The sequence below is a fragment of the Ambystoma mexicanum genome, chromosome 5q (genome assembly GCF_040938575.1).
Source record: "Ambystoma mexicanum isolate Mex_15411 chromosome 5q, UKY_AmexF1_1, whole genome shotgun sequence".
Lineage (NCBI taxonomy): Eukaryota > Metazoa > Chordata > Amphibia > Caudata > Ambystomatidae > Ambystoma > Ambystoma mexicanum.
Window position 1 is genome coordinate 1,016,703,553 of NC_090933.1, and position 1,153,433 is coordinate 1,017,856,985.

General features: G+C 45.3%; 1 pseudogene; it reads right to left on the reverse strand.

Moving 5' to 3' along the window:
- Window positions 1-856,097: 856,097 nt before the first annotated feature.
- On the reverse strand, window positions 856,098-856,241 carry LOC138499046 (small nucleolar RNA SNORA49; annotated as a pseudogene).
- Between the last annotated feature and the right edge of the window lie 297,192 nt (window positions 856,242-1,153,433).

The window sequence follows — 1,153,433 nt, forward strand, 5'->3', positions numbered from 1 at the left end:
AGACAGTGATACAACTGTTTTACAGTTTATTGAAAAATATGTCACTTGTGAAATTCCATCGGAATCCTAAAATAGTGATCTTCATAAACAAATTTTACAATTTCAAAGACACACATGTGGAAAATATTGTCGTTGAAAATACAAAAACAAAGGGAAATACTACACCAAATGCCGATTTGAGGAATGAGCTGAGGATTTCAATTAAAAAAAACACTGTCTAAATTAAAAACAGTGCTATATACAAACAAATGTACTAATTTGTTTCTTTTACAATTGCAGTGAAGACCATTCTCCTGAAAAGAAGCAACCGAATTTGAAATACAAAGAACAACTAAGAAGTAACCTGTTCATTTTAGAAAAGAAGTAAGTGGAATAGCACCATACTATTTGTATTATTACTCAAACACACTGTAAGGTTAATTCATGCTATTTCTGTGCCTAAAAATATAGATTCTGCACCATTCTGTCCAAAAATCCCCATGTATTAAACAGCGATTTACAGACAGAATGGCCCACAAATTCCTATTTTTCGACACACAAATTACCCAACTCAACCGCTAGAATTTAGATGTTATAGAACAAACAACGGTTTTAATTGTATAGCATTAGATATACTATTTATACTTCTCCACACAACTAGCTCACTTTTTTCTGTCATCTGAACCCCAGTTTAGTAACACATTAATTCAAGAATACCCATCCCTACTAGTTGTAGTTCCCAATGCACAATCACATACCATTACATATATCTTCATCATCTTACTCAAACACTCATAACAGCACATATACATTTCAGAACACCCCAACCCATACCTTCTTTATTTTTTACAACAGACCCTTAAGAATGCCTACCAAAAATCAATCCCATAGAAAGCAACACAGAAGTAGAGCATATGAAAATAAAAGTGTCCCACAGAAGCATCCATCTCTAGCACAATTTGTAAATAAAAGTTGAAACAAAACAGCTAATACAGTCATTAAGTGAAACAAAAGACGTTTCAAGTACAAAAACTTTGCCTCCTCAAAATGTAAACCAAACCAAAAAACAATTAGTAGAAAATCAGCTATCACTACAGATAAAACTGCTTCTTTAAGTATTGATATAGTTCAAAGTAAGCATACCAAGAAAAGTATTTTAGCCAAAATGTTCTGTCACAAAGTCCTTCAAAATCTTATAAAAGCAGGAGAGAAACCAGGTTCAACGCTTAAAACCTATCATAGGAAATTAATCTTAGAAGCGTTGATAGACAGTCCAATACTTCTCAAAATAAAGTTATTTATTTTAGTGTTAAACAAAATGAAACCACTAACAAAACTAATAACTAAATTACAAAAAAGACTTTGCAATAAACTAAATGTCAACTTCTTAAGTATCTGTAGAGGTAAATGGAGTCACACTACGAGCACAGAACTATACTTTAATGAAGAAGCGTGCAAACAAAAGCAAACAAATACAACTGCCATACATAGCAGTGGTCGAGGTTATGAAAAAGTTAATAATACCATAATGGAACAAGAAGTACTCCTTACAAAAATATCTCCTGAAAACTTAGAATTACCCCTCCATTCAACTGAATCAGAACGTCTACTGTACAAATGACCATGCATGTCAATGTGTAACATTACCAAACAATTTTTCAAGTCTTTACGCCAATTCCTCAATCAATATGTGAAAAGAAGACAAAATCAAAATTAAACTACTGCAAAATATGGTTACCTGTGCAATACGCAAGTACACATGACTACAAGGACATTCATTGGCCTGCATTACAGGACCTACTTGCAAAACCACCTTCCATGATATCAAAAGGATATCAACACATCATTCAACTAAAAGAAATCTAGTTTATTAACTGTACTATGCTAAAAGTCCTGCTTTAGCACTAGCCAAATTAAATAACATTCTTCAACATGGTACAGCAAAAGACCTACTAGAAGAAATCGACCATATCCAGAAAAAATATTTTAGAAGTGAAACCCACTGAAAGTGAATGAAATAGCTGTAAACCAAATTAGTAACAATTCTACACATGGCAACATTTTACTACACACATACAAAAAAGAAATACTAACATTTAAAAGTACATCAGCTGAAGTACCAAACCATGTGTGTGTATGTTGCCGCTTAACTTTTTATAAAAGTAACACAAAACCGTAGACCTATCATTCAAAAGAGAAGACAATAAAGATTCTAAATGGTTTGAATTAGCTCTCGACCTTGTAGCAGAAAACTAATAAGAAATAACTGACCCTGTAATACTTTTATAGTTACTGCAGTACAAAACTTGATAACAACCAAACTCCTTCAGGTGCTATCACAAATAATTTGGAATTATATCCACTACCAAAACCCATTCAACAACTGGAGTACCTAAAAAAGACAAAAAATGTGGCAACAGAATACCACTCATTACGGATGTATTCTGAAGATCCCAGATTTAGACAAAATGTGGAATACATATTCCACCTACTCTTTGAAAGTGAACTAGCAACTTTATGTTACAGAGTTGCACACATATTAAAATCAGGATCACACTTTCAAAATATAACAGCTACACAATTATTACAAAAAGTGCAACAAAAAGATGAGGTTTTACAACCAAATATTACAAATCAATTAGCAAATATGCGTGGTACTAAAGAGTACTGGTTTCAACGTCACAGAAATGTACGTTGTATGATCAGAAACCTTGGCCCACCCACTTGGTTTGTTACATTAAGTTGTGCAGAATATGCATGGGAAGATTTACATGATTTCCTACGCATATCAAACAAAAACAAAATAAACATAGATATACAAACACCTGGAGAACTTTGTTCTTTGGATCCTGTTAATGTTTCAAGATATTTTCACCATCGCTTCATTGCTATGCTACATTTTATTTGTAATAAAACTGTTCCTCCCCTTGGAGAAGTGCAACACTTCTTTTGGAGAAAAGAATACCAAGCCAGAGGAGCACCACATATCCACATGCTTTTATGGATTAAAGATGCTCCTAAATTTGGTCAAGACAGTGATACAACTGTTTTACAGTTTATTGAAAAATATGTCACTTGTGAAATTCCATCGGAATCCTAAAATAGTGATCTTCATAAACAAATTTTACAATTTCAAAGACACACATGTGGAAAATATTGTCGTTGAAAATACAAAAACAAAGGGAAATACTACACCAAATGCCGATTTGGTTTCCCTAGACCAGTTACAAATACAGGTCAAGTGAACAACCTCATGTATTCAGTTAGACATAGGCCCTCATTACGACCCTGGCGGATTTTTTCCGCCATCGACGGACTTTCCGGCCATGGCGCAAAGTCCCTTTACGCCATGGCGGATGGCGGACTTACCGCCCCATTCCGAGGTCGGCGGGGCGGTAAGTCCCCATTGACCCATTTACCCTTCCCCATTCCCATTTCGGCCCCATAGGGCTCAATGGGAGTGGGGAAGGAGTTAATTACGCCACCGTAAAATACGGTGGCGTAATTAACACCAAGGTCCCAGAGCGCCATGGATTTTTCCGCCCGCAAAAAGCGGGCGGAAAAATGACCATGGCGCTCCAGGAACTCGTAGTTGGCGGTAAGGGGTCCGCGCAGCTAACGCTGGCGCAGACCCCTTAGCGCCAGGGTCGTAATGAGGCCCATAGTGTTAAAGGTAAGTCACCTAAAAATACATATTACATAAAAAGAAAAGAAGAAGAACAATATATACATGATTATAATGCAATCATTGCCCACTTATGGAATGCAAACATAGATGTGCAGTACATTGCAGACAATTCTACTGCAGTTGCATGATATGTCACAGCATACTTAACCAAAGCAGAAAAGACAGAACTGCAAGACCTCTGGAATGACCTGTCATCAGATAAAACATTCCTAATCAAAAACATCAGTAAGTTCCTTCAACAAATGACAGACATCAAACGGTCAGCTGTTGTCACTGCCCCCACAGGTTTAGCTGCCTACAACATAGGTGGTGTCACTTTACACTGATTACTACTCCTGCCAGTAGAACACCAAAACAAATTAGACTATTACAAACTTTTTACAGAAGCTGCAATGGAACTACGCAGAGTGTTGACACAAATGAAAATGCTTCTAATATATGAAGTGAGCATGGTGTCCAACCTAATGTTGGCTTTGATTCACCTCAGATTACAAGAAGTACTCAAAACAAACTATGAAGAGCTCTTTGCAGGAAAACACATTATTGTTTTCGGAGATCTTCTTCACCAGTAAAAGGTGAGCCTATTTTTAAAACATTATGACACAAACTCTGCCGTAAAAGTGTTGGCAGCATTGGAAATGTCAACCTTTGGCAACATTTCCAATACAGAGAATTAACAGAAAACATGCGGCAATCTGCAGATCTCACTTATGCCAACATCTTAAAAAGTATCAGAGTTGGTATACTTTCTAAAGAAGAAGAAGCAATATTGAAAACCCGGCACATTCATGCACTTTATGGTGATAATGCATGTGCTACAGATGTTTTGGAACAATTAGCCCACAAAAATGTCAATTGTATGGCCTTAATGCCAACTCTTGCAAGCTGTTTCAAATTCAATGAAATAATGTTAAGTAAAGAAATGCAACCAATAATGGAAATTAGCGCCAGAACTAGATGTATATGTTATGACACTACCCATGTGTGACCAAGCCACAACAAGACTAAATAGTTTAGAAAAATCAATCTCAAATACAGCAGGATTGGAAAAGATATTAAAATTATCTTTAAATTGCAGAGTAATGCTTAAACTTAACCTTGACGTGGACCAAGGACTAGTTAATGGAGCACTGGGTACAGTTGTTGGCTTTCAAACATACGCACGTGACAACAAAATTCAGTTTGTCAATATTCTCTTTGACAAACTTTCAGAAATCACAAGTATAGGATGCTCAACAGCTCGATTCCTTCTCTTCAAAGACATGTATGTACGCAGAGAACAATTTTCTCTAACTCTTGCATACACAGTCACCATTCATAAATCACAAGGTCTTACTCTAGAAAAAGCAATGATGGACATTGGTAACACAGTCTTTAAAGAAGGCATGAGCTACGTAGCACTATCATGCTTACGTACACTTAATGCAAGTGAAGTAAACGCTGATATTCCTTGCATTTTAGAATACAATAGACTTCGCTCACTATACACCCCCCATCTAAACACATATTCTGTACCGCAAAAAGTAAAATGTTGTAAAAGAAAACTAAATCAAACAGTAATGCAACAGGATGTCACTGCAAATCCTCCAAAGAGAGTAAAAGAAATTAAAACTTCATCAAGTACCACAAACATAAAATAACCCATTAGGGACAGTAAAAAAGGTACTTCATCAAAGAAGGAAGACAAACTAAAAAAAAAATCAATCAGCTACAGAACTACCTGGTCCATTTAAACTCTCAAATATAGTTGGAGTAAATTGCTACGCAAATGTAGCAATGCATATTCGATTTCAATTGCCACCTATTGTTGACAACATTTACTTACACAGTACAGACCAAATGTATTGCAAATGTTAGTACTTCACAGAAATGCAACAAACAATCCTGATAACACGTATAGTGTTTATGGAATAAGACAACAATTGGACTACTGTGTTGGAATGGTTAATTCACTATAAACTCACAGTAAGATCCACAAGAATTTCTAATGTACTTACTACAAGTATTGGAAAATAAAAACATACCTGTAAATGAAATCTTCCAGATTTCATACATGTGGAAACATATATGCACTCTCTGCAACAATGTGACACAAGAAGAAATCCCCAATGAACGCTTCATATATATATCAATACCTAATTGTGAATCCATTCCATTTCAGCAACTTGTCAAAATGCAAACCATGGTAGATTATGTACTACCTGCAATTCGGATAATCGCTCCATGTTAGTAATACAAACACATAGTAAATATGTAATACTAATGCTTCTATGTTGCAATGCAGATGGTACCAAAAACAACTACAAGCTGACTGGATTCACACATGGTCAAATATCACTTGGAAAGAAAACCTTCACAACAATAGGTATAACCTACCACGCAGGAGCCACAACCAATTCAGGGCACTACACTGCACATATAAAAAAGAAATGTGGATGGTTTGAATGTAATGATAGTACCATTACTCTAAAGCAGAGATTACCAGCAAATCTTACAAACACTTATTTAATGTTCTTATAACCAAAATTTGATAACTAAACTGTACTTAAACCTCAAGTAAACTCATAGTAAAAAAATATAAACTGTTACAATATTCCAAAAGCTATCTAACTGCCCAAAGATTCTACAACAACTAATCAGATACATGAATACCACTAAATTAGCGCAAAAAAATAGACAGAATACGTCAATTGTTATCTAACTGTCCCAAAATTAAACAATATCCAAACAGATAAATCAATACCACTAAAATATATAAACAAATAGACAGTTAGAATACGCCTACTGGTATCTAACTGCTCCAAAATATTACAATATCCAAACAAATAAATAATATGTTACTGCTCCAAAAAACTGCAACAAGCAAATGTATAAAGCATTAGCCAGAAACAACAAGTGAACACTGAAAACAAACAAACAAATAAACTGTAGCATAACAGATTTTTTTTTATTTTTAATCCAACATTGATTTTTTTTTCTCCCACAGACCCAATGATTTTAGCAACAAACACAGAAACTGAGCACATTGCACAGTACTTTGGTTTGTAATCTACTCGGAGGGTAATTCATAGAATTTCGCACAAAAGTGGCGCACGCGGCTGGCGTACAGTGTGCACGTGCGAATGTCTGAGCCAGCCGTTTGCGCTAAAATCAATTTCCGCACACAGCGTATTCATGGATTTTAGCCTCCAAAACCAGCCGTGCCGCAGAGTGGCGCAGCGACCCTGCAGCAGCGCAAGTTACACCCCCAAGAACGCCCTCGTGCAAGGAAAAGCCATAAAAATTCCCAATTCAGTGCAAAGGGCTGCACTAACCCTAGAGCAATTTACAGGGCTGCCCAGCGCCAAGCGGGTAACGTGTCTTACTGGGGTGCGCGTGCAGTTTCACACGCAAAAGGGCCTGTGCGAGTGGGGTACGTATATTACGGGGGTGCGCAGGAACTTTCACACGCGATTGGCCTGGGTACGTGTATTTCAGGGGTGCGCGGGAAGTTTCACACGCGATTGGGCTGGGTATGTGTATTTCAGGGGTGCGCGGGAAGTTTCACATGCGATTGGCATGGGTACGTGTATTTCAGGGGTGCGCAGGAAGTTTCACATGCGATTGGCCTGGGTATGTGTATTTCAGGGGTGCGCAGGAAGTTTCACACGGGATTGGCCTGGGTACGTGTATTTCAGGGGTGCGTGGGAAATTTCACATGCTATTGGGCTGGGTACGTGTATTTCAGGGGTGCACGGGAAGTTTCACACGCGATTGGGCTGGGTACGTGTATTTCAGGGGAGCGCGGGAACTTTCACACGTGATTGGCCTGGGTACGTGTATTTCGGGGGTGCACGGGAAGTTTCATATGCGATTGGGCTGGGTACGTGTATTTCGGGGGTGCGCAGGAAGTTTCACACGCGATTGGGCTGGGTACATGTATTTCAGGGGAGCGCAGGAAGTTTCACACGCGATTGGAGTAGGGTACATATATTACTGGGGTGCGCGGGAAGTTTCACACGCGATTGGCCTGGGTACGTGTATTTCGGGGGTGCACAGGAAGTTTCACACGCGATTGGGCTGGGTACGTGTATTTCACAGGTGCGCAGGAAGTTTCACACGCGATTGGCCTGGGTATGTGTATTTCAGGGGATCGTGGGAATTTTTCACACGTGATTGGGCTGGGTACGTGTATTTCAGGGGTGCGCGGGAAGTTTCACACTCGATTGGAGTAGGGTACGTGTATTACTGGGCTGCGCATGAAGTTTCACACGCGATTTTGCTGTCAGAGCGGGGAACGCATATTTCATGGGTGCGCGGGGAGTCCTACACGTGAATTGGCAGGTCCTCCCAGGTGTCCCCTCAACCCCCTCCATGGCCCCTGCAGGCAGCCCACACCACAGGGGACTACCCTGCACCCCTGCTCATATCCCGTAGGCAGCCCATCCACCATGGGCATGCACCCGAGCCAAGCCACATGTCACGTTGCAATATGATCACCAACTCATGTCTCCCAGCACCCCCAGCCCCCAGCAGTGAGGGGCAACTGACAGCAGGCCCCCACTCATGTCCCACACATGTCCCACAGCACCCCCACCCCCCGGCAGTGCCAGGCACCTGCCAGCAGGCCCCCACACATGTCCCCCAACACCCCCACCCCCCAGCAGTCAGGGGAACCTGCCAGCAGGCCCCCACTCATGTCCCACACAAGTCCCACTGCACCCCCACACCCCAGCGGACAGGGGCACCTGCCATCAGGCCCCCACTCATGTCCCCCAGCACCCCCACCCCCCAGCAGTCAGGGGCACCTGCCAGCAGGCCCCCACTCATGTCCCACACATGTCCCCCTGCTCCCCCACCCCCCAGCAGTCAGGGATACCTGCCAGCAGGCCCCCACTAATGTCCGCCAGCACCCCCAACCCCTAGCAGTCAGGGACACCTGCCAGCAGGCCCCCACTCATGTCCCACACATGTCCCCCTAAACCCCCACCCCCCAGCAGTCAGGGGCACCTGCCAGCAGGACCCCACTCCACTCATGTCCCACACATGTCCCCCTGAACCCCCACCCACCGGCAGTCAGGGGCACCTGCCAGAAGGCCCCCACTCATGTCCCCCAGCACCTCCACTCCCCAGCAGTCAGGGGCACCTGCCAGCAGGCCCCCACACATGTCCCCCATCACCCCCACCCCCCAGCAGTCAGGGGCACCTGCCAGCAGGCCCCCAACCATGTCCCACACATGTCCTCCTGCACCCCCACCCCCCAGCAGTCCGGGGCACCTGCCAGCAGGCCCCCACTCATGTCCCCCAGCAACCCCACCCCCCATCTTCGACAGGCACCTGCCAGCAGGCCCCCACACATTTCCCCCAGCACCCCCACCCCCCAGCAGTCAGGGGCACCTGTCAGCAGGCCCCCACACATGTCCCCCAGCACCCCCACCCCCCAGCAGTCAGGGGTACCTGCCAGCAGGCCCCCACTCATGTCCCACACATGTCCCCCTGCACCCCCACCCCCCAGCCGTGCAGGGCACCTGCCAGCAGGCCCCCACACATGTCCCCCAGCACCCCCACTCCCCCATCATTGACAGGCACCTGCCAGCAGGCCCCCACACATGTCCCCCAACACCCCCACTCCCCAGCAGTCAGAGGCACCTGCCAGCAGGCCCCCACTCATGTCCTACACATGTCCCCCTGCACCCCACACCCCAGCGGTCAGGAGCACCTGCCAGCAGGCCCACACTCATGTCCCCCAGCACCCCCACCCCCCAGCAGTCAGGGGCACCTGCCAGCAGGCCCCCACTCATGTCCCACACATGTCCCCCTGCACCCCCACCCCCCAGCAGTCAGGGGAACCTGCCAGCAGGCCCCCACTCATGTCCGCCAGCACCCCCACCCCCTAGCAGTCAGGGGCACCTGCCAGCAGGCCCCCACTCATTTCCCACACATGTCCCCCAGCACCCCTACCTCTCTGCAGTCAGGGGCACCTGCCAGCAGGACCCCACTCATGTCCCACACATGTCCCCCTGAACCCCCACCCACCAGCAGTCAGGGGCACCTGCCAGCGGGCCCCCACTCATGTCCCCCAGCAACCCCACCCCCCAGCAGTCAGGGGCACCTGCCAACAGGCCCCCACACATGTCCCCCAGCACCCCCACCCCCAGCAGTCAGGGGCACCTGCCAGCAGGCCCCCACTCATGTCCCACACATGTCCCCCTGCACCCCCACCCCCCAGCAGTCAGGGGCACCTGCCAGCAGGCCCCCACTCACATCCCCCAGCACCCCCACCCCCCAGCAGTCAGGGGCACCTGCCAGCAGGCCCCCACTCATGTCCCACACATGTCCCCCTGCACCCCCACCCCCCAGCAGTCAGGGGCACCTGCCAGCAGGCCCCACTCACGTCCCCCAGCACCCCCACCCCCCAGCAGTCAGGGGCAGCTGCCAGCAGGCCCCCACTCATGTCCAACACATGTCCCCCTGCACCCCCACCCCCAGCAGTCAGGGGCACCTGCCAGCAGGCCCCCACTCACGTCCCCCCCAACAGGTCATCACACTCTAGACCCATGGCCCTCATGGCCACCCAAATCCCACCCCAGTCCAAACACCCCACATTGAATTCCCAAAGTCATGATAGAAAATACATAACCAGCATGGCCATGAATCAATGTCCCTCAGACCCACGCAATGGTGACACATGACTGTCAAAATATCAACATTGTGACCTGCACAAAACAAAAGAGATAAGACCACATCAGTAAAGTATATAATAAATGTGTATTCAATAATTAACCAAATGAATTTAAAAAAACACACAATAATGGAAATAATGAAGAAAAAGCTGCATGCCCAAAATATTCAAAAAAAATGTGTGAAATCAGAATCCAAATCAATCCAAAAGCAAATGGGTCCAAAGAGTATGTCCGTCCAACCAAATCCAAAGTGTAAAAATAAGACACATCATTTGATCCATGGTAAAAAAGAAACTTAAATGAAGTGAAATCCAGTGTAGAACTATATACAAAGTACAAATCCAGGGTCCATGAGCCCAACCATTGAAAGGAAACCTACAAAAACCCTACCTAATGAACAACTATATACAAAAAGGTGGGGCATTGTCCAAGCGCCCCAAATGAAATGAAAACCAAAAGGAAACCTAACACTAATTAACTATATACAATGGCAGCGGGCTAGTCCGACGGTTCCCGGGCCAGGGCATCATCGAACTTCTGCTCGATGTCCCGGAGGCGGTCCTCTTCTAAGGCCCCGAGGGTTCGCAGGGACGATGACATCCAGACCTCTTGGCCCCTGCGAATTGCCTCGAGGCACTCGGCCTGCCTCAGAGCCCTTTGCATGGAGTTCTCCGCCCTGACCATCGTGAGCCGTGCCTCTTCCGCCCGCTGCCGCTCTGCATCTATAGCATGGCCTAACCGCTGCCACACGGAAGACACTTCCCGTCCTGGGTCCTCCTGCCCTCTGGCCGATGCCTGCCCCTCTGATGTCGAAGGCCCTGAGCCATCATGGCTCCCACCTTGTTGCTGCTCCTGCTCTGCCTGTGCCCGTGCCCTGGCTCCTGCTGCCTGCACATCCTCCTCCGACTGGGGTGCAGTCCTGCTGGACGTCCGACTCCCGACTGTGGCAGGGATGTGTCCTCCACCAGCCTGGCCGCACCGTCAGAGGCAGCTCCACAGGGTACCCAGGTGATACATGGATGGAAAGATGACACGGAGGACGACTGGCGCATACGGGGTTCAGGTGAGGAGGGGGTCGAAGCAAGGTTCAGCAAACGGAGGAATTCGGCCTGGGGGACCTGTCCCAGTAGGCTGACGTGGTCAACGAGCCATTCAAGATGACGTGCAGTCTCCCCATGAAAAGACTGCAGGTCACCTCGCATGGCCCGTTGACGCAACGCCACCCCACCCAGGACAGGCTCAACCCGGTCGCGGATAGCCACGTCCGCAGGGAGAGGAAAGCCAGTTGTTGTAAGCAGATCCCCTCCCTGAAAACGGGCCTGGACGTAGGCATCCCTGCTGGTGCGGGATGATGCAGTCACAGGATCGGGGACAGGATTACACACAGGCACCTCCGCGGCGACCTGTGCTGCCTCCTGTCCCTGCCCCTGCACTGCACCACTGGCACCAGTGGAATCCCTACCTCCAGACCCTGTCTCTGTCCAATGCGCGGCCTCCTTCTCCACCAAACCCCCACCAACCTGGATGACTGTGTGCCATCTTCCTTCGTCGGACCCTGTGGGGTCTCAGCTGCCCTTTCTGCTGCTGAGGAGTCCAACTCCGACCTCTGCCTCTTGGACCTACCCTCGGCAGCTGCAGCCTGGGACACGGCACCGGACTCATCACTCCCTGACGAGATCACAACCTGGGAGGGAAGCCGGGTCTTGCGTCTCCGGCTGGTGGTGTGATCCCCACCGCTGTGCTCCACATCACCCTCTCCTCCCTCTTCATCAGTTGACGCTGCAGACAGGGAGAGATAGGAGACAGGCATCAGGACACTGTACAATGGACTGATACACACATGCCAGTTGCACATGAGTGGCAGTGTCAAACTTCAAACATGGCATCACAATCCCAAACACACATTGCATGTCAACTCACACAGCTGAGCAATTCCACAGCCATATGGCAACAGCCAGCACCATCCATACACATACAAGAGCATTAGCAGCCAAAGGTGAGCCAGACATCACATGAAACACAGGGAGTGCACTAGACATGCACACACGCCACCACACTTACATGCATGTTTACACCTCCACCAACTGTCGCAGTGATGAAACCGGCATCCATGTCATATCTGGCAATCAATCTTCTACATATCAGTGTCCCAAGCATCCATGTTGCATCACTGTTGCACCCTTGTGAAATACACACACATGCACATGTACACGGTGCAGATACATGCAGCTGGAACCGACATCCATGTGTGACACCACAACCCTGCCAACTTACATACACAGTCATTCAAGCATGTGTGCTCACACATCTGCATTTTGGCATGCAAGCTTACACACACTTGTGTCTCACACATGAGAGGACTCGCATGTGTTAGCCTCACGGCCCTGTACATACACATCCATACATGGCCCTTCAAAACCACATGTGCAACTTGCACACTACTAGCACACCACCACACGCACAGCTTACAATCAGTATGCATGTACACTTACCTCTCGACTCCAGACGGGTCTGCCTCTCAAGGACCTGAACTTGGAGCGCTGGGGATATGTGTTCCAGGACCCTCATTTGATGTTCCGACAGGTGGCCCCGGCACCCCTTAGCATCTCCTGCCTTCAAGAGGCGCCGGGCCTTTTTGAGGGTCCTGGACCTGAAGTCCTCCCAGTGCTTCTTGACATGTTGGAATTTTTCGAACTGCCACCCCCTCCGCGTAGATGGCAATCACGATGTCCGTCCAGATCCTGGTCCGTCCTTCCTTGTCGGCACGCGAACTTCCGAAGAGGGCATCATACTGCCCCAGGACTTGCTCCACCAGGACACCAACTTCGGTGGCAGTGAAGCTGGTGGCCCTCTGCCTCTCTGGCTGGGGGTTGCCAGTACTGCCAGATGGTGGTGTGCCCGACATGGCAACCCCAGAGGCAGGCGTGGGTGGGCAACTGGGTCCTGGGGCTGGGCTGTGGAGCGATGGTATCCCAGTCGGGAGTCTACAGGTCCAGCAGGGGTGGTCACAGCAACTGCACCCCTGCAGATGGCTGATGTGCAGGCAGCAAATTGCAGGGCACTTGGGCAGCGCGCAGGCAGCAGCAGATGGCAGGTGGGAGCGGATTCGGGGATCTTGGGGGCAGGAAAATGGCCTTCAGGGCAGGAGCGTGGTCTTCCGTGTGTTTTTGCGTGGCCAGCTTGATACAGAGTGATTCATCACGTGAAAATCTTGCACGTCAGCGTGTAATTCGAGGAAAGGGCCTTAGCATGTGAGCGCGTCAGTGCACGCACACGATTCCATTGGTCCAAAGGCCCTTAGTGCGTAGGCGCGTAAGTTACATTACGCACGCGGGCGTTTCCCTCATAGCACGTGATGACAGAGCAAACGTGGATAAACTGCATGTCCGAGTTTCATCGCATGTAATTGGATGAAAGCGCCTGCGTACACGCATCTCTGACGTGTACGTCAGATTAAAAGCTGCATGTAGGACACCATTTCCTTGTATGTGCTTTTCGTGGAGAGCGAGTGGGTGAAATCTGTACTTCTTATCGGTTCACACACGATTACTTCACAGCGTTTCTAGTTTGTACTCCCTGTTACCTCTGACAGCTCTTTTCTGATTTTTTGTTGGGCCTGTTTCCTTAAACAGAGTTCACTTCTCCTTTTGTCCTGTCTCCTCAGACAGCGTACAATTCTTCTTTTGGTGGGGGTGTTGCCAACGCGCACACGCGCGTATTTTTCACGTTCTTTTTCCAGGCAGACAGTGAGTTCCGCACGTACTTAGCAACTGTGCTTGCCCCGTGTGTCGCGTTCCCCTTCAGAGGTCATTGTAGGCTGTGTGTATTACGCGTACGCTTATTTTTGTGTTTCTGGGTGCCACAGCGTAGTGCGAGATCATTTTTTCACGCACGTGTTCTACGAGGGGTTGCGTGCATGTTTATTTTTGATTTTGGGCTGCCTGTGCATTGCGTGACCCGTCATCTTCCCCCAGGGGTCACAGAAAGCCTTGTTAGAGCACTAGGGTATGAATTCCAGCTAGTATCCTACCCCTTTGACCCCCAATTGCCCAGGACAATAGTTCACTGCAACTCCCATATGCACAACAACATCCGTTCCATGGCTGGGAGGCGACGAAGTGGTAAGGGAGGCAAAGGTGGCTGACCCTCAAAAGGTAGGCGTGGTGGGTGCGGTAGGGGACGTGGCCGGGATTTGCAGGGTGTCCCTATGCCCCCATGTGTGGAGGAACAATCAGGGACACCCATCCCCCCCCCATGGTTGAGAGAAACATGGCTGACACCATCCAAGTCAGCCCCTGTTGGACCAGCCCATTGTGGCGCCTGACCTGGCACAGGATGACTCCCTGGCTGACTTCCAGGTCAGCAAGTCTATGCCACGTGTGGCGGTGCAAGTTGTTGTCACCAATCCACGTGGATCTGGGGCAGCTATGCCATCTGCTGCCCCAAGTATGCAGGGTGGGGAGGCTGCAGGGGCAGCTGCAGCTCCATCCGCCCCAGCTCTGACTCTCCCAACCAGGACAGTGTCAGTCCTGGTCCATCATACTAACGTTCCCCCTAACAACATCACACTCCAGCCAATGCCTGAGGGTAGAAATCCATCACCTCAGGGAGACTCTAGTTTACCTTGAGGCTTCCACTAACTTGACAGAACAGCAGCTGGAGCGGCTCACACGTTCGCTCTCAGCTGAGATGCAGGCAACTCGGGAGGAGATCTGGGCATCACATCAGGTGGTGCATGGGGATCTCTGCACTATAATCCTCCAGAATGAGTCCTTCCACACCCGCATGCTTGCTGCCATGGAGGACCAGACCAGGGCTTTGCGTGGGCTGCCTCCCATAGTGCCACCACCTCCTGATGCAGCAGCAGAGGGTGGGGAGAGCGACAGCAGCGATTGTCTCACAATAGCGTAGCCGTGCAGGCCATGAGCCCATGGAGGTGTTTTGTTTTTCCCAACATCCACACAGGTGGCTGTTGGTGTGCACCCTGTCCTCTGACCTCCTGGGTGGCCTCCCCCACCCCCTCTGGCCCCCACATGGCCATTTTTGATTTTTGATTTTTGATTTTTTTTACATTGTGTTGCCTTGTGTGGCTCCCGTGGGCATCCACTGTATTCCGGCTGGGCACATGCAGGCTTGTCCTGAGTTTGGGTTAGATGCTTGGGTTCGTGAGACACACACCCCTCCTGCTTCCCATTTCCATGGGCTTGCAAAGGGTGTGCCCAAGTGACAGTGACTTACACAGTGACGTTGGACTCCCATGAGCTGTATGGGCAGTCTGTAGTCAATACTGTGTATACATGCCTAGTGGATATTGTTGTTGTATTGTACACTGCATGGTGTATTGATATGTGCTTGTGCATCCATGTCTTCCTCCTAATTTGCAGGTTCCTTCCTCATGTCTTCACAAGGCCGTCTACTTTGCAGGTGGAGTTCATGTAGTATGCAGTACACTGGCACATTTGCGTGGCAGCAACACTCTACAGTTGGCAGGGGTCGATGTGCTGGCTTATTCAGGTTGTAAGACTACCACTACTTTCACTTAGTACTGTCATGTTTTAGCAATTTGGTGGGTGTGGGGTTGGGGTCTGTATGGGTGCATGCTTGAGAGTGTGTGCTGAGTTAGGGGGGTGGGGTTTCGAGTTTGTGCCTGATTGGAGATGTTGGACCAAAGTGTGATGGGAGCCATGGGGCTTAGTGTTTGGTTGGGGGTGAGGGGGCCATGGGGCATGGTGTTTGGTTGGGGGTGAGGGGGCCATGGGGCATGGTGTTTGGTTGGGGGTGGGAGGCATGGGGCATTGTGTTTAGTTGAAGGTGAGGGGGCCATGGGGCATAGTGTTTGGTTGGGGGTGAGGGGGCAATGGGGCGTAGTGTTTGGTTGGGTGTGAGGGGGCCATGGGGCATTGTGTTGCACTCCAAGAGTGAACCCAATAATAAAGCTGAAACAGGCACAGTTAGGAGATGTACATCCTTTGGTTTATGAGGAAACCCGACCCAACAAAGGCCATACTCCTCTTGGCCAACCCGAACAGCGAACTATAGCAGTGAAAAAGAACTGAATGTCCAATCAAGGGTCAATAAAATATATATGAATTGATTGAACAGACGATATACAATTACTAAATTGAAATGATTCATGACAATGGATAATGTGTAGTACTAAATGTATGTTTGAAATGCAAATGAAATTCGTTACCCCTCGACAACATATTCTTTTTCCATGTGTTTAATACAAATTGGGGGTTGAAGGAGCCTCCTGCCACGCCCCACCTAACGCCCCGCCCACATTTACTTTTTGGGCCACTATAGCCCTCATGTAAGATACTTTCAGCCCTCTCTCAAAATCATTTGTGCAGCCCTGGCATAGATGTATGTCTTTTAATGACACAGAATTGGTGGTGTTTCGGTAGGGATGCACACAATGTCACACTTCCAGGTGAACAATCTCAGGCCGGTATGGTAGTGACAGTTGACTGTCCCTTGAGTCATCATCATTGATTGTCAGATGATATGTGCCATGGCTGTGTACACTCCACAGGGGTGTGATTTTAAGTGAAGTAATTAGCCACCAGCTGTGTACGGGCTGCCTCACCCCGTGCTCTTTCCCCTCCCATGCGCAGCGGGCGTGCATGTGGTTGGGGATGTGGGGGCACCACCATGTCCACGGGCAGGACCCGGCGTATTGCAACGTTGTGCAGGACACATGTTGCCACTATGATCCTGCACACTACTGGGGGACCGTAAAACAGCTGCCCACCAGAACAGTCAAGGGAGCGAAAGTGTGACTTGAGCACTCCGAATGTGCGCTCCACTATGCCCTGGGTTGCAGTGTGGGCTGTGTTGTATCTTACCTCGGGTGGCGTGGTGGGGTTCCGAATTGACGTCATCATGTGGGTGCTCAGAGGGTAGGCACTGTCCCCTGGGGAGGTGGTGATGGGTATCATTAGTGGGGTTGTGACATTACTCAGTATCTGACATGCATGCATGTGCAGTGGCATTTATACTCACAAAGCAGCCATGTGCTGCCATGCCACCCAGTTTCTAGGTCCCGGTTTAGGGTTGACATTCTGTAGATGAAACTGTCGGGGGGACCCTGGATAGTTGGCACATACTGAGGTGATGATTCCCTTGGCATCACATACTACCTGGACGTTGATGGAATGCCAGTGCTTGCGGTTTCTATAGATGTGCTCTGATGCCCTGGGGGGACGTAGAGCCACATGGGTGCAATCAATGGCACCTAGCACTTTGGGGAATTGTGCCGACCCATCGAACAATACGGACAGCGTCCTCAGGACACCCCATTTTGTTTATTTACGAACATTTCAGGACACCACGAGTATTCTTAGAACACATTCAACTTGCCAGAGAACAATACGGACAGCCTCTTCAGGACACCCCTTACGAACTTTTCAGAACACTGCAAGTGTTCCTAGAAGACTTTAAACTTGACAACGAACAAAATGGACAGCATCCTCAGAACACCCCCATTTTGTTTATTTACGAACATTTCAGGACACCACAAGTGTTCTTAGAACACATTCAACTTACAAGAGAACAATACGGACAGTGTCCTCAGAACACCCCCTTTTTTTTATTTGCGAACATTTCAGGACACCGCGAGTGTTCTTAGAACACTTTCAACTTGACAACGAACAATACGGATAGCGTCCTCAGGACACCCCCATATTGTTTATTTGCGAACATTTCAGGACACCGGAGTGTTCTTAGAACACATTGAACTTGCCATCGAACAATACGGACAGCGTCCTCAGGACACCCCTAATTTGTTTATTTACGAACATTTCCGGACACCACGAGTGTTCTTAGAACACTTTCAACTTGCCACAGACCAATACGGACAGCGTCCTCAGGACACCCTCATTTTGTTTATTTACAAACATTTCAGGACACCACGAGTATTCTTAGAACACATTCAACTTGCCAGAGAACAATACGGACAGCCTCTTCAGGACACCCCTTACGAACATTTCAGAACACCGCAAGTGTTCTTAGAAGACTTTAAATTTGACAATGAACAAAACGGACAGCGTCTTCCGAACACCCCCATTTTGTTTATTTACGAACATCTCAGGACACCACAAGTGTTCTCAGAACACATTCAACTTGCAAGAGAACAATACGGACAGTGTCCTCAGAACACCCCCATTTTTTTATTTGCGAACATTTCAGGACATCGCAAGTGTTCTTAGAACACATTCAACTTGCCAGCGAACAATACGGACAGCGTCTTCAGGACACCCTCTACGAACATTTCAGGACACCGCGAGTGTTCTTAGAACACTTTCAACTTGACAACGAACAATACGGACAGCGTCCTCAGGACACTCCCATATTGTTTATTTGCGAACATTTCAGGACACTGCGAGTGTTCTTAGAACACATTGAACTTGCCATCGAACAATACGGACAGCGTCCTCAGGACACCCCCATTTTGTTTATTTACGAACATTTACGGACACCACGAGTGTTCTTAGAACACATTCAAATTGCCACAGACCAATACGGACAGCGTCCCCAGGACACCCCCATTTTGTTTATTTGCAAAAATTTCAGGACACCACGAGTGTTATTAGCACACATTGAACTTGCCATCGAACAACACGGACAGCGTCCTCAGGACACCCCCATTTTGTTTATTTGCGAACATTTCAGGACACCGCAAGTGTTCTTAGAACACATTCAACTTCCCAACAAACAATACGGACAGCGTCCTCAGGACACCCCCATGTTGTTTATTTATGAACATTTCAGGACACCACGAGTGTTCTTAGAACACATTTAAATTGCCACAGACCAAAACGGACAGCGTCCTCCGAACACCCCCATTTTGTTTATTTACGAACATTTCAGGACACCACAAGTGTTCTTAGAACACATTCAACTTGCAAGAGAACAATACGGACAGTGTCCTCAGAACACCCCCATTTTTTTATTTGCGAACATTTCAGGACATCGCAAGTGTTCTTAGAACACATTCAACTTTGCCAGCGAACAATACGGACAGCGTCTTCAGGACACCCTCTACGAACATTTCAGGACACCGCGAGTGTTCTTAGAACACTTTCAACTTGACAACGAACAATACGGACAGCGTCCTCAGGACACCCCCATATTGTTTATTTGCAAACATTTCAGGACACTGCGAGTGTTCTTAGAACACATTGAACTTGCCATCGAACAATACGGACAGCGTCCTCAGGACACCCCCATTTTGTTTATTTACGAACATTTACGGACACCACGAGTGTTCTTAGAACACATTCAAATTGCCACAGACCAATACGGACAGCGTCCCCAGGACACCCCCATTTTGTTTATTTGCGAAAATTTCAGGACACCACGAGTGTTATTAGCACACATTGAACTTGCCATCGAACAACACGGACAGCGTCCTCAGGACACCCCCATTTTGTTTATTTGCGAACATTTCAGGACACCGCAAGTGTTCCTAGAACACATTCAACTTCCCAACAAACAATACGGACAGCGTCCTCAGGACACCCCCATGTTGTTTATTTATGAACATTTCAGGACACCAAGAGTGTTCTAAGAACACATTCAAATTGCCACAGACCAATACGGACAGCGTCCTCAGGACACCCCCATTTTGTTTATTTAAACAATACGCAAGCCGATTGGCCAATCAGGGAGAGCGAAGTTACAAGCCGCCCAAAAAGTGCTCTTCCTATGGAAACAAAAACGTAACCATTATATTACATATAGAGGCTGTGTAGTTATGGTTAAGTTTTTGTTTCCTTAGGAAGAGCACTTTTTGGGCGGCTTATAACTCTGCCCCCCTGGACAAATCCTCACCACACTTTGAAAAAAAAGTATATAGCCCACTCTGAATTTTTTTGCAAAGTTTGGTGAGGTTTGGTCCAGGGGAGGGCAAAGTTATAGGGGGGTCCCAAAATGTCTTTTTTTCCCATAGACTGAATGGGGAAAAACCTTTGCTCACGCCTACAGCCCAAACCGCTGGACGGATTTTCACCAAATTTGGACAAGGAGTTGCGGCTTGGTCCCGAAAGGGTGCTTTTGCAAATTTGGTGAAAATCCGTCCAGTAGTTTTTTTTTTTTTTAAATGACCAAAAAGTAGGTCACAAATAAATAGTGATATCTATGTCTGGTCCGCGGACACACTTCCCTGTTCGCTCCGCAGACAGTGTCCTGATTGGCTAATCGGCTTGCGTTATGTCCGCGGACATTCAACGTGTTCGCTGAGTGGATGGTGACGAGCGTGAAGTGCGTCAGATTTTTGGAAATGCCCGCCATCTTGGATTCGCGGACGTCCGCGGACAGTGCGGTGAAACTTGGTGGAAAAATACTATTTAGTAAAGTGTGTTGGCGTGTAAGACTGTTTGGGGAGGGTGGGGGAGTAAGAGATGGGTTAAATGTTGTATTTATTTTGGTGGCAGGCACCCCTGTTGTGTTCCTTCTGACCGCGGATAACACGGGTGTCTTGAAATGTTTGTAAATAAACAAAATGGGGGTGTCCTGAGGACACTACGCCTGTACGTATGGTTAGTAGACAAGTTGAACTGTTTTAAGAACACATCAAGTGTCCTGAAATGTTCGTAAATAAACTAAATGGGTGTGTCCTAAGGACGCTATGACTGTCCGTATTGTTCGCAGGCAAGTTGAAACTGTTCTAAGAATACAGATGATGTCCTCAAATGTTCGTAAATAAACTAAATGGGGGTGTCCTGAGGACGCTGTCCGTATTGTTCGTAGGCAAGTTGAAATTGTTCTAACAACATGTTTCCTGGGATGTTCGTAAATAAACAAAATGGGAGTGTCCTGAGTACGCTATACCTGTCCGTACTGTTCATAGGCAAGTTGAAATTGTTCTAAAAACACATGCAGTCTCCTGAAATATCCATAAATAAATGAAATGGGGGTGTCCTGAGGACACTACGCCTGTACGTATGGTTCGTAGACAAGTTGAAACAGTTTTAAGAGCACATCATGTATCCTGGGATGTTCGTAAATAAACAAAATGGGGGTGTCCTGAGGACAGCTGTCCATACTGTGTCCATACTGTTCGTAGGCAAGTTGAAATTGTTCTAAGAACACATCAAGTGTCCTGGGATGTTTGTAAATAAACAAAATAGGGGTGTTCTGATGACCCTAGACCTGTCCGTATTGTTTGCAATCAAGCTGAATGTCCTAAGAACACACGCGGTGTCCTGAAATGTTCGCAAATAAACTAAATGGGTGTGTCCTAAGGACGCTATGACTGTCCGTATTGTTCGCAGGCAAGTTGAAACTGTTCTAAGAATACAGACAATGTCCTGAAATGTTTGTAAATAAACGAAATGGGGGTGTCCTGAGGACGCTGTCCATATTGATTGTAGGCAAGTTGAAATTGTTCTAAGAACATGTGTCCTGGGATGTTCGTAAATAAACAAAATGAAGGTGTCCTGAGTACGCTATACCTGTCCGTACTGTTCGTAGGCAAGTTGAAATTGTTCTAAGAACACAGCAGTGTCCTGAAATGTTCATAAATAAACAGAATTGGGGTGTCCTGAGGACGTTATGCCTGTCCGTATTGCTCGCAAGCAGATTGAAACTGTTCTAAGAACAAACGCCTGTTCGTAACTGTTCGTTTCGCTTGTGTCACACTTTTAATTAGTTTCAGTACCCAAACAGTGTCCCTAGAACAACAACGCGCATGCGCAAAACGGTTTCAGTGCATTTGGTGTCCTGCGGACACACGTTCCCTTCGCGGACATATTCACAAAGCTATCATGTGACCGCGCCCACGCTGAGCGTGTGTTCTGACTGCGGACACTGTTCGTGTCCCCGAACAATTTAAAACTACTTTTTCAGGCAATCCGCAATATTTTTCAATAATAAATCACCATGGCACAAGTCCCAGACAGTAAACCTGACTTTCTACATACTTTATGGGACTTCTTGATCCTTTTTTTGGTGTTCGATCTGTCCGCAGACAGCGCGGGTGTTCGCGAACCGTGCACAAGCACCCCTATAAAAGGCCACACCCCAGTGCTCATCCTCATTGTGCTTCTGGCTATCTTACAGAACACAGTGTATTTTTGCTGCCAATTTTCCAGATTTATTTCTGAAACCTGATGGCATCATGGATGCACTACTGCCACCTGGTGCAGCATCTGCCTCAGCACCAAACCCCTCCACCACCACCACCTCCCCAAGGGCCTGAAGAGGGGAACAGGAGTGAGGATGCAGAGGAGGATGAAGAGGATGACAAGAACGAGGTAGTGGAAGTCCTTACTACCTGCACTCTCCGTGAGTCTGGGGTGTGGTGGTTATTTACCATTCATGGTAACATACCTAAGGCGCGTGCAACGAGTGTAAAATGGTACTGTTTCGCAGGAGGCATGGTTCATACTGCTTTGGTACGACTACTATGAAGCGACACCTAAGGTTGTTCCACGCTGGGGCCGTTCGCAAGGTTGTACCTTGCAAGGAGCGTAGTAGGTTGACTTCCTCTACTACATCCTCCATTTCCGATCCTGTCACCACAAGGAACACTCCTGTGGGACAGCGTATTCCTCCAGCTGCCTCACAGGCCATTCATAATGCTGATGACCCTTACCTTTCGAGGGTCACAGTTGTGTGTATGTACTGTGACGCTTGTAATCTGCAGGGGGGAGAGACTTCAAAGTGCTTTTGAGACTCTGGTCTCAGACCACGAGAAGACCTGCTCACTACCTAAGTAAGGCAACCCTACATCTTCCTCTTTCCACCTGCCCTTTCTTATCCCCGTGGTTGGTGTCCCCCCCTTACCCTCCTTTTCCCTCCTCTCCTAGTGTGTCCTGTGTAAAAAACCAACAAAAAAAAAATATAAAAAAACAAAAATCCAAAAAAAGGCTCTTTTCAGAGCCGCCTTTCACAGTTTAAAAATAGAAGTGGAAAATAAATGGAGCAGGGCCTTGTGTATTTTTTAGAAGTCCACGGACAGTTCATTAACATCTAAAACTTTGGGGTGCTGCCCTATCATAATCATTGCACTTTTGTCTGGGAGGACGTGGTGGCTCTGAAAAGAGTCTTTTGGTGGTGTTTGTTTGTGTTTGAAAAACTTGAAATGGTCAACACCTACTACAAAATGGATGCTGTAATTCCAGAAAAGGTTGCAATGCATTTTGTACATTTCTCAGAAAAATCTGATTGCCAGCATAAGTAAGATGGACTCCATCTGTGCGAAAAATGTATGTGCTAAGAAACATAATATTTTCATTGTGAAAAGGGGACATGCCAACATCTCTTAGAAAGGCACAAACAGCCTTATTGACATTGCGCCTCGCTTTCTCCATTTGTGGACCAAATGAAGAAGAACACAGCCACATTTGTCTCTGCGCAAGCCGAGAAAAAATTACTTGAGAATTTGGAAACATGTCCATGACCTTCCCAAGTCCTTCTTTCATTGCAAATTGCAAAGAAATTCCAGACACATGTCCTAAACTGTTCCCTCCACAATGAATCACAATTATGTCTGGACGATGCTCTGTCTCCAAAGTAGCACAGAGAGGTAGCAAGTCCAACCACTTCATTCCACATACTCCATGCTAGTGCACTTCCACATGTGGGAATCCAAGATCTTCAGCTACTCCACAGCTTTCTGCATGCACCTTCAACCAATGGATATACGAGTCTCCCAAAATCAAAACACATTTTTTTCTGAAACACACAGCCATAGCTATCTGTTCTTCTCTCAGGAAAAAGAGTATCTGACAAACTCTCTCCTGGCACAACACACCCACTAAACTTTACTGACCAATCCCTTGCTCTGCTCATTCTTATTTGCATGCCTCCCTACCCCAAAATCCCCGTATGTAACACACAATGTCTGCAGACTACCGCCATATCACAGAAATTAACAAGGAATATATGTACTCCAGTTACTAAACCAAACAGTAAGTATATTATAATAAGTACAACCATCGTAGCAAATCACACCCATAGTGATTTATAACTTCAGTTTTTATAAATTTGGTCTTGTCCATGCACCCAAAAATCTAGGCCCTGCCCACAACCACCACAGCATATCACACTCATACTGGCTTACAACTTTGTTGCTTATAAATTTCTTCTTGGTTCCCAAAGTTATAAGCTACTATGGGTGTGATATGCTGCGGTGGTTGTGGCCAGGGCATAGAGTCTTGGGTGCATGGCCATTTTACGGACATTCCGGACACCCGCGCTGTCTGCGGACACCTCAACTCCTTTTTTAAAAAAAACAAGAAATGAATTAGGACACAATATAATAGTTTTACTTTATTATATATGGATGTTAAATTTATGACAGAGAAGGTGAAGCTGAAACTGAGACAAACCCAGGAGAATTGGAATTTTCAAGAGGATTCATATGAGGCGAAGAAGGGATGGAAGTCTCACCAAATCGTTTTTGTTCATGGAGAGGGTTTGGGGATAATTGACTGGGATATGGTGAGGGGGACAGGTACATGTGGGACAATGGTATCTAGTTTTTTCTTTCAAGTGATCCTCCACAAAGTTTTTTAAATTGTTGAAATTTTCAATGAGCATGTCCATTTTTTCTTCCATGTGCTGGAGAGTCTTATCCAATATTTCTTTTCATTTACTATTTTCAATGTTTGTATGGTCTGTACAAAAAAAAATGTATATGTTAAATGTATATTAATTGGTTTATACTGAAAAGTGTCTACCATTAGGTTCACTATCTTCAGACATTTCCTCATGTGGGAAATGCTCCTCTAGCCACTTCAGAGTACTAAATATTTCTGTGAGAAAAAAAAAAAATATATCACTTTTTTTGTATCTAATACAGACATTTTGGAAATATATGAGTAAAATGAAGTACACTTACTACCTTCTGGTAAGGTGTGTTCTTACTGGTCTGTAGATCTGCTGTTGCTCTTAGTTGTGGAGTTTCTGTGAGGTGTTGGAAGCCTATCTTTCTTCTTTTGGTATGTTCCATTTTAGAACATAATGTATGTAAATGAATGGTTGATGTGTTATATATATGGGTTACACTTCTTATTTATTACTAAATATAATGTGTATGTCTGCTGGTTTATGAATTTGTGCAGTGTTCATATGTTATGATGTAACAATTAAAGATACCCCCCCAGACTTTTTGGGTAGTGCTGCTGTTGTCCGCCCCTGTCTGTGGACATAAGAAGAGTTTGCGCGCATCAAATTCAGTAGAGGGGGTTCAGTATGTTCCATGTTACATGTACATAAATTCAGGGATATTATTGTTAAACTGTGCTACTAAAAACCTATGAAATTCAGTAAAAAAACGTTGTTAAAGGGACGTTATGTTTAAGTTGCGCTACTAAAAACCTATCAAATTCAGTAAAAAAACTTTGTTAAAGGGACGTTATGGTTAAGGTGCCCTACTAAAAACCTATCAAATCCAGTAAAAAAAACTTTGTTAAAGGGACGTTATGGTTCCAAGTAAAACTGAAAACCCCCTGAAATTCGCTAGTTATGGTAAATTGAACAACCATAACTCGTGCAACCACTGTGCACTGCTAAGACTAACAGCCAGGACATCAAAGATGACATCACAAATCACTAGCGAATTTCAAGGGTTTTTCGGTTTCGGATGCGGTGAAAGCGTGCAGTGTGTCTGGCTTCAGAGACGCCCTCCATCTTTGTTCCTCGCTGCCTGCACAGTAAGTCTCGTGTCTGTCTCCTGTTCCTCCCACCCCTGTTCATGCCCCGTGTGTCTCTCTCCCTCCCCCCTGCCCCCGCTCATGCCCCGTGTGTCTCTCTCCCTCCCACCCACCCCCGCTCATGCCCCGTGTGTCTCTCTCCCTCCCCCCACCACCCGCTCATGCCCCGTGTGTCTCTCTCCCCTTCCCCCCACCCCCCGCTCATGCCCCGTGTGTCTCTCTCCCTCCCCCCCACTCATGCCCCATGTGTCTCTCCCCCTCCCGCCCACCACGCGCTCATGCCCCGTGTGTCTCTCTCCCCTTCCCCCCACCCCCCGCTCATGCCCCGTGTGTCTCTCTCCCTCCCCCCACCCCCACTCATGCCCCATGTGTCTCTCTCCCTCCCGCCCACCCCCCGCTCATGCCCCGTGTGTCTCTCTCCCTCCCCCCACCCACGCTCATGCCCCGTGTGTCTCTCTCCCTCCCCTCCACCCCCGCTCATGCCCTGTGTCTCTCTCCCCTTCCCCCCACACCCCGCTCATGCCCCGTGTGTCTCTCTGACTCCCCCCCACCCCCGTTCATGCCCCGTGTATCTCTCCCCCTCACGCCCACCCCCCGCTCATGCCCCGTGTGTCTCTCCCCCTCCCGCCCACACCCCGCTCATGCCCAGTGTGTCTTTCTGCCTCCCGCCCACCCCTGCTCATGCCCCGTGTGGCTCTCCCCCTCCCGCCCACCCCCCGCTCATGCCCTGTGTGTCTCTCCCCCTCCTGCCCACCCCCCGCTCCTGCCCCGTGTGTCTCTCCCGCCCACCCCCGCTCATGCCCCGTGTGTCACTCTCCCTCCCCCCCACCCCCGCTCATGCCCCGTGTGCTCTCTCCCTCCCCTCCACCTCCGCTCATGCCCCGTGTGTCTCTCTCCCCCCAACCCCCACTCATGCCCCATGTGTCTCTCTCCCCCCCACCCCGCTCATGCCCCGTGGGTCTCTCCCCCTCCTGCCCACCGCCCGCTCATGCCCTGTGTGTCTCTCCCCCTCCCGCCCACGCCCCGCTCATGCCCCATGTGTCTCTCTCCCTCCCCCCACCCCAGCTCATGCCCCGTGTGTCTCTCTCCCTCCCCTCCACCCCCGCTCATGCCCCGTGTCTCTCTCCCCTTCCCCCACCACCTGCATGCCCCATGTCTCTCTCCTGTTGGCCCCACCCCCCACTCATGCCCCGTGTCTGTCTCCTGTTGCCCCCCACCCCCCACTCATGCCCCGTGTCTCCCTCGTGTTCCCCCCACCCCCTGCTCATGCCCTGTGTTTCCCTCGTGTTACTCCCCACCCCCCTGCTCATGCCCCGTGTCTCCCTCGTGTTCCCCCCACCCCCCGCTCATGCCCCTTGTCGCTCTCCTTTCCCCCCACCCTCGCTCATGTCCCATGTGTGCCCTGTACCCCTCCGCTCATGCCCCATGTCTCCCTCGTGTTCCTCCCCACCCCTCGCTCATACCCAGTGTCTCCCTCATGTTCCTCCCCACCCCCTGCTCATGCCCCGTGTCTCTCTCATGTTCCCCCCACCACAGCTCATGCCCCGTGCTTCCTTCCTTTTCCCCTCCACCCCCTGCTCATGCCCCGTTTGTACCCTGTTCCCTCTCACCCCCCGCTCATGCCCATGTGTCTCCCCTGTTCCCCCCCACCCCCGCTCATACCCTGTTGTGTTCTTTATACACCCCGCCTTCCCTTTCCATTGTGGCCATCTTGGTAAAAGATTTTCCTTCCTACACCGGGATGCCGGAGGTGTCCCGGTGTAGGAAGGAAAATCTTTTTGTTTTTTTTACCACCCGGCGTTCCCACTTTGAGGACATAAGATGTTAGTGGTCTTCATCTATTGACAAGGATGTTATGGTGACGTTGCACTAATAAAAACCTTTAAAATTTAGTTAAAAAAAAATGTTACAGGGACGTTATGGTTAAGTTGCAATAATAAAAACCTATGAAATTCAATGAAAAAACTTTGTTAAAGGGACGTTATGGTTAAGTTGCGCTACTAAAAACCTATGAAATTCAGTGAAAAAACTTTGTTAAAGGGACGTAATGGTTAAGTTGTGCTACTAAAAACCTATGAAATTCAGTGAAAAAACTTTGTCAAAGGGACGTTATGGTTCCAAGTAAAACTGAAAACCCCTTGAAATTTGCCAATTATGGTAAGCTAAGCAACCATAACTCGCGCCACCACTGTGCTCTGCTAAGACTAACACCCAGGACATCAAAGATGACATCACAAATGTCATTGATGACATCACTAATGACATCACATGTCTGGCTCACTCTTTTTTCTTTTGCTGACATATCTAGGCCACATGGTTTTCTTCAGTAATAGTCAGAAACTAAAATTTTTATTTTATTTGTAGACGTATCCTTCAAGTAGGTTCTTACAGTAATTCCCTTAGAGTCCAGTCACATCATATGAAACATATACATACGGGAAGACACAACCTTGAAAGACAGCAATCCTTTTTGTGTATAAAGATAATCAATAGACTTATGAGCACTTTCTGATAGTTCTGTTGTTTTTTTTTTATGGCTGTACTTTCCCTGTATATGGTCATATTTGTATACATTGTACTCACACTACTTTCCTTAGGGTCCAATCACATCAAGTGATAGATGTACCTAGGGTAAATAGCAGCTTTGAAACAGAGCAATCATTTATTTGCATGAAAATAATCAGTTATATTATGAATTGTTTCTGCTACTACTTGTGCTTTTTTTATTTTTTATTTTATTGTAAAACTGCAGTTCAATACATGTATCAAACTTTTGTTACATAGCACTAAATCAGAAATTTAGCTAACGTGGTCCATTCGAAGCTAAATTAGACTACTCGGCTCCCCGCTGTTAGTAAGGGCAGAGCTCTTTCTCTTTTTCTTTTTTTTTTTTCTCTTTAAGTTTTGTCCATCATTCCTCACGCATAAATAAAATCTTGGTTCACTTTTTCAGGTTTGGTCTGTGTTCAGTATCGCATCTAGGAAGTTGATTATGCTGCATGTGAGCTTAATATTTCTCCCAGCCATGACAGTTTCCCACCACTCATCTGCATCGTACAGGATGGGATTATAAGAGAGCAGGTGTAACTCTCGGGGAATGGTAAGCTGAGTACAAGCTGTTATTAAATGTTTTAGTGTCTCCACTTTGCCTGAGTTGCAAAATCTGCATTTATTTGAAGAAATGGTTTTAGATCGGCGTCGCCATAATGATTCTCTGGTGTTCAGGGCGTTCAGTCTGAATTTCAGGAATTGGTTCCTGTGGTAACGTGAGGGGCAGGTTGTGAGATACTTTGGTAAGGAATGTAGTTTCAGCATACTCGTCGAGTCTGTGAAAGTTGATTTAAGAGTTGCTCGGTGCTCGTAAATTGATATCCAATCCCAGGATTTAATTTTTTTTTTTGCGTGCTGTGGGCGATCAATCAGCTCGTCAGTAGATATATTGGCGGCATACATAATGTTTTTTATTTCAGACTTCCATGTTTGAAGTAAGCTCGAGTGTGGGTGTTCATTATCATTTACGAAGATTTCATATGCTGGGATTTGTGATCCAAGCAACATTTTCCTCAGGAGCGATAAGGATTGCCATAATATTGTCATATAGATTGAGTTCTGGGTCAGTTCATATCTCAGAGCCGCCATTGAGATATATTTGGGAAGTCCTAATGCTCGTCTCCAGAACCTCCCTTCAAGCTGCTGCCACAGGGAATGGTTGAGATTCCACCCTGTCGCTCCACCAAAGGTTATGGTGGGGATGAACTTCTGCAGGTAGAATGAAATTAATAGCGCCATTGAAAATTTTCCAAAGTCTTTATTAATTTTCGCTCCTTGTAGACCTAGTTTAGTTGCTCTTTCCAAAAGGTCGGTTGACCATGCAGATTCGCAAAGGGAGTTGTTAACCATGATGCCCAGGTATCGAATCGAAGTTACGATACTTAGATTTTCTTTACCAATAGCCCATTTGAAATTTTGGTCTTTCCGTGATACACTATTTCCAATGCACATGATCTTCGTTTTTCCTGTGTTTAGTTGTAGGTCATTGGCTATTAGATATTCATTTAAACTGAGCAATGGATATTGCAGGCCGATCTGAGTTAGATCAATTAGCACAATGTCATCGGCATATACAAGGCATTTAATGGAAGTTCCATTTATCTTTGGAGAAAAACTGTGCGCAGATTCCAGCCAATTTGGTAGATCAGAGATGAATAATTTGAATAATTCAGCGGCAAGTGGACATCCTTGCTTGACACCTTTGTGCGTGGGAATTGGCTCTGTCAGTACGCCTTGTGAATTCACTTTCACTTGTATTGTAGAGTTAGTATGCAGAGCTATGAGGGGGTCAAGAATTTGAGCTGGACAGTTCCACCCTCGTAGTTTGGACCAGAGTTTTTCGCGGTTTATTGCATCAAACGCTTGTCTGAGGTCGACAAATGCGAAAAAGATTTTTTTCTTCGCTCTTAGGGCTTCTAATTTTAGAATGGTTAGTAGGGTGAGGTTTGCGTCAACTCCTACTTGTTCGACAAAGCCTGTTTGTCGACAGTCTGTTTGATTTTCCTTGGCTGCCTATGCCATCAGCTTCAGTCGAGGAAACGATCCGAATATTTTTCCCATCGTGTCTAGCAAGGCAATGGGCCAATAGTTCGAAGGTTCGTCTCGGCTACCCTTCTTGTAGATTGGTACCACTATAGCTTTGGACCATGAAGCAGGCGTTTGTCTTGACGTTGAGATTTGTCGAAACAGACTTTCCATAAATTTGGCCCAGTGATGCTTATGTTTTTTTAGCGTGATGTTCGAAATTTGGTCTGGACCAGCTGCTTTTGAATTCTTTAGCTTTTGAATGGCCAGTACTAAATTTTCATGGGAAGGCGTTATATCCCAAGCTTTAAAAGAGATGGAAGAAAGAACTTGTGGGTCTTGGAGCGGCTGTTCATATGCCTTTGTAAAGTAGTCGACCCACTTCGAGCTCGAAATTTCATTTGATATGTTTGAGATTGTTTTTGTGATTCCTTTATTTAATAGAGCCCATATTTCGCGCGTGTTTTTGGTGACTATTAACTTTAACATAGTTTCAGCTCTGTCTTGTTCAATTATCATCGAGTGAGATTTAAGCCAATTTCTGTATGCCTGACGTCGATCCTCTAAGTCCTTTTGTATGTCTTTTTGATCATATTGGGACTTTCTTATCAGGCGTAGATCTTTCCTCAGTACTTTTTTTGCTGCAGCGATTTCATTACTGATTAGATGTTTTGGGCTGTGGCCATATAATCTTGAATTAGAATGTTTTGGCAAGAACGCGGCGAACATCGGAGCATATTCAACATCATTTGAGTCAGCAAGACTTAAAGCTAGTTTCAAGGTTTGCGGGCCATTGGTTTTAAACCTATTTCCGGCAGCATTTATTGACAGCGGTAGATCGTATGTCTCGGGATGAGGGTAGATTTCATGATCTAGTAATAGACATAACATGTCATGATCGCTTTCGTCCTTCGGGACGACCTCGAGTGACACGACCCTTTTGAATAGATTTCGAGAGGTCCAAATGTAGTCTAAGGTGTTTCTACATTGGAGTCGCTTCCAGGTTGTCTTGCAGGGTTGGTCACCTTTTGTGTTGCCGTTTACCATCTGACAGTTACGTGAGGCAAGGGCTCGAGACCAAAATTGACCTCGTTCAGGTACATCAGACTCAGGTATCTGGTTGTTTTCCATGGTTTGAGGATTGAATCGAAACCAACTGCAATTCAAATCGCCACATACAATCACTCCTAAGTTGGTGTACTTGAGGAAGGCGTCGTCAATTAGAGTTGTTACCTTATCGATGAAATCTGGGGTGAAGATCATTGCTGGATTCTGAAAAGATACTGTATCCATCTCGGGTGGGCGCTTCACAAAGTCATGTTTCTTGAAGGCAGATTATGAAGACATTGTCTCGAGGTTCTGTAAAGTTGTTGAACAAATGCATAAAGCCACGGGTGTTCCAGGACATCAGAGTAAGCTTCATTCGAGTCACTCATTGTTAATTGTTTTGGTCGTTTCTTCTATTAGCAACAGGTCTGCCTCCATCACCTCCGGCTAAGAGGTCCAAATCGTTTGGCGATCTATGCGGAAATGCTAAAGATTTCCGTAGGGAAATCCTGCAGGTGGTACTTTCGGAATTATTTGTATTTGTCTTCCTGGTCGAAATTCCTTTTTGATTTACCAAGTCAGGTTCCAAGGTGATGTCAAATCCAAAGACCAGCAGCTCTTCGACTGCTTGTAATAAGATGTTTTTCACAGCACGCAAAGTTATGTGTAGCAGCACTTGGACTGTAGATTTTTCCGTTGCGTACTCAACGATTTTTATGTCATCGGTTGTTATTGTCCGGAGTTGAGGGACGCAGGCGAATAATTTTAGAACATTAGCTCTGTTTAAATTTAATTCATGTTCATCCGCATGAATGTTCTGGAGTCGGAGTTTCCATAAGGTTATTGCAAGTTTTGAGGTAGTATCGCCATGTACTCTTGTGAGAAAGTGAACATCAGTTTTCCTCTGATTCAATGTTAGCTTAGGGTTTAGTTTTGAGCTGACAGGTGAGAACGATACCTTTGCGACAGTTGAGTTTTCCTTTATTGAAGCTTCACAAGAGCGTTGTTTGCGCAGGTTTTCATTCAGAGGGATTGACTTCGCTGCCAATTAGTCTAAAGCATTTGTTGGAGTACCTTCATAGGAGAAAGCGTTGTGTGTTTCGCTTCCGATTGAATATGTAGATAAGTTACATAGGTCTGCAGAACTTACATCGGCCAAGCTAGACAGACTCTGGATGCCCGAGTCTATGCGTCGGCGTTTTGCCGATTGTTTAGACAGAACTTTGTTCTGACCTTTTGGTTGGGGAGACCGTTGAATTTGTGAAGAACTTGCTTGTGAATGGCCAGTTTTTCGCTTAAACAGACCAGTTTTTTTTGGGGTAGTCAGGATTCTTATGAATTTTTTTACATTCTGACGTGTACTTTTTGGTAGCGGTTCGTTGTGGCCAATGTCGGTATGTTTCTTTTTGACGAGATTAGGACCCTTCTTGGTCGTTTTGGTTGTGGCGAAAGTTTTGGCTGGGCCACTGAATATGTTGAAAGTGGTCGGTTGCAAACTTACTTGACCAAGTGGTTCCACGGAAGTTGCAGTCAGAAAGGGAGCACCATTTTCTGAAGGGCCAGCGATGTCCGGATGTCTTGCTGAGTCACAGGGGAGCTCAGATTCAGATTGGACCAATTGGATGGGAGCTGAAACGCTAGTATCAGGTTTTAAGAAGGACCAGACATTGGTTGCCGCAAGATTTGTCTCGTTTGGCAGTTGATCGTCGCCGTTAGGAACTGATGAATTGCTTTTTGAAGTTGAAGGCGCCGCATACACTTGAGTATTAAGATTAGCATTTTTCCTCATCCATTTCACAACGTCTAGCAGACCTTCTGTAAGTGTATCATTTTGGCAGTGATGTCTTGCGGCCAAGTCGCCTAAGCGTTCTTGCCATCTTGTTGACTGGTCAGCATTTTTTTCCATTTGTATTTGAAGAAAGTCTGTGAAGAGATCGATTTTGTCTATTTTTTGAGCCAGGATCTGCATCATCGCTCCTTGGTCGGATATTTGGGTTTGTAGGGCTTCATATAGTTTAGTAAAAGGTGCCAACGCGACTGCGGATGCCGCGAGAACATTGTTATGAATTCGCGTGATAGCTTTGATTGAGATGCTTGCCTGGAAAATATTTGCAGATGTTGCATCTTGTTCATTTGAAGATGAGATTGAACAATCCAAATGAAACTTGGATTTGATGGGCGAAAGAGTTCGTGGTAGATTAGACGGCGGGAATTCACCATGAGGGGACTTGTTTAGAGAGAATGGGGAGCTTGCTTGGGCCAATTGGTGGTCTTGGGCTTTTGGGAGGGGTTGAAGATTTGACTTTAGCTCTGCAATTCTTTGTAAACGTCTTGCCCTGGCAAAAGAACTGGATTCCAAGTCAGATGGCTTGTTTAGTACTGTTGGCAGGGGCAAATTTGGGGAGTGTCCGCTCAAAGCTCTTGTAGCGACTGATTCCTCTGGGGCTTGACACACGTAGCTGCTACGGTTCCCATGGACCGAGAGCTCAGGCGTGTAATTTGGGGTGGAATTATTGACACACTCTTTTACTGGCCGTCCTCTTAGAAGCGTTGATGGACCGTGGATTTTTTTGATGATTTGTTCACTTTGAGGGCACGCGTGATTGTGGTCTGTTGGCCGCTCAGCGGTCGTTGCTGCCAAATAAAACGAAGGCAGAGAGGTTAGGTGGCTGGACGTAGGTCTTAAAGAATGTAGGCTTTGTGACAAGCTTTTTGGGAGAGCCACTGCAGTTGATTTCGGCTGTACAGACGGTGCTGTTTGTGCACAGTTTAAGGAACATTGCATTGCCTCATCATTTGGCAGGTTTAGAAGTTCGTTGTCACTCACCGGAAAGGAAGAGGCGACGTGATTGATGTGGCACAAAGGTTGTATTGGTTGAATAGGTTGGGCTGCCGGAGCATCAGGCACTGAAGGAGCTGGGTGAATCGAGAGATCATGTATTGTGTCTAGAGAAACAGCGGCCGCAGCAGCACTCGACAAAAGGCACGTTGGACAGCAGAAAGCGAGCTGACAGTTTGGACTGCCGGATCTTCTCCAGCGTTGTTAATCGATGGGAGATTCAGCGGAGGATTGGCAGAGATAGGATGGGGGACTGCATTCACTGGGGTCTCTAGGGCATCACCGTTTGAGGTATCTAGCAACTCCCGGCTCAACGATGGTACAGAACCCCATACCTTCCCTGGTGGATTTGATCCACAAGTAGGTGTACTGCCGAGGCCGTCTCTGAAGTTGTGAGCGGGATGCAGTCATTAGAACAGAAACGCATGAGTGGTTGCACTTCGTTTGGACGTTCACGACTCCAGACTTCAGGACGTGAATTAGTTTTATGGCAAACAGGCGGCTGCTCTGAGTTTTCTAAGTGAGCGTTTGATAGAGCTGTAGGTAGGGTAAGCGACGCGAGCAGAGCTCGACTAGCAGTTTTGCTTACCTTTGTTCCGGGTACTGCTTTCAACGCAGTCCAAGGATTAAGCATTCATCAGTGTTGGAGCGTTTTCTTGCGAGTCTGAGGCCCTTCCGGTGTTAGCGTCATCGAGGCTGGATGACAGCAGGGCTGAGATTAAACGGCTGTGGCTCGGGAGCTCCCGGGCGCGGACTGGTGCAGACTGGACTCGTCGCCGGACTCCGCGCCGCGATCCGCGCCGGCTAGACCTTTTTAAAGGTAAGCAGAGTAGAAACAGGACTGGACTTACTCGAAGTACAGCTCCTCACAAGAACAGAGAATAGAGACTGGTGCAGACTGGACTCGTCGCCGGACTCCGTGCCACGCTCCGCGCCAGCTAGACCTTTTTAAAGGTAAGCGGAGTAGAAACAGGACTGGACTGACTCGAAATGCAGCTCCTCACAAGAACAGAGAATAGAGACTGGTGCAGACTGGACTCGTCGCCGGACTCCTTGTGCTTTTTTGCTAACTTCACTTTCCCTGTATATACCCATATTGGTATGTGTTCTTGTGTCTTTGTGTTTTGTCTATAGTAATGCAATTATGTGATACATGTGTTTTATTAGCTACTTATTACATATTTCACAGTACACAAAAATATAAACAATTATCATTTCATTTTTCAACATATTAACATTACGAATATTATTACTTCATCTTGTACACTGCACACAATGTTATGTTTCTGTATGAGTAGCTTAGTATACTAGATAGAACCCCATAATAGAATGCTATTTATATCAATGCATCGTTCAATGCACTAATTAGGGTATGATATTTATTGCAATGATTCTTGACACTTGTTTCGCAACATTATAATAAGAATCCCTTGTACACATATTTCATGAAAAGTACATACACATGTGATGTCATCAGTGATGTCATCAATGACATTTGTGATGTCATCTTTGATGTCCTGGGTGTTAGTCTTAGCAGTGCACGGTGGAGGCATGAGATATGGTTGCTTAGCTTGCCTTAACTGGCGAATTTCAAGGGTTTTTCGGTTTTACTTGGAACCATAACGTCCCTTTGACAATGTTTTTTCACTGAATATATGTATATATATGTGTGTGTGTGTGTGTGTGTGTTTTCGAAGTGCAGGTTATGTGTCAATGTTTTACAAGTTGCTTGCACATATTTTGATTCAAGTGACAGATCAATGGATTTTTTTCACAAAATATATATAATTTGCTAGTGTTCATATTTACTAGTGTGTTAGAGAGTAAAACACTTATCTGATACATCTGAATAGTGCAAATATGATAAATTCCACTTGCCACACACACATCGGTAGTAAAGACGATTGGAAACTAAATCACGAAAACTGTAGTTGACAAAATAGAGGAGTTATCACTCACAGCTTTACTAAAATGTGATAGGTTTGTATGCAAAAGTATCAAAGTTGCTGTGGCAGGGAATTGAGATCGGAATAATGTTAGATCCAATATATATTACAGCTTTACAAATTGAATTGCTTCACTCATATCAACTTTCTTTTACAATCACCCAGTGCCAAACTTCGGTAAAAATGACATGCTGAATTATTAGGCAATTTGTGTTTTATTATAAAGAACTCCAAGATGCATATTTTAAGAGGATTTCAAAAGAATGAGCATGTAGCCAACCTATAATGACAAAATCAATTTTATAAATTAGATATTGAATGGGTTTAAAAAATGTAATCATGACTTTCAACCAGACAATTAAATCACTTCCTTTAAAGATGGTATTTTACTAAGGTTAATATGCCTTTTGTTTTCAAAGCTGATGCAATGGCGTGAATATGAAACAGACTTAATAACATTCAGTACATCTTATAGCAACATAATCGATTTCCTAGAATAAATGCTTTTCCTCCAGTTTTAAAGTTTGTAAAGTTAAACCTATATTTTAATAGTAACCAATGCAAATAGTTCCACTCATTTTACTAGCGCAATGATGAAAAAAGCCTACCTCGAGGTGCTTTCAGACTGGTGGGTAAATATCATAGGAAGCAGCGGAACAGTTTGGGACTGTTTTTATTGTAATATGTGTGCAGCTCTCGTTTTTAATTAGGGGTGTGTGTGTGTGTGGAGGGGGTGGGGGCGGTTTGGTTTCTTCCATGTGTATGATGTGGTGCATGCTGCATTTCATTATAACCATTGCTGAGTATAGTCCTGATTTACTCTTGTTACTTGAGCCATTTGGTACAAATCGTGGTGAGTGACGGATTCATTTATATTTTAGTCCTTACTGCTTATGGGATCTATGTAGTACTGTTGGAGAATGTATAATAGCTTGCCATGTCATACAGCCAAGTGGGATCCAAACAAAATCATCAGCTAACATATATTTATCAGGCAGACTTCAACCTCAGTAAATTTCTAAATATCAGGTGTGATGAATTGACTTCTGCCCTGCTGTGTTACAAGGATGATGAGATGCTAAAGCACCTACTCAGCCCTAACAATTCTACAAAGTAAGAGTGCACGAAATCATAAAGGTAAAACAGGCACAGTTGAGAGATATACCTCATTTGCCTTTTGTGGAAACGTGAGCAGAGGGAAGGTTATAATCTCAATAGGGGTGAGAATGTGTAACAGTAGCAAACCAAACAACAACATTTAACAATCCAAAATAAAGGAATGTCCAATCAAGGTTCTATAAAAAACAGATATACCTTAATTAAACACACACTGTGCAATACTAGCTAAATAGAAAACTGTACAAAATTCAACACTGTCGAAAGAACAAAGAACATGTTTGTTATCAAGACACAGTACTCTTGGTAATAAGACAGAGAGGAAAAGGCAATAAAACTCACTATTTTCAAAAATGTTTTCTTCTTGAGCTCCAAGAAAGGATTAATGTGACCAGTAACTGGGACCCAAAATGAACCAGTGGGACAGATATCGGGTAACAATAATACCTTTGCAGCGTGTTGAAATGGTGAACTAAGATTCTCAACACTGTTTTATGGTTACTATATGGTTCGAACTGGTGCAGTTGAGTGTTCCAGTGCAAGCAGATTTCCAGGCTGGGTCAAACTGTAGATGGTTGTGGTGGGAAGCAATGCTTGAGTAATATATATTGTGGAGGTCACCAGGTTCAGTTTTACAGTCAAGGTTGGACAGTGGACGGGCTAATCATGGGTTGCACAGATGAGTCGGTTTGATGCTCGGCCCGAAGGATGTGATTCAGAGAGAACAATAGGGTTGGTTCAGTCATGGATGGGATGCTGATTTGAAAAGTTGTTTGAGGGAGGCAAGTGCAGCTATGCTTCTTTGTTCAAGCAGAGGTAAATACATGATTTAGCTGCCATGAAGAGTTTCAAATGGGCTGTGCTGCGGTTCAATTGTCAATGAGCACTAAATGCAGCTCTGGAGGGACCTGTTGGGTTGAAATGGTGTTGGGCAAGCTGGAATCATGGATGCTAGTGGTTCTATGGCAAAAGTTGGCATACTGGCTATGTTGGATCTAAGGAGCTGTGAGCCTCGCTCCAGGGTGTCAGTGCCAAGAGAAGTCCGTTTTTGGGCACCCAAACACAGGAGAGGCTGGCACACACCTTCAAGGTTCCTTCAGCACAGTTTAGACCTGGGCAGCATTGTAGCTGGCCGAGGAGCAGGTCTTGCCCAAGCAGCAGGTCACACATATGTGTCTGGGGAATGGTTAGGGGTCAGAGCTTGCCTCTACCTGTCTCACCTCAAAAAGGAGCTTGGAAAGGACTGCTCTCCAGAAAGGGTCCAACAAAATCTTCTTGAAGGAGTGAGATACCCCATCTTTAAAAGCAAAAGCCCACAGGCGATTGGTCAAAAGCAAGCCTGCAACCTTACTGCCACAGGGGAATCCATTGACAAATATCCATAAGTTGAACTACTGACAAGGTGTCAGCAGAACTCATATTAAATTCCATTATTGCAATAAAGAAATACCTTGGCAATGAATCTAACTTTAATTGCACACTATTTTTTGGGGGTGAATAAGGTGTAGACACAGTCTATCTCAAATCCCAACCACTGCCCACCAGTTTGACAAATTGACTTGTGTGCTGCAGCAGTACAAGCATGTGTAGAGGCTAACGGGCCTACAGACCCCTCACAATGTTATAAATCAAGGGTGAACCCAATCATAAAGTTACAACAGGCACAGTTGAGACAGAAGGAGAAAAAGACAATAAAAACCACACTGTTAAAATGGCAATAGTAACTCTGTAGTGTCTTGGCGGTTTGACTATGGTGAACTGATCAAGAGGTTGATTCGATTTGAAATGTAACAGTTGCGGTATCCTAGCAGCAAGTGGATGCCCATGTAGTGTTCAAATAAATAAGTCTGTGGTTTGAAGCGTGCCTCGAGGGATGAGAATCGTGGTGGTCACCAGATTTGGTTTGTTGAGGTTCGACAGATTGATGGGCTGATAACGCGATGCATAATGCATTGGTTCAATGATGGGCTTGAGGAATGCAATTTGGAGAGAAAACCAGGGTTGGTTTGATCATTACCAAGTCTGGTGATGAAGAGATAGGAATCTAGAACAACAGTTTGAACAGTGCAAGTGCAGCAATTCTTCTTTGTCAGAGCCAAGCAAACAACATGCTTCAGCTGGCCTGTGCAGTCGCAAACTAGTTTGAACAGGCAGAACTGCTCTTCGAATGTCAGTGAATGTCAAAGGCAGCTCTGGAGGTTCCAGTTGGTTTGAAACAGCAACAAACAAGCTCAAACAATGGCTTGTAGCCAATATGGCATTGCAGAAGTAGGACTCCTGGCTGTGTTGGCTCTCAAGAGCTGTGAGATCAACTCCAGGATCTCAGCAAAAACAATGACTAATGTTCTCAGGCTCTCAAACATGGGGTAGGCTGACACACATCTTCTGGGGTCCTTCAGCATGGTGAGGTCCTGGCCAGCTGCATGGCTGGCCGAGGTGAATGTCACCCCCAATATGCCATGTGGATGCTTAGGGGACAGAGCTTGCCTTTGCCTTCCACTCCCTGTCATCACCTCAAATGGAGGAATTTGGAATGGACTGCTCTACCAACAGGGTACAATGAAATCTTCTAGAATGTTTGAAGGCTGGAGAGGATTCAAAGAAGGAATGGGAGACTATTTCTTTTAAAGCAAACATCTACATGTGATTGGCCAAAAGCAAGAATGTGTTAAGGGTCCAGTCTCTGTTCTTGTTACAAGTAGACTTTGCCTCCTGACATCAAACCAAAAGTGCTTTGTCCTACAGGCAGGGTGTGGGACAGGAAGGAAAGATAAAGGCAGAGAGAAACAAAAAGGCAGAACCTTCGTACAGCTGTAAGGGGCTCCCATTTTAAAGTCTATGGGCCTCATTACGACCCAGGCGGTAAGTTACCGCCTGGGCCGTGACTTTACCACCATGGCGTAAACTACGTTTACGCCATGGTGGTTGGCGGACTTACCGCCCCATTCCAACCTTGGCGGGGCGGTAAGTCCCCAATCCCCATTTACCCTTCCCCATTCCCATTTTTGCCCCATAGGGCATAATGGGAGTGGGGAAGGCGTTGATTACGCCACCGTAAATTACGGTGGCGTAATTAACTCCATGGTCCCTTAGCGCCATGGATTTTAACACCTGCTAAAAGCAGGTGTTAAATCCGCCATGGCGCTAAGGGACCTCGTACTCAGGCGGTAAGGGTCGGCGCTGTTTACGCTGCCGTAAACCCCTTACCGCCTGGGTCGTAATGAGGCCCTATGCCAGACCATTCCCTTTTCAATAGAATTAAAGGCCCTTTTGGCATGCAGCACCTGGTAGGAGACTATTCCATTTGTGAAGTGGTGTGCCCTCTGATTCCTGTTTCTGTGGATTGGCTGTCTCTCTGGGGAGGGTGTTACCTGCTTTCACAAAGAAACAAAAAGAGACAACACCTAGGGTGAGTGGTTTAACCCATTCATCTAAACTCTGATAGCCATTTGGCATTGGTGAGGCCATCACATACCATGGCTAACTTGGGAGGACCACAAAGGATCTGACTCTCTCATGCCTACCATTGTTTGTCAGCCGTTATACTTGCAGCAGTATAACAAAGTGCTGGGGCTCTGTTCCCATTTATGAACACATGATCCAAATATTTTGCTGTGTTTACTGGAAATGGGGCCTCAGCTGCAGACCCAGTGCGTTTCTGACTTAGAGATATGTGGGTACATTCGGTCAGACCCTGTGATAGATGAATTTCATCATCTATTATGTCCATACTGAATACTGCATCCTCTTCCATTAGGTTAGCACTAACTACACCTTGCTTTGGTCTACCTTGCAAGCTGGATCTCCTCTCCAATATATCACATTCTAATATAGAAAGCAGCCCCTTGAGCATGTGTAGAGGAGGGTATCCCATTGCAATGAGTGCCTTCACTCCTTCTTTTGGTGAATGCTGATAAACCAGATGATGTGGATTTCCCTTTGTGATTTAATGGGCATTTCTTTTTAGGAGGGTGAGAGCCTGTGCCCTTGCCCTCCTTCGATATACTTTATCAATTGCCTTTGCTTTCCTGGCTTAGATGTTGTTGCCTGGGCCTTTTCTTGGCCTTGAATGCTCACATATCTGAAGCAGTATTTGCAAGCTCCCTTGGGTCTGCGTTTCTCTTGTAAACTAGATGCTGGGGTTATTCCATTTCACAATTCTTAAGGCTATTCGCACATGCACCTAATTAAACATGGCCTCAAATGTGTCAACTTTGTTACCTGTAACCCATCCATTCAGATACTTCAGAGATTGCGCCACAAGTGCCACAATGATTTAACTCCCCTTCTAGCGGGTCCTGCTAAAGGTCCTGAGGCATTGTTCTGGGGTTTTACAGTACATCTTGAGGACTGCAGCCTTCATTTTTGCACAAATGTGTCTCTCTTCAGGAGTCAACTATATCATCAGATCAATACCTGCACTTTGTAGACAGCTCATAAGGGCTGCACCTCACAACTCTTATACCACATTCTGCATTTAGAAGGCAATCTCCAGTTCCTGAAACCAATCAATTATGTATTTCCACTTCTCAGATACAGGGACTACATCCCTGGGGATGTGTGGCCTAGGCATCCCTTGGGCGTCACCACTAGAGTGACCCCCTTCCCCAGTGAATTTTCACAAAGCTTCCCTTTGACTGTGAATCTCCACTTTGCGCAGTAGCACAAAGTCACTTGCTTTATGTTGCTCCAGAAGGTCAGTGTCCCTTTGCTTATGTGCATCTAAAGCCAACCTCTTTTCTTCAAGAAGGAGCTAGATATTCCCTAAGTGTGGCTCTCTCTGGACCTAACGGAAACCCTGGACCTTCCCATAACATGGGACCTGACAGAGGTCTGGGACCGTTGTAACTTTTGCGACATAAATGAGACTATGCTTCCTGCTCTCTGGGCAGAATGGTGGGAAGCGCTATCTCTTTCAATCTCCCCATCCACTTTCATGTCCCCCAGAGAGGAAGATATTTGAGTTAGAGGCTCAATGTTTTACTGACCATGGTTGGTAGGATCTTCAAATGTTTGGAGGCTTTTCAACAGTTCAGAATTCTAAACCTAACTCCTACACGGGAGTCCATTCAGCCCTTATTATGATCGTGGTGGTATCTGGGCGGTAATACCATGAAAAAGTATTACCATTAACACAACTTGGTCTGGCGTTATTACCACCAGCGGGCAGTGTTAGCCCACATTAATTGGAGCCCGTAGGACTCAATGTAATGCCACCCATTTGGATGGTTTTGGGCGGTTAGGCAGAGGAAATACCTCCAGCATTCTGCTTCCTCTGCCAGTTCCCTCTGCCTTACCGACAAACCTTTAGTTTGTCAATTTGATAATGCAGCGGTAATGCAGTGGTAATGTTGGTACCACTGCATTACCACCATTGTGGTTCCATACAACCAAACTTGTAATATGGCCTCCTGCAGTTCAGCTACTGGCAATGTGGCAGCAGAGATCATGTTGAATTCCATGGTTGCAACTACGAAATGCCTTGGATTTTCATCTAATGTTAATTGTACACCTTTAGTTTTGCTGACTAAGCTATGGACAAATCCTAACTGCTGCCCAACAGTGTAACAAATTGACATCCTGCCCTGCAGGAGTACAAGGATGAGTAGATTCTAAATAAAGCACCAACGGAGCCCTTACCCTTTTACAAATCAAGAGTGAACCCATACATATAGGTCAAACAGGCGTAGTTGAGACATATGGAGAAAAAGGGAATACAAACCACAAAGTCTAAAAATAATATGTTATTGAGCTGCAATAAGGGATTCATGTGACCTAGGCGGTCTTTAGGACTCAAAATGGAAAAGCAGACAGTTATCAGGCAATAATATCTTTGCAGTGTTGTGGTGGTTTGCCATTGGTGAACAAGGCTTCCCAGCACTGTTCAGTGGTTCAATTTGGGTTAAAATATAGCAGTCATGGTGGTGGAGCAGCACACAGATTGTGAGGCGCGGTTCAAATGAAAAAGGCTGAGATTCGAAGCGTTGCTCAAGCTATGTGGATCGTCGCGGTCACAATGTCAGGTGAGATAGTTGAAGTTTGATGGCGGACAGGCTGATAACAAGTTGTGCAGGCGAATCAGTTTGTTTATGGGCTCGAAAGGATGTCATTTGGATAGAACACCACGGTCAATTTGGTAAATGAAGAGACTGGTGTTTCGGACAGCGGTATGAGCAATACAATTGCAGTGAGGTGTCTTTGAGGCAAGGAAATGTTGCACTTCAGCAGACGTGGTACTGTGCCGAACTGGTTTCAATGGGCAAAACTGTGGTTTAAAAGTCAGTGGGTCCTGTTGGTTCATAATGATTTTGTAGATGCTGAAATCATGGCTTGTAGCCATTTGTCAGAGTAGGAATCCTGGCTATTCTGGCTCTCAGGAGCTTGAGTTCCAATCCAGGAACTCAGGGGAAAAAGACATTATTTTCTCAGTCTCTTTAAAGTGGGTTAGGCAGGCACACACCTTTGGGAGTCCTTCAGCATGGTGAGGCCCTGGGCTACTGCTACCGCTTTGCTGTAAGAGGTGCAGGTCTTAATGCAGCATGTTCACCACAGACTGGAGGACTTTGGAAAGGACTACTCTCTCAACAGTTTCCACCAAGATCTTCTTGAAGGTTTGAGGTCCAGAGATGTTTCAAAAAAGGAGTGGGAGACTCCTTCTTTTAAAGGCAAACCTTAAAGTTAATTTGTCAAAAGCAAGCCTGTTTTAAATGTCTTATCACTGATTGCCTTCTGACATCACACTCCAAGTGCTTTGTACTTCAGGAAATAGAGGGGACAGCAAGGAAAGAGAGATGCAAAGAGAAACATGATGGTTGAACCTTCCTCAAGATGTAAAGAGCTCCTTATTTCTAGACTAATCCTGAATCAAATAACCTTGCAGTATTCATGAACAAAGAGAGACAACCCCCAATGTCAACATTTTTGCTGGTGGCAGCAAAGACAGCCTGGCTCGAGGTAATGCACATCACCCTTCATCAGCTTAACTGGGCTCACAGGACTGACACATGTGTGATGCCAAGTTGATGTAACTTGGATAACTATGAAAGATACCAGCCAAACGCAAACTCAGGTATGGCTAATCTTCTCACAGTTATGTAGGTTTTGGAACAGAGGTGCATATATTTAATTCAACCCCTGCTCTTAGAGACTTGTTTGACACTACGGCTGTAAAGAGGGTACCTGTAACAGCTGAACCTGCTCTGTGCCACTGGATAGCAGGCGCTTCAGATCAGGGTACGGATTCAACAGTGCACAGGTATACATTATGCTTTTGGGGTGGAGCCTATGGAGGGAGAAATATGATCAGCCGATTTCCCTACCTGAAATGGAATTACCTGTATCATTTCATATGTTAATACAAATTAAAAGCAGCCAGGGTGTCGACACCTTTGCCAGATGGACATTTCTCAAATAATGTACCAGTTCAGTTTATTACCAACAGTTCTAAAAGTGCAAGAGTTTCCCTTTGCAGTTCACTTGGGTTTCATGTACTCTGAAAAACCTGAAGGTGCTCACTTGCTAGTCCCCTGGTATCGGTCATCCAGGTGGCTAGGACCCGGCCATCGCTATTGGATCAATTTCCTGGGGGTGGATCACCCGGATGAGGGGTCCTCTGGGAGTGGAAGTGGGATGCTAACAGATGAGACATGATATTGCCCTTCTTACAACACCTTTTGCCCATCCTACCACGCAGGATAGTGAATCACTCTATGCCCCCCCATTTCCAATACAAACACTTTTGCACACCACTAAAGACCAAAGCTGTTTACCTGACATGTCCCAACACAAGGGTCAGGCAAAGTCAGGCAATTGACCAGAATCATACACACCTAAAGGCCCTTTCACTCTCCCACAGGGATAAAAGGCATGAGAGCACAAAACAAGCAAGGCAGACCACACAACGAGAGAGCTAACCCAGTGCGGCAGTTCAAGAGGAGAAAGGTGGTCACAATCGAAAGGGTGACAAGGAGAGATGCAACTTTGCCCTTTCCAACACATGCACACGTAACATCCGTGGAATTAAACATAAACAATATCCGACATGTGTTGCAGTAGATGTCAACGGTACACAGGGCCCTCCTCCGCTGATATCCAAGCCATGGAGAGATGCTTGCCACCGTGGTACTGTCCTTGACTCCAGAGACAAGAAAAGCCAAGCAGTTCATCACACCCGGTGAGTCGAGGGGAGAGCCAATAAGAAACCGAACTGTGTTGAACAAAAGTAGTAAACGGCCAAATTTAGAAAGTACAAATAACTGTTAATATGAGAGGGGAAAACCAGTTACAGAGGGGTCAGGCACCACGTGGGTGCTCACACGGGAATCTCTGGGCGATTACCCTATCATTGAAACTACCGTTACCAGAAGGCCATGGGAAAAGCACAGGAAAAGAGTCAAAGTGGACATAGAGGGGTCTAGTAAACTCCTTTATACAGTCAAAAGTCTTTGGCCGGCAGCGGACTAGTAAAGCTAAGAGAAGTGAATCCCACATCGTAAGGAATAAAAAGGAATTATGTGATTAGCAAAAGTGGCAAGAGTGAACCCGACAGAGGGATGTCCACAGTGAACTGTTTAAATAGACATTATGATTTGTGAAAGTCATAGATGAGATTGTGTTGAGAAGCCGTAGTGTACCGATAAAGGGAGGCAATCTGTCTAGAACGATGTGAGCCTGGAAAAGGGGGATTCTGAGGTGAAAAGCCCTCATCCAACAGCACGTGAATCACAGCCAATTGAATAAGCCAGAGTGAACCCGACAGAGGGAGGCTGATATTCGGGAGGCGTCTGAGCTCACAAGAGTGAGACCCAAGGTGAAGAACGTTTACCCCAAAATGGAAATCAGAAAGGAACTTTTGTTTATTAGGGAGCCCATCATGTTAAGAACTTTGTGTGGATCTGAGCCCGGAAGAGAGGGGATCCAGGGGTGAAAGTCATCACCCAACGTGCATTTGGAAAGGAACTTTTTTTTTAATTATTTTGGATACACCATGTCCTTGGAGGCAAGAGATTTGTTTTAGAAAAGAGAGTTAACCACCAAAGGCCATTATAGATTAGAGCAGAACTGCTGTCTCATGCTGGGAATGCTTGAGCGCATGCTGTGCTCCAGAATTCTATCTTGTCCCGTGCTCAAAACATGTGGAAAGGAGAACACATCCTGACTTATTATTTGAGAACACTTCTTTCTTTCTCATGAACATTATCGCATACTATAAGGATTGGCAATAGGTTGTTGTTAGTATGGGCCCTTTTATTTGACCAGAGGCCACTAGGACTGTCTTGCTATTATTTGGTGGGCGTAGCTTGCTCCCATCTAAGATTTAGGTTTAGATCAGGCATTTTTCCAACCTTCCTATACAGTTTAATAAACACCCTTGCACTGTGATCAGTTGTCTCTGTCTTTACTGTTGCCACCATGAGATTATCAAGGATACTTTCTCAGGTGTTCTTCCTGCTCGTTCCTGGCTGCTGGTGTGATACAACTAGACCCTCAAGCCTCCTGTAGTTCCAATTGATCATTTTCTCTAAACCATCTTATAATGTCTCAAACATACCTTCTTCTGTTGTCTCTAGTAAACCTCCTCCTGATGTCTTATACTATAATCCCAATATCTCTAACACACCTCATCCTGGTGACTCAACGCACCCTTCTCCTGATGCTTTAATCTAACCTCTTTGTGATGTCTCCACTTAACTTCCTCCTTGCCTCTCTGACCAAACTCCTGCTTATGTCTCAACCCAACCTCCTTGTGATGTTGTATTTCATCTTTCTTCTAAAACCTCCTTCTCCTTTCGGCACTCTTCCTCCAAACTTGATCATCAACTCTGTCTCAAAACACCAACACATTGCTTGCCTGAGACTACTAGCATTTAAATGCCCACAGACCTTCTGATTTGGTTGGCTTTGTGACGGTTTGCACTTAAGAAAAGGTATTAATCGAGGCATATGAATGGCTGCACTTGTAAACATAATCTCTGTTTGCTTTTGATTTTTGAGGTCAGTCCAAGTAATGGAAGGGCTGCTCCACCATCTTGGATTTTATTTTCACAAAATATGGGGATGCTGCTGATTTTTCATGGCATTTATTGTGTACGGAAGGAGGCCCATAGAATGCTCTTGAGCTGCTCTGATGCTGAGCAAAGTTAATGCATATCCAAATGTGGTAAAATCTCCATGTTAGTTCTCTTTACTTGTGCTGCAGGGAAACAAACTTCACATCTGTTTTTAAAGTAGATATACACTTCTATTGTGATAAAAAGTGAGGTATAACTCTGACATTAGAGGGTATGTTCAACACCATTGCCAGAGCAATTTAATTCATTTGCTACATGGTTTACTTTGTTCACATACTTCAGTTGTCTTATCTGCTCCAGGGATACATAAAGTATTTCTGTTTGGGGACATTTAGGCAACTGTATTACTGATGCCAAAGTGGTTAAGCTCTCAAGTTATAAGACCTGTCTCCCTTAAAGAGATTCTCAATAATTGCAATATATGCCTGTTATAGGAACAGCTCTAAATTCCAAGCCAAGCCACATATGACTGTACATATTAGAAATTCTTATTGCCTTTTGCAGGGATGCATTTCACACATTTTCATTCAGAACTCTTGGCTGTGCTAGCCTTCTTGTTTCAAGCAAAATGAGAAATAAATAGAACATTAATGAAACTTTCTGTAGGCATCCCACAGTTAATGAACACTGAATGCCAAAAAAAAGCTTAATGTGTTTAAATGCCTTTCTTTCTATGCAAAAAGCACAAGATTGGAGATGATGTTGCTTATCTTTTTACCTTGTTCCATTTGCAAATTGTTTTCCAAAACAAATGATCAGCTTTGATATAATTACACCCAGCAACTTCCTTGAATTATTACTAAAAGAAAAAGCTGCAGAGAGCACAATGAATGAAACACCATGCAATAATGTGTTAAATAAGACAATTACTTTATAAGGTTTTAATTAAAATGCAATACATGAATAACTTTTGGATAAAGTACTGTTGTATTTTTAAATAATGTCAATGGTCCATCTTGTTCAGATATGCTAGTCCTCACATATGTAACAGACAACGCACGCAAGTGACTTAAGTTTAAATGTAATGTTGCATTCAACTAGTCCTAATAAATACAGGAATGGCATCATTATCCTTATAATGGGTGGGGTCTAGCCTTTAAATACCAACAGGGTAATTCATAGAATTTCGCAGAAAAGTGTCGCAAGCGGCTGGCGCAGAGTGTCCGCGTGCGATTGTCTGCGGCAGGCACGTGCGCTAAAACCGATTTCCGCGCACAGCGTATTCATGGATTTCAGGCTCCCACACCAGCCGTGGCGCAGAGTATCGCAGCGACCCTGCAGCAGCGCCAGTAACGCCCCCAAGAACGCCCTCGCGCAAGGAAAAGCCATCAAAATCGCTAAATCATCGCAAAGGGCTGCGCTAACCCTGGACCAGTCTACAGGGCTGCCAAACAAGGAACGCAAAGCGGGTAACGTGCATATCAGGGGTACGCGTGTAGTCATACACGCGATTAGCCAGGGTACGTGTATTACAGGGGTACGCGGGAAGTTCTACACGCGGTTGGCCAGGGTACGTGTATTACAGGGGTGTGCGGGAAGTTCTACACGCGATTCGGCTGGGTACGTGTATTACAGGGGTGCGCGGTAATTCTCACACGCGATTTGGCCTGGTACGTGTATTACAGGGGTGTGTGGGAAGTTCTACACGCGATTGGCCAGGGTACGTGAATTACAGGGGTGCGCGGGAATTATCACACGCGATTTGGCTTGGTACGTGTATTACAGTAGTGCGTGGGAAGTTTTACACGCGATTGGCCAGGGTACGTGTATTACAGGGGTGTGCGGGAAGTTCTACACGCGATTCGGCTGGGTACGTGTATTACAGGGGTGCGCGGGAATTCTCACATGCGAATTGGCCAGGTACGTGTATTACAGGGGTGCGCGGGAATTATCACACGCGATTTGGCCAGGTACGTGTATTACAGGGGTGTGCGGGAATTATCACACGCAATTAGGCTGGGTGGGTCCTCACAGGTGTTCCCTGTACACCCTCCACGGCCCCTGCAGGCAGCCCACAAAACAGGGGACTACCCTTCACACCTGCTCATGTCCCCCTGCACCCCCACCCCCCAGCAGTGCAGGGGCAGCCTCCACCAGGCCCCCACTCATGTCCCCTATCACCCCCACCCCCCCGCCACCAGGGGCACCCTCCACCAGGCCCCCACCCATGTCCCCTATCACCCCCACCCCCCAGCAGTGCAGGGGCAGCCTCCACCAGGCCCCCACTCATGTCTCCCACCACCCCCACCCCCCAGCCACCAGGGGAACCCTCCACCAGGCCCCCACCCATGTCCCCTATCACCCCCACCCCCCAGCAGTGCAGGGGCACCCTCCACCAGGCCCCCACTCATGTCTCCCACCACCCCCACCCCCCAGCCACCAGGGGCACCCTCCACCAGGCCCCCATTCATGTCCCCTATCACCCCCACCCCCCAGCAGTGCAGGGGCAGCCTCCACCAGGCCGCCACTCATGTCTCCCACCACCCCCACCCCCCAGCCACCAGGGGCACCCTCCACCAGGCCCCCACTCATGTCCCCTATCACCCCCACCCCCCAGCAGTGCAGGGGCAGCCTCCACCAGGCCCCCACTCATGTCTCCCACCACCCCCACCCCCCAGCCACCAGGGGCACCCTCCACCAGGCCCCCACCCATGTCCCCTATCACCCCCACCCCCCAGCAGTGCAGGGGCACCCTCCACCAGGCCCCCACTCATGTCTCCCACCACCCCCATCCCCCAGCCACCAGGGGCACCCTCCACCAGGCCCCCACTCATGTCCCCTATCACCCCCACCCCCCAGCAGTGCAGGGGCACCCTCCACCAGGCCCCCACTCATGTCTCCCACCACCCCCACCCCCCAGCCACCAGGGGCCCCCTCCACCAGGCCCCCACTCATGTCCCCTATCACCCCCATCCCCCCGCCACCAGGGGCACCCTCCACCAGGCCCCCACCCATGTCCCCTATCACCCCCACCCCCCAGCAGTGCAGGGGCACCCTCCACCAGGCCCCCACCCATGTCCCCTATCACCCCCACCCCCCAGCAGTGCAGGGGCACCCTCCACCAGGCCCCGACCCATGTCCCCTATCACCCCCACCCCCCAGCCACCAGGGGCACCCTCCACCAGGCCCCCACTCATGTCCCCTATCACCCCCACCCCCCTGCCACCAGGGGCACCCTCCACCAGGCCCCCACCCATGTCCCCTATCACCCCCACCCCCCAGCAGTGCAGGGGCACCCTCCACCAGGCCCCCACTCATGTCTCCCACCACCCCCACCCCCCAGCCACCAGGGGCACCCTCCACCAGGCCCCCACTCATGTCCCCTATCACCCCCACCCCCCCGCCACCAGGGGCACCCTCCACCAGGCCCCCACCCATGTCCCCTATCACCCCCACCCCCCAGCAGTGCAGGGGCACCCTCCACCAGGCCCCCACCCATGTCCCCTATCACCCCTACCCCCCAGCCACCAGGGGCACCCTCCACCAGGCCCCCACTCATGTCCCCTATCACCCCCACCCCCCCGCCACCAGGGGCACCCTCCACCAGGCCCCCACCCATGTCCCCTATCACCCCCACCCCCCAGCAGTGCAGGGGCACCCTCCACCAGGCCCCCACTCATGTCTACCACCACCCCCACCCCCCAGCCACCAGGGGCACCCTCCACCAGGCCCCCACTCATGTCCCCTATCACCCCCACCCCCCAGCAGTGCAGGGGCACCCTCCACCAGGCCCCCACCCATGTCCCCTTTCACCCCCACCCCCCAGCAGTGCAGGGGCACCCTCCACCAGGCCCCCACTCATGTCCCCTATCACCCCCACCCCCCCACCACCAGGGGCACCCTCCACCAGGCCCCCACCCATGTCTCCCACCACCCCCACCCCCCAGCAGTGCAGGGGCAGCAGGCAGTCAGGCAGCAGCAGGTGGGAGCGTGCTCGGGGCTCTGGGGGGCAGTAGTTCGGCCTTCCGGGCAGGAGCGTGGTATTCCGTGTGCGTAGGCGTGGCCAGCTTGGTACGGAGTGATTTGGCACGTGAAAATCCTGCACGTCAGCGTGAAAACCGAGGAAAGGCCCTCAGCGCGTAAGCGCGTCTGTGACGTGACCCGCACGGGTGTTTCCCACACAGCACGTGATGACAGAGCACACGTGGAAAGACTGCACGTCAGAGTGTAATCGCGTGTGATTGTTGGAAATGGCCCTACACGCAGAAGTGACAAAGCGTGTGATTGGTGGAAATGGCCCTACACGCAGAAGTGACAAAGCGTGTAATTGGTGGAAATGGCCCTACACGCAGAAGTGACAAAGCGTGTAATTGGTGGAAATGTCCCTACACGCAGAAGTGACAAAGCGTGTAATTGGTGGAAATGGCCCTAGCGCGTACACGCCGCGTAAGTGACGCTGGACGTGTGGCCCTGTATAAAAGGTATGTGTAGAACACGTTTTCCTTGTACGTGCTTTTCGTGGAGAGCGAGTGGGTGAATTCTGTACTTCTTGTCGTTTCACACGCGAATTACTTCACGGCGTTTCAAGTTCGTATTCCCTGTTACCTCTGACAGCTTTTTCTCTTTTTTCGCTTTTACTGGTTTACCTGGGCCTGTTCCCTCAAACAGTGTTCCCTTCTACTGTTGTCCTGTCTCCTCAGACAGCGTACAAATCTTCTTTTGGCGGGGGTGTTGCCAACCAAACGCGCTCCTTTTTCACGCTCTTTTACCTGGCAGACGGTGAGTCACGCACGTATCTAACATCTGTGCTTGCCCTGTGTGTAGCCTATCCCTTCAGAGGTCATTCTAGGCTGCGTGTGACACGCATACGTTTATTCTTGTGTTACTGGGTGCCACAGCGTAGTGCAGGTTTTTCTTTCTGCACACGTGGTCTAGGAGGGGTTGCGTGCACGTCATCTCCCTTTTTTGGGGCTCCTGTGCGTAGCGTGACCCGTCATCTTTCCCCAGGGGTTACAATCAGCCTTGCAAGAGCACTAGGGTACAATTACCATCTGGTACCCAACCCCTTTAACCCCCAATTGCCCAGGACAATAGTTTCCAGCCACTCCCATACGCACATTTACATCAGTGCCATGGCTGGGAGGCGAGGATTCCGTAAGGGTGGCAAAGGTGGAAGAGCCACAAGTGGTGGCCGTGGTGGATTCGGTAGGGGACGTGGTCGTTACTTGCAGGGTGAGCCTGTCCCCCCATGTGTGGAGGAACAGTCAAGGGCACCCATAATCCCCCCCCCCTCCCGTTGAGGCTGATGTGGCTGACACCATCCATGCTCAGCCCTTGTTGGACCAGCCCATTGTGGCACCAGATCTGGCTGACTCCATGGCTGACTTCCAGGTCAGCAGGCCTATGACACGTGCGCTGGTGCACGTTGATGTCACCATGCCACGTGCATCTGGGCCAGCAAGGTCATCTGCTGCACCAAGGAGGCAGGGCGGAGAGGCTGCAGGGGCAGCTGCGGCTCCATCCACCCCAGCCCTCACACACCCAGCCAGGACAGTGTCGGTCCTAGTCCATGCTGCTGACATTCCCCCTGACACCATCACACTAGAGCCAATGCCTGCACCAACTCCCATGCTGAGTGTGCAATCCCACACTCCTGATACAGAGTCCACCAGGGCTCCTGCCCCTAGTGTCCAGAGCGGCGCAGGACACTCAGGATCACCACCACCTTCCAAGCGGAAGAGGAAGAGTGCTCGTCCGGCACAGGCTGATGCCCCAGACACGGCTACACAGTTCGGCCCATCCAGGAAGCCCAGCTTCACGGATGACGAACTGAATGCACTTGTCGAGTATGTGTCCGGACATGACAACGAGATGGTCATTGTTGCAGGATCCAAGACCACACCTGCACAACGCCAGGCACACTGGCAGACCGTTGCGGACATCGTAAGTGCCCTTGGAATCGTGAGGCGCACAGCCAATGATTGCTATAAGCGCTGGAATGACCTAAAGCGCAGGGCAAAGAGTAAGCTGGCCTCAAGTCATGCCGCAACTCTAGTGACTGGAGGTGGGTCTCCAGTAGTAGACATGGAACTCACTCCACATGAGTCAGTCGCTGGGACCTACGTCACGGAGGAACAGATCTAAGGCGTGGGAGATCTGGCTGATTACGAGGCATTGTCCGGTGAGTGCACATGCATGTGTGTGTCATCCATGTGCATGGTGTGTGTGTGAGGGCTTCTGTTTGTGTGCCAGGTGAGAGTGTGTGCGCCTGAGTCGTATGGGTCAGCCATGTGCTTCATGCAATACTTCCTGCGCAGCTGCATTTGGCCATAGCAGTATCCCTTCTGCCAACAGTAGACATCTAGCCCAACTGCACGCCAGTTGCCCTTGAAGTGTCACCTTGCCACAACATAGTTGCTTATTTTTCACTGTTCATTCAGTCAGTTTGTTTGCATTCCACCACTTTCACTAGGCATGTCGCTGTCCACTAGTCACATGTCTGACATGGCTATGGTAAAGTTGAGTGACTTTGTTACCTGGATATCATTTGTACACACATGTCCCTGTGCAATTGGACCATTTCAGACTGGCAGCTCCAGGTGAAAAATCTGACCTGTTAGAATTAGAAAAGCGATTACATGCGGGAACTGGACTGAATGAATAGGTGCTGCCCTCCTCTCCATCTTCACTCAATAGCAATGGTACATGCCATCTGTGTGATGGCATGTGTGTTTCACCTGGCAATCACAGGCCAATGTGTGATGCCACTGCCAGGCAGCATGCAGAAAATGTGTTCATCTTCCATCTTGGTGTCATCAGTGTGTGCCATTTGCCTGCACTTCATACGCAGTGAGGGTGCATGCATGGGAGGGTTTTAGTCATGTGGGACATGTGTCAATCAAGTACTGGTTCTCTTGCTTCTCAGCCCTCATTGTGTGCCATGGTGCTAATGCCTGTTTCCATTTCTTTGTTTTCATGTCTTTGCAGGGGAAGACGCACCTGATACTGCTGGGGTTGTGGAGATGGTGCAGACCCAGGAGGGGTCCGAGGGCCGACCAACCACCAGTGAGGGACGTGGTGTGGTGGTGGGGGAGAACCCACAAGTGCTGCAGGTCGTGCTCTCAAGGGGTGTCTCTGGCTGCACCTCCCCCGAGCTGTACTCAGGTGTTGATTCGGATGAGACCTACGTGCCGTCGCAGGTGAGTGTTCCAGGGAGGGATTCTGTTCTGTCTCACCCACCTGCACCAGGGTCAGAACCCTCCATGGGGATGTCAGTGTTGGCAGCTACGCCTTCGGTGGTTACGGATGCAGGGTCACACTCCGCGACATCTGATCCTGTTCCTGGGCCAGCAGATCAGAGGGGGAATGCAGTCCTGCAGCCTCAGGCAGTGCCGGCACAGCAAGGCGCAGTTCGCCTTGCCCCAGACAGGTGTGGTGCCCGCCGACGTGGTGGCCGTACGCCACCCGGCAATACCGCATGGGAGCAATCCATTTACGGTATGGCAACCCAACAGGCTGCATCATCCGAGATGATGGCTCAGGCCATGGATAGGGTGGCCACTTCCATTGTCCCCCCAGAAAGGCTGATGGAGCGACTAGAGCAGGCAACCGACTCCATCTGTCAGTCACACAGGGAGGACATGTTGGGGTCCAACAGGGACAGGCGGGCGGCACTGGCGACTCTGCAGGAGGCCATCTCCATTGAGTCCCAGGGCCACAGGGAAGCCCTGAGGCAGGAGCTCCTTCACCTCAGGACGACTCTTGTTGAGCTTGAGGCTTCAACACACCAAAGGACAGAACAGCAGCTGGAGCGTCTCACCCGTACGCTCTCAGCTGAGATGCAGGCAACGAGGGCGGCGGTCCGGGCATCCCGTGAGTTGTTGCATGGGGACCTCCGCACACTCATCCTCCAGAACCAGACCTACCACACCCGCATGCTTGCAGCCATGGAGGAGCAGACTAGGGCCTTGCGTGGGCTGCCTCCCATAGTGCAACCACCTCCGGATGCAGCTGCACAGGGTGATAATAGCGACAGCAGTGATACTCCCACAATAGGGTAGCCGTGTGGGCCATGAGCCCATGGAGGTGTTTTATCTTCCCAGGATCCACGCAGGTGGGTTCTGGTGTGCATCCTGTCCTCGGACCTCCTGGGTGGCCTCCCCAACCCCCCCGGTCCCATCAATGGCCATTTTTGATTGTTTCTTATTTTTTATTTTATTTTTATTTCTTTTATTCCCAATTTTTTTGGGACGATTTTTTGGCTTCCGTGGTTCCTGTGGGCATACGCTGCATTGTGGCTGGGCACATGCAGGCTTGTAATGTATTTGGTTCAGATGCTTGGGTTTGAGTCACACACACCCCTCCTGCTTCCCGTTTCCATGGGCTTGCAAAGGGTGTGCCCAAGTGACAGTGAATTACACAGTGACGTTGGACTCCCATGAGCTGTGTGGGCAGTCTGTAGTCAATACTGTGTATACATTCCTAGTGCATATTGCTGTTGTGTTGTACACTGCATGTTGCATTGATGTGTAACTCTTCTTCTGTGTCTACCTCCCAATTTGCAGGTCCCTTCCTCATGTCTACACAAGGACCTCTAGTCTGGAGATGGGGTCCATGTTGACAGCAGTGCACCTACAACTCTACATGGCGCCAACACTGCACAGTTGGTAGTGGTGGGAGTGCAGGCATTTCCAGGTGGTGCGACTACTAATATGTAACATTTGTGATGTCATGTTAATGGTAGTACGTGCTCAAGTATGTTGTTGGTCCGGCATTGCTGTGAGCATTTCAGGTGTTGCAGGTTTCTAATAGGGACACTGTACATAGTGAGACTAGTGTCATGTTGTGGGGATTACTTTGTTTACCTGCAATTAGCATGACATGGCACGGTGTGTCGTGTGGCGGTGCTGGGGTTGGGTTGGCTGACATGGCACTGTCCTCTTGTTGCATTTTGCAAGTGGGTATTCATTTTAGCTGCTTGAATGTGTAACTTCACAAAACTGCATTGGTGGTGTCTGTGTGGGTAGGGATGCACACATTGTGACACTTCCAGGTGAACAATCTCAGGCTGATATGGTATTCACGGTTCATTCTCCAGACATTCAGGATCAGTGTCAGGTTGAGTCATCATTGATTGTCAGATGGAATGTGCCAGGGCAGTGTGCACTCCACAGGGGTGTGATTTCTATGTGAAGTAATTAGCCACTAGCTGTGTACGGGCTGCCTCCCCCCGTGCCCTTTCCCCTCCCATGCGCAGCGGCTGTGCATGTGGTTGGGGATGTGGGGCCACCACCATGTCCACGGCCAGGCCCCGGCGTGTTGCAACGTTGTGCAGGACACATGCTGCCACTATGATCCTGCACACTACTGGGGGAGCGTATAACAGCTGCCCGCCAGAACGGTCAAGGGAGCGAAAGCGTGACTTTAGCACTCCGAATGTGCGCTCCACTATGCCCCGGGTCGTAATGTGGGCTGTGTTATATCTTACCTCGGGTGGCGTGGTGGGGTTCCGAATTGGCGTCATCATGTGGGGGCTGAGAGGGTAGGCACTGTCCCCTGTGGAGGTGGTGATTGGTATCATTGGTGGGGTTGTGACCTTGCTCAGTATCCAACATGCATGCATGTGCAGTGGCATACATACTCACCAAGCAGCCATGTATCGCCATGCCGCCCAGCTTCTAGGTCCCGGCTTAGGGTGGACATTCGGTAAATGAAGCTGTCGTGGGTGGAGCCGGGATAGTTGGCATATACTGAGGTGATGATTCCCTTGCCATTACATGCTACCTGCACGTTGATGGAATGCCAGTGCTTGCGGTTCCTATAGATGTGCTCAGATGCCCTGGGGGGACGTAGAGCCACATGGGTGCAGTCGATGGCACCTAGCACTTTGGGGAATCGTGCCACACCGTAAAAATCCAGGGCGGCAGCATGCCTTTCTGCAGGTGTTCTGGGCAGGTATATGTGCCTGCGGACTGATGGGCGTGCAGTGATGATGTTCAAGACCTGGTGTAGGCAGCGTGACTGGGTGGCCTGTGACACCCCACCCACTATGGCACTTGTCCGCTGAAATGATCCAGTGGCTAAGAAGTGCAGTACATTGAGGACCTTCTCCAGGGGGCTGAGTGCTTGGGAGCACAGGGTGGGTGATGTGAGGTCATCCTCCCACTCACTCACCAGGTCCAGTATAATGTGTGGTGGAAACCTGTACCTCCCATACACCTGGTCATCAGGCATCCCGAAAAGGCTGGTTCTGGGTGTGAATATTCTGGCCCTGACTATCCTCCTCCTCCTCCTTTGGTAGCCCACTGCCACTGCTGCTAGGAACGGTATGTTCATCCTGGCGTCTGAGCTTGTTATTGTTAAAGTGGGCAAATGTATGCTTTGCGCGTGTTCTAGGCGAGCGTGTGACCCGCGCACCCCTGGAATCCAGTTCCCAGTCCAATAGCGTGTGGAAATTCACACGCACCACGGGATACAGGTTCGCTGACGTACTTGCGTTTGTAAGTGCCCGCGCACCCATGAAATACACGTACATAGGCCAATCGCGTGTACGCGCACTTTTGTCCAATTACACGCGATGACACTCTGACGTGCAGTATTTCCACGTGTGCTCCGTCATCACGTGCTGAGTGGGGAACACCCGTGCGGGTCACGTCACAGACGCGCTTACGCGCTGAGGGACTCTGGTCCAATAGAATCGCATATGCGTGCTGACGCGCTTACGCGCTAAGGGCCTTTCCTCGGATTTCACGCTGATGTGCAGGATTTTCACGTGCCAAATCACTCCGTATCAAGCTGGCCACGCGAAAACACACGGAAGACCACACTCCTGCCCAGAAGGCCGAGTTACTGCCCCCCAGTGCCCCGAGCAGCCTCCCACGTGCCATCTGCTGCTGCCTGCCTGCCTGCCTGCCTGCTGCCACCGTGCCCTGCCATTTGGTGCCTGCACATCAGCCATCTGCAGGGGTCCAGTTGCTGTGTCCACCCCTGCTGGAACTGAAGACTCCCGACTGGGATTACATCGCTCCACAGCCCAGCCCCAGGAACCAGTTGCCCACCCACACCTGCCTCTGGGGTTGCCATGTCGGGCACTTCCACATCTGGCACCAGTGGCAACCCCAGGCCAGAGGGGCAGAGGGGCACCAGCTTCACTGACACCGAAGTTGGTGTCCTGGTGGAGCATGTCCTGGGGCAGTATGATGCCCTCTTTGGATCGTCCCGCGCCAGCAAGGAAGGACGGGAGAGGATCTGGGCCGACTGTGTGGTTGCCATCAACGCGGAGGGGGTGGCAACCCGCAACGTCCTGAAGATCAAGAAGCACTGGGAGGACTTGAGGTCCAGGACCCTTGTGAAGGCCTGGCGCCTCGTGGAGGGGGGCCGGGGCCGCATGAGTTCCATCCAGATGAGGGTCCTGGAACGCGTACGCCCAACGCTCCACGCCCAGATCCTTGAGAGGGAGGCCCGTCTGGAGTTGAGCGGTAAGTGTCCAAGCATTACTGTGTGAGACAGGGCATCTTGCGGTGTGCTGGTTCTATGATACTTGCCTGTATGTGTGCCATAGGCCATGTATGCATGTATGTGTGCAGGGACATCATGGTAATGCATGTACGACCAGTGATGTGTGACCCACATGGTTGTTGCATGTGTTCAAATGCAGCATGGGGAGCCCTATGCAGATTTTGAACATGAGAGCATGCCAGTCTCTGTACCTGGACATGGGTGGGGGTGAGGGATGGGTGCTGATGCCAGGTACATATATGGTAGCCATGTCTGTGTGCCTGACCTGCGTGTCTGTGACTTGTGCATGCCATGGATGCATGACACATGTGTGTGACAATGCACAGATTCAGTGAAGCAGCCAAATTACCCTTGTATCCGCTGTGTTTGGTGTGTTTGGGGCCAGATGGATGTGACTGAGGTGAAGTGTGTGCATGTGATAGGCATGAGCCATGATGCATGTGAGTTACATATCATTGAATGTTTCAAGAGTCCATTGGACATGCATGGAAATGTCCATGGCATGCACCATGCCTGTTACTGTGTGTGTTTTGCCTGGACTGACCCATGTGTTGTGGAGGGACATGATGGAAGTGTACTTTGACAGTGGTGCTCATCTGCTATTGCTGTCTAGGGGACCATTGTACAGTGCCCTGATGCTTGTGTTCTTTGTCTCCCTCTACGCAGCGGCTAGTGAAGAAGAGGGCGGAGACGGCGCTGTGGTGCAAGGCGGCGGGGATGCCCCCACGGCTGCAGCGGAAGGGGTGGGTGAGCCCCCACAGGGGCCTGCTACGGTGGGAGGCGGTGAGGAGCCATCCAGGTTGGTGGTTTGCACAGAGGAGGAGGAGGCCGCCACTGGGGCACACATGGGGCCTGGTGGGGGCATCCCTGCTGGTGCAAGTGGTGCAGTCCAGGGCCAGGGGCAGGAGGCAGCACAGGTCACCGTGGAGGGGCCTGTGCATGTCGCTGTCCCTGACCCTGTGAGTGCACCACCATGCACCAGCAGGGATGCCCCGTCCCAGGCCCGTCCGCAGGTAGAGGGGATGTCCATGTCACCTGACTTCCCTCCACCTGCGGACGTGGGAACCCCTGGCCGTGTGGAGAAGGTCCTGATTGGGGTCGCGATGCGCACGGCTGTGATTCGTGATGCCGTGCGTGCTCCCCGGGAGGAGGACGCACGTCATCACGAAGTGCACCGTGCCAACGTGGCCCAATTGGGATCGGCCATGTTCGGGGGTTTCCTGCATGTGTTGTCCAATCTGGCGGCCCTCTCCTCCTCTGTGCAGGCTATACACCAGTCGTTCTCCTTGCCGTCTTCCGGCCCAGATGCCACCAGGGCCCCCTGTGGACCTGCCCCGACCAATGCAGCCAGCTCGGTGGGGATCCCATCCCTGCCACAGTTGGGAGTCGGAGGTCCAGCAGGGGTGGACAACACAGCAACTGGACCCCAGCAGATGGAAGATGTGACAGCATCATCAGGCAGGGCACGTGCACGACGGCGTCGGTGGTTTCCATCAGCCTGGATGCCGTCGTGCTGGCAGAGGCAGTGGCGTCGGAGGCAGCAGCAGGCTCGACGTGGGAGGCATCATGGCTCGGGGCCTTCAAGATCAGAGGGGCAGGCATCGGCCGGAGGGCAGGGCAACCCTGGGATGGTGGTGTCTTCCGTGTGGGAGCAGTTGGTCCAGCGGATAGGTGCGGAGTGGCAGCGGGCGGAAGAGGAGCGGCTCACCATGGTCAGGGCGGAGTTCTCCATGCGTCGGGCGTTGAGGCGGGCTGAGTGCCTCGAGGAAGCTCGCAGGGAGTTTGAGCTGGACATGGGGTTATCCCTGCGAGACCTCGGGGCCAGGACAGAGTCCCGCCTCCAGGACATCGACATGGAGTTCGATGATGCCCTGGCCAGCAATATCACCGAGTGAGCCGCAGGACTTGCCCGCTGCCTTTGTATATAGTTATTTAGTTAGTTAGTGTTAGGTTTCCTTTATTAATTTTTGTTTTTTTGGACCGCTCGGACAATGGCCACTTTTTTGTATATATTATTTTCATTAGGTAGTAGTAGGTTTCATTTATGGTGTTGGGCTCATGGACCCTGGAATTTTCGTGTATATAGTTTGCTTTTTGAAGAAACATTTTTTTTATTAATTATTGTGTTCACCATGAGGAAATGGTTTTTCATTATTTTACTTCCACATGATTTTGCTTTGGACAACATTTGTTTTTGGATTACTTTGTTTTTTTTATTTTTACATTTGTTCTCGGACATGGACCATTTATTTTGTTATCCCCATTGTTGTATGTTTGATTTTTTTACTTATTTTTCTTCTTTAATACATGTTTTTTTAACTTTCACTTGTGGTATTTTCTCATTGGTTTCATACATGTCATGATATGGGTTTTGACATTCACTTGCACCCATTGTGTATGTGTGTGTGACGGACATGGGTTCATTTACAGACTTGCCATTGGGGTTGTATCATGTAATTGCATTCACTATGTGGGTGGATGCAATCCTTGCCTGGGTGTTTGTGCTGGTTATGCTGGCCATTACTGCCATGATTGAGTATCGTCGGGACCTGGGGGCAGGGGGACATGTGTGGGTGCCTGGTGGAGGATGCCCCTGCACTGCTGGGGTGTGGGGGTGGTGGGAGACATGAGTGGGGGCCTGGTGGAGGGTGACCCTGGTGGCTGGGGGGTGGGGGTGGTGGGAGACATGGGTGGGGGCCTGGTGGAGGGTGACCCTGGTGGCTGGGGGGTGGGGGTGGTGGGTGACATGAGTGGGGGCCTGGTGGAGGGTGACCCTGGTGGCTGGGGGGTGGGGGTGGTGGGAGACATGGGTGGGGGCCTGGTGGAGGGTGACCCTGGTGGCTGGGGGGTGGGGGTGGTGGGTGACATGAGTGGGGGCCTGGTGGAGGCTGCCCCTGCACTGCTGGGGGGTGGGGGTGGTGGGAGACATGAGTGGGGGCCTGGTGGAGGGTGCCCCTGCACTGCTGGGGTGTGGGGGGGGTGGGAGACATGAGTGGGGGCCTGGTGGAGGGTGCCCCTGGTGGCTGGGGGGTGGGGGTGGTGGGTGACATGAGTGGGGGCCTGGTGGAGGGTGACCCTGGTGGCTGGGGGGTGGGGGTGGTGGGTGACATGAGTGGGGGCCTGGTGGAGGGTGACCCTGGTGGCTGGGGGGTGGGGGTGGTGGGTGACATGAGTGGGGCCTGGTGGAGGCTGCCCCTGCACTGCTGGGGTGTGGGGGTGGTGGGAGACATGAGTGGGGGTCTGGTGGAGGGTGACCCTGGTGGCTGGGGGGTGGGGGTGGTGGGTGACATGAGTGGGGGCCTGGTGGAGGGTGACCCTGGTGGCTGGGGGGTGGGGGTGGTGGGAGACATGGGTGGGGGCCTGGTGGAGGGTGACCCTGGTGGCTGGGGGGTGGGGGTGGTGGGTGACATGAGTGGGGGCCTGGTGGAGGGTGACCCTGGTGGCTGGGGGGTGGGGGTGGTGGGTGACATGAGTGGGGGCCTGGTGGAGGGTGACCCTGGTGGCTGGGGGGTGGGGGTGGTGGGTGACATGAGTGGGGGCCTGGTGGAGGCTGCCCCTGCACTGCTGGGGTGTGGGGGTGGTGGGAGACATGAGTGGGGGCCTGGTGGAGGCTGCCCCTGCACTGCTGGGGTGTGGGGGTGGTGGGAGACATGAGTGGGGGCCTGGTGGAGGGTGCCCCTGCACTGCTGGGGTGTGGGGGTGGTGGGAGACATGAGTGGGGGCCTGGTGGAGGGTGACCCTGGTGGCTGGGGGGTGGGGGTGGTGGGTGACATGAGTGGGGGCCTGGTGGAGGGTGACCCTGGTGGCTGGGGGGTGGGGGTGGTGGGTGACATGAGTGGGGGCCTGGTGGAGGCTGCCCCTGCACTGCTGTGGTGTGGGGGTGGTGGGAGACATGAGTGGGGGCCTGGTGGAGGCTGCCCCTGCACTGCTGGGGTGTGGGGGTGGTGGGAGACATGAGTGGGGGCCTGGTGGAGGGTGCCCCTGCACTGCTGGGGTGTGGGGGTGGTGGGAGACATGAGTGGGGGCCTGGTGGAGGGTGACCCTGGTGGCTGGGGGGTGGGGGTGGTGGGTGACATGAGTGGGGGCCTGGTGGAGGGTGACCCTGGTGGCTGGGGGGTGGGGGTGGTGGGTGACATGAGTGGGGGCCTGGTGGAGGCTGCCCCTGCACTGCTGGGGTGTGGGGGTGGTGGGAGACATGAGTGGGGGCCTGGTGGAGGCTGCCCCTGCACTGCTGGGGTGTGGGGGTGGTGGGAGACATGAGTGGTGGCCTGGTGGAGGGTGCCCCTGCACTGCTGGGGTGTGGGGGTGGTGGGAGACATGAGTGGGGGCCTGGTGGAGGGTGACCCTGGTGGCTGGGGTGTGGGGGTGGTGGGTGACATGAGTGGGGGCCTGGTGGAGGGTGACCCTGGTGGCTGGGGGGTGGGGGTGGTGGGAGACATGGGTGGGGGCCTGGTGGAGGGTGACCCTGGTGGCTGGGGGGTGGGGGTGGTGGGTGACATGAGTGGGGGCCTGGTGGAGGGTGACCCTGGTGGCTGGGGGGTGGGGGTGGTGGGTGACATGAGTGGGCGCCTGGTGGAGGCTGCCCCTGCACTGCTGGGGTGTGGGGGTGGTGGGAGACATGAGTGGGGGCCTGGTGGAGGCTGCCCCTGCACTGCTGGGGTGTGGGGGTGGTGGGAGACATGAGTGGGGGCCTGGTGGAGGCTGCCCCTGCACTGCTGGGGTGTGGGGGTGGTGGGAGACATGAGTGGGGGCCTGGTGGAAGCTGCCCCTGCACTGCTGGGGTGTGGGGGTGGTGGGAGACATGGGTGGGGGCCTGCTGGCAGGTGCCCCACAGTGCTGGGGGGTGGGGGTGCAAGGGGACATGACTTGGTGTTCATTAGTTCAAGGAGACATGTGCCTTTGCTGGGGGGCATGCCCATGTTGGGTGGGCTGCCTGCGGGACATGACCAGGGATGCAGGGTAGTCCCCTGTGGTGTGGGCTGCCTGCAGGGGCCGTGGAGGGTGTACAGGGTACACCTGGGAGGACCCACACTGTCAAATCACATGTGGGACTCCCCGGCACCCCTGAAATACACGTACCGTGCAGAAATCGCGTGTAAAACTTCCCGCGCACCCCTGAAATACACGCGCACAGGCTATTCGCGTGTGGAACTTCCCGCGCACCCCTGAAAAACACGCGCCCAGGCTATTCGCGTGTAAAACTTCCCGCGCACCCCTGAAATACACGCGCACAGGCTATTCGCGTGTGGAACTTCCCGCGCACCCCTGAAATACACGCGCCCAGGCTATTCGCGTGTGGAACTTCCCGCGCACCCCTGAAATACACGCGCCCAGGCTATTCGCGTGTGGAACTTCCCGCGCACCCCTGAAATACACGCGCCCAGGCTATTCGTGTGTGGAACTTCACGCGCACACCTGAAATACACGCGCCCAGGCTATTCGCGTGTGGAACTTCCCGCGCACACCTGAAATACACGCGCCCTGGCTATTCGCGTGTGGGACTTCCCGCGCACCCCTGAAATACACGCGCCCAGGCTATTCGCGTGTGGAACTTCTCACGCACCCCTGGAATACACGTAGCCCGCTCCCCCAGGCCCGATCGCGTGAGGAACTTCACGCGCACCCCTGAAATACACGCGCCCAGGCTATTCGCGTGTGGAACTTCCCGCGCACCCCTGAAATACACGCGCCCAGGCTATTCGCGTGTGGAACTTCCCGCGCACCCCTGAAATACACGCGCCCAGGCTATTCGCATGTGGAACTTCCCGCGCACCCCTCAAATACACGCGCCCAGGCTATTCGCGTGTGGAACTTCCCGCGCACCACTCAAATACAGGCGCCCAGGCTATTCGCGTGTGGAACTTCCCGCGCACCCCTGAAATACACGCGCCCAGGCTATTCGCGTGTGGAACTTCTCACGCACCCCTGGAATACACGTAGCCCGCTCCCCCAGGCCCGATCGCGTGAGGAACTTCACGCGAACCCCTGTAATACACGTAGCCCGCTCCCCCAGGCCCGATCGCGTGTGAAACTTCACGCGAACCCCTGAAATACACGTAGCACGCTCCCCCAGGCCCGATCGCGTGAGAAACTTCACGCGAACCCCTGAAATACACGTAGCACGCTCCCCCAGGCCCGATCGCGTGAGAAACTTCACGCGAACCCCTGTAATACACGTAGCCCGCTCCCCCAGGCCCGATCGCGTGTGAAACTTCACGCGAACCCCTGAAATACACGTAGCACGCTCCCCCAGGCCCGATCGCGTGAGAAACTTCACGCGACCCCCTGAAATACACGTAGCCCGCTCCCCCAGGCCCGATCGCGTGAATGACTTCACGCGAACCCCTGTGATGCACGTACCCTGCTGAAATCGCGTGTGAGACTTCCCGCGCACCCCGGTATACACGCACATGTATTTTTTGTCAGCGGGTGTCCGTGTTTGTGGGTACCCCTTTGCACGTCATTTTTCCTGGAGGGCCACAGTATGGGACATTCATCATGGCAGTATATAGGTGCTATTTGTTGGCGCACCTTTTGGCGCACATTTCTTACAGCCGCAGAGACGCTACCGCCTGCTTTCTTGTGGCGGTCGTGTTTGTGCCTGTGCGCTGGTTTGAGCGTGTGCTTTTTTCCCCTATTCTATTCCATGAATACGTGTTGTAGGCGAGCGTGTGGGCGTTCCGCGCACTTGTGCCCTGTACTTCCCCCGTGACGCCCACGTTTTGGCAAGTTGTTCCCCATTCCGAGTGTTACGCCCGTGGTCCGCCTACTTTTGTTGCGTGCGCCGCGCTATGTGCGAATTTCGCTGTGGCCTGTGCGATTTTCGCTGTGACCTGGCGCACGCTGTTAGATGGCCTGTGCGCCAATGTGCGCCGCGCACTTTTTTATCGCACATCCGCTGGTTTTCTCGCGCACGGCCTTCCATGAATCGACGTGCGCTGCTTTTCGTGCGATTTTCGCACTTGCACTGCGATTTTCGCTATTCCACTGCGATTCGCACGTTTTTGCCCACTTGCGCCGCGCTAATTATTCCATGAATCGGCCTGCAAGTGTTTAAGGCAGTATGGAGACACCTCTAAAAATTCACACAGTCCCAGATACTCTGAAACATGAAGGAGCAACCCCTGGGGGTCTGCTGACTCACAAGTGTAGTGGAGCCAAGTACACCCACCCAAAGCTCATCCCCCATGCTGCCTATATTTTGGGAGCCAGAGTATGAAACACGTACAGTACCAGTGAAAATGCCTATACCAAAGAATATCTTGGAAGTAAGGTTATACATGCATTCATGACAAAATTATGTCCATTTGAATGAAATCAAAGAGGAATTGTGAAAAACGAAAAAAGAGAAGATTGGTGATGTCATGAAGAAGCAGAGCTAACACACCCCGAAGAGATGCAGAGACGAGAGAACATACATATTGTATAGTCTCTAAATTGGAGGTGTTAAAGATGAGCAACATTTCAAGCTTGAGATGAAGAGGTTCATGCTACAGAAATAATGAAGAAGATATCAAGTCATTTTACAATTGTACAGCTGCAGTAACGTAAGTAGGCAAATTATTCTTAAAGGCTATTAATGATTATTGATGTTTTAGTATATTCTGCCTCTCCATCTATCTCAAAGTATTGCTACCTCGTCTTAAAGGGCTGGGTCGGACACCCCAGTTCACGTGGTTGCAGAGAGATGATGGTTAAAAATCCATCTACTGCGTAAGCTTTGGGGTCCCGGAAATATCAAACTTCTTCCGCTATTTAGCTGGAGGAATGTGAAGCTCCTTGTAGATAGTAGCCATTAGTTTAAATAAAATGTGCTAGTACAGGTGGGACGGGTCCCTCGTTTTCAAGCAGAATCCCCTCCTGACTTCTACAGGAAGGTGAGCGGACTGAAGGTTGAAGCGGCTGGTTGAGGAGGAGACGATCCTGAGGGTCAGAAGTTGAAATCGCTAATGGTGAGTAGGCTGAGTGAGGTGGCAAACTGAATGAGCACTGAGTAGGGAAGAGTGATAACGGGGATACAGTAACAGAGGGTTGGTTGGGGTATTTTGATTGTTGGTTTAAGACGAAAAGCATCATAGTTTAAGACAAACAGCATCATAGTTTATAAGGAATATAGACGAGGATCAATCTATGTTATAAGCCCGGAATCCTACATCAAGGACACTTAGAAGGAGCTTGTCCTAAAGTCCAAGTGGACGTATATAGGCCATAAACGATCAAGGATCATTAAAGAGGACAGTTCATACTCCGATCAGAGTCATTATGAGGGGCAGGAAAGGTCACGAGGAGCGTTGACCGAAATATATGTGGGCCGGCCACAGTGGAGTAACTTTGCTGAAAATGTTGGGGGGACATGACATCTTAAGAAAATGTGCCCCAGCCAAATGAATGGGGACAAAATGATGTGCCATGAAAGTTGGGCGGGGACAAACACCCCAGTCCCCCCTAAAATTACGCCCATGGCCAGCCAGTCTTTCAGTATGTCAGTCTGTCTGTTTGTCTATAAAATGTATATGGTGTATGTGACAAGGAAATTACATTTTGAAAATAAGATAGAAATAGTCTGTGGTGGAAACATTGAGATTTTAAATTTAATTATGCATTTATATAGTTGACTGATAATGTTCAGTGTATAAGTAGATTGAAGTAAACGTGACACCGATGCTTGGAGCTGCAACGATTGTTGTATGCTCATATTGTATTATTTTTCTGGAAAGCATTTCTTTGAATGAAATAAGTAGTGACAGTCGATTGTGACTAAGTCATGATGGAGGATATTTCTCTGCTTACAAACTTGTACGGACAACTACCAAAACATGTACCCAATGCATAAGCAGTACAGTGCAGAATGGGTTAAGGGTATGGCAGATAAAATGTTCATGCCATGGCCACAAGGGGGATCACTGTCTATAGCAGTTTTGCAACACATGATGACATACTTGCATGCAGCATACAGGAAAAAAGTTAGAAAAGAGGTTAGCCAGCTTAGAGATTTGAAAGATGTACCAGGAGGAACGGGAAGAACCGCCTCTTGAAGACTGCATGCTTAACCAGTGTAAATAGGCTGAAGTAAATGGCAATAGTACGAAAGATGAAGGAATATATCCTTTTAGAGAGATTAAGGCAGCGATGGGATATAGCAACTCAACGTATAAGTCGCCTACATGTAACAGCACCGAGAGTTCTGAAAAGACTCCAGAAAGAGATGTGGTTCCTAAACTCCCACAGGACAAGGAGAGAAGTGAACAACCAGGTATGTCTCTTGATATAGAGAGAGAAATAAAAAGATGGAAAGAAGAGAAAGATAAAGCTGACGAGGTAGGGATCATACATAATGAATGTATGGGCTGTCAGATATTGCTCAAACTTGTTGGAAAGAGCATTGAGGAAGTGAGTAAAAAGGATCAGGATGAACGGGATAAAAAAGATAAAGAAAGAGAGAAATGATGCAAAGAAGACAAGACCAAAAGAAAGAGTGTACAGAGGCGAGAACAGCTGTATTAAGATGAACAGTTGAAAAAATAGGAAATAGCAGTTGAGCAAAGAAAGTATGATAACAGGCAAAGAGCAATCAAAGAATGAGAAGAAGAGGAAGAACAAAAGTTAAAAGATAAAAGGATAAAAAGACGCAGAGGTGAAGAAGTGCATAGAGCAAATGAGAGACGCAAGGTGAAAAGACAGGAAGAGGAAAGGGTAAGGGAGGAAGCAAAGAAACGAACAGAGTGCAACAAGGAAATAGAACTCAAGAGAAAGCAAAGGGCATGCGACATTGATTGCATAGAGAAAGAGTTAATGAAACCTAATCCAGTAGTAGCATGGGAGGACATAGAACCATTGGACATGAACCACTGCCTGGGCCGTCTAGAGTAGATCTAGGGGATAATTTTGATATAAGAAGCATTCAGGTTTATTATGAAATGAGGACCAAAAGTGAATAAAAAAATAAGGGAAAAACCAATTGATTTGAATGTGCACAGTCGCAAGGCAAAGAGAGAGGTTTGTTCAGCCTTATCTGTGGACAAGCTGACTCTAAATAAAGATGAGAAAGAGGGAAGCCACACTAGTTATGTACAATATATGTCAGACAAAGACAAATAAACCGTGGAGGGGAGGGAGCTAATGCATGTGATTCTGAGGGGTGTTCTACGACAGACAGGGAAGTGAGATGGTCAGATCTGGACCTACCTAAGTCAAGGAGGCCAGAGCCCCTGGCACAGCCAGATTGACCTAAAGAGTGATCCCATAGTGTGAGAGAGGACTCGCCACTTTATGTGAATAGACTAAGTTAATTACCGGGAAGAAGACGGTGCAGAACCATTGTCCCTGCTATGGACAGGCAGACGATGGGGGATGAATGCAATTTGGGATTTTACAGTTCCCGTTTTTAGAAAAAGAAGGTATCAGACAACAGTATATACCATGGCCCCAAATGGATAAGGATCATTTAAGGTGTATACTCCTGAGTCTGACATTGGGTGCCAGAAAATGGATCTATGAATTAGAGAAAATAACAGAAGAAAACACACTAGCAATAGGGAACATTAAGGGTCTTCTAGCAGCTATACTTGGGGAGACAGCTGATGACATTTGGTCGAGAGCAGTCTACGCAGGTGTCACTGCTCAGAACACAGCTCATGATGGAGCACTGTTTAATAATTGTATAGCGGCGGTCTGGAAAAGGCTTTGAATACAGTATCCAGATATGTTAGATATGGGAGCTATAATGGCAAGTAAGATGCAGAAAGGGGAGGATCGGCTTATTTATATTCACAATTTCCAAGAGCAGAGGAGCTTGGAAACACACAAGCTATGGGGAAAATCTATATCTGTATTCAATCATATATTATGTCAAGGGCTGCCAGACAAAGTGCAGAGACAGCTCAAGAAGCTGGTGGGTATGGAGGAGAAACCATGGCCAGAAATACAGCTGACCATAGTGCATCATTGCCGATTGTTGCAAGAGAAAAAATCAAAAGAGAGAAGATGGTAGATGGCTTGAGGGGGCTATGTTGGTACAGAAAAAGTTATCAAAGTATTCTATGGAAGGGGCAATTTTAACTAGTGGAGAAGGGTCAGGATCACAACAAGTAGCCGGTATGCCACAGGTGAATAACCAATGGTAGTTTAATCAAGGAGGGAATGGATTTATGCCAAGAGGTAGAGGGCATTTCTGTGGAAGAGGAGTCTCACAGAATAATCAAGGGGATTTCCAGAATAACCAAGATGTGTTTCAGCCTGTGCAGAACAATAATCGAAGCATGCAGGGAGTGCACATTAGAAGGCTTACTCCTGTATGTTGGACAAGTGGAATGACAGGGCAAATAGCATGAACATGTGGGAGCCAAAGGAATGTGCAGAATGGGCAGTTCTCAATAGGGGTGACCGCTTATCCACCTGCATATAGCTAAATAAATAGGAACAGGTTTGCCCAAAACAAACAGTGTATCAAGCACGAGCGCCGAGAAAGCAACAGGCTTTGCAACCACAGCAAGCACCATTGAATCCACCACAAGAGCAGTCAACACACGCACCCATACAGATACAGCACAGCACAAACACAGGACAGTTATTGACTCCTAGGATAGGGGATGGCACTGTTGAGGGTGGGAATCCTTTCACTGGCACAGGAATAAGCAAGTACCCACAATAGGACAGCTCACTGGGTAACTTGATGTGTTCAGTACTATTAGTAATGCCAAATCCTCAAGAGGAACCAAGGGTTGATGTCACGATAGAAGGCAAATCTGTTTCTATTATAGTAGACATGGGTGCAACTCACTAATGTATACAGGAGGGAAAATATGTAATAACTGAGTAATGCCATGAAAGCTCAAGGTTTCACAGGAGCTACGATAGAGTTCCTTTCACTGAAGAATTGCCAATCTCTATAAGAGAATGCAATATGTCTGTTCCATTGTTGCATTCAAAACAGACACCAGTTAATATACTGCATTGAGATCTAATGACGAAATTGAACATGACAATTTCTTTTGCTGATGAATGCATAGTGTGTTCAACACCAGGAATACATTATTTATATGTGAGCGAATTCATCATGGCATTTACAGGACAAATGGCCATATGAGGGGTACCCTTACAACCAGAAGTATTTCATTATGGGTTGCGCATTTTGTTAACGTAGCTGCCTGGTTTAGTGGGTAAGACTATGAGAATACCTGATGAATTTCTCTTTAGGCCAGAAATTCCCATGGACGAAGAGGGTGGACAGATTTCTCCATTACAAGATACAAGCAGCTCTGGTTAGAGGGGTCTTGGCTATGCTTATAGGATTTGATGATAAAGGCAGATCATGGAGCACATTAATTGCTATTGGAAAGGATTACAGATAAACTGAAGTTACGGATAAGGACTTATTTAAAGAAGACCCATCTGATGCCAAAGTAGTGTTCGAAATGAGCATTACATATTGGGTTAGGGCAAAAAGACGCAAGGTTCCACAAAGAATGATGATAGTGAGACAGTGTCCTGCATTTTTTGATAAAGACATGGCGAAATGTATGTTTCATTTGGGCTACGGGCCCTTATGAAATAGGCCTATTAAAGGGGGTTGGAGAAGTTAAATGCTTAAAGCCAGGAGCAATTTTACCTCGAGCATGACAGTATCCCATGTCTCGAAAGGCAGGCAAGGGTATTTTTAAGACAATATCCGCCATGATGGATCAAGGCATTTTAGTGATGTCAGTGCCATCATGCAATACCAAAGTGTATCCTGTCAAAAAATCTAAGGGGGTTCATGGCATTTAATTCTGGGCATGCACCCAATTAATCAGATTGTAAAGGCTAGTTTCCTCTAGTTCCTAATGCAGCAACAATCTTATGTAGTATCCCTTTTGATATTTTACTTTGATTGACTTGAAAAATGTGTTTTTCTCAAGACCATTGCATAAAGAATCCCAAGATCTGATGTTGTTTACGTTCAGACAGACTAAGTTGAAAAGCACAAGATTACCCCAGTGAGTCGCCATCAATTTTCAATAGAGGACTGCAGATTGACATAAGCAATATTGATTTGCCAAGTGTCATGCTGCAATATGTAGATGGTATTTTGGTCTGCAGCATGCCAGAGGAAGAGTGCAGACGTGACTCAGTTCAACTAATGATTGTTTTAGCCGAGAAAGGATAGAAGGTGGACAAAGAAAAATTGCACTAGTGCCAAGAAGATGTGTTATACATAGGTCAGTTAATTGTGCACACTAAGACGAAGACGAAGAAAGAAACACCAGGATGACTCATCAATAGCACCTTGGCCCTAAGCCATAGCCATTCCCTACAGACCCAGGCATGGCAGATAGCAAGGGAATAGGGAACTCCCATCCATTAGCTCCAAACGCGAGGGTAAGAAACTGAATAAGCATTCACCTTACACATGCTCATCAAGATACAGGGGGAAGCACAATGCACCATTACACACAAGCAACAACCAAACAATAGCTCTTAAGGAAGTCACCCGATGGAAAACCGAAGGACTAACTGAAATAAACTCATGACAGGAGGAAAATAATGACTGAATACACAGGCTGACCAAGACGGAAGCGCTAGGATGCCTCATCAACAGCACACAGACCCTGAACCATTCCAAGCTCTAACAGACCACTTTCACAATAGATAACAAGAGAATAGGTAGTGTAAACCTCATCTCCACCCCTGAAGCAAATGCTCAGACATACCTATCACTCCATGCGATACTCACTCGGATACAGCTGGATCCATGCCACACCTTCACACACCATAGTGAGGCGGCCTATAAGGAATCAGCAACAACCCCACCCACAGGGATACAGTGCAAACAGAATCAGAAGTATCAGAATCAGGATACAGACCCCACTAACCCAACCTTCAAATCTCTCCATACTCAACCCACATAAAACTCACAAAACTATTTCTCTCCCAGCAATCCACACGCACTTTACCACACCACATCAACAACACATAAACAGCACCTACAGCACACAAGGTCTCGCCCGATCCGATACTTGCACCAAAGCCCAGCACTTGGTGTATACCGAGCTGAAGCTGCCAACAGCACAACACCTCTCCCACTCTCCTACTCCTGCTCCACCCAACTAACTCTTCCCATCCTCCTTCTTGTTTACAGATCCACCAGAGCACCTGGGGACCAATTCCGTTGGTGGCGGTGCGCTATATAAGTACCTTTAACATAACATAAGATAACATAACACCTGAAAGGGCTGACATAATTCTGAAAACAGTGAAACAGCACACGATAAAGCATAAGCAGAAGTTCCTGGGACTATGCAATTATGTGAGAGCAAGGGTATTTGATTTTAGTTCATACACAAGGCCATTGTTGTAAGCCCTAAAAAAGGCTCAAACTAATCAGGAAACAACTGTATGGACTGAGGAAATGGAGTAAGGGTTTAATGAGTTAACAGAGAAAATGTGTACAGCTCCAGTTTTAGGGATTCGTAATAATTCTGTGGAATTCTTTGTATTCTCGCACACAAATGGAACAGTCATGACAGCAGTACTAGCACAGAGAACTACGTTGTGGTACAAGACGTTAGCATATTACAGTGGGATTTTGGACCCATTAATGAGGGCTCACTTGCCATGCGAACAATCTTTTGCCACCGCCGCGTTTGCCATTGAGAAGTCTGCTAGCATAGTAATGGGGTGTTTGTTGAGCATGCATTATTTGCTGTTTTGGAAAAACCCAAAGGTACACCAACGTCTCAAAGAGCTTCTGCTTATGAGGTGGTTATATCGAATCCAGCGATTAAAATAGTAAGATGTAAAACTATAAATCCTGCCACATTTTTAGCTGAACCACTGGCAGATGACGAGCATGCACATGATTGCTCAAACTATGAGGAATTCTATGCTGAGATACTGAGAGCAAAAGAAAATGCTTTGGCAGCTGAGGAGATTCTTTTTATTGATGGGTCTTCAAAAATCGATCAAACTGATGGGCAAAGACATTCAGGCACCACTGTGATAAGGCACACGGCTAACAGGGAATTCAAAGTAATGACAAGTGCACAACTACCGTCTCACTTTTCAGCACAGGCTGCAGAATTAGTGGTGCTGATTGTTGCACTCAAGAACCATTGCAGACCAGGAAGAAACCATGTACAGTGACTCTGCCTATGTGATGTCGACAGTACACACAGGGCTAGCACGTTGGAAAAGGAGGGGTTACCTTCAAGCAGACGGCACTCCAGTACAACACACCACCTTATTGGACAGACTTATTAAAGCACTACAACTCCCAGTAGCCATCATAATCATTAAGTGTGCAGCGTACACTAAAATATCAGACTTTATTTCATGCGGAAACCAAGCCGCAGACGAAGAAGAAAAAAGAGTTGCATATTCAACAGGCATAGCTTTGATATACCTGATGTGAATAAAAGAATGGGGGTGATGATGATTGTAAATGAAAGCTTTAATAACTTATAAGCCACACAATTGATGGAAGTTCAAGGTGAAGCACCACAAGATGAGAAAGAGCTGTGGACATGGAGAGGGTGTTATTTATCCACGTTCTGAGGAATTGTGGCAACAGGAAAGCACTGGTAAACCGGTGATGCCTGTAGAATTATTAGGGGGGCGTTGGAACAGCTTCACTACCCTGCGCATGTCACTAGGGAAAGCCTTGCAGCAACTATTGCAAAGGACTGGTTTGTACCAAATTTGTAGAACACGGTGCTTGTTATGTAGTAAATTGTATCCTATGTCAAAGTTTTTCTGCTGGGCACATGTTGCGAACAGTCATACCTCCACCGAATGACCCTTTTCAGCATTTACATATTGATTATGCTGATATGCTGCAAGTATGTAATGGTTATAGATATCTGATAGAGGTTGTGTGCCCCTTTTTTAGGCGGATCGAGGCTGGTCCATGCACACACCCAGGCACCACTTGCGCTGCAAAGTTTTTAGTTTGAGAACTATTTCCTAGACGGGGAATATGTGAGGTATTGAGATCAGCTAATGGCCCACATTTTGTGAATGAAGTGTTTGATCAAATTAGCATATTGCTCAGTATAAAGCATACATTTTCCTCTGCTTATCACCCGCAAACAAATGGAATATATGAGGGACTCAACAGTCTGCTCAAGGAAAGGATAGCTAAGCTAAAGTTAACTTTGAAAAAAGGATGGCTACATTGCCTGCCTCTTGCATTATATTCACTGAGGAACCAACCAGGCTCTGACTATCACCTCAGGCCCCACAAATTAGTAACAGGGAGGCGAATGAGAACGCCTCTCACTCCTCCATCGGGGACTAGAAGTGATGCCCAGACAACAGCAGAATTGTTAGGAGATGAGTTACGTGCATACTTAACATGTATGACTACAAGTATCTCTGTCATTTCAGATCAAATCAAGCACACTGCGTGTGGGTCTCAGAACACAGATTGAGACCATACAGCAACTGGACCAAATTAACTATTATTTCCAAAGTTATTTCCTGGAGATCAAATTCTGATCAGGAACTTTGTCCACAAATGGCATCAACCAAGATGTAACGGTCCTTTTATCATAGAGGATGTCAAACCATCGGCAGTGAAGGTCTTAGGGAGACGCACTTGGATATTCCGCTGCAACGTGAAGATCTGCACCAGCGAGACAGCTTCACCCCCACCCCATTCAGAAGCAAGCCATGGAGAAGAAGTTCAGCATGTGCGGACTAGATCAATGACGAGGAAGAATGATGCAGAGACTGTCCAGTAGACAGATAAAGAGTTTATTGGACTGTGGTTTATTTGAGACACTCTTTGTAGCTGCTAAGCAAGGAGTGAAAAAATGAGTGAAAAAAGCTATTGTTCTTTTGCCACAGGAGCATGCTAACATTGGACTGAGATTTTCAAGCCTTGAAGGGAAAAGAAATGCCACACCTAGAGTTGGCCTTTGATGATTGGAAAAGGGAGCAGTTACCCAATTCATTTCTCACTGAGTTTCTCTTTGGAGGTGTCATGGTAGTGCCTAATGGCAACATTCAGCGTATAATTTTGCTGTTTTCCTCTTCATTCTTCATGCATATCCTTCATTGATTAGGAGAACTGTTGACATAAACATGTTTTTGCAAGATCCTAAAAATGGTCCAATCGTGAGGAGACTACTCACAGCTATTATAGAGCAAATCCTCCAGCTACCTGAGTATGATACAGTAAGCACATATGGTCCTGTCTGATGAAGATGCACACAAACCACTTGGAATGGTTGTTTATTTCTTGATTGAAGAGCATCCTTATCTTGTTGGAAGACAAACCAATACTTGTGTATTTCTGAGGGATCCTAGAAATTGACCTGTGATAAATTGGCTGATACATGAAATTTGTAGGCAGATCTATTTATTGCCTTACACATCTCAATGAACGCATTGATGGGTCTATCAAGTAATGATATTCACAACTTACTAGCCTTGGTCTTTTACTAGGTCTATCAAGTAATGATATTCACAACTTACTGGCCTTGGTCTTTTACAATTTACTGGAAGCACAAATCCTCATTTGGTTTGGCTCAAAGGTAACACTTTTATATTAATTCGGAATCCTATCAACTGTCCTGCATTCAGCCAGTTGCTTGTGGAGCTTGTGGAGCAGGTCCAACAGTTTCCAGAACATTTCATGAGATTGCCCAATTAAAACATTGTTTTTTCCGTTCTTAAAAGTAATCATAAGCACTATGGGCAACAATAATAGCAACAAGGATGTGGAAAACAACGAGAGAGCACGACGAATTGAAAGAAGTTATTGTTGTATACGATGGACAAACCAGCACATAATATATACATGCATCATGTTCATTATAATTCTTCTTTCTCTCACAGTAAATACTGTCCATTATGTAGATCCAAACAAGGCAGTAGTTCCTGTATATCTTTCTATGTGGCAATTATAAGTCAGCCAAGGCCTTATGTGATTGTCCCTACTCCAGTGGTACATATGGAAGCACCTAGTCCTGTGATGGATAGGTCTAGGCTTCCCTTTGGAGGGAGGCCGGCGTTCCAAGTCTTTCATGATTCTTCGATACCTTTGTATTATGCCAATAGGAAGAAACCTTATGTGACTGTTTCTACACCAGTAGAACATGTAAAGACACTGATTTCACTGACAGATGTCCATATGATTCCCTCGGTGAGAAGGAATTATGCTGATATACTTCATGAGATGATTATAGAAGCCCATGAGGCAAGAAGGAGACCTACGAGAAGTTTAAGGGAGGGTGATCCTGAATTGATGATTATTTAGATGGCACACAATATCATAATATATGGTATCAGCACATGAAAGAAGTAGGCAAACAAACCGCAGAGGAGCAATGCTATGTATGTGGACTCCTGCTTTATAGTATGGTGAAGTCTAAGATATTTCAGACAGCACATTGTCTATCTCACCTTGCACTCTGCCGAGCAAGAGGTCAGTTCATGGGAAGAACAACCTCTTTAGTATGGGCAACAGAATGGAGAGATCCAGATTAAGATTATTATGGTCAAGACACAAAGACAAGAACAAGAAATCATGTGATAAGATACGAACAACCTGGAGTGAAAAGGGCTGGTATCAGATGGGAAGTGAAGAGAAGACTTTAGGGTCCAGGAAAATCTGCAGAAGAAATTCAAAGATGGAAAAACAGAGGCCAAATGCAGATTTGAAGATCAGTACTTTCTCCAGACGGATGGGAAGAAGGAGTGGTTATCTGCAGAGCGTGGGTAGTAATTGGCCGCTACAATCCAACCATTGACATTGTGTAAAACGGATGCAAACCGTTGTGGGCTAGACTTGCTAAACTACTGACATGGGTCGAAGACAAAGGAGGGCCTTTGGATAGTGCAAAGCTATGTCTTTTCTAATTTATCTACAGTTCAAACACAATTTTAAGAACTGTGCTTCATTGAAAGGAGACACCCTGTTGCTTTTGCGATTTTAGTTTTTGGACATAAAATATTCCTGAAGAATATCCCGTTACATTGGAGAGCACTGAAACATGTTGAGTTACCGACTTTGCACAATAGCTTAGCCGTATAAACTAATTTAGGGATCCTGTATAGGTGTTCAGAAAAAATAAGAAGGAGTAATCACTTCATGCATTGTGCTGTTCTTTTTAAAAAAAAATGGAGGCACTTTAACATCTTATTCCTTTTTTTGAAGAAAAATATTTTTTTTTTTTGTGGTGTCACTTATATTAATATATGTTTCTTAGAGTCGTTTTTAAGGAAGATTATATATTCTTGTCTCAATTGATGAGACCTTTTTAATTGTAGCTTGTGTACTTTCATAAAATGATGTTAATGTAATTTAGACTTGAGTATTTACCTTTGAGAGTGTAACTGTTGATACATGTTTCCTTCTACTTTCTTAATAATGAACGATTGTATATCCCAAAATCATTGTAGAAGTTAACGATGATTGAGTGATGTTTTGGGTTCTCCCAGGTTTTTGAAGTAGCACACTCATACCTTCTCATAATGTTGAGAATGGCACCTTGACAGGGGCAATATCGATGCTGATGAAGTTACACATTCAGATGATAGACGACTTAGAAGACATTGCTGATGACAGTTGGTTTGGATGAATATTCTCATGGGTTCCACAATGGATGGCAGATATATTCAATGTCTTGGAGCCCTGATAGTGATGCTATTTCCTGGATTTTGTGTGATCGGGATAATAATCTCACAATGCAAGAAGACTGCAAATAAAGCAGTAGGAATGAAGATCATGATTGATGTTGAATCAAGATGGAAAACTAAAGCGCTGACAGATGAAGAAATCAGGGACTACGTGAAGGCCACCATTCATGCACCTCTGGAAACGAAGTTCCTGTACCCAAAGAACTACAAGAAGTATGTGGGGATTTACTGCAGTCCAAGTGGACAATGCATGCGTATGTCCTGGAGTACTGTTGAGCATGTGAAATCTGCAGGATGCCTGAAGGGAGTCATAAAGTTATGGGTCTGAAAGAAGCACTTCTTCACACACGCACCCATGCAGATACAGTGAGGATGTCTAGATATGAAGGTGATGAGTGAGTGGTCAATGAATCACCCAGAGGGGGGAGTGTAGAGGTGAAGCCAAGTATCTACACCCAAAGATCCTCGCCATGCTGCCTATATGTTGGGAGACAGAATGTGAGACACGTGCAGTACCAGTGAAAATACTGATTCCAAGTAATCCGACTGTGGCTGATTTTGCAGCGGCCGGAAAGTTTGTATGAGAAAGGTGCAAACTACCAAAAGTTTGCACCTTTCTCATGCAAACACACTTACATACTACGGGGGCTGCAGGGGTTTCCCCCACAACCCCCGGTCACTACACTGTAAAGTATAGTGAGCAGGGTTTTGCGGGGGACACCCCTGCTGCCCATGGTTTTTTAAAATATTTTTTTTCACGGGTGTGCTGCGGCAGTGTTCCCTGCAACTCCCCGCTCACTATACCACACAGTATAGTGAGCGGGGTGTTGCAGGGGACACCCCCGCAGCTCCCATAATCTTTTATTTTTTTTACTTACCTGCAATGCTACCACCAAAGTTTCGAACTTTTGGTGTTCGAACCTTTGATGCTAGCATTTTTCGGTCGTATTGTACGGTCAGACCTTTTTTTTTTTGGTCCGATCGTACAATACCGAAAATACCTATACCAAAGAGAATCTTGGAAGTAAGGTTCCCATTGAGGAAGCCATACACGCATTCAGAACAATATGATGGCCATTTGAATGAAATCCCAGAGGAAGTGTGAAAAACGAGCAAAAGAGAAGATTGATGACGTCATGAAGAAGCAGAGCTGACACACCCAGAAGAGATGCAGAGACAAGAGAACACATATATTCTATAGGCTCTAAAGAGGAGGTGTTAAAGATGAGCAACATTTCAAGCTTGTGATGAAGATGTTCATGCTAGAGAAATAATGAAGAAGATATCACATCATTTTACAATTGTACAGATGCAGTAAGGCAAGTAGGAAAAGTATTCTTAAAGGCTGTTCCCTGTAAGCCTATCACCTTCCCTAGTAGGTTTTTGTAGTTTGCAACGTAGGTTGACATCAATCATGACAAGTTTTAACTATAAATGTTGGGTTTTTTAATAAATGCATTGAGTCTGAAGATCGTGTAGGTTTGTTGATGTTCGTTGTACTCCCTGTTTTAGATAATTGATATTAAAACAGATGCACTGTGCCAACTTCCTGAGTCATTTTGTTTATTGATGTTTGAGTATGTTCTGCATCTCCATCCATCACAAAGTATTGCTACCTCTTCTTAAAGTGCAGGGTTGGACACCCCAGTTCACAAGATCTTGACCTACCTGGTTAAGGGAGGTAGCTGAACCTTTGATGGTGATTTGAGACTACAAATTGACACTTTGCCAATTTATCAACATATTTTTAATGAATGCTTCCATTATTTGGAGACAGGGATAAATTACAAAGCTGAACAGTGTTGGAAATAAGCAGAAAACAGCTTCCATATGCTTCCGCCCTGAGACAATAAATTGCTTACGAGGGCTATAAATTGACACTTAATCCATTTTTACAAATTCTATTTTTTTTTTACTCTTTCAATATTTTTGGGGATGAAATAAGCCATTTTACCGAATTCTTAAACATATATTTTTCTGTTCCATGGGTGATCCATTAAAAGACACTTGATGTATTTTTGTTAGGTTAGCCTTTCTGTCTTTTCTGTGCTGTAGATGCACTGATCTTAGGGTGGAAATTGGTTTCATCATCGTGTCCATACACACCTGTATATCCCCTCATACGTCTTTGGCAATATAAGTGGCTCCATCAAAACAGAGAGGCAAGGTGAGAGGAGCTTTTGCAGGAGGATTTAAAATGTTTTCCATGTGTTCTTTTTTGGCCATGGTTGCAGATCACCTGTAATTTGTTCATCGATATCTGTTCATAGAAGTCAGGGATTATCTTGGCAGAGCATTTAACCATTTCCACCATGTGTGTTATACAGAGGGTGGTCTGCATATCCTCACCTGACTCTTGGCTTACCAATTCACATCATTACAATTTTTAGTATAATCTTAAGTATTACTCAGAAGGGTAGTGGGAGGAACCAACCCCTCCCCATCCTGAAGGTTTGAAATCTGTAATGGTCAGGGATCAGCAGTCCACACCATTGGTTTGCTCGCCTCCCAAGATGTGCATGGTGTGAGAACTGTTCAAGTACTGGTCTGGGAGGTGTAAGAATGGAAGGTAGCAATGACACCCAAGAGCATCCAGCAGATGGGTACAGTAGGAAGGCTGCATAGGAGGGGTGCTAAGGCTTACAGACAAGACAGAGGACCAGGAAGGCAGAGGCCAGAAAGACGAGGAGGTGCACAAGTCAGAAACAAGGAGGACCATGAAACAGGCTGAGGAGGGAAAAACAAGAGCTACAAAGCTGATCGGGTTCTAACGGGGATAAGAAAGCATTAAGACACACAATGTATAGTGCTGATCGTGTCGGAAGCGGCTGTGCGACTGCAATTGTGAAATGCAGTACGCAGTGCGGCTTGACGTGCTCCTTTGGAATCTAAGTCCTTTACTGTAGGACAAAGGTTGAGGAGGAAACTCCCATTGAAGCTGGTGGAGGCCGGCAATGAGAAGCTTGCGGCTTGTTCAGAAGAGATAGGGTCTGCTGCCATAGGACCCGGAGATCTCAGAACATATGTTGAGTGACTTCAGAGACTGCTTCAGGGGCCGGTAAGAGGGGTGCAGACCATCAAATATTCAACAACTCTTCTTCATACATTTTTGGCGCATTCACATACCTCAGGTTTGTACTTTCATTGCGGAGGTGTGCGTGATACACAGTGTTTATTTTTTTCTTTCTTCTTACCTGATAGGGGAGTGCATACAGCAGTGTGGATAAGAGAAGTGTGCATAGCCTGTCGCGGCACAGATTGAACTAAGCTGGTTACTTCTTTTCTGAATACTGCAATTTGCTCCAATTTATATCCTCTGATGGGAGTTTTTGCAGGAGTGTGGACCAATTAAGTCAAAGTCATAGCCTGCCAGAGCCCGCAAGTTTGCAATACGTATGGTCTCTATTTTGTTCTTTTGCTCTATTTGCTGGTTTTATTGCAAAAGCGAGTTTTCTGCTGCTGCAAAACATCTACCTTGGAGTGCTTCTGCGATGTGGTGTGTAAATCTACTGTTTGAAGTCGAATCCAACCATTTTTGGACATTCAATGACTGACAGATCTTAATCCCTCTCTTTTAACATTTTAACTACTAATCTTGCTACCCTGTTTCTTCAATAGGCTAGTATATGAGAGAGAGAGAACACCCTAGTCAAGCTTTTAATCATTTCATAAGCTTGCAAAATTATCGGTGGTTCGATTGTTTGATTTCACTCTGTTTTGTGTGTTTCTAAACCTGTGATTGAACGCTGGAAAAAAGGGTGTATAACCTGTAAATGAATTGATGATTTGCTGTTGCCTAACTTCAGACTGTTGTGAAACTTAACTCCAAAAATATAGAGGGAAATCAGGTATCACTGCAGGTTTCAAGGGAGCAAACCTGACATATTATATCAAAAAGCAAAATTGGGGCTCCCGCGCCTAGTGTGGGTGTGAGCATGCGTTTTACTGAATCACTAAAGAAATCACACTCAGGGATAATTAAAAGACAGTACAAAATCGAAGTCTAAGGAAAATACAACCTGACCTCATCAGGGAATACGATTCACATTGACATTTTAATAAAAAACATGCAAGTATTAAAACCAACTGTGTAAAACTAACATGTAAAATCTAGCATACATGCTGACAAAGTGACTAGTGCTAACAACACAAAGTGCTAAGTGCTATTGGCCATCTGGCTACAAAAGGGCAAGGTACAAGCATCATACATGGCTCCAATTGTACATACAACATTGTAGACTGTTCTATCTTTTTTGAAATAGGTCTAATTTACATTTTCAATCAAAATACAACCAAACAAAGAAACCACACAAAGTACATAGATAGAGACCTTCTTTGTTGGGTGTCTCTAATTTAGATGCCTTGGTCAAAGGATACCTAAAGTGCATCTATGAAGCAAATACTTTGCATTAGTATCTGTCTAAAGCCCAACATGTTTCGTTCCTATAGTCCTATAGATTATTGGGAGGAACTTCTTCAGGGGAAAAGGAATTTTTTGTGTGTGTGGGTTGGGGCAAGAAACACTCCCAGCCCAAGTTCAAATATTAGCTGTCTGACTGTCGTAAAAGTGAGAAGTCTTTTTCAATTATTCTTGACGGGCAATTCTGAGAGATAGTGTCCGTGTAGTCTTGTTAGTAGTACAAGAAAAACGATCCCGGCCACACCATCTATTAGTGTTCGTAAGCTGCCCGTGAGTACTGTCTGGAATCACAGTATTGCAGTCTCCAATAGGATCCTTAAAGTAACACTCGTGTGTTCGAAAAGTCGTTGAAGGATTGGAGTGCCTTTTTAAATCTCGTTGATGCAGGCATACAGGGTTTAGTGCCAAATTCTGCAATGGATGGTCCATAGGCGCTTCATTGTGGTGTGGCTGAAGCTCACAGTTCCGATCGGAAAGAAAAGCTGCTGTTGTGAAACTTAAACATTTCTAATCCTTTCACGGGAGGTAGCTCGTCTGACTGAAGGTTTTCTTGAATTCATTAAGTCATGTCAATGTAGCTGGGTGTAATAAAACATTCTAGAAGATAATTTTATTTAAACAAAATTAAAACAAAAACAAAGAATGTGGTTGAGTTTGGGTGGATGTGATGTGAATCATATCTGCGCTATATAGCTGAGACGTTACTCAACTTCACAGCCTGCATATTTCAACTTCTCTTAATTTCCTCCCTAATTTAAAACTACTCTTATTCTTTAAAATTTGTGTGTGTCCAATTTGTACAGATGGTTATTGGCCCTAGAAGTGGCACACATCTCACTGGCAAAACACCATTGATAAGTGCAAACATGAAGAAATCCACAGACTCACTGCACAGTTCTAAAAGAGTACGTCCAAATCATAAAAATGCTTCAATGGGGCAACCATCTAAGAAACATCATAACAATGATGTTAGTGTTACTACAACAATCACTGACTTGACTTATTTGCAAGCTACATGGGTTGATGTTCAAGCACAAATTCATCATCATTCCTTTATCCAACCCGGTTCCTTTTCCTGTTCATTGCATTAACTAAATGATGTTCATCCAGCAGAGAATAAAACACTTAGAAATGATGTCTGTGTACTTACTGGTGTAGACCAGGCAGATGCTCTCAACTGTGTGGGAAATTATATTGTGTCTGATGTTTCTATGTAGTCCCCAGTAGTTATGGTGGAATTGGGTAAGAGGATAAGACTATCATTAGGCCCGCCTACACCAAGAGCTCAACTACTTCGGTCAATAGATGAAATATGCTTTTTTACCAATTCAAACACCAGGTCCATACGTTTGGATGATCGTCACCTTGCTGCTACGTAGAACCAGTATTCTGTTGATCAACCAGAGTCAAGTTCTCCCATCAAACCACTCACAGATGCACAAGAGATCTGGACCTCAACTAATGTCCTGTGGAGGGCCTGTGTTCCTTTAAAAATGGCCCGCTGCTAAATGATGTTCAGAGTGAATCTCCAAACATATCCTTGTCTAATATCAACTTATGACAAGACTCGAATACTCTGGACATGTACTTGCTAAACTTTACAAATTGGAGGGATTCATTTTCACAGAAGAATCCAGAATAAATGCTACACTGGAAACTAACTCCAATTTAAGACATGCTCGGCCATGTCTAGAATTTGCCAAACTGATGGGACCCATACCTCTACTCAATCTTCACAAACAACTTCCTCTAAATGTTCCCAATTTAACTCTTCACCTTTGAGCGAGAATATTACTCAGGGTTCTACTCATGTCTCTGATGACACCTTACAACTTAACGGCAAAGATCTGTGGGAAACTGTAAACACCAACTTGGCCAATATCAAAGAACTGGAGATAAATATACAAGCACTGCAGGTGCTAGCCAATAATGACTCTCAGACTAAGCCCCATCTTTCAGCAACGGGTGATGAGGTTGTATGACACGATCTTGATGCCCCTAACAGTCCTTCACCTTTAACTGATTTCATAGAACAAATGGATAGAACAGTCAAACAGAAACTGGTGAACAAATCTCCATCTTCAATTGCTACACAAATGTATGCCTTACCCAGTGTTTTCTTCTCTTGAAGAATAAAGAGTAAAGAGCTAGAACTAAGAAAAGAAGAGCTAACAGGAATAAGCAAACTGATTTGTTATTAAAAATAAATCTAAAAACATACAGCCGACTAAAATATTAGGAGATAACTCTACAATCAAAAATCTATGCAATATGTCCAAAGATGATGACATTATAGATCTTTGACAGAAACATGAGCAAAAGAAAAAACATTTGCTGATGTGACTGCTGAAGACACCAATGCCTATCCTATCACCAATCCGACAAAAAATAATTCTTCACTGAAACCTTTTTTCAATGTAGTAGTGGCTAATGCACAGAAACAATTGGACATTCAGTCAGTGGACTCAATGGCTCTGCCGGCTTGACTTCTTAGTGGTGGAGCAGGTAATCAACAGACCACGATGTCTAATTTCTTCTCTATTATGGGAAAGAAAATGTTACATGGTGACCCGGCATCTATAAAGCATGAAGACACACTGCCCAACCAGTGTCTCCCTTTTATGGGTGCCGTTGCTACAACAGAACCGTTGACCCATGGAGTGTTTACCATGACAAAAGGCCACAACAATGTGGTACTGTACACATTGGATGCAAACATCAGGTACTCACACAGGTGTCACAGCGGCGATCCTCAGCATTGCACTGCATTAAAACTGGTTGATGCTGTGGTTCTCAATCTGCCACTGCAGGGAGAGAACATCCTTGACACCCATAGAGGAACCTACACCATCACAGATACAGGCATGAGTCTGAAGCAGCTAAGGGAAAGTGCCACTGGTACAAGTGACACATGACACTTTGACCCTATCCAGGGCACACTGGTGCCCCAGGCTTCCCTGGATGCAGTTGATAGAAATAGCACACACGCCATGGGGCATAAACTTGCAAAGCATTTTCCCAGGTGTGATCAGAAGTAGAGTTGCCCTCCCAATCAATCAGGTAGTACACAAGGCTCCAACAGTAATGGGTGCTGCAGACGGACCGTACATCATTTTCTGGGGGTCCTTCCACATCCAGAGGGGCATGGTGGGGCGTATTCTACCTTAAGTATCTGGGGTTTCAAGAGCAAGATATGAAAAACAGGATGTATCCACCAGGCATCCCGCAAACAAAGATGTTAGGCTACCAGTGATATCGTGTGCATCACAAGGTATGGGCCAGGGTATCTATGTGCCAGTTTTACAGGCAAGTTCTAGAGTGGTAGATTCTTGGAGGACAGACATAACAGATCACCATCCTAATAAGGTGGTTCAGGGGTCCAATGCTTATTGGCCTGTCTCTTCTGCCAACCTTTGATGTCCCAAAGTATCATGGGTGTTTGCTGGTGGATGTCCGGTACCTTGAATACCATTGAATCATTAGATGAGCAAGGCTACTGCAGATGGATTGCATGGGCAAAACCTTTGGATGGTGTCCATAAGCAACGTAGAAAGATGGGTGCCTGGTGGATGAGTACCACAAATTGTTCTTGGCCAATTACGCTGTGTCCAAGCAATAAACCTAATTGTCTTATGTGGCATTTGTGTACCAACGGAGGTAGTGTTTGAGTGTTTGGTTGGTCCTCTCATCTGACCCTTAGTCTGGGGATGGTAGCCTGAGTCGATTATGTGGTGGATCTTGATGTGTATTCATAGCTGTGACCAGAACCAAGACATTAATTGCGAGCCACAATCTTAAAATATCTTGTCAGGCAATCCATGTATCTGATAGATTTCATGGAGGAAGACTTCTGCCATTTCGGTGGTAGAGCCACCATTGGTATGAAGCGGGTGACCTGTGAAAAACAATCAACAACCACCATCATGCAGGTTTTACAGTTTCATTTCAGAACATCCACTATAAAATCAGTGGCAATGGTTTTTCAGGGATTGGGAGGCTGCACAATGGGTTGAAGGAGACCCACAGATCTTTGTTTTGAGGTTTTCATTTGAGCACACACCAGGCATGAAGCCACATAAGAATGTACTTCTTTGGGCAGACCAGGCCACCAAAAATAACGGGCTACTATACTGCAGGTGTCCTTGAGGCCTCTATGTCTGGCAACACAGGAGTAGTGTAAACCATTGAGGGCCATTTGACGATGTTCAGGAGTGGTTAGGTACAGCCTGAAGGAGTGAAGAACAGTAATTCATCTTGTTGTTTCCTGACCCCTGGATAGACGAGGAGCCTTAGGGTTGTTGGTGGTAGCATGTCAGAAGTGTTCCAAATAAGACTGGGTTGTTCCGATGAAATGTTTATCAGGAAGCAGGTATGCAGAATATGGATGTGGTATTGTGTCTGTGGTTACTGATCCTGACAAATCATAAGCTGGCAAGTTGGAAGATCCAGGGATATATGCGAGGGGAAAATCATATTGCACAAAAAATAACGACTTGCAGGCTTGGTGATTTGTATGGCATTGTTGTGTTTGTAGATGGTGGAGGTTGAAGTGGTCTGTATTGTCATCTGGTACCATCCTACTTGTATGTGATGTTGCTGTTGTTTGAATGACAATGATATGACCAACAGCTTATTTTCTATGACCGCATAGTTAACTTCACTATCCGTCAATTTACGTAAGTCGTATGCCAGTGGATGCATGATAGATGACGCTGGATCTACTCAAAACAACACAGCTGTTATGCAGCTGTTTTATGCATCAGCTTCAATAATGAATGGCAATGTGTCATCAGGATGAGTGAGTACCAGAGCAGTCATGAAGGCCTTCTTAGTGTTCCATGTGATAATACCGCCGCAAAAACATCGCCATACAAAAATTTCACCATATTTTTGCAGCGATATTATCCCATGGAACCTGCGGGGGACACCCCTGCAAACCCCATATATTTTAAAAGGGAGCGGGCGACACCCCCGCAACCCCCCCATCCATTTACCCCATAAATTATCCCCACCAAAAATATTGCCTATGGCCGTTCCCGACGACCATATGTGTTTGTTGTCTTCATGTTTCTTCCTCAGACGCGTCCACGGACTGCACATCGCTGAATTGGTTCAACCTGTTGGGTATCAGCTGGCACTGGGCGATCCAAGGGGACTGGTTTGGGAAACGGAAGGCTCTACAAATAGCACTTCTTTACGCCTCTTCTCTCTGCTAACTGGCGGTCAATTCAGATGATCAGGTCAATCAGGGCATGCCGAAAAAGTTTCCTCTGTGTAACCTCAGGCTACTGCACATCTGCTAATAACTGGCAACAATGGCATATATAGAGGATCAGATCTTGAGAACCATGTTTGATATCCACCAGTTGGTTCTCAGACTTGGAGACAAGGTTGGGTAACTGGTACATCTATTTAAAGGCTTTCTCAAATTAATGGAAGTCATTCAAGATAAGGCTGTTTGCTGAGAAATAGGGTGCAGCCCACACTGTGGCGCTCCCGACTAAATTGCTCTGGATAAACCCAATCTTTGCTTTGTTGAGCAAATCATTTGGTGGAAGGAACATGAACTGAATTTTCCAATGAATACAAAACTATGAAAATCTTCTTGGGTCCTCATCGAATTTCATGTATATGATATGTGCTACAGTATGTTTACTGACTGAGGCATACGCAACATGTGTCAGGGCTGACCTCAACATGACCTTTTCCTTTTTGAGGGTGTTGACCCCTAGGCATAATGCTTGAAATCCTTCCTGGAGTTCCTGCACTGTGTCCATGTGGGGGCCGGTATGTAGCTGAATAATAAATCACTTACCTTTTCTTGCAGGCGTGGAATACATGAGGCCTTGTTCACAATGTTTCCTTAACGTAACTCCAGGTTGTGCCTGAAGACAGGGTAGTGGGAGGAACCAACCCCTTCCCACCGTGAAGTTTGGAACACAGGAATGGTCAGTGATCAGCTCCCCACACCACTGGTTCACTTGTCAGAATGTGTGTGGCGTGAGAACAGTGGAATCACTGGTTTGGGAGCTGTAAGGATGGTAGGCAGCAGTAATACCAAAGAGGAGCCATGAGATGGTTATAGCAGTAAGGATGAGCAGGAGGGGGGCTAGGGCCAACAGGCAGAGGGCCAGGATGGCACAGGGCTGGAGGAAGAACAAGGAGGTGCCTAATGCAGAAACACGGAAGAAAAAGAAGCAGGCTGAGGAGGGGAAATACAAGTAGCTAAAAAGCAGGGTTCTGATTGGCATAAAGAAGTGTTAAGACACACCATGACCAAGCATCTTCTCCCTTTTATGGGGCACCATTGCTACAAGGGAAACTTTGAGTCATGGAGCTTTGGCTTGACAATAGACCACAACAACGTGGTGTCGTCCACGTGGTACGTGACATGTTGTATGCTCACAGGAATCATGACGTCGATCTTCAGAGTTGCACCGCACAGAATCTGGCACTAGCCTGAAGCAGGTAATGGAAAGTGCCACTGGTACAGGCAACATGTGACAGAAACAAAGAGGGTGAAAACATGATTGTTGTGTTTCTATGTATGAGTATTAAAGGATTTATATTGCAACTGCAAACAAACGTTGGTTTAGTGATAAAACTGTGTAGGGAAAATATTGGTAACATTACAATTTTTATCATACATGCACGGTAATTAGCATTGACCCATAAATACACCCAGAAGGTATACCCACAACACTATTGTTGTCCAAAAGGGTAATCATGTATTTATCCCTAAAGCACAGACCCATTTTTCTCCAGAATCTTGCTCAAGTACAGCACATACCTGCTACATCCCAAGGGTGGCATTTAAACCGCCTTTGGAGGTGGAAGCTAGGCTTTGGCATGCACATATGATTTAAATCATAACAAGACATGTCCTTAAATGAAATCCTGTGATAGCAAGCAACAAGTGTCAGTGACCAGGAGATCCTGCCCATTCCACTCAGTGGTGCCTCATCCACTAGCACAGGGAATTCCCAGAATTAGGCATCGACATTTGCTGCACGAACTACACACTTTATTTTGTTTAGTCCTGGCCATTTAAGTAGCATGTTTATGCATAGGCCTTTATTCAGGGGGTCATGCAAGTGTGTTTCCTTGCTCTCAAGTTGTACATGAGTGTGGTGTGTGTTTGTGGGTCTGTGTGTGTGTGTGGTGATGTGTTGGAGTACAGTATCAGTGTTGTGTTGCTTACATGTTGGCTGGTGTTAAGGATTGCACAATCTGTGAAGTTTAGCACTAGACTACTTGCTTTACTTCTACTTTACTGCACATTTATTAAATGTTGGGGTTACAGGCTATAAATGTTTCTGTATGTTGTCCGGTACACGTTATTTCATTTGGCCCTCCAACCTAACCAGGCTTGTGTTTCATGGTGGGTGCGATGATGGCACATATTTCAGTGTTATCGGTGGTTCTCCTGTGGTCCATTGTGCCTACTGTGTTTGGCCTTAAAATACTGAAGGTCTTAAATTAGGCTGATGTGAATTTTAAAATGCTCTCTATATGTTCCCCACCCGCATTGGTTCTACGCGAGTGCCGAAGATCTGAACAATTGGAGCATAGAATGTTGAGGCTTTATATAATAAAAAAGTTAACTTATCAGTCTCTTTGAAAAGCCCATGCAAACAACAGTTTGTTTTCAGCAATAATTTCAGAGATATGAACATGCCACGTGGTGTTCTGTGTGAATAGTAACTGAGTGAAAAGCCTTGAATGAATGTTCAAATTGTGTGTCATTGGTTGGTGGGGTGGGTTTAGGGAGGTGGTCTTTATTTGTGCTTGTGATTTAAGAATTAAGTAACTGTTCTTGAAACCTTCGACACACCAGCTTGTTGCGGAGGTATTGTACAGATCCTTAGGCTTGCTGCAAGAAGTGAAGGCTGCGGTGATGTGAAGAAGGCAGCCACCATCAGTGGTCCCCAGGTGAGAGGAGCAGCTGTATGTGCCTTTCACATACATGCACTGGCTGAGCTATGTCCTCATACATCAGGATCAATTGTGGCAGCTGGGCAGAAATCTCTGATGGGAGGGATTGATTATATTAAAGCTGTCAGCATGTGATAGAAAACAAAAGTGAGATGCCTTTGTTACCAATATCTGAAGAGTGGCATTGTAAAGGTGTATGATTCCAACATGAGCTAGTATGTCCCGGAGAAATTGATGTGGAGCAGTTACAAAGCTCCACTAAACATAGACTATATCAGTTCTGTCATGGTGTGACGTGGCTATCACAATAGAAACATTATTTTGTGTACTGGAGATTGGAACACAATCTACCAGGTCTGTTTCATAGTGCCTTGCTAGCATAGCACTGACTTTTGTACCGCAATATTTTACAGAATCCACTTTGAATTCCGTTAAAAGACTGGCACTCGCATTCCCTGACCTGCGTTTAGTGTGGCACTGCACAGTGAAACCAGCATCTTCCCATACTTCTCGGAATTTTCAGGGCCATGTGTTATTGCCAGACCACCAGTGGGTTCTTTTTACTCACCGCTCCGTAAACAGGTCAGGAAGATAGATAGATGACCTTGGAGACGATATGTACACAGGAATCGATATTCGGCCTCCAATTCCAGCTCCCCTGAGTACAAGACTCAGGCTTCCTCAAAGAGGGGCTCTTCTTTACAACGTACCTCTCTGCTGTTTCTATTGGAGCAGGCAGAGGTGTCAGTTGAATAAAAGAGCGGGCAGAACACACAACGCCAATACCAATGCTGCAAAGGAATACAAAGATATTAGATAGTGCTGAGAATACAAGTAAGCAATCAAGCACAGCATGGGACAGGAAATACCTAGGCAGGGATTGGAGTGGAACTTTCCCCGGGATGGACCTACAAGTAAAGAAGTAAAATCAAATGAGTGAATTAATCTAATGGATTCTTCCTATAGAGCGTTTTTAGCCAAAACTACAGACCTGAATTGTGGGACTCTCAAGGGTTAACGATTTCCATGATTGGAGAAAACAACAGGAAAAAATAATAAACAGGTAAGTAAACCCGGGCGGCACGAGGGTCTTGCTAGAGCCGGGTTGGTGCAGGATCAGGAGAGCGTCAATATGCACTTTGAAAATAAGTTTGTTGAGTGTTGTAGTTCAATGAATGTCCCAAATCCAGTAGAGAGGAATACCAACAGAGCAGTAGGTAAATGAGGTACAATAGTCAAAGATGGCGCTGGTAGAAATAGCAGAAAACAAACAAAGTTGGTTACCTGTAACACACGCTTCCCAAACGAGGGTTGGAGCAACTGAGGTGTTCCGAGTACTGCTGATGAATGAGTTGCAAAGACAGCAGGAGCAGGGAAAGACAATCCAAATAACGTTCCGCGTCAAATACCAGAAGGTCACGACAATGATAAGGACGGAGAGAAGGCAGTCCAGGGGCAGTCCGGGTCGATACCGTAGTGGTCTATAAGAAGTGCCAATGAAATAGGAGACGTAACAATCCAAAGGTTTGGGCGTGGGTCGGAACCAGGAGATCAAGTCGGGATTTCATTACAAGATTTCACGAAGGAAAACGGACATAACCGCAAATAGTAAGAAACACTAATTAGCAGCAAAAAGCCCTCTGGAAGACGGCAGTTTTAAACCCGTAAGGGGGGCGTGCCTTGTTGCACCTCCTTCACGTACGAGACGTGTCAGCTGACACGGGTTCCGCCGTAGCTTGTACAGACGCCATGGCAACCTGTATCTGCTCCACAAAGGAGCCTTTGAATGGGACGTACACCGCAGGGAAGTATTTCTCTGCCGAAGTGTAACAGCTCTGGGTGAGTTTCTCCAGAGGCACCGCGGGGCAGCACAAAGCTCCATTCTCCAGGATGTCCGAAGCCACATAGTAATGTGGATGGAATACTTCATAAGGCATGCAATAATCACATGACATGCAATCACAACCCCAGCATGTATTCACACAAACTGTGTCCCCATCATTGAAAAGGTTTCTTCTTAAATTCCTTATTAACCCACAAGTGCATGTAAGGATAGGAGACACATCAACATTCCATCCCACAGTCATAGTTGCTTCAGGACAGGAACCAAGACGCAATAGTGCACAAAAGATCAGCATTGCAGAAAACACAGTATAGCATAACATGCTTGGACTAAAACAGACTTTTTTTGAGAGAAATGTTCCAATATCTATCGGTCGTTAATAACAATTAGTGTTGCGCTGTGTGATGGGCTTGAGGTGTGCTTCAAACTCCCAGTTACTTATTGTTTTTTTTTACCCAGGAACATCTATGAATATGTATGAATGTTTGATATATGGCAAATTCTAAATTAATAACACCTACAGACAAGATGTGTCCCTATTGAGAATGTGAGGCGAAGAATCTAGTTAGAGAGTTGGCCCAGTGACACATTCTATCATACATTGGAAGCTAGGCTTTTGCACGTGCAAGATGCTGTTGAGATCAGTCCATGCCATTTTACCTGCCCAAGGAATAAGCTAACATTGGTTTAGCAATGGTCAACGTCAAACTGTTAATTTTTCCCTGGTAAGTGTTTATGGAAGGTGAAGTTGGTGGCTGTAACGAACCAGTTATATGCTGATAGAAGTTAATTATGTTGTTGTAATTATCTCATTAGTTTTAGTATCTTTACAAGTCCTTGAAAGACAATTAAATAGGCAGTGTTACAGATGAATGTGTGAAAATTGGCATCATAGGATCCCCAATTCCCTATGAAATGAACCCACCCAGCGGGTAGGGATGGTAGACCACCAAATCTTAAGCATAATGAGAACTGACGTAAATTAATAAGCAACATATGCATTTACCTTAGCATCTAGCCCTGTACAATGTGAAAATAAGTAACATTTGGAAAGGAAAATATAAATAATTATGTTCTGTATCCCAGGGTATACCCCCCAAAAAAAAGAAAAAAAAACTGCTATGCCCCTCTATGGCATTGTAGGTGTGGGAACACTCCCCCAAAATTTGGTTGGTATTTGACCCAAAAGTTAGGTGACCAACACAATTATATTGGTCAACTTTGGAGGTGAGAACCGTACCCTCTGACCCCAACATTTCCCCATTAACTCCCTCCCCTATACCCCAACCCCACACAACTCTCCAGTACAATGTTTTCTGTCCAAGAGCCATGTACATAAGGGGAAAACATCTAAACCAACCCGAATGCCTTGTTGGCGGCCTGCCAGACCCATGTCAGACTGTGCAAAAATGTATAGGGAGGTGCGGGTGATGCTAATAGCCTTCCTTCCCTCTCCGGCCGCTAAAATGTCCCCACTTGATGAACTCAAACTTCCCCAAATAAATCACTAGCCAAATTCTAAATGTTTGTGGGGCTCAAACTCCAAAATGTGTGATCTGAGTTCTAATTAAACTGCCTCCCTTGCCTCAAGGGTATAGATTAGAGTTACACCTGTAAACGAAAGCACATGCTTAGCAATATCGATTTAACAGATTCACACTGAGAGTGCAATATTGTACAAAAACGAATGTATTTGTAATGCCCAAAGGTGTTAGCTCCTAGCTTCCCTGCTATTTTTCTCAATAATTAGTGTGTTTGGATATAACAAGATCCTGTATGCACGTTTTTGATCATATGCTTAAGTTGCCCGACATTATGATATATGTTGTTAAGTTGTTATATGTTGTTAAGTTATGTGATTAGGCCTATATACATTGCTTCAATTATCAATGTAGCTGGCCTGGGTGCCCAGACCCGTCTCGAAGTTGGTGCACTATACCCTCACCATGGGCAAACAGTGCCAATTCTTTGGATGAGAAGGGATCTGGGGGAAGATAAGGGAATGGTAAAGAGGTTTTAAGGGCCAAGGCAATTGGAATGGGAGGATTCACCACGGTCAACCTGATTTTTGATCGCTTAAATACAGTAGATCCAGTTTAGCTCTACCATAGTGTAATGCGAATGAGTGCATAATTCTGAGTGTTTGTTGTTCTACATCCAGTATCGTGTTTCGTCAGAAAATGGGCCATACTTATTACTGGAGCGCATTTTTGGATCACAATTCTGGACCTGCCAAGTCCAGAATCTGTTTGTAAATGTTGAATAAGGGTAGAAAACAAATGGTAGATTAAAGTCTGATGTACATGTAGGTTGTTTCTCCCTAAGATATCTGAACAGGGGTATGTGCTGCAACCTGTAGGAGTCCGGAAAATGGGATACTCACACCTTACCGCACACATGTGTGAAATTGTTATCCCAGCGGGCAAAGAGGGGGCTCTCTTATGATGACCATGGCTCGCTCTCAGCGAGAATAGTGGGCTCTAGAGCAGGCTGCACTCTCTTCTATGAGATGTGTTAGACCTGGTTGCTATACCGAATGCGGTCCCTTTGACTGCTATACGCTATGAATTAGGATATGTCTCCTTAAAGACTCGTGTGCATTGGAGGATGCTCACGCTTTATGCAAAACTTAAGGCCCCACTACCTAACACTCTATACAAACTCATTGGAGAGAATACTGAGCACTCGGTTTCTTAATTAAATTCTGTAACTCGTGTGAAATTATTCTTCAAAATGCTGATTCCGATCTTGAACAACTGACCACCAACCCAATGAAAACTAAAAAGAAGTTGTTGGACTATGATTGGTGTCTCACTGTTGATTGCTTACATTCATACAACTCTATGAACCATCTATCACACGGACAGAAGAAAAGAGGGTCTCTCTCCCAGATTCTCACTATTTTTCCAAACAGAATCCATCAATCTTCCTTGTTAAGATTCCGTTGGAATTATCCTTCCTACTTTAGACATTAAACTGAGACAAAACCAAATTAAGGTGGAGGATAGTCTTTGCAGATTTTGCCAGTCAATTCTGGAAATGGCCAAACATCTTATTTTATACTGTACGCAACTTAATACTCTAAGAGACTCCTGCCTGAGTTCACTGAAGGATCTGTACTTGGGGCTATCTGTTGATCTGGTGTGGCAGTGTTGTCTATGTATTCAAAATACGCAAGAGGGATTGGCATTGTCTGGGTTCATTTGCAATCTTCAATTGGCCTGCTCTAGATAAACTGTATGGGCACCAATATATATATATATAAATATGTGTATATATATATGTCACCTTTGTCATTTGCTACCTGACCTGTTTGCATTGACTCTATTTTTTCTCTCTTGTTTTCTTCCTCTTCCTATTCTCTTATTAGTATAGGTAAGGCAATGTTTACCCTGAAAGGGCCTAAGGATTTGATTTTTTCCTGGTCTTGTACTTTTCTCTTGCTCCTTTTTTTCTTTTCTTTTCTTTCTCTGTTTTCTTTTCGTACCTTTTTCTTAAAAATGTACTGTTTTTTTGCTATAAGGCTGATACTCTTGTTCTGCTGACTACTTTTACTGTGTATAATTGTACATTCTTCACTTTTGTAAAGGTTTAATTAAACCATATACAATCAAAAAAAATAATCAGAAATGAAGGCCTCTAAACCAGGGTGTAAGGAACACTCTTGTTGTTAGAGAGACTTTGGTAGCTGTGTCTGGAAATCTTTGTTGGTTGCTGTTTACATAATACACTTTGGAATAGTTTTAGAACTAAGTGTAACAATGAGACATGGATGCACATGCTGGAGACTGTTCATGTACTATTTTTTGCATCTGATTGATGGGATGTGAATGTGGTAGTGGTATGAATAGGTTCCTCTGAGTTGTATCATTATGACAGAGTACACATTCTTGCAGGAAACCACCTTCAATTCAACCTGATGAAAGCTCATGGGTGGCATTACATGTGCATTTATCCATGACTTTTGTTGTTTTTTGCACCTTGCAGTCACAGACGTTTCTATAAATAGCTGAAGGAAGGCTGAAGAATCTGAAATCGAATTGCGCATTATGCGCTGTCCCCAACGTAGAGCGAAAGCTAGTGAGCTAGTACTGACAGGCTTCTTTAATTTCGGGTGACTGACAGCCGTATAATTGGGATAAGGAAATGAGATGCACTAGTATGCCGATAGATCCGCGTGATCACAAGCATAATTGATTTAGTGCCTATTTTGCATCCACTATCTGCTTAGGGCCGCTTACCACGGATGGACAGAGAGTGGATAGCTGTATTGCCTATTGTCAATTGCTGATTTGGAGCCGCATCGTTAAGAGGCCAGACAAGAAATAAAAGATTGAGCGTTATACCTGAGGTAATAACAAAGATGTTCCTCTAAATGCTGATAGACATACATGATACACAAGCTTAATTGATTTAGTGCCTATTTTTGTATCCACTATCTGCATAGGGCAGGTTACCACAGATGGACAGAGAGTGGGAAACTATATTGCCTACTGTTAATTGCTGAGTTGGAGCCGCATTGTTAAGACGCAAGACAAGAAATACAAGATTGAGCGTTATACCTGAGGTAATAACAAAGGATGCTCCTCTAAATGCCATTAATTTCATCTAGAATGTACCCAAAGCAGTTGGGTAGAGAGTATAGGTAGTCAATGTATTCTAGCACCTAGATATGACTACCTCAAAATGATCAATGTTCAACGAATGAGTCATTTAACACTGTCCCAAGAGAAATGAGTCTAAGATAGAAGCCAATGATTCCCTTCCCCCGTGATGTTAAACACAGCACGTTGTAGTTAATACAAATTACAACTAGGAATAGTCGAGTAATAAAACCAATGTTCCTATAGTTGCTACCCACAGATATCCACTCAGTGGCCTTGCCCGGAGAAAGGATCAAAGGGAGGGTATCAGATGGTCTACCCCCAACAAATCCAAGAAGACAAGATTAGTGTGTACATTGTAAATCAGTATGGTACATACCCCTGAAGAATTTCCTAGCCAACAGCGTGAAATTATAAGGAAAGAAACATGTCGAGTGTGTTGTGAATGTTGTGTGATTGATGGAATGAGTGACGGTGGCCCAGATGGTCAGAAGTGGTATGGACTTGCGTGTGCTTCCTGAATAAGAGATGGTAGCTAATAACAGATCCTGAATGAGAATTTACTGTATGTACTAAATTAAGTGTTGATGAATTTAGGTACCAAAAAACATTGTTGATGTACAGTACGATTGTGCTTAAACTGAAAGGTTTTTTAGAATCTTGCAGAAAAATCTATAATACATATAATAGATGATGTTGATATTTTTAATTGAAATGTGTTTTATGAAAAGTAAATAAATTGATATTGTTGATACTAATTGGAATCGTATGTTATGATTTAATAAACACTAACAAATAAGACTGGACAGACACAAATGGTTTTGGGGAAGCAATTGACCCTGTGAACAAATTATATTGTATTGTTATTTATAGAGGGCTGTTCATAAGCGGTCTTTGCACATATTTCCTCTAGTCTCTCTGAGGTTTGTGAGAAAGCTCAGGGGAGAAAATGTTCACTGATGGCATTGTGTCAGACCAAATCAGCAGAAACTCTGTATTTGTTTTACTGAAAAAAACAGTGGATTTTGTAATGGTGCAAGGTTGCATGATGTCTTCAAATAGAAAATCGTAAGATTGGGCATAATTTGTTTCCCCTGCTTTACACAGTATAGCTAGGTTCACATTTAAAGGTTGTATTGATCAACGCTTCTGGGCAACAGAAAGGATGGTTTTCAGTTCAATTCTCCACATCTCTGATGCGCATAGGTTTATTCCAAGCTATGTACACCTAAATCCAACCATTGAGACCATACTACTTTGCTCAACTGCAGATTATGTTGACATGTCCCACTGTGGGTCTAATTTTAGCAAGTAGAATAAAACATTTAATGAGCTATTTAAACCATGCTCTTATATATTCAGACTCAGACCGCTGAATACCATATACCTTTGTAAGCATAGCATGGATTATAAAAACCTGATACACATAAAAATGCATGCATTCAATGCATGACACAAAAACACATACCTTAAAGCTAACTAAAGTAATTGTTGAAAAATGAAGCTTGGTTCAAAAGCAATACATCTGCAACAATATTATCTAAAATAAACATCTGAGTTATCATCACCCATACATATTCGCATCAACAATGTTTTGGAATAAAAGTCTGAAAAGTCTGTTACATAACTTCAAAATGTTAGCATCAATCAAACTGTGGCAATCAGTACTCGTTTATCATACTTTAGACTTTAGTATTATTCTTGCAAAGCTGACAATCTCTGTCCTCTCTACTTATACATCCCCCTCATCCCAGAATCCTTCAAGGACTCCTCCCTTTTGAGCAGAGTTACAGGCCAGGAGCCTCACTTGTGATGTTTACTATGCCTCTGCTTCTTGATGTTTTCTATTATTAAAAGTCCAACAAAGAGCAGTTAGGCTCACCCCACATTTTCTGACAGGAAAATACCACTCTTACAGCACATGAGTACCACGCTTCACGAGATCCAGTTATCTGCAAAACAGATGGGTTAGACTATAGTTGCCATAGTGCATGTTGATATTTTCTAAGAGCCCTCATAAAATGACCCCTCTTATTAATGAACATTTGTGAAACTCCTGCTTCACTTAACTTTCGGTTAGAGACACTTTCCATATATAGTTCATTTCATTTCTGGAACCAATTCACCACTTTGTTAACTTTTATGTTTAATCTTTCTGTGTGGTTGCACCGTCTAACCTTAGTTGTAATACACCAATGTGTTAACAAACTCATCAATACAGCAAAATCCATTGTTGAGCCTACGATTATTTAATCAAGGATAAGTTAACCCTGACTTATCTGATTTCTTTTATCACTAATGCATTAATTTAAGAACATTATGAGACACTATTTATGTGCATCAAACAAAGGGCACACTTTAGCACACTGCATGCTAATGTTTTGCCTCAACAATCTGGCCAATGCTGACAACCCAGGCTAGATACCCATGTTCACCAGTCTCATGCATCTCTTTCCAGTCTTTCAATCAAATCAATAGATTTCATTAATTTACAGTATAGGCTAAGGTTTGCCATTGGCAATGAGTGCACTAATCTGGTGGCTTTTCAATCTGCAACTTCAAAATCTTGTGAATATTCACTGTGTCTTGCATAACAGGTGTATTATGCTAATCGGGCGCTCAAACATATGTTCTCTTCTTTCCCACTTGTTTCCCTCTGTTTATTCAAATGAATGTTGTTTAAAAAAACTATGTAACGTATTGTTTCATCTTCCTAGGTACGTTTATGTGCCATACCTGGCTCATTTCTATGACCAACACACAGACTTAATTTGTGTATTTTATTGCAATGTTGCTCTTTTCTTATTATTGTCTATGTCTATCCCTTGTTACATTTCTAGGGGGTCATCACAAGTTGGGCGGTATCCCGGCCATAAATCCACCGGCATACCGTGTGGCGCAAATAACGTTACCACAACTTAATCTGGCGCTATAAGCGCCAGATCCCGAGTTGTGGCAAGGCAATAAGTCCCCATTTTCATGGGGTCTATTGGACCCAATGGGGCTTTTTCGGCACAATTAGTGTGCCACCAATTGCGCTGCGCTAATTGTGGCGAAAATGGGCGCCAAGTCTCCAGATTTACCTCCAGCTCAAAGCTGGAGATACAGCTGGCTGACTTTCCGTCCAACTCATAGCGTTCCCGACACCTTTTTACAGCTCCTCCCAAGTTATGATAAATGTCATGCCTTGACAAAGTTCTGTTGTTGATTAATGTGTCAACTTTTGAAGGTCCCTAGTACAATTTAAACATCTGCACCTTCCAATAAGCCAATTTTAAAATTCTATTTCTAATAGGTTTTGACTCGCTGGACGGATTTGGGTATGATTTACAAAGAAAATAATGCTGTTCTACCATTCACAAAACTGTACATTTTGGGAATAATGTATTTAAAGGTAAAACCATTATTAAGTAAAGGATACAAAATGTTTGTTTTCAGCCTACTCCCATGTTTTTTCCCATAGAGAAAAGGGCATTGATTGACCACCCATATCATGACTATTGCTCGACAGATGGTACCAAATAAGAAACTTGGGCAGAATGCATTGCAGATGCCTGCTTTGCTGGTTTCGTGTAAATCTATCCAAACGTATTTAAGATATTTGATGGAGAAGGCGGGACCCTGCGTCCAAAATACACTTACATATAGCACATGATGCTTTACTGCAGAGAGTGTGAGAGGCTTTTCAGAAATGAGAGGTCACCATTTTGTTCCTGTTTTTTTGCTTGATGTGAGTGATTGCTGCAGTATAACATAGGGAAGCCAACATGGACAAGTGGAAAAATGCTATTTAGAGGTGGAAAAGGGTTATATTACCATCAGGAAGTCGGGGGTCAACTGGGTGGCCCCTTTGTGGTGTAACATTTTTGGTTTACGGGGAAATCCTCGTGAAACTTGTGAAATTCCTGCAGTAATGTTGTAAGACACGCCCAGAAAGGAAAATGCATGGAACAGACTGAAGGGTGAAAGATGGTAATGGTGAATGGTCGGGAGGCAAAACACAATGGCCCTCATTACGACCCTGGCGGAATTCGGAAAACGATGGCGGAAATGCAATACCGCCATCGAATAGCGCTCGGTGCGACTATGACCCGTCACCGCAAAGTACGAAGCCATTAGCGACACCGTAGTGAACGCCAACGCTAACTGCACCAAGCACGCGCGCGCGCGCCATGCCAAACCGCAAACACCACCATGGCGCAAGGGTACGCCAATTCCGACCCTAGCGGACATGTACCTAACGCCATCAAGCATGGCGGAATGTACCATTCCGCCATGGTGAGAAGTACGGCATCGCAAATCAACCGTAAACGGCCCCACTGAGTGCCTGTACACCGCTCCCTGCCCACAAAGTACAACTCCCCGTAGGTGCAATGAAGTCACAATGCAACCAGTGAAATGTACAAGTCACCCATGCATGCCAACGAACAAAAGAAACACAAGAGGGGCCAATGGGAGCTGCAGGGCACAGATGGCACGAATACAGAAGCCAATCCAATGGACATGACCACAGTCCCCCACCAAGAAACGCACGCAAACACAGGCACCTGTGACCAGCAATATTCCGAGAATCACATCATTCCACCAGTCCACCTGGCTGACCGGCATCTGTTACACAAAACCCAATCCCCCGCCCCTGAGCATGACAACATTCAAACTGTCATATTGGCAGCCCCCTTCCCTGACCACACGGGCTTCGTAGGCAAACGCGCCCAGTACAGTACCACGCAACTAAACTCCGAAGCTGGAACCCAATGCAGATCTCCTCACAATACATCGCCCCCCAAATCGGCACATGCCACATCACTTGCAAAGAAAAACGCTACACGGGCCAAATCAGAATAGAAATTTAATGCACATCAAAATCACCAAGCCCATACAGCCATCAGGCCATGAACTCCAAAACACTTTTCACCATTGTGGGCTGCATCCGCAAGAAATGACCAGCCACTACTTGTGTGACGCCCTGTTCCATCATGGTACACAGAGCCACATTCACGTACGAAAAGGCAACATGGAAGTGCACAGAACCGCAGGGCCGTCCCAATGGGGAGGCACTAGTCCAGCTGAAAGGCCGAAATGTTGCTCCGAGCCACCAGTACTGCGTAAGGGCATGTGGCCCATTGGCGATCGTCCCATAAGATCGTAATGCTGCTCCACTGATTAACACGAAGCAGCAGGTGTCGGGAGTAAAACCCATCTGCAGGAGTGGCATACAGATGGCAGTGGCAAAAGGGGAGGAGATACCTGTCAACCAAAAGAAAAGAAAAAGAACAGAATGGCCATCAGAACTACATTCCAACAACTCACTCCAATGATCACACTAAATCCACAGCCATATGCATGCTAGCCCACTCCAAAGGATCATCACCACCCCAAAACCACTTGCGACTCATAACCATCTATATCGAGGTGCAAACACCATCACAAACGAGTGTACCTGTGCATGCATCTGTCAAAACAGAATCCATCAGATGGGAATGTTAACGTGCATGGACACAAGTGTCTGAGGGCGCGTCGAGACAGGGAGGGCTCAACAAGGCCACATAGACGATGGTCCCACTATGGCAGCCCTGCATCACATAGCGTAGGGGAGGCGGATAGATCCCAAGAAGCCCTGTACATGGCAAACTCTGTATCAAATCACCTGCCCATGCATCCATTCATCATTCCCTCATCCCGGGATTAAAACGCCTGAATATTTACTCACATAACATTAGAAATATCCATTGAGTCTGTGCGTTATGCAGCCTGCAAAATCCACCGTGCCCCAGCCCGTAATTCCAGTGTAGTGAAGTAACATGTATTTGGGAACGTCCGGCCTCATCGCCCACGTCGCAATTGCGCATCCCAAACTATTCATATCAATAATTGCATCCTCGCCATGGCCCCTGTCTCAAGGACATTGAACAATAGTACGTTATATTTGCAGTCAGACCTGTGGGCATTTCCTCGCCGCTAGCTGAAAACCGAAAGCGCCGCCCTTCGAATTCCTCATTTGCAACATCACGTCGAAGAGGCATCTGTGGCCGTTTGAAATCACTAATTATTCCATCGAGTGCGGCTGTGTGTGAAAATGGCAACTGCCTTCACCCACAAATGGGACGCCCCGCCCGTCGTTGCAACTCGGTACAGTGATGCATGAGGGCCCACCGTTACTCGAGTACTACGTTCCACTGACCCTTCACAAGTCTGTTCGCGACTGCACAGATAGTATGTGAAACAATGGGACCACAGCAGAATGAACATATCAAACAATCTAACACGGCCATCGGGTACAAATACATGATTGCAATAGCAAGATGCCATTCCCCGAATTGCAGCGTTGTGCGCGGGACGTGCCCGGCCAAAGGGGAGAGCAGTTTGCACAGGTGGAATGAATCACCACAGGTGGAGGCCATACAGCCTGAAAACACATAAATTGCACAGCCAGTCTCCTCCCACAACCACACCGAAATGCTACCGGCAGGACTCGCGATGTTGGCCCTGGGGGACCTGATAGCACTGCAAGTACTCCAACTCCAAGAAGAAGACGAACACCAACTACAACCGGCCGCACGGAGGAGACGCAGGAGGAGGAGGAGGCCAAGGCAGGGCCAGCAAGGGCCGCCAGCACAGCCACTACCACCACGCAGGCAGCCCGCAATCCCACGCCTCCGAGCACATCCGTTCAACCTCACTGATGAGCAGATCCACACCCTCTACCGTTTGGACCGGGACACCATAGCCGCCATTGTGGACATGACACAGGCTGACCTTGTCAGCATGATACATAGCCCAACCGCCATCCCACCCCTACTGAAGGTGGTGTCTGTACTCCACTTCCTGGCCACAGGCACCTACCAGCACACAGTCGGACAGTTGCATGGCATTTCTCAGCCACTGTTCTCACGGACACTATTTCAAGTGCTCGATGCCCTCCTGCAGCACGCAGACGACTACATCTCTCTACCACGCTCGGAGCAGGAAATTACCAACACGAAGGTGGGATTCCATGCACTTGCCGGCATACCGGGTTGCATTGGTGCCATCGACTGCACCCATGTGGAATTGGTCGTCCCACATGCCATGGAGGCCCAGTACCGCAACCGAAAACAATTTCATTCCCTGAATGTACAAATGGTGTGTGACTCCAACAGGATCATTACACATTGTTGTGCCCGATTCCCTGGATCAACCCATGATTCTATGGTCTTGAGGAACTCTACAATACCACGCTACATGGAGCGACACGCAGGGAACAGATCCTGGCTACTCGGTGAGTCTCATTACATGCATGATTATGTGGGGTATGTGATTTGGCAATGACCTGGCAGGAAGGGGGGGGGTGTGCGTACGTAGCAATGGCATTCCACATCATACGTTTCTCGTCCACATATAGGTGATGCTGGATATCCACTGAAGAGATGGCTCCTCACACCAGTCCGGAACCCACGGGACCAGCATGAGGAGGACTACAACCATGCCCACTCACGTACCCGTGTAGTCATTGAACAGGCATTCGGCCTACTGAAGGGTCATTTCCGCTGCCTCAGCAGGTCTGGCGGGGCACTCCTGTACCGCCATGTGAAGGTTGCAAAGATGGTCATGGCATGTGTCATGCTCCACAACATGTGCGTACGTAGAAATGTGCCCATGCCCCCTGACGCAGAACTGCAAGCACCTGATGATGGTCATGATGAGGGTGGGGATGTGGCAGCACCTCATGGAGTCTGCGAGGCACCGGAGGCCCGTGACATTCGTCAGCATCTCATTGATGCATGCTTCTAGCACTCACGCCTGGTGGCTGATACATGGACACGGGACTCGTGGCACTGTGTGTGTCTGGGACATGCACAATATGGACTGTACGCCTATGATGGCCTAGTACACAAAGATCAATGTCCACACATCTCATTGGTTGATCGTGCACTGTTTATGGCATATGTGATATCATGTTAAACACCCTATCGACCCGCCACCCAAGTGAGCCCAACACACCCCCTCCACCCTCCTACCTCCCCCCCGAACACCAGTGTCCAAAGATGCTCATTGTCAGTGGGCTGTCGCTATTGCAAGCCCCCTCTGCGGGTATCAGGGGCACCCCTGCCTGTGGAGCGCAGGTTCCTCCCAGATCCACGTTGGGGGCTGCCCTGGACGGAACTTGCAACGGATGATGTGTCTGCCTGCTCACGTCCATGCATGTCCCTAAGGGTTTGCGAGAGCTCAGTGAGCACACGGCGCACTGCGGCAAGTTCGGCACATACGTCTTTGGACGTCGCATGCAGTTCCCCCCTCAGGCTCTCGGTGCTTCTCTCCATTTGGACTCTCAGGCTCTCGGTGCTACTCTCCATTTGGACTCTCAGGCTCTCGGTGCTACTCTCCATTTGTGCCCTTAGCGTCTCTGTACCTCTCTCCATTTCTGCCCTAAGTGTCTCAGTTGATGTTTCTATGTCTGCCTTAGTGCCCCCACATTCATCGGCATGGTCCTTGAGGAGCGTGGCCAGTTGCTGCTGTTGCACGATTAACTGGTCGAGGGACTGTTGCCTCTGCTGGGCCATGTCCATTTGCGGGGGTGTCACAGAGGGGCTGTTGTCCTCATGTTGCCTTGCCACAGGGCTTGTGGGGGATGGCCAGTCGTCGTCTTGTGGGTGCCCCTGCGTGGTATCCTCATGTTGTACGGGATGGGACAGACAGGGGGATTGGGACAGGTCATGGATCGATCTGACTTCGACATCCCCGTTTTCTGTGTCGGAGCATGCTGCCATCAATGGGGTGTCACCTATGGTGCTGCTGCCACCAGAGGCAGTGCCTTCTGTGGCATCCATTGGGGGGACCTGTGGTGGTGGTGTTGTGGGTATGCTGGCTGCTGGGGTGCCTGTTGATGTTCCCTCCTCTGTGCTGCCACCTGATTTGTGCTGCTGCCGTGTCTTGATGCGTGCAGCTGAGGTGGAGGGTCTCTGGCCGTTGGTCTTGGCCCTCTTTGCAGGTGTGCTGGTAGGGGTGTCCTATAGCTCGTCGTTTTGGTTCGGACCCTGTGGTGGAGTAAAGGAGGGTGAGGGTTATTGATGGGTCTGTGGGAATTGGAATGGCATTGTATCACATGCATTGGGGTGGTACCTGAGGGTGATTTGGGTCGGGGCCTTGGAGGTGCTTTCATTTGTGTGTGGAGTGAGGGTGCAGTTGTTTGGCAGCCTGCAGTTAGGGTGTGCCTGCTGCACGTGTAGTGCGTGTTTTAGGGGTTTTTAATTTTTTATGTATTTATTGTGGGTTTTAACGTGCGCTATCAGGCCGATGTGTGTGGACGTTCTCCTGGACATGTGTTTCTGTTGCACTATGTGGACGCATGGTACTTCACATGGATGGACTGTGTGGATTTGGCATTGTTTTATTTGGCCCATCTACCCGATTCTTCGGATGTCTGCACTCCTTTCTCCATCCCTCCGACTCCCTCTATGCTCTCCATTCCGATGGTGGAGGCACAGATTTCTTCCCAGGGGGTCAACTTGATGGGTGATTCAGGACCTCCCCCGGTGGCTGTGGCAATGTTGCGGTTGGCAGAGAGTATGCTGCGGACGCGTATCCGCAGGTCGTCCCATCGCTTGCGGCATTGCTGTGGGGTGCGGGGTGCGGTCCCCACCGCACTTACCCGCTGTGCCACCAGAGCCCATATGGCCTTCTTGTTTGCAAGTGCCGTTCTGGTCATTTGCGTGGAGAAGACGACGGCAGCATTCTCCTGGAGGGTCTCTGTTAGCACGGTGAGTTCCTCACGGGAGAAGTGGACCTGCCGCTTGCGGTCGCACGCTTTCTTCGCTACTTTTCCCATTTTTCTTGGTTTCGCTAGGGTGGATGACGGGTTGGGGTGTGTTTCAGGGTAGTGATTTTAGTGGTTGTGTGGTTTTAGTGGTTTTATAGGTGTACGGCGGGATGTTTCCCGTTCCGGGCCCATGTTTTTGCTTCCGTTTCCGTATATTTCCGGTCACCGTACTTTCCGGTAGGCGCACACTGCGGTGACCGCTAAGAGGGGTGGCGGTATTGCACCTAGGGCGCCGTACGGCGGCGGTGTGGGCCGTTTTGGGGTCATTTCCGCCATCGCGGACTTTGCACTTCCGCCATGGCGTGGTGCTCGTGCCCGATGGGTCGGAATGGGCCGCACTTTGCTCCTTCGTGCAATGGCGGAAACGCTATTTACGCTGTGGCGGTCCGGTCAGTCACTTTCCGCCAGGGTCGTAATGAGGGCCAATGAGGGGTAGTGGGACTAACATGAAAAGAGGAGAAGGGCATCACATAGTGAGTGCCAATAAGGATGGGGAAGACTTTTTAATTTTCAAACATGTTCCTGTTACCCCGGATATCCGCAAACTTTACTTTAGCGTGTGAATTATTACCTGGGAAGGATTGCGGGAATAGGACAAGGGAGAAAACATTTCAAAAGGAGAGTCGTTAAAACCTGCACAGATCCTGCAGGGATCACATTTAGATCATAACAAAACCCACATTTAGTAGGCAAAAGGCAATTAGTCTTTTGGAACAGCTATGCCTAGTGGGCCACTGGAAATGACCGTAGGTAACTGAATACTGAAGTCAGTGGGGGGGCATGGGCCTTGGCCGGTAGGTTTGGACTTCCATGAACAATGGCCTTGCCTCTTTTAAAATCATTAGTCAGACACATACAGTGGCCACGACTGAACACGACTGCATTGTGACCTGAAGACACTACAGTGTAACAAAAGCCTTTAAATTCAGTGAAAAATCTGCGAGAGAGAATATTATGCTGAACCAATGTATCCAACAAATCCCTTAAAATTCAGCTGACATGTCATCAATGACATTTGTGATGTCATCTTTGATGTCATGGGTGCTAGTCTTAGCAGTGCACGGTGGTGGCGCGAGTTATGGTTGCTTAGCTTACCATAACTGGCGAATTTCAGAGGTTTTTCGGTTTTACTTGGAACCATGAAGTCTCTTTAACAAAGTTTCATTCACTTTATTTCATAGGTTTTTAGTAACGCAACTTAACCATAACGTTTCTGTAACAAAGTTTTTTTTTACTGAATATAGATATAGATAGTATACATTTGATAAATGTTTACTAGGATTCCCTTAGTTTATGTCCATATAACATAGAACATACTGGACCCCCTACCTGCGCTAGTGGTTCTGATGTCTGCGGACTATTTATTAATGTCAAATTTCATTCTTTTAAAACACTTTGTGGAGAACCATATAAAAGAAAAATGTAAATATCACTGTCCCACATGTACCTGTACCCCATCTCTATGTCCCAACCAACCATGCCCAAAATCTCCCCAGCAAGAAAAACGTTATAATGAGACTTCAATCCCTTCCTGCACTACCACCCATCATTTCCAAATCCCTAATTCCCCTCTATTTGTATCAGTTTCTGCTTCTCCCTCTCTTTCATAATTGTTATACTTTTATTCAATAATAAAATATTAAGGGGCCGATTCATGGAACAAACGTGCGCCGAAAATCCCAGGGCAAGCAGGCGCAAGGAGGCGCAAGCGTGAGAAAGCAAGCGCACGTGCACGCATGCGATTCAAGGAAGGCGCTGGGCTACTTTCCCACCGGTTGTGCGCCAAATCCGTGCATGGCGCATGCTGGCGCACACGTCTCCAAACAGCGTGCGCTATGCGCACAGTGAAAGCGCACATAGCGCAGCGCACACAACAAAAGTAGGCGGAACAGGGGGCGTTACACGCAGAATGGGGAATAACGTGTGAAAAAGAAGGCGTAACTGGGGAAGTACTGCTAGGAAGTACACAGTATGCCCACACGCATGCGAACCACACGTATTCATGGAATCGAATAGGGCATACCTGCGCACGGGCAAAGACACGCACAGGCCTAAACACGTCCATCACACGAAGGCAGGCGATAGCGTCCCTGCACATTACAAAAGTGTGCACAAATAAAAAGCATGTATATACTGAGTGGGGTATGTGTATTACTGGGGTTCATGGGAAGTTTTACACGCGAAAGGGCCCTGTGCGAGTGGGGTACATGTATTACTGGGGTTCGCGGGAAGATTTACACGCGAAAGGGCCCTGTGTGAGTGGGGTACGTGTATTCCTGGGGTCCGCGGGAAGTTTTAAATGCGATTGGCCCTGTGCGAGTGGGGTACGTGTATTCCTGTGGTTCACGGGAAATTTTACACGCGATTGGCCCTGTGCAAGTGGGGTACGTGTATTCCTGGGGTTCGCGGGAAGTTTTACACGCAAAAGGGCCCTCTGCGAGTGGGGTATGTGTATTCCTGGAGTTCATGGGTAGTTTCACACGCGAAAGGGCCCTATGCGAGTGGGGTACGTGTATTCCTGGGGTTCGCGGGAAGTTTTACACGCGATTGGCCCTGTGCAAGTGGGGTACGTGTATTCCTGGGGTTCGCGGGAAGTTTTACACGCAAAAGGGCCCTCTGCGAGTGGGGTATGTGTATTCCTGGAGTTCGTGGGTAGTTTCACACGCGAAAGGACCCTGTGCCAGTGGGGTACGTGTATTCCTGGGGTTCGCGGGAAGTTTTACACGCGATTGGCCCTGTGCGAGTGGGGTACGTGCATTCCTGGGGTTCGCAGGAAGTTTTACACACGAAAGGGCAACGCCTGTGCGCGATACATCACAGACGCGCTTACGCGCTAAGGGCCTTTGGTCCAATGAAATCTCGTACGTGTGCTAACGCGCTTACGCGCTAAAGGCCTTTCCTCAAATTTCACACTGACGTGCACTTTTTTCACGTGCCAATTCACTCCATATCTAGCTGGCCATGCGTGCACACATGGAAGACCACGCTCCTGCCCTGAAGGCCATTTTCCTGTCCCCCAGAACCCCGAGCACGCTCCCACCTGCCATCTGCTGCTGCCTGACTGTCTGCTGCCCACGTGCCCTGCTATTTGGTGCCTGCACATCAGCCATCTGCAGGGGTCCAGTTGCTGTGTCCACCCCTGCTGGAACAGAAGACTCCCAACTGGGATACCATCGCTCCACAGCCCAGCCCCAGGACCCAGTTGCCCACCCACTCCTGCCTCTGGGGTTGCCCTGTCGGGCACATCTCCATCTGGCACCACTGGCAACCCCCAGCCAGAGAGGCAGAGGGCAACCAGCTTCACTGTCACCGAAGTTGGTGTCCTGGTGGAGCATGTCCTGGGGCATTATGATGCCCTCTTCGGAACATCACGCGCCAACAAGGAAGGACGGGAGAGGATCTGGGATGACGTAGTGGTTGCCATCAACGCGGAGGGGGTGGCAACCCCCGACATCAAGAAGCGCTGGGAGGACTTCAGGTCCAGGACCCTCCACAAGGCCCGGCGCCTCGCGGAGCGGGGCCGGGCATGCATGAGTAACATCCAGATGAGGGTCCTGGAACGCGTAGGCCCAGCGCTCCACGCCCAGATCCTTCAGAGCCAGACCCGTCTGGAGTTGAGAGGTAAGTGGCCAAGCATTGCTGTGTGAGACAGGGCATGTTGCAGTGTGCTGGTAGTCTGATGCTTGCCTGTATGTGTGACGTAGGCCATGTATGGATGTGTGTGTGCAGGGACATCATGGTCATGCATGTGAGACCAGTTATGTGTGAACCACATGGTTGGTGCATATGTTTTAATGCAACATGGGGAGCTGCAACATGGGGAGCTCTATGTAGAATGCACACATGAAAGCATGGCTGTCTCTGTTCCTGGACATGGAGGGGGGGTGAGTAATGGGTGCTGATGTCATGTACATGTATGGTGCACATGTGTGTATGTGTGCCTGAGAAGTGTACGCCATGGATGCATGTGACTTTGAAGGCAACATCTTGTTTTACAGGGGTCCTTCTACATGGATGTTGATGTTGATTGCAGGTACCGGGACTGTTTCTGCATGTGTGTTGTGTGCATTCACCCATGTGTTGTGGAGGGACAGGATTGAAGTGACATTTGACAGTGCCACTCATGTGTTATTGCTTCCTGTCTAAGGTATTTTGTACTGTACCCTGATGCTTGTGTGCTATGTCTCCCTCTACGCAGCGTCAAGTGAATAAGAGGGTGGAGATGGCGCTGTGGAGCCAAGCAGTGGGGATGCCTCCACTGGGCGGCGACGCAAGGCCCAGCCACCCTCCCAGGAATTACCATCATCCTGGAGCAAGGGGGCTGGTGCTGCGTCTGCCACAACGGCTGTGGCGGAAGGGCCGGGTGAGCCCCCACAGGGGCTTCCAATGGTGGAAGACGGTAGAGAGCCATCCAGGTTGGTGGTCTCCACAGAGGAGGAGGAGCCCGCTACTGAGCCGCACATGAGGCCTGCTGGGGGTAGTACCACTGGTGCAAGTGGTGCAGTCCAGGGCCAGGGTCAGGAGGCAGCACAGGTCACCGTGGAGGGGCCGGTGCATGTCCCTGTCCTTGACCCTGTGACTGCACAACCATGCACCAGCAGGGAGGCCCCGTCCGCAGGTAGGGGAGAGTGCCATGTCATCTGCCTCTCCACTACATGCGCACGAGGGGTCCCATGAACGTATGGGCTCTCTCCTGATTGGTGTCGTGTTGCGCACGCGTGATGACGTGCATTCTTCCTGGGCAGAACCCTAGAATTGATGTGTATTCCATTTGGCTGCGGTTGGGCCATTGCATATATGCGGAGCGTATGCGGGCGGAAGAGGCGCGGCTCACCATGGTCAGGGCAGAGTTCTCCATGCGTCGGGCGTTGAGGCGGGCAGAGTGCCTCGAGGCGACTCGCAGGGAGTTGGAACAGTCCATGAGTGCCTCCCTGCGAGACCTCGGGGCCAGGGCCGAGGCCTGCCTCCGGGACATTGACATGGAGTTCGATGATGCCCTGGCCCGGGACACCACAGAGTGAGCTGCAGGACTTGCCCGCCGCCAATGTATATTGTTAGATAGTGTTAGGTTTCCTTTCCTTTTCTTTTTTATTTTGGTTGCGCTTGGACAATGCACCACGTTTTTGTGTATCGTTTTTTATTAGGTAGTATTTTTGGTAGGTTTCATTTCATCAGTTGGGCTCATGGACCCTGGATTGTTCATTTGTATATAGTTCAGCATTGGATTATTCCATTTTTTTTTTATTTTCACCATGGAGCAATGGATTTCACTTTCTTTTTTCCCTTTTATTTGCTTTGTTGGACTGTGACTTTGGACACCATTTCTTTTGGATTTCTTTGGATTATGATTTCTTGTTTTTTATTCTTTTACGGACATGCAGCATTTCTTTAATTATTCCCATTGTTGTGTGTTTTCTTTTGATTACATTCATGTTGTGTTTAATACATTTTTTTCTTCATACTTCGATGTGTGGTATTATCTCATTGGTTTCATGAATGTCATGATATGGGTTTTCACATTCACTTGCACCCATTGTGTGTGTGTGACTGACATGTGTTCAGTAACATACTTGCCTTCGGGGTTGTATCATGTAATTGCCTTTTCTATGTGGGTGGATGCAATACTTGGTTGGGTCTTTGGGCTGGGGAGGCTGGCCATAAGGGCCATGATTGAGGATCGTCATGACGTGGGGGCAGGGGGACATGAGTGGGACATGAGTGGGGGCCTGCTGGCAGGTGCCCCGCACTGCTGGTGGGTGGTGGTGCAGGGGGACATGAGTTGGGGCTTGCTGGCAGGTGCCACGCACTGCTGGGGGGTGGCGGTGCTGGGGGACATGAGTTGGTGATCAGTAGAGCAAGCTGACATGTGGCTTGGATGGGGGGCATGCCCATGGTGGATGGGCTGCCTGCGGGACATGACCAGGGGTGCAGGGTAGTCCCCTGTGGTGTGGGCTGCCTGCAGGGGCCGCGGAGGGTGTAGAGAGAACTCCTGGGAGGACCCACACTGCCAATTCACATGTAGGACTCCCCACGCACTCCAGTAATACACGTACCCCACTCGCACAGGACCAATCGCGTGTGAAACTTCCCGCGCACCCCAGTAATACACGTACCCCACTCACACAGGCCCTTTCGCATGTGAAACTTCCCGATAACCCCAGTAATACACGTACCCCACTCGCACAGGGCCAATCGCGTGTGAAATTTCCTGCGCACCCCAGTAATACACGTACCCCACTCGCACAGGCCCTTTCGCGTGTGAAACTTCCTGCGCACCCCAGTAATACACGTACCCCACTCGCACAGGCCCTTTCGCGTGTGAAACTTCCCGCGCACCCCAGTAATACACGTACCCACTCGCACAGGCCCTTTCGCGTGTGAAACTTTCCACGAACCCAGTAATACACGTACCCCACTCGCACAGGCCCTTTCGCATGTGAAACTTCCCATGTACCCCAGTAATGCACGCACCCCACTCGCACAGGCCCTTTCGCGTGTGAAACTTCCTGCGCACCCGAGTAATACACGTACCCTACTTGAACAGGGCCAATTGTGTGTGAAACTTCCCGCGCACCCCAGTAATACACATACCCCACTCGCACAGGCCCTTTCGCGTGTGAAACTTCCCTCAAACCCCATTAACACACGTACCCCACTCGCACAGGCCCTTTCGAGTGTGAAACTTCCCACGTACCCCAGTAATACACGTACCCCACTCGCACAGGCCCTTTCATGTGTGAAACTTCCTGCGAACCCCAGTAATACACGTACCCCACTCACACAGGCCCTTTCGCGTGTGAAACTTCCCGCACACCCCAGTAATACACGTTCCCCACTTGCCGTGCTGGTACAGGGTTAGCGCAGCCCTTTGCGCTGGATTGGGGATTTTCCCTGCGCGAGGGGCATTCTTGGGGGCGTAACTGGCGCTGCTGCAGGGTCGCTGTGCCACTGTGCGCCACTGCTGGTTTTGGTAGCTAAAATCCATGAATACGCTGTGCGTGGAAATGGATTTTAGCACACGCGGCTGGCGCAGAGATTCGCGCGCGCACACTGTGCGCCAGCCGCGTGCACCACTTGTGCGCTTAATTCTATTAATTACCCCTTAAGTGTGTTGTTACCATATTTCTCTGTGCCTTATTTTTTTTAAAAAGGCAGTTAGGGTGTCCGCGGAGAGCAGCTGCTCCTTATTCTGTTTTTGGGCTTCCAGGACAGAGACTGCTCCTTGATGCATTGGATTGCCCTTGCTCTTTCAAACCGCTGTCCTGATGGCATCCATGGCTGCTGCTGGTACTACTGCTGTCTCAACACCACCCCCTCCACCACCAAAACCTCCCCAAGGGCCTTCCGAGGGTAAGAGGTGTGAGGATACAGAGGAGAGTGATCAAGCGGATGAAGAGGATGAGGTAGTGAAAGTCCCTACTACTAGTGCTCACCAGGATTCTTGGGTGTGGAGGTTATTTACCACTCTTGATGGAGTACCAAAAGCATGTGCAAACAAGGTGACCTGCAATAAGTGCAAGGTTGTGCTGAGTCATGGGAAACCATGTTTGTACAGCTGTGGTACCACCTCAATGAAGCAACACCTAAAGTCATTCCACGGTGGGGCTATTCGTAAGGTTGTACATTGCGATAAACGTAGTAGGTTGAGTTCCCCAGCAGCATCCTCCGTTTCTGCTCCTGCCACCACAAGAAACACTCCTGTGGGGAAGCGCATCCCTCCAGATACTTTTTGTCCTTACCTTTCAAAGGTCACAGTATTGTGCATGTACTGCGGCGCAGTACTCTGCAGGGGGGATAACCTTCGAAGTGCTTTAGAGACTGTGGTCAAGGAGCATGAGAAGGACTGCTACCTACCTGAATATGGCCCCCCCTACATCTTCTTCTCTCCACATGCCCTTTCTTATCCCCGTGGTTGGTGTCCCTTCCTTACCCCCCTTTCCCTTCCTTTCCTTGTGTGTCGTGTTTTAAAAACCCCAAAAATATATAAACCAACAAAAACCAAAAAAAAGAAAAGGCTCTTTTCAGAGACGTATTTCACAGTAAAAAAATAGAAGTTGCAATGAAATGTTGCAGGGCCCAGCGCATTTTTGCAAGTTTGCGGACTGTCCGCGGACATCTAAAATGTTTGTGGTGCTGCCCTGTCAAAACCATTGCACTTTTCTCTGGGAGGAAGTGGTGGCTCTGAAATGAGCCTTTTTGTGTTTTAATTTTTTGTTTCGAAAACTTCAAATGGTTAACACCTACTGCAAACTGGATTGCTGTAATTCCAAAAAAGGTGCAATGCATTTTGAATGTTCCGCAGAAAAATCTGATTGCCAGCATAAGTAAGATGTACTCAATCTCTGTGAAACATGTGCGTGCTACGAAACATAATTTTTTCATTGTGAAAAGAGGAAATACCAACATCTCTTAATCAGGCACAGACAGCCTTGTTGACATTGTGCCTTGCTTTCTCCATTTGTGGACCAAATGACGAAGAATGCAGCCCCATTTGTCGCTGCACAATACCGGAAAAAATTACTTTGGAGTTTGGATACATGTCCATGACTTTCCCAAGTCCTTCTTTCATTGCAAATTGCAAAGAGATTCCAGACACATGTCCTAACCTGTTCCCTCCACAATGAATTATAATAATATCTGGATATCACTCTGTCACCAAAGTAGCACAAAGAGGTACCAAATCCAGCCACTTCATTCCATGCACTCAATGCCAATGCACTTCCATATGAGGGAATCCAAGATGTACAGCCACTCCACAGCGATCTGTATGCACCTCCAACCAATTTATCCACAAATCTCCAAACATCCAGATAATCTGTTTTCTGAAACAAACAGCCATATCTCTCTGTTCTCCTATCAGGAAAAAGACTTTCTGACAAAGTCTCTGCTCACATATCACACCCAGTAAAACCTATTCACCACTCCCTTGCTCTGCTAAGTTTCATTTGCATGCCTCTCAAAAATACTGATTGTAATATGCGTTGTCTGCGGACAACCGCGGTGTCCGTGGACAAATCGTAAAATCTGAGCATGGGGAATTAACATTTAAATAGTGTGCCCCAATTCCCCTTTGAAGTTGGCTCCACAACACCTCCACTCCTTTTACATCAATATTGTTAGCCTCATTCCTACATTTAGCATACTGCTCCAAACCATTCACAAACATATCCCCAAGCACCTATACCCTGACCTTTTCAACCTCTGCCATCTTCACTACACATGCCTCTCTCAATACAAAGCAGAACCTCAACACCTGATTGGCTAATCCCTACATAATAATAATAATAATAATAATAATAATAATAATTATTATTATTATTATTATTATTATTATTATTATTATTATTATTATTATTATTATTATTAGTCCTATTTCCATGGCAGGTATGTTGAGAAGCCCTGTATGTGGCACACCCTGTCTGTGAACAGCTGCGGTGTCCGTGCAGCGCATAACACTGGGACAGCCCTTCTACCCTTTCCACTTCACTCTGTGCACCATTCCCTTAGTGGCTACTGTTAAGCAGTCACACAACCATCCACCAATCACATCCAAGAATCTACATCTAACTCCATCATCACAATTCAGCACTGAGTACAATTGCGCTGTTACTGCAAAACACCTACAGCAACTACTAGTAAACTCTCCAACATTTCTTCTTGCAGATTCATGCACATCCACCTGCATGAACACAAACCACAGGTATGAATATTTTCTGCACAATACATGTACATTTCTTGTATAAATGCACATACATGCCAACATTCAGAGCCACCTGGCAGGGAGATTTCCACAGGGAAATCGGGAGACCTACATTTCCCCATATAAATGCATTGGGGCTACAGTAATTTTAGATGGGAGAATGTGAAAAATAACTATATTTTTCACTGAAAAATCAGGTGTCTCCCGCCTAAATCGGGAGGGTTGGCATGTATGAATAGATATAAACAGAGTAACTGCCACTTACCATGTATAACCTGAAAAACAAGCTTGCTATCATTTCTCCCATCTGCTATAATGAAGTGTCACTTGCAAAGTTGTCTGCTCTCCAAATTTTGATTTACCCATATTATTAACTGCAATGTGCAAACTGTTATTTTCTTCACTCGTTCTATCATCTGTGTAACCACTGCCACCTACTTCTCCACATTTCAACCATAATAGCAGTTAATGCATTATAGTGCATAAGATGTACATACAATTTATTTTCTATACATTCTGCATATTTAACTTACAGTCTATCATTTCCACTTCCTTTACAAATAATTATAATAGTAATCAGACACAACACACACAGCTATCTAACAAAGTGTCATTTCATGTTAAAAGATGGGAGAAATAACAGTATAATTATGGAAAAAGGCTTTCTAGTGTTTTCTAAAATGACACACACCCAGGATAAGTACATGCATCTTTATTCATGCACACAGATAGCCAATATCATTTGAAAGGCTCCCAGCTGAAACAACACCACTGCCTCTACAACTGTTCTTTCAGCTCTCTCATTCCAGCTGGTTGCCCATTCTGTTCTAGAATTTACAACAGCCTTCAACTATGCACCAGTAAATTCATTTCTATCACATCATCTACATCTACGTACAGTGTTGTAAAGCAACACATACAACATCCCCCCCCTTCCCTTCAGTCTGCAACACAAGCACCAGACCCTTCCTCGCAACTCTTACTTTATTTAGGACTGTCCCATCTCCAAGCACCACAGAATCACACAGTACTTTGTTAATTACTACTGAGTAAGAAGCTGCTGACCCCATCAAATCCTTCTGCTTTATTTCCCACACCTTCACAAGTGCATACATTGCATACTTTTCTGTATACTTCCTGCCATTTACCCTGTAAAAATAGCAAACAGAGCAGACAATTATGTCTTCTATCTCCTAACATCCAATAACACCACCTATGCTCTGTGCGTTTACTATTGCACTCATTTCTCAAGCACATTCAACTAACAGATTCTAAATGAAATATACAGAATGCACATAGGCAAAGGAAAGTGCATGTACATGCTATGCACAGTTATCAGAAAGCACTACTACTGCAAAAACAAACAAATCATGTCTACATTACCCACAGTGCTATTAACACCCATATTTACTAACTTCTATCTTTCACAATTGCAGTGAAGAGCACTCCCTTGAAAAGCAGCAGTGTCTGAAGTACAAGGAGAACTCTTAAGAAACCTACTCTTTCCATTCAAAAAAGTAAGTGCAATACTGCCATAATGATCTAACTGTTACTCACACACTGTAGAATTCTAGTATTCTAGAACAAACAATTGTACTAACCCTGCAACATTAGATACAGTATTAGTGCTTTCCCTCACCTGCTCCACACTCCATATTTTCTTAAATATTTTTATTTCGTGGACTATTTCGGTGTTTACATCTTAATTAGAAGCCTGTCATTTTTACCGAACGTATAGATACGTTGTGCAGAATTTTTATTATTGCATTTTTAAATTTGACTCGAGGCTAGGATTAGTTAACTATTGAAGAGAAATTGTAATTATTTCCTGTGTGTGCTTTTAAATGGCATTTCTAAGTGCTTTTCTGGGTGTAACACGTGGGAATAGCTACTTCTGGCTTCTCTCACGCACTGCACTGCATTGGGCACTACATTTCCCATGATTCTTGTAGTTTAGTCTGAATTTTTAACCTTGACTTCGGCGCGAACTCGCCTGCGCGCACGGGTCAAGCCCATTACAGTCTGTGACAGTCCGCGACTGGTACGAGACCACGGCACCACTCTTCATCCTATTATTCAAGCTATGGGTATTCAAGAAGCACTTCAGGTAATCGCGGCCGAAAAATTTAAATCAGGCATGTGATCAAAGGCAATGACCTTAGATTCAAAAACCATTATATCGACTTTGGTTGAAGATGCAACCGTTGTGGACCTACCTAGTAGAGAGATTAAGCCCCTTAACACGTTGCATTGTTTACTTCTAAATACACTATCACTGGTAAAACACGCATCTGATGTTGCTAGTGTTATTGAAGACCAAAAACCGGACCTCTGTGCTCTTACAGAGACCTGGGGAACCAAGACTGCGGCACCCTCTCTAAACATGGCTATTCCTGAAGGATATACCATGATTAGAAAAGGATTAGAAAAGATAGGGCACAAGGCAGAGGAGTTGGGGTGGCATTTATTTTAAAGGAACTTTGACCATTTGGGAAATAGCGGGGTTCACCATTAAAGGGATAGATACATTGCATAAAAAAATCGGTATGAATGCGGAAACCACCACCAATTTTGTTTTAATCTATCATCCCCCCTCCTCAAAAATCGATATGTTGGAAGCAATTAATAACTACCTTATTCCACAGATTAAAATCACTTCAAGATTCATAATCTTGGGAGATTTCAATTATTGGTTGAGTTCGGTGCAGGATTCTGGGGCCTTAGAATTACAAGGTTCATTAAGCAGTCTGGGTTTTTCCCATTGCATGTGGTCCCCAACTCATGTCTTGGGTCATACACTATATTGGCTATGTGTACTTAATACCTCCTGTAGTGAGGTTAGCTCCAATACTTGCCCTTGGTCGGATCATTTCTTTGTTAATTTTACCATTCAGGTATCTTTTGTTACCAAAAAGAATTATATATTACAAGAAAGATTTTTACGTAATGGAAAGTCACTGACCATTGCCAATATAGAACCTCTGATTAACAATACACTTGATTTTGCACCCAACAAAGCTTTGTCAATTCAAGATATGGTCACCTTGCTAACTACCAATCTGGTTAGCATTTCAGATAAATTAGCTCCTCTTAAACTTAAAAAGATACACAAAGGTAATACCAACAAAAAGACCTGGTTTTCAGAGGAACTGAGAAAACTTAAATCAGTTTCACTGAAAGCTTATTATGCTTGGAAACGTGATTCTAATCCAGTTGCATTAACCTTTTATAAGAAACATGCCCTGGATTACAAAAATGCTATGCTCTTGGCTAAGAGAAATTTCCATAACACTCGTATCAAGAATGCTGTTTCTGATACTAAAGAACTGTTTAGAATTCTAAAGGAACAGGAAATTACATCTGCTCCCCAGGGTTTAGTGGAAACAAACGATAAGGACTGGTGTCAACTAATCCAAAATGGCTTGGAAAGTAAGCTGAATAAAATCCGAGCAACTATGCTTGAAAAAAAGAAACTAATCCCGCCTCTTTGGATACTATCTTACTGAATGCTTTTATAAGAAATCCAGTCATCCCCATTTTTAACTTCCATCCTATAAGCGAATGTGAATTAGAAAAAATAATAGGTCAGATGAAACCATCTCATTGTAGAGGTGACGCTTGTGCTTCCACGATTATTAAATTGTATTCTCCGTCCCTAGTCAAAGCCATCTGTATATTTGTCAACGCCTCAGTTAAGGAAGGGAAAGTTCCCTTGGAACTTAAAGAAAATAAAGTTACCCCTATCATCAAGAAACCAGGTTTGTCAAGAGATAATCCTTTAAATTTCTGCCCAATCTCAAACACTCCATTTCTGTTGAAAATTCTCGATAAAGTTGCTTACCATCAGATTGCCGAACATTTGAATCAACATCCAATATTGCACTCTCATCAATCAGGCTTCAGAAAATTTTTCGAAACGGAGACCTCTCTTCTGGAATTAAAATCCATGCTATTAACACAAATGGACAAGAGCGACCTTGATTATATCCCTGGATCAATTCAGGGACGCCAGTATGGCGTGTTCGATTTAATCGAACACGCCATACTGAATAACAGGCTGAAGGAAGTGGCCAATTTCTCCAACCAGGCTGCTGCTTGGATCGCTTCTTTTCTTGAACACAGACACATTAGTGTTTGCTCGGACATTGCCGAAGCTGATCCAATTCCAGTTCTCTTTGGAGTTCCACAGGGGGCTAGCACCTCTCCATGTACATACAATCTTTTTATGGCCCCATTTTTTTTTATGCTGGAGCAGGAGGGTGTTGAAACATAAGGGTGGCCTCCTACCACAACAACATTTTATATACCTCTGGATTCATTTCGAATGCAAAGATTGTACCATTGACAAGCCAAGTATCAATGGAGCTGCATATTCATGTCAAAAAAGTGAAAACAAGAAAACACATATACAGTGACTGTTAACATATTTATTTAGTTAGTGTTCAGTCAGCTTGGGTGTAGTTTCCCTTTAGTATTTTTTAGTTTTTTTGAAAAACACCTGCCTAATGATTGGCAGACCTTGTTATAGAGACAAGGGAATAGAAAAAGCAGAGAAAGCAAACATAACGGTTGGTTCAAATTCCTTATAAATGAACACAGGTGTGTCCATACACAAACATGGATGCAAGGCACTTATTCAGCAGTAAATCATGCCAGGGTTACCCTCTGTAAATGTCACATTTAGATCATGTTGCTTTTAGAGTAGCCCTCATATAGTCAGAAGAAACATTTAGAAGGTAAATTGGAAAACAATGGACTAGAATTAGTCTTCACAAGTGCGTCCTGGTGGTTGTTTCTGAGGTGTACTGGAAATTGGGAGGTAACCAGGTCTTTTGGTCTTTGGAGTTCCACAGGGGGCTAGCACCTCTCCATGTATATACAATCTTTTTATGGCCCCATTTTTTTTTTATGCTGGAGCAGGAGGGTGTAACTTTTTCAAATTACGCAGATGACATCCAATGTGTGGTGCATCTAACCGGCTCCCATGATCTAGATGAGCTAGAAGTGAATAGAATGTTCTGCTTAATTGAAAACTGGATGTTGAATAACTATTTGGCTCTTAACAGAGCCAACACCGAGCTAATGATTGTGGGTTCTCCACATTCATTGAAGGTTTTAGATCATGCCTATAGCTCCTTCATGCTGGGGGTTGATATCATATGCCCACTTCCAAAAACAAAAATACTGGAAGTTACCCTTGACCAGTCCCTCAGTATGAAAGCACATGTGTCCTCGGTCGTGTCTTCATCAGTTTATTATGTTAAACTGTTATCACATCTGAGACCTCTTACATCTCATAAAAGTGCTGAAACTATAGCAAGAGCCATAATAGGGACCACATTAGATTATTGTTACAATCTATTACTAGGCATCAGCAAGCTGACTCTACAGAACTCCAACAGGTTCAGAATTGGGCTGTGAGAGTTGTAGTGGGGCTTGCCAGACGCAAACATGTTTTGGAAGCCAGGCGGGGTCTGCATTGCCTTTCAGTGGAGGCTAGAATCAATTTAAGAACATTGGTTATAACATTTAAGTGTAGAATCCTAATGATGCCTCCATTTCTCCAATGCTATATCAAGGATAAAGTAAATACTAGAGCGCTAAGATCTGGAGATCATAATCTTCTGGAGCAACTCAGACCAAAAACCTCTAAAGTGGAGAATGGGGCCTTTTCTTTTAAAGCCCCCATCTTGTGGAATTTACCTCCAGATCACGTGTGCAAACATAAACTCCTGGACAGCTTTAAGAAAGCGCTTTAAACCTTTCTTTTTTCATAATCTGGCATTTTGGGGCAGCACCATATTACCAATAGGTATGTTTTTTTCTTTGACCACCTGAGATAGGACCTGTGTAGGATAGTATAGGAGACCATGTTTGTTGTATATATGTTATTTTATGGGCCCATAGTGCGCTTTATAAATATAATGTAATGTAATACTTTGTATTGTAATCTGAACACCAGTAGAGTAACACACAAATACAGGAATATCCTTGCCAACCTGATGTAGCAGCCCATTGCACAATCACACACCTCTACATACATCCTCACCATCATACTCAGATACTCATGCATAAAGCACTCATACACTGCACAAGATCCCAACCCACACTTTCTTTCTTTCTCCAACAGACCCCAAAGAATGCCTATCATCAAGCAACTCTGTAGAAAGCAATGCAAAAGTAAACAAAATCAAACTCAAGCTCTCCAAAATAAGCATCCACCTCTAGCAGAATGTGTACAAAAAGTTAAAACAAAACAGCTAATACAGTCATTAAGGGAAAGAAAACAAGCTTCAAGTACAGAAACTTTACCTCTGCTTTCAAAATGTAAAACGAAACAGAAAGTGATTAACAACACTGCAGCTACCACTAGTGCTAACACTCCACCTATAAATCTTGATGTAGTGACAAGTAAGCATACCAAAAATATTATTTTATAAAAAATGTTCCTCCACAGAGTCCTTCAGATCCTCATAAAAACAGAAGAAAAATCACGCACAACCCTTAAAACCTACCATAGAAAATGTATCCTAGAAGCTCTCATAGACAGTGCAATCCTTCTCAAAAGGAAATTATTTATTTCAGTTTTAAACAGAATGAAACCACTAACAAAACTTAGCACTGAACTACAAAAAAGACTTCTCAATAAATGGACTATGATCAAAGATAGCTTCACAAACATCTGTGGAGGTGAATGGAGTCACACCATGAGCACAGAACCATATTTCAATGAAGAAGCATACAAACAAATGCAAATAAACCCAATTGTCATAGATAGCAGTGGACACGGGTATGAAAAACTTAATAATACCATTATGGAACAAGAAACTCTGCTCTCAAAATTATCCCCATAAAACTCAGTATCAACACTCAATTCAGCTGAACCAATACATCCAATCTACAAATGGCCGTGCACATTAGTGTGTAACATAGCGAAAACATCTTTAAAATCTTTACGCCAGTTCCTCAATCAGTATGTGAAAGGCAAAGAAAAATTCAAAAGGAAACTATTACAAAATATGGACTCCTGTCCAGTGCGCAAATACACAGGACTAGAAGGACATTCATTAGCCTGCATTTGTGGACCTATCTGCAAAAGCACCTTCCACCATATCAAAATTATATCAACACATCATTCAACTATAAGAAATCTGGTACATAAACTGTACTATGCCAAAAGTCCTGCTTTAGTATTAGCCAATTTAAATAACAATCTTCTACATGGTACAGCCAAACAACTACTCAAAGAAATAGAGCATATCCAGAGAAAATATTTTGGAACTGAAAGCCACTTACAAAATGCAATAGATTTATAACAGACTAGCAACAACTGTACAGATGGCAACCTTCTTTTACACACATACAAAAAAGTACCAAAGTACATCTGCTGAAGTACCAAACCATCTGTGTGTGTGACTTTTTATAAAAATAGCACAAAAACTGTGGAAGTAATGTACAAAATAGAAGACAATGAAAATTCCAAATTGTTCCAATTAGCTCTCTATATTGTAGCAGAAAACAAATATGAGATTACTGACCACTTAATACTTTGCAGTTTCTGCACTACAAAACTTGACAATAACCAAACACCTTCACGTGCGATCACAAATTACCAAAACCCATGCAACAACTCAACTGATAATAGAGCATCATAATTCAAACAGTGCATCCATTTCAAGTAATAATACACCTTCAACCAAAAACAGCAAAACTACCTCCCTCTGAATTACTTAAAGGCATTTGTGGCAACGTAGTTTATTTGCCATTAGATCTCAAAGAAAATGTACACACTCTGGGAGTTCAACGTCCAATAGATCAATCTTTAATTATCTTAGTAAATGGCACACCTACAAAAGACAAAATAAATTGGCAACAACTCGTGGACTTACATAAAGTTAGACAAGCCCTGCAATATCAAAAAACAAAAATGAATACTACAGAGAATGTAATATTGAAGAAATCCTGAGGGAAACCACTGAAATAATTCAAGAGTCATAAGAAACTGGACAATTTCAACTTTTAGATCCTGTTACAGAATCCAATATTTTAGACCATTATATAATTCATCCATTACACACTAAAGACACCACAGATGATGCACGGGAAACATACCAAATACGACAAGTCAAAGGATCTCCAATCAGCATATGGGAAAGAGGCACGTGTCTTTCCTCTACTCTTTCCTTCTGAGAAAGGAGGGAGGTACGATGATAGCCCCCACACAAATAGCAGCATCAGAATACTGCTCTTTACAAATGTATTCTGAAGACCCCAGATTCAGACAAATCATGGAATACATATTCCACCTTCTCTTTCAAAGTGAACTAGCAACTCTATGCTACAGAGTTGCACACACATTGAAATCAAGTACCCATTTTCAAAATATATCATCTACGGAATCACTACAAAAAGTGCAAGAAAAAGATTAGATTTTACAGTCAAGCATTACAAATCTTTTAGGAAACGTGTGGTACAAAAGAATACTGGTTCAGACATCACAGGGATGTATGCTGTATGATAAGAAAGCTTGGCCCACCCACTTGGTTTGTGCATTAATTTGTGCAGAATATGCATGGGAAAATGTACATGATTTCCTACGCATAACAAACAAAAACAAAACAAACATAGATATAAAAACACCAGGAAAACTCTGTTCTCTAGATCCTGTAAATGTATCAAGATATTTCCATCATCGCTTCATTGCTATGCTACACTTCATTTGTAATAAAACTGTTCCTCCTCTCGGAGAAGTGCAACACTTCTTTTGGAGACAATAATACCAGCCAGAGGAGCACCACACATCTACATGCTTTTGTGGATTAAAGATGCTCCTAAATTTGGTCAGGACAGTGATGCCACTGTTTTGCACTTCATCCAAAAATATGTCACTTGTGAAATCCCTTCACAAACAACACATAGTGACCTTCATGCACACATTTTACAATTTCAAAGACACAATGTGGGAAATATTGGCATCACAAATATAAAAACAAAGGGAAATACTACACCAAATGCCGCTTTGGTTTCCTAACCAGTTTCAACAACAGGTCAAGTAAACAACCTCATGTCTTCAGTTAGACATACTGTCAAAGGTACATCACCTGAGAACACATATTATATAAAAAGAACAGAAGAATCAAAATACATCAATGATTACAATGCAATCATTGCCCTCCAATGGAATGCAAACATAGATGTGCAGTACATTGCAGACAATTCCACTGCAGTTGCACGATACGTCACAGCCTACTTAACCAAAGCAGAGAAAACAGAGCTTCAGGACCTCTGGGATGACATATCATCTGACAAAACACTATCCCAAAAATTGTACAGTTTTGGCATAAAAATGCTTTCTCATAAAGAATGTGGCTGCTATGAAGCTGCAGACCGTTTAACCGGTACTGCCATGTATGAAAAATCTGAAAATATAGTATGGCTAAGTCTTGGTCCTGCTAAATCTAGAACAAGATATCTCAAATCATATGAGAACATAGAAACAATAGCCAAAAATGATCCCAACAGCCAAGATATTTTGGAAAACAATTTGCTGGACAAATACTACCCAAACAGGAGTACCACTTTGGAAACCATGGGCCTCATTATGAGAATCTCGTTAAAAATGTAGTCATTACCATCATGGTGGTATTAGCACGTCCGTGTACCCTTGACGCCGCTAATAGTGGCTGGTTATGAGTGCGTGAGCATGCACGAACCCCCGTGCCGGTAATGGCTGCACCCCATGCCGCAAAAGGCCCCCTTATCCCCTGATAGCGGCATCATGGAAGCCGCTGATACCGCCTCCGCCCAGGAGCAACCCCTTAACAACAGACCCGTAAGTACCATCATGCAAATACCGGGTTCCTAATACCAGACCCAGAAATAACATTATCGCGCCCGAACGGGAAATAGTCCGGCATCCATCTTGAAAATCACAATCCATTGCAATCCCATGGCTACAGGCACTGAAATCCAAAACTAAGATCCCAGCCTGCCAGAAAATGACACAGTCCACCCTCAAAGGCACACCTCATCTGCGCAAACAATGTTTCTCTGACGAGGAGCTAAACATGCTGACTGACACCCTGGCCCAGCATGCAGATGTGTTGTTCTGTACAGACCTGCGCTGTGCGACACAATCAAGGAGAAACAGATCTGGGAGGAGGTGGCCCAGAAGGTGTCCGCAGTGGGGACAACCACATGCAATACAAAGGAATGCCGAAAAAGGTGGGACAACCAGCGGCAGCATGTCCGCAACATACTGACTACCAACCGTCAGCAGGACCAGGCAACAGGAAGTGAACCATCCTCGCCCATCAAGCTAGCACGTGGGAGGAAACGTGCTGTTCTCTGATACACATGGATCCCATTGAAAGGGTCAGGCGTGCTGAGACAGGAGTAACATCATTGGCTGATGAAGGTGAGTGAGCGTTGGCATTACACAAAAGTCAACACACGCAACCAACCTCACTGACACAAACCACCAGAGTCCCCAATTCCAAACCCAAGTACCATCAGCATGCACACACACACACGCAGCACTGCAGAGAAGAAGGCCGCACTACTGTCACATCCCACTGCATGGTGCAGGCATCTCTACCACCAAGTGTACATCAGAGATACATCACATGGCATGCAGACCCTGAGGCATGTACAACGCACGCAATCCACGACACACCCGTAATACACCAAGCAAACTACATGCACAACATGGATGCGCTAGAAGGACGCACAGACACTGCACCACACATCCAACACCTGTAAGCACCATGTCTGCCCTTCCAACATGCAGACAGCAATGCACAGGACCCAAAATGTACTTACATAAATATATGTTGGATGTCCCTACACCCATGACTCATGCCCTGCCTCTCCATCCCACACAGGCACAGTATCAGACAGCGATGACAGGCCCACCACAGAAACAAAGCCAACAGCACCACACAGAAGCAGAGGGGAAGATGATGGCACCAGGCCGTACACGTCAAGGACCGGGTGGATGAAAACAAGCACCCCCATGCCACAGTGGTCTGGCAAACAGGGGCCGCAGGTCATAGGACCTGAGGAGCATCCACCCCCGACACATGGGAATATGCACCGGCCTGGGAAATTGGGTGCCATCACTGCACACCTGCCACAAGGCACACCGGCCCCCAAGCCCACAGACAAAACGACCCCTGCCCCACTGCAGCCACCTCATGTGGACGAGGAGGGTACATCAATGGCCAGCAATGGTGAGGCTCCTCAGTCACCGTCCACTAGTGACCCTGGGGAGGTGGCCCAATCTGCAAAAAATAGTGCAGAGGATGATGTCCAACAGGACGCGGCTGACACGGCAGAGCAATGCATGTCAAAGGACACTGAGGGAACACCATCTATGGGGCACACACCACAGCACTCCCTGGGATATGGGTCTTGTGATGGTAGCTCCAGGGAGGATATGGCTGGACCTGTATTCAGCCCTCAAAGCAGTCCAACTCCAGCTCCCATGCGACCACCAGCAGTCAATGACATACGTGACCTAGAGGCACACATCACCCGCATGGAGGTGCGTCAGCAGTCCATGGACGAGATGTTGCGACAATTCATCGCAGTAGGGGAAGCCCACGCCAAGCCCACTGTGACAACACACAGGCACTCACCCGTGTTGTGAACTGCGTCGCCAGGTGGGTGTGCCAATGCATGGAATCAGTGACCCAGTCACTCACACATTTGGCTGCCACCATGGCACAATGTCCTGCAGCACCTGCCGAGTCACAACCCCCGCCATCCACCAGCAGTACCCCTTTAAGCTCAACTCAGACAAGCCCAGTGCGTAGGTTTCTACACACCATGCGCCGGCTAGGGAAGCCACAGCCTCCATGCAAAAGGAGCCGACTGTAGCCGTACAAACATGTGGGATGGAGGCTGTTAGAACTCATATTTGTGTGCCGGGACGTGGGTGTGTGGGGAAGTAGAGGGATGGGGGGTGTTTGTGGGCATGTGTGGGGGGGTAGAGGGATGAGTGGTGGAGGGTGGTGGGAGGGGTTGGGGATGGGTGGGTAGAATCAGTTGCTTCATGGGTGAGCTGTTCATCTATGTAAATAGTTTTATTGATAATTATATCTCATTTGGAAACAAATAACATGACCGGACATTGCTTATTGAGTGTGTCACAATTTAATGCCAAACAGTGTACACTGCCCAGAGTCCCCCGATCCCAGTGCACAGCAAGTGGGAATTGATGTACCTGTACCCTCTTCATCACATTGCATCCAATGAAAATGTCCATCATTGATTGGTACACAGCACTTCCATCATGTGCATTGGCACATGGCTGATGTACTACTCTTATCCTTCATCATCCCCATCTTCACCCTTTGGTTGCTGGTCAATGTCAGGTGGCAGGGGTAAGTTCCACCGGATGCACATGTTGTGCATTATGGCACAGACCATGGTGATCTATCCACCTTCTCAGGCCCATAAAGGAGTGCTCCACCAGACCTGCTGAGGCAGCGGAAACATGCCTTCAACAGGCCAAAGGTCTGCTCGATCACAACACGGGTACGGGTATGAACCCGATTGTACTCCTCTTCATGCCTGGTCTGCGGGATCCGAACAAGGCTGAGGAGGCACAGCTTCAAGGCACAGTGAGGTATGTGTGACTCAATTTCTGGCATTACACATGTAGTATTCACTGTCATGGCTGCAGCTATTTGGTGTTCACATTCACATGCCCCTGGATGTATGCACACAGGTACATTTGTCGCAATGTGTGCTGGACAATGGTCTGCATGTATGGATTGCATTGTCCAGATGATACAGGGTGTTCACTTGCATGCTCATGCAGATGTGGATGCGGAACCATGTCTTACCACCCATATTGGCGATGTATGGCACTCGGTATCTGTTGCCACTAGCGGCATTGTCACAGGTGTAATCATGTTTTGTCATCCATCGCTTGACATTCCCATGGTGGCCTGCTTGTGTGTCTGGCATATTGTCACTGCTGTGCAGCATTGGTTTTATGTATGGCATTGATGTGTCATGTTCAGGTTGGGGTGTTCAGGGCAACAGTGTTTAGCTGTATGTGCATTGTCCTTTCACCACCCAATCTCACCCAGGTGGATTATGCATCCTCCCAATCTCACCCAGGTGGATTTTGCATCCCCATAAACTCACCCAGGTGGATTATGCACCCCCCAATCTCACCTAGGTGGATTATGCATCCCCCCATCTGACCCAGGTGGATTGTGCACCCCCCCAATCTCACCCAGGTGGATTATGCATCCCCCCAATCTCACCCAGGTGGATTATGCCACCACCCATCTGACCCAGGTGGATTATGCATCCCCCCAAGCTCACCCAGGTGGATTATGCATCCCCCCATCTGACCCCCCCACTGCACTGCCATGGGCCTGTCAGGCAACTTACCAAGCAGCCAGGCACGTCGTCCTGCATGCCGCTCCATGTAGCGCGGTAGCAGGGAGTTACGCAGCACCATGGCATCATGTGTGGATCCGGGATATCGGGCACAACAATGTGTGATGATCTTGCTGGAGTCACATACCATCTGTACATTGATGGAGTGGTATTGCTTATGATTGTGGTACACCGCCTCTATGGCATGAGGGACCACCAATTCTATATGGGTGCACTCGAGGGCACCGACGCAATTGGGCATGCCTTCCAGTGTGTGGAAGCCAACTTTAGTCTCAGCTAGGTCCTTTGTAGTCCATGGTAGGGATATGTGGATTCTTGCGTGCTTCAGGAGGGCATCCAGCACTTGGGTCAGCATGCGTGAAAAGAGAGGTTGTAATATGCCATGCAGCTGACCCACTGTGTTCTGGTAGGTGCTTGTGGCCAGGAAGTGGAGCACAGACACTACCTTCAGTAGAGGGGAGATGGCAGTGTGGATTTCTATCAGGCTGACAATGTTGTCATGTATCATGTCCATTATGTTGGTGATGGTGTCCCAGTCCAACTGGTACAGGGTGTGGATCTGCTCAGGGGTTAGGTTGAATGGACTGACTCTGATGCGAGGGATTGGTAGCTGCATACGTGGTACCACTGGCTGCACTGGGGGGACTTGCTGGGCCTGTCTCACTCTCCTTCTCCTCCTGTGTCTCCTTTGTGCTGCCTGTTGTTGTAGTTGTAGTTGTTGTTGCTGGTATAGCAGTACAGGCATGTCCTCCAACCCCAGGATTGCAACAGCTAGTGGGGTATTTTTGGTGTAGGAAGGGGTGTGTTGTGTGGGTGTGCTCCTTTTGTACTGGGACAGGTTTAATTGACTCCACCTGTGGTGAATGTGTGCATCTGTGGCAGTTAGCTACACTGCAGGTTGGTATTTACGGGTGGTCTGCGATGCCTGTATTGCCACCATCGTGCAAGCCCTATTTAACGCCTTTGGGATGCCGGTAATTGCATGCCCGCGTAACTTGTGATGTCCTCCTGTTAGCGGCATCCCGGTATTTCCGCCGCGATGGGGCGTGTGTACGCGTGCATGCCGGTAAGAAGGGGCACTGTACGGACGGTGGCTGTATTGCCGGGTTGTCGGCTCGTAATGGCCCGGACCTGTTATTGATGCCGGTAATACCATTCTGCCTTCCTTTTTTCATTAACTCCATGCTCGTAATGAGGCCCCATGTCTCTATATCACAAAGCCCAAACTTCACATACAAAAATAATATTAAACCATATGAAAAGAAAGGTAGATACAGAGTGGCAAATTGTGAAGGCAGCTTAGTGAAATTTACCAAACACAGCTTAATTAATCATGTTAAATTGTCATTAAAACTCCTCAACATAAAGAACTGTATTACATGTCTCTGCTACAACATTTTAAACCATGGAGAAAAGAAGAAGAGTTACTAGATACCTATAAGTCCTATGAAGACGCTTTTAAAGCAAATGAAAGCACTATAACAGACTTAAACTTTACACAGTAGCAAACAATGTTGCACAATGAACAGCAACACAATTAAGAACTTCAGGCCCAACTAGATGTGGACACTCCTGACAGTAGTCAACCTTCCGTAAGAGGAAGCCTAGATCCACTTGGACAGCCACTAATAGCAAATGAGGTAGAATTATCCATGACAGAAGTAGAAAACACCATGTGTCAGTATGAGCGATCTACAGAAGACTTTGCTGTACTGAAATCACAACTAAACAATGAGCAGCGTACCATTTTTCAAGAAGTAACAAAACAAATTGAACATGGTGTGCAACATGAAAGTAAAAATTGTACCTGTCAAGACTACAAACCTATACTACTATACATGAGTGGTCAAGCTCATACGTACCCCACTCGCACAGGCCCTTTCGCGTGTGAAACTTCCCACGTACCCCAGTAATACACGTACCCCACTCGCACAGGCCCTTTCATGTGTGAAACTTCCTGCGAACCCCAGTAATACACGTACCCCACTTGCACAGGCCCTTTCGCGTGTGAAACTTCCCGCACACCCCAGTAATACACGTTCCCCACTTGCCGTGCTGGTACAGGGTTAGCGCAGCCCTTTGCGCTGGATTGGGGATTTTCCCTGCGCGAGGGGCATTCTTGGGGGCGTAACTGGCGCTGCTGCAGGGTCGCTGTGCCACTGTGCGCCACTGCTGGTTTTGGTAGCTAAAATCCATGAATACGCTGTGCGTGGAAATGGATTTTAGCACACGCGGCTGGCGCAGAGATTCGCGCGCGCACACTGTGCGCCAGCCGCGTGCACCACTTGTGCGCTTAATTCTATTAATTACCCCTTAAGTGTGTTGTTACCATATTTCTCTGTGCCTTATTTTTTTTAAAAAGGCAGTTAGGGTGTCCGCGGAGAGCAGAAGCTCCTTATTCTGTTTTTGGGCTTCCAGGACAGAGATTGCTCCTTGATGCATTGGATTGCCCTTGCTCTTTCAAACCGCTGTCCTGATGGCATCCATGGCTGCTGCTGGTACTACTGCTGTCTCAACACCACCCCCTCCACCACCAAAACCTCCGCAAGGGCCTTCCGAGGGTAAGAGGTGTGAGGATACAGAGGAGAGTGATCAAGCGGATGAAGAGGATGAGGTAGTGAAAGTCCCTACTACTAGTGCTCACCAGGATTCTTGGGTGTGGAGGTTATTTACCACTCTTGATGGAGTACCAAAAGCATGTGCAAACAAGGTGACCTGCAATAAGTGCAAGGTTGTGCTGAGTCATGGGAAACCATGTTTGTACAGCTGTGGTACCACCTCAATGAAGCAACACCTAAAGTCATTCCACGGTGGGGCTATTCGTAAGGTTGGACATTGCGATAAACGTAGTAGGTTGAGTTCCCTAGCAGCATCCTCCGTTTCCGCTCCTGCCACCACAAGAAACACTCCTGTGGGGCAGCGCATCCCTCCAGATACTTTTGATCCTTACCTTTCAAAGGTCACAGTATTGTGCATGTACTGCGGCGCAGTACTCTGCAGGGGGGATAACCTTCGAAGTGCTTTAGAGACTGTGGTCAAGGAGCATGAGAAGGACTGCTACCTATCTGAATATGGCCCCCCCTACATCTTCTTCTCTCCAAATGCCCTTTCTTATCCCCGTGGTTGGTGTCCCTTCATAACCCCCCTTTCCCTTCCTTTCCTTGTGTGTCGTGTTTTAAAAACCCCAAAAATATATAAACCAACAAAAACCAAAAAAAAGAAAAGGCTCTTTTCAGAGACGCATTTCACGGTTAAAAAATAGAAGTGGCAATGAAATGTTGCAGGGCCCAGCGCATTTTTACAAGTTTGCGGACTGTCCGCGGACATCTAAAATGTTTGTGGTGCTGCCCTGTCAGAACCATTGCACTTTTCTCTGGGAGGAAGTGGTGGCTCTGAAATGAGCCTTTTGTGTTTTTTTTTTTTTGTTTCGAAAACTTCAAATGGTTAACACCTACTGCAAACTGGATTGCTGTAATTCCAAAAAAGATGCAATGCATTTTGAATGTTCCGCAGAAAAATCTGATTGCCAGCATAAGTAAGATGTACTCAATCTCTGTGAAACATGTGTGTGCTACGAAACATAATGTTTTCATTGTGAAAAGAGGACATACCAACATCTCTTAATCAGGCACAGACAGCCTTGTTCACATTGTGCCTTGCTTTCTCCATTTGTGGACCAAATGAAGAAGAACGCAGCCGCATTTGTCGCTGCACAATACCAGAAAAAATTACTTTGGAGTTTGGATACATGTCCATGACTTTCCCAAGTCCTTCTTTCATTGCAAATTGCAAAGAGATTCCAGACACATGTCCTAAACTGTTCCCTCCACAATGAATTATAATAATATCTGGATATCACTCTGTCACCAAAGTAGCACAAAGAGGTACCAAATCCAGCCACTTCATTCCATGCACTCAATGCCAATGCACTTTCATATGAGGGAATCCAAGATGTACAGCCACTCCACAGCGATCTGTATGCACCGCCAACCAATTTATCCACAAATCTCCAAACATCCAGATAATCTGTTTTCTGAAACAAACAGCCATATCTCTCTGTTCTCCTCTCAGGAAAAAGACTTTCTGACAAAGTCTCTGCTCACATATCACACCCAGTAAAACCTATTGACCACTCCCTTGCTCTGCTAAGTTTCATTTGCATGCCTCTCAACCTCAAAAATACTGATTGTAATATGCGCTGTCCGCGGACAAATCGTAAAATCTGAGCATGGGCAATTAACATTTAAATAGTGTGCCCCAATTCCCCTTTGAAGTTGGCTCTGAAAAGACTCTGTTTTTTTGCAGATGCTTCAGAAACACCTTTTATTTTGTATATTTTATTTTTCTTATTTTCCTCCAAAAATCTTCACATTAGCTTCTCCAAACCAACCCTAGGTTCCAAAACAGCATGCCATTTCCCATAAAAGATAAAGACATGCCATATTCTTTAAAGTAATCAACATTTACAGAGTCAATGTTGTCATTGTTGCAAAAGAACATGCCGGCTCTAAGCATCAAAGCAAACATGCCTCGGTTGATTAAACACCTAGCAATATTTTGCTGAGGACAAAAAACAGAACTATTGTCCCATATTGCCCTAGGTACCAAACCAGAAAAAAATGACCATTGCATTTGGAAATAGTTTCATTACTGCCTGAACCAAGTTTTCTAGATCTTTTAACAAAGTAGGGGCACTGAAATAGCCGAAATGCAAAGCACCACAGTGCAGAACAACCACATGTGGACTATTAACCCTGGCCATATCTTCACAAACGTCTAGCATTGCTTGCAAATTCAACCAGGCACAGTGCTCCACAACACCTCCTCTCATTTTACATCAACATTGTTAGCCTCATTCCTACATTTAGCATACTGCTCCAAACCATTCACAAACATATCTCCAAGCACAAATACCCTGACTTTTTCAACCTCTGCCATCTTCACTACACATGCCTCTCTCAATACAAAGCAGAACCTCATGATGGAGTACCAAAAGCATGTGCAAACAAGGTGACCTGCAATAAGTGCAAGGTTGTGCTGAGTCATGGGAAACCATGTTTGTACAGCTGTGGTACCACCTCAATGAAGCAACACCTAAAGTCATTCCACGGTGGGGCTATTCGTAAGGTTGTACATTGCGATAAACGTAGTAGGTTGAGTTCCCCGGCAGCATCCTCCGTTTCTGCTCCTGCCACCACAAGAAACACTCCTGTGGGGAAGTGCATCCCTCCAGATACTTTTTGTCCTTACCTTTCAAAGGTCACAGTATTGTGCATGTACTGCGGCGCAGTACTCTGCAGGGGGGATAACCTTCGAAGTGCTTTAGAGACTGTGGTCAAGGAGCATGAGAAGGACTGCTACCTACCTGAATATGGCCCCCCTACATCTTCTTCTCTCCAAATGCCCTTTCTTATCCCCGTGGTTGGTGTCCCTTCCTTACCCCCTTTCCCTTCCTTTCCTTGTGTGTCGTGTTTTAAAAACCCCAAAAATATATAAACCAACAAAAACCAAAAAAAAGAAAAGGCTCTTTTCAGAGACGTATTTCACAGTAAAAAAATAGAAGTGGCAATGAAATGTTGCAGGGCCCAGCGCATTTTTGCAAGTTTGCGGACTGTCCGCGGACATCTAAAATGTTTGTGGTGCTGCCCTGTCAAAACCATTGCACTTTTCTCTGGGAGGAAGTGGTGGCTCTGAAATGAGCCTTTTTGTGTTTTTATTTTTTGTTTCGAAAACTTCAAATGGTTAACACCTACTGCAAACTGGATTGCTGTAATTCCAAAAAAGGTGCAATGCATTTTGAATGTTCCGCAGAAAAATCTGATTGCCAGCATAAGTAAGATGTACTCAATCTCTGTGAAACATGTGCGTGCTACGAAACATAATTTTTTCATTGTGAAAAGAGGAAATACCAACATCTCTTAATCAGGCACAGACAGCCTTGTTGACATTGTGCCTTGCTTTCTCCATTTGTGGACCAAATGACGAAGAATGCAGCCCCATTTGTCGCTGCACAATACCGGAAAAAATTACTTTGGAGTTTGGATACATGTCCATGACTTTCCCAAGTCCTTCTTTCATTGCAAATTGCAAAGAGATTCCAGACACATGTCCTAACCTGTTCCCTCCACAATGAATTATAATAATATCTGGATATCACTCTGTCACCAAAGTAGCACAAAGAGGTACCAAATCCAGCCACTTCATTCCATGCACTCAATGCCAATGCACTTCCATATGAGGGAATCCAAGATGTACAGCCACTCCACAGTGATCTGTATGCACCTCCAACCAATTTATCCACAAATCTCCAAACATCCAGATAATCTGTTTTCTGAAACAAACAGCCATATCTCTCTGTTCTCCTATCAGGAAAAAGACTTTCTGACAAAGTCTCTGCTCACATATCACACCCAGTAAAACCTATTCACCACTCCCTTGCTCTGCCAAGTTTCATTTGCATGCCTCTCAAAAATACTGATTGTAATATGCGTTGTCTGCGGACAACCGCGGTGTCCGTGGACAAATCGTAAAATCTGAGCATGGGGAATTAACATTTAAATAGTGTGCCCCAATTCCCCTTTGAAGTTGGCTCCACAACACCTCCACTCCTTTTACATCAATATTGTTAGCCTCATTCCTACATTTAGCATACTGCTCCAAACCATTCACAAACATATCCCCAAGCACCTATACCCTGACCTTTTCAACCTCTGCCATCTTCACTACACATGCCTCTCTCAATACAAAGCAGAACCTCAACACCTGATTGGCTAATCCCTACATAATAATAATAATAATAATAATAATAATAATAATAATAATAATAATAATAATAATAATAATAATTATTATTATTATTATTATTATTATTATTCTTATTATTATTATTAGTCCTATTTCCATGGCAGGTATGTTGAGAAGCCCCGTATGTGGCACACCCTGTCCGTGAACAGCTGCGGTGTCCGTGCAGCGCATAACACTGGGACAGCCCTTCTACCCTTTCCACTTCACTCTGTGCACCATTCCCTTAGTGGCTACTGTTAAGCAGTCACACAACCATCCACCAATCACATCCAAGAATCTACATCTAACTCCATCATCACAATTCAGCACTGAGTACAATTGCGCTGTTACTGCAAAACACCTACAGCAACTACTAGTAAACTCTCCAACATTTCTTCTTGCAGATTCATGCACATCCACATGCATGAACACAAACCACAGGTATGAATATTTTCTGCACAATACATGTACATTTCTTGTATAAATGCACATACATGCCAACATTCAGAGCCACCTGGCAGGGAGATTTCCACAGGGAAATCGGGAGACCTACATTTCCCCATATAAATGCATTGGGGACAGTAATTTTAGATGGGAGAATGTGAAAAATAACTATATTTTTCACTGAAAAATCAGGTGTCTCCCGCCTAAATCGGGAGGGTTGGCATGTATGAATATATATAAACAGAGTAACTGCCACTTACCATGTATAACCTGAAAAACAAGCTTGCTATCATTTCTCCCATCTGCTATAATGAAGTGTCACTTGCAAAGTTGTCTGCTCTCCAAATTTTGATTTACCCATATTATTAACTGCAATGTGCAAACTGTTATTTTCTTCACTCGTTCTATCATCTGTGTAACCACTGCCACCTACTTCTCCACATTTCAACCATAATAGCAGTTAATGCATTATAGTGCATAAGATGTACATACAATTTATTTTCTATACATTCTGCATATTTAACTTACAGTCTATCATTTCCACTTCCTTTACAAATAATTATAATAGTAATCAGACACAACACACACAGCTATCTAACAAAGTGTCATTTCATGTTAAAAGATGGGAGAAATAACAGTATAATTATGGAAAAAGGCTTTCTAGTGTTTTCTAAAATGACACACACCCAGGATAAGTACATGCATCTTTATTCATGCACACAGATAGCCAATATCATTTGAAAGGCTCCCAGCTGAAACAACACCACTGCCTCTACAACTGTTCTTTCAGCTCTCTCATTCCAGCTGGTTGCCCATTCTGTTCTAGAATTTACAACAGCCTTCAACTATGCACCAGTAAATTCATTTCTATCACATCATCTACATCTACGTACAGTGTTGTAAAGCAACACATAAAACATCCCCCCCCTTCCCTTCAGTCTGCAACACAAGCACCAGACCCTTCCTCGCAACTCTTACTTTATTTAGGACTGTCCCATCTCCAAGCACCACAGAATCACACAGTACTTTGTTAATTACTACTGAGTAAGAAGCTGCTGACCCCATCAAATCCTTCTGCTTTATTTCCCACACCTTCACAAGTGCATACATTGCATACTTTTCTGTATACTTCCTGCCATTTACCCTGTAAAAATAGCAAACAACTAACATCCAATAACACCACCTATGCTCTGTGCGTTTACTAATGCACTCATTTCTCAAGCACATTCAACTAACAGATTCTAAATGAAATATACAGAATGCACATAGGCAAAGGAAAGTGCATGTACATGCTATGCACAGTTATCAGAAAGCACTACTACTGCAAAAACAAACAAATCATGTCTACATTACCCACAGTGCTATTGACACCCATATTTACTAACTTCTATCTTTCACAATTGCAGTGAAGAGCACTCCCTTGAAAAGCAGCAGTGTCTGAAGTACAAGGAGAACTCTTAAGAAACCTACTCTTTCCATTCAAAAAGTAAGTGCAATACTGCCATAATGATCTAACTGTTACTCACACACTGTAGAATTCTAGTATTCTAGAACAAACAATTGTACTAACCCTGCAACATTAGATACAGTATTAGTGCTTTCCCTCACCTGCTCCACACTCCATATTTTCTTAAATATTTTTATTTCGTGGACTATTTCGGTGTTTACATCTTAATTAGAAGCCTGTCATTTTTACCGAACGTATAGATACGTTGTGCAGAATTTTTATTATTGCATTTTTAAATTTGACTCGAGGCTAGGATTAGTTAACTATTGAAGAGAAATTGTAATTATTTCCTGTGTGTGCTTTTAAATGGCATTTCTAAGTGCTTTTCTGGGTGTAACACGTGGGAATAGCTACTTCTGGCTTCTCTCACGCACTGCACTGCATTGGGCACTACATTTCCCATGATTCTTGTAGTTTAGTCTGAATTTTTAACCTTGACTTCGGCGCGAACTCGCCTGCGCGCACGGGTCAAGCCCATTACAGTCTGTGACAGTCCGCGACTGGTACGAGACCACGGCACCACTCTTCATCCTATTATTCAAGCTATGGGTATTCAAGAAGCACTTCAGGTAATCGCGGCCGAAAAATTTAAATCAAGCATGTGATCAAAGGCAATGACCTTAGATTCAAAAACCATTATATCGACTTTGGTTGAAGATGCAACCGTTGTGGACCTACCTAGTAGAGAGATTAAGCCCCTTAACACGTTGCATTGTTTACTTCTAAATACACAATCACTGGTAAAACACGCATCTGATGTTGCTAGTGTTATTGAAGACCAAAAACCGGACCTCTGTGCTCTTACAGAGACCTGGGGAACCAAGACTGCGGCACCCTCTCTAAACATGGCTATTCCTGAAGGATATACCATGATTAGAAAAGGATTAGAAAAGATAGGGCACAAGGCAGAGGAGTTGGGGTGGCATTTATTTTAAAGGAACTTTGACCATTTGGGAAATAGCGGGGTTCACCATTAAAGGGATAGATACATTGCATATAAAAATCGGTATGAATGCGGAAACCACCACCAATTTTGTTTTAATCTATCATCCCCCCTCCTCAAAAATCGATATGTTGGAAGCAATTAATAACTACCTTATTCCACAGATTAAAATCACTTCAAGATTCATAATCTTGGGAGATTTCAATTATTGGTTGAGTTCGGTGCAGGATTCTGGGGCCTTAGAATTACAAGGTTCATTAAGCAGTCTGGGTTTTTCCCATTGCATGTGGTCCCCAACTCATGTCTTGGGTCATACACTATATTGGCTATGTGTACTTAATACCTCCTGTAGTGAGGTTAGCTCCAATACTTGCCCTTGGTCGGATCATTTCTTTGTTAATTTTACCATTCAGGTATCTTTTGTTACCAAAAAGAATTATATATTACAAGAAAGATTTTTACGTAATGGAAAGTCACTGACCATTGCCAATATAGAACCTCTGATTAACAATACACTTGATTTTGCACCCAACAAAGCTTTGTCAATTCAAGATATGGTCACCTTGCTAACTACCAATCTGGTTAGCATTTCAGATAAATTAGCTCCTCTTAAACTTAAAAAGATACACAAAGGTAATACCAACAAAAAGACCTGGTTTTCAGAGGAACTGAGAAAACTTAAATCAGTTTCACTGAAAGCTTATTATGCTTGGAAACGTGATTCTAATCCAGTTGCATTAACCTTTTATAAGAAACATGCCCTGGATTACAAAAATGCTATGCTCTTGGCTAAGAGAAATTTCCATAACACTCGTATCAAGAATGCTGTTTCTGATACTAAAGAACTGTTTAGAATTCTAAAGGAACAGGAAATTACATCTGCTCCCCAGGGTTTAGTGGAAACAAACGATAAGGACTGGTGTCAACTAATCCAAAATGGCTTGGAAAGTAAGCTGAATAAAATCCGAGCAACTATGCTTGAAAAAAAGAAACTAATCCTGCCTCTTTGGATACTATCTCACTGAATGCTTTTATAAGAAATCCAGTCATCCCCATTTTTAACTTCCATCCTATAAGCGAATGTGAATTAGAAAAAATAATAGGTCAGATGAAACCATCTCATTGTAGAGGTGACGCTTGTGCTTCCACGATTATTAAATTGTATTCTCCGTCCCTAGTCAAAGCCATCTGTATATTTGTCAACGCCTCAGTTAAGGAAGGGAAAGTTCCCTTGGAACTTAAAGAAAATAAAGTTACCCCTATCATCAAGAAACCAGGTTTGTCAAGAGATAATCCTTTAAATTTCTGCCCAATCTCAAACACTCCATTTCTGTTGAAAATTCTCGATAAAGTTGCTTACCATCAGATTGCCGAACATTTGAATCAACATCCAATATTGCACTCTCATCAATCAGGCTTCAGAAAATTTTTCGAAACGGAGACCTCTCTTCTGGAATTAAAAACCATGCTATTAACACAAATGGACAAGAGCGACCTTGATTATATCCCTGGATCAATTCAGGGACGCCAGTATGGCGTGTTCGATTTAATCGAACACGCCATACTGAATAACAGGCTGAAGGAAGTGGCCAATTTCTCCAACCAGGCTGCTGCTTGGATCGCTTCTTTTCTTGAACACAGACACATTAGTGTTTGCTCGGACATTGCCGAAGCTGATCCAATTCCAGTTCTCTTTGGAGTTCCACAGGGGGCTAGCACCTCTCCATGTACATACAATCTTTTTATGGCCCCATTTTTTTTTATGCTGGAGCAGGAGGGTGTTGAAACATAAGGGTGGCCTCCTACCACAACAACATTTTATATACCTCTGGATTCATTTCGAATGCAAAGATTGTACCATTGACAAGCCAAGTATCAATGGAGCTGCATATTCATGTCAAAAAAGTGAAAACAAGAAAACATATATACAGTGACTGTAAACATATTTATTTAGTTAGTGTTCAGTCAGCTTGGGTGTAGTTTCCCTTTAGTATTTTTTAGTTTTTTTGAAAAACACCTGCCTAATGATTGGCAGACCTTGTTATAGAGACAAGGGAATAGAAAAAGCAGAGAAAGCAAACATAACGGTTGGTTCAAATTCCTTATAAATGAACACAGGTGTGTCCATACACAAACAAGGATGCAAGGCACTTATTCAGCAGTAAATCATGCCAGGGTTACCCTCTGTAAATGTCACATTTAGATCATGTTGCTTTTAGAGTAGCCCTCATATAGTCAGAAGAAACATTTAGAAGGTAAATTGGAAAACAATGGACTAGAATTAGTCTTCACAAGTGCGTCCTGGTGGTTGTTTCTGAGGTGTACTGGAAATTGGGAGGTAACCAGGTCTTTTGGTCTTTGGAGTTCCACAGGGGGCTAGCACCTCTCCATGTATATACAATCTTTTTATGGCCCCATTTTTTTTTTATGCTGGAGCAGGAGGGTGTAACTTTATCAAATTACGCAGATGACATCCAATGTGTGGTGCATCTAACCGGCTCCCATGATCTAGATGAGCTAGAAGTGAATAGAATGTTCTGCTTAATTGAAAACTGGATGTTGAATAACTATTTGGCTCTTAACAGAGCCAAGACCGAGCTAATGATTGTGGGTTCTCCACATTCATTGAAGGTTTTAGATCATGCCTATAGCTCCTTCATGCTGGGGGTTGATATCATATGCCCACTTCCAAAAACAAAAATACTGGAAGTTACCCTTGACCAGTCCCTCAGTATGAAAGCACATGTGTCCTCGGTCGTGTCTTCATCAGTTTATTATGTTAAACTGTTATCACATCTGAGACCTCTTACATCTCATAAAAGTGCTGAAACTATAGCAAGAGCCATAATAGGGACCACATTAGATTATTGTTACAATCTATTACTAGGCATCAGCAAGCTGACTCTACAGAACTCCAACAGGTTCAGAATTGGGCTGTGAGAGTTGTAGTGGGGCTTGCCAGACGCAAACATGTTTTGGAAGCCAGACGGGGTCTGCATTGCCTTTCAGTGGTGGCTAGAATCAATTTAAGAACATTGGTTATAACATTTAAGTGTAGAATCCTAATGATGCCTCCATTTCTCCAATGCTATATCAAGGATAAAGTAAATACTAGAGCGCTAAGATCTGGAGATCATAATCTTCTGGAGCAACTCAGACCAAAAACCTCTAAAGTGGAGAATGGGGCCTTTTCTTTTAAAGCCCCCATCTTGTGGAATTTACCTCCAGATCACGTGTGCAAACATAAACTCCTGGACAGCTTTAAGAAAGCGCTTTAAACCTTTCTTTTTTCATAATCTGGCATTTTGGGGCAGCACCATATTACCAATAGGTATGTTTTTTTCTTTGACCACCTGAGATAGGACCTGTGTAGGATAGTATAGGAGACCATGTTTGTTGTATATATGTTATTTTATGGGCCCATAGTGCGCTTTATAAATATAATGTAATGTAATACTTTGTATTGTAATCTGAACACCAGTAGAGTAACACACAAATACAGGAATATCCTTGCCAACCTGATGTAGCAGCCCATTGCACAATCACACACCTCTACATACATCCTCACCATCATACTCAGATACTCATGCATAAAGCACTCATACACTGCACAAGATCCCAACCCACACTTTCTTTCTTTCTCCAACAGACCCCAAAGAATGCCTATCATCAAGCAACTCTGTAGAAAGCAATGCAAAAGTAAACAAAATCAAACTCAAGCTCTCCAAAATAAGCATCCACCTCTAGCAGAATGTGTACAAAAAGTTAAAACAAAACAGGTAATACAGTCATTAAGGGAAAGAAAACAAGCTTCAAGTACAGAAACTTTACCTCTGCTTTCAAAATGTAAAACGAAACAGAAAGTGATTAACAACACTGCAGCTACCACTAGTGCTAACACTCCACCTATAAATCTTGATGTAGTGACAAGTAAGCATACCAAAAATATTATTTTACAAAAAATGTTCCTCCACAGAGTCCTTCAGATCCTCATAAAAACAGAAGAAAAATCACGCACAACCCTTAAAACCTACCATAGAAAATGTATCCTAGAAGCTCTCATAGACAGTGCAATCCTTCTCAAAAGGAAATTATTTATTTCAGTTTTAAACAGAATGAAACCACTAACAAAACTTAGCACTGAACTACAAAAAAGACTTCTCAATAAACGGACTATGATCAAAGATAGCTTCACAAACATCTGTGGAGGTGAATGGAGTCACACCATGAGCACAGAACCATATTTCAATGAAGAAGCATACAAACAAATGCAAATAAACCCAATTGTCATAGATAGCAGTGGACACGGGTATGAAAAACTTAATAATACCATTATGGAACAAGAAACTCTGCTCTCAAAATTATCCCCATAAAACTCAGTATCAACACTCAATTCAGCTGAACCAATACATCCAATCTACAAATGGCCGTGCACATTAGTGTGTAACATAGCGAAAACATCTTTAAAATCTTTACGCCAGTTCCTCAATCAGTATGTGAAAGGCAAAGAAAAATTCAAAAGGAAACTATTACAAAATATGGACTCCTGTCCAGTGCGCAAATACACAGGACTAGAAGGACATTCATTAGCCTGCATTTGTGGACCTATCTGCAAAAGCACCTTCCACCATATCAAAATTATATCAACACATCATTCAACTATAAGAAATCTGGTACATAAACTGTACTATGCCAAAAGTCCTGCTTTAGTATTAGCCAATTTAAATAACAATCTTCTACATGGTACAGCCAAACAACTACTCAAAGAAATAGAGCATATCCAGAGAAAATATTTTGGAACTGAAAGCCACTTACAAAATGCAATAGATTTATAACAGACTAGCAACAACTGTACAGATGGCAACCTTCTTTTACACACATACAAAAAAGTACCAAAGTACATCTGCTGAAGTACCAAACCATCTGTGTGTGTGACTTTTTATAAAAATAGCACAAAAACTGTGGAAGTAATGTACAAAATAGAAGACAATGAAAATTCCAAATGGTTCCAATTAGCTCTCTATATTATAGCAGAAAACAAATATGAGATTACTGACCACTTAATACTTTGCAGTTTCTGCACTACAAAACTTGACAATAACCAAACACCTTCACGTGCGATCACAAATTACCAAAACCCATGCAACAACTCAACTGATAATAGAGCATCATAATTCAAACAGTGCATCCATTTCAAGTAATAATACACCTTCAACCAAAAACAGCAAAACTACCTCCCTCTGAATTACTTAAAGGCATTTGTGGCAACGTAGTTTATTTGCCATTAGATCTCAAAGAAAATGTACACACTCTGGGAGTTCAACGTCCAATAGATCAATCTTTAATTATCTTAGTAAATGGCACACCTACAAAAGACAAAATAAATTGGCAACAACTCGTGGACTTACATAAAGTTAGACAAGCCCTGCAATATCAAAAAACAAAAATGAATACTACAGAGAATGTAATATTGAAGAAATCCTGAGGGAAACCACTGAAATAATTCAAGAGTCATCAGAAACTGGACAATTTCAACTTTTAGATCCTGTTACAGAATCCAATATTTTAGACCATTATATAATTCATCCATTACACACTAAAGACACCACAGATGATGCACGGGAAACATACCAAATACGACAAGTCAAAGGATCTCCAATCAGCATATGGGAAAGAGGCACGTGTCTTTCCTCTACTCTTTCCTTCTGAGAAAGGAGGGAGGTACGATGATAGCCCCCACACAAATAGCAGCATCAGAATACTGCTCTTTACAAATGTATTCTGAAGACCCCAGATTCAGACAAATCATGGAATACATATTCCACCTTCTCTTTCAAAGTGAACTAGCAACTCTATGCTACAGAGTTGCACACACATTGAAATCAAGTACCCATTTTCAAAATATATCATCTACGGAATCACTACAAAAAGTGCAAGAAAAAGATTAGATTTTACAGTCAAGCATTACAAATCTTTTAGGAAACGTGTGGTACAAAAGAATACTGGTTCAGACATCACAGGGATGTATGCTGTATGATAAGAAAGCTTGGCCCACCCACTTGGTTTGTGCATTAATTTGTGCAGAATATGCATGGGAAAATGTACATGATTTCCTACGCATAACAAACAAAAACAAAACAAACATAGATATAAAAACACCAGGAAAACTCTGTTCTCTAGATCCTGTAAATGTATCAAGATATTTCCATCATCGCTTCATTGCTATGCTACACTTCATTTGTAATAAAACTGTTCCTCCTCTCGGAGAAGTGCAACACTTCTTTTGGAGACAATAATACCAGCCAGAGGAGCACCACACATCTACATGCTTTTGTGGATTAAAGATGCTCCTAAATTTGGTCAGGACAGTGATGCCACTGTTTTGCACTTCATCCAAAAATATGTCACTTGTGAAATCCCTTCACAAACAACACATAGTGACCTTCATGCACACATTTTACAATTTCAAAGACACAATGTGGGAAATATTGGCATCACAAATATAAAAACAAAGGGAAATACTACACCAAATGCCGCTTTGGTTTCCTAACCAGTTTCAACAACAGGTCAAGTAAACAACCTCATGTCTTCAGTTAGACATACTGTCAAAGGTACATCACCTAAGAACACATATTATATAAAAAGAACAGAAGAATCAAAATACATCAATGATTACAATGCAATCATTGCCCTCCAATGGAATGCAAACATAGATGTGCAGTACATTGCAGACAATTCCACTGCAGTTGCACGATACGTCACAGCCTACTTAACCAAAGCAGAGAAAACAGAGCTTCAGGACCTCTGGGATGACATATCATCTGACAAAACACTATCCCAAAAATTGTACAGTTTTGGCATAAAAATGCTTTCTCATAAAGAATGTGGCTGCTATGAAGCTGCAGACCGTTTAACCGGTACTGCCATGTATGAAAAATCTGAAAATATAGTATGGCTAAGTCTTGGTCCTGCTAAATCTAGAACAAGATATCTCAAATCATATGAGAACATAGAAACAATAGCCAAAAATGATCCCAACAGCCAAGATATTTTGGAAAACAATTTGCTGGACAAATACTACCCAAACAGGAGTACCACTTTGGAAACCATGGGCCTCATTATGAGAATCTCGTTAAAAATGTAGTCATTACCATCATGGTGGTATTAGCACGTCCGTGTACCCTGGACGCCGCTAATAGTGGCTGATTATGAGTGCGTGAGCATGCACGAACCCCCGTGCCGGTAATGGCTGCACCCCATGCCGCAAAAGGCCCCCTTATCCCCTGATAGCGGCATCATGGAAGCCGCTGATACCGCCTCCGCCCAGGAGCAACCCCTTAACAACAGACCCGTAAGTACCATCATGCAAATACCGGGTTCCTAATACCAGACCCAGAAATAACATTATCGCGCCCGAACGGGAAATAGTCCGGCATCCATCTTGAAAATCACAATCCATTGCAATCCCATGGCTACAGGCACTGAAATCCAAAACTAAGATCCCAGCCTGCCAGAAAATGACACAGTCCACCCTCAAAGGCACACCTCATCTGCGCAAACAATGTTTCTCTGACGAGGAGCTAAACATGCTGACTGACACCCTGGCCCAGCATGCAGATGTGTTGTTCTGTACAGACCTGCGCTGTGCGACACAATCAAGGAGAAACAGATCTGGGAGGAGGTGGCCCAGAAGGTGTCCGCAGTGGGGACAACCACATGCAATACAAAGGAATGCCGAAAAAGGTGGGACAACCAGCGGCAGCATGTCCGCAACATACTGACTACCAACCGTCAGCAGGACCAGGCAACAGGAAGTGAACCATCCTCGCCCATCAAGCTAGCACGTGGGAGGAAACGTGCTGTTCTCTGATACACATGGATCCCATTGAAAGGGTCAGGCGTGCTGAGACAGGAGTAACATCATTGGCTGATGAAGGTGAGTGAGCGTTGGCATTACACAAAAGTCAACACACGCAACCAACCTCACTGACACAAACCACCAGAGTCCCCAATTCCAAACCCAAGTACCATCAGCATGCACACACACACACGCAGCACTGCAGAGAAGAAGGCCGTACTACTGTCACATCCCACTGCATGGTGCAGGCATCTCTACCACCAAGTGTACATCAGAGATACATCACATGGCATGCAGACCCTGAGGCATGTACAACGCACGCAATCCACGACACACCCGTAATACACCAAGCAAACTACATGCACAACATGGATGCGCTAGAAGGACGCACAGACACTGCACCACACATCCAACACCTGTAAGCACCATGTCTGCCCTTCCAACATGCAGACAGCAATGCACAGGACCCAAAATGTACTTACATAAATATATGTTGGATGTCCCTACACCCATGACTCATGCCCTGCCTCTCCATCCCACACAGGCACAGTATCAGACAGCGATGACAGGCCCACCACAGAAACAAAGCCAACAGCACCACACAGAAGCAGAGGGGAAGATGATGGCACCAGGCCGTACACGTCAAGGACCGGGTGGATGAAAACAAGCACCCCCATGCCACAGTGGTCTGGCAAACAGGGGCCGCAGGTCATAGGACCTGAGGAGCATCCACCCCCGACACATGGGAATATGCACCGGCCTGGGAAATTGGGTGCCATCACTGCACACCTGCCACAAGGCACACCGGCCCCCAAGCCCACAGACAAAACGACCCCTGCCCCACTGCAGCCACCTCATGTGGACGAGGAGGGTACATCAATGGCCAGCAATGGTGAGGCTCCTCAGTCACCGTCCACTAGTGACCCTGGGGAGGTGGCCCAATCTGCAAAAAATAGTGCAGAGGATGATGTCCAACAGGACGCGGCTGACACGGCAGAGCAATGCATGTCAAAGGACACTGAGGGAACACCATCTATGGGGCACACACCACAGCACTCCCTGGGATATGGGTCTTGTGATGGTAGCTCCAGGGAGGATATGGCTGGACCTGTATTCAGCCCTCAAAGCAGTCCAACTCCAGCTCCCATGCGACCACCAGCAGTCAATGACATACGTGACCTAGAGGCACACATCACCCGCATGGAGGTGCGTCAGCAGTCCATGGACGAGATGTTGCGACAATTCATCGCAGTAGGGGAAGCCCACGCCAAGCCCACTGTGACAACACACAGGCACTCACCCGTGTTGTGAACTGCGTCGCCAGGTGGGTGTGCCAATGCATGGAATCAGTGACCCAGTCACTCACACATTTGGCTGCCACCATGGCACAATGTCCTGCAGCACCTGCCGAGTCACAACCCCCGCCATCCACCAGCAGTACCCCTTTAAGCTCAACTCAGACAAGCCCAGTGCGTAGGTTTCTACACACCATGCGCCGGCTAGGGAAGCCACAGCCTCCATGCAAAAGGAGCCGACTGTAGCCGTACAAACATGTGGGATGGAGGCTGTTAGAACTCATATTTGTGTGCCGGGACGTGGGTGTGTGGGGAAGTAGAGGGATGGGGGGTGTTTGTGGGCATGTGTGGGGGGGTAGAGGGATGAGTGGTGGAGGGTGGTGGGAGGGGTTGGGGATGGGTGGGTAGAATCAGTTGCTTCATGGGTGAGCTGTTCATCTATGTAAATAGTTTTATTGATAATTATATCTCATTTGGAAACAAATAACATGACCGGACATTGCTTATTGAGTGTGTCACAATTTAATGCCAAACAGTGTACACTGCCCAGAGTCCCCCGATCCCAGTGCACAGCAAGTGGGAATTGATGTACCTGTACCCTCTTCATCACATTGCATCCAATGAAAATGTCCATCATTGATTGGTACACAGCACTTCCATCATGTGCATTGGCACATGGCTGATGTACTACTCTTATCCTTCATCATCCCCATCTTCACCCTTTGGTTGCTGGTCAATGTCAGGTGGCAGGGGTAAGTTCCACCGGATGCACATGTTGTGCATTATGGCACAGACCATGGTGATCTATCCACCTTCTCAGGCCCATAAAGGAGTGCTCCACCAGACCTGCTGAGGCAGCGGAAACATGCCTTCAACAGGCCAAAGGTCTGCTCGATCACAACACGGGTACCGGTATGAACCCGATTGTACTCCTCTTCATGCCTGGTCTGCGGGATCCGAACAAGGCTGAGGAGGCACAGCTTCAAGGCACAGTGAGGTATGTGTGACTCAATTTCTGGCATTACACATGTAGTATTCACTGTCATGGCTGCAGCTATTTGGTGTTCACATTCACATGCCCCTGGATGTATGCACACAGGTACATTTGTCGCAATGTGTGCTGGACAATGGTCTGCATGTATGGATTGCATTGTCCAGATGATACAGGGTGTTCACTTGCATGCTCATGCAGATGTGGATGCGGAACCATGTCTTACCACCCATATTGGCGATGTATGGCACTCGGTATCTGTTGCCACTAGCGGCATTGTCACAGGTGTAATCATGTTTTGTCATCCATCGCTTGACATTCCCATGGTGGCCTGCTTGTGTGTCTGGCATATTGTCACTGCTGTGCAGCATTGGTTTTATGTATGGCATTGATGTGTCATGTTCAGGTTGGGGTGTTCAGGGCAACAGTGTTTAGCTGTATGTGCATTGTCCTTTCACCACCCAATCTCACCCAGGTGGATTATGCATCCTCCCAATCTCACCCAGGTGGATTTTGCATCCCCCCAAACTCACCCAGGTGGATTATGCACCCCCCAATCTCACCTAGGTGGATTATGCATCCCCCCATCTGACCCAGGTGGATTGTGCACCCCCCCAATCTCACCCAGGTGGATTATGCATCCCCCCAATCTCACCCAGGTGGATTATGCCACCACCCATCTGACCCAGGTGGATTATGCATCCCCCCAAGCTCACCCAGGTGGATTATGCATCCCCCCATCTGACCCCCCCACTGCACTGCCATGGGCCTGTCAGGCAACTTACCAAGCAGCCAGGCACGTCGTCCTGCATGCCGCTCCATGTAGCGCGGTAGCAGGGAGTTACGCAGCACCATGGCATCATGTGTGGATCCGGGATATCGGGCACAACAATGTGTGATGATCTTGCTGGAGTCACATACCATCTGTACATTGATGGAGTGGTATTGCTTATGATTGTGGTACACCGCCTCTATGGCATGAGGGACCACCAATTCTATATGGGTGCACTCGAGGGCACCGACGCAATTGGGCATGCCTTCCAGTGTGTGGAAGCCAACTTTAGTCTCAGCTAGGTCCTTGGTAGTCCATGGTAGGGATATGTGGATTCTTGCGTGCTTCAGGAGGGCATCCAGCACTTGGGTCAGCATGCGTGAAAAGAGAGGTTGTAATATGCCATGCAGCTGACCCACTGTGTTCTGGTAGGTGCTTGTGGCCAGGAAGTGGAGCACAGACACTACCTTCAGTAGAGGGGAGATGGCAGTGTGGATTTCTATCAGGCTGACAATGTTGTCATGTATCATGTCCATTATGTTGGTGATGGTGTCCCAGTCCAACTGGTACAGGGTGTGGATCTGCTCAGGGGTTAGGTTGAATGGACTGACTCTGATGCGAGGGATTGGTAGCTGCATACGTGGTACCACTGGCTGCACTGGGGGGACTTGCTGGGCCTGTCTCACTCTCCTTCTCCTCCTGTGTCTCCTTTGTGCTGCCTGTTGTTGTAGTTGTAGTTGTTGTTGCTGGTATAGCAGTACAGGCATGTCCTCCAACCCCAGGATTGCAATAGCTAGTGGGGTATTTTTGGTGTAGGAAGGGGTGTGTTGTGTGGGTGTGCTCCTTTTGTACTGGTGCAGGTTTAATTGACTCCACCTGTGGTGAATGTGTGCATCTGTGGCAGTTAGCTACACTGCAGGTTGGTATTTACGGGTGGTCTGCGATGCCTGTATTGCCACCATCGTGCAAGCCCTATTTAACGCCTTTGGGATGCCGGTAATTGCATGCCCGCGTAACTTGTGATGTCCTCCTGTTAGCGGCATCCCGGTATTTCCGCCGCGACGGGGCGTGTGTACGCGTGCATGCCGGTAAGAAGGGGCACTGTACGGACGGTGGCTGTATTGCCGGGTTGTCGGCTCGTAATGGCCCGGACCTGTTATTGATGCCGGTAATACCATTCTGCCTTCCTTTTTTCATTAACTCCATGCTCGTAATGAGGCCCCATGTCTCTATATCACAAAGCCCAAACTTCACATACAAAAATAATATTAAACCATATGAAAAGAAAGGTAGATACAGAGTGGCAAATTGTGAAGGCAGCTTAGTGAAATTTACCAAACACAGCTTAATTAATCATGTTAAATTGTCATTAAAACTCCTCAACATAAAGAACTGTATTACATGTCTCTGCTACAACATTTTAAACCATGGAGAAAAGAAGAAGAGTTACTAGATACCTATAAGTCCTATGAAGACGCTTTTAAAGCAAATGAAAGCACTATAACAGACTTAAACTTTACACAGTAGCAAACAATGTTGCACAATGAACAGCAACACAATTAAGAACTTCAGGCCCAACTAGATGTGGACACTCCTGACAGTAGTCAACCTTCCGTAAGAGGAAGCCTAGATCCACTTGGACAGCCACTAATAGCAAATGAGGTAGAATTATCCATGACAGAAGTAGAAAACACCATGTGTCAGTATGAGCGATCTACAGAAGACTTTGCTGTACTGAAATCACAACTAAACAATGAGCAGCGTACCATTTTTCAAGAAGTAACAAAACAAATTGAACATGGTGTGCAACATGAAAGTAAACATTGTACCTGTCAAGACTACAAACCTATACTACTATACATGAGTGGTCAAGCTGGTTCAGGCAAAACAGTCTTAATCAAAATCATCAGCAAGTTCCTCCAACAATTGACAAACAACAAACTGTCAGCTATTGTAACTACCCCACAGGTTTAGCTGCCTACAACATAGGCGGTGTCACTTTACACCGTTCACTACTCCTTCCAGTAGAACACCAAAACAAATTGGACTTTTACAAACTTTCTCCAGAAGTTGCAATGAAACTACGCAGAGTTTTCAAACAAATGAAAATGCTGCTAATGGATGTGGTGAGCATGGTCTCCAACCTAATGTTGGCTCTGATTCACCTCAGATTACAAGAGGTCCTCAAAACAGACTATGAAAGCTCTTTGGAGGAAAACACATTATTCTTCAATTAACACCAGTGAAAGCTGAACCAATATGTAAAACCTTCGGGCACAAACTGTGCTGTAAAACTCTTGGCAGCATAGTAAATGTCAACCTTTGGCAACATTTCCAATACAAAAAATTCACAGAAAACATGCAGACCTCACATACGCCAACATTTTAAAAAGTATTAGATTTTGTATACTATATCAAGAAGCACAATCTATATTAAAAACCAGGCACATCCATGCACTCTATGGCCATAACTCATGTGCTACTGATGTCATGGAACAATTAGCACACAAAAATGTAAATTGTATGTCCTTGATGCCAATTCTTGCAAGCTGTTCAACATTTAATGAAACAATGGTAAACAAAGAAATATAACTAATAGTTCAAATTGGCTCCACAGTCAAACTGGACGTACATGGTATGATACTACCCATGTGCCAACAAGCCACAACAAGGCTAAACACCTTGAACAACTCTATCTCTAACACAGCTGGTTTAGAGAAAATATTAAAATTATCTTTAAACTAAAGAGTAATGCTTAAACGTAACCTTGATGTGGACCATAGAGTAGTTAATGGATCACTTGGTACAGTTGTTGGCTTTCAAACATACCCACGTGACAATAACATCCAATTTGTCAATATTCTCTTTGACAAACTATCCGAAGTTAAAAGGAAAGGACGCTCAACAGCCTGCTTCCTTCTCTTCAAAGACATGTATGTATGTAGAGAACAATTTTCTCTAGCATAGGCAGTCACCATTCACAAATCACAAGGTCTTACCCTAGATAAAGCATTGATAGATATTGGTAGCACAGTCTTTAAAGAAGGCATGAGATATGTAGCACTATCACGCTTACGTACACTTGACAGACCATTTCTAATCAACTTTGATGCAAGTAAAGTAAACACTGATATTTGTTGCATTCTAGAATACAATAGACTGCATTCACTCTACACCCCCATCTAAAAACCTATCCTGTCTGCAAAAAGCAAAACGTTGTAAAATAAATACTTCATCAAGAACTGCAACCAAAGAAGAATCTACTGCTCAAATTAACTCAACTACCTCTTCAAAGAAGCAACACACACTCCGAACAAATGACTTGATATGATATGATATTATATGATATGGCATTTGTAATGCGCCTATGCACAAGTGTTTCAAGGCACGACGAGGCAAGGAAGGGGGGAACAAAGGGAAGACAGACAACGATCCTACTAGGCCAGGTGTCATTCAGATCGTGCAAGTGCAGGGGTAGACGGGAAGGGAAAAGTGCAAGGGGAAAGGGTGAGGGGAAAGTGCAGTACAGGGGTAGAAGAATGACAAGATAAATAGTAAGGGCCAGCTGGTGGCAAGTGCATGGTAAGTGCAGACACGTGCTGGGAGGGGGGGCTGTAGGGATGCAGAGACAGTCCCGCAGTGCAGGGGTTGCCAGGGAGGTAGTGCAAGGGGATAGGGGCTGGGCCGAGGACCGAGATCAGTGAGAGTGGCCCAGTTGCAGAATCAGTGCAGTTTCAGTAGGAATTTAGCAGGGGAGATGGGGAGAGAAAGCAGAAGCAAAGAGGAAGGTTTTGAGGTATTCCGGAACCGGAGATGGTTCTCCTCAAGTTTCAGGGATGCAGGAAGGCTGTTCCAGAGGGAGGCCCCTGCCGCAGAGAGAGATCTACCCCCAACTCGTTGCTTGGAGAAGCGGTTGACCCTGAGGGAGTTGGAGGCGGATGAGCGAAGGGCTCGAGAAGGAAGATATTTAGGAAGAGAGAGTTTAAGGTATTTTGGCCCCAGGCCCCTGAAGGCCTTGTGGACAATGCAGATGGTTTTGAACTTAATCCTCGCAGCCACTGGGAGCCAGTGTAGAGATTTCAGTCCTGGAGAGATACGGTCCCTGGGCGTGAGGCGAAGGACAAGTCTCGCAGTCCTGTTCTGGATGAGTTGCAGAGGGCGGAGAGTAGAGGCAGGCAAATTTAGAAAGAGGCTGTTACAGTAGTCCAGCTTGGAGAGAACCAGGGCTCTGGAGACAGTGAGCTTCTGGAGGAGGGAGAGGAAAGGAAGAATACCTCTGAGGAGGTGCAGCTGGTAGTGTGACTTCTTAGAGACATCAGATATGTGAGGAGAGAAGGAGAGTGTGGAGTCGAAGATGACCCCTAGATTTTTTGTCTTGCAGGTAGGAGCAGGAAGAGGGCCAAGAGAGGCCGGCCAGAGAGCTTCAGGGAAGGAGGGAGTGGGTGTGCCGATGAGTAGAATCTCAGTCTTACTGGCATTAAGGCAGAGGTCATTGGCGGCACACCATTCCTGGATAGCAGACAGACAGTTAGAGATGAGGGAATGAGAGGAGGACGCTGAGTGTAGCCTGAAAATGGGCTGGGTATCATCCGCATAGCACTGAAAGTTGGGGCAGAGAGCAGCGATGCGGTGGGCAAGGAGTGCCAGATACTGGTTGAACAGCCAGTACTGGTTGGACACAGAACTGTCAGTTACATTCAAATTTTCAAATACAACTGCTGTAAATTGCTACGCAAATGTAGAAATCAATATTCTATTCCAATTGCCACCAATTATTGAAAACATTTACTTAAATGGTACAGACCAATTGTGTTTGCAAATGTTAGTCGTTCATAGAAATGCAACCAACAATCCTGACAACAAGTAAAGTATTTCTGGAATAAGGCAGGAATGGGACTACTGTGCTGGAATGGTCAAATTCACTATAAACTCACAAGAAGATCCACACAAATTTTTTATGTACTTACTGCAAGTACAACAAAACAAAAGCATACCTGTAAATGAAATCTTACAGAATTCATACATGTGAAAAAATACATGCACTGTTTTCAGGCATGTAGTACAAAAAGAAGTTCCTAATGAACGCTTCGTGTATGTATCCATATCTAACTGTAAATCCATTCCATTTCAGCAACTCGTACAAAATGCAAAGCATGGCAGATCATGTACTACCTGCAATTCCGATTATCGCTCCACCTTACAATTACAAACACATAGTAAATACGTAATAGTAATGTGTTTACGTTAAAATGCAGATGGTACCAAAAACAACTGCAAGTTGACTAGATTCACACATGGTCAAGTATCACTTAGTAAGAAAATCTTCACAACCATAGGTCTAATCTACCATGCAGGAGACACAACCAAGGCAGGTCACTATACTGCATATATAAAAAATTATTGTGGATGGTTTGAATGTAATGATACTACCATTACCCTAAAACAGAGATTACCAGCAAATCTTGTAAATGCTTACTTAATATTCTTAAAACCAAAATGTAATAATAACTAATCTGTGTATGAACATAAACAGAACTTGAACTTCAAAACTATGGCCATTTAGAATATGCCAACAGGTATCTAAGTGCCCCAAGATGCTGCAACAAGCAAACAGATAAATGAATACCATTAAAATGAAACAAGAAATAAACAGTTAGAATACTCCAACAAACAGCCCCAAAAATCTGCAACAAGCCAGCAGATAGATGAATACAACTAAAATAGAAAAATAAATAAATAGAATACACCAACTGCTATCTAATTGCAACAATAATACCACCACTTCCAAATCAAAAATCATACACCTATTCAATTCCTCCTATTGAAATCAATGAAAGAAACATACTGTACCACTACGTAGAACGTTTTTTTTTTTTAATCCAGCATGGATTTTCCTTTCCCACAGACCCAATGATTCAATCAACAAACACAGGAACTGAGAAAATTGCACTGTACACTGGTTTGAACTATAGTACTTCTAAAGTACTAACTATGAGGGTTGACAAAATACAGAAATGTCTACTATGCAATGCAATACTCATTATAAACTACCCACACTAACACATGATTTTTTTTTCTTTCATCACAGTGATTCAAAACATTTTTTGCTCCAACTACCCATTTCATGAAAAAACTGCATACAACCACAAAAATCAATCAGTAAGTATATAATAATTGGACTCATAAACACCACAGCATAACACATGAATTCAAGCAAACACCTGACCATAAACCACAATCCAAAATGTTTGCTTCCATGGGTATCTTATGATGCAGCACTTGCTTCCAAACACTACAATCTTGACTGCATGGCCAGGCCAAAACTCTTCATACAGCCTCAACAAAAGAAACAGTAAGTATATAATAATTAAACTCACAAAAACTGCAACACAACACAGACATGCAAACAAACACCTCACCAATACATGCAACCCAAAATGCCTAGAATCTTCAATACCAAAATTCTGAACAGAATCCAACAAACAAACTAACACACATCATCCCACTATCCTATACAATATTACACTACTGCCAATCAGTACTCACATTTTTGAAAACATATCCCCTAAGCAGCCCGCATACCACAGTCAAAATCATTGCTAACATGGGTGTGTTATGCTGCAGTGGTTATAGCCAGGGCCTAGAGTCTTGGGTGCATGGCTGAAGGCCTACGGAACTTCGGCCATGCACCCAATACTCTAGGCCCTGGCCAAAACCACCACAGCATGGTGGTTGTGGCCAGGGCCTAGTGTCACTTGGGCCTCAGAATCACCACACTACCTTCTGTCACATCAGGTGAAATGTTGACAATTAAATTACCTCTTACTAACTCACGCACTATGACTGTGCACCTGATCTATAGACCCCCCCAGCTCCACTGGCTCCTTTGAAGAAGATATTACATCTATCATCTCCACTAATACTAAATCAACTTCCTAAATCCTAGTTCTAGGAGACTTTAATGTGGGTCTTAATGACCCAAATGACTTGCATGCCTCAGCACTTGCTAACTCTGTTTCTGAACTAGGCTTTATGCACAGGGTCAATAAACCAACACACTCTGAAGGTAGAACCTTAGACTGGGTAGCTGACCTTAATTGTGAGACTTTAATCACTTCTATCGAACCTCTCATCTGGACAGACCACCATTTAGTGACTTTTACCATCCTAGATAGCCCATTACCAATAACCAACCCTCTGTCACTGCCACTCCTCACCAGGAATAGATGTAATATTACAGTGGACAAGCTACGGCCTTATCGTCTCCCTATTCTGAATGATCTGCTGGATACCTCAGACCCAGATCTATTAGTTAACCTATACAATGCTACGATCACCCAAGCTATATATACTATTGCAACTTTAAAAGTGTGTGAAAGCACACCTAGAGCCCACCTTAACTCATGGTTTACCCCTGAACTTCAAGCTTTACAGGCGGAAAAAAGAAAAGTCAAGACCCTTTGGAAAATTCACCCAACAGACCTAAACAAAGACAGCTTATGGAAAATTACAGCTAAATACAAATAAAGAGATTTTGCAAACTAAACATGATACACATAATGATAGGATCAATAAAGCCAGCTGCAGCACCCAAGCATTTTTCGTCATCCTAAGAGAGTTGGAAGCCCTCATCCCACCAACAGACAGTATCACTAAGAATAAGAACTGGTGTACCAATATTAAAAATGCACTGTCCAACAAAATTTCCCTTCTCCAAAATAAAATAGCAGCAAATAAACGTAACCTTCACAACCCAGATATCCTGCTGACACCCCAACCTAACTTGCTTAAACCATCACAGCAATTTAAGTTTGCTCAAGTATCCACCTTAGAAGTCGAATAAATCATAAATTTGCTGAAACCGTCCAGATACCAGGGAAACACCTGCCCAGCCTCTATCATTAAAGAAGCTGCAAGAGAATTAGCCCCCTTCATCACCACTATAATCAATGCCTCATTTAAAACATGTATCGTCCCTACCAACCTTAAGCATGCATGGGTCCTTCCGCTCATAAAGAAACCTACTCTGGACCCAAATATCACAACAAATTATAGACCTATTACAACAGTGCCGCTACTTTTAAAAATAATTGACAAAGCTGCCTATCTCCAGATACAATTGTACTTGGAAATTAACAATCTACTAGGGGTCCGGCAGTCAGGATTTAGACCCAAACACGACACTCAAACAGCCTGGATTGAACTGAAGAACCAAATGCCTGACACACAAATGCCTTCACCTGGCCGCCCCACAATACCTTACCTCTAGATTCATGAGACAATCCACTAATCGCCCCTCCAGAACAGCCACTGCCAACCTATTGCGGATGCCCAGATTCAAACGCATGAAGTTGGGTGGCAATAGCTTCCCAGTCAAAGCTGCCCAAAATTGGAACTCTCTCCCTCCTACTCAGACATGCCTTACCTTCGCTTCAGATCCAACCTTACCCACTTGATTAAGGAACATGATATATAACTATCTGACCTTGCCTGCTCCCACTACTGACCCTCTCTTTGTATATACTACTTTGGTGATGCTTCCGGCATCCTCTTCTTCATCTGCATGATAATCTTTTTAACACTGTCCTCTATTGTATTATAATTCACATTGTAAACACTGTATTGTAATCACATTGTAATCATTGTATTTTAAATCATAATTGTAACCCTTGTAATGTAATGCACAGTATTGTAACTTAAGCTGAACAATCCTCTTTTTGCCTTGTGCGCCCAAATATCCTCGGGTCCGGTGTGCGATATAAATAAATAAACAAACAAACAAACAAACAAACAAATTGACGAACTAAAAGACAAAGGAAAACTGTCCCTCCCACTCCTTTTAGATCTCTCTAGCGCATTTGATTTGGTGGATCATAAAGTGTTTTGTAAGGACCTATCCACAGCTGCCCACTTCTCTTCGGAAGCAACTTTGGAAGGAGTATGCTTACGCTCGGCATCAGCATATCCCACACCTATAACATGTGGAGTACCGCAAGCTTCTTGTGTATCCCCTACTATGTATAACATCTTCACCAAACCATTATTTGATGACTTAGACTATCTAGGTGTCACCTACACTAATAATGCAGATGACACCCAGATCCTCATCCCCCTGACTGGTGACTATGAAACTGACCTTGCCTTAGTCAACAAAATCTATCTAGGCATGGATGGCATCTCACGGCCGTTGCCTGAATAATGAGAAGACTGAGCTATTGCTCCTAGGAGCACCAGCTAGTTTGAACAAATGTAATAGTCAATTTGGCTCATTCAACATCGACAGCAGTGACAATAAAGTGGCAAAAGAAGTCATACTTAGATGCAGCCTTAAACCTACGTAAACAAGTCAACTGCACGGCCTCAGCGACAGCTTATACCTGCAAGCTGATCCATGCCTGCAAATCATTTTTATCAATAGACAGTTGCATTACCTTAGCAAGAGCATTAATCCTCTCACAAATTGACTAATGTAACACACTCTATTTGGGCGCAAGTAAATTCAGCATCAACAAATTGCAAATGCTGCAGAAAAATGCACTCAGAACTGCGCTAAGCATCCCTAGGAGATAACACATCTCAGAATCTAGACGGAAGACTGGCTCTCATTTAAGGATAGGATACAGTTTAAATATGTTTCCCTTACTCATAAATGCCTAAATAACTCAGCCCATAAATACTTAATGGAGAAATGTGTTAATAAGACATTGGCACGACCTATGAGGACCCCACACTTTTTCTGTGTGAAGGTCCCTAGATACAAACTGAAAAAAGCAGGGGGTAGCAGCTTTCCTGTTATAGCAGCCCAGTTATGGAACTCCTTAACTTAACTTCAAGAGTTGACCAGTCCTTCTTCAGCTTCCTGAAAAATACCAACGTCTGGCTCCTAGCAAAACATATTGGAATGTAATCTATGACTATAGTACTGATGTATCATATTGTATAACCTCCAGTGTGTAATCTATTGAATGCCATATAATCAGTTTAAATAATGTAATAATGTAAGAGTATCACGTAATTAATGTAAATAATGTAGTAATTTTATGTGTAACTTGTAATCCACAAATACTTGCAATGTGCCTATATACATCTGGGTGTGGAGCACTATGTAAATAAATAAACAAACAAACAAATATTAAAAATGTGCTATATATCTAGACCAGTGGCCTCCAACCAGTAGATCGTGAGCTACTGGTAGCTCGCCTGAGACTCCCAGTAGCTCTTTGATCAGACCCCAAAATGATCACTGTGTGTTTATTTTGGTGCCTAAAGTCCCAGGGACCTTTCCCCCGCCCCTCCCACTCCTCTTCCTGTAAAGTAAACAGTCAAAAGCTGTGTGCAAAGTGAAAGGAGGGGGTGCATCTGGGCTTGAAGGGCTTGGGAAGTATCCCAACATGGGGTTAAATATCAATAACAAAAGTAAATGGCAAATGTGTGTTGTGGCCATTGTCACCAAGAGGTGCACATGATGACAGATTACAAAGGTCCCGGGTACATAAACCTACATGCTGTGTAAAACAAAGCTGGGGCTGTGATTGTTTTAGTCTCACTGTGTTTCTTTAGATTCATTTCAGCTAGCATTACTTTGCATGCTGGTAATTGTAGACTTTTAATCAGAATGGAGGGAGTAAAGATACAGCTGTAATAGTTTTCTCAGCGTGCATGTGTGTGTTCATAGGAAAATAATCATTGTCAGTCCCAGCTTGCAAGAAAAAAGGTACATCTCGCTGTGTGTGTTTAGGATAAAACTGTGATTTTTTTTTTATATTTTCAGGTATTGAGTTAGAATGGAATATGGCATGATATGGAGGAGCCCAACTCTATGGATGTCCCAAAACAGGAATTCAAGCAATAACTGGAATTTTACATGTATGTAAACACGGAAAACTACTAGCTATGCTGCATTCTGGTGCTTGCCCACTTACATTTATAAAACTAAACAGGAATGTAAAATGAGAATGTCTATCAATACCATCTCTTTAAAAAACAATGTGAGATGTTTTACGAAACGATAGTTGGAATTAAGTGGGAAATGTGAGCAGTGATTTCCACTTATATATTTCGATATGCATAGGATTAATATAGCTTAAACCTAGTTACTAAGTAACAGAGCACTGCACAAAATATGGTGTTAAATACAGGGAGAGAACATAGAGGTGAGATATGGGATGAGAGAACAATTAACAGGGCTGATCCCCTTTGGCTATGTGCACAAATCGGGAGATCTAAAGAGATCTATGGGGAACCTGTACACATGTTCAAATTATGGCAAGAGATTGCCTTTCAATACTGGGCTGCAATGGTGCAATTTATCAGCACTGTTTTTGCAAAAATTCAGCAAAACATATAATTTACATGTAATTATCTAATACATTAACTATTCCAATATGTCGCAGTGTTGCACGTGCAAGCCAAGCATGGCCCATTGATCATGCACCAGAATAACATGATTCCTTAAGGGAGTGGCAACGATCCTGTGAGCTGTTCACTTTGATACTGCCTCCTTCATAAAGGAGAGCAGGAGCAGGGTGGCATGTCTCCATCCATCCTGGATAAGTCGCCCTTCCTTGCAACCATACTCTTTGCTCAAAATGTTAATTTAAAGACTCATATGTTGTCTCATGTGTGCAGGCTACATGTCACTACTATAAAAGTGTTGTTCCAGTGTAAAACGAAAATGTGCTTCTTTACTCTACGGTGCCCAAGTTAAAGTGAGAATAACATAGTAAATTTGATAGTAATTCTGCAGTAATACACACAAATTATGAAAATAATTTTCCAAGAGGAATGAGTCTGTGATTCTAAAAAGTAGATAAACTATAGGCTGCAATCTAAATGCTGTTACAGAGCAGTCCTTCAAAAGGTGCTAATTAGTTGATTAAAAACAAATGCTCTTTTACATATGGTGCAGTTATTAAGGGCACAGTAACTCCCACGGCTAAGTCTATTGTAAGCAAGTTAAAGAACAGTCCTGAATGTATGACTGCCATGTCGGTGTGCCATCACTATGGCTAAAAAGGTATCTGAACTATCAGCCAATGTGACTGCCTGTCTCTGTGAAACTGCCCTTTTCAGACGAACTTCCTGAAATCGAAACCTTGATCCCGTCTGACAGTATCTGAGTGCTGTTTGTGTTTCATGCTTTACACCAGATTACTGAGCACTGGTGGATAGCATACAAGTTAATCCTTCACATTGAGTGTTCCAATTAGTTCATGCTTCTGACATGCTTAACAATTTTTAGGAAAGGCCTTCTAATAAAAAGTAATACATACAGCATTCCTTTTTTGTATGAAGAGCAAATAACCTGCCCAAAGACATTTTGGTCGAAGTTTTCATTCTCATGGATATCTCCACCCTAGTAGCTCCCGCCTATTGGCCATTAACTATAAGTAGCTCTTGCCAATGAAAAGGTTGGAGACCCCTGATCTAGACATTATCCTTGTTGTATGTTCTTAAAGTACTCTCCTTAGGGTTTGGCTTCAGCTCATGGAGCACATACATGGGGAAATAAGCAGGCCTCAAAGACACAATTCTTTTGTTTACATGAATATGAACTCTAATGTAATGGTCATTTTCTGTTGATGATGTTCTTCCTCCTTATTGGAGTTTCCCTGTATGTGCCTCAGATTCCAATGCATTGTTTCTCTTAATATGTATTGTTTGTACTAGCACAAGTGTGTAGTAATTCTTGTACTGTTAGCTACTATTTCAAGTTTGACATTAGCCCAAATTGTTTTAGCCTTGCATTCATTGTTTTACTGACTCATGTCACCAAATTAAAAATACTGTACTTATGTGGTGCATGTGGCACCCGTGTCCTATGTGTATGTGTTATTAGGTTGCTTTATTAACAAGAACACTCCATTATAACATTTTGTTTAAATTAGTGAATTTTTTTATACATTAAGAAGCTCATGAGAGGTCCCCCGATCATCCGTGATATGCTACTACCCACATTGTGCACACAACCCCTTTTAGCGACTTTTCATCAGAAGTAATTTGATATGTGATGTCATCTTTCATGTCCTGTGGGTTAGTCTTAGCAGTGCATGATTGTGGCACTTGCTATTGTTGCTTGGCTTACTATATCTGCCAAATTTCAAGGGTTTGTTGCTTTTACTTGTAACCATAACGTCCTTTTAACAAAGTTTTTTCACCAAATGTCATTGTTTTTTATTAGTGCAACTTAACCATAATGTCCCTTTAGCAATGTTTTTCACTGAATTTCAGCGGTTTTTATTCGTCCAACTTAACCATAGAGTCCTTTTAACAATGATTTTTTCATGGAATTTCATAGGTTAAACATAACGTCCCATTAACAAGATTTTATTTTTACTTAATTTTATAGGTTTTTCCTAGTGTAGCCTAATTTTCTACAACAACCTAATATCATACTCACCACCAAAATAGCAACATTTACGGCCAATCTAAGAAGTTTGAAGCAAAACTGTAATTGTCTACATTCTAGCAACATTCTTAACACTTCTATCAACTTTCTACAACTTTTAACACCAATTTTTTGTTTGCTGATGTTCACGTACATCTGACGTCAGCGCAGGCATTCCAGATAGCGTCACATGACCACACGTGCCGTGATAACATGTTGGCAACCAAGTCTGTGCTTCATGAATGGGCCTGGGCTTCGCAAACAGTTTAAAACTGCATTTTCAGCCAATTTAGGAAGCTTTTAGCTGTTCTTACTGTTTTTGCATCTGCAATCCAGTATACAGCACATGCTTGGAAGAGTATTGCACAACTGCTACTTAAATTAAAAAATGACATCATAAATGGCCTTCCCTCCTCCCCAAGAGCCACCACCACCAACAGCACCACTGGAAGGCCTGAACAATTGAAAAGGTGCAATGACCCAGTGAAGAATCAAGAGGACCAGGAAAATGAGATGGAGGAAATCACATAGACTCATGGGTGTGGTGGGTTTTTTACCACCATTCAGGGTGTACCAAAGGCTCAGGCTACCAAGGTGAAATGCACTAAGTGCAATGTTATACTCAGTCACGGATAACCTGGGCAGTACTCCTACCGGACCTCCTTCATGTGCCGCCACTCCAAATCCAACCACCAGGATGTTCTAAGAAAGGCTTTTCCTTTCTCAGGCAGTAGTATGATGTCTTCCTCTACCTCATCTTCCTCAACAGATAGTGCCACCACACATGCTACTCTTTTGGGGCAAAACATCCCACCAGCTACCTTGGAAGCCATAAAAGAGGCTGTTGATCCATATCTTTCGAAAACAACAGTAATCTGTATATTGCAACACACCACACTGCAGGGGGAACAGTATCAACGTGCTTTTGAGGCTGCAATCATTGAGCATGAGAAACCCTTCCCGCAAGGCACACCAAACATGTTGCCCTGTCCACCTGCCCCTCCATATCTGTGGTTGGTGCCCCTACCCTCATTTATGTCCCCCACCTTACGTCAAGGCCTCTCCTGCAAACAAATATAAAAAAATAAACCAAAATCAAAAAACAACAAAAAAGGTTCCTTTTGAGCCACCTTTCACAGTTAAAAAATAGAACTAAAAATAATCAATCTTATAGCTTCCATCTACTTTACATTTCGCACTATGTTCTTGGAAATAGTAGACGATTGTATATTAGAGAAAAAGAAAAAATGACAGAAATAGTTTTCTGTCACAAATACCTTTCTGTTGCATACATACAATTACGACCATAATCCATGAACCATCTTAACTATCTTCTGTCTCTGCAGTACCCTTTCCAGACCAGGCATAATTAAAACTGGATAGCACGTGCACACCATTGCACATGACAACCCATCTACCCTTCTCACTTTTATGTTTGTAACACTCCTTTATTGCCTGTTTTCGAACAGTCACACATCCATCCAGCAATCACTTCCAAAAACTCTACATGTAACCCTATCAACATATTAAACTTCCACACACCAACTGCCACTTAACAATGTTCTACAAATATTTTCCATTTGCATTTTCTCTACTTATACAAACAAATTGTACAAAATACTGCTAGCAATGCACATATGCCTTGTGCAGTAAAACATGTATATTAATGAAAGGGGAGTAGAGATCGGCAAGTGCTGATGGGAGCCGGGAAAAGTGCTGAGGCGGAAGAGTCCAATAGGTGGGGTGCATAGCCGCCAGGCAATGGACCCTCAAGAGTAGTGCAGAAGGAGGTACTGGTGTCAACTAGGTATAGTGCCTCAAACCTGTGAAGTTAATGTGGCACCAGGCCACCAGTCTCAGTGGCAGTGTGATTAGGTAGCAGAGAAATGAGAGAAGGAAAGAGGAAGACAAAAGCAGAGTTTTGAAAGGTTTCCAGAACTTAAGGAAGACTGGCTCAAAGTCTAAAAGAGGCAGGGACACAGTTTCAAAGAAAGTCACCAGCTAAAAAGAGAAATCAACCTCCCCCTCTCTCTTTGGAGAAGCATTTCACAAGCAGACAATGAGAGTTAAAGAAGCACAAGGCTCTAGCAGAGGAGTATTTAGGGACAGAACATTGGAAATAGCATGGTCTCATGCCCCAGAAAGTCTTGTGGATGATCCAGATGGTCTCCAATGTCATCCTTACAGCCATAATAAGCCAGTGTAGAACTGCTTGGGCTGCTGAGATATTATCCCTAGCCTTCAGGCCAATCATAAATCTTGCACCCTATTCTGGATTAGCTAAAGGTGGAATACGATACAAAAGGGGAGGATGACAAAGAAGCTGTTGAAATAGTGCAGTATACAGAAGACCAGGGCTCTAGAAACATTTAGCTTCGGAGTTACCATATGGAGTTCCCACAAGCAGTGGCATTCGAAAATTCTGCAGCATTACACGTTTCGCGATTAGCACCTCGCTTGATCACATGTTTTTTTTTTTGTTAGGCACATTTTTTCGTGGTCACTGACCTTTGGTGCTGACCAGTGACCCCAGCCTTTGTCATGTTCCAGTCCACACCCTGAATTAAGGTAATTAAAGTGTTCATGAGTTGACTTATAAATTATGTTAGATCTAATTCCATTACTGATTTAATCAGTTATGTACAATGTAATGAGTGTTGTCACCTGTGATGAAATTTGTAATGTTATCAGTGATGTCATCAATGACATTTGGGATGTCATCTTTGATGTCCTGGGTGTTAGTCTTAGCAGTCCATGTTGGTGGCGCTAGTTACGGTTGCTTAGCTTCCCATAACTCGCAAATTTCTGAGGTATTTCGGTTTTACTTGTAACCATAACATCCCTTTAACAAAGTGTTTTCATTGAATTTCATAGGTTTTTATCAGTGCAATTTAACCATAATGTCCCTTTAACAACGTTTTTTCATTGAATTTCATAGGTTTTTACCAGTGCATGCTATTTTCCTACAACTTACTAATATCATACTTACCCCAATATAGCAACACATCTGTCCAATTTACCTTAAAACTCTGCCATTTCCCACATTTTAACATAATTTTGAACTCTTCTATACACTTTTTGCAACTTTCTCCACAGTTTTTGCATCTGTAGACATCCGCAAATGAATGATATCATCAAAGACCTTCCGGACAGTGCCACGTGACCATGTGCTCACAAGCAGCATTATGACGTGTCTGCGAAGGCGTCTGCGTTTTGGAATCGGGTCGATGCTTGGAAGACTGTTTGGAACCTCATTTTTCGGCTGATCTAGGAACTTTCAAGTTTGCACAGCTCCTACACCTATACTTACTCATTATCCATTAATAATCTAGTGCAACGCACATACTTGGAAGAATATTAGTAAAACTGCTATTTCACTTAAAAAAATGGCATCAGATAGTGTCCTCCCTCCTCCCCAAGAGCCGCCACCACCACCACCAGCTGGAGGACTTACACAACAGAAAAAGCACAGTACTTCCAAAGACAATGAAGAGGACCAAGAAGATGAGGTAGAGGACGTGCCTACCTCTACCACCCAGAGAGAATCATGGGTATGGCAGTTCTTTACCACTTTTGGGAGTGTACCAAAGGCTTAAGATACCAAAGTGAAATGCACAAAGTGGAAATCCGGGGTGTTAAAAAAAATGTCTTCCTATAGCAGGATGCCTGCGGTATCCCGCTGTAGAAAGGAAGGACAATCCTTTTCCAAGATTGCCACCATGAAAAGAGAAGGCAGTGCTCCGTACAGAGCCCCTCTTCCCTTTCTATGGCAGCCTGCAGAACCCTATGACCATATTACCACAAGCACATTTTTTTCCCTTTCAAACTTATCCTACTTTTGAATAAGTTTACCACATAGCTGGTCCCAGGTAGACATGGCCACTTTAACACCATTTTACGTCCCATGCGGTCATGGTCCGTAGCCAGATTGTCCGTGTCATGACACAGACAATCAGGCTACTGCCCACGGCAACAGGCTATACCTCAATCACCAAAGGTATATGATTATTTTTTGTACCTACATTATGACACTTGTCAAAAAATCAAACACAGGCACATTTGCAAAACCATCCTTTAATGTCCTTGACAATGCTCTTCATGAGTTTGCTCGAAATCCGCCCATGCCTTTCAAAAGTGTCAAAATGTATGTACATACAATAGTCATATAACTTAGCCCCCAATTGACAACATCCATTCAGTCTTTACACAAACATTGAAGGTTGGGTCTATAATCTTTCTCAAAACTTGTGTCCACTGTTGTCAAATAGCAACAAAGTTATAAGCCATCTAAAAATGTTGAGAGCCCCCTCTAATTTTGCCCCTCTTGAGAACATCCCACCAAATTTTAGACAACCATTTATATCTAGATCCAAAATCGTTTTGCCAAATGTGCAGATTCCTCAAATGACACCACATTTATATGCCTTTACAATATTTTGGGACCCCCCCTCTAATTTTGCCCCCTCTTGACAGAATCCCACAAAACCATTCAGGATTAGGTCTAGAATAAAACTGCAAAATTACATGCAGTTTCATTGAGTGGCGCTAAAGTTATAAGCCATCCAAAAACTGCTGTTCCCCAACCCTGTAATGCAGAAATAGGTACAGATTTCCTAGGACATGTGAAGTGTCCTTGGACACCACAGGACTGCCCTCAGGACATCTGGAGTATTTGCGGACTGTCAGGGGTGAAACAACCCATTTTTTGGCTTCTTATGGCCATATCCCAATCCATCCTCATATCCCCCACCTCCTCAGAGATTTTTTGTTAAGTGAAACATTGCTTTTTAAAAAAATGTTATCACTGCACTGTCCGCAGACCTCAAAAAAGTCTGTGAATCCAACATGGTGGGTGTTTTGCCGAATCTGACGCATTTCACGTTTTCTCACCACCTAATCAGCCGCTGCGTCCTGATGTCCGCGGACCACACAAAAGTCTGCACATTTTTCTGGGCCAATCAGAGGCCAGTCCGCAGACCGAACAGGGAAGTGAGTCCGCGGACCAGACATAGATATCACTAATTTGTTTGCCTTACTTTTTGGTCATTTTCAAAAACACTACTGGACAGATTTTCACCAACTTAACAAAAGCACACTTTCGGGACCACGCCGCCACTCCTGCTGCAAATTTGGTGAAAATCTGTCCAGCGGTTGGGCTGTAGGCATGAGCAACGTTTTTTCCCATTATGTTTATTGTTGGGAAAAAAATAAATTGCAAAAAAATTCAAAGTGGGCCATATACTTCTTTTGCAAAGTTTGTTGAGGATTCATCCAGGGGGAGCACAGTTATAAGCCGCCCAAAAAGTGTTCTTCCTATGGGTTAAGCAACTTAACCGCTACGGCCGTGTAGTTATGGTTAAGTTGCTCATCTCATCGGAAAACCACTTTATGGCTGGCTTATAACTTTGCTCGCCCTGGACGAATCCTCACTAAATTCTGCAGAAAACATATATGGCCCACTCTGAATAATTTTGCAAAGTTTAGTGAGATTTCGTATAGGGGGGGAAAGGTTATAGGGGGGTCCCAGCATTTCTTTTTTTCCCATAGACTGAATGGAGAAAAACTTTGCTCACGCCCACAGCTGAAACTGCTGGTCGGGTTTTCACCAAGTTTACAGCATGAGGGGTGGCTTGTTCTCGAAAGTGTGCTTTTGTAAATTTGGTGGAAATCCATCCAGTAGTTTTTTTTTAAACAACTAAAAAGTAGGTCCAAAAAATTAGTGATATCTGGGTCAATGGGTTTACGCCATTTCCGCGGACAAGCAACATGCCTGCTGATTGGTTGCAGTGAAGCATGAGGTGCGTTGCATTTTCATGATGTGCCCGCCATGTTAGATCCGTGGATATCTGTGTACAACACGGCGTAGAACAGAGAGGAAATCTAATTTTGGGGAGTGTATTGGTGTGGGAGAGTGGCTGGAGAGGGTTGGGGAGAGAGAGATGGGTCAAATACTGTATTTGTTTAGGTTGAAGAAGGTTGTGATGTGATTGCGGTGTCCGCAGTGACTGCTGTTGTCCATGGACATATCAGTCACTGACCACACTACTGGGTATTTTATTATGCTCTGATGTATTGGTTTCAGGTTATTAGTTGAGTATTGGGTGGAGAGGGCATGCATTGAAGAGTTTGTGCATTGGCTACAAGTACTGTCTTAGTATGTCAAGTGAAGTGGATAGGGCTTGAGGTGGTTGTGTTATGTTTTTGGGTTGTGGTCAGTTGGTAGGTGTTTGCTTGCATGGGTGTGTTAAGCTGTGGTTGTTGTGGCCAGGGCCTAAAGTCTTGGGTGCATGGCACACCCATGCAAGCAAACATTTTGACTGTGGTATGTGGGCTGCATAGGGGTATGTTTTCAGAAATGTGTGTACTGGTTGCCAGTAGTGTATTAGTATTTATAGGACAGTGGACATGGTATGTGGTAGTTGGATTGTGTTCAGAATGTTGGTAATTAGTGGTCGGGTGCTTGCTTACATGGGTGTGTTATGTTGCGGTGGTTGTGACTCCACTCATTGTATACTTACTGCTTGCTTTGTTGAGGCTGTATGCAGTGTTTTGACCAGGCCATGCACCTTAGACTGTAGACCCTGGCCACAACCACCGCAACATAATACACCATTGCTGCAAATATTTTGGGTTGCGGTCAGTGGTCAGGTGTTTGCTTGCATGGGTGTGTTATGTTACAGTGTTTGTGGCTCCAATCATTGTATACTTACTATTTGCTTTGTTGAGGCTGTATGCAGTTTTTTCATGGTATGGAAACTGGAGCAGACATTGTGTTTTCATTCACTGTAATAAAAGAAAAGATCACTTGTTAGTGTATGTAGTTTGTAGTGAGTTATAGAATTACATAGTAGACATTTCTGTACTTTGTTGACCCTCATAGTTAGTACTTTACAAGCACTATGCTTCAAACCAATGTACTGTGCAATTTGTTCAGTTCCTATGTTTGTTCGTAAAATCATTGGGTCTGTGGGAAAACAAATCCATGCTGGATACAAAAAAACCTGTCTACGTTATGGTACAATGTTTTTCGGTGGTTGATTTCTGTAGGAAGAATTGAATAGGAGTATGGTTTTTGGTTTTGAAGTGGTGGTACTATTATTGCAGTTAGATAACAGTCGGTGTATTCTAATTGTTTATTCCTTGTTGCATTTTAGCAGTAGTCATTTATCTGTTTGGTTGTTGCAGAATTGTGGGGCAGTTACATACCTGTTGGCGTATTCTAACTGTTAATTTCTTGTTAAATTTTAGCAGTATTCATTTATCTGTTTGGTTGTTGCAGAATTTTGGGGCAGTTAGATATCTGTTGGTGTATTCTAACTGTTGACAGTTTTAAAGTTGTTGAGGGTAATAAGTGTTGCAGGGTTTCCTTAGAAAAATATAGATTGCAGTTTTCTGGTTGTAGTTAGATACCGTTGGTGTATTCTAACTGTTTATAGTTTATCTCTGTTAGATAGATGTTGTCTTGTTCTATTAGTTTATGGGTTTAAAGGTTATTGAGGACATTTTGTAGATGTTTATACTCAGATTAGTGAATCCATTTTGGTTTTAAGAATATTGTGGTAAGTGTTTACAAGATTTGCTGTAAATCTCTGTTTTAAAGTAATGGATTATCATTACATTCAAACCATCCACATTTCTTTTTTATGGATGCAGTGTAGTGACCTATATTGGATGTGGCTCCTGTGTGGTAGTAGATTATACCTATTGTTGTGAAGGTTTTCTTACCACGTGATACTTGTCCATGTGTGAATCCAGTCAGCTTACAGTTGTTTTTGGTAATGCTTTTGCATTGTAACGCAAAAGCATTACTATTACGTTTTCACTATGTGACTGTATTCGTAGGGTGGAACGATTATCAGAATTGCAAGTAGTACATAATCTGCCATGGTTTGCATTTCGTACAAGTTGCTGAAATGGAATGGATTCACAGTTAGGTATGGATACATACACGAAGCGGAAATTTAATGGATTCACAGTTAGGTATGGATACATACACAAAGCGTTTCTTTAGGGACTTGTTCCTGTGCCACATGGCCGCAGAGAGTTCATGTATGTTTCCACATGTATGAAATCTAGAAGATTTCATTCATAGGTATGTTTTTGTTTTCCAATACTTGTAGTAAGTAAATTAGACATTCTTGTGGATCTTCTTGTGTGTTTATAGTGAATTTACCACTCCAGCAGAGTAGTCCAGTTCCTGCCTTATTCCAGAAACAATGTAAGTGTTGTCAGGATTGTTGGTTGTATTTCTGTGAAGGACTAACATTTGCAAACATAATTGGTCTGTCCCGTTTAAGTAGATGTTTTCAACAATTGGTGGTAATTGGAAAATAATATTGATTGCTACATTTGCATAGCAATTTACACTAGTTGTATTTGAAAATTTGAATGGGCCAGACAGTTCTGTGTCCAAGCCATGTGTTGGAATTGTGCGTAGTTTCTTTGAAGAGGTAGTTGGTTTTGTTTGTGCAGTTGATCATTCTTTGGTTGTGGTCATTGATGAAGTATTAACTTCTTTTAATTTCTTTGGAGGTATTGTTGTGAGATGATCCTCTATCATTTGAGTCTGAACTAGTTTTCTTATACAAACTTTTGCCTTTTGAGGAACAGGATACATTTTGAGGTGTGATAGTGCTACATAGCTCATGCCTTCTTTAAACACTGTGCTGCCAATATCTATCAATGCTTGATCTAGGGTAGGACCTTGTGATTTATGAATAATGACTACATATGCTAGAGATAGAGAAAATGGTTCTCTAAGTACATACATGTCTTTGAAGAGAAGGAATCGAGCTGTTGAACGCCCTATCCTTTTTACTTCTGACAGTTTGTCAAAGTGAATATTGACAAACTGAATGTTGTTGTCTCATAGGTATGTTTGAAAGCCAACAACTGTACAAAGTGCTCTATTAACTAGTCCTTGCTCCACATCAAGATTACATTTGAGCATTACTCTGCAGTTTAAAGATAATTTTCATATTTTCTCTAAACCAGCTTTGTTAGAGATAGAGTTTTCTGAGGTATTTAGTCATGCTGTGGCTTATTCACACATGGGTAGTGTCATACCATGCACGTCCAGTTTGTCTGTGGAGCAAATTTGAACTAGTGGTTGCATTTATTTTGTCAACATTGTTTCATTGAATTGTGCACAGCTTGCAAGAGTTTGCATCAAGGACATACGGTTTACATTTTTGTGTGCTAATTGTTCCATGACATCAGTAGCACATGAGTTATGGTTGTAGAATGCATGGATGTGCCTCGTATTTAATAGATTGTGCTTCCTTAGATAGTACACACACCAACTCTAATACTTTTTAAAATGTTGGCATAGGTGAGGTCTGCAGAATGATGCATATTTTCAGTTAATTCTTTGGGCCTCATTACACGGACGGCGGTAAGGGTTTACCGGTACCGGTAAAGGCACCGGTACCGGTAAACCCTTACCGTCTTACTACGAGGTCCTTTTGTGGGTAGGTACTTTAACGCCTGCTGTTTAGCAGGCATTAAAAACCAACCCACAAAGGGACCAGGGTGCTAATTACGGTACCGCAATTTGCGGCACCGTAATTAGCGCCTTCCCCATTCCCATTGTGCCCCATGGGGCAAAAATGTGAATGGGGAAGGGCAATGGGGAAGGGGGAATTACCGCCCCGCCAACCTTGGAATAGGGCGGTAATTCCCCTTTCCTCCAAGGCGGTGCCGGTATTTTACCGGCATGGACCAAGGTGCTAATAGCAGCTTGGTCCTCCACCTACCATGTAATGAGGCCCTTAGTATTGGAAATGTTGCCAAAGATTGACAATTCCTATGCTGCCAAGAGTTTTACAGCAGTTTGTGCCCTAGGGTTTTAAAATAGGTTCATCTTTAACTGGTGTTAATTGAAGAAGATCTCCGAAAAGAATAATGTGTTTTCCTGCAAAGCATTCTTTGTAGTCTGTTTGGAGGACCTCTTGTAATCTGAGGTGAATCAAAGCCAACATTAGGTTGGAGACCATGCTCAACTTATCTATTGGCAGCATTTTGATTTGTTTCAAAACTCTGCGTAGTTCATTGCAGCTTCTGGAGAAATTTTGTAGTAGTCTAATTTGTTTTGGCGTTCTACTCAACGCGTAGTAATCGGTGTAAAGTGACACAGCCTATATTGAAGGCAGCTAACAGTTTGTTGTTTGTCAATTGTTGGAGGAACTTGCTGATGATTTTTATTAAGATTTTTTTCCCTGAACCAGCTTGACCACTCACATATAGCAATTTAGGTGTGTATTCTTGACAGGCACAAGTTTTCGTTTCAGGCTGCATACCATGTTCAATTTGCTTTGTTATTTCTAGGAAAATGCTACACTTTTCATTATTTAATTGAGATGTTAGTATTGGAAAGTCTTCTGTAGAACGTTCATACTGGTACATGATGTTTTCTATATCAGTCATGGCTAATTAAGCCTCATTTGCTGTGAGTGGGTGTGCAAGTGGTTCTTGGCTTTCTGCCAGAGAAGGTTGACTGCTGTTGGGAGTGTCTATACTTAGTTGTGCCTGGAGTTCTTCTTCTTGGTGCTGTTCATTGTCTATCATTGTTTTGTCTGTGTAAAGCTTACGTGTTATAGTGCTTTCATTTGCTTTGAAAGCATTTGCATAGGAGTCATGGGTATCCAATAAATCTTCTTCTTTTCTCTATGGTTTAAAAAGTTGTAGTAGGGACATGCAATACAGTTCTTTATGTTGAAGAGTTTTTAGTGACAATTTCATATGATTAATTAAGTTGTGTTTGGTAAGTTTCACTAGGCTGCCTTCACAATTTTCGACTCTGTATCTGGCTTTCTTCTCATCTGGTTTAATGTAATTTTTATATGTGAAGTTTTGGGCTATGTGGTATAGACACATGGTCTCCAAAGCGGTACTCCTGTTTGGGTAGAATATGTTATGTAAGTTGTTTTTCAAAATGTCTTGGCTGTTGGGATCATTTTTGGCTATTGTTTCTATGTCTTCAAATGATTTGAGAACTATTTTTTTGGGATTTAGCAGAACAAAGGCTTAGACATATTATGTTTTCAGATTTTTCATACAAGGCAGTACCGGTTAAACGGTCTGCAGCTTCGTAACAGACACATTCTCTATGGGAGAGCATGTTTATGTCTAAGCTGTACAATTTCTGTGATAGTGTTTTGTCAGATGATATGTCGTCCCAGAGGTCTTTGAGCTCTGTTTTCTCTGCTTTGGTTAAGTAGACTGCAACATATTGTGCAACTGCAGTGGAATTGTCTGCAAAGTATTGCACATCTATATTTGCATTCCACAGGAGCGCAATGATTGCATTGTAATCACTGATCTTCTTTGATCCTTGTTAGGCAGAAACCTGTGCAGTTCCCTCTGGGACCACTGCAAAAGATTTAAGTCTACAGGTGTTGGCAGTAAACCCACTTGGTAGCAGTCTGTACCACACAGATTCACTGTGGTAGCTGTGGCTGAGCAGTCAGACTTCCCTCAAGAAGAGTTAGGCAGTATACAGAGGATACATAATAGGTACAGAGGTACAATAGCACAAGCAAACACTGACCAGAGCTAGGTGTAAAAGTATAAACTTATTTATTAAAGGTACACTCATAAATTACACTAGCACATTAGAAAAGATAAGAAAGTCAAACACAGTTACTATTACTCATATGTACATCCCTAATCGTTTGTTGGACAATTCTAAGTTAACACCACTTATTTCCAACCAGAGGTGAGCGCTTAACGTTAGATGGTACTCCAACAAGTATTACCAAAAGGGAGGGAAAAGGCAAAAATAAAGAGAGCAGTAAGGTAAAACACTTTTCACATAAGGTTAGCAAAGACAGTCAATAGTGGAACAAGGAGAATTAGTTTGGGGCCCGCATTAGAGGGAGCCAGGCGAAAATGTGCCCAAGATCACACAATGTCACAAGTCTTTGCAGGTGAGTAGAAAACGGTTTTACTATGGTTCTGAAAAGTTTAGTTAGGGTGTCCCAGACCTACCCAGGTTCGAGAGCCGAGGGCTAAATCTACCCCGTACAATCGGTGGCAAGGGAGGCCGGGCGGAACACAGTACCTTTAAAAGTGGAAAGATTCCTCCAGCGGTGGTAGTCATTCCTGGTAGTGGGTGCAAGTCATGGCGTCGTCCCGAGGAAGAGGTGATCTCGACGGGGAGGAAGGCTGCAGGTCGTTGCACTACCAGGGATGAGGCCAGCCGTGGAGTTCTCCGGTCAAAAAGGATTTTTACCCCTCTTTCGCGGTTGAGGTAAAAAGTGGTATCCCGGTTGCCGGGGTGCTTGGCACAGGCAAGGCGGCCACGAGATGCTTCAGGACGGCGAAAAGAAGGCAGCAACTGGTTGTCCCCACCAGTTAAGGGAAGAAGACTCTCCGGCGGGAGATCTCCTCTGTCGTCGGGAAAAGTGGTGAGACAATTCTGCAGGGCTTCACCGGTGGTGTCGTCTTGGCAGGTCGGCTCGGCTTCTCCCTCTTCGGCTTCTTAGGTCCTGTGGCGACTTCTGAAGAACCAGTCCCAAAAACCCTGCTTTTATGCAGCAAACCCCCATTCATACAGCCTAGCTGTCACTCAAACATGCTAAGTGGTGAGCGGCGTGGCTTACCACTTGGGCCAATCACACTAGAGTGCGACCTGAGTTGGCAAGGCAACTCGGTCCAGGGTGCCTAAACCCCCTCCCACACCCCCTGTGGTACCCAGACAGAATGGCACCACTTTGGAGGGCTTCTGTGCAGAAGCCCGCCAAAAGTGGAACAAAGGCTCGACTTGGGTTCAGGGTTACTGAAGTGAACCTAGACGCCATTTTGGCGGCGAGTTCCGGCAAAAAATCCCAACCGGTGAATTTATATTAAATAAATAAACCGGCGGTATCTTTAACATTGCACCAAAAAGTGGTGCATCAAAAACCAATGGGAAATCCCATTGGGAAATATTCCGGTGGAATATTTCCGTGGTATCCACTGCCACCAGCCAGAACTCGGCGAGGGGGGACGGGACAGTGCCCCCTCGACAACAGACCCAGGGGCAATCTAATTGCCCCCTACCAGTACTTCCACAGTAAGATGGTTTGTACTGGTTAAGTTCCTAAGTTAAGACTAGTAAAGTCAATGGTAACTTCACTGACCCAGGGAGACAGTAGTCAGTCCCAGGGTGTGGAGTCTATGTTTGGGGGTCTCTAAGACACCCCTGTGCTACTGCACTGAGGGTGCTGTGTAACACACATTCAAAAACCAATGATGGCCTATGGGGAAAATTACCCCCTAGCCCATAAGCACATAGCAAGTCACAGAGAACACTCTCAAGTCATGTCCAAGAGTGAGGATAAAAGAGTCTCACTCTTGGCAGGAGAAAAAAATAAACCCCAAAAATCCAGCAAAGCTGCTGGCGGACTCACTAGGTTAGGAAATTCAGCCTAAACAGAGAATTCTTCCTAACAATCCTTCTATTCTTTGTATGCAGTATGTGTTCTTATGTGATTTACCTTTGACACTATGGGCCTCATTACTCGGTAGGTGGTAAGGGTTTACCGGTACCGGTGCCCTTACCACCTTACTACGAGGTCCCTTTGGTGTAGACAAGCCGTTAAAGTTGGGACCTGCAAAGGGACCTAGGTGCTAATTACGGTACCGCAATTTGCAGTACCGCAATTAGCCCTTTTCCCATTCCCATTGAGCCCTATGGGGCAAAAATGGAAATGGGGAAGGGCCATGGAGAAAGGGGGCATTACCGCCCCGCCAACCTTGGAATAGGGTGGTAATTCCTCTTTTCTCCATGGTGGTACCGGTATGGTACCGGCAGCAACCATGGTGCTAATAACACCATGGTTTACCGCATTCCGTGTAATGAGGCCCTATTTCTAATTGAAGACATGAAGTTGTTCACTAGACTTGTTGTTGAAACTGGTCTAGGCAAACCAAAGTGGTATTTGTTGTAGTATTTCCCTTTGTGTTTATGTTTGCACCGAAAATACTTCCCATACTTGTGCCTTTGAAGTTGTACATTTTATGCATGTAGGTCACTATGGGCCTCATTACGAGTTATGCCGGTAAGGGAAAAATGATGCGGGTATGTAAATACCGGCATCATTTAACGTTCCGTAGCATTCTGACCCACAAACCCGGTATTAACGGCACCGTTATTTACGGTGCCGCTAATAGCGGCATAGGCGCGTACACGCGCCTCCTCAGGTAGTAAATACTGGCATGCCGGTAATAGGGGGCAATCACAACCCACGCAAACATGCAAATACCGGCATCGCGAACACGGTAATAACTGGCTGCATGATGCCGGAAAAACAGGCATCACGGACCACCCGCAGACAGCAACCAAGATACAAGGCAGCTGCCACAGGTGCACAAAATCCCCACAGGTGGAGTCAAAGGAGGCTGTGCCAGTATGAACTGAGCACACCCACCACACACCACAACCCCCCCCACAGGTGTAGGCAATGCAGAGTGGCCCAGTACAAAAGGAGCACACCTACACACCACACCCCTTCCTACACCAAAATTCTACCACTAGCATTTGCATTCATGGCGCAGGAGGACATGCCTATACTGCTACAACTACAGCAACAACAGCAACAACAACAACAACAACTACAGCAGCAAGAACAGGCAGCACAGAGGAGACGCAGGAGGAGAAGGAGGGTGAGACAGGCCCAGCAATTACCACCAGCGCAGCCACCAGCGCCTCGTAGGCAGCCACCAATCCCTCGCACCAGACCCAGCCCATTCAACCTAACCCCTGAGCAGATCCACACCCTGTACCGGTTAGACCGTGACACCATCACCACCATAGTGGACATGATACACAACGACATTGCCAGCCACATACAAATACGCACTGCCATCCCCCCACTACTGAAGGTGGTGTCTGTGCTACACTTCCTGGCCACAGGCACCTACCAACACACAGTGGGCCAGCTGCATGGCATTTCACAACCACTATTCTCACGCATGCTGAACCAAGTGCTGGATGCCCTCCTGAAGAATGCAAGCACCCACATATCCCTACCACGGACTGGCCAGGAGATAGCCGAAACCAATGTAGGCTTCCATGTACTGGCCGGCATGCCCAATTGTGTCGGTGCCATCGACTGCACCCATGTGGAATTGGTAGTCCCCCATGCCATAGAGGCGGTGTACCGCAATCGCAAGCAATACCACTCCATCAATGTGCAAATGGTATGTGACTCCAGCAAAATCATCACCTATTGCTGCGCCAGATTTCCTGGATCCACACATGATGCCATGGTACTGCGCAACTCCACGCTACCCCGTCACATGGAGCGACATGCTGGACCACGTGCCTGGCTGCTCGGTGAGTTGCACAACAGGCCCATGGCCATGCTGTGGGGTACTCATGTGTGCGGATGCAGAAGGGGGGGATAGTACACCTGGGTGGGAAAGGGGGGTGATAGTTCACCAGGGTGGGAAAGGGGGGGTAGTTTACCAGGGTGGGAAAGGGGGGGTTAAAAGTACACCTGGGTGGCAATAGCCAGTGAGTGGAGAATGAATGCAGAGCTAAACACTCCTCACCTGACACAGCCAAACCGAAAATGACACATCACTGGGCCACATATCACAAATAATGCAAATGGATGACAACAAGTAAGAGGCACAACCAGGGCACCATGGTGATGGCAAGCAATGCATGACTGAATAGGATGGCAACTGTGCCAATGCGGCCAGTGTGACCATGCAAAGTAAAGAGTACACAGCATGAATTGGAGGGTAAACATTGTTGCACTGCCACAGCACATCTGCCTCAGCATGCATGATTACACCCTGCATCATCTAGTCAACCCCATCCAGTGTTCCACACCTCTTTCCAGCATACATTCCATATAGGTGACTATTTGGTACACGTACAGGGACATGTGCATGCTCACACCTAATAGCTGCTGCCATGACCGTGCTCCCTGAAGGTGTCAGTTCAGAGTGACACACACCTATTTGTATCTGCTTGCAGGTGATGGAGGATATCCCTTGAGGCCGTGGCTACTTACCCCTGTGCGGAACCCGCAGAACAGCCATGAAGAGGAGTACAATCGTGTGCACACTCGTGCCCGTGTCGTGATTGAGCAGACCTTTGGCCTGTTGAAGGCACGGTTCCGCTGCCTAAGCAGGTCTGGTGGGGCACTCCTATATAGGGTTGAGAAGGTGGCAAAGATCACCATGGCCTGTGTCATGCTGCACAACATGTGCGTCCGAAGGAATGTACCACTGCCACCTGACATTGACATGCATGGCCCGGGTGAGGATGAGGGGGATGGAGACGGAGGCGAAGGAGCCCCCCTGCCAGTACGTGATGCACGGGACGGCCATGCTGTATGCCAAGCACTAATTGACGAATACTTTTAAGACACAGGGACCATGAATGACTTTTGTCAGTCAGACACTGAGCCAATGTGAAAATGCACAAAGGGAATGTTGTAATTTTGAGACTGAACACATTGAATGGATGCACACCAAAAATGACAATGTCCAGCCATGGATTGTTCTCCAGAAAACTTGTGTATTATATGAAAGTGCAAAACTGTGCCCACTCCCCCCTCCCACGATCCCCCAACAAACTCCCTCACCCACCCCACAGATCCCAGATGTCCCCATGTGTGCAACAAACAGTGTTGCCTTCAACAATCCTACTCCTCACATTTCTTCCATTTTTCCAAAAGTCACTTTTTGGCGACTTTCAGGTCTGGGGGTGCCATGGCTATGCACCGTGCACTCCTGCGCGTTAAGCGCACAGGGCTTGATTGGACAGAGGTGGAAGGGGTTGACGTGGTCGAGGTGTCAATTGTCAATCCTCTGTCGGACCCATGGTGTGGCTGCTGCACTTGCCTGATGTTGGTTAGTAGGGCCTCGGTCAGTGACCCCATGCACTGCCTGAATGCAGACGTGGACGCCTCCACGGCTGCTGTATTTGCGGCAATGGCCGTGGCTATGGCCTTCATGGCCTCATTACCGAAAAGGATCTGTTGCCGCATTATCTGCAGCTTCTCGTCTTGACGGGCCTCCACCCTTGCCAGACGGGCCTCAAAGGGGGTTTCTGTCGCAGGTGTACCGGTGGAAGGCTGGGTGGTGGAGGCCTGGTGGTGGAGGGCTGGGTGGCGGAGGGCTGGGTGGCGAAGGGCTGGGTGGTGGAGGGCTGGGTGGCGGAGGGCTGGGTGGTGGCAGGCACCTGTGTGGGGCCCTCGTCCTGGGCACTGTCGTCCTCAAATATGCCGATGTCCGAGTCCCCTAGGTCGGAGTCATGGAGACATGGGTCATCCAGGCTCTCTGTCTCCGCAGGGGGGGGGGCAATGGGTGTTGGGCTGGGTGATCCCGAAAATTCTTCGGCCTCTTCAACCACCTCTGTGGACAGGACGTCCGTGGTGGCCAGCGGTACAGCTGGCACTGTCGCAGCAGGTGCCCCCTGCAGAGATGATGCCTTGCGTGGCACACTGGGAGTGGTCACAGGACATTTTTTGGAGGAGGGGGTTGCGGTGTCCCTGGTCCCCTTGCTTGCACTGGATGTGCCTGACCCCCTGTCCTGGGTTCCACCTTCCTCATCGGTGCCTGGGGGATAGAAGATGTGCAGGTCATCAGTGAGATTGCCAAATGGCAGCTGTGATTTGTGGCAGTGTTATATCTTGATACATTCAGGCATGATTTCATTTCTGTTGTGTGGCATTTGGTGTACTGAGGGGACATGTTGGCAATGATTGCATGGCTGGTGGCAATGGATTGTCTAGGTGTGGGGGGGACATGGGTATGGATGGGTTCACAGATTTCACGCAGCATGTGTGTGGTGCAGGGGGTGGCAATCAATATTCTGTTGGTGAGTTGATGTTGCCTTGGGTATGGGAATTGCCTTGCCTATTCTGACTCCCACCTCACTTGTGTCACATCATGTTTTGTTATAGGTGGATGTGATGGTTCACTCACCGTCCTCTGTTGTAGTAGCTGCCCCGTACTCCTGCTCTCCAATCCACTCGATGGATTCTGGATCGATGAATCCACTTGCAATCTCCTCCCATGTGGTGAGCTTAACAGGGGAGTGTGTGCCACCGCCTGTCGCCATTGCGGCCCTCCGGTTCTCCTCAAGGATCTTCCGCACACAGAGGCGGAGGTTGTCCCAGCGCTTTCTGCAATCCTGGACACTCCTTGGGGTAACCCCCACTGCTGTTACCCTCTACGCAACCTCCTGCCACACCTGTTTTTTATGCGTTTGGGCCGCATGCTTCAGGTCCGTGCTTCGGATAATGTCAGCATGCTGTTGTAGGGTGTCCGCTAGCATCGTCAATTCTGCATCTGAGAAGCGCTGCTTCCTCTTCCTTTGTTTGCTTTGTTTGCTTTTTCCGGTGGCCTTTGACATCCTGGTTCTGGTTTGGCACTCAACAACACGGGTGTAGTGGTAGTAATGGAGGATGGCAATGGATTGTGTTTTTAAAGATGGCCGCCGGCCTATTTCCCGTTCCTGCGCGATGACGTAATTTCCGGGTCTGTTTTTTGCGAACACGGTAATACCATGTTGGTATTACCGTGCCGGTATTTACGGGTTAGTGTGAGGTGGTAGCGCAATGGGCGGGCCCCGCGATGCCGGTATAGGGGGCTTGCAGGTCCTTTACCGGCATGGCGGTGTTGCCATTACCGGCATGGGGGAACACGCGTGCTCGCGCACTCGTAATGACCCACTATAAGCGGGTTCATACGTGCACGGACCCGCTCATTCCGGCATGCCGGTAATGAACACGGTTTTACCGGCATACTCGTAATGAGGCCCTATGTGTAATTTGTGAATGGATTTCACAAGTGACATATTTCTAAATGAACTGCAAAACAGTGGCATCACTTTCCTGACCAAATTTAGGAGCATCTTTAATCCACAGAAGCATGTGGATGTGTGGTGCTCCTCTGGCTTGGTATTCTTTTCTCCAAAGGAAGTGTTGCACTTCTCCGAGGGGAGGTAATGTTTTATTACAAATTAAGTGTGCTGGAAATATCTTGATTTATTTACAGGATCTACAGGATCTAGAGAGAAGAGTTCTCCTGGTGTTTTTATATCTATATTTGTTTTGTTTTTGTTTGCTATGCGTAGGTAATCGTGCAAATCATCCCATGCATATTCCGCACAACTTTATGTCACAAACCATGTGGGTGGACCAAGGTTTCTTATCATACAGCGTACTTATGCCTGTCGTCGGAACCAGTATTTCTTCATACCACGCATGTTTGCTAAAAGATTTGTAATGCTTGACTGTACAACTTCATCTTTTTCTTGCACTTTTTGTATTAATTGCATAGCGGACATATTTTGAAAAATGGTACCTGATTTAAATGTGTGTGGAACACCATAGCATAGAGTTGCTAGTTCACTTTCTAAGAGAAGGTGGAATATGTATTCCACGTTTTGTCTGAATCTGGGGTCTTCAGAATACATTCATAAAGAGCGGTATTCTAATGCTGTTATTTGTGTGGGTCTTTCATCGTACTGTAAGGATATTTGGCGTGTTACAGCACAGAGTACAGCACTACTGCACAGGTAGCAAACAGCACAGAGTACAGCACTACTGCACAGGTAGCAATTTTTTTTTTTGCACCACCACCACAAGGGTGCGGTGCATTGCTATATGTGTTACCAGATTAACAAGGAAAGACAGGCTATTCAGTCAAAAACGATTTTAACATATAAGATGCAAATCTATTTTTACAGTTAAAAGCACACGTGCACATTCAAAAATGCACACTATTTTTCACCTGAAATGCCTATGGTGCGAGAGACACATTTGAAAATTAATAACTAACATTACTTATAACTAACCTGACTAATGAAACTGAGGTTAACATAATCCACTAATAAAAATGTGTCTCCACTGCAGAATTAGGCCTATTCTGAAAGTGAACTTTTAAACGCACATCCATTTTTTTTTTCTTTTCGTTTTCTCTGCTGCCCTGTCCACATAACTACAGGAAGCAAAAGGGCCCGAAAGAACAGGAAATCAGTTGGTTACAAAGTATTACTATAAAAATGAGCCATTGTGTAGAGAAGGAGGAGATGGCATGATTGATTCTGATTGGAGCAGCGTCATAGCAAGTATCATGCTAGAGGGAGTGATCAGAGTTTTGCTGGGGGGAGTTTGAGGCAGAGAAAGACAGTCAAGATTTGGCAGAGCTGGGAGAAGGACCTTTTTCCTGGCTGGAGCATTCCTATCTGCAAAAGCTGAGAATTCCAGGCAATGACCCCGGTTTGAGAAGGAAAGGCGCTCCTTTTCACTGGGGTTAATCTTCAAGGGAGCCACATTCAGAAAGAGAACAGCTGAAGAAAACTCGGCTGAACATATAAGGTAATTACATAAGTGTGGGAGCTGAGTGTGTACGAGAATATTCAGTCAGAGTAGGAAAGGAGATTCCGGTGCCTTAATCACATGTTAATGTTGCAAATTGTGTTCTGTTCTCCGCCACTCTTTTTCAGTGTATCACAGACAATGCTGTTACTGTGCTATTTTATTTATTTCTGTAAAGAGTGAGATCGTGTTTAAATGCAACTTTTATAATACAGAAAAATATTTGAAAGCAGACGGGTGGTGTATTTTATATTTACCAATACAGTGCTGATGATGAGGGGAGATTTTTAAACAATGCAATTGTCATTTTAAGACAGATGTGTGAATGAAGAGGGACTCTCTGAACATATTTCCCTACCGTATATAAGGTAGTGGAAATTACCACAAAATTACCACATATAGCTCTCTGTCGTAAATAAGTCAGTGAGATCGCCCATGGTGGCACACTAACACTAACACTGAAAATGTGGTATTCCTAAAATGTAGGTCTGAGGTCTCTCTAGTGATTACACGAAAAATATAAGCAAAGATAAGGGATTCTGGACATTGGGGCCACAAATAAAACAAGGGAATTATGCTCACCAAAATACCACCAACCACGCATACCAACCACGCATACCAAATATGCATGTCTGGGTGCTGAAATAATGCATGTCCACTGTATTATTGTTGCACATGGCCCAATCTGAATACAAGGAGTGATTATTGCTAAGTTATTTTTCGGCGGTAATAAAATACCGTCAGGCCCCAAATCTCCACAAAATACCCTACAGTACCTTACTCGCTTTCCATTAGGAAAGAGTAGACAAATACTTTTTTCCCATATGCTGATTGGAGATCCTTTGGCTTGCCGCATTTGGTAACTTTTCAGGGCATCATCTATGGTGTCTTTAGAGTGCAATGTGTGAATTGCATAACAGTCTAAAATATTGGATTCTGTCATAGGATCTAGTAGTTGAAATTGGCCAGATCCTGATGACTCTTGAATTATTTCGGTGGTTTCCCACAGGTTTTCTTCAATGTCTATTTCTTTGTAGTATTCACTGTTGTCTTTTAGATATTGCAGGGCTTCTCTAACTTTATGTAAATCCACTAGTTGCTGCCAAATTCATTTTTCTTTTGTAGGTACGCCATTTACTCGGATAATCAAAGATTGATCTATTGGCCGTTGCACTCCCAGGGTGTGTACATGTTCTTTGATATCTATTGGCAAATAAACTACTTTTCCACAAATGCCTTTCAGTAATTCAGAGGGAGGTAGTTTTGCTGTTTTTGGTTGAAGGCATATTATTGCTTGAAATGGGTGCACTGTTTGAATTATAATGCTCTCATACAATTTAAGTTGTAGCAGTGGTTTTGGTAGTGGGAATAATTCAAAGTTATTAGTGATAGCACCTGAAAGTAATTGGTTGTTGTCCTTTTTTGCAGTGCAGTATCTGCAAAGTATTGAGGGGTTAGTAATTTTGTATTTGTTTTCTGCTATAAGATAGAGAGCCAATTGGAACCACTGTCTTCTATTTTGTACATTATGTCTACAGTTTTTGTGCTATTTTTATAAAAAGTCCTGCGCCAACACACATACACACATGTTTTGGTACTTCAGCAGATGTGCTTTTAAACTTTAGTATTTCTTTTTTGTATGTGTGTAGTAGAAGGTTGTCATCTGTAAAGTTGGTTCTACTCTGTTCTAAAGATATTGAATTTTACTTCCAAAATTTTTTCTCTGTATGTGCTCTATTTCTTCGAGTAGTTCTTTGGCTGTACCATGTAGAAGAATGTTATTTAAATGGGTCAGTGCTAAAGCAGGGCTTTTGGCATAGTAAACTTAATGAATGAGATTTCTTACAGTTGAATGGTGTATTCCCATCATTTTGATATGGTGGAAGGTGCTTTTGCAAATAGGTCCACAATAGCAGGTTAATGAATGTCCTTGTAGTCCTGTGTTTTTTCGCACTGGACAGCAGTCCGTAGTTTGTAGTAGTTTTATTTTCAATTCGTCTTTGCCTTTCACATACTGATTGAGGAACTGGTATAAATATGTGAAAGATTTTTTGCCTATGTTATACATTGATGTGCACGGCCATTTGTAGACTGGACAAATTGGTTCAGTGGAATGGAGAGTTGATGATAAGTTTGCTGGAGATATTTGTGTGAGCAGCATTTCTTGTTCCATGATGGTATTATTAAACTTTTCATACCCTCGTCCACTGCTATGTATGGCAATTGGGTCTGTTTGCTTTTGTTTTTTTGTTTGTATGCCTATTCATTGAAATATGTTTATGTGCTGGTGGTGTGATGCCACTCAACTGCACAGGTGTTTATGAAGCTATCTTTGTTGATATTCTGTTTGATGAGAAGTCCTTGTTGTAGTTTAGTAGTTAGTTTTGTTAGTGATTTCATTCTGTTTAAAACTAATATATATATACTTTCCTTTTGAGAAGGGTTGCACCGTCTATGAGAGGTTCCAGTATTAGTTTTCTGCAGTAGGTTTTAAGGGTTGAGCATGATTTCTCTCCTGTTTTTATAAGGTTCTGAAGGACTCTTTGGTGGAAAAATGTTTACAAAATATTTTTTTTGGTATGCTTACTTGTGGCTATATCAACACTCATAGGTGCAGTGTTAGCACTGGTGATAGCTGTAGTCTTTTTAATACCTTTCTGTTTAGTTTTACATTTTGAAAGAGGAGTCAAAGTTTCTTTACTGCAAGCAGATTTGATTTCGCTTCATGACTGTATTAGCTGTTTTGTTTGAACTTTTTGTATACATTCTGCTAGAGGTGGATGCGTATATTTGTACACTTTTATTTTGATATGCTCTATTTCTGTGTTGATTTCTATGGATTTGCTTTTTGGTAGGCATTCTTTGGTGACTGTTGGTTAAAAAAAGAAAGTGTGGGTTGGAACATTGAACAAGGAATGTGTGCATTGTGCATGAGTGTCTGATAAATGGTAGGCATGTATGTAGAGGTGTGCGATTGTGGAATGGGCTGTTACTTCAGGATGGGAAGGTTATTGTTGTATTTGTGTGTTACATTTAGATGACAATACAAAGCGGGCACCTCATGCGGTGCAATCAGTAATACTGAATCTAATGCAGTAAGGTTGATACAATTGTTTGATGTACAATACCAGAATACTTCAGTGTTTCTTTAACAGTTAGAACACTACAACAGTATTGCACTTACTTTGTTGGATGCAAACAGTAGGTTTCTTCAGGGTTCCTTTTTGTACTTCATTCGCTACTCGTTTGCAGGAGTGTGGTCTTCACTGCAATTGTGAAAGAAGAAAGTTAGTACATATGTGTGGTAATGGCGCAGTCATTTCACTGGAAGAATAGATTAGTTACATTTGCAGAAGGATTTCATTCTAGGAAATACTGTGTGTGTTAAATTGCATAGCTTTGTATATAAATGGGGATTTTGGAGGATCAGCATCATTACTAAGGGATATAGTGGAATATTTATAGGTGTTTTCTGTGAGGTGCACTTTTGAAAGTGTCACTCCTGTTCCACTGTTTAGTGTGGTAATGGATTAATGGAAGTTGTAGTAGGGGGAGAAAAAAAGCTTGGAAAGATGTACAAATTGAAAAGGAGAATGTTTTTGTGTTTGGAATTCTATTAATTATTTGGTGTATAGATGCTTGCTACATGAGTGCTGGAAAGCTGTCAGTTCTTTGACTTTGTTATCCACATTCATATTAGCACTGTCCTAAATGTACACTTGTATTTGTTTGGTTTTGCAAGTATGGCAATTGTCAGGCATTCTGTCTAAATACATGCATTTTATGTACTTGCAATGCTTTTGCAAGATACACGCTGGTCTCATGTTTTCTGTGCATTCTAGGAATTTATAATAGTGTGTTAAGGGGTAAGTGGTTGTGAAAATGACAGAAGGAAATAAGAGAATAATAGTTTGGACATCACAATGAGTAATATGAAAATTAGAGTATTTTTTTTTGCAGATTATGCAGGCTCAATGGCAGGTACCCTGTTCAAAGCATTTATAAAAGGGTTGCAAATGTACTGTAAACAAAATATTCATACCTGTAGTTGGTATTGATTTATGTAGATATGGATGAATGTGGAAGGAGACATCTTGAAGTGTTTTACAGTATTTTTAGTTGTAGGTGCTTTGCAATCACAGGACACTTGTAGTCAGAGTGATGAACAGTTCATCTGAAGTGCTGAATTTTGATGACAGAGTTAGATGTAGAGTTCTTGGATGTGATTGGTGGATGTTTGTGTGACTGCTTATGTATATCCAATGAGAGAGTGGTGCATACAGTGATGTGGAAAGGGAAAAGGGCTGCCTCTGTGTTGCAGAGTCCGCGGACAGTGCGGCTGTTTGCGGACAGGGCGTGCTACATCCGGGGTTTCTCATTATATCTAGCATGGAAAGGGGACTGTGGGGATTAGCCAATCAGGTGTTGAAGTTGTTCTTTGCAGGAAGAGATGGTGTGTCTAGTGAAGATGGCAGAGGTGAAGAAAGTGACTGTGTTGGTAGTTGGAGATCGGTTTGTAAATGTTTTAGAGAGGTATGCCATGGCTAAACATATAGCTGCCCATTTTGGTTTCCTAGGAGTGGAAGTTTTGTGGTCACCTGTGCCTGGTTACAATATGTAGGCAGTGGTTGGAGTTTGTAAGCGTTTCTCTATGTGGAGTAGTCCAGATGTAGTGGTACTGCAGTGGTGTGCTGTCCATTTGGGATACATCAGTTCTCCTAGTTTGCTGAGTGCTTTTGAAAACTTGGTTCAGGCAGTGATGGTGGTTCTTCCAAATGCCAAGGTGATTTTTTCTGAAATGGTGCCATGGGTAGCATGGGGCAATTGTAATGTTTTTTCTCCTCAGCAAAATGGTGTAAGGTGTTTGGCTAACAGAGGGATGTCTGCTTTCTTGTTTAGAGATGAGATGTTGTCTTGTAACAATGGCAATATTGATGTTGTTAATGGTGACTATTTCAAAGCAAATGGCATTTCCTAATCCATATTGGGAAATGCTATGTTATTTCAAAATATAAGGAATGCTTTATAGAGGATAATGTGAAGACATCAGGAAACATAAAAAAAGAAAGTTGTTTTTTTAGAAGCACTTTCAAAAGAACAAAAAAGGCTCTTTTCAGAGCTGCCATCAAAGTAGAAGTGGAGTACACTATTAAAATGTTCATTCCCTACTTTCAGATTTTCTCGATCTGTCCACGGACACCGTGGCTGTCCCTGGATCGTGCGTTTTACATACAGGGATTTTGAGGCTGAGAGGCATGCAAATGAGACTGTGCAGGTCAAGCGATTGGTCAATAAGGTTTACTGGGTGTGATGTATAAGGAGGGACTTTGGCAGAAAGTCTGTTTCCTGAGAGGAGAGCAGATAGCTATGGCTGTGTCTTTCAGAAGGCAGCATGTCTGCATTTTTGGTGACTCGTGGGTAAATTAGGTGGAGGTACATGCAGAGCTCCGTGGAGTGGCTGCACATCTTGAATTCCCTCATGTGCATGTGCACTGGAATGGAGTGCGTGGAATGAAGTGGCTGGATTTGGTTCATTTTTGTGCTACTTTGATGACACACCGTCATCCAGACATCATTATTATTCATTGTCGAGGGAATAGTTTAGGACAAATGTCTGGACTCTCCTTGCAGTTTGCAATGAAAGAAGGACTTGGCAAAGTCAAGGACATGTTTCCAAACTCCCAAGTAATTTTTTCTTGTATTGCGCAGAGACAAATGTGGTTTTCCTTCTTCTTAATTTGGTCCACAAATGGAGAAAGCTAGGCACAATGTCAACAAGGCTGTTTGTGCTTTTTTTGAGAGATGTTTGTATGTCCACTTTTCACAATGAAATTATTATGTTTTTGCAGATATGGAGTACATCTTACTAATGCTGGGAATCAGATTTTTCTGTGAAATATACAAAATACATTGCAACCCTTTTTGGAAGTATAGCAATCCTTTTTCCAGTAGCTGTTGAACACTAGAACATTTTGAAAAACCAAATACACACCACAAAAAGGTTTTTTTCAGAGCCACCATTTACTCCGGGAGAAGCATGCAATGGTGTTGGTAGTGCCATATCCCTAAAATGTTATTGTTCACAGACTCTCTGTGGACTTCTAAAAATGAACAGGGCCCTGCAGCATTTTATTGGCACTTCTATTTTAAAAAAGTTAAAGGTGGCTCTGAAAAGAACCTTTTTTTTGTTTTTTGTTGAAGGAAGGAAAGGGAGGGTAAGGAAGAGGCACCAACCACAGGGATAAGAAAGGGTAGGTGGAGAGAGAAAGATGTTGGGTGGGCCTTAGGTATGTGGCCGACTTTCTTATGCTCCCGGACCATAGCTTCCAAATCACTTCGAAGTGTCTCCCCCCTGCCGAGTACTGCGTCACCGCACATACACAATACTGTGACACTTGAAAGGTAAGGGTCTATAGCATCACATATGGCCTGCAAGGCTGGTTCAGAGATGTGCTGCCCCACAGGAGGGTCTCTTGTGGTAGCAGGAGAAGATATTGAGCATGTTGTAGTGGAACTCAATCTACTACTTTGATCGAAGGGGATAACCCTTTGAACTGCCACCTTGTGAAAAGACCTTGGATGTTGCCGCATGGAAGTGGTCCTGTAGCTATAGAGACCCGGTTTGCCATGACTAAGCACTAAGGCACACTCAGTGCAGTGCACCTTGTCTGCACGTGCCTTGGATACACTTCCAACGGTGGAAAAGGGCCTCCACACCCAAGACTCATGCAGGCCGGCAGTAGTGGGGACTTCCACTACCTCATCCTCGTCTTCCTCTTCATCCCTCTCTACATCTCCATGCCTGTTCCCCTAACCAGGCCCTTCGGAAGGTGGTGGTGGTGGAGGGGGTTGGGTTGTTGGTGAAGCCGAGGTAATTGCAGAGGTGGAAGCCATGGTTGCCACCTGGGATGTACACAGCAGGCAGAGGTATGGCACAGCAGATACAGCACACACAGCACAGCAGGTAGAGGTTAGCAGCCAATAAATGTAGCACAACAGTATTGAGCAATGCTCTCACTGGTAGCCACAAATAGAATGAGTAGTAGCTTTAGGGTGTGGTCTTTTATAGGGGGCTGGAGCGCGCCTGTCTGCAAACACCTCAAACACCAAAAAGGGCTTAAAAAGTTCCAAAAAGTATCCAGATCGCTTGGGACATGGTCGGGTACAAGGGTGAGGTTTTGCACTAAAACACCTTGGATTGCTCAAAGAAGCACTTTTTTAGTGTCCGGGGGCCCGGACTGTGCTCGCGGACAAGGGCCTACGCTCAGCGTGGGTGCGGTCACATGATGAAGTCGCGGATATGTTTGCGAATGGGACAGTGTCCATAGGACACCTATTCCATGGGATTGGTTGTACGCATGCACACGTGTGTCCTAAGGTTTGGTTCTCCAAACTAATTAAAATTGTGACACACATGTGGCGGACAGTTACAGACTGGCGTGATGTTCGTAGGACCCAGAGGGTGGGATGTGCATGCGGAAAAGTGCCCGCTGGACAGGGTTTGGGTCCCCAAATTAATTTAAGGTGCACCACAAATTTGCGGACATGCGGACGGGTTATGCGTTCTACAGACACCTCCATTTTGATTGCAGACAATACGAACAGAAAGAGCGACCTTAGGACACCCCCATATTGGTTAATTATGGACAGACAAACGGGATATGTGTCCTACGGCAACCCACATTTTGATTTCGGACAGTACAAACAGGGAAAGTGTCCTTAGGACACCCCCATATTGGTTAATTACAGACAGGCGGACAGGATATGTGTGCTACAGACACCCCCATTTTGATTTCAGACAGTACAAACAGGCATAGTGTCCTTAGGACACCCCCATTTTGGTTAATTGTGGACATCCCGGACAGTTGCGCCGTCCGCGGAATCCCAAATGGCCTTTAAAAAAAAACACAGACACATATAGGAACAGTACAAATAATACTTTATTAATATACAAACATATAGAAATTATGAAAGAGAGGAGGTAGCAGAATTAGAGACATATACAGGGGAATTAGGGTTTTCTACATGTAGGGTGGTAGGGGAGTAAGGGATTGAGGTCTCATCATAATGTTTTTGGTGATGGGGAATTTTTGGGGATGATTGACTGGAGCATTGAGAAGGGGTACAGGTACATGTAGGACAGTGATATTATTTTTTTCCATGATATGGGTTTCTGAATAGTTCTTCAAAATAATGAAATGGGTCATTCATTGATTCAGTTTTTGTTCTAAATGCTGTAGATAATTTTCCACAGTGTTTTTTGTTGTTCCTTTAGTAGATGATGTACTGTCTGAGTATTATTCTTATTTTCTGTATGTACTGTTAAAGAACAACAAATGTCGTAGGTACATGTGCAATAATGTGTATTACTTGGCTTACTTTGAAAACTGTAGTGTCTACCATTAGTATCATTTCATCCCAAGAGTGCTGGCCATTTCTGTGTAATAAAAAGATACATTGTTTTTTAGTGTAACCTACTAAAAAATGCTTGTAACTATAGTAATTAATGTAGTGTACTTACCAGTTTGTTTTTCGGTTTTGCTGTTACTGCTTTGAAGGCGTGCTGTTGATATTTGCGGTGTAGTTTATGTATAAAGCATCAGTGAGGTAATTCTGCTGGAGGCATGTTTTTATTTTTTTTGGTATGTTCCATTATGTTTCATATGCTATGAAATTGGACTGTTGGTGTCTTACATATACAGTTTGCACTTTTATTTATTTTTCAACGTAATGTATTTATTTTCTGCTCTTTGAACATGTTCAGTGTGTTTGTTGTATGATACAATGTAAGGTACCCCCTGAGCATTTGAACAGTGTTGATGTTGACCGAGTTCGTCCATGAACATTCGCATGGTCCACGGACATTGCAGCCACTAGCATGGGAAAGGGGGTTCAGTATGCTTTATGGTATATCTATATAAACTAGGGTATCCTAGTAAAAACCTATCAAATTCATGATATATATATCTATATTCAGTGAAAAAATGTTGTTAAAGAGACATTACGGTTAAGTTGCGCTACTAAAAACCTATCAAATTCAGTGAAAAAACTTTGTTAAAGGGACAATATGGTTAAGTTGCGCTACTAGAACCCTATCAAATTCAGTGAAAAAATGTTGTTAAAGGGACGTTATGGTTACAAGTAAAACCAAAAAAAACCTGAAATTCGCCAGTTATGTTAAGCTGAGCAACCATAACTCGCGCCACCACTGTGCACTGCTAAGAATAACACCAATGACATCAAAGATGACATCACAAATATCATTGATGACAAGGGAAAACCTAAGCACACAAAATAATACCCACATCTAACATTCTGACCTGTATCATCCACATACAAATATGATTATTGCACAGAAAATATATGGTCCAATAGACACATCTATAACAGTAGTCATGTCTATCAAAACAACCAATAAAAAGGCAAAAAAATGTTAATCCGCCAACGCACGTGCTTGTTATAGCCACGCTTATAGAGAAGCCTCACCATTTCGGCTACCAGGGTACCACTTTAAACCTTGGTATTAAACCGCAGTTATTAAAAAAAATGTAAAAGAAAAAAAACCTGAGTATGGAATATGAATGAGAAAAGAGACCATAGTGAGACAATGGCAGTTAAAATGTGTTATGTAAGATACATGATAATAAAATGGGCATGTCAAATGTGCTAAAATACTAGACTGTGTACTCAAAAACAGTCCTTCTAAAGACTACTTATCACTTGTGAATACACAAATACAATGAAATTACATTAAAAAAGACATTTTCTAAAATGACTCATCACTCAAAGTCGCGGCTAGAGTTCATTGACTTTTTTTCCTAGCTGTGGTTACAATGTGATTCTTTGGGGAGGTAGGTCACATAGATTTCCATACATATATATATATAATAGATCATTCTTAAAAAGGAATCTTTCGGGTAAAAACACCATATATGTTTTGCACATTGAGGCCTATGGCTGCAGATATAGTCCAAAAACCCAGCGACTGTGACCCTTCCCAGTCATTGCTGAGGTTAACAGTGCCTCTGAAATTCAACACCCCATTGAGCAATACCATAGCTGCGGTTATTCATCTATCTTTTAAAACAAAAAAAATAATAACCCTTCCATCTGTAAAAAAAGAAAATATAATTAATTAAGGAACACCCACACTTTAAGAAACACAATTTAATACACACATTTTGATGACCCTCATATCTTGTATGCAGTGCATCACATGCACTTTATAAGATACAACCTTTGTGCAAGCAACACTGTTGTTCTCTTAGCAGATACTAGTTCATTGGGAAAAACCATCCAACCTGGAAAAATATAAAAAGTATACAAACAACCACCACAATAAACAAACAGGGATATATACACTGGCTCAGGATAAACAAAGGACATTATACTGGGTGGTTGCAGGACAAAGGATGGCAAAGGTCAAGTAAAGATCATTTGTAAGCAGTCTTTTTCACCCCACAATCTCCAAGAACACCACTGCAGATAGTTTAAAATATTTAAAGAAAAGGGAACTCAATTTTAAAAAAGGACAACATCTTATGCGCCTTTTGCAAAAAGACAATAAGACAATAAGACATGGGCCTTGAAATGTTCCATTTCAGAGACTGGAAACATCCAGTTTCAGTGGAACACCACCAACAGTTAATGAACCCTCCAATTTTGCAACATTGTCAATTCAACCTGTTCAATTTGACTGCCCCCATTGTTTCAATTATGAGAGTAATGTGTTGCCTACGCCACATTTGGCTTCTCCAGGAAGATGTCACACTAGCCCATTGTGAAATCACTCCCTCCAAATATACTGTACATTGCCACCACTAACTCACTAACACACTAAAGGTACAATAAAAGTATAATAACTGTTACTATAAGCAATAAACTGGGTGAGAACAAACAATGCACATTATGCTAAGAAATTACAAGAGAGTAAATGGGGTATGTTAACTAAACGTGGAAAACAAGAGCAAATGGGGTAGGTTAAGTAAACATGCATAAAAAGAAAGGATGGAGTAGGTAAAGTAAACTTGGAGAACATAGGAAACACTTTGAATATAGGTTGACCTTTCACTGAAGAGCCAGAGTACCTCAAGTACTTGAATCCTATTACCACCTGCCCACCACAAAAACTATAAAGACCCAAACCAAAAATAAATGCAAATAATCCAACTTTCTTTCAACAGATGCTAAAATAATCAGCCACACAATAAATGTTAATAAAGTAGTTTCTGCATTCATTCGACACCACAACCAATTTTGGATTTCAAACAACAGTTGGTCTACAGGGCCAATTTCGATAGGCATGATGGAGCACACCTAACTGATGAATGAAATAAAGTGTTCCTTCATAACATCAACGGAGTACTCAAAATGTGCTAACATACTACACTCAGTGTACCCCAAAACAATCCTTTAAGGACTACTTATCACATATGAATACACAAATACAAAAAAATAATAACCCCCATTTTTTTTATATGGCTGCGGTTGGAGTTTGTTTACTTGTTTTGTAACCACAGTACCACATGTTGTGTTAAAGGGGGCTTTATTCAGATTTTATAATACAATAGAAGTTAAAGATCAACACAGTAAAAGACTGCTTATGCAGTTATGTAAGGTAGATGAAGATAAAGAAAGCAGAGTATAATACATGACATTAAACTAGGTGGGATACATTTAATAGGTACATTTACACAAGATGTAACAGCATGGGGTGAATACACAGGATAACATATAGTGAATGGGGCATCTGTAACTAGAGTATGGTGGCTCCTTTTTGTATTATATTAAACCATCTTCTTTGGTTGTTCTCCACATTCTCACATGTGAGAAAGACTGAAAACACACAGTCAAAATGGATAACAGTACAAAATAATGCAATAAGAGCAGTCTTAAATATTCCAAGACACAACCACATCTCTTCCACTAGAAGGAATATTCATTGGCTTCAGGTCCAGGACAGAAATTAATTTAAAATCCTAACCATGACTCAAATGACAAATGAATTGTAAAGAAGGCGCCTAAATATCTTAGTAATCTTATTTGTAAATCCAGTTCCAACAGACTGAATAGTCTCGGGAGGATAGCTCAGGGGCAACGTGGTCGCCTTAGAAGCAAGACGACACAGAGCAACACAGGTTTGATCCCTGGGTCCGCGCTTAAAAACCTCTGGGTACTAAGTGAGTTATAAATAGCCTATTATTATACACTAATCTGCTCAGTACACATAGATTTTAAGAGACTAAAAGCAGGTAGTTCTACCTTCCCAGAAAAAGCTCGTAAACTGTGGATTACTCTCCCGCACCAACTGAGAAATGACAAGTAATACTGGTCATTCAGAAAAAAATCAAAAACTCTCCTCTTTAGTTCCGACCCCCAGTAATAATCTACTATAATCTCGCACCAAGCCCTAGGAGCTTTTGTATATACACTATCAAATGTAAAAATTGCAATATTTTATGACCATGCTACTGTAAATATCTGAATATCCTGTAAACATGATGTTCACTGTAATATATGCAACAATGTTTGACTTTGAAGCTGTATAAACCTGTAACCACTTTCATAAATCGATAAGTTAAGCGCCTAGATGCCTTTTGGCTTGGTTTTCTGTACAAATGTTTAAATAAATAAATAAATAAGACTCCCAAATACCTACTTTTTTACCCCCAACATCACTATACCTATACAAATAACATTTAAAATGAAATAAAACACAGACACACCAAAATGTATAGCCGCGGGCATTGAACTACTCATACCTGCCGTTATATGTAGTCCTGTATAGCCTCGGATATAGCTGTGAATATCAGAAAAATGGGCCAGAATAACATTCTTTTCTGCCCTCAGGCCCTCACCAAGTGCCCCCTTCATTTGTGCCAGCTCCCCCAAGCGCCAAATGGCCTCCTCGCCTCCACTGCCCTCTCTCTTACCCCCTAAAACATGTGTTGCAAACTCAGTCCCTGGACCTCCCATAACTCCCAAATTCCACTTAGTGTCCAGCAACCTCCCCACTTCTAGACTGAAGTAATTTGCAGTGATTCTAACATGTAAATAGCTTTTTGACTACTTTTCTTTTCCAGTTATCCCTGGCTAGTATCATGGTTATCTCTTGTATCGAGAAAAAAACAAAATGGTGTCTGTTTCATCTCTAATAGCACCTTGTTTGGGGTAAATCCATGAGATATAGCTATCTATTTTGAGAAGAGACACCCCCTTCTCTGTCAACTATTTAAATAATTACCACATGGAATAACCCCAAACCACACATGTATCAAAAGTCAACTCTTTAGGCACAAATATTTTTTTGGGACCTGGTCCAAATCCGTCCAGCAGTTTGGGCTGTGCACTTTGGTAAATATTGACCTTGTATGTCTATGAGGAAATGGATGTCCCAGTGGATTTGCACCAGATGTTGGTCAGCCTATATTCAAAACATAGTGGTGCTGCTGGAGATGGGAGCAGCACATTTGTAGTCAGTTTATCAAAAGCCTTTTTTTAACCTCTCTAGCTTTTCTGATGATTCTTGAAATGCAGTGCTGCAGGTGTTTCAAGTCTCTGGTTGTTGGTGGCAGCACCTTTAATGTTTGAAAGGTACAGTGAGCAAAAAGTGTGTGCTGCAAACTATCATCTCAGAACAGGTTATCATGCCATGTTCTTTCTGTAGAGGAGCGCCTGCTACCTTTTTGAAATATCTCTCTCTTGGAGGATAACAGATGATCATCTTGAGGTGACAAAAAGCATTCGGTATTTAGGTGTACTATTTAACACCTCGATACGAGAATGGGATTGGACGCAAGACCTGTTGGTCCGTATGCAGATGTTTGCGTTACAGGGTGCGAAATTGCACGTAGCCTATGGAAAATGTACTCTTAGGCCAGTATTATCATTTTTCCTCCAAAAAGTGGTTGCAGCGATAACGTTTGGAAGTGAAACAAGTTGGAATATCCCACACGAGTTGTGGGATAGGTTAGAAGGTAAATTCTGGCGTAAGGTTTTAAGATTACCGAAAAATGTGTCAATTACTGCAATACGGTACGAGCTATGTATCAATTCTCTTTTTGGTACTGTTCTGTGGAAGTCAGTGTCTACTCTAAGAAAAAATGCGCTTGTATCCAGTTGCTAAACCTTATGAAATCCTGCATTCAGTTTTGACAAACCCTTCTGCTTTCTTGTTGAATGAGTGGAGCGCAAGACTGATGCAAGTATTAGACAATGCAGATGTTTCCTTAGAAACTGTGCTGTTACGACCTCAAGAAGCAAACAAGAAACTACGGTTAATGAACTGGATATCAAACGAGGAAAAGCGGAAGAAGCTTGCAAGATCGCTTGACTTGGGTAGTGTTTTGAATAAACTTGATGTGCTACCCAAATATCTGGAGCAATTTCCATCTAGCTATCACCGGAACATGTTTCTGTCTTAATCTCTATTATACCAAGGAGATTTTAATGATGAAGCGTGACCCGCGTGTACATGACTCACTGTGCCGGTTTTGTAATCAAGATGTAGAATCTGTGAGACATTTAATTTCTGAATGTGTGGCGATCACAGGGCAGCGCTCCTTGCATTTAGCGCATTTAGCCCATTTTGCACCGCTGTCTGGAAACATGGAGGCATGGTGGAGTTACTTGATCGGAGGATACAATACTCAGTTAACCTGTCCCACAATACATTTTATGGACGCTCTGATGTTAAATAACGAGGAGCAGTAATATTTAATTTAATAATGTTGGAATAAAATGACATACATCTCAGGTGGATGAATTAGAAAGATCTAAAAAGTGATGTTTTCTGTACGGATGAACTGTAACTTAAAGTTTTCTTCTCTGTATTAAAACTAATGTTACAATAAAAAAAATAAAAAAATATCTGTGGCTATACCTCTACACTCTTTTTATGTAATCTTATTACTGTCTGTTTTGTTATTAATATTTTATACTCAGTGTATTAAAAGAAACACACACACAGGCACACGCACACACACATACACACCTATAGCCACGGCTGTAAAACATGGGGTGTCATTAGATTTTTTTGCAGCTGTGGCTATACTACATTTTTGCTGAAACAAAATGAATGTGGCAAAATATTTAAGATGCTGCTTCACACATCTACTGCTCTCTTTCCTATCACTTGCCGGCGCCCACCTACTACTCCTGCTCACCCACCCCCAGCCGTTACTAAGGCCAGACCAGCCAACCTGCCTCATACATCACTGCATATCAACCAGTGAAAACCCTGGACACACGTCCTCACCCCACCTCCAAACATGACCAAGGACGTGTGCCTCACCTGGTCGGTCCCCTGATTCACCCAGCCAGTCAAGTGCGGCCATCATTCCATTCACAGCAAATATCCCTTCACTAGACCTCCTTATCGAGCACCCATCCCTGTTGCTGCAGCACTCCTAGAGCACTTCCCAGGCGTTTCCAATGCTGACTCCTTGGCGCACCCACCAACCACTGATACGGTATGCAACACACAATAAGGACCTGCGCCTCCCACCACTTCCTACCAGATTTGCCAGCTCTGGATATACACCATCTCACACATCAACACATGGACAACCAACCACATGGCATAGGGCCACCACTGCCCACTCCATTCATCAGAACCTCATGCCCAGCACTGGTTACACACCGTCTCTCACAGCAACAACTGGACACCCACCCCACTGACACTTGGCCCCCACTCTCACATCACATACCAGCACCAGCCACCACCAACACATGACTCTACCATCCCAAGGAGCTATACATCACTCACCTGCCTTGTCAGGGCATGCGCTAATTGCACCCTTCGAGACCAGCCTCCAACCCCCTGTTCACACTCTCCCAACTTGTCCCGGACCAGTGCCCCAGGCTCACCACGCTCCAGCAACTATTGCGTTACTCCCAGCACCACCCTTTCGATGATAACCTAATTCAATGTTAACCAACAGAGCCTCCAACTCAGAGCTCCCCTACCCTCACAAATGTGCTTGTCTCCGAAACACGCTAAGAAACAACATCACCTTTGGGTCCAAACACTGGGCCATACCGGCCAGCACCCTCACTCATCCACTATCATCAATAACCACCTCCTTTCTCTTGTAACTACAATTGTTACTGCTATCCCATTACCAATATACACTGGACACATTGGCCCTTATGTATGATCATATGCCTGTATTACCTTTCTGACTGTTAACTCTATCATGGAACTATTATCTCCTCTGCTAATGAATTATGTAATAATCTTTAACTCATGTGGTCACGTTTATCATAAATGTATGACAGCCAATTTGTACACAACTGTTACACAATGTGTAACTATAATGTATGTGTAAATTGTATTTTTATGTGCAACTAAGCTTTGAGTGATTTTATGGAATGCGCGCTAATACCCTTGGTTCTGGCGCGCTATACAAGTAATAAAACAAACAAAACAAACAATCACATTATGGGGAAATACTCACAATTGCCACACAACCATTTCACTTTCAATATGATTGAACCTCCGATTTGCATAAGTATTTAATCAAATCACCTTGAATATAAGGCACAAGTGTCTAAATTAAATCCTCTGGAACATACCCAGTATGCAAGACTTGGCTCTTATTATTGACAGGAGCTCATGCATTTATGAATTCAAGGCCTGCTTTGAGTTCAGTTCCCCCACCATGCCTACAGTGTTTGTAAAAAGTTATTGTAACATTTTAAATACTTTTTATACATCAAAAATACACATAAGTGTACGTATTTCAAAAAAGGTAAATAGATATGCAAAAAAAGTTTGTTCAAAACAGATTTATGTGGGTGGGGATGTGGTTGTGGGATTTTGTTTAATTTTAGGTTGACAACAAGATACATCTTCTTCTGTTGTCCAATTATCTGAATTTGTACTGTCCATGATTTATTTAAAATTTTGAATGCCTTTTTACATTGATAGTATGTCTTGTTGAATTTTAATTAATAGTTATTTTACTTTTGTTAAGGAATCCATAATTATATTTGTGGGTACATGTTTTGGTGGTCCCTGTTTGAATTTTCTTGAGAATTGAATCACTTCTTCATCTGTTTGAAAACAATGAAATCTTTTAAACAATTGAATATATTGTACATTTTAAAAATATTTGTGTTGGTTGTTTAAACATTTGATACTTGAGGTAGGTAGACACATTATATGTGTTTGGGGAGTCATATTTGTTCCTTTAAATATAATTGTTAGTCTCATTTTAAATGAATATATAGAATGTACTTACCAAATCCTCATTGTGCTGTATTTTCTTCTCGTGCATTGTCTTCAGCATCTACTTTTTGTTTCATTTCTGCTCCTGTAGGATAATTGTCCTCCTGCCGTTGCATGTAGTTTTCTACTTAGTGTGTTAGAAAGAAATACTGCTTGTCACTTCAGATATTAGAATTAGCAATGGAGGAAGAATACATGAGGAGAGATGGTGGAATGTTTGTATTTATTTTTTAATTGGTTGTTCATTGTCTGTTTGGCGGGTGGTTTTATAGGATGTGAAGTACCTCAGATACTGTTGATTTGTTGAACTTATCAGAACATGTATTATTTTGAGTGATGCTTGTAAATGCCAGTTGAACTGTAGATTACATTGTATGATTGCATTAACAGTTTTTCTACATAATACATTTTTGTTGCTTGAGAATGAGGTGTGGTTGTAGGAGATTGTTATATTTTTGTTGTTAAATGTATTGTTTGATTGAATATTTCAAACATGCAGACAATTTCAGAAGGAGAAGACTTTGATTGTTCAGAAGACTGGTGAATTTGAGAATATTGTCTAACAAACTCGGTTTGGTTCTATAATATTATTTTAGATGGAATGTTTGAAATGAGAGGTTTATGCTGCAATTGTGGATACATATTTTTGAAATGGAGCACAGATTTCTTTCTGTTTGGAAAAATAAAATTAATCATCTAAAGAAAGAGCACAGAGAAATGTTTTAGTAATAGAGTTGAAAAGTATTTCTTTGAAATTATATGTTGTGGTTATATATTGCTAAAAGAACACAAATGCTCTTTTAGGAGCCACCCAAATAACGTTTTAAGTATATTGTAAAAGGTAAATACCTCCACCATAAGTGCCTGGAATTGCATCAGGCTGTTTGGCAGGAGACCCTGTTGGATCCATCTGAACTTGGACATATTGGGCCTCATTACGAGTCCGGCGGTAACCGCGGCAGTAAAACCACCAGGTTACCGCCGGACTCGTATTACCATTCCGCCTCCGTGATTCCTGGAATTACCGGGGCATTACAACCCCGGTTTTCTGGGAATCACGGAGGCGGAATGGTGTTAATCCCCATTCCCATTGAGTCCTATGGGACTCGACGGAAATGGGGATCATGGAAACACCGGCAGCATCTCGTAATGCTGCCAGTGTTTCCTCGTCCGCCGGCAGGCGGGCGGTGTTAAACCCGCCAGGTCAGACCTTGCGGGAACATCACCTCCCGCCTGCAGGAGTCGGGATCAGGCGGTCCGGAAACAACAGAGGCGGCGGGTTTACCGCCACCGTTATTTCCGGACTGCCTGAGTTATAATGAGGCCCACTGACTTTAGCGCAAGCGAGAGCAATTGGCAAGAGGAAGAGCCTGCTACTCGCAACACGCTGTTTCTTGGACTACACAAACCACAATTCATGACGTTGCAGCTAGCCCCGCCCCCCTTTCATTGGGATTGGCACGCTCCATTTTGAAAACACCAGTGCACCCGCACTGCGTGCGCACCGTAAGTGCCTGGAAGTGCATTAGGCTGTTTGGCTGGAGGCCCTGTTGGATCCATCTGAACTTGGACATAATGACTTTAGCCCAAGCGAGAGCCGTCGGCAAGAGGAAGAGCCTGCTACTCGCAACGCGCTGTTTCTTGGACTACACAAAGTAAATAGCTTTGTTTTAATCTTGGAAATAGTGTCTTTTTTGGGGGCTAGAGTTAGTGCTTGTGTTTGTGCTTGTGCTTGTGCTGTGCTGCCAGTAGCTTTTCAGTGTTAGTTACCACCCTCCTCTTTCTTTCAGCCACAATTCACAGCGTTGCAGCTAGCCCCGCCCCCTTTCATCGGGATTGGCATGCTCCATTTTGAAAACACCAGTGCACGTGCACCGCGCGTGCACTGTAAGTGCCTCGAAGTGCATCAGGCTGTTTGGCTGTTCGGCTGAGCGGGTGGGCATCCCCGGATTTAGCATAAGTCTTTTTCCTCTTATTTTGGTGACAAGCCTTCCCACGCAGAAATCTCTATTGCATACTAAGGTAGGACTTTCCATTGTAAGACTTTAGTTACTTTGTGAAACTCTATGAAAGTTATTTACCGGGAGATCTAACCTGTATATGATTGTTTGGGTATTTATTTACCCATCATACGAGATGGCCAGTGGTCTGAGAAGCAGAAAGTGTTCCAATATGATGGTACCCTGTAATCTTACTGATCAGATCAATCATTTTGCACCTTCCTTAAGTAATGCAGATTTGGGTATCACAAGTCATTTAGATGACTTGAACATAGAACCTAATGCGTCAGCTGTTGTGTCCCCAAGTTTTACCGATGAAGTGCACTCGCTTAATAGCGACTTAGACCTCAAAGCTCTGGCTGACTTGGATACCCGTATTAGGTTATCCATCGGATTACTGACCCCATTATTACCCAGAAATCGTGATTTGCACGCTAATGCAGACAATATTGATGCTTATTTACCATCTAGTTTACATCTGCCAATTCCAACTGATAACATCACTGCGTTAGATAATGTTTCTGATCCAGAACTTCCTATAAATCCAGATCTCCATGTTCCCTATTCACAAAATCATGGCAGCGAACCTAGTTCATCTCATACTTCCAAAGACCAAGAACCATTCACTTTTCCAGTGATTATATGGATACTGGACTTGCTAGACAAGGGACAGGATGTCATTCATTTAGAATTAAGGGACATACAATATTGTTTGAGTGAGATCGTGTCCAAAGTCACTAAGATTGAAGGATTTATTTTCGCATTGGAAGGTCTCCATATAGTGGTAAAAAACCCTAATGAGGTTAAAGTTAAAATCTGACATGAACAAAGTACTCAAACTGAGGAAATATATTCTGCTAACTCACAAGGCTTTGTAAATCAACCTTATAAAGAACTTGATTTGCTGCTATGCGAATTAGGTACCATCAACGCTTCCATAGCTGAACTTAAAAACAAACTTGGACCCTCAAGCCCTAATATCTCGCCAGAAAAAAGCATGATACCTGCGGACAGTCCATCAGTCCTAATTAAACTCATAGCGGAACAAAAACAGGATGCAGTTATGGCTGATAGTGAAACTGACTACATAGGCTACTCTTCTGGAAGATTTCACAAAAATCAAAAACGGCGTGTTAAACGTGCTGAAAAAAGTAGATCTGCCAATGAAAAAATGAAACAAATCAAAATAAGAAATATCTGTGATCTCTGAGAGTGGCGGTGAAGATGTGATTGATGTGGCGCAGCTTTCTGTAGAATGTCAATCACATCTTGTGGCAGATTTAGGAAAGGCGAAATAGATAAAAGATGCAACACCACCAATAATTCCTTGTAATCCCATAAAAATGGTTACTGCCGAAGTGCACTCTGCCTGTGTAAATTCTTTAATTATGCATGATGCCCCAATTGGCCCTGACAAAGTAATTGAAGATGAAGTAGAAGCATTGAAAGTTCAAAAAATGCTGTCAAACTACTTCAAGAGTGTGGGAAGCAAACCGACCTCAAACAGATCTATACTATCTTCTAAACCTCTGACTGAACCAAACAAAGGAAATATAACATCTTCTGTTGTATTACCTAAAACAGCTCTGTTATTGTACTCTGAGACTCTACTAACAAAACAAAAAAACACCTGTTATGGATCCAGCTATAATAACCATTAATGTACCAATTACCCTGAACGGAGGAGGGAAGCTTACTACTATCCCCAATCAGTCATCGAATAGGAATCCTCACCCTCAGAACCAGGGTGAAATGAATAGCTCTGTTTGTGGCATGCATGAAATAGTTAATCAATTATTGCCTTGTATAAATAATGATGTAACGAACGTGCATGATTTTATTCTTAATGCTCTAAAGGCTGGGATTCCACCACTTGAGATAATTAATCAGTTATTAAAATCCCAAGTGTTGGATGGTGAAAATACTGCCCAGTTTAATCCAATCATTCAATCTCTTATAAATATTCCCTTATGCAAAGAACTTAAATCATCTGAACCTGCAGATAGACACTCTAATGAAACTCTAATCAATTTGAAAAGTGTCTTGAATTTAGATGATCCTATAGTTGGGACACATGATTCTGCCAATGTTAATCTAAGCAATCTACAGACTTAACAAGGCAAAATTGCCGGTTACCAGCCCTGCCACACTACGCTCAATAGTAAGAAAGGCATTAACATGTTGGGGTTAGAAGGTAATCATGAAATTCTAGGTAGGGTTCGTATTAATAGAAGATACCTTCTAGATCTTCTTTACACAATTTCATCATTGAAAATAATTGTGTCTAGTGATATTGACCGTATCTCTTTGGCCCCAACTAATAATTACCGTATGACATGTCATCTATTTTCCTAAAATGTATTGAAACTTATTTGGTCCTACAGAAGGGAATTACTTGAAATGGGTTTCTCTTTATTTACATTCAATGATGAAAAGCTGGCAGGAGAATGTTTACATGATAATCAAAGATCTGCATCCCTTGAGCAAAAAACAAATGGAGATTTGACAATTAGTGCAAAAAATGAAAAACTTTGTATATCTCAATTACTAATGACTGCTCGCACTAACAGTGAAATGGCGTGGATCAAACAGCTACTAAAAACAATATTTGTGGCAAATCCTAACTTATTTTCATCATAAACGAAGGATAAGACATTTACAGTACTGTCATGGAATTCATGGGGTTTTATTAATATCCCGATCTGGCTTTCCATCCTTGATGAATTGCCATCAATCTTCATGTTTCAAGAAACAATGAAAATTGAACCATTAGTTATCCCTGATTATCAATCATATTGTTCTCTTGCCAGTAAAGGGGTGGAAGGTAGGCCCTATGGTGGCCTAACAATCTCAGTCAACAATTCCATTGCCTGTACTATAACTTTGGTGTACTCATCCATGCATGTGAAACGCTCACCTGATTCCCACGGAGGCGCTGGTCTAGGCAGGAAGGAGTCTGTGACTCGAAAAGTGATGTGCAGGACTCGATTGGCTCCTGGGGCTGAGCCTCTTCGCACTGTGTGTCGAACTGGAAGGGTGAGATTTCTGCAGATGAAAGGATATATGGGGTTAAAGATCTGGGCAATTGAGTGTCCTTCTCTCTCTCTCTCTCTCTCTCTCTCTCGTCTTGCTTCTCCGTAGAGCCCCCAGGTAAACGTGCTCACCTTAGATAGGTGAATGCTGGGCTCTCCATCTGCGTCTGGTGCAGGGTGCCGTTGCCAGTTCCTTCACTGGGTGAAACGTAGGCCTCTTAACAGCAGAGGATCGCAACCGCCGTTAACAGCACGAGCGGTGAGTTTCCGGACACCTTTTAGTCCATATAGTCTTTAGGTGCGTGGACACGTAAGTATTGAACAGGGCTCGGAATAATGCTTTGTTCAATTTGTTTTGCAGGGCTCTAGCGTTAGAAGATGGTATGAAGAGAGCCAAAGCTGGAGCCAGTGCCTTGGAAAGAAGCGCTTGGAAATGCGTGAGTATATGCAAGCGCTTTAACTGTCTCTTTCCTTCACAGCTGTGAGTTCGTGCTGAAGAGGTGATGAAAACGCCGGAGTAGTTGCAGGCACTCTATTGTGGAGAGCGCGATGGGCGTAAGTAAATACCTGTCTAATGTCTCTTCTTTTGTCTTTCAGATGCTGGGTTGCAGTGTTGAAAACATCCGGAATTTGCGGATTGCCGGTGAGTAATAACTATGCTTTTGTCTCCACAGGCGGAGGTGCAGCGTGAAGAAATGGTCGCTGCCGATGGACCAGGTAAGGTATGCGTTGCATGTGAAGTCGTCGTGCTAACCTGTTGTTTCTTGTCTTTTACAGGCGCTGCGGAAGACTGGATACTGGAATGGTAAGTATTGTTCTTGCAGGTACAGGATCGGAAGAAGAAAAGCTGGAACAGACTCGGTGAGCGTTCTGCTGCAGATGCAGAATAACGCGAAGCACGCTTCATCAATCGGGTGTGGTTTAAATAGCCTTGGAGTGATGAGGCGTCTTGCTCCACGGCCCCGCCTAGGTAAGAAAAGAGTTCCTGTTAAAGAAGAGTTCCAGTGTTGTATCCAGGGCGTGGAGCTTGCCCCACCCAGGTAAGAAAATAGTTCCGGCTTACAGAGCATTCCTATGTAGCTGGTAAGTAAGCAGCATGGTCTGCTGCAGGTAAGTCCACCCAAGCATCTTCACATATAATATGAGCCCGGCGCTTCCAGTGCCGGGACCGATGTCCTTGATGAGCCTGGTGCCACTGGCGCCAGGACAAGGTCCAAAAGGTCCCAGTAGGGACCGGCTGGTGCCTAGGCTTAGGATTAGGGGCCTGCTTCCAAGGACGTTGGGCTGGTCCTGGCTCCTTGGAAGCAGTGATCATGACACATGTCTTAGCGTTTTTTTTTAGTTTAAACAAACATGATACAAGGATACTTGTAGTCATGAATATATACTGTAATCCTTTGAAATACAACATTTTTGAGATCCTTGATGACATAGACTGTTGTTTCAATCAAGCTTCAACATTCTTCTCCAATTATGATACTATTGTGGGTGGTGATTTAAATTCACAATGTATTGGATTACTAGCGTATCACAATGCTGACAAACAGGCTAATTCAAATAGCTTTAAGATGGCATAGTTTCTAATAATCATACTTGGAAAAGAGGAAATACTAGCTCAATGATTGATTTCTTTTGTGTCTCTGATTCGTTGTTATCATGCATTGATTCTGTCACTATTGGTGATATTGTTTATAGTGACCATGCCCCCATTTCTCTTAACACTTCTATTGATACAAATCAATGTCATATCAATCACTGCTTGCAAGCAATTGAGATTAAAAGAGAAAATATATCTCTCAGATGGAATCCTATCCTATGTAAGAGATTAGCAGAGAATGTATCAAATCATCTAAAACGTGTGATTAATTTCGACATGCCTGATTTATATTCTATTGAATATCTAAATCTGATTATTAATAATTGTATTAAAGAAGCCCTTATTCAGTACAGACTAAAACAGACTTGTTCTGTGATTAATCACAAACATAGATTTAATTACAAAATTAAAATTCTGAAAAGATCTAGAAATCGCGACATAAGAAAGCTTGAATTAGCGAACATATCAGTTAAACATTATTTGTTAAAAAAGAAGATTATTGCCCAAGAATAGAAATTTAAAGTTAAATGAGTACATATTGAGCAATACAACAAACAAAATTGTGAAATGATTAAAGCCATTTGTTGTCGTAATTCACGTAATATTTGGGTTGCCCTCAAAAAAGGTGGTACTGCGGACTGTCATAATAGGTCTATAATGAATGCTGAAACTTGGATAGCGTATGTTAAGAAAAAAATATGCACTACCAGCTCGCTTTGCTAAATCACAAGACAATTTGGAGTTATCTCCTCCGGTTAGCAATTTGTCTGAACCACGTTTGATATCATGTGGGCATTCAAATAATTATCTAATTCCTGTGCCCCTGGTCCTGACCGGATTCCATCGTGCGTATATAGGTCTGATCCTATTTTCTGGAGCATGATTTTAAAAATTAAGTTTGATAGCATCCTAGTGAGTGGCATTATATGGGTTACTTCTATTCTTATCCCATTGTATAAAAAAGGTGATTCTAACTTACCCGAGAACTATAGACCCATTTCACTAACAGATGCGGCGGCCAAGGTCTATAAGACCTATTCAAGATGCCAAGAGGGATGTAGACGTCAGATGGGAACAACATTAAATGCCACAATAATAACCCATTTGATTGCCGGAGTAAACAAAAAGGAACTGAGCACTATCTACATTGCCTCAATAGATATGTCTTCTGCGTTTGACACTGTCATGCACAATGTATTGTGGACCAAAAAACCACACAAACTTGGAATTCCAGAATATTTTTATAAATTGGATCACTAAATTTCATACTAACACATCTTGTAGAATTCAACTAAATCAAGGGGGCTCTTTGACTGAATCTGTGCAACTTCATCTTGGACTGAAGCAAGGTTGTAATTTTGCAGCCTTATTATTCAATCTCTATCTTTCTGATATAGATAAACTTTGGGAATCCACTGTCACGATACCTGCAAGGCTATGCTCACTAGGAATACACTGGCTAGCCTTTGCAGATGATCTTATTTTTTCTTTTTTGATTTAACACCTGCCGGTCTTCAAGCTAAGCTAAATATATTTACAGATTTCGCGTATGAACATAATTTCCAACCAAACCCATCTAAGACATGTATAATGATCTTTTCAAACAAGAAACTTAAGAAGTATAATTGGAATATTGGGGGTACCCCCCTGTGTGAATTACAAGAAACCATTTATCTAGGATACCGGCTGAGTAATGTGAATACTATAAAGTCATGGGTGGATTATTTAAAGCAGAAAGCTAGACCTTTGCAGAGTCAGATGAAATGTATTTACTTTAAATTCTGTAAGTTCTCATTGACCCCACTATTAGAGTTCCTTACTCTAAAGGTACAACCAATTCTTTTATTTGCACTGGATATTTGTGTTAGTAATTTACACAAGCACCTGGATTCTCTACAGGGCACTTTGGTGAAAAGAGCTTTATGTCTATCTCTATCAATCCCGAACTGTGTTATTAGACATGATTTGGGATTGATTTCTTTATCTACTAGGTTCACCTGGCGGGCCCTATCTAACTACTCTAAAATCCTTAAAAATCATGATAACTCACTATGTCAAGAATTCTTTGAATTCACGAAGGGTTGTTCTTCCAGCTCGATCAACAGCTCCTTTGAAACTATGGCAAAAACTATAATAAATGTGGGTACTGACCTTGATGTTTTGTATATTCGTCCTAATTATGTTAAAACAAATGATTTGAGAACGATTGGTGGAAAACCTTAGATGAAATAACAACTTTGAGTACTTATGAGGAATATTCCAAATTTCCACATAAAAGATATGGCTGTTGTGCCTATATTGCTATATTTCCATGTAATATAACCAGAATGTATTACATGAGATTTAGATTAAATCAGTACCATACTCTGGAAGGAACAAAATTCTGGGGAACTGTAGAAGCTAATTTGGGTGCCTCTAAATGTCGTTTCTCAAGGTGTACGGAACGGAATGAAACCTTAAAGCATTTGATTGTAGAATGCCCACATTTTAGAGATGTAAGAACGAAGCTTTTTTTTACGATTTATGAATGTGAATTATGCAGATTGTATGGTATCTCTCTGGACTCGACTCATGCAAGGAAATGAGAGAGCATTAATTTTTGCTTTAGTAGAGTTTCTGAAAGTAATTGAGAAGGGGATTTTGTTATTTCAGTGCTAAAATTCCTTTTCTCATTATTTATTTTTTGTTTTAAAAATGTGTTATAGCTTTGTTCTATTTTTACCTGCTTTTATTCAATTGTTTTGTATTTCGTCTTGTATTTTGAAATGTTATGTATTGATGTGTTATTTTGTAAAGGTTCTTTGAACCATATACAAATAAAAAAAAAACCTTTGATTACTTTTTTTGTGAATATTGACAATATGCCCTGCCGCCTCCTCCATCCTCCAAAGGCAGTATAGTATATACTCTGCATCTGCTCCAAAAATAGAGTCTTTATTCAAGCCTGCATCTCTGCAGAATTTAATAACACAGCCAAACCTTTCAAAGTCTTCAAAGAAATAGCCAACCCTACCACAGCCTCCACTGTTGCACCCACCCAGGCCCTTTGCTTGGCCTTGGCTGCACACTTTACCTCAAAAACACAGGTATCCTATCCTCTCTCTCTTCCTCACCACCTTATACACCAGCATCTCTTGTACCACCCTGGATGACCTCCACCCCTCCTTCTTCTCTCTTCCCTCTCCCCTGTCACACCTGAGGAGGTCGCTAGACAAGCCCGGTCTATGAAAGCCTCCTCAAACAGGTGGACCACTGTCCTTCCAAAACCATCAAGACAACATTGACTCTCTCGCTCAGCCTTGGCCATCCTCTGCAACCTCTCCTAAACCAATGGAGTCTTCTCCCCTGCTCTTAAGCACTCCCTTGTGAACCCTCTCCTCAAAAAACCTTCTGCAAACCCTTCTATTCTGGCAAACTATCACCCAATCTCTATTACTCCTTAACTGGGCAAACTCCTGGAGAAGTTTACTATTTTCCAGCCGACCCTCCACACTGAATCTGTTGGCTGCTTCCATGATCACCAGTCTGGTTTTAGAGCATCCGAAGGCACAGAAACTTTCTTTGTAACACCTGTGAAGATCTGCTCTCAAATCTTTATTCTAACTCTCCCTCTGTCCTCATTCTACTCAACCTCTCCGCTGCCTTTGATACGGTGAACCATAACAACCTGATAACACGTCTCTGTGATACGCTAGGCATCACTGATCAGGGCCTTGTATGGCTAATCTCCTTTCTCTCTGACCGGCCATCCCAGGTGGATCTTGTGTCCTTCCTCTCCCCTATCACTCTTGCGGTGTCCCCCAGGGAGCTAACCTATCCCTCTGGTTTTACAATGGGTACACAGCCCCCTGTCCCATATGATATCCACCTTCACCTCCAACTTTGAGTGATACGCAGATGACACGCAGCTCTCCTTCAGGCTACCCTCAGCCTCTTCCTCTTCCTCACTCATACCTGACTGTCTGGCTGCAATTCAGTCATGGTGTGCTGCAAACAACCTCTGCCTCAATGCCAGTAACACAGAGATTGTCCTCATCGGGACACCTGTTCCCACCTTCCCTCTTTCTCTCTGGCCGGCCTCCCTTGGCCCAGCGCCTCCACCTACCAACAAGGCAAAGAACCTGGGGGTCATCTTTGACTCCACTCTCTCCTTGTCATCTCAGATCACATACATCTTTAAAAAGTCCCACTACTGGGGGCGTGGCTTGAGGCACTGATGATGTGGATGCCTGACTAAGAGCTCAGTGGGATGCCCAGTATTCCTGCCACTAAATGCCCATCATATAGCTGAAACCCTGGTATGGAGAGAGTCTAGCAAGCGGCGGAACACCCCAGGAAGCTGCAGTTCGACCCTGGGTGGGAATCAGAGCGGGGAAGCCCCCACTTGTCTGATTGAGGAGACCCAGCCCGGGTCCTGGATGGATTGCCCAAGATGGCGGTTGCAGGGGGATGTGGACCCAGGGAAACGGAATTGGCCACAGCAGCATGAGCAAATCTACTCTGAGCCCCCCACCCAGCCTGCCTGTGCTCCACCTCTCTGCCAGCAATGGGTCCACCGGCCCCAACACCTGCTGGAGGAAAACCGAGACGGCCCAACCGAGGAGTCCTTCCTGCCGCAGTGGCAGCCCTGCTGGGCCCCCTTCACCGCGTCCACATGAACCCAACAGGAAGCATTGAGAGCTCCCTCCCCCACCACTCACCATTAAAACCTGCAGTGGCATGTCCCCGGCGAACTGCTCCAGCCTGTGATCTCCGGAACCTTGAGGTGCCATGGGGGTCCTCAGCCCACCCTCCCTCCACTGCAGACCCAATATCAACCGGAGCCAGCCCTCCCGCCAACCTGCGCCCCATCTCTCTGCCAGCATCAGGCCCCCAGCCCCAACACCTCCCGGAGTAGGCCAGAGATGACCCGACAGAGGTATCCCTCCCCCCGCAGCAACCTTGGTGCCACTGGGGGTCCTTACCCCACCCCTCCTCCACCGCGGGCCCTCCATCAGTCGGAGATGGCCCTCCTTATGACTTGCACCCCAGCTGTCCCTCCCCAGCACCCACCAGGGGAGGCCTGAGGCGGCCCAACTTTACAATCCTGCCACCTGCAGTGACAGCCCCTTAGGGCCCCCCGCGGACACAACATGTCACATTGTGAGTCCCCTCCGCCGCTACACACCATTAAAACCGGCAGTGGTGCGGCCCCAGCCCTCTGATCCAACTTGTGGTTCCAGGGACCTCTTGGTGCCACTGGGGGTCCTTACCCCACCCCTCCTCCACCGCGGGCCCTCCATCAGTCGGAGATGGCCCTCCTTATGACTTGCACCCCAGCTGTCCCTCCCCAGCACCCACCAGGGGAGGCCTGAGGCGGCCCAACTTTACAATCCTGCCACCTGCAGTGACAGCCCCTCAGGGCCCCCTTCACCTCGGCCCCCGTCGACCCAGCAGGACACCTCGGGAGTCCCTCTCCCCTGGGACACACCATCAGAAGCCTGCAGTGGTATGGCCCTGGCCCTAACCTGCCGCCCCAGCATTGGCCAACCTGGCCCTGAAGACGATCCAGACTCCGCTTCCCACACAGCAATCTGGCGGGGGGAGATCTGACCCACACAGCAGACAACCCCTGGGGACACTGCGTTCTCCACCAGCGGTGACCAGACAGCCTCCATTGAAAAGTTAGGGTCGTCTACCAGGACACCTCACAGAGACCAGCCAAGGCGAAGTGGGAGGTCCACCTGACATCTGCCCCCAACCCCACATAGGTCCCCCCTGCCAACGACAGCCCATGGAAAACACCCGTCCAAGCAGACAGCAACCCAGACACTAAGATGTCTAAGCACAAGGGTCCCAAATCAGCTGACATAGCCAATCTACTGCAGCTGAGGGAGAAATCCAAACAGCCAGACCCCTCCTCGGCCCAACCCTCCTCACCCATAAGGGTCCACTTTTTCACCACAAAACAAGAGATTATGATGGCAAGCCACTCACAAGGAGACCTTACATACTAGTGAGCCTGCATGCAGCTTTTCCAGGACTTAACTGACCCCACAGTCCAACGGCAGAGAGCCCTTCGTCCGCTAACAACGTTTCTGCAGGATTAAAAGATCAAATATCAATGGCTCTACCCGGCCTCGCTCCAGTTCACATTTGAGGGTCAGACAAGGGTGATCCATGCTCTTGAGGAATCTTGCAGCATCATGGGGGGTGAGCCCTCAACACCCGAGGAAGATATAACTACCTCCCCAGTAGACAAACTATGCAGCTCAACGCCGGAGCCTCAGCACAGCCGCTGGATGAACGTTCCAACAGGATAGAAACCCCCCGCCGGACACGATTAGTAACCAACCATTGGCTATCCATGCCGGAACCTGTACGCTTGGCATCCGGGCGTACCACATAATGCCCCAGCCAAGTGGATGTACAGTAACATACAGTTTTGGTGCATATAGAAAAATGTTTTGGAGCACAATGGTTTAAACAGTTAAGTAAAACACAAACAGAATATTAAGTACATGTAAGCAGAGGTGTAAATTAATAGGTCTGCCAGGATTGAACAATGAATGAAACACAAACCAAATGAGAAATAAAGAAATACATTTGTGCAAAAAGTGTAAATTAACTTCACTTCACAGGTCTGCCTACGTAAGCTTTTCACATCTATTCATGTTAAAAGAACGGTCTCAGAATGATGTTGTTTCCAAAAAGTTGATATTCCAACAAACAAAGACCTAATTACGTTTAGGCGGGCCACCTGTAAGGCTGTTGGTGTAAAAAAAAACGCCTTCCTCGGGTCAAAGTAAGAAGTAATGATCCCTGCAGGGAAGCAGACAAATGAAAGATACTGAATATCCAATAACATAAAGCTTCCTACTTAATCCTCAATAGACAATCTTAAGTTGACAGGAAACCTAAATAAATTCTACAAAAGATTTAACAAAACTACTAATTCAACTTGTGTAGAAAAGGAACCTTGCCCAAATCAATGTGGAGGGGATCTTCCAGACAAGGTTTCCTGATGCAAAAAAACACCTTAGTGACAACCTGGATCACAGGAACCTAGTGAGAGATCAAAGTCAGCACTCATCAGTGAAACCTATAGATAAAAGTGTATGGTTTAAGGTTTGGACTCCAGACTCGAGTTTGAATGCATATGAGGGTGTAACAGGCACCCGTAAAGATGATGGGGCCCAAAAATGATGGATTCACCATCGGAGGCCAGTCTTGAAAGTAGTTGTGTTGCAGTATTTGAGCTGGTAAAGAAATTAATGAACTTACAATGATGCTACACACTAAAAAGGCATCATTAATTGCAGAACATGGAAGAACAATGCTTACTTGTGCAACTTGGCTTTGTGAATGTGATCAGGTGTAGTTATTGCCTACCAGATGAATGAACGCAAGATTTTTTTATAAATAATTTAGGAAACCTAAGGGGAAAACAGATGAAACCCCTTTTAAAATGTGACTAATAGTTATTGAAGGATTCAGTACAGAGTACCAAGCAAATAACGGGGGGACTAGCATTCGTACACGCACGAGCGTGCAAAAGTCAGAATGAAAAGTTAAAGAAAGTAAAGATCACGTGCCGTGCTGTGTGTTCCTGAAGAATGGCCCTAGACACTTAGGGCAGGGTTTTTCCCTGCACTTAACCCATGTTCTGACAGAACCGGGCGCACTTGTCCCTATCCCCCCACACATTTCCCTTACTGTTCACCTGCATAATCTTAATGTAGCATGCCTAGTTAGATCATTGTCCTTGTCTTTTCTATGTCTTCCCCTCCCATGCATGGTTGCGCTCTGAAATACTTTGTATAAGTGCATAATACATAAACAATCAAAAAATCAATAACCCTGGTTACGATTGCAGCCAATGGCACGTCATGCTCTGTGAAATGGATTATAGCCATGGGTACCTCTAAGCCAATTTGGGCATCATGTATTTTTGGCTGTTGTAGCCGCATCTATGGCTATCGCCTTAGCCGCGGGTAAGGCAATTAACATTTCTGTGCATTGTGCATGTTTTTAAATTGATCTTACAGTACACCATGTAACATGTGTTCCTGATTCTATGTCTTTATTTGTACTTTTGTTGTTTGAATTGGTACACCTAGTCAATATGTATTTAGAATGTGTAAAGATGCTACGGGGAGCTGCGACTATTGGCGGTTGACTCGATCTGTGGCTATGAATGCCCCAATGGCACGTCATGCATTGTGGGGGCTTTGTTAGCTGCAGGCATGAAGCTGCTCATTGTACCCGCGGTTATAGGTGTTTGTATCTTGGTGCAGTGATCATATTATTTCATGGATGTTTTAGCACAGATTTCTTCACATATTTCTGTTTGGATCTTCTCACCTCATGGCATGTGTGATTTAAATTTGAAACCTTTGCAATATTTGCTTTCCAGCACATTTGAAAAATGTACTTATACTTGCGTCTATAGGAGGGTTTTTGTCATGTTGTATAATTTATCAATTTAGGAAAATAATGCATTTAATTGTGTTTGTACATGTTCTACAAAGTATTATTGGATTGTGTTTGGGTTTATTGACTGTGAGGGGTTGTAATAAAACCGGGTTTGGCATTTTACTTATTTGCTTTCTACAGTCCTCTTGTTGTGGTATTGATTTCTAAAAGCTATGAAAGTGACCTTATTGTGAACTTTTAGCATGCTGACATTCTGATTGCAGACCTCAGAGAGTGCACATGTTCTTAGTTTGGCTATTGTGAAGATCTATTCATTATTTGGAGCCGCTGAAGGTGAGTGATTGCTTGTTTTTGTATAGTTTATGTATATTATGAATTGTTGTATTTCTAAGAAAAAATAAGTATGTTTAGGTGTCTGATTTAGTCAAGTTTACAAGTATTATTTGGAAAGTTGGGTTTTCCATATTGTAGTTCAGTATTTTTAGGAGAGTGATGAAGCAGTATCACAAGTTATGCTAGGGTTATGTGTGACAAAAAATATATTTGCAGTTAAAGGTTTTTCCTCACTAATTTTGGAAGATTTGATATGATTGGGGTTGCAAAAGAAACCCTAGTTTCAACTAAGCAGCATACCTCTACCCTTCACAATATTGCAGCTGTGTATATGCTTTGTAGTTGGATATTAAGGTGTTTTCTGTGACCCTATGTTGGTGATTTTCTACTGTGTTTGAATGTGCCTTTATATTTCAGAACTTTTACAAGGCAGTGCACCAGATGAATGCTAACTTGTTTATGATGTTATGTTGCTTGTTTGTGGATGTTTGTGCATTCTGATAGCTTACTGGGAAAGTTCATTTAGTTTGGAGTGAACATTTGTTCTCTTGTGAAGTAGTTTGGGAATTGTACTGAGAAGGTATGGCTAGTGTATGCCAGGTATTATTAAAGTATTTTGGCATTTCAGGCAAAATACAGCAGGTAAATGGTTTCTGAGAAATTATGAAGCAAAGTGAAGAAGGTGAATTCATAGTGGCTAGGTAGGTAAGGCCTTATAGTTTACATTTCAGCTTTTATGCAGTAATGTATATAATATGTTTGACTCTTTCTATATAGGTATGCGTTTGCAAATTACTTCGCTTATGCATACAGTTCTCTGACTATGAGCATGCTTTATCATGAATTGTTAGGTTATGAAAGAAACAGGTACTGTGGCGTATACGATTTGCTCATTATTTTTAGACTTATTATTTAAGAAAATGTACTATGCCAACCACAGATATATCACAACCTGGCAAACGCAATGCCCATCTAGTGAAACATTACATTTCCCATCATGTTTACGCTATATGAAATGCTGAATAGGATCCCACAGTTCTGAAGCACTTAGAGGATAGGTCTACGTGGGGTATTCTTTTATAGTGCAGAATTTCCAACCCCATAAAATGGTTGGTAGTAATTTCAGAATAATAACCATCAACTATATTTGGAATTTTCATAATTTTCTTGGGAAAGGTGTGCATTGGAATGGCAGGAACCAATGTGGGTTCCATGCTTTGGAATGTCATATGTTAAAAGACAATGCACTGACATAGGGAGATGTAAAATGAATGCAGGTGTTTAGTAATTGGTATCATTAAACAAGCAGCAAGCATCTACCCTTGACAAACAGTGGTGCTTTGTTTGTGCTTTGAAGTTGGATAGCAAGCTCTTCACCATGATCTCATATTTGTAGCTACATTTATGTTACATTTGGGGACGATTTTGAATGTGGCCTTAAACATGACAAGTATTTTGATGGAGTTCAGCTGATAAATTCTAACTCAGTTTTCATGATGGAAATGTGATTTATTTTATTTGTGGTAATTCGTGGATTCTGCCATGTCACAGGGCACCTTAATTTCAATTGGTAGGTTTCCAGTGAACCATTCTTCTCTTTAGAAGTGGTTTGGGAATTGTACTCAGAAGTTATGGTTATAGTATGTCAAGTATTACTGAGGAACTGTTAAGTGGCATGGGGTTAGGGTATTATTGATGAGGTTCACTAGGGTAGATGTCTGGGGCTGTACAGGGCACTTGGCCATTCAAACCATAGGCAGATTGGGGATGGGCAGTGGAGGGGGGACATACATGTTTTTTTGAGTAACACTAGTAATGATTAGTTTGCAGATGAAATGCAGGATAATGGGTCAGGCCATTTGCCCTGTTATAATTGAATAGGTGCAACCAGGTGAGCTGTTTGACTTTGCATGCTCTTTGATGAGTACACCTGAGGATGACTGATTACATGGGTGGTTGGAGGAGCAAGGGTGTGGCAGAGCCCAGTTTTGTGATCAGTAGTATACTGAACAGTATATGCCTGGAGTTGACCAACAGTTCTTAAGTAGATGCTTGTAAGGTGTAAAAACTGGAGATGGGTGTGTTCCTGAACATTTGGAAGGTGCGCTTCATGAACGGAGCGTTTTAAATTACCTGCAAGCCTAACTTGTGCCCTGCAGCACTGCGAGCCGAGCTCTTGCTGCTTCCCCTGCTTCCTGGAGGAGGCGGGGCCTATCGCGCAGACGTGAGTGGTCACGTGATTCCAGCCCAGCATAAATTGCCGGTATATCCGCCCGAGCGGCGTGTGTTCCTGAACATTTGGAAGGTGCGCTTCATGAACGGAGCGTTTTAAATTACCTGCAAGCCTAACTTGTGCCCTGCAGCACTGCGAGCCGAGCTCTTGCTGCTTCCCCTGCTTCCTGGAGGAGGTGGGGCCTATCGCGCACACGTGAGTGGTCACGTGATTCCAGCCCAGCATAAATTGCCGGTATATCCACCCTTGCGGCGTTAAGCCCTGGAGGAAGTAAGGGCTGGAGTCGCTGTTATGCTGTTCGGCTGTGATCTGTGAGTGGTCTGAATCAAAGCCCTCAGCTGCTAACCTCACTTACACGTATTCGATTAGTTCTCAGGGTTTGGGGTGGAGAGTCGGACTCTGGCAGCTCCACAAGCTGTCGGGCGTTCCCTTCCCTGAAAACTGAACAACTGCCTTAGACTATTCGGATGAATGTCATTGCTCCGTGAAGAAAGAGGAAAAAAATCTACCCTTTCTAATTGAAATAGTAATCCAAGTGCTTTTCTGGGTGGCGTATTAAATGCGCCGATGCTTTTATTATCTTAGATCAAACAAGCTGGCGGCAGCTCCATCCTCTTCCCCTCCTTTAGCTTCTCAGAAAAGGAAAATAATGGGCAGTACACCGCGTCCACAAGTGACTTCAGCTTCCCGAGTTCCTAAAATTGCGAGATCTAAAGCAACAGTAGCGTCCCGTGATATACAGGAGATGCTTGCCATTATGGGCAAAGACAAAAGGCCCTGTAGAAGTGATTTACCTGATGCTATGTCTGATATTCCATCGTCTATAATGCAGCCCAAACCCAAGCGCTCTATTTCAGATATAACTATGTTGAAAGATAGTGAAATTCCGATACAACCGGCCTTTTTGACAGGTCCCTATACTGATCTGAGAAAATCATCAAGCGACAAAGATCCACAGGCTACAAAAGAAGTGAGCACACAGTTACCGCAGAATGATAATTTTATGCCCATTAGCAAGCCTTTAGTTACACCTGGGTCAAATGGTCTATTAACTCCAGCTGCTTCGTGTATTCCTTCTATGTGTGGTACACCTTTTAACCCTACGGTTATAGTATTGGCTGATGAGTTTATAAAGGTTCAAGACAAACTTAACCACTGTTCTAATTCATCCTTTATCGATAATAATGTGGTGCTTGAAGCAAACTACGAATTACCAGAAATCTCCCACATATACTCTGATGATGAGAAACATATGTCTGTATCCTCATATTTAGCGCCTACTCCCAGACGGTCTGACACCATGCCGAAACCCATTCTTTCTCCTTCCATGCCCTTGCCTTCTTTACCTCCTCCATCTACTGCATGTTTGTCTTCTACAATACTAATTGAAACCACCTTGCACGCTATGAATCTGGCTATATCATCATTGTATAAACTATGTGAGACCTTGGATGAAAAACTTAAAATCCAGGATAAGCAACTTATTAAATTAATTAGATGGCAATCACAGCTACGTTTACAACAGTTGAAATCATTTAATGATATTGCCCCCATTTCTCCTAAAAAATCAAAGTTATCTTCTGCTAAATTATTACAGCAGAAAGCAACCAATGATTCTTCACTTAATCCATTAGAAAAACCAAAATTGACCATGGCAAATACGGCTACATCTGTCCAATTTACCCTCCCTACATTTCCACATATTATTCGAGAACTTCATTCCCCTATTGAGAAGTGTGCTCCTGTATGTCCATTAACTAATACTGTGTTGCCCTCACCATCAGTGAATGTATTACAACCTTCTAAAGAACTATTCACAATTTTCTCGGGTGCTGTCCCGGCTAAACAGACTCATACAAGCCCCTTAAAAAAGAAAACAAAAAATCAACCAAAGCAGCATATTCCCTCCTCGATCGCCAAATCATTTTTGAAAGGGCTAAAACCACCTGCCAAAAATAAAATGACTATAGCTGCTAAAGCAGTACGAGATAAATATGCAAAAATCGCTGCCGAGAAAAGCCTAAAAGAACTTGTAAATGTACAACCTCCAGCTGAACACTCGCCCCTAAATAATATTGTGGCCTTGATTGATAATGAATCTGCGATAATTGATAATCACCCAACATCAATCACTGCTCCAAGAGTGAAAGATCTATTGGATACTGAGTTGTGTCTAAAACGCTCAGAGCTGCGCAAAGAAATAGACCTTTATTTAGAAGTAAAAGCCTTAAACTTCCTCCGGCTGAATCCAATATTAGTGATGGATCTAAAATTAAAGATAGTGCTCTTTCTCAAATTGGAGCCAATAAGTTATCTCAACTTAGATTACCCTCTACAATAAAATCAGTACCACAGCCGCCTTCTCTTCCCTCCTTGGCAGATGCGAATAAAATGGATCAATGTAATTTATCTTCCATGCCTCCAACCTTAGATCGTATTATAGCTTCAGCCATTGAACAATACATGCTAAAATATCACCAGACTTCTGATAATAGCGTTGTTACATGTGACGAAGGCGGGCAGAAATTACCTTCATCTATTGCTACTTCGAATCTAAACCAAACTGTATTTGCTGCCTCTACTTCAAAGCAAATTCCATTTGTCCCTACTAAACAGGTAAGCTCCCATGCGATACTCACCTCGAATTCGGAAAGTACTCTAAATAGACAGAAAAAACCCGATGTAAAACAAAATCTCCACTCATTAATTATTAAATGTAGACCTTTGCCCTATCACTCATATGATTTGAATCGTGCTAGCCTTTTAGCTATTTTTGGTGATATATATGCATTGGAGGATATTAATTCTGGTGATATTGAACAAGTTGAATTCTTAAATAATAACGACCTACCTTTAGTGCGAATCTGGCTCCGCTCAAGAGTGGTTTTAAATACTCTTTGGGCCGCTCGCGCAGCCTTGTGGGATCTGGGTTTTGAGCTTGTTATTGACCATCAAAGAAGCTCTGCTATTTCAGTCCCATATAAAGATGCACAAATAACATTGGTTACCTCTACTAAAGCGAATTCGAGTGGTTCACAATGTAAACAACAGTGTGAATGTCGGTGTTCTACCTCCCAAGCATAGCGTCTCCCCTAGTAAGCATCTTTCATTGTTAAGCTGGAATACTAGAGGCTTCAAACGAATTCGAGTGGTTCACAATGTAAACAACAGTGTGAATGTCGGTGTTCTACCTCCCAAACATAGCGTCTCCCCTAGTAAGCATCTTTCATTGTTAAGCTGGAATACTAGAGGCTTCAAACATCTTTTCTCCGATGCTGCCATTAAACTAAGAGAGTAAAATTTTATATTATTACAGGAAACATGGCTAACTAACTGCCCGTCGTGGGATGGGTATTATCCCATCCTAAATCCTGCTATTTCTGCTATTAAAGGTCGACCAATGTCTGGTCTGTTAATGATGCTGAAAACAACTCCATCCATGAGTGTTATCTCACATGAAATCTTGACTCCGTATTTCCAGTTAGCACAACTATCTATTGACGATTGTCAATACTCTTTGATTAATACATACTGGAATCCAGTTGCTCTTTCCACTGATTCCTACTTGCGCTCCCTTGAACGCTTATGGGAAAAAATATATCAATACAAGAAACAAATGCACATCATTTTAGCGGGAGATTTAAATCTCCATTGTTTAAATAATAGTAAAGTATTATCTGACGATCGAGTACGAAGCTGGAATGCGTTTATACAATCGAAAGACATGTTCATGGTAAATGGATCATTTCCTGAGGACTCTCCTCCCCACCCGACATGGAAAAGGGGTAGTTCTGTGGCTATTATTGATTTCATTTATGTTAGCCGCTCCTTGTTCTATCTCCTAAAAGGGTTTCAGGTTCTGCCATCTTCGGCTAGTGATCACAATATGTTACATCTTCACTGGCCACTGAACTCTACTGATCAAAGAATTGCTCCACCTGTGACTCCTATAACAATGGAAGGAACTATTGAAGTGAATCTTGGTCGAAACCGCCTACGATGGACCAGTACTAAACTATTACATTTCACAGATTGTCTTAAAACATCAAGTAAAACCTCGCTAAACCATTGGAATTCTGATATTGATTACACAAAACTAATGTATCAATTTGCTGGTTCTACTAAGATAACAAGATCTTCGGTTGCAGCACACTCTTATAATCAAGATATGCAGAAAGCGAAAGCTTTATTTCGAAAAAATAAGAAAGCGATTCAATCTCTACCAGTAGATCAGCGCTTAGTTGCTCTTAAAGCAATTAAAACTAAACATAAGAACTGGAGAAGAACTTATCGTTCTTTATTATACCAGAAAGATGGTGAGGCAATGTTGGTTAAAATGTTGACTAAAAACGCTGCAGGATGTTGGTCATTAATATCAGACACATATAATACCACTCAATGTCAAATGCAGACTAATGACGTTGCTTCTACCATATGGATCTCCCATTTTACTGGTCTTTATGCTCTTCTCCCTTCTATCAATTGCGTATCTCCTGTAAAACTTGAGGAATCCTTTTCAATAGATTTTACAATGGACGATATTCTTTATCTTATCCACAAAGCAAGTAGATCCTGTGCTCCAGGCCCCGATGGGCTTTCTAATGCCATGCTAAAAGAATTTCCGGATTTATGGGCCCCCATCCTGTTTGAAATCTTCTCTCAAGTTGTAATTACCCAAAAGATCCCTAAATCATGGTGTACTTCATTGATTGTACCCATTTATAAAAAAGGCGATAAACAAAACCCCGCAAACTATAGGCCAATTGCCCTGTTAGATGTTCCTGGGAAAATCTTTGCCTCACTAATTCTAAGAGATCTCCAACAATGGATCAATTCATCGAATATGAGAGATAGGTTTCAAACAGGATTTGTAGCTGGTAAGGGAACGGCTATAAATATCGTCTCCTTGACTGCAATCAAGGCACTCTGTTGTCAGCAAAAGCAATCGCTATTCATTGCCTTTGTAGACTTCAAGGAAGCATTCGACTCTATAGATCGCAATCTAATGCTGCATAAATTGCTGCTATTGGGCTGCCCCTATTCATTGGTCAAGTTAATTTCTATCTTTCATGAAAATACATCAGTTCATATTCGTCTTACTCGTGATGGGATATTAACCCGTCCCATTTTAACATATCGAGGACTGAAACAGGGATGCATCTTGGCAGCTACATTATTTAACTTATTCATCCTTGATATGGGTGAAAAGTTTCAGAATGTTAACTCTGATGCTCCTAAACTAGACCAAGAACAGATACCATGGATCCTTTATGCAGACGATCTTGTTCTATTGTCAAAAACTCCGGCAGGTTTGCAACGTTTGATTAATGGATTATCGGAGTATACTGTAGAAAATGCTATGACTATAAACTTAACGAAAACTCAAATTATGATGTGCCAAAATCGTAAAATGACAAAACACTTTCAATTCAAGTGGTATATAAAAAAGGAGTTGATTCTTTTAACTTCAACATATAAATACTTGGGTATTATGATCAGCCAGGGTAACAATGATAAAGTGTTTCAAAAAGAACTTGAATTGAAACTGCAAACCTTAATTTCCCAATCTAGGGCTATTTTATATAAGTTTGGAAAGTTTACGTGCAATCATATAATATCATTCTATTCCATGAAAGTAAAACCCATTATCTCGTATGGCTCTGAAGCTGTATCGATGCTGCCCCGTTTAGTGTGGGATCGATTAGAAGGTAAATACTGGCGCTCAATTCTTAATTTGCCTACCTGTGTCCCCATTGCAATGATTCGTTTTGAATTAGGGCTGCTATCGCTATACAGTACTATTGCATGGAAATTGATAGCTTTGTTGAGAAAATGCATCCTGTCATTACAATGTCTAGATATATCCGGTATCTTGGGTAAATATTTACTATATCAGATCATCAATACCCAAAATGCTGGTTAAATACAGCTATAAATATCCTTTCAGATGCGGACATCTCCATAGATACTTTAATTCATAATCCAACGCAGGCTAAAATTAAACTATATCGGCAAGATTGGATATATACCTTGGAAAAATGTTCCCATTCTAAAGACTGGAACGCTGCCCAGTTTGGCCATAAAACATTTAGAGTTGCGGAACCATATATTTTAAAATATCCATCTCCAAAATTTAGAGATGACTATATTCGTTTTCGTCTAAACCTGTGGCACACAACGGATATTTTATTTAGGCGAAAACTAATTGATGCCAGTGAGAACATCTGCCGTTTTTGTAAGGATCCTGCAAACCAGAAACGCTGAAACATGTCATCGTCTACTGTCCTGCATTATATGCTATACGTTGTAAATACTATCTCCATTGCTTTACAACGCAAATTGTAACTGATATGGAAGAATTATGGCTATGGAGCAAAGAGAATGTCAATTAGATTAGCTACAACAGGCTTTTTAAATGAATTATACCCAAAGTGATTGTGAATGCTGTCATGAGGGAACGGTGATAGAAGGGAAGGAAAGAAAGGAAAAAAAATGAGAGAAAAAGGAAGAAAAATAATGCTGCTGCTACTAAGGTCTTTTATATATTGGGTGTCAGGTGTAAAATTTTGAAATGTGTCATATATTGATGAATTGAATTGTAATATGTTTATGATATGTTTTTATTCATTTTGTAATTGTTGAAAGGTTGTTCCATACAGCCAAACAATAAATAATAAAAAAAAAAAAAAAGATGGGTGGAGTAACTAAGTGGCAGTGAATTGAATTACCTTGCAGCTCTCCTCCCTTATCAACTTCCTCATAAGTTGAGGACACACCAGAGATGCATTAATGGTAGGTTGGTACATCAAAACAAAGATGTGTAACAGATTATCGTGTCACAATTTATGAATGTGAATTAAGAAATTATGCTAAATTATGCCATGTTATTCTCTTTAGAAGTGGTTTGGAAATTTTAATCTGAAGTTATGGTTACAGTATGTCAGGTATTACTTAAGAAATGTTAATTGGGATTGGGGCATCAATATTATTGATGAGGTTCACTAGGGTAGCTTTATCGCGCTGCCCAGGGCACCTGCCCATTTAAATCCTAATGAGTGTAAATGGGCAATGGAGGGAGACACATGGTGATATCTTTTGTTGAGTAGCAGTAGTAGTTATTTGTTTGTATGTAAAATGCAGACCAGTGGGTAAGGCCATTGGACAAACAGGTGAGGCCATTTATTTGCATATCATTTGATCAGGATGCTTAAGGAGGACTGATTAACTATGTGGTGGGAGGAGTACGTGAGTGGTAGGCTCCAGTCATGTGACCAGTAGCCTACTCAATGTTGTGTGCCTGGAGTTGAGCTGCAGTCTTTAAGGTCAGGTTTGCAAGGTGTCAAAACTGGAGCTGCGTGGAGCAACTGAGTTGCAGTGCATTACCTTCCAGGTCTCCTACCTCATCACCTTCCACATTAATTGAGGATACACCAGTGATTAATGAACGGCAGGTTGCTACATCAAACCAAAGATATGTAGCAGATTAACGTGCCACATCTTTATGTATGTGAATTAACATGTTATGCTAATTTATAACATGTTTATTGTGTTCAGGACAAATACAATCACTTTGAATGTTCAGTTTTATGGGATGAATGAATGTAAAGGGAGAAGACCATGTGCCCTCCCTTCAATTTTCTGGTGAAAGAATGCCTTTTGCATAATAAGCAGATATAGCTCTTGTAGATTAGCCTCACATGATTGGAGACATTTTGTGAAGGATTGCATGTGGTGTAAATACGATGAGCAAAGTGAAAATTGAATGGATTGTAACTGAGTTTCTCAGTTTGTGATGCATTTGTGGTTGCAACAGTATATTTTGAACATGATAAGACTGCATGAAACCTGAGGTAGTTGTGTACTCCGGAGACCCCCGGCCGGCCCATAGAGCCGAGGTTTTCTCCGAGAGTACTTTAAGAGGAGATAGAAGCACCCTTGAGATGGATGGAGGTGCAGATGTATTACTCCAACACCAATCAATAAGGACAACTCAATGGTTTGGAAAAGGGGGTCCATTTAATGACAAGTACAAAAAACGGGAGTTATGGAAATCAGCAGTGACGCGATTGTCCTTCTCGCTTCAACTCCAATGAACTTCATAAAAATCATAGCATTTATACTGAAAACTCATCATAATTGATGTATAACACTCAAACGTTAATATGCAATTCTATTGGTTAGGAAAAGGTAACTTTAATATAGGTACTATATCTGCATATGGTAATGGAGTGAGGGGATTGGGTAAACACTGTCAGATGGGCATCTAAGCCCTTCCTTCAAAGAAGACTACTGTGGATGTCGCTAAAAGTATGACGTCTCATTGGTTCTACTAACTATAGCACCCTTGATTATTTGGTCCATTGTGATTGGGTTAGCACCAACCCCATGCACATATTTCTACTTTGCTTAGCAGCATACAGAATGGTCAGCCAGGTGCAGGGTGCTCCCTAGTTACCCGGCCTTTCTCCAATTAAGGTTACAATCAATCATCACTTCAGCAACAATGCGTCATTTAATTTACTGTGGTTGGACTTGAAACTGCATCTTCTGTCTGGGAAAGTTCTGATATCTCTGCCTGGGAGTATGCCAAGTGTCTGTGTGAACTCGTGCTTCTCTTCGCTTGGATGGTCACGTGCTTCCCACACCAAGAATTTGTCTATTTTCTCATAATTTGGGCATTTGATTCTTATTCAGTTTGCCACCTGCCTACACCTCCTTATCTTGACCTTTCAGAGACAGGATATTCTGCTCTTAAGTTTCAATTATATGTAGCTACTGTTCGTTCCTTCTATTAGTATGACCTTGGCTCTCCTGGCACGAGTTGCATCTGCCGAGTTTCGATTCAGCTGTCTCTTCTAGTTTTGCTAGAATATGAAACTCTGCTCATTTGGCCTTTAATAACCTGGGTTGATTCTGCTTCATTTACTAAGTGGAATTACACTTATAATACTGTGCTTCTTTTTGAGGTAGATTATGTATAATAGCACTTGCCACACTATTCTTCTACTTAGCATTGCAAGTCTCATTGTTTTCTTAGCTTTCTTGCGGTACCAAGCATATGTACAGGTGTTAGCTGGTTGACTATCTTCATCCTGTTTACAGCTTCATTCTCTTACATTTGGACATCATTGTTTATCTTAGTTCCACGATATCCTTACTCATGGCGTTTCGTCTCTTTGTGTCATTCTTGGGTCATCATTTCTTCTATCTATGAGTCTGTCCGGTTCCTCGTGAAGTCACCATTCGTCTTCCATTAAGGTTTCTTCCGGAACTGTACTTAGTCAATCTTCATTTCGTCTCAGTTGCAGGTAAGGTTTCCTTAGTGGATACTGTACTGTCTTTGGTTTTCTTGGTATCAGTGGTTTAATAGGTTTTGCTCTTCTGAAAGGTACTGGGCATAGCCCTACTGCGGCTCTCTGCTGATTTATCTGCTCATCATACATCACATATTTTGTGTGAATGTTCCTGGTACTTCAAAATGGGCGACTGAAGTGCAGGTTTTATTTGGGTCCGCCTCTACAATTGCATAGATGATAGTGACCATTTGTTTTACAGCCTTAGAAATCATGATAAGGGAAGCACATATGAAATGAAAGATATGCACCAACTAATGGAATTTGCAGGTCATACGTATAGCGAAAGAAGGAAGTATATTTGATATGGGAAATTTATTTTTTTCATACATAACCATAGCATAACATGTTTGGTTGAACCTTTTTCAGAAAACACTGAAATTAAATTGGCAAAACTGTACTTTCCAAGTAATACCTATAAAGTGTATTAAATTAAAAACCTAAATATACTGAAAATATTTTAGCCGTTGAACTTTGAATATATTATAACTTGAGAATATAAAGAAACAATGACTGTCCTTCCCATTTTTCTTTTACAGCTTTTTTTCTGAGATGCCCTCCAGAAAGCAACAACAACATATCATAAGAAAGAATTGTGTGCAGCGAAGTCAAGTTTTAAAATATAATATTTTAAAAAGGAGTGGTCTTAAATCTGTAGATACAAATACTGTAGATAATACAATACCTGTTATCGATATTCATTTTTAAAATCTGCAATTCCAAATAGGAGATGTGCCAACTGAACAAATTGATGTAACCAAAAATGTTTTTAGTTAAAGTAAGTAAAGAAATGTATCAAATCTGTTGGTAGCTAGTAAAAAAAAACACAGATTTGTAGAAGAAAAGAGAGCAAATGTGCTATCAATTTGAAACAGAGGAATAAAGATATATTTAGGAAAATGTACCACTCTCAAGTTTTTACACATCTTTGGAAAAGTGTGAAATGAAAATTTAGTAATGTGTTAAAGCAATTTTTGCAAAAGGAAAATGTAGAAGTAATAATTAAAAAGGTTTTCATATGAAAAGAAAATTGTTCATTTTCATATTGAATAAACTTAAGGAATGACTTAAGGTGACTACACTATTCTATACAAATGTAGAAATAGTTCATGTACTTACACGGTGGAGAGTGAAAAAACACTTCTCATATAGAAAGAATGTTCCCCTAGTTATTGATGAGAGTGGACATAGCTATAAAGTCTAAAATGGTGTGATTTCAAAAGAAAAAAGAAATACTAAGGTCTGATTATACAGAAATTGAAAGTTTAGGTCAGTCTAGAATAAAAACTAAAAAGGAAAGTGAGGTAAGGATGTGCAATCTTTCTTGGCAATATTGATACATTTTCTTGTAAAGTCTTGAAGATATTTTTGCAATTTCTGCACAAAATAAAATGAGGATGAAATCCTGAATACCTCTTATTTTTCTAACCTCATAGGTGGGTGTGACCTACTAATACTGGCTTCCTAACGAAGCGTGGGTGAAGTGTGGGCGAAGTGTGGGAAGTGTTACGGTGTTGCGAGGATATTGATGTGAGGACGAAATCCTGAATACCTCTTCTCTTTCTACCATCATAAGTGGGTGGGCCTACTAATACTGGCTTCCTAGCGAAGCATGGGCGAGTGTGGCAAGTTTTACAGTGTTGCGAGGATACCTTCATGTGTGGACGAAATCCTGAATACCTCTTCTCTTTCTACAATCATAGGTGGGTGTGCCCTACTAATACTGGCTTCCTAGTGAAGCATTGGTGAAATGTGGGATTGTTACGGTGTTGCGGTGGAACAAGGATTAGGAATATGATAATAAGAGTTGAAAGCTCCGGTGGCCCGTATCAGTATCCACTTCACTCGTTTCTATTGGACTACGGAATCAACTTGAATGGCAATACAATCAAGCACTGCCTTATCGCTGCCGGCATTATTAGAGGCTGTATATTTCCAACAAAAAGCTGACTGCCTTCAGCAAGTGTGTCATTGTCATTGCGAGCGTTATTGTCTTGCTCTGAATTTGTTTGCCGGTCCTGGGTTTGCTCCGCCACAAACAGCTAAGTATTCTTGGTTGTTGTGCTAGTCACAAATTTACAAACAGAAAGGTCTGTTAACTTATCAAGTTGAATTTACTGTTGCAGAATCTGCGATCTGAGTGTTGAGAGGTGAGCAGGAACCCCTGGTGTTTTGTAAGTAGTTTTCATATCTCCTTACCCCTGAGTCTAATTGGCTTGCTAGATGTTAGATCTACAGTGTGTATTTGATCTTGTAACAACAATGTGGTGAACTGCATAATTCTGAAATCCGGAATGCCGGCAGTCCCCGATAATATTTAAATACTCTCCCAATCAAAGCGGTCGTTGTGTAACAAGCAGCCAGCTACGACGTTAGCCAAAAAATCTCTGCTGCCTAATTCCCCTTTGAGAAAAAAAATAATGCATATTCAGCCCGCTCAGACAGCTGACATTAGCCAGTTTTGTCGGCAGTCGGTGGCGGGTAAAACAGCCCCAATCAATGTACCGAGACCCGGCCATTTTACAGTTGCCTCACAACCTATTGTAGTCTCTAGTGTACCTGATCAGTGGAAGCAGGATTTGCAGGTACTCCTCCACTTCCCAATGCCATTAAATTAACACAAATGCCGAAAGTTCTTGTTGACTTAACTTTAGAGCATCCACCTAATCCAAATGCCAATATAGCCTTAGCACCAACATCAAATGTGTTGTTGTCATCAGTTAAGGCTTCTTATTTACCAGCATACGGACAGGTCGATTTAACCACATCTGCCGTAACTATAGCTGACTTGGAGGAAGGGAAACCACTGTCATGCAGTCAGAGAGTTCCACATAATTTGGAGGAAGGGAATACATTGTCATGCAGTCGGTGAGCTCCACATAATTTGGTGTCACCACCACCTGCAATTTATTTTTCGAACACACAAACACTAACTAATTCAAGTCTGACGATTCCTGCTTTAGATCTAGCACCACAGCATGCCTTTATGACAATATCATACCATGATTTATCTGGATCTCCATTATTGTTCGGCCATTCTGAGGCAACTCGCCAAACTCCCCAAATCTCTCTTTATCATTTACACATCCTACACCACGTAGGTCCGTTCTTGTTCCTCATCCAAACAATCTTGCTCATGTTGAACCTGTTCCTCGCGCTTTAGTTGACATTACATTAAGTGCTATGAATACTGCTATTTGTCATTGGTAAAACTTTTTGAAATGTTGGATGCTAAAATTAATAATCAAATAGCTCTTATTAATAAAATGATGGAAAGTGATCTGGTCACTCTTGCAAATTTAGCTGAGATAAAGTCAACGTTGCCGGTTATGAAATCTGATCCAGAGCCTGCAGTCAGAAGCAATGTTCAGCTTGAAGGAGGTAATAAAATTGAGCAATCACCAGGCAAATGTAAACAACCTGTTATGGATGCTCTGCCTACATTCATCCATGTAATTCGCCAGAGAGAAATCTCAGACTTGGACCTATAGACATCCATCATAAAACCAAATGTTGAAAAGAAAATGAATCTGAGTAATATCTCAAGGAAACATTCTCATACGAGAATCAAGCCATAACATTACTGAGGAAAGTGGCAATTAAAACCTCTGCAGCCATCCTTAAAAAATATCAAAGGCACTCATAGAAAAATAAATCCATCTTAGGTGATAGTAAAACAGCTATAGAGCCCTACGCGCCTTTAGACAACTTAATTGATGCAGTAAATCAGCAGGAAGGAGGCTCTGAGGTGGTGCCATCTGAGAAATCTGATGCTATTAAAGGAAAAGCATTGTTTCCTACAGGTTCTATGGACCATCTGTTTATAATCCCAATGACAGCTGATGAAGTAAGGTGGACAGAAATATGTAAAGAAGTTGATCTCTATATATCCAGTCAGCTCCCATGGAAATCAGAACCCCAGAAAATAGATTTAACAAGGGACCTCGAGCCTCCTTCTAAGAAATCTGACAGTCTGGATGGTTCTACTTCACACTCCACTAATTGAAAATTACATTGTTTTTAAAACATATCATCATTTGATCATGAGGTGTCACTCTGATCTATTTCCAAATTATGACCTTAATAGAACTTCTGTTTTAGCAATATTTGCTGAGGTCCCAAGCCTTGTTGATCTGGAATCTTCGGACCTCGACTAGGTTGAATTTATCAATAATGCTGATCGGTCAGGCTATGGGTGAGCTCTGGACTAGTATTAAATGCAATTTGGAAAGCAAAAGTAGACCTAATGGCCCTAGGATTTATCATATCTCAAGATAGGCATATGTCTACAGGACCGATGCCTATGATGACAACCTCAAAAAGATCGCTGGAAGAAAGATCTTATGTCCAGTTTCAGGACCACGTCCTGCGTCAGCATAAGGCAACAAAGGATCGAAGTGACCATCTTGTTAATGTAAAATCTTGCAATTGCAATAAGTGTGTGTTATAATGCTCTCAGGTCCTGGCTCCAGTAAACACTACCATAGCTAGTTGGAACACATGAGGGTTCTGCCATCTCCCTAACTCCCAGTGAAAATAAATTGAATTAATTTGACAGAGTAGCACTTCAGGAAGTTTGATTACCTGAGACCCCCATCTTTGATGGTCATAATATCACTTTTGTACCAGCTATTTGCTCATTTAATGGTCGTCCCTCCTCCGGTTTAATGGTGGCAGTAAAGATTAGCTCATGTTTAATACTATCTGCCTAGGTCTCTCCTAATGACTATATGTAGTTGGTTAGAATCGAATCAAATACTCAAAATATTGCTCTGATTAATCTATATTGTAACCCCGCTTGTATAAAAGAGAAGAAATGTTATGATGATCTAGCAAAACTATATGAGCTGATCGACCAATGCCCGTTGATTACGAATTAGATCCTAACAGGTACGAATTAGATCCTAACAGGTGACCCCAATTTGCATTTTTTGTCTAGCAAAAACTGGCTAACTAATAAAAGAAAAGAAATATGGTCCATATTTATGAAAAACCAAAATATGTACATGACAATCGGTTCTCTACCTGGGGACATTCCCCCTAACGTGACATGGAGAAGAGGGGACTCGGAAGCAATTATTGACTATATTCATATAAATGGTAATATTTTTGCCCTTGCAGACACATTTCAGGTCAACAGTGACCATGAGTTGCTTTTCCTGAGCTGGATGAGTCAGATCCCAGAGTCCAAAATTGAGGAACATAATTCGAAGTTCGCAGGTACGCTTGTAGTAAATAAAGCTTGTAATCTGTTTAAATTGTCTGATTCTTCTCTCTGCAATTTAAATAGATGTTTGATACAGGAATATTCCTGCTTGCATAACAGTAGCAATTATGAAAAGAAACTGTATTCTGACATGTTACAACTGTTTAAAGTTCAAGCAGGTTTTTCAAGAAGAAAATGTTCATGTTATGGACTACCAAGTGAAAGAAAGGAAAAAACAGTTCCGTAGGAAAAGAGGGATACAAAATACCTCCCAACAGCTCCAAAATGCGATGCCCTGAGAAAAATCTAATGTAAATATAGAACTGGTTACGTGGTTGCAAATCTTTTCTATTCCAGAAAGATAGTGAATCTATGTTAAGGGCTATTGCAGATAATGGGGTAACCGAATACGATTTGATAAACCATTTTCAAAAACTTTGTGCAAGCTCAGACTATGTAATACAGCTACCCTTGGAAAGCATTCTTAGTGATTTCACCCTAGATTTCTCTGAAGATGATATTCTACACATAGTTAAGAAACTCAGTACCTCAAGGGCCCCAGGGCCCAATGGCTTATCAAACACAATGATGAAAGAGAATTTTATGGATTGGGCAAAAATTCTGACAAACATCTTTAAGTATACGTTACAAACCAAATCACTACCGGCATCTTGGAGCCATTCGACAATAATATCTTTGTATGAAAAAGGAAATAGACAGCTTCCCTCAAACTATCGGCCAATAGCTCTCTTGGATATGCCTGGGAAGATTTTCGCCAGGCTCATTCTAAGAGAGTTTAATGAATGGACTCGAAAAACCATGCATCGGGATCTGTTCTAGACAGGATTTATTGCCATGTTTGGTACAGGTATCAATCTCCTGACCTTAGCCTCAATTAAGGCTCACTGTATAAAAATAAATCAGGCACTGTACCTCTCGTTTGTAGATTTCCGAGAGGCATTTGACTCAATATCAAGGCAGTTATTAATAAATTATTTAATACAAGCCAAATGTCCATCATCTATCATAAACTTCATATACCTATTACACACTTCGACATCGTTCAAATTCACCTCTCTTTAGAGGGTCTTTTGTCAGCTAAAATATCAACCTTTAAAGGCCTTAAGCAAGGCTGTGTTTTGGCTGCGGCTGTTTTCAATTTCTTCCTTTTAGATTTGAAAGAAAGATATGACTGTGTAATCTCGGATGCTCCATAATTGGGAACTAAGCAAGTAGCTTGGCTCCGATATGCGGACAACCTTATTCTCTTATGCAGAACTCTTAACCCTTTAAGTGCCATGGGTATTTCTCCCCAGTGCCAGGGCCTTTTTTGGTGATTTTGGTATGTGGCCATTCAATGGCTTGTAACTTTTTTGTTACATGAGATATCCCGGCCAAATTTGGCTCCTTTTTTCCCCACAGGAATCCCAGGTTGCTGTAGGGGGGTGAAAGAAAATAAGGAAAAAGTGTGAAAATGTTGGGTTTTTTCAAAAAATGCCAATAAAATGATGTACAAAGAAGCCTGTGGTTTTTTCCTTGTAAGAGCTAGGAACAAATGGTTTGTTGTGCTGAGTTCCCCAATGTTGTGGCTTTCAGGAACAGGTTGACTGGAAATGGAAAAAAAATATTTTTATGTGGTAGTCAACCGTTTTGTGAGAGGCAGGCGATTTTTGCCATTTTTGCCAATTGGACATGCATGGACGGAATGGAAGAAAAGGGGAGGAAAGCCAAATTGGAGGACAGAAAGGCATATATTTCTAAAAAGTAGACAAAATTCCAAGTTTAGGAAGGGGTGATTTGCATAGGTCAGGCAACAACTAGGTAGGGGAAACTGCCATCGAATGGGGGAAAAGCGGGAAAATGACTGAAAAAAAAGGTATGTGTTGGACATGGTTGGCTTGGTCCGGCAATGGCTTCTATGAATTTTGAGAAAAACAATGCTCCGCTATATTCCCCCGACTCTTGCAGTTAGGAGAGCATACCATTTTTGTAGTGTTTTTACAAAACAAGCAATACCACACGCCAAACACTGAGCCATGGTACACAGGAGTTTTATGCTCATGGCCTGACCAGACGCACTTAGCATGTGTAAATTGGGAAAACCAATGTGGTGAGGAACGGCAGCCATACATTTTTTGAAAGAGCACAACCCAAAAGAGGACACCCGTGGGAATCCACAGAGGTCTGCCTTGCGCAAATTGCCCCAGTTTTTATTAGCCACAATCCCCGACAAAGTGTGATATTTGGTGGGGGAAAAACACTATGTGCACTTTGTCTGGGGTTCTGGGTAATAAATTCTGGGCCGCTTCGCGCAAGTCAGACCTCTGTGCATTCCCACGGGTGTCCTCTTTTGGGAAATGCATGGGGTTCCCTGTTTTCCTTGCTGGCTTCGACACCCTAGGCCCAAATCTGTAGGTTGCCCACATGAACAAATTGTGCTGTGGCGAAAGGCTTGGGGTTACCAGCGGGTTACCCTTTTCCTTTTGCGCCCCCGGTAGGTGCACCCACACATGCGAGGTACCTTTTTCGTCGGGACACCTGTGGGAACACGAGAAGGTATGACATCTGCTGTTGGCGACGTGTTTCGGTGAGTGGCCACAGGGAAATTTCTCTGAAATTGGCCGGAAATGAAGACAATTCTCAGACATTTCGCTCTGGCCACCCACCGAAACACACCGCCAACAACACGTGGCCTACCTTCCCGCGTCCCCACACGTGTCTTGATGAAAACGGTACCTCACATGTGTGGGTGCACCTACCAGGGGCGCAAAAGGAAAAGGGTAACCCACTTGGAACCCCAAGCCATTCGCCACTGCCCATTTTGTTCATGTGGGCAACATACAGATTTGGGCCTAGGGTGTCGAAGCCAGCAAGGGAAACGGGGAACCCCATGCATTTCCCAAAAGAGGACACCCGTGGGAATCCACAGAGGTCTGCCTTGCGCAAATTGCCCCAGTTTTTATTATCCACAATCCCCGACAAAGTGTGATATTTGGTGGGGAAAAAACACAATGTTCACTTTGTCTGGGGTTCTGGGTAATAAATTCTGGGCCGCTTCGCGCAAGTCAGACCTCTGTGCATTCCCACGGGTGTCCTCTTTTGGGAAATGCATGGGGTTCCCTGTTTTCCTTGCTGGCTTCGACACCCTAGGCCCAAATCTGTAGGTTGCCCACATGAACAAATTGTGCTGTGGTGAAAGGCTTGGGGTTACCAGCGGGTTACTCTTTTCCTTTTGCGCCCCCGGTAGGTGCACCCACACATGCGAGGTACCTTTTTCGTCGGGACACCTGTGGGAAAACGAGAAGGTATGGCATCTGCTGTTGGCGACGTGTTTCGGTGAGTGTCCACAGGGAAATGTCTCTGAAATTGGCCGGAAATGAAGACAATTCTCAGACATTTTGCTCTGGCCACCCACCGAAACACACCGCCAACAACACGTGGCCTACCTTCCCACGTCCCCACACGTGTCCTGATGAAAACGGTACCTCACATGTGTGGGTGCACCTACCGGGGGCGAAAAAGGAAAAGGGTAACCCACTGGGAACCCCAAGCCATTCGCCACTGCCCATTTTGTTCATGTGGGCAACCTACAGATTTGGGCCTAGGGTGTCGAAGCTAGCAAGGGAAACGGGGAACCCCATGCATTTCCCAAAAGAGGACACCCGTGGGAATCCACAGAGGTCTGCCTTGCGCAAATTGCCCCAGTTTTTATTAGCCACAATCCCCGACAAAGTGTGATATTTGGTGGGGAAAAAACACAATGTTCACTTTGTCTGGGGTTCTGGGTAATAAATTCTGGGCCGCTTCGCGCAAGTCAGACCTCTGTGCATTCCCACGGGTGTCCTCTTTTGGGAAATGCATGGGGTTCCCTGTTTTCCTTACTGGCTTCGACACCCTAGGCCCAAATCTGTAGGTTGCCCACATGAACAAATTGTGCTGTGGCGAAAGGCTTGGGGTTACCAGCGGGTTACCCTTTTCCTTTTGCGCCCCCGGTAGGTGCACCCACACATGGGAGGTACCTTTTTTCGTCGGGACACCTGTGGGAACACGAGAAGGTATGACATCTGCTGTTGGCGACGTGTTTCGATGAGTGGCCACAGGGAAATGTCTATGAAATTGGCCGGAAATTAAGACAATTCTCAGACATTTCGCTCTGGCCACCCACCGAAACACACCGCCAACAACACATGGCCTACCTTCCCGCGTCCCCACACGTGTCCCGATGAAAATGGTACCTCACATGTGTGGGTGCACCTACCGGGGGCGCAAAAGGAAAAGGGTAACCCACTGGGAACCCCAAGCCATTCGCCACTGCCCATTTTGTTCATGTGGGAAACCTACAGATTTGGGCCTAGGGTGTCGAAGCCAGCAAGGAAAACAGGGAACCCCATGCATTTCCCAAAAGAGGACACCCGTGGGAATCCACAGAGGTCTGACTTACGCAAATCGGCCCAGAATGTAATACCCAGAACCACCAGCAAAGACCCACATGGGAGAAGGGTGCCCAAGGCCAGGGATATTACCGACGACTTTGCAGGAGCCCTGGCTGCCCTGCGTTACAGCTTCTCCCCACCAAGGAGTCTCAGAAGTGTGCCAATACCTCCCCGAAGGGAAAAGCTGTAATGCAGCCCAGCTGCAACTCCAGGACAGTTGGATGTGATCTGCCCAGACGGGCCATTCCCACCCACACCACCAACAATCCAGCCCCAGTCTCACCCACCCCACTGACAGTGGGCCCTAACCATAGAATAATAAAAAACAGTACTCACATAACGTTGCAGCTGCTCGGGTAGAAAAAGCTGTAAACAAAACAAAGAACATGTGTTACCTACGGTCACACCAGCAAAATGTAGCCCTCCCCGTGGGCAGATAAGGAGGCGGGCTTTCCTGCACTCCTCCCTGGGCTCAGGCGTCCGTTCCTAGGAGCAGATATCTGGTCCCAGGGAGGGCTGCATGACTTGGCACCAACTCCATTGCGGGTGTGGGGGAGGGTGTCAACGCCCCATCCCATTAGAAAATTCCCTGACCCTTTTGGGTGCCCCACCGCCCCCCACCCCCTAAAAAACGTTCCACCATTTTCATTTTTTTCCTTTGGTAACCCAACTACCCTTGGTGCAGAGGGTCACATTGGTGTGCCAATCTGGCGCTGGGGTGCCCAAACCTTACTGCCCCACCCACTGGGGGGCCTGTCCCACCATTTTTGGGGGCCCTCTCCCCCCTCACCCCAAATGGCTGGCGGGGGCACCTCATGCAGGCCTCCCCGGGCCTCCTACAAACAGCTGCGTGAGGTACACCCCTCCTCCATTTGGGGTGGGGGGGAGAGGGCCACCACAAAAGGTGGGGCAGGACCCCCAATAGATGGGGCAGTAGGGTTTGGGCACCCTGGGGGCAGATTGCCACACTAATGTGGCCATCTGCACCAAGCGAAGTTGGGTAAACAAAAAAAATAATACAAATTCATAGGCTGCTTTTTAGGGGGGGCTGAGGGGCACCCTAAATTGGCAGCGAATGATGTACTGCAACGGGGGGTGGCCCTCATCCCCCCCCACCCCAAATGGAGGGCCCCACCTCATGCAACCCTCCCTGGGGGCTGATATCTGCTCCTAGGAAGGGGCATCTGACCCCAGGGAGGGATGCAAGAGGTGGCCCCCCCTATCTTCCGCCAGGGAGGGTTGCATGAGGTGGGGCCCTCCATTTGGGGTGGGGGAGGGCTGAGGGCCACCCCCCGTTGCAGTACATCATTCGCTGCCAATTTAGGGTGCCCATCAGCCCCCCCTAAAAAGCAGCCTATGAATTTGTATTATTTTTTTTGTTTACCCAACTTCGCTTGGTGCAGATGGCCACATTAGTGTGGCAATCTGCCCCCAGGGTGCCCAAACCCTACTGCCCCATCTATTGGGGGTCCTGCCCCACCTTTTGCGGTGGCCCTCTCCCCCCCACCCCAAATGGAGGTGGGTTGTACCTCACGCAGCCATTTGGAGGAGGCACAGGGAGGCCTGCATGAGGTGTGTCCCCCAGCCATTGGGGGTGGAGGGGCACCCCAAAAGGTGGGGCAGGACCCCCAATAGATGGGGAAGTAGGGTTTGGGCACCCTGGGGGCAGATTGCCACACTAATGTGGCCATCTGCACCAAGCGAAGTTCGGTAAACAAAAAAAATAATACAAATTCATAGGCTGCTTTTTAGGGGGGCTGAGGGGCACCCTAAATTGGCAGCGAATGATGTACTGCAACGGGGGGTGGCCCTCAGCCCCCCCACCCCAAATGGAGGGCCCCACCTCATGCAACCCTCCCTGGGGGCTGATATCTGCTTCTAGGAAGGGGCATCTGACCCCAGGGAGGGATCCAAGAGGTGGGGCCCCCCCTATCTGCCGCCAGGAAGGGTTGCATGAGGTGGGGCCCTCCATTTGGGGTGGGGGGGCTGAGGGCCACCCCCCATTGCAGTACATCATTCGCTGCCAATTTAGGGTGCCCCTTAGCCCCCCCTAAAAAGCAGCCTATGATTTTGTATTATTTTTTTTTTTTACCCATCTTCGCTTGGTGCAGATGGCCACATTAGTGTGGCAATCTGCCCCCAGGGTGCCCAAACCCTACTGCCCCATCTATTGGGGGTCCTGCCCCACCTTTTGTAGTGGCCCTCTCCCCCCCCACCCCAAATGGGTGGCAGGGACACCTCATGCAGGCCTCCATGGGGCAGATAGTGGGGGCCCCACCTCATGCATCCCTCCCTGGGGTCAGATGCCCCTTCCTAGGAGCAGATATCTGCCCCCAGGGAGGGTTGCATGAGGTGGGGCCCTCCATTTGGGGTGGGGGGTTTGAGGGCCACCTCCCTTTGCGGTACATCATTCGCTGCCAATTTAGTGTGGCCCTCAGCCCCCCCTAAAAAGCAGCCTGTGATTTTGTATATTTCTTTTGTTTACCCAACTTCGCTTGGTGCAGATGGCCACATTAGTGTGGCTATCTGCCCCCAGGGTGCCCAAACCCTACTGCCCCATCTATTGAGGGTCCTGCCCCACCTTTTGGGGTGACCCCCCCAACCCCCAATGGCTGGGGGACACACCTCATGCAGGCCACCCTGGGCCTCCTCATAACGGCTGCGTGAGGTACACCCCACCTCCATTCGGGGTGAGGGGGGAGAGGGCCACCCCAAAAGGTGGGGCAGGACCCCCAATAGATGGGGCAGTAGGGTTTGGGCACCCTGGGGGCAGATTGCCACACTAATGTGGCCATCTGCACCAAGAAAAGTAGGGTAAACAAAAAACAAAATACAAATTCATAGGCTTCTTTTTAGGGGGGGGCTGAGGGCCACCCTAAATTGGCAGCGAATGATGTACCGCAACGGGGGGTGGCCCTCAACCCCCCCCCCCAAATGGAGGGCCCCACCTCATGCAACCCATCCTGGGGGCAGATAGGGGGGCCCAACCTCATGCATCCCTCCCCAGGGTCAGATGCCCCTTCCTAGGAGCAGATATCTGCCCCCAGAGAGGGTTGCATGAGGTGGGGCCCTCCATTTGGGGTGGGGGGGAGTTGAGGGCCACCCCCCGTTGCGGTACATCATTCACTGCCAATTTAGGGTGGCCCTCAGCCCCCCCTAAAAAGCAGCCTGTGATTTTGTATATTTTTTTTTGTTTACCCAACTTCGCTTGGTGCAGATGGCCACATTAGTGTGGCTATCTGCCCCCAGGGTGCCCAAACCCTACTGCCCCATCTATTGAGGGACCTGCCCCACCTTTTGGGGTGCCGCCCCCACCCCCAATGGCTGGGGGACACACCTCATGCAGGCCTCCCTGGGCCTCCTCCTAACGGCTGCGTGAGGTACACCCCACCTCCATTCGGGGTGAGGGGGGAGAGGGCCACCCCAAAAGGTGGGGCAGGACCCCCAATAGATGGGGCAGTAGGGTTTGGGCACCCTGGGGGCAGATAGCCACACTAATGTGGCCATCTGCACCAAGCAAAGTAGGGTAAACAAAAAACAAAATTCAAATTCATAGGCTTCTTTTTAGGGGGGGCTGAGGGCCACCCTAAATTGGCAGAGAATGATGTACCGCAACGGGGGGTGGCCCTCAACCCCCCCACCCCAAATGGAGGGCCCCACCTCATGCAACCCTCCCTGGGGGGGCCCCCTTCCTGGCGGCAAATAGGGAGGCCCCACCTCTTGGATCCCTCCCTGGGGTCAGATGCCCCTTCCTAGGATCACGCGCCCTGCGACGATCCGTGACCAGCAATGCCTCATATGTGGTGTCCTTGGAAAGGGGAGAAAGTCCCCTTTCCAGGGACACCACATTTTGATCAATCCCTGGTGGTCCAGTGGTCCCCAGGGCCCCAAACCCCCTCCCACCTCCCCTCGATTTTTTTTTGCTTTTATTTATTTTTATTTTCACCCCTGAGGGCAGTGATTATCTGCCCCCAGGGGTCTCTGGCGCTGTGGCCCCATGCCTTGGAGCCACAGGGGGAGGGGGGCCGCTTACCTAGTAAGCAGCCCCCCCTCCTCATGCGTCACAAACGGATCTGCGTTGATCCGCTGGCATTGCTACCCGCGGATCGCGCGCCCTGCGCCTGATCCCCAGGCAGCAATGCCTCATATGTGGTGTCCTTGGAAAGGGGAGAAAGTCCCCTTTCCAGGGACACCACTTTTTGATCCATCCCTGGTGATCCAGTGGGCCCCAGGGCCCCAAAACCCCTCCCACCTCCCACCTCCCCTCGATTTTTTGTTGTGGTTTTTTTTTATTATTTTCACCCCTGGGGGCAGTGATTATCTGCCCCCAGGGGTCTCTGGCGCTGTGGCCCCATGCCTTGGGGCCACTGGGAGAGGGGGGCCGCTTACCTAGTAAGCAGCCCCCCCTCCTCATGCATCACAAACGGATCTGCGTTGATCCGCTGGCATTGCTACCCGCGGATCGCGCGCCCTGCGCCCGATCCGCGGACAGCAATGCCTCATATGTGGTGTCCTTGGAAAGGGGAGAAAGTCCCCTTTCCAGGGACACCACTTTTTGATCCATACCTGGTGGTCCAGTGGGCCCCAAGGCCCCAAAACCCCTCCCATCTCCCACCTCCCCTCCATTTTTTTTTTTTTTTTTTTTATTTTCACCCCTGGGGGCAGTGATTATCTGCCCCAGGGGTCTCTGGCGCTGTGGCCCCATGCCTTGGGGCCACTGGGGGAGGGGGACCGCTTACCTAGTAAGCAGCCCCCTCCCCCTGCGTCACAAATGGATCTTCATTGATCCACTGGCATTGCTGCCCGCGGATCGCGCGCCCTGCGCCCGATCCGCGGGCAGCAATGCCTCATATGTGGTGTCCTTGGAAAGGGGAGAAAGTCCCCTTTCCAGGGACACCACTTTTGTTCCATCCCTGGTGGTCCAGTGGGCCCCAGGGCCCCAAAACCCCTCCCACCTCCCTCCATCCCTCGATTTTTTTTATTTTTTTAATTTTTTTATTTCACCCCTGGGGGCAGTGACCATCTGGCCCCAGAGGTCCCTGGCGCTGTGGCCCCATGCTTTGGGGCCACGGGGGAAGGGGGCCGCTTACCTAGTAAGCAGCCTCCCCTCCCCCCGCGTCACAAACGGATCTTCATTTGATCCGTGACGTTGCTGCCCGCGGATCGAGGCACCCTGCGCCCTATCCGCGGGCAGCAATGCCACACAATTGGTATCGTTGGAAAGGGGAGAGTCTCCCCTTTCCAACGATACCTGCCTCGATCTCCGGCTTGAAATACAGCCTGAGATCGAGGCTGACAAAGAAGGGCACTCACCTTCTTTATCCACCGCAGCAGCCGAAAATGGCTGCTGCGGTGGATTTACTTTCAGTTTCACGCCAACGTGCTTTACGCACGCCGACGTGAAACTGAAGGTAATCCAGCCCCCTGGCAGTGAGGGGGGACCTCCCCCTCACATAGCCCGGGGGTTGGATTACAGTTTTGAGCGATCCCTGCTTTGCAAGAATACCTCGTCCTTGGCACTTAAAGGGTTAAAGGCCTTCAACTACTGCTGGATGAGCTGAGCTGATATGCACAAGCAAATGAACTTCAAATTAATCTTGCTAAAACGAAAATGATGTAATGTGTAAAGACATGAGTTGCATCTAAGACATTTAGGTGTTCACTACAAATGAAACATCTTGAACTGGTCCACCAGTACGTATACCTTGAAGTTAATATAAATGACAGCACTAATGACACCCAGTACTTTAATGATGTCAACATGAAGTTAAACACTGCAATCGGCCAAACGAAACATATCCTGTACAAATATGGTAAATGCTCAAGTCTTATAGCAATTACATATTATAAGCAGAAAGCGACACCTATTATATTATATGGATAGGAATGCAAGAAACCTATACAGACAATAGTATGGGATAAATTCCAAGGGCACTTCTGGCATGGTGTGCTAAATCTGCGAAAGTGTGTGCCAGTAGCACTGATTTGCTTTGAATTGGACCTAATCTCTGTGTATGCAATTTATACCTGGAAGCTATGTAGTCTCTATAGAAAATGTCTCATGGCCTCAAATAATCAGACAATACTAGGATTACTTGCTGACTACATGTTGAATTTGACTCTAAGCTTCCCAATGGCATGGCGCTTAGCAGCCCGAAGGGCCCTTATTAATTGCTGATGTTTCAATAGATTTGCTGTTAAATAACACTAATAAAGCAAAGACTAAAATGCAGGATTATGATTGCATAAGTATGCAGGAGAAGTGTGCCATTTATGTGGATTTTGTACCTAACCCCTTCAAACTGACATAACTTCACTCTGTATCTACTTGCCTTGGTGAAAGGTCCATTGCCAACATTTAGAAATGCCTTTATAAGGTTTTGATTTAATTTATGTTCTTGCAGAGACATTAATGCAAGACGTGGTCTGATTACAGCAAAGGAGAACTATTATAGATTTAGTAATGTAACAAACCAACCAGAGACAATAAGACATCTTCTGACTGAATGTCCTCTGTTGAATGAGAGCTGCATTCTAAATTTTAAACATTGTTTTAATGATATAGAAATTTGAAATGCTTCCAAGCTTTGGGAATTAATTTTTGCAACTGAACGTAGTACTGTTAGACTAGCCACAATCAGATTCCTGGAAGGTTTGAACATGATCAATGTGTAAATAATATTGCCTGTGAAAGATTTTGGAGAACAACGGAGGGAATGATTATCAAGTGTGAGGAGCACTAGATATATTGTGAAATTGGGAAACTTTATTGTTATGTTTCAGTATATTGTATACTCTATCATACTGTACATTGCACTATAATTGTACTGTCTTTTTGTACAGATTGTAAATGGTTTTAAACCTTCTATTTTAGTAATATAAGAGTTGATTTGGATGGTACTGGTGATCACATTTTTATTGTCTTTCTTTTTCGTTTATATTCTTTCGCCTTAGCTCCTAAATCTTCCAGTGATTGATTTTTCCTTGTTTTCTTTCTTTATTGTTTAATGTCTATTGTCTCTTGCTTCTCGTTGATTATTTTATCATGTCTAAATTGTATTGATGTATTAAACATTGAAAGGTTGTTTAATTTCAACCAATAAAATGTAATAATAATAATAATTAGACAGATCAAGATGCTACAGAAAATAGATGACTGTTAAGTTGGTGAAAGAAACAAGCCTTCTGGGTCGCTGTCTAGCTTGTTTTGATACAACTAGATGTAACAGTCCTTTTTGTCATATACGGATGCTGACTGCACATCATACTAAAATGGGATACCTTCTAGTTAAACTGTATGAATGCAAAACACCAAGTATGTCTCTTGCATTTTTAAATCAAACATTTTTGACTGGAACTGTAGAAGGATTAATTTGTATACTGTAAATGATAAACATAATGCATTTAAAAGATTATGTGTATGCAGATTAAACACTTACAAGAAGTGGAAAAGATGATCCTGTGCTTTTGAAGGATCTGATTTTTCAACAGTATAAAACAAGTATTGTGATATTTGAGTTGTCTTCAATGGCATGACCTGTCATTGTGTATCTATCTTGTCGACGCACGTTTTATAATCTCAAGCGCAACTAGTGTACATTGAGTAGAAAATTAAATGGAGTGTAGAAGTTGTTTGGAAAGCACTTTATCTGTATTTGTTTGTAAAAGAATGACGACACAAGTGAGGAACTTTATATTTCTAGACACTGTGTTGGGTTTTTTAGTCAAACAATTATTCCTGCAAGAAGTGTCTTGAACGACATGGTTGTGCCTGATATCTCTGTTGTGATTCAAACATTGAACATGTTTGAACTAACTAACTAAAAAAATGGTATAGGGCCAACTCACCCAAAGGCCTCAGGGTGCTTGAAGTGATTGGATTGCAAATTGTTCATCCCTTTCAAGTTATTCTTACATTGCAAGGAAAGATGTCAAATTTGGCTAAAAAATCATTAGTGCCAGGTGTGAGAGGCAAAGTTGTGAAAGTACATCTCAATTTGGAAGAACATGTCAGCACTCTAGGAATGAGTGAAGTGTGACATTGCAGATTCTTTGTTTGTTTTAGTAAATGGTGTTGCCACACAAGATATGAACATTTGGCAACAGTTTATAGATACTGAAAAGGTGAAAAACACATTTCTATTGGAGCACAATGATTTATACAAAGGCATTGTTACTTTACCAGACTTGTGTATGCTTGATGTTGAGTTAACAGACAAAGTTTAGTTCCAGCATTTATCTGTTGCATAAGGGAATCATTTGTAGACAATATTCATCATCTACACTCACATGAAGTCCTGAGCGATAGTTTAGAATGGTATCAAATTAAAGCAATGAAATGTGCATCAATCAGTGTCTGCGAAAAGATGTTAGAAGTTCTGTGTTTTTCTATGTTTCTTCCAACTGGTACAGGAGGTAGATTGGATGATAGGAAGGTTCCAATTTCGTCTACAGAATATCATTGTACAATACAATAATGTATTCTTAAGAATCCCGATTCTGCACCAATGTCGAATATATATTCACTTATTGCATGTGAGATGCTGCAATATTTGAAAGAAAAAAAATGAAGGGTAAACTTACCAATATTCTTGCTACAATGCTAGGAACCAAGGAATATTGGTATAGGAGGCTCTCCAAGGTTAGATGCATGATCAAAAACGTGGGCTCTTATGAAAGTAATCCACAGAAAGAAGACATAGGCCCTCATTACAAGTCCGGCGCTGGACCATGGTGCTGTTAGCACAATGGTCCATGCCGGAGTCCGGCATGGCGGATGGCGGAATTACTGCCCCATTCCAAGGTGAGTGGGGCGGTAATTCCCCATTCACCATTTGCCCTTCCCCATTCCCATTTTTGCCCCATAGGGCATAATGGGGATGGGGAAGGCGCTAATTACGGCACCGTAAATTACGGTGCTGTAATTAGCACCAAGGTCGCTTAGCGCCTTGGACTTTAACGCCTGCAAAAAGCAGGTGTTAAAGTGTGAAACAGGCGTTAAGGGTTAACGCCGCCGACGGCGCCGTTAAACCCTTAACGCCTGACTTGTAATGAGGGCCATAGAGTACATGACACTTGGATAATTGTTTTCCATGGACCCTGTAAGTGGATTGTGGTTCTTTCATCACCAATTTTAAGCCATGTTACACTTTCTTTGTAATAAAGAAAATGGTCCACTAGGCCCTGTGTAATATTTCTTTTGGGGGAATGAGTACGGGCATGAAGCACTCCACATATATATATGCTGTTGTGGACTAAAGATGCTCCTCAGTTTGGGAAAGAAAGTGATGGCTGTGTGATGGAGTAGGTAGAAAAATATGTTACTTGTTCCATTCCTGTTCAGCATGTGAAGATTTCAAAAGAACTTACGTGGAAAGTACTGTCAGAGAAAATATAGAAGTAAAGACAAGTACTACACTGCAGTGCATATTTGGCTTTCCAAGGCTTGTGACACCATTTGGCTACAGTGAGTAGTTTGATATCAACTGTTCGGCACCATCTTACTGGTATCTCATAAAGAAATACCTTTTATTTAAAAAGAAATAAGGAATGCCAATTCATTAATTATTACAATCATGGCATTGCTCAGCTCTGGAATGCAAATACTGATGTACATTATATTACTGCTGATACAACAGCTGTTGCTCATTATGTTACAACATACATGACAAAAGCTGAAAAGAGCAATACTGCTGAGGTATGGGCAGATTTATCAGCAGATAACAGTCTTTAGGCAGAAAATTATAAGTTCTGCTCTGAAGATGTTCTCACATAGAGAGTATGGTAGCTATGAAGCTACAGATCAGTAACTAGTTTGCATCTGTGTGGACGTAGCATTACTGTACTTTGGTTAAAACAGTACTTGATAGTACAGAGATTCTGAAAACCAATGTGATTGATCGATATTATTCAAACTGAGTTGGAGGATCTTTGTTTATAAGAAGTTGCAGAATGCTACTCATATCAAAATATTGACACAAACAGTGACAGAGGATGTATTAAAGTAAATGGATGTACTGGTTGTCTAGTGAGAGATGAGAAAGCAAGACTCATCAACCACATTAAACTGTCTTGCCAAACTGCAGAGAAAAAGTAATTATTTCATTTTTGTCTTTTGCAGATATTCTTGCCATGGCGTGCAGAGAGTGATTTGCTTGGAGGTTTTGAAACTTTTGAATCATCATTTTTTGCTAAAGAAAAGCTTAATTACATATCAATATGTGATCAGTACTTGGAGTTACTGGAGAAAGTATTACATTGAGAAGAACTTTTGCCAGCTGAATTAGCAACAGAGACTCCTGAGGGAAGTCAAGATTCTGCAGCAGGAAGTCAAAATGTGCTTGTTTAGACAATTATGGAAACTTATGTTGAGCTTGCCATGGAAAGAAGTAGAAACTGCAATCCAACAAGCTAAAGTTGCAGAAACAAATTATGATGAAATAGTTAGTAAACTTAAGATCGAGCAAAACAAGTTCTTGCATGGTTAACAGCATGCCAAACATGAATGGTCTTGTGTGTTCAATACAAATCTGTATTGTTGCATGTTAGTGGACAAGCAGGAACAGGTACATATTTTTTTTAATTCATTCAATAAAAGCTATGATCCAAAATATAACAGATTGTTCTTTGTCATGTATTGTAACTGCCCAACAGGTTTAGCAGCATTCAATGTAGGGCAGGTTTACCTATGAACCTCCCATATGATCTTGACTCTCTTTCTAATCTCTTCTTCTTCCATTTATGGTAGAACTCAGTGGGAGGTCCTCTTGGCCTCCTTCCACTCCACCAAGACCATCATTAATGTCTATCTGAATAGCACCATCTTAGTCAAGGGCCCTCAGCCCAATCTATTCCTTTTTGATAGACGTCTCCCACATCTTATCAACTTCTTTCCTTCTCCTGCTACTCCTACCAGCACCTCTGGGGCTCCTCTGCCACCGCCTTCTTCCACCGCCTCTCCAGCACATTCCTCAACCTCTCTGCCTATGATCCCACCTCCTGCTACCACATTTGCCCAATCTTGGGCCCCTCTAACACTTCCATTGGGCGTAGCTCAAGCGTGTACGCCACCCCAGAAGTCTTTAAAATGTGTAACCTGCTCCACGTCGCTACTCTCAACTCTCACTCTTTTGTCAAACACTCCTTTGACATCTGTCACCTTCTGAATAACTTGACTTGGTTGACCTAGCTCTCACGAAGACATGGTTCAGGCCCAGTTCTGTCACGTGTTTTGACACTCTCCTTCCTAAAGGCTACAAGATCCTTTCCGAATCTAGAACCAACCAACCAGTAAGTGGATAGCTCTGCTTTTTACAGTGTGGGTCCCTGCTTCTGCCATTCCTATGCAGGCATACTCCTCCTTTGAATGTCTGGTCTTCAATTTCTACTTGACTCCTTTGAACCACCTGATCTCTACCTTCTCCTCAAATGTTCAGTGTTATGTGGATGAAACGCAGCTCTCTTTCTGCCCCCCTCATCCTCCGCTCCTCTCTTATTCATTCCTAACTGTCTATCCACGATTCAGGATTGGTGCACCTCCAACGATCTCTGCCTTAATGCCAGTAAGACTGAGATCATGCTCATTGGGACCTGTGCTCCAGATTTCCCTCTCTGACTCTGGCCATCTTCCTTGGGCCCTGTTCCTTCCTCATAGGTGAGGCAAACACACTTGGTGTCATCTTCCACTCCACTCTCTCCTTCTCTCCTCATATTACATACCTTGCCAAGAAGGCCCACTACTAACTGCACCTCCTCGGAGGCATTCTTCCTTTTCTCACATTCCCCCCAAGGCTCACTGTCTCCAGGGCCCTGTTTCTCTCTAGTCTGGGCTAATGCAACAACCTCTTTCTTAATCTGCCTTCCTCTACTCTTTGCCCTCTGCAACTACACAAGAACAGGACTGCAAGAATTTTCCTTGGCCTCAAGCCTAGGGACCATATCTCTCCAGCCTTGAAATCTCTCCACTGGATCCCAGTGGCTCCCATGATCTAGTTGAAGACAATCTACACCGTCTTCAAGGCTCTCTGGGGCAGGGGCCTGCACTACATCCACCTCTCTCTTCCAAAATACCTTCCTTCTTGAGCCCTTCACTCAACTACCTCAAACTCCCTGAATGTCAGACACTTCTCCAGGCAGAGAGTGTGTGGTAGATCTTTCTCCTCTGGAATGGCCTCCCTGCCCCTCTCAAACTTGAGCTGGACCACCTGAATTTCTGAAAACAGCTCAAGACCTTCCTTTTCTGATTTCTCTCACACTCTGCCCTTCTGACCTGCATCTCTGCTGCACCGACTTGTTCTTTGGCTACCATCAGAGTGTCAATGGGTATCAGGCTAATCTGCGATCAGGCTCCCCTGCACTGTCTCGGGCCTACTGCACAGTTAGGGGCTGTAACTGTAACCCTACAGTCCCCTGCCTCCTTGCACTTACCCAGAGCTGTGCTGGCCTAGTTGCACTTACTCAGAGCAATACTGCACTCATTGCACGTAACCTTTCCCGCTCCCTGGCACTTACCTCTTCCCTTCCTCTTGCACTTTGCGTTGTCACACTTGCACGATGTGAATGATACAAGGTCTAATAGGATCGTTTGTCTTGTGCTCCCTCTTTCTTCCCTCCCTTGTCTTGTGGAACCTAGAAACACTGTGCAGGCGCGTTATAAATGACATATATCATATCATATATCGACTGTTGATGCCATCAGTGGAACACGACAACAAAGTAGAAAATGAAAACTTTATGAAGTGCAGCACAAGAAGTAGGAAAAGTTCTTAGAACATGATAATAGATGAAGCAAGCATGGTGTCTAATTTGGTGGTAGCTTTCATTCACATGCAGACTTACTACAATGTTTTGTTTGGAGATAAAGATGCTTGTTTTTGGACATATGTTACAATTAAACTATTTTTCAAAATACAGTAATCAAAGGATAGTGAAAAAATGACATGACAAGGAAAAAGTGGGTAAAAAGGAGGAACATTTAAAGTGTTAACCATGCACATTGGTATTTTTAAACACTAACCGACCACTAGCTATGACATTTGGTGCTGGCCAGTAACCCCAGCCTTTGTCATGGCCAAGTCCACGGCCTAAATTGTTATTAAGGGAATCAAACATTTAATGAGCTAACTTATAAATGATGTTATGACTAATTCCATTATTGATATAATCAGTTAAATACAATGTAATTAGGGTTGTCACCAGTAAGGACATCAGTGATGTGATTTGTAATGTCATCAGTGTTCTCATACAACATATAATTAGTGATGTAATCAGTGATGTGATCTGTAATATCATCATTGTTGTCATAAACTGAGCAACAGGGGTGCCTCATATGTATTGTTTGTACCAGCACAAGTGCTGTAAATCTTGAATTGTTAGCTAGTTATTACATGTTTAGAATTACGCAAAACACTGATAAGGTAGCATTCATTATTGTACTATCCAAAATTACAATATTATAAATAGTGTACTTCTATGGTGCATGCTGCAGTCATTGCCTTTGTTTATATATGATTAGGTTTCTGTATTAATAACAACACTCCAATACAATGATATTAGATGAGTACATTCTTTAATAGATTAAGTAGTTCATGATAGGCCTCCCGATCACCCCTGACATCTTGTTATCAACAATATAAACAAAACTCCTTGTAGAGACTTTTCATCAAAAAGTATTTCACATGTGATGTCATCAGAGATGTCATTGATGACATTTGTGATGTCATCTTTGGTGTCCTGGGTGTTAGTCTTAGCAGTGCACGGTGGTGGTGCGAGTTATGGTTGCTTAGCTTACCATAACTGGCGAATTTCAGGGGGTTTTCGGTCTTACTTGGAACCATAACGTCCATTTAACAAAGTTTTTTCTTTGAATTTCATAGGTTTTTATCAGTCCAACTTAACCATAATGTCCCATTAATAATGTTTTTTCAGTGAATTCATAGGTTTTTACCAGTGCATGCTATTTCCCTACAACTTACTAATATCACACTTACCCAATATAGCAATATTTTTATCCAATTTCCAAACGTTCACCTTAAAACTCTGCCATTTCCCACCATCTGGAATAATTTTTAACACTTATATACACTTCTTGCAACTATTTCAACTAGTTTTGCATCCGTAGACGTCTACGAACATCTGACTTCATAGTGGACCTTCCGGACAGTGCCACATGACAATACGCTGGTGCGCGGCATGATGACGTGTCTGAGAACCCGTCCGCACTTCACAATAAGAACTCTGCTTGGCGGACAGTTCGGAAATGCATTTTCTACTGATCTAGGAACTTCCAACTTCAAAATTTCCCTTGCACAACTCCGAGACCTATTCCTACTCATTATCCATTAACAATCAGTACGCAGTACATACTTTTAGCAAAACTGCTATTTTTCTTAAAATGGCATCAGCTAATGCCATCCCTCCTCCCCAAGAGCAACCGCCACTGCTGTAATCAAGGAGCATGAGAAACAGTGCCCCCTAACTTAGAAATAACACACGCACAACATTTTCCCTTGTCCACCTTCCATATTAGTGTTTGGTTGCTCTTCCCCCATTTCCCTCCCCATGTTTCGTTCTCAGCTCTTCTGCCAAAAAAAAAAAAACATCCAAAAACAACAAACAACATATTCCTTTAGGAACCACAGTTCTAAAATAGAACTAAAAAAAATGTATAGACTCCATCTACTTTATTTTTCTCAGTAAAGTACATAGACTAAAAAGATTTTCCAACATTTCCATTTGCATTTTGTGTTATGCTAATGCGAATATTGTGGCGTTCATCCTCTGTTCCAGGGACTAGAACGGTGGATACCGGCCCAGCAGCCCAAGTTATCAGCCCAGGCGAAGCGAGGGTGGATAACGAGGTCTGTGGACCATTATCCCCCCATTCCAGCCCCTGAAATGGGGGATGAAGGCCATTAGCACCCTAGGTTCCCAAAGCGGGAACCCGGGGTGCTAAAAAATAGGATTTTTCTTCCAACTGTAGTATAATTTAGCGTGTTTTTGGAGTGCAGTGCCACTGCATGGGATCACAGTATTGCTGTAACGTATTGCCAGGGTAACATATGGACAGGTATATGAAGACAGGATATTTATGTTAAGGCACACCATTTCTCTCAATACTGGGTTTAAAAGCACACCAAAATGAGGCAGGCTGAGGTTCATTTTAAAAGTGTGTGCAGTTTTTTTTTTCCTCTCTATTTGCTCTGTTCACGGTCTTTGCAGGAAGCAAAATTCAAATAGCAGGAAACCAGTTAGTTACAGTTGCTTTCTGTAAATGTGAGCCATTGTTGAGGAAGGAGGATAGCTTATTGTGTATTTTAATTGGTGACACATCACCCTAGGGGCTGTAACAGAGGTTTCCTGAAGCAGCTCGGGGAGAAGGAGAGGGAGAAGACATTTTGCGGGGTTGCAGTGAGGTCGCCTTTGTATGGCGGCTGTCAGGAGCTGGACCACTGACCTTCAGAGACTGGGGATTACTAGTCACTTGGCACCGGCTTGAGAAATGCAGATTGCAGATTGAACTGCATGTTCTCGCTGGGTGCTTTGAAGAAAGACAAAAGAGAGCCCTGGGTTACTGCCCAAAGACAACAAGCCAGGAGACTTTGCGTGCTGAAAAGCTACGTATAGCTGGTAAATATACAAATGGAGTGAGATTGCTGTGACTGCCGGACAGATGATCTACTATTAGACAGGCAGTGTAGCGATAGGGAATTCTCCTGTGTTCAAATGCCACTTTATAATATTGCCATCTAAATGACTGTTCTTTTTATTGTTGCAAAGTGAAATGCCTTGTATTTTTGCACTTGTCCCTCTTCTGTTTATTCTAGAAAAGACTGCCTCGCAAAGCTGGTAATGTATTATTTTGAAATGAAACTGCTATAAATCACAGCCTTTGTAAAGTTTTTTTTTTCCTGCTTCTGTTATTCTCTGGTGCATTTAGCCCATATCACATAATAAAGGGGAAGGTGATATATGTGCCAAACTTCCTATGCAGATGAAGTAATGTTATGAGCAATCATAAATAGCTGTGTGCATGATTCCACTCAGGGTATGTGTGTGTGGCTTCTGAGTGGAATATAATGCAATAGTCTGCTGAGCGTATATGAATCAGCAGAGAGAGGCCTATGGAAACATAATTTCACTAATGTAAATAAATTAATGATAATACCACAAGGGTTGGTGAATGCTATATGTGAAAATTGTGGTATCCATAAAATGTAGGCCCAAGGTCTCTCTAGTGATCACACAAACAGACCAAGCAAGAAAAAGGGGGTTTTGTATATTGTGGACCACAAGTAGAACCGAAAATCATGCTCATCACTATAGCACAACGAAATGTATACCAACCAAATGTATTTGTGTACTGAAATAATGCATAGCCTCTATACCATTATAATACCAAACCCAATCTAAATGCAAGGGGTGATTATTGCTAAATTATTTGTGTTTTTCGCGGTAAGAAAATACCGCTAGACCCTAAATCTACACAAAATACCTAACACAACACGAGCGACGCCTGTGGCGTCCCAGTGTAGGAAGGAAAATCTTTTTCCAGGATGGCCACCATGGAAAGGGAAGGTGACGGTTCCAACAGGGCCCCTCTTTGCTTTCCATAGCAGCCTGCAGAAGGCAAAAAGAGAACCCTATGACCATATTACCACAAGCACATTTTTCTTTCCTTTCAAATCTATCCTAAGTTCGAATAGCTTTACGACAAAGCCAGTCCCAGGTGGATATGGCCACTTTAATCCTATGTTTTGTCCCTTGTGGTCATGGCCAGTAGCCAGATTGTCTGGATCATGACCTTATTCCATGAACCGGACAATCTGGCCACTGCCCATGGCCACAGGCTACCCCTCAGTCACTAAAAGTATACCGCTATTTTTTGTAGCTACATAACACTTGTCAAATAATAAAACACTGGCACATTTGCAAAACCATGCTTGTAGGTCCTTGTCAATGCACCTTACACAAGTTTGCTGGAAATCCACCCATGTTTTATTTTTCAAAAGTGTCAAATGTGTGCACATACAATCGTCATATAACCTAGCCCCCACTTGACAAAATCCATTCAGACTTTACGAAAACATCTAAATCTAGATCTATAATCTTTTTGCAAACCTTTGTGTAGATTTGTCAAATGGCACCACATTTATAAGCCTTTAAAATATTTTGGGACCCCCACTCTAATTTTGCTCCCTCTTGACAGAATCCCACCAAACATCGCAAAGACATGCATATCTTGATCTATTATTAGTTTGCCAAAAGAAGTGTAGATTCGTCAAATGGCACCTCATTTATAAGCCTTTACTTTATTTTGGGACCTCCCGCTAATTTTGCCCCCTCTTCACAAAATCCTACCAAACTTTGGAAAAACATTCATATCTAAATGTATTATCAGTTTCCCAAATTAAGTGAGGATTCATCAAATGGCACCTCATTTATAAGCCTTTACAATATTTTGGGACCCTCCCTCTAATGTTGCCCCCTCATAACAGAATCCCACCAAGGGATTACTGTAAGAACATACTTGAAGGATAAGTCTACAAATAGAGTACATTTTCAATTTTTAATTCCTGACTGTTACTGAAGGAAACCATGTGGCCAAGATATCGCAATAAAGGAAAAAAGGGGGAGCCAGACATGTGATGTCATCAGTGATGTCATCAATGACATTTGTGATGACATCTTTGATGTCCTGGGTGTTAGTCTTAGCAATGCACGGTGGTGGCGCGAGTTATGGTTGCTAAGCTTACCATAACTGGCGAATTTCAGGGGTTTTTCGGTTTTACTTGGAACCATAACGTCCCTTTAACAAAGTTTTTTCATTGAATTTCATAGGTTTTTATTAGTGCAACTTAACCATAACGTCCCTTTAACACATTTTTTTTTACTGAATTTCATAGGTTTTTATTAGTGCAACGTAACCATAATGTCCTTTTCAATAGATGAAGACCACTAGCATCCTAGGTCTTCAATGTGAGAACACCGGGTGGTAAAAAAAAGATTTTTCTTCCCAAACCGGTATGCCTGCAGCGTCCCGGTGTAGGAAGGAAAATCTTTTACCAAGATGGCCACCATGGAAAGGGAAGGCGGGGTGTATAAAGAGAACACAACAGGGCATCAGCGGGGGGTGTGGGGAACAAGCGGTCAACAACAAGGGGCATCATAGGAGGGGGGGACAAGAGGAAGACACAGGGTTTGAGTGGGGGGAACAGGAGGAAGACACGGGGCATGAGCGGTGGGTGGGGGGAAGGAAGGAGACATGGGGCATGAGTGAGGGTGGGGGGAACAGGGGAGACACGGGGCAGGGGGTGGGGGGAACGGGAGGGAGACACGGGGCATGAGCAGGGGGTGGGGGGAAAAGGGAAGACACGGGGCATGAGCGGGGAGTGGGGGGAAAAGGAGGGAGACACAGGGCATGACTGGGGGTGAGGGGGAACAGGGAGACAAGGGGCATGAGCGTGGGGTGGGGTGGACAGGGGAGACACAAGGCATGAGCGGTGGATGCGGGAAGAGGGGAGACACGGGGCATGAGCGGGGGATGGGGGAACAGGGGAGACACAGGTCATGAGCAGGGGGTGGGGGGAAAGGAGGGAGACACAGGGCATGAGCGGGGGTGGGGAGGAAAAGGAGGGAGACACGGGCATGAGCGGGTGGGAAAGGAGGGAGACAAGGGGCATGAGCGGGGGGTGGGGGGAACAGGGGAGACACGAAGCATTTAGTGGGGGTGGGGGGTAAAAGGAGGGAGACACAGAGCATGAGCGGGGGTGTGTGGGAACAGGGGAGACACAGGGCATGAGCAGGGGGTGGGGGGGAACAGGGGAGACACGGGGCATGAGCGGGGGTGGGGGGGAATGGGAGGGAGACACAGGGCATGAGCGGGGGGTGGGGGGAATGGGAGGGAGACACAAGGCATGAGTGGGGTGTGGGGGGGAAAAGGGGAGACAAGGGGCATGAGCGGGGGGTGGGGGAGAAAGGATGGAGACACGGGGCATGGGCGGGAGGAACAGGGGAGACACGGGGCATGAGTGGGGGGTGGGGGGAAAAGGAAGGAGACACGGGGCATGAGCGGGGGGTGGGGGGAACAGGGGAGACACAGGGCATGAGAGGTGGGTGGGGGGAAAAGGAGGGAGACACGGCGCATGAGCAGGGGGTGAGGGGAACAGGGGAGACACAGGGAATGAGCGAGGGACGGGGGAAAAGGAAGGAGACACGGGGCATGAGCAGGGCATGGGGGAACAGGGGAGACACGGGGCATGAGCGGGGGTGGGCGGGAACAGGAGGGAGACATGGGGCATGAGCAGAGGTGGGGTTGAACAGGGGAGACATGGGCATGAGCAGGGGATGTGGGGGGGAAAAGAGAGAGACAGGGGCATGAGCGGGGGGTGGGGGGAAAAAGAGGGAGACACGGGGCATGAGCGGGGGATTGGGAGGTAGAACTAGGGGGGTATGAGCGGGGGGTGCAGGGAAATGGGAGGGAGACACGGGGCATGAGTGGGAGGTGGGGGGAACAGGGGAGACACGGGGCATGAGCGGGGGTGGGGGGTAAAAGGAGATAGACACGGGGCATGAGCGAGGGGGTGGGGGGAACAGGGGAGACACGGGGCATGAGTGGGGGGTGGGGGGAATGGGAGAGAGACACAGGGCATGAGAGGGAGTGGGGGGAACAGGGGAGACAAGGGGCATGAGCGGGGGGTGGGGGGAAAAGGAGGGGGACATGGGGCATGAGCGGGGGGTGAGGGGGAATGGGAGGTAGACACAGGGCATGAGTGGGGGGTGGGGAGGAACAGGGGAGACACGGGGCATGAGCGCGGGGTGGGTGGGAAAAGGACGGAGACACAGGGCATGAGCGGGGGTTGGAGTGGAAAAGGATGGAGACACGGGGCATGAGCGGGGTGTGGGGGTAACACGGGAGGCATGGGGCATGAGCGGGGATTGGGGGGGGAAAGGTGGGAGACACGGGGCATAAGCAGGGGGTGGGGGGAACAGGGGAGACACGGGGCATGAGAGGGGGTGGGGGGAAAAGGAGGGCGACACGGGCATGAGCGGGGGGTGGGGGGAACAGGGGAGACACGGGGCATGAGCGGGAGGTGGGGGGAACAGGGGAGACACGGGGCATGAGCTGGGGGTGGGTGGAAATGGGAGAGTGACACAGGGCATGAGCAGGGGGTGGGAGATCAGGGGAGACATGGGGAATGAGCGGGGGGTGGGGGGAACAGGGGAGACACGAAGTATGAGCGGGGGTGGGGGTAAAAGGAGGGAGACACAGAGCATGAGCGGGGGTGTGTGGGAACAGGGGAGACACAGGGCATGAGCAGGGGGTGGGGGGGAACAGGGGAGACACGGGGCATGAGCGGGGGTGGGGGGGAATGGGAGGGAGACACAGGGCATGAGCGGAGGTTGGGGGGAATGGGAGGGAGACACAAGGCATGAGTGGGGTGTGGGGGGGAAAAGGGGAGACAAGGGGCATGAGCGGGGGGTGGGGGGGAAAGGATGGAGACACAGGGCATGGGCGGGAGGAACAGGGGAGACATGGGGCTTGAGCGGGGGTGGAGGAGAACGGGAGGGAGACACGGGTCATGAGCAGGGGGTGGGCGGAACAGAGGAGACATGGGGAATGAGCGGGGGATGGGGGAAAAGGAGGGAGACACGGAGCATGAGTGGGGGATGGGGGAACGGGGGAGACACGGGGCATGAGCGGGGGGTGGGGGTGAACAGGGGGACATGGGCATGAGCGGGGGCGGGGGGGAAAAGAGGGAGACAGGGGCATGAGTAGGGGGTGGGGGGGAAAAAGAGGAAGACATGGGGCATGAGCGTGGGGTGGGGGGACCGGGAGGAAGACTCGGGGGGGCATGAGCAGGGGGTGCGGGGAAATGAGAGGGAGACACGGGGCATGAGCGGGGGGTGGGGGGAAAAGGAGGGAGACACGGGGCATGAGTGGGGGATGGGGGAACAGGGGAGACACGGGGCATGAGCAGGGGGTGGGGGTAAAAGGAGGGAGACATGGGGCATGAGCGAGGGGGTGGGGGGAACAGGGGAGACACGGGGCATGAGTGGGGTGTGGGGGGAAAAGGAGGGAGACATGGGGCATGAGCGGGGGTTGGGGGAACAGGAGAGACACGGGGCATGAGCGGGGGGTGGGGGAAAAAGGAGGGAGACATGGGGCATGAGCGGGGGGTGGGGGGGACGGGAGGTAGACACGGGGCATGAGTGGGGGGTGGGGGGAACAGGGGAGACACGGGGCCTGAGCTGGGAGTGGGGGGAATGGGAGGGAGACACGGGGATTGAGCGGGGGTGGGGGGGAACAGGGGAGACAAGGGGCATGAGCGTGGGGTGGGGGGGAAAAGGACGGAGACACGGGCATGGGTGGGGGTTTGGGGGAAAAGGACAGAGACATGGGGCATGAGCAGGGGGTGGGGGGGTAAGGAAGTAGACACGGGGCAATAGCAGGGGGTGGCGGGGAACAGGGGAGACACGGGGCATGAGGGTGGGGTGTGGGGGAAAAGCAGGGAGGCACGGGGCATGAGCTAGGGGTGGGGAGGAACAGGGGAGACACGGGGCATGAGTGGGAGATGGGGAAAAGGAGGGAGACACGGGGCATGAGCGGGGATGGGGGAACAGGGGAGACATGGGGCATGAGCCGGGGGTAGGGGGAACAGGGCAGACACGGGGCATGAGCGAGGGGTGGGGGGGAACGGGAGGGCAACACAGGGCTTGAGTGGGGGGTGGGGGTGAACAGGGGAGACACAGGGCATGAGCGGGGGGTGGGGGGGAAAAGGAGGGAGACACGGGGCATGAGCAGAGGGTGGGGGGAACGGGAGGGAGACACGGGGCATCAGCGGGGTGGTGGGAACAGGGGAGACACGGGGCATGAGTGGGGGGTGGGGGGAAAAGGAGGGAGACACAGGACATGAGCGGGAGGTGGGGGAACAGGGGAGACATGGGTCATGAGCAGGGGTGGGGGGAATGGGAGGGAGCCACGGGGCATGAGCAGGGGGTGGGGGGAACAGGGGAGACATGGGGCATGAGCGGGGGGTGTGGGGGAACAGGGGAGACACGGGGCATGAGCGGGGGGTGGGGGGAACAGGGGAGACAAGGGGCATGAGCGCGGGGTGGGTGGGAAAAGGACGGAGACACAGGGCATGAGCGGGGGTTGGAGTGGAAAAGGATGGAGACACGGGGCATGAGCGGGGTGTGGGGGTAACACGGGAGGCACGGGGCATGAGCGGGGATTGGGGGGGGAAAGGTGGGAGACACGGGGCATGAGCAGGGGGTGGGGGGAACAGGGGAGACACAGGGCATGAGAGGGGTGGGGGGAAAAGGAGGGCGACACGGGCATGAGCGGGGGGTGGGGGGAACAGGGGAGACACGGGGCATGAGCGGGGTATGGGGGAAATGGAGGGAGACATGGGGCATGAGAGGGGCTGGGGGAACAGGGGAGACACGGGGCATGAGCGGGGGTGGGGGAACAGGGGAGACACGGGGCATGAGCAGGGGGTGGGGGAACGGGAGGGAGACACGGGGCATGAGCGGGGGTGGGGGGGAACAGGGGAGACACGGGGCATGAGCGGGGGGTGGGGGGGAAATGGAGGGAGAAACGGGGCATGAGCGGGAGGGGGGAACAGGGGAGACATGGGGCATGAGCGGGGGGGAACGGGAGGGAGGCACGGGTCATGAGCAGGGAGTGTGGGGGAACAGGGGAGACACGGGGCATGAGCGGGGGCTGGGGGGTAAAAGGAGGGAGACATGGGGCATGAGCAGGGGGTGGAGGGAACAGGGGAGACACAGGGAATGAGCGGGGGATGGGGGAAAAGGAGGGAGATACGGGGCATGAGCAGGTGGTGGGAGGGAACAGGAGGGAGACACGGGGCATGAGCAGGGGTGGGGGGGAACAGGGGAGACACGGGGAATGAGCGGGGTGGGGAGAAAAAGGAGGGAGAGATGGGGCATGAGCGGGAGGTGGGCGAACAGGGGAGACATGGGGCATGAGCGGGGGGTGGGGGGAACGGGAGGGAGACACGGGGCATGAGCGGGGGTGTGGGGGAACAGGGGAGACACAGGGCATGAGCGGGGGGTGGGGGGTAAAAGGAGGGAGACACGGGTCATGAGCAGGGGGTGGGCGGAACAGAGGAGACATGGGGAATGAGCGGGGGATGGGGGAAAAGGAGGGAGACACGGAGCATGAGTGGGGGATGGGGGAACGGTGTAGACACGGGGCATGAGCAGGTGGTGGGAGGGAACAGGAGGGAGACACGGGGCATGAGCAGGGGGTGGGGGTGAACAGGGGAGACATGGGCATGAGCGGGGGCGGGTGGGAAAAGAGGGAGACAGGGGCATGAGTAGGGGGTGGGGGGGAAAAAGAGGGAGACATGGGGCATGAGCGTGGGGTGGGGGGAACGGGAGGAAGACTCGGGGGGGCATGAGCAGGGGGTGCGGGGAAATGAGAGGGAGACACGGGGCATGAGCGGGGGGTGGGGGGAAAAGGAGGGAGACACGGGGCATGAGTGGGGGATGGGGGAACAGGGGAGACACGGGGTACGAGCAGGGGGTGGGGGTAAAAGGAGGGAGACATGGGGCATGAGCGTGGGGGTGGGGGGAACAGGGGAGACACTGGGCATGAGTGGGGTGTGGGGGGAAAGGGAGAGAGACACAGGGCATGAGCGGGGGTTGGGGGAACAGGGGAGACAAGGGGCATGAGAGGGGGGTGGGGGGAAAAGGAGGGAGACACGGGGCATGAGCGGGGGTTGGGGGAACAGGAGAGACACGGGGCATGAGCGGGGGGTGGGGGAAAAAGGAGGGAGACATGGGGCATGAGCGGGGGGTGGGGGGGGACGGGAGGTAGACACGGGGCATGAGTGGGGGGTGGGGGGAACAGGGGAGACACGGGGCCTGAGCTGGGAGTGGGGGGAATGGGAGGGAGACACGGGGATTGAGCGGGGGTGGGGGGGAACAGGGGAGACAAGGGGCATGAGCGTGGGGTGGGGGGGAAAAGGACGGAGACACGGGCATGGGTGGGGGTTTGGGGGAAAAGGACAGAGACATGGGGCATGAGCAGGGGGTGGGGGGGTAAGGAAGTAGACACGGGGCAATAGCAAGGGGTGGCGGGGAACAGGGGAGACACGGGGCATGAGGGTGGGGTGTGGGGGAAAAGCAGGGAGGCACGGGGCATGAGCTAGGGGTGGGGAGGAACAGGGGAGACACGGGGCATGAGTGGGAGATGGGGAAAAGGAGGGAGACACGGGGCATGAGCGGGGATGGGGGAACAGGGGAGACATGGGGCATGAGCCGGGGGTAGGGGGAACAGGGGAGACACGGGGCATGAGCGAGGGGTAGGGGGGAACGGGAGGGCAACACAGGGCTTGAGTGGGGGGTGGGGGTGAACAGGGGAGACACAGGGCATGAGCGGGGGGTGGGGGGGAAAAGGAGGGAGACACGGGGCATGAGCAGAGGGTGGGGGGAACGGGAGGGAGACACGGTGCATCAGCGGGGTGGTGGGAACAGGGGAGACACGGGGCATGAGTGGGGGGTGGGGGAAAAGGAGGGAGACACAGGACATGAGCGGGAGGTGGGGGAACAGGGGAGACATGGGGCATGAGCAGGGGTGGGGGGAATGGGAGGGAGCCACGGGGCATGAGCAGGGGGTGGGGGGAACAGGGAAGACATGGGGCATGAGCGGGGGGGTGGGGGAACAGGGGAGACACAGGGCATGAGCGGGGGTAGGGGTAAAAGGAGGGAGACACGTGGCATGAGCGGGGGTGGGGGGAACAGGGGAGACACGGGGCATGAGAGGGGGGTGGGGGGAACGGGAGGGAGACACGGTGCGTGAGCGGGTGGTGGGGGAAAGGAGGGAGACATGGGGCACGAGCAGGAGGTGGGGGGAAGAGGGGAGACACGGGGCATGAGCTGGGGGTGGGTGGAAATGGGAGAGTGACACGGGGCATGAGCAGGGGGTGGGAGATCAGGGGAGACATGGGGCATGAGTGGGAGGTAGGGGGGAACAGGGTAGACACGGAGCATGAGCAGGGGGTGGGGGTAAAAGGAGGGAGACACGGGGCATGAGCGGGGGGTGGGGGAACAGGGGAGACAAGGGGCATGAGTGGGGGGTGGGGGGAAAAGGAGGGAGACACGGGGCATGAGCGGGGGGTGGGGGGAACGGGAGGTAGACACGAGGCATGAGCAGGGGTGGGGGAACAGGGGAGACACTGGGCATGAGCGGGTGGTGGTGGGAATGGGAGGGAGACACGGGGCATGAGCGGGGGTGGGGGAATAGGGGAGACAAGGGGCATGAGCGGTGGGTGGGGGGAAAGGAGGGAGACATGGGGCATGAGCAGGGAGTGGGGGCGAACAGGGGAGACAAGGGGCATGAGCGGGGGTGGGGGGAAAAGGAGGGAGACACGGGGCATGAGCGGGGGGTGGGGGGAACGGGAGGTAGACACGAGGCATGAGCAGGGGGTGGGGGGAACAAGGGAGACACTGGGCATGAGCGGGTGGTGGGGGAATGGGAGGGAGACACGGGGCATGAGCGGGGGTGGGGGAATAGGGGAGACAAGGGGCATGAGCGGTGGGTGGGGGGAAAGGAGGGAGACATGGGGCATGAGCAGGGAGTGGGGGCGAACAGGATGTGGACACGAGGCATGAGTGAGGGGTGGGGGGAACAGGGGATACACTGGGCATGAGCGGGTGGTTGGGGGGAATGGGAGGGAGACATGGGGCATGAGCGGGGTGGGGGGAATAGGGGAGACAAGGGGCATGAGCGGGGGCTGGGGGGGGAAGGAGGGAGACATGGGGCATGAGCGGGGGTTGGGGGGAAAGGGAGAGTGACACAGGGCATGAGTGGGGGGGAAAAGGAGGGAGGCACGTGGCATGAACGGGGTGTGGGGGGAACAGGGGAGACACAGGGCATTAGAAGGGGGCGGGGGGAACAGAGGATATACCGGGCAAAGCATGTGCAGGGGTGGGGGGAACGGGAGTGAGACATGGGGCATGAGCGGGGAGTGAGGGGGAACAGGGGAGACACGGGGCATATGAGTGGGGGGTGGGGGGGAAAAGGAGGGAGACACGGGGCATGAGCGGGGGTTGGGGGGAACAAGAGAGAGACACAGGCCATGAGCGGGGGGGTGGGGAACAGGAGGGAGACACGGGCATGAGCGGGGGTTGGGGGGAACAGGAGGGAGACACGGGCCATGTGCGGGGCATGAGCGGGTGGTGGAGTGGAACGGGATATCCGCTCCTCGGCCCTCCACTTCTGTCCTTGTATTTGGAGGCCTCTGATTGAATTGCCCCGTTCCAGTATGGCTTTCGCCCAGGACGAAGTACCAAAAGTGTCCAAGTGTCAGTCCAGGATGATCTGGCCAGGCTGGTAGATAAATGAGGGGTGCGTGCTCTGATCTTATTAGCCCACTCAGCAGCCTTTGATGCTGTTAAACACCCTATTTTGATCTCCCGCATGGCCAAGATTGGCATGACGGGCAGGTTCTCGCCTGGTTTTCCTAATTCCTAGCAAATCAGACCCAGACTCTCTCTCTTCCTCCTTTTTTGTCAGAACTGTGTTCCATTCTCTGTGGTGTAATCCAGGGCTCCACCTTGTTGCCATTACTGTTTAACACCTATATTCTCCCTCTGGTGAGACTCATCCATTCCTTTGGCATCCGCTGCTACACTTATGTCGAAGACACCTGATCTTGATCAGGCTGCGGTGTCATCGCACCTTAGCCAATGCTTGGCAGCCATTGGAATTTGGGTGAGACAGAATTGGCTGAAACGTAATGGTGACAAGACGGAAGTTCTGGTGATTTGGGTGCCCCCTTCTCCTTCACTGTAGAACTCTGTTTTCTTGCATCCGTCACTGCTTGTTCTTGCTTCGCCGGTCACTGCTGCCAGAAAGCTGGGTGTTAATTTTCCATCAGCACTCTCCATGGACGCCCAGGTTGCTGCTGTCTAGAGGGCGGACATTACCATCTTAAGATTCTTAGAAAAGTCCTTCCTATGCTTCCTTCTCATGTTCGCCCTCCAGTCATCACGGCCCTCTTGCTGAGACGCATTGACTATTGCAGTGCTCTATAAATCACGCAGCCCAAATACATGATCCATCGATTACAATTGTTGCAGAATCTCACCGCTCCAGTGGCTAGGAATGTTCCCTATGGAACTCATATCATGCTGGTACTTTGTGCCCTCCACTGACTTCTGGCAGCAAAGGAAATTGAATTTAAATCGCTCTGCCTGGGGCATCATACCTTTTCTGGCCTGGGAGCCAGTTATCAGCAGGAAGAATGTGCGCACTATCTGCCTAGTCACTCTCGTCAGTCTTTATCTGCCCCAACCTCTCAGTTAGCCAGGGTGGGTGACCCTGCCTTCTCTGTGGCAGCAGCCAAACTTTGGAATGCTCTGACTCCTTCACTTAGGAACATCTCTAATCATCTGGAGTTTCAGCATCTCCTGAAGACGCTTCTGTTCTAATCTTTGCTTTTAGTCTTATTGATGTTTGATCCTAGTGCCATGATGTTGCTGGGTGATAGGGTGATCTATAAATCCTGATAACATTACATAAAATAATATAACATGGACTGAGCAATACATGTGGACTCTGAGTTAAAATGATCACCACTTCACAAGCCAGCCAATTTTCATGGGTTTTGTTGTGATGAATTGGATCATCTTATTTAAGTCTTAATTAAGGTTTGTGTTTGTGTTGATTTAATGAATTTCAAGGGTTTTGTAATGCTATGTCTTCTGCAGGGCCCATTGGCCAATGTCGTTAGATGTGATCACACTCTGTGTTGCAACAATAAGGACAACTCGCCATATCATCTGCCTATTTCTTTAACCGGATACCATCGGCCATGGACTTCAGACATGTGCACACTCCACATTGCAACAATTAAGCAAAAAGACTGTGTTCCATTGGCCATGACCACTGGCTACTGCCAGTGGCCCTAGCCTACAGCTAAGCCGAAATACCCCTGCCTAGTTACTAACCAGATCCGACCTCCCTTATCCAAATGTCCATTGGCAATGGTGTTCAGCTGTGCCCCCTATCTCCATTGTTCCTCCATGGTTTCAATTAGGTAAAAAGGTGCAGTGGATCAATTCCCCCCACTAGTCAATGATCTGATCCTACCAGTCGTGGGGTGAAAACGTGTATGCTATTGATTGGGGTGACTGAGGTCAGTCGACAAGTGTGCAAGAACAACTTTCATTTCTTTCAATGCTCTGCCTGTGGCCAGTTAAACATTGAGTGAATATGGGCATTCCATGGATATTGCCAGTTCACTCCCCTGCATCTCCACACTCAGTGCCTCCCTAACTATCTAGGTCATTATTGTATACAAACGAGGATCAGTTGTCAGGTTTATGCTATGAAATGCCCCATCACCTCACCAGGGGCGACATTTGGGGGTCGCCAGGGGTCGCTCCTGGGCTGTGGTCAGTGCCTTGTGGCTCTTTGTTTCCAGAGTTGCTAGCTTTCTTGTGCAGTCCAGTTTAAAAACAGGGGATTCCATAAGTGTAACACTTTGATCAGTGACCCTAAACAATAAAGAATAGGAATAACAAAAAATATGTATTTCTGGAATTCTATGCAATCATTGCAATAATTGCTTGACTCATTTAAGGTTTATTTTAGGAACACTTCTTAAACACTGTAAATTCACAATGCCGACCAAAAACGTCCAAAAAGCATTTAGAGTAGAATAAGTAATTATTTCGGACTATGTATTTTGCTTCCCGCAAATTCCCTTTATAGCATATTATGTTCTGCTCTTTTCTCTGTTGACCCTCCCAATGGTATGTATGTTGCCAACTTCTGAACAATAAAAAGTAGATCCAAACAGGCTTGACATGAGGCCAACTTTGCACCAGACCTGCATGTGAACTGGCCTGCTGGTAAATCTCAGTTACCAGCTTAATGGTTTCCACTACAGAGTGCAGTTCTCTTTTCTCTTTCCTGCTGTGTCATCCAGGGCTCCACCTTGTTGCCATTACTGTTTAACACCTATATGCGCCCTCTGGTGAGACTCGTCCATTCCTTTGGCGTCCGCTGCTACACTTATGTCGAAGACACCTGATCTTGACCAGGCTGAGGTGTCATCGCATCTTAGCCAATGCTTGGCAGCCATTGGAATTTGGGTAAGACAGAATTGGCTGAAACGTAATGGTGACAAGATGGAAGTTCTGGTGATTTGGGTGCCCCCTTCTCCTTCACTGTAGAACTCTGTTTTCTTGCATCCGTCACTGCTTGTTCTTGCTTCGCCGGTCACTGCTGCCAGAAAGCTGGGTGTTAATTTTCCATCAGCACTCTCCATGGACGCCCAGGTTGCTGCTGTCTGCAGAGCGGACATTACCATCTTAAGATTCTTAGAAAAGTTCTTCCTATGCTTCCTTCTCATGTTCGCCCTCCAGTCATCACGCTCCTCGTGCTGAGACGCATTGACTATTGCAGTGCTCTATACCTCACGCATCCCAAATACATGATCCATCGATTACAATTGTTGCAGAATCTCACTGCTCCAGTGGCTAGGAATGTTCCCTATGGAACTCATATCATGCTGGTACTTCGTGCCCTCCAATGACTTCTGGCAGCAAAGGAAATTGAATTTAAATCGCTATGCCTGGGGCATCATACCTTTTCTTGCCTGGGAGCCAGTTATCAACAGGAAGAATGTGCACACTATCTGCCTAGTCGCTCTCGTCAGTCTTTATCTGCCTCTTTACTATCTGGCCCAACCTCTCAGTTAGCCAGGGTGGGTGACACTGCCTTCTCTGTGGCAGCAGCCAAACTTTGGAATGCTCTGACTCCTTCACTTAGGAACATCTCTAATCATCTGGAGTGTCAGCATCTCCTGAAGACGCTTCTGTTCTAATCTTTGCTTTTAGTCTTATTGATGTTCGATCCTAGTGCCATGATGTTGCTGGGTGATAGGTGATCTATAAATTCTGATAACATTACATAACATAACATAACATAACATAACATAACATAACATAACATGGACTGAGCAATACATGTGGACTCTGAGTTAAAATGATCACCACTTCACAAGCCAGCCAATTTTCATGGGTTTTGTTGTGATGAATTGGATCATCTTATTTAAGTCTTAAATAAGGTTTGTGTTTGTGTTGTTTTAATGCATTTCAAGGGTTTTGTAATGCTATGTCTTCTGCAGGGCCCAGTGGCCAATGTCGTTAGATGTGATCACACTCTGTGTTGCAACAATAAGGACAACTCGCCATATCATCTGCCTATTTCTTTAACCGGATACCATCGGCCATGGACTTCAGACATGTGCACACTCCACATTGCAACAATTAAGCAAAAAGACTGTGTTCCATTGGCCATGACCACTGGCTACTGCCAGTGGCCCTAGCCTACAGGTAAGGCCCAAATACCCCTGCCTAGTAACTAACCAGATCCTAACTCCCTTAGCCAAATGTCCATTGGCAATGGTGTTCAGCTGTGCCCCCTATCTCCATTGTTCCTCCATGGTTTCAATTAGGTAAAAAGGCACAGTGGATCAATTCCCCCCACTAGTCAATGATCTGATCCTACCAGTCGTGGGGTGAAAACGTGTCTGGTATTGATTTGGGTGACTGAGGTCAATCGACAAGTGTGCAAGAACAACTTTCATTTCTTTCAATGCTCTGACTGTGGCCGGTTAAACATTGAGTGAATACGGGCATTCCATGGATATTGCCAGTTCACTCCCCTGCATCTCCACACTCAGTGCCTCCCTAGCTATCTAGGTCATTATTGAATACAAACGAGGATCAGTGCTCAGGTTTATGCTATGAAATGCCCCATCACCTCACCAGGGACGACATTTGGGGGTTACAAGGGGTCGCTCCTGGGCTGTGGTCAGTGCCTTGTGGCTCTTTGTTTCCGGTGTTGCTAGCTTTCTTGTGCAGGCCAGTTTAAAAACAGGGGATTCCATAAGTGTAACACTTTGATCAGTGACCCTAAACAATAAAGAATAGGAATAACAAATAATATGTATTCTGGAGTTCTATGCAATCATTGCAATAATTGCTAGACTCATTTAAGGTTTATTTTAGGAAAACTTCTTAAACACCGCAAATTCACAATGCCGACCAAAAACGTGCAAAAAGCATTTAGAGTAGAATAAGTAATTATTTCGGACTATGTATGTTGCTTCCCGCAAATTCCCTTTATAGCATATAATGTTCTGCTCTTTTCTCTGTTGACCCTCCCAATGGTATGTATGTTGCCAACTTCTGAACAATAAAAAGTAGATCCAAACAGGCTTGACATGAGGCCAACTTTGCACCAGACCTGCATGTGAACTGGCCTGCTGGTAAATCTCAGTTACCAGCTTAATGGTTTCCACTACAGAGTGCAGTTCTCTTTTCTCTTTTCTGTGGTGTCATCCAGGGCTCCACCTTGTTGCCATTACTGTTTAACACCTATATGCGCCCTCTGGTGAGACTCGTCCATTCCTTTGGCGTCCGCTGCTACACTTATGTCGAAGACACCTGATCTTGACCAGGCTGCGGTGTCATCGCACCTTAGCCAATGCTTGGCAGCCATTGGAATTTGGATGAGACAGAATTGGCTGAAACGTAATGGTGACAAGACGGAAGTTCTGGTGATTTGGGTGCCCCCTTCTCCTTCACTGTAGAACTCTGTTTTCTTGCATCCGTCACTGCTTGTTCTTGCTTCACCGGTCACTGCTGCCAGAAAGCTGGGTGTTAATTTTCCATCAGCACTCTCCATGTACGCCCAGGTTGCTGCTGTCTGCAGAGCGGACATTACCATCTTAAGATTCTTAGAAAAGTCCTTCCTATGCTTCCTTCTCATGTTCGCCCTCCAGTCATCACGGCCCTCGTGCTGAGACGCATTGACTATTGCAGTGCTCTATACCTCGCGCAGCCCAAATACATGATCCATCGATTACAATTGTTGCAGAATCTCACTGCTCCAGTGGCTAGGAATGTTCCCTATGGAACTCATATCATGCTGGTACTTCGTGTCCTCCACTGACTTCTGGCAGCAAAGGAAATTGAATTTAAATCGCTCTGCCTGGGGCATCATACCTTTTCTGGCCTGGGAGCCAGTTATCAACAGGAAGAATGTGCACACTATCTGCCGAGTAGCTCTCTTCAGTCTTTATCTGCCTGTTTACTATCTGGCCCAACCTCTCAGTTAGCCAGGGTGGGTGACCCTGCCTTCTCTGTGGCAGCAGCCAAACTTTGGAATGCTCTGACTCCTTCACTTAGGAACATCTCTAATCATCTGGAGTGTCAGCATCTCCTGAAGACGCTTCTGTTCTAATCTTTGCTTTTAGTCTTATTGATGTTCGATCCTAGTGCCATGATGTTGCTGGGTGATAGGGTGCTCTATAAATCCTGATAACATTACATAACATAACATGACATAACATAACATGGACTGAGCAATACATGTGGACTCTGAGTTAAAATGATCACCACTTCACAAGCCAGCCAATTTTCATGGGTTTTGTTGTGATGAATTGGATCATCTTATTTAAGTCTTAAATAAGGTTTGTGTTTGTGTTGTTTTAATGCATTTCAAGGGTTTTGTAATGCTATATCTTCTGCAGGGCCCAGTGGCCAATGTCGTTAGATGTGATCACACTCTGTGTTGCAACAATAAGGACAACTCGCCATATCATCTGCCTATTTCTTTAAATGGATACCATCGGCCATGGAGTTCAGACATGTGCACACTCCACATTGCAACAATTAAGCAAAAAGACTGTGTTCCATTGGCCATGACCACTTGCTACTGCCAGTGGCCCTAGCCTACAGCTAAGGCCCAAATACCCCTGCCTAGTAACTAACCAGATCCGACCTCCCTTATCCAAATGTCCATTGGCAATGGTGTTCAGTTGTGCCCCCTATCTCCATTGTTCCTCCATGGTTTCAATTAGGTAAAAAGGCACAGTGGATCAATTCCCCCCACTAGTCAATGATCTGATCCTACCAGTCGTGGGGTCAAAACGTGTCTGGTATTGATTGGGGTGACTGAGGTCAGTCGCCAAGTGTGCAAGAACAACTTTCATTTCTTTCAATGCTCTGATTTTGGCCGGTTAAACATTGAGTGAATACGGGCATTCCATGGATATTGCCAGTTCACTCCCCTGCATCTCCACACTCAGTGCCTTTCTAACTATCTAGGTCATTATTGTATACAAACGAGGATCAGTGCTCAGGTTTATGCTATGAAATGCCCCATCACCTCACCAGGGACGACATTTGGGGGTCGCCAGGGGTCGCTCCTGGGCTGTGGTCAGTGCCTTGTGGCTCTTTGTTTCCGGAGTTGCTAGCTTACTTGTGCAGGCCAGTTTAAAAACAGGGGATTCCATAAGTGTAACACTTTGATCAGTGACCCTAAACAATAAAGAATAGGAATAACAAATAATATGTATTTCTGGAATTCTATGCAATCATTGCAATAATTGCTAGACTCATTTAAGGTTTATTTTAGGAACACTTCTTAAACACCGCAAATTCACAATGCCGACCAAAAACGTCCAAAAAGCATTTAGAGTAGAATAAGTAATTATTTCGGACTATGTATTTTGCTTCCAGCAAATTCCCTTTACAGCATATTATATTCTGCTCTTGTCTCCGTTGACCCTCCCAATGGTATGTATGTTGCCAACTTCTGAACAATAAAAAGTAGATCCAAACAGGCTTGACATGAGGCCAACTTTGCACCAGACCTGCATATGAACTGGCCTGCTGGTAAATCTCAGTTACCAGCTTAATGGTTTCCACTACAGAGTGCAATTTGCTTTCTGACTTTGAGAACATTGTGACATGTAGTTGTTCATTTTACTATAGCTGGTATGGGTTGAGCACCCGCTGCTGTGATGTATATGTGATCTGCAGTTTGCGGGTGTAAATCCCAGCAAGGCCAACTCAGGCTTTCATCCTTCTAAAGTCGATAAATGAGTACCAACACAGGTTGGGTGAGATTGCATGCATATTTGTTCTATATAAAGCGCTTAAGCATAAGTGCTATATAATAACACGTCATTATCATTTGGACTTGGATGTCTACTTGCATTTACGGTAATATGGGCCTATACACACTGATATTAATGATATGTATGGTGATCCGTTCTTGTATGAAATGTATATCACATTACTGTGATATAACCATATTTTTCGAAGTCTACTTAGGAACACTGCTATGTTATGCCACTTCCTGTTTTGTCAAGGGATGAAAGGTTGTGTTCCATCGCTTCCTTTGATGTCACTTTGGGGTGGGGTCAAATGACATAATGTCCTGTGTTGTTATCAGAAGTCAAGGGTCGGGTGATATCATTTCATCTACCCCTGTGATTTTGGTGAAATGACATCCATGCTCCTCACGTTATTCTTTATATAGAGAAAGTGCACCTCATCCACTGGTTTACAATGATACTTCATATTTAGTGCTGGCAAGTAGCTATTAACATGTTCAATCTTTTTTAAAAATAGAAATGTGAACTTTTTATGCTTGATATACTTGCATCTTTAGAAATAATGTGAACATTATGAGCAAAATATTTCATAGTCCTGCTAAATTGTGCACTAAGCAGCTAGTCAGCCAATAACAACTGGAACAACACAATGTCCTTCATGTAACCAAAGGTCCATTTTCTAAGTTCATAATGCCACTTCTCTGGCTGCTAACTCACCTTGAAGATCAAGACCCACACATTTTTTTTTAAAAACGTAAGAAGTTTGGGGATGGACAGAGGCCATTTAAAATGTTCACCTCATATATCCCTTAAATCCCAACACCTTAAGTAAGCCTAAGAGATTTGAAGACGTAGGAGGCTGGAATGGAAGTTTACAAATGTACATTTGCATAGTAAGTTCTGTGAGAAATACCTATGTGTAAACATATTAGATGATCCATGCCCTACCCAGCACTCTCAAAGCAGTGTAATGGAGCCTAATATACCAAATGAAGCTGACCCAGTCGGACCAGTGATGGAAGAATCCAAAGGATTAATACTTTAAAAAGGTCCAGCATATTTTGAATATATCCTCTGTTATCAAATTTAATTGTAGAATGTGCGCTGCTGAAACATACATAGATGTTGAATGACTGATTTAAATGGTTTTCAGTATTTTTCACTTGTGTTTCAATATGTCCCATCACAGCCGACACAAGATGCATGCAGGTTTACAATTGCTTGTTTCATCAGAACCAATTCCAATGTTACATGTAATCAATATGAAAACCACAAAAGAAGAACCAGACTCTTATTTTCTTCTTCTTGCCAAAGTGACACTCAGACAGTTCTGACAGCTCAGAGGCTGGGCCCCTACAAGTGGACAACACTTTCTCTGTTGCATCTCTATCTCAGCTGCTCGATGTCAAAAGCGGCTGCAGGACGCAGTGCGCTTGATGACCTTGTTGCTTGTTGCTCGCTGCTGGGTCCACTCTTCTAGCATGTGCTACACTCACACCGGAGTCGTTCCTCGATGTTCCTCTGTTGTCTGCCGCCGGCATTGCTCCTTGCCGCTCCTCAACCCAAGTAAGATCCATTGTGATGGCGAGACAATGATGACGGCAAAGTGATGGTGATCATGGCGAAAAAGGTAGCTGGCACACGTGGTCTTGCATGCAGTGCTTCCTGAAAAATGAATATAGGACATCAGCTAGCAGAGTGGTGGGCTCAAAGAGTCCAAGTGAATTGTAGAGTGTGCATATCAGCCCAGAGTGCTCTAGTGTGGTTCAGACTGGATGTTGACTGGTGGTTGTTGCAGGGGCTGTTGGAGGATTGTCTGGAGATTGTTGGGGTGACTTCTACCCCTCACACCCTTCAAGTCCTTTAATCCTGAAACCTGTAATGAGTTGCTTAATGTGCCCATTTTCTGTCCAGCTTTTGCCTCCTTGCCCTAACCTTAGTCCCTATCTACCATTGTAAACTAAGGTGAAGGTGATAGGTGATATGGTGGGTAAATTGTGAGTAAATGAGTAGATGGCAAGCTGCTGTCAAGCACATGGCAAGAACATGTCAAACATATACCAAACATATACCTCTAAGTATCGCTCTACATAGCTAATGCCTAGGAATTGGTATGAGGTGGCTATTGTCCACAAAGCAGGTCAGGTCGGAGGGTTTCACTATGAGCGTGTCTGCATGTGTAGCAGACGGAGAATCAGCTTCCCAAGAACTTGTGCAATCTTCCAAAAGCCCTTTGGGTTCAAACATTCTTCCAACCGCAGCTCCATTGTTATTCTCACATGTGCAAGTGGAATGGAACCAACAGTTGCAGATTCTGCCAAGAAAGTTCTTTCTTTTGCAAACATTCCAGCAATAAAGTTAACCTCAATGGCAGTGTTAGTCCCTGACAGCGAAAGGATGGCAATGGGAACTACTGGCAGGTGAAGGATTCAAAATGAATTGGACCTAAACCTCATGAACTCCCCTGACCTCTCTTCAGGCTTTACATAACTAAAGAATTGCTTCAGTTTTAGGATTCTGAATTCCCATTGAAGGGACCATGAGCTGTCATCTCCCCTCAATCTAATCTGTATTCCTAGTCCATCAATAAAACTGGATTTCAGTCAACCACTCAGTCTGTCTCACACCCCTTTGATTTCCCCAGATGTATTAGAGCAAGACCCAGGGCTTTGGAGGGCATATGAGTCAGAGGTGCATCATGTTGTCCTAGCGAATGTTAAAATGAACCTCCCCAACAATTGCCCTGCAACCCTGATACATGTTGACTCATTTGATCAAACAATAGCTATAAGCGACGCCAGAATTAGAAATGTGGATATATTCATAATCCTTGCTAAAGCAGTAGTAAATCCAAGCGTTCCTATGATCCAGAATTCTGGAGTGGGCATGGTTTGTGATTCTACCAGGGACGCAATGTCTAATGGAGCTTCAAATTCATGGCGTGCCTCCGGCCAATGAAGACATGGTTTCCTCATACAAAGTCAAGCTATCTGCAGTGAGTGCGTTGCAGGAGACTGTGCAGACTTGTGCAAAATAAAATCATCTTTGAGCTCAATTAGTAATGAAGATGAAAGATCTGTATCAGTATCTGTATCAGGAGCCAGTTTCTCCCCATGAAATGGAGCTGCATGGACATAGGTTAGCAGCAATAGACAATGGACACCTGACCTGCACTAAACGTCTAGCAAACCTTTCCGGTGTCATGAGTAAAGGTGCCACTTGGTTCCCTTTCCCTGGGCCATAAGATCTGCTAAACCTATATTGCCCTCTTGCCCAACTGTAACGTCTTAGATGCACTATTGCTTTTTACATCTCGAAGCACCTCACAGCAGCTGCCAACTTCTCCCAAGAAGGAACTACCTGGGTGGCCTCCTTTCTGGAAGGACGGTCATGGAGTCTTCTCAGATATTGCCAGTGCCCCTCCCTGATCCCATCACATGCAGAGTCCTCCAAGGCTCCTGTGTCTCCCTCACACTACTCAAAATGTTCACCAGACCCCTCTTTGCCCTTCTGGACTCCATTGGCATCTCATACACAAACGTTGCTGATGACCAAAATCATTCTCCCCCTTGTTGGCATCTTTGACAATGACTCCTCCACTATCAGCAAAATGTACTCAACAATCCATGCATGGATGGTCACAAACCACTTATGCCTCAATGATGACAAGACAGAGAATCCTACTGGTAGGATCACCAGCCATACTGAACAAGCTCAACACATAATTTGCTTCCTTCAGCATTGACTAAAATCTGATCCCAGTGTCTACCTGAGTAAAAACTCTTGGTTTCCATATGGACACCACTGTAAGGATATTTGGCGTGTTACAGCACAGAGTACAGCACTACTGAACAGGTAGCAATTTTTTTTTTTGATGCAGCACCACCACATGGGTGTGGTGCATTGCTATATGTGTTGCCAGATTAACATGGACATATAACTAAAGACAGGCTATTCAGTCAAAAACGATTTTAACATATAAGATGCAAATCTATTTTTACAGTTAAAAGCACACGTGCACATTCAAAAATGCACACTATTTTTCACCTGAAATGCCTATGGTGCAAGTGACACATTTGAAAATTAATAACCAACCTTATTAATAACTAACCTGACTAATAAAACTGCATTTAACATAACCCACTAATAAAAATGTGTCTCCACTGCAGAATTAGGCCTGCTCTGAAAGTGAACTTTTAAACGCACATTCATTTTTTTTTTTTTCTCTGCTGCTCTGTCCACATAACTACAGGAAGCAAAGGGCTCGAAGGAACTGGAAATCAGTTGGTTACAAATAGTTACTGTAGAAATGAGCCATTGTGTAGTGAGGGAGGAGATGGCATGATTGATTCTGATTGGAGCAGCGTCATAGCAAGTATCATGCTAGAGGCAGTGATTAGAGTTTTGCTGGGGGAGCTTGAGGAGAGGGGGAGGACATTCGAGATTTGGCAGAGCTGGGAGAAGGACCTGTTTCCTGGCTGAAGCATTCCTGCTGCAAAAGCTGAGAATTCCAGGCAATAACCCCGGTTTGAGAACGAATGACGCTTGTTTTCACTGGGGTTAATCTTCAAGGGAGCCAAATTCAGAAAGAGAACAGCTGAAGAAAACTCATGCTGAACAGATAAGGTAATTACAGAAGTGTGGGGGCTGAGTGTGTACGAGAATATTCAGTCAGTGTAGGAAAGGAGATTCCTGTGCTTTACTCACATGTTTAATGTTGCAAATTGAGTTCTTGTCTCCGCCACTCTCTTTTCAGTGTATCACAGACAATGCTGTTACTGTGCTATTTTATTTATTTCTGTAAAGAGTGAGATCGTGTTTAAATGCAACTTTTATAATACACAAAAATATTTGAAAGCAGACGGGTGGTGTGTTTTATATTTACCAATACAGTGCTGATGATGTGGGGAGATGTTTAGACAGTGCAATTGTCATTTTCAAGGTAGCTAAACATCAAATTTGGCTGCAGCCGTGTGCACAATGTAATTTAGTATGAGCAGTTATAACTAACTGTGTGTGTTGTAGTTTGTTGGAGGTCTATGAGTCGGCAAAAAGAGAGGTCCGGGACATAGTTCACTACCGTATATAAGATAGTGAAAATACCACATGATAGCTCGCTGCCGTAGATAAGACAGAGAGAAATTGCCCATGGTGGCACACTAAAAATGAAAATGTTGTGTTCCTGAAATGCAAGCCTGAGGTCTCTCTAGTGATTACACAAAAAATCTAAACAAAAATAAGGGGTTCTGGATATTGGGGCCACAAATAAAACAAGGGAATTATGCTCACCAAAATACCACCAACCACGCATACCAACCACGCATACCAAATACGCATGTCTGTGTGCTGAAATAATGCATGTCCACTGTATTATTGTTGTACATGGCCCAATCTGAATACAAGGAGTGATTGTTGCTAAGTTATTTTTCGGCGGTAAGAAAATACTGTCAGGCCCCAAATCTCCACAAAATACCCTACATATTTATGGTGCGTTGCAGGCCGGGAAAGTGATCATAGAGTACCTACTGGGAGTGGCAAGCGTGTCTCACACTGCCATTTGCACATTAAAGGGAACCCATTTTATAATAGCAGTGTGCCACTAAAAACGAATTTCAGAATGTCACAAAGGGAAACCACATTCTCAGACCTAGTGCAATATTTAGAGGCAAAGTTGTTTGCACATGGGACTTGGTCGTCGAATAGCACGTTAGAATGGCGTGAACGCATTCAGGGTGAGGTGCAGAAAGAAAAACTAGACAATATTTTTGCAGAAGGCAGCATAATTCAGGTCTGTCTTACAAAATTATTGAATGCAGCCGATAAAAGTGCAGAGAAAGACTGTTTAATACGGCTACGCAGCAAAACATGGATTATTTTGAATAAGTCCCTGCGAATGCAGGAGAATGATACTCAGCTAATTAACAGGTTAAAGACTGAATTAGATGGGGCAAGTAAAAATCAGGAAATGTTAAGAGCAGAATTGGATGTATGCCAAAAAGACATGCAATTAAAATGCAGAGACTTTGATGCTCAGTTATCCAAAAGCAAGAAACAATTTGAGGATAGTGAGCAAGAATTGGTACACTTAAAAGCCTTAGTGGTCCACATTAGACAGGATAAAGATGAGGTTGTTTCAGAAATGCAGATTTTACAAAAAGAACATTGTGAAAAAGAATGTGATCTCCAGAGTGCAGAACAAGAAATGATTAAAGTGATTCAAGAAAGAGACAAGAGAAATAAAGAGTTCAATGAATGCCAAATGCAAATGTGCGACATGCAGGAGGTGATCAATAAGATGAGTGATGAAAACAACTATTTGCAAAATGAAGCAAACAGACTCCTTAAAAAGTGTAAGGACTTAGAACAGCAAATGTGCATTCCCAGGTCCCAGGAGAGGCGGCAGGGTACCACATTCAATTGAGTGGAGGTGAATTCTAGCTCTGCCCAAAGAGCTAGTGCTCCAGTGACTGGGCCGGTGACTGAACTTGGTTGCAGCGCCCTGGGGGGATTTGATACTCCCATTGGGGGCAGCCACCAATCTCATACACCTGAAAACAGGATTGAATCACAAAATAGTGCAATTCCATGCATTGCAACAAGTAGCCCCATAAAAATAATGAAATCCATTAAAGCCCTGATCAAACCATTTAAAAAGGGAGGTGAATGCTGCATTGAGGATCACTTAGAAGCGGTGCATGACATTTTTAAAGCACTCCAGATACCTAAGGAACAGTACAGACAATATTTTCATTTAACTTTAGATGCCCCGACGGCCAGCATCATAAGGGGATTAAATGAACAGCAGAATATGGCCTGGTTGGAGTTTGAAAAAGAAATTAGCCGTCATTTTTCTCCTTTTCAGTCATTGCAGGAGGCAAAGAAAGTCGCTTACACAATTACTGCTGGACCTAATACATCCCCTCGTCAATTTTTACAAGACTTAAAAAGAGCATTTTCTCGCTTTGATGTATCTTTTGACTCAAATTCCAATGAGTTTAAAACTGCATACTTCTATGGGCTACAGAAAGACATCATATCCCAATTGGTCCGTGAATTTGACCGTCCCTTGAATGGATTGTACATCAAAGCACAAAACTATATGAGGTACTCTATTGTCACGGTAGAGAAAGTGATAAAATGAAAGATACTAGACCTAAATCTAAAGAACCCTCAGCCACAGTAATGGAAATCAGGTCAGCCAAAATGTCCCTTGAGTCTGCTCAAAGCCAAGGTAAAAATAATGTGACACCTGAACAAAGGGGTAATCAACAAAGATCGCCATTTCCTGTACCAATGTTCCAATCACATGATCCTAGTAATAGAGAGAGCTACATCAGCCCTAGGTATTTAGGGGACAGACCCCGGGTAGGATATCGGCCTGATATGGCAGGTATGAACAATAACCAGAGACAAAATCAAGATCAAAGAAATGATGGTCCCTGCCAGTCATTGAGGACACAGAGCAGATTTGATCCCAACACCATGATATATGGTAATCAGGATAGTCCCCAATATGTGGATCGATTTACTGATAATGGAAATCAACCTAGGGGCCAGTACCCACAATCTGAGAGACAGGACATGAGGCAAAACGTGAACTACAATCCACGTCAGTACAATGATTCCCCACCAGGGGACTATAATCAAAGGATGGGTGCAACCCGCTCCCCTCCACAAATGAATCAAGAGTTCAGAAACCATCCCAACCGACATCAATCACCTGAGAGGTATCAGAATAGATCCAATCAGGGGGAAAACAACCAATCTCGACCTAGGCCACAGAAAGAGGATCCTAGAGAGATGGAAAGGTTCCAGTGCCTTGAGGCCCAAGTGAAAATGTTAGCTGAGCAAATATTAAAGCTCTGTACAGCGCAAAAACAACCTTCCAAAGAGGGGGCTGATGGCCATAGCAATGACCGGGGGGCTTCCGAAAAGTGACTAAGTACTTATGATAACTGCAGTGCCAAAATGACAGATTGCTCTGATATAATTTTGCATAACGACTCTGAGATGCCTAATGGATTAAGGGGCCGATTCATGGAACAAACGTGCGCCGAAAATCTACGCGCAAGCAGGCGCAAGCGGAAAAAAAGAGGCGCACGCGTGCGATTCATGGAAGTCCCTGCGCGTGTCTTCCTCGGGATGTGCGCCAAACCCGTGCATGGCGCACACGTCACTGCAACATCCTGAAAGACGTGCGCCACGCGCACAGTTAAAGCGCACAACCTCTGCGCATACACTAGAAAGTGGGCGGAACACGGGGCGTAACGCGCGGAATGGGGAACAACTTGCGAAAACAAGGGCGTAACTGGGGATGTACTGCAGGGAAGCAGAGGGAACGCCCACACGCACCCGAACCACACGTATTCATGGAACCGAATAGGGCAAAGCCACGCACAGCGAAAGACACGCACAAGCCGATACACGTCCACCACACGAAGGCAGGCGGTAGCGTCCCTGCACATTACAAAAGTGGCAACATACAGCAATAGTGCCTGTGCGAGCGGGGCACGTGTATTTCGGGGTTGCGCGGGAAGTTACACACGCGATTGAGCGGGGTACGTGTATTTCAGGGGTTCGCGTGAGGTTTCTCACGCGATCGGGCCTGGGGGAGCAGGCTACGTGTATTTCAGGGGTGCGCAGGAAGTTTTACACGCGAATAGCCTGGGCGCGTGTATTTCAGGGGTGCGTGGGAAGTTGTACACGCGAATAGCCTGGGCGCGTGTATTTCAGGGGTGCGCAGGAAGTTTTACACGCGAATAGCCTGGGCGCGTGTATTTCAGGGGTGCGCTTGAAGTTTTACACGCGAATAGCCTGGCCGCGTGTATTTCAGGGGTGCGCGGGAAGTTTTACACGCGAATAGCCTGGGCGCATGTATTTCAGGGGTGCGCGGGAAGTTTCTCACGCGATCGGGCCTGGGGGAGCGGGGTACCACTCACCGTCTGCCTTGCGTGTAGTAGAACGCGTAGCCAACACCCGCTGTGAAGTAATAGCGTGTGAACCCCAACGGATGGAAAACACACGCACCGCACGAAAAGCACGTACAGAACATAAAGGCACGCGGGATCTCCAAGCCCTGCCAGGGCAACGCCCATGCGCAAAACGTCACAGACGCGCTTACGCTGTAAGGGCCTTTGGTCCAATGAAATCGCGTACGCGTGCTGACGCGCTTACGCGCTAAGGGCCTTTCCTCGAATTACACGCTGACGTGCAGATTTTTCACGTGCCAAATCACTCCGTATCAAGCTGGCCACGCGAAAACACACGGAAGACCACGCTCCTGCCCAGAAGGCCGAATCACTGCCCCGAGCAGCCTCCCACGTGCCATCTGCTGCTGCCTGCCTGCCTGCCTGCCTGCTGCCACCGTGCCCTGCCATTTGGTGCCTGCACATCAGCCATCTGCAGGGGTCCAGTTGCTGTGTCCACCCCTGCTGGTACAGAAGACTCCCGACTCGAATAACATCGCTCCACAGCCCAGCCCCAGGACCCAGTTGACCACCCACTCCTGCCCCTGGGATTGCCATGTCGGGCACATCCACATCTGACCCCAGTGGCAACCCCCGGCCAGAGGGGCAGAGGGGCACCAGCTTCACTGCCACCGAAGTTGGTGTCCTGGCGGAGCAAGTCCTGGGGCAGTATGATGCCCTCTTCGGATCGTCCCGCGCCAACAGGGAAGGACGGGATAGGATCTGGGCCGACTGTGTGGTTGCCATCAACGCGGAGGGGGTGGCAACCCGCACCATCCTGAAGGTCAAGAAGCGCTGGGAGGACTTGAGGTCCAGGACCCTTATGAAGGCCCGGCGCCTCGTGGAGGGGGGCCGGGGCCGCATGAGTTCCATCCAGTTGAGGGTCCTGGAACGCGCACACCCAGCGCTCCACGCCCAGGTCCTTGAGAGGGAGACCCGTCTGGAGTTGAGCGGTAAGTGGCCAAGCATTGCTGTGTGAGACAGGGCATGTTGCAGTGTGCTGGTTGTCTGATACTTGCCTGCACGTGTGACATAAGCCATGTATGCATGTATGTGTGCAGGGACATCATGGGAATGCATGTGCGACCTGTAATGTGTGAACCGCACGGTTGTTGCACGTGTTTGAATGCGACATGGGGAGCCCTGTGCAGATTGCACACGTGAGAGCATGGCAGTCTCTGTTCCTGGACATGGGTGGGGGCGAGGGATGGGTGCTGATGCCAGATACATATGTGGTATCCATGTCTGTGTGCCTGACCTGCGTGTCTGTGACTTGTGAGTGCCATGGATGCATGACACATGTCTGTGACAATGTACAGATTCACTGATGCAGCCTAGTCATCCTTGTATGCACTGTGATTGTGGTGTACGGGGCCAGATGGATGTGACTGAGGTGAAGTGTGTGCATGTGATAGGCATGACCCATGATGCATGTGAGTCCCATTACATTGTATGATTCGAGAGTCCATTGGACATGCATTGAAATGTCCATGGCACGCACCATGACTGTCACTGTGTGTGTTTTGCCTGGACTGACACATGTGTTGTGGTGTGACATGATGGAAGTGTACTTTGACAGTGGCACTCATCTGCTATTGCTTCCTGTCTAGGGGACCATTGTACAGTACCCTGATGCTTGTGTTCTATGTCTCCCTCTACGCAGCGGCTAGTGAAGGAGAGGGCGGAGACGGCGCTGTGGAGCAAGGCGGCGGGGATGCCCCCACGGCTGCAGCGGAAGGGGTGGGTGAGCCCCCACAGGGGCCTGCTACGGCGGTAGACGGCGAGGAGCCATCCAGGTTGGTGGTTTCCACAGAGGAGGAGGAGGCCGCCACTGAGGCGCACATGGGTCCTGGTGGGGGCATCCCTGCTGGTGCAAGTGGTGCAGTCCAGGGGCAGGGGCAGGAGACAGCAAAGGTCACCTTGGAGGGGCCTGTGCATGTCGTATCCCTGAACCTGTGGGTGCACCACCTTGCACCAGCAGGGATGCCCCGTCCCAGGCCCTTCCGCAGGTAGAGGGGATGTCCATGTCCTCTGACTCCCCTCCACCTGCGGACGAGGGGACCCCTGGCCGTGTGGAGAAGGTCCTGATTGGGGTCGCGATGCGCACGGCTGTGATTCGTGATGCCGTGCGTGCTTTCCAGGAGGAGCACGCACGTCATCATGAAGAGCACCGTGCCGACGTGGCCCAATTGGGATCGGCCATGTTCGGGGGTTTCCTGCATGTGTCGGCCAATCTGGCGGCCCTCTCCTCCTCTGTGGAGACTATACGCCAGTCGTTCTCCTTGCCATCTTCCGGCCCAGATGCCACCAGGGCCCCCTGTGGACCTGCCCTGACCAATGCAGCCAGCTCGGTGGGGATCCCATCCCTGCCACAGTCGGGAGTCAGAGGTCCAGCAGGGGTGGACAACACAGCAACTGGACCCCAGCAGATGGAGGATGTGACGGCATCATCGGGCAGGGCATGTGCACGGCGGCGACGGTGGTTTCCATCATCCTGGATGCCGTCGTGCTGGCAGAGGCAGTGGCGTCGGAGGCAGCAGCAGGCTCGACGTGGGAGGCATCATGGCTCGGGGCCATCAAGATCAGAGGGGCAGGCATCGGCCGGAGGGCAGGAGAACCCTGGGATGGAAGTGTCTTCCGTGTGGGAGCAGTTGGTCCAGCGGATAGGTGCGGAGCGGCAGCGGGTGGAAGAGGAGCGGCTCACCATGGTCAGGGCGGAGTTCTCCATGCGTCGGGCGTTGAGGCGGGCTGAGTGCCTCGAGGAAGCTCGCAGGGAGTTTGAGCTGGACATGGGGTTATCCCTGCGAGACCTCGAGGCCAGGACAGAGTCCCGCCTCCAGGACATCGACATGGAGTTCGATGATGCCCTGGCCGGCAACATCACCGAGTGAGCCGCAGGACTTGCCCGCTGCCATTGTATATAGTTATATAGTTAGTGGTAGGTTTCCTTTGAATTATTTATTTTTTTTATTTGGTTGCGATTGGACAATGCGCCACTTTTTTGTATATAGTTCAGTTTTTAGTTAGTTGACATAGTTAGGTTTCATTTGGTTGGGCTCATGGACCCGGGATTGTCTTGTATATAGTTCTTCAATGGATTTTTGGATTTATTGGATTTTTTTCATGGACATTCAACTTTTTGTTGTTTTGCTTTGTGGTTTTTCTTATTTCATTTCCATTCTTGTTGATTTTCAATACATTTTTATTTTCATCCTTCAATGTGTCGTATCATCTCATTACTTTCATGCATGTCATGTTGGGTGTTTTAACATTCACTTGCAGCCATTGTGTGTGACAGACATGTGTTCATTTGCATTATTTACATTGGGTGTGTAACATGTAATTGCCTTTGATATGTGGGTGGATGTGATAGTTGGTTGGGCCTTTTGGCAGGGGAGGGTGGCCATTACGGACATGATTGGGGATTGTTGGGACCCAAGTGCAGGGGGGCATGGATGGGACATGGGTGGGGGCCTGCTGGCAGGTGCCCCACAGTCTTGGGGGGTGGGGGTGCAAGGGGACATGAGTGGGACATGGTTGGGGGCCTGCTGGCAGGTGCCCCACAGTGCTGGGGGTGGGGGTGCAGGGGGACATGAGTGGGGGCCTGCTGGGGGGTGGGGGTGCAAGGGGACATGAGTGGGACATGGTTGGGGGCCTGCTGGCAGGTGCCCCACAGTGCTGGGGGTGGGGGTGCAGGGGGACATGAGTGGGGGCCTGCTGAGGGGTGGGGGTGCAAGGGGACATGGTTGGGGGCCTGCTGGCAGGTGCCCCACAGTGCTGGGGGGTGGGGGTGCAAGGGGACATTGATGGGGGCCTGTTGGGGGGTGGGGGTGCAAGGGGACATGGTTGGGGGCCTGCTGGCAGGTGCCCCACAGTGCTGGGGGGTGGGGGTGCAAGGGGACATGAGTGGGGGCATGCTGGGGGGTGGGGGTGCAAGGGGACATGGTTGGGGGCCTGCTGGCAGGTGCCCCACAGTGCTGGGGGGTGGGGGTGCAAGGGGACATGAGTGGGGGCCTGCTGGGGGGTGGGGGTGCAAGGGGACATGGTTGGGGGCCTGCTGGCAGGTGCCCCACAGTGCTGGGGGGTGGGGGTGCAAGGGGACTTGAGTGGGGGCCTGCTGGGGGGTGGGGGTGCAAGGGGACATGAGTGGGACATGGTTGGGGGCCTGCTGGCAGGTGCCCCCCGGTGCTGGGGGGTGGGGGTGGGGGTGCAAGGGGACATGTGGCTTGGCTGGGGGGCATGCCCATGGTGGATGGGCTGCCTGCGGGACATGACCAGGGGTGCAGGGTAGTCCCCTGTGGTGTGGGCTGCCTGCAGAGGTCGTGGAGGGGGTAGAGGGGAGACCTGGGAGGACCCACACTGGCAATTCAACTCTTCAACTTCCCGCACACCCACGTAATACACTGGCCCACTCGCACAGGCCCAATCGCGTGTAGGATTTCTCGCGCACCCTTGTAATAAACGTACCCAGGCCAATCGCGTGTAGAATTTCTCGCGCACCCCTGAAATCCACGTACCCAGGCCAATCGCGTGTAGATTTTCTCTCGCACCCCTGTAATACACGTACCCAGGCCAATCGCGTGTAGAATTTCTCGCGCACCCCTGAAATCCACGTACCCAGGCCAATCGCGTGTAGAATTTCTCGCGCACCCCTGAAATCCACGTACCCAGGCCAATCGCGTGTAGATTTTCTCGCGCACCCCTGTAATACACGTACCCAGGCCAATCGCGTGTAGAATTTCTCGCGCACCCCTGTAATCCACGTACCCAGGCCAATCGCGTGTAGATTTTCTCGCGCACCCCTGTAATACACGTACCCAGGCCAATCGCGTGTAGATTTTCTCGCGCACCCCTGAAATCCACGTACCCAGGCCAATCGCGTGTAGATTTTCTCGCGCACCCCTGTAATACACGTACCCAGGCCAATCGCGTGTGGAATTTCTCGCGCACCCCTGTAATCCACGTACCCAGGCCAATCGCGTGTAGAATTTCTCGCGCACCCCTGAAATCCACGTACCCAGGCCAATCGCGTGTAGATTTTCTCGCGCACCCCTGTAATACACGTACCCAGGCCTATCGCGTGTGGGGACACCCGCACACCCCTGAAATACACGCTCCCCGCTCTGCGTTTGCTGCTGCCCTTTGCGCTGGATTGGGGATTTTGATGGCTTTTCCCTGCGCGAGGGGCGTTCCTGGGGCGTAACTGACGCTGCTGCAGGGTCGCTGCGCCACTCTGCGCCACGGCTGGTTGTGGATGTTGGAATCCATGAATACGCTGTGCGCCTGAATGTGTTTCGGCGCACGCGGCTGGCGCAGACTACCGCACGCGCACACTGTGCGCCAGCCGCGTGCGCCACTTGTGCGCCGAATTCTATGAATTGGCCCCTAAATGATCACAAATGCACAGAATTAAAAAATGACAAATTGCTGAATGATGTTGTTACACATGTTCAGTTGGAAGGTTGTAATGTGGTCTCTGATGTTACCCAGATGGATGGGCGAACAGTGGCCACACTCCAAAAAACCTCTGATCATGGAGAAATGAATAAAGTCTCTTGCGCAGAAATGGGTAAAAAGGAGGGAAAAATGTCTTTCCATTTACCAATGTGTTTAGCCAAAAGTGAAAAAGACCTGAGAAAGGTGAGCCCTAAAATCAGTAAGAATTCACATTTCTTATGTGTATTAGAGGAAGTTGAGGACAGATATTATGCACCCATCACTGTAGAAGAAAAATGCCACACCTTTGCTATGATTGCACTGGCTCACAGGCCACAATTATGTCCAAGGAGCTGGTAAAGAGTATCAATGAAGGGAGACCCCCACAGAGTCAGATCACAGTGAAGGAAAATAAAGGCCCAGTGCATAACTTTAATGGGGAGGAGGTGCCCATCATACTGAGGTTGACATAAAAATAGGAAAGCACAGAATGAAACAAGAGGTATTGATCACATCTATTTGTAAAATTCCATTTCTGATGGGGACAGATTGCCTGAAAAGATTGTCTCCTCTAATAGATGGGGTGAATGGAGTGCTGTGGTCCTTAAACAAAAAACCATTGAGGCCTAAGAAACTAAAATCACAAAACAGCAATATAAATGAATGTCACACCGTTGCCAAAACAAATGATGCTGTGGAGATATATCTCCAGAATAGCTGCATACCTAGTGTCACTGTTATATTAATGTGTCAAGACAAAATGCAGAGCGACAATGAAAAACTACCTGTACAAATATACTTGGACCCAAGGAAAAATTGGCAGACTGCCATAGATGACCACACATTACGTTTTTATTTAAAAGAGAAAACATGCAAACAGAATATTGCTCCTAAAACAGATTCAGAAAAACACATTACCACTCTGGCAGAAATTCACATGGAAGATGAGCAACCATGGGTTCAAGTTGGTATAAATGACTATTTTAAAACAAAGCCACTTTAGCGCTTGGACATGAAAGGAGTTTCATTAATGAGAAATTGTTGCAAAAAATAATGGAGAGGGAAGAAATCCCGAGATTTAGGATTAAAAACCAATATGTTTCTGGGTTGGACAGTCCAGACTTTGAAAACCGAATTGCAGGCAGATGCATGCTTAAAATTAGCATTGGGCAGAAAACAATTTACCATAATGTATGGATAGTGAGTGGAGCACAAAATGAATTTTACATGGGCAATGACATCATGCACAGAATGTGTATGGTGTTAGATTTCCTTAATCAAAAAATATGGTCACGCCTAGGTGGTCCGGCACCTGAATTTGAAGACAAAAGAAGGGCTTATCATTGTGCACAACTGGTTCCTTATGCAATCGAATTACAAATGAGGAAAGATACTATTATTCCTGCATTTACAAAACAGTTTGCAATAACACTGAAATGTAAAAATGGACAGCAGATGAAAGGCTCTGATGCATTTGTATGCCCGAATGAATCTATAAAACAGCAAGGCCTGTATTATGAATACATTCCATTGGTAGACATTAGTGAAGGATCTGTAAAAATTATGGTAACTAATAAAGGTTGTCAGGATATTCATTTAGAGGAAAACTCCCCATTAGGAATGGCCATACAAAAATCACATTATACGGCAGATTTAAATAACATGGTGATAGGAAATATTCCTGAAAAGTATGTAGATGCCAAGGGTGAGTTGCCAGAACACATGGACTCTCAGCCCAAAGGAATATTTAAAATTCATTCTGTGTATCCTTATGATTCAAATGAGACAGTGTGCTGCCATCAAGAGGATTGCATAATATTTAATTTAAATGAAAATGAAACAGAAAATCAGCCCATTGAAGTGGAAGCTGATATGCCAAAATATTTAAAAGTGGCAGCTTTACAAAAAGACACAGCCACACAGTTAGAGGAAAGCGCCGAGATTCCCTTACCAGAACATTTTCCAGAATTTTCCAAAATGGTAGAAGAGCAGATCTCCTTAGCGGATGCGTGTGAAAGCAATGAGGATAGGGACAATCTGAGGGAGATATTTATGGAGTTTAAGGATGTATTTGCAAAAGATGCTTATGATTGTGGTTTAACTGATTTACATGTGGCCACACTACCAGAAGGGTGTAGCAGAATTCCAGTGTTTGTACGCCAGTATAGACTACCGCTGGCATGTTTAGAATCATTGGCAGAGATTATTAAAAATTTGGAATCGCGGGGAATCATCAGGCCCATTCATAGCACATCCAATACACCTATTTTAGGTGTGTTAAAGCCAAATGGTCAATGGCGGCTGTATGCAGACTTGAGAGAGTTAAATAAAAGAGTACCAGTATCTAGATGGCCACTGCCATTCATTGATCAGGGCCTAGCTCAGGTACATGGTTCAAATGTATTTACCACATTAGATCTCACCTCTGGATATTGGTGCGTGCCATTGGCAGAGGAGATACAACATTTATTTTCCTTTACATTTGACAGGACTCAATATGCCTGGCTTACAGCTCCGTTCAGGTACATCAATAGTGGGAGTGAATTTGGCATATTTTTGAGAAAGGCCATGCCGGATGCAGCGGAAAGAGGAACAATAGTTTATGTGGACGATGTCCTGATAAAAAATGAAAGCCTGAAAAGCCATTTTGATGAAATAAGACATGTACTTGGCCAATTGCAGAAAGCAGGCGCCAAAGTATCTTTGCAAAAAGCACAATGGTGCAAGAAAAAAGTGAACTTTCTAGGGCATGAAGTGACTGAACATGGGCTAAATCCACAAAAGAAGAAAATAGAGGCCATACAATGTGAAAGGAGTAAAAGGTTTATTAGGGATGACAGGCTATAACAGAAAGTTCATTGAAAATTATGCAGAAATCACTCAACCATTGACTAAACTGCTTAAACTGAATACTCCCTGGAAATGGGAAAAAGAGCAGTCTGATGCAGTGGCTAAATTAAAGGAATGTCTTGTAAAGGCACCATGTTTAGCATACCCCATAAAGGACAGGGATTTTTTTTTATGGAAATAGGTTTTTCTGAACATTGTATGTCAGCAGTGTTATCACAAAAACACGATTTGAATCACAAAACCATTGCATATGCAAGTAAGGCATTTTCCCAAGTTGAAATGAAATTTAATGAATGTGAAAAGGGCATATTAACCACTGTGTGGGCGCTACAACATTTCCGCCCCATTGTTCAGGGAGAAAAGGTGATTATTGAAACAAATCATCAACCTTTGCAATTTTTAGAGTGTAAAAGAATTAGATCAGGTAATCTAGCGCAATCCAGAATCACTTCATGGACGCTGGCATTACAAGGTTTTCCCGTAGAAGTGAGATATGGACAAAACAAAAAGAACCCAATTGCTCAAGGGTTAGCTGACTTACATGACTGTGCAGCTGAACAAATACCAAATGAAATGGAAGTGGAAACTAGTTTGCAGGAATTTGAACAATCACCACACAAAGCTTTTGATGAAAAAACATGCAAGGATTTGCCAACTGTATATGTGGATGGTTGTGCTTTTCACATTGAAAATGACAGTAATAAACAATTAGTGGCAGGAATAGGAAATGTCTGGTTGAAATGTGAAGGCGTCCCCAGTATAGGGATGAGGATTGGAGATAGGAGCAGTCAGGTGGCGGAATTGGCAGCCATTTATAAAGCAATTGCTACTGCAGTTGATAAAAAGTTCAGTGAAATTGTCCTGGTGACTGATTCTGACTGATTGTGGAGTATTTGCCTGGTTGGAAAGCAAGAGGATGGTTACATACAACAAAAAGCCACTTAAACATGGAAAAATGATACAAGCCATAGACAAATTGGTGTCAGAGTATAATTTAACAATATACTGGAGAAAAATTTGTGGGTATTTAAAAACACCAGGAGAGGATAAGGAGGGAAATGATAAGGCAGACCACCTGGCTAAGATTGGGGCTGTGATGGGAGAATTGCTACCTATTTATTATTTAATGGGTGAAATACAAATTGATGCAGTCACACGTTCAAAAGCACCAAAGGAGGTAGATCAACAGGTGGTGCAGTGGAGTCATGACACGCCAGACCAAGAATTGATTGAGGCACAAAAGAATGATCGAATTTTGGGAATCTATTATAATCATTTGATAGATCCCGAACAAAATTCTTTAACAGAAAATGATTGTATGGGAAAAGAGGAGTTGAGGGTGCTATTAAAGAACAAAACACGAATTAGATTACAGGATGGACTCATGATTAGAGAGTCCATAACAGGACAAATACAGTGGGTAGTACCCCTTTCATTCAGAGGGCTAATGCTACACCATGCACATGATGCCATAACTGCAGGCCATAGAGGTTCAAAAAAACATTAGAAATACTAAAAGATTATGCTTACTGGCCACATATGTCCCAAGATGTGGAATTATATACTAGAGGATGTCTAGTATGCGCCCAATTTAAACCTGCTTCACCAATGCATAGAGCACCATTGATGAAAAGAGGCCTAACTCTCCCATGGTCAGATTTGCAAATAGACTATGTAGGTCCTTTAAAAAGGTAGAGCAGGGGAAACCGTTATATTTTGAGTGTGGTATGTTTGATGTCGAAGTGGATTGAATGCCTTCCTGCACCAGATTGTAGTGCGCAAACAGCAGCCACATTGCTGGTGAACCATGTGTTCTCAAGGTTTGGGTTGCCACAAAGAATTGAGTCAGACAGAGGAAGTCATTTCACAAGTACTCTAATGAGTAAGGTATGGCAAATACTAGGTGTGAAAAGGAAACTACATATCGCATATCGGGCAGCGTCTTCAGGTACAGTTGAAAGAAGCAATAGGTCTGTTGTGGATATTTTAAAGAAATTTGTGGCAGAAGCAGGTTCCAGCTGGGATTTACGTTTACTGTTGGTTTTGATGGCAATCAGATCAACTCCTGCCAAAGCAACAGGTGTTAGCCCCCACGAGGTCTTGACAGGTAGGAAAATGGTGTTACCACAACACCTACTATACAGAACACATGAGCAGACACTTGTGAGTGCATCCACAGTTCATTAATATATTGATGAACTGAGGAGGCATTTGCAACATGCATTTGCTTTTGTGCAGAGAAATCTGGAAAGAGCTGCTGACAGTGCAAAGTCTTATTATGACAAAAAGACATCAGTAAAGGAATACAGTGTAGGGGATCAGGTGTACAAGTTTCATTTTGGAAAAAGTAAACAGAAAAATTCTAAATTTCTAGCAGCCTGGCAGGGGCCATTTCGAATTATAGATAAGGTCTCTCCTGTAGTTTATCAAATTTTGAAAAATGAAGGTGAAACGGCAATAGAGCAGTTTGTCCATGTAAATCAAATCAAACCATGCCATCCCAGACATGAGATCAGGCAGCTTGAGCATGTAGAAACAGATAAAGTCCCTTGAACACAAAAAGAGAAAATAAATGGGTACAATCAGGAGGCAGTGACAAAGAAGTTAAAAAGTTGATTGTTATAATGGCACATAAACACTGTAATATATATAAAAATATATAATATCAAATAAATAAATAAATATATATAATGGAAGCTCATGGTTGGTGTGCAGAGAGAAAAGGTATTAAATATTGAATGCTGTTGTATATGTGCTTGTTTTCATTTTAACTTGTGTTTAATTTTAGAAAAAAAAAAGAAAAAAGAAAAAATGAAATATTTTTACCAAGCATGTTTTATTTTTGGCAAAAGGGTGAAGTTAGTATTGTGCTATGTACTTAATTTGTTTATTTTCTATTTGATTTAGAAAATTAACATTATTTGGTCGGAGGTTCCGGGATCAGAGCCCACGGGATGTCATGACCACTGGCCCCAAGGTGTCAGACCTAGCCCAACATCCTTGGAAGCAGGGTCATGATCCTCATTCCAGGCACCAGCCGGCCCCCGTAGGGGCCTTTTGGACCTTGTCCTGGCGCCAGTGGCGCCAGGCTCATGCTCATAAAGGGACCCAGTCCCGGCACTGGAAGCGCCGGGCTCATATAAAAGGGATTGGTGCTTGGGTGGACTTACCTGCTGCAGACCATGCTGCCTTCCTACCTGCAGGATGAACTCTTCATCCAATCCTGCTGGGACTACTTTAACTGCTGGTGGGGCCAGCACCACTCCCAAGAACCACATACTGGAACTCTTTTCTTACCTCTGGAGGCTGTGGAAGAAGATGCCTAAGCACTACTGAAGGCTATTTAAACCACACCCGATTGGTTTCACGTGCTTCGCGTTATTCTGCAATAGCAGCAGGACGCTCACCGTGTCGGCTCCAGCTGATCTACTTCTTCTGCACCTGAAAACAGGACAATCTTCAACTTACCTTCCTGAAATCCAGCTCCAGCCTTCCGTGACATCTGAAAAGGAAAACGAGAACATTAGAGTAGCACGAGAAAATACCAGAGCTGCTCTTACCACCCGTCGGCGCCTTCCAAGGCCCCGTGCCGCGATTCTTCGTTCTCCAGCCATCTGCAACAACAAAGAATACAGGTTAGCGATAACTCCATGATATCTGCTTACCTGTGCCACGGTCTCCGCGAGCTCCGTTCTGCGCCATTTGTCCGCACCTGTAAAATACAAGAAGGACATTATTAGAGCTCAGGACTCCATTTCTACTCACGTGCCTCAAGTGGTCCTCCGGCACGATCCTTTGGCATCAGTCTTCATCGCCGGTTGCACCGCGACCTGAAAGAAAAGGGGAAAAAAACATTTAAAAGTGCATTTAACTTCAGATGAACCTTTTGCTTGCCTGCAAAAAACTCCGGACGTTTCCACTTACCGGATCAACATACCGGACCTGCAAAGAGGCAAGATTCTGAAAGGACAATAAAAGACTCAAATAAGGCACTTACCGTTCGTGCAGCTAACGACGGTCTTGCCTTCTGGACTCTACCTCCGCAATAAAAGGCCGAACTATCGTCCAGTGAAGTAACTGGCTCAGCGCCCCTGCACAGACGCAGGATGGAGAGCGCCGCATTTACTTACCTAAGGTGAGCACGTGCGGCCTAGGGGAGTCGTAGGAGTGTCAGGAAGGGGAAAGGGCCGAAACCCTGTCAGGCAGACGTTAACCCCTGTTTCCTCTCTGCCCGCAGACATCTCACTCTCCGGATTAAGATCACAGTAAGGAGGGGACCCTTCCAGGGAGGTGCCAAAGACCTGCAAGTGACTCTGGAAGGTTCGGAGAACGCCCAGACCAGACCCGCGCCTCCGAGGGATTCAGGTGAGCGTTACAGAACGCGAAGCCAACCACAAATATTCCACCCAGGCGCAATGGAAACCTCGGATACAGACCAATTGGCCCAATTGCTTGGGGAGCTGAGGGCCGAGGTACATGCATCTCGTCAAGAAACAAATGCCTTACGAAGGGAATTGATCGTTTCCAAAGAGCGAGCGGACAACCTGGCCAGGCAATTGCTACAAATTCAAGCTGGGCAAGCACCTTTGCCTACCTCGGGAGGGAATTATCCACATAGAACCTCAAGCAATCCGGTGCAGATTAATCTGCCAGGGAACGTGCCCCTGGCTCCACCAGAACGTTTCTCAGGTGATCCTAGACGCTACGCAGTATTCATCAACCAATGCCGCTTGCACTTTTTGTGTAGACCCGCTGCATTCCCAACTGACCAAGCTAAAGTAGCGTTCGTACTTTCTTATCTTAGTGGCAATGCGGCTGATTGGTCCATTCCTTTAGTGACACAGGATGATCCGATCCTCCAAAACTTCCAAGACTTTCAGGCCAGTATGGAAAAGTTGTTCGCACGGCATTCACAAGGGCAGGCCTTGGACAATGAACTCCTATCGTTAAGACAAGGTAACCAAGATCTCCTGGCGTACATAGCATCTTTTAACAGACTGGTGGTTGAAACCAGGTGGCCTGAAGACAAGAGGATCACACTTTTCCACAGGGCCCTACGTGGAGAACTTAAAGATGTCTTAGCACTGGTGGTAAATCCTCCGCAAGAGTGCTCTGATTATATGGACTTAGTAGTTCAATTAGAGTATCAACTACAGAATATAAAGGCCGATCGCTCCAGATTTGAAACCAGGGCGTTCTCAAAGACTCAAAACCCTGCTAAAGGAAATGATTCCGTGGAACCCATGCAGATAGGCATCGTGAAAGGACCTTTAACTCAAAAGGAACGAGAAAGGCGAAGACAGTTACAGCTATGCCTCTACTGTGGGAAGTCTGGACACTTCCTTTGAGATTGTTCAGTGAAACCGGTCAAGAAAGCCTTGGGAGCTTCTGAAAAAGAGGCAAAACAACAAGAATCGGGAAACGACCTCGCCCGGCAAGCGTAGAGGTCCGCTTGCCGAGCGTAAAAACCAGTTCCTTGACCTCGCATTTCGTACTGCCTATGGTCCTCATAAGCCCCGACCAACCAGATCGTATGCATGCTATTAAGGCATTCATTGATAGCGGATCAATCGGTAACTACGTGGATCAAGATATGGCAGCTAGGATGAATCTTCCTTTACGTCCTAAATTGGTAAAAGATGTAATCACTACAGTGGATGGTACAGAAATAGTTTCTGGACCAGTCTCTCACACCACCGTGGAAGTGACGCTGCTCTGCCAGGACGGACATCGGGAAGGAATCGTGTTTGATGTAATCAAGGCCCCGCAGTTTGAAGTAATTCTAGGAGTTCCTTGCTTGGAAAAACACAATCCTCAGATCGACTGGCGAGCCAAGGTAATCCGGTTTCCAGAGTGCGCCCAAACTTGTTATTCTCGGCCCGACATCAGGCTGGCAGCCATCGCTTCCGAGAACCTCCAATTGCCTCCTGAATATCAAGAGTTTAGTGATGTCTTCCAGAAAGATCAGGCCAACACCTTGACTCCGCACAGGTCATACGACTGCCAGATAGACCTGATACCCGGATCCACTCCACCGTGCAGTAGAATATATGCTCTTACTGAGCCAGAAAATCTTCACCTCAGACAATACTTGGACCAGTACCTGGCTAACGGATTTATTCGTCCCTCAAAATCTCCAGCTTCTTCAGCTTTGTTCTTCGTCCCGAAAAAGGAAGGTGACCTGAGAACGTGTATAGATTATCGCGCCCTGAACCAGATTACAGTCAAAAACAGGTACCTGCTGCCTCTGATTCCCGAACTATTGGACCAAGTAAAGGACGCCTGCATTTACACAAAACTAGATCTCAGAGGAGCCTACCACTTGGTACGAATCAGGGTGGGGGACGAATGGAAGACGGCCTTTCGCACAAAATACAGATTATTCGAGTATCAAGTAATGCCTTTTGGACTATGTAATGCACTGGCCGCCTTCCAGTTCTTTATGAACGACGTTCTCCGAGAGCTTATTGATGTTTGTGTAGTCGTCTACATTGATGACATCTTGGTATACTCCTCCTCAGAAGCTGAACACCGACGACATGTCACCGCAGTTTTGCAGAGGCTTCGCCACCATCGTTTATTTGCTAAGTTGGAAAAGTGTACCTTTCATGTAAAGGAAGTCAAATTTTTGGGGTTCATTTTATCACCAAACAGTGTTCACATGGACACAAGAAAAGTGGATACTATCACCAAATGGCAGTCTCCGACTTCGGTAAAAGGAGTACAGAGCATGTTGGGCTTCGCTAATTTTTACCGAAGGTTTATCACCGAATTCTCTCGAATAGTCCAACCTATCACGGCTCTCCTAAAAAAGAACAAAAAATTTGAGTTGACTCCAGAGGCCGAACAAGCCTTCCAAGATTTGAAAGCCAAATTTATTTCTGCTCCAGTCCTGAAACATCCTCGTCCAGACCTTCCTTATATCGTCGAGACCGACGCATCTAGCCTTGCAATGGGGGCAGTTTTGTCACAAAGAGATCCTGAAACACACCAATTACACCCTGTGGCGTTTTGGTCCCGCAAATTTTCGGCCCCGGAAATCAATTACACAATCACGGACAAGGAACTTCTGGCAATCAAGTCCGCCTTTAAGGCCTGGCGGCATTATCTCCTAGGAGCCCGGCACACTGTCACTGTAATTACTGATCATCGTAATCTCCAATATTTGAAGTCAGCCAAGGCCCAATCTTCAAGACAACTCAGTTGGGCTTTATTTTTCGCGGAATATGATTTTGTGATAACGTTTCGGCCGGGCGTCAAAAACGGAAAAGCGGATGCCCTTTCACGAATAGGTGTTAACGAACTCGCAGCTAATCCAGAACCAGTACCCATAATCCCCGAACAAAAGATTTTGGGAGTCATCAACACAATGTCTCTTGACGACATAAAAAAGAAGATCAAGCAAGTAATAACTCCCGAAGATTCCTTGACTTGGCTGCAGAAAGGAAAGAATTTTACGATAGAACAAGATCTATTATACTTCCAAGGCAGACTTTATTTACCGTGTGATGACTTACAGAAACAGGTCATCACCTGCTATCATGATTCCTTAATAGAGGGACATCCGGGTGTAGCCAAAACCTCCGAAAAAATTAAAAGACATTTCTGGTGGCCGTCCTGGAGAAAGGATATCAAAGACTTTGTGGCCTCATGCGGCATTTGTGCACAAAACAAGAGCCAGAGAGAAAAACCAGCCGGGCTACTGCATCCGATAGACATTCCACCGTGCCCTTGGCACACCCTCTCAATGGATTTTATCACGGATTTACCCCCTTGTTCTGGATATAATACAATTCTAGTAATTGTCGATCTCTTTTCAAAGATGGCTCATTTTGTTCCACTGAAAGGATTACCCACAGCTTCCATTCTAGCCCGAGAATTCCTTGAAAACATCGTTTGCTTGCACGGGTTCCCTTCAGTCCTAATCTCTGATCGAGGGAGCCAATTAATTTCCCATTTCTGGAGGAGTTGTTGTCGTCTTGCACAAATTGATTTGCGACTCTCTACCAGCCACCACCCTCAAACTGACGGACAGACTGAGAGGACAAACCAAACTCTGGAACAGTATCTTCGTTGCATGTTACATCAATCAGAGGGTACTTGGAGGGACATTCTTTGGATTGCTGAATATGCGTAAAAACAACTCAATACATACCGGAACAGGTAAAATCCCTTTCTTCCTGTTGTATGGGGTTCATCCTCGGACCTCTAATTTAGATCCGCCTCAAGATCTAGGAACACCCGCTGTGGACCATCTTCATGCGACCATAACTCAAACATTTAAGGAAGCCATCGCACACCTTCAACGAGCCAAAGAATCTTATAAGAAAGGTGCTGCTCAACATCGGAAAGAGGCCCCTCAGTACCAAGTAGGAGACCAAGTCTGGCTGTCTACTAAACATCTATCTCTAAAAGGACCACGCACCTTTAACCCAAAGTACTTAGGACCCTACGCGATCACGGCTGTGATAAATCCTGTGGCAGTTAAATTAGAATTGCCCACTCGAATGAAAATACACCCTGTATTCCATGTTTCACTCCTGAAACCTATGCAACCCGGAACCCGTCTGACTAAACCTCCAGAGCCAATCCAAGTAGACGGAGAAACCGAATACGAGGTTCAGAACATCTTGGATTCTAATTTTTTCAAGTCAAAACTGTATTACCTGATTGATTGGAAAGGGTATGGCCCCCAGGAGAGATCTTGGGAACCTTCAGAAAATGTCCATGCTCCTCGTCTAATCAGAAAATTTCATCGGACCTTCCCCAACAAACCAAAGCCTCCGGGGAAGACCAATTTGGGAGGGGTCTTGAGGGGGGTTGCTGTCATGACCACTGGCCCCAAGGTGTCAGACCTAGCCCAACATCCTTGGAAGCAGGGTCATGATCCTCATTCCAGGCACCAGCCGGCCCCCGTAGGGGCCTTTTGGACCTTGTCCTGGCGCCAGTGGCGCCAGGCTCATGCTCATAAAGGGACCCAGTCCCGGCACTGGAAGCGCCGGGCTCATATAAAAGGGATTGGTGCTTGGGTGGACTTACCTGCTGCAGACCATGCTGCCTTCCTACCTGCAGGATGAACTCTTCATCCAATCCTGCTGGGACTACTTTAACTGCTGGGTGGGGCCAGCACCACTCCCAAGAACCACATACTGGAACTCTTTTCTTACCTCTGGAGGCTGTGGAAGAAGACGCCTAAGCACTACTGAACGCTATTTAAACCACACCCGATTGGTTTCACATGCTTCGCGTTATTCTGCAATAGCAGCAGGACGCTCACCGTGTCAGCTCCAGCTGATCTTCTTCTTCTGCACCTGAAAATAGGACAATCTTCAACTTACCTTCCTGAAATCCAGCTGCAGCCTTCCGTGACATCTGAAAAGGAAAACGAGAACATTAGAGTAGCACGAGAAAATACCAGAGCTGCTCTTACCACCCGTCGGCGCCTTCCAAGGCCCTGTGCCGCGATTCTTCGTTCTCCAGCCATCTGCAACAACAAAGAATACAGGTTAGCGATAACTCCATGATATCTGCTTACCTGTGCCACGGTCTCTGCAAGCTCCGTTCTGAGCCATTTGTCCGCACCTGTAAAATACAAGAAGGACATTATTAGAGCTCAGGACTCCATTTCTACTCACGTGCCTCAAGTGGTCCCCCGGCACGATCCTTCGGCATCAGTCTTCATCGCCGGTTGCACCGCAACCTGAAAGAAAAGGGGAAAAAGACATTTAAAAGTGCATTTAACTTCAGATGAACCTTTTGCTTGCCTGCAAAAAACTCCAGACTTTTCCACTTACCGGATCAACATACCGGACCTGCAAAGAGGCAAGATTCTGAAAGGACAATAAAAGACTCAAATAAGGCACTTACCATTCGTGCAGCTAACGACGGTCTTGCCTTCTGGACTCTACCTCCGCAATAAAAGGCTGAACTATCGTCCAGTGAAGTAACTGGCTACAGCGCCCCTGCACAGACGCAGGATGGAGAGCACCGCATTTACTTACCTAAGGTGAGCACGTGCGGCCTAGGGGAGTCGTAGGAGTGTCAGGAAGGGGAAAGGGCCGAAACCCCGTCAGGCAGACGTTAACCCCTGTTTCCTCTCTGCCCGCAGACATCTCACTCTCCGGATTAAGATCACAGTAAGGAGGGGACCCTTCCAGGGTGGTGCCAAAGACCTGCGAGTGACTCTGGAAGGTTCGGAGAACACCCAGACCAGACCCGCGCCTCCGAGGGATTCAGGTGAGCGTTACACAGGAGACGCTGGAGTCCTGGAGCCCACGTGGACGCAAGAGGGGTGAAGACCAAGGCTGCAAAGCGATCAGCATTGAAGATGATACCGATGATATGGTTAATGATGATGATATTTGGAGGGATCTTCAAGAATTCAGAAGCACAGGTTGTCATTGAACCTGGACCAGCATCTGGTATCGCGGTGGAAGAGGCACCAGGATTCATCATGAGTGATAGAAGGATGATTTTCCAAAATATATACATACCATTGAATCCTGAGATTTTGATTGAAAAACACTTGAACAATACCGGAATTAAGATTGAACAGACTAAAGAGTGGCTGGAAATAAGAAAAGAGGACACTAAGCAGTCAATAAGAGATATATTAATGCAATTGGAAAAAACATTTGTGAATTCAGCAGACATTAAGAAGAAGAGAGGAAAGAGAGGTGCGGTGATGCTCGCGTTATCATTGGTAATGTCTATAGTTGGAGCCATAATAGGTACCACAATATCAACAGCCAATTCTATTTCGGTAGGAACACTGAGTACTAAAGCGCAAAAACTGAGTATTGACCTAGAAATAATACAAAAAAAATTAGATGGAATTAGAGGGGGACTGGATGAACAAGTAAGATTCATAAATGAAACTGCAACCATTCTAAATGAACAAGTGGATGTAATGCAACGGGTGACTAAAATAATACTTAAGCATGACAGAACTTTAAATGAAATATTGAACATAATGAGACCTGTTGATAGACTATTAACGAATTATATGAGAGAAGTTCAAACGGCAGTTTCACAATTGATTCAAGGACATATCCCTTTGTATTTTGTTTCGCAGGATATTATTCGTCAAATGATAGAAAGATTGACCAGGAGGGAAATTGATATAATACAGGTAAAAATTGCATTTGAAATGGGTAATGCAATGCTGTTATATGTGGACTTGGAAAGACTAGAGATCGGATTTTTGCTATGCATCCCATATGTAGCCCCTGAACTTATTTACCAAACAAAGTGGGTACACAACGTGGGATTTTGGCAAGAGGACAAATTTATTAAGATTAAGACTCCAGAAGTGGTGGGATTTCAGTCATGGGAACCTGAAGTTTATTTAATACCAAACCTGGAAACATGTGTAAAATTTAAAGAACAAAATTATATGTGTTCGGGTAAACCGTTTGTTCCTGATGCCACAGATGCTATTTGTGGTTTGAAATCTGACCCAAGTATATCAGAGGGATGTGAAGTGATTATTAGCAATATGGGGAGTGAAGAAATGGCACAGGCTAAGATGGTCAGAGGTAAATGGTTGGTCAGTACCTGTTTAAAGAACATGACGGTAGTACATTTAAACCATGGAACATACGTGGTTAAACAGGTGAAATATAATGTTTTTTATTTACAGGATACAATTGCGTCAATTGGGGGGTTAACATTGTTTCATGTAACAAATGATGTTTGGGAAAGCCAAGTGGAAAATATCGATTTTTTTCAAAGGGATACTTTTCCAATAGATCCGGATGTGGAATATTTATTGAATCACAAAGAAAGACATGTTATAAAAATGAATTTGAGAAAAAACAATATTACAATTAGTAATCTGGGGATAATAGAAGTGGAAAGATTTAATTGGGGAACCTGGGGGGAACGCTCAATAGTGGGTTTGGCTGTCCTGGTGCTTTTCATGGGTGGATGGTTGATTGTGCTATCAGTAAAAATGAAAATGTTACTGATTTTACTAGCTACGTCAGGAAGAGAAAGATATCCCAATACACATGCATTTTAAAAGAAAAAAAAAGAACAAGTTGTTTTTAGGAATTGGCTTGGATCGTAGCCAAGTTCTAAAAACAAACGGAGGGTATGTGTGAGGATATTTGGCATGTTACAGCACAGAGTACAGCACTACTGAACAGGTTTTTTTTTTTTTTGATGCAGCACCACCACATGGGTGTCGTGCATTGCTATATGTGTTGCCAGATTAACATGGACATATAAGTAAAGACAGGCTATTCAGTCAAAAACGATTTTAACATATAAAATGCAAATCTATTTTTACAGTTAAAAGCACACGTGCACATTCAAAAATGCACACTATTTTTCACCTGAAATGCCTATGGTGCAAGAGACACATTTGAAAATTAATAACTAACCTTATTAATAACTAACCTGATTAATAAAACTGCATTTAACATAACCCACTAATAAAAATGTGTCTCCATTGCAGAATTAGGCCTACTCTGAAAGTGAACTTTTAAACGCACATTCATTTTTTTCTTTTTCTCTGCTGCTCTGTCCACATAACTACAGGAAGCAAAGGGCTTGAAGGAACAGGAAATCAGTTGGTTACAAATGGTTACTGTAGAAATGAGCCATTGTGTAGTGAGGGAGGAGATGGCATGATTGATTCTGATTGGAGCAGCGTCATAGCAAGTATCATGCTAGAGGCAGTGATTAGAGTTTTGCTGGGGGAGCTTGAGGAGAGGGGGAGGACAATCGAGATTTGGCAGAGCTGGGAGAAGGACCTGTTTCCTGGCTGAAGCATTCCTGCTGCAAAAGCTGAGAATTCCAGGCAATAACCCCGGTTTGAAAACGAAAGATGCTTGTTTTCACTGGGGTTAATCTTCAAGGGAGCCAAATTCAGAAAGAGAACAGCTGAAGAAAACTCATGCTGAACAGATAAGGTAATTACAGAAGTGTGGGGGCTGAGTGTGTACGAGAATATTCAGTCAGTGTAGGAAAGGAGATTCCTGTGCTTTACTCACATGTTTAATGTTGCAAATTGAGTTCTTGTCTCCGCCACCCTCTTTTCAGTGTATTTATTTCTGTTAAGAGTGAGATCGTGTTTAAATGCAACTTTTATAATACACAAAAATATTTGAAAGCAGACGGGTGGTGTGTTTTATATTTACCAATACAGTGCTGATGATGTGGGGAGATGTTTAGACAGTGCAATTGTCATTTTCAAGGTAGCTAAACATCAAATTTGGCTGCAGCCGTGTGCACAATGTAATTCAGTATGAGCAGTTATAACTAACTGTGTGTGTTGTAGTTTGTCGGAGGTCTATGAGTTGGCAAAAAGGGAGGCCCGGGACATAGTTCACTACCGTGTATAAGATAGTGAAAATACCACATGATAGCTCGCTGCCGTAGATAAGGCAGAGAGAAATTGCCCATGGTGGCACACTAAAAATGAAAATGTCGTGTTCCTGAAATGCAAGCCTGAGGTCTCTCTAGTGATTACACGAAAAATCTAAACAAAAATAAGGGGTTCTGTATATTGGGGCCACAAATAAAACAAGGGAATTATGCTCACCAAAATACCACCAACCACGCATACCAAATACGCATGTCTGTGTGCTGAAATAATGCATGTCCACTGTATTATTGTTGTACATGGCCCAATATGAACACAAGGAGTGATTGTTGCTAAGTTATTTTTCGGCGGTAAGAAAATACTGTCAGGCCCCAAATCTCCACAAAATACCCTACACCACTCTCTCCCTTACGCGACAAGGGGATTTGATTTCCTCCTCATCAGTTTACACAACCAAGCTGTTCAATGCTGCTAGACCAGAACATTCTTGACACCACCCAGCTGCCTCACCATTGCAAGGGCTGTAATAATGGCCAGACTAGGCTATTGTAATCCCAACAAAAAATGCAGACAATCCCAAATAATGCCCTGCGCTCTGTACTCAACATTACCAAATGAGAACACATCTCAGCTGCTAGAAGACAAGCACACTGACTCACTATTCGTGAAAGGATCCTATTCAAAACAGTGTTGATCACTCACAAATGCCTGTCAGATACCGCTCCAGTATGCTGTGCTCAAAGAATTGTAAGAGCCAAATCAGTCAGACCAACCATATCACTCTACACACACCGCCTCGCAACGCCAAAATTCAATATTGTCAAAGGAGGTGATTACAGTTTCCCAATGCTATTGGCTTAGCATTGGAATGCCCTCCACATGCCCTACGTGCTGAGGAATCTTACTAAGCCTTCTGAAAAGCCCTAGAAATGCTGCTGTTCTCCTAAAACTGTGGACACTATAAGGCATGCCCCATGCATGCCTTAGCAGGTTACATTGTGAAACATCCTACATGTTTGTAATGCTTTCTCCTTCCTCCCCTTTCACATGACTTCACCCTGTGAGTAACTTGTCCTGAAACAGTGCCTGGATGCCCCCAGGCTTCCGCGCTTTATAAATGTAAATATAAATAAATAAAATAAAGATACTCTTAACACATCGAATCTTCAATTGATCCATCCATCTATCTGCACCAAGGGTCTCTCCCATAAACGATTTGGCTAGGTGCTGAAATGAGCGATTGATCTAAGGGAGGTTTTGAGTGAATTCGTAAAAGTTATGAGATTAGGCAAGGTCTTAGAATGAGTTCCACCCCCAGCTATCCCCACAGCACCGAACATTGCCCTTCAGTCGGGAGGTGGCAGCCCTCTGCCATTAAGCCCTCCTTGTGGGGTCATCCTAAGTGGAACTTCTTTCACCTCCAATTCCCCTTTGAGTAGGAGGTTTGATAGAGGTAAAAATAATACAAGAATATATTATAGTGGTGAGAAAGGGCAGCCCTGCCGCCTACCTCTGAGCAAGGGAAAAAATGAGGATGTTTGTCCATTTAAATAGATAGAGGATTTAGGGGCTGAATAAAGGAGTTTAACAAGTGAGATACATTTTTATCACACCCGTTCCAGCGTAGGGTTTGGATTATAAAGTTCCAATCTACACAATCAAAAGCTTTCTCTGTGTCCAATGCAATGGCAGGATAGCCTTGGATGTCTTTTTTGTCTTTAGCTGCTAGGTTGATGGCATTAAGTAGAAGTCTAGCATTAGAGGATATGTTGCGTCCTTTACAGTATGATCTGCTTTAACCAGAGTTGGGAGTGAGGATTCAATTCTGTTAGCTAGTATTTTTAGCAAAAATGTTACTTTCTATATTGATAAGGGAAATAGGTTGATAATTAATGGGGAGGGAAGGGTCTTTGTCGGGTTTAGGGAAAATGATAAGTAAAGCTTCTGAGAATGAACCAGAGGAAGATTATTGAGATATAAAGTATGAAAATAGTGTTTTGAGTTGTGGGGTTAATACTTGGGATAAATTGATGTAGAATTCGGTGGATAGTCCATCTGGACCGTGTGCTTTCCCTTTACCCAGGCTGCGAACAGCTTTAGTAATCTCTGAGGAGGTAATATCATTGTCAAGGTGAGAGAGGTCTATTCTAGGGTATGAAGTGCGACTGATACTGTTAAGAAAGGAATCGGGCAGGTGCCTCAATTACCAAAACAGCATATGCTGACGATATTCTTATCTTAATCAAAAACCCCAATCTTCATATACCTAATCTCCTTGATGCACTATCTCAGTTTGGTCATGTATCAGGATTTAAAGTAAACAGACAAAAATCAGAAATCATGCCCTTAAATCCCTACTGCCTCAAGCATGACATTGACATTTTTGGTCTTAAATGGTGCAGTAGTTCCATCAAATATTTAGGTCTTCGGTTTGCCCCTACAATCCAAGAAAGCATCAAGCTCAATACTAAGACGTTACTGGACACTCTTAAGGACCTAACATCAAGATGGTCCCCCTTTACCTCTCATTGGTGGGGGCGTTTGGAAACGATTAAAATGATGCTATCCCCTATTGTACTATATTACCTTCAGCTTCTTTCCATTCCACTATCCCTTTCCTTTTTCAAATCTATATATTCCATACTACTAAACTTTATTTGGGGTGTTGGAAAAAGTAAAAGAATTGCGCTAACCAAACTTAAAGCTCTTTATGAAATGGGAGGTGTCAGATTCCCTGATTTTAAGCTATATCACTCTGCATTTCTCATAAAACAGTCTCGCCAATGGTTCACAGATCCCGAATTTGCTGATACCCCTACGTGGTGCAAGTTAGAAAAACACTCAGTTCATCCACATAACATTACTGATTATATATACATGCTTAAACATGTCTTCAAGAACATATTGGACTCTATTAAAGCATCCGTTTCAGCTCTACAAACCTTTCTGTTCCCCCATACCAAAACTCCCAAAAAGTACCTTTCCCCTTTACTATGGCATAACAAGAATATAGTAATAAATAACAAGACTCTTAATCACAAAGAATGGATCAAAAAAGGAATATGATTCATCTAAGACATTATAGATGATCCTTCCATTCTCTCCTTCCAGCAATTCTCATCCAAATTTACCATACCCAAAGCTGATTTTCAATGTTATAATAAAATAATCAACTCCTGTCTTGATGTACTTAATCACTTTTCTGGTGAGATTCTTTCTCCAGATGCCCTCTGACTACTACAGCTAACAATGACCGGTGGGGTTAGAGCCTCAAAAATATATAATATGCTCACCACAACATTTAATGTTTGTTCAATCCATCTGAAGTGGGAAATTGACTTAGGGTGTATGTTTGAAGATCATATATGGCTGTGCCTGTTTTCTAAAACTAAAAATAATAAAGGGGATTGCTGTGGATCAAATAGCATGACTCCTTACTTACTTATGGACTCAGAGGGTTCTACGGATTGGTAACCTATGTCTGCTCTAGAAGCAATTCAAGAAGCTAAATTATGCAGACCTTTGGAATACTCAGGGTGTCTGTCCAAGGAATCTCTCTTCCTTAAACTCCTAGTTGACAAAAAAAATATGATAATGACCAATATCCATGACCCCAACAAACTGGGAAATTGGTCTGGTGTACGTTATAAGGTATAGAGGTGGCACGTTGCAAATTTGGAGAGGGCGCAAAGATGAGATCAGACTTGAAATTGGTAAAGAGGCATTACAACTGGACCCTCATGTAACACAATCCTGATTAGCTGTGAAAACACCAGTCTGATTACCTTCATAAGAAAATCAGTTCCTCTTGTCAACCCTTTCTCCAAAATTCAGCTGATTCTACCTTCAATGGACAGCAGCATTACTTCTAGGCCTTCAAGGAATGATCCATTACAATCTTCGCTGGAACAGTTGAGAAAAGAGATAAGGCCTATTTCAAATATTTTCTATCACCACACATAAGTCTCTCCAACAGGATTGTGAGTGGGATAACTGAAGCAGCTCTGCTTAAAGGAAGTGGGTTAACCCTTCAAGCTTTAATGCAACTTGCCCCAGTCCATAATGTGTACAAAGATAGTTTGTCGAACATCTGCATCTCAGCCTTACAACCTCCTTTGGGACTTTTCAAGCTTGAGGAACATAGGCAAGGAGCAAACAGAGTATCCTTTATCAATGAGAAATGTCTGCCCTATACTTGAAAACATTGACAGGGAGTCTCTTTTTGTCCCGAGTCTCACTGTCAGATTAGTGAGCTGAAACGTGCCTGGTTTGCACAGAAACTAAGTGATGTGAACTTTAAGGCCTTTGTCAGCAGTTTTGATCTCATCATATAGCAGGAAACCTGGTCATTGGAATCATGGCCCGTAGGGGGCTACTTACATGTGTATAAAAGTTCAGAAAGAGGATCTACATCAAGATATATTTGGGGTCTCCAGAAATCTTGCAAAACCACTGCTTGTAGATACTCCTCAGAATGCCAACTGAGCTCCAAATCTGTAAAACTGTTTTGGAACTTGTATCTCTCTTATGCAGATTTGAGGTGCAGGCTAAAGTTTCCTTAGCGGAGCAATACAAAATTATTGTCTATGGGGACATGAATGGTAAAATGGGACCCTGGGGAGGGATTTATGAAGCTCAGGGTGAACGACTTGTCGCAAAATATATCCCAATCCTGAGCCATGGTCAGCCAAAGACTGATGCTAGAGGAAGGTTGCTTGGAAACCTCTGCACGGACATGGATCTAGTCTCTGGCAAAAATATGATTGCCTCAACCTCGACTCTTGAGCCCACCTGTGAAGCAAGTGGGACAAGCTCTGTACGTGACTATATTTCTCTTCATGTTGATTTGTGGGCATCATATGGTGATTTTGAAATCTTCCCCATGGTGTAAAGTGATCATAATGCTCTTTCTCTGACTAAATACCTTGTGGACCACAGTGACAAGGATGAAACTATGGAGGTAGTGGCAGTGGTGGACATAACAAAAAAAAGTAAGAGTAAGGTCGGGCACAAGTTTGGAGGAGTCCTTGTCAGAGTGGTTTGTATTCATATGGGATACAATATGAGTCAGGTCTATCAATTGATGCACATTTTAGTGACTTTTATGATCAACTAACCATTTTCTTGCTCCATTATGTGACAGAAGATAAGAGAGTTAAAGATAACAAAATACCATGTGCATCAGAAAATCTAGCCTGGTTCGACAAAGAATGCCCAGAGATGAAGGGCTTGTTGCAACCTAGGGTTAAGTAGGTTAGGTGGAGAGCAGAAATCTGCTCAACACATCCCTTATTGCCAAAAAAGCAGGAAGAATTCTGGAATCGTAGTTGGCAAAAACGGATAAAAACAGCCAATTATATGGACATGAAATCCTTCTGTAGAGTGGTGTTGCAAGGATTAGGGAAATGTAATGTCAATATATGTTGATACTTGTCATTTATACGTGGTATTTTATTATGTCAAACTAACCACTTTCTTGCTCCATTATGTGACCGAATATAAGAGAGCTAAAGATAACAAAATACCATGTGCATCAGAAAATCTAGCCTGGTTCGACAAAGAATGCCCAGAGATGAAGGGCTTGTTGCAACCTAGGGTTAAGTAGGTTAGGTGGAGAGCAGAAGTCTGCTCAACACATCCCTTATTGCCAAAAAAGCAGGAAGAATTCTGGAATCGTAGTTGGCAAAAACGGATAAAAAAAGCCAATTATATGGACATGAAATCCTTCTGTAGAGTGGTGTTGCAAGGATTAGGGAAATATAATGTCAACATATGTTGATACTTGTCAACCCTCAGATCTAACACCGCTGTGCTCTTGCCGGAGCAGACATTCTACCTCTAGCTTCCATCGCCAATAGATGGCACGGTGAGACGAACTCAAATTGTACTATCTGTATGGCAGAGAGAAAATATCTTCCTCATTGCATTCGTGTATGGCCTAGTTATGATTCTTGTAAAACACCACATATCCTCCCCTTTGTAAGATGTGAAGGCTTTCTGGAAAACATCAATTCAGCCTTGTCTTTTGCTTTGGGGGACACAGAAATTAATATTACCAAAGCAACTTCAAATTGTATTCGTGGAGCTTGGAGGTGTAGGGCAAAGAAGTTTTGTGGCCTCTGAGTTCAGAGTCTTTGAGAATCATGGTTTTTGGGGATGCAAGCATATATGTAAAAAAAAGTTGTTGACTACCTCTCGCTCTCCGCTCTGGTGAAAAATTACCGTTGGGCTTTTAGTTTCAAGAGAGTCTATTTTTATTTCGATCTAATCCCTTATTATCTAGGATCGTTTAATTTGAGGTGGTTTTAACATGCTTTTACTTAATTACTCATGATGTTATTAGTGTCATTCAACCATTCTGATTTGTGGTGCTGTGTATTTTTATTGCGATGTTCAAATTGTACCAAACTGTTTATATTATGCATTGTTATTTTTTGCATTTTATTATGCTGTCGTGAAAGGCTCAAAGAGCCGACAATGTAAACGAAAATTGAAAATCTGACATTGGTGACATTTTGCTTGGTCAACCCCATTTTCTCCATCCGCTGATATTTTCTTTTGTACTGCACTTGTAAGCAATACTCAAGACTGATGGCTGGAAGGTTAGAATACATCATAATAACCCATGTTGCTCTTGGCAAATCTTTATACTGTTGTTGTTAAGCCTGAGGTGCCACTACAGAAGGGTAAAACCATATGCAAAAGGGACAGTCCAGCCTGAGTGGTTAGGTCTCCATCTGTTTGTTAGTGACCACAACCAAAATCAACATGTTTCAGCCTCTTTGGGCATCATCAGTCAGGTCCAACATGGGTCCTTAGGAATGCCAGGCTCTGGATCCAAACCTGGGCATTTCCATCTCACTTTGGCTAACATAAGCAAAATGGAAGACTGATGGCTGGAAGGTTTGGAATACATCATAACTACTCACATTACTCTGGTCAACCTTCCAGTCCATTAATTAGCAGCCTGTCATGCAAATATAGAAAGACCATATACAAATCAATGTGGATCATTCCACACCCATATACACATAATTCAGGAGGGAATTGGATGCAAGTAGTATAAATAAAGTTTCAGTTTATTGACTTGTATGAAGAAAACATCATTCAGCCCACAATAAATAAATAAATATATATATATATCAATAATATACATACATAAATACAATTAATTGCTAGAGAAAAATGTGCTAACAATCATAAGAACAAACAATAAAAGTGCGTGTGTGCCTAAACATTTAAAAACATGTAATGACATTGATAAACCAGATGCCTGCTATGCTAAAGCTTCTCTTCTCAACCAAGCTATGTGGAGATATTTTACCACAGAGTGTACAATCAAGTCCTCATCAGTACTAAGACATAAAGCCTATGCAGTCCTTCTGATGCCTTGAACTAAAACGAAGGGTATCAAATAACATATTCTCGGGTTTACATAAAACAGCAATATTGAGATAAAGTGGACAATATGTTCTACCCAGTCTTTGACGTGATGACATGTATCTGAATTTACAATGTTCCACCTATTCAGCAAAGTTGCCACAGTCAATATGCTGTTCCTGAATTTAACAACAAGGGATCTCAGGAATTTTGGTTTCAGACAATCATGATATCCCGCAAACCCAAATGAATTTTTAGTTTCATAATAATTATCAAGGCTCAGAGAGCCACTGATCTTTTGGATTATAAGATCTATCTTATTGGCATTACATTACCTCTTTACCTTTAATTTAGTTAATATTCATATTGTTGGGCTGGCCCCATATTTCATTAAAGCCTATCTTACTCAATGATTCCTTAATAAACGAGCACCAACATGATGAACTTCCTCCTTCCTGCACCTTAAAGTCCTTGTTGTTTCTCTAAACTTGGTTAACTTGGGGGAGGGCCAAACGTTGAGGAAGGATAACTCTGGGGCAACGCATTTGTCTTGGAAGCAGGACAATGCAGCGCAACACAGGTATGAATCCTGTCCCATGCTTAGAAACCACTCAGTGATATTAAATGTGTTATAAAAGAACAATTATAATTAATTATAATACAATACCCTGATTGTCTGTATTTAACCACAGAACATGTTCCCTGCATGTTAGTCTCTACTAACAGTGGGGCACTGGTGGGTAATCCCAAAATATTTTTCAAAAACCCCTTTTCTACAATGGATACGCCATGACAATTCCCAATGACCCAGGACTCTGTGCCATAAAAGGTGGCATGCTGTGCTTGTAACATGTATGCCTCAAGAGAGATTCTTACTGCTCCATTTCCATATTCTCTTGTGAATTTAGCAATTGTCCCACTGTAACTTCCTTTACACCATCTCTGCCTTTTCAATTTGGTTTGTCCAGGACCAGGCATCCAAGACCCTTGGGCTAAAATAGTAATGAGATGTGACATGCTCTATATTAATTGTTTTCCTTTAGTTTGATGTCAAGCATATACTGCTTTTTCATTCTGTTCATAGAAAAAAAATGGTCTTTTTGAGGCATTAATGGTTAATCCGTTTTCCAGACAAAGGCCTCAAATACATTAAATTGTTTATTGAGGCCAGCGGATCTGAGAGAATTGAGAACAGTGCCAAAAGCAAACATGAGGGTGGGAAACGTCTTTCCCGCCCAAGAAGGAGCATCAGAAGATGTTGCAAGGAGACAGTCAATGACACCATTTATAAAAACAAATCGAAACAATTTTGATGCAAGCAGGCAATCTTGCAGGATGCCTATTTCAATATTGAATGTCCATGTTGTCTCGCTGTTTATATTGCATCTTACTATAGCTTAATTGCTGAATATAGAAGTTGTATGGTGTAAAGGCGAGCAGGAGCAATTCATAGATGACTAAGATTATTCAATAACCTAACATGGAGCAGCCGGTTGAGAGCAGTCATGGGATATAGATTCATCTTCCTTGTAACTACATCTTGTCTAATAATATAATTCGACAGTATTTGCACGTGTGCCTTGTTGGTGGGGTTGAATGCTTGAAATTAAATATAAATCTTAGTTTAAGTAAAATTCTGTGTTGAAGGAAATGGTTGTTTCTAAACAAATGCCCAATATAAGAGTAATATCTTGTGTAATCAAATAAAACAATAAAAATCGGAATTTTAAAAGTGCAAAACGGGATTGATACAATAAGTACTCTTACCTACCTATGCCATTTGTAGCAGGATTCAAATCTTTCTAATCATTTAAAGTTTCTGCTTAATTAAATCAAAACTGATTGAAACCCCCACTGTTCAAAAGTGGATTTTAGTTAGTTCACCCATCAACGGTACTTGCACCCCATCGACACCAAAAGACCTACGTCAGATCCATTGCAATGTCTGCTGCTTTCCATTTGGACACAGCCACAACTCCACAATAACCACAGATAATCCACTACCTTTTGCATCCAATTCAAGTTAAAGCTCCATCCCTTGTATCGCTCTGTGCTCATGCAGTCATGACTTGATTGTGCTTCAGCTGTCATGACTTGATTGTGCTCCAGCTGTCATGACTTGAGCTTTCATCCAAACCTACAATGTCAGTCCATGAGAAATGATGATGGTCACTATGACAGCGCTATGAGAAGGGACGCAAGTCAATCCACAATCATTGATGGATTTATTTTCATCTCAGCCTCTGATAAAAGTGAATTGGGAGAGAAAAGAATGTCCTTTGTGAATGGGATATATATTGTAGTTATGGTAGATTGAGACATTACGTTGTTTTCACTGATGTATGACTGACTGACTATTATCAAATAAAGATGCAGAATGTGCCGCTATTAACCTAATGTCATCGTCATGAATACGAATATGAAACATACTTTTATCATTCTATCTGTTTTATACAATGTTCATACAACGTCATGAAAAGAATATGACACAAAATATTATCATTGTATCTGTATTATACAGTGTCCATACAGAAATATGACTTCTGTGTAAAACATGCTTCCACTTAATTGAAGTGCCATCTTACAATGGAGTGGAATGAAAATAAGCTTATATGATTTTCTGAGCTACAGGAGGCCGGATATTTTAAGATACCTCTGCCAAACAGGGAAGATTTGAATATTCTATTTGAACACCTCCTGGCTTTTCACATGGTCACAGCTACTAGAGTCGGCTATACCTTGAATTGGGTACCTGTTTGTCAGGCAGTCTTACTAGTTAATGGTCTGCCAGACATGTCTTTGAATGCCTTTAGAGACCTCAGCAACACGAAGGCTTGGCAAGGGCTCAAGAATGTTATGGCCAAAGCCTGCCTGCAAATAAGTACTTACCGCTATTAGCAGCCTGGGCCACCTTCCAGTGTGTGGACAGTATTTTGCACCGCGAGATGTATACGTATGCTTGATTTTCTATCAACATAACCTAAGCACGAATATGGCTGACTTAGTAGGGTTGTGATCATCATGGACGTGTAGCTGCAGCATGAGAAGGGGGTATATACGCACGTTGGGGAATGGGGAGGAGTGGGAGGATGGAAGGGGCTCTGAGAAGGCCGTTTCTTATGGCAGAGGAACTACATGGGAAGTGCGGAAAAAAGGTGCATTGCGTGAAGGCCAAACACACTGGCTGCTCAAGTATGTGTTGTCAAAGGGAGGGGTGGAATGCAGGATAATACCAGAAATTATGAGCCCAATTGGGTGGCAATAGAACTGGTGGCGCTAATGCACTGTAGCTTTGAATCAGACAGAAATGTGATTCTAACATTTACTGCTGGTAACTAGGGTATGGAGGAAAGCTTTGCTTGCCACATCCTAAGAAGTGTTATATAGCAACAGGCTGACATGTCAATCATTCAGTTAATTTGCAAACAAGTATACTTCACACGTGTTATAGACAGTATGACATGTGCACAGGAGAGCCCCCGTATAAATCAATTGCAATAACATGAAGCGCCAGAGCAGGCTAAACACTCGCACTTTTACAGCAGTGTTCTTACTGCGAGAAGCACAACGTATTCACAGTCAGTAACATTATGTTCTTTACTCAGGCTCAAAAATCATTGATGTAACAGGGCCCACGTCACTAGAGAAGGTGTTAATACCATTAGCGCAATCTCAATAACAACCTTTTTATTAAACAACTGCACCGAGGACTAAAGACATGCAGAGCAGGGAACGCATGTGAATCTTTGTTAAGAGGCCTGAAAGGGATTGGCAGGAAAAGACTGAAATAGAGCAATTAGGCATTCATTACTTAATCACTTAAAAGTCCAGTGAATGTGTGTATTAGTAATCATGAGGAGTTTGGAACGTGGCAGGGAATGCATGAAGAAGGCTATGATTACGTTGCTTGCCTGGCCTGAATTATTCATCTGAATCCAAAATGGCACACACTTATACCATATTCGGATTCAACAGACTTTCCAAACTTGTAAGAGATGTGGGTAAACAAGTGGCTACATATGGAGAAACTGTTGGACCTGGTTAACAGTTGTCAACAGTCGCTGTGAGTCTTTCAGGTATTGAGGAGGGTGTGGTGGACTGGTGTCTCGTGTTTCCAGAGCTGGACCATTTAACTTTCTTTTCTAGATAGTGAATGTTGTGCTTGAAGATGTAATATAGTTTGAGGGAGAGACAGAAATAAGGAACATTTAAAAGGAAAGAAACCTGACGTGTCTGATGCCGTTTGAGAGTTGGTACGTTTTACTTTCATTTTGAAATAACACAGATGGATTTTGAAGCAACCCATTACTGTTTATTTTTTTTTTTATTTGTTATTATTTGTATTGTTTCTAAAACAACCAACAACAAGAAAAAAAAACAATAGTTCAGTGATCTCTCTCCCTCCAAGTTTAAAACAGCAAGAAATCCCCTCGCTTGCTCATACAAGTACATCTCCATGTGCATGATTCATTAGTACCCAGTCTCCTCTTCAGCAATAGGCATAACTCCAACAATGCTATATCTAACAGAAACAGCACCAAACACGCCCTACAATGACCTCATCGGCTCCCCATGCCAGGCTGTATCTTAAGTTGTCCCATCCTCCGTTCCTGCCATAGCGTTTTGCACCAATGCAATAAGATATTGATTAGAGGGATCCCAAATATCCCTGGGCCTAGCACCTGGGTGCACCACAGTCCCATCCTCAATCTCCATTTCACTGCAATAAAGGATGCCCTCCTTCCACCGTTCTATTGTGGGCCACTGTTTTCTCCTCCACTCCATTGCTACTCTCCTCTGTGCCAACAATATGAGCAGCCCGACCAACCTCCTTACGCGACCTGCAATTTGTTTGGTATGTCCCAGTAGCACCACCGTCGGCATGTGGATGCGATGCGTGTTCCCCAATGATGACACACATTACGGGAAAACGTCCTCCCAAAATCGTAACACAGGGAGACAGCTCCTTGCCACATGCAAAAAATCCTCAGGTGAAGCTATACTTCGAACACATTCATCCAGTGTGCCTGGAAAATATAGGGTGTATAGTAAAACTGGTGAATATATTTCAAACCTATGAGCTTACACCTGCTATTGATAGGTATTTTCCTAGTCTGTGTGCAACAAAACGGCCACATGTCTTCAGTGATAGTGTATCCCGGGATTGCCTCCCATTTCCCCCGGGATGACTCCGCCCACTGCACACTAGTGTTTATTATTTGGCCATACAGGTTGGACAGAAGGCTGTGTCGACTCTCCCTATGACAAAATAGGAGCCAATACTGGCAATTTCGGAAATATCGGAAACAGTGCCTTCAGCGTGTCCTTTAATCGGAAATACAAAAACAGGACGGACGCGACTTTCCCCTTCTCTCTAAACGCTTCAACGGAGATGAACTGCCCTTTGGGAAATAAATCAAGAAGCTGAGAGATACCCAGATTCCCCTTACATTGTATGAAATCAAGTTCACTGGCCAATGTCAATTTCATAATATGTATAACCAACAATTTAGGAGCATAAAGAACATCCCCTCTTCATTCACCTTCCATACGGAACCAGGCCCTATAAGTCAGCTCCACCATAATTTTTGGCCTAGTTGGGTTACTAAGAGATGTTAGTATACATGCCTTTAATAAAGATGGGGCCGCAAGGGCCCTCTCTTCCTCCACATGCCTCCTCTCTGTACCAGAATGCCAGAAATGTTGCTTGGTTTGCTTCATAGTATGTCTCAAAATCAGGCTACGCCAACCCCCCTCTAGTGGTGCAACCAACTTCCCCCCACCCCATGCGTGGTTGTTTATCTACCCATATAAACCGAGACACAACCAATTGCATTTCTCTAAAATAGGATGTAGGCAACATCACCAGCACATTCAGGAAAACATACAAAAACAACTTGGGTAGCAAAACCATTTTAACCATTGAAATGTTTCCATAGAGGGTAAGGGGCAGCCCCTTCCCTCTCCCAAACACCACCCTGTCCTGCTCCTAACCTTCCCATGGTTGCATTGATATAAAATCTCTGGAGGGCGAGCAATGCTTATTCTTAAGTATTGGGTACAATCCATGTGCCACTGAATCCCTAAACCATTATTGTATTTTCACAGTATTCATTTTCAATCCCGAAAATTCCCCAACTTCTAACACATCAGTCATGTCATCTGCATATAAGGAGACCACCAAGGTATGACTATACAATTGTGTCCCACTATGTAAATGCGTGTCCCTAATCAATGATATGATATGATATGATATGACAGGATAGTTTATTTATATAGCGCCTTCACAATGTGGTTCAAAGCGCTTCAAGGCAAGGGACGGAACAAGGGAAATTACAATGGCATTCTTAGAGGCCATGAACAGCAAGGATATGAAATTAACTATCATACTCGGCCTGATGACCTGATGCAAGAGCTAAGACATAGATAAGGAAGGGAGGGGGATAATGGGAAGGAAATGGAAACAGGCTACTACCATACTAGGCCTGACGACATTTCTGGTAGAGCTGGAGAAAAACAGTGAGTGAGGGAGAGGGGTGCAGATAGGGAAGGGAGGAACAAAACAAGTGACTATTGTACTAGGCCTGACAACATTTCAGATGGTGCTGGAGGGGTGTGGGGGGAGAAAAGGGGAAGGGGGAGGAAAAAATTCAACCAATGGTTCAATCGCCAAGGTGAACAAGGGTGAGAGAGGACACCCTTGTCTTGTACCTCTACTCAGACAAACTGATGGTATAAACTGAACATATGCCCTAATCCTGGCGTTCCATGCAGCATAGAGCAAGGAAACTGTGGTGAATCACCTCAACACCGACACCAGAAAAAATACAACCCACTAGGGAAAAAAGGCTGAACACACCTCTTGCAAGGAGAACAAGATTTATTGTCATAAAACAAATATGCAGTAGCAAAGAATTCTGCTGCCATGGAGCGCTTTGGCAAAATTAGCACAAACATCATGTTATAAAGGCACGGAGCGTCACAGCTGATTTAGGGGATGCCATACCATTGACTCCAGCTTTGCCTGTCCTTCTTCCATGTAAGACCCTGCTTCATACGACATCAAATGATGGGCTCCTAATTAGCAATTATAAAAAAACAATTCAGCACATCTCCTATCTATAGCTTAATGTGCACCTGGCACTGAAGACCTGGGCGCAGGGGCTACTTTCGAGGACACATTAATACTAAACCCCTGCTTGATCCCAGACGCATAAGAGCCATTCCAGTTCTTCCCACCCCAGCTTACATTTGTTACTTTCCCTCCATGATACCTTGCAGCACAAATCACATGGACCCCAGGTGGGGTTAACTCTTTCTGCTAGGATCTTGCTGATGGATTAGTACACTAACAGTTTTATGGTGACTGGTCTGGGGTTGACAGTTGCACTGGAATGCTGGGGTCTTGGGATTGGCCAACTGGTCACTTTAATTTAGGGATTAGAGTGGTGAAGGCTGGAGGCTCATCCCCTCCTTCTCGTGGGATAGCTTTTTGCGACGAGCTCCCCACCCCCTTATGGCCTTGAGGGCGCATTCCTTCTGAGATATAAATGCTAAAAGTATGAGACAATGGGAGGTTTATGAGTCTCGCTGTGTTTTACCTACGTTATAATCTAACTCTGGGAATAGGCCTGCTGCTCTGTCTGTGGTGCAGCGCTATACCTTGATTCCAACATGGCTGCAATTTTCTAAGATGGAGTCTCACTCCTGGCATGAGCTACAGCAAAAGCGTATACAATGGTGGCTGTAGGTCGACTCTATTGGGCACCCCTGTTAGGCAGAATCCTGTGCAGTACCCTTGGGGAACAATGCAAAAAGATTAAGACTACAGGAGTAAGCAGTAAACCAAATTGGTAGCAGTCTGCACCACCCAGAATTACCTGGTAGCTGTGGCTGAACAGTCAGAAATCTCTCAAGATGAGTAGGGCAGTATATAGAGCATGCACAATAGGGCCAAAAACACAGTGGAGCAAACAAACACTGACCAGAGCTTGGTATCAAAAGTATATAATTATTTATTTAAAACACACTTTAGGGAATACACTAAGCACTCTAAATCAAAGCAAGTTCAAATACAGTCAGAGAAAATAAACACACCTCCCTTAATAATTATTAGACAAGTCTAGGTCAAAACACCACTATTTGTAAAAACAGATGTGAGCGCTTAACTCAGATGGCACTCCAATAATTAAGTTAGAGGGAGAGAAAAAGACAGGTCATGAACATAAAACAATTCCCAACACTTTTCTAAGACCACAGCAAGTTAGTGAAGGCAGAGTCTACTGTAGAGCTAAAGTTCATAGGCCAGGACCACTTTAAATGGATCAATGAGGAATGTGCCCAAGATCACACAGTTTAAAAAAAATCACTCAAGTCTTTGCAAAAAATGTTCAAAACAGATTGGTTTGATGCGAAAGGTAAAGTTAGAAGGTCTGGGGGCCAACCCAGTTGGAAAGCCAAGGATTTAAGGGTCACCTTTAGCGATCCAAAGAAAGGGAGGCCGGGCGGAACACAGTAACTTTAAAAGTGAGGAAGCTCCAGTGGTGGCAGTTGGTCCCGGCAGCGGGTGCAGTTTGTGGTTTCTACCAGGGGAAGAGAAGATCTCATCGAGGAGGAAACTTGGAGTCGATGCACTGCCCAGGGATGAAACCAGCCGCGGAGTTCGTTCGGTTAAAAGGTGCGCTCCTTTTATTCGCGGCCCCAGTGAACTGAAGCTTGGCTATCCAACCGCTGATGTGCTTGGCACTGGCGATTCGACCAAGGGGCGTCTTGGAAGGCGAATATCAAACTGGTTGTCCCCACCAGCTCAGAGGGAGAAGACTCTTGCAGCTGAAGATCTTCTCTTGTCGTCGGGGAAGTGGTGAGGTTGTTGCAGTAGGGCTCCACGGGTGGTGTCGTCGTTGCAGATGGCTCAGCTTCTCCCCTCTTCGGATTTCTTAGGTCCTGTGGTGACTTCTCAAGTTCCAGTCCCAAAAGCGCTGCTTTTATGCAGAAAAACCCCCATTCAAACAGCCTAGCTGTCACTCATACATGCTAGCACTGGGCCAATCAAGACAGAGTGCGACTTGTGTTGCAAAGGCAACACAGTCCAGGGTGCCAATTCCCCCACCCACACATCCTGTGAATCCCAGACAGAGTGGCACCAGTTGGAGGGTTTCTGTGGAGAAGCCCGCAAAAAAATTGAACAAACCCGACCTTGGTTGGAGTTACAGAGACAGACACGTACGCCATTTGTTATATAGCAACAGGCTGACATGTCAATCATTCAGTTAATTTGCAAACAAGTATACTTCACACGTGTTATAGACAGTATGACATGTGCACAGGAGAGCCCCCGAAAGAGTTCTGGCAAAAAGACCCAACCAGTGATTTAATATTAAATAAATAAACTGGCGGTATCTTTACAATGCACCACAAAAGTGGTGCGTTTAAAATTAATGGGAAAATCCCATAGGAAATATTCTGGTGGAATATGTTGCGTGGTAACCACTGCTACCAGCCAGAAACTCAACAAAGGGAGACTGGACAGTGCCCCCTTGAAAACAGACCCAGGGGTAATCTAGTTAAACCCTTCCAGTACATCCACAATATGATGGTTTGTACTGGTTCTGTTCACAATTTTGGGCTAGTAAAGCCAATGGTGACTTTACATGCCCTGGGAGACAGTAGTCAGTCCCAGGGTATGGAGTCTATGTTTGGGGGTCACTATGACACCTCTGTGTTACTGCACTGAGGGTGCTGTGTAACACATATACAAACACAGATGATACCCTATGGAGAAAACAAAACATAGCCCATAAGCACATACCAAGTCAAAGACATACCTCAAATCTTGCCTAAGAGTGGGAGAAAAAGAGTCTCACTCTTAGCAGGAGAAAGAAACAATCCCCAAAAATCCAGCAAAGCTTCTGGGGGACTCACTAGGTTTGGGAAATTAGCCGTTTAAGAGAATTCTCCCTAAAACTCGCCCCCCCACCCCAGACTTAGGGACAGGAGGATTGAATCCACTCCTGGATGAATCTCATACCTCTAGTCGGTTACAAACATCCTAGAGAGACCATCAGCATTTTGGTGGTGACACCCTGACCTGTGCTCCATGGTGAAATCAAACCCCTGGAGGCAGATTGACCATCTCAATAGTTTTGGGTTCTCCCCTTTCATCTGCATCAACCATCTCAAGGTTTGGTGGTCAGTCTGAATAACAAAAGTAGAACCATACAAGTATGGCCTAAACTTCTTCAGAGACCACACAATGGCAAAACACTCTCTTTCAATGGTTGCCCACCTTGTCTCAGGTTCCATCAGTTTCCTACTGATGAAGCAAATGGGGTGCACCCTACCTTTCTCATCCAGTTGACTAAGGACTGCACCTATACCTACATTTGAAGCATCTGTCTGTACAATGAAAGGTTGGTGGTAGTCAGGAGCTCTTAGCACTGGAGCTTGACAAAGGGCTTTCTTCAGGTTTTCAAAATCCTGATTGCACTCCTCATTCCGTTTGACCTTTTTAGGGAACTTAGGAGAGGAGATCACATTCAGTGGAGAAGCTATGATCCCAAAGTTCTCTATGAAATTCCTGTAGTACCCAGTGGGACCTAAGAAGGCTCTCACCTGGGTCTGAATACTAGGTGTTGTCCAATTTCGCGCAGCTTCAATCTTACTGGGCAAAGGCCTTATTTCTACACCTCCTACCTCATGTCCAAGGTAAACCACTTTACTCTGTCCAATCTGGCATTTACTTGCCTTTATGGTCAGATTGGCCTGCTCAAGAGCCTGCAAATCATGTCCTAGGTGGTCAACATGCTCTTCCCAGGAGTGGCTGAACACTGCAATGTCATCCAAGTATGCCATGCAGAAGTCCTCCATCCCATTCAGAACCTGATTTGCCATCCTTCGGAATGTAGCAGGTGCATTCTTCAGTCCAAAAGGCATAACCTTAAATTGGTATAAGCCAACTGGGGTAGAAAATGTGTCAGGCTATTTGACAATAGCCTGACGTAAGATCAAATGTGCTGAGGTACTTGGCTGAACCAAGCCTATCCACCAGCTCATTTGTCCTTGGCAAAGGATGGGCATCAGTCTCGGTGACTGCATTAAGAGCTGTATCGTCCACACAGAATCTCAACTCCTTGGATCCTTCCTTTGGTACTAACACAACTGGGCTAGATCATGGACTAGTAGAGGGCTCTATCACCCCGAGATCAACCATCTTGTTGACCTCTCCTTTGATGTGGGTTCTTACATTCTCTGACATTCTGTACCCTCTGCTTTTTGCAGGCAGACTGTCACCAGTGAGGATCTCATGCTGGCCCCAAGGGGTCAAGCCTGGTGGGAGTAAGAACAGGGAGGCAAACTGATTTAACAGAGATTTCCACTCCTCTTGTTGCTCAGGTGTCAGATTTGAAGAGAGATTAACTCCTTCACTCTTTTCATCCAAAGGTAAACCTCTGAGGAGATCAGGGAGAGATTCACGCTCTTCGTCCTCTTGGGCTGAAGCTAGAAGCAAAGCTCCTACTTCAGGCCTAGCGACATAAGCCTTCAGTCTGTTGATGTGGAATACTCTGGGAGCCTCCTTGGGGTTGCCCAAGTCCACCAGATAGTTCACCCCTGCAAGTTTTCCCACAACCTTGAAGGATCCCATCCATTTGTCCTGCAAGGCCCTCTGCCTTGTTGGCACCATAACGAGAATTAGCTGGTCTTGTGCGAACTCAACCATGTTAGCCTTCTGAGCATGCCAATGCTTGACCAAAGCTTGACCAGCCTTCAGGTTATCACTAGCTTGAGTCATCATTTGTGACATTCTCCTCTGGAGTCCTATCACGTAGTCAGTCACTCTGACTGGCTTGGGGGAAGGAGCATTCTCCAACCCCCCCTTAATCAGGGGCAATGGACCTCTGACTGGATGGACATAAAGAAGCTCAAAGGGACTATAGCCTACTCCCTCCGGAGGGACTTCTATATAAGCAAAAAGAAGGCATGGCAGTAGAATATCCCACTTTCTTTTAAGGGGTTCCTCCCAAACACCTATCATGCTCTTCATGGTTCTATTAAACCTTTCTACCAACTCATTTGTCTGAGGGTGGTATGCAGTAGAGAACTTGTAGGTAACTCCACAGTTTTTCCACATGGCCTTCATGTAGTGGGACTTAAAATTCGACCCCCTGTCAGAGATTACCTCCTTAGGAAACCCAACCCTGGTAAAAATACCAAGGAGGGCCTTAGCCACAGCTTGTGCTGTAACAGTCCTCATAGGAATTGCCTCAGGGAACCTAGTAGCATGATCTACTACAACAAGGATACACCTGTTGTCTGAGGAGGTTGGAGGATCAAGGGGACCAACAATGTTGATTCCTACCCTCTCAAATGGGACCCCCACCACTGGGAGAGGCACTAAAGGTGCCGCATTCTTGGAACCACACTTACCAGAAGTGTGGCAGGTGTGGCAGCTCTAGCAGAACCTATTTACCTCAGCCCCCATTTTTGGCCAATAAAAGTAGAGAGAGAGCCTTTCCTTGGTCTTCTTGAAACTCAAGTGACCAGCCAAAGGAATCACATGGGCTAGTTGCAAGAACTGGAGTCTGTTCTCTTGAGGCACTACAAGTCTTTTGTAGTCTCCAGGTGTAGACTAAGTCAGTTCACTGTAGAAGAGGCCATCTTCCCAGTGCAACCTATACTTCCCAGGCTCTTGCCCATCAGCCTGAGAAGCTGCTTGGTGGCGAAGACCTTCCAGAGTTGGACCTTCTCTTTGCCCTTTACTGAAGTCTGCCCTGTTTGGTCCACCTTCTGCCAGTAAAGACTGCAGCTCAGGATCGTCAACATGATCCAGATCTCCAATAAGTTATTGGCCTTCTGCTAGCTCAGTCTCTTCAGAGTCTAGTTCAACCACACAGGGCTGTACCTCCCTCTCAGCCTCATCTGGAGGTGGAGTTACAAGTGTAACTTTGGAGTACCTAGGGGAAGACCTAGTTGGAAGCACTGTAGTGCTTGCTGCTGGTTTCCTTCTAGAAGTCTTGGGTTTCCCCTTTGCTTCTTGTGGCTCAGATATAGCAGTTAGTAGCTCCAGTGGAGTAGGAGTGATTTCTGTTTCCATCATCTCCTTAGGAGAACCTCTCAAGGTTTTCTCCCTTGCAGGTCTGGTTAGCTCCTGTAACCTTTTACTAGGAGGTATGGGGGTATGTGACACTACTCCAAGAGTTTACAGGTCATTTCCCAGCAGAACTCTTCCTTGTATCTCACATTGTACACTGACAGGTATCTTCACAGTCATATCATTGCACTGGATGAGAACTGGTAACTGGGGAAGCATCTGCACAGGCCCTCCAGCTAACTTGGTGAGGCGCGTGGGTGCCCTAGCAACATCCTCTGCCTTGAAAAAAGATTGTCCACCACAGTTATGCTGGCCCCAGTGTGTGTAATGGCAGGAGTCTCCTGACCATTCACTTGGACAATGTCCTTATAATACTCTTTAGTATTATCTGGGATAGAATTATAGACATCTAAATTGTGTTGTTCCCACAGCACCAGGTACACTAAAGAAACACTAGCTGAGATCCTTATGGGGTCTTCAGCCAGTAGTTGAAAGTGTCCACTTGTCATTGGTACTTCCTCCTCTGGAGTGAAGGCTAAGGAGACAGTATGGACCCCTGAAGGTTTACCCTTACATCTCGGATCCCCTTTCACCACATGGTCAGTAGTGCTACAAACAGAGTATTTCCCAAATGCCTTTATGAATCGTGGCTTGTTCTGACCTCCTTCTGGTTTAGGACCAGAAGGTACACTAGCCTGATTCAGTTTCACTGGTGGCTTACCCTTATTGTTCTGTTTGGGGACCTCTTTGGAATTGGAATTATGGGAATTTTCTTTGGAGTCCTTTTTGGGCTGTTTCCCCTCATCCTTTTTCTGAGTTACCCCAGAATCCTTGTGAATAGCCCTGTTGGTAACCCACAAGTCAGCAGCCTTAGCTAGCTTCTTGCGATGTACTTCCTTAGAATCAGCCAAGTGCTGTCTGAGCTCAGGAGAGCAGGCATCATAAATTGACTCCAACATAACAAGATTTATAATTCCCTCATAAGTGTTCACTCTTTAACCCTTAATCCATCCATCTAAGTTCTTCAAACTTTCACTCTCCCAGGTAGCCCAAGGGGTACCATCATGCTTTTTGAGGGCCCTAAACCTCTCAAGGTACTGGGAAGGAGTCTTCCAGAATCTAGCTATTAAAGCTAGCTTCACACATTCATAATCCATTCTATCCACCTCCCCCAACTCCATTACCACATCAGATGCAACAGGGGGGAGCCTAGAGAACAACCAAGGAAGCAACCGATTCCCTGTGATGTCCTGGATCCCATGATTATACTCAAACATAGCCAACCAATCCAACACATCCAACTTAGGTTCATACATACCCACAATCTCTTTAGGCATCCGTGGTCTTTTGGGACTGGAACTCCTAGAGGATCCGGGGAGAGAAGCATTTTACACAGACAATGTCTTCATCTCTAGCTCATGCTTGAGCTCCATTTCTCTGAGCCTTAGTTCTTGGTGCTTTTGTTCAGATTGGGCACTAATTCTTTTGAACTCTAATTCTTGTCTCATTTTTTCTAGTTCTATGAATTCAGAACTTAGTGTGGGACCTGGTAAGGGTCCAGTAGACAAAGCTAGAGGTGGCAGAGCAGGCAGAGGGCCAGGGGGGACAGTTACATTAGTGTCGCCTTCCTCTTCTGAATCTACAACAATACTATCAACACTTTGATTCATATTAACCTCATTGCTGTTGGTAACATTTGCTGGGGAGGTAGGCTCCTCTGAACCACTACCCAGACTTTGGTTCTCTAACAATCTCTCAATCAATTCTATTTTCTTGCCTTTTACAGGAAGATTTGTATGTCTACAAAGGGCTCTTTAACAAACAGCTGTATTTGCAGAAAGGGACTCCTGGATGTAACTTTCCATAGTTGACTTGTTACAAATAGCTTTTTTAGTGCTAAGCTTTTTGGTTAGTTGCACCAAAGTATCAGAAGCACTTTACAATGTATACTCAATACAAATCCCACCACTGTACACCAGTGTTAGGCAGAATCATGTGCAGTTCCCTTGGGGAACACTGCAAACAGATTAAGACTACAGGAGTAAGCAATAAACCCAATTGGTACCAGTCTGCACCACCCAGATTTACTTGGTAGCTGTGGCTGAGTAGTCAGACTTCTCTCAAGATGACTAGGGTAGTATATAGAGCATTCACAATAGGGCCAAAAACACAGTGGAGCAAACAAACACTGACCAGAGCTTGGTATCAAAAGTATATAATTATTTATTTAAAACACACTTTAGGGAATACACTAAGCACTCTAAATCAAAGCAAGTTCAAACACAGTCAGAAAAAGCATACACACCTCCCTTGATAATTATTAGACAAACCTAGGTCAAAACACCACCATTTGTGAAAACAGATGTGAGCGCTTAACTCGGATGGCACTCCAATAATTAAGTTAGAGGGAGAGAAAAAGACAGGTCATGAAAATAAAACAGTTCCCAACACTTTTCTAAGACCACAGCAATTTAGTGAAGGCAGAGTCTACTGTAGAGCCAAAGTTCATAGGGCAGGACCACTTTAAATGGAGCAAGGCGGAATGTGCCCAAGATCACACAGTTTAAAAAAATGCACTGAAGTATTTACAAAAAAAAAATCAAAAGAGGTTGGTTTGATGTGAAAGGTAGAGTTAGAAGGTCTGGGGGCCAACCCAGTTGGAAATCCAAGGATTTAAGGGTCACCTTTAGCGATCTGAAGAAAGGAGGCCAGGAGGAACACAGTACCTTTAAAAGTGAGTAAGCTCCAGCGGTGGCAGTTCCTGGCAGCGGGTGCAGTTCATAATTTCTACCAGGGGAAGAGAATATCTCGTTGAGGAGGAAACTTGGAGTCTATGCAGTGCCCTGGGATGAAACCAGCCGCAGATTTTGTTCGATTAAAAGGTGCGCTCCTTTTATTCGCGATCCCAGTGGACTGAAGCTTGGTTATCTGGCTTGTGGTTTGCTTGGCACTGGCAATTCAACCAAGGGATGTCCTGGAAGGCGAATGTCGAACTGGATGTCCCCACCAGCTCAGAGGGAGAAGACTCTTGCAGCTGAAGATCTTCTCTTGTCGTCGGGGAAGTGGTGAGGTTGTTGCAGCAGGGCTCCACCGGTGGTGTCGTCGTTGCAGATGGCTCAGTATCTCCCCTCTTCAGATTTCTTAGGTCCTGTGGCGACTTGTCAAGTTCCAGTCCCAAAAGCCCTGCTTTTAAGCAGGAAAACCCCCATTCAAACAGCCTAGCTGTCGCTCATACATGCTAAGTGGTGAGCCGGGCGGCTCACCACTGGGCCAATCAAGACAGAGTGCGACTTGTGTTGCTAAAGCAACACAGTCCAGGGTGCCAATTCCCCCCACTCACACATCCTGTGAATCCCAGACAGGGTGGCACCAGTTGGATGGCTTCTGTAGAGAAGCCCCCCAAAAAGTAGAACAAAGGGCCGACCTTGGTTGGAGTTACAGAGATGGACATGTATGCCATTTTGTGAAAGAGTTCTGGCAAAAAGATCCAACCAGTGATTTTATATTACATAAATAAACCGGCGGTATCTTTACAATGCACCAAAAAAGTGGTGCGTTTAAAATGAATGGGAAAATCCCCATGGGAATATTTTGCATGGTAACCACTGCCACCAGCCAGAAACTCGACAGGGGGGGACTGGACAGTGCCCCCTTAAAAACAGACAGAGGGGTAATCTAGTTAACCCGTTCCAGTACTTCCACAATATGAAGATTTGTATTGGTTCTCTTCACAATTTTGGGCTAGTAAAGCCAATGTTGACTTTACATGCCCTGGGAGACAGTAGTCAGTCCCAGGGTATGGAGTCTATGTTTGGGGGTCACTATAACACCCCTGTGTTACTGCACTGAGGGCGCTGTGTAACACATATACAAACACAGATGATACCCTATGGAGACAAAAAACACATAGCCCATAATCACATACCAAGTCAAAGACATACCTCAAATCATGCCTAAGAGTGGGAGAAAAAGAGTCTCACCCTTAGCAGGAGAAAGAAACAGTCCCCAAACCAAGAAAAATCCAGCAAAAGTTGCTGGGGAACTCACTAGGTTTGGGAAATTAGCCTTTTAAGAGAATTCTCCCTAACAACCCCCTCCCTGCTTAGGGCTCCTGATTCCCTACATCAGACTCTTTTGTCTCCACCTTGTGCAAAATCTCTTGAGGGCCCGGATGATCATCCCCACTCCACAACAATGCCCCCTTTTGTTAACTTCAAATTTGCAAACTCCCCTGTCAATCTCTTCTTCTCTACCTCCTGCATGATTTCCCATTCCCAACTTAGTACCTGAGCTTTACAAACTTTCTACTGCTTGGGCATACTGCTCTGGGGTCCATGCCATATAAAGGCATCCTCCATCTCCTGTCAATTCTACCCAGTGCTCATTTTAATTTTCAGGGTCTGGTGGGGGAACAGTGAGGGTATCTGGGGGGTGAAGATGCTGCTCTAACCTAACCATGCAAGGTTGTTCAGGGTCATCAGTTTGTACCCTGCTGTCTTTTGCACCTCAAGGTGTGCTATGTGCCCCAATTGAAACCATCATCACTGTGCTGCATTGAATCTCCCTTTGGCATGTGCAGAATATCACCAACAAGACCACCATCACTGGTACCAGTATCTTTACGATCACCCCCATCCACAATGGTGCCCACGAGAACAGGTAATCAAACCAAGTCACTCTTCTGGATACTGGCCTCGGTTGTGGGTGCCAAGGATGTGCAGAGCCTCTATTATGTGTGTAAGGGACCCGTTGTCAGAATCGTATGGGGGTACTTATGTACAGCATGAATCCCCAATCTTTTTGCAAACCACACCTTCCATGGCGGTAAGCAAGTGCAAAACATAACGATTCTGTAACCTCATCAACCGGATGGCCCACATCTCCATCTTTATTGCATTGAGTGCCTGCTCCGAGTATCATCTACCAGGGGACAATTTGGAGTCATTTTGCATTCATAGCTGCTTACCCTCCATGGCATTAATAGTGATGCAAATAAAGTCTCTTCCTTGCTATATTGTCTGTACTGGTGTGGTATTTCTTGAGATGCAGAAACACCTACTGGCCACAAATGCAATACATGTCCATCACTGCTGCTGTCCCTTTTTATGAGGTCTGGGATGTATGATGTCTTATTGCATTTGCTGTTAGCCCCCACAAAGGTGCATCCTTCATTGTAAAAGCACAATTTTTATTATTCTTGCTTTTGCACTTGCACTGGTTTTTGTGTTGCCTCAATCCACATGAGTGTTGGCACATGCTCATTCCAATAAGTTTTGCAAACAGCATTCGCCTTCTGCACAGCTTCTTCTTCGAATCCCACAATGCCTACTGCCATTGTAGTCTCTTGCCATCTGTTTGCCAGAAACTTTACACTTTCTAGCTTCATATATGGCATCTTCAAACACTGTGGGCTTTTGGGAAATTGGGCACATTGCTGTCCGTCAGGATCCATTAGGATACGTTGTATGCTACGTGCCTGAAAATTATTTTGTAGTCAGCGCAATGAAAGATGGACCGGACATTGGGCCTCAAAGAGTAGAACCTCTTGTGGAATTAATACCTTGGGGGCCCCCGACGTGTGTGTTATCAAGGAACAGGTGTATCAACTCCCATTAACCCCATTTTCTGCATATCAGCTATTACCTAACTCAGGGTGATGCATATCCTCTATTACATCTAACCGCAGTCCTCTATACTCATCATATGTACTTCTTCGTGCTTGCCTTTTAAAACATTTAAATGTACTTACTTACATTTGTGATCATGTCATGAAATATATTTGGGAATAATAATGTCCTGGCAAGTTTAGTAAAATGTTCATCTCCTTTCAGCTGTTTTAACCTTAGTAGCAACAGTGTCAATTTTCACTGTATAATTTAATGCTGACACATTTACTTTCAGTGATGTAGGAATAATGGTATTTAGCGATGAAGAAATATTGAAATGTCCTTGTTCCCCCTTTTATATGACCTCCCCATATAAACCTACCACCCAAATATATACCAAAGGCAAACATAGATATGCTATATAATCCAACTGCACAATGCATCACACAAGTATAGGGGGAACACACTCATTTGTAAAATAGCTCTGATGGAGAGGAGGCTGTGACCGTTCATCAGGCACATCTGCAGATATCTTTATGTTTATCATGACAAAAAGGTGGAAAAAAGACAATATGAGTGGGCTGAGGAATATGGAATAGTAGAGGGGAAAGATATGAAAAGAAAAACTATATGTAGAATGCAGAGCAAATGTATGGTTATATACAGTTATGGAACACTTCTTTCTTATCACTGGGTATCCATGTGTACACCTAATGCTGGTTGATTGGACACATCATGTTGTATCACAGTATTCCCACATGTATGTCTTGTGCAGTGGGTGTGGTATTCGGAGCTTTACAGACATCAGAATGATGTATGCAATAGCGCAGCTCCTTAACCTTTACTTTAGCAATTTAGAGCGCTCGTTGCTCCGATCCAAATTTGGGCGCAAAATCAATAGAAAAAGCCCATCTGAGCTCACCTCACAGTATGGATGGCGAGCACTGCACCTGCAGCCTCTTAGGAGGGTCGGGGGCTGCAGATCTTGCTTTTTTTGGTGCCGAGGATATGTGATTGGCTGTGTGATGCAACACACAGCAAGGTTGAGCACACTGTGAGAAGTAGGCCAAAGGAGGAATTTGCAATGGGCCATCTTATTTTAATGTGTGCAATCACTAATAAAGCAAACAATTAAGTTAATTGGGGATAGGGGAACCTTTGGGGGAGCCAGACAATTGTTTGGTGGCTGTGGAGGATGATCACAGGCGGGACACATACAGCAGTACCTCCTTCTGAATTAAAGGAGGGCAGTGTCATTTGTGTTTCAGGCAAAACGAACCACCAATGAAGACATCCTTAGAGCCAAAAGTCAAAAACGGGAGGGTGAGAAGAAAAAGCCAAGGAAATGCTGCACGTTTCATTGATGAAACAGTAGCTGCTGCTATTTCTGGGGATGCACAAATCTTTGGTAGTAGTGTAGGACAACATCAACCAATAACCATGAATTGTTCATTCACCACTGCCATAACAAGTACTTCAAGCATTAAAACTATGGTTGTGGGGTCAGCAACTCGCCCTTCCAATGTCATCTCTTGCTTAGCTGTTTCTGCTACTTCAGTTCAGCCAGGCTGAACCACAATTTTCCTAAGATCTAAGTCTGGCACAAGTGGAGAGGCATCCCATGAGGCAACAGGCCCCCACAAATGTCCAACGTCTGCAGGGGTCTGTTGAGATGCCAGCCGAAGAGGCTGCCACTGAATATGTGGCAGAAAGAGAAGATGTTCTTGAGTGGGGTTATTATTTGCAGCTTTGGACAGTAGAACTGGGGCAGCAGGCCAATGTCCTATTGCCCAATTTAGAGGAGCAGGATGTTTCTAGACCATGTACACTGTGACGGATTCCGGGATGTTGTCAATTCTCCCAGAGAGGGAGCCTCTTCCCATGAGGCCAGGGAGCTGATGCTGCTACCATATAGTCCCCCTGGGGGTGGTACACAGTGGGGGGATCTCATGGGCAGAAGCTCCCGCTCTGGGAACAAGGGCAAACATCCAGGGAGAATGTGGTATATCCCCCTCCTAATCATCTCTCCTAACCCTACACATGTTGTACACCCCAATACTATAACCAATCATCCCGTGTACATGTTTAGGGTCAGTAATATAATAACTACTGAGATGAAGAAGAGTACAGGCTACCCACACGAAGCTGGTAGTACTAGTACTGAGATGAGGACTAGGTGCAGCACCATGAAGAATGCAGCAAGAACTAAGGTTGAGCGTTTTAGCAGTTACGAAACAACTATTGACATAAAAGCCAAAGAAGGACTTCAGAAATGGCCAAACCAGTCCTGGGGCAGCAAGAGAACAAGCAGACAGATGGAGGAGATTCAAACAAGTGGGAGCCCGACAACCAGAGACGCAAGCAGGAACCTGGAGGCGTTCCTGGTAGCTTCACGACCACAAAGCCCAGGCAGACTGCAGTGACAGTGGAAGGACCTCCAAGGGGAGGTGGCCCATGCTGTCCTTAAGCTGTGTTAAGACTGCAGAGTGCCAGCATCGGCAGAGCCACCGAAGCAAAGCAGAATAAGACAGTCACTGACGGGGTGCAGGAGGCTGTCCCAGTCCTGGGAAGAGCCAACACCATGCATGAAGGTCCCAGGAGGTAACGAGAAGCACAGGTGCGTTGGCATGGACAGTGGGACACTGCCAAACTCTCTTTCATGGACCCAAGGCACTGGGTGGTCTAAAGAAAGGCCCCACTGTTTCTGGAACCAGCAACAGAAAGGGAGAAGCAGCAGAGAGGGTCTTCCTTGGCACTCTGGTCATGAGGAAACCACTAGCCACCAGAGAGAGGTCTGGGATCGGATGTTTCAAGAAACAAGCCTGAGATAGAATATGTATAGGCACAGTGGGAGTAGGAAACCCATTAGCCACCAAAGAGGGCTCTGGGACCCACAGTTTAAAGAAGAAAGCATCAGAGGGAAGCTCCCTCAGCACAGTAGTATTGAGGAAACCATTACCCATCAGCGGGGGTCAGGAAACCTTAGAAAGAAAAAGAGGTAAGAGAGGAAGACCCTCTTATTTGTTGCAATTCTTAGCAGAAGAGAAAACCAAGTCTGCCCAGCCTGAGATATGGGGATGCCCTGCTCTGGACCCTCAAAGTGAAAGACGTGGGGAAGGGAGTCAATCACCATGGTGTGGTTGAATTTGGAATATTTCAAATTCAAGAAAGTGGAGGACATCCATATCATGATATCCAATAAGCAACATATCTCTTTCTGAGTGAATTATGCCACAGAGCTGAGTGCCATCAGCATATTCATGGATATCAACTTCGTGCTTTGCAGCCAAATTGCCTAAAGGTTCCATGTACACATTAAAATGCAAAGTTGAAGGACTGACCCCTGAGGAACTCCAAATTGAACTACGGACTAACTGAGACGCTTATTAATGGGCAGGAAATTCTGCCCCACGTCTCATTATTATGTTCAGACACACAATGATTTTAACAAATACATGAGACAAGTCAGGTGTAAGAAATGCTATTATGCCATGATTCCCAAAAAAATAAAAACTCAACCCGTATGTGAGGACTTTCCACATTGACTGATCTGGTACACCTAGTTCGTTGAACAGAATAAAGAGATCCAATAGATTTAGCAGATCTGGATATCAATCCAGAATAACTCTAAATAGTAAATTAAAATGCAAATCACATCTGTTTGGCATATAGACATGAATGCAACACTTTATTACATTATACACTGAAGCTACGGTTACCCTGTTTGGTATTTGAGAGTTGTTATATTTTAGTCAGTCAGTATTATTATTAGTAGTTTTCCTTCCTTTTCTATGTCGGAGTCTGGAGAAATGATGATGTTTCCTGGGCTACATATGGTTTATCATGACAAAATGTACCGTTGTGAACAATATTGCAATATGATGTCAGATAAGCATAGAAATCTAGTGGCATCGACGCGATTTTTTAACATGCTCTACGTTAGGTTATGGGCACATTGCATTATGTAAACAAAGTATGCATATAGCGGTGTTGTACCATTGCTGTAGGTTGCACTATGCCACAACTTTAGCCATGGGTATGTATTTCATTGTATGGATTGTATGTATGAAAGTAGTCTACAGCCTAGGGTTGGGCAAGGCCTGCACGTTATCAATGGGTTCCAGTGCCACAATACTTATTATGGACATTGTCCATTTTATTAATGTTATTAAATTCACATGCTCCAATCATACGTTTGATGAGGTACATCTGTGCCTTCATTAATTGCACTATGCAAGCACTTTAGGCTTTTTCAAAAATGTAATTACTCGGTTCCAACTGCTACATTGGTATAAGTATTTTGTATGCCCCAAACAAAATTTGAAGCCAGCATTAACATTGATTTTACGTTAACCTGGCAATGTATTACTTCACACAGACTTGCCATGGAACTCCAATATGGTTGCCGGTATTCCCACTCGCCCATTTCATTTCAACACAGAAAGTCAAATGGATGTGTAAGAGTAAAGGGGCTTATATATGTCTTTTCTAATCAGCATTTGTAGGTGGGTGTTGTTAGCACATTTGAGAATGTGAACGAGCACCTTGTCAGTGTGAAATGTGTTGTTCTTTGTGGCAATCCTTTTCTACCTTATTCTTGAAATAAAAAATGTCTTTTTAATTAAATTTGGCATTTTGGGTTAATTATTGGTGTAATCCGAGAGGGTGGTTCATTTGGTTTGCTTTTAACATATGTACATGTATTAAGTATAGTTAAAAAATGTATTGCTAATACATTTTGACTCTTAAGATGGATTTAGCAGAAATAGTGCAAACAAAATTGTCCTCATCCCCCAAAACCCAGATCACTGGACATTTTGGGAAAGATCCATTTAACAACAAAAAAGCTATTAAGAAAGTCAAAACAACGCTATTAATTTTCCCTCCGAGAAAAAGTTAAATTGTCGCAGCCAAATCTCTGAAGGGGATTGGACCAGGTACGAAAGAACTTGGACACGAAGCATTGACTCGATTTCCGGGAGGGGCTGGGGTTGAGCCCAGCAGTTTTAAAAATTTGACAGAGACAGGGATTCACCTTTCCCCAAAAATGTTCCTCTATCCCTCATGGTGCTTTGCAGCAGAGATGCTGAGAGGCATTTTAGAAATGAAAAATCAGCCATTTAATCCCAAAATGCTATTGCTACTAACTTTTGACTTGCTGGATGGATTTGAATAACATTTTGAAAAAAAAGAAGTATGTCAAATGCCCCCAAATGCAAATTTTGGTAACACTAAAGTTTCACAGTTTTCAGGTCCATTCATTTTCCCCCAGAGAAAAAGAGCAGTTTTGGCTTTAGCGTGAAATCCGCTGTGTGGATTTGGACCAACCAAGAAGCAACTTGGACGCAAACATTTCTTGACTGGTTTGGGGAAAATCTATCCAGAAGTCTTTAAAATATTGTATGGAAAAGGGGGTGCCCCCTGCTCTTTAAAACCTTAATATCCGCCTTGGTGCTTTTTACAGCAGAGTAGCTGAGTGAGGCTAATAACGTTTGAATTTCTAGATGTTTTCGAATGAAATGTTCTAAACCACAGGATTGTTAAAAGCCCCACTAAACTGGACCTTTTGGGAAAGATTTCTTATAAAATGAAAATGTTATTAAGAAAATATAGAGAAACGCTATTTTCAGCCTACTTGCATTCATTCCCGCAGAGATAAAGTGCAGTTTTTAAACAGCTGTAGCGCAAAATCCGTTTGGCAGATTTGGACCAAATAAGAAACAAATTGGGCACAAAGCATTGACTTAATGTCCTTGACTAGTTTGGGGTAAAACCATCCAGTAGTGTCTAGAAAACTCAACAGAGGCATGGGTGCCCCCTTGTCCTTAAAAAACCTTACATATATCGGCCTTGCTGCTTAGCAGCAGAGGCTGAGAGGCTTTTCAGAAATGAAAATCTAACTTTTCTTTTACTCGATGCAAGTGATTCCTCCAATATTATTGGGAGAAACTGCAAATGAAAGAAGTAAACATTCGATTTGGAGGTGGAATAAGGATGCCATTAAACTTTATTTTGAAATCCCCCAACCTTATAGAGTCCAATAATGTTCTCACCTTCTGAAGAAATTCAAAACTCTTCTGTTTATGGAGTCACTCTTAATGGGAACACTGATAGGTTTGAACCACAGCGCTTAATTGACCTGACCATAGGTGCTATATAAATATCAATAGCAATAGCAATCACATCAGGCTAGAGGTTGGTGGTGGGAAAGAAGACATCATGTGATATTGGGGATTTGGCAGTGGGTTGGGGAGCCAGTTATGAGTGGAACATTTCTAGTTTATCAGGCGAAGACTTCAAGAATCTAACAAGATTACAGCAGCAACGCTGCTCAGAAGAAAATACTCTACCACAGGAATTTCTGTTATTGGAAATTATTTCTGTGAAATGATCACAGGAATAAGGAGTTAAAAATAAAAAATGTACCATTTGCAGTGCCTGCATCTACTGGGCAGTGGCCAATGGGTGTTTCGGTTACAAAGTAATGGTTTGACATGGTTCAACACGCACAGAGGACACCGCCAAAGGCCGTACCTCAAGAAACTATGCAACATATTTGGCCATGGCCACTGACCATGTGGGCCCAAAAGATAACTATTTCTAGAACATGTGCAGTGGCCACATCCAAAAGGCTGTGACTAATGGGCTTTGAGGAAACTAAGGTATAGCAAAACCCTTACAATTCAGTAAAAAAACATGTGTTAAGAGAGAGTTAAGGTGATAAGATTTAATGCAACAGAACCCAGGGGCTTCATTTAGGGGTCGCCAGATTTCGACCTCTGTGGTCTCCCTTGCGACCTCTGTAAAAAAGTCATTTTTTTTTTTTTTCTTCTGCTTTTTGTAATGCAAGCTCCTGGAGTGGCTGGCTTTCTTGTACCGGCCCTATAAAAAAAAAATAATAATAATAATAAGAAAAATAAGAACAGGAGTGCCACAAGTCTAGCACTTTCAGCACTGACCCTAAATAAGAAAGAATAGGAAACCAAATAATGTCTCTTTCTGGAATTCTATACAATAATTGTTAGACTCATTAAAGCTTTATTTCAGGCACATTTCAGGGGGTGAGTCCCTGATTTAGTCTGTTCTTAAATGCCTCAACTCAGCCTTACATCCTTCTGAGGTCGATAAATGAGTATAAATGAGTAAAACACAGGTTGGATGATATTGGGTGTATATTTTGTCTACATAAAGCGCTTAAGCATAAGTGCTATATAATAACACATCATTATCATTTGGTCATGGACGTCTGCTTTCATTCACAGTAATTTTATAATATGGGCCTATACACACTGATCTTAACGCTACATATGGCGATCCATGCTTGCTTGAAATGTACATCACATTATAGTGATATCGTAACCATATTTTTCGTAGTGTACAATGTTATGTGATGCCACTTCCTGTTTTGTCAACGGGTGAAAGGTTGTGTTCCATCGCTTCCCGCGATATCACTTTGTGGTGGGGTCAAATGACATCACTTCCTGTGATGTCATCAGGGGTCAAGGGTTGTGTGATGCCACTTCCGCTACCCCTGGCATTTTGGTGAAATGACGTCCCTGACAGAACCCCTGAAATTCAGCACTCAAATGTCTATAAAGTCCACCTTGGAAAACAAAAATGCATCACACTAAATAAACAGTGATAGAGAGTAATGGCGAGGAGAGAGGCGGGAAGGAGAAAAGCAATTGACGCTAGTGGAGGGACCATGGAAAGAGCAGGGGGAACGTGGCTAGTGCCTATGAGGACAGGGGAGAGTTTAAGATTTTCTAGCATTATCGGGGGAATACTGGGGAAATCCCACGGGCATGGGTAGTTCAATGCCGCTCTATGTGCAGTTTGTAGCCATTATCAGTGGAATGCCACAGGAATGGGGAGAGAGTGGAAAAATAACACATTTTACACCTGCAGTGTTGACATCTCCTGGGCAGGGGGATAATGGATCTCTGTGCCCAAGGCCATGGCTAAAGGGCCCTAAAGAAGCCTGAGAGTGGCTACTGAAGGCTGGTATGTCTTAGGCACAGTCAACTGCGTGTCCATCTCCAATAAACCTGCTGCCCAGCATGCCCACACTAGCCCAATCCTGAAACAGGAAATGCAGACAGTCACCAGATGGACAGCTGCATCTAGAAAATTATTCAGTCACATCCTAAGCATTGTGCTACTTGAAGGCCAGTTAATCATGTGATGTTTTGGCCATTTGGCTTTTGATGGCTGTTGGGTAAAGGGTGCTGCCTTAGAAAGTGCTTTTCTACATCTGGGTGGAGGCACAAGAAAAAAACAAACAGGCTATGAATGATAATCTGATCAGCAATGTATGTGTGTCACACAAAACAATGAGTGTTTGGGAATGGGAAAGGGCTGGGGAGGGAAAGAGGAGTAGAGGAGAGTGGGAGGAGCATGCCAAGGGAAGGTGGAAAGTGCCTGGGAGGGTAGGAACGATTTATTTCTGCTGTTTTTCTGGCTAACCACTGTTAATCACGGGGAAATAGGAAAAACTTTTTAAAAGAGAGTAAAAAAAAATATTTGCCCAAAAGACATGTTCAGTGTCCCTGGCCACATAGTGCGTCCAGAAGAAACTTACTGGGGCACCATGTACATGTGTGAGTGTTGGACCAAGGTCCAGAGTGTATATAAGTACATAATAGCACTATGCTAATATATCAGAATGGAAGGAGATTCGGAGGGAGGGAGGGAACATATCCCTTAGTACCTTGAATAAAATTAGGAATCTCGCCATTGAAAGGACTCATGACCTGGAACATACCCCCATAAGAAATCACAAAGAGACACAGGTCTTTAAAGCTATGCTCCTGAATGTTAGATCGGCAGTTAAACACGCGATAGATATTCATGAGCCTATTTTAGCCCAGGACCTGGATTATATATTCCTGACGGAAACCTGGTTCAATGAGACCTCAAAAGCTATGCTCCACCTCCTTGTCCAACAAGGCTATTTGATACAATATATCAATAGACCAGGACAAAGGGGATGCGGTATTGCAGCTATAATGAGAGCCCCTTTGAAACTCTCTCACTTGCAAGCTCTAGACAGGGGTGATGATACCCAGATAGGGCATGCATGTATTCAGTGTACACCAAATAAGACTATAAAAATCTTATTTGGGTACCGACCTCCTGGCCGAGCAGGGGCCTTCTTGGAGAAATTAGAACTCTTCTTGATAGAAATAGGAAGCAAGCATGATGAACTGCTATGCCTGGGGGATTTTAATATATGGATAGAGGATGCGACATCCACCGATGGAAGCAGATTAAGAGATATTTTGGAAGCTCATGCATTAGAACTCCTAGTAATAGCCCCCACTCACACTCAAGGTCATTGTTTAGATGTCCTATTATATCTAGGAACGATAGTTCACTACGGTGAGGCAATTCCAATATCATGGACAGACCACTATGCAAGACTAGTTGAGCTGAAATTGTCTAAAAATATCCCAGAAAAGCAAATAGGAAAGCAAACGGGCCATTTCCGTAAGCCAAAAGATCTCTTGAAAATTTCAGGGGAGACCCTGACACATGCTTTAGCACAGATTGAAGATGCCCTTCAATATGAAGAGTTCTTCAATAGAGGGACAGAAATCATGGCTAAGTTATGTAATGAACAGGCCCCTCTTCAACAAAAGAAAATTAAAAAGATCACTAATCCCTGGTTTTCACCAGATCTAGCTAAGAAAAGGGGACAACCTAGATCTTTAGAAAAAATGGAGAAAAAATTGTACACAGAGTTCCCTAAAACAGGTTAAGAGCTTACGAAGAGAATATGGAAAAGCCATATTCGAAGCTAAAGCTAAATTCATAACTGAAAAGATAAAGTTATGAATAGGCCACGTGAATTGTATACTACAATCTCCCATTTGGTCAATCCTGAGTGTGCGCCAGCAGCACCAGAATCATCACAAGTGCAGGCGGACGCCTTCAATAATTTCTTCATTAACAAAATAGAATTAATACAGGATAAGATTGGGGAAATTAAAAAACCATAAAACCCATATCTGGTCTCAGAAGCAATGATGGAAGGTACTTCAGAAACCCCAACCCAGGAGATTCGGAGGGAGGGAGGGAACATATCCCTTAGTACCTTGAATAAAATTAGGAATCTCGCCATTGAAAGGACTCATGACCTGGAACATACCCCCATAAGAAATCACAAAGAGACACAGGTCTTTAAAGCTATGCTCCTGAATGTTAGATCGGCAGTTAAACACGCGATAGAGATTCATGAGCCTATTTTAGCCCAGGACCTGGATTGTATATTCCTGACGGAAACCTGGTTCAATGAGACCTCAAAAGCTATGCTCCACCTCCTTGTCCAACAAGGCTATTTGATACAATATATCAATAGACCAGGAAAAAGGGGAGGAGGTATTGCAGCTATAATGAGAGCCCCTTTGAAACTCTCTCACTTGCAAGCTCTAGACTGGGGTGATGATACCCAGATAGGGCATGCATGTATTCAGTGTACACCAAATAAGACTATAAAAATCTTATTTGGGTACCGACCTCCTGGCCGAGCAGGGGCCTTCTTGGAGAAATTAGAACTCTTCTTGATAGAAATAGGAAGCAAGCATGATGAACTGCTATGCCTGGGGGATTTTAATATATGGATAGAGGATGCGACATCCACCGATGGAAGCAGATTAAGAGATATTTTGGAAGCTCATGCATTAGAACTCCTAGTAATAGCCCCCGCTCACACTCAAGGTCATTGTTTAGATGTCCTATTATATCTAGGTATCTATTATAGTTCACTACGGTGAGGCAATTCCAATATCATGGACAGACCACTATGCAAGACTAGTTGAGCTGAAATTGTCTAAAAATATCCCAGAAAAGCAAAATCAGAAGCAATGATGGAAGGTACTTCAGAAACCCCAACCCAGGACCTGATGACAGAGGTGAACCATAAATCATTTATGTTTACTGAAGTCTCAGAAGAAAGGGTTTGCTCCCTGCTCTCTGCGCTGAAGGCATCTAATGATGCACTTTTTGTCATTCCTGCCTCAGTAGCTAAACAAATAGCCCCAGATATTACACTGTTTATTACTAAATTACTAACAAATCTCTTACTTCAGGGGTGGTACCAACGATTTTGAAGAAATCTATGGTTACGCCGCTACTAAAAAAGAATAATTTAGATCCCAAAAACTTTCAATACTATAGACCAGTAGCAGGGCTGTCATGGCCAGCCAACATTTTGGAGAAGATTGTGACAATCCAGCTACAAGAATATGTGGATCAAGAGAACCTGTTGGACCCTCTGCAATCTGGCTTTTAACCAGGTGTGGGGATGGAGACAGCACTGTTAACAGTCTGGGATGATCTATTGGAGACGGTGGACCAGGGGGACATGTCCCTGCTGGTCATGCTGGATCTGTGTGCAGCATTTGATACAGTGAACCATTGGATTTTACTTAAACGGCTGAGAGAAGTAGGTGGGCTGGGGAAGACTGCCCTGCGTTGGTTCAAATCGTTTCTCTTCAAAAGAGAACAAAGAGTCCGCCTGGGAGATTTCCTGTCCGACTCAGCACTACTAAACTGTGGCGTCCCGCAGGGATACTCCCTCTCCCCTCTGCTCTTTAATCTATACGTAAAATTACTCATGGATATCCTTAGGAAGCATGGCATTCCTTTTCATTCGTATGCAGATGACACCCAGGTATTCATGAGGATACAGAATCTAAAGGAGACATATGAAAAAGTGGAACAATGCCTGCAGGAAATTCAGGCCTGGATGTGTGCCAATCAGCTATTGCTGAATGCCAGCAAAACTGAGGTAGCCATATTTGCATCCAAACACTACCTATACAGAGGGCAATTATACCCCCCATGCTTCCTGGGGACACAGCTGGAGTTCTCTAAAAAAAAATCAAGAACCTAGGATGTATCTGGGAAGATAACATGGGAAGTGGAGCTCGGGTTAGCACAAAGGTACAGGCAGTTTTCTACTCACTTCGACTGCTGAAACATATTTTACCCTTCATTGAAATATGGGATAGAGCAGTTGTCATTGGTACTCTGTTCAATTCTACACTGTATTACGGAAATGCATTATTATCAGGTATACCAATCTATCAGCTACACAGACTACAGGTCGCTCAAAATGCAGCAGTAAGGCTAGTATATAGAGTTAAAAAATCAGCTCTAATCTCTGAGCTAAGGAGAGCCCTACACTGGATGCCTATAAAGCAAAGAATCAAATTTAAGGTTCTTTGCCTAATTTTCAAATGCGTAAACGACATTGGCCCAGGATATCTATCGGACAAAATTAGGAAGTATGTCCCTACCCGACAACTACGTTCAGCAGATTGTAATTTGCTTCAGATTCCACGCACCAGGTGTGTGAGTAAAGGGGACCGTAGATTTGGAGTTTACGGTCCAAGAGCATGGAACAAATTACTCAGAGAAATCCACGAAATTACAAATCTCGCAGCATTCCGCAGGGCAGTAAAGACCTACCTGTTTTGCTAGACCCTAGAATGGAACTTGATCTGAACCAGTCGCCTAAGCATAAAGATTACATCTGCGCCCATATACGATTGAATTCGTCTGGTGCGCGTTTACAAATGCTAAAAAATGTTTTTTTTTTTAAAAAACGTGTTTTAAAATATAGAGTGCGCATGTCCAAAGTCCATGGTCACTGGCGAGTGAGCCCAAAATACATGTATAGTGGCTAAGACCAAAGGCTGTGTCCACCTATTGGTTCAAAAAACCTAAACATATATTGTGGCAACATCAGCAGTGGCCACTTAGTTGGTCCAAAAGAAACATATTGGGGGATAATGTACAGTGGACACAAGCGAAGTCCATGTCCTTTGCCATGGCTGAAGGCCATAGCTAATGGCACTTTAGTGTTTTAAAACATAGAGTGTGCCTGTCTGAAGGCCCTGGTTAGTGGGCCCAATAGACATGTATAATTGCCACAGCCAAAGGCCGTGGACGCCTAGTGGGTCCAAAAAAAACATATTGGGGGAACATCAGCCATGGCCATCTAGTGGGTCCAAAAGAAACATTTTGGGGGAACATGTACAGTGGACAAGACTGAAGATCGTGGCCACTGGCAATGGACGAAAGCCACGGCTTGTGGCCCTTAGTCTTTTAAAATATAGAGTGGACACAGTCTTTGGCCATGCTCACTGGCCAAGGTCGAAGGCACTGACTAGTGGACCCAAAAGATATGTATAGTGACCACAGCTGAAGGCTGTTTCCACCTAGTGGGTCCTAAAGAAACATATTGAGGGAATATGTACAGTGGACACGGCCAAAGGCCCTGGTCACTTGCCATGTCCAAAGGCCATGGTAAGTGGCCTGTAAAAAGACTATGGTATAGCAAAACCATTAAAATTCACTGACAAAACTGTTAAGGTGCAGTTAAGTTGGCCAGATTTAACGCAACAAACTCTTTCAAATTCAGCGGATTTGGGAAGTCATGACCAGTTTAACTCAGCATGCTCCTGTTGATGCCCCTCAAAATGCTGTGTCTGCCATAATGCCAAGTTGAATGTCATTGTTACTCCCTTCTCTTATAATATGTATCTGCTCACAGGCTTTGCAACGGGAACACACTGAGTTAAGTTGGTCATGGTTTTTCAGCATTGGTTAGAGTGGGTGTGTGGGATGTATTTACCCATGCATCCGGGCCCTACCTCAAAACTGTGCAGTACTGGCATTGAAAACATCATAATGGCCAGAGCTCCCCAGAAAATGCACAGGAAAATCCCATTTTGCCTATATTGTGAGTTCAGAGATGCAATGCTGATTGCCAAAAGCAAACCCATACTGTTGGGAATTCATTTTTCTTGAATGTCAAATATGGCCAAATCATGGGCACAGAATTACTTTACTGCAGAAACACACCAATGCCATGTCCTGAACATGGACAATCTACTCCATATAATATCACTTGCTGAAAGGAATCAATCTAAAAAAAAAAAAATCCCAAAAATGGGTGCAGTACCAGTACTCACCACTATCCAAAAGCCGGCAGTTTAAAACCACCCTGTGTTTCTCTGAAGGCAAGCCAAAGTGCCTATTTCAAACATTGCAATATGTGAAAAATATTCACTGAACACCAGCAGACATTTGGTAGAATGGAGTTTTGTGTGCCTACAAAATCTGGGAAATGAAGAGCCCAGAACAATGCTTATAACAAAACTGGCTGAGCTATGGAGTCAGCAGTTTAAGTTGCACTGGATTTAAAGACACTAAAATCGAAAATGTTTAGATTAAATGAGTGACCTATGTTTGGTGTCACATGCCTTTGTAACTGTTTAAATGTCATAGTTTTAAACTTAGAATCAGCCTTCTAGCTGCATATGTGAAAATGTTTAGTTTTATTTGAATGCAGAAACTGGGGAACAGAAATGACAGCTTAAAGAGATTCCAATTTGCCTGGCAACTACCCCCATCAGGAGTGAAACTTGAGTCACAGCTGTGTTCCCAGGCCTAGCTGCCCTTTTGCTGCTCACACTAAGGATATGCCATCTATCTGATAATTGAATTACCTGTGCTCTGCAGGAGAGTGAACAATGCAACTCCCTTCACCCAGGCAGAGGGTTTATTGAGAGGATCATAAATGGCTTCCTCTTGAACAATGAGCCTCTCCTGACTCAGGCAAAGGTTTTATTACAGCAGTCGTAAAATGTAGCTTCCTCTTGGCAGAAGCTGGGAGGAGCACTGCCTGTGAGAGCAAGCTGGCTTGGCAGAACTGGATAAACCAGTATTTCTACCTTGTGCTGAGAGGAAACCACACCCCTTTGGAGCCAGAACATAACTTTAAAAAGATGGATCATTCATAGAGCGGACATGTGAAAATTTTATAAATGATACCATAATTCTTGTGATTTTTCTGCCCACATTTTAAGAGGTTTTTCGACCCGGTGGCGTGTTCAGGGGGGTTTTAGCGGAAAAGTGGATATTACTCTAAATGTATGCATGTTAAAAATCTGAAACCTCATCAGTTAATGTCCATACTCCCTGCGCACATGTATGTAAAGTTGGGTCAATGTCAGAAATTGAAAAATCAGTTAAAAAGTCAATTATGTGCCATTTCTGAATGCAAGCTCTTAGAAACAGCAGATTTGGACAGAGACATGGCTAAATTCAGCCACACCATGTATATGTAATTTCAAGCAACTGTGTAACTGTGAAATATGTCTTTTATTATCAAATATAGAATGTGTGCAATCTGACAGAGGAGTGTCCTATCTGCAAGCCATAAAATGACATCCCTCTGACTCACAGTTCATTCCCCAATCAAATGATAAATGGAAGTTTGACCAATTAGAAGCTGAGAGAGAGGTAGGGTCAGTGATGCTAGAACACACCCACATTCTAAACACATAAAAGCAGACAGACAGGACAGATAGGGACCTTCAATTCCATTTGCTGCAACGCGCTCTGCCGGACCATACAACATCCAGAGATCCAGACTTCAAATTCATCAACCTCCAGAAAGCCAAACTAGAGACTTCAATCTATCCAGAACTAGAGACCCAGACCAGAGAACCAGAGAGAGCTGACCCAGATCACTGTGAAGTGCAGAGACCAGAGGCGAGTTTAAAACCTGACCAGATCCATGGCGAGGCCCATTTCACTCAAGAATATAGTGTGAGTACCTAGAAAACTGTGCAGAACCAATCTCCTAGTTAAAATAATATAATTCAATCTATTTAATCTAAGTAGAACTGCCTCCTAACTGTCACCTGTCATTTGCATAGCTGTCACTTGTCATTTTCTAGTTGCAAGCTGCACTTGTCTTTTTGAACTTTAAAATTTCAAATCTGAAAAACGACCTTTATTTAATCGCTCATATCTCCGCGACCGTTTGTGCTAGAGACTTGCAGTAACTTTTATTTGAAAGCTTAGAATCTTAGCTTTGAATCGCACCAAGAACCACATTCCTACCCCTTATAGTTTTACCGCAATCGCGGAACACGCATTCGCGAATTTTACCGCGATTTGCAAATTTCTTCACATGTAAAAACTGCTGCTGCTTGCCTTCCATTTGCCGGAAATTCGTTTAACCTGCTAACTATCCCTGCATCATTGCCAGTGTGAGCCTGAGCTAATATTAACTAGATACCATTCACCCTGAACCTCTGAAAGGGAATTAAAAGCATTTTAGCATATTTTTTTTAATTCATTGCCAGCACATATCAAAGCAATTTGGGCCTGTGTTTTCAAACTTCTGTAGTTTAAGCTTGCTGGGGTGAACTGAATTACATTGAATTGCATTTCTGAGAATTGTGTGCCTTCCTTCCACTTCCTTGCATTGCATAAAAGGGGGGAGGGGATTGCCAGAGAAAAGTGATTACATTGTTTTGTTGAAATCATATTGAGTATTTCTATACTGCATTTCATTCATTCAACCTTGCATCCATTTGAACTCTATAAAGCATTCTGTACCACCTTCTTCTTTTGTTCCTATTCACCTGTGTGCTATCTTATCCATTTCATCTCAACTCATTAGTGATTATAAAGAAGCGTGCTAGTGCCAGATTCTCCGTTGTTAATATTTATCATATCAGATTAAGTGTGATATTCAATTATTAATTTACTATAAAGGGTGATATATATCTATTGTTTAAATTATCAAATAAACCTTTTAAACTTGCAAAACAGAACTACTTCTTGGCTCAGTGGGGTCAGGGGGATTCCAAGAGAGGGGTGTTATATAGGGGTAGTCATCCAGAACGCATGAACTGGACATAAAGATATATCAATAAGGGTTTTCATTCAGTATTATAGACTAGGCGTTGACTTAGCTGTAGTGTTGAATTGAATCCTCTTACAGGTGGGAGTGTTTTGGAGTGATGCTCCTCTACTTATTTAATTGAGTTTTACTGTTCCTTACTTTTACTTTAAATAGAAACTGTTCTGGAATGGTTTCATTTTAAAATGAAAGTGTAGGAAGAAGTTGAAACTTGCACTTTCAGTGCACTACACTGAACGTTCCCTTGAACAACAGGCGCTTGTGTTTGGGGGTTTGTATTATGCATGGGAGGGGGCATGGCGATGGGGTTTGTGGTGAGTGGGGGCAGGCCAGTATGGATCATAGATCCACTATGCCTTTCAATACACTTCAACCACTGGTTTTCAGTGAATACATTACAGGGCCTGCGGTAGCAGCCCTGCAGTTATGGTTAAATTGCTCAACTCATAGAAAGAGCACTTTTTGGGTGGCTTATAACTTTGCCCTCCGACCCCGGACAAATCCTCACCATTATTGAAATCCTCATAGACACTATGGAAATCATGTTTTGCACACGTCTACAGCCCAAAGCGATGGACAGATTTTCACCAAACTTGTGCCAGGAGCACCAGCCTGGTTCTGGAAGTGTGCTTTTGTAAATTTGGTGTAAATCTATTGAGTAGATTTTAGAAAAAATGGCTAAAAAGTAGATCAAAAAATGATAATGATATAGGAGTCCAGTGCGTGGACTAATTTCCTGATTCTGGCTCCATGGTCATCCATGGGCCAATTAGAGAGTGGCCTGGTGTCCAGAAACGCACACTGATTGGATGTTCCCAAATGTGGGTTGCGTCAGAACTTTTGAAATGGTTGCCATATTCGATCCATGGACAGCTGCCGTTGTCCGTGAGCAGCATGATGAAAAGGTAATCTGGAAATCGCATTTGGGGTTATTTTGTGACCGAAAGAGGGGCTGGAAAGGGCGTGGCAGTAGGTAAAAGTTAATAGGGAGGTGTTTTAATAGGTGGAAAAAACAGTGCTGCTGCCGCCACATCTGCGATCACTGTTCCTGCGCCCACGTACATGTCCACGGACGGCAATGGGATTGGGGAGGTTCTAGGTGAGTCTTGCTATTTGAAGGTGTACTGTGTGTACTTGTTGTATGGTTTAATTGTGTTGTGGTTGTTGTGACTAGTGGCCATGTTCTTGGGGGAAGAATCTGGCCACTGGTCACAATCGTTATACTGCCAACCCCCCCAAGAATCCAGCATATGATCACCACCACTACAGTAATATGTGTATAGTAATTATAGGTATAGTGGGGGCGTGTAGTGTATTTGTAATATGTTGTACAGTATTTGTAATATGATGGGATGATATAATTGAAGTATTTATGAATGTAGTAGAGTTGAGGATAGTGCTTCTGGTATTTGTGGGTGAAGAAAAAAAGAAAGGTAATGCTGGGTATGGATACTTAGTTGCATATGGAAATAAATCTGGAATCTATGGTTCATTTTATGCGGAAACAACAGTATAAAATAGTTTAAACTATTTCTTTGCATTCTATTGTACATATACATTTATTTTTTAGACCGTCATAAACAGTAGATTGTAAGAACTATGTTTGGTGCACCATTAGTGTGTTACACTCTTGTTGTATTGACTTGAAATAATCATTGGGAAATAAATCCATAGTGGATTAAAAAAACTGACTACATTTTAAAGTGTGTACATGTTACAGAGTACATGTGTGTGGTAGCATCGACATATGTTGTAAGTGTAAGTGTAATAGGATGTTTGTGTGAAGTGTGTTGTAAGTAAGGATATGTTTAAAGTAGTTAGATACCTGTAGGCATATTATAGTTATATTGGATTTTAGATGAAGTTTTGTAGTGACAATAAGTGATATGTCATATTTGAAGTGTATTAGAATGAAAGATATTTTAAAAGTAGTTAGATACCTGTTGGTGTATTCTAACTGTGATGGATGTAATAAATACTAATGTAGTATTATGGATGTAGTTAGATACCTGTTGGCATATTCTAACTGTTTATTGTACTATACTTTAGTGAACAAAACCGGGTTGAAGGAATATTAAATAGGCATTTGTTAGATTTGCCGGTAACCTATGTTTGGAGTAACATATGTGTTGTTTCATTAACACCAACCACTTATTTTTTTACATATGCAGTATAATGGTCTGAAGTGGTTGTGGCACGAGTGTGGTAGATTATGATAACTGTTGTGAACATTTATTTGCCAAGAGATACAGCCCATGTATTAAGCTAGTGAGCTTACAGTTATTTTTGGTACCATCTGCATTATACCTCAGAAGCATTAGTATACCATATTGTCCATGTGGGTTTATGTGTATGGTAGTACGATTGTCTGAATTGCAAAAAGGACATGATATGCCATGATTTGCATTCTGGAGAAGATGCTGAAATGGAATGGATTCAGAATTTGGTATGGATACATACAGAAATCATTCATTAGGGATTGTCTCTTGTGAAATATGATTACAGAGATTTCCCATGTGTATGAAATCTGGAAGATTTCATTTGTAAGGATGTTTTGTTTTTTATTACTTGTGGTAAGTACATTAGGAATTCTTGTGGATCTTCCTTGGTATTTATGGCAACTTCTACCATTCCTGTACAGTAGTCATAGTCCATATACCTTAGATATATAAGCTGTGTCAGGATTAGTTGTGGCATTTCTATGTAGAACAAGCATGTGCAAGCACAACTGGTCTGAGCCATTTAAGTAAATGTTGTGAACAATTGGTGTCAATTGGAAGAGAAGATTGATTACTACATATGCATAGCAATTTACCCCACCTGATAGTTTTTCCTCTATATTTTGTGATGGGCCTGCAATTGTTTTTTTCTGATGCACATGCTGTTCATTTTGGACTCGATAGTTTTGTGGTTGTATTACATAATGGGGTAGTAATTGTTCTTTCTTTTTTAACTGGTGTTGCTAGGAGATTAGCTATCAGTTATGTTTGTATTCGTTTTCTTTTTAAAAGTTGTTTATTTTTAGATAAAGGGTACATAACTAAGTGGGAGTGTGCAGTGCATTTAGCCTCTTGTATTCTAGTAAAGCATTGACTTTGTTTGCATCAAAGTTAACTTGAAATAGACGATTACATGTACGGAGACATGAAAGTGCTACATATCTCATACCTTCTTTGAAGACTGTGCTACCAATGTCAATCAATGTTTGATTTAGAATTAGACCTTATGATTTTTGAATAGTGACAGCATATGCAAGAGATAGAGAACACATGTTCTCTGCATACTGTAAGGAAGGCATGGTATCAAGACAAAGAGAGACACAATTGATCACAGTTCAAGGATGTTTATTAAACTGTAACAATGGGAGAGATAAATGAACAATCTAAACCTACACCTAAGATAGGAGCAAGCTACGGCCATCAAACAATAATAATGCAGTCCGAGTGGGGTCTAGTCAAATAAAAAGGGCCTATACTAAAAACACCTATTGGCAATCTGTACCGCTGTGCTACAAAATAGTTTGGGATAATGGTCACAAGAAAAGTAAGTGTTCTCAAAATGATAAGTCAGGATGGTATAGCTGGGGTCTCCCTTTCCCACGTTTTTAGCATGGGAAATGGCGGGACTCTTGAAAACAGCTCACTCCTGGGTTTCTCCAGCATGAGCTAACAGTTCTTGTCGCAGAGGGCCTGATGTGCCATAAACAATAAAACAAAAGTTCCTTTCAGTAATCTTCACATCAGTGATTTCTCTTCACGCTTGGATCCCCCTCAACCGGGCTCAGATCTTTCTTACAATGTGGGTCTCCCTCATTCGGGTTCACTACTTCCTTTCATTCAAAATATCAGCATCTTGCAACATTCAAGAGTCTCAAAGTCATTTTAGAAAACCATTCACTGTGGACATCCCTCAGCCAGGTTCAGACTTGCCATCATAATGTTCACAGGTGTATCACTGCTCACCACAATTCATAGGCATTCCTCAGCCGGGTTCACAAATGCCAAATATACAGTTCACTTTCCTTTTTTACAATGTGGGATTCACTTCCCTTAGCTTTCCTCTTGGCATCCCTCCATCGGGTTCACATAGCCATTCTAACACAGTTCATGATTCTATCATTCATCAGAAAAGCAGGGTTTCCTTCCCCTAGATTTCTCTTGGCATCCCTCCCTCGGGTTCAAACTTGCCACATTTCAATAGACTACTTAAATTCTTTTCTTACCTAAGTTCGGGTCTGAGCCCCCAGTCAGGCATCACATAGTTCTATTCACACAATGTTCTCAGAGGTGTTAATGGTCACCCAAATTTGTTGGCATCCCTCAGTCAGGTTCACATTTGCCCCCAGTAAAACAGTTCACTTTGTTTCCTCAGCGTGTCAAAGACGTTTGATTGTACAAGAGGTTTTGCTTGACCCTCGTATGACCACTTTGACACCTCATGCCGGCCTCTCCTAGGGCCTCTTGGTATTTGCAGTTCCAACAAAGGTGACTAGCCAGAGTCCTTCGAATGAGCACCCATGTGACACTGGATCACTCAGTTGCCTGTCCTTCACTGGGTTTTCTTAAAAGTTCAAATAATAGACAAGTTTTTGTTCATATACATATATACAACACAGTTTGGTTTACTATCAGCTCTCTCCGAGTCACCAGCTGTGCGGAACTCATTTGTTTTTCTTGCCTTTGGAGTCAAAGACGGTACCACAGCAGCAATTGCTTCTCCCTTCCTTGGCTATCCATGCAGGAGGGCCATGTTCACCATTGACATCTGTCACAGCATGCATCAGCTGTAGTTCCCGGTTTTATGATTCCTTTCATGGAGGTTTTGTGGGTCTGGGTTGAAAAGGTGTAAGGGATTTTCTTTTATTGGGGTAAATTCGGGATTTGGCTGTATTTTCTTACTGTAAAAATATTGGCGGTAATTTGGCGGTAAATTAGTCTTGCATTTATATTAGGTTTGGTACCACACTATTTTAGTGACCATGCCTTGTTAGCTTATATTGGTGGTAATTTTAGTGGCATCTTGTTTTGTGGTATTTATACATGTGGTATAGTGGTAAGCATGGTTTTCTTTTTATACTATGACCCCATCATAAAACAAACCTTTTGTTTCTATTAGAATACCTGCTAGTTGTCTGTAGAGAGCCCCAGATTTACGCACTTTATCAGAACCCAATGATTCATAGGGCATGGCCAGGTGGTCCGACCCCATCTGAACCTGACCTCCAGACCACACAAAAGAGGAACACATACCGAGCAGTTCCGAGAAAAACGTGCGCCCTGGCCACATCGGGATATTATGAAAATAATATAGCAGCTTAGGCAAGATAATTATTTTAATGAATGTCAGTCTCCTGACCATGGCTATCGGGATACTTGGCCCTTTTATGCAGTTTCATTCTCAATTCCTCTTAATATTTACCATAATTTAAGTCAAAAGTTGCTGAAACATAGCATGCCACCCTAATCCCCAGATATCGAAAATCGCTCATGGCCCGCCCAAGCCCCTGCGAATCAACCTTGCACAGAGTATTCTCCGATATCGACTGATTTGTATTGAGAAGCAAGCCTGAATATTTGCCAAAGTCCATTACCACTGCAAGCATTGGTGCTAGATGAGCCTTAGAGTCTCATACAAATAACAGAATGTCATCAGCGTATAGCGAAATTACTTCATATTTACCACCCAGTAATACACCAGCTCCACGAAACCTATCCCGAATCAGATCAGCCAAGGGCTCAATGACCAACACAATCAGCAAGGGGGAGAGAGGGCACCCCTGTCTCGTGCCACTGCCTAACTCAAAAGATGATAACCTGCCATTCATACACACTCTGGCAGACGGTTGTGAGTACAACAACTGAGCCCATGAAATAAAGATCAGAGCAACCCCATAATTAGCAAGAACTCAAAATGGAAAGGGCCAAGTGACCATCTCAAATGCTTTCTGCATGTCTATCCAGACTGCCACAGCACAGCTCTCGCACAGGACTTGAGTTAAGACATTTGAAAACCATCTGATCTTAAAGGCTGTTGATCGGCCCAGTAGAAAACCTGCTTGGTCAGCTTGCACCATAAATGGCATCAACAGCCATAACCTCATAGCTATAATCTTCACATATATCTTGTTGTCAGTGTATATGAGCGATAGGGATCTACATGACCCACAGTCTCTCACCTTTTTATCCAGCTTGAGTAGAAGAATGATAATAGCCTCTTGAAGCATCTCTGGCAGGGTTCCCTCTTGGAATGCCTTCGTCCATACCTGTAACAAGTAAGGAGCCAACTTGCCACAAAATTATTTATAGAATTCTGCACCAAAATCATCCGACCTAGGGGCCTTCCCACTCGGGAGCTCCTTAATAGCCAATGTTATCTCTTCAACCGTAAATGGGGCTTTGAGCACCTCCATGGTCTCGGCTGACAGCAGAGTCGTTGGTATCCCATGCAGAAAGCTATCTGTATCAGGGGAGGTCACAGTGGTCCTGGATGCATAAAGACCAGATTAGAAATGGAGGAACACCATATTAATATCCCCATCTGTATGCGCCATAGTCCAGTCCCCTCTCTCAATACAGGAAATGCGTCCAAACCCTAACTCATCCTTAACAGTCTGAGCAAGCACACAGCCTGGTCTATCAGCCTCCCCATACCGTCTCGCCATGAAATGCCTATCGAAGTAACATAATTCTCTGTCAGTGGCTTCTCAGAATTCATCCAACCTATTCTTTATAACTTAGTGTCTGTGTCGCTTTGGTGAGGCTTTGAGGCATGTCCAAGGGGCGATCTAATGGTGTACTTAATATTGTGTTCATATCACCCCCACAGATCAACAAGGCCATACAAGACTGTACACATTACTGAAATATTTTATTAAAAGAGTCATCTGTATTAGGCCTGTAAACATTCACCAAAAACACCTCCCTCCCACATAACTCACCATGCACTAATACATATCGCCCCACTTCATCAACCTTCACACACAGGTGTACACACTGTGCATTTCTGGATATTAAAGTATTAACTCCCCTATCACTGCTCGAATAGGACGTGTAATACCTACATTTCCCCCATTCTGGTGAGAACAGCTCTGTCTGCCTAGCCAACATAAGTGTCTTTTTGCAAAAATATATTAGCCCCCTTCCCATTAGCATAGGGCATGATCTTGCCATGATCTTGTGTGCTTTAATCGGGTTCCCCAATCCCAGAACAGCTAAGCAGCTTAACTTGCAAGCTCAGCCACCTCGTTAAGTTCCACACACAACATATTACACCAATATCAGTCTCCAAGCTAAAATTCAACTCTGTCGACCACTCGCAAATTTTGACCAAGTGCTGTTTTTCATTTTTAACCCAAAACGCCCCAACACAAAATTAACAATCTGCACCTGCAAAGGGGCCAACTGCTTCCGGGCAGAGTGGGCCGCAAACATTCCCTGTCGGGTTTATGATTGTATTACATCCCTGTCGGCCCAGAAGCATACATATTACCATCAACCCATGAACAGCAGGATCGTAGAGCACATCACAGAGCGATTGAATTCTAAGGAAAGTACTAAAAGAACATGTGAGAATAACAACGTCTACAAATGTAATACCTTTTGAATTTTAAGTTTTTGACTGTCAGTGAATAAACTCACCTAGCCTAGCTATGTCAGTGAACAAAAAAAGAAGGGGCTGGACATGTGATGTCATCAGTGATGTCATCAATCATATCTGTGATATCATCTTTGATGTCATGGGTGTTAGTCTTAGCAGTGCACGGTGGTGGCGCGAGTTAGGGTTGCTTAGCATACCATAACTGGTGAATTTCAGGGGGTTTTCGGTTTTACTTGTAACCATAACGTCCCTTTAACAAAGTTTTTTCAATGAATTTGATAGGTTTTTAGTAGCGCAAATTAACCATAGCGTCCCCTTAATAAAGTTTTTTCATTGAATATATATGTGTAGTGGCATACTTTTAAGCTCATTTGCATAGCTGTGAGTTAATGCTCCGTGGCTCTCAACTGGATGTTAACTTCTAGTGGAGTGATCGTTTCTTGTGGCGCTTAAGCACTTGGGGCTTTTTATCTACAAAGGCCTATTTTTTTTCTTTATATAAAGAGAGAGAGAGAGAGAGAGAGAGAGAGAGAGAGAGAGAGAGAGAGAAACATGTGCATGTTCAATAACACTCCTGAAACCCCTTATCCTGCACAGTTTATTTTCATACATCAGCGTTCCTAATACTGACTTACTTAAAAGAAGCATCTTATATTAACTATGAATTCATTAAATGAAATTCGCTGGCGCCGAGATTTGCCAGATCTGCATACAGAGTTGCCAGTTGCCACTTTTGGATAGATACCTGCCAGAGTGATGGATTGTGATTCTTTCTCTCAATGCCGGATACTCTATCTTTTTTTTGTATGCTATTGAACAATATTACGTGAAAATTCGAGTTCATTATGCATAGTTTTGAAAAATGTAGGTTGTCACCAGGCGCCTGATTTAATGAGTATGTGTGCGTGTGTGACACATAGCCTGCAGGGACCAATTGAAAATAATCACCGTCTAACGTATTTGTTTCTGAATTATGCATGGACGGGAAGGAGGTGTATGTGATAGATCTGTGACAAAATCAAAAGAGCAAGTCAAGTATCTTGAGGATAACTGCGAATTTCCTCGGTCTCTGTGCTTCGAGTTATGAATACATATCTCGCGAGCAAAGCAAATAATGCCTTAGCACTGGTATTCATTGCTAATTGCTTACACACTCTTTCGGTTGACTCGACTGAGCTACAGTACATATCATTTTATTGTGTGCGCCCCAACCCATGTAGACGCTGCTCAGTTGTATTAAACTGGCTGCATAAACAATGCAATAACCCTAATGCATACAAACGAATGGAATCGGTAGTTTTGATTATATGGGGCCAGATTACAGAAACTATCCACCTGTGCAAATGCAAAGTTGCACAGTGTTAGCAATAGGGCAACGTTTGCCCTATTTCTAAACATAGAAGACATAGTAGAACACCATTGCATCATGACAAACTCAGTTTGCTATGGTAGATAAGCACTAGGGCACACATTGTTTGCCGTGGTGCTTATACCATTCCAAACTGCATTTGTCATAGTTCGTAGTTTTCTAATATGTCCCAATGTTTTAAGAAATAGGGCAAACTTGGTCCTAATGCTAACACCATACAATTCAGTAATCTGGCCCATGCTGTGCTATGTTAATAGTGTACACCGAAATCATGTTTAAACATAGGAAACAGCAAACCAGAACAGAACATTGAACATTAGCACACAAAGGAGGACAGTAAACTAGAACAAAAACACAATTGCTTGAGCCAAATACTCAAGTGTGCTTCAGTTTATCATTCAAATGTTCTAGATCATTGGCCCAGAAATGTGCATATCTCTGCATTCACTCTAATGTGTTAATGTGGTGAGTGGCTCTCCCAATGCAACCCGTGTTGGCGTGTTTTCATGCGTGCTGAATATCATGCTAATGAGCAGCATGGTCGTGCTCTTTAGACCTGAGTTGTTGTGGTGAGGCAAAGTTGAGGTTGTGCCTAGGGATGGCCAAATTACTACCCAAAGAACGAAATTCGCTTCCATTTCCATTTTTACGGGTGGTGGGTTTTCTACCTGCTTCAACATTTATTCAGACAAATTTCGTTTTCCTGAAATTTCGTTTTTTTAATGAAATTTCGTTTTTCCCCCGTCAAACTGCATTTTATGGAATAAATGAATTACATATGGTTTTTCCGAAATTACATGGGTTCCGATGTAATTTAATGTGTTTTGCCAGCACAAAATGTAGTTTTTCAAAATGTTTTTTGCATGAAAAAAAATAGATTTCACGTGGTAAAAAGCACGAGACAGCCAATTACACTCAAAATACCATCCTGACGCAAAAACTTGAAAGCCCCAACAAGACTGTGGACTACATTTCTGATTGCCATGGCTGGTTTGTTGGCTAGTATTTCTTATATTCATTAATGCCACACTTGAAAGTGCATCATACATTTCTTAACACTGTGAGCCTGGGCCAGCTGTGGACAGGATGTGTGTATTCCCTCCAGACTGGCTGTCTCTGCTGCACCCCGGAGGACTGTAGCTATGGGGGCTCTATTTAAACCTTTGTGAGGTTGCTAACAAGACTCTCCAGCAAGATAGCCCCTCAGCAGGATCTGTCCTGGGAAACAGCAATCAAAGGGCATACCATTCACTAAAGGAGTAACCTCAGACCAGGTGGTTGCATAGCAAAGAGCCTTTAATGTTATGGGCCTGAGAAGCCTGAAGGGTTAGTCTAGACAGGGGGAGCTATGCACAAATGGGGAAGGAGACCACCAATGTGTTTAGTTCTGTACCTCTTTTTCTAGACTTCCTATAGCACAAAGCACTTTGAGTACGGTGCAAGCAAAGCCCACTTGTCACAAGGACAAGGTGTAAGATATGGGGCCTCATTACGACTTTGGAGGTAGCCATGGTGCTATTAGCGCCATGGCTGCCTCCAAAATCGTGTCCGGGTCCGGTCTGGTGGAAAGGGGACTTACCGGGACATTTCGCCCTAGGCGGACCCGGTAAGTCCCCATTCCAAATGCCATTCCCCATTCCCATTTCAGCCCCCATAGGGCTCAATGGGAAGGCGCTAATAACAGGCCCGCTAATTGCAGGCCCGTTATTAGCTCCAAGGTCCCTTAACGGGACCTGTGAAGAACGTGTGGTCAGACCACACGTCCTTTACGGTTCCCGCTAAGGGACCACGGAATTGGGCGGTAAAGGATTACCGGCAACAGTCTCCTGAATGGTGCCCGGTATCCCTTACCGCCCACCTCGGAATGAGGCCCATAGTCTGATTAATATGTTAATATTTAGATTGCTCATTAAGTGTTCACCCCAATCTCAAGCCCCCTAACATACAGTCCAACCCCACAATTCTGTGCAAGAAAGAGGTGGTTTGCTAAAAACACAAATGTATTTAAATTAAGAAATTAAAGCTGTCCTCCAGACTTTATGCAGGGAAAGTCAACACACAGTTGCCTAACAGGCAGCTTGTCCAAAAAAAAGCAAAATGAACATGCATGCATGAATCTCACTATTTCTCACCCAAAACAGAAAGAAGACAGAAAAACACTGCAGAAAGCAGACTTACCATTGGGACTTCGCTGACATCCCGTCCCTGAACCCCATACCTGTTTTCATCAACGCTGGACTACCATCTGGAAAAGAGGCAATGAAAAGTGCACTAACTTTTGCACTCCACACCACAAGGAACTAGTTACTCAAGAGTGGCTCTGCTTGCGCAGAGCTAGAGAGGTGATCCAAGTACCTTCAAGAAGAGACAACAACAAAAGGTATTCCCCTATTAAAGAGGACATTTAAAACAGTATGATACAGTAAACAAAAAGAGACTCAATCCTGGCCAAGGGTCGAAAATACCCACCGTGTATTTGCTGTTTGATTGCTTGTGGAGTGAATTTGAACTCTACAATAAACTGACTACCTTTAGATTACTTCCGGTTGTTGCTAGGCAAGACTGTGAAGGTGTGGAGCAACTCTCGTCTGGCCACCCTCTGCAATACTACAGGTACCTCATACCGCAGGGGAAGATGGGTTTAAAAAGGCAACACAACATTGACCACAGTAACAGATTTACTCTATTCACAGGTCTAACCTCAGCCTGAAAGTCAGGTAACGGACACATTCAAGAGCGTTAGACCGTAAAATGCCACCAGAAGAAAACACAAACCCTCACTGCCATTGGGCGCTCTCTCTCAGCCATAAACAATATCAGCCGATGAGGGTTGCACAGTGCAGGTGGATTGGTGCAGGCATCAGCCAATGATTCCATGGCATTCCTGTTAGCTGTAATTCCTGTAGGGCGTTACAATCCATCAACAAACTAACATGTACTGGTGTAATGGTGTGCACAACAGTACTCAACTCTGCAGAGACAGTGGGGCTGATTCATGGAATAATGTGCGCCGAAAAACGGGCTTTGTGCGCCATTCTGCCCGCAAATCCCCATTTCTTAAACATGGATTTGTGGGCAGAATGGTGCACAAATCCCCGCTTTTCAGCGCACATAATTCCATGAATTCGCCCCAGTGCCACTTTATTAAATCCATGTGCAACTCTTTCGGTTACGGGGGGTGGCATCACCGTTCACAACACAGGAATTTTGAATCAGCTAGGTTTTTTGTGTGTTTTATTTGCATATGTTTTTCACAAGTTTATATCAAAATTGTTAACTTTGGTGTTTTCTTAGCTTTTTCCTCTATAAGTGTACATTTTTCCATGGTGCAAGGAATTCGGGACGTGTTATGCTTTTTAAATAATAAATGTGGCCTCTTTCAATTTTTTACCTGGAAAAAAAGTGCATCGGATTCTGCACCAATTGTCACATATCTCTCAGGTGTTGTCTTGTAAAGTCATAAAAGTCATATACCTTTGTACCACGTTTAGTCTGTGCTTGATTTCTGTATCTGGTATTTCAGGTGTCGGTCACTATGATTGTTTCTATTTGTGTTTGTATTTGTATTTTGTTTATTTGCATAGCGCTCCAAGTTCGAAGATATCTGGGTACATTTCTTTCAAATACATAAGTTATAGGCTGTACAATAGCACAGTTACATGTTTACAAGAGCAAAGTTATAAATGTACAGGTGTACATTTCTTGCATGTACAGACAGTGCACAGATACATACATTTTAGTGAAATACAGCGGGTTTAGCTAGTGAACAGACATAAGGCAGGGAGTCTCTTGATCTCTTGGGAGAAGAGCCACCTTTTTACATTTCTCCTGAATAGATGGTAGGAAGGTTTTGTTCTTAAAAGTATAGGTAGGGTGTTCCACAATTAGCTGCTAGGACAGGAAGCTACTACCTCCTGCCTTCTTTAGCTTGAACCTAGGGATTTTGAGGCAATGTGCCTTTGTGGGGCAATCTGAGGTGTTGCGTGAGAAGTTATTGGTCAGGTATCTCGGTGCTAGATTTGCGAGACACTTATGCCTAAGTGATAAGGATTTGAATGCAATCCTTTGTTTGACCGATAACCAATTCAGGTTGTTTCTAAATTCTGAGATGTGTTGTGATTTAGGGATGTTCGGTGCTGACCTAATGGCGTTGTTTTGTATAACTTGCATCTTTCTTAGATTCCGTTGGTCAGTTCCTGGGTAGAGTGTATAATATTTGAGATAGTTTCCACTTAGGAACAAAGAGCTAATGGACCTGGCTTACAAAACTGTTTTAAAGTGGGAAAGTCCCATTGAAAACATGTTTGTAAATCAGGCCCAAAGCGAGGTGCCCAAGAAGCTCCCTATTTTTGGCCACAGGTATATGAAGCCAGGTCTCTTGATAGAAAATATGACATCAAAACCACTAAAGCAAATCTTCTGTGATGGGCTTCATTTGCAGAAACCTCGCCAAGTCAGGCAGAATGCACAAAGCAAACAATGGACTTTCCAACCTGCCTGCCTGGTCTTGCCACGGATGGCAGATGTCATGCACACCTTTAGCTTTCTCATTTATTTTTCATTTTACCAGCCCTGCAATAGTTGCTGCATTGTGAAATAAAAAAGAACATCAGCATGTCAGGAGATTGGAATTGTATGACTAATCACCTGCCAATGGTATGACATCATATGGCCAATGTTATGGTTGTTTTATCACCAGAAATGTGGACCCTTGACCCCCATGGGTAGCGCGCCGGCACCAGCCCTTCACCCACATAGTGAAATACCTACCTAAGTGTTGGACTAACTCCTGAGCATTAGTTATGCAAGCATGCCAGGTGCCAAAGCACTTTTGCTCAAACCCCTGAGGACGCCTCTGTGTATAAGGGGACCCTTGTGCAGCAATTGATGGTTTCAGATGCAAGGACCACTTTCCTTCTTCATTCTGTGGCCTATAGTTTGTAATGTATTTCTTTGCGGTCACCTCTGTTTATTAGAACACGCATATTTCAGTGAATGTGCTGCATTGTATGTCTCAAAATGAAGGTCATATTTTTGGATGTACACATGTTCTGCCGAAGGTAAGAGGTAGCTAATAAGATACATGTAATACAACTGCAACTATTTTATTTTAAGTAGTCATGTATGCTTTCGACGTGCGTGGTTTTGTTACTTCCCCCGTAGCACTACTTTAAAAGATGAACGCATGCCTGCTAAACACAATGCTATAGCCAGTGGCGGACTCGCAGTCTGTGATCTCAAAGGTTCGATGCAAAATGCAAATGCACTTTTGCGGGGCAGACAGTGGGAAATGTATGCATGCTCAACATTCCTTTCCCTCTCCCCCCTCTGGAATGTGCAGAGTGTATTTATTTGAATTGCATGACCACACAAATAAGAGATGTGTTGAAAAGACGCAGACGTCTCTACTTCCCTCCCAGCATGCTTATGGCCAAGTAAGGCCCAACAATGCACTTAGTTGCAGGCTGCACATACATAATGTATTATGTTAATCAAACCTAGACACATGGCATTATTCGATGAATGATAAAGATACCCCCTCCATTTCTGGTACGCTATTAATTCACCTGGTAATGTATTCATGTGGGGGGCGGGGCGGGGCATGCAGTTACTGTCGCATGATTTTACCACGTGGTTGCAATCCTTTTTCTGTGGTATCTTGATTGGGGAGTTGATTTATATAAAGTTGCATGAATACAAATCACGCCTACATTAATTCACAAATTGTCTTCTATGCACGTCAATTATTTCCAAAGCAGAGGCCCGGAAATGGCCACTTGTGTGTCCATTTGTGCCACCCACTGATCATATTTCAACCTACTCCATTTTGTGCTTTAATGAGGGGTCAAACATGAGAACTAGGTGTTGTTCTTAGATAATCTTTAATTGAGATTTCCCCGTGTGTATATATATATATATATATTACTGTTCAGTATGACATGTAGGAAACCAACTGAAATGAATCGTTGTCTACGTTGCGTGCCCAATGTATTAGGCTGTATCGAAAGCCTCGGCAAGGCACAGCATTGCGCCACCTGCCAGAGCAAAGCCGGACCTTTGGGCGCTGTTGAATAGAAAACGCCTTCCTTCACTGTCTATGAAATATTCTCCCAACCTTTGCTCTCTCTAATGCATTTCCTCGACTTTTTGAGTAATGACGAATGCCATGTGGCGTTTTGCACAGGACCAACCTTTCCAGCTTTGTTTATATCGATCGCAGCTGTTTATTTTTTGCCATGATTATGTCGGCTCTATGCGACATATTCTAAACGATTAATATTATAAATGCTGCTGAATGGAGCAGTACATACTACTTCATGGTTTAGGTAACAATGCATTTCTCTCTCTAGATAATTTAGGTTTTGCTATATGAACTTATATGAAATGATTGCTAATTAAATATACTTTTGAGAATGTAAATAGGACAAAGCATATTCACTACTAAATACGTGAAGAATTCAATGGCTTACCAGAATGTAAAATACGTCTCAGTAGGACTATTGCAATGCTGTTGAGACACACTGGTCTGCAAGAGATGCGGGTCGTTGGAATGGGAAGAGATGGAAAGGCAAATATAAAATATTATGTATTGAAGTTTTGAATCTGCCACTACGTTTTAGTCTAGATTCTAACTGAGATTTGGGGCTTGTGAGGTCTACACTATATGGGGTTTTGGGAGGGCATGCGGGTCCATGTGTTGTCATGGTAGGGGCCTACTAACACATTTTATGGTGTGAGAACGGATGGCTCTGCAATCCTGTGCATGGGTAGTGTACGGCAGACCTCCAGACAATCAGACAGTAAAACACCCTCTTCTAAAGCAAAAAGCCTGATGCACCTCTTTGCGAGGAAAACAAAGTTTATTTTGTATAAAAAAAGGAAAAAAAGTGAGAGAAGTTCCCGTAGTACCCAACTGCCATGGAGTTATTGGTTTCTTCAACACAGTCACACGCTTTTAAGCGAGGTACACGTCTCTCGTGATGTCATTAATATACAGTTTAAATCCCCCACAATCATTGGCGATCACCTATATACATAGTACCAGTCCCCTGTAGTCCTTCGGCCAATTGCCCACATCCTAATCTACCCACACCCTCTAACACATGGTCCCCCTACTCTGTCATCTTGGGCCTTTGTTACCTGACTTACAAGGTACCTGGTATGTTACCCTCCCCATTGGCCTGGTCATGTGGTGTGCAGCTGCTCATTAACATGAGCTCAGTGATAACTCCAAGGTCAAATTGGCCCCTTCCATTAATGGTGCGCTTCTCTTGATACCAGACATGCAGGAGCCCCACCATGCCCCTCCATCGCTGAACTAAGTTTGTTAGCATCACCCCATGCCCCTCGTATAACAAATAACAGGATGTCTTACTCTTTGCTCCCCCCTTATCAGCTGCCCCTTCCCAGAGCTTCTCCTGGGCTTTTCAAGGACCACAGCAATCATCTGAATTTTGATGGATTCAGGAACTCTGTTTTATGTCATTACATTTGGCAGTTCAACTTTTTGTTTGTTTTCCCTGAAGTCCTCCATGCTCAATTTTACTGTCGAAACTTGGGAAATGTAGATTGGTCTAACTATTTTTCATGTGGCGCTGCCATATTTCCAACAGGGATTGCATACCACTGGGCCTCACTTCCAATATGGTAGTGCTTCGGTAGTTCTCACAAATGGGAACAGTGTCTACATTGTCATTACTATATACCACATTTTGATTGATATGCTACAATGTCACTCATGCCCTATACCTTGACCTATCTACATGTCCACAGCTATTACAAAACATCTATATCTACTAATTCCCACATTTCAAATTTCACCCCCCTGTAGCTTGTTGTGGTAATTTCCCAGGCGTCGGAAGGGCCGTCCGCGGACCTCTGGGGTTGTGGAGGCCCCGACTCCGACCATGTCCCAAAGGAGTATGAGGCACACACAAGAGCAAAAAGTTACTGCTGTTTTTTGCACAAAACAGACAGAGACAGGTCGCGGTGATGGGCTCTCAGCCCCTTGTTCTAACCGGATGATGCAACTACGTGCATTACCTGGAAAAACTAGCCCTTAAACCCAACGCTATCTCGTGTTCGCTCCCCGAGTGGTAGGGTCAGTATAGACCCATATAGAAGAAAATGTTATTGGTAGAGAAGGGGTCAGGTGGTACGCTTGGGTTGTCCCTAAGAATTGCTACATAAAAATAGTTACATGGGGAAAGTTAGTGATTGGTTGAATTATAGTGTCGTCAGTGGTTAGCCACTCGTATTCTGGTTCATCCACGAGCCCCCAAGCCTGGGACCATCGTCGTTCCCAGCTTGCGATGTACCTGGTGTTGGCAACAATGTATTACTATGATTCGGTGGTGGACAATGGACAGGTCTGACTATTCCTGTTGAGTGTCCCTTTCCCATCGCCGCCGGTGTCCAACTTGTAACCTCGTTGTTGCAGTCTGGGTCCCAGATGTGGGACCCCAGAGCTTCTCTAGTCCTTGGAGCTTGGTATTGTATCATGTTGGCTTGGTCACGTGTTGGGAGACCCTGGCTGATGCAGAATTACGGGTATTTGATTTGTATTTCTGCTCCGAGGAGTGTTTAGCAGTGGCAGGTGTGACCTTGGCGCTGGGAGCCTGGCGTGTAGTTTGCAACCTCGTGACCTTGGCAGTGGGGCTCTCGTAAGAGTTTGTTCTGCATGATCAGCACCTTGCAGCTCCGTCTGAGCTGCTCTGGGCCTGAGGACTCTGCTTTGCAGGCTACCTTGGCCTAGTCTATGGGTGGCGGCATACAGTCCATAACACGGGGTCACAAGGTGCGACTTGGGTCCTTATACATTAGTCCCTCTACAGGGTGACATCCTCATGGTTTTAGTAGCAAAAAAGCATCTGCAAGCATATACATGCGCTCTCCTGGCATCTTGCGTTTCTGCGATGCATTAGTTAGCCTATGTGAAAAAAAACAATGATGCCTGCTTGTGAGTGGTCCTCTACGTCATAGCACTGAGTATGTTCTTCGTGTGGACTGGTGTGTGTCTGATCCGGGTGCTTGGTGGCACGTGTGTTCTTGTCTGTTGGCTATGTCATTATGACATATCTAACGATGGTGATACTGGTGGGTGACGTCTAATCGAGTTGGCCCATATGGTCGGTCTCAGCTCCACCCAAGGTCCCAGCATGTGATTTGGATGATGCGCAGCTGGCCTGGGTGTGCAGGGCATGGCCAAGGTGGATCTTGATGTCAACGGCAGCAGTCGTCAGAAGGCTGAACTCATTCTGCGGTGGGTGCTTAGGTCGTGACGTCATAGGCCATGGTCTGGATGGGAATCGGGGGAAGGGATCATCCCATCTTCCCTCTTCAAGCTGCGCATGTTCACATTTGTGTGAAATGATATATTTTCTGCAGTCTGACTCATTTGGGAGGAGGTGGGAGCTGGACGTGCATACCAACATTTCCCCCTTTAGTTTAACTAACCAAGCTGCTTCTCTGCTCCTATTGTTATCATCTTTGGGCACCCATGCCTTATACACGTGACATAGGCTTCCCCAATCCCAGGCATAATGTTCTTCAGTGCATGGGAGAAAAAGACAGTCCCCATCTCCTGGTAGGTCAATCCATTATTCTATATAATTTGCTATGTCTGGTGGGGGTGATGTAGTCCCAGGGGGATGTAGGGGTTGGTCAATTGCTACCATACAAAATGTATTTATATTCTCTGTTTGGGTATACCTGTGTTTTGTGGTACAAGGAGCTCCACCGGCCCTTATCAAGACCATACTCATGCCACTTTTCGGGAGAGTCTTTGTACAGCACTGGAGTGTCATTGGTACTTGCAGAACATTACCAGCAGGCCCACCAGGATGAGAACCACCATTTTCATTGCTACTCCTAGCCATGCTGGTGCCCACAAGAACATTGTGTCGAACCATTCTTCAGTCTCCACTCGTGCTTCCTTCTCCATGCATGCCTTTAGCTTGTGTAGGGCTCCTATTATGTGTGACAGGGACCTGTTTTGTGCATCATTTTGGGGAATGTATGTGCAAGATGACAGTTAAATTGTTTTGCACACAACCCCCTCCATGGCCTTCAACAGATCCAAGACATACCTATTTTGTAGGGTCATCAGCTGGATCGCACGCATCTCACTTTTAATTGAATTCAACCCTTGTTCTGCATCATTTTCCAGCTGGATCATTTCCCACTGCACTATTTGGAGCCATTTGACGTTGGCTGCGTCCTGGACACCTGGTAGTAAAATAGAGGTGAAGAACACTTCGGTTTTGGTATACAGACAATATTTATCATGGATTGCTTTCAATAATGTTGCAGTGTGATCAGATAAGTCATTTAATCACTTTTGTCACCTCCTTCTAAGTGACCCTTTCTTTCATTTCGCTTGTGGGAATTGGGATGGCTGTGGCTCTGCAGCAGCTGTGCGCGCTATTGCCAGGTGGGCATCAGGAACCACTAGAATGGCTGAATGTAGAGTCATTAATGAGCATGTTCCTAGATGATACGGGCTACACACCTAAAAGATATCAATGCAATCTGCTGTACCTTTACTGATATCGGGAACAAATAACATCTTGTTACACTTGCTGTTGGTTTCCACTGCAAGAGTCCCATGTCTTTGGAAACAGAACTCATAATCATCTGCTACTTGCACCTTTACTGGAGTTTCTTTTGTTTTGATCCACGCTAATTATGGGACATATACATGGCCCATATGGTGAGGCAGTTCTTGTTTATGTTCCATATGATTTCTTCTTTGAAGCCTGCCAACACCTCTGCTCCACAGCTTACTGCTGCCTCCTCTCATCTGTTGGGTATGAACAACACTACATCCTTCTTCAGTAATGGACGTGCCTTGCACCAACAGTCTTTTTCATCTTTGGTAATTTTTCTTAATCTCTGTCCATCAAAACGACTCACACTTTGTGCTCTGGAACATGCTTTGAACTAGACACAGTGCCAAATGGACCAAACGCTGGGCTTGGAGGGGTAGCATTTCTTGGGGTACTAACATTTTGGGTGCCCCTGACACATGTGGGATGAGCAACTCCAATTTGACCTCTGCTTCACCAATGTGCACATGCGACTCTACCATACATTTCTGATTCTGGATGGAGCACATCAGTCATTGTATCAAATACTACCCCATTATATTGATATAACGCCTCCTTTGACCTGTGGCTTCCATTTCCTTCTAACTGTGTTCTTATTTATGTTTAATAACTCCTTTAGAAAAACATAATTTCAAATAGAACCATATTGAAGATCATCATGTTCTGCACCCCCATATACACCCCCTTTATATGTCCCCACCATTTAAACTGGCTTAACGAATATACAATATAAACATTATTAAACAATGCTTGTGATGAGAAAACCTGTAGGGGGTGATAGAAATTAGACAACCATGCAGTAATCACAGAATTTCTCCTCTTGCTCAATAGCAACACAAACGCTTTATACCACTTGGAAATCATATCCAGAAGTTAAAACACATAATTCCCAGACACTTTTATTTACACACATAGCAGTGTGTGGCTACTTTATTCAGAAGGACACTGGGAATCTAGCAAAGAGGGAGCTGCATGGGGAGCCTTCCAGACATCAGAAATGGGCACCCAATACCACAACTCCTTTAATTTGACCGCAAAAAGGGTGGCATACACTACTTCATAGGGACCATTAAATCTTGATTGGCTCCAGCAACGGACAAGGTTTCTTATATACACAGTAACTACTAGAGTGGTAGAGTATTCGCAGGAACGGGTTTTGTACAGTCATCTGCTTCTTCTCTTCTTGGCGCTACATAGCAAGAAAGAGCTTTTATACACCTTGTTATCTAATGTAGAGATGCAATAAATTAATCTCCTAAAACTGTGGCCACTCTGTAAGTATCAGATGCACTATGGATAGGGGAAAATGGCATGTGCACTCTCCTCCCCACTGCTAGTGGACCCAGCTCTTCTTTGGGGTTGCACATAACTTTGGCAATTTGGCCTTGAAGAGGCCATTCATCCTTGCAACAATGACGTGGGCCTGAGGGTGGTATATGGAGCACATCTTAGGGTGAATGCCTAACAATGCAGCTATTTCCTTAAATAGCTAATTGAAGAAGTGAGTGCCATTATACCCAAAGTACTTTGCACACTCCCCATTGGGAGAACACTTCTCATACTCAAAATGTGGCTGCTGATTTAGCGTCTGGATGTGCACATGGTCCAGCATCAGTTCAATAGGAGAATAGGTAAACTACAAAAATAAGTTAATGATGTGTGTTGCACCTTTCTTCCATGTCGGCAAAGTCGATATGCAGTTCTCAGAAAGGTCCACTGTGGCGAGTTAACATGCACCCAGTGTCCTTAATGTTTGCCCTGTATTGTACATATGGCAAGTGACACTGAGGAACACAATTATTCAACAATTCTTGGAGGTTTGGTACAAAGCAATCCTACTGAATGTCTGCATCTATATTTTATCTGAATACATGCAAGAGATAGTGCCGCTGTTCAAAAGCGACCATGACCAACTCCCAGGCCATCACTACTTTCTCTGTGAGTATCTTTCTCCATATTATGTCAGTGGGGGACTGTTGGCACCCCCTCTTTTAGAACAACTCTTTCTCTTCTTAGGGTGCCAGTCCCTGCAATTCGATAATCTTGCACACTGTCCACTTCTCGGTAGGCTGCAATATCTGGCACCTGGAGAAAGGCAGGTATTTTGGATGCTTGCTCTGCTGCCTCATTACCAAGAGAAATTGGGTCAGTGTTGTTAGTATGCACAGTGCACTTGACGACTGCGACCAGTGTAGGCCACGAGAGATCATAAAACAACCTGTTTAATATTGTTGTGTCATGCACAGGGGAACCGTTAGCCCTTTGAAATTCCCTTCTCTTCCACCACGATAATCCAGAGAGCACGCTGGTGGTGACATATGCTGAATCAGAATATATGGTATCCTGATCACCTTGGGATGCCTCCAGTCCCTCAATCAGGGCAATGAGATCTGCAGATTCTGCAGAATAATGCATGGGCAGCGGAATGCATTGCTGAATGTGGTCTGCTGTGGTCACCAGTCTTCAGTGCTGCAGATTTTCTGTTTTAAAAAAACAGTAACTCATAAGTAACACAGTCATGTGTGTCATCATCCTCAGTGATTGGTTCAGTGATGAATGTGGCTGGGTTCACTGCATTACACCTCACAATGTGAATGGACACACTGGATATTATTATCTTGCATGCCAAGGCCCTTTGTGTAATCAGTGTGTATTTAGACCTTCCAGTATTGCAAAAAATGTGTGCTCTAGATAATGTGTCACTGAACAACCCATAGTAATAGTAGCAGATTTCTCAATGGCAAAGGCTGCTACAGCCAGAGTCTGTACACATGGGAACTGCCTTGCATAACAGAGTCCAGCATGCCTCTGTAATATGCCAAGGGCTTGTGACCCATGGTACTTTTTTGGTCAGCACTGCTGTCATCATCTGTTCATCTGAATGTGAAAACTAATTGAATTCATGTGTGTAGTCAGAGGTTGGTAAAACAGGAGTTTTGCTAATGATATTGTTTGAGCTCCTGGAATCTCACAAGCATCTCGTCTGTACATGTGATGGTGCTTTTTATCTTTTGGGCCTCATTAAATCCATGTAAAAGTGGCCTTGTGTATCAGAAATCCATGCCCTGCAATAATTGCACAACCCTGGGAACTTCAGCTTGTCTTTTACTTTGACTGGCTGGGGAGTTCTGCACACTGCAGCTGTGCACTCAGGCATTACTTTCTTGCCATAGATGAAAATCACTTGTCCTAAATATAACACTTCCTGTTGACAATGCTGTATCGTCACACTGTCTACCTTGTAACCTTTGTCTGTGAACAGTTTCAGTAGAGTGAGGGAGTCTTCTCTGCACTGTTGCTCATTGGCGCTACACACCAATAAATCATCAATATGTTTCTTAAGCACCAAACCAACACAATATTCAGAGAGTCTGCCCCCAAAGGTAAAGAAAGAAAAAAACAAAATATCCCCAGTCCCCCATTGTTTCAAGTCTCTGTTTGTTTGCCCAGGTCTCAGTTCCGATGGGCTGGCACCGTCCCCTTGTTCTTCTCTGTCCCCCACCCACTCCAATATCAAGATTCAACATTCAGGAAATCCAGGACCCCCTCCCATGGGGCCCCGAGCACTATCTACAAGTTAACATGTAATTCTGGTGAGGCAGGCCAAGCTGACCCATTCAGCAAGAATTGAACATATATCCCCCACACATCTGGCAGTCGTGCATGAAGGGGTAATGTGCAAATATATTCACAGTTCAAAGGCCAGTTCAAATTCATGACAGTCGGCACTACCCTCCAGCCAGTGTGCCTTTTTTGGCACCAGGCTTTTCCACCATGCCATGGCAATCTGCCAGATCAACAGAAGGCCCACCATTCTCAGAAGGCCCACCATTCTCCTGTACTATCTAGCCAGCCGCATAGTCCAGCCAAGTAGGACTACCAAAGAGTCCAGGACTATTATTTCCTTAAATATTGCGGACATCATTTCAAATACCTCTCCTCAAAACAGTGCTATAGGTGGAAACTTCCATGCTCGGTGCACAAAGTCTGCATCTGTTGCTTTACAGCTATTACACTTCCTGTTACGCTCACCTGGCTCCCACAGGGGCGTCGATTCCAGTTACTTCACTGGTTTGAAGGCTTGGGAGAGTTCCGGAGAGTATTGACTCTGAGGTTCCTGGTGAGGACCAGTAAGTATTAAGTTCATAGAGTTCAATATGTCCGATGTTCACTCTTGTTCCCTCCTTCCTTTCTTGTTTTGCAGCTGGCTCGTGAAAAGATGCTCTCGTGGCAGCTGGTGGCACTCAGGTAAGAGTCTGTATTAACCGGTGCTGTCCGGTAAATGTTGCACATGGAAAATGTGTTGTTTTGTATCTCTTTACAGATGCGGCACGTGAAAATATGGAGAGTCACAAAAGGATGCCTCCGGTGGTAAATCAGGTAAGTCTATGGTGGTAAGAATTATATTTGTTGGTTCCCTCGGCTCACCTTGTGGTTTTCTTTTGTCTCCTAGATGCCGAAGTTCGGCGAAGAATTGATGGAGGCAGCCCCGACCCGAAGGATGCTGTGAAGACTGGTGAGTATGGCCCGGCGCTGCAGCTGGAGGTGCGGCGCACGCAGAAATGATGTTCTTTACAGGTCCGGAGATAAGATGGATACAGAATCAGGTCTGGAATAGAAATAAGTTAATTTTCTAACCTTGTCCCTTTCTTTCCTCTTTGTTTTAGGAGCTCCGGATTTGAGGCGGGCATGGCAGAAGACTGGATGCAGGCTGCAGGCACGGTGAGCGTTACGCTGCTGGATGCAGAATAACGCAAAGCGTGTGTTGCTGGTCGGCGTGGTTTAAATAGCCTCAAAAGTAGTCCCAGGTAAGAAGTCCCTAGAACCACACCCGAGTAAAAAATAGTCCCTGTAGAAAAATAGTCCCTTTCAGGATTCATGTTGGATTGGAGTCATTTGCAGCATGGTCTGCCTGAGGTAAGTAATGACTATGAGCCTGGCGCCTGAGGCGCCAGGACTGAACCCAGATAGCACCTAGCCGGGGCTGCTGAGGTTTTACTAAATGTCTAGATGCCTGCTCCCGGGGCTGATGGGCTTGATCCGGATGCCTGGGGGTAGGCATCATGACACTTCCCGGATACCTCCCAGTAGTATGTATCCAATTTGGATGGGTATGGTAAGTTTGGTGCACATAATTTAAGAGTTGAGTGACACCGCCTGGGTTTGGGCCCTGATATAATTCCAATCCTCCTCCAAGATCTACACTTCTAGTGCCCTCTACCACTGCTGCTTTAGCCTCCCTCCCACCCCCAGCATGTCAGCCCTTCATTTATTATAGATCTGCAAGATCAGTCTTCCCTCCCCCCGCATCCCCACTGCCTCTTGCAGTAAGGGAAAAACAGGTGGTTGCTGCGAAAATGTAGGGAAGACAGACCTAAACTTATTCTGGATCCTTAAATATAAGACTATATAAATATATCCAGGGAGGATACCCACCCACCCCAGGAACTCTTCCATGCTCAGGAACTTGTTATTCACATAGAAGTCCCGATCCCCAATTTATCCACCAGGACTGCAAACACCCATTCATTCGTGACCCACAGCTATCAAATATATGTCACTGGGAAGGTCGAGAAGTACAACATTTCCACTCCGAGTTTATCTGACATTCTCCTCCATTCTACACACATGCCAATGACTACCCTGGTACCATTCCCCCGCAGCCTACCCTGTCCAAGAATCTCTGCGCGCAGTAGGTGTGATGCCACCAATGACCTTTCCACCTGCATGTGGGGGCTGCTGGGGCACTCCTCACACCAAAAGGAGAAGAAAATGGGCTTGTGCTACACAAAAATACTTTTCAAAAAATGGGAATGCCAGAAGCCCTCACCTGGTATGATTGTGTGAGTACCTCCTATGCCTCCTAGCTCACCTGCAGGGCCTTCGCCGCACACAGAAATTATAGTGCGATGCTCTGGAGCCTCTTAAAGAAGTGTTTAGGGATGATCATTGAAGGATCTGAAATAGGTAGAGACATTTTGGGAGTACTACCATCTTAACCACTGCAACCTTGCCCATCTGAGAAAGCTAGAGACTCATCCACCTGTCTGTTTGTTCTTGCAACTTGTGTACCACAGTTTTCACTGAACAAGACAGACCTCTGGAGAGCATGATATTTCCACCCCAAGGTACCTTGTGTGATCCAGTTCCCAGCTAAGCCCATAATCATCCCCAAATTGCGCTACCCCGCCCTTTAGAGGGAAGATCACAGCTTTATCATAGTTAATATTGCATGGGTAGTATAACTCAGTGGCAATGCAATTGTCTTGGAAGCAAGACAATACAAATCAACACAGGTTTGAATATGAGGCCCGCGATTAGGAACTGTATTAAGCACTTTATAAATAACCAATTACAAATTACAAATTACCGAACTGGACCATCTGACTCATAATGGTATTGAGATTCTTTACTGAATAAGGCTATGTCGTCCGCGTAGAGAGAAAGGATAACCCTATATGAGTAAAACTGGATGACCCTCTCGAGGTGTCATTTCCTTAGTCCCGCAGCCTGCATCCCTATCGCCAACATGAACAGGAGCAGTGAAAGGGGGCAGCCATGGTGCATACCGCTTGTCATCTGAAACGGGGCCGACCGTTCACCACTGACAGCTATTCTTGCGGTGGGCGAGTTATAGAGTAGGGCCACATAGTCTAAGAACACACTCCCCAGATGCATCACCCCAGACCCATCTGCCATTAACTTTCACTCAACGGAGTCCAATGCCTTCCAGGAGCCGAGAACGACTGTGATTGTCATTAACTCCTGATCTATCCCTTTGAGAATGCCAAACAGTCTGCGTAACCCATAAGTGGTGTTCTTTCTGGGTATGAATCCCAACTGGTCTGCTAGGACCAAACTGCTCAAGAAGGGTTTGCCAACAATTTGGCCAACATTGTTAAGAAGGATAAGACTGTGTGAAGAGCATAGTTCTACTGGATTCCCCTCCTTGTGCAGGATTGTGATTGTGGCTTCTCTCTAAGTGGAGGAAGTGCACCCGGCTGCACCACCTGCTGATACCCCTGGAGCAGATGAGGACCTACTATGTGCCTACAGGCTTGTAAAATGTGCCTTTAATGCATTTGGCCCAGGATATTCAGATACTGGCACAGTATTGATGACTCCTACAATTTCCTTAAAGCATTGGTTCCCTATCTAGGTGTTCCTGCTGATCGGGTGACAACCAAAACAACTCTACCACGCCCCCAGATATTGTTTACTACTGTCTGTTTAGTGCTTACTCTTCAATTAGTACAGGGTACTTTAATATTGCCGGAAGGCATTCCCGATGTCTGCAGTTTGGAACACATATTCCCCCCAGGCGTTCCTCACATGGACCACCTGGGTTGATCTCCTCTTTGCTGCCAGAAGATACTCCAGGAGTGCCCCTGTGTTCTGGCGCTCCCCATATTGTTGGACCTGGGACAATGGGTGCATATAGAGAAACTCCCGCAGTGCGTTTGCCTGGAATGCATCAAGCTCCTTCCTAATGTCTGCCAGCAGTATGCCGTCTTCAGCCCAGTGATATAAACTTTCCAAATCTTTCAGCGTGTGTTCATTGGCCCCCAGTTTGGCCCTTATCCCTCTCAGTATTCCCATCTCCTTTCCCAGACACACTTGAAACGCAACACTTAAAGGCTTCCCACAAAACCCCAGCGGTCTCCACCATTCCACTATTGATGACAAAATAGGCCTGTATCTCTGCCCACAGCTCATCACGAAATACTCAGTTTTAGTGGCTCAAACTTAAACTGCCAGTTTACTCCCAGGATAGACATCCCTGGGACTAGACACTCCAACCTCACCAGCGAATGGTCTGAGAGCGTTCTTGGTGAGAGCTCACAGGACCCCAGGTGCACCTTCACTTGCCTGGATGCTAATGTGGTGTCAATCCATGAAGCTGACTGGTGTACCCCCTGACTTAAATGTGTACTCACGCAGAGTGGGGTGTTTTGCCTGCCATAAACCCAGCAGACCATATATCTTGCAAAGGCCTAGCACCTACTAGCTGACCCTGGATTTGCGATGGGCCACAAACGTGGTCCTATCCACACTTTCATCTAATGTTGTGTTGAAACCCCCCTCCCCCCCTCTGCCACAGAATCAGCTAGTCAGCCGTGTGGAATAAATTAATAAACACCCTGTCAAAGAATCTCTGCTTGTCCATGTTAGGGGCATATGTATTTATGAGAGTGACTTTCAGCCCTTCAATGTGTTCAGTTAATAGTAGCCCCCTGCCTTCTTGGTCCTTGACCATATGTCATAACTTGAACCTAAAGGAGCTGTGGACTAGTATAGCCAGTCCCCTTGCATCGGAGGAGTATGGTGAAAAATACCTATGGATCCCTATTGCTGTGCCCATTTACCCTCCAACTGACTCACCAAGTGGGTTTCCTGGTGGAATGCTACCTGTGTACCATGATGCTTCACATATAGAAGGACCCGTCTGACTTTTTCAGGGTGGTTACCACCCGTATAATACAAGTGAGTAGCTTAAAGCTCTTCATTTTAATATCCCCTCCTCCTAATCTGTGTTGTACAAATTGCTGCACCTTCAGTGCCATTCGTCATATAGCGATGAACCTGACGAAGATGATTTTACCGTCTTTGCCATAAATTACTGGTGGCATATATATGCAGACACTCAAAACAAACATAAACAACTCCCCCTGCTCCTCTCTCCCACCCCACTGCACAACACCCCAACTTGTTAGGCCACCCCATCTCTCCACCAACAACACCCAGAAAAACATTTGTGGGACTAACACAGGGGTCTTGTGCTTTTCCCCAGCCCCAATCCTAACCAATACTATTGCTCCAGTAGAGGGGCATCCCCCCAATATATCCCAATCAGTGGCACCCGGCCTAGGTGGCCCTACAAGGCCATTCTCAGAATCATCACCCCCGCTGTGCCACTGCCGTAGGGTCAACAGTGCATAGGTCAAAATCTTCCTACCCCATAAGCTGATCTCGGGGGCAAGGACACTGTCCCCCACAATATCTGTGGCTACAACCCAGTCCTAACAAGACATTACCAAAGTATTCCTGTCATGACCTTGTCCCCCTCAAAGGGGCACGGGCCCTGGCGTACCCTATTCGGACCTCCTTGGATGCCCTGGAGCCAGCCCTGGCGCTGCTGGCATAGGAGACGCTCACTAGGACGGGCTTCCTATGGTCGATGGGTAAGCATGGCCACCCCCATGTGGAATACTAGAGAACTGTATGCTGCGGTCTACCTTTCAGGGTGGGGCCGCCCCAAGGGCACCTGGGATACTACCTAGCTATTTAAACCATGCCCGATCAAGAGCACGCGCTTCGCGTTGTTCTGCCTTGCAGCGTGACGCTCATCCTGCTCAGCATCCTTACCTGCTCAGCTTATCCATCGTCTTCGGAGCCTACCCAGGCCTGGCCATCGCCATACTCACCAGTTCTGCAGCATCCTCCGACCTCGGACCACCAAGCCAAGTTCATCGCCATACTAACCAGTTCTGCAGCATTCCCCGACCTCGGAGCACCAAGGTAAGTCTGTCGCCATACTCACCAGTTCTGCAGCATCCCCTGACCACGGAGCAGCCAAGGCAAGTCCATCGCCATACTCACCAGTTCTGCAGAATTCACCGATCTCGGAGCAACCAAGGCAAGTCCATCACCTCTAGTCGCTGAGGTCTGCAAGACAAGTTGGCAGTTTAGTAATTTGCTAGGACGCTTCCAGCGCCACAAGGTGACTCTGCTTACCTGCTCGAACAGTCTTCAGCTTTCTTTGCGATCTCCACCACCTGCGACTAAGACAAGAGTTAACTTGTGCCAAAGACTTATTCTCATCAATAAAGACTTTACATTAAGACTTACCTGTAGAAGGAGTTGCAGCCGGTCTGAACTCCAGCCCTCGCCAGTGAAGTAACTCGGCGGTACGGGCCTAAATCGACGCACCCATGCCCCGAGTGGCAGGACGGAGAGTGCATCGTTAATATCAAAAAGGTGAGAACCGTCCTTAGGGGACCTGCACGGGAACGCGGGAGGTGGGCGACCTAGTAGGAAATTATCTAAGCTGCCCCTCCTGTCTTCTAGAGCCGAATCCGCTTATTCAGAGGTTCCGGACGAGAGAGGAATATGGAAGAGTCCTCAGGAGTGTGTCTGGAGACACCCCCATGGGAAAGAACAGGTGAGCGTTACAGAACGCGAAGCCCTAACACATAAACCCACCTGGGCATCTATTATGGAAATATCGGAAACTGACCAGCTGGCCCAATTGTTGGGGCAATTGCGTGCGGAAGTCCATTCCGTGCGGCAGGAGACTAATGCATTGTGAAGAGAAGTGATTGTCGCCAAGGAAAGGACAGATGACCTTGGAAGACAACTCCTCCAGTCACAGGCTGGACAAGCCCAGTTACCCGGAGTAAGTCCCTCCAATTCGACTACCGCGAACAGTCCTGTTCAGATTAACCTTCCAGGGACTGTTCCACTGGCTCCTCCGGAACGGTTTGCGGGGGACCCCCCGCAGATATGACACTTTTATGAATCAATGCCGCCTACACTTTTTGTGTAGGCTGGGGGCATTTCTCACAGACCAAGCACGTGTGGCTTTCGTACTATCGTACCTAAGTGGGAGTGCGGCCGATTGGTCGGTTCCAATCATCAGTCGAGACGACCCTCTGTTGCGAGACTTTGAGGGCTTCCAACGGGAACTAGAGAAAATTCTCGCTCGACGGCACCATGGGCAAGCCCTGGATAACAAACTTTTGTCGCTCCGCCAAGGGAGTCAAGACCTGCTAACTTACATAGCAACCTTCAATCGACTGGTGGTCGAAGCGGACTGGCCTGAGGATAAACGGACCATGTTGTTTTATCGGGGTCTCCATGGGGAGCTAAAAGACGTTTTGGCCCAAGTGGTGGATCCACCCCAGGATTGCGCCAAATTCATCGGTTTGGTGGTTCAATTGGACCGTCGCCTGCAGGATAGGAAGAATGATCGAGGAAGGTCAGATTCAAGTCCCTTGTTTGTCCGTCCCAAGGAGCACATCCCACGGGGCTCTGATGGAACCAGTGAACCAATGCAGATAAGCGGTGTTAGGCCCCCTTTAACAAAGACCGAAAGGGAAAAAAGGAGGGAGTTGCAACTGTGCCTGTATTGCGGAAAAGGAGGGCATTTCCTAAAGGACTGTCCAGTCAAGCCCCCCACGCGAGCAGTTGGTGCCACGGATAAGGAAATACTGGATGAAGAGTCGCGAAACGACCAAGCCCGGCAATTGTAGGGGTCAAATTGTCGAGCGAGGAAATCCAGTTTCAGACCTCCCATTTTGCACTACCAGTGATCATTATTCCTCACCAACAGCCGTCTGAGATGCACTCTTTAGAAGAATACCTAGAGAGCGGGGCAGTGGGGAACTATATTGATCGAGATCTCACAGCAAAGATGGGTCTAGTCATGTTCTCCAAGACAACCACAGAGACCGTAACCACAGTTGATGGCACCGAAATCGCTTCCGGTCCAGTGTCAGAGTGCACTTCGGAACTCACCCTCCGTTGTAAAGATGGACATAGCGAAATCATAGCCTTTGACCTGATTAAAGCTCCTCAGTTTGGGTTGATTCTGGGGATGCCATGGTTGGTGGCCCATAACCCCCGAATCGACTGGCGAGCTTGCGAGTTTTCGCCCACAGCTGCACGCACACCTGTTACCCGAAGGGGCAGAAGGCCAAGCTTGCAACTTCTCCGGTGCGGCAAGGCTTGACTCATACCCTTGGAGGGGGTTCGACTTTGCCGACTCACTACCAGAATTTCCAGGACGATTTTCAGAAGGAACAGGCGAAAACGCTGCCGCCTCACCGGCCTTATGACTGCCAAATCGATCTCCTGCCGGGAGCCCAAATTCCATGCGGGCACATTTACGTGCTTACAGAACCCGAGAATCAGCATTTGAACACCTACCTGAAGCAATACCTAGCCAATGGTTTTATTTGCCCGTCCAAGTCATCGGCCGCGGCGCCGCTGTTCTTCGCACTGAAAAAAGAGGGGGATCTGAGAACGTGCATTGACTACCGTGCATTGAACCAGATAACTGTGAAAAAACGTTACCCACTACCCCTAATCCCGGAACTATTGGACCAAGTTAAGGAAGCACAGATCTATACCAAATTGGACCTGAGAGGGGCCTATCACCTGGTACGTATAAAAGAAGGGGACGAATGGAAGAAGGCCTTCCGTACCAAGTACGCCCTTTTTGAGTACCAAGTCATGCCGTTTGGCCTATGCAACGCCCCTGCTGCGTTCCAGTATTTTATGAATGATGTCCTCCGAGAACTCATTGATGTCTGTGCTCCCGTGTATATCGACGACATCTTGGTGTACTCATCCTCTGAACAAGAACACATTGGACACGTACAGGCTGTCTTGGGGAAGCTTCGTGAACATCGCCTATCTGCGAAACTGGAAAAGTGCTCATTCCATGTTACTGAAGTGGAGTTCCTAGGATTCATCCTTTATCCCCGAGGTATTGGAATGGATGCCCAAAAAGTGGATGCAGTTCTTAATTGGCCAGCTCCCACTTCGATTAAGGGAGTTCAAAGCATGAAGGGTTTGCAAATTTCTACCGGCGCTTCATCCCCGGATTTTCCCACATCGTGCACCTGATTACTTAATTCCTCAGAAAAACTAACAAAACGTTCCAGTGGACCGAAGAAGTGGAAAGGGCCTTTCAAGAACTAAAGGCACGGTTCACCTCCGCCCCAATCTTGCGAGACCCGCTCCAGAACTCCCCAACATTGTGGAAACCGATGCGTCCAGTCTTGCCATGGGGGCAGTCCTGTCCCAGAAAGATCCTCAGACTGGCCAATTGCATCCAGTGGCCTTCTGGTCACGAAAATTTACACCAGCGGAACTAAATTACGCCATTACAGATAAAGAGTTGCTAGCCATTAAGGCCACTTTTAAAGCCTGGAGACACTACCTGCTCGGAGCTCGACACACCGTCACTGTAATAACAGATCATCGGAATCTCCAGTACTTGAAAGGAGCAAAAGCCCAATCGTCTCGACAACTGCGGTGGGCCCTATTCTTTGCCGAATTTGACTTTGTGATCACCTATCGACCGAGAGTCAAGAACGGCAAAGCGGACGCTCTCTCTCGTATGGGCACGGACGAAATGGCACATTCACCACCGGACCCAGTGGCCATCATACCAGAAAATAGGGTCTTGGGAATTACCACCACCATGACCCAAAGTGAACTTCTTTATGAGATTCAACAGGTCCTCACCTAGGAGCAGCTACAGGAGTGGGCCTCTCGAGGAAAGCACTACAGCATGAAAGGGCAGCTGCCATACTACCGGGACCGGTTGTTTGTTCCTGTAAAAGAATTTCAGGGACAGGTTATCTCCCAGCACCATGATTCCTTCATGGAGGGCCATCCAGGGATTGCCAAGACTCTAGCCAAAATCAAAAGAAATTACTGGTGGCCAACGTGGTGCAAGGATCCAGCAAGCAGAAAACAGCAGGGTTCCTTCAACAGTTTCACATTCCCCCGGCCCCTTGGCACACATTGTCATTGGACTTGATTACGGATCTTCCTCCGTGTCAAAGCTTCAACACCATCTTGGTGATTGTGGACCTATTCTCGAAAATGGCTCATTTCTTCCCATTCAAAGGGCTGCCCACGGCCTCTGGCCTCGCCAAAACTTTCCTGGAACAAGTTGTTCGCCTACACGGATTTCCTTCAGTCCTGATATCAGACCGAGGGTCTCAATTTGTATCCAGCTTTTGGAAGAAGTGCTGTTCCCTGGCCCAGATAGATATCCGTTTGTCCACGAGCCACCACCCTCAAACCGAGAGGACCAACCAGACTTTAGAACAATACCTGCGCTGCATGCTTCACCAGAGCGAAGGAGACTGGAGAGAACTCCTATGGATCACAGAATACGCTTACAATAATTCACTACATAGCAGCACTGGACAGATTCCATTCTTTACAATTTACGGGCGGCATCCATGGACCTCTGAGTTAGACGTCCCCACAACCCTGGAAATGCCTGCAGTCGAGACCCTACATAATGTCATCACCCAAGCCTTCGCCAAGGCGCAAGAAACCTTACGCCAGGCTAAGACTCGCCAGAAAAAGTTCACTGACCAGCACCGCTCTGAGGCTCCGGTTTATCAGGTGGGAGATATGGTATGGCTCACTTCCAAACACGTACCACTTAAAGGGAAACAAACATTCCGTCCACGGTTCCTCGGACCATATCCAGTGGAAGCTATCATTAATCCGGCAGCGGTGAAAATGACACTACTACGAACATGCGGATACATCCAGTGTTTCATGTGTCACTTCTGAAACCATTCAAGCCAGGGATGCGAGTAACAACCCCACCAGAACCGGTCATCATTCAAGGCGAACCGGGGTATGAAGTAAAAGACATCCTGGATTCTAAGGTGGTGAAATCGAAACTCTATTATTTGGTGGACTGGAAAGGGGATGGACCTCAGGATAGGTCATGGGAACCCAGCGAATATGTTCACGCCCCGCGCTTGATCCAGCGTTTTCACCAGACCTTCCCTTCAAAACCAGGGCCAGGCCAAGGAATTCCCTTGAGTGGGGCCTTAGGGGGGAGTGCTGTCATGACCTTGTCCCCCTCAAAGGGGCACGGGCCCTGGCGAACCCTATTGGGACCTCCTCAGATGACCTGGAGCCAGTCCTGGCGCTGCTGGCATAGGAGACGCTCACTGGGTCGGGCTTCCTATGGCCGATGGGTAAGTATGGCCGCCCCCATGGGGAATACTAGAGAACTGTATGCTGCGGTCTAGCTTTCAGGGTGGGGCCGCCCAAGGGCACCTGTGACACTAGCTAGCTATTTAAACCACGCCTGATCAAGGGCACGCGCTTCACGTTATTCTGCCTTGCAGCGTGACGCTCATCCTGCTCAGCATCCTTACCTGCTCAGCTTATCCATCGTCTCCTGAGCCTAACCAGGCCTGGCCATCGACATACTCACCAGTTCTGCAGCATCCTCAAACCTCGGAGCACCAAGGCAAGTTCATCGCCATACTCACCAGTTCTGCAGCATCCACCGATCTCGGAGCAACCAAGGCAAGTCCATCACCTCTAGTCGCCGAGGTCTGCAAGACAAGTTGGCAGTTTAGTCATTTGCTAGGACGCTTTCAGCGCCGCAAGGCGACTCTGCTTACCTGCTCGAACAGTCTTTAGCTTTCTTCGCGACCTCAACCACCTGCGACTAAGACAAGAGTTAACTCATGCCAAAGACTTATTCTCATCAATAAAGACTTTGCATTAAGACTACCTGGAGAAGGAGTTGCAGCCGGTCTGAACTCCGGCCCTCGCCAGTGAAGTAACTTGGCGGTACAGGCCCAAATCGATGCACCCCTGCCCCGAGTGGCAGGACGGAGAGCGCATCATTAATATCAAAAAGATGAGAACCGTCATTAGGGGACCTGCACGGGAACGCAAGAGGCGGGCGACCTAGTAGGAAATTATCTAAGCTGCCCCTCCTGTCTTACAGAGCCGAATCTGCTTTGAAAGGGGCCCCTAGGGGTCCCTTACGTCTATGGAAACAAGGCGAGTCACCACACACGATACATACGCCAGACACGAGGTTGTATTCCCAAAGCTAGGGTTTATGGAAAAGCAAAAGTCTCAGTTGGCCAACTCGGTCTCACGCCCGTGTATCTCTAGACCTCGAGGGACGCAAGAGAGTGAATTACGTACATCAGTTACATATATACAAAATGCATATCAAACATTCAGCTATGACATGTTTAACACCCCCCTTTATTGGGTTCTTTGAACTTGGTGTGATGATGGACACTTTTGACAGCTATGACACCTTCAAATATCTATTCTAGTAACAATTTGCAATTTGTGAGTGCAGAGGCATCTTTCAGTTGTTGAACGGAACACAGTGCTTCTGTTCCTGGAAGCGAGCAACGTACGGGGGGAGAGTTGCATTCCAGACCTTGCTATCTATGAGGTGATATTCGTATCCTGGGAGCCGACACGCTCTAACGGGGCTCAGCAAAGGGGGGCCGTAAGAAGAGCATAATTCAAGCCTTTAGCTGCTTTATTCTAACATATTCTACCATATAACGAGACTGGCTGGCAGCTGCGAAATGATTAAATGCCCTGCAGCTCTGCTTCAAGGCTACAGTCGGGAGGGAGACGGGCATTCTTCCTGTGCTGCCCACGTTGTGTTTCAACAAACTCTTGTTATCCTTGCGGCCCTGTGGCCTTGTCCTTTCACGTGCAGACAACAATGTTTTACAGTTGAGCAGTGTAAGAAGAAAATGTACTCCAAAGCAATAAGAACAGAAAGCAATGAGCAATGGTTAGAAAACAAAAATGGCAATTCTTGTTACATCAAAATGGCCATTTATGGGCAAACTCGGAAACCTATATTCTGTCATATCGTGCATGAGAAGGTTGTCCCACGGCCATCAGAATATGTTTGCGGTCACATATGAGAGGTATCCATTTTTCTAGACTGACAGCTTATCCAGAGGTTCCGGATGAGAGAAGAATACGGAAGAGTCCTCAGGAGTGTGTCTGGAGATGCCCCGTGGGAAAGAACAGGTGAGCGTTACAATTCCCCATACAGCTACTACACAGAGCTCTTATGTACAACCAGTGACCTGTACCCTGCCCATGAAGCAATCTCTGGTCTGGTTCTGGGAAGGACCTGCTGCTTCATGTTTGCCACCTTCTGGCCTCTTCTTAGAGAGGCTGTCCAGAAACCTACTGGCCTCCTCCAGTGCAACAAAAATGTGATCCCTCCCAGCATACTGGATCGGCAACTTTCCTGAGAACATCATGACATATCTGATGTCCAGGTCTAGGAGACTGTGCTTCACTCCCACAAAGATTCTACTTGCTGCCTGCAGCACAGCTGAGAAGTCTGGGAAAATCTGTATCTGATCCCCATTAAACATCAGCCCCCCCTTGTCCCAGGACATCTGAAGGAGCATGTCCCGGTCTCTGTAATTGAGGAGTTTTCCTATAATGGGGTGTGGCGGTGCCCCCAGGACAGGGACAGTGGGTACGTTCCACAAGGAACACTGGTGAGAGTTTGTCTTTTCCAAAAAGGGAGCTACAGAGCGTTTTCATCTATGCAGCCTGTTGCCTGCTTCTCTCTAAGCCCTACCAAGCGTATGTTATTCTGTCTCACACGGCCCCCCAGATACTCATTCTTGGCTGTGATAACCTTGACTGCTGTTTTCAGAGCCACCAGTCTATTTGGCACTGTTGCCGCTGTATCCACCAGGCATGAAATTTGCTTTTCCGCCTCGTCGAGACTAGCCCCATGTTTATCGATCTGTAGCTGTATCAAATCCAGTTAAGTGTCCAGGGCATCCAATTTCGTGTCTAGTTCCCCTATTCCCCAGGTGCAGGAGGATTCACCACTTTGCCTAACCCCTTTGCCAGTCAAACCCTTATTTGAGTGACCCTTCCTTAGTGTTCACTCTTCTGTGCCACACATCAGTATTTACATTCACCATGTCACCCAGGCCACAGGAAAACTTAAAATCACTGTGCAAGGGTAGTTCTTCTGACCAGGGCACCCCTTTCTCCCAGCCCCTGGTCAGAGAGTCTAGAATGACTGGTCCCTCTCACTGTCACCAGCTCAGCACCCTTGAATGATGTCGGCCTCCTTCTCCTCTGTGCCTTGCTGTGTCTCTCATCTGGTGCACACTGGGTACACACCTTCACCCCCTACTGTTGTCACTGCCCAGTCTTTGGCTCCTGCCTTGGGACACTGATTAATCTACTTCTCTGTTCCACTCACCACAGCTGAAACACAGCCCGCTTCCACTCATACTGCTGGGCAGATGACTACCCCATTCCCTCACCTCTCAGTGGAGCCGCCCATGGCGGGTATATTGCAACGTATCATTGCTGGGTTTGGTACAACAGGGAACTCATCCTGCACTAAGCTGTTCAGGTGGCATAACACCAGATTCATCCACCAAATTGATCCCTTTGCTTTCTTGATGGAGTATAAAGCGGTGTTGCAGGGGGAGTTATAATGCTCTGATGTAATGTGTGGCGATGATGTCATGTTTCTCCTCATCTGTCTCTTTGGACAATGGGTACTGTCTTACTCTGAGCATTACTGATCCTGGTTTGAGGGTAATATGTACTGGTGTCACACTCTTCAGTAGTCCTAAGACACAGACGGATTGCTTGTCCACAAACTGTCAGGCACCTATGCTAAATCACCTTGAGCAAACTGTGGAACATTCCCTATCAACAACATGGGACATTGTAGTACTGGATCATTATTTCATATGTGGCATACACTACCAATGTTATCTCTCCTCATTGTCCATGTCTTCAAAGAACTAATCATCTGACATCCCCTTTAATGGCTGGGCTGTATCAATGCACAGAACTGTGTACCATTGTACTCCCTCTGTGTCTCTCCCTATCAACATAAACTTGTCTTTTGATACCAACTCCCCTTCCAAATCAAGTGTAATCATTTTCCGTTACATGTTCTTGGGACTGGGATGACCTGAATACAAATTCTGATGGTACTCTGCATGACTGTTTAGCCACACTTGGCACTGCGTTGAGCAATACTGTAACCCTGTAGATGAACAAATCTGCATACATGTGTATTCCTTTAATTGCACCCTCATTCCTCCATGCATGTGAAATAAGCATATCCCTCACATAATATATACCTGGGGTGGAGCACATTACTGCTGCCTCCATGAATGAAATTGCCATGTTCAATTTGCTTAACGCATCTCTCCCCAACCAATTTAGAGGGCATACAATCGAAAACAACAATGGGGCCTTGATTGCGTACCTTGATGGGTCATTCTTTTGTGAATGGACCTGATTGTATTGTTCCAGAGAACCTCTGCATGTCAATTACCTCACCCAACAAGGGGAAATGCCCCTCCCTGATACATCATTTTGTTGCACCTTTGTCTACCATGACAATAAATGGTTTGTTTCCTATCTCCACACCCATCGGTTCCTATTTTGCTTTGGAAGTGACTGACAGGACTAGCCATGCTAAAGTTCTCTGTGGGCTGTCCTAGTCTGGGTAAGTGTTTTGCCCTGGAAAGATGAAGTTATTCCCTCCAACCACACTGGTCCGCTGGTAGTTTTTTACACTACAATGGTTACCACGTTACTGTTGGGTACTTCAGTGGCCTGTAGCTGCGCTGGATGTATTGCATAAGCTGGTGCACTGGTGGGCACTGTTGGGCACTGGGGCAGGCAGCTGCAAGAACTGTGGTGGAGGCACAGAAGGGGTCATGGTTGGTGGTGTCCCCTACAAAGCATTCAGGGTACAAGGCTGTGAGTAAGGGGCAGGTGCACATGCGTGTACGGGTGCATTTGTGGGATATACGCAGCTGCTTGTCTGCTCCTACACTCCCGTAAGAAGTGGACCATCCTCCCACACATCCAGCATTGCGCCATATCCCCAACCCCCTTGGGCCCATCCCTTCATATCCTCTTGTTCCTCCTCGGGATCATGGAAATCCTCCTCTGCCCACGGGGTACCCTCCCGGGGGTCATCCCTGATACATCCCTTGATGTCTGGCATTCCAATTGTACCCCCCACAAAATGTGGCAGCTGCTCATACCTCTCTCAATATCACCCGCTGCTGCATCTCCCTTTTCTTGAGGCACATTTATTACCACTACCTCCACTGACAAATATACCAGTATCTTTTGCACTAGTTTTGCTTCCTCAGTCTGTACAGTCTGTACCCATCTGCAATTTCCTTTGCTTTATCTCTCAGCCATTTACAATGATTGGCAATTATAAACTTAATCGAGCGCCTTCTGCACTTCCTTGGGGAGGTCTTTCTTAACCAGAAATTAGAAAATGCTATGGACCGGTCCCATAGTCTCCCGTCTCTTACTTCCACATCACCTGAATCTGTAATATGTGCTGGGCTGGGTCCTCATCATCCTGCATAGTTCATACCATTATTGACTGGAGATCAGGCATGTCAGGGAACGTGTGCTGCAGCGCTGCCCACACTCAGGCTCTGCAATCATTAAAGTGGGCTTCATCATGGCATGACATCATAGCAGCAAACCCAAAAACCAACATCACATTCATCCTGGTGTACAGACCACCGTCATATGATGCAACCTTTGTTGATAACTTCCATAGAAGCAATCACCAACAACGCCATCATGCACGAACATCTAATTGTCCTTGGGGATGTCGAGATCTGGTTTGAAACAAGTCATGCAAACTCCCAAAACTCACTGACCAGACAACTTTCAACCATAAAATTACTACAGCTAGTCAAAGGAGCAACACACTCGGCAGGACACACCCTCGATGCCATCTTCGCCCAGGAAAAACTTATCACTGCAGCACCACTGATACAAATACTATGGATCGACCATCTCATCATCCCTTTCATCATCAGACTACCTACTCCACTCTGCATCCAGACCCCCAAGGTAACAACCACCACAAAAAGATACTGGAAAACCGTCAAAACAAGAAGCCTGTTCGAACAACTGGAGGCAACCAAACCCACAATTACAGAACTAGAGCTGGCTGATCTGAACAGGAAAGCAGACCTGCTACACAAATGGATCACTGACACAATCGAAAAGATCACCCCAGAAAAACCCTTCACCCCATCAAAAAAAGGATCAAGGGCAAAATGGTTCACCCCACTACTAAGCACCATGAAAAAGTACAACAAGAAAATGGAGATGGAATGGAGAAAAGAATACAAAGCAGAAAATCACCAATGTGGCAAACTCACAAAAAGAAATGTTCAACATCATTAAAGAAATGAGAATCTCACCAGGCTGCGACAACACCCCAACCCACTCAGAGAAACTTCAAGAACAAAATCAACGACACCCGACAAATCATACAAAATAGACCAACCAACCATAACATCCAACCAACGGAATCTAACACAGAACCACAACATAAACTCCAAAACTATCCCTTAATATGAGCAGAGGCTTTCGTCTTGCTGGTGAAACACAGCAACAAATCAGGTTCACCCATGGATCCATGCCCGCCTGACATCTACAAATCAATTCTCGCACAAGGAACACCATCAGAATATTACAGATACCTTCTAAATATCTCACTAGCAACAGGAACCGTACCAAGATCCTTCAAATCAACATATATCAAACCACTCTTAAAAAACACAAGTGGAGACATGGAAGACCTCTCCAACGACAGGCTGATCTCAAACATTCCCTACACAGCAAAACTCCTGGAAACCTACGTATACAAATGAACCCACGAAAATGTAGAAAAACACCACCTATTGGACCAAGCACAAGTCAACTTCAGACCCACAAGAGGAACAGAAACAGCCCTACTATCCATCTGGGACAACCTAAAAACAAACACACACTCCGACAAATCCTCAGACCTGATTCTGCGCAACCTCTCAGCAGCCTTTGACACAGTTAGCCATGACACCCTAACCAAAAGACTAGAAGACATAGGCATAACAGACATGGCACTACTCTGGACAAAATATTTCCTTGCAGACAGAAGAGAAACCATTTGGTTAAAGCCCTTCAAATCCACACCACGAGTCAACAACTGTGGATTACCACAAGGGTCCTCATTATCACCACTGTACTTCAACATCTACCAAACTGCACTAATCAAAATCTTCAAAAAATACAAAATTACACGCTACAACTATGCAGAGGACACTCAAATCATCTACAAAATTGAAGACACTCAAGCCGATCACTGAACCCTAATCAAATGTCTAAAAGAAATCTTTAACTGGATGAATGCCAACAACTTGAAAATCAACCCAGGAATGACAGAAATCATGATTATATCCAAAAATCAAGAGAACAACACCTATATTCCATGGCCAACGGAAATAGGAACCACACCTATTCCATTTAAGGTAGTAAAATACCTGAGGGTCCTGATCAACAACACCCTAACCTTAGAACCAGAAATAAATGCAATAATCAAGAAATGCTTCTTCCTCTTTCACGCAGCAAGAAGAATCTTACCCTTCCTGTCCTTCAACTACAAAAGACTCACAATCGTCGTCCTCATCATGTCAAGAATTGACTATGCAAACAGCCTCTATCTCAGGACACCAGAATACCTCCTGAAGAAACTACAACAGATTCAAAATGCAGCAGCCAGATTCCTCCTCAAACTATCCAGAAGAGACTACATCACTCCAGCCCTAAAAACATTGCACTGGCTCCGAGTCAAACATTGCATCACCTTCAAAACAATGTGCATAACACACAGGGCAATCAGCGGACAATGAGCCGAATTCCTGCAAAAGAAATTAACAATCTACAAGCCAACAAGACTCCTAAGATCAAGAAACGAAATCCGTTTGGAAGAAAAACCATGCCTCCAGAAAAAACTTGGAGGCTCCTCCTTCTCCCACTTAGCTAGAAAAACCTGGAACAACATCCCGAAAGAAATAAGAAACACCAAAGACCACCCACAATTCAGAAAACTACTAAAAACCTGGCTCTTCAACATCACAGACTCAAACTGAAAAACCAAACTGGAAAAACAATGAAAAGGTTGACAATCTAGGACGACAATGACAACATCCAAAACCGAATAAAGTAACTCTTACTACAACAAGAGAGACAACACTAAGCCTAATAGGACATAAACAACACCCACGAGGACAGAGCCCAACATCCCTAACCAACTCTGAGTGAACAAAATATCACCAAGGCGATAAATGCTACTATAACTCATACCTGCATAAAGTTGGGTGAGCGTTAGCGCTTGCCACACCAACTAAGCTGTGGATATTGGCAGGACCATGGACAATGAGAGTTTTCAATGAAGGCAGACGCCGCGCATGGAGATAATTGCAAGTGTCAGCACTGCCACATTCCAAAGGGGGTAGTAGCAGTAACATGAATGAGCAACCGAATAAGAGGGTGAAGCCAAGGAGGGAGCAAACCCGGGTTTACCGATGCCACTCTCCTACTAGACTAGATTGGGAATGCCCTCTGGGCCAGACAGCAAGGGACGCACAAACGTCTGCCCGCCGCGCACACAAACATGGGCAACGTAGACAACCGGTGCACAACTTGGGCGAGGTTATGCATATGAACGGATGCCATATGGAAAAGGGACCATGAGCATCACAAAACTCTGTTCTGGACGAGACACGGTGACACTCACACACCCCACCGATGTAGAAATGGGAAATGTAGCACCTCACTTCGAGATAGCAATGCCAATGAACCAATCCACTAACAACTTCACCCTCTGCAGACACCTCTCAAACTCTTACCAATCACAACCACAAACCTACAACACAACAATCTACACAAACTTCACTACACTGCAACAACAAAACAAAGCACACATGAACCATCACAGCAGAACACAACGTCTCCCAACAGTATAACACCCCAAGCCCAGCCAACAGAATTCCGGGCCGAGGCCGCCAACAGCACATCACTGCTTTGTTGCACTTCTCCAGCTCATCCCACTAACTTCCCCCAGGCCCCCTTTTTTTCTTTCAGAGCCGCCAGAGCACCAGGGGACCACTCCGTTGGTGATAGTGCATGGTACAAATATTCTTTAACATTAACATTAACATTAACATGGCTTTCATTCCCTATTTGTACCCGGTATATCCTACTTTGACCAATATGTCATCTGCTGGATCTCTCCAAACTGCGTCTAACAAGCTCTTCATGTCACCCACAGCCAGAGTAATACCTGTTGTCTCTTTCTCAAATGTATAAATCCACTTACCCATGCCCGCGGTGAGGGATGGTAACGCCTTTATTAGATTGTTTCTGTCCATGCCTGTCCCGGGTACATATTGTGCCCTCCCGGGACCCTTATATAACAGCAGGGACTGTGCCCTCTGTGAGGAATCTGAGGGCATTTTTACTGCTTTCCCCAATGAAATAGGTCTGCCTTAATATCCTGATGTATATATATACTGATTGTTGTTCTTATCCATTCTAGCATTGGATAGCATTATTTTCAAACGTACGCTCAAGAACTACGATCCCCAGTGGTTTTGTAGTTTCTGTGCATATGTATTTAATTAATAGTCTTGTTAGCACCTGTCGCGTTTGAGCCTCCGGTTAGTGCCGGTTGGTGCAGGTTTGTGCAGAGTGTGCTCCTGGCCCCTGCTGTTTGGAGACTTGTGTGGTGTACACAGTAGTCATTCTTATGCCTGAATTTTCCGAATGATCTAACAAAAAAGTAACTAGTGTACTAGTCCTGTGCCCATATCAGACTCAGACCGAACCGACCCACAATACAGACTTCTGCCCCACAGCCATCCCTTATGCTGCCCTTTAAAATACTGTCCATTACCTTCTTTCTCCGCATTTACATCCTTGATTGCTCTACTGTCAATTCTCAACAGAACGTCCCCCCTCTCCACTCATCTGTTACAATAGGTGCTCTTTACCCATCTCCTGTAGCTATCTTCAATCTAACTCCTCTGCTGTTTCATTCTGTGGCCTCTGCACTGATTCGCTATGCACTTGAGTTCAAGTGACTGTAGAGGCTATGGGGTTTGGGAGGTTTTAATACTGTGCCACATGGTCTTTTCACACCACATTGATTGCTCTACTGTCAATTCTCAACAGAACGTCCCCCCCCTCTCCACTCATCTGTTACAATAGGTGCTCTTTACCCATCTCCTGTAGCTATCTTCAATCTAACTCCTCTGCTGTTTCATTCTGTGGCCTCTGCACTGATTCGCTATGCACTTGAGTTCAAGTGACTGTAGAGGCTATGGGGTTTGGGAGGTTTTAATACTGTGCCAACATTGAAAGAGGAGAAGTGGGAGGCAGCAGAACATATATGGGGTTTGTATACCCTGATTCTGTGCTTGTTGGGTAGCACCTTGCTGGAGAAAGCTGCACTGCTTGTCCGTGGGCTTTGGTCAGTGGTATGTGATAACCTTGGATGTTTGGGGCAGTGGGTGTAGCCAGGGATGGGACACGCTGTGTGGGTGGCCAGCTCACAGTCTTTGCAGGCTTAGGGGGGCATCTTCCAAATCCTGCACCATCTTCCATGATTCCAATGTTGCCTTTCTGTGCTTTAATTATTTCCACTTATACTTTGGCGCTAGAAACATATACATGTGGCCAAAAATATCCCTGTTGTTTGTTCCCTGCCTTGTCCATGGTTTGTACATCCCACCTTCATTTCAGCCACCCACTCTTGATGATATTTGATTTTTTTCTAAGTTTACAGCGGGAGAGCTATACACATTTACTCCAGTGGGGTTGATGGCTCCAAGTTAACTACCCCAATTCAATTGTAATCTACTTTGTTACTCCAGGCTCCGGTCCAGGGGTGCCTTAACCCCCCTTTCCCACTCTTTTCCCATTTCCAATTACTTTCCCTTCCCCTTCCTCACTATTTACGCACACACTTTACTTCTACCAAATATCACTACACCCCACACACCATCACTCAAGCCATGCACACCTTTGTCCCACGTCACCTCAATATATACAACAAAACTAGACCCCACCTTGGTCCAAAACAACATAGTAAGAAAACCAATAACACAGAAAGAAATACTCTTTGTCCTCCTTTACATAGGGTGGAGGGGTCCTAGGCCCTCTATATATATATGGGGCCTCTTTAACCTTACAGCATTGTCTTCTCCTCCCAGACGGATAGGATCCCTTTACTCCTTTATCCTTTTTCCTCATATAATAAAAATCAAAAACTAAATGATGCCACATGGTCTTTTCACTCCACATTCACTACATCAGCAACACACTCCCACACTCCCCAACACTTGCCAACACTCTCACACCACGCACCTGTATTGTTTTCTCCCCACAAAACATGCACTTATATCTGCGTGCTCTCCCAAGTTCCTCCATCATGGGGTCCCATCAACGGCATGCATTAGCGGTATCAGCAGCATCAGCGGTGCCCCGCTCGAAAGAGCAGACATAAATGTAGGCAGTCCATTTCCTGTAAACCTATCTAGTTTGTGCACAGGGGACTGGTCACTGCAAGTGAGTGCTGCGCCTCCAGATGTGCAACCAGGAATCCTCCATATCCGCGTAGGATCTGGGATCATGTCAGCGTCACCAAATTTGGACAGCAAAACTCCAGACAAAATCATATGTATTGAGGTGTTGAAGCTCCCACTTTATGTTAGTGAGATTTTGACTGAGATTTGGGGCATGTGGGGTTTGTATTGCTCTTGGGGGGGGTTCCAGGTGCTGTCCTAGTAGATTTTTACTAACACATTTTGTGGTGTGAGAATTGGTAGCTCTGCAAGCATATGGATGGAAAACATAAGATAAACCTGCAGACAATCAGAAATTAGAAAACTCTCATCTAAGGAAAAAAGATGTGTGCACCTCTGCAAGGAAAATAAAGTTTATTTTGTATACACAAAGTAAAGGAAAGTGACAGAAGGTCCCATGGAACCCAACTGACATGGAGCTCTCATTTAGTTCAACGCAGTCACAGGAGGAACGCGTCACTCGTGACTTAATCAATATACAGTGTTAATCTCCCACCCTCATTGGCTATCACCTGTATACATACTACCAGTCTCTCATGGTCACTTGGCCTAATCTACCCACATCATCTAACACGTGGCCTCCCTACTCCGTCTTGGTTCTTCACTACCTGATTGGAGAGGGACCTGGTATCCTTTCCTTCCCATTGACTTGGTCACGCGGTGTGCACCTGGTTGTTAACATGAGCTCAGTGTATAACTCTAAGGTCAAACTGGACCCTTAGAATAATGGTGCGCTTCTCTTGATACAAGACATGCCGGTCACCCCCACCATGCCTCCACATCCCTGTACTAAGTTTGTTAGCATCACCTCCTTCTTCTTGTATCACAAATCACGGAATGTCTTACTCGTTGCTCCCCCCTTATCAGCTGCCCCTCCCTGGACCTTCTCGTGGGCCTTTCAAGGACCACACTGATCAACCAAATGTGATAGATTTAGGAACTCTGTTTTACATGCATCTGGCCATTCAAATTGGATGGCCATTATCCTGGGGGCGCTAGTGTCTTTAATCTCAGCCGGGCCTTTTAGCAGATCGAGACCTCGACCCCGGCTCCCATGGGTTTTGTCCTTCATGAAGGGTGCAGCCCTGCCTGTGCTTGGCCATTCACATTCCTTTCTGGTTTCACATGCCTGTAGCTCGATACAATGAAACTTTACGTTTTTGTTCGCCCTGAAGGGCTCCATGCTCAATTTTACAGTTGGGGCTTGGGAAAGGGACATTACTCTAACTCATTGCTGCACAGCGCTGCCATATTTCCAATGGGGATTGTATATTAATAGCCTCACTTCCATTATGGCAGTGCTTTGGTAATTCTCACACATGGGATCAGTGTCTACATTGTTATTACTATATACAACATTTTGATCCCTGCGGTACAATGTCACTTGTGACCAATTAATCTGGCTATCTACACGTGCACAGTTACTTCATAACATCTATATCTACTATTGCCACTTTGCAAGTTTCACCCCCCTGCAGCTGCACACGTTCTCTTGCCCGTGCACTAATGTGTTTTCCACAGCCTGCGCTGTTTGGGAGGCAGTGGGAGCTGGATGTGCATCCCGACATTAGGAAGCATCCTTGACAAACTTAGGGCTCAATTCACAGAAGCTTTTTATAATGTTGCAATACCATAGGAAAACGCTCTTTGAATTAGGCCCTTAATGAGGAAACAGGGACTGTTCAAGTGGCCAGAAGGCTGCTGTATGTTTTCTGGTGGGCGTGGGGTGTCAGGTGAAAGCACGGACCTGGAATAGATGCTTAGTGCATAAGCGGTTTGGTTGTTTTGGGTTGTGTTAGTTGCTTCTTGATTTCTCTTTTTCCCAGTTTTGATGAGGATTCCTCTCTATTTTGAGATAATGATGGTTCCTTATGTCAGCATTTGGTGAGCAGGACATGAAGCATGCTGTGCATTGTTTGTAATGATGAGGGATTTCATCTAGCCGTGTAAGAAGTTCCAGGGAAATGGTTTCTTACTTGTCCATTGTGACTGAAGAGACACTCTAGTGAGTGTCCATTTGCAGAATTGTGATGGTTTAGGGAACTTTTCCTAACACAAAGAGATATTTCTAGTTGTTGGTCCAATTCAATATACAGTATAATACATTGTTGCTAATGTTTTAGTTACTGGGAATGGATGAGAAATGTCACACTTATCCAACTGGATGATTCCAGATTTGTGGTATGTTGTATTAGACATGTGTATGTTTTTTGGACAGCCTAGTTGAATAAGCAGTGTTCAGGGTTTTTATCCTGGACACCTTGCCAAAAGGGAGTGAAAAGGGCAGGGGAGGAGAATGGGGTGCTTACCTTGAATAGATTCATAGTGGACGCATAAGTGCGTCTTGGTCCGTTGGCTGTTTTTCGGAAAGAGCAGGGGGAAACCATAAATGCGGTTAAAATATCTCTGGCGCATCTGTCAAAAAAAGACACGGATGTGGCGCGCATGTGCAATAGCCGAGGATTAGCGTCTGATCATCGTCAGCTAATCTGACAAGTCGTGATGCGCACTGTGCATGCGTGGTAAACAGGTGTCCAACACATGCGTCATTAGCAAGGATACGATTGCAAGTGTGGTAAATCCACTTCCTTGAGAAAGCAAATAAAACGCAAGGTATTCAGGATAAAAACCCTGAATACTAAACAAAGGAGGTGTGGGCTTCACCTCAACCCCATCCTGTGACCTAGTGGAGAAATCAGATCAGGACATCACATTAATCATCTAGCAAGGTCGGTTCCATACCTAGGCCCCAATCACGAATACTTAGTTGAATAAGAAGTAGCAGAAGGCATTGTTGAACGAGTCACACCGTTTTTTGGTTTTGGAAGTTCCTGATTTCACTGGAATTGGGTGGGATAAAGGGTGCATGTGCTTTTGCAGGGCTGTTTGGACTTGAGTATGTTAACTAGTGTACATATTGATCTTTGATATTGATCTATGATATTACCAGATGTTATTCCTGCAGGGTTATGGCACAGCCAATATTTGAGTCAGTGCTGATCTAGCATTTGATAAACCTAATCACATTATTTACTTTCTTTTATCTGACATGCCGTACCCAGATAGACAAGGATCTTCCTTTATGTAAGGATGACTTTGCATAAAGGATGCAATCGTTGCCAGTAAGTTAGAGATTATTGTGATTTTACTGAATTAAAAGTTAGTGAATGAAATCATATAAATATCATTTTCTTTCTTTTTGGGGTGGTGGGTCCCCTCCAAAGCCCTCCGTTTTCCCCCTGATTAAAATCCCACCTGAACCCCCTCCGTACCAGACGTAACGCCTTTCCCCAGCCGCACATATATTTTTAAAACAAAATTTCAGTATTTTCTGGGATTTTATATTTGTTCAAATGTCATTCTCTATTTTATATTCGGTACAATCACTGAATTCCGTAAGGTTGCCCAGTAGGTGAAATGCTCAATGGTGAGCTCTGTGTGGAATCTAGAGGTTGCATATTAGAATCCCGGCTTTGGATGGGTAATGACAATTGTATAGAGCAATGCTGTAGGTACAGTCATTGTCTAAAAATGCTATATAAATAACAAATTAGTATTGTCTGAGCAAGGCATTTTAATAGTTAGTGATCATAAAAGCAAGCATCCCAATACATAATCAATCAATCATTCAATATAACCTTTATTTGGCTCAGAGCCATAAAAGAACAACATCACAAAACATTTACATTTCATCACATTTAAAGCAATACAAAAATGTATAAGAAAGTTATTAAGACAAAAGAACAGAATTGACACACATTGCAGTTTCATCCAGACGTTTATCATGATAATAATTGTGGGAGAGAAAAAAGATGCTTGCAGTCGCAAAGGTTAAGATCAACATTATATGATAATAAAATAAAGACTACCTCCTCTTAAATGCTAATCAATGTGCCCCTTATGGTATCTTTGGACCCAGAAAGCCAAGCAAAATGTATATATTTAGCGACTCGATAAACCCTTTCTGGGTCATCACAGTTTTTATATAAATTAAGGGCCTCATTTACAGTGCGGATACCCGTGGAGATTAAAAGAGGTTTAAAATAGAATAATCTCAATCCTCGAGTTTTTGGACAGAAAACCATGAACTGGATGCCAGTCTCTTCACAGTTGTTACATGAAGGCCATTTGCCCAAATTCTCTTGTCACCATGACATAGTATACTCTGCCACCTTTAATGTGCTGAATCTAAAATAATATATAATGCGCAGGCATATGGCGCGTTCTTTAAACCGTATATTTTTCAAAGTCAAAATTGGATTTTATTCTTACATAATCGGAGCCAGCTTCAAATTCCTACAGACTTCCACCAGTTTTCTTTTAATACGTTTATACTTTTCCTTGTCATCAGGTTTAACCAGTACACTGTTCACTTAGATCAGTAAGACCCTCCTGACATGTGACATCTATGGCAGGCTCCTAGCTCCCTCGATACAAAACATAATCATTGTAAGTCTCTGCTTTACTCTATAAAACTAGGCACATAGTCCCCAAACAAGAAGAAGCAACAATTATAAAAGTGATTGCCACTCGATGCTGCATACATGGACTTGTCCATGTGTTTAGGCCAGAGGCATCAGCACTATACACCACTGAGCGGCTCTCTTATATTATGTTAGCTGATATGGAGATGGACTATGAGAATATAAAGACACATTTATATTTATGGTAAATAAATGTTAAGTGGTAGAAGCAGTTCCTGAACAGCGATTTCAGGTGTGCTTCCAGGGTAATGGAATCACCATAACAATTCCAAGGATTATAACCTGAATTTTGGGCTGAGGGTAGTCTCCCACCTCTTCAAGTTAAGTCATCTTGGCAGAGTTTATTACCTTTGTTGCCCTGAGTCCCGAAGTCTCCTACTCAGAGCCTGCTGCTGCCTTGTTGCCCAGTGCCTTCATTGCCTAGCCAGCCTCCGGGTGTAAGGGAGAATTCTCCAGAATGGCTAATTTCCCTTACCTACTGAGTCCTTCAGCAGCTTTTCTGGATTTCTAGGATTTATTTTTTTCACCTGGTAAGAGTGTGAGCCTTTTTTACCACTCTTACCTGTGTTTTTCTTTGTGTGTTTTACATTTGTTGTGTTCATAGACTGTGAAGCTCCACCTACTCCATAGGCATCATCGTTTACTGTGTGTTACACAGCACCTTTAGTGCAGTGACACAGAGTTGTCTTTTTTGGACTTCCCACTTTAAACTCCATTTTCGGGGAATGACTACTGTCTCCCAGAACATGTAAAGTTGACATTGACTTTATTAGTCTTTTTAAATTCACAGACCCAGTACAAACTATCTTACATAGAGTTCTGGAAAGGGTTAATAGTTATCCCTTTTTGTCTGTTTCTCATGGAGCATTATGTCGTTCCCCTTTCTTTAGGATTTGGCTGGTGACAGTGGTATCTACCCTATTATTCCTACTGCGGTCTATTTAATTAGCCTTGGACCTGTTTTAAGCTAAGTTAGTAGCCTCGAACTTAAATCCGCTGGACCCCTTTTACTTTTATTTGGTTCCAGCTGGGTTTATTTCCCATTTCTTTTTGTAAAGGTCTTTCTCGTGTTTTACTCTGCGCACCAAACCAAGTTTGGTTCCTTTGTTCGCCGTCCTTAGGCGCCTGAATGTCTGAGGGGGCAGGATGTGAGGGAGGGGTTTGAGACTCCCTGCATGCTCCTTGGAGACCCATGTCACACTTGGTATGATTGGCTGCGTTGACTTTCCCACCAGGACAGCCACCTTGCTGTGTGATTGACAACCAGGCTGTGTGAATGGGGGAAAACTGCATAAAAAGCAGGTCTCTGGGACAAGGAAGGCAGAGTCGCCACTGGATCGAGAGAACCTAAGAGAAGCTGACAGAAGAGGACCTCTACCATGGCTGAACCTCCCGGTGAAGCCCTGCTGGGGGCCCGAATCTCCAAACGTCGACGAAAGGGAAGATCTGCAAGGAATCTTCTCCCCTTTAGCTGGTGGGACCAACCAGTTCACCATATAACAAGCCAGCCCCCCCTCCACTGGTCGAATATGATGTGCACAGCTACAGTGAACCGGATAGCCTGCTTGGGTTTTAAGGAGTGCACCTTTTATTTGTTGATTTGCTCTGCTGCTGGTTTCTTCCCTCGGCAGTGCAGGACTCTTCAGTCTTCCTACTTCATGTCAGTCCGACAGTCGCTTCAGGAACCATGAGCCTGCAGGACCTGCCAGGAACTTCTGCCTCAGCTACAGCATTCTTCTTCATTTAAAGTACTGTACTAACGCTGTTGTTCGTTCTGTGCTACCATGGTGAAAGTGTTTGAAATCTTTTGCCAATCCGAGGGCTTGTCCTTTACTATTCTTTAAAGTAACTCCTCTTCCGACCAACTTCATTCCAAACCCTTGGCAAAGACTTAACTGCAAACTACTCTGAACTGTGTGATCCTAACTGCAAACTACTCTGAACTGTGTGATCCTCTGCAAAGACTCTGGTTCATTGACTTTGTCTCAGGCCTCTAGTTTGATTCCCTCACCGTAGTAGCCTTCTCTAGATTGCCCTGCTTACTTACTGCTTAATTTTTGTCTATCCTTGTCTTTCCCTCCCTTTTAAATTGCTGGAGTGCCATTTTGCTCACGCTTCTTTTTGAGCTTAACTTGTCCAGAATCTATTGGGTGGTGTGTAGTACATTAAGAGTGTGATTTTTCTACTGCTTTACTTTAGTGAATTGTTTTACAATTGATGTGTAAATAAATGTATATTCTTTTACTCAGAAACCTTGAGTCAGTGTTTGTTTGAACAATAGTAATTGCTGTCCTTTCTGTAACTATTGATACTGCTCACTTTACTCTTGAGATAAGTCTGGCTGCTCAGCCATCGCTACCACTTTACTGTGTAGTACAGACTTGTACCAAAGGTGAATTTGTACTGTCATTTGTAGTCTTAATTGTATGTGGTGTTCCCAAAGGGTACTGCATATGATTCTGCCTAACACTGGGCTGATGAAATTACCCTGGGGTGTCTGGCACATGCTCTGCTCCTGGGTGCCTGCTCTCCCTCCATTGCCACAGCTCCTGTCATAGCCTTGATTGGCATGGTGACCACCTCAGCTGATCCAACGTTGACTCCCAACTCAGGCAGGGATGTGATCCCCACCAGACAGGCCACTGTGGTTGGAACAGGTACACAGGGAGCCCTGGTGGTATCTGGGCCAGAAGGTGCCAGGGAGGACGACTAGTGCACAGAGGAGCTGGCTGCATAACTGGCCAGCCCACACACCCAATTCGAGTCCAGGAACATATTTAGCCAGTTCAGGAGATGCCAGACCTCATTGAGATGATGTGCAAGTCCACAATTGTAAGCCTGCACATCATCACGAGTGGTGCCAGTATGCCTAGCAATAGCAGCTATCACGGTTTCCACTATGTCTCGAATGCCACATCCGCAGCCCTCCCCGATGATGAAATGACCCGGGGGCATGGCTGGGCCTTGCGTCTCTGCCCGGTGGAGGCATCCCAGTTTCCTTGCTCCACAGCACCTTCTCTGCCCTCTTCTTCCAACAGCGCTGTGGATAAGGAGACATAGAATGCAAACATCAGGGTACTGCACCTATGTGTGTTTGGCACAAAATATATACACATGAAGTACACTGCCAAAGATCACAACCATCATCACCCTCCACAACACACAGCTACATACAATGTACATAAATGCACATATATGTCTGTCGTCCATAAACAACAGAGAATCACATCCTTGGACATGGCACTCTCACTACCTGCAAATTGTGCATGCTACACACACATGCACGATATGACATACACATGTGATGCAAACACATCACCTGACAGTCCTGAAGCAGTGCACTTAGATATCATATCAGAGTCCCATCAACATCAATCAAGCAACAAGAGTAGTGCACACATTAAAATGCACCAGTTACATCCATCCAGGAGTGATTGCCAGTCGCAACTCAGTCACATACACATGTACACCATGCCTGTTTATGACGTTAACGACAACACCCATGTGGCACACCTCTCACATGGGCAAGTCTCAAACACATGTAAAAAGCCACATGCACATAGTAATATGCTGTATTACAACACGCATAGCAAAAGTAACACTGTTGGAATCACGCATGCTTCATTGAACACATGTGCAGCATTGTTTAGGACATGCAAACAGACATCCATACAAGAGGCATACTTGCTTTAAGGCCCATGTGCACACTCCCACCATAAATCAACATGCACATGCACAGTGGAGGACAGCAACACATGGACACTCACCTGACGAGTCAAGACTGTGCTGCAAATCATTGATCTGGGTGTGCAGCGCCGGGTAAAACCTCTCCAGGACCCTCATGTCAGTGGTGCTCAACTGGCCCCGGCACCCCCCTTGGTTCTCACCAGCCTGGTGGAAGAACCGGGCCTTGTTGTGGGTCCTGGACTTCAGATCCTCCCAGCACTTGCGTACATGCTGGTAGTCACGGGTGCCACCCCCTCCGTGTTCATTGCACCCACGGTCTGGTCCTAAATCAGCTTCCGTTCTTCCTTGCCGCGTTGCGTTGCAGGATTGAAGTGGGCATCATAATGCCCCAGGACTTGCTCGACCAGAATGTCAACTACTCTGGCTGTGATGTTGATAGCCCTCTGCCTCACTGCCGTGCGGTTGCCACTTGCCTCTGGAGATGTTTGCTCAGAAATTACAACCGCCGAGGCAGGTGTGGGTGGGAAAGTTGGTCCTGGGGCTGGGCTGTGGAGCGGTGGTTATGGTCTGGCATGTTGGGAGTCTTCTGAATCAGCTGAGGTGGTCACAGGGCTGACAACAGGAGCACTGACAGTGGCTTGACAGCAGGCACTCAAAATTCAGGGCAGGTGGGCAGCAGGCACACACAGTCGGCAGGAAGCAGGAGATGGCTCATAGAAGGCAGCTCAGGCAGTAGAAGGCAGGTAAAATGGCTTGTAGGCAGGTGCGCATGGGTCTTCCTTGTTACTCGCGTTGGCAGCCGGAAACAGAGTGTTGGTTAGCGCGTGCAAAATTAGCTCATACACATGAAATCAGAGGAAAGGACCATTGGGCATTGACATGCACTGGCCGTTGGGCATTGGCATTCAGACTCGGGATAAAGGAGTCCATATGAGAACATCACACGGCTTGAGCGAGTTGGAGTGGATGGGCGTGTGGACTTGGGAGATTTTTGGGGTGCCACGCATTTTGTTCACTACTGTGCAAACTTCTTATTTTGGTTGGGGATTTGCCTCTGCACACATGTACGTGTATATTTCTTTTTTGGCTGCCCCTGTGTATTGTGTATGCCCATTGTTAAAATCACATTGGCTTTCGTGGGCTACGTGTATGCATTTTTTGTGTTGCTGGGTGCCACAGCCTACCGCATGACACTTTTTCTTTTCACGTGAGCTACCGAGGGGTCACATGCATGCTTTTTTGATATATGGGGTGCCTGTGCCTTACGCGTCCCGTTTATTTATTCAGCAGGGGTAATATTGAACCTTGCTGGACCATACTAGTACGTCTTACATCACATACCCTGCCCCCTCACTGCAATTGCCCAGGCCAATTGCTTGTTGTGACTCCCATTGTACTAATCCATCAGTACCATGGTTGGGAAGGCCCCAAGAGGGAAAGGTGGCAGAGGTGGCCAGGGCCGGGGAGGTGCAGGGAGAGCTGTACACCACCCCCAACAGGGTCGGAGCTGCAGGAGATGCTGCTGTCCCCAGCACCCTAGGTCAGGGAGATGCAGGGTCATCTGCTCTCCCCTGCTCCCAGGTTGAGGCACCTGCAGGGACAGCTCCTGTCCCCAACAACCACGGTCAGAGAGCAACTGCAGTATCTCTTGCCCCCCCCCCCCGGGACATGGATACACAGGGGCAGCTGATGCCTGTGTGTCCAAGGGGAAGAGACGGCAACGCAAAACAGCTGACCACAGCACCCTGGGTCAGGGAACTGCAGGGTCATCTGCTCTCCCCTTCTCCCAGGTTGAGGCACCTGCAGAGGCAGCTCCTGTCACCAACAACCAGGGTCAGGGAGAAACTGCAGTATATGTTGTCCCCCCCCTCCAGGGACATTAACACTCAGGGGCAGCTGATGCCCGTGTGTCCAAGGGGAAGAGACGGCAATGCAAAACACCTGACTACAGCACCCTGGGTTAGGGAGCTGCAGGGCCAGTAACTGACACAAAATCAGTGGGTGATGCCATGGCACAGGCCACTAGTGGTCCAGCACCTAATGCCCTGAGTCGTCCCAGCCACACAGGGTCTGCACCACCTTCCGAAGGGCAGAAGCACGTAGGACAGGGAAATGCTCAATCCCAAAACACGGCAAAGGAGACCACCACGTCGAGGAAGAGGAGCTTCAATGATAATGAACTCAAGAACATCGTGGACTATGTGTGCGACCACCACCGTGACATGTGTATGGGTGTCATGATGCCTACCCCCAGGCATCCGGATCGAGTCCATCAGCCCCGGAAGCAGGCATCCAGATACTCATTAAAACCCCAACATCCCCAGCTGAGGGCTGTTAGGATTCAGTCCTGGCGCCTTAGGCGCCAGCCTCATCATAGAAATCAGTCCTGGCGCCATAGGCGCCAGGCTCATAGACTTTACTTACCTTATGCAGACCATGCCACAAATGAGTCCAAGCCAACGTGAGGCCTGGATGGGAATATTTTGTTACAGGGACTATTTTTTACTCGGGTGTGGTTCTGGGGAACTTCTTACCTGGGACTACTTTGCAGGCTATTTAAACCACGCCCGAACAGCAGCTCATGCTTCGTGTTATTCTGCATCCAGCAGCGTAATGCTCACCGTGTCTGCAAGTCAGCATCCAGTCTTCTGCCACGCCCGCCTCGAATCCGGAGCTCCTAGACAAAAGGAAAAGAAAGGAGAAGAGGTTAGATCACGGACATTATTTGATTCCTTACCTGATTTCGGACCCAGCACATCTCCGAGCCTGGAAAGGACATTATTTCAGCACGCGTCACTTCGCCAGCAGCAGCGCCACATTATACTCACCAGTCCACCGCATCTTTCAACTCGGCGCTGCCTCCATCATTTTCTTCGTCGAAACCTAGCACCTGGGGGGAAAACAAAAGGAATAACAAGGTGAGCCGAGAAAACCGACAAAGACAATCTCTTTGCCACCATAGGCTTACCTGCTTACCACCGGAGGTATTATCCTTTAATTCGCTGCATCTTTCTATGCCGCACCTATAAAGGGAGAGAAAACAGCAAGTAAAACTCATGCAACTTTTACCGGACAGTGTTTGGTAATACAGACTCTTACCTGAACGCCATCAGCTGCCTCCAGGCAATATTCTTTTGGACTAAGCTGCAACCTAACGAGGGAATGGAACAAGAATGAACATCGGACATATTGAACTCTTTGAACTTTATAGACACTGGAGTCAATATTCCTCCGGAACTCCTCCAGTACCTTCAAACCAGTGAAGTAACTGGAATCTACGCGCCCCTGCATGCCATGCAGGATGGAGAGCTCATCATTTAAAAACATAAGGTGAGGTTACCAAGAGGGGATATCGGAGGTGATTAGTGGGGAGAACGAGAACAGTTGGGGGGCCATCACTAAAGTCCACGGGTGGCTAAATCCCTTTCTCCACTTGCAGGAGAATACTTCTACGAGTCCAGCAGACAAGATTAGGCGGGCCAGTCCAGACTGTCATCTGTTCACTACGCATCACATTGGTGGAGACCGCAGCTGTCCGGGTCCGATCGATGCCCCTGTGGGAACCAGGTGAGCGTAACAGAACACGAAGCCTATCTACAAATCCCCACCTGGGTGTAATGGAGACCTCAGAAACTGACCAACTAGCCCAATTGTTCGGAGAATTTAGGGCAGAAGTGCACTCTGCGCGCTAAGAAAACTAATGCCCTCAGGAGAGAACTGATTGTGTCAAAGGAGCGCACTGATGATCTTGCCAGACAACTGCTGCAAAACCAAGCCGGGCAAACACCACTACCTGGACTTGGGGGGAATTCAACCCCCATTTCATCGAGCAGCCCTGTGCAAGTGGTTCTACCAGGGAGCATTCCTTTAGCTCCACCCGAACGCTTTGCTGGGGACCCGAAAAGGTTCGCCGTGTTCATGAACCAATGCCGCTTGCTCTTTTTATGCAGACCAAGAGCTTTTCCAAATGACCAAACCAAAGTAGCCTTTGTACTGTCATACCTTAGTGGCAGCGCAGTGGATTGGTCAATTCGATTAGTCAACCAGGATGACCCTCTTCTTTAGGATTTTCAGGGTTTTCAATTGAGCATGGAAAGACTATTCACCAGACATTCACAGGGACAGGCCCTGGATAACGAACTTCTATCTCTACGACAAGGAAACAAGGACCTGCTAACTTATATCGCAACCTTCAATAGGTTGGTGGTGGAAACCGGATGGCCAGAGGTAAAGCGAATGACATTATTTCATCGTGGACTTCGGGGTGAACTCAAAGATGTTTTGGCCCAAGTTGTGAACCCACCTCAGGATTGCGCAGAATATATAGAATTAGTGGTCCAGCTAGACCTCCGACTTCAGAATAGAAAAGCTGATCGAGCTCAGTTCGAGAATCGGGTATTGGTTAAACCCAATGTTACTCCCAAAGGAAAAGATGCATCAGAACCAATGCAGATCGGGGGCGTTAAGGGACCCTTAACTCAAAAAGAAAGAGAAAGGAGGCGACAGATGCAGTTGTGTCTGTACTGTGGGGCCTCAGGACATTTTCTACGGGATTGCCCTATAAAAACATCCAAGAAAGTAGTCGGAGTTGCTGATAGAAATCAAACAGAGCCTGATTCAGGAAAATACCACGCCCGACAATCGTAGAGGTCAGCTTGCCGAGCTTAAAGAAGGACACTCAGACCTCGCACCTAATCATACCAATGGTCCTTATTGATCCAAGGCAGCCATCACGTATGCACGCAGTTAGGGTATACACTGATAGCGGGGCCGTAAGAAACTATGTGGACCACGAATTGGCTTCTAGGATGAATCTACCCCTCTGCAAAAAGACCACTTCGGATGTTATCACCACAGTCGATGGAACTGAAATTGCCTCTGGGCCTGTAACTCATTCCACCACAGAGATGACAATGTTGGGTCAAGATGGGCACCGAGAGACTATTGTGTTTGACTTAATCAAAGCCCCGCAGTTCCAAATAATACTGGGGATACCTTGGTTGGAAACACATAATCCTTGTATTGATTGGCGAGAGAAGAGAGTAACCTTCCCGGAGTGTGCACACACCTGTTACCTGGAAAAAACCTTGAACAAAAGCCTGGCCACAGTCGCTAATCCAGTCATGTAGTTACCTCAGGAATATCAAGAATTCCAGGATGTTTTCCAAAAAGAACAGCAGGCAAACACCTTACAACCTCATAGATCATACGATTGTCAAATCGACCTCATACCCGGTGCACAACCTCCATGCAGTAGGATTTATGCCCTTACGGAACCCGAAAACCGTCACCTACGACAATACTTGGACCAATACCTTGCTAATGGCTTCATTCGTCCATCTAAGTCCCCCGCATCTTCAGCTTTATTCTTCGTGCCCAAAAAGGAAAGTGACCTCAGAACGTGCATAGACTACCGCGCATTAAACCAGATGACGGTGAAGAACCGATATCCATTGCCTCTGATCCCCAAACTACTAGACCAAGTAAAGGATGCTTGCATCTACACTAAATTAGATCTCTGAGGGGCATATCATCTGGTACGTGTAAAGAAGGGTGACGAATGGAAGACCGCTTTTCGCACCAAGTACAGATTATTCGAATATCAGGTGATGCCCTTCGGGTTGTGCAATGCACCAGCAGCCTTCCAGTATTTTATGAACGATGTCCTTCGTGAACTCATTGACGTCTGTGTTGTCGTATACATAGACGATATTCTAGTGTACTCCTCCTCAGAATCAGACCATGTTAAGCACGTTCGTGCAGTCCTTGTGAAACTACACCAGCACAAGTTATATGCAAAATTGGACAAATGTGTTTTTCATGCTACAGAAGTTGAATTCCTTGGATTTATCCTGACTCCAAAAGGAGTCCAAATGGACTCTCGAAAGGTGGACGCAATTCTCAAGTGGCCATGTCCCAGTTCAGTTAAAGGGGTGCAAAGCATGCTTGGATTTGCTAATTTCTACCGCAGATTTATTCCTGACTTCTCATATGTTGTACTCCCCATCACAGAACTTTTGCGAAAAAACAAACGCTTCTTGTGGACCGAAGAGGCTGAAAAAGCCTTCCAAGAACTGAAATTGAAATTCACGTCGGCACCTGTCTTAAAGCATCCACGCCCGAGCTCCCATACATAGTTGAAACTGATGCATCCAGTTTAGCCATGGGGGCTGTCCTGTCCCAGAAGGATCCGGAAACCGGTCAACTTCATCCAGTAGCATTTTGATCCAGAAAATTCTCGGCCCCCGAATTAAACTATGCGGTTACCGATAAAGAGTTGGTAGCCATCAAATCCGCCTTCAAGGCTTGGCGGCATTATCTTCTCGGTGCCAGGCATACCATTACTGTAATTCCGATCACAGGAACTTGCAGTATTTAAAAACAGCCAAGGCCCAATCATTGCGTCAACTTCGATGGGCCTTATTCCTTGCCGAATTCGATTTCGTGATCACTTATCAACCAGGTTGTAAGAATGGTAAGGCAGACGCTTTATCCCGAATTGGGATGGGAGAAGCATATTCTAACCGGAACCGGTGCCTATAATTCCTGAACAAAGAATTCTTGGGATAACTACTCTACAGACCTTAGAAGATATTCATTTAAAGATCCAACAACTTTTCAATTCAGCAGCCTGCAGGACTGGGTTAAAAAGTGCCCAGATTATTCAGTTGTCAATGACCTACCTTACTATCAAGGGCGTCTATTTCTACCACACAAGGAACTACAAGAACAAATCATCTCCAATTACCATGAAGCTCTGATGGAAGGGTACCCAGCTATTGCAAAAACTGAAGCTAAAATTAAAAGACAATTCTGGTGGCCCATCTGGCGAAAAGATATAAAGTCATTTGTACTGTCTTGTGGCATCTGCGCCCAGAACAAAAGTCAAAAGAAGAAACCAGCTGGTCTTTTACAACCTTTAGATATTCCACCCACACCCTGGCACACTTTGTCTTTAGACTTTATTACAGATCTACCGCCATGTAATGGATTCAACACCATTTTAGTTATTGTGTATCTTTTTTCCAAGATGGCCCACTTTATTCCTTTAAAAGGATTACCTTCTGCTTCAATCTTGGCCAAGGAATTTCTCGAAAATATTGTTCGAATACATGGATTTCCTTCCGTATTGATCTCTGACCGAGGTAGTCAGTTCATTTCGCAATTTTGGCAGAAGTGTTGTCAATTGGCACAAATCAACATAAGGTTATCAACCAGTCACCATCCCCAAACCGATGGTCAGACGGAGAGAACCAACCAGACTCTTGAACAATACCTACGTTGTATGCTCCACCAAACCGAAAGTAATTGGAAGGACATTTTATGGATTTGTGAATATGCATACAATAACTCTGTACATTCAGGAACCGGACAAAGCCCCTTTTATACCATATATGGACATCATGCTCGAACCTTAGAACTCGATTCGCCCCAGCATTTAGAAATGCCGGCAGTAACTCATCTGCATTCTACTATTACACAAGCTTTTAAAGAGGCAACAAAACATTAGAAACAAGCAAAAGAGAAATACAAGAAAAATGCTGATCAACATAGAAGTGAGACTCCACCATATCGAATCGGAGACCAAGTTTGGCTGGCTACAAGACATATACCTCTGAAAGGAACTCAGACTTTTAATCCTAGATATTTGGGACCTTACACCATTAAGGCCATTGTCAACCCGGTGGCCGTCAAATTAGAATTACCCTCTAATATGCGGATTCAGCCTGTCTTTCATGTTTCACTTCTAAAACCAGTTCAACCCGGGACAAGATTAACCAAACCACCTGACCCCATCCTAATAGATGGAGAACCTGAATTCAAGGTAAATAACATCCTGGACTCTAAAATGGTTATATCAAGACTTTTTTATTTAATCAACTGGAAGGGTTATGGACCACAAGAAAGGTCATGGGAACCTAGTGACCACGTTCATGCTCCTCGATTTGGTGAAAAAATTCCATCGGGACTTCCCAGACAAGTCAGGGCCAAGGGGAAGAACAACTTTAGGAGGGGCCTTGGGGGGGAGGGCTGTCATGATGCCTACCCCTGGGTACCGGGTGGAGTCCATCAGCCCCGGAAACAGGCATCCAGATACTCATTAAAACCCCAACAGCCCCGGCTGGGGGCTGTTTGGATTCAGTCCTGGTGCCTTAGGCGCCAGGCTCATCATAGAAATCAGTCCTGGCGCCATAGGCGCCAGGCTCATAGACTTTACTTACCTTATGCAGACCATGCTGCAAATGAGTCCAAGCGAACGTGAGGCCTGGATGGGACTATTTTATTACAGGACTATTTTTACTCGGGTGTGGCTCTGGGGAAATTCTTACCTGGGACTACTTTGCAGGATATTTAAACTACGCCCGAACAGCAGCTCATGCTTCGTGTTATTCAGCATCCAGCAGCGTAACGCGCACTGTGTCTGCAAGTCAGCATCCAGTCTTCTGCCAAGCCCGAATCGAATCCGGAGCTCCTAGACAGAAGGAAAAGAAAGGAGAAGAGGTTAGATCACGGACATTATTTGATTCCTTACTTGATTCCGGACCCAGCACATCTCCGAGCCTGGAAAGGACATTATTTCAGCACGCTTCGGTTCGCCAGCAGCAGCGCCGCATTATACTCACCAGTCCACCGCATCTTTCAACTCGGCGCTGCCTCCATCATTTTCTTCGTCGAAACCCAGCACATGGGGGAAAACAAAAGGAATAACAAGGTGAGCCGAGAAAACCGACAAAGACAATCTCTTTGCCACCATAGGCTTACCTGCTTACCACCAGAAGTATTATCCTTTAATTCGCTGCATCTTTCTATGCCACACCTATAAAGGGAGAGAAAACAGCAAGTTAAACTCATGCAACTTTTACCGGACAGTGTTTGGTAATACAGACTCTTACCTGAACGCCATCAGCTGCCTCCAGGCAATATTCTTTTGGACCCAGCTGCAACCTAATGAGGGAATGGAACAAGAGTGAACATCGGACATATTGAACTCTTTGAACTTTATAGACACTGGAGTCAATATTCCTCCAGAATTCCTCCAGTACCTTCAAACCAGTGAAGTAACTGGTATCTACGCACCCCTGCATGCCATGCAGGATGGAGAGATCATCATTTAAAAACATAAGGTGAGGTTATCAAGAGGGGATATCGGAGGTGATTAGTGGGGAGAATGAGAACAGTTGGGGGGGGCATCACTAAAGTCCACGGGTGGCTAAATCCCTTTCTCCACTTGCAGGAGAATACTTCTACGAGTCCAGCAGACAAGATTAGGCAGGCCAGTCCAGACTGTCATCTCTTAACTACGCATCACGTTGGTGGAGACCGCAGCTGTCCGGGTCCGATCGACGCCCCTGTGGGAACCAGGTGAGCATAACAACGGGGCCAGGGAGCACCCACACGCCTGCTCAGCGTATGGTCCACTGGCAGCGAGTCACGGATGGCATCAACACCTTGATGAATGAGAGGCACACTGCTTGTGAGGTAATGAAGCCGTGGAAAGACCTCCACCGTCGAACCAAAAAAAAGCTGGGTTCAAACCTTGCTTAGGCTATGGTGACTGGAGGTGGGTCAAAGCAGGAGGAGGAGCTCACTCCATATGAAGAGGCCATGAGTGAGTTGATTCTTGTGGATCAGATCCAAGGCATGGGAGGTCTGCCAGAATACAAGGAAATTTACGGGGAGTGAAGAAGCGTGTGCATCCAGAATATGTGTATGCAGATTGAATGATTTGGTATGATTGTGTGGTGCTTCTGCCTGCATTTGTATGACTGTCATGGGTGAACCATGTCATGGTCAACTGACTCATGCTAAGTGTACTGCAGAGTTCATACAACACATGTGCTGCACATCGGTTGAAAATGGCTTTGTGACAGTAGTCATCCACAACCGTCAGATACTAACAAACATTTCCAGCATGCCAACACAAAATGCATCTTGCTATGTACATCAGTGAAGTTAGTGACTCAGCTCTAGTCAAGTGCTTGTGTCTGAAACATATGATATTCATCAGGCACGGCATTTAGTAGGTGTTCCATTCACACATGTCCATATGTGGCTTCATGCTACACATACCTTCCATGCACACTATCAGAATGCAGGACATTGCGCCATGAGTGTCCTAGAATTTTACTACACCATGCAAACCCCTGCCACGGCTATGGCACTGAGCTCCTTTTTAAGAAATTAGTCTGGAGTCATCCATGTTGACCTGTCACACTGGCCCACCCGATCCCCTATGGGTGCATGGCCCTTACCCTCTTGTGTGTCACGGTCTCCTCTTCCTATCTCCAAGCACATGTCCTCACTCTATCCACATCACACACCTGAGACACCACAAATGTCTGTTGGGAATGTCTGCAGTGCTAACATGGTCAGGGACATGGGATGTGCTGGCAAGTCTGCAGACGGCATGATTTCTGGGATTTCTGCACATAGTGTATGAATGAAAATAATGGCATGTTAACATGCATGTAAATGTGTTGCAGGACAGCATTTTGATGACAATGCATGTAGTAGAAGCAATTCTTCATGTGTTTGTGTCCATGTGCATGTGATGATCCAGATTCAGGGAAGGAGGTAGAGGAGGAACGGGGGCCTGAGCCCCGAAAGAGTATTAGTGGAGGATGTGTTGTGGCGGGACATGATAATCCACTGGTGCTACAGTCCATAAGGGGCACGACCCAGTATGAGTCCACCTACAATGATACCAGTGGCTCTGGTGGTGAGCTGGACGTCTATTCCCCTATGCTGTCGGAGGTGAGTGCATCAATTGATGGTGCTGATGTAGCCAGTGCATCTGCAGGGGGTAATGTCCCCTCACCGGGCCAATCAGTGTTGCCACATCTGTCTGTGGTGGTTACGGATGCAAGGCCACGCTACATGTATTGGCTTCCGGTCCTGGGACAGATGAACAGGGAGGGATGCAGTCCTACAGCCACAGACAGCTGCTTCACATCAAGGGCCCCGCTCCCTTGGGTCCAGCAGCTGTGGGGCCCACACACATGGCGGACGTGGAATGGCTGGGGATAATGTGTGGGAGCAATCAATGTTGTGAGTTGCACAGCAACAGACTGCTTCCTATGAGGTGTTGGCTCAGGGCATGCATAGGGTGGCCAATTCCATGTTCTCATGAGAAACACAGCTAGCGCGCCAGCTGCAGGCATTGTGGTCCACATGCCGCTCAGACAGGCTGTACATGGTGGCCAGCAACAAGAGCCGACAGGCTGAACTTAGGTCTCTGCAGGCATCCCTGGTTGCAGAGGGTCGAGCCCACAGGGCAGCCCTGAGGCAAGAATTACTGGCCATCAGAGCTTCAATGGACGTGCGAGAGGCAGCCCGCAGTACACAGTGCCAACAGCAGATGGAACTATTGAGTCATACCATCTCAGAGAATCTCTGTGCATCCTGTGAGGTGTTGCATGCGGACCTCCGAGGCTTCATGTTCCAGATGCATTCATCTGGGTCCCGCCTGCCTGCTGCCATGGAGGACCAGGCCAGGGCCTTACACGGTCAACCTCCCTTACCACCACCACCTTCGCATTCTACACAATAAGCTGGCGACAGCAGCGACAGCCCTTGCAATCCATGATAGCTATGTAGTCCATGTACCCATGGAGGGAATTGTTTTTTCAATTTCCACGCATGTGGGTTAAGACATGCACCCTGCCCCTCCCCCCTCCCGGGTGGAATCCCACTCCCCCGGGTCCAAGATGGACATTTTGTTTCTTTTTTCCACCCCCCCTGTCCAGATGTTGTCATATCATATTTTGTTTTGTCCTTTCCTGGTTGTGGGCTTTCTTCGTTTTGGCATTCATTGCCCTTGAGGTGTGCCATTAACTCCTAAGGGACTATACATGTGCAGTGGTGTACGTGCAGGCATGCCTGGTGAACTAATCTAGCATGTTTGCATGGGGGTGCACTGGGTGCCATTTACAGGTAATAATAGCTTTGTTTTTCCATGACACGTGTGTGCTGTATCAATTATACAGCATAATGTCTGTTTTGATATGTTCACCCATGATGTTCCAGTAATCCGTGATGTGGCAGTGACTGCTATCCCGGGAGAGACATCCTGCACCATTGGAAATCCACACTCCTCATGCCCTCCACCAAACAATGGTGTTCAAATTAAGGAACACACTTATTGGTGAAGGTCAGTTGGGATTTACAGCATTCAGGCGCCGTTATTGAGTATGCATTTGCACTGTCATTATTGGTCATCTTTAATGCATGTGTTGGTTCTCTTATGTGTCCTTTGCATGCTCACATGGCGTTGTGGTAATTTCATTGGAGTTTATTTAACTGTGTTACCTACCTATGTGGATACCTGAATGGGCACACCGACAGTGCTGTGCAGCATGTCATTGTACATTGATGAACCGGGTCATGGACTCCTTGATCTGTCATTTCCTTGTTATTCATTCTCTGTACCACTCTCTCTCTCTCCCTCCCTCTCTCTCTGGTGTGGTACACTGTACTCCTTTACATATCAATGTCAATGGACATTCACCCTGTGTGGCTCCTGCACTCTCAGTTATACGCATATTTTCTTTCTGGTGTCAAGTGTGATAATGTACGTGCATGTATTTTGTGCTGGGACTCTGCATTTCATTCCATGTAGGTCGAGGGTCTCATGATGGTGTTCATCGTATGCAAGGCAGGTGAGTTCCATGGACATGTCAGTGCATAGCATTTGCTGACACTTTGGTGGTGTTTGCATGGGAACGGGGCACTGTGCGTATACCCCCTAACCCTCATGGTCACCTGTGATGTTGTGTATGCCCCCCATGGTTGCCTGTGATGTTGTGTATGCCCCTTCATGGTCGCCTGTGATATTGTGTATGCCCACCCCTACCCCTGGTCACCTGTGATGTTGTGTATGCCCCCAATGGTCACCTGAGATGTTGTATATGACCCCCCACCCCTCGTCACCTGTGATGTTGTGTATGCCCCTCAACCCTGGTCACCTGTGATGTTGTGTTTGCCCCCCATGGTCGCCTGTGATGTGTATGCACCCCCCCACCCATGGTTGCCTGTAATGTTGTATTTGCCTGCCCATGGTTGCCTGTGATGTTGTGTTTGCCCCCCTTCATGGTCGCCTGTGATGTTGTGTATGCCCCCCACATGGTCACCTGTGATGTGTATGAGCCCCCCAACCCCCGGTCGCCTGTGATGTTGTGTTTGCCCCCCCATGGTAGCCTGTGATGTTGTGTATGCCCCCCCATGGTCGCCTGTGATGTTGTGTATGCCCCGCCCCATGGTCGCCTGTGAAGTTGTCTATGCCCCCCCATGGTTTCCTGTGATGTTGTGTATGCCCCCCCATGGTCACCTGTGATGTGTATGCTGCCCTATTTTAGACCTCCACCTCCCCTCTTCCCTCTCCTCCTAGCCACGGCCACCTAAATTGACTTTCTGCATTTGTATGACACTGCCACCCTGCAACATGGGGCTAGGCAACATGTATGTTTTGACAAGCACTTATGTAACTGAGTAAGCCTTCTGTGACAGATCTGCGATGGTCAAGGGCTGTTGTCCGCTTTATATATGCAAATGATATTGGAAATAAATATGGGATGGTTTATGAGACACACTGTACATAGGATGTCTAGTTTGGCATGGTGGTAGTGGCATAGTCCATCATCTACGTGTTTCTTTTGGAAAGCCAAAATATCTAATAATGTTTTGTTCTAAGGGATTTACACAATGTAGCACTTCCAAGGACACATTCTCAGGTTGGTTTGGTGAGCCCAGATAATTGGCCCTTTGTCATAATTGAATGGCACCTCGAATGCACCAGGGCTGTGTGCACTCCACAGGGGATGGATTTTAGGTGACAAATTGTGCCACAAGCTGTGTATGGGAAGCCTCACCATGCATCCTTTTCCCTATCATGCGCAAGCAACGTGAATGTGGTTGGGGATGTGGGGGCACCACCATATCCACCGGTACACCGTGCCGTGTTGCAACATTGTGCAGGACACAATGATCCTGCACACAAGTGGTGGTCCATATAGCAACTCACCACCAGAGTGGTCAAGGGAGCGGAAACGTGACTTGAGCACTCCGAATGTGCGCTCCACTATGCCCCGAGTTGCAATATGGGCTGTCTTGTATCTTACCTAGGGTGGTGTGGCAGGGTTCCGTATTGGTGTCATCATGTAGCTGCTCAGAGGGTAAGCACTGTCCCCTGTAGACGTTAAAATGTTTGTCATTGCTGTGTATTTGTCTGTGTGTGGCATGCATGCATGTGCACGGGCATTTATACTCACCAATGAGCCATGTGTTGCCATGGCTTCCAGCTTCCAGGGCCCGGTGTAGGGTTGACATTCTGAATATGAAGCTATCATGGGTGGACTCTGGATACTTTGCATATACAATATATAATGAGACACTTGGCATCACATACAACCTGCATGTTGATGGAATGGCAGTGCTTGCGATTGCGATAGATGTGCTCTGTGGCCCTAGTTGGACATCGAGCTACATGGGTGCAATCAATCGCACTGAGCACTTTAGGGAAGTGTGCCACCCCATAATAATCCTGGACCATGGCCAGCCTTTCTGCAGGTGTTCTGGGCACGTAGATGTACCTGCGGGCTGAGGGGCGTGCAGTCAAGATTGCCAACACCTGGTGTAGGCAGCGTGACTGCGTGGGCTGTAAAATGCCCCCAACTATGGCAGTTGTCTGCTGAAATGACCCAGTGGCCAAGAAATGCAGAACATTGAGCACCTTTTCCAAGGTGCTCAGTGCTTGGGAGCACTGGGTGGGTAATGTAAGGTCTTCCTCCCACTCCGTGACCTGGTCTAATATGATACGAAGTGGAAACATATACCTGCCAAAGACCTGGTCATCAGGCATCCCAAAAAGGCTTGTCCTAGGTAGAAAAATCTGTGCCCTGGCCACCCTCCTCCTCCTGCAGTGTCCCACGATCACTGCTGTAACAATGGTACATTCAACGTCCTCCTCCTCCTGCAGTATCCCAGGATCACTGCTGCAACAAATGGTACATTCATCGTAGCTGTATACGCGCGTTTGTTGTTCGTGCGCCCTTTTTATGCATTTGTTTTAGTGCGGGGTGACGCTTATGCCAGCTTTCGCGTGGTGTACGTGTTTCTGGATTTAAGCATCGTTTTCTGCTTGACAGAGAGCCCAGTTAAATTCCATGAATACAGGCTTTTAGCGTGTGTATAGGCCTTGCAAGGATTTTACTTCGGTACATCCCTCCTTACGCCCATATTTTTGCTTGTTGTTCCCCATTCCACGTGTTCCGCCCCCTTTTTAGGTGACTGCACTGAACCCTACGTCCCTTCACTATGAGTCTTGCGCTAGGCATTTGTGTTGTCAGTGCCGTGTTAAACCGGTGCGGCTTCCTCCCAAGTCCCTGGTAAGCCCAACGCAGTGTGTTCCATGAATACACAAACTGGCACTTGTGCACAATTTCGTGCGCATGCCCCCTGTTTTCCCTGCAAATCATTCTATAAATTAGGGCCATCATTTTGTGACAGGATCACAATTACAATTTTCCATTTCATTACCCTACAAACAGTTGATTAAAAAAGCCAAACTAAGAACAGAGCTGATTCTACCTCTTTAGGAAAAGTAACTCATCTGAGCACAATAAGCAGTAGCAAGCTGCTGATAAACAAAATGGCTTGAAAACCTAGTGATAGTATTAAAAGTATCATGAGATATCACACCAGGACACAGTTGGGGTTCAGGCGGACTTCACTTCATAATTGACATGAGCAGCCGCATACAAGGAGGGATGCGTCACATGAGATGCAATGTAGGTGCTTCCTTAACGCAATGGTTCGCATATGTGTTAAATTTGATCAATTGTAATGATATCTTCATCGCACTTGATCAATGTATTCAACTTTTACGGAACATAACTTACATTTTGAACAATTATTATCTTCAAATCTCAACTGTTCCCATCCGCCAACTTGTGATAGAATAAGCTGAAGCATGATCAATCTAAGGTCAAGTTCCCTGCTGGCAATGAACCACAGCACACGCCCCATCCTTTGCCTTAAGCTGCCGCTGCAGCAACATCATACGCCCTGGTCGTGATGTATGTGGGTAATGCAGATAAATATCCTTTTTGAGCAGGGCATTCTTGTGTCGCCATGGAAAAGCTCATGCGTCTATAAACATCAACAGAGCCTTTCTCGGATGGCAGTATTACACACTAGTGTCGCTCTGTGCTCACTGCATTTATTTCTCATTGATCTGAATCGCAATGTGTGGTAAAGTCCAATTAAGACCTATGTATTCTACTCTGAAATAAGTACGTTCATTTTTGTGCTTCTGTTACAGTAAACAACATGCCTCTGTGAGTATATAATGAAGCAATTGTGAATTAGTTATTTATCAAAATGAGCCTCATTACAAGTGTGCCGATCTGGGACATTTGTTTCTGTCTCCCGCAAATATATATGGCCTCATATTAAAATGTTATATTGCACATTTGTGATCTACTTATTGTCGACTGCTGGTGTTCATTAATTTATCCTTTCCAAGTCCAAGTAAAGTATAAACTTTGTCAAATGAAACATTTCCATTTCTTCGGCTGATGGTAAAAGGTTGTATAGAGCCTATACTTGGGGGATTTGAGGAAGACTGAGAGCCAGAGTCTGTAGAGATAATAACATGGGTTGCATATTGTTACTGGTCCGTCCTACTCCCCACGGTACCAGTACACCCGAACACCAAATAATGACATGGGAGACCAGAGGTAGAGAAGTGTAGGTTATAATGTGATCAGGAGCCAAATACCTTGGAGGACTGCTCTACGTCACTGCAGGCGTGTGCATTCTTATATACAGTCGAAGTGGCTAGCCCATTCTCCACCAATCACAGTGCACACAAGAAGTTCCAAACAAGATGTGGAGGAAGGAAGCAAGGGAAAGTGTGGAAACATTTCAGTTTCATGGAAGAATGGTTTCCTGCTAACAAGTTTGTCTCTGTCCTTGAGGGTCTTGCTTCACACAGCCTGCAGTCACGTACACCATGTACTTCTCAGAAGAGAGCCCACTCTGGCCCCCACCACCTGAGACATGTCTAGCACACATTCCATAGCACGGTGACCTTGCTCGGCTGCAGCCCGACCATTCGTCTGAAAATTGGGAAACATAACTTTGGAGTTGATAACATGCTCATTTTCTTTTCTCTTCATCCTCTCCCCCTTCTACAACTTTGCTTGACACCACACATCTCTGCCATGTTTGATCCCCTTTTCATGATACATTTCAATAGAGATATAATAACATATACACTCAACAGAAGGGCCCTGTTCCCCCATCAGTCCTGTCAGCCATGCCCACCAATCACGGACATCACTGACATCCAAAGCCACCTGTTAGTATCATTTTGCTTATGATTTAATAGCTTCAATGTCTTTATTAATAGTGCCCTCATCCTCTAAGTATGCACAGTCAGAGCTGTAAAAGACTGCCCTCATACACCTCTCTTGTGGCCAGTAATAATTCAAGAGCCATCCTTCTTTGCATTGCGGTTGTTCATATGCTGTGTATTCGTCTTTGGATACGACTTAGTGCATCCGCAGTGGCATTAGCAAATATCTTTAATTTTACATCCAATTATTTCAGGTGTTAATAAGAGCCTATGAGCATCAGCTCAGTTTTGTTGCTGCACCATCAGCGTCATTTTGTTACATGTTGGCAGACTTTCATACTCCTCTGGGAGGGCGGACTTCACAGGCAGTACCAGATATGCCCAGTCCTCTTTGTCTGGGTGCTGTCGCCTGTAGGCCTCAAATTTATTTTTTGCAGTTATAGTCCCTCTTGGCAATCACTTATCTGCTGTCTAATGTCTTCACATTCCTGTGCTTTAAGCAGAATAGTTGATGACATTTGCATGTACTGCATGTTCAACATCTATCTAGCATGTAGCAATTCATCCTTCATATCTTGGGTTCGGTTGTTTCATACTATCTCACTCTCCCTTTGCCACTCTATACATCTTCCAAAGACAAGTTATACAGACATGGATATTATATTTGCAATTACATTTTTTTCCCGGGGTATAAAGCAAGTCCTGTATCAAGTCATCCAGGGTTCTGTTTTTATTCTTCTATACTCTGCCAAGCACATATGCCTTTTTCTTCTTCAAATATTCTTCCATACCCTCTTTTATCTCCTCTTCCTGTCTAGTCAGTGGACTGACATCCACCATTTGAAAACTGTCCCTGCACCAACCCCACCACAAATCAAGCTTTCGACCCCACCCTCCTACTCCTTGCCTATACATCTTTGATCCCACACCGTCTCCTCAAAACCACTGCTTTGACTGTACCACGGGTGCCTAGTTTGTGCTCAGACCCGACCGCATCACTGTATTTGCCATTATGACCCTATACTGTTCATAGTACTCCGAGGCAGCTATCCCTAGCCACTAGTACTTTGATGTGGGCTCAGAGTCCCACTGGGATCCGAAGTCCCCTGGTCAAGTGGGCGCCCTCAGAGCACTGCAAGTAGCAGGTAGAGTGAAAAACAAACTTTTAACTTACCTCTTGATTCTAATCTCCCCTCAACATCCTACTTGATCTCTCCTCTGCCTTTGACAGGGTCAACCGTGCCATTCTGCTCAACTGACTTCATAATAACCTGATATCACTGATCAGGCTCTGGCCTGGCAGACTTATTTCCTCTCTGACCGACCCTCCCAGGTCCAACTTGGGTCCTTCCTCTCCTCTATCTCACTCTCCAGCTGCAGTGTTCCCAAGGGGTCTAACCTTTCTCCCTGGTTGTTCAACCAATTCCTGGCAGCTCTCACCCACCGCATTGCTTCTCTCTACTCCAACTTCCAGTGCTATGCCGATGACACCCAGGTTGCTTTCAGGCTCCCATCTGCCGCCTCTTCTCATTCTCTCATCTCGGATTGACTGTCTGAAATCCAAGAGTGGTGTGCTGCCAATGATCTCTGACTGAATTCCAGCAACACAGAGATCCTCATCATCGGCACAACTGCACCCCTCCTTCCCCTCACTTTCTGGCTGACCTCCCCTGGCCCTCTTCCTGCTCCCACCTGTGAGGCTGAAAACCTCAGGATTATCTTCAACTTCACACTCTCCTTCTCTCCTCACATCTTAGACATCTCTAAGAAGTCAAACTACCAACTGCATCTCCTGCGAGGTATTCTTCTGTTCCTCTCCTTCCCCTCTGTTTCTAGGGCTCTCTGTTTCTAGGTCTCTGGTTCTCTCTAGGCATGACTACTGTAACAGTCTGTTTTTAAATCTGCCCGCCTCTTCTCTCTGTCCTCTGCAACTCATCCAGGACAGAACTGCGAGACTTGTCATTGGCCTTAAGCCCAGGGATCGTATCTCTCCAGCTCGGAGATCTCCCCATTGGCTCCCAGTGGCTGCAAGGATCAAGTTCAAGAACCTTTGCATTGTCATCAAGGCCTTCTGGGGCCGGGGACCAACATATCTCCAGCTTTCTCTTCTGAAGTATCTTCCTACTCAAGTTCTTCGCTCCTCCAACTTCAACTCCTTGAGGGTCAGTCGCTTTTCCAAGCAACGAGTTGGAGGCAGATCTCTGTCTTCGGCTGGTGCCTCCCTGCCTCTCTGAAACTTGAGCAGAACCATCTCCGGTTCCAGAAGCAGCTCAAGACTTTCCTCTTTGCCTCTGCTGTCTCTGTCACATCAGGACTATTTTATCTGTTCGTATGAAATCGGGACACCTCAGCCTGTTAATCCAATATTAGTATCTTGAGTTAGTCTGTTTTCCATCATTTTCAGAGTGTTGTGAATCCTGGTTAGCATCAACACCTGAGTGATTTTATGATGCTCTGAATCAGACTACACATGTATGCATTACAAAGTTCTGAATTTCCAATAAAAGTGTTTTTGCTACTTTAAAAGCCGGAATGAACATGTGCCTTGTGATGCATCATGCCATAGTGTTCTGTTCATGCCATTATTTGATGTTTTTCTAATGATGGTCGTTGACTCTCAGGTGAAATAAGGGTACTGGAATTATTGCTGGAAACTGGCTGAATTAGCTGCTACTCAGCTGCCCAAATTCCTAATGTCATAGCAGCGTTGAACTGCATGCATGTGACATTGGTGCCCTCCCCCTCCCCAGGCATCGTAAGAGGTGTTTAGGAACAGTTAGCAATAACATTCCCTTAATGTGCTCTTATTCAGGTCTTACTGTGACAAACTGTTGTGCCCACTTTCCAGAATCCACTTTTAATGCCATGATGCCATTGTCCTGGAAACAGTACACTGCATGCATATCTGGAGGCCCATTGCTTGCAACGTACCTGGAACCTGGGCATGCACAACCAATCACCATAATAAAACACACACATGCTTCACAAGTTAAAATGGTCCAAACGATAGAAGATGGAGGGGGAACACCTATTTGATGTTAATTCAATGCATGCCATGTCACAGCCTTGTGTATGATGAACCTGCCCTCTGACAAAACACATAATACACACATCACCAGACAAGGCCCTGCAGGCCATCACCATAGCATGACCGAAATGCATGATCCCAAATATACTAAGAAATTTACTAAGAGTGAACTTCAGTTACCACAATGTATAGGGAAACCATACCTACACAAGCACCAACTCAGTGTTCCAGTGCACAATGAAATCACAACACTGACAGACAGTGATTGCATGTGACAAATAGCATATGGTGGAGACGGATTCAGGCTGTCTGGTGATATTGGTTGCCAGAGGTACTCCTGCTTTGCTTGTCACTGTCTCAATGATGGAAGTTGCATTGAGAGATGGTTCATCTGGCGAGGTAGTTGCCTGATTACGTGCTAAGGTGATGATGGGTACAACAGCAGATGGGGGGGGGTGGCAGAATGGTGGTGGTTGGTGGTGCAGATGTTGCTATGGAGCTGTGAATGCTTGTAGACATCGGAGGGCATTCCCAGAACACCTTGGTCACTGCTTTTGGTACTGGGGTCTTGCGGCAGTGGCCTAGTGTAATGCGTGTAGTGGTGGCAGAAGAGGTGCTCAGGTGTTGGTGTCTTGTGCTGCACTGATGGGTATCACATGTAGAGGCACTGCAGCACTGGTGCGTTCTCCCTGGCTGCCTGGTGTGCCTGTAATGAGAAGAATGGCCTGAAATCAGTTATCACGTCTACTTGGGAAGGTACCTACAGGGAATGGTCAGTGACCTGGGTCTATCTTTGTATGCAGTCATTATGGCAGTATTGTGAAAAGTTCACTGGGCTGAAAATTAGGGTTTCAGTTTTTTACGGTGCTGACAAAATTACTGAATGCCAAAATGTGCTTTCCCCCTGAATTTTGGTGGGTAAGGGTAATTAATTATGTAAGGGAGTATGGGGTTCTGCTTCGGGTCTCCACCAGCATATAACTGCACAAATCGAAGAAAATAAATCTGCATTTTGGCCTTCTCATTTATTAGTCACAGTAATCACACAGATGCAAAATTAGCACTGCGCCATTCACTTGATTTAGTTGTAGTATGAATTACAGAATGCATGTGTATAATTATCTTTCTGCAAAGGTTTTGATGGTTCCCTAGGTTGTTGGAATAGGTGGTCTACTTTTGTGTATGGTGTTTGTCCATCTCTCTGTGACTTGGCATGCTTGTGACAATTCTCAGACTTCTGGGGTGGATGCCCTTTTTGGGGGTGCATGCCACTCACGCTAGGGAGGAATTAAGTATTAAAAAAAAAAGACTGCGGGGGTGTCCGCAACACCCACTCACGGAAGTGAAAGGGAACCGGCGCCTCAGGGACACAGCCTGAAGAAAAGGTAAGTAGGGTTTGTTTATGTTGTGGGTGTGGGTGGGGGTGTGTTGATGGTGTGAGTGGGGTGTGTGTCGTGGGTGTGTTGTGGGTGTGGGTGTGGGTATGTAGGGGTTTTGAACGTATGTTTGAATGGGAAATGTACAAACCTTTTGTGGTTCGTACATTTCACATGCAACCTTTTCGGCTGTGGGAAAATCAGCCGCGGTCGAATTACCTAGATCCCGGTCGGGATAAGACACTGTCCCTGACACATTTGTTTATGTGCCCCTTTGTACATGTGTGCACATGTGTTGATTGATGTGCATGGGCCTAGTGATTACATTCATCTTGCATGGAGCATATGGCATGCCTGTGGGTATCTCTGGGTTGATGGATATAGGATTGTGCATTGCTGGCTCTCAGGGTTGCATGAGGTGATAAGTATGTTGATGTTTACAGTCATCACATTTCTTTACATTCATTTTCACATGGTGTGAGTTCCAGGTGTACACATGGAATGAGTCATCATCTGTAGTCCTGTGTTGGTGTTGTCAGTGAGCCAGCAATGGACTTAACATCAATAGCGTCAACTAGGTGTGCACCTATTGATGGCTGGGATGCATGCACTGCCTTCACATATCCCTGCACCTATGGTGTACTTTTGTGCTCACCTGGTTTAGCTTGGCTTCCTGTACCCACCTCAGCTGTTCCTACTCCCTTCATCTCATCCATGTGCTGGATGCATGCACATTTTCCTCTCAGGTGGAGAGGTGCAGTGGCAGACATCTTATGGTGATGAATGGTGATGAGGCTACAGACATGCACCTTGAGATTGCTCCACCTCTTTCTGCAGTCTTCAGGGTCTTGCTGCACAGTGGTACTGCAACTATCTTGTCCCTTTCCTCTGTCCATATTGTGGTTCATGTTGTGGACAGATGTCTTGCATTGCTGAGCCCCAGAAAGTTCTTCAGCATGGGTCACCACCTCAATGACTAAAACCTGCCACTCAGCCTCGCTGAATTTAGGTTACAACCCGACAATCCAGGCACCCTCCTCTTGTCCTTGTCTCCTGGCATGCATATGCAACATTTTGTCAATGGATGGCTATGGGAAATGTTGGATTCAGGGCGTTCACTGCCGACACGGATACTGCTAAAGATTGTTGGAGTTAACAAAACAGAAGAGGAAGCATGGCATTGCTGTAGTTCCCCGTGGTTTCCATTGTCTCACAAGGGGTCTATTTTAATAAACAGCACATCACTAGTGACTGTTGTGGCTGCTGTCATGGGTATCAGGCAAATAGTTGGGGCAAGCTAGGTGGAGGCTTGGCAGGCCTGGCATAGGCACACAAAGAGCCCATATCAGATCCATCCTTGACTTCCTTCCTAGTGTTTGTAGTAACTTCCTGGTTACCACTTCCTGTTGCAAAGAAGTGCATGACAATCCATGAGCTCTCTAGTTTTTGGGTGTGGCTGGCTATATAAGCCACACCCAAGAATCTTCCAGTGCTTCGTGTTGCTTACTGTGAGCTGCATCAGCAACACACTTGCCGTGCTCTGGATCAGCCAGCTTCTGCTTACCTGCTCCGGATCATCATGCTTCAGCTTACCCGCTCCGGATCATCCTACTTCAGCTTACCTGCTCCCGAACATCCTACTTCTGTTTACCTGCTTCGGATCCTTCTGCTTCAGCTTACAGGTACTCCATGTTTTCTCCACACCGCTGCTATCTCTGGTCAAGAGGGGACTTCAACACCGGCATCTGTAAGAACAAAGAAGAACAGCGTTAGCTCGTGCACTGCAATAACGCTGCACATACTCACCGAATCTTCCCGCGACGCGGGTCCAGGTCAGTTGTGCGAGCGCACAAACCCCTGCAAAAGAGAAAGAGACATTAGTCATTGCGCTCACCCTAATACCATACATGCCAACATTCTGTGACCAAAAATCTGTAGGAATCTTAAAGTTTCAAAAATAGTCAGGCGAGGAGGTAATGATAGGAATAGGGCGCGTCAGCAGCCCATTGTCATTGAATGAGCCCGCCGCCGCGCGTGCATTCAATGACAATGAGGCGCCTGCCACGCCTTCTGCCATCACGCCAGCTCGGGGGAGTTCTTGAAAGACTCACCGGAGTTGACGTGGTGGGGGGCTAATGGCGCCTTTTCTGAAAGGCACTCGCGGCGGAGGGGCGCCCTTAGCCCACCGCCGTGGGCGCCTTTTACATCAAAGGCCTGCATGCTGCGCCTTCTCCCGCTACGCCAGCTCAGGGAAGTCCTTGAAAGACTCCCCCGAGCTGGCGTGGTGGGGGGCTAATGGCGCCTTTGGCCAAAAGGCACCCGCGGTGGAGGGGCGCTTTTAGCCCACCGCCATGGGTGCCTTTGACATTAAAAGCCTGCATACTGCACCTTCTCCCGCTACGCCAGCTCTGGGATGTCCTTGAAAGACTCCCCCGAGTTGGCGTGGTGGGGGGCTAATGGCGCCTTTTGCCAAAGGCACCCGCGGCGTAGGGGCGCTTTGAGCCCACCGCCGTGGGTGCCTTTGACATTAACAGCCTGCATGCCGTGCCTTCTCCCGCTATGTCAGCTCGGGAAGTCCTTGAAAGACTCCCCCGAGTTGGCGTGGTGGGGCGCTAATGGCGCCTTTTGCCAAAGGCACCTGCGGCGGAGGGGCGCTTTTAGCCCACCGCCGTGGGTGCCTTTGACATTAAAAGCCTGCATGCCGGGCATTCTCCCGCTACGCCAGCTCGGGGAAGTCCTTGAAAGACTCCCCCAAGCTGGCGTGGTGGGGGACTAATGGCGCCTTTAGCCAAAGGCACCCGCGGCGGAGGGGCGCTTTAGCCCACCGCCGTGGGTGCCTTTGACATTAACAGCCTGCATGCCACGCCTTCTCCCGCTACGCCAGCTCGGGGAAGTCCTTGAAAGACTCCCCCAAGCTGGCGTGGTGGGGGACTAATGGCGCCTTTAGCCAAAGGCACCCGCGGCGGAGGGGCGCTTTAGCCCACCGCCGTGGGTGCCTTTGACATTAAAAGCCTGCATGCCGGGCATTCTCCCGGTACGCCAGCTCGGGGGAGCCCTTGAAAGACTCCCCCGAGCTGGCGTGGGCAAAAAAAAAAAAATGTAAAAAAAAAAAAAAACATTTTTTACCAAAAAAATCGGTATTTGGTGTCAAAAAATCGGTAGGCGGTAGGACTGCTTAAAAAGCGGTATCCTACTGCCTAAATCGGTAGGGTTGGCAAGTATGTAATACCGTATTTACTTTCCAATATCTCTGCGCAAACGTATCAGACCACCAAATCTTCTGTAGCGCTGAGTCTGGATTTTAGGCGCTAATATCACGTAATCCACTCCTGCAAGGGAAGAAAAAGGAGAGACATTACCAGGCGCACTCAGATTTAAGGTGCTGTGCTTACCTACCAGCTGACTTCAGCACACAGCGCTACTCACCCACAAAATACCTAGGCAAACAAGGACAATACGAACAATTCAGGACACTAAACTGTCTCTGCGCAACGTTCACTTGGAAAAGACTTCTAGCCAGTGAAGAAACTAGAGCCTTGAACACTCGGCCTCGCTGTGAAGGCATATAATAGCTTGTGGCATCTGAACTCAGCCAATAGACATTGGCATCATTCATATGAGCGAATCGCGCCCCTGCGAATGCAGGATGGAGTGCACACCTTACTAAAGATCAAGGTAAGCCCTTAGGGGACATCACAACACACCTTAAAGTAAAGGGAAGGGTCCAGGGGAAACAGGTGAATTCAGGTCTGAGTCTTTACCTTGTATTTGACAGGAATCCCTCCGGGTGAAAACAGGGGAAGTGGAACTCGGGGGTCAAGGGAGGCTCATCCATCACTCCTGCAGAGACACAGGTGAGTGTGACACTGCTGCTGCCTAGCTAATGATGCACAGTGCTCCAGACTTTAATCCTCCAGTCTCCCTGTCAAAACTCAGAGTTTTCCAGTGAAGTGGGATTAAAATGAACAGTTCCTGTGGAGTGTGCCACTGTTCGCTGTTACATACCACTGGCCCAGAAGATGGGTCTACAAGATGGATTATAAATACTATTATGCAAGCCAATCCTAATGACTGCTTAACCAAATTTAACTAGTTTCACTTTAGTCAAAGTTTATTATAAAGTTAAGCTGGTGGTCAATGGCGGACTATGGCACTCCTCAAGATGTAAGGAGTTGCTTGACCATGGGTTGGATTCCCAGACCTTTTATGCTGTTGACCTGAAGATTAGACCTAACTTTTCAATTGGATTTTCATATTGAATTTCTTTTGAGTGAAACCTTCATTTGTTGTAGTATGAATCTGTGCACAAGACATTCATGAGAGGTGTTTCAGTAGACTTTAGTGGAGTTGCATGTTTATTTATATTTCATTTGTATATTTTTACTTTTTGTTTATCGTGTGAAAAAAATGGTTACATGTTATGCCACTACACAGATATCTTTGGAGCCACAGCCTAGGAAAAAAGCACAATTAGTGTGACACTTAAAGACATAGACAAATTACTGAGTGACATCCTGGGGTGGCAATTCATAGACATCAGTCCAGATGGAGGATAATATACAGAAAATAAATGAATTGGGAAATAAATGCTAGGCCATGATAATCACCTGCAGAAGGATAGTACTAATGGATAGTAGTGGACCAAGAGATACCTGATATGATATGTATGAGTATTGGCCCCATGTCCCAAAATCAGAGGTGTTTCACACTTATCACAAACTCAAAATGTCTACCCTAATGCTCATGTCAGAAGGATATACATCTAACATTTAAAATAAGTAAATATATGATGCCCGTACTCTGTCTAGAGTTCCCAGAATCCACCAATATCTAATTACCAAGAGAATTGCACCACAAGACAGGCAGATATTTCCTAGTCAAAGTTGATAGCCAGGTACCTACATTATTTAATATGTACCTCCCTTCACCACCTGAAGTAGTTGGCATGAATATAAAATGCTAAAATGTTTTGCTGTCTAGTATGTGACACTAGAAGTGTGTGTTGAGCAAATCAATGAGAGTTATGTAACTAAGATGAAACTTCATTGAGATGGATATTGCATATTCAATAACAGTGGGGTGGAAAGTGAGAGATATGCTAATAGATGCATGTATGAGAGGATCTCAAGGTTGGAACAACTGCTGAGGGGTCTTCTTTCTTTCTTGAATACGTCATAAGGGGATTTAAATGAAGTGATATGGTCAACCACTCCATCCTCATAAAACAGCTCCATGTTACACTTGGTACCTCGGAGCGGGCACTGGACTGGCTCTCCTCCTTCCTCAATGACCATCCCTCACAGGTTATCATGGGCTCATCCTCCTCTACCATCTCTATCCCCACCTGTGGCATTCCCCAGGGCTCCAACATTTCTGCCTGGCTCGTTAACATCTATCTTGCTCCACTTGCACACCTAATCTCCACTTTCTCTACTTACTTACAGTGTTAAGCACACAACACACAACTCTTTTTCAAACTACCGTCTGATTCTCTCCTTACTTCCTCCATCATTCCTGACTGCTTATCTGCCATACAGTCCTGGTGTGCCACCAATGATCTCTGCCTCTATGCCAGCAAGACTGATATCCTACCCATTGGGACTCCTGCTCCTTCATTCTTCCCCTCACTCTGGCCTCCTCTATGTGCTCTCCCCCTTCTCCTTCATCTGAAGCCAGAAACCTTGGAGTCATCTTCGACTCTTCTCTTTCTTTCCTCCCTCACATCCAGGACCTTGCTAAGAAGGCCCACTTTCAACTCCACCTCCTCAAAGGAATCCTTCCTTTCCTCACTTTCCCCCAGAGGTTCAATGGCTCCAGAGCTCTGGTACTCTCTAGGCTGGACTACTGCAACAGCCTCTTCCTTAACATTCCCTCTTCCTCTCTACGTCACCATCAGCTTATCCAGAATAGGGCTGCAAGACGTATCCTTGGCCTCATGCCCAGTGACTGCATCCCTCTAGTCCCAAAATCTCTCCACTGGCTCATGGTTGCTGCAATGATCAAATTCAAGTCCCTCTGGATCATCCATTAGGCTGTCAGGGGCAAGGGACCACACATTTTCCCTCCAGATATTTATGTTCCTCCGGTGCCAACTTGCTGCATGTCAAGCATTTCTCTAAACAGCGAGCTGGTGGCCGATCCCTTTCCTCTGCTGGCTCCCTCCTCTGAAACAGCAACCCCCTCTATGTCTTGAGCCAGATCACATCCTCCTTCCCACTCTCCCTCCCTTGAAAAAAAACAACAGTTGCTGATATTGGTTACTAGGGCACTTATGTGTCCTTCTGGGTCCTGGCCTCCACCCTCCCCCAATAGCATTTAGCCTCTGCCCACCCACAGCCCACCCACAGCACTTGCTCTCATGCTTCCATTGGCCTGTGCTATCTCACAGGCCTGCACTTATTTAGTTCTTGTTAGTTGAATTACTCACCAAATGATCTCTGCCAGGCCTGGCAGGACCGCCTCTCTCTTTCTTGTATTATTGTATTTGCCTTTCTTTCCCATGCTCCATTGCTGTTTCCCTATGGGCGCTTTGAAACACAATGTACTTGCTGTATACGCGCCTTACAAATACACAATAAATAAATAAATGAATAACATATGATCTAGAATGAAAGAGTCAAGAATTATAGCGTTAAAGGGAACACAAACTGATATGTATTGAAGTGACATGGGGATAGTGTTAAACTGGAAATGCCGAAAAAGTACACACATCTGTGTTGCACATTAGATAGTTCAACAATTCTCCTTATCAAACCATTTATGGAGCTCAATATGATTTTGTTATGTGCTTGTGAATAGGTAAGTGGAAGAATACATGGTATGAAAACATTTGTCCAAAGAGTAAAGGTTTCAGTGAGTTGGGTAATCAGAATATCGACACTGTTATATCATCATCCGGCATGAACGGTGGCACTGTTAACTATAAATGTGTCACTAGTGACTTTGTTGCAGAATAAAGTGGCTGCAAATGTCACTCCAACGATCAGATATCCTTGATACTCTGACCATTTGCTAATACAGTTGATAGTGACTAAAAGGTGTGTGTGGTAAAATCTCCTGGGGCAACTATGCACAAGGTAATGGCCAAAATTGCTAAGAACATGGACTTAATGTATATTTTTCTTAACATCTATTTGTTCGCATTTGAACAATATATACCGTTCACTTGTACACAGTATAATGCTTTGCATTAGGCTAAGATATACCATGTAAGCTGTCTTACTCCCAGAGTCATGCAGTGGAGATAACAAGTCTCAAAATGTACTTTCCCGTCCCCACCTGACAGAGAACAAATAATTAAAAGTCCTGAAAAAGAATGTAAAAGGTGCATCTGCCTAATTATCTCCATATCTGCTGAAAGGCTCAGGAAAATCACACCTCAAAAGGGTTATTCCTAATATTGATCAGAATATGATGGTCCCAAATAAAAAATAAAAAAATGATTGTCTTTATTTATTAAAGGAAGATGGGCTATGTCGCCCCTCATCCAATCACACTTAGGGACATAAGCCATTTCTGAGAGCAATACTTCACCTGATGGGTCGAAGGCATACTTCCTCAATAACTCTGCACAATTGAGCCATTCTTACCTAGGGAAAAAATGGTAACCCAGGAATAGTCTGTCAATCTGCCTTTAACGACACATACCCAAATGTACAAATGTATCGCCTCCCTGTGTAAACGCTGCACTAAATTCCAATTTGAAATTGCACCATACCTAGGTCTATCACAGTGTCAGAATCTGGGGCTCTACCTGCCTCCATGTTTGTGTAACCAGGTTATGTACTGCCACTAGCATGTTGACAAGCAACCTGTCCACTAGCACTTTTATTAATTAATTTCCCAACTGATCCTGCTCCCATAACACTAGTTCCACTAGCCCTACGAATTATTCTTTTGATATTGGATATCAAAAGGATATCATCAAGTTAAAATCATTTGTGCTGATCAGAGAAGTAAAAAACAGATAACAAAGCATACTTTTGAATATATTTCTTCGACCCAATCTTGTGACACAAGTGCTTCAATGGATAGAAGGGCATTTTAGAAAAGGGAGGCCACTGCTCCAACCTGGATGATACTTTACTGACTAACATTCAAGAGCAACTTTGACTAATTTGTTTTTGGAATGTAACAATGATAGAAAATGTCAGCTTGAACCAGCAGGTGAAAGTATAACAGTTAATTAAATAATCACGATGACTTGTGAACAGGGGAAAGCAAATGTTCCAGTACCTGATGGGATTCCAGTGGACATGCATAAGGCTATATTCACGGGCTCTTTGATTGTGTAATCTATGTAAGGTTGTTTTTATGTATTATTAATATGCATTCAGCCATTTAGGCGTTACATATAAACACAGGTATACTTAATATCACATTTCCACAAATTAAAAACGTTACTAAAACATAACTCATCGTCAGAGTTCTAACAATGGTACACATAATCAAGAGACAAACTTTAAAACAGTATGCCCCAAGACAATTCCATTACTATCAATAAAATCACGTCATACATTTTCATCATATGATAAATTGCATTTAGATCATTTCCTTGTAATAGGATTTTCCATAATCTGTGCATATTTACTACCTCAAAACCATTATTATAAGCTTTCACATATTTAGCTCTCATTGAGTGAAGGCTTTCACAGTTGCACAATAGGTGTTTAGCAGTTTCTATGGTTAATATTCCACATAGCCTACAACAGCTCTCATTTTTAGGGATATCCAACTTCCCTCCCAACACTTCCAGTGTAGGTTGGAGGTTAGACTTAAACAGCAGATATTGTCTTACTATTGTACAGTTTGGATAGGCTAATTGGTACCCGAGCTTGGTCAAGTTAGGTTCCCAATACTCATAGAATATACTGCTATTAACTCTAGTAGCCAAATTTATATTGTCACGCTCTACGGCGTAACTATGTATCAATAATTTTATCAACCGTTAGGTTATTACATAAGATCGGTGTAACCAGACCTCTGCATTATCTTTGGCCCATCTAAGATATACCTTGCTTAACTGCGCGAGGGTACCATTTACAATCGTAAATTCCTTTTTACAAAAAACCAACCATTATTTCCGCTATGAATGTATTAATAGTCAGGGTACACAGTTTTGCATGTACTATTGCTTTTTTGTATTCAATAAGATCAGTGGCACTCATAAAATTACATTCCAATAGTAAATATTCTCTAGATAATGATTTATGCATCCTGAATAAAATCTTTAAGAGTTGTGCTTCAAAACAATGTATTTCTTTTATATATCTTGTGCCCCATACCTCTGCTGCATACAAAGGCAAGATACCACCTTAACAGAGTAAAGCAGCATTACAGTGTGAACAGAGAAACCACCTTGTTTGCCAATAAATAGACTGAGTGCATATACAATTTGTAGACATTTAATTTGCGCTTCAGCCCAGTGCTGTTTCCAATTCATTTTTTGATCAAAATTGACTCCCAGATATTTGTAATGTACTAGTTCCTCAATGTGTTGATCCATACTAGTCCATCTATAGGACTTACGCCATATCCCTTTGGATGTATTAGAGAAAATTAAGATCTTAGTTTTACTTATGTTAATGCTGAGACCATTCAATTTTGCAAAGCTTTCCAATACTGATAATTTATGTTGCAGGCCCTTGGGTGTGCATTCTAGTAGGACCAGGTCATCTGCGTAACCTAACCAGCTCAGTCTTAGGGTACCTATCTTGATGTTGTTCATTAATGTATGGTATACATTTCTCATGAAATCTGCCAAATATAGATTAAATAACGTTGCTGCAAGTATACAGCCTTGCTTAACTCGCCTGTACGTTTTCATAGATGCTGATAGTTTACCTTCATTGTCAAGCCTTATTCTTACTGAGGTTCCACTATATAGCAGTTTAATGATAGTTAGAAACTTGGCAGTATCCCCCATGTCTCCAATTTCATCCATAGCCGGTCCCATAATATGGTGTCAAATGCTTCTGTGAAGTCTATAAAAGCAGCATACGCAGGTAACCTATGAATTTGTCATGACCCCTCTATAGTTGTTACTAGATTTACTATATTATGAATAGTAGAGGAATATTTTCAAAAACTGGCTTGGTTAGGGGGAGTATATTGGATTCATCAATCCATTGATATAATTCCTTTAATAATGGTTTTGCAAAAACCTTTGCTAGAATATCCAGCAGCTAACATTCTATAATTGCCAGGAACCTTGCAAGAGCCCTTTTTTTAGACTGGAAGGATTATACTCTCACGCCAACTTGCTGGGATAATCCCATGTGTTCCAACCCATTTGAAAAGTATATTCAGTGCTTTAGCCCATATTACTGGAGACATTTTAATCAATGCATTGCAGGTGCCATCGGGTCCTACCGCTCTGGAGGTGTGCAAATTCTTAATCAGTATTGTCAATTCCTGCACGGTATAACTCCCTTTCCATACAGTAAAATTACACCCCAACACGCTCTCAACCATACTTGATTGTCCTAGTGTATTTTCAATATGTTTGGTCCACTCAATTTTAGGAACACTATTTAGGGGGAGTGTTCTAATTTTCACATTATTAATCACATTTCAAATACCTTCATTATTATTATTATTTGCGCACTGGGCTATCATTTACCATTTTTCATTTGCTTTCACAACATGATGGAAACGCAGCCATGTGTGTTACTTTTTCTTTTCTGCTCGAATTTTTGCTGGAGCATCATATTTTTCTCCATGGATTATTGCTCTAATACAGGTTCTGAGTTTTTTTTTGCTTTATGTATCGCTATATTATATGGCTTATTCTTTTCATGCCTTAGGTTCCATCGCTCATGAATGCTTTGATAGACTCTTTTTTTAGCAGTTACTGTTTTTATTGCTACTACTATTTCTTCAAAGGCCTGCAACATTTCTTTTGGGCTCCTAGTTGGTGATTTTTTCATAGTATCAATACATTTATCCAATTCCACATCTGCAATTACATTAGCTTTTTCCAGTTTGCCTGGATTCCACACAATCCCATTAGCTTTATTATTCACTGATATCTGGTCATTCAACTGGTATTCGCTGGAATTCCCATGTGGAGGAAGTAATACAAATAATGGAAGATGGTCACTACCTTCCCTACAGCCAATGGCCAAATCTAATGCTATCAAATGAGCTTTCTCATTGATTAATACATAGTCGATCGTAGACATCGATTGGCCACACACTCTTGTCGCGCCCGGAAGAGAATCACTTCTAGCCGTACCATTAAGCATTTTTAGGCCATACTTGAGAAACAGTTTAGTCCAAGGTTTACCATTACTATTAGAGGTCAATTCTAAAGGACTGGATCTCAGTATTTCTGTAGGTTCAATATTATGGATGTAGATGTGCGCATTTAAAGCACCTACCAAGATGACTGGTAATATCGAGTTATATTCATCTAAAATAGATGTTGCGGCAAGTATATTTTCTTTATTATATATACCGTTAGGTGGATTGTATATATTTACTAGCAGAACACTCGATGTTGAGATGAGGTCACATTTCACTATTACTGCCAATACCATGGAGGTGGACTGCCTAATTTTGGTCCCTGTCCAAGGATGGCGAATTAAGGTCAACAGACCTCTTTTTGGTCGCCCTTTATGTCCATTCTGGGCTAGGCTTTGTAACGTTGTTCTGCCATCAATATCGCATACCGTGTAAAGCCATGTTTCTTGGAGAGCTATAATCCTGGCGTATGGTTGTTTTAGTTATTAGGATTCTACCGAATAAGTGTGTCCCTATATTTCAGAAAGGTTCTCTTATAAGCCTGGCTTGTTACTGGTCAATTAATCTGAGAGAAAAGTAATTAAAATGTTATGGAAAGTTTTATTATTCTGGCTTAAGGAGTGGGTAGAAACAAATTACTTACCATCGGAATCTCAATCAGGAGTCTGTGAAGAAGGATTAACAGTGTTTCAGTCTTGTGATGCCCGTTGATAACTACTATGATGTTAAGAAAGGATTCTTCTACTTGACCTTCATGGACATGTCAATGGCCTTTGATAAAGTGGACAGGCAAACACTTTGGAATGTAAATTATGGAATAGATGTCCAGCTGCTTAGTAGCATTGTGTAGCTTTACTCTTATACAGTGGAAAGTTATCATTTTGGAAGAGGTGGAGAATGCACTGGGAATTTTGGGATTTACCAAGTTGTCCGGCAGGGTTGTGTAATGCCCATCCGTCAACCTTCAATATGTAAGCAGAGGGGTTGGTGGACCACTTGTTAGGAAAACACCTCATATTTCCTTTTTTTAATTGTCCCATGTCATATTTAGTGTATAACAATAATGTAGTTTAAATGTGAATGACTCCTAGAGCCTAATAACAATTAATAAACAGTTATGTGGACTTTATTCATCTTCATCTTAGATCAATGAATATTAATATGTAGTTTATAATATTATACTCCAAGGGAGTCGAACAACATGTATTCTTTTATATAGATGATTAAAGTCTGGAAAAGGTTAACAATTTTGAATATGTAGGGGCAAAATGTCAAGAAAAAATTAATGGAATGAGCAGATGTATGAGGTAGCCTCTCTGATAAAAAAGGTATATGGAGGCATGCAGCAGGCTGCTATTTATTTTGAGGCAAATGCAGTGGGCAATATCTTAAAGATCTATAATTTAAAATCCTTTGATATTACCTCTTGCGTGGCAGGACCTGTCACTCAGTAGGAGGATGGGAGCATTCCTGTGTGAGTAATACTGGGAGGGAGGAGCATACATTTTTAAAGACATAATTGGAGGTGTTCCCCAGAAGGAGCTTCTGTATCTGGAGACTAATGTTAAACTATTTATTTTTAGTCTGAATTTTTTTGTTCCAATATTGCAATATTGTGCTGGATGTCATTTTCGTATAATGACAATGTAAGACTTCTGATTTTAATTATTAACACTATTTTACAGATTGATCAAAGAAAAGTTTCATTTGGCCACCCTTTTTCAAAACAACTTTTTTCGAAATAAGCTATTTTTCAGAATGTACAAATAGGAATCGATATCAGCATCTAAAAAGAACGACATCGTCCAAAATATTATTCTCATCTATTGGATGAGGCTGCAATTTGTAAACCACATTGTATGCTATTTATGCACATACACTTTAGTTATATACAGTTGATCTTCTGCGTTCAGGCTAGAGTGATGATTATTTGATTACATCTGCATCAATTTCCGTTGACTGCAAAGTGGGCTAACAGTAAATATTGTTTCTGTTACTGTGATAGTCAATCAGTAGAAACTACAATGCTTCTGGTACTGTGTTCTACCTAAGAGATATTTAATTCTGTGACTTAAAATATTGAATTTTATACAATGTAGACCTGTGTATCTTCATCTTATGTTGACACATGATTTTAGAATAGGCTAGTCTCATGTTGTTAATGTTTTGCTCTAAAAATGTGTGAATCTAGATTGTCTTTAATAGCATGATGTTGACATTATTGCGATTTTGGGGGATTTTATTGAACCCGAAGTGCGGGTCCATTAAGACGAGTTGACAGTATCTGAGATGGATGGGGATGCAGATCTTACTCAAACATCGATAATCAGACCGACTCAAGAAGTTGGCAAAGTTGAAACTGTTTTAATAACAAGTCTTTAAAACAGGGAGTACAATTAACATCAACAGACATTGCACAGACTTATCTTTACAAAATCATAAAAACATTGCCTTTATATCAAATATTCATCATGAGTGACGTAAGGGATGTAGCTAAATAAGAAAACCTACTCGGGATTATAGTTGGTCAATGGGGAACATCTACATATACTTTCTATGGGCTACAGGGACGTGATTGGATCTCTAAGGTCAGGTGGGCAACTAAGCCATCCCAAGTGCAAGTCATCTTCCGTGTCATGAAAATATACAACATACTATTGGCTTCTCAAACGATAGGGCTCCTTAATACGTGGCCCTCTATAATTGGTTGGCACGCTTGTAGCCTTCTGGAACATTGGTTGGCACGCTAGCAGCACGCAACTGGGACTCCAGGTGCTGGGGGTTTGGCCTGGTCATGCCTCCCCACCCCCCACCCCCCAACATCCATCATCACCCCTGCAGTCTGCCATTCAAATTAATACCTTTAAACTTGGCCTTTTATAGGCTCACTGCACCTGGGAATAAAAGGGAGTGGAGCATGGTTTTATCTTCTGGTCTTGTTAGCTCGACCCAAAGTATATTGGCCCAATATCTATCACTTGTGGGGTCCCACAGGGCTCATGCGTCTTTCCTTCATTATACAACATATTCACTAAATCCCTCTTCTATGATTTGGATAATCTTGGTATCACCTACACTAATTATGCAGATGATACACAGTTTATCGTCCCACTTTCAGGAGATTACGATGAGGATTTGGCCTTGGTGAATAGGGTGTATCTCATCATCTAGGCATGGATGGCCACTCATGGTCTATGTCTGAATGATGACAAAACTTTGATCATCATCCTGGGCACCCACAACAACCTCAAGAAACTAGGACTTTTACCTCGACTCAACCCTCTCCTTCACCAAACAAACCAACACCTTGGCCTATACCACTGCTTATACGTGCAAACTTATAAGAACTGGCAAACCCTTCCGCTCTAACAATAGCTGTATTATCTTAGCCAGAGCCCTTATTCTGGCAAGGTTGAATTATTGTAATGCCCTCAGCTCCAACAAATCTATCATTAAAAAAATCAAAATACTACAAAATAATGCCCTGAGAGCAGCTCTTGGAATAGCCAGGAGAGATCACATTGCTGAAACTAGAAGACAGAATCATTGGCCCTCCACAAATGATAAAAACAAGTTGAAAATGGTGTCACTTACCTATAAATCCCTGAATCATGCCGCACCTAGCTTTTTAATAGAAAGATTCCAGAGAAGGACCGCCATGTTAATGACTCCAATCAAGCATTCCCACTAAGTCAGTGCCTTGTCTGGGATTGCTCAAGAGAAGCCCTTATTTATATATTTTTATGACAAGTTATAATCTGGATGATGAACCCTTGTATAACACCCGTCTCTTAGAATCCCCCTGACCTCACTGAGCCAAGAAGTAGGTTTGTTTTGAAAATTAAAAAGGTTTATTTGAAAAATTAAACAATAGATATATATCACACTTTTATAATAAATTAATATTTGATATCACACTTAGACATATGACAGTGATCAACAATGGATGATGTTATACTAGCACAATGGTTTAATTACTTAGGAGTAGTATAGAGGATAAGGTAGCTGAGAATGCTTTATGATTTCAAGGAGATGCAAAGATGAATAAAAGGCAGTACAGAAATAAACTTGATATGATTTCAGCAAAAGATAATATGATCACTTTTTCTCTGACAATTCACTCCCCCTCCCTATGCAATGTAAGGAGATGGAAGTAACACACACAGTCTTCAGGAATACAATCACAGTACAATACGAATTCAGTTCCCCCCTAGCAAGTTTATAGCACCAGGGATGATTTTGAAACACAGGCGAAAGACTTTCAGGTGATTTGCAAGGGAGTGAAATATGCTAAAATAGATTTTATTTCCCTCTAGAGGTTCAGGGTGGGTGAGAGATACTTTAAATCAGTTCAGGTCCACACTAACACTGATTAATGAGGGATTATCAGGTTGAAAACGGATTTCAGTAATGGAAGCAAAGGACAGATCTTTCTACATGTGGTCGAAATGAAGCAAAATGTGAAATCGCTGCACTTTTTTTTCGAGTGCGTCGAGCGCAATTACGAAGGTGCTACAAGGAGTAGCAAAGCTGGGATTCTTAGCTTTAAAATTAAAGTTTTTAAATTTAGTTCCTAGCATGCACGGTTCAAACGATACAGACGATTTTGTAAAGGTAGTTTTTCAGAAATGAAATTACAGTTTCGGAATGACAGATGCGCTTTGAAAGGTTTGAATCAACAGGAGGAACACACGATTTCTTATGATGCAATTCTAAACAGGTTCAAATGTTTTGAATCAGATTATTTTAAGCTAAGAGATGGGTTCTGCACAGTTCAAGCTGGGTACTCACACTATAAATTTGAAAGGAATGGCCTTGTCACGGATCTGGTCAACAGGTTTAGCTGCGGTTCCCTCTGCTCGGCCGGTCAATCAGGCACCGGTTCTGCTCACAGCGGTCTGGTCTGGGTCTCTGGTTCTGCTGGTTTGGATCAAGTGGATTCTGGATACCGCACTGCTTTCTGGGTACTGGTTCTGTTCTGGATACACAGGACTCTTAGCAAGCAGCAAACCACACAGCCCGGCGGTTGAATAGTTTGCAAAAGATTTTGAGGCCTGCTGAAGAGTTCAGCTCTTTGGAGTTTTTGTTCTGGAGTTAGTCTGGATCTCTGGAGTTCTGGTTCTGGAGTTCTCCGTCAGCGTGCTGCGCAGGAATTCAGTTGAAGGTTGGAAAATGAATGTCCCTGTCTAGCTTCCAGTGGATCTTTTTGTGTCTTTTGAAAATGGGTGTGGATGCTAACTTTCTACGCCCAACCCACTCATGATTTGATAGGTCAAGGATTTCTCTTTGACCTGATTTGAGAAGGGAGCAGTGAGTCATCCCATGTCATCAGGTGTCATGTTTATGGTTCCAAAGAAAGAACACTCCCCTTTGCTTTTACCTTAGAAAATCATTTTCATAACTAAACATATTTCCCAAATACACAAGTGGTTGACATTACATGTACATATCATATATTACTTCGGGTAGGTCTCTGTTCCAACTCTGATGTTTCTAAGAGCCATGGTTAAAAAATGGCAACTTATTTTCGTTTTTAGTTGGTTTACCAATATTGGATTTTTACCAAAAATTACACAGATGTATACCGCCTTTCTACACATATTACAGTACATTTTCATTTTTCTAGCGTGAACCGTGTGTCTGCAATCTCCATAATTCAGGGGGTTTTGCCTCAAACATGGTACAGAGTCCTAACACCTCTTAAAACGTGCACAGAAAAATCACAAGAATAATCATATTAATTATATAATGTTGATAAGTCCGTACTATGAATTATCCATCTTTTTAAAATTATGCTCTGGCCCAGAGGGGTGTGGTTTCCCTAAGCACATGGCGGAATTTCTGGTTTGTCAACTTCCTCCAACTCAAGTTGCTCACAGAGGCACTGCCCCTCTAAGTTTCTCTCAAGAGGAAGCCATTTACGACGCCCCCTAATTTAACATTTGCCTGAGCCAAGGAAGGCTCATTGTGCAGTTTCCTGCAGTCCCCAGCTGCTCCTCCCCTAATCCAATCAGAGAGGTGTCATCTCCTTTTGGTGGGGGCAGCAGAATGCAGCCAGGCCTGGAAGAGCGGCTGAGCAAGTTTCAACTCCTGTCGGGGGTAGTTGCCGGGCAGAATTCACTCTCTTCAAGCCAGGCTTCAGCTAAATGTCACTTTTGTTCCCAGTTTTTCGTCATTCAAAACAAACTTACAATTTTTACACATGCAGCTAGAATGCTGATTCTAAGTTCAAAAGTATGACATTTAACAGTTGCAAACTATGTGACACTCAACAGTAGGTCACTCATTTATTTTAAACATTTAGATTTTAGTCCAATTTAACTTAAGCTGCTGACATCCACAGCTCAGCCAGTTTCATTATGAACATTATTTTAGGCTCTTTCTTTTCCCAGATTTTGTATGCACACAAGACTACATTCTGCCAAATGTCTGCTGGTGTTCAGTGAGATTTTTGAATATCTTGCAATGTTTAAAATAGGCCTTTTGAGGTTGCATTCAGAGAAACAAAGGTGATTTCAAAGTGTTTTTGAGCTAACAGGCACTGCTGTTTTTCCTTTGGCACACATTTCACCCATGGCACTCCTGGCCCATCACGCTCGCACTGGTGGGTGGCAGGTCGGGGGAATATTTTGGTGTGCGCCAAATCTGCGCGGTTTCCCTGGATTCTGGCGCAATATGGGTTTTTTCGGCCATCTTGGATTTTCTAAGCCCACAGCACCAAATGTTGCAGCATAATAGTCCAAACGTGGTCCAGGACACCCAACAGCCACCAGACCTTCCAGACTAGCTTACACCAACTGCCTCCACATCCCCAGCTTCAGACTCTCAAAGGTAGGAGGCAGTAGCTTCCCAATTAAAGCAGCCCAGTTCTGGAACTCTATGCCACCACCCATTCGTGAAGACCAATCATATCAGAGTTTCAGATCTAAGTGTATCAAATGGCTTAAATCGGCTGACCACTAATCGATCATCCCAACTCTATTGATTCTTATAAGGTCTTACTCCATGCTTCCTTCCTTAACATATAATCTGAAATTACCTGTTACATTCCCCCTCCCCCGCTCAACTTGTGGATATACCTGAAATGCTCTCTCCATTTTATAAATATGTAAGGTATATAATACAATGCTATGTATTTATGTATATATGCCACTTTACTGTGGAACCAAGCTTCAAATATCCTTGTAACCTGTGCACCCTGATACCCTTCGGTCTGAAGCGCAATACAAATGAATAAACAAACAAACATATTCTCATCCGATCATGTGACTGGAGAGCACGTTTTCGAGCTCTTTGTTGTATTTTAATACCATTAAATGAAGAAAGATTGGCACCCTCAATGGTTTTCATTACACTTCAAACAGGAGCTAAGTTCGCTTCTCACATTTTTTTGTGTCTTCTTGAGAACATGGCTACGCTCTCGGTGGCCCCATATCTTGACTCTGGGCCAGGCAAGCCTTTCTCAAATCTTCCTTTGCCGTCAGCTATTATTCTGCTTTGCCACATTTCCAATTCTTCCTTTCACAGGGACCAAGTTTGCTAAAGTGCATTAGTGGAATATGCAAATTCTATATACTCCTATTTATATACTTTGGCACATCAACGCAATCTATTCACTATGTAGCCAGCCTTATGATTACTTCGTCTACTGCGTCTGTACAATTGTAAAATATCTCTTCTGTGTGCCTCATCTCAACTTCATGTGACGTCACCAATTCTTTCCTCATTCATTTTCACACTTCTTCCGGAACTTCCTTCAGAAGGTCGTCATTTCTTCGTGGATACATAGAGGGCTTTCTCAATGGATACCATGTTTCAAGGACTTTTCGCGATATTGGCATTCTCAGTGGTATTCTCACTGGTATTGCACATGTCGCAATTTCAGGGTTGCCAACATATAGGCAGAATAGGGGTGGAACTTCCTGTTGCGATACTTGACTCCTCCTATACACTATATACTGCATAGGGTAATGTATTAATATGTATCAGTGTGTAAATATTTGTAGTTATGTCTGTTAAGTGTCTTCTTTTGAAGAATTTGAATTTGAATACACCATTTTTTGGTACAAGTACTACTAGTATGAATGAGTCAACAACACTGCCGCCACAAAGCTCTTCTATATTCTGGACTTATTCTGACCATGAATAATGAGAGACATAATACGCTTCTTTTGACTTTCTCTCTTTGAGTACAGGACCCACACACCACTCCTGCATGCTGCTGCAGTTCTGTGCAGATAATTTACTTCATTTTAGATCATATTCTCCTTTTGTTTCCTAGAGTAGATGGTGTGGCACCCTGGAGAGCAAAGTATCTTCTTTTTTCTATGTGCCCTCTTTAATAGTCACCTTGTTTGCAAATGCGTATGCAGCATGGCCCATTACTTCTCTTACTAAAAACACACATTTCAAATCTTACTTGATAGGAAGCTGTCCTTGCTGTATTCCTTTGCTGTTTTGGATGGCTAAACTCAGCCTTCACACAGTGGCGTAACACAAGATGTGGGGGCCCCCTGCGAGCCATGCTGAGGGGGCCCCCCAACTAAGCAACAAATTAAGGGTCGCACCACACTCTGGGCCGGCCTAGATGATCACACTTGCACAATACGTACAAACGTGCTGCTGAACAGATATGCTGCACACTGCACTAGGAGAAAGATATAAATATGTATTTTAATATAACATACAGCACACTGTCTCAGAAAAATTGGCTAAAAAGCCAGAGTGTTTGCAATTGTTTTGTAGGGTAACACCAATCCAATAGATGCAAGTCACCAATAGTGCACAGGAACATTAATTCTTTGCTATTAAAAATTCCATGCCACAATGAAAACATGTCCAACTGGCTGCACAATGTAGACCAGTGTAGACAAGTAGTAACAATATAGTAAAGCTTGCCAGGCCACATTTAGACATATTAAGACTGGTTGCACCAAAATAGCAGTCGAAGCAACCACACTCATCAAGAATAGAACACACATTCAAGCCTGTGTCTCTGTGGCCTCTAACAACACGGCCAAACTCTTTAAAATCTGAAAAGAACTGTTCTATCCTGTTGCAGTCTTTACGTCTCCTGTTCCCTCCCAGGCCTTCTGTATGTCTCTGTCATCTCACTTCTACGCTAAAACTCAGGACATCCTGTCCTCGATCTCCTCTTCCTCTCCCTCTTCCTCTCTCGGCCCCACTTTGGCCATCTCTACCTCTCTTCCTCCTTTCTCCTCTTTCTCTCTGACAACACCTGACCAGGTTTCTAGACAAGTCCGATCTATGAAAGTGTCATCCAAACAGGTGCTCTCCTCCTCCCCCAGAACCATCAAGAACCATATTGACACCCTCGCTCCAGCCTTGACCGATTTCTGTAATCACTGTTTCCCCTCTCCCGTTAAGCACTCCCTTATGCACCCACTCCTCAAGAAGCTTCCTGCCGATCCTGCCTGCCCGGAAAACTATCACCCAATCTCCATCACCCCTTTCCTGGGCAAACTGTTGGAAAAGCTGGCAATCTCCCAGCTTACTCTCCACACGGAATCTGTTGGTTGTCTCCATGACCATTAGTCTGGCTTCAGAGCTGCCAGAGACACGGAAACTGCTGTCTAGAACACCTGTGATTCCAGCATTGATTCCAGCATCTCTAACCTTGATTCCAGCATTCCTTCTGCCCTCATCCTCCTTGATCTTTCCTGGGCTTTCGACACAGTCAACCATGCCATCCTGATCAATCCTGATCAATCATGATCAATCGACTCCTTGAGAACCTGGGCATCACAGATCAGGCCCTTGAGTGGCTGACCTCCTTCCTCTTGGCCTGCCCCTCCCAGGTCCAACTTGGTCCCTTTCTCCCCGCTCAATCCTCTCACTCTGGTTTTTCAACCTCTTTGTGGCCCCTTTGACCTACCTGATCTCTACATTCTCCTCTAAATTTCAGTGTTATGAGGATGACACTCCGCTTCCCTTCAGGCTCCCCTCATACTCCTCTCATCTCTCGCTCATTTGCGACAGTCTATCCTCGATTCAGGATTGGTGTGCCTCCAACAATCTCTGCCTTAATGTCAGTAAGATGGAGATCCTTCTCATTTGGACTCCTGCCCCTGCTTTCCCTCTCTAACTCTGGCTTCCCGCATTGGGCCCTCTTCCTTCGCCATCCTGTGAGGCAAACAACATTGGTGTCATCTTTGACTTCACTCTCTCTTTCTCCCCTCACATCTCTGATGTCGCCAAGAAGTCCCACTACCAGCTGCTCCTCCTCAAAGGGACTCTTCCCTTTCTCACTTTCCCCCAGAAGCTCACTTTCTGCAGAGCCCTGGTTCTCTGTCGGCTGGACTACTGCAACAGCCTCTTTCTCAATCTGCCTTCCTCTACTATCCAGCCCCTGCAATTAATCCAGAACAGGACTGCGAGACTTATCCTTGGCCTCAAGCACAGGGATCGTATCTTTCCAGCCCTGAAATCTTTCCACTGGCTCCCAGTTGCTGCAATTATCAAGTTCAAGACCCTTTGCATTGTCCACAAGGCTTTCTGGGCCTGGGGCCCACACTACATCCAATGCTCTCTTCCAAAATATCTTCCTTCTCGAGCCCTTCGCTCAGCTACCTACAACTCTCTAAGGGTTAGATGCTTCTCCAGGAAGAGAGTGGGGGGTAGATCTCTCTCCTCTGCAGGTGCCTCCCTCTGTAATAGCCTCCCTTCCCCTCTCAAGTTTTAGCGGACCACCTGAAGTTCTGGAAGCATCTCAAAACTTTCCTCTTCTCCTCTGCTTTCTCTCTCTCCCTCCCCTGCTGGCCTACCTGACCTACCCGTTTGCTTTACCGACTGGTTGCTTGGCTACCCCTCAGAGTCTCACTGAGTCGAGACTCTTTCTTGATCAGTCACCCTTGCACTGCCTCTGGTCCTACCATGCACTTAGGGGCTGTAACTGTAACCCTACAGTCCCTTGTTCTCCTTGTACTATCCAGACCTGTGCTGTCCTGACAGCACTTACTCAGCCTTGCTGCCCTGTTTTTCCCCTCCCCTCTCCCTTGCACTTCCCCCGTCCCTTTCCCCTTGCGTTTCTCGTTATCGCACTTCCACGATCTGAATAACACAAGGCCTAGTAAGATTGTTTGTCTTGTCCTCCCTCTATCTTCCATCCCTTGTCTTGTCACGCCCAGAAACACTTGTGTGCAGGTGTGTTATAAATGACTTATATCATATCATTTGATCACAGATGCCCAGAAAAATATACAATGCCGCAGTAAGAAACAGCTAGACTGGCAGCACCCAAATGGCAGTCTAGCCAGGTAATTAATTTAGCAGGACTGCTTTATCATAAATGCCCCATTAAAAAAAGTCATACCAAACTGAGGTATGACTAGCCTGGCTGCACCAAAATGCCTCTCTAGCCACCAATACCACATATCATGCCTGCTTAGCCTGGACATGGACAGCCATTATAATTTGTTGTACAATCCTGCCCCCCCACACATCCCCTCTCCCTCCCATCCAAACCTCCAAAATCAGCTACTTGGCCCAGAATTACCTCAATGTCCCTCTTCCTTGCCCCACAGCTTATGGTTGAGTCTCCTTGCCTTATTGGTAAGTACTGGGACGAGGAAGAGTGGGACTAGGAGTAATGAAGATTACAGGTAGCTAAAACAAGTATTACCTCCATGTACCTCTACCTCATCTCAGTACTTGTGTATGAGGCAGAGTGCCTTATGCACAAGTACTGTCTCATACACACTGGGATGAGGAAGAATAGGGCTAGGAGTAATGAAGATTACCAATAAATAATCCAGGCATTAAACATAGGTATTGGGGCAACACCATTGAGTTGACTGGGATTCAGCACTCCCACCAAACCCCCAGAAATGTTGGGCTATGTTGACTAGAACTGGCCGACCTTCAGAGCAGTTGCCAGACAGAAAAGGACACATGTTAAACAGCACATGGGTTTCTCTGTTAACAAGAACCCACAAATTACTAACATAAAGCAATTCACTGTCAGTACCTGCATTCAAATGCCATTTTTTTTTAGGCAATTGAAATCGTGATGTGGGTTTAATACTTGCATGCCAGGGGAGTGATTGGAAGGGTAGAGAGGGAACAAGAAACCATTCATTCTCACGGCAGTCCATAAGTGGGTGCTTTAAACCTTAAAGGAGAGAGTTAACTGCTTGTAACATTGAAGCTGCACTAGAATAGTCTCATAAAAAATGCATAAAGAAATTAGATAACCCAAACAAATAAGTTTGCCCCTCCTCCACCGGCCATGAAGTTGGCACCCCTCCTAACATTTGAAGGGTTAGCCCCCGAAATGTAGGTTTTGTTGTGCCCCTGAACGCAAGCACACACACCATTCACCATATACAGACACACACACCCAGCCATCCATACATTTAAGTATGAATTCTTTCACCATACTGGCACACCCAGGTAGCCATCCATACATTTAAGTGTGCACCCTTTCACCATACAGGCAAACCCAGGCAGCCGCCCATACATTTACGTGTGCACCCTTTCACCATACAGGCACACCCAGGCAGCCACCCATATATTAAAGTGTGCACCCTTTCACCATACACTCGCACAGGCAGCCACCCATACATTTACGTGTGCACCCTTTCACCATACAGGCACAACCAGGCAGCCACCCATATATTAAAGTGTGCACCCTTTCAACATACACTCACACACGCATACATCATGGGGTTGAGGGGAGCCCTAACACTTAAAAAAGAAATTGGGCCTCATTACAACTATGCCGAACTGTAAACAACGGAGCTGGTAGGCTTACCGGCACTGTTGTTTCCGGGCCGGCATATTACAGCTCTGCGGGCGGTTGCCGTCCTGCCTGGCAGGTCAGACCTGCAGGCAGAACGGCACCCACCCGCATAGATTTCACGGAAGCACTGGCACCGTTATTAACAGTGCCGGTGCTTCTGTGGTCCCAATTCCCATAGAGTCCTATAGTACTTTATGGAAATGGGGACTTACCGTTTGCCGGAGCCTGACTTCCCAGACCGCCGGGGTTGTAATCCCCCGGTGTTACCGGGAAGTCGGGCGCCGGTAAATCATTACGGTTCTGGCGGCAACCTGCAGGTAGCAATGGCACGGTTGCCACCAAACCCGCAATGAGGCCTATCGTTTCTTTTTGAAGTCACTCTGACTTCATAAAGAAATTATTTCTGTTACAGAAATAATTTCTTTATAAATGCAGAGTGAATTCAAAAAGAAAAAACAAAGATTTTTTTTTTGCACATTTTTTTTTTCTACAAGTCCTGGGAGGGACCCCACACGTGCTGGCGGGGCCCCCCGCACCGCGGCCCTGCGGGTGCCCCTGTTACGCCAATGCCTTCACACTCACAGTTTTAAGGCACTCTCTGAACTACGTAGGACAAGTCCTATAGTGCTTGGCTCAAATGCCGGTTTGAACATTTGAAGATTTGCATTGACTGGAACCATTTGATCCTCCAAGGAGTTGCCATGCGGATTGAATCAGGAAATGTTGTTGTGTATATTAAGAGTTCAGGGGGCATATTCTAAAATCTTTTTTTAGCACAAGTGATAACATAACTTACTCATCCCATCACGTGCACCCAAACAAGTTCACCCTATTCTCAAATGCATCTTAATGAGTGTATCATAGATGCAACCATACTGATGACCTTTTTCACCCTTTGGAACATTTGCAACAATAAGTGGATGTGTCTGTACATTTCAAAGTTCATCCCAAATCCACAAATGGAATGCTCTTTGAAATTTACAGAAAGTAGCTACATTCCCCTTTGACTACTTGGAATACACGCAAAGGGATGTGCAATGCATGACAGTGTTGTTGCCGACCCTGTCATGCGTATGAGTGAACAGCAGTGGTATCAACCGCCGTTGTCCCACTTGCATTTAAGGGATAGACATGTATTTTTTTTTTAATCTTTTCACAATAAAAGGCCCTTTAAGCATACATCACTGTGGTTTGCTCTGCTAACGCCCATGTGGGTTGTGTGAGCCTGTCATACATGAATGCTGGGAGCAAACGCTAATCGGTGCATCGGGATCCGCATGTGCATTATTGGCATCCCTCCATAGCCCGTTACATTTCTCAGGTTTCCTATTTGGATAATGAAGATGGAAGGTCGAAACCCAGCCTTGTTCCCCCACCCGCAATATACTTGTACCGGAAGAAGAATCTAAGAGAATAGGGCCGCTGATCGCACAAGCTCCCACCAATCCCTAAGGCACCTACGATGGATAAATACAATGGAAGATACCTTCTCAGTCAACCTTACAACCCAAGAGTAGTCCAAACATTTTGCAAGGTGGATGAAGACCCACAGGATGTAACCAAAGACAACAACTCCATTGACAGTCTCGATTAAAGCGCCCAGAAGCCATACATGTAATCGTTAGAGACAACACAACATAGCAGCAGTAGACGTGAAGCACACGTGCCATCCACACATCAGAACACAGTCACGCACCCAAACAAATGAAGAACACATGTGCACAGTTCTATAACTTAGAGGACAGTAAAAATGTACATACTGCCTACACGTTTATTATTTTGTCACTAGCTTGTCGCAGTAACACAGAAACCGCAAGAAGCAAAGGAGATCTCATGTAAATGCTTGCAGATGCCCACATGCAACTTACCCTACAGAACACAGGAACACTAGGGGGACCCAGCAAAGACAGAACCCAGTAACCTATGGATACTATGGGAAAGCACATACAGTAGAAACCAGACTATGGCTCAGGAAGTCACAGTAGGCTACAACAATCTCAGAAAGCTGAGGATAAGTTGAATACAGCGTGAACCAGAGAGCTGCCATGTGTGGAACAGGACCACTGCCAATGTCACATTGTTGCAAATTACATTATTTCTCCTGAACTGAAGTAACACCGGCGCAGCAGACCCGAATAATTCGCCTAAATTCAGACTAATTCAGAGCTCCAGAAACTCACAAACATTGTCTCTGGACATGTGGACCAGCAGAGCTGATGACGAGCCAAGAATTCACGGCTGAGAAGAGTAGAGGTCTCACGAGCCAGACAGTGGCTGAAATAGAAGTTGTTACACCCAGAGCCGAAGTTACATGATGGGAAAGGAGCACTATCATAGTTTTGGTGGTTCACATGCAGGAATAACGCAGACACATAGTTTCACATCTTACCTTGAACAGGTACACTCCGAGCTGAGAACCAACTTGGGTCCCAGGCCTGGGGGCTAGCGGCTTGACCAATCACAATTTATGGCCCTACGGGTGGGCAGTGGGGGCCACCAACCAATCAATGGGTCCGCATACTGAAACATTTAGAAGAAACACTTTTCGGGGCTGATCCAGGCCTGACATCTGACATGGGAGGACCAGTAAGCTAACCTCTATAGAAACCGCTATAAGAGAATTACCACTCAACACCCAAACATAGTCAATGATAGGTTTGCTGGAGGAGGGCCCAGGTTGTGACGTCATTGTGATGTGGATTTGTCTAAAAACTGGCATGTGAGCCATTGTTCGCTGAGTGTGCATGAATTTCTATCCATGTGCTAATCATTGATGGTTTGTTGGCTGAAATAAACCACAGTGGAACTTGCTACCTGTCTCCTAGCCTACCACCCTGCTTGCCTGGGAGTTCTTCCTAAAAGGTTGGTAGCAGAGGTGATGGTTTATGGCGTCGGCCCGGCTAGAAGCTGCCTCCTTCGCTGCCGGACCTGAACGGCTGTGGGACCCTTGCAGGCATTGCGGACAACCGGAAAAGCGCTAACTGGAGAAAGGTCACCTGGAGCCGTCTGGAAATTATCCCACCTGCAATCAGTGTAGGGTCCAAGGCAGACCAGAAGGGTGAGGCTAGCAGTTAACGGAGAGTTAACAAACACGGAATATAAGTATTGGTCCAGACAATTAGCATATGTGTGCATAAGGGAGGATTTTGAGTAATTGCTCTTAGGAGGGAGGTATTGTTGACAGTATTAATAGTGTGTTTTAGTATCATTAGTAGTGCTACAGAGTAGGCACCTGAGTGGAAGTAGTAGTCCCTTTTCTATGTTTAGGCAGCATTCAGTGTTTAAGGTAAAAGGTTCTGGTGAATAACCGGACTATCGACTTGAACAGCTTGGATCATAGACGTATGTAAATAACGAATGCCTGTGAATTGGGCGTTGTAGCCGGAGCATAGATGACAGTATTCCCTTGAGGGTTAGCTGGAGCTATCCTAGATGGCGGAAGGTGTATTAACTAAAAAAGTTTCCTGGAGAGAGGTGTTTCACACATTTGGCAATGCAACGGGTGCAGTTAGTCACAAGAAAATAGAAGTATACTCTGCCCTGGAAAGGCAGAAACACAGCTGTGGGGTTACGGGGTTGGTGGGGAATTTCTTTGTGTGGGCGAGGGAGCAACAGGTCATTATTTTGTGGTTCTGCAAATTGTTTATCCATTTGGTCCGGGGTTTAGCTTGGTGACGTCACCCTTAGGTCGATGAATAGGATGGAGAGTTTTGATGGCGAGGAGCTAGTGTTGTGGACTTGGGATTGGTAGAGATTTGAAGAAATCGCAGTGTGCGGAAGGTGCGTGTGCGGGATTCTGGTAGCGTGCCGAAGATGGCAGCAATTGTGAAGGAGGGGCTGTACGCCGTGTAAGGTGCAGAACAAGCGAGGCTCGTAGCAACTGAAATATATATACATTGCAGTGTAACCCTTTTCCCATTGACAACAGATTATTCAAACATATAAGACATATAGAATCTTCTAAAATGGTGTTAGCAGTGACTGTTACATGTAAGATGTCAATAATAGATAAATGTGTACTTATCAATATGTATATAATCCACCCAATGCTAAGTGATGCAAAGAAAATATAGCCACGATAAATAAAATCCTTGTGGAAATTGGCAATACTATGCCGCTGATTATTGTGGGTGACTTCAATGCAAACATTAACTTTAAGTCTGAGGTTACTACAGAAGAATATAAATCTGAACCAATACCTGGGGGCGTGGCTTGGCAGCCATGCAGTAGGAAGCACGATCGAGAAGCTCCTTTGAGATCCTGAAGCAGATCCAGCCAAACTGGCGCAAAACAACTAAAAAGCACCGAAAATTAGCAGAAACAGACGTCGGAACATTCGTAGATCACTTGCTGAGTCTCCCGACGGAAATCGGAGCAGGAATCAAGGAGAAAAATGCGAATGAAGACGGCACCCACGGAAATCAAAATGGCGGGCGCGAGCAGCCAAACCATAACCACAGACGAGGAGCGGCTGGAAAGGGCAACACCCTGCACAGCGGGAGCCACCCCGGAGAGGCGGCCAAAGACGAACACAGGCGGTCCAGGAAAGGAAGCCCGGGCACTACAGAGGTGCAGAGCTGGAGAAGCCCAGCGTGGAGAACACACCCGAGCTCCACTCAAACACAGGCGCGAGGGCCCCATTTCCCTCCGGAGCCCCCGCCGCAAGATCGATAAAGTTAGGGTGGGTTAAGATAATCAGCCAGAAACACCTGTGGATGACCGAAGACAAACAGAGGCAGTCCAGGAAAAGGCGCCCGGGAGCTGATACAGACACTAGAGAGGTACGGGGCTGGAAGAAGCATGGCGGGGAGAGCGCATCCGAGCTCAAACACGGGTGCCGGGACGCACAGGCCCCATCCCCCTCTGGAGCCACTCTGCGGAGCAATATTGACTACGAGCTAATCCACGCAAACAAAACGTGAAACGGGGCTGCCACCCACCCTGTAGGCCCGACAGGCCGGAGCCGTACAAAGAACTACCAAGGCGCATTGGGGTGCACTAAAGAAGGGTCGGTACAAAACAAGTTACGGCTCAACATTCAGCATGATAAACTCCCCCAAGCAGATGAAGAGGGCGCACAACAACTCACAGGACAGGTAAAAACCCATAGCGGGGAAGCCCAGGAACTCAAGATATTTAGAGACTGATAGGGCTGAGGCATGGACGGACCCGGATCCGCCGACCACTTGGCAGCACAAAGGCGGGTTCCATAGAAATAATGCCAAATCGGAAAACAGAGGGAAAATCAAAACAAACCAGCATAGAAGCCTTCACTAAAACACCCGGAAACAAACAACTTGTCCAGCCTGACACAGCAATGGCTACCTCAAGCACAACACAACGGGTGGAAAACACAAGTGAAGGACCAATCCTAGAAGCAATAGCTGCCTTGAAAGCGTCCCTTGAGGTCAAAATGGACACAGTGATAGGCGCCCTCAAGGCATCCTTAGAAAATAAACTGGACACTGTTATGGTAGACATGGGCCTCCTCCGCCAGGACGCCAGAAATCTGACGGACAGAGTAACAACAACGGAGCAGCAAGTGCAGAAAAACACCACAAATGTGGCGGTCACGCAAACACAAATGTCAGAAGTGATACAAAAGGTCCAGATCCTCGAACAAAGGGCGGAAGACGCAGAAGGCAGAGCACGAAGGAATAATAGTCACATAGTTGGGCTCCCAGAGGATGAAGAAGGCAGGAATCCCACTGAATATATTGAAACCATGCTGCTCCAAGAGATTGGAGTGGGAACACTGTCCCAAGGTTTCACAGTGGACACAGGCGCACAGAGCACTAACCAAAAGATCTCAGCCAGGCACCCCTCCAAGAGCGATGATCGCCAGGATCATGAATTTCAAGGACAGGGAGAAGACACTATCATTCTCAAGGGAAGGGGGAGTGATTACAAGGAACACCTCCAAAATTACCATATACCCAGACTATACTGTCATGGTTCAAAAACAAAGAGCGAAATTTGGTCCGACTAAAGAGCGCCTCAGGACAGCAGGAGTGTGATACATGCTCTTATACCCCACCAAACTTAAGGTATTACATCAAGGGAATTCATGGTTCTTTGACTCAACTGAAGATGTTCACACATGGATGGACCAGCAGGGCATCCCCCAGCAAAGACAAAGAAACCGGAATAACAACGATAACCAGCCTTGGTGAGAGGAAACGTCGACTTTAGGAACAAGACATCAACATAAAGTAAGGTCGCTAAACCAGATGCAGAGCATGAAGGAGCGACTTGCTTCAATCCAGCTGTGATGGCTAAGGAAAACCACAACCCCAAAATTAACGTTTCACGAGTTCGGATGCCAGTTTGGAGGCATCACGCTGCGGCGAGCCTTTTCCACTTCGGCGGACAGAGCAAGAGAAGCGGCGAGGCCCGAGCAGGGGGAGGGTGGCTGGGTGTTAGATTGGAAGTTTTGGTTTATGTGTTGGTTAGTAATAAGTTTGGCCGGCTGGCACAAGGCACTCAAGGTGGGAAGGACATCTTAGGCATTCACAGAACAGCTCGAATGAGAGGGGACTGGGAAGAAATACAGCAACCAACTGAGGGGAATCACCCCAGACGAAAAGGCGGAGAAGATCAAGAGGAAGGGGGCACGCCCCAAGAGACAGACGAAAAGAGAAGAAACAGGGAGAGAAACATGATAAAGGCCATGGGACAGCAGAGCCTGAGTAAACAAGACATAGATGGACCCTGACGAGATAACAATAGCAACCTGGAATGTGCGAGAACTTTACGCCTACGTCAAAAGACTCAGAGTGTACGCCTGGTTAAACAAGATGAAAGTCAAGATAGCAATGCTGCAAGAGACTCATCTAACATTAGAAACACAGGCCAAGGTGGACAATAAATGGGGAGCACAAGTATACAGCACTACATACTCGAACTATGCAATGGGGGCGCTAATTTGGATAGCGCCGGGAGTACCGTCCAACTAATAAAGCAGGAAAGCGATCTGGAAGGAAGACTAGTGTTGGTACACGGAATGCTAGAAAACAGGGAAATATGCCTGATTAACACCTACGCCCCATACCATGATGCATCAGAATTCTTCAGGAGCTTAGTGCCCAGGCTGGCTCAATACAGGGATGCTAGGTTCATCTGGGCAGGAGATTTTAATTGTACCCTGGACACGCTTCTCGACAGGTCGGACGATAAACATAGGAAGTCGGCACCCCATGCTAAGGAGCTTCAAAGGACCCCCGCACCCCTGCAGCTGGTGGACATCTGGAGGTAGTTACACGGAAGCGGGAGAGGGTATACACACTATAGCGCACCCCATGGTACATTCACATGAATAGACTACCTATTTAAGGGTACTGAATCTCTGATGGAATTCACAGGAATTGACATAAAAGCAGGCACACTCTCAGACCATGCCCCAATACCAACGTGGCACCTTCCAGCGGAGGCCCTAGGGGAGAGAGAACTGGAAGAACATCTACAAGCGGTGATAGAAGATTACTTTGAACAAACAAGGGTAGCGTAGGAAGTAATGCCATGCTCTGGGATGCATTCAAGGTAGAGATCAGAGGGGCAGCAATCAGGAAAACAGGAGGGTTAAAAGTAACAATCATGGACGAACTGGACAAACTAGAACGGGAGATAAAAATGGAGGAACGAAGGACAGAGAGGGCGACGAGGAACCCAGGGAACTACTGGAGTTAAGAACAAGATGCATAGAACTCTGGGAGAAACTAGGGCAGCTGGATTATGGAAAATATTTACAGTGACTCCACGCAGAAGGAGATAAACCTGGCAGACTCCTAGCATGGATCACTAAACAGGAAAACAGGAGAGAGCCCATAGTCGTACTAAAAGATAAAGAAGATATAAAAAATATATTTGCCGCTTTTTATGAACGGCTCTACGCTCCCAAGCCAGAGGTGGAGCCGGAGGACATTGCAGACGCCCTAGCAGAGATAAGATTACCAAAACTAACAGCTGAACAGGCCCAACTATTGGACGCCCCCATTACTGTGGAAGAAATCGAGACAGTGATTTCTGAGCTCCCTTCGGGCAAATCCCTGGGCACTGATGGCAGAGTTTTATAAGACATATAAGGGCACTATAGCCCCAAAGTTACTAGAAACATACCAGGAAGCATACGAAACAACACAACTACCAAACAGTATGTCAGAAACAATAATTGTACCGATCCTCAAACCAGGGAAATCCCCGGTAGAGTGCGCCTCCTATAGGCCGATTTCCCTTATTAATCAAGACACCAAAATACTTACCGTGGTCCTGGCTAACCATCTGAAAGTAGTAATATCCATGCTGATCCACTTAGACCAGACGGGCTATGTTCCAGGACGCAACACATCATGCAACCTCCGCAGATTGCATAATGTCATAGATCAGACGAACCAGAGACGGAGCGAATGCGCAGTAGTGTTATTAGACACTGTTAAAGCTTTAGACTCCGTCAGTTGGAAGTGGTTGCTGAGTGTTCTGGCCCACTTTGGTATAGGGGAAGGGTTTCTTAGATGGATTAAGCTGCTGTACAGAGATCCCAGAGCAAGAGTGAAAACGGAAAAATACATTTTGAAACCCTGGAGAATATACAGAGGAACCAAACAGGGCTGCCCACTGTTACCAATGTTATACATACTGGCTCTCAAACCATGGGCGGTCTTTCTCAGGGCAGAATATGGGGACACAGGGATAGAAATAGATGGAGTAGTACACCAGATCTCGTTGTATGCGGACAACATCCTCCTCTTCGTGGAGAACCCGCGCGCTAACCTACCTTGCCTCCTAGAAGCGGCAGATGCATACACCAGGCTCTCAGGAATAGCCTTCAATAAAGAAAAGTCTGTCCTGTTTCCCCTGGCTGACCTAAAGAGGCTCCCCCGAGACAAACTTCTAGACATGGGTCTAGCATGGGCACCAAACGCCTTCCAGTATTTGGGGATAGAGATACACCATGACACTGCTGAATCGCACAAACGCAACACACAGGTAGCCCTAGAGAAAACACAAAAGGCCATGGACTTCTGGTGGACACACCCATTGAGGATGATGGGAAGAGCAGCCATTCTGAAGATGGTAGTTCTCCCACGACTGTTCTACTACTTTACAAACATTCTGCATGCCATACCCAGAGCTTTCTTCATGAAGCTGAACATAATAATACAAAGGTTCCTGTAGGGAGAAGGGAGGTGCAGGATCACAATGACAACCCTAGAGAGGGAGTATGAAGAAGGGGGCATCACATTGCCAGATTTCAAAAAATATTATTTGCAGGGCAACTGCAATTTATGGTCAAATGGCTGGGCGAGGATGAATCAATAGACAAAACACTCTTCCAGCCAGCACTGAAATCATACTACCTACGAGAATTAAGATGAATCGACAAATCCCTGCTTAGGACCATGCCAAACATGCTTAAGCTCACAACAGATCTGTGGGCGAGGGCGTGGAGACCCCAGAGGGCAAAAGATCCCTTTTCAACACAGATCCCATTAGCGGGATTACTAGGCACAGACACGAGTACACTCGCAGCATACAGATCCCATTGGGAAGCCAAAGGAGTAGCGCAAATAGGAGATCTGATAGTGGACGAACAATGGATGGTGTTCCGAGACTTGGTTGAAGAATATGACATACATGAAGGTCAGTTCCTCCTACATTACAGAATAATATTGACAATTAAGAAGAGGTGGCCGGACGGCCAGAACAAGATGACATAGGAGGAGAACTAAATGCATGGTACGATATATCGGAAGGGGGACACACAACCTCCAGGCTATACGAACAATTGCTACGATCCAATAACTCGCAAGCACTACATATAAGAGGACGCTGGGAAGAAGAACTTGGGAGACCCCTTAGTGATCAGGAGTGGACCAGGGTGTTGAATTATCCCAAAAAAGTATCCAGGAACGCAAGGTTTAGACAAGCACAATTATACACCATGCACAGGGCATACCTCACGCCCAAGAGGATGAACAGAATGAACTTGGGAGACCCACATGCTCCCGCTGCTCCGAAGAAGAAGCAGACATGATACACATGTTCTGGACCTGCCCAGTGATACAGGTGTTCTGGGATAAAATCAGACATAAAGTGGCCAGAAGTGGACTTCAAATACAAGCAGAAAACCCTGAACTGTACCTGATGGGCCTGTTCCCAAGAGGAGGCAGACACAGGTCGCACATTGCAAAAATGAAAGATCTAATATGCATACTAGCCAAATGGCAGATAGCAATGGAGTGGAATACAAAGGAGGGACCGACAATAGACTCATGGTGGGCAGACCTCAGGAAATGGGCAATGGCAGAAACGACGGTGTGGATACAAGCGGTGCAGAAAGGAGAAGGGGAAACAGGACACAAAATAACAGCATGGAACACCCTGATGCAGAATCGGTTCGAACAGAGAGAGGAAAGTGAAGGGGATGATTCTAGGGGGGAGGAGGAACAATAAAGAAAGGACACTTGACCCCCCAGGAGCAGGAGGAACAAATCGGAAAAATCTTAAGACTACCATGGGCGCAGAGTTAGCCTACAACAACACGATCGTCTGATCACTCCGAGATGGAAGATGAGAAGGGATACCCACGCAGAGTGCCAAAGAGTCAGTTATGTTATATGTTATATGTTTTGTTTGTTTTGTAATGTTATTATAAAATCAATAAAGAGTTTTAAAAAAAAAATCTGAAACCATACCTAAGAGTCATAACAAAAAGGAGGCTAAAGAATGGGTGACAATGTTCAATAAATTTGAGGTAAGAGTTCTGAACGGAAACACACCTAGTGATTGTGAGAGGAATGTGACCCAGGTTTCTGGAACCAGTATAAGCACTCTGGACTATATGATTGCGAATGAAAGAGCGCAATCGTTTGTGCTTGATATGGCTGTGGGATGCAGAGAAGAAAGTGATCATCTCCCACTATACTTATGGCTGATTACCAAAACGATAGTGAGAAACGAACACCCAAAAAAATGGTGACATTGATGTAAACTCTGCAGGGAACAGAATAAAATGGAACACCAGGAATATAGAGAAAGGTAATAACATTGCCAAACCATTGCTGGAAAAATGTATTGAATCATTTGAATCCTGTGAAATGAATGAAGCGAGTAATATGTTGAGTATGTTTGAGCAATTGACTGAACAGATAAAAGATGCTGTAAATATAAAACGTGGGTGATTGAAAGATGGAACATAGAACATCATAAGAAATTTGATAAAGAAATACAATTAAAAAAAACACTTAGGATGAGTATTCGGAACTGCAAAAAGAGAATGACATCAATGTAGTTGACAAGATACACCAATGTAAAATTCAGTATAGAAAATGGCTTAAAAAACATTTGAAGGAAAAAAAGAAGAAATATGGCTCACATTGGCCTTCGCATCAAACAATAAGAAGAATAGGTGGATTACCCATGTTAAGAATACATTAGGAACCCTGGGGAGTGATGAAAAAGATTACCAGCATAAAAGAATAATATGGAAGGGTACCTATACAGTGGACTCTCTAACCAACTTAATAAATAAATTACCAAAGTCTAGAGCAGCCGGACCAGATAGCACCTGTAATGCCTTTTTACATCAGTCCCCTGAAAAATGGGCTGAGGTACTAAATATTGTTTTTCAGTGGATAGGAGTGAATGGGAAGATACCTGAAACCTGGATGAGGAGTATCATATTACCTATATACAAATAAAGTGATCCGAAAGATCCTGTTAACTATAGGTTACTCACAATGTTGGATATCCCTGCAAACATTTTTGCTAAAATTCTGCTGAACAAACTTAATCAGTGGATATCCAGCCGTGAGATTTTACCAGAATATCAATCTGGTTTTAGAATTGGGTCTTCAACTTCCAATAATATAGCTATCTTGGTAAGTGTTATTGAGTATTCTTGGAAGAATTGAGGGCTGCCAGTATATGCATATATTGATTTCTCGGAAGCCTTTGATACTATTGCACGAAGCAAACTATGGGCAAAACTAGAACTTTGGGGAATTGCTGGTGGGCTGCTATATATGATACAGCTGCTCTACCAGGACACATCAGTGAGAATACGCTTAGATATTAGGGGAGAATGTCTGGACGTTACTACATGGGGTTAAACAAGGGTGCACCCTTGCAGCCACCCTTTTTAATTTATACTTGGCACACTTCCTACAAAATGTGATTAACGTCCAAATGAATGATATTATGATAGGTAAAGTAACTTTAAGATGGCGAGGCTATGCATATGATCTACTTTTATTAGATTATACACCCAAGGGTCTACAAGCCAAGCTGGATACATTTGAAAAGATTGCTATGACAAATAATCTTGTCATTAATATAGGGAAAACTATGATGTTTGAGCCGAAACCCCTGAATAAGAAAAGCTATCATGGAGGATGGACAATCAATAAACAGCAGATTGAAGTGGTTAATGAATGCAAATATCTAGGGGTCATAATTGATAGTAAACCTACCTGGAAAAAGCACAGGAGCAAAACTAAGAGAAAATGTATGATTGCAACTATGGAATTAAGTAAGTTTGTTGGAAGACAGGGCTGTTTTTCTGTAGATATGGTTTTAAAATTGTACTCTGCTAAAATTGTATCCTGTCTGACATATGGAGCTGAAATCTGGGGAAATCATTTTAGAAATGATTTGGACACATTTGAGGTAATACTGTTTAGGCTGTTGATGCCGATGCCTAAAACTCTCCCCTATGAATATATTCTTTTAGATTGTGGGCTAACCAGTGTAAGTAGCAGAGTGCAATTTTTGACAGCTATGCTTTACATTAAATTGACTAGATTATCCAACTGAACCTTCATGGTGGAGCTAATAGAGCAAAGTGGCTTGTTCGACAATAAAACTGATCTTATAATGATACATAGATGGAGACTGGCCTACCATAAATGGTTAATCAATTAGACCTTCTGTTGGTTGTTATACTCTACCGCTCAGATAAAACGAAAACTGAAAAAAACAGATATATGATGTAGATAGAGAGCAAAGAATACTCAATTTGGCAACCAAGTCCAATAGTGGAGTATTTATAGATCACTTAGCTGTGAGAGAGTTCAAACCTAAATACCAATTGGCATACCCTGATTGTTCCACTATTCGTTGGTATTTGATGTTTAAATTTAATATCTGTGATGTCATGGACATACTAGGGCCCAAAGTTGCTATTCAGAAAGAATTAAGACTTTGTAGACTCTGCGGAATAAATACCCTAGAATCAGCATACCACATAATATGTGAGTGTGAAAGTATTGAAAAACGCTGTAGTACATTTCTTTTGGCTTATGAGAATACAATGTATAATTGCAATATGAGAGATATATGGATGAAATTATTTGGTGGGAATGACTTGAATTTAATTGTTTATCTGATTACATTTTTCCTGATGATTTTAGTGATTTTAAAAGAGTTATCTTAAGATATTTTTATGTTGTAAACTAAGAGTGGATTTTATGAGTAGATTTTAAGATGAAAATGGTCATGATTCTATGTGTTTATATATGTAAAAAGTTTATTGTTGTATTCATATTAAAAAAACAATATATATATATGTATGTGTATATATGTATATATATTATATATATTAGTTATGGTTAAGTTGGCGTTTCCATAGGAAGAGCACTTTTTGGGTGGCTTATAACTTTGCTCCCTCTGGACGAATCCTCACCAAACTTTGCAAAAGAAGTATATGGCCCACTCTGATCTAATTTTTGCAAAGTTTGGAGAGGTTTGGTCCAGGGGGGGCAAAGTTATAGGGGGGTCCCAAAACTTGTGTTTTTTCTTATAGACATAATGGGAAAAAACTTTGCTGACGGCTACAGCCCAAACCGCTGGACGGATTTACACCAAATTTGCAGCAGGAGCGGCGGCTTGGTCCAGAAAACGTGCTTTTGCAAATTTGGTTTAAATCCGTCCAGTAGTTTTTAAAAAAAATGACCAAAATGTAAGGCAAAAAAATGTGTCATATCTGTGTTCGCTTCGCAGACGGACTTCCATGTTCGCTCTGTGGACAGCACCCCAATTGGCCCATGGGCTTGCGTCATGTCCACGGACATGCAACATGTTCGCTGATTGGGCGGTGTGGTGCGTGATGCGTGTCAGATTTTCTGTCGCGCTGCCATCTTGCATTCGCCGATGACCGCGGACAGCGCGGTGAAACTTGAATTAAAAATTGTATTTAGTGGCATGTGTTGGTGTGTAAGAGTGTTTGGGGAGGGTGGGGGAGTATGAGATAGGTTCAATGTTGTATTTTTTTTATGTGCTAGACGCTTTTGTTGTTGTTCGATTTGTCTGTGGACAACACGGCTGTTCTGGAATGTTCGTAAATAAACGGAATGGATTCGGTGTGAAGTTGAAAGTGTTCTAAGAACATTTGTGGGGTCTTGGAATGTTAGTAGGGGGTGTCCTGGAGACGTTGTGTGTGTTGTTCGTTGGCAAGCTGAAAGTGTTCTAAGAACACTCGCAGTGTCCTGAAATGTTTGTACACAAAGAAAATGGGGGTGTCTTGAGGACGCTGTCCGTATTGTCCTCTGGCAAGTTGAATGTGTTCTAAGAGCTTCCTTGTGTCCGAGGAAATTAAAATGGTTGCAATGCTTGAATCTATGGGTGTGATATGCTGCGGTGGTTGTGGCCAGGGTATAGAATGTTGGGTGCATGGCCTAGGCCCTTCCTTGTGTCCGCTGACATTAAAATGGTTGCAATGCTTGAATCTATGGGTGTGACATAGTCATATGCCATGCACCCAAGAGTATATGCCCTGGCCAGAAGCTCTGCAGCATATCACAGTCATATGCCATGCACCCAAGAGTGTATGCCCTGGCCAGAAGCACCACAGCATATCACACTCAGAGTGGCTTATAACTTTGGGTCAAAAACACATTAATAAGGAACAATGTTATAAGCCAGTATGGGTGTGATATGCTGCGATGGTTGAATTTATGATGTTATACTTACTATTTGGTTTAGTAACGGGAGTCCATGTTTTTCTTGTTAATTTCTGTGATAAAAGAAAATAGCATGTTAGTATTAGTATTTTATAAAGAGTTATTACATTGTACAATTAACATTTTTTCTTTTTTTTTGACCCTCATATTTAGTCGATGACAAACGAGAGTACTGTGCAATTTGCTCAGTTTCTGTGTTTGTTGCTAAAATCATTGGGTCTGTGGGAGAAAAAAAATCCATGTTGGATTAAAAAAAAAAACTTTTTCTGTTATGCTACAGTTTATTTGTTTGTTTGTTTTCAGTGTTTACTTGTTGTTTCTGGCTAATGCTTTATACATTGGATTGTTCCAGTTTTTGGGAGCAGTAAGATATTATGTATTTGTTTGGATATTGTACAGTTTTGGAGCAGTTAGATACCAGTAAGCATATTCTAACTGTTTATTTTTTGATATAATTTTGTGGTATTGCTTTATCTGTTTGAATATTTCTAAATTTTGGGACAGTTAGATACCAATTAGCGTTTTCTAACTGTCTATTTTTTGATTTATTTGAGTAGTCCTAATTTATCTGTTTAGTTGTTGTAGCATCTTTGAGCAGTTAAATAGCTTTTGGAATATTGTGACAGTTTATATTTTTTTACTACAAGTGTACTTAAGGTTTAAGTACAGTTTAGTTATCAAATTTTGGTTTTAAGAACATTAAATAAGGGTTTGTAAGATTTGCTGGTAATCTCTGCTTTAGAGTAACGGTACTATCATTACATTCAAACCATCCACATTTCTTTTTTATATATGCAGTGTAGTGTCCTGAGTTGGTTGTTGCTCCTGCGTGGTAGATGATACCTATTGTTGTGAAGGTTTTGCTACCAAGTGATATTTGACCATGTGTGAATCCAGTCAGCTTGCAGTTGTTTTTGGTACCATCTGCATGTAACGTAGAAGCATTAGTATTACGTATTTACTATGTGTTTGTACTACTAACGTGGATCGATTATCTGAATTGCAGGTGGAACATAATCTACGTGGTTTGCATTTTGTACAAGTTGCTGAAATGGAACAGATTCACAATTAGGTATTGATACATACACAAAGCGCTCATTGGGGATTTGTTCTTGTGTCACATTGTTGCAGAGAGTGCATGTATGTTTCCACATGTATGAAATCTGGAAGATTTCATTTATAGGTATGTTTTTGTTTTCCAGTACTTGTAGTAAGTACATTAGAAATTCTTGTGGATCTTCCTGTGAGTTTATAGTGAATTTCACCATTCCAGCACAGTAGTCCAATTGTTGTCTTATCCCAAAAACACTATACGTGTTGTCAGGATTGTTTGCTGCATTTCTGTGAAGTTCTAACATTTGCAAACACAATGGGTATGCACTGTGTAAGTAAATGTTCTCAACAATTGCTGGTAATTGAAATAGAATATTCATTGCTACATTTGCGTAGCAACTTACACCAACTATATTTGAGAGTTTAAATGGACCATGTAGTTCTGTATCTGACTGCTTTTTTTGGAGTTTGTCTTCCTTCTTTGAAGAAGTACCTGGTTTACTTTCCCTAATTGTTTCTTTTTTGATTGTGGTACTTGATGAAGTTTTAGTTTCGTTTACTCTTTTTGGAGGATTTGCAGTGACATCCTGTTGCATTTCTGTTTGATTTAGATTTCTTTTAAAACATTTTCCTTTTTGTGGAACAGGATATGTTTGTAGATGGGGGGGTGTATAGTGAACGAAGTCTATTGTATTCTAAAATGCAAGGAGTATCAGCGTTTATTTTACTTGCATCAAAGTTGATTAGAAATAGACCGTCAAGTGTAGGTAAGCGTGATAGTGCTACGTAGCTCATGCCTTCTTTAAAGACTGTGTTACCAATGTCTATCATTGCTTTGTCTAAGGTAAGACCTTGTGATTTATGAATGGTGACTGCGTGTGCAAGAGTTAGAGAACATTTTTCTCTGCGTACATACATGCCTTTGAAGAGAAGGAATTGAGCTGTTGAGCGTCCTATTCTTTTAACTTCTGAAAGTTTGTCAAAGAGAATATTGACAAACTGAATTTTGTTGTCATGTGGGTATGTTTGAAAGCCAACAACTGTACCCAGTGCTCCATTAACTAGTCCTTGGTCTACGTCAAGGTTACGTTTCAGCATTATTCTGCAGTTTAAGGATAATTTTAATATCTTTTCCAAGCCTGCTGTGTTTGAGATTGATTTTTCTAAACTGTTTAGTCTTGCTGTGGCTTGGTCACACATGGGTAGTGTCATTCCATGTACATCTAGTTTGTCTGTGGCGCTAATTTCCATTATTGGTTGCATTTCTTTACTTAACATGATTTCATTGAATTTGAAACAGCTTGCAAGAGTTGGCGTTAAGGCCATACAATTGACATTGTTGTGGGCCAATTGTTCCATAACATCTGTAGCACATGTATTATCACCATGAAGTGCATGAATGTGCCGGGTTTTCAATATTGCTTCTGCTTCTCTAGAAAGTATACCAACTCTGATACTTTTTAAGATGTTGGCATAAGTGAGATCTGCAGATTGGCGCATGTTTTGTATTAATTCTCTGTATTGGAAATGTTGCCAAAGGTTGACATTTCCAATGCTGCCAACAGTTTTACGACAGAGTTTGTGTCCTAATGTTTTAAAAATAGGCTCACCTTTTACAGGTGTCAATTGAAGAAGATTTCCAAAAACAATAATGTGTTTTCCTGCAAAGAGCTCTTCATAGTTTGTTTTGAGTACTTCCTGTAATCTGAGGTGAATTAAAGCCAATATTAGGTTGGACACCATGCTCACTTCATCTATTAGTAGCATTTTCATTTGTTTTAATACTCTGCGTAGTTCCATTGCAGATTCTGCAGAAAGTTTGTAATAATCTAATTTGTTTTGGTGTTCTATTGGCAGGAGTAGTAATCGGTGTAAAGTGACACCACCTGTGTTCTAGGCAGCTAAACCTGTGGGGGCAGTGACAATAGCTGACAGTTTGTTGTTTGTGAATTGTTGAAGGAACTTACTGATGATTTTGATTAGGAATGTTTTGCCAGAACCAGCTTCACCACTGACATACAATAGTATATGTTTGTAATTTTGACAGGTGCATACTTTGTTTTCATGTTGTACACCATGTGCAATTTCTTTTGTTACTTCTTGAAAAATGCTACGTTGCTCATTGTTTAGCTTTGATACTAGTATAGTTAAGTCTTCTTTATCTTCATACTGACACATGGTGTTTTGTACTTCTATCATAGCTAATTCTGCCTCATTTGTTATTAGTGGGTCTCCCAGTGGTTCTTGGCTTCCTGTGACAGATGGTTGACTACTGTCAGGAGTGTCCTTATCTAGTTGGGCCTGGAGTTCTTCTTCGTGTTTCTGTTCATTGTGCAACATTCTTTTGTACTGTGTAAAGTTTACATCAGTTATACTGCTTTCATTTGCTTTGAAAGCGTCTTCATATGAGTCATAGTTATCTAGTATTTCATCTTCTTTTCTCCATGGTTTAAAGAGTTGTAGCAGGGACATGTAATATGCTTCTTTATGTTGAGGAATCTTTAATGACGATTTGATATGATTAATTAAAATTGGTTTGGTGAGTTTTACTAAGCTGCCTTCACCGATTGTCACTTTGTATTTACGGTTTTGTACATCAGGTTTTATATTATTTTTGTATGTGTAGTTTTGGGCTATGTGGTATAGACTCATGGTTTCCAAAGTGGTACTCCTGTTTGGGTAGTATGTGTCCAATAAATTGTTTTTTAAAATGTCTTGGCTATTGAGATCATGTTGGCTATTGTTTCTATATCTTCGTATGATTTTAGAACTCTTTTTCTAGATTTAGCTGGACCAAGACTTAGCCATACTATATTTGCAGATTTACCATACAATGCAGTACCAGTTAATCGATCAGCTGCTTCATAGGATCCACATTCTCTATGGGACAGCATTTTTATGCCCAAGCTGTATAATTTCTGAGACACTGTTTCATCTGATGACAGGTCATTCCAGAGGTCTTGGAGCTCTGTCTTTTATGATTTGGTTAAGTATGCTGTGACATATCGTGCAACTGCAGTAGAATTGTCTGCAATGTACTGCACGTCTATGTTTGCATTCCATAAGTAGGCAATGATTGCATTGTAATCATTGATATATTTTTCTTCTTCTTTTCTTTTTATGCAATATGTATTTTTAGGTGACTTACCTTTAACACTATGTCTAACTGAAGACATTTAGGGGCCGATTCATGGAACAAACGTGCGCCGAAAATCTTCGCGCAAGCAGGCGCAAGCAGGCGCAAGCGGAAAAAAACAGGCGCACGCGCACGCGTGCGATTCATGGAAGTCCCTGTGCGTGTTTACCACGGGATGTGCGCCAAACCCGTGCATGGCGCACACGTCACTGCAACATCCCAAAAGACGTGCGCGATGCGCACAGTGAAAGCGCACAACCTCGGCGCATACACCAGAAAGTGGGCAGAACACGGGGCGTAACGCGCGGAATGGGGAACAACTCGCGAAAACAAGGGCGTAACTGGGGATGTACTGCAGGGAAGCAGACGGAACGCCCACACGCACCCGAACCACACGTATTCATGGAATCGAATAGGGCAAAGCCACAGACAGCGAAAGACACGCACAAGCCGATACACGTCCGCCACACGAAGGCAGGCGGTAGCGTCCCTGCGCATCACAAAAGTGGCAACATACAGCAATTGTGCGAGCGGGGCACGTGTATTTCGGGGTTGCGCGGGAAGTTACACACGCGATTGAGCGGGATACGTGTATTCCGGGGGTTCGCGGGAAGTCACACACGCGATCTGGCCTGGGGGAGCGTGCTACGTGTATTTCAGGGGTTCGCGTGAACTTTCCCACGCGATCGGGCCTGGGGGAGCGGGCTACGTGTATTTCAAGGGTTCGCGTGAACTTTCTCACGCGATCAGGCCTGGGGGAGCGGGCTACGTGTATTTCAGGGGTTCGCGTGAACTTTCTCACGCGATCGGGCCTGGGGGAGCGGGGTACGTGTATTTCAGGGGTTCGCGTGAAGTTCCTCACGCGATCGGGCCTGGGGGAGCGGGCTACGTGTATTTCAGGGGTTCGCGTGAACTTTCTCACGCGATCGGGCCTGGGGGAGCGGGGTACCACTCACCGTCTGCCTTGCGTGTAGAAGAACGCGTAGCCAACACCCGCTGTGAAGTAATAGCGTGTGAACCCCAACGGATGGAAAACACACGCACCGCACGAAAAGCACGTACAGAACATAAATGCACGCGGGATCACCAAGCCCTGCCAGGGCAACGCCTGTGCGCAAAATGTCACAGACGCGCTTACGCTGCATGGGCCTTTGGTCCAATGAAATCGCGTACGCGTGCTGACGCGCTTACGCGCTAAGGGCCTTTCCTCGATTTTCACGCTGACGTGCAGGATTTTCACGTGCCAAATCACTCCGTATCAAGCTGGCCACGCGAAAACACACGGAAGACCACGCTCCTGCCCAGAAGGCTGAATCACTGCCCCCCAGTGCCCCGAGCAGCCTCCCACGTGCCATCTGCTGCTGCCTGCCTGCCTGCTGCCACCGTGCCCTGCCATTTGGTGCCTGCACATCAGCCATCTGCAGGGGTCGAGTTGCTGTGTCCACCCCTGCTGGTACAGAAGACTCCCGACTCGAATAACATCGCTCCACAGCCCAGCCCCAGGACCCAGTTGTCCACCCACTCCACATCCACATCTGACCCCAGTGGCAACCCCCGGCCAGAGGGGCAGAGGGGCACCAGCTTCACTGCCACCGAAGTTGGTGTCCTGGTGGAGCAAGTCCTGGGGCAGTATGATGCCCTCTTCGGATCGTCCCGCGCCAACAGGGTAGGACGGGAGAGGATCTGGGCCGGCTGTGTGGTTGCCATCAACGCGGAGGGGGTGGCAACCCGCACCATCCAGAAGGTCAAGAAGCGCTGGGAGGACTTGAGGTCCAGGACCCTCATGAAGGCCCGGCGCCTCGTGGAGGGGGGCCGGGGCCGCATGAGTACCATCCAGTTGAGGGTCCTGGAACGCGCACACCCAGCGCTCCACGCCCAGGTCCTTGAGAGGGAGACCCGTCTGGAGTTGAGCGGTAAGTGGCCAAGCATTGCTGTGTGAGACAGGGCATGTTGCAGTGTGCTGGTTGTCTGATACTTGCCTGCATGTGTGACATAGGCCATGTACGCATGTATGTGTGCAGGGACATCATGGGAATGCATGTGCGACCTGTAATGTGTGAACCGCACGGTTGTTGCATGTGTTTGAATGCGACATGGGGAGCCCTGTGCAGATTGCACACATGAGAGCATGGCAGTCTCTGTTCCTGGACATGGGTGGGGGTGAGGGATGGGTGCTGATGCCAGATACATATGTGGTATCCATGTGTGTGTGCCTGACCTGCGTGTCTGTGACTTGTGAGTGCCATGGATGCATGACACATGTCTGTGACAATGTACAGATTCACTGATGCAGCCTAGTCATCCTTGTATGCACTGTGATTGGGGTGTACGGGGCCGGATGGATGTGACTGAGGTGAAGTGTGTGCATATGATAGGCATGACCCATGATGCATGTGAGTCCCATTACATTGTATGATTCGAGAGTCCATTGGACATGCATTGAAATGTCCATGGCACGCACCATGACTGTCACTGTGTGTGTTTTGCCTGGACTGACACATGTGTTGTGGGGTGACATGATGGAAGTGTACTTTGACAGTGGCACTCATCTGCTATTGCTTCCTGTCTAGGGGACCATTGTACAGTACCCTGATGCTTGTGTTCTATGTCTCCCTCTACGCAGCGGCTAGTGAAGGAGAGGGCGGAGACGGCGCTGTGGAGCAAGGCGGGAGGGATGCCCCCACGGCTGCAGCGGAAGGGGTGGGTGAGCCCCCACAGGGGCCTGCTACGGTGGTAGACGGCGAGGAGCCATCCAGGTTGGTGGTTTCCACAGAGGAGGAGGAGGCCGCCACTGTGGCGCACATGGGGCCTGGTGGGGGCATCCCTGCTGGTGCAAGTGGTGCAGTCCAGGGGCAGGGGCAGGAGGCAGCACAGGTCACCGTGGAGGGGCCTGTGCATGTCGCTGTCCCTGAACCTGTGGGTGCACCACCTTGCACCAGCAGGGATGCCCGTCCCAGGCCCGTCCGCAGGTAGAGGGGATGTCCATGTCATCTGACTCCCCTCCACCTGCGGACGAGGGGACCCCTGGCCGTGTGGAGAAGGTCCTGATTGGGGTCGCGATGCGCACGGCTGTGATTCGTGATGCCGTGCGTGCTTCCCAGGAGGAGCACGCACGTCATCACGAAGAGCACCGTGCCGACGTGGCCCAATTGGGATCGGCCATGTTCGGGGGTTTCCTGCATGTGTCGGCCAATCTGGCGGCCCTCTCCTCCTCTGTGGAGACTATACGCCAGTCGTTCTCCTTGCCGTCTTCCGGCCCAGATGCCACCAGGGCCCCCTGTGGACCTGCCCTGACCAATGCAGCCAGCTTGGTGGGGATCCCATCCCTGCCACAGTCGGGAGTCAGAGGTCCAGCAGGGGTGGACAACACAGCAACTGGACCCCAGCAGTTGGAGGATGTGACGGCATCATCGGGCAGGGAACGTGCACGACGGCGTCGGTGGTTTCCATCATCCTGGATGCCGTCGTGCTGGCAGAGGCAGTGGCGTCGGAGGCAGCAGCAGGCTCGACGTGGGAGGCATCATGGCTCGGGACCATCAAGATCAGAGGGGCAGGCATCGGCCGGAGGGCAGGAGAACCCTGGGATGGTAGTGTCTTCCGTGTGGGAGCAGTTGGTCCAGCGGATAGGTGCGGAGCGGCAGCGGGCGGAAGAGGAGCGGCTCACCATGGTCAGGGCGGAGTTCTCCATGCGTCGGGCGTTGAGGCGGGCTGAGTGCCTCGAGGAAGCTCGCAGGGAGTTTGAGGTGAACATGGGGTTATCCCTGCGAGACCTCGGGGCCAGGACAGAGTCCCGCCTCCAGGACATCGACATGGAGTTCGATGATGCCCTGGCCGGCAACATCACAGAGTGAGCCGCAGGACTTGCCCGCTGCCATTGTATATAGTTATATAGTTAGTGGTAGGTTTCCTTTAAATTATTTTTTTTTATTTGGTTGCGATTGGACAATGCGCCACTTTTTTGTATATAGTTCAGTTTTTAGTTAGTTGACATAGTTAGGTTTCATTTGGTTGGGCTCATGGACCCGGGATTGTCTTGTAAATAGTTCTTCTATGGATTTTTTGATTTTTTGGATTTTTTTCATGGACATTCATCTTCTTTTTGTTGTTTTGCTTTGTGGTTTTTCTAATTTCATTTCCATTCTAGTTGATTTTCAATACATTTTTATTTTCATCCTTCAATGTGTCGTATCATCTCATTACTTTCATGCATGTCATGTTGGGTGTTTTAACATTCACTTGCAGCCATTGTGTGTGACAGACATGTGTTCATTTGCATTATTTACATTGGGTGTGTAACATGTAATTGCCTTTGATATGTGGGTGGATGTGATAGTTGGTTGGGCCTTTTGGCAGGGGAGGATGGCCATTACGGACATGATTGGGGATTGTTGGGACCCAGGTGCAGGGGGGCATGGATGGGACATTGGTGGGGGCCTGCTGGCAGGTGCCCCACAGTGCTGGGGGGTGGGGGTTGTGGGGGACATGAGTTGGACATGGGTGGGGGCCTGCTGGCAGGTGCCCCACAGTGCTGGGGGGTGGGGGTGGTGGGGGACATGAGTTGGACATGGGTGGGGGCCTGCTGGCAGGTGCCCCACAGTGCTGGGTTTGGGGGGGTGGGGGACATGAGTTGGACATGGGTGGGGGCCTGCTGGCAGGTGCCCCACAGTGCTGGGGGGTGGGGGTGGTGGGGGACATGAGTTGGACATGGGCGGGGGCCTGCTGGCAGGTGCCCCACAGTGCTGGGGGGCGGGGGGGGTGGGGGACATGAGCTGGACATGGGTGGGGGCCTGCTGGCAGGTGCCCCACAGTGCTGGGGGGTGGGGGTGGTGGGGGACATGAGTTGGACATGGGTGGGGGCCTGCTGGCAGGTGCCCCACAGTGCTGGGGGGTGGGGGTGGTGGGGGACATGAGTTGGACATGGGTGGGGGCCTGCTGGCAGGTGCCCCACAGTGCTGGGGGTGGGGGGGGTGGGGGACATGAGTTGGACATGGGTGGGGGCCTGCTGGCAGGTGCCCCACAGTGCTGGGGGGTGGGGGTGGTGGGGGACATGAGTTGGACATGGGTGGGGGCCTGCTGGCAGGTGCCCCACAGTGCTGGGGGGTGGGGGGGGTGGGGGACATGAGTTGGACATGGGTGGGGGTCTGCTGGCAGGTGCCCCACAGTGCTGGGGGGTGGGGGTGGTGGGGGACATGAGTTGGACATGGGTGGGGGCCTGCTGGCAGGTGCCCCACAGTGCTGGGGGGTGGGGGTGGTGGGGGACATGAGTTGGTGTTCATTAGTTCAAGGAGACATGTGCCTTTGCTGGGGGGCATGCCCATGTTGGGTGGGCTGCCTGCGGGACATGACCAGGGTTGCAGGGTAGTCCCCTGTGGTGTGGGCTGCCTGCAGGGGCCGTGGAGGGTGTACAGGGAACACCTGGGAGGACCCACACTGTCAAATCACATGTAGGACTCCCCGGCACCCCTGAAATACACGTACCCTGCTGAAATCGCGTGTAAAACTTCCCGCGCACCCCTGAAATACATGCGCCCAGGCTATTCGCGTGTAAAACTTCCCGCGCACCCCTGAAATACACGCGCCCAGGCTATTCGCGTGTGGAACTTCCCGCGCACCCCTGAAATACACGTACCCTGCTGAAATCGCGTGTAAAACTTCCCGCGCACCCCTGAAATACACGCGCCCAGGCTATTCGCGTGTGGAACTTCCCGCGCACCCCTGAAATACACGCGCCCAGGCTATTCGCGTGTGGAACTTCCCGCGCACCCCTGAAATACACGCGCCCAGGCCAATCGCGTGTGGAACTTCTCACGCACCCCTGGAGTACACGTAGCCCGCTCCCCCAGGCCCGATCGCGTGAAAAAGTTCACGCGAACCCCTGAAATACACGTAGCCCGCTCCCCCAGGCCCGATCGCGTGAGAAACTTCACGCGAACCCCTGAAATACACGTAGCCCGCTCCCCCAGGCCCGATCGCGTGAGAAACTTCACGCGAACCCCTGAAATACACGTAGCCCGCTCCCCCAGGCCCGATCGCGTGAGAAACTTCACGCGAACCCCTGAAATACACGTAGCCCGCTCCCCCAGGCCCGATCGCGTGAGAAACTCCACGCGAACCCCTGAAATACACGTAGCCCGCTCCCCCAGGCCCGATCGCGTGATAAAGTTCACGCGAACCCCTGAAATACACGTAGCCCGCTCCCCCAGGCCCGATCGCGTGAGAAACTTCATGTGAACCCCTGAAATACACGTAGCCCGCTTGCCGTGCTGGTACAGGGTTAGCGCAGCCCTTTGCGCTGGATTGGGGATTTTGATGGCTTTTCCCTGCGTGGAAGGCGTTCTTGGGGGCGTAACTGGCGCTGCTGCAAGGTTGCTGCGCCACTGTGCGCCACGGCTGGTTTTGGTGGCTGGAATCCATGAATACGCTGTGCGCGGAAATGGGTTTTGGCGCACGCGGCTGGCGCAGGGATACGCACGCGCACACTGTGCGCCAGCCGCGTGCGCCACTTGTGCGCTGAATTCTATGAATTACCCCCTTGGTGTAGTATTTCCCTATGTTTTTGTATTTGTGGCGACAATATTTGCCACATTTGCGTCTTTGGAATTGTAAAATATTTGCATGAAGATCACTATTTGTGGATTCTGATTGAATTTCACAAGTGACATATTTTTCAATAAACTGTAAAACAGTGGCATCACTGACTTGACCAAATTTAGGAGCATCTTTAATCCATAAAAGCATGTGGATATGTGGTGCTCCTCTGGCTTGGTATTCTTTTCTCCAAAAGAAGTGTTGCACTTCTCCAAGTGGAGGAACAGTTTTGTTACAAATAAAATGTAGCATAGCAATGAAGCGATGGTGAAAATATCGGGAAACATTAACAGGATCCTGTGAACAAAGTTCTCCAGGTGTTAGTACATCTATGTTTGTTTTGTTTTTGTTTGATATGCGTAGGAAAGCATGTAAATCTTCCCATGCATATTTTGTGCAACTTAATGTAACAAACCAAGTGGGTGGGCCAAGATTTCTGATCATACAACGTACATCTCCATGACGTCGAAACCAGTACTCTTTAGCACCACGCATATTTGCTAATAGATTTGTAAGATTTGCTTGTAAAACCTCATCTTTTTGTTGAACTTTTTGTAATAATTGTGTAGCTGTCATATTTTGAAAGTGTGATCCTGATTTTAATATATGTGCAACTCTGTAACATAAACTTGCTAGTTCACTTTCAAAGAGTAGGTGGAATATGTATTCCACATTTTGTCGAAATCTGGGATCTTCAGAATACATTCGTAATGAGCGATATTCTGATGCTGATATTTGAATAGGTCTATCATCGTATCTTCCTCCTTTGCCAGTAGGAAAGAGTAGAGGAAAAGCACGTGCTTCTATACTTTTTTCCCATATGCTGATTGGTCATCCTTTTGTTTGACACATTTGGTACGTTTCCAGTGCATCTTCTATGGTCTCATTAGAGTGGAATGGATGAATTGTATAATGGTCTAAAGTGTTTGATATTGTAGCAGGACCTAGGAGCTCAAATTGATCAGCTTCTTGTGTCTGTTCAATTATTTCACTTGTATCTTGCTAGTTTTCTTCAATATTACCTTCTTTGTAATATTCATTGTTCTCTTTAAGATATTGCAGGGCTTCTCTAACTGTATGTAAATATACCAGTTGTTGTCAATTTTTTTTGTCTTTTGTAGGTACTCCATTTACCAAGATAATTAAAGATTGCTGCATTGGACGTTACACTCCATGAGTGTGCACATTTTCTTTTAGATCTAATGGTAAATACACTACTTTTCCACGAATACCTTTCACTAATTCAGAGGGAGGTAATTTTGCAGTTTTTGGTTGAAGGCGTATTATTGCTTGAAATGGGTGCACTGTTTGAATTATGATGCTCTCATATAAATTAAGTTGTTGAAGGGGTTTTGGTAGTGGATACAATTCCAAGTTATTTGTGATAGCACGTGAAGGAGTTTGGTTGTTGTCACGTTTTGTAGTGCAGTAACTGCAAAGTATTATGGGGTCAGTTATTTCGTATTTGTTTTCTGCTATAAGGTAGAGCGCTAATTCAAAAAATTTAGAATCTTTATTGTCTTCTATTTTGTATGATAGGTCTATAGTTTTTGTGCTACTTTTATATAAAGTTCTGCGGCAACATACACACACGTGGTTTGATACTTCAGCTGAAGTACTTTCAAATGTTATTATTTCTTTTTTGTATGTCTGTAGTGAAAGGTTGCCATGTGCAGAATTGTTACGAAGTTGGTTGACAGCTAATTCATCTTGTAAGTGGGTTTCACTTCCAAAATATTTTGTCTGGATATAGTCGATTTCTTTTAGGAGGTCTTTTGCTGTACCATGTAGAAGAATGTTATTTAAATTGGCTAGTACTAAAGCAGGACTTTTACCATAGTACAGTTTATAAAATAGATTTCTTATACTTGCATGATGTGTTGATATCCTTTTGATATCATTGAAGGGTGTTTTGCAAGTAGGTCTTGTAATGCAGGCCAAGGAATGTCCTTGTAGTCCTGTGTACTTGCGTATTGGACAAGCATCCATATTTTGCAGTAGTTTAATTTTGATTTTGTCTTTGCTTTTCACATATTGATTGAGGAATTGGCGTTAAGACTTACTTGGGAATGTTACACATTGACGTGCATGGCCATTTGTACATTAGATGTTCTGATTCAGTTGAATGGAGGGGTAAATCTACGTTTTCAGGGCATATTTTTGTAAGGAGTTCTTCTTGTTCCATTATGGTATTATTAACTTTTTCATAACCTCGACCAGGTTTGCTTTTGTTTGTAGGCTTCTTCATTAAAGTATGGTTCTGTGGTTGTAGTGTGACTCCATTCACCTCCACAGATATTTAAGAAGTTATTTCTGTTGACATTTTGTTTATTGAGAAGTCTTTTTTGTAATTTAGTTATTAGTTTTGTTAGTGGTTTCATTCTGTTTAACACTAAAATAAATAACTTTGTTTTGATAAGAAGTGCACTGTCTATCAACGCTTCTAAGATTACTTTCCTACTATAGGTTTGAAGTCTTGAACCTGGTTTCTCTCCTGTTTTCATAAGACTTTGAAGGACTTTGAGTTGGAACATTTTGGCTAAAATACGTTTCTTGGTATGCTTACTTTGTACTATATCAAGATTTATAGAAGAAGTTTTATTTGTGGTGATAGTTGATTTTCTGTTAATTGTTTTTTGGGTTGTTTTACTTTTTGATAGAGGAGGGAAAGTTTTTGTACTAGAAACTTCTTCTGTTTCACTACATGACTGTATTAGCTGTTGTGTTTCAACTTTTATTTTACAAATTCTGCTATAGATGGATGTTTATGTTGGAGACTTTTCTTTTCATTTGCTCTACTTCTGCGTCCCTTTCTACGGAGTTGCTTTTTGGTAGGCCTTGTTTAGGGTCTGTTGAAAAAAATACAGAAGGTATGGGTTGGGGTGTTCTGCAATGCATGTGTGGTGTGTGTATGAGTGTTTGAGTAAGGTGATAAAGATGTATGTAATGGTGTGTGATTGTGCATTGGGAAGTACAACTAGTAGGGATGGCTATTCTTGAATTAATGTGTTACTAAACTCGGGTTCAGATGAGAGAAAAAAGCTAGTGGTGTGGAGAAGTATAAATAGTATATCTAAAGCTATACAATTAAAACAGTTGTTTTTTCTACAACATCTAAATTCTAGCGGCTGAGTTGGGTAATTTGTGTGTCGAAAAATAGGAATTTGTGGGCCATTCTGCCAGTAAATCACTGTTTAAGACGGGGGAATTTTTGGTCAGAATGGTGCAGAATCTCTATTTTTATGCACAGAAATAGCATGAATTAAGCTTACAGTGTGAGTAATAATTCAAATATTATGGTAACATTCTACTTACTTTTTTTCTAAAATGTGCAGTTTGCTTCTTAGTTGTTCTTTGTAGTTCGAATTCGACTGCTTCTTTTCAGGAGAATGGTCTTCACTGCAATTGTAAAAGAAAGAAATTAGTAATTTGGTTTGTACATAGCACTCTTTTTAATTTAGACATAGATTTTATAAATTGAAATGCTCAGCGCCTTCCTTAAAACCATTAAAACTATTTTATGACTAACTGTAGGAAAGAAAATATCTTCAATATGGCTTGTTAAATTCATAATGTACCACTGTATACCACTATTCCTGCAACTAAACTTTTCCACGTAATAGTGAGTCCATGTCATAGCCTGCTTTTCCACGTAATAGTGAGTGAATGTCATAGCCTGCTTGTCCTATATGAATGTAAGTAATTATATAAACTAAAAAAAGTCAAACCAAATATGTGTTTGTACAAATATTATTCTATGATCATAGAGTGTGCATGTAATTTTGTTTGATTATATGTAGTCTATATATTTTATTTGAAAAAGATTAGTTTAACATTATTTGCGTGTGTGTGTGTGTACGAAGAAATTAAACGGTATAAAGGTTTGTAAATCACAGTTCATTTTAGGATAATGAAAAAATGATTGTAGATTCATTTTACAGATTATACAAGGTAAAAGTCGGTTAGAAAATGTGTTCATGTACTGTATAGAAACTATGCATACCTGTAGTTTGTGTTCATGCATATTGATATGGACGAAGCTGCAAGTAGAAATCTTGGAGATTTGTCTAGTATTTCTCGTCGATCGTGCTTGCCAATGGTATGAGACTTGTAGTCCGAGAGATTCACTGTACATTTGCAATGCTGATCTATGATGATGCAGTTACATGTAGAGGTTGTGGATTTGATTGGTGGATGGTCATGTGATTTCTTAGCTACATCCAATGAGGGAATGGCACAGAGAGTGAAGTGGAAATGGTAGAAGGGCTGTCCATGTTACGATACGTTCGCGGACATGGCGGTAGTTCCAGGACACCGCGTATTACATCGGGGAATTTGGGGTGGGGAGGCATGCAAATGAGATTGAATGTAGCAAGGGATTGGTCAGTAAAGTTTAGTGAGTGTGTTGTGCTAGGAGAGGTTTTCTCTGATATTCTTTTTGGTGAGAGAAGAACAGATAGCTATGGCTGAGTGTTTCAAAAAACAGATTGTGTGGATTTTGGGAGACTCGTGGATACATTGGTTGAAGGTGCATGCAGAAAGCTGTGGAGTATCTATAGATCTTGGATTCCCACGTGTGGAAGTGCACTGGCATGGAGTACGTGGAATGAAGTGGCTGGACTTGCTACCTCTCTGTGCAACTTTGAAGATAGAGGAACATCCAGACAAAATTGTAATTCATTGTGGAGGGAACAGTTTAGGACATGTGTCTGGAATTTCTTTGCAATTTGCAATGAAAGAAGGACTTCAGAAGATCATGGATATGTTTCCAAACTTCAAAGTAATGTTTTCACGGATTGCTCAGAGACAAATGTGGCTTTGTTCTTTCTCATGTGGTCCACAAATGGAGAAAGCAAGGCGTAAAGTCAATAAGGCTGTTTGTGCTTTCCTAAGAGATTTTGGCATGTTCTCTTTTCACAATGAAAATATTATGTTTCGTAGTACATACATTTTTCGCAGAGATGGAATCCATCTTACTTATGCTGGCACTCAGATTTTTCTGAGAAATGTACAAAATGCATTGCAACCTTTTTTTTAGAAATGCAGCATCTATTTTGAAGTAGGTGTTAAGTATTTATAATTTTTGACATACAAACACCTCCCAAAGTCTCTTTTCAGAGCCACCACTTCCTCCCAGAGAAAAAAGCAATGGTTACAATAGGGCAGCACCCCATTTTTTTTTATTTTCGCAAACTGTCCGCAGACTTTCAAGAAATAGAAAGGGCCCTGCATTCTTTATTGTTACTTCTATTTTTTAACTGTGAAAGGCGGCTCTGAAAAGAGCCTTATTTTTTTTTTTTGATTTTTATTATTTTGTATTTTTTTGTTTTTTTACAAACGACACACTGGGAGAGGAGGGTAAAGGAGGGTAAAGGGGGGACACCAACCACAGGGATAAGAAAGGGCGAGCTGAGAGAGTAAGATGTAGAGTGGGTTTTATTTGGGTCGTGAGCAGGTCTTCTCGTGCTCTGAGATGATAATCTCAAAAGCACTCCGAAGTCGCTCCCCCCTACAGAGTACTGTGTCACAGTACATACATACAACTGTGACCCTCGAAAGGTAAGGTCATCAGAATTCTGTGTGGCCTGTGAGGCAGCTTGAGGAAGACGCTGTCCCACAGAGGTGTTCCTTTTGGTGACAGGATCAGAAAAGGAGGATGAAGTAGAGTCAATCAACCTACTACGCTCTTCGCAAGGTACAACCTTGCGAATGGCCCCAGTGTGGAATGAGTTCAGGTGTCGCTTCATGGTCGTAGTCCCAAAGCTATACGATCCATGCCTCCCGCGACTGAGTACCATTTTGCACTCGTTGCAGGTGACACGGTTTGCACGAGCCTTAGGACCATTCCCATGAACGGTAAACAACCGCCACACCCAAGAATCACGCCGCGGGTGGCTAGTCGGGATTTCCTCTACCTCATTCTCATCATCCTCTTCTTCCTCCTCTGTATCCTCACTCCTGTTCCCCTCTTCAGGCCCTTGGGGAAATGGTGGTGGTAGAGGGGGTGGGTTGGTGCTGAGGCAGATGTAGCACCATGTGGTAATAGTCGAGCCATGGATGTCATAGGCTTGGAGATGGAAATCTCAAAATCTGCAAAGTATGCAGCAAAATGCAGTGTGCTAGGTGGAATAGTCAGAAACACAATGAGAATGCGCTCTAGGGCGTGGTCTTATATAGGGGTGCTTGTGCGTGGGTCGCGGACATGCGCGCCGTCCGCAAGACAGATCGAACATCAAAAAAGGTTCAAAAAGTCACAAAAACTATTTGGAAAGTTAGGATTAGTATGTGGGAGTTGTGGTATGGTGATTTTCTAATGAGAAATATTGTGGATTACTTGGAAATGTACTTTTAAACTGTTCAAGGACACGAACAGTGTTCGCATTTAGAGCACGAGATGAGCGTGGGCGCGGTCACATGATTGTTTTGTGAGCATGTTCGCTAAGGTAGCGGCCGTCCGCAGGACACCCAATGTACGGACATTGTTTTGCGCATGCGTGTTGATGTTCTACGGACAATGTTCGGGTCCTGAACTAATTAAAAGTGCGTCACATGTAAAACGAACAGTTACAGACAGCCGTTTGTTCTTAGCACAGTTTAATTTATTTGCTAACAATACGGACAGACATAGCATTTCAAGCACACCTCCATTTGCGTTTATTTACGAACAATTCAGGACACCACGAGTGTTCTTAGAACAGTTTCTGCTTGCTAGCGAACACTACGAACAGGCATAGTGTTCTTAAGGACACCTCCATTTTCGTTTATTTACAAACATTTCAGGACACTCCGAGTGTTCTTAGAACATTTTCAACTTGCATGAGAACATTACGGACAGATGTAGTGTCCTCAGGACAGTTACATTTTTGTTTCTTTACGAACATTTACGAACAACCGCGCTGTCCGTGGACACCTAAATTGGTTTCATCACAAAGAACTGAAAGTACTTACAACAGAATATAAGAAAAGTAACTTTATTTTATATATATATACAATTATGACTGGGAAGGTGGGGCAGAAACGGAAACAAAAACAGGAGAATTAGGGATTTCTAGATAACTGGGATCAGGTGAAGAAGGGAAGGAAAAATCATCGAAACGCTTTGGTCCATAGACAGGGTTTGGGGTTAACTGAGTGGGATAGGGTGAGGGGGGACAAGTGCAGGTTGGACAATGGTGTGCTGTTGGTGGTTTCATATGATTTTCCACAAAGTTTTTCAAATCCATAAAATTTTGCATAAGGTCATCCATTTTTTGATTAATCTGTTGTAGAGTGATATCCTCTGATTGTTGTTGTGAGATGCTTGGAATTTTTGTATGGTCTGTAATAAAAAAAATGTATATGTTAAATGTATACAAAATAATATGTATTAATTGGTTTATATAGTAAAGTGTGTACCATTAAGTGGACTATCTTCAAACATTTCCTCTCGTGGGAAATGCTCCTCTATCCAGTCGAGAGTACTACACATTTCTGTGAGAAAACAAAAAAGTAATATGTTTTTTTTTTTCTAATATAGAAAGTTTATAAATATATGAGTAAAAAGAAGTGCACTTACTATGTCTGGTGAGATATGTAATCAGTAGTCTATACGTCTGGTCTTGCTGTTGGTTGTGGAGCTTCTGTGAGGTAATTATGGTGGAAGCCACTTTATCTTCTTTTGGTATATTCCATTTTAAAACATATTGTATTTAAATGAATGGTTAGTGTGTTACATATACGGGTTACATTTTTTAAGTATTACTACATATACTTTGTATGTGTGCTGTTTTGTGAGTTTGTTTAATGTTCCTATGTTATGATGTAACTATTACACATACCCCCCCAGAGTATTTAGGTTGTCCGAACATGTCTGCGGACCGTCAAATTCAGTAGAAAGGGTTCAGTTTGTTCCATATTATATGTACATAAAGTCAAAGTTATTATTGTTAAGTTGTGCTACTAAAAAACTATGAAATTCAGTAAAAAAAACTTTGTTACAGGGACGGTATGGTTAAGTTGCACTAATAAAAACCTTTGAAATTCAATGGAAAAACGTTGTTAAAGGGACGTTATGGTTAAGTTGTGCTACTAAAAACCTATGAAATTCAGTGAAAAAACTTTGTTAAAGGGACGTTATGGTTAAGTTGCGCTACTAAAAACCTACGAAATTCAGTGAAAAAACTTTGTCAAAGGGACATTATGGTTCCAAGTAAAACCGAAAAACCCTTGAAATTCGCCAGCTATGGTAAGCTAAGCAACCATAACTTGCACCACCACCATGCACTGCTAAAACCTACACCCAGGACATCAAAGATGACATCACAAATGTCATTGATGACATCACTGATGAAATCACATGTGTATGTACTTTTCATGAAATATGTGTACAAGGGATTCTTATTATAATGTTGCGAAACAAGTGTCAAGGATCATTGCAATAAATATCGGGGGGTGGGCGGGAAGGAGAAAGACACACAGCGTTCATGTGCAGGCGGCAGATCCCGCTCCTCGGCCCTCCGCTGGCCACCGTGTGCCGATGGCGTGAGCGGGGGGCTGGAGGAAAAGGGAAGACACGGAGCATGAGTGGGGGTGACAAGAAGGACACATGGGGTATGAGCGGGGTGTGTGAGGAACAGGAGACAGACACGGGCATGAGCGGGGGTGGGGGACTTACTGTGCAGGCGGGATGCAAAGACTCTCATGTGAGGAACAAAGATGGCGGGCGTCTCTGAAGCCAGACGGACTGCACGCTTTCACCGCATCCAATGAGAGAGCACGTCAGATGTCCGCGGACATCACGCAAGCTGCTTGCCCAATCACCGTCCTGTCCGTGGAGCGAACAGGAAAGTGTGTCCGCGAAGCGAACACAGATATCACTAATTTTTTTCACTTACATTTTTGTCATTTTATTAAAAACTACTGAACGGATTTACACCAAATAATGCAAAGCACGCTTTCGCGAACAAGCCGCCGCTCCTGCCGCAAATTTGGTGTAAATCCGTCTAGCGGTTTGGGCTGTAGGCGTGAGCAAAGTTTTTTCCCATTATGTCTATGGGAAAAAACAAAAGTATTGGGACCCCACTATAACTTTTCCCCCCCTGGACGAATCCTCACCGAACTTTGCAAAAACATTCAGAGTGGGCCATATACTTTTATTGCAAAGTTTGGTGAGGATTCGTCCAGGAGGAGCGAAGTTATAAGCCGCCCAAAAAGTGCTCTTCCTATGGAAACACCAACTTAACCATAACTACATAGTAATATGCACATGTGATGTCATCAGTGATGTCATCAATGACCTTTGTGATGTCATCGTTGATGTCCTGGGTGTTAGTGTTAGCAGTGCACGGTGGCGCGAGTTATGGTTGCTTATCTTACCATAACTGCCGAATTTCAGGGGTTTTTCGGTTTTACTTTGAACCATAACGTCCCTTTAACAAAGTTTTTTTTACTGAATTTCATAGGTTTTTAGTAGCGAAACTTAACCATAACGTCCCTTTAACAAAGCTTTTTTGCTGAATATATATATATATATATATATATATATATATATTACATGGCCACGGCTTTTGCAAATTTGTTGAAAATCCGTCAGTAGTTTATTTTTAAAATGACCAAAAAGTAGGTAAAATTAGTGATATCTGTGTTTGGTCCACGGACACACTTCCCTGTTCGCTCCGCGAACAGTGTCCTGATTGGCCAATCGGCTTGCGTGATGTCCGCGGACGTGCAACGTGTTCGCTGATTGGACGGTGTTAAGCGTGAAGCGCGTCAGATTTTCGGTAGCGCCCGCTATCTTGGAATCGCGGACGTCCGTGGACAGCGCAGTGAAAGTTTGTTCTAAATGTGTATTTAGTAGAGTGTGTTGATGTGTAGGAGTGTTTGGGGAGGATGGAAGGGTATGAGATAGGTGAAAAGTGCTTTTTTATGTGCTAGACGTTCTTTTTGTGTTCGATTTGTCTGCGGACATCACAGGTGTTCTGAAATGTTCTAAATAAACTGAATGGGGGGTGTTCTGAGGACTCAATATGTGTCCGTTTTGTTCACAAGTAAGCTGAAACTGTTCTAAGAACACTCGCAGTGTTCTGAAATGTTCGCAAATAAACAAAATGGGGTGTTCTGGGGACGCTGTCCGTATTGTTCTGTGGCAAGTTGAATGTGTTCTAAGAACACTTGCGGTGTCCTGAAATGTTTGCAAATAAACAAAATAGGGGTGTTCTGGGGACGCTGTCCGTATTGTTCTGTGCCAAGTTGAATGTGTTCTAAGAACACTTGCGGAGTCCTGAAATGTTCGCAAATAAACAAAATGGGGGTGTTCTGATGACGCTGTCCATATTGTTCATTGTCAAGTTAAAAGTGTTCTAAGAACTCTCGCGTTGTGCTGAAATGTTCGCAGGGGGTGTCCTGAAGACGCTGTCCGTAATGTTCGATGGCAAGTTGAAAGTGTTCTAAGAACACTCGGGGTGTCCTGAAATGTTCGCAAATAAACAAAATGGGGGTGTTCTGAGGACTCTGTCAGTATTGTTCGTTGTTAAGTTGAAAGTGTTCTAGGAACTCTCGCGTTGTCCTGAAATGTTCGTACATAAACAAAATGGGGGTGTGTTCTAAGAACACACGCGTTGTCCTGAAGTGTTCTAATAACTCTCGCGGTTTCCTGAAATGTTCGTAAAGGCGTCCTGAAGACGCTCTAAGAACACTCAGGGTGTCCTGAAATGTTCGCAAATTAACAAAATGGGGGTGTTCTGGAGACGCTGTCTGTATTGTTCGAATGCAAGTTGAAAGTGATCTAAGAACTGTCTCGGTGTCCTGAAATGTTCGCAGGAGGTGTCCTGAAGACGCTGTCCGTATTGTTCGATGGCAAGTTGAAAGTGTTCTAAGAACACTTGGGTTGTCCTGAAATGTTCGCAAATAAACAAAATGGGGGTGTTCTGAGGACGCTGTCCGTATTGTTCGTTGTCAAGTTGAAAGTGTTCTAAGAAGTCTCGCGTTGTCCTGAAATGTTCGTACATAAACAAAATGGGGGTGTGTTCTTAGAACACACGCGTTGTCCTGAACTGTTCTAAGAACTCTTGCGGTGTCCTGAAATGTTCGTAGGGGGTGTCCTAAAGACGCTCTAAGAACACTTGCGGTGTCCTGAAATGTTCGCAAATAAACAAAATGGGGGTGTTCTGAGGATGCTGTCCGTATTGTTCGTTGTCAAGTTGAAAGTGTTCTAAGAACTCTCGCGTTGTCCTGAAATGTTCGCACATAAACAAAATGGGGGTGTGTTCTAAGAACACACGTGTTGTCCTGAAGTGTTCTACGAACTCTCGCGGTGTCCTGAAATGTTGGTAGGGGGTGTCCTGAGGACGCTGTCCGTATTGTTCAATGGCAAGTTGAAAGTGTTCTAAGAACTGTCTTGGTGTCCTGAAATGTTCGTAAATAAACAAAATGGGGGTATTTTCTAAGAACACACGCGTTGTCAAGAAATGTTCGTAGGGGGTGTCCTGAGGACGCTGTCCGTATTGTTCGTTGTCGAGTTGAAAGTGTTCTAAGAACTCTCATGGTGTCCTCAAATGTTCGCAGGGGGTGTACTGAAGATGCTGTCCGTATTGTTCGATGGCAAGTTGAAAGTGTTCTAAGAACACTCGCGGTGTCCTGAAATGTTCGCACATAAACAAAGTGGGGGTGTTCTGAGGACGCTGTCCGTATTGTTCGTTGTGAAGTTGAAAGTGTTCTAAAAACTCTCGCGTTGTCCTGAAATGTTCGCACATAAACAAAGTGGGGGTGTGTTCTAAGAACACACGCGTTGTCCTGAAATGTTTGTAGGGGGTGTCCTGAGGACGCTGTCCATATTGTTCATTGTCGATTTGAAAGTGTTCTAAGAACTTTCGCGTTGTCCTGAAATGATCGTAGGGGGTGTTCTGAAGAGGGTGTCCGTATTGTTTGCTAGCAAATTGAAAGTGTTCTAAGAACACTGCTAATGTCCGCGGACATTAAAAGTTTCCATAGGCCATAGTTGAAATGTTTTACTCAATGGGTGTGATATGCTGCCGTGGTTGTGGCCAGGGCATAGAGTGTTGGGTGCATGGCCAAATAACCATGCACCCAACACTCTATGCCCTGGCCACAACCATGGCAGCATATCACATTTATAGTTGCTTATAACTTTGGGTCAAAAACAAATTTATAAGGAACAAAGTTATAAGATACTATGGGTGTGATATGCTGTGATGGTTGTGGCCAGGGCATAGAGTGTATACTTACTGTTTGGTTTAGTAACTGGAGTACATGTATTTCTTGTTAATTTCTGTGATAAAAGAAAATAGCACATTAGTATTCGTATTTTGTAATGACATTTTGTAAATTTTTTTTTTAGACCCTCATATTTAGTAGATTTGAAGCCAGAGTACTGTGCAATTTGCTCAGTTTCTATGTTCGTTGCTAAAATCATTGGGTCTGTGGGAGAAAAAGAAATCCATGTTGGATTAAAAAAAAAAACTTTTTCTGTTATGCTGCAGTTTATTTGTTTGTTTGTTTTCAGTGTTCATTTGTTGTTTCTGGCAAATGCTTTATACATTGGGTTGTTGCATTGTTTTTGGAGCAGTAACATATTATTTATTTGTTTGGATATTATGAAATTTTGGAGCAGTTAGATACCAGTAGGTGTATTCTAACTGTCTATTTTTTTATATATTTTAGTGGTATTGATTTATCTGTTTGGATATTGTTAAAGTTTGGGACAGTTAGATGCCAATTGGCGTATTCTAACTGTCTATTGTTTTTATATATTTTAGTGGAATTGATTTATCTGTTTGGATATTGTTAAATTTTGGTACAGTTAGATACCAATTGGCGTATTCTAATTGGCTGTTTTGCTCTAATTTAGTGGTATTCATTTATGTGATTAATGGTTGTAGATTCTTTGGGCAGCTAGATAGCTTTTGGAATATTCTAACAGTTTATATTATTTACTACAAATTTACTTGAGGTTTAAGTACAGTTTAGTTATCAAATCTTGGTTTTAAGAACATTAAATAAGCGTTTGTAAGATTTGCTGGTTATCTCTGCTTTAGAGTAATGGTACTATCATTACATTCAAACCATCCACATTTCTTTTTTATTTACGCAGTGTAGTGCCCTGAATTGGTTGTGGCTCCTGCGTGGTAGATTATAACTATTGTTGTGAAGGTTTTCTTACCAAGTGATATTTGACCATGTGTGAATCCAGTCAGCTTGCAGTTGTTTTTGGTACCATCTGCATTGTAACGTAGAAGCATTAGTATTACGTATTTTCTATGTGTTTGTATTACTAACGTGAAGCGATTATCTAAATTGCAGGTAGAACATAATCTACCATGGTTTGCATTTTGTACAAGTTGCTGAAATGGAATGGATTCACAATTAGGTATTGATATATATATGAAGCGTACACTGGGGATTTCCTCTTGTGTCACATTGTTGCAGAGAGTGTATGTATGTTTCCACATGTATGAAATCTGGAAGATTTCATTTATAGGTATGTTTTTGTTTTCCAGTACTTGTAGTAAGTACATTAGAAATTCTTGTGGCTCTTCCTGTGAGTTTATAGTGAATTTCACCATTCCAGCACAGTAGTCCAATTGTTGTCTTATTCCATAAACACCATACGTGTTGTCAGGATTGTTTGCTGCATTTCTGTGAAGTACTAACATTTGCAAACACAATGGTTCTGTACTGTGTAAGTAAATGTTCTCAACAATTGGTGGTAATTGAAATAGAATATTCATTGCTACATTTGCGTAGCAATTTACACCAACTATATTTGAGAGTTTAAATGGACCAGGTAGTTCTGTTTCTGTCTGCTTTTTTTGGAGTTTGTCTTCCTTCTTTGAAGAAGTACCTGGTTTACTTTCCCTAATTAATTCTTTTTTTATTGTGGTACTTGATGAAGTATTAATTTCTTTTACTCTCTTTGGAGGATTTGCAGTGACATCCTGTTGCTTTTCTGATCGATTTATTTTTCTTTTATAATATTTTACTTTTTGTGGAACAGAATATGTGTTTAGATGGGGAGTGTATAGTGAGCGAAGTCTATTGTATTCTAAAATGCAAGGAATATCAGCGTTTATTTTACTTGCATCAAAGTTGATTAGAAATAGACCGTCAAGTGTACGTAAGCGTGATAGTGCTACATAGCTCATGCCTTCTTTAAAGACTGTGTTACCAATATCTATCATTGCTTTGCCTAGGGTAAGACCTTGTGATTTATGAATTGTGACTGCATATGCAAGAGTTAGAGAAAATTGTTCTCTGCGTACAGACATGTCTTTGAAGAGAAGGAATCAAGCTGTTGAGCGTCCTATCCTTTTAACTTCTGAAAGTTTGTCAAAGAGTATATTGACAAACTGAATTTTGTTGTCACGTGGGTATGTTTGAATGCCAACAACTGTATCCAGTGCTCCATTAACTAGTCCTTGGTCCACGTCAAGGTTGCGTTTAAGCACTGCTCTGCAATTTAAGGATCATTTTAATATCTTTTCTAAGCCTGCTGTGTTTGAGATTGATTTTTCTAAACTATTTAGTCTTGTTGTGGCTTGGTCACACATAGGTACTGTCATATCATGTACATCTAGTTTGTCTGTGGCGCTAATTTCCATTATTGGTTGCATTTCTTTACTTAACATTATTTCATTGAATTTGAAACAGCTTGCAAGAGTTGGCATTAAGGCCATGCAATTGACATTTCTGTGGGCTAATTGTTCCATAACATCTGTAGCACATGCATTATCGCCATAAAGTGCATTAATTTGCCGAGTTTTCAATATTGTTTCTGCTTCTTTAGAGAGTATACCAACTCTGATACTTTTTTGCCATAAGTGAGATCTGCAGATTGCTGCATGTTTTCTGTTAATTCTATGTATTGTAAATGTTGCCAAAGGTTGACATTTCCAATGCTGCCAACAGTTTTACGGCAGAGCTTGTGTTTTAAAAATAGGCTCACCTTTTACTGGTGTCAATTGAAGAAGATCTCCTAAAACAATAATGTGTTTTCCTGCAAAGAGCTCTTCATAGTTTGTTTTCAGTACTTCTTGTAATCTGAGGTGAATGAAAGCCGACATTAGGTTAGAGACCATGCTCACTTCATCTATTAGTAGCATTTTCATTAGTTTCAATACTCTGCGTAGTTCCATTGCAGCTTCTGCAGAAGGTTTGTAATAGTCTCATTTGTTCTGGTGTTCTACTGGCAATAGTAGTAATCGGTATAAAGTGAAACCACCTATGTTGTAGGCAGCTAAACCAGTGGGGGCAGTGACAACAGCTGACAGTTTGTTGTTTGTCAATTGTTGAAGGAATTTACTGATGATTTTGATTAGGAATTTTTTGCCAGAACCAGCTTCACCACTGATGTACAGTAGTATAGGTTTATAAATATGGCAGGAACATTCTTTATTTTCATGTTGTACACCATGTGCAATTTGTTTTGTTACTTCTTCAAAAATGCTATGTTGGTCGTTGTTTAGTTTTGATTGTAGTATAGTTAAGTCTTCTTTATCTTCATACTGACACATGGGGCCTCATTACACGGATGGCGGTAAGGATTTACCGGTACCGGTAAAATACCAGTACCGGTAAACCCTTACCGCCTTACTATGAGGTCCCTTTGCGGGTTGGGGGATTTAACTCCTGCTTTTTGCAGGCGTTAAAAACCAACCTGCAAAGGGACCCAGGGAGCTAATTACGGTAGCACAATTTGCGGTACCGTAATTAGCGCCTTCCCCATTCCCATTGAGCCCTATGGGGCAAAAATGGGAATGGGGAAGGGCAATGGTGGAAGGGGGAATTACCGCCCCGCCAACCTTGGAATGGGGCGGTAATTCCCCTTTCCGCCAAGGCGGTGCCGGTATTTTACCGGCATGAACCATGGCGCTAATAGCGCCATGGTTCTCCGCCATCCGTGTAATGAGGCCCATGGTGGCTATCATAGCTAATTCTGCCTCATTTATTATTAGTGGTTCTCCCAGTGGTTCTTGGCTTCCTCTTACAGAAGGTTGACTACTGTCAGGAGTGTCTTTATCTAGTTGGGCCTGGAGTTCTTCTTCATGTTGCTGTTCATTGTGCAACATTGTTTTGTATTGTGTAAAGTTTAGATCAGTTATAGTGCTTTCATTTGCTTTGAAAGCATCTTCATATGAGTCATGATATGATATGATATGATATGGCATTTGTAAAGCGCCTATACACAAGTGTTTCATAGTTTTCAAGTATTTCTTCTTCTTTTCTCCATGGTTTAAAGAGTTGTAGCAGGGACATGTAATATATGTATTTATGTTGAGGAGTCTTCAATGACAATTTGACATGATTAATTAAATTTGGTTTAGTGAGTTTAACTAAGCTGCCTTCACAGTTTGTCACTCTGTATTTACCTTTTTTTTCATCAGGTTTTATATTATTTTTTTGTATGTGTAGTTTTGGGCTATGTGGTATAGACACATGGTTTCCAAAGTATTACTTCTGTTTGGGTAGTATGTGTCCAATAAATTGTTTTTTTAAAATGTCTTGGCTGTTGGGATCATGTTTGGCTATTGTTTCTATATCTTTGTATGTTTTTAGAACTCTTTTTCTAGATTTAGCTGGACCAAGACTTAGCCATACTATATTTTCAGATTTACCATGCAATGCAGTACCAGTTAAACAATCAGCTGCTTCATATGATCCACATTCTCTATGGGAGAGCATTTTTATGCCCAAACTGTATAATTTCTGAGACACTGTTTTATCTGATGACAGGTCATTCCAGAGGTCTTGGAGCTCTGTCTTTTCTGCTTTGGTTAAGTATGCTGTGACATATCGTGCAACTGCAGTAGAATTGTCTGCAATGTACTGCACATCTATGTTTGCATTCCATAAGTGGGCAATGATTGCATTATAATCATTGATATATTTTTCTTCTTCTTTTCTTTTTTGTAATATGTATTTTTAGGTGATTTACCTTTAACACTATGTCTAACTGAAGACATGAGGTGATTCACTTGACCTGTATTTGTAACTGGTCTAGGGAAACCAAATCGGTATTTGGTGTAGTATTTCCCTTTGTTTTTGTATTTGCGACGACAATATTTGCCACATTTATGTCTTTGAAATTGTAAAATGAAGATCACTATTTGTGGATTCTGATGGAATTTCACAAGTGACATATTTTTCAATAAACTGTAAAACAGTGGCATCACTGTCTTGACCAAATTTAGGAGCATCTTTAATCCATAAAAGCGTGTGGATATGTGGTGCTCCTCTGGCTTGGTATTCTTTTCTCCAAAAGAAGTGTTGCACTTCTCCAAGGGGAGGAACAGTTTTATTACAAATAAAATGTAGCATAGCAATGAAACGATGGTGAAAATATCTTGAAACATTAACAGGATCCAAAGAACAAAGTTCTCCAGGTGTTAGTATATCTATGTTTGTTTTGTTTGTATTTGATATGCATAGGAAATCATGTAAATCCTCCCATGCATATTCTGCACAACTTAATGTAACAAACCAAGTGGGTGGGCCAAGGTTTCTGATCATACAACGTACATCTCTGTGACATCGAAACCAGTACTCTTTAGTAACACGCATATTTGCTAATAGATTTGTAATATTTGATTGTAAAACCTCATCCTTTTGTTGCACTTTTTGTAATAATTGTGTAGCTGTCATATTTTCAAAGTGGGATCCTGATTTTAATATGTGTGAAACTCCGTAACATAAAGTTGCTAGTTCACTTTCAAAGAGTAGGTGGAATATGTATTCCACATTTTGTCTAAATCTGGGATCTTCAGAATACATACGTAATGAGCGGTATTCTGAAGCTGATATTTGAATAGGTCTATCATCATACCTTCCTCATTTGCCAGTAGGAAAGAGTAGAGGAAAAGCACATGCTTCTATACTTTTTTCCCATATGCTGATTGGTGATCCTTTTGTTTGACGCATTTGGTATGTTTCCAGTGCATCTTCTATGGTGTCATTAGAGTACAAAGGATGAATTGTATAATGGTCTAAAGTATTTGATATTGTAGCAGAATCTAGTAGCTCAAATTGACCAGCTTCTTGTGTTTCAGTTGTATCTTTCAAGTTTTCTTCAATATTAATTTCTTTGTAATATTCATTATTCTCTTTAAGATATTGTAATGCTTGTCTAACTTTATGTAAATCTCCCAGCTGTTGCCATATTTTTTTGTCTTTTGTAGGTACTCCATTTACTAAGATAATTAAAGATTGCTGCAGTGGACGTTGCACTCCTAGAGTATGCATATTTTCTTTTAGATCTAATGGTACATAAACTACTTTTCCACGAATGCCTTTTACCAATTCAGAGGGAGATAATTTTACTGTTTTTGGTTGAAGGCGTATTATTGCTTGAAATGGGTGTACTGTTTGAATTATGATGCTCTCATATAAATTAAGTTATGTAGGGTTTTTGGTAGTGGGTATAATTCCAAATTATTTGTGATAGCACGTGAAGGAGTTTGGTTGTTGTCAAGTTTTGTAGTGCAGTAACTGCAAAGTATTAAGGGGTCACTTATTTCGTATTTTTTGTTTTCTGCTACAAGGTAGAGAGCTAATTCAAACCATTTAGAATCTTCATTGTCTTCTATTTTATATGATAGGTCTGCAGAGTTCGTGTTACGTTTATAAAAAGTTCTGCGGCAACATACACATACATGGTTTGGTACTTCAGCTGATGTACTTTTAAATTTTAGTATTTCTTTTTTGTATGTGTTTAGCAAAAGGTTGCCATGTGTAGAATTGTTGCTAATTTGGTTTAAAGCTATTTCATTCTGTAAATGGCTTTCACTTCCAAAATTTTTTTTCTGGATATAGTCAATTTCTTGAAGTAAGTCTTTTGCTGTACCATGTAGAAGAATGTTATTTAAATTTGCTAGTGCTAAAACAGGACTTTTAGCATAGTCCAGTTTATAGTCTAGATTTCTTATAGTTGAATGATGTGTTGATATTCTTTTGATATCATGGAAGGTGGTTTACCAAGTAGGTCCTGTAATGCAGGCCAATGGATGTCCTTGTAGTCCTGTGTATTTGTGCACTGGACATGTATCCCTATTTTGCAGTAGTTTCATTTTGATTTTGTCTTTGCTTTTTACATATTGATTGAGGAGTTGGCGTAAAGACTTGAAAAATTGTTTAGAAATGTTACATATTGACTGACGTGCATCGCCATTTGTACACTAGACGTTCTGATTCAGTTGAATGGAGGGGTAATTCTAAGTTTTCAGGGCATATTTTTGTAAGGAGTACTTCTTGTTCCATTATGGTATTATTAACTTTTTCATAACCTCGACCACTGCTATGTATGGCAATTGTTTTTGTTTGTACAATTCTTCATTAAAGTATGGTTCTGTGCTCTTAGTGTGACTCCATTCACCTCCGCAGATACTTAAGAAGTTCTTTCTGTTGACATTTCGTTTATTGAGAAGTCTTTTTTGTAATTTAGTTATTAGTTTTGTTAGTGGTTTCATTTTGTTTAACACTAAAATAAATAACTTTCGTTTGAGAAGAATTGCACTATCTATCAACGCTTCTAAAATTAATTTCCTACAATAGGTTTTAAGCATTGAACCTGATTTCTCTCCTGTTTTTATAAGATTTTGAAGGGCTTTGTGACGGAACATTTTGGCTAAAGTACTTTTCTTGGTATGCTTACTTTGCACTATATTAAAATTTAAAGAAGTAGTTTTATCTGTAGTGATAGCTGTTTTTTTGTTAATTGTTATTTGGTTTGTTTTTCATTTTGATAGAGAAGGCAAAGTTTTTGTACTTGAAACTTCTTGTGTTTCACTAAATGACTGTATTAGCTGTTTTTTTAAAACTTTTTTTTACAAATTCTGCTAGAGATGGATGCTTATGTTGGACACTTTTATTTTCATGTGCTCTACTTCTGCGTTGCTTTCTACGGACTTGACTTTTGGTAGGCATTCTTTAGGGTCTGTTGAAAAAAATAAAGAAGGTATGGGTTGGGGTGTTCTGCAATGTCTGATTGTAAATTGGGAACTACAACTAGTAGGGATGTGTATTCTTCAATTAATATGTTACTAAACTCAGTTTCAGATGACAGAAAAAAATAAGCTAGTGGTGTGGAGAAGTACAAATAGTAAATCTAATGTATACAAAAAAAAACATTTGTTTGTTCTATAATATGAAAATTCTAGCTGTTGAGTGGGGTAATTTGTGTGTCCAAAAGTAGGAATTTGTGCGCCATTCTGGTTGTAAATCGCTGTTTAAGACATGGGGATTTTTGGACAGAATGGTGCACAATCTCTATTTTTAGGCATAGAAATAGCATGAATTAACTTTACAGCATGTTTGAGTAATAATACAAATATTATGGTGATATTCTACGTACTTTTTTTTCTAAAATGAGCAGTTTAATTCTCAGTTCTTCTTTGTTCTTGAAATTCGGCTGCTTCTTTTCAGGAGAATGGTCTTCACTGCAAATGTAAAAGAAACAAATTAGTAATTTTGTTTGTATATAGCATTGTTTTTAATTTAGATATTGATTTTTTTAATTGAAATACTCAGCGCCTTCCTTAAAACCATAAAAACTATCTTAATCACATAAGATACGTCGCACCAGTTCAATACATATGATATGTTCTTAATGCACACATTGTATTGCAATGAGTAACTGTAACAAACAACATATCTTTAGTATGTCTTGAGAAATTCATAATGTACCACTGAATACCACCATTTCTGTAACTAAGCTGTTCTAGGTAATAGTGCCTTAATGTCATGCTTAAATTAAAGTAATCAAATAAATAAATAAATAAATTGTATAAGTATTATTTTTTGAGATTGGAACATAGAGTGTGCATGAATGCAATTTTGTTTCAATATATGTAGTCTATAAATTTCATTTAAAAAATGTTAATTTAACATGATTTGATAGTGTTTGTATTAAGAAAGTAAATAGTATAAAGGTTTATAAGTGATAGTTGATTTTAGGAAATTGGAAAAAAGACAGTAGATTCATTTTAAAGATTACACAAGCTAAAAGTCAGTTTGAAAATGTGTTCATGTACTGTACATAAAATATGCATACCTGTAGTTTGTGTTCATGCATATGAATATGCATGGAGCTGCAAGTAGAAATCTTGGAGACTTGTACATTAATTCTTGTAGATGGTGCTTGCCAATGATATGACACTTGTACTCAGAGAGATTCACAGTACATTTGCAGTGCTGATCTATGATGATGCAGTTGGATGTAGAGGTCTTGAATTTGATTGGTGCATGGTCATGTGATTTCTTAGCTACATCCAATGTGGGAATGGCACAGAGAGTGAAGTGGAAATGGTAGAAGGGCTGTTCATGTTACGATATGTTCGCGGACATGACGGTAGTTCGCGGACATCGGGAGTTACATCCGGGGATTTTTGGGTTCAGAAGTCATGCAAATGAGAATGAGCACTGAAAGGGATTGGTCAGGAAAGTTTAGTGGGTGTGTTGTGCCAGGAGAGAGTTTCTCAGATACTCTTTTTGCTGAGAGAACAACAGATAGCTATGGCTGTGTGTTTCAGAAAACAGATTGTTTGGATTTTGGGAGATTCGTGGATACATTGGTTGAAGGTGCATGCACAAAGCTGTGGAGTAGCTGTAGATCTTGGATTTCCACATGTGGAAGTACCCCGGCATGGAGTACGTGGAATGAAGTGGTTGGACTTGCTACCTCTCTGTGCCACTTTGGAAACAAAGCAACATCCAGACATAATTGTAATTCATTGTGGAGGGAACAGTTTAGAACATGTTCTGGAATTTCTTTGCAATTTGCTACGAAAGAAGGACTTGGGAAAGTCATGGACATGTTTCTTAATTCTCAAATAATATTTTCACGGATTGCGCAGAGACAAATGTGGCTTCGTTCTTCTTCATTTGGTCCACAAATGGAAAAAGCAAGGCGCAATGTTAATAAGGCTGTTTGTGCATTTCTAAGAGATTTAGGCCTGTCCTCTTTTCACAATGAAAATATTATGTTTCGTAGTACATACATTTTTTGCAGAGATGGAGTCCATCTTACCTATGCTGGCAATCAGATTTTTCTGAGAAATGTACAAAATGCACTGCAACCTTTTTTAGAAATACAGCATCCATTTTGAAGTATGTGTTAAGTATTTATAATTTTTGACATACAAACACCTCCCAAAGGCTCTTTTGAGAGCCACCACTTCCTCCCAGAGAAAAATGCAATGGTAACAATAGGGTAGCACTGCAATTTTTTTAATGTTCGCGAACTGTCTGCGGACTTTTAAGAAATACAAAGGGCCCTGCTTTATTTATCTTCACTTCTATTTTTTAACTGTGAAAGGCGGCTCTGAAAAGAGCCTTATTTTTTTGTGATTTTTGTAATTTTATATTTTTCTTTTGGTTTTTTAGACACGACACACTAGGAGAGTAGGGGAAAGGGGGGTAAAGGGGGGACACCAACCACAGGGATAAGAAAGGGCGAGCTGAGAGAGGATGATGCAGAGTGGGTTTTATTTGGGTAGTGAGCAGGTCTTCTCATGCTCTGAGACGATAGTCTCAAAAGCACTCCGAAGTCACTCCCCCCCTGCAGATTAATGTGTCACAGTAAATACATACAACTGTGACCCTCGAAAGGTAAGGGTGATCAGAATTCTGTATGGCCTGTGAGGCAGCTTGAGGAAGACGCTGTCCCACAGAGGTGGTCCTTGTGGTGACAGGATCAGAAACAGAGGATGAAGTAGAGGAAATCAACCTACTACGTTCTTCGCAAAGGTACAACCTTGCGAATAGCCCCAGAGTGAAATGACCTCAGGTGTCGCCTCATGGTCGTGGTCCCAAAGCTGTACGAACCGTGCTTCCCGCGACTGAGTATCATTTTGCACTCATTGCAGATAACACGGTTCGCACAAGCCTTAGGACCATTCCCATAAATGGAAAATAACCGTCACACCCAAGACTCAAGTTTAGTGCGGGTAGTAGGGATTTCCTCTACCTCATTCTCATCATCCTCTTCTTCCTCCTCTGCATCCTCACTCTTGTTCCCCTCTTCAGGCCCTTGGGAAGCTGGTGGTGGTGGTGGAGGGGGTGAGGGTGGTGCTGAAACAGGTGCAGCACCAGGTGGCAGTTCTGCAGCCAGGGATGCCATCTCGATGGTGGAATCAGCAAGTTGCTGGAGAAATAGCTGTGCTCTGAAGAATAGCCAGAAACACAATGTGAATAAGCTCTAGGGCGTGGTCTTTTATAGGGGTGCTTGTACGCAGTTTGCGGACATGCGCGCTGTCCGCGGACAGATCGAACACAAAAAAGGGTTCAAAAAGTTTCAAAAGATATGTAGAAACTCAGGATTACTATGTGGGACTTTTGCCATGATGAGTTTCTATGGAAAAATATTGTGGATTACTCGAAAATGTACTTTTAAATTGTTCGGGGACATGAACAGTGTCCGCATTCAGAACACGCGATCAGCATGGGCGCGGTCACATGATCCCTTTGCGAAAAGGTCCGCGAAGGAAGCTCCTGTCCGCAGGACACCAAATGCACGGACATTGGTTTGCGCATGCGCGTTGATGTTCTACGGACAGTGTTCGGGTCCTGAATTGATTAAAAGTGCGTCACACATCAAACAAACATTTCTGGACATCGCGTATGTTCTAGAACAGTTTAAACTTGCTAGCGAACACTACGGACAGATATAGTGTTCTTTAGGACACTTCCATTTTCGTTTGATTACGAACTTTTTAGGACATCAATTGTATTCTTAGAACAGTTTGAACTTTCTAGCGAACAGTACGGACAGGTATAGTGTTCTTTAGGACACCTCCATTTTCGTTTAATTATGAACATTTCAGGACACCGCTTGTGTTCTTAGAACAGTTTTAACTTGCTAGCGAACAGTACGGGCAGGTATATTGTTCTTTAGGATACCTCCATTTTTGTTTGATTATGAACATTTCAGGACACCGCTTGTGTTCTTTGAACAGTTTCAACTTCGTAGCGAACAGTACGGACAGGTATAGTGTTCTTTATTAGGACACCTCCATTTTCATTTAATTACGAATGTTTCAGGACACCAATTGGGTTCTTAGAACAGTTTCAACTTGCTAGCGAACAATACAGACAGGTATAGTGTTCTTCAGGACACCTCCATTTTTGTTTATTTACGAACATTTCAGGACACCGCTTGTGTTCTTAGAACAGTTTCAACTTGGTAGCGAACAGTACGGACAGGTATAGAGTTCTTTATTAGGACACCTCCATTTTCGTTTAATTACGAACATTTCAGGACACCAATTGGGTTCTTAGAACAGTTTCAACTTGCTAGCGAACAATACAGACAGTTATAGTGTTCTTCAGGACACCTCCATTTTCGTTTATTTACGAACATTTCAGAACACCCGCGCTGTCTGCGGACATCTACATTGTTTTTAAAAAAATAAAAAATGGGAAGTAATTACAACACAATATAAAAATTTAACTTTATTTCACATATATTAATAATTTATGAGAGAGAAGGTGAGGCAGAAACAGAAACAAAAACAGGAGAATTAGGGGTTTCAACATGATTGATATCAGGTGAAGAAGGGATGGAAGTCTCATCAAAACGTTTTGGATTATGGAGAGGGTTTGGGGATAATTGACTGGGATATGGTGAGGGGGGACAAGTACATGTGGAACAATGTTGTGAGGTTTTTGTTTTAAAATGATCCTCAACAAAAGTTTTCAAATTATTAAAATTGCTCATTAATAAATCCATTTTTTTCTTTTAAGCTGTCAAGCGTGTTTTCCATAACAGTTTCTTCAGACATATTTTCTATTTTGGTATGCTCTGTGCAAAAAGAAATATATATGTTAAATATATATAAAATAATAACACTTAAATGGTTTATATTGTAAAGTGTGTACCATTAGCTTCACTATTTTCTGACATTTCGTCATGTGGGAAGTGCTCCTCTAGCCATTCCAGAGTACTAGACATTTCTGTGAGAAAAAAAAAATATATATATATTATTTTTTAATCTAATACAGCAAGTTTATAAAGATATGAGTAAAATGATGTACACTTACTATTTCAGGTAAGATATGTTCTGAGTAGTCTGTATGTTGGAAGCGTATTTATCTTCTCTTGGTATATTCCATTTTAGAATATATTGCATGAATGGTTAGTGTGGTATATATATGGGTTACATTTCTTATGTATTACTTCATATAATATGTATGTGTACTACATTGTGAATGTTTTACATGTTATCATGTTCTAATATAACAATGAAACATGCCCCCCCCAGACTTTTAGGTAGTGATACTGTTGTCCGAATATGTCCGCGGACATCAAAAATGTTCGTGGACATTACATTCAGTAGAAGTGGTTCAGTATGTTCCATATTACATGTACATAAAGTCAAAGTTACTATTGTTAAGCTATGCTACTAAAAACCTATGAAATTCAGTTAAAAAACTTTGTTAAAGGGACATTATGGTTAAGTTGTGCTACTAAAAACCTATCAAATTCAGTGAAAAAACTTTGTTAAAGGGACGTTATGGTTAAGTTGCGCTACTAAAAACCTATGAAATTCAGTGAAAAAACTTTGTTAAAGTGACGTTATGGTTAAGTTGTGCTACTAAAAACCTATGAAATTCAGTGAAAAAACTTTGTTAAAGGGACGTTATGGTTCCAAGTAAAACCGAAAAACCCTTGAAATTCCCCAGTTATGGTAAACTAAGCATCCATAACTCACGCCACTACCGTGCACTGCTAAGACTAACACCCAGGACATCAAAGATTACATCACAAATGTCATTGATGACATCACTGATGACTTATTGTGGCAGGGATAAACTCAATTTTAGAACTCCTCTCCACTTTTGCAGATCATTACTTGAAAGGCTACGTTCAAAAGATGACCCCATATCTTAAAGATACCAGAGATGTAATTAACATCTATGAAAATCTCAACTTCAATCCCGAGACAATGCTTCTACTAGGCTTCGATATTGTATCTCTCTACACTAATATCCCGCAACAAGCGACTATAGATACAGTGGAAGAAATCCTATTAAACAGATTAGATCAAGATCAAGTTCCAACCTCGTTTATACTTTGGTGTGTAAAAGTCGCATTGAAAAGAAACTATTTCGAGTTCAACGGGATGTACTAACAACGGTGGAAGGCACGGTGATGGGGGCCACCATGGCCCCAAGTGTCACCAAATTTTATGTAGAAACCTTGAAAAGGCCAATATATACAGCAATCAGAATCCATTCAAATTGAACATCAAAAAATGGAACCGCTATATAGATGACATTCTGGTGATATGGGAAGGGACAAGTGATCTGGCAACCAATTTTCCAGCATGGATGAATAATTTGAATCCCCATCTCCAATTCACAATGACCTTTGGGAGAGAAACTATTGATTTCCTCGATTTGACCATCTTCCACTCGGATGGGATTTTACAACTGAAACCCTACCATAAACCTACCGATAAGAACTCCCTACTTCAATATACCAGCCATCACATTAAACATCTACGTGACAATTTACCATTTGGTCAATTTTTGCGACTTAAAAGGAACAGTTCTAATAACATCACTTACGAAGCTGAAGCTACAGTACTCAGCAAGAAGCCTAAACAAAGGGGGTACCCTAAAAAATTGATTAAGTGTGCAGCCAAGCGAGCGTTCAATAATAACAGAGACGGTTTGCTAGAAGAGAAACCCAAAAAACCCAAGGACAAAAGATACGTATGTGTTAACACATTCATGGATCTAAGTCTTAAAATCAAAAATGTGATTACCAAAGAGTGGAAAATCTTCAAGATCTCGAAAACACCTTTACCTACACCGATGTTTGCCTATAAAAGAAGCACTACAATTGGCTATAGAGTAAGTAGAAGTAGACATAAACCACTAACACAGAACACTACGAATGTAACCACCCTTTGGGGGCTACCGCTCATAAGCGGCCACTATCCTTGTGGTTCCTGCGGAGTATGTAAACTCACCTGCTAAAGTAAGGAGATTGATGTAGGACTGTCTCAACTCTGGATACAGAAAACCTTAACTAATTGTAACACCAACCATGTGGTATATCTAATAAAATGCAGGTGTGGCTTGATGTATGTGGGCAAAACTATATGCAAAATCAAGGTACGGATTATGGAACACCGGAGTTGCCTCAAAAATAAAACTGAGAATGCCCCGCTGGTTAAGCATTTTATCCAGGCAGAACATGAATATGAGGACTTCACATGGACTGTACTACTGACACTCAAAGGTGGAAACCCGAAGACACTAGAAAACAGACTCTTGAGGAAAGAACAAGAAATTATTTTTGGATTACAGAGCGACACTAGGGTTTGAATGATTCTGTAGAATGGCATAAAATCCACCAGTAAAAATGCACTAGCCCTCTAACAGTTTATAATCTAAATGCATACCTTGAAGTACATTCCTCTGGACAGTGCAAGGTTTAAATGGCTGGTTATTAAGTAAATGTGTGCCAGTAAATTTTGGAGGAGAGGTGCACAAGCGATATTGAGATTAAGTTGATAGTGACTATATTTTGCATTAACAATTATGAGTCTCTCAAACTAATGCTCGTCACCACAAAGGAGAGTACAAGTTTGTATACCACCTGACCGACACCTGCTGGCGGATACTATGCGCCTAGAACAATATGAGACGATGAATAAAGTGATTGAGACTTACTGTATATGAACGAAGAGTATCTACAATGTTACAGTCAACACAAATGTTAGATATGAGTGTAATCTCTATATTGAGGACAATTGAATATCATGTGTCTACGTGGAAGACAATGTTGTGTCTAGCCATCTGATCTAAGCAATGTGGTTATCAACTGCCTATATCTGTTATTATCGCATTTAAAGCCATGCACTTTGTTTGAACCATGAAAAAACCTGCACCACAGGATTATACAGTGTAGATGTGCCCCTTTTCTAATGACCCGGACAGTATTACTGCACGATCACCTATAGATCAGATCAAACCATGCTACACGCCGCAGTGAATGTTGATTCTTAAGAGGTTCCAATATGGCCGACCTCTATCTCCACTACGGTGAATGACGTCCCTAGCGTGGACAGATGCGTGTAAGTTTTCCATGGTTACCGATATACACAAGCTCTTGAGTATCGCGCCGCCGTTAGAGACGCCGTCTGTGAGCATTTGCATTTGAGTTAAGGGTGCCACTTAATCCGCATACTGACCGGACATTTACGAGGTATGTGCTACTTTATTCCTTGAGTCTCCAGCACGAGTGCATGAGTAACGAACTACGTATGTTGAGCCGCGAGTCACAGAGATTTTCTTGTTTATATCCGTACAGATACTAACGCGAGCCTAGGTCGAATATGGATGTGTTTCCACTTTGTGAGGCACTACAGCAGTATTAGCACACGAGCAATACTACCAACCAGACTGGTGGTAAGCCACTAACCTTCAATTCCACCAGGGTATACACTTTATTTATTTATTTATTTATTTATTTATTTATTTACTTTAGTGCTGGCCCCTCCATCTACGCACTCAGGGTTGCACTTTATGGGTGACATCCTCTCCTATTGGTGTATTGATATTAGGCGATGGTCAAAAGTTAGCTCCTATAGTGTTGCACTACACGCTGCCTCTTTTCACGAGGGGAATGTTTTTACTTGAATACATTAAGTACTGATGACATCTGTAAATTTGTTCTAGTAAAGACGTATTTTCGTTCTTCTACTCGTTAGGTGAATAGCAACCTAGGGACACTCACCCCATTTCACACTGCTGCATGACCCACCCCTTGGTACTTTTAGTGGTGACCGGACCCCCATTATGCAGACACCCTCTATGTCATTTAACCTTGCAATTATGGTGCCCAAATTACAAGCATTTCCTCGCTCCTTGTTTGTAGAGACACCAGTGGCCTCTTTAGCAAGTTCTAACTACTCATGAGAGTGACAGCAGTGCCTTTTCAAGTAAGAGCCATTAAAAGGGTTGCCCCCCTTTTCAGCTACATATGACATACCGACTTAGCAGTCTTTTCAGGTGAGCCCATCTTTAATGAAGGAGCCAACCTACTTACTATTGCTAACTGTAACTATCGAATCTCTCGAACTTCCATTTTTTAGCTCTTTTGAGAAAAACACTGATCTAGGTTTTTCATGTATTTATTACAGGTCGACAGCCACTGTATAGCTGACTTCAACTTGATTCATTTATGTTGTGAGCCCCCACGTGCACAACGAAAGGTAACAAAAACCCTTTGTGTTGCTCCCTTGTTCCCCTTTCGGGGAAGTTGACAGATGTACCATAGCTATCTACCAGCTTCTTATCTGTCCCCTTTTCTTTTAATCTACGGGTTACACATGTACACTATACTGTCCTACCTACAAAATAGTTTACGATTTTAATTTGGATTTCCGTGATTTTGACAAATTCTCCTGATGAAAGTTCTCTGAGTAAATCTCCTAAGAACAGAAACATGTCAAGACAATTTCCTGGATGTATACAGGATCACAACAACTTATGTTATCGAATAATAATTAGAAACTGAATTACACTGCCATTTATTTACTGATTGTACTCATTATCTTTTTGTTACCTTACCATTTGTTTGGAATTGACGAAATCCTTGATTTTTAAATGTTGATTTTAACAGAGATTATGTATAGGAATTATGATGTTTATCACTAGATGTGTGAATTATAACCTATTTTGTGCATTTAATTAAAGTTTATATATGGTTTTTTAGAAACCTAATTCAGCTCTGTCTCCTTAATGTATTGATGGACAGCTCAGTAGGACAAGGCGCAGCCCACCTAGGATTATGGAAAGGAGAGAACAAATATAATCTAGTGGACATTGATCTTGATTTAGAGCACAACACTGACTCTACATCTCGCAAGTTGAATATCTTAGACAGCTTTTGCAGTGACATGGACATAGAGTCTGACAGTGAAGACAGACACAGTGGAGATGAGAGGGGGGATTACAGCAAACTCTATCTCATGAGGACAGGTGAAGGGACATTGTGGGAATGCAGTTCCTAGGGACAAAGGGGAGGAGGTTCGGACCTAGATGAACACAAGCAACACTTACCCAACAGGTGTGCTACATTAAACGCATACATTAACAGACTAAGGGCGCAGGAGAGAGGAGACAGCATTGGCACATTCCAGGGGACGACTGTCTAGAGCACATGGAGGAACAAAACAAATACCCATATTAGAACCCACAGAAATATGCACAGACATTGAGGATGAGAGAGGGCCTATTCAGTTCAGGCAGTATCAAAGAACACCAGAGGAGAGGGCAGCATACTCAAAGATGCCCCTACTAGAAAGAGGGGATCAAGGTCTCAGTATGTACCCTGGAAACACACAGACAAGGAAAATGTTAAATGCAGACTACTGCCATTGAGTGCGGGAGAGGAAATGGATATATGAAATGGAAAAGTTGACAGCAGGCTACAGGCTGGCAGCGGGTGACGTGAAGGGACTGTTGGTATCGATATTGGGTGACGAGGCTGATGAAATATGGAAGAAGGTGGGGTTCCCAGGGGTGACCATACAAAACACTGCACATGATGGATCAGCATTCGCAAATTGCAGATTAGCGGCGTGGCAAGCTTTACGGATACAATACACAGACAGGTCAGACATAGGGGCAATTACGTCAAGCAAAGATCCTATTCAGTATATTGAAGAGATTCAAGAGCTTAGGCTCCTTGAAACTCGAGAGCCGTGGGACAAAATGATATCATTCTTTGATCATATCTTGGTGCAAAGACTCCCTGTACAGAAGAGTTTGAAGAAATTGGTGGGGATGGAAGCAAAGGCATGGCCAGAAGTACCGCTCACAATAGTACACCATTGCAGGCTGTGGCAGGAGAAGGTCAAACAAGAGAAAGAGAGAAAGGCTGATGAGACTAAGTTAGTTCAAAAGAAATTATCAAAATATGCCATGAAAGGGGCAGTCATTACATGCCCCACACCACAGAAACAGCAGCCAGCACCAGCAAATCAACCGCAATACCAGCAACCACCACAATAAGCACCTGCCATCGGGGTGATACATGGGGCGGGACGGGATACAGCAGGGATTCAGAAGAAGGGAAGGATTCCAGTGGGGGCGTGGCCTTGGATCACAGATACACCATAATCCGGGAGGTGTTTGGGGATATGGACAGCAGGGACTACAAAATGCAGGAGATTTTTTGGTAGGCTTCCAGGGACAGGGAAGGGGACCACCACAGTTTTGGAATGGCGGGCAGCTAGGACATATTTCAAGAACTTGTCGATATGGGGTGCTTCAACAGAATTGGGGGGATCAGGGACAACAGCAGTACACAGTAGGGGAGGCAGACTATTGTGCTCAGAACCAGCAGCAGCAAGGGCAGAAGCAGGGCTCATTTCAACAGATGCCACAGACACCAACACAAGCACCACCACCACCACAGGTACAGACACAGACACCATAAATGGCAGCACCCTTACCCCAGTACATACAAGCATCACAACCCAGAGGGTCTGTACAGCAGTTAGCACAAATACAGAACACTGACACAACAGAGCCGTTGGACACCATAGCAATGTTCCCGGCCAGATGACTGGGAGGAGTCACCATGGTGGGAAACATTCAAAGGGAATGAACTATCCATGTATCCACAATAGGACAGCCCACAGACGAACTTGATATGTCCAATCCTGTCAGTTACACCCAATCCTGCAGAGGAACATTGCAAAGGGGTGGGGATAGGTGTGAAAATGTTTTCCTTTCTTGTTCACACTGGGGCAACTAGGTCATGCATCCGGGAAGGGACATTTGTGGTGTCAGGTGATGACATGAACACTCAAGGATTCTCTAGGGCTCGAGAAGAGGTTCCTTTCACTGATAACATCACTTTATCTATAGAAGATCATGACTTATCTTTACCTTTGCTTTACTCTAGACACGCACCAGTAAACCTATTGGGACGGGACATCATGAGCAGACTTAAAATGACCATCTCATTAACAGACAAAGGCATAATATGCTCCACACCAGGCATACACATGTTGAATTTAAGAGAGCTTGTTCAGGCATATTGTGGGAGCACAGTACAGAGGGGGTGCCATTGGACCCAGAAATGTCCCAGTATAGAACAGACATGGCAATTGTGTGGATGCCAGGCATTGCAGGGAAGGTATGGAAGGTGCCAGGTGAGTACCTATTCAAACCAGAAACACAACTACATGAGCCAGAAGGAACAATAGTGCCAGTAGATATCGAGGCAGTTTTTGCAAAGGATGATTATATTGCAGTGCATGCAACAGATGACAAGGGGAGAGCGTGGAGAACAATAATTGGAGTGTCAGAATGGTGCAGGCTAACAACAGTGATGGATCAGGATCTCTTTGGGGAAAAGAGATTGGAGATGCAAATGATGTTCGAAATGAGTGCAAGGTTTTGGTTACAGATCAATTACAGAGAAGTTGCACAAAGAATGGCAATGGCGCTTGAGGCAACACCCACATTCTGGGAGGAGAACATGGCCAAGGTACCCGAAAGCTTATGGACCACGAGTCCCTATGATGTAGAGTGCATAAAGAGAATAGGGAGAGTGAAGATAAAATTAAAACCTGGAACAATTATACCATGAGTAAAACAGTTCCCCTTAACAAAAGAAGCAGAAGAGGGCATTTATGAAACAATCAGTGCCCTCATTGAGAGGGGCATCTTGGTGCCATCAGAATCTCCATGCAACACTGCAGAGTACCCCATACGCAAAGAAAATGGGGTCCTGGCCTTTTATCCAGGATTTATGCCCTCTTAACCACATTGTAGACGCAGAGTATCCAGTAGCAGCAAACCCGGCAGTAATCCTGTGTGGCATTGCAGTGGAATCCACCTGCTTCACCATGATTGATTTGAAGAACGCCTTCTTCCCAGTGTCATTACACCCATACTCACAAGATTTGACCAGCTTCATACATCACAACCAGAATTCGAAACATACTTGTTTGACATATGCGTAGTGCGTATCACCTTCGATATTTAACAGGGTGAAGCAGATGGATCTAAGCAACATCCAAACAGAGAGCACTCTGTTACAATACGTAGACGACATTCTGATTTGTAGCAAGAAAGAAGACAAATACAGGACAGACTCAGTGCACATGTTGACAGTGTTAGCTCAAAAAGGGTACAAGGTGGACAAGGCCAAACTCCAGTACTGTCAAAAGGAAGTACTGTTCATCGGGCATCTGATATACAAGGACAGCAGGCATATTTCCCCAAAGAGAGCACAAACAATATGCAACACACCACAGCCTAAAAAAGTGAGGGAGATGCAGCAATTCCTAGGGTTTTGCAACTATTGCAGAGCATGGGTTTTTGATTACAGCCCATACGCCAGACCACTCTTAACAGCACTAATGGAAGCACAGAGAGGAGAAACATCACTGACCTGGACACAAGACATAACTGATACATTCAGTGAGCTAAAAGAGGTGATATGTATAGCTCCAGTGCTAGGGACCCCAGACTACAAAAAATAATTATTCTTATTCTCACATACTGACGGGTTGTTAATGATGGTGGTCCTGACACAAAAGAAAAGCCATAAGCCACTTGCTTACTACAGTGTGCAACGTGACCCACTAATGAGAGCACATTATGCATGTGAGCAATCTCTGGCAGCTACAGCCTTCTCAGTGGAAAGAGCATCTGCAGTAACAATGGGATGCACCGCCACCCTTTATGTGGAGCACGCTCTGTTTGCCATACTGCACAAGTCAAAGAGCACATTGACCACACAGAGAGCATCAGGATATGAGATAATGCTATCCGAGGCAGAATTAAGGATACTGAGATGCAAAACTGTAAACCAGGCAATATTCATGGCAGATGTCTACCCACCAGGGACTGGGCTCATGATTGCACCAAGAACATAGAACAATTCAGTGACGCATGCAAGGTGGAGGAGGATGCACTTGAGGGGGGAGACATGTTCTACATTGATGGTTCTTCAACGATTGATGAAACTGATGGGATCATGAGGACTGAGGCTGCTGGAGTGAGGTTAAAGGAGGATGGGACATGTGGGGCAGTTGCAAGTATCTGGTTACCATCGCATTATTCAGAGCAAGCAGCAGAACTAGTGGCCCATATACTGGCCTGTTAGGCAGAATCACGGGCAGTAGCCTTGGGGAACACTACAGGCAATTAAGGCTACAAGTGTCAGTACAATTTAACCTTTGGTATAATCCCGTGCTATGCAGTTATGTGGTAGCAGTGGCTGAGCAGCCAGACTTATCTCAAGAGTTGAGTCAGTAGTAGACAAAGTTACACAAAGGACCAACTAATACAGTGATTAAAATATACACTTACTCAAGGTTACTTGGTAAAGGAATATACATGTATTTACTCAGTTTGAAATCATTACACTGGCACAAGCAGATCAATATCACACACTAATAAACCACTAATAAAGCTCCAAAATGAAGTGGGAGCAAAATGGCACTTCAGATACTTAATAAAGGAGGGAAAAACAAGGTTATATGAATAGGCAACCCAAATACATTCATAGGCAGGGCAAAGGGTTTCAGTTAAATACAACCAGCAATTCTTATCAGTAGGCCTGGGCCAAAGTCAATGGTTCAGAGTATTTTCTATAGGATAGCACAGTTCTGGTAAGTAATGGTTACGTCTTTGCCACACATTTTGAAGGATTTGGTTAGGCACAAACTTTGATGAATGTTAAGAAAAGGACAAGCCTTCGTAGTTGAGGAAAGTTTCACACACTTTCTCGATGGCCCAACAGATTTCTGGACCGCGTTTGCACAATACCTTGTCAATGAAGAAAGCTGTAGCTGAGGCAGCTGTTCCTGGCAGTTCGAGCAGATCTGACTGTTCCTGAGCTTCAGTCGTGGGGACAAGAAGGAAAACGTTGGGAGGTCCCTGCACTGCCCTGGGAAGAGGCCAAAAGCTTGGCAAAATGTCAGTTTAAGGTGGGAGTGCCTTAAAGTCCCCCTGGTGTCCTTCCCTCTGGTTTTCTGGTTTTTAACATCACTCTTAAGAAAATTCGTCCAGAATAGGATGGTGTCCAGGTGGCTTGCGAGTTGGTTTTTCCCACCAACCTCAGGAGATTCAGACCTGCAGCAGGGCTTCACTGGTGGACCAGGAGTTGCAGCAGTCGTCTTCCATCAGCCCGTCTTCGGTTCTTTCTTTCCAGTGGTCGACTCTGCGTTCCAAGTCCCAGAGACCTGCTTTTAAACAGTTTTTCCCCTATTCATTCAGCCTGGCTGTCACTCACCCAGCAGGGTGGCTTTCCTTGCCATAGTGCATTCAGGTCCCCTAGGAGATTAAGCACAGGGAGTGTCAGACACCTCCCTCACATCCTGTCCACCCCAGACACTCTGGCACCAGAGGAGGGCTTCAGCACAGAAGCCCACCAAAGGGCACCAACGAAGACACCAAACCTGGTTTGGCACACAGAGTTACACAAAAGAAGGACTTTTCCTAAAAAAATGGTTAAAAAAGATGACCAGAGTCTGTTTTTACAGATAGGTCTGGGGCGCAATATTGAAAAACATGGCTACCCCAGATTTTGAGATACCATTGTTAGCGGTCGCGAAAAATCACAGTAGTTGATCTAAACCACTGCCACCAGCCATTTAAAATAGGAAAAGGTAACATTTTACTTTTACATGAGTGTTTTGACTCAGGGGAAGCTAAGCAACCCCTCCAGCACTCTATAGTAAGATACAGTGTGCTGGGTCAGTACATTTAAAGAGACTTGTAAAGTCAATTTAACTTTACATGCTCTGGGAGACAGTAGTCAGTCCCAGAGAAGGTATTTAAACATTAGGGAATCTGAAAGACACCCCTGTGCCACTGCTCTGAAGGTGCTGTCTGACACACAGAAAAAGATGATGCCATGGAGTTTGTTTAAAACACCATAACCAAAGAACACAAAAGTAAAACACACATCAAAATACATGAATGAGTGGGAAAAAAAGGCCCACACTCTTCCCAGGTAGAAAAATCAAATCCAAGAAATCCAGCAAAGTTGCTGGGTCTCAAAAAGTAAGGGAAATTAGCACATATTGAGAATTCTCCCTAACATGGCCCTAAAGCGCAGCATAGGTAAAAGTGTGACAATTTACTCCGATAGGGTCTACATCACATCAACAGTACATTCAGAATTGGCATGATGGCTCAGGAGAGGGTACATGAGAGCAGATTGGACCCAAGTACAACATGAGCTGCTGTTAGGAGAGCTGATTGAAGTAATAACATACTCACACGAGATGGCATTGGCGAAGTGCCAAGCACACACCAACGGGAAAGACGCCACCTCGAGGGGAAATGAAGCAGTGGACTATGAGGCAAAATATGCAGCATATTTTGGAGAATTGTGGGAACTGAAGGAAAGGCCCAACATTCTGGGAGGGGTGCGAAACATGGTGTTGAAAGTAGGGTACAATTACCTACCAGAAACCGGGATTATGGAACTGTAGTTAGCTGCACCGAAGGAGAAAATGGAGCTATGGGTAAAAAGAGGGTGCTCTATGTCTCCCAAAGATGCCCTATGGTGACAGAACAACACAAGGTAAGTGGTCATGCCACTTGCACTACTGAAAACAACACTAGCACAGTTGCATCACCCAACACACACAGGGAAAGAGGTCATTGCTGCATGCATTGGAGAATCATGGTTTTGTCCTATTCTGAATAAACATGTGGCAAATTTCATTAGCAATTGCTTAACCTGCCAACAATTCACAGTGGGGAACACCCTGAGAGTTGTGAGAGGAGCCATACCCAGACCCGAAGGCCCATTTTTGCATCTCCATGTTGACTACATGAACATGATCCAGGTATGTCAAGGATACCGCTTAATGATAATGGTTGTCTGGTCATTCTCAACGTGGATAGAGACTGGACCCTGTCCACATGCTGACGCACTGAGGGCATCCAAATTCCTGGTCTGGGAGACATTCCCAAGATGGGGCATTTGTGAGGTCCTATGGTCTGACAATGGCTCTCACTTCACCAACAAAATGTTCCAACGTATCACTACCCTGCTAGGTATCAAACACAAATTTACATGTGTGTATTACCGCAAGCAAACGGGCTGTGTGAACACCTCAATGGCCTCCTGAAGGAGAGCATTGCCACACATCATCAGAGCACCAAGAACAACTGTCTTCACTGTTCTCATTGGCAATTTTAATTGGGCAACAAGCCACAGTCCGACCGCATGCATCTCCGATTGACTCCTCCCACCACAGCGCTAAAAGATTGTGAGAATACTGCTGAAATGTTGGGTCAAGAAATGTATGATTATGTCACTTCACTGGTTTCTAGTGTTTATTTTATCTCTCGCCAGATGCAACTGACCCAGTGCAGGCCTGAAGACGATGAGCAAGAAAACAACACAGTACAAGAGGCTACAAAGGAACGTGTAGTGCAAATAGGTGATCTAGTTCTCTTCAACAATTTTGTACAGTTTGGAATGTGCCCAGATTCACAGGGCCTCACATAGTGGAGGCTGTAATTGATCGTGTTGTTCGCTTAGAAGGCAAAACTGCCTGGAACCACCTGTAAAACGTCAAGCCCTACAAAGCATCAGCCTTGCCCAGAAGCACAACTGCAGAGATCGACAGGGCCAATGCTGCGACTACCGATGATTTACAAGATAGTGGAAATGCCCATGAATCAGAGACTAGTGGCAACCACATGATCAGACGCTCTCAAGCAGCTGAAGCAGCCACAACAACACTGGTGCAACCTGACCAGTGAAAAACATTGTTCATTGTCTAATCCTCCAGCATAAAGTTGCTACTTAGAAAATTCTCACACGCATGACAGCTGAAACACATTTTATATGACCTAACCCTTTTTCCACACACGCAGGTTGTGGAGCAGTAATTGATATTTTGCGCACCTGACAGCTGTAACGCTGTTTTGTTCTCTCACTCTTTTGCTCACACATGAAGGTTGTCGCATATGTTTCTTGATGTTGCCTCTCATTGCTCACCCTGAAGCGTTGTCCAACCAATTTGTACACTCTATAAGGAGACCTAGACATTTTAGTGCCCAAAATCCTGAGGTATATTTCCGAGTATTCATAGAGTACTTGACCCAAGCCTATCCCCAACTTGAACACAGTGCATGCCCCGTCCTACCCACATTAAGAGAGCCATCCATGAGAAAAGTCTGGGAGGAAGTATTTGCCTTGATTAGTTTGCAGAGCTTGAGAATACTGACAAATATTAACACAATAACGCTTTTTCTGCTATTTGCAGGCAGGCACCTTTATCATCCCTTTAGCTGTGTGGACTTTGTTTCTGAATTCCCACTGGAACAATGGGTATCCTCCTATGGCAATTGTATTTAGAGATGCATGCTACCACTATGACCCATACTAATGTTTCCCCGACCCAAGCAGCAGGAACTACCTTGTCAGGTGAAGGAGAAGACAATGCTGATAAGGTAAGGAGAGCTAAGCGCAGTGTTGATGCAGACATTAATGAAGTCGGCATGTATCTCACAGACACAACATAAGTAACAAACAACTTGTGGTACAAGCACATGTTCTAAGTTGGTTGGGACAACACCGGGGAGAGCTGGTATGTCTATTCTTTAATCCCCTATGTCATGAGTGCCTCCAGAACCTTCATTGCATCAGAGAAACCTATAGCAAGAGCACAATGTCTGATGTACCTCGCGATTTTCCAGACGTGAGGAAGATTCAAGAAAGAACAGCGACTTTAAGGTGGATGTCCAAGGGCACCTAACCTTATAAAGATAATTAAATCAAGATGCTAGATATGTTGAACAATTACTGGCAACTCCATGAAAGGTTGCAAAATATAACAGATGGACCCGAAAAGGGAGACAATCACATTGAAAGACTTTCCATGTCCATGGACACGAGTGAAGGAAGTAGGAGGATAGCCAGGCTGATGGGAGAGACCACAAATATTTATCTATGGACAAGTATATACTAACAATGGTTGGAAGAAGGAGTGATGGGGAGCAAGGCACTGACCTTTAGCTAAGTCAGCAGTGAACAAGGTGCAAGAAGAAAATTACAAGTGCCTGAAATAATGGGAAAGGAGTGCAAAGTTGGTGACCTGGGGGGAGAATGAAGCTGGACCAATGCCAATAATTCCCCTGAAGACACCAGCCCTGTGTTATCAGCACAACAATGATGAAAACGTAGGCAAAAACGAAGGATGGAAAAGGATTGAAATGATCCCGGAATAGGAGCAGGAACTATCAGAATTATCAGTGATGTCCTCCTCCTCTCCAGAGAGTAAGAACTCCCTTTCCTCCCCCTCCTCCTCACGTGAGGGAATTGGTGAAATGTCCACATCCTTGCTTCATCTTCTTCATGGAGTATCCTTCTTTTTTTAATGAAGATAGGGTCTGTCTCGAGAGGAAGCCACCGTGACCCAAATATTTGGCAATCCGAAGCAGCTGGGAAAAACGTTGTGGGGAAAATGCCTTTGGCTGAAAAAAAAAACCCAAGGATGGGATGGCTCTGATGGATAGATCGCTGGGCTGCGAGGAGTGGATTAATGCTCCAAAACCGGCAAACACCGTAAGCAAGAAACAAAGTAGCACACCAGAGTAATGTAAGGATACCTCGTGGGAAAGTAAAACACAAGAAATCAAACACAGGAGGAAGCAGGCAGCTGGATAAGAAATGAACCCAGAGGCTCACTGGAGCAAGAAATTAAATAATAGTGAAGGGCTATGAGGAGGAAAAGAAGTGGGAGGAGACCAGGGGAGGGAGAGAAAGCGAACGGCAGAAAAGGGAAAAGTAAAAAAGAAGGTAGGGCGGATCGCCGCCAAGAGAAATGACTCGGGAGCGCACACAACAAAGGAGAAATTTCCTGTACATTGCAATGCGCCGGATGCCGAGTGCAGAATGAATAAATGGCACTCGGTGGCGGCCATGTTGCACAGAAACTAGACCGCTGAATACGCTCAAAGAAAACGTAACAGCATATTCTAATGGAGGCCAAGTCTCCACTTCCTCCATAAGCACCAGTTACCTAGGTTCGTGACAGGAACAGCAGTGCTGATGGATCACTATTGGTCTTGTGGATATAACGCATATGAGAAATTGCCGCCTGACTGTGGAGGAATTGCTCCCTGGAACACATCAACATGCCTTCACTAGTGGTGCCCAGAAAAAACGTGAACCTTGATGACTTCCCAAAAATGGAAAACAATCGAAGAAAGAAAAGGTTACTAGATGTGGTACCATCTGCCCGAGCTGATAGCACAGAGACACAGAAAGAGCTGAGGAGAGTGAAGAGAGGGGGAAATTACTTCTTCTGCAAATCAGAAGCCGCATTGGATGAAATACCAGCAAATGTTCTTTGCATCAATGATCCCTGGCATACAAACTTATACTAATGCCAAATGGTTACAGATCACTCGATGGGAGTTGATGGTAACTATACACTCAACAGTGAATGGGCTCAATGTCATCAAAGAAGAACTCAGAGCAATAAGATTGGTGGCACTCCAGAACATATACATCCTGGATCTCCTCACAGCGATGGAAGGAGGAGTTTGTGCAAAGATAGGAAGTTCATGTTGTACATTCACACCAGCCAAAGATGAAGATAACGGAACACTCTCAGATGCAGTTGCACAGTTGGCCCAGATGCATGCGAAGATGGAGGACGAAGCACGTGGAATAGGTAAGGACAAATCTGGCTATTATATCTCTGGTCATGGATGCCATCTTGGCTGGCAGATGGACAGAAGGTGATAGTTGGAGCTCGGGCCCTAGGAGCATCATCCCTGTGTGGGATCAAAATATGTATCAGAAGGTGTAAGAAATCAGCAGAAGAAGCAATAGGGATGCAAATTCTCATGGAATGAACATTGAATGAACAATGGATAATATTGAAAAAGAAAGAGACATACTAAGAGAAAAAATAACAATGTGTGATCTATTTCTGGCGGGAATAGAGGTGGACAATCCATGTAACCCAAGGAAGTATGAAGGGAAGCTGATTTGGTGCGAACCCGAAGGAGGATGCGCCTACATATATTGGATGTTCAACGATCATGTGAACTACTATGGACACCTCGCAGGGATCATGAAGATACAGTGTTTGATAGACAATTCATGGTTTTATCCACAGGGGGGACTGAAGAGGGAAAGTCAAAACTCGGCCTTGTTCTTCACCATGCAACACACTCAAACTGGAAGAAGAGCCTGAGACAGCATGGCCGCCGATCTCACAAGCTCACACCAATCCCCACGGCACCTATGAGGGACAAATACAATGAAAGATACCCTGTCAGTCAACTTTACAACCCAACAGTAGTGCGAACATTAGGCAAGGTGGATGAAGACCCTCAGGATGTAACCAAAGACAACTCCATTGACTGTCTCGACTAAAGTGCCAAGAAGCCATGCATCTAAATGTTAGAGACAACACAACATAGCAGTGTTAGACATGAAGAACACATCCGCACATCGGGACACAGTCACGCACCCGAACACACAAAGAACACAGGTGTACAGTTCTATTAGTTAGAGAACAGTAAACATATACATACTGCCTACACGTTTATTATTTTGTCACTAGCTTGTTGCAGTAACACAGAAACCGCCAGAAGCAAAGAAAATCTCATGTAAATGCTTGCAGATGCCCACATGCAACTAACCTTACAGAACACAGGAACACTTGGGGTACCCATCAACGCGGGAATCCACTAACCTATGGACACTATGGGAAAGCACATACAGTAGAAACTAGACTATGTCTCAGGAAGTCACAGTAGGCCACGACGATCTCAGAAAGCTGAGGCTAAGCTGAATACAGCGTGAACTAGAGAGCTGCCATGTGTGGAACAGGACCACTCTGAAGGTTGCATTGTTGCAAATGACATTATTTCTTCTGAACTGAAGTAACACCGGCCTGGCAGACCTGAATAATTCTCCTAAATTCAGACTAATTCAGAGCTACAGAAACTCACAAACATGGTCTCTGGTCACGTGGTCCAGCAGAGCTGACGACGAGCCAAGAATTGACGGCTGAGAAGAACAGAGGTCTCACGAGCCAGACAGTCACTGAAAACAAAGTTGTTATACCCAGAGCCAAAGTTACATGATGGGAAAGGAGCACTCTCATAGTTTTGGTGCTTCACATGCGGGTATTATGCAGACACATAATTGCACATGTTACCTTGAACAGGTACACTCCGAGGTGAGAACCAACTTGGGTCCCAGGCCTGGGGGCTAGCGTCTCAAACAATCACAATGTATGGTCCTAGTGGTGGCTAGTGGGGGCCAGCAACCAATCATTGGGTCCGCATACTGAAACATTTAGAAGGTCATTTATTGGTGAGCATAGTTTCCTTCCCTATATTATAACCCCATCATAAACAAAACCTTCCTTTCTATTAGAATATCTCCTAGTGATCTATAGAGGGTCTTGGACCTATACACACAAGGGGATATTCTAATAGAAAGGAAGGTTTTGTTTATGTTGGGTTAAAATATAGGGAAGGGAACTATGCTCACCACTAAATGACCTGTCACCACAAAATATCACCAGTAGTGCATATTACTAGATTCGCCAATATAATATAACAAGCTATGGTCACTAGAATGATATGAGGCCAAACTCGATCTAAATGCAAGGATAAGTTATTACCTAACTACCACTCTTCTTTTGGCGGTAAGAAAATACCACCAGACCCCAAATTTACACACAATACCCTACATATGTGGTGCATTGGCCGGGAAAGTGGCTACAGAGCTCCTACTGGACGTGGCAAGTGTGTCTCACACTACCATACGTCCATTTCATGATAGCAGTGTCACACTAAAAGTGAATTTTAGAATGTCTCAAATGGAGGCCACATTCCCAGAGCTAGTGCAATATCTGGAGGCAAACCTATATGCACATAGGACATGGTCATCAAATCACACAACAGAATGGCATGACCGCATCTATGGTGAAGTACAGAAAGAACCATTAGACAACATTTTTGCAGAAGGCAGTATAATTCAGGTCTGCCTTTTGAGACTACTAAATGCAGCTGATAAACATGCAGAGAAATATTGTTTGATACGGCTATGTGCCAAGACATGGTTTATCCTAAATAGATCCATGCAAATGCAAGAAAATGATGCCAAGCTGATTAGCAGGTTAAAAGCTGATCTGGATGGAGCAAGTGAAAAAGAGGAAATGTTAAGAGCAGAATTGGAGGTATGTCAAAAAGACATGCAGTCAAAATATAGGGATCTTGACACTCAATTGTCTCAAAGCAAGAAGCAGTTTGAGGATAGTGAACAAGAATTGAAACACTTGAAAGCATTGGTAGACCATATTAGACAAAACAAAGATGAGGTTATTTTGGAAATGCAGGTTTTGCAAAAAGAACATTTTGAGAAAGAAAGTGATCTCCAAAATGCTGAACAGGAAATTGTTAAAATGTTTCAAGAAAGAGACAAGAGAAACAAAGAATTAAATGAATGCCAAATGCAAATGGGCGATATGCAGGAGGTCATAAATAAGATGCGTGATGAAAACAAACTATTTGCATAAGGAGGCAGATAGGTTCCTTAAAAGGTGCAAGGACTTGGAACAATAAATATGCATTTCCAGGTCCCAGGATAGACAGCAGGGCACCACATTCAATGGAGTTGAGGTGTACATTATTTCTACACAGAGAGCTAGTGCCCCAGTGACTGGGACGGTGACTGAACTTGGTTGTAGCACTCTTGGGGGATTTGATACACCCATTGGGGGCCGCCATTAATCCCATACACCTGAAACCAGGGTTGAATCGCAAAGTAGTGCAATTCCATGCATAGCAACGAGTAGCCCCATAAAAATAATGATATCGATCAAAGCTCTGATCAAACCATTTAAAAAAGGAGGGGAGTGCTGTATAGAGGACCACTTAGAAGTGGTGCATGATATATGTAAAGCCCTCCAGATACCTAAGGAACAATAAAGGCAATACTTTCACTTAACTCTAGATTCTCCCACAGCAAGTATCATTAGAGGGTTAAATGAACAGCAGAACATGACATGGGCAGAGTTTGAAAAAGAGATTAGACGTCATTGTTCTCCTTTCCAATCATTGAAAGAGGCAAAAAAGGTTGCATACACGATTATGGCTGGACCTAACACGTCACCACGCCAGTTTTTGCTTTTAATCGCTTTGATGTATCTTTTGACCCCATTCCAATTAGTTTAAAACTGCCTACTTCTATGTACAGAAAGACATCATATCACAGTTAGTCCGTGAATCTGACCGTGACAAGTCCCTTGAATGGATTGTACACCAAAGTGCAAAACTATATGAAGTACTCTAATGTCCGGGTAGAGAAAATGATAAAATGAAAGACGCTAGACCAAAATCTAAAGAACCCTCAGCAACAGTGATGGAGATCAGGTCAGCCAAAATGTCCCTTGAGTTTGCTCAAAGTCCAGGTAAAAATTATTTGGCACCTGAACAAAGGGATAATAAACAGAGATCATCACTCCCTGCACCAATTTTTCAATCACATGATTGCTACATTAGTCCTAGGTACTTAGGAGACAGGCCCCGGGCAGGATATCGGCCTGATATGTCAGGTATGAACAATAATCAGAAACAAAGTCAGGATCAAAGAAATAATGGTCCCAACCAGACATTGGGGACACAAGGCAGATTTGACCCTAACACCATGATATATGGTAATCAGGATAGACCCCGATATGTTGATCGATTTACTGAAAATGGGAATCAGCATAGGGGACAATACTCACAAAATGAGAGACAGGACATGAGCCAGAATATGAATTACGCTCCATGTCAATACAATGAATCACCACCACCAGGGGACTACAACCAAAGGATGGGTGCACCCCGCTCCCCTCCACATATGAATCAAGAGTTCAGAAGCAATCCCAATAGAAATCATTCTCCTGAGAGGTATCAGTATAGATTCAATCAGGGGGAAAACAACCAATATCGATCTAGGCCACAGAGAGAGGATTCTAGAGAAATGGAAAGATTCCAGTGTCTCGAGGCCCAAGTGAAAATGTTGGCTGAGCAAATATGAAAGCTCTCTACATCACAAACACAGTCATCAAAGGAGGGGGCAGAAGGCCATAGCAATGACCGGGTGGTTTCTGCCAAGTGACTAAGTATTAATGATACCTGCAATGCTAAGAAAACAGATTGCCCTGATGTGATTTTGCATAATGACTTTGAGATGTCTAAAGATTTAAAAATGAAAGTACCGGATAATTACCATGTGACAGAAAGTGCAAATACTTCTAAAAAAGAAGTTTGGTTTAATCTGGAGCTAAATCAAACAGTAGAAATGTGCACAAATAAAAAAGAAAAACATGAGATTGCAAAAGAACACAGGGACAGATTTAAGAAAGACAACTCATGCACGGGTAATACAAGTGAACAGGGAGTAAGTGGGTATGCTAGAACCCCTTCCCTGAACAATCAAAACACTAACCAACAGAGGCAGAAAGAATAAATACTCCAAAGGAGGGTACAGATCAATCACCTGAAGAGTTTTTTGAGCCTCAGATTTTTGAAGAAGTTAAAAAGACTGGTTTCATACCAAATAAACACATGTGCACAGAATAAAAAAATGGCAAATTATCAAGTGATGTTTTTACACATGTTCAGTTGGAGGATTGTAGTGTAAACTCTGATGATCCCCGGATGGATGGGCGAAAAGTGGCCACACTCCAAAAAACCTCTGAATATGGGGAAATGAATAAAGTATCTCACACAGAAATGGACAGAAATGTGCTTAGCCAAAAGTGAAAAAGGCCTGAGAAAGGTGAGTCCTGAAATCAGAAAGAATTCACACTTTTTATGTGTATTAGAGGAAGTTGAAGACAGGTATTATGCTCCCATCAATTTGGAAGAGAAATGCAATACATTTGCGATGATTGACACAGGCGCACAGGCCACAATTATGTCCAAAGAATTGGTAAAAAGTATCAAGGAAGGGAGATCTCCACAGAATCAGATCACAGTGAGGCAAGGTGAAGGTCCAGTGCATAATTTTAACGGGGAGGAGGTGCCTATTATAGGTGTTACCGAAGTAGACATGAAGATAGGAAAACACAGAATGAAACAAGAAGTATTGATCACATCTGTTTGTGAAATTTCATTTTTGATGGGGACATGCTGCCTGAAACGATTGCCTCCTCTCATAGATGGGATGAACAGAGTACTGTGGTCCTTAACAAAAAAACCATTGTGACCTAAGAAAATAAATTCACAAAACAGCAGTATAAATGAATGCCACACCGTTGCCAAAACGAATGATGCAGTGGAGGTATACCTCCAGAATAGCTGTATACCTAGCGTTACGGTCATTTTGATGTGTCAAGATAAAATGCAAAGTGGGAAGGAAAAACAATCTGTGCAGATTTATGTAGACCCTAGGAAAAAATGGCAAACTGAAATAGATGAGCACACAGTGTGCTTCTATTTAAAAGAGAAGAAATGCAAACAGTATACTACTCCTAAAACAGACACAGAAAAACACATTACCAGTCTTGCTGAAATACACATGGAAGATGAGCAACCATGGGTTCACATTGGTATAAATAACCATTCTAAAGTGATAAAACCCACCTTAGAGCTTGAAGAGGAAAGGAGCTTTATTAATGAGAAATTACTGCAGAAAATAATGGGGAGGGAGGAGATCCCAAAATTTAGAATGAAAAATCAATATGTCTCTGGTTTGGACAGTCCAGACTTTGAAAACCGAATTGCAGGCAGATGCATGCTAAAGATTAATATTGGGCAGAAAACAATTTACCATAATGTGTGGATAGTGAGTGGAACACAAAATGACTTTTACATGGGCAATGATATCATGCACAGAATGTGCATGGTGTTAGATTTCCTTAATCAAAAAATATGGTCACGGCTAGGTGGGCCTGCACCTGAATTTGAAGACAAAAGAAAGGCTTATCATTGTGCACAACTCGTCCCATCTGCAATTGAATTACAGGTGAGGAAGGATACTATTATTCCTGCATTCACCAAGCAGGTTGCAATAACGCTAAAGTGCAAGAATGGACAACAAATGAAAGATTCTGATGCATTTGTGTGCTTAAAGGATCTTTCAAAATTATGGTGAATAATAAACGACATCAGGATATTCATTTAGAGGAAAATTCTTCATTAGGAATGGCCATACAAAAATCACATTATACTGCAGATTTCAATAACATGGTAATTGGAAATATCCCTGAAAGGTATGTAGATGCAGGGGGTGTATTGCCAGAATATCTGGATTCTCAGCACAAAGGATCTTTAAAATTCAATCTGTGTACCCTTATGATTCAAATGAGACAGAGTGCTGTCACCAAGAGGATTATATAGTATTTGATTTAAATTAAAATGAAACAGATAATCAGCACATTGAAGTGGAAGCTGATATGCCAAAATATTTAAAAGTGGCAGTTTTACAGAGAGACATAGCCACACAGTTGGAAGAAAGCACTGAGATTACTCCACTGGAGGATTTCCCAGAATTCCAAAAATGGTAGAGGAGCAGATGTTGTTAGCAGATACATGTGATAGCGATGAAGATAAAAATGAATTGAGAAAAATATTTATGGAACTTAAAGACGTCTGATGCATATGATTGCGGTCTAACTTACTTACATGTTGCCACATTACCGAAAGGGTGTAGTGGAAATCCAGTATTTCTGCGCCAGTACCGGTCACCACTGGCATGTTAGGAGTCATTGGCAGAGATATTTAAAAACTTGGAGTCTCTGGGAATTATCAGGCCCATTCATAGCACATCCAACACTCCTATTTTGGGTGTGTTAAAGCCAAATGGTCAATGGTGTCTGTGTGCAGTCTTGCGAGAATTAAATAAAAGGGTACCAGTGTCCACATGGCCACTGCCATTCATTGACCAAGGTCTTGCTCAGGTGTATGGCTCAAAGGTATTTACTACCTTAGATCTCACATTTAGATATTGGTGTGTGCCACTGGCAGAGGATATTCAGAATTTGTTTTCATTGTCATTTGATAAGACCCAATACGCATGGGTTAGAACACCATTCGAGTATGTCAATAGTGGGAGTGAGTTTGGTATATTTTTGAGAAAGGCTATGCCTGATGCAGCGGAAAGAGGAACTATAGTTTATGTGGATGATGTCCTGATAAAAAATGAAAGCTTAAAAAGACATTTTGATTAAATTAGACCTGTTCTTGGCCAATTGCAGAAGGCGGGTGCCAAAGTATTTTTATAGAAAGCACAATGGTGCAAGAAAAAAACATGGACTAAACCCACAAAAGAAAAAGGTAGAGGCCATACAGAAATTAAAAGACCATAGAAATGTGAAAGGTTTAAAAAGTTTATCAGGAATGACAGGATATAACGAAGTTTATTGAAAATGATGCTGAAATTACTCACCCATTGACTAAACTACTGAAGCTGAAAGCATCCTGGAAATGGGAAAAAGAGCAATCTGAGGCAGTGGCCAAATTAAATGAATGTCTTGTAAAGGCACCATGTTTAGCATACCCCATAAAGAACAAGGATTTCTTTATAGAAATATGTTTCTCTGAACATTGTATGTCAGCAGTGTTATCTCAAAAAACATGATTTGAATCACAAAACCATTGCTTATGCAAGTAAGGCATTTTCTCAAGTTGAAGTTAAATTCAGTGAATGTGAAAAGGCCCTTTTGACCACTGTGTGGGCATTACAGCATTTCTGCCCCATTATTCACGGAGAAAAGGTAATCATTGAAACAAATCATCAGCCATTGCAATTTTTAGACAGTAAAAGGATTCGGTCAGGCAACCTAGCACAGTCCAGAATTCCTTAATGGACATTGGCATTACAAGGCTTTCCCGTAGAAGTGAGGTATGGCCAAAATAAAAAGAGTGACCACAAAAGTGATGGGTGGAAGGTTTTGAATGAATCTGTACCACTGGCGTTGCTCTGGGCAACCTTCCACACCACCGTTTTTTAGCCCGTCTGTGCCATTGCAAAAGGGGTCCAGCCATATGCAAATCAGTCTGGTACTGCCACCAATGGTAGCAGCCCAGTCCGAACTGCTAGGCCAGGTCCGCTCTGCACAGAAACACAAGCAACCCCAGACATGTTTCGGCCTTTTTGGGCCAGTTCAGTGAGGTGCAGCTTGGTTCTCTATGGCGCAGCGAGCAAGGGACCCACGTCTGGGCATACCCTCTCTCACATAGTGAGACAAACTGTGACCACAAAAGTGATGGGTGGAAGGTTTTGAATGAATCTGTACCACTGGCGTTGCTCTGGGCAACCTTCCACACCACCGTTTTTTAGCCCGTCTGCGCCATTGCAAAAGGGGTCCAGCCATATGCAAATCAGTCTGGTACTGCCACCAATGGTGGCAGCCCAGCCCGAACTGCTAGGCCAGGTCCCCTCTGCACAGAAACACAAGCAACCCCAGACATGTTTTGGCCTTTTTGGGCCTCCTCAGTGAGGTGCAGCTTGGTTCCCTATGGCGCAGCGAGCAAGGGACCCACGTCTGGGCATATCCTCTCTCACATAGTGAGACAAACTGTGACCACAAAAGTGATAGGTGGAAGGTTTTGAATGAATCTGTACCACTGGCGTTGCTCTGGGCAACCTTCCACACCACCTTTTTTTATCCCGTCTGTGCCATTGCAAAAGGGGTCCAGCCATATGCAAATCAGTCTGGTACTGCCACCAATGGTAGCAGCCCAGCCCGAACTGCTAGGCCAGGTCCCCTCTGCACGGAAACACAAGCAACCCCAGACATGTTTCGGCCTTTTTGGGCCTCCTCAGTGAGGTGCAGCTTGGTTCCCTATGGCGCAGCGAGCAAGGGACCCAAGTCTGGGCATACCCTCTCTAACATAGTGAGACAAACTGTGACCACAAAAGTGATGGGTGGAAGGTTTTTAATTAATCTGTACCAGTGGTGTTGCACTGGGCAACCTTCCACACCACCGTTTTGTAGCCCGTCTGCGCCATTGCAAAAGTGGTCCAGCCATATGCAAATCAGTCTGGTACTGCCACCAATGGTAGCAGCCCAGCCCGAACTGCTAGGCCAGGTCCCCTCTGCATGGAAACACAAGCAACCCCAGACATGTTTTGGTCTTTTTGGGCCTCCTCAGTGAGGTGCAGCTTGGTTCCCTATGGCGCCGCGAGCAAGGGACCCACGTCTGGGCATACCCTCTCTCACATAGTGAGACAAACTGTGACCACAAAAGTGATGGGTGGAAGGTTTTGAATGAATCTGTACCACTGGCGTTGCTCTGGGCAACCTTCCACACCACCGTTTTTTAGCCCATCTGTGCCATTACAAAAGGGGTCCAGCCATATGCAAATCAGTCTGGTACTGCCACCATTGGTAGCAGCCCAGCCCGAACTGCTAGGCCAGGTCCCCTCTGCACAGAAACACAAGCAACCCCAGACATGTTTCGGCCTTTTTGGGCCTCCTCAGTGAGGTGCAGCTTGGTTCCCTATGGCGCAGCGAGCAAGGGACCCACGTCTGGGCATACCCTCTCTAACATAGTGAGACAAACTGTGACCACAAAAGTGATGGGTGGAAGGTTTTGAATTAATCTGTACCACTGGTGTTGCTCTGGGCAACCTTCCACACCACCGTTTTTTAGCCCGTCTGCGCCATTGCAAAAGGGGTCCAGCCATATGCAAATCAGTCTGGTACTGCCACCAATGGTAGCAGCCCAGCCCGAACTGCTAGGCCAGGTCCCCTCTGCACGGAAACAAAAGCAACCCCAGACATGTTTCGGCCTTTTTGGGCCTCCTCAGTGAGGTGCAGCTTGGTTCCCTATGGTGCAAGCGAGCAAGGGACCCACGTCTGGGCATACCCTCTCTCACATAGTGAGACAAACTGTGACCACAAAAGTGATGGGTGGAAGGTTTTGAATGAATCTGTACCACTGGCGTTGCTCTGGGCAACCTTCCACACCACCGTTTTTTAGCCCGTCTGCGCCATTGCAAAAGGGGTCCAGCCATATGCAAATCTGTCTGCTACTGCCACCAATGGTAGCAGCCCAGCTCGAACTGCTAGGCCAGGTCCCCTCTGCACGGAAACACAAGCAACCCCAGACATGTTTCGGCCTTTTTGGGCCTCCTCAGTGAGGTGCAGCTTGGTTCCCTATGGCGCAGCGAGCAAGGGACCCACTTCTGGGCATACCTTCTCTCACTTAGTGAGACAAACTGTGACCACAAAAATGATGGGTGGAAGGTTTTGAATGAATCTGTACCACTGGCGTTGCTCTGGGCAACCTTCCACACCACCGTTTTTTAGCCCGTCTGCGCCATTGCAAAAGGGGTCCAGCCATATGAAAATCAGTCTGGTACTGCCACCAATGGTAGCAGCCCAGCCCAAACTGCTAGGCCAGGTCTCCTCTGCACGGAAACACAAGCAACCCCAGACATGTTTCGGCCTTTTTGGGCCTCCTCAGTGAGGTGCAGCTTGGTTCCCTATGGCGCAGCGAGCAAGGGACCCACGTCTGGGCATACCCTCTCTCACATAGTGAGACAAACTGTGACCACAAAAGTGATGGGTGGAAGGTTTTGAATGAATCTGTACCACTGGCGTTGCTCTGGGCAACCTTCCACACCACCGTTTTTTAGCCCGTCTGCGCCATTGCAAAAGGGGTCCAGCCATATGCAAATCAGTCTGGTACTGCCACCAATGGTAGCAGCCCAGCCCGAACTGCTAGGCCAGGTCCCCTCTGCACGGAAACACAAGCAACCCCAGACATGTTTCGGCCTTTTTGGGCCTCCTCAGTGAGGTGCAGCTTGGTTCCCTATGGCGCAGCGAGCAAGGGACCCACGTCTGGGCATACCCTCTCTCACATAGTGAGACAAACTGTGACCACAAAAGTGATGGGTGGAAGGTTTTGAATGAATCTGTACCACTGGCGTTGCTCTGGGCAACCTTCCACACCACCGTTTTTTATCCCATCTGCGCCATTGCAAAAGGGGTCCAGCCATATGCAAATCAGTCTGGTACTGCCACCAATGGTAGCAGCCCAGCCCGAACTGCTAGGCCCGGTCCCCTCTACACGGAAACACAAGCAACCCCAGATATGTTTCGGCCTTTTTGGGCCTCCTCAGTGAGGTGCAGCTTGGTTCCCTATGGCGCAGCGAGCAAGGGACCCACGTCTGGGCATACCCTCTCTCACTTAGTGAGACAAACTGTGACCACAAAAGTGATGGGTGGAAGGTTTTGAATGAATCTGTACCACTGGCGTTGCTCTGGGCAACCTTCCACACCACCGTTTTTTAGCCCGTCTGCGCCATTGAAAAAGGGGTCCAGCCATATGCAAATCAGTCTGGTACTGCCACCAATGGTAGCAGCCCAGCCCAGATAAAGACTCTGGGGTAAGGCTCTTGTAACCAGGACTCATGTCTGGCAGAGAGTCTCCCAGGACCCCCCTTGTTATCTGCATATTTCAAGTAACTTTGGGTTTCACCCTAAGTTACTAAGGGAATCCAGACATGGACCCCTTGCTCACTATTCTTAGAGAGGCACAGCTACACCCTACTGATGAGGTTCAACCAGACCGAAACACGTGTCTGGGGTTGCGGTTGGTACTCTTGTTCAGAGGAGAATTGCCTAGCATTTCGGTGCTGGACTGCCCCAGGGCAGGACGAAGACTGATATGTTTGGGATATTTCTTCTCTGTGAAAGATAGTGAGCTAAAGACTCTGGGGTAAGGCTCTTGTAACCAGGACTCATGTCTGGCAGAGAGTCTCCCAGGACCCCCCTTGTTATCTGCATATTTCAAGTAACTTTGGGTTTCACCCTAAGTTACTAGGGGAATCCAGACGTGGACCCCTTGCTCACTATTCTTAGAGAGGCACAGCTACACCCTACTGATGAGGTTCAACCAGACCGAAACACGTGTCTGGGGTTGCTGTTGGTACTCTTGTTCAGAGGAGAATTGCCTAGCATTTCGGTGCTGGACTGCCCCAGGGCAGGACAAAGACTGATATGTTTGGGATATTTCTTCTCTGTGAGAGATAGTGAGCTAAATACTCTGGGGTAAGGCTCTTGTAACCAGGACTCATGTCCTGGGTTTCACCCTAAGTTACTAGGGGAATCAAGACGTGGACCCCTTGCTCACTATTCTTAGAGAGGCACAGCTACACCCTACTGATGAGGTTCAACCAGACCGAAACACGTGTCTGGGGTTGATGTTGGTACTCTTGTTCAGAGGAGAATTGCCTAGCATTTCGGTGCTGGACTGCCCCAGGGCAGGACAAAGACTGATATGTTTGGGATATTTCTTCTCTGTGAAAGATAGTGAGCTAAAGACTCTGGGGTAAGGCTCTTGTAACCAGGACTCATGTCTGGCAGAGAGTCTCCCAGGACCCCCCTTGTTATCTGCAAATAAAAAGAGTCCAGTTGCTCAAGGATTGGCAGATTTACATGACTGTGCAGCTGAACATGTATCAAATGAAGTAGAAGTGGAATCTAGTTTACAGGAGTTTGAACAATCACCACACAAAGCTTTTGATGAAAAGACATGCAAAGATTTGCCAACTGTATATGTTGACGGTTGTGCTTTTCACATTGAAAATGACAGTAATAAACAATTGGTATCAGGAATAGAAAATGTCTGGTTGAAATATGGAGACATTCCTAGTACACGGATGAGAATTGGGGCTAGGAGTAGTGAAGTAGCGGAATTGGCAGCCATTTATAAAGCAATTACTACTGCAGTTGATAATAAATTTAGTGAAATTGTCCTGGTGACTGACTCTGATTATGCACGAAATAGCGTTGTGGAATATTTGCCTGGTTGGAAAGCAAGAGTCATGACTACGTACAATAAAAAGTCTCTCAAACATGGGAAAATGATACAGGCTATAGACAAATTAGTGTCAGAGAATGATTTAACAATATACTGGAGGAAAATTTGTGGACATTTAAAAACTCCACAAGGAGATAAGGAGGGAAATGATAAATCAGATCATTTAGCCAAAATTGGGGCTGTGATGGGAGACTTGCTCTCTATTGAACACTTACTTGTTGAAATACAGATTGATGCAGTTACACGCTCTAAGGCTCCAAAAGAGGTAGAACAACCAGTAGTGCAATGGAGTTATGATACACCAGATCAAGACCTAATTAAGGCACAAAAAGATGATCCAATCTTGGGAATCTATTATAATCATTTGATAGACCCTGAACAAAATCCTTTAACTGAAAATGATTGTGCGGGAAAAGAAGAGTTGAGCGTGCTATTAAATAATAAAAACCAAATCAGATTACAAGATGGACTCATGATTAGGGAATCCATAACAGGACAAATGCAGTGGGTGGTACTCCTTTCATTCAGAGGGCTAATGCTACACCATGCACATGATGCAATAACTGCAGGACACAGAGGTTCACAAAATACATTAGAAATACTGAAAGATTATGCTTATGGCCACATATGTCCCAAGATGTAGAATTATATGCTAGGGGATGTCTAGTATGTGCCCAATTTAAACCCGCTTCACCAATGCATAGAGCTCCACTAATGAAAAGAGGGTTAACCCTTCCATGGTCAGATTTGCAAATAGACTATGTAGGGCCTGTAAAAAGGTTGAGCAGGGGGAACCGTTATATTTTGAGTGTGGTTTGTTTGATGTCAAAATGGATAGAGTGTATTCCTGCACCAGATTGTAGTGCGCAAACAGCAGTTACATTATTGGTAAATCATATATTTTCAAGATTTGGGTTACCACAAAGAATAGAATCAGATAGAGGAAGTAATTTTACAAGCGCTTTAGTGAGTAAGGTGTGGCAGATACTGGGGGTAAAAAGAAAACTGTATATTGCATACAGACCCGCCCCTTCTGGGGGTGTTGAACGTTGCAACAGGTCTGTTGGGATATATTAAAGAAGTTTGTAGCAGAGGCAGGTTCCAGCTGGGATTTACGTTTACCTCTGGTTTTGATGGCAATCAGATCAACTCCTGCCAAAGCAACAGGTATCAGCCCTCATGAGGTATCGACAGGTATGAAAATGGTGTTGCCACAACATTTGTTATACAGGACACATGAACAGACACTTATAAGTGCATCTACAGTTCATGAATATATGGAAGAACTGAGGAAGCATTTAAAACATGCATTTGCTTTTGTGCAGCGGAATTTGAAAAGGGCTGCTGACAGTGCAAAATCATATTATGATAAAAAGACATCTGTGAAAGAGCATAGTGTTCGGGATCAGGTATATAAATTTCATTTTGGAAAGGGTGAACAGAAAAATTCTAAATTTCTGGCGGCCTGGCAGGGGCCATTTCAAATCATAGATAAGGTGTCTCCAGTGGTATATAAAATATTAAGAACAGAGGGTGAAACGTTAACAGAGCAATATGTTCATGTTAACCAAATTAAGCACTGTCATCCCAAACATGAAGTCAGGAGGCTTGAGCAAATAGAAACAGCTCAAATGCCCTGAATACATGAAAGAAAAACACATAGTACCCTTCATAATATCCAATACCAGAGAAATAAAAATAGATGTGATTTCTGTTGTGGAATAGATGTAAATAAAAATACTATAGGTGGTAAACATTGACAAAAGGGGGCTGAAGCAGATGGTATTATTTTATTACAAGGTTGAAATATGTTTAATGTATAATGATGTTTTGTGTATATGTTTGTTTTCTCTTTAACATGTGCTTAATTTCAGAAACCAAAAGAAAAAGGATGAAATGTTTTGGACTATATATTTAGGGTATAAAGGGTGAAATTGGTATTGTGCTATGTACTTAATCTGCCTCTTTTCTATTTGATTTAGAACAATTAACATATGTTTTGAGGTCGGAGGTCACAGGACCGGAGGACACGGGAGATGATGGAGTCATGGAGTCCACGGGATGAAGATCAAGTAATGCCTCCTGATGGAGGTGAAGACAAAGTAACCGGGACGCCAAAAGAGATGATTCCTATGGAAAGCATCCAAGAGTTCCAGGATGAAAGAATGCACCAGACGAACCAGATGATGTGAAGTTGATGGTCGGGATGTCTCAAAGGTGGACATCATTAATAGAACAATGTTGAACTGAACCTGCAGCATTGTGGGTGCATTATTTCTGATGCATCCTGGAAGTATGGATGGAGTCCCACAACTTTATTGTTTTATTTAATTATTTTAATTAATTATGTTATTTCTTTGTTTTAATTATTTGTTTTATTTTATTATTTTGTTATTGAACTTAAAATGTTTGTTTCACAATTAACAAATACATTGAACATTGGACTATGGACACTTCAGTGGAAAGAAAGTGTACAATATTTTATAAGAACCTGTGGACCCACTTGAGATGGATTCTGCTTTTATGGTGATTAAGCAGTGATTTCTTATGAACATTTGAATATTCATTTTATTGAGCTGCTATGATGGAAAGAAAAAGAGAAGCACAAGTTGAGTTTCCTCCAATTGTGGATTTGAATATTGCCAAATTGTCAGAAAAAGGAGGGGTATGTAGTAATATATATAGCGCTTTATAATATGTATAGCCCTTTAGAGTATATAGCGCTTCAATAAATGTGATAGAATTTTGTTGCCAGCAATAATGTGGCACACACATATAGCCATTTTTACATTGCCAGTATAACATGTGAATAGGTTGCTGGTGGCATGCAATGTACAGGATTGATAATGCAGCAATAGCTCAATGTGAAACTGCAAAGAGTAAAAGTGCACATTTTGTTTTTCTTTCTCTGGATTACCTCATGCATAGAAGACTACATATTTATATAACTGACTGATTTAATTAACAATTAGTGCCATGTGCAAAATGATGTGAAAATACATATTCTGAAATTTGTTTTTCAAATGTGCAATGGTATTTATTTTTTTCTTCTTTCTCTTTCTGAGTTTGCAGAAAGGAAATAATAATTGAAACAGTTGCTCAGTGAGCAAAGATCCCATTGTGTAAAAGTGAAGGGTGATGCTACCTTTTAACCTGATTGGAGGAAAATGTCTGCATATATATCACGTAGGCAAAGAGGGTAGGTGCAGAGCTCTCCTAAGGGGAAAACTGACAGAGAGAAGTTAGTTTGTGTTGGCTGGGCTCTGAAGACAGAAGTTTTTTGGTGTCACTAAGCACTGGTGTGGAAGTTTCGCCGTGCATCCCAGACACCAAGATTACAGGAACGGTTCATGCTGACTGGGCCTGTTCTTCTGAGGGGAGCAAGGACAAGGTCGTATGGGAAAGAGCCACAAATATTTCTGGTAAGCAGACACAGTTTAGGTGAGGTTACTGTGTTCTGTTGTACGAATGAGCGATCTAAAAATGTCATGTAGGCAGAGTAGCAAATGAAATCCCCTGCATTTTAATTTGTCATGTTCATAATGCTAAAAAGTAATGCCTATTTTTATAAAGGTCTATTTGCTCTGTATCTGTTGTTTTTTGTTCTCTTCTTCTTTTATACAGATAATGGTGAAATGCACATGGTAAGATTTTTATTGTGAATTGTATTTGTTTGCAATACAAACAATGTATAAAAGCAGATTGTGTAGAGTTTTTTATTGCATTGGGGATTGCGTAAGTGGACACGGGGGAGATTCAGTTTCTTTGGTAATTCATTTGTCAATTTGCCCATGTAGATAGAATAACAAACATAATAAGCAGTAATAAAATAAGTCTGTGTGTGTGTGTACTCCTTGCATGCTGTTTGGGGGATTCTGATATAATATATAGACTACTGGGGGTCTATGAACCAGTAATGATGTCCATGGGCGCATAGATCACTGGTGTAGATAAACCTGTGATACTGGCCACAGGCTGTAGGTGGCAGTCTATATAAAAGTGTTGGGTCCCCTTGTGTGTATAGGTCCAAGGCCCTCTATAGATCACTAGGAGGTATTCTAATAGAAAGGAAGGTTTTGTTTATGATGGGGTTATGATGTAAGGAAGGAAAATATGCTCACCATTAAATAACCTATTACCACAAAATACCACAGTAGTATACATTACTAGATTCTCCAATATAATGTAACAAGGTATGGCCACTAGAATGATATGCGGCCAAACCCAATCTAAATGCAAGGATAAGTATTACCAAACTACCGCTCATCTTTTAGCGGTAAGAAAATACTGCCAAACCCCAAATTTACACAAAATATCCTACAGGTCCCTCACAGCCCACTTTTCCGACTTCCTCGACAGTAGCACTCCTAGCTTGCCTACTAGCTGGTGATTTCTCATGTTACATCTTAGTGCTTGGATCATTATTACAAATCTTTACTGCTTTTTGTTTTTCTCTTACTTCTGTTACAATGCCGAGTTCAATTCCCACTCGGTGGATTCCGCATGGTCAATCACCTTTTCTAGATCCATATAACAAGGGGTGGACTGGCCTATAGGGAACTCTGTAGATTTCCCTGTAGGCCTCTGCACCCAGGGCCTCTTTTGTGTTTTATTTCCTATTTGTCTTGTAGAGAAAGGTTTGGGCTTGCAGGAAATATATGGAGACACTTTGAACATTATTTCCAGGGCCTATTTTTCTTCCCAGTCCACTCCTGCATGTAACTCCTCTAACTATTCCAATCTTATTTCTCCAATGTGCACTTCCTATTCCTCCACCATTGATGTTACTCTTTAGAATGCTCAGTCACTCTTCAAAAAAATCACATTTTGTTATTGACATGTTTATGTCATTTAACTAACACTTCTCATGTATTACAGAGACTTGGCTTTCTCCATCTAACACAGCTACACCAACATCTTTGTTCACATCTGATACTGCATGTCTTCATACTTCTCGCCCTTAGGGTTGTAGGGGTGGTACTGGTATTGTTTATCATTCCTCATCTATACCTACTTCTATGTCTATGACTCTTCCTACTTTTACCTCTTTTGAGTACTCGTTAACTACTTTCACTAAATCTTATGCTGTGGCCTTTCTTTTACTCTGTCGTTCTCCTGGCCATGTGACCACTTTCTGTGATGATTTTGATGCACTGCTTAGTGCCATTTACAATGTTCTAGTTAGTTTTTATTGCTATTTAATTCCCAACTATCTTTTACTCATGCCTGTATTCAACTTCTAGCTATTGTTGGTTCCTACTGTCTTTCAGTTCTCTCTACTCCTCCCTCACATGTCTTTGGTTGTAATTTAAACCTAATTGCCACTTCTTCTTTTATCAAATATCTAGTCTCGATGAACCCAGTTTATTCTTCATACCACCATCTTGTATTCTTTAGAAAAAATGTCCTGCTTCTATTATGTACAAACCTCATCCCACAGTCGATCCTGCTTGCTTTCACCGGGATCGTTGTGCCTTTATTATTTCTCCATGTGTGTCTTCCTGTATTTCTAGTCTTCCTTTTCATTGAATATTTGAAACTCTTTCCGGTGGATGAGGCGGCCACTGGTTTTTCAACTGATCTCGCTTCATCCCTTCATTCATTTGGTTAGTCCTTTACTCCATCTTGGAAACCCTCTCAGCCTTGGGTTACTCCACCGCTCCATTCAATGCCCAGAGCCCTTCATCGCCTTAAGTAGCATTGGTGTAAGTCTCGTTCTGACACTGATCGCCTAATATTCTCCTCTTATCATACTTTGGATGACAAAATGCTTTTCTTGTCTTAGAGGTCTTACTATTCTGATTTTCTCCAATCCCAATCGGCCCACCCTCTGCACCTTTTCCAATCTCTCCCTCTACTTCTTTCTCCTCCTTATTCTGACTATTCTCTTACCTCTACTTAATCTGTAGCTGACTTTGCTTATTACTTCACCTTTCAAGTGACTGTTTCATCCTTATCCTCTTCTTCTCAACTTTCTTCTTCGTCTCCCTCATTAACAATAGGGCTAACTCTCCAATTTCTAATTCAGACAATTCTTTGCTCCTCTCAGGGGCTCACCCTATTGTTTCGCCTAATTACCCTGTACCTTCATCTCTTATATTTAAAATCTACCCTTCTCTTAATTCTCATCTTACTAGTCTTTTCAATATCTCTCTTCTTACTTCTATTTTCCCTCTTTCATTCAAGCATGCTAACATTCTTCCTATAATGAAAAAACCTTCTTTGGATCTGTTCTGTACTTCCAATGTTCACCCAATATTTCTTCTTCCTGATCTTTCTAAGCCTCTGGAACACCTTGCCTATACTCAGTTATCCTCTTTTGTCACTGAACATTTCATTCTTCCCTGTTTCCAGTCTGGCTGCCGTGCTTCTCATTCTACTGAAACTGCTCTTCTATCCTTTAGTGATTCTCTACATACTACTCGTTATTAGAAGCACCTATCTATGCTTATACTTTTGGATCTTTCTGCTGCTTTTGACATAATGGAACATGCTTTAATTCCACAGTCTCTTTCCTCTGGATCAGTGCTATCTTCGTTTCACTCTTATTTATCAAACCGTGCCTACTTAGTCTCATGGGCTACTGTATGTTCAGAATATGTTCCTCGCTCACATGGTGTCCCACAAGGATCTGTTCTTGGCCCTTTTCTCTTTTCTTTATATACATACCCATTTGCTGCTAGTATTTCTTCGTTTGGGTTATCCTACCACTTCTATGCTGATGATACTCAGCTCTTTCTGTCTTTCTCCAATTTTATACCTGCTATTCACAATCATAGGCCTGCCTTTGTACCTTTGTGCTTGGATATCTATTCATCTTTTGTTCTGTTTCCGCATACTCATCTTCCTTTTTCCTGTACTGCTTGTAATCTTGGTCTCTATATTGAAACTGATCTCTCTTTATCTCATAATATTTCTATTATTTCTCGCTTTTGTCGTTTTCATCTTTCTAATATTCATAAAGTTCCGGCCCTTTCTTACTTTTAGTACCACTAAACTTCTAATTTCTGGTTTTCTGTTTGGCTTTTCTCATGTTTATTCGATTATTCTGCTGTACATTTTGGTCTTCCAGCTTCCCGTCGAGCCCCCTGAAAATCTGTTTTTAATGCCTCAATTCACCACTTGTAATTTCTCTCTCCTTGTGATTCCATGTCCACTTCTCTATCTTCTCTCGGTTGGCTATCTTTCCATTCCAGACTAAAATAAAATGTTCTCTGGTCTGTTTTTAAATCTCTTTATGGTCTTGCCCCTAGTTATTTGACTTCTCTTATCTCTTTTTATTTACCCTCTCATGTCCTTCGATCACAATCACCATTTTTAGTATCAGTTCTGCGTCCACCTTATGATTAATCTCATTTTCGTTCTTTTTCTTTGCTTGCTCCTCTTCACTGGAATACCCTACCTTTTCCTCTTCAAACTATTCTGTCTGACTCTCTTTTTCACTCTTCCTTAAATAACTATCTTCTTCAATCCCAAATTGTGTACCTTGTTTTCTTTTGTTGTTATTTAATGTGTATGATTCTTAGTTACTGATATTTATGCATTCTATTTTAATTATACTGTAAGTTGGCATAGGTACATCTCCTTGGAGTAAGGTGCTATAATCACAAATAAAATACAAATACAAATACATCCCAAACCCACAAACAGAATGCACTTTTAAATGTGCAGAAAAACATTGCATTCCCCTGTGCCTATTTGGAATACATGCAAAGGGATGTGAAATGCATACAGGGTCACTGCCTAACCTGTCATAACACTTATATATGTAAGGGGAGTGCCCAATTCTTCATTTGCGCTGCCACACAGCTTTCTGAAATGCTCAGGTCACTTCTGCACCTTTGTGTATAAGGTGATCTATGTATTTCTTAAATGAATCTAAATTAACAGAAGTGCATCCACTGTGCTTTTTTCACTTGTCCTCATTTTTATGTCCCTGGTTTGTCATTTCCATAGCCACCAGCAATTCTGAATTCTAGAATACTGATTCAGCAATGTAGAATTCCGGAATTACTAAGAGCTGTATTGAGCTGAGTCAAACCATCAAGTTCTCATATTTATAGGGGCAGCTCAATAGTTTGAACCATTTTAAGACTGTTCCAAATGGTTTGAATCTTTTGAGATGGGTCTTACCCCGATTGCTTAAAAAGGCTCTAATTGTTTTCAAGTCGGTTTGCTCATTCTTACTCTGAACCCCAGCCAGTACAATGACGACCATGTCAGAACACTCAAGTGCAGGAAACTCCCATTGCAAGAAAATACAGTTACATTGACAATATCATGCTTCTGAAAAGCACTGCCCTTGCATGGCCTGTCCCATAATCATTTAGTTGCACTTATTTATATATGTCTTTAGTGTCACTAAATCCGCTGTCTGATCTTGCTTTAATCCAAACAGTCTGTGAATCTTCATGTATCCAAAACCAGCGGCACGCAGCTTTTCTGTTACTGCCCGTTTCCCTTCTAGAGAAATACATTATAATTATCATTATAAATTGTGCGAAGCTCTGACTTCACAGAAAATTAAATTTCTACGATTACTGAGTTTATCTCCTGGCATAAGCCTGCATTATGAGCTATTGCATGGCTGCACTCTTCCGCACCTTCCTCACTCTTCCTTGACTTCCATTGACACAATTTCCATATGGAAAGGCAGTTTGAGTCTCTAATCCACACCACCGAGTGCCGTAACACTCTCAAGGGGTTAAGCTAAACGGTTGTTTATAGGGAGGAACCCTTTATATTTGCCATTTGCCATCTAGAATGACTGGCATGGTTCAAAACTTCCTAGGGCCTTAACACAGCCACTTTGATTGGTGTGTCAGACTCACCTTTTTGCAAGGAAAAATATTATTTACATTAGGACTAATTGATATTTGATCCTTAATGGAAATAATATACAAATAACCTCCTAGGACATGCAATTTCCATTGGTGAAGTCTCTTGACATTTACACTAAAAGAATTATGCCTGCACTGTTCATCAATTTGGAGTACACACCAACCTTTTTAGACATCCTTACACATCTGACACTTGGGAAATTAACTGTTATGTTTGCATAGATGTTTTAGTTGATAGAGACATGAATCAAAAACACACAGTCAAAAAGGTGCCTCTCTGTTATTTCCGTTAGACCTATAATGTGTCCTCTGTTGCAAATGGCATAATGACTTGTTCTCTGCTAACTGTTTCCTGCAATCTAGGTGTGCCCCAAAGACAAAGCCTCTACATTTTTCCATCAGTTTGGAAACAATTTCCACGAGCAATAAGCAACATGAAATATCTACCTAATCACATCAGAAATCAGAAGTCAAATGCACAGGCTTCTTCCCAGCAATACTATATCACTGTATTAATTGAACAATGCAACCCAACATAGCTTACCTGTGCCACCAATGCTAGCCTTTCCCAGCTCTCTTGGCAGACATTTATCCACTGAATGCACATTTAACAGGTGCATAAAAGTCAGTTCAGGGAAATGGCTTCGTTCTAAAAATGTCTTTGGTGCTTCTCAAAAGAACAGACTGTGCCCCTTTAAATCACATGTATAGGGGATATCACTGCCATGCAAGCTCTCAGTTGACAGATGCCATATGTTGGAGGAATTGTTGCTCATACTCAAGTCTATGTTGCACTTCCTTCTCAATCCCTCTCCTACTCTCATTAATGCAATGGTGTTAGACTGGCATGGGATCATAAGAAATCTCAGATTTGGTTATCCCTTAAAATACTCACACTAATGTGTGTCTATGCCAACCATCATAATTAGAAATGCAAACAATCCTCAGGCTCTGCTAATTTCTGCTCACTCGTATTCCTGCACCCATTCACTTGATCCCAGACACCACCCCTGGCACCTTGTTACAGCAACAGCAAGTATTTGTATTTGTATTTTATTTATTTGTAGAGCACAGCCGAGCCCCGAGGCATCTGGTGCATGCCAAGGCAAAAGGGATTCTCATTATATATTATTATGATGAATGACTAGTTACTCTTAAACCCTTCCCATCGGTATGGTCATTTTGTTGCTGTGCATTGCAATTTAGAATGATATACTATGAAATAAAATATGATATACGGGATGCTTAAAATTCAGGATTAAATAAAGTGACTAACTAAAATCCTAGGCTCTTGACATTAGTTTAGTCTCAAGTCGTAAGAGGTGGACCCTTCTTTTGAGGTAGTAATCTGCTCCTACGGTCGGCAGAGTGAAATTGTATTCGTTTGCCATGCCAAGTAAGAAATGACCTTCCAAATGGATATTTACATATTCAGATGTGTCATTTTACATAGGTTGCAAATTCGCAAATCATTTCAACCTAAGTTGCAATAATACGATTAAATACGTTTTTCTTGATATCCGAATCGATCATCACTTAATTTCCTAATAGCTTCCTGTAAAGCAAAACAGTGAATGCCAGCTTTGCCAATGAGTATGTTTTTGTACAGCCTACTCGACCAAATAGACACAAATTAAGGTGTAGAACTTCACTAATAATGTGCGTTACGAAATAGCTGAATGCCAATCACTCTCAGCTGATTATATCAGATATATAATCCTCTCTTTCAAAACACGTCTTGGCAATTTAACCACAGTGCTATATGGAGATAGTCCATTCTAGGAGCTATGTCACTGTATCACTGGATTTTACATGGGTCTGGAATCACACAATGCAACAGCTGCTCTGCTTCGAGGGAATTATTTTGGTTTGCAGTAATTGACCATGAATACTGTGTTTATTTAGTCTTACAGGAGAGCATTGTCTCAAATAGTTGGTTCACTGGCGAACATTCTTTTCTTAGACCAAATACAATAACAACTCTGCTCGAGTTTATTTTTACCTTTTTCATTTGCTCGCAGAAATCCGTTCCCACATTTTCTCTATGGCACCACTCCCTCTCCTACTTGCAGCTCCTTCACTGCCACACTTGGAAAACCACTAAAACTGCAAGTTGCAATTTTGTGTTTTGAAAGAACTGGCTTTTTTCGTCTAATCACAGTAAGCAAGGGGTCAATGTCTGGATTACCCTGGGTGACGTATGGTGAAGCCTTAAGTCCCTAAACATTTAAACAAAAAGCTCAAGGAGGCCCTCTACTGAGAACAAACTGTATGGGTAGGTTCCTGCTTGGGAGGGGCTATAACCATGTTTTAGCTCAATGTACCTTTCACAGAGGAGAAATACCCTCTGCATAACAGTCTGACCACACCCACCTGGGCAGAGCAGCACCGAAATGCTAGCCAATTCTCCTCTGAACAAGAGTACCATCAACAACCACACAGACATGTTCTGCCTTGTTGGGCCTCCTCAATGAGGTGAAGCACTGTCTCGCTAAGCATAATGAGCAAGGAGCTCACGCCTGGATTACCCTGGATATCTAAGAGTGAAGCCCCAATTCCCTAAACATCTATACAGAAAGGTCTGGGAGCCCCTGTACCAAGAATGAACACACCCAAATCACTCGTTCTATTGGTAGGTTTCCACTATGGAGGGTGCTGTTGGGCATCCTAAGTGAGGTGAAGCTGTGCCTCACTCAGCACAAATAGCGAGGGGGTATGTAGTACGGTTATTTACATGTAGCATGACCTCATCTTCAAAATTATTTCTGGCTGCCATCATGAATATTGTTTGCATATGCTTCCTTAGGATTGCTCTTCTCTGAACACATATTTTTTACATTTGTTATTGATTGTTATTGATTGTGCTACGTTGGGATTTTAGAGAAATTGCATGCTTCATCACTCTTTAGATTACACATCAATTGAGAGTTTGAAAGATCTGGATTGCATTGTTCACTGTCTGGAGTGTCTTGTAGGACCTGCTTAATTTATGTTTGCATTTAAATTGATTTAAGATGCATAACACATATGTGCAATAATTGCCTACATGCATGAGAGAAACACCAGCCATGTTTTAAAAAAAGATTTTCTCATGCACATGGTTTGCTCCTTTGTTAGAGCTCTGCATTGGGAATGTGGCCGTACATGCAGGTAAACATGTGCTTGTGCAATATAATCAATAGAGTTAAGAGACAGAGTTCAATAACATTAATTGAATGGACACTCATTTTCTCATTTGAAAATGGGTTTGGGTAGATTTGACCTTTTGTAAATTGACCACAGCTATTTGACCTAAAAACATTTGACCTTTTGACCAAATTGATCTCCATTGTTAAGGATGCAGGGGAAAGCCCCAGAGTCCCCCTTTGGCTTACTTACATGAATATAAGGAGCGGGTGACACCCCCTCAACTATGGGATATACTGTCCCACTCCTCTATGCTATGCGGTATGACTCTGCCAGTTATGGTGAAAGAAACAGCAACAATGGTGGCAAAACCCTTGTGCGCAGGGGAGTTGCTAGGTCTGGAAAAGACCCGGGGCTAAGCTGATGTCGGAACTGTTGGGACTGGGTGCTAGCTAGTCTTTTAGCTGTAGCTCCTGAGATTCTATCCGGGGCTACAACCAAAAGATCAGGGGGTATAGCCCCCTTAGCCCCCCCCTAGCAACGCCCCTGCTTGTGCGTGCCAAAAACCGCCAAAAAACTACAAAAAAATGTGTGCTTCAGCACACAAAAAGGGGGATGTACAACCTACCATCCATGATTCATGTGCGGGGAAATAGAGTACACCCTGCAGAAAAGGTGCCAGTGGGCTCCATGAGCAACAAACAGAGTGCAGAGAAAGAAGCAGCACTTTGCAAGTGAAACCCCAAAATGTGCTTACACATGACATTTGATTTGTTGCTAAAAAATCCTAAATGCCGATACACAACACTTCTCCACATTCAAAATCTTGCCTGGTGCTAAAATTCATGTATCAAATGAAGCATTGTGAAACACACAAAGTCTGAAAACTGACAGCATCTATGCTAAAATCTGGGTGCAGTACCCAGGGCTACCTGAATGACAGCTGTCAGAGCAGTACTGAGGAAACTTTAAAATGACCTAAAACTAAAAAGTCTGCTGGATTAGGAAACATAAAAAGGATTGTTGCCAAAAAGAAATACAGATTTTAGTTGCGTTTTTCCCACAGATTTTAAGGCCTAGAAAGAAATGTATTTATGGTTGATGTAACACATTTGGTTTTTGCTGGGTTTAAAAAGTTAATTAGCCTGGCTGAAGCTGCAAGAACTGGAAAAGCATGTTTTTCTCACAGAAGGAGGGCCTTCCTCTCGGCAGAAACTCACTGGGAGGTGCTAATTGCATGTTAGCCCAGGACTGAACAATGGACCTCCTGCAACCCGGGATATTGAAGGTGTGAAAGGTCATAAAACTCTGCAGCACAGGAAACTCCTGGCTGACAGAAGAAAATTCCAAAGAAGGGGGCTCCCACATGCTTCAAGGAGTGACAAGTAATGACCATTTGGTGTTAATAGGATATGTATTGGACATTTTTAGAAGGTGTATAACTTATTATCAGAAGGGGTGAAAAATCTAAAAATGGCAGATTAATTAACCTAATTTTTAGCACTATCTTTGAAAACTTAGTACAACCGTGTAGCTTATTCTGAACAGGAATGACATTAAATGTGAGTTTATGGGAACTGCATTTCTGCTAGAATGGTGAAACATTATACACACATTCCCAGGGTAAACATGCATATTTGTGGAAATTTACAGAAATATTTTAACATGTTCTCATTACAAAATGGACAAAATTCTGCAGAAAGTCAAATCAAAGTCTCAGAGCTGTGGAATTTTGATGAGCAGATACTCCATAAAATATGCAATCTAAGAATGTGATTTGTATAGAGGTTGCACATGTGTAAATATGCATTTTTCCAAAATTAGACTTTGTGTTCCAGTGCCTAGGGGTGGATTCTCAGCATCATAAAATTATACCATAAAGATGACACTATGTTTCTCTCCTCCTATCAAGGCAGAGAGGAGTCTCTGACCCAATCACCTTTCACAGGGGTGCGCTTAGCTAAGCCGGCCCACACACCCCCTTTGTGATGTTATCCTATAGCATAAATAGAGACAGCTGACAACACATAGAGACTCACTGACAGATCCACTAATTTTCCTGATTCCGGTGAAGCACTCTGATCCAGCATTCTACATCCAGCTTTAAATATTCTTCCAGATCCAGATGCCAAAACTCTTGCCAGCACTGGTGAGCTATTGATTTCCAAGCAAATGTATTTTCTCCCGCAGTGGCACACTGTGTGGGGTGAGAAATTCTCTGGCTTTCCACCACTAGGCTTGCCTGAGGAACTCGCCATCCAGCTGATTCAAATACCCCCAGACTAGGAGGGCAGATCCTGTGCCAATCCGGCGACCGGCCTAGAGGTTCCAGTCCCGTGCCTGATGTGCTGTCTTTCCTAGACCAGGCCCAATCCATGACAAGAACTGACGGTCCAATTTAAAAACTGATCCTGTGAGTATTAATAGGAAGAACTGTGGCCCATAGTATATTTAATTTGTATTATCCCTATTTCCAACCCATCCCATCTTTCATTCAGAACCAGTATTGTTAGGAGTATCTTTGCATTGTCTTATCCCCATTTCAAACCCATCCTCTGTCATTCAGAACCAGTATTTTTAGAACCCTCTTTGCACTGACCCTTTTCTCATCTGAAGAAGTCGAGTTTCCTTAGCAGGCGGGTCACCCCTGTGTGGTATTCGCTTTTTCATAGTCATCATGTAGTGTAAGCAAACCAGTTTGTCATTTTCAAAAGTGCATTTCTGTTTTCCATTCTCGTGCCAATTTCGAAAAAAGCGTTTCAAAACAGTGTGATTCTCCCGTTATCGTTAATATCGCGCAATGAAAGTTTGCAGAGATTTTAAAAATCTGAAATTTGTACACGCTTTAACTGCTTCCAACTTGGACCTTAACATTTCAAATGCTTTCTGCTGACTAAATCATTGCTTGTGATTGGTTGCACCTATTCAAAGTGGCTCCCAGAAGAATTTTTAACAATTTAAGTATTTTTGACCACATTTGGGCCCTCATTCTGAGGTGGGCGCAAAGGGATACCGGGCACCGGCACTGACACCGGTGCCGGTAATCCCTTTGCGCCCTATTCCGAGGTCCCTTAGCGGGTCCCTCCGTTAACGCCTGGTTTTACCAGGCGTTATGGATGGGACCCGTTAAGGGATACCGGGGTCAATAACGGTACCGCAATTCGCGGTACCGTTATTGACACCTTCCCATTGAGCCCTATGGGGGCTCAAATGGGAATGGGGAATGGGGAATGGCTTTTACAATGGGGATTTACCTGTCCCGCCAAGGTCGGACTCGACCGGTAAGTCCCCATTGAACGAGGGTGGACGCGGTCCCTTTATTGGTGCTAGTCATGGTGCTAATAGCGCCATGACTAGCACCAACCTCGTAATGAGGCCCTAGGTGTTTTTTGCACAGTAATTTCTAAAGACACTTTAAAGCCATACTAACATCTGAAAAGTCAACGCTGTTTCTCTCTTGTGTGTGCTGGAGGAAAGTGGGACTGATATTCTGTTTGGTTTGTGCTATTCCAGAATACCTGCTCTCCCCTCCCATTTCATTACATTGCCTATTGGGGGGTTGAGGGGTGTTGCAGGGGGAAGCTCTAACCATAGTGCTATCTGATCTGAACCAACACAAAAGTATTATTTTCTGTGCTGCATTTGTTTTGCTTATTACTTATTGCTAGCGTATTAAAGATATTATTCTGTGTTCTGTCACCCCATTGGCGATTGTTGTTTGTCTATTAAAACATATGATTACTTTTTCAATACATAAATAAATATTTACCTTTGCAAACCAGCCTGATTCCTGGTTCAGTGTGACTGGGTGGGTCTCAGGAGAAGGGTGTGAAATGAGAGGTGTATCATTCAGAATATTGAATTTATAGACAAAAATAAATAAGGTTTTCAGTTGTGCACTACATGCTGGGCTTTGACTTGGGTGTGTGCCGGATTGAATTCACTTACACAACCTCTGCACCTCACGTTCAGGTAAGTAGGTATTAACCTATTTGACCTAAAACCAAAAAGGTCAATTTGGACCGGATGCAAAAAAGGTCCATTTGGACCACTCAGAAAAGGTAAATTTGGTCAAAAGGTCAAATGTTTTAGGTCAAACAGGCTAGTACCTTGAAAATTTCCTTTCCTTCTCTTTAGGTCGGTTAAAAAATCCCTAAACATCTCATAAAAATGGTGATTGAGATCTCACGTGATCATTACTTCAAAATGATATTAATACAATCAGTAAAGTAATTGAAATGACCACGGGGGAAATATATTTGAGTGAACAAATCTATGTGAAGGGGACATCGTTTAATGTGCTGGGTTACTTTAGTGCTGGTTTCCCACTCTATCAAAGAATGCACCCATCGCACACCCTAACATTAGCGTGTGCAGGAGCCACATCATATAATACAGCTTTGGGTGGGGTGGTAATATTGGTAACCCCCTGGTAACCCCCTGGTGATCCAGGCAAGCTGATTGTTTTTACACTGTGATAGCCCCTGAAAATTAACTTCAGACTGTGGGCTCTTACTAGCTGGTACGGCCATGTAAAAATATATCTGAACTGTAGTTTTATCTCACTCTCTTCCTATCCTAAGTGCAGCCTATCCTTGGCTCGGACAAGTTGGTCAGAGGGTTCCATTCCTGCATTATGCCAGTAGGCATTGCATAAGAGAAGCTAGTTTACTGACCCCCCACATCATTCAGGCGCACTTGAGAACTCCCCAAGCCATCACCCTCACATTACAAAAATGTATAGAAATATCACACTCCAGAGCACCAACATTCTGCATCAAAGCATTAACGTGTACTCTTTCGTGTTTACATTATTTTACCCACGCGCACAAGTCATCACTAACATGAACTGCTCTTTCAAATGTGCCCCTTTCATTTTGTGTGTCAGCCACGTATTGTCCTTTTACTTCCCACCTTTCATTTTTTCCCAACCTCACTATCTTTTCTGTTTCCATCTATCCTACAGAGCAAGGTATTGTGTATACCCAGAGTGGTGTCACAATTCACCTACTAGGATATTGTTTAAGGTGCTTTCAGAGCACTATGGTGGAAACCCACACATTATAAAAGCCCGATAAAACAATAGAATATAACATATCCGAAAACAAAAGTAACTAACTTCTAAATTGTAATTTGTTCAGGCATTTGTACCACTAATCAAACGTTAACAAACGCCAAATTCAGCTATACGTGAGGTGTTAACAGATCTGAAATAGGTTTTTCTTTATGGATTTGGTTTTAAAATAGTTCCTATGTCTTTGTTTTAAATATGTTAGCAGGTCCTGGTTTAATTCTGTCTTCTTTTAATGTTCAGGGATGCGTCTCAGGGCACGACCATCAGATCTCTGAATCTTCACTCTGGTGCAAATGTCACTGCATTTTACTGTCACCGTTTTCTTAAAGGGCCTTGCGTTCTGTCACCTCCTCCTTACTCCCAAACCCTATACTTTCTAGTTTACAACCCTTTCCTTTACCCCCCAGTAGAAATGCTGCAGTAAAATGCAATAAAATATCCCTTGATCAGATATGCCTGCTCATCAACATTTCTTTAAGTGGACAGATTGGGAAAGTGAGCTACTTAATCCGTGATCCTTTTTCTTGTGACACATGTTAGCACACAGTTTCGAATACGATGGTGTTTAGTTATGTGCAGAATGTTTTTTTTTAGTTTGCACTTCACTGTCTTGAATCAGACTTTACAAAAGCAGAGATGAGAATTGAACACACAAGAGTGTGAGATCACATCTTAGGGCATTTACCAGCAGTACATATTCTAATATTTCTGTCAAACCCCTGGAAAAGAGGTGGACCCGCAGCCACAGCTTTCAAGCAGTCAATGTGTCTGTGCTCATGAATGTGCTTTTAGTCAAGTGGAAGACATTGTAGGATACGAGAAGCGATTTGCATCGGCTGCACCAAACATGTATGCATGAGAGGACAATGCGCACCTGCAAGAAAGGTGACGATTCTGCAGCAATTGAACATTCATGAAGAGAGTGAATTTAACTAGCATTCCTTATTTATTTTTTATTTATTTTTACATATGTAAAGCCCCCAAGCCCAAAGGCATCAGGGCACTGTTGCAAACCAGTTACACTGAAAGAAAAAGGAAAACAAATCGACAGTAGGAGGCTAAGGATCCTGGAGCATATCGCAGTTCATTGTCTGAGTGAGAGTTAAAGAGCAGAATGTCCCTTACTGTTCTGAATTGGTGAAGCAGACTAAGGGACAGCCTAGGCAAAAAGTCACGTTTTTGGAGCCTTGCAGAAAGGCTAGCAGCAGGTTCTAGCTCTTAAGTTGGGAGGGAGGGCGTTCCGGTGGATTGCAGCAACTGTGGGGAAGCTGGTCCCTCCTCCACTTACTCTAGTCACCTTTGGTAAGGCTCGGCAATGTGCATGGGCAGATATCACCAGCCTGGTGCATTTGGATCTGTCAATTTTCTGAGATAGGTATTGTGGGCCTGAGTTGGAGAGGCACTTGTGTGTGATGGATATGGTTTTGAAGAGGATCCCGTCTCAAATGGGGAGCAAGGGGACTTTTTTTCTGCTGGCTGAAATGTGGTCTCTTTTAGAGATGTTCAAGGCTGCTTGTTTTGAATTACCTGTAATTTAGCAAGGTTCTGTTTGGACTTCCTAAAGAGAGGACATTACAATAGTGCAGTCTTGATGCAATGATTTCTCTCGTTATGGTTCAGCAGCTTGTCAGTGAGAGGACATGTCTAGTCGCGTTGTTAAATGTTGTTGTGTATGCAGAGAAGGAGGCGATTGCATCTACTTGTTTAGTGAGTGAAAGGGTGGCATCCAGATGAAACCCATTGTTTTTACTGTAGAGGAGACAGGTGTCTGGATTCTGTCTATGTTAAAGGAGAAAAATTCAGCACTGTGTTTCTGAAGCATAGCAGGAGATCCCACCAGTAAAATCTCAGTCTTATCTTCATTCAGGTATAAGTGGTTAGATGCCATCCAGGTCTGGATGGTGGAATATATTTTGTTGAGGGTGAGGGAGTCTTCCAGGAAGGAGCCAGTCAGTGGGAGGAGAATTTGTGTGTCATCAGCATAATTGGTGTAGAAGATGCTGATTGTATCAAGGAGGTTGAATACGGGTTTTGCTAGGCCATAACGACTGCATAAGGAAACAAAGGCACAACAACCATATACTCTAGTGACACAACAGACACGAGGTTTGATTACCAAACAAGTCTGGTTTATTCAAAGTATTTCTCAGTCAGCCGACTGGGGTCTCAATGTCTCACAACATGTGTACCCAGACCTCGTGAGATGCAAGAGAGCGAGCAACGCTCAATCAGTAATATTTATAGATAACATGCAATCTTTTGAAGGCAATTCAAACCGCCCATAAATGTAACATTCATGCTAGGGTTCGGTGATTGACAATCATGACAATTGTGACACGTTATGACAAGTCTCTATTCAGTTTAAACATAGTTATTCTAGCAACAGTAGCAGAGACAGCTTTCTGTTATGGGGAACATAAGGCTCTTAGTTCAGCAAGGACATCATGTTCGTAGGAGAGAAACATTCCTTAGCACGTTATCTAGGTATTTCTATTCATGAACCAAGGGTCAGACATTTCTGAGGCAGAAAATACCAGTCCCCGCAAAGGAGTACAACTAAAAGAATATAATTCATGCTTTAACTGCCTTTTACTACAGCATTTGCAGGACAGGCCAGCACCTGGTCTGCTGATTAGATACAGCTTCTGCTCACCTTCAAGGACTTCATGAGGGAGGAAAACAATGTATTTCTGTGTCGTTTGACATTCCTGTCTGTGTTATTCTTTCAGCATTCACGCCACGGCCTTGCACCGTGTATGAGTTTGAAGCATAGAATACATTTTGCAAAGTGTTTTTACAGAAAGGAAAAAAGCAAATGGCTGACATTTCACAAAATGGATGCCCTCTTGTTACATTGACAATTCTGCGTTTGCGATATTTGTCACATGATGTGATTGGTTTCTGGCCAACATTCTATACATACTATAGGGTCGTTTCTGGTCTAACAGTTTGGTGAAGATATTGTAGAATGAGAGAGAGACACAGGGACCTTGGGGGATGTTGCAGGGTATGGGGATGGGTGCAGTACTGTCAGAGTCTGAGAACACTCTCATGGATGTGTTTTCCAAGAAGGCGACTATCCACGAGGTGGCTTCATAGGAAAACTTTGTTGCTGAGGTTGTTAGGTGGTGACATAACATATTGTGATCTACCAGGTCAAATGCAGCAGATAGGTCCATGAGGAAGAGCAGTGTTGGTTTGCCCTCATCTTTAAACACATCAAGTTGGATTTTTAGATCGAAAAGTGCTGATTCTGTCCCATGGCCAGGGCGAAAACCAGAATGACTCTTCTCTATGATGTGATTAGTTTCTAGATTGGACTTAACACCATGAATTGTGGCTTGTACTTCAACAAAGGCAAACTTTCAAATAAGGTTGCAGCATACATTATATTACATATAGCAATGTAAAGGGCCTGATTTACAAAAGCGATTATGAATGGGAAAGTCCCATTTAAAAATGTTTTTGGAAATTCACTTCTCCCAAACTGTAACACAACTGTTGTTGCATAACAAATTGCCTACACATTTTAATGCAACAGTTAAAAGGTTTTTTTTCTTTTTTTCTGCTGGTTATCTTTAATCTCGAAAGCAAACTGAATGAAAGAGGAAGCCATTTGTTTGCATAAATATTTTTTCGGTTTTTGCCGCATTGGGTGGCACTTGTGCCACCTATGTGGAAAATCATTGCTACCACAAAAGAGAGGATATGCGATGATGAGAATCAGCGTAACTGGTTGTTATGGTAACTGGCAATCCTTAGGCATTAATTTGTTGCATGACAAAATGCACATTTATGGCTCCAGCATCCACCTAAACACATTTTCATTATTTGCCTATCAGGAGTAGCTTTCAAAACAATGTGCTTTCATCCCTTTCAGCAGTGGCGTGCTTCTTTCTTTGCTGTCTACTCAAACCTTAAGGTGAAGGATGATGAAGATTCTTTACTTAAAAACGGTGGAACACGTATGGTTCCAGAGATCTATGATGGGCCTAAGCTTGAAGTTGAAACCCTGCAGGTAAGAACCCCTAGGGCTCTCCCATCCTGGTCTACAAGGTATTGGTGTGCAAGTGTTGACATGTCCCTCCTCTGAGCCCCTCTCTCTCTTGCTCCCCCACTGCTCACGCTCTTACCTTCTCTCTCACTCTCTTTCTTCTCCCTTTCAACCCCAATACTATCTCTCTCATGGTCTTTCTTTCCCTCTCGCTGACACTCTCGAGCCCATTTCTCGCTCTCAATGTCATCCCAACCCCTGTCCCTCTTGTGTGCCCCCAGCCCTTGTTTGTGCTTCCCCTACCTCTTAAACTGTTTTTGAGCACTCCAGCCCCCGTTTGCACTTCCCCCGGCACTCTGACCTTTTTTTGTGCTCCTCCACAACCCCAGCACTCTTCTGCGCTTACCCCTGCCTCTCTTTTTTGGTCGTTTTGGCTCCCTCACCCCCTGACCCTAAACTGTGCTCACCCAGCACTATCTCTCACTTTTCCACACACTGACCCTCTCGAGCCCATCTCTCTCTCATTGCTCCTGGAGAAGCTCCTGGAGAAACTGGCCATCTCCCAGCTTAACCTCCATGCTGAATCTGTTGGTAGCCTTCATGACCATCAGTCTGGCTTCAGAGCTGCCAGAAGCACGGAAACTGCTCTCCTGAACATCCGTGAAAACTTACTCTCAACCTTGATTCTAACACGCCTTGTGTTCTCATTTTGCTCGATCTCTCTTCTGCCTTTGATACTGTCAACCATGCCATCCTGCTCAACCGTCTCCGTGATAACCTGGGTATCACTGGTCAGGCTCTGGCGTGGCTGACTTCTTTCCTTTCCAATCGACCCTCCCAGGTCCAACTTGGGTCCTTCCTCTCTGACGTCTTCTTCTCCACCTGTGGTGTTCCCCAGGGATCTAATCTCTCTCCCTTGCTTTTCAACCAGTACCTGTCACTCCTTGCTCACTGCATCGCCGCCCCTCTGCCCCAACTTTCAGTGCTATGCGGACGATACCCAGCTCATTTTCAGGCTACCCTCGGCCTCCTCCTCTCCTTCCCTCATCTCTGACTGTCTGTCTGCTATCCAGGTATGGTGTGCCGCCAATGACCTCTGCCTTAATGCCAGTAAGACTGAGATTCTACTCATTGGCACACCCACTCCCTCCTTCCCTGCAGCTCTCTGGCTGGCCTCTCTTGGCCCTCTTCCTGCTCCTACCTGCAAGGCTAAAAACCTTGGGGTCATCTTCGACTCTACACTCTCCTTCTATCCTCACATATCTGACGTCTCTAAGAAGTCACACTACCAGCTGCACCTCCTCAGAGGTATTCTTCCCTTCCTCTCCTTCCCCCAGAAGCTCACTGTCACCCGAGCCCTGGTTCTCTCGAAGCTGGACTACTGTAACAGCCTCTATCTTAATCTGCCTGCCTCCACTCTCCGCCCTCTGCAACTCATCCAGAACAGAACTGCGAGACTTGTCCTTGGCCTCAAGCCCAGGGACCGTATCTCTCCAGGACTGAAATCTCTACACTGGCTCCCAGTGGCTGCGAGGATTAAGTTCAAAACCCTCTGCATTATCCACAAGGCCTTCTGGGCCCTGGGGCCAAAATACCTTCAACTCTCTCTCCCTAAATATCTTCCTTCCCGAGCCCTTCCCTCATCCATCTCCAACTCCCGTAGGGTCAGCCGCTTCTCAAAGCAACAAGCTGGGGGTAGATCTCTCTCCACGGCAGGGGCCTCCCTCTGGAACAGCCTTCCTGCCTCCCTGAAACTTGAGGAGAACCATCTCCGGTTCCGGAAGCACCTCAAAACCTTCCTCTTTGCCTCTGCCTTCTCTGTCCCTCTCCCCTGCTAAATTCTACACTGAAATTGCACTGAATCTGCAACTGGGCCACTCTCACCGACCTCGGTCCTGGGCCCAGCCACTCTCCACTTGCACTGCCTCCCTGGCATTGCATCCCCTGCACTGCGGGACTGACTCTGTATCCCTACAGCCCCCCTTTCCCAGCACTTGCCTGCACCTACCTTGCACTTGCCACCAGCTGGCCCTATTTATTTATTTACTTTTATTCTACTTACTTGTACTGCACTTCCCCCTCCCCTTCCCCTTGCACTTTTTCCCTTCCCCTACCCCTGCACTTGCGCGGTCTGAATGATACCTGGCCTAGTAGGATCGTTGTCTGTCTTCCCCTTGTTTCCCCCCCCCTGCCTCGTCGCGCCTTGAAACACTTGTGTATAGGCGCGTTACAAATGCCATATCATATCATATCATATCATATCATTGTCATCCCAACCATCTTTTGTGCTCCACAAACCTGCACCTCTTTTTTGCTTATACCCTACCCCACCATCTCAACCCTCCTTTGGGCTTCTCCCAAACAAATGACCCTTATTTGTGTTCCCCCAACTCCCCACACACGTTTGTGCCCCAAACCCTGTCTGCCATCAGTCCACCCCTCTCTGACCCCCACCCAAAGTATATTTTCCCCCACACACCCTCTCTCTGCCTCCCAAATCCTATATTGCCCACCCACCCCCCTCTTCCCCTCCACCACTAGTCTCTCTGCCCCCACACACCCTCCTAGCACACCCACCACTCTGCCACCCCCAAGCCAACCCCTCCCTGCCAACCCACCTCCCCTCTGAACCCATTTCCTACCTACACCGTCTCTGCTCCACCCACCCCTTCTTTGCCCCTCAACTGACCCCTCAATTGCTGACCCAACATACCCATGCACTTTCTGCACCTCACCCTGTCTCTGTCCTCCACCCTGCATCCAACCATTCTCCCCTCTTTGCCCCCACTGAAACCCTCTCTCCCCAAAGGTACCCAACCCCTCTCTTACCATCATCCAGCCTGCTCCTCCTCTCTGCACACACTCTACTGCACTGTTTATCCCCTCACCATAGCTCACTCCCTCATACTCCCCCACTCACTCACCCTACCTGATCCTCTCTGGCCACACTCTACCTCACCCCACTGTGCCCAAACTGTACCTCTACACAACCAACAATTCTTAATGTAACCCTGCCTACCCCCACTAAACCACCAACCCTAGCAAACACATGCCTACCATGTCCTACCATGTCAACCCCTGCTTTCCGTCCAATAGCAACCTGGTTCCTCCTACATTAGCTGACCCCAGCTCGACTACTCCAGCTGATCCCTGAAATAACCATGCTTACTTTAAAGGAACAAAAACAAGCGTTTGCAAAGCCTTTCGTTTTGGAGTTTTAAATGTATTACATTTTACTTGTATAAATAGGAATTGTGTAAATACTACTTACCCCATAATTCCAAACATGTCTGCAAGTTAGTGTTTGCTGATACATAACAGAGCAGAGTCGTTCTTCTAAGTATATAAATAGTTAATGTGCCTGCAAACACTAACTTGCAGGCATGTTTGAAATTACGGGTAAGTAGTATTTACACAATTCCTATTTATAAAAGTAAAATGCAATACATTTAAAACTCCAAAACGAAAGGCTTTGCAAACGCTTGTTTTTTTCCTTATTGAAAACAGCTAATGTAGCTTGAGTGAAACACATATTTATTTTAAATGAAATCTATGAGGTACTTAATATTTTGTGGAAAACATGGCATGCTGAAGGCTATCAACGAGGGGCAAGGATCCCTTTGTACTTTTTAGCATATTCCTTGTCCACGTTAATGACACAGGATGCATTAACCTCTCCTCATGAAAGTGTTTTTCCCTCATTACATTTTTGGTTGTTTAGCTTTCATAACACATCCTTCTCACTTGCAGAGACATCTTTTATATACTAATGTGTATTTTATTGAAGTCTAGTAAAAAATGCCCCGAGCATCAGTAAGCGCTTTAGATTTGATGTGTGGTCAGCTTAGTGTGAGAGATCAATAGAACAGGATGGCAGAGTGCATATGAAATATGTGGCCAGAGTCTGTAAACATAAGCTCATTTTGAAAGCTTTCTACACTGACTGGTTTCTGCTTTTAAAACAAAATTCGTAGAGCTGACACGTTTGGATGTGTTTGGATTTGTGGCCGAGGAAAGATACTCGGTTTACTCATCTCATATTGTGGAGTGCATCTTTCTAAAACTTCCTGATGAAGGCAAATCATGCATTGCAAAGTGTATATGTGCAATAAGGGAACATTCACAAAAGTGTTCCTGCAATTGGGTATCCCCTTGCCCTCCCAGGGTGCACAAGGGACCAGATGTATACCTGCCGATATTGTGAGCGCAGCCTTTTGTACCCACTGTTCTCATATTCACCATGCGCTATATTTATATGTTCTATTGGATACTTGTGTTATTTACGTTCATTGTAGAATTCAACACATTATATAACCTTTCTCTCGCAACTCTTTCTTAATACGGACTCGATAGCATTGTGATTAGTGCCTAGATTAAATTAAATGTCCATATCTACTACCTCTAAATGAACATCGTTTTCAGGAGGATATGGGGTTTTGATAGAAGTGGCTACTGTTTTGCAGTTCGGGTTGCTACTTCCTTTCCATCTTGGCTTTGCACATATTGGTGAATGCTGAATTGAGGAGAATGGCACAACTGTTCAAGGCTGCTGGGAACAGGTTTTTTTTTTAAAGTGACTAGACTGGGTTTGATTGTAGGAATCGAACACCACATACTGTTAAGTAAGAGACTGACATCTTTATTAAATATTTATTAAAGATAGCCAAAGGACGTCCCATCTCAGCTGCCAGATTGGTCCATGATACCCCACGCATTACCAGCATGGCCCAAGGTGCCTCCTACAAAAACAGGGCGAGTGAAGACCCCTCCAGCACCAGAAGGGCCCATGCAGCCGCCCAAACCTACCACTTTTCTCCAACCAGCCACCTTCAGATCAGTCCCCTGCGATCATCTCACCTCACCTGTTCTCTCCATGACACTTAACCCAGGCCACACCCCACCTGCCCCTAAATCGCATGGCAATGTTCACTCATTGCAGATGAGGCAGGTATCGCCGAAGCCCAACCTGTATCTATGGTGAACTACTCCCCTTGGAAACCGCCAGTCAACTGCCCAACCTGCCCCATCAACCAAGATTCTAAATCAGCTATACCATGTACTTTCCCACTCAGACTTAAATGTCTATGCTCCTGTACTGCCCAGTTGCCATCGTACCAGACACCACAACCCTTCCCGTACAGTACCAATAACTCCTACATCTCATAATATGTTACCCTTGGTGCCTCCACCCCACCCTGGCATACCACATGATCCTACCACGGCTACTTTGCCCATCTCCCAATCCAATACCTTCAATTGCACCCTCATCAACACACTCTCCAAATGTGCCCATGACACTGACATCCATGATCACATACTAGATAACAACCTTTATCTGCTCGCAGTCAATGAAACATGGCTGCACGATGCAGCTGGTCCAACGCTCTCACTAGCCGTCCCACGAAGTTCGTCTATCCTTAGGTCAGACAGACCAGGAGGCAGAGTCGCTCTTTTCACTAAAGCCTCCTTGCCCATTAGAGCTTCTCCCTTACCACCCACTCAAAGCTACAAACTCTTGCTTGATAAATTGGAGCCTAGTCCCCAAACAAACATCAATAATCTTCTCCACTACCGTCACCCCAACAATCTCAACTCACCAGACATGGACATCACACTTCTCCTTACGCAACTCATCAAACCCACTACCAAATTAATTTTTCTCAGAGACTTAAACCTAGGATTCATTGTTGCCACAGATACTAAGTCCACGGCCCTTAGTGCTTCCCTACAAGACATGAGCTTCACATAATCTGTCAGCATCCATACCTACTCCAACGGCTGGATCCTCGATTGGATCTTGAATCTCAACATGTCAGTCTGCATTACCTCAGCGGACCCAGTTCAATGGGCAGACCAGTCCCTGATCCTAATCAGCCTCCCTCAAGATTGCACGACTACCTGCAAGGTGCCAAACAACTCGCCATAATCTCCAGATTCACATGCAAATTTACCAAAGAACAACTGGAACCCACCACCTCATCCTATTGCTCACCCCTACCTGAATGCAATGACCTTTGAGTCATTATTACCATATACAAAGCTACTTTACTGCACACACATGACCTTCATGTGCCTTTGAAAAGCACCCTTCAGAAAAAGAAAGAAAAATGGTGCTCTGAAGTGCTACTCACCCTCCATAGACGCAATCGCGCCCTTGAACAACGCTGGAGAAAGAACCCCTCTCCAGCCAATAAAGAAGCCTTACTCACTTCCGCCAAGAAGATCTCGGAGGCTATAATCACAACATCTACATTACTAGAATCCTGGAAGCCATCTCCAACACCAGGGAGCTATTCAAAATCTTTAAAGAGCTCGAATCTCCAGTAGCCCCCACCTCCAGCTTCACTAAAGACAAAGCATGGTGTATGACTATCTGATCAGCATTAGCAAACAAAACCCGTAAACTAAGAGATAAAACAATGCTTATGAAGTCCTTGCTAACCACCAAAGTTCCTGCCCTCTTAACAAAACCACATCCACTTCTACCACCCCTCACCTTTACACTTTTTCCCAGTCACCCCCTCCAACATCCAAACCATCACAGAGCACCTCAAACCCTCAAACTGCAAAGGTGACACTTGCGCCTCCCACATCATCAAACTTTGTGAAGTTCCTCTCATATCTATTGTCTCCAAATGCATCAATGCTTCCTTTGTGTCCAGCTTTGTCCGAACATCCAATAAAGAAGCCTGGGTCTGCCCTTGGTTAAGAAGTCATGACCTCTCCCACCCCACAAACTACTGCCTCATCCCTACAGTTCATACCTAGTTTAAATTTTTGGCCACACTTCCTTTGTCCAAATCCAAGCCCATCTGGAGTACCACAGCCTTCTCGGCTCTGCCTATCGCACTTCAGACCTAGACACAGTACCGAAGCCACCCTTCTTGACTTCAAGATCCAACCTGATGGTGGCAGACAAGACTCAGGATATCTCACCATCCTTCTCCTCCTTCACTTATCGGCTGCTTTTGATCTGGTCATCCATGACATCCTTTTTCAGCATCTAACCTCCAAATTCAACCTCTCTTGACCAGTTGGGTAAAATCTTTTCTCAGTGAATGCTCCTCCAGGGTAGTCTTAGGTCATGAGGCAGCTACCCCCATCCCTGTGCCCTACAGTGCCCCCCAGGGCTCTTGCATCTCCTCCACACTCTATAAAATGTATAACAAAAATCTATGTTTGGCCACCTGGACAATCTAGACATTCCATACACCAACTTTGACTATGATGTTCAAATCCTTCTGAAAATCACTGGGAACCATGCCCTAGACTCGGTTAATATCATTTGTGTCTGCGGCATCAATCAGACCTGGATGGCCCAACACCATTTTTTTCTCAATGATGACAAAACAGAGCTTATCATTGTGAGATCCCCTCATCGGCTCAAACTTCTGGACCCTGACTATGTGTCCTTCTCCAATGATGGCAACCTGACCAACATCTCCAGCCATGTGAAAACCATAAGCTTTAAATTGATGCAAAACTATCTATGCAAAAACATTTCAATGCCTTGGGCTCATCTGCAGCATTCTCCACGAAACTGATCAGCCTCAGCAGAACATGACTTACATCTGACAATTGCCTTGTCCCATTATTGGTAGTAAACTGGACTACTGTAACACCCTCCTCTCTGGCACCTCCACTAATAAATGCTCTAGAATTAAGCTAAACCAAAACAATTCCCTCTGTGCTGCATGGGGTATGAAACATACGGATTGCATTTCTAAAGCAGGCATTGAGTTCAAGATTTTGTCAATCACTGCATGCTGCCTTCTTTCCTTAACAAGTGCATTAACAAGTGCATATCTAAAAAGCTAGACCCCGATGTCATCACTCCTCATCTTCCCTTGTCCTATTTACACCCACATATAATAGAAAGCGAGCAGGGGGAGTGATCTTTACTTAAACTGCACTCACACTGTGGAACACCCTTCTGCCACCCATCCAAGAAGAAACATCATTTACACTCTTCAGGAAACGTCTGAAAACTTGGCTGATTAATGAATACAATTAAGACCCTGTCAAGCTACGCCAGTACTAACTCTGTCTACCTGTACCTGTGACATAAAGGGGGTAATTCATAGAATTAAGCGCAGAAGTGGCACACGCGGCTGGCGCACAGAAGGAGTGTGCGCCAGTCTGCGCCAGCCGCGTGCACCAAAACCCATTTTTGCGCACAGCGTATTAGTGGATACTAACATCCATAATCGGCCATGGTGCTATGATGCTGGAAATGCATCGGAGGGACAGGGCCTCCGTATCCTTGTCCTTTACTGCTTTTTATGGTGTGTTTTGTCGTGTTTTCCGCGCAGGAGTTCATGTGGGACTCCTGGCGGTGCAGTTCTCTTTCTTTTGGTTTGGTGAACAGACCCGTGGGATACCCATATGGCACCCATGGGTGGGGGTACAACCCTGTGCCCCTAGTGTATGTTTTTGGGCACCTGTGGGTGGCCCACAGAGCAGGGTATGGGCTGGTGGCAGCTCCATGCTGAATTTGACAGGTGCGCGGAGTATCCTCCATTTTGGGATACCCCGACCCTGCCATTGGGATCAGTTGATTCCTGATGGAAAACAAGATGGCCCCGGTGGCCTCTTGCTTTCTATTACCCATTACCTTGTTTTCCCAAAGTCCTGGGAAGCCCTGACTCTGTCCCTTCCCCCTGACTGGCTGTTGGGTGGAAGTGCCATATATGGTGTTGTTGTGAAGGCCCAGTCAGAATAGCTGGAGCCTTCCCGGTGATGTATGTTGTGGGTACCTCCTGTGGGTGGGACCTGGGTGAATAGAGTGTGTGACGAATATGCATTCTGTGTTGTGGGTGTCTAGTATCTGGTGGTTGACACAATGACTGAGACAACCCTGCCCGAAACCGGTATGAATGCAGCTTGGAGTGTTGAATGGCTCGGTACTTGTCCCAATACACATAACTTGTTGTGAGTGTCTGGAGAGAATCGAATGGCCTGAATACCTTGTGTGCCTGATTGGCTGCCTGCCTGCATGAATGCCCGTAGTCGTGATGGGATGCTTGAGTATGACCCAGCGGAATGAATGGGAGATCAACAGTATATCTGGGGACCTCTCACTGCTAGGAATCATGTTCAGAAGCTGAAGTCCACTACGACGAGTAACTGGATTAACTGACGCTTGACCTTGAAGCCCCGCTGGACGAGAAGAATTGCTGTTGCTCTCCTTCACAATCTGAAAGCTGCTGTGCCTCCAAGGACTGACCCAGCGAGGACATGGTAAGGCGCCCTCTTCCCGAGCTACGGGGGACCATCGTGCACAGCTGATCTTTGGCAACGCTCCCTGGTAGACAGACCTTCGACAGGCTGCCGACCGGATACGGGCACTGCTCCGGAACTCCAAGGAGAAGCACTCGGACTGTTGTCCGCCACTGTCGACGACCGCTGTCGCCGACCGGAGCCGCCATGCTCCCGTTTCCCTAAGAACTTCCATTGATCATCGGACGCTCTCGTCTGCATCGTCATCCGCTTGTCTCCCGCTGGAGAAGGCCCGACCATCGATTATTGACTTCTAAGTACAAAGTGCGTTATTGTGATCGTGTACATACCTTTGAATATTAATTATAGAAAGACTGTGTTTTCAGTAATACAGTGTGTGGACATTCCTTTGTGGGGGTTCGGGGACTACACTGTACTTAAGAACCAGCCCGCATCACCTCCTGAGAAGCTAGGCCTTGATTGCTCGGCCATTGCTACTGTAATAGAGAATCTTGGCTGGGGTCTGCTGTGCCTCTCCTCTACCATATAGAGAGCGGAAGTACAGACACCCCCTACCAGTCTTTACACTGGTGGCAGCAGTGGGATGCTTATGGTTTTAAGAATCAGTGTATAACCATGACACTTACAAAATATCTGCACTTTATTCGATTAAGGTTTGGGTGTGTACAAAATAACTGCATTACACGCAATGGAGTCTATTGCGAATGGTAAATTGACTTGGATGAGTTTAGAGGCTCTCCAAAGCGCTAGTGAAGCCAGGGAGTTAGACTTTGTGGATAAGTCTAGGGCTGAGATGACAGCTGCCCTGGTGGACTACCAGACCGACGGTGAAACTCTTGATGAGGGGGGAATGCAACCAATGAGGACTCTGCCCCTGGGGTTTCTACTGAATCTGTTTCTGGGAATGCCGCCATTCCTGCTGCCTCTGTTCCGAACCCCAGCAATACTCTTGGAGCTTGAGTTATTAAGGATGAAATTGGCCTTTGAATATCGCAAGTTGGAGATAGATGCTGAGCTTAAGAAGGAGGAGTTGGCTCAACAAGTGGAGCTCAAGAATAGGGATCTTGAACTCAAGAATAGGGATCTTGAACTCAAAGACAAGGACACTGAATGTCATAGAATCCAGCTAGAGAAAGCTTGAGTGGAGACTTCAGCAAAACCCAGTGAGAGTGTCAGGTCCCCAGCAACTAAATTTATGAAGGATTTGGTTGGTGTGTTTTCGGAGGGTTCTGATATCCTCCAATGGATTGAAGCGTTTGAAATGGCTTGTGCAATTCATGATGTTGACAAAAGAGATTGGGATAAGTGTTTGCTAAGCAGAGTGCCTCAAACTGGATATGACTGTATTCTGAAGCTGAGTGTGGAAGAAAGTGGTCAGTATGAGTGTATGAAATCTGCTTTGATTGCCAAGTTTGGCAAGACACCTACCCAATACCTTAAAAGGTTCAGGGATTTTAAGAAAAGAGAGAATGTGTCTTGGGTTGACTGGGTGAGTGCTGCGCACATGAATTTGATGGGGTGGATTGATGGTTACAAGGTGAAAACTTTTGTTGAATTGTCCCACCTGTTGTTTTTTGAGCATTTTTCTGAAGCCTGTTCATCGGAGCTGCATAGGTATGTTGTTGACCAGAACATTTTGGATCCCTTTAAGCTGGTTAGGTTGGCTGACAAGTGGGTCTCCCACCAGGTGTCCCCTAAGGACTCCGGTGGGAAGGACAAGGACAAAGAAAAGGGGGCCTCTCAGAAAGCTGAGGAATCCCAAAAGCAGTCACACTCAAATAAACTTAAACCCTCCTCTCCTAAGACCCAAAGATCTAGTGGGGATAAGTCATCTGTGGGTGGGAATAAGAGTAGGGGTCCACCCGCTGCAAAGCAGGCTCCCGGTGGTTCCAGTACTGTACCCCGCACTCCCGGCACTTGTTGGGACTGAGGGGCTCTGGATCACAAAAGGGGTGCCTCCAAGTGTAAAGGTAAGGCACTCGGAGTACAGGCTGTCAGCCTGACCTACCCTTACCCCATGTCTGAGGTGGAAGCCACTGTCCTCCGCTCCTCTACCGGAATCACTTTTGGTGCTCCCGTAGAGATTTCCTTAGTGTCCCTTGGGGCCTGGGACCAGTACGCGGAAGTACTGGTGACTATCCCACAGAACACCTGTACATTTTTGAGAAGTGTCCTCCTGAATGACCAGCCTTCTACTGGTTTGAGAGACACTGGGGCAAGCATGGCAGTGGTGGACAGGACCTTGCTCAAGCCATAGGACTATGTAGATGCTCCTCTGAGAACCACCAGGTTAGCTGGTGGGTCTCCCAAATTATCGCCTATAGCCCGAGTCACACTCGTAATTGGAGACAAGACAGCAAAGCTTCCTGTCCTGGTTCAGGACAACGTCCCTGCCAACATTCTGTTAGGTAACAATCTAGTCGAGTTGGGATTGATCACGGATGGTCTTCCCATGACTGCTGCTGCGGTCACTATGTCCCAGGTGACACCGGGTCTGGCTGTGAGTCAGGTACCCGAGCTGAAGGCACGGCCTAAGGCACCACGAAGGAAGAGCAAGAAGGCCACCTCTGTGGAGGGAGCCCCCTCTCTTCCTGCTCTTCCTACAGCACCCATTGGGATCCATGCTCCAGACGGGCTGGGTCCAGTGGTAAACCCCGCCTCAACTCCTGTGGGAGAAGAGCCAGAAGACTCTTCTGTGGGAGAGGTTCTCAACCCGGAGGATCATCCCGATATTCTATGCTTGTTAGCTGAAGGGGACCGTCCCGGGCAGACTTCTGTAAAGGACAGAGAGAGTGTCCCTCTCTCGAGGGTCTGAGCAAACAGGCCCTGTCCCAGGCACAAGGCGAAGTGCCTAGGACTTTCCGGATTTATTGGGAGGGTGAGCTCCTTGTTAGTGAGCCCACTAAGCCTGAACCTGGTGCTCTCAAGAGGTTGGTGGTACCCCAGGTTTACAGGCCCTTCCTACTGCAGTTGGCGCATGAGGTGCCCTTGGCTGGTCATCTTGGTAACAAGAAGACTAAGCAGAGGCTCTCTGTCCATTTCTACTGGCCTCGGATGGGAATAGAAGTGGAGTCCCACTGCTGGACCTGCCCAACTTGTCAGTTGTCTGGCAAGACTGGAGGCAGTGTCATTGCCCCACTGTAGCCATTGCCAGTGGTTGGCACACTGTTTGAGAGGGTGGGCATCGACATTGTCGGTCCCCTTGACCCTCCCACGTCAGGTGGACATCGGTTAATCCTGGATTTGGTAGATCATGCCACCAGGTACCCTGAGGCTATACCCCTTTCAACTGTTACTGCCAAGCTGGTTGCCCGGGCCCTCCTGGGCATTTTCACCCGTGTTGGATTCCCCAAGGAGGTTGTCTCTGACCGAGGATCCAACTTCATGTCTAGTTACATGAAAACCATGTGGAAAGAATGCGGGGTAACCTACAAGTTCTCCACTTCTTACCACCCCCAGACCAATGGTCTGGTTGAGAGATTTAATAAAATTCTCAAGGGCATGCTAGGTGCTTTGGAAGAGCCCCTAAGGAGGAAATGGGATCTTCTCCTGCCATGCCTGCTGTTTGCTTACCGAGAGGTACCTCAAGAGGGTGTTGGTTTCAGCCCCTTTGAGTTGCTCTTTGGACATCCCGTGAGGGGGCCCCTCGCCTTGATCAGAGAAGGCTTGGAAGCCACCCTCCCGGTCCCGCCAAGCAAGTGGGGGACTATGTGTTAGGCCTCAGACGGAGGATGACACAGATGATGGGTCAAGCAACGGCAAATCTCAAGGCCAGCCAGGAATTGAACAAATACTGGCATGACCTTAAAGCATCGCAAGTGGAGTGGACTCCGGGACAGGAGGTCCTCGTGATGGAGCCTACCAAGCCTCGGGCATTGGCAGATAAATGGACTGGACCCTTCCAGATAGTCTCCAAGATGGGCGAGGTCAATTATCTGGTTGACATGGGAATGCCAGGGGTAGCCCCTCAGGTATTTCATGTTAATAGGCTCAAGCCATTCCACAGGCGAGCAGAAGTCTCATGTCTCTTGCTGGCTTCAGAGCAAGAAGAGGATGAGAGTGAGCCCCTTCCTGATTTGCTGCATAGCAACCCTCAGGATGGCTCAGTGGAGGGAGTGCAGCTCTCTCCAGATTTGACAACCGAGCAGCAGAATGCCTGCAGGACTTTGCTCCAGCAGTATATGCCTCTCTGTTTTCACTGACGCCAGGCCTTACACCGTGGTGTAAGCACGAGATTGACACTGGTGACAGCGTGCCTGTCAAGAGCAGGAGCTACCGAATGTCAGATACGGTTAAGAACCACATCCAGGCTGAGGTTGCCAAGCCTTTTGGGTTAATGAATGCCCCTGCCACCTTCCAGAGATTGGTCAATCATGCTCTCAGTGGACTGGAAGACTTTTGGGTGGCTTATTTAGACGATATTGCCATCTACAGTGCCACTTGGGAAGAGCACTTGACACATCTGGGTAGAGTGTTGCAGGCCTTAAAAAGGGCTAACCTCACTATCAAGGCTGAGTGTGCTCTTAAGGGTAACCCCTTTGCTGAATGTGAGGTTGGGCGATGGGTCAATCCAATTGGAAATGTCCGTATCTAGATGCAAGAGGTGCCAGTGTTTTTTCAGAATTCTGTAAAGAATGTGACTGTCTTGGTTGTATCTGGTAATCGGGCGAATCTTGTGTATTCCTAATTTAATCAATGCGTTTTTTGGTTGGAGTAGGTCCCTCCTGGCTAACCTGCTGACATTTTCCGCTGTGACTGATATCTGTTTGATATTATAGCCTCTTTGGGCAAATCTGTTTAGGATAAATCTTTTTTCAGAATCATAATCATTGAGGTTTGTGCAGTTTCGTCGAGCTGTAATTAGTGCGCAATGAAAAGCACACTAAAACATGGTTAAATCAAGATCAGTTTAAAGGGTTCCCTAAATGCAGCAACTGCTCTACGTGTCCATATGCATTGGAGACCTCCAACCTTGTATTTAATTCTAGTCAGACACACCGGATTGAAATTGCAATACCAAGTTTACAGTTTATTGTATTATCTGTGTTTGCAATAAAAAATACATTGGTAGCACCATCAGACCACTTAAAACGCGGATAAGAGAACATCTATCTACTATAGCCAGTCAGGATGCTAAATTTCCGCTTGCCAGCCATTGGCAAAAAGAACATCAATTGGATCTGAAACAAAACATTAGATTCGTAGGGCCTGTTAAAGCAGAATTGCCCCCAAGAGGAGGCAACATGATCCTTAATCTGCGTAGACTTGAAGCGAGGCTCATTTGTAAATAGAGGACAGTCTATTCTGGTCTTAACTCAGATCAATAGCTTGCAGTTTTTTTATAAACTCTTTTCTTTAAATTGGTTCCACATTTATAATTTACCTTTGGAGGTCTTTAGAACTGGAAAATATCGCAATATTTTCATTGTTCCTGCACTTTTATACTTGGTCTTTTTTACATGTATATCCGTAATCCACTATGCAATTCGTGCTAACACCTATAGCAATCCAAGAAATACACATTCAGATTATCCTGCTATATTTCTCAGGCGTTTATGGAACAGAGCATTGAGAGTTTAAACTTTTAATCAGAGATGCACGGCTTGGACCAACTGTCCCCCTTTTTATCACTTTCATTTCTATTGTTCAGCCACTCTGGCGTGGACCCGACACCTTGCCTCCAGTCCAATATATACATTTCTTTTCAATCGGATCGCTTAAAATAGTTCGATTATCTTTTTTCACACAATTATATGTAATTCTTCCTACATATATAATTAGGCCGACAATCTTAAGAAATCTTCGCAACAATTGCAATTATCGGACTGTGTATTCTGATTAATCCTTGCCTTGCGCCCAATGCTCACAGTTTAATTAGTAACTGGGAAATGTCTTATGTCCGGGGCATTCCCTTCATGAGCCGACAGCAATAACACCGTTTCAAGATGGCGAGTTCGCCTGCGGACGCTGCCGGCGCTTAGGCTCCTCCCATGGAGTTCGCACAAAATATCAAGAATCACCAGGAGCGGACGAGCGAGAGGGGCTCGTTCCGTTCCGTCATTTTAGACCACCAGGGTGAGTTAATTGCATACAGTCCCTAAGTCTACAGTCATATTGGAATGAGCGCACTTAGTCAATCAAGCACCAGAGGCATGGTTGAAGGCACGCGCCATGTGAAAAACTTTCTAATTCGTACTCTTTTATCCCCTTTTTTTTTTTGCTCTTCTTGTACCTACTCCTTACTGGGATTCCCCAATGGATGTTCCTTAGTTGAAATTGCGCAGTCTAAACTCTTCACTGAAGAGATTTCCGCAACAGCGAAGCTATAGAATTAATAAGGTATGTTAGAATTGATAGTTAATACTGGGATACTACTTTTACTTTAAGTATAGCAAGCATGTAAACATACCAATCCTCCTTTTTCTCATTATATTCTAACAGAAATAACACTTGCAAGCCAAGGTTTCGTCTAAACAACCTTAAGGTATATTTTAGCACTGTCTATCTTAGCCAATTGGTCATTTCAGACCTCAAAAGCCTGTGTTAACAATGCTCTAATAGCTTTGCTCTGTTCCTTTTCCCCTCTCTCTCTCTTTTCTTTCTCTATTCTCTGCCTATAAATCTCTCTAATCCCAACCGGGACTCATCAATTATAATCACGTATGTATCAACAACAATTGCAATCAAAATTGAATGGTATGGTATATATGAATTTTCATTTAATTTGTCCTTCTCCCTCCCAATTTTTACGTGTTTAATTGAACTTTTTTGATTATGGTTGTTACGTGTCTTTTTGTATTATTGTATGGATATTTCCCAAAAAAATTGGTTGTTTTTTGTCGTCCTGCCCCTCCATGTATTTTCGTGTTTAAAATGTCTAAATGTATATATTGGGTACGGGGTTGTGTTGGTATGCCAACCCCTCTTGTTTTCTCCCCCACTTCCATGTATTTTATGTTTCTTTCAATTAATTTCGCAATGATACATAATTGTTTGTACGTTTCAATTTATTTTTGCTTAAATGTATTATGTATAAACCCATCAGCCTCAGATGAAGAGCTCGAAACACGTGTCAGGCTGTTTTCAAACCACAATAAACCTGCAATTGTAGCAGTTTGTAGTATCTTTTGGTGTCGGCGCAGCAAGACTGGAAAACCCCCCTTCTTTGTTTCGTATTTCACAGTGGTATACCTGGGCAAGGTATCCTCAACATCCAGTTCACTGCAGCCCCCCGTTTACCTAATTTATGGTGCAAGCGCATCGTTCTACTTTTGGTTTGTTTTGCCCACCCACTTTTCCAGCTAATTCATTTCTTGTCTTTTTTTAAAAAGCAGTTCAGGTGTCCACAGACAGCGCGGTGTCCGGAATGTCTGTGAAGAAACAAAAATGGAGGTGTCCTAAGAACACTATGGGCCTCATTACACGGATGGCGGTAAGGATGTACCGGTACCGGTAAAATACTGGTACCGGTAAATCCTTACCGCCTTACTACGAGGTCCCTTTGCGGGTTGGGGGATTTAACGCCTGCTTTTTGCAGGCGTTAAAAACCAACCCGCAAAGGGACCCAGGGAGCTAATTACGGTACCGCAATTTGCGGTACCGTAATTAGCGCCTTCCCCATTCCCATTGAGCCCTATGGGGCAAAAATGGGAATGGGGAAGGGCAATGGTGGAAGGAGGAATTACCACCCCGCCAACCTTGGAATGGGGCGGTAATTCCCCTTTCCGCCAAGGCGGTGCCGGTATTCGGTTCTCCGCCATCTGTGTAATGAGGCCCTATATCTGTCTGTACTGTTTGCTAGCAAGTTGAAACTGTTCTAAGAACACACGCGGTGTCCTGAAATGTTCGTAAAGAAACAAAATGGGGGTGTCCTGAGGACGCTATGCCTGTCCGTATTGTTCGCAGGCAAGTTGAAACTGTTCTAAGAACACAGGCTGTGTCCTAAAATGTTCGTAAATAAACAAAATGGGGGTGTCCTGAGGACACTATACATGTCTGTACTGTACGTAGGCAGGTTGAAGCTGTTCTAAGAACACATCAAGTGTCCCTGGATGTTCGTAAATAAACAAAATGGGGGTATCCTGAGGACGCTATGCCTGTCCGTATTGTTCGCAGGCAAGTTGAACCTGTTCTAAGAACAAACGCCTGTCCGTAACTGTTTGTTTCACTTGTGACGCACTTTTAATCACTTCAGGACCCGAACAGTGTCCGTAGAACACCAACGCGCATGCGCAAAACAGTTTCAGTGCATTTGATGTCCTGTGGAGACCGCTCCCTTCGCGAACATGATCGCGAACCTATCATGTGACCACGCCCCCGATCAGCGTATGTTCTGAATGCGAACACTGTTCGTGTCCCCGAACAATTTAAAACTACATTTTCAAGTAATCTACAATATTTTTAAATAAAAAATCACCATAGGACAAGTCCCACATAGTAATCCTGAGTTTCTACATACTTTTTGTGACTTTTTGAACCCTTTTTTCTGTTCGATCTGTCCGCAGACAGCGCGCATGTCCGCGAACCGCGCACAAGCACCTCTATAAAAGACCAGCTCATTCTCATTGTGTTTCTGGCTATCCTACAGAACGCAGCAAATTTTGCTGCCAATTTGCAGATTTTCAACTCCAAGCTGATGGCTTCCATGGCTCCACTCATGCCACCTGGTGCTGCATCTGCCTCAGCACCACCCTGACCTCCTCCACCACCACCAACTCCCCAAGGGCCTGAAGAGGAGAACAGGAGTGAGGATGCACAGGAGGATGAAGAGGATGTTGAGAATGAGGTAGTGGAAGCTCCTACTACTAGCACTCGGGGTGAGACTTGGGTGTGGCAGTTATTTACCATTCGTGGTAATGGTCCTAAGGCGCGTGCGAACCAAGTCACATGCAACAAGTGCAAAATGGTACTCAGTCGTGGGAGGCATGGTTCATACAGCTTTGGGACAACTACCATGAAGTGACTCCTAAAGTCATTCCACACTGGAACCATTCCCAAGGTTGTACCTTGCCAGGAGCGTAGCAGGTTGACTTCCTCTACTTCATCCTCTGTTTCCGATCCTGTCACCACAAGGAACATTCCTGTGGGACAGCGTATTCCTCTAGCTGCCTCACGGGCCGTATGCAATACTGATGACCCTTACCTTTCGAGGGTGACAGTTGCGTGTATGTACTGCGACACAATACTGTGCAGGGGGTAGAGACTTCGTAGTGCTTTTGAGGCTTTCATCTCAGAGCACGAGAAGATCTGCTCACTATCCAAGTAAAACCCACTCTACATCTTCCTCTCTCAGCTCGCCCTTTCTTTTCCCCGTGGTTGGTTTACCCCTTTCCCTCCTTTCCCCATCTCTCCTAGTGTGTCTTGTATAAAAAACTAAAAACAATATAAAACAACAAAAATGAAAAAAGGCTCTTTTCAGAGCCGCCTTTCCTAGTTAAAAAATAGAAGTGAAAATAAATGAAGCAGGGCCCTGGGATTTTTTTAGAAGTCCGCGGACAGTCCGCGAGGGTCTGCGGACATCTAATATTTTGGGGTGCTACCCTATCATAACCATTGCAGTTTTATCTGGGAGGAAGTGGTGGCTCTGAAAAGAGCCTTTTGGTGGTGTTTGTTTGTGTTTGAAAAATTTGAAATGCTCAACACCTACTACAAAATGGATACGCCAATTCCAAAAAAGGTCGCAATGCATTTTGTACACATCTCAGAAAAGTCTAATTGCCAGCATAAGTAAGATGGACTCCATCTCTGCGAAAATGTATGTACTACGAAACAAAATATTTTCATTGTGAAAAGAGGACATGCCAAAATCTCTTAGAAAGGCACAAACAGCCTTAATGACATTGCACCTTTCTTTCTCCATTTGTGGACCAAATGAAGAAGAACAAAGCCACATTTGTCTCTGTGCAATCCGTGAAAAAATTACTTGAGAATTTGGAAAGATGTCCATGACCTTCCCAAGTCCTTCTTTCATTGCAAATTGCAAAGAAATTCCAGACACATGTCCTAAACTTTTCCCTCCACAATGAGTTACAATTATGTCTGGATGTTGCTCTGTCTCCAAAGTAGCACAGAGAGGTAGCAAGTCCAACCACTTCATTCCACGTACTCCATGCCAGTGCACTTCCACATGTGGGAATCCAAGATCTACAGCTACTCCACAGCTTTCTGCATGCACCTTCAACCAATGTATCCACGAGTCTACCAAAATCCAAAGAATCTGTTTTCTGAAACACACAGCCATATCTATCTGTTCTTCTCTCAGCAAAAAGAGTATCTGAGAAACTCTCTCCTGTCACAACACACCCACTAAACTTTCCTGACCAATCCCTTTCTCTGCTCATTCTCATTTGCATGGCTTCCCAACCCAAAATACCCGGATGTAACACCCAATGTCCGCGGACAACCGACATGTCCGCGGACATATCGTAACATGGACAGCTCTTCTACCATTTCCATTTCACTTTCTGTGCCATTCCCTCGTTGGATATAGCTAAGAAGTCACATGAACATCCACCAATCACATACAAGACCTCTACATCTAACTGCATCATCATAGATCAACACTTTAAATGTACTGTTAATCTCTCTGAGTACAAGTGTCATATCATTGGAAAGCACCTTCTACCAGAATAACTGTACAAGTCTCCAAGATTTCTACTTGCAGCTACATGCATATCCATATTCATGAACACAAACTACAGGTATGCATATTTTCTGTATAGTACATGTACAATTCTTATAGATTCATATAAACAGATTAACTGACTTTTAGCTTGTATAATCTATAAAATGAATTTACTGTCATTATTTGCATCTCCTAAAATCGACTGTCACTTCCAAACCTATCTGCTATTTAATTTCTTTTTACACACACATTTTCAAAGGATGTTGAACCAACATATTTAAAGTACAACATGAAGAGTTAACATACTCAAACAAAATTGCATGCACACAGTATGTTCAAATATCAAACAACAATACAAAAACATAAACTTTTATTGACTTATATTTATATACTGCGCAAGCAGCCCATGGCATTGAGGCGCTGTTACTTACAAGAGCTTAGTTACAGAAATAGTGGTATTCAGTGGTACATTATGAATTCCACGAGGCATACAAATGATATTTTGGTTGGTACAGTAAGTCATTACAATACAGTTTATGCATTAAGAACATATGATATGTATTCAACTGGTGCGACGCATCTTATGTGAATAAGATAGTTTTCATGATTTTGAGGAAGGCGCTGAGGGTCAATGTCAATTAAAAAAATCAATGTCTAAATTAAAAACAGTGCTATATACAAAACAAATACTCATTTTTTCCTTTACAATTGCAGTGAAGACCATTCTCCTGAAAAGAAGCAGCCGAATATGAACTACAAAGAACAACTAAGAAGAAACCTGCTCATTTCAGAAAAAAGTAAATTGAATACCACCATATTATTTTTACTATTATTCAAACACACTGTAAGGTTAATTCATGCTATTTCTGTGCCTAAAAATAGAGATTGTGCACCATTCTGTCTACAAATCCCCATTTCTTAAACAGAGATTTACAGGCAGAATGGCGTACAATTTCATATTTTTCGACACAAAAATGACCCAACTCAGCCCCTAGAATTTTGATATGATAGAACAAACAACTGTTCTAATTGTATACCATTAGATTTACTATTTCTCCTTCTCCACACCACCAGCTTACTTTCTACTGTCATCTGAACCCCAGTTTAGTAGCACATAAATTCAAGAATACCCATCCCAACTAGTTGTAGTTGCCCAATGCACAATCACACACCATTACATACTATTCTTTATTTTTTTCAACAGACCCTAAAGAATGCCTACCAAAAATCAAGTCCATAGAAAGCAGCGGAGAAGCAGAGCAAATGAAAATAGAAGTGTCCAAAACAAGCATTCATCTCTAGCAGAATTTGTAAAAAAAGTTAAAACAAAACAGCTGATACAGTCATTTAGCGAAACAAAACACTACGAGCACAGAACCATGCTTTAACGAAGAAGCATACAAACAAAAGCAAACAAATACAATTGCCATACATAGTAATGGACGAGGCCATGAAAAAGTTAATAATACCATAATGGAACAAGAAATAAAGCTTACAGAAATATCCCCAGAAAACTTAGAATTACCTCTCCATTCAACTGAATCAGAACGTCTAGTATACAAATGGTCATGCACGTCAATGTGTAACATTCCCAAAAAATCTTTCAAGTCTTTACGCCAATTCCTCAATCAATATGTGAAAGGCAAAGACAAAATCAAAATTAAACTACTGCAAAATATGGATACCTGTCCAGTGCGCAAGTACACAGGACTACAAGGACATTCATTGGCCTGCATTTCAGGACCTACTTGCAAAACCACCTTCCATTATATCAAAATGATATCAACACATCATTGCACCATAAGAAATCTAGTCTATAAACTGTACTATGCTAAAAGTCCTGCTTTAGCACTAGCCAATTTAAATAACATTCTTCTACATGGTACAGCAAAAGACCTACTTGAAGAAATAGACTATATACAGAAAAAATATTTTGGAAGTGGAAGCCACTTACAGAATGAAATAGCTTTAAAGCATATTAGCAACAATTCTATGGATGGCAAACTTCTACTACACACATACAAAAAAGAAATACTGAAATTTAAAAGTACATCTGCTGAAGTACCAAACCATGTGTGTGTATGTTGCCGTAGAACTTTTTATAAAAATAACACAAAAACTCTAGACCTAACATACAAAATAGAAGACAATGAAGATTATAAATAGTTTGGATTAGCTCTATACCTTAAAGCATAAAGAAATACGAAATAACTGACCCCTTAATACTTTGTAGTTATTGCACTACAAAACTTGACAACAACCAAACTCCTTCACGTGCTAGCACAAATAATTTGGAATTATTTCCACTACCAAAACCCCTACAACAACTCAATGTATATGAGAGCATCATAATTCAAACAGTGCACCTATTTCAAGCAATAATGCGCCTTCAACCAAAAACAACAAAATTACCTCCCTCTGAATTAGTGAAAGGTATTCGGGGAAAAGTAGTGTATTTACCATTAGATCTAAAAGAAAATGTGCACACTCTAGGAGTGCAACGTCCAATGGAGCAATCTTTAGTTATCTTAGTAAATGGTGTACCTACAAAACACAAAACAATTTGGCAACAACTGGTAGATTTACATAAAGTTAGACAAGCCTTGCAATATCTAAAAGACAATAATGAATACTACAAAGAAATTAATATTGAAGAAAACTTGAAGTATACCACTGAAATAATTAAAGAGACACAAGAATCTGGTCAATTTGAGCTCCTTTCTCCTGCTACAATATCCAATACTTTAGACCATTATACAATTCACCCATTGCACTCTAATGACACCATAGAAGATGCACTAGAAACGTACCAAATGTGTCAAACAAAAGGATCACCAATCAGCATATGGGAAAAAGTACAGAAGCACGTGCTTTTCCTCTAGGCCGAAGCCGGCATCATAGCAGAAGGGCAGAAGCATAAGTGTCTGTCTGCGCCTGCTTTGCCCAATTCCTCTTCACTCCTGCGACTCACGAGAGGGCAGGAGCTCTCTCTCACCCGGATGCCTGCAGTACACAGCAACGGAGATGCCTGATCCCACCTGGCAGTTAATGAAAGCCTGGATTAGTCTAATCACTGCCATTCCATCAGGTAGGCTGTTAAGCCACACTCACCCCGGCAGCATCTTACAGCTGCACACTATAAAAGAAACTTTTCTGCCAGCCCGATTACCGTACCAGCAGATGCATCAACGCCTATGCAGAAATGTGCATCGTGATTTTCGTTACGAGCCTGGCCATTTGAAAATGGCTGCATCACCTGTAGCACCCTTGTAGGTGTACTTCTCTTTGCCACAGCTGCCATTCCCTGAATGGGCCACTGCACAGATTAAGGCCATTGGTAGAAACGGCAGGCTGAGCCGGCATCACAGCAGAAGGGCAGCAGCATAAGGGTCTGTCTGCACTTGTCCGCGGCGAGCTGCAGACAGCCAAGCTATCTCCGGTGTACCCTGCTTCACTGTAAGTATGCTCAGGCAAAGTGCCTCTGCTCTCCTCAGACACTTATGCCTAATATCTATTAAAGACTTATTGTGCACCCCTTTTCACCTGGTATCTGTACGCTTCTGTCTACCCTGGACACACAGGTTTCACACTTAATTGCGAGCAGACGATGCCCATTATTGCTCATTACAATCTCTGCAATGTTTCTGGACACACCCTGATCTTCTTGTAATCCTGTGTTTACCACAAACTTACCCAATATTGTTAAAATGCATTCTCTGCAATGTTAAATACCAAGCCTACTATTGTGTACCAGTACAATGTGTTAATGCCTCCTCCACCTCCATTAGCCTGACTAGGCGCTCCACATTTGAGAATGCATGGCATAAAGTAATCTGTAGCTTTTTTATGCATCTAGCATACATTGCCTTACTGTGCTACCAGTAGTGTACCGCATCTTGCACTCACCACCTTGCTGCCTCACTGAGTAGCTTACTGCCTCAGCCTATTGGTGCCTTCTGAATTATTGCGAAAATATTGTGCATCAGAGCTCTAAGCATACTTGCTCCACTACTAGCTCATCACATTTAGCCTGCTACTCCTCCGGTGTTATTGTGAAGTACTTACATTAAGCCAATCTGTAACATTTGTAGAGTATTATATCTAGCCTACACTGATGTCCTAATCTCTGCAAGCACACTATGATCAGCATTCCAAGCCAAATTATGCTTTTAGCAGCTTATTGCCTTTAGCCTGCTGTCTCCCATGTTATTTGTGAAGGACCGTGTGCGTAGAGCACCAAGCCAACTTGTATAACTGGCAACCTATTGTATCTAGCCTACACTGTTGTCCATATTTTTGTAAGCATACCATGATTAGCATACCAAGCCATCCTGTACGACTGTGAACTCACTGCATTTAGCCTACTGCGCCCACTTATCTTTGACAGTATACCGTATCTAGCACCCTGCCTTCCGCTCTCTTAGGATTAACATATTCTATTCTACTCAGTCCATTGCCACCCTTAACTGTTTATTAATGCCCTAGGACTATCACAAGCCCACCCAACTGTGCATAATATTATATACCAAGCCCTTGACTGCCAAAGCAAACTTTATACATAACTCAATTCAGTCTCACCTCATATTGAATTTAGCTATGTTAGCGTGAATATTTATTACTATCTTCCCATACTGTATTGTCCCAGACAGCATCCACTGCACAGGTAACCACCTACTGGTATTCAAAAACAGTCTCACAAGACTGGCATGCCCCAGGCACCATCCCATACCCTGCCCTATGCCCTTCCTTCCAACTACAGCACCTTTTTCCATCTAGCCAAGTTCAAGTCCATCCGCCCACACCCAAGACTATAGCAAATATTATAACCAATCCCATTGATGGTATCAATAGGACTCTTCGCCTAATATCACATACTAAACCTTTCCTTGCTCACCATACCACCGCCTTCAAGGCACCTAGAATTTCAAACTCTAATGACCCTTGTCAAATCAAAAAAAGGAGCTATCCATCGCTTCAACCTCCATCAGCACCACCACTGCCCCTCAGCCTCTGATGCCCAAGAGTCTCACAATAAACCTGAAGCAACCTACCAGCCTAAAATGTGCCCTCATTAATGCCCGGTCGCCAGGAGCACACGCTATTGAAATTCATGATCTCATTACTGAACAAAATCTAGACCTCCTTATACTCACCGAAACCTGGCTTCACCAAGCCTCAGGACCTCAGCTCACTTTGGCCATAACGCCTGACTATAACATATTCAGAACGGATAGAACTCACACCACAGGAGGTGGTGTCGCCATTATAGCCAGGAGAAACCTACAACTCAGATCCATTCCCATCTAAGATATCTCCGGTTACAAACTCCTACTAGTCAAACTCGCCATGAATGAGAAAACCACGATTAACATTGTAGTGATATATAGAATCATTAATTTGATTAATTCCTACTGCCTGCAGGTACCCAATTTCAGACAAAAGAAAACCGGCGGCAGCAGCTTCCCTGTCTTGGCAGCCCAACACTGGAACGCCCTCCCACTCTACATTAGGACAGACCAATCCTACTATAGCTTCAGGCGAAACACCCTCACTTGGCTGCGGGCCAATGATCCTCACGACTTACCCTGCCATCTAATCTGATCATGCCAGTGCTATAACCTGACTACCATGCACAGCCTTAAATATGTAAATATGTAAATGCAACCGAACTGCCCCTATGCACAGCACTAATTATGTAAATTTGTAAGCTTTCGCTCAATTATATGTATATATGCACATCCCACACAATGTAACTGTAAATGTAATGCTCTTTTTCTCATGCCTATCTTATTCTGTAACCAAGTTTTTATGTAATCCTATCTTCCTGACCTCTGTTGCGCCCTGTTACCTCTGGGTTTTGCGCGCTATACTAAATAAATAAACAAACAAACAAATAAACAAACATAGAACACCGAGTTCTAACAGTCATCCTGAAACAGATATCCTTTTACTTCTCACACCACTTATCAAACCCAACACTAAATGCATCATCCTCGGAGACATTAATCTAGGATTCAACAATGACCAAGATCTCAAAGCTACTACCCTACACTTAGCACTCAAAGACATGAACTTTACCCAATTGGTAAATGTGCCCACACATGTCAAGTGTAGAATCCTGGATTGGATACTATTGGATATTATCTCTTAACACCAGTCTTACTATAAACTATCTCAATTACCTGCTCGACTGGATTTACCATTTCTGCATAAAATGTACATTTACGAGCAAGTAACCTCTTCCTCCTAAGATCAAAACCTTGAATACCATTGAATCCAGAAATTGCTATAAACTCACAGTAGAGAACTTAGCCCCAATTCTCCACAAAAATCTTGAAACCAACCTAGTCACTAGTAATGACCCAAGTAGCATTGCAGACTACTACCACAAATGCCAGACGCTCACTATCGATGAAGTAGTGCATCTTTCAACGAAAACGCAGTGATCCCACAAAAAGTACCAGTTCTGGTTCAAGGAAGAATTAGTTGCCCTGAGACGAACGAAACGCTCCCTCGAACGTGCCCATAACAAACATTCCACTCCTGAGGCTGCTAAAGCATTCAAGGAAGCTAATGCTTATAACACATGTTTTAGCAATGCCTCATCAGACTCTAAAGAACTCTTCTCTATCCTCAGAGAATGAGAGAACCCCACCCCTATCACTACCCCTACTAATTCCAGTAAAGAATGGTGTACCACTATTCAAGACGCACTCAACACTAAAATCACTCTGCTACAAAACAAAATCTCTTCACTTCAATGACCAACCCCCTCCCTACTCCTCCTGAAAATTCAAACACCATATTCCATTTCGCACCGGTCACCCAAGAACAGGTACTCAACACCATCTCCAAACTTAAAGCATCCAATTGCAAAGGTGACAGTGTACCAGCCAAACCAGTGAAAGCATGTGCCACTACTCTCACCCCCACTATTACCAACTTTATCAACTCCTCCTTCAACACTAATACAATCCCAGCCAGCATCAAAGAAGCTTGGGTCACTCCACTTTTAAAAAAAACAACACTGGACCCTAAAGTACCCACTAATTATCGGCCTATAATAACAGTCCCTTTCCTACTCAAACTCATAGACAAAATAGCATACACTCAGATTCAATCACATCTCAAACAGAACCAGCTCCTAGGAACCGGACAATCACGATTCAGGTCAAATCACAGTACGGAAACGGCCCTCTTGGATCTCAAAATCCAGATGGACACTATCAGAGATTCAGGGAAACTTCGTATTCTATTACTATTACATCTCTCTGCAGCTTTTGACCTCGTGGATCATGATAAGCTGTGCACCTCTTTAGCCAATGATTTTAACTTCTCCAATGACGTCACCTTGTGGGTAAAATCCTTCCTTGCCGAACGGACTTCCAGAGTGACCATAGGCAAGGAAGCTGCTGATCCAATACCAGTACCCATAGGAGTACCACAGGGTTCTTGCCTCTCCCCAACACTTAATGCCTACACAAAACTCCTCTTCTCTGCTCTCGATGATATGGGTGTCATCTACACTAACTTCACAGATGCAACCAGATCCTCATACCCATCACAGGGAATTACAACCAGGATATCTTAACCATCATCAAAATATATGCCATCATCCAAAACTGCATGGCGATAAACAGCCTCTGTCTCAATGATGAGAAGACAGAAGTCCTCATTGTGGGATCACTGACTAAAATGCCAACCCTTCATGCAGACTACTCCTCTATCAACATCAACGGCACCCTGATCCCAGTGGTCAAACAAGTGAAAACACTAGGCGTGTACATAGACACCGATCTAACCATGACCAAACATATCAGCTCCCTCTCCTCATCTACTGCCTACACCTCCAAATTGATTGCACTAAGTCGACAATTCCTCACACCGGCCAATTGCCTCACCCTGGCCAGAGCCTTGATACTATCCAATCTTGACAATTGTAATGTCTTGCTCCTAAGGACTTCTAACACCAACCTCAGCAAACTGCAACTCATGCAAAATAAAGCTTTAAGGGCAGCTTAAGGGATAAAAAAAAGTTCAAGCACATTTCCAAGATCAGGCAGAAGGCCCACTGGCTTCCTATCAAAGCCAGAATCATCTTTAAAACATTTTGCATCACGCATAAATGCCTTAGAAAAAAAGCCGCTATGTATCTGAATAACGTTTTACAGAAAAAAGAAAACATCAACGCTTAGGCTCACCCTGTTACAACAACAACAGTGCAGGGGGTAGCAGCTTTTCTGTCCTAGCCGCTAAACACTGGAACTCCATCCCCATCAACATCAAATAAAGAGACCTCCTTTATCGGTTTAAAAAAGCAAGTAAAGACCAGGTTGTTCACCCAATACTAGTACATTGCTAATCCAATACAAATGTAACCTCTCCCACTTGACTGTAAATATTGTTCCATTTGTGTTTTGTATGATGTGCTACTGTAACTAATTTCTGGATGTGTGTTGTAGGATGTGCTGCTAGTAACACTTTTTTGTATGGCCTCTCTTTTCTAAATGTATGATTAATCACCAAGATGTCTGTAACTACGCCGTGATACCCCAGGGTCTGGGCGTGTAACAAATGAAATAAATAAATAAATAAACAGAGCTTTTTGACTAAAGAGAACATTGTTTATATTGATTTTAAACAGAATGAAACCATTAACTAATTTAGTCAATAAATTACAACAATTACTTCTAAACATGCACAGTGTCAATATAGAGACCTTTTCAAACTTCTGCGATGGTGAATGGATGCACACAAGCAGGAAAGAACCATATTTCAATGAAGAAGCTTATAAACAAGAATAAGAAAAACCAATTGCCATAGACAATAGTGGTCGAGGGTATGAAATGGTGAATCAAACAATTATGGAAAAGAAATCCTTATAGAAAAAATATCCCCAACATACTTTGAACACAATGCTAGTTTCACCCAAACATACCATCCAGTGTACAAATGGACATGTAGCTCAATGTGTAATGAACCCCAACACTCCTTTAAATCTGTACAGCAATTGCTCAATATATATGTAAAATTAAAAGACAAAAGTAAAATGAAAACTTTACAAACCATAGACTTCTGCCCAGTGTGCAGCCACACTGGTCTGCAAGGACATTCATTAGCCTGCATCGTAGGAACTGCCTACAAAAGCACTTTCCACCACATCAAAATGTTAGCAACACGCCATTCCACTATACGAAATCTTGTACATCGATTGTATTATGCAAAAGTCCTGCTCTAGAACTTTAAAATTTAAAATTTAACTAACATTCTCCTACATGGAACAGCCAAAGAACTCCTTCAAGAAATAGAGACCATCCAATGTAAATACTTTTGAACTGAAGGTGACTTAGAGAATTCTGTAATTTCTGAAAACATTACCGAAAAGCTGATAAGCATCAACATCCTAATAAACACATACAAACAAGAAATAGCTAAGTGTCAAAACACATCTGCTGAAATAACAGACCAAATATGTGTCTGTTGCCGCAAAATGTTTTATAAAAGGAGCACAATAATAGCTTACAAAATAAGAAGACGATGAAGAATCCCAATGGTTACAATTAGCTTTATGTCTAACAATAGAACACAAATACAAAATAACTAACCCCTCAAGAGTGTGCACGCACTGCAACACAAAGCTGCCCAATAACCAAATGCCATCACATGCTATCTCACTTCCAAAAGCTCTCCAACAGCTTAACTTGCACAAGAGCAATATAATACAAATAGTGCACCCATTTCAAGCTATAATAAGCCTTCAATCAAATTACCTCCATCCGAGCTACTAAAGGGCATCCCTGGCAAAGTAGAATATTTACCATTGGAACTGAAAGAACATTTTCAAACTTTAGGAGTACAATGGACAATAGATCCATCTTTGATTATACTACTTAATGGTGTGCCAACAAAAGCCAAAACAATTTGGCAACAACTAGTCGACTTAAGCAAAGTTAGACAATCCCTATAATATCTAAAAAAAAACAATGAATATTACAAAGATATAAAAATAGAGGAAAACTTAAATGAAACCACCCACACTATTCAAGCGTCACCAAAAACTGGCTAATTCGAACGTGTAGATCCTGTTACAGTAGCCAACATTTTAGACCAGGATTCCATTCACCCACTGCACTCCAAAACCACAATTGACAATGCATTAGAAACATATTAAAATGCATCAAGCCAAAGTATCCCCAATGAGCATATGGGGAAAAAGTGTAGAAGCATGTTATTTTCCTTCACTCTTTCCTACAGGAAGAAAAGGATGAAGATGTGATGAAATGTCCACACAAATTTGTGCATCAGAATATTTCTCCTTACAAATGTATTCTGAAGACCCCAGATTCTGGCAAAATGTTGAATACATTTTCCACCTCCTCTTCAAAAGTGAACTAGCAACTGTGTGTTATGGAGTTGCAAAAACATTAAAAACAGGCTCTAACTTTTTAAACATATCCGCTACCCAACTGCTTAAAAAAATAAAAGACAAAGATGAGGTTTTGCAGTCAAGTATCACAAATCTCTTGGCAAACATGTGTGGTATGAAAGAATAATGGCTCCAACATCACGCTGATGTAGGTTGTATGCTAAGAAACCCAGGGCCACCCAAGTGGTTTGTTACTTTAAGTTGTGCAGAGTACGCATGGGATGACTTGCACAACTTCTTACACACTGAAAACCAAAATAAACATGGAAAAGACATAGACACATCAGGAGAACTCTGTTCTCTTGACCCTGTAAATGTATCAAGGTACTTTCACCATTGCTTCATAGCCATGCTGCATTTTATCTGCAATAAAACAACCCCTCTGCTCGCAGAAGTGCAACACTTTGTTTGGAGAAAAGAATATCAATCAAGAGGAGCACCAAACATCCACATGTTTTTGAGGATAAAAGATCCACCAAATTTTGGCCATGATTCTGACGCCACTGTTTCACAATTCTTGAAAAGTACATTACCTGCAACATCCCTTCAGAAACCACATAAAGTGTCCTACATACACAGCTGTTACGCTTACAAAACATACATGTGGCAAATACTGCTGATGTAGATATAAAAACAAAGGGAAATACTATACCAAATGTGACTTTGGCTTCCCTAGATCAGTGTGCAAAAAAGGACGATTAAATAGCTTAATGTCTTCTGTTAGACGTATCGTAAAAGGAAAATCCCCTTAAAATACATACAACATTAGAAGGGACAAAGAAAACACGTACATCAAGGATTACAATGCAATCATTTCCCTCTCGTGGAATGCAACAATAGCCATACAATACATTGCAGAAAAGCTGGAAAAACAGAGCTAAAGGACCTCTGGGATGACATATCATCTGACAAAACACTATCATACAAATTGTACCGCATCGGTATAAAAATGCTCTCCCATAGAGAATGCGGGTCATACAAACCTGCAGACTGTTTAACAGGTACAACCTTATATGGCAAATATGAGCATACTGTCTGGCTGAGCCTTAGACCAGCCTCATCCCGAAAATCCTGCCAAGATATAGAAAACATAACCACAAATGATCCCCACAGCCAGGACACTTTAAAAACAATTAACTTGATACATACTACTGAAGTATTCTGGGTTCTAGGGAACCAGAGTTGACACTGGAGGCGTTATTATAAAAGGAAAAGTAACTTTATTGCAGTTACAGGGTAAGCTATAGGAAATGGGTAGGAGCTCAAGGTATACACATCTTCTCTAGTCTCTCTCCCATCCTGTGTGTCCTAACTGACACTTATAGAACCTTGGTGTAGTGTAGATTCCAGACTACTAGGCTACATTATTTTACTTGCATTTGCGCACCAATACAAGTAACATACTACAACTACGCAAAAAGAAGTAGTACTTTGTAAATCTTCTGTCTCTATGACATTGCCAAAAACAACACCTTCAAAAACAATGTCATACCACATGAGACAACTGGCAAATATTCAACTTGTGAAGAAATCCCAATGAAGCTAACTAAACCCAGTCTAATTAATCATGTAAAGTTATCATTTAAAACTCCCCAACATAGAAAACGGTATTACATATAAATATTAGGTGACTCTGACTCATTTGAAGCTGCATTTAAAACAAATGAAAGTAGTTTACAAATGACAAATTTAAACAATACAAAGACATGTTGGACAATGAACGCCAACAAGAGGAAGACATTGAAGCTCAACTACAAAATGACCCACTTGGAGAACCACTCATTCTAAATGAAGCAGAAATAGCCATGGCTGAGGTAGAAAATATCATGTATCAATATATACAATCTGAGGAAAACCTTTCAGTTCTAGAATCTCAGCTAAATTATGAACAACTGACCATTTATCTGGGAGTCACTCAAAAAATGGAGCATGGTTTTAAACATGAAAGTGAAACCTGTACCTGTAAACATTATAAACATCTGATCCTGTATGTAAATGGTGAAGCTGGCTCTGGAAAAACATTCCTAATTAAAATAATCATCACATTTGTACAAAACAAAACAAACAACAACCTTCCAGCTGTGCCCACAGGTTTAGCTGCTTACAACATATGTTGTGTCACTTTACACCGACTACTACTCCTCCCTGTAGAACACCAAAACAAATTAGAATACTATAAGTAGAACACCAAACAAATTAGAATACTACAAATTGTCAGCAGAAGCTGCAACTGAAGTATGCAGAATTTTAAACCAAAGTAAAATGCTCCTGATAGATGAAATAAGCATGGTGTCCAAACTCAGGTTTGCTTTAATTCATCTTAGAATGCAGGAAGTCCTAAAATCCAACTCTGAGGCACTGTTTGGAGGAAAACATGTTTCTGTTTTTGGACTCCTGATACAGTTAACACCAGTGAAACGGCAACCTATTTTCAAAACATTAGGACACACAGAATGCCATCATTCTCTCTGCACCATTGGAAATAAAAATCTGGCAACATTTTCACTGCAGAGAACTAACTCAAAATATGCACCAGTCTACAGACTTCAAACATGCTAACATTTTAAAAAAGCATTAGAACTGGCCTGCTTAATTAAAATGCAAAATCCTTGTTAAATAGTAGACAAATCCAGGAGCTATATGGGCGAAACACATCTGCTCCTGATGTCATGGAACAATGAACACAAAAAACATATAACGTATTTCTGTAATGCCAACCCCTGCAAGCTGTAGTCAATTCGACAAAATAATGTTGAAAAAAGAAATGCAACCTATTCTCCATAGCAGCTCCACAGACAAACTAGAAGTGCACAGCATTACACTTCCGATGCATCCACAAGCAACAGCATGACCAAATAGCTTAGAAAAATGTATTTCCAACACAGCCAGATTGGAGAAAGTAATAACTTTGTGTCTAAACTGCAGAGTAATTCATAAATGTAACCTTGACGTAGAACAAGGCTTAGTCAATGAAGCAATTTGTACAGTTGTCAGCTTCCTCACCCGCATGACAACAACATTCAGTTTGTCAATATCCACTTTGACAATCTTGCAGAGGTGAAACAAATTGGCCAAGCAATAGGACGTTTCCTTCTTTTCAAAGACATGTACATATGCAGAGAGCAATTTTCTCTGTCACTTGCATATGCTGTGACTATTCACAAATCACAAGGTCTAATCCTAGATCAAACAGTAATTGACATTGGCAGCACAGTCTTTAAAAAGATATGAGTTACGTAGCACTTTCACATCCGTGTACACTCAAATGCATATTCCTAGTTAACTTTGATGCAAACAAAGTCAATGCTGAAATTCCTTGCATCCTGGAATACAACAGGCTTGAGGCACTACACAGCCCCATCTCAATATGTACCCTATACCTCAATGAAATTAACCTTTTAAAAGAGAAATAATAGAAAGAGAGCTTATAGCAGATTTTCAAACAACACCACTAAAAAAACAGAACACTCTGGTCCATTTAAATTCACAAACCCAACTGGTGCAACTTGTTATGCTAATGTGACAATTAATATTCTATTTCAATTGCCACCAAATGTTCACTAGATTAACTTAAACCGCTCAGACCAGTTGTGTTTGCAATTGCTCGTCCTTCACAGAAATGCCACAAATAATCCTGACAACACTTACTAATGAACTATTTCTATATGTGTCCATATCAAATTGTGAATCCATTCCATTTCACCAGCTTCTTCAGAATGCAAATCATTGCATATTATGCCCTTTTAGCAATTTGTCAATCGTTCCACCATTCAAAAAAAAAACCTCACATTGCAATATGTCATACTAATGCTTCTAAGGTACAATGCAGCTGTACCAAAAATAAACCTTCACAACAGTAAGTATAAATACCACGCTGGTGCCACAGCTACTTCAAGGCACTATACTGCATGTGTTGGTTCAAATGTAATGATACCTCTGTTACCCCAAAAGATAGGTTACCAGCACATTTAACAAATGCCTACTTAATATTCCTGCAACCCAAATTTAGTAACTAAACTCTAGCACAATGAACAGTTAGAATACGCCACCAGGCATCCAACTACATCCGTATTACTGCAAGAATACTTTGCAAAGTCAATCTACTAAGAATACGCCAAAAGGTATCTAAATACATCAAAAGCACCCTTCATTGCAAATCACTTCATATACCCTATCTAAATTTATATATGACAAAACATCTTCTAACCTCTAATGTAGTTACAGTACACCAACAGGTATCTAACTATTTCAAGCATTCCCTCAATTACAACATACTTCAAACAAACACACTATCACCCTTACACTCACGTAACTGTATTGTTTTTCTAAAATCCAGTACAGATTTTTTTCCCAATGACACAAGGATTTTGTAAAGTGAAAACAACAGTGGTGTGGCATACACTAATGTTGTAGCAAACATAGTACTTAAAATGTACTGTTTATGAGGTTCTAAAATAGACATGTATATTAAAAACTCTATACCACTACAGTCAGTTGTACTTTATTTCCACAGAAAATGAACCATAGAAGGCAACTGCATGACACTATAACACTATGTAGCCACAGCAATCTTAATGAACTGCATATTCTGTGAGCACTATCCACAATTGTACTACAATCAGAAGTACTGTATAAAATTCAATTACATGATTCCAACATATTGCAAACACTTTGTACTCCCACTACATTACATGCAACTACTGTACACATATTCCTATTAGGGTAATTCTTGCCACATTCCAATTACATTACAATACACATATACTGAGGTGATTTTATCCGGTGCACATATTCTGGGGAGCATGGCCTGCAGCCATTCCACCCAGAATCTGGCCACTGACCACAACACAATTAACTGTATAATAAGTATGTATCATACACTGTCAACTAATAAAACTCACCCCTGCCCCCTTGCAATTGAAGTGATGTTCGCAAACACTGAAATTGACTGCGGGCCCGGCAGCATTTACAAACCCCTTTTTTACCTATAAAAACAGCTCTACATTAGCTTCGTTCCACTTGCCTACATGTATATGCCCTCTTCCGGTGCTCAAATAACCCCAAATGTCTTTTTCAAACTGCCCATTCACCTCAATGCCTTCAACCTACAAAAGCAAGCTGTCCCATATCATCCTTTGTGCACTCCCCCACCCTTCGCAGCCCTTCTTTCCACCACCAAATGACCAAAGATGTGTTTTCCTGAATTTTTCCAAACCAGGTTGTCCGAGGTCTGCTGCAACTATCCGCTGATCCAACATTGCGGGCGTTTCCCAAAAATCTGACGCACCTCACGCTCTTCACTAACCAATCAGTGAGTGCCCATCCACAGACCAAACAGGGAAGTGAGTCCATTGACTGAACTCAGATATCACTAATTTGTTTGGCCTACATTTTGGCTGTTATAAAAATAAATACTGGATGGATTTACAGCAAATTTACAAAAGCACACTTTCGAGCCCAAGCCACCACTCCTGCTGCACATTTAGTGAAAATCATTCCAGCGGTTTTGGCTGTAGATGTGAGCAACATTTCTTTTCCATCGCGTATATTGGAAAAACTACACATTTTGGGATCCACCCTATAACTTTGCCCACCCCCCTTGATGAAACCTCACCAAACTTCCCAGTATCGATCTGACTCGGCCATACACTTGTTTTACAAAGTTTCATGAGGATATGCCCAGGGCAGGCAAAGTTATAAGCCACTGAAAAAGTGCTCTTCCTATGGGTTGCGCAATTTAACCATAACTATAGGCCCTGTCATTTGAATGCGTACCTTACAATGGTTTGTGTACTTTGCAAACCATCTTTTATAACTATAGAAATATGTTGCATATTTCTATATTTATAAAAGATGCTTGCATAGTACACAAACCATTGTAAGGTGCGCACATAAATATATAAATGTTCACACTTATATATTTGTTTGCGTGCCTTACTCGTGTTTGTGCACTGAACAAGCCTTTTTTTTTAAACAGAAATATGTAACATATTTTCGAGGTTTATAAAAGATGGCTTGAAAAAGTACACAATTCAATCCATCTTTTATAAAACTATGGACAAAGGCATCTTTGTTTGTTGGCAATTGTGTACTTTTCAAGCCATCTTTTATAAACCTCGAAATATGTCACGCAGTCCCCATGTTCACCAAGGGTTAAAGTGGCCTGGGGAGGGGAAACAAAAGTACAGTAACTTCCTCAGGTGACCCTTCATGCAAGGTGCCGCCAGAGGAAGTTACAGTGACTGACAGAAGTGCCAACCAGCCACAGAGGCTCAGTGGCGAGTGCATCTGCTTTTGTGGCTGCAGCCGTGGAGGGATAATTGTGTTCCGCCGTGATGTGGTGGAACCAAGGGGCCCTGGTAGGGCCCCGGATCAGCCACACCTTTTGGAGACTGCCGGGTGCTGGCCTAGGCTGGCCCTGGGCCACTTTTTTTTGTGTGTGTTTGATCAATTAGCCTTACAACCTCAGCCAAACAAATAAAGATGGGATTGACCACACTTTTTGTATGTATAATCCTTATTACACCCCATGGCCATTGTGGTCCCATTAGAAATAATTATTTGTGAATACAGTTTAATCAATACCAGCCTCGTCCTCTATCTGCCACAACTTTCTACCATTATGGTGGAATTTGACACACTTAGAAAATACAGAAGCCCCGATACAGAAGGGCATTAGTGGACCATCTATTTTTGATGACATTCCAGACACTGGCGGTACAGACTTGTCAGCATAAAGGTTACTTAGATCTAAAAAGAAGGGTTTTTGTACTGAACGTCATGGTCACTTATTAAAAGAATATTTGAAGTTCAACTCAATTCCCCTGGGGTTGCAAATACAGACAATGCCAGCAGTTTTCTTGGAGGATCGAGAATATAAACTGGTTTCAGACAAGTAGCCACTAATTGTAGCACCAACTTAATTCTGCTTACCATTAATACAGCAGAAAGACTGGCCACCAAACAAAAACAGGCGCTAGACATACAGGAAACAGCCTTTGTAGCCAGTGCCCTTAATACAGAAGCACAAGAAAAACGTAATGCTGGAAATAAAGAGTGGGAGGTATTTAAGAAATTCAATCTGTTGAAAAAATCCAACAAACTTAAAATCAGCATTACAGACTTTTCCAAGGAGAAAGTTTACCGCTATATAGCTTGTAACAATAAAGCTCCTAACTGGAATCCTCCATCTTATAATAGACCACAGAGTAACAAACAGGGAATCACCTTTGTAAGGGAGGAAGGGTTGTTTGGGCACCCTGCATTCCGGGTGAGGTGTACGTTATGTTCATCCAATGGTTGGAGACGTTCCCTTGTCTGAGCCCGGTTGACGGGTGCGAATAAGCCATTGAATGACACCTATCCAATGCACCTTGCACGACCCCAGAGACTTAATTTCGTATTAACCTCAGCTCCATCTTTTGACTAGGCTGCACATGATACTCTCAGAGGCAAGCCTGCACCTCTCCCCTGTCTAGTGCAGTGCACTGCCAGCTCAAAACCCCCCACCTCCTCCCCACTGTCTTTGCTGCGGCTGTCCTGTTCTCGTGGAAGCTTGGGCGCAAATTGTTGCAAGCTGACACTGTATCTCTCTTCTTTCTCTGAGGTCACTGCCCTGTGTGTGACCTGCCCCTGCTCCAACAAACCCCCACCGTTAAGAGTTACTGTCTGCATGAACCTTAAACCCCTCATTCCTTTGATGTAGCAGGGGTGGGACCCCTGCCCCTGGGCCACCCTCAATTGCCCCCATATAACTTATCCTGAGCAAACATACATTCTCCAAGTGCTAACCAATTCCGACACCCTTGTTTGATCCTCGAGGCACCTGATAAATGTGCCCCAAAAGTACAAGCCAAGATAAGGCACCTGGACCACCGCACCCCTGCCCCACTCTGGTCCAGGTCAAGAATGTATACCTATTGCTACAATTTATAGCCGACAATGTGTTATGATGAGTCTTGTGTGTCATATTAAATCTTGCATGCCCATGATTACTGTGAAGCTTAGCTTAGTTAGAATTATAACTGTGTGGACACGGCTTGACCCTTCTCCCCTCGCTGATGAGCCCAGCTGCCCCACACATCTCAAAAAGAAACACGTTCAACCTCAGCCAATCCAGCAACAGCACAACTATATAATGTATAATGTCTTATTCAACTAAACCAATGAAATGTATTTATGTAACCCTTATAGCACATGTCATAGATGATGCGTTTGGACTTATAGTGTGATTTTTCTGTATTGTTGGCAGAGTTCTCTCAGAGCAGCGGAGTCCTCTGCATGCCTCATCTTATTTTATTATAAAGATATCCTTGACTCACTCGCAATCTCTCCTGGTCTCATTCCCTAATGGGGTTTGTCCATCAGTGTCTATTTCTCTGATATATTTTAATTGTAATTTTGGGGAATGACCACTTTCATTTGGTGACCCCTTAGCGTGATAGTTGATATGAGAGGTCCCCGGCCACATCGATCGGCGAGATCCAGGGCGCCCCCAAAAAGGCTGCCCACCTATGTCAACTGGTAACCTTAAAAACGTGTACGCTACTGAGAAGGTTCCATGGGTCCCGGATTTGCAAATACCCAGCCCTACCGCTCGCCGTAGCTGGGTTTGGCTCTTGATTTTGGGGGTAGTGCACACCTGATTGTGGATAGACTGTGCACGGAGGCTCCCGGATCAATACGGACACATGAGTATCAATTGCAAGGGAATCTAAAGCAAGGGTAAGAGTAAGGGGAATGGAGTCAGATTGAAAAGCAAACAGGGATAGTTTTTGTGGGTTTGGAGCACACAGAGTTGAAGTAATTGGGACTGTGAGAATTTCTTTCTTGTCTATTCCTTTTCTGCATATGCCATTAGGATAATATAAGACGTGATGAAGTAAAAGGAGATACGGGTCCAAGCTCTGAAAGGGGGTGGAAGGCGGTACTGCATAGTACTATCTCGACTAGTACAGGAGTTTAAATAGTGAAAAAATAAATAATTGGGAGTCTTGTATAAGGAGAAGGCTCCGAAACGTTAGTTGTTCTCTTTTCTCTTTCTTATCTATCTCAGAGAATAAGTCTCTAGGGGTCGGTCCAAAAAGGGCCAGGCAAGGGTGAAAGAGGGAAATAGAAGTAAGGGGGAAACTCTGCATTCAGGGAAGGGGGTTTGTGGGGGGAATAGGAAAGTAGGTTTTATGTTTTATGTTATATTGTGTAAGTAGAGTATGTCAATTTGTTACATTTAAGGTTATATGGGTCAATGTCTTGTCATTTCTTTTTAATGCTACAAGTGTTCGGTTTTGCAAAGTGATTAAAGTTTTGAGAATACGTATGGTCAAAATGTTTTGTTGAACATTTTCAAAAAAGCTTCTTGTGGTGAACAAGACGCTATAAAAGGTGATTTTAGATTGTGCTCACTTCCACATACGCACTCAATAGCGAATAGAAAACACACGGTGGGGGCAGACACACAATTCATGCACATATGCCAACACCTACCAGTGTATAGCGAGAAAATAAAAAAAATATCATGAGAATGGCTAACAGAAATAAAAGTGAATGGGACATCCCAAATATGGCCAGAAGAGGGTCATTTCACAAAACAGTATTGGACCTTGTAGCAACATATTTATCAATTAAATATAAAGGTAAGCAAGCAGCTCCAAAATAGGAGAGAAGTGCTAGATTTGTGGAGACTGTTTGAGGAAGTGCCAAAGGTTAAAAATAACGACACAGAACAGCCTTCCCAAGTAACAAGGACCAAGGAGGAGGGAGGAGAACAGAATGAGGAGGGGAAAGAGCCTGTTAAGAGATTTTTGCGAAAGAAGCCAACTCTAGCCTGTGGGCGGGCAAACTCTGCAACCCCCAACACCAAATACTCCCGCAGGCACAGCGGAAGACGAGTGGAAGTCTGGGGACTTCCTACTCTGCATTGATAACACCCCTGTTAAGATAATACGGGTAGGGCGGGGAGAAGAGCAGGTGAGTAGGGAACCAGGAAGTGTGACATCAGAAAGGGAAGAAGAATGTTTGGAGTGACCTGGATGAGTATGAGGAAGGAAACAGGCTAGCAGAGGTGTCCTTACCCAGGAGGACATTTACAGAGTGATGAAGGGGAAGAGGAAGGATGGCACACCAGGACACTAAGAAGTAGAATTGGGAGAATGGCCCTAGCAAAGAAAAAAGGGACAAAGGTAAGTAAAGGAAAAGGGAAGAAGAATGTACAGATGCCACTGATATACAAGGGGCGGGGTGGCCTCACTATGTTCCTTGGGCACAGTTGGACAAGACCAACTTACTGAAAAAATTGCCCCTGCTTTCAGGGGGGGAGCAAATGGATATATATTTTTGAGAAAAATGCAGCAGGTGTTCCTTTGGCAATTGGTGATGTGAAAAGGTTGTTGGAGTCCACGGTAGGGGACCAGGCTAATGGAGTGTGGGTGAAGGCCGGTTTCCCAGGGGTGACATTGGATTGTGACCGCCATGATGGGGCGTCATTTTACAATGTAAGGGCACAGGTGTGAGATGCACTGAGGAGCACATTCTCAGACATGCCCGACTTATACTCAGTGATGCAATGCACAATGGGGTAGGACGAGGATGCTGCAACCTAAATTCTTTGGGTGCAGGATATTTGATGGGCCGAGACGGGCACGGCTTAGGACCAATCCACCTCCCTCTTTTACTTCATAATTAAGAGGGGCCTCCCAAACAAAGTACAGAAGAAACTGGATATAATTGCTGTGATAGAAGCCAAAAGTTGGCCAGAAATACAGAGCATTATAGTACATCACTGTAGGAGGATCAAAGAAAGGGAGAAAGAAATTGTGCAGAAAATGTTGGCAGATGAAGCAAAGCTTGTGCAGACGAAATTGGTGAAGGTTGTGGCAGTAGCTGCCACCCTCCCCGCAGAACGGCAGGGAGATCGGAGGAGAGGCCAATAGCAATACAAGCAAGAATGGCAACCACCAGGGCAGCAAACAGACAAGAGCAGTGGGCTGGAGAGGAGCATTATGGAGGGTCCCAATGACAAGGAAGGACTGGAAGAGGAGGACGAGGTGGGTACTGAGGACAAAGAGGAGTGTAGGAGGTCAAGGACCCAGAGGGTGAGGGCAAGGAAAGTGTTGGTCATGTGGTAGATGACGCCACTTTGCAAGGGAATGTTGCATATTATCAGAATGAACAACAGTATGGTCATTCCCACCCAGACAGCCCCTATGACCTGCTTATGGGTAGATACAGAGAAGAAGAACAAATTGGCCCCTGTTACACACAAGAACAGAGAGCAGCACCACAAGGCACACAGCCGCAATTAACACGACAGAACCACATGGTAAAAACATGCAGTAACCTATTCGTTACCATGGCAAATGGCACGCCAGCACCATTCAGAGGAGCAACAGTGGTGGGCGACAGCATTTTCACCCACCATGAGACGACAAGGCCCCCAGAATAGGACAGCCCACAGAGATTACTTGCCGTGTCCAATCCTATCAACAACCCTAAATCCAGACGAGGAACCACTGGTGGGGGCAGAGATAGGAAACAAGCAGTTCATCATCATGGCGGCAGAAAAATTGTGCCTAAAGGAAGGCTGGTTGCCGCTTTTAGATTGAAAGTTGGAAATGTAAGGATTCTCTGGGGTGGTGCTCACAGATCCTTTCACTAAAGATTTGGACGTAACAGTGGGGGAAAGGCCGTGCGAGCACCCATATTGTATCACAAAGACTCTCCAATATATGTACTAGGGCGGGACCTCCTCAGTAAGCTTAACATGACTATCACCTTCACAGAGAGGGAAATAGTATGCTCAACACCAGGTATATGTGCCATGAAAGCAATGTTGCTAATTAACACAATTGCCAATGAAATGGTGGTTCAGGGAGTGCCTATTGACACAGACATGTTCATACAAGGGATACAAGTGCAGGCAAAAGCAGGGCCTGAAATAACACAACAAGAATGGCGAGTACCTTCAGACTTTGTGTTTCACCCCGTGGCTGCCCCCGAGGAGGTACTAGGGTCGATACTGTCCCTAGATTTGCATGGTGTGCAAGTATCCACACAGGGAATAGTGGTGATAGGGTTGCACATGCACGGATGTGAGTGGAGAACAGTGCTATGCATAGATGCCAATATACTGTTTACCATCCTTAGAGAGCTCGAAAACCCCTGTCAAACTTCTGCACCTTCTAACGCTAGCAAAGACTGGTGCACCACTATACAAAACGCACTCCCATCTAAAATTCTCCTACTGCAAAATAAAATCGATAATAAAAAAACACTCCTAGCTGACAAAACTCCACCCACCATATCAACGACTACATCAAATGCCACTATTGGCCCCCCATTTCAATTTACACCAGTGTCTAACAAAGAAGTATTTGACACCATAATGAAACTCAAAGCCTCCAACTGTAAAGAAGACCAATTCCCCTCCCATCTAGTGAAACTCTGTGCCCCCACCCTCACACCCATAATTACCGAATTCATCAATGCCTCCTTCTTCACAAACACAGTCCCCACCAATATCAAAAAAGCCTGGGTGACACCACTCCTAAAAAAACCATCCCTGGATCCTTCAATATCCACTAATTACCGACCTATTACAACGGTCCCATTTCTCCTAAAAATAATTGACAAAATAGCCTACTGCCAAATTCAGAACCATTTGGAACAACATCAACTATTAGGAGACCGCCAGTCAGGATTCTGTCCCAACCATAGTACAGAGATAGCCCTCTTTGATCTGAAGATCCAAATGCATGTCACTAAAGAAGCAGGTAAACTCTGTCTGCTGATGCTCCTGGACCTCTCCGCGGCCTTCGATCTGGTTGACCACGAAAACCTCTGCAACACTCTAGCAAACAACTTCAACCTAGCTCAGAGCGCTACCAACTGGATCAAATCATTCTTGGCTGATAGGACTTCCAGAGTGTCCATCGGCAAAGAATCAACAGACCCAGTGCCTGTCCCAGCAGGTGTGCCTCAAGGCTCTTGCCTATCCCCCACTCTGTATAATGCCTATACTAAGCTATTTTTTGCAGCATTGGATGCCATGGGTGTCATCTATACTAACTTCGCCGATGACACCCAAATCCTCATTCCTCTCTCAGGCAATCATGAACAAGACTTCCTCCTGGTTAACCAAATCTAATCACTCATCCAAAACTGGATGGCTAATAACGGCCTTTGTCTCAACGACGATAAAACGGAGCACCTCATACTAGGCTCCTCCAGCAAAATCAACACCCTTGAGCCCGCCTTTAAATCATTCACCATCGATGGAACCACAATCCCTGTTCTTAAACAAGTCAAGACCCTTGGCGTCTACTTAGACGCTACACTATCCATGTCTAAACAAGTAAACACATTAGCCTCGTCCACTTCCTACACCTCCAAACTCATCTCCCTCAGCCGTAAATTCCTCTCAGACAAAAATTGTGTTACTCTAGCCAGAGCACTCATACTGTCTAAGCTAGACTATTGTAATATCCTCTTCCTAGGCACGTCCAAAGCCAACTTAGCCAAACTCCAACTCATGCAGAACAAAGCCCTCAGAGTAGCCTTAGGCATCAAAAAATCTGAACATATCTCTAACACCAGAAGAGACCATCACTGGCTCCCCATCCAAGCCAGAATTGTATTTAAAACCCTGAGCCACACAAATGCAGGGCTAACAAAGTTCCCAAATACCTCAACAATACAGTCACGTTGAAGCCCCAGACTAGACTTCTCAGTTCCAACAAAAACGCATACCTTCAAACCCCCAGATACAAAAGAGAGAAAGCAGGGGGTAGTAGCTTCAAAACACTGGCACCTAGACACTGGAATGCGCTACCTACCCACATTATGAACGAAACCTCCTTCCCTAAATTCAAAAGCTTTCTGAAGACTTGGCTCTTCAATAAGTTATAACTGAACTAGAGCAGTAATCCGCTCCAATTAACTGTACATATCTGACTGCTTTGCATATTATTGTATATTATTGACTGCCTTGCATATTATTGTATATTATTGACTGCTATTCCTGTGTACCTCTGTGTACTTTCTAAGATTGCATTCTCCCATTGTCTGTAACTATGCCGTGATACCCCCGGGTCTGGGCGTAAAACAAATGTAATAAAATAAAAATAAAATAAATACTCTGGGTGACCTACAAGATAAAGATCTATTCACTGACAGTGACACTGATGGGGAAATCATAATACAAATCTGTATTCCCCTCGACATAATGATTCAAAATAGACAAGTGACAAACCCCTTCATGGCCATTGTCAATACACCCCAAACATTTTATGACGAAGATATGCAACAGGTGCTGGCCACATTATGGACGACCAATCCCCATGACGTAGGGCTCATGCAAGAGGAAACCCTGTTAAAATCAAGCTCAAACCTGGTGCAGTGTTGCCCTGAGTAAAACTGAACCCTTATCAAGAGAAGCAGAGGAGGGAATAAAAGAGATAATACACGTCCTATTAGAACAAGGGATAATTGTGCAATCAAATTCACCTTGTAATTCAGAAATTTAGTCAATTAAGAAATGAAGGGCGGGGCTCGGAAGAATGACACAGAACCTACACCCCCTCAATGACTTCATACAAAAAGACTTTCCACTTGTCCCAAACCCTGCATCAATTTTGTGCAGCATCCCAAAATGGGCAGCGTGTTTCACAGTGGTAGACTTGAAAAATGCATTCTTCTCAGTGCCACTGGACCCAGAATCACAGTACTTGACTGCATTTACCCTGGGGGGAAAAAGATATGAGCATTGCAAGTTGCCCCGGGATATTGCGAGAGCCTAGACATTTTCAATAGAATACTACAAGAAGACTTTGGCAACACTGACACAAAGAGCACAAAAATATAATATGTAGATGACCTTTTAATTTGCAGAGAAAGCGAAGAACAGTGCAGAATGGACTCAATTATATTGTTAAATGCACTTGCCAACAAGTGGTACAAGGTGGACAGACAACAATTTCAGTACTGCCTAAAGGAAGTGCTGTATTTGGGACAACTGATATCAAAAGATGGTAAATGAATACTCAGACAGGACAGCAGCAGTACACACAACTATCAGGCCCCGCACAGTGAAAGATATGCAGAAGTTTATCGGCATACGTAACTATTGCTGGGCATGGATACTAGAATATGCAGCATACACCAGACCCTTGCTACAAGCACTAAAGGAAGCACAGAAAGAGAGCTCAGGGATTGTATGCACCCCAGAAATGAACACAGCTTTTGACACATTGAAAGATCTCATCTCCACAGCGCCAGTCCTAGCAACCCCTGATTATGACCGCAAGTTCTATTTACACACTGTGACGGAAAACTCATGACAGCAGCTTTGACACAGAAAACGTCTCTAGGACACAAGCCCCTAGCTTCCTACAGTGGCACACTCAATGCTGTAATGCAAGGGCACGTTGCGTGCGAACAGGCTCTCACAGCCGTCGCATTCACCATTGAAAAGAGCGCCAACATTGTAATGGGATGTTCAGTAACTTTATTTTTTGAGCACTCCTTGTTTGCCATTCTTAAAAGATCCAAATCTACACTGATGACACAGCGGGCCACAGCATATGAAATAATATTGTCCAGCTCCAATGAACACATAGTGTGTTGCAAAACAGCAATCCCGGCAACGTTTATCCCCAAAGCATGCACAGTGGAGGACATGCAAAATCATGAGTGTGCCACATATGAAGTGGAAGGTGACGACATACCCAAAGCAAATGAATATGCCCTAGAGAAAGAGGAAGTGTATTTTGTAGACGGGTCAGCATCAGTTTGTCCAGAGACAGGAGAAAAGCACGTAGGAGCAGCAGTAGTGCGGTTGGAGGTTGGAGAATATGAGACGATTGTACAGAAAAGGTTAGCAATAATTTTTCATTTCAGGTGGCAGAATTAGTGTCATTAATTGAGGCACTTCATGCAGCAAAAAGGTGCGCAGTAACAATTTATTCAGATTCAGCATACTTGACCACAACAGTACACGGGAGGTTGTCAAGGTGGGGGAGGGGAGGTTTCAGAAGAGCAGAACGGGCCCCAGTGCAACATGCAGACCTTTTAAAATAACTAATAGAAGCATTAGCAGTACCCTCAGTTGTGGCCCTAGTGAAGTGGCAGGCACACACTAATAACAGTGACGTCATCTAATTGGAAACGTGGCAGCGGATGCGCCGCGAAAGAAGCAGCATATTTTGACAAAAATGTAAAAGGAGAATTCATAGTAAAATCAAATGTGGAGGAGGAAAGAGAAGCAGGGTATAACTCAATGCCAATATCACAGATAATTGACCTGCAAAAAAGAGCAACGATTGAGGAGCAAGAATTATGGGTTAAAAGAGGATGCACACAGTCAGCTACAGACATCCTTTGGTGCCAAAATTGAAAAAGGAAAGTAGTAATGCCCCTAGAACTGTTACAAATAGCATTAAAACAACTGCACTTCCCAGCACACACAGCAAAACAACACATAGCGGCCGACATACAGGAAGATTGGTTTGCTGGTCTGAAAAGCAGATGGGTCCCCAGTGCAACATGCAAAACTTTTAAAATAACTAATAGAAGCATTAGCAGTACCCTTGGTAGTGGCCGTAGTGAAGTGACAGGCACACACGAATAACAGTGACGTCATCTCATTGGGAAACGCAGCAGCTGAAGCCGCCACGAAAGAAGCATCATATTTTGACAAAAATATAAAAGGAGAATTATAGTAAAAGCAAATGTGGAGGAGGAAAGAGAAGCAGGGTATAACTCGATGCCAATAACACAGATAATTGACCTGAAATAAAGAGCACCGATTGAGGAACAAGAATTATGGGTTAAAAGAGGATGCACACAGTCAGCTACAGACATCCTTTGGTGCCAAAATTGCACAAGGAAAGTAGTAATGCCCCTAGAACTGTTACAAATCACATTAAAACAACGGCCCTTCCCAGCACACACAGCAAAACAACACATAGCGGCCGACATACAGGAAGATTGGTTTGTTGGTCAGAAGAGCAGATGGGTCCCCAGTGCAACATGCTGAACTTTTGAAAGGACTAATAGAAGCATTAGCAGAACCCTTGGTAGTGGACCTAGTCAAGTGACAGGCACACATGAATAACAGTGATGTCATCTCATTGGGAAAAGTGGCAGCTGAAGCTGCTGTGAAAGAAGCAGCATATTTTGACAACATTTTTTAAAGGAATTCATAGTAAAAGCAAATGTGGAGGAGAAAAGAGAAGCAGGGTATAACACAATGCCAATATCACAGATAAGTGACTTGCAAAAAAGAGCACTGATTGAGGAACAAGAATTATGGGTTAAAAGAGGATGCACACAGTCAGCTACAGACATCCTTTGGTGCCAAAATTGCACAAGGAAAGTAGTAATGCCCGTAGAACTGTTACAAATAGCATTCCAAAAACTGCACTTCCCAGCACACACAGCAAAACAACACGTAGCGGCAGACATACAGGAAGATTGGTTTGTTCCTGGATTACAGGAGCATGTGGTACAATTAACAGTAGAATGTACAATGTGCCAAACATATAATTCAGGAATGACTACAAGAACGTTGAAAGGGACCCTGCCCCGCCCCATCAGACCCTTCTGTGAACTGCATATTGATTATGCGGACATGGGGAAAGGTGCAATGGAGCAAGATATCTCATTGTGGTGGTCTGTCCTTTTTCACATTGGGTGGAGGCAGAATCCTGCACCCACCCAGATGTGAAATGTGCGGCATAAATCATTTGTAAGAGAGGTATTACCATGATGGGGAATTTGTGATGTCATACGTTCCGACAATGGAACACACTTTGTAAATGACTTGTTTAAGGCAGTAACCTCCTTATTGGGCATCAAACACAAATTGTGTTCAATTTACTACCCGCAAGTGAATGGATTTATAGAAAAGATAAACAGCCTTCTTAAAAGCAGATTGCCAAAATTGTGTCACACCCTAAAGAAAAACTGGGTGCATTGCACACTGCTAGCATTATTCCAGTTGAGAACACAGCCAAGCAAAGACCGCCACTTGTCCCTGCATGAGATAGTGACAGGGAGACACATGCACACTCCAATATCTCCAATTAGGAGAACATCAGATGCTCACAAAACAGCCACAATGTTAGGTGAGGAGTTTCAGGAATATTTAACGCAGGTGACCAAAGCAGTAAAAAGCATAGCAAAACAAAGTGCACCACCCTTTACACGAGAAAGTGAAACATATACTATCACAGTTGCAGCAGACAGCCCCAAAACACAACTAATGCCTGGGGAAATGGTATACGTGCACAGTTTTGTAAGGCAATGGAATGCCCCAAGATTTCACGGCCCATATGAAGTAGTATATTGTACACCAACCGCGGTGAAAGGCCTGAAATATTGGATACATCTATTTGACATACAAAAAGCACTTGACAGCATACTAACTCAAGGGGAACAGCAGGATGAGCAAAAAATGGCTGCACCCTGAGGTATCTGAAGCACACCTAAAATAAGTGTGCCACCGGTTAAAGGGCAATAAAAGAGAAGAAGGATGTAAAATGACAAAAAGGACAAATAATGAATACGATTACAAGTACTGTAAAGTAAAGATGTATATGAGTATGTAAAATAATGATTTTCTACTGTCTCTCCCTTCTGCTTCACTACTATCTATCTTTCTCCACCCTCTATCCATTTGGTACTCAGATATTTTATGAAGAGTATAAAAGTACCCATTAAATCTCACTGTATAGGTACAAACATGGCTGAAAGGAGGGCCCTCAATGACAACAACACATCTGTAGATAGAAATAGGAGAAATATTAGTATATGAGTGTGGCTTATGTTTTGTAGCTGTGGTGTTTTCAACAATGTTGGTGTGCCTTGGATTTACTGAGCAATATCTTTTATTTCTATCAGCATAAAAGATGGGGGGAGGGAGTGAAAATGATACAAGAAGGTACCCACCTAGTATGGGATGGTTTGGGATGGTTTAAAACTAATCTAGGCCCACAATGTGTCTACAAACCTTACACACCTGCATAAGAAAAAAACGATCAGGCTCCCACTAGTTGAGTACTCGGTAATTGACACTCCTGACCATGAATTCAATGTGTACGATATGAAGAATCCTAACCCGATGCATTTATGTTGCCACATGTTAATGTCTATACAGCCTCACAACCTACGTCAAGTGTCGATTACATGTATGGTGAAACATAGACCTCCACCCCATTACCTGACACAATGTATTGGCAGCCGAGTAATGAAAGAAGTGCAAAGACAGTGGGCCTCATTACGAGGTTGGAACTCTCAACCGGGTCTGGCACTCACAAGTGGGCAATTACCGGGGTATTCTGGCCCCACTGGACCCAGTAATTGCCCTTTCATGGGCGCCAGGACAGGTACATCCCCATTTCCATTTGAGCCCAACAGGACATGTTGTGCTCACGGGTGCCGCTCTGCCCACCAGGGCAGACCTGGTGGGCTGACAGGCCCCCGTGAGAACAGCTCCTAGTATGGGGTAAGGTTGACATGGTGCCCTTAGCGCTACCGGCACCGTTGTTACCTTACCACCATACTGATAATGAAGCCCAGTGACTGGAATATTCCCCTATCAAAAGTTACTAAAAGCACAAACTGGTCTAATGGGGAGCAGTAGATGGAAAAGGTGGGGTGGGGCAGAAAAGGTATGACGCATATCACGGCCTGGGTTTAGAGGCGGTGGAAGACCCACACCACCCAGACCAATAGAACAAATGGTACGCAGACATGAGCACAATGCAAAACAAGCACCTAATGAGAGTTGCTATGTGTTCTCCTTAATTCCCCATGCCTCGGGGCCCCCAAATTTGTACTACCACAAGAAACGCCTATTGCTGAGGCTCAGTGTCTTATTCATCTTGCACTCAGTAGAATTAGAAGCACCTATGACGCGCACACTGTGTCATTACAATTGTTGTAAAATTAAAAAACCTGCCACAGCAAGCCACAAGGAATAATCTTCGCCAAGGAGCCATATTTTGTCATCAAGGGGACAATGTTCACAGACAATAGGTGGCAAGAGGAGCAATGTGCAAAGCAGAGGCCTTGCAAAGATTGTCGGATGAAGAGCTCCAATGGGTCGAAAAAACATGCACTCCAATTTGGTCTCAGCACATTGTCAAACTAACGTGGGTAACAGCTCTTGAAAAGCCCATCAAGAAACAAAGCGAAATACAATACAAACTTTGCTTTCATGGTGAAGGGAAGGGGTCCCTGGGCGCAAACAAACACTGCAACAAGATGCTCATTATGCCCGACATGAATAAAGGAACAGCAGCTTTGATGGACACTTTCTGTGTATTCGGCAAACATGTGTACTTGCACCTCCCACTATCATGGAGGGGTACGTGTGCCCTGTCCATGCTGCACTCGGCCCTAATGGTAATTCCTGAAAGCCATATCCAAGGGGAGAGGGTGCCAGCTGAGATGTCCCACGCACCCCTGTCAACAACCCAAGAACCCCCTACATATGATGTGCTGTCGGAAGAGCAGCTGCAAGATCGGGTGTCACGAAAATGCAGGGCATCAAATTACATCTCCAAAGAATCCTCAGAACTCTTGGCACAAGTACCTGACAAGTTTAAGATGTTCAACTCAGCAGGGACATTTTTCGCAGCACTCATAGCAAGCATCCAGGCCAGAGCAAATGCCATATTGTTGGAGATTTTCTGCTGGGAACTGATCCAGTTGGCCAATGACACTGAAGAAGGGTTCAACACCAACAAATTGGAACTCAGGGCCCTGCGGCTGGTGACCATGCAAAACAGATATGTGTTAGACCTGCTCACAGCAATGGACCGTGGTTTTTGCCAAAAAAATCAGGAGTGCATGTTGCACATTCGTGCCTTCTGCCGATGCTGACAATGGGACACTATCACATGAATAGCAGCGGAGAGAGGATGAAGGAAGAGGGCGGCGTGCAGCAAAGTACATGGTTCGACAACCTGTTTGAGTGGGTCCCATTGTGGCTAGGGATGGCCATGAAGCTGATGATACCAATCATCGTCTTTCTGCTGCTAATTTTTTGTGTGTGCCAGGTAGGAATCAGATGCTGTGTAAAGTCCATTCCTAACAATGCAATGATGTTGGTGACAATGGGCAACAAAGCAAAGGTGCTTCAGGTTGCGCGAGATACCCAAGTGCAAACCAGAGAGGAACCAGAAACCAAATATCGAATGACTGAAGTGTACAACACTGGAGACAGAGCAGATAACCTCTATCACACCACGATCAAAGAACCCTATGAATTAGAGGGGTACAAGGAAGTATGGGTAGATCTGGTGGGTGATGGGTGCTGCATTTATATGACCTGTACTCCAGATGAATATGCACAGAGGGGTGAGAGTCTCAGATCTGTGTTCAGGGCTTGGATGCCAATAAAGGGAACCCCAGCCTGGGATGTAGCAGTGGTTGAGGCAGAAGAACAGAAACCTTAGAAAGCCTTAGCATCTTAGTTACTTTAGTAACAAAAAGGTGGAATGTAAGGGAGGAAGGGTAATTTTTGCCCCCCTACATTCCGGGAGAGGGGTACGTTATGTTCATACAACGGTTGGAGATGTTTTCTTGTAGGGGCCCCGGTGACGGGTGTGAGGAAGCCATTCAATTACACCTATCCAATTCACCTTGCACGACCCCAGAGACTTGGTTTTGTATTAATCTAAACACCATCTTTTGACTAGGCTCTGCATGAAACTCTCAGAGGCAAGCCTGCACCTCTCCCCTGTCCAGCGCTGCGCACAGCCAGCCTGACAAACGCTGCCTCCTCCCCACTGTTTGCACTGCTGCTGTTCTGTTCTCATGGAAGCTTGGGCGCACACTGTTGCAAGCTGACACTTTATCTCTCTTCTTCCTCTGAGATCACTGCCCTGTGTGTGACCGGGCCTGAGCCTGGCTCATGGAAACCATTTGTCTCCACAAACCTGCCCTTGCTCCAACAAACCCCCACCGTTAAGAGTTACATCTGCATGAACCTTAAACCCCTCATTCCTTTGATGTAGCAGGGGAGGCACCCCTGCCCACGGGCCACCCTCGAATGCCCCCATATAACTAATACTGAGCAAACATACAGTCTCAATGTGCTAACAAATTCCGACACCCTTGTTTAATCCTCGAGGCACCTGATGAATTTTCCCCAAAAGTAAATGCCAAGAAAGATGACAATGTGTTATCATTGGGCTTGTGTGTCATATTAAATCTTGCATGCCCATGAGTACTGTGGCGCTTAGTTAGAATTATAACTGTGTGGACATGGCTTGACCCTTCGCCCCTCCCTGATGAGCCCAGTTGCCCTTCATGCATCAAGAAGCAACAAGTTCAACCTCAGCCAATCCAGCACCAGCACAGCTATACAATGTATAATGTCTTGTTCAACTAAGGTAATGAAATGTATTTGTGTAACCCTTATAGCAAACGTCATAGATGATGCGTTTTGGACTTATAATGTGATTTTTCTGTATTGTTGGCACAGCGCTCTCAGAGCAGCAGAGTCCTCTGCAAGCTTCATCTTATTTTTATACAAAGATATCCTTGACACAATCGCAATCTCCCCTGGTCTCATTCCCTACTGGGGTGTGTCCATTAGTGTTTATTTCTCTGATATATTTTAATTTTAATTTTGGTGAAGGACCACTTTCAGCTTGCCGGATACCAGCTCCTTAGGTGATGACAGAGGCAATCAATATGCAGTCCAAGTGACCAATGCCACATCCCAGAATGTTTTCAGACGCAGGACCAACAGAGGAAAACACACATCCAACAGAGGGAATGGCTAACAAGTGAACCGCTTACAAATATTCAAACCAGACAACAGGCATACCCCCCGGTAGGGACAGTGATTTTTTATCTATCTAATCACCATCTTACAAGTGCTGAAACCAGCATTTTAAAGAAGGGATTAAATTGGGTTCCAACGAGTGATAACTCGCCTAACAACCTGGAACTTGAACTAATTAAGTTCTTTAAAAGAATATGACTACAGGCCTTCTTTGTAAACAAAGATGACAAGGACAACACATTACTTACAGGCTTCAGACCCAAGTGTTCGTTCACCCAATGACAAAGCGAAATTCCTCCTGAAATAGTTACATTTGAGAATATGTTCCTCAGGTCACTGCTGCAGGTCACAATGGACAGCACTGCATTGGCCAACAACACAACCTTAGCAAAGAGGAGAATGAAACTTTACAATCCCTATCTCGGAATAGAGAAATAGTAATCAAACCAGCAGATAAGGGCAGCAATATTGTTGTCCTAGTTATTGATGATTACATCAACATGGTACGCACCTTAATTGACAATGAAAGCCATTATTCATAAATAGCAGTTGACCCTACATATGAACTGATGAAAACACTGCAGGATTTATGCACAAGAGGGATCACACAAGGGTTCTTAACTGTGGATGAAGCTTGCTTTTTGACACCCAGAGACTGCCGGTTACCAACCATATGTGTAGTCCCAAAGATCCATAAGAATTGTAAAAACCCACACGGGAGACCAATCATTTCATTATGAATGCCTGTCCTGGAGCCCTATGGGCAAATCATTGAGCAAGTCATCCACAAGCTGGCTGAGAATACACTATCCTTTTTAAAGGATACAATGGCAACCATTAATTTTTTCAAAGGACCACCATTCAAACAGGAGCATAGTCTGTTAGTTACATTGGATATAACATTGGTATATACCAACATCCCCCAAAATTAGGCCCTCACTTGTATAGAACAAAGGCTGAATAGTCATCCAATTCAACAATCAATTTCAACATATTTTGTGTTAAATCTTCTACAAATTGCCCTATGCAATATTTTTTTTTAAGTTTCTAGATGAGATAAATTTACAGAAACGGAGTACAGCCATGGGCGCAGCCTTTGCACTTTGTTTGGCAAACATGTACATGACAGATTTTGAGGATCAATTTATCTAAAGTAACAACACTTATAGCAGTTGTGTACATCATTGGAAAAGGTACATAGACACAATTTCTTTATTTGGCAAGGGAGTAAAGAACGGCTAGACACCTTTATTATTTGGTTAAACCAGTCTAACACCAATTTGGAATTTACTTGTCATTCAGACAATCAGAAATTGGACATTTTAGACCTTTCGATATGACACCACGGTGGGTACATTTATACCAAGCTATATTGAGAAGAAACTGATTGCAAAACCTTATTTGAGTATTCCAGTCAACTTACCTTATGGCCAATTTTTACACCTTAAGCGCAACTGTACCATGATCAGTGACTTCGAACATCATGCAAATCCTCTATGAGCCAAACTAGCAGAAACGATATCCCCACAAACGAATTAAAAGATCAGCCAAGAGGACACATTGGACACACAGGGAACATCTGCTATGCCCGAGGGAATAGAATACAAAGTCAGACCGCATTGTATGTGTCACCACCTTTTCCAAACAAACTACACAACTGAATCAATTAATCAGATAACATTGGAACATTCTCACCAGCACAGGCTGCACCCACAGGCCCGCCCTTATGTGCACTTAAAGGAATGGTTCGGTCAAAAATGTATATTGCCCCTACGGGTCGGCCATGTGTTTTTAAGCCTAAGTCGCTCGATTTTAGAAAAAATTCATATGGACCTTACCCGAGTTTTCGTCCATTAAACGCACGCGAAGACAGGCATCAGGGAGCTGCCATTTTGTGATAATCCTATCATTTCCCCCATCGCCCTGGCTGCCCTGCTTTTGCGGCACTAAATCATATCCCCCGCCCTTAGCCTATCATTATGAAAACATTCATATTCCCCTCCTCTCTCCGTGACGTTTCTGTGCTGCGTAGGCAAAAGCGCCCAGTCGTCTTCTACGCGACTTCACACAGAACCCGGAAAGCAACACAGATCAACTCACAACACAGCGCGACACAATTCGGAATATGAAACTGTACTTTAAAATCAAACAGCAACATGGTACATTTGGTAAAGTACATTTATTTGACATTAAATGTTTATAGAATATTCAGCAATTGCCATATGAACTCCGAAAGCCATTTATTTTCTTTTATCTCTATCTGCAAATCCGTAAAAGTTTATCGTGAGTCACGCGCTGTTCCTTTATGGTACACAGGGTGTTGGTTTTCGTTAAAAGAAGCACTTTTGTCGCACGTTGAACCGCAAGGCTGTTCCATCAAGTAGGCACTAGGCCAGCGTAAAGGTTGATATGTTGCTTCTAGCCGCTAGTACCGCATAAGGGCATATGGGCCCTTGGCGATTGTCCCATAAAATCATCAGGATTGTGCAGTTGTTTACATTAAGCTGTAGCTGGCGGTTAAAAAAAACATCTGCCGGTTTCTGAAACTGGTGGCAGTAAGAAAAGGGGAAGGATATACCTGTTTTGAAAACATAAAATTTATAATTAGTCTCGCCAGCCGATCTTTATTAATATTATTCATTTTATTTATTACGGCCGAGCTGAAACTATTTGCTTTCAAGGATAGTGCAGTGGAGTATATTCGGCTCTAAAATCAATGCAAAAAATAACGAAATAAATCGAGGTTAGTACACAATGAGAAACGACTTTTTGTCTACATGCGTGTGGAATGTGGACCTGCATGCCCATGTGCCAGCTACAAGAACGATCCCACAAACTTTTTCCAAACTCTTCATTCATTCATTTATTCATGCATCCATTCATTAATTCTTCATTCCGGTATAAAAGCGTCTAAAGAGTTACTTACATTATATTTGCAATTTCCATTGTGTCTCGGCGTAATGCAGTCCGTAAATCCCACTGTGCTCTTGAAAACGATTTTTCGTATACTGAACTAACATGAAACTCGGTCTAGTTTCAGAATTTTCTGCCTTATCGTCTCTTACGTTATTGCACCCCCCCCCCATCAAATGAAGTTCTCTCGGCATGGTCCGTGTCTCTCAAGGTCAAAAAACAATAGAACCTTATACTGCCAGTGCGAGTTGTGGTCTTCTTCAGGGCGCGAGCTGAAAATCAAAGCCGCTGACCTTCACTAGAAATGAGCATACATTCTTTCTTTGCAACATCCCGTAGTAAAGCCATCTGTGAGAACTTGAAGTTTCAAATCCATCTATGTAGTGCGCCTCAATGTGGAAATGCGAACTGCTTCTCTCCCATCTGCAACAGCTTGCTTGGCGCATTCTAAGGCCCCCAATTTTGTCTCGTTGTCTGCGAGCTTTGAAGCCCCAAAGAACCATAACTATTTAGACTTTTAATTTTTTGGGGAAGGTCAGGGAAAGTATAAAGTACCCAAGGAGTTGAGTTGAAAGTGAGATGTATTGTTTGTTTTATTATTTGCAATATGCAAGCCTCCCCCTTAACAGTGCGCATCATTTACAAGAGATTGCGAAAATTAGTTAATTCAACAAAAATATATACATACACATATAGACAAGGTCAGCAATATGAGGTGAATAGAGAGAGAATTCAAAGATGACACCCAGGTTGTTCGGCACCCAGGATGGTGAAGGTAGGGGTTAGGGTTAGCGTACTTTGTATGCACACTGTACAATAACATTTATTTACAAAAAGACAATCGTATTACAATTATTTAAACCGGGAGTTGTACTTCACAACCAGCTCTTCTTTGGGTGGACATGGCACAGTGGCAATGTTGGGTGGCAATGGATCAGTGCTCTGCACAGAAACGTTCAAAAATCCATATCTGTGCTTCTCTAATACAGCAACAATAAGGCTTTTGACAAAGTCAAACTCCATTTCCTCATAGACTGGTTTGATCACCCATTGCTTACTTCTTTTTGAAAAGGCCTTAGTGTAGCGAGGCATCCTTACATTACCCTTAGTCCTAGATTGTTCACGGCCGAGATTCTTCTTATGGGCCAAGACCGCTAGTAGAGTCCTATGTCTTATGCCCTGTATGCTGAAATGCAAGCGCTTTGGCCTGTACTTTAGGCACATATTGTGGAACACCTCCAAACCTCCTGTGTGACAGAATTCTGTCAGTCCCCTCAAATCTCTTGATAGAGTTTTATCTAAAACAATCTTCTCAATGTCTTTGTGTGTCGGTGACTGGGGACAAAGGGCCATGTTCACATTGGTGGAAATGTAGGTTTTCTGACCAACGGTGCACGTTGGTACAGTGGTGCATCAGTGACTGCCATTTTTCAAGTAGTATTTCCACTGACCCTTCACAAGTTTTGGAGCTCCACCAAAGATGGTTGCTGATAGACTGGGACCACTCTGAAATACTTTACAAACCTTTTTTTTCCCTGCAGCTGAGATTTTCTTATTGATTGATTTAGCAAGATGCCATATGTCGAATTAATGTTTAATATGTGGGAACTGCTCTCTCATTGTCTTGGCAATTGAAACATGTCTGTCCGTGACTATGAGGTCGATGTGCATTCGCCTTGATTGCAGATATTCCACTGATTTTATAAATCCTAGTTTCTCCATGGCCACTGAGGATGTACATTGTGTTACCTGCACGACCACCGAACTCACAATTTTCTTACTATCCATGTCCTGAAAGTGGTAGGTGCAGTACTTGGCAGAAAATCCAGGGCTGTCCATCGCCGGCTAGCCTGAATCGTTTGCCTTCGAATGTACTTGCTAGAGACAATTGTTCAATTTTCCAAGCATCACTAATGGCCGGAAACAGCTAATCACGTTGGTATTTGTAGTACTGCGTTTTTTAAATGAAATGGAGTCCCACAAACTTAAAGAAAGACTCTAACTTTCTAAAACTGGAACCACTAAAAAGTAATGCAGCTGCACACAGTAGATTGCGTGCTGGCAGTTTCCCCCGCATCGGTTGTGCAGACCATGAAAATGTATGATGTAATGTACAGGCAGCATGTATTGTGACGTTACTGCCTTGTTTTTGACGAGTCACATGAATCAATGGCTTCCCACATACTTTCCCTCTGACGGAATGCCCACATTTCAGCATACTTATAATATCCATCAAACAACTGTTGAATACTATGTATTTGCCCTCTTTCATTAGACTGTCATCCTGGGTCAAAGTTGTTTCGGCCTGTGACGTTGAGGACATATCACCAAATTTGAAAGAAATATCGCTGCTATCAAGTTCTGATGCGTCGGTGAATGCTGCTGCTGGTTCATTCACTGTCATTTCAACATCTGCTACTTCAACATTGATGGGAGAACACAACAATGTCGACAGCTTTTTTGGTGGCAATTTTTTGGCGGGTGTAGATTGTGTGAATTGATCTGCGACTACTTCAGAGCTATCTTCAATACATCCAGTATCATGATGTTGCGGTGGTGCGGTCGTACTGTAGCAATGGTCCAATACAACTTTGCCGGATTCTCCGGACACATTCATTTCATTTTCTGTTCATTGGACATGAGCATCCCGAGTCTCAACACACCGCGTCTGAATTAATAGTTCCTCCATAGCCTCCATAGTGTAAATGGTCTGGCAAGCAACATCTCTCATTCGCCTCACTGTCTGTGTATGCATAGTTCGTAGACCCATGGGTAACTAGAGGACAGATTGGAAAAGGGATGCTCAGTTTAAACACAAGATAAAGTATAGTACAATTGACTGGAAAAAAACATAAAATAGTCCCCAGCACAAAAAAATTTCTAAAGTTATGAACTGTTTGTAACTAACCTTATTTTTGTTTCTTTTCTTTGCAACTTTTTTGACTCGACCTTCAACATCTGCACGCTGTTGCTCCGATACGTATCTGCATGTCTCCCCTTCCTCTTGCGCTGCAACGACTATATTTTCTGTATCTGCATAGACAGCACAGAATGAGGCTCCATCGACTCCCTGAAACATAGTTTTTTCATTACTGTGTATCAAAATATTGTTAGCATAAAACACACATGAGGACGAACACACATGTACATCTCAATAGCCAACCACGATTTAAACATTGTGTGAAACAATCAAACGACAAGTATTCGAGCTCTGATGACCTAGTTCAATGGAGCTGTCAATACCCATACCTCTGGCTCTGCATGGACTGCCACGAGTGATTGTATTGAAGAGGAGGCATCAACAACTCCCTGAAACACAGTATTTGCGTTAGTATGGTTTTCAATATTGTAAACATAACACACACTTGGGGTCGACGGCACAGGTACATATAAAGAGATAACCACAAATGTTGCATTGTCTAAAAGAATCAGGGAATATTTAAATATGATCAGATTTAATCAACTTATTTCTCCAATTTCTTTACATCTGCATCATCTAAATGGGATCTTGTGATTGTAGTGGAAGCTCCATCGTCTCCCTGAAACACAGTACTTGCGTTAATAGGGAAGAAAGTATAACAAATGGAATCACGTTATATGATCAAGCTCGATGGAGTTGTCAGTATCCATACCTCATGCTGCTGAAGAATATCTAGGGCTGTTATCAATGTGGTGCGCACTTCCGAAAGCTGTTGCACCGATTCGTATCCACATGGTCCCGCTTCCCTTGGAATTACTTGAATCTCAGGCTCCGCATCAAGTGCGTGGGTTGATGCTTCAACAACTGCCTGCAACATAGTATTTGCATTAGTAAGGATTACAATATTGAAAACACAACACACACTTGGGGTCGACCGCACAGGTACATATCAATGGCTAACCACGAATGAAACATGGTGTAAAACAATCAAACGACAAGTGTTCCAGTCCTGATGATCACGGTCGATGGAGCTGTCAGTATCCATACCTCGTGCTGCAGAAGAACATCTAGGGCTGTTGTCAATGTGGTGGATGCTTCAGCATCTCCCTGAAAGACAGTACTTGCATTAGTATGGATAACACTAATTATAACTGAAAACAAACACCAGGGGACGACAACTAAGGTGTATATCAATTGGAAAGCACTAACCAAACAATTGGTAAAATAACCACACGATACATAAAAACTATTACTTGACATGCATAAAACAAGTCTGTAGCGGAATAGCCAAGTATGATTACCTGATACACGCTAGAAGTGGTTGATAACTGCGAGCACGTCACAGAAGTAGAAAGTTCTTGCTTCAGATTCAAGGGATAGTCAAGAAGTTGTAAAGGTAAATTATTGTTTGATATTGAAATGCCAATATTAAAAATTGCCATGTAAGGAGACAGAATGCTTGATTAATGCACAATATAGCACAGTTACCTGTGCCCATATATAGATTTCGTTTGTGGGTTATGAAATCTAAAAATAATATATTGATAAAAGCTATACACTCATATCAATGTCGAAAGTATTACAAATTGGAAACAACACCTAAAATATCAATGAATCCATTTGGCTACCTACAGACTACCGCAAGGCCTAAAGCTAAAAACGGACACTTGACTCACCAGTGGCAGAATGTGGACGAATAGAGTGGGAATAGCGTTTGCGAGCAATTTTCGTGTCGATCACCGTTTATTCTTCTTTGTTACCCAAGATGTGGTGTACATGTTCGAGGGAAAGTGCCGGCTGCAGATGCGGTATCGATCACCCCTCTTGTCCTCAAAGACTTGTTGGACTCTACTTTCCAGCTCATCGAGTGGATATCCGCAATGTCTGACCCATTCTCTTATTCGATCAACAGTTTTCGGGAAAACATGCATTGTAGTGCCTTCAGATTTAGCATGGGTATTCGAAGGGCAACCCCTAATCGAACAGGCAGGCATTGTTGAAAATTCTGAAAAGTAAATATCAAGATTATTATAAAACCTTGATGAATAAAAATGCCATAAAAAGTAAATGAACCATACAATGCTCAATGCAAGGTTTGTTTTGGTCGCCGTAATTATAGCAGTTCATCATGTCCGGCTTAGTATTTGCATAAGTTACAGAAATGTTTTAAATTATGTGACTAAACTCTGAACATGTGACTCGTCCCTTGGATGTTCTGTCTTGCACGAAAAGAAAACATGCTTACATTGTAGACTGGACCCCCGAAGGATGCAATTCGATGACAATTGACACAGATGAAAATAAATAGATCTATTGATAGCATAACAATTGAAACTCAAGTCAATAGCAATGAGACCAATGACCATAGCTCTATTGGGTACTGTAATCACAAATAGATAGAAATGTAAAAATGACCGAAATATGACATGGCCTTACCTTGACCAACAAACAGTTGGATTCATCAGGCCGAGCAGTATGTTGCAGGAGAACAGGTAGATGGCCACAGGTAGCACACTGACGAGTGTGCTCGAAGCGGTCACAGATAGCATGACGACGAGCAGATTAGCATAGATCTCAGTGCTTCTCAGGTAGATTTTATAAAGTATTAGAAACGGGTGTGTTTGTGAATGAATGACGTTTGTATGTCGTGGTATTATGTTTATTGCAGGGGGGTGGCCTGCCTCAGGGGAGGCCTGCCTGGAGACACAGGGTCTGAGGAGGCCATAGGAGAAATGGCCCCTGGGCGTGGGATACCTTTTGAAGTGTACATGCTGTTTGGCACCTTGGCCGTTTGCACCCCTGACAGCCCCCCTTGCCAGCGCTCATCCCCGGGTGCGAACCGCCTTTGATAGAGGGGGTGGGATGGATGGGCCTGGGGCATGCAGATAAGGCACAGGAAGACTGCTGAATGGAGACGCACTTATGTTTATTGCAGGGGGCGGCCTGCCTCAGGGGAGTCCTGCCTGGAGACACGGGGTCTGAGGAGGCCATGTGAGCGATGGCCCCTGGGCGTGGGATACCTTTTGAAGTGTACATGCTGTTTGGCACCTTGGGCTTTTGCGCCCCTGACAGCCCCCCATGCCAGCGCTCATCCCAGGTGCGAACCGCCTTTGATAGAGGGGGTGGGATGGATGGGCCTGGGGCATGCAGATAAGGCACAGGAAGACTGCTGAATGGAGACACACTTATGTTTATTGCAGAGGGGCGGCCTGCCTCAGGGGAGGCCTGCCTGGAGACACAGGGTCTGAGGAGGCCATGTGAGCGATGGCCCCTGGGCGTGGGATACCTTTTGAAGTGTACATGCTGTTTGGCACCTTGGCCGTTTGCGCCCCTGACAGTCTCCCATGCCAGCGCTCATCCCCGGGTGCGAACCGCCTTTGATAGAGGGGTGGGATGGATGGGCCTGGGGCGTGCAAATAAGACACAGGAAGACTGCTGAATGGAGACACACTTATGTTTATTGCAGGGGGGCGGCCTGCCTCAGGGGAGGCCTGCCTGGAGACACGGGGTCTGAGGAGTCCATGTGAGCGATGGCCCCTGGGTGTGGGATACCTTTTGAAGTGTACATGCTTTTTGGCACCTTGGCCGTTTGTGCCCCTGACAGCCCCCCCATGCCAGTGCTCATCCCCTGGTGCGAACCGCCTTTGATAGAGGGGATGGGATGGATGGGCCTGGGGCGTGCAGGCAAGTGTGTGGGAGCGAGGGGCCATCAGGCCCCTCTCATCCTTTACTTCTCAGTAGAACTCGTACCAAGTGCCTCCAGTAGTGGGTTCGCCCCTTCCCCTTATGTGATGTTAACTTTGGATGACAGTCGCGTAGATGGGAACACTGAGCAGGACACGGGGCATCCATTTTTGTACCCCCTTTCCACTCCATCTTGGTGACCAGGCCTCACTGCGATAGTACAGCGCGCAGAGCACATGGCCCACACCCTCGTTCCCACTCTGACTGGAAAACTCCAGAGGTATTTGCAACAGCTAATACATGTAACACATCACTCTTCCTCTGAGATCACGGTCCTGCATGTGAACCAGCCTGAACCAAGCACATAGCTCGTTCATCTCCACAAACGTGTCCTTGCCCACGCACCCTCGCCAGTGGAAACTTACTGCCATTCTGACCCTGTGTCCCTGCAAGGTATTCTCTTCATGTGCCAGACCACTGACCATGCCATGATGCCCACCTAGCAGATCCCCAACTAACATTAGACCCCTACTGCAGTATATTGTTGCCTATCAATAACAAATGCCACATACCCAGAGATTCTTGTGAGCACAGACCCACACTTCAAACAGTGTATTATAGTGGTCAAGACCCTTGACCTAAGGCCTGTATAATCCAATGTTAATTGATAGTATAGATGTATGTGTAACTTTTATAGAGACATAACCGATTGAAAGACTTTGAACACGTGTTATTTAGTGCATGCATTATTGATAATATATTATGTTAGCTTAGATAGTGACCACCCTGCTTCACAGCGACCTGACCACTTGATTCATTTAAAAAAACAAAACAACCGTTGTTAAAATCTATGTGGTGTTTTATTTTGTATCTTATTTTGATGACACAAAATACAAGACTTTAAACATTGTACAGGTCAGGTTGCAGCACTGCGAGAGAAAAACCCCTGTACTGACTGCTGTAGCTCGGGACCGTTTCTCTTATGGCATGAACGGCACAGGCGGGTATCACTCTTCGAACACGGTGTCCAAGCCTCCCGTGAAGCCACCATGTAAAGGAACGATAGGCCACCAGCCTGTACCACCTGTGAAAAGGAATGAAACAAACTGTTTTTAAATTACCAAGATAAGTTTAATAAACGTTTATTGTCAATGACAATTCTTGTAACTAATGGCATTCTGCTCGGACAAATGCTATCTAGACACTGCACACTATTGAACGACTTTCATGCATAACAATGATATGTATATGTCATTTTGGATATAGTAGAAGACCATGAAATAGGAGTGGCATGACAAGCAGAGTATACTTACTTGTTACTCGGATTACGAGGACGAACAATTGCGCGAAGTTCGTGCATAAGCACCATCATTATCCTCAACACAGACCGTGTTAGGCAGGCTGCCCTGAAGTCTGGCAGCTCGGTGATGCATTGTAGTCGTGGCTCGCCTTCCGAAATGTAGGCCACGCATCCCGAGTTTTCACAGCAGCAGCAGTTCTCGTCCTCGGTTGGCATTAGCTGGCACCGATTGCATGTGCACCACGTGCAAACACCGTCCATGCGACTAGGTCCAGGCTCTTCAGCTGTTGAATCGTCCTCCCAACTGCCGTCCGAAGACCCATCATTTTCACGTGTTTCCCTTTCCGGTAGTTCCTCCTTGGTATACTCTGGCTCATACATGTAGGTCATTATTGTAGCCATTGTGTGTTAAACAAACTAAAATAATTTATAGCGGTGGTACTGGTATCTGTTCACACGGGCTACAAGCAATGAAGGTAGCTGACCAGAGCACAGAAACGAGTCACAGAATACTCAAAGTAACACAGAAAGAGGAATGGAATCGAAAATCTGCTGCTGTGTGTTGTGAAACGGTCTGTTTACACTTATTGAGGAAAGAGGCGTCCTGCCATTTCCATGGTGACACGTCATTAGCTGAAGCGCAGCGAATGTTGACACGAGACGTGCTTTGGCGTTGTAAAATGGGCGGTACGCGTCTGGTGATGACAGGGTCAGGGGATATGATTTAGTGCTGCAAAAGCAGGTCAGCCAGGGCGATGGGGGAAATGATAGGATTATCACAAAATGGCAGCTCCCTGATGCCTGTTTTCACGTGCGTTTAATGGACGAAAACTCGGGTAAGGTCCATAGGAACTTTTTCTAAAATTGAGCGAATTAGGCTTAAAAACACATGGCCGACCCATAGGGGCAATAAAATGTTTTCACCGAACCATTCCTTTAAACAAAGGAAAAACATTAGAGGCAGCTTGGTCCATTCTCGGTTACAGAAGGCCAGTTCTAGCTACACACAAAATACACTACGCACGGCTTGGAACCATGAATGGGAACAAGTCTTGGGACATTATGCTTGCGGGTATTGCAGCACTTGCCAACTCACGTCGAAGACATTGGTATTTGTCCAGGGCAACTTTAGTTGGCAATTAAGCCAGTTTTCTAATTGCAATCATCTAATGTCTTATTTGTCATTATGTGTCTCTGTGAATGGATATACATCGGAATGACCACGAGAAAAGTAGTTACACAGATAAATGAACACCAATCACGTATCTGTATAAAAACGTTAACAGCAGCATTGGTCCAACACTATTTGACAGCCAACCACATTGAAGACAATATGCAGTGGGCTATAATTGCACACAAAATAGGCTATTGAGATAGGAACAACAGTGGATATATAGATTGCGGACCCATGTGGTAGGCTTCAATGAGAAATTACAATGGTCAGTATTACTCTCTTAAAAAACACCAAACATTCCTGTTGTGAGTGTATAAAGGAGGACTGGGGCTTAGGTCTACCTCGCTAAGGACATGCAGCAAGAGGTTATACACATCAGCTGCCACATAACTCTGTGATCCAAGTAGATGGTCTCTAACACATTCTACAAGAGCCACATGATAGAGATAACAGACAGATAGAATGTCAGCAATAAAAAGAAAAAAAAACAATCATCATGGATTGAGTTACGATAGGTCCCTGGCTTTTCCTGGCCACTTGGAGTTAGCAAACCATCTAACCACATTTGTATTCCTTGTTCGGAGGTTCCTGCCTGATGTGTTGACGGTCTCCAGTTTCAAATCCAACAGGTTTTTATTACTAGCAATGTAGAGCCAGTACATTCACTGTAGTGTCTTTGCATAGACACAGTTCCTCACCCAAGATGGCTGCCAAAAAGGCTATGGTAAAGATTCCATGTGCAGTCTAAATCTAAATATTAGTTGTCAACAATCACGTGACAGGTTGGATCAGTTTAAATCTGCTTCCACCAGTGGGGCACAGAAAAAAACAAAGACACTCGCAGCAAGGTGACGCATGGACGATAATCCCCAGAAGTGCCATCTGCACTCCAGGGCTTAGAAAACCAAGACACAGTGAGTAAGTAGTCTGCATGCTACAGAGAAAAGCGATGTTTCGCAGGACTGCCAGCATTAATTATGTGCCGGACTAACATATATTATATTTTTGGCACCCCGCATTGCCTGCAAGGTTCCATGTATTTTTTCCGACAAGACGTAAATCTATCACATGTCGTGTCTATAAGGCTCAGGAAAATGCGAGCGGGTTCACTGACAGGTTTTACTTTTTAGATAGCAGTCAGCGCGGGACATCGGACATTGGAGACAACAACTAGCTTTTGCTCCCAATGCACCGTTAACAAACATACATACATACATATTGTCCTTTTCATGTGTCCCTTTCACGCTTGTTGCTCCAGGACAAAGACCAAGACACTGGTACTGTCTAGAAATTGTTTGTTTCTCCCGTCCCTGACAAACGGCACTCACCAGTGTTTTGGTTTAAATTTAATACCCACACCTTCTACCACAAGCCATAAGGTATAATTGTCTGCTTGGCATGTGTTAATTAGCATTAGGCTTCAGACGTTTCAATGTATTAAATGACCTGGGGAATACCCCCACGGTTCCTTATCAGGATTACCGGCTCAGTGTTCAGTACTTCCACTAGCTAGCAGGACCTAATGGTGGAATTGATGTGAGAGGTAGGGTTACCCCCGGGCTCGGTGGCAGCGACCCTTCACTTACAAGAAATTGTATCATAGGTAGTAAAGGGCTATATCAAGCATTCATTGCCGAAAATGTTCAGATTATGATACTCAGTGCTCTTCTGGAGGATTCATTTTTTTTTCCTTCTTCTTCTTTTCTTTTCTTTCCTTTTAGCTTGTTACACACACTATTGCTACCCGAAATGATTTTTTGTGTCCTGAAGATGCCTGTTGTATGATTCATAGATTACCCAGCAGAAACTTGAGTAGACATGCCTCAATTTTACGTTGGACAGATGTGTACACATTTAAAAGGCGATTTACTGTATTCAAATGAATTGTTGATACACACCAGTTCTTTACAATAACAGTGCATTCATCGTCAATATAGCACCTTGCACTTTAGGCCAACTTCTTGGACCAATTCTTCTTAATGAAAATTCAATATGCACAGTATGAAGGAAATAGTATGGGAATGATTGTGGGTTGGTTTGAATGACTGGAATGTAGGTTACATATGTGTGTGTGTGTTTTACTTTCTTACAGTTGTGGAGCCATTGATTCCAATTGTTTTAAGAATGTTTTTGATATGTTCACTCTGCATTTCAATATATAAATAAAATAAATGCCGTTGAGATAACAATTGGGACTTCTTATTTCATGTAGGAGGTTGCTATGTGACAGTACTCAGTAAATGCTATGATATGTGATATCTACTTTGTGGTACAAACTTTATTGTGTTTCTGACCGACTTAAAGCACTGGGAAAGTCACTCATTCAAACATGTGGAGGTCTGTTCAAATACCCATGGAATTAAATGATGTATAATCTTAAAAACAAGTGTTTTTTTTTCAAACCAAAGCAATATATCTGTTGTATTTAATAAAATAATAAATACAGAAAAATTGAAATATAGAGAGCACACCTGATGCAATGTAATGTAAAATAGAACAAAAGAAACACACACAGGAATACACTGAAATGAAGAGAGAGATAACCCATTGGGCCTCATTACGACCCAGGCGGCCACGGAATGAACATTGCTGGTAAGGGACCGGCACCGTTCATTCCGGGCCGCCCTATTACGAGGTCTGCAGTGGGTCCCGCTAAGGAACACCTGGTCAGAACAGGTGTCCTTAGCTGGACCCGCTAGCAGACCAGGATGCTAACAATGGGCTTGTCATTAACGGGGCCGTTGTTAGCATCCTCCCCATTCCCATTGAGCCCTATGGGGGCACAAATTGGAATGGGGATGTACCGGGTATGGGTCCCCGAAAGGGATTTACCAGACCTGCCAAGGTCGGAATGGCCCGGTAAGTCCCCTTTTGCGGGACCCGGACCTGGTACCCGGCATGGGAGTAGCCATCCCACTTTTAGCTGCATGGCTACCTCCATACTCGTAAAGAGGCCCATTAAATCTTGTGCATGAAGTGAGAAATTGAGCACGGAGAAAAAATAAATTAAAAACACATTGATTTAAACAGAATCTACAAGGCTTGCTAAAATGTTAGAGACTATCTACTGAGAATAAACATGGCAAAATACCATGCTGCATGGGCTGGTTCTCACTCAATGTTTCTGCAATCAGATTTGAACTCACTGTACCTTACCCGAGGAGAAGTATGCATTTGCATTTCACTATGATCCCACCCATAAGTGAACTCGAGCAGGGAAATGCTAGGAAAGACTGCTCTGAAAAGGAGTACCATCAACACACCAGATTTGCTTTTCTGCCTTGTTGGGGTTCAATAGTGGGGTGAAGGCAACCTTCACTAAGCACTGTCAGTAAAGGGCCCAAATCTGGATTATCCTTTGCAGCAAAAGGTTAGATCGCATGTGTTTGAACATTTGCAAACATGTGGAAGCCATCTACTGAGAAATAACACAACCAAACAACGTACTCTATGGGACGGTTCCCACACAGGATGGTCTCCAACACTATGGCCGCTGATTTAAGTATCACTTGCAAAAAAAAAAAAACTGATCCGAGAATCTTTTCAGCAGGAAGTGCTGTGAAGGTCATCACACACAAGTCAAGGGGGTGAGCTCTGTGTGGGAAGGAAGATTGGTTAGACTAATGGAAAGGTGTTTCCATGCGTGTCCTTCAGTGGAGAATCACAAACTCTGAATGCCTAGCTGTGCAAGCTACTACAACCATATTTCAACTGAAAAACATATTATTAGTATATGTTGTTTAAGCTCTTTGTGAATAAATAAAAAGTCATGTTTTCCACTTCTCAATATCTCACTGATGGCAAATCTATTTTGTCCTGTCAAGCCCTGCCTGCTTCGAATCTTTAAAAATGTGTGTACATATTTACCCCATTTTAGTGGCAGTAGTAATTTCTTCTTACAGAAAAGCAACATTCTTGAATGTTGGGAGAATGGCAATGTGAATTTTTTTCCTAAAGTAACCTAGATTGGACTCAAGTTGCTTATCCAAATTCTGTCTAGTAATTTCCTGTCCTTTTTTGGCAACATGTTTGCAGAGGACAGCATTATCAAACTTATTGGTAACATGACCTGGCCCTGCCACTCATTTGTTCTGACCACTACCAATTTTGAAACCTTCTCGAAGTCTACTTAAGGAGTCAATTCCAGCACCAGGCAGACATCTTTGTAGAGGTTGCAGGTCATGTGACCTGGCTCTGCCACCCAGCTGCTCTGCTCACCCCAGTTTTTCCCGCCTAGCAGGGGGCTATGTAAGGACTTCGGGCCAGCTTCAGGCTGACAGCATTGAGGAGGCTGCTTGTCATATGACCAAGCCCTGCAACTGAGTTGCATCACTCGCACCTTTGAGTATGCTACTTAATGAATCCAGGTCATCTACAGGCAGACGGCATTGAGAAATATGCTGGTCACATAACCAGGCACAGCCACTCAGCGTTTGCATCCATCACCAGTTTTCCTACCTTCCAGAAGACTACTTAAGAACTTCAACTAGCTATGGGCAGGCAGCACTGAGGATGATGTTGGTCATGTGACCAGACCATGCCACTCAGAATCCCCTCCCACCACCAGGTTGCCTGCCTTAAAAGAGCTTACTTAAGGGCTTCAGTCCATAACCAAGCATAGCTCATTGAGAATTCTAAGGTCATGTGACCAGTTCCTTCAACTCTACTGCTCCACCCTTCACCTGTTTCCCCAGCTTCCAGGAGGCTACATATGTACTCCAGACCAGCTTCAGGCAGACATCATTAAGGAGGCTGCTGGTCCTGTGTCCAGGTTCTGCCACTCAGCTGTTCCGCCCACCAACTATTTCACCTGCCCTCTTTAGATGTCCTCATTTATGGCATCCTCAGCAAAGGATGGATGAAGACCGGAACCTCCTTGTCTGGGATGTTCTGAGTGTCAGCGATAACTTGGGTGGTTGTAGGGACTTTTCTGCATATAGACAAAAGCCAGACTGGTAATCTGGTAGGAGATTGTACTGAGTTATCTTTTCATACAATTTTATGGCAGTCACCTTCATAATCACTTTGCAGAAGAAGGGTAGATGCTTGCTGGGGCAACAGTAAGACAGGCTATCTGGGTAGAGTGTGGGTTAATTTATCTGGAGGGCTGCTGTGTCCCTTTTCCAGTGCCCCTGGAAAGGTGCTCTGTGTGACAAATGCATTAATGATGTTTACAAGTGATGTGAGTGCTTCTCCTTGGATGACCTTAACAATGGATAAGAGTGGATGTCCCCTTCATAGTGGGTAGGTTTGTGGGCTTCAAGAGTGTTGGACTGGTTTAATGGAGTAATATTGTTTCCTTGTCTTCTCTTTTTTTGAAGAAGAAGTTGGATTTGCATTTGTCAGTTGTTGAGTTGTTGGTTGTATCCAAGGGTCTTGCAAAGGTGTTCATAAAGTGCTTCATGGGTTGGAAATGCATTCTGCTCTTGTTGGATTCTTCCTTTGTCGTTATTTTATAGTAGATGGCTTTGGCTGTGGTCATGAGTGTCGTGCATGCAGAACAGAAGGGTCTCAATGTGCATAGGTCTTCTTACCGGTGGGATTTTCCCAAAACAGTGTTTGTGTCTGTATGGCAGTGAGTTTGTACTAAGTTGTGGATGGCTTATGTTTGTTCAGTGTAGTTGGGGTATTGGTGGTCTCAGTTAGTATGTGTTTGCATGAGCAGAGCTGTGAGTTGACATTCATTGTGGTGTCAGTCATTGAGGGCAAGAGATTGTCCTCAATGTGTTCAATGGGAAGTTTTTGAAAGAGCCGGAGGGGGTCTTTGTTGGATTGCATATGGCCTGCTGTGGGAGAAGCTTGCATTGGAGTAGTCTGATTATTGTCTGTTCAGTCTACAAGTACTGGGAAAGACATAGGGTGACTACTAGAGATGATTTAAGAATGAGTCTGTAGTCTGTGTTGAGTTGATTCTGTGACTATTTGCTTGATGTCAATGCTGTTGAGTTGATAGAGTGGTGTATCTTTAAAGTTGTCGTGTGTGCACCTCAATACATAGGGCCTCATTACGACCCAGGCGGTAAGTTACCGCCTGGGCCGTGACTTTACCACCATGGCGTAAACTACGTTTACGCCATGGTGGTTGGCGGACTTACCGCCCCATTCCGAGGTTGGCGGGGGCGGTAAGTCCCCAATCCCCATTTACCCTTCCTCATTCCCATTTTTGCCCCATAGGGCATAATGGGAGTGGGGAAGGCGTTAATTACGCCACCGTAAATTACGGTGGCGTAATTAACTCCATGGTCCCTTAGCGCCATGGATTTTAACACCTGCTAAAAGCAGGTGTTAAAAGCGCCATGGCGCTAAGGGACCTCGTAATTGGCGGTAAGGGGTCGGCGCAGCTAACGCTGGGGTAAACCCCTTACCGCCAGGGTCGTAATGAGGCCCATACTCTTCCTGCTCTAGCATCCTCAATGACTTTATTTTGACTTTATGGTGGAAAATGGAGGCAGTGAGTTGCACTCCCGTTAGTGGGTAACTGAGTTTTAACTAGACCACCACTAGTATTTGTTATGCATTCCCAGTGAGGAATATTGATAGATTTGCATTAGATGTGGGAAGAACATAAATGGAATTTAATGTGTCAAATACTTAATAAGACATTGAACAATGTTTTAGTGTCGAAGTGGTTCATTAGAGTCACTTCACTATAGGGAACTGCTCAGAATATCCTAGAACAGTTCAGAACGTTTTCTGAATTATTCTGTCCTATAGGCATTTTATTCCACGTGCCTGTAGTTCATAACTGTTGCTGAGAAGCTATATGACTGCACAATGATACACTCAGTGTTATTTAGATGCTTTCTCTTACACTCTCTTGGAGAATTTAAATAAGTTAATGGTTAGGCCCTGTTAGCTATATTCGGCATATTTGACAACACTCAAACTGAACTCATATTTGAATAATTTGCCACTTGAAAAGGTGTACTTTTCGGGTGATGCACAAACATGTCCAAGTTACCCCCTTTGGTGGCTTCAGAGCATTAGACAGAATTTATTAATGTCCACTGCAAAGGGCAAAACAGAAGTGTAATTGACTCTATGGGCGTGATTTATAAAAGCGTTTCACAATGGCTCAATCCCACTGAAAAACGCTTTGTAGATCAGGCCCTCTGTCTTTTTTTTCCCTTTGCAGTGGAAAATGTGTAAATGCCTCCCATCATTTCCAGTGGATTCCTATGGCATCCACCTGTTTTTTGCTGGTATAAATGGTGTAAAACCAAGTTGATTTTGGAGACTGAGGAGAAAAGGGAGGCATGAATGTAACTTTTGTTCCATCCCCGTCTTCTGCTTTCACAAAACTACAGAAATTCCCTGAAGAATGCACACTTTTACGCCTGTTTCCTTTACTTCCACTCAGGGATTTGGAAAATAAACCCAACGGTGTTTAAAAAAGCGCATTCGAAAAACGCCATCGTTTGTAAATACAATTCAAGTTACACTATTATGGTGTCTAAGTGTTTCCTATTCAAACACATCATTCACCCGCCCACAATTCTTAGGCATATCCCTGGGGATGCTGATATTTTTTTTCTACCTCACAATTGCCTAAGGTTACCCACAGGCATAACTTTCCTCCAAACACATTCATGGGCCTCATTACAAGTGTGGCGTTCCGGAAACAAGGGTGCCGGTAAGCTTACCAGCATCCTTGTTTCCAGACTGCCACACTATGAGTCACTATGATCCCACCCATAAGTGAACTCGAGCAGGGAAATGCTAGGAAAGACTGCTCTGCAAAGGAGTACCATCAACACACCACATTTGCTTTTCTGCCTTGTTGGGGTTCAATAGTGGGGTGAAGGCAACCTTCACTAAGCACTGTCAGTAAAGGGCCCAAATCTGGATTATCCTTTGCAGCAAAAGGTTAGATCGCATGAGTTTGAACATTTGCAAACATGTGGAAGCCATCTACTGAGAAATAACACAACCAAACAACGTACTCTATGGGACGGTTCCCACACAGGATGGTCTCCAACACTATGGCCGCTGATTTAAGTATCACTTGCAAAAAAAAAAAAACTGACCCGAGAATCTTTTCAGCAGGAAGTGCTGTGAAGGTCATCACACACAAGTCAAGGGGGTGAGCTCTGTGTGGGAAGGAAGATTGGTTAGACTAATGGAAAGGTGTTTCCATGCGTGTCCTTCAGTGGAGAATCACAAACTCTGAATGCCTAGCTGTGCAAGCTACTACAACCATATTTCAACTGAAAAACATATTATTATTATATGTTGTTTAAGCTCTTTGTGAATAAATAAAAAGTCATGTTTTCCACTTCTCAATATCTCACTGATGGCAAATCTATTTTGTCCTGTCAAGCCCTGCCTGCTTCGAATCTTTAAAAATGTGTGTACATATTTACCCCATTTTAGTGGCAGTAGTAATGTCTTCTTACAGAAAAGCAACATTCTTGAATGTTGGGAGAATGGCAATGTGAATTTTTTTCCTAAAGTAACCTAGATTGGGCTCAAGTTGCTTATCCAAATTCTGTCTAGTAATTTCCTGTCCTTTTTTGGCAACATGTTTGCAGAGGACAGCATTATCAAACTTATTGGTAACATGACCTGGCCCTGCCACTCATTTGTTCTGACCACTACCAATTTTGAAACCTTCTCGAAGTCTACTTAAGGAGTCAATTCCAGCACCAGGCAGACATCTTTGTGGAGGTTGCAGGTCATGTGACCTGGCTCTGCCACCCAGCTGCTCTGCTCACCCCAGTTTTTCCCGCCTAGCAGGGGGCTATGTAAGGACTTCGGGCCAGCTTCAGGCTGACAGCATTGAGGAGGCTGCTTGTCATATGACCAAGCCCTGCAACTGAGTTGCATCATTCGCACCTTTGAGTATGCTACTTAATGAATCCAGGTCATCTACAGGCAGACGGCATTGAGAAATATGCTGGTCACATAACCAGGCACAGCCACTCAGCGTTTGCATCCATCACCAGTTTTCCTACCTTCCAGAAGACTACTTAAGAACTTCAACTAGCTATGGGCAGGCAGCACTGAGGATGATGTTGGTCATGTGACCAGACCATGCCACTCAGAATACCCTCCCACCACCAGGTTGCCTGCCTTAAAAGAGCTTACTTAAGGGCTTCAGTCCATAACCAAGCATAGCTCATTGAGAATTCTAAGGTCATGTGACCAGTTCCTTCAACTCTACTGCTCCACCCTTCACCTGTTTCCCCAGCTTCCAGAAGGCTACATATGTACTCCAGACCAGCTTCAGGCAGACATCATTAAGGAGGCTGCTGGTCCTGTGTCCAGGTTCTGCCACTCAGCTGTTCCGCCCACCAACTATTTCACCTGCCCTCTTTAGATGTCCTCATTTATGGCATCCTCAGCAAAGGATGGATGAAGACCGGAACCTCCTTGTCTGGGATGTTCTGAGTGTCAGCGATAACTTGGGTGGTTGTAGGGACTTTTCTGCACATAGACAAAAGCCAGACTGGTAATCTGGTAGGAGATTGTACTGAGTTATCTTTTCATACAATTTTATGGCAGTCACCTTCATAATCACTTTGCAGAAGAAGGGTAGATGCTTGCTGGGGCAACAGTAAGACAGGCTATCTGGGTAGAGTGTGGGTTAATTTATCTGGAGGGCTGCTGTGTCCCTTTTCCAGTGCCTCTGGAAAGGTGCTCTGTGTGACAAATGCATTAATGATGTTTACAAGTGATGTGAGTGCTTCTCCTTGGATGACCTTAACAATGGATAAGAGTGGATGTCCCCTTCATAGTGGGTAGGTTTGTGGGCTTCAAGAGTGTTGGACTGGTTTAATGGAGTAATATTGTTTCCTTGTCTTCTCTTTTTTTGAAGAAGAAGTTGGATTTGCATTTGTCAGTTGTTGAGTTGTTGGTTGTATCCAAGGGTCTTGCAAAGGTGTTCATAAAGTGCTTCATGGGTTGGAAATGCATTCTGCTCTTGTTGGATTCTTCCTTTGTCGTTATTTTATAGTAGATGGCTTTGGCTGTGGTCATGAGTGTCGTGCATGCAGAACAGAAGGGTCTCAATGTGCATAGGTCTTCTTACCGGTGGGATTTTCCCAAAACAGTGTTGTGTCTGTATGGCAGTGAGTTTGTACTAAGTTGTGGATGGCTTATGTTTGTTCAGTGTAGTTGGGGTATTGGTGGTCTCAGTTAGTATGTGTTTGCATGAGCAGAGCTGTGAGTTGACATTCATTGTGGTGTCGGTCATTGAGGGCAAGAGATTGTCCTCAATGTGTTCAATGGGAAGTTTTTGAAAGAGCCGGAGGGGGTCTTTGTTGGATTGCATATGGCCTGCTGTGGGAGAAGCTTGCATTGAAGTAGTCTGATTATTGTCTGTTCAGTCTACAAGTACTGGGAAAGACATAGGGTGACTACTAGAGATGATTTAAGAATGAGTCTGTAGTCTGTGTTGAGTTGATTCTGTGACTATTTGCTTGATGTCAATGCTGTTGAGTTGATAGAGTGGTGTATCTTTAAAGTTGTCGCGTGTGCACCTCAATACATACTCTTCCTGCTCTAGCATCCTCAATGGGCCTCATTAGGACCCTGGCGGAGAGGGTATTACGCCAGCGTAGTGCATGGCGTACCTCTCCGCCATACTACGAGTTCCCGTAGCGCCATGGAGGTTTTCTCCGCCTGGTTTTACCAGCCGGAGAAAACCATGGCGCTACGGGACCTCGTTGTTAATTACGCCACCGTATTTTACGGTGGCGTAATTAACTCCTTCCCCACTCCCATTATACCCTATGGGGCAAAAATGGGAATGGGGAAGGGCAGAATGGGGATTGGGGATTTACCGCTCCGCCGAGGTCGGAATGGGGCGGTAAATCCGCCAACCCCCATGGCGCTATCGGCGGCTTTCCGCCATGCTTCGCGGTGCATTTAGCACCGCGAAGTCCGCCTGGGTCGTAATGAGGCCCAATGACTTTATTTTGACTTTATGGTGGAAAATGGAGGCAGTGAGTTGCACTCCCGTTAGTGGGTAACTGAGTTTTAACTAGACCACCACTAGTATTTGTTATGCATTCCCAGTGAGGAATATTGATAGATTTGCATTAGATGTGGGAAGAACATAAATGGAATTTAATGTGTCAAATACTTAATAAGACATTGAACAATGTTTTAGTGTCGAAGTGGTTCATTAGAGTCACTTCACTATAGGGAACTGCTCAGAATATCCTAGAACAGTTCAGAACGTTTTCTGAATTATTCTGTCCTATAGGCATTTTATTCCACGTGCCTGTAGTTCATAACTGTTGCTGAGAAGCTATATGACTGCACAATGATACACTCAGTGTTATTTAGATGCTTTCTCTTACACTCTCTTGGAGAATTTAAATAAGTTAATGGTTAGGCCCTGTTAGCTATATTCGGCATATTTGACAACACTCAAACTGAACTCATATTTGAATAATTTGCCACTTGAAAAGGTGTACTTTTCGGGTGATGCACAAACATGTCCAAGTTACCCCCTTTGGTGGCTTCAGAGCATTAGACAGAATTTATTAATGTCCACTGCAAAGGGCAAAACAGAAGTGTAATTGACTCTATGGGCGTGATTTATAAAAGCGTTTCACAATGGCTCAATCCCACTGAAAAACGCTTTGTAGATCAGGCCCTCTGTCTTTTTTTTCCCTTTGCAGTGGAAAATGTGTAAATGCCTCCTATCATGTCCAGTGGATTCCTATGGCATCCACCTGTTTTTTGCTGGTATAAATGGTGTAAAACCAAGTTGATTTTGGAGACTGAGGAGAAAAGGGAGGCATGAATGTAACTTTTGTTCCATCCCCGTCTTCTGCTTTCACAAAACTACAGAAATGCCCTGAAGAATGCACACTTTTACGCCTGTTTCCTTTACTTCCACTCAGGGATTTGGAAAATAAACCCAACGGTGTTTAAAAAAGCGCATTCGAAAAACGCCATCGTTTGTAAATACAATTCAAGTTACACTATTATGATGTCTAAGTGTTTCCTATTCAAACACATCATTCACCCGCCCACAATTCTTAGGCATTTCCCTGGGAATGCTGATATTTTTTTTCTACCTCACAATTGCCTAAGGTTACCCACAGGCATAACTTTCCTCCAAACACATTCATGGGCCTCATTACAAGTGTGGCGTTCCGGAAAAAAGGGTGCCGGTAAGCTTACCAGCATCCTTGTTTCCAGACTGCCACACTATGAGTCTGCCTGCCGGGACCACTGCGCCTGGCAGGTCTGACCCTGCCGGGTGTAGCGGCCCTGGTAGGCAGATTCGTCATGGAAGCACTGGCTCTATTAGCAACAGTGCCAGTGCTTCCATCTTCCCACTCCCATAGAGTCCTAGAGGACTCTATGGGAATGGGGGCTTACGAAAGCCAGCACCTGACTTCCCGCACAGCCGGCACTTATATTCTCCCTGTTGCACCGGGAAGTCAAGCGCAGGATTCAGTTTTATGGGGTTGTCAGCAATCTGCCGGTCGCACCGTCGGGTTACCGCCAACCTCGTACGTAATGAGGCCCACGGCTGCTGCCAAGGTTAAGATTTCTGGGAATCGCGGAAATGTCCCTGCTTCACACACATGTAAATTATGTGACTTTAAGTCACAACTTTTAAAGGCCCAGAACTAATTTATGACTCGAAAGTAGTTTGGGAATTTAATATTTTACCCTTGAGGGAATGCTGGCTGAACCTGGGTATGCACACATTATAGGAATGAACAATAAGATATAAGATAGAGGGCCTGATGGCAAGTCCTTCATGCATTGGGGCTAACGACTCTTTAAGAGGTGCAGTATACTTTGTCAGCAACGGAAAGTCCTGGCACTGCACTTTAACAGGATAAGCTCATCATAGGAGACTATTAAAAAAAGTCGCACATGTGCAGGATGCATTTTGCAAACTGTGCAACACATCCTATACCTTCATTATATTAAATGCAAATCCCCAATATTGACCTCAGGGATCTGTGTTCCAGGGGAAGAACTGTTTGTCGGCATAATACGCCTGCAGCGTGCCCTGCAATGTGCACCTACGAATCTGGCAGGTTCCAAGATCAGAGATGGATTAGCTCCCTGGTCGAACATGCGCTAAGTGCAGGGGCTAACTACTGCCACCAAAGGATACATTTGGCAGGTAAACATGTAAAATAATAGACGAAAATGGTTTCACCAATCGTGAGTGTAAGTAATACTTAAAATGCTTACACATATAGGGCCTCATTACACGGTAGGCAGTAAGGTTTACTGATACCGGTAAGGGTAAACCCTTACCGCGTTACTACGAGGTCCCTTTGCGGGACCCGACCTTAACGGCTTTTACCAGCCGTTAATGAACGGGCCCGCTAAAAGACCTTGGTGCTAATTATGGTACCGCAAATTGCGGTACTGTAATTAGCGCCTTCCCCATTCCCACTGAGCCCTATGGGGGCAAAAATGGGAATGGGGAAGTGCCTTGGTGAATGGTGAACTACCGCCCCCGCTCACCTTGGAGTAGGGCGGTAATTCCGCCATCCACCAAGGCGGACACGGTAAAATACCGGCGGCAACCATTTCACCATGGTTACCGCCTACCGTGTAATGAGGCCCATTGTAGAACAGTGTGAGGGGGTTGACTTAAGTGGTTTTGTGATATGTTTTGTGTTGAAAACGCACATAAAAAGGTTAAAAGTATATATATATGTATATTGTAACATTGAAACCTTTTACTGCTTCCAGTTTCAGTCCCCCAGATTTTAATCTATCACATTTATGAAGTGATATCGATTTCAATGCTGTATTCAACCCGAGTGAACAAAAGATATAAAACTATCAAAATTGATTAGAAGGGTTATTGTTTTTGCTGGAGATTATTTCAATGTTATTGACCAGCTGTCACAGCGAGAGGCAGGAGTTCGTCTCTTTTACTAACAGAAGAAAGACACTTTTGTATAAGGTATCTATAAAGTTTGGGATTTAATATAATTAATGGGACTGCAAGCTTTAGCTAAACCATTGATGTTTATTCAAAGCAACAAACGGATCACTTGGAAGCTTAATGTATTGGCAATAGAACAGAGGCTCTTTACAACGAGTACCTCCCGCGCTTGTCATTAGCTATTAAAGAATTTCACATGGAATGCCTGTTATTCAAACTAAGAGGAAAAGTTTCGACCCCTGATAACAGCATCAGTTTAAGTAGAAATGCGTGCCCAATGCGTTCTCTTATGTGAAAGTCTCTACGTTTCAGTAAATTCCCTATCAATGATATAATGCTATACACAAGAGATCCTTTGTGACTTTGACTTCTCTCCCTGTAAACACTGGATTAGCAAAGACATGGGATCAGTGGCAGAAGTGTTAAAGAAAAAAGTAGTGCAACTGTGACCAGGGCGGGGAGCAACATGCAACACAGTTTTCAAGGGTTGCAGCCATGCTGCTTGACAGCCAATTGAGTTGAAACAGATTTCGGTTTAGCTGTAACTGCTACTGGGTGGTAAAGTGAAGAAATCTGCTTTAACGTGCCAAAGAACAGTCCAGGAATGGTGGAAAGGGTTGGACAAAGGAGTGGAACTGCTAACAGAAAGACAAGTAGTGGAACTCCTCTCCTGATCATTCATGCTCACTTCGACCACTGCCTGGGACGTACTTGGAAGGGCACCCTGGGTCTTTTCACCATGTTAATAAAGAACAAAACCAGCCCTGAGTCAGCATTTAGTGCTCAATATTGGATGCATGACTTTGACCATCATTATTGTTCTGTAATATGCTGAGGAAAGCAAGTGAACATGTGATCACAAACTGAAAGAAATGCGTGACTCATCCATTTGTGTCACCTCCCATCCCCTTTCATATGTTGGATCAAGATGCACTGTGCATTTACACCCCCTCTGTGAGGTGCACAGAAATAAACATTGGGGGTCATTACGACCTGGGCGCAAAGGGATACCGGGCACCGGTAATGACACCGGTGCCAGTAATCCCTTTGTGCCCTATTCTGAGCTCCATTTGCGGGTCCCTCCCTTAATGCCTGGCTTTACCAGGCGTTAAGGACGGGACTGCAAAGGGATACTGGGGTCAATAACGGTACCGTAATTTACGGTACTGTTATTGATGCCTTCCCCCTTCCCATTGAGCCCTATGGGGCTCAAATGGGAATGGGGAATGGCTTTTCAAATGGGGATTTACCAGTCCCGCCAAGGTCGGACCGGACCGGTCAGTCCCCATACCACCACGTCGGTGGCAGTACTGGTATTGGCGCTAGTCATGGCGCTAATAGCACCATGACTAGCACCAACTTCGGAATGAGGGCCATTGATTTTCCAACACAATTCCCTCATTGTCAATTTGAAAAGTAATACGTTTGGTGGAGAGAATATGATTGTTGCATGTTTTGTCCTCCCACACCCCACCACAACGCTTCATACTTGTATCACCCTTATTCATAGATATATATGTTAAACGTGTAACTGTGAAAACACTGCAGAACCGGCACAGGGGCCGTGCATTCATTGAATGAATATGCTTTATTACAGGTTGCATTTGCGCCAATGCATAGTTTCTGGACGATATCCCAGTGTCTCTGTGACATCATTTTTGCCATTAGCTGCAATACTTGCAGTTGTTGCAACGGGTAAACTAGCAGCGACACATTATTCTACCAGCAATTGTCAAAGATCCTGTTGAATGTGGAGAAACCGATACTAGTAACATGTGTCCCATACCAATGAAGTAGCTGTCAGTGAACCTTTCCCCATATGTCTTGTTGGGAAAACATGTTAGTAACTCATGGGCAAATAGATATAATTTTTGATCATCTCAAAGTCACAATTTATTATGGTTCATCAATCCAAGCGTAGACTGCTTGCACAGTTCACAGAGTGGGCACCCCCTATTCGGCAGGCAAGCAGGAGTCCCAGTCCGAGAGACAGGAGTTGAAAGAAGGCCATAATGTTGGTATACTTGGAATACTTGCCATCGTGTGTGAAACATTTGGATGCATATCAAGCAGTGCATTGAAGATAGTAGGTGAGGTAGTGTGTGGTGGATGAAAAAATGGTAGCTAGATGTTGTGAAATCACATAATGGGAACATGTGTATGATGTCCTAGGTCTTGTTTATTTATGTACGTATTTTTCTTAGCTAATATAGTGGTGCTGTAGGAGAGGAATAACAGTAAGGTGGGCAACTCATGTTTCCAGGAGCTTTACATGGCTGCCAGGGAAACTGCTCTCCTGAAGACCTATGAAGCCTTGCTGACTAACCTCGATTCCAACTCTTCTTCTGTTCTCATCCGTCTTGACCTCTCCTCTGCCATTGATACAGTCAACCATGCCACCCTGATAAATCAGCTACGTGACACCCGTGGCATCACACACATGGTTCTGGATTGGCTGGCTTTCTTTCTCTTTGACCAACCTTCCCACGCTCAATTGGGCCCTTTCCTTTCCACAATCTCACTCTCCACCTGTTGTGTCCCTGAGGGCTCTATCCTCTTGCCCTGGCTCTTCAATTTCTACCTTGCCCCCTGAGCCCATCTAATCTCCTCCTTCTATCCTATTCAGTGTTATGCTGATGACACACAGCTTTCCTTCAAGCTTCCCTCCTCTACCTCCTCTTCTCCCTCTCTCATTCCTGATGGCCTGTTATTCAGGCACTGTGCACTACTAAAGATCTCTGCCTTAGTTCCAGTAAGACAGAGATCCTTCTCATTGGGATCCCTGCTCCCCCCGCACTCTGGCCGCACTCCTTAGGACTCCTCCTCTCACCCTTGTGTGAAACATAAAAAACCTTGGCATCATCTTCGACTCCTCCCTATCCTTCTCTCCTCACATCCTGGACCTGGCCAAGAAGGCCCACTTCCAGCTTCACCTTCTCAGAGGCAGTCTCCCATTAATCACCTTCCCCCAGAAACTCAGCGTCTCCAGAGGTCTGGTTCTCTCCAGGCTTGACAATTGCAACAGCCTCTTCCTCAATCTGCCTACCTCTTCCCTTTGACCCCCTTCAACTAGCACAGAATGGTGCTGCAGACTGATCCTTGGCCTCAAGCCTAGGGCCTGCATCTCTGCAGCCCTAATATATCTCCACTGGCTACCAGTGGCTGCGAGAATCAGATTCGAGATGCTACATCATTCACAACGCTTTCTGGGGCCTGGGACTATGCTATATCCAACTCTCTCTCTCTCTCTAAATACCTCCCCACTAGAGCCACCTGCTCAGCTAGCTCCACATCTCTGCAAATCAGACGTTTCTCCAAGCAGAGACTGAGGGGTAGATTTCTCTCCTCCCCAGATGACTCACTCTGGAATGGCCTACCTGCCACTCTACAGAGCACCAGGCCATCCCTGTAGCCTCCCAGCCCCTTAATTGCACTTAGTTGTTGCCTTCTAACTCTCCCCCTTGACCCACCACATGGACTTCCAGGCCCTCTTCTTTCGCATTGGTCCGTCCACCCAGTCCCTGCACTTCTCAACCTCCCTTCCCTCATGCTCTTCTCGTTACCACACTTGCACAATCTGAATGTCACAAGGCCTACTAGGATTACTACTTTCCCCCTTCCTGCCTCCTGTCCTTCCTTGCTGTGCCTCAAAATACTTGTGTATAAGCGCATTACACATTAACAACAAATGAATAGTGGAATGCCGATTAAACATCAACCTCTTCCTGAGGGGCAAATGGGAACAAAAAAAAGAGGACCATTCTAGAGCCTGCTCCCACCGATAGTGGCAGCTTGAAGGCTACCTCCCTCTGCCGGAGGTCTATATTAACCTGAGGTTGAAAAAACCTATACTGGAAAACCCTGCTATGCCTGACAACCCAGGAAGCAAGACCGTACTCACAACAAACGTAAAAACAACCCTCGGACCAGGAATCACAGGAAAAAAAGTCAGCAACTTGTAGATATAAAGAGAAATTAAAAACTACATGGGCCTCTAGAGCTAAAGTGCACCACTACCAGAACATATGTGTTTGAGTAAAGAGGTGAGAGCTGTGAGAGAGAGGTAGTGAACAGCTTCAGCCGATGCTCTCAGGGCAGGTAAACTGTTACCCCATGCCAAGAAATCTGATTGTGCAGGACTCTAATATAAGTCAAATAACGTAACACATTGGGGGCGGTTCCAAGAGGTAGAATGGAAAAATGCATGCAACCTTGAAAGTTGATTGGCATATGCGCCTAATTGAGAAAGTCCATTGAGCTGGCAAATGGCCTAACTAATGCCAACAAACCCGCTGCAGGCAGACTGTGGCCCTCATTACGACCCTGGCGGAAATCGAAAAACGATGGCGGAAATGCAATACCGCCATCGAATAGCGCTCGGTGCGACTATGACCCGTCACCGCAAAGTACGAAGCCATTAGCGACACTGTAGTGAACGCCAACGCTAACTGCACCAAGCACGCGCGCGCGCGCCATGCCAAACCGCAAACACCACCATGGTGCAACGGTACGCCAATTCCGACCCTAGCGGACATGTACCTAACGCCATCAGGCATGGCGGAATGTACCATTCCGCCATGGCGAGAAGTACGGCATCGCGAATCAACCGTAAACGGCCCCACTGAGTGCCTGTACACCGCTCCCTGCCCACAAAGTACAACTCCCTGTAGGTGCAATGAAGTCACAATGCAACCATTGAAATGTACAAAGCACCCATGCATGCCAACGAACAAAAGCAACACAAGAGGGGCCAATGGGAGCTGCAGGTCACAGATGGCACGAATACAGAAGCCATCCCAATGGACATGACCACAGTCCCCCACCAAGAAACGCACGCAAACACAGGCACCTGTGCCCAGCAACATTCCGAAAATCACATCATTCCACCAGTCCACCTGGCTGACCGGCATCTGTTACACAAAACCCAATCCCCCGCCCCTGAGCATGACAACATTCAAACTGTCATATAGGCAGCCCCCATCCCTGACCTCACGGGCTCAGTAGGCAAACGCGCCCAGTACAGTACCACGCAACTAAACCCCGAAGCTGGAACCCAATGCAGATCTCCTCACAATACATCGCCCCACAAATAGGCACATGCCACATCACTTGCAAAGAAAAAAGCTACACGGGCCCAATCAGAATTGAATTTAATGCACATCAAAGTCACCAAGCCCATACAGCCATCAGGCCATGAACTACAAAACACAAATCACCATTGTGGGCTGCATCCGCAAGAAATGACCAGCCACTACCTGAGTGTCGCCCTGTTCCCCCATGGTACACAGAGCCACATTCACGTACGAAAAGGCAACATGGAAGCGCACAGAACCGCATGGCCGACCCAATGGGGAGGCACTAGTCCAGCTGAAAGGCCGAAATGTTGCTCCGAGCCACCAGTACTGCGTAAGGGCATGTGGGCCACTGGCGATCGTCCCATAAGATCGTAATGCTGCTCCACCGATTAACACGAAGCAGCAGGTGTCGGGAGTAAAATCCATCTGCAGGAGTGGCATACAGATGGCAGTGGCAAAAGGGGAGGAGATACCTGTCAACCAAAAGAAAAGAAAAAGAACAGAATGGCCATCAGAACTACATTCGAACAACTCACTTCAATGATCACACGAAATCCACAGCCATATGCATGCTAGCCCACTCAAAAGGATCATCACCACCCCAAAGCCACTTGCGACTCATAACCATCTATACCTAGGTGTAAACACCATCACGAACGAGTCTACCTATGCATGCGTCTGCCAAAACAGAATCCATCAGATGGGAATGTTAACGTGCATGGACACAAGTGTCTGAGGGCGCGTCGAGACAGGGAGGGCTCAACAAGGCCAGATAGACGATGGTCCCACTATGGCAGCCCTGCATCACATAGCGTAGGGGAGGCGGATAGATCCCAAGAAGCCCTGTACATGGCAAACTCTGTATCAAATCACCTGCCCATGCATCCATTCATCATTCCCTCATCCCGGGATCAAAACGCCTGAATAATTACTCACATGACATTAGAAACATCCATTGAGTCTGTGCGTAATGCAGCCTGCTAAATCCACAGTGCCCCAGCCCGTAAATCCAGTGATGTGAAGTAACATGTATTTGGGAATGGCCGGCCTCATCGCCCACGTAGCCATTGCGCATCCCAAACTATTCATATCAATCATTGCTCCCTCGCCATGGGCCTTGTCTCAAGGACATAGAACAATAGAACGTTATATTTGCAGTCAGACCTGTGGGCATCTCCTCGCCGCTAGCTGGAAACCGAAAGCGCCGCCCTTCGAATTCCTCATTTGCAACATCACGTCGAGAAGGCATCTGTGGCCGTTTGAGATCACTAATTATTCCATCGAGTGCGGCTGTGTGTGAAAATGGCAACTGCCTTCACCCACAAATGGGAAGCCATGCCCGTCGTTGCAACTCGGTACAGTGATGCATGAGGGCCCACCGTTACTCGAGTACTACGTTCCACTGACCCTTCACAAGTCCGTTCGCGACTGCACAGATAGTATGGGAAACAATGGGACCACAGCAGAATGAACATATCAACCAATCTTACACGCCCATCGGGTACAAATACATGATTGCAATAGCAAGATACCATTACCCGATTTGCAGCGTTGTGCGCGGGACGTGCTCGGCCAAAGGGGAGAGCAGTTTGCACAGGTGGAATCAATCACCACAGGTGGAGGCCATACAGCCTGGAAACACATAAATTGCACACCCAGTCTCCTCCCACAACCACAGCGAAATGCTACCGGCAGGACTCGCGATGTTGGCCCTGGGGGACCTGATAGCACTGCAAGTGCTCCGACTCCAAGAAGAAGACGAACAACAACTACAACCAGCCGCACGGAGGAGACGCAGGAGGAGGAGGAGGCCAAGGCAGGGCCAGCAAGGCCCAGCAGCACAGCCACTACCACCACGCAGGCAGCCCGCAATCCCACGCCTCCGAGCACATCCGTTCAACCTCACTGATGAGCAGATCCACACCCTCTACCGTCTGGACCGGGACACCATAGCCGCCATTGTGGACATGACACAGGCTGACCTAGTCAGCATGATAGATAGCCCAACCGCCATCCCACCCCTACTGAAGGTGGTGTCTGTACTCCACTTCCTGGCCACAGGCACCTACCAGCACACAGTCGGACAGTTGCATGGCATTTCTCAGCCACTGTTCTCACGGACACTATTCCAAGTGCTCGATGCCCTCCTGCAGCACGCAGACGACTACATCTCTCTACCACGCTCGGAGCAGGAAATAACCAACACAAAAGTGGGATTCCATGCACTTGCCGGCATACCGGGTTGCATTGGTGCCATCGACTGCACCCATGTTGAATTGGTCGTCCCACATGCCATGGAGGCCCAGTACCGCAACCGAAAACAATTTCATTCCCTGAATGTACAAATGGTGTGTGACTCCAACAGGATCTTTACGCATTGTTGTGCCCGATTCCCTGGATCAACCCATGATTCCATGGTCTTGAGGAACTCTACAATACCACGCTACATGGAGCGACACGCAGGGAACAGATCCTGGCTACTCGGTGAGTCTCATTACATGCATGATGATGTGGGGTATGTGATTTGGCAATGTACTGGCAGGAAGGGGGGGGTGTGCGTACGTATCAATGGCATTCCACATCCTACGTTTCTCGTCCACATACAGGTGATGCTGGATATCCACTGAAGAGATGGCTCCTCACACCAGTCCGGAACCCACGGGACCAGCATGAGGAGGACTACAACCATGCCCACTCACGTACCCGTGTAGTCATTGAGCAGGCATTCGGCCTACTGAAGGGCCGTTTCCGCTGCCTCAGCAGGTCTGGCGGGGCACTCCTGTACCGGCCTGAGAAGGTTGCAAAGATGGTGATGGCATGTGTCATGCTCCACAACATGTGCGTACGTAGAAATGTGCCCATGCCCCCTGACGCAGAACTGCAAGCACCTGATGATGGTCATGATGAGGGTGGGGATGTGGCAGCACCTCATGGAGTCTGCGAGGCACCGGAGGCCCGTGACATTCGTCAGCATCTCATTGATGTATGCTTCTAGCACTCATGCCTGGTGGCTGATACATGGACACGGGACACGTGGCACTGTGTGTGTCTGGAACATGCACAATATGGACTGTACGCCTATGATGGCCTAGTACACAAAGATCAATGTCCACACATCTCATTGGTTGATCGTGCACTGTTTATGGCATATGTGATATTATGTTGAACACCCTATCGACCCGCCACCCAAGTGAGCCCAACACACCCCCTCCACCCTCCTACCTCCCCCCCGAACACCAGTGTACAAAGATGCTCATTGTCAGTGGGCTGTCGCTATTGCAAGCCCCCTCTGCGGGTATCAGGGGCACCCCTGCCTGTGGAGCGCAGGTTCCTTCCAGATCTACGTTGGGGGCTGCCCTGGACGGAACTTGCAACGGATGATGTGTCTGCCTGCTCACGTCCATGCATGTCCCTAAGGGTTTGCGAGAGCTCAGTGAGCACACGGCGCACTGCGGCAAGTTCGGCACATACGTCTTTGGACGTCGCATGCAGTTCCCCCCTCAGGCTCTCGGTGCTTCTCTCAATTTGTGACCTTAGCGTCTCTGTGCCTCTCTCCATTTCTGCCCTAAGTGTCTCAGTTGATGTTTCTATGTCTGCCTTGGTGCCCCCACATTCATCGGCATGGTCCTTGAGGAGTGTGGCCAGTTGCTGCTGTTGTTCGATCAACTGGTCGAGGGACTGTTGCCTCTGCTGGGCCATGGCCATTTGCGGGGGTGTCGCAGAGGGGCTGTTGACCTCATGTTGCCTTGCCACAGGGCTTGGGGGGGATGGCCAGTCGTCGTCTTGTGGGTGCCCCTGCGTGGTATCCTCATGTTGTACGGGATGGGACAGACAGGGGGATTGGGACAGGTCATGGATGGATCTGACTTCGGCATCCCCGTTTTCTGTGTCGGAGCATGCTGCCATCAATGGGGTGTCGCATATGGTGCTGCTGCCACCTGAGGCAGTGCCTTCTGTGGCATCCATTGGGGGGACCTGTGGTGGTGGTGTTGTGGGCATGCTGGCTGCTGGGGTGCCTGTTGATGTTCCCTCCTCTGTGCTGGCACCTGATTTGTGCTGCTGCCGTGTCTTGATGCGTGCAGCTGAGGTGGAGGGTCTCTGGCCGTTGGTCTTGGCCCTCTTTGCAGGTGTGCTGGTAGGGGTGTCCTGTGGCTCGTCGTTTGGATCGGACCCTGTGGTGGAGTAAAGGAGGGCGAGGGTTATTGATGGGTCTGTGGGAATTGGAATGGCATTGTATCACATGCATTGGGGTGGTACCTGAGGGTGATTTGGGTCGGGGCCTTGGAGGTGCTTTGATTTGTGTGTGGAGTGAGGGTGCAGTTGTTTGGCAGCCTGCAGTTAGGGTGTGCCTGCTGCACGTGTAGTGCGTGTTTTAGGGGTTTTTATTTATTTATGTATTTATTGTGGGTTTTAACGTGCGCTATCAGGCCGATGTGTGTGGACGTTCTCCTGGACATGTGTTTCTGTTGCACTATGTGGACGCATGGTACTTCACATGGATGGACTGTGTGGATTTGGCATTGTTTTATCTGGCCCACCTACCTGAATCTTCGGATGTCTGCACTCCTTTCTCCATCCCTCCGACTCCCTCTATGCTCTCCATTCCGATGGTGGAGGCACAGATTTCTTCCCAGGGGGTCAACTTGATGGGTGATTCAGGACCTCCCCCGGTGGCTGTGGCAATGTTGCGGTTGGCAGAGAGTATGCTGCGGACGCGTATCCGCAGGTCGTCCCATCGCTTGCGGCATTGCTGTGGGGTGCGGGGTGCGGTCCCCACCGCACTTACCCGCTGTGCCACCAGAGCCCATATGGCCTTCTTGTTTGCAAGTGCCGTCCTGGTCATTTGCGTGGAGAAGACGACGGCAGCATTCTCCTGGAGGGTCTCTGTTAGCACGGTGAGTTCCTCACGGGAGAAGTGGACCTGCCGCTTGCGGTCGCACGCTTTCTTCGCTACTTTTCCCATTTTTCTTGGTTTCGCTAGGGTGGTTGACGGGTTGGGGTGTGTTTCAGGGTAGTGATTTTAGTGGTTGTGTGGTTTTAGTGTATTTATAGGTGTACGCCGGGATGTTTCCCGTTCCGGGCCCATGTTTTAACTTCCGTTTCCGTATATTTCCGGCCACCGTACTTTCCGGTAGGCGCACACTGCGGTGACCGCTAAGAGGGGTGGCGGTATTGCACCTGGGGCGCCGTACGTCGGCGGTGTGGGCCGTTTTGGGGTCATTTCCGCCATCGCGGACTTTGCACTTCCGCCATGCCGTGGTGCTCGTGCCCGATGGGTTGGAATGGGCCGCACTTTGCTCCTTCGTGCAATGGCGGAAACGCTATTTACGCTGTGGCGGTCCGGTCAGTCGCTTTCCGCCAGGGTCGTAATGAGGGCCTGTATCTTTTAGCTCTGCGTTTCTCAACAAAGGCCCTGCATAAACTGCAGACAAAACAATTCAGAATCATAAAATGATAGGAATGCACTCTCATTGTATAACACGAATGTTCTCTGTAGTTTGCCACATTCACAAACCTTTCAATTAAGCAAAGAGATAAGCGAAGTAGTTGCACATCAAAATGGGGGCCCCCAATAGCACTCACGATATATCATCCCAAAGGACTATGAGTATTTAGGAGGATACATCTGGGCATGTCGTTAAGGGAAACTGAACACCCAGAAATACTCGCACAGAGATTTTGATAATGTCTTTCATATCAAACAGATAGAATGGCTAAGAATGAAGTTGATAGATGTTTGGTGCATGTAACATCCAACTGATAGGGGCTTAACTCATTGCATGATATTCACTCACAGATAGACTACTGCCAACTGCTTTTGCGTCTCCATGGATGCTTTGCAGAATACACAGAATGCATGCATCAGAAATATGAATCCTCCAGAGCACATACATGTACAGAAAGGACAGACAATGAAACTGAGATCTAGAAAATGTACATCTCTTGTGGTGTGTCAATACAGCAGCTCTGAAAATGAAGTACTTACCCAAAATCGTATGGACAGAAATGAAATATTGAAAGGATATTTTCAAATAAACCTCAACATTAATTTGTTAATTTAATAATCCATTCATTAGTTTATTCAAACCCCAACAGTGTGGGCGATGAATAGGTCAAAGGGCAGTCCATGATGGCATATCTAAATCATATCATTATTAGTCAAGCAGCAAACATTGTGAAAGGAAGGCATGTGTCTCTTAGGAAACATATGTTGTCTGAATTGGAAATGTCTATATGCAAGCATGGAAATCAATATAATGCGCAAAGAAAGAGCTGAACTTATCTGATCTTCATACATGAAATGCACAGCAGAGACAAGCGTGGCCCTCTTTCTGCCAATAGTTTTAAAAATATGGTGGAGTAAATCGCACAACAGCGAGACCGTCATGGGACACAGTTCTTGGAAAGAAGGCGGGGGGCTCCCCTCTTTGCACGCTTTTATTCTGACCTATGGAAGACTGAAGAGACAGATGAGTAATATGCCATAGAATAACTCGAGGTACTACGATTCTAAAAGTATTAACCTCGGAACATGAGGCAATGGATGCAAATATCAGACCTCGACGCGCAATGGGCCATAAAAAAAACAAGGCAGACAGTAAAAACCACAGGTCTTGATGGACATTATTTAATGAGCTTTATGAGCATTTCAAAAGGGTTCTGACAATCGTGCTTGATAATTTGCTCATTACACAACTAGAGGCTTCTGGAAAAGCACTGTAATTGTGCATTCAAGTAATTAATCATAACTGTGACCCAAAGCCAGGGATAGAAATTGAGCATTACAGGCATTACAGAGAGCAACATTCTTACAAAGGAAGGCATAGTGCCCAAATCTCTAAATTGTGGGTTAGTAGATTTTGAGGGAGGAAGATGCAACACCATACAATACACTAGGCAGCAATTTTGACCTACTGCAATCACACAAGAATTCCAGAAGCCATCTTGACAATCAGTGGCGTGAAAGCCTTCAGCAGTTTGAGCTGGGCCTTTCTTCTCACTGTGTGTAAAGAAAGAGTAACTTTATTCATACAGTTCTAAACATCTTGCAGACTCTCTACACAAGATCCAAGTTCACAATTAGTCAAAATCGTGCTACCAAAAGAAATTCAAATTGGCAGCGGAGCAATTCAGCGATGCACACATGCCCCTATTCCCATTGGCCTGGTATGATATTGGCCAAGAATGTTGTATCAGCTTAAATATTTAAAGTGATCAGAATTCACCACATGGAAGGTAAACGCCTTGTTAAATAAGAACAGCATTCTGTTGTCGAGGCAAAATCCAGAAAACACATATGTTCATGTGAATCAGCACATATTGCACTGCATCACTGTGCATGATAAATTGGTAAAAAGCCACTGATAATGACCTGGTTACAAGGCACAGGTAACCAATGCCCCATTGCTATTTGACAGTATTCTCACAATATTGGGCACGTGTATTTGATCATTTGCATGATACACTATCATAGTGCATGTCATGAACATCCAAGTGTTTTGACCTTTTAATTTACCAACACCGACAAAATATGAGTGACATTTTTTAACTGATCCAGCACCAACGCAAACAGGGTTTTCATCAAAGTGGGCTCCAAGCGGGTGTTGGGCTGCCCTGACTCGCTGCTGGACTTGCTGCCTTCCAGTGGACTTATGTTTGTTCTACATTGATTTCTTCAAGAGCGCCGTGCGCAAGAGGAAGTTCTTGGACGGTGAAATGCCGCATTGGACATTCCATCAAGTAAATGGACTTTCATTAATTTCTTTGAAAAGCCTTTCTTGTTTTAGCTTGTATACTGTTGCCGCGGCCTTGCCGCGGCTCCCTCATTAGGTCTCATCTACCTCTGCTACTCTTGTGCTCAAAGAGGTAACTTCCTTCTCTCTTTTTCTTTTTTCTGTTTTGCAGTCACTCCCTGACTGTCCCCGCCCACCTGCCACCCCCTTTACAGCCTGAACTTCCTATATAGCCCTCGCGCACGCGCATTGCGCGCGCGCATCGAAGTGGGCTCCAAGTGGCTGTTGGGTTGCCTGGACTCGCTGCTGGACTTGCTGCCTTCCAGTGGACTTATGTTTGTGCTACATTGATTTCTTCAAGAGTGCCGTGCGCAAGAGGAAGTTCTTGGATGGCAAAATGCCGCATTGGACATTCCATCAAGTAAATGGACTTTCATTAATTTCTTTGAAAAGCCTTTCTTGTTTTAGCTTGTATACTGTTGCCGCGGCTTTGCCGCGGCTCCCTCATTAGGTCTCATCTACCTCTGCTGCTCTTGTGCTCAAAGAGGTAACTGCCTTCTCTCTTTTTTTTTTTCTGTTTTGCAGTCACTCCCTGACTGGCCCCGCCCACCTGCCTCCCCCTTTACAGCCTGAACTTCCTATATAGCCCTCGCGCACGCGCATCACGCGCGTGCATCGAAGTGGGCTCCAAGTGGCTGTTGGGCTGTTAGGCAGTGAGGCTGGGAGCACGGGTCATGTAAGTTGTTATCACTCATTAAATTCAGTGTCTTAACTTGCACGTTTGGGTTCAATGGTTTCAAGTCTGCGCAGTGGGCGCCCCTTGAAATCGTCTGCCAGTAGAATTACGAAAAAAAGCCGAAGAAATAAAAAAATGTCACTGCCTAAAGACTTGGGGAAGAGCGACGCTCCGGGGTTGTGTGAAACCGCTGGTGTAGTGGCGCATTGGGGTCCAATTACTGATCAGGACTTAATAAAACATGAGGTGGCATTCTCCTACGCACGTGCACAGGCACTCGCAGCGGTAGTAAATAGGTCTCTCCCCTCTGAGTCTAATTTGCCCCCTAGGAAGCCTACACCTAAACCAGGCCGTAAAAGCTTCCTGAGCATGCGGATGGATACCGTACCTATGCAGCTAGATCGTCCTACCGAAGAAACCCCCTCCTCCCCCTCTGATACTTCCATATTAGCCCCGGTGGTACTTGCTGCCCTTGAAAAATGGGTAAGGTTATCAGTGGGGCCCTCGACACCAGTTACCTTTCTGGGGTGTAAAAAAGCTGATGTGCATATTCACTGTAAAGATGCTCTATACATGGAGGACTTAAACATCTCTACAGCACCTCTATCCAATGTACCCGAGTCTACCAACTTTCCTGTGTCTAGTTCGTGGCCATCGTCTCCTACCCGGCCATCTTCCCCCATCCGGTTTCCACCTGGTACTAATAACGGATCCTTTGCATTCGCCCCCTAAAAAAGATTTAAATCACCCACTGGGTTTTGATATTCTGGAACCTACAGGGGACATGCAATCTCTTGAAGCATCCTATCCGGTTCTAACAAGACTACTGGACATGAGTACACGCACTACGAATTAAGAGATTGCAAAACAGCATTGACAGAAATTTTACTAAAAAATAACAAATTAAAGGCTTCATATTTGCAGATAGCCTTAGACAGGTGTCAGACGGCCATAAACCATCGAAAAGGGAAATCTCTTCAAAAAGCTCTGTGACTAATCAAACAGATGACGTAGATGTCCCAGTGAATGAATCTAGCATCACAAATGCTCCCACAGTTACTTATGCATTCCCTCAATCTTTTGTGCAAACACTGATTGCCCCTAGACCTGCTACTACATGCCAAATTCTTACGCATGCTCAATTATGTAGGGAAGTTGCATCGCACGCTGAAAAGTTAGAACAGCTGCTATTCTTTCTCCAACCTAGCCAGGAGGTGGAAAAAGTGGGTCTTTCTTTAACCTGCATGGAAGGGGGTCAGGTTCTTTATCCAGATAGCCCCTCAGCACTAACTAAACTATTTGAGACCACCTCCCAATCTGACTCTGCGCTTGTCAATATTCCATCTGCTCCTGAGACCAGGCAATCTGCTGATGATGAAACTCTCCTGCAACTTGCAGAGCGGTCCTTTATCTCTAGGAAGGAAAAAAGATTATTCTTCCATGCCTTGAAAAGGAAAGCTGATCGAAAAAAGGCATCCAAAGCTTCCCAAGAGCTTCCCAAGAGGAACAGATCCCCCATGTAAAAGTAAATGGAAAAAATAAAATAAAAATTGGGAGTAATAGTGCAGCCAGGTCCCTGCCCAAATCTGCAGTACTGAAAATACCTGCAAATCACTTGGACCCCGATGAAACAATTGCCAACAAAATCCCAAAGACACGGCCCCTGCAAATGACGCACTCTCTCATTGAGGAGCTAGGACCATCCTCATCTCAGACGCAACTACCTAACTTTTTTAAACCTATAGATAACAAAATCACTAAAAGAGGTAGGGTATTTGCGACTCCATCCTGAATTAGTGAGATGGCGATGGGCATGGAGACCGCTGCTGTCACGGTCGCAGGAAACGATGAACGCCAGCAATCCTTTCACTCCGGCAATGATCGGGAGACTGTTAAGAAGTCTTTACTTCTGCAGGACATGAAGGGAGGAGGTGAGAAGCAAAAGCAGCACGACTCATCTCCAGGTCGGCCTGTGGGGGACTCTGAAGTATTGGGAGAAGTACAGAAACAGTCCACCACTATCATAGGTTGGGAGATTATATCATTTAAGAATGGCACAAAGCGACTTAATCGTTCAGCTCTGATGCAAGCCTTCATCCGCATCCCCGGGCTGCGTACGTTGCACACAAATGATATTGAATGGATAACATTGCCTCCAATTCAAAACCATCGTATGGTGTGCAAGGTGCAATCGGCCATTATCACCAACCTCCTCCTGTAATACATGGAGGAGCTACGTTTTATTGGACTAATGCCGTATCCGTTCGATTCAATCGATGATGCTATCTCCTTCAATGAAACGCCTCTGGCGCCGCCCCCTGCGCAACTGCAAAATTCGTCCCCTGGTGATTCTCAGAGTGGGGTGAATGCAGAGGTAATTGCACAACTAGTAAGCTTATCTAACACCAGCAAGGACTGGTCATGGTTAGCCGCCTTGCAAAATGCTCGAAACCCAGCTATGAATAATACTCCTCATTAAGTAGCCTGCTCCCCAATCTATCTTGTCCTGGAATTCATGTGGGTTTACCAATCTAAAGTCATGGTTTAGTAACCCCTTATCTAGGAATGGAGTGTGATATCATGTTATGCCAGGAAACTATGTGTGCCCACAAACTTTTGCTGCTACACTGTTCTCCAAACAAAGGCGAAACGAGGCATATGTGGTCGGCCGTATGGGGGTCTGGCGATATGCATAAACACCAATCTAAATGCAATGGTGCTAGATGTTACTACTAGTTATGCTTAAGGGTTCTCGGTCAACTCCTCTTCTTTTGGTATCCCTATATCACAATCCAGCAATGCTCAACCAAAAAGGTGCATTCCAGGAGCTCAACACGCTATTTGATGAAATTCTCACTCTGCATCCCACATGTGGCATTGTATTAGGAGGGGATTTCAACGCCTTTTGTATGAAAACTAGACTTAACCCTGCAGCTTGTGGGGGCACTCATCAAACATGGCATAGAGGTAAATTGTGGCAATAGTATTTAGAATCTTGGGAACTTGACATCCTCCCATTTTGCACTAGTGATGGGTGCCATACCTGGAGAAGAGGGGATAGATCGACTTGCATTGACTACTTTGCCATATCGCGAGGGTTGCAGTCGCACTCCAAGAACATCGAAATATATATTCCTGGGTATAGTGACCATTACATGATCCACTTGAATCTCCAAATGGAAGTTGTGCACTTCCCATGGACCATCAACAAGGATTTCTGGATGGGGATCGGCCTGGCCTGACAATACGATGGGCCACCAAACTTTGTGACAGGGCAAATGATATGATCTCTGCACGTCTGAATTTATATCACAATTCTGTTGTCCATCGTAACTCGCCTAACCGAGAGATTAACGCTATAGCGAGAATAACAACTGAAGTATTACAATCCTTGCGGGCGTATACACCGCACTCCGAATCGAGATCTACCCCGCAAAATTCTAATTTCATTCTTGAAGCTAAAAGATCTAAGAGGGTGGCTTTGTGACATACTCTTAAAACCGCACCCTCATGGGGGGGATTACTTGATACAGAAAAAAAGTGCATTGAACAGATATCGGAATAGATGCAGAGATCATAGGCATTTTATTCATAACCAGGACAACCAGAAAATGTTTAGTACACTTTGCCACAGGGATAGACGATCCAGTTGGGCTTTGCTCAGGGCGGGAACTTCGGTACTCACCTCAGACAAGTCCTCATCGATTTCTGCACAAGTCTGGAGGACTTATTTCGAAAGAAAATGTGCCCTCCCTTCAGCCTTTGTAGAAATCGAATATGAATGGACCTGTTTATCCCCTGCTTCTTTTCCCCTATGGGATATCTGTACTATTGCAGCAACGATAACTTCCCTAAAATATTCAAAAGCAGCAGGCCCAGATGGGATCCCACCCTGTGTTCTTAAACGTCATCCAGATATGTGGGCTAAGATCCTTAAAAAACTTTTTGATAATATGCTGACAACTGCTGACACCCCCCCTTCATGGCTAAATTCCATCCTTTTACCAATATACAAAAAAGGAGTAAGGTCTCAACCATGTAGTTTTCGTCCGATAGCGCTAATTGATACTGCTGCTAAAGTGTTTGCGACCTTGCTCTTGGGGGAATTACAAGCGGTTATTGGAGAGCTTAAGATCTTGTCCAAGTACCAAATTGGATTCCGCGCAAGGATGGGTACTGCTACAATTATGGCGCATCTCCTAGCCAAGCATAAAAATAGGGACTCTGGCCCACTATACATGGCTTCGATAGACCTTACCTCCGCCTTTGATTCTGTCATACGCTCACTTTTGTGGAAAAAAATGGCTGCCATGAACATACCTGAGTATATTATACAACTGATATCCAAGCTCCCCACGAACACCACCTATTTGGTAAGGGTGAAAAATGAAGGTGCAACAACACATCCAATAAAGATCGGCATGGGTGTTAAGCAAGGATGCAATTTAGCAGCTATGCTTTTCAATCTCTATTTATGTGGCATTAGCGACATTTGGAATAACCTGATTTCTTATCCAGCAAGGCTTGGCCATCTCAAAATACAATGGCTAGCCTTTGCGGATGATATTGTATTATTTGATCGTACGCCCAAAGGTATGCAAACTAAATTAGATCTATTTGCATCTTACTGCTCTACCCACAACCCAAAATGTAACGTGGAAAAATCTAATATAGTAGTATTTAGGAATCGCAAGAGGAAGAACACCACACGCAATTGGAGGATTGGAAACTTTCCTATAACCACAGTCCCTGAAATTCGATATCTTGGTTATACTATAACTGACTCCAACTCCTTAGCAATGTGGAGAGAGGAACTACATAAGAAAGCGGCTCCCCTCTCCACACAAATGCGGATAGTATATCTAAAGTTTTGTAAATTCTCATTGCTGCCACTACTGCAATTTTACATCCTAAAAGTGGAGTCTGTCATCCTTTTTGCTTTAGACATGTGCCTAGCGAATATCAATAGCTATCTTGATCAATTACAAGGTTGTATGTGGAAGGGAGCTTTGAGGTTGGCCAAATCCACACCAAATATTGTAATAGGGCAGGAACTTGGTATCACTGCTCTATCTGCACACCGTAACTGGCGTTTGTTGGCTAACTTCGCCAGAATGTTATATCCACCTGCTGATTGTTTGTATGAAGATCTGGGTCAACTAATGGTCGCGTCTGAATTTAGACCGGTTTATGTGAAACATCGTATTATAGAGAATGACGGGTGTAAAACGGTAACTGGAATGGATGTACTAAATGCCTATAAGGAAGCAGCTCGCTTCTGCTCCTCTAGACTTCCGCACAAACCTTATATAATTCAGTTTCCCTGTAATAAAGCTAGGGAAATGTATTTGCATTTTAAATTGAACCAATCCCTTACCTTAGAACGAATTAGTGGCTGGAGCATGTATTGGAAGGTTGAAGCAGAGTCAGGATGCAGGCTCTCTAATGATGGTTCTATTAAAGAAACCCTGAAACACCTAGTTATATTCTGCATTAACAATTGCAACTGATTGTGTATTAACTGAGGCAACCAGGGAATGGCTTTGGTTAGCCTGTACGTGGGGGACCCAAACAAGCTTCATATTAGCCCTGTGTAGACTTTTAATGACCATAAATAATGAACTTGAGAAGAGGTTTCAAATGTACAAGGGGTTTGCTAGCTGCTGATGTTAGGAACACCGCATTTCTATACCTTCTGTTTTGTAAAGCCTATTGATCTCTTGCTATAATCTTCCATGACAGTTGTTAGCGTTTCGGCTTTCCTCATACACAAGCTTATTTAGAAGCTAGAATCGCATTATAATATCTGGAACCTGCATGGTATTTGCGAATTTATCCTTAAGTGTTGCAATGAAGCCTGAGTACTGGTGTTTTCTGACCAGTTGGACTTTCTTAACATTATGTAAATAAGAAGATGCTAAAACTAGGTCCACATGATGGATAGTAAATGAATTACCTTGATTGTTACTTATATGTATATAAATTTTTCCTAGAATGCAAAGGCAACTGTACACAGGAAAGGAAATTATTTAGATGGAAACTGCTTAATTGTTATAAAAAAATGTTTTAACTGTATAACAAGAAGAAAATATATTTTATAAAAGTTGTAAAAGTTTGTTGATCAAACTAATAAAACAATGGTTTGATATAAAAAAAACAGGGTTTTCAACCAATTTCTTACCTTCACATTTGGGAATCTGTGAGATTGTCCAAATGAAACCCTGTACTCAGCAGCAGGAGTGACACAGTTCATTGTTTAGATCCAGAACACTGCAGTGGTCCACCTTTCCTATAAATTCACATCATCCAATTCTGTACATTCCAAGCGTATGCAAAAGCAGGGGAGTGATGCAAGAGCAGATCCAAGAGGGGCCACAGCATAGCTAACTATCGCCCAATTTCCATTACTCCTTTTCTTGCAAACGCCTGGAAAAGTTGCCCATCTCTCAGCTTAACCTTCATTCCAATTCTGTTGGCTGTCTCCATGACCACCAGTGGCTTCAGAGCTGCCAGAAGCACGGAAACTGCTCTCCTGAACATCTGTGAAGATCTGCTCTCCAACCTTGACTCTAACATTCCCTCTGTCCTCATCCTCCTCGATCTCTCTTCTGCCTTCGACACGGTCAACCATACCATCCTGCTCAACCGTCTCCATGAAAACCTGGGTATCACTGATCATGCTCTGGCCTGGCTGACCTCTTTCCTCTCAGATCGACCCTCCCAGGTCCAACTTGGGTCCTTCCTTTCATCTATCTTCCTCTCTACCTGTGGTGTTCCCCAGGGTTCTAACCTCTCGCCCTGGCTTTTCAACCAATACCTGGGAACTCTTGCCCACTGCATTGCCATTTTGTGCTCAAATTTCCAGTGCTACGCTGACGACACTCAACTCATTTTCAGGCTGCCCTCTACCACCTCCTGTCCCTCTCTCATCTCTGATTGCCTAACTGCCATTCAAGATTGGTGTGCTGCCAATGATCTTTGTCTGAATAAATGCCAGCAAGACGGAGATCCTCCTCATCAGCACACCTTCTCCATCCTTTCCCCTCACTCTCTGGCCGACCTCCCTTGGCCTTCCTCCTACCCCCACCTGCGAGGCTAAGAACCTCAGGCACATCTTTGATTCCACGCTTTCCTTCTCCGCCCACATCTCTGAGGTCTCTAAAAAGTCAAATGTCGGACTGCACCTCCTCAGAGGTGCTCTGCCTTTCCTCTTCTTCCCCCAGAAGCTGACGGTTTCCCAAGCTCTGGTTATCTCTAGCTTGGACTATTGTAACAGCCTCTTTTTAAATCTAGCCACCTTTACTCTCCGCCCTCTGCAACTAATCCAGAACAGGACTTAGAGACTTGTCCTTGGCCTCAAGCCCTGGGATCGTATCTCTCCAGCTCTGAAATCTCTCCACTGGCTCCCAGTGGATGCACAGATTAAATTGAAAACCCTCTGCATTGTCCACAAGGCTTTCTGGGGCCTGGGTCCAAAATACATTCAGCTATCCCTCCGCAAATACCTCACCTCTCGAGCTCTTCGTTTCTCTACCTCCAATTCCCTCAGGGTCAGCTGTTTTTCTAAGAAACGGGCTGGGGGTAGATCTCTGTCTTCGGCTGGGGCCTCTCTCTGGAACAGCCTCCCTGCCACTCTAAAACTTGAAGAGAACCATCTCCGGTTCCAGAAGCACCTCTTTTCTTCTGCCTTCGCTCCCCCTCTCCCCTACTGATCTGTTCTCTCTTGGCACTGTGCACCTGGCCACCCTCTGTCCTTCGGGCCCAGGTACCTGCTCATCCTGCCACCCTCCCCACTGCCTCCGGCCCACCCCCTGCACTGGGGCCTGTATCTGTACCCATACAGCCCCCCCATTTTCTTCCTGCACTTACCAGACCTACCCTGACTGCTGCCTTAAACCTAGCACTTGCAAATTGCTGGCTGCATTACCACTGTTTGTTGCCTTTATTATTTATTTATTGTTATTTATCTGTTTCTCCTCTGCTTTGCACTTTCCACTTCTCCCCCCTTCCATGCACTTTTCCTCTCTCACCTCCCATGCACTTGCGTGTTCTCAATGTCACTGGGCCTAGTAAGATCGCTGTTTTGTTCTCCCCTGTTCCCCTCCCTTGCCTTGTCGTGCTCTGAAACACTTGTGTACGTGCGCGATAGAATTAAAATATCAATCAATCAATCATACCCAACATCATAGAGCACAGAAGCACCTGAATATTTTGCCAATGATCACACGCAGTATCAAGAACAAGCGCTATCAATAGAACAGACGCAACAAGGGATACCACTCCAAACACAACAAGCACCAATGCAAACAGAGCAAACACAAATGCACAAGCACTAGCACAACAGAATGCAGTGACACCATTGAGCATTAACATATTGCCACTGGCAGATACACCTATAATAGGGGGTGTGGCAGTAGTGTGAGAGAACCCTTCCACTGGCACAGGACTGGATGTGTATCCGCAATAAGACAGCCTACAGAAAGACCATAGGTGACAAAACATTTTCCTTCTTAGTGGATACAGGGACGATTTCATCTTGTGTTAAAGAGGGATGTTTCCCAATGTCAGGCATTGACATGAATGCAAACAGATTTTCTGGGGTGAAAGCTATGTTTCCTTTTACAGATGCTTTAATCCTCACCATAGGAGAACACTACATATCTGTGACATTATTATATCCCCCCAAAACACCAGTGAACATATTGGGGAGAGACTTAATGAGCAAATTAACAGAACAATATCATTTACTGACCAGGGCATAATATATTCTAATCCAGGAATTCATTTTGTGAATGCACAAGAATTCATAACAGCATTTTATGGTCAGGAAGCACAAAGAGGTTTGCCATTAAACCTGGAAGCATTACTTCACGGATACACATATTGTTAGCATGGCTTCCAAGAATACAGGACAGACAATTGTGGTTACCCACAGCATTTCTGTTTCGACCAGAGGTGCCCAGTGAAGTGGAGGAAGTGCAGATAACTAAAGTTAAGTTAGAAGCAGCAGTAGTGAGTGAAGACCGTCATTTTACACAGAGTTGATGAGGAGGGTTAAACTGGAGGACATTGATAGCTCTTGGTGAAGGACATCATTTGACTGACTTAATAGATGAAAGCTTGATTTGCGAAGATGGCTCAGATGACAAAGTGATGTTTAATATAAGTCTTATATATCAGTTAAAAATTGAAAATAGGAATATACTGCAGAGAGGGTCACTAGTAAAGAAAGTACCATCCTTTCTACAGGAAGATTTGGCATGTGTGCCAAGCACATTGTGGACCAGCAGTGCTATGACGTTGGTCTATTGAAAGAGTGGGGACAGTCAAAATTAAATTGAAGCAAGGAGCTATTTTACCATGAGTAAGACAATAACCCATTTCAAAAGAAGTTGAAAAAGGTACCTATGAGACTATTACCACCTTAGTTCTGCAAGGGATATTAGTGCCTTCAGAATCCCGATGTAACATGGCTGTGCACCTAGTGAAAAAAGCAACATGGGTACCGAGGAGATTTATCCAGGAATTATGCCCCTGAATAATATTGTTGAAGCAGAATTAATATTGGTTCCAAACCCAGCCACAATATTATGTAACATCCCATTCAAAGATACATATTTTACAGTGATTGATTTAAAGAATGCTTTCTTTTCCATCATCTTGCATGAATAATTGCAGTATTTTACCTCATTCACTTACCATGGGTTTAAATTAAAACATACTTCGTTACCCAGGGTAACTGTGAATCCCCATCAGTCATTAACCGAGTGCTGCAGATGGACAATGTACAGCTTGACAGCACAGTAATTCAATATGTACATGGAATTTTAGTATGCAGCAACATGAAGGAAAAGTACAGGAGAGACTCAGTCACGCAGATAACAGCACTGGCAGAGAAAGGATACAAAGCTGCCAAGAAGAAAATTCAATATTGCCAGGAATAAGTTCTATCAAAAGAAGGAAGGGCGGTTACACCTGAAAGAGCAGAAATAATAATGAAGACACCAAAGCCAGAGACAGTGAAAGGGTTACAGCAATTTCTAGGCCTTTCCAATTAATGCAGGGTGTGGGTTTTTGACTACAGCACATATGTAAGGCCACTTTTAAAAGGACTGAAGGAGGCTCAGAAAGATACTAGTGATGCAGCCTGGGCAGGTGAGATGATAGATGCCGTTGATGAATTGAAGCTAGCAATTAACTTAATTCCCATGCAAGGTTTCCCCGATTACAATTAAGAATTCTTTTGTTTTCTCTATAAAAACATAGACAAGTCAGTCCAACATGCTTTCGACAACGCTTACCTAAAACAAAAGGTGAGACTTCTATAGTAAAAGGAAAACAACCTATAGCAATTTTATTTTTCTTGAACTTGTCCTTTTTTATGAACACTTATCCCTTTTTAGGAGCCTGGAATATTTGCATTACCCTATTACTATTGAATGTACAAGCTTATATAGCATTGGAAAGGAATTTGTCTTCAATATTGACATTGGTTTTCTTGTGAACACTTGTTTTTAAAAATATGAAACAATTGATTCTCCTAATACAAGAATGTATATGTTGAATACTATCAAATATTTTGTTTTAGCACCAAGAAGAGAATTTTTTTAAACGTGTTGTAGCTGCTATATAATATTTTTTCTTGCAGCAAGAGAAATTAACAGAACAGTAAACATGTGCATGAGTACTACAACAATGAAAGGTACAATAGCACCAGTAGAATTTCCTGTAGTAGACACACAGATGAGGAGACAAAAGAGAAGGGTTCTAGATGACTCTAGGGACCTGAGCAAATATATCACTGATTGTGCCCATGTTGCTAATAATGTGTGGTACCAGCACATGAGTAAAGTAGAGAGAGAGGTGTCTGATGAGAGATTTTATGTGTGTTCTGTCAATCCCTATGCCATGAGCACTTCCAAAAAAATGTGTGGCCACATAAATACCTGCACTTAGAGCACACTGCCTAACACACTTAGCGCTTTGCACAACTAGGGGGCAATTCCAAGGAAGATGGGCCACTTTGTGATGGATGAAAAAAAATAAGTTTCCTTATGAGAATAGTTAGAAAAAACAAAAGGGTTTGGTGGATGATTTTGGAAGAAAGAAAATAAGGTGATGCAATATACATTAGAAGGCCCAAACAGAGGAGAGGTTAAAATTACAGAATGTAAGTTATTACAGTGCATACATGCTGCAGGGAAAGAGATACCTGGGTGCTGGGAATAACCCCAGTTACCAATATATGGACAGGTATTTACCTTAGAATGGTGGGTCGGAGGAATGATGGATTGCAAAGCACAATCACTCCTGACAGCACCACTAGAGGTGGTGCAAATTGCAAATGACATATGCCTCAAAGAATGGACTGAGTATTCCAAATTGCTCACATGGTGAAGATGGTGCAGGCCCCCTACCCATAATACCTGTGAAGAATGCCACATTATGTATCAGGAATGCTGGCTCAGTGAATGTATGGGAAATTGACACCTCTTCAATGTGCAAGTCATGAGAATAGGCACTGCCGTATTAATGAACCCCTATTGGGCCTGTCGTAAAAAGGCTTCTAAGCAGCTCTCTTCAAATTGGGCAGGCTTGTGCTCCCTGGTGGTAATAGATACACCAGCCTTGGTAGTACCCCATAGTGGTGATTTCTCCAAAATGAAAACACACATAAGACACGCATTAAGAGGAAGAACTATAACTCAATGAAAGTTGAATGGAAAATTAATACGACACCACACCAGATGAGCATAAATTGTTCGGCAGAATGGAGATGTTCTTTACGTCCTGCTTTACTGCTAAGTTGCAGGCCAACACAAATGCAAAATTGCTACAAATAATCTGCTGGGATCTGTTGCAGACAATAAGCACAATAGTAAAAGATTTTACTTCCATAAAAGAAGAGCTGAAGGCAATAAGACTCATGACCCTCCAGAACAGACATGTTCTTGTTCTAATAACGGCCAAGGAGGGGGCCTGGGTGCAAAATTGGGGCCTTCTTGCTGGACATACTTATCCACCCATGATTAGGAGAATGGAACCTTCACAGATTCCATAGCCAACTTGACAGAAATACACACAGGAAGGGTGGAGGAGGTGGACAATATTGCTGATTATTAATGATCTGTTCTCATGAATACCCTTCTGGTTGACTAACACATTCAAAGTACTGATTTAATACTAGTACAGTTTTCCTTCGGTGTTCTAAGAATTGAAATAAACCACTGCAAAAACACTGCCAAAGAGGCAGTAGGAAGAAAAATAGTAATAAACCTGGATGCTCACATACACGAATTCACCCAGATGACCTGCCCCAAGCAATGGAAAACCCCTCCAAGTCAAAATGTGTTTGTTCTCAGGACCCTCACAATTACACTGAGCACTGGGTATGTGTGATTCCAATGGGGAATGCTGCTATATGATCTGGAGTGTGGACACAACTATTAGACATGCAGGCTGATTGATGGGGGTGACTAAGATATGTGGGTGAGAGCAGAAGGAATAGTGTGGTCACAGACTCGATCATAAGGGGGAATGTTCAGAGACAGATGAACATGTCATCAATAGCTTCTGTCTCTCCCCCAGCTCAGTACTGCAAAGGTGTGAAAGGTTACTCACTAAGAAAACCATACTGCCCTTATTCCAGGCAGATACGAGAGGAGATGAACACAATCTAATATGAATATGGCAAAAGTAACCAGACTAATGTCGTGGCAATACATGTACATGCATTAGACATGAAGCAAATGTGTACTTAACATGAAGAACATGAACGCTAGGTAACATATGCATTTATACATGAAGAAAAATAACATAGCATCCATAAGACATGAAGAATATTAACATAGGAAATATATAAGCTGAATGCAACATGAATGACACACGATTATAGCTCACTAACATAGAAACACATCAGTAATGGGCAACCATTTTTTCCAAACATTTCCCTATCACACATGACCCATAATTGACCCATAATTGACGAATACTGTCTATTCATTAGCAACTAACACAGATAGGACATCTGCCTTACTTCTTACACGGATCCCTAGACATGAGATGCCACACAAGAGATCACCCTGGCTCATGGCCTAGAAATGAGGGATGATATCTTCTTTAATTGAAAGGAAAGCAGTCTATGGACCTCACTCCCCCTACTGCTGGCTCATGTCTTGACGGCTTGTCAGTTGTCCAAGGTTGGTTAGTAAGAAGCCAACCAATCAAAATCTCCAATGTTGTGTCGCCCATGTACAGTGCCAGCGAATTACATATTGAAGAGAGGATGTGTTTTTACTATTGTCAATTTAGATGTGGTCACAAGACGAGCCAGTAAACAAGTGTTACCCAATTACAAATGTAACCCCTATAGAATGTAAATGTAGTCGCCACTATTAATGAATTCCCATAGCTTTTGGTAACCAAGATTACATTATGCTATGACAAATGTTCAAAATATAAACCATTAATTTTTATAAGCATGTCGAAAGAGCCATGACTATCATGCCTGTATGCTGTCCCTGCTTTATTTTGATGATAACAAAGCTGGGTTTTGCCTTGCACTTAGTCAATTTCCGTTATTGAGTCCGGTTTGAACTGGCTCAAGAACCTATTTATAATTATAAAACTTCCCAGGCCGTCTTAACAACTACAAGGTATCATGCGTAAACAAAACATAGGCACACATATGACAAAAATATTTGAGATGCAAAAGGTCACCTCAGAAGTGACATGCATGTACTGTTGGTATTTGTCTGACAGTTGTGATTGTTGTAGAGCAGTCAAATAAACTAAAGCCCGTTACTGACAATGGCTGAGAGCACATCGTCATATTAGAATTGTTCAGCAATGGAAATAATTAATTCTTGTAACTAGACAAATTATAGGTTTAAGAAGCTAGTTAATACTAAACCTTTTGAAGACTGCTTATTGGGAGGTGCCTCTAAAGCAGACTTGGAGGCCCATTTAAGGAGTACCATTAGGCGGTCATGTGATGCACACTCAGTCAAGCCTGATAATATTGACAAGTAACTCTACACTGGAGGAGAAGAGACTGTATTTGGCATCATTAAATCACTTAATCACTGTTAGCCAGGAGAGGCTGGAGCTGGAAACCACACTGGTCCTGGAACGCCGAGAAAATGAGAGTCAGACTGCTATTTAAAAGGACTTTAAAGTATGCATACACAAAAACTCATGTGAAGTGAAGTATTTCTATCACTGGTGCTCTATTGACTGGTTCTTTTCTTATATCATTTTCACACATCTTTGCATTCTGCTGTGGCACAAAGCCATGCCCACTCTGCTCTCACGGTCACAATAAAAGTGTGGGGACACTCGCCACCCGGAGTGTCCCACGAGTGCCTGTTAGCCTGTTAGCAGGCTAGCAGGCGAGAAGGCGACTTCCTAATTTATCGCAGTGTGTGGATTAGACACAGGCCTCTGATTGATTTGGAAAGTTGGATCCTACTGTGTGCCTGGTTTATCTTGCAGGTGCGACCTTGGCGTTGGCTTGCAGCGTGCGAGATTGCAACATCGTGTCCTTGGTGGTGTGCTTTTGCCGGGCTCATTCTGCAGGGTCAGCAACCCAGTTCTTGCTCATTCAATGTTCATGGAAGCTTTTGCTTGCGGCCTATTTGGGCCTGGTGCATAGGTGGAGCCATTTGATGCAGGGCTGTTTAGGTTACGGTATCATATTGCCCTATCCTCATCGTGTCTCCGTTATGTTCTCCATTATAGTACATGGCTCTTAGAAGAATAGTGAGCAAGCCTTTTTTATATAAGTACATGATGCGTCTTACGTTTCTGCATTTTGAGAGCCTATGTGGAAAAAAATAAAGATGTACGTCCGTGAGTATGTCTGTCGCCTACGTCATAGCACTGAGTATGTTCTTCGTGTGGATTGGTGTGGGAGTGTCCGGTGTGCATGTTTGCACAGGTGTGCTGATCGTTGGCTAGGTCGTCATGGCATCTCTAACGACGTGTAGGTTTAGTCGAGTTGATCCGTGCCGCAGGTGTCGGCATGGGCAGGGCGGGCTGCTGGGCAGGTAGGTGGGCACATCCGTATGTTCCTGTACCAGGGTATTTGGTCGTCTGGTAGGTAGGCAAACTCCTCTCGTGGCGGGTGTCTGGGCTGTGATCCTCTAGGCCAAGCGCGAGAGGGGAAAGGCGGGAGCCTGGTCTTCCATTCTCCCACTTCAGTCCCCCCTCTGGTCGACTTGTCGACCACAAACATATCCTTTTCTTTATCTCCTCTTACTCTCCATATTTTGGTTATTCCTCCCAAATGTCCATAGTGGTTAACATGGTCTTCAAATGACCAATACATATATTCACAGGTTCCTCCAGGTGTGCAGTATACCCATTTCCCTATGTAGCTCCTTGGGTTTCTTGGGTTCTCGAGCTTCACAGATGGTGGGTCCAGGTGGTTGGTGATGATCTGGTTGCGCAACTTCTCTCTCTCTTTTATGATTGTGCCTGTGTGTTGGCCGTCATCTGTTGGCATCAAGAGGTGCATACCAACCATTTCGATCATTTCGTCTGTGGTACATGCCTTCCGGGCTTTCCAAAATCTTATTATGATCAGTGCAGCTGCAGCCAAAATAGTGCATCCAACTATAATCTTCAGTCCATCTGACAGCCAAGATGGCATCCATGACCTTAATATTGAAAACCAGCTCTCATCCTTTTTCACACCGTTACTTTCATCCATCATTTTTGAGTGCATCTGGGCCAATTGTGATACAGCTTCCGTGAGTGTACCATTGTCAGCATCGTTAGCAGGAATGAATGTGCAGCATGATTGTCCTATCTTTGCGCATACTCCTCCTTCCATTGCTGTGAGGAGGTCCAGTACATATCTGTTCTGTAGTGCAACCATTCTTACTGCTCGCAATTCCTCTTTTATTGCGTTGAATCCATTTACTGTAGAGTTGATTGTCATCATTAGTTCCCACCTAGTTATCTGGAACCATTTTGCGTTTGCGTAGGCCTGTAGTCCAGGATGTATTATTGAGGAGAAGAGCATAGCTGTTCTGCTGAATAGTCTGTGTTCCGGCGGGATTGAGGTCAGTGCTGTTTCCGATCTTCCCCACAGGTAATTTCCTGTCAGAGGTTCTCCTTGTCTTTTTCTTCTGTTGAGCACAGTACTGTTGCCGTTGCGTCTGTTCTCTGGCCCTTTCCGAGGCTGTGCAGATCTGTTCTTTCTTTTGTTCCCTTCATCCATCTTGGGGAAATTCGCCATATTCACATGCTTCTGGGGTACCACTAGTGATGGTACATTAACATGTACTATAGTGCATACACCATTCCACAGAGGGGGCAGTGTGTGATACGCCTTGTCTCCACAGGCCCAGTAATGGTCCATTACTACTGCTGTTCCCGCTCCCCCCTCAGGTAACTCCATCACGCTTTCACAGTTGGTGTTGTATCCTACATCCACCTCTCCTTTATGTTGGTAGCATATCTTAGGCGCAGTTAGCGGCAGTATCGTTATTGGGTCTTCATCCTTCTCCATCCACGTGAGCATGGGTACGTACTTGATCCAAGTCATCCAACATCTATGGTTATGTCCATCAATAGTTGAAATGTTTTCTCTTGTGACCATGTTACTGCCAGCCACTCCTATGTCCCATTTGTTGTCCATGTACACCTTCCCTGTTATTGTTATCAGTGGTCTTTCCCAACATCCGTTTTTACCAGGCACTTCAGTGGCGTACCAATCACATGGTAGGTACTGCAGTGTTACCTTCTTTGTTTCTCCTTTTTCAGGGCCACTTGTTATGTATTTGAATCCTTCAGCATGTAAACTGCTCTTGTGGTAACTCAAATAACTCTTGAGGAAGTTGTTTTCATATGGGTATGTATCTCGTGTTTTCCACACCAGGTGCACCACTGTCCCTTGAAATCTTCCTTTCGTCTGGAACAGTGCCAGGTATATTATACATTGTGCTATTTTTCCATCTATCTCTGTGGCAAGAAATGTCCGAGAAGCGCTCATGGCGTATGGGATCAATGAGCAAACGTAGCAGCTGTCTCCTGTTGTCTGCTTGCCTATTTTGGTCATGTGTTGGTACCACATGTTGTTTGAGATGTGTGCTGAATCTTGTACGTAGTTGTCAATGCCTTTATTATCTGAGTATGTGCTGCGTTTAACTCTATTTTCCTTGTGTGATATTTTACTAGTACCACCTGACATAACACCTGTTGCAGCTGGGGGTGGGGGTATATTAGTTTTGGGTACAGCAATAATATCAATAGCATAGCTGTACTGCCATACAGAGGCAGCCAAGAACCCAGTGATCATCAAAAACCCTATCAATTTTATTACAAATGCTAATTTCACCGGCATTTTGCTCTTACCTTGCTACAGTCCGGCAGCTTATTCTTGCGACGTTACAGTTGCCCGCCTGAAAATTCTTAATATGCTCGTTATTAAGGTTAGTTATTGTTGTTAAGCTCTCCCTATCAAGTAGTCATTCAGTGCCCAGGCGAAGAGCTGTTCCCACGCCAATCTAAGTGATCTATCTCTTAGGGCAGGCAAGTATGGTTGAAGGTGGGGCATAGAATGTTCTACGGCCAAGAGGAATGCTGTGTAGAAGACACGTACCCTCCTTCCTTGCAGGTACGTTGGCCGTTTTATTTCATATACAAATTGGTGTGACAATTCTTCCAGGTAATTATCGTCTGAGGGTACCATCTACTCCTGGGCAGTGAATTAGTTAGTCATCTACTTTCTTAATAGTACAATAATACGCGTTACCTGCATGTGCGAGAGAAAAGAAAGAGAACCTTCAGGTGTTTACATGTGTATATGTGCAAAACAATGTCCTTCAGTTCAGTTGTTACTACAGTGGGTAGGGGGTCAATGGGCAGAGGAGAGGGTTTGGGGTTCAACTGGCGGAAGTCTCTTTACCCTTTGATCGTGTAACCATGGGGTCGGCGGTATCGGGTTCCCCCCTTTCTTTTCTAATAGTTGTCTCTGGGGAATCTGGGGGGTGGTAGGGTATGGGGACACATGCTGTTAGTAGTGGTAGAAGTCTCTTCCTCCGTTGGTGACGCTGTCATTGTTATTCCAGTGGCCCTGTCGGTGGCGCTGGGGCGGGTCTGGAGTTTGTAGATCTTAACGTCGTGTAGGTGGTTCCAGGCACGTTTGTCCTGTAGATTTACCGCTCTCGTTGATACATCCTCAACTAGATGGGGGCCAGTGAATCGTGGACTGTGCCACTTTCTGTTAAAATTGCGAAGTAGTACGTGGTCACCTTTAGCAATTTTGCACAATCTTTCCTTTTCCAATTCTTTATCCACGTTCTCTTGTTGATCGCTGTTAGACCCGCCCCGCGTGCGCTCGAGCTGTTGAGACACAAACGCTACACTAGTAATCAAAGAAGACCCATATTGGTACATTTCATCACCAAGGACACTCGCAGTGCTCTTGTGGTCAGTAAATGCTCTTGATGTTGGTGTTAGGGGAAGGCACATTTGACGTCCAGTAACCACCTCGTGAGGGGTGAGGTGGTGGTCGGACCCTGGTCTATTCCTTAGCTCAAATAGTGCTAATGGAAGGCAATACAACCAACTCTTCTTTGTTGTTTGCTGTATCTTTGCAATTGCCTCCTTTAGTAGGCCGTTCAGGCGTTCACATATACCGTTGGCCTGTGGGTGGTATGCACATGCAAATTTATGTTTGATGTTCAGCAAGGATGTGATGTGCTGGAACATTTCGTTTGCAAAATGTGGGCCATTGTCTGACCTCAGTACCTTGCACACTCCCCACCGGGGGAAGACCTCCCTCACTAGGAATTTAGCTGCTCTAAATGCATCTGGGTGTGAACAGGGCCCTGCTTCAATCCACCTCGAAAATGGGCATACTACTACAATCATATACCTATTTCCTTGACATACGTTGATCATATCAACATAGTCAATGTGGAGATGCCGGAAAGGTCCCTCTGGCCGCGGTATAGTACCTCTTATCACCTTCAGAGTGTGACCGGCTGTAAACTGTTGACATGTAAGACAATTGCTGATAAAATTTGACACATGAGAATTTAACTCAGGGCAGAACCAGTCTTCCCTAATTCGTGCTGCAATTACTTCCTTGCCAGTTGTGGGCTGGGTAATGTAGTTGGTTCAGGGCGGTGTTCAAAAGTGCCAATGGTATTACAACCTTTCCAGTGTCACCCTGGCGCCATAGTGCGTCGGTTGGTGACATTGTGCATCCTCTTTTTACCCATATTTCTTTTTCGGCCATTGGTGCAGCCGCTTGTAGCTCCATAATCTGTGTGGCTGGAAGATGGGTGTACCCTTCTCTTATCAACATCTCCTTAGCCATCCCCCTCCCTCTCCCTCTCTGTGACTCTTGGGGGTTCCATATCTCACCAAAATATGCAGCATACTTCGCATGTGCGTCTGCTGCTGCATTCCCCTTTGAGATGTGGTCTTCACCATTGGTATGTGCGGTGCATTTTACTAAAGCTAATTCTTGGGGGTCATTTATTGCTTCAATTAGTTCAGCCAATAGGAGGGCATGTTGCACTGGAGTGCCATCAGCTCTCCTAAACACTCTTCTTCTCCATTTCGACAGCCCTGAGTGGACAGTGGATGTAACATATGCGCTGTCGGAATATATGGTCACTCGTTTGTCAAAGCTTTCCTTCAACGCCAAGATCAGTGCAACTAATTCCACTGCTTGGGCGGAATAATGCTGTGGTAATTGTACACATTTCATTGCCACACACACCGGTACCTCCATCATTTTTACCACTGCTGCCCCAGTCCTAACACCATCCCTTTGGTCGATAGTTGATGACCCATCAATGAACAAGAGCTCACCTCCCTCTAGTGCGTTTTCTTCAACCTTTCTAGTACACCAGTACATTTCAGTTATTTGCGTACAATCGTGGGCATAATCTCCCTCCTCAATTACTTCTGCTAGGAACCTTGCAGGGTTGACCGTACTACATCTAACAATTGATAGTTCAGCTCTGGATAAGATGATCTCATAACCTGATGCTCTTTGCGTGGTTAGGGTGGACTTAGGTTTATTCAATATCGCAAATAGTGCATGTTCCACAAACAGTGTAGTTGGGCACCCCATGGTGATTGCTGATGCTTTCTCTACCGCAAAAGCAGCTGCGGCGAGACCTTGTTCGCAGGGGAAATGACCTAACATCACAGGATCTAAGTGGCCACTGTAAAATGCTACTGGTTTGTAGCCCATGCTTGTTTTTTGAGCCAACACTGCTTTCATTACTGCTGAGTCGCAATGTGAAAATATAAAAAATTGTCGCTCATAGTCTGGGGATGCCAGTACTGGAGCATTTGATATCGCATCTTTCAATTCATCAAAAGCCTCTTTCATTTCCATCGTCCACCCCAGCTTTTTCTCCCCTTTGTTAGCTTCATTTAACCCCTCAAGCACGGGCCCTATGAATGAACTGTAATCAAATACCCATGCTCTGCAGTAGTTGCACAAACCCAGGAACTGCTGCAGTTCTCTCACTGTTTGTGTCACTGGTGTGTGTGAAATGGCCTGTGCTCTTTGTGGTGCAATCTTTCTTCCATGTTGGGATATGAGCTGACCAATGTAAAGTACCTGCTCTTGACAGTACTGTAACTTTTCCATGTCTACCTTGTAACCTTTCTCAGCCAAAATTGTCAGCATCTTTAATGAGTCCTCTCTGCATGTTCTTTCGTTTGTACTGCAAATTACTATGTCGTCGACATACTGCAACACCGTGCTTTCCACCTCAATGTTACCCAAATCCATCTGTATTACTCTGTTGAAAATTGAGGGTGATTCGCAATACCCTTGTGGCAGTCTGGTGTGTTTCCACTTTGTGTTTCTGTAGGTGAAGCTTGTCAAATCTTGTGAGTCTGGGTGCAATGGTATTGAGAAGAATGCATTTTTAAGGTCAATCACTGTAAATCGTGATGCTTCTGCTGGAATGCCACACAATATTGTGGCCGGGTTTGCGGCTATGGGGTATTCTGCTTCTACTATGTTATTCAAGGGCCTGAGATCCTGTATGAAGCGCCAAGACCCTCCTTTGGCCTTGCGCACTGGGTATACAGCCGTGTTACATGGTGATTCTGAGGGGACCAATATGCCATTATTTATAAGGGCCGTTATAGTTTCATATATGCCCTCATCTGCCTCTTTTCATAGTGGGTACTGTTTCACTCTGGGGAGTATTGCACCTTTTTTCAGCTTTATCCTTACTCCCCCTATACTTTTTATGCACCCCACGTCATAGGGACTAGTAGTCCACAATGTTGTGGGTACCTTTGTCATATCCTCCTTAAAGAAGGGAACTGGGGTGGATGTGGGTGCCTCAAGTGCCATTGCAATTTTCTGTGCTACTTGTTTGTACGCCACTCTTAACCATATTTCCACACTCATCATAAACACCATTTCACCTTCCTCCTTTTCTTCTGAGAACAGCTCCTCATCTGACACCTGGGTGAGTCTACATCCTTCTGCTAGTGCTATTACTGCCCTCCATGCTCTTCCTTCTCTGTCTTGGGCATGTACAGCAATGTAATCAGCTGTTGCTATAATGCTCTCAATGTCCACTTGAACCACCTTTCCTTCTGGTTCATTGACTGGTGTTTTTGGTCTGAACATGTAAGCTGCTGGCCTCCTCCATATTTTTCCCTCTATTCCTGGCATCCATGCAAATGCCATGTCTGTCCCGTACTGGAAGAGTTCGCCATCTACTGGCTCCGCCCTAATCGCTGTCTGTCCACAGTATGCTTGCATAATCTGTCGGGCTGTGAGCATGTTAATCCCTGGAGTAGAGCAAATTATGCCGTCCTCAGTAAAGGAGATTGTCATATTCAACCTGTTCATTATGTCTCTCCCCAGTATATTTACTGGTGAGGCACTATAATATAGAAGTGGAACTGACAAGTCATACTCTCCTATAGATAAGGGAATGTTATCAGTAAAAGGAACCAACCCTCTAGCCCCAGAGAATGCTTGGGTGTTCATGGCTTCGCCTGACATCTTAAATTTACCTTCCCTTATGCAAGACCGGGTCGCCCCGGTGTCAACAAGGAATGATAATTTTTTGTCACCTATCGTTACCTCTATGCGTGGTTCCTCCGCACTATTAGGTGTTACTGACAGGATGGGACACACCAAGGCCGTCTGTGGGCTGTCCTATTGAGGGTACAACGATTGACCATTTCCTGTGTAAGGGTTGTGTCCCAAGACTGTCACCCTACCCAGTTGTGTTTGTTGTACTTGGGGTTGTTGTGCTATCGCTACCTGCTGTTGTGGCAGTGAATATGTCTGTGGCTGTTGTTGTGCTATTAGTTGTTGTTGCTCATTTCCCTGTTGCAACGTCTGCTGTTGTTGTATACCCTGCTGTTCCTGTGAGGGCCTTGGTTGTCCCTGCTCACTCTATGATGGTAGTCCTGGTCTTACTCTACACGTGTGTGACATGTGTCCTACTAATCCACAACTCCAACACACCGGTGGTTCCCTACTCTGCCATGGAAAGCTCCCTGTGTTGTCCTGGTATACTGGTTGCCCTGTAGGGTAGGAATATCTAAGTCCTCCCACCTGCTGTTGGGTATTATATCCGCATCCTCTCCCTCTCATAATCCCTCCTCTTCCCCTGTTGTAATTATAATACCCAGCTCCTGGCATTGAGTATCCTCCTCCCATGGTGGTCGTGTATGGTTGGAGTGGCGGCACCTGTTGTGCTATAGTCTGTGAAGGTGGTGTTTGGGAGGGATCTTGTGTAGCCACTACTTGTGTGGGGCTTTGGGTCATTGTTGTAGGCGTAGTTATCAGTGCCCCTTCCATTGTGTATTTGGTAAGTTTTTTCTGTACTAGTTTGGCCTCTTCTGTTTTCATGTCCTCTTCCTTTTGTTTCATTTTTCCTTGCCATGTCCTGCAATGATGTACTATTGTCAGTTGTATTTCTGGCCATGCTTTTGCTTCCATTCCCACTACTTTCTTTAGTTGTTTCTGAACTCCTTCTGGGAGCCCTTGTACTAGTATATGATAAAATATTGCTGCTGTTTTGTCCCATTGTTCTCTAGTTTCCATGCGCCACTTCTCTTGGATTTCCTGGATATATTCAACAGCATCTTCGTTCTCACACATCTTGCGTGAGGTAATTGCTCCTATGTCTGATGTGTCTGGGTACTGTACCCTCAGTGCCTGCCACAGTGCATGTCTGCAGTTTGCGAATGGTGCCCCATTGTGCAATGTGTTTACTATTGTTACCCCAGGGAATCCCGCTCTCTTCCAAATGTCACCCGCTGCATCCCCTAATATCGATATTAGAAGGCCCTTTACATCTCCCACTGCCAGTTTCTGTCCTGCGGTGTGTTTTTCCATTTCATATATCCACTTACCCGCACCTCCACTTAATGATGGGAGCCTGCATTTTATATTTTCTTTGTCTGTATGCTTCCAAGGGACATACTGTGGCCTAACCCCTCCCCTCTCCAGAAGTGGCATTATGTTATGTCTCGTTTTACCCTTTGTATTCCATAAAATCGAGTCCTCACACCCTTCCTCTTCTTCCCTCTCTTCTAGACAGTCAATTTTGTCCGTATTTCCCTTGCTCGTAACTCTTTCTTCTCCATCCTTTTCCCTTCTACCATCATTTCCTGTATTTAATGTGGGCGTGTACATTCGTCCTTCCTGCCTGCGTCTAGGGAGGTCCCTAAGCCGACATGCATAGGGTGTCACTTCGTCAGTGAAGGGCGCAAGTTTTATTGTACGTAACGGGCGTGCGGTGGTTGAGCATGTGGGGTGGGATGGGAGAGGGCATGGTGGGGACGGTGCGACCTTGTGTGTCTGTCTTTCCGCTATTCCTTGCTCTCCCTCCTCACTTCTCTCCAGTTCATCCTTTCTCCTACGGATCCATGGTGAGTCTGTGTTGGTCCGGGTGATGTATAGTTTATCTAGGCTTTCCCTTTCACTGTTTCTTCCTTCCTTCTCCACTCCTTCTTCTTCCTCACTACAAAATTCAGTCATAAACGGCACCCCCCACTCGGTCTTTTTCCCCTTTATTGTTACTGTTTGTAAGTCTATTAGGTCCAGTTCTCCTTTTTCTCCTTTATCAACCGCTCCCGTTTGCGCTGATGTTGTTGCTACTTCTTTCTCTCTATATACATCCCCCCATACTTCACTCTCCCTTCTCCTATCTTCTCTTCCTCCTTCATTTCTCTCCTCCATCTCCCTACCATTTTCCTCCCTTTTCCTTTTTAATTCCTCCATTACTTCACTACTCATCTGTTCCAGTATTCTTTCATCCTCTTTCTTCCTTTCCCGTTTCACCCCTTCCCTTTCTAATATACTCTCTATCACCCTCCCTTCTTTGTATTTCTTAGTCGTTTCTGATAGTAATCTCCTCTTCCACATTGCCATGTCTTTTTCTTTCTCTTCTTCTTCCCTTTTCTTTTCTCGCAGCACTGCTCTTGATACCCTTTCTGCTGCTGCTTTTACCCTTTCAGCTTCTCTCTTTTGCTCCTCAGTTCGTTCCCTTATTTTTTCCAATTCGTTCTTACCTTCTTTCCTTTTCCTCGCTCTCTCCCTTTCCTCCCTCTCGAGCTGTTTGATCAGTTCATTCTGCTCATCCCTTATCTCTGCTAGTCGTTCCTCCAAAATCTCTTCCTTTTGCCGTAACAGCTCTTCCCCCCTCATTTCACTCTCCCTGGTATTATCCTCGTCTGTTTTCCTTATTACCTCCTTCTCTTCTCCTGTTAATGAACCTCGTAATTTTAATAGTATCTGTGCAGCTACCCACTCATCATTTCCTATTTCCACAGTTTGTTCTTCTCCAGTCCTCCCCTCCCCTGCTGGCATCTTCCTCTGAGCCACATATGGTGGAGGGCTGTATGCCGGTTCGAGTACCCCTCAGCCGCCCTTAACTGGCCTCTTCCTATTTCTCCTAACTCCCTTACAGGGTACAACCCCCCTCCCTCTGTTTTCACTCCCTTTGCTAGGGATATATCGTTGCTCGGTTCCTTTTTTATTTCATTTGATGTATTATTCTTTTCTCCTCCCTCTTGTCCGTTCCCTGTGTTCCTTGGGTCTTCACTCCCCTTTTCCCCATCCTCTCCTTCCTCCTTAATCTCTTTTTCTTCCGGTATTTCCCCTACAGTGAACATTCCATTTGGTCCTGGTCGGGACCCTTGGAACATCCTCCATAAGTTAAATACCTCCACGTGGTTTGCCAACTTCTTCCCTTTGTATGTATTATGCAGATGGTTTAATAGTGAATGTTGGGTATATGGATCGAAGCTACCATTAGGCGGCCACGGTGTTATCATTTTGTTGTCCGTCCCCTGGGTCCATTCTAGGCTATACTTAATCAGTTTCTCCCTATGGGGTGACAGTGTGGTACATATGTGTTGTAGTGGGGTAGTGAGTGTGTTCCCCCACCCTCCCGATCCTGTCCCGTATGACATAGTAGTGCTCCACTTGTTACCCTTCCTCTATTTGGTAGCGGTTGTCTCCCTAGCAGTTTACAATATACAACCTTATATCGTTACCTGGCCCCGTAAGTTTGGGGACTTGCGATAGTCCGCTAAGGAAAATTATAAGAACATAGCATTTACATTTGTATATTTTCTTCCTTCTTTCTTCCTTTACACTACACCCTTACGGCCCCCTGCGGCCGAGGCGCACGTAGCCCCCTGCGGCTGCGTACCCCTTATGGCGTGCTTATACAGCCGTCTTATTTTCGCTTGCTCCTCCTCCCCCTTCTACACTTGCCGTGGCCGGCGCTCTCCGTGCGCAGCCACGTCCACCGTTTCACCTTTCCCCGATCAACTCATTACCGTTTATCTCCGTTTCCACTCCCTTACCACAGTTCTTTTCCCCACCACTTTCAGAAAGAAAGATGCCTTGTGCTCGGGATATCCTATGAGAGCCCTACTGGTGACGTCACCGATCTCTTCGAGCTACTGGTAAGCTCTTCATATATTCTCTAAGTTCAAAATACACTTGCAATCTACCCCCGTTAACCTCACAGCTGTCTTCCTGTCACTCCTGGAACAAGGTAATCAATAATATAATCGGACTGCACACGCTGCGTCGCCTCGCGTGTGATACGCCCCTCGACAAGAGGGCTTAACCAGCCAATTATCTTCCGTATTGGGCAACTAACTAGCTACCGCCTACAGGGAAACGTCATCTACCTATCGAGTTTCTTGCTCGAACAATAAGGATCCTCATCTACTCATTGATCAATAAATGCCAAGTCGTAGGAAACCACACACACACACACCCTTACACGCAGTCGTGACCTAGGCCAATCAGTGTCTACGAGCGGCCTTTCATGCTCCGCCCCCCTCTCTCGCGTAACGTAGCTGACTGCTCTCGCACTCGTTTGGCTACCATTCATTTCATTGCCAACACTAAACTGTCAAAACCTTCGCCGCGCACCTGTGAAACACCTCCCACCTCCCGTATTTAATTCCTCCCCCCTCCCTCACAATTTCACATTGCTTGTTGTGCGTGGCATGCTCACCAAGTTCTCTTGATGCGGGGCCGCTCGACTGTGTGCACCCCTCCACGCGGCTCGCCACCTCCCCTCGTCTGGACCACATCTGGACACTCGCCAACCGCGGGCGGGATACTTCTCAATCGGCTCCCGAAGGCCAATATCCGGTTTGCGCTGTCCGGTCTTCTCGCAGTTCCGCGATGGTCCTCTAGTCCTCAGAAGGGGGCAACGGCAGAGGGGGCCGTGCCGCTGGGCCTCCTCGCAACACTAGCACCTGGAAAAAGTAAAAATAAAAAAGCAGATCTTAAACAGATCTCAGCAGTGCCTCCAACTTGTCGGGGGGAAAATTCTGCCGGGGTCAGCCGGGCCGTCCGCAGACCTCCGGGCAGGGAGGCCCCAACTCCTCCCGTATATCCCAAAAGAGATAGAGTATGAGACACACGCAAGAAGCAAGGTGACTCTGCTGTTTATTAGACAAACGGCAGGAATGGGTCAAGGAGCGTACGCGTCCGTCCTGACACACACAATCGTGGGGCTCGCAGGCCCTTTTTACCTTAGTATGACGCGCTACTTGCGTCATCTTACAAAGTTTAGTAAAAAACTTATTTCCACTCTGGATTGGTTACTCGAGTGATAGGGTTAGTATAGCGCACATATAGAGAACAGTGTTAGTGGCTGAAGGTTAGTCAGGTGGTATACCTGGGCTGTCCCTTCAATTTGATACATGAAAATTGTTACATGAAGACCTCTGAGGATTGGTCAATGTTAATGGCGTCAGTCAGTGATAAGAGCCCCATGTTCTGATTGGTTCGCTCGCGAGCCTCCCAGTCTGGGACTATCGATGTTCCCAGCTCGCGGTGCACCTGTCATTTGCAACAATGTTTTAATATGGGTAGGTGTGAACAATGTGAGGGTTTATTCATCTGTTGGGAGGTCGACTACTCCCACTGCTGCAGATGTCCAATGAGTCTTTTAATTGTATCTGCCTGTGTGTTGAAACGTGGGATTCATGCGTCTCCTTCCTCCTGGGCTTGGCATCTTGTCAGGCTTGGCTTTGTCACGTCAGGTGGGACCGTGTTTGAGGCAAAATTCAACATAATTAATATTGTTTTTCCTACTGTGTGCCTGGTTTATCTTGCAGGTGCGACCTTGGCGTTGGCTTGCAGCGTGCGAGATTGCAACATCGTGTCCTTGGCGGTGTGCTTTTGCCGGGCTCATTCTGCAGGGTCAGCAACCCAGTTCTTGCTCATTCAATGTTCATGGAAGCTTTTGCTTGCGGCCTATTTGGGCCTGGTGCATAGGTGGAGCCATTTGATGCAGGGCTGTTTAGGTTACGGTATCATATTGCCCTATCCTCATCGTGTCTCCGTTATGTTCTCCATTATAGTACATGGCTCTTAGAAGAATAGTGAGCAAGCCTTTTTTATATAAGTACATGATGCGTCTTGCGTTTCTGCATTTTGAGAGCCTATGTGGAAAATAATAAAGATGTACGTCCGTGAGTATGTCTGTTGCCTACGTCATAGCACTGAGTATATTCTTCGTGTAGATTGGTGCGGGAGTGTAAGGTGTGTATATTTGCACAGGTGTGCTGACCGTTGGCTAAGTCGTCATGTCATCTCTAACGACGTGTAGGCTTAGTCGAGTTGATCCGTGCCGCAGGTGTCGGCATGGACAGGGCGGGCTGCTGGGCAGGTAGATGGGCACATCCGTATGTTCCTGTACCAGGGTATTTGGTCGTCTGGTAGGTAGGCAAACTCCTCTCGTGGCGGGTGTCTGGGCCGTGATCCTCTAGGCCAAGCGCGAGAGGGGAAAGGCGGGAGCCTGGTCTTCCATTCTCCCACTTCACTGTGTCTCTGGGTGGTGGGAATGTGTCATTTCTCTGTAGTCTCTTTTAGAAGTCTGATATGTGAAGATACTGGCAGTGCTTTGCCAAAAGATGGGTTTTTGCAAGTCTCTCCTACACTTCTTCAATACAATTGTGTCCTTTTAGGCATATGTTGCATGTATTGGGACCCATCTCAAGGTTAGGCCAAGTAAACACCCAAACACTCAGTTATATAAAAAATATATGTAGGCGATAGTGTCCTTGCTTCCAACAGCAGAGTGCATCCGTTCAAACTAGCAGTGGCCACTCAATTACTGTTGGTCACACATTGCACATTTCTTGGGTTACTTTGCTGGAAAACAATCAGATAAGGATTCCTGTAAGACATCATTAATATATACTTGAACATACAGTCAGGGACTCACCTGTCTTGGTGAGCTGCCTTGCCTGCAATGCCATTACAGTGATGTTATATAATTTGGTGGCTTTCTGTGATGTGTCTTTACTGTGTGTGGATGGCATCACACGCATGTAGGTAGGGAAAGGGGCGAGGGCGCGGGAAGGTTGGGGGAAGTGGGTGGAATTTATATAAAGAGATGTTGCATTCGCTAAGCATATGTTAAGTCCTGAGCACAAGCGCAAAGGTCTGCCTAAGACAGAGTCACGTTGAGCTTTCCTTTGAAATGTGCCAATTTTGAAGTAAGGAAAACATTCTAACTTGTATTGCAATTAGTCCACCCTCTAGTCAATTAGTCTGACCATCAGATCATCCCATCTTCTATTTAAAAAGGGGATGATAAACCTTGAGACTAACCCCAATCTTTGTGTACTTTTTATACACTACCCTTGTTCCTTGTGACATCCATTAATTGAGGTCTGGTATCTTCTAATGGTACCTGGATTGAGGTACGTTGCGATAGCTATTTAATGTTGGTGTGGACTTACATATACTATACAGTCCCCTATACAGTCCCCTCTTGAAGAAATGTTTGGATTCCTATCCATACTGAATTTGTTCTCCATATACCTCATTCCATACTTCATCCACTTTTTAACAAATTCCGTTGCCCACCCTTGTTTTTTACTTTGCATGACATGAACTTCCCTCCATAGAGGGAGTTTTGAAACAGTCCACTGGCAATTCCCCCACCCCCTTTTTATTTCTGTCAATTGTCTTCCTTCCAATCATCTCTCTTGCCTGGTAGGCATTGATTTGTTTTCAATACGCTAGCTTGCAATGGTCCTCTGTTCACTATTCCTCTGCACTGAACAGATATTTTCTTCAAATATGTGTGTGTGTGTGTGTGCGTGTGTTTGTGTGTGATGCAACTCACAAATAAATCCCAAAAAAAAGTAATGTAAAAAGCAATCTCAATAACATGGATCCCACATGATGTAAAGATAACGTGTTATTACTGTCATTTATATAATGTGCTACTGCTTCTTAATAAATAAGTACCTAGTGTCATATTATAATATGGTTGATATATGCAAACATTTGAACATTTGTGTTAAAGGGATGACTTTAGTGCTTGTAATATCATAATTGTTGTGAAAGCTGTGCATTTCATATACAAAATTGAGCAATAGCTCCACTAAACATATGCAATGTAGCTTCACAACAGTTCATCACGCGGTCACAAAAATCACATTGCAATGTTCATTCTCCATGAAAAAGAGAACACATTTTCGGGGACTCCTTAAATGGATGCAGAGTGAGACGTTCTTATTATCATCACATACGTTATCCCTTATTTAGCATGAAGTGCCTTAGGAGCGAGTACTATTGATTTATGTCCCCAGATAGTTTGCTGTTTTGATACGTGAAGCAGAGAAAAAGAGATGTTCGATTTTGCAAAATGAGTGTTTTTTTTTTTTTTTTTGCTGCTTCGTTGCCAGTGATAGATTTTCGTTTGCATTTTTAAGGTATTCACATACAAAGAAATGTAACCGCAACAATGTGCTTCAGAAGTAAGGTAAAATGTGAAACAAATTCTGATTGGAACTGAAATTATACTTTTGTGCCACACAACTCTTTATGGGTAATTCTGGTGTGGTAAAATCGAGGAGTTATTGGGTGCAGTACATGTCTGTTATAAACATAATCATCCAGTCTTACTTGATGAAAGGAGGCACAGAAAGGGCTCAATAGAAGTTCTCATTGAAGTCTCAATGGCCTCAGAACACCATAACCGTAGCTAACAACAAACGCAGATTCCTCTTCTACATCATGAAACAATTCACCACTCCTCTCCCTGACCCATCCACACCCCACTCCATCACGAAATCCAGCACCATCAACACCATCTTGATTTAGAAATCACAAGCTCTGTCAACACATTGGCCCTCATTACAACCTAGGCGTTAAGTGGTTAACGGCACTGTAAAAGGTGGCAGCGCCGTTAAACCCTTAACGCCTGATTACGAGGTCCCTTTGTGGGACCCGACCTTAATGGCTGGTTTCACTAGTCGTTAAAGTAGGGTGCCACAAAGGGACCTTGGTGCTAAGTACGGTGCCGCAATTTGCGGCACCATACTTAGCGCCTTCCCCATTCCCATTGAGCCCTATGGGGCACAAATGGGAATGGGCAAGGGCCCATGGTGAATGGGGAATTACCTCCCCGCCAACCTTGGAATGGGGCAGTAATTCCGCCATTCACCATGGCAGACCCCGGATAATAGCCCCATGGTTTAGCGCCGGGGTCGTAATGAGGCCCATTGTCCTTCTCTCTCTGTACAGCCTTCTGGTTCACATCGACCCTACGTGCACCTTTGTCACAGACGTTCAATAGGAACTCATCGACATCCTTCAGCACCGAATGGGAATCAATTAGATTCATTTGGTTCACGTCTTAGCTTGCAGACCATCCAGATGAACCAGTGGAGTACCTCAATGATCCATCCTTCCTCTCACCCATTATTTTCAATATGACCATGGAATCCCTGGGTTCCCTCCTGGCCACCAACACTCCAATGAAACACAGCTATAGCTCAAAATCTCTCCCATTGAGGTCATCCATCATATTGAGGCATGCTTTTCTCTGATCCATCCCTGGATGTCGAGCACCTATCTAAAGCACAACCCATACAAGACAACATTCCTACTGATTACCAATCATACTGAGCACAGAGGGATCCAAGTCCTGATTAGACCAACTGCAAATATCCTATTGGGTTTCAGACCCCAGATAACTTCCTGCAGCAAGTTCCTTAAGGACCCACATAGACACGAAAACATAGCATGGCCCCAACTCTAACTCAAGCGTTACCACCCTGATAGCAACTTCAGAAAATATGTCCAAGACCTGTTCCCCACCCATCTGGACGATGGCAATGTCCTCCTAGATGCCTCCCAACCAATACCCGGGCTTTTCTGAATGGCATACTCCACGCAACAGCATGTCTCAACAAAGGATTCCAGAATTCCAACCCCCTCACTACAACCCGCATTTACCAGTACTGGCTCCACGTTCATCCTTGAATAACCTTACAATCCTGTTGCATAATCTACAAGGCAATCTCCCTTAAATCTGCTAGCAACCTTTCTGAGAAGCACAGCACATCTGGAGGTTAAATGTGCACCAAGAGTCAAAACATGATCAGACTGGAACAATACAAATGAAAGCCTTAGATAACCATCCTTCTTCGCCCACAACCCCAGACTTTGAAACCTCCTCCTAATGAGCATCAGATCTGTCCCCACACTGCTGCACTTCAGTAAGAACTCGAGAGGTTCCTATTTCTGGAAGCATCCCATACAACACATATGATTTCTTCATTATCCCTTCCATGGTCATAACTAGCAAGCAGTCTGTAGCTGCCTTCTGCATGTCAAACATCTGTCCTTGCTACCTCTCCCATTGCTCACATCCCCTGTTTGCCTTGTGGCACTTGTCCCTGCTTAGGGACAAGTGCTCTATGGCTTCCAGAAGCTAGGGTCACAGTAATAATAATAGTAATAATAATAATAAATAATAATAATCTTTTATTTCACTATAGCATAATCCAAGGAGAGAAGAATACTACAACTACAAGGCCATGACAAGTGTCCATACAACTCAGACAAAACAATATATTGGGCCTCATTACAACCCAGGCGGAGGACCATGGTGCTATTAGCACCATGGTCCATGCCGGTGTCCGCCATGGCGGAATGGGGAATTACCACCCCATTCCAAGGTTGCCAGGGCGGTAATTCCCCATGCCACCATGGCCCTTCACCATTCCCATTTTTGCCACATAGGGCTCAATGGGAATGGGAAATGCGCTAAGTATGGCGCCTCAAATTGCGGCACCGTACTTAGCACCAAGGTCCCTTTGCGGGTCCCTACTTTAACGGCTGGTAAAACCAGCCGTTAAGGTCGGGTCCCGCAAAGGGACCTCGTAATTAGGCACTAATAGGTTAACGGCGCCGCAGCCTTTTACGGCGCTGTTAACCCATTATCGCCTGGGTCGTAATGAGGCCCTTTATCTTCATTCAGGCCAAGCTTTACCAGTGTATGTGTTTCAACAGTAAGACAATTGACATTCAACTTACCAAACTCCATACATCCTTTGTGCAAAAGGTTCACACAGCTAGAACATTTCACAGCAAATTTGACTGTGCATTGAAACTACACAGAGGTAACCTTTATAAGACAGAGACAGCTGAAATACAGAGCAAATAACCTTGGTGGTCACTTATTATCCAACACTAATATACCTGATTGAGTTGGTAGAGATCTACAACCAATATTTAGCAAGGATGATGTACTGAGTGAAATTTCAAGTAAATGCTATTGTTTCATACAAGCAACCAAACGATTTAGCATGATCCTTAACCTAAAGTGAGTTTACACTACATCAAGTTTAAATTAAAACAGGGGAATCCATGTGCAATGTTAGGAGATGCAAAATATGCAAACAGATGTCAAGCAATTTGCTCTAACAATTCTGAAGAATTAAACAACAGATTCAAGGTACATACATTTGAAAATCATTCCGTGTTGCACATATCTACCAATGCAGGAAATGCCCAAAGTAAAGTATGTAGGTGAAACATACTGGTAACTATTTGAAAAATTATTCTACTTAGATACAACAAAACAGAAAGAACATAGGGTCACAACTTCGCAGAGAATGGGCATAGGCTGCAAGGCCTATTCTTCCTGGTATTGAAAGGTAAACTCTTGAATACTGCACATAGAAGCTCAAACTAAAGAACAAATCTCAGGTTTGACATAGGATTTATGTCATGGTCAATAGTAAACCCATAATTATCCACACACGCCCATCGACTCATCCAGAAGACAACCTGTCAGTGTCACCTTTCACCAATAGCTGTCAGACATTCCAGGTCAGTGCCCATAATGGATGAGGACACATGCAATCAACAATGGAAATTTTGGGTGTCTAAACTCAATTGTTTTACACCCATTAACAAGGATGAGGCACAGGGAGATGGCAGTAGACATTGCACCATTCACATACATTGTTATTGTATGTTGTATTTGCCACATTGTTTGCAAACCAAAATACCATTATTGAGCATGATACATTGAACTTTCAGGTCATACTTTGCATTTATCAAATTATATGCTAGCCACGCTTTACACATACATAAATGTTAAATCACTGCATAGGCTTGACATTGCATAGGGCTGTAAATATAGGTAACCCCAAACTAAATGCTTTAGTATACACAATGGTGCAAAGCGCCACCGTTTTCTTTGGGTGCATTGAAATAACTGCAGCTATGGGGCTGGCATGGACATGGAGACACATATTTTAGAAAAACTGAAGGTTGCTTATAGCACTGACATTTGAAACATTACTATGAGCATCTTTCATCTCTTTGTGAGGGAAACGTGAAACCACACATCACATTTCCAAAATCTGCCGTTTTAACTCAGTTTAAGATGATTATATTTTTGTCATCACTGGACAGCATCTTAATCTCAATTACACCCATTTCCTTTAACAGATTATTGCATGTGTCAGTTATGTGTGCCTTCCTAACATAATTTCCAGCATTGCTGTTATTGTGAATTATTTTCAATGTGTACTGTTCCTGTATGTGTCTTTCCTGATCTGAGTCACATTCCAGGCACTGCCTATGATTTTCTTTATGTGTGTTTACAAAACACCAATAAAGTTATGGTTGTTTCAAAAAAGCTAGAAAAAAAAACGTTCACCTGAAATGTGAAAGTGGGATAATCCATTTGAGTCAAGTCACATATGCTGCAACCCCACTGGAATTTCATTTCCAATTCACTGCCAAATTAGCAAGGCGTTGTGGGTATGCAAGTTAGCTTAAATGCAAGCCTTTTGTTCCAGGATATTGACTTCGATTTACAGGGTATTGTCTATCTCGGGTTGATGAAGCTATGCTTAGAATAGAACTTAACAGTAGCACTGGTGGTGGCTTACTAGAGGGAATGTGGCATGTGTGACTTGACTCAAAAGAATTATCCTTTTGTGTGTGTGAACACAATGGCCAGCTTGCTTTGTTTTGTTAAGCTCAATTCTGGGGGTGCCTGAACAATTATTTTGCATGGTGGCTATCACATTTGGTGGGCATATAAGGCAGCTTAAGTGGCTGTATGACACACACACCACCAGCTTGATAGCTGAACACTAATAGGGAGGAGGAATGTGTACTAGGCAAGCACTGACACACAAGAAAGCAGTTGAATTTCTTTCAGTGAACTGAACAGAACACATTTTGAGGATGATGGTGGATACATTGTAGTAGGTGTGGCCATTTGATTGGCTCTCTGATCCAAAAAAAAACACCAGTTTAAGCATTAAGCATCAGGAAGGAGGTGGGACTTATGCTGGGCCAGCTTGTTTCAGCGGTACACTCACAAATAAAACAAGCAGTCAAATTGTTTTGAGGGAACATAAACAAATTTGAGGGGACGGGAAAAATTATAGAAAGTGGTGGTGATCATAGGTAGTGAGCATTTCTGGTGGGTTGATTGACTGTGAGACACAACACACTGGGCCTCATTACGACCCTGGCGGAAAGTTACCGCCAGGGCCGTGACTTTACCGCCATGGTGCTAACTACGTTAACACCATGGCGGTAAGGGGATTTACCGCCCCATTCCGACCTTGGCGGGGCGGTAAATCCCCAATCCCCATTTACCCTTCCCCATTCCCATTTTTGCCCCATAGGGCATAATGGGAGTGGGGAAGGCGTTAATTACGCCACCGTAAATTACGGTGGCGTAATTAACACCAAGTTCCCTTACCGCCATGGATTTTTACACCCGCTAGAAGCAGGTGTAAAATCCGCCATGGCGGAAAGGGAACTCGTGATTGGCGGTAAGGGGTCGGCGCAGCTAACGATGGCGCTAACCCCTTACCGCCAGGGTCGTAATGAGGCCCACTGTATGGAAGACAAATGTTCATTGGGCTAGAGAGTTTGAACATGTGCACTCATAAACAAAACAAGCAGTTGAATTGTTTTGGGGAACAAACAATATTTGTGGAGTGTTTGGAGTTGTTTTGTGATATGGTGGCGATTACAGGCATTGGACATTTATGCCAGAATGATGGTTGCCATGCCGGTATGGCAGCTATTTGGAACACTATGACTGGCAATGACTATGACCAGAGGGACATGTGACTGGAGGTTTGTTTTTAAATTAAGTTTTGTTTTCCACTTGGACGCAACCTGCTTGCCAGAAGAAACTGTTTGGCAAATGAGGATCCTGCCCACAAAACAAACCTCTCTGGTGTAATGAAACTAGTGAGGTCATCACTAAAACCCCACTATAGGCATCCTCTCATGCAGCCAGGGAAAGGCAGCTGCTACCTGATCCTGACCCTGGGGTGGTATTATTGTTAAACGAATCTTCACGGGATCGTGGTTTACCTCTTTTTCCTGTAGACCGTGGAGTTGAGGTTGCCAGTCTGTCGAAGTCTTGATAGCCGATGAAAGAGTAACGCGAGGAATTAGCCCAATCCCCTCCTGACGGTATATGACAGGATGGCACTGAACCAACTCCCAACGCCACGGGTGGCACTTCTCAGGATTAGCGTGACGTCGGGACAGTGTTTCCACTGGCTGAGAAGGCTTGATGAAATCACCGATGAAAACGGAGAGGAACTCAGGAACTTCCAAGGCAGTAAGGCACAGGTACCGGCAGGGCACAAGACAGGCAAAGGAAAGCAAACTGCAAGAAGAAGCAGTACTGACAGGGGTCCCCACTACTACTAGGAACCCAGACGAAACCTCCTCCACCCTGAACCAGGGACTGGCTAGTAACGAAAATAAGGGAAGAAAGGGTAGGAGGACGAGTAAGCAAGAAGGAGTAAAGAGAAGAGGCAGGACTGAGCAGGAAAGGTAGACCTGGAAACTGGAGGACTGAAAACCTAGCACCAGGGCTCCAGCAGCGCATACACAGTAACAACCGCGTTGAGACGCGTTGTCCCTGTGTATGCGATGCCTATTTATGGTCCGGGGTCAAAACGAGGCTTGGAACGCATGTTCCGATGCTGCGCATGCGCGGGACGTCGAATACTGACGATCCGCGCATGCGCAGATCCTCGCAAGATGGCGGCGTCCACGGCGCCCATCCGAACCGCGGGTCGGCGTGAAGAGAGTCGCCACCGCGGGTACAGCCTCCATGAAGGAGGAGACTGCTGCGGCCGTGGACCAGGGACCCAGGTAAGTGGCGCCGACGCCCGCGAGCGAGCGCGCGGCGTGACACCATACCCCCTCCCGGACAACCCCGGAGCACCGGGTTTCCAAGGAAAGCGGAGATAGAAATCCCGAACCAGGCGCGGTGCATGCACGAAGGAGCGCGGTTCCCAAGTGCGGTCACAAGCTGGATAACCCTTCCAGCTGACCAGGAACTGCAGAACACCGCGCCAAATTCGTGAATCACAAATCTCCTGCACCTCAAATTCAGGGACCCCCCGAACCAATAGCGGAGCAGGACGGGAACAGGTACGACCCATAACATCGGGCACATAGGGCTTTAAAAGGGAAACATGAAAGACAGGATGGATCCTCCAAGAGCGAGGCAAAGACAAACGAAAGGCAACAGAGGAAATACGCTCAGAGACGCGGAAGGGACCAAAAAAGCGGGGGGCTAGTTTCACAGGTAAGTTGCGTACTGGTAGATTCTTGGAGGATAGCCAAACCATGTCCCCAACATGAAGGACAGGCTCCGGGCTCCGTCTCTTGTCAGCCTGCTCCTTCATATGTGCTTGTGCCGCTGCCAAGGTACTGGCCGCCAGACGATGTTGATCGCGGATCAGGGACACCAGGGCATCTGCGGAAGGAACGGTGCTGGAATACGTTGGATGTACAGGCAGCAGGCGAGGATGAAGACCAGTAGAGCAATAAAAGGGGCTGAGTCCAGTAGCGGAATGAACAGCGTTGTTGTAAGCTGCTTCCGCGGTGTCCAACCATTCCGACCAGTTGTCTTGGGTAGCATTGGCATAACAACGTAGGTATTGCTCAAGGGTCTGATTGGTACGTTCTGTCTGTCCATTAGTCTGCGGATGATAGCCGGAACTCAGGGCTCGCTGAATGTCCAAATGTCGACACAGTTGACCCCAAAAGGAAGAGATGTATCTTCTCCGGAAGACCATGAAGGCGATACACCTCATGTAGAAAACATCGTGCGATCTGAGATGCAGTGGGCAGCTTAGGAAAGGGCAAGAAATGAGCCGTCTTGGTGAAACAATCCACCACCACCATTATACAGGTAAATCCACCGGACAAGGGCAGGTCAACGATGAAATCCGTGGCGATGGTATGCCAAGGGTACGGAGGCGTAGGCGTGGGTTTCAGAAGGCCAATTGGCCTTTTGCGAGGAATCTTGGTCTGGGCACATACAGGACAGGAGTCCACGTATTGCTTTACCAGTGTAGCCCATCCAGGCCACCAGTACTGTCGTGCAACCAGTTCTTGTGTTGTGCGGACTCCACGGTGACCGCAAACGACGGAATCATGGCAATTCTGTAGAATGATTTTCTGGAGTTCCAATGTGGGAACGTACAGACGATCCTTGAAGAACAACAAGCCGTCACGTTCCTTAATGTCGGCACGTTGTAGTATCTGTGCTCTTGTGGGATCCGTACGTGTGGCCTCAACAAACTGTTGGAGCCGGGGAGTCAGCATCAATAGAAAATGTTTGGATGCAATCAAAGGTTCCGGTTCATTGACACCTTCAACGTTGTTTTCCAAAGAACGAGACAAGGCATCAGCCTTCGTGTTCTGGGAACAATGAATGTACGTGACAGTGAAATCAAACTGTGAAAAGAAAAAGGCCCAACGAGCATGACGGGAAGTTCTGCATTGCAAAGAGCGCAGGAACTGTAGATTGCGGTGATCTGTGCGAACCACCACCGAGTACCTCCCACCCAGCAAGTGATGTCTCCATTCCTCGAAGGCAGCTTTTATTGCCAGTAGTTCCTTTTCTATCACTGCATAGTTTCTCTCGCTCACTGACAATTTCCTTGAGTAATATGCCACCGGGTGCTCTGTTCCTGTGACTGCATCTTGCTGTAGTAAGACCGCACCGATTGCGTAGTCAGAAGCGTCTGTCTCAACCACAAATGGTTTTTCATCATCTGGATGTCTAAGAACAGGAGCCGACATGAAAGATTTCTTTAATTCCAGGAATGCCTCCTCGGCCCGCGTGTCCCAGATAAACGGCACCTTGGTACTGGTCAGGCGAGTTAGACTGTTGGCCAGTTTAGAAAAGCGTGGGATGAAACGCCGATAAAAGTTGGCAAAGCCCAAGAACCTTTGAAGCGACTTCACGCCATGTGGTGGTTTCCATTCTTGTATAGCTTGCAGTTTTGCGGGATCCATCTGTACTCCTGTGTTGCTGATCACATAACCCAGAAACTCCATGCTTTCCTTATGAAATTGACATTTTTCGATTTTGGCATACAGGCCGTTGTGTATTAACCTCCGGAGGACTTCCTGAACATGCACTACGTGTGCAGTACGAGAGTCAGAAAAAACCAATATGTCGTCAAGGTAAACCCAGACAGAAATCCCAATAAGGTCAGAAAAGACATCGTCCATGAACCGTTGAAAGACTGCCGGGGCATTGCAGAGTCCAAACGGCATCACCCTGTATTCGAAATGACCAATAGGCGTTTTGAAGGCCGTCTTCCACTCATCTCCATTCTTAATCCGCACCAAGTGATAGGCCCCTCTTAGATCCAGTTTGGTGAAGATCTGTGCTGATTTCAGAGATTCGATGATGTCCCGGATGAGTGGTAACGGGTACCTGTCTTTCCTCGTGATTTCGTTTAATTGACGATAGTCGATACAAGGGCGCAAAGTGCCCTCTTTCTTCTTGACGAAGAATAACGGGAATCCCGCAGGGGATTTGGAGGGTATAATGTAGCCTTTGTTCAGGCAATCCGTAATGTACTCCTGTAGGATGCCTTTCTCGAGTTGAGTCAACGAATAAATCTTGCCGTGGGGAATGATCGCACCAGGCAGAATGTCAATGGAACAATCAAAGTACCGATGAGGTGGTAATGGTATGTCTTCAGGCTTGGAGAACGCCTTGTGGTAGTCAGCATATTCATGAGGTACCGATTGAGTGGCACATAGACGAGTAGACACGTCAGCAGGATTGAGGGACTCCATAACTGCAGGAAAGGTTTCATGGATTACGCAATCACTAGGGCAACGTGTCGAAGTAAACATCAAAGAGCGAGCGGTCCAGTCGACCTGGGGATTGTGATACAACAACCATGGTAACCCCAGAACCACCGGAAATGAGGGGGATTTGATGACGTCCAAGGAGATACGTTCGAGATGCCCTTCTACAGAGAGCCACAAGGGATCAGAGTGTTGGCAAACAGGACCCGAAGACAAAGTAGAACCATCGATCACCTCGACCACTGTAGGTCGTTCCTTGTTATGTAAACGGATCCCCTTGGCAATCGCAAATGAGGCATCGATGTAGTTGCCGGATGCTCCGCAATCCAAAAGGGCCCAGGTCTGCACACATTTTCCAAGCCAGGCAACACCGATTTTCAGGATCAACAAAGGTACTGAGTTCATGGGAGGAAGGACGGAATCAGAAGGGCGGCCCGTTGCTGCCTTCGCCTCAAACAACGGGCCTGTTAGTTTTCCTGTTTCTTCAGCGGGCGCAGCGGACATGTGCCTAAAAAGTGGTCAGAACCACCGCAATACAGGCACAAATTCTTCTGTCGTCTTCTTTTCTTTTCGGTCTCGTACAGCGGACCACGGACGGCACCCAACTGCATGGGTTCTGGACCTACTTCAGTAGAAACAGCTGGTCCGGGGTTCTGTGCAAGAGGAATCGATTGATACCTGGCAGACCTGCGGCGTTCACTCCGTCGTTCGGTCAACCTGTGGTCAATGCGTAAGACTTGTTCCACCAAAGCAGGCAATGTTTCTGGCTCCGGAATGTGCAGTAATTCATCCTTGTACTCCTCTCGTAATCCCCGACGAAACAAGGTTTTTTGAGTAATTTCAGGCCATTGTGAATCAGTTGCTAATTGTCGAAACCGACTGATGTAGCGGATTATGTCATCTGACCCTTGCTTGATCTCCATTAATTGATTCTGAGCCATGGCTGCCAAATTGGGTGGTTTAAAGACGTCCAAAAAGGCTTTCTCAAAGGCAGTGAAATCACCCAACAGAGGACTGTTAGTAGAGACTAGAGGTGCTGCCCAGGCGAGTGCATTGCCGGTCAGATTGCCAAGGATGTACCCGATCTTGGCCTTGTCTTGAGCAAAATGAGTCGATCTGAACTGGAAATGGATCCGACAATGAGTACAGAACTCAGCCACTCGACGCGGATCACCATCATACTTCATCGGAGTCGTGTAAGCCATGGAGTTCTCTGGCGGTGTGACAGGTTGTGCGGGACTAGCCAAACACCGATCCAATGCCTGTCTGAGGGTGTTGTTCTCCTGGCGGAGAGTGGTCATTTCAAGACGCATGGCACGCATTTCTTCACGTAGTTCCTGTATGTCGTCCATGTCGGAACTGGGGTTAAGGCGTCTCAATCTGTTAAACGAATCTTCACGGGATCGTGGTTTACCTCTTTTTCCTGTAGACCGTGGAGTTGAGGTTGCCAGTCTGTCGAAGTCTTGATAGCCGATGAAAGAGTAACGCGAGGAATTAGCCCAATCCCCTCCTGACGGTATATGACAGGATGGCACTGAACCAACTCCCAACGCCACGGGTGGCACTTCTCAGGATTAGCGTGACGTCGGGACAGTGTTTCCACTGGCTGAGAAGGCTTGATGAAATCACCGATGAAAACGGAGAGGAACTCAGGAACTTCCAAGGCAGTAAGGCACAGGTACCGGCAGGGCACAAGACAGGCAAAGGAAAGCAAACTGCAAGAAGAAGCAGTACTGACAGGGGTCCCCACTACTACTAGGAACCCAGACGAAACCTCCTCCACCCTGAACCAGGGACTGGCTAGTAACGAAAATAAGGGAAGAAAGGGTAGGAGGACCAGTAAGCAAGAAGGAGTAAAGAGAAGAGGCAGGACTGAGCAGGAAAGGTAGACCTGGAAACTGGAGGACTGAAAACCTAGCACCAGGGCTCCAGCAGCGCATACACAGTAACAACCGCGTTGAGACGCGTTGTCCCTGTGTATGCGATGCCTATTTATGGTCCGGGGTCAAAACGAGGCTTGGAACGCATGTTCCGATGCTGCGCATGCGCGGGACGTCGAATACTGACGATCCGCGCATGCGCAGATCCTCGCAAGATGGCGGCGTCCACGGCGCCCATCCGAACCGCGGGTCGGCGTGAAGAGAGTCGCCACCGCGGGTACAGCCTCCATGAAGGAGGAGACTGCTGCGGCCGTGGACCAGGGACCCAGGTAAGTGGCGCCGACGCCCGCGAGCGAGCGCGCGGCGTGACACCTATGTGGGAGGATCACATGGGAGGGAACTCACTTCACAAGGAATTGGTGACCTCTTTCCCTCATGATTCCCCTATTCTTCTTTAAGCATTGATGGCATATTGTAAAATAGAAGAAACTAATGTTGTTGCAATTAAACCTGGGTAGATTTTTAAACAGTGCAATTGTCATTTTAAAGCAGATGTGTGCATGATTCTATTCAGTATGGACAGTTGTGAGTGACTGTTTGTAGCATAGCCTGTTGGAGGTACATGAGTCAACGGGAGGAGAGACTCTCTGGACATAGTTCCCTACCGTATATAAGGTAGTGGAAATTATCACAAAAATACCACAATAGCCCATGGTGGCACACAACACTAACACTGAAAATGTGGTATCCCTAAAATGTAGACCTGAGGTCTCTCTAGTGATCAAGAACAAACTAGATAAAAAACAAGGGATGTTGGATATTGGGGCCACAAATAAACCAACCACTATACCAACCAACCACGCAAACTACCGCGCATATCATCTAGATAGGTCTGAATTCTGAAATAATGCAATGTATTATTGTCATGTGTGACCCAATATGAATACGGAGAGTGATTATTGCTAAAGGTATTTTGGCAGTAAGAAAATACTGCAAAGCCACAAATATCCACAAAATACCCAACAGTGTGATATGCTAATAATTGCTTGGCATGCTGAAGAGAACAAATGCCATAGTTTTGCCTTAGAACTTGTGTTTTGTGAGAGAGACATTTGCCTCACCAAGAAGGATTATGTGGAGAACTACAGTTGTTTTGAGTTATGAACCATTTGCCTCGCCAAGAAGGATACTATAGAGAACAAAAGTTGTTTTGATTTCTAAAGAAGTATTTGTGAAAGAGACATTGGTCTTCATTAGGAGTCCGGTGGTAGCCATGCTGGTAAAACGGCACGGCTGCTGCCAGAGTCATTTTATTTCCGGCACCCAGCAATGGGGCCTCACCGGGGCATTACAGCTGCGGCAGTCCCAGTAATTCCCTATTGCCGGGCACTGGAAAAATGGACTCCCCATTCCCATTCGAGTCCAGTTGGATTCAATGGGAAGGACAGATGCACCCGCACCATTCATGAATGGTGTTGGTGCCTCTGTCAAGGTCTGCAAGCAGGTGCCGTACCGTCCGTCAGACCTGGCGGATGGGAGGGCAACCACACACAGAATTCGTAGCTTGCTGGTCCAGTAACAACGGTGCCGGAAGCTTACCGGCACAATTGTTACTGGACTGGTAACCTTTTAATGAGGCCCATTTACTTCATCAAGTGGAAGGATGTAGTGGATGGAAAATACTTTTTGTGGTACACTGAGCAGAACTTTGATGAATCAGAAGAAGGGTATTCCTGATTTGATCCAAGGGAAGGGAGCCCAACTCTGTCACAAAGAGTACTTTAAACCTTTAAGTTTGAACTGATATGTTGTATTGTTGAACTGAAGACAGCCAAACATTTCTTGTATAATGGTATTGTATGTATCGGTGTGAGGGTCAGAGACTTTTTGGATACTATGTCATTATTTGTTTAGTTTTCGTTTGGGCACAGACATCCTTGTTAGGAAAGGGAAAGATAGGCATTTAGCACACCCCTTTTCATTTACTCAATGGCAAACATTTAGAAAATTATACCTTTGTGTCTGTTTCGCATTTCTGACCCGTCACACTGGACCTACAACATCCTGTACTCTGCTTGCATTCATGGAAGCTATCTGAACATGGTGACTGTCTCCCAGGGAAACATGTGACACACTGCTTCCCTTATTCAGTCTTCCTTTGGTGTCTGCAGCAAAGGGCAAAATGCAGCAAAGGGCAGCTCCCTTTTGGTACGTGTTGGGCCTGAAAAGGGCCTAGGTTTGGGATCTCTGCTCAAGCCAGGCTTCACCATGCTCACCCATTACCTGACTTAAGTCTCCACGCATAGGGATCCTTCCACCCATTGAGGATCCATTCACTGCAGAGCGTGTTACCTCAAAGGAGCAAAGAACATTGATGTTGTGGGTTTTCCCATTTGGCTACCTACACCCCCATTGTAGCCCAGAACTTGCACCTGCTATTTCCCAGCAAGCCATCCACCCCATCCCCTTCTGTGTACTCACCTACCCTACATCTCTCTTGGGATGAACCCTTTCTTCATTTTCTTCACTTGCCTATTTCTTCTACCCTCCATCATGCATCTTGATTTCGCTCCATTCCTCCTTCTATTCACTCTTCTGCTTCTGTTCTCTCATAGCCTTCAGCCTCAACTTGGTGTAACGTCTGCATCAGTTTCTGGCCTACCCAACTCCTTCCTTCCCCTGCACCTGCACCTGCACCACTCAAATAAGACACGCCTATACTCTCATGATCTACAACCTCATCGATCCCTCTCACCTACCACACAGCACCAGCTCCATCTCCCACCTACTATCAGTCTTTTAATTGGCCTCTGGAATGCACAATGCCTTCAGCTTCACTTCCTTGGCCTTTTTGCTAATTTTTAATGGGGAAATTACCAGTCCTTCAGACTATTGGTACTGGGAAACTATTTTTCCCTTTTGTGTTTAACTTATACCTGTTTTGGGTACCGTTTTCATATTGCACACAGCTTCTTTCAATGCAGTGCAATCAGAATAATCGTGTATCACCAAATACCTTTACTTATCAGATTTTCGGTTACTTTTTAATGTGACAAAAGACAAGCTGGAGGCAGCAGATACCATGTTTGCTATATTTTTAGTATGGCCATTCACATTTACCGTGTTTGGCTACTAACAGTGCAGCTTTCATGGGTTTGTGCATGCTATTTGTGCATGAACCCAAGAAGTGAGATGGGACTATAAGGTCCCAATCCACAACTAGTGTCAGTGTGTATTGTTTGCATGTATGAGTCAACCCCACAGTGGTGCCTGGTTGAACCACAGCTGGTCGGCATGAGTAGGGCAGGTCATTTCTATTGGAGGGCTGAGTTTGATCATTCACCTGAATTTAGAAAATAAGATGAATCCTGCAGCCATTGCAGGAGCCAAGTATCCTGTGTAGTTGTGCATTCGTCGGAAGACCCATTGACGAATCCTGAAGAAGCCTGGGGACCTTTCCTGCTGCTGTTCCTATGAACCCCTGTTGGACTACCAATCTCAGAAGACCATTGTCTTTGCTTCGACCCTTTGGACACGTCCGGACCAATCAGTCTCGATGTCTTCTCATGATCCTGTTGCCCTTGAGCATTCAGAGGTATCCCTGGACCACCCGGTGGACTGACCATCTCCATTCTGGGCTACCATGCTGTAAGCATGACCATTCCACATTGTTGCCTGGAACTTTAGTGGTTGCTGGCTGGTCGTACAAGTCACCAACATGCCATATGTTCAGCTTCCCAGCATCAAGGGATCCTGTTCTGAAGGGATTCCTTTGTGACTTTAGAGAGGCCTACTGTTGCCCATATGCTGGGACTGTTGCTAGAACAGGATTCCTTTGGTTTGGTAGAGTGTCCTGAAGAGCCCTGCATCAGGGCCAGCTGCATTTCTTCTTCAGAAAGGGTTGCACTCAGCTCCTCAACCCAGCAGAATCATCCTTGCAGCCACAGCTCCTTGGCAGCTTCTACTGGATCCTGCAGCGTAAAAACCTACCTCCAATGACTCCCATCCGACCTGCCAGGTCCTGCAGGTCCTTTGGGAAAATCAGATTAAGGACGGTGAGTAGTCGCAATACTTACTGGTGCCCTTATCTCCTCCATTATAAAGGTTTGTTAACAACTTTGATTTCTTCTATTCTCCCACTTTTCTCATGTTTTAAACGTCTGTTTACAAAGCTGTTGTAAATTATAGAAATAATATTTTTCCTTGTAATGTCTATTGTAACCCATTTCACCACCACAACAACTCTTCCTGCCTTCGCCCCTTCTCCTAAATAAACTTTGTGAACTTTCGGGCACAAGACTCCATTTAACTTAGGGACTGGACTCCTAAAGTCAGTGCTTCTATTGTTGTGCATTGTTTTTCTCCATGCATAATTACTTAACTTCCCTTTCTGGTGTTTAGGTGAATTATATGCATTTGTAACCAAAGGTGACTCTATATATGTTTTATATGTATACTTTTCTGTGATAATATTACTTGCTTGATTTATTTTTCATATTGGGGGTCATTACGAGTCGGGCGATAGGGGACACCAGGCACCGGTATGGAGACCGGTGCTGGTAATCCCTTACCTCCCGATTCCGAGGTCCCTTGGAGGGAACCGTACGGAACGTGTGGTCAGACCACACGTCCCTTACGGGTTCTGCCAAGGGACCAGGGTGCTAATAACGGGCTTGCCATCCGCGAGCCCGTTATTAGCACCCTCCCCATTCCCATTGAGCCCTGTAGGGGCTCAAATGGGAATGGGGAATGGTTTATTCAATGGGGATTTACCGGTCCCGCCATGGTCGGAATGCACCGGTAAGTCCCCATTGAACAAGGACGGACTCGGACACGGTATGGGAGGCAGCAATGGTGCTAATAGCACCATGGCTACCGCCCATCTCATAATGAGGCCCATTGTGTTTGTGAGACTATGATAAAAATGTGTGTACTTACCTTTCTAAGTAGAATAATTGAGCCACTACACCTCCATGCCCACTGCAGATCGCAAGTGAGTGATGGTTGAACTTTCCATTGCCTCCTCCACTAAAAAACTCTAAACCTGAACCGAAACTGTCACTATCCTACTCTGCCTTCTTTGACTAACCTATTCTACCTCTTTTGCATTGCATTTGGGCCCCTTGTTTGAATTTCAAATCTAAGGGCCTCATTACAACCTTGGTGCTAAGTGCACCAACTTTACCACCATGGTGTAAACTCCGTTTACACCATGGTGGATGGCGGATTTACCGCCCCATTCCAAGGTGAGTGGGGCGGTAAATCCCCATTTCCCATTTTCCCTTCCCCATTCCCATTTTTGCCCCATAGGGCATAATGGGAGTGGGGAAGGCGCTAATTACGCCGCCGTAAATTACGGCGGCGTAATTAGCACCATGGCAGGTTAGCGCCATGGATTTTAACGCCTGCTAAAAGCAGGCGTTAAAATCAGAATCAGGCGTTAAGGGTTAACGGTGGCGTTAACCCTTAACGCCTGAGTTGTAATGAGGCCCTAAGTGTGTGTGCTTTGAACATCTTGCACCCAAATTTTGCATTGCATTTTGTGCATTTGTTTGATTTTCAAATCTAGGCGTATGTGTTTTTAACCTCTTGCACCCTATATTTTGCATTTCATTTTGTTCCCTTTTTTTGATTTTCAAATCTAGGCATATGTGCTTTTAACATCTTGCAACCTACTTTTGCATTGCATTTTGTGCTCCTTTTTTGATTTTCAAATCTAGACGTGTGTGTTTTTTAACATCTTGCACTGCGATTTTGCATTGCATGTTGTGCTTCATGTTTGATTTTCAATTTAGGTGTGTGTGTTCTTAACATCTTTCACCCACATTTGCATTGTATTTTGTGCCCTACGTGTCCCTCTTGTAGCTACTAGGCCGCTTGGTAAGTTTGGGATTTGACTGTGAAGTGCAGTCACTCCTCTACACTCAACTATCCTCTGCCACCCTGATGGAACTCACCATCTCTCTTATCTTCTCTAACTGCTACACTATCACCTGCCCTCTCTCTCTCTTGAAGTCTGGAAGAAAAAAGCACAAAAACGACATCCTGAGTACCAACCCTGGCCTACCCACACAGGCACCTATATCAGTGCAACTTCCAGACAGGTTGTCACAGCTATCTTCTTCTCTGTACTCTCCCCAGATCTATGGAATTCTCATCTCATCTCCACTCTGTCTCCTTTTACATCCTCTACCATTAATGGTGGCACCAAGTGGGAAGTCCTCTTGGGGGGCCTCTCATCATCTCTGTGTATCATTAATGTCTACCAAACTGCCACTATCTGGGTACAGGGTCCTTAACCCAACCTCCTTCTCTTTGACCAGCGCATACAAGCCCTCATTAACTTACTTCCCACATTTGCTTTTCCCCCCAGTCACTCGTTCTGCCCCATCCCCTCTGACTGGTGTACCACAGCCCTGTTCCCCTCCTCGAAAAACCTTCAAAGGTGGAGACCTCCTTCATCTAGCCTCATTTAACACTCGCTCAGCAAACAAATTTTCAGCCGACATCTGCCTCCTTCTTGAAGACATCAACCTCAACATCCTCGCTTTCACTGAGACGTGGTTCAATACCAGGTCATTCACTACCTTCGACTCCCTTCTCCCCATTGGCTACAAGAACATATCCAAGCCCCGCCCTAACCGGGCTGGTGGTGGGGTTGCGTTGATTTTCCCTGAGTGAGCCCCTTCCTCACTCATACACACCCAGCCTTACCTTTCCTTTGAAAGCCTGGTTTGCAAGTTGGGCATCTCCCCGCCTCCTCACTGACCATTGCCACAATCAACAGGCCACCTGGCTCTACCACCCTATTCCTCTCCGAATGGCTCGATGTCTGCTCCTCTCACCTCTCAACCACCTCTAAACTCCTCCCCTTGGGCAATTTCAACATCCATCTTGACTACTCTATCATGGCATCTACTCTCTTCCATGACCTCGGCACTTTGCTATCCCTCTCCATTCTTCCTTCTGGTCCAGCCCTCTCGGCTGGACACTCTCAGGATACCCTCATCCACTCTGATCGTTCACTCTCCTCCCCACTGATCACCCATCTCTCCTGGTCAGACCACTCTCTCCTCATGTGGGTCCCTTTAGCCCGCTGACCGCACCTCCTCCAGCCCTGCCAACCTCATTCACCAAAATCCATCTGATGAAACAAGTGTCAGCTGCTGCCTTCGTATCCACCTTCAGTCGCCTCTCTCCCCCAGACAACTCTTCCACAGTCTCCTTCTCACCCCCTCCCCTTCCAAGCCCTTGCAATGCATTGGCCACACTTTACCACTAAAACTCAGGACATCCTGAGCACCCTTGCATCCCTCTCCTCCACACCTCCATTCACTTGCCCTCTATGGCCTCCCACCCTCCTTCTTTCTTTCTCTCCTCCTTCTCCCCTGTCTAACTTGATGAGGTCACCAGATGTGTCCGCTCCATGAAGGTCTCCTCCAAACAGGTATCCCCTTGCTGCTCCAGAACCATTAAGGACAACATTGGCTCTCTTGCCCATGCACTTGCTGATATCTGCAACAACACTTGTGCCACTGGATCTTTCCCCTCCTCCCTAAAGCACTCCCTTCTGCGCCCCCTCCTGAAAAAAACCTTCAGCAGACCCCACGTGTCCAACCAACTAGCGCCCTATTTCTATCACCGCCTTCCTCGGAAAATTCCTAGAGAAGGTGGCCTTCCACCAACTTGCTTCACAAACCAAACTTTTTGGTGGTCTACATGACCATCAATCTGGATTCCGAACATCCAGAAGCACAGAAACTGCTCTTCTGAACACCTGTGAAGAATTGCTTCCATCCCTGGATTCTAACTCTACAACTGTCCTCATTCTACTTGCTCTCTCCTCTGCCTTTAACCTGATTAACCACTCCATCCTCATAAATTGATACCCTGGTTATCTCGGAGAGGAAACTGGACTGGCTGACCTCCTTCCTAAGTGACCGTGCATCCCAGGTTATTCTACGCACCTTCTCCTCCCCTACCTCTTTCTCCACCTGTTGTATACCCCAGCACTCCAACCTCTCCCCCTGGCTCTTTAACAATTACCTTGCTCCACTGGCACTACTTATTTCCACCATCTCTTCTAACTTCAAGTGCTATGCTGTTGCCACACAACTCTTCTTCAAACTTCCTGCTGACCCTCTTACTCTTGCTTAATCCCAGACAACCTATCTGCCATCCAGTCCTGGTGCACATCCAATGATATCTGCCTCAATGCCAGCAATACCGAGATGCTTCCTATTGAAAGCCTTGCTGCTCCCTTCTTCTTACCCTCACTCTGGCAAAATTCTATGGGCCCTCCCACTTCTCCTTCATCTGAAGCAAGAAACCTTGGCGTCGACTTCGACTCCTCTCTCTCCTTCCTCTCTCACATTCAGGACATTGGGCCTCATTAGGACCCTGGCGGATTTCGCGGTGCTAAATGCACCGCGAAGCACGGCGGAAAGCCGTCGATAGCGCCATGGGGGTTGGCGGATTTACCGCCCCATTCCGACCTTGGCGGAGCGGTAAATCCCCAATCCCCATTCTGCCCTTCCCCATTCCCATTCTTGCCCCATAGGGTATAATGGGAGTGGGGAAGGAGTTAATTACGCCACCGTAAAATACGGTGGCGTAATTAACAACGAGGTCCCGTAGCGCCATGGTTTTCTCCGCCTGGTAAAACCAGGCGGAAAACGGCGCCATGGCGCTAAGGGAACTGGTAGTACGGCGGACGGGTCCGCCGCGATTAGCGCTGGCGGAAACCCACTCCGCCAGGGTCCTAATGAGGCCCATTGCCAAGAAGTCTCAATTTCAACTCTTCCTTCTCAAAGGAATTCTCCCTTTTCTCACTTTCCCCAGAAGCTCAATGTTACCAGAGCCCTGGTTCTCTCTAGGATAGACGACTGCAAAAGCCTTCTCTTGTATCTACCTTCTTCCTCTCTATGACCCCTGCAGCTAATCCAGAATAGGGCAGCAAGATTTATCCTCGGCCTAAAGCCCAGGCACAGCATCTCTCCTGCCCTAAAAATTCTTCATTGGCTCCCGCTTACTGCAATTATCAACTTCAAATCCCTCTGCATAATCCATAAGGCTGTCTGGGGCCGGGAACCACGTTATCTGCAACTTTTTCTTACTAAATACTCTCCCTCTAGACCTTTATGTTCCTCTTGTACCAACTCTCTGTATGTCAAGCATTTTGCTAAACAGAGGGTCGATCTCTTTCCTCAGTTGGCTCCCTCTGATGAAACAGCCCCCCCTTCCTCTTGTGCCGGATCGCCTCAAATTCCGGAAGCTCCTCAAGACTTTTCTTTTCACCTCCTCCTTCCCTTCGTCCCTCCTCTGCTAACCCCACAGTTGCTGTGACCAGGACCCCCTTTTTTCCTTCAGGGCTCTGGCCTCCCACACCCAATCGCTTTCAGCCTTTGCCCATCCACAGCACTTGTCTGGCACCCACGGGTCTATGCCAATGTATTTATTTCTACATTTATAAAGCTCACATAGCCCATAGGCATCTAGTCACTAGAACTTAAGAGAGTGGTTACATATGGATGCACTACATCAATACAGTTGCATTTGCAATAATACATATATTCATTCACTACATACATAGAGATATACACATCAGGTGCAATATATATGGTATTAATAGTTACAGCATGAGAACATATCAGTCATAGCCTATGATACTGAAGGTCCTAATGTCTGTTGTTTGGGATCTAAACTGAAGAGTCACGTTTTTAGACTTTTACGGAATGACCAAAAGGATGTGTCATTTCTCATTTGTATGGGGAGAGTGTTCCACAGTTTGGCTGCTACTCCAGGGAAGCTAGAACCGCCTGCTTTCTGTCGTCTGTATCTTAGTATAACAATGAGGTTAGAGTATGAAGCGTTTTTATTTTGTTGACAACATTGATAGTATTACCATCTATGTTGAAAGATTTGTATTGTTGTGAAAGGTTACTTACCTTAGATTTGTCTCCGATTAGAATTAGCTTGGTCTTGTCATCATTGAGGCATAATTCATTTTGTGCCATCCAAGCCTGGATGGCGAGATACATTTTGTTGAGATTGTTTGTATCCGTGTTATGTAGGCCTGCACTTACGTATTTATTGCAGCTGATCGCTCCCTAGCACTTCCCACACTGGGCACTTTCATTTTCTTCTCACTCGGGAGAACAGACACTCCAGCAATTACCCGCCACTCACTCTCCCCCTGTCCTCCCCCTGCACTTGCACGTTGTGAATGCTCACAAGGCCTGGTAGGTCTGTCTCCATCCTCCAGTGTATTCATTGTTTGCGACCCCATGTTGCCCTGTGGGTGCTTTGAAATACAATATACTTGTTGTATAAGTGCCTAATAAATGCACAATAAATAAATAAAATACATAAATACATTTCACCGTGTGGCTCAGTGTGGACCCCTAACCCCACTCACCTCTCCTGGCACTTAGCCTTGACCATTCTCCATGCTTACCTTGATTGGGTTTGGCTAAACTCCACTATGTCCACTATGACTGGGGTGGCCTCCTGAAATCTGTCCAGCAGGCCAGATTTGAGAAATCTATCTTAACACCCCTTTTATGGAATTAGTAACCATCCTTAGCAGTGCCAACCCATCTGACGCTCCTATCAACTCTGTGGTTCCCCAATTGGTCAAAGACATGGGGGATCATTACAACCCAGGCGTTAAGGGGTTAACGGCGCCGTAAAAGGTGTCGGCGCCGTTAAACCCTTAACGCCTGATTACGAGGTCCCTTTGCGGGTTGCACTTTAACACCTGCTTTTAGCAGGCGTTAAAAAACCAACCCGCAAAGAGACCTAGGAGCTAATTACGGCACCGTAATTTACTGTGCCGTAATTAGCGCCTTCCCCATTCCCATTGAGCCCTATGGGCCAAAAATGGGAATGGGGAAGGGGCCATGGTGAATGGGGAATTACCGCCCCCGCCAACCTTGGAATGGGGCGGTAATTCCGCCATTCACCATGGCGGACCCCGGCATAGACCATGGTGCTAATAGCACCATGGTTTAGCGCCAGGGTCGTAAGTGCCCGATTTATAGAAAAAGTTAAAAGACCCTGCAAAAATACTGTGCGCGTAAAAAAACTCTGTGCCCACTTGTGTGAGAAAGTATCTTTGCTCATTCTGCATATTCATGGATTCCAAAGTGCAAAGTAACCAGATGCACAAAGAAAACTGAGTTGCAACTGAAATGCGCACAACACGCCCTCATGCAAACAAAAACTTTGGCAAAGAACAACCTTTACCTACCTCCGCATTTACCTTTGCCCCACCATCCAGCTGTGTGTGCTGTCCCCCGTAAATCAAGACTGCACCCCAGCACAACTGCACAAGGTCCCCGTAAGTCACAGCTGCACCCCTGGGAAACCGCATACATGGTTCTCCATAAGAGTTAGGCAAGTGTGTATGCAGTACCCTTTGGGTGCACTACAACAACCCTGTGCTGGGAAAAAGGAACCCAACCATTAGTATAAGTCTCTACTACACAGTTTGGCAGTGTGGCTGAGCAGCCAGGCTTATCTCAAGAGGGGTCAATCTGAGCTGTAGGGGAGTTACACAGTGACAAGTATTCAAGTAAACTCTTGAACACAAGGTCAATGATTCATTTATTTACCAGTCATTTTAGAATAAGCCTTCTTCAGAAGGGAGCAATATAAAAGTAACACACATATACACTCAAAACTGTACACTCTTAGTTTCTAAATCAGTAAAGACCCTTTTGGGATGGTCCATAGTCACAACATACACCCTCAGGTGACTTCAATATCTAGGGTGCTGGGGACATTAATATCTCACTGTTTGCAGTTAGCATACTCTTAGAAATTGCTAAAAGGAAAAGGTTATTAGAACAAACAAGAGACCAAAAATATTCTTAAGCAGGCAAAATACTTTTGGATCCCTAAGTAGGATCGAAATATAACAGGTTAAGCCAAAGTCAATGGGCAAAAGTCTTATATAGGATGAAGCACATCTGGTAGGTAAGTAGAAAAGTTGTTGCACAATGTTTTAGAAGTCTTTGATGAAAAGAAGAATCAAATGTAGGGCCACAAGATTAGACCTGTGGTTAGTAGAAGATGCAAGCAACTCTACAATGAGGGGTAAGGTCCCTCAAACTTTACAGTATCTTTGTATTGAAGAAAAAGTGCAGCAAATGACTTCTGTTCCTGTGCAGCTCTGCAGGTCTCACTGTTCCTGGGCCTCAGTTGTGGGGACAAGAGGGAGGAATTCTGGGTACACCTGCTCTGCAAAGGGACATTTACCTCTCGCAACCGGCAATCTCTCAAACAAGTGGCACTTCTGTGTTTCAGCTCCTCGGGACCACCACAAATAAAATCTCCCATTTATTCCAGGCAAATCGAACAATGGGACCAAACCTGGTTTTGCGCACAGAGTAAATTGCAAGAAGGACCTTTCCACAAAGAAATGGCGAAAAAAGAAGACCGGGGCCATTTTGAGAAAAATGGCACCCTTGGGTGCTTTACTGCAGGTGCGAACGCAGCCTGCTGTAACTGCACACCACAGTAGTTAAAATGAAACCACTGCCACCAGCCATTCAGTGAGAAAAGGGTAACAGAAACATGTTACATGAGAAGCACCCTATTGTAAGATAGTGTGTGCTGGGTCTAGAAAGTTACAATGGTAAGTAAAGTCAATTTCACTTTACTGCTCTGAGAAACAGGAGTTTAGCCAAGAGAAGGTATTCAAACCTTTGGGAAATTCGAAAGACTTCCCTGGGCCACTGCACTGAAGGTGCTGTATGATACAATGTAAACGATGATGCCTATGGAGCTTGTCAGACTCCACAAGCAAAGGAAACACAGAGTTCAAAATTACATTAAGATACATGAAAGAGTGGAATAAAAGGGTTGCACTCTCTCCAGGTTAAAAAAATCAAGTCCTCAAAATCCAGCAAATTTGCTCGGAGTCTCTAAGGTGGAGGGAATTAGCACATTTCTGAGAATTCTCCCTAACACTGTCTTCAGCCAGTAGTTGAAAGTTTCCACTTGCCATATGTACTTCTCCCTCAGGGATGAAGGCTAAGGAGGCAGTGTGGACCCCTGAAGGTTTACCCTTGCATGTGGGATCCCCTTTCACATGGTCAGTTGACCCACAAACATAACATTTTCCAAATGTTTTGACAAATGGGGGCTTCTGCTGACCCCCCCTGGTTTGGCACCAGAGGATTAACTAGACTGACCTGGTTTCCCAAATGGCTTACCCTTCTTATGTGTGTTGCCCTCTTTTGGATGGGAGGTTTTAGAATTGTCTTTGTCATCTTTCTTGTGCTGCTTCCCCTCATTCTTTTTGTGAGTGGCCCCAGAATCATTGTGAGTAGCCCTGTTGGAAACCCACAAGTCAGCAGCTTTTGCTAGCTTCTTAGGATCAACCTCTTTTGAGTCAGCCAGGTGCTGTCTCAGCTCAGGAGAGCAGGCATCAAAAATGGATTCCAACAAAAACAGATTTCTCATTCCTTCAAAAGTACTTATTCTGTAACCGTTAAGCCAACCATCTTAGTTCTTCAAGCATTCACACACCCAGGTAGCCCAACGGGTACAATCCGTCTTTTTGAGGGTCCTAAACCACTTAAGGTACTGGGAAGGATTTTTCCCAGAACTAGCTATCAAAGCTAGCTTCACATGTTCATACTCCAATCTTTCAAGTTCCCCCACCTACGTTACAGCATCTGTTGCAACCTGGGGGATCCGAGACAAAAGCCAAGGAATCAAGTGATTCCATGTAAAACCCTGAATCCCATAGATATTTTCAAAAGCACCCAACCAATCAAAAATTTCAAGTTTCACATCATACACACTCACTGATTATTTAGGCATGCAAGGTCTCTTCGGACTGGAAAACCTAGAAGACTCTGGGATAGAAACATTTTCAAGAGACAATTTCTTTATTTCAAGATCATGTTCCATTTCCATTTCCAGTTTGATGTCCGGATGTTTGGTTTCAGCTTGGATTTGTAATCTTTTGAACTCTAAATCAAGTCTAATTTTTTCAAGAGACACACATTCTGGACTCAGTGGTGGAACTTGTGGGGTTCCTGTGGCTACAGGTTGAGGCAAAATGGCCTGTTGGGGTAAAGAGGGACTCTCTTCCTGAGACTCCTTTGACTCTTCTGACTCTTCAACAATATTAGAGTTAGACTCTGAATTATCATCCTCATTATCATTTTCCACATTTCCTGGGTTAGTAGGTGTGACAGGCCGACTACCCAGACTTTGATTATTCAACAATCATACAATCAGTTCATTTTTCTTTCCTTTAACAGGGAGATTCCTGACTTTACATATTTCTTTCAGTTGCTCTACTGTTAAAATGATCAGGGCATCCTGTCTGAAGGTATCAATATCTGGCCTGTTACAATTTCTTTTCTAGTGGAGCTTAGCCTTGTGAAGATTTTTAGTTGAACAAAAGCAAAGCAAATTCTTAGTGTACCAACTCAAATAACACAAAAGAATACTACAAGTACAGTGTAATTGTAAATGGTCAGGAGACCCCTGCCATAAGAGACACTGGGGCCAGCATCACAGTGGTGGATGAAGCCTTTTTCAAACCTGAGGATGTTGCTAAGGCACCCAAAGGCCCCACTAAGCTTGCTGGAGGCCCTATCCAGATGGTTCCAATAATACCAGCTCTCATCCAGTGCAAAAATATGACTGTAAGTGTACAAAGTGAAGTGCCTGGGAGAGTCCTTCTGGGGAATGACTTAAAAACTCTTGTAGTTGTATCAAGCACCCCCCAGTAGAAGGAAGCAGGAGCAGACTAGGAAGGCCAGAGAGCTCACCTTAAATGACTCTCAGTGGGTTGTTACAGAAGACCCTATAACACCCAGCCCACAGGAAAAACAAACTTCTATTTCCAGGAAGAAAGAGACAAAGGGGAAACCTACGGTCTCAGGAAACAAGAAAGATAGCACTCCTGTGCATCAAACCAGGATATCCCACAGAGGACAATCCAAAGTCACACATGTGACTACTCCACCAGGTGAGGCTGAGTGTGAGGTCCAAACAGAAGAGGTTGAACCAGCTACTGATGACACAGAGATGGAAGAAGACCTTCCCCCTGTTGGAGATCTGTATCCTAAAGACCATCCTGAGATGCAGTCTTTACTGTCAGAAGGTGGCCCCTGTAGGACAGACTTCAGAAGAGGTCAAAGAGAGTGTCCTACTCTTGAAGGGCTTCGAAAACAGGCAGCTTCCCAGCTGGATGGACAAGAGCCAGGGAAGCACAGGTTGTACTGAGAGAAGGGCCTCCTCTACAGTGAACTTACCGGGTCTACCCCAGGAGACTGCAGAAGACGTGTTGTGCCCCAGGAGGTGAAACCTCAGTTTCTACAGTTAGCCCTTGAGATTCCTTTGGCTGGTCACTTAAGTTTTAAGAAGACCAAGGAAAGGAAGTATCTTTATTTCTACTGGCCTAAGATGGGGTCTGATGTAGATCAATTCTGTAGAAGCTGTAACACTTGTCAGACTTCTGGCAAGTGTTGAGCCAAGAATGCAGCATCTTCGGTGCTCTCCCAGTGGTGGGAGTCCCTTTTGAGAATGTGGGAATCAACATTGTTGGTCCCTTAGACCCTCCAACATCTTCAGGCAACCAATTTATATTGGTTATTGTAGACCATTCTGCCAGGTATCCTACAGCAATACCTATGAGGACTGTTACTACTAAGGCAGTGGCTAAGGCCCTACTTGGTATTTTTACCAGAATAGGTTTTCCTACAGAGGTTATCTTTGACAGGGATTACACTTTATGTGCCACTAAATGCAAGCCATGTGCGAAAACTGTGCAGTTGTGGAAATCGAAATAATATTGTACCTTCTATCGCATTGTTTGAATGTATGTTGGCCTACGCCAAGTTGTCTAAAAACATTGTGTACATAGATTCCGCGGCAAGATCTTGACCTTAATGATTTGTGTAAATCGCCATCTTGGATTTAGCCGCCATTTTAGGTTCTCTTGTAGTATGGAAGTCACCCTGAACAACAAAATGGAGGCCGAATGACATTTCGAGTGGGATTCTGGCCGTTGTGACCTCCGCACACGTGAATAAATAATATGTCCGCAGGCCACTTGTTAGGGTCGCGAACTGAGACCTTGTCCTATCCCTGACCTATGTGTAAATGAACAACTGTATCGCGGAACTGATCAAAAATGCATACATTATGGGATTGACCTGGCAACGAACCCTAGGCCTGGTCCCAAGAATGGTTAACCCGCGAGGGGGTTGGCCAAAGCTGGATAAAAAGTATAAAAACCCAAGTATCCCGATGTTCGGTCTCTCACACTAACACGGCGAACTACCGTTGATGGTTCGTCCTGTTACTCTGAGGGCCGAATAGCTATCCGTATGATAATTGACTTTTGGTAATTGTTGTATCTTTGAATAAAGCGCTTTGTATGTCCTTTGTAACCTGTGTTGGTGTGTTTCCTTTGGGGTTCCCGGCCTCATATCAATTTTTCTGTTTCCAGAGTTGGCGCCCGAATAGGGACCCTCAAGATTGATGCCGGATCATTGAAGGTTGACGCAGACTATCGAACCGGGATCGGACGGTGTGATTCTGCGGGCCCGACCGATCGAGACGCGATACCTCGGCAGCGTTGCACGATCCGATCCTTGGACGATAGTCGTGTGGTCTGACACGTCATCTTGACGAGGGTCCAATTTTGAAGCGGGCGGATTTGCCGAAACCACCAAACACAAGGTAAAATTCGTTAGGTAAGTTCTTTGTAAACCGTACGGTCCTCCTTAGGTTTGGTCAGGTGCAGTCGTGACCCGGCTCTTAATTTGACCCTGACACATTGAATTTGGCGTATTGTATCTGCAGACACAATTATTGGACCAGGTAACACCAATTTTTTGAGCAATGCCTGGGAAATTGTCTAGCTGTTTTAGGGCTCTGTTCCGCAGCGATCGACAATCTTTGGAATTTAGCCGTACGGCACCACAGGAGGGGTCGCCAGCGTGTACTATGTACTGTAAATATGGCATTGGAAGTATCGTATTTAATGATATTTGGCACAGACAGACCAGACATGCCTCCGAATTTCAGTGGCCAATCAATGGTAGTTTTGAGATCCCCCGTATTAAATACCTAGAATCGATCTTGTTAAAGAAAAAGGCTAGACCAGCAGCCTTTGATGTGTTACAAAATTGGAAGAAAGAAGCATTGCAGCAGCTTAAAAGTAGGGATAAACATACACGTCGTCATAAAACAAACGCTGAGAAAGCATTATTATATGATAAAGAAAAGCGGTCAGAATTAGTTAAAAATATGGATAGAGCCTTTTCACTCGGAGTCCAAAGAATTTACCCCTCTAAAGATTTCCATGTTTCTGAGGAATTTATTGAGAAATTATTAAATGAACGCAGGCCCGATGCCTTAGCGCCACCTCCGTATGCTCCTATTTTGGGCGCTTTGCCTATTCCTGTTGTCGCGCCTGTTGTTATTCCTGTTCCACCTGTACAGCCTATTGTTCCTAGTCCTTTGGTTGTTGTTCCTCCGCCTATCGCACCACCCCTTCCCCCTGCACCGATAGTTGCACCTTTATTAAATTTACCTATACCTCCACTCCCGAGTGGCCCTGTATTGATTGAAGTTGATCCAGGTGCAGGGTCGAAAGTTGTGACTCGTAGTACTGTTTCTGCAGATAGGAAACAGGAATTGTTTGCATGGGCTAAGCATTGCATGGAGAAAGGTGATCAAGCTAATGTGTTTTCTACATTATCTAATTTGAATAGTTTTCCCGAGAAAAATGTCTTCATCAAAGGTTTGGGGGCTCATTTGTGTGTGATGTGGGGTAGGTTACAAAATTCGGATCTTCCACAAGGGGTGAGAGATCTGAATACTTTGGCACTTTCGAGGGACACAGAGCAGAAAGTATATGGGCATGTTGAAAGATTGTTTGAGTTTAGGAAAGACTTTGAAAAATCACGAGATGAGGATGATGGGGACGATAGAATATATGTACAGAAACGGTTCCTTCCGTGCCGAAGAACAGCACCTGAGGAATTACGAATTTGTACCAAAGATGCGGTTCGATGGATCTCGGATTCATCGATACCGCCAGACGAAGTGTACGACACGTATAGTCAGTATACAGTAGAGATGCAAAGAAAAGTAATTCAGGTAATGGTACAGCACCTGCAAGAGGAATGTGTAAGGAAGGGGGTTAGTTGCCCCATAGAATTATTGGGGATTTGTAAAAGGGCTTTTTCGCCCGACACTTCTACAGCTGCCCTAGCGCTCCACCTGGCTCTATTGCTTAGTAAGCGGCCGGAGGTACCTATATCTCAGTTGCCTATGAGAGAGGTTCCTCCGACCTTTGTCCCAAAAGTTGAGATCCCCGCCAACGCGGCGACTGGTGCCCCCGCGGTGCATATCCCTGCACGTTATGTATCGCAATTTGTTCACGTCCCGTTTTCACGACAGGAAGTGAACACAATTAGACAATCAGTTCCCGATATTAGGAAAAACCCGACGGGGTTTTACAAAGAAATAGAGTCCTGTAGGGTATTTTGTGGAGATTTGGGGCCTGACGGTATTTTATTACCGCCGAAAAATAACTTAGCAATAATCACTCTTTGTATTCAGATTTGGCCATGTGCAACAATAATACAATGGACATGCATTATTTCAGCACCCAGACCTGCATATTTGGTATACGTGGTTGGTGGTATTTTGGTGAGCATAATTCCCTTGTTTTATTTGTGGCCCCAATGTCCAGAATCCCTTATCTTTGCTTAGATTTTTCGTGTGATCACTAGAGAGACCTCAGACCTGCATTCTAGGAATACCACATTTCCAGTGATAGTGTTGGTGTGCCACCATGGGCGAACTCACTGACTTATTTACGACAGAGAGCTATATGTGGTAGTCTTGTGGTAATTTCCACTACCTTATATACGGTAGGGAGCTATGTTCAGAGAGTCTCTCTTCCCGTTGGCTCATGTACCTCCAACAAGTTATGCTACAGTCACTCACAATTATTCATACTGATTCTGACATGCACACATCTGTCTTAAAATGACCATTGCGCTGTTTAAAAATCTCCCCACATCATCGGCATTGTAATGGTAAATAGAAAATAAAACACCCGTCTGTTTTCAAATATTTTCTGTATTATAAAAGCTGCATTTAGACACGATCTCATTCTTTACAGAAATAAATAAAATGGTACAGTCAAAGCATTGTCTATGACACACTGCAAAGAGCGTGGCGGAGAACAGAATTCAAATTGCAACATTGGTATTTGATTAAGACACGCACAGGAATCCTATACTGACTGCATATTACCGTACACACTCAGCTCCCACACTTCTCATTACCTTATCTTTTTAGTTGTTCTCTTTGTGAATGTGGCTCTCTTGGATTAACTCCAGCAAAAAGGAACGCTTGCCTTCTCAAGCCGGGGTCATTGCCTGGAATTCTCAGCTTTTTCAGATAGGAATGCCTCAGCCAGTGGAAAGGTTTTTCTTTCAGCTCTCCCCAATCTCGACTGCAGCAGGACACAGGAATCTGCATTCAGTCAGGACCCCACAGCCAGGTCTTCTCCCCAGTAGTGCAGAAAGATGTCTGCCTGTCTTTTTCCCTGATACTGCCCACTAAAACTTTCCTCTCAGCCCTCTGTATGACGTGTCCCAATGAAATCCATCATCTCTCATCCTCCTACTCTTCAACAATAGCTTCGCTTATACATTTGCAATTGTTGCAAATCTGACTTCCTCCTTCCTGCAGTTACTGTGCACAAAAACACGGAGAATCAGGCAGAGAAGAGAAGAGAAAAAATCTGCACACACATTTAAATGGTTTTCAGAGTATGCCTAATTCTGCAGTGGAGAACACATTTTATTAGTGGGTTATATTAAAATAAGGTTTTATTAGTCAGGTTAATGGTTAATAGGTTAGCTGTTAATTTTCAAATGTGTCTCTAGCAATATAGGCATTTCAGGTGAAAAATAGTGTGCATTTTTAAATGAACACGTGTGCTTTTAACTGTAAAAATAGATTTGCATCTTATATGTTAAAATCGTTTTTGACTGAATAGTCTGTCTTTCCTTGTTAATCTGGCAACCCATATAGCAATGCACCGCACCCTTGTGGTGGTGGTGCTGCAAAAAAAAATTTTGCTACTTGTGCAGTATTGCTGTACTCTGTACTGTAACACGCCAAATATCCTTACATATACCCTCCTTTTGTTTTTAGAACTTGGCTATAATCCAAGCCAATTCCTAAAAACAACTTGTTCTATTTTTTTTTACAATATAGCAATCCAACAAAATGAATATTCATGTGCATCAATGAAAATTTGCAATCAACATTTCATCTGAGTCCATCAGTTCATAAAATGTTCCACATTTGCCTTCTCAGTGGAAGTGGCATTACTTTAAGTTTAAATTTTCCAAGTCAATTAAAAACAATGAAATAAAACAACTAACTAAAACAAATAAGTAATATAACAAGTTAAAATAAATAATTAAAATAATAAATACGTGGAACTTCATATGCCGGAACTTTTGTTTTGTCTCTTTTGGTATGTCCCGACCAGCGATGTTATTCGGTTCATTCGAGTACTCTTTCATCTTGGCAATCTTGAATCCACAGTAGTCATCTCTTTTGGCATTCCGGTTATTTTGTCTTCACCTCCACCTGGAGGCAGGCATCTTTTGGTCTTCATCCAGGGGACTCCAGGACTCCATCGTCTCCCGTGGCCTCTGATCCCGGAACCTCCGACCAAATAATGTTAATTGTCTAAATCAAAATAGAAAATAAACAGATTAAGTACATAGCACAATACTAACTTCATCCTTTTGCCAAAAATAAAACATGCTTGGTAAAAATATTTCTTTTCTTTTTTTTTTTTTCTGAAATTAAACACAAGTTAAAAGAAAACAAACACATATAAAACAGTATTCAATATTTAATACACTTTCTCTCTGCACACCAACCATGAGCTTCCATTATATGTGCATTTATTTATTTATTTATTTATTTATTTATTTTATATTATATATTTTACATATACTACAGTGTTTATGTGCCATCATAACAATCAACTTTTTTTAACTTCTTTGTCACTGCCTCCTGATTACACCCATTTATTTTCTCAAGGGACTCTATCCGTTTCTACATGCTCAAGCTGCCTGATCTCATGTCTGGGATGGCATGGTTTGATTTGATTTACATGGACAAACTGCTCTATTGCTGTTTCACCTTCATTTTTCAAAATTTTATACACTACAGGAGAGACTTTATCTATAATTCGAAATGGCCCCTGCCAGGCTGCTAGAAATTTAGAATTTTTCTGTTTACTTTTTCCAAAATGAAACTTGTACACCTGATCCCCTACATTGTATTCCTTTACTGATGTCTTTTTGTCATAATATGACTTAGCACTGTCAGCAGCCCTTTCCAGATTTCTCTGCACAAAAGCAAATGCATGTTGCAAATGCCTCCTCAGTTCATCAATATATTCATGAACCGTGGATGCACTCACTAGAGTTTGCTCATGTGTTCTGTATAGTAGGTGTTGTGGTAACACCATTTTCCTACCTGTTAAGACCTCATGGGGGCTAACACCTGTTGCTTTGGCAGGAGTCGACCTGATTGCCATCAGAACCAACGGTAAACGCAAATCCCAGCTGGAACCTGCTTCTGCCACAAATTTCTTTAAAATATCCACAACAGACCTATTGCTTCTTTCAACTGTACCTGAAGACGCCGCCCGATATGCGATATGTAGTTTCCTTTTCACACCTAGTATTTGCCATACCTTGCTCATTAGAGTACTTGTGAAATGACTTCCTCTGTCTGACTCAATTCTTTGCGGCAACCCAAACCTTGAGAACACATGGTTCACCAGCAATGTGGCTGCTGTTTGCGCACTACAATCTGGTGCAGGAATGCACTCAATCCACTTTGACATCAAACATACCACACTCAAAATATAACGGTGTCCCCTGCTCGACCTTTTTAAAGGACCTACATAGTCTATTTGCAAATCTGACCATGGGAGAGTTAGGCCTCTTTTCATCAATGGTGCTCTGTGCATTGGTGAAGCAGGTTTAAATTGGGCGCATACTAGACATCCTCTAGTATATAATTCCACATCTTGGGACATATGAGGCCAGTAAGCATAATCTCTTAGTATTTCTAATGTTTTTTGTGAACCTCTATGGCCTGCAGTTATGGCATCGTGTGCATGGTGTAGCATTAGTCCTCTGAATGAAAGGGGTACTACCCACTGTATTTGCCCTGTTATGGACTCTCTAATCATGAGTCCATCCTGTAATCTAATTCGTGTTTTGTTCTTTAATAACACCCTCAACTCTTCTTTTCCCATACAATCATTTTCTGTTAAAGGATTTTGTTCAGGATCTATCAAATGATTATAATAGATTCCCAAAATTTGATCATTCTTTTGTGCCTCAATCAAATCTTGGTCTGGCGTGTCATGACTCCACTGCACCACCGGTTGATCTACCTCCTTTGGTGCTTTAGAACGTGTGACTGCATCAATTTGTATTTCACCCATTAAATAATCAATAGGTAGCAATTCTCCCATCACAGCCCCAATCTTAGCCAGATGGTCTGCCTTATCATTTCCCTCCTTATCCTCTCCTGGTGTTTTTGAATGCCCACGAATTTTTCTCCAGTATATTGTTAAATTATTTTCTGACACCAATTTGTCTATGGCTTGTATCATTTTTCCATGTTTAAGTGGCTTTTTGTTGTATGTAACCATGCCTCTTGCTTTCCAACCAGGCAAATACTCCACAAAGCTATTCCGTGCATAGTCAGAATCAGTCACCAGGACAATTTCACTGAACTTTTTATCAACTGCAGTAGCAATTGCTTTATAGATGGCTGCCAATTCCGCCACCTGACTGCTCCTATCTCCAATCCTCATCCCTATACTAGGAACGCCTTCACATTTCAACCAGACATTTCCTATTCCTGCCACTAATTGTTTATTATTGTCATTTTCAATGTGAAAAGCACAACCGTCCACATATACAGTTGGCAAATCCTTGCATGTTTTTTCATCAAAAGCTTTGTGTGGTGATTGTTCAAATTCCTGTAAACCAGCTTCCACATCCATTTCATTTGTTATTTGTTCAGCTGCACAGTCATGTAAGTCAGCTAACCCTTGAGCAATTGGGCTCTTTTTATTTTGTCCATATCTTACTTCTACGGGAAAACCTTGTAATGCCAGCGTCCATGAAGTGATTCTGGATTGCGCTAGATTGCCTGATCTAATTCTTTTACTCTCTAAAAATTGCAAAGGTTGATGATTTGTTTCAATAATCACCTTTTCTCCCTGAACAATGGGGCGAAAATGTTGTAGCGCCCACACAGTGGTTAATAGGGCCTTTTCACATTCATTAAATTTCATTTCAACTTGGGAAAATGCCTTACTTGCATATGCAATGGTTTTGTGATTCAAATCGTGTTTTTGTGATAACACTGCTGACATACAATGTTCAGAAAAGCCTATTTCTATAAAGAAATCCCTGTCCTTTATGGGGTATGCTAAACATGGTGCCTTTACAATACATTCCTTCAATCTAGCCACTGCATCAGACTGCTCTCTTTCCCATCTCCAGGGAGTATTTAGTTTAAGCAGTTTAGTCAATGGTTGAGTGATTTCTGCATAATTCTCAATGAACTTTCTGTTATAGCCTGTCATCCCTAATAAACTTTTTACTCCTTTCACATTTTTAGGATCTTTTAATCTTTGTATGGCCTCTATTTTCTTCCTTTGTGGATTTAGCCCATGTTCAGTCACTTCATGCCCTAGAAAGTTCACTTTTTTCTTGCACCATTGTGCTTTTTGCAAAGATACTTTGGCGCCTGCTTTCTGCAATTGGCCAAGCACATGTCTTATTTCATCAAAATGACTTTTAAGGTTTTCATTTTTTATCAGGACATCATCCACATAAACTATTGTTCCTCTTTCCGCTGCATCTGGCATGGCCTTTCTCAAAAATATGCCAAATTCACTCCCACTATTGATGTACCCGAACGGAGCTCTAAGCCAGGCATATTGAGTCCTGTCAAATGTAAAGGAAAATAGGTGTTGTATCTCCTCTGCCAATGGCACACACCAATATCCAGATGTGAGATCTAACGTGGTAAATACATTTGAACCATGTATCTGAGCTAGGCCCTGATCAATGAATGGTAGTGGCCATCTAGATACTGGTACTCTTTTATTTAACTCTCTTAAGTCTGCACACAGCCGCCATTGACCATTTGGCTTTAACACACCTAAAATAGGCGTATTGGATGTGCTATGAATGGGCCTAATTATTCCCCGTGATTCCAAATTTTTAATAATCTCTGCCAATGATTCTAAACATGCCAGCGGTAGTCTATACTGGCGTACAAACACTGGATTTCTGCTACAACCTTCTGGTAGTGTGGCCACATGTAAATCAGTTAAACCACAATCATAAGCATCTTTTGCAAATACATCCTTAAACTCCATAAATATTTCCCTCAGGTCGTTTCGATCCCCATCGCTGTCACATGCATCCGCTAAGGAGATCTGCTCTTCTACCATTCTGGAAAATTCTGGAAACTCTTCTGGTAAAGGAATCTCAGCGCTTTCCTCTAACTGTGTGGCTGTGTCTTTTTGTAGAGCTGCCACTTTCAAATATTTTGGCATATCAGCTTCCACTTCAATGGGCTGATTTCCTGTTTCATTTTCATTTAAATTAAATATTATGCAATCCTCTTGATGGCAGCACACTGTCTCATTTGAATCATAAGGATAAACAGAATGAATTTTAAATATTCCTTTGGGCTGAGAGTCCAGGTGTCCTGGCAACTCGCCCTTGGCATCTACATATTTTTCAGGAATATTCCCAATCACCATGTTATTTAAATCTGCCGTATAATGTGATTTTTGTATGGCCATTCCTAATGGTGAGTTTTCCTCTAAATGAATATCCTGACAACCTTTATTATTTACCATGATTTTTACAGATCCCTCACCAATGTCTACCAATGGAATGTATTCATAATCCAGGCCTTGCTGTTTTATGGATTCATTCAGGCATACAAATGCATCAGAGCCTTTCATCTGCTGTCCATTTTTGCATTTCAGTGTTATTGCAAACTGTTTTGTAAATGCAGGAACAATAGTATTTTTCCTCATTTGTAATTCGACTGCATAAGGAACTAGTTGTGCACAATGATAAGCCCTTCTTTTGTCTTCAAATTCAGGTGCCGGACCACCTAGGCGTGACCATATTTTTTGATTAAGGAAATCTAACACCATACACATTCTGTGCATGATGTCATTGCCCATGTAAAATTCATTTTGTGCTCCACTCACTATCCATACATTATGGTAAATTATTTTCTGCCCAATGCTAATTTTAAGCATGCATCTGCCTGCAATTCGGTTTTCAAAGTCTGGACTGTCCAACCCAGAAACATATTGGTTTTTAATCCTAAATTTCGGGATTTCTTCCCTCTCCATAATTTTTTGCAACAATTTCTCATTAATGAAACTCCTTTCATGTTCAAGCGCTAAAGTGGCTTTTATTGTTTTAAGATAATCATTTATACCAACGTGAACCCATGGTTGCTCATCTTCCATGTGTATTTCTGCCAGAGTGGTAATGTGTTTTTCTGAATCTGTTTTAGGAACAATATTCTGTTTGCATGTATTCTCTTTTAAGTAAAAACGTAATGTGTGCTCATCTATAGCAGTCTGCCAATCTTTCCTTGGGTCCAAGTATATTTGTACAGGTAGTTTTTCATTGTCGCTCTGATCTTTGTCTTGACACATTAATATAACAGTGACACTAGGTATGCAGCTATTCTGGAGATATACCTCCACAGCATCATTTGTTTTGGCAACGGTGTGACATTCCTTTATATTGCTGTTTTGTGATTTTAGTTTCTTAGGCCTCAATGGTTTTTTGGTTAAGGACCACAGCACTCCATTCACCCCATCTATGAGAGGAGACAATCTTTTCAGGCAATCTGTCCCCATCAGAAATGGAATTTCACAAATAGATGTGATCAATACCTCTTGTTTCATTCTGTGCTTTCCTATTTTTATGTCAACCTCAGTTACACCTATGATGGGCACCTCCTCCCCATTAAAGTTATGCACTGGGCCTTGATTTGCCTTCACTGTGATCTGACTCTGTGGAGGCCTCCCTTCATTGATACTCTTTACCAGCTCCTTGGACATAATTGTGGCCTGTGCGCCAGTGTCAATCATAGCGAAGGTGTGGCATTTTTCTTCTACAGTGATGGGTGCATAATATCTGTCCTCAACTTCCTCTAATACACATAAGAAATGTGAATTCTTACTGATTTCAGGGCTCACCTTTCTCAGGTCTTTTTCACTTTTGGCTAAGCACATTGGTAAATGAAAAGACATTTTTTCCTCCTTTTTACCCATTTCTGTGCGAGATATTTTATTCATTTCTCCATGTTCAGAGGTTTTTTTGAGTGTGGCCACCGTTCGCCCATCCATCTGGGTAACATCAGAGACCACATTACAACCTTCCAACTGAACATGTGTAACAACATCATTCAGCAACTTGTCATTTTTTAATTCTGTGCATTTGTGATCATTTAGTGTAATACCAGCCCTTTCAGCCTCTTCAAAAATATGTGGCTCAAAGAATTTTTCAGGTGATTGACTTGTACCCTCCTTGTGAGTATTTCCTTTTTCTGTCTGTGTTTGGTCATTGTTTTGCTTGCCCAGGGAAGGAGCTATGGCATCCCCACTTACTCCCTGTTCACTGGTATTCCCCATGCATGAGTCATTTTTCTTAAATCTGTCCCTTTGTTCTTTTGGAATTCCTAATGTTTCTTTTTCATTTGTGCAAATCTTTACTGTTTTATTTAGCTCTAAGTTAAACCGTACCTCTTTTTTAGAAGTATTTGCACTTTCTATCACAATTTCATTTACTGGTACTTTCATTTTTAATCCATTAGTCACCTCAGAGTTGTCATGCAAAATTATATCAGAGCAATCTGTCATTTTGGCACTGCGATTATCATGAGTACTTAGTCACTTTTCGGAAGCCCCCCGGTCATTGCTATGGCCATCAGCCCCCTCTTTGGAAGGTTGTTTTTGCGCTGTATAGAGCTTTCCTATTTGCTCAGCTAACATTTTCACTTGGGCCTCAAGGCACTGGAACCTTTCCATCTCTCTAGGATCCTCTTTCTGTGGCCTAGGTCGATATTGGTTGTTTTCCCCCTGATTGGATCTATTCTGATACCTCTCAGGTGATTGATACCGGTTTGGATGGTTTCCGAACTCTTGATTCATTTGTGGAGGGGAGCGGGTTGCACCCATCCTTTGATTATAGTCCCCTGGTGGGGAATCATTGTACTGGCGTGGACTGTAGTTCACGTTTTGCCTCATGTCCTGTCTCTCAGATTGTGGGTACTGGCCCCTATGTTGATTTCCATTATCAGTAAATCGATCCACATATCGGGGCCTATCCTGATTACCATATATCATGGTGTTGGGATCAAACCTACTCTGTGTCCCCAATGACTGGTAGGGACCATCATTTCTTTGATCTTGATTTTGTCTCTGGTTATTGTTCATACCTGCCATATCAGGCCGATATCTTACCCGGGGTCTATCCCCTAAATATCTAGGGCTGATGTAGCTCTCTCTATTACTAGGATCATGTGTTTGGAACATTGGTACAGGAAATGGCGATCTTTGTTGATTACCCCTTTGTTCATGTGTCACATTATTTTTACCTTGGCTTTGAGCAGACTCAAGGGACATTTTGGCTGACCTGATTTCCATTACTGTGGCTGAGGGTTCTTTAGATTTAGGCCTAGTATCTTTCATTTTATCACTTTCTCTACCCTGACAATAGAGTACCTCATATAGCTTGGTGCTTTGATGTACAATCCATTCAAGGGACTTGTCACGGTCAAATTCACGGACCAATTGGGATATGATGTCTTTCTGTAGCCCATAGAAGTATGCGGTTTTAAACTCATTGGAATTTGAGTCAAAAGATACATCAAAGCGAGAGAATGCTCTTTTTAAGTCTTGTAAAAATTGGCGAGGGGATGTATTAGGTCCAGCAGTAATAGTGTACGCGACTTTCTTTGCCTCCTGCAATGACTGAAAAGGAGAAAAATGACACCTAATTTCTTTTTCAAACTCCAGCCATGTCATATTCTGCTGTTCATTTAATCCCATTATGATGCTGGCCGTCGGGGCATCTAAAGTTAAATGAAAATATTGTCTGTACTGTTCCTTAGGTATCTGGAGTGCTTTAAAAATGTCATGTACCGCTTCTAAGTGATCCTCAATGCAGCATTCACCTCCCTTTTTAAATGGTTTGATCAGGGCTTTAATGGATTTCATTATTTTTATGGGGCTACTTGTTGCAATGCATGGAATTGCACTATTTTGTGATTCAATCCTGTTTTCAGGTGTATGAGATTGGTGGCTGCCCCCAATGGGAGTATCAAATCCCCCAAGGGCGCTGCAACCAAGTTCAGTCACCGGCCCTGTCACTGGGGCACTAGCTCTTTGGGCAGAGCTAGAATTCACCTCCACTCCATTGAATGTGGTACCCTGCCGCCTCTCCTGGGACCTGGGAATGCACATTTGCTGTTCTAAGTCCTTACACTTTTTAAGGAGTCTGTTGGCTTCATCATGCAAATAATTATTTTCATCACTCATTTTATTAATCGCCTCCTGCATATCGCACATTTGCATTTGGCATTCATTGAACTCTTTATTTCTCTTGTCTCTTTCTTGGATCATTTTAATCATTTCTTGTTCTACACTCTGGAGATCACCTTCTTTTTCGCAATGTTCTTTTTGTAAAATCTGCATTTCTGAAACAACCTCATCTTTATCCTGCCTAATGTGATCCACTAAGGCTTTTAAGTGTGTCAATTCTTGCTCACTATCTTCAAATTGTTTCTTGCTTTTGGATAACTGAGTATCAAAGTCTCTGCATTTTAATTGCATGTCTTTTTGGCATACATCCAATTCTGCTCTCAACATTTCCTGATTTTTACTTGCCCCATCTAATTCAGTCTTTAACCTGTTAATTAGCTGAGTATCATTCTCTTGCATTCGCAGGGACTTGTTTAAAATAAACCATATTTTGCCGCATAGCCGTATTAAACAGTCTTTCTCTGCACTTTTATCGGCTGCATTCAATAATCTTGTAAGGCAGACCTGAATTATGCTGCCTTCTGCAAAAATATTGTCTAGTTTTTCTTTCTGCACCTCACCCTGAATGCGGTTACTCCATTCTAACGTGCTATTCGAAGACCAATTCCCATGTGCAAATAACTTTGCCTCTAAATATTGCACTAGATCTGAGAATGTGGTTTCCCTTTGTGACATTCTGAAATTCGTTTTTAGTGGCACACTGCTATTATAAAATGGGTTCCCTTTAATGTGCAAATGGCAGTGTGAGACACGCTTGCCACGCCCAGTAGGTACTCTGTGATCACTTTCCCGGCCTGCAACGCACCATAAATATGTAGGGTATTTTGTGGAGATTTGGGTATTTTATTACCGCCGAAAAATAACTTAGCAATAATCACTCTTTGTATTCAGATTTGGCCATGTGCAACAATAATACAATGGACATGCATTATTTCAGCACCCAGACCTGCATATTTGGTATACGTGGTTGGTGGTATTTTGGTGAGCATAATTCCCTTGTTTTATTTGTGGCCCCAATGTCCAGAATCCCTTATCTTTGCTTAGATTTTTCGTGTGATCACTAGAGAGACCTCAGACCTGCATTCTAGGAATACCACATTTCCAGTGATAGTGTTGGTGTGCCACCATGGGCGAACTCACTGACTTATTTACGACAGAGAGCTATATGTGGTAGTCTTGTGGTAATTTCCACTACCTTATATACGGTAGGGAGCTATGTTCAGAGAGTCTCTCTTCCCGTTGGCTCATGTACCTCCAACAAGTTATGCTACAGTCACTCACAATTATTCATACTGATTCTGACATGCACACATCTGTCTTAAAATGACCATTGCGCTGTTTAAAAATCTCCCCACATCATCGGCATTGTAATGGTAAATAGAAAATAAAACACCCGTCTGTTTTCAAATATTTTCTGTATTATAAAAGCTGCATTTAGACACGATCTCATTCTTTACAGAAATAAATAAAATGGTACAGTCAAAGCATTGTCTATGACACACTGCAAAGAGCGTGGCGGAGAACAGAATTCAAATTGCAACATTGGTATTTGATTAAGACACGCACAGGAATCCTATACTGACTGCATATTACCGTACACACTCAGCTCCCACACTTCTCATTACCTTATCTTTTTAGTTGTTCTCTTTGTGAATGTGGCTCTCTTGGATTAACTCCAGCAAAAAGGAACGCTTGCCTTCTCAAGCCGGGGTCATTGCCTGGAATTCTCAGCTTTTTCAGATAGGAATGCCTCAGCCAGTGGAAAGGTTTTTCTTTCAGCTCTCCCCAATCTCGACTGCAGCAGGACACAGGAATCTGCATTCAGTCAGGACCCCACAGCCAGGTCTTCTCCCCAGTAGTGCAGAAAGATGTCTGCCTGTCTTTTTCCCTGATACTGCCCACTAAAACTTTCCTCTCAGCCCTCTGTATGACGTGTCCCAATGAAATCCATCATCTCTCATCCTCCTACTCTTCAACAATAGCTTCGCTTATACATTTGCAATTGTTGCAAATCTGACTTCCTCCTTCCTGCAGTTACTGTGCACAAAAACACGGAGAATCAGGCAGAGAAGAGAAGAGAAAAAATCTGCACACACATTTAAATGGTTTTCAGAGTATGCCTAATTCTGCAGTGGAGAACACATTTTATTAGTGGGTTATATTAAAATAAGGTTTTATTAGTCAGGTTAATGGTTAATAGGTTAGCTGTTAATTTTCAAATGTGTCTCTAGCAATATAGGCATTTCAGGTGAAAAATAGTGTGCATTTTTAAATGAACACATGTGCTTTTAACTGTAAAAATAGATTTGCATCTTATATGTTAAAATCGTTTTTGACTGAATAGTCTGTCTTTCCTTGTTAATCTGGCAACCCATATAGCAATGCACCGCACCCTTGTGGTGGTGGTGCTGCAAAAAAAAATGTTGCTACTTGTGCAGTATTGCTGTACTCTGTACTGTAACACGCCAAATATCCTTACATATACCCTCCTTTTGTTTTTAGAACTTGGCTATAATCCAAGCCAATTCCTAAAAACAACTTGTTCTATTTTTTTTTACAATATAGCAATCCAACAAAATGAATATTCATGTGCATCAATGAAAATTTGCAATCAACTTTTCATCTGAGTCCATCAGTTCATAAAATGTTCCACATTTGCCTTCTCAGTGGAAGTGGCATTACTTTAAGTTTAAATTTTCCAAGTCAATTAAAAACAATGAAATAAAACAACTAACTAAAACAAATAAGTAATATAACAAGTTAAAATAAATAATTAAAATAATAAATACGTGGAACTTCATATGCCGGAACTTTTGTTTTGTCTCTTTTGGTATGTCCCGACCAGCGATGTTATTCGGTTCATTTGAGTACTCTTTCATCTTGGCAATCTTGAATCCACAGTAGTCATCTCTTTTGGCATTCCGGTTATTTTGTCTTCACCTCCACCTGGAGGCAGGCATCTTTTGGTCTTCATCCAGGGGACTCCAGGACTCCATCGTCTCCCGTGGCCTCTGATCCCGGAACCTCCGACCAAATAATGTTAATTGTCTAAATCAAAATAGAAAATAAACAGATTAAGTACATAGCACAATACTAACTTCATCCTTTTGCCAAAAATAAAACATGCTTGGTAAAAATATTTCTTTTCTTTTTTTTTTTTTCTGAAATTAAACACAAGTTAAAAGAAAACAAACACATATAAAACAGCATTCAATATTTAATACACTTTCTCTCTGAACACCAACCATGAGCTTCCATTATATGTGCATTTATTTATTTATTTATTTATTTATTTATTTTATATTATATATTTTACATATACTACAGTGTTTATGTGCCATCATAACAATCAACTTTTTTTTTTTTGAAAATCAATTTTATTAAGTTTCTTTGGTGCATAACGAGGTTACATTCTTGCATTGCATTTATTAATGTGAGTTAACATAAAGAGAAAACCAGACGAAACACACCCCATGCCCCCCCCCTCCCTCTCCCTCCCCCCACCCCCCTTCAGTTCGCGCTTACATAGCCTTGATAAACACTTGCACAACGGGCTCTCTTAATGATGGAGGCGTCAATACAATATGCGTGTGGCACGCCAAAGTCATATAGGCCCAACGAGTTCAGTTCTCAGCCGGGTCCTTGGCCCATGGTCCCACATCCGTGGGGAGGAGGGGAATCCCTCAGCTCAGTCCTCAGGACCTAGACCACTCGGCCGTACTTATCAAAGAAGGGGAGCCAAATTTCCTCGATACTGGACTTAGACTCATCGAGCAGGTGTGTGAGGAACTCCATGTCGTAGATGGCCCTTACTTTGGTCACCCAGGTTTTTTCCCCTGGCATTCTCGGGTGTTTCCATTTCTGCGCCAGACAACATCTAGCTGCTACCAGCATCACCTGGAGCATGTGATCATGAGTGTTACCCCGGTCCTCTTCGTTATTAATCCCGAAGAGGAAGAGCCACGGGCAGGATACTCGTTCTATCCCATCTACCCCTTTGATCCAGGTCCGCACCTTGTCCCAGTATTTCTGGACCACTGGGCATCCCCACCACATGTGGACATAGTCACCTCTCTCTGTCCTACATTTCCAACAGTGTGGGTCATATCCTGGACGCATTTTGGCTATTCTTTGCGGGGGGTAGTGCCATCTATGTAATATCTTGAGGGCCTGATGGCGATATTGGAGGGAGGATGTGGATCGATTGGCCCGTCTACACATCTCTGTCCATCTCTCGTCATCAATTTCCTCGCCCAGGTCCCTACCCCATTGTATGCGTGCTGGTGGCGGGTCTCGGGGGATGGAGAACAGAAAGAGCTTGTATAGGCGGGAGATTATCCCCTTGGAGCCCCTTGCGGTCAGAAGGAGTTTTTCAAAGTCTGTGAGTTCCCTCCTGAGGGTATCACCCCAAGATGGTTCCGTGAGGGCACCCTTAAGCTGAAGATATCGGAACGGGGAAAGCGTGCCTATTCCCAGGGCTTCCTCTAGGTCCTTCAAGGGGAGGAAGGAGCCCCCCACCCACAACTGGCCGGTCCTACCAAGGCCCGCCTCGAACCATGTCTGGTAGGCTGCTGGTTCCGCTATTTTGGCCAGGAAAGGAGGGGCCCAGATGCAGCTCAAGGGGGAGGGCCATGTCGTGAGCCATCTATAGTAACCTCCCTCTCTCCACAGGGACCACAGTACTCTTAGAATCGGGTGGTTCAAGACTGATCTGGGGATCGTTCTCCTTGGGACCCAGAGCCATTCCTCTAGTGTGACGGGCGCCAGGGGCCTATTGTCCATGGCTACCCACTGTTTTTTCGGTCCCGGTGAGAAGTGATCGACCAGGATCCTCAACTGGGAAGCCCTATAGTACGTCTCGAGATCAGGGTAGCCCACCCTTCCATCTTCCTTGGTCCTAGTCAGAACCTCGTATGAAATCCTGTGTTTTTTGCCCTGCCAGAGGAATCTAAGGAGGATGCGTTTTGTTTCGTCAAAAAAGGCCTTGGGGACTTGGACCGGGAGCATTTGAAAGAGAAACAGAAATTTTGGGAGGATGACCATTTTTATAAGGTTAAGGCGTGCCATCCATGAGAGACCCGTTCCCGCCCACCTTTCTATGTCTCTCCTGATTGCTGACCAGAGGGGGGGGAAGTTGGCCCCATACAGGTCCTCAAGGTTACGTGTGATTTGGACTCCCAAATAGCGGAACCCCTCATCGCTCCGCTTGAAGGGGAGACCCTCCACAAAGGCCACCTCCGTGTCTGGCAGGTTCCCACCCATGAATGCGACCGATTTGTCCAAATTAACCTTATACCCCGATAGTTCTCCATATCTTGCGAGGCCCTGCAGCACCCGAGGGATTGTTTGGGACGGTCTGGTGACATAGAGCAGGGCGTCATCCGCAAAGAGGCAGATCTTGCAGTGCATATCCCCCATCTGTACACCACTGATATCCGCGTCATTGCGGATCGAGATTGCCCACGGTTCCATCACCAATGCGTAGATTAACGGAGACAGGGGGCATCCCTGCCTCGTGCCACGTTCAAGGGGGAATTCCCTAGACTCAATCCCGTTAGCCACCACTCTGGCCGAGGGGGAGGAGTAGAGCGCGGATATCCATCCCAGCCACCTTGGACCCATCCCCACCGACAAGAGGACCTCCCTCATGAAAGCCCAGCTGACCCTGTCAAAGGCCTTCTCCGCGTCAAGAGCCAGTAGGAGAGCGCCTTCATTCCTGGCCTCGGTTGTGGCCAATACATGGAGGGTCTTCCTTAAATTATCGGAACCCTGTCTATTGAGGACGAATCCCGCCTGGTCAGGATGTATCAGGCGTGGGAGGGAGTTTTCCAATCTGGAGGCCAGGATCCTAGCAAAGATCTTGGCATCTAAGTTGAGAAGTGAAATGGGTCTGTAAGACCCACAAGCTGCCCGGTCTTTACCAGGTTTAGGTATGACGGTGATGAGGGCCTGTAGGAAAGTCGGGGGGATCGTGTCGTTGCCTCTAATTTGGTTGAACAATTTGGTCAGGGGCTTCACTAAGGTGGACTGGGTCTGTTTATAGAAATCCGCTGTGTAGCCGTCAAGGCCCGGAGCCTTTCCGGCCTTCAGTCTCTTGATGGCTCCCTCCACCTCCTCTTCTGAAATTTCCCCCTCGAGGGCCTCCAAGTCCTGGTCGGTCAGTTTGGGGAGGGGGTGTTCTGCCAGGTAGGAGGCAATGTCCTCCTGAGATTCACCCGCTTGCCTAGAATAGAGTTTGCTGTAGTACTCAGCAAAGCATTCCGTCACTTCATGCCGGTTCCCATGAACCCTGCCCTCTTCGTCGGTCAACAGGGTAATCCCTCTCTCCACTCTACACCCCCTCGACCTCTGGGCCAGCAGAGTGCCTACCCTGTCGCCCTGTTTGTAGTATCTCTGTTTGGTATATCGCATCCTCTTAACCACCTCCCCTATGAGAACCGTATGGAGCTCCTGTCTTTTGCCCTGCATCTCGTCCAATAGTGCCCTCCGGTCCACTCCCGGGACTCCCAGTCTGGCCCGCAAGATCTGCAGCTCCCCTCGGAGTCTGCTCTCGATCAGGCCCCTCTCTCTTTTACGCCTCGAGCCCTCCGCTATGAGGAGGCCTCTGAAGGTGGCCTTCCCCGCTTCCCATACCATGGACATGTCCGTCTCCCCCGTGTCATTTGTCTCGAAGTAGGCCAGCATTTCCTGCTTCATGAACTCACGGAACGCTGGATCCCTAAGGAGCGTGTCGTTGCACCGCCATCGAGCCGATCTCGGGGCGATGGGCAGGGACCAGTTAGCTATAAGTAGTTCGTGGTCCGACCACGTTATGGTCTCGACTTTTGGTTGGGTCACCGCCCCATCTCCCTCCTCTGAGGCCAACAGAAGGTCGATTCTGGTGTAGGTGCAGTGCGGGGGAGAAAAGAATGTGTAACCACCCTGGGCCGGGTACGCCTTGCGCCAAACATCTACCCAGTAGTGATCCTTCAAGAGGTTCTGCAAAGCCAGGTTATCCCTCGTGATCCCCTTGGGTACCCCACCTCTGGCGGACCACCAGTCCAGTTGGGGGTCGGCTATGAGATTAAAATCACCCCCGAGAATCATGGCCCCCTCGGCCCATTCATCCATGACACCAAAGATCCGTGTGAGGAACTCCACCTGGCCCGTGTTGGGCGCGTATACGGTGGCGAGAGTAACTCGCTGCCCCTCGCAAAGCCCCTTGACACCCAGAAATCGACCCCCAAACCCCCTCTTGGTTTCCACCCCCGTTAGTTGGAGAGCCCTTCCCAGGAGAATGCCCACCCCCTCCTTCTTCGAGGTCGGGTGTGAAGCCCAATAGTTGCTGCCGATGTCTTTCCCCTTAATTCTGGATTCCCTCCCGCGCTTATAATGTGTTTCCTGTAGAAATAGGACCGTCAGGTGTTGTTTTCGGAACATGTTGCCCGTGAGGGATCTTTTATTTTGAGAGTTTAGACCCTTGACATTTAACGTGCCCACCTTCCCTTCAATCATTGTCATCATACCGTGTGCGTATTCTGAACCCCTCGTGGTGATTGAATTTTAGTGCCCCTTGCCAAGCGTATTCTTGCGGTCTGAACTGAATTTCCCCCTGAGTCCCCCAAACTACCCCGTTATCCCCCCCATCCCCTCCCCCCTTGCAACTGACCCCCCTCCCCGTGTCTTCCCTCCCCCCTCCCCACCCTTGAACCTTGAGGCGTCCGTCCACTCTCCCCAACATGTGTTGGGGCCGGTCAACGAACCACCAAGGACTCCAACCCCAGCCCCGGGGTTTTCGTGTATCTGGAGAGTCCCAGATCGCAAGTCCGATTCAGGTCGGCCCCTGCAGGCCTTCGGTGCACTTAACCGAGACAAAAACCAGAGACCCCGCCCGGGCCCTCAACCCACAACCAGAAACCCAAACGCGGGGCAACGCAAATAAACAGTTAACTTTTTAACATAATGGTCTGCCGACCCAAAGTCCGGTGGGCCAAACGCGGCACCGCCGCGGTGCCCGTTCAAGGCAGTTCGTGGGCCCAGGGCCTCCTGCGTCCATACCCTGAATCGTCTCTCACCTCATGATTATCTCTCCTTCCAATCGAACGTCATTTTCATGAGTCAGTGTGATTTTCCGGGTTCATTGACGGGTGTCTGGTTTTCCGAAACTTTCGGGCCCCCTTGACCTTAGATTTCCCACAGTGATTTCCTGGGCCGTCGGGACCCCTAGGGGGGTCCCGTGGTCCTCCCTCCTGGGCGCCCGAATGGCCCACCTGGCCGTTCACCAGATCGTCCGTGGCTCTTCGTATGTCCTCCTCCGACACCAGGTGGTGTTTCTCGCCTAGCCACTCAAACTCCAAATAGAAGGGGTGACCCCACCGATATCGGACTCCTTTTCCCTGCAACCATCTTGTGAGTGTGCCGCATTTCCTCCTCATTGACAGGGTTAGGGCCGAGAGGTCTTGGAAGATGGATACCTTCGAATCACCGTACTGTATGGTGCCAAGATGTCTCGCCTGTTCCAGGATTCTGATCTTGTCCCTGTAGTAGTGCAGCCGAACCAGAACCGAGCGTGGGCCTCTACATCCCCCCCCCGCTCGGTGCACCCTGTCGAAGTTGATCGCCCCCACGTCTTCCGTTCCCAGGGCGATCCTCACGATATCGTGCACTTTGCCTTCAAGTCCTTGAACGGATTCGCCCTCAGATTCCATCAGGCCAAAGATTCGAAGGTTGTTCCTCCTCTCCCTATTTTCCATGTCGTCAACCTTGAACCGAAGCTCTTCCTCGCGCCTTTCCATGTCTCGGAGTCTCATGTCCATTTGGGTTTCGAGGAGTGTCGCCGAAAGTTGGTTATTCTCGACGCCCTCCACGCGGTCTTCTAAGGTGGTGACCTTGGTGGTGAGGTCGGCCAGTTTGGCCCCCATGTCTGTCCTCATACCTCGTATCTCCTCCAGAATCGTTTGGATGTTGTTCTGGATAGCCCCCAGATCCGGGGGTGGGACGGTGGGGCTACCGGCGGCCATGGTCCTTTCTTTGGGAACAAACTGGTATTTCAGCAAGTTCTCTCTCCAGTTCATGAGGGGTTCGTGTCGGCCAGTTTACGACGGGCGCCGCCTTTCTCCGGGTCAGGCCGGGCCTCGGGCACCAGAGGCGCCGGGCGTGCGCTCCCTGTGTAGATGGACGGTTTTCTTCAAGTCGGAGGATGCCCAGGGGAGGAAGCGCCGCGGGCCCACCCTCTCGGGCCTATTCGTGGGCGGCGCGGCTCGTGCTGTCTCCTGCGCCACTCCGCGCCAGGTCGTGGGGGAGGGGCAGCCGATATCGCCTTGGTCCGTGTAACTCCGCACAGGAGCGTCGGATCGGAACCAAAGTTGGACCCAGGTGGGGGCCACAGGCTTCAACGTCTTTTGGGGGGGGTCGCGTAGTATATGGGACCCTCGTTTCGCCGATAAATCGTGATTCACCCGGGGCTGGGTGCGGAGCTCGACGTTCAGGCGTCCATCCTGCCCGCGCCCCCTGGTGGCCTCACAATCAACTTTTTTTAACTTCTTTGTCACTGCCTCCTGATTACACCCATTTATTTTCTCAAGGGACTCTATCCGTTTCTACATGCTCAAGCTGCCTGATCTCATGTCTGGGATGGCATGGTTTGATTTGATTTACATGGACAAACTGCTCTATTGCTGTTTCACCTTCATTTTTCAAAATTTTATACACTACAGGAGAGACTTTATCTATAATTCGAAATGGCCCCTGCCAGGCTGCTAGAAATTTAGAATTTTTCTGTTTACTTTTTCCAAAATGAAACTTGTACACCTGATCCCCTACATTGTATTCCTTTACTGATGTCTTTTTGTCATAATATGACTTAGCACTGTCAGCAGCCCTTTCCAGATTTCTCTGCACAAAAGCAAATGCATGTTGCAAATGCCTCCTCAGTTCATCAATATATTCATGAACCGTGGATGCACTCACTAGAGTTTGCTCATGTGTTCTGTATAGTAGGTGTTGTGGTAACACCATTTTCCTACCTGTTAAGACCTCATGGGGGCTAACACCTGTTGCTTTGGCAGGAGTCGACCTGATTGCCATCAGAACCAACGGTAAACGCAAATCCCAGCTGGAACCTGCTTCTGCCACAAATTTCTTTAAAATATCCACAACAGACCTATTGCTTCTTTCAACTGTACCTGAAGACGCCGCCCGATATGCGATATGTAGTTTCCTTTTCACACCTAGTATTTGCCATACCTTGCTCATTAGAGTACTTGTGAAATGACTTCCTCTGTCTGACTCAATTCTTTGCGGCAACCCAAACCTTGAGAACACATGGTTCACCAGCAATGTGGCTGCTGTTTGCGCACTACAATCTGGTGCAGGAATGCACTCAATCCACTTTGACATCAAACATACCACACTCAAAATATAACGGTGTCCCCTGCTCGACCTTTTTAAAGGACCTACATAGTCTATTTGCAAATCTGACCATGGGAGAGTTAGGCCTCTTTTCATCAATGGTGCTCTGTGCATTGGTGAAGCAGGTTTAAATTGGGCGCATACTAGACATCCTCTAGTATATAATTCCACATCTTGGGACATATGAGGCCAGTAAGCATAATCTCTTAGTATTTCTAATGTTTTTTGTGAACCTCTATGGCCTGCAGTTATGGCATCGTGTGCATGGTGTAGCATTAGTCCTCTGAATGAAAGGGGTACTACCCACTGTATTTGCCCTGTTATGGACTCTCTAATCATGAGTCCATCCTGTAATCTAATTCGTGTTTTGTTCTTTAATAACACCCTCAACTCTTCTTTTCCCATACAATCATTTTCTGTTAAAGGATTTTGTTCAGGATCTATCAAATGATTATAATAGATTCCCAAAATTTGATCATTCTTTTGTGCCTCAATCAAATCTTGGTCTGGCGTGTCATGACTCCACTGCACCACCGGTTGATCTACCTCCTTTGGTGCTTTAGAACGTGTGACTGCATCAATTTGTATTTCACCCATTAAATAATCAATAGGTAGCAATTCTCCCATCACAGCCCCAATCTTAGCCAGATGGTCTGCCTTATCATTTCCCTCCTTATCCTCTCCTGGTGTTTTTAAATGCCCACGAATTTTTCTCCAGTATATTGTTAAATTATTTTCTGACACCAATTTGTCTATGGCTTGTATCATTTTTCCATGTTTAAGTGGCTTTTTGTTGTATGTAACCATGCCTCTTGCTTTCCAACCAGGCAAATACTCCACAAAGCTATTCCGTGCATAGTCAGAATCAGTCACCAGGACAATTTCACTGAACTTTTTATCAACTGCAGTAGCAATTGCTTTATAGATGGCTGCCAATTCCGCCACCTGACTGCTCCTATCTCCAATCCTCATCCCTATACTAGGAACACCTTCACATTTCAACCAGACATTTCCTATTCCTGCCACTAATTGTTTATTATTGTCATTTTCAATGTGAAAAGCACAACCGTCCACATATACAGTTGGCAAATCCTTGCATGTTTTTTCATCAAAAGCTTTGTGTGGTGATTGTTCAAATTCCTGTAAACTAGCTTCCACATCCATTTCATTTGTTATTTGTTCAGCTGCACAGTCATGTAAGTCAGCTAACCCTTGAGCAATTGGGCTCTTTTTATTTTGTCCATATCTTACTTCTACGGGAAAACCTTGTAATGCCAGCGTCCATGAAGTGATTCTGGATTGCGCTAGATTGCCTGATCTAATTCTTTTACTCTCTAAAAATTGCAAAGGTTGATGATTTGTTTCAATAATCACCTTTTCTCCCTGAACAATGGGGCGAAAATGTTGTAGCGCCCACACAGTGGTTAATAGGGCCTTTTCACATTCATTAAATTTCATTTCAACTTGGGAAAATGCCTTACTTGCATATGCAATGGTTTTGTGATTCAAATCGTGTTTTTGTGATAGCACTGCTGACATACAATGTTCAGAAAAGCCTATTTCTATAAAGAAATCCCTGTCCTTTATGGGGTATGCTAAACATGGTGCCTTTACAAGACATTCCTTCAATCTAGCCACTGCATCAGACTGCTCTCTTTCCCATCTCCAGGGAGTATTTAGTTTAAGCAGTTTAGTCAATGGTTGAGTGATTTCTGCATAATTCTCAATGAACTTTCTGTTATAGCCTGTCATCCCTAATAAACTTTTTACTCCTTTCACATTTTTAGGATCTTTTAATCTTTGTATGGCCTCTATTTTCTTCCTTTGTTGATTTAGCCCATGTTCAGTCACTTCATGCCCTGCAAAGATACTTTGGCGCCTGCTTTCTGCAATTGGCCAAGCACATGTCTTATTTCATCAAAATGACTTTTAAGGTTTTCATTTTTTATCAGGACATCATCCACATAAACTATTGTTCCTCTTTCCGCTGCATCTGGCATGGCCTTTCTCAAAAATATGCCAAATTCACTCCCACTATTGATGTACCCGAACGGAGCTCTAAGCCAGGCATATTGAGTCCTGTCAAATGTAAAGGAAAATAGGTGTTGTATCTCCTCTGCCAATGGCACACACCAATATCCAGATGTGAGATCTAACGTGGTAAATACATTTGAACCATGTATCTGAGCTAGGCCCTGATCAATGAATGGTAGTGGCCATCTAGATACTGGTACTCTTTTATTTAACTCTCTTAAGTCTGCACACAGCCGCCATTGACCATTTGGCTTTAACACACCTAAAATAGGCGTATTGGATGTGCTATGAATGGGCCTAATTATTCCCCGTGATTCCAAATTTTTAATAATCTCTGCCAATGATTCTAAACATGCCAGCGGTAGTCTATACTGGCGTACAAACACTGGATTTCTGCTACAACCTTCTGGTAGTGTGGCCACATGTAAATCAGTTAAACCACAATCATAAGCATCTTTTGCAAATACATCCTTAAACTCCATAAATATTTCCCTCAGGTCGTTTCGATCCCCATCGCTGTCACATGCATCCGCTAAGGAGATCTGCTCTTCTACCATTCTGGAAAATTCTGGAAACTCTTCTGGTAAAGGAATCTCAGCGCTTTCCTCTAACTGTGTGGCTGTGTCTTTTTGTAGAGCTGCCACTTTCAAATATTTTGGCATATCAGCTTCCACTTCAATGGGCTGATTTCCTGTTTCATTTTCATTTAAATTAAATATTATGCAATCCTCTTGATGGCAGCACACTGTCTCATTTGAATCATAAGGATAAACAGAATGAATTTTAAATATTCCTTTGGGCTGAGAGTCCAGGTGTCCTGGCAACTCGCCCTTGGCATCTACATATTTTTCAGGAATATTCCCAATCACCATGTTATTTAAATCTGCCGTATAATGTGATTTTTGTATGGCCATTCCTAATGGTGAGTTTTCCTCTAAATGAATATCCTGACAACCTTTATTATTTACCATGATTTTTACAGATCCCTCACCAATGTCTACCAATGGAATGTATTCATAATCCAGGCCTTGCTGTTTTATGGATTCATTCAGGCATACACATGCATCAGAGCCTTTCATCTGCTGTCCATTTTTGCATTTCAGTGTTATTGCAAACTGTTTTGTAAATGCAGGAACAATAGTATTTTTCCTCATTTGTAATTCGACTGCATAAGGAACTAGTTGTGCACAATGATAAGCCCTTCTTTTGTCTTCAAATTCAGGTGCCGGACCACCTAGGCGTGACCATATTTTTTGATTAAGGAAATCTAACACCATACACATTCTGTGCATGATGTCATTGCCCATGTAAAATTCATTTTGTGCTCCACTCACTATCCATACATTATGGTAAATTATTTTCTGCCCAATGCTAATTTTAAGCATGCATCTGCCTGCAATTCGGTTTTCAAAGTCTGGACTGTCCAACCCAGAAACATATTGGTTTTTAATCCTAAATTTCGGGATTTCTTCCCTCTCCATAATTTTTTGCAACAATTTCTCATTAATGAAACTCCTTTCATGTTCAAGCGCTAAAGTGGCTTTTATTGTTTTAAGATAATCATTTATACCAACGTGAACCCATGGTTGCTCATCTTCCATGTGTATTTCTGCCAGAGTGGTAATGTGTTTTTCTGAATCTGTTTTAGGAACAATATTCTGTTTGCATGTATTCTCTTTTAAGTAAAAACGTAATGTGTGCTCATCTATAGCAGTCTGCCAATCTTTCCTTGGGTCCAAGTATATTTGTACAGGTAGTTTTTCATTGTCGCTCTGATCTTTGTCTTGACACATTAATATAACAGTGACACTAGGTATGCAGCTATTCTGGAGATATACCTCCACAGCATCATTTGTTTTGGCAACAGTGTGACATTCCTTTATATTGCTGTTTTGTGATTTTAGTTTCTTAGGCCTCAATGTTTTTTTGGTTAAGGACCACAGCACTCCATTCACCCCATCTATGAGAGGAGACAATCTTTTCAGGCAATCTGTCCCCATCAGAAATGGAATTTCACAAATAGATGTGATCAATACCTCTTGTTTCATTCTGTGCTTTCCTATTTTTATGTCAACCTCAGTTACACCTATGATGGGCACCTCCTCCCCATTAAAGTTATGCACTGGGCCTTGATTTGCCTTCACTGTGATCTGACTCTGTGGAGGCCTCCCTTCATTGATACTCTTTACCAGCTCCTTGGACATAATTGTGGCCTGTGCGCCAGTGTCAATCATAGCGAAGGTGTGGCATTTTTCTTCTACAGTGATGGGTGCATAATATCTGTCCTCAACTTCCTCTAATACACATAAGAAATGTGAATTCTTACTGATTTCAGGGCTCACCTTTCTCAGGTCTTTTTCACTTTTGGCTAAGCACATTGGTAAATGAAAAGACATTTTTTCCTCCTTTTTACCCATTTCTGTGCGAGATATTTTATTCATTTCTCCATGTTCAGAGGTTTTTTTGAGTGTGGCCACCGTTCGCCCATCCATCTGGGTAACATCAGAGACCACATTACAACCTTCCAACTGAACATGTGTAACAACATCATTCAGCAACTTGTCATTTTTTAATTCTGTGCATTTGTGATCATTTAGTGTAATACCAGCCCTTTCAGCCTCTTCAAAAATATGTGGCTCAAAGAATTTTTCAGGTGATTGACTTGTACCCTCCTTGTGAGTATTTCCTTTTTCTGTCTGTGTTTGGTCATTGTTTTGCTTGCCCAGGGAAGGAGCTATGGCATCCCCACTTACTCCCTGTTCACTGGTATTCCCCATGCATGAGTCATTTTTCTTAAATCTGTCCCTTTGTTCTTTTGGAATTCCTAATGTTTCTTTTTCATTTGTGCAAATCTTTACTGTTTTATTTAGCTCTAAGTTAAACCGTACCTCTTTTTTAGAAGTATTTGCACTTTCTATCACAATTTCATTTACTGGTACTTTCATTTTTAATCCATTAGTCACCTCAGAGTTGTCATGCAAAATTATATCAGAGCAATCTGTCATTTTGGCACTGCGATTATCATGAGTACTTAGTCACTTTTCGGAAGCCCCCCGGTCATTGCTATGGCCATCAGCCCCCTCTTTGGAAGGTTGTTTTTGCGCTGTATAGAGCTTTCCTATTTGCTCAGCTAACATTTTCACTTGGGCCTCAAGGCACTGGAACCTTTCCATCTCTCTAGGATCCTCTTTCTGTGGCCTAGGTCGATATTGGTTGTTTTCCCCCTGATTGGATCTATTCTGATACCTCTCAGGTGATTGATACCGGTTGGGATGGTTTCCGAACTCTTGATTCATTTGTGGAGGGGAGCGGGTTGCACCCATCCTTTGATTATAGTCCCCTGGTGGGGAATCATTGTACTGGCGTGGACTGTAGTTCACGTTTTGCCTCATGTCCTGTCTCTCAGATTGTGGGTACTGGCCCCTATGTTGATTTCCATTATCAGTAAATCGATCCACATATCGGGGCCTATCCTGATTACCATATATCATGGTGTTGGGATCAAACCTACTCTGTGTCCCCAATGACTGGTAGGGACCATCATTTCTTTGATCTTGATTTTGTCTCTGGTTATTGTTCATACCTGCCATATCAGGCCGATATCTTACCCGGGGTCTATCCCCTAAATATCTAGGGCTGATGTAGCTCTCTCTATTACTAGGATCATGTGTTTGGAACATTGGTACAGGAAATGGCGATCTTTGTTGATTACCCCTTTGTTCATGTGTCACATTATTTTTACCTTGGCTTTGAGCAGACTCAAGGGACATTTTGGCTGACCTGATTTCCATTACTGTGGCTGAGGGTTCTTTAGATTTAGGCCTAGTATCTTTCATTTTATCACTTTCTCTACCCTGACAATAGAGTACCTCATATAGCTTGGTGCTTTGATGTACAATCCATTCAAGGGACTTGTCACGGTCAAATTCACGGACCAATTGGGATATGATGTCTTTCTGTAGCCCATAGAAGTATGCGGTTTTAAACTCATTGGAATTTGAGTCAAAAGATACATCAAAGCGAGAGAATGCTCTTTTTAAGTCTTGTAAAAAATTGGCGAGGGGATGTATTAGGTCCAGCAGTAATAGTGTACGCGACTTTCTTTGCCTCCTGCAATGACTGAAAAGGAGAAAAATGACGCCTAATTTCTTTTTCAAACTCCAGCCATGTCATATTCTGCTGTTCATTTAATCCCCTTATGATGCTGGCCGTCGGGGCATCTAAAGTTAAATGAAAATATTGTCTGTACTGTTCCTTAGGTATCTGGAGTGCTTTAAAAATGTCATGTACCGCTTCTAAGTGATCCTCAATGCAGCATTCACCTCCCTTTTTAAATGGTTTGATCAGGGCTTTAATGGATTTCATTATTTTTATGGGGCTACTTGTTGCAATGCATGGAATTGCACTATTTTGTGATTCAATCCTGTTTTCAGGTGTATGAGATTGGTGGCTGCCCCCAATGGGAGTATCAAATCCCCCAAGGGCGCTGCAACCAAGTTCAGTCACCGGCCCTGTCACTGGGGCACTAGCTCTTTGGGCAGAGCTAGAATTCACCTCCACTCCATTGAATGTGGTACCCTGCCGCCTCTCCTGGGACCTGGGAATGCACATTTGCTGTTCTAAGTCCTTACACTTTTTAAGGAGTCTGTTGGCTTCATCATGCAAATAATTATTTTCATCACTCATTTTATTAATCGCCTCCTGCATATCGCACATTTGCATTTGGCATTCATTGAACTCTTTATTTCTCTTGTCTCTTTCTTGGATCATTTTAATCATTTCTTGTTCTACACTCTGGAGATCACCTTCTTTTTCGCAATGTTCTTTTTGTAAAATCTGCATTTCTGAAACAACCTCATCTTTATCCTGCCTCATGTGATCCACTAAGGCTTTTAAGTGTGTCAATTCTTGCTCACTATCTTCAAATTGTTTCTTGCTTTTGGATAACTGAGTATCAAAGTCTCTGCATTTTAATTGCATGTCTTTTTGGCATACATCCAATTCTGCTCTCAACATTTCCTGATTTTTACTTGCCCCATCTAATTCAGTCTTTAACCTGTTAATTAGCTGAGTATCATTCTCTTGCATTCGCAGGGACTTGTTTAAAATAAACCATATTTTGCCGCATAGCCGTATTAAACAGTCTTTCTCTGCACTTTTATCGGCTGCATTCAATAATCTTGTAAGGCAGACCTGAATTATGCTGCCTTCTGCAAAAATATTGTCTAGTTTTTCTTTCTGCACCTCACCCTGAATGCGGTTACTCCATTCTAACGTGCTATTCGAAGACCAATTCCCATGTGCAAATAACTTTGCCTCTAAATATTGCACTAGATCTGAGAATGTGGTTTCCCTTTGTGACATTCTGAAATTCGTTTTTAGTGGCACACTGCTATTATAAAATGGGTTCCCTTTAATGTGCAAATGGCAGTGTGAGACACGCTTGCCACGCCCAGTAGGTACTCTGTGATCACTTTCCCGGCCTGCAACGCACCATAAATATGTAGGGTATTTTGTGGAGATTTGGGGCCTGACGGTATTTTATTACCGCCGAAAAATAACTTAGCAATAATCACTCTTTGTATTCAGATTTGGCCATGTGCAACAATAATACAATGGACATGCATTATTTCAGCACCCAGACCTGCATATTTGGTATACGTGGTTGGTGGTATTTTGGTGAGCATAATTCCCTTGTTTTATTTGTGGCCCCAATGTCCAGAATCCCTTATCTTTGCTTAGATTTTTCGTGTGATCACTAGAGAGACCTCAGACCTGCATTCTAGGAATACCACATTTCCAGTGATAGTGTTGGTGTGCCACCATGGGCGAACTCACTGACTTATTTACGACAGAGAGCTATATGTGGTAGTCTTGTGGTAATTTCCACTACCTTATATACGGTAGGGAGCTATGTTCAGAGAGTCTCTCTTCCCGTTGGCTCATGTACCTCCAACAAGTTATGCTACAGTCACTCACAATTATTCATACTGATTCTGACATGCACACATCTGTCTTAAAATGACCATTGCGCTGTTTAAAAATCTCCCCACATCATCGGCATTGTAATGGTAAATAGAAAATAAAACACCCGTCTGTTTTCAAATATTTTCTGTATTATAAAAGCTGCATTTAGACACGATCTCATTCTTTACAGAAATAAATAAAATGGTACAGTCAAAGCATTGTCTATGACACACTGCAAAGAGCGTGGCGGAGAACAGAATTCAAATTGCAACATTGGTATTTGATTAAGACACGCACAGGAATCCTATACTGACTGCATATTACCGTACACACTCAGCTCCCACACTTCTCATTACCTTATCTTTTTAGTTGTTCTCTTTGTGAATGTGGCTCTCTTGGATTAACTCCAGCAAAAAGGAACGCTTGCCTTCTCAAGCCGGGGTCATTGCCTGGAATTCTCAGCTTTTTCAGATAGGAATGCCTCAGCCAGTGGAAAGGTTTTTCTTTCAGCTCTCCCCAATCTCGACTGCAGCAGGACACAGGAATCTGCATTCAGTCAGGACCCCACAGCCAGGTCTTCTCCCCAGTAGTGCAGAAAGATGTCTGCCTTTCTTTTTCCCTGATACTGCCCACTAAAACTTTCCTCTCAGCCCTCTGTATGACGTGTCCCAATGAAATCCATCATCTCTCATCCTCCTACTCTTCAACAATAGCTTCGCTTATACATTTGCAATTGTTGCAAATCTGACTTCCTCCTTCCTGCAGTTACTGTGCACAAAAACACGGAGAATCAGGCAGAGAAGAGAAGAGAAAAAGTCTGCACACACATTTAAATGGTTTTCAGAGTATGCCTAATTCTGCAGTGGAGAACACATTTCATTAGTGGGTTATATTAAAATAAGGTTTTATTAGTCAGGTTAATGGTTAATAGGTTAGCTGTTAATTTTCAAATGTGTCTCTAGCAATATAGGCATTTCAGGTGAAAAATAGTGTGCATTTTTAAATGAACACGTGTGCTTTTAACTGTAAAAATAGATTTGCATCTTATATGTTAAAATCGTTTTTGACTGAATAGTCTGTCTTTCCTTGTTAATCTGGCAACCCATATAGCAATGCACCGCACCCTTGTGGTGGTGGTGCTGCAAAAAAAAATTTTGCTACTTGTGCAGTATTGCTGTACTCTGTACTGTAACACGCCAAATATCCTTACAGTCCGTTCTACAGTCCTCTGTGTTCACCTTGAGTGACATTGACTTGTTATTTCCTGTACTCCTACCCGTAAATGTATGGAAGCAGGTTCGGACAATAGATGATGTGCCAGGGTTGGGAGATACGTGGGCAAATATGATCAGAATTGATGGAGAAAGACCAGCTGGTGAGAAACCGCCACAGGTAATACTTACTTTACCTGATAGGATTGTCGCTAAACTAAAAACTATAATTCCAGAGAAAAGGATTATTTGGGACAAGCTTACGGCCTGTGTCCAAGGGAAAACTGAAGGCGCCACCAAATTTTTTAATAGATTCGAGCAGGTATTTTCTGACTTCAGTGGACAGGATTTAGGTACAGAGTCGGGAAAAAGGTTGTTTGTTTACAAATTTGTACGTGGATTGTTACCTGACATCCAGTCACAAATTATGTCCTCAGAGAGCGCTTGGCAGGCAAAATCTCAATCTGAGGTTTTGCACATGTCTCAGTATTGTGAGAACCGTGTTAATAATGAAAAAGAGAAAATCGAAAAGGGAAAGGGTGATTTGAAAACCAATGTATTATTGCAGCAAATTGTTAGAAACCCCAGAGGAGGTATGACACAGACTAGAGGTCAGTACGTTCCGAAAGGGAATGCTCCTCTGAGTACTGTGAATGTTAATCAATGTGCTTATTGCCGCCAGGAAGGTCATTGGCGAGCACAGTGTCCCGTCCTTCGCCAGAGGTCAAACAGTACGTTTGGGGGTATGGGTAGACGACCTAGGGGCCGCCCTGGAGCAGGGGGCCCTGACAGAGGTCAACTTTTACAAGATTCTCAGCAACCTTTTTCACGGGAAAATCAGACCTCGAGTATGGACTAGAGAAACATATTTGATCACCCTTCTGCTGCCTACCTTTCTGAAGAGCTTCCCTCTGACGAGGCTACGTATTATTAGGATTGCCCGAAGCAGGGTTTGGAACCTTTGCCTATTCCCGTTAATCAAAAAGGCCCCTACGTTGAATTATTAGTAGGGAATAGGAAACACCAGTTTTTGATTGACACTGGAGCACAGAAGTGCTCCATTGATCATTCTCGGGTTCCCAACATCCCACTGTCAGGGCAAACAAATGTTTCCGTAGGGTTTTCTGGCGTACCAACTGTCTGTCCGGTTTCTGCGCCGGTATCCGTTTCTTTGGGTCCCTTTACGGACCATTGTCCCTTTCTTCTTACTTCGAACTGTGGAGAGAATTTGCTGGGGTTGAATTTGTTAAAGAAATTGAATGCGGTAATTCATTGTTCTTCGGATGGAGTACGGCTAACGGTTTCACCACAGCAACTTCCTAATTCTCAGTTCTTGATTCGACCTTTACCTCCCGAGTTTAGCATTGTTCCGGAATGTTTGTGGGCGGTGGACGACAATGATGTCAGAGTGTTACATATTGAGCCCGTTAAAATAGTCCTGAAACATGGGGTGAAACTGCCACGCATTCCGCAGTATAAAATGTCAGCTGAAGGCGAACGTGCTTTGAAATGCATTGTCTCCGATTTTGTACATCGTGGGGTGATCGAAGAGATTACAGGTAGTTTGTGTAACAGTCCGATCTTACCCGTATATAAGAAAGGCGACAATGCAATTCCATACCGGTTTATAATCGATCTTCGTGCTATTAACCGAGCGGTCGCCCCACAATTTCCAATTGTGCCTGATGTGACGACGATATTAACAATGATCCCTGCTACGGCTACGCACTTTAGTGTTGTGGATCTGAAAAACGCCTTCTTTAGTATCCCGATACATAAAGAAAGCAGATATCTGTTTGCGTTCACCTTGGGGGGACGCTCATTTACATTTACAAGGGCACCTCAAGGGTATACTGAAAGTCCTAGTATTTATAGTAAAGCCTTGAAAGAGCAGCTTGACACCCTTGAATTGCCACCTACTTGCACGCTGCTTCAATACGTTGACGATTTGCTTTTGGCTGCAGTTTCTGAGAATGCCTGTAAAGAAGTCACTATACTGTTGCTTGTTCATCTAGCTAAAAATGGTCACAAAGCTTTGCTTAAAAAATTTCAATATTGTTGTCAGGAGGTTGCCTATTTAGGCTACCTCCTGTCAAAGGAGGGGAGAAGGTTGACACCTGAAAGAATAAAACACATTTCTGGCATGTCTGTTCCAAATATGCAGAAGGAAGTCAGAGCCCTGATAGGTATGGCTTCCTACTGTAGGTTGTGGATCCCGAATTTCGCACTAGTGGTAAAACCGATGTTGGCTTTGACGAAGAAGGGCATTTCTCTGCCACTGCCATGGGAATTGGAACATCAACGATCATTTGAGCTTCTCAAAACCGGTTCTGGGTACTCCAAATTATGACAAGGCCTTTGTGTTGTTTGTGCATGAATGTGATAGATGTGCTTTGGCTGTGTTAACACAGGAACACGGAGGGAAGAATAGGCCGTGCGGCTACTACTCCTCCGCTCTTGATCCTGTCGCATGCGCTTTGCCAAGATGTTTGCGCGCTGTTGCTGCTGCTGCCGCGTCTGTAAACCAGAGTGAGGGAATGGTCTTAGGCCATGATGTGATTTTGATGGTACCTCACTCTGTTGATATTTTATTGAACAAAACCCAAACGCAACACCTCACCTCAGCACGGTTAACAAGGTATGAACTAATTCTGTTTGCCCCTCATATTCAAATTAAGAGGTGTTGTGTTCTTAATCCGGCTGAACTCTTACCTTTCCCGCAAAATACTGTTTGCAGTGACGAAGAATCACATGACTGCCTGTATACCACCGAACAAGAAACGAAAGGCAGGATAGATCTCACAGATACTCCTTTGGATAATGCAGAAGGGGAGCTGTTTTGCGATGGCTCCTGCTTCAAACTTTCGAATGGTACATCTACAGCTGCTTATGCAGTTACTACATTGAACAAAATTGTCGAAGCTAAGAGAATTTCGCATAACTCCGCGCAGGCCGCAGAGATTATAGCATTGACCCAAGCTTGTGAACTTTCCCAAGGGCGAAGAGTAAATAATATACTGATAGCCAGTACGCATTTGGGGTGGCTCACAACTTCGGAAAACTTTGGTCGGAAACAGGGTTCCTGACCTCACATGGGACCAAGATTCAGCATGGCCCTTTGATAGTGCAATTACTTTCGGCGCTCTGACTCCCTAAACGGTTAGCGATCGTGAAATGTGCAGCACATCACAAGGTCATAGATGATGTGGGCAAAGGGAACGTTTTTGCGGATTTGATAGCCAGACAAACGGCCACAGACCTTAGCACGGACATGTATACCTCAAGGGAAATGAGAGATGTTTGAATAATGGATGAAGGTATTGGGTCTGTGCGAGATATTCAGACTGATGCCATGATGGAAGAATCTAGAAAGTGGGCTGAAGGAATGGGGAAACTGGATGACGAAGGGTGTTGGGTGGATACATCCGAAGGGAAATGGTTGCTTCCTGATTCATATATATTGGCAATGGTCACGATGGCACACGGTCCTACGCATGTTTGTGCCCAGCAGATCACGAGAATGTTAGAACAGGTTTGGGTAAATGACAAGATTCTGGACACTGCAAAGAGACATGTCCAGAACTGTATGATCTGCCTACAGCACAATGTGGGTAAGGGGACAGTGACTCCAAGGGGAAGTTTTGGGCCCCCTTCTGTCCCCTTTGAGGTTATACATTTTGATTTTATTGAAATGGAGCGATGTAATAATCTAAAATATGTTCTTGTAATTATTTGTGCCTTCAGTAAATGGGTCGAGGCTTTCCCCGTCAAAGATGCTACCGCCATGACCACTGCAAAGATTATGGTAAAAGAATTCTTTCCTCGATTTGGGCTCCCGAGGATAATCTGGTCGGACAATGGTCCTCACTTTATCGCAGCAGTAATTTTACAAATTTGTACAGCCCTAGGTATTGAGAAACGATTTCATTCAGCTAGGCATCCTCAAAGTGCTGGGTTGGTAGAAAGACACAACGGTATTTTAAAGAATAAACTTGACAAAAACATGTGCTGATACCAAACTAAAATGGCCAGATGCTTTGCCTATTGTGTTATTAGCTATGCGTACCACACCTCAGACTAGAACTGGGCTTTCTCCATTTGAAGTAGTAATGGGGAGACCTGCTAACATTTGGGGTCTCCCAAAACCTAAAGCCCTGAGGGAGGTGGAAAATGTATTGCTTGTGGACTACTGTAACCAGTTAACTAAAAATCTGTATTTCATCTACCACCTGGTGCATGCTGCTTTACCTGTACGGTTCACTGGCCCAGGACACGATATACAGCCTGGAAGTTGGATCCTCATGAAGGCCTATGAGAAGTCTTCCTGTCTCGCTCCTCGCTAGCAGGGACCCCACCAGGTATTGTTGGTCACCAGGACAGCAGTGCGGGTGGCTGGAAAGAAGAACTGGATTCACGCGACGCACGTCAAGAAACTTCCTCACCCGACGCCACGCGCTACAGAAGAAGCAGAATCCCTCGCTGATGCTACAGTCTTTTGATCCTGGAGTAGCAAACAGCGCTGCGAGTGCGTCGAAGAAGTTCTCTGAGCCTGAGGAGCTTGGGGAACAGTCCATTTCGTTTCCGCACTCTCTTGATAAATCACTTCCGGAAAACACTGTTTCGAGCTCTGCGACTTCCGTCGCCACCGACACGTCGCTTCCCTCAGGAAGTGACGATACTTTGCTTCTGGACCACACAAATTTGGGTACCATCAGGTACAATCTTCGACCACGGAAATAGAACTACGGCACGAGTGTCGTGCATCTGGAAAAGGAAGTGATCGGAAAATTGTTTTGTTTTGTTCAACAAAAAGGTATTCTGCTGGCTAGGGTTGGGAAGGACTAAGAAATTACGCGACTGTAGTGTCGCCAGCAACGAACATTGGGGCCGTCGATCGAGAAACTACGATGCCTGCCACCTTCACCGCTGCTCCCCGCACTGGACTTTTAGATAAGGGGGTGACCAAATCGAACAATGAACAATGTGCTTGGGCCCCGAAAACGTACTGTTGTGTTTTAATTATGATTATTGTTATTTTTGCAACTGCTGCTGTAGGACTTTGGTATTTCGAAGAAATCTATCCTTTGAAACCTTTATTACCAACTGAAATCGTACCAACTGTTTTGACTCCCTCTGTGCACCTTCACACTCTGTCCCCTAGAGACTCCCAACATAGACAAAAGTATTATAATAACACTCTGATGATAGTAATGAATGCTACTCATGCCATTTTTAATAAGAGCAATTGTTGGATTTGTACTCATTTACTGCAACATGGGAACAAGGGACTGGGATGGTATATACATCCTTTACCTTTAACGACTTCTTGCTATGCCTCTCTTAGAGCACTATTCTTTGGCCGATGGAATGATAGCATCTCAGGGAATTTTGATGGAACTAATTTAAATGATTTCGAGAAACGTGAATTGACTCCCCTGGGATGCTCGCTTTTCGCAAATAGAAGTAAACCTAACGTTGCTTCTATTAGGCCGTCTGACAAACTATCTGTTCCTTTTCAAACTCTGATTTCCTTTAAAATGGCTCCGATAGGCAATAAGGACACTGTACCTCCTTCTTATTCTGTAAATCATAGTCCTGACTCGGTTCCCTTCTGTGTACAGAGAAATGGCATTAGGCCAAGGGGAGATTTTGAAACTTGTAAAAATATTGTAAATTTGACTGGGGAAAACAGGCCTCTGTATGTAGGAGGGCCTGTTTATTTTGTTTGTGGTAGTTTAGCATTTCCCTGGTTGCCCAAGGATTGGCAGGGAACCTGTTATTTAGGAATATTGTTACCCGGGGTATTTGTAGCAAGTACGTTAGAGATTTCTAAGGCTCGCCCGCGGCGAGACAACAACGGAGATACCCCTGGACAATTATTGGGGGACATAGCTAAATCGGTTGTGCCCTCTTGGGGACAAATAGCAAACTCAGAGAACATTAGGGGATTAGCAAGGGTACTGGAGAGAACGATCAACCGGACCACAGACATACTCTACAATATGACCTTAGAGCAAAAGGCAATAAGATTGGTAGCACTTCAAAATCGGATGGCATTAGATGTCATTTTGGCAGAACGAGGTGGAGTATGCAAATTAGTAGGGTCTGCTTGTTGTGTTTTCGCACCAGACTCCTCGCCAACAATTTTTAAAGCAATTCAGAACCTACATACTCTCAGTTCTGAAGTCCATATCCCCGTAGGAGACTGGAGCCTTAGTACTTGGTTTTGGGATTCTTTGCGATCTTGGGGTTGGAAGGTGCTTTCCGTTATTCTGGTTATTTTAGGGATTCTGTTATTCCTTTGTTGTTGTTTTCAATGCCTCCCAAGTATATGTGGAATGATAGGGGGGTGTTGTGCTCAAGCAGTGAGCGCAATAGGGCATAAAATATATACCCCAGGTACAGCATCTAAAGAATTCATGGTACGAGAGACTTTTATGAACGACCTTATGGCTATAGACATTACAGACAATGATGCGGAATCTATGGATGATAATGCATGGAGTTATTTTCAAAAGTATTAGGGATGATGTTTAGCACTTGGCATAGGCCAAAAGGAGGGTCTGTGGAAATCGAAATAATATTGTACCTCCTATCGCATTGTTTGAATGTTTGTTGGCCTACGCCAAGTTGTCTTAAAACATTGTGTACATAGATTCCACGGCAAGGTCTTGACCTTAATGATTTGTGTAAATCGCCATCTTGGATTTAGCCGCCATTTTAGGTTCTCTTGTAGTATGGAAGTCACCCTGAACAACAAAATGGAGGCCGAATGACATTTCGAGTGGGATTCTGGCCGTTGTGACCTCCGCACACGTGAATAAATAATATGTCCGCAGGCCACTTGTTAGGGTCGCAAACTGAGACCTTGTCCTATCCCTGACCTATGTGTAAATGAACAACTGTATCAGCGGAACTAATCAAAAATGCATACATTATGGGATTGACCTGGCAAAGAAACCTAGGCCTGGTCCCAAGAATGGTTAACCCGCGAGGGGGTTGGCCAAAGCTGGATAAAAAGTATAAAAACCCAAGTATCCCGATGTTCGGTCTCTCACACTAACACGGCGAACTACCGTTGATGGTTCGTCCTTTTACTCTGAGGGCCTAATAGCTATCCGTATGTCAATTGACTTTTGGTAATTGTTGTATCTTTGAATAAAGCGCTTTGTATGTCCTTTGTAACCTGTGTTGGTGTGTTTCCTTTGGGGTTCCCGGCCTCATATCAATTTTTCTGTTTCCACATAGTGACCTACAACTTCTCAACAACCTACCATCCCCAAACCAATGGATTGGTGGATAGGTTTAACGGAGCTATGAAGAGCATGATAGGTGCTTTAGAAGAACTACTTAGAAGAAAGTTTGATCTTCTACTGCCATGCCTTCTCTTTGCTTATAGGGATGTCCCTAGGAAGGGGTTGGATTCAGTCCCTTTGAGCTTCTCTATGGTCATCCGGTTAGTGGGCCATTGGCCCCAAACAATCAGGAGTTGGAGAGTGCTCCTTCCCACAAGCCAGTGAAATGCGTTGGTCTCTGAAGGAGAATGACACACATGATGACAGAAGCTTCAGATAACTTGAAAGCAGGTCAGGCTCTGGTGTAGCATTGGCCTGACCAGAATTCCAACATAGTTGAGTTTACTCAGGACCAGCTAGAGTTATGGTACCTACAAGGCAGAGGGCCTTGAAGAAGGCTTATTCTAACTGACTGGTAAATAAATTAATATTTTTTTATTCAAGAAACCTTGTCTTGTATGTACGACTTTATTTGAATACTTGTCCCAGGTGAAAATGCATGCAATCCCCCATAAGTCACAGCTGAACCCCTGGGAAACTGTGTGTGTGGTCCTGCCATATGTTAAAGATGCACCCCGGCGAAACTGTGGACCATCATCCCTACACTTAAGACACCCAAACTGCTGGCCTATACCCCTAAGGCATAGCAGCCCTCTCAAGTCCTGAGAGCACCCACCAGCCCCCTGACCTCCACCATTACCGCCAGGCATCTCTGTGACAGTACACCCCACCCACGCCATTGACCTCCACCACTATCTTCAGGCAGCCTCCTCAACTCCTGAAACTACCTACCAGCCCCCCTGACCTCCACCACTATCCCCAGGGAGCCTCCTCAAGTCCCGACACCACCCACCAGCCCCCTGACCTCCACCACTACACCAGTCAGCCCCCTGACAGTACACCCCCCTCCCCACATACCCCTGACCTCCACCACCACCATCCCAACAAGCCCCCTGACAGCACGTCCACCTCCCCACATTCCACTGACCACTACCACTTTCCCAGACAGCCTCTCAAGTCCTGACACCAACCACCAGCACCCTGACCTCTGCTACTAACCCAGTCAGCCCCCTGACAGTCTGTCACCCTACCAATTGAATGTGGAGCTGCAACTTACCTCAACCTCTCTGGTCTGCCTTCATACCTGCCACATATCCTTCAGCAATATCATCAACTGGTAGCATTGTTGTTGAATCCAGGACTGGAGCATCAATTGTTACTCCCTGGTAGACCCGAATCTGCAGCACCTAAAATGGATAGCACATTGCTGCACCACCTGCACTGTGTTTAACCCATGTGACATGCAAATGAGTAATCAATTAATTCTGACATGTCAGAACATCAACAAAAGGAAGCAGGTAGGTTACGATCCAAAACTCAGTATAAATTCCGGCAGAAATAGATTACACATCCAGGTGGAGAACCTGTCAGATTTGATTGAGAACCTATCAAAAACCATCAAGTTGACAATGGTGGTAGATGGTATCCAACGAGTAAACTACGCCCCGTTACTTCAAGAGTTTGTGGAACAAGGAGGGGGAAACAGACAAACTAGAATTGGCCATAGACACACTGATGATAAACAAATTGTAGCTCAGAAAAAAAGCTTGAGGAAAGCTATTGGACAACTAAAATTCCAAAAGAGGGCAAATAACTCTTGAGAGATCCATAAACTCAAACAACGCTACCACAACTGGCTGAAGCTGCATAAAAAAAGTATGTTAAACCAAGATACCCAATGCATGCTAGCAAATATTAAAACAAAGAACACGGTGGCTATATGGTAAAGTATATATGAACTGGACACGCCTCAAGGCGCATTGTTGGCCAATTGAATCTCGGCTGCGATCTGCTGTGCGCATTATACTAAATTACAGGATGAAGAGGTTGGGGAGGCACAAAGATTTAAACAACTGCCAATGCAATCCTTCGGTGTAACCTCAGGGGACTATTCATTAGACATTAAGATCATGACAATCGAAGATATCATTAAGAGACTAAAATATTCGAGAGCTCCTGGCCCAGATGGGTTGACAAATGTGTTATTGAAACAGAGTTCTAAGCTATGGGCATCCTTTCCCCATCATCTATATAAAGGAATCCTGGAATTTGAGAAGGAACCAGCATCTTGGAAATCGGCGGTAGTTGTCCCAATTTTTTTAAAAATGGCTAAGAACAGACCAAGACAACTACCGCCCAATTGTGCTACTAGATGTGGCAGGTAAAATCATTGGGACCATTATATTAAAGGCTTTGGCCAGATGGAGTAACTATACGGGCCATCAGGATCAATGGCAGTCTGGCTTTGTCAAGTAACATCTTTCTAATAAATCTTTTGAAAGCCAAAACCACATGTAACAAAGGCCAGAAAGTATACTTGAGGTTAATTGACTTATACAAAGCATTTGACTCAATCAAAAGAGTCAAGTTACTGACTAAACTTGAATAGTGGCAATGCCCGGGAGTGTTCTTGGATAACATCAAAGACTTCCATTGTGACACATCAATTAAGATAAAGTTAGACCAAGCAAGCCAGCTATCTGATGCAATCTCAACAAATGTTGGCCTGAAACAAGGCTGCCCACTTGTACCTGAACTCTTCAAATGGTTACTGTCGGACATTGAAAAAGCCTTTAGACAGACACATGCATTTCCCCTCAAAATATTAGATACCATCATCGGGAGATTACTTTATGCAGATGAGATTGTAATCATCGATCAGACTCGCATTGGGTTACAGTGGCAGCTTGAAGATCTCCAAATATATTGGAAGCAAGCAACTTGACTATTAATCATGGAAAAACTCGGATTATGGTCTTTGGAGAATCACATAAAGATAGATGCAGGAAGATCCCCGGGTGGTTTTTGAAAAGGCCAAAAGATCAGTGTGGTAAATGCATTTAATTACTTGGGTGTATGCATCAACACCAGCATGCGCGAAGCACAGAGAACAGCTACACTACGCAAGAAAGCAAAAAACTTGGCAGCACAAGGTAAACTGCTCCTAAGAAAATTCTGTCAGTTTTCACAAAATTCCTCTAATTATATTCTACAGAGCTAAAGTAGTTCCGATCTTGACGTATGGTGCTGAGACATATGTTATGTTATCGGATGCTCTATGGCCTTGTCTAGAGGGAATATTTTGGAAATCAGTACTGGAGTTGCCTAAATCCATTCCAATCCACATTGTAAGGAGAGAATTGGCTCTTATTTCACTGAAATCTATTGCAGTGTGGAAATCAATGTTGTTTTATTGGAAATGTCTTGAAGAAACCCCAGAGGGAGCTCATCGACTTCTAAAGAAGGCTATGCATGGTCCAAGGGAACAGATCTTAAAAGAGGTGGATGGAATCTCTAAGAAGATTATGAACAATTTAAATGAGCCAGAGGAAACATTGATGAGAGATCCAGGTTTCATAAAGAAAAAGTTATATATCAATGATTGGATTTAAGACACACGAAACAAAATATAAGTATAAAGATCTAGAAGAATTCTGCTTTGGGGCAAAGAAGCTGAATGTACTACCCTGGTATATACAAATCGTCCCAAACTGGTTTCTCAGAGGACTATATTTGCGGTTTTGATTAAACATCCTTCCTACTCGACAGCTCCTAAGCAAAAGGAAAGAACAATCGATTGAGCTGATTTGCAGACTATGTGAAAAAGCCAATGTGGAAGAATCTCTTTGTCCTCTAATATTAATGTTTCCAGAGTTAAGGGAAGAGGAGACTGCATGATGGGACATATATTGATAAAGCGTGGAAATAGTGGTGGAAGATTTTAATTGAAGGAGAGAAAACACACATCACCTTGGTCCTAACATGGTTTTTGTTGCTAATATTTGAAAATTTGCACAAAGCAACGTTACGTGGAACAAGAATCAACACACAGGCGTTGCACGAAAGTCATGAATTAAGAATAATTTAAGAAAAAACTGACTGTGGGACTTTTCCTATGGAAATGAATGAAAAGAATGTTTTGGGAATTGTATAGTCCTTGTGGGTGGGTGTGGCTTCTTGTATTTTAGATTGGTAATCGATTGTCTAAAGGTTTTCTAAGTGGTAAACCGTTTTGAGCCAAATAAATGTTTTTTTTAAAAAAACTGCAATGTGGCATGTGTATAGTGCCCATGTGCCATTGCAATGACCTCAACGCACTGCAAGTGAATGCCTGTGGAGGACAGATGTACAAAGAACCATAGATTGTGCATATGCACAAATAATGACTGGATGCATTTTAGCCTGTGTTAAAAGTAGCAAGGGTGGTAGGGCTGGCAAAGTCCGAGACAAAAACATAAAATGCATGGGTATGGGTGATGGGAATCCAGTCAGAGAGTGTGTTACAAGGTGAGACAGGAAATGTGTGCCGCATCACTGAAAGAACAATCATGGGACCTATCTGTATTCTAGTGGCAGAGGTGGTGCATGACATGAGAGCAGGCAGTGTGTGACTGCAGATGTGTGTGTGTGTGTGACCATGACATGTGAGTGACACAGCAATCTACCGTCAAATGCACAAGTGATGTGTCCCGGCCACCCATCCCATGTGAGGGCACTTTCCTCCGCAGCACCCACAATGCTAAATACACACACCAGTGAATGAAGCGTGGGCACGTGCACAATCCCAAGCATGTGCCAAGGGAACACCTGAACAACAGTGGACCCAAAATGAAATCAATGCAAAATCAACTCAACCTTCAATAGCAAATGTGCAGAGGCAATAGAGGTGACACCAGATACAGCACACAATGAAAACATGTGGAGCAGGTGGCAATCCATCCAAATGAAAGACTACAAAAGCCATCATAACACATCCACACATCACCACAACCATACCCATGTTTACACCATCACACGCACAACTAAGGCCTCACTCCAACAACACAAATACACTGATGCCTAACATGCAGTGTCCCTGCAGATGCAATGGAATATGAAAATCTTCCAGTGAACCCTTAAGTTGTCTGATGGCCACACTGCAACATGTCATGCATATGCACTCCCCACCCCCATCAAACATCACAGCATCAACATGCCACACACATTGAGGACACAATACACATGAGCAACAATGAACAGATGCACTTTGATAACATTAATGATTCAAATGTGTGGACAGACAAATAGACTGCACGAATTGTGGAATAAACTGATGCAAAACCCATATTAAAATAGAACTATATACACAATAAAATGGAAGGAATGTCAAAATAGTCCTTGGAAATAAAATAAATAAATGTACAAAATGAAACCTAATACTAAAGAACTATTTACACAGGCAGTGGGCTAGTCCTCGCCAATCTCAGACAAATCCCTGGCCAACAAATATCTTCCACCATGAGGCAGGCCTCTGTTGTTGCATGGAGATTTTGGAGGGTGGCCACCATCTGCTGCTCTGTCTCTTATGCCGATCTACAAGTATCCTCCTGGATGGCAGCCTGAATCCTTGCTTGCTGCAGTACCAGCTAGCCCTGGTCAACATCACTGTTGTCTCCTTTACCTCCTGCCTCTCTGCCACCAACTGCCTCTGGTACCTACGAAACATGACAAAGCCGGCATACGTCCATCTGGTCCTCCACCCTCAATGATGCCACATGCTTCCTCAGGATGGAAACTCCTGTGATGTTCTGTATCCTCATGGTTGCCACATGATGCCTCCATGCAGAGTGAAATCTATGTAGGTACACCCTTTGACTTGATGACTATTGTCAGGGGTGTACGGCACCTGCACTACCCTGAGGTGCCTGATGGCCATCCACTACCTGTGTCTGTGCTGGTGCCTTGGTAGGCACAGTGACCACCTAATCTGAGGTAGTAGGGTCTCCCTCCTCAGGCAGGCATGTAAGCTCAACCAGTCGGGCGGCATTGGTGGGACTGGTTCACAGAGGGCTGATTTGGAATGAGGCACGGAAGGGACCCTGGAGGATGACTGGTGCACAGAGGAGGAAGTGGAGGAGGGGGTCACTACAGGGATCAGCCACAGGGCACACCCGAGAAGAGTGCTGTTGCCAGCATGGCGATGAGGCATCAAAACTCATTATGATGAAATACCAGCTGACTTTGAGTAGCCTGTACTTCATTGCGTATGACTGCGGGCTGCCTCATGAGACCAGCCAGCAGCGGCAGCACATGATTGCGGATGAAAGCATCGTGGAGATGCTGGTCTGGGTGGAGGCATCCTGGAAGTTGGGCACTGATGCAGCACATTACCCAGGGATGGGATTTTGTGCAGGTACCTCCATGGTGCCCTGCACAGCCTCATGTAACTGGGACAGGGTTGCAGCATGAACACCCTCATTGATGCCCTCACCTGAACCAATGGGATGGCGTGCAATGGTATCTTCCTCCACCTCCATAAACATGCATGACTCAAGGGTGTCTTTCACTGTGGATGGCCCCTGTGTGGCATCACCCTGTCACACCACAGCAGAGGTGTACCCTGCCTCATTCACCGACTGCGAGTTACCCCCAGTAGCCATGCCCAATGCTCCAGGCACTCCCTCATCCACATCACTCTCTGAAGAGAAGATGTCATGTGGGAGTGGCTGGGTCTGCGCCTTGGTCTGGAGGCCCGGTCCCTGCAGCCATGCTCCACAGCACTGCTTGCGCCCTCTTCGCCAGCTGCAGCAACTGTCAGAAAGGAGACAAAGAACAATGATAGTAGTCAACAGTGACAAAGCAAGTGTGGCATTAATAACATTTACAGTAATATAAAGTCACCATGGGTCAACCAGCAACACCCACACACACACATGCACACACACACACTTTCACCCATGCAATTCCCATGATAAATGACACACAAGTGTAGATTCAATGGTGAGTCTCAGTCATGAAACATTCACATGTCAACACAGCACATAGACAGCTGTCCACAAACATGACTTGGCACAATAGCAATGTGACCCAAATGTAACCTGCTTCAATGACATAGGTGGGCGGGGAGACAATTGGTAGGTTTGCCAACCAAGGAATGCATGGATGCACAGATGGACTGGGGTACTACTGGGAAGACATTGGTGGAAAGACACCCAGTTGAATGCTGGATTACACTTGACACTCTTGATTGTACTACCCACAGCATGACCATGTAAACACCCGCTTGGGCATCTGTCCACACAATTACATGACACAGCATGCGTCCCTGAGAGCATGTCCTGTAAGCAAGCAACACATAGATGCACAAATTGCAGAGGTACAAGCGAGTATGCAAATATGCATGGCTTGATCACACGTCAATTCAGACTTCACATACAGTGGGATGACAGTCACATCAACGTCCCTAATAGGTCAATGCACCAACATGACATTCATCAACATCCATATACACGTGTCACCTCTAGATGGTGAAGGTGGATGGCTACACTTTGAAATTAACTACACAATAACAAGTCCTTCATGCATGCCCCTCACATGGGTGCAACACTGTAATCTAGCATTCTTACTGTCCAAGCACATGTATTCATCAACTGACATTGCATGTGCATGAGTGGCGCAAGTCACTAGCTATGAACACTGCACATACTAGCGCATGTGCAATCAAAAGTTGTCTCACATCACACATGGCAAGCATTTTCTGTGCGCTGCATGCCAATGTGGTTACCTGAAACACACATGCTGAATACAGAAGTGAGTAACTGCAATCAGCATGCCCATGCACAACACACATGCACTGCAGAGCAGTGCACCACATGGCTACTCACCAGCAGCATCCAGACGTTGTTGCCAGTCACAGATCTGGGGATGGAACTCTGGGTATAACCTCTTTTGGAGCTGCATAGTGACTGATGAAAGCTTGAAGCAGCCTGCACAGCGTACATCCATGGTGGCACCGGTCTTGATGGCTGCTATTGCCTTGGAGTCGTTCTGGGATTGAGATCCTCACACTGCTTATGCACGGTTTGAGGTCCTCCCATTGTTTATGCACAGTCTTCGGTCAATGGTCTACCACCCCCTCTGCATTGATGGCAGCCGTGATGAACACCCAGATCTGTTTGTGTACTTTCTTCCCCAGCTGCATTGCTGAGTTGAAGAGGGCATCATGATTCTAAAGGACCCCATTCACCAGGATGGCAAATTCATTGGAGGTGAAGTTGGCAGCCCTCTGCCGTGGGGGTGAACCTTGGCGATGAAGAGGATGGAACAAACATGGCAACCGTCGAGGCATATGTGGGTGGGCGAAATGGGCTGTGGAGCAGTGCTGGTGTAATGGAGAGGTGGTGGTTGCACAGGGTCAGTAATGTGAGGCAGACAACTTTTTGAAGGTTTTTCAAAAGATGCCATTTTATTAACTCAAAAGGTTGGATGAACGCCTAACTATCCCTACCTTGGCAAGGATTTCCCTGCCTTAAACAAACTAAAGGAAACTCTCTAACAAAAGGTTTCTGTCCCTCACACTTGCACATACAATAACTCAACAAGGTAATGTATGGCAGTTCAAAAGCAACAAATATAACAGTTAATTTCACAATATGATAACTTTCTCTACTTATACTTTGGGTGAATTCTGTTTCCCCAGATTCAAACAGGATTCAGTCAACAGTTCCAAAAGAATAAGGAAATCCTGTCTTACAACAAACATTCAGACACATTTCTTTGAAATTGCAACTTGATAACAAAAGTCTAAAACTTCAGAATTGTTCAACAAAGGATTGTTCTCTTCTACATGTAAAAGTAAGAATTCAAACGACCTTATTTGCATAAACCAAGAAAACGTCATTAGTTCAGCAGCATACACATTGACTTTGTCAGGGTTGTTCAATAACAACATGTTTGTTTAGAAGCAAGTACATACTTTGCAGCAGTTTATGTAACATGTTCTTCAGCACTGAAAGTTTGCCAGAATGATTTATTGACACTACTTCATATCACTTCACCAACTTCCACCTTGTTTAATTTCATGCCAGGCCTACTACTTCAGTTACATCAGGTTTACTCCCATGCCAGGCCTACTAATGTTTTCTCTGCTTTCTGCCAAATCGGTATTCATGATTACCTTTTTTGTGTTTTCCTCTCTACGTGATTGTCTTCTGATGTTAAAGTACCTGTTCTGAGCATGCGATCAATCATGGAGTGCTCCAGTGTAACAATAGCTTGGTGAACTCACTGGGTATGGCGTGCATGTCTGTTTCCCTTTCTGCTCTCAGGTCTTCTGCCTCTGCTGTTCCTCGCGGTCAAGCACTCTGCTGCTTCCAGTCTACCGCTGCCCGCGCCACCCGCACACAGAGCTGCCTCTGATGCAAAGGCTCTATGGTGCTCGCCTGCCACTAGAGACAGCCTTGTTAAAGGGAAAGCGTGTTCAACTTTTGCTTCCTGCTGTGCAGCTTCTGCAGTCCAGGTCCCAAGGGGACACTCTTCCTTCTTCGAAGCGTCCCACTGCGTGCACAAACTCTTAAGGCTTCTGGAGGTGAAGACACTCTCAGGACCAGATACTGTTTGGTACTCGACAGTCATCCGGCGTCTTCTCTCTCCTTCAATTTCTGCTTCTGCTGCAATGTGGAGAATTCACTACTCCTCCACGTATGACTACTGCTCTGCTCCTCCTTCTTCTGCTTATTTTTCATGACCTGCACCTGAGGAGCCTTTAAGCCTCCCAGTCTCCCTCAGGTTTTGGTCATTTCCATTAAAAAGCTGCACTTGGCAGTTTTGTTCCTCTTCACCCCACTTCTTTGTCCCAGTACTTATGGGAATGTAGGACTTGGAGTCCATTATGCGGGCCAGGAGGATAGCTAAGAGGCAACGCTTTTGTCTTGGAAGCAACACTACAAATATCAACACAGGTTTGCTTCCCAGGATTCCACTTAGAAATTGGCTCTGTTATTAAGCGGATTATAAAAGAACAATTATGATTATCATTATAAAAATCTGTTTTTCTAACTTCTGTTTTGCACTAAGCCATTGGAATGTTGGGGTCTCGGGGCAAGTTGAACAAAGGGGCTTCCCAAACCTCTTGACCTACCTCCCCCCATGTGATCTTCCTGCAGAACACCATACTCAGGGTCTCGTTCAGAAAGCGTCTGCCTTTCCCTGGCCACATGAGAATCATCTCTGATTCATCACAGAGTCCAAGACTGCAGATGAGGTGGTTACAGGGCCAGACACAGGAGTATAGGCATTCATGGGTCAGCAGGCATTTCAAAGCAGTGCAGGTGGCCAACAAGGACTCACTCTCAGCAGGCAGCAGCAAATGGCAAGGTGGGGGGCAGTACAGGGCAGGAGGTGGCAGTAGAAATGGCACTGCAGGCAGGAGAAGGGTTGTTGTTATGTCTCGCATCTCAGGCAGCTGAATACATAGTAAAGGCCTTTAGCGTGTAAAGTATGTGCTATCAAATGCGCGCAACACGCCTATGTGACCTACATGGCTTACACTGTATAGGGCAATGACAGTGATATTTATGAGGTGCGACGCGCATCACTGGTTGTGCCTATGAAGGTACACAGACAGACGTTTTGGGGCTTTGCCTATGTGCTTACAAGCATGTCTTTTTTTACAATTGTGAGCCTACAGTGTCTCGCATATGCAATATGTTTTTTTCGGGGTGCCTCTGCATATCGCATACCACTTTTATCTCCTTTTGGAAGCTTTCCGGATATCACACATGCAATCTTTGGCTCTTGGGGTGCCACTGCGTATCGTGTGCCACTTTTTAACATTTTTGAAAGCTTTCCGGCTATCACGTATGCAAGATTTGTGATTGGGGTGTGTTAGGCAAGATTGTATGCAGTACCTTTTGGGAGACTTCACCAGCTTTGTCCTCTTGGAAATAGTGAATCCAATCTTTGGTATAAGCATGTACTACATAAATTGGTAAAGTGACTGAGCAGCCAAGCGTATCTTAAGAGCGGTCAATGTGAGCTGTAGGGTTGTAACACAGAGTTTCACAATGATAAGTATTCAAATAAACACTTACACTCAAGGTTTCTTGATTAAACATTTTTTTTTTATTAATTTAACAATCAGTTGAATAAGCCTTTCTTAGAAGGGAGCAATATATGTAAGACAGAAATATACTTCAAAAACACACACTCTCAGTTTCAATAAATCAGTAGATACCCATTTGGGATGGAACACAGATATTTCCTACACCCTGAGATGACTTAAATAACTAAGACACTGTGGACATTAATATATCACTGGTACATTTAGAGCAGTACTGAGTTTGGTGTCAAAAGGAAAAGGTATTGGGAATAAAACAATGTTTAACAAATATTCCTAAGCAGGTAAGTACTTTTGAACCCCCCACTGCAAAGTAAATTAACCCTTTCCCAGTTACACAAGTTATGGAATGTGTGACTTCTGTTGAGGGATAGTTAAAACACAAAGTCAGAGGTTACAAGAGCCATTCAATGTCAATTGAGCAAGGTCTAGGTGAGCTGTGCACTCCTTGAAGGTAAGTAAAAAGTCTTGCACATTGTTTTAGAAGTCTTGGTAGAAAATAAAATTACTGTTGGGCCACAAGCTGGGAGGGGTGTGATGGGAAAAGCTGAAAGCAAATCTGCAAGAGCAACCAAGACAAGTCTCAACTGAGAGCTAGCAAGTCTAGAGAACAAGAGGTAAGTACCCCTTAGTTTACAGTACTTTAGGTCTGAAGAAATTGGCTTCAGCTGGCTTCTGTTCCAGTCGTACCCTGGCAGATCCTGTTGTTCTTGGGCCTCAGTCGTGGGGACAAGAGAGAGTACGCCTGCTCAAATGGGCAATGGGCAAACTTCAAATAAGCAGAACTTTATGTTTTTATCTTCTCACGGTTCTTGGATACCTTGTGGACTTTCCTTGCATCTGGGGTCCAGCACTGGTTGCTGCGGCAGATTATCTCATCATGCACCAACACTCCTCTGGATATGTAGTGAGAACTTTCCATCACACCAGAAATCTCCATATGCACCTTGTCCTCACTTATCCAGCTTTCTTTGTAATCAGTTTTGCTGTGGTAATGAAGCAATATCATACATGCAGTGGGCTTCCTTTGTAGGGGTGTTCATTGCCATTGCATTCTCCACAGTACATATTCTGTAAAATGTATAAGTTATCTATCCTGTTAGCAGCTAGATTTACTGGTGCAAGCTCGAGCCAACTATATCCATCATGGTGGCTTTGGGTCTCCATCTTCTCTGGATCTCTCATTCAATTGCTGTAGACAGAGGCAATGGTGTCCATTTTACATGAAATCCACGCGGTCATTACACACCATTGCACTAGGACAGGCAAATTACCTACCAAACCTGTACAACAATACATTTTCAAGAAACATAGTGACAGTTATTTGAAGTGAGCTATCATTGAAAATGTTGCTTTCCCAAGTTGGAAGTGTAATCCTGTGTGAGTGCTGCAAAGGAACAATTCTCTTTTTTGGATTCAAATACTCTATCACATTAAATAAGGTTTGAATGTATGGGAAGACATGCAATTAATGCCATTAGATAAGTGCATTACCTTGAGGTGCATATTTGTTTGTGGGCTCATATAAAATTATCCTTACTAAACCGATTGCTAATCATCAGAATGTTAACACTATTGTGAAAATAACAACTGATCTGAATAATCCAAATGTTCTGTTTGAATCAATTTTTAGATGCAGCCCACAGATTCTAATTTGAGTCATCACTCATGATCATGCAACATAATCAGTGCTGCTGCTGTTCACCCATATTGCTTTGAAATTAGTATAAATATCTAGGACGTCCCTGGGTAATTTGTCTACAGACGAGATGAGCATGCCATTGTACTACCAACTCCAATTTTTGTGGGCCTTTCTTGGCTCATTATTTGTGTATTCATGATACTCAACAGTGGTAAATTCTTATTTTGCCAGTACTAATGATAATTAAATTGGATTCAATTACTTTGGCCATTGTGAACCTGAAGAAGATGGGACTGGCAGTACATTGACATTGAGCATAGTCCTAATTCACATTGAGGCTACATGACAGCATGTCCACATGACAATTATCTGTTTTAATACAGCAAATCTGTTAAATAGTTGGTATTCAAGTGGGATTGTGTAGCTAATCGTGATTACCAACTGTTGTAAGGACATTGAAGCATGGGTCTTCATTATCATTTCCAAGTACATTTTTAGTCAATCGTCTATCAACGCCTATGCCCAATAAAGTTCTGACTTTAATGTGTACCAGAGATAGCAATGCACCAGGTAGTGCTTTCCATTATTCCTGTGATGGTACAAGTCTACATATATACACGTCTAATGTTTTTGATAATGGATCTTATGTCTAACTAGTAATACTGAAATCATTAATGTAATACATTACATAAACCCATTTGTATAAAAAAAAGCAATGGAACACTATTCAAAGTCAAACTTGTTTAGAAAGCGTTATACAATATACATTAACATATGCAAACGTAAAACAGTGTTTACAACAATGTGTCAGTATCTCGACAACATGCTTATGAATGAAAGCAATAATTCTAAACAATAAAATGATGTACAACAAAGCAATATTAGCACACAGTTCTTTGTGGCAATCGAGTCAAAACGTTTTTTAATATGTATCCTGTATTGACCATAGACACTATTGCCTCACCATTGTCTCCGGTGTGCCTCCTTTTTCAGCGACTCCGAGCGATCACATTTCCTATGATAATAACATGCAGTGTTTACCAAAAACTGTAATGATCATTAACTGACCTTATTGTATCACTTAGAGGTACACGCAAAACCTGAACTGATAGATGGCCACTTCTTTCTCATGAATGTTCTACACTCCTTCCCCCATGTATTTGCAGATTGAATTGAAGATGGCATTTCAAGCAATGTCTTATTGCTTTCTAATTTAAAATGTTCCAAAATAAGTGACTTCATTAAATATATTTCAAAATGAACAGAGAAATGCATTTAACAATAATTCAAAGAACATCCTCCAAAACAACTTTGTCTTTAAATCAACTGTCAATGTGTTTGTTCCTTGGTACAGTTTTTATTTTTTTAATTTCCATTATTCACTATCATTCCTAGTTTATTTCATTTATGTATTTATGTATGTATTTATGTATTTGAAAAAAAGAGGAGGAGAGGGGCGCACTCCAGTTCCCTGCACAGTAAACCTTCTCAGCCACAGGTGTTTCTCCTCCGACCGGTTTCTGTGCCAATACACGTCATCAGGGAGGCTGTCTTAACTTGCAGCTCACAGCAAGTGCAGGTGTTAACACTTAGTGAGGATTCTGCTGCAAGGACTTCTGGTAGCTGTAGTCATCAGGTTTGCAAGGAACAGACTCACACCCAATCCCACAGTGGGGAAAGGGGGGGAGTAGCCTACAGTGAGGCACTCCAAAGTTGGGCATAAATTACCCCGGTGCAGCACCCTATTAGATTTCTGAAGATTCCACCCTTCAGAAAACTTACAAATGTGGTGAAAAAAAGAGGAGGAGAGGGGCGCACTCCAGTTCCCTGCACAGTAAACCTTCTCAGCCACAGGTGTTTCTCCTCCGACCGGTTTCTGTGCCAATACACGTCATCAGGGAGGCTGTCTTAACTTGCAGCTCACAGCAAGTGCAGGTGTTAACACTTAGTGAGGATTCTGCTGCAAGGACTTCTGGTAGCTGTAGTCATCAGGTTTGCAAGGAACAGACTCACACCCAATCCCACAGTGGGGAAAGGGGGGGAGTAGCCTACAGTGAGGCACTCCAAAGTTGGGCATAAATTACCCCGGTGCAGCACCCTATTAGATTTCTGAAGATTCCACCCTTCAGAAAACTTACAAATGTGGTGAAAAAAAGAGGAGGAGAGGGGCGCACTCCAGTTCCCTGCACAGTAAACCTTCTCAGCCACAGGTGTTTCTCCTCCGACCGGTTTCTGTGCCAATACACGTCATCAGGGAGGCTGTCTTAACTTGCAGCTCACAGCAAGTGCAGGTGTTAACACTTAGTGAGGATTCTGCTGCAAGGACTTCTGGTAGCTGTAGTCATCAGGTTTGCAAGGAACAGACTCACACCCAATCCCACAGTGGGGAAAGGGGGGGGGAGTAGCCTACAGTGAGGCACTCCAAAGTTGGGCATAAATTACCCCGGTGCAGCACCCTATTAGATTTCTGAAGATTCCACCCTTCAGAAAACTTACAAATGTGGTGAAAAAAAGAGGAGGAGAGGGGCGCACTCCAGTTCCCTGCTCAGTAAACCTTCTCAGCCACAGGTGTTTCTCCTCCGACCGGTTTCTGTGCCAATACACGTCATCAGGGAGGCTGTCTTAACTTGCAGCTCACAGCAAGTGCAGGTGTTAACACTTAGTGAGGATTCTGCTGCAAGGACTTCTGGTAGCTGTAGTCATCAGGTTTGCAAGGAACAGACTCACACCCAATCCCACAGTGGGGAAAGGGGGGGAGTAGCCTACAGTGAGGCACTCCAAAGTTGGGCATAAATTACCCCGGTGCAGCACCCTATTAGATTTCTGAAGATTCCACCCTTCAGAAAACTTACAAATGTGGTGAAAAAAAGAGGAGGAGAGGGGCGCACTCCAGTTCCCTGCACAGTAAACCTTCTCAGCCACAGGTGTTTCTCCTCCGACCGGTTTCTGTGCCAATACACGTCATCAGGGAGGCTGTCTTAACTTGCAGCTCACAGCAAGTGCAGGTGTTAACACTTAGTGAGGATTCTGCTGCAAGGACTTCTGGTAGCTGTAGTCATCAGGTTTGCAAGGAACAGACTCACACCCAATCCCACAGTGGGGAAAGGGGGGGAGTAGCCTACAGTGAGGCACTCCAAAGTTGGGCATAAATTACCCCGGTGCAGCACCCTATTAGATTTCTGAAGATTCCACCCTTCAGAAAACTTACAAATGTGGTGAAAAAAAGAGGAGGAGAGGGGCGCACTCCAGTTCCCTGCTCAGTAAACCTTCTCAGCCACAGGTGTTTCTCCTCCGACCGGTTTCTGTGCCAATACACGTCATCAGGGAGGCTGTCTTAACTTGCAGCTCACAGCAAGTGCAGGTGTTAACACTTAGTGAGGATTCTGCTGCAAGGACTTCTGGTAGCTGTAGTCATCAGGTTTGCAAGGAACAGACTCACACCCAATCCCACAGTGGGGAAAGGGGGGGAGTAGCCTACAGTGAGGCACTCCAAAGTTGGGCATAAATTACCCCGGTGCAGCACCCTATTAGATTTCTGAAGATTCCACCCTTCAGAAAACTTACAAATGTGGTGAAAAAAAGAGGAGGAGAGGGGCGCACTCCAGTTCCCTGCACAGTAAACCTTCTCAGCCACAGGTGTTTCTCCTCCGACCGGTTTCTGTGCCAATACACGTCATCAGGGAGGCTGTCTTAACTTGCAGCTCACAGCAAGTGCAGGTGTTAACACTTAGTGAGGATTCTGCTGCAAGGACTTCTGGTAGCTGTAGTCATCAGGTTTGCAAGGAACAGACTCACACCCAATCCCACAGTGGGGAAAGGGGGGGAGTAGCCTACAGTGAGGCACTCCAAAGTTGGGCATAAATTACCCCGGTGCAGCACCCTATTAGATTTCTGAAGATTCCACCCTTCAGAAAACTTACAAATGTGGTGAAAAAAAGAGGAGGAGAGGGGCGCACTCCAGTTCCCTGCACAGTAAACCTTCTCAGCCACAGGTGTTTCTCCTCCGACCGGTTTCTGTGCCAATACACGTCATCAGGGAGGCTGTCTTAACTTGCAGCTCACAGCAAGTGCAGGTGTTAACACTTAGTGAGGATTCTGCTGCAAGGACTTCTGGTAGCTGTAGTCATCAGGTTTGCAAGGAACAGACTCACACCCAATCCCACAGTGGGGAAAGGGGGGGAGTAGCCTACAGTGAGGCACTCCAAGGTTGGGCATAAATTACCCCGGTGCAGCACCCTATTAGATTTCTGAAGATTCCACCCTTCAGAAAACTTACAAATGTGGTGAAAAAAAGAGGAGGAGAGGGGCGCACTCCAGTTCCCTGCACAGTAAACCTTCTCAGCCACAGGTGTTTCTCCTCCGACCGGTTTCTGTGCCAATACACGTCATCAGGGAGGCTGTCTTAACTTGCAGCTCACAGCAAGTGCAGGTGTTAACACTTAGTGAGGATTCTGCTGCAAGGACTTCTGGTAGCTGTAGTCATCAGGTTTGCAAGGAACAGACTCACACCCAATCCCACAGTGGGGAAAGGGGGGGAGTAGCCTACAGTGAGGCACTCCAAAGTTGGGCATAAATTACCCCGGTGCAGCACCCTATTAGATTTCTGAAGATCTGGAAGTGTGCCCCTCTCCTCTTTTTTTCAACACATTTGTAAGTTTTCTGAAGGGTGGAATCTTCAGAAATCTAATAGGGTGCTGCACCGGGGTAATTTATGCCCAACTTTGGAGTGCCTCACTGTAGGCTACTCCCCCCCTTTCCCCACTGTGGGATTGGGTGTGAGTCTGTTCCTTGCTAACCTGATGACTACAGCTACCAGAAGTCCTTGCAGCAGAATCCTCACTAAGTGGTAACACCTGCACTTGCTGTGAGCTGCAAGTTAAGACAGCCTCCCTGATGACTTGTATTGGCACAGAAACCGGTCGGAGGAGAACACCTGTGGCTGGGAAGGTTTACTGTGCAGGGAACTGGAGTGCGCCCCTCTCCTCTTTTTTTCAACACATTTGTAAGTTTTCTGAAGGGTGGAATCTTCAGAAATCTAATAGGGTGCTGCACCGGGGTAATTTATGCCCAACTTTGGAGTGCCTCACTGTAGGCTACTCGCCCCCTTTCCCCACTGTGGGATTGGGTGTGAGTCTGTTCCTTGCTAACCTGATGACTACAGCTACCAGAAGTCCTTGCAGCAGAATCCTCACTAAGTGGTAACACCTGCACTTGCTGTGAGCTGCAAGTTAAGACAGCCTCCCTGATGACGTGTATTGGCACAGAAACCGGTCGGAGGAGAACACCTGTGGCTGGGAAGGTTTACTGTGCAGGGAACTGGAGTGCGCCCCTCTCCTCTTTTTTTCAACACATTTGTAAGTTTTCTGAAGGGTGGAATCTTCAGAAATCTAATAGGGTGCTGCACCGGGGTAATTTATGCCCAACTTTGGAGTGCCTCACTGTAGGCTACTCCCCCCCTTTCCCCACTGTGGGATTGGGTGTGAGTCTGTTCCTTGCTAACCTGATGACTACAGCTACCAGAAGTCCTTGCAGCAGAATCCTCACTAAGTGGTAACACCTGCACTTGCTGTGAGCTGCAAGTTAAGACAGCCTCCCTGATGACGTGTATTGGCACAGAAACCGGTCGGAGGAGAACACCTGTGGCTGGGAAGGTTTACTGTGCAGGGAACTGGAGTGCGCCCCTCTCCTCTTTTTTCAACACATTTGTAAGTTTTCTGAAGGGTGGAATCTTCAGAAATCTAATAGGGTGCTGCACCGGGGTAATTTATGCCCAACTTTGGAGTGCCTCACTGTAGGCTACTCCCCCCCCCTTTCCCCACTGTGGGATTGGGTGTGAGTCTGTTCCTTGCTAACCTGATGACTACAGCTACCAGAAGTCCTTGCAGCAGAATCCTCACTAAGTGGTAACACCTGCACTTGCTGTGAGCTGCAAGTTAAGACAGCCTCCCTGATGACGTGTATTGGCACAGAAACCGGTCGGAGGAGAACACCTGTGGCTGGGAAGGTTTACTGTGCAGGGAACTGGAGTGCGCCCCTCTCCTCTTTTTTTCAACACATTTGTAAGTTTTCTGAAGGGTGGAATCTTCAGAAATCTAATAGGGTGCTGCACCGGGGTAATTTATGCCCAACTTTGGAGTGCCTCACTGTAGGCTACTCCCCCCCTTTCCCCACTGTGGGATTGGGTGTGAGTCTGTTCCTTGCTAACCTGATGACTACAGCTACCAGAAGTCCTTGCAGCAGAATCCTCACTAAGTGGTAACACCTGCACTTGCTGTGAGCTGCAAGTTAAGACAGCCTCCCTGATGACGTGTATTGGCACAGAAACCGGTCGGAGGAGAACACCTGTGGCTGGGAAGGTTTACTGTGCAGGGAACTGGAGTGCACCCCTCTCCTCTTTTTTTCAACACATTTGTAAGTTTTCTGAAGGGTGGAATCTTCAGAAATCTAATAGGGTGCTGCACCAGGGTAATTTATGCCCAACTTTGGAGTGCCTCACTGTAGGCTACTCCCCCCCTTTCCCCACTGTGGGATTGGGTGTGAGTCTGTTCCTTGCTAACCTGATGACTACAGCTACCAGAAGTCCTTGCAGCAGAATCCTCACTAAGTGGTAACACCTGCACTTGCTGTGAGCTGCAAGTTAAGACAGCCTCCCTGATGACGTGTATTGGCACAGAAACCGGTCGGAGGAGAACACCTGTGGCTGGGAAGGTTTACTGTGCAGGGAACTGGAGTGCGCCCCTCTCCTCTTTTTTTCAACACATTTGTAAGTTTTCTGAAGGGTGGAATCTTCAGAAATCTAATAGGGTGCTGCACCGGGGTAATTTATGCCCAACTTTGGAGTGCCTCACTGTAGGCTACTCCCCCCCTTTCCCCACTGTGGGATTGGGTGTGAGTCTGTTCCTTGCTAACCTGATGACTACAGCTACCAGAAGTCCTTGCAGCAGAATCCTCACTAAGTGGTAACACCTGCACTTGCTGTGAGCTGCAAGTTAAGACAGCCTCCCTGATGACGTGTATTGGCACAGAAACCGGTCGGAGGAGAACACCTGTGGCTGGGAAGGTTTACTGTGCAGGGAACTGGAGTGCGCCCCTCTCCTCTTTTTTTCAACACATTTGTAAGTTTTCTGAAGGGTGGAATCTTCAGAAATCTAATAGGGTGCTGCACCGGGGTAATTTATGCCCAACTTTGGAGTGCCTCACTGTAGGCTACTCCCCCCCCTTTCCCCACTGTGGGATTGGGTGTGAGTCTGTTCCTTGCTAACCTGATGACTACAGCTACCAGAAGTCCTTGCAGCAGAATCCTCACTAAGTGGTAACACCTGCACTTGCTGTGAGCTGCAAGTTAAGACAGCCTCCCTGATGACGTGTATTGGCACAGAAACCGGTCGGAGGAGAACACCTGTGGCTGGGAAGGTTTACTGTGCAGGGAACTGGAGTGCGCCCCTCTCCTCTTTTTTTCAACGTATTTATGCATGTTTTTATTTATTTATTTATTTGATTGTTCGCTTGTTAGGCGCTTACACAACAAGTACACATTGTTTCAAAGCCCCCACAGGGCAAATGGAGGGAACAAGGGAGTGATACATATTGAATACACAACATAGAAGGGGAAAGGAAAAAGGACAAACCTACTGTGCATTGTGAGTATTCAGAATGTCCAAGTAAAGCAAGGAAGAGGGCAGAGGAGGTAGGTGCTGGAGTGTCCATGCTCGTGAGTGAGCAACAGGTGAAGTGCATGGTGGGGTAAGTGCTACACGGCCTAGAGCCGTGTTGTGTTTGAGTGTGAGCCTCCATGGCAGAGCAAGTGCCAAGGCAAGTGCTGAGAGTAGACAGAAGCTGGGGCGATTGGGTGTGGGAGCTCATGGGCCCCGAAGATGCATAAGGGCCCAGGACACCAATCACAGCAACTGTGAGATAAGCAGAGGAGAGAAGGTGGGAAAGAGGAGGTAAAGAGGAAAGTCTTAAGACACTTCCAGAATTTATGGAAGCCCTGCTGAAGGCCCAGAGGGAGTGGAAGACTGTTCCATAGTAGGGAGCCAGCTGAGGAAAGCAATCAACCTCTTGCCCTCTGTTTAACAAAGCACCTTAAACACAAAGGGGGGGTCATTCCGACCCTGGCAGTAAGGGGTTAACGGCTCCGGTAAAGGTGCCGCAGCCGTCAACCCCTTACCGCCTCATTACGAGTTCAGCTTGCGGGACCCGCTAAGGATGCCTGGTTTTAACAGGCGGCCTTAGCGGGTCCCGCGAGCAGCCCATCATGCTAACAACGGGCCAGTTATTAACGGGCCGGTTGTTAGCATGCTCCTCATTCCCATTGAGCCCTATGGGGGCTCAAATGGGAATGGGGATGGGTTCCTTGAATGAGGAATTACTGGGCCCTCCAAGGTCAGAATGACCCAGTACTTCCTCATTCAAGGAACCCAGACCCGGTACCTTGTAAGGGGGTTGCCATGCCACTAATAGCGGCATGGTTACCTCCTACCTCGTAATGACCCCCAAAGAGTTGGCACCAGAGGAACGTAGAGGTTGTGAGGGAGAGTATTTAATGAGATAAAGTTGAAGATATTGAGGTCCCTGGGCCCAGACAGCCTTGTGTATGATGCAGAGGGATTTGGATTTAATCCATGCAGCAACCAGGAGCCAGTGAAAACTTTTTAAGTCAGGAGAGATGCAGTCCCTGTGTTTAAGGCCAAGAACCAGGGCTCAGGTAACATTGAGGCTCTGGGGGAAAGTGAGAAAAGGGCGATTTCCTTTGTGAAGGAAGAGTTGAAAGTGGGAATTCTTGACAGTGTCCTTAGTGAGAGGGAGGTAGGAGAGAGAGGAGTTTAAGATGACTCCAAGGTTTCTGGCTTCAGAAAAAGGAGCACGGGGAGAGCCGATGGAGAAAGGCCAGAGTGAAGGGGAGAAAGAGGGAGCAGGGGAACCAATGGGAATGATCTCAGTTTTACAGGTGTTGAGGCAGACAATGTTGGAGGTGCACCAGGACTGTATGGTAGATAGGCAGTCAGGGATGATGGAAGGTGGAAGGGGGTCAGCAGGAAGTTATAGAAAGAGTTGCTTGTCGTCTGCATAACACTGGAATATGGTGGAAAAGGAGGAGATGAGGCATGCCAGCAGAGCATCGTAGATGTTAAAGAGCCAAGGGTAGAGAAAGGAACCTTGGGGGACACCAAAGGTGGATAATGAAGTAGAAGAGGAGACGGTGCCCAAGATGACTCGGGACGAGTGGTCAGTTAGAAAGGATGTCAGCCAGTGCAGTGCCCGATCAGAGATAACAAGGGTTTCATGGAGTCTTTGTATGAGACTGGTATGGTTGACCATGTCAAATGCAGAGGAGAGATCAAGTAGGATGAGGACAGCTGGGAAGTTGGAATCCAGGGATGCGAGCAATACTTCACGGGTATTCATAAGAGCAGTTTCCATGCCTCTGATGCTCGGAATCAAGATTAATGGTCGTGGAGACCACCAACACATTTGGTATGTGAGTTGAGTTTGAGCAAGGTCAGCTTTCCCAGCAGTTTCCCCAGAAAGGGGGTGATGGAAATAGGGTGGTAGTTTGCAGGACAGGTAGGGTCTGCTGAAGGTTTTTTTCTGGAGGGGGTGCACAAGGGAGTGCTTGTGGGGAGAGAGGAAAGATCCAGCGGCAAAAGAGTGATTTCAGAAATCAGCAAGTGAGGGGGCAAGAGAGCCAGTGCTGTCCTTGATGGTTCTGGATGAGCAAGGTGAAACCTGATTAGAAGATAAAACAATAGTTCATAGATGCTCCTCTGCGAGGACAAACATGGCTAAATTACCTGTTCTTTGGGAAGGTACCTACTCGAGAGTCTGCAGCCACACTCTAGCTCACTGTACCTTTGTGACTGTTTAGAAGTTACCTTCATGGAGCAGACAACTCTGGGAACTTCTACATGTGTGATGGGGGAAGCTTTCAAAGGAAGAGTAGGGCTGGGTGTGTAAAATGGAAGAAGGAACCCACTCAAGGAAGCTAAAGGCAGCCCACCGCCAGTTCAGTGGGGTCTATGCTTGAATAAGATCTTGAAGCCATCGGGAGAAGGGAGTCAAAAGTAGTGACTGAGCTGGCTTTGAACCATGTCTTGGTAAGAGCGAGAATGTCGAGGTCAATGTCTTCAAGAAGGAGGCAGATTTCGTCCGAGCATTTGTTGGCTCAGCGGGCGTTAAGAGTAACCAGGTCAAGGAGATCTCTGCCTTTGAAGGTTTTCTGAGGGGGGTACAAGGGCGTGGTACACCAGTCAGAGGAGGGAGAGAGAGAGTAGTAGGGGTAGATGTAGGAGAAGGAAGGAAGTTAATGAGAGATGGCAGGATCATTGACAGGATGTTAATTGGGAGGAGGTTCCAGAGTCTTGGAGCATAGACAGACAAGGCTTGTCTTACGGTTCTTTCCTTCCTGCACTGCTGTAATTCAAGTCTGCACATTTCCTTTCTTCTGGTTGATTGCAGGGATCCAGAGATGCTGAGTTTCTCAGTCAGGTAGCTTGGGGACTTCAGGATGACAGCATTGTAAATGATGCAACATAATTTGAAGATGATAAATGCTTGCAGTGGGAGCCAGGTCTTTTCGATGAGGGTCGGTGTGATGTAGTTGAATGTGCAGAGTCCTTTAAGGAGTCTTAGTAAAGCATGCAGGACACATTTCAGGGGTGCCAGGGTAGTCGCCGGAAGGCCTAGCAAAAAAGCATTGCCACTTGGAGGAGCCATGTTTTGGTAATAGCCAGTTGGTCTAGGTTCAAGGTTAGGGGGTGTGTGTGGGTGGTCTCTTGGGGCTAGGCATTTTGATTTTTATCCCATGGTGTTTGCCAGTTATATTGATGCTGGCTGTCTCTTTATTGTTTTTGTTAAGAAGAGAGACAGTCTGGGGTAGAGGGCACTTGGAATTATGGCTGGCAGGCTTCTTGTGGCTTGAATGTGCATTCCTCTATATATTGGTTATGCAAGTTTGTAGATGTTTTTCTGGAGCGGGACCTTAAATTGAGATTCCCATTTCTCCTCGCTGTGGGCTCTGGGAGGGGATATCTCTGGTGGTTCTTGTGCCAAACCTAGACATCCTTACTTGGAAAGGTAGTTGTGTAGTGACAGCCCTTGATTTTGGAGTGGGGGACTTGTGCGAGACAATGTGGAGTCATTGAACCAACATGGTTGCTTCAAGGCCTCTCGTGTGGGCTGCTGTGATGTTTGGCAGGATTTTTGTGAATTCTGGTGAGTGTTGTTGACTGTTCGGGATTTCGCAGAGGTTTGGGAGTGCAGTGGGCCTGGTTTAGATGCAGTGGTAATCACCATGCAGGAAGCAATGCCGGCACTGGGATGTGGTGCTTTGCATGGTGTGCAGTGAGGATCCTGTGCCTGATGGGCAGTTGGAAGCTCGTGGAGTGGGTGCGACCAAGGAAGCACGGTGCTGGGGTGAATATGGAGGGTGTCAGGATTTGAGTTTTTGCTGTATTGTGGACTGAAGATGACTTCAAAGGGGGAGGACAGGGATAGGGCAAGTGCTGGACGGATGGCACGGGCAGCGGGTTGCCCTTAACAATACTATATTTTCACCGACAACATGACAGTCGGCAGTACACAGGGTCAACTCGGGCTTACCTTCCATGTTATGGTTAGTGAATACAGCGGGGTCAGTCACAGATTTTGTCATAAGACATGGGTCTAGCCGCATCAATACATTGCAACGTATGATTGAATTGTTCATTGACGAGGATAGGAATTACATGTAGATGCGCAGCCGCAGCACGTGAATGGATTTGCTGGTGCATCAGGTGCGAAGCTGAGTAGCCACGTTGAAGTAGCTTGATGTAATACTGGGTGATTTTACACACGCATATTTCATCACATGACAGGGGCATAGCAGCGTCAATACATCGCAACTTGTGATTGGTCCATTTATTGACACCGCCAGGAGTCATGTGTAGGCATGCAACCACAGTGCATTATATGCTTGGCTGGCGCCAGAGGTTTGAATACAGCTAACTGCGTCGATGAAGCTCGACGTCCCGTTAGGACATTTCGCATAAGTAGATTTTGTCATATGTCATGAGCTTAGCCGCATCAATATACTGCAGTGTTTGGTTGGACCGTTTGCTGACACAAATAAGCATAGGGAGTGCAGCATGTGATCTGATTCGCTGTAGAAAATAGGCACGATGCTGCGTAGCCACAAGAACACAGCTTTCAAAGTGATTGGTCCTTCCCGCGACATTGCTACCACCATGTGCGGGCTCGTCTCCTCGTTCACTGAGGCGATTGGTCAATAATTTAGGTGCAAACACATCATTGCGCTAGGGTGTACCCGTGTGTGCGGAAAACACATTCTGCATCACTATGTTCTGTAACAGCAGTTAAACCCCTCTCCCAAGCACCTCTTTCCTTTTTCTGTCATTGTTTTTTGTCGCTCGGTGGGTGAACTTTTTTGTAAGCCTTCAGGAAGTTTTTTAAGCAGAACCTTGATGTATCCATTCGTTTTGTCCCTTTCTTCTTCCTATACCTTTGTCCGTTATCTTGTGCTTTTTAGTTGGTAATTTGTTGTTATTTTAGCTTGTTATTTCTTTTATTTTAAAAGTTTTTTGATATTAAATGGTCTTTTTTGTGTTGTGTATTTTTATAGTATTTATTTTTCCTCCACCGTCCTGCATTTCAAAATTACTACGACCAGCAATGATGATGTGGTGGTGTGGGTGGCTTCACCTTGCCCACCACGGAAGAAGCAATATGCAACAACAAAAAAAAAGAAATTCTGACAGTTGCCAATATTTCTGCGTAAAGGACCAACACAGCAAAATGTATATGACCTCCTCAATCTCCTTTGAGGAGGTCATATACATTTTCTGTGGTAAGGTTTTGCAGAGGGGACATTCACACAAGCCGTTGCAAAGCTTGGGAACATCCATGTTAATTCAACATCATGTCCACGTTCATTGGGGTGAAGTGGATGATTCATATTCGAAAGCTAATGTGAAATATAGGGTCAAAGCACATGGAGCAAGATCATCACAGCAGTATTTACAATCTGCACCACAGGCTTCCAAAATGATTACCAGCTATTTTCCACCAACTAACACCCAACTCAGTCCATCCTGCCTGCACCTGATCTTTCCAATTTTTCAGTGATGTGAAAAACCTGTCACAGCTTGATCAAGGTGGCAGGTGGCACCATAGACGCTTTGGGTATGGCGCTTTCAGAACATACAACCAATTGCCAATGCTAGGTATGTGTCCATTTTTTTAGCCTACGCTTTAGAACAGAAAAACACATGTACTAAATATAAATATGTATTGTTATATGTATGAATCCTAGTGTTTTCCCTTCCTAGTTCCTACCTTTCCTTATCCCCCAAAACCGTCCTTTTCAGAGCCAACATTTCAGTTATATGTCAATGTTGGCGCTCTGGTAATAACGGTACCGGTAAGGCAATAACGGCATCCATTACCAGGCCATTATATTAGGACCCTAGATGCCGGTACTACCGGCATCGAGAGGGACCCGCTGTGGCCGTGCACCACCATATCGGCGTGCGCGCGAGGAAGAGGACATTACGAGTCGCACGGACAAGCACATACCGGCATCCAGATGCCGGTAAGAAGGGACACCATGATGCCGGCAACACTGGCATCGTGGATCACCCGTAAATGGCAAACTGCTGTGTTCTCAACTGCCACAGGTGCGCACAATCAACACAGGTGGAGGAAATGGAGCCTAGCCCTGCACAAAAAGAGCACACCTACACACCACACACCACACCCCTTCCAAGACCAAAATGATTCCACTTGCAAATGAGATACTGGAGCTGGAGGCCATGCCTGCACTGCTACTCCTTGAGCAGGCAGTACAGCAGGGATTGCAGCGGAGATGCAGGAGGAGAAGGACGGTGAGACCACCCCAGCAAATCCCACCAGTGCAGGCAGTGGTTCCCCGCAGGCAGCCACCAATCCCTCACATAAGGGCCAGTCCATTCAACTTAACCCCAGCACAGATCCACACCCTGTACCGCCTGGACAGGGACACCATCACCACCACAGTGGAACTAATACATGAACACTGGGTCAGCCTGATCAACATCCGCACCGCCATCCCCCCTTGCTGAAGGTGGTGTCTGTGCTCCACTTCCTGGCCACAGGCACCTACCATCACACAGTGGGGCAGCTGCTAGGCATCTCACAATCATGTTTCTCCGGTGTGCTAAACCAAGTGTTGGATGCACTCCTAAAGCACGCAAGGGCCCACATATCCCTACCACGGACAGAACAGGAGATGAATGACACCAAAATAGCATTTCATGCACTGGCAGGCATGCCTAATGTCATTGGTGCCCTAGACTGCACCCACGTGGAGCTGGTAGTCCTGCATGTTGTGGAGGTGGTGTAGCGCAATTGGAAGCTATACCACACCATCAATGTGCAGTTGGTGTGTGACGCCAGCAAGATGAGAACACATTGCTGTGCCAGATACCCAGAATCCATGCATGATGCAATGGTGCTGCGGAACTCCTCGCTACCCCGCTATATGGAATGAGATGCTGCACGGCGTGCCTGGCTGCTGGGTCAGTCTGCCCTCTGGGCCATGGAGTATATCGTGGGGGGAGGGCATGCATATGCAACCTGTCTGCACTCCGGGCCATGAGAGCGTATCGTGGGGGGGACATACATATGCAACCTGTCTGCCCTCTAGGCCATGTGAGTGTCCTCAATTGAGTGTCTGGACACTGTCCATGCTGGCAAACAACGTGCCCATAATCATTCAAATAAGATGCATGACACAGAAAATGGAGGCTGACATATTTGGCCCGCACACCAATGTGGAAATGTTAGACTCACAATCAGCGCACACTCCTGAATCTGTCCACTGGACATCACCTGCCCATACCCACAGCACCACAATGCACCATCATGCAGTCACAAAGCTGAATACACATGACCGCATCAAAGCACCATGCAGGTCATGCTTCCATGAGTGTGCAGTATGATTTCCCCCTCAGGGAAATCCCCTGTCACTGCCCCTCCCCAACAATAACACTGCATAACACCATGGCAACATGTGCAGATGGATACAGATGGGAAAACACATGTGACAAGGAGCCATTAATTATTGAACAACACCTACATGGGTGTGAATGGTGGGTGAATAACCCACAGCACATGAGTACCAGCATGCAAGTCGCTACCCTGTAACATCCTAGCAACACATCCCTACACTGGGGGACCCTACCAACAATCATATTGTGCCATTGTGACTGGTGTGAAGACGTCGAGGGACACGTGCATGGCGTCAACAATTATCCATAAGCATGATAGACTAAACAAGCTGTGTCACATTGTGCATTAGCCTAATGCATCAAACATTGCCCAACATGCATTTGGTCTCATCCCCTGCCACACAACCCTCACATGTGACTACATCATGAACCTTGTCACTCCATCTCGGTGGTTGGTGATTCCAATGTCAAGGCCCCTAAGTTGTGTATGTCAACCAAGACCAGCATCATGGAGTGCCAAGTTGTGTACAGGGAAGATAGTTGTGCAGAGGTGAAGTCAATAGACTACAGCTTTCAATGTTTCCCATTATATATTAAAACAGTGATGGACCCCTAGGCATGGCTTTTAACCATGCACATTAGTATTTTGCAACACTAACTGACCATTAGCTATGGTGTTTAATGATAGCCAGTGACCACAGCCTTCATCATGGAAAATAATCATGTTTTGTCGAATGCCATTTTTGATGTAATCTGTAATATACAATGTAATTAGTGTTGTCACCAGTGATGTCATCAGTGATGCAATTTGTGAGGTTATCAGTGTTCTCCTACAACATGTAACTAGTGATGTCATCAATGATGTGATCTGTGATGTCATAATGTGGTCATAGGCTGCACAAAAGGGGGCGCAAAGTTAAGGTAGCTTCAGCTGAATTTCAGGGGTTTTGGTGCGTTAAGTTCTCGACTTAACATCCATGCAACTAAAGTTTGTTCCTTGAATATATGTATATGTAGCCTGAAATATGATGAACATACTCTTTACTAATATTATATATGTGCTGTGAAGTTTGTTCATGAGTTTCCATGAAAGTTACTGGTGCCTAATTAATTTTATTCTATATGTGATGGTGTATTGTATGGTTCCTACCTTAGCACTTGGATCTCTTTCTATTAGGTTTTCTCCTACAGAGGGCTACTTGACTGATCTGTCATAATGGGCATGTGTTACGCAGATTACACTGAACTCTCTTTCAGGCTATTTCAGGCTTCGCTCAGCCTCCTCTCCTCTTTCGCTCATTCCTGACTATCTATCCATGATTCAGGATTGGTGCACTTACAATGATCTCTGCCTTAATGCCAGTAAGACTGAAATCCTTCTCTTTGGGACCCCTGCTCACACTTTCCCTCTCTCTCTCTGGCCACCCTCCTTGGGCCCACTTCATTTGCCTTACTGTGAGGTAAAAAACCTTCTCTCCGCACATCACAGAAGTTACCAAGAAGGCCCACTACCAGCTGCACCTCTTCAGAGATATTCTTCTTTTTCTCACTTTCCCCCAGAAGCTCACTGGCTCCAGTGTCTGGGTTCTCTCTAGGCTGGACTACTGTAACAGCCTCTTTCTCAATCTGCCTTCCGCTACTCTCTACCCTGTCCAACTAATCCAGAACAGGATTGCAAGACTTATCTTTGGCTTCAAGCCCAGGGACCATATCTCTCCAGCCCTGAAATCTCTTACACTGGCTCCCGTTGGCTGCAAGGATCAAGTTCAAGACCTTCTGCATCATCCACAAGGACATCTGGGGCCAGGCCCTGCAATACACTGAACTCTCATTCCAAAATACTTTCCTTCCTGAGCCCTCCGCTCAGCTATTTCCAACTCACTATGGGTCAAATGCTTCTCCAGGCAGAGAGTAGGCGCAGATTTCTCTCCTCTTCAGGTGCCTCCGTCTGGAATGTTCTCCCTGATCATCTCAAACTTGAGCCGGACCATCTGAAGTTCCGGAAGCAGCTCGAAACCTTCCTTTTCTCCTCTGCTTTCTCTCTCTACCTCCCCTGCTGGCTTACATGTCTACTGCGCCGACTGTTTGCCTTAATGCCCTCAGAGCCTGACTGGGTACCAGGCTACTCCATGATTAGTATCCACTGTTCTCTGTCTCTGGGCCTACCACACACTTAGGAGATTTAACTGTAACCTCTACAGTCCCCTGCCTCCTTGTACTACACAGAGCCGTGCTGCCCTGGATGAACTTACTAAGAGCAATTGCTGCCCTGATGGCACTTCACACCTCCCTCTCCTTGGAACTTCCCCATCTCCCTTCCCGCTGCTCTTTGCACTGTTGAACTTGCACGCTCTGAATAACACAAGGATTCGTAAGATTGTTTGTCTTGTCCTCCCTCTGTCTTTCCTACCCTGTCTTGTTGCTACTTGAAACACTTGTGTATTGGCACGTTACAAATGACATACCATATCATATCATATAATGCTCTTCACTGCTCATGGTTTGATTTCTACCAACATGTGACCTTCATTATGATACGTTTAGGTGCACTGACTAGGAAACTACATTTTTATATGTCCTTTGTCCATAGGCTTGGGAACTTGACTAAGCTGTTGTGTATTGACCAATCTGTGTGTAGTGTAAGTATTTTAGCTCTGGTGTCTGAAACATCTTTTGTTGCTTTTTCATGACCTCACAACCACAATTCAGGCCTGAGAAAATGTGTGCTCCCCTTGCCTTAGCTGATCACTTTGTGGCATTCTGTCTTGCTGTGGATAGTTGCAGCCTTTGATGTTGCCAAGAATATGCCAACTTCAGGCTTACATCAATCCTTGCACTGGCTAGCGGTGGAAGATCTCATAAAATGTAAAATTGGATGCCTGGTGTACAAATGTTTGAATGGGTTGGCTCCAGTCTATCTAACTAATAAACTGAAATATTATCACCCAACCAGGGCACTAAGGTCGGAGGATCAATGTCTACTTATTATCCTTAGGACCAAGTGTGTTTCTCGAGGAGACTGTAGCTGTTTCAGTTGCCGGACCGAGACTCTGGAACAGTCTTCCACTTACCTTAAGAAGGGCAGTCACTCTACAAATCTTCAGGGCAGGCTTAAAAACGTACCTGTTTAAGTAGGTTCTGGTTATGCCATGATCCACTTGGCTCTTTTTGGGTAGCAATAGCTAATCATTCTAATTATTCTGTTGTTCTTGTTTCTCATTTCGGGATTTCAACTGCTCCAGGATACGATTCAGTTTGTTGTTTGTGCATTATAAATACTTCAAAATCAAAGCAATCAAATCAGCCTGATATGTGTGTGCTTCGCTGCAAGGATCTGGCTGATATTTCCCATTACATGAAAAAGGTGTTTTAAGCTTTAGAGCTGGTTGAGTGTGTCTTGAGGCCTACTTGTGTTAGTTATTCAATCAGTCTTGAAATGTCACTTGTCAATTGCTATTGTTAAAAGTACCTCTTCTGATTCCCTTACTAATGTTAGATGTTTCTAGGCCTGCTAAGGATATGTAAGTAAACTCAGATACATGATCTGTGCACTATGGCTTACTTGCCTCTTAGGGATTTGGCCTACTTAAGCATGGTTACTAGGGCATTTGTGGGCCTACACAATGAATTGCACATATGTGTTTCTGTTTTCTTTATAATGTGTAGCTTTTCACCAATACCTTCAAAGCTTTCATTTGCATGTCTGTCAAGGGTGTTGGATGTACTCCCCAGCATTCCCCCCTTTCGTCCCATCAAAGACAAATCTCTTCATGTTTTCTTTATTTTTTTTATATTGTTCTTGTTGCCAGTCATATATAGTTTTGGGCACCCATATCATATATGTATTTCTTAAATCCCCCTCCCACCTAGCATAATCCCATGGGTTACATCCTAAACAATTGCAGTCTCCATCTGCAGTGGGGTCTTCGGAGCACTCACAATAATTTTTGTGGATCAGGGGGTAGTGACCAAAGGGTACCATCTGAGACTATGCAGTGATCCATTGGGTACATTCGAATTTCTCCTACCTTTGGTTCTGGATCAATTTGGCAGCTTTCATCTTTCCAAGGCATAGTTTCATTACCTGTCATAACTCCAAGGAGGTTAGATGTATTTCCATGATACACACAACAGGTTATTATTATTTGTTAGAGACACCAGATTATTATCAGAAGTATAAGGATAGGAAACACAACTTAACAGAAGTTAATAAGCCACTGGGGCATCCATGAGGTAAGGACAGACAACCAAGTTTCATCTTTAGCAATCCCCCCTGCTGCTTTAACATCTGCTTTCAATGTGACCATTTATTTGATTGTGAAAGTCACAGATACCACCTTCCATTGCTCTGAGCACCATTCCATTTTGGAGTGCCCTAAATCTTAGGGCACAAAGCTTCTCCCTTATTGCATTGAGTCTATGTTCAGTGGCATTCGATAGTTGCATCAGGTTCCAACAGAGCATTTGGAACCACTTTGAATTGGTTGCAGTTTGTATTCCAGGAGCCAACAACGTAAAAACTTCTTAGTACTGAAGAAGAGTCTATATTGTAATGATATCTACTCCAGGGCCTCCTCTGCTTCCTTTGAAAGTAGTTAGATTGCGTATTGCTTGTTGCTGTTTCTGAGTACATTTTTCTTGTAGTTGTCAGGGTATTGCATGGGACTGGTGTTGTTTCCTTAGCAATTCTACATGCCTTTCAGGGATTACCAACACAGGGGCATGCAAAGTCACTAGGGGGTAAAGTCTATTCCAGGAGGGTGTCAAATAAAAATATGCCTTGGCGCCACACTGCCACAGGAAGTCCATGATGGTGTCTGTTCCTTTGTTTAGTGCTGGCATCACACATGTTTGATTGCAGTTGTTATTGGATCCAACTGGCATGCTTCCTTTGCCCCTGAAACAACAAGAAAATCAAATGATTTTCTGTACTTTAAAAGGTTGTTCATGTTGATGTAGACAGGTCAATTTATTTACATGCAATGCCCATATATTTCTACAGCTTTCATCGGTTTTCATGAATTTCTTCTTCTGCTTATCCCATTAGTCCCTCTGCATTAAACACTGCTTGCTCCTTGACCCATTTCCTGTTCCAAAATGTTGCTTCTTCTATGAACATCTATGGTTTTGCAGGACACTGTTTTTCGTCATATTTCCCTGTCCTCTCACATTCACTTTGGATCTCTTCTCCATTTTTATTTCACACATTATCAAAGGTGCCAAGCACTGTTCCTCTAAAGTTGGCACTTCCTTGGATAATTACAGTCTGCTGGTGCCAACTGATTATGGGATGAGCCCACATATGTAATAAGACTCATTTTTCTCGGCACTACTAATGGCTTTCATTAGATCATACCACACATTTGTACCATCTGAATGATGTACGTCTCATGTGAATGATGTACGTCTAGCACGTTATTATTTGCCTCTGCATTCAATTGTCTTTTCTTTCAGGTCACAATGTTACCTCTAAGAGTGACTACATTTTCTACTTTCATATCATTATACATATTAACTCTAATACCTACTTTTATTAATTGCATTAGTGCAAAATAAAGAAGAAAAGAGAAAAACAGACCATAATGGGCCTTATTATACGTTTGCTGGTCCGGTAACAACAGCACCGGTAAGCTTGCCGGTACTGTAGTTACAGCACCGGTAAACTACGAGTCTGCTTGTGGGTGCCTTCACGCCCGGCATGTCTGACCTGGCAGGCGTACCAGCACCCGCGAACAGAGCTTGTCGGATGCACCGGCACCATTCACGTATGGTGCCGGTGCATCTGACCTCCCCATTCCCATTGAGCCCTATGGGGCTTAAATGGGAATGAGGAGCATTTTATTCTGGTGCCTGCAAATGGGCAATTACCGGGTCCCACGGGCCGTAATGACCCCGTAATTGCCCATTTGCGAGCGGCACCAAAAAAATGATACCGGCAGCAGCTGTGCCGGTTTTACCGGCATGGCTACGGCCGGTGTCATAATCAGGCCCAATATTTCCATATAAGCATATTTTTTACATTCCTATGATTGTTCATTTTGACTTCATAAGTACTGGCTGCTGCACTTACTCTGCTATGCCCAAAAGGTTTCATTCTTCTAATGTACTTCCTCATAGTCTTTTAAAATTACTCAACTTTGGCTGCTGACTCTTGTTCAAGGTTCAACGACTGTTTCTCTTCAATGCTGTGGTGCTGCGGGGGTGTATTTTCACAGATCAGTCAGTTGCACCCAGGCATAGCGATCTTTTAGTTTTGCTAGAGTTGGTGTGGCTCTCTCCACTTTGTAGGGTCCTGTGAACTTTGGCTGATTCCAATGCTGTGTCTGCGGTCTGTCGTAGACTCTGTCGCCGGGTTGACATTGACAAGGTTCTTCTGTTGCTTTGTCTTTGTTTGTCTGTTGGGGCCAGATGGCGCACTTTGATGTACATCTCAGAAGATATAAGCTTTGCATAGGTTGAAATATTCTTGAGATATACACTCAATTCTTCCCCAACAAATCTGCATTTCTATCTACATCAGACACTGTTCAAGTGGGCACAGCTGGTGTATGCATCCTCCTTCCTGTTACCACTTCATTGGGGTGAAAGGTGATGGTCCTTGCTTGGCTGGTTGCGCAGATTAAACATGGCTAATATCTGGTAAAAGATACAGCTTTCTTAAGCGTATCACAAAGCTTGGCTAACTGTATTTCAAGCAAACTATTGAATTGCTCCACCACCCCATTTGCCTACAGATGGTAGGCTGTACACAGTCTGTGTCTGAGGCCTAGCATAACCTCATTAAAAATGTGTTTACAATGTGGGGCCCGTTGGATCTCAGTACTTCACAATTTCCCCATCTGGGGAACACCTCCCTTATGAGGAATCTGGCTGCAGATTTGGCATCTGCATTTGGCATACTGGTTGGCCTCCTTCCCTGGTCCCAGGACATCTAGAGTGCCCATGCCTGAATCCCAGGCTAATCCCATAGTTCTGTCCTGCAGTGCACCACAGAGATCATGTCTCTCGACCCTGTTGTTCAATATTTTTATAAGACCCTTCATTGGTCTTTTGGATGATCTGGGTGTCCAATTTGCCAATTATGCAGATGACAATCAGATTATCTTTGAAATATCTGGAGTGTACTCTAAGGATACAAATACAGTAAATCTAGTTTACCTTAAAATTCAGATCTGGATTGCGGAAAATTCTATCTCCCTTAATGACTCTCAGACCAAGCTTCTTATCATAATGTCAGATCCTCGCCTGAAGAAGCTCCATAACCAATGCTCTCACTTTGATATTGCGGACACTATCATTGCTGTCTGCAAATCAGTAAAAACACTTTGGGTGTGTCTTGATAGTGAATTATCTATCACAGCTACATTCATCATGTGGTCACGTCATCAAGCTGCTTCATCAGATTAGGCCTTATCTTTCTATTGCCAATAGAGCGCTCTTGGCATCATCGTTTGTGAACTCACGGTTAGACTATTGTAACAGTCTACTACTAGGCACTTCACAAGTTCAAACTCCACCGCCTTCAGAACACTCAAAATGGGGCTGTGAGAGCAGTCTTCAGGCTTTCTAGGAGTGACAACGTAACTGTTTTTAGGAGGAAACTGCACTGGCTTCCAGGCAGGCAGAGAATAAGGAATAAGATATTGGGCCTCATTACGACCCTGGCGGAACGGGTTAAACGGCGCCGTAAAAGGCTGCGGCGCCATTCAACCTGTTCCGCCACATTACAAGGTCCCCTCGCGGGACACGTTAAGCATGCCTGGGAAAACCAGGCGTGCATACCGGGACCCGCGAGGGGAAGAGGGAGCAAACAACGGGCCATCTCGTAATGGCCCGTTGTTAACTCCCTCTCCCATTCCCATTCAGCCCTATGGGGGCTGAAATGGGAATGGGGATGAACCGTGTCCGTGTCCTCGATTGAGGAATTACCGGGCCATCCGAACTCGGAATGGTCCGGTAAGTCCTCATTCCGAGGACACGGACACGGATGCGGTTTTGCAGGCACCCATGCCGCAAATTGCGGCATGGCTACCGGCATAACTTGTAATGAGGCCCATTGTCTCTTGCCTTACTTCACAATTTCCCCATCTGGGGAACACCTCCCTTATGAGGAATCTGGCTGCAGATTTGGCATCTGCATTTGGCAGACTGGTTGACCTCCTTCCCTCGTCCCAGGACATCTAGAGTGCCCATGCCTGAATCCCAGGCTAATCCCATAGTTCTGTTCTGCGGTGCACCACAGAGATCATGTCTCTCGACCCTGTTGTTCAATATTTTTATAAGACCCTTCATTGGTCTTTTGGATGATCTGGGTGTCCAATTTGCCAATTATGCAGATGACAATTAGATCATCTTTGAAATATCTGGAGTGTACTCTAAGGACACAAATACAGTAAATCTAGTTTACCTTAAAATTCAGATCTGGATTGCGGAAAATTCTCTCTCCCTTAATGACTCTCAGACCAAGCTTCTTATCATGGTGTCAGATCCTCGCCTGAAGAAGCTCCATAACCAATGCTCTCACTTTGATTATGCGGACACTATCATTGCTGTCTGCAAATCAGTAAAAACACATTGGGTGTGTCTTGATGGTGAATTATCTATCACAGCTACATTCATCATGTGGTCATGTCATCAAGCTGCTTCATCAGATTAGGCCTTATCTTTCTATTGCCAATAGAGCGCTCTTGGCATCATCGCTTGTGAACTCACGGTTAGACTATTGTAACAGTCTACTACTAGGCACTTCACAAGTCAAACTCCACCGCCTTCAGAACACTCAAAATGGGGCTGTAAGAGCAGTCTTCAGGCTTTCTAGGAGTGACAACATAACTGTTTTTAGGAGGAAACTGCACTGGCTTCCAGGCAGGCAGAGAATAAGGAATACGATATTGGGCCTCATTACGACCCTGGCGGAACGGGTTAAACGACGCCGTAAAAGGCTGCGGCGCCGTTCAACCCGTTCCGCCACATTACGAGGTACCCACGCGGGACACGTTAAGCACGCCTGGGAAAACCAGGCGTGCATACCGGGTCCCGCGATGGGAAGATGGAGCAAACAACGGGCCATTTCGTAATGGCCCGTTGTTTACTCCCTCTCCCATTCCCATTCAGCCCTATGGGGGCTGAAATGGGAATGGGGATGAACCGTGTCCGTGTCCTCGATTGAGGAATTACCGGGCCATCCGAACTCGGAATGGTCCGGTAAGTCCTCATTCCGAGGACACGGATACGGATGCGTTTTTGCCGGCAGCCATGCCGCAAATTGCGGCATGGCTACCGGCATAACTTGTAATGAGGCCCATTGTCTCTTGCCTTTAAATGCCAGAATAAGCAAGCACCTCTCTGTATATTCAGTAGACTATCATTGAAACTCTCCTGTCATGCGTTGCACCCCTCTGATGTCTCTCAGCTAACTCACCACACTTTCACTTGAAAGAATTTGGAGACACTACCTTTGACTTCCAGGTTACGTGGGAATAAAACACCTTTCCATCTGCCATTAAAACATCTCACTCTTTAACAATTTTTACGAAATGTTTAACAACTCTTCTCTTTAATCTGGCTGACTAACTTCTTCCTGTTGATTGATCTCTCTGTGCTCTCGCTGCCTTTCTTTTCTCTCGCTTGCTGCGCTCTGAGGCCTTCTGACGTGTAGCACCCTACACAAAAACTAAAACAAATCAAGAAATAAAGAAATGCACGCAGGCTCCTGCCTCTATCCACTGAGTATATTGGCATATGACTACTAATACATACCTGTATGTGCTGCGCCTTTTTACCATGTATTTATCAAAATAATCTACGTGGACCTCTTTGAAGGGCCGTTTTGGGTGGGGCAGTGTTGCTTTCAGTATCTTCAGTGTGTACCCAGGATGAAAATGGTGGCATATGGTGCAGTTTGCCACACATTTTCCGACTTGTTTGGCCAGATCAGGCACAAATCAGTATTCACTGATGTCAGCAGCAATGTGCTGCTTTGGTGCATGTGTGGGAAAGTGAAGCTGCTCCAAGGCAACAATTAATAATTCTATGGACAGTATGACTGTTCTCTTTTGTCTCCATACAATGTCAGTGGAAGAGAGGGCACATCCCATTATTACCTATAATGCTTTTTCTTCTAGTGCGGCTCTTTCTTGGAATTTAATGATATGCTCTTTTGATAAGGCACTGTAAACCTCTGATAATCATTCTTGTTGTACTCCTCTAGTAAGGGCATTTATTTATTTATTTATTTATTTATTTATTTATTTATTTATTTATTTATTTATTCACATTTGTTAAGAGTGCATCAGCCCGGAGGCGTCTTGGCGCTGGTTACAGACATTTATACTTGGTTACAGGATTGATGAACATTTGCAGTCATATATACAAAACAAGTAGTACTGCATACAGGTCAGATGAAGAGGAAGGTTTTGAGTTTTTTGCGGAAGGTGAAGAGAGAGTTTTCAGTTCTTATGTCAATAGGTAGGGTGTTCCAGAGTTTAGGGGCTAAGTAAGGGAAGCCTAATCCTCCCGCTTTGGAACTGTTAATGAGGGGTATGTGTAGAAGGTTGGTGTAGTGAGTTCTGGTCGGTCTGGAGTGAGTGGGTTTGGATAAGGTTTGAGCAAGATAAAACGAAGCAGTGAGGGAGAGGCATTTCTGTGTGAGGCAGAGGATTTTGAAGCTGAATATGTTCTTTAACGGGGAGTCAGTGGGCTGCCTGTCTGGCCAGGGTGATGTGTTCCCTTTTGGGTAGGGTTAATGCTGCTCTGAGCGCATTGTTTTTCATGATTTGGAGTCTATTTAGATTATGATTGGAGGTACCTGCTAGGAGGGTATTTCAGTAGTCCAGTTTGGCCCCAATGGTAGCTCTAGCAATGGAGAGGCAGTTGGGCTTGGATACGTAAGGTTTTACTGAGTTTATGAGTTTAATAGTGTGTGCTGAGGCAGAGGTGATGGCGCTGACCTGCCTGGACATGGATAGTGTGGAATCTAGGTAGACGCCTAATGTCTTTACTGATGTAGAGACAGGGATGATGGTGTTATCAATGGTGAAGTTGGAGTACATATTGGCTAGCTTGGCTAGTGTTGTTCTTAGGCCAAAAATGATGCTTTCGGTCTTATCTCCATTGAGACACAGGCCATTGGCTGCCATCCAGGCCTGGATGGTGGTGTGGATTGAGTGAAGTGCTTGGGCATCTGTAGTGTAGGAGCTAGTCGGTGGTAGGATTACTTGAGTATCATCAGCGTAGTTGGTATACATGATGCCCAGGGTGTCAAGCTTGTCAAAGAGAGGCTTTGTGAACAAGTTGTATAGAATAGGTGCAGTGCATTAGCCCTGCAGGACTCCACAGTGGATGGTGGTGGGGGCAGCATGGGCTGTGTCTGAAAATACTTTCATTGCCCTGCCCTCTAGGAAGGATGTAATCCAGTGCGTGGCTTCTTTGGAAAAGTTGGCTGAGTGGGTAAGGTGTGATGTGAGATTTTTGCGATCTACAAGGTCGAAGGCAGCTGAGAGGTCTAAGAGTATCAGGAGGGCAGGCTTGCCTTTATCCATGATTTGGGTGATTTGTTTTTTTAGGTCTATCAGCGCTGTTTCCATGCCATGTCCTTTGCGAATCCCTGATTGTCTAGATCCAAGAATTGAGTGGGTTTCAAACAAGTGTTGGATTTGGCAGTGGGTGGCTTTATCCATGATCTTAAGGAGGAATGGCACAGTGGTTATGGTTTGTAGTTGTTAGATTGTGAAGTGTCTAGGGTGTTTTTTTTTTTAGAAGGGCACGTACCCACACTTCTTTGAGGCTGGCAGGGATGATTCCGGTTCTGAAAGAGGCATTGATGAACACTGTTATGAGTGGGACAAGGAGGTCTACGCAATCCTTGATAAGTTTAGGGGGACAAATGTCTCCTTTACACATAGAGGGTTTAAGGTTTTTGAGGATATTGGTGACTTCCAGTTCTGAGATGTCTTTGAATGAGAAGAGAGGTTTGGAGTTGGTTGAGGGGGGAGAGGGGTCAGATTGTTTGGGTGCGAGAGTGTCAGCTAGGGCTTTGTGATGATCCATGATTTTGTTTTGAAGGAGATCTATCATGTTCAGCATGGTGGCTTGAATACTGGCGCACCAGGCTTCGTCTTTATTGATCTTATCTGGTGTCGTGGGGTGAAAATAGCAAAGATTTGTTTAGATTGAGATTTAGCATTGGTGGTATGGACATTAAAGGAGTTGGCTTTAGCGTTGGTGATGGTATCTTTGTATAGATAGGAGATTTGGGAAAAGTTGTTTTTAGTATCCTCGCTCAGGTGTGCTAGCCAGTTTTTTAGAGCTTCTCTTTTACGGGAGCGTAGGGATTGTAGTTCATCAGTGAACCACGAGTTGTGTAGAGTTTTTTTTGCCTTTTTTGGGTTCAAGTGGCGCTATGGCATTAATGGCTGTTGATAGAGCATTGTTGTAGATGTCAGTTAAGGTGTTTGGGTTGTTGGAGAATGTGGGGCTAGTGCTGGGATGTTAAGGTGTGAGCGGAGGCTGTCTTCTTTGAGATTTTTGGAGCTTCTCACCCGAGTAGGGGGGGCAGGGGTGAAGCTTTTTGTGCTGGAGAATGTGGGTAGGGTGAACTCAATGCAATGGTGATTGGTCCATGGTAGTGCTGAGTTAGTGATGAAGGAGGTGAGGCAATAGTGGTCAGCGACCCAGTCGAGGTTGCAGCATTTGGTATGTGTGGGGCCAGAGACTTTTTGTGTAAAGCCTAGTTCGTTAACTTCCTTGATGAGGGAAGTGGCAGCTTTGTCTTTGGGGTCATTAGAACTGAGGTTAAGGTCACTGAGAAATAGGGTTTTGGTGGAGCTTTTGATGTTGTTGCTTAGTAGATGAAAGAGGTCTCCCTGGAAGTCCGATGGGAGACCAGGTGGATGATAGAGTACATGGATGTTGATGGTTCTGTTGGGGGACAGTGCAGGCTTAGCAGATCGGATGTCTGAGTTGCTGTCACAGGGATGAGTGATGGGTCTGAGGGAGAGTGTATCTTTGGAGATGAGAGCTACCACACCTCCTAAGCGGGCTGGTCTATCTTGCCTTAAGATAGTATACCCTGGTGGGAGTGCAAGAGCAATGGAGGGTCCTGATGCTTCATGAAGCCAAGTTTCCATAATGGCTAACAGGTCGAGGTTAAGGCTGCCTAGGAGATCATACATTTCTAGGGCATACACCGAAAGTGAGCAGAGGTTAAGGAGGGCACATTTGAGGAGAGGAATGGGTGTAGTGTTGGGCTTAGAGCTGATGAGATGTTTGGCTGTTTCTGTGGTAGTGGGGGGTGTGGGTCCACGCGGTGGTGGTGGTGATGGCGTGCAGTTGAATGAGGGTGAGTGTTCGGTGTGTGGGGTGCCATTGATGGTGGAACGTGATCCTAAGCGTAGATTGCAAAGTGCTGTGGCTGTAGGGAAGCCGCTGATGTGAAGTGGTAGGGTGCGGCTTCTGAGTCTGAAGTGTCTGAGGTTAAGTGAGCAAGAGGTGGCAGTGGGTGTGAGGGTGGGAGTCAGTGTGGGAGTGTGAGTGGGCATGATAGGACATAGGACATATACGCTTCCTGTTTTGCTTCTACATCCGCAGCTGCTATTCCGCATGAAATCACGTCTTTCCCTTTGGAGTGCGATGCACACTTCACAATAGCTACATGAAGGGATCCTTTTAATGCTTCTATTAGTCTAGTTAACAAGATTGCATACTGGACTGGTGACCCATCTGCTATTCTGTAACCTCTTCTCTCCCGCTGAATAATCTGAAATATACTGCATATGTCATGTATGCCGAATCGGTAAAGACATCATCGTCTGCTGATGCTTCTAGTGCTTCTATGAATGCTATAAGTTCCACTGCTTGTGCTGAATAGTGGGAGGGTAATCTGTTTTGTGTTACTATTTGGAATTCGTATTCTTGGTCCTTCACATATTTTATTACTGATGGCCCTGTGTGTCTCTAGCCACACTCCTGATCTATGATTGATGATCCATCTACATAGAGCACTTCTCCTGTGTGCTAGTAGAAGAAATGACATCCGTTTGAACAGTGAATGCGCCCTCCAATAATGTTTTTTCAAAAGGTATGTTGTATGGAGAGACAGAATAGTGCTGCAACCTGGACTTTCTCAGAGGCTGGCTTGGGCTTTGTCAACATGCAGAAAAAAAGTTTAGGAAGTGCTTGGGTTACGCTTTTTCTTAAATAAACACAGTGCAAATCTTAAGTGTTACAATGGGGGTCATTCCGAGTAGGGAGCTAAGGGTTAACGGTCACCGTTAACAAGACCGGTGCCGTTAAACCCTTACCGCCCTATTCCGAGTTCCCTTTGCGGGTTGGTACTTAACGACTGCTTTTTGCAGGCGTTAAAAAACCAACCCGCAAAGGGACCTAGGAGCTAATTACGGCACCGTAATTTACAGTGCCATAATTAGCGCCTTCCCCATTCCCATTGAGCCCTATGGGGCAAAAACGGGAATGGTGAAGGGTCCTTGGTGAATGGGGAATTACCGGCCCTGCCAACCTTGGAATGGGGCGGTAATTCCGCCATTCACCATGGCGGAGTCGGAAAAATAACGGCGTCAACCAAGGTGCTAATAGCGCCTTGGTTAACGCCAGGGTCGGAATGAGGCCCAATGTTTTAATAATTTTCAAGGAAAGAAACAGTGATCTGTATCTGATAGCTTTTGGTTAAAAGATTTTCACTGTAGCCTCGCTCTTTGAAATTGATGATTGTTTGAGAAACTCACAACAGAATACAACCAATCAAGCATCAACCTCTTGGATGTTACCATCTATATTCACATCTATATTCACAACAACATGATTCATACAACACTATATACAAAACCAACTGCAGTCAACAATTTACTACATGCATCATGCAATCATCAAAAACATGTCATCCGTAATATCCCTTTTGGAAAAATGTTAAGGATCAAAAGAAATTGCACACAAAATGAAGAATTTATCAAACATGTGTCTCAAACAATCATCAATTTCAAAGAGAGAGGCTACCGTGAAAATCTTGTAACCAAAGCTATCAGATACAGATCACTGTTTCTTTCCTTGAAAATAATTAAAACATTGTAACCCTTAAGATTTGCACTGTGTTTATTTAAGAAAAAGCGCAACCCAAGGACTTTATACACTTTTTTCTGCACTTATCCTGTTCCAAGAGGGGTACTCACACACCGTACTGTATTCATTAGATTCTCCTTCATATATTGCACAGTCATGAACCTCATCTTGTGGTCCTACTGGTTTGGTTTTGAACATTGCTGGGTTGACTGTGTGACATTTCACTATAGTGATGGCTGGGTTTTTGTATTGTTTATTTATAAAGCACTTATACACAACATGAATGCCTCAAAGTGCTCCAAGATGGGAGGGGAACATGGGATATAATCATTCATAAGGCCCTGGAAATTTCAGAATGATATACAATAATAATAATAGTCAGAATTACTTCATACCCACTTGCTCTCTGGTTGTTGAGTGTTGATTTGTTTTTTTTCTGAAATGTAAAACACTGTGTGCTCAACATATAAAGTGAGTGGACCTCCCATAACTATGGTGGCAGACCTTTTTACAGCAATTGCCGCAGCAGCTAATGCTTGCTTGCATGGGATGTGGCCTGCATTACTAGATCTAAAAGACTGCTGTAGTAGGCCAATGGCTTGTGTTTTCGTGATGATCGCAGTGTGAGTGCTGCTGTCCATTTGAGTGTGAGAATAGGAAAACATTTTGTTTTAGTCTGGGGTTGCTAGTACTGGTGCACTGCTGATATTCCAAATCATTCTGCCATTTATTCTGTCCATTCCAGTGCACCTTTCATATTCTGTGTCTCCTTGAGGGCCTGCAATAGTTGTCTGACAAGTTCCGAGTAATCAAATACCCATGTTCTGCAAAGATTACACAGGGTAGGAATGTCTGCCTCTCTCTGACTGTTTGAGGATTCAATGGGTTTCTCACTGCTGTGTTTCTGTCTGGGCTTATCTTTCTTGCTTTTGAGAAAGTGATCTGTCCGTAATGTACTACTTCCTTTTGACAGTACTGTTATTTGTCTTTGTCCACCGTGTAACCTTTGTCTGCAAGTATCATCAGGAGTTGTACTGTGTATTTTCTGCACTGTTCCTCTGTGGTGTTGCACAGTAATAGGCAATCTACATATTGCAGCACACACTAGCCTTGTGGATGTTTCCTAGGTCTATCTGAAGGACCCTGTTGAAAATACTAGTAGATTCAGAGTACCCCTAGGCAACCAAGTGTGTGTGAATCTCTTTCCACAGTATGATTGGGAATCTGGATGTAGTGGTATTGTGAAGAATGCATTCTTAAGGTCAATTACAGTGAAATAGCATCAGAGGTTATCTTGAACAGTATGGATGCAGGGTTTGGCACTAATGGATATTCTGCTTCTGTTATGTCCCGATCACCATCGGTTTCCCAATCATTCTCAATCTCTTCCTGCTCGTCTTCACGCTCAATCACTTCAGATATGTATTCTACTTCCTGTTTCTCTGGCTCATCTGTATCTACTTTCACATCTTTTATCACAGCCATATGCAATTTCAATAGTATTTCTCCTGCTGCCCATGTCTCGGCGTCTATCATAGAGCGCAGCCCTTCCCTTTTTCTTGTCACCCTTTGTAAATCCTCTTCTGTCTTGTGGATCGCTGCTTCATAATTCCTAATGCGCTTTATTTTCTAATTTTACTGTTGCAGGGTCTTGTCTGTTACTCGGTGCACTTGCTCATTTTACTGGATTCATTTCTGAATAAACTGGGGGTTTGTATTGTTTTTTTTTTTTGTATACACTACTGCAGGTTTTAAGGGATAAAATCCAGTTGTGAGTTGGGTGCTTTTCTCTGAGGGTATTTGTGGTGCCGACTGTGCTGGCGTCAGAGCCTTTGTCATTCTTGTAATATATGGATGGGACGGTCCTGCTCTGCCTTCTCTATTTTCCTTTCCTTTATTTCCGCCATCACTTTTTTCATACAATTTCCACAATTCTAATATGCTGTCTCTTTTTCAGATTCTTACCCTTGTAAATAAATGGATATACATGTGCCCAGGGTGGGCAACACACACTGCCCCATGCATTGGGGGGCCATTCCAATGTTTTCTGGTGGCCCTCTCCCCCGCCTCACCCCAACCCAAATGGATGGGGGGGAATCACATGTACTCCTTCTTAGGGGCAGATTCAACTAGCAATCTGCCCCCATGGAGTGCCACATGAGGTGCCCCCCCATCCATTTCGGGTGGGCAGAGAGGGGCACCCACCTTTCAACTAAAAACATCCATGGTGGTTTAGTGGCCCCACACACCCACCCAAAACAAGTTATATATATTTTTATTGTTGTTTTGAATCTTTCTTAGGGGCAGATGGGCATGTGTGTGTGCAAGTCTATGCAAATAGGACAAGCAGACTCGTCCTTAGCACTTTTGCGCTTAATACCCAGAGGTTTCTAAACACGGCCTGTGGATCGAACATGTGTTGTTCTGCATCGTTTCGCTTCCAATGTGAACACGTTGCCCCTGCACTATCTTCCCGAGACACATGCATATACTTTCTTTTCACCTTGCTTACCCTTTTAGTACAGTACTGCATGCTCCTGATCACTATGCATCCTTGAAACTGTATGTGAATATTTTTCAAGAAGAAACATGAATGATACTCTTCGTGGTTATTTGAGCACCAAGCTGGCTTCGTATGATATTAATCCTGCGATATTGGCACGCTCTGGGTTTTTCCAGGCATGTGTATGAAGCACTAGGATGCAGACTCATGTATATGTCTTGGCCATTTCACAATGTATCTGTTCCGATTTCTGAATTAGTATGTGTACCCTCTTAAGAATTCGTTCCAAGTGAGCCAAAATCATTGCATGCAATTCATGTCCTGTCCTGGAACATGTCTTTTGGTTGACCATTTTAGGTCTGTATTAATACAGGCAAATTCATGCATCTTAACTCACCTAAACAAAACGTGGTTGAAAGATGTAATGGAATATCCTCCGATTCATAAAGATGCTATAGCAAGACTTTGCCTGAAAAGATTATGCCTGAAAAGTAAAACTAACAATATTTTGCCACTCCTTATCCAGACATCCGTGTTTAAAAATCTCTCTGGGGGATTTCCATCGGAGGGAAAGTGGTTATCATCTGCGGTGAAACTGGTGGGCCACACTTGGGTGCAATTTCATAATTTCACACTTTGGATAAACTATGTGAGTTCATGCTATGAATAGCACCTTCTGCCATTCCTAACGGAGCAGTGATTTTTATGTTAAATAAACCCTGCTTTCTGTTTCCCTGAATTGTGAATTGCAAAGATACTTAAATAATCTCTAATTGTTACAGTTGATGCCTTTTCTTCTTTCGGGGAACTCTCTTTAATGCACATACCCTTTTTGAGAGTATTTGGTAAATGTGTTTAGCATTGTGAGAGTGCTTTCTTTCTGTTTTCTGCAGTAGAGGAACAAGTATATAAAATAATAGACAGTTGTAGCAATTTGGCATCTAGCCAGCGAAGAAAGGGAGGAAATTAATTGTTGTGAATTGTGAAATTTATTGGACATATGGATACAGTAATGTCCAATAATGTGTGCTATTCATTACATTGACGGAACAGATTTTGAATCCATTCCGAATTTGGCAGTAATTTGGCAGTAAATCTGCCGAACTACCGCCAAGTGAAATAACCGTTACCAGCACCTGGTCCCGTCGATTTAACACAGGATCACAAAAGGTAGTAGGTGTTTTAAGTCCCCATTTGTTGGAGGCCAATGGATTCCATGGCGATTTTTGGCGGAATTACCACTAGTAAAAATTGGTAAAAACTGTGAATCAGGCCCCTTGCAATATACAGGGTAATTCATGGAATAAATGTGCACTGAAAACGGGGCACAAGCGTGAAAAATGCAGCACACGCGTGCAAAACGGGTGCAAGTGCACGTTCACTGATTCATGGCACACATTCCGCGTGGCTTACCCGTGACCTGCGCCGAATCCGCGCGGGCTGTACACGTCATTGTGCCATCAGGAACGCTCTGCGCGAGACGCCCAGAGAAGGCGCACACTGTCCAGCGCACACACCTAAAAAGGGGGCAGAACACGTGGAATGGGGAACAACACACGGAAATGTGGGCGTAACCGGGGATGTTTCGCAGCAAAATCCCTGCAACGCCCACATGCGTGCTAACAACACGTATTCATGGAAACGAACAGGGCTAACCGGCGCACAGCAAAAGACGAGCAAACCCGGAAACACGTACGCCAGGCGAAAGCTGGCATAAGCCCCCCCGCTCAGCAAAAAAGTGCGCGCAAACAACAAACAAATGTATACAGCTATGATGAACAAACCATTCCTCGCAGCAGTGATCGTGGGACACACGCAGGAGGAGTAGGATAGCCAGCCCCCGCATTTTGTTTACCTAGGACCAGCCTTTTTGGGATGCCTGATGACCAGGTCTATGGCAGGTATAGGTTTCCACCTCATATCATCCTATACCTGGTCACTGAGTGGGAGGATGACCTCACATCACCCACCCTGTGCTCCCAAGCACTGATCCCCTTGGATAAGGTGCTCAATGTACTGCATGTTTTGGCCACTGGGTCATTTCAGCAGACAACTGCCATAGTTGGGGGCATCTCACAGTCCACGCAGTCACGCTGCCTACACCAGGTGTTGGCAATCCTGACTGCACACCCCTCAGTCCGCAGGCACATATACATGCCCAGAACACCTGCAGAAAGGCAGGGTGTTGGTCCAGGACTTTTACGGGGTGGCACATTTCGCAAAAGTGCTTGGTGCCATTGATTGCACCCATGTGGCCCTACGTCCATCTAGGGCCACTGAGCACATCTATTGCAATCGCAAGCACTGGTATTCCATCAACGTGCAGGTTGTATGTGATGCCAACGGAATCATCATCTCTGTCTATGCAAACTATCCAGGGTCCACCCATAATAGTTTCATAATCAGAATGTCACCCCTAAACCGAGCCCTGGAAGCTGGGAGGCATGGCAACACATGGCTCATTGGTGAGTACAAATACCTGTGCACATGCATGTCACACACAGACAAATAGACAAACCCAACTAATAACAACCATTATCACCTCACCGGGGGACAGTGTCTACCCTCTGAGCACCTATATGATGACGCCAATACCGAACCCCACCACACCACCCCAGGTAAGATACAACGCAGCCCATATTTCAACCAGGGCCATAGTGGAGCACACATTCAGAGTGCTCAAGTCATGTTTCCGCTCCCTTGACTGCTCTGGTGGACAGCTATCATATACTCCCCCAGTAGTGTGCAGGATAATTGTGGCAGAATGTGTCCTGCACATCGTTGCAACATGGCAGGGCATACCGGTGGACATGGTGGTGCCCCCACATCCCCAACCACATGCACGGCCGCTGCGCATGGAAGGGGAAAGGGCACATGGCGAGGCATCCCGTACCCAGCTTGTGGCACAATTTTTCACCTAATATCCCACCCCTGCGGAGTGCACACAGGCCTGGCACATTCCAGGTGACAATCAATTATGACAAAGGGACAGTCAACTGTCACAACCTTACCACCCTGAGAATGTGTCCTTGGAAGTGCTACATTGTGTGCATCCCTAGTTACTTAAACAAACCCAATCCTGTGTGACCAAAAGGCACACATTCAAGGTTCAGAACCCACTGTCCTCTTGCAAAACAGCACATCCAAATACTGGTATGTCACCTAAACCCTCCCAGGACCCCATGCCACCCGCCCGACACACCATGCCATGGCATGCAATGTGAAAACTCCAAAATGAATACACAGGACAAAACTGTCACAAAGAGCACTTTGACAAATGGAAATAGGCAAGAGACAACTCCCCCTGCCACATCAAAATCAAACTGTACACATGAACACCTATTTACCATCATAACATATCATGAACACCGGACCCGACAGTGACAATGTCAGACAGTTACCAATCACAATAGCATAAGTGTCTCAATGTGACAAAGCCACCACATGGACCCCTGCCATCCTGAGTGTGTGGCTGCAAGCAAAATGTGGCAGGGTACCGCATACATCATGAAGTGCATCAAAAATGGAGACAGACAAAGTAATACATCAAGATGTAACATGTAAATATGCACATTTATCAATATACAAACAAAAATGCATGTCAACCATGCACTGGAGAAACCATCATGAATCCCCACTGGTGGTGTATACACAGTTTGGAATTCAGACTGGCCACAGAAATGATGGAAGCCCAATGCCTCTGTGTAAGTTATTGTCACACGCTGCCATTCTTGCAGGCCCATGGAATGGGGAAGCAGGAGTGGCATATATATCCGGATGCCAAGCCACACAAACCAACACGAGACACGCCTATATGGGCCCAGCCAGAACACCCAGTGGATGCTTTCGGATGCCACAAAGCAACACACTGTTACATGAATGCACAAACGACAAAAAAAGAAAAGAAAAAGAAAAATGTCCATGGTCGACCAGGGGAAATGGGGGGCCACCCAGGAGGGAGGAGGTTCAGGGTGCACCTCAACACCCACATGGGTGGATGTTGAAAATAAAAAAAAACCTCCATGGACTCATGACCTGCACGGCTAGGCCATAGTGGGAGTTCTGTTGTCGCTGTTGTCACCCTTTGGTGGAATATCAGAAGATGTGCGTGTTAAGGGTGCCTGACCTTGCATAGCCCTGGCATGCTCCTCCATGGCAGCAAGCATGCGGGTCTGAAAGGTTTGGTTCTGTAGTATGATGATACTGAGGTCCCCATGCAGCACCTCGTGTGTAGCACAGAGTTCAGCCTGAAAGGTCTCACATATGGATTACTGCCTGCAAGCCCTCACGTGACACACAGACCTCCACATGGCTTGCATGGAGTTCAGCAGAGAGGGTGTGTGTCAGCAGTCCCATCTGCTGTTCCGACTGTGTACTCTGGGCCATCATAAGTGCAGCCAGAGTAGTTCTGAGGGAGGTGTTCTCTTCCCTCAGGGCATCCCTGTGGGCCACTGCCTCAGCAGCAATGGCTGTGCGCAGAGCCCCCAGTTCAGCCATCGGTCCCTGTTGGCGGTCAACGTGTCATGTCTGTGTGAGCGCCATGTGGACCGTGTTGCCTGCTGCTGGAGCTCCACCTGCCTTTCTGGGGGGAGAATGGAATCGGCCACCCTTTCCACTCCCTGAGCCATCATCTCACATGATGCCCCCTGTTGCTGTGCAATGGCATACATGGAATTCTCCCACACAGTATTACCCGGTGGCGCATGGCCACCGTGTTGCCGGACACCACACCTGTCAGGCCCAAGGAGACTTGGTCCTTGCTGTGCTGGCGCTGCCTGTGGCTGCAGGACTACATTCCTCCTTTGATCTGCTGCCCCAGGACCAGGAGCAAATTATGTGGAGTGTGACCCTGCATCCGTAACCGCCATAGGAGGACATGCCACCACTGACTGGCCCCTTGAAGGGTCTAGCCCCGCTGCAGGTGTGTTGGGCAGAACAGCATGCCAGAATCACTCAGCTGCGACAGCACATATGGTTCAACATTCAATTCTACATCAGATACAAAGAGATCCACAGAGGTGGACTTAGGGACACCCCTGGCAAGGATGGTCTGGAGGACCAATGGATGTTCATAGCTACCACACCATGGCCTACACTGGTGCCTGGTTGGGGTACTGAACACTCCACCCCCTCCGCCATTGCCTCATACTCCTCTGCTTCTGTTGCCTCATCACCTACACAAAATGAAAAGAAGACATGAGCACACATGTTAACAGCATGTATGACACACACAGGTATCACAATGTAGACAGCCAACACATGAAGCAGCCATGTTGTGGAAATCGAAATAAATTTGTACCTCCTATCGCATTGTTTGAATGTATGTTGGCCTACGCCAAGTTGTCTAAAAACATCGTGTACATAGATTCTGCGGCAAGGTCTTGACCTTAAATGTATTGTGTAAATCGCCATCATGGATTTAGCCGCCATTTTAGGTTCTCTTGTAGTGTGGAAGTCACCCTGAACAACAAAATGGAGGCCGAATGACATTTCGAGTGGGATTCTGACCGTTGTGACCTCCGCACACATGAATAAATAATATACCCGCAGGCCACTTGTTAGGGTCGCGAACTGAGACCTTGTCCTATCCCTGACCTATGTGTAAATGAACAACTGTATCAGCGGAACTGATCAAAAATGCATATATTATGGGATTGACCTGGCAACGAACCCTAGGTTTGGTTCTGAGAATGGTTAACCCACGAGGGGGGTTGTCCAGAGCTGGATAAAAAGTATAAAAACCCGAGTATCCCAACGTTCGGTCTCTCACACTAACACGGCGAACTACCGTTGATGGTTCGTTCTGTTACTCTGAGGGCCGAATAGCTATCCGTATGTCAATTGACTTTTGGTAATTGTGGTATCTTTGAATAAAGCGCTTTGTATGTCCTTTGTAACCTGTGTTGGTGTGTTTCCTTTTGGGCTTCCCGGCCCCATATCAATTTTTCTGTTTCCACAATGTCACACATGACACAAACCCAGGCATGCATGCAGTGACAATCAAATGGAAGGGGACCCTGAAAGCAGACATGGACGCATGTCAAAGTCAAGCCAACACATGTACTGCATGGTGCATAGCACCTTCATCACACACAAGCCTGGCCTGTCATAGACCTCCAACAAACATGATAGATGCCAACACACAGATGGCACATAGCATAGCCATGTCAGTACTGTCAAACAGACCCAGATGTCCCAGAAATGCACATGGCCCATGAATGAGCACTCATGGCCTCTGCCATCAGCACAGTCCGAGTGAGAGACCCTGCATCAAGGCCATAGGACGTCCCACACAGTCCATGTCTGGCAGAGTTGCAGAGGGAGGAGTGTATATTCACAGAATATCGGGAACAGGCCATTGCATTAGTCTGCCATGGGAATCACCAGTCCCATGGAGACAGTGAGCTGCTGGGGGTAGAGAGGCAAGGAAGGATGCCCCTGAGGAGGATTAGCTTGCAGGGTGACCTCACAGAGATGTCAGTCATGTAATGACAGAGGGCGAGATTTGAGTGGAAGCTCATCGCAGGTTACCCACAATCATATATTGGAGCAAGAACTTGGACAAGAGAGGCTGGCCAGTGATTGACATGGAAGGAGGGGGCAGGTGTGGTGATGAGGATTGCCTCTGTGTATAGCACATGGTTTGTATGCAGTCTGCATCTCAACAAGCAAGTATCAGTTAATCATCGCTTGGGTCACTCATGAATACATAGCCTGACCTGGCATTCAATCACAACACATCACCCAAACAAAATACACATGGCCTGGACACACACGCATGAACACTCACCAGACATTGTCTCATAATCCGGCATGCCTCCCACGCCTTGGATCTGACCCTCATTGATGAAGCCTCCAGCGATCTCCTCATGTAGAGTGAGTTCATCGTCCTCTTTTGGTGACCCACTGCCACTCACCAGAGTAGAGGCGTAATTAGCAGCATGCTTGTTTTTTGCTCGGCGTTGGAGGTCATGCCAATGCTTTGAGCAATCATCAGCTGTGCGCTTCTCACGTCCCAAGGCACTAATACGGTCCACGATGCACTGCCAGTGGGTCCTATCATCAGGTGTAGTTTTACACCATGCCGTCACCAGCATTTCGTGGCTGTGTGCCGCCACACAGCCCACAAGTGCGTCCAGTTCCATTTCATTGAAACTCTTCTTCCTTGATGTACTAGAGGCCTGAGCCGTGTCTGGGATCCTAGCCTGTACCACTGGAGCATGCTTCTTCCTCTTGGGAGGTGGTTCTGACCCTGAGTGGCTTCTGCCACTCCGGTCAGTAGGGGCTGAAGTGCAGGTTGACTGGCCACTGGAAGCAGGCAATGGCACAGCGACCGAAGGTCTGACTGCAGGCATTGACTGCTGGTGCTGTTGCCAGGACCCAGCGCCACAACAGCCTCGGTGGCAAGATCTGGGACCAACACATTCCTGGCCAGTTGACTCAGTGCCGGGATGGTGTCAGGTGCAGCTGCACCTATATCTTCCACACTCTCAATACTGACAGTGCTGCCACAGAACCATGTGACCTGGCGTTTGCAACCTTCACCACACGTGCCTTGGACTTCCTGACATGGAAGTCGGCCTATGAGTCATCCCCTGCCTGTTCCGTGACCAAAATGGGCCGGGATAGCAGACCCTATGCCGGGGTGGTGTCAGCTGCAGCTGCCCCTGCAACTTCCACTCCCTGCCTGCTTGTGACAGCTGATGGAACTGCTTGTCGGGCCTGACGGGTGCTGGGGATGGCAACATTAGCTGCATCTCCCTGGCCCGCTGGAGGGGGGCATAGCTGTCCCTGGATGGGCCTGGACACACTGCCCTCATGGACCACCCTGCCCACGTTGCCCAAATTTCCCACCTTGGCCACCCTGACCACATACCCTACCGCGGCCACCTCTGGGAGGTCACCCGGCTTTGCCTCCCTTACCACTTGGTGGCCTCCCAACCATGGCACTGATGGACTAGTGCGAATGGGAGGTGCAAACAACAATTGTCCTGGGCAATTGGGGTGAAGGGGGCAGGGTATGTGATGGAAAACGTACCCCTGTGCTCCTGCAAGGCTGCCAGTGACCCCTGGGGAAAAATTACGTGTCACGCAATGCTCAGGCACCCCAAAAAAAAATAAAGTGCACGTGACCCCTCAGTAGCCCACAAGTGTAGAATTAACCTCCCGCAGATGCTGTGGCACCCAGAAACACAACATATGCATACGAGTGGAACGCACAGGCTACTATGACCTCGAAAATGGGGTACGCGACACACAGGGGTACCCACAGTGGGAAAAAGGCATGCGCGATTCACCTTCTGCCTTGAAAAATGAAGAATAGCACATGTGCGTGTGCGTGTAGGCAACTCCCCCACCAAAACAAGAAGTACGCACTGGAACCGTAGTGAAGAAATTGTGTGTGAACCCACAGAAGAGCATAATCTCACACGTTGGCTCTCAAGAAAAACACGTACAGTGCACTGGTGTCCTATGCAGACCTTTAACCTGTACTGAAGGGCAACCGCCACACGCTAAGGGCCTTTCCTCTGATTCCACACTAACGCGCTCTTTTTGCACGTGCAGAGTCACTCTGCATCTAGTTGGCCATGCAAAAGCACACGAGAGATCCACACTCCTGCCCATAAGGCCATTTACCTGACCCAGACACCCTGAGCTTCCTCCTACGAGCCATTTGCTGCTGCCAGCCCACTCTGTGTACCTGCTGCCTATGTGCCCTGCAATTTGGTGCCTGCACTGAAACCATTGCCAGATATCTTGTTGCTGAGACCATCTCTCCTGACACAGAAGACTCCCGACTGCTAGTCCGTCATTCCACACCCCAGCCCCAGGACCCAGTTGCCCACCCACACCTGCCTCGGGGGTTGCCATGTCAGACCAAGCAACATCTGGGCCAAGTGGCAATCCCCCACCAGAGAGGCAGAGGGCTGCCAGCTTCTCCTGCAAAGAAGTTGGCATCCTGGTGGAGCAAATCGTTGGACATTATGATGCCCTCTTCCTTGGACCATCTCGCCTCGACAAGGAAGGATGGAGTAAGATCTGGGTGGACATTGTGGGTGCCATCAACGCGGTGGGGGTCGCACCCCGCGACTACAAACATGTCCTGAAGTGCTGGGAAGACTTCAGGTCCAGGACACTCCACAAGGCCATCGGCTCATCGCATCTGGTTATAGAGTGGGGCACCGGGGCCGGTTGCCAACCATCAGATGAGGTCCTGGAGCGCATCAAACCAGCGCTGCACACCCAGGTCTTAGAGATGCAGCTCCGTCTGGAGTCGAGTGGTAAGTGTCCATGTGTTCTTGTTCAGCGTAGTGCATGTTCAGTTGTGGATGGAGTGTGCAACTTGGCCTTATGTGTGCCATGCCTCATGTATGGATGTCTGTGTGCATGTCCATGACAGTGCTGTATGTGAGTCCAATCAAGTGTGTTCCACGTCAATGGTGTCTGTGTTGCAATGCATGATGTGCACCAGCATGTGACGACGCACACATGTTTGCATGCCTGTGTATGGACTTGGCCATGCGAGAGGTATGAGACATGGATACTTATGTCACCTTCATGGACATGCATGGTGTACATGTGCGTGTGTATGAGTGGTGAGTGTGTGACTGGCCAACTCCATGGATGCATGACAAATGTGCATCTCAATGCGTGATTGACTTATGCGGCCCAGTTGTCCACAAGTGCAATGTGACGGGGGGGTCTACATGGCCTGATGCATGACTGTCAGGTGATGTGTGTGCATGTGATGTGCATGTTGCATGATACATGTAAGGTTCAGCCCATCTTCTGATGTGCCCGCAGTGCCTTGTACATGGATGCTAATGTTTGTTGCACATGGCATGCATGTTTGTGCATGTGGTTTGCTTGCACTGACCTGTGTGTTGTGGAGGGGGATGATGCTTGTGACGTTTGACAATTCCACTCATATGCATTTGCTTTGTGTAAAGCACCAAGCACACATTTGTTCGGTACACTGATGCCTCTGTTCAGTGTCTTCCTATCTACAGCGATGATGGAGGAAGAGGGCAGAGACAGCGGGCCCAGTCATCCTTCCAGGTTACAACATCTTCCGGGAGTGAGGGGACTGGTGCTGCGTCCGCAACAGCAGCTGCAGCTGCCGAGGGGAGGCCCAAGAAGGTGAAGTTGGACGTGGGCTCCTTGGCAGTGGGGGGACGGGTGAGCTCCCACAGGGGCAATCCAATGCGGAAGATGGTTCGGAGTCATCCATGTTTGTGGTGGATGAGAGGGAGGAGGAGGCTGCATCAGAACACCACATGGGGCCTGCGGGGGTGATGCCACAGGTGCAATTGGTGCACTCCAGGGGCAGGAGGCAGTGCAGGTCACTGCAGAGAGGCCTGTGCCTAATCCTGTCACTGATCCTGCGCCTGCATCTGTGGGCACCTGCAGGCATGTCTCAGTCCAGGATGAGGCTCAGGAGCAGCAAGATCTGCAGGAACTGTGAGGAACAACTGCCTCAGCTGCAGCTTTTCTTCATTCAAAAGGTACGGTGCAGATGCGGTAGAGAAATCCTCTTTGCCGTGGTGAAAGTTTGTGAAACTTTCCCAACTTTGGAGTCTTGTTCGCTCTTAAACCGACCTATAACTCTTTCTCATGCAAACTACTTCTAAGAACATTGGCAAAGACGTTTACTACCAGAACTGTGCTATCCTATCCAAGACACTGATTCATTGACTTTGGCCCAGGCCTATTGAATTGAACTGCCTATTTTAGTGAACTGAAACTATTTGCCCTGCCTATGAAAGTAATTGTGTTGGATTCTTACAACCTTTGTCTTTCTACCCCTTTTGAAAGTTACTGAATTGCCATTTTGCTCCCACTTCAGAGGAGCCTAACTTGTTTAGAAATGTATTGGTTTGGTACTGTGGTGTATTATAGTGTGATATTGAGCTGCTTATTACTAGTAGAATGTTTTCAAACTGTGTAAATAAATTCATATTGTTTTACCAAGAAACCTTGAGTAAGTGTTTGTTTGATCCACTGTGATTGCAAGTCCTTTGTGTAACACCTTGTACTGCTCACATCCCTCTTCAGATAAGCCTGGCCGCTCAGCCCTGCTACCACAACACTGTGTAGTACAGATTTATACCAAAGGTGAGATTGTGCTTACACCTGTAGTCATAATTGTGTGTAGTGTTCCCAAAGGGTACTGCATGTAATTCTGGCTAACAAGCCCACAGCACAAGGGACCCCCCAACCCCCGTGTCCATACCCCGCAGGCAGCCCACATGGGACCATACTCTGCATGCAGCCCACACCACAAGGGACCGCCCCAACACCCGTGACCATGCCCCCCAGGCAGCTCACACCACAAGGGAGACCCCCATCAACCGTGACCATACCCCACAGGCAGCCCACACCACAAGGGACCCCCAAACACCCGTGCCCATGCCCTGCAGGCAGCCCACACCACACAGGACCCCCCAACACCCGTGTCCATACCCTGTAGGCAGCCCACATGGGACCATACCCTGCAGGAAGCCCACGCCACAAGGGAGACCCCCATCACCTGTGACCATGCCTTGCAGGCAGCCCACACCACATGGAATCCCCCCAACACTCGTCCCAACACGTGTGGCCCTTTCCACGAGATTTGGTTAGCAACAGTGGGGTACTCGATTTGACAGGGGTACGCAAGGCCCTTTTCACGTGATTTGACTGGCGCAGGTGGGGTACACGATTTTGCAGGGTTTCACTAGGCACTTTTCACGCAACTTGGATGGCACGAGTGGGGTACAGGATTTTGCAGGGGTATGCAAGGCCATTTTCATGCTATTTGACTGCTGTGAGCGGGGTGCGCTCTGATTTTTCACACGATTACGGGGGCTATGTGCTGGGCCAAGGATAGCGCGGGCCTTTGCAGCGTATTGTGGATTTCGATGGCTTTCTCCTGTGCAAGGGGTGGTGTTGGGGGCATAACAGGCACTGCTGGATGTTCACTGCGCCACGGCTGGTAATGGCTCGGGAGATCCATGAATACGCGCTGAATGAAAATGCTGCTTTGCGCAGTGGCTGCCGCACACGTGGCACATGCTCCTTCTCTGTGCGTGGCGCTTGTGCTGCTTCTGCGCTTTATTCAATGAATCAGGCCCATAATGTATTCAATTGAATCAGAGAAAAACCTATCACTTAGTTTATCCCTGTTTGCCTATTTTCTATTAAGTCAAATGCTAAAAATTATCGTTTGATGAAGTAGCATTCACACTCAAGATTTTACACTGGGCCAGCCCTTTGTGATGATTTACAGGTTTGTGATGGCTATACAAAGTCAAACATCAATAATTTTGCCATCCACAGGTAAAGAGGCATACATGTATTCTGACAAATTAATACAACACTGTTAATTTAAAGTTTGTTAGTCTTCTGTCTTGATCCACCTATAACTCCCTAATTCAATACATCTGTTGTCTGTGATTCATACGCCCATGTTTGAAGTCCAGGTGAAAGAGGTTAATCAAAGGGTATATTCCCTAGTGTAGTTGTCAAGAAACTCTGTGAGTGAAGTATTGGAGGAAAGATATCTCTAGAGTAGTGCCAGCAATACGTAGTGAAATTCTTGTGATGCAAAAGTGTTGCCATCAGTATTTCATAGACTCATATTCGCTCATGCTTAACAGATTCTAGCTGTGTATCTTTCACTAACATCTTGCACTCTCTTCTAATATAACTCAGTATGTAGTTGAGATGTATTCAATTTAGCATTAGAAATGTTAACCACATGAATTCTGGTGTAAGGCCATGCTATGAACACTTGAAAAGCATTATTATGGGCAGGATCTTCACGTGGGTGCATATTGTTTTCCATAAGCAAATTTGAGATGGGAATCATCCTGATGTTAGATAAATATATACATTTATTCAGAAAAGCATTATGAGGCATACTGGACCTCCTATCAATGTTCAAAATCAGATGGTCAGTTCCTTGCTCGATGATGTATAAGCAGTGATTGTTCATCAACCTGTATGAAGGCATCCAGGATACTAGCAAGCCGTCCCTATAGTCTATCTTCTGAGTGGCACACATCTGCTGCTAAGAGCAGTGTCATCTACTTGGGGAAGATGTCAAGATGAGGGAAAGCATCATTTTAAAAGAGATGCAAAGGAATAACGTCATGCCAGAACTTACTCTGACTGCATCAGGGACAATATCCCCTCGTCGGACATCCTGGGAACTGCAATGTAGTGCTTAGTGAGTCCACAACCCTAGGAGCCAAGACACATTGTAGTTTAAATTGCCCCTTGCATATCAGATAACAGTGTTCTGACCGACCATCCATCATGAGAAAAACCTTCTATTTTCTACTCCAAACCCACCAACCCATTTTGGATGGCTGCTGAACATATATTGTATATTGTTTTCTCTCAAAACGTGATGCAATTTGTATTTCTTTAAGATAACATATTTTTAGGATAGGCTTTGAACATTCAAACATTATGAACGTCCACGTTAGCAGCAATTAACACAATTAATTAACTGACATGCTCAATAGCACCCATACCCCATGTCTGAAATTATACCTTTCCATGTCCTACACATGTAAGGTTTCTAAGTTATTTTTACATGTGTTTTAAATATCTCACAATGCTCATCTTATTACAGTTCCTACACGTGCATGGCATGCAAACACGCTATATAGGACTCTGTTGAACTCCATAAACCATAGACGAAGTGTTGGTTTTGTGGATATTTTGGCATACACATGGAAAGGGTCTCCTGAAGGTTTGATTTAAATCATTGAGAACACTTTACACTAAACTTGAAGGGCAGGCAAACAACTTCAATGGTGGAAATGTAACTGCTGGCTTTGATGCTTCTATCTCTAACCTTGACCTCACATCATAACCCTCGTTACTTACTGTGAATGATGCAAATAAATCCTGCATTGGGCCCTTTACTATGAGAAATACATTATTGCTATTTTCTTTACATAAGGGGGCCACGTGAATAGGCATGAATTGGGGTCCAGTGGGCTAAGGAATAACTATTTACTTAATTATTGTGTAAATCACCAGGGATTTTGGAAGGACTAGCTTAGCAGATATCCTTAGTAGAACGTGCAGCTTGATGAAACTTAGGCCCTCATCAGGAGGTTGGAGGTAACCATGCCGCTTTTAGCCGTCCCTATAGCCTATCTTCTGAGTGACACACATCTGCTGCAAAGAGCAGTGCCATCTACTTGGGGAAGATGTCAAGATGAGGGAAAGCATCATTTTTAAAGGGATGCAAAGGAATAACGTCATGCTAGAAGTTCCTCTGACTGCATCAGGGCTTTTAGCGGCATGGTTGCCTCCTTAGCGCATTCCGGGCCCGAGTTCCTCAAATGAGGACTTACCGGGCCATCGCAACCTTGGCGGACCCGGTAATTCCCCGTCTGAGGAACCCGGACCCGGTCCATCCCCATTCCCATTCGAGCCCCTTCAGGGCTCAATGGGAATGGGGATGGAGCTAACAACAGGCCCGTTAATGACATGCCCGTTGTTAGCTCCCTGGTGTCCTTGTGGGACCCGGAATGGACACCTGGTTTTTCCAGGCGCACATTGCGGGTCCCGCAAAGAGACCTCGTGGTAGGGCGGAATGGGTTTACCGGCACCTTTACCAGTGCCGGTAAACCCATTCCGCCAACCTTGTGATGAGGGCCTTAGATTTAGGGGTCCATTCATGGAATTTATTGTGCAGAAAATAGGGTACTTGCGCCCAATCTGCGCATGCAACCCTGTTTGTCGATTCATGGAATCGAATGCGCAGCACTTTTTGAGGACTTTCATGGATTTTGCACTGGTCTGGCATGCCTGTTAGAGCCGTCAAGTGCCTTACGCGAAGCTCCAAGCAGAGGGTCGGCGTGGCATGTGCAGAGGCCTGGTAAGAGGGTGGACACCGGAAATGGGAACTCACCTGCGAAGAAGTAGTCGTTCTGAGGGTTTGCCTGCAGGCAGTCCCTTGTGCAGCAAGAGATGTATTGAGGGAAGATATTGTGCAACGTCTCTCCAGTCCATCATAGTATCCTCCACCCGAAGGCTAGCATGAGTAAAGTTGTGCGTAGGATTTTCAGTGCGCAGGTGGGATTGCATGTCATGTTTTGGGGGCCGTGTACTCAATCAGGGTTCCGATGTAACAGATGGGTGCATGTTGTAAGCGATATTCAATCAACACTACAGCTAAATCAATGCCTAGTCTGGGATGCTGAGGAAAACCCTTATTGATGTATTTTTATGTCCAGTTCAGTACTCTGGATGACAACCCTTGTATAACACCCCCCTCTTAGAATCCCCCTGACCCCACTAAGCCAAGAAGTAGGTTTGTTTTGCAAATTAAAAGGTTTATTTGAAAATTTAAACAATATATATATATATATATATCACACTTCTATAAATACATTGATAATGGATATTACACTTGTGAATATGAGCAGTAATCAGCAAGAGGTAACTTATGAATAGGAACAGAAGCATAAGGTGGGAAAGAATGCTTTATATGGTTCAAGGAAACGCAATGATGAATGAAATGCAGTACAGAAGATAACTTGATATGGCTTCAACAAAAGACAATGTAATCACTTTTCCTTGACAATTCACTCCCCCCCCCATGCAATGTAAGAAATGGAAGGAGAGCACACAGTCTTCAAGAATCCCAAAAAAAGGCAATACGAAATGCAGTTCCCCCCCAGCAAGCTTAGAGGAAAACAGGTAGAGGTTTGAAACACAGGCCCAAAATACTTTTAAATGTGGTGGCAATGAAGTGAAAAGATGCTAAAATTGATTTTAATTCCCTCTAGAGATTCAGGGTGAGTGAGAGATGCTTGTTGGTATTAGTTCAGGCTCACTTTAGCAATGCTCTATGAGTTATTACCAGGATGCAAACGGACTTTAACAAAGGAAAGAATGGAGCTGCTATTTTGACAAGTGGAGAAATTGAGCCAAAAATCGTAAATCGCGGTAAATTTCGCAAGTGCAGAAAAAGTATAGGGAGTAGGAAGGCGGTTATAGGTTCGTTGGAAAGCCTAGAATCACAGCTTTAAAATGACATTTCGTTCCTAGCCCAAACGGTTCAAGAGATACGGACAATTTAATAAAGGTAGTTTTTCAGAATTAAAGTAAAACTCAAAATGACAGGTGACAGCTTGCAGCTTTAGAATGACAGATGACAGCTTGCAGCTTTAGAATGACAGATGACACGATTTCTAGGAGGCAGTTCTACTTAGGTTAAAATAGCTTGAATTAGATTATTTTAACTAAGAGATTGGTTCTGCACAGTTCTGCTAGGTACTCACAATATAAATTTGAAATAGGCCTTGTCACAGATCTGGTCAACACGTCCGGTGGCGGTTCTGTCTGCTCGGTGGGTCAATCAGGCACCGGTTCTGCTCACAGCCATCCGGATCTCTGGTTCTGCTCACAGCGGTCTGGGTCTGGTCTGCGGTTCCGGCAAAAGTTCTTGGCAGGGAATTCAAACAGCTAGCCCGGCTGTTGAATAGTTTGCAAATGATTTTAAGGATGCTGAGGCCTGCTGAGAAGAGTTCTCAGTTTGTGGGTTTAGGCCCTTGCTTTAAGTTCTGAAGTAAATTTCTGGTCTCTGAAGATTGATGGATGGAAAGTCTGGAGTCTCCCGGCAGAGCGTCCCGCAGAAAATGGAATTGACTCTCTACCTGTCCCAGCAGTCTCTTTTTATGTGTTTTGGAAGTGGGTGTGTGTGGCATAACTGAGCCTGCCCCTCTCTACTTGTCATTGGCCCAATTCTCCCCTCTCCCATGATTGGGGGAATTGGGTTGTGAATAAGCGTGATGAGGTATGTTTATGGGTCAGAGGATCCTCCCCTGGTCAATTTGCCCACAAATCTATATTTGATTCAAATACATATTTCCCAGGTACACAAGTGGTTGACATTACATGTACATATTACACCTTGCTTAAGGTAGTCTCTGTTCCGCCTCTAGCGTTTCTAGGAGCTTGCATTCAAAAATGGCAACTTATTTTTGATTTTAGTGGGTTGTGCAAAATGGGATTTTCATCAAAAATTATACAAAGGTACATTTCCCTTCCACATATATCCCAGTATAACTTTACATGTCTCTGGCTTAAACACATTGTCTACAATATTCATAATTAGTGGGGTTTTGCCCCAGAACATGGTACAAATTGGAGTTTGGACTCAAATCGTGAGGACATTTTTCAAACTAAGACTCTCAAAGTTGTACATTCCTGTCATTTGGTTACAATAAGTTATCACAGTTTCTATAAAATATATATTTGTTGCAATTCAACTCCCCAAAGTGTTTGGGTCCGCCTCCAGAAGTCTGGGTGGGTCAGTGATCACATGTCTCTCCTTGCTGGCAGAGGGCTGTTGACAGGAAACACTCAAAATTAGCATACCCCATTCAACAGAAAGGGGCTATTGTCTCTCTCCTCCAGGCTGAATGGGAAACCCCCTCCCTCTCACTCAGAAGGGCCATGTGATATCCTGCCTCCTGTGGTGAGTCTCTGGGGTGTTAAGAGTTCTCAGCCTCTTGGCCTCTGGGAACAGCAGGAGGCTAACATTTTCAATTAACCAACAAGCTTTGAAGTCCCTGCCCCTCTTGCAACTCCTAAATACAGTTTCCCTGTCAGAGTTTAGACCGCTAGCGCCGCCTTGGGGAATTTGTCGGTACTGCATCCATTTTTGAGTTGTCTTGAATTACTGCATTTCAATAGAGTGGTATTTTGCTTGATAGTATAAGACCCTTGCTTAACATTGTTTTGATGGCATCCTTACAGTAGAGTGGTGATGTGGATGTCCCCACAAGAAGGTTGTATCTTTGGAGTGGTCTCGTGCCAACTGCGCAGTTCTCCTATTCTGGCGTGAATGTGGGCGGCGATAGCTCATCCCCACATCCACCCAGTCTATTGATTTAGTTTGTTCTGGGATAGAATAATGGGCGGCGACAGCTCATCCCCACATCTACCCAGTCTATTGATTCAACATGGGTAAAAACCCTTGACAAAACCCCCCCGCCCGACTACGCTTTGATTCAAGTCGAGGGTAAGTCGGGTGCAAAGGAGGTTTTGAGCCCTTGCGCTGGTATGTTCCCATTATCTTCTTCCAATTCTGTAGATGGCACACTTCAGCATCTTTTCCTCCACCCAGTTGGATCGATCGGTTCTCCTCGCCGGTCCTGATGGGAATATTGAGCAGTACCCCGTGCCCCTCGGGTCTCTGGTCCCGGTCCCCGGTCGTCCTCCTTGGTCAGTCGCCATGGTTTCCTCTCTCCTAGGATGATAAAGCAAAAGCGGCAATACACATTCCTAGACATTTTTCCACCACTAGTAATGGTGTGGCGAACATGTACATTTTATACATCCGAATGCATTTTGCAGTCTGATTTTAAAAACAAAATATAACAGGGAACATTTGCATTACGTTACTATATTTTTGATATGTGGAATATTTTAGAGTTTGAACTGACTTACTCTGGAGCGGCCACCTCTGGTATTGCAGAGGACTCCTCCAGTTGCTGCAGCGTGTGCCTGGGATGGCAACACTTTAGCTGATTTATATGTACCCACTTGTCTTCCCCTTCCGCCAAAATGCCTTTGGGGATGCGGATCTTGTATGCAACAGGAGAGATTTTGTCTATAATTTCAAAGGGTCCCTTCAATGTAGGCAAACATTTTCGCTGTTTGGCCTGGTTCCTTTGACAATTGTATAGATAGACCCGGTCCCCCACAGTATATTCCTTCCTGGTGGTCTTCAGGTCGTAGTGGGTTTTCATGCTATCAGCTGATCTTTCTAGATTCCGCTGTGCATAGGCAAAAGCATGCTGAAGGTGTTTCCTTAAATTCTCCACATACTCATGAGCTGTGGAGGCATTTATCAATGTTTGCTCTTGGGTTCTGTAGAGCAAATGCTGGGGGAGCACCATCTTGCGTCCAGTCATCAACTCAAATGGTGACATTTTAGTTGCAAATGAAGGGGTAGATCTGATGGCCATTAAGACCAGAGGTAATCGGATATCCCACTTGGCCCAGAATCTGCCACAAATTTTTTAATATGCTCACAATGGTTCGGTTGTATCTCTCTACTGCTCCAGAAGAAGCTGGCCTGTAAGCAATATGTAACTTCCTTTTGACCCCCAGTATCTCCCACATCTTTGTCATTACTTCACTGGTGAAGTGGCTACCCCTGTCTGACTCAATCCTTTGAGGTAGACCAAAACGGGAAAAGATGTGGTTAATCATCAGGGCAGCTGCTGTTTCTGCCTTGCAGTTTGGGGCTGGGAGACATTCCACCCACTTGGTAAACAAGCATGTAACGGTCAACCTGTACTTGTTTCCTCTAGACGAGCGAATCACGGGGCCTACAAAATCGATTTGCAAATCTGACCATGGCAGTGTCATCCCCCTCTTTTGGAGAGGCGCACAGTGTGTGAGGGATGATGGCTAAAATTGTGCACACACAAGACACCCCTTCAAGTATTGGTCGAGGTCCTGCCCCATGTGTGGCCAGTATGCAACCTCTCTTAAGATTTCTAGTGTTGTGTGAAACCCCCTATGACCGGCGGTGGCCACATCATGGGCGTGACTTAACATCAGGCTTCGGAATGAGATAGGGACCACCCACTGATCATAGCCAGCTTGGGATTTCCTTACCAACAAACCGTCTTGGATTCGGAACATTTTTGGACATTTCATCAACACTCTTAGGTCCTCTTTCCCAATGTAATCGGTATCCGTCAGGGGAAAGTTCTCAGGGTCCTCAATGTGTTGGTAAAACTTACCAATTATTGGAGCCCCCTTCTGAGCTGTAATCAAATCAGCATCAGAGGTCTCCTTACTCCATTGTGCAGTTGAAAGATCATTGTGAGCATTTGTCTGGGACCTAGTGGTAGCAGTGACCTGGATTTCCCCCAACAGGGACTCTATTTTTATTAGATCCCCTTGGATGGCCCCGGTTTTGGCAAGCTGATCAGCTAAGTCATTTCCAGTTTTGTCTGGTCCCTCTACTTTGGAATGACCCTTGATCTTTTTCCAGTAGATGGTCATCTCATTCGATGTGACCAGATCATCAATATTTTGGATTAACTTCCCATGTTTCAGGGGTTTTTTATTAGCACATAACATGCCTCTGGTTTTCCAATTAACCAGGTGTTCCACGAACCCGTTCCGTACATAATCCGAATCTGTGATTATGACCAGTTCGTGGAGTTGATGTTGGACAGCAGTGAGGATGGCCTGATGCACAGCCATCAATTCTGCCACCTGACTACTTTGGGGACCAATTTTGTACCCAGTGCAGGGTTCAGGGAACTCCTTCACCCATGCATTCCCTACGCCGGCCACCAGTTCTTTCTCCCCGTTGTTGTCAACATGGTAAGAGCATCCATCCACATAGACAGTGGGCATTCCCTCACACTTGTCTTCTTCAAAGACTTTGTGTGGGGAATTAAGGTATGCCTCCATGTTGTCCTCAATTTTTAGACTTCCGTCCTCGAGACAGTTTTCTATGGCACAATCATGCAAGTCAGCCAGACCTTGCGCGAGGGGACTCTTCTTGTTTTGGCCATATCTGACCTCCACAGGAAAGCCTTGCATTGACAGAATCCAGGAAGTAATTCGGGAATTACTCACATTTCCAGCCCGGATTCTGTCACTTTGGAGATATTGCAGAGGCTGGTGTGGAGTCTCCACTATGATGTGTTCCCCCTGGATAAACGGGCGGTAATTCTTCAATGCCCACACCATTGCCAGGAGTGCCTTCTCACAATCGTTGAATTTTTCCTCCACAGAGGATAAAGTTTTGCTCGCATAGGAGATTACTTCATTGACCTTGTCATGCTTTTGGTATAATACTGCCGTCAAGCACGTATTAGAGAAACCTGTCTCCAGGAAGAACTCCTTGTTCTGACAGGGTAAGCTAGGCAAGGCTCTTGTGAGAGGCTTCTTTTGAGTTGTCTTACTGCCTCGGATTGTTCTGGACCCCATTCCCACTCGACCCCCCCCTTCAAGAGATGAATCAGGGGTCTAGTGATCTCTGCGTAGCCTTCAATGAACTTTCTGCTGTAATTAGTCAGTCCAAGGAGGCTCCTTAGTTCCCGCAGAGTTGTGGGATCCTTCAGTTTCTGAAGTGCTTCCACTTTCTTTTCTTGGGGACAGAGACCCTGAGGAGTAATCTCATGCCCCAAGAAATTAACACGGGTTCTACACCACTGTGCTTTCTGAAAGGAAAGTTTTGCTCCGGCGGCCCTCAACTGCGTCAGAACATAACGGATCTCCGCTATGTGTTCCTCCACAGATGAACTTTTGCTGAGGACATCATCTACATAAGCCAGGTTACCCCTCGCACCCAGGTCGGGTATGGCCTTATGTAAGAAAATGTTGAATTCATTGCCGGAGTTGAGGTATCCGAAGGGAGTCCGGGTCAAGGTGTACTGCTGGCCCCCGAAGGTAAAAGCCAGTTTGTATTGGTCCTCCCTACTGACACGCACGGTCCAGTGTCCATTGGTCAGGTCTATTGCAGTGAGTAATTGTGAGCCTTGAATCTGGGCCAGCCCTTGGTCAATGTAGGGCAGAGGCCATCGGGAAGTATGGACCTGTTTGTTGAGCTCGCTTAGGTCAGCGCAGAGTCTCCACTGGCCGTTTGGCTTCAATATTCCCAGCACCGGATTATTGAAAGTGCTGTGGACTGGACGGATTATTCCCCGGGACTCAAGGTTCTTAATTATTTCAATAAGGGACTCCATGGATGCGAGAGGCAAACGATATTGCTTCACAAACACTGGAGTCATTCCAGGGTCCGTGGGAATTGTTGTGGTGTGGATGTCGGTGCGACCACAGTCATATGAGTCTAGCGCAAAGAGATCTTGGAAATCCAAGAAAACTTGTTTTAACTTTTGCTTCTGTTCCAGATTCACACAGGCATCTGCTAGGTTGACTCTCTCTTTCACCATCTGCCTGAAGCCTGGAAAGACTTCTGGTTTGGCTATCTCAGCGGCCTCCTCCAGCTGGGTGGAGAAGTCCCTGTTCAGAGTGCTGATTTGGACTGGAGGCTTCAGGTGGGAAAGGCAGCCCTCATGGACCTGGAAAATCACCTCATCCCTCCTGAAGTCACAAGTCACATCTTCCTTACCATAAGGGCAAGAAGTGTACACCAGGATGTTCCCCCATGCCGGGTGAAAATCCTGTCTGGTGTTGTATTGTCCTCACTGTCACTGTCAAAACAGTCCTTGGGGATCGGTCCTAACAGTTCATTTCCTAAATCAGTGGAGAAATGTCAGTCATCAACCGCCATTCCAGTAATGGTGCCTGCGGCTAGAGTAATACTCTTTAAGACGCTGTTATCCACCTCTATTGGAATGGTGTCATGTTCTATGTTGACTAATGGTGTTGGGTTTACCCCTAACCCTTGCTGTTGGAGAGAAGCATTTAGATGAATATAAGCATCAGGGTTTTTCAATTTTTGTCCTCTTTTAACTTTCACTTCCAGGGAGAATTGTCGGGTCCTTTCTGGGATGGTGACTTCCTCTTTAATCTGAATTTCAACTGCATAAGGTAGCAATTGAGCTGACCTAAATGCTTTTTCTGAATCATCAAAGCCCATGGGATTATCCGCTAATTGAGACCAAGCTTTGAAGTTTATTAGGTCCAAACTAATGGCAAAGCGATTGAGAATGTCACTGCCTAAGTAAAAGTCGGCAATGACGTCTCGCACGACCCAACAATTATGGACTATGCTCTTGTTGCCAATGGAGATTTTGAGCATACACCTTCTTGGCAGGAGATGTTTGGAATTAGGTGCTTCCAGGTCCATTTCCCATTTGTCTATCAGTTTGAATGTGGGAATGGCTGGATCTTTATGGAGTTGGAGGAACATGGCTTCGCTGATGAAGCTCTTACCGTTGTTCACACACACTCGAGCGAGAACAGAGTCCTCCCCATCATTTAACTGAACAGGGATGAACAACTGCTCTCCAATTTGCTGAATATCAGCCAGGCTCTAAGCTGATTTCACATCTTTCTGGACTATCGGAGTGGGAGTTTCTGATTGTGGATTAGTAAAGAATTTCAGGGTGTTTCCTTCCAGTGTGGAATACCACCTTAAACTGGAAGAAGGGTTGATTTTCAGAAATAGAGAGGACCCCCCATCACCAGTCTGTTGTCCTACTGCTATTACTGTCACGCCTGGAATTTGGTTGTTCTGGAAGTGAAATTCTACTTGGTCAGATTTTTGTTCAACCATGTGGCAGGTGCCGTTTAAACTAACATGGTTGGCACTCTGTTTTAATTTTATTGGTCGGCTAGTCTGGGTCCAGAGGACCTTGTTTACGCAATCTATTAGGGGTGACAACCTTCTCAGGAGGTCATTCCCTAGTAAACAAGGGGTGCCCTCTGGAGTCACTACTATGACCGGGTGTTTCACCTTGTGTCGCCCAATTTTGATGTCCAAATCTGCAGTCCCCTTGACAGGGATTTCCTTCCCGTCAAAGTTCTGCAGTTGTCCAGGAAGAGAGGTGAGAGGAATACAGTAATTCTCCCCCCTACCTGCATTTAGTTCATCAAAGGCCCTTTTGGACAGAAGGGTAGCTTGGGATCCAGTGTCCACCAGTGCCAAAATTGTACCCTGCCCCTGTACTTGTACCGGGGCATAGTATCTTCCCTCCTTCTCCTCAAGGGGGCACAGATAATGCACATTTTTGTACAACTGGTGGGCTAATTTTCTGGTTTTAGACATTGCTAGCGCAGAGATTTGGGCAGAATTCTGTGAAGAGCCTGGGGAATCTGAAAGAAAAAGTTGGCAACTGGAAATGGTTTCGGGTTCTGGGCCGCCCCCCCCCCCTTTTTGGAGGCAGTCATCAGGATGGGTTTGACCCATGGGATTTTGGAATTGTCGGTTCTGGGATGAGATGATGGGCGGCGGTAGCTCAGTCTCCACATCTCCCCAGTCTGAATTAGCATCCCTTGGGACCCATTTTTCCTTGGGAGGAGTTCCCCCATCTCTGAAGGAGAAGATCCTTTTCCCAGGATCTTCTGAGGATCCCTCTCCCCCAAATTGGTAGAGCTGTACCTCCTCCACAAAGTGGGTCTGTTTGGGTCCTTTGTTTCTCCTACCCCCCCTCTGCTCCTTGGGAGGCAGGATTTCAGGGGCAGGAGATTTTGTTTCCGGTTCCTGGTTTTCCAGGGGCTGTTTACAAGTTGGGAAAGAAGCTTCCTCCAAGGCTTTACACCCCCCTTCCCCTTGTGCCTCCTCCCTGGGAACCAGTGGGTTATCGGGGTGCTGTCCCCGTCATTGTTCTGGAGCACAAGGTCCAGAGTTTGGGGCATTCTGCGGTGGCATGCTCATCTGAGGGTTCTGTTGAGCCCTCAGTTTGTGACCCAGATCCCGTGCCATATTTTGGACCTGGCGCTCAAGTTGTGAAACCCGCTCAGGCTGATACGGGGCTCTATTTTCTCCCCTGGGCTGATCCCGGGAAGGGTAGCTATCCCTTCTCTGGTAGTACCCCTGGTTGGGAAGATTTTGGTACCCCTCCACCCTTGGCCTCCCCTCTCCCGGATTAGGTTGTCTGGGCTCAGGGAATTGGGGAAAAAAGGATGGATGATTTTGGGGCTGGAAATTGGGTGGATACCTGGGGAAAAAGTTCTGCTCCGGATTTGGTGTATTTCTGCCCTCCTGCGGGAAGTTAGGAGGGAAGTTCCCCGGGTCAGGTGCTTGGCTGGATCCCCCCCCTTGGGCTGGAGGAGTCCACACATAACCCAGGATTGGTCGGTTTCCCTTGTAGCAGGGACTTACATAGTCAGGGGAGCGGGGGACCCCATTTGTGGGACTACCTCCTCGACTCCCTGTCTGTGACTGGCCCGAGGGCCTTCTGGGCTGTGAATTATTTGGTGCAGGCAGGTTTTTAGGCCCCCCCATCTCCAAATCTAGAACGGGGGCAACCTTTACCTCTGCCACCTTGGCAGCAGCAGGGGTGCTGTTGGTTTTGGGGTTTTTCGGCGCATTATTTTTATTTTCGATGGGCTTCTGCACCTCATAGATCCGGGTAGCCTGTTCAATGACCCAGTCTAAAGATCTTTTCTCATGAAAATCTCTCACGAGCTGGGTCATTATGTATTTGGGTAAGGCATGGAAAAACGTATTGATAAATTCTCTGCTATCTGTGCGCACCCTTCTGGTGGTCTGCGCAAAAGCACGCTTTCATTCTTGCACAAACTCTTGTGGGGCCTGATCCTCCCCACATTGCAAATTGCAGGCTGCCTTGCAAGCCTCTTGAGGATTTCTGTGCACAGAAAAATGTTTCAAGATGGCCGCCCTGTATGTGGACCACCTTGAATGGTTTTGATCCTCCAGCCCTGCAAAGAAACTCGAGTATTCTGGTGAGAAGGTCCACTCTACATATTGAATACAGCTTTGGCTGTCCTTCAAATGGAAAGTATCCATCATTTGCTCATAGAGCTCCAAGTGTTCCTAAACAGAATACTTGGCTTTCTTATGATAAGGCGTGATGACAATCCTTATTGCCTTTATTTGTTTCAATGGGTCCTTAAGCAAGGCCCTTTTTGCCTTATTGGCCTTTTTGGTTCGGGTAACCCTGGTCCATTCATCCTCCGACTCAGAAGCGCTGCTCCCAGAGGTGCCCGTCTGATCTTGCAGGTTTTCCAGGATTCTGCGAGCCTGGGAATGGCTGGCAGAATGTGGGGACCTGGTCTCCTGTGTCCTGTGACGCTCAGAGGAGTATTCAGATCCCTCCTTGCTACCAGGATTTGCTGGGTATCCCCCCCACTGACCTAAATGGGCAGAGGTTTTCAGGATGCCCTTAGTGGGCCTACTCTCCTGGGGTTCCCCACTAAATTGCACTGTGCTTGGGTGCCCATACCCGGATGCCCGCCCCTCCATTCCTGGGTGGTGCTGGCCTATGAGCCCCACAGTAATCTGCCATCCCTGTGGCCCCGTGCTCATGTGCGCCAGGGAACATGGGGGTGGCAGAGTCCAGGGACTGGTAGAGGTGAAGGCCTCTGGCACTAGGGCTCCTGAGGTTATGCTCAGGAGTTTCTCTTTCCCAGCGAACCTCATCTCTATCCGCCCCTGCTCCCTGTTGCAATGCAAGAGCCTGCGCTTTCAGTTCCTCAGTTAAGGCCTTATTAGATTCTATCAGTCTCTCCTGCATGGCTACCTGTTGCTGGAGCCTATCATTGTGCTGACAGAGAGCCTCATTTTCTCTCTGTGCCTCCTGATTGGTCCTGGAGTACTGGGCCAGTCTCTGCTGCAGGAGGGTTACCTCCTCAGTCCCATCCCTACTGGCCTGCTCCTTTCTTGCCAAAGCCTCCTCCACCCTCCTGGTGTGATCTAGCAAGCCCTGATGCTCTTTTTGGAGGTCACCCAGCCCCTGGAGGGCCAAGTGATTTTCTTCAATTTTTCTTTTTAAATGGCAGACTTCCTGGCCTAAGGTATCCCTTTCCTGACCAAGAGCCTGCATTTTTGACGCCAGGTCGTCCCCCTGCCTTTGAAAGGCACCAGCTTTCTGGCGTTCTTCATCAAACTCTGCCTGAGTATTCAGGTCTTTCAAAATCGATGTATTTCCTTCCTCTTTCTCTCTGTCTAGTTGGATTTGCAGGGTTGCTACCTGCTCTGTACATGCCCTGTTGAAATTGATCTGTTGCTCCAGCTTTTTCTGGCTCTGCAGTAAGGAGTCCAAACTGTCTTGGTGCTCCTACTGCAAAGCCAGAATTCTGGTATCCTGGTCTGTCTTTTCCTGTCTCAGTATATCCATGTCCTCTTTTATTTTAATGATATACTGCTTACTATCATTTTCTGACTCCTGGCTCCTCTGCAGCCTCTGCTCAGAAGAGACCAGGTCAGATTGGGCCTTTTCTAACACCATCTGTTGCCTATTTGCCAGATCTTGGCCTTCAGCACATTTGTCCTGCATGGCTCCCATATATAGATACAAATATGCCGCTATCCTGGCAATCTTATTGTGTTCATCTTTGGCCTTAGAAGCCATATATAATTCACTCAGGGCCACATGTAATGGACCCTGATATCTCCATATATCTGACCCTGTTTCAGTGACCTGTTGCGCGATTGCCTGCAACCAGACCATTTGGTCCTGATGAGTCCACTCACCTCTCACAAATAACTTATGTAAGAAGTGCTCACTGGCTATTTTCATATCTACCAAGGTCGTCATTCTGGAATTTGAGTTCCTTCCTGACTTACAGAAGTTTGTAGTGTATTTTGCAAAACAGACCGTTTCCTTAGAGCGTTCCTTTGAGGGATGCTTTCACAGTGTAAAACAGCGTGGTGATCTAACCGGATATGTGTATCTGGTCAGTTGGCACACTGTATTAATCTGCACAAGTGGTAATTCTAACCCAGAATATCCCGGCTCCGAGCCCCCACTTTGTAAGCGATATTCAATCAACACTACAGCTAAGTCAAAGCCTAGTCTGGGATACTGAGTAAAACCCTTATTGATGTATTTTTATGTCCAGTTCAGTACTCTGGATGACAACACTTGTATAACACCCCCCTCTTAGAATCCCCCTTACCCCACTGAGCCAAGAAGTAGGTTTGTTTTGCAAATTAAAAGGTTTATTTGAAAATTTAAACAATATATATATATCACACTTCTGTAAATAAATTGATAATGGATATTACACTTGTGAATATGAGCAGTAATCAGCAAGAGGTAACTTATGAATATGAACAGAAGAATAAGGTGGGAAAGAATGCTTTATATGGTTCAAGGAAACGCAATGATGAATGAAATGCAGTGCAGAAGATAACTTGATATGGCTTCAACAAAAGACAATGTAATAACTTTTCCTTGACAATTCACTCCCCCCCCCCTATGCAATGCAAGAAATGGAAGGAGAGCACACAGGCTTCAAGAATCCCAACAAAATGCAATACGAAATGCAGTTCCCCCCCAGCAAGCTTAGAGGAAAACAGGTAGAGGTTTGAAACACAGGCCCAAAATGCTTTTAAATGTGGTGGCAATGAAGCGAAAAGATGCTAAAATTGATTTTAATTCCCTCTAGAGATTCAGGGTGAGTGAGAGATGCTTGTTGGTATTAGTTCAGGCTCACTTTAGCAATGCTCTATGAGTTATTACCAGGTTGCAAAGGGACTTTAACAAAGGAAAGAATGGAGCTGCTATTTTGACAAGTGGAGAAATTGAGCCAAAATCGCAAATCGTGGTAAATTTCGTGAGTGCGTAAATCGTGATTGCGGAAAAAGTATAGGGAGTAGGAAGTCGGTTCTAGGTTTGTTGCAAAGCCTAGAATCACAGCTTTAAAATGATATTTCGTTCCTAGCCCAAACGGTTCAAGAGATACGGATGATTTAATAAAGGTAGTTTTTCGGATTTAAAGTAAAACTCAAAATGACAGGTGACAGCTTGCAACTTTAGAATGACAGATGACAGCTCGCAGCTTTAGAGTGACAGATGACACGATTTCTAGGAGGCAGTTCTACTTATGTTAAAATAGCTTGAATTAGATTATTTTAACTAAGAGATTGGTTCTGCACAGTTCTGCTAGGCACTCACAATATAAATTTGAAATAGGCCTCGTCACGGATCTGGTCAACACGTCCGGCGGCGGTTCTGTCTGCTCGGTGGGTCAATCAGGCACCAGTTCTGCTCACAGCGATCCGGATCTCTGGTTCTGCTCACAGCGGTCTGGGTCTGGTCTGCGGTTCTGGCAAAAGTTCTTGGCACGGAATTCAAACAGCTTGCCCGGCTGTTGAATAGTTTGCAAATGATTTTAAGGATGCTGAGGCCTGCTGAGAAGAGTTCTCAGTTTGTGGGTTTAGGCCCTTGCTTTAAGTTCTGAAGTAAATTTCTGGTCTCTGAAGATTGACGGATGTGAAGTCTGGGGTCTCCCGGCAGAGCGTTCCGCAGAAAATGGAATTGACTCTCTACCTGTCCCAGCAGTCTATTTTTATGTGTTTTGGAAGTGGGTGTGTGCGTGGCATAACTGAGCCTGCCCCTCTCTACTTGTCATTGGCCCAATTCTCCCCTCTCCCATGATTGGGGGAATTGGGTTGTGAGTCAGAGCGATGAGGTCTGTTTATGGGTCAGAGGATCCTCCCCTGGTCAATTTTCCCACAAATCTATATTTGATTCAAATACATATTTCCCAGGTACACAAGTGGTTGACATTACATGTACATATTTCACCTTGCTTAAGGTAGTCTCTGTTCCGCTTCTTGCATTTCTAGGAGCTTGCATTCAAAAATGGCAACTTATTTTCGATTTTAGTGGGTTGTGCAAAATGGGATTTTCATCAAAAATTATACAAAGTTACATTTCCCTTCCACATATATCCCAGTAACTTTCCATGTCTCTAGCTTAAACACATTGTCTACAATATTCATAATTAGCGGGGTTTTGCCCCAGAACATGGTACAAATTGGAGTTTGGACTCAAATCGTGAGGGCATTTTTCAAACTAAGACTCTCAAAGTTGTACATTCCTGTCATTTGGTTACAATAAGTTATCACTGTTTCGATAAAATATATATTTGTTGCAATTCATCTCCCCAAAGTGTTTGGGTCCGCCTCCAGAAGTCTGGGTGGGTCAGTGATCACATGTCTCTCCTTGCTGGCAGAGGGCTGTTGACAGGAAACTTTCAAAATTAACATACCCCATTCAACAGAAAGGGGACATTGTCTCTCTCCTCCAGGCTGAAGGGGAAACCCCCTCCCTCTCACTCAGAAGGGCCATGTGATATCCTGCCTCCTGTGGTGAGTCTCTGGGGTGTTAAGAGTTCTCAGCCTCTTGGCCTCTGGGAACAGCAGGTGGCTAAGATTTTCAATTAACCAACAAGCTTTGAAGTCCCTGCCCCTCTTGCAACTCCTAAATACAGTTTCCCTGTCAGAGTTTAGACCGCTAGCGCCGCCTTGGGGAATTTGTTGGTACTGCATCAATTTTTGAGTTGTCTTGAATTACTGCATTTCAATAGAGTGGTCTTTTGCTTGATAGTATAGGACCCTTGCTTAACATTGTTTTGATGGCATCGTTACAGTAGAGTGGTGATGTGGAACCCCCACAAGAAGGTTGTATCTTTGGAGTGGTCTCGTGCAAACTGCGCAGTTCTCCTATTCTGGCGTGAATGTGGGCGGCGATAGCTCATCCCCACATCCACCCAGTCTATTGATTTAGTTTGTTCTGGGATAGATTAATGGGCGGCGATAGCTCATCCCCACATCTACCCAGTCTATTGATTCAACATGGGTCAAAACCCTTGACAATGTACGCTGGGTAGCGGGATACAGGAACATTTTACGTGGTTTGCATGCACATTTCCTGAGCTATTGCCCAGTTATTATTTTTCATACACATGTTGTTGAAGTGCCGGATACAGTTACGGGGGACCCTGCGCATGTTCCCGAGGCACAGGCCTGCTTACGCGGGAACCCACACACTATTTGAAGGGTGCGTGCATTTTCACATGGGGGACCACTCAAAGGTAGCTGATCTGGCAGTTTCCTGCTTCATATGTGGACGTGTCTAGGGCGTTCCAGCAGTGGCTTGCAAATACCATTACTTTGCGTGAACAATTCCATGAATACACGTTGCGCACATTATTCTTTCAGCGCACCGTCTCGTGCAGTGTCCGTCTCGGCGCGCGGCCCTGGTGCGATTTCTGCATGATATTCCATGAATCGGGCCCACAATCTTCACTTACCCTCATTGAGAATGTAGGCATGCGTTACTCAGGATTTTTGTGTGTTTAAGGTTTACTGCTTTGCCATTTCCTGAACAATCTATGACCACTGGTGCACTCATTTACATGTTTTAAACAGAGAATAACTCAAAGGTTACGGACATTTGAATAAAACATTGGCCAATGCACTCCTGCAAAATTTTCTATGAAACTGTTAATGGCATGTGCCAACAAATCGGTCAGTGTAGCAGGAAGTGCTGGTGGCTGAAGTTGAAAGGATGAGGACTAAGAGTCACAGCTGTACAATTCATCTTGAAAATCCTGAAATGTAAGATTTAGCAATTAAACACAACAATTAAAAAAGTAGTAAAACGACAGGTACAGGGGAATTATGGACCCCATTTAAACACGGTATTGGAGGTGAGCAAGGACCCCTCTATTAACCCAGTGCCTGTATATGTATATTAGTGATCAGGAATATTATTATCCCCTCCCCCAATTTTGCATGGGGCCTCACAGAAGTTGTGCTATGCCATTTGTAGCAAGAGCATGAAAACAAAGTTAAATAAAACACAAACACGCACACAGACACACACTTGCACACGTCATTGCTAAGCAAATCTGAGTACTATGACTTGCAAGAAGGGAATTACAAATACACCCACCACAAGACAGGTAGAGTACGCAGTGTAATAGAGTATGGTGGTCATTACAACCCTGGCGGTAGGGCGTTAATGGGCCCGGTTCAGCTGCCGGCCCCGTTAACCCCCTACCGCCTCATTAAGAGGTCTGCTTGCTGGACCCGCTAAGGACGCCTGGTGAAAGCGGTCCAGCATGCTAACAACGGGCCCGTTCTTAGCATGCTCCCCATTCCCATTGAGCGCTATGGGGGCTCGATTGGGAATGGGGATGCACAGGGTCTGGGTTCCCTGAATGGGGAAAATACCGGGCCCTCCAAGGTCAGAATGGCCCAGTATTTCCCCATTCAGGGAACCCGGACCCGGTACCCGGTATGGGAGTAGCCCTTCCGCTAAAAGCGCCATGGCTACCTCCATACTCGGAATGACCCCCTTTCTCTTGAAAGTGTCCCAGCAAGTGCATGCATGGAAAAGGAAACAGCACTACCATTATTATCTGCCCCCATGTATGCCCCACCTCAGTGCCTTATTAGACACTTCAATGGGCTTTGGGCTTCATTACGACACTGGTGGTAGGGGGTTAACGGCGCCAGTAGAGCTGCTGGCGCCGTTAACCCCCTACCGCCTTATTACGAGGTCTGCTTGCGGGTCCCGCTAAGGACACCTGGTAAAACCAGACGTCCTTAGCGTGTCCCGCGAGCAGCCCAAGATACTAACAATGGGCCCGTCATTAACGGGCCTGCTGTTAGCATCCTTCCCATTCCCATTGAACCCTATGGAGGCTCAAATGGGAATGGGGATGTACCGGGTCTGGGTTCCCTGAATGGGGAAATACCGGGCCCTTCAGGGTCGGAATGGCCCGGTATTTCCGCATTCAGGGAACCCGGACCCGAGTTTGGGAGTAGCCATGCCCGTGTTAAGGTGCATGGCTACACCCAAACTCGTAATGAGGGCTGTTCTGAGCCTCTTTATATCGCAGCGCAAGTAATGCGATTTGCCACATTAACACAACTATCTAAGGAGCCGGAGTGAATGTGCATTCTGTGTTGTGGGAGAACCATATTTTACCCCAATGTCCGGCCGCAGATTACCATTCATTCTTGCAACAGAGTACATTCTGTTTCACTAGAAATACCACACAATGTCGCTTCAGCATGTTTACAGGGCATGAGAACAATGAATACAGATGAATACAGGATGTGGGGTTGCTAATATGCTATCTTTGGCGTGAAGCTGCAACACTGCAGTGATTCCAGCATCAGCCTTCCCTGGGAGACAGAACAATAGTCATAGGCTTGAGAGGATTTATTGTTTCTTTACTCACTTACTATATATTATTTTTAAGCCTTTTTGAAATATTTTCCAACTTTCATCGATACAAAGCACATTTACAATTTACGATTGTGTCTGCTAACATACGTGTCTCTATTCTGAATTCTGCTCATCACATTGTTTCCAAACCCAGGTTGCTGCTATACGAATATGACAATTTGAGAACGAAAACGCAAGGAATCTTTTCATAACCGCGCATTGTCTACTCATTGTATAGGGTATAACGCACGCGCCTATGAAGACATCACAATCCATCTCGGTGATACATCGGCACCTAGTGCGCTTATTTTTTTCCCATTTTAATTTCACATCTGTGGTCATTTTCTAATCCACTGCTTTCATCTCCGCTGGTAATGACTTTGTTCAATAACGGGTAGACACATCTGTCAGAATCTCCCGCTCCAGCCCGACTCTCACGTGCCACTCAACCTGTGCATTCGTGTACCTTCCAACGGCCACAGCTGCTTTTTAATAGGCGGTTCATGGTTTTTATGTCATCTTTCCAATCTGCACCTCATCTATTCAACCTGGTAATTAGTTTTTCAATTAGCAAGCCTGTGTCTTGAATGAATTGCAGTCGGAGCACTTCCGTTGTTTCTCTTGACTTTAACCTTGCCAGGACTGTTTTTCATAAATTCGAAAGAATGCTCCAATGTTTTGAATCGGAACATTTTATTTCGACACTCATTTATGGTAATCGCCATTATTTTGAACATACTGCCCCTATTGTGAGCAGATGTTAAAGGATGAACAGGCAGGTCTTGGCTCCGACCCCCTCTTGCACACTCCTTGTGAAAGTTAAACAGCACAGATGGGAACCACACATACTCGTTTGATACAGAAATAAGTATGCACTCATACGTAACAGCAGGCTACAAACAGCAGCAGATCATTTAAGCCCCACACATTTTTTTTTATATAATAATAATGCGGTTTTGCATTTTATGATTGACATGCTCAATGCAATGCAGAGAGCTTTGCATGGAAATGAATGCATTTGGTTGATGCTGAGAATCGCTCTTCCACTTACCGTTGTCACAGACACTAATTTCCACCATCAGTCAGACCATCATTGGGACAGTGTTCGCAAATGAAAGAAAAACAAAACAATAACAATCAAATGAATACAGGGCAGACTTTTATAGCGATGGTTCTGCGGCGATTGCAATCACGTGATCTATCACTTCAATCATTATGTAATAAAGTTGCAAAGAACTCTTTTCCACGCTGCACTTAATGGCATGACTTTCAATTAATAAGTCAATTGGCTGTGTATTTCTGAAGCTATTCAAAACCTATTAGCATAGTCAGTGACTGTGAATCCGCTAAGTACAAAATGTTTCTAATTTGAACATTGCGGATGATCCTTAGTCAACGACATGCCCAGTGTATCTTTTGGAAGTGTCTGGAGAAGTTCATTTTGGACAGTGTGAGCACTGACAAAACAAAAGTGTAATTTAATGCTTGTGTTTGTATTTGGGCAAATAGAGCAACAATATGGATAGAGACTGTGGGCCCGATTCATGTAAATGTGCGCAGAAATCCTGCAAGGGCCGCGGGTTGATAAGGACACTGCTTGAGGCGCACAGAAAGAAAAATGCACACCCCATGAATTCATGGAATTGACAGCGCAAAGTAAATGTATTTGCAAGTTGAACCCGGAACACCCCTGACACGCCCACACGCAAAGCATCTAGAGTCAGAACAGCTACTTTTGTGTGCTCTCCATGGTGCGAATACACGCACCATTCAAACAATGCGTATGCTCCCCCGTAGGCAGGCCTGCGACTTGGGGACATGTGCAGGGTCCCCCATAACTGTACACAACAATCCAACAACATGCGTATAAAAAATTGTAACTTGACAATAACTCAGAAAATCTGTGTGCGAACTCCCGTAAAATGTTCCTGCACCCCGCTACACTGCTTATGTGCACCCCTAAATTACATCAGAACCCTGATTGTGAAAACTAACCCTGAAATCTGACATGCAACCCACCTAAATGCTGAAAATCCTACGCGCAAATGTACTTATGCCTGCCTTCAGGTGGCAGATTGTATGAAGGACTTGCGTGGCCATTTCCCAGACGAGATGTTGCACGATTGAATCCATGAATATGTTTTGTGCCGCGCAATAGTGGGCGTGCCAGGGACTGCCTGCAGGCCGTCACTCAGAATGCCCACTTTTTCACAAGTTCTGCCCCAATGTTGGTGTTCCGACTCCTTTTCGGCCCTCTGCGCGAGCCATGCCCATGCTCTGCTTGGAGTCTCGTGAATGGCGCTTGATGGCTTGCACAGACATGCCGAGCCGCAATGAACTCCACTCAATTCCAGGAAAAGTACCGTACATTCGGTTCCATGAATCAACAAAGGCGGATTTGCACTGTTTCGGGCCCACGTATCCTATTTTCTGTGCAGATAATTCCATGAATCGGGCCCCAAGGGTTTGAAGTATAATAATAGTCGAGGACTACAATGAAAATGTAAGCTGGCCACATAGAGGAACGTTTCTAGCTTTGGATTTGGAAGTTTCTTGCCCATTGTGGTAGTTTTCTTTTAGGAGGAGATGCTGAGCATCGTAGGAGTTCCCCAGGAATTCACTGAAGAGCAGTGTCTTGAAGCCCTCTCTGGTGAGCAGGTGAGTATCATTAAAAGGTAGGTGGGCATACAGGAGGTAGTTGCCACAAAAGTGATACAGGCTATTGGAAGAGTACCCTAGCAGTTATAGGTAACCAGTGAAGGTCCCTTAGTAAGGGGGAGATGTGCACACACATATTTGATCCTCTGATAATGCATAAGTGGCATGTTGAAAGGGCCCTGGGAGGATTGGTGTGTGGAAGAGATGCCAAAGAGGTTGACATTCTGTTGCTTGAGGTGTCATATTACTAGGGCTTGGGTCAAGGTTCTAAAGTCCTTTGGTGGGTGGAAGGAGCTTATCTTCCAAAAGAGTACTACTTGATACAAACCAGTCTTCTGTATTTTTTGGTAATATGTTGCCAGAAGCAAAGGTCACTGGCAGTAGTGATTTGGCAGTTGGGACAAGATGAGGAGTGAATCCATCAAGGTGCATGCCGTTTGGAAAGCTTTGAATTGTGTCCCCTTGAGCTGGATGGCCTAATTGAACAAATAACATTTTTTGTAGGATTGAGCTTCATGCAGGTGCATGCCCGTCATGCATTTATGGAAGCAAGCGACTCTGAAGCATGCCGTGTATTGAGATTAACTGACCTGGAGGTATAATTGTATATTGTCCACATAATGGTGAAGTAAAATGTTTCATCTATCTGGAAGTGACTCTAGTGACCCACAGAGATTAAAATCACTAGGGAATCTACCAAGGTTGGTGGTATTTGGCCGGTGACCAGCCACTAATAAGAGGCGAAACATTTGGTGGCTGAGAATGTGAACACCATACTGTTGCAGAGAAGGCAACTGCTTTGGTGCGGTCATCCATCTTGGACAATGCAGAGAGGTCAATGAGGTCGAGAAGCAATGTCCTTCTTTTCATGCTGAATTTGTGTCAGAATTCCAATTGGTAGCCGTGCAGTTATGGTGCAGACCATGTTGATTTATCCGATCATGGAGTTGGTTGTTCACTGCACTCTTAATGATTTTGCAGATGAAGAGAAAGCTAGTGGTCAACACGAGTTGGTCAGATCGTCCAGGCCTAGAGTGGTCAGCTTGTGAAGATGTCTTGATTGAGTGAGGCATTCAATAGATAGTTGTAGGAGGGGTTCAAGGGCCATGTCCATATTGTCTCTTATGATGTCTTCAGGTAGAGTGTTGTCCTTGTGCAAGTAGGTTTTACTGACACTAGAATGTCAGCCTGGTACTTAGGAGTGAGAGGCCTGAAGATAAGCTTATTGTTTGTTTTCTGTAGTGGCCTTGTGAGTGAGGAGACTGCAGCTTTAAAGATATTGCTACATTGACTGATCTTGTCTATCATAGCAATGAAGAAGTCATTATTAACAGATGATCTTCCAAAGGCAATACCTTTATTAGGCTAACACATATGTTTGACTGCGAAAATATGAGTTAGTCTAAAACATGGATCATCTCTGCAAGTCCCTGAGTTTATTATTTAATCAGCTGTACGTGACGTCCGCCTATCACAGAATTTCTACCACAAGTAGAAAGTTCAGCATTGGTCCTTTTCCTTCAATGGCCTTTTTCTCTCTTGATCCTATGATCATGCTCCATTGCACTGATGAGCCAGCAACTTACAGACACATATTCCTCAGTTCCAGCACAGATAGGGACCTTCTCAACATGTTGACTTTAATGGTTAGGTCACATTCATACAAAAATACAAAAACCATAGACTGTGCAGCAGAGATTGACACCAGGACGTGTCAGTTCATTCTGCCCTCTTTACGATCATGTGGGTGCAGGGCTACAACCATAGCCATCAGAGATATTTCTGCAGCTCATGGACAGTTACCATCTGCGACAGGTCATCTCAGCATGCGGCTTCGGTACCAACGAGTCCACTGTCAAAGACAATGTGAGATTGTTCTATAGAATGCATAAGTGAAAGAAATTGATGTAAAAATCCAAAAATAATGGATTTAAAAATCTCGCTTGCAGCTGAGATTTACAGGGTGGTCCTGCAGCCTTCTTCAAGACCATGAACAGTGATCAGTGAACACTCATGCCATTTATTTTGGCATACTTAAAAAGATCATTTTTTAACAATACAAGATCAGCACGCGGGCACATTCTTATACAATGACACAAGTGATGAAAATGCATAGCATTCATGAGTTCTTTATACTTTCACCAGGGCTGGTCAATGGGCCAGCTCTCGCTGGATACGAGATCCTGCACCAGATGTGTAGCCGGATCTCGGGGTCTGGCCAGAGTCAGCTGCCCCAAACACCTGCTCTGCACTGGGGAGAAGAAAAAAAAGCGCATGTTGGACAAACTAACCTCTTCTGGTGACCCCATGCATGAGGTCACAAGAGGAAGTTACAGTCCTCAGCCAAGACCCGGTTTATTTATTTATGCAATGTTTGTTGGATACATGGACACAGATTATTGATATGATATGATATGATATGACATTTGTAACACACTTATACACAAGTGTTTCAAGGCGCAACGAGGCAGGGAGGGCGAACAAAGGGAAGACAGACAACGATCCTACTAGGCCAGGTGTCATTTAGATTACGCAAGTGTATGAGTGGAGGGAAGGGACATTTGCAAGGGGAAAGGGAAGGGGGAAAGTGCAGTACAGGGAAGTAGAGTAACAAATAAATAATAGGGCCAGCTTGTGGCAAGTGCAAGGTAAGTGCAGACAAGTGCTGGGAAGGGGGGCTGTAGGGATACAGAGACAGTCCCGCAGTGCAGTGGTTGCCAGGGAGGCAGTGCAAGTGGAGAGTGGCTGGGCCAAGGACCGAGATCAGTGAGAGTGGCCCAGTTGCAGAGTCATTGCAGTTTCAGTCAAGAATTTAGCAGGGGAGAGGGGGAGAGAAAGCAGAAGCAAAGAGGAAGGTTTTGAGGTGCTTCCGGAACCGGAGATGGTTCTCCTCAAGTTTCAGGGAGGCAGGAAGGCTGTTCCAGAGGGAGGCCCCTGCCGAGGAGAGAGAGATCTACCCCCAACTCGTTGCTTGGAGAAGCGGCTGACCCTGAGGGAGTTGGAGATAGATGGAGAGGGTTTTGAACTTAAAACTCGCAGCCCCTGGGAGCCAGTGTAGAGATTTCAGTCCTGGAGAGATACGGTCCCTGGGCCTGAGGCCAAGGACAAGTCTCGCAGTCCTGTTCTGGATAAGTTTCAGAGGGCGGAGAGTAGAGGCAGGCAGATTTAGATAGAGGCTGTTACAGTAGTCCAGCTTCGAGAGAACCAAGGCTCGGGAGACAGTGAGCTTCAGGGGGAAGCAGAGGAAAGGAAGAATACCTCTGAGGAGGTGCAGCTGGTAGTGTGAATTCTTAGAGACGTCAGATATGTGAGGAGAGAAGGAGAGTATGGAGTCGAAGGTGACCCCAAGGTTTTTTGCCTTGCAGGTAGGAGCAGGAAGAGGGCCAAGAGAGGCCGGCCAGACAGCTGCAGGGAAGGAGGGAGTGGGTGTGCCGATGAGTAGAATCTCAGTCTTACTGGCATTAAGGCAGAGGTCATTGGCGGCACACCATTCCTGGATAGCAGACAGACAGTCAGAGATGAGAGAAGGAGAGGAGGAGGTCGAGGGTAGCCTGAAAATGAGCTGGGTATCATATGCATAGCACTGAAAGTTGGGGCAGAGAGCGGTCATGCGGTGGGAAAGGAGTGCCAGATACTGGTTGAACAGCCAGGGAGAGAGGTTAGATCCCTGGGGGACACCACAGGTAGAGAAAAAGATGTCAGAGAGGAAGGACCCCAGTTGGACCTGGGAGGGTCAATTGGAGAGGAAAGAGGTCAGCCAAGCCAGAGCCTGACCAGTGATACCCAGGTTATCACGGTTGAGCAGGATGGCATGGTTGACAGTATCAAAGGCAAAAGAGAGATCGAGCAAAATGAGAACACATGGAGTATTGGAATCAAGGTTCGAGAGCAGGTCCGCACGGATGTTCAGGGGAGCAGTTTCCGTGCTTCTGGCAGCTCTGAAGCCAGACTGATGGTCGTGAAGACTACCAACTGATTCAGCATGGAGATTAAGCTGGGAGATGGCCAGTTTCTCCAGGAGCTTGCCCAGGAATGGAGTGATGGAGATTGGGCGGTAGCTAGCCGGGCAGGAGGGGTCAGAAGAGGGTTTCTTAAGAAGAGGGTGCACAAGGGAGTGCTTAAGGGTGGATGGGAAGACTACAGAAGGCGAAGGAGTGGTTGCAAAAGTCAGCCAGGGCAGGAGCCAGGGAGTCGATGTGGTCCGTGATGGTTTTGGAGGAACAAGGGAGAACCTGTTTTGACGAGACTTTCATAGATCGGACTTGTCTGGAAATCTTGTCAGCGGAGAAAAAGGGTAAGGTAGAGAAGATGGGAGGGGGGATGGCTGCAGAAGGGCCAGAGGAAGAGCAGGGAATAGAGGTAGGGAGGTGAGATGAGGAGAGTGAGGACAGGATGTCCTGAGTTTTAGAGATGAAGTGAGAGGCCAGTGCCATGCAGAGGGCCTTGGAGGGGACAGGAGAGGTAGAGACTACAGCAGGGTTAGCCAGCTCCTTGCAGATTTTAAAGAGTTCGGATGAATTGTTAAATGCCGCAGAGATGCGGGCTTGGATAAGGGCTCTCTTCTTGGTGAGAACGGAGAGCCGGTATTGCCTTTGGAGCAGGCGGCAGGCCAGTTTGTCAGAGGATGAACATGAAGCATGCCATTTTGCATTTATTTATTTATGCAATGTTTGATGGATACCCCTATTAACATCACACACAATGCAGCCACCCAACTGCTTTCAGTGGGGAGCTGCAGGAGCTGTGCTGGGTGTGGTTCAAGTAAAGAAAACGTTGCTTATAGCGAACAGAAATCTCTGTGTTTGAATACTACCCAAGGGGAAGATTTTTTGTATAAAATTGAAGGCAAATTGTGCATTTTAAAGACTATTTACTCAGCAAAACTGGTCAAAACTATTTTCCGCATAGAGAAGTAACTCATCACCTGTCATGATGCCTACCTCCAAGGAGCCAGGTCCCACCCAGCAACCCCAGAGGCAGGCATCATTTCCCCCAGGAGAGTGCCAGCGGGCCCAAGCTGGGGCCCTTTGGACGCAGTCCTGGTGCCTTAGGCGCCAGGCTCATGTTGGACCCCTGTCCTGGCGCCTTAGGTGCCAGGCTCATAAAGCTAGGCATGTGTTCAAGTGTTTTAATGTGCACTTACCTGATGCAGACCATGCTGCTACATCCAGGCCCTCTTAAGGCCTGAATGGAACTACTTTACCTGTGGGACTACTTTCCACCCGGGTGTGGTCGGGGAAGGATACATACCTGATCGGTGGAAGGATACACACTGGGAACTTCTTCCAAAGCTATTTAAGCCACACCCGATCAGCAACTCATGCTTCGCGTTGTTCTGCTCCTCGCAGCTGGACGCTCACCGTGTCAGCTCCTGCATCTGGACTTCAGCCACGCCTGTCAGCATCCTGAATCACCTGCAAAGGAAGGGAACAAGAGAACAGAAGAAGGAAAAGCATCCTGGATCACCTGCAAAGGGAGACAAGAGACCTTACCAGCTGAATCTGCACCACAGAGACATCACCGACGATCCTGAAAGGGAAGACATTCTTTTTTAAAAGCATTTCGTTACGATCGCTGCAGCGCTGCATTTCACTCACCTTTCCTGGGTTCCTCCATCTTCAGCAGCGGTCATCCGGATACACAGCCACTTCCCAGAGCCTAGAGAAAAAGACAAGAATAAGAGGTGAGAGAAGGAAGGGAATAAGACTTACCTGTTGGGTCATTCCCATTTCATTTCGGGTCTTGCCGCTTCCAGGCATTTTCCGGACCCTGGCCCCTATGGGGAAAAAAGACAAAGACATAGAATGAGCGTAAGCAAAGACAGTTCCCGAGCGCTCATCCAGATCTAACCTGCCATTTACTGGAACTGGAACTGCACGTTTCACTTCGGGTCGGTGCCGCCATATCTCCGGCATTCCGAACCCCGGCCCCTAAGGGGAAAAAAGACATGAGCATTAGCGCTTGCTGCGCTTGGACTTTTGAACTTGCAACAGAACTTTTACAAAGCCTTACCTGAATAGTCAAGCTTACCTGAATTCCCACCAATCCTCAATCCAGTGAAGTAACTGGGTTTCAACGCGCCCCTGCATCAGAAGCAGGATGGAGAGCTCATCCTTCCTGACCCTAAGGTGAGACTTCACGGGGAATCGTGGAAGGGTATCGTCAGGGTTGGAAGAGAGTGGGAGGCTCGAGCATAACTCAGTCAGTAGGTAATACTCCCTTTTCACGCACAGGGGAATATTCCTGCGAGCCGGAGAAGCCAGAGTAGAGGGCCCTTCCTGTCCATCTTCAGAGCCCTGCGCTTCACCATTGAAGAAGCATCAGCACTCGAAGCCAGACCTGCGCCTCCGTGGGAATCAGGTGAGCGTTACATCACCAGTGACATGGAAGGGGTTTAAAGTGGAATTTATATATAGTTTGGAAAAGAAGCAGCATGAAAGAAATAGTGCCATTTTAAACTATTATTTTGGACATTTCTTTCGATTGGAGGTCAACTGCTATCTCCGCCCCCCTTTAACCCTGCCTCCTCGGGCACCGTCCCCCCAAACTTTGCCCCCACCTCAGCCTTTGTGGGATCCCCCACCAATATTTTTCCATTTCCACCAATGACTTTCACCACTTCAAGAAATGTTAAGCTCACTTTATTCACAAAGGTGATATGAGCATTTCTTGGTGTCCACACAGCCGTGCAAAAGACGTGCTGGCTAGTCCTCTTCCGCACATAAGCTTTGTGAGCGTGCTCCTGACATTAGTTTAATTGTAATTGGTTATTTATAAAGCGCTTAATACCTAGAGGTTTCTAATCGTGGATCCGGGGATTGAACCTGTGTTGTTCCTAGCCGTCTTGCTTCCAAGGCGAGTGGGATGCCCCTGAGCTCCCGGCCGAATTACAATTACAGTTTAAGACAGGCTCGGTTCAAACCTCTGCGTTCACACTTAAAGAAAAATGTATGACATGGTCAGAAATTACTCTGTCATGATTTGCATATCCCGATGCACTTTTCCCCTACACATGCACGGGTGTATGGCGTATTTCTACGCATTTAAAAGTGCATGCTGTAAGCGGATTCAATTCAACACTACAGCTAAGTCAATGCCTAGTCTGGGATGCTGATGGAAACCCTTATTTATGTATTTTTATGGCAAGTTATAATCTGGATGATGAACCCTTGTATAACACCCCTCTCTGAGAATCCCCCTGAACCCACTGAGCCAAGAAGTAGATTTGTTTTGCAAATTTAAAAGGTTTATTTTGAAAATTAAACAATATATATATATATATATATATATATATTTATATATATATATATATATATCACACTTCTATAAATAATTGATAATGGATAGTACACTTGTGAATATGAGCAGTAATCAGCAATAGGTAATCCTACAGTAGCACAGTTCTTTACAATCAATGAGGAATTAGTATAGGATCGATAAGGTAGCAAAAATATTTTTATGGTTTCAATGGAAAAGCAATGAGGAATAAAATGCAGTACAGAAATACTTGATATGATTTTAACAAAAGATAAGATAATCACTTTTTCTCTGGCAATTCACCCCCTCCCCCCCTATGCAATGTAAGAAATGGAAGGAGATGGAAAGAGGAGCACACAGTTCTCAGGAAAGCAATCAAATACAATACGAAATTCAGTTCCCCCCCAGCAAGCTTAGAGGAAACAGGTAGAAGTTTGAAACACAGGCCCAAAATGCTTTTAAATGTGATGGCAATGGATGGGAAAATGTGCTAACTGATTTTAATTCCCTCTAGAGATTCAGGGTGAGTGAGAGATGCTTGTTGGTATTAGTGCAGGCTCACTTTAGCAATGCTCTATGAGTTATTACCAGGTTGCAAACGGATTTTAACAAAGAAAAGAATGGAGCTGCTATTTTGACAAGTGGAGAAATTGAGCCAAATCGCAAATCGCTGTAAATTTTGCAAGTGTGTAAATCGCAATTGCAGAAAAAAAGTATAGGAAGTCGGTTCTAGTTTTGTTGGAAAGACTAAAATCACAGCTTTAAAATGAAAGTTAAATTTCGTTCCTAGCCCAAACGGTTCAAGAGATACGGACGATTTAATGAAGGTAGATTTTCGGATTTAAAGTAAAACTCAAAATGACAGATGACAGTTTTCAGTTTAAAAGATGACAGAATGACACGATTCTAGGAGGCAGTTCTAATAGGCTAAAATAGTTTGGATTAGATTATTTTAAACTAAGAGATTGGTTTTGGCACAATGAGTACTCACACTATATTTTTGAAATGAATGGGCCTCGTCACAGATCTGGTCAACACATCCTGCAGCGGTTCTCTCTGCTCGGTCAATCAGGCACTGGTTCTGCTCACAGCGATCCGGATCTCTGGTTCTGCTCACAGCGGTCTGGGTCAGCTCTCTGGATACAGCGGCCTGTGGTTCTCTGGATCTCTGGTCTGTTCTCTGGCAATTGTTCTTGGCAAAGAATTCAAACAGCTCGGCCGGCTGTTGAATAGTTTGGTTAGGTTTGCTGGATTCTGAAGGCCTGCTGAGAATACTTTTGCTTGCAGTGGGCCTTCTAGGTTCAAAGTTCTGTAGTCTATGGGTGCCTGGTTCTGGTCTCTGTCTGGATGGGATGTCGGCCGTCAAAATGCTCCGCAGAAATGGAAAATGAATCTCTCTACCTGTCCCAGCAGTCTCTTTTTGTGCGTTTTAAAAAGTGGGTGGAGAGGCTAGCATCACTAAGCCTGCCCCTCTCTTGATTTGATAGGTCAATAGATTCTTTGGTCCCTGATTTGGGAAGGGATAGTGTGTCAGAGTGATGTCATTTTTATGACCTGCAGAAATGACACTCCCCTGGTTAATGTGCACACAAATCTATTCCTGATCCAAATACATATTTCCCAGGTACACAGTTGTTTGACATCACATACACACATCATATATTACTAAAGATAGTCCCTGTCCCGACTCTGGCATTTCTAGGAGCTTGCATTCAAAAATGGCAACTTATTTTCGATTTTATTGGGTTTTGCAACATTGGTTTTTCATCAAAAATTATACAAAGGTACATTTCCCTTCCACATATATCCCAGTAACTTTCCAAGTCTCTAGCTTAAATACAGTGTCTACAATAATCATAATTAGCAGGGTTTTGCCCCAGAACATGGTACAAATCGGAGTTTGGACTCAAATCGTGAGGGCATTTTCCATACTAAGACTCTCAAAGTTGTACATTTCTGTCATTTGGTTACAATAAGTTATCACTGTTTCGATAAAATATATATTTGTTGCAATTCAACTCCCCAAAGTGTTTGGGTCCGCCTCCAGAAGTCTGGGTGGGTCAGTGATCACATGTCTCTCCTTGCTGGCAGAGGGCTGTTGACAGGAAACACTCAAAATTAACATACCCCATTCAACTGAAAGAGCCTTTTGTGTGGGCTCCAGCAGGCTGCCTGGAAGTCTCTCCTCAATCAATCAACAGGGTCATGTGATATCCTGCCTCCTGGTGTGGGAATCTCTGAGGTGTTAAGGTTTCCCAGCCTCTTGGCCTCTGGGAACAGCAGGTGGCTAAGATTTTCAATTAACCAACATGCTTTGAAGTCCCTGTTGACTCAGGTCCCTTTGTCAGCCACTTCTCCTGTCAGAGTTTAGACCGCTAGCGCCACCTTGGGGAATTTGTCGGTACTGCATCCATTTATGAGTTGTCTTGAATTTGACAGGAGATTTTTGCTATTGTTCTGATTGGCATCCTGACATTAGGGTGGATATGTGGAACCCCCCCACAAGAAGGTTGAATCTTTAGAGTGATCTTGTGCCAACTGCACAGTTCTCCTGGATTCTGGAGTGAATGTGGGTGGCGATAGCTCATCCCCACATCCACCCAGTCTATTGATTTAGTTTGTTCTGGGATAGAATAATGGGCGGCGACAGCTCATCCCCACATCTACCTAGTCTAGTGATTCAACATGGGTCAAAACCCTTGACAATGCGATTTGTGAATTTGATGTGCATTGAAATGTGCACAAACACCCTTTATTTGCATAGATGAACAAAGGGGGTGTGAAAGGGCCCCTGAATTTGCATATCTTTGATGCCCACAATCAGATGTGGGGAATTGGGCCCATAGGGCTCAATGGGAATGGGGAAGGCGCTAATTACGGCACCGTAAATTACGGTGCCGTAATTAGCACCAAGGTCCGTTAGCGGGTTGGACTTTAATGGCTGCAAAATGCAGGCGTTAAAGTGTGAATCGGGCGTTAAGGGTTTAACGGCGCCGAAGCCTTTTACGGCGCCATTAACCCCTTAACGCCAGGGTTGTAATGAGGCCCATGGGGCCTCATTACAACCCTGGCGTTGGACCATGGTGCTATTAGCACCATGGTCCATGCCGAATTCCGCCATGGTGGATGGCGGATTTACCGCCCCATTCCAAGGTTGGCGGGACGGTAAATCTCCAATCACCATGGCCCCTTCCCCATTCCCATTTTTGGCCCATAGGGCTCAATGGGAATGGGGAAGGCGCTAATTACGGCACCGTAAATTACGGTGCCGTAATTAGCACCAAGGTCTCCTAGCGGGTTGGACTTTAACATCTGCAAAAAGCAGACGTTAAAGTGTGAATCGGGCGTTAAGGGTTTAACGGCACCGCAGCCTTTTACGGCACCATTAACCCCTTAACGCCAGGGTTGTAATGAGGCCGTATCTATGTTTTATTAGTGTTGATATTTAAATTATTAACCTGAGCATTCATGCCTAGTTATCCCAGCATGTTTTGTAATCCCATCGGCGTTTGCGATAAGAATACCATATCATCCGCGTATAATAAATACAGGATTTGTGTGTTCCAATTTTCAGGGGATCCCCCAAACAATTTGTTAAGGAGTTGCCAATATCTAGGATGTAAAAGTTGAACAAAAAGCAGGCTAAGGCACAGCGTTGCTTCAGGGCCCTATGTGTGGTTATGGTTGGTGACAGCTTACTATCTAAAGAAATGTGTACACGCATTGACGTGTTTGTATGAAGGAGTGTTATTAACGATAACAAAGAGAGGGGACAGTTGTGTTTTTTAAGTTTGGACAAAAGCACGGACCGATCAATTAAGTCGAACACGGCTCTGAAATCAACAAAACCCAAATACAAGGGCTGTCCTTGAGTCAGTTGTTGGGCCTGAATTAGGGAGAGGGCAAAAATGTTAGTGACAGTGCCTAATCACTTGACAAAGCCCGATTGGAAAGGATCTAATAGTGATTTTTCTTCAACCCAGGTATTTAATTCTTTGAGTATTATCCTGCAAACATTTTTTCCAGGAGCGTCTAATAGTGAAATTGAGCGATAACTGTCCGGAGATAGTCAATCACCTTTTTTATAGATCAGGGCCAACTGCTTTTGATTTACTAGAAGTTCTTATAAATTGGAGAATCTCAGTTTTATCAAAAAGACAGTTTGAAAGTGATTGGAGTATTTAATACATCTAATTTCAAGCTGTTTTCTGGGGCTGCATAGAGTTCACTAAGATGTGCGATCCAAAGATGCGTATTAACAGCAGAGGACTGAGTACTAATTTGGTGAAGGCCCTGGGCTTGGTTCATTACTGCGCACATTTTAGAGATGTTTTTACTGGCAAGAGTGCTCAACATGTTTGCTCAATCTCTCTGATAGAGCAATATTCTGTGCCCCTTTACCCAGTTCCTGTAGCTGTAATGTAGCTTTTTCGACAAAACCACTCTGACAGTGGGAGGATGTACAGCAAGTTTTTTCAGTTAAGCACAATATACCGTTTTTTTATCGTATCATATTGTCAAATACATGCAAGTGATTTTGTCGCTTACTTATTACTATATATCATGCCAACACTTTCTAGTGCGTTATCATCACTCGAGTTTGACTTTCTCAGAAGTTCATTAAAGTGTGTTAAAGCATCCTCCGACCATCAGAGGCGGTTTTGCCTGTATTCACCACTAAACATACCTGCTCAGACTCACTCACAGTGGGAACGCATTTCAATTGTACGCCCCATTCTGTTGATAACATGTTATGATCACTAGCATCAGAGATAATGGCATTACATTTTTGCACAGCCGGCCACAACGCCGTGTTCACATAAATGTTTTATCAATGACTGATGACGAAGTACCTTTGTGCCAGTTCGACACTGGTGGCATGTCTGAAGCGAAGGCACCATTAAGGACATGCAGACCTCTGTGTTGAACCAAGCATTTCCATCGCAAGAGTCTCTGACTAATATGCCCACTCATGTTATCCATGTACTTTAAATTTAGATCACCAGCAAGTATTAGGAACCTGGTGTGGTGATCTTCAACCACCATGTCTAATAAATTGTTCAGATCTTTCAAAAAAACGCTCATCGCTTAATCCAGCAGGGTTCCAATACACATTCAAAACAGCATAACCATCAGTGAGTGTCTCAACTCTAACCAACAGCATAAATTCATTTGGAACTGCCCACAATTTGGAGGTGAGACCATGGTTCATTTCAACCGCAGTAATCAGCTCTCACATTGGCCTTCCCACAAGTGACTTAATGGCGGGATTTAGAAATACTTCATAGTCTTTCCAAATTGGGGGTATGGTTAACCAGGTCTCTTGGCGAAGCACTACATCGTAATTATTTAACTGATGTTGATTGTTGTTCACGAGATGCTTGTAACCTCTCGTGTTCCAGCTGACGAGGGAAAGTGAATGAGGACTTGCGGGTGAGCCTAGTTATTTCTGCTGTGTGTTGTGCTGGCAGTTGCATGGCTTATTTGAGGAGGTGTTGTTTCTTGCTTTTTTAGTCACTAAAGGATTTGATTGAAGAGGTTGGGGTTGGTTTTGCTGAGATAAAGCTACTTGTATGGTATGATGGTCAATACTCAAGTCAAAACCCAGTTTGGATAGAGAATCTTTTGCTTGCCAAATTACATTCTGCACCACTCTAGATTGCATCCATAGTTTCACTGCATTTAAATTCCTTTTGTCAGCAAATTCCACTAATGCTAAATCAGCACATATAATCGGCCTTATTACATGGTAGGCGGTAACCATGGCGCTATTAGCACCATGGTTGCCGCCGGTATTTTGCCGTGTCCGCCTTGGTGGATGGCGGAATTACCGCCCTACTCCAAGGTGAGCGGGGGCGGTAATTCCCCATTCACCAAGGCCCTTCCTCATTCCCATTTTTGCCCCCATAGGGCATAATGGGAATGGGGAAGGTGCTAATTACAGTACCGCAAATTGCGGTACCGTAATTAGCACCAAGGTCCCTTTGCGGGTTCATAGCAGGCGTTAAAGTACCAACCCGCAAAGGGACTTCGTAATTAGGTGGTAAGGGATAACGGTCACCGGTAGCATTACCGGTGACCGTTAACCCTTACCGCCTTTCGTGTAATGAGGCCCAATGTCTTCTAACTGTTGAATGTCTGAAAATGTTACCATCACTGCCCTACAATTTAAATCGCGTTGGGTGCAGGGTGGTGGTTTGCATGCTAGGATTAAAGAGTGTGGTGCAGGGTTTCTTTTGATGATAGCAGATTTACCTTTTGTCATATTTTTGCTCTTGGACATTTCAATTTCCATCAATCTTTTTTTTGGGGAGTTGATGGACTGGAGATTCCCCAGTGTGCTCTCAATCAAGCGGATGACAGCCCCAGAAAGATCGTTTTTGGGTGGAGTATCATTCGCTCGAGTGCTTGAAGTACGAACTGGGGGCCACTCGCTCAGGGTGGAGGCCGCAATCCCTGTTTATGCATTTAGGAGAGTGTTGTGGGCTTCTTGGAGTGTCAGGAGTGTTCCCGTTGCACCTGTCTCTAGAGATGGATCCTGACTGTTGGATGATTCACTACATGGAGAACTTGGCGCAGCCGGTTTAGATTGAGTGCACTCACATGATTTTTTGTACAACTCTATTTGGGGTTGAGTGTGTCCAGACATGTAGGCGTCAACTGCCTTTCTAATTTCAGCTCTATGCTGGTTGTCACTTGGCGCCTTCTTTTCTTTGGTTTTTTTAATCGCACATTGATCCTGACTGTCAGGATCTGGGTTGTTACTAGCTGGGGTAGTGCAGGCTATATTCTGTTGCGTTATCACTTTCAGAAGATCATTCAAGGGAGGATAGTTTAGAGCTTGAGCAGGTTGAAAGCTCGGCAGTTCAATTTTTTTCTTGATATGCATTTGCAAAGAGTATTTTTTTTAATGGCCTGAGAAGCAATCACATTATTTTTTTTTTGGTAACGAGATTGCTTTAAGAAACTGTTTTGTTGCCACTCTTCCCGTGTGCTTTGTAGCAGCTTTGTTTTTGGATAGTTTTACATCAGGTTTTTTTATGTACTTGACCCCCTTATTTGGTAACTGTTGCACGCCTGTCGAGCTCAGTACAATCGCTTTTTTATGAAAACTAGAGGCAACAGGGGTGAAAATAGAATAAGGTTTCCCTTGGGGAGTCACAGTAGGCCTAGTATGTAAACTCACATTCGGCTCTTCAGGCAAATGGTTAACATCTAATGATGGATCATATATGATTGAATCAATGCATGGAAGTACAGACGTAATTCCACTGCTCTCTCTGGTCTTTGTGGAGGCAAGAGCAGAGGGCCGCTGTTCATGCTCGTTATCAGTCTGGCATGCTACCGAGGATAAAGAAACTTTGAGTGGCAAAGCAGGGATGCTGGAGGCCAAGTGTTGTAGCACCTCATGCTTTTTCGACTTATCTAACGATAATACTTTCTGCATAGTCTCCTCCTGCATTAGTAATCGTCTGTCAACAGATTGGTATATTTTTCCAAGTGACTGAATGGCGAAATTCATGGCTTGCAAGTGACATCTAATGTCGTTTCAGATTTGTGTGCGCATAATTAAGTGTTTGTACCATGTGTATTAGTCTGTATTCTGCTAGTTTCAGAACGTGAAATGGAGGAGACAGTTTCTATTGTGGTATGAGATACCTCAGTGAGCATCATTGGGGATTGTGATAGGTTTTCTGATAGCATTTTGTTTGAGAAAACGGAATTGTTAAGATCCAGACCAATCACAGCATCGTCCTTTGTGGACGGAGTCGAATAAATGGATTCAATTGGCTGGGTGGTGGCTGGGATGTTATCAAGCATTGCCATATCAGAAATGGAATGATGAGAATCTGTCAGTTTAGCAGGCTGCTCCTGCTCAATTCTCTCTAAACTGACTGGGGCTGTCGGCAGTACTTGGGCTGGCATGTTAGTTAGTACACTATCCGGGGCTCCATATTGAATCATGGGCTGACCCCTTTCTAACCTGGTCTTTGCTCTGTGAGCCGAGAGAGAACCACTACAGAACATTTGTATGTCCATGTTGAGCGAGCCCCCTCTGGTACCTTTACTTCTAACCAGCATGGAGTTCAGTTGTGTTAAAGTTTGAGAAGGCTGAGCTGGATTCTCTTTAAAAGATGAAATGGTGGGACTAGATGGCATGCCTGATTTTAAAGAGAGTACCTTCATAATATTGAAGCACAGATTGCCTACTGCTCTATGTTGCCTACGACTATTTGAAGCGCGCACTGGTGTGAGCGGAAGTCGCCAGGAAGTGTTCCTCGCCCCTCCGCCGCAACGACAAGGCAAAGACGCAAAGTGGTACTTCCTGGTACTTCCCTCGGTGCGCGCGGGAAACAGATTAAATAGGCAACGCCTGCAAAGGGGGCGTGGCTTCAGATCGTAACACTATGTAAACACAAGAAAAATTATAATAATATATTACTCTTCCGGTATAATGGTCCAAAATGAAAATGTCACAGTTAGTTACCGCTGGTCCAAGAAAAAACTTAGCAATTACAGCAAAGGAAGCAAAGTCCACAATCCGACGTGTAGTGCAGTGATCAGCGTGCCGAGGCTAAGAGGTACTTCCTAGTACTTCCCTCAGTGCGCGTGCGGTGCTGCACGCGGGAAGCAGGTTAAATAGTCGATGCCTGTAAAGGGGGCATGGCTTCAGATCGTAACAAGCAAAGGAAGCAAAGTCCACAATTCGACGTGTAGTCCAGTATCAGCGTGCCAAGGCTAAGAGGTACTTCCTGGTACTTCCCTCAGTGCGCGTGCGCTGCTGAGCACGGGAATCAGGTTAAATAGTTGAGGAATCCTCACCCCTCCATTTATCTTTAGTGCTCCTGATCTGCTTATCTCCAAAATGCTGGTTCTCAGCTGGTGCTCAGCTACCTCTTTTCCAGCAACCCAGAAAGGTACATTTGAGAAAGAATTAGGAATTGGCTATTTTGAAAACAAGCCCAGCTGCAGCATGACCACCAGCTATATGACCCTGTTTGGCCTGAAAGGGCCACAACCCCTGCTCCTGCTGTGATTTATGCCACTGACCTGGTTCAAGCCACACCGGTATACAATTGGTCTTATTTCATCAACTCCTCCCTGCATATGCCTGGATTCCCTTTTTAATCCACCAGGCACCTAAATATTGTACTTCTTCAACTGACTGCTTTCTCCCATTTAGGGTCTTTGCATACTATCGGAAACTGCCCCAAGACTCTCCCAACTCCTTCCCTCCCCTTTAGAATCCTATCCTCCATACATCATTCGAACAACACTGTCTGGTCCCTCTCAGTCACATCCAACCCATTCCAATCACATCTACCACACTCTTCTCCCTCAAGGGACACCTGCTCCCACTCTATATCCACATGCTCCCCTACAAAACTCACTCTGCCCAACCTCAATAACATGGGCAGGGCCAATTACTACAGACTGACTTTACTTTCTCTGATCACTCTCTGACTACACAACCTTCTTACCCACAACACTGTCAGCTTGATAAAACCCACATCTTCCACAGTTACATTCACTCAAATCTTGACCCCTCACCCATTGACCACTCACTCATCCACTTCTGCATCCACAACGCTCACCATTTACTCCCCCATCCATTCATCCCTTATTGAACATTCAAGCATGATTCCTATGTCTCATTTATTGTCCGAGTGAGAGCATCCCTTCAGATTCGCTCCATCCCACGTTTCTACTCTATCAAACTTGCCCTTCTATAATTCACCACATCACTTGCAACCACCTTTAACCAACACTGGTTAGCTTTCTGGTTCACTCACTTGCTGCCCTACACTCAGTCATGGATCTCTCCAGTCATTGAACTGCTTTGGACAACCATGAGTCTTCACATTTGCCTTTCAACCAAAGCTCACTCCTCTGCTCTCCATGTTGCATACAGAGACTATCCTTGATCTGATAATGGCTATAGCCTGTGCTAAATGTTTAGCAAATGTGTATCTCATTTCCTCGTTCTACATCATTGCAATCTGTACATAATTGTTTAAGCCATTCTTGACCACCCTACACGAATCCACTCCATACCTCCTCTATTTTTTGCAATGACGATGTCTCCTCTAGTACCTGTCCTGACAAACTTAAACATTGCTTGACATGTGATGCATCACCAAAATTGTCTATTATCCCATTGTTATATACAGTGTATTTAGAGAGTCTGCAATTTGGTAAAACACTTGTCTTTGATTTGACCAGGAGTAGAGGAGGGGGAGGTTTGGATGTGTGGTTGTTAGAGGGGTAAAGTAAAATGAAAAACAGGTTTGTCTGGTGGGTCAAAAACCAACCTGCAGACTTTGAAAATAAAGTCTTTTAATCAACATAGAACCATCATCAGGCGATCTTAGCTGGATTGATTTCTATTTTTCACATAGATGATATGCCTAGAGATAAAGGAACTGCTCCTCTTCAAATTCTCATAATGTGGTAATCTTCTTTTTCTCAAACCATGTACATGGCGCTGTAAAATAAGCAGAATGGTGTCATTGGCAATGCAGGATTCATGACTTGAATGGCTGAGGATAAAGGTTAAGTAAAGAACATTTCCATCCTCACGTTATTGCCTCCATGCCATCCAAAGCTCATAATATTTTATTTAGCAAACAATAGATGGGAACAGATGTGTACTGCACTTCTTGATATTATAATAGCACCCGTATAACATCCTTTTGCAGACGGTCGTTTTGTCGATGGATTGTGTTGCTGGAAAAATTCCATTGAAAAAACTCATCGGAATGTTTAGGGTGGGGATGGGTGAGGGTATAAAAGCAGTGGGGATGCGGTTGGCATAACAACTTGGGAAATGGGTGGTTGAGGGGGACCCTCAAATTAAAAGAAATACATTTTGACAAGTTTTCTCAGGGGTTTTTTGTCTGCAAAAATAATCGGAAAAAATATTCTCTATTTTGTTGATAAGATGTACCTGCATGTAATAAACAATACATACTGTGCTTCTACAAAAGATCAATTTCCATAAGCCAAATTTAAATGTTGAAAAAACAACAACAATTGCCAACGTGTTTCGGAAATAGAGAATATTGTTGAGATGATTATATATTGAGATGAATTGTTATATGTCACCTTTGGATTTGTACAAAACATTTTTGTTTTGAACTTTAGCTACTGCTGTTAATCATGTTTCTTGAATAATATCTCTGTTTCTATTTGGTTATGTTGACTGAGGGAGGGTGATTCACCCAGACAACATTATATTTAAAATCTTGAACTTTAATCCTGGTGAATTTTCTGAACTATATTACTGTTGTTTCCTTTACGTGCATACATTTAACAGTGTGTTGAGTAGAGCCACGCAGCAGGCACCTCTCACCTGCACCGACAAACCTCACTGGACATACAGATCTGTTGGCAACAACGGGCTTGGTATGAAGGTATGTCTGTTATTTAGTCTCTGGAGGCCTTGAGACTACACCCTGTTGCACCAGAAATCATGTTTATGTTGCTAAGTGTATGATATGTATTACCATTAGGTAATTCTATTACTAAGGTGAATTATTAAGAACATGTGTAGTACCCCTCTCCCCATACTTTTTTTTTGTTGCTTCAAATATGCATTCCATGTCAGTTGGTTGTAAAACACCCAGAGGTTTCCCAGAAAACATGTATCACAAAGGCATTATGAGAAGACTTACAAGAAGATTCAAACAAGTTGCCCAAACAAATTTGGACCAGCGGCTCCCTTGATGTCAGGATGAAGGGGATAGGGAAGGTCTGCATAAAAATGAAACACAAAGCAAATCTACCCTGAGTAAAACAGTACCCCATGTCACGAGAAGCAGACAAGGGAATTCATAAAGCACTTTTGGTACTGTGGTGATAAGGCATTATTATGATATCAGAATCCCCATGTGACATCGACAGATATCCTGTAAAGAAAGCAAGAGGAGGGGATTGGTGGATGATTTAGGACCTCTGCCCTTGAAATAAAATTATAGAGGCAGAGTTTCTGTTGGTGCCAAACCAGCTTCCATTTTGTGTAACATTCCCACAGGAGGAACGCATTTTACAGTAATAGATTTAAAGAATGCATTTTTATCGATTCCATTGCACCCAGACTCACAGTATTTCACTGTGTTTTACCTACCGCAGGAACTGGCTCCAACGCACTTGTTCACCATAGGGATACTGCGAATCCCCAAGATTTTACAACAGAGTACTATAAAAGGATTTAGATAACTTTAAGATGCCTAGCACAGTGATTCAATATGTTGATGATCTCTTAATCAGCAGCACCACAGAAGAGCAGTACAGAGAGGATTCAGTTGCACTCCTGACACCAGTAGCTGACAATGGGTACAAGGTAGACAAGAACAAATTGCAATACTGACAAAAAGAAGTTGTGAGAAGTTGTGCAAAGTCAAGAGACATGCTAGTGAGCATCAGGGAACCCAAATCCAAAACTACCAGCACAGAAAGTCAGGGCACCCATCCTTGTCTTGATTGTGGGAATTTCAATAGCTTCACGAAATGCCCCCAACTTTGTCATCCACGCAAATGTGAACACATCAAACCCAGAGATTTTACCACATGCTCTACTGAGAATGTTATATACTGCATTAGGTGCCCCTGCAGAAGCTACTACATTGGAGAAACCAAAAGACTAGCATGAATCAGATGGAACGAGCACAAGTCAGACATACGCACCAAGAACGCAAACTCATGCATAGCACAAATGAGATTCCAGGTCCTAGAAGTGATGAGCACCAAAAGATATCGAGGAAACATTGCTAAGAAAGGAGCGCAGAAAGAAGCATCTGGATGCACAGGCTTGAGTCCTTAGCACCTGGGGGTATAAATGAAGAATTGAACCTACATTGTTTTCGGTAATATGCTTCTTTTATTTAGTGAGACATGTGCTGATTGTCTCTTTCCTCACACAAAAGTATGGCGCATATGTTTGGGGAGTTATTGCTCTGTTCCTGGCACACAGGATCTGTTTAACTTGACACTCCGCCCCCTTACCACCCAGTGGTGAGCAGACCTTGTGCCAACTAGACATCACCTTCACAAACTGCACTCTTAAGTCTACATGATCCTGGTATTTCAGAATTTTACCACATACCACCATTAACTCTAGACTCGACAAGTTAGGCCACCCACCATTGTACCTTCTAGCAGCACTTGAGTCCACAGATGACACACAAACATACCTATCTAACTCTAAAATAAGGCACCTTTTGACTCGTTCAGATACCTTAGTAGTTGATTAGTCATATCGTTGAACTAATCCTACAAGTAATTTGCACAGGCATTCTGACTAGTTCACTCCATCCTTCAATTCTACCATTTCAGTATCCACACTATCTGCATGTACATTGTATTTTCCGGGCAGATTGTTTTTCGTACACAGGACAGGCACTGCTGAGGATACCCCCATCAGGGTCCTTGCAGCTTCTATTTAGTTACCTTCATGATTACATGTGCATATAGGACAAGCACTGCTGAGAACACCCTCTAGGGGGCCTTGCAGCCACTACTGAGTAATCCTCTTGATCAAGTGATCAGGCACACATTAGACTTAAAGTAGGTTACAGGCAATGCACTTCTTTCTAGGCGAGTCGGCTGAAAACTCCTGCACTGCTTTCACAGGTAAGGCTATGTCGGACCCGGGATGATTAGTTTTGAGTGCAGGTTATACTATAGTTATACATTTGTGGTATTGTGTTACCTTACTTTCAAAAGTAGAAGCAGTTGGTCTCGAGATGGACTTTGATTTACTTTTTGCTGTCATTTGCAAGCACACTACAGGGGTGTGTAGCCAGATGTGTAGCTGATGATTGTGACACGTTAAGACACCCTGACCATCACATGAATTCTAAGTGCCTGGTAGATGGAATTTCGCAACTAATTTCCAGTCAGTTGCAGTACCTACATTGTATGGTTAATTTCCTAATTACAGTTTGTTTATTTTTCTCCGTTCTCTTTTCCTTCCCTCTTGCATTGTTTTCATTGCTTTGATTTATTGATGCCCATTACTCAATGATATTGTCTTAATGGACTATGTGATCACTGACATTTTCTGAACATGTTGTCTTTTTTGGCCATTGAATATGTAATTGCAGTGGTGGGATGTAACCACTGAATGCTTTTTGCTACAATTGCACACACTTCTCTAATGATGTATCTTTCTGTTTTTGGCATGGGGATGCCCTTGCTTCACTGATTTTCTGGGGTCCTGATGGCCTTCTTAATGACATGCACAGCTGGTATAAAATGGACCACCGGTCCGGAATGCATAGGCTTTATATATTTTTGGCCACAACATTATTTTGTCTCAACAAGAATCTCTAGTTATTTTTTTTTTTCAACCTACGAATGCTACAAGATCACCGACACCATTAACGTTCATTGCTCTGGCTCTTAGTTAGACTAAGGGTGTGCAACCCACACCAACTAGCTTTCGCTAGCTAAGGTCCACAGTTCTGCCAGCATGTGGTATAACCACATGTGGGCAGTGGGAAGAGAAATGGAAAATGAGTTGTTATATGTGTTACGTCTGCTCCCTCATCCCACATGCAACAGGCACACCCAAACTCTTTATCTCCAGGACATTCCAGCACAGACAGCACACTGTTTAGTTCACCTGGGTTTATGTAAAATGAGTGGACTGTTCCAGGGACACAGGGTCCAAGTAGAGTTGGTGGAAAAGGGAAATGTTGTTTATGAGGAGAACTGTTTCTGAGGAGAACTATATTAAACTCAAAAAGCTGGCAGAAAAGGAAGAAACAAAAGATGTCGTAGTGTGGTTTGAAACAAAAGGGAGCGAGAAAGAGGATCTATCATTTACAATACAACACACAACACTCAATGTCCTGTGAGAATGAAACACGTCATGCATTGGCCTTGTGTAGAATAAAGCCATGGCTGCATATAGAGGGCACAGTTTAATATAGTGATGAGAGGGTGGAAGGTTTGGTAGGATGCAGGGCGCAAGTATTAGTGGGGTTTCTCAAGAAGCAGCTATACATATTAACAGTTTGTGTTTTAGCATCTGGGAAAGCAAAATCCAAGCATTGACCTGGATTGGTGGATATATGCAAACAGTACAAATAAAGGCCCACAATTTCCCTTGTTTCAGATCCCAAGGGAGCATCAACATAGGCAGCAAAAACGCATACAAGAGAGCAATGGTGCTCCAGAGCCTGCAAGCAGGGACAGCAGTTTTCAAGGATTAGTATTGGTACTGCAGCACCCAAGCTCATACACAACTCCAACCATGCTGGGCTGGACTGTTTTCACTGGTCCATGCATTCAGACCTCAAACTGTTTTCTGGACATCTTGCTCTTCAAAATGTGCATCACAAACATACTGTCACGATTCCTGCACCTCATGCCCCCATCCCTCCAAGATGTCAGGCTGGAGCCAGGCCACGATCACCTACATGGCCCTCAAGGGCCTCTCCATCCCTCCAAAGACCCACTTGGAGTCAGACTTGGCGCTTGTGGCACTAGACTCACTCACTCCCATAGGGTAACATTGGGGATTGGACTTGTAGTGCATTGATGGGGACAAGATGGATGCCCCCACATATTTCGGTTCCCAGAACTGCATGTGCGGTCTAGTCTTTTTGGTGTGGTTCAGCCCAGAGGCACCTGGGATACCCAGAGACTATTTAAGCCACACCCAGGCTGGGAAACATGCTTTGCGTTTTCTGCACCTGCAGCGTGACACTCACCGTGTTCGGATCAGTCTCCAGTAGGCCTGCATCGTTCTTCTGTGCTCAGCTCCTGCAAGAACAAGAACACTGTTAGGAATAGCCTTACCTTGCGGCGCTTCTGCCCATCAGTCATCGCTCCTTCTGTTCTGCGGGCATCTTCAGCTGTGTCATTCCGATCCCGGCACGCCGCTTCCTAAGGAAAAGGGAAAAGAACAGAAAAAAGGCATTAGTAAGCATTCTGCAAATCTTCGCTTATTTTTAAATACTGTACGAGCTTCAAACGCTTACCTGAATCCCAGCCGCTCTGGGGGAACTCTGTCTCCAGAACTTCTCATCCATCTGAGAGAGGGAAAAGACACTCCAGGTTAGCGTGGAAACATCTAGAGGCGCCGCATACTGCGCTTACCCACCGCATTTGTTCTTCATAACCAGCATCCACGCTGAAAACGTTGCGGCACCTAAAAGACACAGAAAAAGAACTCAGTTCAATGCAAATACGAAAGGGGTGCATCGCGCATCGCCCTCTCACTCACCTTCAGCGCTACTCATCTCAGCAGCACACCGCCATCCCCGGACACTGGCCATCATCTAAGGAAGGAAAGGAACAAAGTTAGAGAACTGTTCAAAAGACTCATACTTACCTGTCGGACTCTTGCCAGTGAAGTATCTAGGCAGCAACAAGCCTGCATCAATCAACGCGCCCCTGCGCTGAAGGCAGGACGGAGAGCACACTATCCAGGAAAACAAGGTGAGCTGTGGATCAAAGGGAAGGGTTGGACCCCGGGGAAGAAGGGGTTCAAGCACACACAGACAATAGGGAGTTAAACTCTACCAATCCTGTGTTTCAGGCCCAGTCTCCAGTCGAATAGCCTCCAGGGAAGGGTTAAAGGCCGTAAGAGGTCAGAACAGGCTGAGTGATGTCCCCGTGGATACCAGGTGAGCGTTACACGCACCAAGAGGTCCCTGAACTTAAACGGGTGCAGGCACAGTAATAACTGCTGACCACAGGAATCTGCTGACAGATTAGCAGCTATACATATGGAGTCTTGCCTGTTTAGTAATGCAGCAGTAATTCAGTTTTTTTTACAGCACTTCTCGCACAAGCATCCAAACTGCTGCAAACGCCAAATGATCCCCGCTATAAATGACTGCAGCTGGCCAATGGCACAGAAAGGGGTTTAAATGTCATCAAGGAAGAGTTGAGAGTTGTTAGGTTGACCACTCTACAAAATAGATACCTATTAGATATTAAAACAGCGATGGTAGGAGGAGTGTTTGCAAAGATAGGGAGCAGTTGCCGCACATTTGAGCCCTCAAATGATGCAGAGTACAGAAGCTTATCTCAAGCAGTAAACACACTGCACAGACTCCACATGACTATGGAAAGGGACACAAGCTGAGTGATTGAAGTGGACTGGTTTGATAACACATTTTCGTGGGTGCCCGTCTGGTTGAGAAAAAATCGTAAAAGTGCTAGCCCCCATTCTCGTGGTGGCTCTGATTTTTCTCTGTGCATGTCAAATGATGTTGAGGTGTTGGAAGAGGGTGGGACCAAGAGTAAATATATATTGTCACTCACAGTGAAATGGTTCCAAGGTGCAACTCCCCTGTTCAGAAATATTAATTTCTTCATTTAATTTCATAGGTTTATTTCAGAATCAGCCGCAAGTTCCATTAATACAGTACAGAGATGGCCATGTCAAATAAAAACAAATTGAAAAAAACATTAACGCACAGGATACAATCCATACATTACAGCTAAAAATGTCCAGATCATGCTCATAATAATGTCATTAGGAGCGTCCAGGTGGAAAATGAATACCTCAAAAACAGGTCAATACAGCCCCTTTAGAATTGCATAGACTATTGTGTGGATTTCTATGGCCACTGTGGTTGTTCTTTCCTGACTTGTACACCAGAGGAGTATGCGGCAAGTGGACACAGTTTACGTGGGGCTTGTAAGATATGGATCCCGAAAGAGGAGGCAGTAAAGGAGAAGGAGTGGTTGTCTGTTAATACATTAACTAACGGGGGTGTGTAAAGATGCAAATTCATCACCCAAAGGGGAGATCAAGTACAAGTTAAGAAAACTATTTTAGCAAGACCTTAGACCTGGGTAGTGATGCAGTGGTCACATGGTTTTCTGACATTATAGTGTAATTGGAATATACATATAGGCGTGCCACACATCAGGGAGTTGTCAAGCTTGGGGGTGTGGAGAAAAACACACTTGTACAAGGGTTGTTTTTAGAGGGAACTGGGGTTAGCACACATCCTGTTAGGAAAAAGGGTAAGTAGATGGGGCTTGGTTTTATTATGTAGCTTGAACTGTATTAAGTAGAATTGTTTTGCTGCAGGAAGCCTGAGGACAGCCATATTGGAACCGACCAGTGTTGAAAGCAGCAGAGCATCCAGGTTCAGCTAAAAGGCTGTGGTCATCATTTAATTGAATTGTTTTTCTATTGCTGGGCAGATAAACCCATGAAGGGAAGGTCAGGATGGAAAGGGATGCCCAACAGAGTCCAATTAATTGTTGCAAGGCAGTATTTTCTCATGGGCATGAAGTTGCTCTCCAGGCAACAGGTCTTAGTCAAGACATGAATAAATACAAAGCGGTGCTGAAGGACATAGTATGATGCACGAGAGGGCTCAGATCATGGCATTGCCAAAATATAGAACTACGATGGGAGCAACAATGCCACCACTGATCAGAGGGCATTAGGATTGGAAATAAAAGTGTTTGGTAGAAAGACTGTATAGAAGGAATTAATTTCAAGCAGCAGGTTCTCGCACCTGTGTTTTTTTTCATGCATATGTTGATTGTGTGAAGATAACTATAAGGTTGGGTCCAAAGTACGCAAAACATATTGACATGGAAGATGGAGAACAAGCAGGTGCAGGGGGCAAGGGGTGAACAGATCCAATTAGGGGTTGGGGATTCCAGTATTCTGGAAAATGCAACAAAGTTTTGCCCTTACAAATTTCCACTCATAATGTCAAGTGGTCCTTCTCAGTGTGACGCTGTCGTCTGAAGCTGTCTCTAACATTACTGCCCAATCAGCACCTAGTTTTCTATCAACTTGCACTACGAACGATGCCAACCAATTAAAGTGTCATGTTTTGCGCTGTCTATCGCATTAGATAACTTTGAAGGGGTGATATGTTTATTTGACACGAGAAAGGAAACCACCAGGTACATTTGTTAATACATTGAATTATTTAGAGGCCTGATTTAAGGTAACAATCAACTTGTTAGAATTATTCTAACTGTTGCAATTTTCCGCTTTAAAAGGTGTAGCCCAGAAGTAAAATGTTGAGAAATAGTTTCCAGTTCAGCTCCACAGAGCTGTCTGTTTTTTCTCCCAGCTGTTTATTTTCAATAAAATGTGTTTTTTACCATGCAATTTGTACACTCCATGTTTGACTACTTTTGTATTATTTCTTGGATATTTTGTGGAACCGCTCCTTTACAAGAGGCTCTAACCAATGTTGATAGGTAAATATTGTGGGAAGTTCTAAGAGAGCTTAATGTAATGTAGCTCAAATGCAATGTCACAGTGAATAGTGAAAGTATTTGTCAGTTACAGTCTTTTAAATATTAATGAATCTGAACATCTAATAACAGTTCCTGGACATTTCAGGTTGACCACAGTGAGTCTATGTTAAGATAGAAGGCAGGTGCAATGCTCTCGTTGATGCACAACATAGTACAATTTCTCCTGCATTAGAGGTTTATAGGGCAACATCACAAAATGCAACATTGTAGAGCTAGAGGTTGCCGAAAGGATGTTTATAAAAATTATTATGGTTCTCCCACAACCTGCTCCATCTATACCAGTCATTTTGTAATGAGGCATTTTCCCAATAAAGTATGATGCCTACTCTCGGCTGTTGAACATTTGGTTCTGTTCAAATTCAAATGATAATTTAATATTGCAAATGGAGATGTTTGTGTAACTGGTAACAGATCTAGTAGCGTACAGGTGGAAATGGCTTAAATATAGTAAAGCCTTATTGAATATTTTAGGCATGTATTATCTTTGAGACAAAACATTCTGTTTTCTCCTAAGCTACACAATGATTTAAAACCATCATGTAATAACCGAGTAAAGACCTGCTTGTTACTAGATGACAATAATGGGCAACAATTCTGTAGCTAGTTACTAACTAATGAGATATGGGGCATCACACCTTATTGAACCTGGATAATTAAATCACTACAAATCGATTTTGTTTTTAATTCCAATTTGACATTTTACCACTTGATGACTTCATTTCCGAATGGAACAATGGTGTACCAAAATATTGCCCTCAATGCAAAAAAGAAACAGAATCAATTGTGCCTTTCTAAACATCGTTTAGTATTTTATATCTGCTCCTCAAGGTGACATTATTAATCTGTTTTTTATGTTAAAAACTAAGCATTGATGTCTCTATATACTGAGATGGAACTGGCAAGAGATGGACATAATAGCTTGGTGGCTCTGATTAAATATGTGTCTTCTCATATGCACATCACATGAATGAATTAGCAAGGACATCCATTTGAACAGTAGGGTCAATATAATCAGCACTTTCATAGCAACTAGTAGTATTTAGAGGCATTGAGCTTCATTTTTCACAGGCTGCAAATGCATATTGCATATTGAGTACTGAATAGATTAGATAGAGACAAAACAAGCCATTGCACATTGGAAAACCCTAATAAGAATATACTCCTCTGCATTCACCTCAGAAGCAACAGATAATGGAGCAAGTTCATGTATATTGGTTTTCATGATTATGCCATTGCCGTTGTACAGTGAAATGCCTATGGATGGAGTACATTTAGAATTGAATTCACAAAAGTCCTTTTAAGAATATACTCTGTGGCTTTCAGCTCAGAAGCAACAAAATATGGGGAATTTCATGGGGGACGGAAGGGAGACGATTTGAATCGAGGTGAACAGGGCAAGATAATGCACTTAGCTGAAGGAAAGCTGTGAATTACGTAAAATATTAAGATAGCTAATGCAGGACACAACAGAAGCAGGTACACTTGAATAAAGTGATGTCTGTTTCCTTGTCCATAATGACACAACTTACTATAATGGGTTAACAAAATGTAACTAGCAAGTTGGCCTATGATTAGATAGGTTTTCAACGGAGGCATATAAAAGTCAAAGGGCCTCACCACGAGTTAGCTAGTAGCCCTTAAATCCGGTGGTACCAGAATTAGCTCTGCCAATAACGAAACACTGCATTATGAATTGGTGCAAATACCGCCGGACCCAAAACGCAACGGTGCTATTACAGCCGGCGGTATCACAGCCGGCATCAATAGTGCCGACAACGCAAAGCGCAATCACAGCTGTGTCACAAGTGCATGTACAGTGGTATTAGCGCCGAAAACCAACGGCAATACAGCATAGAATTACCTCCAGCTGGAGGTAAATTAACCCAGGTGCCAGGAATCAAGCCACAGGTGCATACAATGCACACCAGAGGGCTATATAAGACTCACACAGGCCACAAACACTGTTTCCAGCACCATGATGCCATTATATGCTGGAAGCTGGGAACAGCAACTGCTCATGCTAAGCCTGGACCTTCAGAGTCAGGACAACCAGGCCAGAGGACAGGGAGTACTGGGAGTGGGGGAGCAATGAGAAGGAGGAGGAGGAAGAGGAGGAGAACAGCCCTAGCAAAACGAGCACCCATCCCCAGGATCGGGCCATCACCCTGGGCCCTCAGCGATACCCAGTTGGTTACTGAGTACCACATCAGATGTGAGACCATCACTGAGCTGCTGGCCACAATCCAAGGCGACATAGGAAGCATGATCAATAACCGTACAGCTTTGCCCCCACTGATGAAGCTTGTGGCAGTCCTGCAGTTCCTGGGGACAGGCAGCTGCCAGCACTCTATGGTCATGAAGCATGGCATGTCACAGCCCACATTCTGTGCAGTCCTGGGCCAGGTGCTGGATGCCCTCCTGTGCCACGTCAACCAACATATTACACTGCCCACCACCCAGGCCCAGGTCAACAAAATGAAGGCAACGTTCCATGCCACCGCACAAATGCCTAATGTCATAGCATCCATTGACTGTACCCATGTAGCATTGGTGGTTACGGTTGGTTGGAGGAACGGGAAGCATTACCACTCTCTCAATGTGGAGGTGACTTGAGGCCCTGACCTCACAATCAGCCACTGCTGTGCCCGCTTCCCAGGTTCCACCCACGACTCCATGGTCCTACGCAATAGCACACTGCCAGGATTCATGGAGGTGGACAGAAGACAAGAGACATGGATAGTGGATGAGCACCATCCCTTCCACATATGCACAGTGAAGCACCAAACAAAAAATGGGGGCGTGGCAACACAGAAAGAAAGCATGGCATGACAAGTGGCTGCACTGGCAGCCCCAGGCAGCACCTGCAACAACGACAGGGGGCATTCAAGTGAGCATGTACTTGTCGGACACACACCACTGCCATCACAACAACATATCACACCACATGTACCACAATGCAGAACAGCACAGATCCACACAGCAGCACCAAACAGCATGGCAACCAATGCCATGGCCATGTGCCCATGTGCACACACCAGGGACACACCACAGAACACCCACCATATTCACACAGGGTGCATGCCACCACTTACAAATGCTGCACAGCTATTACACATTCACATTGCATGGGCGTGATGCACACATGCACGCACACAGCTTACAAAGCCCAGATACGTTTTGATAGAAAACACAAGTATGAGACAATTGACTGATATCTACATGTCACCCCATGCAGGTGACTCTGGATATCCGCAGCTGGTGTGGCTGATGACCCCGGTGCATGACTCATATACACGGCATGAGATGACCTACAACCATGCCCACAGCCGGACCATGTATGCATTGAGCGCACCTTTGGTTCCTCAAGGCACAATTTCCTAGATCTCACTGGTGGAGCCCTAATGTATGCCACTGAGAAATTAGGGGAAATTAGGGGAAATGTGTACTGGTGTGTACACTGCTCCATAACATTTGCTTGAGGAGGAATGTGCCACCACCCCAGTGAGGAAGCCAGAGTAGATACTCACAGAGATGACATGAGGGAATAGAGACTGGCTGTCAGGCATTAATGGACAATTCTTCCTAGAACAACACCCCACCCCTGTCCACTACCAGCACTGTGAATAAGTTGCACATGTACACAATCAGGAATGTACACACATTATTGATGTTCAACTAACTTTTATCTAACATTTTGCACCAACTGACCCCTTTCCACCGCCCACCACCAATTCATATCACACAATTCCCCCTCCCCTACCCACCACCAACTCCCCAGAACACAATCCCCCCTACTCAAAGTTCCCATGTATGGCCACCCAGACCAACATTCATCAAGCCTATCAATGTGGTGGGTGGTGATCTGTTGTGCAGCTGGTGCAGGGACTGACACCTAGGGGTGTTTTCCTGCGACTCCTTGGTAGGCTTTGTTGACATTGAAGGGATTGAGCCAGCCCGCTGCAGCTGTTGCTGTTGGAGCTCATTGCTGTCAACAGGGTAGCCAAAGGAAGGGGTGTGTCTGTGTCCGGCTCAGGGTGTGCATGCACCGGCGGCATGCTTGGGCCTGGGGGCTCTGGCTGATCTCTCGGCCACATGAATGCCTCTCTGTTGTGGGTGGAGTGTTGCGTGCACAGACTCCAACCTGGAGTCGCTGGCCCTGCAGCATGGTCAGAGTCACTGCTGCTGTCTTTGGCGGTGTCCACAGCAGCAGAGGTGTCAACTGGTGCAATTGGTGTGATCCTGGTGGCCTGCAATGAGGGTGTAGGGCTGCCCCTGCTTTGATGGGTTGTAGTGGGCTGTATCTGGTGCCTATGGGTGGCGTATCTGCCCCTTTGTGAGGTCGTGCTTGAGGTGGCTGTGTCGCAGAACTGCGTACTCCCAGACGGACCAGCCGCCTCTTCCTCCCTCAACGCCTTTGGAATTTCTGGTGTGCCTGTAAGGGACATAGGTGATGGCGTTAGGTCACATTTCCCCACGTGTTTTTGCATGAATGGCATTGTATACATGGTGATGACTGGTGGCGGGGGTAATGAACCGATGACATGCCTTGTCTGGGGCATTTGCAGGTCGATTGACAGTGATGGCAACCGGTGCCGAAATGGGGGGCACTTATGGGTTTTAGCATTTGGACAGTGTGGGGATGGGAAGATTGTGTTGTAGGGCCACTTGTTATTATGCATGCATGCCTCTGATACCCATGCAGCCACCTTTTGCCGGGTAATATTTGGGGGGGGGTGGCGGGGTACATGTCACTGGCAGGTCCCTATGGGGTACTGCTGTGCTGCCCCCATGTATGTTTAGTGCTTGGCACTTGGATGAGTCCCTTGCCTGCGCTCACCACTGCTCTGACTCACAGGGGTGGGATGGTGCACTGGCACATGGATGCTGCTGTAGGTGCCTGTACGGCACCCACTCACTTTGCAATGCCCAGCTCATGGGTCTGTCCACTGGGTCATGCTGTGCTAGGCTGTCATTGTTGCATGCACATGGTTTGGGGTTGGGGGGGTTGACTCACCTTCTGCCTGCTGGAGGCCAGCACCCACCTCGGCACCAACAACGCCCTTGATGCCCTCCATGTCCAGCACTGAGCTGCACTTTCTCTCCCACGATTTAGTGCAAGTCATGGCACTGTCCCTCCAGCTCTGGCTAAACTCTCCTGCCTGTGTTGGGCCAGCAGTCCCCAGACCTGCACCCGCAGGTCATTCAATCTTTTCCTGCAGGCTTCCCCATCCCGGGGGACGCAGGCATCTGCACTGACCTTCTGACTCACCGTCTGCCAGATGGCTGTGCGACGCTGGACAGATGTTTTACGTTGCCTCGCACCATACAGATCATCATGGTGTGCCACAACCTCATCCACAAGCACCACCAGCTCCCACTCTGTAAATTCTGGTTTTCTGAGGCGATCTTGTGCAGCTTTGCCCCTGACCCTCTCCTGATACATCCTGAATGTTTTGCTGGTGTGGATGGCTGCAGTAAGTTGAGATTTTGAATGGATTGTGTTTTCCAAAATGGCCATCAACTGACGCTATTATGGCAGAATTTCCAGCAGTAGCCCTTATTTGGGTGCAGTTAACGCCAGGCACTAATAGCTTTAACGTCTGAGTGGGGGGTGGATGGATGCATGCCAGGTTGCGATGCAGTGCAGATACTGCCACATGACCCTGTGGTGACACTATTTGCGCCCAGAGGTAATTTTGCTGAGTTACCGCCTAACTCGTGATGAGGCCCATAGTGAGTTTGATAGAAGACACTGCTCAAAAACAAACAGTCCTCTGACATTTGTGGCATATGAGCATATGATACAGAGTGTGCTGCAAATGGGAGCATGGAAGTGAATACAAGCAAGCCAAAGATGACATTTGGGAGCTGCGTACCAGCCAGCCATAAAGTGGAGGCCAGCAAAATGTAACTGTTGTGCAAAAATAATTTTGACACATGAGACAGCAACACATGTTCATTGAATAAACTGTTTCCATTTTAAAAACAGGCAAAAAGGCTACTCTGTTTTTATTGATTATCCTCGAAAATAATTAGAAGTATTAGGCTGAGGAATGTTAGCATTTTATATTCAGGTTTTGTTTTACGGAATTTGTTTTTATTTTCTTTGCTAAGCAATTGGAGTTTTTGTTTTTACAATACAGGGAAGATTGAAAGGTTACAAAAAGGTGTTCATGCATTGTGTTAGGAACATATTGTCGTAAGCAGTGGTTTGTTGTTGAGGCTTCCCGGTATCAAAATGGGTCAGGGATTTAGCAGCACAAGACAGCACAGATTATTCGGCACCCTTCGTCAAAGGCTACAAAATGATTTTGAAACATATAGTTGGTTTCAGAGCATATATTTTAGGCATAGAATATTGATTCTAAAAGGCCCAGAATGATCATATAATTCTTTTTCCTAGATACACAAATTAGACATGTTTAACCACGTTCAGTCTCTAAAGGCTCAATTTATTTAACCCTTAACTGCTGAAGTGGGTGGAGTCTACTGATTCTTTATGGGAAGTCAGGACTAATATAGGTGCCCTTACCACGGAAGTGGTACATTAATTTAAATAATTAGATGTACAATTGCAAATAGTGAAATTATTATTCGGGATTTATGATCCCTGTTGGAGATGATACAACATTCTGGATGCACTGCTTTATTGTGATGATTGAAGAACATATGGAAACATGTTTCAATAGAAACCTAAACATTTTACACCAATGTGTTATTCTTGCATGCTCTCAAAAGGTCAAGTGGCTGTTTCAAGGAGTGAACATGAATGACCTATGTTGTTATAAATAAATGTGCAATTGAAAAATATATGCATGAACACACTTCTTAAAACACACTCCTCATTATCATGGAAAGTAGTGCCTAGAAGAATAGCATAATTAAGAGGCATGGTTTGCAGGAAGTAGACAAATCAATTGATCACTGACTCAATATTCTATATGTTCTTGAAAAACAGAGTAGAGATTTAAGATGGGTCTTGTGGATAGTTGCTAGTGTGCCCCTATGGCCCTGTGAGCCCCCCCAGCATAGGGAACAAACACGACACAGTGTTCTCTGTCTCGGCTCCATGGTCGAATTGGTGATCCATGGCACACCCCGTTTATTACATACACACATGGTGGAGATGCGTTATTCCACCGCATGTGTGCCCTTAAAAGGTACAGACACCACACTCCACCTTTTTCATAAGAAAACAGAATACAATAGGAGGCACACAAATATAGTTTCAACATTTCACTGCAAACATAACAACACCCATTTATTTACTTCTCTCCCAGTCCCACACATTTATGCTCAGCCCGTGAACTGGGCACACCAGTTCAGGGATCCAACACATAGTCACTGAGATGGGCAGGCTTCCCCTTCCTGCCCACTGGGGATACCTCCTGCCCACCTCCTAGATCGGGCTCTCCTCACCGGCATCCCCTCAACACAGAGGACTCACCAGATGGGCCAGGCCACATCCCTCATCCGGTACTTCATCACAGTCTCTTCGCAGGGTCGCCTCCTGTCTGGTCTCCCCCACATTTGTAAAGAAACTGGCATTTCGGGTAACAGTGGCAGTTCCATCCGACGGAATCACCATAGAGCCATGCACAGTTACCACATCCATGGGACTAGGCTCATAAATCAGTGACAGCTTGCCTTGTGACTGCCAGTTCCTCATTAATACTTTATCACCGCGGGTCAACTGATGGGGTCGGAGTCCTCTTCTAACATTCTCTCCTTCTGTCCTCAATCTCCTTCCTTGCTCCATCTGAGCATCATCGATCACTGCTGGTTCTCGCTCCCCCACTTCAGGTATTAACCTCCTCAGACACCATCGAAACATGACTTCGGCAGGTGCCACTCCAGTCGAAGCATGAGCAAGGGCCCTGTACACCCTCAGAAACTGGTACAGCACCCGTTGTAGGCATTGGCCCTGTCCTTAAGCAATCTAGAACACTTTGTTGAGGGTCCTCATGAACCACTCGGCCACGCCATTGGCACAGGGCCAGACTGGTGTAATATTTATGTGATGTATGCCATACTCTTCCATCAACTGAACAAAACTATCTCCTTGGAATGGCAGTCCATTATCAGAGCACAGGGCCTGAGACAACCCATGCATGGCAAAAATCTTTTCCAGGGATATTGCCACCTTATCAAATGACACTGACTCAATTAACTTGACCTCGGTGCACCGTGACCACTCGTCCACCACCACTTAGAAGTGACTGTCTCTGCCGGTGGAACCAAAGTCTGCATGCACACTTTCCCAGGGCCTTGTTCCTCGGGGTATCGCTTCAATGAGGGGCTCTCTCTGTGCCGGGGCAGTCGCCTGATACCACACACAGGCTGACACAAACTCTTCCACATGTTTCTCAAGGTCAGGGAACCACACTTTCTGGCCTAACATTGCTTTCGTCTTCACTGTTCCTTGATGACCCTGGTGCACCAGTTCGAAGACTTGCAGGAGTTTATTCATCGGCACCACAATGCGGTCTCCCCGGAATAGGATCCCTGACTTGAAAAATGTCAGCTCCCCCTTCACCCTCCACAACTGTTCTAGTGCCAGCCGCGCCTCTTGGGTTCTTTGTGCCAGGGTGTCCACCACCGACTTCCACAACCCCTGCTGAAGGGCCTCCTTCAGTATCAGGAAACATGCATCCTCTGCCATGTCCTTTTCACGCTCTTGGAGTGGCACTGAGTTGGTGGTTGCCGTTTCCACAATCAACTGCACATGCTTGTTGGCCTCCACACTACTGCTATGTTCACGTTCTTCGACCTCGCGTCTTGGGAGCCTTGACAGATAATCTGCTGTGTTGTTGTTGCCCAGCGGATACACCAGCGAGACCCAATACTCCAGGAGCACTTGTATCCACCGTTCAATGTGGGCTGGGGGCTTTGATGACAAGCCAGCCATGATCAGCAGCAGAGGCTTGTGGTTGGTCACCACTGTTACCGGACAGCCGAGCACGTAGATTTGAAAATGCCGACACCTCCATAAGACCGCCAGGGCCTCCCACTCAATCTGCAAATAGCGCTGCTCTGCTTCAGACAGTGCCCTGCTCGCATAGGCGATCGGTCTGATCTGTCCTTGTGCGTCCGTTTGGGTAAGGGCCGCACCCAGACCAAATGGGCTGGCATCCACCACCACCTCCTGACAACGACAGATCGAAAGGACACCATGGTGTCTTCTGCTGTTAGCACCCCTTTTACATCCTCAAAAGCAGCTTGCTCCAGCTGGCCCCACTGCCACATTGCATCTTTCCTGTTGAGGCTTCTCAGAGGCTTCGACCTGGAGTCTAGGTTCCGGATGAAATGACCACAGCAGGTGATAATCCCCAGAAAGCTCTGTACTTCAGTTATATTCTCTGGGGCCCTTGCCACAACGATGTCCTTGACCTTCCGGGGGTCTGAGAGAGTAAATTATGACATTGAATGCCCCTGGTGGAAATAAGTGTTACTATTTGTTTTCTGGCCCTAAGAAGAGTCCCTTTCATTGGGGCAAAATGTCAGAAGCTCGCTAGAGTTAAAATACATGTAAAAAGAGATTGCTTATACCACATCGATTATACAATGGATGAAGCATGCTACTGCAGCATTGTTATTCCTTCAATCTTATTGCTCACCAGATTTATTATAAGCAGTCATGAGTTTTTTAATTACTACATGGGCCATAAGGAAGCTCTACTTATATATGCTCAGTTCAGTTCATGCCAAAACTGGATTGTGTATCATTAACTCTTTCTCTGTGTGTTCAATGTTGCGTGCCCTTTGCCTTCTCTTGTGTTCCATTTCTTCATCAATCTCTCTTTGTTTCCTTGCCTCCTCCCTGGCCCTTTCCTCTTCCTGTCTTTTCATCTCTCTTCTCTCATTTGCTCTACGTACTTCTTCATCTCAGCATCTTTGCATTCTTTTATCTCTTAATTTCTGTTCTTCCTCTTCTCTTTTCTTTTCTAACTTGTCCCGTTCTTCAACTGCTCTTTGCCTGTTGTCATACCTTCTTTGCTCTTCTGCTCTCTCCTGCTTCCTCAACTGTTCATCTTGATGCAATTGTTCCCATCTTTGTCTACTCTTTCTTTTAGCTTCATTGTCCTTCAATCCTTTCTCTCATTCTTTGTCTTTCTTATCTTGCTCGTCCTGATCTTCATTTTGCCTTACTTCCTCACTACTCTTCCCATCAAGTTTGAGCAATATCTGACTGCCCATCCATTCATTCTGTATGAGCGCTACCTCGTCAGATTTATCTTTCTCTTCTTTCCATCTCTTTATTTATCTTTCTATGTCTAGGGACATACATGGTCATTCACCTCTCTCCTTTTCTCATTGGACTTGAGGGATTACATCTCTTTATGGAGTTATTTTGGTACTCTCATTACTGCTACATGCAGGTGATTTATGTGTTGGGTTGCTATACGCTGTTGCTGCCTATATATATCCTTCATCTTTCGTCCTTTCGTCATTTAATTCAGGTACGGTAGGGGGAGCAGAAGGCTCTTCACCACCCTCTTTACACTGGTTTAGCATCCAGTCCTCAGGAGGCAGGTCTTCCCTGTCCTCCATGTACATCTTCCAAAGCTCTAAGCTAGCTAACCTCTTTTCTACCTTCTTTCCCATGTACACTGCGTGCAAATATGTGATGTCTTGCAAAACTGCTTTGGACAGTGATCCCCCTTATGGCCATGGTATGAAAATGTTATTTGCTGTGTCCTTAACCCATTCTGCACTGTACTGTTTAAGCTTGGGTGCATGTTTTGGCAGCTGTGTGCACAAGTGTATAAGCGGAGTAACATCCTCCATCATGACTAGTCACAATTGACTGTCAATACTCACCGTTATTTTATACAAATAAATACTATTCAGAAAAATAATGCAATAGGAGTGTGCACCAATCGTCGTAGCTGCAAGCCTCTATTTCACTTTACTTCAATCTACTTATTCAATGAACATTATCAGTCGAATAAATAAATAAATAATCACTTTTCAGCCTTTTACCACAATCAATTACTTTTCGTTTCTTCACTACCTCACCATATACAACACATACAATATACAAACAAACCGACAAACTGGCCGGCCACTTAAATCTCTGTCACCGCTCCTTGTGACTTATTTCTGCCCCTAATAATGACTCCGATCGGAGTATGAATTTTCCTCTTTAATGATCCTTGATCGTTTGTAGCCTAGGTACGTCCACTTGGACTTTAGGACAAATTCCTTCTATACCTGCTTGATTTAGGATTCCGGGCTTATCATATAGATCGCTCCTCGTCTGTATACCTTAAACTGTGATGCTCTATGTTAATACACCCCAACCAACCCTCTGTTTCTCTTTCCCCGTTATCCCTTTATCACTTTCCCCACTCAATACCCATTCATCATTTGCCCTCTCTCTCAGTCTACCCACCATTCGTGTTTCAGCTTCTCACCCTTGAGATCGCCTCCTCCTCATCCAGCCTCTTCAGCCTTCGGTCCCCTCAGCTGCCTGTAGAAATCGGGAGAGGGATTCTGTGAAATGAGTGACCCGTCCCACCTATCTTTTAGTGACTTGCACGTTTATTTAATGGCCGCTATCTACAGGGAGCTTCAAGTTCCTCCAGCTAAATGGCAGAGAACACTCAATATTCCAAGACCCTTAAAAGCTTACTAAATCGATGGGTCTTAAACCATCTTCTCTCTGCTACCACATGAACCTGTGTACCCAACACTAGGCCCTTTGCGACGAGGTAGCAATACTTTGAGATGGATGGAGATGCACAATATCCTCAAACATCAAAAACAGACTGACTCAGGAAGTTGGCAAAGTACGTCTGTTTTAATATCAATTATCTAAAACAGGGAGTTACAACGAACATCAACAAGCATCCGCTCGATCTTCTCACTCAACGAATTTCATAAAAAACCCAACATTTATAGTTAAAACGTATCATCATTGACGTCAATCTACGTTGAAAACTACAACAACCTACTTGGGAAAGTGATTGGCTTAACGGGAACATCTAAGTATACATTCCATACTTGTTGGGAATGTGATTGGGTCTCTATCATCAGGTGGGGCAACTAAGTCATCCTCTAGTACAAGTCAGTACGAACATCATCAAATACATGATGTCCCATTGGTTACACAATCCGCAGGGCTCTCTATTATGTGTCCCTCTACAACAGGTTGGCACCCTTGCACCCCTCTGTACTATTCCACACACGCTAGTAGGACACATGCAGGCACCCAGGTGCTAGTGAGCTGGTCATAAACATAGCTTCCCTTCTCTGGCCTTCGGGCACAGGTACCTGCTCACCCTGCCACCCTCCTGCACTGCCTCCAGGCCACCCCTTGCACTGGGGCCTGTATCTGTACCCTTACAGCCCCCTACCCATTCTTCTTCTGCACTTTGATACACCTTATCAGCCAAACCTAGCATTTTGCCACTTTCCAGCTGCACTCCCACTGTTTATCACCTTTGTTTATTTATTTATTTTACTTATTATCACTTATTCTGTTATCTCCTCTGTTCTGCACTTTCCAATTTTTCCCCCCTTCCATGCGCTTTCCCCCTTTTCCCTTTCCTATGCACTTGCGCGTTCTTAATGTCACTGGACCTACTAAGATCGTTGTTTCTGTTCTCCCTTGTTCCCCTCCCTTTGCCTGGTCACGCTCTGAAACACTTGTGTACGAGCGCAATATAAATAAAATATAATTTCATTTAATTTCAGTTCTACTCATTTCATTAGCATTTCATCTACCATCACTCGTGCGCTCTTCCGGTCAATTAGCCCTTTACACATTGGCCTTGGAAATGTTCTCTGTACCTCAGAATAAAAGGGAGTAGAGGCATGCTTTGTTTCTTGGTACTGATACAGCCCAACTCAGTATCTATTTTGACCCATCCACGTGATTAAAGACCCTAGTTCAGAGCTTTTTGGTATTTGAAATACTATTAACTGATGAACTTCTGACGTCTTCAATGTTTTGGAGTTTTTTTTTCTTTTCACACATTCAGTAGCTTCTGAACAAACATGCAAACTCACAGTGGCCTTGACTTCCTGGTGCTGGGCCAGCCCCGCTCTTCTTGAATCTACCTCTGGTATTAAGTCATTTTCCAACTGCGCCACACTGAAAAAGCCTGTCTATTTACTGGGGCCAAACTCTGCTAATCGTGCATTTGTGGAAAATCTAGTCTATCTATTCCTATGTGTATACATTGGCACATTGCCACAATCTATTCACTAGCCAGCCTTTATGAATACTTAAGGCCTCAATGCCCTATTACGAGGTCCCCTTGCGGGACCCGCTCTGGACATCTGATCAGACCAGACGTCTTTTGCGGGTTCCGCGTGGGGACTAGCATGTTAACAACAGGTCCGTCATTAATAAGCCCGTTGTTAACATGCTCCCCATTCCCATTGAGCCCTATAGGGGCCCTATAGGGGCTCAAATGGGGATGGTCTGGGTTCTGGGTTCCCTGAATGGGGAAATACCGGGCCCTCCAAAGTCAGAATGGCCCGGTATTTCCCCATTCAAGGACCACAGACCCGGACCCGAGTTTGGAGGCAGCCATGCCCTTATTAAGGGCATGGCTGCCTCCAAACTCGTAATGAGGCCCTTGGTCTGCTTGCGTTACTGCATCTGTACAGTTGTAAAATGACTTGGCGTTTTCTTCATTCTTTCTGTAGCATGAGCATCTTCATCTTGAGCCCGAAATATTGCTCATCTTTAACACCTCCTCTTAAAATCTTCATAGAATGCTTACATTCATCATCCTCTTTCTCCTTTCTGGATATGTCAGCTCTGCTTCGCTTGAAATCATCAATCTTCTCTTTGGCTCATTTTTCACACTTTTACCGGGATTTCATTCACATGACCATCATATTGACGCAAGTGCATATATGGCTTTATCAATGGGTATCTTACTTATAGGATTCTTTTTGGTACAGGTACTCTCACTGGCACTGCACGTGTCTCACACTCTGGCTCCCAAAATCTTGACATCACGGGGTCGGAGCGTTGAGTGAGGGTACTTGGCTCCATCTCTACACAATTTTTTATGATCATCTAGTGCGCTGACAACTCTGCCTGAAAAGTTCTTCTTGTGGCAAGAGATAAAAGATGGTGATCAGCAGGACAAGGGCCAGGGACGTCCCTTGAAAGGAGAAGTCATTCTTAGGTTGTCTGATTGAAATGTGGAGGGTGGGACCTGGAAGTCATGCAAAAAGACTAGTTCCCTTGTTTGCCATGAATGTGCAGTGCACTTGGGCAGCCAGTGCTTTTGGCTTGTTGCCAATGTTTGTGAAAAACTGCTACACCGGGCACTCTTTATGGTCACTGGATGTCTCATGACATTTTTCCACCTCATAATCATCCAACTCATACTCCTGTTACTCATTTGCTATTTTTCCTCTGTCATCTTCTCTGCGTCATCCATGTGGTGAGGGTGATAGTGATACTGGTGGTCGCTGGGGGGCTGCAGCTGCCTTCACAGCTGCCACGCTGTTTGTTCCTGCTGACTAATTACAAGTACGTCTACTTCTCCCGTGCTGAAATCTCCAGCTTCCAGTATTTGCCTGCCTCCTCCTTAATGACACCAACATCCTGCGTACATTCACTAACCTCATGCAAAACAAACCTCCTCTTTCAGATTGATCCCCTTAGTCACTCCAGTCACCTCCTCAATCTCTCGTGACACCACCAACCGATCACCACCCTCCAACATAACTTTATCTACTGCACCTGAATGTGTCCTAACTTCTTCCTCAATAACTTTAACACCATCTCCTTAATTGGAACTAGCTTCCATAAGAACCCCCCACCCCTGGCATCCAAGCTCCTGCACACTTCATTCCTTCTCCAAGCTCCTTCTTACAACTCCTTCTGAACTCCATCCTACAACTCTGTCTCCAGATGCTGCCTACCTTCTGGTTGAGGGTAGCTACTTGTTTCTCTAATTTGGTGAGGCCCTGCTATTGGCCACACCTAATATCGATTTGCAGTTGTAGAGGTGGACCAAACGGTATACCTGGAAAATGTCAAATATTTTTTTCTTAACTATCCTTTACCGCATATTTTACAGTTAACAAAACATCGAATTCGAATGCTGCATGTTTGATCCTGTTGCATACACAATATACGACAGTTCACAAATATTTTCTCATGCCTGTAATGTATGTGCTTTCCACGCTGGTTTTATTTGGTCGCGCATATCTGCTGTTTTCAGGGCAGTTGCTGAGTAATGACAATGTCCAACTGCCTTTCAACACAATTTTATCTAGGAAATAGGAAGTGCACAGAGAGGTCTTCTCTGAATGAGGCCTAAAGAAGAGAAAACCCAGGAAAGTGCAGCATTTAAACTAAGGAAATATCACAGGGTTCCGTCATATCTAATTCAAGTGAAATCAGGCGGAGTAACCGTCTTTGTCGGGACTCATGTAGAAACAACAGCTAGTGACATTAGATAAGTGAACTTACCTTGCAGTTGCGTGTATGGGCATCTCTTTCTTCCGTCGCTCTGCTTTGTGATGACTGTAGTCTGTTTCATGGAATTATTTGCGTGTAAAGCAGGGATTTGCGTGCCATTCTGGCTACAAATCACCATTTTACACGCAAATAATTCCATGAATCAGCTTGAAACGCATGTCACAAGCAAATTTCCCTGTCAGCCTGCGGCAGACTTTCCACGTCTGAACCATTACACTTCAGAACCGCTTGGTGAGAAGTAGCTGAATGGAAAAACAACACATTATTTGTAAGTATTGAAAGAGGATTACTAAATCCAGCATTAAGTAAACAGTGCTAATGCTGGAAAATGTACGTTTGAAAGTAAAATTAATGGTATTTATGAAATGTTTATTTTCTTGTAAAAGTGACTTTTAATTAAGCAATAAACCCCGAGCCGCGGGGGCATTACCGAATCAGGTAATGCCCAGGGCCCAATAGTTATAGGCCTCAGCGAAAATAAAAATACCTGAATCCCCGGTGGGGGACGATGGTGGCCTTCGACTGTGTGGAGCCTCGGAGCGGGGATGGCCCCGTTCGAGCCTCCTCATTGGCTGAGGGGCTGCCACGCCCCTCGACAAGAACAAAGGAGTGGAATCTTGGCCAAGGGATACACGGCCAGGTAAAACCCCGGCAAGGGCCAATCAGAATGGTTGTTACATTCTGGTTGACCCTCGCCGGGTACTAATGTTGGATACGCTGATGGTGCCCGGGGCGTGTCGGCGGTGGTTATAGAAAATTAAAAGTCACTTATACATGAAAATGTAATAAATATTGTTAATTTAACTTATAAACGTACAATATATGCCTTTCTTTTATACAGTATTTTCAATTATGTATGGTTAGATTAATTTGAGTCAACATCTATGTGATCATTACACGCCTCCATTTTCGAACTCACTGTTTTCGGATTCAACATTTTCAGGCACGCAGTGATCACATCGGCCTGACCAAGCCTTTAAAAGCAGTTTCAGCCATTTTGAATTTCACTCATATGCGGTTGGAGTCCTCAGGTAGACTGTAAAGGCCCTTGCATTGGTGCTTACCGTTAGTGTTGCTTCCAGGGGCTGGTAAGCAAGCTCATAGTGAGTTTCTCTCTCACCCTGGCACAGTGGCCCATAACCACAAAGTCCACAAGCTATCAGTATTATTGTTTATGACTGAACCACATAAGAAAACTTATTTGGTATTGTTCACAAGTAATCTGAATGTTCGCCACATATATGTTTGTACTTGCTGAGTGCGTTTCTTATGAATTTGAAAAGAATGTTAATGTCAGAGTGTGGATCCTGAGTGCTTTGCAGTATTTTCTGTCTGAACACCATAAAGGACAGTGCTCTTGTGAAGGTCTCAGCTTTAAGGGGCACATGCATGTTATTGGTAAGAAACACATGAGCGTCAGGGCCCTAATAGGACACAACGGAGGTGTGTATGACTGCTCTACCTTTTGATTGGTTTCCCTGTGTCTGGTTGTGTGGAAGGAAGGGAGGTGCTATGACTGGTTTCCCTTTGACTGGTTTCCCTCCCTACTTTATCCATCCCCCGTAATACATGGCCTGTGTCTGCAGGTCTGAGGTGAGTATCTAGAATGTTGAGTGTCAATGGGATTCCACCCAGGGCACTTGGTAATGATGTAGCCTGGGTGGTGGGAGCCAGTGTGCTCCCCTCGGTCTGTACTTCTTATCTCCTCTATGTACCTGATGAGACCTGATTGATATTGGAACCTGATTAAAGTAATGTGAAAAACTGACAGCTGACTACCTGAGTATCCTTTACCAGTGAACATAACAGAGGTGAGGTATTCAATGCATAATGGATTTCGGAGTCTCTATGCCCCATGTAAGGCCTGGAAATTCAGTGATTATCTCCGGCTGCATGAAATTTACTAAGGGAGGGTGACCATAGGATTCTTTACCCACTGCCCCTGGCCCATCATCCCTTAGGATGCGGGAGAACGAGGCCTCCTGAATCACTTCCAGAAATCCCATCATCAGGGAAGGGAATCTTATCACATATTTTCAGGACTTTTCTATGCCCTTTGGACAGACTTGGTGGAACAAGTCACTGCTTCCCTAATTTTCCATGTTGTTCCTTTTCAGGAAACTGCTTAGCCCGCCCTTCCAGCTATGAAATATTCTTACACTATTCTACTCAACTTCACCCTCCCGGTTGATCTATGTCCAGGGACATTATCCCAGAACCCTCATCCATTTCTCCCCCTATTTTGATGCCATTTGTGATATCATCTGTGTGCCAGTTTTAGTAGCACATAGTGGAGGCCTAATTTATTGTTGAGAAGCTCACCATAACTGATAAATGTCTAAAGTTTTAGCTATTGTGCTGCAACCATAACATCCGCACACTTTAAAGCTCCAGGATCAGTGGATTTATTACAAAACACCATTCATTGTTTACCGTAGTGTTGAACATAATCCTTTTATTTGGAATAATTGGATTGTGATGTTTTTTTTGGTTTTGTTTTTTTTAACACACGTGGGTGCATAATTCATTTTAAGTTGATTGTCAGATTCTTCATTGTGGTGGCATATTAAATGATGCCCAGTTTTAATTTCATGCAAATCATGGCGTCTCACCAAAGGAAGAGCTACAGGAGGTGTTGGGGATACTACTGTGGAATAGATATTCTGAGTATGTGTGCACAATATCACATGTCTGAGAGGGAGAACTTCAATATGGTGAATTGGGTGCCCCATTTATGACAACATCAGAAAAATAACCATACGTTGCTTAGCTTGAATTCAATGCTTCGAGTTTTGTATAGTTTGTATTATGGTATTGTATTGACAGTTGCCTTACACATGTTAACTGCGTGTTACGCATTATACAAGCCTGGTCCTAATTCAGCAGTAAATCTGCCAAATTACTGCCACACCCGATTAACATTACCTCCACTTGGTCCCGTTCTGGTAGGTGAGCGTAATTCACCATTTTTTTAGTCCATGGGAATACTTAGTGGATTTAGCACTGGTGGATTTACCCTGAGGCAGATACACTAAATTGTGGAGAGAAAAGTGACAAATGTACCTCCAGCTTGCTGCTGTAGCTAAATCCTCCACTTTACCTCCACATGTATAATTCAGCAGTGCATGATTATTGCCAAACAAAAGTGGCAGTAACAGAAATACCACCACTTTTTTCCTGCATCACCCAACTTTTAATGAGGTCAACTTTAAACGTATTCCTTATTTTATATTATGCAGTGATTTATTTCTCATTTTAATTTATTAGAATTCATGTAAAGTGCTTGCCTCACTCAGAGGGTCTCGGAGTGCCGTACAAGGTTCAATGGTTAAAAAGTTGAGAGGTGAAACATAAGTTTCAAAATTATTTCAAGTGGAAATAGAAAGATTATGATAGACAAGTTATGATAGACAAGTGGTAGTGGTGAAGGGGGAGGGTGCCCCATGGCCTGGGTGCCCAGTGTGTAAATGCTTGCATGTTAGTTTGCAGAGTGGAATGTGTAGAATAGGCTGGCTTGCTTGTCTGGTATTTGTGTGGGTGATAGGTTTGAGTTTGTCATGAAGGTAAGATGGGTTTTGTGGTGGATGGCTTTGAAAAGAATTCAGAGTCCTTTCAAGGCAATTCTTTGGGGCATGAGGAGCAAATGGAACTGGGCGAGAGCTGGGGTTATGTGTGAATGTTTTGGTAGGTGGAGGATGAATCTGGCTCACGTATTTTTGTAAGAGGTGGAGTTGTAGATTGCATTTTTTGATGACATCAGCTCTTTGGTTTATGCAAGAAAGGTGGAGGTTGATGGTGAAGCCAACACATTTGACAGGTGTGGAGATGAATATGTGTGGGTTGTCCAGAGTAACTTCTTTTATCCATGGGGGTGAGTTTGGGTTTTTCTCAGGCGAGGAAGGAGGCAGCTGAAGAGCAATTCCATTTTGGACAGCTTAAGATTGAGCAATTGGGTAGCCATCTAGGTGGTGATGATGGAGTGTCTGATTTTGAGGGTATGGAGATGTGAGGAGGATGCGCTTTGGAAGTATATGGGCCTCATTACAACTGTGCCGGTCCGGAAACAACAGTGCCGGTAAGCCTACTGGCACCGTTGTTTCCAAACCGGCACAGTACATCTCTGCGGGCGGGTGCCATCTTGCCTGCGAAGGATAGACCCACCGGCCAGGATGGTAACCGTTCACAGAGTTCTCATGGGAGCACCGGCACTGTTATAAATGGTGCCGGTGCTCCCATGTCCCCATTTCCATGGAGTCTTGTGGTACTCCATGGGAATGGGAGTAACAAAATTACTGGTGCCTGACTTTCTGGTCACCGGACCCGGAATAATGCTGTAGCACCGGGAAGTCAGGTGCCAGTAATTCTTTTTGGGTCTGGAGGCAACCCACCAGTTTTACCGGCAGGGTTACCGCCAGACCCATAATGAGGCCCTATGTCTTTGTAATCTGCAGATTGGTGGGAATGGATGTTGTGTTTGCTAACGGTCTGTCCAAGGGTTTCATCATATAGGATGAAGAGGAGTGGGCATTGGCAGGAGCATTGCAGATACTCGTACATAACCACAGTGGCGTCAGATCAAAAAGATAGCATATTTATTTATACATTGCTTGTTAGGCACTTATACAGGAAGCACATGTTGTTTCAAAGCGCCCGCAGGGCAACAGGGCGGGGACAGGGGATGATAGACAATTAAAATTACAATACATAGAAGTAATAAATATGAGAAAAAACAATGGGGAGGAGAAGACAACCCTACTATGCCTTGTGAGTGTCCAGAACGTGCAAGAGCTGAAGGGAGAGGGAATGGGATAGGTGCTGTGGTGCTCATGGGTGAGCACCAGGTGAAGTGCAATGAAAGGTAAGTACAAGCCTCATAGGGTGGAGAGTGAGCCGGGCAAGTGCTGAGGATAGACAGCAGCTGGGATGGTACAATGTGGGAGGTCAGGGCCCTTAGGATGCATAAGAGCCCTGTACACCAATGAAACTACTGTGCGATTAGAAGGAGAGAGAGGGAAGGAAGGAAGAGGTAAATAGGAAGGTCTTGAGACTCTTCCAGAATTTATGTAGGTTCTTCTCAAGACGAAGAGGGAGGGAGAGGCTGTTCCAAAGAAGGGAGCCAGCTGACGAAAGTGATCAACCACCTGCCCACTGTTTAGAAAACCATTTTACACAAGGAATTGGTGCCAAAGGAGCGTAGAGGCATAGAGGGGGAATATTTAGTAAGTAAGATTTGCAGATAGTGTGGTCACCGGCCACAGACAGCCTTCTGGATGATACAGAGGGATTTGAATTTAATCTGTGTAGCAACCAGGAGCCAGTGCAGACTTTGTAGGGGAGAAGAAATACAGTCCCTGGGCTTGATGGCAAGGATTCTTCTCACTGCTTATTCTGGATTAGCTGGGTGGGTCACAGAGTGGACAAAGATAGATTCAGGAGGAGGCTATGTCAATGGTCAAATCTAGAGAGACCCAGAACCCGTGTAACATTGAGCATCTGGGGGTTTATATAGACTCTGAACTCTCCCTCACCAAACAAGTTAATGTGATTGCCTCCTCAGCAGCTTACACAGCCAAGTTTATGATTGCTGCAATACAATTCTTAACCCCACAGAGCTGCTTAACAATCGCCAGAGCAACAACAGGAGCAACACTAGACTATTGTAATGCTCTCTTTGCAGGAACTTCAGAAAAGAACATTAATAAACTCCAAATAATCCAAAACAATGCCCTTCAAGTGGCCCTAAACATCCCAAGGCGAGACCACATATCTGCTGCCAGAAGAAAAGTTCATTTGCTCCCTATTAAAAAAAGAATAATTTTCAAAATGCTATTGATAGCTCACAAATGTTTGAGCAACCCAGCACTGCAATATCTTGCCCAGAAAGCTGAGAGATCCAAATCCAATAGAGCGGTAAGGTCCCCTATGCCCACCACCTCACCCTACCTAAAACCAAAAGAGCGAAAGGAGGAGGGGCGAGCTTCCCAACGATAGCAGTCAACTACTGGAACACTCTCCCCATTGAACTAAGTGCTGAGAGCTCCTACTAGACATTCCACGAAGCTCTAAAAATATGGCTTTTCACCTAACTGATAAGCACCCACTCTGGCCTCCTGGCCTCTGAACACTGTTGGCTGTCCTTAATCTGCTATTCATGCTGTTCTATCCTTTAATGTGAAATGTAACATTTAGTCGACTAATATTTTATCATGTAACTGGTCTCGCAACAGTGCCCTGGTGCCTCAGGGTTAGGGGGCTTTACAAATATAAAAAAAAAAATAAATAACATAAATGGTAGAATTGCTTTGAGAAGGAAGAGCTGAAAGTGGCAATTCTTGACAATGTCCTGAGTGTGTGGGAGGAAGGAGAGAGAGGAGTCGAAGAAGACTCAGAGGCTCTGGCTTCAGAAGAGGGAGCAGGGGGAGAGCCCATGGAAAAAGGCCAGAGTGAAGGGAAGAAGTATTGTGCAGCGGTCCCAATAGAAAGGATCTCTGTTTTGCCGGCATTGGGGCAGACATCATTGGAAGTGGACCAGGCTTGGATGGCAGAGGGGCTGTCAGGTATGATGAAAGGTGCAAGGGCATCCACACGAAGTTTGAAGAAGAGTTGTGTGTCATCAGCATAGAACTGAAAGTTGGGTTGAGAAAGAGGATATGAGTAGTGCCAGCAGAGTAAGGTAGATATTAAAGAGCCAAGGTGAGAGAGTAGAGCCCTGGTGGATGCCACAGGTGGAGACGGAAGTAGGTGAGGAGAAGGTGCCCAGCATCACTTGGGATGAGCGGTTAGTTAGGAAGTAGGAACGTCAGTACAATTCCTGGTCCGAGATGCCGAGGGTGTCATGGAGCTTTTTTATGAGGATGAAGTGGTTAACAGTGTCAAATACAGAGGAGAGATTGCGAAGGATGAGGACAGCAGGGGAGTTAGAATCAAGGGATGCAAGCAGTTCTGCACGGGTGTTCAGAAGAGCAGTTTCCATGCCTCTGGATATTCGGAATCCAGATTGATAGTCCTGGAGACTGCCAACAAGCTCAGTGTGAGAGTTAATTTGGAGCAGTGCCAACTTCTCAAGCAGTTTCCATAGGAAGGGGGTGATGGAAATGAGGCAAGAGTTGGCTGGACAGGAAGGGTCTGGTGATGTTTTTTTGAAGAGCAGGCCACAAGGCAGTGCTTGAGGGAGGATGGAAAAGAACCAGTAGAAAAAGAGTGGTTACAGAGATCAGCGAGTGCATGGGTAAGAGAGCAACTATTGTCCTTGATTGTTCTAGATGAGCAAGGGCAACATGTTTGGAAGCAACCTTCATGGAGTTGAAAACTCTGGGGACTTCTTCCAGTGAGACAAGGGTGAAGGAGGAGAAGGAGAAGGGTGAGTGGCCAAGGGTTTCAAGAGGTTAAGAGATGGGTTGGGGGAGTGCGTGACAAGGCTGTTCAGTATGCCTTGCGTTTTGTTGGAACAAGAACAAAAGGAAAGAGAAAGGCAGCTGGAATAAGTGCCTATGTTGATATTGTGCTGAGGTCCATGTTGCTCTCAGCCCAGTTGAAGCCCCTTCTGAGGATGCAAAGATCTTTCAGAAATGGCGGTGTAGGGGTCAAAGGTTACATGATCGCTGGATTTTGATTTTGATTATTTCTATAGCACTCCAAACAGACTCAACTGTATCGGGCGCCGATGACAACTATCAGAGAAATTTTGCAGTGAACAATGTGTGCCATCTGTTTTGGGCTGCCACTCTGATCGTTTGCAGATCAACCCTGGATGGTTCTTATAGATGCACTGATCTTTGCAGGCAGCCTCAGGCAGCTGGATCGGGTGCCTCTAGTGGTGCTGTACACCAGTAAGTGATCATCAGTTATCATAATCTTATAGCAATGTAACAAATGTCACAATTGACCATTACAACCATGGAGAAAATGCAGACTCACAGACTGTGTCATGAGTATTGGAATTCCCAGATCCTAGAGGAGGGTACAAGAAGGATATAGATTAGGTTGCCAAGGCATGGGAAGACATTTGAGCCTCAATGCGATTATTAGGTCATAGATCATGATGATTATACTGCACTACCAATAAGAAAAATGACAGTAGCTAGTAGCTTTGCCATCCGTAGATCAATGCTGATGATAGAGAGCAGCTTGTTGGACACATATGGATACCAATAAAAAACCATCCCAAAAGAGATGAAGGCTCTGACCTTCTGACCATAAATGAAAAGGAAAGAGGAAAAGTACAACTGGTGGCCGATTTGAAAGCAAGCCATGCTTTTAATAAGCGAAGCAAGTACATAACTGGACTGATGATAACAAATAGAACGCAACTAATCTAATTAAAATAAAGAAAGAGTAGAAATACATTGTGTTCACTTGAATGTGCAACGTTTGCAAGTGAAGGATGTGCTGAAATGACATCTACATCAGAAAGCTCATGTCCGCAGGCTCTAATTGATATCACTGTGACGCTACGACAATAGGAAAGTCCCTTCCAAGATGACCATCAAAGAAATAGACTTACAGGTTGTGTGTGATCTGATTCAAAAGGATGCACAAACACTGACGTAGGATTTTGGGTCCGATCCCAAATGGGAGAGAAACTATCATGGGAAATATCAGGAGAACATAACCCTGCTATATCATTAGCACAAACCAAAATGCAAGGACATCAAAATATGGGGGTCATTACGACACGGGCACAAAGGGATACCGGGCACCGGTAATGACACCAGTGCCGGTAATCCCTTTGTGCCCTATATTGAGGTCCGTGTGCGGGTCCTTCCCTTAACACCTGCTTTTAGCAGGCATTTAGGACGGGTCCCGCAAAGGGATACTGGAGTCAATAACGGTACCGCAATTTGCGATACTGTTATTGCTGCCTTCCCATTGAGCCCTATGGGGGCTCAAATGGGAATGGGGAATTGCTTTTAAAATGGGGACTTACCGGTCCCGCAAAGCTCAGAATGGCCCGGTAAGTCCCCATACCGCCACGTCGGTGGCGGTACCGGTATTGGTGCCAGTCATGGCGCTAATAGCGCCATGACTAGCACCAACCTCGGAATGAATGTCTGCACTCAAGAAGTAGCAAGAGTGGCAGATGAGAGAATTGCTCTAGTAGACAAAAACTAGGAAATGCCAGGTAATCGGCTGAGGCAGCAGTTCAATGAACAGGCATTCATGATAAAAGTCAGCATATTTGAAATTACAAAATCAATTACAATGTAAAAGATTTTCCAAGGAAAGACTTGACTTATAGCAATAGATGGTTTGCACTCCTCTGTTAATAAAGTCTTTGAACCCCCACAGGAAAGCAAGCCATGATCAACACCTATGGAAAGCAAAAGACAGCAACCTGCTTGCCTTAGAACTGCTCAATACGAGGGTGCAAAGTCGATGAAAGAAAATACAAGCTTTCATAATATTCGAAAAGGCATACACTCCCAACATTCTCCACCTGCAATATATACTTCTTCATCATTAGCACCTGGTAACACTTAGTATGTAGTGGGTGCAAGGAACAGTGTTTTCCGCTCCCATATTTACAGAGATAAACAGGAAGATGAGCCTTCACTGTTGGATACAAGGAGTGCTAAAAGGATCTGAGGAGTGCACCTGAACAGGTCTTGTTTATTTGAAACATCTTAAAGCAGATTTCCAAGAGAAAAAGAAGTAAAGCTCCAAGCACCTGTCCTGACCGGGATGCTTAACTATGTAGCCAGGTACAATTGTGACTGTCAAACATGCCCCTTTCAACTAAAGTGCAGCCACGTGACCACAATTGTGACCTTTCGGGTCCTTTGGAATGGCGTTTAATTGTTACGAATTAAAGAGGACCCAACAAAATGAAAATCTAACGGCGGGTTTACAAAGCGTTTTACAATGGTGCAATCCAAATGAAAAATTATTTGTACATCAGACCCAGCATTTGCTGACAGGTGCATTTGGCGCATCATAGATTGGCAAACTACTCAAATGCATAGTTTATTTACGTTTCGTTTGTTTTAGTGCATGAACGACATTGTAAATGTAAAAAATTCGAACCAAGTTCACTGTCAATGTTTTTCCTGCTACATAACAGACGCCCGTACATCACATTAACCAAGATAACTAGCGTCTGTGTGCTGTCACTCAAAAAACACAAGCTGTTCCATTATACATGTGTGTAAAATGCAAGTATGGTCTAAGACTTCTGTGATAATCTCTACAGTGTGGTACAAAATCACCGTTCATTCGTATCACAAGATTTATTTTTATAGGTTGCATTTTCTTCCGTTCAAAGGACAGCAACATGAACATATTATAGATTTTCTATAAAAGAAATGAAAGGTATAAGTGTGCACAAAACCTCTCCAGGGGGTAGATAAAGTGTAATTTCTGGAATAGAAATATACAATAATAGATCATGTCTGAAATTAGTGCTGTTGAGTCTTGGCTGCATTGAATTCTTCTGATAAAAATAGCATCTTTAAATTGTTATGTGGCATTGTAGGTATTATTAGGATTTGTGATGCTGGCAAGCAGTGTTTAATTCATGTTGTCAAACTGAACATCATGTACTATTAAGAAATGTACTCGAAATAGTCTTGAATGCTGACTGCTGTCAGCACATATGCCTGCCAACTTCATGGGCATTGTTCTCAGTTGGGAATACAGAGACATTCTAAACAAAAGAAATCTTGACTTTTGGCTTAGAGAAATATGTTTATTTCAAATGCATTGTGTACTTTAGTGGGGAGCTTTTTTTTTTTTTAACAATCGTTGATTTGAGAAAATAGTGCCACTTCTGAGTTTTATCTCTCTATATTATAGGGTGGCTGTTGCCGCCCTATAGTTAAGGTGAGTCAGAGATAAATAGGAACCCTTCAAAATTCTGTTGTTAATAACGTTTGATTCGGTTAACCGATTTGGCTGAAATTTCGTAAGTGATTAAGGGGTCGATTCATGGAGCAAACGTGTGCCGAAAATCCCAGCGCAAGCAGGCGCAAGGTGGCGCAAGCATGAGAAACCCAGTGCACACGCACGCGTGCGATTCAAGGAAGACACTGCGCGTGTTTGCCGCTGTCCGTGCGCCAAATCCTGCCATGGCGCACGCGGGCACACACGGCATGTGCTACGCGCACAGCAAAAGCGCACATAGCGCGGCGCACACAACCAAAGGGGATGGAACAGTGGGCGTAACACGCGGAATGGGGAATAACGCGTGAAAAAGAAGGCGTAACTGGGGAAGTACTGAAGGGAACTGCATGGTACGCCCACACGCACGCGAACAACCCGTATTCATGGATTCGAATACGGGAAACCCACGCACGGCAAAAGACGCACACAGGCGTCAATGCGTCCACCACACGAAGGCAGGCGGAAGTGTCCCCGCGCACAGTATAAAAGTGCGCGCAAACAACAAACACGTATATACAGCTACGATGAATGCCCCATTTGTCGCAGCACTGATCGTGGGACACCGCAGGAGGAGGAGAATAGCCAGGGCACGCATTTTCGCACCACGGACAAGCCTTTTTGGGATGCCTGACGAGCAGGTCTACGGCAGGTATAGGTTTCCACCCCATATCATCCTAGACCTGGTCAGGGAGTGGGAAGATGACCTTACATCCCCCACCCTTTGCTCCCAAGCATTGAGACCCTTGGAGAAGGTTCTGAATGTCCTGCATTTCTTGGCAACTGGGTCATTTCAGCGGACTACTGCCATAGTGGGGGGGGTCTCACAGGCCACGCAGTCACGCTGCCTACACCAGGTACTGGCAATCATGACAGCGCGCCCCTCAGTCCGCAGGCACATATACATGCCCAGAACCCCCGCAGAAAGGCAGGCCGTTGTCCTGGATTTTTACAGGGTGGCACACTTCCCCAAAGTGCTTGGTGCCATAGATTGCACCCATGTGGCCCTACGTCCACCTAGGACCACTGAGCACATCTACCGAAACCGTAAGCACTGGCATTCCATCAATGTACAGGTGGTATGCGATGCAAAGGGAATCATCACCTCTGTCTATGTAAACTACCCTGGCTCCACCCATGACAGTTTCATATACAGAATGTCCGCCCTGAGCCGGGCCCTGGAAGCTGGGCAGCATGGCGACACCTGGCTCCTATGTGAGTACAAATGCCCTTGCACATGCATGCATGTCACACACACACACACACACACAAATACACAAACCCCAATAATCACAACCATTTACACCTCCCCAGGGGACAGTGCCTACCCTCTGAGCAACCACATGATGACACCAATCCGGAACCCCACTACACCACCCCAGGTAAGATACAACGCCGCCCATATTGCAACCAGGGCCATAGTGGAGCGCACATTCAGAGTGCTCAAGTCACGTTTCTGCTCCCTTGACCGCTCTGGCGGGCAGCTACTCTATGCACCCTCAGTAGTGTGCAGGATCATTGTGGCAGCATGTGTCCTGCACAATGTTGCAACACGGCAGGGCGTACCGGTGGACATGGTGGTGCCCCCACATCCCTAACCACAGGCACAGGCGCTGCCCATGGGAGGGGACGGGGCACGTGGCGAGGAAGCCTGGACCCAGCTTCTGGCCACATTTTTCACCTAAACTCCCACCCCTGCGGAGTGCACACAGGCCTGGCACATACCAGGTGACAATCGATGATGACAAAGAGGCAGTCAACCGTCACAACCTTACCACCCTGAGATAGTTGCCATGGAAGTACCACATTGTCTGCATCCCTAGCTACTTAAACACAAGCTATCCTGTGTGACCAAAAGGCACACATATGACATATTACATGACATGATATGGCATTTGTAACGTGCCTATACACAAGTGTTTCAAGGTGCGACGAGGCAGGGAGGGGGGAACAAGGGAAGACAGGCAACGATACTACTAGGCCAGGTGTCATTTAGATTGCGCAAGTGCAGTGGTAGGGGGAAGGTAAAAAAGTGCAAGGGGAAGGGGAGGGTGGGAGTGCAGTACAGGGTAAGCAGAATAAAAAACAAATAAATAGGCCAGCTGGTGGCAACTGCAAAGGTAAGTGCAGACAAGTGCTGGGAAGGGGGGGCTGTAGGGATAGAGAGACAGTCCCGCAGTGCAGGGGTTGCCAGGGAGGCAGTGCAAGTGGAAAGTGGCTGGGCCAGGGACCGAGGTCGGTGAGAGTGGCCCAGTTGCAGATCCAGTGCAGTTTCAGTGAAGAATTTAGCAAGGGAGAGGGAGAGAGAAAGCAGAAGCAAAGAGGAAGGTCTTGAGGTGCTTCCGGAACCGGAGATGGTTCTCCTCAAGTTCCAGGGAGGCAGGAAGGCTGTTCCAGAGGGAGGCCCCTGCCGCGGAGAGAGATCTACCCCCAGCTTGTTGCTTCGAGAAGCAGCTGACCCTGACATGCAAGGTGTGAATCACACACACCTGCAAAACAGGCCATGACCATCACAGTTATGTCACTCAAACCCTCCCAAACCACAACATGACATGGCAAGCAATAGCCATACACCAACACAGTACCAATAAGGTACACATTGCCATGTCAAAAATGTACAGTGGCATCAGACAATGATGCCTGACATGGAATCAGATGAAATGACTGACCAACAACCTCCCACCCAAAATAAGTCATTCCCAAATGCATTACAAAAGTTGTAGACGTAACATAACAATGAATGTCTGTCTACATGCACATTGTGCATTGCAAAATCAACACTGCAGCTTCTGTGTGCTGTGTCCAACTCCTGCAACACACTGCTCAGCGCACAGCACAGTGAACAGCTATTGTGTGTGATGCACACCCTGAGCATCACATCCAAGCGACAAACCACTTCAAAAAGCAAATTAGGCATGTACAGGATCCATAATTGGTCACAGAACATGTGCTGCAGGGACACAGTGGGCACCAGAAGGCAAACAGAGTGTACACATGGATATCCAGGGGTGGTTGTACATGTAGTGCATCATAGTGCAAGTGTGTGGGTCAGTAAGGACATGCACTCAACATATGCATGTGCAATCAAGTGACCATCAGTGTCTTCTACACATCACATGTGAACATTCACCATGTGTACACCCCAGCATGTCAAACCACAACTATCCCCTCACACCTGAAAGGTAAACACAACACATGAACAGGCATTGCTCAGCAGAACCCAACATGTACATAGGATACCACAATTACAATGTCAGGGTTCCCATCACACTGCAGGGCAAGGCAACTATCAACAACAAAACACCCCCCCTCCCTAACAAATGACCATGGCCCACTGAACAACTGCACCTGGGTCATGGAGCCTTCAACCCTCAATTTCACCTGGCCACAGGATCACCCTTCCCCTTCGTCACCATCTCCCACCTTGTGTGTAAAAAGGTGCCTGCACCCTCAGAGTCCACCCTCATTTGCAAAATCACAAAATCCAAGCCAGAAAAACGAACCAGAACACCCTCCAGTAGATGACTTGACGTAGCAGTACCTCACAAAGGCCAAGTACTACCACAATGATGTAACAACCAAAGTAGCAAAGTAAAACAATATCACAACAGGATGTGAACCATGTGTGGTACATAACATAGAATGATGCACCACGAACGGATGTGTACTGTCACAGGTACCGTGTACAGGCGCAGGAGTGGCACGAACCAACCACCCCCACCGTGGCCCGGGTGCCTTCAAGGTCAAACTCACACAGGCCTCTGAGACCCTGCTGGGGAAGGAGGGTCAGGGATATGCAGTCGGGACAGGTGTTGGCACACTGGATAACTGGAATGAGTGGCAGGAGAGGGGAGGAGGAATGACACATGAAAGTAGGGAATGCACGAAAATGTACTACCTGCATGAACACATACACAATCCGAACAAACTTGGACATCATTGTCATGGCCTTCTGTAGTCCAGGCTTAGGAGTGGCACGAACCAACCACCCCCTCTAGGGTTTTGGCACCTGCAAGTTTGGGGCTTATACAGGCATCCGCAACCCCAGCGGGGAAAGAGGGTTAGGGAATGTTGGTTGGATAGGTACGGGAAGCAGGAACACCGGGTAGAGGGTATAGGGTTCAAAATTGGATAGGACTCCAGGTGATTAGGGGAAAAAAAACATACCAAATTGAATTACTCATTCATCCATGCATTAGTGCACCCCCCAGCAAGCCTATGCAGAGCAGTTTGAAAGAAGAACAACAAGACACTTAGCTCTGGTTTTGAGTGCTGGCCTCCTGCCTGCACACTCTCAGGTCCAGTTACAGGAGCACTTCAATGCTGCAAAGAGAGCCACAGTTAATAATCTGTGCGTGCCCATAACACAAAAACACACCACCAAATATTCCCCATAGCAACAAACTACTCTACAAACAGTCAATCTGGTGTAGATGCTTCATACCCCTATGTAACATTAGCCCTGTGATGGGTCATACACAGTCAATGCAGTAAGTCAGCCGCCGGTGGGTGCGTGGCAAATGGAACACCAATGTGTCACAATTGACACAACATGCAATGTTCCCTGGGTAAGCAGACAGACCCATATAGCAAGGCATGACTTCAGAACAAGTCCTGTTCCACCATGACCAAAACAAAGTAGGCAGTGCATGTTTCAAAATGTACATGGAAATGAAATGCACTGCACCCAAGTATGTCCCTTGCTGTATGCCCCTGTGAGCTGCTCCTTTCCATGTCTCAGAAGTCTACATGGTTGATACAAGTGCCTCAATGGACCTTGGTGTACCGGAGGGTATGTGCCACTGCCCCTGCAGGTGCCCCAAACAACCTTACAATCAACAGCCATCAGTCCACCAACACATCTGAGCTGTATTGTGTGCTTCAACACCAATATTCGTCCAAGCTCACCCTCAGTGCTGTTACTAAGCCTGCATGTGCAAATGGCCTGGTGGAAGCTTTGCTGTGTTGTGGCCCCCTGTTCTGCTCAACTTGCCTGGAGTTCCTTGGAACACGTCAGCAGTTCTAGGATGTATGTCTGCAATCCCTGTGCCTCTGCTTGTGCACACATGTGCATGTGGGCACCAACAAACATGTCCAGAATTCAGACGTCCAATGGGCCATGTCTGCTGGCAAAGGTGGTCTGGAGGCTCATCCCCCTACAGAAAGGGCATGAAACACATGATTAATGCTTTAAAGTCATCTGTGTGTGTCTCTTCAGGCATCTCATTACTGGACCATGTCAGAGACTTACATCAGAAATCACACCATCAGTCCGTCTTTCACATCCAAAGTGTGGAACACATTATCTATGGCATGAATTGCAACAAGCACGTGTGCAGTAAAGATAAGAAACATACTACACAATGCATAGCAATGAATGTACACATTAATCATGAAACACCCCATCTAGCAAAAGCTGAACAGTGGTCAATAACACCGCAATCATCCCCACTAGGGGTGTCAACACAAGTTACACAGCACCAGACATGCCACAGATATGACAGTCCAAAGCCCTTGTGTAATAGGCTGTCACACCGAACCATCCTTGCGAGCTCATGGATAAGGGAGGCAGGAGTGGCATATGTGAGTCAAGGACCCCAAGCAGCAAACACATACACAAGACAAGCCTGAAGGGCCCAGCTGGAACAGACAGTGGATGCCTTCCAAAAGCCACAAAGCACCGCACCGTCACATGAAAGCACAATAGACAAGCATTTTTAAACTATATTAACTAATTACACTAACTATGAAAAACCTACATTACCGAATTAAACTAACTATCAAACAGAAACTTAACTAACTAAATTAAAAGAAAAATCAAAAATGGCCACATACGACCCGGGGGGGGCACCCAGGAGGGGGGAGGTACAGGGTGCTGCTCAACACCCACATGCGATGATGCTGAGCCAAAAAAAAAAACTTCCATGGGCTCTAAGCCTGCACAGCCTGACCTATGTGGGAGATAAATGGTCGTCCGAGTCTGGCTCATCCTGGAAAGAGGTGGCACAGAAGCCTGGCCATGCCTAGCCACAGCTTGCCCCTCGTCGGCAGCAAGTCTGCCGGACGGGTGAGCCTGGTTCTGTGTGGCGATGTGACATAGGTCTGCATGAAGAACCTCACGTGATACACGTGCTTCCTCTTGCAAGGTAGCATGTGTTACACGGAGTTCCTCCTGCAAGGCCTGGCTGGACAACCGCTGCACCTCCCGGCAAGCCTGTAGCTCAGCCGAGATGGTAATCCCAAGCTGGGCAAACCTCTCCTCTGCCCGCTGCCTCTGGGACATCATAAGGACACCCAGAGTGGATTTGAGGGAAGCATACTCCTCCCTCAGGGCATCCATGTGCGCCCCTGCGTGAGCAGCAATTGCTTGACGCAGAGACATTTCAGCCTGGCATGCCCTGTATGAGGCTGCCATGCCCAGCCTGAGCGAGCGGGCCGTGGACCATGCCGCCTGCTTCTGGAGAAGCACCTGCCTAGCAGGGGGGAGCACAGATCGGGCCACACACTCCATGCTCTCAGCGATGTTCTCCATTGCTGCCCCCTGCCATTCTGAATTGGCAGTCATGTCTTGCTCCCACTCAGTATACTGCGGTTGCGCGCAGCGACCACGTTGCTGGGCTTGACCCCTGCGGGACCCAAGGACCGGGTGTCCTTGCTGTGTTGGCACCGCCCGCGGCTGCACGACTACATGCCCCCGTCGACGTGATGTCCCAGGCACATCAGTGACTGGTGTGGAGGATGACCCTGCGTCCCGATCCACCACGGGCGGAGGAACCAAGACTGTCTGATCCCTCAGTGCAGGTGTCGCGGACAGAGGAGTGTCCACATCAGAATCACTCACCCCTGACACATGGACTTGATGCTCATCCAACTCGACATGGACGTCAGAGTCGTCATCAAGGCTGGACTCATAGGCAGCCAGAGACAAGATGGACTGTAGCACTTAGGGGTTTTCGTGGCCTACCACCCCACGACCCCCACTTGTGCCGGATTGATGTAGTGGTAACAACCCTGTGTCTGGCATGACAACACCATCCTCCGCCTCCATTGCGTCATCACCTGAAAAATAGAGAGAAAAAAGGTCACTACACATGTCAGAAGCACACAACACACACACACACCGACAACAAACACATCAGGCAGACATATGACACACAACATATAACCTGCCATGCTTGCTGGCTCAACTTTGAATTGCTTCTGTAATCAGACCTGTTGAAAGGTGGCAGTTTCCATGGAAGTGGGTCTATGCAGTGCAGACAATGTGTACGCCACTCACTATCTCCATGTACAAGGACTCCATGGTGTGTGTCAGGAAATGTGAAGGCAGTGCAAGGTCAAATTCAGGCATCACGTGCAATGTGCATTCAATGGGTAGCATATCTACAAGCCAAGCACCCCTCCACCCAAGTACAAAAGCAGGGATGCCTAGCATGGTATCAAAAGGCTGACCATTCACCTGTGTATTGACAGGCAGTGTTGACTGGCATCAACAGCTTAATGTGATTTAAGTGACAACACTGAAAATGATGATGGGACAGTAAGCAGGACCCATGATGAAAACTCTGGAGGCCGCCCACGTGTGAAGAAGAGACTACAATAGTTGGACAGAGGCATTGGCCATTAAACAGGCTGAGGCCTGTGAGCCACACAGATTGTCAGACCCTAAACATGTGTGCAACGCAGTACTGAGCCACAGTTGACATGGGAAGGCTGATCAGATGCCATGCAATGTATGTCACCCAGGACTTGTATTACAGTGATCATCCAGTCAAGGACACATAGGGGCATGCGTGCAAGCACATGGAGCATGAATGGGCACTCATGTGCCTGCAGGACATCTGACCTATGCACAGTACAAGTGAGATACCCTGCATCAAGTACTAAGGCTGTACCAAACGGCATATGTCTGGCAGATTGTACGCTGGAAGTTAGCATCTACACAGGGCGCATGAACAGGAAAGTATACATTGACAAGATTGAAGTAGACCAGTGCAAAGGTGGAACTGGGGTGCAGAGTGGCGGAGGAGGGGCAAGGGAGCATGCCTACATGGAGTTCCCACATGCAGGCAGAGGAGTCATGCACGTCAGTCATGCAATGACATTGTGCCTGTGCTGAGAGGAAGGTCACCCCATGCCACATGCAGAAGGGCCAGTGAGCTGGAACATGGACCGGAGGGGTATACTTGTAACCAGCATGTCAGTAGGGTGCAATAGTGGTGATGCAGACAGTCCCCGTCTGCTCCACATGTCCACCATCCAGCAGAGCAGACATGCATCACGGAAGCATTGCATTACTTACACATCAGAACCATGTACACGTAACATGTAGTGGCAATCAGGCACAACACATCCCACAAGTGAAACACACACGTCCTCAACAAACACGCATCAACACTCACTGGACTGGGCATCAAAGTCCAGCATCTCTCCCAATCCTTCGACCATTTCAGGTGGTATGAACTCCGCAACGAGTGCCTCATGCGGAGTGAGCTCTTCCTCCTCTGGTGCAGGCCCACCGCCAGTCACCAGAGTCAAGTTGTAATTAGAGGCACGCTTAGCCTTAGCGCTGCGTTTGAGGTCGTTCCAACGCTTTTTGCACTCTTGCGCCGTGCGCACCTCATGGCCGAATGAACTGACATGTTCCGCAACATGCTTCCAGTGGGTGTCACGGTGGGCAGCCGTAGTCTGACTATTGGCACCCACTAGCATGTCACGGCTGTGGCCCTGCACGTAGTCCATGAGGAAGTCCAGTTCCTGCTTGCAGAAAGGCTTTTTCCTCGACGTACAGGAGGTCGTGGCTGTGTGTGGGGTCCCAGCCTGTGCTGCAGGTGCAACCTTCCTCCTCTTGGACTGTGGCGCAGACCCTGGCTGGCTAATGCCGCACTGACCAGTATGGCCAGTGGGTTCGGTGGATTTAGCCAAGGGAGTGGCAGGTGGAGGGACGGCCAAAGGCCTGACTTGTGTCAGTGGCATCTGGGTGCCCTCTAATGGACCCTGCGCAGCAACATCCGCTGTGGCAGGGTCATTGACCGCAATGGTCCTGGTTGGCAGACTCACAACCGGGGTGTTGTTGCGTGCATCTGGCCCTGCACTTGCCAACACCCAGCTGTTCGGGGCAGCAGATGACATAACTGCCCCAGGGACACGTGTCTTGGTCTGAGCAGCCCTGCCTGCCCCTATGGTTTCCCTGCTGGCCTGTTGGAAATCTACCAAGGGCTCCTCAAGTGCCAATGCAGCCTGCACTGGCAGACCCTGAGCCTGGGTGGTGGTGTCTACAGCTGCACCTGCAGCTACCACTACGCTTGGGCCCGTGGCAGTCGATGGAACGGACTGCCGGGTCACAGGGGCGCCAGTGCCAGATGCAGAAGCTGCATCCCCCGGAACCACAGGGGGTGGTGGCATGACTGCACCGACACATGCCACAACATTGTGCTCAAGTGGCGCACCTCTGCCTCTTCGCCCTCTGTGGCCGCCCTGGACAACCTGGAGTCCCCCTACTCCCTGGTCACCACGGCCATGTCCCCAACCACGCCCGCCACGAGGAGTATGCCCAGCTGAGGCGCCCCTCACCTTTGGTGTCCTCCCAACCATGGCACAGATGTAGTAGTGCCGGCACAGATGGAGTAGTGCCAATGGGAGGTGTACACCACAATTGACCTGGGCAATTGGGGTGAAGGGGGTGGGAAGCAAGATGGTAATAGCCCCCCTGCACCTGCAAGGCTGTATGTGACCCCGGTGATGTAGTGATGGGTCACGCAACGCTCAGACACCCCAAAACTGCAGTAAAACCATGCACGCAACCCTGCAGCCTACGTGCGTGGAATCAACCTCCCGCAGTAAGCGGTGGCACCCAGTAACAAGAATAACGCGTACACGTGGGACACGCAGGCTACTATGACCTCGAAAATGGGTGCGATACACAGGGGCACCCGCAGTGGGAAAAATAGCGTGTGCGACTCACCGGCTGACTAGCGCGATGCAGAAAAACAAGCGTAGCCAATACCTCCGCCAAAAGAAGAGATACGTCCTTGATAGCTGTGAAGTTGTGATGGCCCGCGAAACAACAGGAAGCAGCAACACACGTCGGTCTCCACGAAAGGCACGTACTGCGAACTGCTGCCCCCGCTCACCTTTAACCCGTGCTGAGGGAAACACCCGCGCGCGTCACGTCACTTACACGCATGGGCCCTTTCCTCGGATTACACACATTCCCACGCGGACGTGCAGTTTTTCACGCGTGCTGAAACGCCCGTGCGTGTCACGTCACAGAGGCGCTTGCGCTTGAAGGGCCTTCTGTCCAATGAAATCGCGTATGCGTGCAGACGCGCTTACGCGCTAAGGGCCTTTCCTCGAATTACACGCTGACGTGCAGAATTTTCACGTGCCAAATCACTCCGTATCAAGCTGGCCACGCATAAGCACACGGAAGACCACGCTTCTGCCCAAAAGGCCGAATTACTGCCCCCCAGAGCCCCGAGCAGCCTCCCATGAGCCATCTGCTGCTGCCTGCCTGCCTGCCTGCCTGCTGCCACCGTGCCCTGCCATTTGGTGCCTGCACATCAGCCATCTGCAGGGGTCCAGTTGCTGTGTCTACCCCTGCTGGAACAGAAGACTCCTGACTGGGATAGCATCGCTCCACAGCCCAGCCCCAGGACCCAGTTGCCCACCCACGACTGCCTCGGGGGTCGCCATGTCGGGGCAAACACCATCCGAGACCACTGGCGACCCCCAGCCAGAGGGGCAGAGGGCCACCAGTTTCAGTCAGAAGGAAGTTGGTGTCCTGGTGGAGCATGTCCTGGGGCATTATGATGCCCTCTTCGGATCATCACGCGCCAACAAGGAAGGACGGGACAGGATCTGGACGGACATCGTGACTGCCAGAGGGGGTGGCAGTCCGACTATTCCATCATGCCAAGAAGCGCTGGGAGGACTTCAGGTCCAGGACCCTCAACAAGGCCCGGCGCCTCTTGAAGGCAGCAGATGCTAAGGGGCGCCGGGGCCACTTGTCGGAAGATCAGATGAGGGTCCTGGACCGCATATCCCCAGCGCTCCACGTCCAGGTCCTTGAGAGGCAGACCCGTCTGGAGTCGAGCGGTAAGTGGCCAAGCATTGCTGTGTGAGACAGGGCATGTCGCAGTGTGCTGGTTGTCTGATACTTGCCTGTATGTGTGACATAGGCCATGTACGCATGTGTGTGTGCAGGGACATCATGGTCATGCATGTGAGACCAGTAATGTGTGAAGCACACGGTTGGTGTATGTGTTTAAATGCTACATGGGGAGCCCTATGCGGAATGGACACATGAGAGCATGCCAGTCTCTGTTCCTGGACATGGGTGGGGGTGAGGGATGGGTGATGATGCCATGTACATGTATGGTGTCCATGTCTGTGTGTCTGACCTGAGTGTCTGTGACTTGTGAATGCCATGGATGCATGACACATGTCTGTGTCAATGTTCAGATTCACTGATGCAGCCTAGCTATCCTTGCATCCACTGTGTCTGGGGTGTATGAGTCCAGATGGATGAAAGTACGGTGAAGTGTGTGAATGTGATAGGCATGACCCATGATGCATGTGAGTTCAAAAACAACATTGTATGTTTCAAGAGTCCCTTGGACATGTTTGCTTATGTCCATAGCATGCGCCATGCCTGTTACTGCATGTGTTTTGCCTGCACTGACCCATGTGTTGTGGAGGGACATGATGGAAGTGATCTTTGACAGTGCCACTCATCTGCTATTGCTTCCTGTCTAGGGGACCATTGTACAGTACCCTGATGCTTGTGTTCTATGTCTCCCTCTACACAGCGCAAAGTGAAGAAGAGGGCGGAGACGGCGCTGTGGAGCAAAGCAGCGGGGATGCCCCAATGGCTGCAGTGGAAGGGGTGGGTGAGCCCCCACAGGGGCTTGCAACGGCGGAAGACGGTGTGGAGCCATCCAGGTTGGTGGTTTCCACAGAGGAGGAGGAGGCCGCTACTGAGCCGCACATGGGGCCTGTGCATGTCTCTGTCCCTGACACTGTGACTTCACCACCATGCACCAGCAGGGATGCCCCATCCCAGGCCCGTCCGCAGGTAGGGGGGGTGTCCATGTCATCTGACTCCCCTCCACCTGCGGACGAGGGGACCCCTGGCCGTATGGAGAAGGTCCTGATTGGTGTCGCGTTGCGCACGGGTGTCATTCGTGATGAGGTACGTGCTTCCCGGGGGGAGCACGCACGTCATCACGAAGAGCACCGTGCCAACGTGGCCCAGTTGGGAGCGGTCGTGGTCGGGGGTCTTGTACATGTGTCGGGCACTCTGGTGACCCTCTAATCCTCTGTGGAGGCTATGCGCCAGTCGTTCTCCATGCCGTCTTCCAGCCCAGATGCCACCAGGGCCCCCTGTGGACCTGCCCCGACCAATGCAGCCACCTCGGTGGGGAACCCATCCCTGCCACAGTCGGGAGTCAGAGGTCCAGCAGGGGTGGACACACCAGCAACTGGACCCCAGCAGATGGAGGATGTGACGGCATCATCGGGCAGGGCACGTGCACGACAGCGTCGGTGGATTCCATCAGCCTGGATGCCGTCGTGCTGGCACAGGCAGTTGCGTAGGAGGCAGCGGCAGGCTCGACGTGCGAGGCATCATGGCTCGGGGCCATCAACATCAGGGGTGCAGGCATCGGCCGGAGGGTAGAACCCTGGAATGGGAGTGGCTTCCATGTGGGAGCGGTTGGGCCAGCAGATAGGTGCGGAGCGGCAGCGGGAAGAGGAGTAACAGCTCACAATGATCAGGGCAGAGAACTCCATGCGGAGGGCGCTGAGGCGGGCTGAGTGCCTCGAGGGTCTTCGCAGGGAGTTGGAGCTGGACACTGCATTATCCGTGCGAGACCTCGGGGCCAGGGAACATGCCCGCCTCCAAGCCATTGAACAGGAGTTCGATGATGCCCTGGCCCATGACAACATCCAGTGAGCCGTTGGACTAGCCCGCTTCCCTTTTAAATAGTTATGTAGTTAGTGTTAGGTTTCCTTTGCTTTTTTCTTAATTTTGGACCTTTTGGACAATGGACCGCATTTTTGTATATAGTTTTTTTATTAGGTAGTATTTTTAGATAGGTTTCATTTCTTCAGTTGGGATCATGGACCCTCGATTGTTTATCTGTATATAGTTGACTGTTGGATTATGTTGTTTTTTTGGATTTAGCCATGGAGCAATGGTTTTCGGTTTGGTTTTTCCCTTGGATGTACTTTTTTGAACTGTGACTTTGGACACCTTTCCTTTGGATTATGATTTGTGGTTTTTCATTATTTTACGGACATGCTGCTTTTTGTTTTTAATTCCCATTGTCGTTTGTTTATTTTTAATCCCATTTATGTTGCTTTTAATACATTTTTATCGACAAACTTCAATGTGTAGTATCATCTCATTGGTTTCATGCATATCATGATATGGGTTTTGACATTCACTTGCACCCATTGTGTGTATGTGAGGGACATGTGTTCATTTACATACTTGACATTGGGTTTGTAGCATGTAATTGGCATTTGTGAGTGGGTGGATGCAATACTTGGGTGGGTGTTTGGCATGTGGAGGCTGCCCATAAGGGCCAGGGATCTAGATTCTGATGACGTGTTGGCTGGGGGACATGTGTCAGGGCCTGCTGGCAGGTGCCCCACAATGCTGGAGGGTGGGGTTGCAGGGGGACATGAGTGGGACATTAGTGGGGGCCTGCTGGCAGGTGCCTCGCAATGCTGGGGGTGGGGGTGCAGGGGGACATGAGTGGGACATGAGTGGGGGCCTGCTGGCAGGTGCCTCGCAATGCTGGGGGGTGGGGGTACAGGGGGACATGAGTGGGACATGAGTGGGGGCCTGCTGGCAGGTGCCTCGCAATGCTGGGGGGTGGGGGTGCAGGGGGACATGAGTGGGACATGAGTGGGGGCCTGCTGGCAGGTGCCTCGGAATGCTGGGGGTTGGGGTGCAGGGGACATGAGTGGGACATGAGTGGGGGCCTGCTGGCAGGTGCCTAGCAATGTTGGGGGGTTGGGGTGCAGAGGGACATGAGTGGGACATGAGTGGGGACCTGCTGGCAGGTGCCTCGCAATGCTGGGGGATGAGGGTGCAGGGGGACATGAGTGGGACATGAGTGGGGGCCTGCTGGCAGGTGCCTCGCAATGCTGGGGGTTGGGGGTACAGGGGGACATGAGTGGGACATGAGTGGGGGCCTGCTGGCAGGTGCCTCGCAATGCTGGGGGGTGGGGGTGCAGGGGGACATGAGTGGGACATGTGTCAGGGCCTGATGGCAGGCGCCCTGCACTGCTGGGGGTTGGGGTGCAGGGGGACATGAGTGGGGGCCTGCTGGCAGGTGCCTTGCAATGCTGGGGGCGGGGGTGCAGGGGGACATGAGTGGGACATGAGTGGGGGCCTGCTGGCAGGTGCCTCGCAATGCTGGGGGGTGGGGGTGCAAGGGGACATGAGTTGGTGTTCAGTAGTGCAAGGAGACATGTGCCTTTGCTGGGGGGCATGGCCATGTTGGGTGGGCTGCCTGCGGGACATGCCCAGGGATGCAGGGTAGTCCCCTGTGGTTTGGGCTGCCTGCAGGGGCCGTGGAGGGTGTACAGGGAACACCTGGGAGGACCCACACTGCCAAATCACGTGTGGGACACCCCAGCACCCCAGTAATACACGTACCTTGCTGAAATCGCGTGTGGAACTTCCCGTGCACCCCAGTAATACACGTACCCAGCTGAAATCGCATTTGAAACTTCCCGCGCACCCCAGTAATACACGTACCCAGCTGAAATCACATGTGAAACTTCCAGCGCACCCCAGTAATACACGTACACAGCTGAAATCGCGTGTGAAACTTCCCGCGCACCACAGTAATACACGTACCCTGCTGAAATCGCGTGTGCAACTTCCCGCGCACCCCAGTAATACAGGTACCCTGCTGAAATCGCGTCTGGAACTTCCCACGCACCCCAGTAATACACGTACCCAGCTGAAATCGCGTGTGAAACTTCCTGTGCACCCCAGTAATACACGTACCCTGCTGAAATCGCGTGTGAAACTTCCCGCGCACCCCAGTAATACACGTACCCTGCTGAAATTGCGTGTGAAACTTCCCGCGCACCCCAGTAATACACGTACCCTTCTGAAATTGCATCTGGAACTTCCCGCGCACCCCAGTAATACACGTACACAGCTGAAATCGCGTGTGAAACTTCCCGCGCACCCCAGTAATACACGTACCCCGCTCGCACAGGGCCAATCGCGTGTGAAACTTCCCGCGCACCCCAGTAATACACGTACCCAGCTGAAATCGCGTGTGAAACTTCCCGCGCACCCCAGTAATACACATACCCTGCTGAAATCGCATGTGCAACTTCCCGCGATCCCCAGTGATACGCGTTCCCCGCTTTGCAGGATCATGGTATTCAGAAATGAAAAGACTGCCATCTTGTTTTTCTCTCCATGCAGAGATATTTGTGTCTATAGCCAAAGTTATGGGAAAATTAAATGCAGTAAACAGCTATTTGCAGGTAAAAAAAAAACATACAGATACCGTCATTGTAGAGTGGGGGAATGTCTAGAGGGCACTGAGTGAAATTTGCGAGTTAGAGGGGGTACAGGGACCGAGTTTGCAACACAAAGCTTCCAAAGCCTTGGCTATATCGGCGAATAGCCGACATCTCATAGCAAACTGTGTCACAGAAGCAGTGTGTGTTGTGGGGGGAAAGGGTGAGGGCACATGGTGAGGTATGGAGATCAGGAAATCTTTTTTTCTGGTTGTTTGGCCGATATTTGCACAGATAGCCGAGGGTATGTGTAGTTCGGTATCCGTGACTATATAGTTTGGGGTGTCAGTGTTTTATATTTTTTTGAAAGTACTTTGTTTAGTTATAGTGATGTTGCGGTGACAAATCACTGACCGGGTAGGTATTAGAGAGTGTTTTTTTTTTAATTTTGGATTCTTAGAACAACATAGTTTATCAATGTTCATATAAAAAGGAGCACTTGTAGTCTAGTTTTAGATGTGCCATATAATGTATTTTAGGTTATGTACTCTCACTTATGATATTATGTTGTGGGGGTGTGCAATGTTTACTGTTATGTATTTTTCTATGGTTTCTTATTTTTCAGTTACTTTACATAAGTACATGAGTAGTGTTGTTCAATTGATCATTTAAGTTGGATTGTAGTATAAATCTTTTAAGTCCAGGTCCAGGATTTGTATTGGGTGGCGTACTTCCCAAAAGAGCTAAGTGGCATTGATTGCACACATGTTGCTCTACATCCACCTCGAGCAACAGATCACATCTACCGCAACCGGAAACATTGGCACTCCATGTTAGGCAGAAACCTGTGCAGTTCCCTTAGGGGATACTGCAAAAGATTTAAGACTACAGGTGTTGGCAGTAAACCCACTTGGTAGCAGTCTGTACCACCCAGATTTACCTGGTAGCTGTGGCTGAGCAGTCAGACTTCTCGCAAGAAGAGTTAGGCAGTATGCAAAGTATACACAATAGGCACTCAGACACACCAATACAAGCAAACACTGACCAGAGCTTTGGTATCAAAGTATATAATTATTTATTTAAAAACACACTGTTTGAAACACTCCAGCACTCTTATTGTAAAATATTCTAAACACAGTTACTATTGTAATATATACACCCCTTTTTCCTTATCAGGTAAGTCACAGTAAAACACCACTTATTTTCATACAGAGGTGAGCGCTTAACTAGATGGCACTCCAATAAGTTTGGGAGAAAGGGAGGGAAAAAGACAGAATATGGAAAGGTACACCACTCTAAGGTTCGGGAACACTGTTAGCAAGACAGAAGAGCAAAAGTCACTGGTGAGCCAAAGTCCAAAGGCTGGGCCCACTCTTAGAGAGAGCAGAGCACAAATGCGCCCAAGATCACATAGTTACACTAGGCTTAGAAAGTCTTGCAGAGGGTTCAAAAAGAGTTTAGAGAGGCTTTAGGAAAGTTTAGCCAGGGTGTCCCAGGCTAACCCAGGTTCGAAAGCCGGGGGCTAAATCTACCCCGTACATTCGGTAGCAAGGGAAGCCGGGCGGGACACGGTACCTTAAGTGGGAAGGATCCTCCAGCAGTGGCAGTTGTTCCTGTTAGGGGGCTAAGTCGCGTTGTTGTCCAGGGGAAGAGAAGATCTTGAATTGGAGGAAAGATGAAGGTCGTTGCACTACCAGGGAAGAAACCAGTCGCAGAGTTTTCCGGTTAAACGTAGTACCTTTGTTTCGTGGTCGTGGTAAAACGTGGTATTCCGGTTGCTGGGGTGCTTGGCACAGGCAAGGCGGCCACGAGGTACGTCAGGAAGGTGAAAAGACGGTGAAACTGGTTATCCCCACCAGTCAAAGGAAGAAGACTCTCCGGCGGGAGATATCCTCTGTCGTTGGGAAAAGTGGTGAGACGGTCCAGCAGGGCTCCACCGGTGGTGGTGTCGTGGCAGGGTGGCTCAGCTTCTCCCTCGTCGGATTCTTAAATCCTGTGGCGACTTCTGAAGTTCCAGTCCCCAAAGCCCTGCTTTTATGCAGAAAACCCCCATTCACTCAGCCTAGCTCTCAAACATGCTAAGTGGTGAGCCGGCCGGCTCACCACTTGGGTCAATCAGGACGGAGTGCGACTTGAGTTGCCTAGGCAACTCAGTCCAGGGTGCCCAAATTCCCCTCCACCCCTCCTAAGTACCCCAGACAGAGTGGCACCACTTTGGAGGGCTTCTGTGGAGAAGCCCGCCAAAAAGTGGAACAACGGGCTCGACTTGGGTTGGAGTCACAGAAGAGAACAAAAACACCATTTTAGAATCAAGTTTTGGCAAACAATACCAACCGGAGAATTAATATTAATCAAATAAACCAGCGGTATGTTCGAGGCTACCGTAAATAGTTAAATAAAGGTAGTAGCCTAAAACAATGGGAAATCCCATAGGAAAATATTCGCGGTTGAATATAAAAAGTAGTATCCACTGCCACCAGCCAAAACTCAATCAGGGGGGACGGAGACGTGCCCCCTCGACTAACAGACCCCGGGGCAATTGAATTGCCCCAGCCAGTACGTCCACAATATGATGGTTTGTACTGTTCTGTTCAGAATTTAAGACTAGTAAAGTCAATGGTGACGTTACATGCCCTGGGAGACAGTAGTCAGTCCCAGGGTATGGAGTCTATACTGGGGGGTCACTATGACACTCCTGTTTCACTGCACTGAGGGTGCTGTGTAACACACATCACAAAAACACATGAAGCCCTATGGAGTAAAAGACCCCATAGCCCATTAAACACATCTAGATTCAAAGAAACACACTCAAATCATGCCCAAGAGTGAGGGTAAAAGAGTCTCACTCTTGGCAGGAGAAAAAATTAAACCCCAAAAATCCAGCAAAGCTGCTGGGGGACTCAGTAGGTTAGGAAATTCAGCCTAAACAGAGAATTCTCCCTAACACTCCATCAATGTTCAGGTTGTGTTTGATGCCAAGGGTGTCATTACTGAAATGTATGCCAATTATCCTGGCAGCACACATTATAGTTACATCTTCAGGAGGTCCCTGCTACACCTGGCCCTGGAAGCTAGGGAGCATGGCAACACATAGCTCATTGGTGAGTACGAATCGCCATGCACATGCATGCATGTTGCACACAGACCAATAGACAAAGTCAACAAATGACAAACATTCTCACCTCTACAGGGGACAGTGCCTACCATCGTAGCACATACATTATGATGCCCATATGCATTTATTACACGAAAGATGGGTATGTTCCCTCAAATTTCCAACAAAAGGGACTAAATCAATCAAGAACAGATAATACCTCTTTCAGTTCAGGAAATTCAAGTGATGGAAGTGGATATGGTAACAATTACAGAGGTCAAAAACCATACAGGAATAGGGGCAGACAACAAAGATGTGCCAACCGTAATAGACACCAACAAAGAGGTGACGGCAATTACAATCAATTCTACTCAGGTTGATCTAATCCACAGCAACAACAGCAATTCTATTCAGGTCAATCTAATCCATAACAACAACAGCAAAATACTGCATCAGTCTCTTTTTTAGACCAGCGCACGGCTTCCAATAGTTGGGAACAGGAGGAAAGAAGGACAAGGAGCAATCACCCCTATTAGTGAACCTGTCCAAATATACACCCACAAAGACTGAAGAACAAGTTCTAAATAAAGGGTTAGGCTTTGTGCCTACAGCCACATATGATAAATTCCAAACCCGGATTGATGTAGAGAGTCTACTACGAAAAATACATCTACAACAGTATTTCAATGACAGAATTTACGATTCACCTAACAATGAAAGTGGATTATGGAAAAAATCATCATTTGAACCTCCAGTCAATTGTAGGACACCTGAAGCAACAGTATACGCCAAGCGAGTTTGGCAGGACATTTCGATGTTAGAAAAATCTAAAACACCCGATAGATTTCATAATTTCAGCAATGAGGAGAGAAAGGCCACTAGAAACTTAACTTCTAATAAGGATATAGTAATCAGAAAGGCTGGCAAAGGTAGAGCAGTGGTGCTATTGGACAAATCATCTTATATTAACAAATGTGAAAGACAACTTGGAAATGCGTTTTACACTTTGATGATTTCGGATCCAACCCCCAAACTAACAGCTATTATCTCTGAAAAACTGGTAAAAGCTCTGCAGAGAGATTGGATTTCGAAACAGGAATTTGAATATTTGAATGTCATCAAACCATCCACACCCAAATTTTACATTTTGCCCAAGATAAACAAATCCTTGGTCAATCCTCCGGGCCGTCCAATAGTATCGGGTAAAAGGTCATTGTTGGAACCACTATCCACGTTTGCAGATAAATACTTGAAACCTTACGTGATGACTATGTATTCATACATTCAGGACACAGCAGAGGTGATCAACCTAATAGAAAACGTACATGTTAACCCAGAATCTCAGTTACTTGCCAGCCTCAATATTGTTTCACTCTATACATGTATTCCTCAGAAAGCAACACTTGAGGTTCTCGAAGAAGTTCTTCTAACTAAAAGAACCACAGGAACCATACCGAATAGTTTTATTTTATGGTGCGCAGAAATGGCGCTCACTGAAAACTATTTCAGTTTTAATAAAACATTGTACCACCAAACTCAAGGTACAGCAATGGGCTCTCCGGTAGACCCTACTGCTGCTAAACTGTATGTAGAATCTTTTGAGATCCCGCATATCTACCAGACTTCCAACCCTTATTTCGACCAAATTGTGTTATGGCGGAGATTTATTGATGATATTCTCATCATTAGGGAAGGTACAGAGAACTCATTTGTTGAATTCACAAAATGGATGAATCAGCAGAATCAATTTTTGAAATTTACATCTACATAGGATTGATCAAGAAGAACAAGTCCTTAAAGTCAGACCTTACCATAAGCCTACAGATCGAAATGTGCTATTAAATTTCAATAGTTGTCATCCAAGACACACCCACGAGAATCTTTCTTTGGTCAGCTTTTGCGACTTAAACGCAACAGCACACTGAATCAAACCTTTTTATCGGAAGCAACAGCGCTCAGCTCCAAATTGTTAGAAAGGGGATACCCAAAGAAAATAGTGAAGAGAGCATTTAAAAGAGCAAAAAACAACAACAGAGAAGCACTGTTGGAATATCGGAATAAGAATGAAACAAATACTGAAATAGTGTTCGTAAGTACCTTTAACACTCGGTCTAATGATATTACCAAAATAATCAAGAAAGATTGGCATAAATTGGACGGAGGAGATTGCCCATTGGCTAAACCGGTATGTGCATTCAGGCGTAGCACACATCTTAAAGAACACTTGACGAAAAATGATATTTCACTCAAAAGTAACATACAGACAAGTATCACGGAACAATGGGGTCTATCTATGTTGACAGGACACTAACCTTGTGGCAGATGTGTTAATTGCAAATACACCATCCGCTCTAAAGAAGTAGACCTTGGACTCAAAAAACCTTGGATACAAACAGGATTCACCAACTGTAATTCGACTAATATAGTGGATGCAGTTTGGTGCCCGTGCCCAAAAATGTATATTGGTATGACCGAGAGGAAGGCCAAACAACGGATCAGGGAGCACCGCAGCTGTATAGAAAAGAACGTTTTGACAGTCCCGCTTGTCCCCCACTTTGTAGCAATGGATCACTCTAGCGATACACTGAAATGGACCATTTTATGGCAACAGGCTAAAACCAATAATAAAGAAGCAGATGCTAAAAAACTGTTCTTTAGGGAACAATGGTTAATTTTTTTAACCAAAGCATCAGAATTAGGTTTGAATTAAATGATTACCTGGAGGAACTTCTGAATAATATACGTTAGTCACAAAAAACAGTTTGATTTCCAGCTTCGCATCACATATAACGCAGCTACAAGTGCCGAAAATAAATACATATCACACAGATCCAATAGATTAGACAAAGGATAACAATCTTAAGTCTTTTTCTGTTTGAGAAGATTAAACTAATTTACAAAATGGAACCTGCTACAAGAAATCAGTATAAATAAAGTACTTTGACATAGAGAGCTACCTGAACACCTGGGACGCTCACCATAGTGAGACGCAAAATTGTAGAACATGGGTTTTAATATCGAGATGACGGATGATAGAAACCCCAACACATTAGAAGCAGGTGCATACAACATCCTTTATTTGGGCCAATTGCAGCTGAGAACTTGTTGATGACGTTCCAGCTATGTAAACACAGAGCTACATTGTTCCAGCAGACAATATAGGAATGCCGGACTAGTAGAAATGCTATGCACATGTGCACGTCAGCATGTGGTCATGTGGTCAACATCACATGACTCACCCCGACGTGTATTTGAAAGATGACTGAATACACAGACGACATAGCAAGGTGGACCGAGAGGACGCGATTGGGTCGCAGAGACAGGACAGAAGCCATCCATCAGTACACCCGCTTTACAGCACTTTTGACGGTAAGCATCTTAGGAAACATAGGACTACTTTAGAAGTCCTCCACTCTATTGACACTTATCCCGGGCAATATAGCACTTATATCGCAAATCTGCTTTCAGGTACCATCTGCGAGTGCGTTAAACTACAATAGCCTATGAAGAGGCATGCTACTTATTCAGATTGCAGTAATGATCTAGATGGTCTTAGTACGGCCGCTCCACGCATACGAGAATCCGTCTTTGTAAAAGGTAATTGCTCTACATTATTCTCTCCTTTCCGAGTTGGAGTTGGTTTTTGTACATTAATATGATGATGTAGGAAGTAAGTACTCACGAGTGGCATGATTAAGATTCAACAGACAATACATTGTCAGTTATATATGACAATAGATTCCGCACTGAGGTTTTACATTTTCATAAGATTTTCTTATCTCAGAGAGTCCAATACAGCAAGTATGTACTGATATATAAACAAGTGGTTCAGAAGAACGACATTAGGTTAAGTAACCGACCAGACTGATTGATTCTTGTGTGTTTGTTTCTCTCCTCCTAGAACTTTTTGGGTCTACTGAGAAGACCACAAGTACAAATACATATCAAATAAAGTGTTAAAAGGAAAAAGAATCACACCTTTTGACACGGTAAGCCTTTGGAACAGTATTGATTTACTCCTTAGGCAGGAAGTAACTGATAGCCAAATGTAGAGCTAACTACTTTCGTTCTTCTTCTTTTTTTATTTTTTATTTTCTACCATACCATTGTCTTTCCCCTCCAGTTGCAGATATTTTGGACTTCAAGCTTCCACACCCCATATGGTTGGAAAGATACAATCAAGTGCCTTGTTCATGGAACAGACATTAGTTGTCAAAAGGAGCTTAAGATACTTTTGTAGCTTATATATTGTGTAGTTGGTTCCCCTGAGGAAGTCTACAGATACAGGTTCAAACATTTTTTTTTTTGATAGACGAAACATGTTGGGTTTCACACATTGGAAAATGAGCAGTGTGTACAGTTGTTATTAAATTGAGTTTCTTGTCCCATACAGGCAGAATAAGGGAGACAGTAGCTAGCAGATATTTCTGGTCAGGCGTCCTAAAATTAGAGGAACTTTTTGCACTGTTGAGGTATTTGTGGAGAACACCACACTATTGGTTTTTAGTTTTGTATAGGAAGGGTGTTTTTTATGAACATTTTATGTATGGTTTTACACAAATACACGAAAGGTATTTTTAGGATGAATTTTAGAATGCTAAGTATGTAAGGTGTATAGAAATGTGTCTTGTATAGTGAGATGTCAGCAGGTATTGCAAAGTGTTTTCGATGTGTATATTTAATTTTGACAATATATGTGTGTTTTTGAATTAATAAAGAAAATATAGATAATTTGAAATCTTTGACTCAGGACCTATTTGGTACACGGCCGTAGTCATTTAGATAATGGATGGAAGAAAAGGACAGGCATTTGGGTTCTTTAGTAGTCGATTTTCCTTAGGCAGTGAAAGGGATGAACCCCGGTGTCTATAAACTAGCCCGACCCTGTCTCTATTTTGTTTAATGTGTTGCTATATGCACCACCAGTAGTCTGCATGATCATTGTGGCAGCATGTGGCCTGCATGATGTTGTAACACAGCGTGTCATCCCGGTGTACATGGCAGTGACACCCCATCCACACCCACAGGCACACTGCTTGCTTATGGATGGGCAAAGGGCACATGGAGTGGCTGCACGTACCCAGCTTCTGCAATCTTATTTCACCTAATATCCCTCCCCTGTGGAGTGCACACAATCAGGTAAAATCCCGGGTGCCATTCAATGATCACAATGGGCTAATCCACTGTGCCGACAAAACCACTCAGAGAAAGTGCCCTTGGAAGTGCAAATTTGTGTGCATCCCTTAGAACTAAAAGACATTTCATTTTGTGTTTCCAAAAGAAACACATTGAAGAGGGAGGACACCACTACCAGCATGCCAACCATTTAATTAAATCACCTCTTTGCACCAACACCATCCCATCGTTAATGTTAAAGGATATTTACAACGTGCACTATCCCCACCATAGTGGTCTCCTGGCACTCTAGCGGATCTGACTAACATACCTCTCAAATGTGTAAGTAGCGATTCAACCATTTACATGTACACAAAATGCAACAATCACAATTGCATATAGCTGCACACATGTCTTAGAATGTACATGATGTGCACAAACATGTCCCTACTGTGGGATGTAGAAAAGCAGTGCAGTAGCGATCCACATGTTGCTCAACATGGCAACATGACCACAATAAACCCCATCCCCAAAAAAAGATATTAATAAGAGGTAATAGACAATTTGACAAAGAGAGCGACCTACCAGTATTTCCACATCCAAACATGCAGAAACTAGAGTAGCTATTCCATAAAGATCAAGATAAATGCAAATATTACCTGTCCCCTTGGTATGCAGTCGACAGTCAAATTTCATCCCATGAAATAGCCATCATTGCCTGATGGAAGGATCTGCAGACAATGAAGAAAATGAAACAGAGTGCAGCTAACACATACATGCACCCAAAAATTCAAGACCCACGGGCCTCCCTCAGTGACATACAACACATGCAAACAACAACTCACAAGACAACCATCAACATGTGTCCCAGCACACATGCAGTAACACCTGCACACTGCATGCAAATCAAATGCATAAAACACACACACTGACAAACAACATCGACCACGCTGCCTGTCCCCCACAATGACCTAGAACACATGTGCATTTCACATATCCCCATTCACTAGACAATGGCAAATACATAACACACGCATCAGTCAACATTCTGCATAAAAAGGAGAAGACATCACACATGCAGATAATTGAACGCACCAAAAAGCAGGGTCACCCCCGGAAGACTACCAATGATATGACAAGGCATGCTATCACCTGCGTAGTTTCAGGACAGTGCACCGAACACAGTCATGGGATTACATGTATTTATTTGTTCATTTATTGGTCACTTGTTAGGTGCCTATACATTTAGCAAAACAGTTTTAAAGCACCCCTAGGGCAACAAGGTGTGGACAGAGGAAGGTAAACAAACCTACTATGCCGGGTGAGTGTTAAGAATCTGCAAGTGTAGAGGGGAAGGGGGTCAAGGAAAAAGGTACTGAGGTGCTCATGGAGAAGTGCTTGGGGTGAAGTGTTAAGAAAAGAAAAGAAAAACGTAAGTGCAACCTCCTGTGGTGTGGGCTGAGCAAGTGCAGCATATAGACAGTAGCTTGGATGAGAGATGTAGGGGGACAGGACCCCGAGGATACATAATTGCCCTGCACATCAGTCACGCTACTGTATGATTAGCAGGGAAGAGAGGAGGAGAAGGACAAGGAGAAGAGAAAGGTCTTGAGGCTTTTTGGGAATTTAAGGAGGTCCTGTTCAAGACGCAGAGGGAGGCTATTACACAGAAGGCAGCTGGCTGAGGAAACTGATCGACCACCAGCTCTTTCAAACTGCTTCACACACAGGGAGTTGGTGCCAGAGGAATGCAGGAGTCGAGAAGGAGAGTAGTTGGTGCATGCTGAGACTGTGAGCCAGTGAAGGCTTTGTAGGGCAGAAGAGATGCGGTCCCTGTGCCTGATGACAAGGATAAGTCTTGCTGTCCTATTCTGGGTAAGCTGGAGGGGTCACAGGGTGGACGAAGGAAGATTAAGGTGCAGGCTGTTGCAGTAGTCTAGCCTGGAGAGAACCAGAGCACGGGTAACACCTTCTCTGGGGAAGGTGTGGAAGGGTACAGTTACTTTGAGAAGGAAGAGCTGAAAGTGGGACTTCTTGGCAATGTCCTGAATATGAGGGATGAAGGAAAGGGAGGAGTCGAAGATGAATCCAAGATTCCTGGCTTAAAAGGAGGGGTGGGAGGGAGCCCATGGAGGAAGGCCGGAGTAAAGGGAAGCAGTAGGGTGTAGGGGTTTCAATAGGGTGACACTCTGTTTGCTGGCGTAGAAGAAGAGGTCATTAGCGGTGCACCAGGCCTGGGTGGTGGACAGGCAGTCAGGGATGAAGGAAGGTGCAAGTGCGTCAGTAGGAAGTCTGAAGAAGAGTTGTGTGTCGTCAGCATAGTACTGGAAGTTGGGGGAGTTGGGTGAGAAGGAGGTAATGATGTGTTCAAGCGGGTAAATATACATGTTAAAGAGGCAGGGTGAAAGCCCTGGGGGACACCGCAGGTGGAGGTGAAAGTAGGGGATGAGAAAGGGCCCAGAATGGTTTTGAAGGAATGGTCGGTTGGGAATGAGCTAAGCCAGTCCAGTGCCCACTCCGAGATACCAAGGGTAGCATGGAGCCTTTTTATGAGAATGGAATGGTTCACTGTGTCAAATGCAGAAGAGAGATCAAGGAGCATTAGTACAGCAGGGGATTTGGAATTGAGGGATTCAAACAGTTCTTCACAGGTGTTCAGGAGAGCAGTGTCTGTGCCTCTGGAAGCTTGGAATCCACACTGGTGGTCATGTACCAGGCAAAAAGTTTGGTATGGGTGTTGAGTTGGGAGAGGGGCAACTTCTCAAGCAGTTTTCACAAGGAGAGGGTGATGGAAATGGGGCGTTAGTTGGCTGGTCAGGAAGGGTCTGCAGATGACATAGAAAGGACGGGGCATACAAGGGAGTGCTTGAGGGAGGATGGAAAAGAACCAGTAGCAAAGGAGTGGTTGCAGAGTTCAGTAAGAGCAGGGGCGAGATAGGAGATGTTACCATTGATGGTTCAGGAGGAACATATGGCAAACTGTTTGGAAGAGACCTTCATGGAGTTGGCAACTGTTGTGACTTCTTCAGGGGAGACAGGAGTGAAGTAGGAGAAGGAGGAAGTAGGAGTGTGAGTTGCAGGTGGGACACATGGGGGAGGGTTGCATTGGAAGAGTGTGTGGCAAGGATGTTCAGTATGTCCAGGGTTTTTGAAAAGAAGTGAAAGGCAATTGCATTACAAAGGGATTGTGAAGGAGAAGGGGCAGAAGATACTGTGGATGGGTTTGCAAGTACCCTGCAGATTTTGTAGAGTTCATTTGTGATGCAAAGCACAAGAATGAAAGTACACAAGTACTCACCTCTGGCACTCCAGGCAGGATCATGATTGACACATCAATTCACAGAGGTCGATGTCAGACTGAAAGGCTGGCATCGAGGCAACTGGCATGGAAGACATGAACATACAACACAAAGCAATGTGATGCTGCAAGCAAGGATAAATGCATGCTAAATGTACAATGCAAACAAAAAGTGCATGGTCAATGCAGACTTCATTGTGACAGCATACCATTGATCAAATATTGCATTTAATTGAATGCTGCAGTACCATGCACCAAGCTGCGGTCAACTTGAAGCTGAAAACACCATGGCACAGCATGCATGGGACATGCATGTGAAAACCCCAACACCACTAAACGTAATGTGCTGGTGCAAAACACAGCATCCCAAAAATGTGTATCAATGTTCCCATGGTTGCAGCTTGTTACTGGTGCTGCACACCATAATTGGGGAATGCTAAGCATGAAGGCCAAATGTGCCATCAAAATATAACCCCACAAACATTGCAAGGGATGTGAAGTGTCACTCAGTACACATGGTCAAAGTGCAATGAGACACACACCAGCACAACCATTAATACCGGTCACAGGCCACAAACAGCCGGCTCTGCCACCCACTCCCAAACACCCAAGAAAGGCCCACACAGTTTGAACTCACACAATGTTGAATATGAAACCATTGGCCTCACCAATCCATACAAACAACACCAGGCCCAGTCCCATCACCAGAACCACACCTTGTGCAGCATGCACCCATGAAGAATTACTGGTGCCCCACAAGACAAGTCACTCCCAAGTGATCACACACAGTGCAAGACTTCCAGCCAAACATCACACAAGCGTCTGAAAATACCCTTCACTTACGAGGCACCTCATCGGGATACACATCCCCTAAATGCAATGACATGCATAGGAACAACAGAAAGAACATGCACATCCATAACAAAACATGAATTTATCCACAAAATATGCAGAGAGCACGCACTGCAGAAGCACCCCAGGGTGCAAGAGGGTGACAGGACATAGATTGAGATCTGCCCATGAGTGCAGCATACCACAACAGGATGGTGTGAATCCTCCATCACCTTCACCCGGAATTGTGTCTTCAAATTAGGGACAGGAGGGACAGCACCTGGTGGAGGGCATGGGGAGCATGGATGTCAAAGGGTGCAGGGTGTCTCCTCCGTGGCAGCAGTCTTTGCCAGATCAAGTAATACTGAAACAACATGGGAGAAGACATTACAACATGCATAGTGAAGTACCATTCCCACAGCACACATGTGCAAGGAAACACTGAACCCATAGTTACCTGCACATGCCATCCTGTGCACCACCATGCAAACATGCAAGTTGACCTTACTATGCATGCCTACATATCCACCACTGCAAACGTCATCTCCTTGAGAGGTTAATAGCTCAACTCAAGGATTAAACAAGTAAGAGTTCCTCTGCGATTGTCTACCTCAATTATAGCATCTCCTGGCAGAACAGTCTTCTACTGGCTGCCTCTTCCTCATGGATTGTAGCTCTGTGGGCCAACAACTCTTGCCTCAGGGCTTCCCTGTGTGCCCGACCCTCTGCAGGCAGGGATGCCTGCAGACACTGCAGATCTGCCCATCGGCCCCTGATGTTGGCCTCCATGCACAGACTGTGGGAGTGGCATGTGGAAAGCATGACCTGCAGCTGTTGCTCCACCTGTGTTGCTGGGGGAACATGGAACTGGCCACCCTGTCCATGCCATCAGTCAAACCCTCATAGGCTGCAGCCTGTAAGTGTGTGGAACGCAACATCTACTGCTCCCACACTGTCTTCCCAGCCTGCAAACGTCCCCCACGTGTGCAGGGACCATACCTGCCTGATCCAAGGGAGCAGGGAACTTGCTGTGAATACACTGTCTCTGGCTGCAGGCTATCTGCCCCAGAACCAGAAACCAATACATGGGGGTGTGGCCTTGCAGTATAACCACCACAGATTGGTGTGACAGCACTAACTGACCTTGTGAAGGCACCTGACCCCTTGCAGACTCTTGGGCCCCAAATGCTCCACCCATTGGTGCACTCACCTCCAGCATTGAGGACTGGACATCCAGTTCAGCATGAGAGCTACTAGAGTCCAAAGAGTCCGAATTTTCTGAAGCACAGCTCAGGATGGTCTGTAGCACCCGATGACTCTCACGAACTGCCATGCCACATCCTCCACTGGTGGTGGTCGTGCCTCCTCATCTGGACATTGACAGATAGAGACATGTGGAGTTATGTGCAATGTGCCTATAGTAATACTTGTGTATCAGCTATTATAAATGCCACATCATATCATATAATAATGTGTGTATGACATTGCTGTCAAGCAACAAAATGCAGGGCAGGTCACCATAAGAGAAACAACATCCACACACTATGTACAAGGAGCTATTTGATCATGGCATATGCAGACTGGCAACAACATTCTCTGCTCAGGGCCATGCTGCCAGTGGTCACAATGCCAACAAACAGGGTCGTATACAAGCACATTATGACCCATGGCACAGCTAACTGTTGACACACACCAGTGATATGGGCATGGACATGTGGCTCTGTCACATGCAATTACATGGCATGGAAACTTTCAGACACATATATCCACATTTAAGTCTGCATCTATCACATGCCACACCAGTGTTGACCTGGTAAACGGACCGTACACAATAGGAACATGAATTAAGTGTGTGAAAAAGAAAATAGTCCCAGTTGATTTATGGCTGTAAGAGCACAACCTAGCCAAGGTCTGTGAAGTGGAGAGTGTAAGTCAATGGAGTTGTAGATATGAACAAGGTACAGAGACCCACAAGAAGGAGATGGGCATGGACCCATGGAGTGTGTGCTGAGTGTGGGAGGGTAACAGGGATCGGGCCTCACAATGATTTGCCTCAGGAGTCATTGCTATAGTGGCAGCAGGGATGTGCACAGTCTAGACATATGCACACTCACTCAGGGCATGCCGTAAGGTGTATTGTTTGTCATCCTTGATGTTCTATGTAGCATGGAAGCACCTACATACATCTGTGAAAAGAGAATCTATACCCTGCAGGGCAGGAAGTGTAACTCATATTTCAGACACACATGTCTAGCAGAGCAGAGTCCCTGACATCAAGGATGCATCTAACATGCTAGTGGGGGATGTTGGGGGGCATGCTAGTGGGGGATGAGTACTGTCACACGGCCATGTTAAACTGATGTAAAACACATGTTGTGCACACTGGACAGGAGTCAGTACACCACAACATGGGTCACACAGGGCAGTCATTCAAATGCAACCAGATGTGCACCACAATCATACATCTTTCACTACACATTCTCAGGATTCACAATCTTGGACACTCACCGGAAGTGTCCTCATAATTTTCCAGGCATCCCATGCCTTGCACCTGATCCAGTAGAATGAATTGGCTCATAGCCTCTTTATGCTCAGTCTGCTCCTCCTGATCTGGTGACCCCCCTCTAGTTGCCAGTGCAGAGGCGAGGTTGTCACCCAGCTTGTACTTAGTGTGACGGGTGAGGTAATTCCAGTGCTTCAATACCTGTGCAGCAGTCCGCTTTTCAAACCCTACAGCGTTAATCTCATCTATGACATGTTGCCAATGCACCATACAATGAGCAGGTGTATGTGTGCTCCCTGGTTGCTGGCACATGTCACTGTTGTGCATGGTCACATAGTCCATGAGTATCTGGAGTTCTTCATCATGGAAGTTCCTCTTTCTCAATGTGCCAGTGTCCTGTGCCAGTGTCCTGTGCCGTGCCATGGGGTTGAGCCTGTTCCCGCTATGCAGCCTTTGCCTTCCTGCCACGAGGTGTTGGTGCTGCCCCTGTGTGGCTGGGACCACTCTGGGGTCCAAGTGCCAGACCACTAGTGGCCTGGGGCATGGCATTATCCTCTGGGGCTGGTGCAGCTGCTTCCGCTGCACGTCCCTTAGCCTTTCGAGCTGGGATAGCTGCTTCTGCTTCACATCCCTTACCCTTCTGGGCTGGGACAGCTGCTTCGGCTACACGTTGGTTGCCCTTTTAGGCTGGGGTGGATGCTTCAGCTGCATGTCCCTTACCCTTTCTGACTGGGGAAGCTTCCGTAGGACATCCCTGGATCATTGGGGCTTGGACAACTGATTGCACAGGTTGTACCTGGAACCTTGGGACTGGAACCGCTGCTCCCGCAGGATGTCCCTGACTCCGGCAGGTCTGCCCCCTTTCCCTCTTGGGGCCTTTCCACTCATGTTCCAGGTGTAAGGGAAAAATGGAAGGCACACCAAGCAACTGTCCTGGGCAATTCGAGTGAGGGTGTCATCTACATGATGGAAGACGTAGTTCTGTGGTACAGCAAGGCTCAAAAGTACCCCAAGTGTGAAAAATACAGTATGCGTAGCATACAGCACCTCAAAAAAAAAAGAAAAAAAGATGCGTATGCAAGACCAGGATCGCTTCCAGAAGAAAGGAAAAAACGGTATGTGATACACAGCGGCACCCAGCAACACAAAACATCTGTATGCGAACCCCGAAAAGCTACCCGAAAGGTAAGAATAGAGGTACACTATACTCAGGGGCACCCAGAGTTAGAAGAATATGTAAGCAACTCACTATCAGCCTTGCTAAAATCAAAAGTAGGTGTGCGTATGCGTGGAGGCAAATCCCCCACCAAAATAAGATGTTTGTTCCGTCCCTGAAGTGAACGGATTCTGTGGCACTCCAATATATGTAGTACTCTACTCATCGATCTCCTCCCCTTCACACTCACGTTCGGAGTTGCTCCTGCATGCCCGATTATGGTGTGGTCAACACCTGTGCCATAAGTTACATGCTGAGGGCATTTCTTTGGATTTCACGTGTCCACGCACATTGTTTACGTGCAAAGTCTTGTTACTCTGTTTTCCGGCTACCATCATAGATATACATGGAAGACCCACGCTCGTGCCACCATGCCTTTTTACCTGCCTCTTACTGCCCTGTGCGGCCTCCTCCTTAGCCATCTGCTGCTGCCTGTCCAGTGAGTGCGCCTGCTGGCAACTTGCACTGCGTTTAGTGTGCCTGCTGTCCAGCCATTTCTTGTCCTCCTGTCCTTGGCCCTGCGACCATTTTAGCTGCTTCATCGTACTCCCACTGTGGCATTTGACCACCACCGCTCCACAGCCCAGCTCCAAGACCACCTTGCCCACCCACACCTGCCTCGAGGGTAGCCATGTCTGCATCATCATCATCAGACCAGACTGGCAACCCAACTGCAGTAAAGCAGAGGGCTGTCAACTTCCCTGCCAAGGAAGTTGACATCATGGTGGAGAATGTCCTAGAGCATTATGATGCACTCTTCATCCCTGTGATGCAACACGGCAAGGAAGGACATCAGCAGATCTGGGGCATGATCAATGATGTCATCAATGAGGAGGTGGCATCCCGCACCTTCAAGACTGTGTACAAGTGCTGGGAGGACCTGAAATCCAGGATCCACTGCAGGGCCCTGTGCTACGTCCAGGCCAGTGCTACCACGGAGGTGCACCTTGTGTGCAGGTGCCAGATGTCAGCTAACAACATGCAGGTCCTGGAGAAGTTCTATCCGGCGCTGCACACCCAGGTCTGTGGGTTATAGGAACATCTGGAGTCGACTGGTGAGTAGCCATGTGGTGCAATGATCTAGGGTGCATGTGCTCTGTGCATGTAGAAGCATGTTGCCAGTGACAACTTGCAGCAAGTATGCTACTGAGACAGATGTGTGTGTGCATGCCGCAGAAATTGCTCTCCATGTGTGCATTCAGACCAATATGTATTTTGAATATGCTATCACTTGCATTGCGTGTTGTAGTGCTGCCTTTCAGACCGTGCACATGCAATGTTACTTGTGTATGAGACATGCCAGGGTGACAAATGTGACAGTTGAGGTAGTGTTGCCCGCTTCATGTTCATTCATGATGTTCATGTGTATGTGCAAAAATGGAAATGTGTGAATGTGCATCACTCACGCCTGGATGCAACACGTGCATGTGGATGTGTGGCTTAGTCCCGTAAAGGCGTTGCAGTTCACGGGACTCTGGTGTGATTGCTCCTCACACTGCTTGGGGCCTCTCAGTTGATGTGTGTGCATGATGAGTGTATGTGCTTGTTGCTGTGGCATGCTCACATGTGCAAATGATGCAGATGTGCATAGAATACACAATTGTTTGGTTTTGACAGTGGCAAGTAGCCTGATGTGAATGTGTGGAGTAATGGCCAGACAGGTGTCTGCATGGATGTGGATTGCACGTCCATGTGTGTGTGTATGGAGGTTGATGTTTGTTCCCTTGACTAGTCATGTTCATGTGAATTTTGGTGTTGCCACGCACAATTTGGTGCAGTACATTAATGTTTTGTTCTGTGTCTCCTGTTCCACAGTTGCATTTGATGAAGAGGGCGGAACCAGTGCTGTGGAGCATGACAGCAGAGAGGCTGGAGGGACAGGATGTCTTCCTTTTTCCGTGGATATGAAGTGCAGATTGGACAGAGAAGCAGCGGGCTCAGGAAGCGAGTGTTGTGATGGCCAGGGCTGAAATTGAGCTGCGTCGGTCAAGGAGGCAGGCAGCCCTTCTGGAGCCACTTGCAGGGACGCAGAAGAGATAAAGACACAAATCCTGGAGACCCTGCAAGCCCTCCAGGCAAGAACAGAGGCCTGCCTGAGGGGTGATAACGTGACGCTGGACTCAGGTTTGGTGGAAAGGCTCAGTGAGATTGGAGATGTGGAGGACTAGCCCACTGCCTCTGTACATATTTATTTAGGTGTAGGTTTCCTTTTTTAATTTATTATTTTCTCCAGAGTTTGAAGACATTCCTTCTCCGTTTTTATTGTATATAGTTGTTTAGGCATGGGATATTTGTTTTATTTCATATTTCCCCTAGATTACTTTGAACTTTATTCCCCTCTTTATTTCTGTACATATGTATATATATTTTGTTCTGTTTGTTACATTCCACACCTCATGCAGTTCATTTGTGTGTCGGCCTCTTTGATAGTTATATTTATAGCCAGTGCATCTCTCCGTTGCAATTCATGTGTCTTGTGGCATGCTTGCTTGTGTGTTGTTGTTGCTGAGATGGTTGCGGATGGTAGGAGGCACATGTGCCTGGCATGTTGGGGTGGGTCCATCAGACGACCGGGTCTGCACTGTATGTTTTCAGTAGCATTTACCCGTGCATCATCACTGTGTGTTTGGCATTAGTGTGGTTGGGGTGGAGGGACGTGTGCTCACTGCGGTGGAATTACATGGTCACGTTAATAGATTGTTTCTTTGGCATTGTTTTGTAAAACACATGTCCTACTGGCACGCCCACCAGCATGTGCAGTCACACTCTGCCTTCTCTCTTGTGTTGCTCAACCTCTACCACTGGAATGCAGTAGTGTGCCTTCTTGCAGAGTGGCAGCACAGTTCTCCTATCTCTGTGAGTCATGCTCTTACTGCCCTACATTCACCTATGCATGGCCCTGTCATGTGATTGTTCACTGACAGGTATTTGGTCACAAATTCCACCCAGGTCAGTGATGCTCAGGATGTGACACACCTGACCATTGTTTGTGTATGTTGCAACATCTTTTGGTAGGATTCCTTCTTTTGTTGTCACACATTCAGTTACTGTGCCAAGGACAACATGCACATGGATTTGCATTCACTTGTGACATATGTATGGGGGTGGCTGATGAATGCCTGGAAGGGTGTGTGAGCATGTGAGCAGATGCTTCTCTCATGGATGGACCTCCGGTGCTGGTCGTATCTACATCTTGGTGTTGCCCTTCATGGTGCCATCATAACATGTAAGTTAGGTGAGCTGCAGACATGCATTGCACTGGTATTGTGGTAGACTGTCAGGGGGCTGCCTTTGGGGTGTGTCCAGTCTGAAGGGCACTGCCTGGCGGGGTGTCTAGTCTGAACGGGGACTGCCTGGGGGTTGTACAATCTAGAAGGGGCTGCCTGGGAGGGTGACCAGTCTGGATGGGGGCACCAGTGCTGGAGTGGGCTGCCTGGGTGGGTGTCCAGTCTGGATGGGGGCTGTCTGTGGGAGTGTCCAGTCTAGAGTGGGCTGCCTGGGGGTGTCCAGTCTGGATGGGGCTGCCTTTAGGGGGTGTCCAGTCTGGACAGGGGCTGCCTTTGAGGGTGTCCAGTCTGGACAGGATCTGCCTGGGGTTGTACAGTCTGGGCGGGGGCTGCCGGGGGGGGTGTTCAGTCTGGATGGGGGCTGCCAGTGCAATGTCCAGTCTGGAGGAGGATGCCTGTGCATGGTGTCCAGTCTGGAGGGGGCTGCCTTTGGGGTTTCCAGCCTGTACAGGACTGCCTGAGGGGGTGTACAGTCTGCAGGGGGCTGACTGTGGAGGGTGTCCAGTCTGGAGGGGGCTGCCTGTGGGGGATAATCAGTCTGGAGGGGGCTGACTTTGAAGGGTGTCCAGTCTGGAGGGGGCTGCCTGGGGAGTGTCCAGTCTTAATGGGGGCTTCCTGGGGAGGTGTGCAGTATGTGTGGTGCAGTGTGAGGGAGGTGTCTAGTCTGGAGGGGGCTGCCTGGGAGGTGTACAGTCTGGGGGGGCTGTTTGGGCAGGGTGTCCAGTCTGGGGGGGGGCTTCCTGAAGGGGGTGTCCAGTCTGGACAGGGGCTGCCTGTGGGGGTGTCCAGTCTGGACAGGGGCTGGCTGAGGGTTTTACAGTCTGGATGGGGGCTTCCTGGGGGGTGTAGAGCCTGGAGGGGGCTGCCTCTGTGGGGTCCCAGTCTGGTCAGGGGCTGCATGTGGGGGTTTCTAGTCTGGAGGGGGCTACCTGTGCAGGGTGTCCAGTCTGGAGGGGGCTGCCTGAGGGGGTGCAGTCTGGAGGGGGTTGCCTGTGAGGGGGGGTCCAGTCTGGAGGGGGCTACCATTGTGGATTGTCCAGGGGGGTGTACAGTTTGGAGGGTGCTGACTGTGTGGGGTGTCCAGTCTGGAGGTGGCTTCTTGGGGGGTGTCCAGACTAAAAGGTGGGGTGCTTGGGGGGTGTCCAGTATGGAGTGGGGCTGCCTGTGGGGGGTGTCCAGTTTGGAGTGGGCTGCCAGAGGGGTTGTCCAGCCTGGAAGGGGGGTGCCTGGGGGATGTCTAGTCTGAATGGGCCCATCTGTGTTGAGTGTCCAGTTTGGAGTGGGATGCCTGTGGGGGTGTTCAGTCTAGATGGGGACTACCTGTGGATGGTGTCCAGTCTGGAGTGGGCTGCCTGTGGGGGGTGTCCAGTCTGGAGTGGGAGGGGTCCAGTCTGGAGAGGGCTGCCTGTGGAGGGTTTCAAGTCTGTACGGGGCGGCCTGTGGGGTGTACAGTCTGTACAGGGCTGCCTGGTGGAGTGTTCAGTCTGGATTGGGGCTGCCTGGCAGGGTGTACAACCTGGATGGGGATGCATGGGGGTGTACAGTCTGGAGGGGGCTGCATGTGGGGGGGCCCAGTCTGGAGTGGGCTTCCCGGGGGGTGCCCAGTCAGGACAGGGGCTGCTTGTGGGGGTGTCCAGTCTAGAGTGGACTGCCTGTGGGTGGTGTCCAGCGTGGAGGAAGCTGCCTGTGGAGGGTGTCAAGCGTGGATTGGGGCTGCCTGGGGGGGTGTACAGTCGCGATGGGGCTGCCTCGGGGGTGTCCAGTGTGGTTAGGGGCTGCCTGTGCAGGATGTCCAATCTGGAGGGGGCCGCCGGAGGGGCCCAGTCTGGACGGGGGTTGCCTGGCTGGGTGTACAGTCTGGAGGGGGCTGCCTGTGAGGGGTTTCCAGTCTGGAGGGTGATGCCTGTGGGGGGGCCCAGTCTGGAGGGGGCTACCATTGTGGATTGTCCAGGGGGGTGTACAGTCTGGAGGGTGCTGACTGTGTGGGGTGTCCAGTCTGGAGGGGGCTTCTTGGGGGGTGTCTTGTCTGAAAGGTGGGGTGCCTGGGGGGTGTCCAATATGGAGTGGGGCTGCCTGTGTGGGGTGTCCAGTCTGGAGTGGGCTGCCAGAGGGGTTGTCCAGACTGGAAGGGGGGTGCCTGGGGGATGTCTAGTCTGGATGGGGCCATCTGTGTTGAGTGTCCAGTTTGGAGTGGGATGCCTGTGGGGGTGTCCAGTCTAGATGGGGACTGCCTGTGGATGGTGTCCAGTCTGGAGTGGGCTGCCTGTCGGGGGTGTCCAGTCTGGAGTGGGGGTCCGGTCTGGAGAGGGCTGCCTGTGGGGGGTTTCAAGTCTGTATGGGGCGGCCTTTGGGGTGTACAGTCTGTACGGGGCTGCCTGGTGGAGTGTTCAGTCTGGATTGGGGCTGCCTGGCAGGGTGTACAACCTGGATGGGGATGCATGGGGGTGTACAGTCTGGAGGGGGCTGCAGGTGGGGGGGCCCAGTCTGGAGTGGGCTTCCCGGGGAGTGCCCAGTCAGGACAGGGGCTGCTTGTGGGGGTGTCCAGTCTGGGGTGGGCTGCCTGTGGGTGGTGTCCAGCGTGGAGGAAGCTGCCTGTGGAGGGTGTCAAGCGTGGATTGGGGCTGCCTGGGGGGGTGTACAGTCGGGATGGGGCTGCCTCGGGTGTGTCCAGTGTGGTTGGGGGCTGCCTGTGCAGGATATCCAATCTGGAGGGGGCCGCTGGAGGGGCCCAGTCTGTACGGGGGTTGCCTGGCTGGGTGTACAGTCTGGAGGGGGCTGCCTGTGGGGGGTTTCCAGTCTGGAGGGTGATGCCTCTGGGGGGTGTCCAGTCTAGAGGGGGCTGCCTTGGGGTGGTGTCCCGTCTGGATGGGGGCTTCCTGTGGAGGTGGAGAGTCTGGTGGGGGCTGCCTGTGGGGTGTCCAGTTGGGACGGGGGCTGCCTGGTGGTTGTCCAGTCTGGACGGGGGCTGCCTGGTGGTTGTCCAGTCTGGACATGGGCTGCCTGTGTGGGGGTTCAGTCTGGAGTGGGCTATGTAGGGGGTGTCCAGAGTGGATGGGGGATGCCTGTGGGGGGTGTCCAGTTTGGTGGGGACTGCCTGTGGGGGTGTCCAGTCTGGACAGAGGTTGCCTGGGGGGTGTACATTCTGGAAGGGGCGACTGGGGGTGCACTGTCTGGAGGCAGCTACCTGGGGGGTGTCCAGTCTGGACTGGGGCAGCCTGGGGGTGGGCAGTCTGGACTGGGGCTGCCTGGGGGTGGGCATTCTGGAGGGGGCAGCCTGAGGGAGGTGCCTAGTCTGGAGAGGGCTGCCTGGGTTGTTTACAGTCTGGAGGGGGCTGCCTGTGTGGGGTGTCCAGTCTGGAGGGAGCTGCTTGGGGGGTGTCTTGTCTGGAAGCGGGGGTGCTTCGGGGGGTGTCCAGACTGGACTGGGGCTGTCTGGGGGGTGTCCAGAGTGGACGGGGGCTGCCTGTGGGGGGTGTCCAGTCTGGCGTGGCCTGCCAGAGGTGTTGTCCAGTCTGGGGGGATGTCTAGTCTGGATGGGGGCTATCTGTGGGGGGTGTCCAGTCTGGAGTGGGATGCCTGTGAGGGTGTCCAGTCTAGATGGGGACTGCCTGTGGAGGGAGTCCAGTTTGGAGTGTGCTGCCAGTGGGAGGTGTCCAGTCTGGAGGGGACTGCGTGTGGGGGGTGTCCAGTCTGGACAGGGACTGACAGTGGGGGGTGTCCAGTCTGGAGTGGGCTGCCTGTGGGAGGTGTCCAGTCTAGAGAGGGCTGCCCGTGGAGGGTGTCAAGTCTGGGCAGGGGCTGCCTGTGGGGTGTACAGTCTGGACGGGGCTGCCTGGGGGGTGTTCAGTCTGGATGGGGGTTGCCTGGCAGGGTGTACAATCTGGATGGGGGATGCCTGGGGGTGTACAGTGTGGAGGGGGCTGCATGTGGGGCGGCCCAGTCTGGTGTGGGCTTCCTGGGGGTACCCAGTCAGGACAGGGGCTGCTTGTGGAGGTGTGCAGTCTGGAGTGGGCTGCCTGTGGGTGGTGTCCAGTCTGGTGGAGGCTGCCTGTGGAGGGTGTCAAGCGTGGATAGGGGCTGCCTGGGGGGGTGTACTGTTGGGATGCAGCTGCCTCGGGGGTGTCCAGTCTGGACGGGGGCTGCCTGGGCAGGGTATCCTATCTGGAGAAGGCTGCCTGTGGGGGGTGCCCAGTCTGGTGGGGGCTGCCTTTGGGGGGTGTACAGTCTGGAGGGGGCTGCCTGTGGGGGGTGTCCAGTCTGGAGGGGCTGCCTGTGGGGGTGGGGTCCAGTCTAGAGGGGGCTACCTGGGGGGTGTCAGTCTGGATGGAGGCTTCCTGTGGAGGTGTAGAGTCTGGAGGGGTCTGCCTGGGGGGTGTCCAGTTGGGAAGGGGGCTGCCTGGTGGGTGTCCAGTCTGGACGGGGACTGCCTGGGAGGTGCCCAGTCTGGACGTGGACTACCTGTGGGGGGGTCCAGTCTGGAGTAGGCTACCTAGGGGGTGTCCAGATTGGATGTGGGATGCCTGTGTGGGTTTCCAGTCTGGAGGGACTGCCTGTGGGGGGTGTCCAGTCTGGACAGGGGATGCCTGGGTCATGTACTGTCTGGAGCGGGTTGACTGGGGGGGTGCACAGTCTGGAGAAGGCTGCCTGGGGGTATCCAGTCTGGTGGAAGCTGCCTGGGGAGTGTCCAGTCTGGACAGCGGCTGTCTGGGGGTAGGTAGTTTGGACGGGGGCTGACTGTGGGTGGGTCCAGTCTGGAGTGGACTGCCTGTCGGGGGTGCCCAGTCTGGCGGGAGCTGCCTGTGGGGGGTGTCAAGTCTGGATGGGGATTGTCCGCAGATGTCCGTAAACTTGTTGCATACTTTTATTTAATTTGCCGGTCCCGCTCCTGTCCTACACCTAGGGCGAATGCGCATCTCATACCCTGTGCCCTCCGAACGCTGTGCCTGTCTGGAACTGTCCGCTGCATGTGTCGGACTTTTAATTAGTTTGGGGATTCCGCCCCTGTCCTATGGACAGCTCGGTGCATGCACACATGACATCCCGTGCAATAGGTGTCCTGCTGACAGCCATCCTATTTGCAACATCATCATTTGAACGCACCCACGCTGAGTGTCAGTCCGTATCTGTGCACACTGTTCAGACCCCCAGATACCGAAAAAAGTGCTTTTTTGGCCAATTCAAGATGAAACTTCACCCTTGCAGAGGTCCCAGACATGCCCTGGTCGATCTAGAGACTTTTTGCAACTTTTTGTGCCCAGCTTGGAGCCCGAAGTGTCTGTGCAGCGCACAACTGTCCACTGAGCACACACCTGCACCTCTATAAAAGGCCACACCCCACTGCTGCTCTTCATTCTGTTTTTGGCTACCCAGGACAGAGCACTTGGCTGACCTGTTACTGTACAGAGCACTTGGAGGAGCTGTTGCTGGAGCATTGCTGAATTCCAGCTATTGGACATTATGGCCATGGCTGCTGCTGCTGCCTCCTCAGCACCAACCCCCCCCCCACCACCACCTTCTGGAGGGCCTGGGGAGGGGAACAGGCGTGGTGATGTAGAGGGGGATGGAGAAGAAGAAGAGTATGAGGTAGTGGAAGTCCCTACTACTAGCTGCCAATGTGAGTCTTGGGTGTGGAGGCTCTTTACCACTATAGAGGGTGTACCGAAGGCACGTGTGGCCAAGGTTTGCTGCACTGAATGCAGTCGTGGCAAGTCTAGTCTGTACAGGTATGGGGCCCCCTCCATGCATCGACACATTTCTGGAATGGAATCCAATACGACATTATGAAGTACCTACCCTAACATGTTATGTTTTCTTTTATCACAGGCAATGTACCAAACATTTCTCCTGCATTTCCACATGCCACAATATTCAAATCTGCTATTGCCACTTATATCGTATTCTACAGTGCGTTCAAAAAAGGTGTACAGTGCCTCAACAATACATACAGTGAGTATACAAATATTGGTGTCATGCTTCTTTGTAATCAGCAAATTGCATTTTATGCACATATTTGTGCAATCCATATGCCAGTGTCACATTCTTGAGTGCATAGCCGTATTATGCTGTGATGATTGTGGCCAGGCCCTAAACTTTTGGGTGTATGACCTATAGCCTATGGCCTCCGGCCATACACCCAAGAGTCTAGGGACTAGCCACAACCACCGCAGCATAATACAGACATGCACCCAAAAATCTGCCCACTGACGACAACCCACACACATAAGGCAGCAGCCTGAGGCCCTACCCACTTCAGTTCACATACTATTACAGTACTTGCACCCACTGCACAGGCTCTCATACACCCAAGCATCTGATGGCAGTCCAATAGGCCACCTGCCACACACCCTATCCACATCTGTACACATACCATTACAGTACTTCCAGCCAGTGGGCAGACTCTTGCGTGCATGGCCTATGACCCTGCTCCTAAGACTCTACTGACTGCCCACAATCAATACAGAATAATACAGTGAAGTACATATGAATCTACCCAGTGGCCACAACCCACACACATAAGGCATCCACCTAAGGGCCTGTCCACTTCAGTTCATTTACTGTTACATTACTCGCACCCAAGAATATCTGGACAGTCCAATGAGCCACCTTCCACACACCCTGACCACTTCTGTACACATACTATTACACTACTTGCAGCCAATGGGCACACTCTTGGGTGCAATAAGCCAGCCACCTGAGGCCCTGTGCACTTCTCTGCACATACTATTACAGTACTTCAACCAGTGAGCAGACTCTTGGGTGCATGGCCTGCAGCCATGAAAAAAACAAATTTGGGACCCCACTCTAACTTTTCCCCCCCTTGATGAAATCTCACCAAACATGGCAAAAAGAGTGGGCCATATACTTTTTTTGCAAAGTTTGGTGAGGTTTCGTCCAGGGGGAGCGAAGTTATTAGCCATCCAAAAAGTGTTCTTCCAATGGGTTTAGCAACTTAACCATAAATACACGGCCGCTGCTGCAGGCCATCTAATGACATGGCCTGCGGTAGCGGCCCTGTTGTCATGGTTAAGTTGCTCAAACCATAGGAAGAGCACTTTTTGGGCAGCTACGACTTTTCCTCCTGGACGAATCCTCACAAAACTTTGATTTGTAAAGTTTGGTTAGTTTTCACGCATGTGGGGCCAAGTTATTGGGGAGGTCCCAACATATGCTACTATCCCTATCCTATTGTACCATGCATGTTGTCACATTACCAAATCACCATATCTCAATGGCCAACAAAAATATTCCCAATATGTCAAATCACACCTTTTTAAAAGTCTTTTCGATCAACGATAAATATGCATGAATCGTGTGTGCCATGATGGCAAGATGTATTATTTAATGGTAATTTTAAACTCAGGTATCCAATAAGCATGAACATAGATTAAATTCCTAAATTATCATTTAGTGGTTATATCTCAGGTATGTTATGAGCATGGTTCAAATATTGTTCTGGGGTGGATTACTCATGGGTGAACAAACGTAATTGATCCTGGGTGTTAGGTGTTTAAGCATTAGGCTAATCTTGTCAAATACTGTTTTTATATTTTCCATTTCCGCTCTTCTTTGCTGCAATTGATGCCGGAATTTGATATTCTATTTGTGATGGTTGTAAATGCTCAACTGGACCATACACTTCATGTGGTAATTTATATGTTCTTGTTACATTCTGATTTTATGATGGTTGTTTCATCATTTTGTCGCAAATCCCTGATGACGACCTGTATCAAGTACACTAAGACATTTCTGTTTTGAAAACTGATTAAGAGTTGCGTCAATTCTTTGGATTAATACAAGGATGCAGTGCACATGGTTGATGGAACATTCCTTATTCTTTCTGTTCAATTGATGATCATGGGTTAGGATCATATTCCAATGACCAGTGCTTGCAGATCCCCCTACCCAAATATCCTTTTGAGAGCGCTGGTTATAAAGGTTTTTCTATGGTAAAATTGTACACAGCTCGATGAGGGTTTAACCAGTTTTTTCCATTTATACCTAAATGAAGACAGGAAACTATTTGTTTAACCTTTGGTACGAACTGGTCTAGAGCATCCAATGTGACATTTGAAGTATTTTCCTTTGTTTTTGTACGGACGTTGTCAGTATTTGCCACACCTATGTCTTAGGAAACGTAACATGTGTGTCCATATGTCATTATGCATGCCTTCTTAAGAAATGTCAGAGGTGATGTAGTTTTCAATAAATTGTAAAACAATATCATCACTACCATGGCCAAATTTGGGAGCATTTTTAATCCACAAAAGCATGTGGATGGGTGGTGCTCCTCTGGATTGGTATTCTTTCCTCCAAAAGTTGTTTTCTATTTCTCAGAGTGTAGGACAGTTCTTATTACAGATGAAGTGTAACATGGCAATGAAACAATGGTGAAAGTATCTTGAGACAGTGATAAGATCGAGAGAATTGAGTTCTCCTGGACATGTTATGTCTACTCCTTTATTTTGGTCTGCAGTGTGTAAAAAGTCATGCAAGTCATCCCATGTGCATTCTGTTTATTCTGCACAACTTAAATTAACAAATGTGTGTGGGGGGCCTTGGTTCCTTAACATAGAAAGTACATCAGCATGGCGACGGAACCGTATTCCTTTGTACCCTGCATGTTTGCCAAGAGAATTGTAATACTTTACTTCAAGACTCTTTGCCTTTTATTTTTTGAAGGAGTTGAGTAGATGATATGTTTAAAAAATGTGTGCCTGTTTTTAGTGTGTGTGCAACTCTTTGACATGGAGTTACTAGTTTGCTTTCAAAGAAGAGATGGAGAATGTATTCAACATTTTGCCAGTATCTTGGATCTTCAGAATATATCCATAGAGAACAATATTCTGATGCACTGATTTGTATGGGTCTTTCATCGTGTCTTCCTCCTATTCCTGTAGGAAAAAGTAGTGTAACAAAACTTGCTTCTAAACTTTTTTTCCCATGTGCCCTGTTAAAATGACCTAGAAATTCCCAAAGCTCGCAGAGGTTCTGGATCCAGTTCAAACGATACTCAATAATGTAAATAGACATTGTGCAGGTCAAAACCCAGCATTATTATAATCAAAATAAAGCAGGATCAGCATTGAATTCTGTGTGCGCTCGCTGCTTACATAAAAACACTGGTTTATATATTCAACATTGGTAATAACTGACATCATGCTGTAATCTTAGTTACCAAAAACATACGGGGAAGAGGGATTGGCTAATGGCGGTGATTATATATACATTCTATTGAGGTTTGATTTCTAAATGGGTAACGCTTGTCCAATGGCTCCTCCTGCAACCTGCTCTAAATTGATGAAAGGTAAAAAGTATTTCTGCAATATGAAATTGACTTGCACCTTGCTTAATGGGCGACTTAACATTAGAGATTTTCATTGGTTGGCTTCTTACAGACTAACTTTGGACAACTGACACGTTGTCAAGACATGAGCCGGACAGGAGTAGGGAAAGAGGGGTCCCCAGACTGCCTTCCTTTCAATTAATGAAGATACTATCCCTTATTTCTAGGCCATGAGCCAAGGTGTTCTCTTTGTATTTTGCCTTATGTGGCATTTCTTGTCTGGGGATACCTGTAAGGCAGGAGTCCTAAATGAATTTGTTGCTAATCAATAGACAGTTGGTCTCATTATAAGTATGGCGGTAAGGTAACAACGGTGCTGGTAGGGCTACCGGCACCGTTGCTAATGTAGCACCATACTACGAGCTGTGCTCGCGGGTGCCTGTCAGCCCATCAAGTCTGACCTGACGGGCAGAGCCGCACCCGTGAGCACAGCAAGTCGGATGCACCGGCACCGCTGTAAATGGTGGCAGTGCATTCAATGTCACCATTCCTATTGATGTACCGGTTCCGGCACGCGTGAAAGGGCAATTACCAGGTCCGACACGGCCGGAGTACCCTGGTAATTGACCATTCGCGGGTGCCGGACCCGTTTGCGAGTTTGGAGCTAGCCTTGCTGGGTTTAGCAGTTTTTACCAGCAAGGCTACCTCCAACCTCGTAATGAGGCCCAGTGTCCTTCATTTATGTGCCACGTGTGTTGGGACTATGAATGAAATTATTTCACCCTTCATATATTTGTAGTTTGGCTAATATTGTGTTTTCTCTTACCACTGGGGACACTCTTGAGTTATTCGTCATGGAGTCGTTCGACTTATAGTTGGACTAAACCTGGTTTACAAGGGATGGTTGTATTCTTACAAAACTTTAATTCATCTGTGAGTATCATTCTTGCGACCTGGGAATTGCTATGTCGTGCTTTCATGGCAACGTTCTGACCCTCCCTTAATTTGCAGTAACTTTGGCTGTGGTTGACAGCTTCTGCTTGGGCTCTACACACATCTGTATTTCTGTGGCTTCAGCATCTTCTGTTCTCTCAAATCCTTGAGGCCTTTGCCTATCTGAAACCATGCTGTTGCTTCCATTTTAGAAAAGATGGCTGCTCATTACGCTTGCGTCTCTATGTTAGTGAGATATATTTGTGTGCTGTTCATGTTGCATTCAAGTTATATATTTTGTATATTATTATTGTTCATGTCTTATGGATGCTATGTTAATATTATTCACGCATAAATCCATGTGTTACCTACTGACTGTGCTTTTCATGTTTAGTGCACATTTGCTTTGTGTCTAATGCATGCACATAGATTGTCACACTAGTTTGCTTACTTGTGTCATATTCAGTTGCTTGGGATAAGGGTTGTACCGTTGTCTTAGTAAGTCATGTTTTTCACCTGTGCAGTATTGAGCTAGAGGAGGGGCAGAAGCTATGGATGACATATTCATCTGTCTATCAACATTCCACCTCTGGTCGAGTCCTCGTCCACACTCTTCCTTCTGTTCACTCCCAGATAATTATCCTTGGTTATCCATATTTTAGTTACTCCCCTCAAACAACCTGTATGTCTAACATGTTCTTCTACACTCAAGGACATATAGCAGCATTCACCATTGGAATCACAATATACCCAGTGAGTGCTGTAATTGTGAGGGTCCCTGACCTACCAAATAACTACAGAACCATAACCACAGTCCCCTTTCTGCTAAAACTATTAGACAAGGCAGCATACCTCCAGATTCAACACTTCCTGGAAAACAACAACATCCTGGTTAAGAGGCAATCAGGCTACCGGCCATGCCACGGTACTGAGACGGCCCTACTCGATTTAAAAATTCAAATAGAGCAAACCATGGCTAAAGGGAAACCATCCACTAAGGAGTCGCGCAGGGATTCCTGCACCTCACCCGCCCTCTACAACATTTTTACCCTCCCACTTTTTCTATGACCTCGACGATCACAACATAGTATATACGAACTATGCCAATGATACTCAAATTTTACTCCCTCTTACCGGCTCTCATTAACAAGATGCAGCCACACTCAACAAGACCTATGCCCTCATCCAGGCTTGGATTTCTCAACAGGGACAAGACCAAAATACTAATAGTAGGTTCCAAACAAGTCTTAAACAAACTAGATATTAAGTACACATCATTTAACATTGACAACACAACCATCACCGCATCAACTGCAGCTAAAACTCTAGGAGTATACAGAGATTCCACCCTCTCCATGTCGCTAGAAGTTAGCGCCATTGCCTCATCTGCTGCTCTAACAACAAAGATCATTAATGATGTCAAACCCTACCTCTCTGCAAAAAACTCCCTTTACATAGCGAGAGCTACTGTGGAGTAAGGCTGGACTACTGCAATGTCCTGTTCCTAGGTACCTCAGCCAAAAACATGAAGAAACTCCAAACTACTCAAAACAACACCCTCGAACGGCCCTCAGCATCCCCAAAAGGGAGAACATCTTCCAATGCAAGGTGGGACGCCTACTGGCTCTCAGTTAAAGAGCACATTCTCTTTAAAACCCTCACTATCACACAGAGCACCCCCTACCTATCAGAAACTATCCACCCTGCCACCTCTAACAGACTGAAACGGACCCAGCATTGCAACCAGCTCGCAGTCCCAACCTTTAAAAGATCCAAAACCAGAGGCTCTAATTTTGCCATCCTTGCAGCAAAGAATTGTGTAGATACCCTTCATGTTCAAAGGGAAGGAGGTGTGATGTAATTTTAAATAGTATCCGCTGTACATGTTTTAGGTTACCAGTGCTTCTGTGATCTCATACTATTCTGCATGAAATACTTCCCCGGTAACAATTAGAATATTGAGACATTAGAATGTTATTGTAGCAACTGAATGATGTGGTGGCCAAATGGAGAGAGTTGCAGCCTTACCTGAGTTACTGAATAACGCTTCATCAACCGATCCAGTTGTGTGGACATTCACTTGGAAAATAATACAACTCCCAGTTGGTTATTTGCAGCCATTTTACATTTATGTTGGCTTGTTTCCTGGCAGTAAAGAGGGATGTAAAGAGCATCTCAGTTCTGCCAAACAATGTATTCTCAACTGGTATGGCGTCACATGCATCTTAATTGAGTTATAGTTGCTGCTCTTCATGTGTGTAAGTGTGAGGGACCTCTTATGTCTTATGTGTGTTTTTATTTTGAGGAAATCACCTATCTGTACCTCACTCTGGGGTACTACCAAGGCTGGTGTACTGTTTACCACCAGGAAGCACACGTCTCCCCAATTTGGAGGGAGCTGCATATAAGCGATTTAACCACTGGCCCAATATTTGTCCATTAATAGGGCGCTGCCTATTGTCTTGCCAGACACATTGAATATGCATTTGCACCCTTTGTTTTCTCGTACTTTCACTGTGCCAGTATTCCTGAAAAATAATGTGGCATTCATCACGGGTATTAAGGGCAGGGGACCTGTATCATCTTCCCGGCCTCCCTTGGCCCTCCTCCCACCCCTACCTGCGAGGCTAAGAACTTTGGGGTGATCTTTGATTACACACGTTCCTTCTCCGCCCATATCTCTGAGGTCTCTAAAAAGTCAAACTTCCTACAGCACCTACTCAGATGTACTCTGCCTTTCCTCTCCTTCCCTCGGAAGCTCACTGTCTCCCAAGCTCTGGTTCTCCCTAAGTTGGACTATTGTAACAGCCTCTTTCTAAATCTACCTGCCTCTACTCTCCGACCTCTGCAACTGATCCAGACCAGGACTGTGAGACTTGTCCTTGGCCTCAAGACCTGGGATTGTATCTCTCCAGCTCTGAAATCTCTGCATTGGCTCCCAGTGGATGCAAGGATTAAATTCAAAACCCTCTGCATTGTCCACAAGGCTTTCTGGGGCCTGGGTCCAAACTACCTTCAGCTATCCCTCCACAAATACCCCCCCTCTCGAGCTCTTCGCTCCTCTGCCTCTAACTTCCTCTGGGTCAATCGATTTTCAAAGGAACGAGCAGGGGGTAGATCTCTATCTTCATCTGGGGCCTCCCTCTGGAAAAGTCTCACTGCCACTCTAAAACTTGAGGAGAGCCATCTCTGGTTCCGGAAGCACCTCAAGAACTTCCTCTTTGCTTCGCTCCCCCTCTCCCCTGCTGATCTGCTCTCTCTTGGCACTGTGCACCTGGCCACCCTCTGTCCCCTGGGCCCAGGTACCTGCTCACCCTGCCACCCTCCTGTACTGCCTCCTGGCCACCCCTTGCATTGGGGATTGTATCTGTACCCTTGCAGCCCCCACTCCCATTTTCTCCTTTTTTCTGCACTTATCGGACTTACTCAGTCTGCTGCCTTAAACACAGCACTTGCCACTTGCTTGGCTGCACTACCAATGTTTATTGCCTCCATTTTCTTTTTCTTTTGTATTTATTATTATTTATCTGCTCTCTTCTGCTCTGCACTTTTCCCCCTTTCCCTTTCCCATATACTTCCGCGTTCTCAATGTCACTGGGCCTAGTAAGATCGTTTTTGTGTTTTGTTGTTCTCCCATGTTCCCCTCCCTTGCCTAGTCGCACTCTGAGACACCTGTGTACGAGCGCGATACAAATAAAATATCATATCATATCATACACATGTGAGCAATTTGGAATATTCTGTCCATTCTTTGAGGCATATATAATTTGCATTCTGCAGCACTTCTACTGGTACCTATCAGGTGTGCTTGTGCTTTGATCCCCAACATCCATTCGACCCAACCTTCTCAAGTGAATACCCCCCCTCCTGATATTAGTAACTGGGGTCTTTCCCAGCACCCAGGTGTCTCTTTCCCTGCTGCATTTATGCACTGTAATAACTTACAGACCATTATTTTAACCTCTCCTCTATTCAAACTTTCTAATGTTTATTGCATCACCATAATATTTTCTTCCTAGATCATCCATCATAGCCTCTTCTTTTCTGTAGCTATCCTCATAAGGAAATATCTGTTTTGTCATTCACCGCAAGCTGGCTTATCTTCCTTTTTTAATGTGCAATTATTTATGTGGCCACACATTTCCTGGAAGCGCTCATGGTGTAGGGAATGAGGGAACGCACATTACAGCTCTCATCAGATGTCTCTCGCCATAATTGTTCATGTGCTGTTAACACAAATGATATGTGACATGGGAAGAATCAGCAATATATTTTCTGAGGTGCCTAGAACCATCTAGCATACTTCCTTTTAGTCTCCTCATCTGTTTGTTTACTACAGGGAATTGTTCTGGTGCCATTTCATTTGTCATTGTTACAGTACTTATGCTCATGTTTACTGGTCTGGTCTAGCAGTGTTATAAATGATAATTTCTCTTGTAGAAAGACTACAAAATGTACAAAACATTGCTATTATCATTATTGCCAGTGTATCTACTTTCTGAAAATCTCTGCGAGTAAATTCTCTTCTAGGTGCTAAAAGAGACTATCTTACAATTTTCAACAACTGTATGCTTGTATCAGGAGAAGTGTTTCTTTTGTATCCTTATAACAAAGGAGGCGTCTTCATAAAAGAAGGACAACAGCAAGACAAATAGAATTGCTACGTGGAACTTCTGTTACTTTTCTTTTACTGTAGAAATATAATTTTTTTATTCGGGCAAGCGTCATTAAAGGACATCAAACTAACTTGTCTGCGTATTTATATAAAAACCAATACGCCTGTTGCTGGTTGGCTCTCATCCTTCAACTCATTTGGACTCTTCTAATATCTTCTTCAATTTTGTGCTCAATGTTGGTGGGCAGGGGATTTCTCCTTTTTAGGGTTTGACCACACTGAGATGCAACCATACATGCCTTCTTTGAACATTCACTGTAGTCTGTGTGACTGCCTCCACTATAGATGGCCCCTCGAAGCAGGGCTTGTGGCACTGTCGTGTAAAGTTCCTGCACAATTCCTTGTCCCCAGGAAACAATACCAATGGTTTGAACACGATATCTGGACTTGGTATTTAAGATTTGGTATTTTAAGATTCAAGAGTGCCTTCCCCTGATTCTATCTGAGCAAAGCATTCCTTGAATCCATAATTATGATACCTTTCCCACCCAATGAATTAATGTATAGTACTCAACCAAAAGTATTTGTGCATCAGCCTCTTGCATTGAAGAACATTTAATTTTCAAATTTCAATCTAAAATGCCAAGATGGTGAGGAATGGGCATGTAAGATTATGCTGATATGGGCTTAAGTGATCTGTTTGATTCCAATTAACTCAACAATGGAGAGATTATACTTTGATATCAAGGAAACAATGATGACTGACGTGCAAAGGGAATTTGTGTTGCTTATTACAAGATGCCATTATATTAACTTATAGCAATAGAGAGAACCTACTGTGTTATCTAGACAGTAATGATCACTGACGTGACAATTGAATCTTTTTTGTTTAAGATGGTTCTTATTTTTTTTATCACACTAGGGGAGCAATATTTGCTTTACTTATTCAATATAGAACTATACTGGGCATGATCTGGTTATGATGTGATTTACAGAGTATTACTCGTGAAGATTTTCAGTATTTCTAAAACATTCTTTGTGTTTGTCTTTTCTGTTATTTTATTGTTTCTTACCTTCAAATCCTACCTTACCACAACCCTTTTTCTCTGTCTTGCTATGTAAATGTATCTATATGGTGTAATGATTTTGATCAATACGTATATGCCGGTTTTTAAAAAGGCCCCAAGGCCAAAACACGTATTAGCCAGTGGTTATAACGCCATAGTAATGAATGAGCATGTGGCACAACTTATAGAGTGTCTTCATAATATTTGTGAGTCCTGCGTATAATGTTCAGGTCATACAGGCAGGGTCAGAATACACAGTTAACAACTTTTCTCATGTGCTTCAAGTGCCAAAATCAGCCCTACCAATTCTGCCGTTTGTGATGAGAAATGCCTGGGCAATCTCTCACTTGTCACTGTCTCAAAGCTGTTATTCTCTTGCCATCACAACTGCTGTGCCACTGTGCCTGTGCCAATGCTCTAGTCTATTAACTATGACCCATCAATGAAGAGAAGTATCCCTCCTCCTAGGGCATTTTCCTTGACATGTGGTATTTCATCATGGTATTCATTGTACTTAGTGCAACTATGCACTTTATCTCCTTCCTTTATGGGTTGTGCTATAAATCTGCCTCTATTTACCATTCAGCACCTGACAATTTTAATCAATGAGTTTGATATATATATACTTCATTACTGAAGGCCCTTTGTGTAGTCAATGTGCTTTTGGGATGTTCAAGTATCGCAAATAGGGCATGCTCAAAATATTTAACTGTGCAGCCCTATTTATAATGGCAGACTTCTCAATTGCAAAGGCTGATGCCAACCGTGCTTGCTCGCAGGGATAATGACCCTTCATGATTGGATCTTAAATCCCACTGTAGAATGCTAATGGTGTGTGTCCCATGGTAGTTTTCAGTGCGATAACATCTGTCATCACTACTCCATTTGAATGTAAGAATAAAAATAATTATTCATTGTAATCGGGAATCCCTAACACGAGAGCTGTGCTAATTACTAGCTTCAATTCATCAAAGGTGTCTATCTTCTCGCCTGTCCAGGTTATATCACTGTTATCCTTCTGCGCCTCCTTCAGTCCTTTTAAAAGTGGGCTTACATATGTGCTATAGTCAAAAACCCACACCCTGCAATATTTGCAAATGCCTAGAAATTTCTGTGAACCCTTTCACTGTCTCTGGCTAGAATGTCTTCATGATTGCCTCAGCTCTTTAAGGTGTCACCTTCCTTCTTTTGATACTAGCTGGCCTATATATAAGACTTATTCCTGGCAATATTGCATGTTCTCTTTGTCAACTTTGTACCCATACTCGGCAAATACTGTCATCAGCCTCTCTCCTTCATTCTCTGTGTTGCTGCACACCAAAATGTCATCTATATATTGTATTACTCTGCTGTCAAGTTGTACATTTCCCAAGTCCATCTGCTGCACTCAGTTAATGACATATCATGATTCACCGTACCCATCGGGTAACCAAGTATTTTTTATTTTAATTCTGCGGTAAGTGAACGTGATCAAAACTATGAAAGCATGCTTTAAGATTGGGTCTGGGTTTGGAACTAATGGAAACTATGCCTCAACAATATTATTCAGGGGTGTAAATCCTGCATAAATCTCCATGCCCTTGTCACTTTTTTCACTGGTTACACAGCTGTATTACAGGAGGATTCTGAAGGTTCTAATATCCCTTGGCATACTAAGGCAGTAATAGTTTATTAGTTACCTTCACCAGTTTCTTTTTAAATGGGTTATTGTCTCACTCATGGTAAAATAGCTCCTTGCTTCAAATTAATTTTGACTGGCCCCGCTCCCTTGAATATATCAACATCATATGGACTGCTTGTGCACTGTGCTCGGTACATATGGCAAATCTTCCTGGAGAAAGGACACTACTTTCCCTACTAGTGACATTCTGTGAGGTATATACCTTTTTTAATTTTTAACTGTTGTGTAAGACTTAAATTAAACATCACTTTATCATCTGAGTCGTCATCTGTAAACTAGCTTTCATCTGTTAGGTCAGTCAATTAATGTTTTTCGTTAAGAGCTATCACTGTTCTCCAGTTTGCCACTCCTCAACAACACTCTGTAACATGACTCTGTCTTCCCTCACTATAGCTGCTTCTAACTCCACACCTGTGGGTACTTGTGATCAAAACCAATATTCTGTGGGTTACTGCAATAGTCTGTCCTGTATGGAAGCCATGCTAACAATATATGTACCCGTAAAGGAATACCTATGTGTTTAATGTCACTCCTCTTTGTGCGTCCTGACCTTAAAATGCTGTTATGAATTCTTACACATTCATATATTGGATCCATGGGGTAGAACATATCATCCCCTGGTCTGTAAATAATATTGTCTTGTTTAATTAAGTCTCTCCCGATATGTTCACTGATGTCTTGTGAGAATACAACACTGGCATTGACATGTCATGTTCTCCTATGATAAAGGATAAAGCATATGTAAAAGGAAACATAGTTGTCATCCCAGAAAATCCTTGTGTGTTCATGGAAATGCCTGCCATTGGAATCCTTCCCTTTTTAACACAAGATTGAGTTGGCCCTGTATCTACTAAGAAGGGAAAACTTTTTTCATCTATGGTCACCCCGACCTTCAATACTTCTTGTAGGTCTGATATAATTGATAGGATGGAACACATCAAGTCTTTCTGCAGGCTGTCCTATTGTGCATTCATGTCCAGTCCTGTGCCATTGAAAGGGTTGCCTACCAATACTGTCACACACCCTATTGTAGGTGTAGTGCCTATGGCAATATGTGCACATTCCATGGTGTCACTGCATTATGTTGTACTAGTGACTGTGTGTGCATTAGTGTTTATTATATCTGCATTGGTACTTGCTGTGTTTGAGGTGGAATCCCTTGTTGTGTCTGTTGTTTTGATGGTGTGTGTGCCTAATAGTGTGTGTGGTCATAGGCATACTATTCACGTGGCTCTGTGCTATTTAGTGGGGTATAGGCTGTCCCCCTTCTTGGATCTGCTGCTTGACAGTTCTGTTGCATCCCTGCCCTACTTCTGCAAACATATGAAATGTGTCCTATCATCCCACATGCCCAAGACTGCTTTAGCCGATCTCCAAATCTAGGTTGCCCCCCATTAAACCCTCCTCTTTGTGGAGCTTGAAATACAAATCCTCTTCCTCTAGGTGCAAACCTTGACCCTTGTGGAAACTAATTATACTGTTCTGGTCATGCAAAATCTCAGTTCACTGCTGGTTGTACCTGCTGTGTCCCTTGTGGATTAAAACTTTCTTCTCCACTTGTCAATACTGCTGCTTCCACTGACAATTTCAACAATTTCTTCTGAAATAACTATGCTTCGTCAGTCTTGCTTTCCTAAACTTTCTTTCTGTCTTTCTATTGTTTTAACTGACAATGGAAAACAATCATTGTAAGTTGTATCTCCACCCATGGCTTCACTTCTATTCCCACAATTGTTCTCAATTGTCTTTGCACTTCATCGGAAAGTCCCTCACATAAAATGTGATCAAAAATAATTGTTTTTTTTCGAAGTTCTCTAGTTTCAAACTGCCATTTTTCTAGAATATACTGAATGTAAGCCATCTGATCTTCAACTGCTCGCATTTTACAAGTCATAATTGCAAAGTCTGATGGGTCTAGGTACTGGAACCTAAGTGCTTCATATGCTGTTTGTACATCAAAGTGGTATAGTAATCATTATAGTTGGTGCCAGGCACAACACTTCCTGTGCCCTTTCCTGAAGTCGGGCAGAGATAATTGATTTGTTGTCTTATCACCTCTTCAGGGTTCCTGGGATAGTAGTCCCACAGGGAGGAGGGGGTTCCATGTGATTATAACAAATACATTACAGCGAGGGATGTTTCACCTAAAACAAAAACAGTGAAATACATATTGAATGTATTTGGTTTCTGTTGGGGTCCCACCCCCAAACCCAATGTTTCCCTATTTTTTTAAGCAAAGTCCAAACCCCTCCCCAACAGTTGTATCCCCTTACCCCAGCCCCAGCTATGTTTCCACAAAAATGCGGTGTTTTTTCACTGTTTTTGTTTCATTATAAATTCCCCCTCTATAATTGTTTTCTCTGTAATCACTGGATACCGGAGGAGGGTGGTAGTGTGGCTGTATCATGGGAGGATGTGGGGTACAATTATCCATGTTCTCATTTGTTTCAGATTCTGTCTCTTTGCTTTCCTTTCTCTTCTTCTCAGATACTCTGTCAATACATGGGGGGAGGTTTAGGAGGACAACATGGAATGGGTGCTTGCATAAAGGGATGGAGCTGGAGTGCTGATGTTTCACTCTGGTGGAAGATACAATCTCTCGAATGATGACAGGGGTAGGTGGATCAGGACCATAGCACATAAGGTTTGCAAGAGCTATGCTGAAGTTCATTACATGGATTGTGAACGGCCTTTGCTCGCCAATTAAAAGGCAGAAGGTGCTGACTCACTAGAGAAGATTAGGCACACAGGTGGTCTTAATACAAAAGATCAATTTATCGAGAGCGGGGTGCAACATGCTTAAGAAGAAGTGTTTGGGGCAGGTGGTGACATAGGAGGCAGTGGGTTGTACAGGAGGGGTGGTGATATTAGTGCACAAGAACTGTACTTTTCAGGTGGAGGAGTGACTGTGTCCCATGCAGGCATAGGGGGGAGGTGGTTGATTGTTAAAGGGAAGCTGGTCGACTTCCGGCTAACCATAGGGAATGTGTACGGGCCAAATCAATAGGATAGTGGGTTCTCAAATTCCCTGAGTTTGGAAATTCAACAAAGAAAGGTAGAATCACTTTTTAAAGGAGAGGAACTATAACTTGCCACTGGATCTGGTGATGGATAGGGAATCCCGCACTCCTCTGAAGCTGACCAAGATGCATATGGCATTTTAGAGGTTGATACCCGACAACTACTGAGTGGACGTGTGGAGGACATTCAGCCCCGATCCCCGTTGCAAGGAAATATACGTTTTTTTCCCTCCCCACAACTTACAATCCAGAATGCTCAACATTGTTGTGGGTAGGGCCCTGATGTCACAAGTACAGGGTGCTGACATATCCCCTATGCGTATACTCATACGTCCCATCCCCTTTCCTCCATACTTGGATACATTCCGTCCATCGGGAAAGGACTGGAGCACCTTTAAAGCATCCAAAAATTAAATGTTTTGTCCTTCTTTTATTTTTACACTCAGCCACCGCATGTGATCGCAGCTCCGCCTACCTGAGCTCCACACCGCGCATCGCCCTTCAGTCCTTTTCTCTGCACGGTCGTGGTCGGACGCACTTGCATCTTAGGGAATATTTTTTCTTTTTATTCCCTTGTCCTTCATTTTCCTGCTTCAGTTTCACAGTCTTCTTTCATCCGTCTATGCTGGAGCATCTGGAATTTGTGTCCTGTTCTTCGAGCAAACGAAGTTTCGTGAGGGCAGATACCCACTCAGTCTGCTCAGAGTGCTTGGGCCTGGAACACTGGCTTCTACTGCAACTCCCTCTCTGTCTGGGCACTCCAACATCAGCTTGTCAGGAGGGAGGAGGTGTTGCAGTGGATTCCTCCTCCACATTTACAGCAGTTCATTGAAGAAAAAAGGAAGCAGGTGGTAAGTGTGTTTCTTTCTAGGGCACCCCGTCCAGGGGACTCCTTCCTGGGATCTTCTGGGTCTGGGAGGGGCCCAAGTGGCTCTGGTACCAGGAATCTCCCTGAGTTGTCCCGAAAGGGATCTAACCAGCATGCCAGAGTTTCCTCTGAGGTTCCCTGAAAAGGGGCTGCCAGGACCAGATCTTCATCCAAGTTAAGCCCAGTACTTCTGGGGCTGTTGTCACTGGGTCATTCCCAAGGTTTCCACATCTGGAACTAAGGGTACCGAGTCTCGCCAAGTGGTTCCTGTTAAGGTGACTAAACATATTGGGGTTACACCCGAGAATCCCTGTCTTGCGGCTATATCTAAGAGCAGCAAGATGGAGGGGCCTCCTTCAAGGTCTCTGGCTTCAGGGGTTCACCGTAAGCCTTCCCACACTAAGACCTGTGGTCAAACCGATACTGCTGAGGGGGAAAAGAATCCGGTTAAGCAGCTTAAGACTTTGAGTACCGGCTCCGCTGAGGTTCCCTCACTGGGGGCTAATTCATCAGCAGTCTCTAAGGGGTCACAAAAGCACTCTATATCTGCTAACACCAGCTCTTCTGAGGTTAATTGTCACAAGGCTAAAATGGAACCTAAGTCCCCTGAGGTACCCCTTTGGTGATCACAGCCTCACTGACACCTGTGACGCAGTTCACCTCAGGCGTTAACAAAATGTCAGTCCACCCCGGCTGTCTACGATAGCCATTTTGACTACCTCTCTCACATCAACATTCTCAATGGCTGGTATCGATGGGCCTGTTGTCAGGACTGAGCAGCCTTTTCCAAGGTTTGCGGATAATAAGAACACGTTCTACCCACCAATGGACTGGTGTACTCGGTCTCCGCTGCCACACACAGTCTTGCTTCCGCGTGCGTCTGCTCCCTCGGTTTCCGTGGATCCAGTTGGTGGATGACCATCCTGGCAACCATCCTCTTTGGGATCCTGGGGTTATGCCCCTTCAAAACAGCCTCTACCCACTCCAGCACCTAGGCCTTCTTCTGAGGAAGCATTTTTTGGCAAGTTTCAGATGGTTATGCACCCTGATCCAATGTAGGCATACTTTAAGGATTTATTCAAGTAAATGTATCCTAAGCCACCTGATCCAAACTCTGCTCCAGCAATCCCTCTGCAGTTCCCGGTAGTGCCACCTCCTCCATCACTTCCAGCGGGGCCTCCTCCTCCACTGCCTCCTCTACCTCCATTTTCACCTGTGCTAAATACTCCCATTGCGCAATCAATCCTGCCCTCGGGCCTGAGGTGCCACGTGCTGCAGATCAGGATTTGGTTCCCGCCGCACTGGATGAAGATCAAGCTGACCAGGACACTGATGAGAGGACAATTTGTGTTCCAGGTGTTGGTGATGGATATGTTACTGACAGGTAAATGGGCCAGGCGCCTTGAAGTACGGAGAGGTGGGAGATGAGGGAGTGTGAAATGGGGAGAAGATGGCTTGCAGGAGATGTTACGTGTTTATGAGAAGTAAAGTAGGAGCCTCTTTATTTTTTATGAAACTCAGACCATGGATTTTACCGTGAGGTAATGCCCCTGTTCCTAGGTTCATAATAGACTGGAAGGGTGTCTCCCAACCGTTTATTGTAAGCCCCAATCTCCACAATGGGTGAAGTGCTAGGGTGGAAGCAGATGAAGTGTGTGACAGAGGCAGGTTAGAGGAGAGGACACATTTTAGCTCGTATCTAGATGAGAGGGAGGTTAAGAGGATAACTCACGAGGTGAGGACGTAGGATTTTGGTTTGGTTTTGAACAAATCCATGTGGAAAATTTCTCGAATGTCTGGGGGAAGAGAATTCCATGCAAGTGGAGCAAGAAGAGAGAAATAACAGAAGTGACAGAAAGCACAAGGGCATTCAAGAAGTATAGTATAGTAGTATTGTATAGTATGCTACTTACAAAGTGCCAGCTGAGGGCCAAAGGCATCTAGGCACAAACAAAAAACAGATAAACCAGTAGGATGGAAAAATAGTAAAGCTAAAAAGGATGTTTTCAAGGACAAAAAACTGAGCATGATCACTTATCTCACACAGCGAGACAGGGAGAGTATTCCACAGGGAGGGTGCACGCATCGAGAAATAGGGTCCCTGCAGGGGTGGCTGAGGAGGGGTTCCCATCATTGGCACCTGCAGATGTGGCAGTAGAAAGAGGTTGTGAGGAAGGTATTGTGTTCTCCTTTGATGCAACTTCCTTTGTAGACGTAGATGTAGATTTTCCAGAGGTGGGGTCCACAGTGTTGCAGCAAAGGTTGCATGAACCAATGCCTGCACCGTTTGTGCACTATTAGAAACTCCCTATGAGACACATTCTTTCTGTATATATGGGAGTGGAAAAGACTGACATTAATTCTGTTTTGCTTTCCAACCCTATTGACATTGCTGCCATATTGTTGGCTCAAAGTAATGCTAGAATCCCTTGAACTCAGCAGCTGAAATAAAAACAACACACCCCTTTAAGGTACGGCAGTGAGAATGAAGGGATGAGGAACCATGAATGGAGGAGAAAGAATCCCACACAGAGGCGAGCCTCTGACTTTCAAACGTCCTGGATCCGTGGTGCTGGCATACACTGCAGGGACAGCAGTTGTGTCTGGAACCAAATGAGAGGAAAGCGAGATGCCAGAAGGCCGGCACATAGAAGGGCGAAACAGAGACAGGGGAGGTACGAACCAACGCCAAGACCAGGGGAGAACAGAGGAGAAAATCCACCATTCTCAGTGTGGAGAACTCAGAAACTGACAAGGCAGACAGGAGACAAATCATCTTACCTGGTGAAGTGACCACACTGCAGCAGTGGCGGGCCGGGTAGTGTGAGAAACCTGAAGGTGTCTCCCTAACTAGACCCTATGGATCTGTCCTTCAGGTGCTGGCTAGGACATGGCCATCGCTATGGTTCTAGCTTCTGGTTCAATGGCGATCTAGCTTCTGGTTCAATGAGGACCTTATCGCCCTCAGAAGAACCAAACGCGCGCGTGAACATGCCTACAGAAAGTATCCTACTGCAGAGGCAGAAAAAGCCTACCAAGAAATAAACAAAACCTATAAAACAGCTACTATTACTTATAAATCTAATGCGTACAATAATAGGATCAGCAATGCTACCTCAGATACCAAGGAATTATTTGCCATTTTAAAAGAATTGGAAAACCCTACCCCAGCCATAAACCCAACCATCCCCAGCAAGGAATGGTGCACCACTATTCAAGACGCACTAACAGCCAAAATTGAATTACTCCAAATAAAAATCACAACTAAAAAACAATCACTAGCCAATAAACCTGCCCTCCTTAATCTAAATCGACCACACCAGGAATTCACCAGCTCCCCATTCCATTTCACACCAGTATCCCAAAATGTAGTGTTTGACACCATCGCCAAACTTAAAGCCTCCAACTGCAAAGGCGACTCTGTCCCTGCATCAGTAGTCAAATCCTGTGCCCACACCCTCACCCCTATTATCACCAACTTCGTGAACGCTTCTTTCAATACCAACCTAGTACCAGCTAGCATCAAAGAAGCTTGGGTCACCCCTCTCCTGAAAAAACCTACCCTAGACCCCACGGTGCCCACTAATTACAGGCCAATAACAACTGTCCCATTTCTCCTCAAAATATTGGATAAACTAGCATACAACCAAGTCCAAACTCACCTCGAACAAAACCACCTCCTTGGCACGAGGCAATCAGGCTTCCGCCCCAACCATAGCACAGAAACGGCGCTCCTTGACTTAAAAATCCAGATGGATACCATCAGAGATTCAGGAAAACTCTGCATCCTCCTCCTACTCGATCTCTCCGCAGCGTTTGATTTAGTAGACCATAATAAACTGTGTGCCACACTAGCGAAAGACTTTAACTTCTCCGCCGAAGCTACTACCTGGATCAAATCCTTTCTTGCTGACCGCACTTCCAGGGTCGCCATAGGTAAAGAAGCCGCCAACCCAATCATAGTACCCATTGGTGTCCCCCAAGGGTCCTGTCTCTCACCAACATTATATAATGCATACACTAAACTCCTCTTCTCAGCGCTAGACGACATGGGTGTCATCTACACCAACTTTGCAGATGACACCCAGATCCTCATCCCTTTATCGGGAGATTACACTCAAGACACTGACACTATCAACAAAATATATGCCATAATCCAAAATTGGATGGCACTAAATAGCCTCTGCCTCAATGATGAGAAGACTGAGGTTCTCATTGTGGGCTCCCAATCCAAAATAGAAGCCTTACATCCTGATTACTCATCCATCAACATTGATGGCACAAACATATCAGTACTCAAACAAGTCAAAACACTAGGTGTCTACCTAGATGCCAACCTCACCTTGACCAAGCACATTAACGCCCTCTCATCCTCTACCTCCTACACCGCAAAACTTATTGCTCTCAGTCGCCAATTCCTGACACCCACCAACTGTATCACGCTGGCAAGAGCTTTAATCTTATCCAGGCTCGACTACTGCAACGTACTCTACCTGGGTACCTCAAAAGCCAATCTAAACAAACTACAGCTTATTCAAAATAAAGCCCTTCGGGCGGCCCTTGGAATAAGGAAGTCAGATCATATCTCAAATATTAGAAGAAACCATCACTGGCTCCCCATCAAAGCCAGGGTCACATTCAAAGCCCTGTGCGTCACATACAAATGCATCCACTCATGTGTCCCCATCTACCTCAACCACGCCATCACCAAAAAAGTATCAAAGAGGCCCCTCAGATCAAACAGTCAACTACTCCTAGCTATCCCCCGCTACAAGACAACCAAGGCAGGAGGCAGTAGTTTCCAATATCTCGCACCCACATATTGGAACACTCTTCCCCTCCCCATCAAAAATGAGCAAACGTTCTCAGGCTTCAAGAAATCTCTGAAAACGTGGCTATTTAACCAAGACTAAAATCCCCTTCCATGCTCCAGGAAATATCACTGTACTTAAGCCCTGCATTTAAAGTTGTCATGTATGATTATTTTGTATTCTCATGTACTGCGCCCGATTGGCAATTTCCAAGTAATGTTTTTAACCAAGCTGTCTGTAACATCGCCGTGGTACCTAAGGGTTTGGGCGAGTAACAAATGCAATAAAATAAATAAAATAAATAAAATATTGGATCCAGTCCCTGGGGGTGGTCCAGTGCGGGAGGATCACCTGGATGGGGGTGGTTGGGGAGTGGAGCGGGAACACCGAAGGGTGTGATGCAGTATTCCCCTTCTCATAACGTCTTTTCTCTATCCTACTACATATGATACTCAACGACTCTAACCCCACTTTTCTAACATGAACACTTTCACTCACCACGAGAGACAACAGACTAACATTAGGGCATGTCCCAGCACAAGGGTCAGGCAAAGTCAGGAGATTGACCAGAATCACCCACATCTGACGCCCCTTTCCCTTTCCCACATGGATAAAAGGTGCAGCATGAGAGCACACTACGAGCAAGGCAAACTGCATGACGAGAGAGCTAACCCAGCGCGGCAGTTCAGGAAAACAAGAAAGGCGGTGAGAATTGAGGGGGTAATAAGGAGAGAAGTGACCTTGCCCTTTCCGACCCGACCCTGCGGTTCCTTTGTGGAAGAAATTGTAAGACTGCAAACAAAAGCTAATGTGTCCTGCAGCAGATGCCAACGGTACACAGATCACACCTATGCTGATAAGCAGGAGAACACAAGGTGCTTGCTATTGTGTTACCATCCTTGACTCCAGGTACAAGGAAAGCCAAGGTTCATCACAGCCTTTGAGTCAAGGGGAGAACTGATAAGAAACCGATTTGAATGAAAGTAGAACGTTCAAATAACTTTGCGGATCGCAGGGGAAAGACAGCTAAAAGGGTCCGGCACCACGTGGGTGCGTGGCAAGAGACTCTAGTTGGTTTCCCATCTTTTTTGAATCTACCAATACCAGAAAGCTATGCGACGGCTGTGAGAAAAGTATCAAAGTGGCTCTACCGATGTCTAGCAAAATTTGCTGTACAGTCGAAAATCTTTGACCAGCAAATAATAGAAACCTAAGTGAACTGAATCCTGCGTGGTGAGAGAAAAGATTGGCAAGAGTTAACCCGACGGAGGGATGCTGATAAAATGGGGAGAAGCCTGGTGCCTTAATGAACCTTTATGCTGATAACTGTGAACACAAGAAAGGGAGGTTCATCATGAACTGTTTAAAAAGACATTAAGAACTATGAACCTAACAGAAAAGATTGTTTGAAATCCTTTAAAATATAAGCCACTGTGGACCCGACGGAGGGAGGCTAATGTTCAAAAGGGGTCTAAGCCCAGAAGAGCGGAACTGGAAGTAGCGTCATCGCACAGGAACAGGAAAGAGCACGGCGGCCATCTTGAAAAACACAATCCATTGCCATACTCACCACACAGGATCTGGATTCTTTTTCTGACTACAGAAATCAACCCACAGCACCAGCATCATGCCCAAGGCAGTAAAGAAAGGCGCTTCCCGGCAGCGCAAAGAGTGCTTCAATGGGGATGAACTCACAATGCTGGCCGGGACACTTGCAGACAATGCAGAGGTCGTTTTTGCAAACAGCCTCAAGAGGGATGTACAAATAAAAAAAGAAAGAGATGTCTGCAAGCGCTGGGATGACCTGCCCCTGAGAGTGGGGAACATTCTTTCCGCAAACCAGAGCCAGGCCATGGCTACTGTTGGAGGACCTAGCTCACCCATAAAGCTAAGCCGGTGGGAGGAGATCTGCGCCAGCACGATTGGCATAGAGGCCATAGAAGGTGTGGGCGAGATGGAGCGTGGTGCCACCTCATCAGCGGAAGGAGGTGAGTGTCCTAAGAAAACCTGTAATGCTAAGTATGATGATAGTACACCAATTTGTCTCTCCAAAGAGGCAATGCATGGCCCAATATATACACATTGACACATCCCTGCATAGATGCCGTCCGCAGCACAGACACATGCACATGCATTCAGCATGGCAATGCCATACCTGACACACATCACACAAATATGAAAATGGCATAAGTCACACTGCACGCAGGCCACAACAGAAATGCATGTCACATAACATACGCCTGCCCCAACATGAGTGACCCCGACAGATGCCTGCATGCTCCACCCATATAGCAAGCAACGTGATCATCAAAACTCCACTGCCTAATCCTCTCTAATGTATAGAAGAGCAATAATACGCATGTATGCATGATGCTTGTCAAACCATCACTCATGCCGTCCCTCTCTTGGTCCCCACCAGGCTCAGATCCTGACAGCGAGGCCCGGGACTCACCCCCACAGGCGACTACACCCCGGAAGAGGGCCAGGGATGAATGCAACAGGCCTTCCACTTCGAAAGGCCCAGACAAGCCACGACAGGCACTGAAGTCCAAAACAGCTCAGGATGCCACGGCACTGGTGCCGCTAAGGCCCATTACCACAGTCCCCACAACACCTGTGACACCTGCTCAGGAGACAGTGGTGAGAACAGCTCTGTTGGGGAGGCGGTAGCTACTGCACCCCAGACAGATGTTGATGTGCAGGGCCAGGTGTGTGTACCTGTCGAGGATGACTCCTGGGACCTTCCTGCAACACCAAGTCCCACCCCAACCCCCAGGTCACACATGTCTACTCCTTCCACAACACCACACCAGAGCAGTCTGGAGGGGAGGCTGTACAAGTGAGCATGAGTCCCAGAGAGGACCCACATGGATTTGGGGATGACACAAATGCACCCTCGTCCTCCACTGGTGTACAGGTGGGGGTGCAGCAGATAGGACACGCAGCACAGTGCCAGGAGGAGCTCACATCCCTAGTGAGGCAGTTCGTCACAGACAGTACCCAGGCAAGGTAGGAGGGGCGTGACAACACTGCTTCCCTGAGGCAGATCATTGAGGCAAGCACCACAAGAATCTGTGAGGAGGTGTCTGCACTGAGGCAGGTCCTCGCCCGCATTGCAGATTGCATGGAGGCTGAGCGTCCAGCCGCCAGACTGGAGCAAGCGGCCACCCCTTCTTCATCAAGCTCCACCCAAACCAGCCCCCTACACAGGTTAGCGCACACCTTGCGCCGATCAGACATGCTGCCACCAGGTGCAGTAAGTGGAAGGATGTAGAAGGGGCAGCCTGATGAAGGCAATGGACGCAGACACATGAAGCTTTTGCTTGGACACCATGTGTGGGGGAGTTGTGGGGGGAGGTGGAGGGGGAGAGGGTGTGTGGGGGATTTGTGGGAGGAGGGGGAGAGGGGAGAGGGTGTGTGGGGGAGTTGTGGGGGGAGTGGGAGGGGGAAGAGGGTGTGTGGGAGTTGTGGGGGAGGTGGAGAGGGGGGAGGGTGTGTGAGATTGAGGGGTTGAACACTTAATTCTATTGGACATTTTAATACACTCGTGTAAAATAAATAATCTTGAGTGGACATTCCGTATTGCATATGTGTCATTTATTGATATACAGCGCATAGTGTACATGTACTCCCACACCCAGTGCCCTCTGTCCCATTTTCATGTCCCCCTCTGCAACAATGTGTGTTAGAAATATTGTGCAATCACTGACTGACGCACAGCACGCCCCTCCTGTGAATCGGCACTGCAATGATGTGCACCCACATCTTCTTCATCCCCTACATCATCACCAGGTGGTTGCAGTTCAATGTCAGAGGGCAGGGGTACGTTCCGTCGGATACACATGTTGTGCAGCATGACACATGCCATGATGATCTTGTCCACCTTCTCATGCCTGTAGAGGAGTGCCCCACCCAACCTGCTAAGGCAGCAAAACCGTGCATTCAACAGGCCAAAGGTCTGCTCGATGACCACACGGGTATGGGTATGGGAACGATTGTAGTCCTCCTTGTGCCTGTTCTGCAGATTTCGGACAGGGGTGTGGAGCCACAGCTTCAAGGGATAGCCACTATCACCTGCATGAGAGGAAATTAAATGTATATGTTAGTCGATTCATGATGGACAGCTGTACTTGTCACACATGCCTGTAGAGAATGAATGGTCACATGCACAAGTCCCTGGTTGTATGCACACATTTCTCATGCCCTCAATGTGTTCTGTGCAATGGACTGCCATAGACTCATGGTGTGGGTTGCATCTTCAAGTTGATACACTGTGTACACTGTCTTGATGTTGCTCATGCATTGTGGACACATACCGCTGTGTTTGTGTTGAATATGGGATGTGTATTGTTCTGTATGATTTACTAACTGGCAGTGTTGGCAGAACTCTTTGCATTATTTGCCATTCAGCAATGATTATTCCCATGGTGACATGCTGCACTCCTGTGGTGGTGGCAGCCCAGTGACAGGCAGTGGATTCCCTTGGTGGTTTTGTTCAGTGCACTCCCATGGATACTTGTCCTGTGTGGTGATTTGCTGCAGACAGCTACATAGTGAATATTCACAGCATGTTGCTGGTTTGTGTTACAGAGGGGGAGGTACAAGGATGGGTGGTGCACGTGTTGTGGGATGTGGAGTGGCTTTAAGTTTGGCATGTTGTGATAGATGTCCAGCTTACTTCATTGCTATGAGATTTGGTTGTCATGTTCAGTTTGGGATGTTTTGGGGCACAGTGTTTTGTGATGTGCACATTGTGCTGTCACATCAACAATGACACCATGGTGGTGTGTGCATCTATCCCCCCATTTCACTGCCATGTGCCTGTCATGCAATTTACCAAGCAGCCAGGCACGTCATCCTGCATGTCGCTCCATGTAGCATGGTAGCGTGGAGTTCTGCAGGACCATCGAGTCATGAGTTGATCCGGGATATCGGGCACAACAATGTGTGATGATCTTGCTGGCGTCACATACCATCTACACATTGATGGAGTGGTATTGTTTGCGGTTGCGGTACGCCACCTCCATGGCATGCAGGTACACCAACTCCACGTGGGTGCAGTTGAGGGCACCTATACAATTTGACATGCCTACAAGTGCGTGGAAGGCAACTTTTGTATAAAAAGTCTCCTGGGGAGTCCGTGGTAGGGATATGTAGTCCCTCGTGTGCTTCAGGAGGGCATCAAGCACGTGGTTCAGCATGCAAGAAAATAAGGGTTGTGATGTGCCATGCATGTGCCCCACTGTGTGCTGGTATGAGCCTATGGCCAGGAAGTGGAGCACCGACATTACCTTCAGTAGAGGGGGGAGGCTGACAATGTCATCGTGTGCCATATCCACGATGGTGGTGATGATGTCCCGGTCCAGATGGTACAGGGTGTGGATCTGCTCAGGGATTAGGTTGAATGGACTGGCTTTGATGCGAGGGATTGGGGGCTGACTGCGTGGTACCACTGGGTGCATGCTGGGCCTGTCTCACCCTCCTCCTCCTCCTGTGTCTTCTCTGTGGTGCCTGCTGTGTTGTTGTTGTTGCTGGTGTAGCAATGCAAGCATGTCCTCCAGCCCATGTATTGCTACTACTAGTGGAATATTTTGGTGTGGGAAGGGGTGTTGTGTGTGGGTGTGCTTCTTTTGTGCTGGGCCAGACTCCATTGCCTCCACCTGTGCTGATTGTGTGCACCTGTGGCAGTTGGGAACACTGCACATAGCAGTTTACGGGTGCTTCGCGTTGCCGGTATTGCTGGCATGCCGGTATCCCCTATTAGCGCCTTCATGATGTCGGTATTTGCATGTCCGCCTGACTTGTGATGTCCTCCTGTAAGCAGTATCCTGGTATTGCCAGCCTGAAGTCCTGCGTGCCCGCGCCCGCGCCGCTATTAGCGGCACTGTTATTAGCGGTGCCTCTATACCAGGTTCTCAGGTCGGAATAGCCCAGAATGGTATGCGATGCCAGTAATCCTTTACCGGCATTGTTTTTCCATTTCCTCCAACCTCGTAATGACCCCCAAACTGTCTTACCTGTGGCATGACTAGATTGCAACCATGGTGGGTCTGTAGCCGACAAACTGAACCCGAGACCAGGGAACAACGGAGTAACAAATCCTCTGCTCTCAGTGCGAGATTCACTGCAACCTTTGAGACAGGCAGGAAAAGGAAAACGCCAGAAACACCAGCCTGCAGGAGCACAGCTGAAGGCAGAAAAAGTAGAAGGGTTTCCCAGGGTGGAGCGAGGCAGGTGGAATTAAACAAGGAGAGAAAAATAAGGAAGTTTCCACAAAGATTAAGCAATCCTATGGATGAGAGGGACCCAGGGAGCCCTAGAGAGATAAGGGACATTGTTCCACAGAAGCAATCTTTGCAAGTCATGATAATAGGGTAAACAAAGAGAGAGACATAAGTACTCAAGAGGACCAAAGTGCCTGATGAGCTCTAAAGATATAAGAGCCAATGTTACAAGAAAGGAACCAGAAGGGTTCAATCAGTTTATACAAAACACAATAGTAAATAATAGAAAGAAAAGATTCATGTTGGTGAAAATGGACTCTGGTTATAACCTTCCCCTTCAAGAACTTGAGACATTTGGTTTATGTAACAGCATGCAATTCTTACTTAACTTAAAAGACTTGAAAGCATTCCTTTTTTAGAACTGTTAATAAAGAACATTTGTCCTGTGGGCAAGATAGTGAATAGTATTTGGACTGAGGGCTACTTTTCGTTTTTGATAAATGACGAGCACCCTTAATTTAGTATGTAGGCAGAACAATCCTTCTTAGCAATAGTAACAGATAGGTATGTTCCTTTGTTAATTAAGCATAAAACCCTTGAACTGTTAACCTCGAGTCTGACTTCAACTTCTGGTTGGCTACAAGAGGTAGGTTGTTGCACACTTCTCACACTGAGTGGTATTTGAATTAAAAAAGTTACCACCAACATTGTATGGTAACATTTGCATTATCTGAGCTTGGTCCAGTTTATGAGATGAAAGATGGCATTTCCAGTGAATTAGAAACTGTGAAGGAGCGGGTGCTTAGACATGAAGATAATGTAGGTGTGTCAGATGTCTCAATCCTAGAACATGTGCTGCAATGGATGTCTACTACGATGTGCAATATTCAACTGCAGTCTTGTACAATTTTAAGGTTATCTCTTACTGGCTTCCAACTACCAAGAGTGAGAAAGAGCAGATTAAAATGCTTCACTGTGTGGATTATTGTGAATTAAGAGAATTCACTGGTTTATGGGGCCACTTGTGGGCCTGTTTATTTGAAGATTAATGTTGAAGTATACCATATACTCATGCTAGCACCATATCATATGAAAGTGTATCACCTTCGTATAGAGTTACCATTTTTTAAGGCATAGCATACTACCCAAAAGGCAACATCGACAAACAAGATCACTTTCCTGCCACTTGCTTCACATCCTCCTGTTGGCACTGGCGTAACGGGGGTCCCCGCAGCCCCTGCGGTGTCGGGGACCCCGCCAGCACATATCCTGGGAGGGGGCCGGGCCCCACTTTGAGAAAAAAATGAAATTAAAAAAAAAAAAAAAATCTTCTCATTTCATATTCCATTCATAAAGACATTATTTCTGTAATAGAAATAATATCTTTATGAAGGAAGAGTGACTACAAAAAGAAACTTTCTTTTTGAAGTCTAAGGGATCATCCCACCCCATGCAATGGAAGACCCTAGGCTGGAGGCCTCCATGTCATGGTGTGGGGAAGCCCTATGACTTCAAAAAGAAACATTGGGCCTCATTATGAGTTTGCCGGTCCAGAAACAACAGTACCGGTAAGATTGTCTATGAGTTCTGCGAGCGGGTGCCTGGCGGTACGGCCCTGGCCCCAGCGCGCAGAACTCGACAGATGCACAGGCACCATTCATTCATGGTGCCGATGCATCCGGCTTCCTCATTCCCATTGAGTCCAATGGGAGTCAATTGGGAATGGGGAGTAATATTTTCCGGCGCCTGGGAATGAGCAATTACCGGGTCTGCCGGGGCTGTAATGCACCGTAATTGCCCATTCCTGGGCACCGGAAAATTCATAACTCCGGCACGGCTACCGCCAGGGTCATAATGACCCACTGTATCTTTTTGAAGTCACTCTACATTCATAAATAAATAATTTCTGTTATGGTTTAGTCCTTAAAGGAAATCATTTCTTTATGAAGTGAACGTGACTTCAAAATTAAACAATTTATTTTTGAAGTGATAGGGCTCCCCTTAACCCCATGATGGGTGCGTGTGTGAGTGTATGGTGAAAGGGTGCACACTTAAATGTATAGGTGGTTGCATGTGTGAGTGTTTGGTGAAAGGGTGCACACTTAAATCTATCGGTGGCTGCCTCGGTGTGTGTGCCTGTATGGTTAAAGGGTGCACACTTAAATGTACGGGTGCCTGCCTGGGTGTGCCTGTATGGCAAAAGAGTGCACACTTAAATGTATGGATGGCTGGGTTTGCATGTGTGTGAATGGTGTGTGTGCTTGTGTTCAGGGGTGCAACAAAACCTACCTTTTAGGGGCTAACCCTTCAAATGTTGGGAGAGGCGCTACCTTCACAGGCGGTGGGGGAGGGGCAAACTTATTTGTGTGTCGGAATCCAATTTCTTTACGCATTTTAATGTTTGTTTGTTTGTTTGTGTATTTATTGTGCGCACCGGACCCTGGGGTAGCAGGGCGCATGTGACAAGAAGGCTTACAGCTTAGGTACAGAAGTTACAAATTTACAAAGCATGGTAACAAGCAGTTTTCGTGACTCCACAGGTGCAGCAAGTATAGACAGTATACAGACAATAGGTCATCATATCGCTAGCATTTTCAAAGTAGTAAATCTATGTCAGGTACAAAAGATGAGGTAGGTATACATGGGGAGAGTGCGTGTTATGTAGCATTCTCAGTGAGCCATTTTATAGTATTCTTTCTGAATTTGTTGAACGTTTGGTCAAATCTGAGTGCATGAGGTAGGTAGTTCCACAATTGAGCTGCCCTGACTGGAAAGCTGGATCCTCCAATAGTGGTCAGTTTAAATAAAGGCCCTAGAAGGCAGTTGGGGCTGACTAGTCTTGTTGGTCTAGTGGAATTTTTTCTAGTGAATCGTTCTGTTAGGTAACGTGGGGCTTTGTTGTTTAAACATTTGTGGATGTGGGAGGTAGATTTTAGGTTGATTTCTTCTTGGGTAGATAGCCATTTGTGTTTCCGTCTTATTTCAGAAATATGTGATAAGCAGTTAACTCTCTCCTTTAAGATTCAAAGGTCCCACTTATGGACTGCTGTGAGAATTTGTGGTCTCCTGTTCTCTCTTTACCCTTCCAATCACTCCCCTGGTATGCAAGTACTAAACCCACATCACGATTTCAATTGGCTAAAAAATGTGGCATTTGAATGCAGGTACTAACAGTGAAATGCTTTATGTTAGTAATTGCTGGGCTCTTGTTAACAGCAAAACCCAGGTGCCTTTTAACATCTTTGTCCTGTTCTGTCCGGCAACTGCTCTGAAGGTCAGCCAGGTCGAGTCAACATAGCCCAACATTTTGGGGGGAGGAGTCCGGAATCCCAGTCAGCTCAATGGTGTTGCACCACTACTTGTGTTTAATACCTTGATTACTTATTGGTAATCTTCATTACTCCTAGCCCTATTCTTCCTCGTCCCACTACTTTTGTATGGGCAGTTTTTTTCCAACAGTTTGCCCAGGAAAGGGTTGATGGATATTGGGCGATAGTTTTCCAGGCAGGCAGGAAAGGCAGACGGCTTCTTGAGGAGTGGGTGCACAAGGGAGTGCTTAAGGAGAGAGGGGAACATTCCAGTGGTGAAAGAGTGATTACAGAAATCAGCCAAGGCTGGAGCAAGTGTGTCAATATGGTCCTTGATGGTTCTAGAGGAGCAGGGGAGCACCTGTTTGGAAAACACATTCAAAGATCGGACTTGTCTAGAAACCTCATCAGGTATTGTCAGAGAGAAAGAGGAGAAAGGAGGACGAGAAGTAGAGCTGGCCAATGGGCGGCCAAGAGAGGAAGAGGGAGAGGAATAGGAGATGGGCGACTGGATGTCCTGAGTTTTAGCGGAGAAGTGAAAGAACAGAGCCATACAGGGAGGGAACAGGAGAGGTAAAGACTGCAACAGGATTGACCAGTTACTTGCACATTCGAAAGAGTTTGGCCGTGTTGTTAGAAGCCACAGAGACGCTGGCTTGAATGTGTGTTCTCTTCTTGATGAGTGTTATTGCTTCGACTGGCATTTTGGTGCTACCAGTTTAGATGTCTAAATGTGGCCTGGCATGCTTTACTGTAATGTTATTACACTGGTCTACATTGTGTAGTCAGTTGGAAATGTTTAATTGTGGCATGGAATTTTTAATAGGAAAGCATTAATGTTCCTGTGCACTGTTGGTGACTTGCATGTACTGAATGGGTGTTACCCTACAAAACCATTACAAACACTCTGGCTTTATAGCCAATTTTTCTCAGAAAGTGTGCTGTATATTGCATTAAAACACATATTTATGTCTTTCTCCTAGTGCAGTGGTGTGTGGCATACCCCTTCAACAGTACATTTGTGCGTATTGCGCAAGCGTGATAATGTAGGCCGGCCCAGAGTGTGGCGCGACCCGTGATTTGTTGCTAGGTTTGGGCATAGCTCGCAGGGGGGCCCCACATATTGTGTTATGCCACTGCCTGTTGGTAGTGGTAGAGATCAGGACATAGTTTCATTTGGGCTGTAGAGACAAAGTGATAGGTAATTCAGGCAAGTAAAAACCCACATGCTCTTGCATCTGTCTATCAGGGGCCAGCTAGATCCCATGGCAGTGGTGAATGCCATGGAGAACCACATGCCCCATCAAAACACTGCTGTCTCTTAAGTGTCTCTGCAACATTGCAGCAAAAGGAAATACCAGAAAGAGTCCAGAAAAAAGCAGGAGTGGCTCTGTTCGTAGGAAGAGAAACAATTCTAAGGCAAAAGCTCCAATTTGTGAGGAATGGACTAGGAATTAGAGAGTGTCACCACTGGTTGGAAGATGCAAGTAAATTGCTCTAGCTACTAAAATCACAAATATGTTCGCTCTACTATCCAAAGAGGTGTTGGACAGTATTTCACCTGCTAGATGTACATGTGAATGTTAGCACTTGCCACACTTCAACTAAGTTGTGGAGATTGGCATGGACATTGACCGGATGGATTTGTGAATGAAGGCAGGTGCCTCCCCTGGACGTAATTGCAAGCATTGGCATGTGCCACGTTTCAAAGGGGCTGGGAGCAGGAGCCTGCATGAGCAACTGAATAAGATGATGAATGCCGAACAGCCGCCACGTATGGATGGAGTAGCCTTGACTGACAGATGCCGCGCACCGACTGGATTGGAAATACTCTCTTTGCCAGATTTGAAAGGACGCAAAAACGCCTGCCTGCCCCACATACAGGCAGGTATCACATAGGTGGCCGGGGCCGAACTTGGGCAAGGTTATGAATGTGAGTAGATGCCATGTTTGAAAGGGACTGTGAATGTCGGAAGGTCCCAGATCTGGACGGAGATGCAGAGATGCTCGCGCACACCACCTGGGGAGAAAACGGAAGTTTAGCGCCTCGCTTCCAGACGGTATTCTCAATTAACCAATCCACTAGCAATTTCACCCCTCTGCACACACCTCTTAAACTCTAACCAAACACAACCACAAGCCTACAACACAACAATCCACACAAACATCACTACACTGCAACAACAAAACAAACCACACATAGACTTGCACAACAGCACACAACGACTATCGACCGGAAAATACCCTAAGCCCAGCCAACAGAGTTACCGGGCTAAGGCCACCAACAGCACATCACTGCTCTCTTGCGCCTTTCCAGCTCATTCCCACTAACTCACCTCCTACCCCCTTTTCCCTTTTTCAGAGCTGCCAGAGCGCCAGGAGACCACTCCTGTGTTGATAGTGCGCGGCACAAATATCCTTTAACATTAACAAATATCCTTTAACATGTACATTTGAAAAAAGAAATGCAATCTTACTCGGGCTCTGCTGTTGACAGACACAGTGAAAGTTGCCCCTGTATCCAGTGATGGACATGTACATCTGTGTTTACCATTACCATTCCAAGTGGAACTTTGGACATCATTACACTCACAGTGATTCAGTGCCATTTATGTATTGCACATGTATAAGGCACATTTATACTGCATCCATAACATCTTCATAAAGTTGCTGTTTTGAAGTTTGCATGAAGTAGCACTGATTCAGCTTTCTCAGTGGCAATCAACGAGACCAAGGAGCTGTCTAAATGTAAAGTTTTGAACAAAAAAGCAGGACAGTAAATATATCCCCAACATTACACCAAGATTGTCATTGAATGGATAGAGGTTTTTATGTCATGTTTTATTTTATGCAACACACTCAAAAGACACACTAATGGCAAGCTGCCAAATTGAGGGGGGCATTGGTTATCTGCATGGCATGGTTTATGCAGGAAAATATGTTGTTTGGACAGGATTTGTCAACATCTGTGAATCAGCAAGAATATCTTTTGTGATGGAGATGAATGATGTTGAAAATGTGCCCATGTGCCAGAGGTTGATAGGTGGGAGGTTGACATGCCACGTTTTCCTTTTGTAAAGACTATAGATGGCAGCATCTCATGTGGGCCCACAGGGGAGTGGTGGTCAAATGACCTCCTATCTTAGGTCATAAGACACTGATTTTCCTTCTATGTCAAAATATATTTTGCCATATTATTTACAGCTGCAATGAGTTCTAACTTTGTCTCAGTCTGGTTGGTATTTTTTAGTGAAGGCTGCGTAGATGATATTGTCTGAGTAGTTGGTGCTGTTAACTTGTAGTACAAATAGCATGTACTTTTGCAAGGTGTTATTTTGGAAATTCTATCTGGTACTATGGAAGAAGTGCTTGCACTCTACACTATTATGAGTTGGTCAATGCCTGCACCCTCCTGTTCTGTCTTGTTGCCCCCTTACTATTTGTGCTATCCCTCAATAGGAATTGTGATATGGTTACTCCTAAATCAGGGATAAGCATATTCCTTCTCAACTTATTTATCATTCTTCATGGGGTCTTCAATCATTTGGAATTTTCACCTCATCATGACTACGTATGGATTGCTATTTATGTTGCTGATTTGATGATTCTCTTCTTCCTCATTTGCTTTGGCGGAATGCGTCCTCCTCCTTTTCTTGAAATTCAACCTCTGTCACCAAAAGCATGTGTAAAAGAGGTTGATCTGTGGTTACATGTCTACCCAATGCACCAGATATACTTAATGCAGATGCCCCTGTTCTTCGCAAAGAAAGATATTTGTGACTATTGACTGATTGTCTTGGCCAATGAGGATACCCTTTTCTATCTGGGCATCTTCCACATATGCAGCCACTGGCATAGCAGGTGATTCTCCCCTCCCAAAACAAATACAGTTTTTCCCAGACCAACTGCACTGCGCCTGAGAGAGTTCCATTATCTCCATCATTAGCAGGTATGAATGTGCAACATAAACTCCCTATTTTTGCGCAAATTGTTACCATCAGCTCCCAGCGAGTGATTTGTAACCATTTGGCATTGGTGTATGTCTGTATTCCTGGTGTCAATGATGCAAAGAACATCTGTGGTCTACTGGATAGTCTGTTCTCTGACGGTACTTTGTGTTGTTGTATTGTATTGTTCATTTATATAGCACCTATACACATGAGAGTGTTTCAAAGCACTTAAGGAGTATGGGAACAAGGAGAAAAACAACAGTCGCTCAAGGCCCTTGAAATTCTGAGATGATAATATTCTGCACAAGAGTAATTGCATAAGATACTTATAACAGTTGAGGCACAGCAAATAGGCCTGGCGGCGATCCTGCAGTTTTACCAGTGTAATGTTCGGGAGAAGACAAAGGAGAACAGACCGACAATCACCAGGCAATTTACATGTGGGTCATGCAAGTGCATGGAAGGTCACAGGGAGGCTGGAGGTACAAGTGCACCTCATCGGCAGAGACTAGAGTAAGTGCAGAGAGAGCCATTCAATTAGGTTATTATAAGTGCAGTGAAGGTGGATGGGAGTAGGGCCCTGATACATGTGTGAGAGAAGACTGGCGGGGGTGCCTGGGACCAGAAAGACTCTGAGGTACATAGGTTGCCAGTCAGCATTGCTGTAAGGAAGAGGAAGGAGAGATCGATGAACAGAGGGCTAGGTTAGCAGGTTAGAGGAAGAGCGAAGGAAGAGGAGAATAGCAAGGTTAATCCAATGCTCCAATGCTGCTTTTGATATGCCTGAGAAGTAATTCCCTGCTCTTTTCACCCTTCACAGTCCAGCTTGCTCATATGTCTCCCTTGTTTCGGAAATTGGTACGATCACAAATGACCCCTTCTTCCATTTGTTCCTTTCCCTCTTTGGGAACGCATCAAGCTTCACATCTTCCTTGGGTACCACCAACGAAGGCATGTTGATGTGTACCAGGGAGCATACCCATCCCCAATTCGATGGAAGTTTTTCATATGCTTTAGATCTGCATGCCCAATAGTGATCCCACAGTACTGCTGTTCCTACTCCCATTGCCGGGATGATCTCGACCGCCTTGCATTCTACATGCTCAACAACTTCCACATCACCATTGTGCTGGTAACACAGAGCCGGGATCTTCAGAGGAATAATTTGCAATGGTCCAGCTTCATTCTCCAATAATGTCAGCTACTTTGCACTCCTGTCCCATTCCTTCAGTCATTTGTCATCTATTCTTGCACATTACTCACTTGTGACTTGGCTAAGGTCAGCATTTTGCTTCCCACCACTCCATCTTCCCAGACATTGTTAGTGTATACACGTCCATAGACCAATATCTGTGGTATTTCCCAACATCCAGTCTCTTCTCCTATCTCCTTTACTTTTGTCCAAGGACATGGTAACTCCTTCAGTCTTTGTCTCTCCCTTCTCAGGTCCATCATTGATGTACTGTAACTCTTCATGCAGCTGCCAATAATTGTTCATGTCGATTATTTTGATGTAACTATCTTCATATGAGAAGGTCGCCTTTGACATCCATCTTAAGGTTGTATTCCCTTGGAATCGGCCTTGTGTCTGGACCATGGAAAGGTACATCTAGCACTGTGCCTTTGCTGAGGGAATTTCAGTTGCAATGAACATTCTAGAGGCACTCATTGCATAGAGGATTAAAGATCAGACATAACAGCTCTCCCCGGCATTGTACCTACCAACTTTGGGCATGTGTTTGTTCCACATGTTGTTTGTTACCCGTGCTGTGTCTGTGAGACACATGTTAACTCCCTCCATGTCTGTGTCAACACTGCACTTACCTCTCCTTACCTTTTCAGCAGTGTATTCTCTTCCACCTGACATGGTAGTTCCTCCTGCCTGGGTTGGGGAAATGTTAAAATGGGATACAGTGGTAGAAATCATAGCAAAATAGAGCTGCCAGACTATAATACCCAGCACTCCAGTGGGAATCAGTAAACACCAGAGTTAAAACAAATGTTATTGTTTCTGACATGACCACTTTGCTTGATCCTTGCAGCTGATGAGATGGTAAAGTTGCCAGCCTGAAAATCACAATAAAGGCATTATTTTTTTTATTTGTTATTTACTTGCTTTAATTGAAATTTAAACAATTTTTACAAGAAATGTTTCCTAAATCTTCACAAATGTCTCTCATCAGTTCATGAAGTCTTTTTGGAATCCAGCTTCAGGAGTTTGGTCTCCAGTCAACCAAAGGCTTTACCTCCACTGAAACGATATATGTGGGTTGCGATCAACCGATCTTTACTTTGAGTTTTCTATAGTCTGTTTATCCAGTAGACCGGTCTCCTGAAAAAAGCCAACCACTGCGATTACCCAAGAGGTTTTCTCTCCACTCAAGAGCCGACTCCACCATTATTCTTCGTCATAGAACTGAAGATTTTTATACAAGTTAACTAAGTGACGAGATTGTATCCTGGTCAAGCCCCGACAGCGCAGTAGGAGATGTTGTATAGTTTCTTTCGGTGTCTTTCTGGAAACAGAATCAGCAGTCTGGTGATGAACTTAGTTTAAAGGCATTATTGTGTTAGTACTTGTCAGTACCTCAAGCTCTGCAAACTAGGTAATCACTAAAAGTAAAAGCAAAGACCTCCTCCCAAACCTTCCTTACTTAGGAATCTGAGTGTGGGCAGAACAGGGTAAGCGCTTTGTTCAGGTTTTGTATATTCTTGGGCCAGATATTCTATGAATACCAGGAAGTATCCTTCCTGGGATCAAGCTCTAAATCATCTGGGTCTCCTTATATAGAGCACAATTGGTTGGACAATGCTTCAGGGTGATCAATGGGAGATAACATTAGGAGAATTCCCTATGCAATTCTAACAACATTCGCAACAACCTGGGTGTGCGACAAAAAAGAGAACAAAACAGTGGTTGAGTGGTCATGTGCACAAGTATCGCAGTTGCTGCTTCACAACCTATGTGTGCAGAGGAAAGAGACAAAACAACAGACTCTGTTTCAGCTGTCAATGTACACATGTATTCTGGTCTCTACTTCAGCTACTTGGAATCATTGGACCATTGGATGGCCAGGTTTCCCTAACTCAGTGAGATCGGCATGCACTTGTAGTTCATCAAGATTCTCAACGTTGGCCCTGTCGATTACTGTTGCTCTGTTACCAGGAGAGGCCACCGCTTCATAGGACTTGACGTCCTAGATGTGGTTCAAAACAGTTTTCCCCTCAAGTTGTACAGCTCTGTCGGTCACAGGCTCCACGATATGAGGTCCCATGAACCCAGGCGTGTTCCAGCGCCGGATACATTTAGGAGAACAAAGTCTCCTACTTGCACTAAATGCTTGTTTCCAGTTCCTTGCTTTGTGTCATCTAATTCTGGCTGCTCATTAATTTCAGGCCATTCCTGGGTCCTTTGTATCTGGCGAGAGATAAAATAAATACTGGAAACCAAGGAATTTATATATTCAAACATCTCTTGCCCTAACACATCTGCACTGTTCTCACAATCCTTTAATGCCCTAGTGGGAGGAAACAAGGGAAGATGCATGTGCCATCCTGTCACCTCAACATGGAGCAGTTAATGTTGGTCGGACCCTGGCTTGTTGTGCAATTCAAAGAGTGCCAAAGGCAAACAGTGAATCCAGTTTTTCTTGGAGCTCTGCTGAGTTTTGGCAATGCACTCCTTCAGGAGTCCATTGAGGCGTTTACACACCTCGTTTGATTTTGGGTGGTATGCACAGGCAAATTTATATTTGATCCCCTAGCAGGGCTGTGATGTGTTGAAACAGTTAATTGGCGAAGTGAGGGCCATTGTCATACTGCAGGACCTCACATACACCCCATTGTGGGAAAACTTCCCTGACCGGAATTATTGCTGCTCTAAGAGCGTCAGCATGTGAACAGGGCTCAGCCTCTACCCACCTTGAAAATGGGCAAACAAATACTATCATGTAGCGGTACCCTTGACATACTTGGATCATATCTACACAATATCCATGTGGAGATGCAGGAATGGGCATTCAGGTTGTGGTATGGCTCCACTCACAACTCTCAGAGAATGTCCTGCTGTGAACTGCTGACAAGTCAAGCAGTTGCAAATGAAATTGCCACATGTTCATTTAAATTTGGCCAAAATCACGATTCCCCAATGCGTGCAGCAATTCACTCCTTCCCTGTGTGTGCTGGATAATGCAATTGTGACAGTGCTGTTTTGAGCAAGGCTAATGGCATAACCACTTTCCCTCTGTTTTTCTGTCACCATGGAGCAGCTGTTGGAGACATAGAACATCCCCCTTTTACCCTTGGCACCCTTTCCTCCTGTAGTGCAGCTCCCTGCAATTCCATAATCTGAGTTTCTGTTATGCTCTTGTACCTCTCCCTCAACACCATGTTTCTCACTTTTTTTCCCGGGGCGTTTGGTCTCTGCTTCAGTTCCCACAGTTCCCCAAAGTACACTACACACTTTGCCTCATAGTCTGATGCCGTGTTTTCCCCTTTCGATATGATCTTCCCTTGTTGTGTGGGCCTGGCATTTCACTACTGCTAGTTCATTCAGGTATACAATCACGTCAATCAGTGTGCCTAATAACAGCGCATGCTGCAATGTGGTCCCATCTGCTCTTATGAATCCCCTCCTTAGCCATCGCACCAATCCTGAATGTACTGTTGATGTGATGTAAGCACTGTCAGAGTATATTGTAACACTTTTGTCTATGCTGTTTTCAAGAGCTGATTTGAGAGCCACCAGCTCTGCTGCTTGTGCTGAGTGATGAGATGCACTCACAACCACCTCACTCGTCCAGTCCTCCCTCAGCCTGACTACAGCAGTTCCAGTCATCCTGATCCCATCAGTCTGATCAATCGTCAATGAACCATCAATGTACAGCACATCTCCCCCCTCAAATGCATCTTCCTCCACGTTGTGTGTCTCACTGAATAGCTCTGTGGTCTTTGGCAGTCATGAACCCAGTCTGCTGGCTGGAGGACGTCTGACAAAAAGGTGGCAGGGTTTACTGTCTTGCAGTGTACTATTTTCAGTCCCACATTTGATAGTATTTTCTTGTATCCTGATGTTCTCTGTGTAGTCAGTGTGCTCTTTGGCATATGCAGTATCACAAACAGGGTGTGCTCCACGTAAAGAGTGGTGGTGCAACCGATTGTCACCGCTGATGACCTTTCCACTGCGACAGCTGCAGCAGGCAATGATTGTTTGCACGGATAATGTCCTCTCATGACTGCATCAAGCTGTCCACTGTAGTAAGCAACTGGCTGTTGGCCCATGCTTGTTTTATGAGTTGCTACTGCTTTCATCACCAATCAGTGTGTGAGAACAGGATGAATTCCTTCTTGTAATCTGGGGTCTCAAACACTGGTGCTGTGCATTTTGCTTGTTTCAATTCCTCGAAAAGCCTCAGTCATCTATGTTGTCCATGCCATTGTCTTTGTTCTCATCTGTGCTTCTTTCACTGCAATCAAGAACGGCCTGGTGTATGTGTTGTGGTCAAAGATCCATGTCCTGCAATAATTGCACAACCCTAAGAACTGTTGCATTTCCCTCATTGGTTCGGGCTGGGATGTGTTCCGCATTGTCTTTGCTCTTGGGGCAATGTGACTGACTTCTTTAGATATCATCTGTCCAATATAAAGCACTTCCTTCTGACAATACTGTAGCTTTGCCTTGTCTATCTTGTACCCCTTGTCAGCTAACACTGACCCTTCTGCACTCGTCTTCTGTCTCACTGCAAATCAAAATGTCATCAACATATTGTACAACTGTGCTTTCTGTCTCTATGTTGCCTAAATCCATCTGGATCACTCTGTTGAAGACTCGCAGTACCCCTGTGGCAAACAAGTATGTTACCATTTTGGGTTTTGATACTTAAAGCTGGTTAGATCTTGTGAGTCTGGGTGCATTGGTACTGGAACAAATGTGTTTTAAATCAACGACTGTGAAGCAGGTGGCTTCCTCTGGAATGCTACACAAAATGGTCACTGGATTTGCTTCTACTGGATACTTTGCTTCTACAATATGGTTAAGAGGTCTTAAATCCTTAATGAAACACCATGACCCCCCGTTGGCCTTGCACATGGGCTACGCAGCCATGTTGCATAGAGATTCTGATGGTATCAATGAGGGCATTCATTGTTTCATAAATGCCCTCATCTGCTTCTTTGGTTAGGGGATACTGTTTTACTCTCTGCAGAATGGCTCCTGATTTCAATTTGATCTTCACTCCCCCTATGCTCTTGAAGCACCCCACGTCATAACCAATTCTGGTCCACAAACTGTCTGTTATTCTGACAATGTCCGCGTCCCAGAATGAGGGTGGCACCTCCAGCATCATCGCCATTCTCTGTGGAACCTCTCTGTAATGGATTTGTAACCAGAATGTTACACCCATTTCGAACATCATTTCCACCTACAATCTCTCTTCTCCAAAAAGTTCCTCATTTGTCACTGTTGTTAGCCTGCACCCTTCTGCAACTGCTATGATTGCCCTCCCAGTTTCATCTGTTGCACAAACTGAAATCCAGTCCTCCCTTGTTAACACTGCCTCAATCTCAATGGACACTATTGTTCCCTCTGGCTCATCCAGTGGTGTCTCTGGCCTGAACCAGTACTCGTTTGGTACTCACCACACCTTCCCTGTGATCCCTGGCATCCATGCAATTGTGATGCCTGTCCCATATTGAAACATCTCGGTGTCCACTGGCAGCCCCTTCTGTACTGTGCTTCTGCAATGCGCATGAATATTCTGTCATAAATTCATCATGTGTATGCCTGGTGATGAGCATATTATGCCTTTGTCTGTGAATGAGATTGCTCATGATGTCATGTCCCAATATGTTCATAGGTGTCTGTCTAGACTTAAGTAAAAGTAGTGATAAATCGTGATCTCCGATAGATAAGGAGATGTTATCAGTAAAAGGAACCACTTCCCGAGCCCCAGAATATCCTTGAGGCATCGCCTGACAAAGCAAATTTCCCTTCCCGGATGCGTGACCTAGTCACCCCAGTGTCAGCAAGAAAGGAAAACATTGTGTCACCTATCACCAACCATATGTGAGGTTCTTCTGCAAGATTGGGTGTGACTGACAAGATGGGAGACATCAAGTTAATTTGTGGGCTGTCTTATTGAGGGTACATAGATAACGCATTCTCTGTGACGGGGTTGTTCCCCACAATGGTGATCCCTCTCAAACATCTAACTGGAATTGTCACTGTTGTGTCCATAGGTTCTGCTGTGCCGTTGTTCTGTAGTTGTGCTAGCCCCTATGTGTTTCCTTTGATCTGTGGTGCTTGCAAATATTGTGATAGTGGTGCTGCCATTTGTGATGCTTGTGTCTGTATGTGTGATGGTGCTGGTGCTTGAGTCTGTGCTGGTGGCATCTGCTGATATATGCCGTGTTTCTGAACTTGTTGTTTTTGGCACTGTGCATAATAATCTCCCTGACCCCCTTGATATTGATGTTGCCTCTAATCCCCCTAATTCTGCTCTGTTCATCCAAACCGGCAAGGTCTTGAAATGTGTCTTAGCTGCCCACAGGTCCAAAACTGCAGTGGTTCCCTCCCCTACCCAGGGAAACTACCTGAAAAGTCCCCTGGATTCTGTGGTATCTACTGTCGATACCCCCATAATCCCCCTTGGTTGTGGTGTGTCTGAGGTCCGAAGCTTCGTCCCGTTTGGAATCTTCCCCTTTCTAGTATAACTGCTCTGGACCGCCCGTACCATGTATCCTCCTCCCATGGGCGGTGTGAATTGTTGTGGTCGTTGATACTGCTGCTGTGGTGCTGGTGCATGTGGTGTGGGGCTGTTAATGACCGCCTCTTCCATTGCATATTTTGACAGATTCTTTTGTGCTAGCTTGGTCTCATCTACCTTTCTTTCCTCTGCCTTTTGTTTGACCTTCTCCTGCCATAATCTGCAGTGGTGTACTGTTGTGAGCTGGATTTCTGGCCACCCTTTCGCTTCCATTCCCACTCATTTTTTCAAACACTTTTATACTGGCTCTGGCAGACCCAGTAGTAAAATGTGGTAGAATATAGCTATATTTGTGTCCCAAGGCTCTCAAGTTCAAGGCGCCAAAGCTCTTGAATCTCCTGAATGTATTGCACAGGGTCTTCGTCATCACGCATTTTGCATGACATAATCGCCCTGATTTCTGACGTGTCTGGGTATTGTGTTTGTAGTACTTGCCAAACCGTTGCTCTGAAATTTACAAATGGTGATCCATCATGCGCTGTGTTCTGTATCGTCACCCCTGGAAACCCTGCCCTGCTCCAGACGTTATCAGCTGCGTCACCCAGGATGGAAACCAACAATCCCTTTATGTTACCCACTGCTAGTCTGTGACCCGTTGTCAGCTTCTCCATCTCATAAATCCATTTCACAGACCCCGCACATAAGGATGGTAACCTGCATTTGACTTTTTTCTGGTAAGTGTATTTCCAGGGCACATATTGAGGTCATGCCCCTCTCCTTTCTAGTAATGGCATCCGTGAATATACTGCCCTCTCCTCTAGTGTCCTTCGATACTGCCTGATCTCTATAAGCCCTCTCTCATCCTCAAAGTCTGTACATATGTCTGCTGGTACTAGGCTAGGCTAGGCCCTCGACAGTCATGCCCATGAACATGTTAGTGCTGTGTCATCCCTCCTATGTCCTGGGAGGTCTCTAAGTCTGTGGGCATATGTGTTGTGTGTTTTGCACCTGTCGCTTGCTTGTTGTACTATCTCTTCTGTATTGGCCCCACCTTCTCCCCGTCCAGGTGACCTATATTTTCTTGAGGCTCCCTGATCACTCCCCTCAGATGGTGACCTGCTTCTCTCCCCCTCTCGTCTCCACTGTGTTTGTCATCATCGTCAGACCCTGTGTCCATGTTGATATCGAACCCATCAGAAAAGGTTAACCTCCTTGATGTTGAGCCTGCATTAGGTTTTGCGCTGAGGTCAATTTCTATTAGATATCTACTGCCTCCTGGCCAAGCCCCTAGGCCTGCCCCGCTGCTAGCTGCTGTGCTCCTACCTCACGAGATTGTACTGGCTCAGCTGGCCTCTCCTCCTGACGTTTATTCCTCTGCCAGTTCAGTGCTACCTGTAATTTTACCACCCTTATTGCTCACTCCTCTTCCTCTTTACGTGTTTGTTTCTTGCCAGTCTACCCAATTGCAACTTTCTCTGTTCACTCTCGGCTAACTTGCATTTTTCTTGCTCTGCTATCTCCCTCCTCCACTCTGCCTTCTCCATCTCTCGCTCCCTCTTCTCCCTCATCTCTCTTTCCAGTCTCTTCCTTTCCTTCAGATCACTCTCTATCCTTCCTTTGCGCTCCCTTTCCAACTGTTCCTTTGCCTCTTCCCTTCTCTGTTCTCTATTTTCACATTCCAGTTTCTCCTCTCTCCTCCTTTCTCTGTCTTCCCGCTCTAACCTCATCTCCCTCTCCTTCTCCCTTCTGTCCTTCTGCTCCATTATGTCTGCAAAGTCAGATGTATCTTGATCCTTACCCAGGCTCTCAATCGCCTTAGTTGCACCTTTTGCCTCCCCGTGGTCTTCCCTTTGAGCTTCAGAAGTATCCCCCGAACTCTGCCTTAACGCACTGCAGCCTCTCCTTGATAGCTCCCGCGCTATTAGCTGGCTGCTCTGCACCTTTCGGTTTCTCTTCTCTAGTGTATGGTGGTGGCTTATATGTCGGATTTGAATAGCTTTCTGCTGCTCTCAGTTCTCTAATTGGGTACATACCATGCTCATTGTCTCTGTCATCAGATACTACACTAGGAGGGGAAGGGGGAGGTACAGAGGGATGGTTCCCTTCCTCTTTCACCTCATGCTGGTTCAGCATCCACCAACGCCTAGCCACTTCACCCTCTCCTCCTGATACATGCGAAACAGCTCGATTATGTCCATATGTTTGGCCAATTTCTTCCCCTTGTAAGTACCCTGTATGTGTGTCAATATCGATTGTTGCACCTCTCTGTAGAAACTGCCACAAGGCTGCCACGGTTTTGATAATTTTCATTTGGTAGCCTTGGACCATTCTAAACTGTACTTAACAATCTTTTCTTTGTAAGGTGGCAATGTCTTACACAATTGTTGAAGTGGGGTTACTCCCCCATTACTTCCCAGGTACATTTTGTCACCTTTTACCTGACCTCAAGTAGAAGGTTTCGATAATCCGCTGTTCAGGGGTTAAATTCGCCCTGCCACTGATTCACCTTGTCTGCCAATCCCAAGTTGTCAATAATAGCTTCTCGCGGTCAAAACTCTCCGCCTTATGCATCAACCTAAGGGTGATGTCACCAAGCTAAAATCACAATACAGGCAGATGGACAATTGTGCACACACAACAGTGACCCATTACTCCAAGCCCACACAACACCCCACAGCTGTCTTCCTGTCTCTCCGGGGCAGAGTATACCTCTATTCTCTTTTGATCGTACTGCACCTGTTGTGTTGCATAATGTGTGAAATGCCTCTCCTGAGGAGACAGAACCAGTCGACTCACCTTCCGCAATCTAGGATAGCTCCAGCTAACCCTCACGGGAATACCATCATCTATGACCCGAGTTAAAATGCCCAACATACAGGAATACTTTGTTACGAAACTCTTGTCATCCAAATCCTCCCGGCTACTTAATTCATGCTGCCCCCCAACCTTTTGCCTCTAAGATCGAATATGCCCTTGCAAAACATAGACAAAGGACTTCTCACTCCGCTCCTCATCCCTACTCACCACAATAATACTAGAAAATATTATGACACTACTAGACCACACTTCACCAACATTTGACAATACCCCTCAATGCCTCAAAATACTCAACAACCTCCCTCACACCCACAATTGTTGCTAGCCTGGACCAATAATGATGTTCCATGTTTGCTGACACTGCTCAGCTGCCAGCTCCCCGTCAAGGGGCTCGTCTCCCTGTCCTGGTCTGCCTGGACAACTCGCTGATTCTGGGTGGGATGATTTCCAAACGGCACCCAACGGCATCCAACGGCCTTAAGGAACGGGTACGCATCCCTGTTCTTCTCGAAATACATGTGAGGGTCTCACAGCTTCTCAGGTTTGACGGTGAAGGAGGCATTTTAGGGCCGGGCTGGTGCCTAGAACCGTCCTCTGCTACCAGCTTGTTGAGAATTAAAACTTCCAGGTAGGTTTGAGAGCTACTAGGCGTTTGCAGACCTAGAACTTATGGAAGGCTCAACTCCACAAAAGGAATGCAGGTCCAGGCAGACAGCAAGTTCATCTGTGGTTTATTACAGCTAAAACCAACAGGGATCAGTACACGGATAGAAGAAATCCAGGAACTTCTCAGTGAACTCTGACTCGCAGGCCAGTTTTGATAGACTCTTACATCACAAGAACATCACAACCTGGGCCCCTCTCCAGAAAACCTATCGAGCAAGTGGATTGATGGATTACTGTGCAAGGCCACGCAAGGAGACTGGATTGAAACAAGCTTGAGGAATTTACCTGGGACTTATGGAAAAAAGACGGAATATGATTGGTCTTTTGTTGATGCCCTATTTGTTTTGAAAAAGGCTCTTGAGTATCCGAAACACGTGTAAACAAGGAATAAAGGGCTTTTTGTGTTTTTGAAATAACTTGAGTGTGGCGCAATTTTTGAGTGGCAGACCATCTCTTTTTTTTGTGTCTAACCAAGGAGGTAGGGGATTGGTTCCTCCAACAAGTGCCACACAAGATGCGACACAGCTGAAAAGCCGAAAACAATTGAACCTAGTTCGCCAACAGAAGAGGTTGTGCCAACACAGATCCCGACAGAACAAATTGGTGTTGAGTGGTAGTCCACCTATAGTGAATCCTAAATGTGTTAGTTTACTGGCTCCCCCATGTCAGATTTCATGCCAGGCCCATCCCTGAAAAATGCCAATTATACAATGTTGCAGTGTGAGGGTCTGTTCATTGGTTCTTGCCTGTTGCTACTCACCCCTAGTGTCCTAAGCTGTGATTGGCTAGAGCTTGTGCCCCCAGGCCTGGGACCTGAATCGGTTTTCCGCTCGAGTTTTATCTTTTCAATGTGATAAGAACATCTATGTGTCTGCATTGTAACGTGGGTGCACCACCAATGACTATGAGAGTGCATGTTCTCCTCATGCAACACTCGGGTGCTCCTGTAACGACTTTGTTTCAACTTCTGTCTGGCTGTGTGAGATTTCTCCTCTTTCCCAGCTGCTAGTTTCAGTTAATCATCAACGGGCTCCTGGAGCTCTGAATTACCCTGAATTTTTCGTACTTACTGTGCCGGTGTTACTGCAGTTCAGGGAATGGAATGGCACTCGTATCTTGGTGACCTTGGCAGCAGGCCTTGTCTCACACCATCGCTCCTTCGAGCAGCCTTAATTCGCACAGCTCAGCTCCAGCCAAGGGCCTGTGGCCTGTTGTAATTTTCTTAAGCCAGAAAATGGCTTCTACATTGTGCTGTTCTTTATTCTCCATATGTTAGTTGTGCATGGTTCTGTCAGGTCCCGTAGGTGTTCCTGCAGTTCCACAGGGTAATTTGCATGTATCCATCTGCAAGCTTGCTCAGGATCTCTTGCATCTTGCAGTTTCTGTGTGGCTGCAGTTAAGTTAAGGACAAAATAATAAACATGAAGACAGAATGCATATGTCTCTGTCCTATATCTTATAGAACTGTATGCATGTCTTTTTTATGTATTCAGGTGCATGATTGTGTCCCGATGTGCGGATGGTACGCGTGTTTAATGTCTAATGATGCTACGCCGTGATGTCTCTAATGGTGTCATGCATTGCCTCTTGCCGCTTTTTAGTCGAGGCTGCCAATGGAGGTGTCTTTAGACGCGTCCGCAGACTCCTCATTCACTTTGGGCAATGTTTGCACTGCTCCTGGGCTGTAGGGTTGGCTGAATGGGTACCTTTCAACATACTTGTTTATCGTCGGAGCACTAGGAATCAATCCGAACTGGTATAACCATCATGGTGTCTTCGGTTCTTCTTCCGACCCACGTGTCTTATGGGAGGAGGTTCTGGGTTAGGATTCAACCACCGCTTTTCACCTAACTCTGTCAAGCCTCTGTTATCGCTTTAAAGTAACCTTCAATAGTACTATTCAAGGACTCACCCTAACTACAAACAGTCCCTTTCCTCACTAACCTAGATCTTTGTGGAATTGCTTCAACTGTCAATAACCAAGTGTCTCAGGTTTCCAATTGTCTGCTTTTATTTGTTTACAAGTTTGAACTCGGTAGAATATCATTCCTTACACCTCTATACGAATAGTAAAGTTTCACCTTGTCAAACCCGTTGAGGGGTTCGAGTTATGCATGAACAGTGTTGCTCATGATCATCCCTACTGATTATGTTAGTCAAATTCTAATATGGAGCATGTATTTCCGTTGCGTATTTCCACATAAAGGTGCAGAGAAAAGCACGCGTAGGCTGCATTTAGTCAATGTGATTGTAACTCAAATTAAATTAAGTCGGACGAAGGAGCTTTATAAGTGCTTGTTTATGCATGCTCATGGAGTGGACCTGCAAGTTAACTGTTTACTCGATATTTTCAGTGTCACCTCATGCCTTTTTGCAACAATTTGCGAAGTGAGAGATGAGCTGGCAACCTGATGTTCCCATTCACTTACGAAACAGCAGGAAAGGCTGCAAGCAGTGCACATTTTGGTTCATGTCACGTTGATGTTTGAAGTTATCACAGCTGGGCACAATGCTTTTGGAAATAACAACGACAATTATAGCTCAAATGTGATTATAGGAATATTACTTCTTACATTTGGGAGATATGACTTTTGTATACATTTGTATTTTTTCAAACTTAAATTATGACACACGTCCTAATGAACAAAGGTTAAAATGGTGAAAAAAAAGATGATTTTCTTTGCTGTTCGTTTTGTTTTTTTCAGTAAGCTTTAGTATGCAAATTGTCCACGTTTCCAGGTGTTTTCCAATTGGCCATCAGCAATGGTTTTTGCCTGCAAAATTCATTAAGTGGCTGAAATGTCCCATCTGTTTTTATTGCGGCTAAACAACCATGATACACGTCTTTGGGCCTCATTACGACCCTGGCGGTAAGGGGTTTACGCCAGCGTTAGCTGCGCCGACCCCTTACCGCCAATTACGAGGTCCCTTAGCGCCATGGAGGTTTTAACACCCGCTTTTAGCGGGTGTTAAAATCCATGGCGCTAAGGGACCATGGAGTTAATTAAGCCACCGTAATTTACGGTGGCGTAATTAACGCCTTCCCCACTCCCATTATGCCCTATGGGGCAAAAATGGGAATGGGGAAGGGTAAATGGGGATTGGGGACTTACCGCCCCGCCAAGGTCGGAATGGGGCGGTAAGTCCGCCAACCACCATGGCGTAAACGTAGTTTACGCCATGGTGGTAAAGTCACGGCCCAGGCGGTAACTTACCGCCCGGGTCGTAATGAGGCCCTATGTGCTTAAAGTTCCCAATACTACATATCTGCTGACAAAAGGCACACAATCCCGTTTTCAAAGTGTACTAATGCCTAATGGTTATTTAGCAGAAAACAAAACCTACACAACCACGTTTGCCGCCGTCATATACTCACAAGTATTGCACATTGTTCAGATGGAAGCAGAAGGCCATGTATGTCGACAACGCACACCAGTATTTGGGTCAGCCTGGAAACGCCTGCATTAAATCTATCCTGGTGACTTTCTCTGTCATTAGGAGTTTATTATGAATTATTTCAATGACCATATTAGTGAGTTGGAGGTGGTTTGCTTCATACTTTGTGTGAGAAGAAACAAGAGAAGAATGCTTACGTGAGGTGAAAAAGAAACACTTTTTAAATTAGGAGGTCCATATGGTAAATTATGGTCATACAAATGGGTAGAGGATATTGAGCCCAACACACATAAAATCAGGCCAGCCATCAATCCCACAATGTGCTGAGCTCTGAGCCAGCCATTCTGGGGTGCTTGGTATTTAAGGATTTAAAGAGCAGCACAAAGACACAAGCAGCATTGCTTGTTCTACTTGCCATGTCAGCATGCCCTGCTACTCCCACCACAAGTTTCCTGCCTCCCCAGTAGTTAGATAAGGAATCCAGGAGAGCTCAAGGCAGAAAGCATTGAAGATGCAGCTGGTAACATAACCAGGCCCTGCCTCTGTTCTGTCCTGCGCACCACCTATTTCACCATTCCTTCTTAGTCATCCTCAGATCCTGCATCTATAGCAATGGATGTGTGAGGACAAGAACGTTGCCTGTTTGTGCCTGATCAGCCCTGATAGGTCCAAGAGTGTGTTATTCTGCCCCTCACGCACCTGGTAGAAATACCATCTGTCTCGTGCCACCCCAGCCCATCTATATATCATCACCAGGGTTCACACAACCATGTTCTCAAGGTGGCCCGAGACAGCTACCTTGATGGTCTGCATCCACATCACTGTGCACGTCCACAACATGCCCCAACTACTCAAACTCACCCGTTGAATACTGCTTAGAGCCCGCCCTATGATTGTTCATGCCACTAACATCACCAATGTCTTATAATCTTATAATTATCTGGATGCTCTTTTTATCTCAGAAAACAATTAAGCACATCTTGATCAAATGGCCCTCTTGCAAAATCATGACTCCCAGTCAGCACTCTTGAATCTCTATGGTGCTGCATCACCCTACCATTCAAATATGCTGTCACCTTCTACTTCAACTACAGGCTGCCTCAGGGGAGTGGTCACTTCATGCACACATTCTCCAACCTTTGATCCTCTTTAGTAATCTCCTTCTCTAATAAAATCTTTCTCTAAGAATTCAATGGGCCTCATTAAGAGGTTGCCAGTAAGCCACCGATAGCACCGGCATCTTACCAGCAACCTCAGCTTACCGTATCCACCACCCGATATCACAGTATTAATGGGATATTACGGGGTGGCAGAATGGTAAGTTTCCATTCCCATGGAGTCCCAAAAGACTCAAAGGGATGGGAACCAATGAAGCACTAGCACCATTCTTAACAGTGCCAGACCTGCAGTAAATTATCTGCCAATAGGGTCCTGAACTACTGGCAGGTCAGGCCTGCGAGTAGCTCACTGCCCCTATCGGCAGACTCGGAGTAGGCAGTCCAGAAAAGGTGCCATTAACCGCTGTCACTGGCACCTTTTTCCAGTACAGCATAACCGTAACGAGGCTCAATGTTCCTTAGTCTCAACCAGCAACACACTTGCAGGACTAACTACTCTTGCTGATCAACTCTCTCTACATCCATCACATCGGATTCTCTTCACACATGTCAAAGGCCTCATGCTCAACCTCATCTTTCCCTCCTCCCATCTCATTTACTGAATAGACCCACTCCCTTTTGACTGGACCAACCACGCAGAGACCCCACTACTCTTATCACAGATATCAGTGCCATATAAGGGGCATGCCAAATGGCTAGTGAATGAATGCCACTCTTTCAAGAAGTTCCCATTAGACACCCTAGAAGCAACCTTTGAACATTCTCCATCGTAGAGGATTCCACAAGCATTTTTGAATTATTTTATCACTCTGCCAAGGATGTTGTTGATGCCCATGTACACTTGAAGACAAGCCAAGTCAACCCTAAACATCTTCACAAAGGCCCACACCTTAGCTTGCCAGTAACAAATCCTCAATAAGATCCTTGGGAAAACGTTTCAACACAAACTAAAGCTCAGAGGCATCATCTAATAGGAGCAAATCCTATTCAAAGTAGTCTAGCATTGCACCAGGTTCACACCTGAGCCTGAGGACCTGACTTCCCACCCCCTCTGACCCTCTCCCGCCTTGAACCAACTTCACAACACTTTCCCTCAAGGATCTCTCAGATATACTAGTTTCTCTCAAACCCACCACTTACACTGACAATATGGTATCTGCCTCCTTCATTAAACAATTCACTGACCCAGCACTTGAAGCACTCTTCTCCATCGTAAATGTGTCTCTTAGTGAGGGCTTATACCCAGATGCACTCAAGTAATGTCTCATACAAACTCTCTTAAAGGAGACAACACTTGTCCAAGAGGAAACAGCTAACTACAGACCTTTCACATCCCTCCTGTTCATTGGGAATCCCATAGAAAAAGTTGTTGCATCCCAACTAATGGCTAAAATCAAAGAATTAAGCCTACTCTGTGACTACTAATCCTGTCTCTGCCCCAAATGCAGTACCAATACTGCCACCATCCAGGTGGTGTGTGATGCACTGCAATTTGTAAGGGATTTCAATCCGGCACACACCCAATTCAAAGCTCAGCATGTAGTGCACAACTGAAATCCTCATTTATTTTTGTCTAAAAGTTCAATATTCCGAACGATATACCACTCATATCACACCCTTCTCCTGGAACCCCCCCGGTCACACTGAACCAGGAATCAGGCTGGTTTGCAAAGGTAAATATTTATTTATGTATTTAAAATGTAATCACAATATGTTTTAATAGATAAACAACAATCACCAATGGGGTAATGAGCATAACAATTGCAGCACAGAAAATAATACTTTTGTGTTGGTTCAGATCAGATAGAACTGTGGTTAGCAGTTTCCCCTGCAACACCCCTCAATCCCCCAATAGGCAATGTAAAGAGATATTTGGAGAGAGCAGGTATTCAGGAATAGCACAAATCAGAACAGAATATCAGTCCCACTTTCCCCCCAGCAAACACAAGAGAAAAACAGAATTGACTTTCAGTCTGGCTTTCAAGATTGTCTTTAGAATGGTATCTGGCATCTGTATCTGGAAGGATATTGAAATCTTGATGTAGGAAGCTGGATGAGAGTGCTTCGCCGGAATCAGGAAAGTGGCTGGATCTGTCAGTCCCTATGTGCTGTCAGCTGTCTCTATTTATGCCTTAAAAATGACATTAATAAGGGGTGTATGGGCCGGCTTAGCTAAGCCTGCCTCTGTGAAAGGTGATTGGGTCAGAGTCTACTCTCTGCCTTGATAGGTGGAGAGAAACAGAGTGTCATGGTATAATTTTATGATGCTGAGAATCCATCCCTAGCCAGTGGAACACAAAGTCTAATTTTGGCAAAATACATATTTACACATGTGCAACCTCTATAAAAAATCACATACACACATTGCATATTTTATGGCGTATCTGCTCATCAAAATCTGGCAGCTGTAGGATCTGGTATCAACTTTCCACAAAATTCTGTCCTTTTCGCTATGTACAAAATGTCCACATTTTATGCACATTTCCACAAATGTGAGTGTTTAACATAGGGATATGCTTGTACATTTTCACAATTTTAACAGTAATACATTTTGCATAAAATCACATATCTTGCCATTCCTGTCCAGAACATATCACACAGTTCTGCCGCGTCTTCACACGTGCAGCCAGAAATTAAATGAACAACTCTGTCCTTTTTATATTTTTCACCATTTTGAATAGCAAGTTATAAGTCTTTTAAAAAGTGTTCTTTGTTCATGTTTAGCAACAGAGGGTCACTTGGCTCTGCCTCTTTTTGTCTCCCTGCAGTTCAGGAGCTTGCTCCTCCTTGTTTGTTCCTTCCAGAGACCTTTTACAACCCCTTTTCACACTTCCAGTTTCCTGGACTGCAGCCTTGTCATTATTCCTTTGCTCTCTGTAGACCAGATTCTGTCCTACCCTGCATTAACACCTCCCCGTGAGTTTCTGCTGAGGGGAAGGCCCTCCTTCTCGGAAAAACCTGCTTTCCCAGTTTTTTTTCAACTTCAGCCAAGATAATTACTTCTTAAACATAACAAAACCCACATGTGTTGCATCAACTACAAATACATTTCTTCCTTGGCCTTAAAATCTGTGGAATCAAAAACACAACTAAAATCTGTATTCCTTTTTGCCAACAATCCTGTTTATGTTTGTTAATTCAGCAGACTTTTGAGTTTTAGGTCATTTTAAAGCTGCCTTAGTACTCCTCTGACAGCTGTCAGTCAGGTCGCCCCGGCTACTGCACCCAGATTTTCGCATAGAGGCTGTCAGTTTTCAGACTTTTTATGTTTCACAATGTTTCATTTGATTTAGCACCAGGCAAGATTGTGAATATTGAAAGTGTTGTGTTATAGGCATTTTGGAGTTCTTGCCAGCAAAGCCAATGTCATTTGTAGGCACATTTTTGGGTTTTATTTGCAAAGTGCCACTTTTCTCTCTGCACTCTGCTTGCTGTTCATGGGACCCACTGGCACATTTCTGCAGTGTGTGCTCTATTCCACCGCACATGCACCATGGTTGGCAGGTTGGGCATCCCTCTTTTTGTGTGCTGAAGCACACGGTTTTTGCAGGTTTCTGTCGGATTTGGCATGCACAAGGGTTTTGCTGCCATGGTTGCTGTTTCATTCCCCATAACTGGCAGGGTGATGCCACATAGCATAGCGGAGTGGATCAATACATCCCACAAATTCATCAACAAGGGTGACTTGTGCCTCTTAGTTCTCCTATAAGACACTCCTTGCTCTCCTCACTGACAAGATGGGCTTCTTTTGTAAAATGGTTCACTTATTATCTATTCTTCAGACACCAATCCATACGGACATGTGCATTCAGATCCAAACTAATCCCGGTCACATGTGGGTTCCTCCAAGGTTCCATCCTCTCCCCAATCATGTTTAACCTCTATATGGAACCTTTGGAATTTTCCCAAAAAGTTTCCAACATAGCCATTAATCAATACGCCAGTGAAAGCCAGATGTACCTCTATTCTATTCTGTTCTATTCTATTCTATTCTATTCTATTCTATTCTATTCTAGTCTAGTCTATTCTAGTGTATTTTTGTATAGCGCCAACTAACCCGCAGGCCTCAGAGCGCTCACATAAACAGTACAGACATAAAACAAGCAAAGAGGGAAAAGGAGTACAATTGGGCACAGTTTAGCTATGATGAGATAGTATTCAATGTGGCAGTGACTTACTTGCCACCTCCATCAAATAGTAGTGGTTTCAGTGCCTTCCTAAATTTGGCCAACAATGGCAATTGTCTGATGAGAACGAGCAGGCCATTCCAAATTCTAGGCCCCCAGGCATCAAAGCTCAGGTCCCCATATGTCCTCAGCTTGAATCAGGGTTGAGATAGCAGATCCTTATCATTGGAACATGAAGTGCATCTAAACCTCTGCTTTGTGATCTGCGACAGACAATATCTTGGGGCAGTGCCTGTGAGGCACTTGTAGACCAAGCAAGATGCCTTAAAGTACACCTGTTCATGAACGGGGAGCCAATGCAACTTCCTCTGTTCATGAGATACATGTTCTCAGCGTCCCAGACCACACACTGCACATACAGCTACAATTTGTATTGTCTACAGTTTTTTTTCATATTGGTTGTAGTGTTACCAATCAGTAGGCTATTAAAATAGCCTATTTTTGAGTTGATAGTGGCTGTCGCAATCAGAGTTCTGGTTCCTTCTGAAAGGTAAGGTCAAATTTGACAAAGAAGGTGTGTGGTGTGAGTTCAGATTGCTGTCAAAGAACACACCCAATTTTTTAACAGAGTAGGAAACCTGAATGATGGCTCCCCCCACTAAAAATGTATCATATTGGGGTCCAAGAGCCTTAAGTTTGGCTGTACTGCTGAAAAGCAGGATCTCTATTTTTTTGTCATTGAGTGCTAAGAAGTAATCTTGTATCCAGGTTTTTATGGCATCGCACACCTTAATAACCAAAAGTGAGTCATCTTCATAAGAAACTGTGAGTACCAGGATGATCCGGGTGTCATCAGCATAATTTTAAAATGTGACACCCAGACCGTCCAGCACACCAAAACAAATAGTTGAATAAAGAGTATAAATCAGGGGAGACACAATGGAGCCCTGAACGACAGATAAAAATCGATTCCTCTGACTGAAAATCCCCTTAGACAGCCCTTGCTCTCCCTGGGCCCCGAAATGATTGAAACTAATTAGCTGCTGATTTAGCACAGCCTCCCACCACAATTAGCCTGTCTGCCATCCTGTCATGATTAACAAGATCGTAAGGTGGCAGACAGGTCTAACAGCATCAACATAGCCACTTACCCGTGGTCAACTATTCCAGATAACAGGGATTTAAGATCAAGCAGCACTGTTTCTGTGCCGTGATGTTTTCTGAATGCAGATTGTTTGGCAGACAGTAGACCTCTGTCCTCAACAAAAGTGTCACATTGAGCCCAAACAACTTTGTCAATAATCTTGAGGAGAAAAGGAACATTGGTAATAGGGCGATAGTTCAGCAGTTTATGTGGATCGGTCTGTTGTCTGGATGGGCATCTCAACGAATGGACACGACACAGGAGCTTCAAACACGTCCTTCTTTATTTAACTTCAACTCAGAACTAAGTCGTTCCGTTAACACTTCTCCTTTCCTCCCATGTCATCATATCCTCCCACCAGAACTATATCTCTCCCTTAAAGGGGCAGAAACGTGCAACATCACCCCCGGACAAATGTTCATATTTCCAGTCTAACAATCTTCAACCCAATGCATGGGCTCTCGGATCACACGTTGGGGCCTGACGCTTCCATCACCTGGCCCTTCCAGGCCCAGAGACCCAGCTTCCACAAACATCTGATGTTGGGGCTCGTTTGGAGGGACCAACAGGTCATCTCACTGCTCCCTGGGCTCCAGGTGAGGCTCTGGAGGGAGCGGTTCACAGCTCTCCCTCTTGACAAGGTGTTTGAACAATGAGCTGTTCCTTGTGACTTCCCGATCCTCATTTTGGGCGGTTACCATGGTTCCCTTGAGGGCGACAATGTTGATAGGTTTCTGTGCATATCGGGAGTCTGTCTTCCTGGTCATCGTTGTTTCACAAGGTCTTGTCTCCCACCCGGATGTCCTTAGGCACAGCTCTCCGCCTCATGTCTGATTCCAGATTGGTCCAATCTTTCCTCTCTGAATCTCGTCATATGACATCAGCGTCCCCTTTTTCAGGAGCATTGGAGTGTCTCACAATGCGGATGTGTACGTCATACTGCATCATTAGCTGAGTGGATGCCTTGTTGGTGGCCTCATGTGGTGTGTTGTGATAGTCGTGTAAAAGTCTGCATAGTGCTTAGTGTGGACAGGTGCCTTCTATGCGGGCTCTTTGCATGGTTTTCTTAATGGAGGACATGAAGCACTCTGCCATTCCATTGGCCTGTGGCCACCTGGGGGTTATCTTCAGATGCCTGAACCCCATATGCTTCGCGAAAGCTGCAAACTCATGGCTGTTGAAAGGCCAATTGTCCGATTTGATCTGCCTTGGGATGCCCCACACGCTGCGCACTTCATCAAACGTTGCCGCTATTTGGGAGTATGCAGTGGTTGTTTCCCTCTTGACGATGCAGAATCAGGAGTATTCGTCTATAAACAGCAGGAGATACTCCCCTGATTGAAGTGGACCATAAAGGTCGACTGCTACCTGTGTCAAAGGCCGCTCCGAGATTTGTGTCGGCTGTAGCAGAATTGGGGCCTCCGCTCTTGCTGTGCTTTGACAAGCCAGTCAATTCTTGACCCAGCTGTCAACCAGTGAGTCTAGGAAGGGCAAATACACATGACAACGTAGTTGCCTCTTGGTGTTTTCAGCTCCTGGAAGTCCTTTATGCACCATTTTAATGACATCTGCTCTGAGCGTCGCAGGGATGATTAGCCGGCATGCTCTCACAAAGAGATGTTGTGATCATTGACAGCCAATTTGGTGTGTATTCTTGCCAATCTTTCCAGTTCCTTTCTTCACACCCCCGGGTGGTTTAGCATAGCACTATGGTAGTCCTTCCACTTATTATTGTTCATTAGACTGATGGCCAACACCATGGACGTGTCAGCAGCTGACGCGGCTGCAACCGCCTCAAGCGATAATGCTGGGGCAACAAGCTCGCTGTGACGTAGTCAATGTACTCGACATCACCTGCCTGGGTGGTTGGAGAGACCACTCGATGGCGCAATAGGTAGTCAGCGGGGTTCTGGTCACCTCCACGTCTATGGACAATGTCAAAATTACATTCTTGCAACCTGATGCCCTATCTTTCGATCCTAGGAGGCATCTTTGTTTGTGGATTCCCAAACAGGGACAACAGCGCCTGGTGGCCCGTAATCAGTGTGGAGCGGACAGGGCTCTGCTCATATAGGAAACAATGAGCCTTGGATGGGTATCGCCTCCACTCGTTTGTGCCAGGATGGCCCCAAGACTGACAGAGCTGGAGCCCATAATGATTTCAGTGTGCCAGTTGGGGTCAAAGTGCAGGAGACATGGTGAATGTGACTCCTACAGCAAGTAGATCCACTTCTCTTTTCGGTTCTCTTCTTCTGACCTGACCTTCTTCTTCGGTTTTCCTTCTTTATTATGTCTGCCATCGCCTTCCCTCTTTGGTGTTCTGAATATCTCTTTTATCTGCTTCTGGATGTTTCATCTATCTTCTTCTGGATGTCCCTTCTTACAGCTTAGGCGGCACAAAACAGCAGTGTCTGACAAGACCTCTACATGCAGAATTCCTGGAAAATCTTGCACATGTGCCCGATTATGGGGTCGTTTAAAGGTTTTCCTGATGAAATCTCGTGGATGTTTGTATTCTCATGGGATATCGTCTTGAAATCTGGTATGTCTCTGCAAGTGCTTCCTCCTGCCCTTAATTCAGCCTGACCTTCTAGTTGCCACAGTCTGACCCTGGCAACCCAGATGCTACTGGTTACCCACTATGTGTGGTGCTGGCCGTATCTGGTGTGGCATGGCTCATGGTTCCATGACAGTCAGATGGAAAATCGTCCCAAACCTCAATAGCATTACTCTTTTTTGAATTTTGCAAACACTGCTCTGTTATCAGATGCATATTAACAATCGATATTTTCATTCCAAACAGAGCAAAGACCGGATTGTAATCAATATTAATCTGGGACTGTTCATCTCTTTCAAGGCTATATGTATTTTTCAGAGATTTGCCAGTGACATTGTTATAGACAGACGACATGGAACCGTAGACGAGCTGCACATATGGCACTGGCAAATCAAACTCGCACTTTGTATAAAATGTGTCTCCACTCGTACATTTACAATGGTTGTATTTGTTGTATTTGTGTGTCTTGCATTATAGTACTCTATTTCACATAACGTTACATTACTAGCTTCTGGAACAACAGCACACTGCATGCTTTTCTATAAATTCCGTAAAAGAGCTGTCAATATCTTTTACTGATAAAAGCACATGATGTGGGGTGATCCACAAGCATTATAGAAGATTCCTCTGAATAGGTGTTCAGCTGCACCTATGCACCTAAGTATTGCCTTAGCTGCAAACAAAATGCAGAATGGCTTCGAATTAATGGTGAAAGAAACATGAGATGAGAACATGGTGAATAGCTCAAAGTTTAAATCATGTCATCTGCATTTCTCCTTCTTTGTTTTGGTTACTTTCACAAATGAAATATGCCTGATCATCCCAAACATTCTTTTGTACAAATTAAAGTCGCAAACAAAATGCGAGGGACCAGGTTTTGAAGAATGCTAAGAATCTCTGACTATTTGCTGTATCAATACTCATTAGGTCCACAAATACTGCCTTGGGTGATGATTATCATTGATTCTAAAACCCCATTATTTGCTTTTTCCACTACCTCACTAACAGTAACATTTTGAAACTGTGTCCCTGTCTTAACAGTATGAGCCACTGACTAGTAACGATTAGTACCCGGCAGGGGGTGGGAGATGACGCAGCCTCTCAGCCAATGAGGAGGCTCAGGACGAGGGCATTACCAGTGGTAATCCCCCCGCTCTGAGCCACATCATGGCTGGAGGCCACCCTCTTCCCCCGCCGGGGAACAGGGTAAGTGTGGTCTTCTCCCCTGCCCCCATTCACAGAATTCCCTCCCCACCCCAACCTTACTTACATTCTTTTCAGTCCAATTCAGAAGCAGGCATGCTGGGATCACTTCTGTTCCCAGCGCGTCCGCTCCCGATCTGTGACAGGCCGTCATGGCAAGGAAGAAGGGAGTATGTATAGTCTCTTCTCTCCTTTCCATGGTAGCACATTTTTTTTGTTGACTTTTTTAATGGCACCATGGAAAGGGATAAGGGACTACATGTAGTCCCTTCTCCCGTTTCCATGGTGGCCATTTCTTTGGTTTACTATTTTTCAATGGCTGCCAGTGAAAGGGAAAACTGACTTTGTTTTCCCTTCCCCGGTGGCTATTTTTTCTGGTGCGTTTCGGAAACAAAACAAAAATGATTTTAGTACTGCAGTGTTATGGTCCGGGGTACTAATAGCAATAAGCCCCTCGCAGGGCGGGCATTACCCCTTCAGGTAATGCCCTGAGGACTTCATTAAGGACCATGATTTGCTCGATCCTGTAACTATGGGCTCGGGGCATTACCTAAAGTGGTAATGCCCCCCTGCTCAGGGCTTAATGCTTAAGTAGAAATGTTCCTTGCATAAAGTAAGTGTAAAACACAATCTATGCTCATTCTCAATCTGTCATGCTTGGAATACAATGGTGTGCAAAGATATTCTGAAGAAGAAAAAGCTGTTTGCCAGCTATCCAATCGTCCCCCATTTCCACTGGGAAAGAAAATTGGGAATCATTGAGCCGCTATACTCTTCTTACATACAATAATTGGTTATCCTGTTGCATGTGGCATCTGAGCCAGTTCATGAGTATCATCCTAAATGTCCCATAATTAAATCTCTCGTAAATTGAGCATTTCCTTTTCATTATATTCTTTATTTTCTTTAGCCAATTTTCTCAATGCTCTTTTTAATTTCCTAACATCAGTGAACTCCATTCACTGAACCAAAGTATCTTCAGGTAGACATTTGACACGCAGTTCCTAAACATTTCAATTCAAAAGGAAATAAACCACTTTCCACTTCACTTTTTTACTATCTCTTTTCAAGGGAACATGGAAGATAAAGATTCTATTGTAACTAGTACCTAAAATTGATTAACTGTTTGCAAAGCTTCAACACATAAATATTCAGGTTTTCAAACACTGCAGGAATCACAGCCAAGTAGTTTAAACTAGTTCTTAAAGCAATGGTCTTTCTTTGAAACTAGTAAAACATATGTATACATGATTTTAATGTCATTAGTGTCAAACCATTCTTCAACAAATACATGGAGCATCCTATCTTACTTCATCTACAGTTTAAGATATATCCACTTTCTGTATCTGTAAATTATAGAATGTCTGTCACAAGGCACGCATATTTTCTCAGTGTTTTCAGTGACCAAATACTCAAAGGCAGCCAATCTTCAAATACTACTCCTTTTGAAAGGATTGGCCTCCAATGTCCAGATGTAACATTTAATTAACATTTACAATGGTCAACTTTGACAGAATGACAGCTGGGCAGATGATTGAGAAGAACCTCGAGATAATGTGCAGTTGACAATAAATGACAAGTGTTTGCTTTATTGACAGAACAAAAATCAGATGTTGGCAAGACCAGGCAAATTGGCAATTACATATATACATATGTCTTGTATCTTGGCAGCAGGTTCAAAGTGGGGAGAAGAGAAAATCTCTGGCAGCCAGACATATAGGCATCCTCACCATGCTTAAGATGAATCAGCACTTCTTTCCCTACATATATAAGGACCCAGCTGACTACATGTTGTAATATTCCCATCTAGGTGACAATGAGCATGTTCAGCAAGCTGATACAGACTCAGATGATCACAAAATCTGTATTTATTGAGTGCACATTCACCACCAGAGGGGTATCCTGGTGCTATTGATGGCTATCAGATTTTTATTGGTACTCAACTGAATGGTTCTCATCTTATCGACCTTGAAAGAATAAAGGGCTGAGTGGACCTGACGTGATTCAAACCTGTGACAATGAGGTCAAACCCAGGAGGACCTTGTAGTTGATGCAGCAGTCCACTGAGCTGGACACTCAGTTCCCAGGAGATGATACTACAGAGAATGCCTCATCCACTAGTGCTGCTTGGTTCTGAACTCTGTACCAAACTTGCTGAGGTAGAGAGAGAATGTATACAATGTATTGTACAGACAGGTGTGAGAAACACAATTAATAATTGCTGCCTTGAAATATTATTCATGCACAGAAATATTTAGAGACCTATCCCCAAAATATGATTACCCACATCCCTGCACAACAACAAAAAAATACCAAATAACTCACTTCAAATGTTTGTCTTTCTTCATAAGACCTGCTTTGTGACGCTCGTGTGTGCTCTTCTTTGACTAGCTATTTTGTATATATTTGCTTCAATACTACTTTGGATAATTGATGTATTATTCAACACAACAGCATTTTACCCATTTCTATTCATTGTATGTATTCATGTTCAGTTAATCTGGTCAGTGTCATTATGTGCAAATGGACCATGTAATTCACCAGATAACTAGAATATCAGCTTGAAGAACTATATTAAACACTTACTTCTGTCCACTGTATGGGAGGAACTGTCTTTTAGGCCCCCTCCCCTCCATTCCTACCCACTCGCATGCAATGCTCGCCCCACGGCTGCCCATGCACCTGTGGCCAGAGGTGCCGGACAGCTGCGGAGCGACACATAAGGATGCAATGCTCAATCAGAGGGCCAAGTACTGACTCCATTTTGTCCTAAACACTGACTCCATTTTGTACATGCTAAAGCAGGCCTCATAGCAAAGCCAGCCTGTAGGCCTGCAGCTCTCCCCTGACACCGCGCACAGTTAGCCAGCTATTTCCCCCCACCTCCTCCCCTCTGTGTCCCTGCAGCAGGCCTGTTCTTACGGGAGACAGCACGAACAAGCTACAAGTTAAACACTGTATCTCTCGCCTTCCTCCTTCTATCACTGACCTGTGAGTGACCCGGCAAGAACTCAGGCCTGGAGAAAACAATTCATCTCCACAAACATGTGTCATCACTCGCAGACCCTACCTTAAGACATATACTGCGGATAATCCCCCAACCTCACACCTCTTGTGATGTAGCAGATACACACCCCACGACTGTGTGCCACTCTGTTTCACCCACAATAGTAATCCCCTCTGTGAAAGCTATAAATCCCTTCCTGTGGTTGTGTATAAGGGGGTCGATTCTATGAGTTATAACAGAATGATCATTTATTAACATTTCTAAATCAATTGCAATGAACATGAAATGATGCTCCATATGCTAGTGTCTTACATGATGACTACAAATAGCTCACTACGGCTCACAACCAACAATCCTCGCAAATGTATGATATGATAGGTGTTTTGTTTGTTATGATGCAAAATGTATGGTCCACATGCTCACTGATTTTTTAATACTATGTATATTCACAAGGATGTTTAAATGGTATAAGACTCATATTTGTACAATGTAAACAGCAAGGCCACAAGGCTAATGTAAATAGAACCATTCTGCAGCACAATGACCACGGTAAATGCTAAGACATAGCACACCATGTAATCAGAGTCTGTTTAAATATTTGTTGTAAATAAAGTGACAATAACATGCCTTTACTCTATTCCATTGGTTCATGTATAATCCCACTAATTGAACTAGGCCAAACTCAATGAGCCACGGAGCCTTCTCTCCCCTTTCCAACAGCACTGCGTACAACAGCACCCACTAAGCCCCCACCACCCTCCCCCTTGAGATGGTATGATGCCCGGAGGCCCTTGTCTTACTGTATCTTAATGCAACAAATGTAACCTCTCGCCCTTCTGCTGAGTCCACACCGAGTACCCCCCCGACACATGATGTTTTTGCAAACCTGCCTCGCACCCTAAAACTTCATTTTAAGAAATATAGGCTACAAGTCCCCTCACTTCACCGCCGATTGATGTAACAGTTGCATGTCCCCATCTGTGTGCCACCCCAGCTCGCCCCAAGCCATGTGTGGCAATATATTCTCTTCACACTAACAAACAATAAACCTTGATGTGTCAATGAAATATTGTGAATAGATTAGGCACCTGGACCCATGTCTAGGTAAAGTGTCTAGTAATATAATTCTTACATGTTAAAATGTATAAATAATGGTCAAGGCATGTGTGGCCACAAGGGCAAATGTTAGACAGTTTATATATCTTCACAATGTGGACATCGCCTGACCCTGCACCTCACCCTGATGAGCCCAGCTGACCCGCGTGCTCCATGAAGTAATTGGCTCCATGCCAGCCAATCCGGGAGCACCCCCCCTACAGCATGGATACAGGACTGACCCCTTCATCCAATGATCGCAATTCAATGTATCCCCTATAGCACATGTCATAGATGATGTGATTCTGTAATATAATCTGCATTTTCTGATGTTTGGGCAGAGTGCTCTGAGAGTTTGCAGAGTTCTCTGTTTGCCGTATTTTTGTTTTAGATTAACTTAACTTTTTACTTTCACCCGCACTTGGTCTTGGTCTCATTCTCTCTTGGGGTGTGTCCATTATTGACTCTCATTGGGGAGTTGTCATTGCATTTTTGGGGGACACTCACTTTCACCACTCACCTTATTGAAATGCTTAGGGACTTGAGGTTTCAACCTAAGTTACCCAGGCTAATTCAGACATGGACCCCCTGCTCACGGTTCTTAGAGAGGCACAGCCTCTCCTCACTGATGAGGCCCAACCAGGCCACAACACGTGTCTAGGGTTGCTTTTGGTACTCTTGTTCAGAGGAGAATTGCCTAGCATTTTGGTGCTGGAATGCCTAGGTGGGGGGGACCAGATTGATGTGCAAATAAATGTTTGTCCTCTTTTAAAGGTACAGTGAGCTAAAACGTGGTTGCAGACCCGCATGAGTGGGATTCTACCCATAGAAAATGTTGTCTGTCCATATTGTTCTCTGTACAGGTGTTCCCAGACCACTGTTAAGCTTAAAGTAGGCATTCAAGATTGAGTTCTAGGTTTGAATGATAGCCAGCACTCACAGAGGCCGGTGGTGTCTTAGGGACCTTTCACCTTGAGCAGAGAGTTAACACCATGGCCCTTTACAAAGAATCAGTCAAGTATTTTAAAGCCACCATCCTTGCAGCAAAACAAGCAAAGCTACAGGAACAAACTATTTTATATCTCGGAGAACTGAAGGGAAAGCCTCAAGTATCCCAGCTAGTAATCAACGATGCTTGGTGTCAGAATATCCATAATAGCTTACTGTAAAAGGTTAAAAAACACCAAGGGATTATTCAGAATCAAACATCTAAATGGCCTGAGGCTGCTTTAGAAGCCAGGATAGCAGACAGGGAGGTGGCTAGTAACAGGGACACCTTCTCGTTCAGGCAAGTTACAGTGAGCGAAACATCCATCATTGTGGAAAACCTTAAACCCACTTCTTGTATGGGTAATATCTTTCCTGCCTCCCTATTTAAAAATGTCTTCCCAAGTATCGCCCTCGCTGTTACATCCTTGATAAATCTCTCTTTTCAACACGGGATAGTTTCAGAGTGTATCAGGGAAGCGTGTATCCCCCCGCCCCTGCTAAACAAGGAAGGGACCGTGTTGCACGTCTCTGCCCTTTTAATGTAGAGACGTTGTTCTGGTGGGAGGAGATGATGACATGGGAGGAAGGGAGGAGTGTTAACGGAATGAGTTCGTTCGGAGTTGAAGTTAAATAAAGAAAGACGTATTTGAAGCTCCAGTGTTGCGTCCATTATTTGAGGTGCCCGTCTGGGCAACAACTGGGAACGAGGCTGTCTCCCACAGACAGGAGGCCCTTTTCTTCAGGTGGGTGATCCAACCGTGACACTACTACCTTGCAGGCTGGTGATCCCACCACGCCATGTGAGCATTAGATAGAGATTTGCAGTCTGCGTATCTCGCCCACGTGTGTCAGCGGTCCTGCCTAAGTGCAAGTCCAATTTTCCACGTGAGGAGGGACAGGAGACATGCACGTGCGGGCCGTGCTGCAATCTGCCAGCAGTTTTGCCTTTGTTCCTGCGACCGACGGGCTCAGATGAACAACACCACGTGCTATCAGGCAGCACATGCACACAGATTGGTGGGCCCTTTCCAACACTCTACTTCATCTCTCGCTGCAGCTCCACCTCCAGGGACACTTATACGCACAGGCTGCCCAAATCTGAGCCACCCAAGACTTCCACAAAAGCGGGTGGCCAAGGCCCTTTTCAGTGCACAACAGCAGGGGAAAGAAAACACACGCAGAAGGCCATTTTTCACGGCCCAAGAGAGGACAGCGCAGAGCAGCACCCCCCAGAGGTCAGACCCATTCCATCCCACAGGGCACATGGGGCCCTGACAGTTTCAACACAGGCCATCCAGCAGAAGCAAGAGAGGGCCCTCACAGCATGGCCACGCAGTTTCCACAGGGACCTCAAGCCCCGCACACCAGGTGAAGGCACACAAGGTGCCCTGATCCATTGACCATACCAGGACTCCCACATCGCCCGCCTCACCAGCCATCATGAGCACCCGCAATACTCCGCCTCCGGTGCACAGGGCCATGTCGGGTTTGCTGCGCATGCCGCTGTCATTTTCCATGACCCACTAAGCAGTCAAAGAGCCCTGATGAACCGAGTGAATGGAGAACTTTAATCATTTTATAAAGGAAGCGCAGGAGGAAAATTCACCCAACCTATAGGAAGTATTCATCAACCTGGTCAGCAGTGAGATCAAAACCATTGTTAAAACGATTCCACCGGCGGACCAACCAGATTTCACCTCACTAATTAATGGCCTGAACCGGAAACTCCTGATTGAACTGAACCAGGACTGCGAAAGGTATGTTCAATCACTGCACACAGAGGGTGGAAGACTCTGTCGACAAATTCATCACCCGCCTGAGGCTCTAAGGTACCCACTGTCAATTCTATGCATTCTCCCTAGATGAGGCCATATGACTACGGGTCATAGGGGGCTGCTTGTCACCTTCCCTCAGGAAGCAGCTGTTGAAGAAGCCCCCCTCGATAGACGAAGCTCTGCCTCGAAACATGACAGCACTGAACTCATCGCCGTGGTCCAGCAAACAGCTCAGCGGCCAGGGGAGAGAGGGTCTGCACCCTACAAATCAATCAGCCCAACGGGACCCAGACCACAAAGGCAGTGCTATAGGTATGGCATGGGGTTTCCACATTCAGGGTCCTGCCCTGCCCTCTCGCAAAGGTGTGCCAACTGTGAAAGAGAAAGACAATTCCAGTCCGTCTGCAAGGAGGGGTGACCATTCCCTACCCCGAGACAGAATCTGCAGCCACTCAACAGGATGCTTAATTGGCCACCGCAGACCCAAACCTACCAGGGCAGGTTTTACCAGCCAGGTCAATGACGATACGTCAGGGCAGTAGAAGAATACCATACACCTGACTATCCCCAAGACTACGGCTACTACAACCAACCCTCCTGCCTGTTCGATGAATACGACAAGCCCCCTCGCGTCTATCAAGACTACGAGGACTCACACCAAGTTGCACCCTATCAGTCCGGCGCCAACTACGATCAATCACTCCAGGATGAATATGTCAACCTCATCCAGGACGACAGGGAGGCGAGAGAAGCTTCAAGAATCTCCATCAAAATGGGAAACAGCCAATTCTGTTTCCTAGTGGACTCTGGCACCACGATTAACATCATGGGGGAGCAGGACTATCTACAAATCTCCAACAGACCATCACTGGTCTCGGGAGGATAGCTCAGGGGCAACATGCTTGCCCTGGAAGCAAGATGACACAGAGTAACACATGTTTGATCCTTGGTTCCGTGCTTAGAAACCTCTGGGTATTAGGCATGTTATAAATAACCTATCATAACCTATCATATCATATCAAGACATACTCGAGAATTTTTCAGTGGGAGTGGCATCGCTCCCTGCATGCCATCAGACATTTTAAATGCCAGCTCATCCACAAGGGTTTGAAGGTGGACACAACCATACATGTCATCAGAAGCCCAAAAAAAGGCTGGTGCCTCCTCAGTTACCATACAGCATCGTGCCTAGGGCTCATCGACATGCAACTTCATGAAGGAGACATAATACACTCATCTACTGGAGGATGCGAAAGTGACGGAGCAGTGTGTGCAATTAACGCATTCAAACCCCATAACCTCATCACCAAAGAAGATGTCCTAGCTAGTTTCCCCCAACTATGCTCGGCACTGGGTAAGCTCAAAAGGGCCCCTGTCAAGCTACACATCGACCCATCTGTGTGGCCCGTCCCTCAGCACCCGAGAAGGGTGAGTTTCTATCTCCAGTAAGCGGTCCTCAGAGAGCTCGATCAGCTACTCACTGACATCATCGAGCCAGCTTAAGGCCGACCTCATGGGTGTCCCCCTTAGTCATTGTGCCAAAGGAAGGCAGACGACTACGCCTATGTGTGGACAGGAGGGTGACGAACACTGCAATCCAAAGAGAACGCCACCCTGGGCCGTGCATAGGAGACATGATAGTACAACTAAACAAATTGGTGATGTTATCGAAGCTTGACCTGATTCAGGGGTACCGGCAGCTGGAACTGCACCCTGAATCAAGAGGCAACACGATGTTCACCACTCATGAATGCCTATTCCGCTAGAGGCATTTGAACTTTGGAATCTCGCCTGCAGCTGAAATCTTCCAGGAGGCCATAAGGCAAATAATCAGACACATCAAGGGCACACTGAATTACAGTGATGACATTCTGGTGTTTGGAACATCACAGGAGACTCACAATGCTGTGCTACTTGCCACTTGCATAGCGGTACAGAACATTGGCTTAACTATCAACATTGAGAAATGTCAATTCAGCAAAACCAAACTAAGATCGTTGGCAAAAATGTTTCTGCCGATGGCATGGCACCTGACCCCGATAAAGTCAGTACAATCACCAAATTGAAGGAGCCACTGCAAGTAGCGGACGTCAGATCCTTACTGGGCATGGCCAGATATTGTGCACGCTATATCCCACACTCACTGAGCCGATCCAGAGAGTTCTGCAAAGAGAGGGGACGTTCGTCTGGTCCCCCCCGTGACAAGCAGCCTTCAAGTCCATCAAGAGAGCCCTGGCGGAGGCACACCGTCGGGCATACTTACTGGAGGAGTCGCATTCACCACATCTCCTGCACCCACTGCATCTATTTTCAGTCAATGTCTGCAGTAGCACATAATGAAAAAAAATGGCCAAGGCTAGTTTAGTTTATTAATGCATAAGGGCTGCAGATGCCCCTTAAAGAAACATTCACCTGGAGATGGATAGACTTTACGGGATCTTTCTTTTACCTGCAAGATAAAGGAAAATTAAAACATTCATTACGAAAAGTCATACGGACTGACAAGTCCTTTGTTAAAGCATAAAACAATAGGGTGAAATTAAACACTGTTGCCTTGTGCAAATGTCTATGAAGTGAACTTCAAACCTGTGGTGGCCTGGCTGCCTTTTTTGATATTCCTGGTCATTGATGTAAAAGATTGGGCGCTGTAGAGGGACCTCCCTCTGGCCATCATCACATCGAAAAGACAGGTACCTTTACACACAAGGGGAAACAGCTGGGGGGAAAAAATCAAGAAAATAATTGGGAATAATGAACTTCATTCATTATTAGTGTGCCTTTATTTGCGGGTCAGCCTCAGCCCCAAAGAGGGAGAGCGGTAGGACATAAACAAGAATTGACATCACCATGCCACATCAGAGGCAGCCAAAAGAAACCAAACCGTCACCCCCCAATGGGTATTGGCTGTAAATTATAACACCCATCTGGGAGTGTCCAAGTAAGATGTTGCACTGACAATAGTTTGAGTCAAAACGTCAATGCTTTGGCATCAACATATTCTCCCACAGAGAAGGTTGTGTGTAAGGAGTCTCACATCAGATCAACCCAATTGGTTACCACTCTATGACCAGAGTATCTAAATTGTTTGGCTACACCTTGGCCCTGCAGTTCATAGGAAACAAGTGTTTAGATCTATCACTGCCATAGCAGAATTGGCAGAAAGGGAACATGACAGTAGAGGCATCCTCAAACAATTATTTTAATGATATCTTTTATCCAAAAAGTACCTGTTTCTGAATGACCTTTGTTTGTATGAAATAGCAGAGCACTACTCATACAACAATGTGATGGCTGATATGAAGTCTGGACATTTTAAATTAAGTGGCTGTCGTGTTGGCCTGGTAAGACATGGAAAACCACCTCTCATCAATCACATGAAACTGGCTTGCCAGACTGCTGAGGAAATTGAACTCTTTTATTGTGTCTTTTGTAGTTGTTCTTTCCTTGGTGTAATGAGGAGCTGCTTGGAAGGTCTTACACTTACAAAGAAAGCAGCCTTTGAAGAAAGAAAGTAAAAATGGTGTACTTAAAGATTTAACAATATCTTGAAATATAGGAAGGGGAAAACCATCAAGATGAACTTGTGGCAGAAGAAACAGCAAACAACATTCTTGAGTGGAATCAGTAAGTTTCTGCAACATAGTCAGAATCAATTCAGTGCTTTACTTGTGCAAAATGATCTTGGCCTTGCCATGGAGAAAGATGAGCATGCCTTGAGGTAAGCATGAGAATAGTGAATGCTCCTGTGTTCAATATCATCCTTTCTTGCTGCAGGTTAGTGGACAGCAAACACATTTCTCATTCATCCCTTGAGATCTGCTGTTCAGTAGGAAATAGGCTGCAATTTGTCTTGTGTTGTGACTGCCCCCCACAGGTTGGGTAGCATTTAAAATAGGATCCTATTGATGCTATCAGTGGAATTTGATAACTATTGGAATTAAGGAACATTTCTATCGAATCAGCCAAAGGACGTAGACATGTGCTTTGCAAAGTGAAAGTTCTGACCTTAAATCCAAGTCGTATAGGCATGCTTCTTAAGCATGAGCATTGTTTGAAATGCATTTGAATTATATTCAGGCAGGCGATGTCACAACTAGAACAAATAATTACATTCAGTTGGAATGTATTGTTAGGCTGTGCGCTACTGATGTCTTTGTTATTGAACACTGTGAAAAAAACAGAAACACTGTTTCTGAGACACACTTCAGACAGGTTGGTTCTTATAAACAAAAAATGTCATGTTCTTGTTAATAATAACAATCCTTTAAAAAACTACAATATTTCCAATATGAAAGAGAACGGATATACCTAGGCTAGAGGTTATTTAGAGAATAGCCGTGACACAATAAGGAAGCAGCTCATCTATACTGTTGAACTTGATCTAGACATAAACAAGCAACATGTTCCTGTTAACACGGACGGTATGGGGCAGACCGATGCAGCACACTGATGCTTACATTGATAAGTAGAATATGAGGGAAGCAGCCTCTTGCTCCTTGCACTGATCGGTAGAAAGTGAGGAAAGCTGTTGGCTGTGACTATACAATAGTCTGGCTCTCGGAGAGAGAGAGGCTGTTCTGACCAGGGCTGGTAAAAGACAGGAGGCAGATGAACGAAGGCTGGAGGACACCCTGAAGCAGACTGGAGGCTCCCTTCATGCAAGCCAATGTAGAAGGGAAAGGAAATCTTCCTCCTTGTTTTCTGAAAATGGCGTTATTTGGCTTTTTGAGTTTGGGAAATAGTTTTCTATCTGCTTTTTTGAGCTGACCTACTACTTTTTTTTAGAAGATCTTCTGTTTTTGACAGAGCTGTATGGGGAATATACCTACCCAAGGCATTCAGCTCTCTGCCTATTCACAATTGAATATTTCTTTTTGTGTTTACATTTTTTATTGGGATAAAATTAGGTATACAAGGCAGATAATACAAAAATCATATGTCAAGAATAGCTGCTGATGTAAAACCAGGTGAACAAGATATAGTGAGGATAAATACATAGTATGCCAAGTATACTTAAATGAAATAGTTTCAAACAGTGCTAATCATTTTTGAATATTGGGGGGGGACAAACATTACAGACAGCGAGACAAAACACCAACTGGACAAAACACATACAAGAGGAGGAGGAAGGGAAGGGGATGCAGAGTGGGTACACATATTGTATGCTTTTTAACAGGATAGTGATTCACAGGTTACTGATGCGTATCTACACAGATAAATAGTCATTAAATGATTGCCATTTCAACTGAAACATATTTTGTAAATCCACGGTAGAAGCATTACAGCCTATTGCATATAGAATTCCACCAAAATGTATAATGAATTTGATTTAGGTTTTTCCAATTAGTCATGATATTTTGGATTGCCAACATTAATCATAAATCAAACAGATATCTTGCATGTTTGTTGACTGAGTTGTTATGTTGCATGGAGCTACCAAAGATAAGAAAATCAAAACAAAAATCCATAGTAAGGCTAAAAATGCATTTGATGGTATTCCACTCAGAGTTGCAGAGTGACTTGACATATTGGCATTCTTTAAACATATGTTTAAAAGAACCTTGAACTTGTTAGCAGCAATTATCATTAGGTGATAAACCACATTTGAAAAGTGATACAGGAGTGATAAACGCTCTGTGGTGGAAAAAGGTGTGGATAAGACTTGCAGAGGTGGTCATTTTAGAAATACCCTGCCATTGGGGTGGGGGCAAAACTGATGATCCACCAGTATGCAGTCTCTTCTCCCGTCATTGTGAAGACATTCAATCCTCAGAGTAGGTGAGGTATTTAATAAGATGTTATAGTAGATAGATGCTGTCCTACTAGAGTTGAGCATATGAAGCAGTCTTAGCGCATCAGGATTATTGGAACTATACATCAGTGTCTCTAAATGTTGTACTATTGCTGCAATAATTGTAAGAAATGACTTCAGGGAAGAGGCAGGCATATGGAATTTGACAATAAATTAATCAAATGTAATGGGAATACCACATTTAAATAGCTGATTACAGAATTTGATGGCCTTACAGAGCCACTGCTTCCAGAAAATGGATTTAGAAAGGGGATATGAATGAGGATTGCTTAGCTATAGATGGGAACATAAATATCTTAAGGGAAACGATGGATTGACGAAAACAGGAGTATTTAGTTTATTTATTTTTCTCTTTAATGAGGTAGAGGTCCGCAAGGGACATTGGGTAAGCCATAGCTCTCTACAGGCAAATCCAGTTAGGCACCTGAAATGATATATCCCGAAAGAACCACCACTGTGTTTGCTTACCAGTAAAGGCTAGATGATATTTTTTGAAATCGGGGAAACCTACCCCTCCTTGGGAACGGGATCTTTTGAGCTTACTCAGCTTCTATGTTTCTTTCTCCCTCATAAGAATTTTGTGAGACAGGAATCTATATATTTGAAAAAAGGAAGGGGTAAGAGGAATAGGCAACATATAGAGATGATAGAGTATTATAGGGGAGATTATCATCTTGATCGATTCCAGTCTGCCCCACCAGGAGAGATAAAGGGTGGACCAAGAAGATACTAATTCTTTTACTCTGGCTAATGCACTATCTGAGTTATGTTTATGAATAAAATTGATGGAAGCAGAAATGTGGATACCTAAATATTTGAATCCTAGGGGACACCATTTCATGCCTAGAGTGCTAGTGTGAAACCTGGTGCAATGTATGTTGAGTGGGAGAATTTCATATTTGTCAGTGTTAAATTTATTTCCAGATGCATCCGAAAATCTGCATATAATATGAAGTAAAACTTGGGCTCCCAGCTGAGGGTTTTTTAAGAATAAAAGTACATCAACAGCATAAGCCACTGTTTTAATATGTAATTTGTCGAAAGGAATTCCCAAAATATTATCATTTTGTCTTATGGCTTCGAGAAAGGTTTCTAACTCTAGAATAAACAGGATAGGAGATAATGTGCAGCCCTGACACGTTCCTCTATATAAGGGAAAGAAGGAGGATAATTGACCATTTACAAAGATTTCAGTTTTGGGGTTGGAATATAGGACCTTAATCATAGATAGAAAAGGGGGGCCAAAACCATGCCACTTGAGCGCTTGGAACATAACTTGCAGCACAACTACTAACCCTGGAAAGTAAATACCAAATGTAAGATGTACCTCTCTGTGAAGCCCTGTGGTGGCAATGTAACTCCAGGCAAATGTTGTGTGTGTAATTCACTTAAAGTAATACAGTTTGTATGCTCACAAATATTCCAACATGTAACAACTAAGCACTAATTATCCTTGTATCCTACGCCATGATACCCAAGGGTTTGGGCGTATTACCAAATGCAATAAATAAATAAATAAATAAAGTAAATAAAGTCCCATTCAACTCTGTCGAAAGCTTTTTCAGCATCGAGAGCTATTGAAGCAAAGGGGTCATTGATTAATTTAGAATGACAATGATGTCTGAAAAAAAAGTCTAATATAGGATGAGGACACTCTACTTTTGCATAACCTACTTGGTCTTGCTTAAGGAGATTGGGTAGGAAAGGGAGGATTCTATTGGCGAGAAATGTAGCATAAATATTACAGTCAGTATTAATAAGGGAAATTGGACGGTAGTTTTGGGGGGAGTTTGGGATCTTTATCACGTTTGGGAATACTATTAGCATGGCTTGTGAGAAAGAACCTTGGGCCATGTTATTTAAAATAAAATGAGATAAAAGTTTGCTTAGTTTAGGGACTAAAAGATTGGAGAAATGGGCAATAAAATCAATAGGAAAGCCATCCAGTACTGGAGCTTTACTTTTTTAAAGATTTTTGATAGCTAAATGTATTTCAGGGGGAGTAATTGGAGCATTGAGAGAAGAGAGGTCAATTTGAGGATAGGAGTCGCGAGGTGTGTTGTATAGGAAATGATTAATAGCAGGATTATTAGGAGGTGCTTCGGAAGTATATAAATTGGAGAAAAAAATCCTTAAAGACATGCACTATTTCTTTATCAGCCAATTTTCTATTCCCCAAATGATCTTTAATAACAGCAATTTTGGATTTCTCCTTCTTAAGTTTAAGGTAAGAAGCCAAAGTTGTACTGGTTTTATTGGAAAATTGGTATATTTTGGCTTTATATTTAAGCAGATTGGAACATGAATATTGTGTAATAATTTTATTGTATTGAAATCTTAGTTTCAGAATGTACCTAAGGACTACGGGAGAGTTAGTGCTGGCAAATTGATTCTAGAGGTTTAAGCCATTTGAGAATGGATTCAGATTCAGCTTTAAGGTTTTTCTTCTTGTTCACTACATAAGAGATAATATGACCTCTAAGGACCGCTTTATAGCAGTCCCAATCATTGGGGATAGAAGTGTCCTGATCCTAATTTTCAGAGAAAAAGTTATTATGTTGTTCTGTGATAAATTGTGTAAATGATGCAACATTTAATAGGCTAGTGTTGAATATCCATCTGCAAGAGTTGTGAGAGGTTATTGGGGTAGTAATTTTAATGTGTACTGGAGCATGATCAGAGATTGTGATGGATTCTATCTAGGCATCAAGTAGAAGGCTAACCATTGAATTAGGGATACAAAAATAATCTAGCTGTGAAAAAGAGTTGTGGGGTGTAGAATAGAAGGTACATTCTGAGTCAGTAGGATGTAGGATACTCCAAGCATCTCCAAGGCCAGTTTCTGATATAAAGTTAATAAATTGTGCATGGGATATAGTGTTACTATACCGCACATCATATTTCCTGTCCAGAAAAGGGTCTATGACTTGATTACAATCTCCACATACAATCAAAATGAGGGGGTTGCTGAGTATTATATGATTTCTTAATTGTTTCCAGAAGGAAGGGTCTACAGAGGTAGATCCATATACATTAAGAATTGTATAGGTTGTAGATTCTACTGATATATTAAAAATAACCCATCTTCCTAACTGGTCAGATTCCGTAGATATAACTTTACATTTAAAGATATTTTTAATAAGTGTAATTACACAATTGTTTTCCCCATTGGCTGCACTTGAAAAAACCTCACCCACCCAATGTTGTTTGAGTTTTTCTGCTTGATCAGTGGAAAGATGTGATTCTTGTATACAAGCTATAGAGGGCCTTAATCTATATAGGCGTGAAAGTACTTTTAATCCTTTAACATTCCAGGATACGATATTGAGAGGCACTCACTTTAAAGCATAAAATCCTGTTAGCATGTAAAAAAATATAAGTACCCAACAAGGAAAGGGACAACATGAAAGAAGTAGGACAAAAGGGAGGGGGTAAGACAAACAAAAAAGACATGAAAATAGGTAGATAGTTGTAACCAAAAAAGATTTTAAAAAACTGTGGCAAACAGGAACCAGCCACACCAATCCATGTGCAAAAATAAAGAGGTGAAGAGATGGGGGAAGGAGAGCTGAGGAAGAGAAAAAAAGATGGCCCGCCATTCTCCGCTCTGATGAAGAAAGTAAAATTTCAAAATGAAGAACGTACATGGTTGTAGAATTCATTCATGTGATGGGGTTAGAAGTATCCATATCGAAACTTTTGTGAGATTGGATATAATGTCTTAGATCTGTTGTGTCTTGAAAGGTTGAGGTGTGGCCATTTAAGGAAACTTTCAGGATAGCAGGGCGGATAATGCCGTACCGAGCATTTAGGTGCCTAAGCGCAGGTCAGAAAGTTAGACGATCTATTCTTCTCGCAGCCGTTATCTTGGAGACATAGTGTATGATAAAAACTTTGTTCCCTTTCCATGTTAGCTGTTTAAGTGTCTGACTTTTTTCATGATGAGGGTAATGTGCATGCAGTAAAGAAGGGCTAAAATAAAAGTTCTGGAAGGACTGCGAAAATTGGAGGCTGAGTTACTGGGGCCAATTCGACAAGCTCTCTGGATGTTGAGTTGCACAGAGGGTGGCATGGTTAGAATTTGAGGAAGAAACATATATAAGAAAGCAATAGGATCCTCTCTTTTGATTCCTTCCGGAAGGCCACCAATACGCCTGTTATTTCTTCTATTTCTGTTTTCAAGGTTTTCAGTCTGTTGTTGTGGGGAGGCAACTTGCTTTTCTAAGTTAGTAACCTTAGTTGTTGCAGATTAGCATTTGTATCCTCCATGAAGGGCTTTACAGCTCTAATTTCAAACAAAATGGTTTGCATGACTGGGTCTGTTGTGTCTTCTTTGGGTGTCGGAGTCTCACTCTTCTGTCTCTTTAGGGTAGTGGGGGACGACACACATGCCTCTTTAGTTTGTCCCTTTTTAGCAGCCATATTATATATATTTACGACGATGTAGGAACAATTTGTTTCGACAAAATCAGATTTCACTTTTCCAGTATGTTAGGTTTCTTGTTTTCTTCTTTAGCTTCCTTTCTCTTCTCAGCGATATTGGTGTAAGCTAGTGTAGCCCATGCGCGCTACTCGAGGACGAAGGCAGCTACTCGGTACAAGCTACCGCAACGAGAGCACACGACAAACATGGATGACGCCAACCAGCACCATTTTCCCTTCATAATGAATAAGCCCTACAATTGCTAAAGTGATCAGGAACCCGTAGCACCAAAGCCAGTGTGGTATTCAAGACACGATAAAGGAGAAAAACAGCCCGACACACCAAGAGTAGTAGTGCAGAATCAGACCCAGAATGGTTTGGATTTGAATGTAACTCCGGAATACTCTTTCCACCAGTCCCGAGGGAAGCATGAGAGACCGAAATATAAGAGCTGTGATTATTGAAGAGATTTGTCTCATGCTGGAAACACCAACAGTGCCGACTTTGAAAGTGTATTGAAATGTAAGCAACAAACAAAGTCACGGCATACTAACCTCACCATACCGTCAAATGTTCTGTATGAATATTAATATGGAATCTGTAGGGTTTCAGAATTTTTATTTTTGTCATTTTGTGAAATCATAACATTTGTAGCTGGCGTATAGGCACATTTTAAAATAATGCTTGATGATAAATACATTGTTTATTTTTTGTATTAACATGAGTCAATGATCTGTTAATGAAATACAGACCAAATAAGGTGATCTGTTACAGTGGGGTGTATCACACAGACCTGCAGGTGTGAAAGGGAGGTGTAGCCTATGTCCTTTCTATATAGAAGCTAGTGTGGTGGTCAAAAAACAAAACACTATGTAGTAGTGATAGATAGCCTCAACAAATTAGAGTACTATTATTAAGGGAAGAAACCGAAAAGGTAGGAGCGCACAGTGTATTAGTCGAAATGTGAGGCAAGAAAAATGGGTATAAATTATATGATTTCACTCTAAGAAGTAGATATTACCATCCATGTGAGGTAAATATAATAAACCCCACTTAAAAAATATTATAAGATTGTGTAAGGTGAGTTGTCTCGGTATTGTCTCTTAAAAATGAAGTGCAGAAAAATAAATTAACTTGCGTTAAAGGCAGTCCATTTTGCTCAATTAATGTGAAGATTAGCACAAATGGTTAACATCAATGAAAGTCCTTTGTAAGGTAAGCCCAAAATTGATGAAGAAAACGCTTATGTTTACACATAAAAAACGTTTGGCATGGATTTAGGGCTAGAAAGTAGAATAAGGTAACAAAAAAACTAAACAAATTATATAAAAACCTTTGTTTAGGAAGAAACTGCCTGACACGTAGCGTGTTCCCGCATCGCAGCAGCCAACCAGCTGACATGAGGCGTCGGCTGCAGGAACTGCGGGATGACGCTACTTTAGGCCAGGCCCTCCAGAGGTTTCCGTTAACCTAATTACAGGCAGCTAAAGTCCCCACAGGGAAGCCTCGGAGTCCAGGCAACTTGCAGAGTGAAACGGGGCACAGGAAATCATGTTGATGGTGCGTTTAGAGGACAAAAGTAATTTAGAAGTTCCCACCGGAGCAGAGCGCCGAAATTAGGTGACCGCTTCCATCGGCGCCTAGCCACGCCCCACACAATTGAATATTTCTAACACATGCTCATTTCCAATTGACACTTTTTCGAGCATATTTTTCTATTTTTGCTTCTCTTTGCTATCCATGGTGATTCTTATTCCGATCCAATTGTTCTTGTATTGTGCAGCCCACAGGCTTCCGAGCATCCTACCGACACAACTCATCTCCCTACATTCTGAGTATAGTAGCAAGCATGAGCATCTGTTTCACCCATTTTTTTTATTTCACATCGGGAAAGAGAAGAGGTATTGAGAGGACAGATCATTCTATGAGGTTTCCTAGTCAGATTTGAGGAGGTATGCAATTACTTTATTATGCATCTGAAATTGATCTTGAGGCAGTGACAATGATAGCTGCTTACTCATTAGTAACTTTTTGCATATTAAGTGTGTTATGTTTAGTGACGATAATAGTAGCAATGTTTTTATAGTTTTTTTTTTCTCATAATTACAAGATTTACACTATACAGGGGAGTGTAAGAGCATTCATTGAATGTTCATTACTGATAATTTCCATCAGAAGCATTTTTTAATATGAGCATAATGTGTGGAGCATCTATTTGACTGTATTGTGTATTGATATGTTATATATGGCACATGTCATTAATTCATACACAAATGGTTACTGGAAGGTATGAGCAGTGGACCATCAATAAAATATAATGCGACATTAGCAAACCTCTCCTGTGCTGATAACTGAGATTGGAAGCCCACTGCATTGGTTTGTTACCTACTCTCTTTACTGATTCACAGTGAGAGGTATATGCTTTTCACTGCCTTTACTCCTACAACAGCCCCTCCTGAGGGGGGTCTTGGACCCTCCACTAGGGGTGAAGTGAAGTCTGTGCAGGTAGGGGTGATAAGAACTGTGTCACTTATAGTGACCACAAAAGGACCCCACTGCTTAAACAATCCTGAACCATAACATATTCTCCCTACTTAGCTACTGAAAAGGCACCACCTACTAGCACCACTTGTATAACACAGGAACCAGGCAGAAACACCTTCCTAGCTAAATACAGAAAAGGAAGGACATAGGCTTCCAGTATGCCTCGGTTGAACAAGAAAGAGAGGCCTTTCATAGTAGAACAGTATCTGTGGAAAGAGACTGTAAAGGCGCCAGGCAAGTAGCTGGCTGGGTCTGAAGACTGTTGTAGTGCTTCTCTGAGTGTGGATGAGCTGCAAGTTTTCCCTGCAGGTGTGGCTGGAGGCCGGGTGGTCCAATCAGTGGGAAGCAAGTTCGTTGCGGGCAGCGTAGGGTGAGCGGACCGCTACATGTGTTGGGGCCCGGTGGTCTGCTGAGAAGTGCCTATGACCATGGTTGTTACCGGTGGAACGTTTCCCAGGCGTTGTGGGCCCAGAACTCTACAAAAGGATCCCATCCTGGTCGCCAGTGAAATAACATGGTACCAAAAGTAACACCCAGACCAGCAGGTAAATTATCTGTAGATTTATTGGTAAGTATATGCCAGGAAGACACCGGCACGTCCCTTCATGCCAGCTTAGATCTCCAGCTGTAACTGTTAGAACAGTACTTCAGAACATAACACCTCAGCACTCCACACTCACTGACATCACCACATTCCACCATCAGTGATGTCACCCACACTCAGAGACACTACAACAAAGACCCATTATGAGCAGGAGTGGAGAGACATGTACCTATCAGTTAAGAGATACGCCCCAGTTTAGGCAACCACAGAAATACAGAGATCGAGACCATCATTCTTCTCATTCACAGAAAGAGACGAAACAGGGCTTGGCACCCAAGGGAGAGCAGAAGCCTGCCAGGATGTAGGAGAGGAAACAAGAAAGGAAGCAACCTGAAGCTTTTAGACTGGATTGTGGCAAAATCTCTAAACCAGACTCACAGGGTAATACCAGTGACTGAAGAACCAAGTGATTGGCTAACAGTGCAATTGGATTCAGAAACACAAGCCTTCACATTCAAAGTAAGAGACAAGACACTTTTACAACATATTCCTACTGATCAAAAGGTTGGCGTTATTACTATCACAGGAGATGTGATATGATATGTCATTTCTTAAGCACCTGTACACAATTGTTTCTAGGAGAGACAAGACAAGGGAGGGAAGACAGAGGGGGGGCACACGACACATTATCTTACTAGACCTTGTGTCATTCAAATTGTGCAAGTGTGAGATCGAGAAGTGAAAGAGGAAAGGGAGGGGGAAGTGCAAGAGAGAGGGGAGGGGAAAAGAGGGCAGCAATGCTCTGAGAAAGTGCAGCCAGTGTTGCACATTTTTAGGCAGTGCAAGTGGAACTAGTGACTGTAGGGTTACAGTGACAGCCCCTAAGTGTGTGGTAGGCCCAGAGGAAGTGCAAGGGTGACTGATCAAGAAAGAGCCTGGTACCCTGTGAGACTCTGAGGGTAGCCAAGCAACCATTCAGTACAGCAGACAGGTAGGTCAGGTAGGCCAGCATGGGAGGGAGAGAGAGAAAGCAGAGGATGTGCCAGTAAGTGCCTGTTTTCGCCTGTCATGCTTTTCATTTTGGTTCTGATAAGCAGTGCTTCCTCCAACGTAACGCCATCTGATGTTGGTAGAACGCTGTGGACCACAGAACTTTTCAGTTGCTACTTCGCAGTTGTTGCTACGTTACAAACCACGCCCCCTTGCTGAAGGGTAAAGGCACCTTTTCTATCTTAACTATAAAAGACACCAGGCTGGCGCTCTCGGCACGCGCCGGGAAAGTGCCTGTAAGTGCCTATTTTCGCCTGTCGTGCTGTTCATTTTGGTTCTGATCAGAAGTGTTTCCTCCAACGTAACGCCATCTGATGTTGGTAGAACGCTGTGGACCACAGAACATTTCAGTTGCTACGGTGGGTATGGGGACTCTATTAACAAATCACATGGACATTTCTTGAACAAAGACGGATTGTTTTGGTTACTGGATACGTCCATGACACTTTACATATGTCAGTGTGATAATTGTGTAAACGGTGCCAGCCGAGTTTACAATTGGAGGTTGTGAACGGGCCAAACTGAGTTTATAATTGGGGATTGTGAATGGGGCAAACTGTGCTCATAATTGGGGAATGTATAAATAAATTACGGAGTACACTATAGATTAAATGAGTATGTTTAGTATTCTGAGAGCACTACAAGTCCCAGCTATAACCGTATCCTCTTTACTTTTAGACACAGTTGTTGCTACTTTACAAACCATGCCCCCTTGCTTAAGGCACCTTTTCTATCTTAACTATAAAAGACACCGGGCTAGTGCTCTCGCCGCTTGACCCTGAAGTGCCAGTAAGTGCCTGTTTTCGCTTGTCGTGCTGTTCATTTTGGTTCTGATCAGCAGTGCTTCCTCCAACGTAACGCCACCTGATGTTGGTAGAACGCTGTGGACCACAGAACTTTTCAGTTGCTACGGTGGGTATGGGGACTTTATTAATGAATCACATGGACATTTCTTGAACAAACACGGATGATTGTTTGGTTACTGGATACTTCCATTACACTTTATATATGCCAGTGTGCTAATTGTGTAAACAGTGCCAACCGAGTTTACAATTGGGGATTGTGAACGGGGCAAACTGAGTTTATAATTGGGGGTTGTGAACGGGGCAAACTGTGCTCATAATTGGGAAATGTATAAATACGTTACGGAGTACACTATAGATAAGATGAGTACGTAGAGTATTCTGAGAGCACTACACGTCCCAGCTATAACCTTATCCTCTTTACTTTTAGACACAGTTGTTGCTACGTTACAAACCACACCCCCTTGCTGAACCTAAAGGCACCTTTTCGATGTTAACTAAAAAAGACACCGGGCTAGTGCCCTCGGCGCGTGCCCCAGAAGTGCCTGTAAGTGTCTGTTTTCGCCTGTTCTCGCTCTGGACATCTTGGTGGCAGTTCCGGTAACTTACGGTATTAAGGTTAAGGTGAGACTAGACGCTTTTGCCAAGAAACTATACTCTTGCTCATGGAGTGATGGTAGCTCCGCTAAACCCAGTATTTGAGTTTATAACGCAATAGTAGACTTTGTAACTCACTATTGAGGTTTGATTTGACATCTGGTATTGTGGTGCCGTTTCCATCGAGCCAAGGAGTCAACTGGTAGCCAGTAGTAATTATACACACAAAGATACTGGGTGTTTATTTAATTTAATTCATCGGTGCAGAGCTCCACTCCTTTCCAGCAATCGCCTTACTGCAGCCATGGTCGATGGTTTGAGGAGTGGGAGAAAGCAGACCACTAGGCTAGAGACAGTCCCGACTGAGATAAATATTCCCATTATGAATGTTGAGTTGGGAGTGGTAGGTTTGCTAAACTCATCTGAACTTCAAAAGCAGGGGATGGAGGGTGAGAATGAACATGACAGAAAGGGGAGCATGGCTCACACAGGAAATTAATATAATCAGCCCTCCCCCATACTAGAGCTGGCAAACTGTTGTCTCCCCAGCTCTTGTCTCAAGTGGCGCCAAGGAGGAGAATGTAAATGGACATGCACATCAACCTAAGGGCTCCACACAAACCATTGGGGTCCCACTTAATTCATGTAGCAATAACAATAACCTGACTGATGAGGCGATATACGAACACATCATCCAATTATCGGGGAATGAGGCACTTCATCTTAATAGTAGTCAATCTGAAAACAATAGAACTTGTATAAATGAAGCCCTCAAAACCCCTAGGAAGCATACTGTAAAAGAAGCCAACAACTCGATCCATGAGTCATGGACGAGTGAACATGAAGAATCCAAAGAAATTCTAGAAAGAGAGGCACTTAGGAGGGAAATGGGTTTAGAGCGAATTAACAATTATATTGCTGATTTATCCATGGTTGCACCTGTGGTAGAAGCAGAGTTAGAAAAGCGCATAACGCTCTCCCATGATCCCTCCACACCCGTAACCCAACGGAAATTCGGTTGGGAAAATGTCTATTTAATAGCCTGCCCAAACCAGCAATAAGATTGTCTCAGCGATTTCAATGGATTAATGACTACTTGTAGTGGGATGCAGAGTAGAAAACCCGATTTTAATTGCTTCTCACAGTTACCTGTTCATACACCCACAACATGCAATATGAATACTAAGGATGATACGGCTCAAGAATTATACTTAAAGGCAGAGCAGAAAATGAGACACAATCTCCTCAGTGGGAGTTCACCAGATGTGCAGAGGGGAGCTCCGAAGGAGACTTTACTGGATGAGGTCACATTACCAAATGAGGCATTTCCTGTCATTTCACGAATTCTCAACCTGCTAGATAATGGCCATGAACAGACCCACTGGGAAATGAGAACAATTCAAGCTTCATTAAACAAAATCACAGGCAAAGTTAATATGATTGAGGGTCTGGTATTTGGTTGTGATGCAATTGCTGCTCTTACTAAGTCTACTGTTAAAAAGGACAGCATGATAGCTATATCCACGCAAACAAAATCTTATGCAGATGTTGTAGAATCAAACATCCCCCAGAATATGGCCACGATCGGGATAAATGAACAGCTCCTAATGCAAATACTGGCTGAAAATGTGTTTCAAATGAAGGAACTGTCTAAAAAAGTGAACTTGTTGTACTCCTCATGCCTAGTGACTAACAGAAATAGAGTAAGGGGAGAAGGAATAACTGATCCAAATGTTAGCCACAGTGAAGAAATGCCCGATAGCCTGATAGCCCTAACTGACTTAATTGATTTGTCAGAGGAAGGGACTAATCTGAAAGCAATCAAGGCACAGTCCATCCAAGAATGTATAAGAGATGAAGTTCTCCCTATGATACTGACAGATAAACAAAAAAAATTGTTAGCTAGTGCTGAAAAACTGAAAGCTGTAAACAAAAACATCCAAGACCTGATTGGGAAAAAAACAAAAAAATCAGGAAAGGATGAAGATAGGTTTATCAACAACTCATTCTTGAAGACGATCCATGACATCTCGGATGGAGATGTGATCATTGAACTTCAACAGTTGAATGAAGAATCTAAAGCTCTATTAGATCTAGATGACACAAACGGGCTAGACAATAGACACCCCATAAATAAAGAAGAGAAACCTTTTATTATTAAAAAAATGAAACAATGCAAAAATAAAACAAATACAAAAATAAATTTGAAAACTATACCAGAAAATAGTGAGAAACAACCATCTACTCTACCAGCTAACAAAGTGTTAAATGTATTGACCAATGAAAGCCCGAGTATAGACTCAATAGTTGTTCCCTTTCCAGTTATGCAAAAATAGCCTGATCTATTGAATTATTTTCCATCAAGAGGATTCAAGAGAACTACTAGGGCATGCAATGATGGGCTAGCAAAACGAAGTACTGAGAGTGAGGGGTTATATTTTGCTGACACCTCAGGCAGGCAGGATATAGCTAAAGCTCATAGTATGCCTGCTGTGGTCCCATGTTGTGAAATATCTAAAATGAAACCAGGCACAGCAAGAGAAGCACCGAAGGTAAACGCACTGGCTCTCCACGAAATATCGAGCGCCCAGGAACCTGGGAGTGATACTACTGGGAATTAAATGGACGAAATGAGACTGTCCATAGATACACCACCTATTATGGGATGGGTAAATGACCGTGCGTACAAGGGTTACAAAAGACTAAATAGGGCATATATTCTTAAAGCATTCTAAGCCATTCCCGCTCTACGCACATTTCGAACCGATGATAATGATTGGGTAAAATTGGCATCTACGAACAAATATGATCTGTAGTCTCAAATCCCGAGTAATTATGAAAATGATTTGGACACAGAAAGAGGACTTTACTGAGTTCGGCTTGACCCCATTTATATGTAAAAGTGATGAAGAAGCAGCTAGCTTTTTGGAAACCCCGTTGGTGAATAGAGAAGTTCATGGAGACATTCAAGATAGAGTTGCCAATCCGTACATCAATGAAGACATATTGAACCAACTAATTTTTATTTCTTGAAGCAGTCAAGGGACTGAAAATCCCAGATCCACATAGGCTTGAGTCCATAGTCGTGCAAGATGCTACAGTGATTTAGCAGTGAAGGAAGTTTAACTATTCTTTCATGGAACTCATGTAGTCTGAACAATTGTCGGAGATGCTACATCCAACTTGACAAAAACTGATTCCTGATGTAATGGTCTTTCAGGAAACTATGTGTATGGCACCGCTTGAAATAGAAGGGTATCAAGCATTTGTACAGCCTGCAAAACGAGGAATCCAAGGCTGCCCCCTGGGGGGAATGGCAATTTTAATCAATGTCGCATGTCAAGCAGCGGTTACTATGGTTTCCAAGTCTGATCACATTATTGAAGCGGAGATGTATGAAGGTTCAGATCCTAAGACCTTACAAGAATTGGATCAGATTTAGAGTTTTGTCTGGGCATTATTCACGAGGGTTGCTCCTTTCTAGAAGTTGAAGAACGCCTTGACCGACGTATTCAATTTCATTTGAGTGCTACAATAGTAGCCTCTAAAGGGAGTACCCCTCCATATGAACCTCGCAGACACTATTTCAATCTTACCCTGGCATGTCTGAAAAAAGAAAACAACTATTCTGCTAGATATGTATGGAGGCAAACGCTTTCTCTCGTTTAAAAACAATCCTATAAAAACAAAATTAAGTATCTAAGGAAAACACTCCTAATTAGAGACAACCGACAAATGATGTATCAACTATTAACCCACAAAACTAGACAGGTATGGGCAACGTCGGTATACAAGGTGGAAATGGAAATTATGGGGAGTGAAATATCCCCATGGACTACCAAGAACATAAGATATGCAATCTAGTTAATGAAGACCTCTAAATCCCCGGGCCCCAATGGATTACCCACATGTCTCTACAAAGCAGACCCGGAGCTATGGGCATAAATATTGAAAGTGAAGTTCGACAATATCTACAGATACGGAATAATCCCAAATTCTTGGCGCTCTGTGATAATCATACCTGTGTACAAAAAGGGCCCTACTAATTGTCCTGTAAATGTTAGACCTATTGAACTCACTGATGTGTGGTCAAAAATCTTTTCCCTTTTGCTGCTAACACAGATCAAACAATTTATAGACCATCATAATGTGCTGTCCCTCTATCAAGTGGGAATCCGTAAAATAATGGGATGCATGTTAAATGCAACAATTCTTAAACATGGCATCCCTAGATTTAACACAACGTTTGATACCGTAATTAGAGCTGTATTATGCGAAAAAATGATTAGAAAGGCTTTCCAAAACTCTTTGTAACAATGATTGCGAAATTACATAAAAATACTAGTTATAAGATCAGACTTAACTGTGAGAGAGCCCTCAGTGATCATATACCAACTGCAATTGGAGTTAAGGAGGGCTGCAATATGGCGGCGGTCTTGTTTAACTTGTATTTATCAGATTTGAATGGAGTAATTTAGTTATATATCCTGCAAAACTAGGTTCGTTAAAACTTAACTGGATTGCTTTTGCCGACGATCTTTAGTTTTTTGATAAAACTCCATTTGGGCATCAGCACAAACTTGATCAGCTTGCAGTGTTTGCATCGAACTACAATCTTGAGGTAAACCAGACAAAATCAAACATAGTAATATTTGCTGATGGCAGGCACAAAACAACAACATTTACGTGGACACTTAACAGGGTCCTTATCGTTTATGTGCCTGTAATTCGCTCTCTAGGCTATACCCTCACTGACAGGTATTCGATCAAGTGGTGGAAAGAATTATTGAAGAGCAAACTAAAACCGCTAACATCTCAAATGAAAATTATTATGTGTAAATATTGCATGTTCTCTCTGCTTCCCCTAATTCAATTTTACTTGCTTAAAAGTAGAACCGGTTATTCTATACTGCTTACATATATGTGGAAGTGAGATTGATGTTCAACTAGATGTTATCCAAGGTTGTCTATGAACAAATTTGCTGGGTCTCTTTATCTATCCCAAATCCTATTATATGTCATGAGTTAGGTTTACTCCCACTTTCAGTAAAAAGAAATTGGCGTTTACTGATTAACTACACTAAAATAATGAATGCACCCAAACACTCATTGCATGAGGGTCTCTATCAGATCACAAATGAGAATACATTACCGTCTATGGTAAAATTGTGTGAGAAAACTCAATAGTATTCTCAACAACATCAATGTAAGTATAGAGGATAGAGGATCTATGTGCCCACTTACCTAGCTCCCAAAAAAAAAATTCAGGAATATTATTGGTGTATTTAATCAGACAAAGTAGGGACTTATCAGTCCTTTCCAGAATATACCAGTTACCGTATAAATGGGGAGACAGAGCGATGGTCTTAATGCAATTCCATGCTCCAGTGCCAGAAGAATGTATATGCGCTTCAAACTCAACCAACTTCCTACATTGCATAAGATCAAATATTGGACAAGCTTGCGAGGGGTCGACTTCAAGGGTTTATGCTGATTCTCCATTAATTGTAATACTGAAGAATCTCTCAAACATCTTGTATTATACTGTCCCCACTTTGAGAAGGAAAGATATAGGAAAATGTGGCCCTATCTCAGTAGTGAAGGACCACTCCCCTGCGAGTTATTATGGAACCGTGGTATGTGGGGTAACAGTAAGAGACTGAACTTAGCTATTGTAGAACTGCTCTATTTAATTGATGAGAAACTATGTACAAAGTTGGCTGAATATGAAAGAAATTGACGAATACAAAATGAATTGGTATGAAAAAATCAGAGTGCCGAAAGAACACATTTTATGCTGATTTTATGTAAAAAGAGTTTGCAAAAAGGAATGAAGTTGCTGAAATTCGACAAAAAAAATAATAATAATTTTGCACATAGGCAACGTTTTATTCAAGTGAAAATTGTAAGTAAGATGAGAAAGAAATGTATGTTGTCATTTATCGTTTTCTGAATTGAATCATTCGCTGTTTTTACTTTAATTTTGCCAATAGTTTTGCTCTTAGATAACATTTTGTCAGTTATAATGTATAACTCAAATTATATAAGTGCGTTTGTAAAGGTTTAAATGCACAAAATCAAACACAATTAAAACATTATTTTTAAAAAGCAGAGGAGAAGAGGAAAGTTTTGAGCTGCTTTCAGAACTTCAAGAGGTCTGGCTCAAGTTTGAGAGGGGCAGAGAGGCCATTCCAGAGGTAGACACCTGCAGAGGAGAGAAATCTACCCCCCTCACTGTCTGCCTGGATAAGTGTCCTACCCTTAGAGAGTTGGAGGTAGCTGAGTGAAGGTCTCGAAAAATAAGGTATTTTGGAAGAGAGCATTGGAGGGAGTGCAGGCCCTGACCCCAGACAATGGCAATGCAAAGGGTCTTGAACTTAATCCTTCCAGCTACCGGGAGGCACGGAGAGATTTCAGGGATGGAGGGAAACAGTCCCTGGGCTTGAGGCCAAGGATAAGTCTTGCAGTCCTTTTCTGCATTAGTTTCAGAGGGCAGAGGGTAGAGAAAGGCAGATTGAGAAAGAAGTGTTTGCAGTAGTCCATCCTAGAGAGAACCAGGGCTCTGGAGACAGTGAGTTTCTGGGGGAAAAGGAAGAGCCCCTTTGAGGAGATGCAGCTGGTAATGGGACTTCTTGGCGACATCCAAAATGTGAGGAGAGAAAGAGAGAGTGAAATCAAAGTTGACACCAAGGTTTTCTTCCTCGCAGGAAGGTGAAGGAAGAGGGCCCAAGGTGGGCAGAATAAGAGAGGGAAAGCAGTGGCAGGGGTCCCAATGAGAAGGATCTCCATCATACTGGCATTAATGCAGAGATCGTTAGAGGTGCATCAATCCTGAATCAAGGATAGACAGTCAGGAATGAGCAAGAGAAGAGAGGAGGATGATGGGAGCCAGTAGGAAAGCTGAGTGTCATCCGCATAACACTGAACGTAGTTGAGGAAAATGAAGTGTACATAGTTACCATACATCTTGAAGGGACAGAGCCAAAGGAAATAGAGGCACTTTTTTGGTCTTCATTGCATATAACACAAGACAGCCTTTTAGCAGAGCACAATTGGCCCATGGTATATGTTATGGAAATCCCTAGGCAGTCAGTAGTAGTTAAACCAGCTTTTTCAGAAGAAGTTGAGGAACATGTAGTGACTGCCTATACAGCCTCATGGCCTGTTTTAGGTGCAGCATAATTATTCAAGAACTCATTTGCGTGGGGATATGTTGGTAACCTTTTGTAAGATCTGGATTTTAACATTGTTAGCTGGAACTCTCAATGCTTTATCTACCTACTTTGTCAGGAAAAAAACTATTATAAAAAGTGGAGATGCACAACTAATCTTGATTCAAGAAACTTTCCTAACGAAAGAGGTCATTATTGACAGTTATGTGGCTTTCCAACAAATGGCTATGGAAAATCAATTTGGGAGTACTCGTGGGGTTTACTACTAGTAGCAGTAAATTAATAGTGGATGAGGTCCATAGACCCATTATTCTCGTTTTCACCATGCATTCAAGCTCTGAGTCTCTCTACCTGATGCAACCTGGGGTTAATATTGGTTATAAATGTATATGTCAATTACAAAGAAATTAGCCAAATTTGTATTTTTGGACAGCTGGAGAATATTCTAATGTATAATCAGAACAAGTCTAAGCATGACCATGTACCATTTTCCATTGACTTTAATACAGCTTGCCTCTGGGATGAGCCACATCTAAATGAGACTCTTATGGGAAGGGGCATCACGTGGAAATAGTTCTTGAACAAATGGAACTTGTTCCCACTAAATGGAAATGTAAAAGGTGACTTGATGGTAGTACAACTTGGCACTGAGATAAACAATCCTTCAGAATAGATGTGATTTATGTCTTTCCGGGGTTGTTGCAATGTGCTGACCAATTCAATGTCATAGAAGTAAAACCTAGCAACAACTCACTATCACGAGGCAGATTTGTGTGGACTCAACCTGGACAGTCAGCCTGCAAGATAGTGAGTCTTACAATAAATCAAGCTAACAATCGATTAACCTGGAACACCAGATACATGGAGAGATGTATGTCTCTATTCAAGGAAACTTGGCTCATGAAACGAGATATACATGAGCAATCTGAAGTCTATGATTTTGTATTTGTAAATGTGGTACATGATACAATTGTGAGGGTAAAAGTCACAGGTTTTTGTGCAACAACTAGAAAGGGGATTTAAATCCTAGAAATCCAGGCATTAAACTGCCTGATCAGGAGGAAGATTCATTTTATCAGGAAGTCTAATCTGGCCCCTGGTAAATGCTTGTCATGTATAAGAGAGGAGAAGATCAAGTTTAAATGCAAGGTGAAGGCCCTATGGGTACTGAGCCATCAGAGAGAGGGGGAAAGGATCTTATCTGCCATCCGCAATACCTTGGATAAAAGCTTTTGGAAGATCACAAAATAATGATACATCAACCTGATTATTTTGCAAGATTGTCCTGTACATGAGAGTACATGGGCATCCCATTTCTCAGTTGTATAGCACCAGTCAATTGTTGGCAAGGAGGAGGACAGAAAACACTTGTGGAACTTTGTTTTAGACCCAGATGACATAGGAAACATTACACACAAACTAAGTCACTCAAGACCACCTGGTCCGAGCGGGCTGTGTAATGCAGTATTTAAGAACGACCCAAAGTTCTAGGCATTTGTCCTATATAGACTGTTTAAATCAGCTCTCGCCCATGACAAAGTCCAGTTTTGTGGCACACTGTGAATGTGTTGCCAGTCTTCAAGAGTGGGAATAAATACAATCCAGTTAATTATTGACCCATTGCCCTGTTAGACCCGGAGTCACATAAAGGGGTGGGATCACCACAGCAGAATCTGTCATAAATCACCTCCAGCAAAGGGTTTGGGAAAAACGAATCCCTGACATAAATGCAGTCTCAATAGATTTGTCGATGCCTTTCAACAAAGTTGACCGAAGGTTGCTTTGGTCAAAATTGAAAAGCTGGGGTATCCTGACGAGTTTTCTGGCTGGTTTGATCAACCTGCATTCTTATCTAAAACTTTGTGTTAGACTGGGCCAGTGGGGCAATATGTCAGTTCCAATTCAAGCTGCTAATGGTTACGGCAGGGCTGCATCCTGGCATTGCTACTGCTCAATCTATTTTTGTCAGATATTGAAGTAGACATAGAGGAAGCTTTATTTGACCCACTGACCGTTTTAGGATGCAAGCTGTTTTGGGTCACCTACGCTGATGATATTCTGCTATTAGATCACTCTAGGGTAGGTATCCAGTGACTACTTGGGGCATTTGGCCAATATGCTATGAAAAATGCCCGGACTATTAATACTTTGAAATCTAAAATGCGTGTAGTGCATTCAGGGCCTAGAAAGCTTGCAACTAGCTGGATCCTAAAATCACGGAATATTGAAGAGGTGAAACATGTGCAATACTTGGGTTTTTTATATTCATGGTGGGGAGAACAAAACAGTTGAGCCAATGATGGCTAAGACAAAACTGATGGCCTGCCAAATTAAATCATTACATCAGTGATTTGGGGAGTTTTCACTTAAGCCCCTACTTACATTTTATGAATGAACTAAAGGTGGTCCCAATGGTGTATTATAGTTTCGACATCTCCCCCAATTTACAAAGTATGACTTTGTTTACATGAAGGGGATTTTATCGAAAAATGCTTTGGATCTCCCAAGATCAGTCCCATTGTTTTTTATCCGACAAGAATCAGGCCTAAATCTGACAAATTATAAAATGTGTTTGAGTTAGTGCCCTTTTATGATCAAAGATATGCCAACCACTGCTAAATTCTATATTAGAGCAGATATACTTGCGAAAGCATTTTAGTGCAGGCATGTTGCATGTTTCTAGGCATATTAACAAGGGGGTCCTGGGAGTCCCTCTGCCAGAGATTAGTCCTGGTTGCGAGTAGGGGTGTCACGGTATTAGTGTTATGGCTGTACGATAACCTTCTTGCCAAATGACGGTATATCATGGTTATCATGGTATAGCAGGTGGAGTTAACTAATCTTAACAAATATTTTATTAAAAAGGTTATAAATTGTCAGATTCATCATTACAAACAAAACCAGGCTCCCAGAGCCAGAATTGGGCTTTTCAACATACTTTCCACTGAAACGCCACCCCTTGCTTCCACCAAACAACACAAACATTTCATTTAGAGTGTATGAATTAAGTGAATGTTCAATGTCTATATTTTTGTATGCCAAACTTGGACAATTGTGTTATGGCCTATTTACTTAGGTCATAAGATGCACATACATAATAATAATATGACTACATTTTCAATAATCATGTAGGACATGACACAGATTGCCCTCCACATACAATGCCAGTGTTTGCAGCACTAACATCTCAGAGAAAATATCCAATCAAAGGAGAGCATATACCATATTTTAAAGTAATTGAAAATCAGTTATCAGACCAAGGTGTTCTAATACAACAGGCTGGCCCATACAACACAGCACTACTTCCAGTGTCCAGACCAAATGTATCATATTGATTGGAAATAGACTTTAGGGTTCTAAAAGCCAATACACATATTGAGGCTGTACAGAACATGCATAATCATGACTTTCTGAGTAACATACAGGGAAACAAATATAAGATAGTGTTGCATCTGGGGAATGGATTTTTCTCACAGCCGTTGGATCCAGAGAGTTATACATACACATCATCATTATTTAGGGGGACAGTATTGCTTCACAAGGCTTCCACATAGATACACAAACAGTCCAAGGCTATTCTCCAGTAGAATAAAGTCCCTCTTAGAAGGCATACCGACATGCTGGAAATATGTAAATGACATATACTGCACAGATGATGACTTGAATGAACACATAGAGATGGTGTACGCAGTCATTAGGACACTAACAGCTAAAGGCTACAATTTAAATTTCAAGAAATCTAAAATAGAACACAGAGAAATCATATTTCTGTGATTGTCATTATCTAATAAGGGAAGGGGACTTGCACCACAGTTCCTAGAGAAATGTGTACTCGTGCAGATCCCACATACGCTTAATCAGTTACAGGGCATACTTGGCCTTTTACATTTTGGGCGTTCATACATTGCTGATCATGCAGCAGTAGTGAAACCACTATATGACCTGTTGAACGGCAGCTTTTGTCCAGTAGACTGGAAGACAGAGCAGACACACATTCTGCATCATGTCTAACAAGAAATGGCTCAAAGTCGTCATTTCCAGGACAGAAACACGGGTAATAACTTAGAAGTGACAGTCTCCTGGCCCAAAGCTTTTACATATGTAGTGTGTAACTAAGGAGAGACAAAATCCATAGCATACTACTACATTTTTATACAATTCCAGAAGAAAGGTTTGCTCCAGAAGTGAAGATTCTGGATGCATTTCAGATAATATTGCAGAAGGAACCCAAATTAGCTGAAAACAAGACTATGCAGATAAACACAAAGTTAGTGCACTTAGAAGCAGGTATATGCTATAATATTGTAAATGTCAAGGCATTACACTCCAAAAGGGTACAATGGGCCTCAACACAGACGGCACAAGATATAAAAAATCATTGTTAATCAGAACTGCTGCAAATGCATATACGGAATGATCTTTAAAACCAGAAGCAATTAGACCAGTCCAGGATATTCCACTTTGGATGATGGCAAATGTAATATAATGTGTTGGAAATGTTCCAGCATTTGGGACACACGCTAAATATTCTGCTGCATGTGCTGCTCTAAACAAAGCAATTCAACCATAATTTCAACACCAGAACACACAAGCAAAACCTTTAGGGGTTACATCAGCTCAGGTTGGTGAGTTACAAGTGCCCCTCCTTGCACTGTGACACATTGGTCCACATACGCCCACTTCAATTGTGTCTGATTCATAATATGTAGTAAGAGGTTTTAATGATGACCTTCAATTGTGGCATGCCAGCACATTCAGATATTCTAAAGGCAAGCCAATATTGTCAAAACAACTTTGGCAAAAAGTATGGGACATCAAAAAGGCTGGAGCTCTCATCTGGGTTTTTCATAAAAAAGCCCACATAAAAAAAACCTGTGCATTGTGCAGGCAATGTACAGAATCTGTACCATCTTTTGACAGCAGACTATACAAAAGATGGTACCAGCATTAACTCGCTCCATCACATAAACAGATGAGGACATAAAAGAATGTCTAGATGCAAATAGTCCTACCCTGCCAGGGTTCCCCACCAATTATGCCTAGTCTGTAAAGGAGAACACAGTAATAGTCAATATACCCAGTTCAAAGGGAGGCCCTCTTGACAGGGTACTAGTGAACAAGCAGGATAGATTAAAATGAATGTTGGCAGCAAATGCAAGTGTATCCACAACCCACGTTGGGTTTTCGACTACTACACAACTCTTGAAAGACAGATATTAATGGTCAGGACTTGGTAAAGAAGTACAACAGTGCATAGAGAATTGTTCTATATGTTAAAAAGCAACAATGGACAATTCCTGAAAACTACCAGTGAGCACACTAACAAGAGTTAACGAGCCATTTGAATGCCTTTCTCCTGGACATCCGTGAAGACCTGCTCTCCAACCTCGATTCCAATACCCCCTGTGTCCTCATCTTACTTGATCACTCTTCTGCCTTTGACGCGGTCAATCATACCATCCTGCTCAATCGTCTCGGTTATAACCAGGGTATCACCGATCAGGACCTAGCTTAGCTGACCTCTTTCCTCTCTGATCGACCCTCCCAGGTCCAACTTGGGTCCTTCCTCTCCTCGATCTCTATCTCTACCTATGGTATTACCCAGGGGTCTAACCTCTCTCCCTGGCTGTTCAACCAATATCTGGTACGTCTTGCCTACCATATTGCCGCTCTTTGCCCCAACTTTCAATGCTATGCGGATGACACTCAACTCATTTTCAGGCTCCCTTCCGCCACTTCTTCTCCTTCTCTCATCTCTGACAGTCTGTCTGCTATGCAGAAGTGGTATGCCACCAATGATCTTGCCTTAACGCCAGTAAAACTGAGATTCTCCTCCTCGGCACAACTGCTCCCTCCTTTCCTGTCACTCTCTGGCTGGCCTCTCTTGGCCCTCTTTCTGCTCCCACCTGTAAGGCTAAAAACCTCAGGGTCATCTTCGATTCCACACTCTCCTTCTCCATTCACATCTCTGACGTCTCTAAGAAGTCTAACTACCAGCTGCACCTCCTCAGACGCATTTTTCCTTTCCTCTCCTTCCCCCAGAAGCTCACTGTCTCCAGAGCGCTGGTTCTCTCTAGGCTGGACTACTGCAACAGCCTCTTTCTTAATCTGCCTGCTTCTACTCTCTGCCCTCTGCAACTCATCTAGAACAGGACTGCAAAACTTATCCTTGGCCTCAAGCCCAAGGATCATATCTCTCCAGGACTGAAATGTCTGCACTGTCTCCCAGTGGCTGCAAGGATTAAGTTCAAAACCCTCTCTATTGTCCACAAAGCCTTTTGGGGCCTCAATACCTTCAACTCTCTCTTCCTAAATATCTTCCTTCTCAAGCTCTATACTCATATGCTTCCAACTCCTTCAGGGTCAATCTCTTCTCCAAGCAACAAGTGTGTTGTAGATCTCTTTGTTCGGCTGGGGCCTCCCTCTGGAACAGCCTCCCTGAAACTGGAGGAGAACCATCTCCGGCTCTGGATGCATCTCAAAACCGTCCTCTTTGCTTCTGCTTTCTCTCCTCCTCTCCCCTGCTGAACTCCTGGCTGAATCTGAAACGGCACTGGTCACCTGGCCACCCTCTGAAATGGGCCCAGGTCCCCGCCCCCACCAGTTGCACACCTGCACGACCTCCCTGGCAACCCCCACACTTGGGGACTGTTTTTCTGTATCCCTACAGTCCCCTACCAGCACTTGACACCTGATGTCTGCCCTTACCCTTGCACTGCCACCAGCTGGCCTCATTATTTTACTAATTGCTTTTCTTTATTCTGTTTATTTTTTACTGTTGATCCCTTATACTGCACTGCACCCTACCCCTTCCTCCCCGCACTTTTCCCCTTCATCTGCACATGCGCAATCTCAATGGCACCTGACCTAGTAAGATCATTGTCTCTGTGTTCCCTCGGTTCCCCCTCCCTTGCCTCCTTATGCCTTGAAACACTTGTGTATAGGCACGTTATAAATGCCATATTATATCATATCATATCATGCATATGGACCACATAGGTCCACCGAAAACCTGTCAACAAGTACAAATATTTGCTGGTTGTTGTGGATTTTGTGAACGCAATTTACCTGGCTAATTCTCCAGAAGAAATCTCATTGTAAAGAGCTCATAAAGGTTTTGCTGTCCTTAGTAGCACTAAAATTATTTGAAGCTGACAATGGGCCAGACATTTCATGCAAAGCCTTAAGAGATGTCCTGTCAAGCTGGAGTTGTACTCTGCACTTCTCTAATCCATTTTGCCAACAAGCTAATGGAGTCATACAGAGAGACAATGGGATAATAAAGCAAGCCTTGACTAAATGCATCTTATCATCTGGAGGTTTTTGTGTAGAAATTGTACCTATAGTACAGCATAGCATAAAAAACCTACCTCGCCTTTACCAATTTGAGGGTAAAATGCAGTATGAGTTGCGCTGCGGCACTCCCATGTATAGGGCTGACATATACAATACTTGTAGTTCTCTCACCAGAGAAGACCAGTTGCTTCTCATAAATCTCCTGCAAGACTCCCTCCATGCTGATGAAGCACCACAGCACCAAGACATTCCGCAGAGCACCTTGAAGTCTGGGGAATACGTCCTGGAGAAGATCCATGACAAAGAAACACTTGGTTTGCGCTACAGAGCTCAGGTAAAGATACTGGAACTCATTGGCTCACAAACAGCTGTCCTACCAGCCTGCATCCTAAGAAAGATGCACGTCAAGTGTCTGTTGAACTTGAGCTAGCTTCAGATGATTTCACCCCTGTTACCAATGGAGGAAACTCTCTGCAATGAACAACCTGACAAGCAGGCAAGAATAGAAGAAACTGGGAGGGTACCGATAACTCCAGAAACCTCCAAAAAGTATCAGAATATGTATATGCTATCTGCAGTGGTTGCAATGTATGACAAGAAGTAGTGGAACTATGTTCCACCATGGCCTGCCCCTGCTTCACACAAACCCCATCCGCAACCCCCTACCAAGCACAATACAACCCCCAAAATAAATGTGCCTGCTATTTAAGGGATGTTCAGTGCACTCAACATGCAATTTTCAACTGCTTCCCATACTTTTATTTTAAAACAAAACCATTCCGGAACAGTTTTATTTTAATATAAAAGTATAGGAACAGTAAAAATGTATTTTTAAAAAAGTAGAGGAGCACCTTGCCCAGCTGCCCCCACCCACTTCGACCACTGGTTACCGGGAACAGAAAACAAAGGGCGAAGTCTATCGAAAGGATTTTTACCATCTAAAGTGCAACAAGAACTGTACACTTTTTGTTGGAGATGTTATCCTGCTCTATACTTTGCTGTGAATAAGCATTGTCACCTTTTTTGTCCTATTGATCATGGGAATTGTTTTAATCCCAATGGAGATGCCAATGATCATCAGACAGTTGAATATAAAACCTTTAGCTGTAGAACATACACTACATACAAGGGAGGTGAAGGCTGCTGATGAGGGTGGAGTCTAAACACAAATAAGCATATACCCATTAAAGTTACAGCAATTCTGGACATGCCAGTAAAACCTGGCAGTAGTGGACCTAGCATGCAACTCCAGTTACATAGATGAATCTTTGATAATGTCTCCTACGATGCATGTTTCAGATACCTCTAGGAACTTGATAAGAGCCAAAATAAAGGCTTTTGCTCAAAGAGCAACTGTTAGATCCTGAAAATGATCTAGACAAGTTAGATGACCTGGCAGACCATGTATGTTTTGTGCAATATTTGTACACCTTTCTTTTATACAAACACAAGGCAATGTGGTAACTAGGCCATACCAACTTAGAGTACTGCCCTGTTCTACTTCTAAAATCACCACCAGAGTTTAAGGCACAATTAATTCATGTACCATCACTCCAATTGAAGGGTGAGTTTGTAGAGCTGAATCTCTATATATTTCCCCCACCACCTGCAAATGGGCAGTTTGTATGGTCCACACACCAGCTTAACAAAGCGATGGAAGAAAACTGATATCAACATGTTACAAATGGCTCAGGCATGCCAGTAGGCTGGAATCTTGCGTGCAATGAGTGTCATAAGAGACATATATGCATACGCGTAGGTCCCCATGCAACTTAGGTTTCACTTAACATGTCACAAACCTATTCCATTTCCATGTGCAAAGCATGTTAATTAAAGGCAAAACAAGCACCTTTAAATGAGGTTGCCAGTGGAATAGACACATGGGGAAGGTTGGGTAATTGACCAGCAATCCTAGACAGGATAGGGCAACTAGGAAGGGTTAGGATGAAAAGAGAGGTGAAAGAAGCAGAAACCTCATAAACCTGGAAATAAGCTGTCCTTGAAATCCAGAGAATGGCAGGAGGGTCCATGGAAAAGAGCCTTCTTGCCACGGAAGACAACTTTGTTGCATTGCAGCAGTGACTCTACAAGCTGAGAGATGTGTTAGTAGATATGGCGCATATCATCAACAAGACTTGGATGAACAACAAGCAGTTGTAGAACTTCTGAAGATCACAGGATTTCCAGGACACATTGTCTACATGTTATCGAGACTGGGCTACCATTGCATGGTCATAGAAACTGACAGAACTGAACCTATCAAGACATGCAATTTCAGGGTCCACCTACACTCTTCTGAGTGTCATCAAAAAAGATTCTATGGAATATCGGCATGGGACAAATACAGTTTTGCAGGTCTGTAAAAATTGCCAGTAATTCCAAGAGCTGGTGGTAAATCAGGCCCCTGCTGGCAAACAATTACAAGAATTACTGTCACCAGTATTACCAGTGCTAGTCATTCCGGCAAACCCCTTCATGGAGTCTTATGGGGCTATATGGAATGGGATTTGCAGGCATATCTGCCACCTGGAAAATCCTGGTAATACCTGACATCAGGAGGTGGAAGCAGTAGGGTCAATTGCGGTATCCCTCTGGAATTATTGGCGGGAAACCGGCAAACTCATAATGAGCACCAAAGACAAATGGGCCCCAGTGAGTGGTGCAGGCTAAGCCTACCTTAAGGAACCAATCCTGGGTCCCCACCAACAATCTTCTGTTATGCATGAGGTAATTGCTACAGGAACAGTAATGGGCGACAACATGTACTACTAAGTACTACTGAGTCCCACCCATCTTCCTGTCCGTTGTGGATCAAAGTGTCTCTCTGGTTAATTGAGCTCTCTGTAACTCTTGATCAAAGCACAGTTCTCCCTTGAAGTTTGTGGTGAGAACAGACTTCCTGTCTCCATTAATTCACATACTGCTTCCCTCTGAAAGCGGGTCTCCCTGTAGGGGTTGCCTACTTTAAATAGTTGTCCCAGCCATGCCATTCACTGCCCTTCATACAGAGGGGTGGGAGCCAGCTTCAAGTTTACATATTGCATATTAAAGAGGTGTTGGTGTTTCCTGTCCCTTGTGTTCTTTGAACAAGCCCCTTTGAAGGTCTGCTTCAATTAACTCTCATCAGTATGCACTGCCACCACACAGAACTATGTTGGGAAGGAGGCAGCCCTGCCCTACACTCCTAGGTGCTTTAGGGTGAGGTGAGATGCATTTGATGCACTATGACATGCCAGGGGGAGGGGAGACGGTGAGAGGACCATCTCCCAAAAACAAAAAGACTTTACTCCAATATAACTAAATATAGTATATCCAAATAGTACAGCATAAGGTCCAATCAGAATTGCTATTTTTGCGTATATATTAGTAGCTACAGGTAGAAGGGAAGGCCTGCTTGGTAAATGCAACATTGCATACACTAGGCCCACATTACGAGACAATGGAAATCTCCATCCATGCCCGAGCCCCCAGAGGCCAGGCCACACACCCAATGCAACAATACCTATTCATTGTTCTAACAGTTTTGCAAAGATGTTCAAGAGGAATGTGCCCTACAAGGCCCCGATCACAGACCAGTGCCTGGTGCGTATGTTATCTCACATTGGCCAAAGCATGACCCGCCCATCTTCGGGATAACACGAGTTATAGCCCATGTAACTGACTAAAACTTAAGACTTCTGAATTCCAAAGCACCAAGTGCCCTTTGACTACCAACCCCAAAGTAACTGTTCACAGAGGACAGACAGGGCACATCGTTGAAGTGACAATCATGTGATTTGTATTGCAAGGTGTTGGGAGGGATAAATTATAGTTCAAAATGAGGGTGGAGACCTTGGAGAGGATGGCACGGAGGGGAGTGAGTGAAATGTGTGTGTGATGGTTGGAGTGCCCCAGAACTGCCTTCATGCCCATCTTAAGGCCTGTCAAGTGCACAGTATGAGTGATGTAATAGTTGTATAGCAGGAGTATAATGAATTTGTTTTCTCACCTTCGACTTGAGAAGAAGGTGATTACTGCAGCACCCATGTGATAGAAGACAGGCAGACTAGACTGGATCCAATGGCCTGGCATCCCTTATGGGGCGGGCGGATCCTGTATAGGTGCACAGCAACCAGCTTCACAAGATTTTACCCTATGTATTGTGTCATATATGACAATGTTTTGCTTTATAAGATTCTGCTTGTACTAGTTTTCAGCAGAACGTTCTTGGCAGCAGAGTTCTTTTTTTGCTCTCATCTGCGTCTGAGATTCAAAACATTTTATCCATATAAGATCGACTCAGGCGTTTCTTCCATAGCAGGTTGTATTCTCTCTGATGTGAGCATTCAGGAACTTGCCTTCAACTACAATAGAACATGGCAGATCCATGGAGCCTTTTATATTTTAATTAGGTTGGCCATGGCCAGAGGAAGGTGTTGACCTTCCCCCTTCCTGAGATGCTTTGATGTACCCGTGGCTGTCACATTCCAGCTAAATGTGACAGGGAAGACTGTGCCTGTAGGCTGTGTGCCCATGAAGTACACTTGACTATTTGTTGGTTGTGCAGCGAGCATAGGACAATGTGTGCGGATTAGCCCAAACACTTTTTCTGAGATTGATCTCCCATTAATCATTTTAATGACAAAACTTTAAAAAAGCCCAGGTGAGTGCACACTCCCTGTGTGGATGGTCGAATTGCTCACAGATATAGTGGTCGACTGTGTCAAATGCATGAGAGGTCAAGGAGAATGAGGAGGCACGGGTCACTGTTATCTATGCCTTGGAGGGCATCATCCACCACCTGGATAGAGGCCGTCCTTATACTACAATTGGGATGGAACACCCGACTGATAGACATTTAGGAGGTGTAGTTAATTCTGGTGAGTAGTTGTGCAGCAACACATATATCCATGGTTTTGCCAATAAATGGTGTGTTCGTAATGGGCCGGTAGTTCACCAGGCCTTCAGGTATACTGTCTCTGTTTTCAAAAGAGGTTGCATAAAACCAGTCTTGAGCATGTCTGGGAATTACCCTTCTGTGAGGGAGGCATTCATGATTAATCAATTGTTTAATGATGGAAGCCAGGATGATATCATCACAGCAGGAAGTAGGTTTGATGTTTTTACAACACACAGGGGGTGAGGCCCTTAATACTTTCACAACAGTGTTTGCCATGTTTGAGGCATGACCTGGCATTGAAAGTTCTGAGGTTTCCATGTACTTCTACGCCATTTGATTCAAATTAAAAGAAACCTTCTTGTTATCCAGTCTCTGTTGCCAAATTGAACTTCACTCTTGAAATGAGGAGGGACATTTAATATCCAGGTGACTGGAAGTCGGGATATTCAATGTGTCGTGCTCTGTTTCCTTCTTCCATTCATAATGGGACCCCCTTTCCTTCTAAACGATCTACAGAGGCTTTACAAACAATGGTCTGGTGAGGATTTTCTTCTGTTGCACACAAATCAAATGAAGGGCAGTTAATGATGCATGGAATGGGGGCAAGTTCAGTAAAATTATCTGTCCCATTTCTTGAGGTATATGAGGTTTTATGACTGTCCTTAAAAATAATTTCCTGTAAATTGGACCCACTTCTCCGATTTCTTCTTTCACTATTTTCAGTATTATTTTTTATTTGACCAGCTTCCTAATTACTTTGTAGTCCATCTTTTCATTTAGTTTCATATAAGGAGCCTAATACCATACCTGAGTTTGGTTTCAAAGCGGGATCCAAGATTCGATGCTCTGCGCGTGTTCTCGCTTCTGAGACCAGCACATTGGCCCTGTGCTATCCTCCGTTCATCGATCTTAAATCTGTTGTTTTAGTTTAATTTCTAGAATAGTTTGTTACAAGTTCATGACCTCATTAGTTCAAGAGTCATGTGTTCCCGATAATCCTCTTTCTGTATCGATTTGAGAGAAATTCAGTACTGGTGATACATTGAGAGTGTTCTTCCATTCAGTTAGTTAACATTTCTTTTCCTTGTGTCATCTTAACAGACAGTGAATCTCCAATGAGTAATAAAAAAGGACATATTCATTAACAGTGTTCATTTTAACTGCTTCTGTTATATTTTTTTCTGTATATTTTTCATTGTGTTTACATGCTGTTTAAAGTAATAATATACACTTTGGAATACCCCACCTCAAAATGTAAAATGTAAGCTTGAACAGGGTTCTTCAACCTTTGGCTCTCCAGATGACGTTGGCTACAACTCCCATCAGCCCTAGCCGTCATGTTCAATGGTTAGGGACCATGGGGGTCGTAGTCCAAAACATCTGGAGAGTCTGGAGAGTCGCATGTTGCAGACCCCTGAGCTAGAGAGAGAGTTAAGTGTACTTACCGTTCACCTGACTCACCAGGCATAGACGGTAGGGTCCACACTCTGTCGCACTTCATGTGCGCTTCATGCAGGTGGCTGCTTATGGGGTTTCATGATGAAATGTGTGAAGTCATTGAGACTTTAGGAGTGTAGGCTCTTTTTTGATGAATAAATACAAATCAGCTCACAGTATTTCACTAAAATAAAATGCATGCAACGTTAAAATGCATGCCGATCAGAGTAGAGTGTACTACAGGCCCTGCACGCAGGGAAGATGCTTATGAGGTCTTCACACTGAGACACAGAGATTCACAGGTCATCCAGTCCTTAAAGGTGTAGGCTCCTTTTTTATGCATAAGTTGACTTTCAGTATTTCACAAAAATAAAATGCATTCAAAATCACACCAGACAGACCATATTGTGCTCTAGTGATTGTAATTTGCTGCAATTTACATTTGTCGCATGAGGGAAGCTGCTTATGAGGATTTCACACTGAGACATACCAATTCAAAGGTCAATGATGAGCTCCTTTTTTTTAATCAATAAGTCAGCTCTCTTTGGATGCACTTTGAGCGGGACTGCTACTTATGAGGTCAGTTCACGCTGAGACACTGTAATTCAAGTCAGTATGACTCTGAAATACCAAAACAACATTCATTTTAAAAAGCACAACGATCAGAACATAGAGTGATACATATGCAACACGTTTCTGCACTTTGGTAGTACGTTTACCAGTCAGAATTGCAACCACCAGAACCAAGTAGGGGAGGGTGGCCTGTGTCAAATAAACTGATAAATACAATTTGATGGGTTCAGTTTAGTAAAGGGCATGCTCTCAATAATACATGTTAAATTCTGGAGACCAGTTTCTAAGCGCAGGACTGGTACTCGAACCTGTGTTGCTTTACGTTGTCTTCCATGAAAATGTGTTGCCTCTAAGCTATCCTCCCAGCACATCGCTGTTTCACAGAGCAGGATAGGCTATGCATTTTTACAGCCTTATAGAACGAGGGAGGGGATGTTATCACAGGATAATGACCCACCACCAAACTGCAGCCAGAGGAGAAGCCGAAGGCCATAAATTGGCGATTGGTTATTATTCCAAGTGATAATGACCCCTCCCAAGATTTATATGGATAGTTGCACATAGTGGTAGCAGAGAATACATGATTTGGCATTTTCGCAGTGTAGTAACACCATTACTTTTAAATAGACAAACCAAGTATAATTAAGTATTTTTATTTTAAAGTGTTTAAATAAGATTGTCTTCATAAGTTAAGCACTTTCATAGCAAACTGGTAATGCTGGAGCAGGTTTAACATGAGCATGCTTGAGGTGTTACCTAAAAGTAAAAGATTTCTCTATAAGAAATGGTAAGTATATTTGCATATTGTAGCTTTTTCTTTATCGTGTTAAATTTGATGTGGCAAAAAAAGCTCCTCCCAGCAGGGAAGTGTATTTTTGAAGAAAGAAATCTCCCATGGAAATTGCATTGTTGATTCTCTTTACTTTTGAAGACAGAACGCTCAGAATGCAGTCAGTACCAATGTGGTGTTAATCCCCCGTGCCAAGGCATGGAACAGGGAGTGACGGCCAGGCAGCCCGAGTTGTGAAGCCGTGCCAAAATAAGGTAATTAGGAGGCTGGGAGGATGTAAAAAAAAAAAGGGGGCAGAGGGTGGGGTGAAGATGGTGGCAGCCATCAGGCGGCATGGAACGCAGGCTTTTACTTGTGGTTCATGCCCACCCTAGCCACCTAATTGGCTGGCATCCCCTGCCAGGGTGCTAATCGTCATTGACTGCACGCTGAGCATTCTGATTGGCTGAGAGGAGGTCAATAACGATCTCCATGTGCTAATAAACATGAGTGTACGAGGCACATTTTACAATATTTATCGTGAGAGTGGCACAATACACTATAAAGATGCTTTACAAAGAAAAGGATAATAGCGATTTTTGCTAAATGAGGAGGTGAGGAAGGAGGTACATTAGCATGTGTTAATGGGAATACAGATTCTAGTATGTGTGCTGTTGAGAAAAATGTATAGTAACATACATTGGGCTTCATTAGAATTGGCCAATAACCAGCCCATTATGAGTTGAATGGGCCGCTAATTGCCCATTCGCGGGTGGCGGTATTGCCGGGCTCCCGATCCCCATTCTGCCCCATAAGGCAGAATGGGGGTGGAGAGCATGGTTGATAACGGTGCCGGTGCAATTGTGAGTTATGCTCGCAGGTGCTGCACAGCCCGCCAGGTCAGAACTTGTAATTCGGTGGCACGGTATAAACTGTGCCGTTGCCAACATTATAATGAGGCCCATTATGTCCAGAGATGTACAGTCAGAGCAAAGGTAACATGTAGGTAGTGATGCTTGATGATAGCAGAAGTGTGCATGCTGGTCAAAATGTTGTTTCTTTACAGAATATGCAGATTGGCAGGAGTGTAAAGGTGCAGACATTGGAAGCCACACCAAGTGGACGGAGGACAACAATGGTTTAATGGGGCTTGAGAATGAAATGTGTGAGAAGAAGAGTAGCTGGATATGGAGTTAGCCATACAAGATGGCTCTCGTGGATGGAATTATAAATCAAGATGATACATTCGAGGATGTATTGATTACACAAGAACAGTCATCCAGCATGAGTTGAGGGGCAGAGAAGGTTTTGGAGGGAGAAAGTAACAAAGTTCAGTACTTTGGTGTGAAAATAGTATACATACATTGTCTAGGGAGGATACAAACAACACGCATGAGAAGAGGCTAGATAAGGTGTCGTTATATTTTCCAAATGTTTCATATGTTCATTAGGGGAGGTGGGACAGTCAATATATTGAAATCGAGATGCTTGAGGTCATTAGAAGAATTGAGCATGTAGTGCCTATCAACCAGCAGAGAAGCGGACAGATTTCTAGATTATTGTTCTGGGGTGATGGAGGGAATGGGGGCAATATTTGACTTAAAAGACAAAGGGAGTTATGTTTTCTGACTGAAGACATGTGAAGCGTGGAGAGGATTGGTTCAAGGACCAACACTTTATTGACTCTCACAAGAAAGGAATTGAAGCAGATGTACAGTGAGATTGACAGAGGTTGGTACTACATATAGGAAACATTACAAGTATTTGCCTTGGTGATCGACATTATCCAAAGAAGCAAAGCGAATTCAAGGAACATGAAAAAAGAGGAGAATGATGAGTGGTTAACAGAAGCAAGGAAGTTGAAGATACGTGTCAGTGCTGTCCATGTGGATTGCTTCATATTAAATCCAAATTAGAGGGGTTTGCTTAAGGCACTGGTCAAGAAATTGCTGGTTTCCCATGCCTTATTCTAAGGTTTTGGAATAGTCCGTTTGGAAAGAGACAGGCCAAAATGTCCCTGGGTTGCTAGGGTCAGGAGAAGGTTATTGTGAAGAGGAACAGCAGTCTCTACATTTTAGCAGGTAGGTAAAGTTGAACGAGGAGGGAAAATGAACACAGGTACAAGTTATTTAGTACTGGTGTGGTACAATGAGGACAATAGTTGCATTAGGTGGGTTGCCTTTGGACGGGAGACATATTAAGAGGGGAAGATGTAGAGAGGGACAAATGTGTTAAGAATAAGAGACATAATAAGCTTGAGAGGGAGTGTAGAGTAGTAGAGAGAGGAGATGTTTAGGAAGGACAGCTGGGAGATCTTGGAAGACAAACGTAGAGGATGTTAGCTTGGCAGAGTGGAGGAGATTCTATGCAAGGTGGAGGCAGCATGACCTTGAGGGTTAAACGAGGTAAGGGAAGTGGGAAAATAGTACTTGTGGAAGTTGCTACTGCAGGGTTTTCTTCAGCTGTCAAATGAGCAGAGTGATCAAGGGTTAAGGATGGTGTTCAGTGGAAGTGAAGGCCCAAGCGAAATAAATGGTGGCTGTTAGGGAGAATGCTCATTCAATGGCTAATTTCCCTTACCTAGTGAGTCCCTCAGCAGCTTTGCTGGATTTCTGGAGTTATTTTTTTTTCCACTTGGTAATAGTGTGAGCTTTTCGCCACTCTTACCCATGTTTTGCCATGTGTATTTCATCTGCTTTTGTGATTGTGGACTCTGGAGTACACCACTTCAGTAGCCCCCTTCTTTTGTGTGTTACACAGCACCTTCAGTGCAGTGACACAGGGTTGTCTTTTAGACTTCCCACCGACTCCATTTCTGGGACTGACTACTGTCCCCCAGAAAAGGGTAAAGTTGCCATTAACTTTACTTATTTATTTATTTTTTTTATTTATTTATTTGATTTATATTTCAGGCCAAAAACCTGTAATTTTATCAAAGGTCTACACATTTAACCCTCCGGGATTCTCCGAAAAATTGGCTTTCAACAGATCAAAATACATCTTCTGCAAACAGTAGATGGGTTTCAAATACAGTTGTCCAGGGGTTCCTTAGGCTGGTACTGATGACATCTTCTGAAAACAGTAGATGCATTTCAAATACAATTGTCCAGGAGTTCCTTAGGCTGGTAATGAAGAAGCGGCTTCAATGGGGACAATTTCGTTTATCTGTTTGAAAGCCAATCCAATTAGGTTTGCCATGGCCATGGTCCACCGCGTTGCTTCACCTGAGATTAGTCTGTTCCATATGTTATCCTCTTCGAACATCCAAGGATTTGTAATCAGCGGCGATAGATAAGTAATTCTGTCCTGTTTAGTATGTGGGCAGATTAAAACTAGGTGCCTGATTGTTTCCACAGTGTCCACGTTTTTGCATAACCTACATACTTGATTTTCCACCATACCTCGGATGGCGAGTATTTGTTTTGTGTGAAGTATATTTAGTCTCGCTTTCATAAACAACTTTCTTTTTTCCTTTTCTGGGAATTTACTGACATATTTTATAGGTACCTTTAGTTTATTGAACGTAGGCGGAAGATGTTGTAACAATTTGTTGTCTGCTGCTACCTCTACGGTTCTAATCCAGTCCATTTCCTGCAGTTTCCGCTTGATTTTATCGGGATTTTCTTTTAAGTCTGTTTCTGTGCACATTATTTGCGACAATCTTTCTTTTCTGATTTCAGCCCACTTTTTGAATACCATGCAATTTCCGTTTATCATTTCTTCTTTGACTACAGCATAGATTGGGAGGGAGTCTGCCAGAATGATTTTTCTAAATAACATCATTGCACTGACATCGACTATCGAGGCCAGAGAAGTTAGTCCAAGTTCCCTTCTAATGGCCGCAATTGCAGTTGATTTGGGCAGTCCCAAAACCGATCTCCAAACCATACCTTCTATTTTATTCCATATGTTCTCCGGAATACAAAGAGAGGCTTCCATTCCGCTTGTCAGCGAGGGCACTACTTTCATTTTATAGAAGTTAATTGCCGGAGTTAGAGTGAATTTGCCAAATTTCTTGTCTATTGTTCTCATTTGCGCTATCAGGCTCTTCACTTTGTCCCAGAGTTCTGTTTGCATAGCTTTGTCTGTTGTAGTATTGTCTAATTCAAACCCTAAATATCTGATGTTTTTTACTTTTTCAATTTTTGTGTCATCCAAATACCATGACTCCGTTGTTGTTGTTGATTCTTTCGATGTTTCTCCAGGGTCATGATTTTTGTTTTGTTTTTGTTTATCTCCAGGAGGTTTTCATCTGTATATTTTTTCAGGTTTGTTAATTTCCGTTGTAAACCCACTTTGGTCTGGTCGATGAGAATCACGTCGTCCGCGTATAGGAGACGGGGAATAGTAGTTTTCCCTAGTTTAGGAGGGAACGTTCTGATCTCATTTTCCGAATATTGCAAATCTCCCAGGAAGGCGATGAAGAGTGCGGGTGCAAGCGGACAACCTTGTTTTACGCCTCTTTTTACTTGAATTTCCTCTGAGAGAATTCCCTGTTGGTTTAATTTCACTCTTACCGTTGTATTTGAGTGCAGGGCAATTAGTGGATCCAGCAATGATCTTGGGCATCCCCACCTATTCAATTTTTCCCATAGCATATTTCTGTCCACTTTGTCGAACGCTTTTGACATGTCCACAAAGGCCAGATATATTTTTGGTGCTCCTTCTTTGATTTTTGCTTTAAAGATGTTTATTATCAAGATGTTGATTGCTATCGTTCCGTTTTTCTGGAAGCCTGTTTGTAATATGTCTTTGGATTTTGATGACCTTTGCCATATCCTCAGATGGTCCAAGATGAGGGAGGAAAAGATTTTTCCTAAAATGTCTAATAAAGCAATCGGTCTATAATTAGCGGGGTCCTCCCGATTACCTTTTTTATAGATCGGGACGATAACCGCTTTTAACCAAGTCTCTGGAATTTGATGCGATTGTTCACAGGTCTCGAAAATCTTTCCAATCACTTTTGCCCAGTCTTTTGGGAATTCTTTTAGGATGGTGTTTGTCAATCCGTCCGGGCCGGGTGCTCTGGATGTTTTCAGACTTCTTATTTTTTTTTCAATGTCTGCCACATTGGCTATCGACACCCAGGACGTGTTTGTTGCCGGTTTCAGGGCTTTTGTCAAGTTCTGGGGTTCCTCAAATTCCTTTGAAATGTACTCCATCCATTTTGCTTCTGATACGGCATTAGTTGGTATTAGATTATATGATACGTTGCTTTTTTTAATTAAGGACCAGAAGTCGCTAGATTTGTTGGTAATCAATTTTTTCATCATTTCTTCTGCATCCAACTGATATTGTGTCGCTTTTGCTTGTTTTCTCCAAGAAGTATATCTTTTTACTTCTAGTTTCCAGTTTAACCAGTCTTTTACCCGATTTGTTTTTTTTGCCTTTCTTTTTAATTGCCGCCCAAGTTTCCTTTGTTCTACCAATTCTTTATTGTATGCATGGGCGGGCTGTGGTACGGCCTTCTTTCTGGCTACTATTGGTTTCTGGTATGGTACAAGGAGAGGTAAATAGTCCGGTTTCTCAGGTATTTTTGCTTGTTGATTTGCTGTTACTTTTTCATCCCAGGCTAATTTTATTTGTTGGATGTTTGCTTCCGTTATGCGTAGACGGGTTTGTTGCACATTTGTTTCCAGTGTGGCTTTGTGTACCAATTTCGTTGGTCTCCGACCATTCCACTTACAAGTGAGTAAGTTATGGTCACTGTTGTTTGTTTTCAGCACTTTGAAGCTCACTATGTTTGCTGCCAATCCGGATGATACGAAAATGTAGTCTAGGGTAGCTTTTGACGCTCCCCTTTCCCAGGTCGGGATATTCAGTTGGTTTGGGAAGAGAGTCGCTATATTTTGTAAATTTCTGGAGCTTGTTACTTTCATCCATGCTTTTCCCCGTTTTTGTGTTGCGGTCGTCCCTGTTTTCTCTGTTTCTTCATTGCAAATGGCGTTTAAATCGCCATATACAATGATCTCGATATCGTCAAAGTCTTCATACAGCTGATCAATAGTTGCGCTCATTATTGCACAGAAAGCCTTTGTTGTCGTCCGCTGCGGGTTTCAATAGCAATTTATAATTGCTAGGGTATTTCTTGTGGCGCCATTACCCTTTCCCATGGGGGGAGACCATGTGGAAAGGGTCACCAGCATTTCGTATGCTTCTCTCCATTTCTTTGGAGGTTCCAGTCCTAAGCCGTTTTTAATGGCTGTGAGCAAACCAGACGATGGTCTTCCTAAAGGACCTCTGATTGCTGCCGAGGTTTCTATGCAGAATCCATCCAACGTGGGTTTCTCAAGTAGCCACGTCTCTTGAAGGCATACTATATCAAATATGCCCAAATTTACATCCCCCGGTATTGTTAAGTGGTTATGCCCTCTGGTGTTCCATGAGCCTACCTTGTAATGGTTTTTATCGAGCCGTTCCTCTACGGATGAAGCCGATACCGATGTCTCAAGGTTCCGCCCTGTTTGTTGCTATTTTTGGGATTTCTTTGACCAGGTAAATGTAAACCAGTCCCACAGTCCTCTCGGCGATCTTGATTCCTGTATTTTAGCTGAAGTCTTTTGTAGCATAGCTTCTCCTCTGGAATGCCTGGTTTGTTGTGGTGATTTCTCATTTTCTCTGCTTCTATTACTAGGTCTCCGTTCCTGTGGGTCACACCTGCTTTCTTGATGGCTACTCAGACGTGATTTGGTGGTTCCCCACTTTGAGGCCCCCTCCCGATTCAGTGGGACATTTCTTCGACTATATTTTGGATCTTCACGCACGTACTTGTTGTCCCTCTTTTCGTTCCATCGATTATGCGAATACAACATTTCAGTTTTTGAATGGTAATGTGTGCTCTGTTCGTTGATTTTTATTGGGTTTCTGCTTCGCTCCTCCTGCTGCGAGTATGTTAGCTCTCTCAATTGGAAACCCATATCTTTCAACTCTTCAAACGCTGATTTATCCAGATGCGTTATACTCTCAGCTTTTACATGTAAAAATGCTTTTGCTCTCTTACCCCTGTGGTACGGTTCGACCAAATCTAGGTCATTTGTTCTGAGGCCCCTAAGAGTTTTAGATTTTTTCAGGATCTGCAGAACCGTTGGCCGATTTAGAATTAAATTGTCTTCTTTAATGACCTGTTGCTCAAGTTTAAACAATCGGGTTTTGCCTCTTTCTACTAATTTCATTTTCCCATTTCCCCTCACGGGTACTTGTTTTCTCGGGCAACTTCTGCTTCTTAGCCTCGCTTTTTGTGGTGTTGCTTTGTTGTCTTTCTGGCTGTTAGTGTTAAAATTGTTGGCGTCTCTTTTTTCGGGCGATTTTTCCCTTCGCTCCACTAGCACCCACTTTTCTTCGTCGTTACTCAGAGGTCTTTTTTCTTCTATGATGTTTTTTTTTCCCTTCCTTATATTGTCTATCGGGGCATCGGTTAACACCTGTGTAATCGTGCTAGTTTGAATATGTTTGTCATGTTGTGATATGTTCATCAATGATGAATCTAAAATGAACTCGTCCGCCGTCCTAGGTGATCTCCGATCTGAAGATTTCGGGGAGGACTGGACGTCGAGAGTTTGGATCTTGTCTTTCTTCATCTCTGTTTTATTTGCACTTTGAACCAAATGTGGTGGTTTTACTCTAGCTTCCCCGGAGAATGTATGTGAAGCTCTCGGTGTTGCTGATTTATTTTGGGTCGATGGTGGATTTACTGAGCTCTTCTCTATGATGACCTCCAGGCCGTTCAACTCATAGTCTGATTTTTTGTTTCTCCAGAAGTTCGATTTTCCTTTCTAGAGTCTCTATTTTATTCTCCCACAGGATCTCTTGAATGCTTTTCTGTGCTTCTACTGCTGTTATATAGCTTTCTACATGAGCCATTTTTGCTATCATATTGGAGAGAATTGCTGTATTATCCTGGATTTCTTCTTTTAGTGCTTCATATAACTTGCAAAATGGTGTTAAAACAATGGACATTGCCGACATGATTGTAGTCATGTCCGGTTTTTTGGTTGCAGAATCTTTATGAATAGCCATGGCAATGTCGCTTAACCGTCGATTTTTTTGTGATGACTGTGTTTTTTCTGTTTTTTTTGGCGTCTCCAGAATTTGAGGACCCAGGCAGTCCATTTGGGAGATATTAGCCTGATCTGTTACTTGTTGGCCCTGCCTGGTTGCTCTCCGGTCTCGTTTTATGTCCTCGCTGCTTGTTTCAATCTCTGGGGCGATTTGGAGGCCTGCAGTCAGATGGGGTTGCGTCCACGCTAGCCGTATATCTTTTTCTTTGCTTATTTGGGATAGATTTTGATTTTCCTTCACAGGCTGGCTTTGGATACGACGTTCTCTGATCACCTCTGGCTGCCCTCCGTTGTTACCATCTGCAGCTATTTTTTTCGTATTATTTGCATCCCGAGAATTGTTTTCTGGGTCCAACTGGATCTCTATACCTGGAGACTCTGGTATTCTGAGCTGAGTTTGGGTGTCACCCTTAATAGTGGCCCCAATTTCACTTTTGTTCCTATTTCTATTTGTTACACTTTCTATGTTGTTTGATTGTTTTTCCAACCCTCCGACCTTTGTGGAGGTTTCCACTGTTTTTCTTACTTTTGACCCTGGCATAGCTTCTTGCAACACTTCTAACATCTCTGCGTCTGATACCTCCGAATCCACTGTTAATTTTCGTTTGTACTGTTGCGTAAAGAAGGTTTTTAAAGGACAGGATAGTAGCGGTGCCGGGAGCTTTGTGGTTGAGAGTCTTTTTATTTTTATCGCATTTCCTTCCACTCTACTTCTCTGATTTTGTTTTTTCAAAATCTTCTTATTTACTTGAGATATAGTCTTCTTTCGCGGGGTCTGATTTTTCTTCGATTTCACTTTTTTCTTTTTTAGTTGGTTACAGCTTGTTTTTACTTGTTCATAATCTGTTTCTTTAGTTGAGTCTTCCTGGTCAGTTTGTCTATTATTTGCGCCTGTTGTTTCACTCTCTGAAAAAACTTCGTCACTTTCTGAGAGTGATTCGGCGAAGCTTATCTCTACCAATCTCTTATTGACTTTTGGAGTTCTTCTATCCAGTTGTCTCTTCTTTGACCTGTTAGATTTACTTTGGTCAAAAATCTGCTCTTTATATGTGGAGTGGATCATCGCTTCAACGTTTAGTGTTTTCTGCATAAGGTCTGATTTGTTTATTATGATTTCACCAGTCTTTTGGCAGGGGGGCCTCTGTTCTTCGGGTCCCTTTGGATCTTCCCACGTTGGCTCCAGATGGAGGTCTTGTTCCTTTGTTGTAGTTTTTCCAGGAAATTTCCCCTCCGGAGTTATCGAAGCTCCGTCTACCCCTCTGCTCCGATCTCGCCCCCCCGCTCCACCGCTAGGGCCCCGCAAAGGTGCCGATGCTGGCCATCCTCCGATAGCCACTGCCTCCTCACCCCTCGTCGTCAAGACGGTATGCGGGCCCCTAGCTGCGGCGCAGGTGGGCCGGACGGGCGTGTTGTCTAACTCGTCTGTTGCTTCATTCTGGGTCCTCACGTCCGTCACCAGATTCATCTCTTCGGCCTCGTTGGCAAGCCGCTCGTCTGTGAGTGCTTTTTCCGAGCGGACTTCTCGGTGGACTCGATTGACCCCCCCGGATCGCCACACGAGGTCTGAGAGGTCCACCGGATCCGGAGGCTGTAGGTTGTCGTCTGGTGGATACTCCTTTGCCGTTTGTCTCATCGGTGGCAACGGCGACGGCGCCCATAATGCAGGTAAACCCGTCTGTGAGAGTTTCTGGGGTTTCAACTGAGTCCTCATTGACGGCTTACCTCTCGGCTGTTTCAGAGTCATTGCTGGAGCATCCCTCGCGGGCTCTGCTGATGCTGCTGGTTCTCTTTCCGGGATGATGATGTTGGAGAACAGCAAAGCCTCGTCCTCTCCTGTCGGCTCCAACTCCGATACTGGAATCATCAGCAGCGGTCGTGCTTCGGGCCGCACCTCCGGTTCCATTTTACGCTTACTGCGCGTCTGCAGCGGACTGCCGCAGACTGGCTCACACCTCGGCTCGCAGCTCCGCTCACCGCTCCGCGGTGTTCTAGGGATTAAGAAAACAAAAACGAACTTCCTTACACAATGATGTGGTCTGGTTGCAGGACTGCCGCAGACTGGCTCACACCTTGGCTCGCAGCTCCGCGGTGTTCTGGGGATTAAGAAAACAAAAACGAACTTCCTCACACAATGATGTGGTCTGGTTGCAGGACTGCCGCAGACTGGCTCACACCTCGGCTCGCAGCTCCGCTCACCGCTCCGCGGTGTTCGGCTTCATGGTTCTAGCAGGACGGCCACGCAGACTTCACTCGTGTCTAGTGATGTTCCTCTGCAACACAACTAGTGCTAGTTCCTACTCGAGGAAAGGACCCAGAAACGAGTCACTTGACGTTCACGTCACGTAACGTTCCACGCATCATTTACTTAGTCATTTAACCACAGATCCAGTACACCCCATTTTACATGGAGTACTGGAAAGGGTTAATCCTTAGCCCTTTTTATCTGTACCTCCGAGAGCATTGTTTCGCTCTTTTAACATTTAGACTTGGCTGGTGGCAGTGGTATCTACCCTAACTTTTATACCGCGATTATACTATATAAACGTGGTATTGTTTCAGGCTATTATATTAGCCTCGAACTCAAACCCGCTTGACCACATACTTTTTCTTTTGGCTGCGGTTGGGTTTATTCGCCATTTCTTTTTGTTAAAGTCCTTCTTGGGTTTTCTTTGCGCAGCAAACTATGTTTGCCTTTATGTTCACTGTCTTTTGGCGGAAGCCCTCCTCTAGTCGCCTGGGTGTCTAGGTGGGCTGAATGTGAGGGAGAGGTGTAGTCACCCCCTGCACAGTGTATCCTAGGAAACCCAAGTCACACTTTGCCATGATTGGCTGAGGTGGTTGTCCGGGCTGGACAACCCCCCTGCTGCTTGATTGACAGCCAGGCTGTGTGAATGGGGGATTTTCGCATAAAAGGCAGGGCTCTTGGGCTAGAAGTCAGAGTCGCCACTGCAAATACAAGGAACTGAATATAAGCAGAGAAGAAGTTGGGTGCTGCAACGATCCCGTCCCGGTTACACACTGCTGCAGTCCTAAGCTATCTACCCTTCGATGACCAGAGAAGATCCAGTCCGGAGTCTTCTTCTCTTGAGCCTGGTGGGGATAACCAGCTCATCTTCTACAGCAAGAGGATCCTCTTCTTGGTCGAAATCGCTGCACACGGCTGTAGTGGTCCGGATTGCCATCTGAAGAGCCTCTCCTGTTTTTAAGGAGCGCACCTTTTATTCCCCGTCGCTGCTGCTGGCTTCATCCCTATGTGCTGCAGGACCCTCCAGACGTCCTCCTTTGTCCCGAAGCTCCAGGAACCGTGGGTCTACAGGAAACTACCAGGAACAACTGCCGTGGTACCAGCCTCTTCTTTGAATAAGCTACTGTGTTCTGCTTGAGGAATTAGGGTGAATCCCTTTTCTTCATCTCCAAGGCTTGCCCTTGTCTTCCCTCCTTCTTATAACTTTTGCTTCCTCTGTTGACAATATCTAAATACTCCTGGCTACATTGAATCATGAACTGTCCGACTGTGTGATCTTCGACAACAGGAACCCAGTTCCACTTGACACTGGCTCCGGCCTATTGACTCTTGAATTTCTGTCAACGAGTGTTCTCTGATTCTGTCTGCCTTGACAAAAGTATTGCCTATGATTTTTGCCCCCAACTCTCTCTGGTTAACTCAGGTGCTAAGTGTGTTTTTGCCCCGGTAACATTTCTTGCCGCGGATATGCGTTTCTTTAGTAAGACCGAAATATCATTACTGTCAAAAAGTGATCGCAAGTGTATTCCCGGTAACGTCTGTTGTTTCACAACACCGGTCCGTTAAAACATAAGCTACTTACCTTGAGTTAGAGTGTACCACAGTGAATTGGTTGGTTGTAGTGTATTTTATGTGTGATTTTGAATTAATAGAAGTGTCGTGTTTATAACAAACGGTTTAAAAATAAATCTACTTATCTTTTTTTACCTGAAACCTTGAGTCAGTGTTTGCTTGAGTCACAGTAATTGTGATCCCTTTGTGTAATCTCTGCTACTGAACATATTCTCTTGAGATAAGCCTGGCTGCTCCGCTACTGCTACCACTTTAACATAGTAGTACAGACTTGTACCAAAGGTAAAACTTGTATTGCCACCTGTAGTCTTAATTGTGTGTAGTGGTCCCTAAGGGCACTGCACAGGATTCTGCTTAACAGTGGCCAGAAGGAGCAACTACAGAAGAGTCAAAGACAAGGGACACCTGTTTAATAGTGGGGTCTAGGAGTGGACAAAGGTCAAGAAGAAAGGAGTTGAATAAATATATCCCGTGATTAGATCTAAATTTGTGTTTGAGGGCCTGGGTGGTGAATGGAGGAGGGCCATCAGATGGGGAAGTGAGCAGCAACAAAAGAGTTGGTGATAAAGTCAGGGAAGGAAGACGAGTTTGGTTGCCCAGTCATGGATGGTAAATATTATGAAAGACATCTAAGGCACAATCACAGATGGCCGTATATGCCCAATTTACTTCTGGATGAATATAAATAGCAACTGAACTTGCAGATACTATAAAACATCAGTAGAATACATTAACATTCTCACTACCACTTGTTTTCCAAGCAGTTTGAAAACCCAAAGGCTAGTGGATGGATTGATTAGAAACCATGCGCATATGGTCACGCTTAATATTTATGAGGGCTCAACATTAGTACAACTGTAATGGCTATTTAGCAAAGGTATATTCCTTAAATACATACGTGACAGCTTTCCAGTATATGCAAGGATTTGGCATTAAATAGATAGATAGCTATACGTATGTTCAAGAAGATGAGGCGATTAAAAGGGAGGGAAATAATCTTCCATGCAAAATGAAAGGAAGGTTTTACTTTGTCGCCTTCCTCCTCTCCGTGTCAAGCACATCTAAGATAATTTCAACCAGAGCAGATGCTGCATTGTCTGCTTCTCTATAAGGGATAATATTTTCTTTATGAGAGTTTGCTAGCTGGGAAGAGGTTTTAACGCATGTGCATATATCTAGAGTGACATTGTAAATAATTAATGTTGACACATATTGAAAATGAGTCATCCCATGCCAGGAATATATTCACTGGATAACACCGAATACGAATACTCTTACAACTTTATTTAGTTTACAGTACTATACCTTTACGAGGTGGCTAAAAGCCCGTATGTGTCTGTATATGCGTTTGATTGCAGGAATAATGCACACTATTTTATTTGTAAAGCTCCTAATAACAGCTCTGTCAATCCTAAACAAATATGTAAGACCGTGCATATTCTGTTTGATTATAACGATGAATTTAGCATGAGCCATACATTTTGCAAGATGACTCAGCTTTAATTATTGATGAATGCATGCAGTGAATAGAAACAGTATTTAATATATTTATTTTATTATATTGTAGAGCTATGTTACATCTACAGAACTTCTTGCAGCATTATTACTTTTGAAACTAAGAAAACTACCAAAGCAAGGAATGCCCCTATATTTTACTTTACTGTACAGTGGAATCAGATGCACGTTTTAGTTGCGTGGATGCAATCAGTTTACAATATCAACACTGGAAGACTCGTATGCCAATTAACCAATGTCATTAAAAACATATTTACCAATTGGATACTTCTACAGTGGTTTGAAAATAACACAGATAACTGTGAGGTGTGGGAGAGGGGGCCTTCTGAGAAAAGGAACACTGGGGGTAACTGCTGTTGATTCTCCTTTCCTGTTGTGTTGTGATGGAGACATCCTGTGATATTAGGGAAACAAAATGAGCGTGTGTTACATGGACTTGGACTTTTATATAGGAGGTTAAAGGTTTATTTAGCACCCTGATGTGACAAACTATATTTTCTTATATGTCACTGTATAATCCTAACGAAAACGATGAAATTGGATGATGATCCTGCCGCACACATCCAGTTAATTCTGGAGATGTGGAGGGGAGTGACGGGAGAAGCTGTGGCCATTTTTTTACCACATGTTAAAGAAGGGACTCCACAAGTAAGTCCAGCACAAATTAGATAAGGTGATATGAAAGGAAAGGCAGCGTGCCGGAGTTTCAAGCACATATTATGCATTTTTGTAAAAGGAGGTAAGAACAAGAGAAGGAAAGTATAGAACAGGCACAAAAAACAGAGGCTAAGCTTTTTCAAACGAAATTGGCAAAGATTTGCTTGGAAGAGGCAGTAATAATGAATTCAATGGATAGACATAGGTGCAATTGAGCATGACACAGGGGTGGATTGACTGGTATGCTCCCGGTCCAAAGTAAATGGGAGGGTTTCCCAGGGGGAGGGGAGGGTTGCTGTGAGGAAGTGGGTCATTTGGCTGGTTCAGAGAAATAGGTCCTCGGTTTAATGGGACAATGGGAAATAATTATGAAGGGTTCTTATGGAATGTGTGTTGGTTGTGTGGAAGGTTGGGACATGTATCACGAAATAGTCATGACAGGTCACAGTATTTTAAAATGGGAGCTCAGAAGATTTAATCCCAGACCATGCCATATGACCCATGTTCTTTTGAATCGCAGCAGGCACGGGTTCAGCAAAGACCTTTGTGATCCCACCAACCATGCCAGCACAAGCATCGGAGCGAACATGGGAGAAGAATCCTTTACACCAAGGAACAGTTGCGTGTTACACTGGAGCAAGTGTTTTGGGAGGGAGTCCTTTTTCACTCACCAGTGCTAATATGTACTAGGAGTAGGACAGCGCACAGGGATCTCTGATGTGTCCAGTCTTGTCCGTTACCAGCGTTCCAGAAGAAGAACAACAGATACGTGTGCAGGTAGGTGACCAAAACTTTTCATTCCTGGTCGACACAGAGGCTACACAATCTTGCATTAAGGAAGGTGAGTTCCCCTTGTCAGGCAAAACAATGGACACACAGGTTTCTAATGAGCTATCCTGCTAGTTTCTTAAACTGAAGATCTCCGTATTAAGGCTGGTACTAAGAATTTAACTGCTCCTTTGTTGTATTGTGTGGACACCCCAACACATCTTTTCAGAAGAGACCTCCTGAGCAAGCTGCCAAGTGATTGGCTTTCCCTGAGGAAGGTATAATATGTTCAACTCCAGGTTTTTATCTAGAAGAGAAGCAGTGCGTGTTCATGCATATTGTAGCAATAGCATGATCAGGGGGGGAGTCCCTGTACATTCAACATTGTTTCTTTGTGGTATTATTGTTTTGCTGCGTTGTGTCCTGGGAATCAGAAATCAGACCTGGTGGGTACTGATTGAGGTTTTGTTTTGGCCTGTTGTGCTGCAGGAAGTAACACCAGTCACCAGGTACCATTGTTACGATTCTCTTAGAGCCCGTAGTGGTCAAGAAGAACAGTGTGGTTCTATCAAGCACAGATGAGGAAGGCAGAGTGTGCATTGATCCAACCTTATCGCTAAGGGACGTGTCCGATGAGCAATTGTTTGAAGACACAGGAGAGACAGTCTTTGAGATTGGGGTGTCTTGCCAGATAGCGATGGAGCAAAGGGAATTACCACAGACCATGCTCATCATTAGAAATACATTGCCACATTAAAGGGAGGATGTGGGAAAGGTGCTGGATCATTTATGCACCAGCAAGCCTCATGGTGTGGGGCTGCTGAACAAAGTTGGAGCAGTATGTATAAAATTGAAACCTGGTTCAATATTTCCATGGGTTAAGAAGTACCCCATGTCTAGAGAGGCAGACACAGGGATTTACAAGACCATTATGGCATTATTGAAGCAAGGCATAATACATTTTCGTGTCCCCATGAAATATGGCCATCTACCATGTGAAAAAAGCAGAGGGGTTCAGTGGGAGAATCGTCCAGGATTTATGTGGTGCTGAATCCTGCCTCCATTCTCAGTAACATTCCTACTGGGTTGACCCACTTCACTGTGATTGATTTAAAAAATACCTTTTCCTCGGTTCCATTACACACCAATTCTCAGTACCTCACAACGTTTATGTATCGTGGTCAGAGAATTGAGCAGGCGAGGTTACCCCAGGGGTACTGTGACTCTCTTTAAAGGGTAGTTCAAATGGTTCGGAGGAATTTACATGTGTCCAGTACCGTAATTCAGACTGTAGCACTTCAGAGGAGCAGTGTTGAGGAGATTCAATACCGCTCCTCACCCTGCTTTTGCAGAACGGGTACAAAGTGGACAAATACATATTGCAGTACTGCGAGGCAGAGGTAGTATATTTGGGGGAAATTATTTCACCCACAGGAAGGAAGGTCATGTCAGAGAGAGCCACTGCAGTTCAAAATACGCTTCAGCTAGTGACATTGAAACAAATACAGGAGTTTTTAGGGCTCAGTAACTATTGTAGATCATGGATCTTGGTCTGAGGAAATGGGGACTTGCTTTCGGGAACTCAAGGCTGCGATCAGCATCGCTCCAGTCTTGGCAACCCCGAACTACCAAAAATCTTTTCATTTGTTTTCTCATTCGAATGGGCAGGTGATGACAGTGGTCCTGACCCAGCAAACATTACTAGGCCACAAACCTTTAGCGTACTATACCCAGTGATGCATGGAACATTCCATTGGAAGCAAGATTTAGCGGCAGCAGCTTTTGTAATTCAAATATCTTCAACCATTACTGGTGACATTGTATGTGGAGCATGCGGTCATTGAGATTTTAGAGAAATCCAAGTCAACGCAAACAACACAAGGAGTTTCAGGATACAGGGTAATTCTATCAAATGCATGAATACATCTCATGCAATGACACCTAGTCAATCCTGCAACATTTATAGCTGAGCCAGTTCAGACTGATGATATTGTTTATGATTGTACCACTTATGAGAGAGAAATGGAACAGAGGATGAACGTTTAAGAGGATGCCCTGGAGAGAGGTGAGGTACTTTTTGTTGATGGGTCTACAACCATTAATCACCACACTAGTAAGAGGTATGCTGTTGTGGGCTTTGTGGACGGGAAATACCGGGTCAGACTGAAGAGATGGTTGCCTTTGCATTACTCTGCACAAGCAGCAGTACTATTGGCACTTATAGAGGCGCTAGCAATGAATAAGCTGAAGGCAGTCACTATTTATTATGACTCTGCATATGTCACCTCCAATGTGCATTCGGGGGTATCTAGGTGGCTGAGAAGAGCGTCTAGGACATCTGACAGGACTCCTGTCCAGCATGATGTGCTGCTATCCCCACTTATTGAAGTGTTAAATGCACTGTGCACACTACCCACACAAACTTAATAGATTTTGGGAATGATACCACAGACAAGGTGGCGATGGATGTGACATATACCCCATAAATGGAGACGGTGTCCTAGCAGGAACAGTTGCCAGCCCCATACACCACAGTCCCGGTGCTTCAACCCATAGAGATGCAAGGGAAAGTTGCCAGATAAGAACAGGAGCTCTGGAAAAGGAGAGCATGTGTCCTCCCACCCACGGATTTGCTGTTAAGACTGGAGTTTACAGGAAAGGTAGTAATGTCTGTAAAGCTGCTTCTTTTGGATTTAGAGCAACTACACGACTTGTTGCACACTTCTCAGCGTCAAACTGCAGCAAAGCTCCAGGAGGAATGGTTTATACCAAACTTCCGGGAACAGGAGTGTAATTAAATTAAATCCTGGAAACACCATGTCAGTAAGAGGGTTCTTGCCTATGGCCTCTGGGCTATTCAGGGAGCTGGATGTAAACTTTGTGGACATGATCAGGAGTTCCAACAACTATCAATACTTAAATGTGATTGCTTGTCCATTCTCCTGGTGGCTTGAGGTTGGTCCCTGCATACATCCTGATGCTAAATCAGCAGCAAGAGTTCTGGTGAAAGTGGGGTTTCCACAGTGCAGAATTTGTGAGGTCTTAACATCCGACAACGGAACCCACTTTTGAATTCCTTGTTTGTAGAAATGACTTTGATCTTGGAAATCAAGCACAGGTTGTGCTCGGTGTACCACCTGCAGGCCAACGGAATCGTGGAGAGGCCGCATTGGGTACTTAAGGCTCATTTAGCAAAAGTGTCCAATCAGTTGAAAAATTCTTGGTATTAGCAACTGTTTTATTTGAGAAATCAGCCAGGAAAAGACTATCATTTGAGCCTCCATAAAATCATGATGGTGTGTAGGCTATACACACCTCCTTCACATGCACATACTGCATCAGATGTACACAACACCGAAAAGGCCCAAGGAGAGGAGTTAGGGAGTACCTTAGGGCTTTACCCAAAACTGTCAAGATTATATCTGAACCGATTGTGTCTTCTCACCAACAGAATACAGGAGAAAATGGCAAGGAAACCGATGATCAATGCAAGCCGCAGCTACACCTGGAAGACCGTAACTTTATTTGTCCCTTTGTGCATCGCTGGCATGAGTGGCATTTCCATGGGCCTCACTACGTTATCAAAGCAACTCCGACTGCTGTGCAGGTGGAGGGCAAAAAGAATTAGGTCCACCTCAGTGATACCCAAAGGGATACCGGCACCCCTCCACTGGCACAGGAGCAGGAACACGCACAATGTTAAGTATGCCCTAAGGTTCTGCCATCCATTCTAGTGAAAAGAGGGGTGCAAACAAAGATCTGGGACTTGAATGTTTGTTTTGAAAAAAGAGAAAATTGTTACATTTATAATGTGTGTTAAAATTGGTATCTTAATGGTTTTTATGGTTCTATTGTCATCATTTTTTGGAACTCAATATTATCAAGAGAAAAAATATATTAATATAGTCTTTTGAACAATGGAGATGCTGAATTAGATCCCAAAACAAATTCACATGGTTTCACAGTGGATAATGTCTGGTATAGTCATATGAGGAAGGTTGGGAGAGAGAGATCAGTAGAATATTGCTATATCTGCTCTGTCATCCCCATGCTTCTGGCATCCCTGGTTGTTTTTTCTGAATGAAGCAGAGGTAGCAGATGCACTATGTCTAGTGCACCTAGCATTGTGCAGGGTTTGAGGACAGTTTAAAGGGCAGTCAGTTACGGCATCAATCATACAAACCAATGAAGACTGTTTAGTTGCTGATCTTAAAGAACAGAAAAATACTCAGTGTCTCCAAAGAGCCCAATTGAGTCTAGAAGGGGCTATTTTTTCTAAAAATCAATGGAAGTAAGGGGTGAAGAGCTGTAGAACTGGAGGAATGAGAGGATGGGGTGGCACGAATAAATCAAGAATCTGGGACCTTGTAGCAAAATTATTTCTAGCATCTGACGTGACTCAAAGAGCCAGCAAATCTGTTAAGATACAGACACTTACCCATTTTTCTCTATGTTTCAAGGGCAATGGCATGGTGCCACAAACGGGTACTGCAGGCGCATGCTTCACATGCTTAGCATTGCTGATCTGGCTGGAGGTACGGCTGTCCTTCTGGACAATTTTTGGACCTGTAGCTCGAATGCCAATATGCGTTTGCCTCCAGCCTTTCCAGGTGTGTTCAGTTTATCTTCACGTCACCTGCCAGTCCTCATCATCCCTGAGGAGCACGTGTCAATGGGCCAGTAAACTGGGGAGGATAAGATAGTCATCGCTAGTTCAAAGAGGACTTGTTTGGTCAGCTTGTCCTCATATCGCTGAAGTATACATGCAGATCATGTGCAATTTCACTTAAGGTTAAAGGGCTTAGGCCAGTTGTTACTAGTAATGAATTATGTTTGTATGTGAACATTTTATTATTTCATGAGATCACGACCTACCATGGATGAATCCCCAAACAGGGGTGTGCAACTAATATGATCTGAAGAAGGTAGTAAAGGTTGTTGATGACCAAATGAAAAGGGAAGAAATGGAGCAAGATGGACCTTCATTGTGTATGTCTTGTTCAACCATGTGTGAGGAGTGGATTGTAATAAAGTGTCTGGGAGTGATGTAACTGTTGCCAAATTGTATATAATGTATCAACTGATGTGGTTTGTTGCGACATTGGTTAGTTTAGTTTCAGGGTGCCATCTAGCTTCTCCCTGGACAGCTGTACAATAAACTTGATTTACATACAAAACGTGCACTTGTTCCTCTGGTGGTGGACCTGCTTTGGGTTGAGGTAATTAGGGGTCCACCCCCACATGTTTCCAGTTTTGTTCCTCCTTTCACAGTTGTCAGGAGGCACCCACTTACTATTTTACTGCCTTCAGAAATCATCGCGTTTACAATGGTGGGAGTGTCTGCCATACATTGTGATTTATTTCATGTATATTGCACTGATCATGGTCACAATGGGCCTGGGTTTTATTGCTGTAGGTTAGGGACAAGTGTGTATGGATTATTATTTATTCATGGGGTGATGGTGTGTGGGTATGGTAGTAATTAGGTTATGTTCACCAGTAGCCAGATAGTTAAAGGCATGGACTTCCTCCAGTGACCAGGTAGTTTGGTGCATGCCCTACATAATCTTGCCACTGGCCATGGACACAAGGGATAATATGTGAGAACAATGTTGATAGTTATCCTGACCTGCTGTAAGGTTTAGAAGGATCAATATGGGCATTTCCCATTGCTAAACAATCTTTGCACTGGCCATGATCATAAGGAGCTGGGATGTATTGTTATAGATACGCACAAGTGAGCGTGGATTATGGATTTGCTTTGGGGGTGCTAGTGTGTGGGTATGGTAGTGAATTGTAGTTAGGAAAACAGAGATAGGCTTGAGGGAAATCCCTTCATGACCAAAAAGAGAGGAGTCCAGAGATGTGACAAATTGCTGCTTTATTAAGTCCAAGCAGGGAAACACGCACAGATTCCACAGCTCATTCCAGGCTGGCAGTGAATGTTTAAGCTGCTGTGACCTCACAACCCCCCCAGGTCAGTGCAAACCTTGTCTGTTTAGGAAGTTTACCATCATGCAAGCAAAAATGATGGATGGGGAAGGTGAGCTCAGAGCACGGCCTGCTTTCCACTATTGTTTCACCCTTCTGACACTCCAGACCTTGAGCAAGGACACTTCATCTTCCATCTTCATGCTGTGTTGCATTTTCTTTTTCATCTTCTGTCATCAATTCTTTTTAAAAATCGATTGTAAAATTATCAAAGATATAAAGGTAGAGTCGAGTGACAGATATCCCTATTCAGGGGGAGCTCTAGAAGTCCTACAACATAGGAATGGATGCTTCAACATCATAGACTATAAAACGGTATGCAATGAAGGAGAAGCAGGAGAAGAGGAATGAATGCGAAATAGATGAAGAAGAGAGGGAAATCACCCCATGGGGCACTAAACCTAGACCGTGTCTGGTCGAATGGCCTTGGTAACGGGTAAGAAGAGAAGAAATACATTGCAGACCAAGATGAGGGGGATGCAGTTCCCCCTGTTACAGAACAGAGCAGGGAGGGAACACTACATGCATTGGACCCATTTGGATCATGACAACCTAATGAAGGCAATGCCCTCACTTACAGTGGGAACAGGAAAATTGATATATTCCCTAGAAAAACAGACAGCAGGCATCACATTAGCTGTAGGAGACATGAAGAGTCTGTTCAAAGCACTGCTAGAGGAGCAGACAAATGAAATACGGAAAAGGTGGTGTATCCAGGTATGCAGCTGAACAGTGATACTCATGATCGTGCATCATTTAACAACTGTCGAGCACACGCACAGACAGCTTTGAGAGCATATGCAGACACACCTGATATAAATTCAATTATAGCCCGCACAATGAAGGCAGATGATGTCCCAGCACTCTACATTCATCAGATTCAGGAGATGTGGCAAGCAGACACAGGGGAGACGTGGGACAAGAATATTGCAGTATTTTATCAAATGGTGTGCAAGAAACACCGCAAGGAAGTAAAAATCATTTGTATAAAGTGGTTGTTATTGAGGCAAAGGGATGGCCCGAAATACAGGTGCTCATAGTACACTATTGTAGAAAGAGACAAGAGAGGGGGGAGCAGACAGTGGAGCAAGCATGAAAGGCAGACGCAAAGCTAGTACAGAAGATGTGAGCTACACTGAGCATGGAAGGAACAATGATTACAAGCACCACAGAAGGGCAGCCCAGCCAGAGACTGATGCAGGGTTGGGTTGAGGGGTACGCAGATGACAGAAGGGAGACAGGAAGTTTCCAGAGGGGATGAGGTGGTTTTCAGAGAGAAAGAGTAGGTGAATTTGGAGGGATGAGGTGTAGGTTTGAAGAGCAATGTTTGTATTGTGGGAAGATAGGGCATTTTGCGCGAGAATGCAGTAGCAGACCACCATTTTTATACAACACCAGCAGTTCAGTGTTTCAGCTCACCTATTATCCACCGTCTCAAATGCAACCCCCTGTTATCTCATATGCCCCAGGTTCCATGAATGCCCAAAGCCTAATACAAACTCAACTGATTAGTATCCAACGCACAGATTACACAGACGCACACAGACGTATGTACAGAAGACCACCCATGCAGACTCCTACATAGCCATTGCATACAAATCTCCTGCCACAAGGTACAGTGATGCACTACACCACAGCTAGCATATTGGGGGCAATCCCTTCCCACTTCCAGGGTTGTCCCCAATAGGACAGCCCACAGAGAGCTCTGATGTGCCCAATTCTGTAAGTCACTTCCAAACCAGAAGAGGAACGTCAGGTATGATATGATATGTATGATTTGATAGGATATGATAGTTTATTTGTATAGCACCTATACACATGTGTTTCAAAGTGCTTCAGGGCAGAGGATGGAGCAAGGGAAAATACAATAACGTTCTTCCAAGTTCTTGAGACAATGGGTAATTAACTATCAAACTAGGCCGGATGACATTTCTGATAGTGCAGGGAGGGAGGGAGGAGGAGGAGAGGAACAAACAATAACTATCGTACTAGCACTGACGACATTACTGATAGTGCAAGAGCATTGACGATAATTGAGGGAAGGGAGGGAGTTGGTCGGAGGAACAAACAGTGACTATCGTACTAGGACTGATAACATTTCTGACAGTGCAAGGGCATTGACAAGAATTGAGGGATGCGGCGGAGGGGGGAATACAGGAGATATAATATTCACGTTTATGGTTGACACAGGAGCTATACAGTCCTTTATCAGGGAAGGGAGCTATCCTTTGTCAGGTAAAGTAATGGACATGGTGGGATTCTCTGGGGCAATTTCATCAGTAACTTTCACTGAAGATGCACTCATCGCTACAGATACACAGGAGTAATCAGCACCTTTATTGTATTGTAAAGATACCCCAGTTAACCTTCTGGGCAGGGATCTCCTGAGAAAACTGAACATGACTATTCATTCACTGAGGAAGTTATAATGTGTTCAACACTGTGCATGCATGTCATGACCCTTGCCCCTGGCCCTCACTGGCAAGTCAGCCTTCCAGTTAGGGCCAGGTCAAATGCCTTAAAACCTCATCCAAGACTCTCTTGGAGTCAGTCCTGGCGCCAGGCTCTTAACTATCATGAAGACCAACATTAGAATGGGACTATTTACTTGGGACTATTTAACTTGGGGGGTTCAGCCAACATGGAGGCACACACATAACTCAGTTACAAGGAACTGAGCTATGCGGTCTAGTCTTTTGGGGGCGGCAGGCCTGGGACTATTTTACCTGGACTACTTTACCTGAGACTATTTAAACCACACCCAAACAGCAGAACATGCTTTGCGTTATTCTGCTGTGGGCAGCGTAACGCTCACCGTGTCCAGTTCTTTGATACCAGTTTACCTGAAACCAATGACCTGCAGAGAGAGAAAAAATACTATGAAATTTACCTGGAACAGAATCCTGTCTTCAATCCATCACTGACTTCAGTTCCACTCACCTGAAGGTACAAACTCCATCATCCAGCACTGCATGCATCCTGGAATACCATAACCTGGAAAGAGGAGAAAGAAAGACAGCATTAGTAAGCGTTTACTCACGTTTCCTCCCGAATGAAGAAAGCCACACAATTCTTACCTGGGTAGTCATCTCCTGGTCTGTATCATTGCTGGAATATTACGGCGCTCGGCGAGGAACAGCACAACCTGCAAGGAGAGAAAAGACACAGGTTAGCAATATAAAAGGCGAAACAGCGCCACGCATCGCGCATTACTCCCCGGACAGCATCGCGCACACTGCACTTTCGCCTACTGGCCCATGCTCATCTTCAAACTGCATGACAACACCAAAATACCTTTCCATACCTAGGAGGAAAGAAGCAAGACATTATTATTCGAAATAAGAGGAACATAATAACTGCATATAAAGACTGTAAAGCAGCAAATCTACGGAGTCGCAGCAGGCCTGGATTCCCACAGGAGGGGGGCTTGCACCAGTGAAGTAACTTGGTCGCTGCTCGCCCCCCACATCTATGCGCCCCTGCCACGAGGAGCAGGACATAGAATCCATCTTTTACAATATTAAGGTGAGGAGAGGGCCCAAGGGGGAGGAAGGGGTTGAGGCCAAGGGAGGTGGGAAAACATAAAGACAATCTGGTATTGAATCCAGCTCTCCTATATTGCAGACCCATCTTTAACCAGAGGCCTTACCAAGGGACCGGGAGAGGGTTCAAGAGTGCAAATCATCCAACCAGGGCTGGGTGGTGTCCCCATGGATACCAGGTGAGTGCAACAATGCACCATTCCAGGGTTGCAGCAATAACATAAGCATTATGCAGTGATAGTGCCACACGAAGAATGCCCCTACATCTAGATTTGTTTCTCTACAGGGCACTGGGCTGCCATGGATTAAGGATAAGACTCTATGCGTATCTGCTGAATATCTGTTCCATCCAGCTATTCCACAGGAACAGGCAGTAGGCACCATTATTACATTAGATGTGGAAGCGGTGATTGCAAAAAAGGACAAAGTAATTCTCTCTGGTACAGACAAGGAAGGGGATGAATGGCACACCATGTTGTGCATAGACCCGACCATACCAATAAGATGGTTGTCTGATGAAAAGCTGTTTGACGCTACCAACGACCCAGAAGAAATGGAGTTTGAAATGTGCATACCCTGCCAAATAATGATACAACACAGAGAAGTAACTCACACTATGATCATTGCCAAGGCATTACCATCACACTTGCAGGAGGATCTGGAAAAGGTACCCAGTTAGCTATGGACTAGTAAACTTCAAGATGTGGGGTTATTCTAGAGCATATGAGCAGTTCAGATAAAATTGAAACCAGGTGCATCGGTACTCTGAGTGAGACAGTACCCCATGCTAAGTGAAGCAGATGAAGGGATTCATGCCATCAATGAAACATTATGGCAATACTGCATAATACAACCATCAGAATCCTGATGTAACACGGCTGTATACCCTGTGGAAAGAGTGAAGGGTTCAAGTTGGAGAATGGTTCCGGACTTCTAATATTGTAGAAGCAGAATTTCCAGAGGTCCCCAATTCCTCCATCATTCTTTGCACTATTCCCACAGAAGCAACTAACTTCACTGTAATAGATCTCAAGAAAGCATTTTTCCCTATCCCATTGCACCCTGATTTCCAATATCTCACTGCATTTACCTATCGAGGGCAGATATTTCCAAACACAAGATTACTTCAGGGGTATTGTGAATCCCATAGCATCTTTAATTTAGTAGTGAAAATGGACTTAGGAAATATACAGGTACAGAGTACAGTGATTCAACATGTAGGCAACGTTCTGGTCTGCAGCTCAAGAGATGAGAAATGCAAAGAAGACTCAGTTCAACATTTAACTTTTCTAGCAGAGAAGGGCTACAAGGTAGACAAAGACAACTGCAGTATTGCCATAAAGAGGTAGTATACCTAGTAGTAGTAGTTATTTGTACCTAGTTACCTAGGGCAAATAATATCATTAGCAGGAAGGAGAGTGACACCGGAAAGAGCAGCAACAGTGCAAATCACACCACCGCCAACAACAGTCAAACACATGCAACAGTTTTCTAGGACTTTGTAACTCCTATAGGTCTTGGATATTGATTATTCCAGCTACACCAAACCCCTGTTGCAATTACTAAAGAAATTGCAGAAAGTAAATGAACCAGAAATGAATTAGTTGGACAGAAGAGATCACCAAATGGTTTAAGGAACTCCAAAATGTAATCAGTAATGCAGCAGTGTTACCCAACCCAGATTACAACAAACAATTCTTTCCATTCTCACATTCAAATTGTCAGGTGAAGATGGCTATCCTCACACAGAATATGTCAAGGCGGAATAAGCCTCTGGCTTACTAAAGTGGGCTTTTAGATCCAGTAATGCAGTGCCATTTTCCATACGAGCAGGTTCTAGCAGCAGCAGCTTTCACAATGCAGAAATCATACACAATGTCAATGGAATGCCCAGTGACACTATATGTGAAACGCACAGATTCTGACATTTTAGAGAAATTGAAGTTCATCATACAACACAGAGAGCCTCCTCCATTCACACGGTCAGATGTCACACAGTTAATCCTGCAACATTCATTGCAGAGCCAGTACAGCCAGAGGATTCTGTAAATTATTGTGTAACATACGAAGGGTATTCAGAGAAGAGTACTCCTCTCAGGGATGATGCACTTGATGATGGGAAGTGTTCTTCGTTGATGGGTCATCAACTATTGATCAAGCACAGGTAAAAGGCCAAAAGTTACAGCAGTAGTATGTTTTGTAGATGGTGATTACGAGATGATGATTAAAAATAGGTTTCTCTCACATTATTCCCTTCAAGCGGCAGAACTCATAGAGCTTATAGAGGCATTGCAACTGTCTAAGGGTGTCACATCACAGTTTATTCAGATTCAGCATTTGTTACCTCCACAGTACATTCAGGGATGTCAAGATGGCGCAAGAGAGAGTACAACAAATCAGATGGCATGCATCATTACTCTCTAGATTAATTGATGTATTGAAACTTCCCTCAATAGTTGCTGTCGTGAAGTGTGCATCCCATACAAACAGTACAGACCCAATAGTTTATGGACATGATGCAGCAGACAGAGCAGCCAATGGAGCAGCATACCTGGAAGTACCAGAGGCCAAGAGGGACCCTTACATAGCATTGCAGGAGGTGCAGTTAACCAGCCCCTTATGATGCAGTACCCCAGACAAAGATTATTGAATTACAGGTACGGGCACAACAAGAGAAAGCTGTATGATTTGAAATAGGGTGTTTACATTTGGGCTTGTCTATATGCACACCCAGGCTTAGACTCAAAATCCTGTCTGCTTCAGAAATGTAGTAGGGCGCTGATGCGACCTGGCAAGTAAGCAATAGGAAAGGGGTGATGGGGTAGTCAACAGGGGGAACATGGACAAAGTTAGTGGGCACCCAATGTAAATAGTAAATAACTTTGCTTATTTTATTATACCTGACTGCATTAGAGACAACCAATTTATATATATATATATAATCTCCTCTAAAAGGTGGCACCATGAGATATCCAGTGGCAGAAATGGTGGGAAAGTCTGGAAAGCAACAGACAGGTAACAGTAAGGACTTTCTACCTCTAGCATTGCTAGTTTAAACAACTGAGTTAGGGATCCATACAGCCAATGGGCAGAGTTGAACTGAAAACGTTTTTTTTTTCTTTAGGTTCATAGGGATACTGCTGTTAGACAAGATTATGATGGTAAACACCCACAAGATAATGATTGGAAACTCCCAGAAGTTTGAATTAAGCAAATCCAGGTGATTATTAATGGATTAATCATGACAGAAGCACTTAAGGAAATGATTTAGGAAACTAGAGACTGTTAGAAATAAAATCGGATCGTGAGGAAGCACTCGAAGAATTGGCCACAATAGAGATTGAGCTCACCAAAATTCCACCTACAGAGGAAGGCAGACTTTTGCGCACCAAAATTGATGGAGGCGTAATCCCTTACAAGGATGAGATAAAACAACGTAAGCACAGAAAGTTCCTCAGGGATAAGATAGATTATGAGATGGGGCGTGTTTTCACTTTTGCCAAAAGTTTCGATTCCCTCCGCAAAACCACTGCCACACAATCAGCCGCTAGACAGTCTGGTGATTCAGTTGCTGTTACATCCGAGTTAGACGTCTCTACTTCTGAAACTGACGAGCTTACACCTAGACTGAATTTTTTAGACAAAATGCGGCTCTTGTGCCAAGATGGGAAAAATCAAAAAAGAGGCAAGGGTTGCGGCAAAACAAGAGGAAGAGGACAGAAATCCAATTTCAGGAAGATCATCCGCCTAGGCCGACGTGGGAAACGGGCCAAAGGGGCAGCAAAAGGGCAGATCAATGCGCACTGGGATAAAAAATTAACCACAGATACTATGAAGTGCTGCCAAATAATCAACCTATCGGCCCACGTCCTTACAGCATCGCAAACATCGCTCCTGTCTTTGGGTCTACATTTTTGTCCCACCATGAATTTTGACTACGTACAAACATGCATCGATTTTGATAAGTTTCTGCAAAAAATGTAACTTAAGAAGTTTTTTGCTGCCAATCCCACATCTGCTAAGCATTCAACACCACATACTGGTGGTATCGATCTACTTATTTCCGATACACCTTCACTTATGGTTCTAGCTTGCCTCAATGATGACAAATTCAACTCTGCTAACTTTGACTTGCTTGATTTTGATATTAATCCAAACTGGGACATATGCACCAAATTGAAGAGCAAATCAAGATGTAACCCGCAATTTCCAGTGGGGGGTTGCATTGAGGCATTCTGTGAGTAAGTGATCTGGGAAGACTGCGACAAAGAACTAGCATCAACAAGCAAAACCTTACCCCCGCTCAACGTCTGGCCATTGGTGAACTTCAACAGTTATCAAGCATTGTCATCAAACCAACCGACAAAGGCTCCAACATTGTGATACAAGACAGAACTAAGTATGTGGCCGAAGCCAATCGGCAATTGTATGACCGTCTGTGTTATACCAAACTCGCCAAGATCCTTTTGTGGAAATAAGAGGTGCACTTACTGCCCTCTGTACTAAGTGGGCGAGTGAAGACCTATTAGAGGATGATTTGATCAAATTTCTCATCCCTGCATGTCATACTATTCCTACCATTTATTTTCTTCCCAAAACTCACAAATCACTTAGGCCTATTGTCACCTTATGTGGCTCATTATTAGAACATTTGGCACAATTCATTGAAGAAACCCTTCTTTCGTTTGTAACAGTACTGCCATCCTACCTCAGGGATACTAAGGATTTTTTACAACATGTGGCTAATACACCTTGGGAAGAAGGTTTGATTTTGGCTACACTTGATGTAGTCTCCTTATATACCTCTATTGAACACACTGTTGGTATTAATGCATGCAAATATTATTTGGACAGTCGCTCACTCAATCATTTTGGACACAGCTCTATGATTTTGGAGATGCTCCTTTTCTGTCTTCAAAATAATCTCTTTCTGTTTGAGGTGTCTTTTTTCCGTCAAGTTAGGGGGACTGCTATGGGTAGCATATTCACCCCGGCTTAGCTAATCTCACAATGGGGTGGTGGAAAGCCACCTTTCTATCCGATTTACTTTTGTCTTGCTTTCCAACACAGATTGTCTCTTAGTGGCGGTACATTGATGATGTGTTTATCATTTGGAAGGGCACGGAAGCGATTGGCTATCTTTTGTCAAGAGTATTAACACCAACAAAGGCAACCTCACCTTTACTGAATGTCATAGCCATTCCGAGATTATCTATCTGGATGTCATTGTCATGTTGGACAGCTCAGGTATGCATACGGCTCTCCACAAAAAGAACCTCCAACACTGGCCTGCCCCTTCATGCCAACAGCTTTCACCCTCCGGCGTGTAAAAAATCGATTCCTTACAGTGAATTTATCCGTTTCCATCGGAATTGCACGAATATTGCTTGGTTTGACCATCATTGTGTGTTGGCGGCTGCTGACTTTCTGAAACAAGGGTATGACAGGAGAATCATTGAAATGGCCGATGCCAAGGCACGTGGAATGTCCAGATATAAACTCTTGTATGATAACAAATCCACTAAATCCAGTATTAACGATGATCTCAGATTGATCATCTCTTTTGACACTGCCTCTAACAACATACGTAAAATTGTTCAGAAACATTGGTGTGTCTTAACCCTAGACAATGACTTCAGATTTGTATTGTCCAAACACCCTACCTTGACTTTTAAACGCTTGCTATCCCTCAGAGACAAACTGGTGTCCAGTTTCTTATCTCCAGCTGAAAAAGAAATGTGTCTGCTTTGACCTGGCTTCCCGCCGCTTCCATGGGATTTACTAAATGTATGAAATGTAAATCTTGCGCACATGCCACTGTGCTGAAATCTTTTGCCCATCCTGTCACCAAAATCCATTACAAGATAAAATATTCCATCAATTGTGACACTACTTTTGTGGTGTACGTTCTCTCATGTCCCTGTATGAGATGGTACTCTGGGAGTACACCATGTAAACTCAAGTTGCATATCCTTCAACATCTCAGAGCCATTAAGAACTGAATCTGAGAGACTTGATTTTCTTCTCCACCTTGTACTTAACTTCATTCTGCTCTTAGTCTCCTGTGTTTCTTTTTTTCCTTCGTTATATGATTATGTTTTCATGAATTTTCACTGTGTGCTCCTGTATGATTTCTTTAGCTGTGGGTTTGATTATCTATATCTTATCCCTTTAATATTGTTTATTTCTGCCTACAATTTGGCTGCTTACTATCACAATTTGTGGGGAGTGGTATTTGCTTATATATATCTATAATTCTTGGACTTTCCTTCTCTGTTTACTGGTGGTCGTTATTATTTGCTTTACCTAATGAATTAGCTACTCTCTCTTGTGGTACTTGACTTTTGGGCTTTTTTTCACCATGTGTCTACTTCAATTGCCATTGTGGTTTTTGTTTGCTTGTACTGTTCCAACTTCCTTTTGCACTTGCACTTTAGATTGGCCTCAGTATTTTGTGGTCCTAATGCCTGGAACGTTTGTATTTGGAACTCTATATTACACCTATATTATGCCCATTTTCCATGATTAAAGTAGCAACCACTTCGTACACCAGCAGCCACTGTTGGCTCTCTGGGTGGAATGATATTGTTGTAATTATTTTATATTATGTGGTGTGCTCCATCAAATTGTTCTCTCTTTACAACCTTGCATGTATTTCAGGATGTAGGATTAAGTTTCCCTACATACAGGACTATGTACAATTGTTATGTCCTACGTATAGGTATGGCTGGTTTTTACCTTTTGACTCTTGATTGTGAGGTATTTTGTTTATTTTACCGCCATTGGTGGTGATTTTATCCCCACTCCTGCACTTGCACTTTAGTCATTCATTTTATTCCAACTCTTAGCAGCCAGCTTACCTTACTGTTGCATGTTTTAGATTGGGCTGTTAAAATCTGCCTTTTTCATGTGCACACCTCATGTTGGTCATTTTATTATTTATGTGCCTGAGATAACACCCACGTAGCAGACGGGTGCAGCGGGATGCCAGCAGCACACCGGAGACGCATTTAAGGCAAGCCCGTCTGTGCGCATCCTAGACAAGTCCAGGCTCTGGGCTACTAATGATTTAGGGATTGACTCCCATCCTGTCCATACCTCTTACTCCCGTAACAAACGTATTGCACTGGCACCTGACAAATTGTCTTGTCCTTTTGGCTTTTCATATCAACCTGCCAATGTTCCCTCCAATCCTCAGAAGTCATCCAGTCCCCACTCTTCATTAGAGGCTATTTTGGTCAACGCTCACTCTGCGGTGGCGCATGTGGATGAAATTAGAGATATCATAGAAACGGATGCACCTGACGTGCTGGGGATTCCTAAAACCTGATTTAATGCCCACTCGGGTCCTGATAATTTCCAACTACATTCTGTCTATTATGACATATTTTATTTTGACCGTCCATCCCCTAAAACTGGAGGCTGCGTTTTTTTTTAGTTGAGAAAACCTACAGCAGCCAGTTAGTACAATTTACTCATAATCTCCCATGCAGGTACTTCTTGTTAAGTTGCAGGAGTCTCCGGAAGATTCGGTTTACTTCCTCACTGTGTACCACCCTCCTGGCTACGTCACCAATCAATTTATAGCTGATTTTTTGTGCAAGCTGTAGCTGATCTAGCTCTTATCTATCCAAAGATTGTCATGCTGGGAGATCTTCATCTTAAGCAGCCTTCTGATCTGCATGTGCAAGATCTAGTTGCTTCACTTGCAGACTATGGTTTTCTTCTTTGCAACCATAGCCCTGAGCATGAAGGTGGTAATCAGCTTGATGCTATTTTCTTCAATATTGCTTGTCTCACATTTCCAATCCTTTTGCCCGTTTTATGGTCTGACCATTTCTTAATTCCGTTTGCCTTTCCCTGCATTTTCTCTAAAGTTAAACCCCCTCTCATGAATTCAATGGCGATTGTCTAAGGTTCCTAGAGATGTCATCTCTAACTCTGTTGTTTCCTTATTGCAACAGAATATAAACAGTGGCATGAGCATTTGTAATGCCTTAGTTACTGCTATTAAACACACGGCTGATGTATTGGCTCCCCTTCAGTTGTCATCTACACGAACCATGCCCTCAGCTCCTTGGTATTCTCCAGAGCTGAGGTTACTGAAACAAAAATGCTGTTGCTTTGAATGAAAATGGCGTTTGTCTCCTGACTCCGATACAAAGATGGCTTACACTCAAGTGCGGAATAACTATTAGTGTGCTATAAAAAGAGCTAAGGCTCAGTATTTTGCTGACCATATTCTCAAGGGTCCCTGCTCTTCTAAAGAGCTGTTTTTGTTATCCAAGGAACTGTCCGCCCCCCCTCACGCCCCTTTTATGACTATCCGCACTCAAGCCCACTGTGACAATGTTGCTTCTTTTTTTCAAGAGAAAATTCACAATATACGGGAGAAGATATGTGTGGAGAGATTTACTTCTTTGGGCAATTCTAACTCCTTGACTTATGCGGTAGAACCTTGATCTAGCACTTTTAATTTTGTAACTGTACTGAATCTTTGGTCACTGATGTTCTATCAAAACTGAAATCTTTCTTCCCTGCAGATCCCATCCCTCTTCACATTCTTCATGATCCCTCTATGAGTATGGTTCCACTGCTTACCAAGGCACTTGAATACTCATGTGCCACTGGCTTTATTGCTCAGCCCCTTAAACATGCTGGGGTTTCTCCTCTGCTCAAACCCCATGTTGACCCAGCAGCGGCCGAAAACTATCACCCAATTCTCTCCTTCCGGCTATGACAAAGCTGCTGGAATCCATTATTACTCATCAGCTCTCAGCACATTTTGAGGCCAATAACATTCTCTATCCTCTTCAGGCTGGCTTGCGGCCAGGGATGGGCACGGAATCGGTAATGATCACATTCCATGATGATTTTGCAATGTCACAGGACCGTGGAGGGACGAGTATTCTTATTTTACTCTATCTGTACGTGGCCTTTGACAGCATTGACCACCAGAGACTCTTACAATGCCTTTCTGGAGTGCTGGGGATTCCTTTGATATAGTTTACATATTTTCCTACAGATCACACTCAGGTGGTTTCTCTTCCACCTTTCATTTCTCCTCCCATGGTGTTTTACTATAGAGCACCGCAGGGTCCAGCACGTTCTCCATTACTTTTTATTGTATACATGGTATACATTTTCTTTTGTCTCAATGCTCCCAAGGAAAGGCCCCCCAAACAACTCAGGAATTGTATCTCAGCAGTGGGGATATGGATGACTGGAAACTAGCTTAAGCTAAACAGGGAGAAGACAGAGGTACTAGCGGTTGACCAGGCTCATAATGGTCCTGGCTGGACACCACAATACTGGCCGGTATGTCTAGGACCCTGTCTGAAGCCTTCAACCATAGTTAAGGGTCTTGCTATTAAGATCATGGCCTCCGGCTCCAGAGAAGCACAAATCTCTTCAGTTTGCCAGAGTGGTTTAGCTAAATTAAAAAACATGAAGAAGGTGCTCACTTTTCTTCCTAATGAAGCCAGGACCAGAATTGTGACTTCCTCCATTATGGGTGAAATAGATTATTGCAATGGCATTCATCTTGGCCAACCTGAGGAGCTTCTCCAACGCCTTCAGACCCTTCAGAATATGGCAGCCGGGCTTGCTCTTATCACCCCTAGACTGTCTCACTCCTATGATCTTCTTCAGCGCCTCTTTGGCTGCCCATCAGGACTCGGGTAAAATGTAAGGTCTTTTGCACAGTCTACCGTGCTATTCATTCTGTTGGAGCTGAATATTTTTAAGCAAAGCTCTCTCTCTATCAACCAAAAAGATCTCTCTCCTTGTCCAATCAGTTTTTGCTCTCCGACCCTCACATTCGCCGTGCTCGTGCGGGAGGAAGAGCTATCTCTGTGTTGGCCCTGCCTCTGCGGAATTTCTCTCCCACTTTATATGAGGAAAATCCACGTTCTATCTATCTTTCGCAAACAACTTAAAACGTTGTTATTTTAATGTGGGATGCCCCCCTCCTCTCTTCTCCCAGCGCGTCTTGATGCCTGCAGGTCTTTGCTGTGCTTTATTAATGCTTTTACATTACATTTTACATTACATGTACCATCTGGAGTTTACACATGTACTTACAAGTGTACGTTGCGAAACTAACCTTATAACCTGGAAAAGGTTTGTTGATAACAATTTTGTTATCTGGAGAAGAAATGGACTGGAGCTGAACAGTTTTTTGGAATTCCTGAACTCAATTCATGAGAGAATTAAATTTACTGTGGAAGTAGGAACACCAAACTTACATGTTTTGGATGCTGAATTGGAATTGAGAGAAAATGGGATTATAACTAATATATTCCATAAACACACAGATGCAAATAACTCATTACACTATTTAAGCCAACACCCGCAACATCTGAAAAACAATTTGCTATACATCCTATTTTTACGGTTAAAAAGGATTGTATTTACAGATGAAACATTGCAAAATGAAAATTTTTAAATGGCACAACAGTACGACAAAAGTGGCTACCCTAGGGAAGTCGTTGAGAAGGCGGAGGAGAAAGCAAGTGCACTAAAGAGAAAGGACCTTTTAATCCCAAATACGAATCTTAAAGAGATACCCTTCGTGTACACCCATAAATACACCAGTCAAAGTCAGCACATAACAAGATTGATCAAGAAAAATTAGACAATGATTGAACTGGATCCTCCTCTAAAGACACTATCCCCTGAACCCCCAATTATTGCCTATAAAAGAGGATGACATTTCAGACACCAACTGGTAAAAGCAAAAAAAACAAAAATGGTTAAACAACAAACACTGAAGATCAAGAAAACAGGCACATTCCCCTGCCTAAACTGTAACAATTGTAATACCGTGATGAGAGGTAGCTATATATGACATTCATGTAATGGCAATAAAATAAAATTGAAGGATTCTGCCACATGTGACTTGACATCTGTGATTTATGGACTAAGCTGCCTGTGTGGGATATTCTATGTGGGGCAGGCAAGGAAAGCAAGAGAATGGTGGAACGCACATAAGAGCAACATCCGCATTAACAACACTAGGTCACCAGTGGCTAGACATTTTGCCGAAAATAGCACACAATTGCCCACTTAAAAGTCATCATATTAGAGGTAGTGAAGTAATCACAGAGAGGCAGGATCCATGGCAAACATAGGAATCAGAGAGAATTAGTCTGGATTAAGAAATTGGGAAGTATGGCTCCGGAAGGTATGAATGAGGAATTCAACCTAGGAGCCTTCTTGTAAACATCCACCCCACTAGAGGAAATGTGGTACTCACATACAAATGTCCCAGGGACATAATAGACATGAGAAAGAGCTACAGAAAGATGGTTTAAAAACATACCGTTTTAAGATACCAGATCAAAGGCATAAGGCGCAATGAAACACTACCTAAAGATATTTAATACAGAAATGTATCTGATGTACATTGTAACATGATATGTGTAAAATGTTGGAAACATCCTTTGTTGTTGTTTTTTCATATAAATAAGTACTAGTGAACATGGGAATGAACATTCACAGCCATGGAACAGTGAATGAATGTGAATTGTAGATCTACATATGACCTGTGTTGCATTGTATGAGTAAAAGTATAATTGAAAAGATAACCATGATGGTTTGATAATAGGATGTGGTAAATATACACAAATAATCAATCCTATCATTCATATCAACTTTAATAGCACAATCTTTTGTGCACCTGGACCTAAGTAGGGTTCATGGATTGTTTCAGGGACATAAGGTTCAAACAACTTTGTTAGAAGCAGACAACAGTGAATGTTCTGAGAATAACAGGCAGGAGCAGTTGTGATGCAGAATAAGACCCCAACTGCAGCTGGCCGGTGCTTTTTTCACAATAATAAGTGGGTAAAAAGGCTCTTGGGGTGCAGAGCAGGAGAAATGGTGGGGTTTTGGAGTAAGTAAAGGAACATATCAACGAGACATATTATGCTGTGTGGTGATGATATATAAAGCAATTGACCTGGATCAAGAATTGTGAACGTCCCAATAAGGTACAAATACTTACACACTCATCCTTGTGTCTCAGGGGCAATGGCAGCGTACCTGTTATTACAAATGGAAAATGAAATAGAACTCTTGATATTCCAGATTTCAGTGGAGTAACTGGAGTGCTCATGGATCTTTTTTGGACATGGAGGAGATTTGCAGACACTCAGCTCCCACTGTTCTGGAAGGGGGGTCTGATCCCTAACAACACCTTCATTGTGCCAGATGCCCATCTCACCATAACAAATGTCCCCCCTCAGTGAAAGCTATGCCCCCTACCTACCAGTGGGTCCACTGATCACCACCACAAACTTTCAAACTATTTTTCACAAGATTCCACAGAGAAGATCAAGGCAATTCTTAAACACTATAGGTTTTTCTGCCAGACAGATACTTTCTTTACCACCCTACTCTTGCCAGGAATACGGGCAGCTGTAAACTCCAACTGGTTACAAATAACGTGCTGGAAGATAATGCAGATCACAAATGACACAAAGCCTCCACATGCTCAGAGAGGGATTGAGGGCCACCAGATTAATGTCAATGCAGAACCGCTACATTCTTGATCTCCTGACCACCATGGAGGGTGGCATCTGCACCAAAATAGGCAGTTCCTATTGGACATAGATCCACCCCATAATTCAGATAACAGATCCCTTATACACCCAATTGGGGCCTAACGCCATTTATGTGCTTCAATGGAAAAGAAGGTGGGTTGGTGGAGCATTAGAACATGGCTGCATGCCATGCTTGCAGCACCAGACCAGTCCTGATCACCAGTGCACTACAATGCACCCCCATTATATAATGATAGTTTCTGCAATGGAAATCACTGTTGTGCTGTAAATGCATTGTAGGGACAGGGCCTCCATGTCCTTGTCCTGTACTCCTTGTATCATGTGTGCTCTGTGTTATTTTCTACACAGGTGTCCATGTGGGATTCCTGGAATTGCAGCTCTTCCACTTTTTGGTTTGGTGAACTGACCCTTGGGATACCCTTATGACACCCATGGGTGGGGGTACAACCCTGTTCCCATAGTTTATGTTTTTGAGCACCTGTGTGTGGCCCACGGAGCAGGGCATGGGCTGAGGGCAGCTCCATGCTGAATTTGAAAGGTGCTCTGAGTAGCCTAAATTTGGGATACCCAGGCCTTGCCATTGGAATCAATTGATTCCTGATAACAGACAAGATAGCCCCTGTGGCCTCTTGCTTTCTATTGCATTGTTTTCCCAAAGTCCTGGGAAGTCCTGACTCTGTTCCTTCCCCTGACTGGCTGTGGGGTGGAGGTTCCATATATGGTATTCTGGGGAAGTCCAAGTCAGACTGGCTGCAGCCTTCCCAATGACGGTTTGTTGGTGGGTACGCCCTTGGGGTGGGACCTGGGTGAATGGAGTGTGTGACCAATAAACATTTCACATTATGGGTGTCTGGTTTCTGGTGTGTGACCCAATGAATGAGACATCCCTGCCTGAAACTGGTAGGAATGCAGTGTGGAGTGCTGTATGGCTGGGTACTTGTCCCAATCCACATTCCTTGTTGTAAGTGTCTGAATGGAGAAGAATGGTCTGAATGCACTGTGAGCCTGATTGGCTGTTTGCCTGGTTAATGCAGTGTGAATGAGAGACAGAACAGTATAGTTGGAGAACTCTCACTGACTAGTATTGCTCAGAAGCTGAAGTCGAAACTTGATGCTTACCTTGAAGCCCACCTGGAAGAAGAGGACTTTGCTGCCGCTTTCCTTTGCCACAATCCGAAAGCTGTTGTGTATCCAAGAACTAATCCAAGAGAGGAACTGGATAGGATACCTCTTCCCAAGCTGCGAGGGAACACTGTGCACCAGCTAACCTTCACCAAGGCTCCCTGGAAGTCAGTCATCGAAAGGCTACCGACTGGAGACGGGGACTGCTGAAGAATTTGAAGCGAAGCACCCGGACATTGTAGTCCATCACCGTTGATGACTACCATAGTTGACCAGAGGCACAAAGCTCCATTGCCTAAGACATTTGAATCAAGGACTCCCTTGCTCATCACCATTGACCACTTTGTCCCAACATATAAAGTCAAGGTTGCTGACAAACCGAGGAGAATCTGCCAGTGGGTTTCCCGCAACCCGAAGTCCTCCAAGATGCTGACAAAGATCCAAAAGCCAGCCATGGTCTATTCCTGATCACAGAAGCCAGGCACTGATGACCCAACACCCTTGCTGGGCCTTTGTTCTTCATTGACTCTGTGCGGCAACCAACTATCTTTGCCAAGGTGCACCACACGCCTCATCTTCGCAGGATGTCCATGACCGATCATCAACAAGTACCGCAAGGACCGAAGCTGCTGTCATAGCAACATTGTTCACCCTTTTCTTTGAGGAATCGCGATGATCCATGGCTCCTGCCTTAAAGGCAGTTCACTCAAGAAGGATCCGTCGATGACCCGTTGTCGAACTCTGCTAAACCAGTTACATTGAAGTAGTAAAACATTTGTAGAGGCAAATAAGACTCTGCTAAACAATATATAGAGTGGGCTTGTCAATATACTTTATTTACAGGTTGCCCAGGTGGGGGGATCCTCACACTGAACTGTGCCTAATTGTAGGGGCTCAGTATTCTGCCAATTGTTAAACCAACTTGTTTTCCTCCTATGTCTATTGTTGATACCTTTTGCTAGTGATTTGTATGCCATTTGAAACTGTCAGCAGTTGGTGCATTTTAATGGACTCAAGAGTAATTGTGGTACCACATAGAGATTGTACATATTTATCATTATAGTATTGCCTGAGCACAAAGTATGGCATTGTGTGTGTATATAACTTGAACCTTAATTTATATAAAGAACTGTGTTATCACTAACATAGTGTGTGGACATTCCCTTGTGGTGGCTTAGGGAATACATTGTACTTAAGAACCGGCCGGCATCTCCTCCTGAGAGCTAAGCCTTGATACATTGCTACCCTATAGAGAACCTTGGCTGGGGTGCTCTGTGCTTTTTCTCTGCCATATGGAGGGCAGGATTACAGAACAAAAACCTACCGGTCCTTTACACTGGTAGCAGAAGTGGGATCCTTATGGTTTTAAGAATCAGTGTGTAACCTTGCCACTTACAAAACATCCAACTTTGAACATTTTAGGATTAGTTGTGTACTATATAACTACATTCCAAGCAATGGAATCTGTTGAAAATAGTAAATTGACTAGGATGAGCTTAGAGGCTTTCAAGAGTGCTTGTGAAGCCAGGGAATTAGACTTTGAAGATAAGTCTAGGGCTGATATGATAGCTGCCCTTGTGGATTACGAGACTGATTGTAAAGCTCTTGAAGGGGCGATGCAACCAGTGAGGACCCTGCCCCTGGGGTTGTTGTTGAATCTGTTTCTGGGAGTGCCACCACTCCTGCTGTCTCAATTCTGAAACCCAGCAATGTTTCTTCAGGGAATCCCTTGGAAATTCAATTGTTGAGGATGAAATTGGCCTTTGAATATAAAAAGCTGGAACCTGAAGCTGAACTTAAGAAAGAGGAGTTGGCATAGCAAGTGATATTCAAAAATAGGGCTCTTGAACTCAAAGACAGGGACCTCAAACTTAAAAACAAGAACACTGAATGTCAGGGAATCCAGCTAGAGAAAGCTAGAGTGGAGACTTCAGCACAACCATTTGAGCGTGTCAGTTCCCCTGCCACCAACTTTATTAAAGATTTGGTTGGCGTGTATGTGGAGAGTTCTGATATCCTCCAATGGATTGAAGCGTTTGAAAAGGCTTGTGGAATACATGATGTTGATAAAAGAGATTGGGCTAAGTGTTTGTTAAGCAGGGTTCTTCAGACTGGGTATGATTGTATTCTGAAACTGAGTGTGAAAGAAAGGGGTCAGTATGAGTGCATGAAATATGCTTTCATTGCCAAGTTTGGCAAGACACCTACCCAATACCTTATAAGGTTCAGGGAATATTACAGAAAAGAGAGTCTGTGTCTTGGATTAACATGATGCGGTGGATTGATGGTTACAAGGTGAAAACATTTGTTGAATTGTGCCACCTTTCGTTTTTTGAGCATTTTCCGGAAGCCTGTTCAGCAGAGCTGCGTCAGTATGTTGGTGCCAGAACATTTTGGATCCCTTTAGGCTCGTGAATGGGAGTCTTCCAGCCATTTACAATGAGGTAGCAATTCCCTTGAGACGGATGGGGATGCAGAAGTTACTCAAACATCAATAATCAAAACGACTCAGGTAGTTGGCAAAAGAATAACTGTTTTAATATCAATTATCTAAAACCGGGAGTACAATGGACATCAATGAACTTTCAGCGTATTATCATCTTTAAAAAAAGCATAATTTTATAGCAAAAAATCGTAATAGGTGACATCAACCTACGTATTACTAACGTCATGGTATGTGGCAAACTACAAAAACCTAGTGAAGAAAGTGATTAGTTCTCAAGATACCTTAAAGTATACAATCCATACTCGTCTTAAGGAGTGAAGAATAGTGATAGGCTTCTTAACATCAGGTGGGGCAACTAAGCTCTCCACTTAAAAAGGTCACTATGAGCGTCAATAAATATACAACGTCACATTGGCTAAACAAACTACAGGACCGTTAATCACGCAGCCCCCTACCATTGGTTATCACTCTAACCTCTGTCAGTACTTTTGCACCTACGTTAGTCACATGCAGACTGGTCTTCCAGGTGCTGGTGAGCTCGTCTCCAACCATAGCTTACCACCAATTAGCATATTCATCCATCATCACCTCAGTGGTCTGCTGTCAATTAGGGTTTTGAACTTGTCCTTGGGAGTGTTCTTAGCTCTGGAGAATTCTGGGGATTCAAGGCACACTCTGCCCTCATGCGTGACCATCATGTTCGTCCAACTTCATTCTTCCACATGACTGAAGACCACAAAATCGAGCCCTAGTGTATTTAAAATACCATTTTCTAATAGACCTCTGACGTCTTCCTTGTTTGTGTCCATGCCTTCTGAACAGGAGCTCTGCTCTTTCACACAGTTTGTATCCATTGTCTGCTGACTCCAGTCTGATAAGACCTTAGCATCTTTGTTCATCCTGTCTCGCCTTTCTGAGCTTCAATTTGTAATTCACTTGTTTTCCAATTGTGACACACTGGAAAAGAGGCCTTCCATCTTTAGCACAGTTCTGCTATAGTACCTAGTGAAAACATCAATTCTTTACTCACTTCTATATATTACATGGCCACAGTGATGGCCATGTAGTTAAGGATAAGTTGCTGTTTCCATAGGAAGAGCACTTTTTGGGCGGCTTATAACTTCCCTCCTCCTGGACGAATCCACACCAAACTTTTCAAAAAAAGTATATGGCCCACTCTGAATTATTTTGCAAAGTTTGGTGAAGTTTGGTCCAGGGGGGGGGCAAAGTTATAGGGGGCGTCCCAATGTTTTTCCATAGACTGAATGGGGAAAAAAGTTTGCTCACGCCTACACCTCAAACCGCTGGATGGATTTTCACCAAATTTGGACCAGTAGTAGCAGCTTGGTCCCAAAAGCGTGCTTTTGCAAATTTGGTGAAAATCCGTCCAGTAGTTTAAAAAAAAATGACCAAAAAGTAGGTCAGAAAAAATTAGTGATATCTGTGTCAGCTTTGCGGACACACTTCCCTGTTCGCTCCGGGGACAGGAGAGGGATTGGGCAAGCGGCTTGCGTGGTGTAAGCAGACATGTTACATGCTTTCCCATTGGCTGCGGTGCAGCGTGCAGTGCGTCGTATTTTGCAAGACGCCCGTCATCTTTGTTTATGGTTTGCCTGAGAGCCGAGGAGCGGGATCTGCCGCCTGCTAGTAAGATCATGCACGTGTCTCCCCTGTTCCCCCCAACCCCTGCTAATGCCCTTGTCTTCCTCCCATTCCCCCCACACCCTGCTCATGCCCCGTGTCTCCTTCCTGTGCCCCACCCCCGCACATGCCCCATGTCTCCCCTGTTCCTCCAGCCCCCGCTCATGCCATCAGCACACGGTGGCCTGCGGAGGGCCGAGGAGCGGGATCTGCCACCTGCACACTAAGGTTATGTCCGTTTCTCCCTCTTGATCCCCCCACCCCCGCTCATCCCCTGTGTCTCCCCTGTTCCCCCCACCCCCGCTAATCCCCTGTGCCTCCCCTGTTCCCCCACCCCCGCTCATGTCTCCCCTGTTCCCCCCACCCACCGCTCTTGACCCATGTCTCCCTTGTTCCCCCACCCCCTGCTTATCCCCCGTGTCTACCTCACAATCCCCCACCCCCCGCTCATGCCCCGTGTCTCCCTCCTGTCCCCGCCACCCCCGCTCATTCCCCATGCCTCCCTCATGATCCCCCCACCCCCGCTCTTGCCCTGTGTCTCCCCTGTTGCCCCCCACCCCTCGCTCATGACCCGGTTCTCCCTCGTGTTGCCCCCCACCCCCCGCTCATGACACGTATCTCCCTCGTGTTGTCCCCCACCCCCCGCTCATGCCCTGTGTCACCCTTGTGTTACCCCCGACCCCCCGCTCATGCCCCGTGTCTCCCTCCTGTACCCCCACCCCCCCACTCATGTCCCGTGTCTCCCTCCTGTACCCTGCACCCCGGGCTCATCATGCCCCGTGTCTGCCCTGTTCCCCCCACCCCCGCTCATGTCTCCTCTGTTCCTCCCCACCCCCGCTCATGCCCGTGTCTCACTCACGTTACCCCCCACCCCCCGTTCATGCCCCGTGTCTGCCCTGTTCCCCCCCACCCCGCTCATGTCTCCTCTGTTCCCCCCCACCTGCCGCTCATGACCGTGTCTCTCTTGTTCCCCCCACCCCCTGTTCATGCCCCGTGTCTCCCTCCTGTCCCCCCTGCCCCCCTCTCATGCCCCGTGTCTCCCTCACGATCCCCCCACCCCCCACTCATGCCCAGTGTCGCCCTCCTGTTGGCCCCACCCCCCGCTCATGCCCCATGTCTGCCCTGTTCCCCCACCCCTGCTCATGCCCCGTGTCTCCCTCGTGTTGCCCCCAACCCCGCTCATGCCCCGTGTCTCCCTCGTGTTGCCCCCACCCCCCGCTCATGCCCCATGCCTCCCTCGTGTTGCCCCCCACCCCCGCTCATGCCCTGTGTCTCCCTCGTATTACCCTTCACTCTCTGCTCATGCCCCGTGTCTCTCTCCTGTACCCCCCACCCCCAGCTCATGCCCCGTGTCTGCCCTGTTCACCCTACCCTCCGCTCATGCCCGTGTCTCCCCTGTTCCCCCCACCCCCCGCTCATGCTCCGTGTCTCCCTCGTGTTACCCCCACCCTCCACTCATGCCCTGTGTCTCCCTCCTGTTCCCCCCACCCCCCTCTCATGCCCTGTGTCTCCCTCACGATCCCCCCACCCCCCACTCATGCCCCATGTCTCCCCTGTTCCCCCCACCCCCCGCTCATGTCCCGTGTCTCCCCTGTTCCCCCCAGTCTCCCCGCTCATGCCCCATGTCTCCCTCCTGTTGCCCCCCACCCCCTGCTCATGCCCCGTGTCTGCTCTGTTCACCTCCACCCCCGCTCATGCCCCGTCTCTCCCTCGTGTTGCCCCCACCCCCCGCTCATGCAACGTGTATCCCTCGTGTTGCCCCCCCACCCCCTGCTCATGCCCTGTGTCTCCCTCATGTTGCCCCCCACCCCCTGCTCATGCCCGGTGTCTCCCCTGTTCCCCCACCCTCGCTCATGCCCCGTGTCTCCCCTGTTCCACCCACCCCCAGCTCATGCCCCGTGTCTCCCCTGTCCCCCCCACCCCCGGCTCATGCCCTGTGTGTGCCCTGTTCCCCCACCCCCGCTCATGCCCTGTGTTTCTCTCGTGTTCCCCCCACCCCCGCCCATCCCCCGTGTCTCCTTCCTGTCCCCCCGCCCCCCTCAAATGTCCCCTGTCTCCCTCACAATCCCCCCACCCCCCACTCATGCCCTGTGTCTCCCCTGTTCCTCCCCACCCCCCGCTCATGCCCCATGTCTCCCCTGTTCCCCCCAGCCCCCCCGCTCATGCCCTGTGTCTGCCCTGTTCACCCCACCCCCGGCTCATGCCCTGTGTCTGCCCTGTTCACCCCGCTCATGCCCCGTGTCTCCCTCGTGTTGCCCCCACCCCCTGCTCATGCCCCGTGTCTCTCTCGTGTTGCCCCCACCCCCCGCTCATGCCCCGTGTCTCCCTTGTGTTGCCCCCCACGCCCCGCTCATGCCCCATGCCACCCTCGTGTTGCCCCCACCCCCGCTCATGCCCTGTGTCTCCCTCGTGTTGCCCCCCACCCCCCGCTCATGCCCCGTGTCTCCCTCATGTTACCCCCCACCCGTGCTCATGCCCCGTGTCTGCCCTGTTCCCCACAACCCCGCTCATGCCCCGTGTCTCCCCTGTGCCCCCCACCCCCTGCACATGCCCTGTGTGTGCCCTGTTCCCCCACCCCCGCTCATTCCCTGTGTCTCCCTCATGTTACCCCCGCTCATGCCCCGTGTCTCCTCTGTTCCCCCCACCTCCCACTCATGCCCCCTGTCACCCTCGTGTTACCCCCCACCCCCGCTCATGCCCCGTGTCTCCCTCGTGGTGCCCCCCACCCCCGCTCATGCCCTGTGTCTCCCTCATGTTGCCCCTCACCCCCGCTCATGCCCCGTGTCTCCCTCGTGTTGCCCCCATCCCCCGCTCATGACCCGTATCTCCCTCTTGTTGTCCCCCACCCCCCCGCTCATGCCCCGTGTCTCCCTTGTGTTACCCCCACTCCCCGCTCATGCCCCGTGTCTCCCTTCAATACCCCGTGTCTCCCTTCAATACCCCCACCCCCCGCTCATGCCTCGTGTCTCCCTCCTGTACCCCCCACCCCCCTCATGTTTGTGTCTCCCTCCTGTTCCCCCACACCCCCCGCTCATGTCTCCTCTGTTCCCCCCACCCCCGCTCATGCCCCGTGTCTCCCCTGTTCCCCCCTCACCCCCGCTCATTACCCGTGTTTCCCCTGTTCCCCCCAGCCCCCCCGCTCATGCCCCGTGTCTCCCTCCTGTTGCCCCCCACCCCCGCTCATGCCCCGTATCTGCCCTGTTCCCCCCCACCCCCCACTCATGCCCCGTGTCTCCTTTGTGTTGCCTCCACCCCCTGCTCATGCCCCGTGTCTCCCTCGTGTTTCCCCCACCCCCGCTCATGCCCCATGTCTCCCTCATGTTGCCCCCCACCCCCCTCATGCCCCATGTCTCCCTCGTGTTGCCCCCCTTCCCACGCTCATGCCCCGTATCTCCCTCGTGTTACCACCCGCTCATGCCCCGTGTCTCCCACCTATACCCCCCACCCCCCGCTCATGCCCCGTGTCTGCCCTGATCCCCCCACCCCCCGCTCATGCCCCGTGTCTGCCCTGTTCCCCCCACCCCCCGTTCATGCCCCGTGTCTCCCATTCCCCCACTCCCCGCTCATGCCCCGTGTCTCCCCTGTTCCCCCACCCCTTGATCATGCCCCGTGTCTCCCCTGTTCCACCCCACCCCCTGCTCATGCCCTGTGTTTGCCCTTTTCCCCCACCCCCCGCTCATGCCCCGTGCCTCCCTTGTGTTACCCCCACCCCCGCTCATGCCCCGTGTCTCCCTCGTGTTGCCCCCACCCCTCGCTCATGCCCTGTGTTTCTCTCATGTTCCCCCATCCCCCCGCTCATGCCCCGTGTCTCCCTCTTGTCCCCCCGCCACTCTCTCATGTCCCGTGTCTCCCTCACAATCCCCGCACCCCCCACTCATGCCCCGTGTCTCCCCTGTTCCCCCCCACCCCCGCTCATGCCGCGTGTCTACCCTGTTCCCCCTAGCCCCCCGCTCATGCCCCGTGTCTCCCTCCTGTTGCCCCCAACCCCGCTCATGCCCCGTGTCTGCCTGTTCCCCCCACCCGCCGCTCATGCCTCGTGTCTCCCTCGTGTTACCCCCACCCCCTGCACATGCCCCGTGTCTCCGTTGTGTTGCCCTCACCCCCCGCTCATGCCCGGTGTCTCCCTCGTGTTGCCCCCACCCTCCACTCATGCCCCGTGTCTCCCCTGTTCCCCAGCCCCACCGCTCATGCCCCGTGTCTCCCTCCTGTTGCCCCCCAAACCCTGCTCATGCCACGTGTCTGCCCTGTTCCCCACCCCCCCGCTCATGCTCCTTGTCACCCTTGTGTTGCCCCCACCCCCCGCTCATGCCCCATGTCTCCCTCGTGTTGCTCCCACCCTCCGCTCATGCGCCGTGCTCCTGTTGTGTTGCCTCCCACCCCCCTCTTATGCCCTGTGTCTCCCTCGTGTTGCCCCCCACCCCCGCTCATGCCCCGTGTCTCCCTCGTTTTAGCCCCCACCCCCTGCTCATGCCCTGTGTCTCCCTCCTGTACCCCCCACCCCCGCTCATGCCCTGTTCCCCCCACCCCCCGCTCATGCCCCGGGTCTCCCCTGTTCCCCCCACCCCCTGGCCATGCCCCGTGTCTCCCCTGTTCCCCCACCCCCAGCTCATGCCCTGTGTGTGCCCTGTTCCCCCTACCCCCCGCTCATGCCCGTGTCTCCCTCATGTTACCCCCCACCCCCGCTCATGCCCCGTGTCTGCCCTGTTCCCCACAACCCCGCTCATGCCCCGTGTCTCCCTCGTGTTGACCCCACCCCCCGCTCATGCCCTGTGTTTCTCTCGTGTTCCCCCATCCCCCCGCTCATGTCCCGTGTCTATCTCATGTTACCCCCCGCTCATGCCCCGTGTCTCCTCTGTTCCCCCCACCTCCCACTCATGCCCCCAGTCACCCTCGTGTTACCCCCCACCCCCGCTCATGCCCCGTGTCTCCCTCGTGTTGCCCCCCCGCTCATGCCCCGTGTCTCCCTCGTGTTGTCCCCATCCCCCGCTCATGACCCGTATCTCCCTCTTGTTGTTCCCCACCCCCCGCTCATGCCCCGTGTCTCCCTTGTGTTACCCCCACCCCCAGCTCATGCCCCGTGTCTCCCTTCAGTACCCCCACCCCCCGCTCATGCCTCGTGTCTCCCTTCAGTACCCCCACCCCCCGCTCATGCCTCGTGTCTCCCTCCTGTACCCCTCACCCCCCTCATGTTTGTGTCTCCCTCCTGTTCCCCCACACCCCCCGCTCATGTCTCCTCTGTTACCCCCACCCCCGCTCATGCCCCGCGTCTCCCCTGTTCCCCCCTCACCCCCTGCTCATGCCCTGTGTTTCCCCTGTTCCCCCCAGCCCCACCGCTCATGCCCCGTGTCTCCCTCCTGTTGCCCCCACCCCCGCTCATGCCCCGTGTCTGCCCTGTTCCCCCCCACCCCCCACTCATGCCCCGTGTCTCCTTTGTGTTGCTTCCACCCCCTGCTCATGCCCCTTGTCTCCCTCGTGTTTCCCCCACCCCCGCTCATGCCCCATGTCTCCCTCATGTTGCCCCCCAGCCCCGCTCATGCCCCATGTCTCCCTCGTGTTGCCCCCCTTCCCACGCTCATGCCCCGTATCTCCCTCGTGTTACCCCCCGCTCATGCCCCGTGTCGCCCTCCTATACCCCCCGCTCATGCCCCATGTCTGTCCTGTTCCCCCCACCCCCTGCTTATGCCCCGTGTCTGCCCTGTTCCCCCCACCCCCCGTTCATGCCCCGTGTCTCCCATTCCCCCACCCCCCGCTCATGCCCCGTGTCTCCCCTGTTCCCCCACCCCTTGATCATGCCCCGTGTCTCCCCTGTTCCACCCCACCCCTGCTCATGCCCAGTGTGTGCCCTGTTCCCCCCACCCCCCGCTCATGCGCCGTGACTCCCTCGTGTTGCTCCCACCCCCGCTCATGCCCCGTGTCTCCCTCGTGTTGCCCCCACCCCCCGCTCATGCCCTGTGTTTCTCTCGTGTTCCCCCATCCCCCCGCTCATGCCCCGTGTCTCCCTCTTGTCCCCCCGCCCCTCTCTCATATCCCGTGTCTCCCTCACAATCCCCGCACCCCCCACTCATGCCCCGTGTCTCCTGTGTTCCCCCCCACCCCTGCTCATGCCGCGTGTCTACCCTGTTCCCCCTAGCCCCCCGCTCATGCCCCGTGTCTCCCTCCTGTTGCCCCCACCCCCGCTCATGCCCCGTGTCTGCCTGTTCCCCCCACCCGCCGCTCATGCCCCGTGTCTCCCTCGTGTTACCCCCACCCCCTGCTCATGCCCCGTGTCTCCGTTGTGTTGCCCTCACCCCCCGCTCATGCCCAGTGTCTCCCTCGTGTTGCCCCCACCCCCCACTCATGCCCCGTGCCTCCCCTGTTCCCCAGCCCCCCCGCTCATGCCCCGTGTCTCCCTCCTGTTGCCCCCCACCCCCTGCTCATGCCACATGTCTGCCCTGTTCCCCACCCCCCTGCTCATGCTCCGTGTCACCCTTGTGTTGCCCGCAACCCCCGCTCATGCCCCATGTCTCCCTTGTGTTGCCCCCACCCTCCGCTCATGCGCTGTGTCTCTGTTGTGTTGCCCCCCACCCCCCGCTCATGCCCTGTGTCTCCCTCGTGTTGCCCCCCCACCCCCGCTCATGCCCCGTGTCTCCCTCCTGTACCCCCCACCCCGCTCATGCCCTGTTCCCCCCACCCCCCACTCATGCCCGTGTCTCCCCTGTTCCCCCCACCCCCCTGCTCATGCCCCGTGTCTCCCCTGTTCCCCCCACCCCCTGGTCATGCCCCGTGTCTCCCCTGTTCCCCCACCCCCTGCTCATGCCCTGTGTGTGCCCTGTTCCCCCTACCCCCCGCTCATGCCCGTGTCTCCCTCGTGTTACCTCCCACCCCCCGCTCATGCCCCGTGTCTCCCTCTTGTTCCCCCCACCCCCGCTCATGCCCTATGTTTCTCTCGTGTTCTCCCCACCCCCGCTCATGCCCCGTGTCTTCCTCCTGTCCCCCACACCCCCCTTTCATGTCCCATGTCTCCCTCACAATCTCCCACCCCCTGCTCATGCCCCATGTCTCCCTGTTCCCCCAGCGCCCCCGCTCATGCCCTGTGTCTCCCACCTGTTTGCCCCATGTTAGGGAGAGTTCTCTGTTTAGGCTGAATTTCCTAGCCTAGTGAGTCCCCCAGCAGCTTTGCTGGATTTCTGGAGTTTGTTTTTTTCCATCCTGCCAAGAGTGAGACTCTTTTTCTCCCACTCTTGAACATGAATGTGTGTAATTCCTGTAAATGTCAATGTGTTCTTTGGGGCTATGGGGTCTTTTACCCCATAGGGTCTCATATGTTTTTCTATGTGTGTTACACTGCACCCTCCATGCCGTAGCACTGGGGCGTCCTAGAGGATCTCCATCATAGACTCCATATCCGGGGACTGACTACTGTCTCCCCAGGCATGTAAAGTCACCATTGGCTTTACTAGACCTAAATTTACTAACAGAACTAGTACAAACCATCCGATTGTGGACGTACTAGTAGGGGTAATTCGATTACTCCTGGGTCTGTTATTCGAAGGGGCACTGATCCCGTCCCCCCTCGTCGAGTTTTGGCTGGTGGCAGTGGAAACTACTTGTTATATTCGACCCCGAAGATAACCCTATGGGATTCTTCCCATTGTTGGAGGTTAATACTTTTTCTCGTTAATCTCTAACATACCACCGGTTTATTTATCTTAAAATAAATCTATCGGTTGGTATTTTCTGCCAGAACTCGGTTTTTAAAATGGCGTCTGTGTCCGTCTCTTTGACTCCTAAACCAAAGGTTGAGCCCTTTGTTCCACTTTTGGCGGACCTCGACACAGAGGCCCTCCAAAGTGGTGTCATTCTGTCTGGGTACCACAGGGGGTGTGGGAGGGGGTTTAGGAACCCTGGACTGAGTTGCCTTGCCAACTCAAGTCACACTCTGGTGTGATTGGCCCAAGTGGTGAGCCGCCCCGCTCACCACTTAGCATGTTTGATTGACAGCTAGGCTGAATGAATGGGGGTTTTCTGCATAAAAGCAGGTCTTTTGGGACTGGATCTTCAGAAGTCGCCACAGGACCTAAGAATCCGACGAGGGTAAAGCTGAGTCGACCTGCAACGACGACACCTCCGGTGGAGCCCTGCTGAATCGACTCACCACCGCCCGACGACAGAGGAGATCTCCCCGCCGGAGAGTCTCTTCCCCTGACTGGTGGGAACAACCAGTCCCCTTTGCTTTTTCTTCGTTCCAGGACGTAGTGGTCGAATTGTCCGTGCATAGCACCCCGGCAACCGGATAGCCACTACCCCTGTACCGTGACCAAAAGGTGGTGCCTTGTGACGGAGCACTCCGCGGCTGGTCTCTTCCCTGGTGGTGCAACGATCTTCCACTTTTCTTCGACGACGAGATCATTTCTTCTCTTGGCAAAGACCCGACGTGCATCCACCACCAGGAACAACTGCCCCCGCCGGAGCTGTCCCTCCACAAACAAGGTTCTGTGTCTGCCTGGCTTCCCTTGTGTCAGTTAGTGTGAGGTGTCTGAATAATCGCCTCTCCGTTGGGTCCCCTCCAAGCTTTCTCATCTTTCTGTTCTGAACTGGTCCAATCTTTCAATAACAATTTGCGACAAAGACTCGAAGTGCATTTCCACTGTGATACTTTTTTTTTGGGACACATCACCTTGCCTCTCTCCGAGTGGGCCTGGCCTCTGAACTTTGCGATCTACAGTAGACCCTGACTTACTTGCCTTGCATTTGTTCGTAAAAGTGTTGGTACCGAGTTGATTTCATACCCTGCCTTTTCTCTTCCGTCCTAACGAATACTAGAGTGCCATCTAGGTTAAAGCATTCACCTCTGTCTGCAAATAAGTGGTGCCGTTGAACCTAGACTTGTCGAACTATTGTTAGGGGGATTGATTTTTCTTATAGTAATTGTGCTTGAAGTGTTTACCGTATTAGTGCCAGTGTTTTTTCATAGATGTGTTTTTATAAAATAATAACTATATATCTTTACACCGAAGCCTTGTCCCGTGTTTGCTTGTTCTACTGTGTGACTTGCCCTATTTTGTATACTCCACATACTGCCTAACTCTTCTTGAGGGAAGTCTGACTGCTCAGCCACAGCTACTAAGTGAATCTGTGTATTACAGACTGCTACTAAGTGGGTTTACTGCCAAACACCTGTAGTCCTAAATCTTTTGCTGTGGTCCCAGAGGGAACTGCACAGGTTTCCGCCTAACACCCCACCCCCCGCTCATGCCCCATGTCTGCCCTTTTCCCCCCACCCCCCGCTCATGCCCTGTGTCTCCCTCGTGTTGCCCCCACCCCCCGCTCATGCACCGTGTCTCCCTCGTGTTGCCCCCCACCCCCAGCTCACGCCCCGTGTCTCCCTCGTGTTGCCCCCACCCCCCGCTCATGCCCCGTGTCTCCCTCATGTTGCCCCCCCACCGCTCATAACCCGTGTCTCCCTTGTGTTGTCCCCCACCCCCTGCTCATGCCCCGTGTCTTCCTCGTGTTACCTGCCACCCCCTGTTCATGCCCTGTGTCTCCCTCCAGTACCCCCACCCCCCGCTCATGCCCCGTGTCTCCCTCCTGTACCCCCCACCCCCCTCATGTTTGTGTCTCCCTCTTGTACCCCCCACCGCCCGCTCATGCCCCGTGTCTGCTCTGTTCCCCCCCACCCCCGCTCATGTCTCCTCTGTTCCCCCCACCCTCCGCTCATGCCCCGTGTCACCATCCCGTTCCCCCCAACACCCGCTCATGCTCCGTGCCTGCCCTGTTCCCCCCACCCTCTGCTCATGTCTCCTCTGTTCCCCCACCCCCCCGCTCATGACCCGTGTCTCCCTTGTTCCCCCCCACCCCCCGCTCATGCCCCATGTCTCCCTCCTGTCCCCCCCACCCCCCTCTCATGCCCGGTGTCTCCATCACGATCCCCCCACCTCCCACTCATGCCCTGTGTCTCCCCTGTTCCCCCCCGACCTCCCGCTCATGCCCCGTGTCTCCCATGTTCCCCCCCACCCCCCCGCTCATGCCCCGTGTCTCCCTCCTGTTGCCCCCCACCCCCCCCTCATGCCCCGTGTCTGCCCTGTTCATCCCCACCCCCCACTCATGCTCTGTGTCTCCCTCGTGTTGCCTCCACCCCCTGCTCATGTCCCGTGTCTCCCTCGTGTTGCCCCAACACCCCGCTCATGCCCGTGTCTCCCTCGTGTTGCCCCCCACCCCACACTCATGCCCCGTGTCTCCCTCGTGTTGCCCCCCACCCCCCACTCATGGCCCGTGTCTCCCTCCAGTACCGCCACCCCCACTCCTGCCCCGTGTCCCCCTCCTGTACACCCCACCCCCCCTCATGTTCGTGTCTCCCTCCTGTACCCCCCACCCCCTGCTCATGTCCTGTGTCTGCCCTGTTCCCCCCATCACCCGCTCTTGTATCCTCTGTTCCCCCCACCCTCCGCTCATGCCCTGTGTCTCCCTCCCATTCCCCCCACCCCCCGCTCATGCTCTGTGCCTGCCCTGTTCCCCCCACCCCCCGCTCATGTCTCCTCTGTTCCCTACACCCCCCGCTCATGACCAGTGTCTCCCTTGTTCCCCCACCAGCACCCCGCTCATGCCCCGTGTCTCCCTCCTGTTGCCCCCCACCCCCCGCTCATGCCCCATGTCTGCCCTTCCCCCCCCACCCCCCACTCATGCCCCATGTCTCCCTCGTGTTGCCTCCACCCCCTGATCATGCCCCATGTCTCCCTCGTGTTGCCCCCACCCCCCGCTCATGCCCCGTGTCTCCCTTGTGTCGCCCCTCATCCCCCGCTCATGCCCTGTGTCTCCCTCCTGTACCCCCCACACCCCACTCATGCCCCATGTCTGCCCTGTTCCCCCCACCCCCAGCTCATGCCCCGTGTCTCTGGTGTTCCTCCCACCCCCAGCTCATTCCCTGTGTCTCCCCTGTTCCCCCCACCCCCCGATCATGCCCCGTGTCTCCACTGTTCCACCCCACCCCCTACTCATGCCCTGTGTGTGCCCTATCCCCCCAGCCCCTGCTTATGCCCCATGTCTCCCTCGTGTTACCCCCACCCCTGCTCATGCCCAAAGTCTCCCTTGTGTTGCCCCCACCCCCCGCTCATGCCCCGTGTTTCCCTCGTGATGCCCCCACCCCCTCTCATGCCCCGTGTTGTCCTCATATTACCCCCACCCCCGCTCATGCCCCGTGTCTCCCTCGTGTCACCCCCCACCTCCTGCTCATGCCCTGTGTCTCCCTTGTGTTGCCCCCCACCCCCGCTCATGCCCCGTGTCTCCCTTGTGTAACCCCCGCTCATGCCCTGTGTCTCCCTCATGTACCCCCCACCCCCGCTCATGCCCCGTGTCTGCCCTGTTCCCCCCCACCCCCCACTCATGCCCCGTGTCTCCCCTGTTCCCCCAACTCCCGCTCATGCCCTGTGTCTTCCCTGTGCCCCCCACCTCCTGATCATGCCCCGTGTCTCCCCTGTTCCCCCCACCCCCTGCTCATGCTGTGTTTGCCTTGATCCCCCCACCCCCGCTCATGCCCCGTGTTTCCCTTGTGTTAACCCCCCACCCCCACTCATGCCCGGTGTCTCCCTCGTGCTGCCTCCACCCCCCACACATGCCCCATGTCTCCCTCGTGTTGCCCCCACCCCCCGCTCATGCCCCGTGTCTCCCTCGTGTTGCCCCCCACCCCCCGCTCATGCCCCGTGTCTCCCTCCTGTTGTCCCCCACCCCCCTCATGCCCCATGTCTGCCCTGTTCATCCCCACCCCCCACTCATGCTCCGTGTCTCCCTCGTGTTGCCTCCACCCCCTGCTCATGCCCCGTGTCTCCCTCGTGTTGCCCCAACCCCCCGCTCATGCCCGTGTCTCCCTCGTGTTGCTCCAATCCCCCGCTCATGCCAGTGTCTCCCTTGTGTTTCCCCCCACCCCCCACTCATGCCCTGTGTCTCCCTCGTGTTGCCCCCCACCCCCCACTCATTGCCCGTGTCTCCCTCCAGTACCGCCACCCCACGCTCATGCCCCGTGTCTCCCTCCTATAATCCCCACTCCCCCTCATGTTCGTGTCTCCCTCCTGTACCCCCAACCCCGCTCATGCCCTGTGTCTGCCCTGTTCCTCCCACCCTCCGCTCTTGTCTCCTCTGTTCCCCCCACCCTCCGCTCATGCCCACTGTCTCCCTCCCGTTCACCCCCACCCCCCGCTCATGCTCTGTGCCTGCCCTGTTCCCCCCGCCCATGTCTCCTCTGTTCCCCCCACCCCCGCTCATGACCCATGTCTCCCTTGTTCCCCCACCCCCCGCTCATGCCCCGTGTCTCCCTCCTGTCGCCCCCACCCCCCTCTCATGCCCTGTGTCTCCCTCATGATCCCACCTCCCACTCATGCCCCGTGTCTCCCCTGTTCCCCAGCCCACCCACTCATGCCCTGTGTCTCCCTCCTGTTGCCCCCCACGCCCCGCTCATGCCCCGTGTCTCCCTCGTGTTGCCCTTTACCCCCCGCTCATGCCCCGCTCATGCCCCGTGTCTGCCCTGTTCCCCCCTCCCCCGGCTCATGCCCCTTGTCTGCCCTGTCCCCCCACCCCCCGCTCATGCCCCGTGTCTCCGGTGTTCCTCCCACCCCCCGCCCATTCCCCGTGTCTCCCCTATTCCCACACCCCCTAATCATGCCCCGTGTCTGCACTGGTCCACCCCAACCCCTGCTCATGCCCTGTGTGTGCCCTGTCCCCCCACCCCCTGCTTATGCCCCATGTCTCCCTCGTGTTACCCCCACCCCCTGCTCATGCCCCAAGTCTCCCTGTGTTGCCCCCCACCCCCGCTCATGCCCCGTGTTTCCCTTGTGTTAACCCCCCACCCCCACTCATGCCCGGTGTCTCCCTCGTGCTGCCTCCACCCCCCACACATGCCCCATGTCTCCCTCGTGTTGCCCCCACCCCCCGTTCATGCCCCATGTCTCCCTCGTGTTGCCCCCCACCCCCCGCTCATGCCCCGTGTCTCCCTCCTGTTGTCCCCCACCCCCTCATGCCCCATGTCTGCCCTGTTCATCCCCACCCCCCACTCATGCTCCGTGTCTCCCTCGTGTTGCCTCCACCCCCTGCTCATGCCCCGTGTCTCCCTCGTGTTGCCCCAACCCCCCGCTCATGCCCGTGTCTCCCTCGTGTTGCTCCAATCCCCCGCTCATGCCAGTGTCTCCCTTGTGTTGCCCCCCACCCCCCACTCATGCCCTGTGTCTCCCTCGTGTTGCCCCCCACCCCCCACTCATTGCCCGTGTCTCCCTCCAGTACCGCCACCCCACGCTCATGCCCCGTGTCTCCCTCCTATAATCCCCACTCCCCCTCATGTCCGTGTCTCCCTCCTGTACCCCCAACCCCGCTCACGCCCTGTGTCTGCCCTGTTCCTCCCACCCTCCGCTCTTGTCTCCTCTGTTCCCCCCACCCGCCGCTCATGCCCAGTGTCTCCCTCCCGTTCACCCCCACCCCCCGCTCATGCTCTGTGCCTGCCCTGTTCCCCCCGCCCCCGCTCATGTCTCCTCTGTTCCCCCCACCCCCGCTCATGACCCGTGTCTCCCTTGTTCCCCCACCCCCCGCTCATGCCCCGTGTCTCCCTCCTGTCGCCCCCCACCCCCCTCTCATGCCCTGTGTCTCCCTCATGATCCCACCTCCCACTCATGCCCCGTGTCTCCCGTGTTCCCCCCACCCCACCCACTCATGCCCTGTGTCTCCCTCCTGTTGCCCCCCACCCCCCGCTCATGCCCCGTGATTCCCTTGTGTTGCCCTTTACCCCCGCTCATGCCCCGCTCATGCCCCGTGTCTGCCCTGTTCCCCCCTCCCCCGGCTCATGCCCCTTGTCTGCCCTGTCCCCCCACCCCCCGCTCATGCCCCGTGTCTCTGGTGTTCCTCCCACCCCCCGCCCATTCCCCGTGTCTCCCCTGTTCCCCACACCCCCTAATCATGCCCCGTGTCTGCGCTGGTCCACCCCAACCCCTGCTCATGCCCTGTGTGTGCCCTGTCCCCCCCCACCCCCTGCTTATGCCCCGTGTCTCCCTCGTGTTACCCCCACCCCCTGCTCATGCCCCAAGTCTCCCTGTGTTGCCCCCACCCCCCGCTCATGCCCCGTGTCTCCCTTGTGTTGCCCCCTACCCCCTCCCATGCCCCGTGTCATCCTCATATTACCCCCCACCCCCGCTCATGCCCCGTGTCTCCCTCGTGTTACCCCCCACCCCCCGCTCATGCCCTGTGTCTCCCCTGTGTTGCCCCCCACCCCCGCTCATGCCCCGTGTCTCCCTCGTGTTACCCCCGCTCATGCCCTGTGTCTCCCTCATGTACCCCCCACCCCCGCTCATGCCCCGTGTCTCCCCTGTTCCCTCATCCCCCGCTCATGCCCTGTGTCTCCCCTGTTCCCCACCACCTCTCAATCATGCCCCGTGTCTCCCCTGTTCCCCCCACCCCCTGCTCATGCCGTGTGTGCCTTTTTCCCCCCACCCTCGCTCATGCCCCGTGTCTCTCTTGTGTTAACCCCCTACCCCCACTCATGCCCGTGTCTCCCCTGTTCCCCCCACCCCCCGCTCATGCCCGGTGTCTCCCTCTTGCTGCCTCCACCCCACGCTCATGCCCTGTGTCTCCCTCGTGTTGCCCCCACCCCCCGCTCATGCCCCGTGTCTCCCTTATGTTGCCCCCACCCCCCGCTCATGCCCCGTGTCTCACTTGTGTTGCCCCTCACCCCCCGCTCATGCCCTGCTCATGCCCCGTGTCTGCCCTGTTCCCCCCACCCCCGGCTCATGCCCCGTGTCTGCCCTGTTCCCCCACCCCCCGCTCATGCCCCGTGTCTCTGGTGTTCCTCCCACCCCCCGCTCATTCCCCGTGTCTCCCCTGTTCCCCCACCCCCTGATCATGCCCCATGTCTCCACTGTTCCACCCCACCCCCTGCTCATGCCCTGTGTGTGCCCTGTCCCCCCACCCCCTGCTTATGCCACGTGTCACCCTCGTGTTACCCCCACCCCCTGCTCATGCCCTAAGTCTCCCTTGTGTTGCCCCCACCTTCCGCTCATGCCCCGTGTCTCCCTCATGTTGCCCCCACCCCCTCTCATGCCCCGTGTCGTCCTCATATTACCACCCATCCCCCGCTCATGCCCTGTGTCTCCCTCGTGTTACCCCCCACCCCCCGCTCATGCCCTGTGTCTCCCTTGTGTTGCCCCCCACCCCCGCTCATGCCCTGTGTCTCCCTTGTGTTACCCCCGCTCATGCCCTCTGTCTCCCTCATGTACCCCCACCCCCGCTCATGCCCTGTGTCTGCCCTGTTCCCCCCACTCCCCGCTCATGCCCCGTGTCTCCCCTGTTTCCCCCACCCCCTGCTCATGACGTGAGTGCCTTGTTCCCCCACCCCCGCTCATGCCCCGTGTCTCCTTGTGTTACCTCCCCACCCCCACTCATGTCCTTGTCTCCCCTGCACCCCCCACCCCCCGCTCATGCCCCGTGTCTCCCCTGTTCACCCCCACCCCCCTCTCATGCCCCATGTCTCCCCTGTTCCCCCCACCCCCGCTCATGCCCGCTGTCTCCCTCATGCTGCCTCCACCCCCTGCTCATGCCCCGTGTCTCCCTCGTGTTGCCCCCACCCCCTGCTCATGCCCCGTGTCTCCCTTATGTTGCCCCCCACCCCGGCTCATGCCCCCGGCTTCCCTCATGTTACCCCCCACCCCCGATCATGCCCCCTGTCTCCCTTGTGTTAGCCCCAACCCCCGCTCATGCCCCGTGTCTCCCTCCTGTACCCCACACCCCCGCTCATGCTCCGTGTCTGCCCTGTTCCCCCACCCCCTGCCCCCATGTCTCCCCTGTTTCCCCCACACCCGCTCATGCCCCGTGTCTCCCCTGTTCCTCCCACACCCTGCTCATGCCCTGTGTGTGCCCTGTTCCCCACAAACCCCCGCGCATGCCCTGTGTCTCCCTCGTGTTACCCCCCCACCCCCGCTAATGCCCCATGTCTCCCCTGTTCCCCCCACCTCCCGCTCATTCCCCGTGTCTCCCTTGTGTTACCCCCAACCCTCTCATGCCCCGTGTCTCATTCCTGTTCCCGCCACCCCCCGCTCATGCCCCGTGTCTCCCTCATGTTGCCCCCACCCCCTCTCATGCCCCGTGTCGTCCTCATATTACCACCCATCCCCCGCTCATGCCCTGTGTCTCCCTCGTGTTACCCCCCACCCCCCGCTCATGCCCTGTGTCTCCCTTGTGTTGCCCCCCACCCCCGCTCATGCCCTGTGTCTCCCTCGTGTTACCTCCGCTCATGCCTCTGTCTCCCTCATGTACCCCCACCCCCGCTCATGCCCTGTGTCTGCCCTGTTCCCCCCACTCCCCGCTCATGCCCCGTGTCTCCCCTGTTCCCCCATCCCCCGCTCATGCTGTGTCTCCCCTGTTCCCCCAACCTCCCAATCATGCCCCGTGTCTCCCCTGTTTCCCCCACCCCCTGCTCATGACGTGAGTGCCTTGTTCCCCCACCCCCGCTCATGCCCCGTGTCTCCCTTGTGTTACCCCCCCACTCCCACTCATGTCCTTGTCTCCCCTGCACCCCCCACCCCCCGCTCATGCCCCGTGTCTCCCCTGTTCACCCCCCACCCCCCTCTCATGCCCCATGTCTCCCCTGTTCCCCCACCCCCCGCTCATGCCCGCTGTCTCCCTCATGCTGCCTCCACCCCCTGCTCATGCCCCGTGTCTCCCTCGTGTTGCCCCCACCCCCTGCTCATGCCCCGTGTCTCCCTTATGTTGCCCCCCACCCCGGCTCATGCCCCGTGCGTCCCTCATGTTACCCCCCACCCCCGATCATGCCCCCTGTCTCCCTTGTGTTAGCCCCAACCCCCGCTCATGCCCTGTGTCTCCCTCCTGTACCCCACACCCCCGCTCATGCTCCGTGTCTGCCCTGTTCCCCCCACCCCCTGCCCCCATGTCTCCCCTGTTTCCCCCACACCCGCTCATGCCCCGTGTCTCCCCTGTTCTTCCCACCCCCTGCTCATGCCCTGTGTGTGCCCTGTTCCCCCCAACCCCCGCGCATGCCCTGTGTCTCCCTCGTGTTACCCCCCACCCCCGCTAATGCCCCATGTCTCCCCTGTTCCCCCCACCTCCCGCTCATTCCCCGTGTCTCCCTTGTGTTACCCCCCACCCCTCTCATGCCCCGTGTCTCATTCCTGTTCCCGCCACCTCCCGCTCATGCCCCGTGTTTCTCTCGTGTTCCCCCACCCCCCGCTCATGCCCCATGTCTCCCTCAGGATCCCCCCACCCCCCACTCATGCCCCGTGTCTCCCTTGTGTTGCCCCCACCTCCCGCTCATGCCCCGTGCTTCCCTCGTGTTACCCCCACCCCCGATCATGTCCCCTGTCTCCCTTGTGTTACTCCCAACTCCCGCTCATGCCCCATGTCTCCCTCCTGTGCCCCCCACCCCCGCTCATTCTCCGTGTCGTCCCTGTTCCCCCACCCCCTGCTCATGCCCCCATGTCTCCCCTGTTTCCCCCACCCCCGCTCATGCCCCGTGTCTCCCCTGTTCTCCCCACCCCCTGTTCATGCCCTGTGTGTGCCCTGTTCCCCCCAACCCCCGCTCATGCCCTGTGTCTCCCTCGTGTTACTCCTTACCCCCCGCTAATGCCCCGTGTCTCCCCTGTCCCTCCCACCTCCCGCTCATTCCCCGTGTCTCCCATGTGTTACCCCCCACCCCTCTCATGCCCCGTGTCTCCATCCTGTTCCACCCACCCCAGCTAATGCCCCGTGTTTCTCTCGTGTTCCCCCACTCCCCGCTCATGCCCTGTGTCTCCCTTCTGTCCCCCCACCCCCCTCTCATGCCCCGTGTCTCCCTCACGATCCCCCCACCCCCCACTCATGCCCCTTGTCTCCCCTGTTACCCCCCTCACTACCCGCTCATGCCCCGTGTCACCCCTGTTCCCCCAGTCCCCCGCGCATGCCCCGTGTCTTCCTCCTGTTGCCCCCCACCCCCGCTAATGCCCCGTGTCTGCCCTGTTCCCTCACCCCCGCTCTTGCCCCGTGTCTCCCTCGTGTTGCCCCCACCAACCGCGCATGCCCGTGTCTCACTCGTGTTGCCCCCCACCCCCCACTCATGCCCTGTGTCTCCCTCACGATCCCCCCACCCCCCACTCATGCCCCTTGTCTCCCCTGTTACCCCCCTCACTACCCGCTCATGCCCCGTGTCACCCCTGTTCCCCCAGTCCCCCGCGCATGCCCCGTGTCTTCCTCCTGTTGCCCCCCACCCCCGCTAATGCCCCGTGTCTGCCCTGTTCCCTCACCCCCGCTCTTGCCCCGTGTCTCCCTCGTGTTGCCCCCACCAACCGCGCATGCCCGTGTCTCACTCGTGTTGCCCCCCACCCCCCACTCATGCCCTGTGTCTCCCTCGTGTTGCCCCCCATCTCCCGCTCATGCCCCGTGTCTCCCTCGTGTTACCCCCCACCCACCGCTCATGCCCCGTGTCTCCCTCCTGTACCCCCAGCCCCCGCTCATGCCCCGTGTTTCCTTAATGTTACCACCCACCCCCCACTCATGCCCCATATCTCCCCTGTTCCCCCCCACCACCCGCTCATGCCCCAGGTCTCCCTCGTGTTACCACCCACCCCCGCTCATGCCCCGTGTCTCCCCCCTGCTCCCCCACCCCCCGCTCATGCCCCGTGTTTCTCTCTTGTTCCCCCACCCCCTGCTCATGCCCCGTGTCTGCCCTTTTCCCCCCACCCCAGCTCATGTCTCCCCTGTTCCCCCCACACCCCACCCCCCGCTCATGACCCGTGTCTCCCTTGTTCCCCCCACCCCCGCTCATCCCCCGTGTCTCCCTCACGATCCCCCCACCCCCTCTCATGCCCCGTGTCTACCTCCTGTTCCCCCCACCCCGCCCCGTGTTTTTCTTTCTCTCGTGTTCCCCCACACCGCGCTCATGCCCCGTGTCTCCCTCCTGTCCTCCCCACCCCCCTCTCATGCCTCGTGTCTCCCTCACAATCCCCCCACCCCCGACTCATGCCCCGTGTCTCCCCTGTTCCCCCCCACACCCCGCTCATGCCCCATGTCTCTCCTGTTCCCCCAGCCCCAGCTCATGCCCTGTGTCTCCCTCCTGTTGCCCCCACCCCTGCTCATGCCCCGTGTCTCCCTTGTGTTGCCCCCACCACCCGCTCATACCCCGTGTCTCCCTCGTGTTGCCCCCACCCCCCGCTCATGCCCCGTGTCTCCCTCGTGTTGCCCCACACCCCCCGCTCAGGCCACGTGTCTTCCTCGTGTTACCCCCCACCCACCGCTCATGCCCGTGTTTCTCTCGTGTTCCCCCACCCCTCGTTCATGCCCCGTGTCTCCCTCCTGTCCCCCCACCCCCCTCTCATTCCCTGTGTCTCCTTCACGATCCCCACTCATGCCCCATTTCTCCCCTGTTCCCCCAGCCCCCTACTCATGCCCCTTGTCTCCCTCCTGTTGCCCCACCCCCCGCTCATGCCCTGTGTCTCCCTCGTGTTGCCCCCTCCCCCTGCTCATGCCCGTGTCTCCCTTGTGTTGCCTCCACCCACCGCTCATGCCACGTGTCTCCCTCGTGTTGCCCCCACCCCCGATCATGCCCCGTGTCTCCCTCGTGTTGCCCCCCACCCCCCGATCATGCCCCGTGTCTCCCTCGTGTTGCCCCCCACCCCCCTGCTCATGCACCGTGTCTCCCTCCTGTACCCCCCAACCCCTGCTCATGCCCTGTGTCTCCCTTGTGTTACCCCCCACCACCGCTAATGCCCCGTGTTTCCCCTGTGCCCCCCACCCCCACTCATGCCCCGTGTCTCCCCTGTTCCACCCACCCCCTGCTCATGCCCTGTGTGTGCACTGTTCCCCCCACCCCCCGCTCATGCCCCATGTCACCCCTGTACCCCAGTCCCCTGCTCATGCCCGTGTCTTCTTCCTGTTGCCCCCCACCCCCGCTACTGCCCCGTGTCTGCCCTGTTCCCTAACCCCTGCTCATGCCCCGTGTCTCCCTCGTGTTGCCCCCACCCCCGGCTCATGCCCCGTGTCTCCCTCGTGTCGCCGCCCGCTCATGCCATGTGTCTCCCTCGTGTTGCCCCCACCCCCCGCTCATGCCGGTGTCTCCCTCGTGTTACCCCCCACCCCCTGCTCATGGCCCGTATCTCCCTCCTGTACCCCCACCCCCTGTTCATGCCCCGTTCTCCCTCCTGTACCCCCACCCCTGCTCATGCCCTGTGTCTCCCTCGTGTGACACCCTACCCCCGCTCATGTCTCCCTGTTCCCCCCCACCCTCCGACCTCCACTCAACTCATGACCCGTGTCTTCCTGGTTCCCCCCACCCCCCGCTCATCCCCCGTGTCTCCCTCATGATCCCCCCAACCCCCCGCTCATGCCCCATGTCTCCCCTGTTCCCCCCCACCCCCTGCTCATGCCCTGTGTGTGCCCTGTTTCCCCCACCCCCTGTTCATGCCCCATGTCTCCCTCGTGCTGCCCCCCACCCCCGCTCATGACCTGTGTCTCCCTTGTGTTGTCCCCCACCCCCCGCTCATGCCCCGTGTCTCCCTCGTGTTACTCCCACCCCCGCTCATGCCCCGTGTGTTAGGGAGAATTCTCTGTTTAGGCTGAATTTGCTAACCTAGAGAGTCCCCCAGCAGCTTTGCTGGATTTCTGGAGATTGTTTTTTTCCATCTTGCCAAGAGTGAGACTCCTGTTCTTTTTCATTGGCCGTGATTAAGGAGGGGTTGGAGAGTGCTCCTTCCCCCAAGCCAGTCAGAGTGACTGACTACGTGATAGGTCTCCAGAGGAGAATGTCACACATGATGGCGGAAGCAAGTGATAACTTAAAAGCTGGACAAGCATTTGTCAAGCACTGGCATGATCAAAAGGCTAACATGGTTGAGTTCACTCAAGACCAGCTAGTTCTCGTTATGATCCCAACAAGGCAGAGAGCCTTGCAAGACAAATGGATGGGACCCTTCAGAGTTGTGGGTAAACTTGGAGAGGTCAACTATCTGGTGGACTTGGGCAATCCCAAGGAGGCTCCAACAGTCTTCCACACCAACCGACTCAAAGCGTATGTCTCGAGACCCGATGTAGGAGCGTTGCTTCTAGCATCATCAGAGGAAGAAGAAGAGAGTGAAGGTCTTCCTGATCTCCTCAGAGGCTTATCTGTAGACGAAAAGATTGAAGGAGTAAATCTCTCTTCAAATCTGACACCTGAGCAACAAGAAGAGTGCAAATCTATGTTGAATCACTTTGCCTCTCTGTTCGCACTTTTGCCAGGCTTGACCCCTTGGGGCCAGCATGACATACTCACTGGTGACTGTCTGCCAGTCAAAAGCAGAGGATATAGAATGTCAGAAAATGTAAGAACCCACATCAAAGGTGAGGTCAGCAAGATGCTTGATCTCGGGGTAATAGAGCCCTCTACGAGTCCATGGTCTAGCCCAGTTGTGTTAGTACCAAAGGCAGGATCTAAAGAACTTAGATTCTGTGTGGACTATAGAGCTCTTAATGCAGTCACCAAGACTGATGCCCACCCTCTGCCAAGAACAGATGAGTTGGTGGATAGACTTGGTGCAGCCAAGTTCCTCAGCACATTCGACTTGACGTCAGGCTATTGGCAAATAGCCCTAACAGACCATGCCAAGGAGAAAAAATGCATTTCCTACCCGGGTTGGCTTATACCAGTTTAAGGTAATGCCTTTTGGATTGAAAAATGCACCTGCTACATTTCAACAGATGGTAAACCAGGTTCTGAATGGGATGGACGACTTCTGCATGGCATACTTGGATGACTCTCTGTTTAGGCTGAATTTCCTAGCCTAGTGAGTCCCCCAGCAGCTTTGCTGGATTTCTGAAGTTTGTTTTTTCATCCTGCCAAGAGTGAGACTCTTTTCCACCCACTCTTGGACATGATTTTGGTTGATTTCTTTGAATGTTAATGTGTTCTATGGGCTATGGGGTCTTTTACTCCATAGGGCCTCATGTGATTTGCTATGTGTGTTACACCACACCCTCCGTGCCGTAACACTGGGGTGTCCTAGGTGATCCCAACCATAGACTCCATACCCTGGGACTGACTACTGTCTCCCAGGGCATGTAAAGTCACCATTGGCTTTACTAGACCTAAATTTACTAACAGAACTAGTACAAACCATCCTATTGTGGACGTACTGGTAGGGGTAATTCGATTACCCCTGGGTCTGATGTTCGAGGGGGCACTGTCTCGTCCCCCCTCGTCGAGTTTTGGCTGGTGGCAGTGGATACTACTTTTTATATTCGACATCGAATATATTCCTATGGGATTCTTCCCATTGTTCGAGGCTAATACTTTTTCACGTAAGTCTCTAACATACCGCCCGTTTATTTGTCTTAAATAAATCCACCGGTTGGTATTTTCTGCCAGAACTCGTTTTTTTAAAATGGCGTATGTGTTCGCCTCTGTAACTCCGAACCAAAGGTTGAGCCCTTTGTTCCACTTTTGGCGGGCTTCTGCACAGAAGCCCTCCAGAGTGGTGCCATTCTGTCTGGGTACCACAGGGGGTGTGGAAGGGGGTTTAGGCACCCTGGACTGTGTTGCCTTGCCAACTCAAGTCGCACTCTGGTGTGATTGGCCCAAGTGGTGAGCCGCCCCGCTCACCACTTAGCATGTTTGATTGACAGCTAGGCTGAATGAATGGGGGTTTTCTGCATAAAAGCAGGGCTTTTGGGACTGGAACTTCAGAAGTCGCCACAGGACCTAAGAATCTGACGAGGGTAAAGCTGAGCCGACCTGCAACGACGACACCTCCGGTGGAGCCCTGCTGAACCGACTCATCACTTCCCAACGACAGAGGAGATCTCCCTGCTGGAGAGTCTTCTTCCCCTGACTGGTGGGAACAACCAGTACCTTGCTTTTTCTTTGCTTCCAGGACGCCTAGTGGTCGAATTGGCCGTGCTGAGCACCCCGGCAACCGGATAGCCACTAACCACTGTACCGCGACCAAAAGGTGGTGCCTTGAGATGGAGCACTGCGCGGCTGGTCTCTTCCCTGGTGGTGCAACGGTCTTCAACTTTTCCTCGACGACGAGATCCTCTCATCTTCTGGCAAAGCCCCGACTTGCATCCACCACCAGGAACAACTGCCCCCGCCGGAGCTGTCTCTCCACTTTTAAGGTACTGTGTCCGCCTAGTTTCCCTTGAAACGGTTAGCGTGAGGTGTCTTAAATCCTTACCTTTCCCTTGGGTCGCCTCCAGACCTTCTTAACTTTTGTTCTACACTGGACCGACCTTTCTGTGACATTTTGCTACAAAGACTTGAAGTGCATTTCCACTGTGATACTGTTGGGACATACCGCCTTGCCTCTCTCTGAGTGGGCCTGGCCTCTGAACTTTGCGATCTACAGTAAACCCTGCCTTGCTTGTCTGTCATTTGCTGCACAAAAGTGTTGGTACTGAGTTGGTTTCATACCCTGCCTTTTTCTCTCCCTTTCTAACGAATACTAGAGTGCCATCTAGGTTAAAGCATTAATCTCTGTCTGCAAATAAGTGGTGCCATTGAACCTAGACTTGTTGAAATATTGTATGGGATTTATATCTACTTATAGTAACTGTGATTGAAGTTGTGTGCCATATTAGTGCCAGTGTGTTTTTCATAGATGTGCTTTTAAATAAATAATTATATATCTTTACACCCAAGCTCTGATCAGTGTCTGCTTGTTCTACTGTGTAAATTGCCCTATCTTGTATACTCCAAATACTGCCTAACTCGTCTTGCGAGAGGTCTGGCTGCTCAGCCACAGCTACCAGGTAAATCTGGGTGGTGCAGACTGCTACCAATTGGGTTTACTGCTAACTCCTGTAGACTTAAACTTTCTGCAGTGGTCCCAGAGGGAACTGCACCGGTTTCTGCCTAACAATCCCTCACGATCCCCCACCCCCCACTCATGCCACGTGTATCCCCTGTTCCCCCCACCCCCCGCTCATGCCCCGTGTCTCCCCTGTTCCCCCCATACCCCCCCACTGATGCACCGTGTCTCCCTCCTGTGTCCCCCCACCCCCTGCTCATGCCCCATGTCTGCACTGTTCCCCCCCACCCCCACTCATGCCCCGTGTCTCCCTTGTGTTGCCTCCACCTCCTGCTCATGCCCTGTGTCTCTCTCGTGTTGCCCCCCCAACCCCGCTCATGCCCCGTCTCTCCCTCGTGTTGCCCCCCACCCCGCTCATGCCCCGTGTCTCCCTCATGTTACCCCCGCTCATGCCCCGTGTCTCCCTCCTGTACCCCCACCTCCCACTCATGCCCCGTGTCTGCCCTGTTCCCCCAACCCCTGCTCATGCCCCGTGTCTCCCTCCTGTACCCCCACCTCCCACTCATGCCCCGTGTCTGCCCTGTTCCCCCAACCCCTGCTCATGCCCCGTGTCTGCCCTGTTCCCCCTACCCCCCGCTCATGCCCCGTGTCTCCCCTGGTCCTCCCGCCCCCAATCATGCCCCGTGTCTCCCCTGTTCCCCCACCCCCTGCTAATGCCCTGTGTGTGCCCTGTTCCCCCCACCCCCCGCTCATGCCCCGTGTCTCCCTCGTGTTGCCCCCACCCCCCGCTCATGCCCCGTTTCTCCTTCGTGTTCGTCCCCACCCCCCTCATGCCCTGTGTCTCCCTCATATTACCCCCCGCTCATGCCCCATGTCTCCCTCGTGTTGCCCCCACCCCCTGCTCATGCCCCATGTCTGCACTGTTCCCCCCCACCCCCACTCATGCCCGTGTCTCCCTCGTGTTGCCTCCACCTCCTGCTCATGCCCCGTATCTCCCTCGTGTTGCCCCCACCCCCCGCTCATGCCCTGTGTCGCTCTCGTGTTGCCCCCCCACCCCCGCTCATGCCCCGTCTCTCCCTCGTGTGCCCCCCACCCCGCTCATGCCCCGTGTCTCCCTCATGTTACCCCCGCTCATGCCCCGTGTCTCCCTCCTGTACCCCCACCTCCCACTCATACCCCGTGTCTGCCCTGTTCCCCAACCCCTGCTCATGCCCCGTGTCTCCTTCCTGTACCCCCACCTCCCACTCATGCCCCATGTCTGCCCTGTTCCCCCAACCCCTGCTCATGCCCCGTGTCTCCCTCGTGTTGCCCCCACCCCCCGCTCATGCCCCGTTTCTCCCTCGTGTTCATCCCCACCCCCCTCATGCCCTGTGTCTCCCTCATATTACCCCCCACCCCCGCTCATGCCCCATGTCTCCCTCGTGTTGCACCCCCACCCCCCGCTCATGCACTGTGTCTCCCTCGTCTTGCCCCCACCCCCGCTCATGACCCATGTCTCCCTCGTGTTACCCCCGCTCATGCCCTGTGTCTCCCTCATGTACCACCCACCCCTGCTCAGGCCCAGTGTCTGCCCTGTTCTCCCACCCCCCGCTCATGCCCCGTGTTTCCCCTGTTCCCCCATCCCCCGATCATGCCCCGTGTCTCCCCTGTTCCCCCCACCCCCTGCTCATGCCCTATGTGTGCCTAGTTCCCCCCACCCCCTGCTCATGCCCCGTGTCTCCCTCGTGTTACCCCCCACCCCCACTCATGCCTGTGTCTCCCCTGTTTCCCCCCACCCCCCGCTCATGCCCCATGTCTCCCCTCTTCACCCCCACCCCCCTCTCATGCCCCGTGTCTCCCCTGTTCCCCCCAGCCCCCTGCTCTTTCCCCGTGTCTCCCTCCTGTTGCCCCCCACCCCTCGCTCATGCCCCGTGTCTGCCCTGTTCCCCCATCCCCCGCTCATGCCCGGTGTCTCCCTCGTGTTGCCTCCACCCCCCACTCATGCCACATGTCTCCAACGTGTTGCCCCCACCCCCCGCTCATGCCCCGTGTCTCCCTCATGTTACCCCCCACACCCAATCATGCCCCTTGTCTCCCTTGTGTTACCCCCCACCCCCTGCTCATGCCTCGTGTCTCCCTCCTGTACCCCCCACCCCCGCTCATGCTCTGTGTCTGCCCTGTTCCCCCCACCCCCTGCTCATGCCCCATGTCTCCCCTGTTTCCCCCAACCCCCGCTCATGCCTCATGTCTCCCCTGTTCCCCACCCCCGCTCATGCCCAGTGTCTCCCTCGTGTTGCCCCCACCCCCCGCTCATGCCCGTGTCTCCCTCACATTGCCCCCACCCCCCGCTCATGCCCTGAGTCTGCCCTGTTCCCCCCACCCCCGCTCATGTCTCCCATGTTCCCCCCCACCCCCTGCTAATGACCCGTGTCTCCCTTGTTCCCCTACCCCCCGCTCATCCCCTGTGTCTCCCTCATGATCCCCCCACCCCCTGCTCATGCTCGGTGTCTCCCTCCTGTCCCCTCAAACCCCGCTCATGCCCTGTGTCTCCCCTGTTGTACCCCACCCCCCTCTCATGCCCCGTGTCTCCCTCCTGTTCCCCCCACCCCCCGCTCATGCCCCGTGTTTCTCTCGTGTTCCCCCACACCTCGCTCATGCCCCGTGTCTTCCTCCTCTCCCCCGCCCCCGTGTCTCCCTCTCGATCCCCCCACCCCCACTCATGCCCCGTGTCTCCCCTGTTCCCCCCACCCCCCACTCATGCCCCGTGTCTCCCCTGTTCCCCCACCCCCTGCTCATGCCCCGTGTTTCTCTCGTGTTCCCCCACACCTCGCTCATGCCCCGTGTCTCCCACCTGTCCCCCCACCCCCGTGTCTCCTTCTCGATCCCCCCACCCCCCACTCATGCCCCGTGTCTTCCCTGTTCCCCCCACCCCCCGCTCATGCCCCGTGTCTCCCTCCTGTTGCCCCCACCCCCGCTCAAGCCCCGTGTCTGCCCTGTTCCCCCACCCCACTCATCCCCTGTGTCTCCCTCGTGTTGCCCCCACCCCTGGCTCATGCCCCGTGTTGCCCCCGCTCATGCCCCGTGTCTCCCTCCTGTACCCCCACCTCCCACTCATGCCCCGTGTCTGCCCTGTTCCCCCAACCCCTGCTCATGCCCCGTGTCTCCTTCCTGTACCCCCACCTCCCACTCATGCCCCGTGTCTGCCCTGTTCCCCCAACCCCTGCTCATGCCCCGTGTCTCCCTCGTGTTGCCCCCACCCCCCGCTCATGCCCCGTTTCTCCCTCGTGTTCGTCCCCACCCCCCCTCATGCCCTGTGTCTCCCTCATATTACCCCCCACCCCCGCTCATGCCCCATGTCTCCCTCGTGTTGCCCCCCCACCCCCCGCTCATGCTCTGTGTCTCCCTCGTCTTGCACCCACCCCCGCTCATGACCCGTGTCTCCCTCGTGTTACCCCCGCTCATGCCCTGTGTCTCCCTCATGTACCACCCACCCCTGCTCAGGCCCAGTGTCTGCCCTGTTCTCCCACCCCCTGCTCATGCCCCGTGTCTCCCCTGTTCCCCCATCCCCCGATCATGCTCCGTGTCTCCCTCGTGTTACCCCCCACCCCCACTCATGCCTGTGTCTCCCCTGTTTCCCCCCACCCCCCGCTCATGCCCCATGTCTCCCCTCTTCACCCCCACCCCCCTCTCATGCCCCGTGTCTCCCCTGTTCCCCCCAGCCCCCTGCTCTTTCCCCGTGTCTCCCTCCTGTTGCCCCCCACCCCTCGCTCATGCCCCGTGTCTGCCCTGTTCCCCCATCCCCCGCTCATGCCCGGTGTCTCCCTCGTGTTGCCTCCACCCCCCACTCATGCCACATGTCTCCAACGTGTTGCCCCCACCCCCCGCTCATGCCCCGTGTCTCCCTCGTGTTGCCCCCCACCCCCGCACATGCCCCGTGCCTCCCTCATGTTACCCCCCACACCCAATCATGCCCCTTGTCTCCCTCGTGTTACCCCCCACCCCCTGCTCATGCCTCGTGTCTCCCTCCTGTACCCCCCACCCCCCGCTCATGCTCTGTGTCTGCCCTGTTCCCCCCACCCCCTGCTCATGCCCCATGTCTCCCCTGTTTCCCCCAACCCCCGCTCATGCCTCATGTCTCCCCTGTTCCCCACCCCCGCTCATGCCCAGTGTCTCCCTCGTGTTGCCCCCACCCCCCGCTCATGCCCGTGTCTCCCTCACATTGCCCCCACCCCCCGCTCATGCCCTGTGTCTCCCTCCTGTTGCCCCCCACCCTCCGCTCATGCCCCGTGTCTCCCTCTTGTACCCCCTACCCCCGTTCATTCCACATGTCTGCCCTGTTCCTCCCATTCCCCGCTCATGCCTCGTGTCTCCCCTGTTACCCCCACCCCCTGCTCATGCCCCATGTCTCCCCTGTTCCCCCCACCCTGTGCTCATGCCCTGTGTGTGCCCTGTTCCCCCCACCCCCGTTCATGCCAGTTGTCTCCCCTGTTCCCCCCACCCTCTGCTCATGCCCCAGCTCTCCCTCGTGTGACCCCCCACCCCCGCTCATGCCCTGTGTCTCCCCACAGTTCCCCCACCCCCCGCTCATGCCCCGTGTTTCTCTCGTGTTCCACCCACCCCCCGCTCATGCCCTGTGTCTGCCCTGTTCCCCCCACCCCCGCTCATGTCTCCCATGTTCCCCCCACCCCCTGCTAATGACCCGTGTCTCCCTTGTTCCCCTACCCCCCGCTCATCCCCTGTGTCTCCCTCACGATCCCCCCACCCCCTGCTCATGCTCGGTGTCTCCCTCCTGTCCCCTCAAACCCCGCTCATGCCCTGTGTCTCCCCTGTTGTACCCCACCCCCCTCTCATGCCCTGTGTCTCCCTCCTGTTCCCCCCACCCCCCGCTCATGCCCCGTGTTTCTCTCGTGTTCCCCCACACCTCGCTCATGCCCCGTGTCTCCCTCCTCTCCCCCCACCCCCGTGTCTCCCTCTCGATCCCCCCACCCCCCACTCATGCCCCGTGTCTCCCCTGTTCCCCCCACCCCCCACTCATGCCCCGTGTCTCCCCTGTTCCCCCACCCCCTGCTCATGCCCCGTGTTTCTCTCGTGTTCCCCCACACCTCGCTCATGCCCCGTGTCTCCCACCTGTCCCCCCACCCCCGTGTCTCCTTCTCGATCCCCCCACCCCCCACTCATGCCCCGTGTCTTCCCTGTTCCCCCCACCCCCCGCTCATGCCCCGTGTCTCCCTCCTGTTGCCCCCACCCCCGCTCAAGCCCCGTGTCTGCCCTGTTCCCCCACCCCACTCATCCCCTGTGTCTCCCTCGGGTTGCCCCCACCCCTGGCTCATGCCCCGTGTCTCCCTCGTGTTGCCCCCACCCCCTGCTCATGCCCTGTGTCTCCCTCGTGTTGCCCCCCAACCCCCGCTCATGCCCCGTGTCTACCTCGCATTGCCCCCCCCATCGCTCATACCCCGTGTCTCCCTCGTGTTACCCCCTCCACCCCCCGCTCATTCCCCGTGTCTCCCTCCTGTACCCCCCACCCCCTGCTCATGCCCTGTGTCTCTCTCCTGTACCCCCACCCCCACTCATGCCCCATGTCTCCCTCATGTTACCCCCACCCCTGCTCATGCCCTGTGTCTCCCTCCTGTACCTCCCACCCCCGCTCATGCCCCATGTCTGCCCTGTTCCTCCCACCCCCCGCTCATGCCCCGTGTCTCCCCTTTGCCCCCCACCCCCCGCTCATGCCCCGTGTCTCCCCTGTTCCCCCCACCCCCTGCTCATGCCCCATGTCTCCCTCCTGTTCCCCCACCCCCGCTCATGCCCCGTGTCTCCCCTGTTCCCCCCACCCCCTGCTCATGCCCTGTGTCTCCCTCCTGTCCCCTCACCCCCCGCTCATGTCTCCTCTGTTCCCCCCCACCCCCCACTCATGACCCATGTCTCCCTTGTTCCCCCCACCCCCAGCTCATGCCCCGTGTCTCCCTGATGATCCCCCACCCCCCCGGTCATGCCTGGTGTCTCCCTCCTGTCCCCCCCACCCCCGCTCAAGCCCAGTGTCTCCCCTGTTGCCCCCCACCCCTCTCTCATGCCCCGTGTCTCCCTCCTGTCCCCCCAACCCCCACTCATGCCCCGTGTTTCTCTCGTGTTCCCCCAGCCCCACGCTCATGCCCCTTATCTCCCTCCTGTCCCCCCATCCCCCTCTCATGCACCGTGTCTCCCTCACGATCCCCCGACCCCCCACTCATGCCCCGTGACTCCCCTGCCCCCCCACCCCCCTCTCATGCCCTGTGTCCCCCCTGTGCCCCCAGCCCCCCCGCTCATGCCCCATGTCTCCCTCGTGTTGCCCGCACCCCCGCACATGCCCCGTGTCTCACTCGTGTTGCCCCCACCCCCGCTCATGCCCCGTGTCTCCCTCGTGTTGCCCCATACCCCCCGCTCAAGACCTGTGTCTCCCTCATGTTACCCCCACCCCCGCTCGTGCCCTGTGTCTCCCTCCTGTTCCCCCACCCCCCGCTCATGCCCATTGTCTCCCTCCTGTACCCCCACCCCCCGCTCATGCCCTGTGTCTCCCTCGTGTTACCCTCCACCCCCGCTCATGCCCTGTGTCTCCCTCCAGTACACCCATCCCCCGCTCATGCCCCGTGTCTCCCTCCTGTACACCCCACCCCCCACTCATGTCCCATGTCTCCCTCCTGTACCCCCACTCCCCGCTCATGCACCTTGTTTCCCCACCCCCGCTCATGCCCCGTGTCTCCCTCGTGTTCCCCCAGCCCCCGCTCATGCCCCGTGTCTCCCTCCTGTCCCCCCACCCCCCTCTCATGCCCCGTGTCTCCCTCATGATTCCCCTACCCCCCACTCATGCCCCGTGTCTCCCCTGTCCCCCGCAACCCCCCACTCATGCCCCGTGTCTCCCCTGTTCCCCCAGCCCCCCCGCTCATGCCCCGTGTCTCCACTGTTCCCCCCACCCCCGCTCATGCCCCGTGTCTCCCCACTGTTCCCCCACCCCCAGCTCATGTCCCGTGTTTCTCTCATGTTCCCCCCACCCCCCGCTCATGCCCTGTGTCTGCCCTGTTCCCCCCACCCCGCTCATGTCTCCCATGTTCCCCCAAACCCCCCGCTAATGACCCGTGTCTCCCTTGTTCCCCCCACCCCCCGCTCATCCCCCGTGTCTCCCTCACGATCCCCCCACCCCCTGCTCATGCTTGGTGTCTCCCTCCTGTCCCCTCAAACCCCGCTCATGCCCCGTGTCTCCCCTGTTGCCCCCCACCCCCCTCTCATGCCCCGTGTCTCCCTACTGTTCCCCCCACCCCCCGCTCATGCCCCGTGTTTCTCTCCTGTTCCCCCACACCTCGCTCATGCCCCGTGTCTCCCTCCTGTCCCCCCCACCCCCGTGTCTCCCTCTCGATCCCCCCACACCCCACTCATGCCCTGTGTCTCCCCTGTTCCCCCCACCCCCCACTCATGCCCCGTGTCTCCCCTGTTCCCCCCAGGCCCCCCGCCCATGCCCCGTGTCTCCCTCCTGTTACCCCCACCCCCCGCTCATGCCATGTGTCTCCCTCGTGTTACCCCCCACCCCCCACTCATGCCCTGTGTCTCCCTCCTGTTCCCCCACCCCCGCTCATGCCCATTGTCTCCCTCCTGTACCCCCACCCCTCGCTCATGCCCTGTGTCTCCCTCGTGTTACCCCCCACCCCCGCTCATGCCCTGTGTCTCCCTCCAGTACACCCATCCCCCGCTCATGCCCCATGTCTCCCGCCTGTACACCACACCCCCCTCTCATGCCCCGTGTCTCCCTCCTGTTCCCCCCACCCCCCGCTCATGCCCCGTGTTTCTCTCGTGTTCCCCCACACCTTGCTCATGCCCCGTGTCTCCCTCCTGCCCCCCCCACCCCCGTGTCTCCCTCTCGATCCCCCCACACCCCACTCATGCCCTGTGTCTCCCCTGTTCCCCCCACCCCCCACTCATGCCCCATGTCTCCCCTGTTCCCCCCAGGCCCCCCGCCCATGCACCGTGTCTCCCTCCTGTTACCCCCACCCCCCGCTCATGCCCTGTGTCTCCCTCGTGTTACCCCCACCCCCCGCTCATGCCCTGTGTCTCCCTCCTGTTCCCCCACCCCCCGCTCATGCCCATTGTCTCCCTCCTGTAACCCCACCCCCCGCTCATGCCCTGTGTCTCCCTCGTGTTACCCCCCACCCCCGCTCATGCCCTGTGTCTCCCTCCAGTACACCCATCCCCCGCTCATGCCCCATGTCTCCCGCCTGTACACCACACCCCCCACTCATGTCCTGTGTCTCCCTCCGGTACCCCCACTCCCTGCTCATGCCTGTGTTTCCCCACCCCCGCTCATGCCCCGTGTCTCCCTCGTGTTCCCCCAGCCCCTGCTCATGCCCCATGTCTCCCTCCTGTCCCCCCACCCCCCTCTCATACCCCTTGTCTCCCTCATGATCCCCCACCCCCTACTCAAGCCCCGTGTCTGCCCTGTTCCCCCACCCCATTCATCCCCTGTGTCTCCCTTGTGTTGCCCCCACCCCCGCTCATGCCGCGTGTCTCCCTCGTGTTGCCCCCACCCCCTGCTCATGCCCTGTGTCTCCCTCGTGTTGCCCCCCACCCCCTGCTCATACCCTGTGTCTACCTCGTGTTGCCCCCTACACCCCCCGCTCATTCCCCGTGTCTCCCTCCTGTACCCCCCACCCCCTGCTCATGCCCTGTATCTCTCTCCTGTACCTCCACCCCCGCTCATGCCCCATGTCTCCCTTGTGTTACCCCCCACCCCCTGCTCATGCCCCGTGTCTCCCTCCTGTACCTCCCACCCCCGCTCATGCCCCATGTCTGCCCTGTTCCTCCCACCCCCCGCTCATGCCCCGTGTCTCCCCTGTGCCCCCCACCCCCCGCTCATGCCCCGTGTCTCCCCTGTTCCCCCCACCCCCTGCTCATGCCCCGTGTCTCCCTCCTGTTCCCCCACTCCCGCTCATGCCTCGTGTTTCTCTCGTGTTCCCCCCACCCCCCACTCATGCCCCGTGTCTGCCCTTTTCCCCCACCCCCCGCTCATGTCTCCTCTGTTCCCCCCGTCCCCCACTCATGACCCATGCTTCCCTTGTTCCCCCCCACCCCCAGCTCATCCCCCGTGTCTCCCTGATGATCCCCCACCCCCTGCTCATGCCCAGTGTCTCCCTCCTGTCCCCCCACCCCCGCTCAAGCCCAGTGTCTCCCCTGTTGCCCCCCACCCCTCTCTCATGCCCCGTGTCTACCTCCTGTCCCCCCAACCCCTGCTCATGCCCCGTGTTTCTCTTGTGTTCCCCCAGACCCCGCTCATGCCCCGTATCTCCCTCCTGTCCCCCATCCCCCTCTCATGCACCGTGTTTCCCTCACGATCCCCCCACCCCCCACTCATGCCCCGTGACTCCCCTGCCCCCCCACCCCCCTCTCATGCCCTGTGTCTCCCCTGTTCCCCCAGCCCCCCTGCTCATGCCCCGTGTCTCCCTCGTGTTGCCAGCACCCCCGCTCATGCCCCGTGTCTCACTAGTGTTGCCCCCACCCCCCGCTCATGCCCCGTGTCTCCCTCGTGTTGCCCCCCACCCCCGCTCATGCCCTGTGTCTCCCTCGTGTTACCCCCCACCCCCCGCTCATGCCCCGTGTCTCCCTCCTGTACCCCCCACCCCCTGCTCATGCCCCGTGTCTCCCTCCTGTACCCCCACCCCTCGCTCATGCCCTGTGTCTCCCTCGTGTTACCCCCCACCCCCGCTCATGCCCTGTGTCTCCCTCCAGTACATCCACCCCCCGCTCATGCCCCGTGTCTCTCTCCTGTACCCCACACCCCCCACTCATGTCCCGTGTCTCCCTCCTGTACCCCCACTCCCTGCTCATGTCCCGTGTTCCCCCACCCCCGCTTATGCCCTGTGTCTCCCTCGTGTTCCCCCATCCCCCGCTCAAGCCCCGTGTCTCCCTCCTGTCCCCCCACCCCCCTCTCATGCCCCGTGTCTCCCTCATGATCCCCCCACCCCCACTCATGCCCCGTGTCTCCCCTGTTCCCCCAGCCCCCCGCTCATGCCCCGTGTCTCCCTCGTGGTGCCTGCACCCCCCGCTCATGCCCCGTGTCTCCCTCCTGTTGCCCCCACCCCCCGCTCATGCCCCGTGTCTCCCTCATGTTGCCCCCCACCCCCCGCTCATGCCCCGTGTCTCCCTCCTGTACCCGCCACCCCCCGCTCATGCCCCGTGTCTCCCTCCTGTACCCCCACCCCCCGCTCATGCCCTGTGTCTCCCTCGTGTTACCCCCCACCCCGGCTCATGCCCCGTCTCTCCCTCCAGTACACCCACCCCCGCTCATGCCCCATGTCTCCCTCCTGTACCCCCACTCCCCGCTCATGCCCCGTGTTCCCCCACCCCCGCTCATGCCCCGTGTCTCCCTCGTGTTCCCCCAGCCCCCCGCTCATGCCCCGTGTCTCCCTCCTGTCCCCCCCACCCCGTCTCATGCCCTGTGTCTCCCCTGTTCCCCCACCCCCCGCTCATGCTCCGTGTCTCCCCTGTTCCCCCACCCCCCGCTCATGCCCCGTGTCTCCCCTGTTCTACCCCACCCCCTGCTCATGCCCTGTCTCTCTCTCCTTCCCCCGCACCCCCGCTCATGCCCCGTGTCTCCCCTGTTCCACCCACCCCCTGCTCATGCCCTGTCTCTCTCTCCTTCCCCCGCACCCCCGCTCATGCCCCATGTCTCCCTCCAGTACACCCACCCCCTGCTAGTGCTCCGTGTCTCCCCTGTTCCCCCACCCCCTGCTCATGCTCCGTGTCTCCCCTGTTCCCCCCACCCCCCGCTCATGCCCCGTGTCTCCCCTGTTCCACCCCAACCCCTGCTCATGCCCTGTCTCTCTCTCCTTCCCCCGCACCCCCGCTCATGCCCCGTGTCTCCCTCCTGTACCCCCACTCCCCGCTCATGCCCTGTGTTCCCCCACCCCTGCTCATGCCCCGTGTCTCCCTCGTGTTCCCCCAGCCCCCCGCTCATGCCCCGTGTCTCCCTTCTGTCCCCCACCCCTCTCTCATGCCCCGTGTCTCCCTCACGATCCTCCCACCCCCCACTCATGCCCTGTGTCTTCCTCATGTACCCTCATGCCCCGTGTCTCTCTCCTTTCCCCCCCACCCCCCGCTAATGCTCCGTGTCTCCATGTTCCCCCACCCCTCACTCATGCTCTGTGTCTCCCCTGTTCCCCCCACCCCCCGCTCATGCCCCGTGTCTCCCCTGTTCCACCCCACCCCCTACTTATGCCCTGTCTCTCTCTCCTTCCCCCCACCCCCGCTCATGCCCCGTGTCTCCCCTGTTGCCCCCACCCCCCCGCTCAGACCCTGTGTCTCCCTTGTGTTACCCCCCACCCCTCCGCTCATGCCCCGTGTCTCTGTCGTGTTCCCCCGCCCCCGCTCATGCCTCGTGTCTTCCTCGTGTTCCCCCCACCCCCCACTCATGCCCCATGTCTCCTTCATGTTCCCCCCACCCCCCAATCATGCACCGTCTCTCCCTCGTGTTCCCCCACCCCCTGCTCATGCACCGTGTCTCCCTCATGTCCCCCCACCCCCCGCTCATGCCCTGTGTCTCCGTCGTGTACCCCCCACCCCCGCTCATGTCCCGTGTGTCTCCTGTTGCCCCCCACCCCCTGCTCATGCCCCATGTCTCCCTCGTGTTCCCCCCACCCCCGCTCATGTCCAGTGTCTCTTCCCTGTCCCCCTCAACCCCTGCTCATGCCTCGTGTCTCCCCTGTTCCACCCCACACCCCACTCATGCCCCGTGTATCCCCTGTTCCACCCCACCCCGCGCTCATGCCCCGTGTCTCTGTCCTTTTCCCCCACCCCCTGCTCATGCCCCATGTCTCCCTCCCATTTCCCCCACCCACCGCTCATGCCCCGTGTTTTCCCTTTTCCCCCCAGCCCCCGCTCATGCCCTGTTGTGTTCTCTTTATACACCCCGTCTTCCCTTTCCATGGTGGCCATCTTGGTAAAATATTTTCTTCCTACATGGTTTGGGAAGAAAAATCTTTTATTACCACCTGGGGTTCCCACTTTGAGGACCTAAAACGCTAGGGGTCTTCATCTATTGAAAAGGATGTTATGGTGACGTTGCACTAATAAAAATCTATGAAATACAGTAAAAAAAAATGTGTTACAGGGATGTTATGGTTAAGTTGCACTAATAAAAACCTATGAAATTCAATGAAAAAACTTTGTTAAAGGATTAAAGGGACGTTATGGTTAAGTTGCACTAATAAAAACCTATGAAATTCAATGAAAAAACGTTGTTAAAGGGACGTTATGGTTAAGTTGCGCTACTAAAAACCTATGAAATTCAGTGAAAAAACTTTGTTAAAGGGACGTTATGGTTAAGTTGCGCTACTAAAAACCTATGAAATTCAGTGAAAAACCGTTGTTAAAGGGACGTTATGGTTCCAAGTAAATCCGAAAAACCCTTGAAATTCGCCAGTTATGGTAAGCTAAACAATCATAACTCGCGCCACCACCGTGCACTGCTAAGACTAACACCCACGACATCAAAGATGACATCACAAATGTCATTTATGACATCACTGATGACATCACATGTGTATTTACTTTTCGGTTTTACTTGGAACCATAACATCCCTTTAACAAAGTTTTTTCACAGAATTTCATAGGTTTTTAGTATCGCAACTTAACCATAACATCCCTTTAACAACGTTTTTTCACTGAATATGTATATACATATGCGGATGATACACAGCTAATTTTCAAGCTACCCTCTGACTCCTCCTCTCCCTCCCTCATCTCCTACTGTCTGTCTGCTATCCAGTAGTGGTGCACCACCAATGACCTCTACCTTAATGCCAGTAAGACCGATATTCTCCTCATCGGCACACCAGCTCCCTCCTTTCCTATTGCTCTCTGGCCGGCCTCACTTGGTCCTCTTCCTGCTCCCACTTGCAAGGCCAAAAACCTTGGGGTCATCTTCGACTCCACACTCTCCTTCTCTCCTCACATCTCTGATGTCTCCAAGAAGTCAAACTACCAGCTACACCTCCTCAGAGGTATTCTTCCCTTCCGCTCCTTCCCCCAGAAGCTCACTGTCTCCAGAGCTTTGGTTCTCTCTAGGCTGGACTATTGTAACAGCCTCTTTCTAAATCTGCCTGCTTCTACTTTCCGCCCTCTGCAACCCACTCAGAACTAGGGTATAGGGCAGGGCAGTTTATTCTGCCACAGGCAGAAGGTGAGTATCTGAGGTGTCAGAGGATCCTGCCTTCATTGATAAGTTGGCTCGGAATGATGACAAGTGTCAATGTGGTAGTTGTTCTCAAACACGGGAGAAGCATCAGAAAGTATCACAGTAATAATCTGGTTGATAGTTGAGGACTGAGAATCTTATTGGTGGTGTATTTGAGAAGGTCTTTCTTTTACAGAAGTATGGATGGTGCTCAATGCCATAGTGACTTTAACTGCCACCGCTTCAGGCCGCGTTAATTTGATGAGTATTTCGTCATATACTCCTCAAAATAGCTGTGATTAGATCAGTGTGGCCTGCTTATTTTAGTAATTATCAGGCTATGAGATGGGTTATGGGAGGGTTTGTTGGGCTATGGAGGAGTAGACGAGATGGGCATCGTTGGTGTTACATAAGGGTGTGTTTTGTAAGACCATGGCATGTCCTGGCAGAACTAAATTTCACAGAATGCCTCCTGTCTCATTATAGAGGGGCACAACTCTCTGAGGACTGCATGACCCAGGCTTCAAACTACCTAACCGAATAGTCCTTCAAGCATCCAAATATACGGTGCTTAGTATGAAAACCGTTCACTACATTTGTGTAAAATCTTACTAAATATTTGGTAATTGTTTGTGTCTTCCAAAGGATTCCCAAATGTGCCTAAAATATAATTTGGAACCCCTGTCATTTTCTCCAAATATCCGCCATGTTCAATTAAATGTGCCTACTACACATACCCAAACTGTCTAAAGCTTCATCCAAATAAGGGTGTTACCTGTGACCAAGTCACTTGTCAGGCACATGAACGGGGAGATCAGGAGGTGTTGGGGTTAAGAGGAATCTACCAGCCTTTGATGCAAACCCAGAGGCTCCATCCCCTGTCACAATGTTTCACGAGGGACAATAGATAACTATGACAGGCGATGTGCAAGTGTTCAGGGAAATGACGTCCCGCCCTTTTGAATTTTGCATTAACACATATACATTAGCTCAGGGTAAAACACATAGAAGTAAGGGTCGCCTTGCAAACTGACCCACACTGGGATTGATTCCTGGTCATGCAATACGTTTCTAATGCCAGCCTTGTTTCAAGTTGCACAGTAGGTAGGTATAGCCAAGAGATTTGAAGGTTAACAAGCTATTCAAGAAAGGGAATATGGAGAGAAGATTCAATACATGAGTGTTACTGGGAGCAAATTCACAGTGCTTCCACGGAAGCACCATTTGACTTCAAGATTAAATCTGCCAGTTATTCAATTAACAAACACAGAACGCTGCACAACATTAGAATGGCAAAGAGGGGAAGGAACAAGAGGGCAGAACTAGGAGACCCTAACCAATAGATTGAGCTGGGGTAACACGACACAGGGTATTGCTAAAGTCCTTAAGAGCCTTTACACAGAATAAATTGAGGCAGAAGGAGGTATACAGTGAGGGAAGTAGAAAGGAGAGTTGTAGAGCTGTTGAAGGAGACAAGATGACAAGAAAGAGCAAGGAGAGCAGATTGTTGGACAGTTCAGCACAGGCTGAGAGACACATTGCCAAGGCCCTAATGGAGGTTATACCAAAGGTACTGGAAAGAGTCAAAAGATATAGAAAGAAAGAAAAGGAACAGCTGCCATACCTGCTAGGACCTGTAGCCTGGAAACTGACAGGATCCAGAAACACCAAAGCAAAGGTGGACTGTAATTATGGGTGGGGGGAGGGTCGATGCAACCCTTGAGGCTAGGGAGGGGTTGGAGGCCTCGGAGGATACCAAGTACATCTTGTCTGGGGCCAGCATCATGGAGCAGGTGGAGGAGCCCAAGCACATCCGCTAGCCTCACCAATGTGAGTTCATCACGCAAATCAGTATGATTGGGTTTGAATGGTTAAGAAATGGGAAAAGGAAATGCAGATTGGGTGGAAGAAAGCCTTTGCCCTGAATTCAGGGATGGTGTGTCAGATCACATCTGCCTCGCTTCTGTCAGATCCACGTTTCAGTTGTTCCCAGTTCACCTCATTTATCAACTGTTCTCTGTCTACTATGAGGTTTAATATATTGTGTCATCTTTCCTGATCTATAATTGCTAATATTAGCACATGTAGGCCTGTGGAATGCCTGTTTGCTGAGTTTTGTAATTGAAGAGTCTATGAATCATTTCGTCTTGTTTGCCCTTGTTATATTATCACCCGATATAATTCTTTTCAGTAAAATATTTTAATCCACGCTATGCTTTATCTGCACGATACAAACAAACAGCGTTTGGTTGCTTTGCTGATTACCTTCAGTGTTGAATTTTTAATATATCTTATGCAAATTGTATCATGAAAGCCAAACACAGTTTAATTGATTTGAAATGCGGGATGCATTTCCAAGGGTTAAGGGCCATATTCTTTAAAGCTTGGAAGCAAATTAAATTTGCAGTACAAATGCAGTCTGTGACTGGGATTTGCAATGGGCCTATGTTGTGTGTAGAGAGGGCATTCTGATTTAGTAAAATGTTTTCATGTACAGGATCTACTTCCGATTCAGGGATTAATTTAACAAGAAAGCTTTTCATCAGCAGACCATTTAGGTAACCTAATAGCATTGGACACGTTATTCCATTATTTGTATTGTGAGTCTGGCTATTGTTTTCGCAGTACTCAGTATTTAGTTAGTAAATTCATATTCAAAAAGGTACATTTTTTCATTTTTACGTTAAATTGAAATCCACCCCCCAAATATTGTTGTAAGGTTCTGTTTGAAAAGTGGAATTGTTGCTATATGAAGATACAATGGATATTAATAATGACAAAATAAGGCATTTTTGTAAAATAACACCTTGCTGGAAATAATATTTAAGCAAGTGGCTGTTGAGTCTGGAGACTATGCTGGACTTGGAACGCGGATTCCCCTTGCTTGCATTACGTTATTATCACGGTACGTCAGCATTGCCCTCAAGCCTCCTGTAATATTCATATACTAAAGGACTGCTCCAATATCATGTATACCTTGTTTTTTTTTGTTGCTATTTCAGGTGTGAATCACACCAATGTATGTGCACAAACTGGTCAGAGCTAAGCCCCGCCCACTTTCTTTCAAATACAACAGTGGCTGTTGAGGCTGTTTGGGCTGGGCAGGCTCCCGGGCTCGCAGGCTCATGGTGCAGCTCTGACCCTCCTTTTGCAATTTACAATTGCTCTCTGTACTCTTGTCAAGGGAACGGACATTATCCCATTTTCGTGCAAGTCCAATTGCCTTTGGCAATATTTACAAGGGTGTCTGAACTTACAGCTGCCTAATCTTGCATATTTTTTTTTAATTTTTATTTTTTATTTTATTTATTTATAACCATATAGGTTTTTACAAAATGAATTTGTGTTTTTAAAAAAAACCTTGTGCTGTTTATGTTCTACCTAGCAACACCACTCGGGAGGGTTCATTACGATGGTTTTGGAATATTGCCGATTTTACAAGGACTCTGCCTCGCGGGCCACTGGCGGTGGCTTCTCTGCTGGCGTGTTTGCTTTTTGCAATGCCACCGTCAGGAATTTGGCAGCAGTCATGGACCATTTGGCTGAGTCGCCGGCTATCAGCCGAGACCAACAGGTTTCCTCTTCTAGTGTCAAGGGTTGGAGAATGAGTGGTGTTAGGTAAGCTTGTCTTTCGAATGTTAGCGCTGGGCATGACATGAGTAGGTGTCGCAGTGATTCCACTTGTTCTGGAGCTCTGAACAAGCGGCAGTCCCATGTCGGGGATAGCGATCTGATGGCCAGAATTTCCCTAGTGAGGAGTAGGTTCAGGCGGACACGCATGAAGGTTTTCCTTAGATCCTTTTCGGGAAATTTTTCACAGTATTTAAGGGGTTCCTTAAGTCGGTTGTGAGATGGAGGAAGATGCTTTAGAGATTTGTACAGCTGGATTTTGTCATTTGTGCAAATCCAATTTTGTTGTTCCAGTTTGGTTTTTACTCGACTAGGGTTTGCGATGAGCATTTCCTCGTCGCAGGCAACTTCTTCTAGTTTGCCCTGGATTCTATTTTGTCCAGACTGTTAGGGCTTTACAGGACCCTTTTTGCAGTTCAGATGCTACCATTTGGAAGATTGGAAGGGAGTTTGGAAGCAGTATTTTTCTGTAGAGTTGGGAAGCACTTAACGTCACCACCGAGGCTAGGGATGTCAGGCCCAGATCACGTCGGATAGCTGGGAGCGGGGCTGACTTGGGCAGACCCAGCACTGATTTCCACAGTTAGTTAGTTGCCGTTGTAGACCTACTGCCGTCTGGTCTAGCAGGATAAGGTTGTCAGCGTACCAGAGCCTTGATACGTTAGTCGCACCCACTTTTGACGGGAAGGATCTCACTGTTTTTTCGGATTCCTCAAAGTCTCCGATGTACGCAATGAACAAGGCTAGGGCCAAAGGACACCCTTGTTTCACTCCTCGCTCAGTGCGGATCTGTTCAGAGAGAATCCCTTGGCGACTTAGACGGACCCGCAGAGATGTTGAAGTATGCAACGCCAAGATGGGTTCAAGGACTGCTGCTGGACAGTTCCACGCAGATAGTTTAGACCATAATTTTGACCGATCTACTGTGTCAAAAGCTTGGGACAGGTCTACCATCGCCATGTATACTTTTGTCGAGCCACTCTTTACTTTCGCTTTGACTCCTCCTCATCGTGGGGTGAGGGCAGGAGCCCCCCCAGCACCCCAGCCCAGCCGAGGAACCACGAGCTACACGGACAGGGCCTGCCTGACCCTGTCCCCACACGCCGCCTGACTCGCGTATGCCGGGCGCAGCGCGGCCTGAAACCGAGGCTGAGCCTCGCTAACATCAGCTGGAACCGCCGGCAGGCGGATCACGCCGGCGGCCAGCTCCAAGGCCACTCTAAGGCCTGTTGGGTGCCTGCTCACCCCCTCACTTCACTCCTCCTCATCGTGGGGTGAGGGCAGGAGCCCCCCCAGCACCCCAGCCCAGCCGAGGAACCACGAGCTACACGGACAGGGCCTGCCTGACCCTGTCCCCACACGCCGCCTGACTCGCGTATGCCGGGCGCAGCGCGGCCTGAAACCGAGGCTGAGCCTCGCTAACATCAGCTGGAACCGCCGGCAGGCGGATCACGCCGGCGGCCAGCTCCAAGGCCACTCTAAGGCCTGTTGGGTGCCTGCTCACCCCCTCACTTCACTCCTCCTCATCGTGGGGTGAGGGCAGGAGCCCCCCCAGCACCCCAGCCCAGCCGAGGAACCACGAGCTACACGGACAGGGCCTGCCTGACCCTGTCCCCACACGCCGCCTGACTCGCGTATGCCGGGCGCAGCGCGGCCTGAAACCGAGGCTGAGCCTCGCTAACATCAGCTGGAACCGCCGGCAGGCGGATCACGCCGGCGGCCAGCTCCAAGGCCACTCTAAGGCCTGTTGGGTGCCTGTTCGGAGCCAGGGGCCATAAACTCTGCCCGTGCTGCTCCAGGCATCACAATCACCCTGCGTTATCACCTTTGTTTACCGCCGGAGCCTCAGAGCCAGTGTCTACTCGGACCTCTAATCTTTTGTGAGTAAAGGGGATACCCTCAGTTTTCACTATTGTGCTTTCTGGTATGTCTTCTGCTATTCCGCATTCATAAGCATTTGAACTCGTTTTTTTTTCACCTTCGATAACTGTTTGCTACATACGCTTATGCTTCCAACTCCGCCGCCTCTATGCGTACTGCTGCCACCTCTTTAATAGTTCAGTCTTCTTCAGCCCCTAGTGCTTTATGCCCCATGACTGCTATTGGCCGTGCCCTCTGTTCGCTAACTGACCATTGCAATTGTGCGGTGCCTTATGGTCGCCCAGAGACCACTGTATTATTGTGTAGTGCCTTATGGTCGCCCAGAGACCACTGTATTATTGTGTAGTGCCTTATGGTCGCCCAGAGACCACTGTATTATTGTGTAGTGCCTTATGGTCGCCCAGAGACCACTGTATTATTGTGTAGTGCCTTATGGTCGCCCAGAGACCACTGTATTATTGTGTAGTGCCTTATGGTCGCCCAGAGACCACTGTATTATTGTGTAGTGCCTTATGGTCGCCCAGAGACCACTGCATTATTGTGTAGCGCCTTATGGTCGCCCAGAGACCACTGTATTATTGTGTAGTGCCTTATGGTCGCCCAGAGACCACTGTATTATTGTGTAGTGCCTTATGGTCGCCCAGAGACCACTGTATTATTGTGTAGTGCCTTATGGTCGCCCAGAGACCACTGTATTATTGTGTAGTGCCTTATGGTCGCCCAGAGACCACTGCATTATTGTGTAGCGTCTTATGGTCGCCCAGAGACCACTGTACTATTGTGTAGTGCCTTATGGTCGCCCAGAGACCACTGTATTATTGTGTAGTGCCTTATGGTCGCCCAGAGACCACTGCATTATTGTGTAGCGCCTTATGGTCGCCCAGAGACCACTGTATTATTGTGTAGTGCCTCATGGTCGCCCAGAGACCACTGTACTATCACTCTCAGCCCAGTATCCGACCTCGGTTTTTAGACCTACATCTGACCGTCGCACTTAGCCCAGTATCTGACTGCTACTCTTAGACTAGAACATCACTGCTGCATTAATCTCGCCAAGTATCTGAGACCTGTACTCTGCCAACTCTGCCCCGTATCCATCCACGGCAACTAACTCCAGCCCACCTAGTTCAGCTAGTAGTAACAGTATGTACTTCCACATGCCCAACCCAGTTCACCTTGCACAATTCTCCAAACTGACAATTATCCTTACCATCATCTACACGACCATGCCTACAGTTCTGCCTACAGAGGGCCTTGGTGCCCACATACAACTCATCTCTAAACCCTGCAACTTAGAACAAAGGAAGCTTAGACTCCGGGCTCGACTACCTAAAATATTCGAACCTATTACTAAATATAACATTAACCTAGAACACCTCCGACCCAAAATATGCCGACCACCGGTAATCACCGCTCCTCTCAGACACCAACCACACCATAAAATCAAGAAACTTATAGCCAAACTTCCGCTCACAGCACAGCTAGAACCTGAACTAAAAGCTGCTCTAATTAATGCCAGATCATTAGTCGCCCATGCCACTGACATAGCAGATATCATACGGGATAATAGCCTTGACTTCATCGCCATTACTGAATCTTGGCTCCACGATGCAGCAGGTCCGGCTCTCACTCTGGCAGTCCCAGAGAATTATACCATTCTCAGAGCTGACAGACTAGACTCGCGCGGTGGAGGAATTGCAATTATCGCCAAATCTAATCTCTCTATGAGAATCACACCCACACCCTCCCTCAAATCCTGCGAGCTTCTCTCTATCAAATTACCAATTGCCAACTCCCAAACACTAAATATCCACCTTATCTATCGACCCCCTGGCCCCGTCAGCACCTTCACTGAAGACATCACCACTGTTATTTCTGAGAAGCTAAAAGAATCCTCCCAAACACTAATACTAGGAGACTTCAATCTAGGGCTCAACGATATCAACGACCATCATGCTACTGCCACAGCCAACACTCTGTCAGTGCTAGGCTTCACGCAGTGCGTGAATACTCCCACACATATCAAGGGAAGAACACTAGACTGGATTGCCAGTCACAACTGTCACCCCTCTATAACAGCCATCACCCCCCAAATATGGTCTGACCATTACCTTATCTCTTTCACCCTTAACACCAAAAGACCCATAGTCTTAACACCCTCGCCAGCCACACCCACCTTAACGAGAAACAAGAAAAACATTACAGCCGACAATATTCTGCCCCACATCCTACCCAAACTAAATTCCCTACCTGACCACTCTGACCCAGGCATCCTAGTGGATGCATTCAACGCAGCCATGTGCTCTGCTCTTGACAGTACTGCTCCTTTCAAACTTCGGATCAGTAAACCTAAAAAGCACTTGAACTCATGGTTTACACCCCACCTAAAAAACTTAAGACTACAGAAGAGAAAATGTGAAACAGCTTGGAACCGACATCCGACCGCTGAAAATAAAACTAACCTAATTAACATCTCCTCGCAATACAAAAGAGACATCATCCTAGCCAAACAAGAAACCTATAATAATAGGATCTCCCAATCCAACTCCAGCATGAAGGAGCTATTCTCCATCCTAAAGGAATTGGAAACTCCTATCACAGTACAGGATGACTCCATCAAAGACAAAACTTGGTGCACAGACATACAACTGGCACTAACCAACAAAGTATCTAACCTCCAAACAAAAATTGCCCTAAAGAAAGCCTCCCTGCCAACTCTACCTCTGATAGTCAAAACCCCCTCATCCAACAACCCAGAATCCACTCAATTCCGCTTCTCCAAGGTCTCAGTAATTGAGGTAGAGAAGACCATTTTGACTCTCAAACCTTCTAATTGCAAAGGCGACCAATGCCCCGCACAACTGATCAAGGATGCGGCTAGGGATTTAGCCCCCTTTATCACAAAACTTATCAATGCCTCCTTTACTACGGGCACCATCCCCCGCAACTTAAAGGAATCTTGGGTACTCCCCCTCCTAAAAAAGCAAACATTGGACCCCAACATTCCTACTAACTACAGGCCCATCACCACGGTTCCCTTCCTACTAAAAATATTAGACAAGGTAGCATACACCCAGATCCAGAACTTCCTTGAGATGAACCATCTCCTCGGCACCCGCCAATCCGGTTTCCGGCCGCAACACGGCACAGAGACTGCCCTTATCGACCTAAAAGCCCAAATAGATTCACTCAGAGACGAGGGAAAATTAGCTCTCCTCCTCCTTCTAGACCTCTCAGCCGCCTTCGATCTTGTGGACCATAAAGTCCTATGTAATCACTTGGACTCGGCTGCCCACTTCTCAGAGGAGGCTATAGTCTGGATTCAATCATTTCTTAGTGACAGGACTATGAGGGTGTTCTCCCCTGCAGCGGCAGCAGACCCTATCCCAATCACTTGCGGAGTGCCCCAGGGATCCTGCGTCTCGCCGACACTCTATAACATCTTCACCAAGCCACTCTTTGACGATCTTGATAATCTGGGTATCACCTACACTAACTATGCGGATGATACTCAGATTCTCTTACCACTTACTGGGGATTACGTCGAAGACCTGGCTCTGGTGAATAGAGTCTACAGCATCGTTCAGGCATGGATGGCCAACCATGGCCTATGCTTGAACGATGACAAAACAGAGCTCATCATCCTGGGCACGGCAGCCCGTATCTCCAAACTTAACCAAAACTACTCCGCCTTCATCATAGATGGCAACACTATCAAGGTCGCCAGAGAAGTAAAAACCCTAGGTTTTTACCTTGATGCGACACTATCTTTCACCAAACAGGTGAACTCATTGTCATCTTCCACTGCCTATACATGCAAGTTAATACGAGCTGGGAAACCATTCCTCTCAGAGGACAGTTGTCTTATTCTAGCTAGAGCCCTCATCTTATCGAAATTAGATTATTGTAACGCCCTCTACATAGGGACTACCAAACAAATCATCCACAGAATCCAAGTACTCCAAAACAATGCACTTAGAGCGGCCTTAAGTATCCCCAGAAGTGCACACATTTCAGAAATAAGTCGAAGACACAAATGGCTTTCCACCCAAGAAAAAATCAACCTTAAATCTGCGTCCCTTATCCACAAATGCCTAAACAACAAAGCTCCCCGATACCTCTCAGAACGCTTCAACAGGAAAAATCCAACGAGACTCACAAGGACAGCCAGCCCCAACTGCCTCCTAGTGCCCAGATTCAAATTAGCCACCATTGGAGGTTCCAGCTTCCCAGTTAAGGCAGCACAGTTATGGAACTCCCTACCCCTTGCACTCAGATCTGACCAAACCTTCAATAACTTCAGAAAGAACACCATAAAATGGCTTATTGAGAATGCGACATAGCGTATGTCACTTTATACGTAACGTCTTCTTATTATGTTTGTACCAACCTGCTTTTACTGTTTGATCGCCATAGATTTGACTGTTTAGCTACGCCTTATCTGCACTTGCACTTGCCCTACCCTGCAGACTCGAAATGTCCACTATGCCTGTAACCTGTAACGTTAACTAATCTGTAACCTGTAAACGTTAACTAAGCTGTAAACCTCCTTATTCTCTTGCGCCCTGTTACCCTAGGGTCTGGTGCGCACAATAAATAAATAAACAAACAAACAAACAAACGATGTTCAGGATTAGTAGGTTTATTGCTGTCCCTGTGCCTTTTTGGAACCCAGTTTGGAAGTGATCTGCTGCTGGGGAATTTGAAGCCCATTCTTTGAAGTGGGGTAACTTGGAGTGACGCGAAGATTTTGCCAATTATGTCTAAGAGGACAATAGGTCTATAGTTTGCCGGGTCACTTCTGTCCCCTTTTTTTGAAGACCGGGACTAGGACTGCTTCAGTCCATACTAGGACTGCTTCAGTCCAGGTTTTTGGGACATGTCTCAGGCTTTGGCATTGGATGAAAAGCTCGCAAATTGCATTTTCCCATGCTGTTGCATGCTTTTCAAGGTCAATGCTAATCTTGCATATTGGACTAATTTCAAACTGGAAATCTTGTTTAATTCTTTGTGGTTGTACACCTTGCAAACTATCCACCTCGTCAATTTCATTCGCAATCACCAACGCATCCGGCAACCCTGACGTACTACTTTACACTAAAATTTGTGATGCCGTCAAAAGCGGAAACGCTGAGACGTGTAGAACATTTAAAAGGTACTCTGCTAAAGGATGTCAATGACACAAGTTCAAAGACCATTAACACCCCACACACTCGCGCTCAAGCCAATTCTTTATTTACAGATATAAGGACTTTCTATCCAGCTGGTTCCACCAGAAGTCACCATCAGCTGACCGTGGGATTCATCTCCGACACCACGTCCTACTTTGGTTAAACATATAGAAACAATATGCCTTTCATCTGGAAACTGTCCCTCTAACTGAACTTTTAACAACATCTCATGTGGAGCCCACACAGGGCCCTAGGGACCGCACAATCGAAACAATCACCCAAGATTTGAAACTTAGCCTCATGCCAACTACAATACAATACAACGGGATAAAAGCCATGCTGCAAGTTCTTGATCAATTCATCACAGCACAGATTCACACATATTTGCTACCCTTAATTACGAATTACCTAAACTTCATTAGCCCTCTTTCTAAAAAGAGCCAGCAAACTTTAACCAAAGATACAGACCTAGAGATAACACAATCAGCTGTAATGGAACATACAATTGCTCCATTCTCTTTCCTTACCCCACCCTGCGGGTCAAACTCTATGCCTCCTAAGTCAAATCCTAAAACTTGCTCAAATCTATCGCAATCTCCAAAAATGTTCAAGCCATCTAATCAGAACTCCTCAACTTTATCACTTTCATTCACCCAGCACTCCACTAACAAAAATCTCAGGTTAGAAATGTAGCTGATTCACCCCCTGTGCTGATTCATAATACTGCCTTGATAGATACAGCCCCGGCAACCATGAATCTTGCCCTCCAATCCCTTTTCAAGTTGTATGAGGTCTGAAAGACAAAAAATGAGATGCACAACATATCCTATTGGAAAACATTCTACATGTAAAACCACTTCAATTACAAAAACACATCTCCTGCTCAAATACAAGCATGCCAATAATAATTGAATGAACTCAAAGCTTTCAGCCAAGCTCTCTTACCAAACATATGTCAGAAGACCACATTTGTGCTCTGGATTGTGCCTTACCATTGGCTTTCGTATCGTCTCCCTCTTTGTCAAATGAAGAACCTGACTCAAGGGAGAAAACTGCTAAAAAGAAAAAATAAGATTTTGTAATAGTCAACAAAGGAGCGATTTGAAAAAAGCAATAATAAAAAAGAAATCGAGGATAAGCAAACTCTGAATAAGAAGAGTAAGAAAGTTAAAACTATCTATTCACGTGAGCGGACATTATCTAAACATTTTATTAAATCACTAATGAAGCTGAAGAACATCACACAGAATAATAGTTCAGCTATCTACTGAAAATACACAAAAATAGCGTGTTCAAAAACAATGAGGAATGCCAATCAACAATTGGACATTTCCAATTGCTTGTCCCAGGAACCACTGGATTTTCTACTACAAGAAATACAGTCGCCAAAAACTGAAAAAAACGACCCTTGAAAGCGAATTGGAGTCCAAGGGAACTTCATCTCAGACTGATCTTCATCAACATCATCCTTCGCAAAGAGAGCCACCATTTCGCACTCTTGAGCAGCGAATATGCGAGATAGCAAAATCAATTGTCCAATATTTTCATAATTCACAACGTTTTCCAAGTAATGACAACAGACACATTTTACCTACAAATTCAGCTCTAACTTCTGAACCAAATAGTTCTACAAACTTCCAAGTGGCATAGAGCCAATATATGGAACCCAAAAATGCTCATCAACAGGAAAAAACAAGCTCATCTCAAAAAACAAATACGTCCCTTCACAGTTTTATTATTCAAGGCAGAGCTGGATCCCATCTCAAATATGACCTCAACAGAACATCTATACTAAATATTTTTAACAAAGTCCAAAGTCTTGAAGATATAAATACCTCAGACATAAACTTAGTTGAATTTCGTTATGAACCTGACCTAAGAGTCGGGGTATATGGATTCAATCTGGTCTAGTCTTAAATGCGATTTGGCAGGCCAAACAAGCACTCTATGATCTTGGATTCACCATCATCCACCAATGTAACAACATAGAGAAAACAGTGCAAAACGCAAACAATTTTCAGGCCAATGAGGATTCAAAAAGAGCCAATTTTCGAATTACTACCACAAGATACTTTGAAAATGAAACACCAAGATTTGTTCAAAAAGATATATTGATGCAAAAGCTGGCTTCTGCCCGCAAACAAACACAATTCACAAATAAAGGAAAAAGCTTACTTAAAAAAATGGACCTTGTCTGGAAACAACCCAACTAACGAATACCCAACACCAAGGTCACAGTCATCTTTTCTCTCAACAAAACAACCTCAGCCAATACGAAATAAAAACTCTGCAAGAAACTTGGTTGACAGAAACACCCATATGGGATGACTTTAACATACTACTAGTACCTGCAATAACCCAAGCAAAAGGAGACTGATGTCTGGGTTGCTGATAGCAGTCAAGATTTCCACAGGATGTGAGCTCAACCAATGGGCAGAACCAAATAAATATCTTCATTTGGTTAAAATTACTATTCATCAAAAAGTTATCACCCTAATCAACATCTACTGGAACCATTCTGCAATATCAACTGACATCTTCTTTAGAGATCTTAAAGATCTCCTAGATTTAATTATACTGGATCCCACCATCACAGCGACAATCATAGCAGGAGATCTAAATTTACACTATGTACCAATAACGAAGAGAATTGTTTTGACCACAGCCAAACGATGGGCATCCCTAATGGCTTGCAGTCAAATGATCATGCTAAGTGGTTCAATGAAGAATGACATCCCTCCATTGAGCACATGGAAGAGACTTAACCAGCATGCCATTATCGATTATGTCTACATGGATACATTTTTCTTTTCCAGTGTCGACACTTTCAAAGTTCATCATCAAAACTTTAGCGATCACAACCAGCTATAGTAACCTGGCGATCGCTATGCCTTCCAAACTCCAAAAACACTCACAGATGTACCACCAAAGTCCTTGTAACAGGAAGGCGAAATTGGCTTCACTGGAACTTCAAATAACTAACAAAGTTAAATGAAAATATTACATCTAAGTCAACTGATCTACCTGACCTGATCTACCTGCCCTGTAACTGTTAAGGGAAGTGCATATAAAAATGAACAATCCAATCCTTAAACACAAACATAGATTTGACCAAGATGTCCAAAATCAGAAAAGAGCGATGCACAAAGCAATACGGTCAATCGTAATATTACCGATGGAAGAACAATTAAAATAAACCAAATTGATTAAATCGAGACATAAAAACTGGTTAAAAGGACGTCAAGCGCTATAGTATCAAAAAGATGGGAAATCTATGTTGCAAACAGAGAAGAGAGTGGGCACCACCATGTATTCAAAAATGTTCAGAATATTCAAGTTAAAATCAAATGTTTCAAAAAAGAATATACATCCAATTGAAAAGGAGCTGGCTGTGACAAGTCTGGAGACACCCGGACTTATAATTGCAACACACGCTGGAGACCAAGTAATAATACTGGGTCACACAACCACTCTCATATGGGGCCCAAGATGGGCACGCATTTATATCTGATTCGCGACAATATGTTCAAGTATCCATAATATACCATACTTCTTAGAGAAAGGAAGATGAGTCTTTCTGATTCATATCAAAAATGATTTATCCATAGTAGTTCAAACAAAAAGCTATCACTAATAATCCTTAGTGAGGAAGCAGTTGCTGCAATCCACATGTATTAGACTAAAAAAGCCAATGCATTTTGGAAATTATTTCCTTCATCAGGGCGAGTCTTGTAATACACAGAGAGAAACGATCCTCCACTGTGCAGCTGCAGCTATGTTGCAAACCATAAACTCAAAAAGTTCAAGAGATATATGGCAGTTAATAAATCACTCAACACATAACACCCAAGCCCGCCTACAATTAAATGCAGTGTCCGAGACCGAATGGATAACACACTTTTCAAACCTCTATGCCACAACTGATCAAATTGAGTTTAAGCATGAACTGGCATTAGGAGTATTAATAGCACTAACATTTGATCTTGAGGATTTAAAATACTATATCTCAAAACTAAGTTTGTCTAGAGCCCATGACCCGGATAACTAATTACATCCTGAAAGACCCATCAGAACAGTGGGCTAAGATTTTGTACAAAATAATTCTAGAGACGATTTCTACTAAAACTATAGATGCATTTTGGCGCAAATCCTTCATTGTACCAAGATTTAAAAAGGGCAATAGACTTTTAGCCTCCAAAAATCGTCCAATCACATTATTGATGCTCCAAGTAAACTATTTGTCCGAATAATCCTGAGAGATCTTTAATGCATGGATACTAGATAATAACCTGCAAGACCCTCACCAAACTGGGTTCAGGACAGGACTTCGAACAGTTATCAACCTAATGACAATATCGGCAATACAATCTCAAATTAAAATTTCTAAGCAACCGATCTACATGGCCTACACAGATTTTAAGTCAGCATTTAACTCCATCTCCAGAAACAAATTGATGTTAAAACTCAGTGACACAGGTTGTCTGAGCATTCTTTTATAATTCATTCATCAGTTCCATGCAAATACATTGATCCAAATTAAACGTACCTGACATGGAATTCTTACAGAACCAATTTCTACCTGTCAAGGCCCTAAACAAGGCTGCATGCTTGCTTCCACCCTATTTAACTTCTTTATAGGAGATGTGAGGCAATCCATGACAGAAGTAATCTCAGATGCCCATGCTTAGGATCAACTTTAATAGCATGGATATTCTATGCAGACACATTCATCCTTCTGTCGAAAACCCCAAGGGGCTTGCAAAATTTAATTAAAGCCCTAGAAATCTACACAAATAGGAACCAGTTACATGTAAACGAGAAAAAGACCACAATTCCATGCTGTAATGCAACAAACACAAGGAACAAGCATACAACTAAATTGATGTTAAATGGTCAAGTACTTGAAACGGTCAACGAATACAAATATCTTGGAGTAAGCATAAACAATAATGTTATGGATCAACCATACCATGGAGCACTCTGCAACAAAATTACAACTGCAATTTCACAAGCAAGGTTAATTAACACCAAATATGGGAATGTCCGCTTTTAGCTGTCATAACATTCTAAATGCAAAAAGTAGCCCAGACGATCTTATATGGAGTGGAAACAAAATTTCCCAAGTCTGAGCCAAATTGGACCAAGATAGAAGGGGTATTTTGGAATCAAGTCCTATCCTTACCAATTTATCTGCCCATGGCCATCCTACAATTTGAACTTGGCCTGTCTTTGTTATTCACCATGTACAACTGGAAAATCATTTCACTGCATCGAACATTTCTTTACCAAGCTCGTCTCCTTATTAGGAAACTACATGAACAAATCGGACCGATCATTTCCACTAGGATAGAGAGAGCAAGTTTGAGCATTATTAACAGCAGCCGACATCTCGGATGATCTCTTACTAAATAACCCGACTCGTGCAAAAAAGAAGTTACATTAACAAGGCTGCATACAAACCATTGAATCATGCCGATCGTATAAAACATTCAGATCTAATCCATTTATCGAATGACAACTACATCAAACGGGAAAGCATCTCTAAGATTTCCAAGTCCAGGCGATAAACAAGAATGTTTGTGATTCCGCCTTAATCTTGACCAGACCAGATAAACCTTAGCACATCGGAAAAAAATATCAGAAGATCAAAATATATGCATATTCAATTGTGATAAACAACAAGCTGAAAATCTGCGACATCTACTGGTAGAACACCCAAGCCTAGTCACTCAACGAGCCAAATACCTGAAACTGCACTTGGAACTACAGGATTTCAACTACAGAACATTGATGGCCAAGAATTGTTCACACTGACTCAGATTGCTATTTTAAAATTTACTTTATATATTAAACTTGAACGAACGGAACAAAATGAAGGAAATCGGCATGCACTTGTGTGTGATTGAATCAAGGTTGGTCATTATCTAAATGTGACAGGGTGAAATCCTGTTACAACTATCTTGGACTTGTTTTCTTTTTTTTTTAGCATGTATATATTCATCCATTTGGTAAGCAAGTAGTAGCATAAGAAATGTGGTTCTTTTCTGTGTTTCCCTTTCTTTCCTTTCTTCTCTCTTACCATTAGCTACAAAATGGAAGAATATATATATATATATTTATTTTGCTTCTGTCATTTTAGGATATAGGTTCTTTTATTGTATAAAATGAACCATTGGAATGTACTTATTATTGAAAAGTTGTTTATTCAACTATAACAATAACAAAATAATAATAACACTCTGGGCCCTATTCTCATCCAGGTGTTAAGTACTGAAAAGGACATTAAAGGCTTAACGTCCTTTGGTACTTAAGATCTATTGTGAAGGTGGTGCATTCCTCCGAAGTCGGAAGGAATGCACCACTTTCGGAATACATGTGGTGGTTGCTAGGATAGGTTGAAAACCAGCCTAGCAATCGCCACATTCGTAAGCTGGCTTTTTGGAGGCCTATTCGTGTGGCATTCCGCCAGTTTAATATGTGCGCTAAACTAGCGCACATATACGGTACCCTTTTGGTGCAGTTAAACTGGAGGAGTACCACAAGAAGAACATGTTCATATAGACCCGTGTGTTGTATATGGACACTTTCATGTACAACACACGGGTGTATATGAACACTTTCATTTACACCAAACCTAGCAGCTATACTGCAACGTTGAAGCTGCTCGCTTTGGTGTAAATGAAAGTGTTCATACGCATTGCATGTGTGTATATGAACACTTTCGTTTACACCAAAGCGAGCAGCTTCAAAAATGAAAGTGTTCATATACACCATACGGGTGTATATGAACAGGTGTATAAGAACGTGTTAATCTGTGTTCTCGGCAGCATTTTTGTAAAATAACGAATATGTCGTTATTTTACAAAAATGCTGCCGAGATTGGATTGCACCCCTAACACCTTAAAACAGGCGCAATCCTCACAGATTATTGTCGTGCTCTACGAGGATGCCCAGGCCCACTTGAGAATGCTAGTGCAGTCTGGGTGTCCTCTTTTGGCACAGTGAATCGTGCTGTTTAGCACCTTCACTGCGCCAAGTTGAGAATAGGGCCCTATGTGTCTGATACACAAAGATCGGCACTGTAGCAAAGAAATAGAGGTGCATGAACATGTAATATTTGCACCACCATGCTTATACCGGATTCACAAAGCCAACAATTGGAGCAAATCTGAAGATTGCCAGAGCAGCTCTGCAACTTTGCATAGGAAGTCATGTTGAAATGCATATGAGCTTCTGAGAGCTGATCCAGTCATGTCTATAGCTGTTCCAGATTTAGGCTTTCTGAATCAGGAGCATGCTAGCACGTGCATATTTATGATTGGAAGCTTGATCGCCTGTTTTGCTCCAGTCAAGTATGTGAGAATCAGGCCCCGTGACTGCAAAAGTAAGCCTAAGGACTTATGTTACTGAGCTATTGTCTGTTGCACTTACTTGCAATGGGAAGAATATTAATTATTTAAAGGGCTTAGACATGACCAATATTGCAATAAGCTGACCCCAATGAATAACTACAATGAAACAAATCATATTTGCACTGATGACATCTCTGCAAAAGCGCAAGGTCTGTAATGTATTCCACTAGTAGCATCTATATTCATATAATGACTGATCTTCATTCTGAACTACTGTTTTACAAGTCCCATGATAATATAAGAAAATAAAGAAAAAGGTCTATCATAATGGTCGACAAAAGAATTACATGTTCATGAATGATGCTTTTATGTGTTCTAGTACTTAATAAGGCAACCATTGCTCATTATAATTTCAGGAATGATACGTGTGTGTTTTAGTACTTAATAATGCAAACATTGTAAGCATGCAAAGTGGAAGAAATGACAAGTAAAGTGGTGCCTTCTAATCAATAACTACTGCCAGTTTATTTTTTGATCCTAGCGTGGAGGCTATGTGCACAATACGTCTCTTTAATCAGTCAGAGAATACAACGGATATCAAGAGCAAACCCTTCCACGCCCAGCTCAAAATGACAACTCCATCCTTTCAACACATGTTCTGATGATGCCAACAACCTCTTTGTCAGCACCTACCCAACAACGCTTATCCCTTAAGGTGGCTGAGATTCCCCTGTGTGCCAAGAATGCATTAGCTACTTATTTGTTTTGTAGCCCTTTTGAGGGCCCACAATGATCACTCCTAAGAATATATTACCATCTACAAGGAGTTCATTTGACAGTGTGGAGAGTGTCCTACACTCACCGGGAAATTTCAGAAAGCTGGACGTAATTTGAACACATATACTCTGATGTTCTGCAGAGCAGTGTGATGGATGGATACCTGGCTCCATCCAAGTAGTTTGCATGAGAATCTGCCCACCCAGAGTCTAAACCTCCTTTTTTGATGCAATGAATTCTTCTTACATTCAAACCGTGAACTGCGGGGATAAGAGTAGGCAAGCCCCTGTAGACAGACGTTGGCAGATTTGAGCTTTCCTGGCCTGCAATGTATTCCATATAAGTACCTTGGTGTTGGGAGAATAAGCCAGTTAATTGGGGCAATACCCTGCTTGTCCCACATGTTGAAAGTGCATCTACTAACGTTTTGTAAACGAGAATGCCACACACAGGTATTTTGTGAAGTGCTCAGGGCACCAGATACATGGCAACACTTCCCAATCTATCATGGGCTAGTTCATTTTTCGGGGCTTAAGGGCTATTGAGCTGAATGACACTCACCCGTTGTGGTAATCACATTGGTTAAGTCCAGCACACAGCCCACTGTTGCTGGCACCCTGTTGCTGGTCTATCTCTCTGTGTTGAAAATCAGGCGAGTCTGGATGTTAACAATGACTATGTAATTTGTTGCTCCTCCAAACAGACACATTTTGTGTCTCTCTTTCAGAGTCTGAATAGGGTTCTGACTTTTAATAGAAACCCAACTTTATTCTGACATTTTTCTTTCCTGGTACCTGCTTGGGGCAGAAAGGGAAGATGACTGCAACCCCCACAATCCTTGGTCGTGACTGCTAGGCGGCTCGAGGGCTTTAACCACCCTGTGCATCCCTTAAAAGACTTCACAGAGCGCTGAAGCTGTGCTACTTGATTTCTGTGTACCTGAAAAGGACTGCAACCCCCACAATCCTTTGTCGTGACTGCTAGGCGGCTCGAGGGCTTTAACCACCCTGTGCATTCCTTAAAAGACTTCACAGAGCGCTGAAGCTGTGCTACTTGATTTCTGTGTACCTGAAAAGGACTGCAACCCCCACAATCCTTGGTGATAACTGCTGGGTGGTTGACTATTTGAACATTGTGTGCAGCCCTTAAGAAGCCAGACAGAGTGCTAACGCGGTGAGACAGTGATGCATGCTCATACAGCGCATAAAGTGCCATCATCCGAAGGAATAAGAGGAACGATGGCGTCAAGGGTGTTGGGCAGCAACGCTGGTGCAGATCTCTATTTTGCAGAGGCCAAGAGCCAGATTATGGAAAATGTGTGCAGATGAAAGTGCAAGGTTTGCACGTATTAGCACCAGTGCAAAGTTTGTCCTTTTTTAAAAATACTGGGATACATTAAAAAACCATTGCACCTCGACAACTGCATCAAAAATGTATCTTTTTAGCACTTTTTATCATTCCATAAGAAGCCTGGTCTGAACCCAAAAGACCCAAGTAACCTCCGGCCTATCACGAATTGTAACTTCCTTCTTAAAATTCTTGATAAATGTGCAACATCTCAATTCCAATCTTTTGTGGAACAGAATGGTACTATCCACAATAGGCAATCAGGTTTCTCTCATGACGTAGTACAGAGACAGCGCTTGTTGATCTCCAGTCCCAGCCTTGGCAGCGGGCCATTACCGACAGGGTCAGCACGTCACCTGGTTTAATATCACCTGATTAGCAGCCTAATCGGGGGCCCTATCCAATCAGGATACTCAGAGAGTGGGCTGTACTGTATGGCACACGACTGGGTTCCAATCAGCCCGGGAAACAAACACCCCCTTCACGGCAGCAGGCTGTTACAAAAGGGTCGGACTGTTGCCTTGTTTAATATTACCTCATTACTTACCAGCCAAAAAGGGTAAAGGGGCATAGGATACAAGTTATTAAGCTTGTGCTCAGAAAAAAAGCCACATCTCCCTCTGACTAAGATCACCCCACCTTTGATGTTTTGGAAAACGTATTTTACATAGAAGAATCTGACACAATAAAGAGTGTGCCCTGCCTAAGTGAATATGTGCCCCAGAGGCAGTCATTACCAACACGTTTGAATCAACCTGGCCCTCATAGGCCTTTTTGTGTGGGTCCCTTGTTTGACCCGAAGAAACATGATGCTGGAAGTGGGTGTGAGAAAAATATAAACAAATTTGCTATTGCCACTATGTTTTATTACCAAAGAGGACATCCAGATTGTTCAGCTCTGAGTATAACACACATTTGCTACCTCTTGTATACACTTTATCTCTGCTAATGTTTTAGAATGTGTCTTGTTGTGTGAAGCAGAGTTTGCAAAGTTTGGGTATGATTTCTCTTTGGACAATATGAAATTAGAGCATAACAGCAACCTTGAAAATGATTCTGGGAATATGCATCACTTGAATAATAAGGGAGTAAAGAAGTCCAAAAGAGATACAAGTTGCAAACACAAGGAGGGTTGTTGGCTTCGAGAAGGTCTAAAAAATATCGCCTTTGTTGCTGATGGGAGAGGGTCAAGAACTGTAGTTGTTGAAAGTCCAGCAGAAGTCATAGGTGACAATGTTGAGAGCAGTTACCGCTGGTTGTCTTCTTTTCTCCCAATCAACCAGAATCTTGGCCGTAACAAATTTGAAATTTCTCACGGCTACACACATTTAGTTAACAAAGGAGGTCTACTCACTGAATGCAATGCATTTGAGATTGTGGCCCTATAAGAGACTTGGATTACTGAGGTATTAACAATTGAAGGTCAAAGTACACTATAGACTTAGGCAAACAAATTATTGTTAGGCCGTTCTAAGGGCAGTCTACTTATTAGTAATAAACCCTCTTTTCATCTCACAAACATTGATGTGCTATCAGAGTTTATATTAGTTGGCTTGCTGACTTGGACCTCTTTGGATGACTTGATAATTAATGTGTATGATCCCTCTGGGCGTATGCCTAATTTCCCCCTCAATCAGTTAGTAGTAGAAGATCTGATAGGAAGTCACTATCTGACACATCATACTATTAAATTGGGTGATTTTAATTCTGGAATCCCTGCTGATTCTCCCTTAAATTATGACCCCCTGATATCAACTCTTAAACAATCTGGCTACAACTCACATGCCCTAGCTTGGGCCAATATTTTGCTGAACATTTTGGGGATAACTGATGAGAGATCCACTCTCTTTGATTTTATTTTCCTCTCTCAATTTTTTTTTAGAGATGTATGCTTGTCACACCGAAAGAGGAGAGTGACCATTTCCCTTTGCTTGCAAGCTCAGAGCCTCTGAAAACTGGATCCACATATGTGGGTGATGCAGTGATGCAATTTCAAAGGTTTTCCCCTTCCTTGCTTTGACAGAATGCCACCTGTAAGGACACACTAGCCTGAGCTTTTTTGATTTTTAATACACAAGTATGCTGTTAATTCCATTTCAGAAATTGATATTTGCTATCAGTGAAATCCAAGCATTTAATTCTGCTGGGGCTGCCGACTGACAAAACTAGCAGATGCCTTGTAGTTTGACAACATGGCAATTACAGAAAAAACATGCATTACTGCAAGCAGCCTGCTGAAACCCAAAGTTCCAAAATCCTGGGGCTGCCCTGAAAAGTGGGCAACCCTGGTCATATATAATTGTGTACGTCCAAGGCCTGCTGGCAGTTTGATCAATAAATACATATAAATCTGTTGGGATGCAGGTACAGTGTCCATACAGAGGCAATACAGAGGCAAGAGATGATTCTGACTGCTCCATCTCTATGAGCACATAAGTTTGCCTATGTAGTATTAGCATGTTTTCTGTTTAGCTCGGTAGTTCTGCACACAGCACATGTGTCATTTTTATAGTTAGAATTTACACATTCTAGAAAGACTTACATGATGAAACGAGGAGTAGCAACAATGTTGAAATGAAGAGACGGAAGCTAAGTTGGGTTGAGGACATGCCAACAGTGATAGAGAGCTATGCTGCTTTCTATTCCTATGAGAAAGAACACAAAATATGCTATTTCATTTTGCATTTAGGGAACTCTTAGTAGCATATGAATGAGAGGCCAAAGTGCCTGTTAAAACACACATATAGTCCAGGGAAGCTGACTTTCAGTGTTAGAGTCATGGGTCATGGCAGCAAGAGTTTTGCCATTTTTGGATTTGGCCTGTTAGGAATAGATTCTGCTGGAAGTGTTTGTTGTATGAGAGAGCATTAGCTCACGTATTGTAGCCTGCAGTTGGCCAGCTAATTAGAAGGTATTTCCCTTCCTCCATTAGTGTTTGGATTGTCCAGGCTGAGAATAACAGAGTGAGGCGCCATGTAAGATAAATGGCTGATTTAAGAAGGTTGGCCTGGCTGCAGGAGATGGGAATGGGATTTGGAGTATGTCAATACCATGGCCAAAAAGAACATATTGCAGGAACAAAGCATGAGTATCAGACATGGCGCCAGTTAAAAGAGGCACATAAACACAAGAGAGGCACATGGTTGTATTGTCTTAAGGCCATTTGGGTTACCAGAGCGATAAGGAAAAAACATGTATTAAGGAGGGGGTGTCTTTATGATATGATATTTTATTCACATTGTGCTCGTACACAAGTGTTTCAGAGCACGATGGGAGTAGTCTAAGGTGAGCCATGCACATAAATTGAAAGGAAGGTTGACTGAGCCATATGGGTTTGCCAAGTAGTTTGATCCTATGCCACGACCATTATATCCTAGAAGGGGTGTCCCAGTGGTATGCCCATGTGGAGTTGATCAAAGTGTCTCAAAAAGCTATCCATATGGGTAACAGTATATCTGATTAGCAGGGATGAAATATATTGTAATGTTTTACAATGACTACACAATTAGATAATGTTAGGGGTGTGCTTTAGATAATGTGTATCCATTGGGGGTAGCAACATACATGTGAATGTATAGGGTTATATAGGGTTTTGTAACTCCCTTGCCGCACACCCTGGGCTGCTGTGTCCTTCTACAGTGACCAGTCGGTGTACACATCCAGAAGAGGCCTCCGTGCACCCTTTTTATCAGAAGACCTGCATGGTCTCTTGGGTGGGCGCTGCTCCCACTTGTGCAAGCGATCAGGCTTGAAAAGAGCTAATACTCCACTGCGCTAACCACTTATAAAATCAATATATTTGTTAATTCTGCCACAGTGATTGTTAATCTGATTGGTGCAGATCGGCATCATGAGTTCATTATGCAAAAAAAAAGCACATGATGCACTATTTGAGGACATTGCAAATACAAAATAAGTGTATAGAAGAACTAAAGAGACCAGAAGCTACTTTTAAAAATGACCAAATATTGGACAACTATTTGGCACAATATACAAAGGAATTAAAATCAAAAAAACAGAAAAAAATGTTCAGAGATTAAATGGATTATACATTCAAGAGGGTTTTCACTTTCCAGAGACCACAGCAATCCAAACAATTAAGACCTCCAATGAAAGCCAAGGTGACACAAAGCACACCTCCTGAGTCATCTCCACAATCATCTGATGTAGAATCTGAAAATGAAAGCAAAATAGTAACACACCAAGCAACAACATCAACCTCAATAGACCCAACATTGGAATTTCCTTTTTAGAAGAGTATCAAAAATACAGACGAATCAGGACACTCCAAAATCCAATATCTCAATAACTCACTACAAGTGGAGGATATCGAGGAGGTGCAGGAGGGGAGGGGAGCATCCTCAGATCAAGGCAAAAATCAAGGAATGCTCACAAGATCAAAAACAACTAATTCAGGACAACCTATTAATCAACCTAAAAGAGAAGGAACTTCCCCCAGAATGAATGGTAGCACTCAACAAAGGATTATCATGCAGCCCCTCCAACACTATGGATTGTTTTGAAACCAATTTGGATCTATACAAATTTGGCAGGCGACTAAAGCTTAAGAAATACTTTTCCAACTTGGCCAAACGTAAAGAAACAGTAATCAAATCTGTCCCGTCAGAACTAACAGTTGTCCATTCAGAGGATACAGCCAATGTTCTCAATATCGAAGAGGAAGATGAAGTTCACACATTGGAGTCATTTACAATGGACTTGAATATTGATACAGGATTGTCAGAAGAGACTACATTGAAACCAAAGTCTAAATGTATTCCTCATTTAACATCGGATAACATGATTGACATCTTCCATAAAGCGGGATTACAGGATTTAAGAGAAAAATATTTGGAAGGTAAAACATCAACAATCAAATATAAGTTAACTTGAAAGGAGAGATCAGCACTGAAAGAATTAAGTAGGAATAATGCAATAACAATAAAACAAGCTGACAAAGGTGGTAACATTGTCCTTTTGAAAGCAGAAGATTACATAACCATGGCATCACAAAATTTAAAAGAAGTTCAATGCTTTGAGAAATTGAAAGTAAATCCACTACCACTCCTAATTGAAGAATGGAAAAGTATGAATATGAATTGGCTAAATGAGGGCCTTCTTACGGAAAATGAATATGATTACATGAATTATTCACACCCAATCTTAGCGACCATCTATTTCATTCCTAGCAACCATAAAGACTTTGACAAATTACCATCAAGCAGACCAATAATAAATGGAATAGCAGCATTGACAGAATCCATCTCACAATTTATAGATAAGCAGCTAGAACCACTTGCCTCGGGACTAGCATCATTCAATCAAGACACTAAAGATGTTATCCAACAACTCGAATCCATCAATTGGGAACCAAATTTCAGACTAGTAACTTTAGATGTCACATCACTGTACACCAGTATCTTACACAACAAAGGAATTAAAACCACCTACTGCTTTTTGAAAACAAGATCTATTTCATACCATCAACAAAATCTCATGGTAATTGAAATGCTCAATTTTTCACTCCAAAACAATATCTTCATGTTCAATATTCAGATTTAGAGACAAAAACAAGGGACTGCAATGGGTGTGCAAAATTTGCCCCTTCATACGCTAATTCATATATGGGCCATATTGAGTTGGAACATGCCTGGCAACATCCATCTTTCACAGACAATAATCAAGTAGTCTATTGGGGTGGTTTCATAGACAATATTTTAATAATATGAAATTGCACTAAGGAATCCCTTTGTGAATATCAAAACTACCTGAACAACAACAACTACAATTCGAAACTAACACTGCAAGAAAGTACTGACAGAATAAGCTTTCTCGATTTGGAACTATTTATAGAAGACAACACAACCGTATATGTCAGACCCACATCTGGCAATAGTATTCTGCATGCCCAAAGCAATCACACTAATCATGTGACAAAAAATATACCATACAGTGAATTTTTAAGGGTCAAATGGAATTGCATGAAAATTTAGGAATTTGAGAAACTCACAAGAATCATGAAACTTTCAAAGAAAGAGGATATGAAAATAAACAACTAAATAAGCCAATTAACAAGACGATGCAAAGATCAAAGACAGATCTATTACAAAACAGACCAAAATCAAGATCAGATGTTGGAATAAATACATTCAGATTCATAACTACAAATTGTTCGGAATCAAATAAAATTAGAAACATCCTGACAAAACACTGGCCAAATGTACGTCTAGACGATGACCTGCTTCCCTATTTGGATGATAACCCATGCGTCAGATTTCGCAAAGCAAACAACTTTAAAAAGCTGTTAAGTCCATCACACTTTCTGGAGAAAAGAACAGAGACCGGCATGCCCCAGTTGAGGAAACAAAACACTCTTTGATGTAACTACAAATGTGGAAAGTGCAATCAATGCCAGTGTTCAGACCATGGGTTAAAAACGATCAATATGCTGAATGGAAATAGACGCCATATTAAAGAATTCGTAAACTGCAATACAAAATTTGTCAATTATAGGATCAAATGCATCTGTTACAAACTATACATTGGCAGCCCAATCCGTTCCTTAAAAAACAGGATTGTGGAACACTTATGATCAATCAATAATAACGATGTGAGAAATCCTGTGCCATATCATTTTCAAAAAGAACATAGCAAAGATAAAATGGAAAACATAAAGTACTTTTGTATGGAGAAAATAAAAATGCCACCCAGAGGAGAAAATAGAGACAGCATTTTGAGACAAAGGGAAGCACAATGGATATGCCTGATGGACTGCTGCATCACAGGGTTAAATCTTGACACTGAAATTCGTCATTTTGTGTGATTATTTACAGTTACTTTGTTTTATAAATTTATGTTCACAAGTTTTTTTTTTTAAATCGCCAAGGTTCTGGTGCAGCCTTTAATATAATGCTCATTAAGCATCATCTTAACTGATTTAGGCATTGTAGAAACAATTGTCATTTCTTAACATTAACATAAGTAAGTATGAGGCAGTAAACGAAAAATCACGTTAATATTATCCAAACAAAAGGGCACGACTAAACTCAATATCCAACCCAAAGCAAGATGGAGGAGAACGTGATGACGCGATCGTGCAATAGGGAACACGATCGCGTCATCATGTTCACTACAAAGAACGGCCATTTTGAATACAACGCGGTTATCATGACACAAGGTACAACATCGTAGCTGAGGGAAAGCGCTTTTTTGAATAAAAGTGTGTAATAGGAACTTCAATAAATTAAGACAAACTGTCCAAGAGTCAGAATAGGCCTAAGTATTAACACAGACATAATTTGATTCCACTTTCACTAGGTACTTTATTGAAAAGTTTGGGAAAGTTTGTGTACATCTACATTAACCCAATTCGGTGCAGCACATCAAGGCTTTAAATTTATATCGATAGAGAAGCAAAAGTGAGTAGCATATTCATTTATCTATGAAGCTATGTGTCAAATTTGAATGACTATGGGCCTCATTACGACCCTGGCGCTAATGGGTTAATGGCGCCGTAAAAGATTGTGGCGCCGTTAACCCATTAGCGCCTAATTACGAGGTCCCTTTGCGGGACCCGACCTTAATGGCTGGTCTAGACCAGCCGTTAAAGTAGGGTTCCGCAAAGGGACCTTCGCGGTAAGTATGGTACCGCAATTTGCGGTACCATACTTAGCGCCTTTGCCATTCCCATTATGCCCTATGGGGCAAAAATGGGAATGGGGAAGGGCCATGGGGAAATGGGGAAATACCACCCCACCAACCTTGGAATGTGGCGGTATTTCCACATTTCACCATGACGGACACGTTACGATACCGGCACCAACCATGGTGCTAATAGCGCCATGGTTTAGCGTTGGTATCGTAATGAGGGCCTATAAGTATTAAATAGTTACAATGCACGAACCAGTAAGATATGCTAATATATTGGACAACCAAAAGGTACAACATTAATTTAATTATTTTTATAATTTATTTACAGTTTGAATTAAGATTTGCCACAAAGTGCCCCTCCTGATGAACCATTGTAAAAAATTGGGAAACTTGTGGCGAGGGAAACAATATGAAATTGAAGAGGGAAATAATATGAAATTGAAACATAATCTTTATATGAAAACATTTGAAGAAACAAATTGAAATTGAAATACAAACTGTATATGAAAACATTAACAAGGAAAAAAATCTATAATCTGGTGAAAAACCTGGACATGATAATTATAGCAAATTAAAATTGGGGCGCAACAGCAAAGGTGCTCAAGTCTATTTATTTTCTATGGGTTCTAGATAATGACTCCAAGATTGGTATGAGAGTTGAGTTGGGGAGGGCCAACTTCTAGAGCAGATTCCCCAGGAAGGGGGTGATGGCAATGGGGAGGTAGTTGGCTGGGCAGGAAGGGTGTGCAGAGGTTTTTTTAAGGAGGGGGCACAAAAGGGAGATCTTCCGAGAGGATGGAAAAGTAGTAAAGGAGTGTTTGCAGAGATCAGCAAGCACAGGGGCAAGAGAGGAGATGTTGTCCTTGATGGTTCTGGAAGAGCATGGGGCAATCTGTTTGGACTAGACCTTCATGGAGTTGAAAACTCTGGTGACTTCTTCAAGGGTGACAGGAGCAAAGGAGGAGAAGGAGGAACGGGACGGATGAGTGGTAGGTGGGACTAGGGGAGGGTTGGGTTAGATCAGTGCATGACACGGCTGTTCAGTATGTCATGGGTTTTAGAAGTGAAGTGAGAGTCAAGTGTATTGCAAAAGGCCTGGGAAGGAGTAGGGGCAGAAGACACTGTGGACTGGTTGCCAAGTTCCGTGCAGATTTTAAAGAGTTCAGCCTTGTTGTTGGACGCATTGGACACTCATGCCTGAATGTGGGCTCTTTTATTGGCATGGATGGAGAGTGTGTAGTTTCTCTGCATCAGTCAGCATGCCAATTTGTCAGAGGGTGAGCCTGAAGAGTGCCACTTCCGTTCAGTAGCCCTGCACTTACGTTTTTGGTCTGCAGGTTCGGAGTCATACCAGGTGTTATGCTTGCAGGCAGGTTTCAGGTGGATCCTCATGGCTGGGGCAAGGATGTCAATGGTGTTGGTAATGGACAGATAGAGGTTGGTGAGGGCAGAATCAGTTGTAGAGTCAGTGTTGGGTGAGCTCGGGTGAATGAAGGTGGAAGAGAAGGCAGCAGCTGACACTTGTTTCATCGGCCGGAAGTTCATGAACAAGGTTGGCAGCGCTTCATGAGGAGTTATCACATGGCCGTAGGGACCCAGGTGAGTGGGGAAGAGAGAGTGGTCAAACCAAGGGAGAGGGGTGACTGGGGTAGTAGAGAGAGTGATGTTAGAGTGGATTATGGCATCTAGCATGTGTCCAGCAGAATGGATAGGACCAGAAGGAAGAACTGAGAGGAATAGGGAGGAGCAGATGTGAGTAAAGAGGGTGGTTGCTATCCAAGGGGAATCTAGGTGGAAGTTGAAGTCACCTAATAGTAGAAGGTTGGACTTGGTAGAGGGTAGGGATGAATGGAGGTCTACCCACTCAGAGAGGAACAGAGAAGGAGTGCCTGGGAGCTGGTAGATGGTAGCAATGGTCAAGGTGGTGGAAGGAGAGATGACCAGTTTGCATACTAGGGCTGAGTGGGAAGTATGGAAGTAGGAATCCACTCTGAGAAGATTAAGGCAACCCCTCTGCCAGCATGGTGAGGTCGAGACTTTGAGTTGATCTTGAAGCCGTTGGGTACGAGGGAGTCAAAGGAAGTAACTGAGCTAGCATCGAATCAGGTTTCAGTGAGTGCAAGTATGTCATGGTCAATTATCATGACCACACACCCCCAGATCACACGCACAAATACCCCAAAAGGTGGGTGCCATGGGACTATGCCGAGGAATGACCTGTTTATGTTCCTTTGGAACACACAGACACAGGGGGGTTGGCTGGACTCTGTCCTGACGCCTCTGGCGCCAGGCTCACGTAAGGAATTAACATTGGGTTGCATCAATTCCATTGGACCACTTTATTTCCAGGCCTCGTTTACTTGCAAGGGGCTGGGCGTGGCCTTCTTGGCCTGGCTTCACGTGCCAGTGACTGGGTGTGGCTTGGTGTGGCAGACAGACCAGGCTAATGAGCGTGGCCAGGGGAGCCCAGGTATATAATCCTCAGAGCCAGTGCTTCACGTTATCTTGCACTCAAAAGCAACATGGCGCTTACTGATGCATGAACATGCAGATGAATACTCACCCAGGAATCCGACGATCCCGCTCTGCCATCTCTCTATGGCAGTCTTCTACCATGAGTCTAGTCACTGCAAAAGAAGAAGACAAGGTTAGCGCATCTCAACAACTGGAAAACCGCGCCGCATTAAAGAGCACGCGCACAACTCTAAAAAACTACATACATGTTACCTGCAACCGTGGATCCAGTTCTTCACCTCTCCGGTTACAGCAGTCGCGCTCAGTAGCTACAGGGCCCCGCTTCCGCCACCTACACAGGGAAAGAGAAAAAGAACAAGATTAAAGTAGGAACGGACAATAACACACAGAACGGACACATGTGGAGGAACGAAACTAACGGTAACAGGAGACAAACAATACCAAAATACCAAAAGACAAACAAGCAAATGCTGAAAACCAAAACGCAAAGGAAGACAGACAAGAACAAGAACATTACTTACCAGAAGAACTGGATAGTCGCAGCTGGACTGGACTACCGCCCGCAAAGGACCAGTGAAGGATCAGTCCTTGGCAATTAAGCGCCCCTGCCAGAAGTAGGTGGACCGAGTGCCCACAGACATTACTAATCAGGTGAGCCTTCCAGGACAGTGCATCTATAGGGTGTACACTCCTGGGGAGGGACGGAAGGGCACAAGGCTGCAGCTAGCATCCCTCAATGCCCTCTTTGTATTTCCGCAGGTGTGTGACCCTGAGAAGCATCTACCGCAGTCACCGGTGCAGAAGGCAAGCACAGCGCCAGGACGCATTTCACCCCTGGGAGGGCTACAACCGTGCCCCGATGCCCCCGCAGAGACAAGATAAGCGTAACATCAGTGTCTTTGAGGAGAAGGCAGATATCAGCAGAGTGTTTGATGGCTCAGTCTGAGTTAAGGGTCGCCAGGTGGAGACGATTGCTGCCTTTGAAGGTTTTTTGTGGTACTAGGGTGCGGGGCTTCAGTCAGAAGTGGTGGAGAAGAGTGGGTAGAAGGCGAGAGGCAGGGGAAGGATGGAAATTGATTAGAGATGGCATATTACAGTCAAAGAGAAGGAGGTTGGCCTGAGGGCCTTGAACCATGACTGTGCATGTTGGATAGATATTGATGCAGCAGAGGGATGAGAAGAAGCCTGTAAGGAGGATATCCCACTTTGTGCGGCCATTAATGGATGTGGAAGAGTAAGGTGGGAAAGTGGCAGTGAAGTGAAAGGTCCATAGATCAGGAGATGGAACGGAGAAGAGGATGTCAGTGAACATTTCTCTAGCAGATGCACTGACATAGGTGTCTGCAATTGGGATGCCAGGGTTTGCAGCAAGGATGTCTTCCTTATGCTTTTTTCGTCCAGATTTTGAGAGAGAGAGAGGTAGGGTAGGTGCTTATGTAGCAGTTGGAGTAGATTGGGAAGATGGAGAGTGTCATCTCGGAGCGTGAGTGTTAAGACGGATTTCTGAACTCTGTCCTGGCGGCGCAGAAGTTCAGAAGGCCAACCTAATTACTTGGAACAGGGCAACCTCTGGACAAGCCAGACCAATCAAGGTAGCGATTGCGGCGGTCAAGACTAGGTCTCAAGAGGGGTGAGGGTGACTGAAAGCCTGCAATGAGCACACAAAGCAAGAGCGCTTACAAACTACTCCAAACAGTTGTTATATCAAAAATAGATACACATTTATTTTAAGGCCTTTAAAATAATGACCGTAGCGAGAAAATCACAATATCACAATACTAAGCCAACACATACCATATCAACACCATACATATACAAATACGATAGTCATAAGCGTTACACGCACGAAATGTGTAGTCCACCTGAAAGGGAAGGAAAAAAGGCAGTGCGATAATGCTTTAGACTCAGTTCGCCTTCAGAGGCACCTAACTAGATGGAAGTCCGAGCCCTGCGAAGAGTGGAGCCTTGTGCTCAAAGTACCTGCACACGCCGGTGCCAATGGGCAAAAGGAGAAGCTCTTCGGAGGAAGTCAGGCAGTTCGGGTTAGTGCACAGCAGAAGAAGAACAGGTTCCGCAACTAAAGTGCAGCCTCCACAGCGGGCAGAAGCAGAGCGCGAGTACGGCAAAAGGGTGCTGTTTTTACACAGCAGGGAAAAGCAATGGGATACTGCAGGAGGGCGACCAGATCCTAGCTATACTACTCACCGGTCCCCGAAGCAAGCAGACCCAGGCTTCTCCACGTTAGTTTCATCAGCTGGCAGGTTCAGAAGAGCAGGGAACGCCTCGTAGTCGTGTAGAGCAAAAAGACGTCCCAATCGACGAAACCGGCACAGTTTGTTGCCGCAGCAGGACAACGGGGCGGCCGTGTGTATCTGAGCCAAATGTACACTCCTCCATTCAGACCTGGGAACGCCAAGTGCACAAAGCGTGGGAGAGTGACAAGGACTCAAGATACAACACAACCTGGCGGTGGTTACAGAGCAAGACACCCTTGTAAGCTGGTCAGTCAACTGGATGGCCCAGAGACACTTCCGAAGGCTTACTTGGCAGGAGATGATGAAGATGCCGGGAATAGCTGTTCCTGCTATTCCAAAGGTCAAAGCACCAGTACAGGCCTTCTGGTTCGATCAAAGGAGGAAAGGGTTTCACAGGACGACAGCAGTGCAAAGGAGGATTCCTTCAGCGGGTCACCAGCGATTCCTCGGTCCAGCCTCGTGGTTGCAGGATACTTGGCTCCTGTATTCCTTCGTTCGTGAGAACTCAGGAGATCGACCTGGTAGTGGTGTTTCCAGCCCCTTCTTATCCACGGTTCCCTTCGCGCCAAAACGGAGGGGAGCCAATGGGAGATTCGCTCATCAACACACATACCATACGTGGACCAATCACGCCAGGCATTCACACCACCCTAGACTCTCTGGCACCCAGGATGTGTAATGGGACCAGACATCCCAGCCCACACCCTGGAGGCACACAAACGACATGTAGAAGCCCGCGAAAGCATCTGCGTTTCGCGGGAAAGTACATGCCCAAATAAGGAAGGCCCCGGGTCGCTCGACCAGGGGAAGGTGAAGGGAGCAAGACGGTCAGTGGACAGGACAAAGGAGCCTCGTGGTCTGGCCATTTTGGGAGCCAGGCCACCATTTTGGGTTCAGTGCGAAAACGCGCTCAGAACGCCAAAAGGAGCTCAAAATACACAAAACGATCGCTGCCACCATTCCAGTCCCTGAATGACTTGCACCGATCAAATACCATCCTAAAAGAGTATCTAGGGCCTGTAGAAGGCTAGAGACCCAAGAGAGCTGTAACTTAGCTTACAGGGCCCTCTTGTGTCGTGTTGCACTAAAGCTGCGACACGATAAAAGAAACTACGGGAAACAGTGTTCCCCGGTACTGACTGTCTTAAGGGCATGTCAGTTTCCCCATAAGAAAGGAGCGAAAGCCCAGAGGAGTGCGGCAGAATGCTGCACTTCTCTGGCAAAGTCAAGAACAAGGTGAAAAACAACAGCAAAAAGTTTAGGGGTTGCCACATGGAAGGAAAATTACCTACAATTACGAAATCTTTCCTAACACTCGCCCCTCCCAGACTATGGACAGGGGGAACTAATCCACCCCTGGATGAGTCTCTTGTTCAGGTCGGTTAAACATTCTGGACAACCCATCAGCATTGCTATGTTGGACACCTGGCCTATGCTCAATAGTGAAGTCGAAGCCTTGTAGACTTATGGACCACCTAAGCAACTTTGGATTCTCCCCCTTCATGTTCATTAGCCACTTTAACGGCTTATGGTCAGTTTGCACAGTGAAGTGGGTCCCATAGAGGTAGGGCCCCAGCTTCCTTAGGGCCCACACAACAGAGAAACATTCTTTCTCTACCGTGGACCATCTGAGCTCTCTGTCCTTAAGCTGGCGACTAATAAAACCGATAGGGTGTTCCTTACCCTTCTCATCTACTTGTGATAGTACAGCTCCTATCCCAGTGTCAGAGGCGTCCGTCTGCACGATAAAAGGTCTTTGATAATCAGGGGCCCTGAGCACAGGGGCCTGGCACAAGGAGTCTTTTAAGCCATTGAAGGCCTTCTCACACTCGTCGGTCCAAGTTACCTTCTTGGGTTTCTTCGGAGTTGTGAGGGCAGTCAGAGGGGCAGCTATGGTACCATAGTCTGGCACAAAATTGCGGTAATACCCCGTGAGTCCTAAGAAGGCTCTCACTTGGGTTTGCGTAGTGGGGGTAGGCCAGTCTTGTACTGCTTGTACTTTACTGGGTAGAGGCTGTATCCTCCCTCCACCTACTTCATGTCCAAGGTAAACCACTGAGCCTTGTCCAATCTGGCATTTACTAGCCTTTATGGTCAAGTGGGCTTTCTGAAGAGCCTGGAGCACAATCCCGAGGTGTTTCACATGGTCTTCCCAGGTGGCACTGAAAACTGCTATATCGTCCAGATATGCAAGACAGAATTTGTCCAACCCATTCAACACATGATTCACAAGCCTCTGGAAAGTGGCAGGTGCATTCTTCAACCCGAACGGCATTACCCGGAACTGGTAAAGGCCGTCTGGCGTAGAAAATGCTGTCTTCTCCCTGGCATGTTCTGCTAACGCTATTTGCCAATAGCCAGCAGTGAGGTCAAACGTGCTGAGGTACTTGGAGGCACCCAAAGTATCCACCAGCTCATCTGTTCGAGGCAAGGGGTGTGCATCTGTCTTGGTGACAGCATTCAGAGCCCTGTAATCCACGCAGAACCTCAATTCAGAAGTGCCTGCCTTTGGAACCAAGACCACAGGACTGGACCAAGGACTACTAGAGGGTTCAATCACCCCAAGGTCTAACATTTTGTTGACCTCGGTCTTAATATAAGACCGTACTTTATCTGACATCCTGTATCCCCTACTTTTGGTAGGTACACTGTCTCCTGTGTCAATGTTATGTTTGCACCAAGGTGTCAAACCAGGCGACTGTGAAAACAGGGGGGAAAACTGCCTAAGCAAACTTTTCACCTCAGCCTGCTGATCAGAAGTCAGGTGAGGGGCCACTCGGACACCCTCAATGGAGCTATCTTTAGGACCGCTTTGGAACAGGTCGGGGAGAGGTTCTGACTCCTCTTCCTCAACGTCTGAAGCCAGTAGCAGTGCTGCGATTTCGACTCTTGGGACGAAAGCCTTCAGCCTATTCACGTGGAACACTTTTGGAGCCTGTCCAGGCCTTCCAAGGTCCACTAAATAGTTAACCTCACCCAGGGGCTCCACCACTGTGTAAGGGCCTGACCATTTGTCCTGTAAAGCTCGAGGCCTTATGGGATTCATGATCAGGACTTGCTGACCAGGTGTAAAGTTGATCAGGGAAGGTTTCTGGTCGTACCAATGTTTCACCAGCACTTGCCCTGCCTTCAATTTATCACTAGCCAAGCCCATCAGAAGTACCATCCGTTTTCTGAGCCCTAGCACATAATCAACTACATTGGTAGTAACAGGGGGAGTGGGCATCTCCCATCCCTCTTTGACGATGGCTAAGGGTCCCCGTACGGGATGACCGAACAGAAGTTCGAAGGGGCTGAAGCCAACACCCTCCTGTGGTACCTCTCGGTAGGCAAACAGTAAGCATGGTAAAAGAAGATCCCATTTTCTTCTCTGGGGCTCCTCCAGAGCCCCAATCATGCTCTTTAACGTTCTGTTGAAACGTTCCACCAGACCATTGGTCTGGGGGTGGTATGCAGAAGAGAACTTGTAGGTGACCCCACATTCTTTCCACATAGCCTGCATATGCTTCGACATAAAGTTGCTGCCACGATCTGACACAACTTCTTTAGGGAAGCCAACCCTAGTAAATATGCCGAGTAAAGCTTTTGCAACTGACTTGGCAGTTACAGTTTTCAATGGGATGGCCTCAGGATACCTGGTTGCATGGTCGACCAGCACCAGGATAAACCTATTGCCCGAGGATGTTTGCGGGTCAAGGGGACCAACGATGTCGATCCCTACCCTTTCAAATGGTACCCCCACAACTGGGAGCGGTACCAACGGAGCTTGGATTGTCGCGCCAACCTTACCAGATAACTGGCAGGAGGCGCAACTCCTGCAGTGACTTTCTACTTGCACCCCCATCTTGGGCCAGTAGAAGTGCATGGATAACCTTTGCTTGGTCCTCTTCATACCAAGGTGACCAGCAAGGGGAACTTCATGCGCCAACTGCAGGAGGAAGGGCCTAACAGCAAGGGGAACCACCAACCTCCTATGGTCTCCTTCTGTAGACTCTGTGGGCTCACTATACAGGAGTCCACCTTCCCAATAAATCCTATGCGTCCCAGGAGGTTCACCCTCAAGCTGGGAGCAGGCCTGTCTCCTTAGGCCTTCCAGAGATGGGCACTCACGTTGGCCTTTACTGAATTCGTCCCTATCAGGACCTCCTTCAACTAACAAGTCTTTTAGTTCAGGATGATCGTTGGGGTCGAATACTTCAGGCATCGCCACCTCCTCGTCAGGCCCGGGCGATTGACCAACCTCCTCCACCGCAGTGGTAGGCGAGCTCGGGGGAATATTCTCTTTCCCCCGTCGTGACTTGTTGACTCCTTTCGCCTTGGGTTTCCCCTTCGGCTGGGGCGGCGTATTGGACTTGGCCAATGCTGCCCGTGCTTGAGACCGTGTGTAGGGTCTTTCGGCAGTGTCTCCTACGAGCCCTAAAGCTCTGAGATCATTACCTAACAAGACCTTTCCCGGGACGTTTCTCTGAATGCTCACTGGAATCCTGACTGCTGTACCATTTAAAGTAAGATTTACAGGGATCACGGGAAACATACGGAGGGGGCCGTCAGCCAACTTAGTGGGCATCAGAGTAGCTCTGGCAACTTCCTCTGCGTCTACCAAGGTAGAATCCACTACAGTGCGACTGCACCCACTATCCCTAAGAGCTGGAGTATCTACTCCATTGATCAGCACACTGTCTTTAAAGTAGTGCTTGGTATTATCCGGAATCCTAGCATAAGCCTCTGCGACTTTAGGCTCCCAGGAACCCAGGGACACTAAAACTACCTCAGCCTCTATTCCGCTGGGAAATGAGTCTGAGGAGAAGGATGCTCCTGTAATCTCTTCTTCCTCGTAGGAGGAGAAGGCCAGATTAGCGGAGTGGACCCCCAAAGGTCTAAACTTACAACGGGGATCCCCCTTCACATGGTCAGTTGCTCCACAAGCAAAACAGGTTCCAATGGGTCTGTTTACATAGGGAGGCTTATTGTAACCAGAGTTCAGTTTCGGAGGCTGACCTCCACTACCATGTGAGTTCTCTTGTGTCTTACCCTTGTTTTTCTTTTTGTGGCCGTTATGGGAGGAAGATTTAGCAGATTCCTCACCCTCCATATCTTTGGACTTTTTCCCTTCCTCCTGCTTACCAGGATGAGTTTTGTCCTCATGGGACACTCGATGTGACACCCATAAGTCTGCTGCAATGGCCAGCTTCTTAGGATCTATCTCCTTCGAATCGGCCAAATGCTGCTTAAGCTCCGGGGAAGAAGAAGCAAAAATGTGTTCCAGCATGACAAGATTTATCATGCCTTCGAAGGTAGAAACCTTATAACCTTCAACCCAGCCAGTTAAATTTTTCAAGGATTCAGCGACATAAGATACCCAAGTACCACCTTCCTTTTTCTTATACTCTCGAAAACGCTTTAAATATTGGGCCGGAGTCTTCCCAAACTTTAAAATGAGAGTTTGCTTTAACATTGCGAAATCAGCTCGCTCAGCCTTCAACATTTCCATAATGGCACTACAGCCAGAATGGGGCAGTCTACTGAGTAACCACGCAATCTTATCAGCATTGTCAACTTTTTGAACCTCGCATGCATACTCAAACGCATTCAGCCAGTCCATAATGTCATTCCTTTCTTCATACACACTGAGCAGATCTTTCGGAAATCGTGGATGAGAGGAGGCCCCAGACCCATGTCCAGGACCCTTGGACCCATTTGCAACCTGAAGCTTGGCCAGTTCCAACTGGTGATCCCTGTCTTTTTGTTTTTCTGCCTGTTCGATTTTTAGTTTGGCTATGCTGAATTCAAGCTCCTGCTGCCTAAACCGCAGCTCTTGCTTCTTAAATTCAAGCATAGCCTCCCCATCAGCACTGGCAGAGGAAACATTAGACATCTCGTCCTCCCTGTCCTCGTGGTTGCGGTGGATCAGTGCGGCGGCAGAACCGTCGGTTCTACCAGTGAGAGCAGCCCCACCACCTTCCGCACTGTCCTCAGAAGTGATAGCGTCAAGCTGCGCTTCTTGCCACGCCACGATTCTTTGGATCATTTCCAATTTCATGCCTTGAGAGGAAACACCTCTCTCCGCACACATCTTTTTTAGTGTTTCTGATTTAGAAGCATTTAAAGTTAACAAGGTACTTGTTTCCATACTGTTTGATAGGACTATGGCCTTTTTAAAGTTATACTACAACAATTCACTACGTGTACTGGTTGGAATAACCTGAAATGCCCTAGTTCGAAGCGCAACACTGGATACCTTCAGTCGTATCCCACCGCTGTACACCAATTTGTTAAGACGGATTTCTGAACTCTGTCCTGGCGGCGCAGAAGTTCAGAAGGCCAACCTAATTACTTGGAACAGGGTAACCTCTGGACAAGCCAGACCAATCAAGGTAGCGATCGCGGCGGTCAAGACTAGGTCTCAAGAGGGGTGAGGGTGACTGAAAGCCCGCAATGAGCACACAAAGCAAGAGCGCTTACAAACTACTCCAAACAGTTGTTATATCAAAAATAGATACACATTTATTTTAAGGCCTTTAAAATAATGACCGTAGCGAGAAAATCACAATATCACAATACTAAGCCAACACATACCATATCAACACCATACATATACAAATACGATAGTCATAAGCGTTACACGCACGAAATGTGTAGTCCACCTGAAAGGGAAGGAAAACAGGCAGTGCGATAATGCTTTAGACTCAGTTCGCCTTCAGAGGCACCTAACTAGATGGAAGTCCGAGCCCTGCGAAGAGTGGAGCCTTGTGCTCAAAGTACCTGCACACGCCGGTGCCAACGGGCAAAAGGAGAAGCTCTTCGGAGGAAGTCAGGCAGTTCGGGTTATTGCACAGCAGAAGAAGAACAGGTTCCGCAACTCAAGCGCAGCCTCCACAGCGGGCAGAAGCAGAGCGCGAGTACGGCAAAAGGGTGCTGTTTTTACACAGCAGGGAAAAGCAATGGGATACTGCAGGAGGGCGACCAGATCCTAGCTATACTACTCACCGGTCCCCGAAGCAAGCAGACCCAGGCTTCTCCACCTTAGTTTCAGCAGCTGGCAGGTTCAGAAGAGCAGGGAACGCCTCGTAGTGTAGAGCAAAAAGACGTCCCAATCGACGAAACCGGCACAGTTTGTTGCCGCAGCAGGACAACGGAGCGGCCGTGTGTATCTGAGCCAAATGTACACTCCTCCCTTCAGACCTGGGAACGCCAAGTGCACGAAGCGTGGGAGAGTGACAAGGACTCAAGATACAACACAACCTGGCGGCGGTTACAGAGCAAGACTCCCTTGTAAACTGGTCAGTCAACTGGATGGCCCAGAGACACTTCCGAAGGCTTACTTGGCAGGAGATGATGAAGATGCCGGGAATAGCTGTTCCTGCTATTCCAAAGGTCGAAGCACCAGTACAGGCCTTCTGGTTCGATCAAAGGAGGAAAGGGTTTCACAGGACGACAGCAGTGCAAAGGAGGATTCCTTCAGCGGGTCACCAGCGATTCCTCGGTCCAGCCTCGTGGTTGCAGGATACTTGGCTCCTGTATTCCTTTGTTCGTGAGAACTCAGGAGATCGACCTGGTAGTGGTGTTTCCAGCCCCTTCTTATCCACGGTTCCCTTCGCGCCAAAACGGAGGGGAGCCAATGGGAGATTCGCTCATCAACACACATACCATACGTGGACCAATCACGGACCACGGTGGTCCCAGGCATTCACACAACCCTAGACTCTCTGGCACCCACGAAATGTATTGGGACCAGACATCCCAGCCCACACCCTGGAGGCACACAAACGACATGTAGAAGCCCGCGAAAGCATCTGCGTTTCGCGGGAAAGTACATGCCCAAATAAGGAAGGCCCCGGGTCGCTCGACCTGGGGAAGGTGAAGGGAGCAAGACGGTCAGTGGACAGGACAAAGGAGCCTCGTGGTCTGGCCATTTTGGGAGCCAGGCCACCATTTTGGGTTCAGTGCGAAAAATGCGCTCAGAACGCCAAAAGGAGCTCAAAATACACAAAATGATCGCTGCCACCATTCCAGTCCCTGAATGACTTGCACCGATCAAATACCATCCTAAAAGAGTATCTAGGGCCTGTAGAAGGCTAGAGACCCAGGAGAGCTGTAATTTAGCTTACAGTGCCCTCTTGTATCGTGTTGCACTAAAGCTGCGACACGATAAAAGAAACTATGGGAAACAGCGTTCCCCGGTACTGACTGTCTTAAGGGCATGTCAGTTTCCCCGTAAGAAAGGAGCGAAAGCCCAGAGGAGTGCGGCAGAAGGCTGCACTTCTCTGGCAAAGTCAAGAACAAGGTGAAAAACAACAGCAAAAAGTTTAGGGGTTGCCACATGGGAGGAAAATTACCTACAATTACGAAATCTTTCCTAACAGTGAGATGGAAGTGTGAGGCAGCGAAAAAGCGAGAGGGGTGTGGGGATGTGTGTGCTACAATGCACAGTTCTGAAGCAGATACACAGTTGGCCAAGTGGGTGTTAATAGTATAAACAAAACAAAGTAGGATGAAGGCATTCTAAATTCGATGTTCACACTAAAAGACAAATACAATGCTGGATGAAGGCACACCTAAAATCTATATTTACACTAAAAGACAAATACACAACTTAATTGTTTTTTTTAAATTGAGGACCCGGTATCACTCTGCCCCAGAAAGGAATGGGGCGAGAGGAGGGTTAAGTTTCCTTGCCTCAAGTGAGCGTGGCAGAGGAAGGGTCTACACCATTGTCTAAATAATCATGTTTTGATTATTGATTGTTGAATTTAGTTGTACATAGAGATGTGAGTGGAGAGTGTGTTGGGGAGGGATATTAGCGAGGCAGGAGGGGGTGGGGATTTATTTCAAGGGTTGAAGGTGTATTATTTTGTTGGTGTGTTGGGGCTTTGAGGTGAGACGACACAGGACTGTTTTTGGAATATTTATGTTTTCCTTTTTTGAGTCTTGGTTATTTAGATGGTGTTGTTCAATGGAACCCCTACAACATTTGTGTTTTGTGATTTGAAAAGTTAAAGTGTGATTCGCTTTTGAAAGGCAGAGCCTGTGAACTTGTAGCAGGAAGGCACACATTCTTGGGTAACATTGACCAGTGAATTTCAAGGAGAAGCTGCAGGGAGATTGTTTGCAGAACCGCATTGCGTTGCAGCCGGTCAGATAGCACAACGAGCTGAGAGTTTTTTCTGCCATCTGTGTGAAGCCTGCAAAAGCAGGTTCGAATCCTGACAGAGCCAACTCAACCTTTCATCCTTGCGAGGTCAATAAATTGAGTACCACACTGGGGGATAGTAATATCAACTGTTATCTCAGGTGCCTGCGGGCTTGTGGTGCTATATAAAACTAGATATTATTATTATTCCTGAAAGAGAGGGAAGGGCAGAGCGAGAGCCTCTGAGAAGTGGCTTAAATAGCTCAGAGAAAAAATACGGATGGCTGAGATTTTCATATTCTTTGGAATATATGTATTTTTGAGCTAGAATGACATACACACCTTTAGTATAAGTGTCCTTGAATAATACATGAGAAAAGGGTATCATGAAGAGTGTCCCATTGCCATAATGATTACCCGTGTAGGTGCAAGTGCACAGAAGGGACATACAAGGGCACACACACAGACACACTTATAACAACACACATGTTGACACACTGCGCATCACCTCAGTAGGAGCACATGGAATGTATTTGTATTTAGAGTGTTGAGGGGATAGGAAGTAGCAGATACAGTTTTGAATGTTGAGTTAAAGGGAATGGTTTCCCATGTAGAACTACATTGATTAACACTGAACTATCATGGCAAGTGGGTTAAGGAAACACAGAGAGCAATCAGTGAAGGGAAAGGTTTGCATTTTACAGTTGTTTCTTAAACATGTGTAAAACGGGCAGTAAGAGAACAGCTCTTTTCATGTGAAAGAGATGTATTATATATTATTTGTAAGGTATTTGATGTTAAATTTGGTGCAGGGGAATTAGTGCACTATCAGAAATTTCAGTTGAATCACTTTGTAATAGTTTCCTATTTGCATGTTTAGAAGAGAATTATTGCTGCAGGGATGTAGGGGAGAATTTCAAATGAAGGGACGAGGATAATAAATTAGATAGCATCTGGTGTAGGTATAATTGTTCATAATATGCACACCATGGCCGTACGAAAGAAGCAGCATTCACCATCAGTTGACATGCTTATTTTAGAATGTGGTGAATTAAACTATATGTTTATTTGTTGGATATAGGGATATAATGAGGATACAATATTAGACAGTAATGTACGTTGGAAGAAAGCAAAATACTACAGTGACCCAGGGGAGGAGGACTAGGTGGAATTTTGATTAAAGACAATGGATTGTTTTATTTTGTATTGTGTGTTCCTAGGCACAGGGTGTGATCATGGGAGGGATCGATCTGAGAGACAGGGGTTTTTGTTTCGAACGGAAGTAGTATTTTTGATACATTTTTCAGTTGGTTAGTAGGGCCCATAGCCTGGGAAATTCGTTTTGTGAAGGGGATGAACTATAGATACACACAGAGGAAGTAAACATACGTGAGGGATTGGCTGTGGCTTGTTAAAGTGGGGCAGCAGGCTTGGAGGAGGTGTTTGGAAGTGGCAGTGATGCAGAGGAAAGGGTTTGTGTGGATGGATTGACTATAAGATTTTAGTATTTTGGAGGAATAGGAACTATTTGAGACGAAAGCTGAAATGAGGAGTTAGGTTAGTAACATAGCAAACATTGAATATGTTTGGCATACATACAGTCAGTGCAGAACTAGAGGACTACAGTATGGTCATATGTAGACCAGGTGATTTCTATAGGGTTTATAGGATGTATTGGGATATAACGTTACTGGGCATATTGAGCATTATTCTGGATTCAACAACCTGTGGTTGCCCAACTTCCAAGCATATTGTTTTGTTTGTTTGTTTATTTGGTAATGTGCACCGAACCCTTAGGTAACTGGGCGCAACAGGTACAAAGATACTTAAAGCTTAGTTACATATTGGCATAATTACAGTAGAGGGAGCAAGAAGAAAGATAAGGAAAGAAATGCAAGCAGGTACAGTAAGAAGGTACAGTAGGTTATATATATAGGGCAGGTACATAGTACATATGGCGGGTGTCCAGAGGGATCATATGTCATTTGATTGTAGCCAATTTAGGGTGTTGCGTCTAAAGCTGAGGTAGGACTGGTCGGTTCTGAGGGCTGGAGGTAATGTGTTCCGAGATTGTGCAGCTTTCACTGGAAAACTGCGTCCTCCAGCTTTAGTTAACTTAAATCTGGGTATCTCTAGGCAGTGGGAATTGGCTGTTCCGGTGGGACTGGTCGAGGTTCTCCTAACCATTCTTTCTGTAAGGTATGGTGGTGCTGCATTGTTGAGGCATTTGGAAGTGAGGGAGACTGTTTTAAGTAGTATTCTGTCGCTTATCTTTAGCTAATTGCATTCTCTTCTGATGTTGGAGATGTGTTCTCTCTATGGTATATTTAGAGCAGATCTAAGGGCGTTATTTTGTAACGTTTGTAATTTGTCAAGGATATATTTGTTAGCTCGGAGGTAAAGGGCGTTGCAGTAATCCAATTTTGACAGTATTAAGGCGTTGGCGCGGGTGATGCAGCTAGATTTAGTTAGAAATGGTCTGCAAGCCCTAATAAGCTTGCAGGTATAAGCGGTAGAGGATGCCAAGGAGTTCACCTGTTTCCTTAGGGTTAAGGTGGAGTCGAGGTAAAAACCTAGTGTTTTTACCTCTTTAACTACTTTGATTGTGTTGCCATCTATACTGAATGCGGAATAGTTGGAGTTCAGTTTTTTTAGGTTAGCCTCAGAACAATGGATCAGGATCTCTGTTTTATCATCGTTCAGGCAGAGGCCATGGGATGCCATCCATGCCTGAATGAGGAGGCATATTTTATTTACCAAGGCCGTATCTGTGTCAAAATTGCCCAAAAGGGGAATGAGGATCTGAGTGGCATCTGCATAGTTCGTGTAGGTGACACCCAGTCTGCCCAATTTGTCGAATAGGGGCTTGGTAAATATGTTATTATCACATGTTTTTTCAGAACATGAACAACAATTGAAATGCATTGTGGGCAGGAACTGCAGATAGGATCACCCCTTCAATTAGATGTATGTCTGTATTGAGTGAACATTTTTATTAGAACTTGTGTGAATCACACTGACTCTTAAAGAAAAGTCCAAGGTAGTTTATTACAAACAATGGTCAGAATGGCTTGTGATCTCAAGTTAATTGGGGTTTTTGGGTCCTTTGGGGTTGGCACTAGGGCAGGCCCTTTCCTCTCTCAACTTCACTGGGCCTGGGGTCTACCTCCCAAACCCAGGCATCCCTGCTGGGATGTTAGTAGCTCAATGATCTGTAACCCCTATCTGTCTTTCACTTCTCTACACATCAGGTGTTTACATAAGACATTGGATACCAGACCACCTGGAGAAGTTCTATATTTCCCTCTCCTATCCCCTCATTGTAGTCTCAGGAAACAGGGAATGGTGCCTTCTTTCACTCAGCATCACTCTCACTTCTTTCAAACCCTCTCACTCTTGACCCTTTACTATACTGGTCTTTTACACTGTTCTCCTCTACCACATCACTGTCTGTCCAAGTTCTCACTCCACCTTTCTATTTCCACCCTTTGATCTTACTTCCCATCTCACTCATATTCCTGATACCACTTGCATCCACAACTGTTCTATATCTCTGTCCTTCTTTCACCCTCCTCCCTCTCACTCTACTCTACGCCTCCTGTTGTGCCTCCCACTCTCCTTACTCTGCCACTATCACCACCTCTCTGCTACCAATGTCCTCCTTAAGGGATATAGTATCCTGCTCACCCCTCAATTACCTACTACCACTCTACCAGTTCTGGCCCTACCTCTGCTGTTACTCTACTACTCCTACTCTTACTCTCCTACTCCACTCTTCCCTCTCTCATATAAATGCTCCACGGACTCCCTCTCCCCAATAATTTCTGCACTGATTTTTGTTTTTGCCTTCTCTGGTCCCTTGGATGTCCTTCTCCACTGCCTACCCACACCCAACTTGCCCACACCACACACGTTACATGCACCTTCTTAAATAACCCACCCCTTCCCAGGATTGGATACTCACCCTGTCCAATCACTTACCTGGCTCAAGGGGAAGTGCAGGAGGAGTAATTAGGGAGGCTTCAAAATGGCTTGTAAGCCATGCCCCCTTTTCTGGCAAGGGAAGTGAAAGTGTTTCTAAGGAACTGGAGTCCCTGTTTCATAAGGCCTTCTGATGGGCATTTCAATCTTAATGTCTCTGGTAAGCTGACGGAAGCCTTATTAATAAGGCCTCCTTTTTTGAATAGCGTGTAGATTCCTGGAGACTTTGCTTCACCCCTTTCTCCCGGGGCCAGTGCTAGGCTGTTATCTGTCTGCTGCAACAAAGTGTGAACTGCTGCGGCGTGGTGGCTTCCCTCTTCGGCTTCCTGCTGCGGCTTTCCCCCATCAGTTTTTCGCCGTCTTCATCGTCATAGTTAAGGTGGGGAGCGGGTGTGTATACACTCGCGTGAGCACCAGGGAATATTTCTGGTAGACTCCCTCCCTTCCCTGACACGGCCTGTAAGCAAGCCTTGTAACAAGTGGCAGGCATCAAAATAAAATATTGTGCAGTATAGCAGAGTCTCCTTTGGACTGACAGAAACAGTAGACAGAGTGCCATGGATGATTATAATGGTACGCATTGAAGCATTAATTACCAAAGTAGATCATGTATACTTATCAACAACAGGTGAGGACCACATTGAACGGCATACTGTATCATGCATTGAGACTTCACACAGATCGAGAAACATATTAGATGAAGCAGGTGTTATCATGTTTTCAGATACCTCACCAGACAACAATTGAAAATAAGGAGGGGCCTCATACCTTGCTTTTAGCACAGACAACAACACTGCAACAGCACAAAGACCACATTATGTGCCTCGGCCCCATATAGATCGCAACAATTCAAAGAGGATATTATCCTCACTCACAGTGGGTGCAGGGAAGTGGATATACACCCTAGAAAAGGAGAATGCAGGAATTACCTTAGCTGTGGGGGACATGAACTATGTGTTTTCCGCACTGCTGGGAGAGCAGACAGATATACTATGGTGAAAGATAGGATACCCAGGGGTTTGGATGGATAGTAATAAATAATGATGGGGCACCATTTAACAACTGCAGGATGCACCTATGGAAAGCTTCAAGGGACATGTACCCAGATATACCTGACATTAAACCATTTATGGTGTGCAAATGCAGATGCGGATCCCGCACTGCACTTTCATCAGATTCAGGAGATGTGGCAAGCTGAGACAGGGGAGCCATGGGACAAGAACCTTGAAATATGTTATGACATGCTGTGAAATGGCTACCTAAATAAGTACAGGATGATCTAGATAAGTTAGTCGGTATTGAGGCGAAGGGTTGGACCAAAATACAGGCAAATATAGTGCATCACTGTAAGAGGGGACAAGCGAAGGAAAAGGAAATAGTGGAACAGATGAGAAGTTGGTGCAGAGGAAGTGAGCTAAGCTGAGTATTGAAAGAACAATAATTACCAGTACCGCAGAAGGCCTGCTCGATCAGAGTCCAATCTAGGAAGGGTATCAAGTGGACAGCAGGAATATTGGAATTTTTCAGAGGGGTAGAGGATGTTTTCAGAGAGATAGAGGGACAGGATATGGAGGAATGAGAACCATGTTTGGAGGACAGTGCTGGATAGATGGGATATTTTTCACAAGAATGTAAAAGCGGGCAGTGTTTTTCTTATTGCAAACCTAGCGGTCCAATGTTCCACCCCTCTTTGCCCCCAGTAACACATGCAGCACCCAGCAATGCAGTTTCCAACAGGCCGACCCCAGGACAGAACCTCATGCTGCACTTCTCAGTGCAGACAGGAATCCATCCTGGCCACCACTACACCCTGCCACCACTAGCGCTTCCCCGGATATAGGAAAGAATACTCATACCCTCTCCTTTTTGGAACCCACAATGACTCAGATAACACTGCACACTATTAGCACAACCCTGCACGTGTTCAAACTGTGCCGGAAGACTACCACACTTAAATATAGGCATTATGTTTCAACTATGCCTAAGACCACGAGGGGCTCAGCCTCTACTGCATTTGAACATGGCTCCACCAAGGCATATTTTCCTCCTGCTAAATGCCAAATTGTCAAAGGGATTAAACCCAAACACCTCATGTCCTACCACACCACTAGCAAGCAGCCACTAGACCACTGGGCAAATAACTGAACATATAGTATGCAATGCTGTATCTGCCCCAGTCCCATCTTGAGATCCCATGCCACTACTACTTCAGGGTCACTATCCTCAATGACCGCTAGCCACCCTCCAGCATCTCGAGAAACTCAGTACAGCAAAGCTGCAACCCAGTTGTGTCGGGTGCCACATGATTCTCCAGACTCCGAGTTAGAACAGCATCTCAGTTGCCCCCCCACCCTGAGTTCTTGCTCCCCACATTTGGGACCACGAGAATAGTTAAAATCAACTCTCGCACAAAACCACCACCACTGCCTCCTACTAGTAAAGTTTATCAGACACTACCCCAGAGCAGCCCCCTACCTCCTGTCACCCTAAAATGTGCACTAATCAAAGTATGCTCATTGCGAGCACATGCAATCGATGAAATATATTGTGTTTTACAATGAATACACAATTAGATCAAATTGGGGGCTGGTGGGTTAGATAATGTGTATCCTATGGGGGTAGCAACATATATGTCAATGTTTATGGTTATATAGGGTTTTGTAACTCCCCTGCTTCACACTCTGGGCTGCTATGTCCTTCTGCAGTGACAAGTCAGTGCGCACACAAAGAGGAGGCCCGCAGGCACTGTGTTTATTAGAAGGCCTGCCTGGTCTCTGGGGTGGTTGCTGCTACCACATGTGCAAGTGATCAGGCTTAAAAAGGGCTAATACTCCACTGCGCTAACCACTTATAAAATCAATAGCTCTGAAATATTAGTTAATTCTGCCACAGTGATTATTAGTCTGATTGGTGCAGACAGGCGGCATGGACTCTAGATAATGACTCCAACCCCAAAGAAGCCTTATGAACTAAATCCTAAAACATATAATATCTAGCCAAGCGCAATGTACCTATTAACCTAATTCAAACAGAAATCAAACCCGACAATGATTCATGATAGGTTCCTTAATAGGTGGCCTGCTTCTCTCCTGGGCCATCTCTCCTAACTACACTATCTTAAGGGTTTATCACCTTAATACCATAATAGTTGGTGTAGCCCTCATAGCTAAATCCTCTTTGCAAATCAAATCCTCCCCATTCTTAGCACCCCTGGGTTTGAAATGCTGCTACTTAAGCTCACTACTAATCCAACAAATAATTGCAAACTCCTCCTGCTGTACCGGCAACCTAATGGCCCTAATCACCCAGACCTTGACATCCCCCTCTTGATCATAACATTCTTGAAACCAATGACAACAATCATGATCTTACGTGACATCAACCTCAGATATAATGTGTATCCAACGGGGGTAGCAACATATATGTGAATGTGTATGGTTATATAGGGTTTTGTAACTCCCCTGCTTCACACGCTGGGCTGCTGTGTATAATGACACTTCTGACCTCAAAGCATCTCCCCTCGCAATTGGCTTGGAAGATGTCAATTTCCCCCAATGGATAGCCTCCCCTACTCACATCAAAGGTGGAATCCTAGATTGGATCCTTGTGGCAAATGGTACCATAGATATCACCTCCATTAGGGAAATGCCATGGTCTAATCACTTCCTAATCCACTTCAACCTCATTATTGCTACTTCTATAACTGCTCAGGCATCACGCTGAGCCGAGTATTTGTCAGAAAACATGAAAATTGAATTCAGGTTTAACCAAGTCACACAAGAGCAGGTACTAGCCACTATTCTTTTGCTAAAACCCTCAAACTGTAAAGGAGACTTCTGCCCTGCCCACATATTGAAGCACTGCGCTCCTATCCTGTCCCTCAATCATTACTGACTTTGTTAATGCATACTTCTCAACTAATGATGTCCCTGCTAAAATAAAATCATCAAGGATCACCCCTCTCCATAAAAAAACTCTCCCTCGACCCTTCTATTCCCACCAACTACCGCCCCATTTCCACAGTCCCCCTCCAGCTCAGGATACTTGACTGAGCAGTTTACACACATGTCCAACAACTGCTCAAGCAAAATCATTTGCTTGAAATTAGGCAATCGGGTTTTTGCCCTAGCCATAGTATGCAAACAGCCCTCTTGGGTTTGAAAATCCAAATGGATAATATTTGTGACTCTGGCAATTTAGCCATCCTCCTTCTCCAAGACCTTTCTGCTGCTCTCTGTCAGCACCTCCGCCAGCATTTCCCTTTGTTACCTGAAGCCACATCTTGGATAGACTCATTCCTCAGCAAACTCACCAGTAGAGTTTCAATTGGTGAGGCAGCCGCTGACCCTTTCCTCACTCCACTAGGCATCCCACAAGGCTCCTGCCTCTCACCCACACTTTACAATACATACACTAAGCCCCTATTCCACTTCCTAGGGAGAGATATTAAATGATCAAGCTAGACTATACCACAACACCTGTAGATGTAGGGCTTTCAACCACTCGTGTATTCTCTTCATGCAGAAAGTTTTGGAAAGAAAATAGTGCCCAATCTTGGTTAATGTGACCAAGAGACTGTATCTGTCTTAAAAAAAACAACAGACTTATATGTTGGTATAGTTGTTTTGAGGTCTCAGACAAGGATCAGTTTATCTGCCCACAAAGATGATTTGATAATTCAATCAATTTCAATTAATTGGTTAGTTACTGGATGTATTCCTTTTTAAATGTGTTCCTTTTTATGTGTCAGCCCATGATGCCTACAATGGTCTTTAGGCATTAAAGGTCATGATTTGAAAATCTATATATTTTTGTGTTTTTGCAATGCCCCCTCTGACCTCCCAGCCGCCAAGTCAATGATTGGCCCTTGCAGCATTTCCAACATCTTGCAAGTGTCTTTTCTCCCTGGGCATCTGTTTTTGTAACCATTTTAGCTCCTAATTCATATAGGTATTTATGTATTTTTTCTGGGTCTGTAACTGTTTATGTTTGGTTTGTGTGCACTTTTGTGCATTTTGCAGTATTTTTGCATGCTGTTTCCACTGCAACTGCTTCCCTGTTTGGCTGTGTCTCTTCCTCCCTCCCACCCACTGACTCTGAGATTGTCTATGCCAGCAGAATAGCTCAGGGGCAAAGCATTTGACTTGAAAGCAAGACAAGGCATAGCAGGACAGGTTTGAATCCTGGTCCCGCACTTACAAACTCGTCTCCGGTATTAAGCTTGTTATAAAAGAACAATTATAATTAGGCCTTGCAGCCTTTGTAAACTCTAGGAAGGTATTTCCCCCCTTGGCACCTGTTTTTGAAACCATTTTAGCTCTGGATTCATACAATGCAGGTGTCTTTCCTGGTTCTGTCACCCTTTCTGTTTTGTTTGTGTGCACTTTTGTGCATTTTACAGTATTTATGCCCACTTTCAGCCCCATCTTGTGTTCCCTCTGCGCTTGGTTACTTGTTTATCTGTGTCCCCTCATCTCTCCTGCCCACCGAGTCTGTGATTGGCCCTTGCAGCCTTTCCAACATCTAGCGAGGGTCTTTTCCCACTGGGCATCTATTTTTGCAGCCATTTTAACTCCAGAGTCATACAGGTTATTTTCTTGGCTCTGTAACCATTCTGTTTCTCTTGCGTGCACTCTTGTGCATTTTGCTGTATTTCTAGATGCTTCTCGCCCCTCTTATGTGCCCTCTGTGCCCGCTACCTTGTTTGGTCATGCCCCACACTCCCTCCGACCCCTCAAGTGAGGGTCTTTTCTCCCTGGGCACCTGTTTTTGTAGCCACTTTAGCTCTAGCTTCATACAGGTAACCCTTTCCGTTTGGTTTGTGTGCAAAGTTGTACATTTTGCTGTATTTTTGTACAGTTTCAGCCTCTCTTTTGTTCCCTTAATGCCCCCATCCTTGTTTATCTGTGTACCTTCCTCTGTCCTTCCCACCGTGTCTGTGATTGGCCCTCGCAGACTTTTCAGCATCTAGTGAGGGTCTTCCCCCCCTCTGCACCTGTTCTTGTAGCCATCACAGCTCTAGCTTCATACAGGTAACGTTCCTTGGTCTGTAACCCTTTCTGTTTCATTTGTCTGCACTTTTGTACATTTTAAAGTATTTCTGCATGCTTTCATCCCCTCTTATGTTCCATCTAGAACTGTTTACTTTTTTGGCCGTGGCCTCCCTCCCACGGACCGAGTCTGTGATTGGCTCTTGCAACTTTTCCAACATCTAGCAAGGGTCATTCCCCCTAGGCACCTGTTTTTGAAGCCATTTTAGCTCTGGATTCCTACAGGTAACTGTCCTGGATGGGTAGCACTTTCTGTTTGCTTTGTGTGTACTTGTGTGCATTTTATAGTATGTGTGCCTGGGCAGTCCACGGCTAAGGACCCCTTGGCAAATGGCAGCTCCTGAAGAAGCAACTCCACTCTGTGTTTGCCTGTGTTCACCTGGCAGTCAACCAGCAGTAACTGATAAGTTATGTGTGATATGGGCACGGAGAACAGCTATTACTGTATTCCAGTAAAGCCCCACCACTTTTGCTGCCTACTGTAACATAGCCCACCTGTATTAATCAGACTATTTCACACTTTTTTTGGTATACATTTTGCCCTGTCCATTACTGCTGTGTTCCAATTCTAGGTGTTTGCCCTCTAGTGCTGTGTTCCAATTCTAGTTGTTTCCCTTCTGCTGCTGTTTTTCAAATCTAGGTGGTTTTCCCATTACTGCTGTGTCTCAAATCGAAGTGTTTCCCCAATACTGCTGTATTTCAATTCTAGGTGTTTCCCCACTGCTGCTGTGTTTCACATCTTGGTGTTTTCCCATTACAGCTGTGACTCAAATCAAGGTGTTTCCGCTGTAGTGCTGCATTCCAATTCTAGGTGTTTCCCCACTACTGCTGTGTTCCAATTCTAGGTGTTTCCCCACTGCTGATGTGTTCTAAGACTACAGGTTTCCCCACTGCTTCTGTGTTTCAAATCTAGATGTTTTTCCAATTACTGTTGTATCTCAAATCAAGGTGTTTCCCCAGTACTACTGTATTCCAATTGTAGGTGTTTCCCCAAGGCTGCTGAGTTTCACATCTAGGTGTTTTCCCATTACTGCTGTGTCTCAAATCTAGGTGTTTCAGCTGTAGTGCTGCATTCCAATTCTAGGTGTTTCCCCACTACTGCTGTGTTCCAATTCTATGTGTTTCCACTCTGTGTTCCAATTCTAGGTGTTTCCCCACTGCTGCTGTTTTTCAAATCTAGGTATTTTCCCACTGCTGCTGTGTTGTAAGTCTATGAGTTTCCCCTCTGCTGTTGTGTTTCAAATGTAGGTGTTTTTCCAATTACTGCTGTGTCTCAAATCTAGGTGTTTCCACCATAGTGCTCTGTTCCAATTCAAGGTGTTTCTCCACTTCTGCTGTGTTTTAAATCTAGGTGTTTTCCCACTAGTGCTTTGTTCCGATTCTAGGTGTTTTTCACTGTTCCAGGTTTTTCCCGGTTTATAGTGAATATGTCGAAAACAAAAAAGTCGAAAACAATAATGTTGAAAAAAAAATGTTTCAGTTTTTTTTTAATGGGGGGGTTCCCCCCAACCCCTGTTTATTTTTTATAGCTAAACCCCAAAAAACATATAAATAAAAACACATTCAGTTTTTTTTTGGACATTTTTCTTCGATATTATTGTTTTCGACTTTCTGCAGTCGACATTATGACTGCACACCATTTTTTCCCATTACGGTGGTGTTACATTTCTAGGTATTTCCTCCTCTCATGCTGTGTTCCAATTCTAGGTGTTTTCCCACTACCGCTGTGTTCCAAATCTAGATGTTTTCCTACTGCTGCAGTGTTAAAATCTAGGTATTTTTCCCAATTCTGCTGTGTTTGAATTCTAGGTGTTTTTTCCACCTCTGCAGTGTTCCAAGTCTAAGGATGTCCTAACTGCTGCTGTGTTTCAAGTCTAATGGTTTCCCCACTGCTGCTGTGTTTCAAGTCTAAAGTTTTCCCCACTGAGTCTATGTTTCAAATCTAGGTGTTTTTCCAATGACTGCTGTGTCTCAAATCAAGGTGATTCCCCACTACTGCTGTATTCCTAATGTAGGTGTTTCCCCACGGCTGCTGTGTTTCACATCTAGGTGTTTTGCTATTACTGCTGTGTCTCAAATCTAGGTGTTTCTGCTGTAGTGCTGCATTCCAATTCTAGTTGTTTCCCCACTACTGCTGTGTGCTCCAATTCTAGGCGTTTCAACTTTAGTACTGTGTTCCAATTCTAGGTGTTTTTGTAGCCATTTTAGCTCTGGCTTCATACAGGTAACTTCCCTGGGTCTGTAACCCTTTCCGTTTGGTTTGTATGCAAAGTTCTACATTTTGCAGTATTTCTGTACAGTTTCAGGCTCTCTTTTGTTCCCTCAACACCCCCTTCCTTGTTTAGCTGTGTACCTTCTTCTGTTCTTCCCACTGAGTCTGATTGGCCCTCGCAGAATGTTCAGCATCTAGTGAGGATCTCCCCCCTCTGCACCTGTTTTTGTAGCCATCACAGCTCTAGCTTTAAAAAGGTAACGTTCCTAGGTCTGTAACCTTTTCAGTTTCGTTGGTGTGCACTTTTGTACATTTACAGTATTTCTGCATGCTTTCAGCCCCTCTTATGTTCCATCTAGGCCTGTTTCCTTGTTTGGGCGTGGCCTCCCTCCACGGACTGAGTCTGTGATTGGTTCTTGCAGCTTTTCCAACATCTAGCAAGGGTCTTTCCACCTGGGCACCTGTTTATGATGCCATTTTAGCTTTGGATTCATACAGGTAACTGTCCTGGATCGGTAGCACTTTCTGTTTGCTTTGTGTGTACTTGTGTGCATTTTATAGTATGTGTGCCTGGGCAGTCCACAGCTAAGGACCCTATGGCAAAGGTCAGCTCCTGAAGAAGCAACTCCACTCTGTGTTTGCCTGTGTTCACCTGGCAGTCAACCAGCAGCAACTGATAAGTTATGCGTGGTATGGGCACGGAGAACAGCCATTACTGTATTCCAGTAAAGCCCCACCACTTTTACTACCTACTGTAACATAGCCCACCTGTCTCAATCAGACTATTTTGCATTTATTTTGGGATACATTTTGCCCTGTCCATTACTGCGGTGTTACAATTCTAGGTGTTTGCCCTCTAGTGCTGCGTTCCAATTCTAGTTGTTTCCCTACTGCTGCTGTGTTTCAAATCTAAATGGTTTTCACATTACTGCTGTGTCTCAAATCGAAGTGTTTCCCCACTACTGCTGTATTCCAATTCTAGGTGTTTCCTATTGCTGCTGTGTTTCACATCTAGGTGTTTTCCCATTATGGCTGTGTCTCAAATCTAAGTGTTTCCGCTGTAGTGCTGCATTCTAATTCTAGGTGTTCCCCACTACTGCTGTGTTCCAATTCTAGGTGTTTTCACTCTAGTGCTGTGTTCCAATTGTAGGTGTTTTCCCACTGCTGCTGTTTTTCAAATCCAGGTGTGTTCCCACTGCTGACGTGTTCTAAGGTACATGTTTCCCCACTGCTGCTGTGTTTCAAATCTAGGTGTTTTTTCCAATTACTGCTGTGTCTCAAATCAAGGTGTTCCCCCACTACTGCTGTATTCCAATTGTAGGTGTTTCCCAACAGCTGCTGTGTTTCACATCTAGGTATTTTCACATTACTGCTGTGTCTCAAATCTAGGTGTTTCCACTGGAGTACTGCATTCCAATTCTAGGTGTTTCCCCACTACTGCTGTGTTCCAATTCTAGGTGTTTCCACTCTAGCGCTGTGTTACAATTCTAGGTGTTTCCCCACTGCTGCTGTTTTTCAAATCTAGGTATTTTCCCACTGCTGCTGTGTTGTAAGTCTACAGGTTTCCCCACTGCTGCTGCGTTTCAAATTTAGGTGTTATTCCAATTAGTGCTGTGTCTCAAATCTAGGTGTTTCCGCTATAGTGCTCTGTTCAATTCGAGGTGTTTCTCCACTTCTGCTGTGTTTTAAATCTAGGTGTTTTTCCACTGTTGCTTTCTTCTGAATCTAGGTGTTTTTTTACTGCTGCTGTGTTCCAGGTTTTTCCCATTACGGTGGTGTTCCAATTCTAGGTGTTTCTCCCTCTAGTGCTGTGTTCCAATTCTAGGTGTTTTCCCACTACCACTGTGTTCCAACTCTAGATGTTTTCCCTCTGCTGCAGTGTTTAAAATCTAGGTGTTTTTCCCATTACTGATGTGTTTGAATTCTAGGTGTTTTTCTCCACTGCTGCAGTGTTCCAAGTCTAAGGATTTCGTAACTGCTGCTGTGTTTCAAGTCTAATGGTTTCCACACTGCTGCTGTGTTTCAAGTCTAAAGTTTTCCCCACTGAGGCTATTTTCCAAATCTAGGTGTTTTTCCAATTACTGCTGTGTCTCAAATCAAGGTGTTTCCCCACTACTGCTGTATTCCATTTGTAGGTGTTTCCCACGGCTGCTGTGTTTCACATCTAGGTGTTTTCCCATTACGGCTGTGTCTCAAATCTAGGTGTTTCCGCTGTAGTGCTGCATTCTAATTCTAGGTGTTCCCCACTACTTCTGTGTTCCAATTCTATGTGTTTCCATCCTAGTGCTGTGTTCCTATTCTAGGTTTTTCCCCACTGCTGCTGTTTTTCTAATCCAGGTGTGTTCCCACTGCTGACGTGTTCTAAGGTACACGGTTCCCCACTGCTGCTGTGTTTCAAATCTAGGTGTTTGTTTTCCAATTACTGCTGTGTCTCCAATCAAGGTGTTTCCCCACTACTGCTGTATTCCAATTGTAGGTGTTTCCCACGGCTGCTGTGTTTCACATCTAGGTGTTTTCCCATTACGGCTGTGTCTCAAATCTAGGTGTTTCCGCTCTAGTGCTGCATTCTAATTCTAGGTGTTCCCCACTAATTCTGTGTTCCAATTCTATGTGTTTCCATCCTAGTGCTGTGTTCCTATTCTAGGTTTTTCCCCACTGCTGCTGTTTTTCTAATCCAGGTGTGTTCCCACTGCTGACGTGTTCTAAGGTACATGGTTCCCCACTGCTGCTGTGTCTCAAATCTAGGTGTTTCCACTGTAGTGCTGCATTCCAATTCTAGGTGTTTCCCCACTACTGCTGTGTACCAATTCTAGGTGTGTCCACTCTAGTGCTATGTTCCAATTCTAGGTGTTTCCCCACTGCTGCTGTTTTTCAAATCTAGGTATGCTCACACTGCTGCTGTTTTGTAACTCTACAGGTTTCCACCCTGCTGCTGCATTTCAAATTTAGGTGTTTTTCCAATTACTGCTGTGTCTAAAATCTAGGTGTTTCTGCTATAGTGCTCTGTTCCAATTCAAGGTGTTTCTCCATTTCTGCTGTGTTTTATATCTAGGGTTTTTTCCACTATTGCTTTGTTTCGATTCTAGGTGTTTTTTTCACTTTCACTGCTGCTGTGTTCCAGGTTTTTCTCATTACTGTGGTGTTCCAATTATAGGTGTTTCTCCCTCTAGTGCTTTGTTCCAATTCTAGGTGTTTTCCCACTACCACTGTGTTCCAACTCTAGATGTTTTCCTACTGCTGCAGTGTTTAAAATCTAGGTGTTTTTCCCATTACTGCTGTGTTTGAATTCTAGGTGTTTTTCTCCACTGCTGCAGTGTTCCAAGTCTAAGGATTTCCTAACTGCTGCTGTGTTTCAAGTCTAATGGTTTGCCCACTGCTGTTGTGTTTCAAGTCTAAAGGTTTCCCCACTGAGGCTATGTTTCAAATCTAGGTGTTTTTCCAATTACTGCTGTGCCCCAAATCAAGGTGTTTCCCCACTACTCTGTATTCCAATTGTAGGTGTTTCCCCACGGCTGCTGTGTTTCACATCTAGGTGTTTTCCCATTACTGCTGTGTCTCAAATCTCAGTGTTTCCGCTGTAGTGCTGCATTCCAATTCTAGGTGTTTCCCCACTACTGCTGTGTTCCAATTCTAGGTTTTTCCACTCTAGTGACGTGTTCCAATTCTTGATGATTCCCCATTGCTGCTGTTTTTCAAATCTAGTTATTTTCCCTCTGCTGCTGTGTTGTAAGTCTACGGGTTTTCCCACTGCTGCTGTGTTCAAATTTAGGTGTTTTTCCAATTACTGCTGTGTCTCAAATCTAGGTGTTTCCGCTATAGTGCTCTGTTCCAATTCAATGTTTTTTTTCCACATGTGCTGTGTTTTAAATCTAGGTGTTTTTCCACTAGTGCTTTGTTCTGATTCAAGGTGTTTATTATCACTGCTGCTGTGTTCCAGGTTGTTCCCATTACGGTGATGTTCCAATTCTAGGCATTTCCCCCTCTAGTGCTGTGTTCCCATTCTAGGTGTTTTCCAATTACTGCTGTGTTCCAAGTCTAAGGAGTTCCTAACTGCTGCTGTGTTTCAAGTCTAATGGTTTCTCCACTGCTGCTGTGTTTCAAGTCTAAAGGTTTCCCCACTGAGGCTATGTTTCAAATCGAGGTGTTTTCTCCCACTACTGCTGTGCTCCAAATCTAGGTGTTTTCACACTAGTGCTCTGCTCCAATTCTAGGTGTGGCACCTTTACTGCTGCGTTCCAATTCTAGCTGTTTAACCACTACTACTGTGTTATAATTCTGGGTGTTTTCCCAACTACCAGTGTCCTCCAAATCTAGGGGTTTGCCCACTACTCCTATGTTCTAATTCTAGGTTTTCCCCACTACTGCTGTGCATCAAGTTCTGCACTTGATCTAAGTGCGTAATGCAGCCACAACCTGCACCTAGTAAACTGGCTAAGGTACCCACAGTCTTCAGATAGCCACTGGCCTGGGGTAGTTAATATTTGCAAATTTGCTGATAGGTGTAAAGGAAGCCAAAACCTGTCAACGGCCTAGTTGTCCGAGGACGGCAGAGCATGTGTCTAATCCAAGTGGGTAAGGTGACCTTAAGCGCCCATTCATAACCCTCCAAACAACCCTGCCCACTAACACTCCTCTCCCCTCACCCCATGGGTAGTATCACTGTCCTTAACACCCTATGTAGCCAGAAATCCTCCCACTGCAAGCCACCTGCCCCCGACCAAGTCAGACTCACAACTCAAACCAACAGTAACTATAGACAACAGAAGCCACTAAGAAAACCACTATTAAAAAGGGACCATCAAACCAAACAAGAAAAAAACCAACAAGGCCAACAACCGCTCCGACCAATGTCGCAGGAGGGCTAGCGCCCCTGTGATCCAATACAATAACATAAACTCTGAAAACCCGACCAAAGGACCAAAAGAAGGAAACATAAACAGGAAAACACAACAAACCATTATAGGAGCATCTCAGCTAAATCCACAACTTCCACACAGAAAACCCAAGGAGCCACAGAAGAACAATCCCAAATCAGCTATGACCGCATTGAGCACACAACCAAATAACACACAGTTACCTATATATAAAAACGTTTTTATGTGGGTTTGTGGCTTCGAGTATGACCCCTATACAATTCCACCCTGTTTCACCAATCCGAACCAAATTTTGCCACAGTCACCTGTTAGGACCCTCCGGACATTACTGGCTACATAATATTTGGACACTCCACCCCTCTCCCCAGATTTCAGCAAAAGTCAAGATGTGTTTGTGAGTTTGTGGCTTGGCGAAGCATTGTTCCTTATACAGTTCCACACCTTTCACCAATCTGCCCCCACATTTTGCACAGTTACCTGTACCTGTGAGGGAATGAAAGCTCGGGCAACAGTGGGTTTATCAGCTAGTAAATTATAAAAATTGAGAATCACTGGAAGTCATGTGTAACCTTTAGATAACCTGAGCCTCCAAGAATCCTAAAGGAAAACCACTAGTAAACCCACGAGAACAGAATATGCCATGTCAGAGAATAGGATGACACAAGAGAAACCAAGGAGGAAGGATAAGCAAAATGGAACCACACCAAGCCACCACACCAGCAAACACCAACAAAGCAATGGAACACACACCCTCGAGCCCAACGGTAAAAAGAACTACCCCAAAAACAAGACAGAAATCACTGTACCTAACTCCCTCCCTCACAACAGTCTGCTCGTCAGAGCAGCAACCAACTACCAGAAACGTTAGACACATCAGCAGGCTATCAGGACTCCAAAGGAAAACAGGCAGAATCAAACAGAAGGAGAAAGATGGGAAACAACACCTTCACTCCATACATTGCTAAACCCAGGGTGATCTCCAGCAACACCAACATGAAATAGAAGGGGGAATCGACATCAGAAGGGGGAATCCACATCCTATTCATCACAGAAACCTGGCTAGCTGAAAACTACAAAGTCATACTACACAGCTGTCTGACTGACAACTTCAAATGCATACAGACACACAGAAAAGGAAAGTAAAAAGAGGAGCAGGACTTGCAGTGGCTTACAAAGAACACCTAAAACATAAAAACAGCCAACCCACTGAACATCCTGAACTGCAAATCCCTCATTTTTCACCTGACCTCAGACACACAAACAAACCTCACATTCATACCACAAACCTGGCCATTGAACATGATCACTTGATTATTCTTGGGGACTCCGAAATATGGTTCAAAGAAGAGAACACAAACTCGCAGAAATCACTAACTAAGCAGCTTGAAACAATGAAACTACAGCAGATGGTGAAATTAGTGACAAACACGCCAGGACACTCTCTGGGTGCAATCTTCACCAGTAAAAACCCGATCTCATCTGCACCACCAATCCAAATACTATGGAGCCCCCTCCTCATTACACCCTTTGTGATCCAAATACCATCCAAAGAATCAACAAGCCACGATCTGGAAAAGAAACTGGAGTACTGTCAAAAGCAGTAACCTAGAAGAAAAACTAGAATCTTCAAAGCCATTGAGTGCAACTTTGGAGGCAACTGACACAGACAAAAAAAACGGACCTAATCCTGAATTGGATCATGGAAACAATTGATATCATCGCTCCAGTAAAACCCTTATCCAATTACGAAAGAAAACAGTGGCAAGATGGTGCATGCCCCATCTCAAAGCAATAAAAAAACAGACCAGAAACTGGAGAAAAAACATAGACCAAGACAAAAGAATAACATATGAAAAACAAATTCGATCATACAAAATGGAAATTCTCAAAGCAAAAAAGAAATACTACGAGACCCGGATCACAAAAACACTCAGAAAGAACTATTTCACATTGTAGACAGAATGAATAATCCCCAGATACAATGACAAACCTGTGTGATACACAATTATGCAATGATCTTACAGATCTATATAAGAATAAAATCGCTGACATACATTGGATCATACAAAGTAGACTGATCAATCAGTCCGTGCACCATTTCCAAACCACGGAACAGACTGAACACTTTTGCCCACATGTCAAGAGAAAATATCCTCAGTTTGATGAAAAAAAGCAACAAGGCAGGCTCCCAAATGAACCCATGTCCACCAACCATCCACACATCAATCCTTCCACAAGGCACACCATCAAAGAGGCTGTCTAAACCTCTTCAATCTGTCTCTTTCAATTGGGAGAGTACTGCAAGGGTTCACATCTTCCTACATCAAACCGCTCCTCAAGGATACAAGGGGCGACATGGAAGATCGCGCAAACTACAGAGCGATCTCAAACATTCCTTAACCAGCAAAACAATTAGAGACCTATGTGTACGAACAAATACTGGAACATCTAGCAAATAAGCAACTATTGGACCAGGCACA